Here is a 1,119,204-nt window from a genome sequence, read left to right as displayed (position 1 = left end):
ATATGTTTAGACTCCATGGATCCGTGATGCCTTGAGAACATACCTCCCTTGGTGAAGTATGAAATCATTTTGTAGTCCAGATCACAAGCCTTTACACTATCAAGCCCTTTTGACCTATGTATAGGAATTAGCAGATAAATTGGGTAACTTGGTGATATATATGGTTAAGGTAACAGCTCATTCAGACATAGGGAAGTGAGCAAGAAAAATAAAAGTGGATGAAGCTGCTAAAGAAGCTACTGCTAGGAGGTTCCAGTGTGGGTCCCGCCCCCTATTATCCAATCTTTGCTGTTACCACCCAAGCACAAGCAGTAAATATTGATTTAGTAACATTAGAAGAAGCTGATTCAGAAGTATCAGCTCTTAAATAAAAAGTAATGCTTAGGGAGTTAAACCAGTTAAATGGTAAACAATCCTTTTGTTAGGGATGACTTCTTGTTCAATGACAGGGAAGAATTGCCTTACCTGGTTTGGATTTTTCCACAGCCTTTTAAAAGGGAAATGTTGAGATTATGATGCACCTTCAAGGGCCCACTAAAATACTGATGCCACTCACCAGTGATTGATTAAGGTAGCCTGGTGGCCTGATTGTGAAAAAGATGTAACAATTCATGTTCACAATTGCCTGTTTTGTGCTAAAAAAAGAATTCACATGGGAAAAAAATGTAGATTTATTCAGGCACAACACTTCAGGGGTTCTTGGGAAAGACGGCAAATTGATTATGTAAGGGCGTTATAGCATACAAGGAGAGGCGACCAGTATATACTTGTAATTGTTAATGCCTTTACTAAATGGCTAGAAGCCTTGCCTACTAGAAAAGCCACTGTTCTTGTCACAGCAAAACTATATTAGTGGTTGGGGGCTTTTCTAGGTGGAGAATGCCTCAGACAATAGGCAGTGACCAAGGAACAACCTTCGCAGGGAAAGTGATGAAAGATGCTTATATCAGTCTGAGAATAGAGCAAAAGTTTTGCATACCTTATTACCCACAGGCTTTTGGCTTGGTGGGAAGGACAAACAGAACAATCAAAACAATGTTGAAAAAGGTGTTGTGTGAATCTGACAAAGATTGGGCTGAAAAACTGCCTATGATTTTTATAGCTTTAAGAGGAACCCAAATAAAACCGAGTGCCTACCTTTACTGCCATGACAGATGGAGAAATGAGACTCCCCAAATATTTGTTTGCAGTTCCTATGCCAAACCTAAGGAAGGAAGGGTTGGTCACAGAACAATTGGTAAGACAGCTGGGACAAAATTTACAACATGTATGTGTTTATTGCACAGCAGCAGGGGCAGAATCATGCCAAAATGAGAGCATACTTTAACAGATGAGCCCACAATGTAGATTGGCAAGTGTGGGACAGAGTGCTGGTAAAAATTAACCCTGGAAAAAACACATTCTGGTACCAAGGGGCAGGGCCCCCTATTATATAATACAAAAAGCCAGCCCTGCAGTGTACCTGGTACAAATAGAAGCAGGACATAAAAGCAAGAATTGATGGCTTTATGTTATTTAGTTAAAACTGTTCAGAGGTTCCCAGTAAGGGTGCACCAGAAATTGTTTTGTTTTTCAGACTGTTGGCACTGTACGGAGAGGTGGTGTGATCATGCATGAGAAGTCTACCTCAACTGTGCATGGAGCATACTAGGATGAGATGGTTTCCCTAGGTCTGGCCTATTTGTAAGTATATTGATCACATACTTATGAATACTTTGGTACTGTATTGGGTATAATGACTGCTTATTTTTAGACTGCTAAGCATGTTAAGAGCAATGGGATAAAATACAGTTGGCCTTTGGACTTAATAAAGGAATTTATCATTACATTAGTGTCTGTTGATTTCCCATATTAATATTAATAATTTCAGATATTATTAATTCCAACATCTGCTGATGTGTGGGCAACGTCAGTGGTGTAGAACTGGTAGCCTGAAGAACCAGTACTGAGGCCCTCAACCTTGGGTGTGGCAGCAGGTGAAGACTGGCACTAGTGGAAGACTCATGTCCTACATCATTCTGTAATACAGGCAGCTGCTTTGAAAGATGGGCTGGAAGTTTGAAGAAAAAAACTGTAAGTGAGATAAACTGGGAGAAGGAAATAATAGCGTGGACAGACAGAAACAAGTGGAGAAAATTAGAATTAGTAAGAAACATGGGGAAGCTTTGGAGAGAGAATTAAAATAGAAATAAAGGGGAACCAACAAAGCAAATGTAAAGGTGGGAAAGGGAGGGGGGAGAAAAATAAGAGTGGAAAGGACTGATGGGGAATACTGAGATGGGAGTCCCAGGAGATGGAGGGGGGCATGGAAGAACTACGGTGGAGGGGAAAAAAGATGGGGTGGAGGACCAGTGGTGTAGTGACGTATCCTGGGTCTCCAGAACCCGGGGGCAAAGCCTGCATTGGCACCGACCCCTGCCGGGCAGGAGGGGTCCCCGGCTCCCACCAGAGGGCACCGTCTCCCCAGCTTCCCGAAGTGTGTGTCTGTATTTGTGGGGGGGATGGTGACACGCTGCTTACCTCCATCTGCGCGGGACTTTCTGGCTGCCAAGGGATAAATGGGGTGGGGGGAAGCTCCTCCTGGTCAGCCACAACTCCTGCCCCTGGGGTCCATCCAGCTGCCCCTCAGAGCCTCCTGCACCCCCCATCCCCTGGGAGGGGAGAGAAATGGTTTCCTGGGAGAGTGGTAGCAGTAGAGATGGGAAAGGTCAAGAAAATAAAAAAGGAAGAAAAATAGATAAAGGGAAATTGGATAATGAAAACGAGAGAGGGAAAGAAAGAAAAAGCAAGAAATCACGTACACCTTTTAAATTGTTTTAATTTCATTTCTGACTAATCCCCTTTTCCTTAGGCCTTGTCTACACTAGCACTTAATGTTGGCAAAAACTTTTGTTGCTCAGAGGTGTGGAAAAAAATACCACCCTGAGCGACATACGTTTTGCTGGCATAAGCGCTCATGTGCACAGCACTATGTTGTCCTGCCAGAATAGCTGCCGTTGGCTCATTGAGCTGGTTTTATTATGTCGATGGGAGAGCTCTCTCCTGTCAGCATAACGTGGCTACATGAGCACGTATGCCGGCAAAATTCATGTCACACAGGGGTAAGTTTTTTCACACCCCTGAACAACTAAAGTTTGCCGACATAAGTGCTAGTGTAGAAAAGGCCTTACCCCACTTTGGGTCTTACCATTGCTCTCCTCTCCCCAGTTACCTTATATAGCAGGCCTTTTTAAAAAAAAAAAAACAAAAAAACTACCTCCATTTGGAGAACCAGTTGGGTGAGAAGAAAGTGCAATGTTACCATCAGGGCTTCTCTGGGGAACAGAGAACTGGGGAGGCAACAGGGAAGGGAGGTTATTTGTAAATCAGGTCTTGGTGTACACTGCAGACCTATCTCCGTATAAATTTGTCACTCAGGGATATGAAAAATCCACACTCCTGAGATGTAATACCACCGACATAACCCCCTGCATAGATGGCACTGTCAGTTTATCCCACTGACATAACTACTGCCTCTTGGGGAGGTGGATTAACTAAACTCACAGAAGAGCTCTCTACCCCCCTCTTGGGTTTAAAGCTCCTTCATTAAAGTGCTACAGCAATGCAGCTGACTGATGCAGTGTTTTAAGTGTAGACATGCCCTCAGGTTACCTATGGGAAGAGCAGAACAGCACTTTTATTTGGCAATGGTGTGTGTAAGCCAATGAAGGGCAGCGATATAGCATACAGAGCAGCTTCCCCTTGCAGGGGGCAGTTCCCGGTTATTTGAAATCAGCTTGAGACAGATGGGATGACTTCACCCCACACTTAAAGCTAAGCTAGGAGAGCATTGTGCTTTAGGGGCAATTCCTGTAATGGAAGGAAGGACAGAAAGAAGGAAGGCATGGTGGAGCCCATGACTGCCTAGCTCTGTGGCGGTTGGGAGGCGAGCTGGCCGTTGGAGTGGGGCAGTTGGGAGTGGGGGACAGGACAGGACAGGTTGGGGGAGTGGGCACGAGTCCGGTCACTGCGCTGCTGCGCCCATCAGCGGCTTCGGTGGTCGGTGGCACAGAGCCGGGTCTGTCTCTCCCCGCCCTTCCCTGGGGGAAAAGGGCGTTTGCAGGCGCGCGTGTTAGGGGGCGGCGGGACACTCGAGACTGGCCGGGACGCTGGGCCTGGCGCGGCCGGCCGTTGGAAGGGCTGTCCGGGCGCGGCCGTCGGCCCCAAGCGGTCGGGGAGGAGGGGGACGAGAGGTGCTTAGGCAGAGGGGGGAGCCCCCAGCCCCGCGGAGGGCCGGAGCTGGGTGTGGGTGAGTCGCGGGGTTGGTGGGGGCGGCTGCGGCCGCGAGGAGGACGCTCCTGTCCGCGCGTAGGACAGTTGCCGGAATGCCGGGCGGGCGCGCGCTTCCCTGCCCAATCCCGGCCCGGCCCGGCCCAGCCCAGCGCGCGCACGGGCGGCGCACACCCCCGGGCCCCCGTGCTGCCATTGGCCAGCTAGGGAGCGGTCCGGGGGTGTGTCCCGGGGTGGGGCGGCGCCCGCGTGGGGGGAGGGGGCCGGGACCCGGCTTCTAGCTCCGGCGCTGCCTAGCTAGGGAGGTAGCGGGCGGCGCTACTGGTGCGGCGGGTTAAAGGCGCAGCGCGCGCCCCTGAGTGCAGAGAGTGGCTGAGCGGCTCTGCGGTCCTGCATCATCATGTCTCTGCGCAGCAGCTTCGCCCGGCTCCTGCGGAAGCAGGCGGACTCCGCGCTGCAGCTCCAGAAACCTGCTCACTCCGTGGCGCTGATCGGGGCCCCGTTCTCCCGGGGGCAGGTGAGCATCGCGGGGGGAGCAGGCGCCCGCTGGCACTCCGAGGGAGTGTATCCCCCCATCCCACCCCCGGCAGGAGCTCTGGTGCCCTGCAGAGGGGCTCGGGGAGACTCGCCGCCGCGCATCCCCAAAGGATCGGGGGTCCCCGCCAGCCCCGAGAGACGCTCTGCGGGAGGGGGAGCTTGCCGGCCGGCAGCGATGACGGGTCCACTGGGCAGGGTGGGGGAAATCAATGTGTTCGGCTGGTTGCAGTAGCCGCATTGCCTTTTTGTCCCAGCGGGCTTCTCCAAGGTAACCCCGGCTGCGGGGACGGGGAGACGCCGTGTCCATTATCCCCAAGCTCCTGTGACACGGGAGGGACGCTGCCGCTCCCTCCTGAAGCACCAACAGGGGAGCGCGGACCCAGCAGCATACTGCTGGCCGGCCGGTCGGTCGGGAAGGAAAATAGCCTCGCAAACCCCCAGTCCCTCCCTCTCCCCCATCGCAGCTCCTCGGCATCGCCGCGGCTCAGTCTGTTTCTGTGTGCACCAAGCCCCGCCCCGCAGCGGATCCTCACGGAGCCCCTTTGTCTTACAGAAGAGAAGAGGGGTGGACCACGGTCCCGCTGCCATAAGGAACGCGGGGCTGACGGAAAGGCTCTCTGGCTTGGGTAAGGGCCACGTGCGGTAGCGGCTGGGTTGATGAGGGGCTCCTGCTGACATGACTGGGGGCCCTTAGAAGCTTGAGATTATGGGTACTGCATGCCCCTCCAATCCTCCATCCCCTTCTCTTGTTTTAGCGCCACTCATTTCGCTGAAACATGAGTCAGCCACACGCTCAGACCTCTCCACTAGAAGGGGCGGGACCTTCCTCCCTAGGAAATGTCTCTGCCTTGTCACCATGAAGATGAGTCACAAAACCGAGTATCTCTACTGGGCTAGCAGTATGTAGGATTGAATGGGCCATAGAGACTGAAACTAGCCTATATACTTTATATTAAAATTGTTTCTCTATGGCTAAGAACTAATTTGCACAAGTAAACATTATTTGTATGTATGCACATATTGGGCAGTTAAATGTATGATTAACAAATTTGCATGTGCACAAGGGAGGCTTTGATCTACAGAAATTTAGGTATGCCAGACTGAACATCCAGTTTTTTGCGTGTGTAAATTTGAGAGCACCATTCAGAAATGACTTCTGAGAAACTCAGGCAGAAAGGGCAAATCGCTTAACTCCTTTACTGTACTCCTGTAAGTGATTACTTAGTTCACTCTGTTCCATAATGGAATCCAGAATTCTCTGAAGAAAATGAACATTTGCTTTTGTTTAAGCCAGCCCTACCAATAAACAAGATCGCATTTTTATTCTGTTGAGACAGCAATGTTCCTATGTCCTCTCAATGCAAAACTAGACTTTAGATCTACGACTTGAGACAAAAACCTGAGGATCTTGTGTAGTCTCAATAATTCATGGTCCCTTCCCACCTGCTCCAGAATTAGAGAAAACAAGTACCCCTATTTTTTCCTTCAATGGTTGAATAAGAGGGAGAGGCAATTTGTAAGCCAAATACCAGACATGGATTCTTGCTTGTAGTCTCAATAACTAGGCTTAGCAGAATGTGATTTTTGGTTTTTTTAATAATTTTGATGGAAATCAATATTTATTGAATGATTTAAATTTTTCACATTTGTGGGAAATTATGGGGCGGGTCAGACAATTATTTAATGACTGTAGACACTGAGGTTCAAAAAGCTAAAGCTCTGTAACCATTAAAACAATTTGTCAACACCACATGCCAGAAATTACAGATTACAAAGTAAATATCTTGAAATCAAACTCCAAGTACTTTTCAAGCAGCACTTTCCTTATTTTGCCTATTTGTAAATTTCTATTACGATGGATTGAATTTTTTTTGGCAGTTTGTGTGTGTATGGTGAAATTATGCTATGTTGTAGCTGTGTGATCCCAGTATGTTAGACAAAGTGGGTGAGGTAATATCATTTATTGGATCAACTTCTGTGGGTGAGAGAGATCAGCTTTCAAGCTTACATAGTCCAGATCTAGTAAAGGTATTCATCAGAATGTCACAGCTAAATACAAGGTGGAACAGATTGTTTAGCATAAGTAGTTAACATGTTTCAAGGGACCATTCAAGGTGAAGTGGTCCATTAGCACCCCTCCAGTGGAGTGGGGGAAAGGATGGGGGAGGCAGTTGGGATGGGGAATTGTTGTAATAAACCATAAATCCAGTCTCTCTTCAATCCACAGTTTTTAGTGTCATTAGACACTAGATTGTGGCTCAAAAGATTGTCTCTCTCAGCAACAGAAGTTGCTTCAATAAAAGATAATACCTCACCTACCTTGTCTCTCTAGTATGAAATTGATGTTTTCCAATTAAAAATAATCCTTCTGAGACTGTCTTTAGCTTATAAAGCTGCCTGCTTTGCTTGGGACTTTGTGTGCAGGATGGACTGCAGGGTCAGACCTTAAAGGGTTAATTCATGATGCCTGCATGTAAATCCTATTAAAACTAATTGCATATAAATGCATGCACAAAGGGGAGATTAATTCCTTAATCACCCAGGAAGTTACGTCTTCTACTGCACAAGAGTCCTATTCAGGCACATATTGTTGTTCAGCAGATTTTAGTATACACAGTGTTTAACCTGTCCTACCCAGCAACTTATGATTCAGTAGCTAAAAGCTTCCAGCCTTTTAGTATCTGTAAATAAGTTGTCTGGTACCACCTCACTCCATGCTTCTCTTTTGCATCGTGCAGAGTCTAGATATAGGCCACAACAGCCTTTGGCCATATCAGCATGATAGAAAGATGCTTGATGGTTCTGGCATCTTGAAGTAAAAGTGGGTCTGGAGAGACTGGAGAGCCTTCAATTATCTAAAATCTCTGAAACTCTGACGTTACCAGATGTGAAAGAAGGCTATAATGCTGAAAAGGGATTAGGCAACTGTTTGTAGTTATTATAGATATCTGGCAAGTGACTGATAAAGAGTTTTGCAATCAGTTAGTCTAGAGTTAACTATGGGGTCTCCTTCAAATAGAATAGGTCTAATAATTCAGTTTTGTTGTGATTGTACAAAATCCAACCTGACTAGAAATGTTTCCATGACATTGACAACCAACAACTTCAGTAAAAACTTCTGCTGTGTGCAGGGTGTTGTTTTTTGTTTTGGTGTGTGTGTTGGGTTTTTTATTTAGGGGTTTTTTTTTTATTTAGGTGCCTAATTTTTATTGATTTTAGTAGGAGTTAGAAGCGTAAATAACTTTGGGATTTTGACCTCAGTGTTTACTAACTTAAAATATCAGTAAAGCAGGGAAGGGGTTTAATTTTTTATCTTTGTCCCTTCAAATAGTAAAAAATGTTCAAGATTTTTTCTCCTTTTGTTGCAAAAGTGCACTTTCCGCAGCACTGATATGAGCTGCTGTTTTTTCTATTTATGTCTGTTGTTGTCTTGGTGTTTTATTGCTGCTTAAATTTCTGCAGCCTTGTTGATAAATAGGGTCAGGTGGTGCATAGATTGCTATAGACTCTGCCAGGAGGGGCCCTCACTGACAAGCAATGACAGGCTCAGCTAGCATCCACAGGGGAGTTTTTTTATGTGGCAGGGACATCCCACTGCAGTGCGGAGTAGAAGGTTAGGGAGGAAGTCACTGAACAAGAGAGTACTGTATGTGAGGCTGTTGTCCAATGAGAAATAAGATGGAAATTTAACAAAGGATGTTCTATTTTTCCCCCTTAGCTTGGCAGGAGGGCTTAGCATATATGATATTGCTATAGTTCCCCTCTCTCCCTTCCCCCAGTGCTCTGAAGTGTCCCTGAAAGGAGCTATTTCCTTTGCCTTTTTATTTATTTGCGTCTTTCTAATGTTACATTAGATAATAAAGTGAATTTGCAAAGCTGTTGTGTGCACAACACTTTTGGTTGTGACTCTAATCTAACCTTCTAGACCTAAAATTCCACTAGCAAACTCCTGATTCCTAGCAAAGCGAATGAGAGTGAACAAAGACCCTGAAAACCTTTTCCAAGATCTTAGGACTCTCAAAGGAACTAAGTGATCTTCCTTCCCTACCCCCAGCCCTCAACTGTTTGTCTGTAGGTGGGCAGAGGGCGATAATATTGTGCGACTGAGTAGCTCCTGAAAGAGATGTACATGTCTTAGTTAAATGTTATTACAACATCAGAGAATATCAGCCCCACTTAATGCAGCTTTTGAAGCATTCATTTGCATTGTGTGTCCATAGTACATTCAGCATGACTTTCAAAGGAAGCTTTTATGTGTGGTGTTCATACTCAGAATGGGGCATGTGAATGTGCGCACAAATGCCTGAAGATTACAAGTGTCATGAGCATGACTTGTCCCAGCAGAATAAGGTGCAGTGGATGGTGGATTTCGTGGGTACAAGAGAGCCTAAATGAAAAGGCTTCTGTTTCCTTCTTCCCCTGCAGTAACATAAATTAACAGAGTGCAATGTTAGTTTAAAAACAAGTAGAAGACATTTTTTGGAGAGAGTATGGGGTGCAGAAAGTATGGCTCCTTTTTTCTTACTGGGGGAGAAAAGGAAGTGTGTGTGTTTTAAATCAGTATCTTTAAAGTGATTAGTTTTCCTTGACTTATATATTTTTTTTAAAAAGGGGGGGTCCCCCCACTGCCCTGGAGTGAGGTGGTAAAATGCATGAATTGTACCTCCTGATTCCTAGATCCTGCCTGCAAGCATCTTTATGTTGCTCTGCACCAGTGGTTTTCAATCCACAGGCTGCTTGTGGCCCAATCAGCACACAGCTGCAGCCCATGTGACATCCTTAGGGCTTATACGGGTAGTATATGTATATTGTGTGGATGCAGCCCACATAACACACACAGAGCTGCATATGCGTCCTACAGTGGTAAATAGGTTGAGAACCACTGGCTGCTGAAGGTGTGTCTACACTGCAGATGTGAGCATGCTTCCCAGGCTGGGTAGACAGACACACATTAGCCCCGCTTCAGCTAGCACACTAAAAAATAGGGGTGTGGATGTTGCGGCATGGGCTAGCCACCCAACATTCACACTACTATTTTTAGCTTCCCAGCTTGAGCACAGCTAGCGCATGTCTGCCTATCCGAGCTGGGAGGCATACTTACAGCTGAAATGTAGAGGAGGTGGTGTGTGTGAACTTCACATTGGGTTTTATTCCCCTCCCATCATCTTAGTTTTTCAGATGTGTTTGTGCCTGAATTAGGGCCTGGATTGTTATAAACTGTTTTTACCACAACTACTTGCTTTGGGGTGGTGAAGGGAAAGCCTTTCACTTTGCTGTCGGCATTGCCCCTTTTTCATCTCGCCCGCAGTAACTGATGCTTTTGGGAGGGAATTTGCTATCACTTCCCTTCTGCCCTAACTTCCCCTCCGATACTCTCCCTGAGATCATGAGGCGCACTCGCTCTGGACAGTGTCCTCCCTCTCCCTCCTGCCTAATTTTCTGTGCCTCCTTCCCATGAAGTCCTGACCTGCCCCTTTTTTTCTCTTCACCCTGAGGTCACTACAAGGGTTGCTGTTGTAGCTACTTGGTATTGCTGGCTGGGGTGCACACTGCTTCTCGATTGCTCACTTGTGCTCTTATTGAGACACAGAAGGAGGGATGGAGCCAAGAGGTAGAGAACTCCCCAATCTTATACAGTGTGGCTGAGATGAGTCTGAGCCACTACCTGCCTTTCCCTCTCCCAGCAGCAGCAAAGAATGGCCTCCAGCAAAAACTTAAATAGATTTCTTGGGGTCAGCTCAACAGCTAGAGATGCAGGCATGAGGCCTAATGCACCAGAATCCTGTGTCTCTAGGCAAAAGCCGGAAGTGAGGGGAGTTTAGTCCTTCCCTATGTTACTGTTAGCTACTAGGCTTGGCATAATTTGAAATATTTTTTTTTTATAACTTTGACAGATGTTTATTTTTAAGCATTTATAGAATTATTTATTTAAGTTTTCAGTTGCACAAAATTACGGGTTTTAAGAATTAATTTTATCTTTAAGATTTTCAAGTTGCTGAAAATTATTTAATGACTAGCACTGAGATTCAAAAAGTTAAAGCTTTATACCTGTTAAAACACAAATTGTTGACATCACATGTCCAACTATACAAATAAAGTATCCCTAAATCAACCGGTCCTACCTGTTTTTACTGTTTGTTCACTAGTCCATTTGTAACAAGCCTAATTCAAAAGTCACTGGATTTTGACTCTAATAAGCTCCCAAGCAGCATTTTTCTTACTTTGTCTATCTATAAATTTCACTTATTACTGATGAAAATTTCCATCCATCTGTGTATGTACAGTGAAATTGATCTTTTAATGACACAATTCTAAAAACTAATTGGCCAAGTTTGTGAGGTCTTATACTCAAATTGATGGCATTTCTCTGTATCTCAGCTCTGCTCATCCTCCCACTGGAAATTACAGTGTTTACAGTAGGGATGTAAAATAGAGTCTAAAGTCCATTTAAATGTTCTAAAAATTGAATGTTTAAAGGGTTAAACGCTGGCAGGGGAGCATGTTTGGCAGCTTTCACTCTTGGGGAGTGGAGCTGATTACCATTTAAATGGTTAACCTTTTACATCACTAGTTGAGAGCCTGAATTACTCCTCTTCTAAACAGAAAGAAAAGAAATAAGAATGGTGAAGGGGAGCACACAGGCCTTTCATGGTGGGGGTTGTAGGGCCCTAGCATGGGGGAGAAAGTGGATTGCAGATTCCCTGCAACAGAGTGGGATGAGAGAATGGCTTGTGGGGTGGAGGAGCAGAAGGAGACTCTGATGTGTACAATGAGTTTGGCCCACTGAAGCAGCATGGTATATAACACTCCAATGTAACTTTTACTGGTAATGCTGCCTGTCCAAATGGCAGTATTGGACTGGCCTACAGTGATATTTCTTGAGAGGTCCCAGGTCTTGGAGGCCTTTGACCTCTCCAACCAGTTGCAGATGAAGTACAGACCCTAAGCAAATTTAAATTCACAGATCCCCTTGGCAGTGGCATTTCCAGTCACCTTTCCTAACAGGGAGGACCAGACCTTAGAAGTGGTAGATAACCTCAGCTTGAGCTGCCACAGCCCTGATCACCGTGGTGTGCACCTCTTTTGTCCTTGCCATGAACATGCATAAGAATGGCCATACTGGGTCAGACCAGTGGTCCCTCTAGCCCAGTATCCTGTCTTCCGATAGTGGCCAATGCCAGGTGCTTCAGAGGGAATGAACAGAACAGGTAATCATCAAGTGATCCATCATTTTGCCCATTCCCAGCTTCTGGCAAACAGCAATCCCTGCCCATCTGGCTAATAGCCATTGATGAACCTATCCTCCATGAAGTTATCTAGTTCTTTTTGAACCCTGTTATAGTCTAGGCCTTCACAACATCCTCTGGCAAGGAGTTCCACAGATTGAATGTGTGTTGTGTGAAGAAGTATTACCTTTTTTCATTTTAAACCTGCAGCCCATTCATTTCATGTGGTGACCCCTTGTTCTTGTGTTGGGAGAAGGAGTAAATAATACTTCCTTATTTATTTTCTCCACATCAGTCATGATTTTATAGACCTCTGTTATATATCCCCTTATTAGTCTCTTTTCCAGTCTTATTAATCTCTCATATGGAAGCTTTTCCATACCCCTAATAGTTTTTGTTGCCCTTTTCTGCATCTTTATCCAATTCCAATATATCTTTTTTGTGATGGGGCGACCAGATCTTCATGCAGTATTCAAGATGTGGGCATACCATGGATTTATAAAGAGGCAATATATTTTCTGTTTTAGCTATCCCTTTCCTAATGATTCCCAACATCCCATTAGCTTTTTTGACTGCTGCTGCACGAGTGGATATTTTCAGAGAACTATCCACAATGACCCCAAAATGTCTTTCTTGAGTGGGAACTGATAGTATAGACCCCATCATTTTATATGTATGGTTGGGAACAATGTGCATTATTTTGGATTTATCAACGAATTCCATCAGCCATTTTGTTAGATCACTTTGTAACTCTTCCTAGTCTGCTTTGGACTAACTATCTTGAGTAGTTTTTTATCATCTGCAAAATTTGCCACCACACTGTGTAACTTTTTTTTCTGATCATTTCTGAATATGTTGAACAGCACTGGCCTCAGTACAAACCCCTGGGGGACACCACTACCGTACCAACCTCTCTCCATTCTGAAAACTGACCATTTATTCCTACTCTTTGTTTCCTATCTTTTAACCAGTTACTGAGCCATGAAGGCTCTTGTGTCCCTAATCTGCCACTGCCTAGTTCTTTTGTACTGACTAATACAAAGGTATACTATTTGGATCTCCCACAATCACAGGAGAGGGTTGTGATTTTTTTGTTTTCCTTTGTTTTAAACAACTCTTACTGAAGTTAAAGATGTGCCTGAGCTGCAGAGTCTGGTGGCCAGGTGTGGGTTTTTGGTTTGGATTGCTAGAGAGTAGGATTAGCTGTGGCAGTTGCATCTTGGATCCAAACTGCCAGTTTTGCTGACTGGATAAATAGGGGGATGTAATGACATGAAGGGCTAAAGGACTGGCTTATGGGACTCGAGAAAGACTTGCCAGAGTGGTTGGCTATGATGTTGGGTGCTTTACTCATGTGGGAGCAGAGTTTAATTTTTGTAAGAATTGAGAGCTCTACATGGCAGCTCATAAGCTCTGTAAGAATAGTGCTCTTCTCTGGCTGCACAGGAGCAGCATAGCAGGGAGGAGGCAGCTGCTTTCAGAGCTCCTTAACCTAAAAGAATGAAGCTCTACTCCTTCCTAATTTAGAAGTCTCCATGGCAGCTACCACCCAAAACCACTGCTTCCCCAAAACAGCAATTCAGCCTTTGTGCCCACCCCGCTTTAAGCTCTAAGAGGAAGTCCCTTGAGACAGGATGGTCTCCTCCTTGTTACCATAATGAATCATGGAGCTTCCTCTTGATGTCTGCTGAAGAGGCTGAAAAACTTTTAACTGCAAATGTTGTTACTGTTCATTATGTGCTAAGAGCCAGGCAATCAAATTTTAGAGTTAAGTAAATTGCTATAGGTGTCAGACTCAGAGGAGGTAGGGTTGCAGGGTTGGGCCCACTGTTCTCATCAGCACTCCATGTATTCAAGAGATGATTAGGCTATTGAATAGGTGTCTGGTTCCAAAAAGACTTTCTGGCCTGGAGTCCATTGAAACAGAACCCCACCCATTCCATTTAGACATCACCTGAATTCAGTTTGATCATATGGGATATGCAGATTCAAAATAGAATGTTTATATGTAAATCCATCATTCATCATGTGTCATAAATCTACTTATATCCCATCTCAGCTGTCTCCCCTCAAAGCTCAGCCCATGAAAACTCTTTCACATTTGCAGGGCCACTGGAAAAACCAGGTCCTGCTATTTATAAGGATTTCTTAAAAATCTGAGCTGCTTGTTTCATCTGTATATAATTTCCCCTGCTGTATCTGCACTAGCTTTTGTTTCTCATATTTCCCACCATTACTAATGTGCAGGGACTGATGGAACACTTGTGTAGACAAAATTCTAGGTGGCTGTTAGCATTTTAACCAGCATGTTATCTGTTATGTACTTGGTGGGTCTAGACCAGTGGTCACAAACCTTTGGGATCACAACACCCCCTTACATAGTCTGTGTCCCCCCCCAGGAGCTACAATTGGGAGTCGGGGCCGGGAGTAGGGCCAAAGCCATGGTTGGAAGTTGGGAGGTGGGGCCCAGGCTGGCCAGATGCAAGGCCTGGACATGGGACCACAGCCAGGAGCTGGGGCTGGGGCTGCAGCTGGGGGGCGGGGCAGGAGTGCAGATGAGGACAGAGCAGGGCTGGGTGATGCTTCCTCTCTGCCCCTGTAGGGGCTGGCCCAAGCCAGGCCCCACCATGCCTCCCTGAAGGTTCCTCCGCATCCCCCTAGGGGAGCACGTCCTACAGTTTGGGGACCTCTGGTCTAGACTATAGGGTGACCGATGGCAACCAGTATTTTCATTCTCTTGTGTCCTCACCCATTGCTAGCACTAGGGAAGGTGTGCTCAAATTAGCAATGATGGGAAATGTTTTCAGAAAAACCCATTGTGGACAAAGGGCCCCAGTGTAAGCTGATGCACTGTGATCATTTCACCAGCCCTACAAAGCGAAATAATGTGAGTACTCTTCTCCGCCATGCTGTTTATCTAAGAGCTGTTCACACTAGAGAGCATTGCCATTTAAACTATACCAGCATAATTAAAGTGGGGGGGGAAAAAACCGAGCGTAGGTAGTATTATAAAGGTGCTTATATCAGAATACCTTATTTTGCTCCCCGAACTGGAATAAGCTATACTGGTGTAAACACCTTTCATATCCACACTATAGCTTATATTGGTATAACTGCATCAGTTAAAATAAATAAATCACACCTCAACAGACATGGTTAAACTGGTATTACTTTCAAGCTAGACCAGCCCGAAGTGATATTAACTTCAAAGGCTAGTTACAATCATGCAGATGGCAACAATCAAAGCACAAACACTCAACTGGAGTCTGGGCCCTCATTAAATAAATCAGCTGTCTGCTCCATAGACCCCATTATTACAGGAGAGGTTCTTTACTTGTTCTTTGAAGTGGGGCATTCCTGTCACATGTCCTTTTTTGGGAGACTGAGAATTGTCTCTCTCTGCTTCATGATCCTTTGAATTTTTCCCCTTAGGTTTTGTCTATATTCAAATCTGCAACAATTTAATTTCAGATTGGTTTAAAAATCATTACAGTGCACTCAGATCACAGTGTGGATGCTTTTAATTCAATTTAAACCATTATATCAATTTAAGATAAATTGATGTAAAACAGTGAACTTTATTTCCTAACCCCTCTCCCCCCTCCAAATTCCCCCCTCTCCCTCCCACCTCCTCCTGGGTTTTACTAAGATGGCGTAAGGTCCTGGAGTCAAAGAACAGAGCGCTCTTTGTTTTTGTTGGTGGTATCTTTCATCCCAAATCACTTTACAATTTTTATGTATCTGTTGTTCAGCTTGCCCATCACTAAAATTCAGTGACCTCTGGGATGGAAGGCAAGAGGGAAGAATAGTGTGTCTAATTTGAACCACAGATGGGATTGATGTGGGGGAAGAACTTAGTTATCTGAAATAGTTTTTGGCTTACTCCTTCTTTGTTTGGGTTTGTTTTTAAGTGCCATGGAATCTTTAACAGCTGTTTTGTTGGTTGAGACCTTGGTTTTGCCTCTCATCTGAAAGGCTCAGGCATATGAGGTCTGAAAAAGCTTGAGACTTCCACATTTTTTTCAGGAACCGGTAAAGCATTATTTTTGGGTGGAAGAGGCAGCTTTCAGTGGTGAAACCATCAGGCAAAATGTCAGGAATTTGGCACCCAAATCAGCTATCAAAAAGCTGAATCACACTGTTTTTAATTTTTGTTTTGTTTTATTTAAAAATGTGAAGTGATCTGGTAATGCTGAGTTGTTTCTCTCCCTGTGAGCCTTTTGGAGGTGCTATTAGTATCAGAAGGAACTGGGGAAAACAGTGATTCATTCCTGCTTTGATTTTTTTTTCTTTACCTGCCTGGGATAATCAATATGTTATCTCATGTAATGGTAAAGAATAATGAGCTTGTTGCTGGGGAGAGCTTCATTATAGTGGGACCTGATGAGGCAGTAATATCCCTGATTAGGGTTGCTGTTAGGATCATGTTGCTTTGTGGGCTTCAAGCTTATTGTGGGCTTGATGGAAATGGGAAACAGATGCTAATAGGAGGGAGGATGCTAATGCTGGGGTTTGGACATGTGGAGAAGACCCTAAAGGGTTAAATAACCTGGGAAACTTGGGAAAAGTGGTGTAAATAGATGTCTGAATAGTTGTTATTAACATATACATTCACATTCTTCTGGCTTCTGGTTCCTTTCCAGGAATTCCTGCCCACCATAGCTTGTAGAACTGGCTACCCTATCTGGAGTTGCCAGTTACAGGGCTTATGCATCACAGCCTAGTAATGTTGTCATGTTATGTCACAAGATATTGAGGTTGCAGCAGATTATCCTGTTCTGAAGCAACTCTAGGCTTAGGAAACATTTACATTGTAAAGCTGATTTTTGGGGAGGGGTGTATTAACATCCGATGACCCAGACTGCATAGGACACTGAGTCATATGGAAGAGATGTGGTTGCAGGGGGTGGAGCAGGTTGGGAAATGTGGTGAGCTAGGCAATATCAGAGTTTGTAGACAACCTTGAGAGCACTGAGTTTGAATTGTAGTTGACTGTTTTGGTTGAGTGGGTGGGCAGAAGATGGTAGAGATAGTCTAGTGTTAAAACAGATACTGATTTAAAAAAAAAAAAAAGTTCTCTTGAAACCAGAACTTGTAAAATGTACAAAAATGTAGAGCGAGGGTATCGGGGTGTGAAATATCAAAAATGAGACAGCCATTAAACCATCCAGTGCATCTCCCTGTGTGTGTGTAAATAAAATCTATGGGTGTTTTTTCAGCCTAGTTTTAAGTTTATCAAGCACTGATGCTTCTCCAGTAGGAGACTATTCCACAGCCTAGTAAGTCTTAGAAGCAGCAATTTCTCCTGCTGCCATTTTACCCTCTTGCTTCAGAGCTGATCACACAGTCCTCGGATGTTGTGCACTTGGGTGTCCTAGTTTCACATCTATATGGAAGAGAGCATCTCCTCTTGTCAATAGGGGAGATTTTTCTCTGCTTAGCCTAGTGGTTTAAAACTGCTTCAGAACAGGCTTCTTTATGTACCCATCATAATGATCTCATCTGCTAGCTCTTTAATTATGTCTTCTTGCTGACATTCATACAGAAGCAACTGCAAGGCATAGATGTTCAAGCAGAGGCTAGTACATCCCCTGAGGTCACTACTGTGGCATGCCAGCTACCAAAAAACTACCTGGGTTCATTATTTCTGTAGAGCCCAGCCTCAGTGCTTGATTTGGTTGGGGGGGTGGAGGGATGGTTGTACCTAGTAACCCCTTGCTTTGTACAGAGGAAGGGAAGTATTTTAAGCATTTTTTACAGATCATTCTTTGTTTGTTTGATTCTTTCCCATGAAAGCCTTTCCATTTTGCCTCTTTACTTGGTGACTGATTAGGCAGGTATCACAGCAGTAAACGGAATGGCCATTGTATAAACAGGATTATTTTAGTATGAGCAAACAGTTTATGGCAGGGTGGTGTGGAGAGGCTCCCGCTGCTGCTGCCTGCACTGTACAGGTGTTACATGGAGATCCTCTGTTTCCAGTAATATTGTATCAGCCGCTTTTACCAGAAATAGGATTCCTATAAATCTGTGCAGGGAAATGATTTGTGAGTGATTGTTACTTCTTGTGTAAGTGAAATGCACCTCTTCAAAGAGAAGGCTGGGAGTGAACATCACCATTCACCATCCAATCTGTCAGACAGGACTTTATCTTTCCCAGATATCCAGGGGCTAGAGCATGTGCACTAAAGAGAGCAGATCTCAGTTTGTCTTGTTAAGATGGCTGGATATTCCTTTGGAGTAGCCAGGACATGTTTGCTGGATTGCAATATCTCAAGAAAGCATCTCTTTGGAGTTGAATACTTTTAAAATTGTTTTGAAAATAATCTTAGATATCAGATGGAAAGCCCCATCTAGGCCCCACTTCAGGAGCCTATAATGTGGAGTGCTGATCCTGTGTTCTTATTCTTTGCCCAGTCCAGAATTAAATGTCTTAAGGAATGGTGCGTTCGCCATTTCCCTGAAGATTATTCCACAGCCATAGTCAGGAAAGGTTTCCCTATATTCAATCTAAACTTTTCATTACTCAGTTTTGTTCCATTACTTTTAGTACTCTCCCTCTTGGACTGCTCTAACGCTTTTTTTTTCCTTCTGTTTGGTTACACTCTTCAAATACTTCTAGGAATGTGGACGATGAAGTCTGAGGATCAGTACCTTCAGTGGAATCACTTTGTATTTAAACCAGGTGCTATAGAGAGTTAGTATTCGTAGTAGTAGGGTAGTGCCTAGAAGCCCCAACTAAACCCTGGGAGCCTATATGTTACTCCTGAGGGAATTCTGCATCAAAAAGTTCAAAATTCTGCACACAATATTTTAAAATTCTGCATATTTTATTTGTCAGAATAATACACTATAATCACACCATTTTCAATTATTTGGGTAATTTATTTCAAAATACCTGTCACAAGTATGTCTGTAACAATGCAGACAACAAAAAAGATTCAGGAAAATTTTTTTTTTTTTTTTGACAAATAGATTCTTTACTAGGCATATTAGCACACCTATATGGCTCCACAGAGCAGATGGCAATACTAATATTTCCATGTATTTCGAGCACAGAGGACTTTAAGGGTATGTCTACACAGCAAAGAAAAACCTACAGCTGGCCCATGCCAGCAGACTCTGGCTCACAGGCTGCTGGGCTGTTTCATTGCAGTGCAGACTTCTGGGCTTGGACTAGAGCCAGAGCTCTGAGACCCTCCCATCCTGCAAGGTTCTAGAGCCTGGGCTCCAGCAACAAAACAGAAGACCCCTGGGACCTGCGCCTCTGTGCTGGGGGCACCATGATAGCGAGTGAGACGGACAGTCATGCATGCATGCCCAGCCCTGCCCCCGGATCCAGGTGTGGGGCAAGCAGGCACACCCTGGCAGGATCCAAGTGTGTCAGGGCTTAGTGTGGGGGGATCCAGGTGTGGGCAGCTCTGTGGGGTGACCTAAGTGCATGGGGGAAGGGGGATCTGGATGCACAAGGGCTCATGGGGGGGGGGGGCGTTCTGGATGCAGGAGAATGGGACTCTGGAGGGGATCCAGGTTAAATGGTTGGGACTGAGCATGTGGGGGGACTAGGTGTGGGGGATGGGTCTTGGCGAGGAGTGGGACTTGGAGAGCTGGGGTCCGGGTGCAGCTGGTTGTGATTCAGTGAGATAAAGGTGCGGGGGAGTTGGGCAGGGTGGTCCAGGTGCATGGGGGATGGGGCTTAGGGGGTAGGGGTTTGAGTGCGTGGGAGTTCAGCAGGTGGTGGTCTGCATGCGGGGAGTCTGGATGCAGGGGGGTGGTGCTCAACAAGGGAATCCAGATGTGGGAGGTGGAGTTCAGTGGTGGGGGATGTCTGGGTGTATGTGTAGGGAGTCCGAATGCTCGGGGGTTGGGTAGATGGGAGGCAACAGTGTCCCTTCCCCCCATGGCTGGTGAGCAATGTGCATAGGAGGATGGAACTTTCTGTAGCCAGGGGAGGTTCCTGGGGGTAAGTCTGACCCAGTTCCGACAGCAGCCTGTGCAAGGGAAGAGAAAGTCCTGTCCCCTGCACAGCCTAGCCAGGACTAGTTGCTGGATGGGCTGGGGCATCCCCAGCCCTGCCCCTCCTTGGCTCCAGGCACACTGTGATAGCAAGCAAGAGGGACAGTCTCTCTCGTTTGCTCGCATGCATGTCCGCCCTGCCCCACGGTGATTTACATCTCCACTGGCTGCTCCAGGTGCCCAAACTGAGGTGCCAGCACTGCCCAGGAGAGGCATGTGACCACTCCTGTGGCTTCCTTTTGCTTCCCCATCAGAAGTCATTTTTCTGCAGGGAAGCAAAGAAATCTAAGGGGACATGAATTCTGTGCACATGCAGTGGTGCAGAATTCCCCCAGGAGTAAAAATATGTGCTAGGTGCTATACAATCATGTTAAGAGACAGGGATGGTGGGGAACTGCTTTATCTTGCAATTTGTTAGTTGCTTTTCCTGCTACATCCACTCCCCTATTCTCACCCCTTTGCTATGTAAATTGCACTTGGTTTGCACGCTCACTGAATACCAAATGAAAGCAGGTTATGTTGTTTTCCTGCTTTCTAACCCCTGTACACCACCATTTGTCACTTCTGGACCAAGTTCAGAGACTTCTGTGGAAGTTGCACCTGTTTATACGAGGAATGAACTTGGTCCCATATTTTAAAAAACCCTACAAATCAAGAGTTTGCTTACCTATGATACAGATAGTTTTTACAAATCTAATGTCTATTTGAACGTTTGTCTTTTTATTACTTATGCCAGCATAAATGTGACACTGACACCCCCATCTATCCAAACATCCCTCACCTCCCAAAACCTGTAATAGAAACAACCCCCTCCCACACCCAAAAAGGAAAAAAGCAGAGGTTTTTACCCTGAAACAAGAGCAGAACTAGACACCCTATGACGTCCACCACTAGCATCTTGGCTATTGTGATTAACTGATTTTACATGGAAGGCTGTCAGATACTATGATGATGGGTGGCAACAGAAAATTCTAAAATAGATAGCTAAGGTAGACAATCTGTTTACTTCTGACATTCATCTCTCTTTAACCATGAAAACAGATTAAACAGTTTCTCTTTATGTTTTTAGTTCACTTAAATTTCAGGGTCTTGGGCAGTAACATGCTGCAAAGTCTGGGTTGTAAGTGCAGAAAGGGAATTTTTTTAAAAATACAAACTATATCTATTGGCATAAAATGATCATGGAAAATATTCCCATTTGATCTGAACTTGTTTTTTAAAGCTTGAGAGCCTGATTTGAGTTGACAGTGTCCTTTTTAATTAATCATAAATCAACCACTCCAGCCCTTACTCATTTATTATGCTTCTCTGAGCCCAGAAGAACTCTTCAACCCATTCCTGCCTGGAGTGGGGATTGTACCCCACCGTCCCTAGAAGTCATATTTATTTTACACTGGTCCATAACCTCTCCTAATTTTGAAGCCTTCCAAGGAACACCTTAATTTCAAGAGTGACATCTGCAGGGTTCCCTATGGAGGGAGGAGACTACATGAGGAAAATCGGGGACCTATTAGGGTGCATCTGCACAGTAAGCAGCAGCCTTTGGCAGCTTATCTTTGGGCTCAGGTGAACAGACTCGAGCTTACATTATGGTGCTAAAAACAGCTGTGTAGATGTCTGAGCTCAGACACTGAAGCGTAGGCAGGGGTTTGGGCTTCAGAGTCCGAGCTCCAGCCCAAGCCCAACCATCTACACAGCTATTTTTAACTTTTTAGGATGTCCCCTTTGTGGAAGGGGGGCAGGTAGAGGGGGAACAAGCTGTAGACAAAGTGAGCCATTTTTGAACATTTAATTCTGATCTATAGAACGTCCGCTCCAGAGTCACCACTTAGCCTGAAAAGTGGCTGGTCAGGCAGGCTTGAGTTTCATGCGTCGGTCCAATGTGCAGGATTAATATGTGTCCTGAATGTTTTTCTCTGGTCTTGTAAACACCATGCTATGTTGTGGTGTCATGAGCAAAGGCACAAAATCCTTCTGCATGGACACAAATTAACGTCCTGTAAGAGAGAGCAATAAAGATGGCACCTCTGGGGTTTTTTATTCTTTACCCTGTGCTCATTTTTCAGCAGCCGTCTGCTCTATTGCACTGTATAATAGGTAGGAAACTGCCCTTCTGTATCTGCTCTCCCTGTGCCACTGTAGGTCACTTAAACATGCCCATCTTCAGGCTAGATCCTTGTCTTGATACATTGGGGAAATTCTGACAAATCTGGAGACGTGTTTGTAAAGAACGCCGTGCTTTGAGCAGGTGGTTGGACTAGACCTTCTGAGGTCCCTTCCAACCCTAATCTTCTGTGATTCTGTGATCAAAGTTTTGAGCCTGTGACAGATCAAAGGAACATGGAAAATTTTAATAATTCAGAGGTCATCAGCCTGACACTTGATACTTATTGACGGGCTGTGTTGCCTTAGTATATTTATCTTGTTTTTCACTGGTGTTTTTCCATCCCCTCTCCTCGACTTTCACTGTCCATGTAAATAGACTCTAATGCTGTTAATTGTTAGGGGCTAGGTGCGTGTGCGTCAAGCAAGTCTTTCAGGAAGTCATCTCTAATTTCTTGTTTACTCTGCAACCCTCGCCATCTGCAGAATATATATCTGAGAATCCCATAGCTCTGTTGCTGCGTTCTGTTCTGCTCAGTAGGATGGGAGCCTTGAGGAGATTGTATTGTGTAATATAACTGCAACCAAAGCTGGCTTAAAACGTCAGAGCCCTTTTTCTAATGGCTGAATCAATGCTGTTGATATAGTAAGTGGGGGGGGTCCCCATGGTAAGGCAATATCCTGATAGTCTCTGGTGAACTGTAGGGCATGGGCTGGTGAGTACCTATTTCTTTGGGTATAACCCAGTCATTGTAAGAATGCCTTTTGGGCTACTTGAATCCAAACTTAACCCATCTTTCCTTTTGCTGCTCTGTGTGTCACTAGGTTGCCGAGTGTATGACTTTGGAGATCTGAGTTTCACGCAAGTGCCCAATGATGAGCTGTATAACAACCTGGTCAAATACCCACGCTCTGTGGGATTAGCCAGTCAGGTGCTGGCTGATGCTGTGAGTGGAGCAGTGGCTGCTGGACATAGCTGTGTAACTATGGGAGGTGACCATAGGTGAGTCCAGATGGATGAAAATGGTGGATTGACTATGCTGTGTGAAGTGTTGTCTTTTGTTGGTGTAAATCAAAACAGGTGAAAAGAAGAGGGGCTTTGGACCATTGAAACGGCAAGGCATAGATTGGGACTGTCAAAGTTGCTTGCATGATGATAATGCTGTGAGTGTCTGCTACTCCCAGTTTCTGCAGTGTTGAAGGGCCCATCCTCCTTTCCTGTGGTACCATGTGGAGACACAACTTCTTTTTTTTTTTTTTTTGGTCTTTAATGCTGTGATTCCAAGAACCAGGAGAATGGAAGTGGCAATAAAAAAGTGATCTTAGAAAGTAACAGACAGCAGCGACTTGTTTCCAAATTCTTCTGGAAGCTGCAAATAATAAAAACAAATGAAGCTGTTTTTTTTATTTTTGAGGGAATTCATATGGTCAGTTCCATCCAGGTTGACTTTTGTGGACACATTTTTAGGGAGCGTGCAGGACACTAGCCCTTAGGACAGGTGTGTAAATCTTAGGGGACCAGCTAGTTCCTAAGGGATTTTGGGGAGGGGCTAGCGAACGCTGTGATAAGAGAGTGAATTCTAAGTCTACCTCCACATCCTCTTTTTTCCCCTCCTCCAAATATCCTATCCATTTTCTGTCCCAATCCCCAGACTGGGACCAGCAGGGAGGAGGTGGGGTGCATCGAAATGTGAGGTGGGGGTGAGGTTGAATGACTGTAGCCCAGAATAGAGGGAGGCAGCAGAGATTTGGGCTAGTGACTATGCGAGGTGAGCCTGCTAGTTAGGGGTGAGAGAGTTTCTATTGATGCTCATCTTAACCTAGGACAGGTGAAGGCTAGGGAGGTGGGAGGGCTCTTGGTGAGAGATCCTGAAGGGATGAAAGGAAAGCTCTGCCTCATACCCTAATACCAGTGCACTCCTTCAGAGTTTTATGAAAGGTAGCCCAGTCTCCTGTGGGCTAATGTAGGATCATGTCGTCTAGTGATACACGTCCCACTGATGTTTGTGTGATGATGGCAGATCTCACTGGGACGAGATGCTGTAATGCAAACATTGGACATTTGAAATGTGGCAACTAACTTGCTGCCTTACTTATCATAACCCCTGAAATTGTTCAGCAGGACGTATGTTTTGCAGACCTGAGTGAAGGCTTGCTATGTACTTTTTCAGCTTGGCGGTTGGGTCCATCAGTGGCCATACACGGCAGTGTCCTCATCTCTGTGTGATCTGGGTGGATGCACACGCTGATATCAACACTCCTCTCACAACTCAATCTGGAAACCTCCATGGGCAGCCAGTCTCATTTCTGTTACGTGAGCTCCAGGATAAAGTAAGTGGCTCTAGGTTTTGTGTGTAGAGGCAACTGTACCACAGACTACATTCTGGTGAAAGGTGCTGGCTTATCTGCCCCAGAGCCTGATGCCTTATTTATCCCAGATAAGATAAAGTTACAGGCATCCTATGTCTATAATCTGCTCTCATAGTGCATTTCACCCTGTCTTGAAGGGGCAATGCTAGTGCTGACACAGAAATTCCTTATTCACTTCTTGGCCTCTGTAGCTACTGCCATCTAGGGGGCAATTACTGCCAGGGGTGGTAATGGATTTTGTGATGGTCACATGTGTGCTAGGAACTGGATTGAGAGCATCAAAAGTTGCCTGATCTAGGTTTGAAGCTGGTGGTGAGTGTCATGTCCCATTGCCACTCCCCTGGGGTATCCTGTCTCATGAGCTAAAACAGACCAAATGCAGCAGTAGAGGCTTCTATTCAGCAACTGGACACTCTGTGTGGATCCTGCATGTTGTTATAGTCAATACACAGATACTTTCATAGTGGTAGGCAGCAGTTCTGCCAGGTGAGCCAAAAAGGGAGCCTCCCCCCTGCCTGAGCCTGTAGGAGCTGTGCCAAGCTCATCCCCACATAGCTTACTTGCCTTTCACACTCCCCTTGTACATTTATATTTAGAACTGTTCCATATTTTGACCACCTTGAGGCCTGTCCGGGGCAGATCCTGCATGGGCTGTCCTGATACGCTGCTCTAGCAAGAGACATTCTAGTAAATGATAAAACTCAGGGCTGCTTGTAGCCTGCTGGGCAAAGGGCTCTGGCTGATGATGACCTTTGCCTTTAAAGGGATCAACTATAAGAAAAGAGCTGTTTGCTTTAAAGGCACAAGAAGAGTACGTGGTCAGCTTCTGCAGCAGTCAGGCTATATAACAACCACTCTGCCTCAGCTGCAGCCCAGAACCTCTTGTACAAATTCCTATAGCATCCTGTAGGAGCTGTCATGGTAACCAGTACAATGGCTAACTGGGTGTCTGTGTAGCAAGGACCTAGCTACAAGTTAGCAAGTATGCTTCAGCCTGAGCTCCAAGTTAGGGAATGGAAGCTGGGTCACCACCTGCAGGTTGAGAATGGCAGCTGAAAATGCAGTAAATCTGATTATGCATCCAAACCACCCTGAGCTGAACTCCCATCACATCCTGCAAACTAAACTAGCTCTGCTGGTGCATGGGAAACCTCCAAGGAGCATCTGAGGTGCAGTGTTTATGTAGGAGATGTTGTTCTTCCCGCTGTTGTTACTGAACCAGTAGCCCTATATTGTGTATGGGGGTGCTGTGCTGCTGGAAGTGCTGATCTTTCAAATAAGACTTTAAAATGGAAGTCTTGACCACTTCCTGGTTATTGAAAATGCCAGGCACTTTTCACAAGAGTAGCTTCAATGTCCTGGACAGATTTGATCTTGGGTGATTCGATCCTGTTTCCCCTTGGGATTCATTTGAATAATCTTCTCTCTGTGAACTGTTAAATAGCTGCTGCTTTCTGCACCAGAGATGGCTGTAATAATCCCTGTATGGAGGCAGGGATTATTACATGCTAGAAGGCCTTAGAGCAGTGTTTCTTAACCTGGAGTTTTAGAGGGGTCCAAGTGCAGAGCTGGTAGTTAATGTAGAGCCACAGGGGTATGAAACTTTACATGCCTCAGTGTGGGGGTGGGAATGTACAGTAGCCACTGCCTTGAAATGTAAGACTCTGTAATGTAAACTAAATGATCTGGAAATAACTGCTCAGCATTTACTGTAACTTTACCTCCAGTCACACCCATTAGACAATGGGGAGGAGGTAGAGGAGATGGAAAGCGACCTAACAGCTCTGGGCCATCCTCTCTCTCTCTCTCAAGGAATAAAGAAGCCTGTGAGAGAAAGAGCCCAGCTGGTCAAGAGCCAGTAGTTGCTTCTGGCTGAGGGAGGGGCAAAGCCACTGTGTCTTTCACAACAGGGGAGAAGGGCAGGCTCCAAGATCCTGGGCTCTTCAGATTTGGGAGACTCTGCTTCCTCCTTCTCCCTAGTCCCCTTTGGAAAAATGTATAGACTCCACCGACTCCTATACTTAAAACCAACTGTTGGCTCCTGGTCAACTGGCTCTAGCCCTTAAAGAGGAGAGGGAAAGAGAAGAGCAAGGTTCCTAGAACTGCTGGAGGAGTGCCAGCAGCTGAGTGTTTTCTGAGGCCAAGGCAGTCAGCAGGGCAATGGTGGCAGCAGCAAAGGAGGAGGTAAGACCATCTTAAATTTAGGAGAGGTGACTGCATGAAGTGGGGTGGGAGGGTGTCTGAGCAGGGATCACCCCCAATTTCACACTGAAAGCTCACAGAGGTATCAGAGCCCTCAAGGAAGCCTGCATAGAAACCTCTCCACTTTAGGCCTCCTATCTCCACCTCTAACAGTGCATAACCAGTATATCTGACTGATACTGTAATAGAAGCTCTTCACAGCAGTTTAACTAATCCATTACAGTGTGATGCACAGCAGACCCCAGGCTTCTCACATTTTGATGGCTATCGCATGCTGGCCTGGCTGCTGGGTGGGAGACTTGCTGTTCAGTACAGAGAGCTTTGTTTTAGATCTTCATTCTGGTCCCTAGGACCATATCACCATTTAGGGGGAGAAACCCAACACACTTACTACTAGTGCAAGAAAATAAGCTCTCTGCAAGTTGGATGTAGTTCAACTGTTAATTGGTAGCAGTGAAAGTTCAGTGGTTTGTCTTTACCTGGAGCTGGTTTGGTTGTACAACTGAATTACCAGAGAGAGGATTATGCATGAACAGATCTTTTATTTGTTCTAGTTTAATAGATAAACTGTACTGTTAGCTGGGAGAGGTCTTACCCCTCCTTCCTAACGGAGTCCAACTAGCCACATTTCAAATGTCCAATATTTGCACTAACTAGCTTCCAACCCTGGGCTTAGTGTATTAGGTCACTGCCTCAGTGATGTCAGCTACCATGGCTCAGCATGAGCTGTATGTTTGGCTCCGCAGGGGCAAGCCTCTGTATGGGCACCCTCCCCAGTGACAGGCTGGTGCCTGTACTTAGCTCAGGGTAGAAGCTGCAGTTCACCACCCTCAGACTGGGTCTTCAGGTCACTGCACCCCTGTTTACCAGCAGCTCCAGTGGGGTTTGGTGCCTGCTGTAGACTTCCTTTCAGGAACCTGTGATCAGTTTGAAAAATGCAGCAACCCAAACAGCCTCTTTAAAACAAAGTATGTATCCATAGGAACATGAGGAAAAGGGTTAAAATAGATCTATGGTATATGTATTTTGTCTTGGCTAAACTTGAGCCTTTCCTTTCAAATTCAGGCACCCTGCCACCATTGGGGTTGGGCAAGGTAGGCTGCACCCCCTGCAGCCTCTGAAGCTCAGTTAGTGGCTCACCCTCTGTGTTCACAGGCCATCTTTTTATCTATTTCCAAGTCCCTTTGTCTGTCCTGGGCCTACTGAACCTGATCAGACTGGCTTATGCAGCTGGGAGTGGGGCCTGGGTCCAGAGGTAAACTTTTTAGCAGTGGATTATACATTAAGTATCAGCAATTGAATTAGTCATTGTCTGCTTGCCTGGAACTGTGTAAAACCATTCAGGATTTAGTTAATTCTTTGCCCCTAGAAAGCATGTTAATCACAGACAGAGTTATTTATAAAAAGATACTGCCCACATTCTTCACATCAGCCTTTGCCAGTTTTTTGCAGAGCAAAACTTTGCTGTTGCTACTAGCTCCACTGTCAGTGCGGTCACTTCAGTGCTACCCCTCTTTGGACATGTGAAAGCATTGTCTAGAAACTAGTCCCCTGTATTGAGTCAGAGCTGGGATTCAGTTCCATATCTCATTGCACAGCTGAGACACCTTGTATTAATCACTAAATGTGATGGGGATGGAAAAACCTTCTGGACAGATAATGGTCTGGGAGATCTGAGTTAATTTCCCCGAGTGCTGACATGTCCTTAAGTTACTTTCTCTGTGCCTTTGTTCTCCTCTGTGAAATAGAGCTGATACTTCCCTGCTGCACAGATAGATAAATGCACTGATGGTTGAGGTACTCAGATACTATGATGGGAGCTATAGCAGAACCTAGTTTCCCAATCAGTAAAATAGGGATAATATTGATCCTTCCCCCCTCACCCCACCCCATTGCAATTCACTTAGTACTTAAGGTACTGATGTTGTGTAGTACAAAGGCCTCACCCCCATTGCTCACCCATCTGCTGTTCTCAGTCGAAGGGTTGGACTAGAACTGGATGAGGGTGTAGCACTGTTTACACAATTACTTTGTCACCACAGCTGACCCTCTCACCTCTATTGAGATGTGCTGCCATAGTCTTACTCTCCAGGAGGGCTGCTTTCTAGTTCAACTTCCATTAATGTGAAGTAGCCCCTTTACCAAAGGCATTTCATAAAATGCAGCATCTGATTCCCTCCTCCTCCTCCTCCCTCCCCCCTCCCCCCACCCCCCACACAGTTAAGCTGATTTCACGTTAATGGTACAGTCTTATGTACATAATTGTATGATCTTGCAGTGCCTCTTATGCATAAATCTAAGTGCCTTAAAGATACCTTTGCCAAGTACTTGTACCCATCTGTGAAGTGGATATAACTGGCAGAAAGGGTAAATGACATGCTCAGTTATATAGCAAAATATTGAAAAAGCAGGACTAGAACCAGGCTCCTATTTTACCAGATTATATGCCTTCCCTACCTTGTTAGGCACCAAGCAGCATAAGACAATGCTAGATACTTTATTTTCAAATCACTGCAAAACATGAGTTGAAGACTTGCATCCCTTAAATGCTGGTGTTGGCCTGAGACCAAATAGCATGCAAGTGGCAAGGCTCAGATGGTTAGGAAATCTTGATTTAGCCATCCCCCATCTGTTAGCCCTTGCCTTTCTGTCACCCTGAGGCTGAGAGTCAAAACTTAACAATTCCCTAAAATCACTTCCATCGTGAATAGGAAGCTTGTTAAAAAGATGCCACTGAAGTCATTTTACAGCTATATACCACCCCCCTCTCCTTGCAGATGCCACTACTTCCCGGCTTTTCCTGGCTAAAGCCCTGCCTCTCAACATCTGATATTGTGTACATTGGTCTGAGGGATGTGGATCCTGCTGAACAGTAAGTGCAAGACAGCTGTGGAGGGGGGGCTCTTTCTTGCTGATAAAGAATGAGAGCTGCATATTCACTTTTGATAGTGCTACGTAGCGCTAGTGAGGGTTTTAAGTACTAAAAGGCCACAAGCAAGAAACTTTTTAAAATTGTTTGTTTTAACAGCTATATTTTGAAGAACTATGACATCCAGTATTACTCAATGAGGGATATTGATCGCCTTGGTATCCAGAAAGTTATGGAAAGGACATTTGAACAACTAATGAGCAGGTAACTTGTCACTGAAGATGAACAGAAGCTGCTTGTGTGTCAGACAAAACAAATGTTCATGAATCGTAAGCTGTCAACATATTAAGAATCTCTGCTAAACCCATGCAAATTTGAAGTATTACTTTACCCATTTATTGAGCATCAGCACTCCTCTCTCTGCTTTCTGTAAATTATTTAAAAGGAAGTGAGTGCTAAGTTACTGCAGGTGAAATGTAGCTGAGTGACAGCGCTATCAACAACTTAAGCACAGCACAGGTAGCAGCCTTGCAAACTTCCATTAAGTATGTGTTAAGGGTTGAAGTCAGATCTGTTTTAGTCCTCACATACTTTGCTGACCTTGAAATTAAACTTCTACACGCTGGGTACTGAATAGCCACTTCAGCTGTGTGCTGGACACAGGTGACTACTTCACCCACATCTTACAGAATCCAGTACCTGGCTACTAAAGTTTGAGGAAAAGGTTAAGTCTGCAGCAAGATGCATCTCAGACATATGATAAGCATAGAGCTAGGTAGTTAACACTGGCTGTTGACAAGAATCACTTAAGTTCATAGTGCAGACATACCCTAAGTCGACCTAACTTAGGTCAACATGTAGCCACTGCATTAATTACTGGTGGAACTGAGGTGATGTACTGATGAAGTAACAAGCTTTCTACTTTGTTGGCACATGCTTTTTGGGGGGAGGGAAGAAAGTTCTGCTTTGGGAAGTTTTTAGCCTGATGTGCCTGGCCAGCCCTGTGGCAACCAAAGCACAAGAAGCCCAGCATAATCATCAGCTTTCCCAACTATGAACCATAGTTTGTGGAGGGTTTAAGCAAACGGAAAGATAGTGAAAGTAAGTGTTGCCATAGAACTTGGTTTTACTGTGCTGTGAAGTACATTAGGTCCTGACTACATGTGAGTAGCAACATATCAAGCCACCAATTTTTTTTTTCCCTACAGAAGGCAAAGACCAATTCACCTGAGCTTTGACATTGATGCTTTTGATCCTTCGCTGGCTCCAGCAACAGGGACTCCTGTTTTAGGTGGATTAACTTATCGGGAAGGCATGTACATTACAGAGGAAATACACAATACAGGTAGACATCAACCAGCAGTGTTTGACTAACCCCAGTTATCACACAAGCCACTTGGCCAATAGCTAGTTCTACCTTTACAAGAAATTATCCATAACCTGTTGAGATGTTAACAGTTCATCTTAAACCAGATATGCATTTCAGGTTGCTTCAGTATAACCAGCTTGACTGGTGCTAAGTAGTAAACTGCACAGCACTGATTTTGAAGGGGCATTGTACAGTAGGTCATTGCTATAGGTCCCTACTTTATATAGCAGTGAATACATGGAGCCAGACTTTCAGAACGGTACAGATGCATGAATGACCAGTTTTACATCTAATATCCTTTTTTGCATACGTGTGGTAATTGCATATTCAAAATGGTTAGATGCAGAGAAATTTTGCTTGTACCCAAAAAATCTGGCTCATCTTGCAAACCCAACACTCACGCTTCCACTGAAAAGAAAACTTTGGAAAGAATGGGCCAACTAGCAGGATAGCATTCTTCTTTACCTTAGTATTCAGCCGCTGCCAATCCACTGATCACACTTGCTTTCATGAAAGTGACTGAAATACTTGCTCTACCCCCCAACACAAGTCTTGCTAAAATAAGACTTACAGCTGTCTATAGACACTTATACTACCTTTAAAACTTGTATTCAGCTTTTCAGAATGGGGCTAGGACACCACACTTCAGTCCAGATATTAAATGCACTTGTAGTTAAATGGGTTGTATGCTTCTTAGGACCTTTGCTTGGAAGGGATTGTTACTGTTGTTTGACAAGATGTGCTCAGATATGGAGAGTTGAACCTAGGCCACAGGTAGGGTAGCCAATTCTGCTTTACTAGATCAAGACCTCTGCTGTATAACTGATTCCCATAGTTAAACACCCAAAGCATGGTTTAAATGCCAATAGCCAGTTGCTAGAGGAAGAGAAGCTAAATAGATCTCCTTTCCAACTTCCACCCTTATGGTAGGTAGGATGTTAAAATGTAAACAGAGGCATTGCTTTCTTGAGTATACAGCCAGCCAGGTGCAGTACTCTGTTCTTAGTAATTCATTGACGAGTGGACAGTCTCACGGTTTGTTTCATTGCTGTCTAGTCAATTACTTCACCATGATATTGCTGCTGCTTGGGAAAAGTGGAGAGGTAATAATTACTATTCATAATGTAGAACAGTACTGACTCCAAGAACAGGTGAGAGGCCTTAAGAGCCTCCAAGCTCTGTTCTCCAAACAGGTTGAGGTCTTCACATTTCAGATGTCTACTAGCCAGAGGCCCAAACAAAGGCAGCGTCTAAGCAGGATCTATTGTAGGGATTGCACTATGCTAGGAATTCTAGCACTTGAGGATGGGCTTAACTTTTCCCAGGATGGTGTCACTCTCCTTGCTTTTTACATGAGCCTCAAGCTAGGTGGTGACTAGTAGAATTCAAGCTTTGGCTGTGCCCCAGAAGCTATGTGAAACTACACCCTGACACAGTAACTGGCTCCCCTGGTTCTGGGCTTATCTTGCTGGACTTCTGTTCCTTTTAGTTGATGGGTTGCTACTTTTTTCCTTCTCAGGATTGCTTTCAGCTGTGGACCTGGTAGAAGTAAACCCATTGCTTGGAGCTTCTCAGGAGGAAGTGAATGCTACAGCCAGTCTTGCAGTGGATGTGATAGCAACATGCTTTGGGCAGACAAGAGAAGGAGCCCATGCTGTTTTTGATGAACTTCCAACACCCAGTTCACCAGATGAATCAGACAGTGAAGAGCAAGTGAGGATTTAGGATCCCCAAAATGCTGGAAGACACTTCCCATTGGGCATTCCAGGGCTCTGCTGAGGCACTTGGATGGATGATAGATTGTCAAACACTTGAAGTGTTTTACTTTGTTTTTAAAGAGACTAGTTTTTCCATTTGACCAATAATCTACTGTGTGATGTAATAAGTTTTATTCATGTAGACAATTAGAAGTATGTAAATTTAGACAAGTAATAAAATACTTACTACCTTGTTATTTCTGTCGGTCACCATTACTTCAGTCTTAGTCTCTGCATTTTCCTTTCATCCTGAGTGTCTTCTAGAGTCAGTACAGTAGTTTAGTTGAAAATGCTGTAAGACCCTGACAGCTCAACCACAGACTTTCAACTGGAATAGACATCTCATCCACTTCTTCTGGAGCTACTGCCAACCAGTTTCTCAGCTATGTCCATGCATAATCCTTGAGAGATACATGGGAACACCACTCAGGGCCATGCAAGCTCAGCTCTTGTGGAAGAACTTGTAGTAGACCACACCTCCTAGGATGGCCAGTTCCACGATGATGATGACAGATAGCAGCAACTTGTTGGTCATAACTCTAGAAAGAGAAAAGGGAGTGTAGGAGCAAGATACTTAGGGCTATTGCCATAACAGTCATACCTGAGAAGTTAGATAACACTTATTGGGTCATCACCTAAAGCTCTTTAGAAATGTACTTTATACCCTCCAGTGTGGTTTAAAAACATTCTTTATGTAATCTCTCCACCTTAGATCTTACCAATCAAACTTAAGCAGCCCATCAAGAAACTTTCTTTTGCTCAATTTCAGCCATTCGTTTCTCCTCATTACTAAAAGTTGACTTAGCATTTAAACTTTGTCATTAAGTTTAAGAGTACTTCTGTTGTGTAGAATTATCCACCTAGCTCTTAAAGTAGGAAGAAGGGATGATGAAGTGCTTCCTACACCAAACCCAGCTTTCCAACTGTTCTCTGGGAATTTACATTCTCCACTTCACTCCTTCCAGTGGTGCTGCATTCTCTTCTCCCACCCCCCCTCAGGTAAGTAGATATTTATCCAATTTTATTTTTATTTCCCACTATAAGAGACAGGACTACCCCATGTTCACCCATTAACTGTCTAATATGTCAGAGGTATTTCTTGGGAGCAGAGATCACCTAGTAGGACTTACAGTGCCACATTATTGTACATTTCTTTGAAACTCTACATAAGCCACCGTTACTCAGCATACTAAGCCTTTGAACAGCAACCCATTTTAACAGAAAGTTATTAAAGAATGCTACACTACTCTAAATTCCTTCAATAGCATTAGTCAAAGAAAAGCAGTTTTGGTATTTAAATGGATAAGATTAATAGAATCCAAAGCCAGAAGGGACCACTGATCATGTAATCTGACCTCTAAAACAAAAAAGTCATAAAACTTCCCCGAAATAATTCCTTTTGAACTACAAGCACACTCCCAATGTTTTCCCCAAAATGTTCATTTGTTACTAGGGTCATTCTACAATGTACATAGATGACTGAAGCATGTCATCAAGCGCTTCAACTGCATCAGAAGATAGCCATGTTGCACCACTTAGAAAAGGAACTAGTGGCAAGCTGTCATTCAGTAATAGGTTAGGTGGATATAGGACTTAAAGAGCCAACCTCAGCAAAGAAAAAAAAATCAGACCTCTCCCTCCTAAAGCAAAATCAATAGGTAGTTTGGACTGCCAAAAGCTTAGCGTAAAATAGTCTGAGGGCACTAGCTAAGAAAACAAGTGGTCAATTTTCAAGATGGCAGCACTGGTGTTCATGAGCTAAAACAGAGGGTAAACACCACAGATAGCTCATTTTCACTAAATAAATCAAAAAGATTCAAGAAAAGAGGATTCAACAAACCTAGGTAGTTAGGCATCATGTAAGTGCAAGGTAACCATGAATTATTGATACTCAGGAACTAAGCATCCATTGTTGATAGCTTAAAAAGTTTGTTCAATATGCAGAAGCAGTCAAAAGTAAACAATGGGTGTTAGCCAGGGATAGAACAGTGAATGGTAAAAACCATTCTATAAATGTATGGTACATTCTGCCCATTAATACAGTTGTCAGCTTGTTACACTATCTCATAAGGGTGAGTTCCACCAGAGACTAATGGAAATAGGGCAGGGAAGACCAGATGGAAAAAAGTTTTAGAACAACATAGTTAGAGAGAGGACTGAGACACCTAAAATGAATAGAGTGCTACGCAGGAACTCTCATTTACTCCAAAGGAAATAAGAAAACAGGCAATGTTATTATGGCAGCTTAATTTCCATCTTGCGTTTAGCTGGGACTCAAAGTACCTTTCCCAGACCTGAAAAAGAGCTCTTTGTGGCTCAAAAGCTTCTCTCTCACCAACAGAAGTTGGTCTAATAAGAGAGAATACTTCACCCATCTTGTCTCTCTAATATTCCTCACTGAGCAGATATTGAAAGTTTCCATGGCATTTGGAAAAGAGAGACTGTAGCCCATTTATTTGGGCAAATTGCAGTTACAGTCTGTTTGCCTACAATCACCCTACAATTCCAGCTGTTAGGGTGTTTTTCATTTCCTAGACTAAATTTCTGTGTAGCATTGCTGTGTGTTGTAAAACTGTTCTAGCAGAGGTGGTTGCATTTGGGTTCCAGATGAAGCAATTCCTGCACAGTCTTTTGGATGTATCTTACTTTGAGATTTAGAAGCATAATAACTGTTCAGGATTGAAGTAAATGCCAGACCCCAATAATGACCAAAGTTTTAAAAGGTAAGTAAGTTCATCATTTTACTCACCTTCTTGACATGGAACGCAGGATCTTACGGGTTTTGCTTAAGTTTTCGCTTGTGTTCACTAACTAAGAAGAAAAACATGTTAGTTTCCAGTTCTTCTGAAGGGAAATAAAGCACAGAGCCAAACCATACCAGCAGTTGGTTGAGGGCATGATGAATTAAGCAAACAGAAAATCTGGGTTCAAGAAGGACCTTCCTATAGTCTTAATGCTCAGACACCGCACTGTTGCTCTAAGCACTACCTAGAAGATGGGTCTGAAATCAAGAACAGATGCATTTGACAGGCTGTTGCCTGTCAAAGTTCCCTTGTTTTCAAGGTGTGGGCTGCTTGTGATTACTCAAGCCAGGGATCAAGTGTGGTCAATACCCTCTCCAGTACCAGAGTAAGTGGGGAAAACTATCATATGATTTGTCTAAAATATTGCTTTTTGTAAGTTGTCTGATACTATCCAGTTAGAATTGAGACTAACCACCATGGCAAACTGCTGAGGGACTATTTTTAAAAGCTAGTTTGTGATGAACAGCAATATTGTCAGGTGCTATCTAATAGGGTATGATGGGGAGCTTACTCTCTCTTCCATGTCCTTAAGGATAAACAGCACATTAGTGAAATATGAGGCTACTATATTAGGAAGAATTGGGAATCCCATTGAGGAAGCAAATAAAAGGTTAGAGAAAGATTTAATACATGGGCACAAAAGAAGATGAGTTAATAATCTATTAGTTGAAAGTTAATGCAGCTATGATTTCTAAATCACCTAGTAAGAAACAACCCTAATTTGTTTTGCTTATGTGTATTTTAAAATCTGTCACACTATAAACAACTGAGGTGCAGCCCTCAGACTCATAACCTGGTCATTGCAGCTTTCAGTGTAAAATTTGGTCAGCCCTGCTCCAGAAGTTCAAGGTGCAAAGGTGGGGTGGGGTTTGGGTGAAATCAGAATCATTGTCTTTACTGAGTCAAACTAGGAGCCACTTAGAAGTGCATGTCTTTTGCCATTCATTTACATTCACCAGCACCGTTGGTAATGGATCTGTTTGTTTATGCCCATGCTTTCAAAACCATACTCATTGCACCTGGTGCTTTCATAGAAATCAGGTTGTAACAGACCATAAAGTAAACAAGATAAGCTGGATCTAGCTTGTTGAAGCCAACTCTAGCACCTGTTGTGTTGTCTTTCCATGACTGGATTTCTCTCATTTCACATAAAGCAATGATATGACTCCTATTAGGCCCTATGTAAAAAAGGATTTGTGATGGCAGATCTGTACTATTCTGCCTGCCAAGTCACCACTCATGGCAACTTTTTTAAAGGGTTGCTAATATCCCCTTCTCACAGCTCCAGGAGAGTCCACAAGTCTATTTAAAAACAGTTCTAGACTTCAGCTCTTTGTTAAGGTAGCATATGCAAAAAGAAAGTGAGCTTGTATTTATTACTATTTCAGTAAAGGGAACAGTGTACAAAAAGCACACTTTAAATGCATAACTCCATAAACAAGTTTAATAGGCTGTTATATCCAAAGGGCTGTATTCACTCTTAGCTTCCGAAGAAAGAATCTTTGATAGATGCAATGTTTTGGAAACAAAATATTGAGGTTATTGGATCGCACTTATAAAGCTATATCTTTATGGGCTGGCTAGTGATTGTATTCTTGGATGAATGGATGAACTAAAGGATGGTTCCTGCAGGAACTAAAGTCAGTGGGAGCAATGAATACAAATTTCCAATGCTGAAACAATTCAGGTAACGAGACTTATGAAGTTTTGCCTTCCAGGGAAATAGCATATGCTGGTTTGACCTGATTCAAGAGGCGTGGCAGACAGAACCATAGACAATCCTAATCTGGGAGAAGGAGTAACTCACAAGAAATCCAAGATCCGATATGAAACTTGGGACCACGGGTAATGTACACTTCAAGTTAGAAATGTAACTCTCAGCATCAGGAGACATACTTATGCTATCTTTGATTAAGCCGTCATGCTCAAAATAGAAGTGTAGGTGCTACAATGCTAGATTCTGTTTTCTTGTGCATCAATCTAATGGTTTACCAAGTTTGTTATTTGTGTGCAAATCTATTCAATGCAACAGGATTGCAGAAATGCAGCCAAAGGTTTAGTTTGGTCAGCTAAATCTTCATTTCTGATACTACTCGATAATAACAGAAGCTCAACTGTGCACAGGCTTAGTTTGCAGCGCTAGTAGCAAGAACATATCTATACTTGTTAGGTGAGCAAATTTGAGAGAGACCACCATATGCATTAATCTTTTTAGAGTGGAACTGCATTTTGCCAATGGTTCACTCAAAAAAGAAAGGCTTCAGTGTGTAAAGTCTAACTTTTAGACAAGTTTACAGATCTTAAAACCACTATTAATAGTTTAAATTATTTAGTTGAGCTATTTACTGACTTGGCCCCAGGAAGATGGAAGAGACCTATTGGGTAATCTAGCCCATCCCATCCACATATAAAGTCAGGCTGAAAACTGGTTTAGTCTCTTCCATTTGCTTCGCACTGTCAGGGTGAGAATGACTAATGTTTAAAGATGCAGTCACTAGCATAGGACTCAAACCCAAACTGAAATGAACTTAAGTGCCACTTCACAGTTTGTGACAAAGTGCTCTTTATATTGGAAATGTATAGGCTGCTGGGCTGAACAAAATAGGGCAATTTTTTATTTGTCACCAGTCTACAGTCCTCCACCCCCACCAATTGCTCCTTCTTCCTAGATGTCCATATCACAAGCTTTCATACCCATGAAGTAAACATATGAGGGAAGCAGCCAGGTCTCCACTGTAGTTGATACTATAGTTCCCAGTAGGCTAATGCCAGGCTGTCATGTTATAGTGTAAACAGCTTCTACACTCACTCTGCTTTTGGTGCGTTCCAACTGCTCTCGCTGGTCCCCAAGTTCCTCAATTATATCTGTACCTATCTGATCCGTCTCTGCAGCAATCCGGTGTGAACGATCAATGCTCTGAGTGGCTCGGTTCAGGCTCTCTGTCCCCTGGAGAAGCAACACCCTCTGCGACTGCAAATGAGTCTAAAAAATAGATTTTACTGTTTAACTATTAAATGTGGGAGCAAAAACACATTGGCTTCTGATGCATTCTAGAAGTGAGATGCATGGCTTTGTAGACCATGTACTTATAATGGTCACAAGGCCCTTTTAGGTTAATAGAAGCAGACAAATCAATGTTTGAAAGTGGCTGTTATAGAGTATGTCGGTTCTATATTACATAATATTAATCCTTACTACAGATTAGGGATTTATCTGCAACATTTCTAGAGGAAGCCAGAGTTAAATAGAACAAACCACAGTAAAAGGAGGAGGAAAGAGAACAAACTCTCTCACTACAAAGTTATTGAATAGAGCCAGAGAACATCCATAAAATGCAAATAAGTCACTGCTAGAAGCTAAAATATGGAGCAAGAGATGCTGTTCTATATCTAGGTTCATTTGATTTTCCCATGTTAAACTCAGTTTTGCCCCACACTCCCTCAAAACACATAGCAAAAGGATAGCCTCAAAATAAGAAAAAAAAATAGGACACAGGAAATCTTATCATTTGCATGACTTTAGGGACAAATAAATATCTACTCCAGGAAGCCAAGAAAACACAAGATGTAGTTAAATAGAAAGAGGCCTGGAGTAATTCACACACAAACAAAACTACATTCAAAATATGGTTAAAAGGATCATCTTAAAGTTACCAAGGGCAGGAAATCTGAGTCACAACTCAAGGGTTAATCTTAGAGCTACGGATGCTACATGGGAAAGGTTTTAAAACATTCTGGTTAGAAATGAATCTGTCACATTTTCCTTCCTTTAATTCTCACTTCTCTATGCCACTAGGGGATACTTACTTGAAAATAGGATCTTTATTTTTCAAGCACTATCTGCTCCTTTTATCCCTATCTGAAGTCACTCCTTTATCTGCAGCATTCATAATTGGCTGCTGTGGAGATTTTTATGAGGTCACACAATCAGAGGATTACATGCGAACAAAGCAGCAGCAAATGGAATGCCTAGGCCATAAGATCCTCTTTTCATGCAAATAAGTACCTCAAGTAACCTCAGTCACAGGATGAGATAGGCACACTGATCTTGAAGCAAAACTGGATCTCAGAATAGAATATTTTCCTAAACTTTGAAAAAGGCTTTAATCTACCATCCTATACCAAGGGATTGTGAGGGAAGTAACAAATGCCTCATGTACTGAAATATCCAGACAAATCAAGGGAAGCGCCTCAGTCTTCAAAGTTTCCTGGCTCTTGTAGTTTTAGATCTGGTGAAAGGTATCCTTGAAGACTAAAATAATCCATTCAGAGGATAGGTTCAGGATGGACAGCACCACAAACTTCTCACACCAACCAATGTGCCTCAGTTTTAAGACTGGATTTGATTTCAATCTCTATAGTTCATTCATACTTTGGTTTAACTGTCTACAGCACAAGAAATAAACCTAACAAATCCGGTACTTAAAAGTTTTGAGTGGTTTGATCAATATGCTACTTAAATAGATGGATTCTTACATGTACCTGGATTATTTAACTTTAATTATTTTACAAATGTTCTCTCACACTCACTCACCTTCGACAGTGAAATGAAACTGATCATTTAAATGTTTTCCTGCACTACTACAATTGTGTTTTCTGTGCTGTAAGGAATGTTTAAAGAACATATTTCAGTAGTTTCATGAAAATCTAGTTTAGATTTTTTTTTAAAACTATTGAGCCACATGCTATTTGAGCATCTCTTAAAAAGCAAATTTGCTATTTTGAGTTTATTTATTCTTTCTTCTTACAAAGTTGACACATTTACCTTTTTTTTTTTTTTTTTTTTAAAGGTCTAGGTATAATTTTCCTCTCATCTGAAATATTCCCTATTATCCAGCTCCCATCACATGCAGATCAGGTTTACAACCAAGATATGAGCTCAGAAACTAAGGCCTGGTCTGCACTAGAGAGTTTTGTCAACCAGTCAGCTTTGGTTGACAAAACAGGTGGTATACACACTGCAATCAACCCCCCACCAGCTGATAAAACTGCCTTGTTTTTTTGACAAAATAAAATCACCCCCATGAGAGGTATAGGGCTTTTGTCGGTTCAGTTAGGGCAACACAGTGTCAATGTAGACACTGTGTCCCCTTACGTCAGTGGTGGGGCTGTCATTCTCGTTAATTTCACCGCTGAAAACCCAAGCCCTGGCTTCTGCAAGCCCCGACAGCTGGTCTCCACTCTCCACTGGGACCCAGGCTGAGACGCCTGGGTGCTTATCCACCTGCTACCCTACAGGGCAGCCTTGTCAATTACACAGATGAACTATGAAATTGACATGGCTGCCTGTTCCAATGGAAAGCGGGAACAGAGAACAGTGGGGAGGGAGCCTGTGGGCTCTCTGCTCCCCATACTGCCCCTGAGGTTGATGGAAGTGCTCCTGGTGAGGACACACTCCACCAACCTAAGGAGGGCAGTGTTGACATCAGCCACCATTGTAATTACAGCAGTTGCTGTAAGTCAACCCATGTTAGGTTGGCTTATTAAGTGTAGACAAGGCCTAAGTGGGGGCAAGGTACACACACTAATAGCAGCACAGCTAGCTACAGCTGGAGTCACTTTGTAAACACAATCAAGAGTTTTAAAATGTAGTTAATATCTACTTGACACTCACGCTTTGCTCATTTTCCATGGAATAGATTCCATGTTTTGTGTCCCCCCGACTTCTGGGGCCCAACCCCAAATCTGTGCTTCTCATCTCTCTCTGGAACATGGCAAGGTCTCTCTTGTAGGCCCGGATTCTGTTCATCATTTGGCTGCGGAAGGACACTGGTGCATATTTCAGTTCTTCCTCCATCTCCCGCAACTTTGAAGAGAAAAAGATGTTACAAAAGCATCAAATTCATTCTACTAATATAGAGAGGTATTCAAACAATGCCCAACCCTAGGCTGTACTTGCAGCTTGACAGGAGTCCAAGGGATGCACCTATTTTGTGAAGGAGGACATTGTAGCTGCCCTCATCTAATACAAAGGCACAGCACACAAGTCAACAAGTCCCAGCAGCTGCTTGGCTCATGATGGAGTGCTGCATACCAGGCATGGGGTCTCTACAAGTCACACCTTCACATAAACATGCGGGGCAACCAGATTACATTATTCCACAGGCCTCATTTTGTCCAATCCACAACACAGGATTGTGTTAAACAGTCTTCCCTCAAAAGAGAGTCCAAAAGTTAACAAGATATATCCCAACACTTTTGTAACAGTATCAGAGAGCATTCTCTGAATTAAGATCTCAAGTTTACTGTTTCATTTCTTCCAGTGAAAATATGGAACAAGTCCTACTTGTCAATATCATGTCACCAGTACCTTTCATAATTTGATTCGCATTGTTACTCACCATCCCAATAGAATAATACTTTGAATAAGACACTGGTGTACACATGTATCCTGGTACAAGACAGATTGGATAATGCTTCAACAAAAGAAACTAAAACCAAAATTATAAAGGCTGAATTTTTGTACATTTTGATAGTTGTACTTTGCCTCTTTTCAGATTTTTTGGACAGTTTTAGGTTGCTGTCAACTTTCCCATCATATTTACACACGCAGAGATAATGCCCTCAACCAAACCAACTGATCTGAACTCTGAAGCTCAGGCCCATCTCTAAATAGGACTTGTGACTAGAGCTGAGCAAATAACTTGATTTTTTAGTTGGCTGGCGGTTCCGAAAATAAAAAAAAATGTGGTTCAACCAGAAGTTTTCTGGATTGTTGGGCAAATCAAAAAAACATCAACAATTTCATTTCTGGTCACACAAAATGCTTCATCTAAAAAGTGTTGTCCAGCTCTATTTTGAGCCCTGTGTGGGAGCACATTGTGTATGGATCTCTACACCAATAATTCTTTGATGGATCAGGAAAGAAAGGCAATTACTATAGATTCACACTTTAAGGCCAAAAGGGCTTATTAGATCATCTTGTCTGACATCATGTATATCACATGCCATTTCACCATTACCCCATAGTGAGCACAATAACTTGTGTCTGGCTAAAGCATATCTATCTTCCAGAAAATTCTCCAGTCTTGATTTTGAAAATGTCAAGAGATGGTGAAATCCACTACCTTCTCTAGTAGTTTGATTTTCAAATCTACTGTGTCATGTTTCAGAGATTCAACAAATATAATTCTCAAAAAGCACAAAAACCACATGATAAATCATCAAAAATATATTTGGTCAGAAAGAAAACTTCTGGATTGATCAGCAGGATTTTGTGCTGAAATCTATAATCACACCAATCCAAGAGGTAGATCTTTTCCCTGTTCTGAGACTGCCCTTGGATTTAAAGACAATTTGTTCTGTAGTGACTGATGTGTATCTTTCCTGTTCTGAGCATTCCGTGAATCCAAGTGATGGACAGTTGGTAAACAGATTTTACAAGTTCTGCAGTCCGATTCCTCTTCTCAGGAAAAGAAAAGACCACAGATTATTAGAGTCTCTCCAGATCCACTATACTTCTGACGACGACTCCTACAGGGGCCCCCCACAGACTTTTCTCATCTTTTATTCCTCACCATCCTCCAGGTCCATTGTTGTTTCCTATAAGGTCCATAGTGGATCCAAGGTCTGATCCTCATTTAGAGGGAGAGAGGAGAAGAATTAAGATACCTGATTTGTTCATGCCTGCTCAGCCTAGGTTCCCTCACTCATCTGCTTCTCTTATGTTTTCAGAACCCAGCTATTGGAGGGACTGGTGGTCCTGGGTTCCACAACAAGAATGTTTCAATAATCCTTCTTACGAATGAAAAAGTGATGTCTCATCTGATAAGGATTTGATGTCTGGGCAATCCTTGGATGTGATTCCACTGGATATGTCTGCAGTTCAGGCAGTTGTGCTTGACACACTTTCTGAAGAGGAGGATGCGGAGAGTGTTCTTGTTCAAAAAAAGGAGATAATGGATACTGACTTTGATCCTGATTTTTCACCTGATGAACATGTGGGCTGAGACTCCTGCTTCTTTCCCTTCCAAGGGCACTTTACAGTTCCATGACCTGGTTGATCACATGGCATCCACATTGAATTTACTGCAGTGGCTGTGGAGAAAGCCTTATATTCAGTGTTTGACATTCTTAGGCCTACCTCCAGACACAGGATGTTGTTTCCGGTTCCGGATAGCTTTTTACAACCAACTCTTTGGTCAATTCTTCCAGCCTCTTTCCAAAAAAAGAAGACTAACTGTATCAAATACCCTAAGAGGGGTTCTCTTATTTTCATACACATTCTATGTGTAATTTGCTTCTGGTGGCTGCTGCCAGGAGCAGACTTAAGTCTGGCCAAAATCACTCCACTCCTGGTGACAGAGAGAGGAAGAAAAAAAAATCTTTCTGCATTAGAATGGTTAATCATCAGGTAGTAATGGCACATTATCAGTTCCACTTTTTGAAAAAGATGGCTGTGTTTGTCCATGGATTTGCCAGATTACAAAAGGCGGCTGGCAAATGCCATTTTGACCTAATACAAAATGGGGGAAAGCATACTCTCAGAGCACTGTTTGATGCGTTGGACTCTCCCACCAGAGTACTGGCATCTTGAGGAGTTACCTTGAGGAGACATGCTTGTCTTCATTCCTCTTTCCTAGCTGTGGATACTAGAATTAAAGTGGAGGATCTCCCCTTCAAAGGTGAAGGTCTTTTCATTAATAAGATTGACAAACTGCTGGAAAAACTGAAGGAGACTAGACCCACTGCTCAATCACTGGATCTCTGTCCTTCTGCTAAAGAGGCCTTCTACTCCTTTTTGTTATCTGAGGCAATATCATCCTCAGTCTTCTCTTTATTTTTCAAGTCAGAGACGTCAGCAACAGCATCGGCAAGCTACACTTTCATCCCAGAGTGAACATAAAAACATTTTTTCAGGTCCAGACCTGAGGCAAAACACCCTGCCTCCTCCTCTTCATTGAACACCAGACTTCAAGTTTAATGGAAGGATGAAAAGTCATGAACCAATCAGCAGGGATATGTCCCTTCCATTGTTTGGAGAAAGGCTAGCCCATTTCATCAGCAATTGGAGTTTTATAACACTGGACCAGTGGGTTCTAGCAATCATAGGGAAGGGCTATGCTATACAATTTGAAAAATTCCCCTCTTTCAATTCCCCCCCTACCCTTCCCTTTTCAGGGAAACTTTTCCTCATGAGACTATTCTATGAGAAGTTAAAAAGTTATTCTAGACAGGAGCTATTAAGAAGGTATCCAAACATCTGGGGGGAGTCAGATTTTATTCAAGATTCTTTCTGGTACAGAAATAAAAATGGGGGTGGGAGGGAGTGTTTTCATCCAATTTTATATCTAAGAACACTGAACAAATACATTCAGATGTTCCAGTTCTGTACGTTAACCCCCGCCTCCATAATTCCCTCACTCTCAACTATGGATGGGTTTGCGACTCTTTATTTAAAGGATGCATATTTCTATCTGACACAGTCATTGAAAATACCTTTGTTCTGTGGTGACACAATGGCATTTCCAGTACAGTATAAGGTTCTTCTGTTTGGCCTGTCCACAGCACCAAGAGTCAGTACAAAGTGCCTTTCTGGGATAGCAGCACGTCCCAGAAAGCAGAGAATTTGTTTATCCATATTTAGACTATTGGCTGCTGAAGGCTGCTGTACATAAGGATCTATCATGGCACATCAGTTTTACAACCTGTCTCCTTTCAGATCTCAGTTTACTTCTGAACAAGAAAAAAAAAATGCAAGTATCTGCCCAATCTGGTGAATTCAATTTACAGGCTCTATTTTACACTCAGTAGCAAGAAGAGATTTTCTCCCAGAAAACAAGTTTCTCAAAATAGAGTAATCTGTTCTACAAACTCAAACCTGTCGCATTCAGAAAGTGCTTTTCTTTCTCAGCCTCATGGCGGCTACTGCTTACGTAACTCCATTTGCTCATTTCAGAATAAGGCAATGCAGCACTAGATGTCTCAGGTTTGCAAGCCAAACCTAGACAGTTTTCAAATGTTTGCTACTATACCTCAAGAGGTTCTAAGTTCCTTGATATACTGGTCAGGTCAAACATTCTCAGAGACATCCTGTTCAATCCCTCTTCATCATCAGTGACAATAATCTGATAAATGCACTCACCATCCATTGTTTAATGTGAGTCAGACTATAGTTCAAGGCCACTGGGCTTCTCAGGAAAAGAGTTTGTATGTGCTGGAGTGAAGAGTCATTTGTTTGGCTTCAGATCGTTCCTTCCTCATATGGAAGAAAGGTCCATTGTTATCTGAACAACCAACACAATTGCTATGTATCTCACCAAACAAGTTCGGGTGCTCACTCATCCCAGCAGTTATGTGCCAAAACTGTCAGATTGCGGGACTGGTGCATTCTCCACAATGTCTATCCCGTGGCCCTGTATTTAGCAGCAAAGAACAATGTGCTAGAAGTTCATCTCAGCAGGGACAGTTTTCAGATTCATGAACAGACCCTGAAGGATCAGGTGGGATGGGACATTTTCTCCAGCTAGAGTTCTCCCAATACAAATCTGTTATGGAGGTCCAACAGAAAGCGCTACTCCTTTTGTTCAAGAGTGGGAAAGAACAGTCAATCCATCTCAGATGCTTTTCTTCTGCATTTTGGGAAGAGGTCCTCTGTATGCTTTCCCTCCCTCCTTCACCGCATTCTGAATTAATGGAAGGAGGGGAAGATTCATTCAGGACAGGGCAAGAATGTTACTAACTGCCCAGGCTTGGCCATGACAGCAATGATATACAGACCTGCTCCAGCTGTCAGGCAGATCTTCATGCATCTTCCTCTGTCTCCAGATCTCTTATTGCAACAAGGCAAGAACTTTCATCCAGATCCTCAGTCTCTTCATTTGTTGGGCAACTCTGACTGATCTCGAATAGCCCCGTTCCTCATTGGTGCAGAATGTACTAAATTCTATAAACTGTCTAGGAGAGAGGGCGATTCTTTGAAATGCTCTAGATTTGTTGACTAGATGCAGGAAAGATCTGATTCTCCAGTTACAGTTTACATACCTTGCATTTTATAATATTTAATATATTTAAAGATTGATGTGATTCCTCTTTAAAAAATTATCTGGCTGCTTCCACACCTTACCATGTTTTGGTCAACGGCAGATCAGTGTTTGTGTATGATAGTTAAAAGGTTTATGAAGGGTTTATCTAACCTGTCTCCTCCACTGAGGGATTCAGTCCCTCCTAAGGATCTTATTTTGGTTTTATCTATGCTCATGAAACCACCTTTTGAACCCTTGGCAGAATACCCCATATTTTATCTATTAAATCAGTATTTAGCATTGCTTTAACATCTGCTAAAAGGATGAATGAATTACCTGCTGTGAAGGCTGATCCACCATTTACTGATAGATCTGATCCTAGGTTTTTCTAAAAACAATCTGAATTCAGATCAGACAATATATTTGCTGATATTTTTCCCTAAGCTGCATGCTAATAAATGGAATATGCCTTATGTACTTTACGTGCAAGAAGCCTTCTTGCATATTCCTTAAAACAGAACTAAATTTTTTATGAAATCTGGGTTATTTCTTATGCCAAGAATAACCTGGGTCCATACTGTATCTGTTCAAACAATTTCCAAATGGGTTAAACAGTATATGTTTATCATATGAATATTAGTTGTTAGACATTCCTTTGTCTACTGTTGTATGGCCTCATTCTACTAGAGCTGTGGCAACATATTTTGCTTGTCTTAAACTGGTTCCTATTGGGGAAATTTGTAAGGCTGCTACCTGAAACTTGGTTCACACTTTCACTAAACATTATGCTCTTGATTTAGTTTCAAGAGGATGCCAGATTTGGCAGACCAGTGCTTCAATTCTTATTTAATTAGGATAGTGTTCCCTCCTCCTGAATTTTTCAGCACTGCCACAGTGTGTGTGTGTGTGTGTGTGTGTGTGTGTGTGTGTGTGTGTGTGTGTGTGTGTGTGTGTGTGTGTGTGTGTGTGTGTGTGTGTGTGTGTGTGTGTGTGTGTGTGTGTGTGTGTGTGAGAGAGAGAGAGAGAGATGCAGAGCCACTTCAAGAAGAAATGAAGCTTACTTACTTGTAACTGGAGTCCTTTGAGATGACTCTGCATAGTCACACTTCCCGCCCCTTCTTTTTCAGAGTCCTATTATGGTTTCTCTGGGTTAGTGGTGGAAAGAACTGAGGTGGTAGAGGGCACTGCATTCCTTATGTAGACTAGCCTTCAGAAATGCTGAAGGCAGGAGTAGAAGGGGGCACACACACGTTCTAAAAAGCACTACTTGGAGAGGGTTCTATTGTTGTGTACCACCAGCCAGCACAAAACCTGTGGGTGTGAATATGCAGAGTCATCTTGAGGAACTCTGGTTACAAGTAACCAACCTTTATTTTTACTGCTCTGCCCATTAGTTTCTGACAGAACAGGATTAAAATGCTCAAGATCCATAACATGTTGACAATCACACAAATCCAGGAAGAGGAAGGAATTAGACTGCCACGTTTAAAATGATTCTATGATGCAGGACTACCAGAGAAGAGAGTGTAAAAGCAGGGATTCGCTACTTATCTCTTCAGCTTCCCCCCACCCCGCAAGACCAAGAAATCTAAGGATTCTGATTGCACCTCCAGCAATCTGATTTACTTAATAATTGTGAGGTGGCATTTGAGTTTAGTGCTTGTGAAAAGTGCAGGCTTGACAGTCTTGGAGAATGGAACCATATTTATCTAAACAGGTAGAGGATGTTCTCTCCACACTAACCCCATCAGGGTTGAAGCACATGGACCTGAATGAACTATTTCTAAGGAGATAGGGAAGTGTATGAGCTGACATCCCATTTGGGTTTTAGCAATTGGGTTTTCCCCAATGTCACAATTCCAGCCACATCCTTACCGTTTCATTTGCCTCCTGTTGTTTCTCATCAAATTCTCGGATTAGTTTCTTCTTCTCTTCTGGAAAAGGAAATGGAACCACATTAAATAGGCTATGAGGAAATTAAAACAGAACTCAAGGCAGCATACAATAGGAACATCATACAGAAGACTGAGCTAACAGAAGAGGTTGACTAACAGAACACCAGACCAAAGTTCAGCCTAAAATGGGGACTATCAGAAAAGTCTTATGAAGGGCCAGATAACTTAAAACCAACCACACCGTAACCAAGAAGTGAACACACACATCAACACTCACCACTAGCTTTGGAAGATCAAAAATATTGCTGATTTCTGAGACAACACAAAACTCCATTCCCAGGACTATGCTGATAAAGGTGCTTAACTCAGGAAGGTGATAAAGACTTATGTTGGTATGCCTCTCATAAACAATTGCTTATTTTGGTACTGAAGTTGTACAATTGAATAGATGTTAATCCCAATATCCTGGCCAAATTCCATGTATGTACTTTCATTCTACCTTCTTAAGTTTCCCCTGCAGTTTCTACTGGATACAGCATCCTTCCCTTCTCTTGCTTGGTTGGACAATTGCTGACTTCATCAGTAGGTGAAGAAATTCATGTATCTGTAAGTGATCTAGAATCTTTCCAGATAAGAGGTGCTGGTCAAGAACTCAGATCATAATACTGGAATAATGTCTGAACACACATCTCTCTTGGCTAAGCTGATTATCAGTGTCACCCCAATGAGCTATGTATGTTACAGTTTTAATGTGAACTGCCCATTTGCTACTGGAGTCTGTAATGAGGGTCTGGGCTTTTGAAGGCAATGTGTTGTGTTTTTAAAAAAGAGCCTGAACAGATATATGTAGCATTTGTTAGATGCTTTTACCCGCAGTGCCCATCCCACCCTCATACTGCAAAGATAATTGGGAATGGTATTGTGTTAGCAGAATTTTAAACAAACATCTAATATCTTGATGCTACAAGAATGCAATAGTGTATGTTTTTTTATAAGCTTGCAGAAAGAGCTTGAGAAGGCCATAGAACTGGTTTAGGGCACTGTAAAGGGAGAGGGCAGTCATGTTTGGAAGAGTTCTGATAAAAATTATTGTTCGTCTCTCCTAGAAACTAGTGCAAGTTTGTCCTGATTTCAAATGAAATCAAACCTAAGACTGAAAGAAAACACAGGTCAATATTTTCAAAGGGGTAGCCATGTTAGTCTGTATACAGCAAAAACAACGAGAGTCCTGTAGCACCTTAAAGGCTAACAAATTTCTGTGGGCATAAGCTTTCATGAGCTGCAACCCACTTCGTCAGATGCAGCCCACGAAAGCTTATGCCTGCAGAAATTTGTTAGTCTAAGTGCTACAGGACTCATTTTTACAGGTCAATATTGACATAACTCATCTACTCCAATTGCAGTATTATGAAGACGCTACAGTCTCTCCATTGTTCCAGTAGGAACAGCAGCTCTAAGGTCAATTTTCTGTTATGAAGTCCTGCAACTCTGTTCCGCAAAAGAAGCCAAACTCCACTAACATGATTAAAATTTTAAACTCTCAGTAGGTATAAGTTTGAGAAAACATCCAAGTCTTCAAAATTGCTCCTTTTATTTTTATAACTTGTCTGACTTTTGTTTCCCTTTCAGCCCAAAGGGAAGTTACACCATAATATTTGAGTTGTAAGTAGCTTCTGATGCTGACTCAAGTTGTCAGTTAACAAGGAAAAGTTATAATCTCAAATGATACAAAAAGCCAGTTACTCTAATCACAGTATGGACCATGACACTAGCTGTCAGTGCTAACATCATGGGTCCTTACCTTGTGGTACTATACTAGCTTCCTCAATGCAGTAATAAGTGAATAAGAAGTTGGCTAAAATACATATTTTCTGCAATTGCCTTGAGGTAGAAATTTTTGGACGGTCTCTTTAAATGCATCCCATAGAACCCATTAGGAGAGCAGGAACCAATTCAAAGTGCCTTTCTTCTGTTGAGACAACTTGGATATATGGGTGTATCCTACCTCATACACAGGGCAATTTGGGAATGATCCTACTAGAGTAGTAGATGCCGTCTTAGCTAAGATGTAGGGTAGTATCATCACCCCATGTCACATTCTGGGGTGCAATCCAGACCAGTGAAGAGTTGTGTCACCTCTTACCCTGTAACCCCGTATGTCTTCACAATGCCTTGGCACTGTGGCTCTTTGCCTGGAATGCTCAGAGCCAGCACCAGCATGCATTCTACCTATGTATTGGGCAGCCCTGTTCCAATGCTTTGGATCCTTGAGCCTGCCTGCAATACCACAGATTTCCACTAGTTTCTACCACCCTTGGTTAACAAATGGTATGGTGATGCCATATTCTCCCCAGTCCTGAATTTCCCCAAAAACATGTTCTGAAACATTCAAAACATAGTTTTGAACATGTGCCATCATCATCATACAGGGGAAATTCATAACTTTTATACACATTTCACCATAATATTATTGACCAGCGAGTTCTTAGTTTTCAAATGATACCTCACAAGTCATATTTTATACAAAGATTATTACAATAGCATGTAGGATCTGAATATAGGTGTGCTTTTGGTCACACCCCTGTCAGCTAACTACCAGTGTAGATATAAATATGTTTTAAAAGTATTTCTGGAACAGCACAGATCAGGAAAAAAAATACAACTATGGAATCTTCCATGGCACTGTTGATCTTCCATAGCAATCCAAGAAACTGTCCAAAGTACCACCCAGTTAAATAACCAGATTTCAACATTTTTGGATGATGCATTTTGTAAGAGGTTGAATATTAATGTACCTCATTATACTCACTCCAAAACCCTTTTCAAAACTTTGAGAATCACACACGCACATACACAAACGAAATGCAGTCACGTCATGAGTGGAAGATGGTTACAGTTTAACACTGCACAGTAATACCACAGAGGAGCATAAGATGTAGAGAATACTTAAGCAAATTGAAAGAATTAATAGCTAATCTGAAATACAGAGAGGACGTTGGGGTTAAAATTCCTATTTTTGAAAGAAGTGTCATTAGATTGTTAATGACGATGAGTAGTCAGGACCTGGGTTTCATAATCCTCATAAAAGGTATCTTTAGCATCACAGTGCTTCCTGGTATCATGCTAGAGCATCATGTAAGTACGACTTTCCAGGCAACAGGGTTTTCCCCTGAAAGACTCCTATCCAAGAGACTAACTCTGACAAGATCCCACATCTGCCAAGATCTCACACTGTGGTGGTTTTGCTGTGTGTAAATTAGAACCTTCGTCTTCGTACAGATAGAAGTTACTCTTGTACACAACAACTCACTATTTCCAAATATAGTTACAACTTTGCTTTTAACATTTTACTACTTGCTGCCATCTCCAACAGGCTTTTGGTTATGCAGAATTTGTTTAGTAATTTGTTTCCAAACCATTAACAGCTGCTACTCATTAATGCTGTTTTTTGCCTACTTTTCATGCCTCCAAGTGGAGTAATAGTGTACTGCAGTTGTAAGTTACCAGCCACATAACTGCAAGTGACAAACTAAAAGTAGTGTTGATGTAAAGAAAAGTTTGGTCTAAATAGTAATAAAGGGTAGGTGATGTGGGTAAAAAATATTACAATGAAAAGACTTACAGAAAGTCAGGATAGATTTGACAGTCTCGTTCAGAACACTCAGGATTAAACTGCTACTAGAATACATCAAGACAAGTACTAATACAATAGAAGGAACACAACTTAGGAAGAGCCTATGATGATGTTATCCATGTGATCACAATAAGGCTAAAAAAGTGATTCAATTCCTCCTAAATAGGAATGGATTGTCATTTTACTTATTAGTAAAGGGTAACTGATCAATATTTGTTTAAAAAACCAATATTGCCCTGGTATTTTACACAGGCATAGAAGAGAAAATTCTGCATCTTGGTCAAGGAATTTATCTTATTCATTAAGAGAAACAGCTCTCCAGATTTGTATCCCTCTACAAGAGCTCAAGGACTTAAAATTCTGTCTCAAAAGAGTTTCAGAGGCTGCAAAAATCTCTTTAAAGTAGCATTTTTTATATTATCTCATTCTGAGGAAGGGCTTCAGGAGACTTTTCAGAAGACAAAGATGCACCTGCCCCTAATTGACTAGAAGCAGAAGAAATATCTAGTAAAGAAGTACAATTTCCAAAGTCTCCCAAAACCTCTTGCAAATTTTTCTAAAAGCAGTCTTGGGGATGTTCTTCTACCAGATTTGAGCAATTACAAGATGCTTAAATTCATGAGTTTTAGCATTTGTAAAGGTCTCTGAAATTTAAGGTTATCCTTAATAAGCATTTCAAAAATTGCTTGGCAGTAATTATCCTGTTTAGCCCCATAAGCAGCAATTCATTTCTCAAAACCCTCAGTTTTCTATGAAACTCTAATGATGGTCTATTTTACGGACAAACTTTCACTACTACTGTTCATAAAACCACCTCTTTAAAAAAAAAAAAAATAGAGCTCTACAATTAAGTCAGCTCCCTTCTTACTCTTCTGTTCCACATTTGAATGAGGAATATCTATCTAGGTTCCTACATGGATCCTCTCACTGGGGTATCAAGAGTGCCTCCCAAAATTACAAAGTGAGTAGTCATTTCTCATCCTTCCCTACAGTGAACCAGCAAAGGATGGAGTATGGGGTTTTCGGGAGGGGAGGCTTGGTGGACTTATGGTAGGAAGGCTGGGCTGAAAAGGTAGGTAATTTATTTTGCTCTGAAGGAACTGAATTTTGTAGTCAATTTCAATATCAAGCGAGATCCAGATTTGTGATCCACTCACCAAAAAAAGTCCATTCTTCTGCACACACGCATTTCATACTTGATGTTGATAATATGCTAGTTCCAACAGAATATAGCCATTATGGAAGATCATGAACATCCAGGATGAGGTAATTCTTTTTGGGACAATTTTATGGAGAGATTTGAAGAGGTGGAGACAGACTTTGAATTGACCCAGCATTCAATGGGGAGCCAGTTGAGAGTGGAACACTGGAGTGTAGTGCTCTCAACAGCCTGAGAGACCGAGCAGGTGGACTGCCGTATTCTAAACAACCTGCAGCTTTTTATAAGGTTGGTGGTTACATACTAAGTACAGAGAATTACAATAATTAATTCTGTGGGTCACAGGACTATGAAGTGCCATGGAACAAGGACTATTTTCCTATTCACTTGTCTAGCAGAGAAAATAAGTCAGCTGAGTAGACTTGAGGTAATTATGTGTTAGGCTTCTCAAAAAAGCATGGGAACTTCCTGATTGCAAAGAGATTCACTCATATTGCTAAACATTCTTGTTTTGGGCCTCTTCTCTTTTTCAAATATAGCCAGAATTCACCAGATGAATTAAAGGGCCACCATCCACATTTAGAGAGAAGACTTCCATTAGAAAATGGTTTACCTACTTATTTGTATCTGTATCTGCTATATCTAACATTACTAAAATTGAAAGATTTGAGAAAAAGTTATTTTGCCAGTATTACTTTCTGCATTTTGATAATGTTACATAGGGTGTTTCACTTTAGAAATCTTCTCTAGATTATGGGGATCTCACACAGAAACAGGGAAGAGAAATCATTTAAAAATAGGAAAATATAGCAGTAAAACTACAAAAATTGACAGGTGTACTACTGGAAACTACTTTTAATTATTTATCATTAATTCATATGACTAGATTTCCACCTAACAATCTTTAAGCAAGATTCTAACAACATTTAGGAAGGGAAATGGAGTTCACGCAGTAGACCTAGAGTAACATTAAATGAATACCAGAAAAACTTTCTCTACACAAGAATGTAGCTCTGCTGCCCCATAGAGCAACACTGCCTCTCCTGTTTGTGCTGAGATTGAAGCCAAAGGCCCAGAGTGTACAAAACACTAATCACTGGAATTATTTGCATGTGTGTTTCAATGGGACTACCCCTGGGAGAAAGTCATGTATAAGTGCTTGCTGGCTTAGGACTTTAGTTAACCCAGCAGCAGCCATGCTCAAGGGTGAATCTGGCAGTAACTAAGCAGTAACATATAGCAAAGCCAGAACTACCAAAAGCCTACACCTCAGAGTGTGCCCTGCAAAACAGCAAAGCCAGAACTACCAAAAGCCTACACCTCAGAGTGTGCCCTGCAAAACAGCAAAGCCACCCACAACTGTAGAGGAGACAAGAACAGGAGAATTAGCTCAAAGGCAGCAAATGGTATATCAGACCTCTGCAATCAGTTCAACACACTCCTCTCTACATAACTTCTTCAAATAATCCTGTGAATTTAGTGCTGGTAACTGGTTCTCGCCTGACAATTTCAGAGATTGAAAATCTTTATTTATCCATAGAGTAGGTAAGGCATAGAAAGTCCAAGTTTCCCCTCACTGCCTCATTAGTGTGCCTCATGCATTTAGCCAATCTTAAGAGTCAGATTTCAATCTCCAAGTCCATTCAGTTCTTGGCCTCTTCCAAGGATGCCAATAGTTCTGGCAATAGTTCTGGCTGGTATGATGAAAGACAAGAGTTCAGGCTCTGTATTCCACTATGAATCCCCTGAGCTACCCAGCCTACAGCATTATCCCAGCTGCTTTACAAAGTGAGATGATTTCTGTTCTGGAAGTTGAACAGAGCTTTTCCTTGAACCTACTGGATTTTCAAGCTGATTTGACACTTGTTATTCAGAGAGCAAAAGGGGATATTATCATTTAGATAGAATTTGTGGTGTAACATTATTACCGTCCTCATTTCTCTTTGAAACTTGTAACTCCACATAGTAAACTAACTGGGAACTGTTTGAATAGCTGTTGCTTAATGTATTGTCTGAGACGGGACTGTGAACAAAGATCAAACTGTAGGGACTTGCTTTCCTTCAAAGCCCTTGTGGTGGAATTACCTGTTAGCACCTGACTTGCTTCAGCTACAAGAGAAGCCTCGGGCCTGATTTTTTTATCTCGGATCTGCTTCAATTTTGATAGGGAAAGTCTAAATCACAAAACTGATGTCTCCAGCTTTATTTTGGATTTACCCTGAAATTCTCATGAACAAACTCTACACATGAACTGCCTATCAGATTATTTAAACTGATTCCAGAAAGCAGCCTCACCATCTCTGGGATGAAATTTACCTAAGAACTTTACTCAGAACTATGAGTATTAAAACAATGAGAGTCCTGTAGCACCTTAAAGACTAACAAATGCATTTGGGCATAAGCTTTCATGGGCAGAAACTCACTTCGTATATTGACTTTTCTTTTTATTAATAAATCTTAGATTTAGTTCATAAGGATTGCCATAAGCATGTATTTGGGTGAGATCTGAAATATTCATTGACCTAGTGGGCAATGTGTGTGTTCTTTTGAGATTGATAAAACTAAGTATGATGAATAAGGTTTTCAGCAATCTCTCACTATACTAGAGTAGGCTGTCTAGATGGGAGTCAAAGGCTGGATTGCTTAAAGCAGGGGTGGGGAATTCGGCAGTGGCACGGTTTCACAGCAGCGGCAGGGTTCCGCGGGGGGGCGGGCGGAAACCCTGCCGCCGTTTGCCCCTTTTCGGCGGCGGGGGGGGGAATTCGGCGGCAGGCACTCAGCCGTCTTCCGCGTACCACCATCGGGCCCTTGGCAGAAAAAAGGTTCCCCACCCCTGGCTTAAAGGGAACTATAGGTTCACTTCCTGATAACCAGTGTGGTATTGCAGAAGCTGTTTGATTACTGACTTGAATTTAATAAACCCCCAGTTTTGGGGATTGTCTGCCCTATTCCTTGCAGTTTGCCCTGAGTAAGCATTCTCAGTGTGACCTCTCCAAGAACCATGGTCACAGCAGCAGCAACCAGAAATACAAGGTCTCAAGACGTCTCTGTCAGTTTGGAACTTGCAGAGGAGCAATAGCAAGTGTCGTCAGGGCTCTGCTTGCTCTGGAAAGCCAGCGTGAGAACTGGGAAGCTCTTTCTGAACCAGACAGGAAGGGGTGAGGAGCAGCGGGGATTGTGACGGGCTCTAGCCAAGGAACGTGCCTTCCCCACGCACACGTCAAGCCCCGGGGCGCGGCGGGATGCCAGCCCGTCATGGCACTGCGGCGGCTCGGGCACAATCCAAGCGCCGCGCACCTGCCTGCCGTGCGCGTCTGAATGAAAGCTAAGCCCCCGCCCGCCAGCTCCGGGGCAACAAAGGGGGATCCCCGGCGCCGCGCTGCGGGGAGACGCGCTCCGAGCTACAGACACGGACCCGACAGGAGCGACACGCTTAGTGGGGGAGGGGAGAATTCCTGCTCCCCTCCAGCGTGACAACGGCCCCGCGCTCGCCTCGCCTCACCGGCCGCGCTCCCCCGCAGTCTCTCCGGGACGCCCCGCAGCTCCCCGTGCAGGCCCCGGAAGATCTCGTGCAGCCGCTCTAAGTGCTCGGAGGAGCTGGAGTCCCGACCCGCCATAGCTGCGAGATCCCCTGACGGCGACGCCGGCAGCTACTGGCTGCCAACCCCCGTGGCCGGTTACCAGGCTCCCAGGCGCCTCATCACCCTCGCTCTTCACAGCCACTTCCGGGACGCGGATCGGGGGGCTTCATCATTCCGGACACTCGTCCCGCACGGAAGGGTGCCCAACATAGCGCCAGATGATAAATCACTCGGCACCACGGGCAGCGGCCCTCTGACAGCGGGGTTCACAGCCCAGTTCCCCACCGCCTTGCGAGAGCAGCAGTCGGGGGGTCTGACTTTCCGCTCCCGAATGGGACGAGTACGGTTATATGGAGCAGGCACTATATCAGTCACCTCAAGAAGGAGGCCCCCAAGACGCCGTGCCGCGCACTGCATGTTGGGAAGTGTAGTGCAGCGGTGGGGTGAGTCACGCGGGAGTCATGGGCCTTCCAGGCAGGCCCGGGAAACTAGCTGATGACTGGACCTGGCAGTGCCGTGCGTGATGCCTCCCCTGAGCGTCTCCCCTGGGCGTTTCCGCCGGAGTCCGCCCCCGTCCTTGTCAATCATAGCAGGGAGAGCTGAGCGGAGGAGCTGCTGCTGGTGCCTTGTTGGTCTCTATTCTGGAGCCGTGTGACCCCTCCCATTCCCACGAGGTGCTGGGACAGGAGCCTTGGTTGTGACCCAAATTACCTTTGGGGGCTGAAACGCGCCAGGCTTGGACTCAGTTCAAAAGTGAATGTTGGGAAAACTTGTATTTAAAATACCTTTTGATGGTTTATGAATCCCTTGCCTGGCCCCAGAATAGGGTGACCAGATAGCAAGTGTGAAAAATCCAGACACTTTTTTTTCAGGGGAGATATAGTTGCCTATATAAGACGCAGCCTCTAATATTGGGCTGTCTGGTCACTGGCCCTGGTGAAGTGTTGGGATTATTTAGGTAATGAAACTCCAGAGTTGTGTTTTAAAGCATTATGCTTGCTCTGTGCATGCCTCTGAATAACAATGTGGTGGTGGGGCCTTTATCACAGGTGGGGAAGTTTGGTTCTGAAATAACAAATGTTTGTCTGAAAACTGCTGTAAGTACACACAATCTATACCTGCCTGACCCCATCCTTTTCTGCAGGCAATTGATGGAAAATGTGCAAAAGTCACAAGCACATCCAAGAGCAAGGTGTGAGGGGATTTGATTCCGTGACAAATGTAGTACTGATGTGCATATAGCAGCAATTGTACACCCGAACACAGGAAACTTGCTTGAGACACTTCAATTCATTTAATATAGGCCATCAAATGATTGCCTACTTTTGTCAACCGTGCTGCCACCCTCCCTGTGGAAAAGTTATTTTCAGAAACTTCAAATGTATCATAGGACCCCCCATAGCAGATTTGGAATACAAAATTGGCTCCATTTTTGTCTTGCCAGTAAGCTGTTAAATTACTTGATACAATAAGTAAAGTGTTAGAGTCCTGGCTGAGCTCTTCCTTGTGGAAGGTCACCAGGCTGCTGTGTTGGATCCCAAGTACTTCCAAACCTGCTGGGTCTGAGTAGCATTCTGTCTTTAAGTCTGGCCTTTCAGACACACTCTCAGAGTATAGACTCCAATGCTGGTATCCTCTCTTGGGATATGGAGCCCCGTGACCTATCTGCCCTAGCTCCAAAGATCAGTGTGGACTGCCACAAATTTCCCCAGTAGCTTAAGCACACCTTTCACCAGAGCTCATCTTCTGCATGCACTTTGGGTTACAGTTTAATGCTTTGCGGACCACATGACAATTAAATCAAGGATCACACTGGCTTTGCAAAGGAACTTCATAAACCATACATCTTTTACTCACAGAAGAGCATAATAGCTTTACAGATCTATGAAAAAATAACGAATATCTGAATGCAAACCCCTCCCTACTGTTCTGTCATCACTCCTGGGTTTTGGTCAGTGTTCTTACGGGTCCCAGTGGTCTCCTGCACTGCATTCCTACTCAGTCTTCTCTTCCTTGTGATGGTCTCTCTTGCTAAGGAGTGTGTCTCATTTTAAAAGCAGTGTCTAACACCTTGTCTCTTCTTCTCCTTCCCTTGGGGTTTTTCCATTCTCTATTCCTCTATGGGCCACTGGCCACTGAGGATCATTAACATTTAATGTCTCTGCTGGCAGTCTCTATAGCTCTGTCAGCAGGGTGGATAAAACCTGATGATTTAAAACAAATAATTTAAATTAAATACAGCTATATTTATTTTTTAAATCTATTTACAAATAAATTTGAAATTAACAATCTGGTAATAGATCTTGAACCCTAATCCTGCTGCTACAAAAAATCCACAAGCCTCCATCACTAGAGCTAAAGGGGGACTCTCTCTTAGCTGTGAGCAATATAGAGTCTATGACACATTTATCAATTTTGAGTGCATATACACACTAGCCAGTTAAATCTTTAAATATTGCACTGTGAGCACTTTTGATCCTCAGACAACAGAATACTTTATAAAGGGGTACTGTTAGCCCTGTTTTACAGATGTGGAGCGGAGAGAAAGTGAAATGACTTGCCTGAGGTCACTCAGTAAGATAACAGCAGAATCTGGAATAGAACCCAGGTTCTCTTGACACTTAAAAGCACCTTATCCACCAGACCAGAAGTGCTGTTGTCATTTAGTGAATTATAAAGCAAACCTCAGAAAACTATAGAGTAGAGAACAAATGAACTCAGTGGCTAGGAAGTTACTGATCCTTTAGATCTAAGGAACTGATTTGCTTGCAGTTTTGTTTTATTTTTGGAGCGAAGGTATATCTATTTCCCTGGCTTTCCTCCTGCAGAGAAATCACTGGGTATGCCGCTTTATTTTTTTTCACCAGTACAACCCGTTACTCGCCTGGTTTGTTGGACTACAACTCCCAGCACGTTGTGCCCTGCCGTTCTGCGCACAAAGCTGGTGGATTTGACTACAATTCCCTGCATGCAGTGCTTCCTAGCGGGTGTATTTCAGTTGTCCTCGGTGCTGCTCTGTGCTGTTTTATTTGTTTAGCTGGAACAGAAAGCACACAACGCACAGCAGCCATGCTAAACTGCTTGGGGACCGTGCTGGGAATATTCATCTCTGTTCCTCTTCTCCTGTTCATGGCAGTTCCTTACATCAGGTCTGTATTAGATGATTGATTAACTAGTGTGTAAACCCTTTTAAGAAGTGTGTACCTTTTTACTTCTGCTAAATGGGGATCCAGTAAGTGCATCCTTGGTAGAGAAGGAAGATCAGTTTATCCATTATTGGATTAGAGAAAGATCAGGTAATATGCTAGGTAATAAACGTGAACATCAAATTTCAAAGGAAAAGGTTTCACCATACTGAGAACTTGGTTTAAGTTATTGTGTTATGCAGTGAATCTTAAAACCTCTCTACTCCTTATAAATGAAGCAGAGTTAACAAGCAATTAAAGTAGGGACTGGCAGCCAGGATCTCTGCTGTTGATTTGATTTGCAGTTTTGGGCAAGTCCGCTGTGTGCCTCAGTTTCCCCATCTATAAAATAGAGCTAATAGCTAACTTACCAAGATGGTCTGCACAGCACTTGAAAGGCATAAAAGTGCTACATAAAAGTAGTATGACCATAAATGCTTAGGGTAGAGATATGAGAAGAAAGTTGTTTTATTTTCCAGTAAATTTTAATTGATTGCTTGTTTTTGGATAGGGTGGGGGCAGTGGATTCTTTTTTGACTTCACCAGATTAAAATGTTGGTTAGAGTAACCTTGATCCCTGTATCTAAAAAATAGTAGGGATCAATGTTACACTCATTCATGAGCTTGGTCTGGATTGAGACCTAGTGGGTATTTCTAGCTCTAATTTTGATGATTCTCTGAGCCAATGCTCAGTTAAAATAAGCTCTTGTACTTTTGGCAATAAAATGACCATATTTTGCACTTAACCTGACCCCAAGATAGCTGCTTGAAATGCTTTGTAAACTTCTATAATTGCCTTTTCTTTATTTCTGAGCTCTTTAAAGTCAGTGTAAGGTGACAGCTTACTTTGGGAAATATAAAGTTTCAAAGAATTAAAAGGATAATTGTCAATCCATAAAAAATGTGAGGAAAGAAGGCCGCATTGACTTTGTTGGAGTTACACCATGGACATCTGGCCCAATGTGTTATTAATTAAAACTAACAGTGTCATGGGAGGCTTTTTAGTCATTTCACGCTCTTTTAAATGCCTGTAGTGTAGGTGCATTAGGTAAGTTCAGAAAGTCTAGGTGAGAAAAAAGATCATTGGATGATCTGTGAGAGAACTGATGTTAACCGCCAATAGGGTAACTCTCATCCTACTTGTGTAACAGCTTGACAGTTTGCATATATCAATGAAGAATTTACAATATCCAATGCAGAAATACAGAAAGCTACCTACTGTGTTTGTTGGTGCTTAGTACGATTTCTGGCAGGGAACCGGCCTACTTGTGGGTACCTGGACCATAGGCAGGGGTGGGCTGGGCAAGGAGACCAGTGGGCGGGCTAACACTCAGGCCCAGGCAGCAGCATGCTGGGGCATCTAAGGTAGGATTTGGGAATGAAGGTGCCTGCTGAGCTATTGGGGAATGGGAGAAAGGACTTGCCTGCTGCCTCTGCTTTACTGCTGCCTCTGGACTGGGCTGTGTATAGTGCCTCTCTGCTCTGGACCTGTTATGTGTGCTCATAACAAACCCCCAGCTGCATATATGCTGACATTGTGGTCACCAGGTCTACTGCACACAGCATGGCATGGATAATGTCAGATCTAACCCCCATGGGCAGCACGAGACTCCTGCCTGGAGGAGGCTGGGCGGTGGGGGGGCACCAGTACTCAGACCCTGGCCCCGCCCCTGCTCTGCCTCCTCACCCATGCTTCACTGGACTTCTCCTACAGCAGCATGTGGAGGCTGAGGGCGGCGTGTGTCGTGGCTGCGGCCTGGGGCCTGCACAAGGCAGTGGGGCTTTGGGGGGCATGCAGACTGCTTGCGGGACCCCCCGCCTCCTGCCGCCAGCCTATGAGAACCAAGCCACGCAGTGCACTGCCCCTGGGGAGGTGCCTGGGGGCCCTGCCTGTGCCTCCCAAGGTGTGCATGACACTGCTGGAGCAGGCAGAGCAGTGTCCTCCCAAGTCCTGGTGTCCATGTTGGAGGTAGGGGCTGGGAGCTCCCCGCACCTGTGCTCCCCTCAAGAGGCATAAGCAGTGGGGGAGGGGGCTGAGTGGGAGTAGGGCCTGGGGCACAGCAGAGGTGGAGACTGGGCAGAGTGGGAGTTTCCTGTCGCAGGTGTTTGGGCCAAGCCTATTATCCCCACTGCCTATGCTAACCCCTGAACTAAATAAAGGAAGCTCTCAGCAAGGTGGCAATAGTACCAGGGTTTATGTCCTCTTTGGGTTGCAGCCACTGGAGACCAGGGCTTAAGACCCACTTGCCAGTGCATTACACACCACCATGTTCATAGCAGAGAAGACAGCTCGGAATATTGGCCACTTCAAGGTGCAGAGGTTTGGAAGATGAATAGGAACCTGTATCAGTGGCTGTAATGACCTCTAAGAAGAGTGGGCAGTGGCTGGCAGCATGAGGGAAATATAAGATGACAGGAACCAGGAACTGGCAGTTTATGTGAATGTGGCCATGTCTTTCCAATTGTTCTGAACCCAGTAACTAGGTGGTTGGATCAAAGCCCCAGGACTGAGCCTGATAACCAGAAAACTGTCCTTAAAAATCCCTAATAGGTCCTCTTCTTGTCCTCTCTTCTAGGAAGTATGTTGCAGGAGGGGTGTGTAAGTCGACAGCTAAGCTGAATGGGAAGGTGGTGGTGATCACAGGGGCCAACACAGGCATTGGGAAGGAGACAGCCAGAGATCTCGCACAAAGAGGCAAGTCACCTGTCCCTCCTCCATCTCCAAAAGTCCCTCTGTAATTTACATCTTCACTGGGTGTCTGTTATCTGCTCTGGAGCTGGGAGCTGATTATCTTTACAGCCTCCATCTGTACTGCAACTATAAAGGAGCTGGGAGACCTGGTTACACATGGTTATCCTCCGACCAGTAAAACACAGCTAAAAGTTGTAATGGAGATAGGACCTAACTATGTCCTAGGAACTAGGTTAGAACCCCTCTGGGACAGCCCAGAGCTTTAACATAGAATCATAGGGTTAGAAGGGACTTCCAGGGTCATCTAGTCTAACCCCCTGCCAAGATGCAGGATTTGTTGTGTCTATGACATGGTTATATGTCCTGCCTGCACTTCAACTTTTAACCTGGCTGGAAGCAGATACCCTGACTCAGTAATAGTTTTATTGTAGGTGAGGCTTATAGCTTCAGCACTGCACTTTGGTAGACTCCTGGAAACACTTGCAGAACTTAGAATACAGGAGGGGAGAGTATTTCATAATACACAGGCGCTTATATAAGACAAAGCCCTGAATATTGGGACATCTAGTCACTCTAGTCCTACCCAAAGTCCCCTAGGTCCAGGATTGGCCCATTCAAACCTGGGCCACTGTGGTGAGACTACCAATGTGGGAGTCTGGCAGGATTAAAAGTGGTGCTGGTTTTGTGCAATGGACACCTGGCCCACAAGGAGCTGGACAGAGACACTTCAGACGTATTTCACACAAGCCAAAGAACAGTCTTGAGCAGGCAGTCCCCACTGGTCGCTACCTAGCTGGGCTGGATTTAAGCCAGTAACTCACAGATGAAAGACTGTTTGTCTGACAAGTAATCCCCTGATTTACCCACTTATTGCTCACAGATTTATTTATAAAACTTTGGGTAGCCCACCTGCCTTTCTGTCCTGCCTCCCCAAGCTGCCTCCCATGTTTCTGTCATCCTTTCCCCTTTGCAGGTGCCAGGGTGATCATGGCCTGCAGAGACATGGCGAAGGGGGAAGCAGCAGCCAGCGAGATCCGAGCCGCGACAGGGAACCAAGAAGTAATTGTGAAGAAACTGGATCTGGCTGATACCAAGTCTATCCGAGCATTTGTGGAGAACTTCCTAGCAGGTACAGCCCCTAGATGCTGCCTCACTTACTGTTAGATGAGGGTATATGGTTAACATCAGCTCTGATCAAAGAGGCAGCTCTCCACTCTTTAGTTCTAAAGAGTGAATGTGGTCTAGCAGACAGGACATGAGCCTGGGAGTTGCAACAGTGGGGTTCTATTCCAAGTTCTGTTGACGTGCTGTGTGACTTTGGACAAATCATGGCTTAACCACCTTGGTAAAGCACTTTGAGAGCTGAATAGAAAGGTGCTATATAAGTGCTAGGTATTATTATTAAAGTGATTCTGAAAATGCCTCCTTACTCACTGTATGAGTCCCACTTACTTTAACTGGAGCTGTTCTCTGTGATGGCCTGGGTAAACGCCTCCCTGGAGCAGGGCAGCAAAGTAGTAATAGTCTGTCCTGGAAACATGGGCTGGAGTCAATTCCACCCCACAACACTGCCAGCAATATCAACCCAGGAGGGAGGGCATGCTGGTGCCGATGGACTTAGGCAAACACGCCTCTGCTTGGAAAGATGCTGTTTGGTTCCATGATAAGAAATCACCAGAGGCTAGGTTGGGGAGGTATCTTTTTATATTTTGGAAAGGAGGGACAGCTGCAGCTCAATCTGCCCGAGTTCTCTGGCTGATCTATGCCATGCTGGTGCTGGGCAGTTGTTGAGGGATCCCTGTTTAATTCTTCATCCCAGCCGTTGTTCCTTGCAGAGGAGAAGGAGCTACATATCCTCATTAACAATGCAGGTGTGATGCTGAGCCTTTACTCCAAGACGGCTGATGGCTTTGAGATGCATCTAGGAGTCAATCACCTTGGTAAGGATCTGAGGGTCAGATGTGGCATGCAGAGCTGGCTGTGACTGTTTTATAAATGTTTGTGGCAAAAATCCCAGGCTGAGACTTTGCATCTAGGACACTGCCGCCTCCTCCCCTCTCTCCCCCGCAACTCCTAATAATGTGGGGAAATAATTGAAGATCAGAGTCTTTTAAGCCTCAGTCGAGACCTAGGCTGTTTTGGGTGGGTCCTAAATTTCTTGAGGAGCAGTGCAGACTGTAATCTCCGCTGCTCACTCGAACGAGTGTGAAGTGGCTGGGATGAAAATCAGCACCTCCAAATCGGAGGTCATTGTTCTTTCTCTCCAGATGAAGGGGGAGCAGCTGCCCTCAGTGGAAGAGTTTAAGTATCTAGAGGTCTTGTTCAAGTGATGGTAAGCGGGAGTGTGAGATTGACCAGCGGATGAGTGCGGCAGTGACACTGATGCGGGCACTGTATCGATCCGTGGTGGTGAAGTGGGAGCTAAGTTTTCAGATGAGGCTCTCGGTTTACAGGTCAATCTATGTCCCCAACCTCACCTATGCCAATGAACTTTGGGTGATGACCGAAAGGACAAGATCGCGGGTACAAGCAGCGGAAATGTGGTTTCTCCAAAATAGGGTGAGGGACTCAACTATTCGGGAGAGCCTCGGAGTAGAGCTGCTACTTGTCCAGGTTGAGAGGAGTCAGCTGAGATGGTTTGGGCACCTGATAAGGATGCCCCCTGGCAGGCTTCCTTTGGAACTATGCTAGGTATATCCCACTGGGAGGAGGCCCCGAGGCTGACCCAGGACACACTGGAGGGATTATATCTCCTGACTGGCATGGGAATTCCCCAAGAGGAGCTGGAACCTGTTATGGAGAAAAGGGAGGTCTGGTCCTCCTTAGTCTCCATGCTGCTGCCACGACCCTCTCCAGGAAAAGTGGTATAAAGAAAAAACAGCAGCAGCAGTGCAGGGGAAGCTTGCCCTGTCAGTGCCCAGGGGGTGCCTATTCTGGGGTTACATAACAGACAGATGGGACTGCCCTCTCCTGCACCTTTCACCAGTTCCAGCTGTTTGAGGACCCAAAAGTAGAGGCCACTTTTGGGCCCTGACCTCTTTGTGCCTCACTTCTTCCATCTGTGAAATGGGGATAATAGTGAGCTGCCTCAGTACCTGGTCGGAAGTGCTTTTTAATCCTAGGATGGAAAGCACAACAAAAAGGCAAGGTAAAACAAATCCCGTCTCTCCCTAGGTCACTTCCTCTTGACCTTCCTGCTGCTGGGGTGCCTGAAGCAGTCGGCCCCAGCCCGCATAGTGAATGTGTCCTCGCTGGCTCATTACGGAGGCAGGATCCGCTTCCATGACCTTCAGGGGGAGAAGTGCTACAATTGGGGCTTTGCATATTGTCACAGTAAATTGGCCAATATACTCTTCACTCGGGAGCTGGCTAGACGCCTGCAAGGTGAGTTAGAGAGAAGTGGATTGTATTCTAGCTCTGGCATACTCAGGTCCTCCGGGCTCTGGTGGGTGGGGTTCAAGAAAGTGCTGGAAAGTGGCTGTGCTTAGATCCTGTACAGAAATTAAGACATTCAAAGTGGGGGTAAGGAAGCAGTGTTACTTGGGTCCCTGGCAGGTGCTCAGGGTGGGTGGGAGCAGATTCAGTCAATCCAGATAGGTTAGTCTAAAGCAGTGGCTATACCCCTACCCTCAGGAGTAGGGTGAGGGAGTGAGCCGGCTGTACTCAGAGGAATGCATTTAATTGTTTTCAACGCTTGTCAAAAAGCAAATCTGCAAACCAATGAGCTGCATCTGCACTGACAAAGCAGCAATTGTGCATCATAGACTGCTACTGAAAAGGTTTTGAATGCTGCTGTGCTCCGCCTAGGAATCAAAGTCCACAGTGGAACAGCCGAGGTTTGCTCAGCTCTCTTGAGACTCAGTCTGAAAAACAGAGATAAGGTCTCTTGTCTAGAGTCAGGAGGGGTTTGTGCTTTACAAAGCAGTGTGCAGCAAGCCTCAAATGTTTTTGCCAGGCTGCTTTGTAAAAGACCTAACCAACAAAATGGTGCAGTGTTTGTAATTGGGGTGAGATGTTGTATGGCCTTCCAATAAGCATGTGTAAGTGGTAATATATAGTGTAATATATTTGCCCCAATATATCTGCATCTGGACCTTTGTTTCTTTAACATTGTAGATACTTGGGTAAAACAGGAAGATTGCTAATGCCTTCCTTCTAAGGAGGCTCTAGTGCATGTAGGCAGGGTCTAATTTGATACATGCTCCTTGTCCCTCTTGCTGCAGGCACTGGAGTCACTGCAAACTCACTGCATCCTGGTGCTGTCTATTCTGAATTGGTCCGGCACTCGATTCTAATGACCCTGATGTGGAAGACATTCTCTTTCTTCTTGAAGACTCCCCGAGAAGGAGCTCAGACCACTGTGTACTGTGCAGTGGCTGAGGAGCTGGAGTCTGTGACGGGGCAGTATTTCAGGTGGGTGAAGGTCCTTGATCTGGTGTCGTAGGGCAGAGGGATGCAACCCCGATGTCTCTAGGAGTATGGGGATAAGAGGGGTGAGCAAGGTAAGGCTATAATCTATGGCTGAGAGGGGACTGTACAGAATCTTACACAGATCTGAAGGGAAAAGTGCTAGAAATATGTTTACAGCTTGTGTCAGTTACAAGAATCTGAACACATCAGATTAGAAAGGGGTTGCTCATGGAAAGGGACACCAAGACAAGTCATAGTTTCAAGGAATTCTTTACCTGTATAATGCTTTAGTTTATACCCAGTCCTGTAGTCTTTGAATGGGCTTATGCTTAAAGCACAAGATGGGCTGTCACAGATTCTGGGTTCTATTCCTGCTCTGCCACTGAAGTTGGGGAAGTCACTTAACTTCTCTGGCCCAAATCAGCCCTGCTGTATCTTCACTGAATTTGGTCGAGTCATGCTAGAGATGACTTTGGTCCTCTTTGCAGTTTTCCCCCATCTGTAAAAGGATGATAGAACCTCCATCTCACTGGGGTTGGGACACTTGGTTCGGTGATGTTTGTAAAGTGCTTGGAGGTCCTGAGACTGAAGGCGTGAGAGACATGATTACGTATTAATAAGGCAGTAGCAAATGTAGGTGCTGTGCAAGCGAAGCTCAAGATTTTCAAAACTCTCCCTCAAGTTAGACACCTCCATAAGTGGCCGGATTCTCCAAAACATGGCACATCCAGGAGCTGCACCTATCGCAGGAAGCTTCAGGAAGGGAGATCCCTGCACGTCTGTGCATGCAATGCAGTTTATTCTGCAAAATAGGTTCTGTGGTTCTTCTTTCATTCAGTCCATTTCCATTTCGCTACTGATCTCAGTTGACCTATCTTGTGACCTGCAATAACCCTTTTCTCACCTCTTTCAAAAAACACAGCTCAGGATGGATTAACCAAGTGATGATCACATGTTAATCTTGAATAGCTACATTCAGTGCTGCCTTTCTGCTCCCAACTGGGCCTTGATCACTTCACTGTGACCACCTCACATTTTGGAAATTTGACATGGAAATTGCCCTTTGATTTTAGCATGAATGCAGCTTACATGAGATAAAACTCACTCCTTCATATCAGAGACTAGAAACTCAATCTTCTCTCTTGTGACTGAATCACAGGATTATTCCACGATACGCCTTTATGTCTGATCTTCAAGTACAGAGTTTGTACCATCTTAATCTGACTTGGCTACAGAAATAGGTCCTCTAATCCTCTCTCACGTGCTTGCATGTTCCAGTAGACAAAAACAGCCTTTGTGACTCTCCTCTCTCCCGTGTGCTGGAACATGTGAACTCTTAAGTGGATTTCAGGTTCGTAAAAGAAGCAAGCATGAACTCAATGGAGACATGGTTAGCAAAAGAGGAGCTTGAGTGTGTGTGCCCAGATTTACATTGGCTGTCTCTAGAATAGAACAGTGTCCAAATCCTGTCACTTAATTGAATGTAAATTGTGGTAATCACTAATACTTCTTTAAAATGTCCTTTATATAAATAGGAAGAGATGAAGAAGAAAGCATACGTAGCAGAAGCTGATGTCCTTTAGCGAAACAGACGGAGAAAGAGATACAGCTGGAGACTGCCACAGCTCTTCTTAGGCACGTTTTGTGCATCTCCTGTTTGTTTAAATTAGTGGGTACGTCTCTGTGCCATAAAAGAGCTGTGGAACTCACGTGCTGGTCTGTCTCTGGCTGCAGTTCTGACCTGCCTGCCCTGATCCATAGCCCTAGGCTGCCTTTCCTGTTAGCATTGCTAAAAGGGCAATCTCCAAATAATATACTGCTATCCACTCCTTGTCAGTGGAGAGCTTGAAAAATTTTTTTTAAACACTGCTTTGTAATTGTCTTGTTTTTTAGTCTGATTAAATGAATTTTTGTTTTACAGACACTTAAGGCAGTAGTAAAACTTACTGCATTTTTCCTTTAATCAAGCATATGTAGGCTGGGGCCATGCATGCCTCAGTTCACCCCACCCTGGGCCAATCCAGCTGATTAGCATTTCCTAAATTCCAAAGCACAACTCATCTTGCTCAGTCAGTCATCCTGAGCAGGTTCTAGAATATTTGGAAATCCTGAACAGTTGAATTTTCCTTCCTTTACTACACCTTCAATTTATTACTTTACAGTATCTACAAAATCTGATATCAGTCCTGACTGAAAAAAAGGGAGGTGGGATTGAGGGTGGGTAGATGGGTGGAGCAGGGGGACAGCTTTAAGGTGACTGCAGCTAATCATCAAAGGCATGTGTGTAGCGTGGGAGAGGAGATGATAATTTTTAAAATAAAGGACTGTCTTTGACACTCTCTCTGGGTGTCAGTGGAGAAGCTGGTCTTTGGAAGGATGTTGGCGTGTATAAAATATGGAACTATCTTTTTTTAATGAAATCAGTACCATCTCTTTATAAACATAGAATGATTGTAATAAGTGAACTCCTGCCATTAAGTGGGAACGCAGTTATGGTACAAGTAACCTCCACCGTTAAGTTATGGCCCTCTGACTCAAACTGCCTTCAAGCCACTGGCTCTTCAGCAGAGAAAAATGAGGGGGATTTGATATCAGCCTTTAACTACCTGAAAGGGGGTTCCAGGGAGGATGGAGCTAGACTGTTCTGAATGGCAGTTGATGACAGAACTAGAAGCAATGGTCTCAAAGTGCAGGGGGGGACTAGGTAGGAAAAACTTTTTCACTAGAATGGGTTATTGAGAGAGGTGGAGGAATCTCCATCCTTAAGAGGTTTTTTTTTTTTTTTTTTTAAAGGTGCTGCTTGACAAAGCCCTGCCTGGGAATATTTTGTTGTGGTTGGGCCTGCTTTGAGCAGGGGGTTGGACTAGATGACCTCCTGAGGTCCCTGCCACCCCTAATCTTCTGATTCTATGAACATGCTGAAGACTTTTGTTTAATTTGTTTATTGCAGTTGACAGCTATCAGGGGAGATCTTTTCTCCAAGCTCTGCTATTGCTGCAGCTTATTCCCCATCTGTGTCTCTATCTGGGGGGATGTCATCACTCCCCTTTCTTATGATCACCTGCCTGTGAGGCAGTCACACTGCTGATTTATATGGCCCACCGACGTACGAGATGCTTTACAAACATACAAAATGACAGGTCAGGCTCTCAGCTTTCCTTAGAGCGTGTTATTTTTATAGTCATGTCCCAAAAGGCTTCAGTGAACTACAGCATTTGGGCTATTGCTGTAACCTTTACATAAACTATACACAAGCAGGCACAGCTTGGAACTACAAGGGTTAGGGTTCCCTCCTATACCAGCTCTCCTTTCCACCACCATGCCCCCTACCCTGAAGCCTGCTTCTGGCCCAGCTGCAACAGTATGGTGGCCTGTCTGCCAGCTGCCTCCTCTCCCCTTCCACTCCCCACACTGCACAGTGCTACTAGTTCTCCTCCCACGCTCTTATTTTTAAATCCTGCTTCAAGGAGTTAAGCTGCTGGAAACCAGCAGCAGCTGGCCTGGCCATTTGTTTTTACAGGACCTTTTAGCTGTGCTAATGCAGACCAGGCACCTGATGAAAATCTCTTCTCCTTCTGCAGTGACTGCCAGCCAGCCAGTGTTTCCCCTCAAGGCCGGAATGATGAGCTGGCAAAGAAGCTTTGGAACATCAGTTGTGAGCTGCTGGGCATTCAGTGGGAGTGAACGGTGGAAACCCTTGCGCTATAGCTACATGGGCCTGGATTCGATGTTCCAAATAAGCTCTTCGCTTGAGAAGAGGAACATGCACAAATGTGAATGCAGTCCAGTGCCTGCCACTTGCAACTGCTCCACCAGTTATTTATAGACAACTGCTCTTGAATTTGTGATATTTTACATTTTAAAAGAAAAGTGAGACTAGATTCCCACTCATCCCTTTTGCCTAGCTGGAGGCTCAAGACACAAGGGCAGTGATTTGGGGCTCATCTTTCCCCTCCCACCCTTCCATTAACATTCCAAAGCCACTGTCACCCTACGTTCTGCCCCTGATTCCCCACTAACAGCGGAGGCTTTAGGCTAGGTAGGTTTCTGTTATAAAGCAATTTAGAAATTTTGCATTATGCTTGGGGGAAGGGTCTTTGTGCAGCAGTAACAACCAGACTAGTTGATGAGGGTTTCCTTCAGTGTGTATGGTCCATTGAGTGACTTGGTTCAGCTCTACTGCTTGGGCGCAGATCCTAAAGCTGCAGCAGCCCCCACCTCAAAGCACCAAGTCAGAGCTGATTGAGGCCCCTTTTGTCCCTAGAAATTATTTATTTGTATTTCAGTAGCCCTCCCGGCCCCAACTAGGCTTGAGGGCCTGTTTGGGCAAGGCACTGTGTAAACCGAATAAAAGAGGATACGTGTACTAAGTGAGCCATGCTCTTAAACATAGTCGTTCTTGAGGAGGTGGCAGGGCTACATGCAGTAGCTTCATGTGTACAATGTAGGGGTGAAATTAAATGCAATATAGGCTGAGTAGCAGAAAACACTTCCGCTAGAGAAATTGATTAGGTTGTGGAACAAATCTCCCACCTAGTTTAGATATTTAAAGCTAGTCTCAGTTAAGAAGAGAGTGTACAGAACAATTCTACACTGGTTCCCTGGCTTAGAGCTCCCCTGTTGGGAAACAATTCTACAGTAGCTCCTTCCTAGGTGTTTAGCTGGAACCACAGACTTGTCTCACACACACACACAAAGCTGAAGAGGCCACCCACCACTGCTAGAGATAAAGAACAGAACAATACACAAAAGGAGGACAGGGGCAAGTGACCTTTGCTGATAATACTTTATTCTTCATTGTTCATCGTAAACAGATTCTAATTGTTAACAGACAAATGCCTCTTTCAACTACTCGTGTTCAATCCATTTTTATGTGTAGGATTTTTAAGCCCCTCACTAATTGCAGTACTAGTGACAAGCTTTTTAGGGTCAGGGCCAAAATTCCAGTTTTAGTTCTGCTGGTAAGAAAAAGATCCTTAGAACTCTAAGTTAAAGATTACCAAAATTGCACTAAACACAGTATAAAGTGCATAAAGTACAGTGCAAAGAAGTCAAGCAGAAAGACAGGCACAAAAATGGCTGGGCTCCATTCTTTCCTTCTATGCTATTCAAGTTCCTCTCACAGGTGCATACAGAATGTTAGATACTGCAGCAGTGCACGCAGTACAGACCTCTTCACCCATATTTATTAGTAGATTTGGTATTGATCCAGTCTATAAAAAGTGTCACTCCCAAAAAGATTAGCATAACCCCTAGTGTACACTGGAAGGCTAGTTCTATATGACAGACAATAAGAGCAGCTTATATTAGCCTTACTAATAGATCTGAGGGTGGGAGATTCTGAAAGCTAAGTGTAGTCATCCCTGCTTCTTAGCTCTGAGCTATTTCTAACCCCACATCCCATGAGCTAAGCATCTCCAGCAGGGAAGAGGTATTTTTGCCAGTTGGACAGTGGTCATGAAACATTAAAATGAGATCAACCCAGTCCTTTTCATCTCATTGGAGGTCTGTGCTCTATCACAAAGACTCTGTTTGCTTGCTTAGCTTACCTTACCTTGTACAATGGAAGTATTAAAAAGTTATTACACTTCAGGAAACACTCTCTCTTGATTTCATTTGGCTGCAAATGATCCAGCTGACTGTAATATCCTGGGAGCTGCTGAAAGGCAAATTGAGTTGCCCGCCTCTAAATGTTAGCAGCCAACATCCACCGCCATACAAGCATTTTGTGAGCTGCCAAAGTTAGGGAACTTTTTTTAAGCACCCTTCATGTCTGCTTTTTCCTTTTGCTGCTGCCTGTTTCGTGTTACTTTTTCCTCTTTTCTGCTTAACAGCTGTAAAGAAGCAGTAGCCCAATCCAAATGCCCTGGAACAGAGTCACTTTACACTAGCGGCACCTGCTGTTAAGTGAAGTAGACCAGGAGAATGTGGCTTTTGGTCTGTTTCCAGTCACTACCAGGCACCTAGGAAAGAAATTTTGAGCAGGAGCAACTAATAAAGGACCATTATTGGAGCTAAAGAAGGCCTGCTGCCTGCCTGGCCCCAGTATAATTCAGACAGTCTGAGCCATTTGTTCACCCCAGGAACAGAGGGTGTGTGTGTGGTTTTTGTTTTGTAAAGTATACAAGAATTCAGTCCACAACATTTCACTTTGTCAGAAGGGGAAAGATTGCTTTGGTAAGGATACTCATTGCATGATTCAGCAGTCTATTTCACTACACCAACCCTTTTATAAAAAGAAGGTGCTTTCCCTACAGTGCAAGGGGATGTATAGGTCAGTTGGTTTCTGCTGACTACACTACAGAAAAGACATAAGAATCCTTGTGACTATTCAATGACAGTTATATCACAGCAATTTAATTCATGTAGTCGATTAAACTAGGGAAGAGATAAAACAATTCTCACAAACATGCTCATCCTATTTTAAGGTTTTCCCTTTGTCTCCCCTTTGTAGCACATTCCCTTCCAATTACATCCATCCACCAAGAGCTCCAGCAGCAGACAAACACGTGCCAGTGATCTCAACATAGAGAGACCTGCCCTATACAACTAGCCATTGCCTTTCAAACCAACTAAAGAATTTGTGCACACTGTGCTAGTGTAAAAAGTTAGTAGTATAGATCATTGTTAAAAAGTCACCTCAAAAGTTCAGTCCCAAATCTATGTAAATGGAAACAAAACTCTCTCCAACCTTTGTAATGATGGATTCCCTATAAAATGGCTCTGGCTAATAGAAATCAAAGATTTATGTTTCAAGCTACACTGAGCTGAGCTGGGATGGGATTTGGTCATCAACTATACACAGGTTTACTGGGTTAAAACAAACCAATGGCCAAAAAAAAAAAAAAAAAGTTCAATGCCTCTTTGAAAACAGGAGAAGTACATTTCGCCATAATCCTTGTCCCGCTTGTTCAGGTTTAAAACACACAAAAAACACCCTGAGGTAGAGATTGTTGGTCATCAGAACACAGGATTGGCACTTGAATGAAGTAAATTCCTTCCCGTTAACTACAGGCACTCTTTCAGCTCCTGCTTGCCACTTCACTCTCCCAGAGATTGCTGAGCTGCTCTTTCTGCCATGTGAAGTCTTCCCTTTATGGAGGCTGGTGCCTGGTAGTTATTTCCTAGTGCTCTGCGTGAACCAGCTTTTTTGTTTGGGCTGGTGCACTGAAAGCCACTGGGCACAGATGGCCTGCACAACGTCTTCCCCGCTGTTCTCAGCCAACTGCCGCACATGCTGCACCAGCTGCACAGCTCTGGTATTCTCTTGTCTCACTGAGACCAGGTAGGCAGAACGTAGCTTGTTGCACATCACATAGGCTCGGATCTGAAGCAATAAAGAAAAGCAATTGTTCACTGCAGCCTCCCAGACTGAGTTCTGACACAACACGTTTAGGTGAGGGCCCACTGGGAAGTCTCATAGTATTTAGAGAGGTGTGCTTTGTGATGCAGAGGATATGATGTAGCATAGGCTAGGTCCTGCTGTAAGAAATGCACTACAAAGGGTCAGTGCAGTAGACTTTTTTCAAATGTAAATCTGTCACTGGCTTTTAGAATGTCCCTGGATGCTGACCATCATGGAATCAACATCAGGATTTGCATGGGTGTAGCTCATGCTTGAAAACTTCCACATCCAAAACACCAAAGATTCACAGAGACATTCTGCCTGTGGCCTGGCTTTCAGAGCTCACGTTATGTCACTGTAGCACTGAGCTTATTGCAGTGACAGAAAACAATTCCAATTTCTCAGCCTATGCAGAACAGCATGTCTGGTGGTCAGAACAGGAGAGTGGGAGTAAGGACTCCTAGGTTCAAGACCCAGCTCTGCAACTGGTTTGCACATGATCTTGGGAAGTCACTTGACCTCTGGGCCTCAGTTTCTCCATCTGTTAAAATGGAGATAAAATCTACTTATCTATTTGTGAGTGTAAAATGATTTGAGAGCCTTTTACTGAAGACAGTAGAGAAGTGCAGTGTATATAATTAACATAAGCCATGTATTTCAGTCTTAGCATCATCTGTAAAGAACAGAAATTATTGAATCCGTGAGATAAAGGGTAGTGCGTGCCAGGATGGCAATAATATAACCTGGAATAATGATGAGCTCAGTGCTGGTCTCCACAGAGGCACATAGATCCCCATCAGCTGCCTGCTGCCCCTGGGAAATTAAGTGCACCTATGAGAAAATAGGTAGGAAGAACCAAAGAGAATCAACTGAATCTTTGCACTGCTTTTAAGTCCCACACAATTGCTCTGAGACCTCTGGGTCTCTAACTTTTGGGGACACTCCACTCCCAGCGTGGGGAGGAGAGATGAGATGAGAGAGTTACTCACCTTGTGCAGTAACTGAGGTTCTGCGAGATACTTGTCCTAATGGGTGCTCCATTGTAGGTGCGACACTGCCTTTGCATCTGAAGTCAAAGATCTTCAGTAACATTGCCTGTCGACCCGCCCATGCACACCTACCCTGCCTCGCTCAGGTAGCATATACAGCACTATGCGGTCCGACCGCCCTCAATTCCTTCTCTGTCACAAAGCCCATATGTTATGCACCGAAGCAGAGGGGAGAAGGGTGGAAAGTGGAGCACCCATGGGGACACTCATCTTGAAGAACCTTAGTTACTGCACAAGGTGACTAACCCTCTCTTTTTCTTCAAGTGGTATCCCCATGGGTATGCCATTGTAGGGGACTACAAAGCAGTGCCCCTTGCTTGAAGATTGGGGTTTTGGAGCGGCTTGTATAGCAGAGGATAGGACCGTATGTCCAAGTCTGATGTCTGCAGCGGAATCCTGCATAATGGTGTAGCGTTGGACAAATGTATCTGAGGACGCCCATGTGGCCACCCTGCATACGTAAATAATGGGAATACTGTTAAGAAATGCAATGGAGATTGACCGTGCTCGTGGCAGTATGTTCTTATGGAGGTAAGAGCCTGTTTATTATGGAGTTTATATGGAGAGGCGTATGCATTGTGAAATCCATTTAGAGAGGCGCTGTTTCGATATAGCATCACCCTTGGTCCCCTCGGTGGTGGATCTGAACAGATGTGGTGATTTTCTGAATGGTCTAGTTCTGGTCCAAGTAGAATGATAATGCACACCTTACATCCAGTGTCTGGAGAGCTACGTCCCGTTGGTTGATATGTGGTTTGAGAAAAAAAGCAGGGTGGTGTATTGGTTGGTTCAAATGAAAAGATGTTATGACCTCGGATAGAAATTTGGGGTGTACACAAAGTGTCACTTTGTCCTTATGAAAACACAGCATATGGTGGGTGTGCCACGTGAGTTGAGATTTCTCCCACCCATCAGGCTGTGGTGATGGCATCGAGAAAGGCAGTTTTCATAGCTAGGTGTAAATGCAAGCATGTTGCCATTAGTTCAAACGGGAGTCTCGTCAAAGACCATAAGACTAGGTTTGGATCCCAGGAAGGGGTGGGGCTCATATCTGTGGTTACAGATATTGGATACCCTTTATGAAATGCTTAATGAGGGTGTGTGTGAATACAGAGTATCCTTCAATATGGTGGTGAAAAGTAGTGATAATAGCAAGGTGTACTCTTGTTGGCCAGTCCATCCTGTTTGAGTTGGAGGATATAGCCCAGGATGAGTGGTAACAGAGCGTGAGCTGCTTCATTATGTTTAGAGGCTTACCACTGTTGGAATCTATTCTGCGTGTACGCACGCTCGACTAGTGATGTCATGTTTGCTATGTAATAAGATGTGTTTCACTGGGTCTGGACCCCCTCAACCAAGCAGGAGCCATGATTTCAGATGGAGTGTTTGTGATGTGATGTGTTCAGATAGAGTGTTTGGGGTGACGAACATGTCCAGTGTCCTGTGAAAGGAGCCATGATGGACCAGCATAGAGTCATACAGAGCAGGTACATCACCATACTTGTTGAGGCCATGTTGGGGCTATTAGTATGATTGACTTGTCTTGGCATGGACAACAGCTTCTGCATGCTGTGTTTGTGAGGAAGGCACACAGTACAGAACCAACCTGGGAGACATCGCATATGTAACCTCACATGTCTGATCATGAAAGTGGCTTCTTCCATGTATCCCAGGAGCTGCAGGCATGTGTGTGCTGAAATCTGGGGACAAACTCATGTGTTCGAGATTAGGTCTGTTATGGCTGTGAACCTGTGAGGTGGCAGAAACGCTCTTGCTTGTATGGCGTCGAGTTGAGCGCCAATGAATTTCAATGTTTGCACAGGTCTCAAGGTGGATTTTTCAAGGTTGATAAGGAGACCTAAGCTTTTGAAAATGTTTGTAGTTTTGTGAACTGCTCGAAGTGCTTTAGCCCTGGATGGAGCTTTATGGAGGCAATCGTCCAGTATGGGAAGATTGTGATTCCTCTCTTTGTTAAGTGGATCACAACCACTGCAAGTACTTTGCCAAAAACTCGCTGCACTGTTGATAGACTGAAAAGGCATACTTTGTACTGGAAGTGGTTGCCACCCATTGTGAATCGTAGGAAGCATCTGTGAGTGGGTTGCATGGAGATATGGAAGTACACATCCTGTAGGTTGAGGACTGAGCACCAGTCCCCCTGTTCCAGTGCTGGTATGATGGTGGAGAGGTTGACCATCTTGAATCATTGCTGTTTGACAAACTTGTTTAGGTTGCAAAGGTCCAAAATGGGACACCAACCACTGGATTTCTTTTGAACCAGGAAGTAGTGGCAGTAGAATCCTCATCCTGTGTGTTGTACAGGGACTAGTTCTGTGGCTCCCATTTGCAGAAGATGGTTTACTTCCTCCTTGAGGATGAGCTCCTGAGAGGGGGATCCCTGAAGAGGGATGGGGAGAAGTGGTGGGATGGCATAATTAGGAAGGAGATGGAATATCCTTCCTTGATTATTTTCAGGACCCATTTGTTACAGGTGATAAGTGTCCAAAGATGGTAGAAATGGAGCTAATCAATTGGCAAACTAGTGGTCTGTTTGTGAGGTCAGAGATGGCAGGGACAGATGGAACAGGGGAAGTTCTCAGGCCCTCGACCACACCTACAAAACTGTTTGTTGGAAGGTATATGAGGTGTCCCTTGAGCAGCGGGCTGTCTGCTATTGGGAGAGCATTGACAGCAGCATTGATTGTCGAACTGCCACTGTGGGTAATAAGATTGAGGCCGGGATCTTGGGGGAAGTTGGTATTTCCCTGATCTCCTCTTTGGTTGTGGAGTGTATATACCCAGAGATCTGAGTGTAGCTCAGGAATCCTTTAGCGAGTGTAATGCATTGTTCGTATGCTCAGAGAACAACTTTTGTCCTTCAAAACAGTAGATCTTTAACCATTGTTTGTACCTCCTTGGGGAATCCTGAGAGATATAATCAGAAGGCTTGCTGCATTACTATCACGGTAGCAATGGATCAGGCTGCCGTGTCGGCTGAGGCCAAGGAGGCCTGAAGAGCTGTGCAGGCTGTAAGATGGCCTTCCGCTATCAGGGGCAAGAATTGCTCCTTTTTAGGCTCTGGGAGGTCTTGACATAACTACTTCAGTTTGGAGTAGTTTATATAATTGTATTTTGCCATGAGGGTCTTTTAGTTTGAAATTCTAAACTGAAGCATGGTGAAGGAGTAAGATTTTCTCCCAAATAAATCTAATAATTTCCAATCCCGGTCAGGATGGGTAGATCAGGATTGGTATTGCTGATTCTCCCACATTAACAACAAGGGAGTTCAGAGAAGGGAGTGAAAACAAGAATTCTGCATTCTTTATTGGTATATAGTATTTTCTGTCTGCGCATTTGCATGTAGGTGGGACAGAGGATGGGGTCTGCCATAAATGATTGGCCAGTTTGAGCAAAGCCCTATTGATAGGTACTGCAATTTTTGCTGCTGAGGAAGTATGGAGAATGTCAATTAACTCATGCTGCTTTTCTTTAACCTTCTCCAGTTGGATGTGTACACTGCCTGCCTCTCTGCAGAACAAGTTCTGAAAGTGTCTAAAATTATCAGCCACACCAGGAGGCAGTGGCATGGTAGCCTCATCAGATGAGGATGATAAGTGCAGGGATGATGGTGCCTCTTCCTCTTGATCATTCTCATGTTCCCCTTCATGCTCCTGCAGTGGTTCTTTCTCTTGTGTTTGTGAAAGCTGTACATCTGGAGGTCGTGAGATTGAGGAGGATGGGGCAGACGGAGGATGTTGTATTTGCTGTACTGGTGGGTTACCAAAATGAGCCCTATACATGGCCCAAGGATCCCAGTATGGCCAGTTGGGTGGAAGAGGATTGTGTGGTTGCATCCAGGGAGGACCCTGCCAAATTGGGTACCCTGAGGTGTTGGAGAGTAGGCTTTCAAGAAAGGCTCTATTTATCCCAATGTTGCTAGGGCAATAATGCAGTGTACTCCTCCTCTTCTTCCTCTGTATCACTCAGGAAGGGGGGAGCCGTTCCTGTCGGAGAGAGTGAGGCATAGCTTGACTCAGGTGAATGTGAGACTTGAAGCAAGTCTTGTTTAAGGGACTGGAAACTCCCAAGTATCAGATACTCTTAGGTCTGATATGTATCTGTACTCCTGTGGTGCATATGGCATCGGTTGGTATACATGGTGCCGTGTTGTGTTTTTCAACATGGCCAGCAGATGGCGCCAGAGATTTTTTTCGGAGCCAATAGCATAGCAGAATTTGAGGTCGGTGCCAGTCTTGGTCAGCGGTTGTTTCGGAGCCACAAAGGGTCTTGGAGCCATGGATGAGGTCGTGGGCTTGGTCTAGTCACCACAAAGAGAAGGTGGTGTTGATAGCTGGTGATATGCCCTGGTAAGGTCCTTCAACCTGGTCTTAGAGGCTGAGGAACTCAGTTTCTTTACAGCATCCTGCCCTGTCAGAAGCCGTTGACGCCCCAGATCTAGCTGTGGATGGCATTCATGGGGTTTGTGCCTCAGGGGATGAAGAGGAGGCCATTCTCTTCTTACCCTTGGCTGGGCAGAGGACGTTTTTCTCTTATTCGAGTGAGGGTCAGTAGCCAATCTTGACAACCATGAGGGCCTCTCCAGGGAAGAGTGTGAACCAGGATCAGAAGCTGGGCAAAGGGACTTCTCCATCAGGAGCAATTTAAGTCTGATGTTCCTCTCCTTTCTTGCTCCAGGTTTCAAATCAAGGCAGTGGGAGCATTTCTGAGGAACGTGTTCCTCATCCAAAAAATGAATGCACTCTCTGTGGCCATCTGTTATCGGGGAAGGCGGCTCCACAGGAGATGCACCTCTGAAACCTGGGAGAACTGGGCATAAGGGTGAGGTTACGGCTTCTCGACTGGGAAAATGGAAATATACACTATGCCAAAGACTGTGGGGTCGCAGAAATTAAAATAAAGTAGTAGGAAGAAATAATACTAATGATTTTTTTTTTAAAAGGAAGAAAGAGGAAAAAAGCAAAGAACTATCTATCTAAGGGAGAGTTTACTACATAACTATCTAAAGAAGGTGAAAACAGGCTTTGCTAAGGGTTGCATTCCAGACCATAGGCGGTAGAGAAGGAACTGAGGGTGGTTGGATCACACAGCACTATATATGCTGCCCGCACACTGCACAAGGCAGGGAAGGTGCGCATGTACGATCCGATGGGCACTGCTATTGAAGATCTCCAACCCCAGATGGAAAGGCACTGCTACACCTACAGTGGAGCACCCATGGGGATGTCACTCGAAAAAGAACAGGCACTTACAAGGTATTTAAGCTCAATCTTGAGAAGGTGGTAAGGACACCCCTAACCCATCAGGTGTCTTAGCTGCTCCACTCTGCAGGATCGCATTGTTGGCAAGGTGAAGGGATTCTTGGTAATTTCTACAAATGGGGTCTAACAAGTGGGCCCCTAAAACTTTCTGCTGAGTCAAGGTGGGGAGCAAGTGGCAGAGGAGAGCACAGTATGCAGACAGCCAGAAGAGGGAAGCTGTGGTTGCCAGGCACAGTGTTCCCACGGCAGGCTAAGGGCTTCCTACTGCACTGTACTCACCTTGTTTTCATCACTATCCATATCCTGGATTAGATTGTCCAGATCCTGTGCCCAAAAGGGGAAAAGCAGGTGACAATTAGTGGACTGTAGATTGCAAGCCATTATATCTTTACAGTCAATCAGAGACCAAACCATTGCACAGATGAAATCACAGTAAGGTGTTTAAATCATCTCAGCCAACTCTGGCGCCAGATACCAAGCCCGATTCATCTCTTTTACTGCAGCTTATTTCCTGGCCCCAACACCAATGGGGTATTTTCAGGGAACCCAATGAGGCAACTTCCCCACCCTCTCCCATCAGGACTTCCTGCCCCCCTCTAAGCGGCGGTAACTTCATGAGGAACTGGTTCCCCACCCCCTCCATGCTACCCACACATCACAAAGCCTTTATATTGATGGACATGGCAGTCTTAATAGGTTGCTTCCTACGGTCTACCAGCAAGGGACCTTCATGGAAAGGTGCTCCTCCTCATCTAAAAAACAGCCACATAAGGGACTGGTAGAAGGATCTCTCATGGGTGCCCACTTGTACAGCACCTTGCTGGGAGATTTGAGGGCAAGAACCCTGCAGCTAGACGATCACCTCCCAGAACAGCCATTTCCTTGTGCAGATGCACACTGATTTCTCTTTGAATAGAAAATGCAGAATAAGGGTTCAGAAGAGGTTGACAGCATGTCTCAGTGCAGGGGAGGGATGCTGAGAGGAAAGGTACTGTCCCCCTTTCTAGCCTATCCCACATCAGAAGACAGTGTCATGGGGGCAGCATTACCTCTGAGGGGATATCCTTAAACTCCTCCAGGCAGTTTAGGATGATGTTATCCCCATCATTTTTGGCTGCAACTCCAGACTCACTGACGCATTTGAGGAGCTGCCGTATCTCACTGTAGTTCTGCTGCTTCACCAGCTCCTTGGCCACTTTACTGTACACAGCTGCAGCTTCCAGCTGGAAGTCCTAAGGTGGGAAAATAAAGTGTCAGAGCAGCATGTTCAGTTATGGCAGATTCTGCTCCTCCTCTGGGCAGGCCCAGTACTCTGCTGCTGTGAGAGCAGAGTGTGGCTCAAGTATAGCCCGCATTGCTCTAAAACGCAGCCCATTGCCACCCTCATTTTCCACACAGAAGTACAGCCCTCAGGGCAAGGGGTCCCAGCATGCCATTTTGCTCGAACAGCCAGTCCACTCAGATAATAGTGGGATCCTAGCCACCAGGGGCCACACCTCTGAACCAGAAATGAGGGCAGCTGCAGTCTGCTCCACTCCATGCAAGCCAGGCTCTCCCCTTACACTCCCACCAATCTACTAATGTGGGTCCTTCTCATCTAAACAAAATGAGGGCGCCTGTGCTACTAGTACCATGCCAGCAAGTATCTCCAGCATGTGTGGATGGCGGAGGCTGAGACACACATTTATATGAAGATGGACAGTTTTCAATTAAATACTTTCTGCTCCTGGATCAGCAGGCTGTAGGAATAGCATAGAGCCTGCTCTGGATCTATTCCTCCATATCCTGTGTCGTCACTGACACCTGTGCAAAATGGGTGTCAAATGCTACCAAATCTGAATTCTCCATTCACACCTCACAAAGTGGGGTAGCACTTTGCACAGTGTGAATGACTGAGGAAGATGCAAGACAGTGGAGAATGCTGTTTAGTTACTCTAGGAGAGCAGCAGGTATGAAGGGAATGCTTTGCTAACCCTGTGGATGAGCCAGGAGGGAAGTTAATTGGCTCTGAAGCAAGCAGACCCATCTCTGACGATGACAGGCAGTGCCATAGTTCTCTTCACATGGTGCCTGGAGTCCCCTCCTTCACTTGTTCTCTCCCATCAGGGTGACCCCTCTTTAATCTCCTCTCCTTTGGTAGGATGAGCGGGCACCAACTTATTCAGATGCACAGCGAGACAGCTTTCTGGCTGATCTAGAGATCTCAGAACTGCCAGCATCACATTGAGGGACAGACAAGGGAACCTTGAAAATTAAACACTATCCCCTCACCCCGCTCCCCAAAAAAGACAGGTAGGCTAATTAGATCTGGAAGCTGACGACAGTGACCCTCTAAACTAAAAGCTGGCCAGGCAGTTCATTTCCTTGCTGGCAAGGGGTCCCTGACAACTTATGGAGGTTTAGAACCTGCATAATTGATTTGTCTGTATTTTACACAAACATGGTGACTGATCTGAAACCTGTTTTCCCTACTTGTTGTAAAGGGTCTGGTACTTAACAGTGGTGATTTACAGGAATGGGGTCAATCTTACATGCAGCAACTTAGGTTTTCCGTACCTGGAGAACTCTGAATGCAATTCCAAAACCTTCTTCAATGTTCTTCCCTTCCAGCATCACCTGAGAAGAAATTGCAAACATTAAACATAGGGGAAAGTGAGACAGCTTCATTTGGTTGTGCGCAGAGAACTCACAAGGAAATTAAGTCACTCGCAAAAGTAGCCTAGGTATTTTACGGCCTTTTGTGTGAGTTTAGCATTGCAATAGCTTTTGTCAAAAGGCAATTTACAGCCTTGTTAAGAAGCGTCCCTAACAATGGAAGGCAGCATGATCCAGAGAGGGAGAGGCAAAAAGATATGGGCTCTGTTGCCAGCTGCCCCATGGTGGGCAAGTTGCCTAACTTCTCTCCACCTGTAACAGGAGGAGAAGGATACTTACCCTAGCTTTAAAATGCAATGAGATCTACAGATGAAAAGCACAGTTAGTGTTATTTGGAATTTGCTCACTCTAAAAGCCTGGCTAATGAGCAGAATTTCTCCAAATCTTCTACCTTTAAGCTTTCTTAAATTTTTTTTTTTAAATGAATATTGTGCTAGTGAAAGGGGCCAAATAAGTGCTGCAGGCCCAAAATCATCCTTTAATCCACAGAACAGGTCAAACTAAGACAGCAAGTTCATATTTTGAATGAAACAATGCTAAGTTATAGATGACAGCTAGTACCTTGCAAGCTACATCCATCTTCATGTGATTGTTTCCAAAGAGTGTGGGCAATGTTGAGCCAGTTATCTGAGAGGTCTCTGAGCTTTCACACCGATGCAGGAACTTGGTGACTTCCATTTGTAGCTCAACTGTATTGATGTGCCTAGATCGGGAAAATATTCTCATTTAGCTGTGTACCAAGAAGTATTCACACAACTATTAACGAAGTGCTTCATCCACAAATGATTACATTCTTGAAAGTGTCTCAAAAGGTAGATGTGTTTGTAACTGAGATAAAAAAAAAAAAAAAAGGGGGGGGCTATTTTAGCTGCTGTTTGACTTGAGCATACAATATTAGCATTAGCACCTTTTTGTCTATTCCCAGCTATAGCACTGAAGTGCTCTTCAGAACTGCATGGGAAATATGAATTACAAGGGCTCACCTGAAGTTCAACATTCTGCATGCAGCAAGCACTTCCTTCCAGAAAGTGACTGACCATCTGTGGATCCCTAACAACAACTCCCAGACACACGTGAGACGACTAACCTTTGTTAAACTGCAGTCAAGTGTGAAAAAGTTTTTTTTCCTTCTATTTTAGAAGAAAATAGACCTTAAGAAGACTAGTTATAGACACCCCAAAAGTTAGAAAGAGAGGACTAAACTTATAACACCATCTTAAAATTTGGAAATTCAGTTAGCCATCTAATTCTGGTTTCTAATGTTCACATCTAGCTCTGCTACTATTCAGGCAATAAGTTTAGCAAATAAAATGTAAATTGTATGGGCTATGGCCATATCAGTTTCACCTACATATAGGAGGATGGGTGGTGCATGGACTGACATTCTGCCACTTGAGGCTTGTCTTGACTAGGAAGAGCAATGTTTACCCCACATCTATACAAGGAAAAAGGTTGCGTTTTGGTTGGGCTTAGCTAGCATCTGTTAGCTAAGCCCAGTCTAAACTCAACCAGTTTTCCTAACCAAGACAAGCCTCAAGTGCAACCTCATTCTCAGATCTTGATTTCCTGTTTTGTAGATACCTTGACACATCAGTGGCAGTCATTTTCTTCCGAAAAGTGCAAACAGCTTTTTTCCTTCCTGAACTCCTTGAAACCTCCTGCAGGTAGACTTTGAGGTGGTCCTTGACCTTCAGGAGCCATTTCTGTTTGTCTCCCAGCTCTGTGTAAGACTTTGCCTTGTGAGTGAAGAATCTAATGCAGGTCATGGCAGCACGGACATGATCCTGGAAAAAAACGAACAAGTAATGAACTTTTAAAAGGGGGATCATTTGACAACAACAAAGCTACAGTCTGTGTTGTCAAGAAACACTACCAGAATCTCAGAAGCTGAAAAGACTGAGAACATCCATAGGTAGAACATATTCAGAGCTACTTTGATTGCCTGTACTAAAATGCTCACACAAAGCAAACATTATGGTTCCCTATGAGGACTTACAATTAAAGCAACAGATAAGATGGTGCAACAAGACCAGATTCATGACAATAAGCACAGCAGAAATGAATAGACAGTATTTCAACATCATGCCTGGGATCTTCCTGTCTTTTCTAGGATCAGAAAGTGAAGATAAGCTTATATTCAATAAAAATTAAATAAACAAAAGATATATTGTTGTGCACCAGCAAAGCACAAGGACTTTTCTAAATGTAGCATTGTCTTGTGGCTGGCAAATATGAAACAGGAAACAACTGAAGATGTGGACTCTAGTTACTCTCTCATTTAAGTGGTCTTAAATTTCTATAACAGCTATCAACACATAGGATCCAAAAGTGTGGTACAAATCTATACATACAGGCATCATTTGACGCAACATGGAAACATAGCCACCTCTGGGACAAGATTAAACAGCTGTTTAACATTACACAACAGCTTGGGATGGAGCGTATAGAAGATATAGATGAATACTTGTTCCAACTGAAACCACAGGGAATTCACAGAAGAACATAACATGACCAAGGCACATAGTTTAATAACCCTGAGTAAAATCACTGAATATGGTGATGCTATTCACTATTTCAGCACACTATTCACACACTCCACCCTTACCTTCATAAACTGCTGCAGTTCATACAGAATGTGATAGTAGTTCTTTTTCTGCAAGTGTTTACAGGCTGCAATCAGGTAGATGCCCCAGCTCTCCAGGCCTGGATCAATGGTTTCCAGCAGGTTCTCCAACATATGCAATTTCCCACTTTTATAACTTGGGACAAAGACCCCTTCAATGAACACTTCCTGTGGACTCTCCTACAGTAAGAAAAAGGGAGCTTGAGGTGAATCAGCTGCAGGAACTGGCTTTTCTCATGCCATTGAAGGCAATACCAGTGACAAAAAGATTAACCCTATATTCTGGACACAAGAAGGCACCTGGCACATAGCTCACTGTGAATTATTTTTAAAAGAGTGCGATCACATTGTTTAATCACTGCATTCAGGGTAGTGACTGAGTTTGCTATTTAAAAAAAACACTGCACAGCACAAGTTACAGAACCCAGTATGTACAGAAATGTATTAATAAAAACACATTCAGTGAAAGCAGGTTAACTTTTCAGTGGAAGTCTTTCCCTAGAGTGATGTGAGCCTCAGCACCAAAACAACCTTGCACTGCAGTATGAGAACCGGAAAGTGAGAACCACCATTTTAAGTCTCACTGTCCAAGCTGCAGTAAGAAGTTTTCAACCTAAGCTGTTTTGAATTACCTGAAAAATTTAACTGGTGGAAAACTGCTTGTTTCATCACCGGGCTCTTAAAAGCAAGCAGATATTCTTAAAAAAACTAATTCACTTCTAAGCCAAGAACAAGCAGGGTATGTTCAAAAGGTAATTGAGAATAAGGGCTTAAAATGAACCTTCTCAATTCTAATGATCACACTCACACTGGTGATATAAAGAGAAACCAGAGCTGATAAGGCCACTTAAACAATTACCTATTAATAAACCAGTTAACAGGTTGGGGATAATGGAGCTAGGTATTTCAATCAGTATGTTCTATGTCAAATTCATTTCAATTCTAAAAGGTCAATGAACCAGCTAAAATCCTATATACTAGATGTTTTAAGTATTTTTCAGTAGCTTTCATGCTGGTAAACACTGGTGGATTGATAGTTCTGGAGGAGAACTGAGAGTGGCTCTCTCTTCTCTAGCCTTCACTACTTCAGTAAGGGGATGGGGCAATAATAATTCTAAGATGGAACAGTGCTAGTTAATGTGCTACACGACACTGGAATTGGAATAAATCCAGAGACCTGTCAACGAGATTATAAGTATCACAAACTCAGAGGAAATAGAGCGTGCTGGATTTTGCACTCAGTCATTACTGTACTATCCTGGTTATCATCTTGGATTTGCTTGGAAGGGAGAAGTCCTCTTAATTGCTTTCTAAACCCCAATTTAGATGATTCAAGAACAGATTCTGACAGTGCCAGAATCTCACCTTATTTAACAAATGCAGAAGTGCTTCTCGCATGCAGTCGTGTCTCATGTAGAAGCTAATGATTGCTAGGTTGGTGCCATAAGTGTGTAAATAGAACAAGCACTCTTGATAGTAGCTGTTGTGTTGGATCTTCCCTTCGGACATCATCTCCAGAGACAGGCTTCGTGTCCTCAGGGTTGCTTCCAGATCTCTCAATGTGGCAAAGTAGTCATCGTCCTGCTATTAAGACAGAGAATCAAGGACATGGGACTACCCAAGAACAATTAACAGGAAGACAATACCGCAGTGCCTCTCTGGGGTTAACGAATATCAGCCAGCACCCTCTCTTTTTCTACTGTGGTATACATGGGATGAGACTCCAGTCATATTACTGGATAGGGAAACTGTTCAAATCTTGCTAGCAGCAATGATGCTTAAACATGACTGTAACTAGCATGGTTCTGTTCCCAATATGGATGGGTACTTATAGGAGGTTTGTTTTTTAAAAGATATTTGCTGAAGTATCTATCAGCAATGGAAACATGCATTCAACTTCCAGATTTGCTGTTTTATCAGAAGACCAGAAATTTTAGGAGCACAAATATCATCAAGGTGGGGAAAGACCTCTTGGGATGTCAGTTTATTTAAAAATTCAAAGTATTAATTGGGGCCTTTATTTTTGCTGGTACCTAATTATAGCTTACAATAAACCCAAACTACATAAATTCTAAGGGAACATTTTCAATCTGGAGGTTCAGAAGTCCCAAGTTTCACCAGCAACTATTACATGACTATCAATCAGAAGTTCTGGACTAAAGAGATCTGTATCACACTGTACAGCTGGATTTACAGCTGGACTTAGTTTCCTCATAAAGACACACTGTATGCGCTGTATAACGATATAAAAAAAAAAAGGTGGTTTAATTACTAAAGCAATGCTAATCAAAAAAAGAGAATGAACTTCTGCCTGCAACTGATAACTTTTGATGGGGGGGGGGGGGAGGAGGGAGAAGGGGCCCCGAAAGGGGAGTGTGTCTTCTAGGTCTCATTCAAACCTTGCACCTCTATGGAGGCTAACAAGGGAGGACATTAGTGCCACTTCTGATACATAGTGACATGAACATCAGTGCATTAAGGATTCGACTGAGACCTCTACTCCTTTTCACATTGGTCTACAAAACAGCAGTCAGATGGGCTTCTGCATGACCTTCAAAAGATGAGCTTCTTTCCCACCTACTGGGCACAACACTAAACAAAACAGAATCCTATCATTCTGCTGTCAGCCACTGACTGTGGGGGCAAGCCAGTGGGATTTCTCCACAGGCTTCGGTGTTCGGGCTGCAAATCCTCACACCATCTGCTCCAGGTGCAAATTATGTCAAAAAGACAAAAGCAGCTGCATGATACTGCTCCAGCATTAACCCCTAGAATATGCTATGGATGTATTTCCCCCCCCATTGGTTGAATCATGTTCTCCCTGAAGGACTGTGCCAAAGCTTCAGAACTTCAACAGTTTTGGTACAGTTTCCCAGCACAGATAGAATAGCTTCTTACCACCAAGAGTATGGGTTTCACGGTGGACTCCAGATACTGTATCACGTCTTGGACCAGCCTTGAGCCATGATTCAACTGGTTCAGATCGAAGGGTGGCTTTAAGCATCGGCTGAATTTCTCTCTTGCTGCACTTAAGTTCCCAGCTTTAAGACAAGCCATGCCCCAGGCATGCCATGCTCCACCTGGATCCAGCCCAGTCTTTGTAGAAACCTAAGCCCCAAACCGTGAGTTAACAATACACAATATAGAGACACAGCACAGAAGTCAGGAGAAGCAGATAACACCACTCCTAATCTAAATTTGTGACCTTCCATTGCCGAAACGAAGAAATGTTTTCTTGTACAGTAAGAAATGCCTTCATCAGTTCCACATTAGTGAACTTAAATACCAGCTCTTGAACTACCTAAACTCTGATTATGGAAGCATTTTCCTATTGCAAACATACTGGCAGAGTTTAATCAATCACAGGTCAAGGAAAATTCAGTCCAACAGTTTTTACATTCCTAAAAGTAAAGTCATTTTCTCCTTTGTAGTAGATTTTATAGTTTTGTTACAAGAACAGAATAGCAGGAAACAGGTTTGTGGTTTAGGAAGTGATATGAAGTGTTAGTTGTTTTCTGTTTATAGACTTGTCAATGCCTTGTGGAAACATTTTGGCAATGTTCAGTTTCACACAAAATTCTAATAGGAATAGAAAACATCATCATCCCAGTTTCTTTAGCAGGGATGTTTGCATGTAACTAGGAACCATTTTTGTTTAGCAGTTCATCTGTTCATGATGCTTATTCCTCACTAGAAATCCTAATCCTGTTTGTGTCATCATAATCCTCTGCATAACAACTATGATGCAACAGAGGCTTATGGAAGCAAGGGGGTAGGGAGGCAGAATGGAGAGGATAAGCCATACGACCAACCAGATGAGCTCTCAAGATTTTATCACAGTCTCACAAAGTGAATGTTTTTCAAAGTTGTCCTTGTAGGCCTTAGAGTCCTTAAATACAAATCAAATCACAAAACCCTGAAGTCACAGATAGATCTTTCCTATTAGACTGGATGTCCTAGATCCCCTAACAATGCAGGGTTGTTCCTGACAGTGCATTTGTAGTTTTTTGCCTGACCTAGTTGGAACTGTACCATGTGATCGGGTTTCCATCACTCCCTTTGGCAGACTGTTCCCAATCAGAATAAACCTCACTGTTAGGAAATACTTTCAGATGTTCAGTTTAAGTTTTTTCTTTTTTTAAATCACATCCCATGGTTTATGAACAAAGATCAGTAACTACTTTGTATTTTAATATCACGTATCACATATCACATCAGCTGCAGCGGCACAGGAGCCAGCAAATAGAGCTGAAAACAGTGGAGTTTGAGTGGGTGTTTGGGGAGGGTGTGTGTGGTGTTCTGGTATTGTTGGGGTGTTCGCTGGGGGTTGTTTTGGTGGGGTTTTTTGTTTTTGTGTCTCTCACTGACAGGAAGAAGAGGGAAAGGCTATGATAGATACAGAGGCGGTAATGGTAGTCACTCAAGCAGTAAAAGAGACAATGAAGATGACTGGATGTGGAAGCTGTGGGATGTACATGATCCTAGAGGGAGTACCTCAAAAGAGCTTCGTTTGTATGAAGTGCCGCCACAGAGAGCTGATGGAAGAGAAGATTTGAGGGTTGGAGATGCAGGTGGAAACTCTGGTTGAGTTTAGAAGGGGGTTCGAGCAGATGATAGAGCAAAGAAATGAGGAAAAACCCAAACCTGCAGATGGAAGCAGGACCAACAAACTCTGAGCGGAGAATGCTGGGTGAGGAAAGTGGCCAGTGAAAGCATGTAACTGCGAGAACCCGGCAGAGGAAAAGATGGGCTAGTGAAGGAGAAATAGAGCTCAGAAACAGGTTTGTGGAGTTTGAAAATGAAGACGGGGCACAGCAGGTGGTTACTGAAGGAGGGAGGGCAAGGAAGAAGAGAAGAGCAGCTAGTCCTATACAAGGAGTGGATGGGCCAATGGAGATACCACCAAATAAGAGCCCCAGGAGGATACAGGAACAGTTGCAGAGAATTGCAAAGGGAAATAGTAGACGAGATGACTTGCAGCCAGAAAGAACAGGGGATAGGCCAGAGAATCGCATCCTTACCAGGAAAAGGCAGGTCTATGTGACTGGGGACTCCCTGCTGAGAAGAACAGACAGGCCTGTAACCAGAGCTGATCTGGAGAACAGAAGGGCGTGCTGTCTGCCAGGTGCTAAAATATGGGATGGGGACTTGAGGCTGAAGATGATCAAAGAATCCACTGATTGTCCTTCATGTGGGTACAAATGATATAGCTAGATTCTTGTTGGAACATACCAAACGGAGACTATGCCAGGCTGGGGAAGACTCTTAAAGCAAATCAAGGCTCAGGTGATTTTCATTGGGATTCTGCCTGTCTCTAGAGGAGGACAACAAAGGCCTGACAAGATTCTGATGATCAACAGATGGCTCAGGCAGTGGTGCTATAAGGAGGGCTTTGGGATGTATGATCACTAGGAGGCATTCATGGACAGAGGACTGTTCTCTTGGGATGGACTACACCTGAGTAGGGAGGGAAATGCACTTCTAGGATGGAGGCTGGCACAACTGATTAAGAGAGATTTAAACTAGGGAGCTGGGGGAGATGTCCAGGTAATCTCCACACCTGATTTTAGCATTGAGAGGGAGGAAAATGAAGTAAGAAAGGACCTGGCTAATGGGAATGAGGATATGAAGGTAGAAATTACCACATCCGAGTTTGAAGCCAAACTCGAACATCTTAATGGAACTATATCGGGGCCAGATAATCTCCACCCAAGAGAACATTAAAGGAACTAGCACATGAAATTGCAAGCCCATTAGCAAAGATTTTTAATGAATCTGTAAACTCAGGGACTGTACCGTATGACTAGAGAATTGCTAACAGTTCCTATTTTTAAGAAAGGGAAAAAAGTGATTCTGGTAACTACAGGCCTGTTAGTTTGACCTCAGTAGCATGTAAGGTCTTGGAAAGAATTTTGAAAGAGAAAGTAGTTAAGGACTTCGAGGTTAATGATAATTGGGATAAAATACAACATGGCTTTACAAAAGGTAGATCATGCCAGACCAACCTGATCTCCTTTTTTGAGTAGATAACAGATTTTTTTTAGACAAGGGGAATACAGTGGCTCTAATTTACCTAGATTTCAGTAAGGCATTTGATACGGTTCCACAGGGGGAATTATTAGTTAAATTGGAAAATATGAGGATTAATATGAAAATTGAAAGGTAGATAAGGAACTGGTTAAAGGGGAGATTACAACGGGTCATACTGAAAGGTGAACTGTCAGACTGGAGGGAGGTTACTAGTGGAGTTCCTCAGGGATAGGTCTTGGGACCAATCTTATTTAACCTTTTTATTACTGACCTTGGCACAAAAAGTGGGAATGTGCTAATAAAGTTTGCAGATGACACAAAGTTGGGAGGTATTGCCAATACACAGAAGGGTTAGGATATCATACAGGAAGATCTGGATGACCTTGTAAACTGGAGCAATAGAAATAGGATGAAGTTTAATAGTGGAAAGTGCAAGGTCATGCATTTAAGGACTAATAAGAATTTCTGCTATAAGCTGGGGATGCATCAGTTGGAAGTTACAGTGGAAGAGAAGGACCTGGGTGTATTGGTTGATCACAGGATGATTATGAGCCACCAATGTGATGTGGCCATGAAAAAAGATAATGCAGTTCTAGGATGCATCAGACAAGGTATTTCCAGTAGAGATAGGGAGGTGTTAGTTTTGTTATACAAGGCACTGGTGAGACCTCATCTGGAATACTGTGTGCAGTTCTGGTCCCGCATGTTTAAGAAAGATGAATTCATACTGGAATGGGTGCAGAGAAGGGGTACTAGGATGATCTGCGAAATGGAAACCTGCTTTATGAGAGGAGACTCAAAGAGCTTGGCTTGTTTAGCCTAACCAAAAGAAGGTTGAGGGGAGGTATGATTGCTCTCTATAAATACATCAGAGGGATAAATACCAGGGAGGGAGAGGAATTATTTAAGTTCAGCACCAATGTGGACACAAGAACTAATGGATATAAACTGGCCATTAGGAAGCTTAGACTTGAAATCAGACATAGGTTTCTAACCACGAGAGGATTGAAGTTCTGGAATAGCCTTCCAAGGGGAGCAGTGGGGGCAAAAAACCTAGCTGGCTTCAAAACTGAGCTTGATAAATGTATGGAGGGGATAGTATGATGGAAAAGCCTAGTCTGGCAATTGACTGATCTCTGACTACTGGTGGCAGATATGCCAATGGCCTGTGAAGGGATGTTAGATGGGGTGGGTTCTGAGTTATTACAAAGAATTCTTTCTTGAGTGTCTGGCTGGTGAGTCTGCCCACGTGCTCAGGGTTTAACTGATCGCCATATTGGGGTCAGGAAGGAATTTTCCCCCAGGGCAGACTGGCAAAGGCTCTGCGGGTTTTTCGCCTTCCTCTGTAGCATATGGCACGGCTCACTTGCTGGTAGAGTCTCTGCACCTTGAAATCTTTAAACCATGATTTGAGATCTTTAATAACTCAGTCATAGGTCAGAGGTCTGTTACAGGAGTGGATGGGTGAGGTTCTGTGGCCTGCGTTGTGCAGGAGGTCAGACTAGATGATCATATTGGTCCCTTCTGACCTTAGAGTCTATGAATTAAGTTCAGTAGGGAAAGCAAGACACCTCAGAGGATTTAAAAAAAAAAAGGAATTTAACATCTTCACACGTACACCCACCCCCCGATTCCTGTTACCTCAACAGCTAACTGATAGTATTCAGCTTCCAAAAGCCTATTCCTTAGCCTCGTTACTGCTGCAGGCTGCAGAATCTGATCCAGAGATGGTACGTGGCGATAGGCAGCAGCAACTAAAATATTCAGCACATCCACCTTGCTGATGTAACTGTTCGGAAGGAAGCAGGAATGAAGTGAGTGCGCACATGCACGCATAATATGTCACTGCACTCAAAGAATCATTAACAAGGATCTTCAAGGCCCTTATGCCCGTGGCATGTTTTATATTGGTGGTTCCCAACCACTGTTACCTCCAAATTTATCTCTGGTACTCTAGCTCTACTTCTCTTCTCAGTGCACTGTCAGAACCATTTTGCTGCTCCACTATCTGCTTCTCCTTCAATCAGACTGGCTAATACAGTCTGTGGACACTAACTAGTATTGACAAGTCTGGTTTTGTGTTACGTTCATCTGAACCGTTGGGACCCTATGCATTGCACTTCCCACTCCATTCTCCTTTACACTGATGCCCCAGGAAGGAATAAAATTCCAAATTCCTGACAAGTACCATTATAAAAGCCTACATGAAACAAGTAGTTGAAAACAGGCAAAATGTTGAGCTTTAAAAAACAAAAAATACCCCATAGCAAAAGCTGTAAGTTTAAATCACCCTGACTGCTTATTCCCATCTATTCCAAGAGTCTAGTATTCCCAGTATTGATTTTGTGGATAAATAGATGACTTTGACCTCTATAAATGTTAGTCCAGTACCTTTCAACAATGCTTAAATTCATGAAAAGATGAATAAGAACTCCAGTGAGTCCCAAAGGACAGCTGGCAATTTACCTGTCACACAAAGCTAGATCCTGGCTTCTTCCAGCTTTTACAAACATCATCTTGGCACTGAAAAGCAGCTGTTTCATAATGTCCATGAGAAGTCCAGCATCCACTTCAGGGTTAGTCAGACCTTGGGACAATTTGCAGCAATGCTGTATCAGCTGGTGGCCACATGCTATGCTATCCGAATGCAGACTGAGGATGGCAATACACAGGGAAGAACTAGGGGCCTGTCAATAAAGAGTAAAGAAAGACTCAAGAGCTTGTCAATGGACACTGCACCAGCACTTAATAGAATAAGAAAGGGAACTGGTTATATAGGTCTACTCTCTGTCTCTCAAGCTCTTACCTGTTCATAATAAAATTCATTACACACAATTTCATTTTCATCTTCACTCAGAGAAAGAAGCCACTCAAGTTCAGTTGCCTTGGGTACTCGCATCACGACAGAGTAATCCAAGCCTCCATTACCAGAGGTCTGGGCTGTTGAGAAAGAGGAACCAGTTAATCAGAACCATCCTGGGAGGGGCAGCAAATCTGGCTGAAAGCATGTCAAAGTTATTTAGTATGCTTTACTATCACAGATACTTGTGCTGTTCTCAGTACACACTCCAGCAGTTAGTGGGATAAAACAATCCCACGTATACAACACGCACAGCAGAGAACCACAGAAAGCCGCTATTGCATATGCTCAGTAGCACATTTCCACCCCCAAACATCCATTCCCATACCGTCTCAAAAGAAGTCTTCAATAAACACTCCAATCTCAATGTATTTTTCATGATTAACCCTTTTGGTGCCACTCCATTACAAGATATCCACCTTCTTTTTTGACCTTCTATACGCTAAAATATCTTTGTTTGTTGGCCAGAATAATGGTGGAGATAAGTGCTCCGTGGGTGTGGGAAGGGAAGTCATTGAAGCTGAGAAGGGGAGGGGGGTGGGGGAAGGGAATCCAATAAACTGATTGTAGATGAAGCTCTAAATGACTTATTTATTTTCTTTTTAGGATTTGTGTTGATGGGCTGTGCAGTCTAGCAACCTTAACACAAACCTGAAAAGTATTTTTGTGCGGGTTAACAATATGGCTGGTCAAAAATTTGATGAAAAATTGGGTTTTCAACTAAGCGAAAATTTTTGAGAAAAAAAACCTGCTTTCCATGAAAGTTGTTAATTTTTCAGCCAAAAACTGCAAAGTTGGGGGTGAGGGTATTTAAATAAAAAAAAAAAAAAAAGGTTAGAATTTTTTCACTGAAGGGTTTTTTTTTCCCTCTCTTCAAAAAGTTTTCCATAGGAAAAAACAAACCATTTCCAACCAGATCTCGTTAATTAGGATGTTCAGGACTTTTTTTTCCTTAAAAAAGATCCAGGGTTTACTATCAATAGTTCTGGAGAAATGCCAAAAAAGTACTGCTAATTTTAAGGGACTAGACCAATGAGTCCCTTAAATTTTTAAAGGTCCAGTATCTCAAACTGAGATTGCTAAGAGTATCTGCTCTAATCCATGCATATCAATGGAAAGATGGGGATCTCAAGTTTCAAGTGGTACACAGCATTCATTTCAAGCCCTGGTACTGCAATTCATAAGGTATGGGAGTGTGAAAATCAAGTCATTATGATTATTATCTGGCTTTTATTGTTCCAAATTTAATTCCAAGATGAGAATCTCTCCCATCAAAATTGACATATGCTGTAGTCAGACCAAAACTGCAGGCCACCTTAAATTTGGAATGCATTAACCTTCTGATACAGTGATTTGAGATACTAGCTGCTAAAATTGACAACACTGACACCCCCTTCCATCCAAAAAAGCCAGCTAACACCCTCCACCCAAACTCTACACCAAGCAGAGACTTTCCCTGAAAAAGGGGAATGCCACCGATTCCACAAAGTCCACCAAGGTCTATCTATTGCTATGGACTTTACACAAAACGTACTCAGACTCTACCGTGTATACCGTGCAGTATAAAACCTTAAGATATGTAGAAAATTATGCCCAAATTGAACTGGAAGATAAGAGATTAGATAAGATTAGAACAAGCCCATTTTAAAAGTGTGGGTGATATCTAAATTCTTAAAATCCTTATTCAGCAAAACATCTCCATAGTCCCACCATAAAGTCAGTATCACTTTGCTGTGTTTTTCCCTGCTAAGTCTGAGAAGCTGTGAGTCCCATGCAGCTGTCTTTGTTGCCATGCTCAAGAGGAGCTTTGCAAGTCCAATGAAATTAGGTGCACTAAATACTGGACTCAAATGAACGACTGAACAAAGACAAAGACCTTCCAGGAGCAAGTGACCAGAAGTTCCATTTTCAACAGCTTCAGTCTGTATTTATCTTTGTATTTATTAGAAGTCTGATATTAGCTGCTCTTCAGCTGACCATTGTAGCGCCTCTGCAGCACAGCAACAAGATCTGCTTTTGATAATAAACTGCCTGTCACATTACATGTGGAGAGAAAGCCACACTGTGGGGGAAAATACTAACTCTTATTTATGGTTTGTAGAACTACTGAGAAGCTTTAACTGGTCCTAGACCAGCAGCCAGAGAGAAAAACACTTCAATTTTTATAATGAAGTTCTCTTAGATCTTTTTGACGAAGATGCTTGAGAAGAGCAAAGTGCTTTTATAAATGTGAATGAAGTCTCACAACACTATCTATAGATGGGGAAATTGAGGCACAGAAGGATTAAATGACTTGCCCATAGCTATACAATTAGTCCGTGTCAGAGCTGGAAATGGAAACTAGGAACTCAATCTTCAACTCCATTCATAGTTTCCTGCGTTCCTGAGTTCAGACCAACAATATTTGAAAGCAGCAGAGATTTTGTTAATGGTAGTGCTGTTGGATCTTTTAGCTACAGCACAGCTTCCAGCTGACTATGAATACACAAATGACAATCGTGCACTTTTAAAAGCAGAAACTAAACTACTCTGTTCTCACCTTCCAGGATGTCCTGATCTTCCTCTTTTGTGCTGTAAAACAGAGAGACAGAAGCTTCACACCCATTCCAACACTGAGGAAAGAGTGATTAAAGCCTGGCAGTTTTAAAGAAGGGCTCGTTCAATATTGATAGCATTTTCATAGCATTAGTTATTAAAAAAACCTGACAACCTTCCCTCCCCAAAAAATATACAGATAGAAAATAAGTGGCACTAAGAACATTTTGCCAACATTAAATAATTAATCCTTATGCCTCCAGAAGGGATGGTATTATATCTATTGAACAAAGGGGAGACCGTAAGAAGTAAAGAGACTTGCTTAAGAGCAAAGAGCAAGAGTATGTCAGAATTGAGATTAAAACTCAGGAGTTCCTGGCATCCAGTTCTTTACTCAGTTCCCAGATTATGCTGCCTTACACCCACTCACACCATCAGCCACAGTACAGAAAAAAACAAAAAATTACTCACATCTTTTATTGTCCAACCTACCTATCTCTTTTGGCTGCCTTGCCCCACACCCCTCACCAAATGAACAATAAATAAATAAATAGACAACCCAAAGCACAATTCCCACAGAGAATTAGATTTATTTATTTATTGAGGGGGGGGGGGTGGAGGGAAAGAGGGGAAGGAGGAGACAGAGAGAGAGATGAGATGCTTGAGTTCAGAGCTGGGCAACAGAGCCCTGTCGCTATATTTTGGAAATGCTGCAAGCTCCCTTAAGTCACTGCTCATTCTTCCCTCATGTACACTTTCAAAATTGCACTGTGCTCATCTCTTCCCAGCAGGCCCACTGATAGCTGGGCAGGAGGCACTGAGGTGACTGCTCCCCCACTTTTCTTAACCACACCTTCCACCAGCCCACCTAGTCTGTATGAAATGAATTTCAGTCCAATTCTCAGGGGAAAGCATCTACATCACAAAACCCACCATCATAACTGGCCTCTTTGTTGGCAATCTCAATCTCTAAGGCCTACTTAATCCATAGCCTCACTTCTGAATCCATTGAGGTGGTTCCTCCTGGTCAGATTAAAGCACCTGGGCTGGGTGCTTGCACTGTTGTTACTTATGCTGTCTCACAAACATAATGAGCTGGGGAAGAGGCGTAAATGGAACTATGCATAATTTGCATGCAAGAACTTACATGCTTGTGTTTTGGACTGAGCCAGGTGGACACTGCTTTTTGTAGTAGCTGTAGCACTGGTCACATACACGAGCTGGATTTTCTCTACAAGCTTCCACCACCATTTTCTTGGTAGAGCAAGAACTGCATACCAACCTCCCACAACGTCTGCAGTGATGGCGCCTATTAAACTGAGACACGCGAGAGGTTATGCATAACTGGAAGCATAGCAGATTTAGATTAGCAGCTGACACTTCCCTCCATTAGAGCCACCTCAGCTCATAGGTGAATTTACCCCATTAAAAATCAACAAACAGCAAAGAGCAAATAATTCCTGTTAATCTCAGGCTTCAAGAATCTCTTTAAGATCTGCCCACTGATTGTCCCTCCCGGCTACCATCACCTTTCGGGGGAAAAACAATGTACCCAATTGGAATTAGTTTGCCAAAGCTTTTGGCTTTCCAATTTTTAGATCTCCATTCTCTATCTTGTGAATAAGTTAGATGCAGAAGTTCTGGAGACCGTGTCTGATTGGAAAAGAACAAGATGACATCAAACACAAAGGTGAAAGTTAATATCCCAAGGAACCACTATCGGTATATCTTACGACATGGTAGGACAGAGAGAACAAAACGATTAGTTGACCAATGTTCCAACCTGTACAACAGCTACACAGCTCAGGATTACCATTCTCCTCCCCCAAAAAATTCTTTCGATTGGACAAACCCGCTAAGCATCTCAACACTACACAGGAGAGGAAAACCTAAAGTAACAGATGAAATTTCTAAGGGGCCATCTAGTCTACACTCCATCTTGGCAAGATGCATTTAATTATACCTAAATTGTTTCTAATTACAAAAGGCTTCTAGATCACCCTTGAAGAGCTGTAGTGATAGCTATTCCATAAGATCCCTTGGCAATTTACTTCTCAGAATTCCCCTTTCTAGGCTCTATTGCTATCACTTCACCTGCCCCCAAACAGATCTTTCAGGAGTCATCAGTGTTGCCTGTCACCTCAAAACACATTTAACCCTCAGTCTCCCCCTCAACATCTGTTTGGCTGGCAATTTAGACAATACTAAACATTATAAGGGACAAACTCGTGAGACTGCTAGGATCACTGGGAGCTCCTAGGAAACAGTTATCTGAATTAGCTTTCATGTTAAATCACCGGCAGGAAAAAAACCCAAAACAAATACACGTCCCACCACAGCCTTAGGGGTACCTGTATTTGACCCTCGTTCCTTACCATAGTAAAACATTCAGTTTTGCAGACCATGCATGTACTTTCAGTTGCATCGGGGATCCATTGCTGCTTTGTTGGTGGCACTGCGGGTGGCACAAACTCTTTAGGAAACAGATTTTGAGGTAGGCTTCTCTCTCTTGGACTTGAAGATTGGATGATACCTTGGGGAGCCAAGCCAAATGTGGAATTGGATTTACGCTGCTTAGTGGAATCTCAGACACCAGATCACAAGCTAAAGCACACAGTCAGACCTACCCCCTTGGTTAGCAATGAAAAGATTACTATTACCTTTCAATCCTCTATGCATCATACTGTAAGGCATTCAGATGCTTTAAGTAACAAGATCTTTTTTAAATGCACAAAAGGCTTCTTAGACATTTTGCAACAATATTTGCTGACAGACTGCAAACTCTTCCAGCAATTTCCTTACCTACTCCCAAAGGCAAATCTTGCTTTTGTGTTTGCAGACACATCTCACTAGCCTCACCAGACCCAGAGAAAAGTGACCCTTGGACTTACTTGTGGCTTGTGAGCAACCAGTCTTACATGGAGACTCTATAAGACAGGAATGCAATACCAAATACGCATGCATTCTTACAATTATATTTTGTGCTGCTCAGAAGTGCCAGATTAACATTCGTGGAGACTGACCTTTCTATGCTGGGGTGAAACAACCACAACATGGGCCAGCAGCAGCCTACACTTCCCCACTATGCACTCCTGCTTTACCATCACATCACATCACATCCTTGACCTGGAGGAATCAATTCTGAGTGATAAAAGAATAATTTAGTCTCCATGGCCTTTTAAATCATTGGTCTCACTACTAAGACTGCCAACTTGGCCTCTTATTGGTGCTATTAATAATAGTAGTTTGTGTGAGGTGGGCATTTACACAAATCAAACAGCTGTCAAATATTCACTATTAACCTGGGTTGAAAAAATATTGGTGACCCTTTACTACACCTGTAACCCAATTAAGTCCTCTTACATACTACTTCTAAAAATGAAACAAGTTTAACTCCAACTGAAGTAACATGCTCACACTAAAGAGGAAGTTAATTGATGTTCATCAGGCTGACAAGTACTGGAATGCAGATTAATGCCAGAAGCAATCAGGAAGTCAACAGGTCCACGCAGGCCATGCAAGTGAAACTCAGTATTTCATTTTCATACAATACCTGAACAGTTATAGGAGCTAGAAAGACCAGCACTGTAACATTTGTATCATGAATACAAGGCAGACTGATGCGTCACATCCTCCAGGCTGCTCTTCTGAATCCTTTTTCCCCGATGGTCCCTATCTATTGACCACTTCCCTAGCTCCAGTTCACTGTTTTTGAACACACCACACCTGTCTAACGATGTAACCTTCTGATCATCTGTATTGTCTGATCATAGTGAAGGAGAGTGTAGATAGCTACAGAGGAGGAAGTCAAGTCAGAGAAATATCCACCTTGGAATGCCACTAACCCCCACATGCATAGTGAGGAGGTCCTTTACTTGAGACTGGGTCTGGTCCCAGGGCACAGTTTAGACCTTCCTCAGTTGTAGGAGTGGTAGGAGCAGGGATCACTATGGTTACATCTGCACAGCCTGTGGCAGCAAGCCTCCAACCCAGGTTGACAGACTCGTGCTCACGCTGCCAAGCTAAAAATAACTGTGTAGACAGTGTTTAGAAATTGCAGCTCAAGATAGAGCTCAGGCTCTGACGCTCACCCTCCTCCCTCGGCATCAGAAGCCAAGCCGCAAACATCTACACACTTATTTTTAGCATGGCAGTGTGAGCCTGTCTGTTGATCTAGGCTCAGAGGCTCACTGCTGCGCGCTATACACATGTGCCCTATATGGCTCCAGTTCAGGAGTGGGGATAGGGAGTCATAAGTCATCACACATATGGAGCATCTCCTGTTTGAGGTTATCAACCAATGATTAAGTCTTTCAAATATCCATGAGGTAGGCACATATTAACCCTATTTCACAGATGGGGAACTGAGGTGCTGGGATATTAACAACTTGCCCAAGAGGAGACAGCAAACCAATGTCAGCACAGGGATCAGAACATAGGTCTCCTAAATCTTGGGTGCTCTGCTCCAATTATCAGACCTCAATTTATTTGGTTCACAACTCAAAAAAAAATTAAACACCCAACCACCCTCTTGCCCCCCAAAAAACCTCTTTTTGTCTTCCATCATATCACACTGTCCTTTGTGTCACAGGAAGAAACAGGATGATTTGTGGTGGAGGATGCACCATGAAATTCCATGTAGTGGCTACAGAAACTTTGGGCCAAATGCTGAACTCATTATTAACTGTACATTATTTCTGTTGTTCATTTCTGATTCAGACCTTTTTCTAAGACAATTGGAGCTTGACAAAGCCCTGGCTGGGATGATATAGCTGAGGTTAGTCATGCTTTGAGCAGGGGGTTGGACTAGATGACCTCTGAGGTCCCTTCCAACTCTAATATTCTATGATTCTATGGTGGTTGCTGAGTTTCTCTCCCCCACCTGCAGCGTCCAGGGCAACACTTCTTTGAGAGGACGTGAAGCTGCCCACACAATCTCTTAGGCCTTGTCTAGACTAAGATTTAAAAGTGTGATGTAATACAGGCCAGATAACCTGTATTTAAGAGTCTAGTGGAGACAAGGCACCCTACTTTTAACACACACTGAACTGCTGGAGTTAAAATGTAGGGACTGCAGTCCCCATTTATTGTGTTGGGTGCTATACAAACAGACAAGAGACAATCCCCACCCCAAAAGTATTTCAATCTAAAGATGCAAGTAAATGAAAGGCAGGCAATGGGGACACACATACAAACGAGTATGGTGAAGAACAGGCCCAGCTTTACTGATTTTTTTTTTTAAACTGGGGACAGAGGAAGGGAGTAGTAAAAGGAAAGCAGTGGGAGAGGAATAGCACAGCTCATCACCTGTCTAGCTACAATCACTGATTAATTTAAAATCTCTTTACTACATGAAAGGCTGTCGTAAGCTTATTTAAGAAAAAAAAAAAAAAAAAGCTACCTACCTGTAATTCTGCTTTCAGGAAGTGTTTTGGTATGACAGCCCCACCCTGCTGCACTCACCCTCTCAATGCATGACTGGTGGGAATTCCTCTGAAGTTTTAGAAATCTACAGCCGTTGAACAGCCTCACCAATGGCTGGTGCGTGCTCACCCTACTGAGGAGGTATAAGCCTGCCTGCACCCAGCAGTTCCTTTTTCAGGTAAAAGACAGAAGCATACAGGTTGCAAAAGCACCGCGGGAAAATATGTAAGTCAGCAGGGGATCTATTATAGCATGTTTGCAATTCTTGCTCCTGGAAATAATTTTTCTTCCTGCAAAGGTAAATAGCATTTAGTAGATCCCAAACCTAGAGGTTAAAAAAGCTCCAGGAAGAGTTCTACAAAAAGGATAAATAGCAGCAAAAAGCAAGCTACAACTCTGAACTAGCAAAATAGTGAAGAGTACCAATGTCCTGCAAATCTTCTGGATGTAATTGACCAAAGACTAGCTATAGATGCAGGCCAATCTTGGATTTCATGGATCAGATCTTTTTTGGTCTGCTAAGGAATTACAACACAGAAGGCAATCAGAGAACCATTTACACAAGTGCTGTGGAGATTGCGTAATAATAAATTAAGCTGTCAAATGACAACATGGATACCATGAGGCTTTACTGTGTTCTAAATGGAAGCTAAGGGATTTTTTTAACAGTCATAATCAGCCAAGTCATGGTCCACCCAAAAACTTTTGGAAAGACAGGACTCTTGCATGAAAAAGGAAATCTGGGGCCAAAAGTTTCTCAAGTCAGAGATCCATGTCAACTTGCAAAAGGACACATGAAACTGCAAGTTCGTGCAATTGCACATGCAAGTTAGTTCACATCATGCTCAAAACAACATACTTAGTTAGGCTTCTGTGCTTAGATTAGGCTTAACTAGGCTTCTATGGAGGCAATTTCCTGATCTGCACGTGCAATTCTGGGTGCACTTCTGAGTATGGACTTGGGCCCCTTATATCATCACTTGGGGCTGCTTCTCAAGCCTTCTGAAACAGAACATGACTAGTGTAGGGGACATAACCAAATAGAAACTTAAAACCTAAGATTGTGTGATGTGTGCAAGGTAGGCCGGACTTGAAAACACAAAAAAACCCTCTCTTTTTTGGGTTTTAAATAAAGGAAAAGGAGGCAGTAAGGAAAAGAATCATTCCCAAAGAAAATTATAGAAAAAAGAGTTATCTGGACAGCTGAAGGGAAAGAGCACAAATGCAGCAAAACAGCAGCCATGACGGAGAGCTCCTCTATCAGCTAGAATCATAGAAATGTAGGACTGGAAGGGATCCTGATAGGTCACATAATCCAGTCCCCTACACTGAGGCAGGACTAAGTATTACCTAGACTATCCCTGGCAGTTGTTTGTCTAATCTGTTCTTAAAAACCTCCAATGATTTAAGAGATTCTACAGCCTCCCTAGGTAATTTGTTCCAGTGCTGAACTACCCTGATCATCAGCAAGTTTTTCCTAATGTCTAAGCTAAATCTTCCTTGCTGCAATTTAACCCCTTACTTCTTATCCTGTTCTTAGTGGTTAAGAACAATAATTTATCACTCTCCTTTTTATAACAACCTTTCACGTACTTGAAGATTGTTCTCATGTCTCCCCTCAGTCTTCTCTTCTCCATACTAAACAAGCTCAACTTTTTCAATCTTCCCTCATATGTCATGTTTTCTAGACCTTTAATCATTTTTGTTGCTCTCCTGTGGATTTTCTCCAAAGTGTGGTGCACAGAACTGGACACAATACTCCAGCTCAGGCCTTATCAGCACTGAGTAGAGTGGAAGAATTACTTCTTGTGTCTTGCTTACAAAACTCCTGCAAACATCATTCTGGGACGTATTGGCTATTTTTGCAACAGTATTACATTGTTGACTCATATTTAGTGTGTGATCCACTATAACCCCAGATCCTTTTCTGCAGTACTCATTCCTAGGCAGTCATTTCCCATTTTGTATGTGTGCAATTGATTATTTCTTCCTAAGTGTACTACTTTGCATTTGTCCTTACTGAATTTCATCCTATTTGAGACAATTTCCCCAGTTTGTCAAGATCATTTTGAATTCTAAACTGGTCCTCCTAAGCGCTTGCAAGCCCCCTCCCAGCTTGGTATCGTCTGCAAACTTTGTAAATGTACTCTCTGCCATTATCCAAATCATCTATGAAGATATTGACTAGAACCCAACCCAGGACAGATCCCTGCTGGATACCCCTTGATATGCCCTACCAGCTTGATTGTGAACCACTGATAACTAGCTTCAGTAAGGCATGCCACCCTCTAAGGAGAGTTCAATCAATGCCTTTAGAACTCTAATGCTTGGGGAATTCCTGCCAGTCATGCCTTGGGAGCACAGGTTCATTATCTAATGCAACACTTAACCTTTGAAGATGTGATCACATACTCTCCAATGTCACTTAGGGCTGATGTGATGGTGAACTGAGTACGTTTTATTTTTAGCTACATGCACTCTTCAGGAGGTTTGTTTTGTGTTAAATAATTATTTTACTTTTGCTAACAAGTGCCAGATTATTTGAGTTCTGGACTAGTGGACAGAGCCCTTTAAGACAACTGAAGACTTGCCCCTCAGGAGAGGGCAGGAGCCACTGATCCTCGAAAACAACTAGTTGCAGAGAACAAAAAAATGAAGAAAAAAAAATAGACACAGGGTGAAAGTCACAGAGGCAAAACAAGGGATCCAGAGTGGGACACTGAGCAGAGAATTTCAAACAATGAAGACTGCCAAGGTGACAGTCTTGGAGTTTGAAGTCCTATTTAGTCACAGAACACAGATACTGTAGAAGTGTTGGCAGCATAAGGTTACCTACATCACCATCTGTCCATTTGATTTGGCCCAGGCATGGCGGGAACAACTTCAGGAGCGAAAGGGAAGTTCAGTCTCCATGGCCCATTCAGTCCTTGGCCTCTCAGCCGGGACTGCCTGGAAAGGGGACAGCTAGTGCCCGTTGTGCTGGTGGTTTTTGTGATGTGGACATCTATACATTAAAAACCAAACTGAGACTCTCTCTCTACAAACTCATGTTTTCTAGACCACCAAAGAGTGTCAGATTATTACTGACCTGTACTGAATTTGAACAGAGTGTGTAACTACTGTTAGTTTAAACAGGTGGGGGGGGATGCAGGATTTGGGTAGAGTGGGAGGCTGAGCACAGTAAGAAGAGGACCAGAAAACAGTGTGACCATTAGACCTTTTCCTTACCAGGAAAACTGGCAGAAGATAGTTCTGCTGATCCCGATTTAGATAAGGAGTCAGACTCTGATACCTGATTGAGACTCTCTTGGATGCGAATCACAGAATCTAGGACAAAGGAAACAACAGATACAATATTGGTCACGCATTCATCTGTCAATAGGAAGATTAGAATAATCCACTGGTAGCAGTGTGCAAAAGTGTTAGTCCAAACAGGATTAGCTCATGTGACGCAGATTACTACATCTCTCAAACAGATTAGCCCACAGATTAACTAACTCAACAGCATGCAAACTATACAAACACATTTTACTGCTCAGAGACTTAGAGAGAGACTCCTTATCTAGGAACAGGACTATTATAAAAGACACAGGGATAATGGGACAGGTGCTACGACTCTCTGCTACAATGTCAGTTGTGACAGATGTAACAACACTTAATTTGACTTTGGTTCCCCTCCCCCAGAACAGGGTGGTAAAAGTCTGGAGGAAGCATCTGACACTGGGGCACGGTAAATCACATATTAATATTAGAGTGAAGGACTTGATCTCCTGCAGTCAACTGACTGGAACAAGCAAACCTTCTTTGACTTGCAGCGCCCTCTGCTGCTCCAGTCCCAGACCGCTTGAGGCAGAGACAACCAATCATACAGAACTGCACCCAAATTGAGGGGTTTTGCAGAGATTACAAAACAGGACTTGAAGTCAAACATGTTATGTTGTGTGGGTTTAAAAGGATAAAACTCCCATTTGTTTTGGGGCAAGATGTTACTGAAGCCCCCTATACATATTAGGTCCATCAATGAATTTGCACTGAAAGGGATGAGATTAAATGGTAAAAGGAAGGGGGCTCTGAAAAAAGTAGCAGGTGAACACTAAGACTCTACTTGGGCTATTAATCTTTTGAAAATACCTGCTGTGGTGAAAAGGAGAGAACTTCTCGAAGAATATGCCCTAGGCTAGAATGAGAAGGGGGTATCTATATGTAGAAAGCTCTGCAGTAAAATGGGGCAGGTTGCTCTTAAGGGTAACTCACAACAATGCAGCCTCCACCACTGTCTTCCCTGATAGAAGGGAAAATTCTGAAATACAGTCACCTGATCTCTTCTCTTTTAATGAGTAGGGGAAGTCCAGGGCTTTCTCTGAATACTTGGAGAGTAAAACATCAATGTCTTCCACAGTGAAGCCGATCTCCTGCCCAGCCAAGAGCTGGTGCAGTGTCTGCACAGCCACAGCTGCCCAGTCCACCTTCATGTTCATGAGCAGCTGCTCCAGCATGAGCAGTGGCCTGGAGGACAGGTGGGAGTAGTTAGCACGGTAGGGCTCAGGAAGAGTCAGCAATACCTTGGACACAGGAAGGAGACAAAGGGAGACCATTATCACACAGCCAGAATCCAAGGCTTGTCTACATCCAAAAAGCAACAAACAGAATGGTCTATATGGGGAAGTAAGTGATATCTAGAAATTAAGACATAAACCTGAGGGCCAGGACTCCTGGATCCTATTCCTGGCTCTGCCTCAGACTTGCTGTGTGACCTTAGGCAAATCTCTTGAGAAGAGAGAGTTTTTTTTCCCCATCTGTATAATGAAATATCATAACTTCCCCGTGAAGTAGGTATGTAATTGGCATTTGTAAACTGCTTAACAATTGTCAGGGGAGAGGCGTTATAGAAAGGCAGAATATTATTCTCTCCCAACAACAGAAAGCTGGCAAAAACAACAATTAACCCAATCCTTAACATTTGTTGCTGCTGGATTCCACTGCACTCATCATAGGGTAGAAGAGAAACAGTAGTTAGTACTTTTCCAGAGAACGGCCACTTACTTTAGCCAGGTAAGCTAGGTAATAGAAGCAAGCAGTGGAAGACTGTGTTGCACCATGTATCGGTTATTTTAGGGAGCACTGAAGCAGGTATGACACTGGTAATGTTACAGGAAAGAGAACAAGTTATAGATGTGACTTCAACCCATTCAGTTTCCTTAAATATCCGTTTAAAGTGGGGCACAGTGGCTAAAGCAAGGTATGGCAAAAATCAGGAGACCCAAAGTTCTATTCCCAGCTCTGTCATGGATTTGGTGCGACTTCTATAAAGGCAGTTGCTCTCTGTGACTCAGCTTCTCCCATCCAGATATTGGAATAACATTCCCCATCTCTAGAAAGCATTTGGAGATCGTCAAATGAAATATACTATGTACGTGCTAAGCATTACGTAAGTAGCAATGCCATGTGCATAAATTGCTCAGAGAGCATCAAATAGCTATTGTACTTCCCACTTCTACCCAAGAACAAGCTTGGGATTCTTTCCCTCTCCCAAGGCAAAAAGAGGAAGAAGTAAGAGTCTGCCATGTACATGCCTTTGAGTGGGGTGGGGAGAGAACAAACAACCCAAAACAAGCCCTCACCCCTCTTTTCCCCCACTTCCTTCATTGTGCTGTCTAGTCTCTGCTTTCTGTGGCCCATAGAGTTCTGAGGCTGCTCTGATGATCCTGGGAGCCACAACAGCCACAGAAGTCAGAGAACACAAAGATGGCTTAAAGCCGCTTCCTCCTTCATCTCTCACCTCCATTTCATGCACTGGGTTCAGGTAGGTACTGAGAATTGGTACCCAGGTCTCCCACACAGTACTGCAGAAATCTCCTCTCAGACCTACCACCAGGCACTTGTAGAATTAGCATGTATTACTGTAAATGCAGAAAGCAGGGAAGCAGCTGGGATTCTGTGGCTTTGCTCACCTTTGATCCCATGTAGAGAGCCTGGATTTCATTGTGGCGTGTAGCTGTCAGGTACTTGTAGAAGTGGGTAGTGAGATAATTTGCTAAGAAGTGAGAGGCTGCCAAGCCGGGATGCTTGTCAAGAGACCGTTCGCTTATCACAAGGCGCATATCAGAGTCTTCTATTCTTTGTAAGAGCTACAAGAACCAAGAGAAAAATATGCAGTTGATCTTGATTACATGGCATGAAAAGGCCTCTTAGCTCAGCTAGTCCATTACTTCATGTGGAGCAGGATATTTCCCCCTACACTAGTCCTTCAGGCATTTTATCTAAATGGCAACAACCTCTTAAAAGTACTGGATGATGCTTTAAATCACCTCTATGTGCAGATCACTTCACTGCCTATCTGCCCCAACTTAATGATCGATGATCAAGAACAGGTACATAACAACTGAAAATAACAGATTTATTGCAAGTTAAATTACATGAACAGGAAGTGAGATACAGGAGACCAGGAATAAAGAGTTAAATAAGGGTCATCCTGATGATTCAGTATGTTAACCTGTAGGGATTCTAAAGTTCTCTGTAAGAGGGCACTTAATTTCTCTTTCTGTGTTCCTAAAAACATTCCCATGATTATTCAACCCAAAATAATTTTGCTTTCACACTTCATTAAGTCAAGACAGCAATGAAATCAGATTGGTCAGTTTCTGTTGTGCAGAAGAACCAGAAAGTGAAACTGACTAGCCACACAAGAATATCCATTATGATTTCAAACAAAGTCCAAACCATTAAGTCAAAAAAAGTCATGAAAATATTTATGTTAATATTAGGATTTTCTAAATACCTTTTTTCCATAGAATATATAATCTGGGCTTCACATGATCCTTTCAAAGAAACGTGCTTTATTAACAAACACACATACCCCACAAACCAGAACACTAGCAAAAGGAAGAAAGTTTTGCTAGGACCTAGTGGCTACCAAAAGTGTTCTTTAGAATGAGTTGTCAAAGTGCAGTATATGGGCCAAACGTGTCCCATGTAGATGAGTCTCATGGCATTTAGTGTTTTTCTTAAAGCCCCAGCTTCAGAATCTCAGCTTTCCTTTAGGGAGGAAAAAGTTTGTTGCCCTCATGGTTACAGAGAACAGAAAAAAAGGTGACCGCTAAAGGCTTGAAACCTACCTAGCTAGTTAGCAAATAAGAACCTAAAATGTGTTATTTTTGAAGTGTCATGATTCAGGAGCTTGGCTTAAAAATGTTTGGAGTCTGTCATGTATTTTGAATGCTTAGGGTTGGCAATACTGTAGTTCCACATGTCAAAGCTGTCTAAACCTTAGTGTAGAGGAGGACCCTAAAGGTTTCTGCATAAACGTTCCACTTTGATCTAAGTGTCTTGGCAGTATTGTGTTGAGACTGTAGTCTCTACAGGTTGAATCTTTGTAGAGAAGAGCTCAGCTGCAATCTATACTTATGCAGCCAACGCTCTATGCAGAGAGTTTGGGTACTCTTGTTCTCCATTGACCTACCCTTTAAAAATAGCAAAGCAAAAACAGCCTTCTAGTTACCTGCAAAGCCTTTTCTGTGTCTCCCATTTCCAGCAAGTGCAGGAGGTGCTCTTGGTGAAGGCTGATCAAGTGTTCCCTTGGGACAGGGTATAAGTGACCCCATTCTTCACACAACTCATAATCCTAAAGAAAGGAAAGCAAACAACAACTCCCTTCAGTACGGCTATTCACGTCCATGCGCCAATTAACATTTCAAGGTCAGTTCAGTAGCCTTACGGTACTCTTCACTCCAGCAAGAAATAGTTAACTCCAGAATTGGAGGGGGCAGAGGAGGGTAATGAAAGACACCGTTTTGCCACAATCCCATTCTACACTGAGTTAACTATCATAACCTGCCAGTGAAGAAAGGCATTTTGGACAAATATTTTTGTATGTGTTCTTGGAATATACTGAGAGTTTCCAGGAAGATTGTTAATAGTTTCAGAAGGAGATACTGCATGGGCTCTACATCATTGGTTCTTGTATGATGCCCAAACCTGTATTTCACAACAGCTGTATTTTTCACTTTTAAAATTCTAAGCTGAAATAAATTTAAATTCTCTGTCTGTCTAGAAGTTTCTTTTTTTTAATTCCCAATGTAGCTCTACATGCTGCTTATTCTTCCAAGCATTAAGAAAAACCCTTCTAGCTTTGCTTCTCCCATACATCACCCAAGATGGTCACTCCTTGTCGGATTTCTCAGGTAGAATGGAAGAAATGGATTATGTATGGGAATAAAATGAGGACAAAACTATGGGGTGCTTGGTTTTCATTTAAATCCTGACATTCAACAAAGATTCCAATTAAGTTCTGCAATGCACAGATTTATTAAGAGTTTTTTTCCTTGTCCTGTGAACTCTGTTGAAATAAGCATCTAAAAACACTGCTTTTTACCTAACACAATAGTGCCAACATTATCTAGTTTTTAAAAACACAAAAACTATGCAAGATGCCACACCTTTGCCTCCAGAATAACACTGATGATGGCCTGGGGATCATCAATGCAGGCTTCTTTCAGGTCTTGCCAGTCGTTCCACAAAGGGACATCTTGCAAATTCAAAATCTAATAAAAACAACGTTAGAGATTTTCTATGAATTGTTTTAAACATGTAGTGAGTGTGTTGCGACTAGTTCAGCTGTTAGCCAAAGCCAAAAAACTCATTTATCATACCAGAAAGGGTATGGGAATCCTAGGTGATGCACTTTCCTTTTAATCTAGACCCCTAGAAAGTGTTCTATCACAGAGGCCTGAACCCATGAATACATATCCGTCTGAAGAGAATGCTGGCAGAGTTTTAAGAGACAACGCACCACCAGTTATGCTGTGAATAGGCCAAGCCTACTAGATAAGCAGGCAAGCATCTATTTTCCTCTGAATCTCTTAGGTTTGTAAAACTGTGATGGAAAATTCAGAAAAGAATAAGTTTTCTTGGGAAGTCTCCAGTGATTGCGGCCTCTGTGCAGGCTGGAGGAAAGAGAGACCCTGAAAGAATGGCCTCTCAAGTGTTTTTGATTCCCCCCCTCCCTCCCCCCGCTTTTTCTCCAGTCTGGTCTGGAAACAATTGCACAGAGGCAATTGGAAAGGAAAAATTATGGATGAGGGATGGAGAGAGTTAACCAGACATTTCAGCACTTTCAGAAAGCTGATCAGGTTTGAATTTTGGATAAGAGTTTGGGGAGGATGTTTTATGTGCCAAAGGGAACCATGGGTTCAGAAGTTTTTAGGCCAGTATACTCTATATGTAGTTACTTAACAAAATGGCTTTCATACCTTTTGGTAAATCTGCAGTTCTCCTATTTTGTTCTGCAAATCAGACTTCAGTTCTTCAGTTATGCCTGGGTCACAGATGCAGTAAGCTAGGATTTCCAGACAAGCCTCAAGGGGCCACCTGTCCAGGCAGCGCAGGGCCAATCTACTTCTCAACATCGCATCCTTCACTGGGAACAGATACTGCCAACCGTCCTGATCTGTGAAAAGACAAGCTATCAGCATGAAGCCTAGTTTCTATGCTTTGGGGGTCAGGGGAAGGAGAAAAAAGAATTTCCATTCTTTGGATTTGCCCACAGATCACCAGATCAGTCCCCAATTTCCAATCCCTATTTCAGGCTGTACACTCTATAAAGAAAACTCATTCCCTTTACCGTCAGCAGTCGCACAGCTCAGCACAGCATCCCTCACGCTGGTCAGCTCCTCCATATCCTGACTGTACAGGTCTAAGACTCTCAGGGCTTTGGACCAGTCCTTTGCAGTGAGCGCTTGCTCAAAGACTTCCATTAATACCTCGACAGCCATAGTGGAATGCAAGCCCAAGAAAAGGAGCGAAATGTATGGCTTGCCACAGAGGCCACTAACTGATCCACTGCCCTCCTCCCGGGGGTTCTGAAGTGGCTCAGACATGGTAAGAAGAAAACTCTCCAGGATCGAGAACTCCTTCAGTAATGTCTCGCATTCTTTAGAAATCTGCTCCATGCCCAATGGCACCTCCCTCTTGCCTCGAAATTCCATCCAGGACAGGCTTGGTTTGGGGACCTTCTGTATCTTGGATGCACAGAGACATGCCACCGTGGCCATTAGATTTGACTGAGACTTAAGGAAGGCCAGGGAAGAGGCAGTGAGCGCATGTTGGTTCAAGTCAGCCAGAGAGGAAGAGGGCAGAGTAGAAAACTCCTCAGATTCCATAGCTGGATTGTGGATCGGTATCTCAACATCCGGCAAACAATGGTAGGCATGAAGATGTGCTAGGCTGCTGATGTTAGTCAAAAGGGACCTGGTCTGGCTGCTTTGCCTGACACTGCACAAGGACAATGGTTCACAACAGCAGTTAATGATAACTTGCTGCACATTTAAGTTCAATTCTTCTTTAGCCAACAGTGAAGAGAGCCTGGAGGAGTTAAAACAGAACCAACTTAGCAGGTGTGTGTGCAGAATACTTTGCATTTACACAGAATCTCAAGAAGTATTACAAACTTTATTAGTCCTCAGAGGTATGTACTCTCTCTTTTAACAGGGGAAAAGGAGACACCAAGGTTGTGTGTTGCCTAACATCACATGAGGATTCAAGCAGCAGAGCTATGAAGAGAACTCAGAGTCACAGCTGCCATTTCTCTGCTCTTACTAATAGGCATCCACCTTATAAAAAAGGACACTCCTAGGTCAGGATTATCTTTTTAACTGCTGCGTGTGAGTGAGAATCACGAGGACTACACACCTAATCCTATTTATAAATTTACTACATTATATATTTCACTCCTAATTTCAAGTAAGGAAGAGATGTCCTCCAGTATAGGGCAACAAAGGAGACCTTGAGGTGTTTTCCATCTTTTCTGAGGGCATCAAGCACAGAATATAATTAAGAACCAGGTGGGCCCATACCACCCCATCATCTCCTTCCCACTGTCTGTATTTCTGTGAACTGTAAGTTTCCTGCAGATAAAGTAATTGAAATGCATAGCTTGGCAACCCATCCCACCCTGTAAATAAACCCTGTATTTTTTCCCCTGTTTTTGGAGGGAGATAGAGAAGGAACCTCTGGGATTCTGCTGAAAGACTCATATCAGCTTCTCCCACAGCAAAGTACTGGCCATAGCCTTTCCTGGAGCTAGCAGATTCCATTCCAAGTGTCAGAGAGAAAGGGAGCAATCATTTGAGGACAAAACAAAAAGCATTCCCACCTCTGGCAGCTGCAGCGCTGCCACCCTGATCAGCCTGTAGAGATCAGGACCTGGTTTCAATCTTCTGAGAATAACGTACTGCGATTTCATTAGAGATCAATTAATGGAGTGAGCCACGAAACAAAGGGGATGGAATCTGTAATTTAGCCAGACTACAGAAACTTGCTAAGCACAGAATATCAATCCTCTTTGAGGGAGGCCCAACACTGGGCCTACAACAAGTGGGCTTTTTGCTAATATGATTTACTCCAATGCTAAGTAATCATTACATAGCGTGAAAGCTTACAAGGTACTGCTTGGCAGCAGGGCAGTGTCAAAGCTATAACAGATGCCTGCATTGTTGAGTTATAGAATTTGGAAGTAGCAGCAAAGATAAAAAGGACAAAACAAAATACAACCAAGGAGGAGTGGGCTTTAGAGCTTAAATGCTTCAAGGACCAGCTGAGTATTTAGGATGTTTCTTGGAGGAGACAGTGGGCACTTATGTAAGTGGGGACGTTATCCTGAGCACATGGGCTGGCACAGAGCTTGAAAGTGTAATGACTGTTTACTGTAATCTATTATTGGTGGACTGCTCTGGAATCAGATTGTCTTTTGAAAGAGACTTAGTAAAATCCAGACAAACATACAACTTAGTTCATTACCCTCTGTGAAAATTAACAAATCTCCAAATGGCTAAAATGTAAAATGCCCAGTAAGCACCTGCTGCTCTAGCAGAGAAGAAAACTTCACCCTAAAATTTCATGCAATAGGTTACTTTCCCTTGTTTGATGTACATGGCTAAGAGCAATATCATGCTCCTTCAGTTTGTGTCTCAGTACAGACAGACAGTGAATTACAAAAAAAGACGCTGAACAGCTTATAAAGTATTATCAAATATGGTCTCATTTAACACCTGCTTCAGTTACCCAAGTCAGATTCTTTCAGTACCAGCCCAATATGGAAGTTAGAGATGGAAATGCACATTAGATAATCCAGTCTACTTACCTACCAGCGCAAGATCCATGCCCAGTAGTTCTCAGAAGTGATCATGTGAAACAATTTTATTTTTATTTTCATTTTGTTACATTTATAAGATAAGATGTGTGGCCATTGTGTCCAGAAGTTATGCAGTTACAATTTAAACATGCCCCCCTCTAGCCCCTGGGGGCTCTCAGTCCAATTCCCGATGGCCAGTAGTTGTCTAGGTCACAAAACACATAACCGTAAGTTTTGTTAATTGTGATCCTCTGTGGCCATCTCATTAGAGAAGCCAGGGACTAATGCCCTCCTCAGATCTAGCAGTGGTCTTTGCAGAGCCATTCCAGTCATAGAGGACTTTGAGTCCAGCTCAGTTCACAAGCAGTAAATTAATCAGTTAAGTATTCATGAAAAGCACCTACCTGTCAGGCGGAACTTGTCTCTCAAACAAGAGCAGAGAGAGCAAGTGAGATGGACTCTGCTGTAGCAGTATGAAAGGATTCCCCACCTTCACCTCTGCAGTTTGATCTACAAATGTAAGACAGACATTTAAAAAACAAAAAAAACAAAACAAAAACAAAAAACACACCACAACCCTAAGTTAATTTAATACACCAGACTGAGTCTGTTCAGCTAAACTGTACACTGCCTCTGAAGCCCCTGTGCTCATAATCACTAACACCTCATGGTCACAGTAACGAAGCACATTGGGAATCCAATGACCTCAATTGCTCTGATTCTATTGTGCCCCACAATCTTTTACACCATCTTAGAGTGCTTCAGAGAAGGCATTACAAGAACCAGTGTAGTGTCTGAGGGAGAGTTTCTGACACCTGAGTAAGGCCTCGCTGCAAACAGCTGAGCACATCTGCTTTTGCATAAAAAGCCGTACAGAGAAAAGTTTCAGCAGGAGCTTGTCAGAGTCACAACTCCTGCACTACTATAGTTATCTGGTTTGTTAGAAGTCTCTAGATACAGGTTAACTTTATTTGCTCCATATTTTTTGTTTTGCTTGCCCTGAAGCAAGAATTGCCGGTGCTCTTACAAATGGAGCAAAAGGTTTGACTAATTTCACTGAAATGCAGAGGATAGCTGCATAAAGCTTCTTACTTAGGGTTGGCCCACACTTAAGTTATAGCAGCATAATTACATTGGTCAGGGGTGTGAAAAAAACCCACACCACTGACCAACATAGCTACGCCGACAAAACCCCGAGTGCAGATGCAGCTATATCGATGGAAGAGAGCTTTTGGCAACATGTTGTTCAGGGAGATGGTGTTCCTACACTGACAGAAAAGCTTCTGTTTGTGTAGGCTGAGTCTACACTAGGGGAGTATGCCAATATAACTGACCAGGATAGGCTCAGTAGTGCAGACGTATCCAGAGTCACCCCTTCTTCACTATCCTTCCACCTTCTAAAGCAACAGGACAACATGGAGCACCATGGGACTATCACCTCACATTTCTCCAGTTATTGAAATATGAAGTCGTGACAGGTTGGTGGCACTAGTACCTTCCACACATATAGTGACATGACCTATTAAAGTGAAAGTCTGAAAAAGGTTCTGTCGTTCTCCTTTTTCCTCTACCTCACTGAGGGATGTAAACTTTAGAAGGCAGTTTACTCTGAAGCGACCCTAAAATCAGAGTTGTGGAGTTACACAGTAGTGTGGCCCATTGACTCCAGATTAAACCAGCTTGGTTTACAAGTAAACGGACAGGTTTTTTTCTCCTAACTGCCAGCACAATATACTCAAGCTGGGGTTTCTGGCTCACATGCCGCCGCCACCACCACCAAGTGATTCTATGAGAAAGTAATACCCAGTTACATCTACACAGCCCCATTGTTTTCAGTGCCCTGTCTACCCATCCAAGTAAATGGGAAGACTCCTATGTAGTCCTTTTCCAGAGTGGAATCAAACTATAAAAGTTAGATAATGTCACCTCCTTGTGACAGGCTTCTCAATAGACACGTCACCTAGCTCTGGATTCAGGCTCCGTAGCACAATAGCAGCCAGCGTGTTAATATAATCAAAGAAGCTCTGCACGCAATCCATCCGTACGTTGCTCACGGGCATGGTCTGAATGTGTTGGTCCAGGATTTTCAGCAGGAGTTGGGTTTGATTACGAATTGGATGTGCCTCCAACTCTGGAAGTTTCAGAGATGCCTGTTCTACCAAGTTAGTGATCAGGCTCCCTTTGGAGTCTAGTAAAAAATAAAAATCCAAGATTTGATTAGAACTGCAATGTTTAATAATACAGATGCTGGGACTTTTTCCACCCTAGCAAGCACATCCATCAATTTAGAGATGACTTTCAGTAGACGTTTTCAGGAATTACTGCACTAGAACAGACCAACAGCCCCATCTAGTCTAGCACCCTGACTGAGTAGCAGGGAAAGTGTAAAACCCCCAAGACGCACCTAGTTGTGCAATATTGCATTAGTGGGGGGAAGAGACATAGATTTCTTCCTAAATTTAGCTGGTGGACATCTCTTAGACCCTGGAGTATGAAGTTTAAAGAGCACTTACAGTTCTCTTAGCTTTCTGTGAATCACAGATGCCTAGTCCTTTACTAAAGCTCTTTAGAAGTCTGATGAGTGAAAAAATGTCACTGCTACATATTTAGAAGAAGAACTCGGAACTAGGTAGCAGTTGTTCCAACACTGAACAGTTATTTCTGGGAACAATGATCAGCTGATACATAGTTCGCTCAATCAACCACTGACAACTGCCAGGGCTCTTCGGCTACCAAACTTTTACTGATGGAGACTCATTTGCTCTCACCTTACTGGGCAGCAACAACCAAATGCAAAGGGAAAAAAACAGGAGAAGCAGAACTACCATTTGTTTTAGTATCATTTACACAGAAATGGTATTTTTTCCCCCGATATAAACAGACGTCAGGTTAAAAAAAATTATATCTATTTTAAAAACAAATCTCCCTGTGTTTTACCACCTTTTAAGCTTATTAAAACTGAACATTTAAAAAATGTAATTTACTTATAATTTATGCCATTAACATTTTGCTTTTCTCTCTCTCTGTTTGAATGAATATAGCTTCATTGGTTTAACTTTTGCTATTGATAAGCTTCTGATTTTGGCGCAATAGCCCACTGTTGCAAGGTTTGTATTCCAAATGCTTGAGGGAAATTTAAATCCCAAACAAGTCTCTGCATTTATATTTTTAAAATTCACAACTGCATTGCTAATACTAGATTTTAAAAACTTATATTTATATTGTCTAAATTCAGGAATTAGTCTATGAGGTGGTAGACCTTTTCATCAGTTTTAGACAGTTTTTAAAAAAAAAAATTAAAAGCAAAAAAATGGTTGACAGAGTCTTTAGTGCTAAGAGAACCCATGAAACTCACCTGGAAAATCTTCAACGTGTGTCAGTGTTTGCAGGATTTGATCTAGGTGCTGCGATAAAACAATCTGATTAGCAATACAGTCCTCAGTCAGGGTTGGGTAGCACATCTGGAGAAGGTCCACAATATTGTATCGAAACTGACCATTTATTTTGTCATCAGTGATCTCTGTTGAGAAACAAAGATCAATAATAATGATAGTTAATACTGGACACTAAGTCTTTTGGGCCTAAAAGACCCACAGAAAGAGGAGAAGCTTTACACCTCTAGTTAACCAGTTCAAAACCAGTGCAGTTGGGTAAGCAGTAGAGATGATGTAGCTAGCAGAGCTAAAAACTTTCTAAAGGGAATTAAGAGGCCACAGAAGGCAGTTTAAAAAGCCAAGATAAAAATACCTTTATGGAAAGCTTTGAAATATTCTGTTTAATGAACAACTCCTTAGCTATATTTACTTATCCATCATGCTAGAAGCCAAATCTAATTTACAGATTCTCAGCACACCCAAAAAAGTTGCTGATACATTACACAAATACACTTCCAAAATACAAAGGGAATAGATACAAATTCAGCATGCAACAAAGAAATTTTAGAAGCAACAAAGCCTACACATGTACCCCCTAGCCCTGGAAAACTAGTAGCCGACACACCAGAAACCAAGACCTCAAAGCATACAGAGAGGAAAACACTTACCTGATTTAGATTGCCCTTGTGACATACAAGGATAGTTGAGAATTTTATTTATTTGTTGAAGAACTGCTGGGAAACCCCTTATGCCATCAGCATGCAGTAGAATGAAGTCGAGTCTACGGCCTACAAGCATCATTAGACAAGGGAGGGAAAATAGGAGTTGGGGGTGACATATGACAGAGTTATAAGCTTACATAAATCATGTTCTTTCATTAAAACTCCATAGCTACTATGAACAGTTATTTTAAAACTAGAAAGAGCATACAGGCATTTGTGACAATGCGCCCCATGTACACCCTTATGTTGTGATTGTGTATCATTCATGTTCACCCTGATAGTGTAACTGTGTATTGTTTAATGCAAAGTATGTAATGAAAGGTGTTTCTGGAATGCTCATGACATACTGAACATTATTGTTATGACATTGCAAGAAACATACTACTATCTGTGTGGTTATGAGGCTCTGCTATGTAATATTCCCAAATATTTGTCTCACATGTTTTAAGGCCGATCTAGGCAAACACTAAAAGCAGCAGTGGTTCACACCTCACTAAGGCATACATAAAACAATCCAGCTCTTCCAGGAACAATAGACTAACCTAAGCATCTGATAAGGTTAGGATCGACTCCCTAGAGAAGACCAGGCAAGGAATACTGTTGCTCACCTGACCCTGAAGGGGAGAGCGTGAAGCCCAAGGGGGGACATGGAGACATTTGAAATAGGGGGGACATTTTGCTTCCAGGATCTCTCTCTGGCAATCCATCTACAAGACAACATCCAGACTGTCCACAGAGGGAGAGCCTGGTTGGAGGCCGACCAACCAGCCTGTGGTGAGAACCATCTAAAGACTGTAAGGCTACTGAAATGTTAAATTTAGTTTAGAATGCGATTTGCTTTTATTTCTTCCTGATCAAATCTGACCTATATTCCTCTGTCTTATAAGCACTTAAAATCTTTCTGTACTTAATAAACTTAATTGTTTGTTTTATCTAAAGCAGTGCATGTGGTTTGGATGCATGTAGAGACTTCGTTTAGAGTGACAGAGTTGGCGCATATCAATTTCTTTGATAAATTGATGGACTGCGAGCTTGCAGCACTGAATTCTGTAAGACGGTGGTTTCTAGGGTTGCATTTGGGATTGGGGGTGTTTGCTGGGTCATTCTATTGCATAATCCCATAAGTGGCTGGCCAGAAGCACTCATTCACTAAGTCAGGGGCCTCTTGCTTACAGGAGGCTGTGTGCTGGCTGACCCAGGAGTGGGGGGTTCACACAGCAAGGGCAAGTGCAAGACAGGTCCCAGGGATGAGGGATTGGACTGACACAGCTAGACACCAGTCCAGATTGCAGAGGGGAACATCACAGCCATGCAGCTGAACAAACCTACCCTTTGTCTCAAGGCTATTATGTAATCGTCTCTCTGCTGTTTCCAACAGCTGCTTGCAGGTTTTCCACAGGTGGCACTGCGTACAAGCTAAGTCAAATGCTGCCATTGCTGAAGGGCTGAGGTCTGCCAGTACTTCACTCATAGGATCTGTATGCTCCAGCTGGATGCCTCTAGTCCAAAAGTTTTCTTGGAGAGTAGGGACAAGGCTTCCAGAAGTGGTAAGCAGCTTATCAGTAACATCCGAGATGGAATAAAATACCATACCTAAACAATCAACCAAAACATGCAGTCATTAGTTAAACTGGACAATTATTTTATGTCCCATAATGAATAATTCTTTGGTCCTTTACTAATGCAACTAGCATCTGGTCTGCTTTTTGGACCACTGCTGCACATGGAACAGAGGTTTACACTGAGCTACTCACAAAGATGCCTGGTTTATTTCCCTGGAGTGGTTATAGCAAATTTAGAACCAAGCAATGTCAGTCTGAATAGTTGAAGTTGTTTGACAATGTGCACCACCTTGTACTCATCAACATTGACTACCATCTACTATCACGTTGCCCAGACTTCCATCTTTGTAAGATTATTCTGAAGTTCCTTAATCATCTCCAGTTTTTACCAGCCTAAGCAACTTTATTATCTATAGATGGCCATCTCCTTGTTCCCATTTTCTAGGCTATTAATATAAAAAGGAGGACAGTTTATTCCTCTAAGCAATCATATTTGTAGCACAGTTGTAGCATCTGAGCTCTTATTCTTCCTTATTTGTTTTCTACCTCTTAACGAGATTCCTCATTTCTAGTTTATAGAATTCAATCATCCAGTCTTTACCTGCTGCTGCTGCACTCCCAATAGCCTGAAGCGTTGAGCGGCCACTGCCAGATCTCCTAATGCCTCCAGTACCATCAGCTGACTGATTTGCAATTTTGTGCTCCACTTTTGCCAGCTCCCGCACCACCTCTTGGTAGCGTTCCATGAAAACCAGCTCACCATAGCAAGCCGAAGACTCCAGATTAAACATCAAAGCCACCTGTCACAGGTAATAATGCAGCAGGTTATACTGTACATCATCAAAATACTGTTTGAAAGGCCAAATAACATTTTACTAAAAACTTTTTAAAAAGTGCCTCAACTAAAAACAAACATGGGCAATTTCAGCCCAAGTGGCAATTTTATTCAGAAAGTTCTAGATGCCTGAAAATAGGGACTTATAATGAAGACACTTTTGCAATTATAGCTCTATAGTTCTGCTAGCAGGAGCCATAAAATTGGATTTGGATTCACTCTAACAACTGACTTATAAAGATGTTACAAAGATTCCAATACATTACACATTCAAAGGATTAAGTAGCTAGTCCCACAGTGTGAACTATTTTAAATTAGTCCTTATCAAACAGGGAATACCCTCTAGATTAGACTATTCTAAAATTATGTTAGGCCAACAAGGTTGTGTGGGCTGTTGTTACTCAGCCATCGGGGGGGGGGGGGGGGGGGGGGGGGGGGGGGCGCACCAGTTAAACCCTGTTCCAAGGTTGTGTTACCATCACAGATGTAGAGACACAAAGTAGCAAAGAAAAACAGATCTGTTAGCCCCAGGGGATGAAAATAAAAAACCATGTTTGCTAACTGGAACTGAGTAAGGGACTGACATTCACCTGCTGCTGATGCAAGGATAACTATGCAAAAGCACTTGACAGTGTCCCTCTCAATCATAGCTGGGCCACTGCACTTTCTATAGGATTCAACTGCTGAAACACTTCAGGCCAGTTTTTCAGAAAGGCAGCTTGAAAGCTACATGCAAAAATGCACATGGAATTGTAACCAAGTGTGGCAATATAGATGCACAAGTTTGCTAATTGCACATGTATAGGAGGGGGCTAGGAGTTAGTGGCACACATACCTTGGGCCTCCTGTTCTGACAGCTTGACCACAAAACACTCCTCCTTCACATGCCCATTAAGCAAGTGTGCCATACACACTAGACCAAGCCAACAGCTAGGGAACTACGGCATGTCTTTACATGTTAGAGATGGGCATGAAGGTTGTGGAGAGTCATGGGGTTTTTTTGGTTCAATGACTATAAAAAAAAAAAAATAGCTGAAATGCTGCTTTTCATACAAGAGTGGCATTCCACACACGGGCTCATCACCATCTCTCTCACCCACATGGAACACCAGGTTAGGCCCAGGCCTTGTAAAGCCTTCACGAGCTTTGAAACCCCAGTTTCCTTGGGGGTACTGGCTTGAGCTATTCTTGTTCCCCTCCTGCTGCTGGATCTACTCTGGCCCCTGAATTTGGAAGGCAGTCTCCACCACATATTTTTGTCCTTTAAACACCCAGCTGGCTGGCACAGTAGGAATTCAATACAAATCTCATCAGCCATCACGAGCAGAGGCTTCCATATTGAACCAGCTTCTGAGTTTTGCATAGCAATGAACACACACACTTACCTGATGGGCTTCTATAAAGTTCCCCCTCAGGATACAGGAGACTAGAAGAGACTCTGGTGGGGAGAGCATCATGGGTATGAGGAGGTTCTGCTGCCGAGGCTTCAGTCTACATTCTAGGTCACTCCAGCCAGACACAGTACTGGTACTTCCCTCTACAAGACCAAAGAGGGACACAGCATGCTGGGTTATAATGGAAACAAGCTTTTCATCAGGCACTAATGCTTCAATATGGAGACGGGGAATTTGAAGCGGAGTTTACAATACCAGTTTTAAGGGGTTGTATTGTCTGCTTTAAGTAATTGACATATAGCTAATTATGAATCATGTCTCCCACTGCAAAGAATCCAAAGCACTTTATACATATATCAGTTCACCCACCACCTGCCTCTGCGGAGGAACCTGTTTAATGCCACACCACACAACTATTTAGGTCAGAAAGTAAAGAATATTTTCAGTTAATCCTACTGTTAAAATTTTCATGGAATCTTCAAGGAAAATTACTGATCAGGACTTCAGTTTTACATCTCACCTGAAGAGAAACACCCCTCAGCAGCCTACCCTCCCCAAGTATCAGACGGGGTACTGGCTTGGTTTGTGACAGATGGATGAGTCTCAGGTACTGAAGTGGATGTAGAACTCCAGGTGTCTGTTGGTGGTCTTCTAAGCAAGTGCTGACCTGGTCTATTCTTTTATCTTGTGAGATCAACCAAGATCACAGCCTCATGTGACAGGCAGTCTGTCAAACTAAGAGTAGTAACGGAGCCCGCTGACTGGACAAAGGAGCTTAAAAGGCAACTTCAGGTCCAATAGACTCTATTTTTCCATGCATCATTTGTACAAAGCATTTCAGAACAATTTCCAACATACGAGAGTCAAGCAAAAAAGCCATGGGCTCGAGAGCTGATGAGCCCATGCACCCACCAATAAAGTCAGTATGGCACTTAGATACCACAATGTCAGATGCCTTAGAAAGGTATGTTGGGGTCAGTTCAAGCTCTGGATTAGTGTGACCTTATGACTGACTGACATTTTAAAGGCACAACAGTGAGAGTCACAGTTCTAGCTCCTACCACAACTGTAACTCCGCCCAAGCATATATGTATTCGGTATAAATTTAGCATTAATACCATCTATATTTAAATTGTATTAATAAGAGGGAGAAGACAATTCAGGGTTCTGGTGCCCCAGTGTCTGGGAGAGTACAGTTGGAGTCCTCTAAACCTTTTTATGAATTTAAATATTTTATATTCTAACAAGTCTGTGGCCTCCTAGCACTTCACAATTGTCACTACACTACACACCACAGCCATTTGCAAAATCACAGCAGCAGCAAGAGAATGCTGATCCTCCTGTTCCAAAAAGAAAAGGTCCCTGGCATTCAAACTAGAAAAGAATCTCGGTTAGCAAGGGAAAGTCTGACAAGGTTAAGCAGTTCTGACTCCATACTGCACAGAGCAGTGATGTGCACAAACCGATCAGTTAGTTTCAAACAAAAATCCTTTCAATGAGATTTAGTACCTGAAGTGCTGGTGCTCAATTCACTGCTTGTACTTTCCAGTGATTGACCGAAAGTTCCCTCTTTACAATCTGAAGTGGAAAATAAAAACAGCATGTGAAATATCTCAGACCCAGACAGGACAACTGAAGCTCCTCTTCTGGGCAAGAGAGCTCAGGGGTAATAACGCAGATTATTAAGCAACTGCAAGATACCACTGATGCGGTCCTCAGACATGAGCCATTACTTAATCTATGGAGAGCACAGAAGACACTCACTCTGGAACAAAAGAGTGGGTCATCCAGTCTGGCCTCCTGTCGGATGGTGGAGAATGTCAGATGCTTCAAAGGAAAACTTTACCCTCCCATTACAAGAATGGCCCTAGTTCTACAAAGTTGTAAGACTGAGGCAGGAGAATCAAAGGCCACTGTAATTTTTATCCCAGCTGCTATCACTGCAGATGCTATGCTCATTCATGGTCATAAAGAGATTTGGGTGGGGTTGTTTTGTTTTTTTAAAACACTCAATATCTTGCAACAGCAAGTTACCTAGAATAATCATATGTATAGAAAAAACTGATACATGGAAATAATTCTAAGCATGTTGCCTTTTAATTGTGAGGTGGATTTTGGGATAATGACATCTACCCAACGGGTACTGGACTGGGACCAGCCACTCTTCACAAAGAACACCAAATCATATCTATCTTGGACACTAACTAAAGAGCTTGGGGAGATACGAGGCCTAATACTCCATTTCCAGTCCTGTGAGCCACCCAGTCACCCTTCTCGAGACACCAGCAAATAGTTTCCTTTTCTGGTTAAATGACATGCACTTGCAATGCTGTCTCCACGGCAATTTCTCTACTCACCCATCCTCCACCTCCGAGTTTGACGGCGCTTCCTCAAGCTTGAGCATCTGGTTAAGGAGTAGTGTCTCTTGGAGGCTGCAAGTTGATGTTCTGAAAGAGCAGCAGTCTGAGTAGCTTCTTTAGGGGTCATTATTATACACATACAAATCCACTGCCAGGCAACAGGTCAAGACATTAAAAAAAAAATTACCAGATACATAGCAAGAAACTAGGGGCCTAGTAGAAAAATAAAGATGGACACATGCCTGTATGGTCCAGGGCAATGCCTTGGAGAGAAATCCAGACTCATGTGTCCATGGATATCAAGGAGAGTGCTGAGATTCCTATCAGGAGGCTGCTGCCCCGGGACTCTGCTCAAAATATCAAATATTTAATACACCCTCAGGAGTCAGGTCACAACACTTCAGCTCCATGAACGTTCTGCTAAGTCTGAGCCTACACAGGCTTCAAAAGACATTAGCACTACACCTCAAGACTGACCTGCACTACCTTCTATTCTCCCAACCCTGAACCTCTATAGAGCAGAAGCTGCCAGCCATGCCACATCATGCAGGGCTTTATGAAGCAGACACATGAAGAAATGGGGAAAATAGTCATTTGCAAGCTACACTAAAGACCAGCACACTAGCCCACAAGACTAATGAGCTCTTCTCCCATGTGTGCTGTAGATCTCTCAATTCAAGGATCACCAAGCTGTGGCTACTGAGACCTTACTGGGTCTTACCTGCATTTCTATTACTCATGACTACTTTGTATCTCCACTGAGCTTCAGAGAGGTATTTGGAGAACTGCAGCACTCTGCTCCCGAAGACATCTCTATTCACAGAGAAACTCAAGCACTCCACCAACTCCAACTCATCATGGGGCACATTACTCGAGTCCCATGGGAGGGAACTCTGAATTTCTTCCAAGTGGTTGAGGAGCATCTTGAGGAAGGCATCCATTGCCAGATCATCCACTAAAAATCCAGTGACATCACTGGTAAGGTGTTTCAGATCTAGATGGCTCAGCCTGGAGGATTCACAGGTCTCACTAGTCAACTCTGAGCCAAGCAGAGTTTGAGCACCATGGTAGATTGTCCGGGGAGCCTGAAGATGTTTCTCTACCTTCCTTTCAGGCTCTGCTGGATGCTGTGGACTTTCTGAGGTGGAAGATTCTCGGCTGGCACTGCCATCCAAGTTGCCAGCACCAAAGCTCTTTTTCACAATATCATCCTCTTCTGCATAGTCCTCAGGCTGGGGAGTCTCTGTGTAGAGGTCACTATAGGAGACAAAAAGCAAGGAGAAGATGTTCTCCAGAAGCTCCAGATGCAGAGGAGCAGGGACACTCCGTAAGTACTGTTGGCACTTGGCAAGATACTGAGGAAAAACAGCTGGACAATCTGTAGGTGTAAAACAAAACAAAACACACACTTAAAACATTTGCCAGGAATTGTTTTCTCCTCCCCCTCCTTTCTGATTCCACAAGGGTGAACAAAGTTACAAGAATGGGAAACAAGAGAGCCATTAAAGAACAAGATGGCAATGGACTTTTATAAGAATCTTTGCCACAGGAGTTCAGAGCACTGCTCCATCTAGTTCAATATCCTGCCTTCAGCTGTGACCAGTACTAATGGTTCATAGGTGAACATTTCCCTCCTAATAAAGTATCTAGGGAGTTACTCCTCTCTGACCCAGCAGTGACCATCTTATGCCCAAACTCAGATTTCCTCCATTTTAGCACGTCTATAGCTTGTGGCCACTAAGAGAGACTATGTAAACACGTTTGCTCCAAAAATATCAAGCTCTTTAAAAAAAAAAGAAATTCTAGCTACAATATCCCATTAATACCAGTATTTTCTCCTTATACACTGTATTTTAATCTAAGGATTTTAGAGTGCTTTACAAAGGTGGGTAACTTACATCTAACTGTAATAGATATAGAAAGTAAGACTTATCTACCTCATATAGATGCTGTGAGGCTTATTTGCTTGTAAATGCTTTGAGCAAGGAATTATAGATGTTCAAAGTGTAATATTAAAATAAATTACAATCACAGAATCTAGCAACTAGATATGTACAAGCTACTAAACCTAGGCAAGGAGGCCAATCTCCTGTTGTTTCCTTAAGAGGGGTCGAATCTTCAGGGAGGTCACTGAGAAGGTTGTGCATGCAGTCCTTGCACTTCAAATGTCTATGTGAATTCACACACAGGGCATAGATTGCGTATTTCATGGCACAAAACGCCCAGAAGAGCACCAAGTTGCGTCGCTGACTCAGGAGGCTGGGAACCAACATCACTGTAAAGTGAAACATGGGAGGGTTAGTTCTCACACATTTTGAGGAAGATTGACTAATTTTAGTTTATACCAGGTCTTCAAATTCCCCTCCATCCCTAATTCCTTTTAGAAAAGGAAAGCAGAGATTTTTCTGCCCTCCCTGTATGGCTGTTTATAAAGAGAGCAGGTGTTCAGCAAGAGAGGAACTAACAGATTACTTTTGTAGAGTTGTTTTCACTGTCCTCCCCAGTGTATATAATTTTTTTTAAAGTAATTTCACCTCACATCCCTATTAACTTGTTTTGGGTACAGTCTCCTTACAGGGTACTCAAGACTACAGTAGGGTCAAAATGTTGTGACAGAAGTGAGATTTTCAGACTGTTAAATTGCCTTTTCACTCTTCTTTTCAAGTTATAGACATGCTTCCAGGGAATTAAATACCTCAAATTAGAGTTATTTACTAGACAACTCCATATCAGATTCCACCATAATTCCAGTCACACAGGTTCCCAACCTTGGTGTTATGAGACTCCTCTATCTGCTTTATGCTCGATTCCATCTCGGATATTGCTAAATTCTCTGCATCTCAAATCTGCCTCTTCCTCTCCTACTCTATTTCTCAACCCTTCGGTTTGTTATCTCTTGCTTCAATTACTGCAACCCCTTCCGCTCTGTTTTCTCCAGGTTCCAAATCACAACCCTCAATATCCTTTAACGTGCAGCTATAAAAATAATCTCCCTCGTTTACCATGCTAGCTATGTTGTCTGCTTTCCTTGAAACTGTATTGTCTTCTGCTCAGTACATACTACACAAGTCTTCAAGCCCCTGCACAGCTTGGTTCCCATCTTATCTTCTGCCATTACCTACATTCTGATAATTCAGGTCACCTTGATGTTTTCTTAGTTTCCTTCTCCCACAAGTGGCTCTGCCCTTTTTTCTTGCCATTCCCTATAGCTGAATATCATCCTTGGCGCTGTGCACCCCACAATCACTCTCCTCCAGTCACTTCTTACACAGACCGTCTTGGACAACTGACCTCCACCCAGCCTTCCTCCATGACATTATGATTTAGCAGCGTATGGAACAAAGAACAGAGAACAAGACGCATACAAAAGAATAAGCATCTAATAATCATCCTCAGAGGAGCTGAGCCAGCAATTGCAACAGTGGGAAACTTAAGCAAAACTATCTAAATGTAGACATTGCCTAAAAGTCTGTGTTGCTGGATGTGGTTACAACACAGAAAAGTTAGACACATTCAATATCTGGTTTGGCCTGGTAGTATAGATAGGACCGAGTTATGTTGTTCCATTTACAATGCAAGGTCAAACCTTTTTTTAAAACCAGGTTGAATGTTAGCATGTCATAACATGACCTGCAACACAGTAGGTTTTCCTTGTGCAGAAAGGCCACAATCGTGGCCAAACTAGTTTATAACCTGCTTTAAAGAATTTGTATTAACCTAGCTGTATTATAGTTTGACTCTAACCAAATTGGCTGATCAAACTGTTACAGCCTAGTTTGGGCGCTACCCCATTTGAGCACCACTTAACCATAGCTATTAAACATGATTAAAGGTGACCTGTAAAGGATTTGAAGGAAATAAGGGGATTATACCTTTTTCGCTTCTTTATGATGGTTCAAGCTGCCTTTATCTGTCTCCTCCATGAATTCTTCCCTGCCCCTTCCACCTTGTTTTGGGGGCAGGAAAGGTATCACATGCTAGAAATGTGGTCCCTTATCATATTATTAGACAGCAGAGCTGAGTACAGTGTACAAGTCACCTTTAGCTCACCAAGGGAACACAATGCAAAGGCAGTAGAATATTACACCATTTCTATTCTCAGGATAACTTATACTCTCTATGTAGATAAATATATTGGTCTCTAATAGATATTGCATGGTTGTACAGTAGTGGTCCCCAAACACTACCATTTAAAACAATGTTACCACAGTGTTTGGGACAATAGTGTAGTATTTTTTTTTTATTAGAACAACGGGGCCAGCCCATCTGGTTGCTGGTAGTGCAGCATGGGTATTCATGGACTGTTTAAACAATATACTGGAATCACATAATGCCTATGGTCCTGTCCAAACCCTGGGAGATGAACTGCATTAGCTAGAACAGTGTTTGAACGATGTTAATCAGAGTGCTCAAGCATTTTTCCATGAAAACCATTAGCACAGATTTTTCTGAGACTCATGCTATAAAACTCATGGGTTTTATTAAAAATAAATCTGCCAGAGTAAGCACAGCCCAAGATCCATCACTGCAGCTTCACTGCTGGTAGCAATGGTGGAGGGTGGAGTGTAGACAGTACTCAGATGTTTTTAACTTCCTGTCCTTTAAGGGTATGTCCACATGGCAATTAAACACCCACTGCTGGCCTGTGTCTGCTGACTCAGGCTCATGGGGCTCGGGCTACCGGCCTGTTTAATTGTGGTGTAGAGGTTCGGGTTCTAGGATCCCACAATGGGGGGGAGAGTCCCAAAACCTGGACTCCAGCCTGAGCATCTACACCGCCATCAAACAGCCCCTGTAGACCAAACCCCATGAGCCTGAGTCGTCAGACATGGGCCAGCAGTGGGTGTTTAATTGCCATGTAGACATGCTCTTAATCTACTCAGTACAGTTAGTCACTGAAGTGATAAAAACACCAGTCTCCAGTCTGCGCTGATACATCTTCTCTTGTTAAAACAATGATGGGAGATTTTCAGAAATGACTCAGGGCAGATACAACCACAGAAACTAGAACAGGGTTTGACTGATATGGCTTTCCAGAAAAAGTCTTCATCCAGACTATTCAAACAGTTTTTTAATCTCACTGTGTCTCACCATTATAACCAAAACACTTCATCTGGGCTTTTTCCACATTGGAAGCAGGAGTGCAACAGCTGCTAACAGGGCTATGTTTAGACTAGTCTTTTTTCCTGAAGCTTCCCACCACTGTCATTCTGTAGGTGTTAACAACTGAAGGAGTGATAGTTTAGGAAAGGCAGCTGCTAGTGTTTTAACTAGCTGTCATATAACCTATACACCAGTCTGCACTTGACAGCACTTTGTGTCTGGTCAGTTTCATGGTTTTGTTCATGATCAATTGCACTGTTAGTCTCATGCACTAGAAGAGATACCATTCTGATACACTGATCTGAGGGGGGAAGCTCAGATGCATGCTCTTCTCCAGGTCTTGCAGGAGGGCATTAACCAGTAACAGCAGCGGCAAAAATTAAACTGAGGCAGCAGCAGACAGGTGCGTGCACAGGAAGGAAGCAAGACAGGTGGAAGCCAGTGCCTGATGGGTGCTGCTATTTTTGGCCCCCACCCAAGTTATCCTTATCATCATCATGGGAGTAGAAAACTCAGGTTTTTAGGCTTCCCCTCTCCCCACTCTTTCAATTTCAGGATACACTGTCTTAAGGTTGCTCTGTCAGGAAACTGAATTGTAAAAGAATTCACAGTGACAGCACCTCTTTTAAATGCAATTCTCTTAATTCATCACTGAGGTGGAAGAAAAGGGAAGGCTTAATGAAAATCAAGTAGTTATGTAAATTAAAGTGATCTTAGAGAAGTGAAACTAGGGCTAGAATTTACTTCTGTGCAGCTGCATGACTTGGGCAAATTTAAGTGGGCAGAGTCTTCCTGCCTCAGGAGGTTTCTGAAGGTATTTTATCAGCAGGCATTTAAAGGTGGAGTCCAGTATTATAATAGAGATTCTAACAAACATTTAACTGCAGAGAGGAGAAACGTACTAAATTAATGGAATAGCACACAGCAAAATAAAGAATCTAAATAACAGGCCCGGGGGGGGGGAGGGGGAAGAAGAGGAGAAGGAAATCTTGCAGACTGAACTGAACAAAAAAAAAAAAAAAAAAAAAAAAAAAAAAATTGAGGAAAAAACCCCCAGAAAAATGCCCCAGGTTGGGTTTCATTCCTAGTCCTATCCCAAGACCAGCACAGCCCAACCTTTACCTCTCTCCTCTGTCTCACAAACATTGATTTGTACAAGCACAGGGAGCCAGAAGGCAAGACACAGATAAACCCCTATTCACTAGAGGCACTAACTGATCCCCAACTGCCTGCCAAACACGCGCGCGCGCGCGCACACACACACACAAATTTAGGCATTTAATGTTTTAAGATTAAAAAAAAAAAAATAGGAAGCCACCATCTGGACAATTTGTGAATATGAAGGAGGAGGGAAAGAACTGGGTTCCTTTTAGAAAGCATTAGAAATCAGAAAGATTCAGTGTTATTTCAAGTTCGATCATGGAAAATTGTCAGTTCATTTAAACAACTCAACTTGAAAACACACACACAACCCCTTACTAGAATCTGTAGCTTTCCAGTTCCCAGTATCTTCTGTTGAGTCATCAAGCAGAGCCCCTGCTGGGAAGCAACTACTGACCTAGACACTAGCTCCACTTAATGAAAAGACAACAGGAGCATCTGAAAAAAAACTCTTGAAAATTCCTTTAAATGTACATTGAATAGTAATCTAAAGGCATTTCAAGGACTAGATTTATTTTATTCAAAATAGGTGCTCCATCAGATAGTGGAGGGCCAATTGAGGTACTCAATGCCTTTTTTGCCTCTGTCTTCACAGACAAGATCAGCTCCCAGACTGCTGTACTGGGTGGCACAGAATGGGAAGGAGGCAAACATCCCGCAGTGCTGAAGGAACAGGTTCAAGACTATTTAGAAAGATTGGACATTCACAAGTCCATGGGGCCGGATGCAATGCACCCGAGGGTGCTGAGGGAGTTGGCTGAGGTGATTTCAGAGCCATTGGCTATTATCTTTGAAAGCTCGTGGCAACAGGGGGAGGTCCCTGAGGACTGGAAAAAAGCAAATATAGTGCCCATCTTCAAAAAAGGGAGGAAAGAGGATCCGGGGAACTACAGACCGGTCAGCCTCACCTCAATCCCTGGAAAGATCATGGAGCAGGTCCTTAAGGAATCCATTTTAAGGCACTTGGAAGAGAGGAAGGTGATCAGGAACAGTCAACACGGATTCACCAAGGGAAAGTCATGCCTGACCAACCTGATTGCTTTCTATGATGAGGTGACTGGCTCTGTGGATGTGGGGAAGGCGGTGGATGTGATATACCTTGACTTTAGCAAAGCTTTTGATACGGTTTCTCACAGTATTCTTATCAGCAAGTTAAAGAAGTATGGGTTGGATGAATGGACTATAGAATGGATAGAGAACTGGCTAGAGCATAGGGCTCAACGAGTAGTGATCAATGGCTCCATGTCTAGCTGGCAACCGGTCACAAGCGGAGTTCCCCAGGGGTCGGTCCTGGGGCCGGTTTTGTTCAACATCTTTATTAATGATCTGGAGGATGGGGTAGATTGCACCCTCAGCAAGTTTGCGGACGACACTAAGCTGGGGGGAGTGGTAGATACCCTGCAAGGTAGGGATAGGATACAGAGTGACCTAAACAAACTGGAGGATTGGGCCAAAAGAAATCTAATGAGGTTCAACAAAGAAAAGTGCAGAGTCCTCCACTTAGGAAGAAAGAATCCCATGCACAGCTATAGACTGGGGACCGACGAGCTGGGCAGCAGCTCTGCAGAAAAGGACCTGGGGGTAACGGTGGATAAAAAGCTGGATATGAGTCAGCAGTGTGCCCTGGTTGGCAAGAAGGCCAATGGCATATTGGGCTGCATTAGGAGGGGCATTGCTAGCAGGTCACGGGAAGTGATTATTCCCCTCTATTCGGCATTGGTGAGGCCGCATTTAGAATATTGTGTCCAGTTTTGGGCCCCCCAATACAAAAAGGATGTGGACAAGTTGGAGAGAGTCCAGCGGAGGGCAACAAAAATGATTAGGGGCTGGAGCACAGGACTTATGAGGAGAGGCTGAGGGAACTGGGCTTGTTTAGTCTGCAAAAGAGAAGAGTGAGGGGGATTTGATAGCGGCCTTTAACTACCTGAAAGGGGGTTCTAGGGAGGATGGGGCTAGGCTGTTCTCGGTGGTGGCAGATGACAGAACAAGGAGCAATGGTCTCAAGTTGCAGGGAGGGAGGTCTAGGTTGGACATTAGGAAAAAGTTTTTTACTAGGAGGGTGGTGAAGCACTGGAATGGGTTACCTAGGGAGGTGGTGGAATCTCCATCCTTAGAGGTTTTTAAGCTGCGGCTTGACAAAGCCCTGGTTGGGATGATATAGCAGAGGTTAGTCCTGCTTTGAGCAGGGGGTTGGACTAGATGACCTCCTGAGGTCCCTTCCAACTCTAATATTCTATGATTCTATGATTCTATGTTAAGGTTAAATTGAAGAGGGTTTTGCAAAACCTAATATTAGAAAATGCATCAGTGATTTAAAAAAAAGTGAGTGAAGATTTTTATAAAAACATAATTTAATCTTCCCTTCCAGTTAGAAACTGAAACCCAAGAGCCATGTGCAGGGGCATGAGAGCCACAGAGAAGTTGACCAGTCTACTTTCACTCTCCAAGCTAAGAATACTACAAAATGTAGGGAAAAGGACAGTGAAAAGCAAATGAGATTTTAAAATTAATTCACTTTTAGTAAGTTATACTCAGAAAAAGTCTTTAAAAACATATTTTTAAATACTCTGGTGGAAGGTGCTATCACGTATGTGCAAAGTTAAATTACCCTCTTCAGAGGGTCCCTTGAATTGGGTTTCATAACTTTCTCATAGGACACAGCTCTCCTTTAAAAAGGAAATAGTTGAGAATCACTTGCCTACACCCTATAGAATGGTGTTTATTATTTGCAAAGTGCAAGTTGTATGCACTGATCCTTCCGGACAGGAGTACTATCAGTATTATGAGGATTTTGAAGGTATATGCTGAGTGGACACCTAAAAAGATATCCTTCTGGAAATCACATTTCTACTCATTTACCCTGTGTCTGCTGGTCTCTGGCTGGCATCCTCTGAAGAAGCTCAATGACATCCTCTTCATTCAGGGCCAGAAGGTTGGTGAGGTGATGAAGAGAGTAGAGTTCTGAATGGCAATCCAGACTGTACAAGTGTTGCAAAAGAATCTTCTTTGGGATAGTAATACTGCAAGAAAAAGCAAGACTAATCAAAATGGTGGTGAAAATGGGTCCCCCACCTGAACCTTGTCTACACTAAGGATCTTCCACTTTTAACATTGATTCAACTTGTGAATTAAAAAAACAAACAAACAAACAAAAAAAAACCAAGCACCAAGTTTCTATAGCTTGTGGTCACTAAGGGAGACATGGCATAGATATTTTATACACTGCACTTGTATTAGGGATATAAATATTTGGTTAATGAGCAATCCTTTTAAAAGTTTAAATGCATTGAGCTCTTTCCACTGGGAAGTTCGGGGCGGGGGAAGGGAAGCTAAGCAGAATCATGTGGGGTTGGCTCTTGGAGGAAAGACGAAAAGTCATGCAGGTCAGCCTGTTAAGTGTTTGCTGGTTTACTGCTATGACCTGCTACCTCTGTAAGCTTAAATAATGACACACATTGCATCCCACCTTTATAAGTACTTTTATTGTTTAAAAATGAAAATGGTTAAGAACAGAGGAGTTAAAGTGTTGTTGACTGGTGATTTGTGGTAATGACTGAGTTGCTCAGTTAATGTCTGAGCCCAGCAGCTCCTCCCCACAGCACAGGATCTCAGAGCTGCTGCAGCTGGGCTGCTTGAGCTCTTCCTCTCCCCTCAGGCACTGGCTGAACAGCCCCCCTCCTGGGACGAGCCCCCCCCCCCCCACCCTCTTATTTAAATGTTTGATTAATTTGCTAAACAGCGAGACTCCGTTTAAACATTTATCCTGTTACATCCCTAATTTGTATATTAAACCTCTGCATATGCAATTCTGCCTACCTAGGGTGCCTCTTTCAAAATACATGTTAGTAAAAAGAGTGCTTCTGGCTGTTTTACCTGTTTTGCTGTATGCACCATTCAAGAACCTCCACTTGAGCCCACAGCCCCTCACAGAACTCTTTTAATACCGAGTCATTGCACAGACCCTGTTAGAGACAGAGAGAGAGTGATCAAATTAGCATCAGCTAACACGAAATGAAGCAATCACATTTACAGCAGACTCCTCTACCTTATCAAGAATACCACCAGGACTAGAGTGTGGTTCACATGTGTGATGTTTAATGGCTAAAGGAATCTTTTCATATTTAGATGGGCAGATTTCTGCACTTTTACTTTATTTACGCATTAAAGCAACAGAATGGAGGATAGATAGTTGCATTTTGTTTTGAAGGGGTCCTGTCCGGCTAATCAGTCTAAACTTGACACAGCCGTTTTCCCAGTCTGTAAGCTCATCCCCTGTAGCTTTTACCATTTTATCTGTACAGAGAATTTAGTGCTTCTGAAAGGTACTACAGGACTTACATCTCCAGAGCTGTTACTCTAGATCAGTGGTTCTTAACCTTTCCAAACTACTGTACCCCTGAAGCCTGAGTCCCACCCCCACGGGGCTGAGGCATGTAACTTAGTTTCATGGCGCCCCTGTGGCTCCAGGCAATTACCTTTCTTGCCACCCCCAATACCAGCTCTGCACTTGCAACCCCTCTAAAACTCCAGGTTAAGAAACACTGCTCCAGAACAGGTACTGTGTGGGTTGGAAGTGCAAACTGCCTACAGACCCTCCTCCAATATGTCTATGTTCAGCTATGGATGCCTGTGCACTAAACACTGATCTGATTTTATGCCATCTTTTATAGGTCACTGAACAGGCATCAGACAGTAACTCCCTTAAGACATTACGGACCCGAGCTGGAGTTCAATCAGTGATCTAGAAGTGAAACGCTCCAAGTCCTAATATCAGTTTCCCCAAGGCAACCACTCACCAACACTGACTGGATTGGAACTACAGGCCTGTTTAAAAGCTCTGCATATCCAGAAAAGGAAAAAGATTCCAAAATAAGGTGGACCCTCTAGTCTCAGCTCCTGCCACTTAGGTTAATGTGGATTTTATTTTGGGGATTCAGGACGAAGTGGATAGCTCATCTACTCCGATCAATAGTGCCTAAAAGGTTCAGTGGCACATGTGAAATTGACTAAGTGTCTCAATGCAATTCCTAGGGCATAAGTACCCACACTACAGAGTCAAAACTATTGGCACTACTTGGCTTGGAGTTTCTGAGGTCAAGGAGTGCATGGACCACAGAGAATGGCCCTGGAGTGCCCCATTCAGGTCACAGTTGAGGCACACTAAAGAAGATGCAGTGAAGGCAAACTTACAATATGTAGGCAGTAGCATTGCATTTGTTTTGAGGAAAAGTTAGGATTTTCAGCCTTTTTTACAAAAGGGATTTTAAAAAACCAAACTAGAGAATTCACCCTTACATCTTCTTTTTGGAAAGACATTTAAAGTTCAGAAATTCAGTTGATGAAGTTAGAACAAGTCTCCTTTTAGAGACAGGAGAAAATGTAATTACACACACACACACACACACACACACACACACACACACACTTCAGAGCTGATTACCAATCCAAGCATCTGATTTACAGTGACTGCAATCAAACTGCATGGTCAGTCATAGTATTCTGCCACTCGCTTACTTGCCTGAGTTTTGTGAAGAGCACATAACAAGCTTTTTGCTGATTCTAAGCTGTGACAGTGAGTCCACCCGAGCAATACTAGAAGACGGCTGAGGGGGCTGAATTCTCGACTCAGTAAGCTGCTCAGGCCAGAGAAGTCTTCCCTTTTTAACAGTGTTAATGCAGTCACCTAGAGAACAAAAGGAAGAAGCATCAGTTATTCAAAAAATGCAGAATCCTGCTGGGGTGGTGGTGGGCTATCACAATAGTAGTTTCAGAAAGAGGTTTAACATCCCTAAACCCAGATTTTACAGGCCACTAAACTTTTCTTTATTCAGACTACAAAGAAAAGGAGTCACTTTAAATAACAGCCAGAGAATCAATCCACCCCCTTCCCCTGGCTTCTCTCTAATTCTACATATTTTCCAAACAGGTTTTATGCAGAAACTAAAAGAGAATCTGTTGAGCTATAGAAAGAGGTTTTGATCCAAGATTTATTCTTTTACTGGCTCAGCTGTCTGGATTCTCATGTCCTCGATAGACATGACTGTGTGTGCACACTTCTATCTCCTATAGCACCTTTCACCCACGGTTCTCAAAGCACTTCACAAATATCCATTTAACCCCACAACCCTTTTGTGAAGTATCATTATCCCCATTTTACATATGGGGTACTTGAATCACAGAGAGATTAAGTGGCTGTCCAAGATTACTCAGTGATTCAGTTGGAATCCCTGGAACGGCTGGGAGTAGAATACAGGCGTCCCATTTCCTACATCCTCTGTTCTAGCCATCAGACCACCCTGATTTAAATCTTCCAGACACCTCCATGTGGATATCTTAAAGCATGGAAATGAAACAGTGCAGATGTCAGATGATAAAAACCCACTGCTTGTTAACCCCCTGTATCAAAAGAGTCAGGACTCCTAAAGACCTATAATCAAATATAAAGTGGTCTAATGCTGATATCCTGGTACTAACTTGATCCACCACTGGGTTTTTCCCATCCTTATCTTTATTGCCATACCAGAATCTGCTCCAGGAAGTGTTTGCTGCTGCTCAGGCAGTAGAAATAGACAGTCTTCCAAGAATAAAACTCTTCAGGTTCTGAGAACAAAGCCAGCATCACCCGCTCTGTGTCCAACTGCTCAGATGAACCTGGGACACACACAAATGGGATTACTTTCAAACAGAGAGCTTCCTCTGAAGAAAGCAGGCCCTGGGCAAGGTTTTCAGCAGTAGAACAGTTAGGGACTCACTAAGCAAGAGCCACATTCAGAATCCATAACTATAAAAGACCCCTACATGGACCAACTCCCTCCCCCTTCCTCCCTCCAACCTGCTATTGCCTGCAAAGCCTCAATGGTCCAACTTTTAATGAGAAAACAAAACAAACCTTTTCCTGGCAACTTTGGCCCCAACAATTTCTCTCTTGTCCTCTCTGTGAAGACGCTGCTGTACAGACTGAGAAAGGCATGGCTCTGCTTCCTCAGTATACAGCCCAGTAACCTCTCTTCCTTCAGTGGGCTTCCTTCAGCCCAGCAAGCATCCAGCAATTCCCTGCACAAGTGTCGGAGCTCACCAGTCTTATGCTCCACTTCAAAATCCAACACGCTAAGGGCACTGTAAATTGCATCTACTGTCTCACTCTGATCCAGTTCTGATGAGGATTTGGGATTCCGCTGAAGCTTCTGCAGAGATTTTAAGGATTCGTGGAGAAAGTCAACATAAATGTTTCGCACAGAGCAACTGTGCTGGAGGGCAGAGTTAGGTGTGCCATGTTCTCCCTGCAGAAACTCCAGCAGGGCTTGTGCCCGCCGGGGAGTCCTCAACAAAAGCTTCCGGAGAGCTAAGGTCACTTCCACACTGAATCTGTGAGAGCGGCCATCTCTTCTCTTCCTGTCCGATTCATGCTTACTCTGAACACATTCAAATGCTTTGAACAGCTCCTGGGAGGAAACAGGCAGATACAGTTAGGGGCCTGAATGCCACTTTATTTCTCATATCTGTTTGTACTTATTTTGTGAGTGAAAACCAAGATTCAATAAAAACAACGAGAGTCCTATAGCACCTTAAAGACTAACAAATTTCTGCAGGCATAAGCTTTATGAATTTCCTCAGGCTCTACTAACTTGAACACATTGAACTTATCTAAGTATTCTTTATCCTGATCAATCCCTAATTTCGCTTGCATTCCTTCCTCCTTGTTGTTATTGTGTTGGGTATCTGGTCACCACTAACTTTTTTGTGAAGATGAAGGAAAATAGGCATTAAACACCTTAGCCTTCTTGATGTCATCCATTATTTGCTCTCCTTCCCCAACTTGGCTAGACAGCTGTATCAGCTCTATTGTCTGGCATCAAACCCCAGCCTGAGTTTGAGTTCAAGACTGGAACAAGGAGCAGAATGGTAGAAGATAATCAAAGTTTTAAAAATAAGGGCAGTTCTGGCCTTCAAAAGCCTACCAGCAAGAGGGTTCAGTGATTCATGTGTTAGCACACTAGCCTTTCCTCTACTAAACCAAAATTAATATCCTACGCTAAGTCAAGATGTGATGCTTCCATCCTAATGCCCATTTCTGAGAGTCAGAAAGCTACCATATGAATAGTATTTTCTGTCCAGGGAAGCCCCAAAGCTGATGTAACACAAAGTGATATGAGGACTGAGGTGCACAGACAGTTGTGTATGGATGTACGACTGCAACAGCAGGGGCAGCTGGAGGTTAGGAGTGAGGTTGTTAGCAAAGCTATGTAGAGAAGCTTGCTTGGCACCTGCCTACACTATCCCTTCCCTAGCCCCTTAGGTATGCCAAATTCACTCACTAAGATGAGTAAACTTGAACTACACTCACATTCAACTGTTTTTGTATTGTGCAGAGAAGACAAATAGAAAGTTAATGTCTCAAAACACAAGATCAGTCAAGTGAACTCTTAGGATTAACTTTGATCCCAAAAATGATCAATAAATCAGGAACTCAGCTCACCTTTAGGACTTCATCTGAGACATCCTTTTGCAGTTCTTCTAAGAGGAGTAAGAATTCAGTTTCTCGTTGGAGAACAGCTGGAATTATTTTCTGAAGTTATCAAGAAAAGATAACAAGAATAGGGAAGATGTCAGCCACTATTTTAGGTTTACAAGTTAAAAAAAAGAGTTATTTAAATTGATACTTTAGGGCAGACGGCTTCAGAGAGATTTATTTTATTGGAGATTAAAAGTCCTTTCTCCCATCCTAAGGTATCTAGGGTCTGTTCCTGCACCAACAGATTCCATTCTCTATTTCCAACTACATAGCTAGCAACTGTCACTTACCCATAACCCCACAGAGATAAGGTCACTTTTCCTCAAAGATCATAAATATTCATGAACCTAGGCAATTGGGTTACAGGAATGAAAAAGATGAGGAAAGAGACACAAGACTAATCTTCCCCTTTTTGAAAACCTTGTTTCTTTTCCCGCATGCAGTGTGCTAGCTGTCTACCACTCTCCTCCCCATAGTTCTGTTTATGTAAACTATACTTCCTTGGTTTAGGTCATCTTTTGAGGATGAAAGGGGCCATAGAAATGTAGAGTTATGGACTCATGCTTTCTGTTCATAGGAACATTTCACGCTGAGAATGCGCACTAAAAAGTTAATTCACATGGCTTCCCAAAACACTTTTCATTTCTTGCTAAGTTTAATGAAAACTGTCTAAGTAACAAGTTGTACTTATTAACAGCAGTAAATTTCAAATTTGAATAGGCAGCTAGAAAATTCATTCTTTTTCTGTTTACAAACATAATTTTCCATGTGGAAGTCAACTAAAACACACTTCTTTACCTGATCCCATACCAGCCATTTTTTGAGCACAAGGAGCCAAAACCACGCAAGTCTCTGAGGGCTGTAATTTGGTCCACACCTGCAAAAGATAATAGCATATACTATTAGTTACACAACATACGAACATCTCTACCCACTTCACAGTAGGAAAAGTGGCCCCACAGAGCCCTGTATGCTGTATTGCCACTGCCAAGGATAAAGGAAAAGTATCATCTACTTATATTCCTCATGTCTTATTACCAAAAGACTTTATAAAAAAGACATAAGAAGAGGCATTTGATTCTTTTTTTTGAATTTCAATTTTTTGGAATTTCCCTTGAAGTGTTAGAAACCCAACCATAACAGCCTGATACAATCGCTTGAGAAGTCACAAGCAAAACCAGCAAATGAAACCCAAGGTTGTTTCACTTTCCAAATTGAGAAATGTGAAAAGTAGGCAACCTAAGAGGTAAGAAATTAGATTTTTAAACATTTTTGGTTTTAATAATCTCAGGTATTGTTAGTAATGAGCTAATATTTTAGATAAATAGGTTGATCATCTTCTGAACAAAAAGCACTCGGTGTCAGCAGCATTATAATTCTAAAAGGAGACTTCCTCCTCCTTCAACTCACATTACTGCAGTGAAGTCTTTTAAAATTGATCTTTGCTAGATTTTTGCATGACTTTGAGTTTAACACATCATTTTATCTATTGCATATATGGACAAGGTTGTGATCTGTAATCCCATTCACATGTTAGTGTAGCTCTGAGCAGTTTGGCACTCAAATGTTAACAGTAATAATGGAATGCATGAAGGAAAAAATACTGACAAGGAAACGTGTTCTACTTCAAGGATTCTAAGAGTACATTATAATAAAGAATAAAGCATCAGTCATGGTTTCTCGGAATTGCATCACATACACCCCATTTAACACACTTCTACTTCCACCAGTTAGACAAAAATCCCACACAGCACTTACCTTAACTGAGATGGACAAGCTATTAGAGCCTGCAGGATAGCTGCAACTTTCTCAGAGCCATCCCCCTGCCACTGATGTAACTGAGGAATACAGGCCTGTGCAAGCTCCCAGTCTCCCCGCTGCACACATTCACAAAAAAAACAGAAAAGATGTTCCAGAGAGGCTGCTTCCTCATTACCAAATGGATGCATCATCCCACTGTGACTGGACTCCTGAAGACAGGAACAAACATCCAGAGGTCAGATGCTGCTCTGAAACAGTCAGAGCAATTTCCCCTCCAGTGCATCTCCTAGGAACAGAACGGAGATCCTAGAACATAACAGGTCTAGAATCAGAAACCAAGCTGTAGTTATTTCACTTAGTCAAAGGGTTTTAAAGTTTGGCATGCTTTCCCAGCCAGTGATATGATCAATACTACAACATTTGTTAAAGCTTAAATCATCTGCTTGATCAATGTGAAACATGCACAGATACTTGCTTAAAGAGTCAATGCTCTCAGGAACCATGAGGGATCAATTTGTTTGTTTAAGGGAGCATAATGCTAGCAAAGAGTGTTGGCCTATTTGACCTCTGTAAGGAAGGTAAAAGGCGGTATCTTGACAATTCAGGAGACTGTAGTCAACAAAGCAGCTATAGCATGAGCAGTTCCATCTCAAGCATTTTCTACACTGAGAGCTTTTCATCCCTATGTATCAACTTCCCAAGGTAGATCAGGACTGATCTAATGCCCTTGTCTACACTAGCACTTATGCCAGCAAGACCAACCACACCCTCCCAGCAACATACGTTTTGCCAGCATAAGTGCTTGTGTAGTCACATTATGTCAATGGGAGAGAGCTCTCCTGCTGACATAATAAAACCACCTAAACAAGCAGTGGTAGCTATATCGGTGGAAGAGCATTTCCTTCCAACATAGCGCTGTCCACTCAAGCGCTTATGCAAGAAAAACATGTTGCTCTGAGGTGTGTTTTTTTCACACCCCTGAACAACAACAGTTTTGCCGGCATACGTGCTAGTGTAGACAAGCCCAAAGAGCTCATCTTCAGGGAGAAGTAGCGTGAGAATTGCCATACTAGATCTAATATGGGGTGCATCTAGGTAGAATCCAGACTTAATGACAGCTAGTACCATTTGCTTAGGAAAAGGTGCAAGAAACCCCCCCAACATGGTGCTTTGTATTTGTGGCACACAGATATGCACGAGCATCTGGCCAGAGATTCACCCAACACTTGCACACAGCCCTTGCACAGATACCTTCCCTGCTGCACCCCCCAGCCCGTGTCAGACCACTCATTAGTGGATTCCCCTCCTCACGCCCCACCTTCTGCTGTCCTGTCCCTGAACCAAGGACCTGGAGTATCAGCTCTCCGCCCACATCCATAGATCCCCCCACTAACCCCTCCCCAGCCCGCTTGCCCTGGGTGCCCCCCTCCCTTCACTCTGCCTCCCCGGCCGTTGGCTGGTTCCTCCCGTGCCCCATCCCAGCGCCCGCCTGGCGACCTGCCTGGGATGAGCGGAATCAGGGTCCGTAATACCCAACAGGCGCCAGCGGCCCTCTCCGCTGCGGATGGGCTGAACTGGGTTTCCTGGTGCTAGACAGAGGGACAGACATATACCTCTCAGGCAAGGCCGAGTGGCGGTGGATCGGTCCGGCTCCCCCTGCGCACTCGGGCTTTATGGGACGGGCCGCACTGATTGCATTTCCCAAGCGGGGAAGCCTACTGCCGCGGCCATCTTGAAAGACGAATCAGGTGACTTTTGACTTCCCCGACAGCCGCCGCATACAAAGAACGGCGAGCGCTTATTGGTCAAACAGGATGAATATATAAATAAGGTGCCATCTTTTTGGGGGGACACACTGAAGCCTCAGAGCCGCCATTACTGAAGCGGGCAAGAAACCGCCCGTCAGTGACACAGCCCTAACCGCACCCAGGGGAAGCTCCTCCCCCCACCCCCACCCCCCGAACGTCCCTGAAGCCGCCCCTGCACAGACTGAGCCCCACGCGCCCCGCCCCCCCTCGCTGCGCTGCCTGGCCTGTGGCTGTTTCCCGCCAAGCTGAAGGACAGCGCCAGCGCAGCGCTGCTGGGCTGGCCGGAGAGGGGGGATCGGGGAACCGCGCGTCACGTGCCGGCTGTTCGCTAGGCCGCCGCCGCTCGTGGGCCTGGGGAAACAGGCACAGCAGCCATAAGGCGAATCCGGCCGGGGGCGCTCGCCCCTTCCCTCGGCTGCCCAGTGACTGGTTACCACAGGTCCGCGCGTGGGGAGACCCGCGAAGGCCGCTTGCGGCAGGGCCGCTGTCCGTCGAGTCCTTCCCCTCAGACCTGGCCGTGCCTGGGGGCTCTCGCCCGCCGTCCGCCGCGCGGGTCCCCTGGCTGCACTGTCCAGCGTGGGGCTCTACCCGCAGCTTGCACTTGAGCTGGGCCGCTAGCTGATCCACTCAGCAGCCGCCTCGTGCCAGCTGCAAACGCGCAATAACCGTGGGGCTGGGTTGGCCCCTAGAAGAATCACCAGATTCACTGGCTGAAGTTCAGCGTCCAGGCGCCTTGCAGCAGCTGCTGGGTTTGTGGCATTTAGAAGTCGCGATTTCAAGTGTCCCGCACCCCAAGCCACGCCGGGTGGGGGGCTTCCTTTTTAAGGAATTCAGTTGGCGGTTCTGAATCTGCAACAACGTGGTTCAGGGACTGGGGCTTTAAGAGAAACAGTAATAGTGGGAGATACACTTATGAGAGTTGGCAACACTATTAACCTGTGCGAAGAGAGGACAGACTGGATGAAAAATACATGACTGAAAAATTGACATTTGGTAGCACCCACTTTGCAAGGCTGTAAATTACTATGCCAGATGTGGTGGAGAATCAGCAGGACTCCGCCTCCCTCCTGAACCTGATTTGTCCCTTCCCTGTGGCTTCTGTTTGCACAGCAATCTGCAGCCATTCACCCACTACACAGTTGAGTGCTCCTGCCATCATAACCAAACAAGCTGGGATATTAGAGAGGGCTGGGCTTGCTTATTTGATCATTTATTTTATTAAGGTTGAAGTGGTCTAACTTATAGCTGAACTGCTTGGTAATAGTGACCATAATATAATGGGTGTGGGGGACAAGGAGGGCCACCAAATAAGCCCTCCCCAATAGCATTTAACTTCAGAAAGGGGAACTATGCAAATATAAGGAAGCTAGTTGAATGGAAATTAACAGGTACAGTCACAAAAGTGAAATGGCTGCAAACTGCATGGAAACTTTAAAAAAACACCATAATAGAGGCTCAAATTAAATGTATATCCCAAATTATAAAACATAGTATAAGGACTGAAAAGTACCACGATGGCTAGTTAACAAAATAAAAGAAGTGGTTAGAGGCAAAAAGGCATCCTTTAAAAATTGGAAGTTAAATCCTACTGTGGGAAATAGAAAGGAAAATAAACTCTGGCCGGACAAGTGTAAAAGTATAATTAGGCAGGCCAAAAAGAATTTGAAGAGCAACTAGCCAAAGATTCAAAAACTAATAGCAAAAAAAAAAAAAAAAAAAATTAAGTACATCAGAAGCAGGAACAAACAGAAAGTAAATAATCAGTGGGGCCAGTGGACAATCGAGGTGCTAAAGCAGCATTCAAGGAAGATAAGGCCATTGCAGAGAAGCTAAATTAATATTTTGCATCACTTTTCACTGCAGAGGATATGAAGGAGATTCCCGTATCTGAGCCATTCCTTTAGGTGGTGAATCTGACAAACTGGACGAGACTGAGGTGTCTGGTGGTTTGGAACAAATCGATAAACAGTAATAAGTCACCAGAACCAGTTGATATTCACCTGAGTTCTGAAGGAACTCAAATATGAAATTGCAGAACCACTAACTGTGGTATGTAACCTATCACTTAAATCAGCTTCTGTCCTAGATGACTGGAGGATAGGTAATGTGATGACAATTTTTAAAAAAGACTCCAGAGGTGATCCCGGCATTACAGGCCAGTAAGGCTAACTTCAGTATCAGGGAAATTGGTTGAAACTATAGTAAAGAACAGAATTTTCACACAATTTATTGGAGAAGAGTAAACATGGCTTTTGTAAAGGAAAATCATGCCTCACCAATATATCAGAATTATTTGCGGGGGTCAACAAATGTGGACAAGAGTGATCCGATGGATATAGTGTACTTGTACTTTCAAAAAGCCTTTGACAACATCCCTCTCCAAAGGCTCTTAAACAAAGTAAGAAGTCATGGGATAAGAAGAAAGGTCCTCTCAAGGATCAGTCACTGGTTAAAAGACAGGAAACAAAGGTCAGGTATAAATGGTCAGTTTTCAGAATGTAAACAGGTTGGTAGTGATGTCCCTCAGAGATCTATTCTGGGACCAGTGCTGTTCATCATATTCATGAATGATCTGAAGAAAAGGGTAAGAAGTGAGCTGTTGAAATTTGCAGATGATAAACTATCTTGAGTAATTTTGTAAGTCCAAAGCAGACTCCCAAGAGTTAAAAAGGGATCTCACTAAATTGGGTGATGGCAACAAAATGGTAGATGAAAGTTAATGTTGATAAATGCAAAGTAATGCACATTGGAAAACATAATCCTAACTATAAATACAAAATGATGGGGTCTAAATTAGCTGTTATCACTCAAGAAAGAGATCTTGGAAGTCATTGTGGATAGTTGTCTGAAAACATCTGCTCAGTGTGGAACGGCAGTCAAAAAAGCTCTGAGCCAAAGATGTTAGGAACCATTAGGAAAGGAATAGATAATACAGAAAAGGTCATAATGCTACTATATAAATCCATGGTATGCCCACACTTTGAATACTGTATGCAGTTCTGATCACCCCATCTCAAAAAAAGATATATTAGAATTGAAAAAAGTACAGAGAAGGGCAACAAAAATGATTAAGGGTATGGAACAGCTTCTGAATGACAACAGATTACAAAGACTGGGACTTTTCAGCTTGAAAAAATGACTGAGAAGGGACATGATAAAGGTCTTTAAAATTGTGAATGCTGTCGTGAAAGTGAATAAGGAAGTGTTATTTACTCCATCACATAACACAGGAATAGGGGTCACCCAATGAAATTAATAGGCAGCAGGTTTAAAACCAATACAAGGGAATACTTCACACAATGCACAGTCAATTTGTGGAACTTGTTGCCAGGGAATGTTGCAGGTCAAAATTATAGCAGGTTTCAAAAAAGAATTCGATAAATTCAAGCAGGATAGATCCATCAATGACTATTAGCCAAGATGGAGAGAGATGCAACCTCATGCTCTGGGTGTCCCTAGCCTTAGATTGCCAGAAGAGTAGACAACAGGGAAATAGGTTCACTCTGTGCTTGTCTGTTCTATTCATTCCCTCTGAAGCACCTGGCATTGGCCAATGCTGAAAGACAGGATACTGGGCTAGATGGACCATTGGTCTGACCCAATATGGCTGTTTTAAAAAATATATTAATTCAATGCTTGTCAGAGGCACTATATTGAAAGCCCTGGGTAATTAAATCCTTTGCATATCCACTGAAAATGTACAACATGGGCAGTGCCCCTCAACTTCACTCTTTGGGACCACTTAGCATGCAAGAGTGAGGGGTATAGATCCAGTTTTTCAAAGGTATTTAGGCTCCTAGCCTCCATTGCTTTAGGATCCGTTGGCATCTGGTTCTTGTTTCTTCTACAACAGGGAGTCCAGTTAGTGCCATCTTTGATGGTGTTTTTGTGATATGGACACTTGTCCAAAGAAGAATTGGACTGGGACCACCAATACATTTCCCTTTGGCCACCTGGTAGCCATTAGATAATGATTTTCAGTCATTGCCAGTTTAGGGTTGATCCTGTGCTAGGCTCTGCCTGGGTAGAGTCTTGTGCCTGCATGGAACCACATAGAAGTAAATGGGATCCACACAGGTGTAGGATGATCAGATGTCCCGATATTCAGGGCTTTTTCTTATTTAGGTGCCTATTACCCTTCAGCCCCTGTCCTGATTTTTCACACTTGCTATCTGGTCACCCTACACAGGTGCCAGGGTTCACTTGCATGGAGTTAATTGCACTATCATGGCCTAGGCAAGTACTGGAACCAATTGCTAGTTCCCCGCTGTTTCTATACCTCTGAGCCATCAAGTTCCTCAGTTTTTCCTATCTCCCTTTGCCGCTCTGTGATGGAAGATGAATAGTAGGCTGTTGTGACTCAGCTATATGAGCGGGTGGTGTCTAACCAGTGTTTGACAGAGATAATGCTCCCCCTTATATCCTCCCTTTATTCCGGGACTTTTTGTATATTTTTTCTGCACACACACATACACACGCAAAAAGAAAACGTTGTTCTGAGGCTGCTGCACAGGACACAAGTAAAAGGCAGCGAGATGACAGAAAATGACAAGGGCACAAATGTAAGTGAATAAATCTAATGGTGGGGGGGGTTTTTTAGTAGAAAATATGTTTTTATATACATAAATGCATCAAAAATACACAACTGCTAGAAATGCATGGGACCTCCTGTAATCAAATTAAGACCCTTCAGGATCTCGTCCTGCTACCTCTTGCTGGATCCCTGAGTAGGTTTCAGGCATACCATCTGTTCCATCTCAGGGAATGACTTGTGAATGATCAGACCTCTGGCTGTATTCAGGGTACCACGAAAGAATTTGTAAGTGCTAAAACTGCATGGAAACCAGGGGTTCATTTACATTTATTTTTTATGTGATAACATACATATGAGTGATAATCTTTATGTTTATGGGGCTTTGCAAACATTAAGTAGTTCATCTTCACAGCCCATCTTTCAGGTAGTAAAGTATTATTTCATTTTACGATCTCTCAAGCAAGGAGGGTTGGTGGGGAGGAGGAGATATATTCGCCACTACTTTGTCTAATCTAATTTTATATATCTCACGGGAGTTTGCCACTTCCCTTGGGGTGCTCCTCAGTCTAACACATCTCACCCTTTGGTACTTTTCCTCAGGTGAGTAACCTAGATTTACCTGCCTGGACTTGCTGTTGAGTGCCTCCCAAAAATAATTGTACATTTTCTATACTTGTAGATGTTCTATTAATTTCTCTTTATTTTTTTTAATTGTCTAAAAAAAAAAAAAGCAGGGTTCTATAACTGTGTGGATTAGAAGGTATTTGAGTGTAAACACTAGAGTCGGGGTATATAACTAGGAGTCATACATTGAAATGAAGAAGGAAAATTTTCTAACAACGTCTATTAGTCTCTGGAATAGTCTTTAGAGGGGACTCCATAGGGAGTGGTCCACATGCCATCATTTGGGACTTTTAAACCACAGTAACCTAGAAAAAGCCTTGGAGTCATAATAAACAATTTTTTGGTACTTACATGGTCCCCTCTTTCACCATACTGCCTCACAATCTTTAATGAATTTAGACTCACCACCATCTTGTGAGGTAGGGAAGTACTATTTTCACAGATGGGGAACTGAGGCACAGAAAAACTAAGCAACTTGTCCATGGTCACATAGGAAGCCTGTAGCATAGGAGGGACTGGAATCCAGTTCTTCCACATGCTAGACCAGCACGCTAATTACTAAGCCATGCTTCCCCTCAACAGGCTGCTATTAGCTCCTTAGTAATGTGCTAGAGCAGTGATGCTCAGTCCTCAATAGTTCAGGAGTCAAATAAGCAATCAACATCATCCAAATTTGCGGCCCACAATCCTCAGTCTGGATATCATTATGCTAGAGAAATCTGTTCTGTCTCTAGTAAATCTGTTCTATCTCTAATTTGTGCGCTCATGACAATGAGCAAATATTTGGTGAATTGCAGATTTGCTCTATTTTTCATATTTTTCATATTTCCCAACCAGATGTATAAAAAAAACCCATGTGATATAGCAAATTACATTTGAATGGAAGCTGCTTCATTATGAACAAAAGATCGTGCAAACTGCCACAATGGTCTCTTTTTTAATAGGCTTAGTCCTATGTCAGTAAAGATACCAAGTCTGTTATAACCGGTAGAACTCATTGCCATGGGGTGTTGTGAAGGCCTAAAAAACAAGTGGGTTCAAAAAAGAATTAGATAAATTAATGGAGGATAGGTCCATCAGTGACTACAAGCTCAGATGGCCATGGACAGATGTAATCCCATGCTCTGGGTGTCCCTAAACCTCTGTCTGCCAGAAACTGGGATTGGACAACAGGGGATGACCACTCGTTAATTGTCCTGTTCTGTTCATTCCTCTTAAGCACTGGCACTGACTACTGTCAGAAGACAGGATACTAGACTAGATGGACCATTGGTCTGACCCAGTATGGCCATTGTTATGTTCTCATATTTTATGATCAATTCCCTTAGCTCTTTTCAGCCCCCTCTCCTTGGACTAAAGCCTGCTAAATCCTAAATGCTTATTTGTGCAGAGCTCCTGATGACTTCAATTGGAGTTTTGACTGATAAGGTGGCAAGATTTAGTTTTTTGACTCTGTGATTAGTGTTATCTGTGCACTGAGCTTGGAAATTAAAGCAAATGATGAAAATTGCTAATAACATAACACTAAGCTCTTTTACATTACCTTCTATCTGAGGTTTCTCAAAATCCTTTACACACATCAATGAGTAAAACTACATACGTATTTATGGCACTTTACACTTTCAAAATATTTTATAAACATTAATTCACAAAACATTCTTGTGAGGTAAATAAGTACTATCCCAATTCTAATCGTTTGCATTAACCACTCCTATTAAAGTTGTCACTAACCCCTGAAACAGACCAGGGAGCTGTTTGGAATAAGTAAAGGTAGACTTGAGTTGCAGCTATATAAAGTATATTTGTTTGTAGACATGATAAAGAATAATGTAATCAGGAAGACATTTTCTAGTTATTTTTTAAAAAATGGCAGTGGTTTAAAGGCACTTAGTGGTTTGCATTGTTAGAATAAGTCCCAGGGGAAATTGATTAGTGAACAGAACGCCAGTGAGATGACCCAAAGTGTATACTAAATGCAGTTTATCACATGGCTCTGCAGTTTGTCCTATAGGCTGTAAATCTAGAGATCAATAATAGTTATTTTTCCCACTAGGTGGCGCAATATGTTGGTGAAATTAAAGGAGGACTGAGACCAGCCATGAAAATCACTATTATTGGGGTCATATGTTCCAACCCCAAGAGGTAGGCTGCGGAGCTGTTCAATTGGATCCCGTACAGGAGTAGCTGCCATCTAGGGCTGGCCATAAGCACAAGAGATTCCTTGAGGGCCTGCACACTTTTGAGTTTGGAGGGGAAGCTGTAGAGACTCATAATCATGGCCCACAACTTAATCTCTCTTTTTGTAGTGAGACTGAAGTGGAGACACCTGATAGCCCAGTCTCTGTAAAAATGTGGTAAAGTGATTGGGCAAGCAATACCACTTTCTGCTGCTTGTCTCAGTGATATAAACTACCTGGCATGTATGTTGTGTAGCCTTTCCCTTTGTTGGCCAGTATCAGACCCAATCTGGGATCTGTGTTTATGATGCCCCCTAGTGGTTGGAGGCCAACAAAGACCATCTAATTTTGCTCAAGTGGTAGAATTCAATGGTTTCAAGCATAAAAAGCTCTGGTCTAGCTGTTGCAGTTTAGGTGGCAGCTGTAGTGTTCGTCATTTACAGCTATGGATCCTGACGTATTCACCACTGACCAGTGGAAGAGCCACCTCTTTGAGGCAGAGGTTTCCTCTCCTACCACAGTTTTTCTTAATCCTTGGGGCATGACCTTGAGCAGAGGCAGCAATAGGTGTCTGCTCAGCCACAGCTACCAGCTAAGGGGGAAAATTCAGCAAAATCCTGAGGGCTTCTATGACCCAGCTGAGAACAGGTCAGGTGAAGTATGAAACAACTTGTTTCCTCCCCCTCTTCTAGAGCCACAGCCCTTTTCCACCCCTATTCCTGATTCATAGATTTTTAAGGTGAGACTGGATCACTACAGACATGTAGACCTCCTGTATAGCATAGATCATAGAACTTCCTCTAATGATTCCTGAATTGAGCATTTGGTGGCACTATACACAGGTGTATATGACTACACAAAGTCTAAGGCAGTGGCAAATCTGGCCACATAAAACTCAGAATTTCCACATTGCCTGCACCATTGACGTGAAGGACATACTATAACTCCTTTGTCCCTCCGTCACCCAGCAGTCCATCACAAGTGGTCTAGTGTAAACCCATTCCAGTTTCAGTTCTCATGAATCAAGGGCAGGATCTTTAGATCCCTGAGAAGCTCCAAGAGGAAGCAGGGATGTATCAGTAGTTAAGCAGCTACACAAATGTTGTGACCGATATTGTAATCACATGCAATATTTTTGGGGACCATATTGTATTAAGTTTATGAATGGTATTTATGTATCACTGTGGGCCAGGGATTGTATGCATCTCTGGAGGTGGGAAGTTACCACAGCTCTGCCAGGAACCAAACACAGTGGAGGGTGATTAATGTGACTCACTGAAGTTTTAGACACCTGCAGGTACTACACCCCCACCCCGCCCCGGCTTGTATTTTCTGATTCAAACTGTGTTTTCCAAAGACCAACAAGGAAAGGGCTTTTGATATGAAAAGGCTGGGTTTAAGCTGATTCAGGGGCCAGCAAATGGACAGGCCCTTCTGTTCACGAGGGGCTCCCAACCCTTGTGGAAGAGTTAGAAAGACTTCAACCTACTAAGGCCCCCTTAGACTGATAGGTGAATGTGTGTAGAAACTTTTAGTTATGTTTCTCTGTAATGCTTAAGACAAAATGTGCTTGCTTAGAAGGAGCTGTATGGTAACTTGTAACTGCTGGTAATACAATGTTCAGGCCCTTGGATGAGAAAGCAATGTATTGGCACTGGCTGTTGAGTGGGCTTGCTGGGGATTTCACAGTGTAAGACAGGGAGCTGTGCAGCCTTAAAACCCCAGTCAGGAATGAAAGGGATGAGGGTCTCTGCCCAAGAGAGGTAATAGCTGGAAGCATGAAACCTCAAATCCTCCAGAGAGCACTGAGGGGGAAAATACAGATGCAGTACCCCTGAAATTGTGACAAATTATCTAGTTTAGACTCTCCAGTTATTCCTTTCATTGTTATTTGATTTGCAGTCCATGTAGAGGAAAGGGATCAAGGCACCAATCTGACACAAAAGAGCTCACTCCTTTCTTTCCTTCTCAAATCAAAATAAAACAGAAAAATAATCTCCAGTGATCACACAGTAGAAGTATTTATAGGGTGTCATTACCTTGACATAAACGCAGTATCACAGTCATGTCCTAAGACAAGTCACTAATTAATATCTTAAGACTCAGAGTTAAGGAAAGAACTACAATAAACAGCATTGCTGAATGTGTCCAGCCTGGTTTGAGGTCTCCATAAACCTGGCTAATCACTCCTAAAGTGAAATGCCTGAAAAGGATTCTTTCAGGGAGGGTTTGCCTCAGTTATTCCAAAGAACTGCTGAGGAACATGGGAAAGATCGTTCCAGAATATTACAGCCACCAGACCACTAAAACATGGCCCAATGCTACACTGAGTGGTTTGGGATGGATGCATTATGTGCTTATGTGCATCTGTCACTCCATCCATGTTCTGGTAGTTTGCTGAAAGTCCTGTTCATGATCACTGACTTGGTCCTTACAGCTTTGCAGTGACTCTGCTCTGTGACCCAATCGATGCAAGCAAGGACATTGGGCTGTTACTTGCAGTCAACTTCAGTGAGAAATCCATCACCCGGAATGCACAGATTGCTGGGAAATGGGGAAGAGAGGAGAAGAATATTCCCTACTTCCCATTCACAGCAGGGGACACATTTAAGGTATTCTTGTTAGTTATCATGGGTGTAGAGGGGTAGACACTAGAGAGAGGGACCAGCTGAGTACAACACAGTGAATTTTATACAATTGAAAGATCTCAGATTGGCAACCCTAAGTAAAGTCTTATTTATCCACGAAACTAGTACAGCATGGGAAGCAGCAGTACAAGCTTCACTCAGCACCTCCTGACATGGAGGAACCATCTCTGTGGGCAGGTTTTTCCTCCCATTCACCGAGGAGAATTTGCAGTAAGAGGTCATACAGTAGCTTTTCAGCAGAGAGAAAGTGTTACTTACAGGAGACGTAGAGAAACTAGACAAACTTTACATTCCACTTCGTAGAGCACTTGGGGTTCCAAATTCAAGGCTAGTGAAATAGACAGTCCATGATGCTGGGGTCTAATTCTCCCTTTGCCCGTGCTCCTTTGCAGATGGAGCTTTTGTGTGAGCACCAGCAGATCCGGGTTCTGCTCGATGGACGGCAGCTCTGTTATTTCACTCACCGCATTCAGCCCCTGCACTTGGTAACAGCTTTACAAATCTCGGGGGACATCAAGCTTACCAAGGTGGCTTGAAAAAAAAAGACCCCACATCGCCAGTGAACTAAGGCAACTGTACTTTCCCTATGTACATAGAAGTGTTTTCTCTTTCTCTTCTCGGTGCTTCTTGAGCTTTGAAACATGGATTTTGTTTGGGTTTGTTTGCTGACAAGTTTGAAACTTGCTTTTTCTCACAGATACTGAAGAGCTGCAATGACAGGACTGGTTCAAGCACATGTGAGGCCCCTTGCAAAGCCATTCTCTTGGGCCTCCCAGACTGCAAGGCCTGTGATTCCAGTGTGTAGCCTTCTCTATCCTCATTGGCTCTAAACCATTCTTCCATGCCACCCAGAGGGGCTCAGTCGCCTGAGGATGGGTGGGGGGTTATTAGGTCACATATCTAGAAATAGTGAGCGGGATTTAGCATGTACTGGAAGGTGATCTGTTAAATAGATGAAGAAACCTGCGGTGTGTCCCAGCAAGGTCCATGATATAGGGAGAGACACCTAGCTATCATCCTGGTGCTCAGCAGGCAATTCAAAATAGCTTGTGCCTCACACTGTGGAGCAGTAAATGGCCCACTAGTATTTCCAACTCTCTGTAGTGGGTGGAGCCCTCACGAGCTGGGAGCTCTGTGCAGCTACAGGTTTGGCAGTCTTGTCTTAACTGGCCCTATGCAGCAACATCTGTAGCTAAACCTGCATCATCTGTTCTTATATCCAGCCAAATCTGCCCATTTACTGGCAAACCTCTTAACCTGCTTTATAAAATAAACATTTGAACCATTTTAATGTTGTGCTGATCATTTGCCCTGACAGGTTTTGAAAAGGCCTCCAAATATGTGGTGGTTGTTATTATACATGTATACACTATACTGTGTGCTGGATATTTTGCAAGCAATGAAAAAGATACATTTTTTCCCAATGAGTTTCAATCTACATGTCTTGGGCTTTCCTCCTTTTCCTGTGAAGCTCTCCCTTAGACAATGAGCCAGATTCTGATCTGAATTACCGTGGAATGAATCTGGAGTAACTCTCCTGAAGCTAGTGGCCCAAAGATACAAGTAGCAGGGATATCTCAGCACCTAACTGGGATGGTGATGCTGACACTGCTTCTGTCCTGGACTCTCTTCCTGTTGCTCCTTCCCTGGCTCCTCTTCCTATTCCTTCCACACATCCTGATGCACAATACTAATGCCTCTCTGCAGGCTTGTTGTGTACTGCAGTCCCAAAGTGTGCAGCTATATAAAGTTCATGTTCTCAATGAATGGCTATAATCAGGGCTGGTTCTAGGGGTGGGTGAAGAAGGTGGTTGCCTGTGGCCTCAACTTCCAGCTAGTGCAAACCTGTGCTGTTTGGGTTTTGTTTGTTTCCTTCCCTCTTTCTCTGCTCCTGATTGGCCAGCTTTCTGCATCCGCCCACACACTTAAGCTGTGAGGTGTGGCAGGGGCTCACTAAAACCGTTTTTCACCCAGCAAAATGGCTATGGTCACTAATGGTTGTAATAGAGGAAAAAGGGAAAATCCTCTCTGAAGAGAGGGCATTTTTTCAGTGTATAGCTTCGTGGATCGAAAACTTCAACTCAAGGAGGGATGGGCCTATGGTTAAAGTACTGCAATGAGACTTAAGAGACATAGGCTCTGTTTCTAGCCCTGTCATCAACTTTCTGCGAGAGTTAGGGGAAGGGGTGTACTACAGTATTTTCAAAGGGCTTCTTTTGGACACTGCAGAAAATATGGCTGCCAGTTCTGTGTGTTCAGAAAACAAGGAGAATTTTCTAAAACAATGTGGGCAGTCTGTGTTCTTTGAAAATATGTTTTCAGTATTGAGCATGCACCTAAATCAGGGGTTCTCAACCTCTAGGTTATGGGGTGGTCCCAGTAGGGAAAAGGGGGTGCTGATATGCTCTGTGAGGGAAATGTTCAGAATGCACAAAATGGCTGTTAAGCACTTGAGTTACGTGCCTATTGTCTATTTGTGTCTTGAAAATCTCCATGTAAATCAACAAGTCAGTCTTTTCTACTTTACATGAGTCTTTTCATGTGAAAGGTTCTGTGAATTATGTTTGGGAAATTATTCCATAACAATGCTATTGTGGCACAGTCAGAGATGTTTGGGGTTGTGGGTGAAACCTGAGTAACATTTTTCCTTGTTCCTTGGGTAAAGTACCGTTATTAACCCACCTCCCGGTCTGACCTGTGGGAAGGATCATGTGAAAAGGGCAAAGCTGTTTCAAGCACCCCATTACTAGATTTAATGAGATGAGAGGTCAAGTTTACTAGAAAAATGCAAATTTTAATGGTTTGAAGTGGAAACAACAGTAACTAGGATTAAATTATTAGTTATCAATCCATTGGTGCAACTCATAATTTGATCTCCAGCTAGGTTCAGGGAGAAAAAGCTCCCTCTTATGTACTGTTACACAGCTACCCAGGTGGACTATGGGGTTCTCCTTTTCTTCTGGTATATACAGCATTGGCCACTGTCAAAGATCAGATACTGGAGTAGATGGACCATGGATTTGATCTGATATGGCAAATCCTATGTTCCTACAGCACCATAGGTCTTTTCCAGCTGGAGGCTGGATACTGGAGTAGGTGAATGGACAGACTGCTGTTTTTTTCCAGTGTGGTATTCCCTGAGGCAATCAGAGTGCAATTAAGCAAAAGACTCCATGGTTTTTATATCAAGGGAGGTGGTCCCAAAAACCAGTGCTTGTGCTGGTTCTGGCGCAACCCACAGTCCTTGGTTCAGTCACTGTGACTGTAGTAGGCATGGGTTACTGGAATGTATAAATCTCTTAGCAAAGGGCGACCAATAAAGCTTTTCTGCTTTAGGGTGAAGCATGATATGGATCTGCCAGAGGTAGATTGGATACCTGGATGAAAAGATTTGCTCTTCCATCTCATGTTCAGCCATCCCAAAGTCAATACTCCCAGCAAAGACAGCAGCAAACTTGCTCATGAATGTCAAATTATTCACCCTGATCCCCATCTTGGGTACAGAGTCCATCTTGCTCATGTCAACCTCTTGATGGCCTCAATCCACTGTGATCGCTCTGCCTTGGAGCTGGCCTGGATGTAGTAATGAATGTCATTTTTAGTGATGATTTTGAAGAGGTTGCCCTGCACATTTCCCTTCACCCCTGCAGAGGAAGAGTGCAACAGGTTAGTGGAGCATGTGGATAATTGGTTTGCTGCAGGTGTATGTCTCACTGAGGGTGAGGGTGAGGGTGGAATATGAGTTTAGCATAACTAAAGGGAATAGTAGATCTTGCTGTGTGATTTTGGACAAGTCCTTTAATCTTTCCATGCTTCAGTTTCTCTTGGAAATTATAATGCAAATCTACCTCACAGGATTGTTTTGTGGACTAAGTTGGTAATGTTATGTACTGTGAACCCATAAAGCACTATCTAAATAGTGAATATTAATTATTATTATTGGTGTTAGATAGTATGGTGATGGGCTCCTTAGAAATCACTGCAATACATTAGATTTGATCTCCTGTCTGCTTCTGCCCATCATCAAGCTCCCTTAACATGGAGTTGTATTCCCCATTTCCACCCTCAGGGTTTTCTTCTAAAGGCTCTGTCTCATTGTGTCAATTATAATTCAGGAAGGGGATAGGAGGGAGGGAAGCAACCTCTCAAGTGTTTCTCACCAGGAAGGATGTTCCCCATGTGAGACCCACATTTGCTGTCCCACACTAATCTTGCACTCATTTGCTTTCATACTATAAATTAGTATGGTATGACAGCAGGAACATTGAATCACAAAGCTTGGGTTCCAGATAATGTTGTTGAAGCTAAACAAATTCACCCTTCAATTACAGCTTTTTGCACTGTTATATTTAGTGTCCACTACATTTGGACCTTGGCAGGTACTGAGGAAAAAGATGGAGCCAATAGGGAGCATGGAAAAGACGGGGTGTGGAACAAGGTATGCCTCTGGATAATGAGTTTAACTTTAACCCAGCAAAAAGGAATTGCTCCCTTTACTATTAACTCTCTGGAGTATCAGCCAATGCCCTTTTTCCTTCCCGTGATTCATGTGGAGACTTGACTGACAAGCCCAAGCAAAAAGGGAAAGAGGGAATTCTTGGTGGATCCAAACATAGATCTAAACATTGCCCCTGAATGAGCCCAATGGTATTGGCACAGGTATGTCATCTTTAGTCCCCTACCTTTTTCCCATTTATCACAGGAGGCTCAGGGCTGGTCTACCCACAGACTTGCACCAAAATAACAAAAGGCATAACTTAAACTGATTTAATTATTTCAGTGCAAACTTGGGAGTAGAACAGCCCTCAGTAACCAAAGCAGACAGCCTAGAGGTTCATGCTTACCAGTTGGGACTCCATTATCCTCCAGAGCTGAGACAAGGCTGCCCCGGAGAGCAAACCCACCAACTGGTCTGTTTTCTTCCTGCAGGGAGAAAGGGAAATGGGGTGCAGTCGGAAGAGGTAAGAATTAGAACCATTTCCTGAGGCAGACATGTTGCTGGACAGCAGTGAAGACATGAAACCACACTGAACATTCTAGATCTAAAACAAGTGTGTCCATGTGTCAGGAGAGTGCTTAATCCAGCACATTGAGTCAAGCGCATCACTATGTTGCCTCTCTCAGTCACAGCTATTTTCCCTATTACAATTGTGGGAGATTAATTATTTAAAGGGAGAGAGTTAGAACAACAATCATATTTAACAACTATTTTGTTTTACTAATAACACCTGACACCTTTTTAAAATCCAATCATCTTTTTCCTGTTGATGCTATTTGTTCATTTTATACTCGTCACTCAGCTAAGTCAGTGAGACTTGGTCAGTTTTGCTTCCAGGCTCTCTTGCGTTATCTCAGGGCTGCGCGGTTTGTGTTTATAGCTCATGAGGGGAAGGTTTCAAGCAAATAAAGTTAATTGTATGTTGTCTTTAAATATCGCTAAAACATTTCTAGCCACATGCCATTTTGTATTTACTGGTCTTCACTACTTCGTAACTGTGTACAGGTTGCTGTCAGTGGCAGCATTGTTTATCCACACACATAAGCTCTGCTATTTATACACATTTAGAACCAAGGAGCAGAAATTCCCAATAGCGCTCCACGATCAGGCCCTGTTCAAGGCTACAATAAGGAGGATAAGAGAGTGGAAAAATCACAGAGGTGATCCAGCCTCAGAATGGGAAGGAATTAGCCCAGACAGGACACAGCCACAGGAGCAAGAAGAATCCCAGAAGGGGATAGTCCCAGAGCAGGGCGTGTGAGAGAGAAATCCCAGAGGGGACGTGGTTCTGGTGGCCGACGGAGAAATCCCAAAAGAGCTGAGGCACAATGGGGAACACAGGAGTAAGAAATCACACAAGGTATTTGGTCCCCAGGAAACTCCCAAGAGGTCCCAGGGGGAATGAGTGGAGGAATCCAGAGATAACATGGCCCTGGAGCAGAAGTGGAGAGGGCATTCTTATGTAATTGACTGTATTATGATTACAGCTTTGTAAGTGACATGTACATACATCTGGTGTCTGAGGCCACCAGTTCATTTCTCACTCACCTTTGCCGGGTTGTAGTAGTGCAGGAAAGTAGGGTCAGCCCTCAGAACAAAGCGCCTCACCTTCCAGTTTTTCCTTTGGTGCCCCTGAGAAATAAAGCAGACAAACAGTGCTTAACCCTTATATTGTCGGTGTGGTTGCCCTGTATCTTTGGCACGTCCAGGTCTTTCCTGGAGTCTTGCCCTGTTGCTGAACCACAATATGAACTTCCTTCCCTGGGGCAGTGCAGGCTGCACACATCCACCCTTGTTTAGCAATTTTATACCTATATGGATATGAACAGATTTCTTTCTCTGTCAGAATCTACAGAATCATTTTAAAAGAAAGGTAGGGAAGAACGTAGGTGAATTTATTTGACTCCTGCCCTTTAGCTCAGAGCCCTCAAAATAAATCTATTGACTCAGAGCTCACAGGATTCCAGGCTCTTTTGGATTGCTTCACCCCATCTTTCAGAGTGTCAGTGAAAGCACTTCAACGCTGGAAAGAGGAAGATGCATCTAGAACCCCATCACCCACATTGGCCAATGCTTCAGAAAAATGCATATAACTCCAGAAAAACCCCTAACAGCAATATATGTAGTGGGAGTCTCTTTACCCAACCCAGTGGGTGATCAATTTATGCTATGAAACATGAGGATTAATAGCAAGCTTGTTCCTAGCAAGTGTCATAAATTATGTTTTACAAACTAAGGGCATGAGCCTTGTAGCCAATGATTTTAGTTTATTATTCATTAATTGTGTGATGTTATGATTAATTAACATGTTATGTTATATATAATCATGGTATGTGATCTAAAGTTAAGTTGTAGGACTACAGAAGTATAAGACTGAGCCGTATTTAGAAGGAATAATCATGTATTAGGTATCTAAATAAGGAAGGCTGAAAAGCAAGGCCTATAGCTGAGAGCTGCAAGATTTTAACGTAGCTGACATAAGTAAGTGACTGAAGAATAACCTGATGCCCGAAGATTATGGGAAAAGAGGTACCAAAGGGTAATATTGCAAAAAAATTAGCTGGAAGAGAAATTTTAAACCACAAAAATACTGAAGAAGCACATCTGTCTCTAATATGTGTCTTAACCCTTTTTTTGTTTCTTATTGGTCTGGTGTCACCAAAAACTTGAGTTACCCTGATTCCTATAGATTGTGTAGGTTCTCTTTATTCTCATTAGCATTGACACACAATCTGTATCCTGTGGTTAACACTTTCATGTACATGTACAGAATGTAGATATAGGCAGAATCACATTATAAAAAGGGGGTGCCCAGAGCTTCCTATGGGAAAACTCCAGCAGGAACCATCCCTCTATTGATGATCACTCCTTGAAAGACCTATCAGGTCCTAACACTATCTGGGAGGATGTGAGTGTGACTGGAGCTATAATATTTGCATGGATATATTTAGGATTTGTATATGCTGTGACGTTCATAATTGCACTGGTAACTTTAATAAAATTCGATAAAAGATAGTAGACCTGGTTCTTGTGATTGTTTGTGTTACTTGCCTATGGTTTTGTGTGTTCCTGTGAGCTCTAGATCTAAAACAGGCAGAAATAACTCTGTTGAACTCGAGATGGTAGCCTCCAGAGCCAAACCCATATAATATTACTAAATTTACTTTAAATACAAATAAAAGGCTACAGCCTGCAAACAGTTACTCGTTCACACATAATTACTCACATTTGAAGTCAGTGGAAGCAACTATATGGATATGAATAACTGTTTGCATAAGTAGGCTCTACACATACAGGAGTTACTTCACTCAGCACTGAAATGCAGCCATCTCAGTGAGGGGACACAATAGCTCCCTACCAGCGCCACATGACAGGTTAGGACGGTAACGAGGAGGAATAGTACATTCCCTTGATGGTGAATGTAATTACTCAGGATAGAATTTGGATTTGGGGCAGAACCCTGCTCTTCTGGAAATTATTTCATAATCCTCAGTGACATCACTCAGTAGCCAGTTCCGCAACACACTCACTTATATCAACAAATAGACTTTCTTCTCATTTCTAACCTTGCTCTTTACTCTGCAGTATTACTAACATTAGAGCTAATTTTGCTGGCCATATGACAGGTTAGGACAGGTAATGAGGAAGAATAGTGCCTCCTTGAAAGTGACTGTAATGACCCAGCCTTGTTCTCAGCATTCAGCTTTACCCTCCAGGCAGCCCAGAGAGTAACTAGAGTTGGTTTCTCAATTCTCAGTGAGATGAGATATTCAAATGTCACATTTACCTGTTTTACTAAATATCCTTGTTTTACAATTGTTCCGCTTAATTCAAGGATGTTGAGCTGCAGTTCTTCCTTGGAACTGATTTTCTTCTTAAAGCTTTCAGCCTGCAAATGGGGGGAAAAAAGGTAGTTGGAAAAGTTTCATTAATCTGATGAGCACTAATTAAACAATATACAGAAGAGCTTTGTACTGACCTCATCCTCTTCCACAGACCTGCCATTAACACATTATATTCTCCCAAATAAATACATCTAATTCCATATGCCTATGGCACATCTCATCAATTGTAAGAGTACAACTAACAAATGAATAACCACAAAACAATACCCACACACATCCATACACATAATGGCTTTGATTTGCAGAAGAGCCTCAGCCTGGCCTCCATGAATACAAGCACAGTTAGCTCTAGGATCACAGCTGCACCCAGTTAGATGCCTAACTATCCTAGTTGTAGGTATAGCTAAAATGTAATCATTCATCTCTGAGGGAAGTACAAGCCTTGGAAGTATTAAAAAGCCCAAAGCTTCTCATTTTGAAATTGTCCTTCATATTTGTTTTCACCTTCTATATATTTTGCCATTTGGTATATGCTGTGTGTCCACCTCCATCCACTCTTTCCCACCCACCCCACAACTGCTTAATCACCCAAAAGCAAATAGGAGTCATGGGAGATCCTACTGCTAGAAGCCACATCACTTACGAACGTGTATAGTGCTGTGGAGTCATCTAGAAACTGCTCAGATAGATCACCATTGCGCATGGCTTCGGTGCTCCGGGCTCCAATGGGCTTGGTGAAGTTTTCTTCCACCAGCATGGAAGCCAGTGTGACAGCCTCAAACCGAGAGGCAACAAAATTACTGGAGATCAGCCAGTCCACCAGGGCAGAACCTACAAAGAGAAAGGCAGCTTTCAGACAGAACATGCTTGCTCATCACAGAGACACACAGACAAACTATCCCTGCCAGCTGGCCCCCCCTGGCTTTATCGTAATGGCAAAGACATATCAATGTCAAGCACAGGCAGGATTAACCAAAGGTACAGAGTTCTACATTTGCTTCTATATTTCTAGAAGAGGGGGATAAAGTTGTCATTGAGGCATCTTTTGAGGCAGGGCATAGATGGGCCAGTGCATTCTGTTTGTCATAATCTGTCCTTGTATAAAAACTCCACATTGGCTCCGTTTTCTCTGCAGCACAGTGTCAGGCACTGGGAGGCTGATTGCCCAGGGCTTATGTACCTGTGAAGCTTTCTTTGTATGTGTTGCCTTGTTCCATGTTGGGGATCAGTTTAATTCCACTACTGTTATCATGCATTTTGTCCACTATGTGGCTGTAAAAGAGCAAAAGAGAGCAGTGTTACATGGGTGGATGGACAGACAAGCAGGGACTGTCATATGACCTAAAGCCACAATCGATCAAAGCTGTTTCAAGGATAATTAAATGAGTTCTGCCACAATGCAGGGGAATGGACTACACACCCTACTGAAATTTCCTTCTAAACAGTGTGTAGGGAAAATGGATTAAATGTCTCACCTGAGGTCCCATGATGCAGAGCAATAGACTAGATGTGTCACTGGATACCTTCCATTTCAAAGTACCCTAGGATTGGGTGGGAAATGTTTACACTTACTTGAGGCTGATGTTTGAGGGCAGTTTGAAGGAGTTTTTCATTCTGTGAAGCTGCTGAACCTGCACTGGGTGGCCAGCATGAATGGCTCCAGTAATGTCCAAAGCCCAAGAGTCCCGCTCTTCTCTGGAGCAAGATTCAAGAAAATATTCTGTGTTGGTTTTTGTCTTCAGTTTAATGACTAGCTATGGACAGAAAAGTACAAAAGCAATAAGAGCCTTTATCTAACATGCATGGAATGCTCTCCTGATGCTCTGCCTCATTCAACAGAAGCCCTCTCAGCCACATGAGCTTTGTTGGGCTCTGCAAGGAATCCTGATCAATTCATTGCCAGAAGGACACCGATCACAGCTCAAGTCTGGGTGTCAATTAGTTCCAAGTAATAGCTGTATGCACAGAGCCCAGTGTACTCAAGCAAGCAGATTGGCCAGAGATTATGTGGATAACACAGGGGTCTATGACTGGGAAATGGAGCTTCCCCCTCTATATTAATGGTTTAAATCTGCCCTGCACTAGTAACAGCTGAAAGCCATTGCTATAATCATTCTAACAACAGATTTACTGAAATACGGACTCAGCAATATATAGTCTTTACACTGACTTGTACCGGTCAGAGGATGGTTGCATTGCTGCTGCTCACCTGTGCCTAGACAGAGAGAGGACTTCATGCTTCAGAGCTACCACTCCAGAAACTTTCAACAGCAACAATTTCTTATTAGACAATAAATAAAAGGAAGAGACAGACTGAGCTGGCAGCTAGCCCAAATGCACAGATAAGGCAAGGCAAAGAATACTGCTAAAGCATAGGTGCAACCATTGGGGAAGATGAGGGAAACGTACTCCTCCCTCTTTCTCACGCTCCCCACTTACTAAGCTGTTCATGTCCTTCTCAGTGTAACTGCAGGAGTGATGCATTTTTGTCCATATCCACTTCTCCCCTACACAGACTTTTTAAAATATATGATTGTACCCCTGAGCTGTAATATTCAGAGAAAGACAACCAGAGTGGAACTAACTGGAGACAGGATGCAGAAATCCAATGGTAAAACAACTTGACCAGGCCTACTTTGCTGAAAGGCTGATCAGCATCACCTGCTCCCAGTTTTAGAGAGGCATGCAGGGGCAATAGAGACAAAGAGACTGAGGAAGTCAAGGGAAAGAAGAAAGACCAAGAAGAAACCAGAGAATAAAAGTCATTGCAAAGAAAAGGATGGTGATAATGTTTTCAGACATACCGGTCTGTTCTCATACTCCAGGCATGGGCAAGTGATAGTACAACCATCCAGAATGATCTTGCCCTTTGGAGAAGACTCCTTCCTGCCACCGTCAAATTTATAATACAGCAGCTTGTCTTGCAGCAGAACGAACCATCTTGCTTTCCAGTTATGGACAATATGCCCCTACAGCAAAAGAAATTTCCCTGGTTGTTTTAAAGACGAGCTTAGAAGTGTATTTCTCTTTCCATCTAACTCTCTCTTCCATAGTTATGGTAACACTCTTAGCACCATTATATGCAGACATATTTTTAGTAATCTCATTGTAATGGCTGTTATGTATGTTGGTGTGATAATACAGCCAACACATCTGGAGAGAGACCACAATGGACTTCCTCCATATGGACCATAATCCTGGAATTTTGATAAATCCCTAAATCATTTAACCAATATCATGCTAAGGAGACCTTGATGCACGTTGGGAACTTTGTTTTCTGAACTGACTCTTGCTGATATCTTTTGAGACTATTCAAGGCTGTATTTCTTATGAGCTAGATTGTTTGGATTAAAAGGAGTCTGGAAAGGACTTTTAGGGGCAGCTGGGGTAATTTCCCATGGACTAAGAAAGGATAAAACCCAAAGTGATCTGAAAGGAGGAGGGCTTGTTTTTACGTTATGTCAGATTTGTTGTTTGCCCCATGTTCAGCCCTTTTTCCCACCAAGAGTAAAGAAATGGGAAATTTACCACCACCAGAAACCCACACGTTGAGCTACAAAATGGCAAGTTTCACCTGTCAGAATATCTCCTCTGTCTTTATAAAATCATCGGACAAAGAAGATGCACTGTTTTGCTCTTTCCTAAACATGGGCCTCATCTGTGATTGCAAGACTTTTTCTGGGAAGAGCTTGAATCAGATGAGTGATTCAGAGGAATCATTATTCACAGGTACCCACCAGTCTGCAACATTGGGAACAGGGAGCTGGGTTTGGGGCAGGATTTACTGTAGTGTAACTCTGACTTGAAGTCAGCAGGGATTGAGTGTGCTTAGCACCTCCCAGGATCAAGCCTGCTGGCAGCAGTAGCCTGGCTGCTGTTTGACAAGTATATTTCTGTTTCATTCTCTATCAGTTTGGCACTGTTGGTATGGTCCAAGGTTCCAGGCAGCCTTGAGTACTCAAGTCTGAGCAGCTGGGTTTTCTCTTACATTACCCTCATATTAATACTAATTGGTGCTTGTCATATCCTCTTATCTCCTGTGACTAAACTGCTCATTATGCTGCAGTTTCCTGTCTATTCCTTTCATCCCAACCAAGTGAAGGCTGCTAACCTGCCAGACGCCACTTGGATTATAGTGCTGGGGTAGAAATAAAAACTTCAGTTATCCACTACTGTGAATAATTGGAGCCCTAAGGCTGGTTTTTACCCTGCTAGCTAAAGGAGAGCTTTCCCAAGGGAGTGGCACAGATGTGCCTGGTCCTGTCTTCTGGGATCATTTCCAGCTTTATGGAGTGGTGGAGCTGACTTTACATATTTCACAGGAGATAGAACTTTACAGTCAGTGAGTGAAGCACCAGGGTAGTGAAGGCTTTGCCATCTTAAAAAGGGTGGGTAAAGAGGATACAGGGGAACATGTAAGGTCCAGTTACTGCAGGCATCAAGAGTCATTGATTTGTTAGGAATTGGGGGAAACATTAACAATTTCTATGAAAACTGGTGTAATGTGGTTCTCTTTAACCTGACTAAGGCTGAAGACATCTTCCCTATGCTAAGCAAAAGTTAACTGGCTAGATCAGCCTTTGATTTTGTTCTCTCTTTCTTTCTTTACTTCCCATTGTCTTTTTCTAGTGCCTGGGGATTCCCTCAGCTACTTTTCTTCCAGTTAACATTGTCTGGTTTGGCTGTTTTCTCCTTTCCTCCCTCCCCTGCATCTTTCCCCCTTTAGTAAGTCACTCTCTCTCCTTCACTTATTTTTCCTGATCTCGTACATGGTATTGCCTTATGGTTATTCTTAGTCCTTCATTCATTTTCCTCTCTTCATCTTAATGAGCCTCTATCACTTTTTTCCACTCCATTCCTTTCACCTACTTCTCTTGATTCCTTTTATCCTTCTCCCTCAATCATTTCTATCCCTTCCTACTCCGTATTCTTTCCTCCTTTTCACCCCTTCCCTCCATCTGTTGCCTTTAGATCTTTCTGCCTCCCTCACCTCCAAGACTACAATTGGGCCCAAAGTTCTCCATCCACTCCCTCGCCTGCTAAGGCTAAAATGACTGCTGCACCCACCCACAGCAGCCACAATGCTGCTTTGGTGCATTTATGCCTCGGGGTAGAGCTGAGTGAAAATTGGAATTTCCATCCAATGAGAAATTCCGTTATTTCAACATCTATTTTTCTCCCAAACTGGACAAAAAGGTGAATTATAGGGTTTTTTTTGCAGAATGAAAAGACCCCAAAAATGTTTGTTAGAAAATGACAAAACTTTTAATTTCAGCCTTTTCCATTGAAAAAAACCTTTCAACATTCCAAAAATTAAAGTGTTTAGTTTCAGTTTGTTGAACTGACCAGTTCATCTTTAAACTGTATTTCCCTCCAATGGCACATTGACTCAAGGGAGTTGTAGTTCAGTTCACCTGATACCCCCATTATCCCCAATGGGAAAGGCTCCCCAGCTAGAAAACTTCAGCATACAGCAGCAATCATGTCACTCCCATAAAACACCAGATTGCTCAGAGGGAATATTTCATTGCATGATAGACTATCTAGACTAGACAGGGACCCCAGCTCATAGGTGACAATGGGGGCCTGAACTACAACTCCCATTAAGCAATACACCATAGTCGGGAAATGCATTTTTATATTGAAATGACTCAAAATTAGAATTTCAATTTTTCCGACAGAAAGGGAGGGAGAAAAAAAGCAACAAAAGCTCTACCACTGGGTGGTCTCAGTGAGGAGCAGAGTTGTCATCTTCCCTGACTGAGAGCAGCTGATAGGCAGACAATGGGGAGCTCTTACTACCAAAGCTGCCCTATGCTGCTGTGTGCTGCACAGACACATTTCCCAAGGTGGTTTTAAATCTCACATTGCCCTTTCTGTATTCAAATAAAGCCCATGTTATTAACAATGAAGACAGACGCACAGTATCAAGAAGTTTCTGCTGCTGCTGCACAGAAGTAAGTTCCCCTCTCCACTACTGGTTGGTGATCCAGTCCTGTAGGAGTGTGGGGTGGGGAAGGTCACTGAAGCCTGTAACACCGATCTTTTTCCAGTTGCTTTCTCCATGGTTTTAGCTGAAAGCATCTTACGTGCAGCTGTGAGAGTGTGTCCCATTTCAAAATACGCCTGCATTCATGCTCTGCTCTTCCATAAAGCTGATACTCGGTCTCTCTCTCTGAATTCCCCTCACACACGCTATAGAGCTCAAAATGCCAATCTAGTTAGCCAAGAGAGAAGAGGCTCTAAGCCTCCTCCAGGAGCAGAGATTGAAAGCTTCGCTCCTCACTCAAACCCACACTTCCATCCCATTACTGTCACCCAGCCTTCTGCTAGGTTCCTTGAGCTGCAAATTGCTGAGGTATATTCTGGTGAGTGTATAATGTTAGTTTTTTGATAATCAAATGGCTCTTCCACCCTCTATGAAAACACTGGTGCAGGGAACCAGAACCAGAGAAGTTAACTCCATAAATACATGCACTTTAGCTAGGAGATCTATGGTTGTGCTTAAAATGCATCCACCAGTTTGAAAGATTTTACAGATTTGAGAGAAATTCTCTTTAAAGAATGGGAAACAGCAGTAGAATCCATAACTATTTTCAAACACTTGCACTAGGCCTGGCTCCAGCAGACCCTCATTTCAGAAGCAATAGTCAGTTATAAAAGTTAAGTGAGTCTAAATATGTCAGTTTTAAAAGAACTGTAAATAGGGAAGAAAGCCAATTCCTGTCTTAACAGCGCTCTTACCCTTTTAACGAGGAATCCCTCCTTCAATAGTCCACTCACATCCTGCATCCTGGCCACCAAGTAAGAAGGCTGAGTGTGTGCTGCAAAAAGTTTAAACACTTTCAACCTGTCTCTCTGCCCAGGAGGTTTTTAAAGAGGACTGATTCCTTCCTTCCTCCTCTGTGACGTCCTTTCCCTTCCCTTCTAATCCTGCTTGTGAGACAATAGTTAAACATTGAGCTGGCACAGCACCTGCCCTCCGGATGTGAAAAGCAGTGAAAGTAGAACAGGATTGCAGTACGGCTTCCATAGAACTCAGGATGGTAAAAAAACACCCAGCTGGTGACTCAGGCTTACAAGCAGCCACATAATTATATGAATCAGGAAAGAGACAGGCATTCTGTAGGTGGAGAGTGGGGGAGGGGTGGAGAAGAGGATCTAACCAGTCCATCAAGACTCCAGAGAGTTCAGTAATGTGGTATGAAGTTTCTCCTCAGAAATAGGTATAGAGAAACAAGAGCGACAAGGTGAGTGAGGTACTCTCTTTTACTGTACTGATTTCAATAAAAGATATTACCTCACATACCTTCTCTCTCTTGTTTCTCTACACCTATTTCTGGGACCAACACTGCAAACAATTATAGGGATACCGAACAGCTGGACAACTTAAAGGGCAAGATACTTTGCCAGTGAATTGTAAAGGTCTTGAAATCATTTCCTTTCTGTTGCGCTTTATAAGAGGTGTGTTTTTTAAAAACACAAAACCCATATTTGAGGCTTAGAGTGATCTCTAAAGATGTGGGCTAAGATTAGCAAAAGTGGCTGCCTAAAGTTAGGCTTCTAAAACCAATTTTAGGCAAGTAAATTAATGACCTGACATTTAGAAGTGCTTTGACTCAGATTCTCTCTCCCCTCCCTTTGCACCCAAAAAGCATGACATCTACTGAAGCTTCAAGGTGATCACTTTTGATGTTTAGGTCCTATATTTGGCTGCCTGAATATAGACTTAGACTAACTTTAAGCACTAATTTTTAAAAATCTTGGCCACGATACATCCACTTATTTAGGTTTTGATCAAACAAACCAATACCAGCTAATAGTATTTGAATCAGAGAGGACAGTTTAAGTACTATCCTATCCTGTACTTCAAGACTTGCCTTTTTATATATCACTGAGGAAATTAAAATCAGTCTTTACACCTGGACAATATACAGTACAATAAAGAAGAAACAATGCCTCTGCCTTCCTGCTGCTGTCCTATACAATAGTCCAAAGAGTGACAAGATCAGAAGTCTTACTCATCAACCGCTGCACATTTGTACAGATCAAACTGTGTGACTATCACATGCAGAGGAAAAGGAACAAGTGTTATCTTTATAACACAGTTTCACTGATAATCAGTATATGGTAAGGAGGGCAAAGACACTTCAAAAAGGTATTTGAACTGGACAAAGCACTAGGAAATTTACTCAGGGAACAATCCTACACAGACCACCTGGGGGAGAGTGGATAGGAAGTAATGGATTTTTGTTTTTACCCTGCTTAATGTAATTTTTGTTATTCCAAGTCAGACAAATCAGTTGCTATAAGTACTCAAAACATATAGGCTGTAATTCTGAAAGGAGCCTAAAGGAATCTCATGTGGAAATTCAGTGGAAGTTGGGCACCTAGCTCCCTTGGACTCAGCTGATTGTGAAGTTTGTATTTGGTATCTCTTGGTCAAAAAATCAATCAATATTGGACTGAACATGCACATTTAAAAGTACGGAATGGGGAGAAAACTGATAGCTGCAAATGGAAAATGCCAGAGTAGATAGTGAGGCAAGAGAAGTGTTTTCAGGTTTCTAAACGTCTTACACAATACAGTTGTAATCACGCCTCTAAACATCAAGCTGGCCTACAATTCCTTAAGTTTTAGTGCAGAATTAAAGTTCACAGATAATTTATAAGTCACTCACAAAAGCAGGTTCATAAGGACAATGACACTGAATGAAGAAAAGCAATGGGCATAAGTGCACAGAATGTGTTATCTTATTGTTAGTTAACATGAAGTCCAAACACACACCCTTTTGATAACCAGCACTTGGAATCTATTATTCCACTCTAGGGCTTTAAGACTTGTGGCCTGAATTCCAGCATTGTTCAACTTGTTACTGCATGCAGCTCACAACCTGGTGGGTAACAACTTCATGCTATGGAAAACAGGTAGAAGTCTGCATGGGTGTCTCTTACTCAGTGATCTCAGAATTACTCAAGAACCAGTCATTATTGAATATGTAAACAGAGTGAGCTGGTTCCTTTCTCTTCTGCACACAAACCATCCATGCTTCTATAGGGGGGAAAATAAGCAGACACCTGTGGGCTACATTTTCTGTGAGAAAATACCCACAACACTGAAGAATTTTGTTGTTGACAGCTGCTGGATGGTGAACCAAAAACTTCCCATGGTGGAAAACAGGTGGCTGTCTATAATATTTATCTCAAATATGATTAGCTGATGAAATGGGTTCTAGTTTATAAAATATAATCACCACAGACAGTCTCTCGGGTACACGTACAGTATGTACACAACACACTATACTGAACAGTCAGATACCTTCCCAACGCTACAAGAACTCAGCATGGATGCCTCCTGATGGTCGAAGCCAGACTAGACTTTTACATAGAATGCTCCCGCTGACGTGCACAAGCTGAAATTGTAGACAAGCAGCATCACTTGCCCCATAACCTCAGCTGTGCAGAACTCAATGCCATCCACAGCCTCAAAAACAACTCTGACATTATAATCAAAGAGGCTGACAAGGAGGTGTGACAGTCACCACGAATAGGTCGGATTACGAACAGGAAGTCGCTAGACAACTTTCCAACACCACATTCTACAGACCACTGTCCTCTGATCCCACTCAGGAATACCAAAAGAAACCATACCATCTGCTCATGAAACTTCCTGAAGAAGCACAGGAAAAATCTACACAAATACACCCCTAGAGCCCTGACCAGGGATATTCTATCTGCTACCCAAAATCCACAAATCCGGGAACCAGGACATCCCATCATCTCAGGCATTGGCACTCTTACAGCAGGGTTATCAGGCTATGTGGACACTCTCCTCAGGCCCTACGCTACTAGTACTCCTAGCTATCTTTGGGATACCACCGACTTCCTGAGAAAACTACAATTCATTGGTGATCTTCCAGACAACACCATTGTGGCCACTATGGATGTAGAAGCTCTCTACACCAACATTCCACACAAAGATGGACTACTAGCCATCAGGAACAGTATCCCCGATAATGACACAGCACACCTGATAGCTGAACTTTGTGACTTTGTCCTCACCCACAACCATTTCAGATTTGGAAACGATTTATACCTTCAAGGTCAGCGCTATGACTATGGGTACTCACATGGCTCCACAGTATGCCAACATTTTCATGGCTGATTTAGAACACTTCCTCAACTCTTGTCCCAAAGTGCCCCTCCTCTACCTACGCTACATTGGTGACATTTTCATCATCTGGACGCATGGAAAAGAGTCCCTCAAAGAATTCCACCGAGATTTCAACAGTTTTCACCCCATCACCAACCTTCGCCTGGACCAGTCCACACAAGAAATCCACTTCCTGGACACTACAGTGCAAATAAGTGATGGCCAAAAACACCACCTTATACCGAAACCCCACCAACTGCTATACGTACCTACATGCCTCCAGCTTCCACCCAGGACATACCACACAATCCATTGTCTACAGCCAAGCCCTAAGATACAAACGCATTTGTTCCAATCCCTTAGAGACAAACACTTACAGGATCTCTATCAAGCATTCTTAAAACTATAATACCCACCTAGGGAAGTGAAGAAACAGATTGATAGAGCCAGATGGGTACCCAGAAGTCACCTACTACAGGACAGACCCAACAAGGAAAACAGAAAGCCACTGGCCATCACCTACAGCCCCCAGCTAAAACCTCTCCAACATCATCAAGGATCTACAACCTATGCTGGAAGACAATCCCTCACTCTCACAAACCCTGGGAGACAGGCCAGTCCTCGCTTACAGACAGCCTCCCAACCTGAAGCAAATACTCACTAGCAGCTGCACGCCATACAATAGAAACACTAAACCAGGAACATATCCTTGCAACAAACCCTGTTGCCAACTCTGCCCGCATATCTACTCAAGTGACACCATCACAGGTCCTAACCACATCAGCCACGCCATCAGGAGCTCGTTCACCTGCACATCTACTAATGTGAATTATGCCATCATGTGCCAACAATGCCCCTCTGCCATGTACATTGTCCAAACTGGACTGTCTCTACGCAAAAGAATAAATGGACACAAATCAGACATCAGGAATGGTAACATTCAAGAACCAGTAGGAGAGCACTTCAATTTCCCTAGACACTCAGTAACAGACTTGAAAGTTGCCATACTTCAACAAAAACACACTCCAGCGCAAAACTGCAGAGCTGGAACTCATATGCAAACTTGACACTATCAGACTAGGTTTGAATAGAGACTGGAAGTGGCTAGTCCACTACAAAAAATAATGTTCCCTCTTTTGATATTCACACCTTCTCATCAACTGTTGTAAATGGCCTCATCCACCCTGATTGAATTTACCGCATTAACACTTGCCCTCCTCACTGTGATGTAACTCACCCATCCTTGCATGTGTATATATACCTACCAAACTGAAGTTTCCACTTCATGCATCCAACGAAGTGGGTTTCTGCCCATGAAAGCTTATGCCCAAATAAATTGGTTAGTCTTTTAGGTGCCACAGGACTCTCGCTGTTTTGCTAAAAACAGACTAATACATCTACCCCTCTGGAATACATCAGTATGCAGAGTTTCTCTATTTAGAGAATGATCTGAAATCACTGCACACTTAGATAGCTTTAGCCTGGACTATAAGAGCTGGAAACAAAGCTTACATAATAAACAATTTTACACAACCCTTCAAGGTAATACAGATTGTAGCCCTTTGGCAGACAGAAATAGCTCTTTCTTAAGTCTCTTTTAAGCTAGAATTACTGTAGCCAACTTGCTTGCTTCTGAGTGCCTCACTTTATTATATCAATTTGGTGCACAGATCAGGACAGAAGGGAAAATACTTTGAATTATATGTACAATTCTTTTGTAAGCATATGGATATATTGTGCTCGAGGGCATTCCAAGCCCAGGAAGTCAATTCACTGTTTTTGGGTGTGGTTTTCTTTTAAACCACCCTCTGTGGGGCAGGTTTGGAACAGAGTTTTAATGACCCAAAAAAAAGAGGGAATTTAGATTATCAGAGTGGAACAGCCTGCTACACATAAACAGGACTTCAAGCCTTGATGTGGCTGTCACTAGCTTTCTAGAAGACAATCCAAGTGACTTGAGAAAGGTATCATGAAGAAATTACAACAAAGTGAATTTGCAGGTATGTTTTAATAATGAATGCACCCTTCCAACTTTTTTAAATAAACAATGCCAAACTGCTTGAAGATCACTAGATTTTCCGATATTTTTGGAAAAATGTAAGGGTTATGCATACCAAACTCCACCTTTAGGGTCCAAGTGTGGACTTCAACACACCTGTTTACCATATAAATCCCTTCTGCATTCCTTTCCCCCTCATGTTGCAATGGAACTTATTTGTATTTTGAATGGTCACAAAAAGAGGTGCAAAAATTGTGAGAAGAGCAGCAATAGAAGCGGAAAAATTAGGTCTAAAGATATCACAAGAAAAGTCAAAGACAATGGTGACATTAAGTCTGTTGCAAAGGCAAAGCTATTTCTACCCAAATCTGAGGCGGCATTGGAGTGTGTTGAGCACTTCAAATATCTGGATAGTTTGATAGTTTAGGAATGCTAAACATTATTTAGAGAGAAGACATAGAACTGGACTTGCAATGGCTGCTCTAGCGACACTCACTTCCATTTGGAGAAACAAAGGTATTCATGAAGTTAAAAATGAAACTGCTGCAATCTCTTATCTTCAGCATCTTGCGCTATGCATGCGAGACATTGATGCTAAGGAACCAGGACATTAAGAGGTTTTCTGCCTTCAAACTGAAATACTATAGGCAATTGCTGTACATTAGCTATAGCTCCTACATAACTAATGAGGAGGTAAATCACCAAAATTAAAGCATAACTGGAGTGACACCACACAAAGAAAATTGGACTTTGCAGGACGTGGGCTGGAGAGCAGAGGAAGATTGCCAAAGCATGCTGTGTAGGGATTGATAATAGGTGCAAGGGGATGGAGGGGAAGACGGGGAAGGCCCCTCATAGCAAGTGTGGTTCAATGATATGGCTTTCAGGACAGGATGCGGCACAGCATGCTTCTCAAGACTATGAGAAGACTGTGAAACATGGAGGAAGATCACTGGCCAATGACTCCTGTGTATTGTGTTCTCTGTGATCTATGGTGCTTTGCACTATGAGAGAATGTATGCATGTAGTATTTACAGGGCCCAATCAAGGATCAGTGGCCCCATTGTGCTAAGTGCTATACATGCCACATAATGAGCAAGGACAGTCTTTTTCAAACAGCTTATATTGTAAATATAATATAAGAAATAATAGCTGGATACAAGAGACAAGAGGTGCATAAGATGTAATAGACAGTGGTCACAGCACACCAGACGCCTAAACATTGTCAAGTGTTTTGTAGGCCGAGGTGGTTTCTAAGGAGATATTTAAAAAGATAATGTAGCAGTTTTGCAGATTGCTTGGTGGGGGCACCTTGTTTCTCCATCATCCACCTCCAAGAATCTAGAATGGTCACTTCTAGAATGCACCAGATTTGGGGCTCACATTTCAGTGGTCACAGCAAAGTCATTTCCAGCTCAAGGTTTTTATCTGGCAGTGCCCACTCCAGGACAACCAATCTTAGTTTTAAAGTATGAGCAAAGGAAGATGCTAGCAGCTATGTGTTATATCATTCTAGTATGTGCACCTCTAGGAGTAAAGTGCAACTACGTAGCTTTTCTTCATTAATTATATTTACTGAAATGATAACAAGCAGTGTTGAAAGTTTCCATGCCCTAAAAACAAGCAATATAGATAAAAGCAAAGGAAACATCATCCATTGAGACAAGTCTGCATTTATAAAATAAGAAAAATATTTTGATTGCTTTTAAACCAAGGAGATTATACTTTTATGTACATATATTAACAAACTACTTCCATTCCAAAAGAAAACGGAAGTCTCATTGCTCCCTTCCAATGCCTCATTCATAATACTACAGAACATGTGACAAGAAAAAAGAAGCATGAAGTTAAATATCCCAGAAATTTATTGAATATTTGCTTGTATACATTCTGTGTAGAAGTGTTAGGTTCGCTTGGTTTTGGTGCTCTCAGGACACCTCACTGACAGGTGCACTGAACTGCAAATAGTTGCCAATCTGGAGTTGTTAGATATGAAAAATGTTAAGCAAAGGTCTGTGGCCCTTCCCTGACCCATTGGATTGGAGTCTCCAGTGAAAGTAGGTACCTTCTTTTTGAAGAACTCAATTTGCACAAGCTACTATATAAGAGCAAATGATGTTTAAGAAAGGGATCCACATGTTGGTCTGTTTAAAACATTCAAATACTTGAAGAAAGTATTTGCTTTTGGAGATACTGGAAAAATCAGTCCAGGGTGTCGGTATCTGGGTGTCTAATTTATCATATGTTCTCCGTAACTTATACTCAAAGGAAATTTAGTCTTCGGCTTTGGCTTCCATTTCCTCAGCATCATCATCTCCATCCACTTCCGCATTTTCCCTCTCCAGCCTTTCCAGTTGTCTTGCAAGTTCAGTCTCATCTGTGTCAGTAACCACCTTGGGCTGAAAGGCAGGACAGACACATACTATTAACATTTGATTTTCTTTAACCTCTTTTATACTTAGTGTAAAATATCATAGATAGGAAAGAAAATAAATCAAATTATTCTGCTGATTCTCATCGTAAATGTAGACCAAGAGATCAAATCGATCCAAATTTACACTATGAAAAACAAAATATTACTATATATGATTTTGAGATTTATGGTTTCACTATCCCCTGCAGCATTGGAAACAAACACTAGTGTGTTGGTGCAAAAAAAAAAAAAAAAAAAGTTGGCAGAGAATCTGACTGGAAATACAAAATAATTAAACAACCACCTCTACCCAGAATTTAAATTTTTTTTTTTAAATCTGAGTTTTTATAAACGCAAGGGTTATCAGAAACACAGGAAGTAATTTTGGTTAATAAAGTTTGTTACTGACGGTTATGTTTATGTTTAAGCAGGAACAGCGTTTGTTCAATATAAAGCAGGCACCACTTTTTTTTTTTTTTTTTGTAATGGTACCTTTTCACTGAGATCTCTTTCTCTGTTCTAAAATAGTTAGGAAAAAAGGAACACATTTTAATACAGAAATAGTTCTTACCTCCATCTGTACATTGAAGACTCCTCTCTTCTCCTCAATCTTTTCTTTAATGACAGCCATGGCTTGGTTCAGAACAGAGAGGCCCTCAGTTCTCTCCAGTGTTGTGGTGGTCATGACATAACGGGGAGGAGCTATCAGATTAATCTATAAACATTGAAGAAAAAAGGCAGATTCAATGACAAAGAAAGAGACACAACAAAAACTGATGTGACCAAGATTGCCCTTTTTTTAAAGGATCCGATATATACAGTACCACAGTGCAAAGTACCTGCATCCATTATTTCTCAAGCGGTGTGAACGATTTATGATAAAACAGTTAAGTTTTCTGTTTTGGAAGCATACAGGAGAATGTACAGTCCTGTCTACTTTTCTATATTCTTTATTAGAATAGCAATTCTTATATAGTGCCTTCCATCAGGGAATTTGTCAAAGTGGGTTTTATTCCTATTTTAGAAATGGGCAAATGGAAGAACAAAGGGACAAAGCGGCACATACGGTTTTTCCAAACAACTGATGTTTGAAATGCTGTGACAATGACTGCATACTTTTCCAAGTAGATAGAGTTTATTTGCTCTGTTAAGAGAAATGCTAGCTGCTCCCAGAAAGTAAAAGATGATTCAAGGTCTTTGGAAAATGATTATCCACAAATGCATCCCAGCATGCTAAAATTGTTTGGGCAGAAGACTGGGTGATTAACTGCGTGCAGTGACCCCTTTGAAATTCAACATGAGAACCCAAACCCACTGGAGCTAAAAGTATCCCTTCATTCCCCAAACTGGTCCCTGGAAATAAAGAGCAGTACTGCCTTTCTACTGCAGGAATATATCCAGGAACAACTGGTATTAAGAAACAGGGTTTATCTAGAACAGTGGTTCTCAACCCATGTGCCGTTTGCGGCTCAATCAACACACAGCTGCAGCCCATGTACATCCTCAGGGCCGTACAGGTAGTGTGTGTGTGTATATTTGTGTGGATGTGGCCCACATAACACAGAGAGAGCTGTATATGTGGCCCACAATGGTAAATAGGTTGAGAACTACTGATCTAGAGCATGGCCTGCACCCTCGTTAGCCCTGTCAGCTAATTTAACAGAATGGAGTCTGTGAGGTCACTTCAGAGACTAAGGAATGACTTGTCCACATAGCTGGTAACTGGGTGCATAATGCACATGACAAATAGGAATGCAGGTAAGACATTAAACTACTTCCTGACTCCAGTCCTCTTACATAGGTCAGGGTTACAAATGTCACTTACTTTGATTGGCATGCTCTCTGTGGAACAGTTCAAGCCAGCTCTCAGAGCTTCTTTCACTGCATCAATGCCCTCATAACCGTAACAGGCAACTTCAATGTCTAAGATAAAGACAAACCCAATTAATGCAAAGAACACCACAATATCCAAAAATCCCAAATTACAGAACACTGTAGAATTCTTTCAAAGGGTTTTTTTTTTTTTAATTAATTGCTACAACTCAGCTTCAGAACCCTTTGAGGATCAGATGTCCATGAACATTTTTTACCCCTTGTGTAAAATGGTGAAAATACTTACACACCTCATAAGAGATCTTTGATGATTAATAGTCTAGACAGAGTGCTTTGAAATGGACGATACTGCATAATTAATAAAAGAATCTACCAAATTAAACTCAATAACGTAATTACATTTCATAAGGTGGAAAGAGACCTAGATGCAAGATCAAAATATAAAAATGGTAACAGAAGACTGCAAAATGAAAGCACTGTCAGAAAAGCTCAGACTAAAGGAAAATGTTACCTCAATAAAACCAAGACATTCTGCCAACATTAATGTCTGAGGCCACACCCCAAGGGCACTGAATGTTTTCATACTACCATATTAGTTTGTGGATGAAATGATTACTATGTTTTGGTTTTTTTGTATCGTCTGTTTGATGAGGATTAAGAGTCATGAAGCTTGTATTTGTTAATTATTACCTGATTAGTCACCACAAAGATTTTTTTGTATGTCTATATCCATGTATAATTGCAGCACAAAGCAGTCATTTGTAGATTAGTCTCTCACCCAGGTGATTCACAATACCCCACAATTTTTAGCGGTTGCAATTAAACTTGGATAACAAAGTAAGCATCCGAAATCAGCCTCAGACTGACCCCTAAAAGCCCACAGGAAAATTCCATAGTTTCTTACAAGACAGAAAACACAACAGACTATCGAAACTAAATGAGGGAACATTCACTCTAAGTAATTTTATGAGAATCTAGTCAAAGACCTTGTGTTCCGGTGATTTAATTCAGTATGTAAACAGGATTTGGAAATCAAAATAGATCTATATAAGAAGTCTTAATTTTAATTCAAGTGGTGCAATGAAACAACCACCTTAGGTTGTTTCACTCCTCTGCACTTTGTGCTTTACTTCCCTAAACCAAGATATGGCTCATTCACTCCACCCTCACCAAAACAATAAAAAAACCCAATGCTGATTGCCCTATAATGTTTTATTAGAGGCATTTTCTACTCCTGGGAGTAGCAATGGGAGGAGCTGTCAAGGAAGGCTGTAAAATGATCATCACTAGACAGGTTCAAAGGTGAGATACTAGTCAGTAATAGCTGATGTATATTTTAATAAGGTTTGTGGCAGTGCAAGGGGATGGACTGGATTACCTATCAAGAAGCTCCTTTCAGTTCAGTGGATTCTGTGATTCAAACATCAGAAAGAAGCCTGAGCTAGTAGGTTGTTACAATGTCATGCCTGCCTTAGCCACAGTCTCTCTCCTCCAAAAAATATACAAAAATACCATGGTATATAAAAGTAGGAGGACACAGAGAGTAACCTGAAAGACATTTTATTCAAGGGTAGTCTAATTCTGAACTAGCCATGTCATTGAAATATTGTCACAAGAAGTAGCAATTGTTTTAATTGGGTTTATAATTTTACATTGTGTTTGGTAACTTGATTTCAGTAACTGTGTTTTGTGTATAGGGGCTCTGGTCTTCAATTGAATGCCCATTTAGGACTCACCGGCTCGAATTTTGACTGCCTGTGGTGTCAGACGTCTATTTATGTTGTCAATCAGCACACGTCTCTCATCTTCTGTCAGATCTAGTCCATCCAGAATTGCAGGGTCTCTGAGTCAAACAAAGCAAGGTTAAATATAACCATGTTATTGTGATCTATAAAGTGCGTACAAACAAGGAGACACAAGCAGCAATATTAACAGGCTGTCCTATTTCTATAGTGTTATGTATGACAAAGTGATCTGCTGTGCAAAGAGAAAGGAGAAGCCTTGTTAAGAATCCATTTAAACACTGGAGGGAAATCAAGGCACTCACTTAAAAAATACCATTGCTGTGGACATATTTCTTGATGAAGGAGGAGCAGTTGCATTGGCCTTTCTTTCAAGTTATGTGGAGGAAATAAGACCACACAACAAACTGATTTTAACCTAAAGGAGAAAATAACTTCTGTCCGGCTTCAAATTTACATTATAGTTGGGAGTGAAAAATGCAGCCAGCTCTATGGGGTTCATACTCCATCCCTTATGCAAATGAGGATATGCTATGTGAAAGAGAAACCCTGACAAAGAGATTTAAAATAACATCTTATTCAAAAACATTCATTTTTTGGTTTTAGGGGCAAATACTAGCCTATAAATGTATGAGAAAATAAGATTATGTCACCCACACCCACTCAGTGTGGCGCTTTGACTCCCTCTAGTGGTAGCTGAACCTTGGCTAACAGACACAGGTCCTTTCAGCTCAGGAAGTAGAGGCTGATGTTTAATATCCAGAAGTTCTGGGTACAATCACTGCTGCTGATGACCTAGACCATGGGGAGGGATGGGGGACGACGGATAGGACAGACGACACGGGGGGACACGGATGATGACGTGTAACAAGTGGTAGCATTTCCCTTTAGTGCTGCTTTGATTCCATTCAGCACACTGCTAAAACAAACAGCACAGCCCACTTAGATTGTAAGCTCCTTGGAGCATGAATAGTCTTTTTTTGGTTCTTCGTACAGCACCTAGCACAATGGGGACCTGCTCCGTGACTAGGGTATTAATACAAATAATAAAAATACATACTCATATAACTAATAACTGATAAGCTCCTTGCAGGTCAGTTTTCCACATTAGAACCTCAACTGTTATTTCACTGCTGTATAAGAGCAATCTCTTGAGCAAGTCATCATCTGTTACCCAGGGAGCCAACATCTTAACAGTTCCCTTTGCAAGCCCTGATTAGTCAGACCAAAACCAAATCATGCTTCTCTGAAATGCAATGAGACCCACCTGTAACACCACTAGCTAGCACATATCAATCAGAATACTTTGCACAACAGACTTAATTTTGAACATTATGCTCTGCTATCTTATGATGCAATCTTTATTGCTTTTACATGCAAAATATAGCATAATGGCATACATGATCAAACTGAAACCAAAAGATTTTATGCCATACTGTTTATATCCTGAAAAATATTAATTTATATAGGGGGAATACATTGCCCTTGTTAAGTTTGAATACCTAGTCCACTAATATACAGCCTGATCCTGCACATACTATTATTAAGATTTCCACAAACTTCAAAAGGCTCTTAATGAGCAGACATTGGTAAGAGAGATTTTTATTATGTGAATGGTATATTTCTTTTGAGGGTTAATTTGCCTTTGTACACATCAAGCAGCATATGGTGCCAGAGCCAACATACAAGTCAACAGTGCAAAGGTTACAATTTAAGATTATAGTTGATGAGAATGCTTACTGCACCTAGTGTGCACTGCCATGCCAATAACTGCTGTTCCCTCATTTTCTTTTAACAGATTGTCTGGAATATATATTCAATTATGCGTTATGGCTGCACAGTTAAACTCTCAAAAAGCGTCAAGTTTGCCTGTGGAATCTTAGCTCTAGCCGTTCCATGTACGTATTAAGATAGTATGTAACCACGTAACTTGACTTCTCAGATGTAATTTTGTCCTATAATCTTTTAAAAAGTTGGGGCATGGGCCCACTAATTCTAATTCTGAAAATTAAGATTTTCGTAATGAGTTTTCCATGTTTAATCCTCAAAATAGTCCCTAGTTATATAAGAGCTCCAGGTCAATTTTGCAGTGTTTGTCTCACAGTATATGACAATGGGCTTGGAGTCTCTTTTAGAGCAATGTGTCCAGATGTATCCTTAATCTGTGAGCTTCCCTTCATTAAACTAAAACTTTCTCCATGGGAGATTTATGTTAAATGCCTCCCAAGAACCGTGCTAATCCAATTGACAATACTTAAAAGTTCTCTCAATGCACAATATACAGATACAATTTAAAGTGGATTAAAAACCAGTAATAAAAGCCCTGAATCTCCAGGTGGACATAAGAAAACATGCACAGATTAAAATAGCTAGTCACTGCCACCTGGAGGCAGACTGAAGTTACACTTTTCTAGATTCTCTATTTTAAAATGGGAAGAAAGAAGGAGGGATTTTCTTCTGAGAAATCCATTTCTGGTTTGCCAGTTTAGCCTTTTGTTAAGGCCCTAATAAGAGGAACTGCACGTCTTAACAAATCACTATTTTTAAAGTGGAGTAAACTCTCAACTGCAGTTGAACAGTCTGTAAGTGAATGGTCTTTATCGCAGTACAAACTATTTCAACTGATGCACACCTTCTGCTTCCAATCTCTTAGAGCAGTGTTTCTGAACGACTAGTCCGTGAACTAGCACCAGCCCCTAAGATTTCCCTGATACAGTTTATGAAGGCAGCAAGCCTGTCCCTGGTATCAGAAGTAGAGAAACACTGCCTTAAAGGAATGACAAGCCACTTTCATTGATACATTTGAAAAGCTAATCTAACAAACCTGTAGGATTATAGGTAAACAACATATACTTTAAACAGATCAGTCTCAATACATTTGTTTCTGTATTCTAGGCACATACTTGGGAATACCTAATTGGGAGACAAGTGAAATGAGATCCAGTTGATGCATTAGGGAACAATCTGGCATAAAACGGTTCCTTAAAGTCATTAACAAAAAACATTTGCAATGCACACAGAAGAAAGCAAGATACTAAGGAGCTGGATTTAAGTGAGGTGGATGTTGACAAAGACACAAAGGCTAAAGCCTCTACTTTAAAAAAAAAATACCATAGGGCTCCTTAATTATATCCTGTCTCCTCCAGTCTGGTAGCACTTGTAATCCCATTCTTCTGTGTTCAAACAGCTTGCTCAGAGAGGCCCTCAATAATTCTCCATACCAAACAATTATTACCTTTAAAAAGAGGCCTGTGCAAAGTAAAACACTTAAGGGAGAATACAGCAGGATCCTTGGACTTTAATCTGAAGGTTAGAGAGTTCCGATGAGAGCACCAAGTTGGTGCTGCCCGATACAGATTATCTAAAACAACCATATGGCAGACAAAAATTGGGAATTGAGACTTATTTGACCAATGTGTTACAAATACTGCCAGTTGTCCAATGGGATAAGAAGAACATTTTGATGGCTCTATCCCCAGAAACGCTTATCTGCAGCTACGGTACTAACACAATAAGAGTGAAAAGGTGCACTTACGAGACTGCATGCTTGAATGCATCATAAGCACCATATCCTGGTCTTTTGTACTTGTCATCAAATACCCAGGCAGTTCTCTGGAACAGACTTTCCAGCTGCTCATCCTTGGTGTAGTCCAACACCTCAGCAACATGGCGAAGGATGCTGTAAACCTAAGACAAAACAAACAAACAAAAATAAATAAAAGGGGGGAGGGGAGAAGATGACGGACCTCAGTGAAGAACATCATTTAAATTGTAATCTCTTCAGCACAGGGATTGTCCCCCCTTACTATGCGTTCATACAGTGCACAATGAAGCCTGCTCTTTGTTGGGGCTTCCAGGTGCTACTGTAATACAAATACATAGTAAGAGTAAAGAATGCCAATAAAAGGCAGCAATTCTAAAGGGTTATACATTGAAAGCTTTAGGATGCTGACACCTTATGATTTCCCCTACCTGGCATTGCACAGGGCAATTATATACGAAACCCTATGCAATTATGAAGTAACGTAAAGTGCTTTACAAACATTAACCCTCACTGCACCTGTGTGAGGGTGGTATAGACCCATTTGAGGAAACTGGAGTGTTGTTAGTATAACATGAGTCAGTCAGTGACAGAGATAAAAACAGAACCCAGGAGTCACAGCTCCCACTCTAATGCTCTCCCCAGCCAAATATTTCAAAGTGTGTTAAAGAAACTAGAATGGCATTTCATTTTCACAGCAGTTCAGCTGTGTAGTTTTCTTGGTATGGTACTAGCTGGCAGTATATGTGGTTGGAAGGCAGCAAAGTCACTTAAGCACAACTACTTACAGTTTTTGATTTGGTGAATTTGTCTTCACATTTTATTGCCTCCTCTGGGGAAACTCTTCTTTTTGACAAGTCAATGTAACCTAACAGGAGACAACACATTGTGAAAGATTCAGGTTCAGTGGAAAGTATAAATACTTCACTTATGCTAGTGACAAATGCCAATCCCCATCACCACATCTGAAAGATTTTACTATTTAAAGGAAAAAGCTAGCAATATCTTTTGCTTTTGGATCAAGACTCTCCCTTTGCTTTCTCTCCATGCCCTGCAAATCAGCCACTGAGAATAGTTACAAGCCAAACAGAACTTCCAGAATAATTTCATCAGAGATTAATATCGTCATGAAGACTGAACCTGTTTTAGGATATTAAAATTTGTTCTTTGGATTGTATATCAACTTAAAACAGCTACCCTTCATATCACCAAAATTCTTTAAACACTGCTTCCATTTAAGAACATTTGCCCCAAAATTCAATTCAAGTTTCTCCTAATGCTCTACTTCAGTGATTAAGTAGCCATCACTTCTCCAAAAGCTGTGCACATTCTTAGTGACAATGATGCTGGCACACAGGAAAGTAAATAAAAAAGACAGGTATTTTTGGCAGCACATCACTAGAAATCATACAAAGTTGGCATTCTTAGTAGTTTATTGTGTAAGGCTCTCCAGTATCTTAGCCAAGATCTGGGCTCAATTTCTGTTGCAGTTCCTTGATCACATCTAAGTAAGAAATGAGAGATCAGCGTGCTCAGATACTGCAGGCAGGCATGTCTTCCGTTGCTTAATTCTGTCTGATTAAGGAACAGTATCGATGGGTTCCAAATGGAATCCCAATTAGTCCTCCTCAGGAATTCCTCTCAGAGTTCAATAAGGAACACTAAAGCCCTCAAGAGTGTTTGTTAAAAGGAGGATGAAATCTGTAAAAATATCCTTCAATGCAGCTTCTCTAATCTAGAACAGACTTTCTGCATCTCTCCAACTCATTTCAAATGTCATCTGAAAATGTTTCCTCTCCCTTCTCTAAGCCTCTCAATTTCTCTCCTCAGCTGCTTTCTGTGATTTAATCCTGCAATTGTATTCAATTCTCAGAAGTATTTTAGGAACATTTTGTATCAAAGATTATACAAATTAAACAACTGTATTTTCCAGTTTCTAAAAGAGGATGGATGCTTATGTGTTTCATTAATTACTTAGACAGATCAGAATACAGATGTGGCATTGTCATCTGCAAATACTCAGCACATTGTGTGTAAGCTGAATCCCTACATCAAATGAATTAAAAGAACTTTCAGGTTGTAAAGTCAAGTACTCAAAAGTCACAAAATACCAAAGTTAAGGTTGCCTATTCAACCTTATGTCTACCCCTGTGTGTGTATGCATTATATGATGCAATCTAGTTACATGATCATATATTATTGTGCACACATGGCCCTTGCCTTATTTAGTACACAAGATGGACTGTATGGTGTGAATGAGGGAGTTGCTTATTATTTATCTTGATTCTTACGGCACCAATAATATCGATGGTCACCATTTTCCTCACTCAATATCAACAAGCAGAAGTACTATTGAGCTTTCAAAAGAAAAATGCCATTTCACTATGGTTTGTTGACCAAGCATGGACTTTAGAAGTCTTAAGGCCTGATCCTGCAAATCCTCCTTGATATGACTTCTCCTCACTCCTGTGAGCACTCTGAAGCCAACAGGACTCTATGCCTGAGTAAGGATAACTCACAAGGACAGCAGCTTGCAGGATCAGGCCCTACTTTGTGCCACTGTATATTTAAAAGAGCCAATTACAAACTCAACGAGTAGCTAGGGTCCCAGGTTTAACAGCATTGCTTTTTTACAATTACAATCTTAAGTATTACTCCAACTGCTTTCCCAACATACCTTTCTCTTTGTCGACTCTTATAACCACAACGCACTCATTCCTGCCTATGCGGATGAGCTTGTTTATGGAGCGGATACGTCTCCTGGATAGCTCACTAAGAAGGATCATGCCTTCAATGTTGTTGTATTCCAGTAGGCTGACATAAGCTCCCATTTCAGCAATGGATCGAACATTGACCATCACTACATCTTCCACCTCTGGAAATTTATGCTGGTAGAATCTACAGCTTAGTCCAGGCATACTGTGATTTGAGTAAAAGAAGCAGAAGTTATTATTCATCTCATTGTACTGGCCACCACTAATTCACTATTATGGCAAAAATTGAGATTTCAACTGCAAGTGGAGGATGAAGAGAAATGCTTGTCTGTTCGTCTGCAATTTGAAATAGTGCACCAACTATTTGATGATTTTATAAAGTGTGGTGTGTAGAACATATGGTTAATTAAGTATTAGCACTCATTAAGCCCTAAAAATTAATAACTTTAATATTAAACTGTGTCAGGCCCTTTACCTATCTGGTCATCAATTGCCAGGAAATGCCCAACCAAAGGAGTTTTTGCCTATTCCATTAAAAGTTGTTATCTGTGTTAGGAGAAGAATATCAAAAACAAAGCCATTAAAAACCAGTTAAGGTTGCTCTAGGGCACAATCTGGCTAACCACCCAAAACCTTGAAAGTAAGGAAATACCATGATGAAGGGAGAAGTCTGCCTTGACTTGTCACCCAGGCATCACATTATCTACTATCTATGAGACACCCTATCCCACCACAGACAGGTGACTTCAAAAGGATAGAGATGCACACTACTCTCCCTGCATTCACCTGAATTACAAAGTGACACAAAATCGTAACTCAGACTTCAATAACAGTAGCATATATGCAGGAAAAACATTTGAAGTACAACTCATTGGGCAATACATAAAATTGTGCAGGGAAAGTAGGAGGCTGGAATTAAGGTTTTGCATGACAGGTCAAGGAGCATGATTTTGGATAATGTAATGCACTGGTTCTCAAACTGGGGGTATGGACTCCTTAGTGGGTCATGAGTTGTGAGCCCCGACCCTGGACAGGCACTGGGCTGGGAGCTTCCCTGTTTGCCGGAGGAACATGGGGGAGGTGAGCGATGATACATAGCTACTGCACACCCACTTCATCCCCCAAACGTTCCTCCATGCCCTCCTAAGGGACTGACGTGTGTGTGTGTGTGGAGGGGGAAGCAAGAAGCAATGCCAGGGCTCCCTGTATTCAGGTCACTTTCCCCACCTGGGCAGTGCTGTAAGGTAAGCATCAGGAGCTACTGCTCTCTGCCCTCCCTTTAGGCAGCCTAAGTGGAGAAAGTGACCTGGATGCAGGGAGCCCTGATGTTGCTCCTTGCTCCCCCTCTCAGGGGAGCAGATTTTGAGGTGAGAGCATGCAGCAATACCAGCTGCTCCGTGTGTTTATGCAGGTCTGTTTCCTCAGGTGGGCGCAGAAGGGGGAGTGCAGAGGTTATGGGTGAAGCATGAGTGGGGAGCCCACGTGGGTGAGGGATCACACTCAAAGGCTTGCTATGTGAAAGGGATCATTAATACAAAAGGTTTGAGAGCCACTGATGTAGTGTATCTCTGTATCCCACAGGGGAACATTCCAGGCTCAGTGGAGTGTCCTTGGAAGGACCCTCTAAAAACACCTCAAAATAGGCACTTTCTGGGGGTCAGAGCACAAGGATCTGAAGGAGACGTTAATTGGTCCAGATCTGATGAGGCCCTCAACAAAGAACAGCAGACTCAAATAAAGTCTAAGTAAAGCCAACATGATGCTGGTCAGAGGGGGAAATAGCAAAGAACCAGCTGGGACTCTTTCTGTGCCTACCCTTGAAGGCAATCATGAACATGAAGCAAAGCCCCAAGACCCCATTAGAATCCTCACTAAACCTGGGTGATCAGATGGCATCAGCAGAAAGAAAATGCTTTCCACCACCTCTAGCTTACTAAGAAACTTCACTCCTTCTTCTGGTATGAGGATTCACATGTTTGTCACCTCAAACTAGATTATTGTAACTCACTGTAGGTATGTCTTTATTGACAGTGGCAAATTCACCGCCGTCAGATCGATTTATCTGGATCAACTGAGCGGAAGTGAAGACCTGCTCAATCGATCTGGAAGTTGATTTAGCAAAACCACCTCCACAAAAAGCAAAGTGCTGTGTCAACAGGTACGCATTTCCCATCGGTGCAGCATAGTGGAGATGGCACACAGAACGGACTTTAGGAAATCAACGTTAGTTACACAAGCCTACTCTAGGTGCGTATCTACATAGCTTGTGTAACTCCTGTCCCCTGTCGCCGAATTTGCCAGTAAGTATAGACCAGGTCTGTATCTGGGCCTGAATATCTAATGCAGAGGCTTCAGACCATGTGGAATGCAACAGGCCAAGCCACTTTGAGCACATCATGCCTGCATTAGTATCTCTCTACTAGCTTTCATTCTGTTTCAATTGTCAGTTCAAAGCCTTGGTCCTGATCTTGAAAGCTATCCATGAGTCAGGACCCAGCTATATCTGAGACCACGCTTCCACTCAAAACCTCCCCTGCGGAAAGAGAAAACACAAGTATAACAACAAACCAGCAGAGGGTCAATGCACAGAGCTCCCAAGACTATCCAGAGACAGGAGAAAGGCAAAAGGCCTAAAGCTACTAGATATTTTAATTTGAAAAAGAAAAAATTACTCCAAAAACCTCTGGTAACAGAATAGCTAATCTTGCCAGTCTGTGCAGTGACAACACCAACGCTTCCCCAACAGCAGCTATGCAAAGAAGTCAGCCCTGCGCGCCCAGCTGTACCCTGGGGGCTGGCACGGACCTGCAGAAAGCAGGGGGAGGCGGCCAAGTCTCCCGTACCACTGGGTGCCCCGGACTGGTGCTCCCCGGTGCCCTGCAGAGCCGGGCCGTGACCAGCCGCCAGCTCTCGCACCGGCCTAGCTCGACGCGCAGGGGGCTCCCGGGAGCCGCTTCCCCTGTCACTGCGCCCCGCCCGCCGGCTCTGGCTGGGCCCGGCCCGGCCCGGGCACCGCAGAGTCGCTACCAGCCCCAAGGGCTGGGCCAAGACAGCATCGGGCTACATGGCGGCGGCGGCGGCCCGGGGATAGGCCCCGGCGGCTCCGTGGGGTGGGGTCCATGGAACGGGTCCCGGCTCAGGCTCTGGGCCCCGGCGATGGCGGTACCTGCTCGGTCTCCGGGTCCCGCGCGCTGCTCCGGGGGCTCGGGCTGTCTAGTCCCTCCCTGTCCGACCCAAGTCAGCGGCGTGCGCCTAGCCTCCGCCTCACGAGCCACTACGCAGGCCCGAGAATCCGCCCCGCCCTCATAGCGCGTGCGTGGGGGACGTGCTCGCGCGAGATCTCGCACTACGTCCTCATCATAGAGTCTCTCGTCTCCGCGGCCGCCGGGCGCGATAGACAGACCCTGGAGGACCCATCCCATCATAGAGTGCGAGATCTGCGGGAAGCATTGACCTGCTCAAGAACTTCCGACCTCAGTGGGGAGCAGGGGGTTCTGAAAGGGATGCACTTAAGAACACGCATAAACCATAGAGTCGAGGACCTCCCGGCGGTACAAACCGGCCTAGGAACAAGACATGTATTGTCCTTCCTGTCACGCGGTCGTGCCGTGGCGCCGCGGCCAATGAAGGACATGTGACTATCACGGTCCTCACAGGCGCTCGTTGTTTTGCGCGTATTACGTCAGTCCGCCTTGACGTGCAGGTGGCGGACGGAGGCGGAAACATCCGGGTCTTACTTAGTTCCGCCGTGTTCTTTGCGTTCGGCCTCCCTGCGCTGGGGTGGGGGGTGGAGCCAACTGCGGGGCGCTGGGTTCGGTCGGTTCGAGCGCCCTTGGTTACCGGGCGGGGACGGCGGTGTCACGTCACACGTGACCGAGCCGGGTGGCGGCAGCGAAGCGGCAGCGGGTGGCGCGCGCCTTTCGTCGCGGTCAGGATGTCGGGCAAGGACCGGATCGAGGTCTTCCCCTCGCGGATGTGAGTGACCCGCCGGCATCCCCGGGCCCCTCCCTCCCTTGGCGGAGCCGTCCTCCGCCCTTGCCCCGCGGGCCGGGGGCTCTGGCGCGGGGACCCGGGCAGAGGCGGTTCCGGGGCTGCCGCAGTGACGGGGGAGCGGGCGGGCGGTATCGCGATGGCAGCTACGGGTTAGTCAGGGATCAGGGCCCCTGCTTGGAACCGCGCCGCCGGGTAACGAGGCAGCGGGGCGCCAGCCGGCTTCGCCCAGCGGCCCTGCCCCTCGCTGCTTTGCCGAGGGGATTCCGGAGTGTGGGGGGAAATGTCGGCCCGAGCTTGTCGCTGTCCCCCGACCCCTGCCTCAGCTCCCCATCACGGAACCGCGGGGAACGGCCCAGGCTCTGAAACCACGATTGGGGATGCTGCAATTGTCAGGTTTTGCTGTCTGGGTGCAGGGGCCGCACCGTGCTTCCTGTGGCTCCTCACAGCTCTGTGTCCCTCGCAGATTCCAAGGTCGGATGGGACCTTCTGTATGACCCAGGCCTAGGACTTCCCTTTGTCAGTTCCTGTTTGAACTAGAGCCTGTCTTTTCGAACAAAACATCTAGGCTTGATTACATCTGACTTGGATCCTACAGGGCAGCTGGAAACTGGGGTCCCGGTATTTATTAGGAAAAGGGCACAGTGAGGAAGAGGTTTGCAACAACCAGGGCAGCTTGTAACATTTGACTTGGTGGTTTACTTGAGCCACTTACTCCATATTGACTAAGACCTCAGCTTTGGTGAAGTATGGCTGAACAGCTGTAAGGAATTGTTTTCTTGCAGAAATTGCAACTCACATACCTGTACTAAAGGTTTTGAACTGAGATCCTGCCTACTACTATGGATGTCAAATTCTACTCATTTGTGGCAGAACCTCCAAGCATCTAACAAATTATTGTAGTTCTCAATCCAATACTGAATCCACTCATCCTTAAGTATATCAGATGAAGAACCCTGTAGCATATAATAGCTTGCTCTCCGGTCATCCGTGGTTCTATCAACATAAGTTTCCATTAAATCTGCTTCATCTTTTGTCAGTAGCATTCCCTCCAAGCATCTTTCATTGCATTTGTCATCTTTTTAGTGATTCTATTCAACTGAGTATCATTGAGGAACTTACAAGCAAATGCGACTGTCTTGTATGGGTACATTGGTTTCCTACAAAAGTCCATCAGTAAAGGCCAAATCTATAACTGGGTTAAAAAAAAAATCAGATAAGTTTGTGGAGGATAGGTATATCAATGGCTATGAGCCAAGATGGTCCAGGAGGCAACCCAATGCACTGGTTGTCCCTAAGCCTGGGACTAGATGACTGAATGGATCACTTGATAATTGCACTGTTCTTTTCATTCCCTCTGGCACTGGCCATTGTCAGAAGACAAGATATATGGATCTGATTCGGTATGGCCATTCTTATTTTTTAGAAATTGCCTGTGATGGAGAATCTTTTATGTTCTCTTTATGGAACCTGTTTCAGTAGATGAGGATATGGCTAGCGTGGATGTGGCTGTGGCTGTAGTTCCCCTGCTCTTACAGAGGCAGCCTGCAATGTCATAATTCATTACCTTTCCTCTCTCCTTATAACCAGAGATCCAAGTGGCTTACTTTTTTGTAGTATTTTTATTGAGCGATACAAATTCCAGTGAATGCTACCAACATAAAGAAGGTGGAGTTCCTCATAACCAGCAGTTTTCTGGTTGTAAAAAGTTTGGGCCATATTAAGATATCTTTCATTTTATTCCCTTTTTTTATGGTAACCCTTTTTGAAATATAAAACTGAATGTTTGTTTAAAATTAAATAAAAAAAACCCCCAAAAGTCTATCACATACATGTACTGGGTTGTTCTAGACTTAGTCTCTGCACACATTTTTCTGTAAATACACAACAAAAAATATAGAATTCATATATAGAGAGATCACATTTTAAGCTTCCTGTTCTTGCCCAGCTCTTTAAGTTTTGTGTTTGTTGACTTCGGGGAGAACGAGCATGAAGGCTGAGTTGTGAAACTAGACCAGCTCTTCCTAGAGAAACCATCTCCGGTTTGAGACTAGTAAAGAAAGGCAAACAAGACACTTGAGAAATTCAGTGACCGTACAACTGGAGACTGAGGCCAGATCTATGCTAGGAGTGCTTTGTTGGCATAGGTATGCAAAATTAGCTGTATCGGGCACAAGTGTAGTTTTGCTGGCATAACTGCATCTACACTGAAGATCCTTGCGAGCACAGCTATGTCCATCACAAATCACAGCTCACAGAGATTGTAGTGTAGTGCTGGCTTAAGCTTTTATACATAAAACTGATAAAGAATGGGATAGGGGACAGGAGGAGAATGTGTTGGTTTTGCATTTACTTGAAAGAGAGTAGCTTTATGTAAGTTAGAAAATGAGGTCTGCGTTGGGGGCAAATTCTGTGCTTGGTATGTGAGTCTTATTGGAGTTAAAGAAAGTCATGTATGAAGGCAGAATTTGACATGTACAGTCTTTGATATATAGCTGAGAAGGGGGACATTAACTGAAATGCACTTTTCCTTTAATTTCAGATAGAAATTACTAACTTCACAGATATTGTAACTACTGCAAATGAAATATGTAGGGTTCACAGCTAACTGTTAAAAGAACAAAGGAAGTCCCCTAAATAGAGTATAATCCCTATTCTGTGTAATTTTCCAGGTGCTGACAGCAAATGATTTGTCACAGTCAGATGTCTTTGATAAAGCATGGAACATGGCCATCATTGCAACAGAACACAAGACACTTGAAAGTTTAACTTATGAAACTACTGTCTTGTAATGTTTCTACTCAAAAGCTGATCAGATTTCCAGGGTAGGAGCAACCAAACTTGGCCATGAGCAGGAGAAGCTTGTTCCTAGTCTTGTATAAAATTGTGCTGATGCTGTCAGCTTTAATATGTAGGTGGGTCCCAATGCGCCATACTCCATCTTGATCCAAGTGGTCAGTCTGCAGACTCCGTGAGCCACACCTCTGTTACAGTATACAGCTATCCTCAGGTTTATCTGGTCCCAAAAGGTTCATTGACCATCTGTCTATTTATCTCCACTTTCTATTGCTTGTCACTCCTCAAACACAGATCACTAAACAGTCTGCAAATATGGATGCAGGGACTCTCCAGGTTTAGAATAGGTGCGTATCTCCAACACACTTCCAGAAGAATATGACCAATTCTGTGCTAGGGATATTTTGATTAAATGTTTTTTTTTTTTTCTTTTGAAGTTCCGTTAGGCAAAGTGATACCTGACTAATCCCTAGGGGTCAGAGAGAAGAACACAAGATCTTTGCAGATAATATTCTGGGAATAAATTGCTCTGACAACAAGGGTTAATGCTATGGGAAGGCATTTGGGATTCTGGAGTTCTGTATTCCGTTCTTGACTCTGCTGCTGACTTGCATGAATTTAACTCCTCTGATTCAGTTGACCCTTATCTAAAACATGGATAACATTTACCTTCCTCACAGTAGAATTGTCTTTAAAAAGCACGTCTGAGATGCGTAATCAAATTAGTGTGCAATATTAATATACAAAAACTGAGGCATAACTTAATCTTTTAATTTTGAATAATAGCTGTTGTATTCCAGATTTTCTTAAAGGAGACTTCTCTGCTTAAAATCAAAAATGCATCCTATGTGGAAAGATTATTATACTTACATAGCAGAGCTTGAATAATGAATAATTCATAGAAATGCAAAGATGTGAAGATAACCTAATAGTTTCTCCTGCCTTCTCCGGTTGCTGCTGTTGAATTATCCTCTTCAGTTCATTCACTGGTGCTCTTGTTCAGGTACATTTTAAATGTTCCAAGTGATGGACTTTCCATGACCTCTTTAGGGAGCCTATTTTGTAGGTTAATTTTTTTCACTATTGTGAGCATTTTTTGCAGTCTTCACGGTTGTCTAGAATAATATTTCATCCTGGGAATTATACCTTAATTTGAGAGCTCTCTCTCACTCTCCAGAAGAAATAAGATAGATAGGTGACTTGACTGGGGTCTCAGCAGAGAAGTAAACTCAAAGCAACTTTTATTAATAAATAGAAAAACACTCTGATCTGATTGTCTTGTCCTCAGTTGAACAGAATTTTACATCATCCATTTTTACTCCATCTTGTTATTAGTAAAGTTTTATTGGCATAGATCTTTTCTATATCGGAGATGCTTGGTGAGGTCTTTTGTTCTAGATGTTCTGGCTTTTTCTTGATGGTAAACAGGACTCTGTTTAATGCACACATGGAGTCTGTTAGATCTTGCTTGGACTAGAAAATGAGCCAGCCTTTGATAGTTAGACCTTGGAACAAGCCAGTTGGTGCACAACTGTGAAATCTCTGAGCCTGTGTGAAATTCGAGGCATTCGGTTCTTCTAAAAAGCAGGCTTCATTTTTATTCCCTGAATTTCAATTTACTCTGAACGTATTTCAGTGCGAGTTAGTGAGTATCGCTCTTGAGTTCTTGTCTGTTTAGGAATTTATATGGCCCCTGTCACTGTAGTATGTCAACATCTTACAGACACTAATGAATTTATTCCCCCACCATCCCTGTGAGGCAGGGAAGTGTTATTTCCTACTTTATAGATGTGGAACAGAGGTAAAGGGAGATTGTGTTTTCCCCCCCCCCCCCCCCAAAAAAAAAAAAAAAAATCACACAGCAAGTCTGTGGGCTTGCCTTCACTACAGAGTTAACTCAGGTGTTAACCCTAGCATGTATGTTGCATTCTTTCTCTCTCTAGGCCAGGGGCTGGCAACCTTTGGTAAAGGGTATGCCAAGTCTTTCCCCTGCCTCAGAAGAGGGCCCCCCAGTTCAGTGCCCCCACCATCACTGCAGCAGCTAGTGGGTAAAGGGGCAGAGCAGGAAACGGGCCTGCAGACACCCCCCCCCTCCAGCCCCCGCCGCAATTGCCGATGGGGTGGCACAAATACATATAGTGGCCCCCGGGTGCCTGCACAATTTTTCAGTAATAGTGTGCTGTGACACTTGTGTGTTTTGTGTCTGATTTTTTCTAAGCAAATAGTTTTTAAGTGAAATGAAACTTGGAGTACACAAGACATATAGACTCCTGAAAGAGGTACAATAGTCTGGAAATGTTGAGAGCCACTGGTTCAGAGAATAGTTCTTGCAATTTCAACTGTCTCCACTGGCTTGGAAATATCCCATAGGATTTCTCAGTGTAGGGAATAACCCCATTTTCTAGACAATGCATGCTCTTTTCCAAAGGAAAGTGTGAGTTGCTGGTGAATGTCTGGCTACTGTTTTATCTTGCTTATTACTGTGTTTAAAAAAAATAGTAGTACTTAAGACACTTTAGAAAAGCCTATTCTCATTGGTTTCAGTAGGACAGACTAAAGTCTCATGAAGAATTGGTTGCCTTTTTATGGTGTTTGCTGGCATTTGAAAAGCTTCAGAAACCAAAATATTAGAAAGTAGAACAAATCTCCTCAGGATGACTATTGGCTAGTTTGGTTCCTATTTAATGGCTCTAGGGAAGTTGCATTCGAAAGAATTTTGATTGCTACTGAGTGGTTTCCCATAATGGAATGACTGAGAAATAATTTGAACAACAATGCCCTCATACAGCACCACTATTCAGCTGTTGAGATCTTTATTTTTGCAAACACTAACCCTATTATCCCCACTGGTGAGGCAGGTACGTATAATTCCTATTTTATAAATGGGAAAATGAAGCACACCAAGTGTCTGCTCATGGTCAAGGAGACCAAGAAAACGAACGTGTCTTCAAATATTTCCTAATGTCTGTCCTTTTCCATGTCAGAAATTATTTTATTTTCTCCTGATCCATCTGGGTGACAGAAAAAAAATTCTGTACGTCTTTCCATGTTTAATAGGGCTCAGACCATCATGAAGGCTCGTTTGAAAGGGGCCCAGACTGGACGCAACCTGTTAAAGAAAAAATCTGATGCTCTGACTCTTCGATTCCGACAGATACTAAAGAAAATTATTGAGGTAGGTGAATTCCGTTTCTACGATGTCTGCCTTGTTCTGTCAGGAAATTATCTATGTTCTGTAAACCATGTATTTCGATAATGCTTCCATTGATATCACTTTTACATAGGTTGGACTTTGGTGCAGTTTTGTAGGTATTCTGCTCAACAACACTGAAGTGGTTTTGGTTTTTCTAGCTGGAGAGTCTGTGTAAGGGGCCTAAGATTCTGGTTAGGAGATTAACCCTTTCTTCTTCCCTCTCCAACCAGCCATAGATCCTGCTTCCTTTTGTACCCAGAGCTCCCGACAGGCTTTTCTGAATTTTAGGAAACTGGTCAGTCCTGATGTGTTAAATGTCATGAGACTGGCTTTAACCTGTATCATGCTAATGCTTTCTTCACTCTGTTGGGCTTGGGGAGATGCTATAGAACATCAGTATCAGCTGCATGGCAAAACAAACTACTAAGTAGGGACAGCAAGCTCTGTCCCCCTGGATCTTAATTTTTTTTTTTCTATAAAGGCACAGAGTTGATATGGGTTTATATGCACTCTGCAGCAGTAGGAGCAAACCCAAGATTTAATGATGGTCAGGTGAAATGGTGCTGAATAGGGTTTGTGCTTGACTACTCATAACTGAACTGTGTTCAGCATTGCATTAGCTACAACTGCTGTTGACAAACAAGGTTAGTGATGTTTCCATTTCATGGTATAGATAAGGCCTCGGAAGTGTTGTATCAGGTTTCCTGCAACAGTGCAACATTATACTCAAATGTTTAGTTTCAGTAGTAACTGTACGGGCTAGAAATGTTTGTCTTGTCTGCACTGAGAAGACTTAGAAAAAATTGATTTCCCAGTGGTTCAGCTGAACCACTGTAAGAAGCTGTTGGAGCCCTAATGTAGACAAGGCTCTTGCTCTGTGCCCTTTTTTACTACCATGTTAAATCCTGGCTTCTCAGTTCATGATAATATGGTGGCCTTACAGGGGTGTGCCATAAGCAGTCTTACAATGGGTATCCACCTTATAGATTTAAATGTTTCTTTTTTTTTTTTTTAATTTTAGTTTTTTGTGCTGCCTCCTTGGTGGGTGTGATCCACAGTTTGGGGAAACCTCAGAACACAGGGTTCTTTTCTTCATTTGTCTTTAACTAGCTACAGAAAATAGCTGCCAAAAATTAATGTTCCACCTCAAGGTGATTGCATTTTAGTTATAGGTTGAGTGATATTAAGTTTTTTTTAAATTTGTGTCTGTTTTCTTTACAGACTAAGATGTTAATGGGGGAGGTGATGAGAGAAGCTGCATTCTCACTTGCTGAGGCAAAGTTCACAGCTGGAGATTTCAGGTGAGGACCACTGATTTGTACTGTACTTCTACATGGAGAATCCCGTTCCTCTTTCCCTGGAAAGAGAGGACAATCAGCAGGGTATTGGTTCCTCTGTTGGGAGAAGAGTGGAAGAAAGGAAAGTTCTGTAGTAGATGCTGGGAAAGGGAAAGGCAGCCCCATAATAACTTGGGTATCCTCAAACAAGGGTGGGAGCAGAAGGTGGGTAAAGGAAAGAAACTATTTGTGTTGAGGAAATATACATCACTTTAGAAGTCAAACAAGCACATCAGCTAGTAGAAGCAGCTTTCAGGTAAGTGTAAATGTAAATCCTCAGGTGAACCAATAGTTGCTTCTTCAGCTTGAAACTTAATGTAGGACTAGTTTTCCCTTTTGCTTGTGTTGCTGAGTTGTAGAGGCAAATTCTCCTCTTCCATGGTTTCATCACCTTCTCTCAGTAACTGTCCCAGGAAGATCTACCATGCTGATGACATGAGGTCCTATGCTTATGACCATCTAGGGAAGCTCTTCCCCCTTTTTTATGAGTATAACTCTCCATCGGATTAATGAGGGTGGTATGTATATGTCAAAGGACAATGACCTTATTAGGACAACATAAAGACAAACCGTATTCATCTACAGAGGATCTCGGATGCTTCCTTTTGCATCGCTTTCTTTTATAGTAGTAAATTATAGTCCCAGATTGAAGATATTTCAGATTTTGAGACATCTGTGACTTAGTGTATAAACAGAACAGGGATTTGCTCTGTAATCTCTCATATGAATATGGCAGCCATATCACCTCTGGCTGTGATTGTTTGTTTTTTGGTTCTTTTTTTTTTTTTTTTTTTAAAAGAAAACTTTGCAAAGCCAGGCAGAGCTAGGCATAATCATTGCATGGAAGGAAGGATACCCCACTGTCTGGAAGAAACATAAGGAAGTGCTGTTGATTTAGTAGGTAAACTTCCGCTCTAAATCAATATCAAATGCCCAGGCATGGTAGTAAGGATACTGTGCTCCAGAGGCACAGTTTTTGTTTTGTTGGGGATTTTTTTTGGATGAGGGGTAAAACAAAGGTCCTGATTCCCTTTGGTCCTTTAAAGAGCCTTTGGTACGTCCATGTAGAGATGTTGGTCATAGGCCCTTTAGATTCCAGTGTGGGTAATTATAATCTGTCTCTCTCAAGTCTTTCTGTAGTTTCATTTGGATGCAGTACTCATCAATCCTGTCCTAACCTGTTGTAATGTTGAGCTGTTAGTAGCGGTGATGTTCCCTCACCAGAGGAAACTGCATTTTAATTTTGACATTGATTAAAGTAATTCCTCATATGTAGACTGTAAATCATGGTAGGATACTGTAGGGTGAGGTAGAAACTTATGTTGTTAATATGATAGAATTGGGGAGTGGAATCACTCCTTTCCTTGCAGAATTCACGTGTTTTTCTTTCTCTTGTCCTGTCCCTGCACAATCACACAAAATCCAACTTAATATTGAAACCTTGGTCCAGATTTCAGGTTTGGAATTCCCTTATTTTTTTGGGTTCTCATGTAAATTAGACCCAAGGTTGGAAAGAACCTTCATGGCCCAGGTGTGCAATGTGCATTCTGTATACTCAGCTTCTTTACATTTATGAATAGATGCAGTCTCGGCACTTAGTTTCATAGGTTTTGTGTTAGCTTTTGATTTCTGTGTAAAAGCTTGCTTCATTGAACTGCTAGTGGGTGAGCTAATCTTTAGAAAAATCAGCGCCAGAGCTGTAGACTTGTTCCATGGATCATTGAAGCAGTTTGACAGCTGCTTAACCCTTGCACACAATGATGAATCCATGATTTGATTTTACCCAATTAAGGTGCATTTTCTTCTCTTCAGTACCACTGTGATCCAGAATGTGAACAAAGCTCAAGTCAAGATCAGAGCTAAGAAAGACAATGTAGCAGGTGACTATCTCCCTACCTTAGCCAAGTACAAGTATGTCACAGGTCCATTTACGTTTCCTGGGAAATACATTCTGTTTACAAACAATCCTATGTATGTCTCCTCTTCTGCATTTCTCTCCTTCCCGCCTCCTTTTATTACTAGGGACATTTGCATGTGAAAATAAGATCTTTGTGAACTACAAATTCATCTTGTCTCCATAATTATAACAATTAGAGATTTTACAGTGAGGATATGGGGGGAGGGGTAGGCCTCTGATTAGGTCATTTAGTCCTTTTTGCAGGGGCTAGGTATGGTTTTCGACTACAGCCTACTCTCCTGAACTTCGTCCAGTGCAGTTTTAATGCCCCAAACAATAGGGCTGTATCTTGTACAGCCTGTGTTTCATTTGTACTTATACTGTCAGCTCTTTGGGTCAAAGATCATCTTATATTTGTACAGTGCTTAGCACAGTGGGGCCCCAATCCTTGACTGTGGCCTTGGGGTGCTACTGCAAGACAAAAAACATAAATACTACAACCGTAAATACTTGTCTTTAGAACTACTAGACTGATTTTCTTCAAACTTACCTATATGTTCAGGTTTCAATGAGAACTAAAAATAATGCAAGTTTTGAAGTTCCTATTTTCAGCCGTTTGAGTTATGTTCGCTTGCAATTTCTGACTGGAACGTATGGAAGAAAATCATGGCTTTTTCATATGCAAGTGTCTGAACCAACTTGGCTTACATTTTTTTTTTTTTTTTTTTTAAAGTTAACTTCTAGCTGCGGCAGCATGGAGAGCTTCAGCCCCCAAATAATTTAATGTTCAGAGCAACTGGGGAGAAGGAAGAGGGTAGAACTGAAGTTGAAATAATTTTAGCTATAGTGTGTTCTGTGTTTGTAAATAATACTGTAGTTTGAGTACCAATAAAACATTCGATGATTCTTCCACAAACTCTTGTGTACCTTTAACAGGTGTAACCTTACCAGTGTTTGAGCATTACCAAGAAGGAGGGGACAGTAAGTACAAAATGAGTTGTATGTCTTCAGGTGCTTGTGAAAAATACCTGGGCGTCCTGGAAACTCCTTATCAGTGAAACCCTGACAGCATAGGTACTGATAATGCTAGCATTCTCCATATTGCTCTGCCCATGTTCTTCAGCCCTGATGTGGAGGGGGTTGCCTTCAAGGAGCTAGAGAGGAGTGTAGCTTTAGTCGTCACTACATTTTTGGTCTGTATGCTGAAATTGCTAATTGGAAGTCACTCCTGCTTTGTAGACACCTATCCACAAGTGCCTAGGTGGGACTGGCAGATTTTATAGACCATTGAACAGCCTTCCAGATATAATGACTCTCCGTAACTATTAATGTTTTCTGGATTAGAACTGCTGACTGAGAAGTGAAAGATTCAGTGTCCCATAACCATCCCTGTACTTGTGGTAGTCTGGCATTTTTGCTGAGAGGCTTCATTCTTGCTAATGCCACTTCTGTTGTTTGATGGATAATTTTAGGTTATGAGTTGACTGGCTTAGCTAGAGGTGGGGAACAGCTGGCAAAACTGAAGAGGAACTATGCCAAAGCAGTGGAGCTGCTTGTAGAACTGGCCTCACTCCAGGTAGGTGGGAACAGAGGATTAGCTAAAGTGGTTCCAGTTTCTCACAATTGTTTGATGGGCAATCATGGTGACTTCCAACATAGCTTAAGGCACCTTAACCTCTTGATCTCTGAGCTGTGTGTGTCAAGACCAAAGGTCTGCAGTGTTCCCTATGCTGCAACTTTTTTTTTTTCCAGTCTGTCTTCTCTCATCAGGATCTCCGGCTTCTTTCCTTTTTGTACCTTACTTCCCCCATGCCTGCAGCTGTTGCTGGCAGGGCCAGACACTGAATGCATGTTACCGCTCCTCTGGATCCTCTTGGTCCTCTGCTGCTTCTCCTCCTCTTGAAAATGTGTGAAAATATAGCTCTGCAGCCACCTTTTTGGGGCCAGTTTTCTTCCTGCTATTTTGAACTGTTAAGATGCCTGGCTAATAAAATGTCCCCCTTCGGGTTACAGGCATGTGTAACACTAGATTAGTTACACCAAGTATTTGGTCATCTGTATACAAACCTGATGTCAGTGGGAATGTACCTGTTTGGCATGGCTCCCCGACACCATCTGTGCTTGTTGGATGGTAAAAATACTGACTCATTTGATTTATATTATTTAATCTCACTTTGTCATAGACTTCGTTTGTTACTTTGGATGAAGCCATTAAGATAACGAACAGGCGTGTGAATGCAATCGAACATGGTGAGTGACTTGGAGTCTTTCCCCTTTAAGACACTTAAGTGATTTTGAGCGTCCTTGGGAGATGAAGAGCAGAGTGGAGTCCTGGCAGCTGTCCCTTTTTGTTGGTCTGCTTTGCTGGTAGAGGGATTTCTGCCCTGATCAAGAGTTGCTATAGCAATATAACATATGTGGATAATACACCATGAAATATACTGTCAATAAAAATGCCAGTGTGTGGATTAGACTTGGGCAGCAAGTCTTGCAAAGGACTAGATGAGGGAGCTGTACTGTGGTTCACAGAGTGCTTGCTGCTGCTCCACGGATAGCTGTCTAGTCACAGGATGCTGACTCCCCCCCCTTGTTCCAAGACATTGCATTGAGATGTACAAATACTACTTTTCATTTTTCCATGTAAGTAATTGCTTTTGTCATAGGGATGTTAGATTTTGAATGGAGTGAGAAGGGGAGATGGCCAGTGTGATCCCTTTCCTGGCCATCCAGTAGGATTGCTATGAGCTGAATCCAAGCCTCTGCACTCTGGATCTCCTGGGGTGTGTTAAGCTTCTGGATTCTGAACCGAGTCCATCCACTGCCCCAATCCTAGGGTCCCTAGGCACCCTCTCAGGGTGCATATCTTCTGTTTAGCATCCCCTTTCTGAGTGCTGGAACCTGCTGTCTGACCGCCTTGTCCTGCTGGGCACAGCGCTGACCCTTCAGACGTACACACCCTTCTCCCAGAACTCTACCTAACAGGTGTGAAGCTTCTGGTTTACAGTTTAACTCCCTCTGGGCATGCAGTAGTTATGAAACAGTCAGCTCCCTGTTCAGTCTGTCACCTTTGTCTTTTATATTTAATCATGTAAACTACAGGAGAGTAGAGATCACACAAAATAAAAACATCCTAAACTGTGTCCCTCACTACCTCTCCCTTCCCTTGGGAGATCAGAGGTGTGCCATCTATCAGACAGGCAGGGTCTCTTCCCCCATTGCTCACACTGCCCCTGCAGCTTCTCATGTTACTCTGGTACAAAATGGCTCCCCTCCATTCCCCTTGGTGAGTCCCTTTACAGACTCCTAGTGGGATCACCTGCTTCTTTTGTTCTGCCTCTTGGTAATTTTCTATTCCTGCCAGCTGCTTTTCAAATAAGAGGGCGAAGGGTCTGGTCTTCAGTGTTGAGCTGCCTTGCTCTAATGAAAAATCAGCTGCTTGAGCTGTGCAAAGTTCATTTCTCCCTGTCTCTTTGCTATTCATTTCCCAAAAAGAGACTTTTCTCTCTGCTTTTCCCTTCTACAGTATTTGCCTTCACTGTTGTGGCACGGCAATGCACGCTGTCATATATCCCACATGCATTACCACTATATATGTCAGTCAACATGATTGTCTCAGGAAGCTTTTCCTCCCATTACTAATTACTTTGTTCTGAGAAATGTTGAGAACTCCTTATGTAGGAAAGAGAAGACTCTGGAGTTATGATTGGGCTACAACTATCTCAGTAACTTCAGGGGCATACTGTATCTCAGCTTCCTTCTGCTAAATATCTGATGTACAGGATGAGTGCTAAAAGCCTAAGGTAGATAGGGCTTCTAGGAAAGTCATGTCTTCAAATACACTTTCATATCCTCCCTGCCAGTCCACATCTCCCATCTCTCATTTGCCTTTGGTGTCCTCCCTGTTCCTGATGGTAGCAAATCTGTCTTTTGCCACTGTGCCATGTTGCCCATATACATCCCTCTGCTAACCCATCCCAGACACTCAAGGGCCTACTCAAGACCCAGCTCTCTAGACTTCTTTTGCCGTTTCACATGTACAAAGAAGCATGACCACGAACTCCATCCTCAACTCCTTTGCTGCACTACTTATTTCAGGATTGTATGGATGCAGAAAAAAAGCAAATCATTCAGTCAATATGGTAGGACAAGGACCTGAACCTGTTGAATGAAAAGTTTAAGTAGGACTTATGGAAGAAGGTTGTTTGCAGAAAAATAGACTTACTGATTTCACTATTTAGTTTTCCCATTCAACCTCCATTGGAAGCTGGTGCAGTTGTCTATATTGAATTATTGGTGCCGGTTATAAAATCCTGAGCCTGTTGAAGAAAAACGTTTTATTGGTTACTCGCTGTTAATGAAACACTGCAGTTTTGTCAAAATAAGGAGGCATTTAAATTCCCTCAGACAAGTATATCACTGTGCTGACTTTGAATGTATGTAATCTCTCCTCCCTCTGTTGGCTGTATTTGCATGATTAATATGGGACTGATTATTTGTATGTCTTAGTGATTATTCCCAGGATTGAGCGCACACTGGCCTATATCATCACGGAACTGGATGAGAGAGAGCGAGAGGAGTTCTACAGGTCAGTAATCTGAATGGGGGCTGGAGTGGCTCCCTCCCTTCTTACAAATTTACCCTGTTGAGAAACACTGAAATGGTGATGACTGGGTAGAGATAAGGAGAATTGTGCAGGAGACAGAACTGTTGACATTCTGCTTTTAGAAACTCTCCAGTGCTTATTGCATGTGCAGGTCACCAATACTGTGCAAGCACAGGTTCACAGCCACTTCCACCTAGATGGAAGTAAATCTCAGCCAACATACTGAATGTCCTGCTTTAAGGACCTGTTGTATAGATCTAGTTCCCCTCTCCGATTCCATGTGTGTATGAGTGGGGTGTTGCTCAGGGCCACCTTGCCTAGCTGGCATGGCTGCTCCTCTCTATGATGATTCCAAAGCCTTGACAAGAGAACTGAACCTTAAGCAAAATGAGGCTTTCCTTCCTTCCAGCTGATAGAAACAGAACAGATGCCAGTGTGATTCTTTAAAATGGACAGATTAGTAAAGACTTTAAAAAATACTTCCTAACATTTTTCCTTGAAAGTAATGGCTGTAGTTGCCACAAAGATGTTGTGATCACAAACGGGAGGGGAGGATGGTCTGTGCAATTGTGAATGGCAGTTGATCCACGCTATGCTCTCATGCGATTATGATGTGTCACCACACACAAGCTTGTGAAAACCCTCTTGTTTAAGGGATGAAGGGGCAAACTAGAAAAATACTAGTTTAGGGTGTTTTGGTTGGATGATTCTGCAGACTTTCAAGGGCTGTGGTGAGAGAATCTTGGAAAGGTCAAGGTTAATTTAATAGGATGACTGTGGAGGACATTACTTCCAGCTAAGCATGAACATCTTTCTGCCCTATGTGAAGTTTAGATTGAAGCCGGAGAGAAGCACTTACTTAGGAGGCAGGGAATGGCATTGATTGGCCAGCTCACCATGGTGAACAGTTTATTGCACAGAGGATGTTGAACCCTCATCAGCCACTCAGTACCAACTCTGGGGAACAAGTTCTTGATCTACTAAGCCCCATTACCCTTTTGTGGCAGAGGGATGGAGTACTCTTGGGGGGGGGGGGGAGGGGGTAAATAAGATTCTTAAGCGGGGGGTGTAGTGCTGGGTAGAGGCTCAGATCAAGGGGACAAGCTAAGAATGGAAAAGCTAGGAATAAACTGCATGCAGGTAAAACTAATTCACTCCAGAGTAACATGGCTGTAGAATGTAAAGTGTATATTGGGGAGGTGCCTCTCTGTTGCTGGAGTGGGAATTCAGGAATCCTCAGACGAGCTTTGTAGAGGACTGTGAAAAAGCCAAACTGTTGGTGCCTCTTCCTAACACAATTAAGATGTGCTCTGTCAATGCAGGCATTCTAATCACCCCAACTCTCACTGCAGGTTAAAGAAGATCCAAGAGAAGAAAAAGATATTGAAAGAGAAGAATGAGAAAGAGCGGGAGTTACGGAGAGCTGCTGGGGGGGAACATGAACCTGCCAATCTCTTAGCCGAAGAGAAGGATGAAGACCTCCTCTTTGAGTAGCTCCATACAGGTGTTGAATGGAGAGGCCTAGAGGGCAGTGTATTAACTGATAGAATTCTGGACATGCTTTCTGGATATTTATAATATGGCTCTTCATTGGGTGCATTATCCTGTGAGCTCCATTGATTGATTGTGTATTTTCCCAAGATTAGAACTTGAGGCTTGTTTGGAGGGGCGTGCAGGCAGAGAAAGGAGAATAGCAGGAATCTGCTCTCTTGGGTGTATGGGAGTAGCAAGCAGTTGAAAGTAGGCATTGCTACAATTAACTTGTAAACTGTTAATCCGAACAATCTAAATTTTCTAACCTTGTTGCTGAAATCCAGTCTTGTATGATGAACACCATTGTTACTCCTTGCCTGGGAGAAATTCTGCCAATTCATGTGTATCTGTGCTGTATAATAGTAAAATAATTTGAAATGTTAGTGTCTGGCATCCAATATAAGGTTTTGCTAAGTGACTGGGGTGGAGCAGTGCAAGCTTTGCCCTGGCTTCCTAGCAAATGTATCTTTCTCCTGAACTAGAAGGGACCACTTCTAGTATTGTCTGCATGCCCACTTGAACCTTTGCTTCTATTTTATAAGGTGACCACAAAGGAAGTAAGTGCTATGGACCTCTCTAGTGTAACCTTAACTGAAACTGCAAAGCTAATTTTTCTATAGGTCACTGAGCAGCCTCATATGGAACTCTAATATCCATGTTGCAGTAAGTAGGTAAACAAGGAAGGAGGACTCAATGGGCTATTCCTATTAGAGGGGTGAAACACTGCAGCCTACTATGTACATAGAGGAAACCTTATTTATGGCATTTGAGTGCAAAGTTATGCATTCAAATCTTAATGTAATTTTCAGTATGGAGAAGACAGTATGTTCTTGCTCCTATGTGTGGTACTGTACACCTGCCTGCTGCTTGGCTTCAATTCCTATTTGACTGAGCTCAGCCCTAATTTGCATGCATACCTGAGCTGTGCCAAAGGCAGTTAAGATACTTGTGGTATTTAGTCTGAGTCTAAAAGGCACTTAATGCTTTTTTAAATGGAACGCAAATTGAAATATTTAAGTAACACAACCAAGACAGCCTTTGCTAATTCTCGCAGCAAGTGGAAGACGACTTCAAGAGTAGCTACATCAGATAAAAATTGTACAGTGATTTATTTTGTCTAGAAATATTTTACATTTTTTACATAGTGTGCAGTTCATGAGGTCTCAAAATACAGAGTGCAGATACAGAAGTACAACCTAGGGCTAACCACAGGTCACAGTAAAGTTCCTGTTGTCAACTCATCTTATACAAAGCTACATACAATTACATTCATTATCCTTGTCAATATTTTTGTTCTTTAATTTAGCTTAAAAAACCATTTTTTCAATAAATCTAGATTAACCCTTCCCCTTTCAGGTTGCTATAGCTTGCTGTTAAACAGGTAACACTGCCAGTGTTTTCTTCCAGCAGCCAAATCTGTTTCATCCTTTTACCTGCAGGGGAACTGAGCAAACACGCTTCCTTCATAACAAAATGGTAGAAAATGCTTTCCTACTTACTCCACAGTCAGGAGATTCAAGGTCAGTCTGAAACTGGTGGCATATAGAGCTCAGCTGGATCTATTAGTTCAAGTTAACATGGTCTGTTCCTTAGTGCAGCTCCAGCATACTCACCTAGGTGAATACAAAGCCAGCAGTGGCTTCTATAGGGTTGATCTATCATCATATCACTTCCATAAATGGATCTGTGTGAACTGCCAGAACACACACACATACTTTAAAAACACAGGGTACAGTTAAACATCTCAACCTACTGTGCATCTATTGCATTCCAAAGCCTGTTTAAAGTCTTCAACCATCTCAGGAAATGCAGGGGAAGGGTAAGAGAGAAAACAAAGGGCTTTTTATTTAATAAAAAAGATTTACCAGCATTCATCCACCATTAACAGCTTTATTTAATTACCACAACACTGAATGTAATACTGAATCTGTCTCAGATTGAAATATTGAAATAAATTGTAAGAGTGAGTGAAATTTTGATAATTCAGCTGTGGGACCTTTAAAGATGCCTCAAAAGATTGCACTATTAGATCTTTTCACATTCTCAGCTGACTAAAAATTTGCTAAAGTAAAACTTGAGGGATGTAAACTTCATACCCTGAATTGATGGATAATGGTTTAGGCCCTCTCCAAATCCCAGCCCCTGAATTTTGTAGCTGTTTCACACCAGACTAAACAGTTAAAAGCACCTGCAGTATGAGGGAGGAAGCCCTTGCTTTGAATACTTGACTTTTGGTGCTAAATTAGTAATGTCCTAGGTGTTGACCCAAACATGACATGCAGTTTGTTTCAAGTGTCCTTTAAGGCTTCCATTACATGCCTGGCTGAAGGGATGTAAGTGAGTGGACCTTATGATTCTTCTCTCAGACATAGCACATTCACCAAGAAAATATGTAGCTTGGTTCTAAACAGCATATGACTTTTCTCGTAAGATACACAAACTGTCTGCAGTTAATCTAGAAGAAAGTTGGTTATCTTTCACTCTGCAATACAGGAATGTTAGTTTACTAAAAGTGATTTAAAACCAACTCTTCACATTATACTCATTCTGTGAAGACACAGAAGACAAAAGAGTTTTGCCTGGATTTGTTCTTTTGTGAAGAAAATATATACATAAAACAAGACTGAAAAACGCACAACTTTTAATTCATCACTGTTTTAGCTACACATTGACTTAACTCCAGTGTTTAACTGTGGAAACAAGGAAATGCTGTGGCTAAACAAGAAGAGAATCAACATTCACATTCGAGATTGAATAATGTTGGCTTTAGCTTGTATTTGTTTTGGGGGCAACATGAACATTTAGTTTCAATGCTTGGAATAACCCTGTTGCAGATCTGACAGCTGCAGAACTGTCAGGGAGATACTGATCTTGGATGGCAGAACATGCTAGTATATAGACCTTGCCATACATAAGTTTCTGTTTCTCAAGTTTTCCCTAAGGTTCTGTTTTGTAGGTCAGTTGCCAGTGTTTTACACACAGTTTTACTGCAATATTGAGCAAATGCAGGACAATAACTTGTGGTCAATTCAATACTGGTTTACTTACAGTAGCTACATTCAGCAATTTTAATTCCAGTTAATTACCTGTAGGACCATCAGCTTCAAGACATACTCTGGCCAAATATAAAAATAAAAAGACACTTAACAAAACTGCCAAGTCAGTATCCTTTACATTATAAACACAAGAACTGTTTACATTATCAGAAAGAATTTTTTTAAAAATCAGCATGTTTTATAAGAGTGTCTTTTTTTTAATAAAAATATAACCTCTGCCTTCTAAACATCTCTACAGATCTGTGGGGAACCGTGGCTCCCAAATCAACTGATAAAGAGAAACAAAATTCCATAAAAATATTGCATCTAAAAGATCAGTACATATTCCTCTTTCAAGGGACCTAAGGTTAATAATGTGCATTCAAATGTGATTTACAAAGTTTGACTAAAAAGACACAAAGGGTTGAAATATTTACATTATACACATTTTCCAAATTACAGCGCTATCAGAAAGTGGAATGTAACTTATAATTAAAAAAATAAATTCAAGCCTAACCAGGCAGCTCCAGACCAAAGCGGCACCTTTATTCTGTGTATTTTTAAAAGGGGAGAATTTCTCATAAACCATAGTCTCTCTCATAGATTATTCCTCTGCCCAATGTTTTTGTAAAAAGTATATTCATGAACTACTGTCATGTCCCACAAGGTCATTAAGTTAACAGTGTTAAATAATATTTATAACTATCTGACAACATGAACTATATATACACACATTTAAAATCTTTAATTTTTAAAGAAAGATAATTCTAGATAGAAAAGGTAGATTTATTGTGTAAAGTAGCTGCTAGAAAGGTTATTTAAATTGTTAAAAATTGTACTGGCTTGTTTGGAGCTTCCATTTCTAGTCCAAAGAGAAGAAAACCCAGACAATCTTTGATCAGTATATCATTCTGTTCATGAACTGCCTAATGGGTTTTCTTCACTAATACACCAATGGGTGCAACCTCAGAGGGGTGCAACAATAAGGGGTGGCACATAATACACAAGGGGTACAACCACAGAGGTCTAGAGCTCACACTACCACCTAATGTTTAAATTGTATTTATCCACGTGCAATCTCCCTTTTGACAGACTGCTGGACAGAAGTCCGCTTGTCTCTTAGAATTGTTCTTTTTCACCGTAACCAGGTGGATGGCACCCACTGAGGTTCTGTATCAAGTTTGTTTATTAAACGAAGTAGCTCCTGATATGCCTTATCAAGATCAGAATTCACAATCGCTGTATCAAAGTAGTGGCCATTGTTTTGCTCCATCTCTCTGGTTTTCTCTATGATTTCTCTTAGTTCTTCTGGCTGTAATGAAAACATAGCAGGGATTAATTTATATGATATGTACGTACACTCCATCTGAATGTTCATTGTGGAAAAATGGTACAGAACCACTCATTAGGGGAATGTAAAGTCTTGTACAAAATTTTCATGGCACAGACAAGTTGACTTGGAAACTGCTATAGTGGGCTACAAAAATCTGATTCCACATACAATGGCTGAAGACGTATGAAGCCGTACAGCTACAGTAAATATTTTTATAACAGGTAATGCACAAGACGTTTGTGTGTTTTAACTGTCCAAACTTTGGTACTTTTGTTATACGTGTTCTAAAAGCCTCTAAGGTCTTTAGCAGAAGTTGATCAGGAAATTCCACTGATCATGCCATCTTGTTGCATCACTCAATATTGAGTGAAAAAACTTTTAAAGACACAGAAGGAAAATTATAGAATGATTACTGCAATGAACTGCCCAGCAAATAAATGCCCCTGAAGGAACTGAGTGAGAAAAAAAGTTTCATATAAAATAAGGGAAAAATTTTCAAAAGTGCCAAAGTGATGTAGGACTCAAATTCCCAATATTTTTTTAAAGAAGTACCAGTGATGTGAAAGAGACCTTGCTGAGATACTTTAGATTAAAATCTGGATTATGTTACATAAATAGGAACCATGACTCTGAAGGTGTAACACAGCACACAATTACAAGAATCAAAACACAGTTTAAGACAACATATTTAAAATACGCTCATCTTTAAAAAGAAACAAAAAAATCCTCCAGGAAAAGGGGCCAAGGGACAGAGGCATCATGATAAGAATTGCCAGAAAAAAAACCACCAGGATAATGAGGAAACAGTAAGAGCCACACAATATGAGTTGCTGGAAACAGTTCACCATTCAGTAAATAATGTTGCAATAAAAACAGAAGAGAGGTTTCAGGCGCATTAAAGAGAAAGTGACAGAAAAGGAAAATTGTAGGTGGACTGGAAATCAGAGTCCAGGTAAGAGAGGCAAAGACTGGAAAGGAAGTTAGCAGTGGAATGGGAACATTCTATTTCAGGATTTCTATCACAGTGTGTAAACAGATTTCAGAAGCATGTCAGATTTCTCAAAGCTTCCTGTGCTTAGTCCACTGCAGCATTAACTAAGGCAAAGAATATTGTTTCCTTCGGGTATTGAGATAATAAATAAGGCACGGATTTTTAACTAAAGGATTTTTTTAGGATTAAACCTGATCTTTGTTAGTCTTTAATTTAAAAAACCCAAACAATCAAGTATTTCTTGAGGAAAAGGCTAGAAACAGTTTTGTCATGTAATTCCAGTGTGAATAATCAGAAAGAAAATGGAGATGATTTGCGAGAAGAATTTTTTTATTTTTATTTTTCCTGTCACCAACAGCCAGAGTGGATACAAACTGATGATTTTTTTTGGAAAAAAAATCAGTTTTTAATTTAAATTATAAATTTTTCTTTTTAAAAATAAACCTGTTTAAAATTAAATCTGAATTTAAAACTAAATATTAAGGCCTAAACTTTTTATAATCTCTTAAAACATTTAAATAAAAATAAATATACTGAATCCATGAGCCTCTATAAAGAACAAACCAGGAGAAAAAAATCCAACTTTTGAGGTCCAGCTTTATTAATCTGGCTCAATAGTTCATGTGCTGTATTAAGGGCTTGTTTGTTCAATAAAAATAAATTTTATATGCTGTTGTCTGTGTAATTAAATTGCAGTTACCAACCTAATGCAGTTTGAAATAAATCATAGCAAAAATTCAGTAAATAAGCAATATCATTCATTTTCTAACATACTAAACATGCACAATTAATAAGAATCTAAAAATATACAGCTATATAATTGCTTAAATAAATGTATACAGTTATAGCATATCCTCCATAGTATTAAAAAGATGTACCAAATCTAGTGTAAATGCTATTTAGTTGTAAATCAATGTTTTAATGGTTATATAATCAAATCAGAACGCACCTTTCTTTAGACAATATATGAAGCACACATGGAAAAGCTGATTAAAGTCAATTATTTAAATCAAAGCTTTCCACATGGTGATTTAAATTGCCTTGATTTAAAATCACCCCCCGACACATTACTACAACTACTACCACATTTTACCTCAAATGATCCCACATCTCTCTGACAAACTAAAACATATATACTGAATTATTTCACTGAACATTGAAATGCAGCAATTTGAACAACACAGCACTATGTAGCAGCTCAGGAGTAGACATGATGAATACCACATCCATTTGAAATCGAAATTAGCTATGCTGGCAAATACACAGTTTGCCAGTATAAAGTGCATCCACACAAGGAATGCTTTGTCAATACAACACACTGGTATACCTGTTTTGGCAAAGTGCTCTTAGTGTAGACATGACCTTAGTGGAATAATTCTCAACTGGAACATGAAAGGTAAAGCATCACATTCCATTAGTTTTACAATATGTGCTTAATGTCCCCAGTAGCTACTGAAAACCCATCCTCCTATTGTTCGGGTCCCTGGGTCAGGTCTCAAGGTTTCATTCCATTGCAGATAGCTAACTTCTAGCTTGAGGCAATAACTTGGTATGGACCACTTCAAACAATACAACCATTGGGGAGCCCTGTTGAAACAAAGACTGCCCACACAGGATCAGGTAATTATTTTACCTCATTTTCTTTATTTTAAATATAATTGTGTGTTTTCAATATGTGGAGTAAAAGAAAAAATCCAAACCAACAAACCCCACCTTTGAAAACACATGCAATACTTAAAAGTAACAGGATGTCCTTGCAGGTTCCTGGGGTAGATTTTCAAAATGAGCTTTTTCAATGGCATTTAGGTGCCTCTGAAAATCTACCCTCTTGTTGCCACAATAACTCCAGTGGTGTTTCCACTGTGAAAAAGCCAACTCTACCTTCTTCATACAGTTTTGAAACAGAGTGCCCATTTTCCACATGCAAAAATTCAGGGCTTGCATATGTGAACATATGTTCAGTCAGGTTTGAAGACCTCTGAAAATATGGCTCAACATAAAAGAAAATGCATTACCAATACCTGGGGGATGCTTTGTTGACCTTACAGGAAGGAAGGGATAAGGATGAGGAGATAGGGGGAAATAGATTAGAGTTCTTCGTTGATTTTTAAATTAAACTATATACTTTTCAGTGGTTTATAAAAAATATTTTGATTTCTCTCCAGTTTTTCTTATTTAAAATTTGAATTAAATGTCAGATCAACAATATCTTGCAAGTGTTTCATAAATTTTAAAGCCAAAAGGAAGCATTACGGTCATCTAGTCTGATCTCCTGCATAACACAAGCCATCTCATCCAGTAATTCTTGCATTAAACACAATTTCTGAGTATGCTATAGCATCTCTTTTAGAAAGACATACGATCTTGATTTAAAGACTTCAAGGAATGGAGAATCCAACACAGCCCTAGTAAATTGTTCCAATGTTTAATTATCCTCTCAAACTGTGCCTTCTTTCAGGTCTTAATTTGTCTAACTTCAGCTTCCAATCATTTGATCTCATTATATCTTCTGTTATGTTAATGAGCCATGTACTATCAAAAACCTCTTTCCCACGTAGGTACTTGTAGACCATGATCAAGTCACCTCAACTTTCTCTTGGATAAACTAAATAGATTGAGTTTCTTTAGTTTCTCATTACATAAGACAGGTTTTCCAGACCTCAAATCATTCTTGTAGCTCTTTCTGTATCCTTTCCACTTTAAAATCTTATTTGAAGTGTGGACACCAATACTTGAACATAGAACTCCAATAACTGTCTCACAAATGCTGTATGAAGAGTAATACCATCTCCCTATTCATATCTGATATTCCCCTTACTTATGTATCTCACTGTCATGTTCGCCCACTTAGCTACAATAAAGCCCTTAGAGCTGGTTATCTATCATGACCACCAAGTCCTTTCCAGTATTGCTGCATTCCAGGATACAGTCTCCCACATTGTGTGACCTATGCTCTTTGTTTCTAGATGTGCAATCTTATATTTGGCTCATTAAAATACATGTTGTTCAAATGGGTGCGCCTGTTATCTGAAATCCTGAATCCTGTACTCTGAAAATGTCCAATCAGAGGCCAAGCCATCTTGGATAATTGTTTGAACGAGTCATAGAATTCTTCCCACTCAAATTCAAATATTTAACATACAGATGGTGTGTCTGAAACACTACACAGAGAATACTCTTAATTTATTATTTTTATATTTTGCATAACTGTTATTACTATTAAAATTAAACAAAAACATATTAACATTAATTAGTGGGGCATGGAGCTTTGGGTTCCTCCCATAATCTTAATTTTACCACGCTTCCAAAACAATAAACTGCCTATAAAATACTAAATTTTGGTTTGCGCCCTAATTTTAATTCAGAAATGTCATGCAAGTGGTGTGCCACACACTGATCCCTTTGTTCAGTGGCATATGCTGGATGTTTTCTAGTGCAGCTTGGATTCTGAATTAATACATTAAGACATCTCTTCTATGACTGGTATGCTATAGTAGTAAAATTACTGAAGCAGTCTTTGTTTTAAAGATGCAAAGTATTTGTCTTAACACAAATTACAAATGCTTTCAAAGATATTTGTATTCTATAAAATAGCATCCAGTCTACATATCTAGTCAGAAAACTACTTCTGCAGTTCAGAGATGATTTGGCATTTGAGCTATGTTTGAGTATATGCGGCCATTAAAAAAATCTACTTAGGAAGCTAAGATTAGGTTTGTAATAAAAAAAATTTCAAACTCAAAACATCTTCACAAGTTATGCAAGACCATTGCACTTTAAGACTGGTCAAATTACTTTCTATGTCATTAATCCATCGCTGTAGTGTTCAACCCCATGCCAGCTGCTCTTAGGAAACGTATGGTTCCAGTAGCATTTACCCATGATCTTGGTCTACACTGACTGAAACAGTCTTTAAAACTGTATTAGATAACACAACTGCTCACGGTTGTCTTCTAACACAAGCAAGTTTTCTAGGTAAGTCACAGAGAATAGTGGCAGGAGAAGAGCAAACAGTGGCATGAGAAGACAGGAGTGCCAGAACCTGTGTATAAATGGGGGAGCCACCAGCACCAAAACTGTGGCTTCATCCCGTTCCTCCTCTTCCCCTCAGAGCCCACACAGTGGCTGCATTGTGGTAAGAGCCACTCCGGGAGCCCGGGCTTTCTATGGGGAGCCCTGGACCCTCCACCTGCCCTGGACAGGGCCAGGATGCCTGAGTGCAGCCCCTGGCTTGTGTCCCCAATCCCTGTGGTGCACCACCCTGGGGTCTGGGGCTCCCCACAGCAGCCCAGTTTCTTAGGGCGGCTCTTACCATGGTATGTCTCCAGCTTCTGGCCTCTCCAGGGGTTGGGACCTCAGGGAGAAGAGGAAGATCAGGGTGCGTGACCCCGTGGCAAGAGGGAGCGGGGGGAGGCCGAAGGCCCACCTCAACCCCCCCACCAGGAAGAGGCTGGTGCCACTGGCAGGGGCTGCACTTCATGGCAGGGGAGCTAATCACTGCTGCGAAGAGCAGCCCCTGCTGTGCCTGTCTGAGGCTACTATGCCGCCCATGTTAAAAAGTAGCCATGACCCCTCTGGTACCTTCACCCCTGAGTATAGGTGGTGGTTAGAACTGAAGCACCAATGTACACTTCTCCTGTATTAGTCATTGTCATATTTTAAATCTTTGCTTGTTTTACTTGGCACACTTTGCTAGGGTTTTTTTGGTTTTGTTTAGTTTTAAGCATAAAACCAATCGCTGAAGCCCACTTGCTGGCCCATCAAAGTATTTTTAACTGGTGGATCACTCATATAGCTTTGAAGTTAAGCACCTGAAAGCTTGACCCTTGGCTCTTTGGCTTGCATGGAGTAAAATCACTAAAAGCTGCAACAGAATCCAGGTTAAAAAGCAGATTTTCAAACCCCAAAGGAGGTCACTATCACAGTTGCCCAAAGCCACCAAGTGATGCACGCTGGACAGTATGCAGTAAATGAGACATGCTGTAACAATTAAAAAACCCACTACTCAATTTCTTGTTTTGATTTAGATTTTTGTTTTTGTTTTTAAAGGAAAATGATAGAGAATTATAGAGCTACTTGCTAGACCAGCAGAACTCTCTTTTCCCCCATAATGCACACTCAATGGGGCATGGGCTCCCGGAAAGCGTTGACTCACTGAGTATGACCTGTCCCCTGCAGTTAAATATTTGAATTTAATTCTTTGGCCTAACATTTTTCATATTACGTATTTTAGATTGCATTAATAATGCTCAGTATTTTATAACACATTCTTTGGAGTTGTCTTTATCAATGGAGCTCCAGGCTTGCAAACAAAATCCACTTACTAAGAAATGTAAATTACCTTTGGATTTTTACCCTCTTTGGCCAATAAAGCACGTAACCGCTCTTGCGAAGGTGGTGCAATGAAGATAATATATGGCTTCAAGTCTGAATTGCGAAGGGTCTTCAGTGACTGAAGGAAAAAAATGTTCCATTTATTATTTCAATCTCATTAAAGTTTGTAAAGGAAAAGTGTAGATGTACTGTTCACAAATGCAAATGTAACTCAGTATAAATGTCAAGAGTTTAATTAAATTTGTAACATTCATTAATAGCAGCATGATTGCCTGGCTATGTGGCATTGTTAATCATCACTAACCCTGGTGCCATTTACCATTTCCTATGCAATTGGTACTACAGCCTTTTTTCCTTGCTTATGGAACCTCAATATATTTACTCTTGCTCAAGAGTTCTTCATAGAGAAGTCAGTCAACTCTTCTCCAAATTTGACTTGGCATAAACTAAACATACTAACTCAGACTAATTACATTTCTTTCAGTGTTCAAAAGTACAAATAAACTATAGCTGTAGTTTCTTCATGTACAACTGAGAATTAGTATATAATGTGTTTTGTTACAAACTGTCAAAAATTCAATACACAGCATTAAACTGTGAGGGGAAAACTAGGTTAAGTTTTTGTAATTTTAAGATTATATTACCAAAACACACCAGATGCATTAGTTATGTGCTAAGTACCCATTTTGCATAGTTTTGTGGTAAGATCATAGGACAGGAAGTCAGGAGAACTGGATTTTACTTCTGGCTCTCCAAGAACTTCCTTCTTTGTGACCTTTGACAAGTCACCACCTCTCTGTGACTCAGCTTCTTCATTTGCAAAATGAGATTACTTAGCAGCCTAACAGTGTATTAAGAAATGTAATTAATTAATTTTTGTTATGTGCTTTGAGGTTCTCTCATGGACCATTCTAGAGAAATGTGAAGTATTAACAAAGATTGGAATGCATGGTCAGTGTAAATGTGACTTTTTAAACTTCTGGAGCACGGTTAAAGTTCTCCAAATGTTATATTTAAAAGAGAAAGGAACAATGGAAATCATTTAAGTAATTATTCTGTAGTTACACAAATGTGATTTTCCACTGTTTGTATTTGATTATGTAATTGCTATTATAGACACAAGCTTAACAAATACAGGGCAATTATGTGAGATACTGTAGCTGGCATAACAAGACTATATGAATAAAAAATGCACTGGCAAATCCTTTTGGTTTTACTGCAAGTTAAATACTAATATGCAATTTTACCTGTTATTAAATAAGTACATGTTCTGGCTACAGTACATAAAACATAAAGCTGACTGAAATGTGTGATTTCTGGTTTGTGGGAAGTTTGCGTTTTCATAAATTTGGTTTTGTGCCAAAGTGGAATGAATACAAATTGTTTCAAAGTTTCGGGTGAATTAGAAATCCCCAAAATATTTAATAAATCAGAAAGACCGATCGATACATGTGTTTTCTAAATGAAATCTGCTCCCCAGGATCCTGACAGCTGCTGAGGGAAACCAACAAGAATGTCAATTTCACTTACCAGCTGTTAGGGTACTGGTGTCTGTGCTTTTGGGGCAGCCCTGCCATGTGGACCTTCCCCAGCCAGGGGCAGTCCATGTGATGTGGCAGCTCCAGAGCTGCAGATCCTGGGAGCACATCCCAGGTCTTCCAGGCTCTGCAGCCAGGGGCTTGGAAGCCCTGACAGCCCCAGAGTAAATAGGGGTTTCTCAGGGCTTTCAGGCTCCCCCTGCGGTAGAGCTGGGAGCCAAACCTTGGTTAGAGCTGGAGCGCCAATGGGTTTCAGGCTCCCAGCTTCGTGGAAATGAGCATGGAAGTCCTGGCATGGTTGCCCACCCCAGAGCCATCGAACCTACGAGACCAGGTCCTCAGACTCATGGCAGCCCACAGGGTGGAGCTGCCCCAGAGCCACTGAACCTGTAATACTTTGGGACTCCCTAGCAGAGCAGCGAGCTCGCAGGTTCCCCCTAGTTCTCTCAGAACCCAGCCTTTGATTCGCCAAAACCTGCCAAATCGGAGACACTTTCGCAGAATATTTCAGGGTTGACAAATTGGCATTTCCCAGTGAAACAGTTTCATTGGAAAATTTCCAACCAGATCTAATTTTACACCATCTTAAATATTCCTTGGTAGAGTCTTAAAAACTTAATTTCTTAAAGTAGCTACTTTTCTAACCAAAACTCCTCTACCATTGTAAGAATTTCCCCCTGAACTAAAGCAGCACAAATTATTCAGTCACATTATGGATCAACTATTCTGCTCTATACAGGTTTTTATACTGCATTCATAACCCCAGTATCTGAGCATCTACCCATGTTTGTCTCTCTGAAATAAATCCCACCACCATATGAATTATATGAATTTCACGAGTGAAAAAATTCTGAAGTTCAAAACCACTAGATTTTTGTTTTAAACAGTTTTTCTTTTAAAGTTATTTTCATTTAATTGGAGGAATAAAAACCTCTTTTTTCAACCATCTGATGAAAGTTTCCCCTCTAAACTGTGTATGCTGAGTTTCAACTTGAGCTGAAGTTTGATCATATAGAACAAACTTTTAGAATGAAAAACCCTGATCCTGCAAGTTTCAGAGCGCCCTTCCTTCAACAGCCACTCAAGTCAATGATCTCAACTATACAGGAGATTTATTCCGTATATAATTAAAGCATTAGCACTGGCCCATGTTTAGGTGGTATGTTATTGAGCATTCCTGTTTCACCTGCATTTATCTCCATGTCAACACACAGCAACATACAGTAAAGTGGTGCAAACTCGCTGCCCTCTGTGGAACAGTGGCAGGAGGGCTCATTATAACATGTGGGTTAGTCTGTCAACCCTTTTTTCCCATGCTAGTGCTGTAATTTTACAAGGTAGCACAGGCTAAAAAAAGAGGTCTCATCAGTAACTGGAGTTGTTTAAGACTGTTGCTGTATATTCCACCTGCTACAGCTGTCCCCTTTTGGGTACTGCATGAACCCTCCCTTGCAAATTAGTGTCCTAGGTTGAAAGGAGAGGTACAGTGCCAAACTACTCCAACATCTGCAAAACTTCACCATCCAGAGATTAAGAGAATTCCAAGGGAGAAGGGGAAGGTGGGTATTATTATTATTAACACTTCTAAAAAAAAGAGTTCAAGTACTATGGGCTTCCGTTTCCAGAGCACTATTTATCTAGAGAACAGATCTGGATCAGGCTGTAGATATACAAGCTTCCTGTACCCTGTCCGCCAGTATGCCTAAACAATATATAGAAGGGGCCTCCTTAGGGACTGAAAAGGCTGCATATAGACGGATTAATAGGAAATGGATTGTGACCAGGTGTACATTTCACACAGGCCACCAGTGTGGTAATTACTAATATCAAATGTAGTTCCTTCAGTAACATGTTCAGTTTTCATAACAATTGCTGCAATGAAATGCAATACCTGGGTATGGAGGTTTAAAAGGCATATCTTGCCAGAGTTGATTACTTGCCGCACAGAGTCTATGCTGGTACCATACAGATTCTTCTCAAACTCGCCATGCTCAATAAATTTCCCTGCAGCTATGTCAGTCTCAAATGCCTGCCGTGAGATGAAATGGTAATCTCTGCCAGCTATTTCATTCTCTCGCCTACTCCGAGTGGTATCTGAAATTAACAACGAACAGAAGCTGAGAAAAATGGTGTACTTCTCAAATTCCAAGTGGTTCAGGAGTAAAATATCTTTTCAGGCTGAGCACTAGGCAAAATATCCAATTAGACAAGAGGGCAATTATTCTCTTTTCAAAAATAAATCTCTCTAAACAGATTAGTCTGTGTCAGTATCTGTGTGATACTGATCTTGCATTTTTCACCCAGAATAATCTGGAAACACTTTACTAACTAGAAAAGAAATCCCTTAACTATGCAGCCCCTTTGGATGGAAAGCTCCATCTGTTTAATAATGCAAAGCAAGAATACCATATTCAATGGAAACTTCAGGGGGAATTTAGGAAGGCACAGTATAATCCACCCAAATTTGAATTTAGCCAGGACATCCATCTTAAAATCACTTATTATTGTGAAATGTTCCATGGGATTTTTTGACTACTATAAGTGACCCCCAATTTTATGTCCCATCTGGCAAAAAGAAAAAGAGCACTTCCAGCAGCTGTCTAACACCATGGTGGGGCACAGTTTCCGTGCTGATTTATCAAAGCCACTTTCTGCCACATGAAGATTTTCTTTACTCATCCTCTAACCAAGAACTGATCTTACCCTGCTTAACTTGCAAGATTCAATAAGATGAAAGTGTATGGCGACCTGGCTGCAGATTGTAATTAGGATAGTGGTTATATCCTCTGTGATGGAACACATCCTTCTATTCACACCCCATAGACTATTATAATAATCTTAGTGCAAAGTATGCCTTGTAAGATATCATTTGAAAACTATTTGCTGGTCAGTACTGTCTTGATAAAACGTGTGTGGCAACAGTGTATGTGAAGTTTTAAGACTTCCTTTGATAATGTTATTAACACATGTTCTCAACTCCATAGCCCTGCCCAAACAGAAGTTGGCAAACTGGTCTGTCCTAAATGAAGGAATGTGTGCTTGCCTTAATTTGCATTTAAGCAGTAAAGAGAGTCATCAAGCAGGAGGTAAAACAAAGGAATTTCAAACCAATGGAAAAAACCAGCAGGGTTCCTTCCACATAGACTCTGTCTCCTACTTCTCAGCTGGAAATGTTTTTCAAGAGGGGGACTGGCACTATAAAAAGGAGGGACAACACCCCAAGGGACTCCTCTGTCTCCACACTTGAGAAGACAAAAGGAAACAGCTGTTGGACTGTGGGGAGGGGTCCTGACCTGAAAATATGGTCAGTAATCTGCTGGAGCATGTGGTGAGAAAGTTTGCTTTGCAACAGATAGTTTCTTAAGCAGATGCTAGTAAGTATTTTACCTTTATTTTTCTTGTAACCATTTTGACTTATATGCTTCAATACTTACACTCACTTAAAATCTCTCTTTGTACTTAGTAAACTTGTTTTATCTAATCCAATATGTTTAAATTGAAATGTCTGGGTAACTATTTAAGGTAGTAAAATGGCATATTATTCCCTTAAAGGAATAACGGATTTAATGTATTTGTACTGTCTAAGAGAGGGCTGGAGGAAAATCCATGCCTGGGGGTGTATTGGGTCATCCTGCAATATAACAACTGCTGCTGAGAGCCAGGGTGTAAGTGGCAGGTGGAAGTTACACACATATGCTCATGGTGGGGCTTGCATGCTCGAAGTCTGTTAGTGAGAGGCCGAGATGGGAGCTATTTTAGCAATGCATTAAGGCACCCAAGGGTTGCAGGGCAGGAGTGACAGCCTCCCACTAGTCTGAACTGTATCCCATATGTCACACTCTTCCCCTCAAACTTACGAGGAACTGCAGCTGCAAAGCGATCTGCTTCATTGTTCATTAGTCTCTGACGTATTTCATTCTGGCCACAGTTCTGTGGGCCAATCAGGACAACAGGCCTTTTCCTATTTGCTGGCTGGTGGTACAGTGACATTTCCTCATAGGTCAAAATCTCTTCATTGTCATAGTCTTCAGAGAGAAAAAAAAAACCTTGAAAAACATTCTTCAAAGCAAAGATGACAACCAGACCAAACATGACTGATGTTATTACTATATGAGAAAGACAAGGTGGGTGAGATACTCTCTTTTATTGGACCAACTTTTCACAGAACTCTTTGTCAGGCATAGAAAAGGTAACCAGAGTGTCACAGCTAAATACAAGGTGGACAGATTGTTAAACGTAAGGAGTTAAACATACTTCAGGAAACCACTTAAAATGAAACAAGAAACCCATGGATCATCACACTTACCTCCATGGATCCAATAACCACCCCAGACACACCAAAGAATCTTGTTATCCACAGCCAGGCACTCAAGATACTACATAATATGCTTAAGAGAACCTGCTTCAGTACAGGGGAGAAGGACGGGGGGGATGATCAACCACACACCTCTAGCTGCCACCTACCACTCTATATGGGAACCCATATGGGGTATCATTAAACAATTACAACCCATACTTAATGGGGACCACCTCCTAAAAGAAATCTTTCCTGAACCTCTCCTGGTCTTCAAACAACTCCCCCAACCTTTCCAAAGCTCATCATTAGAAAAAAAAAAGCTTCCCATAGACCAGGATACACCAACTCAAAGCAGTACCAGACCCTGCCAGACCAATAGATGGAAAACCTGCAGACATATTTCTATGGTTATGATGATTAATACCCCCCACAACACACCCTTCAAGATCTTTGGGTTCTACATATGCTGATCACAACATGCTGTGTACCTCATCAGTGCATCAAATGCCCCAGCAACAAATATGTGGGTGAAATCAGAATCCCTATCCTCTCAAACCTCACAAAGAAAAACGATGAAAAGACAAAAATGTCCTATGACCTGTAGGTGAAAACTTTTCTCAAAGCAATTATTCCATATCTAACCTATCAGCCCTCGTCCTCTAAGGAAACCTGCACAATCACTTCAGAAGACGAGCCTGGGAACTTGAATTCACAACTCTGCGAGATATTAAAAATCATGGACTAATATAGAAACTGGTTTTATGGCTCACTGCAACAATTTGTAACCTACTAAGCCTCTTCTGTTCTATGACTGCAGAGGTGTTAATTGCCCACTTCATTTTAAGTGGTCTCTGTAGCATTCCGAAGCTTCTCTTTTCTACCAACACAAGTTGGTCCAAAAAAAGATATTACCTCACCCACCTTCTCTCTCTCATATCCTAGGACCAACACGGATACAACGCTATTACAATATGGCAATATTAACTGCAATGTGAGCCTGCCACATAATGTAAGGAGCTTAGGGAAACCCATATCCCTTCCCTTCACTGCACACCTCTCACGCCGAGACCCTCAGATGGCTATATTAGCTTTTTGACTGAGAACTGGAGAGATCTTATTGCCTCTGTTTATTTCTCCAGGGTTGCTGCTATTCAGCAATGAAATACATTCCTCTTCTTTTTCCTGTCAGAAGAAAGTGCGCTGTCTCCAGAGTGCTGCCAGACCCTACTGGCACGGGATTGGGAAACAAATTTGCTGACATGTTAATAATTAGGTTTCTAGTAAAGCAACATTAATTTAGCAATTATTTCTTGTAATTTATATTTATAACCAAAATTCAAATTGTCAGACTTTGCCCTGCATCTAATTTGCATGTACCATAAATCCCCTTTTGTATATAGAACTCCACTGGAAGGAACTCTCCAGGGACACAATTTCAGTCTCTTATATTGAATAAACGTACAACATTGCCCAAGAAATAGCAGAAACAAGCTTTTCAGAGCGCACAATAATATATCGTCTTTATCATTGTTATAGCAAGGTTAAGAATATTCAGGCCATTTTCACTAGATGATAATTCTAAGGCAGATCACATTTTGAACACAACTGTGCTCATAATGCTACATACTCCTATAATTTTCTGTAGTTGCTTTGCAATGGCACATAGTTCACATCAGGGTTATTACTTACCATCATTTTTATTGGCATTATACAAAATCTTTTTCCGTTTCTTTTTATTCTTCTTTGCACACCAGAGTTTTCCTGGAAGTCAAAATAAAAATCATTAGAAGTGGAAATGCCTGTACATAAAAACAAAGCTTTTTTTCCTGGCTATGTACTTAAAGATGGTAGGATACATTTTGTCTTTCCAAATATTTTACATGCAGTTAAGTAAATTAAGAAATACTGTAAGTTTCTATAGTTTGATATTAGATTCATGTACCTCCTACAACATAAAACATTGGATACTACCAACAGCCTCCTGCATCACTCAGGGTATGTCTACACTGCTGAAGACTCGCTCAGTCGATCCCGGAAGTGCTCTCCGGTTGATGCGATTAATCCACCTCCCCAAAAGGAGTAAGGCTGTGTTGAACGGAGGGCGTTCCCGTTGATACAGCACAGTGAAGATGCTGCGGTATGGCAACGTAAGTAAGTCAACTGAAGATATGCAAGCTACGTACTGTAGCTTGCATATCTTCCGTTGACTGCCGGTGGCTTGTAGACCAGGCTTCAGACTCATAACCTGAGGTCATACAACTCTTCTTGCTCCCTTACCTCATACATCCAATAGAGTTCAAATCCTCCCACTTTTTCCTCCACATTTCCAAGAGCCATCCTTTTGGTTAGGTCCCTACTGCTAAAACTCTTACTTTCTGACTGCCTTGATATCTCTTATCTCCCTGCCCGTTCATACAAGAGAGTTGCTAAGAACCTCCTCTTTGTTGCTTTGACCAGACTTATCCACTCTTCTCTAGTTGAGGTGGTTTCAGATAGAGTATATAGATTTTTACAGGTTTTCTTCTAAACCACCTGTCTTTATTGTAGCAACTGAGGGGTAGTGGATGAAATTCGTCTGAGAGGGAGTGAGAGACTCATTTCCTGCAGCAATCCTGAATTATTGCAATGAGATTTGCATGTGCTACAAGAACACCATCTGAGTATAAACAAGCTCCTACACCAACTTCTTGCCGATACTAAGAATTGCAGAGAATTCTCCCATCTGTGCTATACCAACAGGTGGGAGAATTCCCTAAATTCTGTATGTAGACAAGGCTCCAGAGACACTGCGACAATCAGGAGATTGAGAGAATTTCAAGGAGAGAATGGAAGGTTTAAATCCCAAAAATGAGCAGTTGAACCAACTGACTGCATACTGTATTACTGTACTGTAAAAGCATATTGAGTAAGGATCTGAAAACCTTGCTCATTGACTATCATAAGCAGGAGAAGGAGGATACAGGTGGAGATGACCCAGGGTTGGGACACCAGCCAGACCTCAATTCCCTGCAGGAGGTGGCCACTCAGGCAGAGCTGACCAAATTACAGCTGCACAAAGACTGGGAGGAACATGACCACCAGGTACAGATGGCAGAGCTGAGAAGGCAGCCAATGAGGAGCTAGGGGAGCGAGCCCACCCTCGTCAAACGGAGGTGATGGAAGCAGAGGGGAGAGCACATAAGTGGCAAATGCAGGTACAGGAAATGCTGATCAGGGTACTAGAGCAGCATAAAGGCACTCCTCAGCCTGTGGGTAACACCCCCCCCATCAGTTTGGACAGACTGTATAGAACAGTGTTTCTCAATTGGTGTTCCGTGGAACACTGGGGTTCCACGGGAACACTATTAGGGTTCTGCAAGAAAGTGACATCGCGCCGCCGAGAGCAGCTGTTCTTTGCGCTGTTGAAAAAGGGAAGATGTCCCGGATTTTTCGGCGGAGGGTATCCAGTACGAGTGTAATTTCCCTGCGGAGCCTAAAGGGTTCCGCGGGGAAATTTAATTGAGAAACGCTGATCTAGTTGTTTGTATATAATTTGCTTATTTTTACATTTTTTTTGGCCCCATATGTAAAAATACTGTTAAGAGTTTGGGGGGTTCCGCAATTATTTATCGAGTTCAAAAGGGTTCCGTGGCCAAATTTAATTGAGAAACACTGGTATAGAAGAATATTTTAACAGTTTTTGAAAGAATATACCAAGCCAACGGCATCCCTAATGACAAATAAATGTCTATACCAGTCCTCAAAATGTTGGATAAAGTTTTCCCAAGTCTCTACTGGCATGGACCAGGGGAAGCCATGAACTATGATAAATAAGGAAGCTGTGTTGCTAAAGTTTCACATTACACCAGAATCATACCATTTAAAGTTTAGAAACCTAAAGAAGCATGACAGTACCAGTCATGAGGAATTTATGCATAAAATGTGTGATTATATGAGGAAATGGGTAAAGGGGCAGAAGGGGATTATGGGAAATTGATTTATTTGCTCAAGAATACTTCGTTAAAGCTTGCTCAGATTCAGAGCTGCCATATGAGAGAAGTCTCCTGAAACAGTACACGTGGTTGCTCAAGCTGCTGATTTGCATGTGCATGCCAGAATGGTTATTGAGAGAAAGCCCCAAAGAGAAAGGCAGAGGTCCAGTTCCAGATTTGTTCTCAGGAGGATGGAGGTAAGGCCAAATGTACCCCAAACAGGTACCCTGCAAGTAGCCCCAATTACAAACCCCTGACAGAGGATGAGGGCCCAAGAAAATGTTTTGTGTCTGACTAAGCATATAAAGAGGTACTGCCCAAATTCAAGCCCCATCCTGCCCAAGTTAATACAGAGGTCCCTGACAGAGTATTAGTAAACTCTGTAAGTTAGTAAACTACCCATCCAGGTAGACAAGATGTTCATCAAACATGCCAGATTTTGCTGGCGAAAAGGGAGATGGGTCAAAGAATCTGACATGCTCCCAGGGGAAAATGTAAAACTCTTGATTTCGGGAACTTCTGAAATCAGAGCACCTATAGCCCACATACAGCAGGAGTGGGAGGGGAAGAAATATAATTTAAAAGTGGAAATTTGGGATGGTATTTCAGTGGACATTTTGGTTGGAAGTGATATCATCTGTTTCTAAAAATTTTAATGTGGTAACTAGCAGTGGGAAAGTGTGCACCCCCGAAGCCCCTTTGCCTAACTCAGGTGAGAAACAGAGACAGCGCACAGGGAAGGACATTGTGCCTACTCTACAAGGTGGGATACATTCCAGGGAGTGGATGTCAGCTCCTCTCACTGAAGTAGCCTCCAAATCAGCTAGAGGCAAGTATCCTTTGTTAAAGATCAGGATACAGATCCTTCCCTAAAGAGCATTAGGGAAGTAGTTCATAGCAATGCTTCTATAGAGGATAAAGGGGAGGGTTTTTTTTTTTGTTTTTTTTTAAATAATGAAAAAGGGTAGAATATATAGGAAAGCTACAGTAGGAACAAGAAGGGCCCCAGGAAATCCCACAAACAGCTCCTGGTGCCCAATAAGCACAGGGCAGAATTTCTATGTTTAGCCCATGACTGTCCATTTGCTGGATGTCTAGGAGTAGAGAGGACATTTGAAAGGCTTCAGGAAATTGTTTATTGGCCTGGTATAAACCTAGCAGTAAGGGAATACTATAAGTCCTGTGACTTGCTGAAAAGTGGAAAAAGACTACAGGTCTCTGCAAAGCCACACTGCAACCATTACCTATAAATGGAGAAGCAGTCCATAGGATTGCCATGAACATTATTGGTCCATTCCCTAAGCTGTCCAAAAATGGGAAAAATATATATATTGATGGTAGCTGACTTTGCTACCCCAGATACCTAGTGACAGTGTCCCTACCTAATATAAAAGAAGAAACAGTGGCATCTGTGCTCCTTTTCACAGTTAATAGGGTGGGTTTTCCAAAAGAAATGCTGCCAGATCATGCGTCAAATTTCACGTCCCATATAGTCTCTCAACCATCAAAAGGTGTGGGCTAGAACTATTGAAGTCTACCCCATATCACTCAAACAATTGGGTTAGTTGAAATATTTAATGGGATGCTCAAATTCATGCTAGCAGTGTATGCACCCCAAAAGGCAAGGGGACTGGGACGTGCTACTGCATTACCTATTGTTTGCTTACAGAGAAATACCTCAAGAATCGAAAGGGTTTGCCTCTTCAATCTCCTATACAGAAGGAAGGTCACAGGGCCCAGTAGATCTGATCAGATTTGTGGGAAGGGAACATTGACTGAATTGGTATCTAAGCTCAGGGCAAAGTTAAAATCCATTATGGAAGTGGTACAGCACAATCCTGAAAGAAGCCACACTACAAAAATCATAGTATCACAAAAAAGCATGCATGTAAAAATCATGTGAAACAGCCTTTGATACCAAAACATCACAGACACCACTTGAATTAACATTGGTACAGTAGTTGCAGAATTTTTGCTTAGAGGATATACCCAACCTGACTTCTCTGGCTCCTTGTCTTCTTCTATGGTTTGCTTCATTGCTTCTCTTTGCTGTTGAAAACTCTTTCCTTAATGTACAAAAAAGGTACATAAAAGCAGTTAGTATTGGGAAACAGTTCCTATTTCCTTTTACAAGAGACGCTAGTTTTCTTTAACTACTTTCTCAGAATTACACAAAAACAAAATCATCATCATACCTCTCAATCTGCCAAAGCTCAAGTGGTACACACTGTGTGACAAAGATCAAAAATGAGGATCAATGTGTCATACAGGAAACAAATTTTATGGCAGTGTTTTTCAACCTTTTTTCATTTGCAAATTTCAAATGGAGCTGCAGACCCCTTTGGATAACTAAGACATTATCTGCAGATACCCAGGGGTATGCAGACCACAGGTTGAAAATCACTGTTCTATGGAATTTATTCTTTTAGGATAACAACTTTCTATAATCCCAGTTTCATGACTACTGTTAATGTAAATAATTTTAAACAATGAAAGTAAGGAGACAGTGAATTTGTATTAAACATAGTTTTATGCTCAAATATACCAGTATTGTCACATACCTAGCAACATCAGTAAGTCCACTTGTACATACACAACCACTTTCCCTAAGTATGTAATATAGGGAACAATCCTATATTGTCAAGAAGGGAATGGATGAACCAATAAGACTTTTTGATTTTTAGCTTCTATGATTCTTAGATGGAAGGATTCAGTCTTTGAGAAATATCATGCAAACACTTATAAAAGGAGAAAGTTATTTAGAAATCTGTGTAGTTCACTGTAGTGTCCCAACATACATCTCTCAAGAAAGTGGAGTGTAGCCTTGGTATCACTCTGAACAATTCTGTTTTGAAGAGTGATTATAAAAAAGGGGCATTGTTCCTTAATGATTTCCATATTAAATGAGCTCAGTTTGCAAGTAAAAAATGTGGGTGTTTTGTTTGTTTTTTATCCCCTCCAAATAAATTCCAGTCCTGCAAAATCAGCCTGGATTCAAAGAGTCAAACTGAGTTCCTTTTCGTCTAATGCAAACACCACAAAGTAATGAAGTCACACTTGTGAAACACCCATGTCTTCAAATTATCTCTTGTTCATCTTATTGCTTCCAATGGATTTGCATTGCACGGGTCTAACAGATCTTAACTCTCCACGATGGAAGGTAAGCACTGGTTCCAATTACTGAAAATCCAATTAATTTGAAGCTTCAGCAGTTTGAGAGAATTTCTCTATCTACTGCTCTCTATTTAATGAGCCTAAATTTGCTCTCTCAGTTGGAGTCAGAGTAAACTGGGGTTAAAGTGCACTGTTGCTGCAGCAGACAGCAGAGGAAATTTGAACTCAAAGAAAAATGGAAAAAAGCAAAAGCTGCACTGGTGGAATGATCAGGTCTAATCTGTGATTAGCAGCCATACCAATGGATGCTCATCTATGAGAAAATTAACACATGCTTGCTAAGAAATAGGCAACTATTTTTTAACATAAAAATTAATTTCTATATCACAAAATCACAGTGGTTGTCTATGTTCAAAAGAGGTTCAAGCAACAGATGGAAATTTAACCAGCTGATTTCCAGTATATAAAAGTCTCTTTCAAGACATTCCACTTGATGTAGTGTATTCCAAACAATAGCACCTCAAAACTTCTGTACATCTGTTTTTGGTTATACTGCACTGTACCTGGTATAAGGCCTGCCAAAGGCTGATTGTCTTCATCTCCATCTCGGTAGGCCTGCCACCAGTTTGGATCTTCTTGGCTGATCACGTGGAGTATATCTCCCTTTTGAAAAGAAAGACCTAACTCTCGGCAAGGTACATAAGGATCATCGGAAGGATCATAGTCAAAATGTGCTTTCACGTGTATCTAGGAAACAAGAGATATAAAAATAAAAGGGAAAAAAATAGTTGGTAATTTCAAGGTTTCATGTCCCCTAAAACATTCTCCCTCTTTGATTGCAAGAAAAAAGGAAAAAACCTGTGACAAGGTGCAATTTCAATATTTGAGTCAGTATCTTGCAAGGAAATATGGACGGGAGGACTCACATATGTATAATGGTGGGGAAAATATAGCTGTATCAATTTGGGGAAAGGTTAGAGACTGAAGATGAAAGCATGCAAATCCTTTCATACAAAAGACTATGAACTTGAAACATTGAGGTGAAATAGGTTCAGTCCATTCAATCAAGTGAATGAAAGATCTGGGGGGTTTTGGTGGCACCTTTAAATGCAAATTTCTAGCTTTGCTATTCAATTTTGGCTAAAAGGGAAGACTACTTATCTCTAGTTCTGCTTCCCTGAAGACATCATTACACTAGACTGACTCTTGTGTTAGCACTCCTTATCACAAAGCCTATACAACTCCCTCAGCTCAGATTACTTCCTTTGACCAGACAGTGATTTAATTCTTTGAGATCCCAGAAGGGTGAGGGTCCCCCTGGCTTTTTTGCTCATCAGGAAGTACTTGTATTAAAACCCATTCCCTCTTTCACAAAGTGGCACAAATTGATGACTGTCTTGCCAAATTAATTAGATTTCCTGAAGCATTTTTCCTGATACCAAGAAGACAGAGATCATTCTTGGACAGAGACAATCTGGAAGTATTTCTGAAAGCCTGATTTACTTGCTTCATTGAACTTCGCTTGTACCATGTTTTCGAGGTGACCAGGGATCATTGGGTGTAAATATCTTTTAAGTTTGCTCCTAACAGGGAGATCCTGGCATGATACTGAAAGTAGCACGTAGGATATACATTCTGGAACAGTTCAACAACTCTTCAGCTTTTGCTGCTTTTAGGAACTGGGTTTAGAACCAGTCATCTTCTGGAGCTGATGACATTGACCATCCTGGAGCTGGGATCCTTTAAAATCAGTAGTATATGGCTTATGAAGAGAAACTTTTGCTTTGCATCTTTTTAATGAAGGCCATGAGGGACATGACACAGGCCCAAGACACTATTTTTGCTTTCTGTAGAGTGGCTTGCACCTGCTCCCCAAACATATTCTCTTTGATATATAGCAGGTCCCTGAGTTTCTTGCGGTGGAAGCTAGACATCTGCAGCCAAGCTGAAGGAATCGCTTAAAGCATCAGCCTTGGCAACCATAAAAGGCTGCCCACACCTGATATAAGGCAAAGTCTACAACCTCATGGATAATTTTTCCGAGTTCCTGGTAATTCTCTTTGGAGGAAAATCAACCAGGGCGGAGGCCTTCTACAGCTGCCACAGCCATACAGGTCTGGTCGAGCCAGGTGCATCAGTCACAGAAGGAATATATGATAAGGTGAAGAAGGCTAAAGCATTAGAAGGTAAAAGCTCCAAGGAAAAGGACTAGTAAAACACAGGATACCAAGGGTGACAAAGAACTGAAATTAAGTGTGCCAGAAAGGTGTGCCAAGAATAAATGCACCAAAGCACTAACATTACAGCAACTGAAGATCAAGACCTCCAAAGCAGACAGCCTCAAGTACTGGAAAATGTACTGCAGCACAGAGAGAGGTGTCTTAGAACACAAAACCCAGATGTCAGCCACATTAATAAGGAATTTAGCTAAAAAGTACAAAATATATGCCTGATCTTACAATATCCATGTAAGACTAATCACAGCAGAGAGCTACTTCTCCAGGTGTGGTCAAGAAGGAACTGGCTTAGGCATACGATGTGGTTAGTGCATGATACTGCTGCTCCACTGTAGGACCAAAAATTACTGTGCTAAGGCAATTCTGGCAGCTTTGTGCTAAGGAGCACAGAACTTCGGAGAAGCTCAGATCCTGCCCACTGACAAGACAAAGCTCCCCACCAAAGCACTTGAAGGGAATGGTACAAGAGGCACAAATTTTTGTCTTCTCCACCATGCAGCATTCCATATAGGTAACAAGGGGCTACAATATCTTTGGGAAGGAAGGAATTTATTCCCTTTGCCAAAAAGTGGTAGTTCTGGAGTATAGTTTGAGAATTTGTAGCCAAATTAGTTCTTTGAAGAGGAAAAAAAAGTCTTTAAAAAAAAAATCTCTGAAAACCAGGACTCCTGGAATCCTGCTGTGAAGGCAAAATTAAACTAGAGGGTTCTTCAGAGGAGGGACATAACCTTCCTGCCAGTGACTGATTGGTCTGACAGTGTCTCCAAGCTGCAAACAGTCTGAAAGTTCACTGTGATAGATTATGGACTTTAATATGATGAAAATCATGCCTTTAACCAACTATGGGAGTTTACCAAAGTAATATTAGTTACATTTACATTGGAAAACAAAAATCTCACTTCACTCTGCAGCATCCATCTTCCATTATACAAATGTTTTTCACCATATAAAAATTTAAATGGGAATTATAGTCACAGAATACACTCCGTAGTTCCATACATGCTGAAAAGGTTAATGTGGAGAAATAAGAACACACACACATTTTACAGAATGTGAAAATGCAATTGCCTATTTTTATGAAGGTAAAAAAATCTTTAGAGGCAGAAATTGAATGTGCAGTGGAACCTGCTTATAGTCCAATAATTTTTTTTGTGAAGAGAGAGTTTCATCAGTAGCAGAGCTTTATTACTGTCTGAATTACAGTTTTCAACAGAATGGTGGCTATGTGTGTAAGCCAGGTCTGGGTGTCTCAGTGACACTCTCCCTGCTCAGCAGCTGAAAGGGGGGCACTTTATTTGCATGGGCTTTGTATCTGCATGAGTACAATTAAGTATTTAGCATAACTTACCTAGGTGTTGAGCATAATGGGAAATGGTGAGCAGGGCTGGTTTTGGGCTACAAACCACTTTTGTGTTAACTGCTGGGGTAATGAAATGTGTCCTTCAATTGTATGAACAGATGTCATCAAAACCATGCTTAGTCTGTTATGATAGAATCTGCACCCTAAACTAAACAGAGCTCCACAAGGGTGACAGACAGATGTTTCAGCCTGGAAACGGGGGGAGGGAGGGAGAGGAAGAGGAGAGGTGGAGCAGTCTCCTATTGGGATCACACTGGCCCTGGTAAAGGGCTGCCTCCAGGCATGGAGTGATTCTCTCTCCCCATTGTTAAAAGATAGAATTAATGACTCATCTTGGAGTCTTTTGTTTCTTGAAAGCAGGGACATTTGCCTGTATGTCAGCAGAAGGTTGACCCATGAGCTGCAATCCCTAAGAGCTGAAATCACTAAGAACTGAACCAGTAGAGGATCTGGGAAACCTTGCCTGACAACTAACAGAGCTGAGTGAGCACCAGGCAACTCTGGTGAGAGGCTGGCACAGTCAGTGCCAGGCTGATGCGGTCAGCGGAGAGGCCGGCACAGTCGGTGCCGGTGTGGTCGGTGGAGAGGCTGGCACAGTCGGTGCCAGCCGGGTCAGCGATTGGCAGAGGGGTCGGCACAGTCGGTGCCAGCCCGGTGCAGTCAGTGGGAGCCAGGTGTGGTCGGAGCCAGTGGTCGGTGGGAAACAGGCGTGGTTGCTGCCAGCGGTCGGGGACTCAGCAAGGCCCGAAGGCGGTAGGAGACAGCAGCAGAGGGGGCCTGGTCAAGCCCGTGTCGGACAGGAGCGGCAGAGAGGGCCTGGTCAAGCCCGTGTCGGACAGGAGCGGCAGAGAGGGTGGAGCCACCCCCAAGAGGTGGACATTGCAACCACACCGGTCAGTACAGGGGGAAGAAGGAAGGGAGAGGCGAAGGACACGCCCCGTACTCTGGGAGGGGTTTGGTTCATTGAGTTCATGAACTCTGTTTGCACTGTTCCCCAAACCAGTGCTGTGTTACCTCTCTTTTGCTATTAAAAGGTTTCTTTCTACACTCAGACTCTGTGCTTGCGAGAGGGGAAGTATTGCCTTTTGGGGGCGCCCAGGTAATAGTGTGTAATTTCCCAGGTGACTGGGTGGGGGCTCGAGCCAGTTTGGTGTTGTATCATTGAGAGGGACCCCTAGATATAGAACCCGGCCCTTGCTGCTGCTGACGCGGTCTGGCAGAAGGGTTACATATGTAAGAACAGATTAACAAAATTATAAAGCCAGAAGGGACCACTGCGATCATCTGGTCTCCTGCATACCACAGGCCATAAGACTTCTGTGAATTAATTCCTTTTTGAACTAATGTTTACCTTTTAGAAAAATGTCCAAACTTGATTTAAAAATTGCCAGTGAAGAAGAATCCACCACAACCATTGGTAAATTGCTCCAATGATTGATTACCTTCTGTCGAATTTTTTTACCTCATCTCCAGTCTGAATTTCAACTTTTAGCCATTGGATTTTTCTGTACTTTTTTCTGCTAAACTGAAGAGCCCATCATTATAAAAATTTTGTTCCCCTTGCTGGTACTTATGAACAATGATCAAGTAACCCCTTAACCTTCTCTTTGTAAAGCTAAATAGATTGAGCTCACTGAATCTCTCACTTTACGTTTATACCATGTTTTCCAATCCATTAGTATTCTTGTGGCTCTTCTCTGAATCCTCTCCAGTTTATCAACATCCTCCTTGAATTGTGGACAAGTAGTGGTCACATCAGTGCCAAATTTACAGATTACTAATCATTTATGATTTCACAAGTGCTCTCTGGTTTTTTAAAGAAAAAAACACTTTTTATTTCTGCTTGGCCCCCAGAAAGATGTTTTTTTAATATGTTGGAAATTTAAACTGGATTAAGGAGATAATTATAGGTCTCAGGTTACCTTTACTGACCTTCAATGACAGCTGAAAATCTACAGGCATATAAAGAGCAATGAATGCAACTAACTATATTAATTGGTCGGCATCAGATGACTAAAATTCCTTGTATCTAGATGTATGTTTCATTATAAAGGTAGTACAAATACAAAGGAATGCATTAAAAAGATAACAGAGATTTCATTTTCACTGAATTAGATAAGGTTTCACTGTAAGTGAAACTTGCTTATTCATTCTCCCATCAGATTATTGGAATTTAAAGAATTTCATCATCTTTAAATATTGTTGCACAATGCTTTACATAAATTGCTATAGTCCAAGTTAAAATATAACTCAAGAAAACATTAGCTAAAGACAGACATTTTACAAAGATCTTCAATGTACTGATTTCTTTTCCAGACAAAGTTTACAAGTTCAGGCACAATCTCTGCTTTTTAATTCCACCCGCTGTCTGAAATGGACAAATGGATATTCTCAAAAGAAAAAAGATAAAAGTTCAGAAAATGTCAGTAGCACAAGCAGCTCTAGATTTAGCATTTCTTAATTGCCTATGTTTGGTGACTGATAGTAAGCAATGCTACACAGGGTAAGTCTACACTTACGGCAGCATGTAGAATACAGACACTGCATGCCCAGCTAGCACAGGTATAAACAGCAGTGTAAACAGTGAGGCACTGCTTAGGCAAGTGGAGTACAGACATGCCAGAACTCTAGGGTATATATCCTGCAAAGTTCTCTACATGCCCAAGCAATGCCTCCCATGTCTACCCTATTTATAGCTAAGCAGGGTCCTGCTGCCTCCCTGCTTTCACTGCAGTGTGTAGCTATATGTACTCTACACGTTGCTGCAAGCTTAGACAAGGCCATAAACTGAGCACAAAATGATCACATTTTGGTGGAATTCCTTAGGACTGTCACCTGTAATCATTTTCAGTAGTGTTACTCAAAGCCAATATCAATCTTCAAGGTCTAAATCAATCTTCTTAAGTATCTTCTGTTCTACCCTGTAAAATGACCCATAAAAGACCTCTGTAAGCTTTAGTTAAAAAATGGTTTTAAGATTAAAATTTTTTTTTACTTACAATTGTCTCCTTGGCAGGAGGTGGCTTGCTCTGTTGACTGGGTATCAGCACAAATGTCAGAGTGCCATGCATGTCAGCCTGCAACAAAAAACAGACTCCAGTAATCTACAGCATAAATACCTGACTATTTAAATTAGGAATTACAATAAATAACATGGTTTTCAAGGTGCCATACAAACTCAAAGAAAATTCAGTCCCTAAAATCAAATGCATCATTATATCTTTATATGGGTAAAGATTTATAATAATCCCAATATAGATATATTCCTACAGGAAAGCGACACACTGGGAAAGACTAAAGAGCTTGATGCTGATCTCCAGACGATGGAAGCTACAAAGCTTGGTTGTGCTTTTCTCGATACAAAACGCTAATGAGCAAAGATGGGGAATTAGAGGACTATAAGAATTACAATTCTGCCACTCTGTTCTGAGTTGTTAGTAAGGCAGTCAATGCTGGAAAAGAAATATAAGAGCTAAAATAAAGATGAAAATCTTTATGGTGAACTCAACATTTCTTTTAGTTATAAAACAGTGTTTCTAATTGTAAGTGTTAACAGAATGCCTGCTTACATTGAAATATTACAAAAACATACAAACAAATTTACAGTATTTTCCTCACGTGTCCAGACAAAACCAGCATGCATAGAAATTATATCACTAACAGCTAAAATATTGAATTGTTAAACAGGTTTTGTGCTCAGTCCTATAAAGAAAGTATAGCAAAGTCACTGCCCTAAAGAGCTTACATACTTACACTCTCACTCCTATAAAGACAAAGACACACACACAGACAATATAGTTCCATTGATTTTGACAAGTAACACAGTGCTTAAAATAAAGTATGTGTATAAGTCATTGTACAATTGGTTTCTTAGAACCTGATTTACACTGCATAGCAAGTACTATGTTTGCATGATCTAGCCTTAAGAAAGTAATGCATGGAGTGAGTGTGTGCAGTTCATTTACACAGAAAGAGGTCAGCTGATCTCTCCACGGAACTGAGTCAGGAATTCTATCTTGAATGACACTGATTTGTTGTATGGCTTTTTGTAAAATGAGAACAACAAATTTATCTTCTGTAAGTGTTGCATGGATTAGCTGTTGAATGACTGCAAAGAATTTTAAAGTTGAAAAAACCACCAGAAAATTATTGTACATACAAAAAAACGGTGTTAAAAACACATCAAGGTTGCAAAGACAAGCACTCAAAAGTTAAGAAACGCTAGCATTAATGTTGCCCGTTTAACCCTAACTCCTTGACCTCCTTATGTGTATACATTACGATATAGTCTTTAGTTACACAATACTACATTCAATCTTCCATTATATGATTCTACCTGGTAGGAGCTATGTGAGGATGGAGTAAGTTCTTCACCGAAAATCTTCTGAACACAATGCTGCCAAAGTTTAATAAACCTCTTTTAAGCATGTACAAACTGTGATTTTTCAGAGGCTTATGACTTGGCTGAATTTGGATGGAATTTACGGGGAGAGCAAATAACGTCCCTGATGATAGAGTGCACCCCATCCCCAACAAATTTCAAGTCCTTGCTATGAAAGTATAGAGCTTTGAGAGCTTCTCTCTCAAATTGCTGTAAGACTTTTTTTTTTTTTAAACTTCGACAAAATATACTATTTCCTAACTTCTTTCTCAAATCGCTGTATAGTTTTAGCTGAAACTTTCAAAAAAAGATTCAGGCAGAGGCAAACAAGATTCAGGCTGAAAGTTACAGTATAAACAGTTAAAGTTTGGCAAAGTTATAAGCAACTTATAACAGGGACATACAGTGGAAGCTGTTAGGCAATCAACATGTCTTCCCCAGACCAATATTAATGATGGTGCTTTGAATGGAAAATAGATATGTCAAGGGAGTTTGTTCGCGCGCCCGCACGCGGGGGCGGGGAGGGAGGGGAGAGAGACGAGACGGAGCAGAAAGTTATCAAATACAAAATCAAGTAGCCAGGTGTTTGTAGGGGGATATAAAAACAGTCATACAAAAGTGGGATGGGTGTGAAACATGCAGGAGGAAGAAAGCAGCTGGACCAAGGTCATAGGAGGCAAGATCAGGAAAGAAGTGTCCATATTTCAGGAATCCAAGCCATGTCCTGCAGTAGATGCATTTGATAGTTCTAAATCCTGCTCAAAGGATGCTGAGGAAACGGAGGCAAAGAACTGCATCTAGGATTTTTTATTTTGTGTTACATGCTGCACCTATTCACAGGACCCCTAAAAGAGCTAAACACTAACCTAGAACGCTCAAATCTTTGATGGGATTCTGGGAGAGGGTGTGTTTAAGTTGCAGGAGAACTAGATGTGCCAGTACTGGTTCAGGGAAATAGGCAGCTGGTCAATGGATTCCAGCTGTCAAGAGGGGGTACCAGACAGAGGGCCTGTGCTCCAAAAGTGTGTCTAAGGACTCCAAATACTTGGGCATGGCTGGGCTCCATTCAGGCTGCAGAGGCCTAAACCAGGGCCCATGTGCTTTTGAGTCACTTCACAGCAGTCTAGCGAGTGAGTGAGAGGGGCACAATTGATCAGGCGAGTTCTGTGCCAGTATGCAAATAACTTCTAAGTGCACTTTTAATTTATCCCAAGTTGCTAATGCAATTTTCCTCCAGTTTCAAAAATAATTTCCATTGCCCTACTAAGAAAAGTGATACTGAACATTTTGAACACCTTGAATCAAGTAAGGGGACACTCAGGTTCAAAAATCACACTTCCATCTAACTGATCTATTGAATTCTCACATTGTTACAAGGCACTCCTAAGACTACTGTAACAAAGAAATTAGAAACATCATTGCTGACAAAAATTGGAACAAAATGGTCCTTGAAGATAGACGGACATACAAAAGACTGGCCTTAGATCTGGTGTGGAATGCTATCACACCCCTTCAAATTTACTGTCTGGAGGCAGAACCATTTGAGGATGAGGTGGACAAGGCTGAAGAGAAAGACCACAGACTCCTCTGATGTAGGTAAGACTGGTTAACGGAGTGCTTGGAATTCTGAGAATAGGAGCCCCAAGAAAACAATCACTGAGATGTGAAGAATTTGAAGGACTACTTTCTTCAGACAACTATTTTCGTACCTCTTAAAACTTCTCCAGCTCTAACAATGTTATCTTAAACAAATACATTTCTTAATTAAAGTTAATAACTAATTAAAACTATAAATATGATGTTGGGATCCAACATGCCTTTTTTTTTTTTTTTTTTTTTTGGGGGGAGAAGAGGCAACTTTAGAAGATCAAACAGCAAATATTTCTTGGGGGGGGGGGGGGGGATGACCCACTTACCAGCAAGTCAAAAACTTCATTAACATCTTTTCCACGAATCTCAATGCCATTAATCTCCAGAACTTCATCCCCTTCGTGTAATAACCCACTCTTCTCTGCAGCACCCCCTTTCACTATTCGACTAATGATGACAGAGTCTATTTCATTGCGTACTGTAGCACCCTATATAATTGCAAATAGTTAATCTTAACTTTAAACATATCTGAAATGCATGGATATCTACTACATATATTTCAAGCCAGTAGATAAAAATTCAAATATTACACATGAAAACCAAACTGACGAACACCTCTAAAATTTTGACTTAAAAATAGATTTTCAGTTCTTAAAGCAGAAAGAGGAACTTCTGCTCAGCAGTCAGTTATTAAATTTGAGTTGTATATTTCTGACAAACATGAATTTTTATAACTATTTTTTCCAAAGAACATTTAGGTTTATGTAGATGAAAAACAGAAGACGACAGAGGTAAAAATGCAGAGTGGTTGGCACAGCAAGGATTAAAACTCAGTTTCAGCAAATCTTTAGATACTGCTTTCCTTTAAGAAACCCTCCCTTCGACTTTTTAAACAGATGTACTACAGACTTTACTCTAAAAAGCAGTAACGTAGGTCTCAGTATTAGAATAAATTAACACAACCTCAGTATAAGTAGTTTGTATCAGCCATAAACATTTCAGTTTATGAACCAAAACTACTACTAAACTACTACAAAGTTTAAACAGCTTATCCATGATAAATTTCCAAAATATTAACAGTGACCAGCAAAGAGGAAAAAATGTTGTGTCCCCTATTTCACCTATACATTGAGAAACAACATCTCTCTCTCAATAATTAAAATAAAGGTTTGAACACCACTATTAGGAGACCTTCCCCCACAAGGGAGTCTGGAAGAATAAAAGTAAATTGGATAGTTCTATCCTCATTTTCTTCCAGTGCAAGGGATCTCCTGTCACAGTAACAATACTTACCAATGGAATATCTCGAGCCTTCTCAATGCAAACTATTTTAACTGTCTCTCCTCCATACAGGCCAACATTCTCATAAACCTTTTCATTTGTCACTGGCTCTGGTTGCATTTCTTGCTCTGCAACCTTATCGTGAGCTAATAAAAGTGCCTAGTGTTAAACAAAACAGACAATGCAGTTTAAGGAAATCATGCCTTTCATATCTACATGAAGCACAGCAGAAATTTACTAGTTTGTATTAAATGGGATACTGATTGCAAGTTATTGAATTGTATAAATTATCTAGTAAACAAAAAAGTTTAAGGATGATCTGTCACAATAGCATGATTAAGTTTTAATTATACTAACTCATAGTGAGGGTGAGATATATTCCGCAGCTACAGAATTCACTCCTTGCTGCAAAAGTGTATTTCAGAATCCTAGTTTTTAAAAAGTTAAGTTTCTAGCCCTTGTGATTGCAACAATAACCTTGAAAACATTAAATGAAAAACTAATGAAGCGTTATTCTACTGCATTTGCTGACAGCATGAATCAATGGCTTTGAATACCCCATTTCCACATGTTAACTCTGAAACCTAACTGTCGATCTGCAGCATACTGAACATACACTGATAACAAATTAGATCATTTTTTCATTAGAACAAACATTGGGGCTGCTGTAATGAATATATTATTTTCAGATATAACTAAATATAAAACCTGCAGTTTTAACATTTGAGGCTGCCATTGTATTTTGATTATTTCCACTAAATCACTGCAGAAATTAGGGACTCTGTCCCAAAATTTAAGTGCAACTTGTCAGAGTATACAGGGCCTTGTTCATAAAACACTAGTAAATGGTTTTTTTTTTAATGTAATGAAGTTTTAGTAAAAAGGACCTCACTCTGCTATCAAATCTTTCCCAATAAGTGATAGAAGCCGTTTTACTATAAGTTGCAAGGCATGCACATTAACCTCATTCTTCAGTACCCGACAACTGTAAATTTCACTAGTTGTCACTTCTTGTTTGTACAATAGTGATTTATGCTGAAATTTATACCTTTGGTTTCAGACTCCTCCACACTCCTAGAACACTTTTTGAGGGTGGGGGTGTGTGTTGGGGGGGAAGGAGGGCGGCAGAGGATGGGGAAGGAAAAGGAACAGTTTCCAAATGAGAAAATCCCACTCTAGAGTCTCCAAGCTCCAGCAGAGAGCCCAAAGAAACAGCAGAGATTTCCCTAGCAACAGCCAGAAGCAGCAGGGCAAGATCATGTCCAACCAAGGGCTCCCTATCCAGTCAATATTTCCACAGCATCTGAATGCCACCAATAGCAGCAGACTTCCCCCCCCTTTTTTTTTTTAAATCCATCTGAACTCTGGACATTATTTTGCATTTGATGAATGGCTGTTTGTCCTAAACTTGCCTTAGCTGCTTCCCATCACAGGCTCTCTGTTGCCAGCCTCACTCTCCCTCCCCATATGCCCTTATCTCCCTGATCACGGTTTGTATGCCATACCTTTTTCTCTTTCCTTGGTTTTTTTCTAATTTTAGATTATAAGCTCTATGGGGGCAAAAGTCTGTCTTCCTAGGTGTTTATGCAGTCCCTAGCACTATAGAGCCCTAATCCTGATTGAGCCTTTGGGCAACAATGCAGAAGAAAATAACTACTGTATTATATACCCACACACCCAGTGCCGCTTCATTCTTCTAATGGTTATGTTTAAAGTCAGCTTCTGCCTTGCACATAAACACAAAGGTTGGCTTACTGTGTATGCAACTAAGTACACCTGAAGACTGGTGGGTGGCAATGAACCTCAAGTGTGCATTTCATTTTAGTAGCAAATTTCATTAGTAGCAGGAAGTTATAATTTTGTCTCTTGTGAAACGCATTAAGTTTTCATTTTTCAATCATGGAGATTTTCCATATATACTAGGAACACTCAGAGTTTAGCCTTGAGAAATTAGTTTAAAATCAATGTTTTAAAAGGTGTTTGCAAGAAACAAAACACATAAAAACATTTTAAAAAACTACACGGTGTAGATTACACACTACCAGCTGTGTCTAGTTTTACCTGAATGTGAGGGGCATTCAGTAAAGCACTAAGCTCCTGCCCATCTTTCTGGTGACTGGGTTTCAACACACTCTGCACCTGAAAAAGACCAAACAGTGAAAATCTGCTTTACACAGTGGGCTAATTTATCTCTGACTGAAGATAGCTAATTACAATTAGTTTTCTTTCTTAAAGATATTTTACTGAGAGTAACTTAAAGCAAATCCATGTATGTTACTCTGCCTCAATATATTTATATAAAACTTAAGAAATAAGACACTTATGCAAAGAAAATATATGACATAACTGTGCCTCTCTGTCTAGACTGTTATCCAGTACATCATTCAGAGTGAAATGAGCAGAGACTATTGATGGGCTAGGCTACTACAGAGAGTGAATACAAAATTAAGATCTGCAAAAGGAAGGCAGTCATAAAAAAATGAAAACATGCTCACAGAAGATGGCCTGTTTACCAGATATCAGCATATCACTAATTACCACTACAGACACTTCTCACATGTCCACATGGATGACTCATGAACTACAGAAAATTCCAGATCATTAACGTATTAAACTGCCTAGACTCCTTTTCCCTATGGGTGGAAGATGGCTTGACTTTGTCCAAACTACTGTTTCCATTGGCAGCAGAAAAACAATTTTGATGAAGGGTTTTGACAGACCACAACAAAACCTTCCCTCAGACCCTGAATACAGTCATGGTTTTTGAGACAACAGGGCATCAGAAGTGGAGTGTCCAGTCTTCCTCAGATGGCTCTGGAAAAAACCTCTTTGTCAGGGAAGACTGCTCTTTCCTTCTGCAACTCAGAATGTCAAAAAGCTTATGCCATCCTGACTACCAGGTCCTGACCTGGCATTGCTCAACCTGTGAGTAAATCAAGCTTGCCCACAAAATATTCTTCAACCGTCAAAGGAAGAAAGACAATCCTTGCTGGGGATTCAATATTCAGAAGAACCAAAAGAATATTCTGGGGGGGGGGAAAAAAAAAAAAAGGGTGGACAACAATAGGATGTGCTATCTTCCCAGAGCCAAGACATGAGATGTCACTCTAAGATTAGATAGGCTTCTGAAGTTGATGGGAAAGAATCCATTAGTGATGGTTCATATTGGCACTAATGACAGAGTCACAGACTATCTCACAAATAATAGATTAGTTCAGGCAACTCTGAAATATACTGAAGAATGTCCAAGGGATCTTCTCTGAGATCATTCCTGGAAGACAAGTTTTCTGAATGCGAACCACTGGCTGGGTAAGTGGTGTAGGGAGGAGGGTTTTGGTTTTGTGGAACACTGGTCCACCTTCTTTTGGGGAAGGGGGCTGCATAGTTTAGATGGGCTCCCCTTCAGTAGAAGGGGAACCAACCTCCTCAGGGACAGAGTAGTCAGGATGGCATTAAACAACAAAAGGGAGGGCAAAAGGAGGGAAGATACAGGCACTCATTTAGCACAAAATTGAGATATGTCAAAAAATGGCATTACCTGTTTCCCAGTCACTGATAATTTGGAAGAAAATGATCCTGAATGCTTATGGATCAATGTCTAAACAAATAAAGCACAAGATGGCATATCAGTTGGTGTCTGCTACAGAGCACCAAATCACAGTAGGGAACAGGATGACTGGCTCTCTATCTGTAATGTGTGGGGGAAAAAAGCCCTGCCATCATGGGGGACTTGAATTTCAGTGATGTGCTGGAGGTCTCATGTTGCTAATGCTAAAACATCCTTGGAATTTCTAAACATTACAGAGACCAATTTTCTAACTCCAAAAGTGTTGCAGCCAACATGGGGGAATTCTATATTAGACCTCATCTTAAGGAAAAGAGAAACTGATCACAGAAGTAAAAATTAATGGTAGCTTACATATAAGACCTGATCACATTTATAATGTGAAAACAGAATGAAGTCCAGACCAGTAATGTATATACTTGGTACTTTGAAAGGGATAATTCCACAAAGCTGAAAACAGTTATGAGCCAAATCAGCTGGCAGGAAGAATTTAATCAGAGAAATGTGAATGATAATTGGGACTCATTTAAAACACACTTTACTAGATGTCCAAAAAGTCAGAAGCCTACAAATTGAGGAAGAAGGCCTTCTTGGTTAAAAATTGCCCTTGTTTAGAGGGAAAGTGAAGGCAGCTATAAAGAGCAACAACAATAAAATAGTATATAACAAATGGAAGAAATTGATAGTGGTGAACATAAATCAGAAGCCAGGAACTGTAAAAAAAATTGATAAGGGAAGCAAAGGGACACAAGAAGAACTTTCCAGTCATAACGGTTAAGGACAATAAGGAGGAGTATTTTCAAGACTATTAGGATAAAAAAGAATCCTTAAAATTATATTGGTCCATTACTGCATGGAAATGGTAGAATTATAAATAATAATGCAGAAGAGGCAGAAGTGTTGAACAAATTTCTATTCTGTATTTGAGGGAAAAAATAGATGATGTAGTCATAGCATATAACACTCTTTCCATTCCACCAATATCTCAGAAGAATATTAAACAGCACTGACTAAAGTTAGATATTTTAGAATCAGCAGGTCCAAATAACTTGCATCCAAGTTTTAAAAGAGCTGGCTGAAGAGTTTGCTGGACAGTTAATGTTGATGTTGATTTTCAATGAGTCCTGGAACAATGGAAGTTATTGTTATGTCAATGTTTAAAAAAGGTAAACAGGATGACCCACATAAATACAGGCCTGTCAGTCTTACACTGATCCTGGGAAAGATAATGGAGCCGCTAATATGGGACTCAAATAAAGAATTAAAGGAGGATAATATAATTAATGCCAATCAACATGGGTTTATGGAAAATAGATCCTGTCAAACTAAACTGATATAATTTTTTGATGAAGTTACAAGTTTATTTGATAAAGGCAACAATGTTGATGTAATATACTTAGATTTCTGTAAGATGTTTGACTTGGTAACAAATGCTATTTTGATTAAAAAATTAAAACAATGAAAAATTAACATGGAACACAAATGAATTAAAAAGATGGCTAACTGATTATTTAAAATTATAATGATTATTGAAGAGGTGCGTTTCTAGTGGAGTCCACAGGGATGGGTTCTTTGCCCTATGCTATTTAGTATTTATATTAATGACCTGGACAAAAACAAAATCAACACTGAAAGTTTGCAGAAACAAAATCTGGAGAGTGGTAAATAATGAAGAGGTCAGGTTACTGAGACAAAGCAATCTGGATTCCTTGGTAAACTGTGTGCAAGCAAACAACAATACCTGTTTCAGTATGGTTAAATGTAAATATACACATTTAGGAGCAAAGAATGTAGGCCATACTTTCAGAATGGGGGATACTATATCCTGGGAAGCAGCGACTCTGAAAAAGAGTTGGGGGTCATGGTGGATAATCAGCTAAACATGAACTCCCAGGACAATGCTGTGTCCAAAAGGGCTAATGTGATCCTTGGATGAATAAACAGAGAAATCTCGAGTAAGAGTAGAGAAATTATTTCACCTCTGTATTTGATATTGATAAATTGGAGAGGGTTCAGAGAAGATCCACAAGAATGAATAAAGAATTTGAAAATCTGCCTCAGAGCGAGACTCAAGGAGCTCAATCTATTTAGCTTAATAAAGAGAAAGTTCAGGGGTGAGTTCATCACAGTCTAAGTACTTATATGGGGAACAAACATTTAATAATGGGCTCTTCAATTTAGCAGAGAAAGGTATAACACAATCCAAGGGTTGGAAGATGAAGCTAGACAAACGCAGATTGGAAATAAAGCATACATTTTAAACTGTAAGTGTACCAAAGCAGAAGTCTCTGGACAGAGTTCCCACGGCTCATAGGTGCCAAGGAGACACTGAGCCCAAAAGGAAGTAATCACAACTTGGTGCTGAGAAAACTGGTGAACCCTCAGAGCATCTCTATGGAGGGTGTTTTGAGGAGATCAAGCCAAGTTGATCTAACGAAGATCTCAAAGAGGATTGAAATGACACAGCTCAGAGCTGAATATACATATTTTTCCTTTGCAGAGCACTGAGGATTGAAGGAGGTCAGCTGCACCATGGTCTGGTGACATCCATCAGTTAAGGTTTTATGAGAGGACTGTCCCTGTCAGTATCATGCGATTTCTTGGAGCTGCTAGAAACTGGAAGAACTTTCTCCAGCTTTGTCTGAGGAGTTGCATTCTGAAGTCGGTTTCTTCTTTACAAGTTGTATTCTCCGAAGAACAACCTCTCTTCAGCTGTTTTGACTAAGCAGATTTTTGCACCCAAGCAACTTCATATAACCAGTTGTATGAGGTCTCCCCTTCTTCAAGTATATCTGATTCCTGGGCTGATGAAGATTTTTGCATTAAGAAACTGTAGTCTCATTTGTCAAGCCTTTTGGACCCTTTTGGAGAAGGACCTGCACACAGAGCAATTCTTTGCCAAGCGGCCCTCACTCAGGCAGACGACATTTTGAATGCTTGTCAGAGCCTAGAGATTTGGTGAGGCAAGAGGTGCACCTCTGGAAACCATGTTTCTTTGTCATCAAATCCATCATAAGAATTGGATCTGATATACCCTCCATACCTAGGTATTTTTTTGTTTTATACAAATTCTTAATACAAATAACTACCTAAAACTATATACTACTATTTTTTTTTTCTTAAGCTATTGCATGATGCATAGATGGAATGGACAGGTTTCTATACTGCTGCATCTGGCAGAAATTAGAAATGGGGACTGTTAATTCGGGCAAGCTGTTTATTCTGTTGCCCCATATGAAGACCCACAAACATTACTGCTTCAAAAAAGTTTCATGGCCATGATTCCTACAGAGTGGTTTTCTGGAGGCAACATCAAAAATATTTTTTTTTTTCCCTTTTTCTTTTTGTGAACTATCCATGCCTACTAACCTGGCCCATCCAGACATTTTTTGTGCATTGTGTTTTTGTTCATTCAGTTTGGATTCCTATTTGGAATTGTTTCAGAGTTTTTAAAATGCTTTCATTCTATGTATTCAGGTGAAATACTAAGTTTCTTCTCTCTCTATATTTAGTACCATTATTACAACTTTGGGAAGATTTCATTCTGGTAGCTATAATAGCATGCAATGCATATGTATTACACAGAGTGTCATATTACTATTCTATGCTCTGTAAGAACTTCTACAGATGTGAACATCTGTTTACAAATGGGGAAATTTGTGATTCAGAGTCAGAGCTGACTTGCCAAAAGTGATGGACCAAGTCAAAGGCAGAGCTAGCATTAAAACTCTGGCATTTCCAATCCTGTCCTAAATGCACTAGTCTGTACTACCTCTTATTTTTATTAGTAAAGCCACAGAAGTCTCTAATTTTGAAGTAATCTTTTCTTTGTATATCTTTATTCTATATCTTGTTTAGTGGTCTATTGATGAACACGTGGCAACAGTAACTTTTTACTGGCCTCTTTGGTGCAGTGGCTTACTTTTGTCCCTTTTTTTGTTTTGTAGTTAATAAATCCACACCATCTGTTACATTATTCTCCTACCTCATAAATGCCTCACCAAAAAAAATTGGCCATATTAAAAAAAATTCATTCTGCAAAAAAAGATTTAGTTCTGTTTATAAGCTACTAATTTGAAAATGCCAAACAATACCAAACATCTAATTTGAGCTCAAATAGCTGCAGCAGAGCCATGAATGTGTATGCCAAATTACATACCACCATTTGAGATTCAACATTTTAAACCCTGAAGAAGAGTTTAACAGAATCAGTAGCTCAGTTTTATCTTAACTTCCATATTACTGTAATCTTATTTAATATAGGATCTGTGCATTTTGATGTAATATAAAGAAGATGTAAGATTTTATATAATCCTATCAAAAATGTTGGGCTAATTTAATTGTTTACATATGTTTGGTCTTGCCAAAAAAATAAAAATTTTCAATCTTTGAAGTGTTTAGAATTCATCCCATGTAAATAGGGCCAATTTAAACCAAACTAATCCGGTTTTAAAGACAGTTGTTGCTAATGTGCTCTTCTAGCCAAAAATTATAAGCTATCTTGAATGCTGTATGAAATGCTCAACATTCAGATCTTGTTCCCCTAAATCTGGCCCCTATTTTTGTCAAGTTTAACTGGTTTTAAAATCAATTTAATTACATTTGATGTTTAACACTATTTTTATTCAAGAGGCAGAGTGCACCAAATTATTTTAGGGAGTTAACCTCCACAAATTCCTTAAGACTGCATGCTTTACTCAGCCTTTTAATTAAATTAAACTGTCTACAACAATAGATAAATCATAAGTTTTTGCTACCCGGGTTAGAGTTACATACCTTCTCCCACTAACACTGCAGCTGAACTGCTAAAACTAGTATAGTACAATTATGTAGAAGAAATTCTAACATGTCCTAAAAGATAAAGTCAATAACCCATTATAATTCTTTATGGATTGCAAGCTTACCAAGTGAAGTGCTAATTAAGTTCTTATAGCAATTTTAGTTCACCCCCATTGCCTATACTGTATGTTAAAGTACACATGCAGCTGCTTAAAGAGTAATCTAAAATATGTACAATGTGGCAGATAAAACAGGATTGCCAAAGCAATTTCTTGACTTTTTTCCATTTCAAACTTGTAACTTTAACAATGAATTAAAGTAAGTTTTGGTTTTTACTTGCCTGTGTGTGTTTTCTTTAAATAAAAAAAACGCACATACACACACAACTGCTACAATATACAGTTGTGAAACCAGAAGAGTATAAATTGCAACCTCCTTCTGTTAGATATACAAAAACCTGACCTCCAGAACACTATACTAGCATATTTATGTTCTTCTCCCACTCCAAAAAACTACACCACTCAGTAGCTATGTACAAAGCCTAGAGTAGGTACAGCACTATGGAGCACTGCAATTCTTCAGTACTTCTGGATAATACATCAAGTTAGACATTTTATTGTACATGATGAAAACCAAGTTAATTTTTAATTCCTTATAATGCTATTGTGTTGCTTTAACCTTCCGTGTGGTTTGCATCTTCAGGATCCCTTCAGAAAATGGGAAGGCCAATCTTGCAGATTTTCTGTGCTCACACTTAAGAGAACAAGTGAGAATTCTTTTCTGGTACACCTCCAGGCCCAGGGACAAAAATCTTCAGTGAGTGAAAGACAGCAGGGCATGCACCGTATAATGACTGGATAACCCAACTGGTCAGGTACAGAATAAAGCATAAACTCTCCTTCCTGGGGTCTATTGCTTGTCACTACCATGATCTGCAGAAAAGAACCTGGGGGTTACAGTGGATAAGAAGCTGGATATGAGTCAGCAGTGTGCCCTGATTGCCAAGAAGGCTAACAGCATATTGGGCTGCATTAGTAGGAGCATTGCCATCAGATCGAGGGAAGTGATTATTCCCCTCTATTCGGCATTGGTGAGGCCACATTCGGAGTACTGTGTCCAGTTTTGGGCCCCCCATTACAAAAAGGATGTGGAGAAGTTAGAGTACAGCGGAGGGCAACAAAAATGATTAGGAGGCTGGAGCACAAGACTTATGAGGAGAGGCTGAGGGAACTAGTTTTGTTTAGTCTGCAAAAGAGAAGAATGAGGGGGGATTTGATAGTAGCCTTTAACTTCCTGAAAGGGGGTTTCAGGGAGGATGGAGCTAGGCTGTTCTCAATGGTAGTAGAGGACAGATCAAGGAACAATGGTCTCAAGTTGCAGTGGGGGAGGTCTAGGTTGGATATTAGGAAAAGGTTTTTCACTAGGAGGGTAATGAAGCACTGGAATGGGTTTACCTAGGGAGGTGGTGGAATCTCCATCTTTAGAGGTTTTTAAGCTGTCGCTTGACAAAGCCCTGGCTGGGATGATTTAGCTGAGGTTTAGCTGATGATTTAGTTGCTTTGAGCAGGGGGTTGGACTAGATGACCTCCTGAGGTCCCTTCCAACTCTATGATTCTACCTTTATTGAAAATCCAGCAAACAGAAGCCACCCTGCAAGAGAGAAACTATCTGAAAGAGAAGAAGTCCTGCTGTCAGTTTGAGGATGTTTCAATGAGAGTTGAAATGTTGATAGCTTACAACAGATATCCTTTAAGTCACCTAAGCCAAAAAGTTCCCCTTGTCTATGCCAGATACAGAAACTCCATCTTAAATTTCTGGATGGCTATTTCAGGTCCAGGAATGGGTTCTCTCTCTCACCCTCATCACTCCTTGCTATATTCTGAACCACAATATATCTTAAGTACGCCCACTGTATGCAGCTGGTCCGTGACCAGAAAGTGGTGAAAAAGATACAGAATAGTTTCTCTTTTTGGAGTTCCAAGGGCAGACTAGAAAAATCAAGATGAGGGCCTTGGTATTTTGGAATTCTATGAAGTATGCCTTCTTGGTGATGACTGAACCCAGGAGTCCCAAATGATATTGTACTTTAGAGTTAAAAACATAAGAACAAACATACTGGGTCAGACCAATGGTCCATCTTGTCCAGTATCCTGTTTTCGGACAGTGGACAATGCCAGGTGCTTCAGAGGGAATGAATAAAACAGGTAATCATCAAGTGATCCATCCTGTTGGCCACTCCCAGCCTCTGGTAAACAGCAATCCCTGCCTATCCTGGCTAATAGCCATTGATGGACCTATTCTCCATGAACTTCTTTAGTTCTTTTCTGAACTCTGTTATAGTCTTGGCCTTCACAACATCCTCTGGAAAGGAGTTCCATAGGTTGACTGTGTGTTGTGTGAAGAAATATTTGCTTTTGTTCTTTATAAATCCATGGTACACCCACATCTTGAATACTGCATGCAGATCTGGTCACCCCATCTCAAAAAAGATGTACTGGAATTAGAAAAGGTACAGAAAAGGGCAACAAAAATTATTAGGAGTATGGAAAAGCTTCCGTATGAGGAGAGATTAATAAGATTGGGACTTTTCATCTTGGAAAAAAGATGACTAAGTGAGATATGAGAGAGGTCTATAAAATCATGACTGATGAGGAGAAAGTAAATAAGGAAGTGTTATTTACTCCTTCTCATAATACAAGAATTAGGGGCCACCAAATGAAGTTAATAGCACCGGTTTTAAAAAGGCAATACAATATTTTCTGTCTTATTATCTATCCCTTTCCTAATGATTCCCAACATTCCATTAGTTTTTTTGACTCCTGCTGCACATTGAGCGGATGTTTTCAGAAAACAATTCACAGTGACTCCAAGATCTTTCTTGAGTGGAAACAGCTAATTTAGGATTTCCTCATTTTATATGTATAGTTGGGATTATGTTTTTCAATGTGCATTATTTTGCATTTATCACATGAAATTTCATCTGCCATTTTGTCGCCCAGTCACCCAGTTTTGTGAGATCCCTTTGTAACTCTTTGAAGTCTGCTTTGGACTTAATTGTCTTGAGTAGTTTTGTATCATCTGCAAATTTTGCCACTTCACTGTTTGCCCCTTTTTCCAGATCATTTATGGATATGGTGAACAGCACTGGTCCCAGTACAGACCCCTGGGGGACACCACTATTTACCTCTTTCCATTCTGAAAACTGACCATTTATTGCTACTTTTTGTTTCCTATCTTTTAACCAGTTACTGATCCAGGAGAGGATCTTCCCATGTCCACTTTGCTTAAGAGCCTTTGGTGAGGGACTTTATCAAATGCTTTCTGAAAAATCTAAGTATACTATATCACCTTTGTCCACATAGTTGCTGACCCCCTCAAAGAATTCTAGTAGACTGGTGAGGCATAATTTCCCTTTACAAAACCATGCTGACTCTTCCCCAACAAACAGATGAATATGATGTGTCTGGAAATTCTGCTCTTTACTATAGTTTCAACCAATTTCCCTGGTACTGAAATTAGGCTTACTCGCCTGTAACTGCCAAGATCGCCTCTGGAACCTTTTAAAAAAATTGGCAACACATTAGCTATCCCTCCAGTCATCTCATGCAGAAGCAGATTTAAATGATATGTAACCTATCACAGTTAGTAGTTCTACAATTTCACAATTGAATTCCTTCAGAACTCTTGGGTGAATGAATACCATCTTGTTCTGGTGACTTATTACTGTTTAATTTATTGATTTGTTTGAAAACCTCCTATATATCAACACCTCCCTCTGGGGCAGTTCCTCAGATCTGTCACCTAAAAAGAATGGCTCAAGCTGGGATTCAGACTCATACACTTTAAGGTCAGAAGGGACCATTACGATCATGTAGTCTGAGCTCCTGCATAATGCAGGCCACAGAACTTCACCCACCCACTCCTGTAATAGACCCCTAACCTATGACTGAGTTACTGAAGTCCTCCAATAATGGTTTAAAGACTTCAAGATACAGAATCCACCAGTGAATACACCAGCAAGTGTCCCGTGACCCACACTGCAGAGAAAGGAGAAAAAGCCCCAGGGTCTTTGCCAATATGCCCTGGGGGAAAATTCCTTCCTGACCCCAAATATGGCAATCAGTTAAACCCTGAGCATGTGGGCAAGACTCACCAGCCAGACACCCTGAAAGAATTCTCTGCAGTAACTCAGAACCCACTCCATCTAACATCCTATAACAGTCCATTGGGCAGTTTTACTGCTAGTAGTCAAAGATCAGTTAATTGCCAAATTGGGCTGTCCCATCATACCATCTCCTTCATAAACTTATCAAGCTCAGTCTGTAGTGCAAGGATAGAGGGAAAGAATCAGAACTGGCTCTGCCCAGCTTTTTTTGGTCCTGGAAGGTTTCAAGTTGGACTTAAACAGAGGAGAACGGCATTATGAAGAACACGTCTATACTTAACAGAATTTTTCCTGCATTAAGAGGGCTCTATGACTCCCCCAAATAAGGATGTGGAAGAACATTTTGGCTTGCAGGACAGTAAAACAAGAGCTGGAAAGGAGGTTTTCTTCCCAGAAACTTCATTAAAAGCTGAATAAAAGATGTCCCCAAATAGTCTGGATTCCTTGAAGGAAAGAAACAGGAACCTCAATTCTGATGACGAGTTTCCTGCCTATGGACAAATCCACAGGCCCTTGCATATAATCAGTGAGGTGCCTAAAAGACCGGCTTCTATGTAGATGCTTATTTGGAACTGCAGGTATATTTGTCCTACAATTAATATTTGGAAGAGGTCTCCAAAGTCAGGCACCTTCTTCACTTTCTTCTGAAAAATGGTTCTCAGCTCCTCTGCTAGCACTGTCTCCCACAGTTCATGAGGCTGAGGCCTAGATGGTGGCACTTATGCATAAGGCACTTTTAGCTTTCCTCAACAAGCCAGCCTCTTACACAGAAGAGGGTGGGGGCTGGATGCCAAAGTTGCTAGCACTCCGTTATCAGGCAATGAAGAACCAGACATCAAGTTAGGGAGATCAAACCAGAATCCATGCTGTAAAGTTAAGTCAAAGGGTATGGAGGAGGAAGAAAATTACTAAGCAACTCCTAAAGGTCTAGCCATATCTGAAAGTTTAAAGTTTGCATTCAAATTATTTGTGAACAAAAAATATGAATTTCCTATATTTTTCCTCATACTCTCAAAAAAATGCACGTCATTCACCTGCAGCCAAGACGGAAAGTTGCACAGTTGTAGTTAACTGTATCAGGAGACCAAAAAAAAATTAAAATAATCTAAAACTAGAAAAGGTCTCAAAATATTAAACTAGACTTCTGTTCAAGTGAAGTTTGAGACATTTTAAAAATTCCAAAGAAATATCAGTTTTTCACTTGTTCCTAAATGGTACGACTCAATGAAAACAGTGATCAGGGTACATTGCTCTCTCAAAATTTACTCTTACTGTGATTTGAATTAGAAGTTTGGCGCACTCAATTGCATTTATTGGCTAAATATGCATTTTTCCAGTCTGTTGGTTCTATCTGACCTTTAACAAATCCTGCTAACAAAAATCATTTCTTCTCAGCAAGGAGGCCCCTTAATGACAGCCAAAATTATTTCATTAAGGCAAGGACTTCTAACAAATGAATGCAATAAGTTCTATTCTGTCAAAGCACAATAAATTCAATCTTGCTTATTTTGTATAATATTTCTTTTGTCTACAGATAAATATCCCTTCCCCAGAACAGGAGGTCACAGAAACTGGTAGAGACCCTATCACAGGGAATATTTTGGGACATCTGGCGTGGGAAGGTATGTGACCAGTAAAGTTTTATGTCTTGAGTATTCCCTGGACACTGTAGGATCTGAGGGTGGGGACGGGAACAAGATGCTCTAACCAGCATTGGGGGCTGAAATGGTCCCTGGAGGCCCCAGATCTGAGATTGAAGGGGGAAACAAGCATACATACCACCCCTTTTAAATCCATGTGCTGGTCTTTTAACATAAGGATAATTCAGCTCTCTCCTACATTCTTAAACTAAAATTAGGAGTCTACGCAGCTTTCAGCTGAGTTTTGCAGGAAGCCTCTGTTTCCAACCATGACTTGAAATGAAAGCTATTTAATGACTGAGTCATAGAAACTCTGCAAACCCATTTCTCCTGTGTCACCTAGGATCTATTAGGATAAAATCATCGTTCTGATTTTAAGTGACACTTTTAAAACAGTTGATAAAGTAGGCATAGACAATCTCATCAATCCAGCTGACCGAGCAACACTGAGCTATTGAGTTATACGCAACAGAACCTTTAGTCCCAAAATGGAAAGACCTAAGGATTAGTACACTTGAAGGACTTTAAATCTGGCTATGTTTACTTCCTTCAGGAATTTCATTTTGATTTATTTTCAGGGGGGTTTCTTCAATGGAGGAAGTCCTGTTCAAAACTCAGAAGAATGCCACATCGATTGCAAGTGAAAAATATTCAACTGATACTGGAAATGAAGAGCTATGAAAAAACTTTCCCATTACTGTAACTCCCTTCCTTTCATTGCACTTAAATACTGTACTTTTTTTTGCTGTTAAATTTATTACTATGAAAAATTGAGCTATTATCCCAAAGTTTAAAGTTATTTTTTTCCTGGATGCAATGTTTAATTCTGGAAAAAGTGGATGCAGCAATCAGTGACTATTCATATATTAAGATCCATTTTATTTAACATTTGATTATTAACTCAGACAAGCTTGACATACACAGATAAAACTGAATATATTTCCAATGATATACTAATTACAAGTTACAAAATATATCATGGAGATGCATACTGAACATACCTCTTGTGCTAGCTCTTGTGCATTGGAGATAAGAGGATATGGAGGGCTGGCTTTGTTCATGTGCACTGTGACAGCATTGTGTATCTTGAATGCGTTCTGAAAATCAGTATTTTGGACAAGTTGTAAAAGGAGAGAGATATCCTCTTGGCTCTGGGGATCTACCAAAGTGTGTTGGATATGCTTAAGAGACGCTAACAGTTCTTCCACTTCTGGTAGGGAGGAAAAAAAGATTTGAAAGTTAGGTCAGTATTATTACGTTATGTACATTCTAAACTTCTAAGATATGTACGAAAAACAGCAGTTCAACCTTGACTGAATGAGCAATGATGCATGCAAAATTGTTCATTATCTAGTCCACTAATAATAAACCTTACCAAAAGCTGACCATAACCAGAACAAGGAAAAAAATCAATGTAATTAGGAGCAATAAAAAAAGCTGATTAAAGTCTTTGCAGATAAGTTCCAGATCACAGCAGCAATTCATTCCTCACATTCTTTAGCTTCTCCAAACTAATGGTTTGCTATGAAAGGGTCTGATAATCAAAACACATTAATAGCTGATTGTGAAAGAGGGAATATTTTGCCATATGAAAAAGTTAGCAGCTTTGCTAAACTGATCTTGATGCATTATTGAATATTCATAGAGAACTCTATTTCACATAAAGTCTTCACACAATCACAACATTTGCATTGATAGTTTCATTATTGTATTAACTACTTATGTGCCATCTCTTCTTTACAGAGTTTCTGTTTCTGACACAAGCACTATATCAGATTGCTAAATTAAAAATTATATTGAGTAATTCTGAATGTAAAGGTTTGGGGATGGGGGAAGAAGCAGCAGGAGCACAGAAAAGTCCTCTTACCATATCAAATTCTGTAAGTTTTGAGTCTCAGAGTAGGAAAAAAAAAAAAAAAAAAAAAAAAAAAAGACTACAAATGTCTTTACCTATTAGGTTGTGAATTTTACTTGCAATATACATTTTAATACGGTTTAAAACTTTTAGCATTACATTTATAAATTTGCTTTTGGGGGAGAGTTTAAAAGGTTCCTTTTTAAAAATGTAGTAGAATTTTAGGACTTTTGCAAGTGTGTGGTATTTCAATATACAGTATTTAAAATTAATGTTAATGTTTTCATTCTGAGTGACTATAAAGAGTTAATCTACTGTATTACAAAAGAAAACAATCAAGCAGAGTGACTTTCTCAAGAAGGCAGTTAAGGACTGAAGTTGGAAGGAGGATAAATAAGGAGACAATTCAGTATTCTATATTGAACACAAGGTTAAACTAAGTGTGATCTGATCAGCATTTGAGCCACATGAAGGCAGATTAAGACCATAAAGGTCTCTGTGAGAGAAGACTTCCGAGCTTGAGGATCAAGGAATTTCTTACTATTATCCATTGGTGAACCCTCTGCCTCATGCATTTCCTCATCCTCTCGGGGTGTTCTAACTTCACAACTCTTGATGCTCCTGTTAAGTCTTTGAAGTGTAGATCCCAATCTGGTAAGTAGGGTATTTGGTGTGTGCAAGGATATGTATTTTATTTTGCTCGTAAGACGGTCCTGTTGCTCAGTCACCGCATTCTGGTGATTATTTCTGCTTTCTAAATGCTTTAAAGGCCCTTTTCATCATAAATTCTGATGATGCTTCTGGGTTGGAGTGTGCCCCTCTTGTAGGCAATGGCATTTGGCACTGTGTGCGGCTTAGAGTATTTATCCATCCCAGAACCAGAGTGGACAGAGGGTATATTGGGCTTTATGGTAAAGTTGGGTCTAGAAGCAAGATAATGAGAAGTTTCTGAGCTGGGATGGGTGAGTTATTCTAGCATTACAGGAAGGCATAACAGGGAAATGCCTTGCACAAAGGTTGGAATCAAATTTATGGCTTTTCTAAGCTCCTTTGAAGTCTTGTTGAGCTGGAGTGATTGTCTGTTTTATTTATCCAGACCACTGAGGAAGGAGCTGAGTGACATCAGGTATGGAATGGAGGCAGTAAACCAGGATGAAGATGTACTGGGGGGAGTCTGAAATGTAGGCAACTGTCTCCCTGTGAAACTGAGAAATTCTGTTGGACCTTTGGACCTTGAGAAGCTGTGCCTAGGATCAGGCAAAGGAAGACCTTTGGAGAAAGGGGCACTGTTTTGGAAAGCACAGCTCAAAAGACTCCCTGATTGTAAGGTGGTCACTATTTTATCCCTTTTCCTGATCTTAGTGTCCCCTTTACCAACAGGGAAATGGGGGAAGGAGCATGCTGCAGCAGCTGCACTGCAGTACAGCACCAGCTATCCAGTCTCATCCCCACGAGGGATACCATGGAGCTTATAACCATGAATTTATAATACTGGATATTTCATACGCAAGGCCAATGCATATTGGAATAAGATATACTAAGGTCATCGATGTCTCACAAGAAAGCTATAGCTGCATCTATGTATAAGAAGATGCTCCTAGTCCCCAGTTCCCACAGTGGTACCTGAAGTTTGTTCTTTACTCTTTCATCCAGACCAGTGGGCAGGAGTATTCACCAACAGAGAGAGCACTGTCAAACAGCAAACCCCCTGTAAACTGAGGGATGTAGATGACCAAAATGGCAAAGTGACTGGTTCTGATGAACTAAAGCATTTGGACTCTCACAGAAGAATGAAAAAACTCAGGCACTATAGTATGCAGTTTTTTAGACATACCTGTCCCATTAGCCTTGTTACATGTCTAATTACATTCAGCACATTCTACCAGTGGGACACCAGCCAGACAAATACAATTAATGTAAACTAAACACTGTATATCTTGCTCTTTCAAGTTTACTTTGTTCTATCACTCTCCTTGTCTATTATGTACTTTTCCTCCCACTTCTGTTTATTCTCTCTAAATGTTCCTTTTCTCTTTAAAAATCCAAAAATTCTCCCTCTTCACAGGCCACAGCTGTGCCCACCTCTGTTCACTTCCTACATGCTCTACATCCCCCCTCCCAAAAATATGACTGTTTGCATCTCCCCTTTTTCTTCTTAATCCCCTCCTACAAAGTCTTGCACCCTATGTGTCCGTCACACACTCCTCCTTCTGCAGTTATTTTGCGTTGATCCTGAATGTGTGTGAAAAACCAAAGTTCTATACTGTCTGTGACACACAAAAAAATAACATGGAACAACAAGAAAATGGTGGGTAGAGACTGCATGGGGAAGATAAAGGAGGAATGGGAATGGAATTTGGTATTCCCACAGGACAGGCACTTTTAAAAGATAGATGCCTATACATCTCACACTGCACAATTAATAAGTATTTCAATCATACATAAAAATCCATAATGAGCTTACCGGAAATTTTAATGTTTTCCCAGACTCCCATGGCTGAATCCTAGATTAAGGGTTAAGTCTGTGTACCGTATACCTAATAAACTTCAGCTCATTCCCGCATCTCTCTACAATGAGAGATCAGTCTATTACATCCACTCCCACCTTTGAACATTTTTCAATTAAAAATATTTTCCATAAGACAAAAAAGTTAAGAAATACTACTTAAAAAAAATTAAACCATCTCTACTCACAGAGAAAATGAGGCTTCTTTTGGATACTATAGGTCCATTATGTATCAAAGACTATTTCTCCACTAGAATACTCCTTGTTTTATTCCCTGTTTATGAGAAAGGTTCAGCCTTTTCTGCTGGTTTAAGAAAGGCAGGGAAGATGTCTGAGCACTATGTAATGTGTGTATTAATCAAAAGCCTGGCAGGGGAAAAGAAATACGCAACTGCAGGGGAGGATTCCTGTTGCAGTTTGACACGTTAGCACATTAGAAAAGAAGGAAAAGGAAATAAAAGTTATGTGTTATTTTAAATACAGGTTACATACTGCAGATTTCAGAAGTGCAATGTGGATAGGAGCCACAATATTAACTGAGGTATGTATTGCTAATCTATGCAAACTGTCCATGTCAGTGAATTAATTTATTTTATATTCTTTTGGAACCTCAAGTTCTCACTAATGCTCTGCAATATCTGGACATATGGGTTAAGAAATAGCTATAGCGCTTTCTAACCAGATATTACAATCGAAATATATTCCCTTGCTTAAATCTCTGTATTTCACCTGACACTTAAAAGGGATTAGAGTATAAAACAAATTCTTTTTAAAAATGGAAAATGAGAGTTTATATTAATTGGGCCAACTTTGCTATTTATGCCCAGCACTTGTTTAGTTTCATTAGGTTTTAAAAAAACCCTATAAAATACTGATCCACTGTTCCTGTTAGTTTTTAGTCACTGAGTTAGGACAGTTTAATATTTTCTTGTATATTAACCCTGACTAAAATCAGTCATAATGATGATTTAAGGATTTTGGTAATACATCTTTAAGAATTATGTGACAGAGACCCACTCTTGGACAAGGGTTGAGTCAGGACGGTGCCGAGCAGCATAATGTGGCATTCTTAGCAGATCACCAGACATGAAATAATACTGTAGTGTTCAACATACCCACTTCATTTTTTTTTAAATCCTAGACTATGAACCTCATGGCGATTGAGAAGCTGTTTATTATTAAAATTAACACGATGGCCTCTGAAAGGCAGGCATTCAGTAAGTTTTCAACAAAAGAGCTGAACTGCTCATAATAGTCTCTCATGCTCTCCCCCATCATATTTGATGATTTTTAAAAAATGTATTCTTAAATTAGGCTTTTTTTCACCCACTAAGCTAAACAGGGGTGACAGCTTTCAGAACGAGACACAGTCTTCTTCTGAAGTTTAGCAAAAGTGTCAGTTCTTAGACAGAAGAATCCAGAATGTAGAGATAAAAGGACATGCACACAAGTTAAAACTCTATGAAAGGACACTATTGTTGTAGAGCAGTGTTTCTCAATTGGGGTTCCGCGGGAACAGTTAGGGTTCTCTGCGCCGCCGAGAGCAGATGTTCTCCGCGCCGCCGAAAAAGGGAAGATGTCCTGGATTTTCCAGCGGAGGGTATCCAGTGTAAGTGTAATTTAATTGAGAAATACTGACCTTTGCTTATTTCAACATTTGAAGACTGTTAAGAGTTTTGGGGGTTCCGCAATTATTTATGGAGTTCAAAAGGGTTCCGTGGCCAAATTTAATTGAGACACAGTAGAGCCATTTTGTTATTTTCTTGTCTTTTCCATTATATTACAACTTGGAGATTCTAGCTGTCTTAGTGGTTGAATATGAATCCTCATGGACTATTACAGAATTGAAAGTCACACCATTTCATCTGAAGCAGTTTTCCTTAAATTTGCAGCAGCATCTCAGATTTGACCTCAACACCATCCTAATTTAGGTATTAAACAGATGCAACTACTAACATGATGTGATTCCTTAAAATCAGGCTGAAACAGTTGCCTATGCAACCTTGATTCAGCCCCTTTGATGTGTGCATTATAATAGTCTTTAATTATATGATCACATTTTTTTCCACAGGACCTCTGTCTTTCAGTGCACAGGACTGTGCTCAATTAATGAACAACTAACTAATCAATATTTTGTTTTATCCTGTTCAATGTCTGGTCCTAGGCCTTTATTTACTGAACACTATTCCAACCCTGCTATAAAGACAGAATTATTAATTTCCTAATGAGCTTTTCTAGGGCACTTATCACTATGATATCCTAGTGCTCTAGTGTAGTGTTTCTCAACCTTTTTGATACCAGGGACTGGCTTGCTGCCTTCTCAAACTGTGTCATGGAGATCTCAGGGACCAGCGCCGGTCAAGAGACTGGTTGTTGAGCAACAAGACTTTAGTGGACAAGCGCTAGAGTGGAATGACGCAATACTATACCAGAGGATTTCACAAACATTTACTGACAGCAAAGGAATGGTGAGACTAGAAAGCTTGGGCTCCATTCCAAGCACTGGAATCAAGTGTGCTCTTGTGGGCACAGACTCTTCTGCCTGTTTCCTACAACCCTGACCCCTTCTGCCCCATCTCTTCCAACCGGTCCCAGTCCTGTCTCTTTCCCAACCCAGATCCTTGTTCTAGTCCTACTTTCCTTGCCTACCCAGTCCCAATCTCACCTCCTCCTCAGGTTCCTCATCTTAAACCCAGTCCCCCAGCCCAGCCAGACCTAGTCTACTCCTCCTCCATCCTAGCAGTTCAAGTACAAATTCCCCTTACTCCCAGTCTCTCTCCCTCCACGTACCTAATCCACTCCATCCCACTCCAACTTCTTGTTGCCCATTCTCCTTGCCCCAGATTCCTCCTCCTAGATCCTCATCTGATCTCTCTCCCTCCCTCCTCCTCACTGGGCTCCTCATCCAATCTGAGCATGACCCCTCCCATTTCTCTCACCAGCTCCCAGCCTACCTGCTCAACTTGTCCCCCTATTTCCCCAAGGTCCCAGACCTAGTCTCCTTGTTCTACGAGTTTCAGCCTGCCCTCCACCACCATCCAGCTCTCAGTCTCCTTCCTAGCCAGTCCCAGTCTCCTCCTTCCAACTCAGTCACTGTATCTCTTCTCCACGCACCCTGCATCCAACTCCAGTCCCAGTCTACTCCTTTCCTTCCCCGCTGGTCCTGTTCTTGTCCCCTCTGCATTCTAATCAGATGTCTTCCTCCTCCAAATTTGTGTGCTAGCTCGGGGGAGTGGGGAAGGAAGGGAAGAGGGAGTCATTCAGAGCACATGACAGACAGGCTCTCTGATCTCAGTTCCAGTGCCTAGCTTCACTGAGGCCTGGAGCAGCCATTGCAGGGAAAGTCCTTCTGGGCCTCTACCGCCCTGATCTAGAACATGCTTAGCCACTCTGTAGGGATTGCACATGCAGAGTCTGGTCACACATAAGAGCTGTGACGGAATGGAGCATGTTCAGCGATGATGGAATCAGAGATTTTAGCTGTTAAGCTCTAGCAAGTCTCTGCTAAGCATGTATGAATTGTGCTTTTTCAAAGTCTTATAGCTTGGCCAAATTTGGACAGATTTTCACAGGAACAGCAAAAATAGCCCTGACACAACAGAAACCCCTCCTGCCAAATTTCAAGTCCCTTCTCCAAGGTACAGATATCCTAGAGCATTTCAAAGAAAAGGTTGCCAAACATATTTTCATCATAAGCAAAACCTATTTTTATTCAACTTTGTTCTCAAAAATAGTTGAAATTTAAAAGTCAGCCTGAGGCACACAGTCAACATGAAAAATTTCAGCCCAAATGGCTAAAGTTTGCCAAAGTTAGACAACTGAAAACAGGGTCTTAATACAGAAACTGTCTAGCAACCTTAATAGCCAGTACTACCAGCCCCACCTATAATAATTATTAATGGACTGTCCAAAGATCGTGGAAGTGTGGGATTTACATGGAAAACTCAAGGAACTTCCAAAAAACAAGTTTTTGTAGCTCATCTCTAAACTTTGTTGACTCTCAAAATTCTCAGTGGAATACTGTGTGGGATTGTCACTATTCTAACACCTATAGGTCTTTTCCCATTAAATATGGTTACTGAGTGGCAGATACTCAAATTGCCATTGTATTGCAATCAAGAAAAACTTCCAAATCCTTAGCACATCACATCAGGGATACCTTCCAATGGATGTTCATTTTTGACAAAAACATCCAACAGCTTAAAACTGATCTCTCTTTCTGCAAGCAGAAACTGAAAATTGCTACATCAGACTAAAATCTACCAAGTGAATCACCATTAAATCCTTTCTGCATCTTAACCAGCAATTTTTGCTTGTGATACCCAACTATTTACTATACAGTGTCTCCCTACTCTGTGCTCTGGAAATTCTACTGTCAAAAAGGAGACTCCACTAAGAAACCAGAATGGATTCAAATGACAAGAAGCAAACTTTATAAAGAGAGAAGTTGTAGTAATTTAAAATGTAGTTTGTTTAAAGCTACATAGTCTTATCTCAGTCTTACATTAACTTGAAGATCAAAGAGAGAGAGCCTACAGAGTGAGGTATGAGTGACATCCTTCACCCCAAGTCAGTCTTTTTCCAAATCATGGGGAAAAGCTTATATGTTCATATTTGTGAAGATGAAAGATGGTCAAAAAATCTCAGTTCACCATTTTTTGCCACCTACATCCAAAATTCACAGCAGGGGTGTTGCAAATGGCACAACTAAACAAGCTAAACTTAAATTTGAACCTATAGATAATACCTGAAGTCTTATAAAATCTCAATCTGTTAAACGGACTTTTTATCTTGCTGGAAAGAGAAAACAAAGAAGTTACCAGCAGTAGAGGTGACGCAGAATGAGCAATTGATCTTCTGTGCCATTATACTGCTCAGTAGCAATCTCTGCATCTAATTAAGTACAGAATAAACTTTCTGAAAGGAGTCTCTTGACCAGAAGAATGATGACTGTAATTTGGAGTTTGGAAGACGTGAATGGTTTAGACTGGTATCCTATGGATCCCCCACTATATAGTTCATAAGGCATTATAAAATTGCCAGTGATATCCAGCCAGACTACTTGAGGATCTAGCCAGAGATAGATCCAGGTGACGCTTGATGTACAAGGTGGCAACATCCCTTTGGGCTTTATCATGACGATGAATTGAGAGGGTGGGAAATAGCTCAGTTGTAGCTGCTCTTAGCAGAAATGTTTACCAGGCTTGTGAACACTGAAATAGTGCAAAAGTTTGGCCAGGGGACAATTATTTTCTTTTCTCAGCTCACAAATACGTACAAAGAGGGAAAGGGCAAAACAAAAAATTTAAGAGGACAAGAGGCTGTAATGTTCCTCCCACAAGCATTTTTCTTTAAGCACAAGATTAATCTTTACCAAAACTATACTGCCACAAACTCTGACTCTTTCTGCTGGGAAAAACACACACAACTAATAGAAGTAGAGGACAAACCCTTTAATGCAAACAAAATCTTTCTGCCCAACGGAATGAAGGCAGGAAATATTTACATAAAAGTTTAACAGTTAAGTTCTGAAATGAAGCTTATTTTTAGTTCTCATTGGTTAACATGTATTGTTTAAGATTTGTACAAACATCTAGAGACAAATGAGATGGGCCGTAGTTTAAAAGCTAATAAAATATTTTAGCAATCTAAAACAAGTCAATTTTTTCATCCACTAATTTGAAGACAACTTTCAAGAAGACAAACAATGGGGCATCTACCAAAGGGATAGGCACTGCTGGATGCCCCTGGTTGACTGGAAAAAACCCTGTCTGAGGCACCAGGAAACACATTGGACCCTGAAAACAAAGACACTATTGAGCAACATGATATTTGGTTCCAGACACCTACATGGAAAGTGAGATCTTCCTTAAACACAGTTCGTGTGTGAGAAAGAGGCACACAGAAAGAAAAGGGAAAGATCAAGAACAGCAGGGCATGCTCTTAGTTTTGACTTCTTGGCCTTCAAGGAGAACGTGAGTTGGGTCACTTCTGTTCCTGTAATTTAAGAAGGTTAGCCTAATTTTTCTTGTAATGAAGCATAATAATAGATAAGACGAAATATGCATATAGGCTGTTTGTTGCTTTAAAACCCTTTTTCTTTAATGCTGATCCAACTGCTAAATAAAAATGCCCATTTTAAGAAGGCTGCTGGTCATTATCACTGGTCACAGGTTCCTGAAGGGAAGAAACGCAGGTGCCTAAAACCCATTCAGGCCTGCAGGGTATCAATGGGGTAGTGTACATGGTTCCCAGCAGAAGAGTGGAAGAATCACAAGATTCCACCCTGAGAAAGAAGAGCGGGCCCTGTAACTGGAACACTACCCAGTCTTAGAAAAATTGATAATGAATATATCTTATTAATAGTCATGAATGTATATGCCAGCAATTGTTTACTACAATTCCATTAAAAGCTGTAACTCAAATACACGTCTGAAGGTAATCAGACACAGACAAACCCACCAGAGGGCCTTAAATGATGTAAAAAGAGTAAAATTAAAATGTGTAATTTATATTATTGATCAAATTTCCATCACTAACAGAATTTTGTTGGATCTGTACTATCTTCAACTTTTACCAAAAATTGCATGCTGGAATTCAAGCACTTGTTTCCACATACAATGAAAGCTGTGCCTCAATGCTGCGACTCTCCCATAAGCCTAACCAACTAATGTTTTTTGGTCTAAAACAGTATTTGCATATAAACAAGTATTTTCCCCACTAGTTTGTGCTTTTTACCTACCTAATACTTTCACAACATAATGAGGACTCTCCAGAATGACTCCTTCTTCTGTGTCAAACATTGGGTTGTCTATTCCAGTTTTGGGAGGGATCTGTGCTAGTTTCTTAAGCCTCATTGAAGCAGTAAGGTCCAATTCTTGTTTCTTTCCTTCTTCTTCCCGCCTGCGCCTCATGTCCTCTTGTTGCTGGCGAATCCGCTCAAGCTGAGCACTTCGTCGTACTGGCATCATCCTGGAGCCCAAATCCCCAGGGCAATCAACAGCCATCTCTCTATGCTTCTGTGGTTCCTCAGGAGATGCAAGATCCACATTTTTTGTTTCGGTGTCAGAATCTTCTGTAACATGTCCATTCATATGAGAAGTTGTCATGGTTATTTATAGTAAGCTGTACCACTTCTCACATGCAAATTCTGTTACAAGGCCAGTTTTCTTTATGCTCCCACTTAAAATCCATTATAACGTCAAAGGATATTTCCCTTACATCAAAATACCAGTGCTGAAGAAATATCCAGCAAAGAAATCTAGGGAAAAAAATTGAAAAAATTAATGACTAATTGAGTTACTAAACAAGAAAAACATTTTTCTCTACATTTATGTCACACTTTTCCCCAACTCCCAAATTGTTTACGTAGCACCCACACAATTAACAGGTTAGTAACCCTCACACACTAATGTTTAAAAAAGACTTGTGTTAAAAATTTAAAGTTTATAATATTTGCAGATCAAACAATAGAGATTTTGCACTTAATGTACAAGTTTACAAACTGGCAGTTTTCTGAAAATTCCCATTCACAGTTCTTACATTTTTCCTTTTATTCTGAAGGACTGCAGGACATTTCTCAAACTATGCTGCCAATCCTACAAATACTTATACATGCATGTGATCACAGAGTTTAATGAAACTATGCACACACGTAAAGATATTCACATGTGTAAATGTTCCCAGGACTGAGGCCTTTCCTTACAAGCATTATTCACCTATCACTAAAGGTGAAGTAGAAGACAGCTGCTGTTTAAAAAGGAACAGCATAAACTATGCAACAGTTTTGAACACATAGTAAAGGATACTGTAACCAGCTGAAATGGAACAGGGAATTGAAGTAGACAGAATGAAATTCACTAGGACTGGTGTTTCACCATTACGATAAAAGTGTTTTCATTAAAAGTATCCTGAGAAATGTAACCATCAGTTGTTAGGACCCCATTTCACACTTCATGTACAATTCTATATCTATACTGTACAGGTTCTTATACCATGCTCATCATTGTAATATCTAAATGCCTTCCAATAGTGTATAAAGTGATCCTATTAACTTCTGTCATGTGTGGTTTGTTTTCTCTCCCATCTCCCCACAGGGAGAATTGTCTGTTCAGTGTAGTGTTTTGGTATGACTTTTGTTGTTTCTTATATTTCATTATTTTTCCTTCAGTGTGTCTATTAAGAGAAGGCAGGTTGAAGTGTGCCTAGCAACTGGAACAAAAGTGATTAGAGCTGGATGAATAAATAAATATTTTGGTTCTCTAGCAATTCTGAAAAAAAAATTCATTTTGGGCTGAACCAAAGCCAAACATTTTTGGTGAATCAAAAAAAGTCAGAAAGATTTGGATCAGGATGAAACTTTGATTTTGACCCAACTCAATTTTTCATTTTGGTTGAGGACATTTTAATAAAAGCAAAGAATTCACAAAACACCTGGAAGAGGAGAAGATAGTGGTGATTCCCTCTTTACACTTTTAGCTGGGTGGCTAGGGCACTCAGCTGAGATGTGGAAAACCCAGATTCAATTCCCCCTTCTGACTGATGTGAAAAAGAGATCTGAACTTGGGTCTCTCATTGAAGAAGAGTGCTCTAGCTCCTAAGCTGTGATGGGATATTTTGTTATGGGGCTCTCTCTATTTTGCCTGTTGAAGTCATTCCATTTTGTGTAAATAGTAAATGGTGCAGAGACTTAAATTTGGGTCTCTCATATACTATGTGATTGCCCTAGCCACTAGGCTACGGAGTCATTTTTACTCTTTCCCTGATCCAGTGACAAATAATGAACTCACCAAGGATGCAGCAGACCCAAGATCAAATTCCTACTCCAATGACTATTTAATTATTTATAAAAAGTGGAATGGCTTCACCAGGCAAAACAGAGAAAACTCCATTAAAGAATATCCCATCACAGCCCAGGAGATATGGCACTCTCTTGCAACATGGGAAACTCAAGCTCAAATTTCTTCACATCAGACAAAGGGGAATTGAATCTGGGTCTCCCACATTCCAGGTGACTGCCCTAACCGCTGGTCTAAAAGATAGAAGAAAGGCATCTCCAGCCATTTTGTGAATCATTTTGTCCTCCCCTTTGCCTTCATTAAAATGCCTGAAATATAAACGAAAAATGTTAAGTCGGGTCAAAATGAAATGATGGTTTAGAAGACATTTCCAAAACATTTTGATTTTTTTTTTAATTTGGTTGAAACTATTTGGCAATCTTGATATAAATTTGCAAAAGCTTCAGGTTGACTGAAACTGCACAGTGGACAACAGCCAAACTACTGGGGGAAAAGGGAGGACACTGAATGGAACATGAAGGAAGGGGGAGTGAGATTGGGAATGGCTGGACAAGGAGACAGTTCCAGTCTCACTATCTCCACTGTTTCCTTGCTCAACTAATTCTCAGTGTTTCCCTCCCACTCCCAGCTTCTGCTCCCACTCTTCTTTCCCAGTCTCCCTACTCTAGCCATCTAGAACACAGGGTGAGGCTGGGACAGCCAGCGAGGGTGGAAAGACTGAGAAAGGAGAATGGGAACAGAAAATGGGGATGGGAGGAAACACAGAGTGGCTGCATAAAGAGACTGGAATGAGAAGCCTGAGAAGTGGAGACTGGGTCTGGCTAGGTGAGAATAGGAATGGGATGAGGAAACAGAAGAGGTGAGGAAGAAATAGGACAGTTTGGAGGGCGCAGAGCAGAAGGGAAGGGTCAACATTGGAGAGAATGAGCAGAAGATCCTATGCATGCTAGAGAACACTCCCCTCCAAAGCCTGGAACGGAACTCAAGATTCTATAGTTTCGCCTGTCTTCTGCAGTGAGGAAATGAACATAAAACCCACTCACAAAAGCATAATTCCCTTTCAGTTCTGGTCCACAGAAGATGACAACTTTCTACTGTTATCAGTAACTCCATTAGTTCAAGCAGCAGATACATGCAGTAGGTCTAAAGGTTCAAACCCTGATGACGAGCTATACGGATGTCTCAATATTATGCTACATGGATGGAATTTCTGGTTTTCCAGTTTGCTTTTGTAAAATTGAGAAAATTACACACACAAACCTACATTAAAAGATTAAAGATGCAAAGTCAAGCACCCAAAAGTTAGGCTTTAATTACTTGATCACAAGGCATACACACAAGGTTGCCAAATTAAGACAACCTTAATTCTGGCATTTCTTAACTTTTGAGTGCTTGACTTTGCAACTTCAGTGTTCTTTTAATGTAGTTGTGTGTGTGTGATTGAATTAAATGTCATGTCAACAAGATTTATTTTTCTGAACATTTAGCTAGTTATTTGTAAACTTCTCAATCCAATTTGACAATGGCATCTACTTTTGCTAATGCAATCTGCATGTTAAAATTACTTTTGATAAATAAATTCCTGTTGTCGAAACAATAAAAATACATTATGTTCAACTTTTCATGTCTATGCAGAGTAACGTGCCTTTAAAAAAATAAAAATAAAGAGATGTTTGATAGAACAAAAGGAGTTAATTTATGTAAGGAAGAATGACTGTCTCAAAAAATTCCATATTGCAGACAATGATATCTATTTCTCAAAGCCAATACACCACCATTTATGAAGCACAGCAATTAAATATTTGTATGACAAAGTGGTTGAAAAAAAGAAGGTGCATATAACATGATTTAGCTGAGGTTAGTCCTGCTTTGAGCAGAAGGTTGGATTAGATGACCTCCTGAGGTCCCTTCCAACTCTAATCTTCTATGATTCTAACATGAGCTTACTCTGGGCACACTGCAGGTCTGAGGACACTGTGCCAGCACAATTCCATCATTTGTGGCACTTTGTTGAATCAAGACCACAGCTCTACCTGAGCTTCCTTTCATTGATTTATGGGCATGTGGAAGCCCATGAATTCCACAAAATGTATGAGCAAAGGGTAAGATGGCACACTGAAGAAGTTTCCCTGTGTTTCCATCCACCCTCTCCAGACTGAGGCAGAGCATCTGTGCAGTTAAGGGCAGAGATGGCAATAACTGCAACTCCAGAATGAGCCACGTTGTCAAACAAGGTGACAACCACAACTACAGGGCTGAAACTTGCTTTGTTGGACTGATGAAGCCATGAAGCCACAATTCCGCATCTTAAACATTGATCCCCCATTGAGGGAAGCATTTACAGAAACCCAGAGGGTATAAGTAGAGTTTGCTGGGCCTGTTCCCGCAACATGGTTTTACCAGGATATGAACAATACAACCTCATAGGTATCATTGTACCATTTGAGAAGCCCCTTGCAGATATCCTGGTGAGCTCAACTAGTTGCAATTCTTTAGCAATGCGAAAAGGCAGCCTACCCTATATGTTGCAACTGCCAACAGCTGCTCTTCTGCATTTTGATTAAGTCAGGAAAAGGTTTTTTTTTTTTGTTTTTGTTTTTTTTTAAGTTCTTTTCTTCCTAAAAGGGCAACTTGAAAACAACCACCGCAATGCAGAACCCAAATTTCTCACTCTCTTTTAAGAATGTTTTAGGGAAATTTGAAGCAATTATAGTTTATACAGATAAATGTTATATATATAATTAATTCTGTAATAAAAGTTAAAAACTGTTTTATGAGTAACCGTTTCAGCATCTCCATAACTAAACATTCAATAACTTTTTCCTCATATTTCCCTAGTAGAAGGCCCACCTGATAATGAAAAGTAGGACACTGAAAAGTCAGAATACCTTAAAAAATTGAAAATAAGTTCTATTTGTAGTTAGAATCAATTTTAAGACTATAATGTAAGTCTGAAATTCCTTTATGGCCCATACATTCAAATAGAAGACATTCTCCCACATCAAGACCCATTCTGTATCAGATTGTCCAGGTGTCAGCTTCCTATTTGAATTAACTAATTCAAATTTTGAATTCCTAAAGAATTAACAATGCATCACATTTACGATATTAGTGATTCATTCTTTTCTGTCATTAAATATAGTAATTAAAAAAAACTTTGATATCACACTGCAATTTTCACAGAATCATAGGACTGGAAGAGACCTTGTGAGGTCATTTAATCTAGTCCTCTGCACTTATGGCAGGACCAAGCATTATCTAGACCATCCCTGACAGATGTTATCTGTCTTAAAAATCTCCAATGATGGAGATTATACAACCTCAATTATTCGTGTTTAACTACCTTGACAGTTAGGAAGTTTTTCCTAATATCCATTCTAAACTACCCCACTGCAATTTAAGCCCATTGCTTCTTGTCCTGTCCTGTCCTCACAGGTTAAAGAGAACAATTTTTCTCTCACGGCTTGTAACAGCCTTCTAGGTACTTGAAAACTTATGTCCACCCTCAGTCTTCTCTTCTCTAGACTAAACACCCAATTTTTTCAATCTTCCCTCATACCTCATGTTTTCTAGCCCTTTAACCATTTTTGTTGCTCTTCTCTGGACTTTCTCCAATTTGTCCACATCTCTCCTGAAATGTGGCGCCCAGAACTGGATACAATTCTCCAGTTGAGGCCTAATCAACCTGGAATACAGTGGAAGGATTACTTCTTGTATCTTGCTTGCAACACTCCTGCTAATACATCCCAGAATGATGTTGCTTTTTTTTGCAACACTGTTGAACTGTTGACTCATATTTAGCTTGTGATCACTATGACCCCTAAATCCCTTTCTGCAGTATTCCTTCTTAGGGCGTCATTTCCTATTTTGTATGTATGCAACTGGCTGTTCCTTCCTAAACGGAGTATTTTGTATTTGTCCTTATTGAATTTCATACTATTTACTTCAGACCATTTCTCCAGTTTGTCCACATTATTTTGAATTTTAATCCTATCCTGCAAAATGCTTTCAACCCCACCCAGTTTGGTATCACCCACAAACTTTATAAGTGTACTCTCTATGCCATTATCTAAATCAGTGGTTCTCAACCTTTTTTTCCCCGAGTACCACTCCGGTCAGGTAGAGTCAGCTCAAGTACCGCTTCACCTGACTAAGCGCCTTCAATTAATGCCCTCCGCCGAAACCCTGCAGCCCTTTGCCTGTTTTCGGCGGCGGCAAGGGGGGCGTGATTCGGCGGGGGGGGTGTGTGTGTGTGTGGGGGGGGGTGTGTGTGTGTGTGTGTGTGTGTGTGTGTGAAGCAGCGGCGGCGGCTTTTCTCAGCGGCGGCCGGGAGAGTGGTGGGGGCAGGCTTTCTCTGCGGCACTGAGGGCGGGAAATCAGGGGGGACGCGGCGGAGGCAGCAGGGTTTCCGGGCGGGGAGGGGGGAATCGGCGGCGGCGTTTGTCAGCGGCGGGCAGGGGGGGGAAATCAGCGGCAGCTTTTCTCGGCGGCGGCCGGGGGAGCGGCGGAGGCAGGTTTTCTCTGCGGCACTGAGGGGGGGAAATCAGAGGCGGGGTGGGGGGACGCGGCAGAGGCAGCAGGGTTTCCAGGCAGCGGCGGGGGAATCGGCGGCGGCGGCATTTGTCGCCGGCGGCGGCGGGGGAATCGGCGGCAGCAGGGTTTCTTGGCGGCGGCGGCGAGGTTTGCCTCGCGTACCACCGAGCTGGCTTCCGTGTACCACTGGTGGTACGCGTACCACCGGTTGAGAACCCCTGATCTAAATCATTGATGAAGATATTGAACAGAACCGGATCCAGAACTGATCCGTGGGACCCCATTCGATATGTCTGTCCAAGTTTTCCTTCAACTTCATCTTTAGGCTAATGGGCCAGATACAATATTACTAACACAAATTTGAGGAAGGGGGAAAAAATGTATACACATTACCATGGCCTAAAGTGACCATGGCAATGCCAAATACTCTCCCCCTCCCCCCTTTTTTTCTTTTTTTTTAAGTTTAAATAAAGCTCTGGTTTAAACTGGTCAAATTCCCTTTGTTCTAAAATAGTTAAATATCAGTAATTGAATCAGGTTATTTTTTTAAAAAAAATAAAGTACATGCTCAGACTAAAACCTCAGCTTGTGTTTTGTTTTTAAGGAATGTTATGAGTTTGGAGGAGGCTACTGAAGTTCTAAACAATGCTGAAAAGTAAATGTAAGTGATGCAATAGCAGAGGAGTGGCAGCAATGTCTACACAAGTTTCTGCCAGCTTGCAAAAATTTGAAGCGCTGCACTTCATTTTAATGAAAAGCAACATACATACAAATGCTCCTGGAAAAATTCACCTCATTTAGCTCTCCTGCCTAGCTTCTGTTGTCAGAGTAGTTACAGAAACCATTCAAGTAGTAAACACTTTGGCAGTACTATAGTAATGAAGATCCATTATTTCCCTTAATCCTTGATCATCTTTGGTCAGCCTCAATCAGACTTGTGATCACCCTCCCCCTGTGATTAACGGGAGTGGGGGTGTAGGGCTGACCTAGGAGAGAAGACCTTAAAAGCCAGAGGCTGAGTGACCAGGGGACTGCAAACAGGGGAGTTTGAGAGGGAGTTTGTAGGAGGGAGTCATTAAAATCGCTATGGTCAGAAAGGCCCGCATTGCCAGTGCCAACTCTGTTCCTGTCTCCTCCACCTGTACATATATCCAGACAGAGAACCTAACCATGGATGCCTCTACCCAGATCCTGGCGTGGATTTGCAGAGACTGTGGCCTGTATTTCCCACTTACAGAAAGCCAGGCTGGGGGAACCATCCAATGTGAAAGGTGCCTGCTGGTGGAATCTCTCAGGAAGCAGGTGGGAGAGCTACAGGAGGAGGTGGCAAGACTGAGGAGCATCCAAACCCACGAGGAATTCCTTGAGAGTATTCATATGGAGACATCCAAGTCTGAGGAAGCTAGCCAGCTACAGAGGACTGCTGTTACACCACTTGGGAGGAGGATATGGCTCTGTCACAGGGAGGACACTGGCTGCTGGTTACTTCTGGCAGCAGGCAGTACTCCACCGCTACTACCAACCCACCCACCATGGAGAACTGATGCTGCACTGGCAATGAGCGACAAGGAATCACCCCCAAAGGAGGAGGAGGAGGGAGAAACTATGTACCTCCAAGGCTGGGAGGATTGCAGCCACCACTCCCAGGAGGAAACGTAGGGTAGTGGTGGTTGGTGACTCTCTTCTGAGGGGGACAGAAGTACCCATCTGTCGCCCTGACATGGCATCCCGGGAGGTATGCTGCCTGCCAGGGGCCCATATCAGAGACATTATGGAGGGATTGTTAAGGATCATCCAGCCCTCTGACTACTACACCCCATGATACTCATCCATGTGGGCACAAACAATACTATGAGGTATGACCTTCAGCAGATCAAAAGTGACTATAGGGCTCTGGGAGCGAGGGTGAGGGAGTTGGGAGTGCAGATGGTGTTCTTTTCGATCCTTCCGGTCAAGGGTAGGGGCCCAGCCAGAGACAGATGCATCCTGGAGGTAAATCCCTGAATGCGAGGATGGTGTCGCCTGGAGGGCTTCGGCTTCCTTGACTATAGGATGCTGTTCCAGGAAGAAGGACTGCTAAGCAGAGATGGGGTCCACCTATCAAGGAAGGGGAAGAGCATATTTGGATACAGACTAGCTAACCTAGTAAGGAGGGCTTTAAACTAGGTTAGAACCTTGGAGAAGGGCTGGAATTTGGGGGGAGCACGGGTTGTTATAGCAGGCGTAGGGAAGAGACAGGACAAAACGGGGGCGGGGTGTCAAATCAGCATCTTAGATATTTGTATACGAATGCGAGAAGTATGGGGAATAAGCAGGAAGAACTTGAGATCCTAGTAAATAAACACAACTATGACATAGCTGGTATCACAGAAACTTGGTGGGATAATACGCATAACTAGAATATTGATATAGAAGGGTACAGATTGCTCAGGAAGGACAGGCAGGGAAAAAAGGGAGGGGATGTTGCCTTATATATTAAAAACGTATACACTTGTACTGAGGTTAAGATGGAAATAGGAGACAGACTTGCTGAAAGTCTCTGGGTAAGGATAAAAGGGGTAAAAAATGAGGGTGATGTCATGGTAGGGGGTCTACTACAGACCATCAAACCAGGAAAAAGAGGTGGATGAGGCTTTTTTTTAAAACAACTGTCAAAATCATCCAAAGCACAGGACTGGGTGGTGATGGGGGACTTCAACTACCTAGATATCTGTTGGGAAAATAACACAGCAGGGCACAGACTATCCAACAAGTTCTTGGAATGTATTGGAGACAATGCTTTTATTTCAGAAGGTGGAGAAAGCTATTAGGGGAGAGGCTGTTCTAGATTTGATTTTGACAAACAGGGAGGAACTGGTTGAGAATTTGACAGTGGAAGGCAGCTTGGGCAAAAGCGATCACAAAATGATAGAGTTCATCATTTTAAAGAATGGTAGGAGGGAGAACAGCAAAATAAAGACAATGGATTTCAAGAAGGCAGACTTTAGCAAACTGAGGGAGTTGGTAGGTAAGATCCCATGGGAAGCAAGTCTAAGAGGAAAAATAAATGAAGACAGTTGGAAGTTTTTCAAAGAGACATTATTAAGGGCACAAGGGCACTGCGTAAAAAAGAGAAGAAGTATGGCAAAAAACCACCCTGGCTTAACCAGGAGATCTTAAGTGATCTAAAAGTAAAAAAAAGTCTTGCAAAAAGTGGAAACTAGGTCAAATTACAAAGGATGAATATAAACAAATAACACAAGTAAGTAGGGACAAAATTAAAAAGGCCAAGGCACAAAATGAGATTAAACTAGATGGAGACATAAAGGGTAACAAGAAAACATTCTACAAATACATTAGTAGCAAGAGGAAGACCAAGGACAGGGTAGGCCTGTTACTCAATGAGGGGGAGGGGAGGGGGGAAAACAATAACAGAAAATGCAGAAATGGCAGGAGTGCTAAATGACTTCTTTATTTCAGTTTTCACCAAGAAGGTTGGTGGTAATTGGATGTCTTTAGTAAATGCCAGTGAAAATGAGGCAGGATCAGAAACTAAAATAGGGAAAGAACAAGTTAAAAATTACTTAGACAAGCTAGGTGTCTTCAAGTTACCAGGGCCTGATGAAATGCATCCTAGAATACTCAAGGAGCTGACTGAGGAGATATCTGAGCCATTAGCGATTATCTTTGAGAAGTCTTGGAAGATAGGAGATGTTCCAGAAGACTGGAAAAGGACAAATCTAGTGCCCATCTACAAAAAGGGATGCAAGGACAACCCGGGAATTACAGACCGTCAGCTTAACTTCTGTACCCTGAAAGATAATGGAATAAATAATTAAGCAATCAATTTGCAAACTTCTTGAAGATAATAAGATAATAAGTAACAGTCAGCATAGACTTGTCAAGAACAAATCATGTCAAACCAACCTGATAGCTTTCTTTGACAGGGTAACAAACCTTGTGGATAGAGGGGAGGTGGTAGATGTGGTATATTTTGACTTTAGTAAGGCTTCTGCTACTGTCTAAGCAGGACCTTCTCTTAAATAAAGTAGGAGAATACAACCTAGATGGAGCTACTATAAGGTGGGTGCAAAACTGGTTGGAAAACCATTCCCAGAGAGTAGTTATCAATGGTTCACGGTCATGCTGGAAGGGCATATCGAGTGGGGTTCTGCAGGGATCAGTTCTGTTCAATATTTCACCAATAATTTAGATAATGATATAGAGGGTATACTTATTAAGTTTGTGGAGGATACCAAGGTGGGAGGGGTTGCAAGTGCTTTGGAAGATAGGATTATAATTCAGAATGATCTGGACAAACTGGAGAATTGGTCTGCGGTAAACAGGATGAAATTCATTAAGGACAAATACAAAGTACTCCACTTAGGAAGGAACAATCAGTTGCACACATACAAAATGGGAAATGACTGCCTAGGAAGGAGTACTGTGGAAAGGGATCTGGAGGTCATAGTGGATAACAAGCTAAATATGAGTCAACAGTGTAATGCTGGTGCAAAAAAAAGCTAACATGATTCTGGAATGTATTTGCAAGAGTGTTGTAAGAAAGACATTAGTAGTAATTTTTTCACTCTAGTCCACGCTGATTAGGCCTCAACTGGAGTATTGTGTCCAGTTCTGGATGCCATATTTCAGGAAAGATGTGGACAAATTGGAGAAAGTCCAGAGAAGAGCAACAGAAATGATTAAAGGTCTAGAAAACATGACCTCTAAAGCAAGACTGAAAGAACTAGGTTTGTTTAGCCTGGAGAAGAGAAGACGGAGAGGGGACATAACTTTCAAGTACATAAAAGGTTGTTACAAGGAGGAGGGAGAAAAATTGTTCTTCTTAACCTCTGAGGACAGGACAAGAAGCAATGGGCTTAAACTGCAGCAAGAGAGGTTTATGTTGGACAGTAGGAAAAACTTCCTAAGTGTCAGGGTGGTTAATCACTGGAATAAATTGCCTAAAGAGGTTGTGGAATCTCCATCATTGAAGGTTTTTAAGAGCAGGTTAGACAAACACCTGTCAGGGACGGTCTAGATATTACTTAGTCCTGCCATGAGTGCAGGGGACTGGACTAGATGACCTCTCAAGGTCCCTTCCAGCCCTATGAATCTAACTTTTAAGTAGCTGTCTTTCAATAAGTACTGATTTTAAAATATGAATGGATTTTGATCCCAAGACAGAAATAGTAAGGAAGTGTGTGTGAGCATCCACCACCACCTCCACCATTAACTACCACGGATTTAACTACTGCACTTGGTACTTTCCGTTCAGTGTCTGATTTATCTGGAAGGCTTCAAAGAATAAAAATGATACAAAGAAATCAATGCCTCAGAAAGGAATACTAAAGATAAAGAAGTCGATAAAGGCTCTGAAAAATTAATGGAAGGACAGGTGTGGGAATCCTGCAAGATTTTCAGAGAAGCAGAATTACGAAGTAAATAATTTCTCCTTGTATCATATGCACAAGGATTGCCACTCCAAAAAGAGGAAGTAAAGTAGCACAAGAACTGTTTCAAAGTAGTAAAAACTGCAAAAGGCAGCAAGAACAAAGACAGTGACAAGAATGTGATCAAGAAGGGAAGATTACTTTGAAAAATCTACATTTTTGAAGATATCACACAGGACTTTCAATCTTGATCTCAAACGTCCAGCACAAACTAGCCAGAATTCCCAAGGTAAGTTTCAGAGGGCTACACTTGTCTACTCCCACCTCCCCTATCACTTCCCACAAGTGAAATATTTCAGATCCTACAGTTTGAATGCTCCAATCCCCTGGTGCTCTCAATAGGCATGCAGCAATTCTCCAAAAATGACCATATTTTTGAAGTTTTATGTACCCACACTACACACACACTTAATTTGAAAGCTTATTTTATGTACATTTAGGTGAGGTCTGATATGGAGCTTCTAAGTGGTACTGTAAACTTGTAGATGAGGTGAAACAGAAGCATCTGAAATGAAAAAATGTCCGTTTTTGCACAACTTCCAGAAATACGGCAACATCACTACAGTTTTTACTGTTTAATTTCAACACCTTAATGTGGTATTTATTTGTCAAAGCTATCAAATGACAATGTATTAAAAGACTTATTGGTTTTGCATGGGCAAGTATTTTTTTTTCCAAATGATGAAGCTATTTAGTAGGTGACAAAAGGCAAATACCATTTTGTAATATACTTACATGAAATGTTTTCACATAACATTCTTAATTGTAAATGTATGTCACAAGTGATAATAGTTTTCTATATTTTCAGCTGAAATCTGCTTACCAGGTAAGTCACACGGAAGGTTTTGAACCAATAGCAGTAGACTGCATGCCCACAGTTTTTAATACAGTAAATGAGTAAATATAAATGTACATGAATTCCTAATGTGATGCTTGTCCATTTGTAAGATTTTGTACATACAGGGTAGATCTAGTCTGCCTGGTAGAAGGTTTTAATTTGTAATTGCTTATTTATGCAGTACTAGCCTTTGAAATATTCTAGAAGCTAGCTTTTAAATTCAGTGACACTAATGCGCAGGTCAGTATTAGTGTTAGAGTTGACAATACACTGCTTCTTACTGGGCTTCAATCCAAAGTGCTCATTAAGCAAAAACGGCAATGTTGATACAAATATAAAGATCTAATTTATATCTAATGTGGAAACGGAGAGAAAAACTCTCTAATAGGTTCGGTTTGGGATACGGGGGTTAAGCGAGACAGTGATGATTCTGGGGGTTTGCTTAACCAATAAACCCTTTATTTTATAACAAACAATTCTAGCCTTATAATAAACAGTTCTATTTCTACAATAAACAGTTTCACAGCAAGCAATTGCACAGCAAACAGTTATAGCAAAGGGCAGGAGAACTCCGTGCACGAAAAGACAAAATGTGCCACCCAAGACTTTAGCGTTTTGTGATCTTTCCTGCATCAACGCGTGGCTGCCAGCATGTGACACTAGGGTGCCCAGTTTTGGAGTTCCCCAAAGAAGTTACAAGACAAACACAACAGAAAACAGTTAATCCATACTCACAAACATTATGTACAGGTATACTATGCTGGCCAAATTCAGTTGCCGTTTGCTTAAGATACTGCAGACGGGAGAGAGCCACTGTGAGTGATCAGTTCACAGTGAAGCGGGCTAGTCAAGATGCGTCAGCCCGCCGAGCCGACACGACCAAGAGATACAGGGGTGCCGGATATATTCAATTCCTCTCTGCCTTCTGCCACCTGGGTTTGAACTTTTATAGTTTCTCCTGGTCAGCAGAGGCTAAGCCCCATTGGTTGCTATTTGCTGCATGACCTTCTAAGGTCATGGCTAGGAGTTTAGCCAACCAGGTGCTCCTGATTTCCTGGGCAGGTATGAACCAGCCAACCAGGTGATTACAATTTTCCTGGGCAGTTGCTGACCATGCACCAGCAGGTGGGGTCACTTCATTTCCTTATAAGGAGACAGGTACATGCGGCTCGTGCTGCTGAGTCAACCCTCCCTAGGCTGCCTCTTTATCCACGGGGGAAGGGGGGGCAGTGCATGTGGTGCTGCAGACGCCACTATGCAATTCAGTCCCCACATCTAATTTAGCACAAGTTTATATATTTGCCATCATTTTTCATTTTATACAATGCTAACACCATACTTTGGGATTTTTACTTCAACAGGGAAGTTACAATATATGATGATATGGAGGATACAAGCCCCTTAAAGCTTACATCAAAGAGATACAGACTCTGAGAAGTGTTATTTGTCAGGAAAATCAGAAGAATGCAAAACTGTCAAAAGCCACCAATGCTAGACAGAATTCTGTGATGCTGACAGCAGCAGCCAGGATAAATTAATTTTATTGGAGACTACTGATGAGTTTTCTAGTTTAGAGGATGTCCCACCAATACCCTATCACAGGGACTGCTTTCAGAAATATACAAGCAAATCCAATTTAGCACGCGTCAGAGTTGTATTGAACCCATCAAAGAAAACAGCTTCAAGCTGATCAGACAGCAACATGTTCACTGCTTCTACAGTCACCAAATCAGTCTTCCAGCGATCAGTCCTGTTACACTGTTTGCTTGATACACAAGACAGATAAGAAACTTTCATAAAATAGAAATACTTGAGAGAGCAGCACTTCAAAGAGGAGATAGAGATGACATGCTATGGAGAATATCTTTGGAAGACTTAAACAAGAGTCCTGTAGCACCTTAAAGACTAAAATTTCTGCGGGCATAAGCTTTCATGGGCTGCAACCCAATTCGTCAGAAATTTGTTAATCTTTAAGGTGCTACAGGACTCTTGCTGTTTTTGCTGTATACAGACTAACACAGCTATCCCTCTGAAACTTCGCTGTGGAAGACTTGATTGCTAAGGGCACAGTTCATCGCTCAATGTAGCTTTCTTCCTACTTCAGTAAAATTAATTTTAAAGCAACATCATTTAGTTACACAGCAACAAGAGTCACCTTTGGACATTGCATTTTATCAGTGACTATTGGCCATCTCCTCAATCTTACATACAACAAGTCTCTTCTCTTGTCCAAAGCTGCTACAAAGATATAAAGCCCTACTTCCCTCAGAGGTAGAAACTGAAAGCTATTCCAGCAGCAAATTACAGCCAAGATTAGAACAACACGATGGGTCTCTGCAATTTCATTCCATACACAGCATGGACAAAACAAGCATAGCACTATTCTATACAGTGCAATAACCTTAGCTGACATCCACCAATCTAGAAATCTGAAGTAATGTCAAGCAGGAATGTAAATCATCCAATGCTTTGTGAATGTTCTTCTGGCAAGTGAGCATGACAGGATCTAAAGTTGGATGAAAAAAACAACAGATTGATGGATGGCTTTTGCCTCCATGAAAGAAGTTTCTAAGTGTGGCATCCAACAAGCAGTCGCTTGTAAAAATCCTCTCTGAATATATGGCACAAAATGCACCTGAGAGTGTAGCAGCACACCTAACACAGAAATTCCTTTGTTGCTGGAGGCTTTTCCAGTGAAGTGGTAAATTTAATCAGCTGTAGAGGTGTTGAAAAAGCCCAAGACTTGTACAGTACTCAAGAGGAAGTGGGCACAAAGAGAGGTTATTAACCCTGTGCAGTAACTGTAGCTCTTTGAGATGTGGGTCCCCATGGGTGCTCCATTTCAAGTGTGCATGTGCCTCATACCCCTTTGATTGGAGATTTTAGGGAGTAGTGCTAATTCAGTCCTTGCATGCACTCTACTCTGCCTTGTGCTCTGCAGAGTGGCTATATAGAGCTGCATGGGTGAACTGTCTTCAGTTTAAACAACGAGAGTTCTGTAGCACTTTAAAGACTAACAAATTTAATTTCAGCAGGCATAAGCTTTCGTGGACTTCAGCCCACTTCCTCAGATGTAGTTGGTAGAAATAATACAGCAAATATTGGCAACATATATGGGAGGCAACATATACATATCCAAAGGCATAGACAACAATGGGGTAGGTGGATGAAAGCCGGGTACTTGAGGCCCAATGACAACCATTGAATAGAAGGTGAGAATGGGCAATCAGAGCAAATTACTTCTTGTAATGAGATAAACAGGGATTTGGAATGGCTAAACCCATCTTGAATGTGTCAAGTTTGCAGATAATTTCTAACTCAGCAATTTCTCTTTGAAGTCTGTTTTTGAAGGGTTTTTGTAGAAGTATAGCAACTTTCAGGTCAGAGAGTGTCCTGGGAGATTGAAGTGTTCTCCGACTGGTTTATGGATGTTATTTTTTATGTCTGATTTGTGTCCATTTATCCTTTTGTGAAGTGATAGTCCAGTTTGGCCAATGTACATGGCAGAGGGGCATTGCTGGCACATGATGGCATATTTAACACTAGTGGATGTGCAGGTAAATGAGCCCCTTATGGTGTGACTGATGTGGTTAGGACCAGTGATGCTGTCACTAGAGTCGATGTGTGGGCAGAGCTGGCAACGGGGTTTGTTGCAGGGATAGATTCCTGGATTGGACTTCTTGTAAGGTGTATGGTTGCTGGTGAGTATTTGTTTCAGGTTGGGGGGCTGTCTGTAAGCCAGGATGGGTCTGTCGCCCACCGCCTGAGCGAGAGACGGATCATCTGCTAGGATAGGTTGTAGATCTTTAATGATGTGTTGGAGAGATTTTAACTGGGGACTGTAGGTGATGACCAATTGTGTTCTGCTGTTTTCTTTGTTGGGTCTGTCCTGTAGTAGGTGACTTCTGGGTACTCGTTTGGCTCTGTCAAAACACAGCTACCCCTCTGGATGTCTTCAGTTTCTTATCTATTGCAGTGCTCATAGCAGAGAACAAATCTGCAGTGCTCATAGCAGAGAACAAATCAGAGGGGAAGGAAGGCAGGTAGTAGAGCACCCAAACGGACAAACATATTGAAGAACTACAGTTACTGCACAGGAGCAGTAACTCTCCTTCTTTGAGTAATGTCTTTATGGCTTTGGAGTGGAGTCCAAGATCAAAGATAGCACAACAACACAGCATCAGAAGTTGAGTAATGAATGACTACATAATATTAAAAAAGGTGTGTATGGAGGTCCAAATTGTGGCTCTACACACTTCAGCAATGGGAACATTCTTAAGACATGAAGTAGAAAGTTCTTGCTGAATGGATTAGTATTGTAGAAGGAGGTTGGAGATCATTAGACTGATAACTAGAGGTATACAGCCAGATATACATCTAAAGAGTCTGCTTGGAAATTGGAGATCCCTTAGATCTGTCCACAATAGACACAAACAACCCAAGAGATTTTCCGGAATGGCTTAGTCCTGTCCAAGTTAAAGGCTAATGCCCTCTTGACATCGAGCAAGTGTAATACCGCATTCTCCTTATTGTGGTGTGGCTTAGGAAACACCACCAGAAGATGAATAGACTGGTTAGTGTGGAAGTCAGATAATGCCTTTGGTAAAAATTTGGGACGTGATTGCAATGTGACCCAGTTCTTGAATACTGTGAAGGGGGGATTGCCACGAGAGCCTGTCTTTCCCCAATTTTTTGAGCACAAGTAATGGCTATCAGGAAGGCCATTTTCACAAATAAATCAAGTAGAGAACAGATCACCACTGGCTCAAAGGGAGGCCCCATAAAGGCATCTAAGCACCAACTTGAGGTCCCAAACTGGAGCAGGACGTTTGACTCATGGAAAGATTCCCCAACCTCCTGAGACACCTCACTGTCATCGGATGTACAAACACTGAAAAGCACTCCACAAGGAAATGGAAGGCTGTAAAGGCTGCCAAATGCACCCTAATGGAACTCAAAGACAAACCTGTCTTCTTCAGTTCTAGGATGCAATCCAATATATCTGACAGCCAAAAGGACACAGATGAAAGGTGTTTTAGATCACACCAGTGGCTGAATCTTGTTCATTTCTGTAGGTAAATATTACAGCTAGACTGCTTCCTACTAAGTAACAAAACTCTTCTCACTTCCTCAGAACAGGCTGTCTCTAACCTGGTGAACCATCCATCAGCAATGTTTTGAGGCAGAGAACCCCAAGGCTGGATTGAAGAATTTCATTGGCATCCTGATAGAGAAGATGAGAGATGATCTAGAGAGTAATTGGTTGACAAGCAGCCAACTGAATAAGATAAGGAACCCATGTCTATCTTGGCCACGTCAGAACTACTAGAATAACTCTGGCCTTGTCTTTCCTCCGATAACAGAGAAGTTAAAGGAAACATATACAACAGTTCCGACATCCAGCAAAGGAGAATGGCATCTCCCAAGTGTTGTGATTCCTTCTGAGACCGTTTCCATTCAGCTTATCCAGAACACCTTGTCCAGTGCTGGGAGCACACTTCCTTCAGTTATCTGGGACCCAAAAAAAACCTCAGTTCCACTCCAGATTTTGTCACTCAGATTCATTTATTTGGCAAACACCAAAGCTGTGCTGAGTTGATCAGACTCAAAGAATAGGGCGTACCACACAATCAAAATTACACAGCCAATCTCTTCTTTTATATATATTTACACATTACTTTGCATTTACTATACATTGCACCACACGTTTTGGGATTGGGTTACTTACTTTGCAGGAATCAATCCCTGTGCAGCATGCTCTGTCCATGCTCAACCTACTCTTTACTTCATCTCTACATTCCTAACTTACTGTTGCTGGGGCATGCCAGTTTACTTTTTTTTGCAGGATCCAGCAGAGCCTCATTAATAGGTAGCACAATTTGGACAGATAACACTTTATGCAGAATATCAAAAAGTTTATGTTGTGACTCCTTAACCTTCTCCAGTGGTATCTGTAAGGAGTCTGCTATCCTTTTAACGAGTTCCTGGAACTGTTTGAAGTTGTCAGCGAGGGATGATGGAGGAGGCATGAATTCTTCATCTGGGGATGAAGCAAAGATGTTGGTTAGTGGGATGACCTCTGTCTGCTTGTCTCCTGCTTCTCAAGTCTTTTCTTGTGGTTCAGGCTTCTATAGAGAGGATAGGGTATTATTTAACCCTATTGTGGCAAAGACTGATGCTAGGGATCCTAGAGAATTGTTGGCGGTGTGTCACCCATTGCTCAGATGATATTTGTAGAGGCATCCAAGAACACTCATACTGCTAGGATGGAGCTTGAGGATCTCTCTCTCTAAATCTCCCTAGAAGTCTTTGGAAAAATACTCCTCTGATAGTGAGTAGGGAAGTCTTGAACAAAAATTGGAGAAATCGACGAGAAATCCCCATCATCAGCATCATCTCCTCCTCCTAACATTGTAGAGGTGGAGCAGTGGTAGAAAAAGGTGGTGACTCTTTAGGTATCAGATGAATGTCTGCCTAAAGGTCCTCAGTACTGAGAATGAATCAGTACTGAACAAAGGGGAGTCAGGCATCAGTCAGCATGAGGTCTCGTAAAATCTAAACTCTTGCAACACCGACATGATGGTCAGTACTGAGGCAGCAGTCTGAGCAGGGGTGATTGTGGCAGAGGGAGTGGAGGGCAGTGAAGGCTTTATGTGCTCCGAGGACTGTCTGCTAGATGATAGTCTGGTGGTCTGCTGTACCGAAATGGTAGCTACTGAGAGCCTGGCTGATTTTATCAGTACTGACTTAGAAGGGGCAGTCTTTTCCTTGTTGCCTTGATCCCGATGGTACTGATGATCTTCTAGAGCTGGAGCCCTTAGATTTTTTGGGTGTAGTGGTGCTTGGAGTATCTCAGGAACCTCCAGACTTGTGGGTACTGAGTCGGGAACCAGTGGGTGCTGATGTAGTTGCTTCAATCAGTGATTGGGGTTTCTTTGAATTAGATCCCTCTAGCTGGGAAACTCAAACTCTGTTTTCTGAGTTCTTTGAGAGGATTCTTGAGTTTTCTTCCTAGAAGCTCTAGAGGAGTGTTGTGCTGAAGCAGTTGAGGCACTCAATTTGCTTGGAGACTGGTATACTGGGAGGTTCCCCTGGCCTGGGTCAGAAGCCAGACAGAGAGCGCTCCATCATGTGGAGGTACAATTTCATTTCCCAGTTATTTATGGCTCGTGATTTTAACGCCAGACAAAAATTACATTTTGGGGGGATATATGACTTCCCAAGTCAATAGAAGTACTGGGAGCACCCATCACTCACCAGGTTAGCCTCCCAGCGTGAAAGGCAATAGTGAAAGCCCTGACAGTCAGGCATACTCTCCCAGCAATCTAAAGTTCACCATGGGGAACAAAAGAGAAAGGACAACAGTCCTTACTATTTTTACTCACTACTACCACTACTGTAACTAACTAAACTAAATAAGACTACATTTGTGGGAAGCTCAACTTGGACACTGCTGAGGCGCTGTCTCAGGTCCAGGAAGTTGAGAAGGAACTGAGGGCAGTTTGCGCACACAGCTTTATATGGGACAGAGCACGAGACAGAGTAGAGTGCATGCATAGGACGAATAGGCACTGCTACCTAAAATCTCCAATTGAACGCACATGCACACTTGGAGTGGAGCACCCATAGAAACACTACTCAAACAAGAAGGATGCTTCTGCATGCGCCAATATGGCTTCTGAGTTTCTTGGTGTCAAAGGAACCATAGTAATTGCGCGCGCGCCCGGGGGGGGGAGAGAGAAGGGAATCAATAAATTAAACAGTAATAAGTCATCAAGACCAGATGGTATCCACTCAAGAGTTCTGAAGGAACTCAAATGTGAAATTGCAGAACTCCTAACTGTAGGATGTAACCCATCATTTAAATCAGCTTCTGCACTAAATGACTGGAGGATAGCTAATGTGATGCCAATTTTTTTTTAAAAAGGGTCCAGAGGCAATATTGGCAATTACAGGCCAGTAAGCCTAACTTCAGTACCAGGCAAACTGGTTGAAACTATAGTAAAGAACAGAATTATCAGACACATAAATGAATACAATTTGTTGGAGGAAGAGTCAACACAGATTTTGTAAAGGGAAACCATGCCACACCAATCTACTAGAATTCTTTGAGGGGAGTCAACAAGCATGTGGACAAGGGTGATCCAGTGGATATAGGGTCCTCTAGATTTTAATAAAGCCTTTGACAAGGTCCCTCACCAAAGACTCTTAAGCAAAGTAAGCGATCATGGGATAAGAGGGAAGGTTTGCTTCTGGATCAGTAAATGGTGAAAAGAAAGGGTAGGAATAAATTGTCCGTTTTCAGAATGGAGAGAGGTAAACAGTGGTGTCCCCCAGGGGTCTGTACTGGGACTGTACTGTTCGACATATTCATAAGTGATCTCGAAAAAGGGGTAAACAGTGAGGTAACAAAATTTGCAGGTAATACAAAACTACTCAAAATAGCTAAGTCCAAAGCAGATTGTGAATAGTCACAAAGGAATCATACAAAATGGCAACAAAATGGCAGATGAAATTCAATGTTGATAAATGCAAAGTAATGCACATTTGAAAACATAATCCCAACTACAGAAAAAAAATGAGGGGGTCTAAATCAGCTGTTACCACTCAAGAAAGATCTTTGAGTCATTGTGCATAGTCCTCTGAAAACATCCACTCAATGTGTAGTAGCAGTCAAAAAAGCTAACAGAATGTTGGGAATCATTAGGAAAGGGATAGATAAGACAGAAAATATCATGACTATTTATAAATACATGATATGCCCACATCCTGGATACTGCCTGCAGTTCTGGTCACCCCATCTCACAAAAGATATATTTGAATTGGAAAAGGTACAGAAAAGGGCAACTAAAATGAGTAGGAATATGAAAAAGCTTCCATATGTGGAGAGATTAGTAAGACTGGGATTTTTCAGCCTGGAAAAGAGATGACTAAAGATGGTAAGATAAGCGATCTATAAAATCATGACTGGTGTGGAGAAAGTAAATAAGGAAGTGCTATTTATTCCTTCTCATAATACAAGAAGCAGGGGGTCACCAAATGAAATTAACAGCCAGCAGCTTTAAAACAAACAAAAGAAAGTATTTCTTCACAAAATGCACAAGCAACCTGTGGAACTCCTTGCCAGAGAATGTTGTGAAGGCCAAGGGCAACGATGTTAGGCTCCAGCCATGAGGCATCTGGCTCTGGTCCCAGCTTATCTCCGGGACCCTTCCCCTGGGTGTGGGTCTGGGGCTCTATCTCCCAGCTGCACAGCAACAGGCTCTAGCCCTGGGCTCACCACTCCCCCACAGTCCCCACCACCTCCTCCAGCCCTGGGCTTTGGCCATGCAGTGGCTGGCTCAGGCCCCCGGTTGCAGGGCTCTGGACTCACCACCCCCCCATCACTCCGGTCCCCGCTGCCTTCTCCGGTCCTGGGTTTTGGCCCCGCAATGGGTTCTATCCCCTGGCCATAGGGCTTGGACTCAGGCCCCTGGCCCAGCCCTGCAGCCCCCACTGCCTCCCCACAGCCACCCATCCATTTGCCATGACCCCTGGCCCTCGCTCCCTCCCTACCCACCTCCCCATCCAGGACTTAGTGTCCCTTGGCTTGTCAGGCCTGAGCAAGTCTGATATGAAAAAATGATATTTGTATGTTTTTAATATCATTTTTCACAGCAGCAGACATACTACCTAGCAAGTCTACAAAAAAAAGCAATCAAAAACCAAAAGAAACAAAAAAAAGACAAGAACATACAAAGCACCTTATTTGTGTTTCTATTCTGCATAGGTCCAGTAAATAAGAGAAAACTATACCTTTTTATTATTGAGTCTGCAAAAAAGCTCTACATAAATAAATTAAAATGATTTGGACATGGACATGTGCACATTTATTTGTTTTTCCTAAAGTTAGTTAAGTATTTTAGGAAAAATTGCCAGAGTGTTCATCAGCAAGAGGTGGTGATGAAAAAAATTTGTTGTGAGAATCCCTGGTCTAGGTTTACTAGGTCTGCCACAGCACAGAGGACTGGACTTGATTTCTCAGGGTCCCTTCCAGCCCTACATTTCTATGATTTTATGATTCTACAAGGCTGGGACTTTCAAAGAGTAGTAAGGGAGGTAGGCACCCATCAGCCCCCTGAATTAACAGGATTTAGGCACCTCTGCATTCTTTGAAAAATCCAATCTATTTCAGTAATTACATTGTAAATAAAATTTTACTTAGGCTTACATCAGGTGAAATACCATAAAGGCATCTACCATGAGATAAGAGTAATGCAATCAAATCTATGAATAGATGCACAATGCATTATTTGTAAGTATTGATAAAAACTATTAGGAAAGGAAGATTAGGTCTTGAGTTATTGAAATGATTTAAAATGATTAAAATGATCACCTACAAAATTAACACTGCCTTCCTTTCATTTCTTAATATCTGAATTACTGGAAGAAAGCAGTATAAAAGTGATGTCCCACAAGATGTTTTCAGAAGCCCTGCTGGTATCCCTACTGAAAGAGTTAAGAGTCTAAAAGAAATAAAATAGTTGTAGTAATAGAAAAGGAATTCATGGTTCCAATATTAGGAAATTAGTTTAGGAAAACAATGGGTAAACCCTCTACTAAAGAAAGGGAGTCTGTCTTTCTTTCGCCCTCTGATAAAGAAAGGGAGTTTTTCTCTCACCCTCTGCTGAAGGAAGAAGCACTTATCTAGGCACCAGACAGGGGTAAAAGGGAGGGAAAGTTTTCTTATCTGATAAGTGAAAGAATGTCAGCTTGAAGAAAACCATTAGACAGAGGGCAAGAGGTAAATTTAAAAGGCGCATGTGTAACAAGGTAATAGAATATTAGCACACACCTTGCATAGAAAATTCGCTTATTAGCATGAACATGGATCTATATATGTTGTATGTGGAAGAAAATGTATGTAATAGGCGGTCGCGAAAGTTGTAAACCTTTTATTACCCAGCCAATGGGGAACGAAGGGAGGGATTTTCTCGGCCGGGATAGGGAATATAAACTGTTAAACAAAGAAAGGGGGGGCGCGCTCCTTACAGAATAGATTTTTTTTGTTCTGGAGTTGTGCCCAGCTTTGCAAACCTGTTATAAAAATAAAACGTCGTTTTTTTTGTTACTCTTTACCTGTATCCGATGTTCTTTATTAAACCCTTTTAGTCAAAGTTATTATTTACACTACTGTATATTTCAAGTTTCCAAAGTGCAAAAAAAGTGGCTCAGCATGTCCTGACATTTATTTGTGTGTATTTCTAAACAAGAGATGCTTATATCTTGCCTTCTTGACACCTTTCATGTTTTAATCATCAATCAAGGTACAATATACCAAACAGCAACCCCAAAACCATTAAACATCCAGTCAGCACAAAAAATAAGTGCCCAACTTTCACTACATCACCTCTCAAGCAGTATTTATTTTCTCAACAGCAGATATTAGCCCTCAAGGTAAACAGATTTGGCACCCACAATTATATTAGATAGGACAAAGTGGGAGAGATTCCTCATTCATCAAGGGTATGAAACTAATTAATTCATGAGGCTTAAGAAGAAACTTCTACTATGGCCTTGATATTCCGGAAATATCCAGATGGAGTTTTTTGCACCTTCCTCTGAAGCAACTGGTGCAGACCACTGTCAGAAAAAGGATACTGGAGAAGATGGACCATGGCTCAGATACAATATGGCAGTTTCTATGTCTCTGTTAGAACTTCTAATACAGAAACAATCCTTTCATCCTACCCACTTTACATCCAAGTTGGTAGCTTTTGGTTTGATTTTTTTATATTATCTTTGTATCAGAGATTTGTTCTGAATTCTGTGGGTCCCATAGGACCCACTGCCACAATAGCAGGAGAGGATAAAATGTACTTTGCTGTGGGTGGGATTGAATGGGCAAAAAATCCCGGACCGTGGTAAATTGTGGGAAAACAAAATGTCATATCCTTATGACATACACAACAGCAGTTTGTCATAAACAGAATTTCAGCAACATAGAAAAACTTGCTTTTTCTTTTTTTTTTTAAATAAAGGTTTTAATACTTAAAATCTTTCTACCGCTCGCTTAAATTTATGTATATTGTAACAGGAGTTCAAGTATTTTCACATGGTTTAAACAAGATTTGTTTTATTCTTTTAGTGGTAAAAATTGAGTCTGAATTCCGTACATGTACATACACACACAAAATAACCAACCTTTTTTGTTTTGTTGTATTTTAGTAGTATGGGGGAAAACGTGTCTCTCTTGCAGGTTCTAAGGTTTTTGGGAGTGGGAGCACGATACAAATGCAAGGAACAATGCAGGAGCAGGTATTGCAGGGCGGGACGGGAGAGGGATTAAAAAAAATAGTCCCACACAGGGCTCTAATTTGTTATTTGTAATTAGATGTGGTGAGAATAATTTTTAATATTGCACTGATTTTTTTTCTTGAATACCCGGTTGACTCTTACTTGTAGCTACTAAGTGCCAGTGCTCATTAAAATCCTTTCAGGCATAGTAACTCAGTTTAAATGTGGAAATATCTCATGGAGCTTTCAGACATACCAAAAGGTTTCAACATTCCACAGATCTTGCAAATGTAACTGAAAATGGATCTAAATTAAAACAAAGGGTTAACTTGTAAGGAAATGAAGAAAGGAATTATGAGTGCTGCTGCTTTCTAAGAAGTGTCTGTATAAAGAGAAATCAAAGAATTGTAACTAACAGTGTAGCAAATTTCACTAATCTCCATGCGAACTGGACACATTTCAAATCTTTGCAAAGACTAGAACTAGATTTGATATTAACTATGTGCAAAAACTGATGCCAACTATACAAGATGTATAGCAACATGCACTTCCAGGATCACAGATCAGAATAGAATCCAGATTGCTCTGATATGTAAGAGCTTAGCGGAAATCATTGAACTGTCAGATTTAAGAATCGTAAGCTACTTAATGTAAACAAACCAAACAGAACTCCAAATGCTTATTTGGAGGTTTAGTGACAGTAGCTAAAAAAGCTACAGACAAAATGTAGTCAAGCTTTCACTGGTGACCTGAAAAGACCCAAAGAGCTACAACTTACTCACATAGTGGAAAAAACTGTAACCAAGACATTTAATATGGAAAGGATGACCCCAACAAGACCACAAGTTCTGTCACGCAATGACCAGATCATTAGGACCAATATGAAGCAATTTGTGGTGTCCCTGTCCCTATGGGCTGCACCTCTGTAGCAAAGATGAACAGAAGACACGTTTTAGTTAGGGGCTAAATTTGGCTTGTGTGCAACACTTCATGAATCCGGATCTATTTTATTGCAGAATTGGAAGCATAAGAAATTGCCTTATGAAGCACTTTCATGAAAGGTTAATTTTATTTTGTTCAAGTAATTTTCACTTTAACACCACACTGTGCATCCATTTTGGTAATTAGTGTAACAATCTAAAGTTACTTTTTATGAACTGAGTTTTTTAAATAGAGGGCGTTGTCAAAGGCTGATAAAATGGCATTTTAATTTTTAAATAACTTGAGTTTCCTAATATGACAAAGACAATAAAGTTTGGCTAAGCCATTTTCAGTGCTTTGAAGCTACAGCAGTGATGGAAGATTTCTAATTACTATCAATAACTGTAACACAATAGGATCTCATTTCCAGTTATGTATTTGTCTAGTACCTGAAATTATGACACCAGCACAGATCAGACACAGTCATCTAGAATGCTGGGATATTATTTCCTCTTCTTGTTACTTCTTCTTATGACTGCCTTTGGACAGCAGCTGGAACTCCTCATATCAGATTAGCATTCCATTTGCATTCTCTGGAGGTGAACTATTTGTTTCTATAGCAACAGCTTTGTCAGCTAGCATGAAGTTCATGCAAAGAATTGAGGTAAGAACTTGCATTAAACAACCAAAAATGTCTTTTCTCAGTCAGCTCACTCAGCCCTTTCCTCTGGATTTTAGGCAATAGTGGTTAGTCTCCTAAACCTGTTGTATAGAAAATTAGACCCTTACTCAAATGAAGAGCCATAAAACTCCTTTCTGCTCATCGCATCAAGCTCAGTCAGCAGATGGCTAAAGCCTCCCAGTAAGTAGCAGTAATTATGCCAATAAAACCTCTAAGGAGCAGAGCTTAAACTATCTGCTCTACTTATGTCAATCATTTGAGAGCACTTAAAACCTGAATGACTCAGGTGAGTAAAATCAGATAAAAAGATATGTAGGATACACGAGATTACTTTTAAGAATACACTTCAACTCCATTATATTCAGCTATGAATCTAGTGCTCTTTATTACCATTTTTGAAAACCTGAAGGAATTGGATAGTATAGGGTTCCCCTCATAAAACAGAATAAAATTACAGATCATTCACACAATAAGACCAGACCACCACTAAGCTCTATATCCACTTTATATATAAGCGATCCTTACTGCGATTTCTGTAAAGGATGCAGTAAGCAATGGTCTGCACCACACACAACAATTGTCAGCAATGGGTCCCCTTGAACTGTTGTGAGGTCGGTTTAAATGCTATGCAAGACAAGACAATTGAACACCATTACAGGAAGCATGACTGCATCTTAGCAAGTCTCAATAACTTTCTATTGACATGTTGAATGGTTTTGTTCCAGTTACACTAGCAACTGAATTGTTTTCAAACCTGATTCAGGGGGCATAGCTGCTGATCACGTCAGCAGAGAACAATATCTTAATGCTCCAACTCCCTCTCAAAATATATTTAAAATATATCTTAAAATTCTTAGACAAGGCAAAAAGGAGAGAAAATATACCAAAAACAGAATTTCAGTAGAGCTGCCTACCATTCTAGTATAAAAAGAATACCTTTCAATTGCTCAATAGCTAGAGAGAATATTTTTGAAGTTTAGCTTCTAAAATTCATCACTGAGATTGAAAATCAGGACTTCTGTCCATGTAATCTAGGTAAATTAGGAATTTTACATGCCTTTTGACTTCTGCCTCCAAAGCTCTTCCCTAGCTCAATCCCTTTAGTGAGGCTTCCACACTTTATTACCCATAATGCAGCTAGTACTCATGAGAACTAATCTCTGTATTAAGTGAATAAACAGTACAGCAGAGGGCAGTTTCCACAGTAATTAAAAGAAAGGGACTAAAAAGGACAAGTTAGAAATGGAGATGAACATGAAGGGCAAAGAAATGTCTGCTCAGAGCAAAAGTTTTTACTTTAACTAAAAGAAGCCCATATAAATGAATAATTATACAGCTTATTAAGTGGCAGAAAACCCTCATGTAGTTCATTCATATATACTCATTACCTTGGGATGCTCTGCTAGCTTGCACCATTGTACAGTAACAGCATGAACATGTGTGCACATACAGCTAAATATCTAGCTTTGCCACTGAACTCTGTCATCCCAGACCCTTGCTCTACCACCAATATATTGTAATTGCAGTGGAGAACAAAGACTATTCTAACCGCCCCCTCCCCCAAATAAAAAACACGCTCAATTTAATTTTCCATTTTTGCTTCATTCTTATAGCACATATTCCAAATTGCAAAGCCTCATGGCAAACTGGGAATATATAAATAGTAAAGAAATTCTTAGAATTCCTGCTGGATGTTAACAGATCTTAGAGGAAAACAAGAAGCTTGATAACAATCTAGTTATTTTCTTATCACTTGTACACACACAGTTACGACTTCAAAATTCATTGTTTGAAAAGTAAACATGTCTGTCCCAGTTTCAAATTAGGGTCACATTCTCTCAGAAAACTTAAAATTAAATACTGCTCCTGTTCTAGTTATCTAAAGGCATTTCTCTGCATTCTGCTTGTCGTGTTTTGGACTATTGTGCCAGGGTCTTATTTTTAGTCCCTTGTTTTTAATGTCTGACTCACTTCTGGCCTAGCTAATAACCACACCTATCTCCATAGAACTCAATTTTCCTCAAAAGCCATCAGAAAGGGCTTTAAGTTGACACTGTATTTTGGAACTGAGTAATAAAATTTGAAGATATCTTTCGAAATAGATTCACACTCTTTAAAGCTATAAATAATTTTTAAAATCCAAAATAGAAAACTCAAAATTATATGACTGATATGCTCACATTTTGTGCACTCTTGTCTAAACATGGACTTGCTCACTTTATACAACCCTTTATTCACTTCTGCACCATCTCCATTCTGATCAGATTTTTATTTAAGCTCTTTTGTTTTGATGCCCACAACTATTATTTCCTGTAAAATAGGATCAACAGTTTCAGATTCCAAGCTTCCTGTGTCACAGATACAAGTTTTCCCATCCTACAAAAATCTGATGTACAATGACTGAGGGCTTGTCCACACAGCACTGCAGCAGCACCGGTGCAGCTGTGCCACTGTAGCACTTAGTAAAGATACTACCTATTGCTCAAGGGTGTGGCTATGTAGTTATATGGACATCAGTTGGTAGCGCAGAACAAGTCTGACTTTTGCTCTGGTACAGACCTGTAAGTGGATGCATCAACAAGTAAAAAAAAAAATTCACAAATTAACTTTAAAGCTTTCATTTCATGGGTATAAATAGATTTTGATCCAAGATTACTGCTACCTTTGGCTTGTAAATTGCAGAGTACTTTAAAAATTCTAGAAATGTTTAGTGACAGCACAAATAGCACTAAAATGGCAAATTTTTGGATCTCCCTAGGTTCCATTTGGTGGAACAATCAAGTGCTAGAAGCTTCTTTTAGTCAAAGGGCAAGATTCTGTGCTGCACCTTACATCCAAGAGTTCTGAAGGAATTTAACGAGGTTGCTGAGCAGCAATCACAAATGTGCACTCATGAAAATCCAAGTAGACTGATTTAAATCAAAATTATTTACATTACCAATTTTAAGGATGATTTATATTAGCAAGCAGGAAACCATGATTAAAACCATTAAAATTAACCTTGTTTTGCATTTGTACTTATTTTTCAAAAAGATTTATTCTCATTGATTGGGATAGCCATTAAAACAAGCTGATTTGCAAATAAATGTAGCCTCTACACTAAAACAGTACTTATTCCTAACTATGAGGATAAACTATAGCTGTACATATTCATTTAAGCAATTATATAAAACTTAGCATACATTTATTCAGGTTTTTTTTTACATTTTTATATTAGAAAATGACAGGTTTCTCATTTACTAGGTAACTTTTTACACTAGATTTGTGTCAAACCACCTTTAGATGGAAATTGGTATTCAATTAAAAATGTACAAAAGCTGCATTTTAAAGTCTCTTTTTTTTTTTGTTCGATAAGTAAAAACTACCTTAAATGTGCTAGATACCTAAGAAGAAAAGTAAGTTAATCAAAACAGGTTTTCAATTTAAAACTGATTTATCAAATAAAGGAAGTATATTAACTGTTGCTAGTGAATTGACAATTTTTTTTCTAGTTACCATAGGACAGATTTTCAGAAGTATTTAGGTGTTTAAAGATGTAGACAGGTGACTACAGGGATTTTCAAAAGTGCCAAAGCAAGTTAGGAGACACTTATCCACATCTTTAAGTGTCTAAACACCTTTGAAAATCTGGCACATGTCCTTCAAGTTTTTTCAGTTAGTAGCTCTTCCTCTCTCTTCTATTTTTTATTCATTGATTAAAAAAGGAAAAACAAGGTTTCCTGCTTTTTCAACTACCAATCAGTTTTACAACTTTGAATGAATCAGTTCAAACGAAGAAAATATTTTTTCTGTAACTGCTAGCTACGCAGAAGTAGTAAAAGACAACAGAAATAGAAAGTACTTCCATTTGGACAAATGTAAATATCAGCATTTGCTCCCTTGTAATGATTGAAAACAACAAATACTTAGGTAAGCTTGAGCTGAGTTCTAAAGATAAAGTCTTCCCCGATTCCATACATATAATTTAAAAAGCAGCACATTAACTCATTCAAAATTTGAGTGTTCATTGATGGGGTTTTTTATTTAAATGATTTTCAGAGATCATAGTAAATTTAGCCAACATAATTTGTCATGATTTCAAATTTAATTTAATTTTTTTTTAAATGTAGTCAATTTAAATTAAAAAAAAAACAACTTAAAAATGCATTGATTTGGTTTTTCTTTTAAAAAATCATCAACTTAAATTCATCCTGATTAAAATCAATTAATATACAGGAGGGTAGCAAGTGCTGTACCTATAATTTTGGTAAGGCGCTGGGGCAACCAGAGAATTACAGACTAGTAAACTTTCATTCTGTACCTATTAAATTGGTTGAGATAATAATTAGAATACAGAAGATCCTGATATGACAAGATCTGACCAACACAGCTAATCTCAAGGAAAGTATAAACAAATGAGAATGCCACTAGATAAGCAAGGGGCACAGTTAAAATACCTACAATTAATACTGTGTCTTATAAATAAAGAGTTACAGACTATTATGCAAGCAGTGGTTTACAGCAATAGATAAGGAAAAAGACTAGAAAATTAAATGTTTATTAACTACTCCCCCACATGCTCCTTTAGTGCATCCTCATGCTTTTGTCCAATAGGATTGTGCCAAGAGAAAATATTCTCATAGATAATCACCTGGTTTCTCATTGTTTGGTATAGAGGCAATTTTATAGATTTAGACACTTAAGCTAAACCAGGATTGGCAATATTCCCATTATATTTGTATTTCCAGCTTCATAACTACTCTATATGGTTAAAAAAAGCAAATAGAGACCCAAATTATAATTCTGAACTATGCTCTATACAACCATTAACTGCTTTTGATGTCAAGATAGAAGAATGGTAGGATGCTTGTCTATTCTAGTGTTAGTTCTATGACATGTAACTTAAAAGTAAATATAAAGTATTGTATATAGATATCTTATTTCAGTTAGTTGGATAACTAGAATTGAGCTCAACTGATAGGTGCTGGAGAAACTGTAGGCACGTAGAATCTCTAGAACAGTGGTTCCCAGTCTTTTTGGCTCGAGGGCCACAAATATCATTTTTACAACCCTGAAGGGCCACCAGTCTACCAATTCAAAAAATGTATTGGTGTACATACCATTAAGGACTACAAATCACTACATATTTAAAGGAAACAGTTTGATGATACTGTGCTCATTTTTACATTCACTATTTTACACCTACAAAGTACTCACAGTATGTCACACACTCACAGACAAAGCACTAGTGTAGATCAGTGACTGTCACTATACACTGAAGCACATGGCCTGACAGCTAAATCACTGTGGGTGGCCTGCTAAGTGCAGGCCAAAAACTGTAAGGCATTCATTTTTAGAGTCCTGCCCCTCCTCATGCATGGTAGGTCTTGGCTGCTCCACCAGCAATACCACCCCCAATCCCACTACAGCCAGACAGAAGGAATTCAGTGCAGAGGCTGCCTCCCTGCTGATCTCCTGTCCCCCTGGCTGCAGCAGGGAAACTGCACATCCTGTAGCCCCATGCTCTCCAGCAGGATACCTAGGCAGTGGCTCCCTTCTGCAGCCAGGGGGACATTTTTTGATGTTTTTCTACATTTTCAGTTACAACACAGAACACTGTCCTTTACAATTTTGGTTTATATAGTTCCAAAATTTCTTCAGGTTGCAATACATCTAGAAATGAAACCACATATACTGAGCAGAAGACCTGTGCTAATTCCGCTTGCTAATCAATACACAGTGCAAGAGACATTAAACTTCTAAGGCAATCTCCTCCAAAACAGCAAATGTTATTTCCACTGAAAAGCAGCAGAGGATCTAAATCTAAAACCAAATGAGATCATCCACTTTTATATCACTGCACATCAGGCATAAAAACTTTTACCTCCAGTTCAGTGGAGCATACAACCCTGCTCAAAGCCAAAAAATAGTCAAGATGCTAGACCAGCACCAAAAAGATCAATATAGAAGTGACTGGGAAGAGCAAGTAAAAAACAGCAATAAGCTAGACTGCTGCAGATCCCTGCAGAGAGCTCACTATCTCACTACAATGAGATATTCAGAAACTAGGCATACTCTCACCAAATATAGAATCAGTGAACAGAAACTAGAAGTTGGGAGGCTCAAAGCAGCAGTCTAAACAAAGGTTATGCATATACTTACCCCACAACAGCAGTGCAATGGCAGCCTGATGAGAGAAAAGAGTTGTCAATGCCACCTCTCTGGTGAACTCCCAAGAAAGCACTGGTCACTCTGATGGATTACCTCTTTTTCGCACAAGAAAATGTCCATACTTATCTGGATGAACCTCACTGTTGCTCTTAAAGCTGTTGGCCAAACTCTGTCCCACCTCCTGGAGGCAGCAGAGGTGAACGGAAATGCTCCCAAACAGATCAGATCTTTCTTTCCAGACCAAACCTAAGTGGATTTATTAAAGGTAACTGCAGGTCCGGATTTTTAGTCTCCATTCCTGACTACTGCAATTGCCTATATCTAGGAATGAAACCACATATCCTGAGAAAGCTCCAGTTGCTTCAGAACGTAGCACTCCTGATCAGCAACATAGACAACTCAAATACACCACGCTTTGGCTCACTTCCCAATGAGTGCAGGTCTAGTTTAAGATTGTTGTCCCGATTGTCAAAGCTTGTCATGGAACTGGTCCTAGCCACCAGAAAGTCTCTTCACAACCATACCAGCTACCTATTTTCCACTGCAACGTCAATCAATAATGGGGAGATTTGTGTTTACAAGAGAAAGAATCAGAATTACAGAATTCACTGCCAAGGAAAATAAAAATGACTAACCAACCCTCATCACTTTCTGAAAAAGTGCAAAACTCACTTCTTCAGTCAAGTTCTCCCCTCAAGAGTACCTTTACTCTATCATATCTAATTTAAACAAAAAAACAAAAAAACAAAAAAAAACAATACATCTACTTTTGCCAGAAGGGGAAGGAAGAGAGATTGATAAGAAAGGTATGAGGTTAAGCCAATGCTGCTTCTTTAGAGAAAGTTGGTATCATTGATCAGATTCAATGAAGTTGGAATTGAAAGAATGGGAGGTCACTATAGCTATGTCTACACTACAGTCTATGTCTGCATAACTTATGTCCCTCAGGGGTGTGAATAAACCACCCCATAGCAACATAAGTACACTGAAATAAGTGCTTGCATGCACAGCTTCTGCTGTTCGCAGAGGTGGTTTTATTACACCAGACACGCTGTATCAATACAGCTGCTCTGCTGCAGCGCTGTATGCGTTGACATGCCCAAAGTCACTTAATTATACAATAGAGGCAGAGCTTGCCTCTCAGGAACAGCCTCAAACAGATCTGAATTGCTCTTTTGTATTTTTACATTACATATAAATGAGACAGGAAAACATATCTTGAATTGGTAAATATAGGATAAATTTGCATTTTAATAACTCAATTAAGTAAACAGGATAGATATTTATGCGAAGCAGAGGTGACCATAACAATTCAAAAAAACTGTTTTATTAAGCAACACTTTATACAAGACTCATTCATATAGGTAAACAAACACTTCAAAAGAAATATGTGATTAGGAATAAGTCTGTACAAGTCCCACATGCCAGTAATACTAGATGTAAACATGTTTATTTTCATTAAACAAATGTTTGAATCACCTTGTTTAAAACTTGATAAGTTTCCTTAAACAGAAGAAACAGCTTATTTCTTTATACAACTTTCACCAGTACTTAATACTCAGTCATATATTTCAGAGTTGGGAAGGGAGAATCCCCAAAATAAACCTGTTGACATAAACCTAAAACAATGTGACCATAAGGATACACCCACTTGATGTAGGAGTGCCTTCATTAATCATCTTTTTAGTTTCATTCTGAAAGAATCAACATAATTCTTACTGGAAGAAGTTTAAGCTTCATAAGAACATGATGCCATCCATTTGAAGATGAAACAGCTATTTAATTCAAAAATCTTAGAGCCAGAATTCCTACAATTAAACTAATCTAATAATATAAGCTGGGTATTTGGCAGTTTATGTTTTGTTACTGAGTAATACTTTCAGTAAATAGGACTTTAACAAGTTTTACATTAATCCTTTGAATGAAAAGGGCCAAAGAACCCTGGACATGTGTTTCTTTTAAAAAAGTTAATTTTACTTGTATCTATAGCTCTGAATAGATGTATTTTTATAAACCAAAGCAAAATAAAAAAGGGGGGAGGGTTATTTACTTACTTGGTAATCCTGCTTCTTTGAAGGCATCATTTGACGAGATTCTGCCTTCTTGGATCTCATATCTCTCTCCAGCATTAATCACGTAGACTGGTGTGCTTTGCACTACAACTGAGGCCCAAGAGTGGGAATGTTATGGCTGTTCAATGTTGTCATTTTATATTGGTTGCTCTGTAGTATGTTATGGGTACTAGTAAAATATTCTATTAAACTGTGGCATGCTGTCCCCTGGAAGTCTGATTAGAATATTTACATCTCATGAAGCTACCTCAGTGAGAAAAATTTGTAATGTTAATAAAATATGTTGTGGCTCTAGACCAGTGTTTCTCAACCTGGGGGTTGTGACAGTTTTAGAGGGGTCGCAAGTGCAGAGCTGGTATCGGGGGTGACAAGAAAGGCAATTGCCTGGAGCCACAGGGGCTAAGTTACATGCCTCAGCCCCGTGGGGGTGGGACTCAGGCTTCAGGGGTACAGTAGTTTGTAAAGGTTACGAACCACTGCTCTAGACATTTGTCATCCTGGTAGATATTGCTGGGGACACAGCAAAAAGTCCAAATATTTTCTAATAATTTTAATGAAAAGAAAGCCCCATAAATTCCAGTAGAACATGCAAATTATTGTTGCAATTGTTACCCTTAACAGTTTAACTTGTTGGCTTGATTGTGATTTAAAGAACAGTTTACATCTAAGGTAGTGCTTAACTTTGTAATAAACCCTCTAATTTAAAAAACATTAGGCTTATATAAACAGAATTCTACTCAGGCAGATTAGTCCACGCTGAGTTTTTCCCTGCCCTGGGCATCAATCCAGAGCTAACATTTTTTATACCCTTCCTGAGGAAAGGAAAGGATCCCTCCCCTTCCCTCAGGAAGCAGCCTTAAGGATGCTGAGACAGGACACTTCTATACCTTCTGCTTGAAGGCTGAGTTGGCTGACAAAATGCAAGTCTGAGATGACAAAATAGGTGTAGAGAAAGCACCACATGGCCACCTAGCAGAACACCAATAGTGAGATTTCTGCACACTACCCAGGAGGTTGTCACTGCCCTAGTTGTGTGAGCCTAGAGATTATCAAGTCACGGTCAACCGAGTAGTAGCAATGCTGGATGCCAACTACAATCTATATGGGAAGGACTTATCTAGAAGCCTTTGCCTCTTTGCAAAAGCCCTCAAAGAGGGACCTTAATTTTCCAAAGATAGGTGACAGGGATAAGTGGTTGTTAAATACTCACCAGAGGTCAAAGGAATGTCATCTCATCTCTATTTAGGCTTCAGGATCAGGGCAATAGTGTGGAAAGACAGATTACTTATCTTAGAACCATAGAGTTAGAAGAGACCACAAAGGTCATCTAGTCTAGCCCTCTGCCAAAATGCAGGGTTTGCTGTGTCTAAACCAGCTACCCAGCCTCCTTTTGAAAAGCTCCAGAGAAACTGCTTCCACAACTTCTCTAGGAAGTCTATTCCATTGTCCTCCTCTTCTCACAGTTGGGAAGTTTTTCCTGAGATTCAGTCTAAACCGGCTATGCTGTAGTTTGAACTCACTGCCTCTTGTCCTGCCATCCGTGGCAAGAGAGAACAACTTTCCTCCATCTTTTATTATAACAGCCTTTCAAGACCATTATCATGTCCCACCTAATCTCCTCTTTTCCGAACTAAACATACCCAGTTCCTTCAGCTCTTGTCCATATGGCTTACCTTTTATCCCTTTGATCATCTTTGCCACTCGCCTCTGGACCCTTTCCCTTTTCTCTACGTCCTTTCTATACATTGGTGACCAAATTGGACATAGTAGTCCAGCTGAAGCCTAACAAGTGCTGAGTAGAACAGTACTATCACCTCCCGTGACTTTCACATTATGTCTCTGTTAATAAAACCTAAAATTGCTTTTGCTTTTTTTGCAACAGCATCGCATTGCTGACTCAATATTGAGGCAGTGATCCACCACAACTCCCAAATCCTTGTCAGCAGTGCTGCTGCCAAGCCAGTTATCCCCCATTTGGTATTTGTACCTTTGGTTTTTCTTCCTTAAGTGTAGCACCTTACATTTGTCTTTGTTAAATTTCATTTTGTTGCCTATAGCCCAGTTTTCCAATTTATCCAGATCCCTCTGAATTTTAGCTCTATCCTCCAAAGTGCTGGCAGTGCCCCCTAGCTCTGTGTCATCTGCAAATTTGATCAGTATGCTCTCTATTCCTGCATTCAGGTCATTAATAAAGATTTAACACACCACCAGACCCAGAACAGATCCCTGTGGAACCTTGCTTGAGACCTCTCTCCAATCTAACATCAGTCAAGTTGGCAAGGCATATCAAATGAAGTCCCAGAGGGATCAGTTCTGGGTCTGATTCTGTTTAATATCTTCATCAGTGATTTAGATAATGGCATAGAGCAGCGGTTCTCAACCTTTTTTTCCCCCTGAGTACCACTCCGGTCAGGTACAGTCAGGCCAAGTACCACTTCACCTGACTGTACCTGGCCAGAGTAATACTAGGAAAAAAAAGCGCTGTAGACACTTTGAATCAATGCCCTCCGCCGAAACCCTACAGCCACTTTGCCTGTTTTCGGCAGCAGCAAGGGGGGAGGGAAGAACGGCAGCGGCGGCTTTTCTCAGCAGGGGGGGGAGCAACAGTGGCAGGTTTTCTCGGCGGCGGTGAGAGCGGGGAATCGGCGGCGGGGGGCGAACGGCAGCGGGCGGGTTTCTCGGCCGTGGGGGGGGGGGGATCAGCAGCAGCGTTTGTCGGCGGTGGCGGGGGAGGGAATCAGCGGCAGCTGGGTTTCTCGGCGGCGGGGAGGGGGGATTCGGTGGCGGAATCGGCGGCGCGCTTTGCCCGCGCGTACCACCGAGCCGGCTTCCGCGTACCACTAGTGGTACGCGTACCACCGGTTGAGAACCCCTGGCATAGAGAATACACTTATAAAGTTTGTGGAGGATACCAAACTGGGAGGGGTTGCAAGTGCTTTAGAGGATAGGATTATAATTCAAAACGATACGGACAAACTGGAGAAATGGTCTGATGTAAACGGGATGAAATTCAATAAGGACAAATGCAAAGTACTCCACTTAGGAAGGAACAATCAGTTGCACACATACAAAATGGGAAATGACTCCCTAGTAAAGAGTATTGCAGAAAGGGATCTGGGGGTAACAGTGGATCACAAACTAAATATGAGTCAACTGTATAACACTATTGTAAAAGAAGCAAACATCATTCTGGATGTATTAGGAGGAGTGTTGTAAGCAAGACATGAGAAGTAATTCTTCCACTCTACTCCATGCTGAGTAGGCATGAACTGGAGCATTGTGTCTAGTTTTAGGCAACACATTTCAGGAAAGATGTGGGTGGACAAACAGAAGAAAGTCCAGAGAAGAGCAACAAAAATGATTAAAGTTCTAAAAAACACGAGGTATGAGGGAAGATTGAAAAAAGTGGGTTTGTTTAGTCTGGAGAAGAGAACTCTGGGGGGGGGACACGATAACAGTTTTCAAGTACATAAAAGATACGAGGAGGGAGAAAAATTGTTTTCCTTAACCTCTGAGGACAGGACAAGAAGCAACAGGCTTAAATTGTAGCCAGGGCGGTTCAGGTTGGACATTAGGAAAAATGTCGTAACAAAGCACTGGAATAAATTACCTAGGGAGGTTGTGGAAGCTCCATCATTGGAGATTTTTAAGAGCAGGTTAGACAAACACCCTGCCAAGGACAGTCTATACTTAGTTCTGTCATAATTGCAGGGGACTGGACTAGATGACCTCATGAGTTCTCTTCCAGTCATAGGATTCCATTAATAGTTAGTCTTTGTTTGTGGCTATTTAACCAATTATGTATCTGCTTAATGGTAGTTCTGTCAAGCCCATATTTCTCCAGCTGACTAATCAGAATGTCATGGGGGATTGAATCAAAAACCTTACTGAAGTCCAGGTATATTATGTCCACCGCCTTCCCCTTATCCACCAAACCAATTACCTTGTCAAAGAAGGAAATCAAGCTGGTTTGGCATGATTTGTTCTTGGTAAATCAATGCTGGCTGCTAGTGATTATCCCTTTATTCAATTTGCAAATACCTAGGTGGTGTTTTATACATTGCTTTAGTAGGTTTTCAGGTATTGAAGTTAGGCTGACTGGTCTACAGTTCCCAGGATCCTCCTTTTCTCTCTTTTTAAAGATGAGCACTATGTTAACCCCGAACCATGTTAGTCATCCAGGACCTCTCCTATGAGCCATGCGTTTGCAAATATTACTAGTGACTCAGATTTCTTCAGCTAATTCCTTCAGTACCCTCAGGTGAATAGCATCAGGCCCTGCTGATTTGAATTAATTCAGATTGGTCAAAAATCCCTGATGTGTTCTTTATTTATCCCAATCTGCATCCCTTCTCCTTTATTGTCTATGGTAACTTCCCTAGTCATCTGGTCACTTTATTTTTTGAGTGAAGACTGAAGCAAAGTAGGCACTGAGCAGTTCTGCCTTCCTATCATCTTCCATTACCAGCTCACCTTTTCCACTGAGCAGTGGAACCACACCATCCTTGATCTTCCTTTTTTGTCTGACATATTTGAAGAACCCTTTCTGTCATCTCTAACATTCCTTGCCAACTGAACTCATTCTTTGTCTTGGCTTTCCTGATTTTGTCCCTATAAGCTCGTGTAACTCCCATATATTTCCTTAGTAACATGCCCCTCCTTCCATTTCCTGTATGTATCCCTTTTGATTGTTAGATAACTAAAAAGCTCCTTGTGCAGCCACATTGGCATCCTGTGGCTCTTCTCATCTTTCCTCTGCATCGGAATAGCTTGATGTTGAGCCTCTAGTATTACATCTTTTAGGAACAGCCAGCCCCCCTCAACTCCTTTTCTTCCTAATTGGTCTTTCCCTGGGACCTCATCTATTATTTCTCTGAGTTAGTCGAAATCAGTATTTCTGAAGTCCAGTGTCCTTGTTACAGTGTTCTCATGTCCTCTTTTCCACAGGATCTTGAATTCTATCAGATCATGATCACTTCGTTCCCAACCACTTTACATATTTTATCCCTGTTGGCCAAAACTAGATTCAAAATTGGTGCCTCCTAGTTGTTTCTTCAACTTTTCTGAATCAGAAAGTTGTCCTCTATCACATGCTAAGAAATTGCAGGATATATTAAGTTTTGCTGTAATAGTTTTTGAACAGATATCAGGGAACTTAAAATCCCCGTTTAGTACTAGCTCGTGTGTGTTAGATAATCTTGTTACCTGCTTGCAGAATGACTCATCCACTTCCTCTTCTTGATTTGGTTATGTATAATAGACCTCCACCACAACCAGTTCCCCCCTCCTCCCCCTTTTATCCTTACCCAGAGACTCTCAGTAGGATCTGTCACTCACTTCTTCTTGGACCCCAGAGCAAGTGTATACATTCTTGACATACAGCACAACACTTCCTCCTTTTTCCCACATATACAGTTTTTTGGAACAAGCTATATCCCTCAATGCTGGTACTCCAATCATGGGAATTGTCCCACCAAGTCTCTGTAATGCTCATTAAGTCATAATTTTCTTCATATACTATGACTTCCAATTCATCCTGCTTGTTCCCCATACTTCTTGCATTTGTATACAGGCATTGAAGGTATTTTGCTCTGATGCTTTTCTTCTGGCATTTTTTATACAGGTGTGATTTCTAGTCCCTGCTACAGAAATTAGCCTCTTCCCCTTGTCTTCATTACTTGAGCCTAGATCCACATTGGCTGGATTTTTGTCACCATCCGTCATAGGACCTAGCTTAAAACTTTCCTTATCAGGTTAGCCAGACAATGTTCAAAGATGCTCTTTCTGGTATTTGATAGATTGAGCCCATCCCAGTACAGTAATCCTCTTTCCTGGAACATCAGCTCATTGTCAAAGAAGTCAAAGCCCTCTCACTGACACCAGCTGCTTAGCCATGCATTTACTTCCACGATTAGAAAGTCCCTGTCCATGACTTTTCCTTCAATAGGGAGGATGGACGAAGACACCATCTGTGCCCCAAACTTTATCATCCTTTTTTCCAGAGCCATTTAGTCTGCAGTGATCCGCTCATGGTCAATCAGTCATTACAGTAATTATAGTTCTTTGAAATGTCTGCACATGTGCATCCCACTCAAGAGTGTGTGTAACAGTTCAAAAGTTTTCACTAGAAGTTTCCAGTAGAGGTCACACATACACTCCTCATGTTCTCATTCTCTCCTCCTCCCATCCCAAGGGCATAAAGAGCACAGCAACCCCAACTGTGACTCAGTTCCTTCACTGACCAGAATCCTCATATATAGGACTCCAAGCTGTGAGGAGGAAGGGCTGGTCCTAGGATACACACATCTCCAAGAACTAGTTACTGTAAAAAAAGTAACTGTTCTTCCTCTTCAAGTGCTGCATATGTGGACCCCATTCATTATAATTAGCTATCAGTCATCTTCAGTAGAGGTGGGAACCAGGAGTTATTTGAAAAGAGACTGTAGAAATGATCTCCAAAATGAGTGTCTTAATAGGAAATGGTCACTAGACAATAATGTTTTGTAAACAGGAAGTCCATAAATTGCTACCCTACCCAAACATTCTGTCAATGTCACCAATTATCCAGACAAGAGTAAACATGTAGCACCTGTCTGCACAGGTAAGTCATTACTGCTGACATAAAACACTGTGTAATTCAAGAGTAATGAACTAAATACAAAACCTAGAGCGGGAATAACTGAAGAGTTACCATACACATTTTGGTACATCAAATACATCTGTTTAGATTCTTGAGCTCTAGGATCAGTTACCAATCTCCCTTTTTCTTTACTATAAGAAAGTAAGGGGAATAGAAACTCTTTCCTATAAAATTATTGAGCAATCAGCTTTGTTGCTCCTAGATCAACAAGATCATCTATCTCTTGATATATTACATTCATGAGAGTGGTCCCTGAAAAGAGACTGGGACTGGAAATGGATGAGAAGCAAAGTTTGAAACTGAATGACATAACTGTCCTCAATGACTTGAAGGTTCGACTGATCTGTGGTGACTGCCATCCAACCTTCCTGGACAGCAAGGGTTCCTGACTGCTCCAAAAGTGTCTGACATCTTTTGATCTTTTTTTTATACCTCTTGGGCTCAGAATCACATTGTTATGACTGGAACTCTGGCAGATTGAGCTTGCATTGAAGTAGCTCAGGAGTTCTGCTTTACTTCATGATGTGATGCAGTTCTCATAGATTTCGCCATGAGAAGTAGCTTCAGCCTCGATTGCCTTTCCTTTTGTGTGTGCTTTTTAAAACACATTCAAATCACATACTTAGTCACAATGTGCTCTTCACTCAGGCAATAACATTTTTCATGAGAGTCTGTTAGTGGAATAGCTCCCCTACAAAAGGGGCATAATATAAAGCCTGGAGACTTCAGCTCTGACATAGCATAAAACAAGGCTCTACAACACTAAAAAAAAAAAGAAGACTAAAGACTATGACAGCACTTTAATTTTAGTTTTTAGTTTTTTTAGTTTTAAATTACAATTACTAAAAAACTAAAACACTTTTCCTAGCTACTAAGTAACAAGTAAGGGACACTAATGATGTTCCTACTGTTCCATCAAGAGTGTTCTGAAGGAACAAAGTGACAGTTGGGGTTGTCTCACTCTTTATGCTGTTGGTGAGGAGGAGAGAGGAACATGCATTACACCTACTGGACTCTGCTAGTGAAAACATTCTGAACTGCTGTGTTGAGGCACCCACTCAACATGAGTGGTATCCACATGTGCAGCACTCTAAGAGGATGAATTTCTTAATTAAGGTAGAAAAACTGTTGAAAATGAGGTGGAAAAGGTCACATCATAGCAGCAAGTTCCAACCCTTCAGAATGATAGGATTTGCCATTTTCCCTGTTTACCTGGAAGGCAAAGGAGGAGGTTTAAAAAAAAAAAAAAAAAAAAAAAGTTTTGTAGAGAAAATTTAGGATGAGAGAGAAATAAAGATCTAAAAGTAGGCTGCAGTAAAGAGTCACCATAAGTAACCTAGTCACTTGTGGGGAAAGGGATCCCACCAAGACCCTCCTGACAGCCAAGTTCCAAACTCGAGGAGTGCTAGCTGATATCTAGGAGGCAAAGAACACTCAGACCTAATAGGAAGCTTAAGAAGTTCCCTTCTTTCAAGATAAAAAGGCAGGCATGAAGGGACCAACATTCTTAATGTTGACAAGAGGGTGAATTCATGAGTCATGCTCTGAGACAGAGGGTATTATAGTGGAGAATAAGATTCTGGGACAGGTGGTCCCTTCTTTCCAATACAGGGAGATTCTGTCTCCAGAGGAAAGAAGTCTGCAAATTAAGTTGGAGGAGATCAATAAGGAAGCATCAGCCTCTCTCCACCTTTTCTAGCACTTTCCAGATTAGGGGGAAGGGCTATATAGGCTCCTCCCCCTCCACATACTTCCCACATAGAGGGAGTATCCTGAGCTCAAACCTTGTGAAATCTGATACAGTATCTCGATAATTCGAAGTTGCTGAGGCAAACTGCTTGATTGCCAGCAACCGAGTCCTAGCAATTATCTGCGGGAATACTTTTTTCTACTGGGTCCATTCCCCATTACCAAGGAAGAAGGCAGCTCAGCCCATGTAGCAACTGAGAAGGCCTGGGATGTGAAGGGCTTTGATAGCCTCCAGATTTTTTCCCCATCCACCTGAAGAGGAGGGTGGGATTTCTCACAATACCGGTTTGCTAATACACCCTCCTTGATAGATGATCCACATGGTACATTTTGTATTGTTAAGCCTGATTAGAACACTGTGGAAGAATTAAGACCTTACAAAGTGGAATGAGAGACAATTGCCCTTAGTTCCAAGATGCTGATATGCAGTTTGCATTCACATTGTGATCAGTGCTCCTAATTCCATAGCAGAATGGGGCTCCCTGATGAGCAGGCTGGCATCTGTGGTCACCTGAATCCTAGGACAGTCTTGAAAAAGGAAATTTTAATAGACATTTGGCCTTTTCCAACCATAAATTGCAGTGATTCTTGATGTTTTGGGGAAGCAATCAGCCATTCAGCTCCCTCCATAGAGTGGAGAGAGAGATATTCATGGGTACTATTGAAGGCTCTGGACATGAAACTACACCCACAGGAGAGAGTCCAGCGGAGGGCAACAAAAATGATTAGGGGGCTGGAGCACAGGACTTATGAGGAGAGGCTGAGGGAACTGGGCTTGTTTAGTCTGCAAAAGAGAAGAGTGGGGGGGATTTGAGAGATGACAGAACAAGGAGCAACGGTCTCAAGTTGCAGGGAGGGAGGTCTAGGTTGGACATTAGAAAAAGTTTTTTACTAGGAGGGTGGTGAAGCACTGGAATGGGTTACCTAGGGAGGTGGTGGAATCTCCATCCTTAGAGGTTTTTAAGCTGCGGCTTGACAAAGCCCTGGTTGGGATGATATAGCAGAGGTTAGTCCTGCTTTGAGCAGGGGGTTGGACTAGATGACCTCCTGAGGTCCCTTCCAACTCTAATATTCTATGATTCTATGATTCTATGACCAAGTTCTGGAAGGACATCAAGAGCCCCCAGAAACAGCATGCTATCCATATTGACATAAAACTTGTTGACTTGAAATTGCCCAATCAAGAATTCCAGTTTCAGGATCCTGCTGGGAAAAGGGAAAAATCTTCATTCTGTGATGTTGATAGTTGCATTAAGATGCAACTGGGAGAAAGACAGATTTTCATCCATGTTCACTACAAGGTTCAAGTCCCTGATCAATTACAGAGCTTCCATCAAATACTGTACCATCTGGATGGTGCTGCCCTAGACCAGCCAGTTACAAAGGAACTACAGACACATTCTTTTCTAGAGCGATAATGAGCATATATTGATGAATGTCCAAGGAACCAACACCACACAGGGAACTGAGCTGGAAGGGCCTAAAACCCTCAGGAATCATATGTATGTAGTAAATGTAGTTGTGAAGGTAAATCATTCTTACCATGGCAACTTGCAAAAGGATGTGGCCTCCTTGCAGTTTGAGTGCCACCTGGATCAATCTCTGCCTAGACCTTTAAGGTGGTTTGGCTGAATATGCCAGTGATGGACAGAAACTGAAATCTTATGCCACTGAAGCTTTTGGCACCCATGTGATCATTAGCTGTGTAGTGGCATTTCTTGGTACACACACTTTGGAATTTGTTAGTCTGCCATTCTAATAATGGCCATATCAAGAAAGAGGCTGAAAACAAATTAGTGATGAGGTAGGTGGTTGATGGTATGGCTTCAAAGATCCTGAACACTGCAGGATGCAGACCCCAGTCCAATCAACCATATCCCAGACTTCCTAGAGCCCTCCCAAAATGTGAAGACTCTAGCCTTTTGGGATTGCGTGATGCTTTTGGCAGACTCCCAGAGTACGAGTCCAGTGGGGCTACATCTATACTGAAAAGCAATAAGCTTGATCCCTGGGTTCCAGCCTGACACAGCTTGGACTCTCCATCTCTCCCTTGGGGTCCTGGGGACCATGTCATTTGTGTGTAGACAGAAGGGGAGAGGGGTACACTTGAGCCGGAGTTTGAACCCTGGGCTTACAATGCAGTGTAGACACACCCTTAGACTAAATTTTTGTTAAAAAATAGTGTTTTAAGATATAGAAAATTAAACAAATTCAAAAAAGCTCCAAACCATGTGGTCACATGAGCAAAATATTTTTAAATTTTATTTTCCTTCAGATTGTTAAAACACTTAATTTTCTTAACCCCGAAGTGTTTTCTTCAAGTTTCAATCCAATCGAATTTCCACAGTACATTATAAAACCCTTAATAGTACTTAAGGGAGCAAATGTAATTACAAGTCTACTATGTACTTCACCTGGCTGATATAATGCAACTAATTTATTAATTCTTTCTATGGAATATGTTCATATGGAAATATAATTCCAAATATTTTGGTCATTATTATAGCATTAAATTAATAAAGCTTACGAGGCTACTCTTAAACAGATGAACAAGATGAATACTAATTAAAAATATACTAATTACAAAAATGGTAGCAGAATAGGAATTTACAGGAAAAATGCTAGAAGTTGTATGCTTATAGCATTCCTATTAGCCCTCTCAACCTTTTCCAAATATTGAGTTTATGCACAAATCAAAAAGAGCAAAATCATTGGAGTTACCAAGAGTCGCACTGAAATCCTGCCCATGTCCCACCAGATAGCCAAGTGACTGATACGAATTTTAACCACCATACAAAGCAAGCTCTAATTCATAGTTTAAATATCCAGTAAAGGTTATGATTACCAACACCATTTTAGACAATTCTGAGTAATTTTCTTTTTTACCTGACGAGATAATGAATGTGTAAAGATAAACAATAATGAAAAACTGCTTTGGTGCATACTCATTTCAATCACATTATTGTTTTTGGAACCTTCAGAGAATTTGTAAGTTATGCAGAACACTAAGTTTTAAGAAAAATTTTTACTTTTACAATACTTTGTCAAAAACATTAATTGCACATAGGTCAGTTACTAATCAGGCCTGCAGGTTCCACCCAGAGATCTCCAAGTAAAACAAATCATTAACAGGACTGTAGAGTCTGTTTTAGCATGGAAATGTCAAATAAAAATTTCAGGCACCAACTTCTGAAGCATTTAGTAAGCATCAGTTTTAGTTAGGATAAAAAGCCAAAAGTGATGGAACAATATATCCACAATAAATATCATTAGCTGAAAGGGACTACAACACCAAAGGAAATCAGAGAAAACACCCTTCATATCTGCCAAGTCAAGAGCAATTCTTGTATTCACGAAGTTTGCAAAGATAAATTCTCAATCACTTACAAGCAAAACAAGTTGAGTGTATTGCAACAAATATAGCATAAGCCTAAATGATTAAGAGTATTGAATAGCAGCCATATGATGAAAGATTAAAAAGACTGGGACTTTTCAGCTTGGAAAAGAGATGACTAAGGGGGGGAGAATATGATAAAGGTCTATAAAATCATGAGTGACATGGAGAAAGCGAATAGGGAACTGGTATTTGCCCCTTCACATTACACAAAAACTAGAGGTTACCCAATTAAATTAATAGGCAGCAGGTTTATAGCACAAAAAATTGCAGAACTGTAACTAAAAAATTAAGGTCATGGTCAAGAAAGGTAAAGGTAAAAAAAATTAGTTTCATTTTTCTCTTTTAAAAATGTATTTTACTACCTTAGATATATTAATTTAAAATCTTCGCTATTGATGCTGGAGGCACTGTTAGAAGATAGGAAAATGAAGAAGCAGCTTTTTCAGCTCTTAATTGAGGACCAGAGGATTAAATTTTTAAATATTTGGGACAGAAGGTCTTTATTAATAAAGTATTTGAGTTAGATAGGTGTTAAACACCCTGGATAAGACTACTTACCCTCTCAGGATATGTTTACTGGGAGCATGACTCCCAGTCCAGTTAGAGATTTGTGCTAGCTCTGCTCGAACTACTGCAATAAAAATAGCAGTGTGGACTTTGTGGCATGGGCAGCAACATGCACTGACCACACAAGTACAAGCCCAGCTATGATCCATACTCAGGGTGACTAGCCCATGAGGTGCCACCATCTGTGCTGCAATATCCTCACTGCTATTTTTAATGCGCTTTGATCAAGTTGAGCTAGCACGTTTGTCTACCTGGGCTGGAGGTACACTCCCAGCTGCAGTGTAGACATATCCTTAACCAGTTTTCATTTTTTTCTTGTGATATGTTATTCCTACTAGCTCCCCAGTATCCACAGATCTTCCAGAAAAAAACAAGGTGTACAAGACCTTACATTCTAATGTAAAGAAATTTTTTTTAAATAATCCCTTCAGGCCAATTCTATAAATCATAACCAAAACAAAGGTTTTTTTCCAGGTTGTCTTTATAAGCAGATTAATCTCCCAACAGCCCTTGATCACCATACATTTCAGACTTCCAAGAGAACACACTCATCACAAGCCAGATAAATTGATCAAAGAGATCAAGAATTTGAAGACAACACCCTTTATTAACTGAACTCCCTTAAGATTAAAATTTGAACTGACAACTACCTAGGACCTTGTTAGCAATGAGCTCTAAAAACAGAATTACCACCATTTGAAAAAAGAAAGACTGGAATGGACTTTTATACCTGAAACAAGGACTATGTACAATATTTTACCAGCCATTCAGAATGAGAATTGGTGTAATTTATGATGCAAGCTTCTAAATGTAAATTTGATGGAGAGAAGAAACTAGAAAGCAAGATGTTCATGAACTAGAGTCAAAATAAAAATTAATAGGAAACACCACTGGAAGATAAATTTTCCATGTTATTACTTTAGTGCACAAAGAAAAGTATCTATTATGTGCAATCCTAATGCTTGTAAACACTTTGATATTAAGACTCACTTCTCAAAATGTTACCTGACTCTTCATAAATCAACTTATTAGTAGACAAATGAAGATTCCTTGCTCTACTCTAAATCCTATCTTTTATTAATCTACAAAAATAGGTACTGTATTGTTATGCTGGGGTTGGGTGAAACTTCACTGAAGCTGGTAGGCATAATAGCTGCCCTTCATTCAGGATAAATGCAAGAAGCAGTTAAGCCCCTTTCGGAATAAGCTAGCTAACATAATAGGAGCCACTGTCCAAAATACAGACCATGCACTAAGCCGGCCAGCCCTGAACTATGTGGGCAGAGGTATTGTTTGATAAAGCTGTGTGTGAGAGAAGCAGCCAGAAACATGACAAACAGACAGAAAAGGCAGTTGAAAGCTAAGGCAGCTAAAGAAAAGCACTTATAGCATGACCCTGGGAAAAAGCTAAAGTTTCAAGGTAGACTGCTAGGTGGCTAAAAGAGGTTTAAAATGGGAGCACAAAAACCTGCCTCCTGTTTGGTTTCTACTGTGTTCAAGAAAACTGTAAATTTACAAAGAATGTACATAAACAGGACTGCATCAAGTAAATACGTAACTCCACTGTCAATTTCTCCTAGGGGAAATGGAAACAACCTGCAAGAACCCCAAAAACTGGCAAACCGCTCAAGTAAAAAAGGGTAACAGTATTAAATGTGATTAATTGTATCAGTGATATAATTTATACAGAGACATGTATATATAATTACCAGCTGCATGATAAAGTATAATATAGTTCATTTTTGCAATACAATTCAATAATTAGTACTGACTGTTTTCAACTATTAAAGTTAGCATATCTTAGAATAGAATGACTCTCTCAAATTCTAACACAATCATTGTTATAAAAGCATATTTTTAATATAAATCAGATGACCTTGAGGCAAGCAAACCCACTATTTTTGGAGCTACTTGGAGTAGTAAGCTTATTTGTCCTGACTCCATGAAGATGGGTCAGGGAACAGTCATGTCATCTTGTTAACCAGATAGTCTCTGGATCTTGTTCCAGAACATCTGCTACTCAAAAGACAGGCTGAAGCTTTTCTAGTAAATACTAATTAAGAACAGGAACAATATTTTAGAGGCTATCTTATTTTATATTATATAATAATTGAGAAGTCAATTCTGATCTAATTTCAGAACATTTACTGGTCTCTAAAAAGTTTGATCATACCTTTGTTGGCAGCTTACAAAGCTCACTATTGAAGAAAAGAAGACAGGGCTATCTAAAAAATTAAACTACTGTACTATAAACAGTTAATTTAAAAACAAAAACTACACATGAGCCTAGAAGACAAAGCACCTATTTTCAATAAATATCAGACTCTTGTTGGTTCACCTGAGAATTCAGAGAAGAATAAGGATTCCCAAGATCTTAGTATTTCTAATAGACAAAGTTTTAGTGTCTTCTCAATTAGACTGTGAAAAGGAATTTCAGACTGAATCAGACATTTACCTAATGGACAGTCTCCCCTTCTGGATGTAGACTATTTGGTCCTTTTTTACCATCTCTAGAATCTTGAGGGGTGCAGGAAGTTGGCCAAGGTGGCACAAAATTTAGATGTCGGATAGGCATCTGCCCTTGTGAACCTGATAGCGGTCTGTCATAAGAATGGGTGAAATCAATGGTCCATCTAGCCTAGTGTCCTGTCCTCCAACAGTGGCCAGGGTGAGATACTTCAGAGGGAATGAACAGCACAGGGCAATTATCAAGTGATCCATCCTGTCATTCAATTCCAGCTTTTTGCAGTCAGAGGTTTGGGGACATCCAGAGCATGTGGGTTGCTAACAGCCATTGATGGACCTATCCTCCATAAACCTAATTATTTTTTAATCCATTCACACTTTTGACCTTCACAACATCTCCTGACAACAAGTTCCACAGACTGACTGTGCACTGTGTGAAGAAGTACTTCCTTATGTTTGTTTTAAACATGCTGCCTATTATTTTCATTGGGTGACCCCTGGTTCTTGTGTTATGCTTGGGCCCTACCAAATTCACTATGTCTCATCTATTTCATGGCCATAGGATCTGAAAATTAGTCTATTTCACGCTTTCAGCTGTTTACATCTGAAATTTCAGGGTGTTGTAACCATGGGGGTCCTGACACAAAATGGGATTGTGGGGAACAGGGGGAAGGAGGTCACAAAGCTGTTGTAGGGGGGTTGTAGGAATGCCACCCTCACTTCTGTGAGCCCAGAGCCCAGGAGGTTCTTGCAGCCGCAGGAGGTTGGTACCCAGAGGGGGGTCTGATCTCCTCCCAAGAGCGGCCTTGCTGGGGAAGAGCAAATTCTGTTCCTCCCTAGCCTGACTCGGACTAGCAGCTAGGAGCCCCTGGTTGGGGTGTTCCCAGCACCATGGGGGAGATCAGGCCCCCCGCCAGGTACCATCCCCAGCTGCAGGAAGCTCTCAGGCTGGGCAGCAGACTCGGAGCTTCCTGCAGCCTCAGGGGTTCACAGAGGTGAAGGTAGGTCTGATCTCCCCCCAACAGCGTACAAGTCCTGTCCCTCCCCAGCCTGGCTGGGGCTAGCAGCAAGGAGTCCCTGGCTGGGGTGTTCCCAACAACAGAGGGGAAACTGGACCCATCTCCACCTCTGGAAGCCTCCTCTGGCTGCAAGAAGCACCACAGCAAGAGGAAGTACCCAGAGGGGGTCTGATCTCCCCCCAAGAGCAACTGTGCAGGGGAAGATAAGTCTCATCTCTCCCCAGCCTGGGGACTAGCACCTGGAGCCCAGCGAACAGTAGGAGCTCCCAGCCCTGCCCCTCTCCCGCCCCTCTAATAGCTAGATTTCATGGGGGAGGTCTGATTTCATGGTCTGTGACACTTTTTCACAGCTATGAATTTGGTAGAGCCCTAGTTATGTGAAGGGGTAAACAACACTTACTTACCACTTTCTGCACACCAGTCAAGATTTTATAGATCTTTATCACATCCTCCGTTAGTCATCTCTTTTCTAAGATGAACAGTCCCAGTTTTTAAAATCTCTCCTCACCTCGAAGCTGTTTCGTCCCCTTACTCATTTATGTTACCCTTCCCTGTACTTTTTCCAATTCTAACATATCATTTTTGAAATTGGGTTGCCAGAACTGCATTCAGCATTCAAGGTGTGTCTAGATTCATGAGGTTGAAGAGGCTGAACCCTAAGGAAAGAAAAAAGTCATGTGCATAGGTGTTCAATGCAAGAGCTAGCTGAGAACTAAGTCTGAGTAGGACAGTGGCCCGTACTCCGAGGGATAAATAAACTCAGTCCAAGACCATTCTGGAGGGAGAGTGCATCTGACCCGAGGAGGACAGGTCAGAAAGAAAAAGGAAAGGAAAGAAAGAAATACTGGAACCTGCAAAGACTGAAAAGTGACTTGTTAATTCAATTCCCTGATTTGGCTGCCAGCCCCCACCAGAATCATGGTGGTAACCTGATATTCCAACTTCAACAAAATCTCATCTATAGACATGCCAGGGATGGGAATCTTGGATCCCATTTACAGAAGATGGGGCTTGGGCTCTCTGCCTTGGAGATGAACTGTGAGGTCAACTAGAATATTCTGCCTAACTTTAGGCCAAGAATAAATCACTCGCTACAAATAGGCTAAAATGTAACAATTCACATGTTTTGTTGCCATTTGTTTGGGCATTTTCTTCTTAGTAGTTCCCTTGTTCACTATTTTTTTTTCAAAGCTGCTGGCCACTAGAAGATACACTTCAGTGGATCCTCAGGAGTAATGTTAAGTCTGTACACCTTTTTATACAAAAAAAGGTAATATGACTCAGTACAATTAGGAATTTAGATAGTGAATGGTTGGATCTTTTGTTGTGTAAAAAGTGGGCTCTAAGTCACCCTGTCACAGTTTCAGAGACAGATAAATCTAGGAAGTTTTATAGAAGGTGAGGTTTCAATGCTGACTCTTGTGCAAGCAAATTAAAACTACTACTAAAATATACCATTGTATCTGTCAGTGACATTCTCACATGGAATACAGAATAAAATACTGCTCATCCTGTCTACAGAGAGATCTAGAAGGGGTCCAGAGACTGACAATGAAAATCACTAGATATGGTAAGACTCCCAAGTGAAGAGACGGGAAGTATTGGGACTGTTAATTTAAAAAGAGGAGACAAAGAAAAAGTTATATAAGAAATACATTAAAATAACAAGGGGTATGGAGACATTAAATGAGGCACTCCAAATACAAAAGCAAAGGATATTCAATTAAATTGAAAGGCTACAAAACACTTTGTATTTGTGTTTTACACACATGTATAACTAGCTTACGGAACTCTTTGTTTCAAGGTATTATTGAGGCCAATAGCTCAGGAGGACTTAAAAAAACAAAAACAGATAATGGGTACAATCACATTTAATTTAAAATAGAAAATAAACATAGGGATATAAGCCCTCATGCTTCAAGGGATAAGTTAACCTCTAACTAACAGGGTCAGGAAGAAATAGCCCCTACAAACAGATTATTCCATAATTCTTGCATTTTTCTCTGAAAGGTCTTATATTGGCTAACTTCAACCAGAACACTAGACTAGACTAGACGATCCACTGGTCTGTTCTGGAAAAAACTCCCTGCAATTCTCCTTCAAGATATTTTGCAGGATTAGTACTCCTGAGATCTCATTTGCCCATTGTGATTCATGCAAACATTCACAAAGAGTTGAAAAAAAAAAATTTTTTTTTTTAAACTCTTGGACACACTTGGAGGATGACTTGAGGATTCTGCCTTACTGAGCATGCAAACTTTATTAACTAAGGGCTCTTTCCCCTACCACTTAATTTGTCATCTCCTTTTAAAAGCAGGCAACAACTCCACTAATGCCCAAAAATATAAAAGGAAAAGAATTTATCCCTCTCCATATCACCACTTTTTTAAATACAAAAAGGAGTCATTCCTGAAAAGGAAGACACAGCCTCAGTGAGAACACAGATCACTTCATCATTTAAAGCCCAAAACTCTAAAAGGGAGGTGGGTGAAATGACCAAGGTATCTTCAGAGAGGCAGAAATACAATGCAAGTAATTTTCTCTTTTCTGCCCATACCACCTATACTGGATCCTCACTCCTGAAGAGTAACATATGTCCCAAGGGAAAATACCAGCAACAATTACTGAAAGATGGCATAAAATGAAACCAGCAAAGACACAAGAAGAGTTTCTAGATTTGATCAACTGCAATGAGACATTGTGAACAAAAACACTCCATGAGAGGAAGAGTTTTGGTCCTATGTCTCTGATGCAAACTCTGAGCTACAATAACAAGACTGAAACATAGCCATGAAACTTAATACAAGCAATAGAGCTTAAAAAATATATTGCATATGGTCATTGTGATCCATCCCGTGCCCAGGGTAGCCTCCTGAAAATGCCAAGGTCAGGGCAGGCTGTAAAAAGGGTGCAAATTCTCCCAGCAATGGTGGGTGGCACTGAAGCCAGACTTCCCAACCAGCCACAAACTGCACTTCTGAATCCCCACAGAAGCCAGTGTACAAATATACACAGCCCCTTTTACTGCATTTCAGCTCCTGGCTCCCAAATCAGCACTAGGTCCAGTAAAGAGACCAGTTATTTAAACTCTATGCTCTTTACTAAATAGGTTCCCTCTGACTCCAAGGGGTCAGCCACAGTACCAGTTCAATATAAATTTGGATCTTACCTAAAATACCATGCTGCCAGCCAATCCTTTAATAACTAAAACTAAAGGTTTATTGTAAAAGAAAGAAAAACCATAAGAAGAATGTTAAAGGGTCAAAGCAAATCAAATAGATAGATGATTGTAAGTCCATATACATCAAGTTTCTGGGAGTTGCAAGCTTGTTGCAAGTGGAGTTGCAAGCTTGTACAGTTCCTCTAATATACATCCAGTACCTGGATGGGTCTTAGTCCTTCAGTTCAGTTGCAAGTGAATTGGTCCAGAGGCAGGTATATGTCTGTAGCTGAACAGGAACAAAGACAAAATGGTTTCTGTGGCTTGGCCTTATATACCCTCTGGCCCTGCGGTCTTGTGGAATATTACAAGAACTAAAATGGAGTCCAGAGTCACATAGGCCAATCCTGGTAACTCTTCAGGTATGCCTTTAATTTCTTCCTGGGCCCCTTGCATCCCTGAGTGTCTTAATGGGCCATTAAGCAGGCTATTGTTCTGCCACCAACCTATCTGGGGTGTTGCCCAGGCAGTACAATTTGAAATACAGATATCTTAAATATATCTATAACTTCCATTTCACATATTATACATGAACATAAACATCATCATCTTACTCAGCACATTACATCCTTTCTAACAGTACCTGACACGGCATATCTCACATGAATTATTATGATTTTGACATACTGATGTCAAACAATATAACAAATGCTCTTCCCCACCCCCCCCATCTACCCAGCATGACACCCCCAATGCGAGACTGGTGTAGAAAGGAGTAATCAGAGCTCCTGAATACACCCCAAGTGCGCCCCTCATTCAGACAGCATGACAGTCATCATGTGAGGTCAGTCAGTCAGTCTCTCTATATATATGCATGCATGCGCGCCATCCTTGTGGATCGCATTACTGGCCACCTCTCCTGGCACCAAACAAATTTTGACATGATCCTCTATTTCTAGACTAGCATAGTCAAAATAAAAATAGCAGATATTAGAATTCAACTCCAAAAGTGAAGACATACAATCCAGACGAGATAATTGCCAACCAATGAGCCTTCAAAAAGAAATTTAGTTAGCTTATCTACTCATATACACCTTGCCTATGGAGCTCTACCACATCAAGAATGGATATATCAGGAAAAAAGACCTTGTGTTCTTGATTTAATCTTGAGCAACAATCCAAAGTAAGGTCTCAGCCCAACAAAAAATGCCCTCTTTGGCCATTTTGAGGAGACGAGAACTTTCCTTACAAGCCAGCATGGCCAGATTCATTAGAATAACAGAGTTTTTGTCCAAGTTCTGCCAGAAGCACTTGCTACCAAAAAGGCTGGTAGGCAAGTATACTGGCGTGTCTACCACGGATGAGGAAGGAATGCCTCATTAACCCAAACAAAACACATTACTTTTTAAAATAAGCTTTCAGTCTGTATGCTGCGGAAATATCCGGCAAGGAATTCACAGATTCATAAATTTTAAGGCCAAAAAAGGTTACTATGATTGTCTAGTCTGTTTTCTAATATTTTAATTTTTCTTGTAGCACTTCTTTGAATCATCTCCAATTTATCAACAATACTCCTGAATTGTGGACACCAGTACTGGACACAGTATTCCAGCAGCAGTCACACCAGTGCCAAATACAGAGATAAAATAACCTCTCTATTACTACTTGAGATTTCCTTTTTTATTCATCCAAGGTCACATTAGCTCTTCCAGCCACAGCATCAAACTAGAAGTTCGCATTCAGCTGATTATCCAACATGACCCCCATATCATATTCCTGCTTCCTAGGATACAGTCCACCCAATCCTGCAAGTATGGCCTGTATTCTTTGTTTCTAGAAGTATACATTTATATTTAGCCATATCAAAATGAATATTGTTTGCTTAAGCCAAGCTTACCAAGCAATCCAGATCACTATCTATGACTGCCTTCTTTGTTATTTATTTATTCCTCCAATTTGTGCATGATCTGCAAACTTTATTATGATTTTATGTTTTTTTCCAGATCATTAAAATAAAAATGTTAAATAGCATAAGGCCAAGCACTGATCCTTGCGGAACTCCACTTGAAACACACCCATTCAATGATATTTCCCCTTACAACTACATTTTGAGAGCTATCAGTTAGCCATCTTTTAATCCATGTAATGTATGCATTTTGGTTTTATATCTGTCTATATTTTTTTTAATCAAAATGTCATCTGTAAGGAATTTAATTTGATCCCATAAGTCTACGTACATTACATCAAAACTATTATTTTGTCAACTAAACTTGTAAGCTCATTAAAAAAAGGATACCAAGTTAACTTGACAAGATCTATTTTCCATAAACCTCTGTTGCTTGGCATTAGTTATACTACTCTCCTTTAATTCCGAGTTAACTGAGTCCTGTATCAGCCACTGTATTAACTTGTCTCGGATCTATATCATACTGACAGGCTTGTAATTACAAGTCCTTCTGAAGTTTTCTAGTTTACTGACTTGCAAAGCCCTTGCTCTCAACTTGACAGCATTTCTGTGTTAGTTGGTCTGTATATAAAGTGATAACCTTTGAATGCAATATCTGACCAATTTCAAAATTGCAGGAAATGTTCTAGACTTCAATGGCAAAAACCCTATTGATTCTGTGGAAAATAGAAAAAAAACAAAAGGGAAAAATAGGGGACACATGGAGTCCCTGTCACAGCTAAAACATCTCTGCAATTTTCTATAGATCAAACTGGTTGATGGCACTGATTAATGCCTTCCAGCCTAACAATATCCCTGCTCATCCTCCCAATAAAGTTTAACATGTTGACACCCTGAATGACTTATCTCCCAGACAAATAATGAGAGAAAGGAGAATTGTAGTGCACACAGAGCCTGTGGAGGGGGGGAATGGGTGAGAACAAAGAACCCTGGTGCGGAGAGACAGGGCAAACACAGCCCCTGGCATTTGTAGGAAAAAGGGGAATGGAGGGCATGAGAGTGCACATGAAGCCGCTGGCACAGTGGAGAACAAGATGCACACAGAAATCCTGACAAGAGGAGAATGGGAGAGTTACAGAGAATATCTGAAATAGAGGAAGATGGAGGGTGACACACAGGAAGATTGTGGGGTGGAATGGAGGAATATAGGGAGCCTCTCGTATGTACAAGAAGCTCGGTCTACAGAAGCTAGCAAATGTGAGACCACCTAGCACGCAACATTTATTTTAGGATGTTATAGCCTCAATAATATTTTTCAGGACGCTGTTTCTAAATTTTTATATAGGAGAGTTCTCATTCTAGAAGTGGCCACTGGTGTTGAAAAACTTAAATACAAAACTAATTTCACTTTAAAGACAAAAAGTCAGAAATTTCCAGATTGAAACCAATAGGTCACTTCTAACAAACCTTTTGAGAGAAGGGGATAGTAACAGGAGTTAGGGAGGGAGTGTCAGCACTGGCTTTACATTACCATAAAAATGACAAAACCTGAAAATATTTAAGGTATATTCCCAAAATAGAACTTATTCCATGAGCATACACTAATAGTGTTTCAGCTGTTAAATATGCACTCAATCATGAAAAAGTATATGAATCTCCTAAACAAGAACTGCAACATTGTTCACATGCCCATTAGGCTAAGAAATCAGCTGACAACCCAGGTCACTGAGTTGCATTGCCAAATATCAACCAACTTGGCATATGAGGCATATCAGAGATGCTAAACCTAACTAACAACATTTCTAAAGTTTTTCACCATTTCTTACCATCTATACCTCATCAGGAGGTTGCAACAATTTATTTTGGATGCAGGCCTTCCCACTGTGTATACCACCTGCCTTTGACACTTCCAGACTGAATTACTGTAAATGCATTCAACATGGTTACATCTTAAAACAATCGGGAAACTTAAGATAGAAGCACCACTTAAGGGCTGTTGCATTGTGCACTAAATAGCAGCAAATGACAATCGATGGGCATTCCATTTTCTACCCTGTTTGTTTACTGTTTTCCAGATTGAATTTAGGGTGTTTGTTTTAAGATATCAAGCTCTAAGGGTATGCCTTCACTGCAGAGATAGCCTGGGTGCTGCCTCAAACCCTCTTCTAGCCACACAGAAAAAACTAACTTGCCAGTTTAATAGGGTGCTTTAAAACAGAGCCAACAGACATGGCTGAGGGCGTAGGCTAGAGCTGAGATTTCAATAACAATGAACCCACCTACTCTGCAGTGAGAATGCAGGATAATCAATCCCAGGTGCCCTGCCAGCAGCCCTCCAATCCAATCCCTGACATTTCATCTGGGCTGTATTTTGTCTAACTCCTCTTTTTCAACAATGTGCTTTAACTCTGCATTTGCCAGTTCCATGTCTCTTGCACTTCTACAGCATTCGACAGAGATGCCATCCAAGAAATCCTTCCAAATGCTGCCAGCTGGCCAGTAGCTGACACCAGCCTTATGGTAGAGTAAAGAAGTCAGAAAGACCCATAAGAACACTTCTGCAAAAGAGCCAAAAGGAAGGACAAATAAGTTCTCCCAGAATACACTGACTGACTGAATTCATAGACTGACGTAGTTTAAAGCACCACTAAAAACCATGGATATGCTGCCAGAAATCCATTTCAGCACATGGGCTAGTACAGCACCATTGTGCACACAGCCACATAGATCTGGCAAGGGTAGGGCTCTGCAGTGGGGACACTCCACCCAGGCTAAGCTAACTCATATTAACACTGCAGTGAAGACATACCCTAAAGTTATGCCTACACTGTAGCTGGGAGCATGCTTCCCAGTGCAGGTAGACAGAAACATGCTAGCTCTACTTGAGCTAGTGCATTAAGAACAGCAGAGTGGCCACAGTGGCTGGAGCTAGCCACCTGAGTACAAGCTCACACCTATTACCCTGGGTAAGTACTTGGGTGGCTACCCAGAGCCACTGTCCATGCTGCTGCATCACATTGCTATTTTTAGCATGAGAGGTCAAGCAGAGTGAGCATGTCTCTGTCCTACTTGCACCAGAAATCACATTCCACCCCAAATGCAATGGAGCCACACCTTAAATGGCTAGGGACCTCCCTACTTGAGAAACTGTCTCTCCTTATGCTTAGTGCTTCAGCTTCAGTCAACAGAGCAACCTCAATTTTTAAATTCCCCTGGATTTAAAAGAGACGGGGCTAGTGGCAGAGCACTCTCTGTGATGGACTGTCAAATTCTAGAACAAACACTCTGATTCATAATAGCTCAGGTCTGTCGACCTTCAGAACATCTCTATTTATCTGGGCTATAGTGGAGGGTATTTTTTTCCCCGCATATAGGAAGATAGATGTGTTTTGCTGGCCATTAATTTATTTTTTTAAATTTATGACAGTTGTCTGGAGTATTAGACACCCGTCTTTTTTTACTTGTGCACAAATGTAAAATTAAAAAATTGTGAAAAGACTAAGAAAAATTTGTCCTGGAAGTTTATAAAATTGGTATTCCTTATTAGAATGGAACAGCTCCTTTTGAGTTTTCCCATCTACTACGATAAATGTGTATTTTTTATTGTTTACATGTTTACTTGGGATAACATTTTCAAGTGTGGCAATGGAGTGACTTTGTGCCCAAATTCCATTTGGCTACCAAGTGTCTACATCACTTTTGAAAATGGGTCTTGGAGCGTGACCACATTACTAGGTCACCCTAAGTTTTAGGTATAGCCCCAGCCCGTGGCACTTTCTAAAATTTTATTCTTGGTCCTTTTTTGTTTGAAAATTATGAATTAATAGTTAAGTGCATTTACTAATTTTGAATATTAAAGAATGACAAATGAGGTGTTAAATCATTCTCTCATAATTGCCTTTTCATATAGCCATTCATCTGCAGCCTCCACTTTTTGTCCTTGCTAAATTCTGCAATCTACAAACACCAGAAACTGATTTAAGACTAGATACCAGGATTCTGTTTTTGTTTACAGTTCTGCTTCAGAATTTAGGCCTGGTCTATACACAGAAGCAGTGCCAGCATAGCTACATCACAAAACACAACATAAAATTTATTTTTATTGAAAAAAACCTTAAACGTTTCAAATACATCAAAGATCTCTCTTATCAAGAGATGTTTCACATTTACAACTAACTACATTATTTATTAAACATAGGGATTAACTGTAGTTAATGAACTAAACTGATTATTTCAGGTAAACATGTGAAAATGTTCAAATACGCCTAAGTGAAATTTACTGGAGCTTAAGTTCCTATTCCCTAAGTTTCTTCACAATAAGAGAGTCTCCTAAATTACTTCATATTGTGAAGCTTGACTTCAAAAACTAAAAGAAGAGGAAAAACATCTTTCTTTACACAGAAAAGTCACCTTTTAACTCAAAGTTGCTGATAGAGGCTCATGGATTCAACACATTTATTTTTTATTTAAATGTTTTAAGAGACCTAAAAATTAGACTGACCTGGCTTCACTGGCTCACGGCTGTGAAAAATTTTGAGCCCTGTGCAACTCAATTAGGTAAACCTAATCCCCACTATAGGCACAGCTAGGTCAACAGAAGAATTCTTCCATCAACCTAGCTACAATTAACAGACTATGGTGCAACAGCAGCAGAGCTGCAGCACCATAGCTGTGCCACTGTAGTACAGACATACCCTAAATCATGACCATTAAGAACAGGCAGTTGGAATGCATTCATGAAGATCTTTGACTACCATTCAGACTCATCATTTTAGAAGTGCCTTTACAAGACTCTAAACAAAAGATTGTCTAGGACAAGGTTACATAAGGCAATAAACACGGAAGCACACTTTTATTTCAGAGTTCAAATTAAAATATAAATGCTCTCAAAACATGTAGGTTTTTAATAGCAAGATAATCAAAACCTTGAGGAACTATCTTCAGGGGCATACAAACCGATTTTTACATTTACAATAAAAATATACTACATTTGAAAACTGCATTATTTTATTTCTTTGCATTTACTAAAACTTAATGATTTGCCTATAATCTTTTTTAATTCTAGGTCTCTGAAACATTTTGAAACATGCACAAAACGCTGTCAGTGGGACTGGATTAGCAATTAGAAAATATCATATTTAGAGAGAAGCTGCTCATCAGCTGGACAGTGTTTTAAAACAGATTATAGAAGTCCCTTATTTCAAGGACACCCATTGAATATGAAACCAACATTTGCTTCTAACATAGAATTCAAAACTACTTTAACTGACACTTTGAAACATACATTGTAATGTTCCTTTTTAAAATTAAATTGGATATTACAATTCCTCTCAAGTCCCAGTCAATTTGTTTATAACCAGACGTTCCTATTTTTAAAAATTGTTACTCTTGTTTGAGTAAAAACCTACACAAACAGGAAAACTAACTCACCAAAAAACATAAAATGCCCCAAAGTAAAACCAAATAGTTTCATCCCTGAAGTCTTTCACCTACAGTAGTTTAAATAATTTTGTTTAAAAAAAAAACAACCTGTATAACAAAAACTCACAGTGAAGATACTTTATAAGATATTGGTTTGGGTAGATCTTTTACTTACTGTCAGACGTCTAATAAAGTCAGCATGAAATAGTTTACCACTCTCTATAAAGTAACTCTCTGGAATAGGGACTGTCATCTTTGTTTTGTGTACACTACCCCTGATTCCTCGATTAGAGTTCCTAAACACTACCATAACAATGTCATCAATGTAGTTTATTGAATATTTAATCAACAGTCTGACCAATACCTATTAACTATTGCGGAACACTAAGTGCGTTGGTTTCCAAGCTACGTTAACTTAATCTTGCAAAGCCCCATAAATCACTACAAGACAATCTCTTTACAGCAACAGCATTTCCAAACGTCGGCTTGCCAAGAGATAGGAAGGAAGAGTAGGATTAAGTGCAGCCCATTATTAAAATAAATATAGTGAGACAGTAAAAGACCACACTGGACAGGAGTCATGATCAATACAGCTTTAAGGCCCAAACTTGCACTATTCGCACTGGCGAGCAAGCCTCATGCGGGATCATGGAGAGCTGCAGGAACGGGCCCCTAGTTCGTACATGGAGGGGGGTGGGCGAATACACAACCTGCAAGATTCGGCCCCCCAATCACACAGACACGGGCGGGGGGCGGGTCACACCATGGAGACCCAGCCAGACAAAGTTCACGCGGAAGGGGGGGGGTGGCGAAGCAAAGCCCGCACCGCGCCTGCCTCCCCCAGGAAATCAGAGGCGCAGCAGCGGGTGCTGGCCGGGGCAGAGCGCCCCAAAGCAGTCGCCCCGCCCCGCCCCGCCCCAGCCATGGGGAGTCGAGGACCTGCCGCCGATCACATGGGGGAGGGGGGTGAGACTCACCTTTCGCCACCGCCCCCCCCTCGATACGGACACTCCCAGCAGCGCCTTCGAAGCCCCTCGCGCAAGGCCCGGAGACAGCAGGGACAGCCCCGGCTCGCTCACCGCGCGCAGCTGCGCAGCCGCCACGGCCGCAGACCAGGCGAAGACAAACACCTCACCACCGTCACCCCGCTCTTTGCCCGCTGGCCCCGCTCCCTCCCAGCGGCGGCCCCGCCCCAAACGGCCGCACGCACGCGCCCCACCCGCTTTCTACAGCCGCACAGCCTCATTGGCTGGGAGTGGAGGGGCCGGTAGCTTGGGGTGCGCGCGCCCGGCTGGCTCTCGAGGCGGCTCGCGGGGGTTGGCTGAGGGAGGCGCTCGCTGCGGAGGGGAAGCGGACGGGAGCCTGCGGAAACGCGGGGGATAAGTTGGGGCTGGGGAGCGAGTGAGCCTGAATGACGAGGACGAATGGAGCCGTGGGGACACGAGGAATGAGGGTCTCTCTTGCTGACTCCCGCCCACAGTCATGGCCCCTCTGGCCTATCATGCCTCTCCCCCCCTCATCTTTCATGACCAGCTAAGGCTCCCAGTCACCAAAGCAGCACCTCAGTCGCCCTTGTCTTGGCTAAGCGCTGTTCCCGCCCTGCTCTCGGAGTGTCTGAGCTCCGTCTCTTCAATCACCAGCCCCTTCAGCATTGCCCCCCCCCCTCCCCCGAGATCATCCTCTGCAGTCCCACACTCCTGGTGCATCCACCTCTATGACTCCTCTGCTGCTCGCCTACCTGTATCGTGTTCAGGGGAACTGGAGTCAGAGGGCCAAAGTAACCCCAGCTAGATTTTTTCACAGCTGAGTCTGAGGCTGGTGCACAAGGTTTTCTTCTGGCTCAGAACTCTTGTTAGTATTTTTGATGCACAAGAATACTCTGTCACAGGTGTAAGACAGTCCAGCACAAGCACTGATGAGACAAATGACCAAAGCTTGGATACCAGTGAGGTACTTGATACCTTTGGCAGCCAGAAGGATGGGGCTACTGCCAAGAGGAGATGGCCATCAATCAAAGAAAGCAGCCACTACATGATAGGCCAGCCAAGGACCTACCAGCTTTGCAGATAGGCACTTCTGTGAGGACCAGTTAGTAGAGAGACACCACAAGGAAGAGATAACAGTTGTGAGGGTTGCAGTAGCACCCAGGTCATATAAGGTGACTACATAAGAGGGACAAGTGATTGATAGGAGCAGGAGGCATTTACAAGCCAATAGACACAGCACCCAGATCATCACAGAGCAAAGAGACAGAGAGCCACCCAGAGGCCAACTTCACAGGGAGGAAGAAGACTCCACTGACAGAGAGTTTGCTACAGTTGGAGACAAGTGACAGGGAGACAGATAGGTCACACTTAGTGTGGTCAACTGTTGTGAAGACCAGACTATCTCAAAGACCGTATAACCAGTAAAGATGAGACACAGCTTGGTTATGTGCTAGTAGCCTCTGGCGAAAAGGACATGGGGTGAGTATCTGGTCATCCATTTTTTAAAATGTTTATATTAAAATATTTGCAAAATAGGGAAGATGTATCATGATTAACAGAACTGGAGTTAGACGGCCCATGTTTCCTGGAAGGGCTGTTCTTGGTGGACAGGTTATCAGCTGTTCTTGGTGGACAGGTTATCAGGGATCCAGGTAGCAACTGAACCACACAAACAGAGGAGTCCACGGGGTTAAATTCATGTGTTCAGTTTAACATGGATTCACTCTTTGCTAATGAAACACTCCTCTTTTCTCCTCCACTAACTATTGGACCGCTTCCCTCCTTCACCTTCAGCAAAGGGATGAGTGTCTGAACAAGATTTGGGAATGCAGAGTCACACATTATTTTATAGTCTTCATATTTTGAAGAGCAGGATAGTGGTAAGGTAAGATGTGCTGGAGTAGAGGTTAGCTAAGGACACAATGTCAGCAAGTATTTCTTGGACCACCAAAAAGTCAGCAAATAGCTGCCTCTTTAAATCCTTTTCCCTCTGCTGCAGGTTCACTAAATGTTCCATGTAGTTTGTCATATAGGTGTCCAGCCACTGTTTATTCTCTTGCCTATATGCTTACCCTGTCTTCTCATATTTTCCTTGTATCTCTTTTCTCCCAAACCTATATACTCCAATGCTCATTCAAATTCAAACAGATCCTCTTTGGTTTTTCTTTTCTTTGCATGTAAACTGGCCAACTAATCCTCCATTAATGTGGACTTTGCCCAGCTGCTTGCTTGCCTTCCCACAAAAACATTAAAAAGCTCCAGTTTCTAGCCTTTTTACATTATAGATTTTGTGTGCCTTTTAAGGCTCCCCTCCCTCAATTTGTCCACCATTTTTGTGCACCCATGTATTATAGATGCATGTCAAGCCAAACATTTCATTCTGATCAGTAATGGGTCCATGTATTAAATGAAGAGGAGGAGAAAGACACTTGGGGAATAATGGAATCCAAATTCAGGAAGACTCCAGAACTGTTACGCATTCTGTAGAGGCATAGGGATGGTGACGGTGGTCAGTTAGGGCAGAGTAAGATGAGAGGTGGACACTTCTGCTGGTCTTGTGTGAAGTTAGCACTAATGGCAGTGTTCATAAGAATCCACAAATTATTTCCTCAAATCCGTATGCTTGCATGAAAGTGGCACAATGGCCAACTGGCTACTTTTAGGAATAAAATGCTGCTTACTGGGTGCAGAAATGCCATCCTCCTTTGAGTCATCCTCATCCAGCTTGATCCACCAGCTCTGCATCCAAGATTTACCCAGAGAGATTCTATGAGCCTACAAGCTCTCAGTACAGGCTTCTGTATGTATAGTTCTCCCATTTGGCAGGGACCTTCCTCTCCTTCATGGGGAATCTTGGTGTCTGGGGTTTACATGCTGTCCAACAACAGGTTCAGCTGAGTGGAGGGACACTTCTTCAGCATCTTGTACAACTTTTCATTGAGAAGACAAATGTGCACACCAACCTCCAACTTTGTTTCTGTCTGTTGCATTTTTATAATTTTATTTGAGGGTTTTGATCCTCTGCCACCACGGATAACCAGACAAGGTTAATGCTGAATTACACAAGTCTCCAGTATATCTGGTTGAAGATCTGTTTGTTTCTTTGGTAATCATCCAGCTCCTTTTGGATTTCAGTCTTGCTCCACAATTCTAAGAAAGCATTAATATTGGCCTTTGGCCAGCAAGCAGCACGTTCATAAGAAGCTTGGCTGAGACATACTTATTAGTTAAATTATCCAAAAGATGAAAAAGTTTTGTCAGCAGAAGATGTCCCCTTCGTAAGTGTCTCACAGCAGAGCACAGTGTTAGCAACATTATATGGGCAGCTGGCTTGCAGGCAAGTCAGCCCTAGGTAGTGTTGTGAATAAAGGTGACTAGAGAGGCTACTTCTGCAAGATACATCTACATAGCAGTGAGAAGACTATTTGCACTTATTATATTAGCATGATAGGGAACTTGACCACACTTGCATTAAATACCTGAGGCAGGAATGATTGGGATTCAATCGTGCTTTAGTTCCCGCAAAAATAGTCTGAAATATTATTTAACTCCATTAATAATTGATCAAAATTCTTTTGTGTAAGGATTCAAGGTATATTTCAGCCTATATAGGAAGAAAAACTGTTACTTTATTTATTGTAGACACATCCATAGACATCCAGGAGGCAATGTTGCTACAATATTTGGATCAAGTGCTGTCTGTGGACAAAGGACAGAATTGCACCTGAAACAGGATGGCTTGTGTTGGCACTGCACCACTGGAGTGAGCGCCAATACAATTATACACGTTTAATTAGCATTGGTATAATTCTATTGTGTCAAAAAGGCCCTTGGGATTTGTTGGAAAGGAATGAATGCATAGCATGTCATAGACTGATACTATGATATATACATGATTTAGCATGATCCCATCAACTCCTGCTAGGATATGTAGTCATAGGACATTTCCCTTCTGATCTATAAGATACAAATACAAGGAAGTAAAATCCTTCATTGTCCTACAAACACTACATTGTAGCTATTAATTTAAAAATATCTTCCTATTTGAAATTAGAGAAATTAAAACAAAAAGTATAATTTTTTTCTTCCTGTTACCACAATACGTATTGACTAGTGATTGGAATACATTCTCCAAAATAAATTGTTCAAATTTTCCAGGTTTTTTGTTGTTGTTGTATGCTTCAAACTGGTAAGCATATTAACTGTCCTAGTAGCATTTTTTCCGGGCTCTTATCTTGTTTATTGCAGCTTTTTACTGGCCTTGACCACTGAAACCTTGGATTCTGCAGGTCAATTCAAATTGCTATTGTTACAATAATCTTCCCAGCTGGTGGTTTTGATCAGATTACCCACCTGTTTGAGTCCCTTCATTGGCTCTCCCTTCTCCACGTAAAATACAATCTTCTCATCCTTATGGTTGTGGCCCTGTCTGGTTTGTTATTGTCATTAGTCACCTCCACCACTGCCAGCAATACCAGACTTTACCATCCATTGTCTGCTTCTCCTACAAGCATCTATATGCATCCTTCCATTCTGCCCCTTATATATACAAAATGCCCTCCCTGAAAAAGTCATAAAGTCATTACCTTACCTTTCTACTTCACATCATTTCTTAAAACAGACTTCTACTCTGTTGCCCAGTAAACACTGCCAGCTGCTAATGACTAAGGAGGTGGCAAGCTGAGATTTCTGCTACTGATCTGCTTATTTGTCGCTATTAAAAAATAAAAATATATACCTACAAATTGTGCATACAACTAGCCTATTCAAAAATATATATTCATATTACTGTTACCCCATCCTCATTTTCCATGCCTCTATTTTCTTTGTTTCAGCCACCCATCTGTTAACACCCATTTTAAACTAAGGCAGGAATTCTCAGTTACACTGAGACCCCTTTACACTTTTCTGGCAGTGTAAAGTGGCCTAAAAGTACATATAAATTACACATTGTACATTTACATGTTTTAAGTATTCTTTACACTGTCAGACCAGTGTGAGGGATCCTTAGTAAAACTAAGAATCAGGCTTTCAGATTGTAAAATCATTGGGGCTGGGATTGTCTTTTATTAAATGTCTGCACAGTGTAACACAAGGGGGCCTCAACCAGAATAGGGTCTCTAAGCACTATTATACAAATTGTTATAGTTTGGGGCAACTGTACCTAAATTTCCCCATAGTGGTTCAGCAAGAGCACCCACTCTTGGATTCCAGCTCCCCAACCGTTGTCTTTCTGGGTGGAGATCTCTGTCTTTCTCCCTTCTGATTGGGGTATTCCCAGGCTTCACAGTTCCCTGCCTTCACTGTGTATTTCCCAGCAGACAGGTTGCCCAACGCCATCTGCTTGCTTTCTCTTCAGAGACTAATAACAGAGGGATTGTCAACAGTTATAAGTTACCACACAGCATTTCCTATGCAAGCCTAATTTATTCTTAAAGTGTGGTTTCTAATGGGTCTCCATTGGTTCAGTTGTTTCAATTCTGGATAGAGGTTCCCCACCTTCTTCCCGGAATATTACAAGCAGCAGTTCTTCAGACCAAAGGAAGAAATAGGTCAGGGCTGCTTCCATGGGCAGTGGCTCTCAACCATGCATTGCTTTTAACAGTCTAAGTTGGGACAGGGAGAGTCTTCAAGTCTTCCCTATAGCCAAATTTCTGTCTCTGCCCCACCTCCCCTGAGGTTAGGACCTGGGGACTCTGGTGGCCTCACCTCTGCTTCTTTGGGGATAGGGGGAGGAGTATTTATCCCCCACCCCAGTGGGGTGACCTTTTGTTCCCCACACACTGAGTTAAGGTGAGCAGAATTCCCTTTCCCACCTGGCTCAGGATCTTTTGTCATCTCTCAAGTAGCTGTCTTACCCTCTTCTTGATCATTTCCTCTTTTCTGCCTCAGTTTCCCTTTATGGGTTGGCAGATAGCTTACTTCCGTGATCTGGGCTGTATGACCCAACAACTTCTCCATCAAGTCAGTAGGTCTTGTCCTTTCTTCAGATAAGCAGGTTATCTGACCCCCTTCTTGCCTCGGGTATTTGTCTGCATATACTGGGGATGTAACATGATTCCTCTTGGAGTCTGTCTGGGGAATGTGCCCTCCCCCTTCCACATCAGCTATTCTATTTGCATTTAGATTGACACCATCCCTTGACAGTCTGAAATCACCTGAGAATGGCTGATCCAACCCTTCTACATTCAAAGCCAACATTTTCCATAAGTGAATGGAACTATCTGGCAACATACCTTTAACCGGTGCCTGAACCCTTCCTGGGAATGTATAGAAACCTGTGCTGTAGGTAAATCAAAGGCTTTAACACCTTAACTGACATTTCACACCCTGAAACATTTGACGGGGTTTCATGACATGGAGCTTAACTATGATTATAGCAGTCCCTGTAGCTCTCCATCTAATGAATTTCTCCCAATTAACCATCAATCTGCTGCTCCCACTGGCAATGGGATAGATCTGTACCCAGGAGGGTGCAGCATGACATATACACAATGGTATGGGATGTCAATGGTACAGAATAAACATTATGTACCATTGGCAAACTGACTGTGACTCTCTCCTTCCTGACTGATCAGTCACACAGTTAACTCTATCAGGTTGGAGTGAACTCCCTGAAACCTTCTCCTATATACTTCAGGGATTAGTTTAAATGTTTGCAACAAATGTTGTTTACAACCATCATAATCTTTATAGTCCTCGCGTCCCGTAAGGGTAAAAATGTCCAAGGCCTTTGTCCCAGACAATAGTGGAGCTAGTACCTTACCATGTCCTCTTCTCCTATTTTATTAAAATCACACCCCATTTCAAAAGAACGTAGGAACACCTCCATGTCTATACCACCAACTGAGAGGTAATTGCGGACTAGCTCCATCCATAATCCTGCTGTTGCAGTCTCTCAATCTTGAGTTGATACTGATGCTCCTTGTTCTCTCTCTCTCCCTCCCCACTTGTGCCGCCACTGGTTCTCCTTCTCTTTTCTCTTGTACTGATGCTGCCTTTCCTGAGCTGCTTGCTGTGGATTTCCAGATGCACTCTGTCGCTCTCCAGCTGCAGCTTCTCCTTTGCCAGCTGTTGAACTGTCCACTACTCCTGTTGCAGTAGTGTGCTTGATCTGGACAGAACATAGTTACTGCCCCTATCAGCCTCATCCCTCTAGGGCACTGGCTCTAAGAGGGTTGCTGAATCCTTTGCCAGCAGGCTGGAGGTTCTCTGTGAGCCTGAACCATCATTCCTCTACTGGTCATTAGACTACAGTGAATTTACTAGCTGTGATTTGGTTCTATCCTCTGGACTGATCTGCCTTTCTTTGCATACTTCACCCAGCTGATTTTTCTTCAGCTGTTCATAATTAATTTTCCCTTACTCTTTTTTCACTGTTCCTTTCCCAAAAAAGCTATTGAGACTTTTTTTCTCTGTGCTTTTCCTTCTACAGTACTTGCTTTTACTGCTTTTGGCACTTTAGACGGTTAGACATCCCACCACTACCACTATATATATCACAGTGCAGGGCAACTGCACTTGTATTGCCCCTCAGTGATTCAGCAAGGGCACTCACTCGGTTTCCAGCTCCTCAGCCATTGCCTTTCTTGGTGGAGACCGTGTCTCTCTCTCTTCTGAGCGGGTATTCCCAGGTTGTACAATTCCTTGCTTTCACTCTGTGTTTCCCAGCACAGACAGGTTACCCAAGGACACCTGTTTGCTTTCTCTGCAGAGACTGATAACAGAGTGATTGTCAACAGTTTCAACTTACCACGCTGCACTTCCTATGCAAGACTACTTTATTCTTAAGGTAAAAAGCATTACATGCAATAAGCTTACCAGAGCTAACAGGGATTCTGGCAACCCAGTCCTTCCAACCTGACTCTAAGGATTGGGTCTCTCCATGGACCAGAGGTCCTGTCCATTTGCTTGATCAGGAAGAAAGCCCTGAGTCTGTTTAAAACCAGGCTATTTATCCAAAAACCCCTTTGTTGTCCCTAAGTTCCTGGAGAATCCAGTTTGAACTAGTATACGCAGACTTTTCCAGGGGGGTGGCTTCTCTGGAGATATTACAACCCGTATGAATTTATCTAATCAGGCCTTGCTGTTCTCCTTTATATATTTCCCATGGAAATACATACAATACCACAATAACACATATATACACATTTTTTTAATACAGTGAACTCCAGAGATACTAAGTTAATTCAGTAAGGTTTACCTTAATTCAATAAAGTTCATTTGGGATATTGCAGGACATTGTCAGTATGTCACACAAATAATAATGGCTAAAGATCCCAGGCAACTGTTTATTTTCAAATAACTTTATTACCATTTAAATGAGTTGATCCTAAGAAAATTCCACTAGTGTTCTGGTGAATACAGTTCACTGGTACACTGAAGAACACAGTACTATCAATCAGGTAGATACCAATATTTATCTTTGATAAATACATTTGTATGCAAATTAGTAAGGTATCCTTCGGCTTCTAGCAAGTTGCCCATATAAGCCTTTGATGTCTCTAAATTTGGCTGACCCTAATCTACAGAAGGTCTCTGCAAAATGTATTGTGTGAAAAGTATTTTCTGTGAAACTACTGCCCTCTAGAGAGGGAATGAAAAATTACAGAATGATTAAAGTGAAATGAATTAATATCAGTCATGTATGATACTTTAAAGTGGTTATATCGAGGGTTAATCCCAGGACACAATTTGGTCAGTAGAGTCCCTCATGATGGAAGAGAGACAGGACCCAAGTCTTTTAAACACTGCTATCCTCCTACATCTGCTGAGCGTGTATCTAAACTGGCATTTTCTAGACTTGTGCAATCTGGGAATGGGCTCATGACACATGGCAGAAGTAGTATACTGGGTCACCCAGTGTTACAATGGAGATGCTGGGAATGTCAATATTGTTTGGTGAGGGATTACCTCCCATCTGTCTGCCCTATTAGTCTGTTCACCTTTATCTCTAAACTCTTATTTCTAAACTCATTGAATAATGCAATCTACAACAGATGCACTTTCTCTTCCAACTTCATCTTCAATCCCTTCCAATCTGGCTTCAGCCATCTCATCTGCTGACATTGCTTTCATTAAGGTTTCTAATGACTTCTTTCTTACCATATCTCACGGACTCTATTCTACCTGCCTCCACCTCAGCCTTTGTACTGCTCTGACAATGTCGATCATCTTCATTCTTGATCTCATTCTCACTGGGTTTTTGAGATATTGTTCTCTTCTTGTCTTTCTTTTATCTCTGACCATTCTGTTAGCTTCTTTGTAGGTGGGTCCTTCTCCCACTGTTCTTGGGTCTTCCCTGGAGCTCTGTGCTTGGCCCTTGGATATTGGGCAATCTCATCTAATTGTCATCTTAAATTAAGCATGAACAAAAGTGACCTTCTGATCTTCCATCCAACTTATCTCTACCTCCTCCTTTCTCTGTCACTGGTGACATAGAAAGAATGAGCACTGTGCTGCTGGAGGGGTCCATTAATTACTGCAGCTCTCTGCAATGCTGCTAACAATGAAATATTGGTACCATGAGCATCGGGTGAAGCTTTCCTGGGGGAGGCTAGCTCCCTGTCCTGCATCTTCTGCCCATGGCCCCTCCCACACTCCACTCCTGCTTTGCCCCAGGCCCCGCCCCTGCTCTCCTCCCCCACTACCAGAGGGACACAGCAAGAGGTGGGCAGCGCATCTCGTGGGGTGGGGGGTGAGAAGGGATGTGGCAGGTTGGTGGATCTTACTGGGGTGATGGGGTGAGAAGGGATGTGGCGAGTGGTGGGCAGGGGGGTCTCGCAGGGGAGGGAAGTGGAGTGGAGAGGAGAGGAGGGACACGGCATATAGTCTCACGGGGAGAGGGATGAGGGACACTGTTAGCGGGGAGGGTCTTGGGGGGAAGGGGTTGAGGAGGGATGCGGCGGGCGGGGGCTCACGAGGGAGGGAGATGAGTGACAGCAAGCGATGGGTTGGGGGGGTCTCATGGAGTGGGGGGTGAGGCAGGATGTGACGGGAGGTCTTGCGGGGAAGGAGGGTGGAAGAGAGGAGGGACATGGCTGACGGGGAGGGTCTTGTGAGGAAGAGGGGTGAAGGAGAGGAGGGACACGCTTGGCAGAAACCTCTGGAGAGGGACAGTGGAATGGAGGAGAGGAGCAGCCAGGCATTGGCAGGCAGTGGGGCCTCGAGGAAGGGGCAAAACAGGGACAGGAAGAGGTGGGGCCGCCACAGCCCAGGCGTTGGGTGGTGGGTCGGTGGCAGCTGCACCGGGGGAGGCTTAGCCTCTCCTGGCCTATTGTACCTGCCACCCGTGATTGGTACTGTTATAAGCTGGTTGAAAACTTCTTATAGGTTGGGTTAAAACTCCTGAGGTTGGTAGGTGTGAACTCACCCTTCAAATAACACAGCTGTAAACATAAGCCCTATTTAAGACAAAAAGTGTGTGTGGGAGAGCCTAGCAGCTTTTGGGCTGAATCATGTTTTGGGTAGGGGTGTGTGTGTGTGTGTGTGTGTGAGAGAGAGAGGGAACACACAAACTGAGGACATAGACAAGTACAGAGAGAGAGGCAGAGGAAAAAACCAAGAAAGCCTAGGAGTAGCCACGAAGGACAGTATGATCCTGGAAAAAGCCAGAGAGAGCATTTTGAATCTGTTGTCTAAAGAGTCTTGGGCTGTAATCCAAGAAACTGCTCCTTTTGTTCTTGATGACTTCTGTGTTCAGAGATGCAGGACTTTGTATATTCTTTATAAATACACAAAACTGTATCAAAGAAAATACCAGACTCCATCAATTTCAACTTCCAACTGGAACATCCTCAGTACTCTGAAATTTGACTAAGCAACAGTACATAAAGCAGATGAGTTCTACCTGGACTTGCCTGATATGTTCAGTAGCACAGCAGGCATGTCCTGTGCGAATTCCAATAGGAAAACAATGTTTCTAGTGATGAAAGCAGTTTTCTATATTCTGCCATCATTTGTCTCACTTTAATGCTCTGAAAGTGGCTCTGACAAGAAGCACATCTCATCACATATAAAAATGTGACATATTTTGGCATAAGTATTTAAAATTAAAATGGCCATTTCTGAGTCTCCTGCTGGAGGCTATATTGTCATTTCACTGAAAAATGGTTTCATTTATTTCACTGGGAATGAAGAGACCACTATCAGGGACCAAAACCAGCATCTCTTTAGTTATTACTAGTGGATTAAAAAAACAAGGAGGTACTTCAGTGTTTCAACAACGTTTAATTTCATAATACTAAAAAGTTGGAGACAGTTATGATGTTTCTAGGGTAATTTTTTCTTCTATCTCTTTCCCTCTCCAATTTTATCTCATCTTCAGACTGGTTTACTTTGTTTTCTTTAATTCTTTCTTGTTGATAAACCACTTTGAAATACTACTTGCAACAGATTACTCCAGACTTATTGCCACTCTTTAGATTTCCTGTAAAGAAACAGGATGAGCATGAGGCAAATAAAGCCCAGAAAAACAGGGAATCGAGAGAGAGAGAGGGAGAACACACACATACATACACACTTCAAGGCAATGATTTTTCACTTTTCCTCTCCACCTCTTAAGAGGCCACAGAACTGAGTTTACCAGAATCACTGTGTTCCATAGTAGGGTGTCCCTACAGCAATTACCCCTCACTCGCTCACACAAGCCACTTCTCAGCTATTAACCTCAGACCAGAAGTAAGAGAGGTCCATTCTCTGTTGAACAGCTGAGAGGTGTAAAAAGCCTGTGCATACCTGACACCAGTTGACACGCCCTGCAGGCTTGCCCAGTATCAGGTTGCTGTCACATTTTTCAGCTGTTTGGCAGGGTGTGAAGGTCATTTCTGTTCCTGCTAAAAGCTGATCAGTAGATTGAGGAGCACAGTCTGCAGGCCACAGTTGGCCCAGGATGAGGAGACACTTCCTCTGCCTGAGAGTGGCCTTAGGAAGGGCAGATGGAGGAATCACAGAACAAATGAAATGGGAAAGGAGCAAGAAAGGATGGAAGAAGGGAAAATGGAAGAGGGGGCAATATAGAGGAGGAATAAACATTTGGAGGAGGAAAAATGGAGTGGGATTGAAAGAATATGGAAGGGAAGAGAAAGAATATGAAAGGATAAAAAGATTTAGAGAGGGAAAGGGGGGAAGGAAAAGTTAATTAGAGAGAAAGCTGAAAAACTGTAAATTACTGGGAAAACAGACACAGAAGGAAAAACAATGATGTGAAAGAAGAGAAAGGAAAGAACCGGGGTAGATAAAGTCAGTCATTCGTTATTGTTTATTGAAAGGCTTATGCAAAAAACTATCACAAAATATATATAACAGATTGATTTTGTACATCAGGAAATGGACACATGACTGCTGAGGAGGGATGCTCAGAAATTCTGGTAGTGAAGAGGCAGGATGCCTGGGAACAGTCATTGTAGGAAATAGTGTAGGAACACTGGGAGGTGCGCGGTGGGAAGGGGAATAAATATTAAAACATTTCATTCATACCTGAAGCCTGCAAATTGTTTTCTGTTTTATACTCTGCTACATTTCCCCTGGAAACAGAAAGTCCAGATAAAATCTTGCCCAGTTCTGTCACAAACACTCACAAAATAATTACAAGATACATTCTGTTATTTTAAACTCTTTCTGCCAGCAGTTGTAATATGCCCTGCTAACTCTGCATAACAGTGCTGCCTCTGAAATCCAGATGTGAAATCCACGAAAGCTTATGCCTGCAGAAATTAAAGTGCTTTAAAGTCTTTAAAGTGCTACAGGACTCTCGTTGTTTTTGCTGTATACAGACTAACACGGCTACCCCTCTGGAACCAGATGTGTTAGAATATACAGAAAATTTAGGTGCTATAGACTGCATTTACATTATGTGCATCTGAACTGTTTGAACGGAATTGTTAATGTGTTGTTATGGCCTGAAAAGTGGCTACATAAAAATCTTCTTCTCACTCCATATATAGGACCGATTGTTCTTGGCCCTTGCCTGGGTGTCTAGGTGAATGTCACAGTAAATTTTCACCTCTCTTCCACTTGCCTCCATGAATTCAGAAGTGCAAAGAATCTGCTCCTTTCCTATATCCCCATGGATGCAATAGCCCCAAAGGGAATATGGAGGAGGTGGGGCTCCTACACCAGATCACAGAGCTGGCCAAGCAAAGAGGAAGGAGGTATACCTAGGATGGTACATCTGTATGCTTCTCTTACTTGGAAGGTATAATCCCTCTCAGTTTTGATGCCAGACTGCCCTCAACAGAGGCTTGAGTCTTAAAGTACAGTCTGACCCGTAGCATCTGCTCCCTGTGAACTTTGACTCATATCTGCTAGCTTTACTGACACAAACAAGTGTTCACTTCTGTTAGCCTTCCAGAATGAATTTAACTACAGCAGCATAAACTGGATTCTCTTGTATTTCATAAATTCATAGAATATACATTTAGAAAACACCTATTAGGTCATCCAGTCCATTTCTGTGCCAAATTTTTCTCTTTATTATATTTATTTAGTGTTTTTTTCTGGTATTGTTTTAAAACACCAAATTAATGGAGCATCTGCAACTCCCCTCAGGAGTCTGTTCCACAGCCTAACAGATCTCAGTGAATTTCTCACAGATCTTAAGTATTCCCTTTCTTAATTTCATCATTCTTCATTTCACTCATTTCACTCATTCTTCTATATAGCACCCTAAGTATTTATTCTCAGTTCTTGGGGCTAAGGCCTGGTTTTATTGTCAACATGTAAAACTTAGGTCAACCTACCTACGATGCTCAGGGTTGTGAAAAATTCACACTCCTGTGAAATATAGTTAAGTTGACCTAAGCCCCTGTATAGACACTGCTAGGTGGATGGAAGAATTCTTCTGTCAACCTAGCTACTGCCTCTTGAGGAGGTGGATTTACTACAACAATGAAAAAAAACCCTTCTGTCATTGTAGCAAGTGTCTACACTAGTGGTTCTCAACCTGCAGCCTGCAGGCCAATGAGCACACAGCTGCAGCCCATGTGACATCCTCAGGGCCATACAGGTAGTATATATATTGTGCGGATGCAGCCCACATAACATACAGAAAGCTGCATGCAGCCCACAATGGTAGTGTAGACATAGCCTAAATTTGAAGAGGTTTTCAGCACTTGCAACTCCCATTGAAGAAACGAGAATCTGGTCTTTGGAATTTGTACCTTTCATGTATTTTAGTGCTTCTCAGAACTGAATGCAACATTCCAGGTGCAGTTATACTGGGACTGTATAGAAAGGAATGATTATGATCATGGTCCATGTTGTTGCGTATCATCAACCCAACCATCAGCTCAGTTTTGTTTAAAGCTTTATTATTACTGTTGTTGTTGAAATCAAAATGAGACAGCTAGATTTTAAGATAACAGATGGGGTTTGTGATCCTGTCAGTTAGAAAGATGTCTTTTTACTCATGAACTGAGCATATGTATTATGGAATAATTGAGAGACAAACATGAAACCACCCAATGCCACATTTACAAAGCTATTTTTTTGCTTCTAATCACATGATAAAGAGTAAGGGATGGGCTAAGTCAGATTGGCAGAAATGCCAGTGGGACCCTGCTCCTGCCTTACTAATGAATATGTTATATAAATGTGCTAATGAGCTGCAAACCATTGTATATAAAGTTTAAAACTATCCATTACAATAATATTATTAAACTGTTTATATATGATTATTAAAGTGTGTGTGTGTCTGAATTTAGTGCTGGTGAAAAGTGCCAGACTGACATTCTCAGAAACTGAAATCTTCTGTTCATCTGCAGAACAGATCCAGCATGAACAATGGCAGTGGAATCTTTTCCCTCACTGCCGTGACATTGCACCTTTTCCTGACCTGGAGGGATCATCTCTCGGGTAAGAGGGAAAGTCAGTTTCCCTAACTTTATAAATCCTTGGTCTCTGTACTAAAACTGCGAACTTGGGAGCTAATCGTGGTGGTTGTTTTATGATCTGAACACTTAGCTGCTAGAAATTGGACAAAGATCCAGCTCATATTTCACATAGAGACACAAACTAAATGTGAGGTTTGTGGCACACTCATTTGAACATATACATTCAGATAGAATGATGTGTGCAAAGCCTTCTCCACCCCATCCCAGGTGATGGGATTTCGAATGTTGAAGAGATGGTGCATACTCATGACTTTCCATGTTTAATTAGGTAGGGCTATATTATCCACAAATAGAGTCTGCTACAGCACCCAAACCTCCTCTCTTCTTTATGTGCATTATAGCTATTGGTGGATAATTTTATAGTTAATAATGGGAGGAAATTTCAAGGGAATAAATGTAAAGTCAGTGGGAGCTGGGTGCCTAATTATTATTTGTGTGCCTTTGTAAACCTCTCCCAACACTTGCAACTATGAAAACTAAGGTAAAGATAAAGAATCAAATTTCACACTTCTGGGTGTAAAGCCACCTGTCGGGTGAAGGCTGGGGATCGGAAGAGGATGGAATTTCCCAATGCCTTCTTACAATGTGGCACAATTAAGTGTATTATGGGTGGGTGAAGGTTGTCTTGCTCTGAACCATCTGTCAATGGGCACTGCTAGAGGCAGGATACTAGTTAGACCAGTTGACTGATCCAGCACAGAAGGAGGCAGGATACTGATCTCCAAAAGCCAGAATGTAGTTCAGGACACAAGATACACGACCAACTTGACCTCTGGTTTGATCTAGTATGGTAAGTACTGTGGTCAAAAATTTCAAACATGGGTATCTAAAGTTGGATACCTAAATACATAGTTAGGATCCTAAACTGAAGTGGCTTGATTTTCTGACATGCTGAACGTTTGCAGCTCTTTCTGCAGTCAAGGTAAGCAGTGGATCCTCAACACCTTTGACAATCAGGACACTTTCATTTAGGTCCAAATTATGGACTTAGCGGTGGAATTTCCTAAAGCACCTGTGTAACTGAGGAGCCCATGGTGAGGTGCTTTTGAAAATCCCACTCTTTGTTCCTAAGCAGCTTAACCCGATACAGTATCAGAAATATCACAATAAATAGGAAGTGTTGCTGAAAGAATAACCTCCCTAATGATAGGAATGTGCTACTTTTCATTTTCTAAAGTTCAGCTGTGGAGACCTTCTGCTGCAGCATCAATATATCCCCAACCACACATACCTGGATTTTTTCTTCTCTGTGCTCTTGCTCTTCTTTACCTCCAGGTGATCTTTTCTTTGATGTTTCTCTGACTGCATGCTGGGCTCACTTTTGGTCTCTTTTATGGAGCTGCGTGAGGCAACTGCCAGCCCTCTCTTGCTGCTGCCACATTCTTTGATAGGACCCACTATACCAGAGATGGTGACTCTCTTGGAGGATGCTCGCTTAGCAACTTCCTCCTTCCCTGATTCTGGGATATCGATAAAATTCAGAGTCTCTTGATGGGTGTCTTTCTTTAGGGAATAAGGAAGACACCCAACAAATAAGACAATAGGAATGGACACAAAGTAAAGGCTCAGGGTGGAGCTGATCAGCATAAAGGGGGCTTTGAGGAGAGATCAGAAAATAATAGATTTATCAATTCTTTAATTATATTGAATTTTCTGCTGGTTAGGAGTGTCAGACTGAGTAATGAAGTAATCCACTTACCCATGGGACAGGTATAGCAGGGACCATGGCAGTGCAAACTTCCCCACCTGTCTCTTTGCACTAAGTATTGACCTATAACAGGGGTGTCAAACTCATTTCATATGGTGGCCCTGATCCAATACTCTGCCACTTGGCAGGGTCACACTCTGGAAAAGTTATTAAAATAGAAAAAGATAAATAATGCTGATAATTAATTACCTTCACCTAGAAGTTTCTTTTTCTTTGACTTACCAGGTTGGCATGTCTACTCTCCAGCTGGTGGGTAAGCACTCCTCAGTGCCATTTTCTCTCACCCAGACTACCACCAGGCTTATACTGATCCAGAGCCTCTTAAATGCAACCAAGTGGTTCTACACCTGTGCATGAGGTTTTGCTGGATTGCTGTGCCAGAGTCTGAACTATGGGAGTGTGATTTGTAAAGCACACCATTGGCTCTAACTCCCCTGTGTGAACCCTACTGGTGTGCACTAAATGTTCCTTAGTGCACATTAATGTAGTCCTGTTTGAAAGAGGACTACATTAATGCACACTAACAGGGTCTATGTGGGGGATTAGAGTGCAGCACACTGGGACGCTGTGTAAATCACACCCCCATAGTGTGGACTGATTTTGGGGTCATGCAGACAAGCCTGAAGAATCATGGGAAATCCACAGACCAAATCCAGCCCATGGGCCTTACAAACAGCCCCTGAAATGTCTTATGGGGGTGAGTGAGGAGTTCATTCTCCATGGGATCATGGATATCAGTGCAGGCCAAAATTAACCTTTGAGCGCTGTTTAATGACCTACACTTCAAGTTTTCTTTTCCCTTTCTTCATCTCATCCATATCCAACAGTCCTTACCCTGGGTTTTTCTCTGTCTTTGCTCTGATCTAGGAGCAGAGACAAAGTATCTGTACTGCCTGATGGCTAAGGTTTAGGGATCTGGTTGCTTCTCAGGGAGACAATATAAAAGCCACAACTGCAAACTCCCAGTGCAAAGGAAGCATAGGAAGAATAGTAAGAGGACAATATGGCACTAACAGGAGCTCTTGAATGACCTGAAAATCAAAAAGGAATCCTACAAAAAGTGGGAACATAGAGAAATTGCTAAGGAGTACAAAAGAATAGCACAAGCATGCACAGATAAAATCAAAAAGTGTAAGGCACTGTGATAGGGTGTGTACCCCACATAGGTCCTGAATGGGTTAATATGGGCCTGAGAGGCCAGTTAAGTTATCTGCCTATACTTAGAGGGAGAGCCAACCTCAATGGATCATGAAGCCTAAATGAGCAGGAGGATTTTAGCAGAAGGGGGCTGACTAGAGAAGCACTTATAAAAGTAGGGATGAAACTATTAGATTTAACTTTTTGGGCAAAGGTAAAAGGGAATCATGAAAATGAAAGTACACAACAGATTTATGGGGATTGCTGGGAGCTTAGTAGACAAAATGATGTAAATTGTGACAGACTTCCTCATAGTAGCTGAGTCAAAAATGGGTAAAGGAGATATGTAAAAAAGAAAAATTGAGAGAACAAAAAATTTTTAGTCAGGGGAAATCAAATTACAGCTGAACATTTACTCCTCTATTTGTGGATTTGGAATTGTATGAAAAAAAATGAATGAAGGACAAAAACCACAAATTATGATCAATTACATTTCTGAAATTATTTATGAAAAAATGGGGCCAGCTTTGCTAAGTCTATACAGATGGATCAGGAGATGACAGCACAAGTAGAGTGAGAACATCCTTCTGTGCTCCTAGTCTTAGAATCCAGAAATCTAAAAGGCTCTCGAATTATGTGACCATTCTAATGGCTGAACGAATGGGAATAATGTTGGCACTAACCTGGATAAGAGAAAGTTTCTTTATGAAAAATTGAGTTGGCTTGGAGTCAGATTTTTTCCCTAAAGGGACTAGGGAGAGTTCCAGTGAAATGGAATAGTGCCAAAAAAAAAAAAAAAAAAAAAAAAAGTGCCTTGCTGCATTTCCTTAAAGATATTAGATTGAGTGAAAGGAGAAAACCTGACCTATGAGGAAAAGTTAAACAAACTGGGCATGTTTCGTCTCGAGAAAAGGAGAATGCACGGGGGGCGGGGAACCTGATAACAGCTTCAAATAGGTTAAAGGATATTATAAAGAGGACTTTGATCAATTGTTCTCCATGTCCACTGAAAGTAGAACAAGAAGTAATGGGCTTAATCTTCAGCAAGAGAGATCCAAATTAGATATTAGGAAAACTTTTAAACTATAAATAGAGTTAAGTTTTGACATAGACTTCCAAGAGAGATTGTGGAATCCCAATCATTGGAGGTTTTTAAGAACAGGCTGGACAAACACCAATCAGGGATGGTCTAGATTTACTTGGTTCCATCTCAGTGCAGGAGGCTGGACTTGATGACCTCTGCAGAACCCTTCCAGCTCTACATCTCTGATCTATGAATGCTACCTTGCAAAAAAGCTGCCCAAATTGTTTGCCTTCAAGCTAACTGGTGTAGGGGAAATTCCAGGCCTCCCTTGTACAGAGTTAAAAATACTTATAATAAAACAACTCAATTTAATAGCACATTCAGAGGGAAAGGAAAAGAAAACACACTTATGCTTAATCCCAAACCGGAAATGGTACTGCTTCTATGAAAGGAAGAGAACTTGAACCAGGGGAATCCAAGGACCCACAGGATAGATTATTCTCTTCTACTTCTTTGAAAACATTATGAGAAGACAATGGGCCCGCTGGATCTCCAAATGGATACATGGTGAGAAAAACAAAAAAGGGTAAATATTGGACACAAGGGGGTAGGGAAACAGGTTGTATTTAAAAAAAAAAAAAAGAATTCTGCTTATCCCTAGACATGACTCTGGGAGATGCGGTGGGAAACCATAAGGTGGGAAACCTCAAATAAATTCAGGTGACAGAAAGATAGATTATACCTTCAGATGCATATACTAGGCCTCTCCCTCTATTCCAATTTCTGCTGTAGCATCCACTTGCTTCTCAAGGCAATATTAGCCTGAATCAACAAAATCATGGTATCTACTTATTCAAGACAAAAACTAAAAGCAATGTTGCAGATGATATTTGTGGTACATTTCTGTTGGCTGTCCCTCTTGATTTCTTGGCAACTTGCTGCCTGCTCCATGGCTACTAGAACGGTCTGTAGATGTCATTTCTGACTCAAGTCCTACAGAAATGACTCTCAGGCAAAGCAAGTGATAGCCACTGGCTTCGGGCAGTAGCCAACACAATGCTTTAAGGCATCCAAAGACGGATAAAACTGTGCATAGCAAAAATATATAAAGCTAGGGACATGTATCTTCCACCAAAATCCTTGTGTGTTCTACAGGAGAAATCACAGATTCCATGGCTGCAACATGTTTCTCAATATATCAAAGCATCAGTCAACACCACTTTAGTAACAGGGGCCAATATCCATAAGTGGGCATCCTAAACTGAGCAAAGATCTGCTCTTTATGCTAATAAGAAAGAAAGCAGAAAACCCAGGAACTGGATTGTTATGAATGGATAACTGAAGAAAGAAAACTACCATGTAGTGTCAAGAAATACTTATTTTTTGTTCTTCACTGCATCTTAATAGGAAAGTGGGGTACCCACTTTCTAAACAGGTGTCTGAGAAAACAACTGAGCCAAGAACATCAGGAAGTGAGGCCCTTAGAAGTTTTTCTGATGAAGAAGATGGTGCACAGTCCTACTCATACGTTGGATTGTCTCCTCTTCACTCACCCCTCATCCTAATCATTCATCTTTTTGCTTCAAATTCATTTCCAAGAGTATGGAGAGACTTCTTTCCCTCTACAGAATAATCTTCTTTCAAGTCCCCTCTGGTAGGCTGGGGTTCTATTCCTCCCCATCAGGGTGTGGGGAGAATTATTTCCCCTCTTCTATCCCTGCCCAGGAAGAAGAGGAGTGTCTAGGGTTCAGATGAAAGTGACCCAGGCTTTCAGGCATGCAGCACTCAACACTGACCATGTGTGTATGTGTTTCTCATCTTCTCATGGCCCTCCTTCTGCCAAGCTGAAACAGGGGCTGCCCGAGGGGGTGCAGTGAAGCAAAAAGGAGAGATGTAGAGGTTGAAAGTCTCTGTTGCTTGGATGGAGCTTTGAGTAACAACTTTAAAATGTATGTTCTGCATTGGCAGCTATCTGGTCCCCTTGCTAAGTGTGGACCAAGGGCAGTGTTTCCTCCTATTTTGCTGATGAAAGCCAAGAGCATGAATATATTGTTTTCAGCTCCTCTAACAGGAGCCCTGCCTCCTTCCCCATTCCTGTTCCCTCTCTGTCGCTCTGTTGTAGCAAGTGGGTACCTTCTACCTTTCTAATTCTCCAGTAACACTTCAGCCAAGAGCTGGAACACTCACCTCCTTCCCAATAGGCCAAATGTCTAATGCTCCTCACCCATCAGCCATCAAGCCCTATGAAGAAATCATCGAGGTCATGCCTCTTCTGCTCTGCCCTTTGTCCCAATATCAGAGGGGAAATTCAGAAGGGAAGCGCTACTCAAGGCCACAGCAACCCATTCCCTGAAATATCAGGAAAACAAAATCGAGAACAATGGTTTGAGGTACCCCACTTCTTGACATCCAAATAACCAACCAGGGCTGCATAACTGGCTGCCACCTGGCTCCCACTGCCCTCAGGTTCTGTAGGGAGTTTATGACAGACCAGTTATTTTTATATGACCTCCTTGTAAATAGAATTGCAGTTCCTTTGAATGCTTGTCTATTGCACAAGGTCGGACTTGTGTAATAATAAGGAATGTTGGAACAAGCATGTGAATGCTTTTGACTGTTTAGCTTGCAGAATTTGCTAACACCAATGTTACCAACCAACTGCCAAAGACTCACTTTCTCTGACTGGTTCCTTGTACTTTGTGTTCCCTCAGCTTGCTGCCCATTAAAATTCTCATACACCACATTGACTTGAGTATTGTTGTAGTGGCCTTGGGGAAGTTTCAGAAGAGAGATGAGCCGCAACCATTGACGGAAGAGGAGATGCTGCTTGTCTGATGGGGCACAGAGCTCCAGGTAGAAGGAGCGGCCAGTCGCCAGCTTTAGCTTGAGCCGATGCTTCTCAGCATTGTGAACGGAGATCTCCACAAACTTCAAGGGGAAGAACCTACAAGAAAACTCAAGTGTGAGACCAGTTAGAGTCTCTGAGGAGAGTCTCCCTGCAGCCCATTTCCTGAATCACCCAATGGATTTAGTGCCTCCTGTAAGCAAAGAAGGTATTGTGTCTGTCATCTCTGGGGCCGTGTATCTCAACTGCAGGGGAGGAGTCTGTTGGGTAAAGCATGGTGAGTGTACCTGGAGACTCTCTTTTCAGATACCATTGTGCCTTTTGTGGGAGAGATGCTCTGCAATAACTCACAGCACTTGAGACATTAAAGCCTGATTTTTTGAGTGAGGGCACAGTATATTGACTAGGACACTAGAATTAACTTCTGTTCTTTCTGATAAGTGCTCTTGGGCCTTTAATTTTCAGGTATGGCAATTCCTATGTCCCAATGATCAATAAGTCTTTCTATTCACTATTGTATTCTATCCCATCCGTTACACATACTAACATTTTGTTTGACTTCTTGGTTGCCACTTCACATTGAGCAGAGGGTTTATTGCTCTGTTCACAACGATGTCCAGGGCATTTTTCTAAGTGGTACAATTAATATATAATCTAGAAATTTGTGGGAGTAGTTCAAATTATTCCTTCCAACAATGAATTTAATCTCCCATCAGATTGCCCATTTATCTCCTTTCATTAGGTTCCTCTGGAGTTTCTCACAGTCTTCTCTAATTCTAACTAACCCAGATTATTTTGTGTCATCTGCAAATTTTGTCACTTTTTGTTCACTCCCTTTTACAGATAATTAATAAATACATTAAACTGCATTAGTTCAAGTATGAAAACGTGAAGCACCCCAACGTTAGCCTTTGGCCATGTTGAAAATGGACTAATTTATTTCTACTTAGGTTTTTTGCATTTCAGCCTGTTTCAAAAGCAAGATAATAGTTCACCTTCTGCCCCATAACTATTTAGCTTCTCGTGCCAGACTTTAGTAGAGGCTTTTTGAAGTCCAAATAAATTCTATCAACCAGTTTTCCTTTATCCACTATTTTGCTGACATGCTAAAAAATTTGGACAGTTTAGAGAGGCCCAAAACTGGACACAATATTCCAAATGTGGCCTCACCAATGCCGAATAGAGGGGAATGATCACTTCCCACGATCTGCTGGCAATGCTCCTTCTAATGCAGCCCAATATGCTATTAGCCTTCTTGGCAACCAGGGCACACAGCTGACTCATATCCAGCTTCTTATCCACTGTTACCCCCAGGTCCTTTTCTGCAGAACTGCTGCCTAGCTTGTCAGTCCTCAGTCTGTAGCTGTGCCTGGGATTCTTCCGTCCTAGGTGCAGGACTCTGCACTTGTCCTTGTTGAACCTCATCAGATTTCTTTTAGCCCAATCCTCCAGTTTGTTTAGGTCCTTCTGTATCCTTACCCTACCTTCCAGGGTATCTACCACTCCCCCTAGCTTAGTGTCATCTGCAAACTTGCTGAGGGAGCAATCTACTCCATCCTTCAGATCATTGATGAAGATGTTGAACAAAACTGGCCCCAGGACCGACCCCTGGGGCACTCCGCTTGTGACTGGCTGCCAGCTAGACATGGAGCCATTGATCACTACTCGTTGAGCCCTATACTCTAGCCAGTTCTCTATCCATTTTATAGTCCATTCATCCAACCCATACTTCCTTAACTTGCTGATAAGAATACTGTGAGAGACCGTATCAAAAGCTTTGCTAAAGTCAAGGTATATCATGTCCACCGCTTTCCCCACATCCACAGAGCCAGTCATCTCTTCATAGAAAGAAATCAGGTTGGTCAGGCATGATTTTCTCTTGGTGAATCCGTGTTGACTGTTCCTGATCACCTTCCTCTCTTCCAAGTGCCTTAAAATGGATTCCTTGAGGACCTGCTCCATGATTTTTCCAGGGATTGAGGTGAGGCTGACCGGTCTGTAGTTCCCCAGATCCTCTTTCCTCCCTTTTTTGAAGATGGGCACTATATTTGCTTTTTTCCAGTCATCAGGGACCTCCCCCAATTGCCACGAGCTTTCAAAGATAATAGCCAATGGTTCTGAAATCACATCAGCCAACTCCCTCAGCACCCTCAGGTGCATTGCATCCGGCCCCATGGACTTGTGTATGTCCAATCTTTCTAAATAGTCTTGGACCTGTTCCTTTAGCACTGCGGGATGTTCACCTCCTTCCCATTCTGTGCCGCCCAGTGCAGCAGTCTGGGAGCTGACCTTGTCTGTGAAGACAGAGGCAAAAAGGCATTGAGTACCTCAGCTTTCCCCTCATCCTCTGTCAGTAGGTTGCCTCCCCCATTCTGTAAGGGGCCCACACTTTCCCTAATCTTCCTCTTGTTGGTAACATACCTGTAGGAACCCTTCTTGTTCCCCTTCATGTCCCTTGCTAGCTGAAACTCTAATTGTGCTTTGGCCTTCCTGATTTCATTCCTGCACGTTCGAGCAGTATTTTTATAATCCTCCCTAGCCATCTGACCAAGCTTCCACTTCTTGTAAGCTTCTTTCTTGTGTTTAAGTTCACTAAAGACTTCTTTGTTAAGCCAAGCTGGACGCCTACCATATTTGCTATTCTTTCTGCACATCGGGATGGTTTGTTCCTGTGCCTTTAATAAGGTTTCTTTAAAATGCAGCCAGCTCTCTTAGATTCCTTTCCCCCTCATATTAGCCTCCCAAAGGATCCTGCCCATCAGCTCCCTGAGGGAGTCAAAGTCTGCTTTTTTGAAGTCCAGGGTCCGTATCCTGCTGTTCTCCTTTCTTCCTTTTGTCAGGATCCTGAACTCGACCATCTCATGGTCACTGCTGCCTAGGTTGCCCACTTCTACTTCCCCTACCAAATCTTCCCTGTTTGTGAGCAGCAGGTCAAGAAAAGCAGAGCCCCTAGTTGGCTGCTCCAGCACTTGCACCAGGAAGTTGTCCGCAACACTTTCCAAAAACTTCCTGGATTGTTTGTGCTCTGCTGTATTGCTCTTCCAGCAGATGTCAGGATGATTGAAGTCACCCATGAGAATCAGGTCCTGTGAACTGGAAACTTTCCCTAGTTGACCAAAGAAAGCCTCATCTACCTCATCCTCCTGGTCTGGTGGTGTATAACAGACACCCACCATGACATCACCCTTATTGTTCTTGCTTCTAAGCTTAACCCGGAGACTCTCAACTGACTTATCTCCAGTTTCATACTGGAGCTCAGTGTAATCATAGTGCTCTCTTACATACAGTGCAACTCCTCCACCCTTTCGCCCCTGCCTGTCCTTCCTGAACAGTTTATACCCATACAGTGCTCCAGTCATGTGAGTTACTCCACCAAGTCTCAGTTATTCCAATCATGTCATAGTTTCTTGACTGTGCCAGAACTTCCAATTCCTCCTGCTTGTTTCCCAAGCTTCTTGCATTTGTGTATAGGCACTTGAGATAACTAGCCGATTGCCCTACTTTTTCAGTGCAATTCAGGAGGCCTCCCCTGTTGCACCCTCCTCCTTTTGCTTCCTTGTGGTGTCCCACTTCCCCACTTACCTTCGGGCTTAGGTCTCCATCCCCCATCAAACCTAGTTTAAAGGCCTTCTCACTAGGTTAGCCAGCCTATCTGCGAAGATACTCTTTCCTCTCTTCGTTAGGTGAATCCTGTCTCTTCCTAATAATCCTTCTTCCTGGAACAACATCCCATGATCGAAAAATCCAAAGCCCTCTCTCCGACACCACCTGCGTAACCATGCATTTACTTCTGCAATGCGATGGTCTCTACCTGGGCCTTGTCCTTCAACAGGGAGGATGGATGAGAACACCACTTGCGTTTCAAACTCCTTTATCCTCCTTCCCAGAGCCACATAGTCCGCAGTGATCCGCTCAAGATCATTCTTGGCAGTGTCGTTGGTGCCCATGTTCCCAGCATCCTTTACAATAAAGACTGATGCAAACAAAGTTAGCTTCTCTAATATTTCCCTATTCCCCTTGATTGCTCCCTGGTGACCCAGCAAGTCCACCAATTCCCTTACAGGCTCTCCTTCTTTTAATATTATTAATTATTATTTGTATTCTGGTAGCACCTAGGAGCCTAGACATGGACTAGGAGCCCATTGTGTTAGGTACTGTACAATCATAGAGCAATCTACATATGAGACAAGAGACAACTTCTTTGATATACTTATAGATTTACTAAAATGTTTTTTATGTCTTTGGCTTGCAATGTCCACTGGAGATGGGCCAAAGGGTGCATGCTTTAGCTAATATTTCATCCAAAAGACAGCATTACTAAATGGACACTGGTGGAGAGATACCTGGTTACAAACCTTTGTCCAAGACACGATCAAGCCACACAAAAATCTTTGTGGAAAGCATGCTCTGTGAATTGACCTTCACCCCTTCTCAGTGCTAACTTACCTGCTGAGTACTAGGTGCTCCATGGAGGGTGACTGCTTTGAGGCCTTCCAGGGCTTTGACACAGCTTCCTGGGGAGATGTAGGCACCGTGTGTGCTAGCAGCATCACATTGGGCAGTGATAGGCTGGGGCTGGATGCACAGATGCCTACAGTCACACAGTTGGGGCGGTTATGAACATAAATTGGTTCACCTCTCCTATTAACCTGCATACAAAAACAAAGTAATTGCAGTATATCATGGAGCCATCCCTATGATAATACACTACACAGACCTATTGTGGTACCACTGACCTGTGACTCTCATAAATCAGGTGTTGAGGTCGTGAGAAGATAAAGGAATCGAATGAGAGGAGCATGTGTGTGAAGAAAGGGAGAGGGAGGAGAAGGAAGTGAGTCAGAATGAAAAGGGGTTGGAAAGCTGGTATAATCAGCTTGCTGGAGCTATATCTAGCTATTTAGTTCTTATGTTGTGCCCATCAATGTGGTATCTGAGTGCCTTGTATCCTTGGGTGGCACAGAGCCAGCTCTGCACCACCACCTCTCATGGCCTCTGGAAAAGGGGGCATGGAAGGAGAGCTGCTATGCTCCGGTGATTCATTATTATAATTAATATTATTATTATTATTATTATTTATTAGTTGATTTGTATTACTGTAGAACTTAGGAGCTCCAGTCATGCGTCAGGACCTCAATATGCTATGTGCTGTACAAACAGAACAAAAAGACAGTTCTTGGCCCAAAGAACTTACAATCTAAGCATAAAGACAAGAAAGGGCAAAAAAAGACAGACAAACCGACAGGGCAGTAAAAGGAAAATATGACACGGTATTGGTCAGCATGATAGGCAATGGTCTCAGCATGTCAGTAGCCTGACTGTTGTCAATTTTTTTCAGGCATTAAGGCAAAGGAGAGTTCTAAGGAGAGTTTTGGTGGAGGATAATGAGGTAGCTTTCTCGATATTTATGGGGAGCACCTTACAAAGATAAGTTGGCAGTATGGGAGAAAACACTAAGGTGTTCGTTTGAAAATGTAACAAGAGGGTGATAGAGGCTGGCAACATGGCTGATTGGAAACAAGAGTCAATATCTTGCCAGCAAATAAGAGATGCTAGATAAGGTGGCGATAGATTGTGAAGACAAGCAGCTTATGTTTGATGCGGGAAAGGGAAGGAAATGGAGGTATGCAAAGAGATTGGTGACTTGGTTAAAATGATGGGCTAGGAGAATGGTCTTTGCAACAGCATTCTGAATTAATATGAGCAGAGCAAGATTGTGTTTGCTGAGGCCAAAGAAAAGGTTGTTGCTGTTACTGAGATGCGAGAAAATTAGAGCCTTGATAAGAGTGTTAGCAGTGCTGATGGATAAGGAAGGCTATATCTTAGGGGTGTTATGGAGAAAGAATAGGCAAGATATGGGCAACCTGGATGTGAGGACTTAGAGAAAGAGGGCAAGGTCGAAGATGATGTTCAGGTTATGGGTCTGAGTGACAGGTAGGATGGTGGAGTTGTCCACAGTGATTGAGAAAGGAGGTGGCAGGGAAGGTTTTTGGGGCGGATTAGGAGGCCTGTTTTTGATCTTGAGCTGATGGTCAGATATTTATGAGGAGATGTCAGAGAGACAGGCCACGATTTGCTAGAATGACCATTTAGAGGCTGTTGCAATTAGGTGGAACCTTAAGGCTGCTCTAAGTTGCACAACGGGTTGAATCAGCTTCCAGCTATTCCCAGAATAAAGGTTTGGAAGAGAGAACAGGGCTCACAAAGCCACCTTTGCTCTCCCCCCCGCTCAGATGAGCTGCATGCAGCACTAGTATAGCTGGGTATCTGGACTGTACACGTGAGAGGAGAGTGTATGAGAAGGAGAACATATGTGTGGGTGTGTGTTGGAGTGAGACAGAGAATGAGAATAGTGGAAATGAACGAAGGAGTGGGCAGCAACCATACTGAGGGATAAAAGTGGAAATACTCTACTCAAGGTATGTCAATCCATCAATGCCAAACAATTTCATTTAAACTGTTTACCTGGACAAAGTTACTCTCAAACATGGGAGCAGATGTGAAGGGGGCATATTCTCCTTTGCCAAGAACTCGCTGAAGATCTCCCATAATGGAGATCTGGCTTCTGGAGGCTGCACACGCACCAAAGCTCCTAAAAGAGAAGGAGCTTCTCATGTTACCTACATGCAAAACAGGAAAAAATTAGTAAATCAAGAGGGGCTGTTCCAGAAAAACACAAATAATCAACTGATGGGGAAATAGCAGAGGATAGAAAACCCTGTTTATGTTCCATTTCCTATCACAGGCTGCATTAGTCAAGAGCAAAAAAACCACACCAACATGCAAATGCCTTCAGAAGTGTTAGATTGTAGTTTTGTATGACTTTTTCAGGTTTTCCCTCCATCTCCTACAGTGATTCATAAGTCGCAAACAGAGTTTACTAACTACCAGCTCAGACTGGTCTCTGAGAACCAAGGTTTGAACTTACAAAGGCACTCCAGAAGCTGGACAGAATTTGGCGATGGAGAGGGGATGCTTGGGGAGCTGATCAAACTTAAAGGAGGGCATATAGGTGAGAAAAAGGAACTATCTTTACAAAGGAACATATCTTGCAAAACCCCACCTTCAGTGCCTTTGTTCTTCTGTTTCTCTTACACAACCTACTCTTGGTTTCATTCTTTCCTCCTCTTCATCATGAAACCTCACATAGCATAATTCTAAGAATAAAGATAAATACTTCACATATGAAATTTGCACAAATACAGGTGAAACCCAAACTAGATCACATGTGCTATGCTGTATTTTCAAATTGTTCCTTTGCTCATAGATAAGTGAAGAACCTTAATATAATGGTAGGATTGATCAAAATACTGTTTGCCATTGTTAAGGTGATGAGGATAACAACATTTTACCCTTTCATGTGAGCATACCAATGTGTCTTGCAAATAATGGGTTATATCCTTGGGTCTGTGCTCAGCACAGCTCAGGAGAGAAGGGGGCAAGATGACTTGCAAAATCTTAGTGCCTTCTGTCCATGTGGCCCTCAAGTGCTGGTCTGGTCTTGAGGTGCAACTTAGAGCAGCCTTTGGACTGCTCTAAATTGATTCAGCTATCTAAAACTCAAAAGGGATATTCCAGCAGCCAGGATTCCTTGAGGCAAAGGAACACCCCAGCCATGTCTATTAACCTGTGGACATACCGCCTGTGCCTGTAGTGGGAAGAGGGTGTCTTCTACCAGCTGGCTAAATTAACTTTAAGGCACAAACTGAAGATGGAGCAACACAAAGTGGTCACGCTTCAGGAGAGGATCAGGACTAATAATCAACTAAATTTCATACCCTCCCACCCCCATGGTAGGTAGGTAAACATCATTATTCCCATTTATACTTGTGAATATACAAGTTAAATAATTTTTCCAAGGCCACACAGTAAGTCAGTCGCAGTGCCATGAAGAGAATCAAGGTGTCCCATCTCTCTTTTTTAAAATACTGCATACACTCCCAGAATGGACTCCTACTTCTAGGAATTCATGCCTTGTTTTACTGAAACAGACCCATTTCTTACATGGAGGAGTCTACCTAAGAAAGAACGAGACACAAATGCTCTAGCTTGTTCTGAAGCGCTCTCTAGAAGTCTCCTGCACTAGGAACCTATGACTGGCAAATTCAAGTAGGTTTTTGACTAGCAATTTCCCCTCTTGATTTCCCTTAAACAGTGGTGATATGTCAATGCCTATAGGTGAGGCAGCAAGTCATGTCATAATAGGAAAGCAGAGTCAGGGTGGGGAAACTTAGCTCATTGCTGCTGGCATCATAATCCACTGGCATGGCCTGTTCTCTGAGAGGGATACTGACACCAATTAAATTGCTTGACTAAATCAAGGCAGAGTGTGGGTGATATGAATTCACCTAGTTCCGACATGTTGCATGTATGCATTACGGACTTACCTACATTAGGGATTTTTGCAGCAGTATAACTCCCCTCAGTGCAAACCCATAGTATTGATGAGCTGCACCAATATAAAATAAGATGGGGATTTCACTGGTTAGACTTAATTTGAAACTAAGGTAAGTCACATTGAGTGCAAGCTCCATACTATACTGGTACATTACATTTGCACTGGGGGAATTACATTGATGTAACACACGTGGGTACGAAGCCATTGGTAGAACTGGTTGAAAATTTTTTGACAAAAGTCGTCTGTCAAAAAATGTTGGTTTGTCAAAAGCAAAACCTTTCACTCTCACACAATTAATATTTCATTATTTCTAAAAAGTGGAATAGCTTGAAAGAGACTGACTCTATAGCCCAGTGGTGATGGCACCCAGTTGGGCATGGAAGACCCAGTGAATGTCCTAACCATCAAGTTAATGGCTATTTTGGGGTCTCTCTCTTTCTCTCTAGTTTTTTTCACAAAAATTTTTCAAAGGTCTAATTTTTGTTTAATTGCAGGGGGGAAAAAACAAACCAAACCCCACATTTCAAAACCTCTAAATTTTATGCAAAGCAGAATTGTTGTTTTGCAGCCCATCCTAGTCATCAGCCCTTAGGAAACGCCAACTAGTACTGAATGCAGCAGCGCATTTCCTCAGCAACACCAGCTGCTGGGAGCACATCAAACCTGTCCTCAGCTCTCTACTCTGGCTCCCCATAGAATATTGAGTCAAATCAATTGAACTTGGCCAGTGAGGTGCAACTTCCAAAGGGACCATTATGGAGAACATCCTGCCAGCCTCCTGTCCCCCTTCTCTTATATGAGCTCAGGTGCCACTGTCCAATAAGTAGGTCACAACCAACACCTTAAATTCTACCAGTAGCCAACAGCTAGCCAGTAGAGATCTAAAAGTATTGGTATCATATGCAGACAGGTAGATGGATCCTGTAACATACAAACTGCCAAATTCTGCACCAGCTTCAATTTGCTCTACAATAATTGAGTTCCACTGTGCTAATCCCCTTGGAATGCAGCAATTTTCACCTACCAGATGGGTATTAAATGCTACATTTCCAAGGGGCTCCTACCAGCCCTTACCATGAAATTGCACGAGCCAGGACCTCATCCACATACAGGGAATGTGCAGAAAATGTTAAGCCTGAACTTTTTCTTCCAGGTTTTTCTGTGTGTGCATCTTGCCTAGACTACTACCTTATTGGTCCTGCTGGCAGTTCAGAGTAATGCAACAGCAGCCCATATACTGCGCTGCCAGTGCCAATGGCCAATCCAAATGACTGTAATCCTTCAATAAAATGTTGAAATTAAGATAAAAACTGACACCAATGTAGCACAGTTGGGCCTTTCTGCACAGAGCAGGACAGATCATCAGCTTATGTAAATCAGTGTTATTTCACTGACTTAGTGTAATGCATTTCAGAGTAAGAGAATGTTCCCAAATACTAGGGGTGCTGCCAAACTTTGATAGTCTACCATGATTTCAATCGCCACTTCAGCAGACGACGTTCCTGTGTTCCTTCAAGGTGGTTATAGTCTGGGTCAGCAATAAATAAATAGCTGCCAGTGTGGCAAAGATTTCAACTCCTCTCCAACAATGCCGTCTGAGTGCTGAGGTAATAATACCTTAATAGAATGCTGGAGTTGACAGGGATATGGTTGCTCTAGCCACACAAAGTAGCTCTAAATTCAAGTTAACTGGCAATTAAGATGGTTTATGACTGTTTTGGGTCATCAGAGTAACATGAAGCAGCTAGAGCAGTGATCTTCACTATTTTTCAAGTGGGAGCCACTTTGGCAAGAAACCTTCAATGTGATAGCCACATCAACTACTAAATTAACACATTGCTTGCTACTCCTTAATGATGTAATGTTACAGAGTGACTCGAATGACTAAAACAAAGTCTGCTTGTACAATAAAACGATACCCCTTTTATATCTGCAGTTAACTGTTGTCAGATTTCTTTTCCGATTTCCTTTACCCTTCTCATTATGGTTGTGTCAGACAGTTGCAGCCCTTTTATTTGCTTTAGGATTTCATTTTTGTTATTGAAATCAGCATACAGGATTTCTGCAGAAGCTAGAAAACATTGGTTAATGCTCTTTGTCAGTAAATGCCTTTTTATGTCTTGCTAAAATTGATGCAATTTCGAAAGATGCCTCTGTCAAACTCTCTGCAACGGACTTCGATCTCTGTATTATTTTTTGCTGGCCTTTTAGTGAAGCAGCAAGTTGTTCAATTTTACTTTTTCTTAGATTCCAGGTGGGTAATTTTCACTGAAATGTGCATGTGCTTAAAAGCAGAACACATCTGCTGACAAATTAAACAAACAGGCTTCATAGGCATTTCATTAAGCACAAAGAAAAACTCATCAGTCCACTTTTCTTGAAACGTTCGATTTTCATCTTCCAAAGCATGTACCTTTCTCTTTTTTTTGGCTTGTGGCTCACTTGTGGCCTTATCATGACTGCTACTTTCTCCAACCGCCTCATTTATCTGCTTTTGTTCGTTTAATTTATATACACAACTACATTCTTATCTGTTTTTTCTCCTGTTTCACTTTCTGATTTTCTCTTCAACAGCATTAAGAATCTATTCATTCTTTCCCGTAACTCACTGGGCCAAAAAAATAATATATGACACAAACGGTTGAACACGCCAAGTTCTATGTTGGCTGCTAGGGTAATATTACGGTTATTATACAATGAATATACTTAGACATACTTATTGGTGCACATCATACCATGTGGTCAATGTGATGTGTAAAGAAGGCGGACTTTGATAGGCTCAGTACATATTCTAATGTTTAAAAATAAAATAAATTGGAATATAAACAATGAGTCAGGGAGCCGCACTTAGAGTCGATGAGAGCTGTCATTGGTTCTTGGGCCTTACAATGAAGAACACTGAGCTAGAGCATACCAGTTTGTCTGGCCCTTTAATTCTACACATTAAACAGGTGTCTCCAATGTCTTTTAGAAAAATATTAGACTGAGATTTTCAAAGGAGACTTAGTGTTAGGCTTGTTTAGGCTCTTTAGAAAAATCCTAGCCTTGATTAATATTTTAAATACACAGTAACTCCTTAAGTAAAGGGGAAGTTTTGATTTTAGGGGCAATCAATTGAAGTGGTCATCTGTTTTAAACACTGTATTGTCTAATGCTGTCTAAGGCTACACACATACTACGTAAAACACTGGTAGCTGATGGTACCTCGTCTACACTAGCAGTCTCACTTTTGGTACCACCAATCGAATCAGTAGTAGCAATGATGGGCAATTTTAGTGGAGTAAGTTTAATGTAGACAAGGTCTTAAAAGGGCCTGGATTAGTATAAATGAACCTTAAAGCCTTCAATAGTACTCCATCTAGTCAGAAGAATTAAAAGTCCATTCTGCTTCGTGATAGCTATTTCACCTCCTTGTACATATTAAAATTTATAAAACTGCACTACGCAGTTCACGTCACATCTTTATGAAGAATTACTTCCTCAACTCTGGAGCTAGATCAGATGTTCCAGTTTGGGTGGAGGAGATGGAGGAAGCAGTCCTTCAATCACTCTTTAGGGACAGCTGTTGGTTATTCAGGAACCATCATTGATGAACAATCAACCAATTGTTCCACCCTTGACGATTGTGTGTCAGTGCCTGAGTCTCTGGGAAGTCAATTCCTGTCCACTCTTTTATGTTGTCAGTCCATAACTTCTTCTGCCTGTCTCTTCTTCTCTTCCCCTTTACTGTCCCTTGGAGGATGATCTTGGATAGGCCAGATGTGTTCATTACATGGCTGTACCACTTCAGCTTTTGCTTCGTCACGGTCATCAGGAAATCTTCATATGACCCAGCACATTGGGTGCTGATGTTCTGAACCTCTTCATTAATGACATGGTCAAGGTAAGAGATGCCCAAGATTTTACGGAAGTATCTCATCTCCACTGCCTGTATTTTCCATTCAAGTTCTGCCATAAGAGTCCATGTCTCGCACACATACAGAAAATGGAGCTGACTGGTGTGCGCAGCAGTCCCAGCCTGGACTTCAGGGAGATGTTCTTGCTCCTCTAAACTGGCTTTAACTTTGCCAGTGCTGCTGTTGTTTGTGCAGTTCTTGCCAGAATTTCCGCCTTTGATCACTCGTGGTGATGATTGCCCCAAGATACTTGAACTGTTTCACTGTCTCCAGCTCTTGTCCATTGTCAGTGATAAATAAACTGATGCCATCATGTCTGTTCGTGATCAGCTTGGTTTTTCTCTCCAGAAATACACAGGTGCCACTGAGAACAGAATTGGTCTTTAATAGTCCTTACCCACCCTCTTAGAACTGCAACACCTAGTCAAGTTTCTACTATGGAGAGCTGTGGAGGTGGTATCAGGAAGAAGAAAGGAAGGTTACTTACCAATAATAAAAAAAAAATCTCTGAATATAGTGGCTCCCAGAGCTTCATATATCTTCTTACTGCTCCTCTTCTTTGGAGACTTAATAGCCTTTATGAGGAAAGAGAGAAACTGAGGATAGAGTAGGTGGATGGATTCTTTTATAATTATGGCTGGCATGTGCTAGTTCATGGTGGATGCACATGTGTCAATTCCATCAAAACTTTCAACAAATATCAGGCAGGCCAGTCAGGCAATCCAGCCCCAGCATCAGGTGAGCAATTGGCCACCTCTCTGAAAGGTCAAACAATTTTGACCTTATCAGAATGAAATGTTTTGATAAGGTCAATATTAAATATCAAAATGTCATTCCACAGGAGATTTCAAAATTTCAATGTCTTGTTTTGATTTGGCAAATAAAATCAAAGTTTGGAATTTACTGCAGAATGGAAATTCCTGGTTCTAACCAGCTCTATTTGTAATATTTTCATTGCTGCCAAGGCATGGTATCTGATTTCCACAATGAATGTGCAGAGACAGTGTGGAGAACTCCAATAACTTGTAAGTGACCTTTCTTTCTATAGTGTGTTTCATCCTGTAGGATCCTCAAAGCCCGATACAAATTACATATAGCGGAATAGATATGCAACCATACCTGGGATGGAACATGGCAACAGTTTAACAGTGTATAGCAACGTAACAGTTTGAGACAATACTGGAGGAAAAAATTTGAATGTGATTTAAAAAAGATATATATAATTTATTGTTTGTGTTGATGTAGTGAGTAGTGTCCAACAGACCCAATCAGCATCAGGATCCCATTTTGTGCTAAGAGTTGTACTGGTGTGTAGCCGGGAGGGCTGGTCCCCCTCTGAGGAGGACCCAGAGAGGGACACAGACCCACCCTGGCTGACAGAAGCCTGCCCCAGGGAAACACCTGACCGGAAGCAAGGGGGCGGGTCTAGGCCTTTAAAGGCCCCAGTGGCCCCACCTGACCGGACGCAGGGGGGCGGAGCTAGGCCTTTAAGAGCCCGGCCGGCGAGCTCAGTTGGGAGAAGGCGGCCGAAGGGGAAGGACGCATCTCCTCCGGAGCTCCTAGCCAAGGCCGGGCCGGGGAGCTGGGCTGAGAGGGAGTGGCCGGCCTTAAACCCAGCCTGGGGATCGACTGAGGCCTCTCCCAGCTACCCTACGGCCTGGGAGTTGGAGGGACCGCCAGAGACCCCCTCGGCCTGGGAGCCGGAAGAAGGCCCGTCGGGGCTCCCAGGGGACTATGAGCCGGAGGAGAACCCCTCAGAGACACCCGGGGCTTGGGAGACAGAACCAGACCTGCCAGAGCAGTGCCGAGCCTGGGACCCCGAGGATCTACCGGCTCTGCCCGAGGCCTGGGGGCCACAGGACCTGGAGGAGCTACCCCCCGAAGACGAGCCCATGGAGCTACCCAATCTGCCGCCTGTGGACAATGAGGGCCTAGCCGGTCTACCCTACCTCAGCAACCCAGAGGAGACAGGTACCGGGGGTTTCGGGGAGGAAGAAGCCCAGGGATAGCCGCACGATAGTGGCTGAGTCAGGGGCAACCTGGGCGGTGTGTTGCGGCTGGAGCCCCACCGACCCAGCGGCAAACGCTGTTGCCGCTATCAGGGCCCTGGGCTGGGACGCAGTGGAGACGGGCGGGCCTGCGTCCCCCTCCCCCCTTCCCTACCCTCCGTGAGGAAGACTTCCCTGCCGTGCCGCTCCAGAGAGCGGCTTGCACCAGCCAGCCCTGCCTGAGGGCCTGGCTATAGACCGTTTGCCTCGCCAGCCCTGCCTGAGGGCCTGGCTATAGACCGTTTGCCTCGCCAGCCCTGCCTGAGGGCCTGGCTATAGACCGTTTGCCTCGCCAGCCCTGCCTGAGGGCCTGGCTATAGACCGTTTGCCTCGCCAGCCCTGCCTGAGGGCCTGGCTATAGACCGTTTGCCTCGCCAGCCCTGCCTGAGGGCCTGGCTATAGACCGTTTGCCTCCAGCCCTGCCTGAGGGCCAGCCCTGCCAGCCCTGCCTGAGGGCCTGGCTATAGACCGTTTGCCTTGAGAAAGGCGCAAGACGGCTCCCAGTGGGAGGTAGCCGGGAGGGCTGGTCCCCCTCTGAGGAGGACCCAGAGAGGGAGCCAGACCCGGACGCTGCTCCCCGATTCCAGGGGCACGTCCACATGGTGCAAACACATAGCAAGAGATACTGTCTGCCCCAACTGTTTACAAGCTAAAAAACAGGCAAAGGGATGGGAATATGGGATAAGGCACACAAGCAAAACTGTTAGGGTGATGACAATGGGGCAAAGTTCTTGTCTCTCCTAACTCTCTATCCCTCAAGTCAGGCAACATAGGACAGGTGAGAGTGAAGGACACAGTCAGAATATGTACAAATTTAAAATACAGTATACACTACATGTGCTTTTTTGCAATGTTGCCTACTCTTGGGACTTTATTGTGAGTCTCATGCTATTTGGTGTTCTTAGAGCCCCAGCTCTTGGACTCAAGTGATTATGTGAGAATTGCTGGTTTCACTTTAAAAAAAAAAAAAAAAGTTTTTAGGCCTCGTGGTTACAGAGCAAGCTTGAAAATATGACTCCAGTGAGACCTTAAAAGCTCAAAAAAACCCAGAAGAAAAACAAAAAAAAATTACATTTTAAATTTTATTTTTAAGCCAATCTCATGATTTTGATATCTGACTTGGAACCTCTGTAGTTGACAATCCTGAAAAAGTAACACAAACTATGCTTTCCAGCTTCTCTCCTAGCCGTTATTGGCAAATTCACTGAAGTGCTGCAAATGGGGTACCTGACGTGGTTAATAGATTATTTACACATTACTTTATGCTCCCCCTTGTCAGTGCTAAACTTACCCCCACTCTACACCTTGCAAAAGGGACAGTGTGCTGTAAAAGGGCCATAAAACCTCTGTAACAGACCAGGAGAGGAATGAGCTGTCCAGAGCATAAGTGTGGTGGTAGACAGCAGTAAGATTGCTTCCCAAGGACCTCTTCATGGGCTCTAGTGTAGGGTGCATGCGGGAGGGAGGCAGGACTGGGGCAGGAGGGAGATGGCCAACTATCAGCAACCAAGCTGTGGGCTGAGTTGAATCCAGATGGGGCAGGTCCAAGAGTGAAGCCAAAGATTGTAGCTGGGAGTCAGAGATCCACGTTTTAGCCAGAAGGTTAGTCAATCAGAAGGTGGAACTGATGGTCTGAGTCAGAGATCAGAAAGGAACTGGGGGCTGGAGCAGGACCTAATATAGGTTGGGCTGGAGCAAGAGCAAGGCTATAGACAGTGGAGTCAGTGACAGGACCAACCACAGCTGTAGGCTAGAATGCATTGAGAGCCACTGGACTGCTGCTGCTACTGAGCTTAAGTATCAGCCTGCAGACTCCTGCAGCCAGTCAGGTGGTGTGATCAAACAAACAGCTTCTATCAAGGTCAGCGGCACTCATTGGGTTGCCAGAAGACAGGCCCCTGACAGTGTGCCCCCTTTAAGGATGCTGATAGCAGGCCACAGGACCTAGTTTCAGGAGGTATTTCTGAAGGAACATATGTATGAGTTCTGGAGCATGGACATTTTCTATCCGCTTCCACGATTGTGCTTCTGGTCCATAGCTGACCCAGTCCACCAATTAATAGAGTTTGCCTGGAACTCACTTGGAGTCTAGAATTTCCTGGACCTCATACTGGTCTTGACCCTGGACATCTGCTAGAGGTGGTGGTGGACTGGAGTGAACAGGAAAGGAATTCTCCTTGTAAGGTTCAGAAGGGACACTTGGAAAACCAGGTGGACCTTCTGGCAACTGGAGCCTAAATGCTACAGGGTTAATTGGTTCTGCTATCTTAAATGGGCCTATGTACTGATGGTCTAAATCAGGCTGAGGAACAGATTGATTTTAATATATCTCCTACAGACAGGGTCGGTGTGGCTTGTTATTTTTGGTCAGAATGATATTTAGATGTCTCCTTGGAGACTTCAAGATGTTCAGTAAGCTCTTGGTGGACCTGGTGAAGGTGGGCAACTAGATCTGCTGTAAAGGAGAGTTGGAAGTCTGGAGGTGCAGCCGAATTAAGTTGAGGGTAGAAACTGGAGTTTGCGTAGAAAGGCCTTTGTCAGGTGAATGTATAAGTGGAGCTATTATATGCAAACTCTGCATATGGCAGGAGGATGACCCAGTCACTTTGACAATAACTGAGAAAGCAATGGAGGTGTTGCTCAAAGACCTGGTTCACTTGTTCTACCTGTTGATCTGTGGGTCATAGACTGAGGAGATAAGCAATTTCATTTTTAGAATTTGCAGAGTTTGCGCCCAAAATGGGAAGTGAATTGTGAACCTTGATCTGAGACTACTCTGGTTGGCTGTTCATGGAGCAGAAAAACATGATCGGTTCTTAACCTTTCCAAACTACTGTACCCCTGAAGCCTGAGTCCCACCCCCACGGGGCTGAGGCATGTAACTTAGTTTCATGGCGCCCCTGTGGCTCCAGGCAATTGCCTTTCTTGCCACCCCCAATACCAGCTCTGCACTTGCGACCCCTCTAAAACCCCAGGTTAAGAAACACTGATCTAGACAAAGGGCCATTTTCCTGGGGGGTTGAGAGGGAGTGAATGGAAATAAAGTGAGCCATCTTAGTGGGGGATTGACAGCAACAGGGATGGAAGTACAGCTGTGGGAGCAGGGTACCTTTATGATGAGGTCCAAGGATACCGAGGACCAGGGTCGAGACGGGATAGGCAAAGGCTAAAGAAGGCTGAGTGGTTTGGCATATGGTCATGTGCGCCAACTGCACAGATCACATGAATTAATGTACCTTTTAACATCAGTACTCAACCGTGGCCACCAGAAATTCTGTAACTCTAGGTATTGGCCAAATGGCTGGCAATTGGCATATCATGACACATCTTTAACACCTCGAGTCTGGGCTGGCCTTCTGGGATATAAAGGTACCTTCTGCCATACAGCAGACCATCCTTCAAATGAAAGCTTGAGTTGGACAGAATGTTAGGAGCATCTAGACTCTGACAGATCTTAGTAGCATGGAAGTCTTAGGGAAGCAGGGACTGGATGAGCTATATCAGGTCCCTGGTTGCTGTCCTTTGGATAAAACTTGATGGGTATAAAATGGTACATAAGGGAGCTATGTCTGACTCAGCATATTCATCCTTGCAGGACAGGGCATCTGCCTTGCCATTTTGTGATTCAGGGCAGTCGGTGACAACAAAATTGAATCTTGCAAAGAAAAGCGACCAGCAGCTCTGTCGCTAGTTAAAGTTATGAGCAGTTCAAAGATATTCCAGATTCTTGTTGTCAGTAAGGAACTGGGAACCAAGCTCCTTCTAAAAGGTGTCTCCATTCTTCAAAATTTGCCTTTGTGTCATGTAACTCTTTGTCTTAGAAATCATAACTCTGCAGGAGCTGGAGGCACAGGAATGGAGTTTATGTGAGCCAGGATGTGGAATGGCTCTGATGGCAAAGTTCAAAGGATTTGCTTCAATGGTGAAAGGTTTGGCAGGATCCAGGTGCACAAGAATAGGAGCTGAGGTAAAGAACTTTTTATCTGATCAAATGTGAACTGTGCCTCTGGCAACCAGTTGAAATGAATTCCCTTTTGAAGAAGCACAGTTATTGGGGCAACTAAGTGAGAAAATCCTTTGATAAAACGCCTGTAGAAATTGGCAAACACGAGAAATTGATGAATGCCTCTTACGTTCTTCAGGGCATTCCACCCAGAGATGGCAGATATTTTCCATGGGTCCATTGTTAAACCTTTGGGGAAAATGATATACCCAAAGAATTTGACTGTCTTTGTCAAACTCACATTTCTCCAGTTTGGAATAAAGATGGTTTTGGTGGAGTCTGTTAAGCATGTGGAGCATATGTTGCTCATGCAGTGCCTGGTTTTCAGAAAAAACAAGAATGTCATTCAAATAAATAACCACAAACTGATCCAATATGTCCCAGAAAATATCATCGATAAAATGCTGAAACATTGCCAGTGCCGCACAACCCAAAAGGAATAATTAACTATTCAAAATGTCCATATGGGATGTGGAGAACAGTGTTCTTTCTCTGATTCAGACCAGGTTGTAGGCCGCAGGCAGGTCCGACTTAGTAAAAAATGTTGGCTGAGCCTCTCAAAGAGTTCATTAATAAGTGGCAAGGCGTAGTGGTTTCAGACTGTCACTTTGTTCAGAGTGCGATAGTCAACACAAGGAAGATTGGAGCCTCTATCGTGGATGTGGGGGGGAGCAAATGGTCCTCTTTTCCAGGGTCTCACGGAGGTGCTCCCAGAGCATCTGGAGTTCAGATTCCAAGAGGGTCTCTATGTGGCTGTGATGGGTTCTCACCACTAACCGCTGGACTGATGCCTCCTGCTGGTTGTCTGGGGATTAGTTAGAGCCGACACCCACATTCGCAGTCTGCGCACTGTCACTTTGCCTCCAGTTTGCCTGTGGCCCTTCCCACAGCTGTTACGATGCACAGCGTCTTCTTCATGACTTGGCCTTCCAGCCAAGCCACAATCCGTGTTCTCCTCTTCTGGGGGAGGTTTGGCTCCTTAGGAGCCCAGGCACTTTCCCAGTGACCACTGCCGTTCTCAATCCCACCACTTATTCAGTGGTGCCTGCAGTCACTTATTCCGCCACTTCCCCAGTGGCTAGTGGTGGGGGAGGGACCCAGGCCTGCCCATCACTCTAGGTCCCAGCCCAGGGGTCCTGTGGATCGCAGCCTCCTGCTGTGCCTCAAACTTCCTTCCCTGATGCTATCTCCCTGGGCCACTTTCCCCCAGCCCTAGCACCTTTTCTGCCTGTCCTCAGGGCCTGCTGCCACCCACTCCCAGCAGTAACACCGTTTCAGGTGCTGGAAGCCTCTGAGCCTGCAAGAGACACAGCCTTCCCTCCTTGCACTCCAGGTAGACTTTCCTGCTCTGAATTCTCAGGTAGGTGCCAAAGATTGCAAGTGGCTTCTTGTGTTGGGAGGCAAAATTGATGGTGGATTCTTGATGTGAAGTGTACTGTGCCTGGCCCCCCAGTGGATGCATGGATCATTGGTGACAAGTCAAGTAATGCTAAAGATGATGGACCTCTGGTTTTTTTTTCATCTTCTTCTGCAGCATGGGACACGGATCACATGCAGGTTTCAATTAGTGCAAATGGTGAATTCTCTGTAACTTGAAGTCTTTAAACCATGATTTGAGAGCTTCAGTAACTCAGCCAGAGGTTAGGGGGGTCTATTTCAGGAGTGGGTGAGATTCTGTGGCCTGCAATATGCAGGAGGTCAGACTAGATGATCATGATGGTCCCTTCTGACCTTAAAGTCAATGAGTAAGGTGCCTGGATAAGACTGAACTGTAGACCCTCCAGTGATGCTGGAGCATGGTAACCATCAAGGGTGCTATTTGGTGAGTAACCAGGCTGGAGGAGAGGAGGACTCTGGCAATAGACTCCATCAAATTGGGGATGCTTTTCTGCTGAGTTGTAATGTTGTGAATCTGTGCAAAGTCTAAGTCTATGAAATTGTTGGAAGCCCCTGAGTCTGTAAGCGTCCTCATCTTGAGCTCTGTTATGGTAGACTGTCGTAGCCAAAGGGAGAGTTGGAGGGTGCTGGCATGGCATCCTTCCATAGCCAGGATGCCGGTAGACAAGGAAGAATGCAAGATCCTGGTGCGAGGGAGAGAACACAGGATTAGACCGTACCCACCACTTATCGGTGCTGAGGTTTGGAGTCTTTCTGGTCAAAACACAGCTTGGTCGTTAGAGGGGATTCCAAGGCATAGCATCCAAATTCCCCACAATACAGGCATAGGCTCACAACATGAAGCCAGCCCTTCTCTGCATCAGAGAGGCAAGGCCAAACCTGGCTGATCTGCCTGAGCCCCTGTGATGAGAACAAGGAAGGGGAACAATGCCTCAACTCTCTCTCCAGTCAGTGTTTGGTCAGGTCGTCATCAATGGTGATACACAACTTGACAAAGGCATCCAGGTAAGCTGGCAGCTCCACCTGTGCAAGCTTGTTCTTTATTTCCTTGCTTAGGGCACATTGGATATGGTAGCACTGTGTCATCTCGTTCCATTTAGTGTCTGCTGCCACATGCCAGGACTCTGCAGCAAACTTGGTGACTGACCCGTTTCCCTGATGCAGCTTCTGAAGTGCATCTTGGCAGATTGTGTGTGATGCGGATCATCAAACACAACTGCTATAGTTTGGATGAACTCTTTGAATTGCTTCAGCAGGGGGCTAGAAGTCTCCAGGAGGGGAGTTGCCAGGACCTCCCCAGTTAGTAGGCTAATAATAAGTCCTACTTAAGTCTGGCCAGTAGAAAATGATTGGGGCCAAAGCATGAACAGGAACCAGCAATGGTTCATGAAACCACAGACATTGTGGTCCCCATCAAACTTATCTGGCATTGGACTCTCTGGCTCCCTAGAACCCTAGGCAGCAGCTATGGGCGGGCCAGTTTGAGCATGTAGAGTTGCAGTTTGTACCTGCAAGGCCATAATCTGGGGCTGTAGGGCCTGCACAATTTCCACATTGTCCAGCAGAGGCACAATTGCCTCTGCAGAATTCATCTGAAGGGCAGTCCAGCCACTATCTGCCCTTGTTCAATCCTTTGAGCTGCTCAAACTATCAGTGACTGAGCAGTGGTGGTCTGGCCTAGTGACTGCAGCAAGAGTCTGATCTACCAGATAAAGCTGAATCCAGATGGGACAGGTTCAGGAGTGAAGTCAAGGATCGAAGCCAGGAGTCAAAGATCAAAGCCTAAGATGAAGGGTTAGCTGGAGTCATAGTCAGAAGGTGGAGAAGAGGATCTAAGCCATAAATCAGAAATCAGGAAGGAGCTGGGAGGTTGGAGCACGAGCAGGTAAAGGCAGGTGCTGGGGCTGCAGCAGGAGCAAGGCCACAGCTGCAGGAGAGAAAGTAAGGGGAGGGGGCTTTAGATTTGGGCGGGCTCACACCTGTCCGTGCCCAATGCTTCAATAGGTGCAAGTTAGAATGTGTTGAATGGCCATTGGACTGCTGATGCTACTGATCTTAAGTATCAGTCCACAGATTCCAGTAACCAATCAGGTGGTGAGGTTAATCAGACAGCTTCTATCAGGGTCAGCCATAGGTGTGTGCAGCACATTACATTAGGGTGTGCACCTAGGGAATTTTTGGGCAGCACTGCATTAAAATTCACTTACGCTCGCTGCCTTACTCTCCGCCGAAAACATCTCGATGCGTCACCTGTTTCGGCGGATGTCTTTCCCGCCGCCGAAAAACTACCAGGGGGTCCTTATTTTCGGCGGCGCCTTGTGACGTAGTACCCGCCACCGAATAAAATGCCGGGGTCAGCTCTCTGTGAACTCTAGCCATGAAAGAACTATATCATAGACAGCAGCAGTATAAACTTTGAAAAGTTCAGTCCTCAGTTTGTTTGCTCAACCTGTCAGCAATGCAGTTAATTAGACTGGTGGTTTCTGTGTTGTTGATATCTGTCCTTTGGTAATTGAACTAAGAAAACCCCTCCTCCTATACAATTCACATAGACCACCAAGGAGCCTTCAGATGATAATTTTCAGTCACGGACACTTCAGGCCAGTTTTGAACTAACAAACAGAAAAGGTTAACGATTCTATTTCCATTAACAGTCTGCTGAGTCATCTACTTCCCTAAAGGTAGCTGATCATTTCCATGTAACATGAGGTTTGACACAGTTGAATATCACTTTACAAGACAGGTTGTAATTATTGTATTTAGAGTCTTAGACATTCGTACTGGAAAAGTTCTATTAGGTCAGCTTATCCTTGCACTTATCCAATTTAGTGCAGCAAATTTCTACATGTTATATTACCATATAAAGGTTCTGGTACCAGGAAGCCAGTATGCACACAAATCACTGCAGGATTAGCCCAACTGGATAAACAGGACTTGTAAGGGCTGTTGCATAAGCTTCTGCTGAGCATCCCCTTGTATACACTGCTGAAGAAATCTCCAAGACAAGTGGGAACCATGTCATAAACTAGAAAAACAAAAATGACAAAATACAAGACCTACCTTCTGTCACTTTATATATTTTCTAGTATTACATTGAGTTGTGGTGGCTGTTACCCTGTTGATAGCCCTGGGATTGAAATATTCTGGTCATCCACTGGAGTAATAAAAGTAGTGTAACTACTCCTCAAATTGCATTATCATTGTCTCAATCCTGAGCCTGTATTAACCATATAGTGTGAGAGGATCCAGACCCATCATTCCTTGACTTTTTTTCTGAGGCTGCCAACAAGACTGTAAATTATAATGTGACATCTGTCCACAAGGAACTGCTCTGAGATTATCAATCTATTTTACAAAGGCCAAGAAATATTGTTCAGATGGTAATGATGTTTGGTCACTATCAGTCTAGGCTTGGTAGGAAGTGATTTAAAGCTAAAAGGCTCCACAGCCCATTATCAACCCTTGCATCACTTACCACAACACACCTGTTGCTTTGGTTAGTAATCCACATGTGGAGGGATTCTCAGGAACTGTGGTGCTTACTTCATTGCTTGAGATGTTGATGGACTAGTGAGCAGAGAGCATGGCCAAATATGAATAATGTGCCAAGACAGTTAATGTATCTGCGACATGACTGTTTCCTGGAATTTTTAACCTTTAAATGTTTTAGTTATACAAAATGATGGTTAGCTGGCAAAATGCTGAGATGATTCGGCTTGTTCTATACATAATATTCAACATTGTGTTAGTTAACATTCTTGTTCACTACCATATTCAGATAGATTACATTTTGTAACATAGACCAAGTGTAAGATGGCTACTTGTAAATTTTCTTGAGTCTCACTAGCTTTCTCTATAACAAAACTTTCCAACACTATGAACAACTTCCCATCAGATTGTTCTTAGGAATGTGGTTTATGAATCTTACTTTTGTTTTATATGCTGACTGATATTTGCTGTGTAACAGATATAATAATTCTTTGGCTGCATCATATTTAAGTATCACCTTCCATAGCATTTTGCACAGGTTTGTTACTCTCTCTCTCTCACACACATTAGATACTTCCATTGTCCCCATCACTGCAAAATCAGTATCTGATTATCTCACAAATGTTAATGAATTTATCCTATCACTATCCCTGTGAGGCAGAGAAGTATTATCTCCAATTACAGAGGGGGAACTGTGGCAAAGTGCAATTAAATGGATCCAAAGTGACACAGTGGCAGAGTCTTTGGCAGTCAGGAACTCCTGAGTCCAGTGCCTTAACCACAAAACTACTTACAGACAAAAACTGGTTTGACTTCATGGAGCAGGCATAATAGCATTTAAACAACAGATTCCACAGTGTAGGATCGTTCTAAAGGGATGTAACTTATGAACTCTGCAGCTATGGAATCCCAAAGCAAATAATTTGGGCAAGTAGTGAATAGACAAGATAGTAATCAAAGATTCATGAAGAGGAGAGAAAGGACCTACAGTACTAGGTCATGACACATCTAGTACATCTCAGGGGTTAATGCAGAATTGTCAGACAATTCAACAAAGGCACAGCATATTCTCCAGTGCCTTGTCCAGTCAAGTTTTAAATTATTCAAGCACTGACGCTTTCACTTCTTCAACTGGGAGACTATTCCATAAATCTTACACTAAGAACAGTCTAAATGTCCCTTCTGCTCTTTTTTCAGTTCTCTCATTATATCACCCTAGACAATTCCCTTGATCCCAGACATTTCCTGCCCCCCCCTCCCCCCCCGCAAAAAAAAAAAACCAAAAGAAACATCATTCTCTTTTTTCAAACACCGAGCCATTTTATCCCCCCCTCCCCCCCCCCAAAAAAAAAACAAAAACAAAAAACAAAAACCTCCAAAACCCTGAAAGAAACATTATTCTCTTTTCAAACAACAAGGCTAAAACAGTGAAATTTTAAATAATGATCAAGGAATTTTTTTTATTCATTTAAGTTTCAATATCATTACAGAAAATGTTATGGTACAGAGTTGTTTAACATTAGTTTTATTTCTTTGCTCATTTGATTTCCACACGAATGCTGGTAACATTAATATCTGTACAAGATCAGTCTTTGATTTTTTTTTTAAGTTTTTAGTTCTGTACATTTTTAAATGTATTGGTTAAAAAGGCTGTCAGCACTTAAGGAAGCAATATTTTTTGTTTGTTCAAATAAAAGGTATCCAGTTACTGCCCAAGAGTACTGAGCCGGGTGGCTGCTGGGACAAGAGATATCCCTGAACGCGCAGCGAGTGGGGAAACCTCGGGGCTTGATCGGGTTCCCAGTGCAGCCACTCTGCTTTTGGCACTGTGCACATCAACACGAGATACAAGATAAAGAACAAGCAGAAGCTCTTTGTGAAGCAGTTATGAAGCATACTAATAAGGGAAATCCAAGTGTTGTCTACGCTAGTATAAATAAGCAGACAGCCTTGTTTTAAGAGCATAAGTAGTTGTATTTTAAAGATGAGAAAAAACACAAGTTCTGCAGGCACCTACTGCTGTCTACTAAAAGCTACTGCTATCAGAACTAGCATTGAACACACAAAGCAATTGCAAGAAAGGAAAAAGTTGCTTTGATATAATCAGAATAAATTTCTTTGTTAAGATTTGTTTTTTTAAAGTTTTTTTAAAAGGTATTTATTTAAATTCCATTTGAAATATAGTTCAAGATGTTGACTATACTGATCAACTTTTATCCAAATCAGAAAAACTAGCTGTGCCGTTGCATATTACAGGATACAGTCAATGATATGTGGACATGCATCAAAGCTTCACTCTTGCTGGTGACATCATAGCCTTCCGATGACCATGACGTCCACCACCTCGCCCTTGTGAAGCTCCACATACTGCTCTGTCTTTGGAGGTAGCATCAACAGTCCATTGGCACTACGCATACTCATCAGACGACTGCTCATCTGATTCCCTAGAGGGGAATGAGAGAAAGATTGATGTTGACAGTACTAATACCATAATACATGAAGATGGAAACAAGGGCTATTCTTAGAAAGAGAATCATGGAGCTAATTTATTCATGGAGGGTGGGATCTGGATACTCAATGGACTCCTGGTAAATACCTACAGACAGAATACCCAGGAAAGAGAATTTGTTAGCCTCCTTTTTTTCTGGTTCTCCAAACTTCCATTCACTCACCTGTCCTCCTTCCTATCCAAACTCCCACATTTCTCTCCTCTTACATCCCCACCTTTCCCTCTGTGTTCTCAAATTGTCCCATTTTCAGTTGCCTTCCCACGAGTTTCCACTGACACCATAGTTCTCTTATACTTTGTGTGTCTAATCCATTTAATACAATAACTAAAAACCTAGCACATCTACACAATTCATTAGCACATCTTCTCAAAAGAACTCTGAACTCCCACCCCCATTTGTCACCCTCACATGTCACATGTCTTGAAAGTGAACAATTTCGGCTCTAATGGAACAACAATGAAGCAAAATAGAGAGTCAAATGTCCCCACAGAGAATATTCCGGCCTTGGTTTCCTGGTGTTTAAACCTGGGAACTGACAGTGAGAGTGTTCCAGCTGGTATCAACTGTCTGCCTAGAACATGAGAAAAGAGGTGGTGCATAAAATAAACAGGAGCTAAACCAGGTAGAGCTTGACAGATAAAAATCAACATCTTGAACTGCACCTGGAAAAGTGCCTGTTCAGTCTTTGGAATCAATGGTGTAAAGCTCCATGTGCGAAATCTACTTAAATAAGCAATCGATACTAACAAGTCTTGAAATATCTTCAAGGAAAGCAGCATGTAGGATGCAGTGTGTTAAATCAATCTGGAGGAGCAAAAACATGGGTAACTGCAGCATGGTCTACATCTATGTGAAAGATAGGCAAGATGAACATACTAGCCATATGCAGATAGAAAAACTACTTAAGTGGTGCTTCTACCTAGAAATCTAGGAGCAGCTGAGGATTGAACAGTACCCTCAGCTTGCAAACCTTGTTAAAAAAGTGGCCATATCTTCTTGATTGAGAGAATAGATACCACCCTCAACCATGTCTTCTGGATGTTTCTCCCATTCAGCTAGCAACGTATTTGTTTATCAGAATGAAATTCAATCATCCATCTCTCATCCATGCTCCAATTTGTATTTAGTAAATGCATGAGTGTGGAATTGAGCGCATGAGCAAGTGTGCATGTCTGTGAGTGAGCATAAAAAAGTGTGAGTGAATGTTTATGCAAAAGAACATGTGTACATAAGCAGGCTGTGTATATGCAAATGAATGTGTGTCAGTGAGCATGAAGGGAAGCAATTGTGTGAAAAAAATTGGAATTAGCTAGCAAGTCTATGTTCTACAGCATAAATGAATTTTCGTGTGTGTGTGTGTGTGTGTGTGTGTGTGTGTGTGTGTGTGTGTGTGTGTGTGTGTGTGTGTGTGTGTGTGTGTGTGTGTGTGTGTGTGTGTGTAAATATGCGTTTCTGTTTGATTGTTTGTATGGTGGGTGTCAGGCTTACATAAGTGACTAACCTGTACTTTGTGCCCAAGGCAGTGGTTCTTGGTGATGCCAAGTCAGTATGCACCGATGGTATTCTGGGCGAGGATCCAATTTTACATCACATGATAACTGCAGGAGATGCAAAGAAAGGAAGAAGAGAGAGGCTGTCATTCACAATTCATTAGACAAGATACCCAAACCATCAGCCCATTTTGTTTCTCCCTGTTTCCTTACAACTTGTGTTTGGTGTTGATGCCAGAGGGCAATCTAGGGCAAGATGAAAAGCTCTTAGGTGATGGTGGTGATATTAGGAAAAATTTGTTGCCAATTAGGAATTACAGGGCTTTGATTGTGGCATTGTAACATCAAAGAGTGTTTAAGGGTTTGCTTGTGTAAAGTGGACTTTATTAAAGCTATTTCTGCACTTGGGGGGGTTTCAAAAGAAAAACTCTGAAATCTATTCATGTTTCCCGGCTTATGCTGCATATTGCCAAGACTCTGATGCACATTCAAACTACTTCAACACAATGGAAAGGACACACTGAAGGGTTTGGAGTGAAAGAGGAGACTTAGTGATCAACTCCCATTTGAATTCAAAAAGAGCACCTCTGAAATTCTGGCCACAGTTATTTCAAGTTGGGACCCAAAAAATGAAGCAGCCATAATCAGAGGCCATTTCTGAATATTTTGGCAGTAGGAGAGGGGGAAATTGGGACCACTGAAGGAGTGCAGGGATAGGGACATATTGAGACCATGGTTAGTAAGAGAAGAAGAATGACTGTAAAAGAGAACATGGAAGGATGAAAACCCAGAAAAAGACAAAAAGAGGAGACCGAAAAAAAGAGAAGGAAAATAATGGAGGAAGGGAGGGAGAATATGAAGCTTTAAGGAGAGACAGAGTCATAAACTATGATGGGGAAGGGAGAGAAGGAGCCTCAGTCACTAGCCACCTATCTTGGGCAGCCACTGGCTGCTGGGTGGAAAGGAGGGAGGTGTAGCTGGGAGCTAAACAAAAGTGGCTGAAGGCTGGAGCCTCTGGCTAAAACCCAGGCCAGGTATTAGGCAGATCCTTGAAGCCCCGTGCTCCTTGCACTCAGATTCAGAAGTCCCGTTTTTATGCTCCTGGAGCATAAACTCAGCTCTTGGAGCACCAAGAATAGACTCTTAATTGACTTCTGGGTGTGAGGTGCCAGTGCATAAGTGAGAGTAATGGTGAAACTGTATTTCTTTTGCTGATTTTTTCAAAGCAATAAAAGAAAAGTAACATTGCAATCACAAGCCTTCAATTCTATCCTACAATACATTTACAATATCCACTTGGTTTCTCATCAGATTCTGGAAAGGGTTTCTATAATTCATGGGACTGTAATTGCTTAGCATGGGTGTCTTGTAGGCCACTTGGATAAACCACTTGAGGAATGAAGAGAATTGACCCAATAGTTAATAATTCCCAGCTTCATGGAAATAGACTATAATATCAAGTATCACATCATATTGGTGTGTTTGGTGAGTTCACCATTTTAAACAACTAAGATTTCTAGTTTACATTGCACCAAATGTCAGACATACTATAGTTCCTGTGTAATTATTCATATTCTATTTCATTTTATTACATGATTACTCCAACATGAATCACTCCTCCATTTCAAACACCCAACTGCTTTAATGGGACTTGAGCTCCTGTGTCCAATCAACAGCCTCCATCTGAGCATAGGGTGTCACTACCATTATATAATAATTATGGTAAAAAAATGACTTTGTAGAAATAATGCCTTTTAGCTACCCATCTGTTTCCTGTACATCAGAGAGTCAGATCTGCTGACTGTAATGACACCAACAAGTTATTGCTCCTCTCCATAGCCAATTCAGCTATGGAAGGGTTAGCTGGATTTTATTCTGCCTGAGTCATCAGCAATAGAATTATCGGCTCATCTCTGACTGTAGAATGTTTACTGGTGAAGGCTGGGTAAACTCACATTCACACATCTAGTACATTTCACCCTAAGTATCTAAAAGCCATACACCAATATGCAAATTGAACAGAAGATTCAGGTTCATCCACCTCTGGGGTGGAACACAACAGACTTTTTAACTGAAGAGCAACATTATATAACTGTTTATGAGTAGCAGTGTAGAGTAATTTATGCAATTGAAATTGTAGGGAGAATTAAGATTGGCAGGAAGTAATTATCTCAGCCAGAGTTTGTCTAAAACCCCAGAGCTAATATACTCTACTACTGTACTGTCAAAAATTCGATGGGCAAGTCAAGTGGTCAGGACCTCAGGTTTACATCTCATTTGAAAGATGGTGCTTCAAACAGTGCAGCTTCACCAATGTCACTTTATAGTACTGGTTGGGTATTGATTCTGATGAAAGAGTGGTATCTCTGTAACCATGATCAGCATTTCCTACAGCCCAATCCTTGGAAGTTCTGATAGGATCACTGGACAGAATGGCAAAGCTGATTAAGAGACAGAAAGAATAGAGCTTGCTGCTGAAATTTCAAGTAGTGTTTGCAGCACTGACAGTTTACAAATCCATAGATTTTTCTAAACTGAGCAGATTTGAAACAGACATCAAGAACAGAGAAACATGGACAAAACAGTGATTTTATAGACACTATCTCAAAACCTTCCTATTTTCACTCCACATTCTGATGTGAACTGAGAGAATTCTGATAGGTTAAATAAGTTGGGCTGACCATATGTTTCCTGCATCTCTAGGTAAACTTTCTACACACACTTAACAGCTGAGAAGAGCTTAATAGAAAAACAGGGTTACTTACTAGTAACTGTTGTTCTTCGAGATGTGTTGCTCATATCCATTCCAATATAGGTGAGTGCATGCCACCATGCACGGGTCCCCGGAACTTTTTTTCCCTTAGCAGACCCCATAGGGTCGGCTCCGGTGCTCCATGGAGTACCGCGCGCATGCTGCAGTATATGAGGCACCGCCGACCCTACGGCCCTTCAGTCCCTTCTTTCTGCCAACTCCGACAGCGGCGACGGAGGGTGGGTGTGGACTGGATATGAGCAACACATCTCGAAGAACAACAGTTACTGGTAAGTAACCCTGTTTTCTACTTTGAGTGATTGCTCATATCCATTCCAATATAGGTGATTAAAAAGCAATACCTTGGAGGTGGGTAGGAGTTACTGGTGAGCTGCTCTCAGCACAGCTCTGCCGAATCCCGTGTCCTCTCTCGCCTGCTGCACGATTGCGTAGTGGGACGTGAAGGTGTGCACCAATGACCAGGTGGCAGCTTTGCAGATGTCCTGCAGGGGCACCCTCTCCAGGAAGGCCGCAGACGAGGCCTGAGCTCTGGTTGAGTGCACCGTGATGACCTCTGGAAGTGGCACATTCGCCTGCTCATAGCAGCACTTGATGCAGGAGGTGATCCAAGCGAAGATGTGCTGGGTGGAGACAGGTGATCCTTTCATCCGGTCCGCCAGTGCGATGAAGAGCTGTGTCGACTTCCGGAATGACTTTATCCTGTCTATGTAGTAGGCCAGGGCTCGTCTCACGTCCAGCGAGTGCCATCTCCTCTCCTCCTCCAACCTGTGTGTTTTGGGAAAAAACATGGGGAGGAAGATATCTTGGTTATAATGGGACTGGGAGACCACCTTGGGCAGGAAGGCTGGGTGGGGTCTCAACCGCACCTTATCCTTATAAAACACGGTGTAGGGGGACTCTGAGGTCAAAGCTCTAATCTCGGAAACCCTCCTAGCCGAGGTAATGGCCACCAGGAAGGCTACCTTCCAAGAGAGGACAAGCAGAGGGCATGTAGCCATGGGCTCAAAGGGGGGCCCCGTGAGTCTGGAGAGGACCAGGTTAAGATCCCAGGGAGGCACCGGGTCACGGACCTGCAGGTAAAGCCTCTCCACCCTATTGAGGAACCTGACTGACATGGGGTGGGAGAACAAGGATTTCCCCTCTAGCGGCTGATGGAAAGCCGAGATAGCCGCCAGGTGGACCTTCAGAGAGGCTAGCGAGAAATCCTGTAGTTTCAGCTGGAGCAGGTACTCCAGAATCTCCTGGATGGGTGAGAGGCTTGGCAGGATGCCCCGGGACTCCGCCTAGCAGGTAAACCTCCTCCACTTGGCCCGATACACGACCTGTGTTGAAGGTTTTCTGTTGCCCAGCAGAATTTGTTGGACCTGTGCCGAGCAGGCTCTCTCCCCCTCCTCAGCCACAGAGCCTCCAGGCTGTGAGGTGCAGGGAGTCCAGGTCTGGGTGGAGCAGGCGGTCCTGATCCTGGGAAAGCAGGTCGTGTCACCTCGGGAGCTCCACAGGCGGGGCGATGGACAGGTCCATCAGCAAACTGTACCAGTGCTGTCTTGGCCAGGCTGGGGCCATTAGTATCATGTCTGCCCTGTCCCTCTTGATTTTCAAGAAGACCCTGGGCACGAGCGGAATGGGGAGGAATGCATACATGAGGGTCCCCTTCCACTTGATGAGGAACGTGTTGGATATCAAGCCTGGCTCGCGACCCCAGAGTGAGCAAAACCTCAGGCACTTCTTGTTCCAGGACGACGCGAACAAGTCCAGTTGGGGAACACCCCACTTACGGAAGATGAAAGTCACCACCTCCAGGTGCAACGACCAGTTGTGGTGGGGTAGAAATGACCTGCTGACCAGGAGGTGAGAGGCAGACAAATGAAAGTCGTGTCTCACTGCGAACTCCCACAGTCAAATGGCCTCTTGGCAGAGGGCCGAGGAGCACACCCCTCCTGCCTGTTGATATAGAACATTGCTGCAGTACTGTCCGTCAGCACCTGCACCATTCTGCCCTCCAGGAACCTGAGGAACACCTTGCAGGCCAGTCTGACTGCCCCGAGTTCTTTCACATTGATATGGCGGCGCCTCTCCTCCTCCGACCACAGTCCATGAGTGCCCAGGTTGGCACTGATGTGGGCTCCCCACCCCACATCCGAGGCGTCGGAAATCAGGGTGACTGACGGGGCCAGATCCCTAAAGGGGATGCCTTTCAACGCCGCCCCGAGGGTCCTCCACCAGTTCAGGGAGGCCAGGACCAGCGGGGGAACTGTGACCACCCTGTTCAAGGGGTGTCTGCTCGGCATGTACGCCGAGGCCAACCATGCCTGGAGCGGCCTGAGTTTGAGGCGAGCCAGCCTCACCACGTATGTGCAGGCCGCCATATGGCCTAACAACTGTAGGTAGTGCCTGGCTGTTGTCGTGGGGTGCTGGTGCAGCTGGGCAATAATCACAGCCATAGCCTCAAACCGAGGTTCCTGGAGGACGGCTCTGACCTGGGAAGCGTCCAGAGTGGCCCCAATGAACGCTATGCGCTGCACCGGGATTAGAGTCAATTTTTGCTCGTTTATGAGCAGCCCCAACTTGTTGCATGTGGCACAGGTGAGGGACACACTGTCCTGTACGTGGGACCTGGACCTGCCCCTGATTAACCAGTCGTCCAGGTAAGGGAAAATCTGTACCCCCCCTGCACCTCAGGTGGGCAGCCACCACCGCTATGCACTTGGTGAATACTCTGGGTGCAGATGAGAGGCCAAAGGGTAGGGCCGTAAATTAGTAGTGGGACCCAGCTACCATAAATTGAAGGAAGCGTCTGTGGCTGGGAAGGATAGATACATGGAAGTATGCATCCTTCAGGTCGAGGGCAGCATACCAATCTCCTGGATCCAAAGCAGGGATAATGGAGGCTAGGGAGACCATATGGAATCTGAGTCGCTTGATGAATTTGTTTAGTCGGCGGAGATCTAATATGGGCCTAAGTCCCCCTTTTGCCTTGGGGATGAGGAAGTATCTGGAATAGAATCCTCTCCCTATTTCGTGCTGGGGAACCATTTCCACCACCCTGAGGTCGAGGAGGGTCATTACCTTCTGTAAGTGGAGTTGCTCATGAGAGGGGTCCCTGAAGAGGGATGGGAGGAACGGGGGGGGGTTGTTTGGAGGGTAGGCTGTGAACTGTAGGGCATAACCTCGGAGAACTATTCTGAGGACCCAACGGTCTGATGTGATATTTGCCCATTCTGCATAAAAGGGCTTTAGCCTGTTGAGGAAGGGACGGGACAGATCCAGGAGAAAAGTAGGAGTGCCACTCTCGGGCGCACCATCAAAACTGCCCTTTTTTGTTACCTGAGCCCTTCGAGGGCCCTTGTTGAGAGGCTGGGGATGAGCTAGGCCTATTATGCCATCCAAACCCCCTATTCCTATCTCTGCCCCTACTGGGCTAAAAGGGTCTAGGCGGTGGCCTAGGCTGTTGCTGAGGCTGTGGCCAAGACTGACGCCTCGAGGCCTGGGATGTATAGAAGCCCAAGGAATGCAGCGTGGCTTGCGAATCCTTAAGGGTGTGCAGATTTTCATTGGTCTTGTCTGAAAACAGGCCCAACCCATCAAAGGGGAGGTCCTGTATCGCCTGCTGCACCTCCTGTGAAAGCCCGGACGACTGCAGCCACGAACATTGCCTAACGGTGATTGCAGAGGCCATGGCCCTGCTTGCCGTGTCTGTGGCGTCGCTGGCAGTTTGTAGTGCCGCCCCCACCACCGTGATCCCCTCCTCTAGGACCGTGGTGAAGTCTGCTCCTTGGTCCTGGGGCAACGCCTTGGAAAACCGCCTGAGGGAGTCCCAGACGTTGAAATTATATCGGCCCAATAGGGCCTGGTGGTTAGCAATACGGAATTGTAAGGACCCAGTAGAATAAACTTTTCTCCCAAACAAATCCATTTTTTTGTTCTCCTTGTTCTTGGGAGTGGAGCCTTGGTACCCCTGCCTGTCTCTCTGATTTGCTGCTTCCACTACCAGGGTTCCCGGGGCCGGGTGAGTAAAGAGGAACTCAAACCCTTCCGCTGGGACATAGTATTTCTTTTTGGCTCCCTTGGAAGTAGGGGGAACCAAGGCAGGGGTTTGCCACAGGGCCTTAGCCAGCTTAAGGACTCTGTCATGCACAGGCAGGGCCGCCCTTGATGGTTCCTCTGCCCCCAAAACACCAAAAAGGGGATCCTCCTCCTCTGAGAGTTCCCTGACCTCCAGATGGAGGTTGGAGGCCACTCTTTTCAGGAGCTCTTGGTGCGCCTTGAAAGTCTCTCCGCAGCACCCTGTGGTCCCTAGAAGCCACCTCATCTGGGGAGGAGGAGGAGGATTGTGGGTACTCGCCCCCCTGTTGATGGGGCCCCATGGAGGATTCCTCCCCAGGGTCTGATTCCTCATTCGAGGAATGGTCCTTGCGCTCTTTGTCTGGTGCGGGGGGCACCAACTGTGCTCCCAAGGATGGGACTGACACCGAACCCTGTCCCATATGAGCTGGCATTGGCTCCGGCTGGTGAGGCTCCTGGTGGCGTCAGCTGGACCCTTGAGCATCTGCTTTCTGGGACCCCAAGCCACTGGAGCGGTGCCGTCGAGCCTGTCTCCGGCTCTTGCCGCTCCGCTCGGCCCCTTGATAACTCCAAGGAGGCAGAAGAGCGTTGGTGCCGCTGCGAATGGTGCTGACGGGAAGAGATACGCCCCGAAGAACTTGAGGATGATGTCCGTCGCCTTGGCACCGAGGACTTGCGGTGCCGCTTGCCCTTGGGGGACTGGGAACAGTGCCGTTTGGATCCTTGCGGTGCCAAACCCAACTCCAAAGACTGGGATCTGTGATGCGCTGAGATGGAAGAGTCCTTCGGTGCCGGGCTCTGTGCTGCTAATTGGGTCTGGTGCTGCCTTGACGAACGGCTCGGTGCCAGGGACTGGGAGCGGGAGCTGTCTCCGGGTCGCAAGGCGGTCCTCGAGCGACGCCGCCTTGAATGCATTGCCTCCGGTGCCAGAGACCGTCCTTGGTGCCGGGGGGAGGATCAGCTCCGAGTCTTCCTCGTCGAGCCAGGAAGGGAGCTTCCATGCTCTACCCTCGGTGACTGTCTAGCGGGAGACTTTTCCCCTGCCGGGGGTCTCGACCAGCTACCGGGGGGACCCAACGCGGGTTTGCTTCATGACACCAGCCCTTTCTCCCTCGGCAGAGTTGGGGGGGCGGAGGTGTGGGCAGGGCCATCAAGGCTCGTGCCGCCTGACAAACCTCCGGTGTTGACAGCACTTGCAGGGACACTCCCCCACCCCCAGGAGTAGGGGGAGGCTCCCTGCACAGAGATGCAGGCACTGGAGCATGCTCTACAGGCCCCGGCTGGTGCACCTCCGCACTCGACCCCGCCCATGTAGGCGGTGCAGGGGAGTGTGAGCGCTCCGTGCGCTGATGCCTCTTCTTTTTTGGCACTGGGGATGTTTCCTTGCGTCGGGACAACTCTGGTGCCGGTGGTGCGCTCTGCACCGAGGAGACGCTCAGTGCCGAGGTAGAACGAGGTGACTTGGAGACCGGTCGGAGTGCCGCTTCCATGAGAATAGCTTTCAGCCGAATGTCCCACTCCTTTTGAGTCCGAGTCCTGAAAGCTTTAGAAATTTGGCACTTTTCCCTCCGGTGCTGCTCTCCCAAGCATTTGAGGCAACGATCATGAGGGTCACTGACTGGAAAAGCCTTGCCACAAGCGGTGCAAGGCTTGAAGCCAGGTGACCTGGGCATGGCCCGGCCACCCTAAGCCCCTAAGGGCTCCTAATCTATCCTAAAGTACTCTACTTAACTATTCAATACTTAACACTATTGATAACACTTAACTAACTATGCACAACAAAGCTCTAACAGGGGAAAGTACTTGCAAGAAGCAAGAGACGTTCCAGCAACCGTCATGGGCGGAAAGAAGGAACTGAGGGGCCGTAGCGTCGGCGGTGCCTCATATACCATGACACGTGTGTTGTACTCCAGGGGGCGCTGGAGCTGACCCTACGGGGTCTGCTAAGGGGAAAAAGGTTCCAGGAACCCGTGCACAGTGGGTTCTATATTGGAATGGATATGAGCAATCACTCGAAGTAGAATCCCCTTTGCTTTCTCCCTTTTTCTTTTAATAATTTCAGTCCAAGTGCTTGAAATGATCACATCCTATGCTCTCCCACAGGCAGCCCTTTCTGCAACTGTCTGACCCACTCTTCCAGGCACTACCTTTGTTATGCTATTATACTATGTCTCTGACCTTCCTAGATACGAAATGCACTCAAAATTCTGGCAAAACACAGCCCCCCCTGTAGCTCTGGGCTTCGGGAAGTCAGTTCTTTCAAATGTAATACCAATATGGTTCAGCAGAACATTTCTTGGTATCAGTGACCTTTAAACATTTTAGTACTTATGTCAGATGCAATCTTATAGGTGTAGCCTGGAACACCACCACTTGTTGCTGACCTGCTAGTATTGCTTTTCTTATCTTTCTTGGATTAGATATCAATGCAGTACTTTATACTTGCTTCAGTATTGCTTAGTGAACCATGTACATCTTTAGTCGTGTCCTATGCACAGCTGGTACATCCAGTGAAATGGCAGCACTTCACAGAAACATTGCCATGTTCTACAGTTGCACAGTATCTACAGAAAATTCCAGCCATGTAGAGTTTAGCCCCCTCCAAAATCCAGAAAATGGATGGAGGAATGAGCTAGAGGCAAACCCAGCTGTTTATGAAATGTGCAAGTGTTAAATGGCCTCCATTGCCCAGTGACATACAGCCTGCTTTGGCATGAATGAGATTTATATTACCCATCACTCAAAGTAAAAGGTCTGGGAAACACAGAACAGAGATGCAGCAATGTGTAAGTAAAAACGTTGATCCATTTTGCAGTGATTTCAGGAGCTAAAATGGTCATTAAATGAAGCTAGGAATGACATTAAATGTGCAAATTTGCAAGCATATGGATGGGCTGGTCTGATAGGCTTAATAGGACTCTCTGGACTGCTATGCAGAAATCTGGAGTTTGCTTGATTCCTGGATCCAGTTTCCCTTTCCCTGGACTGACAATAGCTTGGAAAAGGCATGATGGAGACTTTACACTCAGCCTTGGGGTTGGGGAGGAGAGTGAAGAAAGGGCCTCCCATAGCAGCCTATCAGACCACCCTAAACTATTCCTGTCCTTTCTCAGTGTAAATACCCATTACCATCTTTGTAAGCAATTGTCTTATCATCTTTAGTTGTTGTTTACTCAAATTACATGTATATTTAGCTTTTTAAAATGTTTCCTTGCAAATTATTCTTTTCTAGTCATTTGATCTATTCTCTGCTGTGAATTCCCTGCAATTTATCATCATGTCTCTAGTACTGAGATACCCAAAGTTAGATAGACTATCTGGGGGGATCACTGTGGTTGTCAGACAGCAGGATCTCAACATGATACAAGAAGCTATATATTTTAAATATATCCTATATTTGAAAGTCCTTACCCTCGCTTTGATAATGGTGGGCCGAGGATCCAGGATGCCCTGCATTTTTCTCAGTGCTGGGACAACAAAGAGATTGCAGGTGACAACAGCTGACACAGGATTTCCTATAATGCAAAACACAACAGTAATTCACATGTAATTCTGAGTTAAGATGTGAAATGATGAAAATAATCTCACATTTTTATAACAACTTTCATCCTAAAGGATTCCAAAGAGCTTTTCATACTATGTATACAGGAAAAACTTCACCTAAATCTGGAGTAGCATATGGCAGTTATTAAGATGAACACAACTATAATACACAGGAGTTTAGAACAAAAGTGAAGCAGAATACCATATCCAACTGAAATTGGAAGGGAAATTTAGGGATGCAGAATGTAATTTATCAGATTATAATTCAGATTAGGCATTGAGCTAACACCTCTATGCTTGTAAAAAGTGTCATGGGTAAGGTTAAGATTTTGTCATGGTTATTTTTAGTAAAAGTCATGAACAAGTTTGCAGGCAATAAACAAAAATTAACGGAAGCCTGTGACCTGTCTATGACATTTACTAAAAACAATGGGGGGAGAGCTGATGAGGGGACAACTGAAGTCTGAGCGGGAGTGGATGAGAACCTGAGCCCTGCTGTAGAATGGGGAGGGATCCAACACCACCACTGCGATGGCCGACAGTTCTTGGGCCCCTGCCACAGTTTTGGCAGCTCAGAGCTGTGGGTCGCTCTGCCACCTGTGGTGGCTGAAAGTGCAGGGCCTCCTGTGGCATCTGAGAGCTGCAAGGTCTCCCCGCTGTCTGTGGCAACTGAGAGCTGCAGGGTTCTCCCACCGGCTGCGGTGGCTTGGAGCTCTGAGGACAGTGGTTTAGAACTGTGGATTCCCCCCCACCCATGGCGGCTGAGAGCTGCGGGGCTCCCTGCTACCTGCAGTAGCTGAGAGCTCCAGGGCCAGCAGCTCAGAGCTCTGGATCCCCTGCCAGCCATGGTGGCTGAGAGCTCCAGGACCAGTGGCTTGAAGCTCCAGGTCTCCCACTGTCTGTGAAGGCTCAGAGCTTAGGGAGCAACTAAGAGCTGCGGGGCTCCCTGCCCCCCACACCAATTGAGAGCTGTGGGATCCCCCACTGCCCATGGTAGCTTGGAGCAGCAGGGCCCGTACCGACTGACTGCTCTGGTTCTGCCGCCCCAGGATGAAGCAGAAAATGTCATAGAGGTCTCTGAAAGTCACTGAATCCGTGACCTCTGTGACATAATCTTATCCTTAATGGGATCTTTAATGACCACACATGCTCAGATTCTTTGTGTATTCAACAGGAAGCTGGCACTTGGCAGCATAGTGCCCCTAACGTCATGCTTGCAAATTGTTTTAGTACTAATTCAGAGGGAAAGCCAGCTACTGAGGTTTAGTATTGACTCAGAGAGAAGAGTGTCACCTACTTTTTAACAACAAACTTCTAACCAACACCTGGGCTGTCCTTGTTGACAACCCTAACATATGTTATACAATCATGTAAATGCTCTACCCATTTCTCTCCTGAAGACAATCAAAACAGGAAAGAAAGAATTCTTAAGCACATATCTAAAAATAAAAATCTTTATCTCATTGACAAGTGCAGTTCCTCTGTGGCCACAAATGCATACAAGGAAAACAGAGTAAAGCAAATTCCTCCTACCTGCAGAATATGCAGTTTCCTGCCACACTGCTAATGAAACACTTATTCTGTACATATTAGTTTTCAAAGAGATACAGCAAAGCAGGTGAGGCAATGCTGCCCTCTTTTGGTTCACACAGCTTGAGCATGCAGTGTTGTAGCCATGTTGGTCCCAGGATATTAGAGAAACAAGGTAAGTCCAATACAGGACATTACCTCACCCACCTTGTCACAGGTTGAGCATGACAAATAAAACTACAGTTCTGTGACATATTCTGGGACTATCTAGTTTTTGTCTAATTTGGGGGTACTTTAGATTCTGTGATTTAACTAACATAGGTATTCCTGCAGGGAGTATCTAATTGGAGGGTGGGGAAAATAGGAGGAAAAGCCAACTGCACAATGTTCATTACAAAGACAAAGGTCTCTGGATGGAAGATTTGTAGGTCCTGTGCTACATCACATGCTCAGGGCAGAGGTAAGAAAACTCTAGCATGCCCTAAAAACTACCCTTTCCTGAATACAAACTGATGGGAAAATCTCAAGTGTTACTGCTTAGAGGAGCAAGTGCCAGTCTTCTGACCTTCATGAGGCATTCTGGTTTTATTTTATGGATCTTTGTACCTGTAGAGATCAACAATAATCATTACAGAAATATCTTACCTGGGAGTGCAAAGATTATTTTTCGTACACCATCAATATCCAAAGTTGCAAATGTTGTTGGCAGGCTAGAGGAAAAGAAAATTGTTTAATAAATACACTGAACTCGGATATAACTCAGCTGTGCTATTTTAATGTACAAATTACCTTCCATTCCTTTCATAATCTGATATTTTCCTTCTCTCTTTTATCATCACTACCTTTTTAACCCTTAGAGCACTGTGAGCATAGTCATCCTAATTAAATTGTGTTGAAGAACTTAAACTAATTAAATTCATCTCCTTGTCCTCCCTCTCTCTTAACAATCACCTTAAGTTACTCCTCAAATGCTGATCCTTCTCCCCAATAAATAATGGTTACTTACCTCATAACCGTTGTTCTTCTAAATGCATTGCTCATGTGCATTCCCAATTAGGTGTGTATGTGCCACATGCACCGATGCTGGAAATTTTTCCCCTAGTGGTATCCTTAGGGCTGGCTCTAGCATCCTCTGCAGTGGCATGTGTATACACCTGTATATAGGACACTGCTGCTCGACCCCCCAGTTCCTTCTTGCCAGAATTCCAAATGAAGGGAAGAAGAGTGGGTGTGTAATGGACATAAGCAACAAATCTTGAAGAACAACAGTTATGAATTAAGTAATCATTCTTTCTTCTTCGAGTGCTTGCTCATGTCCATTCCCAGTTAGGTGACTTACCAGCAGTATTCCCAGAGGTGGGCAGGAGTTCATGGACATGCCAGTTGTAACACTGCTCTGCCAAAGCCAGTGTCGTCCCAAACCTGCTGCATGATGGCATAGTGGGACATGAAGGTATGTACTGAAGACCAGGTAGTGTACAGCCACTACCTGGTCTTCAGTACATACCTTCATGTCCCACTATGCCATCATGCAGCGTTTGGGATGACGCTGGCTTTGGCAGAGCAGCGTTACAACTATACAGATGTCCTTTATTGGGACGTGCGCAAGGAAGGCCGCAGAGGATGCTTGGGCCCTTGTTGAGTGGGCCATCAGGGATATTGGAGGCGCGACTCCTACCTGTTCATAGCAGGCTCGAATACAGACTGTGATCCATGCTGAGATTCACTGGGATGACATCAGTTCATCCGATTGGCACTTGCAATGAAAAGCTGCGTGGATCGACAAAAGTATTTAGTCCTCTCGATGTAGAGAGCCAGAGATCTCCTGAGGTTGAGCGTGTGTAGACATCTCTTCTCACTGTAATTATGAGGTTTTAGAAAGAAGATCAGTAGAAAAATGTTTTGGTTGACACGGAAGTGGGAAATCACCTTTTGCAGAAATGCTGGCTGTGGATGTAGTTGAACCTTGTCTTTGTAAAAGATTGTGTAGGGGGGCTCTGAGGCCAAAACCTTAATCTCCAAGATCCGCCTTGCTGATGTAATGGCCACCAGGAACACTACCTTCCAGGACAGGTACATAAGGGAACATGAAGCTAAGGGCTCAGATGGTGGCCCAGTGAGCCTGAAAAGGACCAGATTCAGATCCCATTGGGGAGCTGGATCCCGTATTGGTGGGAAGAGCATTTCCAGGTCCTTGAGAAACCTGGCTGTCATCTCGTACGAAAAAAATGTTTTGCCTCATATAGTAGGGTGAAAGGCAGATATGGCTGCTAGGTGCACCTTAATCAATGGGAAGGCCAATCTTTTTGTTTCAAATGGAGCAAGTAGTCTAAGATCATCTGGATCAGTGACTTAGTTGGAGAGATATCGTGATTAGCTGCCCAGCAAGTGAAGCACTTCTACTTGGCCAGGTAGGACATTCTGGTGGAAGGCTTCTGCTCTCCAACAGAATCTGCTGGACCTGAGCCAAGCAGAAATGTTCTTCCCAGCTCAGCCATGGAGCATCCACGCTGGCAGGTGCAGGGGGGCCAAGTTTGGGTGGAGCAGATGACTATGATCCTGGGAGAGGAGGTCCAGCTGCGATGACAGCGTCCACGGGCGGGTACTGATAACTCAAGTAACATCCCGAACCAGTGTTGTCATGGCCACGCTGAGGCCATCGGGATGACCCGTGCCCTCTCTTTTTACTTTTATGAGGACCTTGTGGATTGGTGGTATTGGTGGGAAGGCATACATGAGATCATTCAACCAAGGCAAGTCAGTGAGCTGTCATTGAGCCCCTGCCGGGAACAGAACTACTTGCATTTCCTGTTTACCCTGGTGGCGAAGAGGTCCACTAGGAGAGTGTCCCACCTTTGGAAGATGAGACTGGCAACTTCTGGGTGTAGTGACCCCTCATGGTGAGAGCAGAAGGATCTGCTGAGGCAGTCCACTAATATGTTCCTGACTCCAGGGAGATGCACCACTTCCAGGTGAATGTTGTGACTCACACAGAAGTTCCACAGATGTAAGACCTCCTGACAAAGGCCTGGGGATGAGGCCCTCCCCCTCCCCCCCGTCTGTTGATATAGTACATTGAGGCCGTGTTGTCCATCAGTACTTGAACTACCTTGTTGAAGAGCTGGGGCAGGAACACCACACAGGCCAGATGGAATGCCCTGAGCTCCCTGACATTGATATGTTTCGCTAGTTCTTCTGTGGTCCCAGATGCCCTGGGTTTTGAGAGTGCTGAGGTGAGTTCCCCATCCCAGTTCCAAGGCATCTGAAACCAGCGGTAACATCAGTCACAGGGCTTCAAAAGGCACCACTGTGAGTACATGTTGCAGTTTTGTCCACCATGACAGGGTGGTAAGTATCCGTGGAGGGATCGTGAGGATAATATCCAGGTGATGCCTGGATGGGGAGTACACTGTCACCAGCCACATTTAAAGAGGCCTGAGGTGTAGCCTGGCGTACTGTACTACATCAGTACAGGCTGAACTGTGACCCAGAAGTCACTATCTGAGGCATACCCTCATCGTGGTGAGAGGATGGGCTGATATTCCGGCTATAAGCTCTGACATTGCTAGCAACCCTTCTTCTGGTAGAAGAGCTTCCAGCTTCCAGGACCGTCCCAATAAATTCTATCTCCTGAACTAGAACGAGTGTTGACTTCTGCTGGTTTATTAGCAGGCCCAGTGCCCAACAGGTGGTTCGGACAATCACAATACTGTACTGGACTTGCATCTTCAATCGGCCCCTGCTGAGCCAATCGTTCAGGTAAGGGAAGACCTGCATGCCTCAGTGCCTGAGATGCACCGCAACCACTGCCATGCATTTGGTAAACACGTGGTGCGGTTGAAAGGCGAAAAGGGAGTACCATGAACTGACAGTGGTGCGCCTCCACTATGAATCACAGGAATCTCCTGTGGCCCAGGAAGATGGAGATAAGAAAATAGGCATCTTTTAAGTCAAGGGATGGCATACCAGTCGCCTGGATCCAGCGAAGGAATAATGATGGCTAGGGAGACCATACGAAACTTCAACTTCTTGAGATATCTATTGAGGTCTCTCAAGTCTAGGATAGGTCTCAAGCCTCCTTTTGTCTTCAGAATTAGAAAGTAACAGAGGAATCTCTTCCACTGCGCCCACTTGTAAGAAAGCATGAACCTCCTGGATGAAAAGTTGCTTGTGAGAGGGGTCCCTGAAGAGGGACAGGGAAGGAAGGTAGGAGTGAGGAGAACTGAAGAGTGTATCTGGTGGCTACTGTACTTAGCACCCAGTGGTCCAATGTTATGGTAGCCCAGGCCGGGAGGAAAGGAGTAAGGCAGGAAGAGAATAACAGGGAGGCTGGATCCTGGTTAATGGCTGGTAGGTGGCACTCGGGCGCACCTTCAAAAGGCCTGTTTGCCTCCTTGGTGGTGGTAGCTCGAGCCTGATTGAGGGGCAGCAGACAACGAGTGGCCCTGGTGTCTCTTGTAACCCCTATTCATTCTTTTGTAGGGCTCTCCTCATGGTTGCCCCCCGAAGTTCTGCGGCTGTTGGGGTCTGAAATGCTTCCTGGCAGATGATGGAGTGTACAGATCTAGGGAAAGCAGTTTGGCCCTCGAGTCTTTCATCCCAAGCTGCCTAGAGTCTGTCTGCTCCGCGAACAGGGCTGTACCATCAAGGGGACGTCCTGGATGGATGTTGGACCTTTGGCAAAAGGGCCAGACGACTGAAGCCAAGATGCCCTTCTCATTGATACGGCTGACACCATAGTCCTGGCCACAGAATCTGCTGCATCTGAGTCTGTTTGCAGGGAGGCCTTAGCTACTGCCTTCCCTTCCTCCAAACTCACCTTGAACTCCTATCTGGAGGTCTGCGTCAGGGAGTCTGCAAATTTGTCCAATGACTGACAGATATTGAAGTGGTATCTTCCTAACAGTGATTGTTGGTTAGATATACTTAGCGGTAGGCTTGCGGTGGAATAAACCTTGCACCTGAATAGATCTAATTTCTTGGCCTCCTTATTCTTCGGGGTGGAACTCATATGGCCCTTCATGTCCCTCTTGTGACCACCAACAATCCCATGTAAAGATATTCAAACCATTGAGCTGGCACATAGTATTATCTTTCTGCACACTTGGAAGTAGGGGCAAAGAGGCTGGAGTCTGCCATAGTGCCTTGACCAACTTCACTACCCCCTCATGCATGGGGAGGGCCACCTTGGAAGGAGCTGCATTGCCATGATCCCATACAGCTTATCTGCAGGCTCTTTCAGTTCCTCTATTTTAAGGCCCAGATTGGTCGCTACCCTTTTGAGCAGGTCCTGGTGGGTTCTGAAATCATCCAGTGGGCCCGCAGTGGAGGGCCCCGCTACTGCCTCGTCGGGCGAGGATGAGAAGGAGGCTGATAGATGCAGTGGATTGGGTTCCTCTTCCCTGGCTGGGGTAGCTCCTCCTGGACTTGTAGTGGGTGAGCCCTCTTGGTCAGACTCCACATCTAGGTCCGGTGCCATACTCTGGGGCACCGAGGATCTCAGTACTGAAGTCCCTGCAATCAAGTGAGTCTGTGGGACTGCTTGGGGGAACCCTCATGGGTTCCTGTATTGCCATGATCTGGGCCACTGTCCTTGAGGCTACGCCCCTCTCGGTAGCATCATGGGGAAGCTGGGCACTGGAGTCAAGGACTGTCCCTTTGGTAGGATCACTTCCTCTCCCTCTGAATCTGAGGAGCCACGCTTAGATGACCATGGTGGTGCTGGTGCTGATGCCGATTTCCTCTCAATGGTGTATTGCGCGTGCCAGTGCTTTGGTGCTGAGAGCCCATGCATTGGACATCCCGCAACTGGCTCTTGTCCTTGGTTTTTTCGTAAGTATATGGTGAGTGTGGTCAAGATTCTGGGGATCCGCACTGGGAGTCTGTGGATCAGTGCTGAGAATCTGGGGACCAGCACCGTTGCTCTGCAGACCGGTGCTCCCGTCTCTGGCCATCCAACCTCTCATGGTGTGGCTACGGGGAGCAATGTTTTGAGTCTGGACACCATTTGTGCACTGGTGAACGGTGCCTAGAAGACAGGGATTGCTGTGTAGGTTTCAAAGCAGGTTTTCCCCTTGATGACCTCACAGATGGCGTTGGTGCCAAATCTTGGTGAAGAGGCCTCCTTTTCTAAGGTATTGGCAGTATGGGCATCACCAGGAGGTCTTTCACTGCCTGAAAGACCTCCGGCATAGTGGGGACTGCCAGATGTCAAGGACCCTTGCTGCTCCCAAGAGTTGATGGTGGGCCTGGTACAGAGCTTGAAGCCCAAGAAGGCAAGGATCCCCTTGAGGGCTGCAGGGATTGGCGATCAAATGCGGGTGTCACCTGATCCCCAGCACCCTTCTTCTTCATCAGCGAGTGCCACCACTTGGCATGCATCTTCTTCAGCTTCTTTGGCACCGGAGATGGGTGATTGGTGCCGGGAGGAAGATGGTGCCGGGGGAGTGCTCAGTGCCAAGTCTGATCAACCCAGCTCTCATGCCGGTCTGAGTGCCGACTCCATCAAAATGGCTTTTAGCCTAATGTCCCAGTCTTTCTTCATTCGGGGGCAAAAACGTTTGCAGATTTTGCACCTCTTGCGGATGTGAATTTTCTCCCAAGCACTTCATACAGTTCTGGTGCGGGTCACTCTTCGGCATAGGCTTCCTACACAAAGCACAGAGTTTAAAATCCGGGAACTGGGGCATGCCTTGTTCCTGGGCCACCTTCTAACAAACTATCTCTACAACTAACTCCTAACTAAAAACTAATAAGTAACTATATAGATGTAGATATTAAGAAAATGTCACTCACTAGGTCGAGAGACTTGCAAGAGCAAGAGATATTTCAGCACCGTCACAGGGGGTAAGAAGGAACTGGGGGGGAAGGAGGGAAGGGCGGAAGAGTCCTATATATAGGCGCATATTCGTGCCGCTGCAGAGGGTGCTAGAGCCGGACCTACGGATATCACTAGGGGAAAAATTTCTGGCATGAGTGCATGTGGCGCAAATGCACACACACCTAATTGGGAATGGACATGAGCAAATACTTGAATAAGAACCAAATCTCCTCCCAGCTTCCTGACCTCCTGCTAACACCCCTTTCTCCCCAGTTGCTATAGTATTGTTATTAATACTTATTCAGATTGCAGTAGCCCATGGACATCCCAATAATGGAATGATTACTCTAACCATACAACCCCCATTTCCCTTCCTGGAACTCTATCTTCCTGGTGACTCTTATCTCAATTCTTAGAGCCTCTGGGAAGTCACTCTCAAACGATCCAGCCCCTAGAGTACTAACCCAAACACAGCCTCACTCCCAAACTATTAAAACAGAGTTTCCAAGTGCCATACACCTGGAACCCGTGTAGTGTTCCAAAGGTTAAGGACTTGCCAAATGCCTTCATTCTATTTAGAAACAGTCCTGCTACTACAACAGGCATTTTCTGCTTTTCATATCTGTTCTTTATTATTAAGAACATTTGCAAAAAAACCAGGATCTCTTTGTCTCTTAGCAGTTCATTAATGATGCTGCTTATTCCCACCCGCAGCTAGAATCCCTTGTCTGTGATAACAGAATAATTTTTCAGTGGCACCCATCTATGAAGTCATAGGCAGAGCATTCTGCTTCAGGTAAGGAACCACAGCAAGAGCAGATGACCTTCTAATCAACAAAAATCCAGATCCTGTCTTCATGCAAGTAACCAAGAATGAGAATGGAAGTACAGAAATTGTACAGCATAGAGCCGGAATTGTTTTAAAATATAAGATTTTCCAAAGGTTACTATAATGCATCAGTGGCTGCTTAGATTCCCTTTGCTCCCATGTCTACACTGGTAGTGACTCAGACAGGCAGAGCTTTAATCAGTTGGGATTGAGGTCCATTAAGTAAAAATCACCCCCTCTTTTCCAGAATGTTCCTTCACTACCCAATTATTAGGGATATTACAGTTCTTATACATAATCAGTCCAATGAAGTTATGGGAGATGGCTCAAGCAATCTGACTGGCTAACAAAATGAGCACTGATTCTCTAAGAATGTGCTCTTTGCACCAACTGAAAGAGTATCACCCATTAAAAAAAAAAATCTATTCCATACAATTATGTTTATTGATTTTCATTTTATAAAACATCAATGCAGGGCATTTTTTAAGGAATAATGACTAAGGTCCCTTAGCTGCATTTTAGGCTATCAGCACCCAGCCAGTCATTAATGACCCACACCATGATCATTACTGCTTAATTCATTGTCAGCAAAGACTCATCAATAGATGCATCTCACAAGGGAAGGTTGGTACTTAAAATTTTCCTTGTTTCCTATCTGACTCCATGGGAGCCATGTCTGTCCCAAATTACACATTCTACAGTATCTTGCCTTCCATACACACAGCAATTGTAACAGCTTTAAATGCTAATATATAAATGGTCACCAGAAAGCTTCTAATAGTATGACATGTATTAATCTGTCAATATTATTGTGGCTGAAGCCTTCCAGTATTATTATTCTCATGCTGCTCCTGGATGGCACCCACCCATGTTAGTCCAGCAGCAACAAAGGCCAAATGGGGAATAGTTTACTCCAGGAATTGCACTATATTGTACTGAAACCTCAGAATATAGTGATATAGTGATAACCCAAGGTTTAGTCACTTCTAGCTCTGTTTGTCTAGGTCCAGAGGATTTTGACTGTTTAAAGGTCTCAGGAGGCTGAGAGGCCCACATGCTTTGTTAATGATAGAGAGTCTCTTTCTATGGCCCAAGATGAAAATGGGAGAATTGGCAAAAACAATGGATCTCTTAACACTTTTTTGGGGTAGATTTTAGATGTATATTATATGAGGCTAAAGAAGCTTTATACCAACCAACCAACTCACCCACCCTGCAACAGCTTTCAGATGAGCCACAATCATAATTTAGAATCCTGAACTATCTAGTTTGTAAACAAACTACACTCAGTAGTTATTGAGAAAAGGAGCTGAGAAAAGGCTCCATAGTCTTGGATTTGCAGAAAAGAATTCTCTGCTCCCAGAAGACCCAATTTTTTCATTGTTTCAACAGAGCACAGGTGCCAGCACTACAGGGGGTAGTAGTAGTGGTGAGGCAGAAGCAGTGCATTCTGTGTGTTTATATGTAAAAGAGCACATAAAACATCCCACATCACTTCAGAATTCATATATGCAACATTTAGACAACAAAGAGCATTGCAACCTAGATTCTACTCCATCCTTATTTAGAAGCTCCTTGTACCAATATAGGGCATGTATATTCTAAAGTGAAGTGAAATGCTTAATGAGCATGTCAATAGCCAGAATGTCCTTCCATTTCCCAGCTGCTTCACTGCAAAGCTGGTGTCTGAACTATAGCAACATACTCAGGGCTCTGCACGTTTTTGAATGTGTTGAATGTTTTTCTGTGATTTCCAACACAGAAATATCTGCCATTAATCACCAGTAAGCTTTCAATTCTGGTTAATTTCACTAGCAATGGTAAGGATTTAGTTAGGATTGATGCTACTTCTTTTCCTATATCCAACTATTCTACTGTTTATGCTATATTTAAAAATAGCATCTCTACCAAAACGGGACAAAACCACTTGTAGCATATTTGGCACAAGATGGACTCCATCAGGGCCACAAAAATAAAAATATTTCTTACCCTGGTTTCATAAAAACTCTGCCAAAGTGAATTTGTGCATGAAGGTCAATGTCCAGCACCTGTTTAAGATAGTCCTGTTTAAATTAAAAAAAAGAAAAAAATATTAAAATAACATCAGTTGTTTACAGTGGTTTACAGCATCTAAGATATCGATTAAAGTCAAATGTAGATGGAGGCCCTATTTAAAATGTTATAAACTGGGAATTTCCAGCATTAGAAAGGAGTAACTTGCAGAAAGATGGGGTGAGGAAGAGAGAGAGATACAACTCTTTTAGGTCCTGAACATGCAGTTGACTCAGTGTGGGTATAGGGATCCTTGCAGAGTCAACAGAAGTATTGGCATCTTCAAAGTGTCCAAAGATATCCACTATTGGAAATTTTTAATGCCAGCTTGTGAAATCTGTTGCATAAATTCCAAAGATAAAAAAAAATTCTTTTTAAGTCAGGTCTAAGACTCAAACCCAATAAAGTTACTTTTCTGTGGAGACCGGAAATTAGCCACTGGTGAAATTCAGTGATCAGACAGTATCTTTGAGCGCAAGGACATATTGTAGATGTCAAAGTCTCTCAAAAGTCACTGTAGTTCTTAGCAGTGTTGTTGTAGCCATGTTGGTCCCAGAATATCAGAGAGAAAAGGTGGGTGAGGTAATTCTTTTAGTGGACCAACTTCTGTTGGTGAGAGAGACAAGCTTTCCAGCTTAAAGCTTGTGTCTCTCACCAGCTGAAGTTGGTCCAATAAAATATATTACCTCACCTAACTTGTCACTATAGTTTTTGTTATTTCTAGGGGACACCATCTAATTCACAGCTCTAAGTTATTTAACTAAAGTTTCTCTAGAGGGAAACTAGTGAACCTCCACTTCCTGTGCATTGGTTCTAGTTAAATTATTTTGGATCAACACAATCAATCCATTAGTTCAATAAGTCCAGAATTCCTTATGTTGTCTCTGTTAATAGTAGCTGTGCTCATAGATGTGTAGCATGATACTATCTGGGGGCTTAGTGAGATATCAAATGCTCATCCCAGAAGAATTTACACTGCTATCAGAAAAATCCACATGAGAACACTGAGTATCATAACTGAAAATAAAAAGCCTATATCAGTTTATTTCTACTAGACTCCATGCATCTCAATAGGTTATCATCTGCTAGAACTGTCAGTAAAAAGAGACTTTAGAAGCAATGAACCTGAAGGCCCCATGCAGATTTCTGACTTTTTTAAAAAAAACTATTTTATCCAAAGCTGTGATCCTTTTTCTGCCATGACACAAATTCTTGATTGTTGGCTCCATTAAGTCCGTCTTTATTTGCCATCTAAATTCTCCTTAAGATGACTTCAGATATTTCATTTACATTACCAAAAGTCTAATATGAGAGGATAGGATGCCATCAGGAACTCCTGACCTCATGCCTGATATTCCTACTGCAACATAGCAATCATGCTTCAGCTTACCATACCTTTTCACCCATGGACACGCCTCCTGATGTGATGATAACATCCGCACGGCTGATACCCTCATTCAGTGCATTCAATAAATCATCTGGGCTGCAGGAAAATCAAAGCAAACAGATTAATGGCCAGAGAAATATTTTTAGATACAGCACAAGTTAAACATTAAATAGATCTTTGCACAAAAAATATATGAAGTAATCTTTTCTTTCATAAGATTCCACACGCTTCTTAAGTAGTTAGGCCAGATTTACTCATGAGCTAGTGATCTAATCAAACAAACACCACATAATTTGATACAGTTATGGACAAAGGTCTATGACTGAAACAGCAGTATATGTTTCTGGTCAGGACGGAGGATCATTGGTAGAGGCGTGTGAATGTGCAGGACTAGAGCAGTAAGGGGCACTGTAGGTCAGTACTGAGGTATACTGGCAGAGCAGCATAATGGGATTAGCACTTGAAAAGCAAAAGGAGCTGCAGGTTAATATTTAGGTGCATTAGAACAGCTGTTTGTGGGAAGTTTGCATAGTGCCTGGCTACCCTTTGCCAGACCACTTGTACATGTTGTAGTCCATACTATGAGTCTCCCTCTGTCATGAGCAATACATCCATTCATAAAGATTAAAAAAGGTGAGAGTGATCCCTTTGCTTGGTCCTCAGCACATTGTCTGAAGTCAATCCCAATTTCCCAAGCTTTTTTGCTAGTTGTATTCCACGGTCAACCAAGGAAAAGTAGGGCTGTCACCCGACATAATACACACTAGCATACACACAGATTCAGACACCAAGCCCTTCAAACTGATGAATACTTTGCATCCTATGCTGAAATGGAGATTCAAACTGATACAGAATCAGGAACACACTGTATTTAAGGTGCAAATATTGGAAATGGGGCTGGGTAATGGAAGACATATCTAATCAATTCCTTTTTCTCTATCTTGTTGACATCTTACTTTTTGAAAAATAAACATTTATTGTTAAATATCCAAACTTTCATCTTCAAATCTGAGTGACATGGATTAAAATAACTTTCAAGTTCCAAACCATCTATCCTTTCTACTCTTTATAGAGTTGTACACCAGAGATGCTAGAATGCACCACAAACTGCAGGAGGCCACAGTGACTTACTATCCAACAGTAATCACACAAAAGTAAAGAGTGGATCCTTGCACTGACTAGGTAAGTTCAGAGGCAATATTGTTTGGTGTGCATGGAGGTTGGGTGTGCAGGAAAATGGTTAGGGGCTGATAAATAACAGACACTTGTACTAACGAGTAATACTTTGCCAGTACAGGGGAATGTTAACTGAAACAACCAGCCCTTCCAGTTTATGGCAGGTAACTCATGCTGATTCTGATTATGATCAAATTGGTGTATCATCCACTACATGGTTTTAAGTCAACTGCCCCTTATAGTACATGGTAGATAAAACATGGTGGCACTGAACAAAAAAAAAAGTTAGGAAGTTAATTTTTACATAAAATAAATACTTGAATAATTTTTCTCTAATATATTACATTCAAGCATGTTTCCCTTAAACATTTGTAGACCGATGATCTTACCCACTCCATTTTTCTGGTGTTTTGTTTATGCAGGATTCCCATTCAACACTCTACAACAAACTGTAGTGTTTAGCAATCTTCAGCATCAGCTTTTTCATTCCTTATGGACTGAAAGTGACCAGCCTCATGTTCCAATGTGTAACTTTAGAGCAGTTTCTGCTTGGGACCCCCAAACTGCCCACATTTTCCTCCCATGGCCCTATTTCCCAGAAGAATTAGTTGATGTTATGCAGAAAAGACCAGAAATGCAGTTCTCTTGCTGTTTTTTGTACCCATAATTTCGGCGGCTTTCTCCTTCCAACAAAGGGGAAAGCTCACACTCTTACTCCTCGTAAAGTCTTGAGGGGCTGCTGATATCTTACCGACCCAAATGTCTTTGAGGCTTATGATGGCACTCACAGCAGCCCTTCAGACTTAGACCTCCTTCTTCTCCTTCTCTCTGCAAGCCATTGCCGTAGCAGCTCCCCACTTTTAGGGATGTACGGTGTGGACACTTACTGAGCCTGCTCACTGCATAAACCTTGTAGGTGGACATGGAATATATCTATACTGCAGCTGTGAGTGTGCCTCCCAGCCTAAGCAGGCAGACTCCTGTTATGGGACTCGAGCTAGTACACTAAAAATAGCAGTGTGGACATTGCTGCTCTGGCAGAAACTTGGGCTGTCAGCTTTTGCTGCAACCTGTTTCTGTCTATTCCTGTTCTGCTATTATTATATTGATGAATAAAACAGAATGTGCCCAGTCTGCATTAAGAAAAGCAGTTACCCTGAGACGCTAAGAGAGGGGGACTCCTGTTTGTCTATATATCCACTCCATAGAAAAACAACATGAAGAGAATGTAAATGTAGCACTGCCAAGCTCTCAAACGTTGGGAAATACAAAAATAAGAGTGCATGTGTAACCTTAACTTTGCCCCCTTCTGCATATATATTATAATACAGTATTTAATTATTTGATAATTATATTTATATTGTGGTAGTGTCCAAAATGTGTTTAGTACTATACAAACATATAGGAAGGTGCAATCCCTGCCAAGGTCTGCTGTTTCTAGAGGTATCTGCTGGAATCCCTGGTTCGACTGTGCATCTGGGAGTTTTGGGAGGCTTTCTTAAATAATACAATATAATATCATTAATTTTTTCTACATTAGATGTATGAATGTAACATCATCTACTGTAGTGTACACCAGGCAGAGAGTCCAGAGACATCATTTATATAGCAGATGTATAGAGAGTGAGTGACCTGCTGGCACTTTTCCACAAATCTCCACAACAGGTGTGGCATAGTGCAGGTGTTGTTCAGAGATGTGGTATTTTCTCTTTAGGGAAATGCAGTGAGAGTAGGGCTGGGTGGAAAATTATTTTCCTAACTTGCCAATATTTTCAAGAGTTTGAAATTTTTCTCAAATTGAATTGAGACAAAAAGTCAAAATCTAGAAAATATTCATGAATCAACCCCCCCTCCCCAAAAATCCCCCCAAAACAACCCCCCCCCCCAAAAAAAAACAAAAAACAAAACAAAAACAAAACCCAACAACATTTTTTTCCTTTCGGATCAGTCAAAACATTTTGTTATGATAATTTCAAAATGTTTAATTTTGATTTTGAATGTTTTAAAAATGCTTTTTCAGTCTAATTAGCTTAAGTTTCTAAATGCAAAGTCATTTTGAACCAAAAAAAGATTTTTTTCTGAAAATATCAGTACTAAATGTTTTTCTGTCAAATCTAACCCTGTTTCATTAACAGTTTCTGAATTGTCGAAAAATAAATGACCAGCTCTAAGTGAGAACTTTTGGCCCCTGACTCAATGCACTTCTGCAGACAGATTCACGGAGTGGAACTAAATGATGGGTTGGGGTATAGTTAGCCAGGGGACGAATAGCATGATACATGCTCATTTTCCAACTTGTCAGCTGGAAGGATAAAGGTCTGTAGCAGGGGGAGAGGTATCAGAATAGCAGGTGGCTTGCTCAAGGAAAGAGAAATCAGCTATAAAAAGAAAAGAAAAAAAGACAAAAATCTTACTTTTAGATAAATAGCATCTGTATGATTTAAGAATTGTGAGTGGAGGATTTTGATCTCAGTAGAAACCACTCTTACTACTTCAATTTCATATGATGGTCAAGATTTCAAAAAATTGGAACCTAAAATTAGTCTCCAAAGTCTGTATTTAAGTGCCTAAATAAGAGGCCTGAATTTCAAAAGTGCTGAGCTCCCAACAGCTCTCACTGAAGTTAATGGAAGTTGCTGAGTTGTCAGGACTTTTGAAAATCAGGCCAAAAATTTAAGTACTTTCATATGGATTTAGGAGCCTAACTTTAGGCTCCTATTTCTGAAAATCTTGGTCAGAATGTCTATACTGCTCTCTAGTGGAAGTTGCACTTTGTCTTGATTTATTAATTGAAATATTCATTATGAAATCACACCAATATTATTTAGCCTGAGTTATTTGCAAAACAGCTAATGAAATCAAACTGTCTGTTTATCACAGTTATGAAGCTGCTATCTGTGAAAAATCTAGGCCCTGAATTCAGAATTCCTATTAATATCAATTTTAGGCCATAACTGCTCTTGCCATCCTTCTGAATTAAACGTCTGAATCTTTTTTCCCCTTTCTTTGCCCCCTTGTTCCAATATATTATCACTGTAAGAAGGCTTCTGCAAAAAGGGCATGTTTTTAATCAAGCTTAAACGTGATCAGGCCTGAGCTCATTCTGGTAATGAGTTTCACGTATGAAGATATACTGAAAATTCCCTACCTTCTGCTTCAAAGAGTTTCAGCCTGGACATTGATAAAACTGATAACAGAAAAAGATCTCATCTGCAAATACTCATTTCCAGGACTTTAAGAAGAATAGCTAACCATTATAGTGGAATATAGGAAGTGCCATACTTCATTATACACATGGTCCATCTGATTTAGTATCCTGTCTCTAACAGTGACCACCACCAGAAGCTTCAGACAAAAGTATGAAAATCTCACAGCATGCAGATGTGAGATAATATGCCCCCCACATTGGGTCTCATTCTGATTTCTAATAGTTAGCGATTGTTTTAAACCCAAGAACATGAGGTTTAACATCTCTTCCAAAATATTTACCATCAAATATTGCTTGAGCATGCAGGGGTGAAATCAGTAAGGCCAAAGCACAATTGGAGTTGCAGCTAGCAAGGGACATGAAGAGTAACAAGAAGGGTTTCTACAGGTATGTTAGCAACAAGAAGAAGGTCTGGGAAAGTGTGGGCCCCCTTACTGAATGGAGGAGGCAACCTAATGACAGGTGATGTGGAAAAGGCTGTAGTACTCAATGCTTTTTTTTGCCTCTGTCTTCACAGACAAGGTCAGCTCCCAGACTACTGGACTGGACAGCACAGTATGGGAAGGAGGTGAGCAGCCCTCACTGGTGAAAGAACAGATTCAGGACTATTGAGAAAAGCTGGACATGCCACAAGTCCATGGGGCCGGATGCAATGCATCTGAGGGTGCTGACGAAGTTGGCTGATGTGATTGCAGAGCCATTGGCCATTATCTTTGAAAACTTGTGGCAATTGGGGAGGTCCTGGACAACTGGAAAAAGGCAAACATAGTGCCCATCTTTAAAAAAGGGAAGGAGGAGGATCTGGGGAACTACAGACCAGTCAGGCTTACCTCAGTCCCTAGAAAAATCATGGAGCAGGTCCTCAAGGAATCCATTTTGAAGCACTTGGAGGAGAGGAAGGTGATCAGGAACAGTCAGCATGGATTCACCAAGTCATGCTTGACCAACCTGATTGCCTTCGATGATGAGATGACTGGCTCTGTGGATGTGGGGAAAGCGATGGACAAGATATACCTTGACTTTAGCAAAGCTTTAGATACTGTTTCCCACAGTATTCTTGTCAGCAAGTTATAGACGTATGGGTTGGCTGAATGGACTATAAGATGGATAGAAAGTTGGCTAGATCATCATGGGTAGTTATCAATTGCTCCATGTCTAGTTGGCAGATGGTATCAAGCGGAGTGCCCCAGGGGTCGGTGCTGGGGCCAGCTTTATTCAACATCTTCATTAATGATCTGGAGGATGGGGTGGATTGCACTTCAGCAAGTTCACAGATGACACTAAGCTGGGGGAGTGACAGATACACTGGAGGGTAGGAATAAGCTACAGAGTGACCTAGACAAATTGGGCCAAAAGAAATCTGATGAGGTTCAACAAAGACAAGTGCAGAGTCCTGCACTTAGGACAAAAGAATCCCAGGCACTGCTACAGACTGTGGACTGACTGGCTAAGCAGCAGTTCTGCAGAAAAGGATCTGAGGGTTACAGTGGACAAAAATCTGGATATGAGTCAAGGGTGTGCTCTTGTTGCCAAGAAGGCTAATGGCATACTGGGCTGCAGTAGTAGGAGCATTGCCAGCAGATCGAGGGAAATGAGTATTTCCCTCTATTTGGCACTGGTAAGGCCACATCTGGAGTATTGTGTCCAGTTTTGGGCCCCCCCACTCCACAAAAGATGTGGATAAATTGGAGAAAGTCCAGCAGAGGGCAACAAAAATGATTAGAGGGCTGGAGCACATGACTTATGAGGAGAGGCTGAGGGAACAGGGTTTATTTAATCTGCAGAAGAGAAGGGTGAGGGGGTATTTGATAGCAGCCGTCAACTACCTGAAGAGGGGTTCCAAAAAGGATGGAGCTAGGCTGTTCTCAGTGGTGGCAGGTGACAGAACAAGGAGAAATGGTCTCAAGTTGCAGTGGGGGAGGTCTAAGTTGGATATTAGGAAAAACCTTTTCACTAGGAGGGTGGTGAAGCACTGGAGTGGGTTACTTAGGGAGGTGGTGGAATCTCCATCCTTCGAAATTTTTAATGCTCGGCTTGAGAAAGCCCTGGCTCAGATGAATTAGTGGAGGTTGGTCCTGCTTTGAGCAGGGGGTTGAACTAGATGATCTCCTGAGGTCCCTTCCAATCAACCCTAATCTTCAATGAATGAAAGGTCACTTTCCTTGTATGGTAACTGGAGTTCGTTGACGTGTTTTGTCCTTATGCGTGATCCACTTCAGGATGTACATATACCCATGCACTCTTAATTGGAGATTTTTTCAGCAGTGTCTATGAGTCCATGCCCGAGCCCTACATGTCCTAGTAAGAGCTGCCACTGCAGTTCCTTTGCAGCCTTGAAGTCCAGAGAAAATTACTCCAAATCACAGGGGAAGAAAGGCAGGGAGTGGAGTATCTCTAGGGATAAACATCTCGAAGAATTTCAGTTACTGAACAAGGTAAGTAACCTCTTCTTCTTTCTGAGTTATTGTTCCTATGGGTGTGCCACATCAGGAGAATCCCAAGCATTACCTCAATTACGGAGAAGGATGCTGAAGAGACAGATTCAGTACAGACTGTAAAATAGCTTCACCAAAGACCACATCAGCTCTAGAATCATGCATGATTGCACAGAGCTTGGAAAACACGTGTACCAAGGACTAAGGGGTGGACTTTGCAAATGTTCAAAATGGACGTGTTCTTCAGGAAGGCCAAAGAGGTAGACTGAACTCTGGTGGAATGGGCAATCATCCTAAATGGAGGGTGCAGATCTGAGGCTTTGTGATAGGTCAAGATGCATCCCGAAACCCATTTTCACAGTCTGACGGTGGACCCTGGGTGTCCTTTCACTCTTTCTGTGATGGAAATAAAGAGTTTGGGAAAAGCCCTGAAAGTTTTAGCCCGATCAAGGTGAAAGGTGAGAATTCTTCTTACATCCAATGTGTGGAGACTGGCTTCCTTTCTCACGGAGTAAGGTTTGGGTCAAAACATCAGTAGATTAATGTTCTAATTAACATGAAATTATTATGAAATTTTTGGTAGAAAGCGAGGGTAGGGACGTAATGTCATCTTGTTGCAATAAAACACCCTGTATGGTAGGTCAGCCAGAAGGGCTCCAACCCCACCCTTCTGGGCAAGATGATGGCTATGAGGACTTCAAAGAAAAATGAAGAAGTGAACAACTCTTCATGGGTTCAGAGCCCCCAGGCTTTGAGATCTCATGGTGGAGAAAGTTTTCTGACTGGAGGAAAAGGTTAAATAGACCCTTAATGAATCTCACTGTGGTTGTCTGAGCAAAGACTGAAAACCCCTTGATGAGGGGGAGGGTGAAAGGCTGTAGTAAACCCTGGGTTTTAAATTTAGCAGGAAATCAAGAATGTGTGTGAGGAAAGACTTGAGAGAAGGTATGGATCATGGGGCATACCACACTTGGAAATGCTTCCACTTCTGAAGATAAGTTATCTTTGTGACAGGTTCTCTATTATTCTGCAGAACTATGTGAACCTCTGCAGAGCAATCCTGTTCTATGCCAGAGAGCCAGCAGGGATCCAGGCTTTGAGGTGCAATGATGAGAGGTTGGGGGGCGTCACAGTGCCAAACTCTTGAGTGAGAAGATTCACTGTTAGAGGAAGGCAAACAGGTGGTCTCAGGGATTGATGAAGTAGATCTGAGAACCAGACAAGTCTTGGCCATGATGGTATAAGGATGGACATCAATCTCTCATTTCAGCTTGTTCAGGAACTTGAGGAGCAATGGCGTTGGGGGCAAAGTGTACAACAGGACACATGGCCCCAGGATAAGGAGGGTGTCTTCTAGCAAATTGCAACCATGTCCTCTCCTTGAGCAGAAGTGCCAGCATTTCATATTGAACAGTGTTGTGAAGAGATGCAATGGATGCTCAGGCAGTCCACTATGATGTTCTGTAGCTCTGGTAGATAAACCATGGAGATTTCTATGCAGTAGAATATACATCAATTCCATAATTTTATAGACTCTGCATATAATGAATGGGATCTTGCTCCTCCTTGGTGATTTAAATAATACACATTGCAGCCCCATTGTGTAGCATTACTCTGATTGAGTGGCCCCAGATGTTGGATAGGAAGTGACAGGAAGCATAATGGACTGCTCTGAGTCTGAGAATGCTGATATAGAAAGACATCTTTTAGGGGTTCATTTGCCTTGGGCTGTGAAATCCTGGAAATAAGTGCCTCAACCTAGCAGGGATGATAGTGGTGATGATCTTTGTGGGGAAAGGATGTGCGACTGGAATTCCCACACAGATCTTCAGGGGATCCTTCCACCAGCTGAAGCAATCGAGGACCTTCACAGGTACTGACATCTTCTTGGACAGGTTGTGCTTGTTGTGGGTGTAGGCAGACCTGAGCTAGGCATGGGGACATCAGAAGTGTAGTCTTGCCAGAGGTGATACAAACATACAGGCTGCCATCTGGCCCAGGAGTTGAAGACAAATAAGACAAAAGAGTAACAAGATGGGTCAGCCAGTAGATTGACACTGTGACTCTCCATCTCAAGACATAGGTGATTGAGAAGGAACCCGGGAGTGGCAGCAGGTCTGCCCCTCTCTGTATATCCTTGCATCAGAGTATGAGGGTGTGCTGGGCACAGACATGGATCTATGGACACTGCTGACAAAATCTCAGATCAGGAGTGCACAGGCACTTGCACATCCAGACATGGAGCACCCATAGGGACAATAACTTGAAGAAGAATTATAAGTCTGGACATTCTTGAGATCCATATGAATGTAAATTACATTTGAATCTTGTAAAATTCTTGTGGCGATAAGTTCTATAGTCTAATTACGTGTTATTGAAAAAGTATTTCCTCTGAACAGTTGTGGATTTGACACCTTTTAATTTTACTGAAAGTCCTCTTGCTCTTGTAGTACGAGACGAAACAGAAGTTCCTGATCTACTTTCTCTCTACCATTCCTGATCTACTTTTAGCATGTCCCCCTCTTATTTGTCTCCATGCTGGTGGGAATATTCTTTCTGGGAGTCTGGATGGCTCCCATAGAAAGTTATAGGCTACAATGCCTTTTGTTTCTAGGACACTCGTTTTTATTTGATTTAGGGGCATAATAATCAGAAGTCACTAGTATCTGACAGCTAGTTCAGCCTACAGAAAATAGCTAAATTAGTTCTGTGCCTCATGGATAGATAGCCAGATCACAAAATCCATTACAGTAGGTACTAACTGGCCACCTTGCTGGCAGTCTCAGCAGACAGAGCAAAGAGATCAGATGACAAGCTTCATAATTAGTGATTCACTTACAATGTTTGTGATCTTTAGTATTTTTTAAAAAATGACATTTCTTAAATCTCAGTATTATTTTCCAGAGCCTCACCTTAATAGGTGGGACCTCTGTGGTACACAAAGAAAACCTACCGATTAAAGGATTACATATTGGCATCCTGTTCACCACTAGTTCAATGTATTCAATATGTACAAGAATGGAAACAAAACACTACATAAATAGGCACAGAAAAACCTTTAGCTTTATTTCATCTGAAACTTGCTTCTCATCTCCACTAGAGGACTCTGTGATAAAGCCATTCACATACCTGTATTTTCTATGATGTATACAAACATACATTCTGCTACATTCATTACAAGTATCTCTGTACTTTTCATGGGAAACAGTGGTGGGAAAACATGTTGGTATAAAGACTCTCCATATACAAGGAGTCTGATGTGATGCAACTAAAAAAGACAGTGACTGAAAAATGAAAACAAACTCAATTTCTAATTCTGTCTCTAATACCAACAATCTTTTTTAAAGCACACATTGAAATTTTCATTTTGAAATATTGATCAGCTATCTGAGAATAATGACTAACATTAGTCCTGATGCTACTATGTCACTTCGGAGCATTGGGGGTGGGTGAAGCGTCTTACTAATACAGACTACACAGCAGAGCAGAAGGAACCATACAGAACTTCCAAAACACTGAAGTTAGCTAATTTATAATCAGTTTACATCTACAGCACCCTTAACATAAGCTAGTGCTCCTGCCCCTGACACACATACACCGTAGGGAATAATCCTGAACCAATCACTAATATCTGTAATTGTGTGCTATGTTCCTCTGCCACAATATTTCTTAGTCAATATGGTACTAAACACAAAATAACTGCTAGTGTTTGGATTGATATTGCTTATAAGGAATTTGGAAACATGTCATGGATCAACCACTACCTCCATTCAATATGAGGGATACCTCCCCCCATCTGCATGAGGGGCCTGTTCTGAGAGTCTGCCTTCAGAAACTACTTGAACCTGAATATTTTCCAGAAGGCTCAGAAGAAAAATATTCTGCTCATAGACCATTCTTTATCAATGGTGGTGGAATTTTATAACATGGCATCCTCCACTGTCAATCAGGTGGTCCTCAGTCACCCTCTCCCCTGGCTTTGGCCTTAGCGATCACCTTAGTTTACAGATGGCTGACAACAAAGTGAAGCAGGAGGAAAGATAGTTAGAGTGCCGATGCTGCCACTTAGGCTGTAGTCAGTCAACTATAACAAAGATTTTTTAAGATGGTTGTGTGCGAGGCATGTGCCTCCATGACAGCATTTGCAAAATCTTGATTAGCAGCTTTGTTTTGAGTACTGGGCAGTTTGATTAATTCAAGCTGCCTACACTTGGTGGCTAATTTGAGTTCCACTTGGGAGGAAATTTATTTTTAATTTGCATTTAAAATTGCTCAGATTCAAGCAAAACTGTCTGCCTCTGAATGAAGGTGTGTGTTCCTGAGAAGACAAATGAAAAGGGTTCTCTGATAGAGTTTTGGCCAGGTCACCTCTGGAGTCTAAAGTACTAGGATCACTTTATTCAACAACCTGTGCTTGGGACTCAGGTCTCTCCTGGAGGCCATAGGAGAAGAACTGGGCTCGCTGCTGGTGGAATGTATCAGTGAATCCTTGAGGATGACTGACAGCTTCCCTTGAAAAAGCACATATACAGCTGCTGTTCATAAAACAATTGCTTGATTTTGGTGATCTGGCCAATTATCACTCAATATCTAGTCTCCCGATTTTGGTTAAGATAACTCTCCCAATATCTAGTTGCCCCAGTTCTCCTTGAGCTTTTTCAGGTTGGGTACAGACTGAGATACAGATATAGCATGAAGACTGTGTGGGTTGCATTGTTGGATGAATCTCCTCCTGGCAATGGATGAGTGTCAGGTGTCCATACTGATATTTTTCAATTTAGGAGTTGCCTTCAATACCATTGAGTAAGAGGTGCTGCAGACCTAAGTGGGAATAGGTGGGGCTGTTTTGAGTGGCTCTATTCTTATCTTGCTTAATTTCTGAAAGGCTGGTAGTACACACTCCTGTTTCAGGGTATTCTAATTTGGAGTTCTGCAGAAATTTTTGTCACCTTTTTGTTTAATGTGCCTATGGAGTTGTTGGGAGGGTTAGTTAAAAGGCATTAGTAGGTGGGCCTTCTGTGTGTTGATGATACCCAGTTCTGAAAACCAGTCATCAGACCCAATCAGAGAAGTAAATTGCCTTACCCAATGTCTGGCTGATGAAGGAATGGGTGAGGTCTAGCTGGCTGAAACTATGTCTGGGTAAGACCAGGTTATTGTTGGTTGGCTGGTGGAGGTGACCAGAAGATATGGTAAGTATAGTATCTGCCCTGTAGATTTCGGATTCGTGTCCTGTTTTTATTGTTCATGTCCATGATTTAAGGATTGGGCTAGATTACCAGCTGCTACTAGGTGATCAGGTAACAGTAACAGCAAGGACAGCTTTTTTCATTTATATATGACCAGGATGTTGTGAAGGTTTCTTTTTTATATCCACCTCTCTCCCTGTGCTATACCATTGCAGCTGTGATCAACAGAGACTTGAACTAGAGCCCTCTTTTTATAAAAAAGAGAGAGAGTTACTAGCAGGGCATTCTCATCAGCAGCTCATTAATTTGGAACCTGCCTCCACCCTTAGTCTAAAACAACCCAAATCTAAGGGAATGTTGCAAAGCCCATCCATCCATCTCACTGGCTTTTGGGAAGGGGAAGGAATTGTGTGGATAGCAACTGGATGGCGTTTAATAGTGATTCATTATTTATTGTTGGAGAGAGTTGTAAAAAAATGTGCAAGTAGATGTTTAGTTGTTGTCAAAGTCACTTAGAGCAATGGAAGAGGAACTCTTTTAATTATTTTTATGTATAAAATCAAAATAAATATATACATAAAGTAATTTAATGATAAAGGAAGATGAAAAATAACCCCAATTGAAGGTGCAATTCACCACTGTTACTTCAGTTTTATGATGGCATAATACCATAATTTCCATGGAGTTATACCATCTTAAAACTAGAGTAATTCAGGGATAAATAAAACTTTTCTAAAAATTTGAAAGTTTTTCTGTAACATGAGTCATATAAAAAGTCCTTGATTGTGTGATTGTGGTATAAGGGTTTAATTACAGTTCTTTTGGGATGACCTGTATAACTCATCCTTGGCTTCATCAGTTGAATAATGTAGTGCATCCACAGCTCATATCTTATAAGATCTTTATAACTACACCATTCCACATTACTTTTAGCTATGTTTGCAAAATACTTTACAATCCTGAGGATGAAAAACATTTCATAACTCTATTATTATTGTAATAAACTGAAGGAGTGTACTGGCTGAACTGTCATTATGCAGACAAAGCTTTAACGTTTGAATGGCATTTTAAAAAATATTTAAATCACAGCCAGACAACAGTTGTTAATTTTGTCTCTTGCTTCATCTGCTGTACCAACAATAAACAGCGTCATTCTGGATAGATGAGGAAAGGAAAAGAGTATTTGGAAAATACTTGAATTCTGAAATAAAGGGCAAAATAACATTTGTAATTGGACATGTTAAGAACAGGATCAACATCATTCTTCAGAGCATACTAGAATCAATGAGAAGTGCAGGAAAAAACCCTATTTACACCACTGCTTAATTGTGCAGGTACAGTTTGGACATTTTGGGCTTACTCTGAAAACACCAACTATTGGCCACCGCTAGTGTCAAGATACTGGATTTGATGAACTAATGATCTGATCTGGCATGGCAAATAATTTCATGTGTTTGGCAGAAAATGCCATTCCTGGACATTTCCTTCACTGAGAAATTATGACGGGTACTGAGATATTATGGTGAGGAGTAGCAGATAAATAGCTTATACCTAAAGGAGTTTTCCATGGAAAAGTCTCATCTTCAGGTAACAAAACTACTCACCTTCGGTTGGTGATTTACACACTGAAGGTGATATTCTTGATTACACAAGAGAAAATAATGCAGCTTTTCTGACACTCAAAAGAACAAAACATTGGTAATACCGATTCACAGATCATACTTTTTGTAAGTTACAGCTACTTACAACTTTGTATGTACTGGAGGTAGAGCTGAAAAGAATATGTGCTCTGTCAGGAAAAATATGAAATTTATGAAGCTGAGCATGTAGCTAATTAAGCACAGATCCAAACTTCCCCTGGATAATTAGAAATCCCCACTTTCAGCAGATTGCTTCTGCACCAAGAAGCAGGGATGTGCTTTGTGCACATATTTCTGAGACTGCAGACATTGCGCTTTGCTTAAAGAGTCAGTGTGCTGTTAAGTCTGTCTTAACATTCTCTGCTAACTTTGCCAATTTAACAGGCACAACACCAGTTTTGCTGTCCATTTTATTGCCCCATATCTCTCGCCTCTGTAGAGAAGACTGCGCAGTATATTCTGGTGTGGAGATTTAGGAAGGCTTTGTAAATTGGCAGCAACAGCATGCAATACAAATCTAACAAGCTGATACGTGACACTGCAGTAGAAATGCAATTTGATTTTATCAGATTGGAAAAGGCTCGGAGGAGGATGGCATTTTTCCAGAAGGGGAATCCTTTCCACAATCATGGAAGTCTTCCAGCCCTCCAGGCCAATATGTAGAAAGCATATATCAACAGTGATGACTACTGAGCTGTCTTTAAACTGACCCAGAAAAGTACACAGGAACTCAATAACTTGAACCAGGAGCCTGACTGGAAAGCGATGCAAACATCAGCAAAAGATACACTACACTTGCAAAAGGTTTTATTTATCTGAATGAATAAAACAACTGCACCAAAGAATTCTTCAATAAATTCAGTGTCTAAAAGCACCACTTTAGAGTATCCCCAAATGTACAGTACAGTTTTGTTTGACCTTCAATTAGAGATCAACGTCTGCTAGACAGCTCCTTTTTGCTGATCTTGTTGTTGATCCCTAATGAGAGATTTTACTGTAACTTATTTTTAAAGTAGGCAAACCCCTCTGTGACACAACCCATTATAACAGCACTTTGAAACTCATGCAGTTAGATCATTCAGTTATGCCACTTAATCTGCAAAACAAGTAACAACAAAGACAGCATGCAGCATCACCTACCATTCTGCAACAGGATCAATAGAGTCTGCAAAACTGAACTGGAGCATTTAGCAGAGATTGAATTATCAAGGTGTTGGCATAGTACAACTTCCAGAGCTTGTTACAGATTTTCTGGACCATCTCCACAGAGTTCTCTTTGTGCTAGTCTCATTCACTCAAATGAACATCTCAATATCTATTGGTCATTTCCTATCCTTTTTGTTAACATTTTGGCAGATTACAATGATGTAATTACTGTTGGAATACTAAGGAAACCACTTGTGACTTTCTTACTCCTTTTTGCATCGACCATGGCTTTATAAATCTATATTTCAAACACTGAGGGAACGCTTGAAAAACTGTTCCAGTAAAATTTGTGCATTTACCACTTTGAATTTATTGTGATGGGTGCTTTACAAATTCATGAGAGAGAGAGAAGGAGTTTTGCATGCAAAAATAGGTACCATAGATGCATCCCTGTGTACACGAAGGCAAAATTGGGTCATCTTTCTTGGCCTCCAGCTACCATACTTGAAAACATGATGATTACAGGTTGAAAGAATTAAATGTTTTTTTCACAAGATCATAGAAAGTAGAACTGTAGGGCCTGGTCCAGCCTGGGGACATGGGTGGGGGGCAGGAGGAGAGGGAGCTGGTTGCAGTGATGCTAGAACTGGTTCTATATCAAATTCAGCACAGAGCAGAGTAGCTGGAGAGCTATTCTAAACTTCACCAACTGGTTACAAGCCCCAACGGATCATGTACCATCTGGGGATAGCTAGAGTGTAGTTTACGCCAGCCACACTCCTTTCTCACCCCTTCTCACTTCCTGTACTGGAGATTGCAGGGATTTAGGGAGGTTAAGAATTGGCTATGCCAATCTATACCTCTGGGATCTTCCCCAGGCTAAGGGAATTCCCAGTATGGGAGATAGCCTGTAAAAAGCTATTAAGTCCTGTTAGGAATTCCCCCAGTCACCTTAAGACTTCATTCCCATTGTATAAATCACAGCAAACTCCCAGTTTTGACTGAGAGAAATTAAATAACATCTTCATTCCATAAAGAGGATGGAAGTGCATGCTGGTTGAAAACTTCAGTAAGGGAAAAGTTATTGTTTTCATGTGGCCAGGATCTGAAGAACTTAATTTTTACTCAGCCAAAACTCTCATTGAGATCAATTATATTTTTATCCGAGGAAGGGCTGAATAAGGACTTGGCCCATGCTCATTAACCCTTATTTATCTTTGCATATTCATTCAGTAGAGGTGACAGATTGCAAAATCATGGATGCAACTGCACATAGACAAGATATGCCCCCTTTTACGACTATCCTGTCAAGGGTCAGAAGAATGTTTTGCATATCAAATCTTCCAGATGCAGAATGATGATCAGATTCCATAATCTAGTCAGCCAAAGAAAGAACTTTTCCCCTTGCAGAGTGTTCTTTGGAATGTAAAGGGGTGTGTGTTTCAGCTCATATGTATTCCTCAAACAGAATCATATCCACTCTGATGGTGGATATAGAAGCATATGGAAGCCTTAACAATAATTTCAGCAGATTAACTGAGTTTCAGAATTCTCCAGTGTGCTCCATAATGTTCTGACAGCATTCCATTCCTCTCACCTTCTTTGTTATTTTCTTTTGTCTATGTGTTCAAAATGGTGCTTTTTGTCTTGAGAATATAGGTCATTTTCAGGGGAAGGTTGTAATAATGATACTAACTTCGGCTACTTAGATAAAAATGGGTCTCTGTATAAATTTCATCCTTTGTCAGATAGCAGCTAAAAGGCTCAGCCTTCATTATCTTCTACAATCCTGCTAACTGATGTTAATGCTAATAGGAATATTATTTCCTAGAGGGAAATTTTCCTTCATGTCTCCATCCATGGCATCAACATGTCAGTTAGAGCTCTCAGAATGATATGCATGTTTCTGTGAGATCTTCCTAATTCCTTTAAAACATTTCTCTACATTTGAATAGTAACTTATTTTATTCCAGTGTATTTATGAACTGTTTCAGCAGGCACCCATTAGACTGATACAGAATCACAGAAGGCTAATGAAGGGGATGATAGAGGTGGTGTGATGTTGGAGGAGCAAAAGGTTTCTTTACTGTGTGGCATCAACATTCTAGTCTTCTGCTTGTGTACTTCCATCTGCTGGAGTTTTCCTGTGAACTGTTGTGATCTTCTTGGTGACATGGGAAGCTCAGGGACAAGGCTTTAGTAGTAGTGATTGTCAGGCAGTGGTGCTGTCATACCAACTTGTGAGTCTACTTTGTAGCTGAGTGGCTTGCTTTCCCAGGGTGAGTTGAAAATGTAAAGGGTTCAATAATTATTGAGAGCAAACCAGCTTTGATTTTTCCTGGCAGGATGGAGGGAAGGACCTGATCTTTGCCTGGATGGGGGTGGTGGATAGTAGTCAGAGCAGGGAGATCGGGTGTTTGTGGTGTCCTCAAAGGCCTATTCTAGGCTGCAGATCAGGTCCAGTATGAGAATCCAGATACAGCCTGACAAATCTCAGGGCTTCCATGTGGACCAGGACATTAAGGACTAAGTTTATCCCTGGCCTTTGAACTGAAGCAGAGTTCAGTGAACCTTGGGGATTCCAGCATGATACTTACAAGCAGGTCTCTTAGTTCTTCCAGAAAGTTAGCAGGGTTTTCACCTGTTAGTCTGGAGACCACTAAGACTGTTAAGTTCTTTTTTGTCCATTGGCTCACAGATAGTACGGATGCACTCAAATGTTTTCATTTCTGGGGTAGAACATTTTCAGCTGTGGTTGGAAGGGAATAATATTACTGATGAGATAAAATAAAAAGTAATAATCAATATAAAAAAGGTTGCTGGAGCTAAGAAAGATGATTGTGCACAGATGGATCTAAGACTAGACATGGTGCCAAAGTTGATGTTCTTCCAGAACCCTCATGCAAGATAGGATAGATGCCATACACTGAGGCTTGGCTGCAATTCAAAAATGGGGCTGATAATTTAATCAGTGCCAAGTTCTTCAAAACAGACAATGGCATGGAAGCCTCCTCATAGTCTGATACATGGCGACCTGACATAGTTTCTTATTATTGTTTCTTATTTTATGATCGTTTTTGTAAGGATTCAGATTTGAGTATGAATATAAACACAGAGGGCCAAACTCATCCTTGGTATGAGTGGGTGCAAATGCCATTGAAGTACACAGGAGATGTATCTGGTTATGTCAGCAATTAATTTGGTCCTTAGAGACTGTCAGGTCACAAAAGCTGGAATGATGAATTTGAGTCCATTCACATAGGACCCAAAGTCTTGGTGTTAAAGGTTTCTCCTGTAAGAGAACATCAAAACACTTCTCCTGATTAACTTGAGCTCAAGGTGTTTAAAACAAACAAACAGAAAAAACCCATACACACAAGGCCACACACTTCTTTCCAAGGCAAAACTGATACGAACTGCTTATAAGGGTTCCATGAGCTGGTGGACCTGATCAAACAATCGGCCACACCCAGTTCAGTTTGTAGTTTGTACCTTGGGACTCTGTTTATATTTTAACTCAAAAAAGGGAAAATGGAACAATAACAAAAAGCAACAGTCCTGGCCTCAACTGAGATTTTGAGGTCCTCTGGCCTCCAACAGCTTAATGGGGTGGACCTTCCCCAGGGGTTTGTTTAGGGCTTGCCTGCCTTATTGCAACATTCTGCTGCTTCCACAGGAGAGTGCACCCCCAGCCCTCTCTTGGTTCCAGGCAGCCTCATTGAGCTTTATATCCCCTACATGAGAATCATCAAACTCAATCACTACACGTTGTCCAGCCCCATCAAATGAATCCCAGCAACTGTCCGTTGGGCTCCTCTCCAGAACAGGGTTGGCTAGTCCCTGGGCCTCTTGGCCCTTAAAGAGGCAGACCATGCTGTTACAGTTCTGGGATATGCACAACATAATATGAGATTTCAATAGGGTTGATCTGTTCAGGAAATTTTATGTGGAGAACCTAGAGCTATGATAATCTTGCCTTAGCAAATACAGATACAAGAACAGTGAGTTGCTGAATTCATCCACATCATCTAAGGGCTAAGTCAGTGATGGGTGCATAGATGTGTCTTTTCTGTGAGGTTTCAAGTGTTGTGCAGATACCCTGTAATCAGAAGGAATGGCTATTATCTAATTTAGGGCCCAATCCTGCAGCCTTTACTTATAAAAGTAATCCCCTTAACTTTCATGAAGATACACACAATTAAGGGTTTCAGGCCTGGAGTTTTAGTGTGCTTTTCATGAGTTTTCTAATTATTTCTGGTTTGCTGGCTCTATAAGTATAATTTAAAATTATGATAAAGGTTCTGTTTGTTAACAGATGATATTATTGGTTGCCGTCACCCTCTTTTATCACTGTCTATTGTAAACCCTGTCTATGTCAAGAATATAATCACCATTCACTTACATTATTTCCTAATCCAGACCTCAAATAAGATCCAATATATGACAATATATGTATTTCAGGGCAGAAACCACCCTGGATAGTTCCATGGACTCCATGAGATCTAAAGTTGACCTACTGGAGTAATTATCAGCATGGGCATGAAAATGAGTGGCATGATATGGATGTGATTATGACTAAAGGGTTGTAATAATGACATCAGTGGAGTAGCACCCCTCTGGAATGCCTCCATACATCATGATTTATTCCTAACTTATTATATCTTTAAAAGGCAAACTCCTGAAGGATAAAGTTGTTTCCTGGTATGGCTGAGTAATATCAGCACTCTCAGTACTAGCAGAATGTGAAACACTTGCAGTACCATTAACTATCATAGTTTGGGACACCATATAAGCCAGTGCACTGGTGCATAAACATTAAATTCCGTGCTAGCAGTCCTCAGCACCAGCACAGCAGCAGTATCTATCTTCTGAACTGGCCAGGATAAAATGTTATTTAGTATAACAATAATTGGTATTACCCATGCTCAAAGCTTTGCACAAATAGCTTCTAGTTGACTCTACCTGTGCTGGCATGCATGTGCCTGAACGTTCCAAGTGTTTTTAAAAATGATGCTCACCAATCTGGTAGACCTGTCTCCGCTGTGTTCTGGAAGCTCTGTGTCCCTTCTTCTTTAAAAGCATCTGGCTTCCTGAGGGTAAAGGAAGCAGAAGGGAGTAAAGAGCCTGGGAAGAGGAGAGGCTCTGGGGAGAAAGAAATGGTCTAGACCCAGCCACATTTCCCCAAGTGGCTCAGAATATTCAAAGACTTTATGGGAGATGATCTCTCTCAGTAGGACCAGCAAATAGGAGAAAAAGAATTTGTGAGATAATACATTTTCTGTTCTTTCAGAATATTTTGGGAAGGCTGCTCACATGGATGAAAGTGAAGAAGCCATGGAAGCATCTGAGGACATCGAGCATGCCCATTTGCCAGCAACAGTGCTACTGAGCATAATGAGCATGTTTTATTTTCTTCCAGAATCTAGGAAGAAACTTCTTCACTCTTGACTTCAAGAGAAATCAAAATGAAGGGTGCTAAGCACACTGAGATTTTTGAGAAGGACCTCAGAAAATGGAATAATCTTTGGAGAAGGCCTTCAGTTAAATATCTAACTCTCACATGCCTAGTGGAGGCACACAAAGATAAAATAAGAGGAAGGGGAAAGTAAATTTTGGGTAGACCTAAAGTTTTGTGGTTTGTGCACTGAATTGCCATGCAGGAAACCTAACTTGTTCCTCAGGAAACAGATGTAAAGGCATGTTAAATGTCATGTTCTTGATTGCAAGGAAGAAAGGTGCATCATCCATCCTGCCTTTCTATCTTAGTGCTTGATTACAGCACCACTTCATTCTCACAGGAGTCTGTCTGATACCGTCTACCCATTTATAGGATACAACTGCTGTTATGAGGGAGAAGACTAATAGAGACAAAAGGATTCCAGAATGAAATGTAGCTGGTTTTCGGACCCCACTTTAACCAGTTGATGTCTGTCTTCAAATTACTATTTTATGGAGGTGGTGTTCCTATTAACATGTACTCTGGTCACGTCAATTTGGCTTGGGGAGACCTGTTTTCAGATTCTTGGGGCGCTTTGTGCTACAAATATAAAACAAATCAAAGTCCATTTTTTACTCCGTGGTATGAGATGACAGATGAGTACATTTCATTTCTCTCACAAAGAAAAATACTTTTAATCTCTCTCTCTCCTCCCACTCTTCATTTTAAAGACAGTTGACTTGATATGAAATCTTTAAAATGCATCTTCTGGAATATTAAAATAAGATGCTTAAAACCAAAATGGACAATGCAACTATGAGAAATTGTTTTGCAACTCTTGAACAACAAGAAGTTCCTACTTTTCAGTTGTCCTGATTGATATTAAAATAGCAGAGCCAAGGGATGCTATAGAAGAACATGGCAGATGTAATCCATCTTCACAAAGATTTTATCAGGTATGTTGACTTGATGATATGTAGTTTGTCCTCATTAGCCATTCCAGCAAAGATCTCTGTTATGTATGATCAGATATTTGCTAAACAATGTCAGCATGGATGAAAAAAAATCCTGAAACTAAGCAGTTTTGACAAACTAATAGTCTATATATCTAGATTTCAGTTTCTCTTCGACAGACCTCCTAGGACAGGATTCCTTCAAGGCGGCTTTAGTGCTTTATTTCTTATTCCATTGCTTTTGTCAGAGGGCAACATGTACCTTAATTTCTAGATGTAGGTTCAATGCACGTCAGGAAGTGGGGGAGAAATGCTGTAATAAGCCACCTTCAAAGTTCCCACCTGATCCTGGCCACTTGTCCAGTCTCCAGTGCTAAGGGGAGAAACCTCAAGAAGCAAAATAATTTTTTTCTGTGGTGTTGCTAAATGCTCTATAGCGTATTCTGTTTGCAGTGTTGTTTTAGCTGTGTTGATTCCAGGATATGCTGTTTTAGCTGTGTTGGGCTCAAAGCAACCATTCTATATCTGATCTTTCAATACTTGTCCTTAAGGGAAACCGGTACAACCCCTTCAAAAGGCAAGCCTGGGAACTTAAACTCTTAATTCTGCTACACCCCAAAAATCCACTTAACAGGGCACTGGTTTTATGGCTCATTACAACGATTTGTAACCATGCTGCCTGCTAAACTTAATTGCCACTTCAAACCCTTTCTGCATAACAATCTAACCCCCAATTGCCCACTTCATTTCAAGTGACTGTCTCCAACATGCATTACACCTTCTGCTTAACAATCTGTCCCAACTTGTATTTTGCTCAGACAGCCTGCTTCCTTCCCCAGACCTGAAGAAGAGCTCTCTGTAGCTTGAAAAGTTGTACCTACCACCAACAGAAGTTGGTCCAATAAAAGATATTACCCCACCTACCTTGTCTCTCACAGAATAGTCTGTCACCCAGTATTTTCTCCTACAAGAAGACTGTATAGAACTATGGACATGTCTAAATGATACATCATGAATTAATTGGTTATAAGGGAATCCAAAGCATCTTTTTCATAGGCCAAGAAGTTTTAAATTCATTTGAAACAGAGCATCTTAAAAGAACCAAAGTTTAATTTCCAGTATTCTATCCTTCTAAATCATTGCCATATTATTCATCAAATTGTTAACCCTCTCAGCGCTGGTCTTCTTCTGTAGATGCTGTACTATTACTACCTGTTGTCCATTAACATCTGATTGAAATCAATGGAATGTTAGGACATATAGGTAGTGTATTCCATAACGCAGAAGAAGCATTGTCTGGTAGATATAGAAGCAGTCAAATGGTTAAGGAAGGAAGTTATTTGCTGTTAAAATATCCTAAAGTGATCATTTAAAAAAAATTAAACTTGAACATTGCTTTGAATTTAATTACATTTTTCAACGAGAAGCAATTAAAGGGCTTTGTGTTACTGTCCTCCAAAATAATTTAATACAATGAATGTAATTATGCTACACAATTTAAATAGGTCAAGATTAGAAATGCCTGACAGAGGTGTCTGGAAACTAATACCTACACTCTCAGGAAAAAGAGTGAGAGAGAGAAATAAAGAAAAAAAGAGGAATTTTACTCTGCCTTTAGTGCTATCATCTTTCACTTCATAACCTACAGATGACTGCTTTTTTTAATGCAATAGCTGTCTCTTGCAGAATGAATTTAAAGGGCTGACAGTTAGAAAAACAGCTTTATATTGTAAACAGAACAAATCTGATCTGGAATCATTGAGAGGGAAGAAACACTGACCTTCACCATACCATTTTTACAGTCACTTTTTATTAAAGATCGGGCTGTGGGCAGGTTGGTGAAGAAGTCACTAAGCTTAGTGGTCAGTGCCTGAATCAGGACTTGCCAGGTTACCAAATCCAGGGAATCAGCTAGAGCTGAGAGCCAGGAATCAGGAGCTAAGTGTCAAAGCTGATGTCAGAAGCCAAATACTAAGTCCAGGCAATGAGCCAGAGGCAAGAACCAGGAGCCAAGAGTCAGAGACAGAGTATCAGCCAGAGCAGGGACAGGAGTAGAAACAGGGAGCCAGGGGGAGAAAACCAGGATTGTGAGCAAGGAACAAGGGACAAGAGCATAGACCATGAGAAAAGGACCAGAAACACAGTTGCAGCAATGGAATATTATTGAAACACCCAGAGACCCAGACCTGCTGCAGGATTTAAGAATGTGCCTGCTGGAATCTTCAGTCAATCAGAAGACCAGCTTCATTAACTGAATCAGCTGAGGGCAATGAGTTGGGTCTTGGATTAGCTATGGGTCACTGACACTTTTCATGGCAGAACTGCACTTTAAGTTTTTTGAAGTTGTGAGACAGGATGTTGTGGAAGTGTGGGAGTATAGGAGTGGCAGTCTAGAAGTCTTAAGATCTAATCATGAGACTTTCACTGACTTTGTTGAGTAGACTTTGTTGACTTTATTTATATCTGTAATATAGGGATAATATTTAGCTACCTCACAGATTTTAGTCAATATCAATACAGGGCTTTGAAGATGTATAAGCAATAGATACATTAAATAATTCTTATTTTACAGGGGAATTGTAACCGGTAAAGTAGAGACCTTGGATTTCTCCAGAACTCCCTGAAACATGCATTTTAAGTTACATGGGTATTATTCTCCTTTTATTTAGTAACTGCTGCAGAATCCTTTTTCCCTCCTGCCACTAGGAATTCATCTAATATGATTTTATTAGCTTCGAAGAAAGTAGAGAATGCACGACAGTCGGATAGATCCTTAGATGACTTCTGCCAGAGAGGGAGTGGTTGTTATTTTGTTTTATGTGGCAAAGTCAAAATCTTGGACATTAGAAACACTACACTAAAACTGGTATACCTTCTTATGCTAATTAATTTATTAGTTCAAGTTAAAAGCAAAACAAAACAATCAGTACAAGTTTTTAAGATTTCACTGTACATTAGTAGAGCTTCTGGTAATTTCTCAACAGGCTGCTTTTTCATGTTTTTTCTCTGCTCCTTTTTTCCAGGTTTTTCAAATTAACCTTTTCTTCTTTGCAAGAAGGAAACAATAACTTTAAGTAATCTTTTCTACTTCAGATGGTTTTACACCTTCATTCTTGGGAGAAAACTTTTTAACTGCCCCTTCAAATTCCTACTTAGTTACTTTGTTCCATTTAATGCACACCATGCATAACATTTTCAAAAGTTCCTAAATGATTTAGGAGCTTAAATCTCATTTTCAAAAGTGAAAGTCAATGGAATTTAGGTTCCTAAGTAACTTTCGAAAACGGGACTTAGACTACTAAGTAATTTGGCTGTTTCTGAAAATTCTACCCCATGCCTCAAAAGCAGATTGGTGTTGTGTTTTTTACCCCACCATAGAGGTGTAATTGCTAAACTTGTAATCCTGGTACCATCAAATACAGCAGGAGTGGTACCTCCCTCACTATTTAATTGCTGTTTGATGCCGTGTTCTGCCACTGTGCTGTGCTCTTCAGAAACAGTTTTCCAGAAATGCTAATTCAAGGAGAAATTCAGGCCTGTACTAGGACCATCAATATGAGTTTACACTTGTACTGGTCCTCTTTATAGATGAGAATTTCACAAATCTCAGTTTTAGAAGCTATTGTATTTCTCACCTTTGGTTTGGCTTAGATGGTGCTCTGTGCTTTCAGGTTCAAATACACACATTAAAACAAGATAGGTTGTCACATAAACAGAGGAAGGGATGACAGAGTGACATTTGTGATAACGTTTGGTCTAGTGATCATGAAAAAGTCGTGATGTCTGCTAAACATTTACGCTTGGAAAGGAGAATGTTTCCATTGATAGGAGTTAGTGGAAGAAGGAGCCTCCATGTCTCATAGAATCATAAAAATGTAGAGTTGGAAGGGACCTCAAGAGCTCATCTAGTCTAGCCGCCTGCACTGAGGAAGAATCAAGTATACCTAGCTCATCTTTGACAGATCAAGTATACCTAGCTCATCCTTGACAGGTGTTGCTCTAACCTGTTCTGAAAAACCTTCCATGACAGGGATTTCACAGCCTCCTTTAGAAGCCTGTTCCAGCACTTAATTATTCTTATAGTTTGAAGATTTTCCTAATTCCTAATTTCCTAATTTTCCTAATATCCCTTGATGCAGATTAAACTGATTATTTCTTGTCCTACCTTCAGCAGACATTGAGAACAACTGATCACCGTCCTCTTTGTAACAGCCTTGAACATCCCTCAACTCTTTTCAAATCATTACAGTGATTGAGTTTCCCTGGATGCTTTAAATTACAACTAAAATCTATAAAAACAATGTAGTTTGAGCAGATTTAGAAGTGAAGACCTGTCTGTAGAAATTAACATTTTAGCACTTTAATTCCTACCAAGTCTAATAGAGGATAGTAGTCTTTGTTTAATCATACTCATAAATATCCTATTATTTGGAATGCCTATTTAATTTTGTCTTATGTGGACATCAGACTAACATTTGGTGTGGAGAAGTTCCTAGAGTTCTGCTGCCACATTCTGTATGTATCCTTAGCCCCAGTGTGATATACATACCAAAGTAACAAGTGCCTTAAAATATCACACACATCCCCGAGTGATCTCCATGGTCTGTGAATTAAAAGTTTGGAAACTACATACAGCTGACACAGCTACAAAAGGTTTAGATCCTTCTGGATGGCAAGCATAAAATTCAAGTAGACTAAAACTCTGTTATGAGTCAGGCCTTGGTATCCCTTCTAAATCACAGAAGGTTTTTCAAAGCTTTCATTCTGGGGATATCATAAAGTGATGCTGTCATAATAGCAAGGATGATTTTTAAGACTTACATGTCCCTTGGGAGATTTATGTCAAACAATGTGTCATAACAGAACTATATCATCAGTGTGGAAATAATTAATTCTGACATGAAAAAAAAACTATATGTTGATTCTTCACAAAAGTAAAAGAAAGACAGGCCTGCCTGTGACTTTATGACTGCTCTGTTAAGAAATATGTGCAATATTTTTTAGCAATTCAATAAGGTGCATTTAATGTAAAGTTTGTGAAGTGCCTGATGAAATTCTGTAGCAATTCCCTCTCTCTCCATTATGAACCTACATGGTTGCTGGATAAAATACAGATGAAAGCAATTAAGATTTTACACTGTAGCATCTGTGTAATGATCAGGGGAAACAACAGAGTTAGGGAAAGAACCCATAGAGGGAGCAAATTTACTCATGTAAACAGAAGGTAAACAACAGAAAAGGAAATTGAACTCACCAGGCACAGAGCCATGGACAAGATTCAGAGATCCATCAGTAAACTATTTTAAAGGGCTTCCCTAGAAGAACTCCTAAAAATGGAGTACGATTAAGTTAAAAAACCCTTTGCACCACTGGCCTAATTTATTGCACATTTCCTCAGAGCTAAGCCTTACAACTTTTGCACAAAGTAAATACAAAGGCCATGAATAAAAGTTTTAAAAGCAGCATAAACACACACACAAAAATGCCATGATTAATAATTTAATGGGGATCAGCTATTCAACACAAAGATGTACATATTTTTATTAATAGTTTTCCACAGAATCAGATTACTATTTCATAGATTATGAGCAAGGGAAATGCATTATAAGCCTGTTTTAACCGTGTTTTAACCCTTTACGCAGAAGAAAATAGTCAAAAGTAACACTTGTAGACCACCTTCAGCATTAAGGTCACACATAGACTATATTAGGAAGAAGTGGATCTGGGAAACCAGAGGGCTGCAGATCTGGGAAACCAGGTGAAGAACAAAATTTAAGGAATTCTAGGCTTCTGGGTTTTGTTGCTGTGTGCTGTATGTCTGGGCTTGTCTAGCAGGAACTTCTTTCCATTCTGCCTCTCCTCTCATAATAACTTTTGAAATATCTGCTCCTCAGAAAATATGGTTTCATGTATTGAGAGGGTGGCTTGGCTTTTAGCCAGGCCTAGGTTCAATCACACTGCGTTCTCCAAGTTGGTCCTCCTTCTTCTGTATTCCACACCTCCTGGACTTTCAGTGCAGGTAGGCTTTGTGCATTGCTATTTTGAAATTTTGCATACCAAGTCTCAAATGTAGGCCAGGAGAATGAACTCAAACAATAGAGAGAAGCTCAGAAATTGTTTTAACAATAAAATTGAAATAAACAAATAATGAAATAATGAAAATAAATAAAATATAGGTCTAGATTTAAAGTCAAAAGATAGATTAAGTGGCAAAGTACTCAGTGATGGCTTTACATCCAATTTTGAGTGGACCATTGAAAACTGTACATGTGATAAGAATGATTTTTAAAGTGCACCTAATAGCTCTGCAGTGGCCACCATGATGTTCAAGTGTATCCTGGTCCTTTCAAATATTTGACTGGAATGTGCATATGTGCATCGTACAGTCCTGAGCTATGGAGTGGTTGCCAACAAGAATATCCTTAACCTAGATGAGCTATTTTGTTAAATTAACACCTGTGAATGGTTCATAGAAGTGAGATGAAAGAGAAAAATACTTACCTGTAATTCTGTTTCTCTGCAGATATCATTCCAAAAGTATTCTCACACTTGATTTTTACTCCTTAATACGAGATTGATGGAACTTCTATAGCTCTTTAAGAATTCTGATCTCGGAAAGCACCAATAACAGGTTAAAATAGGATCTGTGCCCCAACTGCATGTTACGTGCCACACCCTGCAGTATATAAATGCTGCCCTCTAAACCTTCCAATCAGTTCTTTCAGTTGCATAGGAAGTGAAGCTCCCATAAGGATAAGGTAATTCAAAAATTATTCAAAATGAAAAAGGATGCCCCCAAAAAGAAAAAATAGTAATTAGGTGTAAGCAGAGAAACACTAAAAGAATATAATTACCAAACTGTGAAGGGACGTATGTGGAAAAATGAAAATTGTGTCACAATAATCCCTTCAAAGAAACAGATTTACAAGTATGGAATTTCCCTTTCTCTAAAGAGATCATCTGCCAGGAACACTAGGTTTTAGTTATAAGGGAACCTAGGCTTTAACTAGAACAACTAAACATGTTAGAGGCATATTTGTCTAGTCTACATTAGACTGTTAACAGGCACATAAAATAGGTTATGCTGTTTTTGTCAAGAAATACAAGGTACTTCTGTTGCTTGGGAGATATCCCTGTGTGCAGATGAGTGTTCACAAGGTCCTAAGTACACTGCTGGTCACACTCCGATAGAAGAGACTTTTTGGCTCCCAAGGTGACCACCATTTCTCTTTGATGCCATAGAGATTCAGTTCCTTGAAATTCAGATTAAGATAAAGCCCCCCAGATTTGACTATAAAGAAGCACCTGGGATAAAACCCCTGATTCCTATCACCTCATGGAGCAAATCAGAAGGCTTTCTCTTCCAAGACAGATTGGATTTCCTGCACCATCCATTCCTCATATAAAGGAGTCTGTGAGCATTTTAAGGTGGGGGTAGTCGTCAGAAAATCTGGAGGATTTTCTGAAAACCTGATCTTGTAATCCCAAAGAACAATGCTCAGGACCCATGTGTCAGAACTGAGTGAGCGATCATGGGTAAAAGGCTCCAGATCTATCTCTGAAAAATAGGTCCTGGCAGACTAATGGTAACTACAGGTTTACTAAATGCTCCAGAATCCTTCAAAACCCTTTGGGTTTTGGTGCTTGCTGAAAGAGGCTGCTGAGGCCAAGAATCCTGTGCAGGGGAAACTGAGCTTTCTTGAAGCCATATGTCAATGTGAAACCTGGGTTTTAAAGTGGAGACTTTGCCTTTCCTTCCTTGAACAAGGTACCCAAAGTGAAAAACACAGGTCCAAGAGAACCCAATATGGCTGTTGTCTCCTTTGTCTTTTGCACTGAGGTTCCATTTGCTCCCAAAAACAAATTCTCTCTAGTGTATGGTAGATCCTTGGGCTCTCTCTCAACCTCTTGATGGAATTCAAAGATCTGCAATTAAGCAAACTTGTGGGCATCCAGTTCTAGGCAGTGGTCTCTGAAACCATATCACTCACATCAAAACCTACCCAAGCTAAGTCTACATCTTTATGGATTAGATGTACAGGAAGAATGAAAAGAACTGACCAAAGTAAACACTTTCTTTGATAGTTTCATCTGACCTTTGGCCATGAAGTTCTGGCAGTACTTAATATGAAGGGTTGTAGCCACAGACTGGTAAACATTTATTTTGAATGAATCCAAAGGCACAGTACTGTCATTCAACTAAAAATCATTCATCTTGGATTTCCCTCAGAAAAACTAGGGAAAGGTAGTATCCGCCATGAAGAGTCACCTTCTTGGTGCTCCTCCATACAGAATATGTATTTGGCATCAGATTAATCCTCCCATGCATCTGAATCCAAATAATTGCACTCATCATTCTGAACCTTAGCCTGCACCCACCCAAACAGCTTGAATTTTATAAGCAATGGAGAGACCTACAGCACGACTGGCACTTCAGCAAGCACTAGCATTGACTTGAGCCAGAATTTGGTGCAACAGGAGCTAGATATGCTAATGTGAAATCCAAAGCTTCCGTGTCAGGAGCACCAATTCTCAGGATGCAAGCTTATGCCTCAGTAAAAAAATGTGGTCCAACTGTGCCAAGGGATCCTACACCTGTAAATACATGGCAAGAGGAAGGCTCAAAGCTGGTACAGAGCACTTCATAGCAGCCTCATAGAAGATTATGACTGATCATGGTGGCTGAGTATATACTAAATCTCTGGAATCATTGGTCCTGTCTCTGGACATGAATATGTCTGTGTGGGGAGATGATGGGGGTGAGAGAGAATCTGGAGACTTCAGTAAAGAGCTGTCTGGAAATGGCATTGGAGTCTCTTTGGGGTTCCTCAAGGTAGATTTAGTGGTACTCCCTACTTTTTTAGTTAATATTTGCATGGCAATCTGAAACTCCTGCATGTCATGGTTGACTCTTAGTCAGAAAATGCAATGAGCATGGACATAGACAAAGTTCTACCAAACTGATATGGACTGAAACTGTGGTCTTTCTTCCTTCTTCAGAAACATACTTGCTGTTAGAAGGGGGTGCCTCAAGAGAAACCCCAGCAAGAACAGAATGAGAAGTGAAGTGCTGGAATAGAGTGCTGAATTGCCAGAGTGGGATCAGCAGAGTGCCAGAACAATGGGGATGAGAGTGCTACAAGAATGTGCTAATGCACTTGGGGCAAAAACCTCTAAGTTTAGACAACCAAACAAGAGCAACTAGTACATAGGGACAAAATGTTAAGGATATACTGAGACTGCATGGAAGAGCTAAAGCAATGCAGAAGTAATAGGGAGAGAGGGAGGTCAGGAAGGAATTGAGTACAGCTTTAAGAGAGTGCAGCATTTATTTGTGGGCAGTGCATAACATCAGGGGACCTGGCTCATGCTCTACCCTGCTGTCGCAATCCTCAGAGATCAAAATCCTTTAAGACTTAACACACAAAAATGAGACATCTGCCAGATGTTATCCAAAGGGAATTCATTTTACTCTGATTTTATTTTTCTAATTTTTCTGTCTTCACTTATAGCCCTTAGATGGAAGTGGGTTCAAAATTCCAGGGCCACAGCTGAACAATCAAGAGACCTACTCCCAGGGTTTAAGTTTATAGTTAGGAATAATTATGAAACTGGCTTCAGTGACCATAAAGTGTGTCTGGACATACTGTGAACTACTAGCTACTTAAATATGTTGGATTGAACTGGTGCAGTCTTTTGAGGTCTGTTGGCCAGTTTGATACACACAATGAGAAATAAGAGGAATCAAGACGAGAAATTACTTCAGAAAAATGTTAATGGTGAGTATCCTTAGCCACTGGAGTTTGAATCAACTATAGACATTGCAAAATCTTGTCAAGGAAGGAACACCAAACACTGCAAACATTTCTGCTAGAGGTTTCAAAAGCAGAAATCAGTTTCACTCCTAGTTAGAACCAAGGAGAAATGATTGTCAGATGAATAAAATGACTTGATCACAGAAGTGTAACCGCAGTCAAAACAGATTGCTCACTGGAGGACAGCACTGAAAAACTTTTTGCCTACTTGGGTGCATTTCTGGAATTCTGTTTTAAAAATACCCCATAGTCAAGAGTTGGGCCTTGCCCAAAAAATAGTGATTAAAGAAATCTGACAAAAAGTTATACTCTAAATCTTAATATGGAGAAATAACTGTGAGACAGACACCTTCTTAAAGATCAGGAACACTGACATTTCTGTAGAACATATTCCCCAAATGCAGGTTCTTGCATATATTAAATACAGTGTGCTTATGTTCATGATGAGGCTGCATGAATAGATACCAAAACACTTCACCATTCAAGTGCTAGTGTTATTATCTTGTCCCTATTTATGCTCAGCCCATACTGCAGGGAGTAGAGGCAATGCTAGAACTGTACAACAGGAGGAAGGTTATACAAGACAAACATCACTCATTAAAAACATCTTTATCAGACTATTCCTCTTACTGCTAGGATTGGGCTTGTTAAACTTTATACTGGGTAGAAAAATAAAAGAGTACTCTTCCTCCAAAATGAGCACCACCACAATGCTGTGACATTTGCACTGAGCTGCACAGCAAACGTTGCTTCTTTCATGTTTTCTTTTCCCACTGGTGCATTAAACTGCATCACATGAACATGAAGTGACAATAGATAGGTAATAGGTAATCTTTATTAACGTGTGGTACTTACTTATCTCCCACAATTCCCAAGTTGATTGTTGGGTAGCCATGTTCTTGAATTGTAGCTAGGAGAGTTGAACGATTACTGTCTCGGATCTTTCCTGGTAAGAGGTCATCCTCAGGATTCAACAGCTATAAAACAGAGACACATGACCAATCAGTCTCCTCAGACTGTTATATGCCTTTGCTCATGGGAAACTTCTTGCTTTTGAAGTTGGATACGATTCCTGCTGACAGACACCAATGACTAGTAAGTCATAGTGTGTCTGTAAATAGGTTCTGTCAGTGCTTAATTTATAATGAAAGAGGTGCCAAGGCTCAAGCAATTAGGTGCTGGGGCTCAAGCAATTTCTTTACTTTCATAACTGATGTGGCAAACCCAGAGGCGCCAGGCCTAGGAACTGCTAAGTCTAAAGGTGCAGGGGCTCAGCCCTGGCACAAATTAAGCACTAGATTCTGGGAATTCAGAGACTATGCAGCAATTTAAGCCAAAAAGACACATGGCTGAGACACTGATAAAGCAAAATAATAAGTTTTTCTAGGATTCCCTCTTAAATTGTTTCAATGCATCCATGTTGGCAAATCCTCTTTTCAGGAGGTATCAGGCTTCCAACCTCATGCAGTATAAATCAAAACACAAACTCTAAATATGTAACTATTTCCAAGTTGATGGATAGATCTGCTTGTTCTGATCTTACTGAAACCTTAAGGATCTAAGTGTGTTGATGCAGCAGCGACCAAGAATAATAAAGTCTAGTGTCTCCTCACTTTGAAAGACACATTTTAAATGTGGAAACCTATAACAGCCTAAGAGATGAAAACTAAAACACAGCTTCAAATGCCTGTAATTCATAAAAGAACATCCATTTTAGATGAAAAACTGTTTTGTTTTTTAACGGGTAGAAAGCTGGCAATGATGACATTGACGATTTTACATTTACATAGCATCTTTCATGTTGAAGGATGCCAAAGTACTTAGCAAACATACATACTCATTTTACACACATTAGGAATCCTTTCATCCATGTCTGAAACACAGCGACCTTTGGGATGGACCAGAGTGCTGATTAACAGCATGCAGCAACACTACACAACTGTTGAGGACAGGTGATGAATTTCAAGTGATATAGCATTCTCTTTCCAGTGAGGAATTTAGGTAGTAAGAATATAATTATTCAGGATGGAACTTGGCTAGGTTGCAACACTATGACTAGCACCCCTATTCTTGTGAAAAGTTCCACAGGAAGTTGAATGAACACAAGTGGGCAGGATCTAGGTTTAAAATGTTATACAAAAGATGCTCACAGGGAAGAGTGCCACTTACCAACTCATCACCACCACTCACTGGGGCATCCTGAGCTTTCTCTGTAGGTATCAACTGCCCAGCTCACTCCTGCCTATTTTAGGAGATCTGTTAAGACTGCAACCAAAGCTGGGTTGGCATTCTGCAGTTGCAGAGTAACTTTAATTGGGGTTGTGTGAGCATTAAGTATTTCAACTGAGTGTGTCAACTAGAAATGATTTGGACAAATGTGAACGGAGCTTTATTTTTATGGTTCTATTTTACATATCAAAGATTTAAAATTTAAACACATCAAAAGCTTTCAATAGGATGAGAATATAGCTAGGGGTTTATGTTAGTGTTTAGACTTCAAAAGGTTTGCCTCAGAAGAGCACAGTCAAGATGTTGGATCAAAATGCGTGTTTGAGGGTACTGGATTTTTAAATACAGCACAGTTATGACAATAATAAAAGTGATTTTCTAGTTGGTGAAGGTGAGGACTTTTAATTCAGTTTAAAGATATAAGTTGTCTTTTATAGAAATTGGTCCAAATGCCTCATCTTCCATATAGTGATACTGCCCACAAATACCTAAACCAGCTGTTTAAAAATTCCCCTGGTTTTAGCATAAATTCTTTGTATGCAATGTTGTGATAGCCATGTTGTCCCAGGATATTAGAGACAGGATTGGTAAGGTAATATTTTTTATTGGACCAACTAAGATATTACCTCACACACCCTGTCTCTCATAAATCTTTTGCCATTCATGTTTCTAATTTTGAAACTCTTGTAAAAAGTATCAGAAATAAGAGAATAAGAGTATTTATAGGCCACTAGGGTGCTCTTTATATGTCTGTGAACATACTAGAACAACATCTACTTTTACTGAGGATTTGGTTTTTATAGTGTATTTGAAGCCTCTGCAAAAAAAACGTGTACAACTACATTTTTGTAGCATATGCTAAAGAAGATATTCTGGCAAAGACCAGTCTCATGCACAACTCCTTTTTACAGTTGATTCTTGCTAAGAGTAGGCATCGTCTCTTCTGGGGTATCTCTTCTGTATAGTTTTTATGCAAAAACATGTGAACTGCTTTCCTGATCCTTAGCTTATGCCCCCTTCTTTTCCACTTATATGGACCTATAACTATAATGAGGTTGAAATCCATGAAGGATTTTATCTTTGTTTCCATTATCCCAAACTTCCTATTGAGGATTTGCATGTCACTCTGTAGGAGGCTTGTCTCTGCAGCCATGTGATCTTGTCAGAACTTCCAAACTAAGCAGTGTTGGACTGGTTTATTAGTTAAATAAAGCCAAGGAAAATTCAGAGTACTACAGCAAATTGTTCAGCAGGTGGTACTTATCAGTGCTCTGAATCAGGTTAACTCAAAGTCTCAGAATGGTTACAGAGGACAGTGGCTCAAAAGAAGTTGCTCTGCCAGCCACGATCAGTAGAGCACGTTATATTCTGATTCCACCTCCACCACATCCCTGGCCCTCCCTAGAATACCCACTGTGTTGATAAGGAACAGTGGCTGGCATAGGATTGGATATGCTAGCCCTATTCCTACTAAGGATTCTTCAACAATATAGGAGTTTTAAGTCACTGTAACTGGGAATTTATGAGGGACCAAGGATCTGGCCCACATTCTTGTGTGGAGGAAAAAACAATAGGTCTGATTTTCAGAAGTGCTGAGTACCTACAGCTAAACTTGACGTCAATGAGAACTGCAGGTGCTCAGCACCACTAAACAAGGCTCAGTTGGAATTAAGATGAGAATTACTATCCAAAATACTACTGTTATGCCTGCAGAAGAAAGTAATTTAAAAAGTCTTGTGTTTAAAGATATTTTTCTTACCTCATTCCCTGTTGACATGACTGCAACCACTGGAAACTTGTTAACTTCTACTTCTGTTACTCCAACAGTTGCTAAGAGACCAATCTCTGATGGACCCATGTGAGTTCCCTTAGCCAGCACACATTCACCTCTTTTAATGTCATGTCCTATAGGTCTGAAAACCATAACACAAAAAAGAAGAAAAAAATAGAATATAATTCAAAATGACTCTCGCTACCTGGTCAAGCTGTAAGTGAAGAATGTACACCTGTGCCCTGGTCATAAATTCAAAATTTCAGTGCTATTTACAGTAAAACAATTACTATAACATGCACTATCCATTAAATTCTTTAAAACAATATTAAACTGTTTAAAAACTAGGTAATTTACAAACCTGATATCTTGGCCTGGTCGAGCCTGCACCAGAATTCGCACCTCTAGCTCTTCAGTGCCCTGTAAAAAAGAGAAGATCACACAATTCCAACTATGTTAACCAAACAAAATTAATCAGCTTTTATTTCTCACCAATCTGCACTGTTTCTTAATGGTTCACAAATGGCCATGTCTCAGTCTGATCTCTTCACAACAATGATTACTCCATCATATTATGGCCCAAGCATCCTCTTGGTTCTCTTGATCATGAGTGCATTACAATGTGTGCTCTAATTTAAAGAGTTTAACATAATTACTTTCCAGCTGGGCTCACTAGGAAAGGACCTGCACTGAATACATAGTTTTGCCTTGCTTTTTTTATGATTGCTATGCTTATGTGTCTTCCCCATATAATATCATTGGGTTGTGTGTTGATCTTGTTTACCACAGGGATTCTTTCCCCTTTTCTCAGCCAACCTGATGTGTTCAAGCAACATTTCAGCAGTAGACTCACCAGAGAGAAAAATCAAGAAGCACTGCGCCAACAGATAAGCAGTAAGAAAAAGCCCATCCTAACAACCATGGGGTTATTTGGAATTTTTGTATTGCAGGAGGACCCACTCTCCTCCTGGGAACTATGTATATATCAGAGAGAGGTTATAATGTCATGTTTATATACTGTGAACAAGACAATGGTAAGAAAGCCTGACCTCTGCTTTCTAATAGAGCTTCTGTGTTCACATATTCAGGATTTCAATGCTCTGGTGCTTTGCTCAATGCCAATAAATCCACTGGGGCAATTTAACTTATAGACAACGTGATATGTATAAACATTCAATTTTATAAGCTCTGCAAGTGGGTAGATGATAAAAATGCTCAGCTGTGAGAAAGTGGTAGGTTGTCAGCAGCATTGTATTTGCACTATGCTGAGAATGGAGAAAAAATATTTTTGCATTAGCACCTTTTGTATTTGAGGCACCCCAATGCCATGAGTTAGACACTTGTTTTACAATGCAGGCAAACGTGGCAAGCCATTATGTGCTCAGAAATAGCTACCTTGCCATATGGAACATTAGAACCTGTTTTGTAAAGTGAGGCAATATTGGACAGGACACTGTGGTTACCCCTTACTTTTGTAAAAAAGTGCTATAGACTCTGGCATTTTAACCAGGACAGACATCACAGAGAAGCAGAAAGGATCTTGGTTTAAATTAAATGCCCAAAAACATTGTTGCAGAGTTAAGACTGTCCTGTGATGCCTTGTACTCTCCCAGAATATGGAGATTGCCTAAATTTAAACCTCTGAAAACCAATAAATTAAGAATTACGAGAATCCAATCTCAATCTTTTGACAGAGAACAATTACTTACTTTATAGTAACTGTGGTTCCTTCAAGATGTGTTGTCCACCTGGATTGCACTTCTGGTGTGCATGTGCCCCATGTTTGTGAAATCGCATACTTTTGTCCAGCAGTGTTCATTGAGGCCATGACTGCACCCTGGATGTCCTCAAGTCACTTCAATCTGAAGGCATGAAGGGTGGAGCAAGCCACACTGCCCCTCCATTCTTTTGACAACATAGAATCCCAGGTGGTATAAGACTCCGTAATAGTGGGAAAAGATGGCAGATCATGGAAATCCATGTGGACAACATATCTTGAAGAATCAATTACTGTAAAATAAGTAGCCGTTCTTTCTTTGAGTGATTGTCCATATATATTGCACTTCAGGTGACTTGCAAACAGTGACCTCATTATTTAAACATTGATTGCAGGATACTTCTGCCAAAGTGGGCATCTGATCATAAGGTCTCAAATAATGAATAATACTAGGTGACAGTGTGGACTGATCCCCATGTTGCTTCCTTACAAATTTATGAAACTGGTATGCTTCTCAGAGGAGCTGTTGTAGCTGCCTAGCCCTGATGGAGTGAGCTCTAATCGGCATGGGTGGATCTAATATAGATAATTTATAATATTATCTAATACAACTAGATAAGACATTTCAGCAGTCACTTTGTCTGTACAGAACACTGTTTAAGGTGAATTAGCTATGAGTGCCTAATTCTCACCTCCCCTTTTAGTAGCTGATAGACACTAAAAAGGCCATTTTCATAGATAGATGGTATAGACGGAACATAAGAACATCAGAATGGTCATAATGGGTTCATCTAGCCCAGTGTCCTGTGTTCCGACAGTGGCAGGTGCCAGATGCTTCAGAGGGTGTGAATAGAACAGGGCAATTATTGAATGATCCATCCCGTCATCCAGTCCCAACTTCAGTCAGAGGTTTAGGGACACAAGGGATTGCATCTGTGACTGTCTTGGCTAATAGCCATTGATGGACTTATCCTCCATGAATTTATCAAATTCTTTTTTGAATCCAGTTAACTTTTGCCCTTCACAACATCTCTTGGCAATGAATTCAACAGACTGACTGTGCGTTCTGGGAAGAAGTACTTCCTTATATTTGTTTTAAACTTGCTGCCTATTAAATTTCATTGGATGACCCCTGGGTCTTGTGTTTTGTGAAGGGGTAAATAACACTACCTTCACACCATTCATGATTTTATAGACTTCTATAATATCCCCCCTTAGTAGTCTCTTTTCCAAGCTGAACAGTCACAGTCTTTTTAATCTTTCCTCATATGAAAGCTGTTTCATACCCGAATCATTTTTGTTGCCCCTCTCTGTACTTTTTCGAATTCTAATATATCTTTTTTGAGATGGAGCAACCAAAACTGCACACAATATCAAGGCATGGATGCACCATGAATTTATATCATATTTACTGTTTTATTATCTATCTCTTTCCTAATGGTTCCTAACATTCTGTTAGCTCTTTTGACTGCTGCTGCCCATTGAGCAGATGTTTTCAGGGAACTATTCACACTAACTCCAAAATCTCTTTCTTGAGTGGTAACAGCTAATTTAGACTCCATCATTTTGTATGTATATCTGGGATTATATTTTCCAATGTACATTACTTTGCACTTACAAACATTGAATTTCATCTGCCATTTTCTTGCCCACTCACCCAGTTTTGTGAGATCCCTTTGATCCTCTTCACAGTCAGCTTTGGACTTAATGATCTTGAGTAATGTATTGTATGCAAACTTTGCCACTTTACTCTAACCCTTTTTGAATCATTTATGAATATGCTGAACAGCACTGGTCCCCGTACAGATTCTTGGGGAACCCCACTATTTACTTCTCTTCACTGTGAAGACTGGTTGTTTATTCCTACCCTTTGTTTCCTATTTTTAATCAGTTACTGATGTATGACAGGACCGTCCCTCTTATTTTATGACTACTTACTTTGCTTAAGAGCCTTTTGTGAGGTATCTTGTCAAAGGTTTTCTGAAAGTCCAAGTACACTATATCCACTGGATCACTCTTGTCCATGTTTGTTGACACCCTCAAAGAATTCTAAACATTCCCTATGGAGCTGATGGCTAAACTGTAATGTTTTGGGGGATGGACAATAATCCAGAGTTGCAGGAATTAGGGTATCTATCTAAGGAAGACAGGTATCATTATGCTGTCGAAATAGAGAACCTCTTCCATTTAGCTGCATAGATCAGTCCAACAGAGCCCTTCCTGCTATGCACAAATATATTCTGGACTTTCACTGAACAGCTTTTTTTGATGCTTGTTCACCAGCCAGCATTGATGCTATCAGATGCAACAGTGCTTGGTGAGATGTAGGATCTGATGAATCACATTGGGTAAGACTGGTAATGTTATTGGAGACTAAGTTGACTAAGTTGGTCATTAGGTCCAAATACAAAAACTGTCTATGCCAAGCTGAGGCTAGCATGATCATTAGTGCTAAATCCTGTCTGAGTTTCCTTAGGACCCTCAGTATTAATGGAATCAGTGGATAGGCATACATTATTTCTGGAGTCCATGAAATGAGGAAAGCATCTGATGGGGAACCTGGATCCTGCCACTGAGCATAATGTGGCATTTCTTGTTCCAATTTGAAGCAAACAGGGCTACTATCAGGTACCTCATCAATGGAAGATGTTCTGCAGAATTGAGTCCTTGACAATCCATCTGCGGTTGTCTGTGAGTTGCCTGCTGAACTGGTCAACCAGGACATTCTGCAAGCCTGGTAGATACAGAGCTACTGGTGTTATTTGGTGCTGAATGCACCAATTCCAGAGAGGAACAACTTCTGGATAAAAGGGGGATGATCATGGTCCTCCCTGTCTGATGACATGAAACACTGCCATTGTATTGTCTGTCATTTCCTGGATTGTCAGTCAGCATAATATGAAAATACTGCACATGCTAAACTAACAGCTCTGAGTTCTAGAACATTCATGTGATGGGGTAGCTCTTTGGGAGTCCAGAGGCCTTGAATCTGTAGGTGGTTTAGGTGAGCTCTCCAACAGAGCGTGAAGGTATCTGTCACCAACATCTTGGGAGGCAGAGGAGGAGAAAACAGCAGCCCTTTGCATACCTGGAGAGGGTCCTTCTACCAGTACAACAATTTGAGGACTTCTTGGGGTGATCTGCATTCTCATGTTCACATGCTGTCTGTGGGATAGATGCATTGATTTCAACCACCCTTGCATGGAGCATAGGTGAAATCTGGCCTGCTATATGACATAAGTACATAAGGTCATATGGCCCAGAAGGAGAGTTTACTCACCCTGTACAATAACTGCAATTCTTTGAGATATTGTCCCCATAGGTGCTCCATTTCAGGTGCCCACACATTCCATGTGCCATCAATAGGAGATTTCAGGTAGCAGAACCCATATGGGCCATGGAAGTGCTCTATTCCACCTCATGTTTTGCACAGTGGCTATGTAAAGCTGCACAGGCAAATTGTCTTCTGTTCCTTCACTACTGCAGTACTCCATACAGAGAACTCCAAAGCAGAGGGGAAGGAGGGCGGAAAGCACCCATGGGGGATGCATCTTGAAGAACTACAATTACTGCACAGGGTCAGTAATCTCTCCTTCTTTGAGTAGTGTCCCTATGGGGACATCAGATGACTACCAAGCAGTACCCTCTAAGTGGGGGGGAGAGGAGTCTTTGGAGTTGAGTCCAAGATCAAAGACAGAATAATAGAGCCAAGCACAGCATCAGAACAGAAGCTGAGTTATGAACTGTATAATATTGAGAAAAGGTGTTTATGGAGGTCCAAGTTGGGGCTCTACACATCTCAGCAATGGGAACATTCAAAAGAAAGGCTACTGAAGTAGAAAGAGCTCGTTGAATGGGTTAGTACTCTAGAAGGAGGTTGGAGATCATTAGGCTGATAACAAAAGGTAATATAGCCAGATATCCATCTAGAGAGTCTTTGCTTGGAAACTGGAGATCCCTTAAATCTGTCCACAATAGACACAAAAAATCTGGGAGATTTTCTAAATGACTTAGTTCTGTACAAATATCTTGATCGCACCTTGGATATTAGAGGAGTTGGAGGAAACACATACGAGAGACTCAATGTCCAATGACAGAGAAAAGCATCTCCCAAGGAGTGGCGGCTCAGTCCCCCTCTTGAGCAGAACTGAAAGCACTTTCTGTTTCTGGTCATGGTGAATAGCTTTATCTGTGGGATGCCCCAAAATTGAAATATATGGTGGGGTACAATGGGATCCATTTTCCATTCGTGATCCTGAGAGAAGTGTCTGTTGAGGGTATCACGGTGATGTTTCGAATCCCAGAAGGTAAGCTGCTGAAATGCTGATGTGATTTCATATGCACCAGTTGCAGAGTCTGACTGCTTTGGTGCAAAGACAGGGTGATCATGCTCCCCCTTAATAACTGGTATAAAACATGCATAACGTGATACCAAAATGGTAGGCACTGAGAGCCTGGCTGATTCTACCAGTGCCAACATAGAAGAAGTAGTCTTCTTTTCCTTGTTGCCTCAATCACCTGATAGTACCGATGATCTTTTTGAACCTGAATATTTAGATTTTTTGGGTTTAATGGTGCTTGCAGTACCTGAGGAACCTGCAGACTTGTTGGTACTGCGTTGGGAACTTGGAGGTACCGAAGTAGTTGTCTCAATCGGGTTTCTTTGAGGTAGATTTCCTACCTGGGGAACCCGAGCTCTATTTCCCAGTGTCTTTTTGAGAGGATTCTTGAGTTTTCCTCTTAGGAGCTCTATGGAGTATTGCACAAAGATTGAGGTGCTCGATGTGCTCAGAGACCAGCATATGGAGGGGCCCCTGGCTGATAGTGGTGGCTCTGGAAGGAGGCCCTGCTGACTCAGACAGGGATGTGAAGAGATTTTTGGTTTATTGTCAGCAGGCCTGATCCTGCATCAGTAGAGTCAATGGAAGTTTTAGCTATGATTTCAGGGAGAACATGATCAAGCCTGGAGAGAGGAGAGGGTGCTGACCAGAAGCCAAGAAAGGGAGTCCCAAAGACATAACAGCCATCTTGTTGTTTTGTTTGGAGTTTACAGACTATTAAGTTGCACGGAGAGAATGTAGCCAGAGACATTGCTGACATGTGTTATTTTGTTTCAGCAAGACTCTTGTAAAGAATCCAAAAGCCCTGAGATAATTCTTTTTCTTTTTTACTTGACCTGAGTGTCCTGTAAACTTTCTCTTCACTCGTTCAGACCTTGGCCCAGACAGAGACATATTTAACATCACTATCTGCTGAATTTCTTCCCTCCCAAGAGAGTACCTTCTTCTGCAGTCATGGTCCATTTTTATTAAACTTATCTTTGCTATTGCAGCTTCCTCTTCCAGATTCTGACTAGCTAAGTTAGGAAGAAATATTGTTTTGTGCAATATACTTTTCTCTGTCTCCCTATTTAGGTAGGGCGGTAAAGAAGCAGGAGCTAGTTTTCCTGAAACACCCACCATTAGAATGATAGATAGGTACAGTCATGTGGTCTAGGATGAACTCCAACAAAATTTAGCCTCTGTTTTATCCCTTCTGATTCTAACTGAGAGATGCTAACGTGAGTTGTCCTTCTGATGCAATTAGGAAATGCTTCCAAGCTGGAAGGAACATGTTACATCTCCTCTGAGGATGTGCTAACAGGAGGGACATTTGGGTCAGCATTATCTTCCTTGCGCTAAGAACGCCAAGGCAGGCCTTCAATGCCAAACCTTTAATTACCAGCAGCAGCTAATAGAAATGTATATCAACGCAATAAGTGATTGAGGCTCCCAGTGGACATACAGCTAATATAGATTCTCAAGTTCTCAGTGCATAAAGAGTTTGCAGCATTTCAAAACCCGATTCAACATACTAAACGAGAATAAGTAAGCCTTCAATAGGCCTGCATGGACTAGGATACTACATGAAGCGGGAATACTGAAAGATTTACGAGATTCTAGGAAGAGGAGTAAGGTATGGAGGTTTTGACTCCTTCTGGAGGTGGTACTCTAGTATTAATAAATAGAACAAAAAGCCTGGAGGCTATGACACAGTGTCTCATGAAGTTACTGGATTGCACAATGAATCTCTGCAATCCTTGGTGCCATGCTACTGCAAGCAGAACTACTAGCACAATGAGTTTTTAGTTATGACTTACATCATCTGATTCCCTGATGAGTTCCGTGTCTTCTACTTGCACCACAGCATCAGCACCACAGGGGATTGGAGCACCTGTTGTAACCCGCATTACCTGACCAGGCATCACAGTCTGAGTTGGCTGAAAAAAAGTAAACAAACAAGCAAATGATGACAATCACTAATTTACTTTTAACAAGGGAAAGGGAAAACCTGAAAACATTTCAACATTGCAGAAATAAATTGAAGTGTAATAAATCCTTTCATAGTGTGGCTTATTTTCTGCTTGATACTCCGTTAGTGGAATTAATATGGTAAATCCCCTATGTAATTAAAGAATAACACAGGTTCAAACCTGACTCAGGTCAGTAAGTGAAAGCCATTATTATGTGATTGGAAGTATGAAATAAGCTGGTGGTTTCAGTCATTTTCCTAGTAGACAGGTGTCTACATCACAAAAACAACTATTACAATAGATAATAAATCGGCACTCTTGCTGGTAAAGAAGCCAAAGAATGATCTGACCAGGAGAATTAGCTCCCCTATCACATGAAGAGGTGCTCACTCTGGATTGGGGCTGAAGCATATAGGCAAGGAGCTACTGTGGTATATGCTCTTTGGATAGAGGACTGCGGTCCTGAGGGATGCAGTCTTTCACTAGCACTAAAATACATTTTCAAAAATAAAAAAAAATAACCAAGCTGGTTAGGAAAAGTTCTTCCTGCAAAAACATGTCCCAGTGCTTTACTTCTAAGCAGATTTTCCCATTACTGTGATGTGGATCAACTCCAAACATTGAGGTTTGGATGGGGCAAATCTTATGCAAATCTATTTGCTGAGTCCTAAAATTTATAATGGAGTTAGAAGTTGCTCTATAATAATCACACAAGATCATGGTACAGCACAAAGTCCTAGCAGAAACAATACAACTCTATAAGAAGCCTGTATTATGCATGACAGAAAAAATAGCCAATAGTAACATGAAAAATAAATGTAATGAAAGTGTGGTTTTTTTAATTTATCACTAAGAAATTTTTTATAATATATATTTCCAAAAACCATAGTAAAATCATTGCTCATAATCATTTGAGGAAAGAATAAAGAAAAACCTCACTAATAAAAATTAACTGGAAGCTAATGGGGAAGGATGTGCAAGTTTCCTGTTTTGTGCAGAGCTCCTCATTTCCTCTATCCATCCTTCAGCTGCAGTCTCATGTGGTGATATTCTCTGAAGTGCCAACATAAAATTGGAATATCAGTACAACAAAAGCTGATGTACCTTGTTCATTGGGGCAGTATTGGGGGAGGAGGTGAATTTGGCCTGATGTATCAAGCAGCATCAAAGTTAACATATCTATCAAGATAAAGTTGAGGCTGCATTTAATTTTGTCTATTCTAAAGACAAAGGAGATCAAATGCCTTTCAACAGGGCATAAATAAAATGGTAATGAGAACTAAAAAGGGCACAATTATGTACCATATCTGGAATTTCACTAACCACAGAATCATAGAAATGCAAGGCTTAAGGGACCTCGAGTGGTCATCTAGTTCAGTGGTTCTCAACCTTTCTTCCCTTGCAGACCCCTACAAATTTTTGAATGGCGGTGAGGATCCTTTTCTAAATCTTAGACATAGTTTGCGGACCCTTGTGGGTCCATGGACCACACGTTGAAAACCACTGTTTTATGGTAACAACAACCTTTTGCAGACCCCTTAGATGTAATTTGCAGACCCCCAAGGGTCTGCGGACCCCAGGTTGAGAACCACTGATCTAGTCCATTCCTCCATACTAAGACAGAATCAAATACACCTAGACCATTCCCTGATAGGTGTTTATCAAATTTGTTGTTAAAAATGTCTAATGATGAGGATTCCACCTCTCTTGGTAATCTATTCCAGTATTTAACAATCCTTTTAGCTGAAGATTCAGCTGCTTATTTCTTGTCCTATCTTCAGCAGACATTGAGAATAATTGATCACAATCCTCTTTATAATAGTCCTTAACATATTTGAAAACTGTTATTCAGTCTCCCTTCAATCATCTAGTCTCAAGACCAAACATGACCATTTTTTTTTTCACCTTTTCTCATAGGTCAGATTTTTAAACCTTTTATCATTTCTCTCCTCTGGACCCTCTTCAATCTGTCCATATCTTTCTTAAAGTATGGCATCCAAAATAGGACACAGTACTCCAGCTGAGACTTCATCAGTGCTGAGTAGAGTAGAACAAGTACCTACTGAGTCTTAGATAAGACACTCCTTTTAATATACTCCAGAATAAATATTTGCATTTTTTGCAACAGCATCACATTTTTAGCTCATATTCCACTATCCACTATAACTCTGAGATCCTTTTCTGCCTAGCCGGTTATTCCCCATTTTGTATTTGTGTATTTGATTTTCCCTTCCTAAGCATAATACTTTGCACTTGTTTTTGTCAGGACCAAGGTATGGTCAGTCTTACCTCATGGTTAGAGCTGGAGCCAGAGGTCAGAGTCAGGAACCAGGAATTAAGCCAAGGATCAGAGCTGGAGTCAGGAGTCAATCACCTGACCCAAGGGGCAAAGCTGGAGTCAGAAGCCAGTAACCGCAGCCAATGGTCAGAGTGGAGCTTAGAAGCTGGGCAAGGGAGCAGGGCTGGGGAAGATTGGAGCAGAACTGAAAGAGGGCAGGAGTGGACTGGAGCAGGACAGGAACGAGGCAGGAGCAAAGCTAGGAACAAGGCAGGCACAGGGGCAATTGTAGCTGCTGGCATCAGCACTGATCAGCTAGTGACCAGCTGCTGAACTTAAATGCAGACCTACTGGCTCCTTTCAGCCACTTGGGTGGGTCAGCCAGTCAGGCGGGTTTGCTACAGCCCAATGGGTTCATTAACTTGCCTAAAAGCTGAACCAGCTAGCTTCAGGCTTAGGTGAGGGAACTCAACCCCATGGTTCCTGACAAATCTGCATTGTATTTCATCTTGCTGGTTTCAGACCAATTCTCCAATTTATAAAGGTCCTTTTGAATTCTAATCCTATTTTCCAAAAGTGCCTGCAGTCCCTCCCAGTTTGGTGTCATCTTTAAATTTTATAAGCATACTCTCCACTCCATTATCCAAAACATTGAGTAATACCAGACTCAGGACAGACCCCTTCAGTATCCCACTAGATACACCCTCCCCCTTTGCCAGCAAACCATTAATAACTACTGTTTGAGTTTGCTTTTTTCAACCAGTTGTGTATCGACTTTATAGTAATTTCATCTAGACCGCATTCCTGTAGTCTCCTTATGAAAATGACACAGCCCCACATGACAAAAGCCTTACTAAAATCAAGATATGAGGTCTGCAGCTTTCCCTTTTCCACTAGGCCAGTAACCATCTGATCCAATCAGTACAGTAATCTTAAAGTCTTCAGTGATTCAAGCTTTGAATCCAGGTCATTACTATGCATTTTACTAATTTAGCAAGTTCCCTGGTGGCTCAGATTAAGACATTTTGTGGGTCCCTTATAGAACTCTTCAGTTTTAAGAGATCTTCAGGGAAATATACTGACCCAGGAACATAGAAATTGTCACATGCTTTATTTGTTGGTAAATTTTATCTGAAAGTCTTTTTAAAAATAGTCTTTAAAAAAGGATTTGCCTTCTCCAAGCAGACAAATGGTCCATCTAATCTAATACCCTATTTCTGGTTTTCAACTAAAACAGATGCTTCAGAAGGCTAAACCATTAGTTTACACCTGGAATCATTAGAGCCCTTATTTTTGTTTTATATTTATATTTTTTATATGTTTTATACTTATATTTGCTATTGTGTAAAAGTACATACTATTTTTGTTCATATAGCTATCCGTCTCCTATAGCAGTGAGTTTCACAGGATAATTGTATATTGCATAAAAAATAATTTAAATTTCCTCCCATTTTAAATGTATTGCCTTTTGGCCTCATAAGGAACATCATACGACTAGGAAAATGTCAGAATTCAATGATTAGGGTCAACTGTTGTAAAATGTGCTGTGTTTTCAGTTTTTTGCCCAATGAATTAGCATAATTATTCATTTCTAATTTATAAATTTCCAATGCTTTTTAGCATCTGAACACACCTGTGAATGTGACTAGGTGTTTTTACAGTGAGCACTGTTGACTGTATATTTATTACCTTCCTTTTTTCCTTTTTAACACTGAACATATTCTATTTGTTTTTATGTATTTGAGAGAGTGGTATTCTATTATGTTTTATTATATTAGTTTGTTTTTATTCTTTTCTACACCACCCCAAGTGCACTGGCACTCTAAAACAGAATGAATAAAGCTATTGGTGCTACACAAAATATTTTATTTATTTACTTAGTTTTTCCCTCAGGTAATAGCCCAGATTTTGCAATCATCAATATGAAATATGCAACTAAGAAAATGGTAATTAAGATGAAAGAAGTTGCTTTGATACAGAGAAGTTGTAAGATACATAGTAATAATAATATTTGCACTTTTATAGTGCCTTTCATTTTAGAACCTCAAAATGGTTTAAAAACATCAAAATGCCATTTTACAGATGTAGAAACTGAGGCACAGAGAGGCTGTCTCTTACATATAGTCACAGAGTGCTTCTGTGGCAGAGATTAAAACAAAACTCCTGAGTCCTGACGAGTTGTTCCCTGCTCTAACCATTAGACAACATAGATTATTAATAATTATTCTGATTAAAATCCTCAGTTGTCTTAGATTATTACTGTAATCAGATCAAGCTGATGTTGATCTTAGTAATGTACCCCACTTTCTTTGGGACCTGGGGGGTTCTCAAAGGCCTTTTAAAAAATGTCATAAGGACCTCACCCTTTACTCAACCTACCAAAGTTCCTATTGTGACAAATGCACTTCCACTCAAAGGGTGATGGATACAAATCCTTTCATAACTTAGTTGCTTTACTCCTGAACCAAAGGGAGTCACCACAGAATGATATGCTGTACTCGTGTTCCTCACTCAGACTAAATACACTGTTTCCTGTGTAGCCCGTTTCTAGGAGCAGGGGATCTATAACTAACTTTTGAAAATAGACACTTATTTCTGCTCTTGCCAGAACACTGGGATAGCTTGCTCCAAATGCTGTCTGTCACAACCTGTCCGAGACTCTCTAGATGGACACTAGCATGTTATAAGTTATGAGCAATAGCTGGATCCCACATGCTCCTAAATCAAGAAGGTCTGGGTAGAGCCGGGTCACTCTCCCTAGCTTTGGGTCTCTAAGGCATAATCCCAGGTGCAGATCCCATATCTGCCACCCTTTCTTGAGACATGAGACTTTGTAGTCTCGCTGCTGTAGACTCCAAAACTGGTGCCTCAGCCCTCCAGAGTCCCCAGTGGCTGATGCACCTTCCCTCAGAGTTCCACTTCACTGTGGGTACTCTGGGCTTCTTGATTAAGCTCTTCAGGAACAACATGGCAGACAAACAAGGAACACAGACTTAATCAAGGAATTTCTTATTGTAAGCTGGCAGATCTGTCCAGTAAGGATGTCGTGGCCCTTCCTCAGGCCCAGGCTCCGAGGAAGGCCACAGTGTCTTACTACAAGGATGCATCTGAGGAAGTGGGTTGCAGCCCATGAAAGCATACACCCACAGAAATTTGTTAGTCTTTAAGGTGCTACAGGATTCCTGTTGTTTTTACTACAAGGGGAAAGTTAGTGGGATCGGTAGCCTTCCCGGCCCTCAGGCGGGGCAGGGGTGGCGAGGAGTCTATATACACCAACACTTGGTATCCTCTGCAGCTGCGGGCCCAGAGGAGACAAGCACTCCCGGGTTGGAGGCCCACCTGACTCCACTGTGTCCCAGTCCAGGTCCCTATCAGTGGCAAGAGGTTCTGCCACTGGGTCAGTAGGGCTCCAGCTGCAACGCACTGATACTGGTGCGAGTGCAAGCTCAGCCAGAGTGTAGTTGGCTCTCTCTGGGCTACTTCCTCCCACCCTGAACCCAGGTACCTGGAGCCAGGGGTCTTCCTTAGATTCTCTGGCTCAGGTGACTAGAGGGAATCCCAACAGTCCCTTGCTATTGGCAGGTCCGGGAACTCCTTAGAGCCATTAGTAAATGACAGCTCCTCCAGGGCTCAGGCAGCTCTGGCGGGTTCCAGGTGATGGGCAGCTCCTCTAGGTCGTGGCTGGCCTTGGGAGGGTCCTTCCCAGTCAGCAGCCTCCGGTAGCCTTCCCAGTTGCTAGGGCCCAGTAGAACTCCCATTGGCATAGGTAGCGTCTTTACTAAGCACTACAGCAGTGCAGCTGCGCCACTCAAGTGCTGTAAATGTAGACAAGCCCTGAGGTCTGGTCAGCATTTTAGGCTAGATGTAGAGTCCTTCCTGCCTTCTTTTTCTCTCCAGCTAGGAGACAGTCCCCATCCTTAAATACCATCTCTGACCCTGTTTTCCAACCCCCAGCCATGTGAGTTCCATATGAAGAAAACCATTGTCTCCTGAGGTGAAGCAGTTGTTGGAGAGATATTCAAAGTTGATGGGTCTCACACTGACAGTCCTTTTTGGAATGAACTACACTCCTCCCAGGCAGGGCAATGTCTGGAATAGATTGACCTTGTCCAGGTCAGGCTGTTTTTTTCAATACAGCACACAAAATGGAAGCCAGAAAACAAAACAGAGTTCACAAATTGGTCTAGGCATATCCTACTCTGTTATTGTCTAGGCTGATTGTGGCTCCCTGCAATTCTCAATTTCATTCTACTTATTCCCTCAGTGGCTCCTTTTCCTTATAGGAAGAGTCAAAACCAAATCCATCCTCAATTCCCTCCTGTTAATTGTTCAGTTAATTGCTCTGTAATGTACAAAGCAGTATTTGTTAACAATGAATGAAAGATTAAATTAAACTGAGATTTCACAGAGTATAAAGTCATTTCTTGTGAAGGAGATGAACATGTAGATTTATTGACCTGAGAGGCAACCCCTGACAAATCATTCAAAAGGTCACCAGCCAAAAGATTTTTTCTGCTCGCCACTAGTACTTGCAGGACTGAGTGGGGAAAAAGTGGAAAGTTAGTTACCGCCTCCACTTTCTGTTCTTTAGGAGAACGCCTTCCACGACTAATCTTCTTCAGAAACCCATGAGCTCTAAAAGATAGAAAGTCCCTGTACATCCATTTTGGAACTCTTGAGCTTCACAGGAGAAAAACTCCATTTCCCCCTTGTTTTCCTAATACAGATCTTCTGAACTCTTCAGGACACAGGACATTCTCCTCCTGTAGAACTCCATCCCCTCCTAAGGCAGAGCTTCTGCAGCACTCCAATGCTTGTAAGCATTACTCTACCACAGCACTAGTGATCTATGATTTTTTAATTGCAAGTAGGCAAGGTATGCAAATATCAAGGTAAATATTGATGGAGGATTTAGTACAGTAGACTGTGTTGCAGAGTATGACAATGTTATAGTGAATCTTGTGATGTTTGGTGCTTTTCTTAAAATAAGCAATTTTCTAATCCTCATCACTGTGGATAAAAGTTTGCAACTATGAATGCTACAAGCTAAAAAACTACAAGGCAGTTAAAAAGTACTGCAAAGTTAATTAGTATTGAAATTCTTAATTTTTAAGAGAAGCTTGTGAATTTTGGGGATCTGACATGATTCTCGGGGTTGGCAAGAATGAACAGGTTGTACATGTCATGGAACAATAGCTGATAGTGATGGACCTGATCTACTTGGAACTCTAACTCAGTGGTTTTCAATGAGCAGTGAGTGTACTAGGAGAAGTACACTTAAAAAAATTATTCCAGTTTCAGAGGCGTTACAGTTTTAGAGTCATTAATGAAATGTTAAGTATAGGAAATAGTGCTGGAATTGACAATACCCCTAAAACAAGAATTAACCTTGAAATGTGCCCACTATACCTGAGGGTTTTGTGACTAGTACTCAATGTAAACGCTCTGTGTATGGAATGATAAGCCTCCGTGCTGCCCACTACTCATTCCTTTTGTGCATGCTCTAATATACAATGGGTTTAGGTAGAAATTACAAAACAGGGATTTGGAGCAGCCTAACGAGCACTGGGGGTTAAAGCATGTACAGCTTAATGGGAGACAGAACATTTACTTGAGCTCTTAGTGTAATAAACTTGTAGAGTAGCTCAAAGTGGCTGGGAACCTGTGTTCTAGTCCATCACTTGGTGCCAGTGCAGGAATTTTATCCCATCTACTCTTGAACAATTCATGTATACTTATATAATAAAGCAGGGCATGAGCAGACACTATTCCTAACTTGCTCTCAAACTCAATTCACACATTTAGTAGAGTACGCATTCACCCCTTTGCTGGAATTTGACTTTATTAACACAATAATTAACAATACGACAACATAAAAGTCATCTCAGACCATCTCCCACAGACTAGGTTGCTTCTAGGGCTCCTCCTTCAGGACAGCTCAGCTCATACCCTAGATCCTCTCTCTGACAAAGCCACTCCTACCTCCCTAATATCTGAGTACAGTAAAGAGTCATCTGCCTGAGGGAGTCAGAAGAAGGGAAAATTACTAATGTAATTCTGCATATTTTAAGACTTCTTAGAGAATTCTCATTTTTGGGTTTGTATGTTAATTGCATCAGTTGCACATAAAAGTAACAGCGTGCAAAAATTTAATATGCAAGTCATCTGCACATGCACAAATAAATTCTGGGTTGAGGCCCCTTTGAAAATTTGTCAATGACAAATGGTCAGGATTTTGGTTTTCTATTTTTTCTGAAAAATTACACTACCAAAAGCACAGCACCCCATAACATCATGCTAAGGCATTGGATAAGTGCTTAAAGCACCATCTACTAAATCACCAACATTACCCCCTAACGTATTCTGGAGTTTCCCCCTGAGTCTCTTATGCAAGTATTGACCTGGTCTTACACTACTTAGCATTTGAGATCATGTCCCCATTTGTATGGCTGCAGGATAGACAGTGCACTCAACTTTGTAATTATTTAGTGTCAACTTCAATAACCAATACAAACTTTGGAGCACTTGTGATGAATCTAGAGCACAAATGCAAGGCATAATTAAAAAAAAAAAAAAAAAAAAAAAAAGCCAGATCTTTAGTCTTACAAGAGAAGAAAAAAAAAACAAAAACAACTTAAAAAAGAGAGAAAAGAAGAAGAGAAAAGAAATTGCACTCACCTGCTCACCAGCTTGGGATTCCCCAATGATGAATCGATCCCCAGGACCATCAGCAGCTGTAGGATAGTACAGAAGAAAGATGATGATAAAAAGATTGAACCAGTGCAAAGGGAAAACTTAGAAATCAACAAGGAGAGAACCTTAGAATAATCTAAGTTTTAGTTCAGAGCTGCTTCTTTAGAACCTGTATCAGAGGATATGAATATTTTGCAAAAACATTTTGAACTTTTAGGTCTATTTTAAGATGTATTTATAATTTTGCTAATCACAGGTTATATAATATTTTCTACTACAAAATTGCTCAGATACACGCATTGTTCCTAACTCTTCCAAGGGTATGCAGAGATCTGGGAGAATGCAAAAGGAGACTAGCAGATATTATCTTAATATCAAAGATTGCCAGTTGTACATAAGATTCTTAGTATAAAAGTCTTTACTTCATGAGGTAAAGGTAACAGCAATAGTTGGTTATCCTCTCTGTGAAACTGCCACTGGGGGTGGGGGAGCATGATATATATTTTGCCAGCATATTACATAACTCTTTGAAAGGCAACAGCAGAATTTTGGATATCAAGATTCCTAGGTTACCTTCGTAGCTCTGGGAGGAGTGTGGTTTATTGGTTACAGACAGTATAGACAAGAATGTACATCTGACACATTCATTCTGGCAGATAGTGTGACTAAGTAGATATGACTCATGGATGCCATGTTAGAGACTTGGGTTCTGTTCCTAGCTGTCAGTGTCAGAGGTGATATTTGAACTCATCATTTCCTCACTCCCTAGTGCACCTTCATTTACAAAAAGGAATTTTAATAGGGGAGAGCAGGTGGACAAGTGTGTCTGCGCACTGCAGTTGGAGCATTCTGAAAACTAAGAGATACATTTTAATGTATATGGAAATGGAATTTTCCCAGGGCTGATCATTTGTTCATATCTGAACAGATTTTCAAAGGGACAGCAAAAATACCTCTGCTGGCAAACTGAGTTTCTGCTTTGGAGGTACTAGAAAGATTCAAAAAAACAATTGAGAAACACTGCCTTATTTTCCCTACTCTTGGTATCAGAAACACTTAAACTGCTTTTGCTGAAACTGAATGAGGCAGAGACCAAACATGGAAATTATCAGTGTGAACAGTTGAAGTTTGAAGCAACTGAAATCATGGGAAGTGTTAAGTGTTAAGAGGTGTTAACTATCAGCATCGCTAGGTGTTCTGCCTTAAGAACTGTATTTATGCTTTTATAATACCTTTCATTTGAGGATCTCTAAGTGCTCTACAAACATTAATTAATTAAACCGCACAGCAACCTTCTGAGGTAGGCGTTATCAGCATTTTACAGAAGAAGAATGTGAGGTATAGACATAGTAAGTGACTTGCTCAGTGTCTCACAGGGAGAGTCAGGAACAGAATCTGGGAGCCCTAGCACTTAGTTAACTGCTCTAACCAACTGACCATGCTACACACAAATGTGATTACTATATATCTAGAGGAGGCAATATAGTCCTAGAGGTAGAGCACAGGACTGGAAGTCAGGAGACTTGGGATCTCTCATCATCCACCCTCAACACTGGCTTCTCACAGAATCAAGTTCAAGGTGTCTTTCTCCTTATCTTCAAGGCACTCAGTGCTCTGGGCCCAACATAGCTAGAAGATTGCCTAAAGCTCTAATATGAAGACCAGGGTCAATAACTCCACTCCTCAGCACAATGAAGCTTTCTACTATAAGGGTAAAGATTCATCTGTGCAGGAGATGGGGGACTGGTCTGAGACTTGTGGAATGAACTCTCATAGGAACTAAGAATCATCACAAAACTTACCACCTTCTGCTCCAAGTGCAAGGAACATTTACGTGACCTCCTGCGATGGGGCAGATAGGCCCCTTCACTGTCAGGGAGGGGGATAATAAGAGCCTGTGGACACAACTGGCCCAGCCCCACTATGCTTGCAGCAGTTCTCTGGAGAGGAGAAGGGTCCTAAAAGGAGCAGACCCAGTTCAGTTAGGGAGCTGACCAGGAAGGAGAACAGAGAGCAGAGATGTGAGTCTTCCTTGATGAAGAAGCCTGGTTCTAGCCAAGATCCTGTTGTAGGCAACCTGGTTACACCTGCCTTCTCTATAGACCAACATATACATTTAAAAAAAAAACCCTAGCCCAAACCAAAAACTTACCAAAACAAAACATTATGCTGGATGCAAAATTCTTCCCATGGGGGAAAAAATGAGAGAGAGAACAAACCATATGTGACAGACGTTAGTCATATCACTCAGTGTACTACTGGAAGATTCTCAGAAATTACAGTGATACAGGCAGTGTAAGAACCTGTATAGACTAGACTAGAAATCCTGCTCCCACTGAAATCAGAATTTTATCACTGATGTTAATGCAAACAAAATTGAGTCCCTGGGGTCTAATTTCAGCTCTGACAATGACAATCTCTCTTACTTTCTGAGACCCCCACCTGGAAAATGAAAGTATTTACCATACCTATGTCCCCAAGGTGTTGTGATGCTTACTCAACTGTGGTCAGAGTCTATCACTGTCACACTGAAAAGTACCTTACTTCACACTGATTTACTAAAATTTCACATGGAGTAAAGTACTACTCATCACAGGTAAGGGTGGCAGAATCAAGTTTTTCACAATGTTACTGACTCACAAGATTTTAACATGTCTCACAATAGTTAGTATTTTTAAAATCCTAGTTATTGGAATCAAGAGATTACATGAAAATCTCAGCTCTCATTAAAAAAAGTAAGCTTTTAGCCCTCTTGATGTAGAGAAAAGCTTGAAAATGTGAAATGAGTGCATCCTAAAGACTCAGAAATCAGGATGCAAATAAAAAGAATATCAGATTTCTTAATTTAAAAAGAAATCTCATGATTTTTTGGGGGCCTGACTCATGATTTTTGAACATTTGAGGCTGGCAATCTTGATGTTTCTGAAAGGTTTTTGAGCTCTTTAGATGGAAAGTACTAAATATTATTATTACTATCACTGTTAAGTGATAGACTGTAGACCCCAAAAAGGAGTGTTGGGAGCACTTTCTGCCAAATCTACATATAGAGTCTGGTGCAGTGGTGAGTTAATTTCACCAGACTCTCTATATCTGCTATTTCAGACAAACCACTTGGGTCTGCAATAGAATGTAACATTGCCCAGTAATCTTCATTCAATTTTAAATGAGTTGTGTTGGCTATTTTCTTAGTCAAATACTCAAAATCATATTAAAAATCATGTAATCTCAAAACCAAACCATGCTTCTCTTTAATTGACTCCTTTCCTTAAAGAGCAGTACTCAGCTGTTAAATAAATAGCTTTGCCTACTTCTCATATCTTCTGTATATCTATCAACTTGTTCTCTAGGAAAACAGGCAGTTTGTTTCACAGGAGTTCATCTGCATCTACTGCTTATTCCCTACCTAATACCACAAATGGTTGCTTTGGGACTGATTATGATGTATCTAATGGAGGGTTATAATATAAGGTGAGGAAAAGATAATAGGAGTGGATGAACTACGAAGAAACAAAAATCTTGTTTTCATACCAATATTGCTAGCAGGGAAACATGAGGGGAAAGAAAGACAGACAATATATAATGTAAGCAGATCTGTTTCTAAATAAAATATGTTTCAGAGTTTTCCATGTGCCACCAGTTGCTTTCAGAAGTCATGTAATGGATGAGCTCAAAAGTGCACCAGAGTTTATTGATGATCCAAGAGCTATGAGATGCATTTCACTACTTCGCTGCCAGTATGCTAGCAAATGATGTTCATGGCAGTTTGAATCAAGATGCACTGCACTTCAAATGCAGATTTATCTTTCATTCACATTGAGTGAGTAGCCCTGGTTAAGGTGAAACACACTATGCTGCTGAAGTGCTTCTGTTCACCATCTCCTCAGCAACACAAGAGTTCACAGGCATCTACAGATTGACACATTGAAACAGACTGTCTATATACAGTAGTCTGGAAATCTAACTTTGACAAGTACTTAATGCTAGATGCTTCAGAAAAGATGCAAAGAAACATCTATTTCTACAATGCTATATACCACAAAAAGAAATTTCTACTTGACCCCAGCAGGTAGTTCATGCGTTAGATAATAAAAAATTATTATATTTGTAACTGTTCATGTTAATTAGTATAATTAGATATGATTTTTATCTGTATAAATATCTAATCCTTATGAAAATCTTTACAAGCTATTTACTTCCAGAGTTTCCTGTGGAAATGAGTTGCATAGTTTACACTGCATTAAAAATATGTCCTTTTATCCATTTTAATTCTGTTGAGTTTCAAAATATTCCCGGTAGTGAAGAACAATCAATGATGACCTTATCCAGTAACCTTTGTTTCATTTCAACACCCCAAACAGTCCTCTGGAGATATCTAGATTCCCTTACCACTCTGAGAAGAATTGCTTTCAGGAAGAATGGCTACTCTGAATAGCATGGTTGGCAATGGTTAATGGTTTATTGAGTTCACATTCTGAAACCAGTCTACAAATTGCAGATGGAAGCCCATTGCATTTACTAATTTTTGAAGGAAAGATTAATTTCACTTTAATAAAAAGTCCAACAAAGTCCCTTAATCCTTGATTCCAAATTCTCAAATAGGAAAGGGTGTAAAGAACTCAGCAAAATTGAGCCAAAACTTTTCCCATCCTTGTGTCTAAGAACAGTCACTGATAGTGAGTGGTCCTGGGGCTAGGCTTTGAATATGTTTTCATGTATAACAGAATATATTATATAACTGTATATATTTCCTTAAACTTTCAATATCAGATTTTATTTTATCTTAGGTTTCATTTTCTGAAATAATTTAAAAAAAATTAAACTACAACACATCAAATGTGACAACCTTGTTGTCTCATACATAAGCCTATTTTTAAATAGTTTTACAATAGTGAGGACACATTAGTGAGGTCCACATGTGCTCATAATTTGGGTTAGATTGGTACTAGTAGCTAGAAGCTACATAGGCAAAGTGAGGGTGTCAGTCTGATGACTGTATACTGCACCTTGAAAGCAGATTTAACTTTGAAGGAGTTTTATCACCCATGTAAATGCTGTCCAGAATTGCAGCCCCCATGTTTTGGGACTGCAAGAGCAGCTATTGAATTGCTCTCCCTCTCTCTGGAAGAAACTTACTGGAAAAAGTCAGAGAGTGTTAGAGATTAGTGACAGCCATGGTTCTGTTAGCTAGCCATCTTTGCAGGAGGGAACAAGTTGCAACATTTAATAGACTAAGCTTTCTGCCCCATGTAACCAAAGAGCTAACCAAGGAAATATAGTGCCTCCCAAAGGCAGAATGCCTACTGATGTCTCTCCATCCCCACCCCACCAGCACAGTGCATTTTATCACCTCTGCAACAATGCCTTTAAATGCCATTGCCTTGAATCGGCCTCTGCTGAAATCCTCATCCATTCCTTCATCTCCTCTTGCCTCCATTACTGCAACTCTCTTCTCCTATAGCCTCCTAAATTGCCCACTCTCCAGACTTCAGAATGTTAATGCGCAGAATGCTATTGCCCACTTTCTTTTACATGGAAAGAAGTGCAACCATATCACTCCCATCCTCAAATATCTCCATCTTTTTCTGAAATGGAATGTGAAAAACATTTTACAAAATATTAATAATACTACTACTATTTGTATTAGTATTATTATTATGCTGTTTGCCAGAGACTGGGAATGGCTGATGAGATGGATCACTTGATGTTTACCTGTTCTGTTTATTCCCTCTGAAGCACTTGGCATTGGCCACTGTCTGAAGACAGGATACTGGGCTAGATGGACCATTGGTCTGACCCACTATGGCCGTTTTTACGTTTATGGCTTTTGACCTGAACAATGAGCCAAAATTCAGGGTCTTGCAGGTTTGTTTCTTTTAGGAGGAAAAATGATGTAAGAGTCAGGTATTATCTTGATGCAGTCCTGTTTATTTACAAATAATGTACACAATAGTACTGTTTTCTTGGACAAAATAGGAATCAAGCAGCAGGAGACAGTTTCTTTGTTCACAAATCCAAGTCTCTTTCCAGCCAGAACTCTATCGAAAAGCTCCCTCTTAATTTTTTTTTCCAGAGTCATACTATAGGTGTTTCTCTGGCTATATCTGGGGCTCTCCTGCTGCCTTCTCTGTGTGATTCTGTCCAGCTGGAGGAACATCCAGTGCAATATATTAACCGCAAACTATTTCCTGGGAATTGGCCTATTCTGTTATTGAAAAAGATGGCTTGACTGTAAAATGGGCAGTGGATGCATTTCATTATTATCTCCTTGGGAACCCATTCATACTGATTATGGATCATGCCCCCTTAAGATGGCTGAATGTAAATAAAGACCCAAAACTCATATTGATGAGGTGGTACCTATCCCTTCAGCCATATACTCTCCAGGTTCAGCAACAAGCAGGGAAGGCACACCTAAATGCCAGCTTCTTCTTCTGGGAAAGGAGGTGCGAGTTGGAATCCACATTCAGGAACTGGCTTGAGGAGGAGGGTGTGTGTCAGAGTATACTAACACCATACTGAGCCAGCAAGGACTAATAAACTGCTCTAAGCCCACTTAACCCCACCCTGCTACACCTGCACTTGCTGTCAGGTAATGAAGGAGAAATTAAAAAGGGAAGAGGACAGCTCAGTGGGTGGCTGACCAGGGAGAACAGACGTCCTATGCATTGCTTCCTGAGGAGTGGACCAGCCCAGAACTTCTGAAGGTACTTCTGACTGCAAGAGCCCTAGGAAGAAGGTAGGTCTGGTGCAGAACTACTGAATTTGTTTTCTCCATGGAATTATTTCTTTGCTTTACTACATAAAAAAATTCCTCTGTAGTTGTTGCAATCATTCTGATCTCCTTTGTCTTTATACATTGTTATCGTGTTGACATCCTTTATGTTTTGTGGTACCCCACCTTTCCAGCGGACAAGCAAGACATTGTGCAGATGTTTAAGCACAAAAGGTCAACTAACCAAGTGCATCTGGGATAACAGAAAACTCACACTGACCACCAAGATAATGGGTTTACCAGATATGCATTATGAGCACACTGCTGTACGGTGGCGAGAGTTGGACCACCTACAGCAAGCATGAGAAAAGACTAAACACCACCCACACCTGCTATCTTCACCGTATTCTAAATATCAAGTGGGAAATCAAACTTCTGACACCAAAGCAATTGAGAAAACATAACTGCCAAGTCTAATCAGTGTTCCAAAACCCCGTGGTCTCCGTTGGCCTGGTCATCTGCACCAGATGGATGATGGATGCATTCCAAAGTATCTCCTGTATGAAGTTGTTGTAGGCCACTAGACCAACTTAGGCTCAGGTTCAAGGATGTTTGCAAGAGAGAACTGAAAACTTTCAACATTGACACAGCGAGCTGGGAAGATGAAGCTAAGAATTGGCTACTCTGGAGGGCTGCAGAGCACCAGAGAGTCAAAGAGGCTGAAGAGATGTGGCTGAGGGAGAGGAAAGTGAAGAGAGCAAAAAGGAAAGGGCAGCTGGCCTCAAGTGCAACTATTACACTGGCCTCATCTTCTTGCTCTGGGCCTTATGCCTGTGCTATTTGTGACCAGGACTGTTGCTTGAGAATTGGACTTTTTAGCCACTCACAATGCTAGAGCATGACACAGTAACTGAACTGCTTTGGCACTTACACCATTGTCTTTTGAGACAGATGAGTGCCATTCAATATATAAAGACTACTGTGCTATCTGGGAAGGGCCTGCGGCACTGCCTAATGAGACTGTTCCATGGAACCCCTGTCCAGAGGACATATGGGGAACTGCTTCAATCAACTCGGTGGGTTTTTGTCCTCTACTCGAGTCTGCTCTGTAGTTTGTCTTGGATCATAAAGAGTGCAGTTGGCAATGTTGGCAGTTAGCCTACCAAGAGGCATCAGCATTATCATGCTTGGGCCCAGGCCTGCGGGCAACTATGAAATCACAGCACTGCAGTTTTTCCAACCACTGGAGAATTGAGCCCACATGATTCCTGAATCTAAAGAACCATTGCAGGGATGCATGGTCTGTCCTCACCACAAACTTCCTTCCATATACATAGCGGTGAAAATGTACTATAGATTTAACCACTGCAAGGAATTCCTTTGGATGCTGCAATACTTTCTTTCAGGGAACTTAGGTATTTGCTGTCACACCCTCTCAAATCTTTTGTGTTCTTGTGTCAATAATGCCCCCACACTGTAAGCAGGTGTGCCCAATATAAAAGGGGTTTTGAAATATAGGTAGGCTAAGACAAAAGCAATCACAAGAGCCTTTGGAACTCCAAAAATGCTACATCGCACTCTGCTAACCTCTGAAATTGTTTCCTTTTCTCACCAAACCTATATAATGGTTTTGCATATTGGCAAACTCACAAGTAAACCTTTTATAATAGAAGCAGAGCCTTACAAAACTCTGCACATTTGTGATAGTTTGGGGAGTTGGCCAGTTCTACACAGCCTCAGTTTTCTTTTTATCAGCGGAAATCCCCCGTGACTGGATGCCCAAGGTAAATTACCTCATTTTGAAACCACTCAAATTTCTTTGGGTTCACTTTCAGATTAGCATACTTAAGTTTATCTCAGACCATTTGTAAATGTATCAGTTTCTGTTCAAAGGTTTTAGCATGCACCAAGATATCAATATCTCCATTTTACAGATGGGAAAATAGAGGTGAAGTGACTTGCCCAAGGTAGGCCAATAGCACAGCCAGGTCTCCTAAGTCCCAGTTCAGTGCTCTGTCCTCTAGGTTATACTGCCTAAGGAATCTTGTGGCTCCTTTAAAGGAAAACTTTCAGTATAACATAAAAAATATTTTAATCACTACATCTAATTACTCAGAAGAGTGCATTCTCATACACAATTCTGAAAGCTATCAATTGTAATAATAAAGAATAATTAATAATTAAACAGTAAGATGGGATTGCAACAATCTGATAAAAATTTGATGCATAGGAAATACTTTTAATAACAAAAATTCTAAAAAAACCAGAAGAACTTACTATTCAAAATCTTTGAAATTCTCATGTCTCTCTCATACAAGAAACTGCATTTTCTGGGTCTCAAACTATATCATCAGGCCAGACTTCCTGCTGGGAAGTGTCAGTAAAATGGCAACTCTCACTGAGAGGCTCACCAGGCCCAAACACAGTTACAGAGAGTAAAACACTGAAAGATTTTACTAAACATGGCTCTTTAAATATGCATTTGCACTCCCCTTTAATCCCCCGATCCTAATTTAAAGAATTAGAACTAATCACTACACTGTTCCTTTAAAGTGGCTGAATTTTACACAGCCATGATTTCAGTAATGATCTAGACATCTACAAATAAAATGAATAACAATCGTTATATCCAAAAAGGAAGTGCTTCTGACTGTGATGGAGCATGCAGGTGTACTAACAATCTGGTGTAATGCTGAGTTTTCAAAAGATGCACTGCATGCCTAGAGTTAAAGCATTTACCTCTGACAGCGTATCCATCTTTTACCGATGCTGGGAATGGGGGTAGGTTGTCTTTTGCATAAACATCTTGAGCAAGGACGCGGCCCATTCCATCTAAAAGGGGAGAAAGAAAAAGAAGAGCATGTTTCATGTCAGTGAACTTACTCAAAGGGAATAGAAGATGACAGCAGTGTGCTCTCATGGATGAAATCCATGTGTATGTGACACATCTCATAAACAGATTTGTCAAGCTTTTGATTTCTCTCAAAACCAATAGGGAAATAAGTGGAGAGAAACGCAGCCTGAAAGTAGAGATGAAAGATATAGTCCAGTCAACCTGCATTTCTGGTTAGGACAAGCTTGCTGGCATTGGATTTGGATGTACAGTATCCAGACCCAGGGCAGTCAGCTTGACATAAACTGCTTTGTGTCGCCCTAGTTGTGCATGTGTCTACACTTAAATTTGTCTCCCACTGATGTAAATGCCCTGTTTCAGCAATGCAGTAACACCACTTCCCCCTAGTGGCATTGAGCCACACTGATGTACTGAGGTTGACGCAGCACGAATGTAAACACTATGTTACTTATGTTGACCACAAGCCCCTGCATGAACAGTGCTGACAAGGAGGTGGTGGAGGAGGAAGATGAGGAAGATGGGGGATGTGCTACCAGGGAGTCCAGCTATGCTGAGAGTCAGGACCTGTTGGAGACTCCATAACAGTCTAGTCAGTCCTAGCAATTGAGCATGGGTGAGCGCAATTCAGGGGAAGGAACCTTTGGTAAATGGGTAAATGTATTTCCATTACCATGATGTACTGATTGCATCCCTGACCTAGTTAGATACAGCCATCAACTTTTCATTAATTTACTCGTTCTAGAAGAGGTAGTGGTACAACAGAGAGAGAGAGAGAGTTTTTATCTGCTTTTCATTCCCTTGTACAGTTAAGAAATGGAGGAGTCATGTGGAGCAGTTTGTTTATGTACACAGGGATGTCCCTTGAATCCTCCTGAGAGATCTTGATGAAATTTTCATGGGGGTACTCTGCAATCCTTTCCCAAAAGTCTCAAGGGGTGGCAGACATTTCTTTCTCTGTGGCAGGGCACTTTTTCATGCCAGTCAGCAATAACTTCAGCAGGCACTATTGCAGTACACAGACTAACAGCATAAGGGCCCAGGCAGCTTTGTGACGCCAGTAGGAGTTGGACTTTCTGTGCATTTGTTACCCTCAGGAGTGAGATATCAGCTAAAATCACCACCACCTCTGGAAAATGGTGCCAATATTCAGTGCCATTGCCCTATACTCATAGTTTCACACAGCTGAGAAATTCCCTTCTCATTTCCCTCACCCCTGCTGGGGGACACGCGCCATGGCTAGTGCTCGGAGTGGTGCTGTGCATAAGCACTCCCGAAACATAAGTGCCAATATGCATATCCTGTTTAAAACTTTAGGGGAGCAATGGAGGGTTCTGAATCTTAACTTTTACTTTCCATGGTGACTATATTGACAATGCTCTGTAAGTTTTATCTGCAGCTGCTACCATTGTGCCCTTGATGGGTTTCCCCTCTACACCAATGGAATGCCTGGAAAAAGAATAGGACTCGGGATGAGGTGTTCAATGAGATCCTGCAAGTCAGTGCTGTATCAAACCATGAGCACAGGGCCTAGAGGGTCAACATTGCAGACATCCTGGAGAAGGAAAGAGTGGACAGGAGAAAGACACAGGAGTCCCATCCAGAAAAGGAGAGGGAGATGCACCAGGACATAATGGGGCTTCTCTGGCAGCAAACACAGATCTGCAGACTCTTGTGGACCTACTACAGGTTCAACAGTCACAGGTCACCTCCCTTTTCAGTCCACAAAAATCTCCATTACAGCATCTCCCTACACCTCCCCTCAACATTCTACGTGGTATCAGGGCTGCAGCCCTACCCCATCACTTCGACCTGGGGGACATTAAGGACAACCACAGCTTAACATATACTGACCTGTGAAAGCCACGGTTGCTGTATATGTAGGTAAAATGGACATGAATGTTCGTTCTCCGTGTTAAGTTCTGTTCCATTAATTTATTAGGTTTTAATGTTTTTGATTCTAAATTGCACAGATTTTCTTTGCACTGGTTTTGTAACTGAATATAATTCTATATTTGGAAAATAATTCATCTTTATTAGTTCACAACATACAGTGCAGAATGCCTAGAAGTTCTGAAAGCACCTACTCACTTGTTACTACACAGTGACACAACTCATAGGATCAGTAACAAACACAGTGTGTAAGGGCCCATGAGTCCAGAACCCACACATGTGGTGCTACCAGGCAGCTGATAGCTCCAAGTTGCCACCCACCCTGCTGCCAGCAGCTGTGACCAACTTGTGCTCCACTGCCCATAGAATCATAGAAGGAAGGAACCATGAGAGGTCTTCTAGTCCAGTCCTCTGCATTTAAGGCAGGACTAAGTATTCTCTGAGCCATCCCAGGCAGGTGTTTGTCTAACCTGCTCTTAAAAATCTCCAATGTTCCACAATTTCCCTAGCAATTTATTCCAGTGCTTAACTACGCTGACAGCTAGGAATTTTTTCGTAATGTCCAATCTAAACTTCCCTTGCTGCAATTTAAGGCCTTTTTGCTTCTTGTCCTTATCCTCAGAGGTTAAAGAGAACATTTTGTCTCCCTCCTCCTTTAACAACCTTTCATGTACTTGAAAACAGTTATCATGTCCCCTCAGTCTTCTCTTCTCCAGACTAAACAAAGTTAATTTTTTCAATCTTCCCTCATAGGTTGTGTTTTCTAGACCTTTAATCTTTTTTGTTGCTCTTCTCTGGACTTTTCTCCAATTTGTCCACATCTTTCCTGAAATGTGGCACCCAGAACTGGATACAATATTCCAGTTGAGGCCTAATCAGTGCAGAGTAGTAGAGTGGAAGAATAGCTTCTTTTGTCTTGCTTACAATGCTCCTGCTAATACATCCTAAAATCATGTTCACTTTTTTTGCAAGAGTGTTACACTGTTGACTCATATTTAGCTTGTGATCCACTATGACCTCCACATCCCTTTCTGCAGTAATCTTTCCTAGGCAGTCATTTCCCATTTTGTATGTGTGCAACTGATTATTCCTTCCTAAGTGAATACTCTGCATTTATCTTTATTGAATTTCATCCTATTTACTTCAGACCCACTGTAGACACAGACCATGAAGAAGTTACACCTCAAGGGCTTGACAGACAGCGGTCCCAGGGCTCTTGATTAGCTTCCTGCTCTATATAACACAAGGGGCATTCTAGAAAGTTTACATGCAACACTGATAATCTGCTGGTTAGGAAAGTCCTTGCCTATAGCTTTCTGAACTGTCCTGTGTTCTTAAAGATGTGAGTGTCATACACCTTCCCTGACTAGTCAACACTGATGTCGGCGAAGCATCGCCGGTGCTCCACTAGCGTTTGCATAATCATAGGAAATTAGTCCTTTCTGTTGATGTACTCTGTGGCCATATGGTCTGGTGCCAATATAGGGAACTGAGTGTCCTGTACCACTCCGCTGCTGTTCGGGAACCCCATTGCTGCAAATCCATCCAGTCCTGCATAGCAGGAGATGATTAATGGCCCTGCACACTTGCAGGTCAATAGCCCCTGCAATGGATTTTCCAACTCCAAAATGATTTCCAACCAACCGGTAGCAATTTGGCATTGCAAGTTTCCACTGTGTGATCGCCACTCGATTCTCCACTGTCAGTGCAGCTCTCATTTTGGTGTTCTTGCACTGGAGGGTTGGAGTAAGCTCAGCTCATAGATCCAGGAATGTGGCTTTGGGCATCAAAGTTCTGCAACCACTGCTCATCATCCCAAGCCTCCATTATGATGCAATCCCACCAGTCAGTAAAGGAAAAACCTTTAAGCTAATTTTTAAAAATAGTGTTTTTAAAGTGAATTCTGCATTAGAGAAAGGTGCTGAATTGAGACTTGAAGACAAACATGAAGCTTCCTGAACATATTTTATGAATTGGTGTAAAAGTCATGCTATAGAGTAGCTTTATCTCCAATAATATTTATCTTATTGGAGGTAGATGGAATTATTTTGCTCAGTAAGAAAATATGGTTGTTTGGATGTCCATAAATTATGGTCATGGGCATTATAAGAAACTATAGCTGGATGGAGGGTCAGATATATTTTTCAGGTAGTCTTGAATTGCTAACTGAATTTTGTTAAAAGGACACAGCTAAAATTGCTAGTCTAGTGTGTGTGTGTGTGAGAGAGAGAGAGAAAGGGTTGGTGTCAGAGTTGTTTATGTAAACTTAGCTTGTGGCCTACATAATTTTAAAAATTTTTAAATAAATGTGTTCAACAGCACATCTTCTCTTCAATTGCACTTAGTAACCATAACTAACCTGTTTTTGTTGTTTTTGAATGTACTAGGTAAAGTTACTGATATGTACCCTCAAACCTGGAAAATATATACAAAGATAAAAATGACATTAAAATAGAATTAAGAGAGCATGCATCCCTAATTTAAGAGTAAAAAAGAATTACAGGAATGTTCTAATTATCCAAAAAAAAAAAACAAGTATTACAAACCAGGAAATTCAGAGTTAGGCTTACACTTAAAAGAAATCCAAACATGTTAAGGTATGGAAATGCATAGTTAAGATACCCAAAACAACCTTAACTCTGGCCTGTAGTGATTCCACAGAATATTCGTACAGTTATGATTAAGACATTTTAGTGTTTGTGGTTCCAACTTAGATTAAACTAATTTTAAAAGATGGATTAGGGTTGTTTTCATATTTTCTCTCTCCATGGTGGTAGTAGAGGTGATAGTATTGTTTCATTCTTTCTTTGTGATCCCCATCTGTTGTATCCATTTGTTGTCTATGGTCTTATATTTAGATTGTAAACTCTTAAGGGCAGAGAATACCTCTGCTCCAGTTAGTCATATAAAGAGGGCAGACCCACCACATCTCTTGAGCAAGGAATCCTGGAGTGGGTGGGGAGATGGCCCAGAGATTGAAGGAGGAAGGAGTGGGGAGGGCCCAAGTGCTCTGCATCTGGTGCCTTGGAAACAAGGATGCGGGGAACAACAGACACTGCCATACTTCTTAGCAGCCAGGTGAACAGAAGGCTCAGCCTCTACCACCTTAAACAGGGAGGGTCCACAGCATGAGGGGGCATTGCCACAATGTAGGGGGATGGGGCCAGAGTACAGGAAATCCGCTCTATGGGATATGATTAAGGCCCTGGATAGCCTTAATTCAGCCTGAAGTGTCCCTTGGCCTGAACTATTTAGCTCCCAACCCTTGCTCATGTTTTTTGTCTGCTTTTGCAAAGGCAGCAGAGGACAAAGAAGGTCTATCATCTGAGGAGCTTATTCTTCCGCCACTGGAGGCAAAGGCAATACTGAACAATTGTGGAGGCTGCTCAGACCTGCTCCATATTGTGGTAACTCTAAGAGTGGGAGAGGAAGGAAGTGAGAGTGGGGGAGAGGTCTGTATCTGGGGTGGGGAGTTACCAAGAGGGTGAGGGTTTGGGTGCCAGCACATCTGAGTCGGGGAGGAGAAGACTCATGTAAGGCTGGAGGCTACCTCTGTGTGTGTGTGTGTATGTGTGTGCACACATGCCTGTGTTAAATTGCAGGGAGAGCTGTCCTTTATGTGAGTGAGGGAACCTTAGCATGCATGTAATTTTGTTAGGAAAACCTTTGTCAATGGGTGGTTGTAGATGTGTGAATTTTGCGGGGGAACCAAGATAGAGATACAGACAAGACTGTGTATATGTATGTATATTTCTTTTTAAGGGAGACAGGAGTATGTGTGTGATTTTGGGTTAGGAGGGTGGAGAGAGAGAAAGAGAGAGAGTGTGTGTGAGATTACATATATAATTCATGTATTTGCTCCCACACTGATACCTAACACATCAATTTGCAGCCTAAAGGGAATATTCATGGTGCATTTTAGAACTTGTGCTTTTATAGTAGGGATTAGCATGTAAATGCTGACATATTCTTCACTATAGCATCTAGAAAGGCAGCTTTGATACCCATTAATACTTTCACCTAAAACAATGTGGAGACTAATTACTTTTTATTCGAAACCTTACCACAAAGCTTGAGTAATTATAGTGAAGGGGAAAATACAACACAGACAACATTTTAATTATAGTAGAGAAATCAGCTTTCAGAGAAATAGTGATTGCCCCCTCTCTTCACACACACACAAATCCAATGCTTCTACTTTTAGCAGGTATGCTAAAATGTGTCTTCATTTTATTTGTCTGCATGCAAAAATCACACTAGTTAGAGAGAGGTGGACAGTATGTTCCTGGAATCCTGCCACATGCTATTTGGAGTGAACAAATGGCCGGCCAGCAGCTAGAAAGCATTTCATTAAGGAAAGAGAAAGAAATAGTCATTGTATGCTAAACCTTTGGCATTTAATTCAGAAAGGAAGTAAGTCAACAATTAGAGGGACACTCTCAAATACATTTTTTACATGATTCTGTTTGCAGTATCATCTTGGAGGTTTAAAATCTTTTTCACCCTATTGTTTATGACTAATTTTGATTTTTAAAAACAAAAGTTCTGAAATGTCTTCTGTGTTTTCTGACTCCCCTTCTTTGTGATAATATGTTTCTGGTATTAATGGAAAAGACCTGTAAATTTTGTTTAATTGAAAATGTCGTTCTAAGAGGAGTCTTAGTTTTGTGTCTTATTTTCCTAGTACCAGTGAAACTTGCACAGCTGTTAAGAATTTTGATGCCTCACAGGAGTGGTAGTGGAATAAAGTTGTGACCCAGGCCCCCTAATGGATGTCATGCGCTACCCCTTCCACATGATAAATGCTGTCCCTCCCAATATTTCAGTGGGTGTATATGCAGTTATGTAGAAGGCAAGCTCCTAAACTAAGCTAATTCAAAGTCATTAAAACATTAGAAAAATATGCCTGAGTAATAAATAAATTAGGTGTAAGCAGAGAAACACTAAAAGTACATAACCCCCAACTGTGAAGGTAGGTAGGTGGGATAGTGAACCTTTTGTATAGCAGTTATCTTCTTCAAAGAAGCAGAATTACAGGTAATTTCTCCATCTCTAAGGAAATTATCTGTCAGGATTCCAGCTCCTGGGCAATAAAAAGTTTGAGGGAAGTCCCAAAAGAAAAAATAGTTTAAGCTGCAATAAGCAGCAACAACAAGTGAGAAGAAAAAAGGTTTTAAACAATACATATAAGGAGAAAATTGGATTAAGATACCTCCCTAAATGTCCAAGCAGATCAAAATGCTCATGTCTGCAAAAGGAAGCAGGGATGTCCCAGGGGGGGAATTTCACGTAAAAACAGGCCAAATTAAAATAAGGGACAATCTGAAATAAGACTTCATTGGGGGCGGGAATGTTTGGCCTCCTTTACCTTGAAAACAACTTTTGGATAAAGGAGAGTCTGAAATGGAATTTCCTGTCTATAATGCTTAGTTTGGAGAGAAGAGGACCAGGTCACCATTTTACAGAAGACTGCAATGGAGACATCTCTGGAATAGGCAGCAGAGATAACTCTCTTACCACTCACTGAGCCTTAATGTGGCCTTCCAGCTTCTGGTCAGCCAGATCATCACAAAATAAATCCACTTGAATATCCATTTAGACATAATCTTCTTGGTAAGAGAGATCTCAGAGATCTAGTGTCAATAGAAACAGAGAGTTGGGTGGATTTTCAAAGAGAACCTCCAAGGACTTTTGCGGAGAAGAGTCAATTGTGTGATGTGGACATGAAATTAAAGTTTGTCTCATTTATATGGAACCACAACATTGTCCTGGAGAGAAAACTTGGGTGAGTCCACAGCACTGCCTTATTCTCTAAAAGCGTAGTATATAGTGGATCATTCACTATGGCCTGAAGCTCTCACATATTAAATTGAAGTCATTGACAAAAGGAAAATAAACTTCCATGTATGAAATTTAAGATCCCAGGAACTAAGTGGTTTAAAATGGGTTTTTTTTTCAGCTGTCAGAATGAAATCTATATCCCACACCACAGGAGGTATTTTAATATTATTGTTTTTTGAAGTCTCTACATGGACCTAACCAACAAGGGACTGTACAGACAGTGATTCATCTTCATTTAGTTTGTGACAAGCTAGAATAACTAACAAATTTAGTCTTTATGTAAATTTAGACAGTTGAAGAAAATAGTCAATCAGTTTTGGAGTGGGTCAAGTGAAGAGATTACCTTGGGTTTGATTGAACTACATTGCAAACCTTTTCTATTTGGCATTTTTAGGTCTATCTGGGATTTCAAGATGAAAGGAGAACACAAGATAACTGCTCAGAGGTGCCTATGCCTCTCTACAGAAATTATAGGATTCCTGAACTGGATGGAGCAAAGGGCCCTTGTTCTGAGGTTGAAGCCATACTCTCAACTTAGGCAGACTGGCTTTGGCCGTCCACTAGAGAGCTGTGAACCAAATTTATCTGGGTCAGTTTGAGGATATTAGGATCATCAAGCCTTCGTCTCTCCTGAGCATTGTCAGGACCTTTGCTATCTGGCTTTCGGAAAACCTGATCTTATGTCCCCATTGAACAATGTTCAGGAACCATGTATCCAAGGTACCAGAGGCCATCAGAGGTAAAAGGTTGCCAATTGGTCTCTGACATATAGAACCATGCAAAATACTGGTAGTGGCAGGCTGACTATATGCTAAGGATCCCTTTGCTTTGTGCTTGCTGAAAGAGGGCTTAGGAGTGGACCATTTGGGTTTTGATGTTGTTGAGGACAAGTGATCTATGCAGGAAGGTACTGGGTAATCTTGAAATCACTTATCAATGTGAAAGCCATCTTTTGAAGTAGAGCTTTACCCTTCCTTCCCTCAAAGGAGAAGCTCATGGCGTGATGTCTGAGATAACATAGCATTTTTCCCTTTCCCTTTTATGTAATGAGGCATTTATCTGCTCCTCAAATAAGCTCTCTCTAGTGTAAAACAGATTCTTGGGCTTGATCTAGACCTCCTTGTTGCATCTGGATGCCAGCAGCCAAACTGATCTGTGGCAATGCAACCCTATAGCAGCAGTCCTTTGTCACTGTATCTGCACATCAAAGAATGTACTTGATGCTGGACTATGTCTGCCCCATTGTGGATTACCTTTCTGAAGCTTCCTGCGTTTCTCTTGGGGAAGAGAATTGATCAGATTGGAGGCTTTCTTCCATTTCTTCCTGACATTTGGTCATGAAGATTCAATAGTCCACAATGCAAAAGGTTGCAGCTATGGACTAGTAAGGCCTTTTCCAGAATTAATCCTAATGCCACAGCTCAGGATTCTATGACATAGTACATGAGTATGGCCTCATATAGGGGAGCCAATATTTTGGTTTCAAACTATCCTCATTCAGCTTTTCAGGTCTTTGCACCACACATGGCTGAATCAGCTCAAGCTGGAACCACTCAGTGATATGTAGCATGAACAGTTTTATTTCAACTTCAGCTCAGACATCATGATATTCCATAAATTCAGTTATAGATGCCCAGCAACTTTCTAGGGCATATTCTTTTTTTTTTGGTCTCTATCTTTGATGAATTCTTCTTAGCTGAAATCTGTGTACCATGAGCATTACTAAGCAAATGGAAACAATTTAGTCAAGAATAAAGTTAGGGTGCAATGCTTGAAAAGAGCAATTGGGAAACATGATGGAGAGATGTGTGGATTTCAATCTGGTCTTCAGAATAAGGGCAAGAGCCCGACTGATGCCAAATGTCCATATGTAGCAACACACTCAGTAGCATTACTGTGTATACTGAGATATATTTAGGAATGCAAATCAATTAGATTTATCTTCTCCATTTTTGCTTTGATGTTTGTATGAATGTATGCATTTTATTTATGAAATCAACTATAGTTCTTGAACTTTCAAAATTCCACTTGTCCTACATGGGATTTCCTGCCTGCAAAGTGAATTCCAAGAGCTCAGTAATATTCAATTTTAAAGAAGACACTCCCTTAAGGTAGTACAGATCAGAATTCAAAGCTCCAGGACTACAGTTGAACTCCCTTCCTTAGAGGCTTCAGGATACATTAGTTAGCTTTAGCTTAAGCTCTATGGCCTTGATATGTCCTGTGTCAAAAGGCTGCTTTTGCATTAGCATGTGAATTTCAGGTATGAAGAACAGTTCTGAGTGGACATCCCAAACCTTAATGTCTTCCTAGGTTGAAGCCTCTCTCTACCAACAAATGAACAGTATGGCCAGCCAGATTGGAGATCTGAATTTCAGATAAAGGCCTGATTGGCAAATGATCTGGAGGCGGAGCGTTCCTAACAACTGGGATCATCAAGAGTTTCAATTAAGTCGGAGTGCAGCAGCAACCAAGATGTGAAGTGAGACAGGAACACTAGTAGGGAGGGATCAAGTGTTAGGGGCAGGGCAGAAACCAGGGTGGGGTTGGATGATTAAGAGAAAAGAGAGTGCTGGAGTAGCCTCTGAGCCAAACGAGAGCAGGAGAGGTAGGCTGAGAGGAGTAGCTGGAGACATGGATGTAGAAAAGACCAGGTCAGAACAAATAATTGCAGTGACTGAACCTCTGCAACCCTTTGACCTTAGATTGGAAAAGGTCTTAAGAATCCCACAAGGTGAGAGCACAGGCCAAAAGGGCTCAACATAGAGAGGGACCAGTTGCCCACTGTTAAATCCACCCCTGCTCCCTTAAGACAACTGGCATTTTTTAATGTTTTTGTTACACATTCCACAGTATACACAAGATTTTTTTTTAAATTATTTTTACTTCACTGCCATTTTTAAGGTAAGACCTAGAAGCTGTAGTCTATTCTCAGCATATTCTTTTACACTGTGTCTAGGCCTATCTAACATTTTTCATGAGTGCTAATTCCATTTTAAGAAAAATTTCTATGAGAAAAAAATAAAGCCTTAAATTCTAGTAGGTAAAATGTGGACACCAGCTCTTATGAAGGAAACAGCATCAATTATGTCGAACACTCTTCAGTAGTTGAACCCATCTCTGTGAATTAAATGTTTGGGTCCTGACATCAATTCTAGTGCACATCTGCAACAGAAATTTTCCTATTATCCTGAAAGAAGTATGATCTTGTTATGACTGGAATCCACTGATTACAAAGAGTGCTAGTTTCAGAACACCTGTTTAAATGATTGAATTTTCTCTCTTGAACAGAAACAGAATTCAATCATTTAAACGGAGGTTCTGAAACTAACACTCTTTGTAATTAATGGATTCCAGTCATAGCAAGATCATAATTCCTTCAGGAAGACTCACGGAGCCTAATGCACACCCTTCTGATTTGGTAAAGGGAGACCTACTCTTCCTGCAGCCACTTTCTAAAACTAACTCCATTGGAAGAGGATACAGAATGCTGTCCCAGTTCCAAGCACCTCCCAACAATTACTAGAAGTTCATCCACTTAAATTGATTATAACAAAGGAAGTAATATTCCCTAGCCCTAATTAAAAAAAACAAAACAGTCCAACTAAATGTAAAGTACCTCGGTAATTGATTATTTCTGTTCCGAGCACTGGGGTCATCTCCAGAACTGTGATGAAGGCTTTGTCCATTGATGTCAGTGGGAATGGAGACATGCGATGTCTTCTTGCCACCTTGGTAATGTCAACGGCACTGTGACCTGCACAGAGGGAGAGCATCCAGTTTAGAAAATATTCCATGGCACTGCCTTGGGGGCCGATAGGATGACTTACATATATTCAGCAACTTTCATTCAGAAGAATCATATAGTGTTTTATAAATAAAATAGAGGAATAGCTTCAAGTTCACAGCATTTATGGTTAAGAAATGAAAGGTATTGTATCCATACAGTCACAGAGTTAAGACCAGAAGGTACAAACAGATCATCTAGTCTGACCTCATATCACAAGCCACCAATACCACCAGCCAGCACTCGCACATTAAACCCAACAACCAAAATTAGACCAAAGTATTATAGCCCACAGGAGACTAGACTATTATGTGCCACAGGCAGAGAATAGGAGGGACCAAAGTGCACCAATGGCATGGGAATGGCATGCAATGCAATTGCAGGGAATTGATTAAGTAAAATACACCCAGATAATTCCAGCAAGTGACACACATTCCATGCTGTAGAGGAAGGCAAAAAAAAAACCGCAAAAAACCCAAAGTCACTGCCAATCTGATGTGGGGGAAAATTCCTTCTTGACCCCACATATGGCGATCAGCTTGGCTCTAAGAATGTGAACAAGAATCAGCCAGCCAAGCACCGGCGAGAGAGAATGCTTGGTGCCACCTCATAGCATTGGCCCATCTCATCCAGTGTCAAATATTCAGCTGTGGCCATCTCTAATGCTTCAGTAAAAGGAGATTAAAAAACCCCAGAATACACTAAAGGAAAAAAAATTCCTTTCTAATCCAGGTAACCAGTGAAAGACTTGAAGCATAAAGTCTGAAATTCAACTAAAATTGCAGCGTAAATTTAGAGAAACAAAATATAATTTACAAAATTAAAAATGTTTACAAGGGTTAAAAATGCTCTGGGAGATTTAATGATGAGAAGAGAATAGTACATCACTGTTACATAACTTTCAAAAGATGGTGCTACATTTGACACCATGGATCATGATGTGAGGCTGATTCAACTACGGGAGCTAGCTAGCGGTAGTTGCAACCCACTGAGATGGTTCTGTTTCTCCTGAACAGACTCCTCCGAGACTGTTGTGATTGGGTAACTGCACTCCAGCAGCCAGGGCCCTCATTTGTGGAGGAGTTCTAAACGTTTCTTTTCTTTCTCCCTCTCTCATTCAACACATATGTTAAAATCCTTGGAGAGATTGTCATATACCATAGCTTTAAATGCCAAGAATATGCAGATCACACTGAAGTACATATCAACTTCATCTTCAATTCAAAACACATCTCTCTCTCAGCTATCCTAATGCTTAAATGAGATCAGAGGTGGAATGAGAACAGCTGGCTAAATTACATCCAGGAGCGACACAGATGATGCTAATGGGTAGAGGGAGATACTCTGAAGCACCAATCAATACTGTTCCCACGCCATCAAAAAAAGGGTGTCTGTCCCACCATCATTAAAATGGTATGTAACCAAGAAGTTCTCCTGGACTCTTTTTAAAACTACACACCAACAACAGCAGCAAAAATGTTTTCTTCCAACTTTGGCTTGCCAGACGATTATTTCTCAATCTGTTAGACACAGACCTGGCCATGGTAATCCATGCATTTGTGACTTCCAGGTTTAATTACTATAATGCAAGGTACTTAGGAATGAATCCATGGCCACTAAAGAGAGAGACTCCTCCTCACAGTAGGAATTAGAGGCACCAATGGCTGCAGCAGTGGGGCAGTGGTGTATGTCCCAGTTAGGGCTCCTCTGTTGCCTTCAGGGTTGGAGCTGAATGTGGAGGAAACAGGGGGCATCTTCTGCTACAAGGGCACCAGACCTCAAGTGCTCCTTCCCTCTTGAGGCAGAAGGAAAAAAAATAGGAGGAAAAAAAAGAAGGCATTCTGAGGTGTGAAGCCAGTCCCTGGGTGCAAAGGACTTACCTGGAAGTTCTGTTGGCAGCAGAGTGGCAAGGGAAGAGGCCCACCTGGGGCTCTCAGGCCCCCCACCATGTCCTCACAAATTCCTACTTGCCAGTGAGGAATGATCTTACTAGACTGTGTTGTTGTTTTTTTCACTTAGAATGGTCTTACTCTTTGCTGATTGGCTGTTTGTTCCATCCTCCTCTTGCCCTTGTCTCTCAGTCCCTCCATTGTCAGCCTCCATCTCCTTGCCCTCTATAATCTTCTCCATCTTTTCCTCCCTCATCTCATTTTCCCTCCTCAATATCTCCCATCCATTCCTTCCTGTTCCCACTCCCTTGTTCCTATTAACTCACTCCCACCTCTTTCCCTTCATTCCACACTCCCAAAAACACATTTTAAAAACAAAAGCTATGGCATAAATGCTGAAAATTAAATTTGATTTTTAAAACCCTTTCACGTGCAATAATGTGTTTTTTAAAATACCTTATTTTATCTCTGGTGTCTCTTTAGTTACCACGCTACCTACTTGTTGTTTTACATACCTTCCGTTCTTTTAAAAAGGTTATTTGAAACAAGAGAGGATATTTCCATTGTGGTCTGCTGTAAAAATACTTTATAAGCACACTGCCAAAATCACAGTTGCTCAAAGGAGGATGACACTGAGTCAGTACAGTAATGACTGTGTGCACAAAGCTTCCTTCAATGTCAACACATCCTCACTCACAGGAGTTATGTAGGACATTATTTATGAACTAATTTCTATGGCTGATGATTAGCTAGAGGTATAGCAGCCTCTCAAAAGATACACAGAAGCAATCAAATCTTATTACAAAACCAAAGTCATTTTTTATACAGACAAAACACTCCCATTTACTTGTGACCCCTCTTGTGCTTGGCTCAGAACAGCATGGGAATTACGTTTCCCCAAGTAATATCTATATTTTCCAATTCACCTTTTGTCCTCTTTTCAAAGGGACATTCATTATTTATCACCACCAAGAAGCTGACTACTCTGAAAGGGAAGCAGTTACAAGAGAGAAAGACTACTTCATATTCTGAAAATCCTTTAGTGTGTAATTGCCATTAAAAGGATGACAGAGTTCCTGCAGTCCTGAGGGATGCCACACTGCACATGCTAACAGGTTTGTGTGGACAGTATAAGATGGTGCACTCTTTTGCAAAGGTAAACTGAGAAATGTGAATAGTACACTACAAAACAATTGTCCTGACAGTGACAGGCAAAGGGAAAGTTATGCAGCAATTTCCATACCATTAGGCTCCTGAAACATCAGCTGCTACTGCATCACTTAATAGAAATCCATAACAATATCATTAAAAGAGCACATCAACTGGTTAGTCAAAAGTTGTTTCAAGACATGTATATAAATCTTTACAAGCACATTGCCTGGAGCTGAGAGCTTCTTAATGAGGCTTTGATTCTCAAGCCCTTTAGCACCCATCAACCCTTAACCAGGGGCAGGGCTACTCAGGGAGAACAGGGGTTTAAAAAGCCCCATTCCTATGTGACCAGAGGAGCAGCAAATGGGAGTTTTGCGAGAGAGCTGAGTGGGAGGGGACGGGGCTAAATACACTTCATTAACATTCTTTAAACTTAAGGGAATAAATACTCCCTGGTAAAAACAAAACAGCAATAAAGGAAAGAATTGCAGGAGTAAGAAGAGAATGCAGGCAGAAATCTAGCAACAGAATGGGGTACTATCCAATTTATTGCACTGAATTCAGCATGTATGATTACCTGCCTTATGGGCGGGTGGGTATGTGTGCATTCAGTGCAAGGCACTCCTAGTCCTCAGAGACTGGATACAGACTTTGGAGACCAGAGTGGTTGAACTGGAGGAGCTAAGGGAGACAGAGAGGTACACAGATGAGACTTTCCAGGACACAGCAGAATGGTCCCACTTCCAGTCTGGCAGCCTCTGTACTGTTGAGGATAAAAGCCTCAGGGAAGGAGCTCAAAATGAAGCAGAGGGAAACGATCCCATAGTTGGGACTCTCCTTCCAGATGATGTCATAGTAACCTCTTGCACTGATGATACCTCTCCACGGGAGGGAACTCCAGTTATTAGGAAGAGACAGTTAATAGCAATGGGGATTTGATCATTAGAAACACAGCTGAGTTTGCGATGAACCACATGGTGGCTTGCTGCCAGGTGCAAAGATTGCAGATCTCCTGAGACATCTAGACAGACTTATGTGTAGTGCTGGGGAGGAGCTGGTGGTCGTGGTACATGTAGGTACTGATGACATAGGGAAGGATAGGAGAGAGGTCCTGGTGGCCAAATTTAGGCTGTTAGGTGAGAAACTGAAGTTCAGGACCCCCATGGTAGCATTCTCTGAAATGCTTCCAGTTCATGCGCAGAGCCAGTGAGACAGGCAGAACTGCAGGATCTCAATGTGTGGATGAGACGACAGTGTAGGAAGGAGGGATTTAGATTTATTAGGAACTGAGGACTCTTTAGTCGTCTCTTTTCCAAGCTGAAAAGTCCCAGTCTTATTTCTCTTTCCTCATATGGAAGCTTTTCAATATCCCTAACCATTTTTGTTGCCCTTCTCTGTACCTTTTCCATTTCAATATATCTTTTTTGAGATGGGGTGACCAGATTTGCATGCAGTATTCAAAATGTGGGCGTACCAGGGATTTATATAGAGGCAATATGATATTTTTGTCTTATTATCTATCCCTTATCCCTATCCCTTATTATCTATCCCTTTCCTAATTATTCACAACACATTGAGAGGATGTTTTCAGAGAACTATCCAAAATGACTTCAAGATCTCTTTCTTGAGTGGTAACAGCTAATTTAGACCCCATCATTTTATATGTATAACTGGGATTATATTTTCCAATGTGCACTACTTTGCATTTATCAACATTGAATTTCATCTACCATTTTGTTGCCCAGTCACCCAGTTTTGTGATTTCCCTTTGTAACTCTTCACAGTCTGCTTTGCATTTAACTATCTTGTGTAGTTGTGTATCATCTGCAAATTTTGCCACCTCCCTGTTTACCCTTTTTCCAGATCATTTATGAATAGGTTGAACAGTACTGGTCCCGATACACACTCTGGGGGACACCACTATTTACTCTCTCCATTGTGAAAACTGACCATTTATTCCTACCCTTTGTTTCCTGTCTTTTAACCAGTTACTGATCCAGGAGAGGATCTTCCCTCTTATCCCATGATGGCTTACTGCTTAAGAGTCTTTGGTGAGGGACCTTTCAAAGGCTTTCTGAAAATCTACGTATACTATATCCACCCTTGTCCACATGCTTCTTGACCCTCTCAAAAATTCTAGTAGATTAGTGAGGCATGATTTCCCTTTACAAAACCCTATTGACTCTTCCCCAACAAATCATGTTCATCTTTGTGTCTGATAATTCTGTTCTTTACTATTGTTTCAGCTAAATTGCCTAGTATTGAAGTTAGGCTTACCGGCCTATAATTGCCGATATCACCTCTGGAGCCTTTTTTAAAAATTGGCATTGCATTAGCTATCTTCCAATCATCTGGTACAGAAGCTGATTTAAATGATAGGTCACATACCACAGTTAGTGGTTCTGCAAGTTAGTAGTTCCTTCAGAACTCTTGGTTGAATACCACCCTGTTCTGGTGACTTCTTATGTTTAATTTATCGATTTGTTTGTAAACCTCCTATATCAACACCTCAATCTGGGACAGTTCCTCAGATTTGTCACCTAAAAAGAATGGTTCCCTCATATCCACAGCCATGAAGACCGATGCAAATAATTCATTTAGTTTCTCCTCAATGGTCTTATTTTCCTTGAGTGCTTCTTTACCACCTCGATCATCCAGTGACCCCACTGATTGTTTGACAGGCTTCCTATTTATGATGTACTTAAAAAAATGTGCTATAAGTTTGTGTGTCTTTTGCTAGTTGCTCTTCAAATTCTTTTTTGGCCTACCTCATTATATTATTACACTTGATTTGCCATAATTCATTTCTATTTTTCTCAATAGGATTTGACTTCAACTTTTTAAAGGATGCCTTTTTGCCTCTAACTGCCTCTTTTACTCTGTTGTTTACCCACCACAGCATTTTTTTGGGTCCTTTTTTAATTTTTTTAAATTTGGGGGAGTGTACATTTAATTTGGTGTTTTTTAAAAGTTTCCATGCAGCTTGCAGGCATTTCACTTCTGTGACTGTTCCTTTTAATTTTCGTTTAACTAGCTTCCTCATTTTTGTGTAGTTCCCCTTTTTGAAGTTAAATGTTACTGTGGTAGTATTCTTTGGTATTTCCCATCCCCCACAAAGATGTTAAGTTTAATTACATTATAGTCACTATTATCAAGTGGGGTTCAGGTATATTCACCTTAAGTTAGGGTTAGGTCTCCTAACTCTCCCCCCACACACACTGTCATTTGTTGATTTTTACAATTAAATGTTAGCTGCAGGCATGTGATCTGTCCATAGAGGGAAAGGTAATGTGTTGTCCACTGATTGAATCTGATTGCTGCATCTGCTGGATTCCAACACACCCACCCCACCAGATATCAGGCAAATCCGGAGAACATGGTTTTAATGCAATGTACAGTATGCCTCACTTTCATATTACATGCTCCACAAAAATAAAATGTATGATTTGTTTAGAGTGTGCTTATACTCTGAAATATGACTGTATATATAGTATAATGGGTTCCTAAATGTATTCTCTCTTACTGATTCTAGATCAAATAGGTTTAATGTACAAGTTGAAAAGATGATTTTTCCAGCTATGAGCACCATAAACTGCTCTTGGGATCTGAGAATCCAGCTGGGCTCTTTCCACCTCCAACACCATCACTGGGAATAAAGATTAGTAATTCTGCAATCTGAATTTAGCTGACAGGTTTTTTTGATAGCATACAAAACAAAATATAATCCTGTTTGCTCTTCCATAATTGTATTAACTCTGCAGGGTTAACAGGTGTAAAACGCTTCTCCTCTTTGTGATGGGACAGATAGGCCCCACACTGGCAATAATGAAAGCCTGTGGATCCAGTTAGCCCCGCCCCCATTGCATCTGCAGCAATGTCAGGCATAAAGAGAGGAAGTTAAAAGGAGGAGATCTAGCCCAGTTCAGTCCTACCCAGGCTCCTGATGTGAGAGAAGCCTGTCTGCAGCTCAGGGACTGTTTGGAGGAGCTCCTGTTAGAAAGGATGAACAGACTCTGTGGGATCAGTGGAATCATGGACTGTTTGAAGGTAAATCCCCCAAAAAAGGCAGGGGGGTCCCACCGAAGCTTTGTTGGATGACTGTGTTTTGAGTTATGGTTTTCTATTCTTTTTTCTTTTAAACCATGAACTGGGGTGAGTCTGACGTGTGCCTCAGATCTCACAAAGACAGCGACCTTCCAAAGTAGATTTGTGGCGGGTGAGTTGTGCCCTGATGAGCCATAAGGGGAAAATAAGTGGCTACGGCTTGAATCCACAGTAGGAGCTGGCATATAATTTTTGGTAAGGTGATGCCATTTGTATAAAGTAAATGTTTATGATCATAATTAGAAGAGTTTTTTAAAGAATGAATTTGGCCTGTAAAGGATAACTACTTAACAGAGAGAGACAATATAAGCACACTATGTATTTGCTAGTCATTCTAGTAAACATGTCTTCAGGGTTTCTGAAGTTTACCTGTTTTATTAAAGTTATTGTTAAATACTTTAGCTGCCACAATTTTACCTCCTTGAACCCCTGCAATGGCAATTTTTTGAGTGACACCCACATAGCTATGTGAGAATTCTATGGAACCTAAGATATACAGAATTCTATGGAATTCAGACCATTGTGTCAAACAGGTGTCCAAAACTATCTGTTAAAAATCTAGTGGGGAAATGTCCTCTACATTCCAAATCTTCTTCTTCTTCTTTTTTTAAGGGGGAGGGAGAAAATACACCCAATCTTACAAATTTTAAAAATCATGGATGAAACAGCAGTCATTACTCTTGCAAGCCCTCCCACCCACCCAAAAAACCAAAACAAAATAAAAAAACCCTCTTCTGGTTCAAGAGTAGCCATTCATAATGCTAAGGCATAAAAGAGGAAAAACATACAGAGCTGTCATTCTTTTTTTTCCTATTCCCTTTTATAAATAAGCACTGATTTTTCTTTCAAATGTGTCAAATATTTAACAGCAGAAATGTTAAGCTCCTATTATATTCATGGACAAGACCAACTTATATAAGTTTTTTTTTTTTATTTCCAGTTCTGGAGTGGTAGATTTCTTCTTCTTCTTCTTTTTTTTTTTTTTTTTTTTTAAACAAAATCTAGATGATATAACACATAAATAAATAATAAGTTTCAGTCCTCACAAACAATCTTCCACATGACTATCTTAAAATGCTTTTAAAGACAACTATTTACAACCCACAACATCGTATGTGATAGTATAATTCTGTACTCATTCCAGAAAGGAATACTTCAAGACAGAGAAGTCAAATGATTTGCCTAAGGCCACTCAGCAAAACAGATGCAGAGCTGGTAACAGAATTCAGAAGACCTGACTACTAGTTTTCTGTTGTGATCATTAAACCAACTTCCTATGCAAATTTTGATAAATTTACGGTATATTGAATTTTGGGGGCACATGAAGAGAGGTCTTTCACCTGGAAGGTTACACACTGTAATAGTAGAGAGTTAATTTGCGTAAATCCTCCTTTTTGAATCTGACACCTAATTTTATTTTTTTCCTCATTTAGCTCAGCCTTTCTTAAAACTCTTCAAGTTCAAAAATGAAAATCCTGGATATTTACCTCCCCACTATCTTTGTGTGTTAATTCTTTTCTCCTGTGAAACTTGTACAGTGCTATTAAATGCAGGTACATTCCCACCATGCTGTGATCAGCAGGTGGGCTGGTGACTCCAAAGAAAGAGGAGAAAAGCCCAGGCAGGAACTGCACTTTGATGCGGTCTCCATCATTTAAAACATGAAAACACTACACATAGCTTAAACTGTAATGTCATTAAGAGAAACATCATAAGGAAAAGAATTAAGAGGAAAATATCTCTAACACAGACACTACCTGCTATTTTAGAAAGGTGAAAGCTGCTGTTTTCACTTTTTTTTTCCTTTTCAGACTGAATTTCATTGTCCTAAATTTTTCTATTCTTGCTGTAAAGTTGTGTGAACCCTCCTTCGTCCTTATCTTCCCACACCACCAACATAGAATTCTAACTTGCTCTCCCCTTTTCTAACTAAAATGGGAGTCATGGTTCAAAGGTACATCAGGGAAGCAGCAATACTTACTGGCTCTGAGGATGTTCTCCTTGCTACTGCACCTGGACTGCACCTGCAGAGAGAGCACAGACTCTATGAGCTACATTAGATAATGGGCACAACAAGATGTGGAGTTTAATGGGCAAGCTCCTGGGATCTAGAGACAGAGGCTCTAAATATTTGACACCATAACAATTTTATATAGTGTATATATAGGATTCATATATTCAAGCAGAAAGTTATTGGTTGACAGTCTGAATCTGATACAAGCAATTAAAAACATAAAGAAGTCATCCTAAAGGACAGATTTTTAGGTTAAGAAATGAATATACAGCTTTCAAAGATACATATTAAACTTCAATTTTACATTAAATTCCAAGTTTATTTGTATATAATTGTGACCCCAGTGATCCTGAACCTAGGTCCTTGTGTTTTATACCCAGACCAGAACAATAACATGACTGCATTAACATAATCTGCTTGAAGACTTGATTATTGCTGCTTTCAGTGGAATTGTTGAGGTTTCTTAGAAAAAAATTCAAAATGCTAACAAGTTAAAATGTGGTGATTCTGAAAACATTTAGAAATTCTGCTTCACAGCTGCACAGACATCTTCTAGCTGGAGACAGATGAATTTGTTTAGCTGTTTAAGTCTAGTTTAGAAAAGTACTATGCTTAATACGCCTTGTATAGTGTAGTTCTACTTTGAAAAGTGAAAACAGCACCTTCTTACTCAACAGATCTACTTCCTGTGGGCCTGATTCCTGCTGTGTTACTCCAGTTTTATCTTGGTGTGACTCCAGTGAAATCAATAGATGCACACTGGGGTAATATTGAAGTAACAGTGGTGAATCATGTCTGAGTATTTAGAGTTACATCTGCTCACTATGGAGACTAACAAAAATTTTTGTTTTCAATTACTGTGAGCCCTGCAGAGTCAAAACTAAGTAGGTTATGTGTTCACTGAAGAGTTAACTTAGGGTGGCCAACTTTCTAATTTGTGAAAACTGGACACTGAGTGCTGGAATCGCCCCCCCACTTCACTTCTTCCCTTGAGGCCCTGCCCCCTGCTCCACCACTCCCCTTGAGGCTCTGCTCCCCACTCGTCTTCCTCCTCCCCCACCCCCCCGTCACTCACTGCTCTCTCCACCTCCCTTTCCGTGCCAGCTAAGAAGGGCTATATGGGTTTGGGGGAAGTGAATAGGGCAGGATGTTCAAGGGAGAGCCACAGTCTGGGGGTGAATAACTGAGGCAAGACATGGGAGGAAGAGTGGTGCTCCGGGCATAGGGGGATGAGAAGGGGGCAGGATGTGGAACTGCCAGTACCTCTCTCCACTGGAGCCATTCCTTACTGCTCCTCCCGGCTCCAGCAGCTGCTGCTGCTCTTCCTGCCCAATGACAGAGGCCAGTTACTGCAGATGACTGGACACTTCCACGTCCCCTTTTCAACGTGACTTTTTGGTCGAAAACCGGACATCTGGGAACCCTAAGTTAACTTGAGCGTAAATAACTCGAGTTAACTTTTCTCAAATTAGTCTTGGCTGAGTCAGAGCAGCCACACTGCGAAATAACACTCGAGCAGCACAAGCCAACCAGCTAGAGTTAAAAACACCATCAAACTTTAGTTCAAAGTTTTTGTGTGTGGATGGGACACAAGTTAGAGGCAACGCTAGATATAACTCATTATAACTCAAGTTAATTTTGCGGGGAAAACAAGCCTTATGAAAGTTTGAACTGGATTATTTTCCTTTATATGCTTCATCAACAGAATTGTTCACTAAGACTTCAACTACAAGGCCAATAAATTACACCCATGCAAACCTATTCACAGCAATGGGGTTGCATAGGTGTCACTGAGGGCATCATTTTTGTGCAAAACCTTTATTAAGTGGTGAAGAAGGAAGTGTAGGAAGGAAAGAGACCAGTTTAACTTTCAGCTGAGTTAGTAGGGTTGGGAGCTAGAAAAATATCTGTCTGCAAACTGAGCACACATGATCTGGAAATTATTGATGAACGATAAATATGGAACCCCAAAGTGCCATTTTTCAGTCACTTTTCAGACTAGAGCCACCTTTTAAGTCTGAAACCGATCCCTCTTTGTTTTCTAACCTCTTTCTTCCATTCCACAGCAGCTTGCCCCAAATGCATATTCACACAATAAGTTGGATTCTACAGCATAACACAGTCTACTCATTGTAATGGAAAAGCTTATGACGGTAATGTTGCAACTTAGAGTGGGTTATGGTTGTCCTTGCCTGAAAAAAATTGTTATGTTTAAAAATTAAAACCACCCTCCTCCCCATAAAAAATACTACACAGGTAAACTCCAAAATGTCAGTGATGCCCTGATTTGGTCCAGAGTTATTTTTCCGTATTTCAGGTACATGATAAAATAAAATCTCATTGGAAGAGGAAAATGTTTCTCTTTGAAGGGCAATTCTGGACCAGAAAGTGAGTTATAATGATATATGAGAGAGAGAGAGAGGGCTGAATGGGTGGGTGGGGCAGGATTGGGGCAAATCCAAAATGTGGTATGCAAAAGGAGAGATGGGGCTATGTTCATAAAATATTGTTTAAAATGGAAGAGGTTCTGCTATTTCTCACTGAAAACCATATGGAAAGAGAGTTCGAGGAATGGGCTTGCTGCAAAATAATCAAGAAATTCAGCGAAATCTGAAATGAAACCTAGTGAAACACAACACATTCCTAAAAAAAACCCAACCGAACAAAAAATCCTACACAAACACTCAGAAACAATCTAATAAAACAAACTAAGTACAAAATAAGATTAAAAGACACAGATAAAAGCTACTAGAGAGAGAGAAAAAATGTTAGTGGACAAAGACAGTGCTAAAGAAGTAAAATGGGAGTCAAGAGAGAGTCTTCAACAAAGTGTGGGAACAGAAGGAGCCTAAACCCATAGCACAAACCAATGTTTGCGAATGGAAAGCAGCTCCTTTGAGCAATAATAGAGTTATAGAGTTGTAGCATCTATTCCTCCTGAGTTCATCTTTAAGCCCTTCCAATCTATAGTGGGACTAGTGTATGGACAAAAACAAGAGATTTATAATGAACAGAGCAGCTGAGACTTGCAGATCGAATATGAAAAAACGTGCTGACAGAATACCACAGCATCTAGATGACAATGGAAACAAAAGACAGCTGGCTTCAAACATAGCCTCTTGGAGATATTTTTGTTTTTTATTCTATGAGCACAGAGGACTTCAAATGACAAAGCTAAATTGTGCGTTGCAGTGTCTTATAGTGACCTAATGTTTACAATTTGTCACTCACCTGATTAGCAACTTTTGCACTGTGGAAAATAATTTGCTTTCCACAAATTTTAAAAGCAGCTGTTGAAGAGGAATCCATGACTGTAAAAAAAAAACCCACACAGCTAGACTTGATCATTTCCCATCCTATGCTCACAGCTGCAGAAAATAAACTGTGTTTCCACACAGCTGAAGGATTAATCAATTAGCGCTGCTCCTACTTACTGTACATTGCACATTCATATCCAGCCTTATTTTTTGAAGATTGTCCCACTAAAAATTATTTTAAATTTCAAAAAACAGTAGTGTTTTCTAACCCAAACATTTAACCTATTGTGGAGCTTTGTGTAAATTGTCTTTTTCATATTTTATCGTTTGTATATGTTTTGTACCTGTGAGATTTTTAAAATCTGTGTGTCACGTACCCCTGAAGTAAGTATTCTGGTTTACCATCATACAGTACATCATGACTTGCTGCGACAGATGGTTTTGGAACAACTGTAATTCTTCCCTCACTCACAGGCTGCGCCAAAGATAGTAACCTGTGCCTGTTTCCCATATCAAAGGAAGTCTTATTGTTTCTTCTGTCTACATTCCCCTAGCTGCCAATATATTTTGGCAGAGGAGCTCTGAATAAATTGGGATCTCATCCAATATCATTCCCCAGGGTGGCTCAGGAAGAAAGTATCAGGAAGCAGAGCATCCACTTTCCACTTTTCTGATCTTTCCGTTCATAGGATTTTATTATATTTTAATTATAATTGTATTGCCTTGTAATGTAGAGTAAGCCTTGTTCCCATGGGCATAAGTACCAAACAGTATGTGAAACAAAGCATTTCAAATTTAAAAAAAAACAGAGGGAATGGTAAAAACAAGAAACTTGCTGACAATCTCTATCTATCTACAGAAAATGACATGAAGGAAAGCTCATGGAACAAGTGAAAAATTAACATGAAAAGTAAAATAAAAGAGGAGAGAGAAGCCTTTAACACATGACCACAATTTTTAGGAATGGTTAGAGAAATTACTTACCTTTTATAGGTCATAACAAGATTTTGCACAGAGTATTAAGTCAGTTCTTCATTATGGGAGGTACAGTTAAAAGCCATAGGTTATAGTAAAATGAATTGCTACACAAACATGAAGAGTTTCCAGCCAAATATGAAAAGCTAACTCTTACGGGAGAACATTTCAACTCAGGTGTAATGCAACATGAAGAACAATTTGTAACAATGACATCAAAACACATGATTTTACCACGAGCAGTAGGAAGAACCCGTTCTCAAGAACACAATGGACCATAGGACGCTAACCCATAATCTAGGTAATTTATGGGAAAGCACATTACTCCACTATTAAGAAGGCATGCAGAATATGGAACCATCAGCAGAAACCCAACATATACACACACACACAGGACTAAGATACAGGGAAGGGAAAGGGTTAGTTAAGCTGCAATGAAGGAAGCAGGACATGCGAAGCACAGCAGCAGTTATGAATTTGAGAACTGTCTTCCTTTAACTGACCCATAAATGTCAGACTCATTTAAGAAATAAGAAAAAGATTCTTTTCAGTGTTCCACCTACTATAAGTCATGGCTAGAGGTTAGTGTGGAACTCTAACCACCTTTCCCTGAGACTTCAGCAGTTGTATAGAAACCAGATATACTCTGTGTGAGATCTGGTGCAGAATACAGTTGCTGCCTTTTCCCATCTGTTTCATAAAAGAGGCAGAGTGGATAAATTGTATATAATCCACCCTTGGAAAACAAACCTCCCAATACATTCAGATCGCTTTTCAGTATAAGACTGTCAGTAGCATATGAGTGGCAAGAAGAACTTTAGAACCACTCAAGCTTTAGTACTACTGCTCTGCTGTTCAAATTCTGCTAACTTTCAGATTTTACTCCTCATACTTACCTGTAATTAATAATGACATGATCTCAGTTCTACACAATTCACTGTGTGTGGATTTTTTGGATGATCCCTCCAAAACTGAAGACTTGTCTACTTTGCATTGGTATTAAAGAACCCATTATCCTATTTTTAGGAGCAGCCTATTTTTCCTCTGGTGTCCCTTTGCAAAACATTTCTCTTGGTCCCACAGTGCAGTGTGTACTCATTTATAATTAAATAACATAAAATCACAACATTTTATAACAATATCCCAGAATTATGTAATAATTTTCAAACCATAATGTTTTTGACCATTATTGTAGGATATTAAGCATAAGGTCACAGAGCATAAAGTTAAATTAAGAAGTATCAGAGCAATCTACTAGGATTTGATGATTTTAGAAAATATTTTGTTTTTAATTTAAATCTATTCAAAAGAACATATAAACAAGAAAACTATAATTGCTTTGGTTCAATTAAAATACAATATAAAATAATTTTGTCTAAATAGGTTAGCCATATACGTAGCAAATTTATATAAAATAGTAAACCTTATTAAACGTTTCTCAGTAAACGTTAAATGACTAAATAATGTGGTTAAGAGATGCAAAGATCCTGAGATTCAGGAAAGCATCCTCTTTCATGACGGCACTTAAGTACTTAAGAATGTTATTAACTTCCTTCCTTAACTGGAGTCAAGGTCAGTACAGAGCTAAAGAAAATCCTTTTAGCTGTATACTGAAAATCCATGTAAAAGAGACAAAGGAAAGTGACCTCGAGGGAATATGGTTGGGGAAGATCTAATATTTTCTAATAAACCTTTAAAAAAGGAATATGCTCTTTTCCAAACACTGTACATTTCTAATAATTGATTAAATTACAGCTATTGATGATAGATTTGTTGTCCTCAATGGAGATTTAGATGACAAAAAAAATTATAAGGTTGGTCTATCCAAAATCTAAAAGATTTTAAAAATAAATTCTTTAGGGTTCTAGACTCCTTCTAAGGAGGAGAAATAATTTTAGGAGATGATTTTAACATTGAAAGCTAGATTGGATAGACCAGACACTAAACAAGAGAGAGATACAAATCTAGAATATCATCTTTATAAACATATAGTGACAGTTTTATCTGTTCTCATTTTATTTTCATCCATGTAAACTTTATATGATGATAGATTTAATTTTTATCACTAACATTGTCTTCCAACAAACTATAAACATAGAATTGCACATTCAGTTTTTTTCCAGAACAGTTTTTTCCAAACTGACATTTAATTTGGGGGGTACAGAGAAAATCATTCTCCAAACAGACTGCAAGACTGCATCAATTTAGGCTACAAGCTAAACATCTTATTAAGTGATAAAACAGAAAGAGCTCTTCAGATATACAAAACAATTATTTAGTGAAAAAGGGGACAAAGGGAATAAAGGGGATAAACTGTTACACAGAAAGCTAAAAGGAAAGCAAACTACCTACATAATGAAGAGAGGCAAAGAAATGGGAGATGTTTTTTCATCTTATAAAAATATTTATAAACTTATTTTAATATTAGAAAAATAAAAAATTATGAACTAGATTGTGCCTTGAAGCAAAGTTCAGAGTATGGGACGGTAAATAGATGTGCTGCCCAGGGCTGGCCCTACACCAAATGGCACCGCAGACAAGGAGCATTTTCGGCTCCCACCCCATTTGTTAAACTTTTGAATGCCTTATTTTTTATTGCATTTGTAGCCCATTTCACATCTTTGATACACTCTTCAAGTCTTAAAACAAAAATACATTTTCACAATTACACAATAAAACAAGGTTCACAATATCGCAGCTGGGCTCTCACTTCACTTTGTTCTTATATCTTATTGATTGACTGGCGATGCCCACCCCTTATATACCTGCAAGGGCCTGGCTGACAATATTCAAGGAGGTTCGAGGAAAATGTGGTTCTCAGAAAGGCTGAAAGGTTCCACGATATTCTGCAAAGGTCCAGAATATTCTAGGAGGTCATTGAAAAATGAATCTACGTATGGAATACCTGAAACATTTTACTTCAAACATTCTATTTTCTTTTTTGTCGCTAAAAAGAAAAACAGCACCCTGAGCCCACCGCCCCCCAAACTTGGCAGATCAGGAGATCGCCTGCCCCTGAATCCGGCCCTGGTGCTGCCCCAAGAGGAGAACTGGGAAAGTATAATTCTCAGATACCTCTTAGGGGTGTGTATGGAAGAACTGGGCAAGCAACCTCTATGCTCCTTCTATACGGTCTGTGCGCTCAGTCACTAACTATGTTAGATCCATATGGTTGCTTGAAGTGATAGGGGAGGGTATTGGACAGCCTTATTACTTCTTGTATCCCCATATAACCATAAAGGATGAGGACACATTTTAGTGCTAAATAACGTGAACCTCCTCATATTTCATTTAGAGATAGTTCTTGAATAATCCATCAGAGAGGAAAAAATTTAATATTTATAAATGGTATGAAAAAGGTAAAGCCTGTATTGAGATGGGTAACCAATGCAAATATTATAAACATTTATAAGGAAACTGATAAGTCCTCTTCCAGAAGTGTTAAATGTAGTGTTGAAAGGGGAAGAAATACTAGACTGTATGTGAGAGGCTGCAACAGCTATTATTCCCAAACCTGGACGCAAGCTTACAGCATGCACATCATATAATCCAATTTCTTTATTAAACTGAGATGTAAGATTCTCATCAACATATTGGTGAATAGACTATCTCACACAGACAGTACTAAGTTAACAGACCAAATAGTCTTTATAAACAATACAGATCATCTTTTATGGTTACTAGAAACATTACTCTCATCAAGATAAAAAAGAAGCCTTTAAACTGCAGAAAAGGCCTTTGATAGAGTTGAATGAAGTTACTTTTATAAAGCACTGAATGCCCTGGGGATAAGTTCCCAGTTTAAGAAATGGATAATATAAATGGAAACGGATATAATACCTTTTTTCTTCCCAAAGAGACACAGGACAAGGATGTACATTGTTATTCACCATTAGCAATGGATCTATTTGCCTAATATATATGCAATAATACAAAGATAAAAGGTGTTGCTGGAGGACAACATAACGTTGCTCTGTATACAGATGTCTTTTTTTTATTTGTTTCCAGCCCCTACCAAAATTACCTAACTTCTGGAAGAAATTAAACATTTTGGAAACTAGAAGCCCCACCCTCTCTCTCCACAGATATAAATGACAATATAACTATGATACACTCCTACTTGCACGCACACGCACACATACATACTTGCTACTAGAAATCACCATGTCTTAAGCCAGTTTTTGTCTACAGGACAGGAATGTCAGGGAAGGAGGAGTTTTCATAACCTACCTAAGCACTAACTTTATATGTTCCAACACCACCTGGTTCTATGTTTAATATAGAATTAACAGTTAGGACAGGGGGTAAACAATACTCTTTTACAGCAATATTTTTCACATGTAATCATATAACTGATTATTATAGTGTATTTGTTGTATGGTGTTCATTAGATAAAGGAAGTCTAATATCCTCCCTTAATTATCTCATACAGAAAGCTTGGGGTGGGGACTGGGGAATTCTGCATCCTATGTAACCAGTATGCTACCACTCAGTCTTACTTTCACACTACCACAGTCACTGGCAAGTTGACTGATGAATCACTTTGTCTAAGGAGTGTGCTGTTAGTTGTCTAAATCCGTTCCTGTCTGACCAGTATTAAGACATTTCCAAACCCTTTGTCTGTTCTAGTTCAATCATCTTTTTAACTTGGTGTTTGTAAGGAAGGCTGAAAAACAAACAGTGATGTAAATACTCTCTTATCTTCTGGCACAGAATGAATTATTCTCTGACCTTAGCACACATTAATAGGATTAACATTGATAATAACTCTCCAGTCCTCTTACTTTCCTATTCCTTTATTTTTAAATGAGACTTGCCACTACTTTCATTGTTCTCTTTCTTGTCCACAGTAACAGCCAAATTAATTGTAATAACACAACATCCTAATTCATACAATATTGTTAGAAATGGAAATTATTTCCTCACCTGTTTTAAAGGGATAATAGTGACGTATAGTGTGTTTTAAAAGGTTTTATCAAATTTAATATAAATATCCTACAAAAATATATAGAAGAAACATTATTAAGGTTGCAAAGTCAAGCACTCAGAAGTTAGGCAATACAAGAATTCAAGTTATCTATGCAACCCTAGTATTTGATCCATAATGTGTGTATAGATTATGATAAATAAATTACATGATAACATAGAATTTTTTCCACAGAAGTCCTACCAGAGATGGATGATGCTAAATGTAAGGCTGGCCAAAAAAAACAAGGATTCTCTTTTGTGAAAAATTCTGAGGTTTCAGACTTTGGTTTCATTTTGAGAAAACTGAGACCTCCTGAATTTTTTTTAAAATGAAAAATGAGAGAGACACACTCCAGAATAGCCAATAGCTCAACAGTTAGCCTACACACTTGAGACGGCAGAGTCTCAGGGTCTGTCTATACTGCCATGGCAGCAGGCATCGATGCAGTAGCATCGATTGAGCACGTCTGTGTAGAACCGCTCAGGCAATCAGATAGCACTCTCTGGTCGACTCAATTAATCCAGCTCCCCGAAAGGAATAAGTCAGCATCAACCAGAGTGCATCTCCCATCAACACAGTGCCCTAAAGATGCTGAGGTACGCATCAACGTAAGCACATCAATGGGAGATATGCAAGCTACATTACATAGCTTGCATATCTCCCATTGATCACCACTGCTAGTGTAGACCTGCCCTCAAGTTCAAATCTCTACTTGGCCCTATTCAAAGCAGGGACTAGAACATGGGTCTTCCTCATCCAACGTATAAACATGGGCAACTGGCTATTCTGGGACAGGCTAGTCTCTGTCTCTTATTTAGAACAGGAATTCCACCCTGGACTTTCCCAAGGAAATTTTCATTGAAACTGATACATTTCTGTGAAAAATGTCAGGTTTGATGGATTGGCATTTTCTGTCAACAAATTCACAACCAACTCTAATTAATTTAATAAGGCAGTTGGTCAATATTTCTTTTTATCGCTACAGTTCAATGAGTGGCCCCATGTTTTGCTTATTGTACAGCATCCAAACCCTGCTCTGAATATGGAATTATTTTATTCCATCATGGGTTTTTCCTTTCATTTAGCATTGTAGTATTGAATACCTTACAAATAGGAAGGCATTCATCTTAACACCACCCCCATGAGATTGGAAAGTATTCTAATTTTACAAAATGGGAAAGTGAGGTGTATTTAAACCAAACTCTTCCAGAGTATCCATTAATTAACTTGAGACACCTGAGGCTGGATTTATTTTAGAGATACTGAGCACCCAAAACTTCCACTGACTTCATCTGTTTTGTGAATGCTCATCACAGGAAAATCAACCCTTGTGTTTCTTAAGGACACCCAAACAATGCTGGTTTAAATGACTTGCCTGGCATCACATAGAAAATTTGTACAATAGTGGAGAAAGGGATAGAACCCAGTATTCCTTAGCACCAATCCAGTGTCACAAACTACAATATCATCTTTTCTCTTGCTGAAGTCCATTATCTCATTTGCACCTTCTAACTTCTGCAATGAAGTCCTCTGACAACAGCATCATTCACCATCCATCTCGTGTGCTAACTGCCAATTTTGCAACATTAATCTAAGATTGTGCCTTATAACAGATGAATAAAAATATAATTGCAGAAAACACTGCTTTTTGTTGAGTTACTTATTTTTTTGTCAATGTCTGAATAAACAGTTGACTGGGAAAGGGAGAGATTTAAAAAAAACATTGTTCCTACCACTTCTATTATGGTCTGATTCAAGGCCTACAGGAGTCCAAAGGAATCTTTCCATTGACTTCAGTGGGTTTGAATCTGACCCTTATGTCTGAGAAAGCTCACAACCTGCATCTTACATCTCCAACTAGTCCTCCAGCAAAGTCAACACAGACTAGATGTGACATTCCTGATACTTTTGAGGTAAGGGGGGGGGGGGGGGGAACCCCTTTAAATTCAAACAACCAATCTTTCAAGCCTTTGTCTTATAAAGAAACAAGAAAAGAGCACAACCCTTCATCCCTTTTATTTTCTTTGCAGGTCACCTTTAAAGGTAAATTCCACCTCCCCTTCTAAGCCTTCTTTTTACAATGTTTTCTCAAACAGTTTTGGGGAGAAATTTTGTATGCTTGGTGACAGTCCAAATGTGATTTGGAGAGCTTGAGGAATACTAGTTGGACCATTTTTGAGTTATTTGAGAATGAAAAAAACATATCTTTCCCCATATATTCCAATCAGAAATTCTGCATTCAGATAACTCAAAAATAGTTGAAACTAAAAGATGTGAACATATCTTATTTTGTACCTTTCCAAGAGACTTAAAAAGCAGCACAAGAACTCATATGCTGTGCAAGGCATGTAGATATTTGAAATCCTTCATTAATACTAGATTTTAGTTTTTAAAATATCTTTGTCACACTTTTATATATATCTATGGCTGTATATAAACATCCATATACAAATGTGCATGCATACAGAGGGAGACAAAATGGACCCTTATGTGGTCTCCAATGGGAAAAGGGTAGCCGGAGCTGGTTAAGAGTAGCTCCTTTGCACCATCCCACTACAACCATGACTTTCTGGCACTTCTGTCCCCTGCTGCACAGCTCAATACAGTGAAGGGGTGCACACTATCTGTACAATCCTCCTCCATCCAGTCTCCCTTATGTAATAGACCAGGACCAATTCTGCTGCCTGAGGGGATGTCCATGAACATGGAAGAGGAGGCTAAAGTTGGCCCTTATGAAGCTTATAAGCTCCCCAAGTGTAGAGTTTGTAATCTGTTACATTTATAAGCACAGAGCTGGTATAATGCATCATTTACAGGCTGCACAAATTAAACAAAGAAATACCTGAACATCTTCCCTCTATTGAAATATTAAATTTTTTTCCCATCTGAATCTTTTTATAGATGTCAGTATCGAAATCTTTGTGTTGAATTTTCTTTGTACTGAATTCTTAATGAATTCTATTATCACTGCATTGCACTTGTCGTGCATATATGCCCTTCACATCTTTTCCCAAGGGAATATTTCTACATGACATTAATTGCAACACAATCTTAGTGATAGGAAATTTCCTACAACTTATGCACAAAACTCAGTTTCCAATCACTTATAACTTCATTTTTTTTAAAGTAGCCTGGAGATCAAGCTTTACTGAGAACAGGACATAAAAAAGTGCAGGTTTAAACATGCACCCATTTTGAGTAATAAGTCATTAAAAAAGACACCAAAAGATATTTGCAATGCAAAACATGTTTTTCACTCTCATATAACTTATTGGATGAATGGATTTTGTTCAGACCTTCTCATTTGGGCTAGGTGGTCTAAGTGTGGAAAGTTTCAAGTTAAAAAGAAAATTTTTTGAGAAAGTTATGAGTGAGTAAAAATAGGATATGAAAATTCCAATTTAATTTTAACTATAGTGGTCTTTACAATGATTGATATATGCAGTTCTTTTAAGAGACAAACACAGTACATGTACACTATTAAATATAAGGATGATTATAACTCCCCTCACAAGGTATAAACAGATTAAATTAAGAGTAAAGTACATGAATCATCAAGAACTGCAGAGAAAGTAAAATTACATTATGTGAATCTCCTTGATTGCTAGTATAAAATGTAGTGAATTTTGCTTTATGAAGAGGCAGGTAATTCATGGAGACTGCAACAATAACCATATTACCTTGGGGTGATGCTTAAAGTGAAATCAGGATCATCATGGCTGAATAACTGGTTTATTTCAGAGAGTTTATAACCAGTACAAGATTAGCAGAGGCTGAAATGGAGCAAATGCTGCCCTGAGAACTATATTGTCAAGTGTAAGTTACAACAGCTTTCTAAAAGTAATCAATAACAACAACTGCAGGTTACAAGATTTGCATTAGAAATCTGCCAAAATGAAAGCCCCAGAGGCGATTTGCCAGGAACTGGACGGCTAAAAGGTTTGCATAACATTGATCAAGTTCCTCCATGACCGTCTTGAAGATGGCAGTGCAGCCTCCAAAAAATCACAAGACCCAGCATAGAATGCTACATTTTGAGCCAACAGGCATTCCAACCTGTAGCTCAAGTTAAAGGTGATGGCAACCATAAGCAGCACTGTAGAAATTGATGGGCTAATTGGTAGACTAAACTGAAAACAGAATATAGGCTTGGCTGCGTTTCACGCAAAATTGAATCCTGGAAATTGATTACAGAAAAAGTGATATGGAAAACAGGAGTTAACATGCTAGGATTAAGCACGTTCCTTTTTTCTTTACATGCAGTTTTCATGAAATCACAGATATACAGTCAGGGAGGCTTGGGGGAAAATCTTTTTTCCACGCTAGAAAAAAGTTCATTTTTTTAAAATGCAAAATAGAAAGTTAGTGTAAATAACCCTGATGAGGACAGACTGACATTTGAACTATAAATTATTGACATGGATAAAGTTGTACAATATTGAAGCTGACAATATGATTTATTAAAATCAGTTTCTATCTGCTACAGACATGAGTAAATTAGGTCACATTTGATGTCATTTTAAATTGGATGATTAAGCCAAGAAATCTTACAGCAATACAGTTAAAATCAATTTTAATTTGATTTATTTGAATTTCAGAGATGGGGCCAACTTCTCAAGGATGCTGCTCTTCAGGCTGACAGGCTTTGCAGTTTAATATACTTTTTTCCTGGATCCATTATGGTTTTTGGTTTCTGGCCCCTCACTTTTCCTCCTCCGTAATCCCAGAACAGGTGTCCAATGTCTGATGAAGACATACAGAGCTATAGGCACAGACATAGGGGCTTAAGAATACTGATCACAGATCCAGCAACATGTGTTTGCGTAAAGTTCCAATGTTGTTATGATTTCCTCCTCCTTTCACTCTCAGGGGGAATCCCTTTGCTTTGCCAGGCTCTGAAAGAGATCTGGAAGCTCATGGCTAATTACTGCAGCTACAAATCTAAATCTAAATAGTTAGATTGCTGCAGGGAGCTGAACCTTCATTACAGCTGCACAAACCATTGTTTCTGAACAACTGTGCAGAAGCTGGTGCCACGCTTTTTAAAGAGAACATATAAGTATAGCAGCCCAAACAAAATCATTGGTAACTGCTGTATGCTAGACATTAGCAAGGTCCTGAAGAAAGAAAAGTTAGTGGCTGGCTAGAATAGAAACCCAGCATATATGCTTGAGCAGGATCATTCTGTCCTACTGCATGGTGCAAGGTAGGGTACAACACAGGGAAAACCTACGAAAATACATCATTTAACTGGATGTAATTATGAGCAAATGGAGAAGCTGAGACTAGGAACTGTGAAACTAAATCACATCTGAATCTAAACCAGTGTTTCTCAACCTTTTAAGTAGCAAGTACCCCCTAACTTCTGAAAATTTTAATAAGTACCCCAACACTCAATTTCCCACAGGATTTTATATTTACAAACTAATGTGAGCCATATGTTGGAAGAAAGGCTGGGTATATAAGGCCGTGATATGTCAGATCTAGTGTGGGGAGGGTTACCACCTTTACACCAGGGGTGCACAACACAAGTATGTACCTGGCTAGAAGTGATGTTGGCCAAAGCTAGGAGGCTTTGAGCAGCATGCCAATGCTGGGGAATATAAAGCACCGCACTAAATTTTTTGCCATAGATTTGAGAGGAGGAAGGGGTGAGAAAGAGAGAAGGAAGGAAGGTGAGAGAGAGAGAGAGACAGGAAAAGAGGGTAACTGGTGAAATCTGGGGCTGTCATAGTTGTCAATTTCACTGCTCAGCTAGAGCAGTGAAACTGACAAGTTTTCTGGGCACTGGGCTTTGAGCCAGGGAGGGGGGCTGCCACCTGGGCAAGTTGCAAGTGGCTGCCACCTGGCTCCCAGCCCAGGAGGTGGGTGACCGCCACCCAATCCAAGCTGGGGCAGAGGAGGCTTCCATGCCAGTTGGGACCCAGGGATGTGGGCAGGTGGCTGCTGCCCATCTTCAAGCTGGGACGCGGGAGGCTGTCCCTTGGCTTGGAGCTGGGGCGCGGGTGGCTGCCACTCAGCTGTTAGCCTCGCTCGTGAGACAGAGGAGGCTGCCACTGGGCTCCCACCTGGGAGCTGGGACCTGGCGGGACACAGGTGGCTGCCACCCACCTCCCCCAGAAGCTAGTGGCTGCCGCCTGCCTCCCAGCTGGGAACTGTGACTGGGCGGGAAGCAGGAGGCTGCCGTCTGCCTTCCCCAAAAGCTGGGGGCTGCCACTCACTTCCCAGCTGGGAGCTGTGACTGGGTGGGAAGTGGGCGGCTGCCGCATGCCTTCCCCAAAAGTCGGTGGCTGCCGCCAGCCTCCCAGATGGGACTGAGAGGGAAGTGGGCGGCTGCCGCCCGGCTTCCCAGAACTGTAGCAGCTGCCGCCCAGCTCCCAGCTGGGAGCTGTGACCGGGCAGGAAGCAGGGGGTGCCGCCCGCCTTCCCCAGAAGCTGGGGGCTGCTGCCCACCTCCGAGCTGGGAGCATGTGGGAAGGAGGCTGCTGCCACTCGGTTTCCCCAGAAGTCGGCAGCTGCTGCCCACCTCCCCTTCACTCTGTTTTTCCCCAGGTACCCCCTCCCTGTATCTTGCATACTCCCAGGGGTACATGTACCACAGGTTGAGAAACTATGATCTAAACCATATCCAGTGAACCAAAAGAAAAGACAAAAAGGTTGTTTTAGATCTTCTAGTCCACCTCTCAGGCAAAGCCAGTTTAGTATTGTTCCCTATGGGATTACTGAGAGACACTAGTCTCAGCCACGGTTAAGGATGAAATGTCTTCCTGCTCCAAGAAAGAAGAAAAGAGGGAGATATGCAAGATGGACAATTTAAAATGCAACTGGACTAATTTTAGTTTAACGATGTGAAAACAGCACATAACTTGAAAGTATCAAGTGTCCATTGAGGAGAGGGGAAAATTCTTCCTCAGTTAAATTATGTTTTGATAATGTGGAATATCAATATTAGGTATTATGGTATGATATGATATATATTTGTTATTGTATCATTTATTTTTAGTATCTGTGCTTTCTTAATGAATATTCTGAGTTTTTATTTCAGCTCTGGGGCATTGTGGCAACAAACAGTAAGTATATTATCACTTTGATTTGTATAAGACGAATACATATGACTTCAACAAAAAGATTATGAGGAGAGACTTCCTTTACAAACCGAGTTTTTACTATCTCTCTAAATCTGAAATTGATCCATCTGAATTATCATAGACATTTTATCCCAGGATAGAATTTATTATTAAAGTCAGAGGCAAAATGAACAAGGCATTTGTAAAATGGGGAACCTTAAAAAAAAAAAAAAAGGGTGTTTTCATTTTTGAGAACTTTCCTAACTTTCTGGAGCATCCACCCAGGAAAATGGTCTAGTCTAGAGAGATTTGTTTTAATTGGTTGCACCTGGCTAGTATTCCTTATACAGAAGTCACAGTAGTTCCCTGAGCAGAGCAGCAGTAGGATTAGGCTCATATTTTCTCTGTCTTAAATGTGAGATGTGCCAATGGGTCAAATTAGGGCTTAGGCAGTGGGCACACTGAAGTACCAAATGGAGCTGAAAATATATACAAGTACAAACATAACTGCAGGTGTTTTTTAAAATGAATTTTATGGTCGATATCAAATAGATTGCACAAAAATCTGTCATATATATCTTGCTTACATGACAGCAATAATGCAATCGCTTTCTCTTTCAATTTAACATAGGAAAATTTAGAGAAATCTCCATGCATGAGATGAAGTCAATGCCCTGTTTTGCACTAGAACTAGTTCTTGTATCAAGAAAGACTCTCTAGTTGGGTATGCTGGATATTGGGTATGCTTCGATATTCCCTGAGACTACTGATCATCAATGAAAGTGAAGGATATAACGTTAAGCTGTTCTAGTCTCTGTTCCAGTCTCTAAATTCACCTGGGCAGGCTGACTGGATCCTAAGTGGGTCATAAACTTTTGCATTTCAGCATGCATTAAGAGAAACACAGACTTCTCTACAGATTACAACTTTGATTTACTTTTTCTCTTAAGCTTCAAAAATAAAACAGTTGATTTCAGCAGCAATATAAAACACGAACCAATCAAACAAACAAAAAGAGAAAAAAATTCAAAGAAAATATAATGGAAAAAATGTAAATCACTGTAAAGGGAAACTGTCAAGTAGTTGATACCCAAACTTGACCTACTGTTTGAAATGGAAAGAGAAATTCCTTTGAATTCTAATATTATTTAAAAACACACCATTCTATCAAAAAGTACTTAAAAACAAACCAATGAAAAAAGAGCAGCTAGCATTCACATAATTTCATGCATAACTATGTTTGGTGCTCCTTTGTGTGCACTCTCCTTTTGAATTCACACCCCTCACTGCTGAGTCACTGTGGCCACAGGTGTGTAAAAACAGGTGTGATTTTTATTTGCCCTTTTACAAATTGAAGATGTTGTCAAAGGACAAAATTAGCATGTAAATTACATTACACTGAGTTCAAAAACAAAGGAAAAAAGAGCATTATTCAGTCAAATGAAAGAAGCACTAACTTGGAGAAAATAAATGTTATTTTCAAGTTTTGCTCAGCTCAGGGAGTACCCAGAAGTGAGGAGCCAGGGAAGTACCCTATCCCTAGGAGGGTCCTGGAGGAAGGTCTGCTGGTTTAGGACTGGCTCTGTCCAGGATGCAGCACTATAAGAGTAGGGCTAACTCCTGGGCAGGGATAGAGTGGCGAGGTGTCCCAAGCTAGGGTCTCTGAGGACTAGAGAATGAGGTAGGAGGCAGTGAAGGGTGGAAATCCAGTTTAAGTGGTACTCAGATTCTCAGCAGGGAAAATCCTGTGGTGTCAATACCCTGACAAGAGGGATATTCTAGAAGTAAGGATGTGCATCTACAATCTAGTCATGTTCATAGAATCATAGGGTTAGGAGGGACCACAAGGATCATCTAGTTTAACCCCCTGTCAAGATGCAGGATGTTAGACATTTAGAATTAGATTCTCCACCCCAACTGCACTAGAGAAGAGGAACTTCAAAGGAGCTAGTGTCTCATTGATCCTGCGCCACCTCAGGCAGATATATGTTGGAGCTGCTGAAGAGCACTGGACTGGAGTATGGTCCCTCAGTGCTCTTATATCAGCAGAAGATCAGGTGCAGCTCTGCTCTGTCATGCCACTGAAACACTCCTTCCCTCCTGCAATGCCTGTGTGGGGGGCAATTGGCAAAGGAGGTGGCTTACCCTACCAGCTTTCTGCCAGAGAAAAGCTCACTTGGGCACAGACAGCACTCTGCTGGCTCTAAACGTTGAAAAGTTAAAATAAGAAAGAAAAAAAGAAAACCCACTAAAACAAATTACTGTCCTTTTAGGTGTGACTAAATTTTTGTTTGCGCTTTCTCTTTCATCACAGTGAAATTGATTTCTGTTTGTTTAATGGTTCATTTTGTGCCAAGCATCATGACAAGTTGGCATGTTACATCTTTTAAAAACAATGCATTAATCAAGAAAGTCTGCAACAGAAATGCAAAAATAGCCAATCTCTGATAAAATCCCACGCAAGATAGAAACATAATTTCCTCATTACACACGAAAGTAAAAGACCATGCACATTTTACATTGGAGATCTAGTGGAATACTGGGAATGAAGTCCTACTTTCTGATTAATTACTTTACTGGTCTTCAAATGAGCACTATAAACATATCCATGGTATCATGCAATTCAAGTTTTAGATTTTATTTTTTTTAATGACTATCAATTTAGTCTTTGCCTTTACATTCAAAATTATTTGCATGATTAAAAAACTAATGATTCCAAAGGTCATTCATTTCCTAACAATTAATAACTGACTGAGGCCTCAATTCCTCCAGTTACCCATTAATTGCCCTCACAATCATCTGTATACATGGCTTCTATTATCTGGCAAATATTCACTGAAAAGTTCTACATGATTATAATATCAAAAGGAACCACCACTAAAACTGGCATTAATTAACCCCCTTGTTGGCAGTCTCCTCAGAGAGGCAAGGACCAAATGAGCCATGCAAGATGAACTCACCCTTACCTAGAAGTTATGGGTTCTTTAGCTCATACCCAAAGCATATTGACATGTAGGGACAAGATGCATGAAGCTTGCAATATGCAGCTCATGCTGTGCCTTATTCTGTTGAGAAACAATGGATATTGATGTTGTGGTGGTATCCAGGTCTGTTAATCTGGCACTTTTCACTGGTGTTAAAAATTCACTTGAAAGTCATTTCCCACAGGAGAAACAGCAAATACCATCAAATATATTGCCCTATGGGAGATATGTAGGGTTAAATTTTCAAAGGGAAGAGGCCCAGCCTCCATGTTTTGAGGGGACCACTGGCCCCTAAAATTAGAGGTTCAATTACAAAGATTTGTGCCCACAATTAAACAGAGGATGAAGAATGTGGGTACAAATTTTGCCACTACAGATTATGCCTGCAAAAACTGAGGCCACCCGTTTGATAATTTGGCCCATAGTTAAATGAGTAGCACCTTATTAGCCTGTCAATCTTTTGTCTTCATGCATTTCTCATTTGGGAAGAGGATGTGCTCACTCCATTCAGAAGCAAATGTGCTAATTGTGTAGTCCATACTGACATGCAGAAACTAAGCACAATCATTTTATTATGACAGAATCAATGCCCCTCTCCCACAATAAAATAAAAACCATTATGACAAAGAGATGGGGGGGGGGTTCAAAGATCAAAAATATATGTCCTGCTCTATAGGTATTTCTTTTGTCCAACCATAGAACAAGATTAGCACAGTCTATTTATCATGTCTGGATACAGCTTCCCAAATTTTCAGTCACAGGAACATGTTACTTTATGACAGCAGAACACTGGTTCATCAATTTCAATATCCTGCTTTAGAAACGGGCCAATATCTGATACTTCAGAGGAAAGGGGAAAAACAGTGTGCCTAGCCACTTGTACAGTGCTACATTTGTGGGAGAAACATTCATTCCTACCCCAATTTAGTTCTAAAGCATGAGACTCAATTAGTCACAATTTGGGACATACAACAATAAATGTAATTAAGGGCTATAACTTTATCCAGCCCTTTAAAAAAGCCCCACACTGTATTTGACTCAATGATCTTCTGAGACAGGAATTCCATAGATTGATTGCATATTGTATGAAATAATTCTTTTTCATTCTTCTAATCTTACTAGCTCTTAATTCTACCAAATAGCTCCTTTGCTCTTGTTTTGTCAGACAAGAATAACCTATAGTATTTTACTATGAAGGGTAAGTAGACAACCAAATCTAATCAATCAGTTCTGCAACCAATAGATATTCTATAACTAGCTTTGTCTGGGGGAGAGGAAGAATTATACATATCCTTACTGCAGACTTCCCATAACACAGATAGTCTTGTCTCTCATCTCTGGGACATACCTAAACAATACAGAGACCCCTGAACACTACAGTGCACACTTGAGTGCCTCCCTCTTTGTAACTAATTTTTCATGCTCCACTCTGTTTTTGGAAAGTAAGGGATGACATTATGATGAATATTTTGTTGCTGATACACTTTCAACAAGCTTATTGAAAGATTTTCTTCATTACTCTTTCAGCACACATAGCACATGCAGAAGCCAGAGCGAGAGCGAGAGCGCAGGAGAGTGATAGTGATAGTAAAATGGCTGAGATACAAAGAAAGATAAAATAACGGGGCCATTGAAAAACTGTCTAAGTGTTTTATAAATTAGCAGGCATAGTTTTATACTTTGGGTACAGTATTTTTAAGGCAAAAACTAAAAGCCAAGTACTTTTATACAAGTAACTGCAGCTAATCTGGTCTAATTCTTGAAGTGAATGATTATTCGTATTTTTAAAAATAAAATGTTGCTTGTTACATTTTGTAATGACTGGCTAATAAGTCAATGACAGGCACAGTTATACTGGATAACTTCTGAGTCAGCACCATTGTTAGCCAATATATTTCCATCTTTCATACATAACCATCAAAAAAAACCAGTTAACATTAATGTGAGTTAAAGGCATGAAGCTTGAGGATTTTCACCAATGGGGAAAAACTTTAACAGCAACAAATAAAACATATATTTACATAGTTTGTCATAATATAGTCTTACAGCATTAAAACTCCACTTCTCCGAAAACAAGGAAATCTCTTTTTAAAAAGAGCTAGAGAACAGAAAAGCCCCACTAGCTAATGTGTATGTGTACCATCGCCCTATAATGCCTAGAGATTAACAGACTATAAAAACCTAGATACGGCTAAGAGTAAATAGAGATTCTCATGAACTGTTCTTTCCATCAGTCCCCAACAGACTGTTAGGTTGGCCATGCCCATAGATACTCATAGATAGTCACTGGTGAACAGTTTTGGCACTGAGGAACTGTGTCATAAGCTCAGTTTTCCACCTGCATTTAGCAGAAGCAGCTTGCTGTATTGTCTTCACTTGGGAAAGGCCACAGACTCTGAGGTTTGCAGGTGGTTTTCCTTACTTTTCTTTCTTTCTCTCTCCCTCCTTCCTCCATACATCAAAGGACAAGCTGGTAGGAATAAGCAAATACAACTAGTCCCCTACATACCAGTGCCTATCTCCTCCAACTGTGAGGGACTGACTTGCCCTGGACTACCAAGAGGGACAGACCTATTCTGGCCCCTCTTAGGAAACAGTGCACTACATTTTAGGAGACAAAGGAACAAACACCTTCAACATGATCTCTGAGGAGACAGGCATTCCAGACAGCTCTTTGTTCCTTCTACTGGGTGGAGAAGCAAAGCCTAACAGTCCCAGTGTCCTGTATATAGGGAAAATTTAACATCAGGTCACGAGGGGTTTTTTTTCCAGCAGAGTGGGAGCAGAACAATACTCTATTTCAGTCAGTCTGCTGGAATAGGGGTTCTGTATATTTGGTTTATTTGTAACAGACAGCAACAAAAATTTGGATTACCTCTGCCTCAGATATCGTGAGGAAAAGCATATGTAGTCAAATTCAGATGATCAAACCTTCAGAGGTTGCCTTTTCCTTTTCCTGTCTTTGCATGGGTGGTCAGCAAAATGAAAATAGACAGGGCATATTCCTAATGGCTTTGTATTGGCCATGCAAATCCTGCTTCTCCATCTGTGGGAAAGTCAGTTATTCCTGCCTCTCAATGATTTCTCATTAAAGATCTTGTGATGTATGTAAGGTTCATTCTGTTGTCAAGACATGGACAATATCAAACTGGTGATCTGTAACTTGAAAGGATGGACAAATGAGATTTGGTAACTCTGATCATTCAGTGAATATCTTGCTTCAGTCCATTAATGATGCTACATCTGTCATACTTTAAAATTATAGTGTCCTTGATCATGATCTCATCTTTAAGTCTACATCAGTATAAACCGATCTTTCTGTTAGATGGATTCAGTAAAGGATCCATGTGGCTAAATCGGCACTCACTGGTATCCTCTGGGAGAGAGAGCCTCATATTGCACCACGATATTTAATGAGGACAATGGCAAATTTTCTTCTAATCAAAAACACCTGTCTCCAGATATAAGCTGAATTTGGTAATAAGACAACTAACAGAACAAACTTTTGAAACTAGGGCTACTACTTCGCACTGAATAGAGAATGACTTTATCTCTGCAAGGACCAGTGAACTGAATGCCTTGGCAATCAAGAAACCATTTGTGCAGTGTTTTCTTTGAATGGACCTACAAACTACATTGTGAGTTTACACTCATATAAGCTTCTTAACATTTAACTCAAATTATTATTCCACTTTATATTGCCTGAGACATGAGAGATGCAGGTTCAGTTCCCTGTTCCACCACACACTTCCTGTGTTATCTTGGGAAAATCACAGTTTCTCTTTGTCTTAGTTTTCCAGGAGTATAATAGTACTTCCTTTCTCCTTCCCCCCAGGTGTTATGAGGATAAGTATATTAAAGGATGTGGGCATGAAGATACTAAAATAGAGAGGCCATAAAATACCTAATAAAGATAGCATGAGCTTGTAAGAACAAAGACTTTACTGTCTTTTAACAATTATCTCCTGGTGGATACAGGCAGCAATTGCTGAATCATATACAATGTTAAATCTTGTCCTTCTGCCTTAAAAGCTTTCTATAAGATCATTTTTCACCTCATGAGCACAAAGAAATAGAGCATTTTTTAAGAAAGTTCAGGTGCCATTTTCCTAAGATGATACTTTTGGGTTTTGCAGTTTTACAACCTCCCTTGATTTCTACGTTCTCTAATTTTTCTTCCCTCTCTCCCTCTTTTCTTTCTCTGCATGTGTGTGTATTTCACAAGACTTTTAAGTATTGGGAGTTGTCTCCTGGTCTTGTTGCTCAATTCCTGGGCATATATGAAGGGAACAGTTAGATGCCAATACTTCAGACCAGTCACCTACCACGGTGAGTGACTATGAACATGGTCAACCCAATAGTCCCTTCTAGATCGACAAATTACTGGTTATGAGAAAACTACACTTTAAGCCGTTTGGGGCAAGAACTGTTGTTTACCACATGCTTGTACAGTGCCTTGAGCTACAGTGTCCCAACCTGGTTGAGACCTCTAGGTGCTAGTGCAATAGAAATATATACAGAAAAATAGTCAAAAGTAACAATTCTCTTTTAGTTCAAATAGTAGAGGGCTTTGTTTTTGGAGCTAAAAGTCTTGCTTTCTATGGCAAATGTCCAAGTATATGAGCTGATAAACATAATGTCAGTACATATTGAACCATGGGATTCATTTATCAGTATATTATAGAGCCTAGTTTAATCCTAGGATGATGTCCCAGTGGAATAAGCTAGTGACTAAGGCTTTCGTACTGTAATTAGCTTTATATGGGCACAAAGATCCACTTGTGGAGCTCACAGAATGATCGGAGCCTGTGCTTCTACTGATTGTGGCTTTACAACATGAGATAGAGCTAATTTTCTTCTTAGGAATTCTTAAAGGCTCTTTGTAAAATATATAATGACAGCTGCTTTGGCTCTAGATTAACTCAATATGGAGTATAAGATCAAGTCCATTTCCCTGGTCTTCATTAACTTTCTTAATTTACTATAAGAATAATTCAGTTTCCCTTGCATGTACCTCCCCCTCTCCCCTTCCCCAAAAAAGTGTGAAGTAAGAAGGGGACAATTTTATATACTTTTCTGAATGTAATTTCAATTTAAGGTATCTTCCTTTTCTGGTTTTATTAAATTGATAGGATCCCTTTAAAATATACAAGCTTTGTTCTGAAGCAGGTGTGAAAAGTAGTGTGTTTTGGGAACAAGATGACCGGGGCCAGTCTTTAGGTAAATAAGCAGGGCTCTTTTTATGTAAAGATAAGCCTAAAAGCTTTTAAAAATGCATTTTACTAGAGAAACCTGATTCATGACTTTGCATTACTTTTCATTTCTTATTAAGGTGAAACTTGTTTAACTAATAGAAAACAGAAGAATTAACCGTATAAGAAGTGAGGAAAGAGATATGTTTAATGAAACAATCGGTGATTCTGACACCTGCTTGAAAATCTTACGAGAAGAAAAAGACTGCAATGAAGTGCAACTGTACATTTTAACCTCCGTTATTAGCAATGAATGTTAGATATCCATAAAATAACCGTATATAAAGAGGCAATTATTAATCAGAGTGCAACAGCCATTTCCGTATAGCCTTTCAATTACTGAAGTTTCAGCTATACTACTGAGCACATGGCAAAATGGTCAGAAGGGTGGACAAAAGTGTCTTGCAGTCTGGGCATCTCTGTGTCCATCATGTAAACAATCTCATTATAAATTAATAGATAATTAAAGAAGTTTTTTTTTAAATATAAGCTATGATCATATTTAAGTAATAGTGGCCTGGTGGGGCTTTACTCCATGGTGGTCCCAGACTGACATGGTGATACTGAAACCATGCCAGACATGGTTGCAGGGTAAGCATGCAGAATCTATCCCCAAAGTGTTTTTTCCTCATTTTTGCACAGTACAAGGCAAAATAATAATAAAAAAAACTCAAACAAGGGTGATGGGTGAGCATATTGACTGTGTGAGAAAACACGTGCAAAGTATACCTCAGAAACACTATAGGTGGATGAGCACGAAGGGAGCCGAGCCTGGTTGTGCAGCGGGGAAAAGAAAACATTGTTAAAAAGGAAACGGTGGCACAATAAGAGTCTCAGAAGGTTTTCTGTACAGGTGGTTCCAGAACTGAGACATTAGCAGGGGGTTCATTTAGTTTCTGAGACCAGATACTTCTGTGTAAGAATATCCCATAATTTAGTCATTTAAGGTGGAAGCTTCTTTTAAAAAATTGTAAAATAATGGTTATAAACTAATTGTGAATTTGAAGGAAGGCTTCAATCTTTCCTCCCACAAAGAGGTGGTTATGTAATAAGAATACTCTGATTAGGATTATACAGTATTCTGGAATGAGGTTTTTCAAAACTCTCACATTTAATCCTATAGGTTTTATTCTAGGTCTGCAAACCTCATAATGTGGAACAGAGAGTCTCTCTTTTACTGTATAGCCTACTGATGTCATCTGGTTAGGTGCACAGTGCCAGCATTTTGATATTCGGGGTCTCTCTCTTCCATCCACTCCTCCAAAGATTGAGAAATCATTAGCATTTGCAAAAGCTGTTAGCAAAAATAAAATATAGAAAGAGTCTCAGTTTATTAATAGGAAACTTGGTTTTCCCAGTAATTTGAATCTCAGACCCCTTACCCAGATGGTAAGTATTTCACTTTTCACATACAGCATAAGAATTCCAAAGCCTACATTCTGTTCTTCCTTACATACCACGTCTTTGGGCATCAGTTAATTTGAATTTCAAGAAGTGTTGCAATGTGGTTTTCCCATCAAGTTATGACAAAGCCTCTGTTTTCCTGCTGAGAACTGAATGTAAAGATCCAAAACAGTCAAATAACTAAGAAAACCAAAGAAAGAAGAGGAAGCGGTTTCTACAAGTGAGTTAAAAATATCCTGTTTTGACTTTTTTGAAAACCTGGTTAAATGAGTTGCCTGATTTTCAGAAAGCAGAGCACCCAAAACTCCAGTTGATTTCAGTAGAATCAATAAGTGTTCAGCACCTCTTAAAAATCAGACCAGATATACTAAAGATGATCCCAAAGACAGCTTTCATGTATATTACGTGTTCCCATGGAACACTTGCTGACTTAGATAGCTTGATAGAATGAACTGAGAATACAACTCCGATGTACCACTCCGACTGGCTTTCTTCAATATCAGGCATGTTGGTCCCATGATTTCATCTAGTTTTCTTCATCAAAATGATAAAATATCCAATTCCAGGAAAATTCCACACTTCATGCTCCATGCTTCATGGCCATATTCTTTTATACCTTGATTACATAATTCTACAGAGCTGCTGATGAGTCACCAGAAATGTTTGAAAAATTCTGTCTGAAAACAATTTTGCTCCTCTCTAACATTCTGCACATCATGTATTTCCCTTGCTCTTTCTATTACTAAGGAAATTAGTAAGAATATAAAATAGTTTACGTGTGCTTGTCCACCTGACACTTATTACCTTCACTTGATGTCATAATTTTTTGTGATAACATGATGCAGTAGGTTGTTTTGGCAAATGATTGTCACAAAAAGAAAATTATGACTTCAGATGAGTACAAATAGCAGAAGATGTACTCTGAAGAAGCAAAATATACTTTTCCTACATCCTCTTTTTGCAAAAGAATTAGTCAAGAAGCAAAGAAAAATAGGATACAAAGCAGGATTCTTTTCTATGAGGATTATTTTTCAATGTTTTCCAAGAGATGTTGGGTGTCTTTTCATTTAATTATACATCTTGGTATTTTGTTATTCAGACAGATCCTTTGGATGAGTCACAATCAAGATTTCAATATATATTTTCCAGTCATAGTTTCCATATTTTGTTTTGGGAGGGTAGGGAGAAAGAAGATCCATTAGTGAAGATCCAGAGAACGCAGTTTTAAAAGGTAACTTCAAAGCAGCATCTTTTTAAGCATCAGAAATGAAATAAACAGGAACAGCAAAATAAGGGGTTTTGGAAGTTTACTTGTCAGGGCTGGAAAAGATCTCCTGGGTCATCCTATCTACTCTATTCCTCACACTACTGCAGGACACTACCATCTGGTGTCATCATAGAGTCCAAGGCCAGACCACTGTGATCATCTAGTCTGATCTCCTGTATAACACAGGCCCTAGAAATTCCCCTCTTATCTCTATACTAAACCAGTTGTGTTTTATTTAGTCTCTTCTTAAACATCTCTTGTGAGGTGGCCTCGTCAAATTATCCTATGGCTTAATTGTCCTCACTCAGATATTTTTTCATCAATATATAACTTAAATTTACACCTTAGCTTCTGACATTTAATCACATTCCTCCTGACATTTAATCACATCAAAGCATTCCTTATTCTTTTTGTGTTATAACCTCTAAAATATTTACAGGCAACCAGTAATATTCTCTGTTCTAAAATGTATATATTAACTTCCCTTAATTTCATTTTATGCCCAATTTTTTTTCAATTTACCATCATCTTACAATGATGAGCTCTAAATTGTACATAGAACTACAAGTGTGGCCTTACCATGGCTTTAAGGAAAGGAACTATTATCTCCCTGCTCTCACATGATCCTCCATATACATAATCCAGTATAACCTGCTTTTTTTGGAACAGGATCACACTGTGCGCACGTTTAATTTGCTGCACACTGATAACACCTGGATCCTTTCTGCATCACTACTGTCTGACTAACTAACTTCCATTTTGATCTTACAACATGTACCAGTATTCCCTAAGAGCATTACTCTGCATTATCTAAATGACATTTCAATCGGTTTAATCATTTTTCTCTAAACTCTCCTGATCATTCAGTAATTTCTCTCTATAATCAATTGTGCTTCTAATCTCCTCCTAATTTGGTGTCATCTGTAAATTTGAATAATGGACCATTATGAGTCTCCTTCCAGTTAAAGGGAGGAACTCTCCTCATTTCACATGACACCAAACAGCCCCTGCACATTACTTGAGGTGAAGCTATCCAAAATGTACCAAGAGTTGAGCTGTTCGTTATATCACAGACACACAAAAAAGGGGCTAAACCTTCAACTGCTGAAAATGGGCACAGTTTCAGACTTTAACTGAGCTGTGCCACTTACAGCAGCTCAGAATTTGGCCCAAAGTCTGCATTAGCAATTTGCCATGAGCCTGAGGCACAATATACATATTGTATCTGCTCTAATCTTTATTAAAGAGACAAGGTCAAAAGGGAATGAAGGTCCCATAAATATAATCCTTCATCATAATCAAAGAAGCAGCTTACTCAGATCAAGATGGAGCACTGCATGTTGGGACCAAAGCTTTCATGAACCACCACTTCATGGTAAAGATTCTGACAGCAGCCCAGGCTTCATTATAGAACATTCATGGGCAATATTTGGCATCCAGGCTCCATTTGAACAACCCCTATCTTGTCCTAAAAAGGGAATCTTTAATATGAAATCTATGTTTGTTTAAACTATACACAGATGGACACTTTGTTTGGGGAAATTGTCTATGCAAATTTCCATGTATTTTCAGATTTACTATCTCTGAATTTAAATGTTCTCGTTATTTTTCTGAGAAATTTAAACAAATTAAAATAAAATTTCTAACCTGTGTTACAAAAAAAACCTAAATACAAATTGATGCTGTGCTGTCTTTCTGAGTCTGTATGAATTGTCTCAGCTGCCTCAAGCTGTCAATTCTGAAGATGAATTATGAGCTTTAAGGTATCACTACTGTTAACTATTTCACTGTTCAACCTTTTCCCAGCCAAATATGCTTTTATCCAGTGTGGTTGAATTCATCTAAAAGGACAAGAATAAGACTGAAAATTTCAAAGTTGGAAATGACTAACTGTTTTGTGAAATATTTAATTTTATTTTGTACTCCTTTTATGGCTTTTGGAAGGGTGGAAGAGAGACAATCTAAGGGCAACTGGAATATCTCCTGGTGAAGGAAAATGGGAAGATATCTGATTGATGATCTCAAGGGGGAAAAGAAAGATCTCAGTTCAGGATGACTTTTTTTTTTTAAAAGAAAAGACATGACTGATAACATGTCATTTTAAAATTAAAACTACCCAATAAAGATACAGATATGTTTAATTTGCTAGTCTTTGCATATATGTTTTGAGTTGATATGCTTTAAAAAATCTGGCAAATTTTCCAGCAATTTCAGCAGAATCTGGGAAAAAAATTCTACAGAATCTGCCAAAGTTTACTACAGATTTCCAGTGGATCTATCAATTAATGTGAAAGACATGTATTTGAAAATCATTATTAATCAAAGGTTCCACCTCAATAGACTACAGAATTGTGCAATAGCATTAATTTCTCACTAAGAGGACTGGCTAACAGCTACTGCCTATTCCCCGTCCCATACTAGTCAATACATTTGCCACATTGTAGTCATGTGAGCAACTTTTATTTAAATCCCTTTCCAAAAACAGTGTGGAAAATATGAAAATTAATTTGAAAATGCACCTGTAAACTATTCCCTCATAATTTTCTTTCCAGATGCACAGCATTTATTAAAGATTGATGCCATTATTTGGTCTATGCACTGATACTGGCCTCTTCTCCTTCAAAAAGTTGCCTCATGGAAAACATCCATTATTATGGCATTCATCAGTATACATAATTAAGTTGGGGAAACTGGCTGCAGATTTTGACTATTTAATATCTTTCTTGCAAAGGGTCTCAGTCATCAGAAGAAATTTAGGGGCATCTGTGGCATTTATAGTACATATCTGGGATCAGATTCTGACTACCTACTTCAAAAGGTACAGGTCATGATATGACAAGTAATATGACATGGAAAAAGAGGGCAACTTTATATTAATCAGTCTCCCAATCTCCAGTTGTCTACTCAATCAATTCTCGAGATATCTAAGGTTACTGCAGTCATATCTTTTCACTTTGCACTTCCCTTGTGTGACATTTTTTGGGAGGATGTGTAGTCAAGTACAACTTTTTGTAGCATTCATTTTCACTATGCAGTTTTTACTAGCTGTATGTTCATCCACTAATACTGTGGACTTGGGGGTGACCCATTCTCTGCCCTTATAAAAGCGAATAAGTTCAACATTTCACCAAATGAAAAAATCATATGTGCACAGTTAGACTGGATGCTTAGAAATGTATGCCAGTGAAATGACATGAGATCCAAAATGCTCATCAAATTGACTTTACAGAAAGCTGCTGCCAACTAGCAGCTCAATGTCCTTGCATTTCACTTCCAAGAGGTTATGAGCTCAGGGACTTGACAATGAGCAGGGATTATCTTTATGTCTGATATTTAGCTGAAAATTGAAATGTACAGATACACCAAAAGCAATAGGTAAAATGATCAGTCTGCAGCTGTCCCTTCTCTTTCATAACATCATATTGGATTTTGCATCAAAATGGTGATAACTATAATGCCAGCTGCCTCAGTGTATGGGAGACACAAATCAGGACAAGGATCCACAGATGATATTTTGCAAATTCTGATTAGCTGAAGACTCATGCAACTGGTGTTTTTGCATAAACAAAGACATAATTTGCTATGTCTATCATGCTCATATTCTTTCCTTATTTTCATATCCTATTGCATGGTGCAATTTCCCCTGCAAATTCTATCATAAAGTCAAGAGACAGGTTTGAAAATGTCAAGACGACTATTCTTTCAGGAATGAGGTACTGTCTGTAATGCTCTACTGAATACTCTATTGTAGATTTCTTTGGCTCTGTGAACACTGAACACTCTTATAGAGGTGTCATGAATTATATGGTGGACACTAATCCTTATTTCACATGATTTTTTGCAATCTGAATGAGGATTTTTTAATTAGAACATGAATACGACCAACATCTAAGAAGGTGCTGAATGTTTTTTTATTAAAAGGATTCTACTAACTCAAAACAAGCAGTGAAATTTGATTAGCTGTGCATTGAACATTAAAATTTCTATTTTTTTCTTTAGATCAAATAAGGGCCCAAAGAATCTCAAAGACAGAACTAGATCTGAGCCAAGGCTGCATCTTGATTATCTTAAACCAGCTCATAGTTTTCAGTTCAACTAAGCTTTTATTAATAGGAAGATTATATGGCTACCCTTTAAACAGGGGATATTTACTGGATTTGTTGTTAACTTTAATGTTCAGGAATGACCTACAAATACAATTTTGATTTTGGAAAGGGAGTTTTTGTTGTTGTTTAATCATTTGCTGCCATTAAAACCCACCAGAGTATGGTCAACATTAATTAAAAAGGCACTAGGGTTTTCTTTTAAATATACCCACTAGGTACATTAGAATTCTCACATACATTACAATGAAACCCCAGCTAGAAAAGAAAGAAACACATAAGGAGAAAGAGAGAGAAAGGAAAAAGATGGGGATGAGAGGACAAAACCAATCAGATTTGGTGTTACCAGCCAGCGGAAGTTTTAAAAAAAATAAATCACCGAGTGAAATCGTACATTTACTCGGAGAGAGCATCCTTTGACATTGCCTTCTAGGTGATCTCTGAGCTCCTCCAGCTTTCGATGGAGCTACATGTAAACATCAGAAAATGAATTGAAAAAGCAACCTGTTCTCTTTTCACTTTTTTCTTTTTTCTTTCTTTCTTTTTATCTTTTTTAAAAAAAATAAGATCATAGCATAACACATTTCTCACTCCTTTGGCAAAACATTTCAAGACGTCAAAGTTATTTGCACAACATAAACATACATGCTCAGTAAACTCTGAAGCTGGAAACCAGCTATTTTTCTTGATTAACAAATGCTCTTTTTCAGTATGGGAAAAAATAAATACAATAATTAAGTAAATGGACAAATCATTCTAAAGATACTTTCTTTAAGCAAGATTGTTTACGTGTTTTATTTTTGGCAAGGTGGTCTGTTGAAAATTGTCTAGTCATATAAAACTTCTTTGAGGTGAATTTTCAAACTTGGGGACCTCTGGTATGGTTTCCAGTTCTATAGTTAGATGTTCACATTAGACTCAGGTGCCTAAATTATCATTTTAGGTAGCTAAGTTCCAATTAGAGAAGTCAGATACAGAACTGGGAACTTTAAATTAAGTGTTCACATTTGAAACCTGGGCCCCATGTGTTTTTTTTTTAAATTGACAGACTATTATATTTAAGCAACACTCATTAAAAATGATTGAGTCCCAACCCTAAAAGGTTTTCTTTTGCTCAAATTATACATATATGTTTCACGTAAGTATATGCATTAAGCACATACAATCATAATTCAGAGTCCCACTTGAAAGCAGAAATCAGAGTTAGTTATATACATATACAATTCCCACAACACAGTAGAAACTGTGCTGGTCTCATTTTTTCCCTTCTGTGAATTCATAGTGTGCTGCATTGTCTACAACAGAAACAACAGTGCATCATTAATGTAGTGTTTCCCTCTTTAGCACTGTAACCGTACCCTTCTAACAAAACTAACGAAAAAATGCTAAAACCTCACAGAGATTGACAATGAGGAATGCTACAGATGCTTCTAGGTATCACTGGCATTAATAAATAGAAACTGGTTTCTTTTTCTACCCTGAAATCAATTTAAATGGTGTCATTACTGGAAATAGGTGCATAATTAAATTTTCCCTTCCCCCTCTTTGTGCTCAGTAAAATAACATTTTCACAAGGAGCAGCTGGATAGCAGTGTTTGAGAACATAGAGGATGGCTTGTCCTGAAACAAAGGTAACATATAGACATATAAAAATAAAATAAAAAGCCAAATCCAAAAAGGCAGGAGAGGCGAGGAGAGTGTGGAAGGAAAAAAAAAAATTAATGCTTTCTAAAGTGCTAAAAGGAAATAAAGTGGAAAACGGTGAAATATTTAAATGATTTAAAAAAAACTATTGTTGGGGCTGAATCTTAACAGGGTATTATTATATGGGAATATAATTATGAGCCTTCAGCATTTTGGTAAATTTGGATTATTTAGATATGTCTTTTAAATACAGTAGTATTAGCAATAATGTATAATCAAAGAAACTTTAATGTGACACATTGTACAAGAGTGGGCACTGATTTAGAAATCTGCCTGTTCAGATAAGTATTATAATATAGTATTATTATATATTTACAAAGAAGGTAGAGAAATGGCCTAATACTATTAGCTAAAGCTCCGTTCATATTAGGCATATATGCATGGATCTCTCTCTCTCTCTCTCTCTTTCACACCTTTCTGATTTTCAAGCACATAAATACTAAATAAATTAATCAATTCTCATAATTATCTTTTCTGGAATTAATTGCAAACAGTGAGAGCACTAAAACAACAATTTAATTACTCTTTAAAGGGGAAACTGTATTCTGAAAATGAGTAAGTCTTTTTTTATACATAATAGGCATTTAACACACCCTGAATGACATCAGTCAGAGAAGTGGTGTAATCAAGACCCCAAATTATAGGCACCTTAAGGAGGCTTTTGCTATCTCCTATTTGGGATGACATTCAAAGCTAACTACTTGGCAGCTTGCCTTCAGCTGGTTCTTCTATGTGTAGCCAAAAACAAACAAAATGTGACCCCACCGTGATAAAAATACTGAAATAAAAGCAATGGGATGCTGAGAAATGGAAAAGCCCCCACCCACCCTCCCTTTCCCCTCCAAAAGGAAAAGTGTAGGCTATAGAAGAAAACTTGCAAAATAAATGTTAGAAACATATTTACTTTGAGGGATCCAACTCTACTAGCAACTCCTTTGCTTTCATCCGGCCGTCTAATTTGCTACAATGGAGGAAGATGGGTAAAAAGACAGAAGAATAAAGAAAAAGTGAACTTAAAAAAATTTCCACACAATCAATTAGCAGTACATGCAAGACATTAATTTGACTCTTGAGACATTTCTAGAGGACAAGGACACAGACTCGTTTCTGGAATAAGTGGTGCTTTATCAAGTCATCTTAAACTTGTTTTTGTTGAGATTTTTTTTCTTTATATTACCAACTTGGCACCAAAACTTTGCATTCTGAATTCAGTATCTTCTTCTTTTTCTTCTTCTTTTTTGAGGATACATATTACTTAGTATTTTGTGATTGTCTGGATTTAGTTCATAGAGAAAGTAAAGTTCTAACACATTGATAGAAAAAAATCCCGTATCTTTCACTCCAGTTAATTTTTAAACTTTGTGGTATAAACTGAAGTTAGAAGGTGTCAACCATATGATTAGAAACATGGATGTGCTGTAAATGGAACTATCAATCCTGATAAGTATCATTGCTGATATCTGACAGAATGAAATATAGCTGCCCATGACTCAGGCCTAGAGGTTTTAGCCACTGCTATTAAGATTCCCAATTAAACAATTGTGCTGCCCAATCAGAAAATTTTAATGCCAGACCAACGTTAGATTTACTGTAAGTACATATCTCTTAACTCCGTTCCCAACACCTCTTCCTGCCTTGTTCTTTTTCCTTAATTACAGCAATCTTTTTTTAGCTTATGTAGAGGATGGAAGAAACAAATGAAGTTGCTTCTCTAACCTTTCACATTGCTATTAACATGTAAACAAAACTTTCAAATGCCAGATGAACTATGTCCTGAAAAAATCCATTTACATTAAAAGTTTCATCCAGAACTGTTGAATCAACTAAAGAACTCTTCCTTTCTGAACTGATATGAAAACTAAGCTAAGTCATTTGAGGAGAGATTAGAGGAGAGGAGGAAGAAGATAGAAAGTTGGATGGCACAGAGGATACAGAGTTTTTCACCTCTATGTGGCTGGTCTGAATCTAGCCTGGCTTAGCAATGACTGGCAGTTGTTACCACTTGATGAGTGTTCCATGTAAAATAAATTGTTGTGTCTCAGTCCAGTTCATTGTGGATACATCACAAATGGCATTAACTGGCATCCCTTTTAGTAATCTCAGAAGAGAAGCCAAAGAATGAATAAACCATGGAAACTCATTTCTCTACTCTGTGTTTGAGTAGATATTTCCAGGTCAGGGCTGAGACACAATAGCAGGAGTGATGATGTGTGAAAATGGGGGCTGGTCTACACTGAAAAGTTACATTGGCATAGCTACATCTCTCAGGGGTGTGAAAAATCCATACCCCTTAGAGACATAGTTAACCTGACCTAACCTCAGGTGTAGACAGCACTAGGATGATGGAAGAATTCTTCCATTGACCTAGCTACTGCCACTCAGGGAGATGGATTACCTACAGCAACAGGAGAACCCTTCCTGTTGCTGTAGTAAGTGTCTACACCAGTGATATTCAATTAGATCTACCCGTGGGCCAGTTTGAGAATTTTAACAAGAGGTGGGCCATTTGTACAGAGGGCTGAAAAAATAAACTTCAGCTGCCAATAAATAAAATAAATAAATAAATAAATAAAGACCTTTATTGCAACATAAGTATTACTGTTTCTATCTTTTAACAAAGTTCATAAATCAAAATTATTACCCATGTTTGTGGCAATCTCTAATGGGAGCGGTGACACTGACAATCTCTGACAAGCTTTGTGAAGAGTGGTATGTAGGAGGTCAGAGCAAGGCACATGCACTGGTGAAGATGCTCATCTGTCAGGTGATTGTGGTGGTGTTTTTTATTATAAAATGTTTTTTATACAAAAATTGTTGGTTTTTTATTATAAAAATTTCATGGCAGAGAACCCAGATTCGCAGAGATATGTTGATCTGAACATTGTTAAAAGATTCCAGCTATTCTGAAATTGGTCAGTATATTGAGTCCAGAAATCACAAAGTCCCACTTCTCTGAATTTTGCCTTCAAGACAGCTGAGCTCTGGAGCCTTACAATTTCTAATTGATAGGCACCTTCATCAATTGAATCAATAATGTTCTTCACTTCAGAAGGGCATGATCCATCAGTAGAGACAGTGAACAGATCATGAATAAAAGCAAATCCTTTGAAATTTTAAAATTCTCCAATCGTATTTTAAAACTTTTGATCAGATTGTTTAGGAATACTGGCATGGTTTTTATCCTTGGAGCTGCAAGTTGAGGGAACTCAAGTGACCAGTAATATTGCACAGAAAAGCTACCTGTGACACAGAGGGGACATAATTCATAAATTCCAAGAACTCACAAGCTTTGTTGGTTTTGTAGTTTGAAATAAATTCTATTATTTCTTTTCAAAGCGCACAAAACCTTGCTAACACATGCCCCCCATTTAACACAATGTTGTTATGCTGCAACAGGTCACTGTATTTGGCTGAAACATCTTGTAAAAGAGCTTTAAAAAGACGATGTTGCAAGCTAGAAATTGAGTGTATGTAGCTCAATAATCTCATCACAATATCCATTCTTTTTTCCAAGTCCCAAGACAATTTACCGCACAGGACAGTCTGGTGAATGATGCAGTGAAGTGTATTCAATGAAAGATATATTCTGACAAACATGAAGCAAAGCCATTCTCTTTCCCTGTCATGGAGGGGCCTCCATCTGTAAGAAGCAAGTTTACTTTCTACAGATCTAAACCATTTTTTCAAAAAAGCCTTTTAGGTTTGCAAAAATGATCACTCCTGTGGTGTAAGTTTCTAGTGGTATTAAGCACAAAAATTCTTCCTTAAAAATTTCACCATTGTAAAATCTAACAGTGATACCTGGGTAGTGTCACTTAAATCTCTTGATCCATCTACTGCAGGTGACATTTGACATTTTTTAAATCAGGAAGTAGTGCTGGCAGACAGTCTTCATAAATTACCTCCAATCTTTGCACTGTCGTGGAATCAGACAGGGGAATTTGCTTCACACGGTTCACAATGGTATCTTTGTTTTTATCTCTGGAAAAATGCTCCTCCAGCTTTTCTAAGGTGCACACTTTCACAAGCTTGGCATCCAGGAAAGGCTTTTTCTTTTTAGGTAGTACCCACATTGTCTAAAGAGAAGCAGCTATTGCTTTTTTCTGTACAGGTGCTGATGTTGTGAGAATAACATTTGAAGCATGATACGAAGACTTCAGATTTTCAGTTTTGTCATGTCTTGTAACACTGCCTGGAGGATAGGCTGTGTTGAAATTAATGTGCTTTGATGCAAAGTGGCACCTCATGTCGACAGCCTTACAGATAGATACAGTGGTTTGGCATATTAAACACAAAGGTTTTGCCTTTAAATGAGGTGGCATAATAAAAAGAAAATCTTCTGTCCAGCTTGGGTTAAAAGCTCGGTCTTTGCTGTCGACTTTGCGACATTTACTCCCACTCACATTCATTTTTTTGCTCCATTTCCATCGCTAATGAAAAAATGGGGGGTGTCCTAGCTCAATTGTAGCAGATGCTATTGTGATAACTTAAGATCCATTAAGTTACTTACTAAGGAAGTCATAGGCAAATTATAGACAGCACATCACTGTTTGTGAATTTAATTATGAACAGTTTTTAAGGAGAGCTGGCAGACCACAGAGGAAGCCTTGGCAGGCAACATTTGGCCCACGGGCCACTGTAGCATTAAGTGTAGATGTAGCCTGGTGCTGTCACTACCTGTGTTGTACCTGACCTGTAGATAGATAAAGAACTCCATGCTCAAAGGCAGTCAATCAGATGCCTTTCATTAGCAACAAATTCCCAAGAAAAAATACAATTAAGCAATATTAAGAATTTAAATAGCTAATTCTAATCAGATGTAAAATAGTCATATCCTTTTGAAGCATTTTTATAGATTATTGCATACTTCTTGGGATCCTATAGTACTACAATAGCATCATCTTGTGAAGTGGTATGACACAGGACTGGCCTATACTTAAAACTTAGATTGACATAGCTACAACACTCAGGGATGTGAAAAATCCACACTCCTGAGCCCCATAGCTATGCCAATATATCCCCAGTGTAGACACAGCTCAGGGAGGCAGTGTTTCTATAGTGATGGAAAAACCCCTTCCAGCACTCTAGGCTGTGTCTACACGACATATGTCGGCATAGCTATAGTGCCATAACTATGCTTCTATAATACCCCTGCTGTGTAGACAGGTCTCTCTTCCTCCTCTTTTACCAGAGGAGGGGATTTTAAATGTCTTAGGCAGCCCTTAATTGGACTTAGGTGTCCCTAGTTGACTGAGGTAACCCCTTTTCAGCTTATAGGGAAAAAGGCCTTTATCATTCTAGGACTAACGTACCTGCCTTTCACCACTTTCTTACACACCTTTGAGGAGCAGTGAGTGCTGTCCGGGGTTCTCTGCTTGGTCCCCTTCAGGTTCCCTACTTTTGACCCTTTGACCCCCACATCTGTTCCTGTTTTTTCATTTGTTGCCCCCCATAAGTCCAGGGCCCAATAGCTCCTCTCCTTAGGCTTGGGGAGGGGCCTTTAGCCTGGAACCCAATAGGACCACTCTCTTATAACTGTCCAGCCTGACTTTGTCACAATATGTATATATAGAAAATTGTAAACAAGGTGATGCAACAGGGTGATAAAGCTATCCGACAGGGAGGGGCTACTTCCCAAGTCAGATGTTTACATGAAAACAGCTTCAAGTACTCATCCATTGTCCATTCCAAAAAAAGATAGTGGTGGACCATTGAAGTTAATGGATAGACATTGAGACAACTGGGACTTTCCCCACTTTGAATATTTATAGTAACTAAAGAAAAAAAAATAGCAAAACCCTTTAAAATGGAATGGGCTTGAAGTGAAATCCATCCAGAAACTGAAGGCCAGCCTCTAGGTGGGAGGCTGTCTGTGAAACGCTGCATTTCCCCTGCAGTTAGGCGATACATTGGGAAACTGTCATAAGGCAATAGGCAACTTATATTAGGCTATGTCTTCACTACCACTTCTGTCGGTATAACTTATGTCACTTAAATGTGAAAAAAACCAACCCCTTAACGACATAAATAACACTGACATAAGCACAGACATAGCTACCGCCACCTGTTGGGGGTGGATTAATTGTGTCAACAGAAGAGCTCTCTTCTGTCGGCATAGAGCAGCTACACTAGAGATATTACAGCAGTGCAGCTACATCGGTACAGCTGCGCTGCTGTAAGCTTGCTAATGTAGACATAGCCTCAGAAAATGGATTTTATCCAATATAGAAGTGTAAAGCCTGAGGTTGCATCTTTGTTTATTTTCTATGTAACTTGTATATATTTGCTCTCCCTTACTATTTAATCTTTTTTTAATCTGTGTTTTTTCTATTAAATAAACCATTTGTTTATTTTTACCCCAAGCAGGTCTCTGTTGTGCAACTGTACGGAATGTGTGTACCAAAGGGAGCTAATAACTGGGGGGGCTGGTTTCACACCTTCAGGGGTGACGAACTAAAAGGGAAAAGTCCCAGTGTCAGGAAGTACAGGTTTGGGGAGACTTGGGACTGGAAGGGCTGTTGGTATCACCCTGTAAGGAGTAAATAGGTTGGTGGAAGCCAGAGTGACACCTTTTGCTTTTGGGCAGGCTACTGATATCAGGGATCTGCATGAAAGATGCACAGTATTAAGTCACCAAAATATTACAGCAGATGGTGACAGAATCTGATGGATAATCTCCAAAATGTCATAATAAATTGATTCAGATTGACTTAACTTTGTAGTGTAGACCAGGCCTGGCTTACTGTATGTCATAAACTTGCTCCTAATCATATGCCTGTGACTAAGCTCTTAGTTTTAAAGGGCCCAAAGCTGTAAAGGTGCACTGGGATATGCACATGCACTGCAAAACCAGTGACCTGATTGCAAGGCCTCTTACAAAATACTGGCTAATTCACAAATAGCTCATACAACCTACTAGATACAGACATTCTGAAACTGAATTTATGAAATTCTACCAAAGAAATCTCTTTCCAATAATGAATGCATAAAGACTTTAGCCATTTTGTATGGCCAGTGCAAGCAGTCTTAGCGAACAGTATGGCAATCAAGAAGTAGGTGTATATTAAACACTAACTGAGCTAAGTTTTTAGGGCACATGAGAGAAAGGTGATACTGTAATACTTGACTTCAATAGACTTTGGATGAGACTCTCAGAAAATATTTGTCAAAGTTCCACAGTATGGAGCAAATTGAAACTGGGCTAAGGACTGAATGAGCACTACTAATTTGCCAGAAACGTGGAATAAACTGTCAGGCTTTTGAAGCTGGAAAGAAATCATTTTAATTAATAATCGCATAATGCCTGTTAATACATTTATCTTCGGGGATTCTGACTGCCAACATCTAGACAATACAAAGAAAATGATTCAAACAAGCTCTCATCTCCCACATCCTTGCTTGACTGAGAAAAAGACAGTTGTACCTTGTAACTTGTAACTGTTGTTCTTTGAGATGTGTTTGTCATGTCCATTCCATTGTAGATGTGTGTGTGCGCCCTTGTGAATGGTTACCAGAACTTTTTTCCCTTTAGCAGTACCCGTACAACTGGCTCCAGCGCCCTCTGGAGCCCTGCGTACATGCCACAGTATATGAAGTGCTGCCGGCCCTATGCCCCGTTCCTTCTTGCCGCAACTCCGGCAGCAGGGACAGTGGGTGGGTCATGTAATGGACATGAGCAACGCATCTCGAAGAACAACAGTTACAAGGTAAGTAACCAGCTTTTCTTCTTTGAGTGCTTGCTCATGTCCATTCCATTGTAGGTGACTCACAAGCAATACCTTGGAGGTGGGCTGGAGTTACGGATGAGCTGCCTGCAGCACTGCTCTGTTGAAGCCCGCGTCATCCAGGGCCTGCTGGACAATGGCGTAGTAGGACGTGAAGGTGTGCACAGATGACCAGGTGGCAGCCCTGCAGATGTCTTGCACAGGCACTCTCGCTAGGAAGGCTGTAGATGAAGCTTGAGCTCTGGCTGAGTGGGCTGTAACCATCCCCGAAAGTGGCACCTTCACTTGCTCATAGCAGAATTTGATGCAGGAAGTTATCCACGATGAGATGCGCTAGGCAGAAATAGGTAAGCCTTTCATCCGATCAGCCACCGTGATGAAGAGTTGTGATCTCCGACTAGTATGTGCCACCTCCTCTCCTCCGAACCTTGTTGTTTGGGAAAAACACGGGGAGAAAAATGTCTTGGTTACAAAGAAATTGGGCAACCACCTTAGGCAGGAAAGCTGGGTGCGGCCTCAACTGAACCTCGTCTTTATAAAACACAGTATAAGGGGGCTCCGAGGTCACCACCCTAATCTCGGAGACCCTCTTTGCCGAGGCAATGGCCACCAGGAAGGCCAACTTCCATGACGACAGCAGTAAAGGGCATGTAGCCATGGTCTGAAAGCGGGGGGCCCATGAGCCGCGAAAGGACCAGGTTGAGATCCCAGGGAGGCACTGGGTCATGGGCCTGTGGATAGAGCTTCTCCACCCCTTTCAGTAACCTAATCATTATGGGGTGGGAGAAAACTTATCTCCCTTCAAAGTCTGGTGAAACGCTGATATAGCTGCTAGGGTAAGGGAGGCTATGGCTAGCCCCTGGAGTTTTAGTTGTAAAAAGTACTCCAGGATTGCCTGTATCGGCAACAACCCTGGCAAGGTCCCCTGGGACTCCGCCCAACAGGTAAATCGCTTCCATTTAGCACGTTATACGACCTGCGTGGAAGGTTTTCTGCTACCCAGCAGAATTTGCTGGACATTAAAGAGGCTGTCAGAAGCCTCCTTCAGCTCCTCCAACTCCAACCCCAAGTTGGAAGCCACCCTTGTGAGGAGTTCCTCGTGCACCCTGGAATCATCCAGGGATGCCAAGTATCCCTGGTTAACTGCCTCATCTGGGGAAGAGAAGGACTGGAGGGGTGCTGGTGGTGGCATCTCTGCCTGCTGATGGGGGGCCCAAACAGAGGTCCCTTCCTGGGTGTCTGACTCATCATCGGAAACTGAACGATGGCCCTTGTCTGCAGTTGGTGGTGAGGACTGTACCCCAGATGACCTAAATGATTGTGGGCCTGGTCTGACTGGATACCCCCAGGGTCCCCAATATGGCCATTAGGGAAGCCACTGCCCCTGAGGCCATACCAGGGCTGCCTGAGCTGAAGGGTGCTCTTGACAGGACCCTGTCTCACTGTCCAGTGATCATGGTGGGGCTGCCTCAGCGGTTCCCACTGCGCGGTGCTGAGCGACGAGGGGAGTGTTGACCTGATCTGTGGATGCTCTGGCACACAGGAGAATGGCCTCTTGGCGTCGTCGATCGCGATGATGATGATACCTGGTGCTGGTGCCACAACTGGTGCCAACATGGGGAATCATGTTCCAATTGCGAGCTGTAATGCCTGGAGCATTGCCTGGGCACTGATGGCTTGCGGTGCCGCTTCCCTCTCGGGACCCAGTCAGCCTCTGATGACTGGGTTTTGCACCGCCTTGGTGCAGGTGAACTTCTCGATGCCAGGGAGCAAGAGCAGTGCTGACTTTCCTCTGGGGAGCGGCCTCCTGCAGGTGACTCCGACAGGCGCTGCCTCCTGGCGCGAACTTCATCCGGTGCTGGGGATCGTGACTGGTGGTGGGAGGGCGATCTTGCTCCTTGCACCGCCGATGCGTGGTGCTCCAGTGACCGAGACCTGGAGTGACTTCTAGGGGAAGAGCGCCGAGATGACCCCTCCACCCAGGGTGACTGGGTTGTCGGAGATCTCATTCCTCACTCCAGGGATCACCTGTTCCAACCAGGAGGTCTCAACGCTGGCTTCCCCTGTGACATCGGCCCCTCCTCTCTTGGCGGAGGCTGGGGTGGGGGCATGGGCAAAGCCAATAGGGTTCCTGCCAACTGAAATGCTTCCCATGTCAACCGTGTTTGCAGATGTCGGAGGTGGCTCTTTAGTTGGAGACATGGGCTCCTGTGGTGACAAGCGAGTCTCCACAGTCTGACTGGGGTGTGGCACTGTGTTTGACCCTGCTCTCTTCAGTGCCAGGGAGCAACCCCGCTTCATATGTTGTTTGCACTTCTTCTTCCTCGACTGAGAGGAAGAAGGCCGGTACTGAGGCGGGGCCAGTGCTGACAGCGCACTCTGTACCGATACCATACTCGGTACCAAAGAAGAGCTGGTTGGCTTGGAGGCCGGTAAGAATGCCTCCTCCATTAGTAAGGCTTTCAAGTGGATCTCTTGGTCCTTTGGAATCCAGGTCCTGAAAGCCTTACAAATCTTATACTTGTCCTTGCAGTGAGCTTCCCCCAGGCACTTTAGGCAACTATCATGGGGTCACTCAACAGAAAGGCCTTCTTGCAGGAGGCACATGGCTTGAAGTCTGGTGACCAGGGCATGCCCCGCTCCCGGCAAAGTCCCAGCTGGAACTATCCTAAGATGACTAACTACACTATTAAGAACACTTAAAGCCTAATCTAACTAACTAAGTTAAACAAACAAACAAAACATTAGAGTCAGAACAAAGGTAATGAGCACTTGCGATTGCAAGCCAAGGCAGTTCCAGCAACCATCACAGGCGGAAAGAAGGAACTGAGAGGGTGTAGGGCTGGCAGCGCTTCATATACTGCGGCATGTGCGCGGGGCTCTAGGGGACGCCAGAGCCAGCCCTATGGGTACTGCTAAAGGGAAAAAAGTTCCGGTAACCGTGCATGAGGGCACGCACACACCTACAATGAAATGGACATGAGCAAGCACTCGAAGAACTGCAGAAAATATTGGTAGAGAAACTCAGATGCACAGATGCTGAGAACAGTTTTTCCTCACAATTCTCTTTCTCTTTGAGAAACAACGCCTCATACCAGTAAGTACTTTTTTAGTATATTAAGTGATTAATATATTATGGCAAATCCATTCCTTTTTAATTAAAAGCTAAAAATATTACATTAATTGTTATAACTTTTCCATTGACCCATAATAAAAACAAATTTATTCCTGAAGAAGCTTCTATTTATACAAGTTATGGACCAGAAGAACACCCATTAGGTGGTGCTTCCTAAATAAATGTTGAGTGTTTTCAAGTAAAGTGGACTGAAAATTCCTATAAGAAACATATACACACATACCCATGATAGTGTGGTATGGCATTAAGGTTTTATTGTCCTAAATTGGGAATTGCTATATTAAAGTGGTCAAGCTACAAGACATTTTGTAAGTTAACCCAGCTAAGTGCCTATAAACCATTCTATCACACCATCACTTATTTTTCTCTTCATGCCATCTAGGACTTTAAAACTGTTTTATTTTAAAAGTTGGTAATATTTTTCTTATCACTCTGCCTGCAGACTCAGGGTTCATTAGTAACATGAGTAAAATATTATATTATCTCTTTATAAATCCATGGTATGCTCACATCTAGAATACTGTGTGGAGATCTGGTCGCCACATCTCAAAAAAGATATATTGGAATTGGAAAAGGTAAAGAAAAGGGCAACTAAAATGATTAGGGGTATGGAAAAACTTACATAAAAGGAGAGATTAATAAGACTGGTACTTTTCAGCTTGGAAAAGATACAGCAAAGGGGGCTATGATAGAGGTCTATAAAATCACGACTGGTGTGGAGAAAGGAAATAAGGAAGTGTTATTTAACTCCTTCTCATAACACAAAAACTAGGGTCACCAAATGAAATTATTAAGCAGCAGGTTTAAAATGAACAAAAGGAAGTACTTCTTCATACAATGCACAGTCAACCTGTGGAACTCCTTTCCGGAGGATGTTGTGAAGGCCAAGGTTTTAACGGGGTTTAAAAAAGAATTAGATATATTTTTTTGAAGATAGGTCCATTAATGGCTATTAGCCAGGATACGCAGGGATTGCTGTTTGCCAGAGACTGGGAATGGCTGATAGAATGGATCACTTGATGATTACCTGTTCTATTCATTCCCTTTGAAGCATCTGGCATTGGCCACTGTCAGAAGACAAGATACTGTACTAGATGGACCATTGGTCTGACCCACTATGGCCGTTCTTATGAATTCAACACTATAGATGATCTAAGGGAGAAAAAGAATAACTAATACATTTTAGCAACTTCTAAAAACTTACCTAAAATAGCCTCTTTAACAATAAATAATCAGTATTGCAATTTTAAGATGCGCTATCTTACAAACTACCAGGGTTAGAAAAAAGTGCTGCATTGGAAAGGGGGAGGAGTGTAACAATAAAAATCAAACATTTCTTGATTTCATGATAATCCATGAAATATGGGGGCCTAAAACTTTTCATTAATTCATATCTGAATATTTTCCATCATATACCTCAAACCACTGTCAATTTTAGGGAAATGGAGTTGGAAAGACAAACATTTTTGTAGCAGATTTTTAATTTTTTAAAAGGGTGTCTATTTGAAGAAATTTGGAAAGATAGGAGTTGTCACTGTGGAGATATATTAGTATGCAGAGTGCAGGTGAGGTACCTAAAGGTAGAAAAGAATGTAATTTATCATACAGCTCTGCAGTTTATCACATAAATGTTACCACCAGATATAATCTCTGTTAACATGTAAAACAGAAAACAGAATATAAATATAGCCATATAAATCAGATTATGTACATGTATTGATATTTACACCTGTTGTGCAGTGAACTGTTTTCTTACATGTTTCCACTGACTTCCCTAGATCAAACAAGCTTAACTATCACAGTGAAGTTCATCCAAGTGCAAACTCTAAATAGTCCAGGGGGCAGTTAATTCACGTGGCTGACAGTTTTCTACACCAAACCACACCTTCATTTACATTTTCAAAGCCTATTCCTCTGCTTCCATTGGTAATATTTAGTTTGTTCATTTTTGAAAAATCTTGTTTCCACCATTTAATAATTTTACAGGTGCTTTCTAGAAGCTTTGTTAATTCAAACATGTTTTCATTTCAAATGTTCAAAATCGGCAGTTACAGCATATATTAAAAAAGGTTAAGAAATAAATGAGTTAAAGAATAAAAAAGCCACAAACACTCACTGTTAGCAATTTAAGTTTATGATTTTTATTTACACTGGGGCTTACGGTAAATGAGAATCAAGCCCTCATTTTGCACAGTGTAATTAATCAGACCTACTTGTTTTATGCAGAAATCTGAAGAAGGTATAAACAACAAATAGCAGAACTAGGTGAGTATTTTTAAAAACATCACATGAGGCCTGATCCAAAGTCTATTGAAATAAAATGAAAGTCCCATTGACTTCAAGGAATATTGGATTTGGCCCAAACTTTACTGTGGAACAGGAAGATACTGTACAATTCAAGCAGTTTTGTGGCATAGTGTTGTCTTGTGGACACTGCATGTATGAAACAGGAAGTGCAGAGGGAGGATACAGTGCAGAGGGATATTAGAGATACATAGACATATACAGATCAAGATTTTCAAATGCACCTAGGGTATTCAGACACCTACTTACCATTATAATTAAAGGGAATTGGGCATTTTACCATTTTATTCCACCTAAATATGTAATTGTGAATGGTGCAAATTCAAATAGAGTATGCAAATGGTTGAAAAGAGCAGTTACAATGATATGATTGTATTAGTTAGCATGGGCAGATCTAGATTTCTTTCCCTTGTGCCTGCAGAAATGAGCAGTTACACAGTTGTCCCATCTTACAGCTAACAGTCATATCAATCAAAAAGATGATGTTTTAACGTAAGAACAAAATAAAAATTCTACCACTGCAAATGACAATAGTACCTTTTATCATTGTAGACTATCTACACAGATACAAGATAAATGTGGGATGAGGAAGGTTAAATATATGTCTTGTAAAAGAGTAGATGCTATGCTACAGTTTGCAGAAGGAAAGCAAATATGAAGAAATTGGACAGAAATTCTAAATGAATGCATCTTCAAGTAGGAAAGGGAGCAGGGGAGATGATAAGGCCGATTCATAGTCAGAGCAGTGTGTTTATTTTGTTAACTTGTTAGTAAGAAAAATTGTGAATGCTAATGGACAAAGGAGGTTGTGGCTCCCTGACATGTGGAGGTCTGACCCCAGTGGTAGTTAGAGTAGCAAGGAATAATTTAATAGGGATAAGATCCATAGGATGAGATGCAGTGGAGTTCCACTCCAACATTCCCCCTCTGGCCCATGCCCTGCCTCTGGAGTTTTCCTGAGACAGAGATGCCACTGCCAGCTTTCTGCTACTGAAGTTTCTCTACACAAATGGAATTCTCTATCAGCCAACTTTGGACTTTTAAATGACATTTTACACAACTCAGTGGACCAGAGAAATTACCCTATAATGTGTAAGGGTAGTCAATAGGCAGATCATGGGCCAAATCTGGACTGCCAGACACTTTTGAATGGACCCCAAAATCTTATTCACTTATTATTATCATTGTTGTTATTTTTTAAATTATTTTCTCTGGAGTATGGACCTTGCTGGACCAAGAAATCTGGACCTTGACAAAAAATAACTGACTATCCCGGTGTAGGCTGACATGTTACTGAAGTAAACTCCTTATTAGATTGGAAAATGAGCTTTAATTCACACATACTCCGGTAGGGACATGTAGTGAATCAAACAGTAAATTCCAGAAACCTATTCAATAGATTTGCCTAGGAATATGATTCTTTATTCAAAGACCTCAGGTAAATTAAAAGATATTGTCATAAGATTACAGTAAGTGACAAATTCACACCAGAACCTCAAAGACTGCAACATGTACCATATGCCTTCATAGAAACTGTAAACCAGGAATTGGATAAAATGCCTGATGACAGAATTATTAGGAAGCACACAAGGGAACAGACTAAGTATCAAATATGTTGATTGTGCCAAACAAAAAAATTGAAGAGATCAGACTTTGTGTAAATCTAAGAGGATTAAATAAAGCCATGGTTAGAAAACATTACCTTATATCTTTAATTTATAATATTTTCCATGCCATGCAAGTCTCAAACATTTTCACTAAACTTGATTCTAGAAAATATTTCTGGCGAGTAGTAGTATCACCAAAATCCAGGAATTTGACAGCCTTTATTACTCCTCATGCTATTAGTCTGTAAAGTTTCTTTTGGACTTTCCAATGTTCCTGAGGCTAATCACCCCCTCCCTACAGTACATTCAATATTCTACTTTATAATTAAACCACTAAATTAATATTTATTTCTGATATTTATTCTACAGTTTCCTATGCTCAGTTCCATCCCACTGTTCTTTGTTATATCTCCTATCACTCTAAACCAGTAGTTCTCAAGCTTTCCAGACTACTGTACCCCTTTCAGGAGTCTGATTTGTCTTGCATACCACAAGTTTCACCTCACTTAAAAACTAGTTGCTTACAGAATCAGACATAAAAATACAAAAGTGACACAGCACACTATTACTGAAAAAGTGCTTACTTTCTCATTTTTACCATCTAATTATAAAATACATCGATTGGAATATAAATATTGTACTTACATTTCAGTGTGATACTTGAGCCTGTTTTTCACTCGTGAGCCTTGTCTGAAGCTGGAGCTCCAGGTGGCAGGGCTGAAGTCCAAGCCCCACTGCCCAGAGCTGAAGCATGTAACTTAGTTTTGCAGGCCCCCTGTGGCATGTTGCCCCAGGCAATTGCCCTGCTTGCCACCCCTAATGCTGGCCCTGCACTTGCGACACCCCAAACCCGGCCTGCGAACCTCTGGAGGTCACAACCCCCAGATTGAGAAACACTGATCTAGATGAGTTGAGTACCCCTTGGATAACCTCTGTATACTTCCAGGGGTATGTGTACCCCTGGCTGAGAACCACTACTGCTCTAAACAATATCTATCTTTCCATTTTGAATCATTGAACTGAGATGACTAAACCATAAATGGGAACAGATAGATATCATAGTTATAAGAATATTTCACAAACAAAACATAGCGAAAAATCTCAGTCATAATTAAGGAAAGTTTTAGTGAGTTAAGTCTAAATGAAAGAGAGGCTATGTAGTGAAAAGGGGGTAAAAAAAACCCAGAAAAAGTATAAGAAAATAATACAGACGGAATATAAATTAAAAAAAAAATCACAATACTGTCATCTTGACAGCCATTAATGATTTGGATAAAAAAAAGGTACTTACACCTTTGATTCTACCCATCCTTAAAGATTTCTGTTTCTTAATGTTTAAAAATCTTGTGAAACGTATTACTATTTATTATATATTATTGCAATAGCACCAAGGAGCATCTATTATGGATCAAAGCCCCATTGTGGCAGGCACTGTACACGTAACAAAAAGACAATCTGTGCACCAAAGCGTTTAAAATCTCTAAAATCTTTTATTCCAGCTGCTGTTCTTAACTTATTTCCCACATGATTTTGTTAAGTAGAAATAAAAGAAGAAAAAAATGACAATTCATTTATCTGTCCTGCAAAGATAATTTTGTACCTACATGAGCTTAATGTAACGCCATTCAAAATCCAGAGTTTTTATGTAGTTACAATGACCTAAATCATCATCATAAAGTCAATCAAATGGACCCATCTGTCAGTTTTTTAAATGTTTTGCCTTTGTAAAATAAAAAAAAAACACAGTAATTTTCTGTTTTTCAAAAACAGAGCTGTTAGTAAATTAAAGATGTTGATAATGGTTTTGATAATATTTCTGATAAAAAATTTTGGCTAAAGATGTCAAAAATTATTTGTGAAAAATAAAAAAGTTGAAAAAAAATCAAGTTTTTATTAAATGTCAATTAATAAAATGTTATTAACCTACAAAAAATGCACGGGGTTTAGATCTCATACCTTCTTTCTGGGAGACCTAGGTGCCCTTTATTAGGAAAGAAAGGGTTCTAAATTTGGATCTCCTAGGTGACACAATTTTTAATAGACTAAGAACAGTTGGTGTCATTATTAGTGCCTGAAATAGAGAAACTCTTGTCAGAGAATATTCTAAAGGGATTAGAAACAGAAAAAAGGTCTTTTTTTTTCTTCCAAATAAACAGATTCATGTACTATTGAAGTGCACCATTGAGTAAATGTGACTTCATCTTATTCAAACCAGATGTTTCAGGAATTACTAGTTTGAGGGGATAATCTTCATTTTTGACATTTAAAAAATAAAGAAAGAAAATATACATTACATACATTTGGTTTAATAACATCTCACCCCCAAAAATCCAGCACTGTAACAAAAATTAATTTCATACAGTTAGGAGCATGTCTTCAGTGTGTGCACAAGATGATTTACCCATCTCCTTTACATTAATATTAATCAGCTAAATACATTATCATGCCCATATTTACCCTGTGGTATCTGTAAATGGGATAATGCTCTCATGTTTGTACATTTCTTGAATTACATCCACATTAATACATGGCTGATATAACAGCATCAATTATGTCATGGTTTGTTTGGTTTTGGTCAAATTTGGAGAAACAAAATGTAGGTGAACTTAAATACTATTTTCTTATAAAATATCTTCTAGAATCAGTCATATAAAACTGGTTAGACAGAGAGGATGTTCAGGACAGGACAATTAAGTGTAGCTCTACAGTTCACTCTCCATTTTTGTGTCACCTGCACACAACTACAGTGGGGACCAAGTATGGGAGCAATATTCTTTTTAACAGAAAGTGGCAACTCAAAATAAGAATGTCTTTAGATGCAGTCAAATCACTTCACACAGATATTGTCAAACACTCACTACTTGCCTGGAATATAAAGAGCTGGATAACTGTTACCCAAGTTATAAGTGAATGAAAAAAGTGGTGTTATTTTGAAAATGAGGTGGGGAACAACCAGAGGGGCACTAGAGGAGCGAGAAAATTTTTATGTAGGAGCTATATTTAATTGAATGGAGAACTTTATTCAGAAATCAAATGGTCATTTCTAAGTAAGGTACACTAGAGAACCTTACTTGGTTTTTATGATTCCAGGCAACTTAGTAGCCCTTTCCTGCACTTTGGTTTTCTGCTTTGCCAGTGAATGAAGGCCAGTGCTTATTGTTAATTATTATTTAATAATACAAGTGAGCTCTGGTATGTCATGGACTACAAGAATGGCTCCCAACCTTCTTGGGTAAATGTACCAGTTAGGTCTTGATCTCTATCAGTGTCCACTGATTCCAAATCACCTAGAGCAACCAAAAGCTCCATGGCAGTTGAGAGTATAGTGCACACAGCTGACAAGCAAAAGAGCAGCAGTGAGGCATTAGGGCTCAGTACTGAAGCTCATTGGTAAGGTAATAAGGGAATTCTAGGTATCAGACATGAAAGCCTAAAGTTCATGTAACTGAAACCACTTCCTAAAACATTTATGCACAGACCCATAAAAATAACAGCATGAAAGATATTATATTACACTTTAGTTTAAATCATCTCTAATGTGGACATTGCTGCTATTTCACAGAACTTTTGTTTTTTCCCATAAAAATCCTCCCTTCCACAGTGATGTCACTTATATTTGGCATAATTGCAAGATACTGTGGAAGGATGAGACTTCAGATGACTAGGATTTCCTGAGGATGTCATAGGCTTCTGGTTAAGCAAACTGCATAAGATAGTATGTAAGGTGAAAGCCAAAAAAGACCCTTTATTGGCTTTGCTTACTAAAATGGAAAATGCACATTTCAGTAAACATTGCACCCAAGACTTAAAAATATAAAGTTTTTACTCCCCCCTCCCCGTTTTGTTTTTTATTAAAAGCTCTGTTACAATTCCAGATAATTATTTTTGGCTCAGCATGTCTTGTCAATAAAGTTGACTTTCCACATATCAAATTCCATTTGTAAAAATGGATTGTAGATTGGCAATTAGGTTTTTCAAAACACAATCTATGCTTTGTCTGTATGATAAGCTTGAAGCTCTGAGTATTCAATGAATTCCCCTAGGAAGCACAGATGCCAGCTTGCAAAGTGCACTGGTGAGGAAGGGGGGGGACAGAGAAAATTGCGTCCTTTTATTGCATCACAGCACACATAGATCACACCACAGGAAAAAACAAACCAGTACAGATATAGCACACACATGCATATAGTAAACCACATAATACAGCAGAATATTTGCTCTCCTCTCTTCTTTCAACTAATAATTAATAGGTAGAAATTTGATAGCAGAATGTAATTTCTCTTATAGAAAAAGAGAAAACATTCAGTGATCTTGTACATCTCTTCTCAAAACCTGTCAGGGAAGAAGCAGAATGGTATCTCTCGAGATAAATCCTGAAAGCACTGGAAACCTCTGAGCGATGCAGTCTTTATTCTTTAGATGGGCAAAAAGATGTTATGGCTATGCTCTGGTTTAAATGAATCAGGGAGTTGACCTTTACCTGAAAAGTATGGGATGATTCTGAGCATTAACTTATTGAAGTGAGAGAGTTCTCAAGCTTGTCTGATTGAGCTATCAGGAACAAAACTTTGATAGAAAGTTGTTACAGTGAAAATCTCCAAATTGATTTGAATGATGGTCTGTGAGAGTATTCAGCCCTAGGCTGAAATCTCCAGGTCTTCCATTTCCCGTTATTAGGTTCTCAGTTGATCAACAGCCATGAAGAAGCTGGAGATGTATAGATGTACATTGAGAGGTAAAGGATCTATATAATCCCTGAATTCTGCAACTTCCACTGTTTAAACCTTCCAACAAATCATTCTAACAAGCTGACATGCATTTCCAGGTTCAGCCTTTCTTTTAATTACTTCAGGATAGCCAATGTGACTATCATGGATTTGGTTGTTTCTGTCGTCACACCAGACCGTGAATGTTTTCTATATTTTCATATACCATATTAAAGTAGACCAATAGTTTGACTACATAAAGGTAGATTTCACCTTGTCCGAAAGGTACTTTTAATAGACCTGCCACAAGTTTGAAGTAAGAAGGATCCTCATTCATGTGTGATTGGCTCTTGTATCATAAACTATCCAGACTGGCATCTGTAGTCAGGTTAATCATTGATGGGGAGAAGAGGCATTCTTTCAACAGATTCTTGTTGCAGCACCATTCTGATCAGGAGCAAGTTGATAGCTGAAACAACTTCTTTTACTCTGTATTGTCAAGTGGAAGTGGACCCAGAAGACTACTGCTATGCTTGACACAGAGCCTAGAATTTGTAGATAATCCTACATCCAGACCAGTGATAAGTGAAGTAGAGCTTGTGTTTGATATTGTTGCTTTTCTCATCAGTCCAGCATTAGACAGATGCTGCCTGCTACTTTATTGAATTGGTCTTCTAGGTAAACAAGCTTCTGCAGTGGAACCAATGAGTTCTTGTCTAGGATGACAAACTAGCCATATATCTCTAGGAACATGTCCACCTGGGAAATGGCTTACTTTATCAGAGTTTCAGTTTTGGTTCTCTCAAACACAAATCTGCTGCTGCTAGGACACCCATCACTTTTGAAAATGTTCTGGGTGCTATATGCACACCAAATGAGATATTGGTAGTATTGTTTCAGTATTGTGAACCAATGGATGTCAGAACTGGGATGTTTAGCCGTCTTAGAGAGACCCAGTGAACACTCTCCCAAGTACACTGCCTGAATAATCAATTTCAATGGCTCCATCCTAAAGGCTGGTCTCTGGAAGAAGGTATTCATCCCTTTCAAGTCCAGGACTGGATACAGAACTCTTATTTTTTGGAAGGCAGTGAAACAGATGGTGTATATTCCCTATCTACAATGATCCTCTGGTAACTGGGATGGTGGGTTATTTATAAGGTGGTTAAGATTGTCCTGAACCCCTTGATGCTTAAAGGGCTGCAGACTGAAGAAAGATTCTGCTGTAGAGCTTGGAAAACAATTCTATCTAGTAGGCATGCTATGTAGTCCAGAACCCAGCAACACAAGGCTGTGTTGGCCTATGCAGTGAAGAAGAAAAGGAGGCACCTTCTCTTTATGTTTGTGATGTGTGCCTACAGGTAGAGTAGGTGGTACTCTGGTCTCTCAGGGCCTTTCTTATCAGATTATAGCCTCCTCCTTGGATGAGACAACCTAGGCTCTCTGAACTGGACTCTAGGTGACTGGAAGGAAGAATGCCTTCTATGTCGTCTGTCCTGCAATAGTCCTGAATTCCATTTGCCTGCAAAGGACTACAGCAATTTCTGAAGTTATTCCTCAAAAAGGAGTAAATCCTTAAAAGTGGGGGTTGTTGTTGAAGGACATTACAATGTTACTTCAGTCAGATATGGTTAATAGGGTGTAACAGGTTCAATCTCGAAGTCTGACATCTCAAGAACATTGGGCCAAATTCATTCTCATTTACATCCCTTAATACCACTCTGGTTGTGTAAATACACCTTAAAATGGAGGCAAACATAATTTACACCTACTTTACAGCTATTTCACACTGCTAGAACAGTGCACATGAGAATCAGATCCGTTGTGTAGAGACTGGAGAAGAAAATAAAGACAACAGTGGCTAAAGCCATACATCTTCCAACAATAGGTGATGTGGAGGAGTCTTGTATCACTGATGAGCCAAAATCACAGCCAAATAAACCACACGGCTGTACTGATGACTAAGATTAGATCAGGGTCAGGGGGGCTGCTGTTACATACCATGATTTATAGCTACTGAGGGCTAAGAACACAAAGCACATCAGGAAGGCCAGGTCTCCCGTAGAGGGCACATGTACCTATTATAATTCAGCAGGCAGAGACAAAATGGTTTTTTTTCTAGAAACCAGCATTCACGAAGAACCAAAAATAATTTAGGAGGCCCAAGGGAATAATTTAATGATGCTCTGAGTTCTCCTTAGGAACCAGATATTTTGAGAGTGCCTGCAAGTTTGCAAATGTCTTAATTTTATCATAGCATGACACTGGGTTTTAAAGCTTTTTCTTTCTTCCTTCTCTTAGCAATATCCAACTTCTCACATTCTTAGAGACATTTTCTGAAAATGTCACCGGCATAAAATAAAATTGCAATGTTGGTACAAACTGGCCAAGATGTTCTAGTTAATTGTGACTATTGCACACAAGGGATCATATTCAAGAAACAAATACATAATTTATCTGTTGTACTTTAGAAATCTCTGCAAGGCTGAGCCTCTTCCAAAGCACTCATCGTTTTCACAAAGAATTCAGTTCATATTTCTTTGTGCTTTTACTTTACTCTGCTCACTTTCTGTAGTCAGAAAACCCTTTGTTTTTTTTTTACATAGCCATCAAAGCTGGCATTGGGAAGGGGGCTTGAGTCTTTATATGGGAAAATTATTCAACAGCAATTCTCTTTGATGCAGGCCTCTTCTCCCACCTACTACAGGTAAAATATGGTGTTAAAGACTTCACCTACTAGGAAGCAAGGTGACAATATATTTGTGAAATGCAATCACTGTATGTAATAACTGACATTAGGGGCCAGATTGTTTCTTTTAAGCCCTATCTCACTTTAGATGGTGTTCAAATGACCATATTGCAGTGAAAGCAACACAGGTGAAAAACCTAAATCAGCAAACTTCTTCCAGAAATAAACCATGCTGATGTTAGGTGTTGGGTTTGTTTGTTTTTTTAAAGGAATGGTGATTAATAGGTTTTTCATTTTTTTTTCTGGGATTTTTCTTTTTCAGAAATTTTTTTGTCATTCTGAAGTATTTAACAAACACACACATATTTAAAAAAATTTTATACTGGAAATATGGTCTCTCTAATCAGACTCTGTGAATATAAACTTTAAATATCCTGAGAAGTGATAGAAAAAAAAAGTGATAAGGACAACAAAATTCTTATTAAGCCTACTAAGAATGAATAAGAAAGTTACAGAACTGCTTAGAAGCCTTGAGGGGAAGGGGAATTGGTAGACAACAGTAATGGGAGAGAAGGATGTAGCTAGTTGGCAGAATCAATTGTCCTTAGATGTTAAAAAGAGGGGAGTAGTGGAGTTGTGAACTGTGTAAAGACTTGATTATCTGGAATCTAAAACCTTCTGGAAGGTAGTTAGGGCATGATAATGGGACTCCACCCAAAGCTGCCTTGCTCATCTTACCTTTCAAAGTGGTGAATTCACTAGATGACTCTTTCTCACTATACCTAGTATAAGTGAAAGATGCTGCTGACTACTACAAACTGGAGTGAACACATTACCTAACATCAGTGTACAAATATATCTGACTCAAGGTCCTAAAGATGAAGGAAAGGGTAAAGCAACAGGAAAAGAAGGGAGTGAAGTAAAGAAAACAAATAATTCTTCTCAAGTAAAAAGTAAAAACTGTCAAGAAGGAAGCACGACAGAAAAAATGTGCTCATCTCAAAAAGGGCAGAAAAACTGGTTTCTCTGGATTCTTGATGATTAAACATGCCACGGAATGAAACTTTGTTTATTGAAGTGGAAGAGCAAAAAACTGATGAATTTGATGATCCTGTAAGTAAGATGTTTTTGATACCATTGTTGTTACTGGAATATATTCATGATGATAATTTATAACCACTGTCTCTGGCCTTCCTGCCGTTCTTCAAAATCCACTTCATGTGTCTCTGACACATAAAAATGAAATATTGATTATGCCATTAGAAAATGTGAAAGGGAAAAATTTGAACTTGAAAAGAAAGTTGCAATTTTCTTTAATGGTAACAAAAAACTCACTGTGGCCCAAAATTAGTAGTTTAAGGAAATGATTTAAGCATTTCCCCTGGATATGCTCTTTGAGATAGATTCTAATTTGCCATCTACTATGAGATTCTGCAAGTGAAGAAAAAAGGGGAGGAGGGGGAAGAAATCAGCATTGACATTTAATTCAAGTTGATTGATCAAACAAATGAAATTACTCAGCAATGGCTACAAGCAGCCTAGTAGGGAAAAATGCATTCCTACCTAATGCTATTACTTCTTTGCATGAAAAGAATATTGCATCTAAGTTGGTCTAAATGACATCCAAGAATAGAGAGGCTACTATGATAAGGAGATCTTGTCATTTGCTCAGCTAGTGAAAATGATATGAAAAACGTGGAAGAACTGCTTAGGTATTATCATTCTAAATTTTTAAGATACGGATATTCAGAACATAATTTAAACCTCATGGAGTAAGAAGTAATACTTAACACAGGCTTAAAGCATAGTGTGAAAAAGTTAAAAAATTCTTCTCCGTCACCATGAGGTTCTTGGTTGGCTGACTGAAAAAAGAGGATTGATACCTGAGTTTGCCATTGTTTTTTTAATGTAATTCTTAGAAATATTGTCTCCACATCTAAAATCAACTACTATAAATATGTTGAAATTTGCACTGAGCCCAAAAAGGGCTTTGTTCAAAACACGGAATGCATTTTACACAAGGGACTCTATATAGATGCACTAAAAATTTATAAGAGCAACTGAAGGAGGTTTTAGGAGGCCTTGACTGATTACAGGCTGATGACACTACTCCACAGTTTCAGTGAAAATCCAGCTTCATTAACAACAAAGAACTAGACTAACACAGGGACAAAACTTAGAGATAATTAAGGGAAGCAATGGAACTTTTGATGACCAATTCTAAATGTGGAGCTCATTAGTCTATAGTTAGTGCTGCGTTAGAGGCAAATTTTCAGAAAATGGGATAAACTGCAAAAACTGAGAAAAAATTTGTAAAAAAATATTTATTTTCATTTTTTAAATGTCTGATCACATACTATACATGAATATACAAAAATATATATACAATTTTACAAAATAAGTTTAAGAGAAGTTATAAACTTTTCCTTACCCAACCAGGGCTATCAACAACTCTACCCCATAATCCTAACATATATTTCATAACCCACTACTTCTGCGTGTGCACATATATTAACCCAGTATAGTTGCTACTGTAATTGTTGAGGCTTGGTTCTTGACTGAAAGCGTCACATGATCTTTTGCTAAAACAGCAGATTCAGCAAAGAGTTATTGAGGCTGTGTGGCACACAGGACAAAAATACAATTTTAATGGGTACAATATGATGAACTGGAGTTTGTAATTCATAAAGAAATCTATTGCTCCTTACCCTTGGGGAAACAGTTTTCTATATTAGATCACAACTCAAGTCAACATGTGATGTGTATAATTAAGTCGATTGTGAGTTGCCTTCTGCTAAGACTTCTCTATTTTACACTACAATCCCTGTATGTGTGTGTTTATGATTCTATGATTTATGATCTAAAGCGAACTTCAAAAACAGGAATATGAAACAATATATATATTAAATACTTGCAGATTAAAATAAACATATTCTAACATATCAACTGCATGCTACAGATTAGAATTTATCTTTAACCCCATTATCTGGATGAGTCAGGAGCTCTCACACCAGTTCCAATGAAATTTGCATGCATGTTGCATGATTAGAAATCCAGGCTCCAAAAGGAAAAAATAATGAAAGTAGTATAGACACCAAGAAACATGCGTATTCCTTGAGGAACAGGTAAGAACCATATAGAACCATATATCCTATTGTATTTGGAAGCCATCCATTTCTTGAGAATTTAGCAGGATTCAAAAGAGGACTGGATATTTATATGGATAAGAAGAATAGCCCACATTTTTACAGTAAGGAATAAAAGAACTCCAAGAGCTCTGTATAGGAAATACAAAATCAAGCATTTAATCCAAGCTCTAAATAATGGGGATTAAGAATAAGTTTCAAACGGTCTATTACTGGGTTTTCTTGAACCTTCCTCTGAAGCAGAGGCATAGCCAGAAGTGATTTTCTGGCAGGGCCTGTGATTGACTCGGGTTGGCCTGGGCCACTTACTGCTTCCAGTCACGTGACTGGAAGCAGTAAATTCAGGACAGACCAGACCAAGAAACTAAGCTGCTGGATGCTTGTTACCTTGGCAACTGGAGCTTCGGGCAGCTTACTGATTCTCTGCCGGTCGCTTCCTTAACTTCCTGCTTCCGGCCACGTGACTGGAAGCAGGAAGTTTCGGGAGTGCCCAGCCGAAAGCTGCCTGATGCTCCAGGGTAGCTAAGCAGAGTGTCGGCAGCAGAAGCAACAGATAGGGTGGGCCTGCTTTCAAAGTGGGTGGGGCTGTAGTCCACCCGTAGCTATGCCCATGCTCTGAAGCAGCTTGTATTGGCCTTTTCTAGAAGCACAATATTGGAATAATTGGACTAATGGTCTCATATGGCACAGTAATTTCTATGTTCTAGAAGGTGCTCAGTGATTTAGCCAGTCTTGAAAATACTATTGAGTTTTGGTAAGAAATGGCAATTAAACATGGGCTAAATTAAGTTTACAAAGTGGTGATCCTTGTTTGGTGGGGATTTATGCCAACCAACTTCATATAGAAAAACCTCAATCTCATCATGTGCTTCGCATTTTCCTCTAGCTTCCTTGTGTAACCCCGTATCTCCTGAAGACTGTCCAATAGTGTGGATTCTATTTCAGATTTGGCATATTGTGCTCCTTTCCTTTGCCATATTTTGATTTAACTACTTAGATTTCATTGGGAGTCTCTCATTAGTATAATGATTCTTGTTTAGGCCTAACATTGGCCTCCTGTGCTTTCTTTTTTGGGACATTCCTTCACAATCTTTTCACAAGGCACAAATGCTGAGAACTGGGCCAACAGTCACCCTCTTCTGTCTTGTGCATTCCTCCTCTGACCTGGGTATTTCCATTTAATACCCTTCCAGGCTTTATTTTATTGAGACCATCTTATAAGTGACAATTTATTTTGGAAAGCAAATGCAAGAAACAAAGTCAAGCAAAACTGAAGGTTTCACTGAACCTCTTTTTAAGAGCAATGAACTGCATAGTGAAGTCCACCACATGCTATCACCAAACTTCTAATATAGTCAAGACATGCAGTTCATAAAACTGTCAAAAATGTTACCCCAAAGACAGCTTTATGGGTGGCTATAGGTTAATCTAATTTGCTGACAGAAAAGAAATGAGATAGCAAGAAAAATGAACTGCCAGACACCTGCAATCATTTTAGCAAGCAGAATAAACTCTAAGAATCATGATTAATTAGATGAGAAGGAACGTTATTGTTTGCCATTTGCTACAAGTCTATTAACATGTTGGTATCAGATACATCAAAAACTCTGTGATATGAACAACACTAGCTGAACGCAAATGGAGAACTCTACAGCAGAAAGCAATCATGATTATTACTGACCTTGCAACTAGTTCATTCCTTAGCTTCCAATGTACTGTATTTGAGGTCTGATAAAAACACATATTAACGGAGTTCACCTGAATAAATTAAATCAGCATGGAATAATCTGCAAGAACTGAATAATAATCCCAAAAGGTTGGCATTAAAACTTTCTAGTCAATTTAGAGTTCTTTTCAAATATCAGGCAGCAAGTATCTAAGTTAAAGCAAAACAAGTTGGCTCAAAAGTGTTTTAAATTCATCAGTATTATATTGGGGCAAAGAGCTGCCCCAGCCCAGGCTAGAAATGTGCACAGATCCTTTTGGTAAAAGTACATTATTAGTTTAATCCTGTTATTGAGTGGCAGGATTATCTGTACTAATTAGGGGGTGAATAGAGAATTTCAAGAGGTTAACATTCTCATACTCATGATCAATACTGCAATAGATAACAGAAGACAAGTGCTTTCATATATATAATATGCTTCACTATTGGCAGATACAGCTGCAGCCATGATTCAATACAGGAGCCGCAAAATTATAAAAGACCTTTCGTAACCTGTTGCTGGCTCCACACTGTAATTTGTGTAACAATGCATGTAGGAACGTACTACACTATCTTTCATTAGTCATTTTCAACAGTGTAATTTTGCATGCGAGCCTACCTTCACCAGCGGAAGGGAAATATCAATCAGATTACACATCTGAACACTGGGAGATGGCAAGGCATTGTACTTACTTTTGGCGTTGGGCAGGATGCAGTGGAGAGGCGAGAGGTGGCTTGGGCACGAGGAGATTCTGAAGGGGTAGTGCTGAGGGAGGCTGTGTCTCGTGGGAGCACCTGAACACCACGAGAAATGATGGAATCTGGAATCTGAACAGGACAAGAAATGCAGTTAACAGTCCAAAAATGACTCAAAATCTTATATCTGAAATTGCTTAAAATACCCCCCCCCCCTCCTCCCAGCCTTCTTCAGATTTCTGTTCTGGAGCAATAGTGCCACCTTTGGTAGTTCCAAATCAATACATCAGCAAATATAAGGTCAGATTCTAAATGCAGATGCACAGAACATACCACAATTTGTCTCGAAAAATCCATGACTGCATTCAGATACACCACAATACAAACAAACAATTCAGCGGGGGATGGGGGTGGACCAAAAGGGCCAGGGGATTGGCAGCAAGACACAACTTTTTGCCTCTAGGTCTAAGGTTCAAATCCAACACAAGCCAATAATGACCAGAAGATTTTACTGCCACATAATGGTTCTTTCATGGCCTGTCTAAAAGGAGTTAGATTCCCAATCCAGTTCTAAGTGGACTGGTGTCCCAATCACAAAACCAATACCACATGCAGCATTAATTGATCCCTCTGTTGAGAATATAAGAACACAGGCCAAGAGCTGAATACATATTCCTTCTTATTCCATGTAGTGAAGTTATTGCTTCTTCTTAAAAAAAAAAAAGTGTGGGGGGAGGAATTTGGTGTCGGTGAAGGATGCTGAGTTTATAGCTCTGGAATCTGAAGTCTTATATTTATCCAGAGAGAAGACAGAGCAACACAACAAACTTTATCTGTACCAACCCTCTGCTTTGGTCTTTTGTTTTCCATATGTCATTTGTTTTCAAATGATCTGGCCTGCCATTTTTGAACTGCAATTTAAAGGCCAGATCGTAAGCTGGTGTAAGTCAGTGTAGCTCCTTTGAAATAAATGGAACTATTCTGATTTATACTGGTTTATGAGCAAGCCCTAACTATTTAGTTACATACATGTGCTGGGTTCTGAAAGTAAATCTAGCCTTTAGTTTTCTCTTTCTAGCTCTTTTGTTCCGTTTTCTCTCCAATCCCCAGGAAAAGAGGTAACAATGGATTTAAGATTTTCTTGCTTCTAAAATATTAAGTTAATATTAATATTAACTTTCTATCATTGTAATATTTAGACCCAACCAACCAGTGATGCAAAATTGCGTATTATAATTGGACTGCCAGTTCAAATTATGCATTCACTTTTTCATGTTTTTATAATCTTGTAAGACATATAAAACATGCCTTTTGAGTTCCAAAAGTGGGAAAAGTGAGTTCTAAGAGCTGTGATGGCAGGTTTCACAATATATTCTGTAATATATATAGTATATTTCCCTATACTCCATAATGTTTTCTATACAGCCGTATTCGAAGTCACACTCCATTATTTTAATCTCCTTTTTCTGAGATAGCTTGGCTATTTGTCTGAATTGCACTTATTTAGTGGTATTTACTTCCCAATCGCAACTGACAGTATAGTGTAGAGTTCATCATGGAACACTAGCTCCAATATATTAGAGCTTTAAAATAATATATTTTTAAATTTCTCTCCTCAATGAGAGTTTCACAGTCTAATGAATCAATACATTATTCTGTTTTCAATTTCCAAAAGAATAATCACCAGTTTCCATTAGCCAGACTACAAGACCTATGAGTAGCCAAAGGCCAAAATGAAAGATGTTTTGGGTGTCAATACGATTGAGAGCAAGAGCAAAACCTTGGTGAGAAGCTAAATCTCTACCTTTAGGTGTTGTGAAAGAGGCAGATACTGGAATGCTTATCAGGGTACTGCAATCTGGATCCTACTCGGGTATCTTTTTAATGAGCTTCTAGCTACTAGGGACTGCAAGGAAGCCAAGTAATACCTCCTTCACAGCAGTTCTTGATATAAAGAATCTCTGAGTTTGGTGGAGGAGTGGAAGCAGAGCAGGGATAGGCCAAAGGAAGAAGCAGGTGGACTGGGGGCAGGAAGGAGCCAGGGCCAGGGTATTCTTACTGTCCTGGTGATTTTGCACCTGAAATGGAATATAGAGGCCACTGAAATGAGGGTGCAATTTGGGTAGCCTTGATGCCTGCCCTAGCCTGAACAACAGACCTGTCTTTTCTGGCACAGTGCCGGACAATAGAGGCATAAGGCTGTAGAGCCAGATACCACATGAGTTGAGCTTTGGTGTTTTTCACGGAGTTCAATCATCTCAGGAGGGCATGGTCAGTCACCAGCACAAAGGGGGACCCAAGAAGTTTGTACCTGAGGGCATTGGTGGTCCATTTAACAGTGAGAGCCTCCTTCTCAATGACCGAGTAATGTCATTCGCATGGGAATAAACTCTGACTGATATAGAGGATGGGGTGGTCTTCCCCATCAACCTCCTGAGAAAGGACAGCCCCAAGCCCTGTCTCTGAGGCATCTATCTACAGGACGAATCTCCACATGAAGTCAGTGCTGTACAGCATGGGTTCCTGGCAGAGATGGGTCTTGAGGGTCCAAAAGGCCTCCATGAACTTGGTTGTCCAGCTGATCCATTGTGGACTGTTTTTAGTTAGAAGGTCGGTCAGAGGGGTCACAATGGCGGCAAACTGGGGGATGAACTGCCGGTAATAGCCAAATAGGCACAGAAACTGACGTACCTGTCCTTTCGTGGTGGGTGATGGGCAGGCTTTGAAGGCCTGGATCGGCTCCCGACCCAATGTGTACCCGAGAGGTTGTCTCTTGCCAACCTATTCAACACTTTTTGGGGCCAGCAAGACTGCCGCCACCCAGTTGAGATGGTCCTTCCATGTCAGCTGTGGATCATTAGGTTGTCAAGGTACGCCACGGCATAGTGACCATGTTTCTGTAGGAGGCAGTCCATCAGCCTTTGGAATGTTGTGGGGGCTGAAGGACATCTGGGTGAACTGATAGAGCCCAGAACAAGTGGCGAACGCCATCTTTTCCTTCGAGCTGGGGTTGAGGGGGATTTGCCAATACGCCTGGTTTAGGTCGAGAGTCATGATAAAGCAGGCTTCCCCAAGCAATAGAGCAGCTCATCTACATGGGGTATGGAGTAGTCATCGAACTTAGAGACTGCATTCACCCATTTGAAGTCGATGCAGAATTGTCACGTCCCAACCAGTTTAAGCACCAACACCATGGGGCTGCACCACTCACTCTGTGAAGGTTCAATGACGCTTAATTCTAGCATGGCCTGCACCTCTTCCTTGATGCCTCCTGCATTTTCCATGGGAGGGGACACGTCATCTCCTGGACCATCACTCCCAGGTTGATCTGGATGGTGGATGGACCAGGGTAGTTTGCCCTGGGTGGGCAGTGAAGGTCTTCGGGAAGGCCTTCAGTAGGCATCACATCTGTTTCAGATGCTCTTCCATCATAGTGTTATCGAGTTGCAGTCCCTCGGGTTCTCCACCTCAAGGACCTGGGGCCCAGCTCAGGTTTGGGGGGGTATGGGATGATCAGTAGTCCCTCTCACTCTCTCCAGAAGGTTGACATGGTATCGTTTTTTCTTCTGCTGGTTGGGCTGGCAAATCTTATACATCACCAAGCCCGCTCTTCGGATGACCTTGTAAGGTCCCTGCCAGCGGGCCAGTAGTTTAGACTCCATCGAGGGCAACAGGAGCCGGACCGGGTCGCCTAGTTTGAAAGGTCAGGACTGGGCTTCCTGGTTATAAAACCACTCTTGAGCCCCCAGGGTGGTCCTCACGTTCTCCCTTGCCAGGGTTCAGGCCTGGGTCAATTGCTTCTGTAACTGGAAGACATACTGTAGGAATCCCTGGGCCAGGGACACTGAGTGCTCCCAGGTTTCCCACATCAGATCCAGTAGGCCTCACGGATGTCCATACAGTAGCTCAAACGGGGAAGACTTCATCAAGGACTGGGGTAGCTCCCTGAACGCCAATAACAGGGGTGGGATGAGCTGATCCCATTGACATAACTCTCCCAGGGGGAACTTGCGCAGCATCCCCTTCAGCATCTCATCAGACCGTTCAAGAGTCTGTCGGTCTGAGGGTGGTAGGCCGACATGCATAGCTGTTTAATCCCCAAGAGTCCACATACCTGCCGGAGCAGCCAGGAGATGAACTGGGTGCCCTGTTCGGTAAGTATCTCTCATGGCAGGCTGACCCTAGCGAAGACCTTCCGTAGCTCCCCAGCAATTGTCTGGGCCATGAAGCTTTGCTGCAGATCTGCTACAGGGAACCTGGTAGCGTAGTCCATGATCATGAGGACATATGGAACCCGGCAGTACTTTTTGGGAGGGGTCCCACAAGGTCCATAGCGACCCACTCGAAGGGGACCTCCTTTACCAGCAAGGGGATTTGTGGGGCCTTGAGTACCTGTTGCAGGGCCACTTACTGACACTCTGGGCAGGAGTTACAGTAGTTCCTGTACTCCTAGTGTATTCCAGGCCAAAAGGACCACATCAGTATTCAGGCTAGAGTTTTCTCAGGTCCTAGGTAGCCCGCTGCAGGTACATCATGGGTGTTTCAACATGGCCCGCTGATGACACCGGGGGAATAGCAACTGGATCCGAAGGTCCTTAGTCCAGGGGTCCAGTCTACCCAATAGAGACAGTCATTGTTTAACTCAAAGTGTGGCCACTGGTTAGCACGCTGGGGGTCTGTTACTTCCCTGTTGACTGCCACCAGCTGCTCAAACGCTCAGCTGAGCATGGGGTCCGCTTTCTGGTCCCGGCTAAAGTCAGCTGTCAAGGCAGAGTCCCCCATTGGCTTCGCCTGGGTATCATCAGCTTCCTCACCGTGGTTGTGGAGTCATCTTCCTTCCTTCGGAGCTATCTGCCTCCAGGGCCATTGGGACCTGGGGGTTCCTCAGCTTCATGGTGTCCAAACCTCTGCAAAGTCCGGCCAGTCTTTTCCCAGAACCACGGGGTAGATGAACTCAGGGGCTAGCCCCACCATCGTCATGTGGGTCACTCCACTCACCATTAGAGGATGCAGGTGACGGGGTAGGACTTCACATTGCTGTGCAAACACTGGAGCCTTATTTATCCGAGCTCCGGCTCGGAGCCTGGGATAAGCCCCTGATGGACAAGGGTCTGCCTTCATCCCGAGTTGATCAGGCCCATGACCTGCACCTACCCCAGGTCCAAGGGGATTGTGAGCTTCTTGGCAGCTGCACAGCAGACCTGGACTCACCTGTGTAGGCCTGGCCGAGGGATTGGGCCCTGGTGTGGGAGTCCTCCAAACAGGGCATCTACAAAATTGGGTCTGGTCTCTGTAGAGTCCCGGGATTTCGGGGAGCTGAGGTGGCTCCAGCGGTTATGATGCCAGGGTTCTCCTTGGCTGGGGGGCTGTCTGGGTTACCACATCTCTGGTGGCACGGGTGGGGTTACAGGGCAACAAGGCAGCACTCTGTTGGATCTGGTGCCTCGGCTGGCTGCACAGCTGTCCCCAGCTCCCGGGCCAGCTGTTGCTGTTGCTTGTGGCTTTGGGCCCCCAACTCCTGGATTAATTGCTGCTGCTGGGTCCCCAGCTGCTACGCCAGTTGTCGGCTTCTGCTACTGGCTCTTGACCAAGAACTTGATCAGTCGGTCCATGTCCATGGTTGCCACCAGGACAGTTGGAGGTGACACATTTAGAACCCTGTCTCCTAGGAGTCAGATTGGGGTGCCAAGTATGCCAAGCTACTATGAGCTAAGTAGCAGTCTATCGCCCCTGGCCCTCAGGCAGGGCGGGGCAGCAGAGCAGTCTATCGCTCCGGTAGGGAATGGAGCACAAGCAGTCTAGGGCTACGGTAAGGAGTGGAGCATCAGCAGTCTAGGGCTCCGGTAAGGAGTGGCTGCCACCCCAGAGGTGGGATGGCAAGGGGGTAGGAGGACGCGGGGCCTCCCAACTCCACTGCTTCCCAGCCCAGGGCCCCAACAGTGGCAGAGCGTTCTGCCACTGGGTCAGTGGGGCTCCAGCTGAAACACACTGACTCCTGCCTCTTGTGGCACTGCAGACCAACTGGAGTCAGTTGCCCCTGGTCCACTTCCTACTCTTCCCTCTTGGGAGTACCTGGCTCCATGGGGCGTCCTGAGTCTCTGCAGGCTATTTGGCTAGCGGCTGTCCCAGTGGCTGTCCCAGCGGTTCTCCAGTAGGCAGAGGTTGCTGGATGGGTAGTGGGCTTCTGGGCTTGGTGGCAGAGGCTACAACTTGGAGCAAGGAGGATGCATCCATCTCTCTCGCTGTCTCGGCCCCAAATGAGCCAGGGGCCCTGCTTTCTATATTTCCTGACCCACGTCCGATAGGAGGGGCGAGGGTATTCAGGCTCTGCCCACCCAAGTAGGGAAGATGACCCTTTCCCCTCTGGCTCAGAGGGAGACCACAATGCCTCACTACCAGCCCCAAAGGTTAGAGATACACCACCTCTCTGATAGTGATACAATCTTGATACACCAAACACATGGGATCAAAGAATAAGCAATAATTTGCTGAGGCAATGTATTAACAACACAGGGAGCAAAACACTACACAATATAATTAAATGGAAAAAAGCTGAAATGCTAAGAAAAACACAGGGTGCTTCAGGGCAATTAAAATAATACCAGTTTAATAAAAATGAACGGAAAACAAAAGAGTATTAAATTGATGATTCAGAATCAAATGAAATATTAACACTCCCCCAACTCCCAAAATCCCACTGTTTCTCAAGTAGCTATTTAAGAATTTGCAGATGGAATCACTGCCAACATGCAAACAATGTTTCCAGAAATTATAGCAGAAGTTATAACAATTCCATAATGAAGGGCTCAATCATGCAAACTTTATTCAAATGAGTAATCCTTACTCACAAGAGTAGTTTACTAAAATCACTCCCCAAAGGGTTTTCAGGGTCAGGCCCCAGAATTGCAACTATCTTTTCTTTATAAACCCTCTATCGCTAATCTTATCAAAACAAAATCTGTTCACCTGAAATTTCTCATGTGTGAACTCTTGCCAAAGGAGAATTTTGGGGAAACTCTGACATTAATTAAACAAGGCATTTGTGAAATATGAGAGCCTGAAAAATAAAGATATTCCAATTTTACATGTGAAATATAATAAGAGGATGTAAAATAGCTACGAAAGCCAAACATTTTTAAAGCCAGGAAGTCTGGATAACTTGCATCCACAAATTTTAAAAGAGTTTAACACTGATTTTCAATAACTCTTGGAACACTGGGGAAGTCCCAGAATACTGGAAGAAAGCTAATGTACCAATATTCAAAAAGGGTAAACGGGATAACCCAGGTAATTATATTCCTATTAGCATGACATTGATCCCAAGCAAGATAATGGAACAACTGATATGGGATTTGATTAATAAAGAATTAAAGGAAGGCAACATAATTAATGTAAATCAACACAAAATAATAGAGCCTGTCAAACTAACGATATCTTGTTTTGCTGTGATTCCAAGATTGGTTGATATAAGGAAAAGTATTGATGTAGTATATTTAGATTTTGTAAGGTATTTGACTTGATACCACATGAAATTTTGATTAAAAAACTAGAAAGACATAAAATTAGCATGGCAAACATTAAAGGGATTAAAACCTGGCTAAAATGTAATTGTAAATGGGGAATCATCGTCAAGTGGGTGTGATTTAAGTGAGGTCCTTCAAGGATTGGTTCTTGGCCCTATGCTATTTAACATTTTTATCCATGACCTGACAGAAAACATAAAATCTTCACTGATAAAGTTTGCAGCTGACACAAAAATTGGGAATGTCATAAACAATGGGGAGAAGTCACTGATTCAGAGAGATCTGGATTACTTGTAAACTGTGTGGATAGGGTGCCTAGTGGATGAGTCAATTCAGTGCATCTTTAGGCAGCTCATACAAACAGAGCTCCAAGTTCAAGGTGCCCTCCACTAGTAGAACCACTAAGGAAAAATGGGAGTCTGAAAACTAGTAGTTTTCCCTAGAGCAGTGGTCTGAAACTATGGGATGGGCCTCCCAAGGGATGCGTGGGAATGTGTCAAGGGAGGCACAAGGTGTATGGCATTTTTTTTTTAAGAGCTCTGGCTGTCAGACCCTGGTGGCTGGGGCTCAGGGTTGTGCTAAGCTGGGAGGTGGGGATAAAGAGGACAGCTGGATCCCTGCCACCCAGACTCAGGCTCTCCTCCCCCATCAATCCCTCACCAGGACGCAACCTGTGCTCAGGCTCTCCTCCCTCCACCACCAATCCCTCACCTGGAAGTGGTGAGTCTCCAGCTGACAGCTCTGAAGTGTCAGCCCCGGCAGCAGCACAGAAGTAAGGGTGGCAATGAAGCATTAAGTCTGCTGTGAAAAGAGATATTGACGAATATCACTTTTCACATTGCCACTCTTACTTCTGTGCTGCTGCTGGTGCGGCACTGCTTTCAGACCTGGGGCCATGGCCAGCAGCCACTGCTCTCTGCTCTGCTTTCAGAGCTGGATAGCAGTATATGTACTTGTGGGGAGGAGGGCGTAAATGATTAGAGACACAAAGAGAGGGGGCCTGATCAAATGAAAACCATTGTCCTAGAGTGAATCCCCCTCCCCCCGCCTTCGGGTTCAGGAATCATATCTTCAGGATATTTTGCAATCATGGTAATTTCTTATGCAGGAAACACAGTGGTTCTTTGTAATGGCTGCGCCAACCCTTCGGAAGATGCTGTGTGCTCCCCTTCCACAGTCAGCCATTCCTCAGGCTAGTGCAGTGTGCTCTGGGGTGAAGGTCTTGGCTCCACCTCCTCCTTGGCCTTCTAAAGAGGTTTCTTCCACAGAAGGCACTAGTGGGTAGCAGTTCACTGTGCTTGGTCCCTAAAAAGGTGGAGGATGCTCAATCTGGCTCAAGATATGTTGGCATATTAGGGACAAATTATGTGCATATGAAAAGCAGCTTTTAAAGCCAGACTTCTTGTTTCCTTCAGCCATAAACCTAAAGTGATAAGAAGGCCTGAGGAAAAAATATTTTTGGGGAACAAAAATACCCTATAAATTAACATTTAGAAAAACAAAAGCCGAGCAAAAGTCTACTGAAAACATAGGAAATATTAAGAAAAACATGAAAACCTTACACCGGATCAGATACAAGAGGTTCCAAACTCTGTCAATAGGCTTAAAAAACAGAAACTCAAGTAAGAGGTCACACACTTCTTCAGAACCTTGTTCCAAGTTGCATATATGATTAAAGCATGTGTGCTACTGATGAGAATAAATGCTTTTAGTTCTGAATTCTATCAGATAAATATAGAATTATTTCACTTTTAATAACCTAGGGGGATGATAAATAAGGACATGTCCTTTTTCAAAATACATTGTTAATTTTTGTCTTGATATTTATCCCTTTAATTTCATAAACTTCTACTTTGGTTTTACACCCAGTCCATCTTAAAAACCAGCAAACTCATTTTGTATTTTTTTAAAAAGAGTTTGATGCTTTATGTAAAGACATGGAAATCAGGAGCTTGAATGAAAGTAAAAAAAGTGTCACCTGAGGTATAAAACTTCAAAGATGCTTCAAAGACTTTCACCCCTTTACAAGAACTGACTCATGCTGCTTTCCAAAACTGATGCCTCCCAGCATTTTTATGTGAGGGTATGAATATGCTACAAGCACTGCAGCATCACAACTGCAGCGCTGCAGGTACATTGCTATAGTGTAGACATTTATTACAGCATTTTTACATATTACAGTTTTTTCTATCATATCACTGTAGTGAATCCACCCCTTTGAGGGGGTGATAGCTAGGTCAACAGAAGAATTCTTCCATCAACCTAGCTGCGTCTCCAGTGGGGGTAGGTTGACATTTTTCACAGACCTGAGTGATGTAGCTCGGTCAACCTAAATTTTAGGCATAGACCAGATCTCAATCACTTTTTGTCAGCATTATAAAAAAATTTCTCTTCAAAGGCTCTTTCAACTCTGAATAACCTGCACTGTAATTTCAACTATATTTTATTAAGCCAATAGAATTTCTGTTCATTAAGGAAAATTACAGTGGAAATATCTTCCTCTCTAAAATGGTGCACAACCCATCTCTCTTCCTTGAGTGTTCTGTTTTCCGTAAGTGGGACCCATGAGAGGCAATACAAATAGAGGTAAATAGGGACAAGGAGATTATAGTCAGGCACTTAGTATAGAGTACGAAGTCAGAAGCTCCTTTTCCCTTCTGCACTAATTCTTTCCTGGGATTGCTTTTCAAATATGCTAAAGTTAAATACATAAAAAGGCTGACATTTATAGGCTTCATTTTGCCACAGCAATGCTAATTCCTATAATTTTTAATGCTCCTTTTTAATATCTGTGATTCAGGAAACAGTGACATGAGATGAATTTCTAATAAAGCTGTAATATATAAAAAGGATATAACAAAAGAGGGAATACTTGTAACTCTCCAAACAGCTATACATATTTTTCTCCTGTGGTAAAAGTGGATGTGTGTTTGTGTGTGCATGTGTAAATTCTTCATTACTCTCTTTACCCTCAAAGGCCCTACAATGCAAAGAACCTCTCTTTAGAAGACAAGAGCTAGGCACTGGCTACTATCCCTTGAATTTTGATCAGAAGGGAGCTCACTCAAGAGCAACTTGAGTTTACCCTTTATCTCATTCGCTAGAGGTGAGTAGCTGCCTTTTTAGCTCTTTCACAGTGTAAAAATCTAAATCTGTCTTTGTGCAATTGTAACATTAAGATGGCTGCAGTATCCACTGAACTGCATGGGAATTAACTGATTTCTGCCTGTGAGAAAATAAAAAAGGCAGATAGGCTTTGAGCCAGGGCAGCAATCAGCTGAGCTGCACAGGTAAACAAGAAAGCTGATTTCAGGTATTATCACAGTGGGAATTATTCCTGTTACCTTTACTCCTGTGAGCATGCAATAAAATGACAGCTGGACTCCTATATATGTAACTTGTATCTTTTTGTTGGATCTTCCATGATTCAGTTAGGTCATGACTATAATATATCAAGCTGAATGCAAGTCATAAAAATGAGAACCATATTGCCCCAACAACATCCAGAGACAGAGGGGAAAAATCCAGTTTTAGAACTTAATAAGGAGACAAGCCCAACATGATAATTCAACTCAATTGCATATCCCTCTTCTAAGCCTCAGCTTTCTAGCACAGTCAGATACTCATTCTCACTGAGAGAAAGAGGTTAGTTTCCAGATATCAATTGTAGTGACAAGGAAGTTATTCTCTGTTGTGTCAGGGGAGTGTGTTGCTTGCCTAAAAAACAAAATTCAGATTCTCTCTAAACAATCATGCACTGCTGACTTAGGAGACAACAACAGAGAAAAGACATTTATATACTTCATATGTGTGTGTGTGTGAGCGAGACTACAAGAGAATGTATGTGTGCGTGAGTCCATGTGAGACAAAGACAACAAATGTATATCTCCAGAAAGTGATGAAAACTCTTTTAAACTAATGTGTCAGGTATAGAAAATCAATATTAATATTCAAGAGACACTATTTTTGCAAGCCCTAGCTGAAGGGTTGATTTTCCCAAGTGGATGTAAGGTTTTTAGTATTCTTGAGTATGGAGTTCTTAAAGAAGGAATGGTAGGAGCTCCATTTTTTAAAATTCTTTTTTCTCTGGTGGCTGGGTATGCACAGGAGCCCTAGTGATTCTATGAGTTGAAACTGAAAATCTTTGAAGGGAGGACAAAGCTATTGGATCAAGGCAGGGTAGCAAGAAAAAGGGTATACATTGTTTGGTATTCATTTAAATATTGATATATATGGTATAAGGGAGCGTTTGTAATGGGTCTATGTTGTAAATTCTACAGAGAGGTGTGCATTGTTATTATTTAATATACTGAATATTGATTAAGTGGAAGAGAAAACTCAAAACTGGATTGTGATAGTCTTATGAACATTCCTCTCTGGTTCAAAGCTCATTCTCAAAGAAAGCTTGAGAGGAAAGGTTAGTCTGGGACTGCCAGAAGGGATGACTCAAGATAGCGACTGAAAGACTGCCCTAAGGACTTTAATATAAGGACATAAGAACTTTCCCTTTCTGCATAAAATCTTGTCAGTTTCTACAAAGAAAAAAAAAGCAGACATGACTCTTCCTCCCACTTTCTCCTTTTTATATCCTTCCCCCATCACTCTCTCCTCCTTTGCCTCAGTCACAGACACTGGGGCTGCTTCCCTAGTTTCCTTCTCTAACCCCTGCACCTGCTTCAGTGATTCCATATCTTCCCATCTCTTGAGTTCCCTCACTCCCATTCTCACTCCTACCTTCACTATTCTCAACTTTTCATTTTCTTCAGGGTTCTCCTCTTTACAACATAAAACATACCTGGTCCCTTCCATCTTAAAAAAGCTTATGTCTCATAAATTATTGTTTCATCCCGTTTCCCCACTTCATCACCAAACTACTACTAAGACAATCCTTGTTGCATGCTTCTCTATTTCAACTGCCTCCACTGGTTTTCCCTTTTCCACTGCATCAAACACAAACTTCTTGTCCTAATTTTCCTAGCCCCTGATAATCTAGTTCTTTCCTACTTATTCAAACTTTTATTTTGTCACAAGGTCAACTCCCACCTTTCCTCTGCCAGTGATGGCTGCCCATTTCTCTGAAAAACCATTTTCATGCTTTCTCCCCTGTTGCCTCTGATAAGTGGGAAAAGCTCCCAGCCAAATACGAAAAACCACCATCTTATCTTCCTTCATTCCCTCCTTAAAAACCACCTGTTCCATGATGCATATAGTAAACTACAATATGAAAATACTTAGAGAGGTTGGCAAGTTGTGATTTTATTAGTTAAGAATTGTGCACAAAGGAGCAGTGGCACAAGAGCCAGCAAACAGAGCTGAAAACAGGAGTTTGATGGGAAGTTTGGGGAATGGGGTGTGCATTGTTCTGCTTTTGGTTTTTGTGTTTGCAGGGTTTTTTTTTTTTTATTTTTGTTTTTTGACAGGAGCTTAGGAGGGAAGGCTATGGCAGAAGCATTAGTGGTAGGGTCCTGAAGAATGGAAGAGACAATGAAGATGAGTGGAAGCTGTGGTATATACATTATTCTGGAGAGACTAACTGAAAGATGCCACATGATAGATCTGATGGAAGAGAAGATTTGAAGTATGGAGATGCAGCTAGAGATTATGATTGCGTTTCGAAGGTAGGAGCAGATGATGGAGGAAAGGAGAGAGGAATCTGGAAGGAAAACTCAAGAATTGCAGATGCAAGCTGGACCAGAGAACTGGGAGAGTAGACTGCTGGATGAGGAAAGCGGCCAGTGTGATTATGAGAAGAAGGCAGAGGAAAAGACCAGCTAGCGAAAAAGAAATAGAGCTGAGGAGCAGGTTTGTTGAGTTGGAAAAGGAAGGGGAGAGGCAAGCAGAACCAGAAGACAGGAGGGCAAAAAAGAGGAGAAGATCAGTTAGTCCTACAAGAAGAGGGGAAGAGCCAATGGAGATCGCCAGAGTTTGGAGCCCCAGGAAGAGAGAGGATGAATTGAAGAAGATTGCAAATTACAACAGAAAAAAAGACTTGCAGCCAGAAAGAACAGAAGGGGGAAGGCTGGAAAATTGCACCAACACCAGGAAGGGGCAGGTTTACATTATTGGAGACTCCCTACTAGGAAGAAGACCGGCCTATCACCAGAGCTGATCTGAAGCACAGATCAGTCACCCTATGTCTATGGGATATAGACCTGAGCCTGAAGAGGACCTAATGGGAGCAGGAAAGAATTCACTGATTGTCATTCACACAGGAACAAATGACACTGCTAGATTCCAACTAGAACACATCACGGAAGTTTACACCAGGATGGGGAAGGCACTTCAAGAAATGGAGGCTCAGGTGATCTTCAGTGGGATTCTACCTGTCCCAAGAGAAGGAGAGTGAATGGGAGATAAGGTTATGATGATCAACAGATAGCTCAGGCAATGGTGTAAGGGAAGGCTTTCAGATGATCGACTGTTGGGAGGCATTCATGGACAGAGGACTGTTCTTCTGGGATGTAGGATGGCACATCTGATTAAAAGAGCTTGAAAACTGGAATTTGGGGGAGATGGTTCGGAAATGCTCATGTAATCTTCCACCTGATTCTAATATTGAGTGGGAAGAAAATCAAGTAGAAGTGGATACTGTAATGGAGAAAGGAACAATAAAAGATAGAAGAATGGACAACATTAGGAAAGAAAGTGCCAATAACATTGACAGTAACTGTCCAGTAGGTGATATTGGCAGTAAAATGTACCTAACTGGGTGAGGAATCTGAGCAAAACCAAGCAGAAACAACTAAGATGTCTGTACACCAATTCAGGGAATCTGAGTACCAAAATGGATGAACTAGAATTGCTGGTGCAGGAAATAAAACCAGATATTATAGGGATAAATAAAACATAATGGAATAGTAATCATGACTGGAAGGCAGGTATTGGAGGGTATGTGTTGTTCAGGAAAGACAGAAATAGGGATACAGGTGGTGGAGTAGAATTGTATATTAATGATGAGGTAGAGCATAAGGAAATTAAAAGCGATAGAATAGATAAAATGGAATCTGGGTCAAAATCTCTTTGGGAAAGAAAGGTAACAGATGCTCCACTGCAATAGTGCTTGGGAATTGCTACAGACTCCCAGGATTCGATTTGGATATGGGATAGAGACGTCTTTATTATTTTTAATGAAATAAATACTACTGGGAATTTTGTGATTATGGGAGACTTTAATATCCCAGATATTGATTGGAGGACAAGTGCTACTAATAGTGGTTGGGCCCAGATATTTCTGGATGTGGTACCTCAGATTTCTTCACCAAATAGTCCCCAAATGAACAAGAGGTGTTGCCATTTTAGACTTAGTTTTGATAAGTAGCGAGGACCTCTTAGAAGAACTGGTTGTAGAGGACAACCTTGATTTGAGTGATCATGAGTTAATTCAGTTTAAACTAAATGGAAGACTAAGCAAAAATAGGTCTGCAACTAGGGCCCTTGACTTCAAATGGGAAAACTTAAAAAAATTAAAGGAATTAGATAGGGAAATGGACTGGACTGAAGAACTCCAGGATCTGAATGTGGAGGAGACTTGGAGTTACTGTAAGTCAAAGTAGCAGATACTATCTGAAACCCGCATCCCAAGCAAGGTGAAAAAATTTGTAGAAAAGTGTTGCAGACCAAATTAGATGAACAAACATCTCAAAGAGGTTATTAAAATAAAGCAGAAAGCCTGCAAGGAATGGAAGAAGGGATGGATAAGCTACCTCTTGGAGGAAAGAAAGTGTAGGAAAAAAGTGAGCACTGCCAAAAGCCAAGCTGAGTTGGACTTTGCAAGGGAAATTAAAACTAACGGTAAAACTTTCTTTAGTCATATAAATAAAAAGAAAACAAGGAAAGAAGAAGGGGGATTGCCAAGCATTGAGGATGGGGTGGAGGTTAAAGATAATTTAGGCATGGCCCAACACCTAAACAAATATTTTGCCTCTCTTTTTCATAAGAGTAATGAGTAGCTTGGGGGCAGTGGCAGGATGGCTAATGGGAATAAGGATATGGAAGTAGAAATTATCGCATCTGAGGTGGAAGTGAAACTCAAAGCTTAATGGGGCCAAATTGGGGACCCCAGATAATGTCCATCCAAGAATATTAAAGGAATTGGCACATGAAAATTGAAGCCAAATAGCAAGGATTTTTAACGAATCCATAAACTCAGGGGTTGTACCTTATGATTGGAAAACTGCAAATATAGTACCTATATTTAAAAAAGGGAAAAAAGGGATACAGGAAACCACAAGCCCGTTAGTTTGACCTCAATAGTATGTAAGGTCTTAGAACAAATTTTGAAAGAGAAAGCCATTAAGGATACAGAGGTAACCAGTAATTGGTATAAAATACAAATGGTTTTACAAAAGTTAAATTGGGCCACGCCAACTTGATCTCTTTCTTTGATAACTGATTCTCTAGACAAAGGAAATGCAGTAGATCTCATCAATGTGGATTTCAGTAAAACATTTGATACAGTTGCACATGGGAAATTATTAGTGAATTTGGAGAAGATGGGGATTAATATGATAGTGGAAAGTGGCTCAAGACCCATTTAAGGTGGAGACCACAACGGATCGTACTGAAAGGTAAACTGTCAGGCTGGAGAAAGGTTATTAGTGGAGTTCCTCAGGGATCAGTCTTGGGACCAATCTTACTGAACATTTTCATTCATGGGAAGTGTGCTAATGAAATTTGCAGATGACACAAAATTGGGAGGTATTGCCAATACAAGAAGATCTGGATGACCTTGAAAACGGGAATAATAAAAATGGAATGCAATTTAATAATGCATGTCAGAGACTAACAACAAGAATTTTTGGTATAAGCTGGAGACACATCATTTGGAAGTGACAGTGGAGGAGAAAGATGTAAATGTATTGGTCAATTACAGGATGACTATGAGCTACTAATGTGATGCAGCTGTAAAAAGTCCTAATGTGATCCTTTGATGCAACAGGTGAGGTATTTCCAGTAGAGATAGGAATTTTTATCACCATTATACAAGGCACTGCAGAGACCTCATCTGGAATACTGTGTGCAATTCTCATCTCTCATGTCTAAGAAATATGAATTCAAACTGGAACAGGTGCAGAAAAGGGTTCCTATGATTGCTCTCTATAAATACACCAGAGGGATAAACACCAGGGAGGGAGAGCAGCTATTTACGTTAAGGGCTAATGTTGGCACAAGAACAAATGGATACAAATTGGTCATCAATAAATTCAGGCTTGAAATTAGATGAAGGTTTCTAACCATCAGAGAATTGAAGTTCTGGAAGTCTTCCAAGGGGAATAGTGTGGGCAAGAAACTAACTTATTTCAGAACTGGGCTTGATACATTTATGGCACGGCTGGTATGATGAGATTGCCTACAATGGCCCCTGGCCCATCTGCAACTGTTGTTGGCAAATATCTCCAATAGCTGTAGATGGGACACTAGATGTATAAACTGCAGATGGCAATTGTCATGAATGTCCAAAAGTTGACAAGAATAAGAAGGCCAGAAGCATCTTGTAGACACAAAAGAAGAAAGCTACAAACGCAAAAAAAATCTTATAAATGAGCAAATTTCTTTCCCGATCCATGAAGATCAATTTGGGGGGAGGGTGGTTGATGACGATGATATCATGAGTGTTTAAGACAAGCTAGCCAAAAATCCTAGAACTAAGTTTACATGACAATTTCTTAGTGTATTTCTTACAGAGGTTGAATTCATTATTTTAATAATAATGAAGTGTGTACACCGGGGATAATAATGCTATAGATGCCTAGTACAGTAGCATCAAGCAGAATGTCCGTACCTGTACAAATTAGTATATTGGATATGGATTCATCACCTGCTGTGTGAACTCCAAAAAACTCCTTTTCCCATTTTGTAAATTATTATTTTTTTTAATATGTCACGTCATGTCTGAAATACAGACACATGACACTGTTTGATCAATGGTTTGGATAACCATTTGTCTTAGGAGACACAAAAAAGATGAAAAAACTAAGCGCAACATTGTGCAGCCTCTGCCAACAACACTAATGATACAATATCCAGAGAATTTTTACCAATAATAAATGAGAAAGCAGCTTGCTATTTGATGAGGTATGAGCAGGTCAGATAGTCCAAGTCCCTCCAAACCAATTGCTTTTCTTCGGTCTCGCTAATCTGAAGCTATGAACATGATAAATTATATTTTTCTGATGTCATTTTAGCTCAATCTTTTTCCTTGAAATCTAGACTGAATTTTTTGGGGTAAGAAAAACAACAAATGATATTGCTAGATTCTTAACTATGGCCCTCCTATCTAAATTGTCAGAGCAGCTGGTTATTTTAAATCTGGACTTGTCATGTCAAGTCCTTCCTCACTTTTATCTGTTGTTCATTGAAATTCAATGATATTTTTAATAAAAGTCCTTTTTATCCTGCATCCTCAATTTTTTCCCCTGGATTGTGGGAAATCCTGACTCTAATCACAAAACATTAGAATTTTGTAAAATCTATATATGATTAAAGCATAAACAAGCAAAATAAAAATGGCTAATACAAATGACACACTAATTTGATACACTCACCAATGAAAAAAGTATTTAAAGAGGCAATGCAACTTGATGGGGAAAAAGCCACCAAGATTCCAAGACTCCAAAGCAATAATTTTAAGGATTATTTTAATTAGGTTGGATAATGTATTAAATATATTAAATGATGAATGATGATGAAAAAGACACAGGTTTCTTAGCAATGAACACCTTGGCAGCCAAATGATGAAACTCACTGACACAACCCACAATATCTTAATCCTCAACCAAATATTTTGAATACTTTGGCTATAGGATAGATCTTATTGAACTCTGTGTCCTTGATAGAATAGACTCAGTGGTTTTTCATATATATATATCTATATATAGATATAGATATATATATATATATATTTTAAAAGCACCACTGTATGTCTGCTAGAATAGAACAAATAACATCTCTTTTCAGGCTAGGAGAGGAGGCAGGCAGTATATTTGCAGATACTGTTAATGCAAAAGCCTCTTGTAGGTGTGTCTTACCGGTTCTCCTGCACTGCCTGCTGCGTGATGGGAATAACAGATGAGACCCGGGATGGGCTGTTCACCTTTTGCCATGATAACAGCAGAACTGGTGTAGGATGGATGCTTCTAATGTACAATACATAACAGCTATGAATACAGTGACAGGAAAACATGAAACTATACAAGCAAAATGACCGAGAAGGAACAAGGGTGAATACAGGTGGGACACTGAAATGCAAAGTGCTTAGAAACTTTTATGAGCACAGTCAGTTTAGATCTCAGGTATTTTCTGCCCTTTAAAAAAATTGCACTAAATACTTAAGCCTTTGGCCATTTCAAAAGAACTAGTGGACCTAATTAGACACTAGATTAAAATTAATATTAACAAAAATTGCAATCTGTAGTTTGTAATTTACATTACTTTTTGCTTTTCTTCCTGCAAACCTATAGGTAATCAGGATTTTTTTCTTCATGAGAAAATGATGTTTTAGGTTGGAGGCATCATGGAAACATTCATCATTCCAGAGCTTCATCTTTTGGGAGCAGGAATGCTGCTATTATGTTTTCAATAAAAAAGTGGTATATTATGCTTTTGATTTACTTAAAATGAATTTGTAATCTAGACACACTGGTCAACAGCAACTGAAAAACAACAGTTTAGCCAGCTGTAGGATGGATGAAATTACATAACCTTTTGCAAGCATCTAGGAATATACAAACCTTAAATACATATAAATTGAAGGCATGAAACAAAGCTAAAAGATACAGTGCTGCAACTAAAACAATACTATTGATTGGGAAAAACAAAATTATAGAGAAAATAGTATTTTAACAGTTTTTGACATATTGAAACCATAAAATGTTCCAAGTACCATTTGAACAATTTATTTCATGTCATTTTTCTTTTATACTCCAAAATTTCTAATTCTAATCTTGGTAACATTTGCCTAATCAAATTGGCTAATCAATGAAGCCTAAATAGTAATGGCCTATTTGTTGTAGCAGAATTCCACATCACTATGCCCTATGCCCCCATAACACAGATGAATATGGGGGAATACCAGTAGCCTGGGTAGGTTATCAGCTATTCTACTACCTACCTGACTATTTTTTCCATCTTTGCTTCTGGAAATCAATATTGTCCTTTTAAACAGGGTGTTGTGATATCAGAAAATGCAGATAATATGATTCTTTGAAGTACCACTTACTGGAGGTAATACAGTCAAACACGGAAGGTGTTTTGAGTAAAAAAATATTCTAGCACTTCAGAAAATGGTAATATAAAGTCCACAAAGGCATTAAGATAATAGCAGGGTATGTGTAGTACCTTATAATGTCTCTGATAACTACCAAAACAGGGCTCACATATTGTTGTGGAGCTGGATGGTACTGATTTCTAAAAATGTATTTAAAATCCATTAGTTTGTAAAAACCAAAAACATTCCTAAAATGCAATTAGGTTTCGGTGGAAAGTACCTGAGATAGAAACCTAAGTGCCCCTTATGCATATGACCTGAACTCACCTTAGCTGCAATGGCTGCAGCAGTTATATGTGAAGAGGAACTGTCCTCTGTTGAGGCAACTCCACTATCCTTCTTCTCTTCCTCCTCTTCCTCACACTGTACACCTTTGTCTTCTGTCTGCTTGTGTGGGCTGGTGGTTGGAGGAGGAGAAAGAGGAGGTGGTGGTGAAGGTAGGTCTTCAAGTTCATCATGCACCTCCTTTACTTTTACAATGGCATCCCGTAAAAGGTCAATGGCATGAGGTAGGGCTGGCAGTATAAACTGAAAACATTCCTATGTACAAAAAGAATATAAATGACAATAAAGAGTTACCTGCAGAGGAAAATAGGGATTTGACTTATCTGTCATTAAGGAGTATTTGGGGTTTAGATCAGATTTTCTATCCAATCAAAAATTATCACCCCCCAAATTGTTCATAGGAGGAGAAACAAGCCAAAATCTAATAGATTAATCCAAAGGTACACTGGGGACTATACAGTATTATTATTCATACACAAGAAGACTATGCTGTGCAACAGTTAAAGCTTCTAAAATTAACTAACCAATATTACAAACATAAAAATCTAGGAAATCAACAGTTAAGACTCATTGTACACACTATCCAGTAACCAATCCACAACAATTTATAGGATGAACATTCATTAGCCAAACCACAGAACACAGATCACAAATATCATGTTTAAACAGACATTCAAAACATAAACAACCTATACTCTAGAGACCCTTGACTCAAATTGTCCCTATTTTGTTCCTTTCATACTTAGAGAAAAATTCTTGAAATCCTTATTCACACCATTAGGGGATTCTATAATCATGCTTTTATAAGGTAAGATGTGTTTACTTTTTATTCTTGGACTTTTCTATGGGCTGGTAGACTATCATTAAGATCATTATAATTTCTTATAACTCAGAATAATTTTACAATGGCCATATAAAATCTATCCTCTAAACCTCCCTTTGTCCTATTTTTTTCTAAAAGACTGTAAGAAGTTTCAATTCTATGGCTGGAGAAATTGAAAAATTGCAGAAACCTTGTAACTGTACTCCTTGTACATATAATACCAGTCATAAGTGTGATGCATTTCCACAACACATGTACAAACTCTACCCATGTATTTAGGAATATTTTAATAAATGAAAACTATCTACTTGTTACAGATCCACAGGATCGGTGCTACTGCCCCAGCTTTGGAGGAACCCTTTCTGCGTTCCAGACACTCACTTGTCCTCCAGGGTGAGCCACATGGCTTCACCACCTCCTTAGATTTGACTTCTTGGCCATCAGCACTCCTGCTTCACACCATAAACTCTGTTCAGGAAGTCCAATTGAGATAGACACCTCGTAAAGGCTTGTACACTCTTCAGGGATTAATACACCTCAGCAAGCATTTGCAAGGACATTCAAATAGCTTTGTCAAAACAGTTCCAGAGAGGTAGCCATGTAAGTCTGTATACAGCAAAAACAACGAGAGTTCTGTGGCACTTTAAAGACTAACAAATTTAATTTTAGCAGGCAAAAGCTTTCGTGAGGCTCAGCTCACTTTGTCAGATGCAGAGGTAGAAATGTGAAACATAGGATCATCATATACGTATACAAGTGCATAGAGAACAATGGGGGAGGTGGATGAAAGCTGGGTACTTGAGAACTTCTCCCACTGACATGGCTACCACTTCTCGCAGAGGTGGAGTTATGAAGCTGATGTGAGAGCTCTCTCCCATCAGCTTAGAGCATCTTCATCAGACACACTATAGCGATGCAGCTGCACTGATGTAAATTTGTAGTATAGACTGCCTTTAGTCTGACCTCTTTGGTCAAACTCCAGGTAAGAGGCCTGACTCTTTCCAGCAGCCAACTCTTACCACCCACCTCACACCTCCCAGCCCTTTGTTCTCAAGCTGGGGAATGTTGCTCACCTTCCCTGCTGAGAAGTGGGGAAATCTATTTTCCTTTGGGACATTACTAGGTGTCAATGTCCTGCTGATTGGATTTGCCATTGTCTTCTCAGATGCTCCATAGATATGGGGACTAAGGGCCAGACAGCTAGGTGACATCCATACCCATGTCTCTTAGGCCTTGTCTACACTACAAAAATTAAGTTGACTTAGGTTACGTTGATGCACAGCCGCTGCAGTAATTAAACTGCTGTTGCATGTCCATGCTATGCTCCCTGTGTTGCCAGTACATGTCCACAGTAGCAGCACATACATTGATGCAGAGAGCAGTGCACCGTGGGTAGCTATCCTCTGTGTATCTTGCCACCAGCTAGCGCCGAGTGTTTTGGGAAGGGTTTGCAATGCCTCATGGGCGGAAACAAGTTGTGCAGGGGTGGTTGGGAACATGGGTTCAGCATCCCATGTTGCCGTTTTCTCCCTCCCATCATTCCATGGGCATCCTATTACATTTCACGCTGCTTTTCAAAAGCCCTGCTAGTCTACACATCCACTATCTCTGTGAGAAATGTGGATGCTGCACTGCTCTTCAGTATTACACTGACTGATCCTGCAGTATTTCATGAGCTGTGAGTCTGATGATGATGCTATGATGGCTGCCTTGCTGTGGGCCATGGAAAGAAACAATTCCAGATTGCTGCTGGCATTCATGAAGCTAAACACGATGGACCATTGGTTCTGGGCCTGAGGAACAAGCACTGATTGGTGGGATCACATTATTATGCAGGTATGGGATAACAAGCAGTGGTTGCAGAACTTTTAGATGCAGAAGGCCACATTCCCGGGACTGTGCGCGGAGCCCCTCTGGCACAGTGACACCAAAATGAGAGCTACATTCATGGTGGAGAAGCAAGTGGTGATTGCTTTGTGAAAGTTGGCAATGCCAGATTGCTACCAATCAGTCAGGAATCAATTTGGAGTTGGTAAATCCACGGTGGAGGTGGCTGTGATGCAAGTGTGCAGGGCCATTAATTGCATCCTGCTATGAAGGACTGTGATTTTGGGCAATGTGCGGCAAATAGTTTATGGTTTTGCAACAATAGGGTTCCTGAATTGTGGTGAGGTGATAGATGGCATGTATATCACTATGTTGGGACCAGACCACTTTGCCTCAGAATACATCAACAGAAAGGGCTACTTTTCTATGGTGTTGCAAGCATTTGTGGATCACTGTGGTCGTTTCACTGACATCAGCATAGGCTGGTCAGGGAAGGTGCATGATGCATGCATCTTTAGGAACACAGGCCTGTATAGAAAGCCGCAAGCGGGACTTTCTTTCCAGACTGGCAGATTATTATTAGGGATATTGAAATGCCAACAGTGATCCTGGGAGACCCTGCCTATAACCCCTTTCTCCCACGCCTCATGAAGCTGTGCAATGACCATCTCGACAGCATCAAGGAGCACTTCAATAACAGGCTCAGCAGGTGCAGAATGACAGTTGAATATGTCTTTGGCCCTTTGAAGGGCCATTGGCACAGTCTACTGATGAGATTAGACCTCAATGAAGAAAATATCCCTATAGTCATGGTTGCCTGCACTGCGCTTCATAATATCTGTGATGCAAAGTGTGGAGTACAGAGGTGGACCACCTGTCTGCTGATTTTGAGCAGCCAGATACCAGGGTTATAAAAAGGGCTCAATGGGGAGGGGCTATTTGGTCAGGGAACTTTGAACTTATTTTAACAATAAGCCATAGTAATGGGTGTTGCTGTAGTGTGCTGTGCCAGGCACTGGTTTTTTGCACCATACTATGAACCTCGTAATAAGTGATGTGTGCATGCTAATATAACAATGCAAATACAATTGTTGCTGTTAGCTCTGAATGTTGGCCACAGCCACTATATGTTGGAGACTAATAAAAATGAATTAAGTTTTCAAAAATAGACTTTTATTCCACACCCATACAAACATACTTATTTAAAGCTGAAATAAACTTCATACATACAGGGAAAAGTATCTTTAAAGGGGAAGGAACAGAGAATTCACAAATACATGAGCCAATATAGTTTCTCAGAGCTGGGTTTATGTGTGGCTGTCATTGTGCGTACTCACTCATGAGGGGGGTGGGGAGAGTAGCTGGAGTACTGCTGTGGCCTTGGAAGATATGTGAAATGTGTGGAAGGAGTGTAGGGAGGTCCTGGAATGCAGTTCTCTATGGGCTGTAGGGGGAGGTGAGCACGAATGTGTTCAACCTGAATTTTAATCAAGGACTGCAGCATGTCTGTTTGCTCTCTAAGCAGCGCTATCATCTCTTGCTGCCCATTTCTCCTGTCCTCAGTATCTCTCTGCATTTTGTCACTGATCGTGACCCTCCAAGCCCTGTGCTCACAATCCAAAGTGCCTGAGGCTTGCAGTACATCCTGGAACATGTCTTCCCTTGTCCTCCTCTTTTTCCTCATCTGGCTGAACCACTCCACTAGTGTGGATGGATAGACCCTCAAGGCCACATTTACAGCTGGTAAAGAAACAATGGGCAGAGGTACTATTGTGAGCACATTCACTCCCCTTGATCCACACAAATTACATGCACAACATTCTCACTTCCCTTTGGGGTTCATAGAGCACAGTGGCAGTCCCAGCCAGGGTGAGTCCAGCCCAGAGGATGGGGGGGTAGGGGGTTACCCAGGACAATAAAGGGGGGATAGCACTCAGGCATCAGTTCAAGCAGATAGGGCAGCTGAAATGAATATTGGTGTCATTCTCCACAGGTCATGGTGATTTTAATCTGATATCTCCCTCATGAGGGTCACTGTAGCAGATTGCCATGGGCCCCCTGCCTCTCTAAGTCCTCTGCATGGTCTCACCCCTCCGCAATAACAGAACTCGCAGGCTTCACCTGGTGCAATCACCCATGCTTGTTTATTTACGGTGTATATGTACAGACTCCACTCTCCAACCAGGCCCCCTCGTCCCCGAGGCTTTGGGCTACTCATCCTCTCTTGGCCAGGAGCCAAACTAAAGTGCAGGGCTTCTACCCTGCTCCCTGGCTGGGTTATATATGCACCCTGCAGCTAAGGGGACAGTTGCTCCCACTTGCCTCATTAGGCACATTCCTGGCTTCTTCTAATCAGCCCCTTCAGCTGTAGGTTCCTTCCATGCCATCCAGGGCTCTGCCGGCCTACTTTACCCCAGCCCTGATAGTTGGGTTGGGGAAGGGGGGTAGAGGCACAGAGGGGACCTAACCTCCTCCACTCTACCACACACTTCCCCCCTTTAATGAACCGCCAGATTCAATCAACCCCTCCCTCTCTTTGGCCTAACATACTGGCCAGCCCAAGGGGATTCCCCTTTTCCTTCCTAGTATTCCACAGGGTCCTCTGTAGGGTTGGATCCTCCTCTAGTGACCCTTCCTCCAGAATAGGTTTCCTCACCACTTCACCAGAATGGGCATGCCTCCCTCAAATGTTCCTTGTCCCTACAGATCCAGCATCCTGCTCCCCCTCTGGGATGCTCCTTTCCCTGCCTCCCCAAATTCCCCTGCTGGGGCTGTGGAGCGACCAGGCACTCTATTGTTTTAGGTACTACAGGGGGCCTCATTAACCCCCGCTCTCTGTGAGCCACCTCTGCGGGACTCGGAATGGCCTGATCCAGGAACTATTTCCACCGGTGCCCCTTTTTCCCCCACAGACCCAGCACTCCCTGACCTCGGTGGATTGCGCAGGGTCTGGGTTACTTATCCTCTCCTCCTGGCCCCTTCCCCTCACCCTCAGGTTCCGCAGGGCATCTTTCCTTTCCCTCTTCTTGCTTGCGTCTAAGGATTTTTTCTTGTTTGGTGGGGTCCTGTGCCTACTTCTCCTCCCGTTTCCTCCCTGTGGGGTCCCCTATCCGCCCTCCAGACCCTCTGGGAGTGGGTTCCCAATCCTTCCCAATCGAGAGTGGGTAGGGCAACTTGGCAACTATCCCCACCCGTTGCCACTTAAACTGCCCTTTGGCTTCCAGGGACACCTGCACCAAATAGATACCTCTTAGTATCCCCATGGACACACCAGAGGTCTACCCTGGCCCCTGGGACCATCTAGCGTCTCTTTACCAGCCCCCTCTGCAACAACATTTGGATGGAGGCAGGGTCCACTAGCCCCTGCTGGGGTCTTTTCCCCATCCAAACTGCTATAGTGGTCAACGGCTGCCCCTTCAGCCCCCCCTGCCCTTCAGTTCATCCACAAAAGTCCACCAGTGTGCATTCCATCTCAGGGCAGTCTTGCTTCTTATGACCAGGGCAGTCACACTGCCAGAAAGTCAACTCCCGGCTTCTGTTGCTCCCCAGTTTGGGCCCCTTCTTGGGTGCAGGTTCTCAGGGCCTCTCCCCTCATCTTGCTCCTTTGGTGGGCTTTCATGCCCTCCTGGGCACCTCAACCTCCACATACTCCTCCAGCAGCCTAGCCGCATCGGCTACTCAGCCTGGCTGATGCCACAGAATCCAGATTCGCATGGTTTCTGGTAAGCTTAGAAGGAACTGTTCCAAAACCACAGCATCCAGCATTTCCTCCATCATCTGGGTGGCTGGCCTCAACCACCGAGTGGGTCCAGTCCATTAACCACTGGGCAAATGTCCAGGGATGCAGGCTTTCAGTCCACTTGACTGCTTGTAACTTCTGGTGGTACTGCTCCACGGAGAGTCCAACCTGAACCAGGATGGCGGCTTTTACTATGTCGTAGGCCCTGGCTTAGGCCTTTCCTAAGGCCATACAGGCGGCTTGGGCCTCGCCTCCCAAATATGGGACAAGGCGCAGGGCCCAGGTTGCCCTCCCCCAGCCAGCCGCCGCTGCCACCCTCTCAGAAGTCCCTAAACTGCATCGGGGTCATCCGTGGGGCCCATTTTGCACAATCCCCAGCTGCCTGCCCTGGCACCATCTCCACTCACAGGACTCAGCACTCGTAGCAATTGCTACTGGATGACTGCATGTTCCTTGAGGAACTCCTGGAGGCTTTGGTGCTGGTCAGCTTGCCAGGTCATTAGAGCCTGTCGTTCCTCGTGTTGGGTCTGCTGCATTTCCTGCATGGTTTTTACCAGCCACTTCAGAGTCTCCTCCATTATAATGGCCACTCTCTGCAATGGCTCCGGCATAAAGTCCTACACAAGCCTCCACTTGTAGTGGATTGCCACAGGACCCCTGCTTCTCCGAGTCCTCTGTGTGGTCTCACCCCTCCACAATGACAGGATTCACAGGCTTCACCCAGTGCAATCACCTGTGCTCGTTTATTTACAGTGTCTAAGTACAGACTCCACACTCAAACCAGGCCCATTTGGCCCCAAGGCTTTGGGCTGCTCACCCTCTCTTAGCCAGGAGGCAAACTTAAGTGCAGGGCTTCTACCCTTCTCCCTGGCCCTGCCTCTCTGGTTTCTCCCTGGCTGGGTTATATGCACTCTGCAGCTAGGGAGACAGTTGTTCCCGCTTGCCTCATTAGGCACGTTTCTGGCTTCTTCTAATCAGCCCCTTCAGCTGTAGGTTCCTTCACTGCTGTCTGGGCTCTGCCGGACCACTTTATTCCAGCCCAGGCAACTACATTGGGGGGCAAAGACATAGACGGAACCTAACCCACTCCACTCTGCCATAGTCGCCAAGGCTGAAAGGGAAAACAGTAACTGTTGTTCTTCGAGATGTGTTGCTCATATCCATTCCAATTTAGATGTGTGCGCGCCCCATGCACAGATTCCCGGAACCTTTTTCCCCAGCAAGCCCCGCAGGGCCAGCTCAGGCACCCCCTGGACTGCTGCGCTCATGTCGCAGTATAAAGGGCGCTGCTGGCCCCGCGGGTCCCCAGTCCCTTCTTTCTGCCAACTCCGACAGCGGGGACGGGGGGTGGTTTTGAAATGGATATGAGCAACACATCTCGAAGAACAACAGTTACTGGTAAGTAACCTTCTCTCTTCGAGTGATTGCTCATATGCATTCCAATTTAGGTGATTGAGTAGCCATACCCTTGGAGGCGGGTAGCAGTCACTGGCGTAGTGGGTCGTGAAAGTGTGAACTGACGACCAGGTGGCTGCCCTGCAGATGTCCTGCAGTGGCACGTTCTCTAGGAAGGCCGCCGCTGAGGCCTAAGCCCTGGTCAAATGTGCCATTACTGTTCCTGGCAGTGGCACTTTCGCTTGCTCGTAACACGCCTTAATACATGACATGATCCAAGAAGAGATTCGCTGGGTGGAGACGGGAGAGCCCTTCATACGGTCTGCCACTGCTACGAACAGCTGAGTCGATTTCTGGAAGTGTCTGGTTCTCTCCACGAAGTGTGCCAGGGCCCGCCTGACAACCAGCGAATGCCATCTTCGTTCCTCATCCGAACCATGTGGTTTTGGGAAAAACACAGGGAGGAAAATATCTTGGTTACAGTGGAATTGGGACACTATCATGGGAAGGAAGGCTGGGTGGGGCCTCATCCTGACCTTATCTTTGTAAAAAACAGTATAGGGGGGTTCCGAAGTTAGCGCTCTTAACTCAGAGACCCTCCTGGCCGAAGTGATGGCCACCAGGAATGCTACCTTCCAAGAGAGAAGGAGCAGGGAGCATGTAGACAGAGGCTCAAATGGGGGTCCTGTCAACATGGTGAGGACCAGGTTTAAATCCCAGAGAGGTACAGGGTCTCGAACCTGTGGGAACACTCTCTCCACCCCTTTCAGGAATCTAATCGACATGGGGTGGGAAAACAACGACCGTCCCTCCATCGGCTGGTGAAAAGCTAAGATAGCTGCCAGGTATATCTTCAAAGAGGCCAAGGCCAGGCCTTGGAGTTTAAGATATCGAAGGTATTCTAGAATCATCTGTATACGGGAGAGCAGGTAGGAGTAATACCCCTAGTCTCCGCCCAACTCGTAAAGCGCCTCCACTTTGCCCGGTATGTAACCTGTGTGGAGGGTTCTCTGCTCCCATGCAGAATCTGTTGGACCTGTAAGGAACAGGCCCTTTCACCCTCCGTCAGCCAGAGAGTCTCCAAGCTGTCAGATGGAGGGAGTCCAGGTCCGGGTGCAGCAGGCGCCCCTGGTCCTGGGAGAGCAAGTCGTACCGGTTGGGAAGTGTGAGCGGTGAAGCAATGGATAGGTCGAGCAGCGTACTGTACCAAAACTGCCTCAGCCACGCTGGTGAGATTAAGATGACATCCGCCTTGTCCCTCTTGATCTTGAGAAGGACGTGGGGGAGGAGAGGGATGGGGGGAAAGGCGTACATCAGGGACCCCAACCATTCCATTAAGAACGCGTTGGACAGGGAGCCCAGCTCGCGACCTCTGAGCGAGCAGTATCTCGGGCACTTCTTGTTGCACACGGATGCAAAGAGGTCTAGAAGGGGAGTGCCCCAAACACGGAAGATTGAAGTCGCTACCTCGTGGTGAAGCGACCACTCGTGTCGGGGAGAGAACGACCTGCTGAGGCGGTCCGCCTCGTCGTTCCTGATCCCCGGGAGGTGAGAGGCAAATAAATGAAAATCGTGCCTCACTGCAAAATCCCACAGACGCGTAGCCTCCTGGCACAGGGCCGAGGAGCACGCTCCCCCCTGCCTGTTCATGTAGAACATGGCTGCTCTTTTGTCCGTAAGGACCCGGACCCCCTTGACCCTCAGGAATCTGAGGAAGGTCTTGCAGGCCAACCGGACCGCTCTGAGCTCTCTAACGTTGACATGTAGAGCTCTCTCCGCCGGTGACCATAACCCTTAGGTGCTCAGGTCTCCGCTGATGTGGGCTCCCCATCCCACATCCGAGGCATCTGTGATAAGGGTCACGGACGGAGTCAGGTCTCTGAACGGAACTTCCTTGAGCACCTCTCTCGGATTCCTCCACCAATTGAGGGAGGACAGCACCTGTGGGGGAACCGTGACCACCTTAGTCAGTGAGTGTCTGGAGGGAGCATAGACTGAAGCTAGCCATGCTTGTAAGGGCCTTAGCTTAAGACAGGGCAGCCTTACTACATATGTGGAGGCTGCCATATGCCCCAACAGCTGCAGACAGCGTCTGGCTGTCGTCATGGGGGACGTCTGTAAGTCTGTGATAAGGGATCCCATTGCCTCAAAACACGGCTGAGGTAGGAAGGCTCTGGCCTGTATTGCATCCAGGGTGGCCCCTATAAAGTCTATGCGCTGCACCGGGGCAAGTGTGGACTTCTGCTCATTAATGAGTAGCCCCAGTCTGATGCATGTGGCGCAAACCAGTTCCAGGCTGTTCTACACATGCTCCCGTGATCTACCTTTGATGAGCCAGTCATCCAAACAGGGAAAGATTTGCACCCCCTTACAGTGCAAGTGGGCCGCCACTACCGCCATACACTTAGTGAAGACTCTCGGGGCTGAGGACAGGCCAAATGGGAGTGCCACAAATTAGTAGTGGCCTCCCTGTATCCTGAACCTCAAGAACCTCCTATGTCTAGGTAAAATGGAGATATGGAAATAGGCATCCTTTAAATTGAGGGCAGCGTACCAGTCCCCTGGGTCTAGGGCAGGAATTATGGAAGCAAGGGAAACCATACGGAACCTAGTATATCTGATATATTTGTTCAGACGACGGAGGTCCAAGATCGGTCTCAGTCTCCCCTTGGCCTTGGGGATCAGGAAGTATCTAGAATAAAACCCTTTTCCTCTTTCCGTCTGCGGAACCTCCTCTACCGCGCCAAGCTCCAGGAGTGAGAGGACCGCATGTAGCAGGAATTGTTCGTGCGCGGGTTCCCCCATATGGGTCGGGGTGGGAGGCACCGCCGGAGGAGAAGTTGTAAACTGTAGGGCATAGCCTCTGAGGACGACTCCCAGGACCCAAAGGTCCATAGTGATTGCTTCCCAAGCATGATAGAATGGCCAAAGCCTATTCGCGAAGGGTTGGTTAGGGCCCAGGGGTAAGGAAAAAGCGCCACGCTCATAATCACTGCCAAAAGCGTTTATTACCATTTGCGCCGCCGGTTTTTCCACCCTGCTGTGCCCTCGCTGAGGAGCCCTGCCCATCCCGGCGGTTAGGCCCTCGAAAGTGGTCCCGCCCCCTCCTCTGCTGAGCAGGTCTTGGGGCTGGTCGGGGTGGGGGGAGGTGGCTGCCGCTGGGGTTGTGGGCGAGACTGGCGTTTTGCTGCCTGAGGGGTATACAGCTTCCGCGGCTACACGTCGAAGACGCCGATCGTGGACGTTGCACTGCTCCCAGCGCAAAGCTCAGTGCCAAAGCTGTCGGGTCAAGCGGTGCGTGCATTGGTGCTGGCAGCCTCGGTGCCGCATACAACGGTGCCGACAAGCTCTGCGTCGGTGCCGTCAGTGCTGGTGCCGTCGGTGCCAGTGCCAATGTCAGTAGGGTCGGTGCCTGAAGCCCTGGAGTTGTCGACATCTGGGTCATCAGTGGTCGGGACACCAGAGGAGCCAGAGGCATGGACGGCGTCGACCACATCAGGAAGCCTGCTGCCCCGTTGGATCTGGCAGCGTTGACAACCCTAGTGCCGGCGCTCCTACGGTAGCCGTAAGGGATGGTGCTGATGTAATCGGTGCCGTCTTAGGGGAGGTCTCCTGAGCACCGCTACGGCGCAACCTTCCGTGCTCCGGAGAGCTCGAGCCTGACCCCGGGGTGCTGAAGCCGGTGCTAACCCCCTTGCGCCGGCTCTTCGGGCCTCTGGATCGCCCCCGCTGCGCCGAGGCGCTCAATGACCTAGAGTCGGAGCTCGGAGGGGATGCGCTCTCCACCCTCCGTGACCGTTTGGGTGAGGGTTGAGAACATTGGTACCTCCACCCACCAGGGCTACCCAGCGCCGAGGGGGGGACGGAGGCGTGGGGAAGGCCACGAGGGCCCTTGCCGCAGCGAATGCCTCCGGCGTCGACGGCCCTTGTGGGGGCGCTCCCCCACCCTTCAGAGTGGGGGAAGGCTCCCTACGAGGAGACACCGGTGCCGGAGGGACCTCCACGGCATGTGGCTGGGGTGTCTCCTGCTCCTCTCCTTGCTTCGATGGTTGGGAGGAGTCTCTGGAGGTGGCGCCGGTCGCTTTGGTTTTCTTCGGCACCAGAGCCGGGGCCAGCGGTGCGCTCTGCACCAAGCGTACACTCGGTGCCGGTGATCGGGACGGTTCGGATGCTGGTCGGAGCGCAGCCTCCATGAGGAGCGCCTTCAGCCTCGCGTCCCGTTCTTTCTGGGTGCGGGGCTTGAAGGACTTGCAGATCCTGCACCTCTCCTTGCGATGCTGCTCTCCGAGGCAACGGAGGCAGCGATCATGGGGGTTGCTGACAGGAAACTGCTTAGTACAGAGGGAACAGCTCTTGAAGTCCGCGGAGCCTGGCATGGCTGCCGTCAAAAGCCCCTGAGGGCCCCTGAACTCAATTCAGTGGCTTCACTAACTGTCCTGTCTTGAATAACAATAGCTCAACTTAACTGATCTCTAATCTGGATAGCTCTAACAGATGAAAAGGCTAGGGACTGCTGCTTGCAACGGCAAGTGGCAGAAGTTCCAGCAACCGTCAGAGGCAGAAAGAAGGAACTGGGGATCCGCGGGGCCAGCAGCGCCCTTTATACTGCGACATGAGCGCGGCAATCCAGGGGGCACCTCAGCTGGCCCTGCGGGGCTTACTGGGGAAAAAGGTTCCGGGAATCTGTGCACGGTGTGCGCACACACCTAAACTGGAATGCATATGAGCAATCACTCGAAGAGAGAACAGCTCCTACACATCTCTGGAGGCAGAGTGGGTGTGTATGCTGCTAGCCTGTGTGCTGCAATGGTGCCTGCTGAAATACTTGCTGACTAGCATGGGAAAGTGCCCTATCACAGGGAAAGAAATAAGGTACCCCTCCCCAGAAACATTCGGCAGAGGATTGCAGACTACCTCTAGGAAAGTTTCTTAAAGATATCTATGGAGGATTCATGGGATATCCCAGTGCACATAAACAAACAGTTCTGCAGGGCCCCTCTGCCTAGCTGAACAGGGGAATGAGAAGCAGATAGCAATTGTGCTTCCATAGGTTATTTCACTACCTCTTCAAGCCTGATTAAAAAAAAGTATATGAAAAGATGTGTCCCTGCTAGATTGAAACAAACTGAGTACTTACCAGAGGTCCCCTCCCCTGCCTTAGGCTTGTCCCTGGTGGACTGCTGGGAGCGACTTGATTGCTCAAGAGTCAAAAATAGGTCTTGGCTCGCCATGCCATGGGATCCCCTGGTCTCCGGTCCCTCCTCCTTTTCTTCCTTGTCCCACACCTCATCCTCAGGATTAACTGCAGTGCCCTGTGACTCCAGCTCCTCCAAAGTATCCACAGGGTGCTTGGCACTAGAAGTGGGATCATCGCCAATAATGGCATGCAGCTCCTTGTAGAAGTGAGTGTTTGCCTCCCTTGCCTTCTGGCATGCCTTCCTTAGCTTCTTGATTTTCATGCGGCACTGCTGTGTGTCCCTGTCATAGCCCTTCTTCACCATGCCCCAAGCGATCTGGCCATGGATGTCAAAGTTCCTACTGTTGGATTGAAGCTATGATTGCACAGCCTCCTCTCTCACAGACCCTCCCCACTCCCAGCAGACCATCCACCGCCTCCGGTGGGCTCCAGGCAGGAGTGCGTTTGCTGCTTAGAGCCGACATGCTCAACTGAGCAGTTGCTGTTAGCTCTCCATGCTGAGCAAACAGGAAATGGAATTTAAAAAATTCCTGGGCCTTTAAAAGGAGAGGGGCATGCACCTGTGTACTTGGCCACTGGAAATTGGAGTTAAAAAAGGTGACCAGAGCAGTCACAGTGGGGCATTGTGGGACACCTCCTGGAAGCCACTAAAGTTGACGTAACCAATGTAGTGTTTACACTGACATCACGTCGCCCTAGGTAAGTCAATCAAAGTGCTATGCCTCTTGCCACAGTGGATTTATTAGGTCGACATAACATGCAAGTTAAAGTGGCGGGAGGAACGTTGTAGTGTAGATGCTTACATAAATAGACTGACCTAGACCATAATTAGATTGACTAGATTGCAGCGTAGACCAGGCCTTAGCCAGCCCTGAAAGCAAAGAGTCCTTTCCCCCACAACACTGGGTAACAACGGTGCATATAGGGGAAACTGAGGCACACATAGGCTTCATAAAAATATTACAGAAAATTCCCAACTTGTCACACTAATACTTGTGTCATTTGAAAAGAATGGGTGGGTGGGTAGGTGTATGTGATTGGTAGTGTGACCAGAGGAGAGCAGCCATGTGGCAGAATGGCCAGAGGAGCAGGTTGGGGAAGGTAGAAGACAACACTGTATTTGTTATATTTGTTTCTGTTTTTTTGTAAACAGAAGTGAATAAATATTTTTAAAATGAAAGCTCCTATTCTGAAGCATCCATTCAACAACAAAGAGTTTCCAATGAACATTGTGTTGTAGATAGAAATGGTTATAACAAATATTTTCGGTAAATAAAATAAATCACATTAACAAAATAAAAAGCAGCCTATCTTTTAGATATTACACTCTACACGTGAATCAATTTACCAGAAAGATTAAAAAAAGAGTCTTACAGGGTTCATTTGAATTACAATTCAAGCTAATTAACAGATTTACTTCTAAATTCTTTGAAAATTAATTCTGTACTCAGTATAAGTGATGTAGGTTAGGTGGGAACACAGATAGACTACATTAAACATATATAATAAAGAGAATCTTTAAGTGCAAAACTCTTGTTACTGTTTTATAAAAATAGTAGTTTTGGAGAAACAGCTTTGGAAATATCAAAGCACACACCTCTATTTAAGTAAACTCTAAATCTCAAAAAGCAAAACAGGAGATAAATGGTGGAAAAGGAAAGCAAGTTGTAAGCTGACCCAAAATGAAAAGCAGTGAATCTTTTGAGGAAGTACACAAAGAATTACTAACACATTAGAAAAGTAAACAGGTTGTTTTTGGGAAAACAAAGCAAGCAAACAATGAAACAAAACCCTGTTTGGTTTGAGTATTGACAAACAGGTTCCAAAAGAGAGTTCTAAATCCCACATTATTTATAGTATTCAATATTTGTACTGACAAACATTAAATCACTGAAGGGCAGAATCTCTTTTAGTGTAAATTGTCATAGGCTCAATGACATCAGTGGGCCTATAACAATTTACACCACGTGAGTGTGTACCCTTAGGGGGTGATGTGCTCTTCTGCAGCCTATACAATGGTTTATGTTAAAAATAAGCCGAAATTAGGTTTTGGGCCTAAATTAGCCTAGATGTAGAGGAGTATAGGAAATTGAAGTTGTTAGTGTGAGAAAGTTAGAAATAAATTGGAGACAGAATGTAATAGGAAAGTAAGAGCTAGCAAAGTCATGACCTCTGGTTATTTTACCATTATGTTTAGGTTATAACTGATTTAAAGCAAGCTTTTTAATGTATGTTTTTGAGAATTGTGAATGTTTTATTAAAATACTAACTATACTGATAGTATGGAAAGAACTTTGGTGCAGATGTTTATTTAAATTATGTCTAATGTAAAGAGCCAATAATAAGGTGGTCAAAATACAATTATGTGGAAGAGCTGTTTAATATCAATATTATAATGTCTTATAAAAGGAATAGTTTTGCTAAATTGCAGGAGAGCTCCAGCTAACATCAAAAGGGCACCATTAGGTTCCAGGATTATAAGACTGTATTTATGGACAGTTAGCAACCCTAGTACAATCTAGAGTTTACCAAGCAAATTGTTCCTCTAAAACATGACTAGAGCCATTTTATTGCACTAATAGTTTAATCTCTCTAACAATTATCTTTTGAAACATCTCATATACCTAATTTTTTTTCATTTAGCTACCAAAAAGTAACAGTCAGTACATTCAGAAAAATTAATGTAAAATGCCATGGGAGGTCTCCTATTTACTTTCTCTTCATGACTTATTTTCCTTCCATGATAAATATGCAGAGTTTACAAGTCAAAAATTGATTTTGTCTAATTGTCAGTGATACAAAACTGAACAACAGAGTCTAAAAATCCAGCTGGGTACTCTTTCTGTCTCATATCATTACCAGTAATAAAGATTCTGCATTTGGAACATAGTTGCTGTTTCTGTTGATAGTGAGACTTAAATTTGCAGCTCTTTATATTGGTATTCTGGTTGGAGCTAAATACACTGTCAGTGCTTAAATAATTTTATTCATTAAACTGCAGGTTAAATTTACTAAAATAGACTCCGGGATCCACTCCTGTAGCTATATTGGTGCTTACAGAGCTAAGAGGAGTAAATGCTCCCTTGTATAAGAAGTTGGCAGCTGTGAATCATAAAATGCAAAGGAAACACAGAGTAAGATGGAATGATGTTTACACACACACTTTTTTGCCCAAGATGGCACTTTACAATTTCCCTAAAAATGGGAAGAGTTAGTCTTGCATTTTGTCCAGCTCTGAACGTTAACAACCACACCTTCTTTCTACCTTCCAGTAATATTTAGTATGGCTATTTTAATGAAATGAAACCATTCATCAGCAAGAGTAAATCCTCATCTGATACCTCTGTAACAAAGTCATCCCATTCAATTCTTAAGGTTCCTGCATCCCAGAAGTGTACCTCTCTATCATGGGACTTAATAACCTTTGCTGACACCTCAGAGCTCTGAGACTTCTGAAACTACACTAATCCAAGGGGGAACATCTTATCTTAATGTCAGATAGACAAAGAAAGCCCATCAGATTAAAAAACACCTCCTTTATGAGATTTCACTACATAGTTTTTTCCTTTAGTTTCCAGTAGTGATCTTGTTCTTTATCACTTGTACATATTTCATATATTTTTCAAATAACTATTTCTCAATATGTTGTATACCTATCTATCACCCTTAGTATATTTATTTGCCTATGTTTACATTGTGAGCTCAGGGCAGAGATCGTGCCTTCTTTTGTTTGGATAGCGCCTAGCATATTGTGGGACTACTGGAAATAATAAATAAAATTGATCAGAAAACAATGCCACTCTATCCCCCTCATAGTTTAACACATGGGACATCAATCTTCAGAAGCTTAAGAGGGGGCAATATAATGTGTTGAAATATCATCTCCTTGGGATTACAACCGATACATTTTCAGAACTTTTCGGTCTTATTCATATTCAATATTTTTCTTTTTGTTTAAAATACCAGTAAATATGGGGTACAATTCTTATTTTGATGTGAATCTGTCCCTGCAATGATGGAAACTCTAAAACGTAACATAATTCGGGTAATGTACAAGAATCAGAAAATGAAAACAACTTAAAATAGAAAACTGACCAGATTACTTTCACTGTCCAAGCTGAGTGAAATGCAAAAAGAAAACACACTACATAAAGGGTGAAAAGTAACTCTGAGTTTTAAAATTCTTTCAGCTGTAATAACTCTGAAATTCAATAATGAAAAGAAGAGATTGTTTGGAATATATTTATCTTCATAATGGTTTAAAAAATTTTGCCCTCCACCCCATTTTTTTTCCTTCCTGACCAAAACTGGTAGTAAGAAAGAAATGAATTCCTCATACACAAGGCTGAGGAAGATCTCCTATTTCTCCCCGAGAATCAGAATGAAGAATCTTGTAGATGTAGACAGCAGTGCGCTTGATCCTGCTTTTGGTATATTGACACACATCTCCATGGATTTCTGTAAAATTGGTTATATAGCTAATTTTCTGCCACGTACAAAAATGTGAAATGCTTCTTATACGACAGCATCAAGCTCTAAAGGTAGACTCAATATGAACATTTCTTACCTGTGACCCTTTTTTGCTGCCTGGCAGGTTAATTATGAGAGTTTTTCCTCTGATTCCACATACAGGTCTGAAAAGTAAGAGAAAGTGGGTGAAATTTATGCAAACACCTTTATTCATGAGACAACACCAGGATGAAAGGGCAATTATAACTAGTCATCATTGTCTGCCAGTTCAGTTTGCACAGTCTCAAAATGCCTAGTGTTCACATTCTGATCAAGGGTTGAATTAGGACGGGTTCACATGTGCTCAGAAGAACCAGAACCAGCCTCAGGTAAGGAACACAATCAGATTTCCCCATTTGATCAACTATAATATAAAGACACTGATTGGTCCAGAACCCCATTTGGCGTAAATCTGTGTAGTGTCATTAACTTCATTGTTTAGTTATATCAAATAAGGATCTGGCCTATTCACTATTTGATCAAATTATTTGGTTTGTGTGCAACCTGAGTAATGGTTCCAGAAAATTATTTTGACCAGTAGCTAAAAACAACAATAGGTTACTCTGAGTTCCATTTGTTCTACTGCATTTTTTTAAAATTACTGCATAAGAAAAGCATAAAAGGAAATAATAATTTTCATATATAAAATTTAATCAGGAAGACTTTTAGAACAGCAACATGAATAGAATGGTATCATATACATTTCAAACCTAAAGGGCAATTTTCAAATCTTATTGTCCCCATGAGTCTACTTTGCACTCCCAAGAGGTACATACAGTAGTGAAATGGCCAAGATGAAGTGATGATTTGCAGCAGAGGATTTTAGATTAGAGCCTCTCTCTAGATAAAAAATTAATACTACTATTGCTAAACAGCTATGTAGGGCTTCATATTTTTAAAGAGTTTCACAACTTTAACCTTTATTTCATGTGGCACACCAAGCTACGCTATATCCCCCTTTTACAGATTTTGGGAGAAGAGTTTTTAAGTGATTTCAAAAACACAAAGCAGAAGTTGGTTTCAGGACCTAGGAATCAGCCTGGATCAGGCTCTGTTCTCAGACAATATTTCTACCATACAATATAAAATATGGTATATATAATAAATATTACTTTTATATTTCAATACCACATTGGGTATGTATAGACTGCATTGTAATGCTGGGTCTGTGGGACTAGCACTGGAGGAATTGGTGTTTCCAAGCCTGTGCTTGAGCACCCACACTAACTACATTGTAAACACACGTTTACAGTTGCTGGACTGGGGTCTCATAACTGTGCTATGCATCCACACTGCGCTATTCAGACCTTCTCACTTGAATCTGCGGCTTGAGCTGTGCCCACACTGCAAAATGACTCGGCTCAGAACTGAGTCTCAGCAGGACTCAGGCTCCAAACACCCTGGATAGGTCCTAGGACCTTGGTCCTGAGTGCTTGCTGATCCAAGTCAGACAGATTTGTGTGTGGATAGTAAGGGGAGTTGGGCTCAAAAATGAATCTAAGCCTGGGTTTACAATGCAGTGGACACATACCTCTAGATGCTCGAAGTCAGGACTGGGGCCCTGTCATGTACCTCTTTGCAGAAAGAGGTAGATAGAATATCTGACCATAAGAAAACAAGTGATATATAAAGGGAAGGACAGAAGAATACATCAAAATATGAGCAGGTTATTATATACAATGCAAATTTCCTTTTAAAAACATGTTCTGCATTCTATTACTAACTGCCTCAAACCCTAACCATCATTTATTGGTGAATATTTGTAGGCATTTATGTCAAAAGAGGGGCCTGAGAAGTATTTGAAGGAAAGAGGGTAGTAGCCTTAAGAATCAGTTCAGAGAGGATGTTCTGTGTCTAAGTGGTGTCATGGAAGAAAGCGAGAAGGTTTTTGGGGTAGTAGTAAATAAGCGTGTGGTTTAATATGACATTTTAGCAGAGCAAGGGACCACTCACATGAGTAAAGTCACACATATTTACAGTATCAGTCCCTAAATTTTACCCACAGATATCTATAAGTGGAAACAATGAACACATCATAGGACAGAGTTTGCCTTGACACAGAGTAAAAAAAAACATCTTGAGCCTTGCTATAAACAAAACCCCAGATATATATTTGTAGCCCAATCTAAAACCCATTAGCATCACCACAGTGTACATCAGCACCATAATGTACCACAACCTATGGGACCATGAAGTGTTATCAGGAGAGTTTTTTTCCTCCAGAATTCAGCTAAAGAACATTTAGTCAAAACAAGAGAAGAGAAAGCAAAGTTGTAAAAACCTAGACAGTACCTGTCCTTCACCAGGCAACTGCAACATATTGCAAATCAGTCTATTAATTCTAGCAATTTAGATGCTGTGATGTTATGTATTTGTTGCACAATTTGTCCTTAGAGTATTTGCGCCTTACGGGAGTCCCATCAGATATGGACAGATGCATATTTTCCTCATAACTTCATTTCAATATAATGAAGTACCATGGGGTGTCCTGAGAGTCCTTTCTAACATCAGTCACTGACCACAGCTGCTCCAGGTCTTCTTAACCACCACTGTGCTTTATTATATATTATATTTACATTCAGTAGTCAACTTCCCCACTAGCTTCTGGGGAAGGGTACAGTAGCAGTAGCCAGTCCTACTTACTTTTGCCTTCCTTCAGGTTCCTTACTCTCATCCCACCACTTCCTTACTGTTTGCTTATATAGCCCTAACTTCTGGATACTTCCACCCAACTAACCTCTCAGCTATATATTCTCTCAGTTTATTGGCCACCTCTGCCAACCACCTGTCTTTCAATCAGTGCTCAACTACTATAAAGTGGTGGGGAGTCGAGTGACAGGATGCTGAGTCAGATCATTCTGTTACTTGAGGACTCCTTGAAAGAGTTACTACAGAATTTTCTTGGAATGTGTAGGTCTTAATGCATTGCAAGCAAATTAATAATTTGCAAAGAATTTATGTCACAAGTTTTGCATTTTTCTGTTTGTTAAATATTTGTGAAGATAATGAAAATGTCTCAATTTTAGATTATATTGTTTACAAATTACATTTGCTTTCTGACTTGATATGCAAAATCTTAAATTTTCAATTATGCAACCGGCTTGTGATTGGCCATATAAGCCACATTGCACTGTTTCTCTTCTCCAACCAAATGACTGAATCTTGGTATAAATGCTTGCAAAAAGGAAATATAAGTGAGTACCAAGGATGTGAACCTAAAATTCACTTCCTACAGACATTCATACTAATAAAACTGCTTTGCAGGGATGTCTGCAGAAAACAAAGTCAAAGGGGCATAAAAATTGCAAAAGCCAACTCACGTAAAAAAGTAGGTGAATTTTATTGACTGATTGATTACACTTACCCAGCTCTGCGCATTCCTCAATAAAAATGTTAGAGATTAGATAAAGAGAGATATGTTTGCTTTTTACAATTTAGTTGTCCAAAAATTACAGTGGTAGCTAAAGGGAAAAAGTGGAGCCACAGTGAAAACTGCACACTGTAAATGCACATCTCCAAAATGGAAGCACACAGTAAACAAAGATGTGAGTAGATGTAATTTTTTCTGTCATTAGATAATCACTAATGCAGGCCCTGAGTCAGGACAGCCCATACACGTTGTTCTGAATAGGGATGCTTTCTTCAATCAGGGCCATAGCGAGGAGTTCGCCTGCTCTTCTTTTTAGTAAAACATTTTTTAAAAGAATACAGTTATTAGATGCTTCTGTGGAAGTCATAGGAGTTCCTCCCAACCTTATACAGAGAACTTGAGTTTTTAGTGAAAATCCTAGGATGTGGTCGGAGGGAGCAAAAACCAAACTCACACACATTGGCTATGTCTACACTACACATTATGTCAGCATAACTTATGTCGCTCAGAGATGTGAATAAACCACCCAAGAGATGTAAATTACACCAACATAAATGCTCATGTGCACAGAGCTATATAAGCGGGAGACATTTTATTATGCCGATGGGAGAGTCCTCTCCAGTCAGAACAGAGCATCTTCACCAGATGCACTGCAGAGGCCCAGCTGCATCAGTACAGCTGTGCCGCTGACATATAGACATGGCCATAGTTGTGGGAGCATCGGTCTGGGACAAAAAAGGTGTCACTTTAGAAAATGAAATGGCAAACCACAGGAAAAGAGGAGGAAGGGAAAAATACTTTTTTGCTGGGATGTTACTGAATGTTCAGAGCCAAGGACCACACCTGGTTTGTGAGGAAGGGTACTTCCCTGGCTTTCTTTCTATACAAATAATTCACTGTCTTAATGCCACTTAGAGGCTGTACTGCATTTTTCTGGCAGGGTTACAAATTTCCTAGTGACAGGCATCAAAATGTTCAGTACTGAAGGGCACAGTAGTTTTTCAGAGCACCAGAATGAGCATTTCATGTCACTGTTAACTTGACCTACAGAGAACACAAGTATTGCCTTCAACTGTGCCGTTCAAATGTATTCTGTCTCAGTTTTTGTCCTACCTCCTGTATTAGCATATTTCAGATGCAATATTGCTCAGTTTAGAAATTTCTTCCAAGGGAACTGAGTAACAGCTTAAGGTTACTAGATATCTTGCAAAGATTCAAGTGGCAATTTGTCCACTTGACAACATGAACTGCGTGTTTATTTTTAACAACCAGAGACCATGATGCTATTTCCTTCCTCCTCCCATTGTGCATGTAAATTACAGTCTTGCTAACTCTCATGATATTTTTTCATGAATGACAGGATTTTGGGTGGGGGTGGAGTCACTCTCATGATGAGTGAGAAAATCCAGCCCTCTAGAGAATACGAGTCCTCTGATTGTTTGTCTGTGCCACTTACTCACTTTTGGGTCAGAACAACCAATCAGAAGAGCTACAGGAAGAGTGTGCTCTCTCTTTTTCCCCAGTCCTCCCTCCTCTCTCTCTGCAGCCCAAAGCCATTTTCACAAGAGGAGAGGAGGGACCTAAAGAGCCCTGCAGCTCAGGTAGGCTCTGCCGCCTCCTCTCCCCACCCCCTCCTACAAGCCATTGGGACAGGACAGTATCCCTGCTCCTCCTCTCTCCTTTTCTGCAGCACCCAGCCTAGGAAGGGGCAGAGAGGGCTGAAGACCCCTTGGAGATATCCATCTTCCCTTTCCAGGCTGGAGGGACATCCTAATGCAGTCCCTCCAAGGTGAAGAGCCCCAGGAGGCGCAAAGGTGAGGCAGAGAGCACGAGAGGCAGAGGGGTTTGAACTGATGCAGGTGAAAAAGCTATGATTTATGCTGCTCTGCAAGGGACCTGCCCTTGCATGTAGTTTGGAAAGTTTGTACATGTGAAATATATGCAAATCGGCTAATTCAGTCATATTACTGCTAGTTTATGCAACTATTTAAATTTCATGCCATGTGTGGAGCCTGAAGTTTTTGTTTCAATATACGCATTGAGTATCTCGAAAGAAAGAAAGCAAGAAAGCAACTCTATGCAGCAGCAACCACTAGATTTTGGTTAAAGCTGGAGCTTTACAACAGAAGTTTCCTCTATTTACCTCCTATACAGTATCTACCCTCACTGTTAGAAAAGAAGATTTCCAGATATCTTAGGAAGGGTCTACAACAATACGGATATGAAGTGCTTGATTTAATAAATACTGTGCCTGGCTTTGCATGCCACAGCAGTAGATTTTAGGGGGCTTCCAAACAGTAAACCATATATCTCAGTCTGCTAAGGTCCACTTGGGATACAATGTATAACAAAACTCCACATCATGCAGGAAATTTAAATTGTTGTGGATTCACACCTTTAATGTAAGTAAATCTTTCTACAACCTGATCTTCATGATTTTTTAATTCTGATCTAAATAATTTCCAGAATAAAAAGTGATATGAGCAATATTGCCAACCTCGCAAGTTCAAAAGCAGAGTAAGGCAACAAGCAGCAAGAACTGCAGTGGCCTTTAATGGTGACAACTGGAATAGCAGCCCAAAGCTTAAAAGTTTAGGCTGCCAAGTGTGGCTTCTAGCGGATGAAGCCAGAACTGGACATCAATTCCAGCTCAGCCTGACGTTTTGAGCTGCCCATAACTTCTAGTGAGATCATGCAAAGCAAATAAAAGTGTTACAAAATTGAAGTATCACAACTACCGTGATAGTTGGCAACTCTTTGTATTACATCAAATTTGTATGGATTCTTGGTAATTTTGGGGATAAATGAGGGATATGCTTCCAAGAAGCACACTTGAAAGGTATGCAGTGGGCTGGGATAGCAAATTGTGACGAAAAAAGGAGATGCCCTGAGGAGGCGATGTCCTGATACTGGGACTAGAATCTAGTGGTGGGAGGTGTGGGGGAAGGAGAGAGGAAAAGAGAAGGTTACTCATCTTGTGCAGTAACTGAGGTTCTTTGAGATGAGTGTCCCTGTGGCTGCCCCACTTTAGGTGTTTGGTGCATCCTCACGTCCTGAATCGGAGATTTCCTTCAGCAGTGTCCATCTGGGTCACGCATGTGCAGCCCCCGTCTTGCGGCACCTTTGGTGCCTCGAGCTGTGTGTATGACCTGACCTCCTCTGTTTCTTCTCTACTGTAGAGTGATATTATTAGACTCCGAAGTAGAGGGGAAGAGGGAGGGTAATGGAGCACCCACAGGTACACACATCTCAAAGAATCTCAGTTACTGAACAAGGTAACCTTCTCTTCTTCTTCTTCAAGTGGTGTTCCTATGGGTGCTCCACTCTAGGTGACCCTGGAGCAGTGCCCCTCACTGGACGGAAGGGACTTTGGAGTTATGATTAACAGATAACAGTACTGTCAGCATCTGATTTGGAAGCCTGGTCAACAACATAATGTTTGGTAAAGGTAAGTGCTAAGGCCCAGGTAGCTGATTTACGTATGTCTGCTGCTATAGGAACGTTACTGAGGAATGCAGCAGATGTGGACATTGTGGAGTGTGCTCTGACCCCTTGAGCAGCTTACATATTTTAAAAATTGTAGCATGAGTGAATGCAACCCGCTATCCACTTAGACAGTCTCTGAGTAGAGATGGCTACCCTTTAGATCGTCCTCCTATGGACACAAAGAGTTTCAAAGTCCTTCTGAAAGGTTTTGTCCTATCTAGGTAAAATGCTATTGTATGTCTGATGTCTAATGTGTGCAACAGTGTTGTTTGTGTATCACTGTGAGGTTTTGGGCAGAACGTGGGTAAGTGGATCAGTCAATTTATGTGAAAAGTCTAATTCATTTTTGGTAGAAATTTTGGATGAGGTCTTAGAGTGACTTTGTCTTTGTGGAAAACTGTGTAGGGTGGATAGGCCATGAGGTCGCCAATCTTCCCCACATGTCAGGCAGATGTAATGGCCACTAAAAATGACACCTTCATGGACATGTATATAAGAAAGCACGCTGCTAGTGGCTCAAATGGAGGCTTGGTAATATTGCAAGACTAGGTTTAGTACCATGGTATCATGGGTGTGCATATGTCCAGATACATGTTTTGGATACCAGTGATGAAACGTTTGACTGTTGGGTGTGCAAACAGTGTCCTGTCCTTGATTTTTTGGTGGAAAACAGTGATGGCTGCCAGCTGGACCTAGAGCGAGCTCAGTGACAGGCCCGACTTTCTGAGTATGAGGATGTATTCCAGGACGGTTTGGATTGGTTCGGATGTGGCAGAGATGTGTTTGTCTTTGCACCATATAGTGAATCAACACCATTTCTGAAGGTAAGTTTTTCAAGTTGTTGGTTTTCTACTATTCAGTAATGTGTGTCCGACATGTTCAGAGTAGTCTGGCTCTTCTTGTTGAAACCATGCAGGAGCCTCGCTGTCAGATGAAGCTCTTCTAGATGTGGGTGCAGAGTCCATGCATTGTCCTAGAATAGGAGATCTTTGCACAATGGGAGAATGATCGGTGTGCATATCAACATCTGGAGCAGGTAAGAGTACCAAACTTATCTTGGCCATGTGGACTCTATCATTATTACTCTTGCCGTGTCCGTACATATCTTGTGGATGACTCAGAGTATCTCTGGTATGGAGGAGAAATGCGTACAGAAGGTCCATGTTCCAGTTGAGAAGGAATGCGTCTCGCATTGATTGGGTCCCTAGACCTGCTCTCGAGCAGAAAAGAAGATTACTCACCTTGTGCAGTAACTGAGGTTCTTTGAGATGGGTGTCCCTGTGGGTGCTCCACTCCAGGTGTCTGGAGCGGCCTCACATCCGAATCGGAGATTTCTGTAAGCAGTGCCCATTCAGGTCATGCATGCACGGCCCAAGCCCCTGTGTCCCTTCTCTACCATAGAGTAATAACAATAGGCTCCAAAGCAGAGGGGTGGGGGGTTATGGAGCACCCACAGGGACTCATCTTGAAGAACCTCAGTTACTGCACAAGATGAGTTACTTTCTCTTCTTCATCGAGTGGTGTCCCTGTGGGTGCTCCACTCCAGGTGACTATTGAGCAGTGCCCCTCAATTGGAAGGGGGGGTACTTCGGAGTCAATATGGTCAATAGACGACAAAACTGTCAGTCCCAAGGCAGCATCAGGTCTAGCGGCTTGGTCGATGGTGTAATGCTTAGTAAAAGTGTGTATCGTGTTTTTGTGTACAGTGTCTGCTGAGAGCATCTGCAGTTGTGTTCTGACATCCCAGTAGGTATGAAGCTGAGATGTTGATTCCATGGTGGATGCACCATTTCCTTAATTTCATCACCTCTCGCACAACGATTGTGATCAGGCTCCTCATCTGTTTATATAGAACATACACGCAATTTTGTCTGTAATGATTTTTATTGTTTTGTTCTTTATAACTGGGAGGAAGTGTAAACATGAGTTGTGTACCACACGGAGCTCTAGCAGATTTATATATAGATGTGCTTCCGATGGTGACCATCTGCCCTGGTGCGATAGATGCGCTCCCCATCCTATTATACATCTATAATGATGTAAGTGGAAGTAGGGTCCTGAGATATTGAGTTCAGGTGGGCGCCTATAAATTCTAGGTGTTGCACTGAAATCAATGTGGATTTTTGATGATTTATCATGAGACCTTGGTCTTGGAATAGTGCTATTGTTTCTTGAGTAGCTTGTAATGCCTGTGCTTGATTGTTTGCTCTTATCAGCCAATCATCCAGGTAGGAGATTATTATTATTCCATGTCTATGGAGGTAAGCAGTTACTATGGCCAACATCTTTGAGAAGACTCTGAGTGCCATGGAGAGACTGAAAGGCAGTACTCTGTATTGATAATGATTTTCTCCCAGAACGAATCTGAGAAACTGTCTGTGCGCTGGATGTATGGTGATGTGGAAACAAGTGACTTGCAGGTCGAGGGCTGAAAACCAATCCCCTTGTTCCAGTGCTGGTATTCTAGTTGATAGTGTGACCATGTTTAATTTTTGTACTCTTACGAATTTGTTTAGTCTTCTGAGATCCAAAATGGGTCTCCATCCTCCGCTTTTCTTCTAGGTTAAAAAGTATTGGGAATAGAAACCCTTCCCTCTGTATTCTTGTGGCACTGGTTCTACTGCACCTAAAAGTACTAGATGACCTACTACTTGTTGCAACAGGTGCTTGAGAGATGGGTCCCTGAAGAGGGACGGGTAAGGGGGTTGGGTAGAAGGGATGGTAACGAAGGGGATGGAGTATCCTATGTGTATGATCTCTGGCACCCATCTTTCTGATGTTATGGACTCCCAGATATTTAGAAAAGGGTGGAGACGAAGGCCAAATTGATTCATGGTTGTTGTTAGCACTTGATGTTGAGGGAGGCTGTTCAGGCCCTTGACCAATTTTTCAAAATTGCTGGTTTGTCGACGACGGCTGCGATGTTGACTGGTTGGAGTGGTTCTGTTGCCTTCTCTGAGGTCTTTGTCTTTCTATTGTGTTGCCTTTGTTGCTGCGGGTATTGGGGATGTCTCAGTTGATACGGTTGGTATCTCTACTGTCTCCTTCTTGTTGTAAGAGTGTATATCCCGAGTGTTTGCAGCATGGCCCATGAGTCCTTCACTCTATGCATGACCTCGTCAGTCTTCTCACCGAACAACTTGGATATGTCGAATGGGAGGTCTTTGATCGTAGACTGGAGGTCCGTGGGTAGAGTAGCGGAATGTAGCCAAGAGGCCCATCGCATCACGATAGCAGTGGCCATGGTCCTGGTGGCTGTATCTGCTGCATCGGGGGCAGTCTACAATGCCGTCCTGAATATGAGCTGTCCTTCACTGACAAGAAATTGGAATTGTTCCCTCCTGTCCTCCTGGATCACTTAAATAAAATCTGTTACTCTAGAATATGTGTTGTAATCATAACTGGAGTGTGGCCAAGGAGTATACCTTGCGGCCAAACAAATCCACCCTTTTCCAATCCTTGTCTTAGGCGTGGATTTGTGGTGAATTTCTTTGCTCCCTTGGTGAGCCGCCTCAACGACGAGAGAGTTTGGAGGTGGATGGGTGAATAAGAATTCCACTTCCTTTGACGGAACATAATATTTTTTGTCGGCTCTTTTGCACGTTGGAGGAATAGTAGCTGGGGTTTGCCAGGGGTTATTGGCAGGCTCCATCAGCGCCTCATCCATTGGTAATGCTATTTTGGATGGGGTTGTCGTGTGCTGAATTTTTAAGAATTTCTGGTGGGCCTACGATACCTCCCTAAGTGGACTCTCCAGGTCTTGGGCCACTCTTTTAAACAAATCCTGGAACTAACTGAAGTCATGTGCGCTCATGGGTGGGGGCGGTATTATGGCCTCATCTGGTGATGAGGAAGAGTTGTGGGGTGTTGGTGACCCTGCCTGTTCTGATACATCTTCCGGCTCTTCAGTGACTTCAGGGGGAGGTTCACAAACCAGTTGGGATGAGCAGGATGGTCGGGCGGTCCTGTCTCTATAAGAGCTGGGTGGTCTGCTGTATGCCTTTGCATATGATGACCACGCATCCCAATTGTGCCATGATATCGGGAATGGTATAGGTGGGCCATGCCATGGGGATGCAGACCCTGGTTTGGCTCGAGTATCTGCTATGCCCCCTATGCTTAGGTGGGGGGGAAATGGGTCTGTGTGGTGATGAGTGCTGCAGTGAGAAAATCCCTTCCTCTTCATCCTTGTCTCCACTGGATGTTGGTAGTGGGGGCATGATGTCGTGTGGAATGTGTCTGTTCTGAATAGAAGTGAAGGGGGGGGGGGGGAGGATGATGTTGGTTCAATATCCTCTGGTTCAAGAAAATGGGTCTTTGTTTTGTGCTCCCCCTCCAGTGTCATGCTCGGTGTCGCGTTGCTATCCAGTACTGTTCGATGAGTCAGTGCCAAGGGTTCACTTGGCTCCATTATGGTTGGTGAGAGTGCATGACTTGGTACTGAGCTCGCTGTCGATGCCATAGTAACGTTCCATGCCATGGTGTGACATGGTGCCGCAACCGCGATTGGTGCCACCTTTAAGCGCAGTGCCGATTTTAACGTCGGTGCCGTAGTTACCAGTGCCAAAACATGTTTCGGCAGCACCAAGCCGGAGGTCATTGTGATTTTAGACCTTGACTCCACACCAGTTTGCTGTTTGCTCTTCAGTGCCATTATAGTTGTGGTACCAGGTGGGTTAGCTGCTACCATTGATTTAGCCGGTGCATTTTTTTCCGGTGGGCTTTTAGATGGGGTTGAAGCCCTTTTTTGGGAATCTCTCCTCCTTGGTAATGGAGAGGATTCATGTCCTAGGTCTGAGGCAGGTCTCAGAGATTTTTCCATGAAGATCATTTTGAGCATGACCTGTTTATCCCTCGTGGCCCCTGACTTTAAATTCTTACAATGGGGACACTTTTGAAAGATCTGGCAATCACCGAGGCATCAAATGCATTGGGAATGCCAATCAGAGACTGGCACAGCATCCCTGTAGGATGAATATCTTTTGAAGCCTAGGGAACCAGGCATGATTGGTTCTAAGTATAACTACTCTAAACTATGGGACTGTAAAAAGAATATTCTTTTTAAGAAAAATTTTAGGGAAGGAATCAAATAAGTAAAAAAATGACTAAACTACTGGAAAACCTATGCTATTCTATCCTATCCTATCTAACTGCTATACAGGTTGTGAGGAGAGCTATTGTGGGTTCCATCTCGGACCGTGGATGGTTGAGAAGGAACTGAGGGGCTTGAATCACATATGTGCGACCTGAACAGGCACTGCTTGCAGAAATCTCTGATCTGGATGCAAGGACATGCCAGACACTTGGAGTGGAGCACCCACAAGGACACCACTCGATGAAGAAGTGGGGACATTCAGAATCGGAGGCGATTCTGTGGTGTTGCAAAAAGATCAATGGTTGGGTGATCCCATTGTCAAAAATCGTTTTGCAGAACCGCATCTTTCAGTTCCCACTTGTACTTTTGTCCGAATTATCTGCAAATGCAGTTGTGTTCTGGCATCCCAGTAAGCATGCAGTTGATACACTGATGTTGTGATGGATGCACCAATTCCAGAGTCTCGGTGTGGGAGTGGGATCAAGCTCCTCCTTGCCGGGTTATGTAGAACATGCATGTGATATTGTCTGTCATGATTTTTATTGTTTTGCTCTTTATGAATGGAAGGAAGTAGGAGCATGTGCTGCGTATCACGCGGAGCTCTAGCAAATATATATGTAGATGTGCTTCGATTGTTGACCGCCTGCCGTGTATCGCATGGTTCATTAGATGTGCTCCCCATCCTAGTAGGGATGCGTCTGTAGTGATCATAAGTGAGGGTGATTCCTGTGAAAACGGGATACCTGTCATCATATTGGTGGTTTGTATCCACCATAGTAGGGAGGTTTTGAATTTTTTGGGCATTGCAAGTATCTTGTGCAGTCTCTGCTTGTGAGATTTGTAGACTATTGTCAGCCATGCCTGTAGACAGCACATGTGTAAGCGTGAATTCTGTACTACGAAAGTGGTGGCTGTCATGTGTCCTAATAGTTGGAGACGTGTGGGGAGCCAAGGTTGGGCTGTTTCTTATTGATTTATTATGGTGAAGAACCTGTTCGCTGGTGGGAATTCTCTGGCTGATAGTAAGTCCAGGTGTGAGCCTATAAATTCCAGTTGTTGTACTGGATTCAAAATGGATTTTTTGTAGTTTGTTATGAGCCCTAATGCCTCAAATAGAGATCTCGTTTGTTGGGTGGCTTGTATGGCTTGTTTTCGGCTGTTTGCTTTTATCAGACAGTCGTTTAAATATGGAATTATTATTATCCCCTGCCTGCATAGTTATGCTGCCACCACAGTGAGTATCTTTGAAAAGACCCTTGGTACAGTAGAAAGGCTAAAGGAAAATACTTTATACTGGTAATAATTGTCTCCCAGCATGAATCTGAGGAACCGTCTGTGTGCTGGGTGTATAGTGACGTGGAAGTAGGCATCTTACAGTCCCTCTGCTCCAATGTTGGTATTATCATGGCTATTGTGACCATCCTGATTCTTTGTACTTTTACAAACTTGTTTAGTCTTCTGAGATCCAAAATGGATCCCCATCCTCCATTTTTCTTTTGGGTTAGAAAGTATTAGGAGTAGAAACCTTTCCTTCTGTATTTTGGTGGCACATGTTCTACAGCACCTAGATGTCATAGATGGTCTGTAATAGATGGTAACAGGTGCTCATGAGATGGGTCCCTGAAACGGGACAGGGAAGGGGTTGGGTAGTAGGGATTGCAGTAAAAGGGATGGAGTATCATGATTATATGATCTCAAGACCTGCTTGTCTGATGTAATAGACACCCAGATGCGGTAGAAAGGGCATAGGTGACCACCAAATTGGATGGTAGACATTGTTAACACTGGCTGATGAGGGACGTCGTTCAGACCCTTGACCAAATTTTCAAAATTGTTGCTTGGAGGACGACGGTTGTGATGTTGACGGTTGTTGTTGGTTTTGTCATCTCCTTTGTTGTCCCTGTTTGTTCTGTTGTAAATCATATAGTCTTTGATAGGAGTGTTCTGTAGGTATCTGCGTTGGTATGGTTGATATTTAAATTGTCTCCATCTTGTTGCATAGGTATATATACCACGTGTTTGTAAAGTGGCCTGTGAATCTTTCATCATGTGGAGAACCTCATTGGTCTTTGCAGCAAACAGCTTGGTCTTATCAAAGGAAAGGTCTCCATTTGTGGACTGCAACTCCCTAAGTAGAGGCCGCTGAGTGAAGCTAAGATGCCCTGTGCATTACATCTGTTGTAGCTGTTGTTCTCGCTGCCGTGTCCGTTATGTCAAGGGAAGCCTGTAAGGCAGTACTTGCAACGAGCTGGCCTTCATTTATGAAGGATCTAAATTGTTCTCGCCTTTCTTCTGTGATTACCTCAATAAAATCCATCAATGTTGTGTAGTTGTTTAATCATAGTTTGATAACAGCACAGCATAATTGGCTATACATAGCTGCAGTGTGGTCAATGAATATGCTTTGCGGGCAAACAAGTCCATTCTTTTCCGGTCTTTATCTTGAGGTGTGGACTTATACTGGGGCTGTTTGCTCCTTTGGTTAGCCACCTCTATAATGAAGGAATTAGGAGGGGGGTAGGTAAAGAGAAATTCCGTTTCTTTGGAGGTGATGTAGTATTTTTTGTCTGCTCTTTTACATGTTGTGGGATTGTGGCCGGGGTTTGCCAGAGGTTATTGGCAGGCTCCATAAGTGCTTCGTCCATTGGTAGTGCTATTTTAGATGAAGCAGGGGTGTGTAAAATACTGAGGAGCTTATGGTGGGTTTCGGAGACCTCCTCGAGTGGTATTTCAAGATCTTGTGCAACTCTCTTGAATAGATCTTGGAATTGTTTGAAGTCATCCACTGTTGTAGGCTGAGGTGGTATTATAGCTTTGTCCGGTGACGAAGAAGAGTTGTGCACTTCAGGTGATGTCTCCTGCTCAGTCGTGTCTTCCATCTCTTCAGTCGTTTCGGGAGGTGGCTCAGGAACCGGTAAGATCGAGCAAGAAGGGGATTTGGTTCTGTCCGTATGAGAGCTTGGGGGTCTGCTATAACCCCTTGTGCAGGCAGACCATGCATCCCAATTGGGCCATTTCATAGGGTGGTCCAAACCATGCTGGTCCATACCACAATTGTCTGTGGTATCTGGTGCTTGCACTATGTTTTGAGGAGAAGGAAGTTGGTCTGCGAGGTGAGGAGTGCTGGCATGAAAAGACTCCTACCTATTCATCATCCTTGTCTCTGCTGGAGAATGGTATTGAAGACAGGGCTTCGTGCAGAGCTGTGTGAGGTGGGGAAGTATCTGTTCTGAACAGTGGTAACAGAGGTGACTGAGGCACCTGTTTATCCCCTGGTGGTAATGATGTGACTTTTCCTTGTGTTTCTGGCTGGCTACTGATGTCAGTACCATGGTTTCACTTGGTGCTGTCAGTGGAGTCAGTGCCGATGTAGTGCTCGGCTCCGATGTTGTCAGTGCTGCGCTTGGAGTTGGCACTGCACTCACAGTTGGTGCCACACTTGTCATCAGTGCCACCTTTGAAGTAGGTGCCGCCTTCGACTTAGATGCCACAGTTGGAATCAGTGCCATAATTGTTGTCAGTGCCAAGGCTTGTCTCATTGGTGCCGTAGTGGAGGAGGTAATTTTTGTGTTGGACCTTGACTCCACAACAGATTGTTGGGTGTTCTTCAGTACTATTGATCTAACAGTACTTGAAGAGCTTGGTGTCTCATAGGTGCTAAGTCTAGCCACCGTTCATCTGGCTGGTGAGCTTCTCTTTTTTTATGGGGTTTGAGGAGAAATCAAAGACCTTTTCCATGACGATTTTTCCACAGGTGAGGATGAAGTTTCACGATCAGGGTCAGAGGTGGTCTCAATGACTTCTCCATTAGGATCAGTTTGAGTCAGAGATCCCTGTCTCTTCTGGCCCTAGCACTTAGATTTTTGCAGTGGGAACATTTTTGAGTAATGTGTCCCTTGCTGAGGCATCAGACACACGGAGAGTGTCCATCTGATGCCAGAATGGCATCCCAACAGAAGGTACATCTCTTGAAACCTGGAGAACCAGGCATAATGGTGAGTCCCCTGAAGGAGAGAATCAATCTACTCTATGAGGGGAAGAAGGGAAAAGAAGAGAAAATTTGGGAATTTTTCTTTAAACTGTGTGATGGGGGAAAAGGATAAGCAACTAACTACTGACTAAAACAAAACACTAAGACGAGCTAACAAGAGAACTGCTGAGAGCTCCATCTCAGACAGCGGATGGTTGAGAAGGAACTGAGGTAGTTGGGTCACGTGCATGGCTCAAGGCACCAACAGCATGGTGAGACAGGCCTGCACATGCATGACCTGGATGGGCACTGCTGAGGGAAATCTCCAATTCAGGACACGAGAATGCGCCAAGCACCTAGAGTGGAGCATCCACAGGGACACCATTTGAAGAAGAAATAGCAATACTGGGGATTGATTGGAAGCTGTGGGGGGAAAAAAAAAAAAGAGAGACAAATCGGATGAGAGTTGTGGAGGTCTGGGACTAGCTGGAGAGTGAGGATGGAACAAAAAATTAGAGTGGGGAGAAGTGTGACTGGTTGGGCAAGGAGACTGGGACTGGAATGAGATGCCTTAGTAGGGGACTGTGTATGTATCTAGCCAATAATGCTTGGTGATAGCTTATACAAAATTGTAAACCAGATGTTGGGTACACTTTTCTTCAACTAACTCAAATTTTTAGTGTCCATATGTTTAATGTTGATTTTATATGTCTCTGGTTCCCCTTTTCATTAGCTGTCATTACTATGAGAGATCCAGGTGTTAGGTGTGTATACAACTGTTCATAACCTTGGACAGGACCTTGTACCGCTGTTCAGTCCTTTTAGCTTTAGGCATTAAAGAGGAAGGGGTCTGCCAGAGCAGCTTTGTGGGCTCTTAAATTGCTTCATTGATTGGTTTCTTCTTGCCCCCAGTAAATTTACTGTCTTCTTCAAGCAAGGAACTAGTTCCTGAATCATCATCCCTGATCTCAGATGACTTCAAGATGGATCAGGAACTCATTAAAAGGGAATGGGAATGGGAATACAAATGGAACTGGTACAAAAAACCCTCAAGTTATTGGGCATCCTCTATAATGCCAATCAATGAATGTTGTTCATGAGATCTTGCATGCAGCCCCACTGCAGACTGCTCCGCTGCGGGTACTGGAGGATGCATATCATCTATTGGATTGGTACTGGATAAATTTGTATCCCTATGAGGTTATCTGGATCTCAGAAGGTTGGGGGAAAATGACAGAGGTAATGGTAATAATATAACATTTTCTTTTAACAAGTAAAACAAGTGCCGTTCCATTTTCAACATCAGAGAAAATAAATTATAGCCTATATATGCATTAGTTTATCAATGCAAATAACTAATTCTGACTATAGTCAAATGACAAACAATAGAAGAAACTCAGAATGTTAAACTGACTATCTAGTGTAGGACTATTTAGCAGATTAACATGTTTGAATTTTTCATGCCAAGTCATATTTAAAAGCTTTACTCTTAAATACCTGAACTAGGGTGACACCTGGGCCTGAGAGTCCCCACACAATTTGTCAAAGTCTGGTTTAGTGGTACAGATTGCACACCGCAGCTCTGAAGTAATGTCCAAAATAGAGCGATAATGCGTTTTGATGGAAACTAGGGCACTGAATCCTGCTTCACATAAGTAAGTTGTGGCAAAGGGCACAAGTATCTTGAGGGCACGAGTCGACAGAGCAGGATAGTCTGTTTTCACACTGAACCAGAAGTCAACTATGGCTATTTGAGAAAATAAAGATTGTAGACTCAATCGCAGGACAGTTCGATGAGCTGTTCAACTTCATTTGATGGCAGATTCATCACATCAGGCTGACACAGAAATGTGCTACGCACCCAGTCCATTACAGATGTGTCTGGGATGTCTGCAAAGAATGTCCCAAACCGCTCCTCAAGTTGTTGAAGAGGGGCAGACATCACCTGTGTAGGAGTCTCAATTCTGTTGTTCTCAGCCAGGAAAGCGGACAGCCGAGGGAATGACTCATCGTTCCTCTTGATGAGGTTTTGTCCCCAGAAAGCAATTTTTTTCATAAATCCGTTGATACACAAGATACATGAGAATGTGTGTGTTTTTGCCCCTGCAGACTGGCATTTAGATTGTTTAGCTTCATAAAGATGTCACTCAGGTATGCCAGCAGACACATCTGGTCGCTATTCAACCATGCACGCACGTATCTCATCTCTGAGTTAAAAAAATCGTTCAAGGACTTTTCCTCATGAGAGCCACTGAACCTCAGTGTGGAACAGCAGAGCATCATGGTGGGACCCCATTTCACCACACAACTGGGCAAAGAGACGGGTTTGTAGTGGTCGAGCCTTAATGAAATTCACAACTGAAGTGACATTTTGTAAAGCATAGCTCAATTCCTTACTCAGTTCCTTTGATGCCAATTGTTCTCTGTGGATGAGGCAGTGTCCCCATACTGCAGCAGGTGCAAAATTCTTTACTATGGCACACAAGTTGGCTTTGCACCCAGCCTAGGTGCTCCATCAGTACAAAATTCCACCAATTTATCCAAAGGGATTTTTTTCTCCTGCATGTAATCCTGGAGCACATCAAACATTTCTTGTGCCGTTTCGTTTTTGAAGAGAAGCTTGCAAGAAAGTATATCCTCAAAAATGTCTCCTTCCCAGGTGTAGTGCACGTAGGCTGCGAAATGTGCATCACGTCTCAGTGCTTATGTCGACCTGAAGAGCAAATACCTCTGTTTTGCTACAGGTGTTTTGTCAGATTTTCTTCTTGATTCACAGCAATTGCTTCTACCCTGCGCTTGACCATATTATTATAGAGTGGTATTGTTTTAAGTTTATTTGCTGCATTTTTGCCAAGCATAATTCTGACCATGTCAATTGCAGCAGACAACACTAACGTTTCTCCAACTGTGTGAGGTTTCTTGCACCGAACAATGCAATAACTCACTTCAAAAAAGGCCCTCTGGGACTGCACCAACACGGACATAGCGGTCTTGAATATTAATTTCTGGGAAGACAATTCCTTTTCATATTGTTCAAAAAATTACCTTGGCTTTCCTTCATGTTCCCCATGATGTGAACTCAGGTGACATTTAAATTTATTTAGTTTCATGCTCTCTGCAGACAAAACTGCCTTGCACAAAACACACTGTGGCCTTTCTTCCCCTTTCACCTCTGTTCTTGTAAATCCAAAATCAATGAAGGATTCGTTAAACTTACACTTCCTTGTCTTGCATTCATTTTGGTTCCCGGTATCATCTTTGTCATTCATTTTACTGCTTGAGCCCAAAGCAGAAACTTTTCAGAAAAAAGCATCCATGTTGAATTTCTCTTAGCCTGTATCAACATTCTAATTTTATGTCAGCTTCCTGTAATGTATATGTCTTGCATTGGAGCTGCAACTGTTATGAGTGAAGAAATAACTGCCATGCGCGAGTTGCATATTTATAAACAGGAAGTATATTCATTAAACAGTGATCAGATTTATAAGTGGTATTGTAAATTTTCTTGAAAACATTTGTTGAATAGACCGTTATACTGATAGTACATCAATTACATGCTAAGTGAAAAAATTAAAACTTGCATGACTGTTGAGCGTCTTTGCAACCCCGTTTTTTATTGCTATGACCCCAAATGGGATCGTGACCCCCAGGTTGGGAACCATTGTTTTATAACCTTGGCTGGGGACGCAAGGAGGGTGAGGGTGCATACACTGTCTCAATGGATACTGGTACGGCTTCAGTGCACAAAGTATGCATGCATTTAATGTGGAGTAGACGCGTAATCACCCAAAGAAGAATGGGCTTTTGGTATAAAGGGGGAGGCTGAACTGATTCAGGGACCTCCATTGATCCACAGATTGACATAAGACTGTTACTAAGAGGGAAAAAAACTCTACTGGAAGAGTTGAAGGACTGGAAACATACCAAGAATGTAGAAGATGGTAATGTACCATGCTTTTGAAAGCTGGCTGGTCACCAGTAAAGACTGTCAGACTCTTAGAGACAGCAGAATGGGAGGTTCTGGACAAAAGCACAATGGGATAAGCAAAATGAATAGCAGAGGACTGCAAGGCTAAATCTTCAACCTGGAGAGCGAGGGATGTGGATTCCGACTAACAGAGAAGTGATGGCTGGAGGCCTGATATCCACAGGGATGCCCTTGAGCAAAGCACAAAGGGGACCTGGGGTGCAGTTAAACCCTGGAATTGTGACACTAGGCATCTCAAATGGGGCACCCAGAATTAGTGTATACCTTTGAAATTCATCTCAATATGCCTCAGTTCCCCATATGAAAAAAAGAGGATAATACCCCTTCATCTCGTAAGTGTTGTGAAAATAAAATTAATTAATATTTGTGAAGAACTCAGATGCAATAGTGATAAGCACTCCAAAAAAGCCCATGAAGAAATTAATAATTCTTATTTGGAGCAGGGTTTGAACAGTGTGCGGTATGGCCTAGCGCCATACACTGAATGAGGAGAAAACAAAAAATTGAATAGCTGTTCATTAGGTGATCATCTTTCATTGGTTGCACTGAAAGAAGCAGAGGTCCTCTGGAAAAAATAGTATGTGATCATGTAATTAATGACTGTATCATAAAACATACACAGTCAAATTAAGATGGTATGCACAACCTTAATTCTGGCATCTCCTAACTTTTGAGTGCTTATTTTGCAACCTTAATGTTCTTTTAACAGTTTTTCTTTTCTGTATAGTAATATTAAAGGAAAACTGCAGATGAGTTTTAGGGGCAAATGGTTTGCAAAATCTAATATGACTTCAAGTAATGTGATCTCAGTGTAAAACATTTTGATGAAAAAACTATTTTTGGATTTCAGCATTCCCTATACAGTGCTGGAGATCCAAACCCAATAATGCTAGTGCATGAGAATCAGAGTGTGAAACTGACTAGACTTAAAGTGAAATTAACCAGTCCAGTTTCACAGTCCAAGCTGAGACAAGAGAGAATACATTACATTGCAAAATGTAACCTTGATTTTTTATATGATCAGTCTTAATAATCCCATGAATCATTAGTAACGCAAGGAAATATTTTTAAACAAAGAGTATAATTCTTATATTGACAGAAGTGCAGGGAAGTGTAAAATTCAGTGCACAATATCAAAGCTTCTCTGTACTAATGTGAACCACGACATGCTTTTTACATTCTGCCTTAGTTTATATCCTTTTCAAAGAGCAAGATACTTTGTACAGAGAAGTTTTATAAATTATTCCTGAAATGTATGCATATTTACAGTTTTGCCAATCCCAATACTTCAAAAATCCTGAGTCAGGCCCCCAAAAATCATAAGATTGACTTAAAAATAATGAAATTTTAAAACTAATAATTGAGGATTCTTTTTATTTGCCTTCTGGTTTTTGAGCCTTTAGAGTACACATTGCCAAGCTTTTCTCAGCAACCAGGAAGGCTAGAAACGTTTTAAAAAAACGAAAGCTCAGATTCTGACAATCATATGATTTCAGGAGGTGGAGCGTTAAGAAAAAACACCAAATGTTGCAAGACTTCCAAAAAAACTGCAAGAACTGGCAATAGTTTATTCAAATAGGTAACTAAACACATTGGGGACAGGCCTGTAAACGGGAAGAGAGAGTGATAGGCTATCACACAGGAGCAGCAAGTTATCCAATGGAGTTCCTGCTTGGCAATCTACTATGTTTTTCATTTATGGATATGGAAGAAAAAATACTTTAACTCTGCTAATCTGCTTTACCATGAGACAACTACAACATAATCATACCTTACATTTATATAGCATTGCAAAGGATCTTAAGTAGGACTCACTTTTTAATCCATTACTTAAACGCATCCAAGTGTAAGGTGGAGTTCAGCAGCCAAGTAATAGCGCATGAAACCACTAAACTACATTTCATAAGAGAACTTGAAGAATACCACCATAGCCGGTTGGAATGAAAAATAATTCCTTCATTTAGAACTGGCCAGAACATGGGGTTTAACATCTGTTGTTATACAAAATAATGTTATACAATTCTTTATTTACAAAAATGATCACCATCTTGACTTCGTCTTGTTCAAAAGATGGCATCTTCAACAACACAGTGCTTCCTAGCATAATGCTGGAGCATTTGTGCAGTACTAACACATAAGAAAATGACCTACTGAGTCACTAATACAATTTTCTGCTGCATCTGAGGTTTTTCTGGAAGTTGATGGTATACATGGCCTGGAGTTTAACTTGTACCTGGGAACTAGAGGGGCTAAGAGAAGCCATTTGCTGCCTCCAAGGCTTGGTGTGTCTTTTGTGCCTGTAACCAGTATCACCAACCAAGCCAAAGGTAAGAGGAAGGGAAAGTAAAGTAGTGTAGCAGCTACATGGACATTCTATTAATATTTTGGAAAAGGTCTAATTTCAAAGGCCTTTATAATAAATCTTTGTTTCTCAAGATTTGAAAGACTTGAAAGATTAATGTCCCAGCCAGTTTCCCTCTCATCTGCTAACCTCTGTATTTAGTGCTAGAATTGAGTGGGGGAAATTGGTAGAAGCAAGGAGAGAATTGGTATTCTCTTTGAAACAATGATGTATAATAATTGCATTTGAGACCACTAGGGATCGGTTAGTATGGACGGGGCATTCCACCCTTCTCCCCCATAACACTTGGGAATGGCTCCTCTTCCACTCCCTGCACACAAGAGAAAGGACAGCAGGATTCATTCTCTCTAACCAACATTTAATATTATATCCCTGGTTTTAGCAGCCTGACTAGCTGTGCTAAGTGAGCCCCACTGTAATCCCTACCTTAGTGGACAGAGCTGACAACAAAGGAACTAAATTATCCCCTTCTTCTGCTGCATTTTCTGTGTATCCAAAACAAGAAAATTCTCTCTCCCCAGATGCTACAAATATATATGACAGTATATAAAAGCACATCAGATATGGAAATGAAAACACTAGGTGCAGTGGACAGAATCTAATGATGCTAACATGGTGTTGCCCTTTCAGATACCCACAATGGGACAAAGGTTTAAATGGAAACTCTCAAATCACTTGGGCCCTCACAATTGCAAGCATCTGAGTAAGAATTATCCTCAGATTTTAAAACCCTTTATTATTATTCATTATTACAATATTTGTTTTTATCAGATTCATCACTGTAATTGAGAATTAAATAAGGTAAAAGTCATAGCAGTCATTGTTTGAATTACTCTGAAATATTTTTGCTTTGCTGTTTAAGAGTCATATAAAACAGCAAACACACATTAACTAACAAAAACTTATTGATTCTACTAAAGCTCTGCCATTATACAAAAAAATTAACCATGATGCTGAGGACCTCAAGAATTTAAATGGGAAAACCCATGTCTGTATGTGTACCTAAAAGAAACATAGGATTGTGGGAGAAGCTGCTGTTTGAAAGAAAACACCAATGGGGGAAAGAAAAAAGTATCAAGCAACAAATAGTAAATTCCAAAATTTAATAGTTAAAGGACTCAAAACTAAGCACTTGTAACAGTGTCACTTTTAGCTTTCCATATTTTCATACAGATGCTCTTTGCTTATGCTAGAACATACTGCATCATCAAAATAATATCCTTACATTTATCGTACAAAAGGAAGTGCGCATTGGCGCTTTACAAGCTACATGTACAGGAATCACTTCACTCACCACTGAAATGCAACTGGTTTGGAATGAAGTAGCTGTTTTACATTACACAGTTTGGGACAAGATGTACAGGAGGATACATTATCCAGTGAAAACTGCAGGGGGAATTTAAGGAGGCAGAATGCAACTACCAGAGTTGGAATTTGGCCACCTACCTGGGACTGAGACCCCCTATTCTTGAGAAATGTGCCAAGCATCAGTTCTTTTCTGTGCAGTCATTCCACCTCCTTGAATGTTTCTAGGGAAATAGTTCACTTTGTATTTTGTTGGTAACGTTCTTACCTAGAGAGCATGCCCAGAGGAGTAACATTAAGTGATCCCATCAGCATTGCCAGGGCCATCCCTGGGGCCTCTCGCTCTATTACTTCTTTAGTGGCCTGTAATCAAAGATTAAACAGCAGACTGAGTCAAAACAACGAAAAGAAATAAGAAAATAAATGTGAAACTAACTAAATTTGTATAAGAACATTCCCTTTTTCTTAAATGTGATCAGCATGGAAGTTTCAGCTATGAGTGTTAAAACTCAGAGCAGAGAGTCAGCTTTCCCAAGCTTTCCTCTCTTGGGATACAGGAGATGCTCATGACAAAGACTGGATTCTGAAATTAATTTCCTAAAGAATATTTTCTTGTCTGTGTAAAGAAAATAAATGTAACAAGGAAAATATAAAATTGTTAGATTTAGTGTAATAAACCATTGAGAGAATACTGAAGGCCTTGTGCTCTGGGACCTTGATGTTTGTAGGGACGATTAAGTGCCACTGCATGAGTAATGACAACTCTCTCTATCAGGAATGAAACCGCATTTGGCAGCTAAGAATTGTAAATGCCCCCTCATTATCATCATGTGAATTTTCCAATTGGCGTTTTTCAGGGTAGGAGGGGAAAATATAAAGCTATCTGAGCAAGAGCAAGGAAAAGAACCTGTTAAGTGAAGCCCATATAGCAGAGAGACAGGAAAAATAGTGAAAATGAAAATGATAATGGCCAGGGAATGGCAGAAAGCTGCAGCCTTCTCTATCAATTACATCAGCAAAGTGGTGGTTCCAAACAAGCCAGTGGCATTTGTTCACAGGTTTCCCAAGGCATCAAGAGGCTGGTGGTACAGTTGCAAAATGTTAACAATTTTTCACATGTAAGGAAATGGGTGAGAAATTATTTTCAAGGGATGTGCATGCACTTCTGCTGCCACTTCATACCACAAGATTTGTCATACATGATTAAATTACTCTCTACCCTCTAGCATTGGTCAATACCTGATACTTCCAAGGAAGGTTAAACTCTCTTCTGTTCTTTACAAGGCAGCTGACCAGTAGTGCAAATGCTGTAAATGGGCGGATAAAAACCTCCAGATCCTTGCAAAGACTAGTTTATGCTCTGAACCATGATACTGGATTACCCTTTTCTTACCATAAATAACTATGAATGTTACCAACTCTCATAAAATGATTAAACCCATTTTTTAAAAATGCAACCAAGCTTCTTTGTGCAGTAGAAGAGATAAAGAAATAAGACACTCCTAGTTTAGGAAGGTCCCTGTCAATAATCTAAATATTCTTTGCATAATACTTCAGTTTGACACACTGAAAAAATAAAAAAATATTTAAAAGGTTGGGTGGAAAAGAAACATTAAAAATCAATTACATTTATCCAGCATGTTTCACTCAGTAGACCCCAAATTGTTTTACAGGCTGTGGGCTCAACTACTGCATTGCAATATGTCCCAAGAAGATACTACGTCTCAGTGTGCCAAGCCTTGTGAGATAATTGTATTTTTCTTGAAGCCCAGCTACTCGAGTCACATGATTACATGAGCATTTCAGTTATTTAAAAGTAACTCTAGTTCTCATGGTTGCACACGAAATCTTGAAAATATGAGCCCTAGAGACTCAAAAACCCCAAACGCAAATAAAACCCTCAAATTTACTGTTTTGAAAATTTCATGATTTTAAACTTCTCATGAGTTTTGAGGGCCTGACTGGAACAGTAGGGTTTGGCACTACTGATGTCTCCACATCTGCAAGTGTGCAGCGACACTACTTTACTCCTGAAGTAGGTGCAACAGGGAAACACAAGGTCTGCTGCATTTTGTCTGACCCTTGAGCTGGTGTGTAAAAGGGGTGTGAAATAAATGCTGCAACTATAATTCCTTCAGAAAATATAAAAGTATAGATTCACATTCTAACAGTTACAGCTACTAGGCTCTATATAGAGTTCACCAGTCCTAAAAAGAAAACAGGAATTGGAAGGAACAATTGAGCAAATTGAATTAAGCAAAACACTTTGTACTTATTTTGCACTTCTCATCAAAGGATCTCAAAGCACTTTGCAAACATTAATTATTTCTCTTATATTATCTGAGAGAGGTATATATTGCCCCCATTTTACATATGGGAAAATTGAAACAGAGAGAGGTTAAGTGACTTGCCTAAGGTCACAAAGTGATCCAGTGGCAGAACCAGAAATAGAATCTCTCTTTAAGTCCACTAACATGTTACAGGACACACCAGTAAAAAAAATGAATACGCATATTGCTTAAGCCTTATAAACAGGCATTATCACTAGCAACATCTTCTAGAGGTAAATATAATTCAATGGACATAAGACATACCTACAAAGAAAAGACTCCAATCTTTCATCAAGATGCAAACTAGTATGTGCACTCAGTTCTGGAAATTAGGAGCTTAGGCCTATGCTAAACCAAAGACTTTGAATGCAGTAATAGAAACTACATTTCCCTTCAGTTCATGCATATATAGTGTGTGTGGTACAATAAACTGCCATCTTCTCTTCAGAAATAGAAAAGGCATAAATATGCAGCTTCGTGTCTTCATTGCTGCAAAAATGAAATGCGAAGACATAAGCTGGAAAAAATAGCTTATGGACAAGCTCAGATCTCTTTGTTGAATAAGGTGTTCTGCAAAAAAAAAAAAAAAAAACCACACACACACACACACACACACACACACACACACACACACACACCCCCCCCCCCCGGTATGATATAAAGTTACCAATCACCAACTGAAAATCCAAAGATTTGACGTATTTTATAGTTTAGAAGAAAAATACTTTACAGTATTGGAACAAGTTACTGAAAGTTCACCTTGCTAAGAATGAAGAAAGTAGGTAGCTTAGTGAATTGTGTATGTGTATGGACAGTATACAAAAATCACATACACCCATATATATTGTATACACATGACTTTTACCTTTAAGCAATAATTTCTAAGCCATTGAAAACTAGTTTTAAACATAATTTATATATTTAAATCCCTTTTCTGTGCCCTTGAGCAGAGTGACACTTTGAAGATGTCATTAATTAATGTTCTAAAGAGACTTCAAAAATAGTGGAGGTCTTTTGCATCTTGTATTAACAATGACCTTGCAGCCAAGGGAGTTCTTCAGTGAAATTCAAGCACATCCTTTAACTTCATATTAAAAATTTTCTTGACAAAAAATCATTGCTAGCAAGCAGTTTGATTATTAAATATGCATCATCTATGCAACAGTGAAATCCGAAAGGGAAACAAGTCCAGATAAGTTGTCTGACCTTTTGTATAAGCCACTATGTATATATATTGCATTCTTAGCATATGTTTTCATCTATTATTACAGTCATACTTCTGCTAACAGGGGATGGATTTAATGCAGGATTGCTAGATGGATTTAATGAAAATGGCTGATGCTAACTAGCATTCCTCGCAGTGCCATCTGTTGTTTAAAATCAGCCACCTGAGACTCCACTCTTGGAATGTCCTTAAATAACACACACATACAGTATGCACAAATCAGTGACCAAGAAGAACTGCACTCTTCCTGAGACTGAGAAGCATGCAAGTTAAATAGTTAGACATATGACTGAAATTAACTGGGCCTGTGATAGTTTGCAGACCTTTTTGTATTCATCTGTAACTCTCTCTCTATTTTGTTATTTTCAAACAGTTATTTTATTACAGAGCTTTTAGCCACCTTTCCTAATACTTCCTCTATGGACTGGGCTAGGAGGAGGAATGTCAATATAACATTTGCAGCTGTGTCCAGCTCAGGAGCTAACAAGCAGGGATATTTACTCTCATGCATACACAGCTGGGGTATGAGTCTTCTGTTTGGGGAAGCTTACACGCGAGTGCTGTAAGCTCCCTAGAAGTTGGGGGGCCATTGGTGCCCAGACTGTGGCCCTATTCCCCAAGACTCCACCTTCACTCCACCTCTTCCCTCCCGAGGCCTCCACCTTCGCTCCTCTGGCAAACACAAAATTTAGTAAATTTGCATAAAATGTTCACACCATAGTACATAAGTCTCCCTAATTTTTTTCCCTAAAAAGGTGTCAATGCTAGGTGCATAGGAGAAATGGAGAGAAGACAGGTGAAAGCAGGATACAGGCGGGAGACAGAAAAGCACAGGAATGGGGGTGTTTGTAGGCTAATGTAAGGTTTATGGGAGAAAATGAGGGGCACAGGAATGTGGTGGCCAGGGAGGGAAGCTTAGAGGTTTCAGGGGAACATAGGCACTGCAGACTAAGAGAGGGCAAAGTAGAAAGCAGGAGGGAGACTGAAGTTGTGCAGGGGAATAAAGAGTGGCAGAGAGGAAACATAAGGACTAAGATACAATAAAGGGAAAAGGATGGAAATGTGAATGAAGGGATTGGGCTGGGAACAGGACACGATGAGGGAGCATGGAGGTGAAATGGAAGTGGGAAGGAGACTGGGTGGAATAGGGAGGGAAATGAAGAAGGGAGAGAGAAAGGATATTGATTGGGGAGGAGGAAATGGACAGGGATAAAATGGTAGCTTCTCCTACCCCAGGGATTAGGAGGGGATAAGTAGAGACCAATAACGTTTATTTATTTCAGAAAATATACAGTTCCCAGTAATGGGCTCCTTAAAAGAGCTGTTTTTTCCTACATTTCATTTTTATAAGTAAAAACTTAATAGTAAAGAATTTTTTCCGTCCAGTTTGAGGTCCCTCTTTGTTTGAAGTGGGTAATATGCTGTCAACCAAGCTGATCTATTTTTAGGCATCTTCGAGTAGCTGTGGTTGTTTAGCAGATGGCTCACTGACAGCTAATTTCACAGAGCTCTCCACTTGCTTCTTTCCTTTCTTTTCCTCTATGTAAATGAGATAGTAAATTCCCTGAGCTGTAGAAGACTTCAGGCCAGCTTCTGTGGCAAGCACTGACTGCAAACTAATTTAATCAAAAGGCGAAAGATTCCTCCTTAGACTTATATATGGTCAGCTCAGCCAGTATCAGAAGCAGGTCTTTGGACTTAGCTGTGCTGTAGATAGGATGATCATAAAGAGACAGTGGGGAAGAAAAAAGTGTTGCCAGGACTTCAAAAGGCTTTTGTAGGGGAGACAGAAGAGAGGCTGCAGCCAGGAGATAGTCATGTACCACACTTTTAAGATCGCTTTAATTTCAGTTTATCCCATTGTGAATTTGCATTATACCATTGTCTTTAATTGAATGATCACATACTAGTTTCTCTCTACATGTGTCATCAGCCGCAGGGTTTGTACCCAGAAGCTTTAAAACAGCACATTCACCTCATTCACTTGAGCAATAGCTGTAACTGGTGGTGGAAATAAGCTGTTAGCCCCCATATGGACTAGCCCATAGTTATAGGCTATAGAGACCTATAACTTACTCATATTCACAGGTCAGCTATTTCAGCTGGCAAAGTCCCTACTGACTGCAAATTAATTGCTATTTCCCTACAACTGGCATTGCAGTGACAAATTAGAGTTGAGTCTAGATTAACTGAAAATGCTGGACTGCAAATCCATTAATCTATTTCTTCTCTTGGCCACCTAGAAATAGGAATGGAAGAAGCAGAAATTGTGTTGTATCACCACAAAGTTTCCATAATTTGTACCATGAATTGTCTCATATCATTTAACTCTGAAGCCTTTTTAGAAACATCTGATCAGGGCCCACTGAGGCGGTTACATGTTGAGACGTTCCATGGGTACTATGGCCATGAGACCCTATACGCTGGCCTTGCTTAATTTTTCTACTAGAATGAGGAGGTCCTGGATCTGTCATGGGGAGGAAGGCTTTGACTTCAGCAGGGTATTGCAGGGTTCCTTTGTACCCCAGTAGTCTGCTGAGACAAGCTGGGTCTTCTGATAGTTTACCATGAACCCTAGTGATACAAATACTCTGATGGCGAAAAGGTGTCATCAAAAGTGGTGTCCTTTATGAACCAATTGTCCAACTGTCAAAACCGGTGCACTCCAAGCCTGCATAGACAGGCCACAAACTACTAGCAGGCATTTCATGAAAACATGGGGCATCATCAACCCAAAAAGCAAAACATGAAATGGACAGTATTGTTCCTGTATAACAGATCTGATATACTCCCCAAACATCAGAAGTATCCCTATGTAAGTCTCCGCATCTTCAAAATCCAGAGAACACAGCTAGTCACTTCCCCTTGAAGAGGCATGATGAGTCCCAAAGAGGTCACCTTGAACTTTTTTTTTTAAAACCAAATATCAGTTCAAGAAGTGCTTGAGATCCCAGATAGGCCAGAGACTGTCGGATTATCTGGAAGTATCTCTGATACTTTTTAAATCTGATGGCACTGAGTGATGACCCTTTTTGCCAGGAGTGTCTTAACTTTCTGCAAGATCTCTGTGATGGGAAAGTGTGTGAAATAATTTTCAAGCCAGGAGTAGAAGAGAAGAGCAATTTGTCCAGAATTCTTTGCTATATACCAGTGTAATATAAACAGTCTTGCATTTTAACATTTTCATCTGTATGAACTACAGTCTATGAAAGTCTTCAGCTGGAAGGTGTGGCTGTATTGTTTTTACTGCTATGGAGAAAATCTTGTTCACTGTTATGTCAAGACCAGAAATAGTTTTCAGTTCCAGTATAGTAAGAAAGAAGTTAATTCAGCAGATTGATCTCAGGGAACTGGGACTTGGAGATCTAAATTTGAGTGATCTAATAATTTTAGTGTTGGACTGACAGTTACCAATTAAAATAGAACTAAGAAAAAGGGGAGGTTGTACAAGGTAATTTGAAGAAGACAGGTATGGTAAAATAATATGACATTTTAAAGAAATTCAGTTATGTTTTAATCCAGTAATTACTCTATCTGATTATTTAAATTTTGTTAAAATCAGTAAAAGGAAAAGCCAAATAAGAATGCTGTTTTTGTAAAATAGCCAAACCAGCCAAGCTAGTTTAAAAAACTCTCATCTCCATCTTAATCAAAATCAAAATCAAAAAGGCTTTCTAACAATGAAAAGACCTTTTCCCCCTTTATGCTGCTCCATGTAGAACACTGTATTGCATCTCTATTATTCTTCCAGTATAGTATACATGGAAAAATAAGTTTGTGTGTCCTACAGAAATAGAGCAATAGCAGTTTGCAGATTATGCTGTCTGATGCCTATAATCATCATCCACCTACAATCAGAACATGAAAGGAATATCTACTCTTTTTTCTTCTTTTCTTTCCCTTTGTCTCTTTTATCTATGTTTGTTTGTCTGTTTTATTGGGAAAACTGACTTCATAGAACTTGCAAGGCTGTAAGTAAGCTGAGAACAATTTGGTTGTAACATTTTAATCATTTAAGAAAAGGATTAAGAAAAAAACCCTGTTTTTTTAACCACTTGATATTCCTGCATACTTAGGGACTAAATTCACTTACGCACACTTTAGGTGCCTAAATACCTTTGAGGATCTGGGGTTAGATCAATAAAATAGAAAGGTGTGAAATCATGTTTGCTTATAGAGAAGTTAAGGCCTAAGACTGTGAAAAAGAACCTTAGTCATAGCACTGGTTGTTAGCTGCAAAATAACATTTAAATAGCCCATATACCAGGATGAGCACCTGGCCACTGGAGTTTTGAGGGAGAAGAAAAACATGTCTGGTCATATTTTATCTCAACTCTTCAAACATGCAGTTGAAGAGGATCACCAAGAGAAGGGTAAGCTGCACACATTCTCCTCTGTGTCTCACCTATCCCTCACTGCTTCCCATCCAATGGGCCACCTGTCAGTCTTTTCCCAGGAAGAGCAACAACTTTTGAGATCTCTCCTTCTCAGGTTCCACAGGACATGTGGAGCAGAAGTGACCTGCCACAAAATGGACGCCTACTCTGCAGTCACTGCAGTAGTCTGTCTTTTCCTTGGGCTGCCATCTTGATGTGGTGGAGAAGCTTGAGTGTACTAAAGACATTAAGAGTGATGGCATCAGGAGTCTTGCACTCCTTGTAGGGTCCCCCCTGGTGGTAAGGTCAAAGGCGAGGTACCAGACAAAGCTGCAGCCCAAGACCTCAATGGCAGAGGAGACGGATGAAGTAGGGCGAAGTTGCACATTCAGAGGAGAATCTACAAACAGTCCTCAGCTGCTTCTCATAAGTTTACAAAAGCTTAGTGCTAACCCTGAACATTGGCAAAACAAAAGTTCTCCATCAGCCTGCTCCTGGTCAATCATCAGACCCAACAAGGAAGATCTACATTCACAGAGAGGAATTGGAAAATGTAGAATATTTTGCCTACCATGGCAGCCATCTTTCACAGAGGGCAAAGATAGACTGAGATTCAGCACAGAATCCGATGTGCCAGGCTTGCCTTCTTTGGCAGACTGTGCTGACAGGTGTTCAAAAACAGTGGTAATCCCAACTCTTCTCTATGGCTAAGAGACTTGGGGGACATACAGAAAAACACCTGAAAAACCTGGAATGCCAACACTAGCACTTTCTCCAGAAGATCCTCAACATAAAGTAGAAGGATCGTTGCACTAATGTCAGTGTCCTCACGGAGGCCAACATCTTCAGGGTTGAGGCCCTGATTATCCAGCACCAGCTGAGGTGGAGTGGGCACTGCATGTGCATGGCTGATGCACGCCTACCCAAACCACTACTGTACACCCAACTCACTAAAGGAGAAAGGAAACGGGGAAGGCAAAAGAAATGCTTCAAAGACATCCTCAATACAAACATCAAGAAATGTGGCATCGAATCACACATGGGGAGACAGTAGCCCAAGATAGTAATTGTGGTCCCACCCTGCCTCTCGACACCACCTGCAATACCTGCCAATGAGTCTGTGGTTCAAGGATCGGACTCCTCAGTCACCAAAGGACCCATATAAAATAAAACCCGTGAAAGAGGTCATCCTCGACTCGAGGGATTGCCAACCATGACAGTGGTCTGTGCATGGTTTGAATGCTGACACTGCTTCCACTGTTGCAGAACTATGCAGCTGGAGTTCTTGTCTCACCATGAGGTAGCAGATAACTAGGGCTGAGCGCGAGTGCAGCTGGTAAAAGGAGTTCTGCTGTTCATCTAAATCCTAGCAACCCATAGATGGCGTAGCTATCTTCAGCAAGAGGATGGCAACAGGGTACAGCTGTACAGATTCCACACTGGGAAGCTCATCACAGAAATAAAGCCTGTGTCCATCTTTCTATCCATATTTGATGGCGTTCTCTAGAAAACATTTCTTGTTTAAACCAAGGTAATTACAGATACAAATCTTACTCTCTAGTCAAATGTTTTTTCCACTTACACTCTTTATTAAGTATATTCTTGCTATTGCCTTTATAACACCTGATCTCCCACCACTCTGTTTCCCTTTTATATTACAAGGCATCTAATATCCTGCTGAATTTACTGACACTAGTCTGTCAAAGTGGCAGGAAAGGTGATGATAAATCTGAGATTACAGCGAAAAAATGTTAGTTTACAAGTCATGGGAAAAAAAATCACATGGATTCTGTAATTTAGAGGGCAAAACAAGCTATTAGAAAGATTCCTCTGTTTGTCCTTATTAATTTTATGTCTTAATATCTGTGTTAGATTTTAGTTTCAGGAACCATTGAGAGATGAAAGCATTATATTTGTGAATAGCGTGACAAGTAGTTTTAAAAAGAAATTGTGTCACTAGGCATGGCTTTATGTTTCTTTAGCCGCACTGGACAGCAAAAAGCTCAGTCTGACATTTGTAATGTGTCATTTTGATCCTTACAGAAATGCCTTCGTTTCTACTGACACTAAATACTGCTATCTGTGCATTCTGCTTAAAGAAACTACTGAGAGCTCTCTCAAATACACACACACACACACACACACACAAAATGAAATTCACAGACAGGTATGTCAGTTCAACACCAACACTGTGTTCCTACTAACACAAATTATGGCACACCTGAATGCAGATGTAAAGTTTCCCATGTCCTTGGCATGTGCATGCTAGACTCCCACTGTTGTAGAGTGGTATTCAGACCACACCAATAGAAGGGCTATTATTGACCTTATCCATGGAGGGAATAAAAGCATCATAGCAGTGACCAGTGTTTGATCAATTGGAAGATGGAGGGGGAAAAAAGTACTAGTATTCTTCTTCCTTCTTTTTCTCCATCCACCAACCCAATCCCGACAAGCACGCTCATAATCCTCCTCACTCTGCCATATCTATTCAGCATCGCATAGGCCCCTCTCTTAAGCCTGGTGCATCAGACCCAGGAGCATGGAGCAAATCCCATGTCCTTCTTGTTTGTGAGCTGCGAACATTTGACATACGAGTACAATTCCCCTCACTTTTTCTACTCATTTCAATCGAATTGCACCATGCAAATTAGCTGGAGAAGAAATGCGATGATTTGTTGAATTACTGCAGGTGTCATAACCACAATACTTGCAAATAACCTGAGTTTGACTATAATCATAACCGACAGAAACAATTAATAACTTTTTTTAATTAACCCTAATTTCTCCAAATGTATCCTACTAATAAGTTTTCAATTAGTATTAATTAAATGGAAAGTGTAAAGAATTAAGGGGGAATTAAGGAGAAGAAATAATACTCAGCAACATTTTAAAAAGAGCCTATCTTCAAAAAAAAAAAAAAAAAAAGAAAAACATTCTTTACTCTCAGATTAAGATCATGCTATAAATTTTAAGTATTCTTTATAGAAAACAAGGATGCTGAATCCTTGTTTTATGTGACAATGTCATACAAGTTTAACTATGGCATTGTGACCAGATTCTCTGATTCTTCTCAATAAGTTTCTGTTTAAATTCTTAGGTAGTCCTGCTTGTGGATTTGATTTGTATGAATTTCAAGGATGGAAGCCCTTGTCTGTTTCCTTTGTGTAATACAAGCAATACTGAAATAATTACAACCAGGTATCACTGTGTAGTGAAGGGGCGTGGCCTCCCTCCGAGACAGACAGGGAGGAAATGCCATTCAACTCCTGGAAGCGGAGCTAGGGAAGCCACCCTCACCATACCGGAAGCAAAGGGGCGGAGCCAAAACAGGAACAGCCTGTGTGCTCAGTCTAGGGGAAGCTGATGGAGGAAGAGAAAGTCTCTTCCCGCGATGCTGGGCCTCGAGCCTGACTCCAGCCCCGCTGAAGAGCCCCCAGAGCTGCTTACTGACTGGACCCTAGAGAGCCTGCTGGAGCTGCCTCCTGCCAATGACCTGGAGGAGTTGCAGGACGCCGGTGACACTGAGGGCCTGCAGGGGCTGCCCCTCATGATTTACCCCAAGGAGGTGGACGATGATTTGGGATACAGGTACATGGGCAGAGGAAGTAGCCCGGGGTAGCCAACCTCAGTCCAACTGTGTTCGAGCCCAAGCACTCATCAACGATTTTTCAGCTGGAGCCCTGCTGATCCAGTGGCGGGATGCCCTGCAACTGTTAGGACCCTGAGCTGCGACGAGTTGGAGTGGGAGGGCCCCATCCGCCTCCCCTCCTGTGCCATGCCAACCCTGGAGTGACCACTCCTTGGCCTGTGAAACCTCACAGGCTACAGACAGCTCGTTTGCCCCACCCTGCCAAAGGACCCAGGGCTACAGATGCTCATTTGCCCTGCCCTGCCCAAGGGCTCAGGGCTATGGACTGCTTGTTTGCCCTACCCCGCCACAGGGCCTGGGGTGACAGACTATAGAGAACTAATTCCCCTGCTTACAGCCCACCAACATAGGTGCAGTTGAGAGGGAGCGTGGTCAAGACTGACAGGGAGGGACAGGCCACCCCTTCTACACAGTGATATGCATGATGTAAACACTACTACTAATAAATATTAAAAATGAATTTTAATATTAGTAACATACCTAAGAACATAAGAACGGCCATACTGGGTCAGACCAATGGTCCCTCTAGCACAGTATCCTATCCTCCGACCGTGGCCAATGCCAGGTGCTTCAGAGGGAATGAATAGAACAGGTAATCATCAAATGATCCATCCCGTTGGCTATTCCCAGCCTCTGACAAACAGAAGTCCCTGCCGATCGTGGCTAATAGCCATTGATGGACTTATCCTCCATGAACTTATCTAATTCTTTTTTGAACCCTGTTATAATCTTGGCCTTCACAACATTCTCTGGCAAGGAATTCGACAGGTTGACCCTGCGTTGTTTGAAGACATACTTCCTTTTGTTCATTTTAAACCTGCTGCCTATTAATTTCATTTGGTGACCCCTAGTTTTTGTATTATGAGAAGGAGTAAATAACACTTCCTTATTCACTTTCTCCACACCAATCATTTTATAGACCTTTATCATATCCCCCTTAGTCATCTCTTTTCCAAGCTGAAAAGTCCATCTTATTACTCTCTCCTCATATGGAAGCTTTTCCATACCCCTAATCATTTTAGTTGCTCTTTTCTATACCTTTTTCAAATTCCAACTTTTTTTTTTTTTTTTTTTTTTGACATTGGGTGACCAGATCTGCATGCAGTATTCAAGATGTGGGCATACCATGGATTTATTAAGAGACAATATGATATTTTCTGTCTTATTATCTATCCCTTTCCCCTAATGATTTCCAACATTGTTAGCTTTTTTGACTGCCGCTGCACATTAAGTGGATTTTTCAGAGAACTATCCATAATGACTCAAAGATCTTTCTTGAGTGGTAACAACTAATTTAGACCCTATCATTTTATATGTATAGTAGGGATGATGATTTCAAATGTGCATTATTTCACATTTATCAACCTTGAATTTCATCTGCCATTTTGTTTCCCAGTCATGCAGTTTTGTGCGATCCCTTTGTAACTCTTCACAATCTGCTTTGGACTTAACTGTCTTGAATAGTTCTGTATTATCTGCAAATTTTGCCACCTCACTGTTTATCCCTTTTTCCAGATCATTTATGAATAGGTTGAACAGTACTGGTCCCAGTACAGACCTCTGGAGACACCAATATTTACCTCTTGCCATTCTGAAAACTGACCATTTATTCCTACCCTTTGTTTCCAGTCTTTTAACCAGTTACTGATCCAGGAGAGGAACTTCCCTCTTATCCCATGAGTGATTACTTTGCTTAAGAGCCTTTGGTGAAGGACCCTGTCAAAGGCTTTCTGAAAATCTAAGTACACCATCCACTTGATCACCCTTGACCACGTGCTTGTTGACCCTCTCAAAGAATTCTAGTAGATTGATGAGGCATGACTTCCCTTTAAAAAAAACCATGTTGACTCTTCCCGAACAAACTGTATTAATCTGTATGTCTGATAATTCTGTTCTTTACTATAGTTTCAACCAATTTGCCTGATTTTGAAGTTAGGGTTACCGGCCTGTAATTTCCAGGATCGCCTCTGGAGCCTTTTTAAAAAATTGGCATCACATTAGCTATCCTTCAGTCATCTGGTGCAGAAGCTGATTTAAATGATAGGTTACATATCACAGTTAGTGCTTGTGAAATTTCACATTGGAGTTCCTTCAGAACTCTTGGATGGATACCATCTGGTCCTGGTGAGTTATTACTGTTTAATTTATCAATTTGTTCTAAAACCTCCTCTAACGATACCTCAGTTCTGGGACAGTTCCTCAGATTTGGTCATCTAAAAAGAATGGCTCAGGTTTGGGAATCTCCCTCACATTTTCAGCTGTGAAGAGTGATGCTGTCCCATTGCTGGCAGTAAATTTGTCAGATTGCATTCCTCACTTCCATCCTTTGTCATATAAATAAAATTAGAATTCTGTTTGTCAAAAAAATCAAGCAAAACACTTAACAGATGCTTTTCTCCACTTGATAGGTTGAATGAAATGCATGCAGGTATTAGGAAGATCTATACAGCTTGCCAGATGCACTACATTACAGCATGTGCGGGAGTGTAATATACAGCTTGATGATGATGTGTGCTAAGCCAGTGTCAAGTGTCTTGGTATTTGCACAGGGTGAGAGCTTAAGAGGATTTGCTTGTTATACATAGTTAAAATAATGGCTGGAATCTAGCTATCACACTTGGCTCAAACAAACAGATCAAACAAATATTATTTCCATAGTCATATTTTCCCACTCACAAATTGCTGTGCTTTCCACCTCAGCCCAATTTTATGGCAGACAATCAACAAGCCACTAATTTCTTTTAAAAATTATTCCACTTGAGAGCATGACAGAGTAAAGGCAGTGGTGCAACCCCAATATCATACAAACTCATCATTAAAATTTTACTTTTCTTCCCCTCTCCATCTTTCCACAACAACTTTATATTGCTCAATATTTTATCTAAAATGTTTATTCAGTTCAACTTTTGAAAGATTCTTTTCAGTCTCTTTTAATGTCTGAATTGTTAAAGTGTGAGTTTAGTTCACTTTAGGGAAACTTCCCTACCAATTTAGTAGAGGAGGGAGAGAAGCTGGTAAAAACCATAGAGGCTCTCTGCTCTCATGCATGTATCCTGCTTTCCCTTTAAACATAGTTAATTGTAATAAATACAGAATGGGGAAGAGAAATAGGACAGTGCAGTTTACAAGGTTAAAAAACAAAGGTTTTTGGTTTTTTACAGAAAGAAGCAGACAAAAAACAACTAGATGGCATCTTAATGAACTGTGTGGAATGAGCATAGGTCAGATTCTTGCAGGAGAGGAAAAGAGGGAGAGAAGAGAATAATTCAGGATTAACAGGTGTTCATTCTTTCATCTGGAGTGAAATCATACTGTGGAAATTCGATATAATATACACCATTTTTAGTAAAGCAGAATGAAAGTCCCAAATTGTTTCACACGTGCAATGTATAAGTTTCCGTTAGGATGAAACTTCACTTACAATGAAGTCATTTTGTGGGGGGTGGGACGTGGCCACTTCACTGTGAGAGTTCTTTTGTTGCAATTATTTCCAAAGGGAAAAAACAAACCAGAAACAATCAACTCCAATAAGAAAAACTAAAACACAATGAATGAAATCCTGGCTCCACTGAAGTCAGTCAGAATATTGCCATGAACTTCAATGGAGCCAGGACTTCACTCAATTTACATAGAGTTACTATCTCTGAAATTCTTGGATAAAAGAATCAACTCTTCACTAGGTGTTAAATTGATGTTTCACAGCATGATCTACACCATATTGACTGACTCTCTTTTGCTGTAGGACTAACAGAGGTGAAACATACAATATACATTCAAGAGGCACAGCCAAAGTTGAGAACAGAATAGTGGAAGTCTGTTTAGTTTTTTTTTTTTAAGCTTCTGTGGTGTTACTATGTCATGGAATCATATGATAAGATTAAAGATGTAGGGATTAAATAAAGACCTTCTGAAATGTCACTCAATTCTACAATGGTTGTGATTGGCTTAATAGTAAATAAAGAGTTGCAGCTCTGAAAAAACAAACACACACCCTAATATGTGGTGTTCCATCTTAAACTGGTGAGTTTATAGTCTTTTCAGACTATATTTGCATATTAGAGATAAATCTGGCTACTTTGCTTCATTTTATACAAAGTAAGTTCCACTCTTGAAAAATTACCAAAAAGGGGCCTCAGGTATGTAAAAGGTGGGGACCCTGAGCCACATACCCCAGCTCCCTTCATAAGAAACACGACTGTCATTTTTGCTCAGTGGTGGCTTTAGTCCTTATGAAAGGAAAGGACCTTGCTGTTTTAGGAGCCTTGCTACTACGCCCACACAAACAACCCACTAGTCAAGAGCTCTGTATCCAAATATCGTTTCACAGTGGATACCAGCTGGACCCAGCAGAAATTAAAAATCTTTACCTGTAATTCTTCCTCTCTGAAGATATCTTGCAGGATTCTTACTCCTGGGCATTAGCTCCTTAGTATGAGACTGATAGAACTCTCTTAGCTCAATGTTTTTCTAACTTTTAAGGGCACCAGTAGCATGGTAGATAGTAAGTTTGGTACCCTACTGCCTGTTTGCTATCCTCTGCCAAGTATAAATGTTGTCTAAGAATGTTCCAGTCACTTCCTTCCATTACAATGTTACAGAAGCTTCTGCAAAGAAAGGGACATTCCAGATTTCAAGATGACCAGCATAAGATGAAAAATATGGCTCAGGCCATGGGAGCTGGGGAGGGTCCTCCAAAAATTAATTTCCAAACTCTGAGGGGATGTGGGCAAGTGAGTGAGAACCCTCCAAGATAATATCTACAGAGAAACAGAATTATATGTAAGTAATTTTCCCTTCTTTAGAGGTTCCATCCATGCAGGAGTCTCATTCCTGGGGCCAAGTAGAATCTAATAAGAATGGCTTTATAGTGGTTTATGAAAACTTTGCCTCTTCCTGCAACCTTGTAGCCTCCACTTCTCAGCCAGATCCAAGGATCTGATCCATTTGCTAAGCGATTAGAAAGCTTGTTTATTCAGGAAACAGTATTTCATGTAATACTAAATTTAACTTCAACATCTAAATAGGTATTGGAAGACACAGTGATCAAGTGCACTTTGTCAAGATGCTAACCATCCAGGATTCCTTCATGCCTGGCAAAAAAACAAAATCGCACTTTTTGCATCAAAGAATCTCACTATATTAACTAGATGAAGGGGTCTGTCAGAGAGAAGAGAGACTTTATCTCTCACACTTCAATCTCCTAGCTTCTAGATTATGGAACTAATTCATTATGCTGTAACTCCACTAGAGTCATTGATAGTCAAAATAGGGATATGTTTGGCCTTTTGGCTATTATTTGACTTTAAAGTGATGAATATTATGGTCTGGTAAGTAACTGAATTCTGCTAGCATGATTCTAATAAATGGACTGTAAATACAAATACATACAACTACTACTAAGGCTGTTTAATACAACTCTGTGCCGAGACTGCTACAGCACACAGGACTGAAATCACATCTATGCAGGTGGAATTCCCATGTTGGTTTGAATAAAGAATACACACAGTATAAAGCACAAACTTACCCTTCTCCCTGGCATTTGTTTTTACTGTTAACTTAAATAACAATACAAGATAAACTTCAGCCTAAACTTTCTTCCCAAGTTTGGCTGTTCCTAGGATCTTTACTGCAGAACATCTGTCCAAAACAACACCCCCCTTTATCTGTACGAGGAGTTACAATGCTTTTTATATCCTGATTGAAACTAATCCAATCCACTTGTTATTGCACTTTTAGGCCAATGCAATTTTGAGCTGCATACACAAGCTTAATTCTGGCATTTTAACTTTTGAGTGCTTGACTTTGCAACCTTAATATTCTTTTAATGTAGGGCTTTTTATGTAATACATATAAATACCATAATTTTCTTTAACCGTTACAATAATGCAGTCTCCAATTGTATAAGTAAGGCCTTGTGTACTGTGAGGCAAGCTGGACCTAATTTCAGTAGCAGGGTTCCTGGATTCGGCAGTGCTCAGGTGCAGCAGACGGCAAACTCTGCGGCAACTGCATTTACATTTAAAAATTCTACCTTTTAAATTGAAAATGTGGGACATTTAATTACTTTTCAGTATGATAATGATTTGTATTCTGATGGAGTGTAACTATATCATTACAGTTGTCGGGGAAAACTGATGCTTCTAACTCCTCAGGAGGAAGTACAGGATTGTGGGATAAACAGAGCAAAGTGTGTATTTAGCTGAGGATTTAGCTGCTCTGAGCAGGGGGTTGGACTAGATGACCTCCTGAGGTCCCTTCCAACTCTATGATTCTATGAAAGTGTTAGTCCTTTCCATATATCTTGGATGTAAACGCTTCTGGAATATTACATTACATCTGTGGATCTCATTAAACAGAAAGATAGTTCTTCTCTGAAAGTCCCTCAGATTGTCACTACAAAGATCAGGGTTCTGGAAGGATTAATTTATGACAAATTAAAAGAGCAAAATATGTATAGTGTGTGTAGAGAACAAAACAGACAGTATTCATACAAAATAATACAGGTATGTACCTCAGTTTAGCAGCCTGATACTATTCTGTCCGAGTACCCAGAATTAAATCAAATGAGGCAGTAAGAGAAAACCAAGTAGTAAACAAAACAACGGAGATATGATATCTCCAGGGAAAATACCATGGCGTCTACAGGAGGCAATGGGGGAACTAATGGAAAACACCCACAAGCCTGCCTCCAGCCAAGCTAACAGGTTTACTTTTCCCAAGCCAGAGCCAAAGATCACAAGAAAACTAAACTGCTAAAAACTCCTGTCTAGAGAGGAATGATGGGGGTGAGGCACTGCAGGAGAGACACTGAAAGAGCAGTAGAGAATGCTGCAGGGCTATCTTTCTCAACCCAGGAGAAAAGGGTATTTGGGCTGAGCGGAACTTACAAAAATTTGCAAAAAAAATATGCAGGTGATGTCAAATGTTTTTTTTAATATCTAATGTACAAGATTCCATTTCAGAAATAAGTGGCAAAGGCAAAGAGTCAAAGAACAGGAAGTAAAATAGGGAGAAAACTTGACTGAGATTAGGAAACAGAGGTGCCACACAAGGAAACTTTATGAGTTGGCAAGAGGGTGAGCTGAGTATTTAAAAAGTTAATTTTAAGACTCTTCTTGTTGCAAAGTTACAGTTGCATTAAAGAAGCTAACAAATAGAGGGATCACTTTATCAGAGGGGCAGAATACCAAAGAACAAAGGTGATGTTAGGGCTTCATAAATAGGATTTCTGCCCTCAGTGGCTTTTGATAATTTTTATTGGTTCTTTAATCAAATTATGACAACTGTAGATGTAAAAATTGCTGGATAAATATTTCTGTCTCTCAAATGAACATAAAATCTTTTAAAATAAATTGGTTACCTGGGGTCCACTATTGCGGATAACCTTTCATTTGAAACAGAACTCAATATCTACTTCGGAAAAGCTTCCACAACATTACCTAGACTGAGCAAGAGCGTATGGCAAAACAATAAACTGACAGAACATACAAAGATCTGTATGTATCATGCATATGTTATCAGTACACTTTTGTACAGGAGCGAGACATGGACCTTATACTCTCACCAGGAAAAAAAGCTCAACAGTTTTCATATACATTGTCTTCATTGAATTTTTGGAATTTCCTGGAGGGACAGAGTCACCAACACGGAGGTGCTCAAGCAGGCCAACATACCCAGCATGTAAAATACTCCTTAAGCAGAGATGCCTCCGCTGGCTTGGGCATGTGTGCCAAATGAATGATAGGTGAATCCCAAAGAACATCCTTTATGGCAAATTGACATGTGGAAAAAGACCTAAAAAAATGCCCAAAATTGCATTTCAAGGTTGTGTGCAAGCAAGACTCAAAGAAATGGACATGCCTATGGATAACTGGGAAGATCACACTCAGGACTGCAGTCTTTGAAAACAAGAGCTCAATAAAGGTCTCCAAAACTACGAGAGGAAGCAGTCCACCTTAGCAGAGGAGAAAAGAACTCACAGAAAGCAGAGCCCAAAGAGTCAAAAAACCACCTTTAAATGTGACAAATGCAGCAGAGATGGTCTTTCTTGAATGGGTCTCTTCAGCCACAGCCGCGGGTGCCATAAAACCAACTGAACAAATTTATTACCTTCCAGGGGCGCATACCCATGGTCTCTTGAGACTGAAGGTTGCTTACTACTACAATGTAGAGCCACTAAGATGCTATGCTAGAAGAAAGCTTTCTGGTTTAGCGAGTAGAGAATGAGTATTAGATGCATCCCACAGTCCCTCTATTTTGTTGGAGAAAACCTACCCTTCACCCTCCTAATGTGATGTGTCCTTTTGATACCAGTTCCCAAACATCAGTGTGAGAACTAGCAAAGGGAGAAATGTCATATTAAGAGCTGAGGCTGGGAGTTGGGGAAAAACTGGAACGAAAGCTGGCATGGAGATGAGACAGCCGTGTTGCTAGGACCAGCAGCAGTGCAAAGTTGCTGAGGAGTGAGATGCCATCAGCCTTGCTACGTTTGAGAGCTTGCAGACTAAGTTTGGATATTTGACAAAAAAAGTGGCAGGACTCTGTGTTTGCTGAAGGGAGAGAATGTGGAAGGACTGAGGGGAAAGGGCAGGCAAGGTTTTGTGTGGGAGTAGTAGTGGAAGTAATAGTAGAAACTTTGTTCAGTTTCTCAGTGCAAACACTAAATACAAGAATTCTCAGTTTTCTAAGGGTGAAAACCAGAAAACTCATAGGGAAAGTCCTAGTTTGATTTTATCTGAAATACTGTTTAGTAAAGTTGGGAACCATTCTACAAAGGGAAAGTGAATGTCTTGGAAAATCTGATACTGTAAAAAGTGTTTGGTAGATCCCATACTGTGCTGGGCTCTATTCCAAAGGAAAGAGATTGTTGCCTTGAGGAGTGTTGTCCTCTAACTTTATAAAGCAATTGCTAGACTTCTTTTAGCATACTTAGGCACCTTTCAAAATAGCATAGGTCAACATGTGACAACAGATCTGAAGAATCTAAGTTATCAGGAAAAGTTAAGAGAGCTGGATTTGTTTTAATTGTAATAAGGGAGACAATTATTTTCTATGAAATTATGACAGAGATGGAAGGAGTCTATAGAGACAGAATGTTCACTCTAGTACTGGGTTCTAAAGCATGATCCGAAAACAAGGAGTAACTGGGAACTCCTGCATGGTTTAAGGAGAGGTGTGGTCTAGTATTTTGAGTCCAGGAGTAGGAAGCAGGAACTCCTTATTTCTAGTCTAGGCTCTGATAATGACTTGTCTCATTAAGCAAATCACATAGGTTCAGATCCTGGCCCCTTCTCCATACAGATAGGCAAAAAAGATAAGGGGGCAACTGAAGATTCTTTCAGCATTGAAGATGTGTTGGGGGCATGCCTGAGTGGGAGAATGTATATCTGGAATATGCGTCTGGAATTTGCTGCACTCTGGCAATCTCCTGCTGCTACAAAGGCCCCTATGGGCCCATTACAACCCAGTGTCGTTTACAGCATCAACCTCAGAATCAGGGAGCTGTAAAAGAGTCTTTTTTTAAGTTTCTTTCCTCCACTGTAAATGGGATATCATCATCAGAGTGGGGGGCTTTCTAGTGAGGTCCCAGAGGGATCAGTTCTTGGTCTCATACTCTAACATTTTTATGAATTGCCTAGACGAAAACAAAATCACAGATAGAATTTGCAGATGACACAAAAATTGGGGGAAATGGTAAATAATTAGGAGTACAGGTCCCTGATACCAGGCGATCTAAATCACTTGGTAAACTGAATACAAGCAAACAATATGGCTTTTAATATGGCTAAATGTAAATGCATACTTCTAGGAACAAAGAACATAGGCCATACTTACAGGATGGGGGCCTCTATCCTGGGAACAATGATTCTGAAAAAAGATTTGGGCGTCCTGGTGCATAATCAGCTGAACATGAGCTCCCAATGCGATGCTGTAGCCAAAAGGGCTAATGCGATTCTTGGACGCAGAAACAGGGGATTTCAAGGAGTAGAGAGGTTTTTTACCTTTGTATTTGGCACTAGTGTCATCGCTACTGGAATACGGTGTCCAGTTCTGGTATCCACCATTCAAGAAGAATTTTCATAAATTGGAGATGGTTTGGAGATGAGCCATGAGAATGATTAAAGGATTAGAAAACATGCCTTATAGTGATGGACTCAAGGATCTCAATCTATTTATTTTAACGAACAGAAGGATTAGGGATGACTTGATTACAGTTTCTAGGTACCTGTGTTGGGGACAAATATTTGATACTGGGCTCTTCAATCTAGGTATGACATGATCCAATGGCTAGAAGTTGAAGCTAGACAAATTCATATTGGAAATAAGGTCTACATTTTTAACAGTGAGGGTAACTAACCATTGGAACAATTTACCAAGGATCTTGGTGGATTCTCCATCACTGGAAATTTTAAAATCAAGATTGAATGTTTTTTCTAAAAGATATGATCTAGGAATTATTGTGGGGAATTTCTATTGCCTGTGTTATGCAGGAAGTCAGACTAGATGATCACAATGGTCCCTTCTTGCCTTGGAATCCATGAATTTACTTAATCCATGTTTACTGGGCATAGCTGAGCATTTATGTTTCTGAGCCTAAGCAATATGTGGCTAATAGTTAATTACCTACCTTAAAGTGGTGCTCCAAGGATTTCTGTAGATAATGTTGGTAAAGTGATTTTAGATTGAATAGCGTTGTATAAATGCTATGTCCTGTAAACTGCAATACACTGCTGGAATAAGTTCCCAGATTAGGTGATTGCAGCAAAGAGTTTAAGTGAGATTACTGCACCTCTCAATCTTTTCTAGGAGGAAAATGGATTGAGTAGTTCTATGAAAAAGCAGGATGGAGATACAGAGATCAGTATTGAAGTGTTGGTATGTTGGGTTGAAGCAGGGCACGTTGGAGCCAGATAATAGCCTTTTCTTGTTCCTCACATTTCTTATTAATTTTTTTTTTCCAAATTGTGCTTATTTGGAAGTGAAATCTAAGCAGGTGGGCAGGACAGCAGCAGAGAAATGTCAGGCAAATAAGCAAGTGGACAAGGCAGCAAAAGGGCAATGCCAGTTTGTAATCAGACTCAAAGGACAGCAAGGATAATGTAAGCTAGAAAGCAGGTGGAAAGGCAGAAGGAAAATGCCAGACACTCAGCAAGTCAATAAAGCAGTATCAAGCAGTCAGCAGGTGCACGAAGCAGCAGGAGAGCAATTCCAGGAAGTCAAGAGATGCACACAGCAGAAGGAGGGCAATACCAGGCACTCAAAAAAGGAGGCTGGGCTGCAGGAAGTCAATGTCCACATGCAATCTGATGCAAAGAGCAATAAAGAGGCAATGCAAGCCATTCAACAGATGGATAGGGCAAAAGGTAGTCAATGTCAGGCAATCAGATGGTCAAAAGGGCAAAGCCACACAATCAAGCAAAGGGCTAGGTCTTCAGGGAGGCAATGCCAAGCTGACAGCCGTAGACAGAGCAGAAAGAGAGCAATGAATGCCAGGCAATCCCTAGATGGAGAGGGAAGCAAGAGGGCAATGCTCATTAAATAACTAAATGCAACTGCCGGCATTTAGAAAACAGAAGCCTGATAACAGGTTGGCAGCAGGATGACAATACTTTTTTGGTACTGGACAATACTGTGAGCAAAACAACCCATAGAATCTGGATGCTCACCCTCTAATAACACCATTAGATTAACATAGTGATCCATGAAAATCCAATGGAGAACAGCACATAAATGGAAACAGCAGATGAATCTAAGCCCTAGTGCCTGGGGAGGCCACGGCCTCTCTAAACAGAATTACGAGAATCCACAAGGAAATCAAACAAATGGGAAAAATGAGTCTGAAAGCTTTTTCTGATGATTAAAAAAAAAAAAAGCACAAAAAAAAGCGCAAAGAATTAGTTTGGAAATGATTGGCTGGAATTGAAGATGTTGCTTACCCCTCTCTGGAGCCCACAAAATGGGAATGTTGGGAATTTCTGCAGCAGAAAAACAGAAGAGAAAAGGGATTTCTGACTCCCAGTTTGAGGAAAAGCAGGTCAATTTACGACTGGGTGAACTGTTTTGGGCAAAGTAAGAACTGGTCTGAATCTCGGCCTCTCTCTGGAATCAAGTCTTTATTGAGGTTTGAGAATGGTTTAAGAAGTCCACACCACTTTCATCGCATGATATCCCAGCTCTGCTTCCAAGAACCACACTTACCTTTAGTGCAGGCTGTGCAAGGTGAGATGGGAGATAATATCATGAGTTCACTCCCATATCTACTGCATGATAGCGTGAGGACAGACAGCAGTGCCCCAAGGTTGATGAAGGTCATTTTATGGGACACATTGAAGAGGTTCATTAACCCCAACTCACCAAAGGCCAGCCTTTGCTAGAGAAGTTTTCCAGGTAATCACCTCCCACTCTAAGGGGCATCAGTCTTTGTGGGGATGGCCCTTTTCTTCTCTAACAGACACTGCTATGTTTGGGGAGATTCAGCAACATCTTCATTGTATCTTGATGCTGCTGTTCTCTTGCAACTCAGGGGCTCTCTGGGGTTTCTCTAATATTTGCATCTCAAAGTGTGATTCAGAAATCTCACCAGCTGTTTGGTTTCAAAAACACTCTTTGAAATCTGAGACCTATGTACTAAGAAGGTCCCAAGAAGCAACCAGACCCAGCGGAAACAAAATTTCATCTTTTCATCTAGTTGCTGTTGCCTCTTGCCAGATTGGAGTGGGGATTTGGCTGAGAATTATGAGGACCTGTTGGGGAGGCATGAAAGGGACCACAGATGTCATCCTGAAGACTTGCATACACTTCAGCAGGACACCCACATCCACCCTCCCCCCAAAATTACATCCCCTTAAGGTAAGAGTGAACAGGCAAGTCAGGGTGAGGGAGAGGCTATACCTGAGGGGATGCAGGAAAGTTCTCACCAGAGGCTTGAAGGGTCAAAGTAGTATCTGAATTTTCATATATTTATTCAAACCACCAAAACTTTTAAAATTCACCCATCACTGGTTCCAGAGTCCCTGCTTGGACAAAAGCTGGGTTTTGCCCCAATTTTCTAGGAATCATGTCAGACGAAATACATTCAAAGGAATGGACAAAAAACCTTTGAAGAAGACCCCAATATATGCCCATCATTGAAATTCCATCCTCCTTCTTGAAGTTGTCTTGTCACTCTACATTATTTCTTATATCTTTCTTCCTGTCAGCCAAATCAGCATAGTCTCCTCAACTCCCAATCTTCATCCCACTATTGGGAACAGAGTTCATTCCTTCAACTTCAATCCAGTTGATAGAATAAGTATTCTCCCTCTTTCTCAATCTCTGTTGGGATCAGGACTCTATTCTCAGCTCCCAAACTCCCACTCACCAATGGTATCAAACATCATCCTTAGAGTTTCCAAATGTCTTCATAATGCTGGGGAGTAAAGCCCTCTCTCTGGTTCCCAGTGTATTTCCTCCAATAGTTCAGCCCCTTCTGCCATCTTCCTAACCTTCATTACTGGACCCTAAACAGATTTGCTGCTTTCTTGAAGGCTTCTAACCTCTGTTCTTGCAATATAATTGTTGCCCTTGCTTGACTTCCATCTTGCATCCCATCCTCACTAACTGAATTCGGGCCCTTTTTCCTGCCTGCCAGCTTTCATCTCCTTTTATTAAATCAGCACTCTCTCCCTAGTGTCATGGCTTCCCTGTCTTTCTACTTTACAATGGTATTTCCTCTGGCCAAGTATTTTATTCATTGTTTTACCTGGTCATTGTAAATCCTATTTGAACTGCTTCTAACACAAAGCACTTGAAGTATTTTTTCACATGTACTCAGTCACCCATGCATCAATTTCACACAGTAAGATTGAAAAGTACCTACATCCCCTCCCCCCAAAATATCAAGCATTGTTACTTAGGTTTGGAAGAGGGTGGAGGAAAATGTAGTCCTAAGAAAGGAACCAAGCGTAACCAATAGTATTATATGATAAGGAAGGGGCACAAACTAGTCAATTATAGTTTGTTGTATGCAATGGAACCAGAGTAGCCATTAATATTTAAGTATCTTATTTACTATATGACTACCTACTGGCAGCTTCAGCAGTTGATGTGAAATCATGAATAGTTGTGGCCAGAGTTAGTTGTGTTGCACCACAAACACAGTGGCTAGCATTTTTTCTTTAAGGGGAAGATTCTACCTAAGACTTCAGTGGGAATGAACTAGAATAAATGACTCTCAGGAAACAATAAATCAACTTGCATATGTGAAGCAAATGAACAGGGTTAAACAATGAAATTTAAGAAATGGAAAGAGTTTTGAAGTGTGTTATAATATAATAATAAAGAGGAGTAATTATAGGATGATGTACCCTATTACTAAATAAATGGGACAGAGTTAGGCTTGATGTAAAAAGCAAACTATCAGCCAGATGACAAGATGACCACAAATGGTCTGACTGAAGGTTTTTAAAAATATGTATTTTCTTGCCCACTATCAACAACAGTTCCACCATTTGAGAGGGAAAGAACAGTCCCTGTGAGCACAACCACAAATATCTAATTAGTAGAAAACATTTGAACACATGAATTTTATAGTATAATGTTTATAGGGATTAAAAAGGCAGGGCAATTAATGACCAACAGCTGAGATGCCAATATTCCCTTGAACACAAATAGAAGCAAACTGCCTTCTGTGCCCTGACTAGCTCCTCTCCTCAATGTGGTGGCAAAATAATTCTAGTGGGACAAAGGGAAGGACTACATGAGAAAACAATTGTCTGATGCTGGGATTTCTCCCCAAGCCCCACAACAACAACAACAAAATGCACAACCAAGGAGATATTTTGTTATCAGATGTTTGATTCAAAAGCAATGTTTCACTTTTGTATTTTGCATACATTTCAAGTCAACTTTTGCCTCCAAGTGCTTACCTTTTAAATCTTCCCTTATATGTAACTATTCCTATGTCTCTGCTCTGTTTTGCTTCCTTTCTCTAGACTTCTTCTATTTCTGTTATATCCTTTTTGAGAATGTGTGACCAGAACTGAACACAATACAAGGATGACATTTAATTACCTAACAGAATTATTATTCTGTTTTTCTTAAAAAATGTAATATCTTGTTCAGTTCTTTGTCCACTGCCGTGCACTGAGCAGACGTTTTGACTGAACTATCCACAATGATGTTTAGAACAAAGATGATCCAAAAGACCTGTTCAAGATGAAAAGTCCAGCAATATGGCATGTCTTTGTGGCAAACACTTTGTTCTTTCCCTCCTCCATGTAACTGTAAGAACCCCATCTAAGAGCTTTTAAACTCAGTACATAGAAAAATAAAACAGATGGATCATTTTGCATGTTTTGTGCTTGGTACTAAAAATAAGAGAATAGTGATCGAGGAGTAAATAGATTGTAGGAAGGAATATATACCTGAATACATAGAGTAACAATTAACATTAACCACAATCATAGAAGCTAGAGAAGGAAAACTCATTTTACATGTCATCTTGTCCATTCCCCTTGCCAGTACAGATTATTCCCTGTAACAATTTTCAATGCTTTCTCTAATCCAGTTGTAAAAGAGCAAAATAAAGAGGTTTCCAACATTTCCCAGGGGAGACTCTTCACAGACTAACAGGAAAGGTTCCTGATACACAGTCTGTATTTTCTTTTGCTTAATTTTATCCATTACTGTTTATTGCTTTCTATGAAGAGGTGACTGGTTCTGTGGATGCGGGGAAAGCGGTGGACGTGACATACCTTGACTTTAGCAAAGCCTTTGATATGGTCTCTCACAGTATTCTTATTAACAAGTTAAGGAAGTATGGGTTAGATAAATGGACTATAAAATGGATAGAGAACTGGCTAGAGCAGCAGTTCTCAACCGGTAATACAGTGGTACTTTGAAGAAGGCTGGGTGGTACGCGGGCCATACCGCGCCACCGAAAGTCGTCGTCGTCCCCCCCCCGCCACCGCGAAACCCCGCCGCCACCGAAAGTCCCACCCACCCCCTCGATACCCTGCCACCGAAAAGGGGCAAACGGCGGCAGGGTTTCGGCAGAGGGCATTGTTCCCCCCATGTAACCCCGCTGCCGCACCCCACCGCCGCCGGTGGTACTTGGGGAAAAAAAGGTTGAGAACCGCTGGGCTAGAGCATAGGGCTCAACAAGTAGTGATCAATGGCTCCATGTCTAGCTGGCAGCCGGTCACAAGCGAGTGCCCCAGGGGTCGGTCCTGGGGCCGGTTTTGTTCAACATCTTCATCAATGATCTAGAGGATAGGGTAGATTGCACATCCTCAGCAAGTCTGCAGATGACACTAAGCTAGGGGGAGTGGTAGATACCATGGAAGGTAGGGATAGGATACAGAAGGACCTAAACAAACTGGAGGATTGGGCCAAAAGAAATCTGATGAGGTTGAACAAGGACAAGTGCAGAGTCCTGCACTTTGGACGGAAGAATCCCATACACAGCTACAGACTGGGGACCGATGAGCTAGGCAACAGTTCTGCAGAAAAGGACCTGGGGGTAACAGTGGATTAGAAGCTGGATATGAGTCAACAGTGTGCCCTGGTTGCCAAGAAGTCTAATAGCATATTGGGCTGCATTAGTAGGAGCATTGCCATCCGATCGCGGGAAATGATTATTCCCCTCTCTTCAGCATTGGTGAGGCCGCATTTAGAGTATTGTGTCCAGTTTTGAGCCCCCCACTACAAAAAGGATGTGGAGAAGTTGGAGAGAGTCCAGCAGAGGGCAACAAAAATGATTAGGGGGCTGGAGCACACAACTATGAGGAGAGGCTGAGGGAACTAGGCTTGTTTAGTCTGCAGAAGAGAAGAATGAGGGGAGATTTGATAGCAGCCTTTAACTACCTAAAGGGGGTTCCAGGGAGGACGGTTCTAGGCTGTTCTCAGTGGTGGCAGATGACAGAACAAGGAGCAACGGTCTCAAATTGCAGTGGGGGAGATCTAGGTTGGACATTAGGAAAAAGTTTTTCACTAGGAGGGTGGTGAAGCACTGGAATGGGTTACCTAGAGAAGTGGTGGAATCTCCATCTTTAGAGGTTTTTAAGCTGCGGCTTGACAAAGCCCTGGCTGGATTATTTAGCTGAGGTTAGTCCTGCTTTGAGCAGGGGGTTGGACTAGATGATCTCCTGAGGTCCCCTCCAACTCTATGATTCTATAATGCCACAGCTAATGACTATATAGTATATATCCTGTCAAGGCTGCATAACACACCGAGTATAGTATATTAGGTAAAACAACTTCCAATGCTGTCCATTGTAGCTAGTATTGCTCTCTGAACCACCAACATTCCAATATGAGGAATCACGAAATTTTGTTATTAAAAATAGCTATTTTGCTTTTGTATTTATTTATTTGTTGAATAGAAATAAGAATAGGGAAAAAGGGTCTCCTGGAGTTCCACCATCTGGAGTAACAGTACCCAAGCCCCTAGTCGATTGTCAACACTTCTACAGCCTAGTCATTCCATTTTTGGTAGTAAGGAGGAAGAAATATCCCCAAAATGCTACATCAGGAGCTCAGTGCAATTGGACAGTGCAGAAGCAGTGGCTGCTGGCAGATGGCTGTGGAAAAAGGTAAGAAGTGCTCAGGAAACTTCATTGTTGGTTAACATGAAAACGCACTACTCAGCTAATGATAGCAGTAGCCACAGCATACAGAGCAATAGGCCTACTCCTTCTGGGCTAGCTAGTAACAACAGAGACAGTATGAAGAGCTGGAATATGAGAGTTTGCATTCTGCTGCCAGTATGTGTCCCCCCCCCCCCCCACTTACTTGATTGTAGGAAAAAGCCCTGGCAGCAAGACCCAGTAGCCCAGCAGTTTGATTCAAACTGTCCTGAACAATAAAACTTCCACTAGTTTTGGTGTTCCAGAAAGCACTGTGCTGGGATTTCAGAAGCACAGTGCACTCTTAGGGCACAAATACGAGGGTAGCCTCAGGTAGCAAATAAGTATCAATAGAGGCAAAGCTTACCCAAAATGACTGTTTCCAGGCAAGAGTGGCCATTTTAGTTATTCTTTTATTCATGTATTTGCTTAACTATAAATTCCTCATAATTTCAGGCTTTCACATAAGAAACAAATACAAGCAGAATGGCCATAATTCTCCATTGCACTCCATCTTATGTAGTCATTTACACGTGCACCATGTGAGAGCAAAGAGGTTGCAGGACACAATCAAATAAAAATAGTAGCATTTTACACCCAAACATGTAAGTAGCTGCATGTGTGTAAGTGGCTCCAAAAGGTGTAAACCATGAAGAATCAAGCCCAATATCTGTAATCCCTAATTCCAAAACAGTGTCACCATTTAAAGAATGTGGGCTGATCACCAGTGATTTGCACTGCAAGGGTTGAAGGTTCAACAAGCACATTAAATCCTGTGCATACCTAGACATTTTATAAGTGAGCACTGCAAGATTCTAACCCTTTTTCTATAATGTGAAAGCTTTTACACAGGGTTTTACTCCTATCTTCCTCCAAACTCAATTATTTACATTCTAATCCCTAAACACTCAGAGTTATGTGGAGGTTTTAACGTGACAATGGACACTGACTTTTGCAGTACACAAAATTTACAGAATACATACTGATTAGACTCCCATCCAGCACTGTTTACCTGCAGACACACATCTTGTTGTGCATTAACAAAGAACTCACCTAGGGTCCCCTTTTTGTCCTTGATATTTCAACAAAGTGCAATCATTAACATATCATTGAACAGCACATTGAACTCAAATTTTATGTTTTCTTTATTCATGTTATAGCTGTGACCGTTTTAACATGAAAGTATCAACATACATCCACACGTACAAGCGTCCTTTTGCATTGTATTGCAAGGTATCATCTCCGTTTTTATGTAATTTGTTTTCTCCTAGTGGGTCTCGCGCTTTTGCCTCTCGTGGTGGGTCAGGGCATCACCAGTTACCCCATCTCCCCAGGGACGGGGGTAGGGACCTGTGCCCGCCTGCTCCTCCAGGTCCCAGTCCAAGGGCCCAAAGAGTAGCAGCTATGTGCTGCTGGCAACTTACTCACAGCTGCAGTCTTTTCCCCTGGGCTAATTTCCCCCCTCTGTCCTTCTGGCTTCTTGAGCCCGATACCTTCCTCAGCACTCCTTTCTGCTCCTCCACACACTCTGCACTTCTCTCTGCTTCTTCACACAACTCCGCACACAGCAAAGCATTCCTACTCCTCCAGCTCATGCTCTGTCTGTCTGGAGCAGAGGGTTTTTATGGAGCACCTGGCTGGGCCTTAATTGGCCTCAGCTGCTCCTAATTGACCCCTCATGACTTCTAACTAGTCTGCAAGGAACAGAGCCCTGAGCATTCTGGGGCTTACATACCTCCCTTTGAGCACTCTCCTACTGCCCTCGCTATATCACACTCCGTATTCCTTGATTTTCTATAGTAGTTATGGTGGTAATCTCTCCATGCCTTCCTTTTTCCTCTGTCTGCAAAAACTATCACTTGAAGATGGGACTGGAGGAGTGATATGACTTTGGAAGCTTGTGTGTATATATCCATTTCTATCAAGTCTCATATGTATTAACTGCTGGCATCTTATTATGCTAACAGTCCCTAATCATCTTCCAGTAAACAGCATGGGTGACTTTTCTAAATACATTATTTTTTGGAAGTTTTAAACCTTTCAAGCCAAAGATGTAGTCAGAAATTCTGGTGATAGGAACTTTAAACACTATTCATGTTATAAAAAGAAAAAATATTCCTCAGGCCAGAACACTGGATGGCTCAAGAGATTGGCAGTGGGCTGTATGGCTTTTCATTGCTAAATTGCTAGTTCAAATCCCATGCAGATCAATAATGATTGAAAAATAGTAGCACTTGTTGGCTGTTTGACGGATTATTAGTAATAAACTAGGGCTTCAGTATATTCAGCATACAGAAAGACTGCAGAATTTTCAGCATTACATTTTTATACTAATGGCGACCACCATATTCTGCAAAGCAGTAGAAGAACAAGAGCTCCAGGGCAGCAGAAAGCAAGCACCTTGGGGAGCATCTCATGGCAGCCAGGCCCCATGAGCAGGGGCTGGCTCCAGGGGGCATTGCCAGATGGCGCTGGGCTCTTTCGGGGGAGAGGTAAGAGCATGTCAGGGTGCAGCTTGGAGCTGTGCCTCCCGCCATGCCTGTGGAGCACCTGGCTGTGCAGAGGCAGCTTGGCTCAGGGAGAAGGGCAGGGAGGGCTGTTGGTCAGTCAGCCAGCGCCCCATCACCCACAGCACAGAGAGCCAGGGGCCTGAGCAGGCCAGGTGGCTCCCACCAGCTTCCAATCCACTGGCTCCTGGCAGAAGGTGACCGTTTTCAATCTATGGAGTGCACTTTCCTACATATCCCACAGTTTGAAAACTTCTGTGCTAAATGGCAGGCAGAAATCTGGTGGGGGTGGCATGTGTCACCTCCAGGGAGCGCAAACATGCTTGCTCACTCAGGACGCTAAAATGCCTTGTTATGGCTCTGCACCACCATATTGTCTCCAAATGAATTTATGATTATTCATGAGCCAATCCAGAATGAGGCTAATAGGGTTAAAATCAAAACAACCATGGCAGCTAAGGTTAGATCATGATCTGTCTTTTGTGCCAGAATTAATATTTTCAACCGTGGAAACTAACATTGAAGCTAACGTTAAAGCTAAATATAAGAACTCTGGACAAAAACATGTTCATTGGAGAAAAGACACACACTAGAGAATATTATTTTGGGATGACAAGCAATTAATAATTCATCGTTTCTTCTCATTCCCAAAATAGTCTTCCCAAATGTGGCCTGGTCTACCCTAGACTGTTTTATCGACAAAAGTTAGCTTTTTTCAGCAAAATAGTGCTGGTGTACACACTGCAATCACACCCCCAATGACAAAACTGCTCTGTTTTTTTGACAAAATAAAACCACCCTGTCGAGAGGCATAGAGTTTTTTTTTGGCAAAGTACAAGCGAAAAAGCATGAGTGTGAACACTGCCCTTTGGTTATATCGCTGTAAATAGCCTCCAAACTATCCCACAATGTCCATCATGAGTGCCGCTCTGTTAAGCAGTTTGAGCTCGGCTGCCCTGCAGCCATCTGCCCCTCCACTTTCAAAGCCCCAGGAAGTTTTCAAGTTAACTCATAGTGGAGAGTTCAAGATATCCACAAGAGATACAAAAATAAATGAGTCAGACACCAACAAATCAGGAGATAACCACATGTTTTGGGGGGCAATTTACAAAGAAAATATTGTTTTTTAAGTCTGTCTTCGATTAGTGAACTGCTCCAGCCCATCGCCAGAGAAAGAGAATGTTAGTACTGCCCATGCTCCAAATGTATTGTGTTCGAGGATTTTGGCCCCTGCTGCAGTTCTCACCCCCACATCTGCCCATCCTCAGCCCAGCAATAAATTCTGCCACTCAACCTACAAATCAATCCTGTAACCTTAGTCTACAAACCAGTTCAGCCCCTCAACCCCCATCAGTTCTGTTCTCATCCTCTACCAGTCCAGCCCCCACCTCACACCAGTTCTGCCCCCTCAGCTCCCGCACCTCACGCCCAACCCCCATCCCCAGTTTACCCCCCAACCTCACCTCTGTTTCTACTGGGGTTCTTCCCCCCTTCCAACCTGGGGGGGCTGAGCTGCAATGGGGTCCCCATCCCCATTCCAGGCTGGGGTGTATGGCAGCTCCCAGGGCTCTTCCCTCTGCCCCCAGCTGGAGGCTGCAGGTGCGCAGGGGAGGGGCAGAGATTCCAATCCACTGCTCACAGGACGGCAGGGGGAAGGGGAGGGAGATTGAGCTCTGATTGGTTTCTGTGCCCCTGAAGGAGGCAAGGCAGTGAGGCAGATGACCAATCAGAAGGTGGCTTTCCCGCCTTCTTTCCACCTCACCTGCCCCCACTCTGCAGGACTCAAATTTGTTATCTTAACCTTGCTTTGGGGAATAGAATGTGATGCATGCATAATATCTGAAAGTGGCCTCATCCCAGTGAGCAAAAGCACAGAATGAGATCCAGCTCTGACACTAATTAAACTACAAGGGAAGGATTTTTTGTTCTCACATGTCGTTTTTCAAAAAATTCTGTGGCACACCTCTTTGGACCTGACAGCGCACCAGTGCCATGGCACACTGGTTGGGAAACACTGGTTTAACACATATTTCAAGGGACCGTTCAAGGTGAAGTGGCCCATTAACACCCCTCCAGTCATAGGAGGAAAGGAGGGCAGGAAGCAGCTGGGAGAGTTTGTTAGTGAGTTACAGGTTTGTTGTTATAGTGGATTATATATTGTAACCCACTAACAACTCTCCCCAGCTCCTTCCCACTGCTTTCTCAGACCTGAAGAAGAGCTCTGTCTATGCTTGAAAGCTTGTCTCTCTCATCAACAGAAGTTGGTCCAATAAAAGATACTATCTCACTCACCTTGTGTGACTGAGTCCCATAGGACCCATGCTCTGGAACCACTCGGGACACAGCCAGTCAGGACTCTAGTGCTTCAGAGTCTGACACCTTGGGTCTCCACACACCAGTGCAGGTGCCTCCTGACTCTAGCCTCAGAGGGTCCAGCGCCCCTGCTCCGCCCAAACTCCCCCTGTGGGAACCCCTGGATGGGAGCCTGGGGAGTTCTTCCTTCTGGCTCTTTCTTCCAGGAAGCCCGTCACTCCCCCAAAGCCATCCCTTGCCCCTCCCCAGTCCTTTGTCTCCTTCCCAGGCAAGGCAGCAACTCCTCTTGGTCTCCACCTGCAACAATCTGTTGCAACTGGCTGGGCCGGGACAAAGGGTCCTGGCTAGGTCTGCGTATGTGTGGTGGGGGAAGGCCCATCTGCCCTCTAATGGTCTCTGCAATGGTCACACACCCGGGTCCCATCACCGAAATACATGAGTAACATATGGGGAAACTGAGGCACACACCCAGCACTCAGAAAAAACCCTAAGAATACTTTCACTTCATCACACTTTGTCTCTCTAATATCCTGGGACTGACATGGCTATACCACCACTGCATATATTACCCCATATTTTTCAATTAAGCCAACTACAGCAAAAACACAGGTAGCAGGAGGACAATTCTTGTTGCTTTTGTGCAGAAATAAGTAAATTATAATCACATTACTCTGTCAGTACTAGTCTGGAAATGACTAATTATCTACTCATGGGATATGCAGAGTCTTCTTCCCACTTCCATTTTCTGGTGTTACCTTGGAATAAAAGTCTTATTTTATAGAAGTCAAATTAAATCTTTTATAGGTTGAAAATAGTTTATCCCATGCTTTTTATCTTTCAGTGTACATGAAACATTCAAATCTTTGTAATTTTTTTCTAATTTCAGCAGAGGGTTGTGAATATCTTAAATACAATGGGAAGACAGAGATTGGAATTATTAGCTTGCTATTTTAATGTACCAGGGGAAGCTGTGGTAAAGCAAACAAAACTATTTACCGAAGGGGCAAAAATAAAATAAGCAACCTCACTGGTTGAGGATGCTAACCTAGGCAAAAAAAAAAAAAATGGTACTACAAGTGTTCAGAATCTGGTATTCTGTATCTTTCAACATCCTCATATTAACAGGTTCACAGAACTAATTAAACATTTGAAATATATTTTCATCATCACATCCTGTGCAGACATTACTAGCTTTCTCACATATCCAAAAAGAAAATTTATGTGACCATATCAACCTCTCATCCACAAACTACTCCATAGGCTATCCAAAATGTTAGGATCCAGTTAAAAATTGTCCCTGCGGATTTGCTCCAACTGATTTCATAGATTTTGATTCATAAGAGTTTAAGGCCAGAAAGGATCTTTGTATCATTTAATCTGACTTGTATAACACAGGCCATTAAATTTCTCCCAGTTACTTCTGTATTGATTCCAATTATTTCTATTTGGTTAGAGCATATCTTCCTGAAAGGCATCCAGTCATGATATGAAGACACCAAGAGATGGAGACTCTACCAGTTCCCTTGGTAGTTTGTTCTGATGATTAATCACCTTCACTGTTAAAAAAGACTGTGCCTAATTTGAATGTCTGGCTTCAGTTTTTAGCTGTTGGTTCTTGTTGTGCGTTTCTCCGCTAGATTAAAGAGCACTTTAGCACTCAGTATTTTCTCTCTATATCCAAGTCGCTTCTCAATCTTCTTTTGGCTAAACTAAATAGATTGAGCTCTTTAAGTCTCTCACTACAAAGTATTTTCTCCAACCTTGGAATCATTTTTGTGGCTCTCTTCTGTACACTCTCCAAATTTTCAACATCCTTTTTAAAACATGGACACCACCAACTGTACATGGTATTCCAGTATCTGTCTCACCAATGCTGTACACAGAGGTAAAATCACCTCCCTACTCCTACTCACTACTCCCATATTTATTTGTCATATTCAGATTTGTCTATGCCTAGAAATCCGTAGAGAAGCAACTTGCAGTCATATGCACACCTTTATATAGCATTACTCTCTCAACCTGGCCTCTCAGTCAGATATTCAGATTGGGAGGGCAGTTTTACAATTGTTATTTAATTGCTAGTTTTCAGCTTGCCTTCCTGGGGGTTGTATTGCTTGCTAAATTCTCAACAGCAAGAATATGTGAGCCCATTTTGAAAAAGAAAGGTTATTTACTAATAACTGGAGTTCTTCAAGAGTGTTGTCTCTGCATATCCATATTATGCTCACACCTTTCCCTCTTCCTCAGAGTTTTGCCAATCTCTAGCCTTTGTTATTTTAGTAAATGGAACTGAGGTGGAATCTCCCTCCCCAACTCCCATAACCTGATACAGCTGCTTTGGAGCTCACAGGTGTTCCCAGTGAAGTGTCTGCTGCTGCTCTGATGGCAGCAGAGCAAGGCTTTTTAGATGTTCAATGCTTCTAGCATGCTGCCAAAATTTTCCTCAGGAATACAAATAAGAAAAGGGATATTGTGATTTTTAAGCTTTACAACTCAGCTAAATCTGACCAGAATTTCACAGAACAAAGAAAAGGCACTTCTACAGCCTGAGAGAATATCTCCTGCTGAACACCAAAGGTTTGCTGCAAACAAGGAAGTATTAATGTTTCTCAAAAAGCGCTAGCAAGAATTCTTTATCCTGAAGAGTTTTAGGTAATCTAAATATAGGGGTCACTATAAATTTCCCATAAAAAATTTTGCCTAACAATTTTTAAAAAGAATCACAAAATTGATGGACTAAGGGAACACAGTATACAGATCATATTTGGATTTTTGTAAAATTTTTGATACAGTATCTCAAACTTCTAATTTAATTTATTAAAAATAACTAAAATTAGTTTGGATACAAACCTATTCATATGGACTGAAAACTGTCTAAAACATGGTCAAACAGGGTACTGATAAATTATAAAATATCAAATTACTGATGGGCTATAACAGGATACTCTAAGGATTAGGATTAGTTTTTATAACAAGATAGTCTGTGATCTTTAAGGGTAATAATCATCTGAGGCCAGGTGACCCTGTTCGCAGGCTTGACCTCTTTAAGGGCAGGCATGATGAGGCATATACTTTGCTGGGGGGGATCTGAGGAACTGTAGCTCCCTGAGGGCCAAGTGACAGTCATGTGACCAGCGATGGTATATAAGGGTAGCTTGTGGATCAATAGAAAGGGACATTCAAAGAGAGTGGAATAGTTAGCTACAGCAAGTGAGAACTTTTGGTGGAGAGGCAGAAGAATTTGTCTCTCTTTTTTTAAGGGATGCAAAAACATATTTTTGCTATTTTAGGGTTATTTTACAAGATGTTGTATGTGATAAAGAATGTGCACAGAGATGGGGGGAGTAGACAGAGGGTATGTTTATACTAGCACTTTTTACCTCAAGTCATTTGATTGCCAAAAGCAAAATATTTTTATATCAGAATGAACCATAATGATTTACAACAAATTATCAATGGTTTAAAATAATTTCTAAAAAGTTTAAGGCAAAATATCATTAACATTATGTTAGGATTCTAACTGGATATCAATTCAATACAAATGTTATCTTGCAGTTCTAGGAAAAAAAGTGTTAGAAGGCTGAAAATGTAAAACTGAAGGTTCCACATATAACCTTCACGCTCAACAATCCCGCTACACCAAGCCACCATACAGCCAAACCACAATTTCACACCACATTTCCAATATACATCTATATCCTAGTATTCCATACCATGAACACAGTAAAAATATCAAGAACCAGAGTTATATGATTGCCTCAGCAATGCAATTCCTGGTTTTTGGCTCCAGTTCATACTGGAAATACCATCAACTACCATACTGTAGATACAGAACTACTACCCTCAACCACCACCATTCAGGATCACCTACAAAGACTCTGCTACAAAATTCAACTACCCAGTGAGAGTCAAACACCTGACCTCTAATTTCTCCTTATACAGTCCATAATTACAGTCACATAGCCACCATTCCTTAGAAGGGAATGAGCACAATCTTCATCCTTCAAAATATATATTGATTGGAGTACCTCACATAATTGTAATGACCTGATATGATTAAGAAACTGCTTCAAAAATGTGGATCATGGGTTGGATACAATGTCAGAGTAAAGGTTGTTTGTGAACCTTAATTATGAATTTTCTAAGTCAGAAACTTTTATTTTAGCAACTCCAATACTCTAGCAAAGTTATTTTAATTTAGTTGATTTTTATTTGCAAAAGTAAATATATCTTAACCACTGGTTTTTCTATTGTGCATTTGCTTTCTAGGTGTTCCCAAAGGAAAAGAATTCATTCTGGGGCTAAAGTACTCTTTTTTTTTTTTTAAACACTCTGATGTCACAAACTCCAGCAGACAGATTTTTTTCATTTGCTCAAAGGAACCCTTACAAATGACAATATTATGCAGGTGATGGCCAAATTTCATAGTTAAGACAGTTTCATTTTGGAATGAAAGCAGGAATTCAGCCTCTTTGTTATATATGAAAAATACAATGTATCCTTTCAAATTTACAAATCTTACTCTGAGTATAGAATATTCTGAGAATTTATAAGTAAATGTTAGTTTGACTTAAAATTAATTAATAACCAGGCCTTTTGAGAAATTTATATCGGTGTTTTCTTTTTCCCAAATGATTTTTAATAACAGAATAATTCAGACACTTCAAACTTTCCATATAATTATAATCAATTGAAATCTTGTGCATAAGTTATGTTAGAAGAAATTAGGTTGCAATTATTTTAAGTTGTTAATGATTTTTGTATCTAGTTGTTATGATTATATAGGGTACAGGGAAAGTCAGTTAAACATTTCAGAAGAAGGACCATTGTGACCTCAGTGATAACTCAATCAATCATCATTGCCATTCTATAACTAATTTGAATGTAATTTTTTTTGTTTTGTTTTAATAATTCTGTGGTATGAGAGAGACTGCATACTTGTGTGAAGAGTTTTCATTGGTAGATTACTTGGCACAACTGCTACTGCTCTTTGAAGTTCCAATGAGGTTCATTTTGGGGGACACTACTTGAAAGGCTCCATGTGGCTCTGCTGCCTCCACTCCACAGTGCACCAAGGCAGTTTTGCCAGGGGAACTAGGTAGGAACAGAGGTTCTGCCCTTAAAGTTTAGCAATATCAGGACTTGGGAACTGGGCTCTAAACTGTCCCTCCTTTCACATAGGGCTGTTATCTGTAATACGGTCCTCTAAACCAGTAAGTCAATTGCAAATTAAGGATCAGATTCACCTGTACATTTTGGCTACTTTGTGGTGCTCTGGCAATGCAAAGCAGGTGTGAATCCAGTTTAACTGGCCAGTACACTCTGGTTGCTTTGCAGTGCTCATGTCCTGTTGAAGTTGCTTTAAAAGTTTTTGTTTTGTTTTGTTTTTTAATTTAAATTGATACTACATATCTTCGAAAAACCAGAAATATCACATAGTAACATTTTCTTTGGGTTTCTTGTTTAGTTTTCATTTATGACATTTTTAATGACCTTTTAAAAAAACCAAGAAAATTTCCAGACAAACAACTACATTAAGATGGAGTTGAGGTTGAGATTCCTTAATAGCTATTTAAGGGTAAAAAGCATTATGGATGTTATAATCAATCCACAATCATGTATTACACACCCAGGAAATTCAGCACTTAAAAGAAATCCAAACATGCTAAATTACAGAAATACATATTTAAGGCACTCAAGCAACCTTAGCTCCGCTCTGTAGTGACACCATGAAAGAGAAAAAGTGCAGCCTCCCCCGCTTCTGATTTAAAATATCAGATCAATTTAATTCAGGCCCACAAAACACTAAAATATCTTAATCATAATCATGCAGTTATTTCATGGTGTCACTAGGGGGCAGAGTTAGTTTTTTGGTTGCCTTTACTGTGAATTTCTTACCTTAATGTATTTGGATTTCTTTTAAATGTAACCTTAACTCTGAATTTCCTGGGTTTGTAATGCTTAGTCTTGAGTTAATTATAACTTCTCTGTAATGTTTTTCCCTTTAAATTACTGAAATATATTCTCAACCCTAATTTTATTTTAATGTCCATTTCTGTCTGGAAATTATACAGCATGGTTGAAAAGATTAGACTGTGGTTTTACCATAAACCACAAGCAAGAGCTAATATGTAGCTGTGCTCTCCTGGGAGTAGAAGAGGAACCACATTGTGATCCATGAACATCACAGTATGGTTTTTGATTACCCACTTGCTCCAGGAGAGCAGGAATCTGTGCCAGCTTTTACCCGGTGCAGATTCCTTCCACCTCAGCGGTGTTGAGAAGACAGTGTCAAAGCTCTGGCAGTAGCAGTCTTGGAGAGGCTTCTCTTCCCTCCACTCCCCACACAGTGTGACCTGTAATGTGTGTACCCAATATCAGAGAATAAAAGGGATGTCTTATATCCTCCCCTTTGCTGGCACATAATGCAGGTCACATTTGTGCCTTCTATTAGCACTAGTGTAACTGTATACTACAGTAATTAACAGTAGTGTTTAGGAACAATACTACAGAAGACTGCAGTATTCTTTATTTTTCTGTATAAGGGATGGAACTATTTTGTACAATGGCAAGTTTTAGTCAAAAAGCCTTTTTTAGGTCCTCTGACGGGTTCACAACATAGGCTCTGAGAGAGATTCATTTATACTTGTTCCTACTGGTGCTACTGCTCATTTCCTGTGTATTACCCAATCTGCCCAGAGAAATTGCAGAATCAGGTCAATGAAGGAAATTTCTAAAAGTCAGGAAGTTTATGTGCCAAAGGACGCTGTTCTGAATCCAGGGTATCTCACCTCTGGAGTGACGTCTCGTGGTGCAAATCCTGTTCCTCCAGTTGTCAAAATCAAGTTAAGTTCCTTTTCATCACACCAGTCTATCAGTGTCTCCTGAAAGAGAAAATCAGGAGTGTCAGATTTGGCATATAATGTTAATACAGCAATCTGAAAAATGCCTGAGGCTTAAAAATCTTTAAGAATCAATAACTAAACTCAGAATCATATAATCAATTAATATAATTTTTAAGACATCGCACATGACAATTTATATGGAGACTTTTTTCTCACTTTTATTTTAGTCTTTATGACCAATTATGACAGAATAATTTGGGTATCAATACCAATGTATTTTGGAAATGAAAATTGATGTTGAATCACAATGAGAATTGAGAATCCGTCTCCCGAGTCCCTAATGAAAAATAAAAATTTGTAATTTTAACACTTTAATAACTTTGTATTATTATACTAAACTAAACAGACACATATTCCAACATAGGTCTGAATATACACATAGGCACCTATCCTCAAAGGTATTTACAGGCTCTTAATTTCCATTGATTTCAATAGAAGTTAGTAGTCTAGATACCTTTGAGCAGAGAGAGAGGTCTTCAAACTGTGGGGCACGCTCCCCTAAGAAGTGTTCAGAGAGGGGTGCAGCTGGGCCTCGGGCCAGCCCCCACAGGGGGTGGGAGGGGAGCAACACCCAGGCCCGCTCTGCCCCGAGCTCTGTTTTGGGCCCAGCCATGGCCCTCTGGCCCCAGCTCGGCTGCAGCCTCAGTGTCCGGCCCCTGGCTAAGCCTCGGTCTCTGGTCACAGTGCGTGGCCTCAGCACCCAGCCTCCGCTTTGGCCCCTGGTCATAGCGCCCAGCTGCAGTCTCAAGACCCAGCTCCTTGGCCCATCGTGGCCCCGCTCCCAGTCCCAGTTGGAGGAGCTGTTTGGGGAGGGGTGTGGACAGGGATAGGGGGGTGTGGGATAAAAAGTTTGGGAACCACTGTCTTTGAGGATCTGGGCCTAAATTACCCAGCATATGTCAATGTACTAGATATATACAATTTTCCCTATGTGAATTTCTTCTAGGCAATTGTGGTTTTTATGCTCTAATTTCCACTGGAATGGCCTGATGATTATGAGAGCAACACTGCTGTAAACTTTTCTGCGGAAAAGGTTCAAGAATACAATTGAGTGAATTCTGAATGTCTAAAACAGCAGCACAAAGGTGGCCACAGTTTATCGCTCACCTCTTCTCTGCTCTCTACTACACATCAGCACCTTCAAGGATCTAGTAGACCATAGTTCCAAGACTGGACTGAGAAAACTCACAGCTCCATGGGGAAAATTCAATATTGACTTTTGGCACTGGGTAAAAATTTCATTCAAATAAAACAGAATTTGTATTTGCTTTCAAAACTCCATTTTAAATCAATACATGGACTGTATCACAAACTGAACACAGGCAGGAAATGCACATCGTTCAGGCATGACCATACTGTATGTCCTTCAAAACCTACAATAGGTAGTAAAATGAAGCCATTAATATGGTGTTTTCTTAGAACTAGGTATTACATGACACGTTTTATGGGGTATTCCCATGTAAACTGGTCTGTCTAGGTTTGTATTGTCTCTTTAATAAAACTTGTTAGTTTTTAAAGGGAATTTTCTAGGCCAGGGGAGGTGGTTTTATTTTGTTAAAAATATTATTTAGGTATTTCTCCTCAAATTAAGTGAGAATGGGAGCCAGTAATTACTAATGAATCCAGGTGCTGCAGCAGCAAGCACATCAGACTCCTATGCAAGAAATGGTAAATATCTTTTCCCCCTTCATACATAACACCATCCATCAATTTCAGCATTTTTAATGTACCCATCATCATATTATCCAGAAACCATTCAAACTAGCATTTAATTTAGTCAGATATCCTTACCCTACCAGTTAAACTTGATTTTTCAGAAAAAGGTGAATGCACTCTCATGTTTCTGTAATGTAATATAGGGGAAGGAAGAACTATTTTTGTGACTGCTGGCAATAGATAATGTGATGACATGAAACATGACATTAAATGTGAATACTGTCCTGAGTTTGAAAAAGGCTAAAATATTTTGATAGTCATGAAACGAACCATGATGTCTTGAAAGAATGCCATCAATTTAGCTTAAGCTCCAGATTTAGGTTTCATATTTTTATGACACTTCTTTTTTCCCCCAATTAAATGAAAACAGTTGTATTAGAACCTTTCCCTATAATACTGGAAACCCACATACAACACTGCTATTAAAGCTGGCTGGAAAAGTTCAGCGAAATATTTTCTCATAGAAATTTGCCTACTTGTCAAAATTGAAACATTTTGCAGAGACGGTTTGATTTCACCAGCGTTCCAGTGGAACGCAGGTAGGGGTCCAATGGAACCCAGCCTGACAAACAGGTTACAAAAGCAACCTGATTTTCTGCCAGATTGCCTGACCAGCTCCTCAGCAGCCTGCCATGTTGACTGACTCAAAGTTGGTGACCCCATGGTTTCCAGGGGCTGAAGTAGCCCTTCCATGTGAACTGCCTTGGGGTCTGTGGCTCCAGTGAGTGTGCCAGCCAGACTGCACCGGAGTCATGGCTCCATTCACTTTGATGGAGAATTTTGGACTTCATTCCAAATTGGAAGGAAACAAAATTACAAAAGAATTAAATCCTCCACAAAATGAAATTACTTTTCTCTGCACAGCTCTAATTGTCATGGATTTGCCAGAAAACCAGAAAGTGCAAGTGAACAATCTAGTTTCAAACCTGTCAAGTGTCATGCCCCTTGTGTGACCCTTGCATTTGGCAAGATCTGTCAAGCCTGTCCACATCTCAGGTAAAATAGAGACAGAGAGCCCCCTCTTTCACAACACCCTTTGTCCTAGAGGAAAGTGGACGAGACTGACAGCCAGGAGACCATGGATTCTGATCTCACCTCTTTGACTAATATTTCTGTGCAGTTCACAACCCTTATTACAGATCAAGGCCATCAGGCAGGCAATTATGATTTCTCCTGTTTTACAAACAAGGTAATTGAGAGGTTGTACAAGGCTACTTCATTCCCATATTGAAAAGATCTTCCATTTTGCAGAATAAATGTCTGTTAGAATCCTTTTTGCTGTGAATCAAGATGTTTTTAACCTCTGAGAGAAACATTCTTTCTGAAGAAATCAGCCAGCTAGCATCCATGCCTTGAGATGAAGAACACATGGATTAGAGTGCCACAATTCTGATGTATCAGGTCTGGTTTTAGAGATAAATGTCTCAGATTAAATGGAGAGACTTCAGAAATACAGGTACCAAAATTGCCTTGGGCAGGCTGGGGCTATCATGATCATTTTGTCAGTTTCCTGCTTGAGTTTTCTGAGACTCCTGGGTATTAATAGAAATGGAGGACATGTAACAGAGGGGCTTAGGAACATGTGATCAGGAATGCATTGAAAACAGATGGCTCTGGACCCTCTCTGAAGCAGAAGTGAAGACACTTCCAGTTCTTTCTGGTGGCAAACAGGTATATGGTAAGGACACTCCACTTGAGGAATATAGTTTACAGAATCACACAAACATTTATGGACCACTTATCATCTACAATTTGCCTGCCAAAGTGATCTACTAGTATGTTCTGTATTCTTGCTGGATGAACTGCCATCAGGATTCAGGCACAGCATCAATGGACACTGGTGACCAAAAGAATCTATGTTGAGTACAATGAGTGCAAGTATATATATATGGATAAATATTTGAAGAACCATCTTAAACTGGCATTTCCTAACTTCTGAGTACTTGTCTTTAGAAGCTTAATATTCATTTAATGTATTTTTGTATGTTATAGTATATTACACACACACACAAATACATATAGACAAAACAGATGACTTGATTGTAGAGAATATTTGCAGGAGACAGGGCAGTGAGTGAGACTTTTTGCCTGCAATTGTGTGGGAGGCTTTGGCCAGGGAGTGGAATACCCTGTCTATTTAAGCTTCAAAATTTGATTTAACAAAGCTATCTTTCATGAAAGAATGAGCCTCATTCTTGACAGTGAAACATTAGCACTTACTGACAATCTGCATTCCTCAGGGCATTGCTAATGAACTAGAGCCTTTCATTAGTAGACCATCAGTGTGAATCCAGCCTAAATAAGAAAGCATTAAAATAGTTCCTATCTAATGGATGTTTGCTGGTCCCTCTGTGAGATAAGTTTGTGATGTTCCACGTCACAAACTCACTGTCATGCTTTCCCTTAATTGGCAGACTCAGCATATATACTTCTTGGCCTCTCTGCTATCTCTAAAGGAAGTCTCCTCCTCCATCCCAATTAGGGTTGAGGCATGGTGGCAGGACTATGTGTGTGAGAAGCTTGTCCTGCTTCTACCCTCAAGTATAAGGATAAACAAAGGACTTCCTTCACTACGGCTGTCAAGTTGATGCCTTTAACCTTAGGGAGGCTCTCTGTGACTTTGTGGCTGTTTTCCTTGACCTTACACATGCAGGCATTTGGACAGAGTTTGACTAGGTAGCATTCACTGGCTCCCTCAACAGCTTTCAGGAGCAGTGGGCATTGCCCATTGTTCTGTGCTTGGTGTCTCCTTCTGGCGCCCTTACTGCAACTTTGACCTTTCTTCCAACCCTGACCCTCTTGAGTTATCCCTTGTAATTAGTTGACACAATTTCTTCTTTTGTCCTCTCTTCTTCTCTGGAAATGGTCATTATCATTTGGCCAAGAAACCTCCTGATCTGCACTGGTGGTTAGATAAGTAACCTTTTTTAAAGCATATTAAATAATACGCATAAAATGTCACACATGAAGCAGCACATAACTTGGCATCTATGAAATTTGATCTTCCAAACTGAGTGAAATATGCCCCCCTCAAGCCCTCCCCCTGCATCAATAGTGAAAAGCAGAATAACCCTTAATATTCCTTCTATTTTATCAATCTAAGGTATTCATCAGCAAAACAAACAGGAACAATTTTTTTTAAATAGGTGACATTTTGTCAGCGCTTCTTTTATCATCGAGCAACAGTATTTGTCTCAATGACTTTCAATAGTAGTAAATCTCATAGGATGACTCAACAAGACTTCATTAGAGTAATGGTATTTGCGAAGTTTTGTACTGCACATTTTAAAAAACAAGTCATTATTAGCAAGCAAAATCTGTCAATATCAAAATAGGAGGAAAGGAGATTTGTATTAGTTTTCTTAACACAGAATCTCCATGTTATATTCTTCTTTAGAAAAACCTGACAACCACAATCAGCTTTACAGAATACATATTTCATGTGCTCCTGTTTTGCCATAGTTCAGTGACATACTGGCTATGTCTATATTTGGAGCTGGGTATGTGATTCTCAGTTTGAGTCAACATATGCTAGCTCAATGAATGCAAGGGTGCTAAAAATAATAGTGTAGCCATGGCAGCATATGCACAGGTAAGCATCAGCACTGGCTAGCTACCCCGAGGATGTACTCAGGATCTAGGCAGGGTTGTAATCAGGGTGAATAGTCCATGCCACCACTTGCCACTGCCCAGGCTACAGTGGTTACATTTCTAGTGTTAGCCTGCTAGCTCAATGAGATCTAGTGCGTGCATGTCTATTCAAGGTGGGAATCACTGGGAAGTCCCAGTTCCAAGAGTAGGCATAACCATAGACTACATTTTAAGGCATGCTAAGGAAAAGAATAAATTTAATGTGACATCATACAATGCAGTCTAAGATAAATATTTTCTTTTATCTTAAAACTGTTCTTTATATTAACTAAACAGTAACTAGATATTATAGCTGTTCCATAAATGTGCTGAAGTATAGTTATAATTCTTACCAACTACTGGCTACATTAAAGAAAAATCAGTTCCCTTACATCAGGAAGTAAACCAGAGTTTCATTCTTCTTTAGAAGCTTAAATTGGACCACATAGACTAGAGCTTTAAACCACAGGTAAATTTATCCTATGTTGACCTTAAATGTATTTATTTTCTCATTTCCAAAATACTGTGAGAAATAATAACAGGTTGTAGTTATATGCACATCCACCTTACAGTAAAACACTCCCTCTTTATACGCTCACAGAATACTAGGGTTTAGCCAGTTAATTATGGAACATTGAGAAAAAGAAATTCTCATCCCTACCTCTCTGTACAAGAAGCATTTTAACCTTTCCTCCCAAACTGTTGATTTTACTGGTACTACTTTTAATATCCCTCTGCCTGTAAACCCAGGCTCCCTTAGTACCAAGAGTCCCACTGTGAGACATTAGAGAGGGAGAAAAATAAAAATACATTTTAGAAATCTTAAAATTATAGTCCCACAAATAATATTTTTTAAAAGTTGTAATCACCTGAAAACAAGGGTCTCAATCTGCAATGCAACTAAGGGCCAGAGGGACAAAGGGGTTTACAGCCACCTTTCTGCCTATCCTGCACAGAATTATTTTTCTGTTTTCAGACTGTGTTTTCAGACTACAGTCCATACAGATCAGGTCATGCTGTGTTTTCAGACTCGTTTATCCAGGTCAGGGACATGATATTTGGCAGCACTGTGCTATAAAAATAATTATATAAATTTCAAACAAACAAGATTATCTGTGGGATAATCTTTGTACGCCTCTCCTTTATGTTGTTTGACTTTGCTTACAATTCAGATGCTCCATACAATCTAAAATTGAGGGATAAATTCACTGATTATGTAAATCCATGTAGTTCCATTGAAGTCAATGGAATTATGTTTTTTCATACCAGTGGAGGATCTGGCTCTGGAAGCATAATTACAAAAATGACTATTACATTCAGAAACTGCAGCACATATAGAAAACTGAATCCAATAAAAATCTTTGTCCTTGTAACAATTATGAATAACATTATTTTTAATACTAACCTTTCCACGACTTCTTTGGCCAAACAGTCAAGCAAAGAGAAATGTGGCTTATACTTGGTTCCTCTAGATTAATTTTCACTCCAGAAAATCCAGTCACAATTGTGCTTCTGACCTGTTTAGTACTTCACTGAAGTGCTTGAATCACGAGTGGTTGCTATCTTTTTGCGCTGCATGGAAATGGAGTGTCTACCTCGTTGTCCTTCTAAAGCTTCGGCTCAGATCTGTTGTACAATTGTATTAGTCCATTTCTTAGGGCTGCCTCCTCCACTTCAGTAGCTACATTGTCTGTGTTAGCTCTAACATTCCATTTTATTTCTATCTAACCTCTTCCTTCTTTTGAACATCCTACATCTAGAGTACAATTATTTTCTCTTTTTTCCATGGCATTTCAAGAATCTCTGTTGATACTTTTCTAAAGCAAAGTATTGACCAATCACATATGGAACTCCTATGAGCATCACTGCTAAATGCATGTCATGTTTTGAGAGGATTCCCGATACCAATAGCTCTTGGTGTATATGCATATCATAGATCACTGTGATACTTAATAGGCAGATGTTCATTAAGCATTGCTTTCTGCTCTTCTACATCATTTTCTCTTCGTGTTTAGCCATCATATAACAATTCACTTTGCTCCTTTCATAACCTGAAATGATTTGCTGGGCTTCCTATCCATTCATTCCCCAGAGCTGATCAGATTTCCATTTTATATTGCTTACTTAGGACTTTACAACTCGTCTGTGGTAGAATTTTCTCCTGATCAAGTTGCTGATTTCACCAATGCAAAGACATTTTAGAATCATAGAAGATTAGGGTTGGAAGGGCCCTCAGAAGGTCATCTAGTCAAACCCCCTGCTCAAAGCTGGGGTTTCTTCCTACATTCTTTGCTCTTCTTCTTCCTGAGTATGAGTCCCCAACCTGCTTTCACACCTATATTTACATTAATAGATTCACAGATTTTAAGGCCAGAAGGGATCATTAGGTCATCTAATCTGACTTCCTGTATAATACAGATTATAGCACTTCACCCAGTTTCCCATGTATTGAGCCCATTAACTTGTGTTTGACTACTAGAGAATTAGGTGATGAGTGTGTATGAAAATATGAAAACCCTTCTTGTGGTAACTGCTACAGTTTGATCACTTTTTTGGACACAGGTTGGACTGAAGAAGGATTTGCCCAGATTGATCTTGCAGGTTGTAGAAGACCCTCTAATGATATTCTACCTGAAAACTGAGTACCGAAGATGTCAAAATTGGGTATGCTGTTTTTTCCACAGTGGAGGTAAGTAGCTTCAAAGTAGCAGCCATTTTCTCCATTAGCTCTTGGAAAGCAACAGTATCCTGCGAAAAGGAAGTGGCTGAAGTAATGCCAACACTCCTGTCTGGTGACATTTCCACATCCATTTCAGGATCTAATTCTGGGACCTACTTAATGACTAATTGCTCTTCATCATCTGAAAGTGATTCTTGCTGAATTGACAGAGACTTTTCGCTTTGTCTGATCAGATCAGTGATCTGCAGATTTGAAGAATCTGGTTCCAATGGTGCTAGATGCTGCATATGCCTAGGGCTTGCTTTTGTTGTGAATCTGTGTAAAGAGCTTGGGTGTGCAAAGAAGGAAGCCTATACCATAGTGGTATTCTCCATTCAGACCAATAGCCCAGATATGGATCTGGTTTGTAATAATTGTAGTAAGGTTTCTTAGGAATTGGCTGAGAGCTCAAAAGGGGGGAAGGTTGAACTGAGATTGTCCTTGATCTGAATCCCCTTCTGATTGCTGTTCCAATCTTGGATCCAAGAAGGAACCAGTGGGAGATATTAATGGTCCTGGAACTATGGAGAAGTATTGCTTCATGTATTCTAAGATCAGAAGGGACCACTGTGATCATCTAGTCTGACATCCTGTATAACACAGATCACAGAAATTGCTCAAAATATTTCCTACAACATATATTTAGAAAAACATTCAATTTAGATTTAAAAGTTGTCAGTGATGGAGAATACACCAAGATACTTGGTAAATTATTCCAATGGTTAATTATTTTCACTATTAAAAATTTACACCTTATTTCTAGTCTGAATTAGTCTAGCTTCAACTTCCAGTCATTGGATCGTGTTATACCTTTGTCTGGTAGATTGATGAACCTATTATTAAATATTTGTTTCTCATGTAGGCACTGATAGATTATAATCAAATCACTCCTTAATCATCTCTTTGTTAAGTTAAATAGATTGTGCTCCTGTAGTTTATCAATATAAAGCAGGTTTTCTAATTCTTTAATCATTCTCCTGGCTCTTCTCTGAATCCTCTCCAATTTATCAACAACTTTCTTGAATTTTCGACACCAGATCTGGACACAGTATCCAGCAGCAGTAACACTAGTGCCAAACACAGAGGTAAAATAACCTCTTTACTGCTACTCGAGATTTCCCTGTTTATGCATCCAAGGATTGCATTAGCTCTTTTGGCCACAGCATCATTCTGGGAGGTCATATTCAGCTGATTATTCACCAGGACCCACAACTCTTGCCAGGATACAATCCCCCATCAGGTAAGTATGGCCTACATTCTTTGTTCCTAGATGTATACATTTACATTTAGCCATATTAAAATGCATGCTGTTTGCTTGTGCTCAACTTACTAAGATCCAGATCACTCTGAATCAGTGACCTGTCCACTTCATTGTTTACCACTCCCCCAATTTTTGAGTCAATTTTTGAGTCATCAATTTTTGAGTTAAACTTTATCACTGATAATTTTATGTCTTCTTCTATGGATAAAAATGTTACATAATGCATGGCCAAGAACCAGTCCCTGCAGGATGCCACTGGAAAAAGATCCACTTGATCTTGATTCCTTGTTTACAGTTACATTTGGAGACCTATCAGTAAGTTTTTAATCCATTTAACGTGTGCCATGTTAATTTTATATTGTTTTAGTTTTTTAAATCAAAATGTCATGTGGTACCAAATCAAACACCTTATAAAAGTTTAAATATATTATATCATCACAACCATTGTCAACCAAACTTGTAATCTCATCAAAAAAAGATATCAAGTTAGTTTTAGAGGCTCTATTTTTCATAAATCCATGTTGATTTGCATTAATTACATTACCTTCCTTTAGTTCTTTATCAATTCAGTCCCATATCAGCTGCTCCATTAGATTGCCTGTGATCAGTGTCAGGCTGACAGGCCTATAATTACCAAGGTCATCCAGTTTACCCTTTTTAAAAACTGGCACATTAGCTTTCTTCCAGTCTTCTGGAACTTACCCATGCTCCAAGACTTACTGACATTTCTAGCTGGGCAACTGGATGGCATCCTTGGTGGAGGTAAAAACTTTGTTTCTCCACATTTCTCCTCTTCTTCATAGACATTTTTCTTTTCCTAGAGTCAATATTTCCTGGATCCAAGCATGGAAGACTCTTCTGTCATCACTGAAGATAAACATAGCTATACTAAGACTAAAATATCAAATATAATTTACAACTATGAAATCTACTTTATCTATAACTATCTAAAACTAACAATAGTAATCATGGATCACTATAGACAGGATCCACTTTCTTTTTGGAGTGGTTGTTGGTTCATCATCGCTGGCTGTTGGAAGGAACCAAGGCAGCTGAAATGCTATCCCCCCTCAATCCTTTCATAGCCATAATGCTAGAATGCTTTAGAATTGTTAGGAGAGGTGCAGAAGTGGCATGTGAGTGCTTTAACAGACACTGCTAACTAAGTTCTACTGTCTGAGCTGCATGTGACTGGTGAATCTGGAAAATGCAAATATGCAGAGGCCACTTGAAGAAGAAATGAAATGTTTCTACAAAACATTTTGATTTCAATGAATTGGCATTTCCCTATGAAAAGTCATTTAGTCAGAAAATTCCCAACCAGCACTATTTAAGACAATGGTGTTGCACAGATATCACTGATGGCATAACTAGGCTTCCAAAATCTTTATTACTGGTGCTGATGCACAAGAAAGAAAGAACCTACTTAACTCTTAGATCGCAGGTTGAATTTGTGTGGCTCAAAATTAGAAAAACAAATCTTTCTTTAATTTATAAATTGAGCCATACATGCTATTTTCAGTTTCTTGTAACTTTCAAAGACTCCACTTTCAGGATGAAATTTTCAGGACCTGGGGTCTTTGCTTTAAGATGAAGATTTACAGAGCAATGAGTCTTTGCCTCATTCCAGTGGCGTACTGAGGCATACAGTGGCGTACAGTGGCGTACTGGTCACTTTTCAGAGTAACATCACACTAACATTAAATTGCAAATGATAAAATTATAAATTTTTCTGCAAAAGTCACTTAAGTCTGTGGAAGGCAAGGGTCTTGTCAAGTCCCATCCATACCATATTTCAGATCCTTATATTATCTTTCTCTTCCCCACGCCCTACCCTAGGGGATGCCAAAGGAAGTTCTTGGAGCAACCAAGCAAAAGAAAAGTCCTCTCCCCTCTTTCTTCCCTTATGAGAGAGGGGAGTCCACTGTTGGCAACCCCTCAATTCAAAGATGATCTCTACCATGGATTTACAGATGAGTCCTGAGTTGACTCAGGAGTCCACTCCTGGAACCACAGATCTGCCCACAACAGGTACAGATATTTCCTAGTGGGTCAGCTGCCTGCTGGTAGAAAGTTCTCTCTTTTTCCTTCCTTTCTTCTCTCTCTCTTCAGCTTGTAGGGCAAGATGCTTCTCCTTGAAGTGGGCCACTGCCTAATGTAGGATATGGCACCATCGAGGTCTGTCAGTGGCTTGCTCCTACAACTTATAATGTCCACATCAGTTTTCTTAAGATATGCTTTCAGTGTATCTTTGTAGAGTTTCCACTCACCACCATAAGATCTGACCATAGATGAGCTGAGAGTAGAGAGCTTGTTTTTGGGAGGTAAAAATCTGGCATCCACACACAGCGTCCAGCCCAGTGTAGCTGGTGCATAAGGATCATTGCTTCAACGCTGGTGACATTAACTTCAGTGAGGATGCTGTTATTAGTGCGATGATCTTCCAACTTGATGTGAAGGATCTTCTGGAGGCATCACCGGTGATACCTCTCCAAACCCTTAAGTTGTTGTCAGTAGGTCACCCAGGTTTTGCATCCATAAAGAAGTGTAGGGACGACAACTGTCTTTTAGACCTGAATCTTGATGTCTTTCTGTAGGTCACGATCTGTGAAATGTGTTGGAGCAATTTCCCAGAGGAAGCACTTGCGTACTGGATCTTGTGCTGAATCTCACTGTCCGTTTTTGTATTTTGAGAGAATTGGCTACCAAGGTGGCAGAAATGCTCGATTGTCTCCAAAGTCTGTCCCTCAACAGTAATTTGTAGTGGATCAAGTGCAAGACCTGAGGCAGGCTGATAGAGCACTTTAGTCTTCTCAATGTTAAGTGAAAGTCCTAGGCTTTGGGAGGCTTGTACAAAAAAAATCAGTGTGGACTGAAGGTCATTCTCAGTATGTGCAATGACAGCACAAACATCAGCACACTGAAGATCAGCAATGGATGCCCTGAGGATTTTAGACTTCTAGTGGAAGCATTGAAATTAAAAAGCAGCCCAACCATTATATACTGAATGTCAACTCCAGTGGGGAGATGGTTTTTAACAAGGACCAGAATGACTGCTAAATAGATGGTGAAAAGGGTTGGGGCAATAACACAACCTGGCTTAACCCAGTTTTGATGACAAAAGGATCTGTCTCCAAGCCCTTACAAAGAATGGTAGCAGTCATCTGATCATGAAGAAGCCTTAGGACCTTAATAAATTTTGGTGGACAACCAAATCTGGACAGCACCTTCCACAGGGCATCACTATTGACTGAGACAAAGGCCTTTGTTAAATCAATGAAGCCCATGTTCAGACCTTGATTTTGCACCTGAGACTTTTCCAGGATTTGGAAGGCAATGAAGATCATGTTGATTGTCCTATGAGATGGTCTGAAACCACACAGAGTCCAGTAATATTTCCTCAGAAAGGGGAAGTAATCAATTTAAATTTTCCCTGTTGTAGCTAGCACGGCAATGCCTCAATAATTTCCACACTCTGACTTGCCTCCTTTCTTAAAAGATTGTAACAATATTGGTATTTCTCAAATCTTCTGGAATCTTCTCATTATACCAGATTTGAAGAAAAAGTTCATGGAGCTTCTTTACCAGCTCTTCACCTCTAAATTTGTAGACTTCAACTGGTATGCCATCTGGTCCTGCTGCCTTGTTGTTCTTAGTTTGCATGATGGTTTGTGTTACTTCTTCGGGGGTGAGGGGATCAGCAAGACTCTTTCATGTTGTTTAGGGATGAATTCAATAGTGGCATCACCAACAGTTGACTCATGGTTCAGGAGTAACTCAAAATACGTCTTCCATCTGCCTTTCATGGATTCACTGCCCTTAATGTACGTCAACTCATCTTGGGCTCCGAGTGGTGTGAGAACATGGGAGTGTGGACCATAAATGGCCCTTGTTGCCTGAAAAAAACTCCTCATGTCATGTTTATCAGCATAGAGCTCGATCTCCTTGGCCTTTTTGCGCCACCACCTATTTTTGATGTCCCGGATTTTTATGGTCTCTCCAACAGTCATCAGTTCCATTCATGGCCCTTGTGATTCTGATATCCTTCCAATCTCGAGCTCTGAATGTTCCAACATTCTTTTCAATGCCTAGAGTGAGCATGTCTCCAGATGGTCTTATATATCTCACTGTCTCTAAAGATGACATTTGTGATAACCAGGCCATGTTCTATGCATTTACTAAGAAGGAGAATGCCACTGGAGTTGGCCTTCCCTACTCCTTCTTTTCCAAAGATCTAATTCACAACTCTTGCATTCAAATTTCCAAGGAGAATAATCCTGTCCTCCTTGGGAATATCAGTCAGGACTCATTCAAGGTCTGAATAGAATTGTTCCTTGGTATTCTCATCAGCATCAAGTGTTGGGACTGGTTGTTCTAAACTTGAAACAAAGAGTCAAAAGGTGTTCATTGATTCCTATAGGTAATTCTTTGAGCTGCCCAACAAACTTCTTCTGAATTGCAAAGCCATCACCATGAATGCACCTGTCTGCTGCAGATTTCCCTTTCCGGAAAAAGATGTAGAGAAGTAACAGTGACCTGGATCTCAGGCAGTCTTCGTGGGTCAGCTCTTTGGGCTTATTCATGCGGGGTCTGCCTCCAGCCCCTTCTCATGGGGCATACAGTGCTCTGAGGGTGGGTCCAGCAGCTTCATGAGTGGTGAGGCTTGCTGCTGTCTCCCTCTCGGCGAGCCTGTCTTGGCTGTCTCTGGAGCAGCCCTCTTTCTGTTCACCAGCCCTTCCTGTGGGAGGTTTTCCCTTTTTTGAGCTCCTCTCCCTTCTGGCAGAATGAGCCTTGCAGGTGCACCTCTTTGGTGCTCAACTAGTTCAGAGGAGCTTGTTAGTCTCCTCTTTGCTGGTGTGAGGGCATGCCCCTCCACAAAGTCAGATAACTTTTTGCCAGCAGGTACTTCTAGTATTTTTACATTCCATGACCAAAATGGATTTTCAAACTGCTCTAGACTATATTCAGGGATCATTTTTTAAAAATCAGTAACAGTGTAGGCGTGTGGTCCAACCCAGCAGGGGGGTTGCAGCTGTTCCTCGGGCCCAGGCTCCAAGGAAGGCCATAGAGCCTTAGTCTACGGCGGGAAAAAGCTAGTGTGTGGTGAGTCTTTAGTCCCCGGCCCCTAAGTGGGGCGGAGCTGACAAGTAGTTTGTAGCTCCCCGGCCCTCAAATGGGCGGGGCAGGCCAAAATAGTCTATGGGCCCTGGCCTTCAGGCAGGCGGGGGTGGCAAGCAGTCTGTTGCCCCCAACCTTCAGACAGATGGGGCAGGCAAAGTATCTATAGCGCCTGGCCTTCAGGCAGGCAGGGCTGGTAAGCTTGGTATCCTCTGGCAGGAGGGTTGAGACGAGCCAAGCACTCCCAGGGTGGTTAGGGAAAGGAGGAGGGGGACGCAGGCCCACCCGACTCCACCGCGTCCCAGCCCAAGGCACTATCAGTGGCAAACCGGTTTGCCACTGAGTCATCGGGGCTCCAGCCGCAACACGCTGACTGGTTCGGCCACAGCCTCAGCCAAACTATGTCTGGCTATCCCTGGGCTACTTCCTCCCACCCTGTACCTAGGTACCTGCAGCCAGGGGTCTTCCTCCAGGTAACTGGGGTAGACAGCGAGTGGGAGCCCCACAAGTCCCTCACTGTAAACGGTGGCAGGTCCGGAAACTCCTTGGGGTCATCAGCAGAGGATAGCTCCTCCAGGTCACAGGGTCCCAGCAGGTTCTCCATATACTGGGCTCAGGTAGCTCCATTGGGTCCCTGGTGTCAGGCAGTTCCTCCAGGGCAAGGCCGGCCTCAGGGGGTTGCTCCCATTCAGTGGTCTCGGGTAGCTCTTCCCAGTCACTCAGGCCCAGAGGCCCTATCCAGTCACTCAGGCCCAGTGGCCCGGGTAGGACTTGGAGGCTCCAGTCGGTGGGGCCGTTGATCTGCACAGCCGCAGGGCTTGGGTCAGGCCCAGACCGCAGCCTCGGGGAAGACACATCTGTCTCCAGCAGCAGCTTCCCCCTCACTGAGCTGCTAGGCAGGCCTTTTATGCTGGCCTTTCCTGTCCTGGCTCCACCCCTTTTCTGCCAGGATATTCGGCCTGCAGGGCCCTGTTCTGCCCAGCAGGAGGGTTTTGCAGGGCCTTGATCTGCCCAGCACAGGGGTTGCAGCTGTTCCTCAGGCCCAGGCTCTGAGGAAGGCCACAGCGCCTTGCTACAAACTGGTTATGTGTTTTGGTTACAACATATGTTAGCTATAAGTCTCAAGTGAGTTCTTTGGATATGTTGCACACACTTACCAAGCCTGCTAATTTTAACAAATATTTTCCAGTACTATCAATACATTTTGCATATGTTCTGTTCTGTGTAGTGTCTCCGGAATCATTTCTTAAATGTTTCTTAAGTCTTTCTTGATTTCTTTCACCTGGGACACGTCTGGAGCCTTTTTATCAATTTGGAAAGTACTTTGCATCCCACAACTAAATTAACATACAGGTATTTCTTTTATTAATCAAAATAGGGACTTTTCGCAAGTGAGAAGTTCATACCTCCTTTTTTTCCATTGAAAGTGAGAATCTATTCCAGGAGTGGCCAAACCGCAGCTCGCGAGTCACGGGCAGCAGTTTTACAGTTAAAGTATGGCTCATGGACACTCCCCTCCACATTCTTCTATGATAGGGTGGTGGGGTTAGGGGCTTCTACCCAGCAGGGAGGAGTGTCTTGGGGCTTCAGCCAGGGGACGGTGCTGGGGTCCCTGCTGGAGTCAGACAGAGGGGAGCACTGATCTTCCATCCCCCGGCTGCAGAAGGGAGCCACTGCCTAGTAATCCAGGTGGAGCGTACAGGACTACAGGATGCGTGCTGTTTCCCAGCTGCAGCCAGGGAGACAGGAGATCAGCGAGGAAGCAGCCTCCTCACTGAACTCCTTCCATCTGGCTTCAATGGTGAAGGGGGCCTACTGGTGGAGAGTGGTGGCCCTTCAGGGTTGTATAAATGATATCTGTGGCCCTCGAGCCAAAAAGGTTGGGAACCACTGCCCTAGCCCCACCATCCTGCCACAAGGCTGAAGCCTTGAGCTCGAACAAGCACACTGTGGCTCTCAAACTTCTGAAGATTGTTGTATGCGACTCAGGGGGCCAGTAAGTCTGGCCACCCCTAGTCTATGCATTAACATCTTACTGCCTTTTGAAGATTTCTGAAGAGAACTAAGCAGGGAGGCTCAGTAGCTTTAGCATTCTTCAGGTAAAAATGAACAGTTAGTTGTTAGTACATAGGTTCCAGCCAAAACAAGCATCTTCCCATTGTTGCTCTGTTTGAATCAGACAGTAAAGTGAAGCTTATGTCTGATGCTTTACAAGAACAGAAAGCTCCCTGCTCAAGCATAAGTCATTTTTAGAGATGTGAAACCATGGAAAACCCTCTGGGGTAGGAAGTGCTCTTTCTTTCTGTCTTTAAGAGAGAAATACACACAGCAACCTTTAAAAGAATCCTAAACTATTTATATACCCTAAAAAACATCAGTTTTAGAAATGGTGAGCCCTTTTCACTGTATGTCATACCATCTCATTTCCTATTATTATCTCTCATTTATGGTCTGTTAGGAGATGTTCTCCTACATAAGTATCTCTAAAACTGGTAGCAAAAACTCCCTCATTAAATATATTACAATCTCATTCTTTATATATACATCTGCAAAATCATGTCTTCATGTGGTTTAGAAGCAATGCACCTTGGTAATAATTACAAATATAATTCTATAAATCATATAATGCCTTTCATCCCAAAGCACTTCACATATTATATAGTGTATATCAAGTATTACTTCACCCAATAGTGAAATGCAGCATTTTGGGTTGGAAGAGATTCTTGTAGTTTTGCTGCCATTGGGAGAAATCACAATGTTCAATAAGCCATAAAAAAGTCTACATTATTCCTGTTGGGAAGGTGGTCTATTGACTGCATCTTAAACTAGTAAAGATATATATAAAACATTATTTAAAGGACCATGCAACAATATGTAGAGAGGAATGAAAAGTGCTAATACACTCACTTATGATAGCAAAGGTACAAGGCTTTGTTTGTTTATCTAAATGCACCCATCCATTTCAATATTTAAAGATATCTTTCAGATAAGATGCAAAATTGAGGTCTTGACCATCTGTTGTGATTAACAATCCCATGTACTTTTTGTAAGACTAAGGTATTAGCTCCAGTATCCTACAAAACTTCCAACTTGTCCTCTTTAAACATTCCCTCTCCCCCATACTGCTTAATCTGGAGTACAACATTCTTAACTTCCTTCCCTAAAATGTAGTGCAGTGTTGCTTTCCTTTTTTCTGAAAGATGGCTAAAATTTTAAAAGCTGGTGGCTTGTGGCCTCTTTTGTGCCCTTTTCAAAAGTGCTGCTTTCATTGACTTCAACTCATATCCTTACTTGTTCAATACATAACCAAGAGACACCCTCATCACCAGAAAGAAACCAGAAGTCTTTTGATGGTGTATTTAACATTACAAATTACTCCGGTGGAATGGTACATAGGAAGTAAGAATAATTGCTTCTGTCACCGTAAAATGTTTGGGGAACACTGTGAAGCTATTACAATATTTGGTAGTCTAAAATTTCAAGGCAACCCAAAGTAGTTATGGACACTGAGGTTAACAACAGTAGTAAAACAGAAAAGACAACAACAAACCTAAAAATATTAGTCTATATGTAAATGATGAAAGCAAATATAGTGTTACGAACAAAGCTGAACAAAACTGAAGACATTTCATCTACCTATGAAGCCAGAGTAGGCATCTGAGTCCGAATGCAAAAGTTTCTGATGGAACAAACCTAAATATCCTTGTATATCCTTTGAGTCAACTATTTAAAAGTAAAACTCGGCCACTACTGCACCTCTGAACTCTGATGACTCACTGGCATTCTCTCCTTCATAGATTTATCCAAGGATGATTAAGTAAAACCATTTCTGAAGTCCTACTGATAATTCAGAGGTACAAATAAAAACAGTGCCACAAGAAATCAAATCAAATATCTAGTTTTTTTACCATTTTACCACTAACATAGTTTGTCACAGTTATAGTAAAAAGTGAAAGCCTGAGACCTGAGGCCTAGTATAATAGGCCAAGTATGAGACCTGAGGCCTGAGATAAAGCAGTAGTCAAGCCCTGCTGTTATAAAGCAAAGTTAGCAAAAGTCATGCAAGTTCACAGAAACCGGCAAGAACAGAGCTGGTGTTGCAAAAACCCACATTCCTAAAGAAGTGCTAAGCACAGAATATTCAGCAAGCACACTCCAAAAAGCTGGTACCTATACCAGAAATAATACAAGCACACTTATCAAAGATAACAAAGACATATTGAGCCCTCTCTAAGGCCAGACTATGATGGATAGAGGTGTCTTGATAATATGATGGATAAAGATGTATTGACCAAACCATCTGGTACAAGGTAAAGGGTAGTATCTCATCATATCAGAGGGTGGTATCTTGACATGTCAGGGGGTGGCAACACACAACTTATTTGTATCAATGTATAAAAGAGGGTCTCAGAGGAAGCATCTTTGTTTGGATGAGCGAGGAACAGAAAGTCTCGCCATTTACGGAGCTGGTCCATTGTCACAGGCATACATGTATTAAATGTACTTGTAGCACATATAGGGCGCTTTTTACTGTGCTCAATTGGCAATAAACCTGGCCTGGTGCCTTTGTTACTGAAATGGATCTCTGATTTTATTGGATAGTCCACTGTGCTCAATTGGCAATAAATCTGGCCTGGTGCCTTTGTTACTGAAATAGATCTCTGATTTTATTGGATAATCCAATCGTGGTTTGGTGTCTCGGTTATCTGCGCAGAGCTGGGACAGCATACATACTGAGAGAACACACATGCAGCCAACAACTGACAACAACAGTATCCAGAAAAAAAATGTATGGAATGCATAGATATGAGAATGCTGAATCCATGTATTCTAATCCAATATTGGTGCTCAATGAGAAAAGAGGCTGTGAAGGGGTATACAAACCTGGAAAGCAGGGGTTAAGGACAGTTTTGTGCCCAGGTAGCTCAACCAACCACACCTGCAAAGACTGCACAAGCTGGAGGCAGGATTTTAAAAAGGAGAGCAAAACAGTTCAGAGGCAAGTGGTGGAAGGGAGCTGATGTCTACTCTCAGGGGAAAGGATTGCTTAGGAGCTCACACCATAGACCTGTGCAAATCCACAAAGGAGAGGCAGGTGACTGAGTGTGCAGGTCAGAGACTTGATTGGAATAATTTATTCTGGGAAGCTAAAAGGAGACTGAGGGAGGAAGTGGTCTGGGGGACAGAGTCTTAGCACCGCAAGGTGTCAAATGTAGCTGCCCACCATTAGGCTCTGGACCATAGCCTGGTGGAGAGGGTGGGCTCAGGCTCTCCTACCAGTTCCAGGAGGATGATACAACTACAAGAGCCTCCACCGAGGGTGAGAGGCTAGCTGGAAAAGATCTTGATTGTTCAAGGGCTCAGTCCCCAAAGATCCCTGTGCTAAAGGGGAGGACTGGAAACTATTAGGGCGGGGGTGCTGAAGGACAGGACTGTCTTTCAACAGGAAGATGACCTGCTCCAACACCTGCCTGACCACTACGTGGCACTGTCAGTGATTGTGCACCTTTTACAAAGGCGTATTGGGAAGAGAAGCTTCCAATGCCTAGATAATGCCATACATACCAGGAATGACTTTTTCTGGCTCAAAGTTATTTCAGAAGAGCAAATATTTTGCCTTTACCTGTACCATATTTCACCAAATGTCATCTACATTCTCCCAAGTGAGAATACCCTGAATACTTGTGGTCTTCATGTTATCTGCAAATTATTCAATCTGATTGAAGTCCAAGAGTGAATTATTCCTTTATTCCAAATAAAGTAGAAAGAACAGTTACTTACCTTACAGTAGCTGTGTGTGGGATTTTTTTTTTAGATATTTTGTCCATGTTGATTGCACTTATAGTACACATGTGCCTCAGAGGCACAAGCTTTGAATCTTTTGAGTAGCAGTGTCTGTTAGAGCAACACCTAAGCCCTGCATGTCCACATGCCCCCACACTCAAGGGAATAAAGGGCAGAGCAGCCCCAAGTACCTCTCAGTTGCCTCACTAATTCACAATCCTAATAAAGATAGACTCTGAGGTATGGACTATGGGTTGTGAGAACCACAGAGACCAAACAATTCAAAGAATCAGAGTTAAGTAATCATTCTTTCTTCTTCCAGTCTTTATCTGTGTAGATCCCAGTTATGGTGACTAGCTAGTAGTTCCCAGATTAATATGTGGAGGGACTGAGGAATCCTCTCTGCAGCTAGCTAGAGAAGATTGCAGAACTGCTCTCCCAAATTTGGCATCTGATGTAGTCACCAAATCCAGGCTGAAATGTTTGGCAAAGGTATGGGCTGAGAGCCAAGTGACTGCCCTGCAGATTTTTGATATAGGCAAATTTCTTAGGCAAGCAGAAGAGTTTTCCTAGGCTCTAGCTGCGTGGGCCCTAATACCTGAGGGAAGGGGATGTTTGTTGGTAACAGATTGTACTGTACTTAATGATCTACATGAATAATCTCTGAGAAGAGATTACCTGACCTTCCACAGTCTTCTGCAATACCACAAATAAACACAGTGATTTTGTCCTGTCTAAATAATAAATAAGAGCTTTGGAAATATCTAATATATGGAACACGGTTTCTTCTGGTTTTGAATATGGTTTGGTGAAGAGAACAGGGAGATTGATGATTTCGTTTAACTGAAAATCAGACACCACTTAAATAAGGAGATTAGAGTGGGGTCTCAACCACACTTTATCCCAATGGAAGAAAGCATAAGGAGGATCTGGAATTAATGTTTGAATCTAGACTATTTTCCTGGTTGGGGTGATAGCTATTAGCAAGGTGAAGAGCACAGTGATCCAGAATGTGGCTGTGATGGGATGACCACCCCACACAAGGCCCAAAGGAGTTAAGGTGGCTAGGTGAGCCAATTAACTGCATAGGCTGAACCTGGAGGAGAAGCCAGGGAACAGTGAGGATTAATTAAAGAGGAAGCTCAGCTGGACAGGAACAGGAGTAGCCTGTATAAAGCCCAGCAGCTGAGAGTAGAAGGGAGGGGAAGACAGAGAGGCTGTGGTCACTCTCTGAGTGAGGGAAGACAAGATAGCAAGTAACCCAGGGACACACCAGTAAGGTTTAGGATCATGTAGACATCGACTGCTTGTTGTAGAGTCCCTGGGCTGGATTCTAGTGTGGGGAGCAAGCCTGGGTTCCACCACCAGCCACTGAGGAAGTGGCACCGTTAAGGGAACGGTGAAAGAAAAGACTGCTTGGGACAGTGGGGTCCTGACAGACTTTGAGACGCAACCCCTGCCCTCCAAAAAGGAAACTACAGTGACCTGGACAGAGGGCCAAGCCACAATATGGAAGAAGTTGAGTCCCAAGAGAGCGAGACACAGAGAGAGTGATAAAGTGCAACCACAGGAAGGGGTGTCAGCCTACCAGAGCTAATCCTCAGATCAGGCCAGAAGGAGGAGCTCCAGCAGTGAGTACAGCATCCCCTGACAGTGGCTCTTGTCCAAAAAGAAAAGATATTGTTGTGTGCATTAGTTAAAGGAATAAGTTTGTCACATGATGGGAAGACCTTGAAACCAGAAGTTTTTGGCCTAGCCATTATGCGGGAAGGCACCTTGGCACTAAATAGTAATGAGAAGAAATTAAAGAGAGATTTTAAATAAAGAAAACAAGGGGCTGCTATCAGGGCACATATTTGTTGCTAAGCTGAACTAACTAATCTAAGATTTACAAACTGATTTGATGAAATGGCATTATGGGGTAACAAGCAGACACTGCAGAGTTCTGTCTCCCAGCCTCTAGTGCCTGGAGGATTAAGGAACGAAGAAGGTTAGGCTGCTTTGCCATATATTCCTTGGGTGGGGGGACATAAGGACATACACTGCTCCAACAGACGTTGCTCGTCAAAAGATTCTGATCTCATGCACATGAGGCGCATGCACATCACAAGTGGGATCCACACAGCCAAAGACTCGGAGAAGAAGTGTGGTTTCTTGACAATCCATAACCAAGATAAAGTAAAGATAAAGAGATAAAGTAAAGTACTGAAAGTTCTTCAGTGTGCCCTGTAGCTGTTCTCTTCTTAATATCTTCCTAGTTGTAGATCTACACTGATTGCCTATTAGTTTCTGAGGGAGTTTAAGATATCGGTATTGACCTGTACAGTCCTAAATGGTTTGAGCACTAGTTTTCTTCCTGAAAGACTGCCTTTTCCCTTGGACTGACACAGTCGTTGTGAATACAGGCACTCTGGCAAAGCCCCCTCCATATGAAAGAAAGGCAACCACTGACATGGTATTCTCTATGGCATGTCCTGGACTTGGTATGTCACTTCCCCCAATGATTTGAGAAAGCCCCTCCTTGTTGAATTTCAGAGCACACTGCAAGGCTGATCTTTTTTGAAGGCTTTTCTGGGCAGGGTAGATTAAATGTTTAGAGGTACAGAGGTCTGATGGTAGCCATCTGTTTATATTTATGCTAATGTACTTATAATTATTAATTTTATTGTATTTAAAAATAGGACATCTGTATGCTTTTAAAAAATTAAACAAATAAATAATATGCCAGTGTGGCCCATATAAATTACAGGTACCAACATGCAACAGACCATTTTAATTAGGACAGCAAGATCTGGGACTACTCAGTTCAAAATGAATCATTGAATGATGGGACCTATAGTCTCTGCAAGCCACATATGTATATGCAAGAGAGTGGGGAATAATATTCAGATATGATGACTCAAAGGGTAGAACCATTAATCTAAAGAGGGAAGAAATGTTTGTCAGGATCTCTGTCTGCAAATCATCCTAATCAGATACCCGAGTTCTAAAAATATTAGCAACTATATACCAATCAACCATTTGCCCCATGAAGCTGACTACCTGAGACAATCTGGTCAATTATCGTTGTAGATAAGACAGCCAAGAATTGATCTGCTGCTGAGGCAAAAATGGCCAATGACACCTTGCAAAAGGGCCATTCCAGTATCTTGTGTGTTGGTTTTTCAATCTGGGTAGCACTTGATCTGCAAGGAGGCTATGTCCTTTTGGGATTTGCCATGATGATGATGGCGTGCATTCAGAATCACCTCTAGACTAAAACCAGATTTTACTCCTGTAGAGCCAATGCAGTGATGGCAGATAAAGCTGTAGTATACTTTGCCTTTCTCATCACAAACAGAAATATCAGCTAAATTCTGACTGTAGAATTATAATTCCAAATGATGATGTGGAAGACAATAAGTATCCACGTGGATTCTTAGGGCTTGTCTACACTTACCTCCGAGATTCGGCAGCAGTCGACCGGAGTTACGCAAGTTACGCAAAAAACTTGTGTAACTCATGTCGACTTCTCTGCTTCTGTTCTGTGTGTCGTCTTCACTGCACTTCGCCGACGGGAACTGCGTTCCTGTCGACACAGTGCTACGCCACTTGAGAAGGTGGTCTTAATACGTCGATTTCTGGATCAACTGAGCGGGTCTTCACTGACTGCTCAGTCAATCCAGAGAAGTCGATCTGACGGCGGTGACTTTGCTGCCGTCAGTGTAGCCATAGCCTTAGTTTCTAGGTGCTGCCTATGAGATCAGAGTTAAATTGAGCACATATAGAAAGAATACATATGGAACTCCCCAATGCCACTCATGCATGCAGACAAATCTTGTTGTAAACTATTATATATCTAATTAACCATTTTCACATACAATTGTATTTACACACATTTAACTTTGAAAGTTAGCCCTCAGAGTTACTTTTCTCGCTTATAGTTTTTTGCGTTAGCTTTAAAGATGATCTTCCCCTTAATATGATTTCATAGTATAGAATAGAAAAGCAGAAATGTATAGAAAGCAGAAATGTGTCAGAAATTCATCTGTTTACAGCAGGCAACAAGTATATAAAAAATAAATAAAAAATGACTTACTTAGAAATACCAACTATTTTTTCTATAAAGTGATTTTAAACTCAATGGATTTTAAATAAAGCAACCAACCTGACAGTGAATACTGATTATTATTTGTAAAACTTCACAGATCAACACTTTCAACTTTCCTACAGCAATCAAATGTAGGAAGTCTGGTCACACGGCTAGAGCAGGTCAGGGTCATTCCCAACTTTGCAGCTGGCTGTGTCAAACCACTTAGCTGTGATTTTAACACAGAGAAACTTAAAGTTAGGCTCCTAACTCCATATACAGGCACCTGCCTTATTTTCAAAAGTGCTAAACCCCCAACAGCTCCCATTAAGGCCAACTGTCAAGGCTCTCCTGACATCAAAGTGCTGAAGTCTAACTTCCTCGACATTATTATATGATACCTAGGGTGGTGAACAAAGCCATAGAGTGAGATAGTTAGGAGATAGATTGATTTAAATGGAAATGTGATAACATCTTGTACCTGAAATAAGGAACTGTTGAAGTACCTATTTGTCTTGGTTTAAAATTATATAAGGTTCAAAACAGAATATAGCATGCACATTCTTCTGATAGAATAGATGCTTGTATTAAAAACAAATCCTTGGAAGATATCCACACTGATACTTTTTTCTAGTAGCTGAAAGGGAAAAAATATAATAGAATCTGGTAACAAATTCAAGTCAAAATGGTACTGTTGGTCAGATTACCAGTTTAATCATTGCCTTCGAGAATCTGGCTGTCAAAATGCCTTCAGACAGGCTGATGGCCAACATTTCCTTTGAAGTTTCTCAAGGCTGTAGAATGTACATGCAATGAGCTGACACTTAGGCCTTTGGCATCTTCTTGCAAGATTTTGTGATTGAAAAACCATACAACAAAATAGATAAGGAGGTGGAAGCTTTCTTACAATAAATAGAAAAATATATATTACCTTACTGAAAATTTCTTCTAGTGTGAAGATCCACAGATTACTTACAGTGTGTCTTCTCCTGTTGCAGCTTGGTGATAGGAAGAATCAGACCTGTTAGTTAGTGCAGGAGGGGAACAGCCTGCCTATTGAAGACCCTGTTAGTTTGAAAGTCTTCCAGAGCTGCTGCTCATACATTAAATTCTCTAAGGATTAACTAACAGGTTATTGAACAGTGAAATTCTGATATGAACATTTCCGACTGCAGAACAACTATTTAATTCCATCTTAGCACTTGATGGCAAAATATAAATTCACATGATGAGAGAATGAACTAATCTTTTGAAAAATTAAGAAAATTGTGTGTGCGTGTGTGTCTGTCCTGGGTGGGGGATCTACAGACCTTTCCCACAAGAAGAAAGGAAATTTTCAGTAAGGGTAGATAAATTTTTTTATTCTTCTGTGCAGGGAAGGTCCACAGATCACTTACAGTGGGATGTCCAATAACTGTGTGTAATCAGGAGGGCATAATATAATAAACTATTGTGACAGGGCCAGACCGCAGGGCTATGAAAGGGTACTGGAAGGCATGTATATTAGCCCCAGGCTCCACAAAGCCCTCTTCCCTGGGTAACCCAGCTGGGGCTAATTGAAGGCAATTGGGCCAATTAGGCCACCTGGAGCCTATCAAAGAAGCTGCCCCAGCAGTTAAAAGCCTCCATTTCAGGCAGGCCAAGAGGGGCTGAAAGGGAGTTAACAGCCAGAGGAGAGGAGGCAGAGCAAAGCGAGCAAGGCAGAGCAAAGAGCAAGGCAGAGCAAAGAGGAGCGAAGTGAAGCAAAGCGGAGCGGAGAGGAGCTGCCCTGCCCTGCTGCCCTGTAGCTGCAGGGCTTGGGACTATCACCCACTGCCGCTACCATACCGAGATAGAGAGGCTCCAGCCGGGGAAGACACCACAAGCCTTCACGCCGGTACGAGGGAGCAGTCTACAGGCCGGGGGGCCACGGACAGGCGACCCAGGGAAGGCAGTAGGTCTCCGGGACTAAGCAGGGTGAGACCACTCCTCACAGGGTCCCTGGGTCGGGGGCCCGGGGCAGAGGGCGGGACCGGGTCCCCCCCTCACTCCCCTCCCCGCCGCACCACTGGCATAGCCGCTGAAGCGCAGGATCCACAGGGCGGGACAGGCGCACCCTGCCACACTATATACAATCAAAGGAACAGACACTTATCTCATCACTATTATACCACAGCATACAGATGCATGCGAGCAAATTCTGCATATGAAGAAGCTTGCACATCCAGCTTGTAAAACTTTCTAAAGGTGTGCACTGAGGAGTAGGTGGCTGCCTTATATATTTCTTCATATCATGTGTATGATCTTTCAGCCTAAGAGGAGTCATTACCCAGAGAGAATGAGCAGAGACATTTGTGGGAGCTGGGAGACTTCCAACCTTGTAAACTTCTGTTATGCAAAATTTTATACACTTGGATATTGATGCCCTTGATGGTTTCTAGCCTTCTGGCAATGGATGATATAAAGCAAAAAGCAATGGAGATTTTCTGAAAGGTTTTGTGCATTTAATGCAGATCTTCAATGCTCTCCTGACATGAAGGGTATGCCAAAGTTTTTTGGTAGGATGCTTTGGATGTGGACAAAAAGACAGAAGGACTATCTCTTGTGCCCCATGGAAATATGGAATTTATCTCGGAAATTTATCTTGGTTCTTAAAACAACTTTGTCTTGGAGGAAGGTGCAGTACTGCAGTTCCACTGAAAACTCTCCTAGTTCTGAAACTCTTCTTGTGGAAGTGATAGCAACCAGGAAAACCACTTTTAAGGAAGGAAAATACAAGGATACTTGTGATGGAGGTTAAAATAGATGTTTAGTAAAGACATTTAAAACTAAATTTAAGGTCCCACTGGGGAATCTTGGTAGGGCTGATGAGAGACTGAGGCTATGGCTACACTGACGGCGGCAGAGTCGCTGCCATCAGATTGACTTCTCTGGATTGACTGAGCCGTCAGTGAAGACCCGCTCAGTTGATCCAGAAATCGACGTATTAAGACCACCTTCTCAAGTGGCGTAGCACTGTGTCGACAGGAACGCAGTTCCCGTCGGTGCAGTGCAGTGAAGATGACACACAGAACAGAAGCAGAGAAGTCGACAGGAGTTACGCAAGTTTTTTGCGTAGCTTGCATAACTCCCGTCGACTGCTGCCGAATCTCGGAGGTAAGTGTAGACAAGCCCTGAGCTAAGAAATCTTCTGATGTCTGGATGGGACATGATCCTGTATTGGGCGTAAGATGCTTGAGATCACAGCCATTTGAAATTTTAAAGTCTGAGGTTTAAGAGATAACAAGAGAATTGCATTACCTATTTCACATGTACCTTGACTGGGTCTAGCTTGAAGTCTTCACACTAGGTTTCCTGGAAGCTAAGAGCAGGCTTACTAGGTCCTCTGAAAATCCTCTTTGGTTTAGCTGGAGCCTCTCAAATACCAAGCAGCTAAACTCAACTTCCCTGATTTGGCATGAAGGATCAGTCCTTGTGACGGAAGGTTCCTGCTATTTGGAAGGAATAATGAAGAGTAGGCTGCATATTGATCAGATCCAAAAAGGAGGGTCTTCTTGTCCAAATCTGTTTTGAACCTGGAAGCAAATAATCTAATGACCTAGGGCTCTGACTACTGAGTCAAAAAACCTTTGGGTGAAAAAATCCACTTTCCTGGATCTACCCAATGTCTGTTCAGCCAATCTACCCGGGTGTTCAACTCCTCTTTCATGTGGAGAGCTCAGAGTGATGGAAGGTTCTTTTCTGCCCATGAACATAAAAGGTTGGATTCTTGTAGCATACTTTGGCTCTGGGGCGTACTCGCTTGCTGACATAAGTTACTGTGGCTGTCTTGCTGGACATCACTGGAACATCTCTGTTGCTCAACTCTGTGCTTCGTGTCATTAAGGCATACTTGACTGCCCTGAGCTTGAGCCAGAGCCAGTTGATGCTGTGTTGAAACTCCTTGACCATCCAGACAGTTGTATGGATTTGTTCCCTGAATGAGCTCCCCATCCTTTGAGACTGGCATTGGTTGTCACTACAATTCTCTCCAGCTCTGAAATCTTGTGGTTCTCTATGTATCAGTTGACTTCCAGCTATCAGGATAGGGATTTCAATACTGCTTTTGGCAACAAGACTAGGGTAGACTGGTCCTATGGATTCACAGAAATCAGAAACTGTAGGGGAGACTGCATGTGAAGACTTGCCCATGGCAGGACATCACTGCAGGATACCATAATACCCAGTAATGACATCAGAGCCTTTACAGATATTTGACTTGGTGAATAGGATCTATCATCCTGCATATCCTTACATAAGAGTGGGTTGACCACAAGTCATGCTACTTAAAAGAAGATTGGGACTTTCCAGAATGGACACCTCTACCCCTTTCGCCGCTGGACCTATTCCATCTGACCCTGGCTGGATGGGTCTCTCTGTTTGGAAATTTAGCCAAGTAGGAGCAAAAGGAATAATGTGATCTGTAACAGACCTGAATTTGCTCTTGAAGCTTTTGGATGTTGGGATGTTCCTCTTTGATAAGAGAATTCTGCCATTGAGTTTGTCAACTGGTTCACTGAAGAGCCTACTTCCTGCATACCTAGCATTTACCAGAATCTGTCTGATATGAGCATCAGCCTTCCATAGTCTTAGCTGTAAATGAAGGCAGGAGCCTAAGGGTAGATCAATACTGTGCAAAACAACAACAAAAAGCATGCAGAAGGTCTCAGAGCCCAGATCAACTGACTCAGGCTTGGATGGTTCATGCTGTGGGGCTAAAAATAGCAAAGTAAACTTTCCCATTCAAGCTGCAGCCTGGGCTCTGAGACCCTCCCCTCTCACCAGGTCTGACTAACAGACTGGGGTGGCAGGAACCTGCTACACAGTTAGCATAAAAAAAATCCCTCTTTTGCCAAGGCAGAGGGATAACAGGGCAACTTACAGCTCTGGATAGCCTGAGAAATCATCAAAATCACCCTGGATTGTGGCCAACATGTCTTACTAGGGATTACAGGACTGCATCCACTTTTGGTAGAGTAATTGGGTTTGCTTTGGATCTATGAACATTATAGATGTTACTCTGAGGCAGACTCTCCAGCCATGTAGATTTTGCTAGGACTTCCCATCCTGCCTTAACAGCATCTTTCAATGTTATATGTAGAGGGACCTGAAGGGAAGTATTTGAGTGGTTTACTTCCTTTCTTGTCTTATTCTTCTGATGCCCCCTTTTTAAGTTCTTTTAGTGGTAGCTCAAGGTCTGACTACTTTTTTAAGGATGGAAACAAAATAGTCCTCTTTAAACTACTTGTTCTGAGATTCCTCCTCTGGGAATTCTGGCTGATTTAGAAAGTTGTCCCTGTTCCCAAAAATGAGACGGTGAAGTGTCTCTTCCTGATCTCTTCTTCCTGCTTCTCTTAAAAACGTTGTCTGGGTTTTCCTCCTCACTCTAGAACTAGAGGAGGATACAGAAGAGGAAGAGGAATCCCTCTGTCTCTTTCTTCTACATTTTCTAGGTACTGAAACCTGAGAAATTGATTCAGAGGAGGAATAGTACCCAACAGTCAGTCTGAAAGGTGGATTGCTCGTACTCACAAACTTGTCTTTCTTCTCTTAGCTGGGGGAGAGAAAGGGCCTGTTGCATCCTTGTGGAGAATGTTTTCATGGCCTTTTTTCTCCCCCCCCCCTTTCTCAGACTCTGAGGTGGAAAGAGTGATGTGATTCTCTGATGAACTCAACAGAGTCCCTCTAAACTTGAAAGGTTTGCCTTTTTCCCTGTGTGCAGGGGTTTGCTTCCTCTTTCTCTTGCTGGTGGGAGCAGGGGCAGGGTTAGCTGGGAAGGGTTGGCCTTGCACCCTTCTGGCCTTGAAAGCAGACCACAGAGCTCTACATGCCTCCAGACAGAAGGCTTATCAGAGAGGCCAAGTTGCTTAGGGTCTGCAGAGGGAATCAGTCTCCAATCTGAGAAGTTTTGGGGGACCTCAGAGGCAGGTACCTGGATGGAAAACCCTGCATAGCAGGAAGCCAAGGAGTAAACACACTGTTCTTGTTCCCTGGCTATGGAAGTCACAAAAGAAAAATAAGTGAGCCTTACTGACTGTTGTCTGAACTATCTTAGCTCTCCTTTGCTTTGGAGTGGTGTTTGGATGAGGGAGGGGAGACTCAAGTTGAAGAGTTTGTAGGGAGATGGCATCCTCCAGCTCTTGCTGGAGCCATTAGCCCAGATGCCTTGGAGCCTTTTTTCTCTGAGTTGGGGGCAGGCTTCTTTTTGGTTTTCTGTTCTTTCCTGCAGCCTGCTGGTGGTGGAGTAGGGAGTAGTGATTGCCTGGCTTGAAACAGCATTATTGACTCTCACCCCTTGCTAAGTCTGATAAGCGGAAGGCTGTTTCCTGCAGAATATACAAAGGTCCCTGTTCAAACACTCCATGAGAAGAGGTGTAACCCTGGCAGAATTTTTGCTTCTATTTCTGCTTCTATGCCATGGAGCAGGGACATGGCCAGGAGGGGAGGTCCTCGATCCTCTGATTAAAAAAGCACCAATGAGGGTAGATAAAATTCTCCTACAGACCTTCCCTGATTAACACCCTGCACATGATCACCCCAAAAGCCACATTTAATGATTTTTTGTTGTTGTTATTGCTCTGAGCGTGAGGTCTGGTAGAGCCTGCCTGCAGCTGCTCAAGACAGTAAAAAATCAACAGGTTCTTCAACTCTTCAATGGGCTGGCCACTCCCCTCCTGCCCTGATTGATAAGTCTGCCTCTCCCTATCTGCAAACTGCAACAGGATAAGACCCACCATAGGGGACTGGTGGACTTTCCTTGAACAGAATGTGGTGTTTGTTCTTTTGTCCAAATATCCTTTCTTCCTTGAGTCTAAACTGCTCAAAATCTAGGAAGTGTGATGGTTTCTCATGTAAAATTATTCCTTGTCTGATGAAGTCTTTTTTTTTCCTTGGGAGAAGGAATAGTGTGCCTATTGCCGTGTTCACCAACTTTGGATACCATGAATGAACTAAACAATTTATGCCTATGCTTACAGAATCCTTTCCGGAGACCTGACAATTTTCTTCGTTGGCCAAAGTAAGGGAACACCTTCTCCAGTCTAAAATCTATTTGTGCAATAAAGCAACTGTCCTTTGGTCCTGCTGAAAGAGACGAAGATTCATCACATCATGAGTATGTCTCATTGAACATCTCTAAATCATCTCTGTCCCATTCCCCAGGTTTCCAAATAAAATTAGCACAGTCTATCTATTGTGTGTTTTTTGCTGCCAGAAATGTATAGGGCCCAAATGATATGACATATCTCTGTTAACATAAATGGCATAGTAGACAGCTGAATAAGATGTATGGCTGAGAGGGCCATTATGTTCATATTTTGTTTATGGTAGAAGTAGACTGGAGTCCTGATATTATCCTGTTGCTGCTGTCTCCATAATGTTATTTGTGGCAACTACCATGTTGCCTACCTGTATCTTGACTGCCTTCCTCTGGAGAATGGCCTGAACATCTAACTAAGCTTACTGCATTTCTTTCTAAGTTGTTGAATGGAATAGGTGACACACCCAAAGATAAAGACATGCATCTGTGGTCATAATTTTTCACTTCAGTGGCACTAGAGGACGAACACTAGGGAAAATCTTCAGGAGGCTAGGTAAGCTGACTTCACTAAGCTGACTGTTACCCGAACAGGGACAAGGATGTTGCCCACATGCTTAATAAAACTTAGAGTTCATTGTCTTCTATTTTATTCTATTTAGTTCTTATACCAAGCTCATCACTGTGATATCTCACCTAGATAGATCTCTATGTCTCTAGCGATCAAGGCACTTGGGCAGCCAGAAGGCCTCCAACCACTTGATTTGACTTATCTGTTTGTATTTTCAGACTCTCCCTTATTCCCTTCCTTTCTCTAGAAAGCTCAAACCAAATAGGGTTTTCTGTTTGCTTTATATTGGAAGTATAGGTATTTCCTACTTTGTTCTGGATAGTAAACTCTTTGGGCCTGATTCTCATTTACCTACCCCTTTCTTGCACTTGGGGCAGGAGGCGTGAGTGAGGGGGAAAGTTGGCTTTAAACCATCTTTACATTCCCTGTATACTGGAGTTTACCTGATCCCTGGTTTACGTTAGAGTAGACTCATGGCTTTATAGGGAATATCTTCCAATGATTCAATTTAGACTGTTAAAAGTGAACAGCACTAGTGCTTAATAGGGAAGGTATCAGCTTACATGGTGTTTAATAGAGACACATTCAGTCCCTGAAATGGGGTCCTCAGGGAGATGTTACATGAGGTGTAAAAATGGGGGTGAAATTCTAAGCACCAGTCTATTACTATGAAGTTGCCCCATAAAGATTAAATGCTTGAATAACATTATATACAGTCATATGTCATTTTAAGACTTTTCCTACTTTTTTCTAAGTGGGATAACAAATGTAAACACACACATATAATGAGAGCAAATCAAGCAAACAGCATTGTATTCTAGGAAATAATCATGTTGGTATGATAAACCATGTCATCTTGCAGGTTACAAACTGTCACAAAACTACAGTTTATTCAAACAGTTTCTGATTAACAGATGACTCTTATAATCAGAGAATATTTCATCTTCTCTTCTTATAGTGAATGTTTTCTGCTCCTAGGTGATTGTGAACTGAATTTTTTTAAATCAGTAGATTAGAAAGCAATTGATGTAAATCCAAAGCCCCAGTGCCTGTTTACAGCCAATCTCCCAATACATTTACATTTACATATAATTTAACCTGTGTATTTAAAACTGGCAGTAAAAAAATATGAAAATCCATTGGTGAAATTTCTCTGTCAAACTTCCAGACTCAAGCTCCACTATTGGCAGAAGCTACACAATAAATAATTTTTTGCATGTAATTTTATTGTTCTAATTTGCCAGTCACAGCTTGTCTAGCTGGCATGGCAAAGCGTTCTTAAGGGGTGTGATTTATAGCATGCTCTAACATACTGCATTCTAAGGGAATGTCTATACAGCAATAAAAGATCCGTGGCACAGCCATGGCTGTTCAGGGTCAGATGACTTGGGCTTGCGGGGCTCAGGCTACAGGGGTAAAAATTGTAGTGTAGATGTTTGGGCTTGGGCTGAAGCCTGGGCTCTGCAACCCTATGACAGGGGTGGGTCTCAAAGCCTCCAGCTTTAGCCTGAACATCTACACTGCAATTTTTAGCCCCACAGCCTGAGCCTCTCGAACCTGAGTCAACTGAGTCAGCCTCTGAGACTCAGTGCCACAGGGTTTTTATTGCAATGTAGACATCCCTAACTGCCTCCATGTAGACCCTGCTGGTGTGAACTAAAAGATATCTAGGTCACTTATGTTAATATGAATTAGGTGCCTTTTCATTCATGCCAGCAGGGTCTACACAGGGTAGTTAGAGCATAGCACGTTAAAGTGTGCCACAATTCACAGCCCTCTAAAGCACTTTGCCACACCATGTAGAAAAGTCCTTAGTGTCTGCTCTGTAAATGCGAAATAAAAATAGAAAGGTAAAACTGGAAATAACCTCTAATCATCATTTTAAATCAGACGCAAGCTTTCTAGGGATAGGACTGCAGCTTACAGTTTAGCAATGCTGTAAGGTGCCAATCACTCTGACCCTGATTCAGCAAAGTGCCTCTGAGTAGTCTTGTTGATGTTAGTAGGAATATTTCCATATTTAGAGTAAGGCAAGTGCTTCAATACTTTGTTGGATCAAGGCCAGAGTAATCAGCACCTTTCAAGACTGAGCTGAGCCCTTAAACTGAATTGGTTGAAGCTGCACAATCCTATTAATCAACTAGGAGTGCATAAAATATTCACACAAGATAGTACACATTGACATGAATTGAGGTTTATAGTGGAAAACCTCTGTTTAAGTGGCTGAACAGTGGGATATCATAAGTGCTCACCAGAGGTCACTTTTTCAACTCAATGAACAATAGATGTATTCTTTTATAGGGAAACTCCAGCCCATGTATGCTTTAGTACTTTTAAATATTTTTTTTTGCCAATGTGGTGTACTTTTAATTATACTCAACTAAGATTTTTATTTTTTAAAACACAGGGTCATGTGAACCTGTTGAATTAGTGCCTAAAACTTTATTAAATATCCCACAACTTCATTAATGCAGAATTAAGGTTGCCCAATGGTGTCTCATGGTTAAAGATGAGATTTTGACATGAGGGTCACAGAAGTCATGGATTCCATGACGCTCAGAGACCTCCGTGACATTCTCTGCCCCAGGGCCAGAGCTGTCAGCCAGTGGGGGCCTCAGAGTTCCAAGCCACCATGCATGACAGGGGCCCCGCAGCTATCAGCAGGCTCCAAGCCTCCAGGCTATGATGGGGGCTGTACCCCCTACCCCTCCTGCAGGGGGGCTAAGGCTCTCATCTCCCCTCCCACAGGGCTCAGGCATCAGCAATCCTCCCTCTCCCCCCCCCAGCCCAAGCCCCTCCCACCATTATTTTTAGTAAAAGTCACAGGTCATGGGCTTCTGTGAATTTTTGTTTACTGCCCGTGACCTGTCTGTGACTTCTACTAAAAATAACCGTGACAAAATCTTAACCTTACTCATGGCATTCCAGAATGTGGAGAGTGTCTATAAACCTCTGAAGACCAGGAAATACAAAGCTAAGGTACATACCAGCCCTGAAACACCACCTTCACTTTGTCCCTGGAGCTGGTAATAGCCCCTGACAGTGGGTCGGGGAGGAGTGCCAGAATAAGGAGACATGAAGAAACCCTAAGAGAATGTGATGTTATTTGTGTTATGTCCCACAGATTTGAATCCAGAATTTATCTGCACGCACGCCAGTTGCTTTCACTGTGTTAGGTATAGCTGTATTGAATAATGGAGGGATTCGTTAAAGCGGTTTGGAGAACTGTGATTGTATATGACAAGAGGTGCATTTGAACTCTGAAGGATAAAGTACGGCTCATTTCAGCACAGAGTTTTGTAGGTTTAATCCACAGAGGTGGAGTAAGGGTGCCGTGGGGCTTGTCAGCAGTCTGGTGGCATATGTGACAGTGATCTCCAGGGCATAGTGAGGGGTAAGTGAAGGCAGTGTTTCAGAAGGAATTCTTTGGCCAAGAGTGAAGGGGAGGTAACATTTAGCAAGTTTGGTGTGGTTTGTGTGGAGGAGATTCAGCTTGAGTAAAGGCAGCTCTTATTTGCTACTTGTGACAGAAATCTGAGTTTCACTGTAGCAAAAAGTGTCCTATAGTGTTCATATGCTCTGTTTCTGAAGTGTTCTATAGCAGGCGTGAGGGTAGTGCGCTAATACTTTTCTTATTGGAATGCTGGGGCATTGTTCAAAGAGGGCAGAATTAAAGTGCCTTGAAGGGGTGACATATACTTTAACATTGTTCTTCTGGTTTTCACAGGTTTAAATTTGTATTACCTGAACTCTTCATTGCCTGATTTTCAGAGGTTTAAGTTTAGCCACTGTCCACATTCTGGAAGGGCACAAGCAACTACTTGGCAACCTTAACACTGTGTTGAAGTTTTTGGGCATTTAATTTCCTTGGTTCAGGACCATCAGTACCCACAGTCCATCCTATCCTATAATGCACTGTTCTAACATCTCCCACATTCCCCCTTTCACTGCTCAAAGGCCACATATTTCCCCATATTCCATTCAACTGCTCAGAGACCTCCAAGATGCCTGGAGTCTGTTTCAGCTCCTCCCTGACATTCCTTCCATCATGTCAATTGCTCTGACCACTCACATATGCCCTGCTTCCTCAAGCCTATTCACGTTCACACCAACTCTACCTTTCTCCATGCCAGTCCATTCCCCTGATAAATTTGGAGGAGCCATGGAGAGATGACAGGTGATGGGGCTGTGAAGAGTGCATATACCAGATTGAAACTGAAAAAGGCAGGAGAGTAGAGATGCAAATATGGGCCTATGTTCTCAGTCAATGGTAATATAGTTTAAAACAACAGCTCTGAGGTGTGTGAACTACTACATTAATCTCAGTGGGTGTTCTCATGCCCTCTCCCTTAGGCATTTAGTACCCTGGTTCACACATGGATGGCAAGGAGAGGGTCTTAGATCCCTCAAGAGAGCCCCCAGATCTGAGTGTACATACACAGGATGACAGAAAGAAAGGCCCAGATTCTGCTCCTCCCCGCTCACAAAAAGAAGATCTCTCACCCCAGATCACAGCTCACACATGGGTGCAGGGAAGGGGGCTCACACCCACCCAAAAGGGGAGGCCTCCCAGATCTCAGCTCAAAAACAGGAAGTCTCCACCCTTCTGGGAGCTAGGTTTCACTGCTCATTTCTCCCTTTGTGTGAGGCGCTTCCCCTCTCTGGCCCCCAGCCATTGCCAAAGTGAGAAAAATCCACACCTCTGAAAGATGTAGTTTAGCTGACCTAACCCCCAGTGTAGACAGTGCTAGGTCAATGAAAGAATTCTTCCACTGACCTAGTTAACACCTCTTGGGGAAGTGAATTAACAATTGTAATGGGAGAACCCCTCCTGACACTGTGGTAAGGGCAAGCTACCAACTTTTGCTGATGCAAGTTACTTCAGCATTAAACCATCGCAGTTCAAATATCGCCCATGCATACTTGGCTCCTTGTATTGGCACTGCGTGTGTTCATCAGGAATGCTTTGGTTGATGCACAGTGTGGTGCAGCATGCGTAAGTATCGCAGTGTGCAACTCAACACCATCCAGCACACTGTCTTTTGGGATGTTTTGGCAAAGCATTCTGGGGCAGAAATGAGTTGCGCGGGATGACTGGAACTGCAGGGTCAAGTTCCCATCATTCTACTTTTTCCAAAGCCCCATAACGCCATCTCTGTCCAATAATTTTTGCACCTCTTTTGAAAATCCCACAAACACACACAGGACTTGTTGCTGTCCACCATCTCTGATAGAAGCATGGAGCCTGCACAGCTCTGCACTATTGTGGTAAACATTTCAAGCACAGGATGCATAATCCTCTAATATTTGCAGAGCGAAAAAAAGAGCTACAGGGAACATGATGGTTTCTTGGAGGACAGAGTACTGTAGGACATAGAGAGAACCAGTTCAAGATTATTGGTTGTGTTCACAGAGCAACTGCAAATGGTGAGATGCCACTTCTGGACCCAAGAAACAACTACGGACTGGTGAGCCTGCATCTTAATGCAGCCTTCGAATAATGAGCAGTGGATGCAGAACTTTCAGATGCACAAGGCCACATTCTTGGATCTTTGAAATTAGCTTGTCCCAGCCCTCCAGCAGAGGGATATCAAAATGAGAGCTGCACTGACAGTGGAGAAGCGAGAGGGGATCACACTGTGGAAACTCGCAAGGCCAGATTGCTACCAGTCAGAGGGATATCATTTTGGAGTTGGAAAAATCCGCTCTGGGAGCCATTGTCGTGCAAGTGTGCAGGGCCATTAATCATCTACTGCTACCCAGAACTGTGAATCTTAGCACTGTGCAGGACATAATAGATAGATATGCAGCAAGGGGGTTCCTGAACTGTAGTGGAGCAGGAGATGGCACACATCCCTATTCTGGTACCAGACTACATGACTACAGAGTCCATCAACAGAAAGCACTATTTTTCTATGGTTATGCAAGTGCTAGTGAATCACTGGAGATACTTCACCAACAACGATGTTAGCTACTCAGAGAAGATGAATGATGCTTGCATCTGTAGGAATCCAGGACTGTTCAGAAAGCTACAGATGGGGTCTTTATTTCCCGACTAGTGGATTACCATTGGCAGTGCTGAAATGTCATTAGTGATCTGGAGGATCCAGCCTATCCCTTACTTCCCTGCTCATGAAGCTGTATATTGACCACCTCCACATCACCAAGAAAAGATTCAGCTACCAGTTCAACAGGTGCAGAATGACAATTGAATGCACTTTTAGTAGCCTGAAGGGGCACTGCATTGTTTACTCGTAAGACTGGATCTCAGTGAGAAAAATACTCCAGTGATTATAGCTCCCTGCTGTGTCCTGCATAATATCTGTGAAGCAGAGAAAAAGTTTCTGCTGGGAGGGCAGAGGTGGAGCCAGCTGTCTGCTGATTTTGAATAGTCAGACCCAAAGGCTATCAGAAGAGCTCAATGCAGAGCTACACGGCTCAGGGAGGCTTTCAAAGAGCACTTTAACAGCAAGTCAGAAGAGACCAGCTGGCGAGCATCTTGGCAAAGGTGGGCTACTGCAGCCTGCTGCACTCACCACTCTCTCAAAGGCATGCCGCTCATCTTTGCCATGCCATGCCTTAGCTTTCCTCTCCAGCAGCAGCCCCATACCCAAGACTCATAGCTCAACTGCTTCTGCAGCCATTCCTGTTGCTGGAAGTGGGCCTCCTGCTATCACAGATGAGTAGTGAACTGTGCCTCATGTTGCTTCTGCAGAATCTCCATCAACTGCAGGAGCACAGCCTGGGTCCTGCTGCCACTGTAACCCATCTATCTGCTGCTGCTATATCATCAAAATTGGGCAGATCACGACCTCCATCTTTCTTAATCACCCAAGCTAGATGGGGTCAGTCAGTGTTTGGGGCTTCAATTTCCCTCTTTTTTTTCCCCTTTAGCACCAACATGCCTCCTTACTTTCTCTTTGTACCAAGGCCTGACTGACGTGCCAGTATTCTCCATCATGTCTCAGAAATCAGGAATTCTCCCTAGCTTGCCAAAGAATAACTGCCATGACCATAATCTCTTATGCAGTATTGTTTCCAAACTTCAACCAACAGTTTCTCAGCTCATCTATTGCATCTCAGGCTTTCATTGCCTCCATTCTCAGGGTCTCTAGCAGTCCTGCGTCCTCCAGCTTCCTGCCTCTCTCTGGTTCACTCTCCCTCAGCCAGTTCCTTCTCACAGACAGTCCTCCCTCCCTCAAAACTTCCTCTAAAGCTTTATAGCCCAAGGTGCAGCCCTGCCCTCTTAACTGACCCAACTGGGACCACAGAGGAGGTGGAGCTACTTCAGTTACAGGAGCCAACCACCATGTGACAGGATTGTAAATATACTTCTTGCTAAAACAGATTCTACAATAGTAATGAAGGAGTTTAATTGAGCTAGATGTATAATCCATCTGATCCTATATAATGTATTGTCCACATTGTGCAGTAAGACACAGTTCCCAGATGTATGTATAGCCTTAATATTTAACAATAAATAATACATAAAAATAAAAATGTTTAAAACAAATTAGTTGAAAATAAATTTCCTTTTCTCTTACCTCACAGGATCTGAGTTCAAGGGACTGTGTTTCCTCTGCTACAGATAATGTTGAATAACAATGCTGCAATGCAACTGTGGTAGGTGAATGGATAGGCTTGATTTCCATGAAATTATTCACAGAGAAAGGTACTATTTAAAGTGATTACTACTGGCAGAATCAAATTTACAATATTCTGTTTTATTTGCTCTGAAACTTGACGAAATGTCCTGGGTCTTTGTATAAAAATCTCACCACATAAGAGACAATCAACCTTGTAGACTTAGGATGTAAATAGTGCACACCACTTAAATCAGTTTTTTCATTTTCAAAATGAAAATACATTTTTGGGTGTGTGTGTGTAGATATTGAAATATATATACATAAGGGAAAATCCAAGACCAGCAAATACTAGCTAATGAAACTAAAGCAATTTGAATGAATTAATCCATCACAAACTTCATTCCAGGAGATGGGAAAATGAAATCTAATATCATCACTGTCTCTTCTTGTGGATCATGATCCAATGAAAATCTGCTAGGACTGGTATTTTTTTATTAATTTTTTTTTATTCTTGAGAAGTCAAAGGCTAATCCTGTTCTGCAGAAGGGGGTACTCATTTTTAAACTAATTGCTGCACAAGCAGGTAACTAATCTTGGCTGGTAGAAAAAATTGGGGTTTGAGAGAAGCTAGCACATTTTAAATAAAATATTATGGGGTTTTTAACCTACCTTAGAGAAAATTGCATAATGCATTTTTTCATACTGCTTCTGGCAAAGTAAAATTAATTGAACTATGTTTACATTTGTCTTGCAGTCGAAATCTGATATCTGACAGTCAACTAAAGTTATAAAGGAGATTCCAAACACAACTATCCAAGCCTATTAAAGCTGATGATTTCAGGGAAGGACTCAGCACATGTTCTCTTCAAGGAATACTACAAGTATCTTCAGAAGGAGCATTCTCATGCTGCCATTACATTGTATACTGCTGGTTATCAATATGCAGTTGCAAAACCCCTGTCAAATAAATATTCCTGTCAAATAAGTCCAGCTTCTTTGTGTCCTTTGATTTCAGGGTGGTAGTCTGGTACCCTTGTAGCTCTCTCATTAGCCACTGTCACAACTAATGAACCCAGAGGTGGGTGAGTATAAAGGTACTGAAAACCTTGGAGGGATACATAGCGTTTTCTTTCTGCTCTTTTTGAGGGGGAAAACAATGAAGAAGGAGTCTGCCACAGAGCCTTTATAGGCTCTAGTACTGCCTTATTAATTGGCAGAGCCACCCTGGAGGAACCCATGGATGAGATGTCAACAAGGCAATGAGAGGACTCACTGACCTCCTCAACCTGTATGTCCACATCTGCAGCCACTCTCTTTAACAAATCCTGATAGACTTTAAAATCATCAGGAGGGGGTGAAGTTGCCTGAGACAAAATAATTTCTTTTGGAGAGACAAAGAGGAAGCTAAGACTGGATCGGGTTGAATCTCTTCTACAGGCTATTCCTCGCTCTGCTTTTAGGACCTCTTCCTGATGCTCTATACTGGGCCCTGGGATCCTGGAGACGGAGCAACGTGGAGCACAGACTCTCCCCTTCTAAACAAAAGCACTGAGTAAGCACAGTGACAAGAAGATCTGGAAGCAAAAGGGCCACTCATATGGAGCCAGGCCGCAGTGACCTGGCCACACTCCCGTGGCCACTCCCATTGTGGGGTTGCATTGATATGCTTGAAGAGAAGATTTGGAAGAGGACTGGCAGGTCCTGCTTTGGGCTGAGAGACTTAAGATCCCACCTCCGAGTCCAATGACAAAGACTCCTCTTCCTCTGACCATGGGGAGTCTAATCCAGTCAATGCTGGGGACTACTGCTGAGAACCTGGTGATGGGCAGAGCCTCACCGTCAGTGAAGGCTTCCTCTTCGAAGGTACCAAAGGGCTGCCTGTCCAGGAAGTAATCAACTGCGGTGCTGCAAGTTGAACTGCTGGTACTGGACGTCGCAATGGTGCTGAGGAATCCAACTCCAGCAGTGATGGAGACACTAGCACCAAGAGGCAGAGCAGACTGCATGCTGCTGCAGACACCTCCAGAATAGTTGCACCGAGATGTTATCTTGTTGCAGTGCCAATGAAGTTGATGGTGCCATTTCTGGCACTGAGATTGAAAGAGAAGGTTACTCACCTTGTGCAGTAACTGAAGTTCTTCGAGATGTGTCCCCCTGTGGGTGCTCCACTCTAGATGTTGGCACGTTCTCTCATCCTTGATCGGAGATTTTTAGAGCAGTGCTCGTCTGGGTTGCGCGTGCGCAACTCCCACCTCATGGCACCGTTGGTGCCTCTGTTGGCACACACACAACCCAACCCCCTCTGTTCCTTCTCTACCGTAAAAGTCCTGTCTTTCAACACTGAAGTAGAGGGGAAGTGGGTGGATAGTGGTGCACCCAGAGGGGGACACAATTCAAAGAACCTCAGTTACTGCATAAGGTGTAACCTTCTCTTCTTCAAGTGGTGTCCCTGTAGGTGCTTCACTCTATAAATGGGAGAAAGTGGTAGCACGCGTTGTGAACTGCACAGAGCTCTGAGAGGTTTATATGTAAATTCATTTTGATATTTGACCACGGGCCCTGGAGCATTGTCCATGCCTATTTTGTGGATGATTCTGAGTATCATTGGAATGGGTAGGAATGCATGAAGGAGGTGTTCGCTCCAATCGCCCATTGATCCCATTTAAACCTGATTTTTTAAATTCTAGGACATAGTCCAGGATGATTGGAATCAATGTAGATGTGGCAACAATGTGTCTGGCTTTGCACCATGAAGTGAATATATGCCATTTTTGAAGGTAAGGTTTCCATGTTGTAGGCTTCCTACTATTTAGTAATATGTGTTTAACATGTCCCAAGCATTCTACTACTTCTTGGTAGAACCAATTAGGAAGCATGCTGTTAGGTGAAGTTTCTGTAGACCTGGATGGAAGATCCAGCTGTTGTCCTGGGTTAGAAGATTGTTGCAAAGTGGGAGAGTGATCAGCGTGTACATAGACATCTGAAGTAGGAGTACCAGATTTGCTGAGCCATGAGGGCACTATCATTAACATCATCGCCCTGCCCATGCCTATTTTGTGGATGACTCTGAGAATCACTGGAATGGATAGGAATGCATGAAGGAGGTGTTCGCTCCAATCGCCCATTGATCCCATTCCCAGTCATGTTATTGAGCAGTATTGGGGCATTTATGATTCTGTGCTGTAGTGAATAGGTCAATGGTTGGGTGACTCGAGTGTTGAAAAATGTTTTTCAGAATTGCGTTCAACTCCCACTCGTGTTTTTGACCAAATTGTCTGCGGGACTGTCTGCAGTGATGTTCTGGCATCCTGGTAAGAACATCATTGATATATTGATGTTGTGCTGGATGCACCAACTCCAGAGTTTTATTGATTCAGTGCATAGGAAGTGGGATCTTGCTCCTCCCTGTCGATTTATATATAACATGCACGCAATGTTGTCTGCCATTATCTTTATCATCTTGATTATCTTGTTTTCTATGAATGGGAGAAAGTGGTAGCATGCGTTGTGAACTGCACAGAGCTCTGAGAGGTTTATATGTAAACTCATTTCGATTTTTGACCACAGGCCCTGGAGCATATGGTTCTGTAGGTGCGCTCCCCACCCTAGCAGGGATGCATCTGTGGTAATCATAACCGAGGGTGGTTCCTGTGAAGACAGGATCCCAATCATCATGTTGATGGGTAGAGTCCACCATAGCAAGGATTTTAATACCTTGTTTGGCATCAATATTTTTTAAACCATGCTTGTGTTGTCTGTAGATGGTGGATAGCCATCCTTGTTGGCAGCGCATGTGTAGACGTGCGTATTGTACCATGAAGGTAGTGGCTGTCATGTGTCCTAGCAGTTGTAAGCATGTGCGTGCACTTAAAGTTGTGCTGTCTCTTATCAATGAAGGTTTATTATGGTACAGAACCTGGTTTCCGGTAATGATGCTCTGGATGTTATTGAATCCAGGTGTGCTCCTATGAATTCCAGTTGTTTTGTTGGGTTCAATGTGGACTTTTTGTTGTTTATCCTGTATGCTAGGTTTTGAAACAGTGCTTTCATTCACTGGGTTGCTTGGATGGCCAATGCTCGACTGCGTGCCTTTATTAGGCAGTCATCTAGGTACAGGAATATTGTGATTCCTTCCCTGTGCAAGTGTGCTGCCACTATGGCAAGCACCTTTGAGAAAACCCTTGGTTCTGTAGAAAGGCCAAAGGATAATATCTTGTATTGATAATGATTGTTTCCTAGAGTAAATCTGAGAAAGCATCTATGTGCTGGATGGATGGTAACATAAAAATAAGCATCTTGGAGGTCGAGGACTGAAAATTAGTCCCCCTGTTCCTGTGCAGGTATTATGGTGCACAACGTGACCATTCTGAATCTTTACAGATTCACAAACTTGTTTAGTCTTCTGAGATCTAGAATGGGTCTCCATCCTCTGTTCTTTTTCTAGGTTAAAAATAGTGAGAGTAGAAACCCTTCCCTCTGTGTTGTTGAGGAACATGTTCTACTGCTCCTATAAGTAGAAGATGCTTCACTTCTTGTTGTAACAAGTGCATGTGAAATGGAACCCTGAAGAGGGATGGAGAAGGGGGAATAGATGTGAAGTGATGGTATATCCCGAATGGACAATCTCTAACCCCTTTTTGTCTGATGTGATATCTGACCACTTGTGATAGAAAGGGTGTAGGCAAAAGTCAAATTGGATGGTCATTGTTTTTGGCACTGGATGGTGAGGGAAGTCATTCAGACCCGCGACCAAGACTTCAAAATTGTTGTTTGATTGAGGAGGGTTGAGATGTCGATGACTGTTGTGAGATTGTCAAAGTCTTTGTGGTCTCTATTTGTTCCGTTGAGGATCGTAGTGTCTCTGGTTTGAGTACTGTTGGTACCTTCATAGATATGGTTGAAACCTCTACTGTTTTCTCCTCACTGTAGGTGTATAAATTCCGAGAGTACGTAAGGTTGCCCATGCATCCTTCGTGGTATGAAGTACCTTGTCGGTTTTCTCCACAGATTTTGACCTTATCAAAGGGGAGATCTTCTATTTTAGTCTGTAACTCTTTGGGAAAATCAGCAAAGTGAAGCCACGATGCCCTCCGCAGGACAACCAATGTAGCTGTTGTCCTGGTGTCTGTATCAGCAACATCAAGAGAAGCCTGCAGAGCCATTCTTGCAATGAGTTGGACTTCGCTTATGAGTGACCCGAATTCTTCTTTTTTGTTATCCAGGATGTCGAATATTTTGGCATAACTGTTGTGATCATAATTTGACATCAAGGCTGCATAGTTGGCTATTCGTAATTGTAATGTTGCAGATGAACACACTTTCCTGCCTAGTAAATCCAGCCTTTTCCAATCTTTATTGTGGAGCATTGACCTATATGTGACTTGTTTGCCCCTCTGGTTTGCAGTATCTATAATGAGAGGGTTAGGGGCAGAGTGTGAATAGAAATTCCATCCCCTTACTAGGGACATAATATTTTTATCTGCCCTCTTGCAAGTTGGTGGGATGGTAGCTGGTGTTTGCCAAATATTGTTGGTTGGTTCCATTAATTCCTTTTTGACTGGTAACACAATCTTTGATGAGGTTGTAGAGCGAAGGATTTGTCATTTCTCCTTAAGTTTTTGAGCTGGTGCTGATATCGGTGCCATAATCGGCTTTGGTGCCGGTGCCATGTCTGTTGTCAGTACCGGTGCAGATGTTGGTGCCACGCTCATCATCAGTGCTGTGGCCACAGTCGGTGCCATAACCACTACTGGTACCGAAGTTGTTGTGTTTGCTGGCGGTTTGGCTTGGGAGGATGGTCTCTGTGCTATTTCTTTTGTTGGTGCCATAGTGGAGGAGGTCGTTTTGTTTTTCTCTCTCAACTCCACACCGGAACATTCTGGTCCTTCGGTGTCATGGCACAAATAGTACCTGAGGAACATGGCATCTCATAGGTACTTATTCTTGGGGTTTTTGTTACTTGGAGGGACGAACTCCTCTTCTTTGGTGGCTCCCTCCTAGATGAGGTTGATGCTGTCTTTTGTGATGGGGTGGCCTTCGTGCTCCCGTGGGCCGAGCGCTTTTTTCACTGTGGTAGGCACAAAATGGCCGCCCGGGACTCCCACCAGTCTCAAGATGGCGGCCATCTCTCTTCGGACCAGTCTTCCCTCAGGCCTTCGCAGGCCGAGTAGTGCCCTTGGGACCTTGGGTTCTAAGTTTTGGGGTAGGGGGTGTCCGAGCCCGCCCTCTCCTTCAGACACCAGCCCAGAGACCCTGGCTGACAGCAGTGGCTGGCTGCTGCTCTAAGGAAATGCGTAAGTCTTTTCTCTGGGCTGCTTCCCTACCCTGGACCCCATCGGGGCTAAGTGGCCACTCCACTGGGGAAGCCCCCCTGCTTTCCTCTGGCTTCTGCCACTCACTGTTCTTCTTCTCCAAAGCTCCTTCTCAACTCCAAGAGCACCCTGCCTGGCTGGCAGGGAGCTCATATCTGCTCCCAGGCAGTGCTTAATGGGTCTCAGCTGGCTCTGGCCTCAGCTGGCTCTGGCCTCAGCTGACCCTGATTAGTCTGGAGGGAGCCTTGGGCAGCTGCTAGGGGAAAAGGGCCTTGATCATTCTTGGGCTAACGTAGCGCCCTTCTACCACCCTCCGGTAGCCCCTGTCACACTTTCTTGAGGATTTCTCTTTTTTTCTGAAGAGGGGTTATCTGGCAATGGGTCAGAGGAGGGTCTCAGCGACTTTTCCATGAGAATATATCTCAGTCAGAGATCCCTCTCTCTTCTGGCTTTGGTTCTTGCATGATACGCATTTTTGAGGTACATGATCCTCATCCAGCCAGTTATCTTAGTATGAAAAAAAGTTTCTGTATGGGTGCTGATGCTAAATAACACAGCCCAATGAAAGCTTAGAATCCAAAACGCCCTAGAGTAGGAATAAAAACATTCCTCATACTCCCCTATTTTTTGTTTGTTTGAGCTATGTAGCACAGAGTCTGGAAAAGCCTGCATATAGCTGAGAACTAAAGTGTACAGGATTTAAGCAGCTGGGGCACTCTCTTCCTACCAATGACTGACAGGCTTAGTTCTGACTCCTCTGCAGCAGATAGGCTCCTGTGCTGTAATAGGCTGCCTGGGCAGCCGTTACAGACTGTGAGCGCTGCCCACACTGCTCGGCTCTGAGTACTGCCCAGCTCCTGCTTCTGACAGGGCCAGGGGAAGGAGTCTCGGAGGAAGTGGAGGAGCAGGGGAAGGGCCTCATGACAAGAGGGGGCTAAGGCCCATCTCAGCCACCCCCTTCCCCCGCCACCAGGAAGAAGCTGGTGCTGCCTCTGGTTTATATGCATGTGTGTGCTTGCTTCTGTGAGTGTGTATGTATGTATGTATTCAGTGCATGTTTATGGCTATAACCATAGCTCCCACTCCGCAGCAAAAATTCTGATGTTATGATTTAGGTGGTCATCACAAATTTGACAGATGTAATCTAAGTTCAGTAATAACCTTTTTAAGTATGCAAAAAAACCAAAACAACTTTTTTAAGTTGCTTGCCATGTGCAAATGAACAAAATTTAACTGTGACTTCGGCTAAATTGTCTATTCTTCTGTGTGGGCTGGCAGAGCCCTCAGGGAGCAACAACTATGGGGGGGCGGGGCCCAGGCTGAAGTAGGTCAGTCTGGCCCTCCGCCTGCGCTGGGCAGTTGCTCTCAGGCACCCCTGCCCCCATCCGGGCATACTTCTCCACTGCTCCTGGATCTGTGCGTCTGGCCAGCAGCTGCCGTTCTCGCTGCTCTGCCTTCAGAACTGGGCAGTTGGAGAGCGGCAGCTACTATGGGATGACTATGGGGGATGGGGGGCTAAAGGCAAAAGTTGGGGTTGCTATAGTCCCCGAAAGTCCTGCCCAGCACCACCCCAATGCAAACATTGCATGCAGACACACATACTACATGGAAACTCACAGTACATAACATATACACTGTACATACACATACAAAGCATACGCACATGCTATATGGCCATCCACATACACCCACACATAAGAGGACATGCAGTATAAATACACTGTAAACACACATTCACTATCCACTCAAGGGCAGGCACATAATATACACAATATAAGCACACATGGGTACATAATATGCACACACTTCATACATACATACTTTATGAATTCTTTTACACTTCTAACAAACATATATTACTACTAATCTCAGAAATGATATTTTTCAACTTTCAGGATTATCAAGGTTTAGATGGATTCTTTTCCTCCATGAAGTCAGATATGTAGTGGGGTCTGTGTCTACTATAGGCCCCTACCTGAGATTCAAGTTACATTAATTCAAAAGTCAATAGCATGGTATTTTCCCCACAAACTACTTTGAGCTGTGTAAGAAGTCAACCTAACACTTATGCTGGAAAACCTGTACATGCTTTCAAGTGTCAGCCACACATTCTTTAAGATTTGTCCCCAATTTTCTTGTTCATTTTTCATAATTAGTATTGTTACTGAAAAAAACACCTTCTTTTGCCGATCCACACATAGATCACTCTATAAGGCTAGTAAAAAGCAATCTGATTATTCTTTACCCTGTGGATTTACTTCAGCAACATATCAAGATATTAAGCCCTTAAAAGTCAGAGCTTTAATTTCACATATAGGCAGGGGAAGAGTGGGTAAGAAGTGTGATTTCTCTTCTGCACTACTGTGCATGAGAGGAGATTCCATTTTTTACCCTTGTGAGTGATACAGAGACCCATGGATGGCAACGAGAAAAAGGTTCACTGTTCTTTGTGAACAATTCTGGTCTCAGATCTGACAAGCTCACTACATGTAGTACACCACTTTCATGGTATTTATTCACAGTGTGTAGCTTGCGAAAGCTTGTCAACATTGTGAGATGTGTGTACAGATAATAGTTAAGGAATAATATATGCAACTATATTAAAAATTATTCTCTTACAGTCTTGAAGTAAAAGTTAGTCACCAGAGAATCATATGTCTTGGTGATGACCCATTCAAGCAGGAGGGAGTTGTCACCCTCCCTGGCTAACCAATTATGTAAAGTATTATTCAACTGTCTATCCTTTCCCAGAACAGTAAGTGGAAAACCACCAAAGATAACTGCGAACAATCAAAACCACCTGGAAGTGAAAAAGGAACATTACAACACTCAGGGGATCACCTTGTCATTGAATAAAGACAAAAGACTGTATCAGCATAGCACAGAGCAGGGAGAAGCACTCTGAATCCATTCACTGATGAGACAGCCTATTGAACAGGGGTGTTTTTTTATGAAAGATTGGATGCTACTGGTTCCTATGTAGACAGATAGCTTTGAAATAGACTGAACTTTGGAGAAAAGCTACTTTATTAGGTAGGAAAGGTAAATATTAATAAGTGTAGGCCCTAGTTCGTATTTTATTATTTTATTTTGCATTGTAAGATGTTACTTACCTTGTGAAGTAACGATGGTTCTTTGATATGTGTACCCCTATGGATGCTCTCCACTGTAGGTGTGTTTGTGTCCCTGCGCTGCTGATTGGAGAACTTCAATGGCAGTGTCTGTTAGGCCCTCACATGCTAAGGCTAGTCAGTACGCATGGCCTAATCCCCCCTCAGTTCCTTCTCTACCACAGTCATTGACAAGAACGCCAAAGTAGAGGGGAGGAGGGCGAGTTGTGGAGCACCCATAGGGGGACACATCTCGAAGAACCATCATTACTGCATAAGGTGAGTAACTTCTTCTTCACGTAGTGTCCCTATGGGTGCTCCACTGTAGGTCACTCCCGAGCAATACCCATTCTGTAGGATTGAGACTTCAGTCAGGTCAGTTACAGGTGACAGCATTGGAGAGCCAAAGATGGCCTCAGAGGTGGAATCCCCAGTGATCACATACTGTTCTGCAAAAGCGTGGCCTGATGCCCATGTTGCCACTCTACAGATCTCTGAGATACAGACATTCTTGAAGAAAGCGACAGATGAGGAGATGGATCTTGTAAAGTGTGTATGAATAGAGTCTGGAGGGGTCATGCTGCCAATTTGGTAACATTGTCTGATGCAGTTCAAGACCCACTTAGAGAGCCTTTGGGCTGATGTTGCTGAGCCCTTGAATTATTCTGCAATGGAGAGGAAAAGCCTAGGGGATTTCCTGAAGATCTTTATCCTGTCAAGGTAGAAGCCCAGGGCTCTTTTGACATCTAGGGTATGTAATTTAGCCTCCCTATTGTCTTGGTGAGGTGTGGGGTAGAAGACTGTAAAGTGAAGCAATTGATTCATGTGGAACAAACATGTTACTTCAGGAATTAATTTTGGATGTGGCCTAAGCATAATCTTGTCTGGAAAAAATACTATGTAGGTGGGATGCACCACGAGAGCTGCTCTCTCTTTTATTCTCCTGGCTGAGGTAATCACTATCAGGAAGGCTGTTTTCGCTGAGGTGACCAATGATTCGAAGGGAGGCCTAGTAAGTCCTTTCCATACCAGGTTTAGATCCCACACTGAAGTAAGGACGTCAAAGTTGAGGGAAGAGGTTTACTATACCCTAGAGGAACCTTTTGTTAGTTGGGTACCAAACTGAGTACCCCTCTACAGGTTGGTGAAAGGCTGTTATAGCTGCTAAATGGACAGTAATACAAGGGCTCTACCATCAATCAAACATTGGCCCCGACCCCTGACCCCTCAGGTTCTGCCCACTGGTTACCTTATGGCCCGCCCCCTGGGGTATTACTTCCTGGTCAAGATGGACACCTGACCAGAAGTGGATCATGTGATTCCTCTGAGAACTCTTCCCACCGCCCTCCACCAATAGGAGCGGGTTTCGCCCACGCAGGACCACCCCCGAGACTGGATTTGACCAAATAGAGCACTGTAGGGCCTTCTTATAGTATTAAACAGTAAATCACCATGTATAACAATCCTTAATGTTACTGTACCCTCTCCTGATTGCAGGACCTTGCAGATATCAATGAATGTTTTAGGGTGGGTTTTTTTTTTTTTTTCATTTTAAACATGTTTCTTTCATGCTTAATGTTTTGAAATAAAATGGATGTGCCACAACCATAGTAAGCATCCTACAAATACCTTTAGCTTTTAAATGTTTGATTGTTCTTACAACAAATCCTTTTTTAAAAAAAAATAAAAGTATGGTGGAGGTTTGTGAACCTTTAAAACATTTGTTTGTTTTGAAATAAAATGGATGTGCCACAACCATAGTAAACACCCTACAAACACCCATAGCTTTTAAATATTTGATTGTTCTTACAACAAATGCTTTTCTTTTTTTTTAAATAAAAGTATGGTGGTGGTTTGTGGACCCTTGCAACATTTCAGGTTTTGGGGCTTTTTTGGGTTAGGCCCTTGTTTATTTTTGTAAATATATTATTTTAAACTTGTCATGATTTTGAATAGCTAGAAAAACTGACCCACAGTGTTCAGCATACTCCTGAGGTTTTAATTTTAAACTGTCTGATTGCCTTCTACAAACTCCCAGGGGTATATTTAAACTGTCCAGTCGCATTCTGCAAACTCCCAGGTTTATATTTAAAACTGTCCAATAGCTTCCAGCAAACTCCTGAGGTTATATTTAAACTGTCCAATTGCCTCTACAAATTCCTGAGGTTTTATTTAATTTTCTATTATTCAGAGCTCAACAACCCCACTCACTCACCTCCCTTACTGTGAGTGAATGCCCATCGAACCTAATTACTTATCATTAACTAATCCTGGTAGAAACTAAGATGCATGATCAATCACATCTAGACCAACAGACTGGTTAAGTCAATAGAGTCAACCTTGTACTTCAGTGGGGTGGGGTGATTAAACCATCAGCTCAACAGGGTGAATCAGCACTATTGTACTCAGACAAATATCACAAACATCCTTGTTTTATACAGTTTTTTTTTGTTTGTTTGTTTTTTTGCTTTATTTTAAAACACTTTTTTTTTGTTTGTTTTTCCCACAGGATTCTACTACACACACTTCAGCTTTTTGCTGTAAATACACAAAGACACAATAGCTGGATTCTCAAAAAAGCATTTTTTATTTAGAAGACATGCAGCCCCCTTGAAAACAAACCAAGATGCTCCATCAAAATATTTATCATATTTAAGGTCCACACAGACCTTGTAACAGAAACACAGGTAGTCACAAGGCCCCTTTTCAATAGATACATTTATTTATAACTAACAAACTTTAGATTGCATGTACGTCCCCTTGCCATTCTCTAACTTAATCCTTTTGGATTTCTTACAAATAGTCTGCTTCCTAAGTAGGGTTCTATAACTTTTTGTGCAGACCAGACAGTCCATATCACTCTCTAAACAGGAGTTTGGTCTTCTGGTTTGGTCATTTTCTTTAAAACACTGCCAGAGTCTTGATCAAACTACACAGCATCTACCAAGGTCATCCCTTGTGCTAAATGTTCTTGAGTTAAGCAGAGACATTGCATAACATAACGTATGGCAATAACAGCATTTAATAAGCTTTCAGTTTTGAAGTTTATATCCTTTGAAGTCCAAGTCACACAGTCATGGTGCCATTGGTTTGGTGCGTCTATGACTTAGCCCTCACAATCTTCAAAAAGCTTTTCCCTAAGGCAGTGATTAAGGACAGCATAAACAGCTACACGTACAATAGACGGCATTACTTTTTTATGCTCACGACGTGGCACTGGCTCAATTAGTTCCATGCCAAGCCTCCTCAAACTCCATATAGGCATCATCCTCGGTATCATCTTCTTCGATTTGTATTGGCGTTGAGCAAAAACAAGATGGGCCTGAGTCATCTACGTTGTCTGATGCAACATTGTTCAGGAAATCGGGGCCCGAAAGGCATTGTTGAGCTGTCAAGAGATTTTCAGAAAAGAAATAGATGTAAGCCCATACTGCTTGGTTTTTTTTAAAAAAAGATTTATTCAACCCCAGTCAGTTCCTAATCCCATCAAGCCCCACATCCTTGAGCATCACTTCTTATCAGTCCTTTACCTGTACAGCGTCTTCTCCATTTGCTTTGTCATTCGGTGCTGGTGAGAGGCCATCAGGCTTGTCTGGCTGCCTCACGATCGATCGATCAGGTTTCGGTGTATCCAACAAAGGCTAGGCCAAAGGGCTCACCTCAGCTGCTTCCTCCTCCTCCTCAGCACTGTCGCTGATTGAGCGCTTTCTACGAAGGGGGGCAAGGGCCTAGGAGCTAAAACAAATTCCGAAGTTCTCATGGGTGTGGTGAAGAAGTCCATGTTTTCCTCTAAGCGCTTCCATGATTTCTGAAACACACATTCTTGAAACGAGACGGGTTCTTCTGCTTAGCCCTTGGCATTCCAAGGGCAGTGCTGCCAACCATCAAGCCCCAGAGATCGGTAGGGGTTCTAGCCTAAACCTCCGCGCTATACCTATTCTGATTGGTACACGTTTCCCCTCTGGGACAGTCTAAGTGAGTGAAACCCACTCTGATTCGTAGAGGGTGGTGGGAGAAGGTCTCAGAGGGGTCACATGATCCTCTTCTGGGGTGGGTCACTCTGCCCCGCCACGTGCCCTTTTTGGTCAAATCCACTCTTGGGGTGGTCCTGCGGGGGTGAAACCCACTCCTATTGATGGAGGCGGTAGGAGGAGTTCTCAGAGGGGTCATATGACCCACTTCCGGTAAGGTGGGTATCTTGACCTGGAAGTCTAACACCCCAGGGGGCAGGCCGTATAGTGACAGGTGGGCGGGGTCTGAGGGGCCAGGGATGGGGCCAATGTTTGATTGATGGTAGGGCCCTTGTACTACTATGGACTCTAAGACAGCTTTGGGATAATTCTGACTTTTTAAGGGTTAGGGCATAGTCTAGGATATGTTGAAGTGCTGCGGATGTTGGGGAGATTTGGCAAGATGTGCACCAAATCTGAAACCTGGACCATTTCTGCAGGTAAGTGCATCATGCTGAGGACTTCCTACTGTGTAACAGAACATCTTGTACCTCTCTTGAACAGGAGTTTTCTAGGTGTTGGAACCAAGCAGAAGCCATGCCCTGAGGTGGAACTTGGGATGTAGGTTCCACCCTTTGTTCTGTGAGAGAAGGTGCAGAGTGTTTGGGAAAGAGATCAGTGGGTATGTTGTGAGCTGTGGTAGATAAGGATACTAGGACTGTCTCAGCCATGTCAGAGCAATCAGGATGACGTGAGCTCCATCTTTTTTTATTTTCAGCAGGACCTTTGACAGAAAGGTAAACAGAGGAAAGATGTAGAGAAGATCCTTGTCTGAGGGGAAGAGGTGAGCATCGCCCAGGGAGTGCTGTCCTATCTCAGCTCTGGAGCAGTAGCATGGATATTTCTTGTTCAGGTGAGTGGTGAACAGGTCTGTGGATGGTGTCCCCCAACGTCTGAATAAGTCTTGAAGCACTGTCAGGTCTCTCTCTCACTAGTGGCCATATGGGAATTTGTGACTAAGACTGTCCACAATCGAGTTTTGTGTGCCCAAAAGGTATGTTGCGGACAGCATAATGTTGTGGGAAATGCACCAATTCCATAACCTCATTGTTTCTGTGCACAGCGAGGACAACTGGCTCCTCCTTGTTGGTTGACGTAGTACATGCAGGCAATAGTATCTGTTAAGATCTCTGTGCGTGATCCTATAATCAGCAGAAGGAAATGGGGAGAGGTATTCCTGATGATTCTTAGCTCGAGGAGATGGATATGGTGGGTATCTCTGAGGGCAAACATTTGCCTTGTGTTGTGAGACCATTTAGATGTGCTCCCCACCCTATGAGTGATGTGTTAGTGGTTACAGCGCAATGATGGTATTGTTTACGAGAAGGGCATCCGTTTGCAAATGTTGGCTGAGTCATTCCACCAGTCTAAGGAGTGTTTGATCCTGGTAAGTAGTGACAGGGGTTTGACCAGACTGTTCTTGTTTGTCTATAATCCGAGTTGAACCACACTGCATATGAAGCCTGGCACTGCATATGAAGCCTGCTGCCATATGCCCCAAGAGCTGGAAGCAGAGCCTGGCTGGTTTTTGTGGACTGCTTTGAGCAATGATTTAAGTGTGACCAAGGACAGGAACCTGTGTTGAGGTAAGAGTGCTTTGGCCTGTAACGAACTGAGGTCAGCCACTACGAATTCCAGGCGTTTCACTGGAGTGAGGGTTGACTTCTGGCTGTTGATCGGTAGACCCAGTCCAGTAAACAAGTATATTGTAGTGTTGGTGACTTGGAGAGCCTCTCAAAGAGATCAGGCTCTGAGGAGACAATCATCCAGGTATGGGTAGATCATTATCCCTTGAGAGTGTAAATGAGCGGCTACCAAGAAGATAACCTTGGAAAATACTCTCGGGGCCGATGGTAGTCCAAAAGGGAGAACTCTGTATTGGTAGTGGTCATGACTCAGAGTGAATCTGAAGAATCTTCTGTGAGCTGGTAGGATCGAGATGTGAAAATATGCATCCTGAAGATCGAGGGCTCAAAACCAGTCTCCCTGTTCCAATGCCAGAATGATCCTTGATAAGATGACCAGATTGAATTTTTGAGGCTTGACAAACTTGTTGAGAGCTCTGAGGTCTAGTACCTCCCTTCCTTTTGGGTATTAGGAAATAATGAGAGTAGAACCCTTTGCCTCATAGATGTTGAGGTACTGGTTCTATGGCTCCTAACTGGAGAAGGTGATCTATTTCTTGTTGTAGTAACCTCTTGTCAGAAGGGTCCCTAAAGAGGGATGAGGAAGGGAACTGTGTAGGGGTTAGGGAGGTAAAATGGATGAAGTACCCTGTTCGAATGATCTCTAGGACACATTGATCCAATGTTATGCATTCCCAGGCACTGCATAACATTGCCAGTAGGTGGCCAAATGCGTGAAAAGTGATGGTTGGCTGTATCAGTTGAGGGGGAGTGGTTTAACAGTGACTCACTGACCCATCAAAACTGTTATTTTGATGTAGAGGGCTGGGATGAAGACTGCGGGCCAGATGGTTTGCATTTAGGGATTTTCCCTTTCTTTCTTTGTGGCTCATAGTGATGCTGAGGTGGGTACTCAGGTGCGTATGGTCTGTGCTGGGATTGGGAATTTAATAGTCTCTTTTTTCCGTGTTTATAGATACCCCGTGACCGGAGGGTAGCCTGTAGTCTTTCAGGGTGTGAAGGGAGGTGTCAGTCTTTTTGGCAAAGAACTTCGTGCCCTTCAAGGGAAGGCCCTCAATCATGGACAGCACCTCCTTTGGAAAGCTCGACAAATGGAGCCATGGTGCTGGTCGCATCATCACAGCTATGGAGCTGAACCTAGACACTGCGTCGGCCGCATTGAGGGCAGACTGCAGGGATGTCTTTGCCACTAATTGGCCCTCTTGGTAACAGCCTTAAATGCGTCATGATGTATCATTTTATCAATAAAGTCATTCAGTTTAGAGTAATTTATGTAATTGTACTTCACCACGAGGCTTGGTAGTTGGTGATACGGAATTGCAGAGTAGCTGAGGAGTTCGCTTTTCTGCTGAAAAGATCAAGGTGCTTCCAATCCCTATCACAGGGAGTAGTCCTTGACTGGTGTTGTCAGCCGCGGGAGTTGATTGTGCCCCCCCACGATGGAGTTGGGTGGCGGGTTGGAAAAACAGAACTTAGATTCCTTGGCAGGGACATAGTAGTTTTTTTCTGCTTGCTTGCAAGTTTGCGCCATTGATGCTGGAGTTTGCCATACAGTATATGCTGGTTCTAAAACGGCCTCATTTATACGGAGGGCGATCTTTGAGGAGGACAAAGAGTGAAGGATGTCAAAAAGCTGATGTCCTTGACTTCCTCCAATGGTGTCTGAAGGATGTCTGGTGCCTCTTCATCAGCTCCTGGAAGAGACAAATGTCATCTGCCAAAGATGGTGGGGGACATGATGGCGTCATCCAGAGAAGAGGAGGATATCGTCCTCAGTGTCACTTCATCATCAGTACCAGCTTCCTATTCCTGTATGACTTGAGGTGGCTCCAAAGGCCTGGATGCTGCAGCGGACGGGGTATGCCTGGAGTGTTCTTGGGCAAGGTTTGAGGCCTGAGAGGCATGCTGTTGGTGCGCTGCCAAAGGGTCCCAATATGGCCATTGGGGTGGTGGTGGCATAGAGCCTGGTGGTGGCACCCATGGGTGGCCATACCAAGATGTGGGGGCATCTGTGGGTATATCTTTGGGCTCTGCTGGTAATGAGAGCTTTACTGTCTGAAATCTCGCTAGAGAGCCGAGGAGCATGCCATGGCTGTAGGGATACTTCCTGTGCTTGGTAGAGGCTCAGTGCAGTGGCCCTGGTACCGAGAGGTGGGCACTCTGGTGCACCTGGCACATAGAGGCCTCTGGAGTGGTGGGATTCCACCAATACCGATCATCCTGGCATCAGTGTCGGTGTCAGGGGGGAGGTGGGAGAAGGTGAGGTGTCAAGGATGGTACTGATGTGGGATCGCATACCAGTTCCTTCTTAGAGGAGTGCTTGCTCCTGTCTTTGTCCCTCGGTGCCACTGACTCAGTGCCCATGCCCATTGGGTCTGTAGGCTTTTCAACAGTACCTGCCACTGAGGATTTCCATGAGTTGTAGGTACCGGACTGAGAAGGTCTTGGTGCTGGCTGTACCAAGCTTGCTGGAGAATGTCTACAGCTATCTTGGGGCTCACTGTGGGGACTTGCCACTCTCTTTTTCGATGAATTGTGAGAGGTGTCAGTGGTTGTTTCTTTAGATGTTGACAGCTGTGGGGAAAACTCACGTCTGCCAGATGATTCATGGTGCAGATCCAGAGAGGGTCAGAGAGAGGCCTCCATGAATCTTCTGCCTGAGCTCTCTATCTTCATGTGACTGGGACCTCAGTTGCTGTCACAGACCACACTTTTGTTGATTGTGGCTTTCCCTGAGACAGCAAATGCACTTGTCTGTGATCGGGATTGCCTTGTTGCAAGAGAGGCACTTCTTGAAGCCAGGAAAGAAACTAAAGATCTTTTAAAAAAAATGTTTTTAATTTTTAAAGATAAAATAAAAGAAGAAAGTATAACTAGACCTATAACTATGAACTAGGAGACTAACTAACTATAGAAATACAGATTAAAATAATGGTCTAATGGGACTGCAAACACCTCTGTCTCTGTCTCGTGGCTGTTGAGAAGGATCTGAGGAGGTTAGCCCACGTGTGCTGATTAGCCTTGTGGCACAGCATGAGGAGAGAAAGCACATGTGCGGGCCTACTGGACACTGCTACCAAACTCTCTGATCAACAGCGCAGGGATGCAAGCAAATCTACAGGGGAGTACCCATAGTATACTACATGAAGAAGAACCACTCGTTTCTATCACACTCTCTTGTTTCTAGTGGAATCTCTACTCTTTCTTAAATAAACTTTCTTTTGTTTTTTTACAATTGATGTGTGCTATACAGGAGCAGTGGTTTAAGGTAAAACTGGAACACTGGGGTTACACTGCTCCTTTGGGAAAAGAGGATTTGGGATTTCTGAGAGTAGCAAGTGTTAGGGGCTGGAAATCATAGGGGAATTCTTCAAGGGGACTCAGGGACTGGGGTGCACCTCTTGTTAACCTGCCAGGCAAAGACAGTGCTGACTAAACCCAGAAGAGAGTGCTTGAGTGGCTGAAAAGCTGGTGGGGTTAGGGAGCTAACATCCAGTTACCACAAGCAAGACTTCCTTACGGTGGATGCAGGAGTAAAAGGGGTGTCACAGACCTGGTGACCCAGAGAATCATCACAACCTAGTTTATATTTAATCTCCTCTGTTCACCTTCTCTTCTTTTCTCCTCCCATCACCGTCTGTTCTCCATCTCCTTTTATAGAAGGAATTTAGACAAAATAAATTCCCTCTCTTTACAAAAAGGACACTCTGTCTTCCTACTTAGCAGCTACTACTCAGAATGGCTTCTTTAAGTGCTGATGCCTGTCTGTTACCATAGAAACAGACCACAAGAATACTGTTTTATATAGAGTCTTATAATGTGCACATCACTGTAGTATCTGAGCACTTTCCAGTATTGTTTTAAGTATTAAGCAACATGACTAACATCTCTCACATGTTTGTTATCTCAACCTCTCCCCGGGGGAATGGAAGGGACAACTCCAAGAAGCAAAAAGCACTGTGTCTTGTAGAGAGATAAGAGAGCTTACTGCTACCCACTGGCTATACTGAACTGAAAGAAGAGGACTTTTAATACTACTCCCTACTTCCCTAGATGTCAAGGTAGTTGAGCAACCAAGGTCTTGTTCTTATCCACCTAAAAGAGGGTGGATCAAAACAATCCTGCTTGGCAGGATTCAGCAGCAAAAAACTGAGCAACTCTTATGCCTCAAAACTGAAAATATGTAAAAATTGATTTACTTTTAATTATTTATGCATTCATATCCCCCCCCCAATTACACTCATTTTCCACAGTGAAACAAGATAGGTCAGTTTTACTTTCTACCTCTCATGCTCTAGCAAAGTGCCACTGGGCCTGGGTTTCCAGAATTGAAGGGGAAGGATTACATTTCTTTAAAAAAAAAATTGGTTGAAATTCTCTGAATGTCAGGAAATAAATTCTAATCAACACTAGGATTTGCAAACCATTTGTCTTTTTATCAAAATTACCAAAACCTAAATTTTTGACCTTACACTAGTCAATCATACTCCTTTAATAGTTTAAGATTTACAAGTTCACAGGTTTCAAAGGAAGGAGAGAAAGTTCAGGCTTTTGCTCATGCCAGGGACAGATTAAGACCTGCTATAAGTAGGTGCATCTTCAATACAGTCTGGATACACAGATGCTGCTAAAACTGTGTGCCAAATTCTCAGTTGTGTAAATCTGCATAGCTCCATTTAATACCAATAAACAATACAAACTGCTAAACTGTTTTCCCTGAGCAGATTTGGTTAGAGTAAATTCAGTTACAAAATATTTTAATTGAAAAACAGAAATCTGCCCCTAGTCTAGTCAACCCCTCAAAATCAAAGAGTTGTTGAGATTTGTGTCTGCGTCCCTGGTTTCCATTCACCCTCCCCATCCCCCCCCCCCCCCCCCCCCCCCCTTTTTTTTTTTTTTTTTAAAGTTAAAAGGACAAATATGCTTAGAGCTGGATATGCTCTTGATCACCAAAGGAAAATGAAAAAGTTTAAATATTTCTAGGCTTGGCAGAATTCAATTTTATTTATTTTTTTAAATTTTGATGGGTAATATCAATGTTTATTTTTAACCATTTTTTCGATTTTTATCAATTTAAATTTTCACAGTTACAGGAAATCATAGGGGATTAGACAATAGGGTGGGGTCAAACAAATATTTTATGACAGTAGATGTTAATCACGAAGTTAAAGCTTTATAACCTTTAAAACACAAATTGTCAACATCACATGTCAAAATATACAAAGTAAATATCCTTAAATCGAACTAGTAAAGTTCTCAAACGGCATTTTTCTCAACATTCCAATCTATAAATATTGATTATCTATGGAAATATTTCTTCTGATTTGTGTGTGTACAGTGAAACCAATGATTACCGACATTTATGGATAAAAATCTAATCCTTCCAAGCCTACATATTTTGAAAAAGTTAAAAAATGTAAGCCAACATTTTCAAAGTCAGATGTCTAAAGTTAGATTCCTGAATCCGTATTTAGGCATGTAAACATAAATGGCCTGAATTATACAGGTGCTGAGCATCAAAACATCCTACTGAAGTCAATGAGAGCTGAAGGTGATCAGCATCTTTCAAAATAGGTCAGTTCTGTTAAGGTGTCTAAGTATGGATTTAGGAACCTAACTTTAGGCACTCATTTTTTAAAATTTTGGCACAAACTATAAAGCCTGATTAAAACTGTTGTACAATAAAATACCCAAAGTTTAAATAAAGGTATCAAGTCAGAAATTAGAGGGGAAAGACTTATTGAGTCTTTTAGATTCTGTCAAGTTGATTAAAACAATGTTTTGGCCCTGTGGAGATACAGCTAAATGAATATAGCAAATATAATCAGTTAGGCTCAGTGAAAAAAAAGGGACTTTAAAATGTATGAAAAGGACAATTTTATTTTCATGCTGTTTTTAATTTTAGAGACTGCTCGAAATGTCAGGTCAGCTATTCAATATCTAAAATAATTTTTGACAGTTTCCAGTATTTATCAGGCGGGGTATTACGCGATGGTCTCTGTGCACAAAAGGAGGCGGAAGGGCTTTTTCATGTAACACCTTAGGAATTCTCCCCAGCAAAACACTTCCAGTGCTGAAAGACAGTAGTAATACTGTACCTTGATTTCTTCAATTTCATCTGGCACTATCTTGTATGCAGATATAGTCCCTCCCAACCTGAAATTGGGAGAAGAAAATATTCTCATAACCAGTATCACAAAGCACAGAATGTTGTTCACATTGTCACTGTTAGTTCTGAGTATATTAGTTCTGAGAATTAGCTTGGCATTTGAGCAATTCAGAAAATGTTTATTTCATTAAACCAATAAAAACCTTTAAATGGTTAAAATGAGCATCAGAGGCAAGGTGTGCTTGGCTAGCCTGAGAGAGAAGATTTAGGTGAACCAAGCAAGAATTACCATCATTAGGGTTTTACTGTTTACTTCAACTGTCATAAATGCTATGATTTTTTTAAATTGTGTGGCGAGTTTAACTGTTTTAATGCTGACTATGCTTCAGCCTCAGTACTTCTCTGGATTGCAGAGTCATTTTAAAATTGTTTTTAGTAAATTTTTTATTTTGAAATGTGTCTGAACATCAGCCCTGCAGGTTGACATCTTCTGTTTATGCATGCAATAGGTACAGCATGAGTAGTGGCAGTGCAAAGCTTCTCTCACTCCACCTTACTAACCTGCCTTAGCTCTGAACTGAACTTCTAAGGTTAGAGGGGTAGTCAGGGTCCATGGGCCATTCAGTCCCAGAGATCTTGTCAGACTGACAGGAAGGTTGCTAATTATTCCCAGTGCAGTTGTGGTTTTGAGATGTTGACTCCTTTTCTCTAGGAATTGCCCTGACACCAATTAACTCTATTAATTATTATTATTTTATTTGACAACACCCAAAATGTGCTAGGTGCATTCCAATTAATATAAAATAATAACACATAATATAATCTGGGGAGTTCGCAAACTAATCTCAAACCAGATCTAAAAACAGGGGTAACAATAGTAGGAAGGGGCTGGGAGGAAGGACTGAGGTGACATCAATAGGAATATGCAGTTATACAGGAAGAGCAGAGATGGAGCAGATTTTTTTTTTGGGGGGGGACGGTAAAAATATCTACATAGAATGGACAAGTAGAAGACTAATTAGTAAGATTCTTATAGGTATTCTGGAAGACATGGGCGTTCAGGAGGAATTTAAGAGCCTGATCCAAAGCCCTTTGAAGTCAATGAAAAGACAACCATTGACTTCAATGGACTTTGGATGGGATCCTACATGAAGACAGAGGGTGGTGGTTTATGGAGAAACTCAGGAAGGATCCATACACAGGAATCAACATGGAAGAAAGTGCAGAGATGGTTGTGGAAGAAACAGAAACAGGGCAACTCATTTCTCATAGACCACCACTATTGGATTGTAACAGCCTTCCATAGGCAAAAATTTCTAACTACTACCACTCTAAGCTAGATTTGAAGTAGCAAACAAACACTGAATGTGCCCCTCAGGCATATGCTGCTAAGTTAGCATTCTTTTGTAATGACATTTCCATGTTGAAGTACATTACCCAATATGTGAGGCAGCAGTGGGGATGCATTTTGCTCCACATACATAGCATATAATTCAGCAATAAAGGAGTTAAAGAAATTCATTTCATTCAAATGCCATGGTCACATAGTTTTCGGGGTGTTTTTTTTTTTTGTTTGTTTTTTTTTTTGTTTTAAATAGTCTACATTTTTTTAAAATCCTCTTAGAAACTCCTCTTAGAAAGTTGAAAGTCAAATTTCATCTCCTTAATGAGTCTGTGATTTCTTTCATAACTACTTATTTAGGAAGTTTTAACAGATTTACAAGTCATTGCCCTGTAAATATTAAAAATAAAAAAAAATATTTACAACACTGAGTTTATCATTTTGTTTAGAGAACCATCATGCAGTAATGTAATCATAACATTTTTCTGTTAGCACGGCCTTACCATATTACAGAGTGAGCCTCTTCACACCAGTTGGGACTTCTTGTTTCCAGATATTTTATTAAACAGAATGAAACTATTGACTCTACTCATATTTATCAAACCAGAGGTGTCAATAAAATGTTAATATTCAAAAAAATTGTGCAGGTGGGTTTTTTTTTTGTTTTTCTGTTTTGTTTTTTTTTCCAGGAGAAGGTACTTTGAATATTGAATAAATGGTAACCAAATACCTGAGTATCTATTTGTCCTTTATTTTGCTGGGTACATAATTGATATGTTAATTTTTTTAACAACATCTCCACCGCATATGCATTAATCTCTTTTTTTTCCACCACAATTTATGCAATATTTATCTTCATTCATTCTCTCTCTATTTTTTAACCAGACTGGTATGAGGTATCATTGAAAAAGTGTCTTCAAGAAATTTTAATTTTATCATACTACAAACCGAGGTTGATGGTCCTTTTTTCCAGATCAAAGCCCATTTCTCTGGGATATGCTTATCCAAATCCTTTCCCACCATATCATGCTTGGACTTTCCTTTTTTTTTTAAAAAGTTGTCTGCAAGGATTGATTTGTTAGTTATAACTTTTGTGTTTCCTACTAGACCAGAAGCTTCTCTTAAAATACCATTCTGTATAAAACAACTTTTCAAAAAAGTTGAGAAACATCATGCCTAAGTAGATGGTACCGGTACAAGGGGAGAGTGGGCCAGTTCTAGTTTTAGTTTCTAAATAAATTAGAAAAGTTTATTTGATAAACAGCTGGCCAACTGGATGTATTCCATGGCTCTTCCTACCCAAAACCCTTCAAGTGGCCTTTGAAAAGGATATATATTTTAAGGCTGTAGGCTGCAAGAATTTACTATCAATTGCTGCTCTTGTAGAAGCAATGGGACTAAAACTCACAGTAATAAGTACAGCAGCTGGTGGCATGTATTTGCAGGATTAAGTCTCTATTTTACAGACACTGATATTCTCCCCCAAGGACATGCTACCATGGTTCTGTTCATATCATGAAGCACCATCACTGAAAATGACAGTAGAGCTCTGGGAATATAATTAATTAATGTTCCCCCTGATGGCTCTGCCACAGAACAGAACTAATTATTTTCTAGGTTCTACAGAAGTGAAACCCATTTAGAAAAAAATGTAATGACACAGCAGTAGAGAATTATCAAATATTTATACAGTTACATTTTCTCTCACTTGGCAGGGATTTTTTCTTTCAGCTAGAAAAATATACATGCAGGTAGAATATAATGAAATACATCTTTAATATATTATACATTTTGCTTTTTTAATAAAAAAAGGAAGAAAATTATAAACCAAACAAGATTTGGCTTCTGTGTTCTGGCTATATATCTCTCTACAAGCATGTCACCTTAAAAATTATTTGCTGCATATGAAGAGAGACTCATTGTGAAAAAGACGTAGATTATGTCTACAGGATGAAAAATTATCCATATAATTCACCACCAGCGCATGTTCACTGGTGGTAGCAACAGTGGATACTGAAGTATAGATACAACACCGGCATTTTTACCATCCTGGTATTTAACTTATGAGCAGTTAGAGGACATAGGGTATGACTACTCTGCCAAAAAAAAAAAAAAAAAAAAAGGCCTGCAGAGCTCGAATGATTAAGGCTAATGGATCTTGCACTGAGAGGCCTGGGCTCTGAAACCCAGTGAGAGGGTAGGGTTCCAGAGCTTGGGCTCCAGCCAAGTGGGAACATCTACACTATTATTTTTAGCCCCATAGTGCAAGCCCAAGTAAGTTGACCCAGGCTCTGAGATTCGCTGCTGCAGGTCTTATTTTGCAGGGTAGACATAAGGACAGTGGTAGAAATGCCTCCTCCCTGCCTACGCTGCAGCTTCTACCATTGCTATCATCAGTAGAGTTTCACCGGTGGTGAGTTGTGCCTGATTTTTGCTGATGACAATACAGTACACTGAGGGCTACCTGAATTTTGCTCAAATGTAGTTAAGGGGGATGGTTGCACGGAGCTGGCTGTATGATTACTAACAACTCTGCCTTGGTAAGTTAGGCACACATGATGCCCTATTTTACTTGGAGTAAAATTCTTGAGGGACTTTAGACCAGGAGAGGTGAGGTATACCAGAGCTCCATTCTGCCATACACCCTCCCTCCATGTCCTAACTATGCTCTATCCTTGGAACATGCCAATACAACCTCTACTTCTCCTTACATTAGTGGTAATGGGGTGATGAGAATAGGAGACAGAGCCTTTACTGCCATATTTATGCCAGTGGAGAATTTCCCTGCACAGAGTGAATTCCCTGCTAGCCACCTCCTGACAGAAAGTGGCCTTAGCAGAGATTCCAGCCCTGAAACTTCCCTTCACCATTCTCCCATATGAAGTCAATGAATAACTCAGAATAATTGAATTAGTAGATTCATGTAGATGAATTAAACTCTACCACTTTCATATTAAGGAATGTAACATGGCTTAAAACTACACATAAATATTTCAATTTGTGTGGTGCAGTTTTGAAACTGAACTGTAAGTGTGTACCTGAACCATAGTGTTTTGGAGTCCTACTGGCAGGGAACAAAGATGAGTAGTTTTGATCGTAGTTCTGATTGATGTATCTGAAGTGATTCTCAGAGAGAAAATGTGGACTTTCTGAACTAGATTTGAGAGTGGTTTCACTGCTAAACTGAGTTAGTTTTCTTCCAGTGCAATGTAAACTTTACAGACCCCTGAGGATTTAATCCATTTTCTAAAGGACTGATCTGTGTTAATCAAAGCTATATGTGCCAAGGACTGATCATTTTATCTTGGACTGTATGTGATAGAGAAATTAAATGTAAGAGACAGACCAAATACAAAGAAAGATGATAGTGATCCAAAGTTAGGATGAAGTAACAGCAATTACTGTCATTTAGTTACCTCAGAAAAAATATTGAATCATGAGACTATTTATGGAAAACATTATTCATATTAAACAAAATGAAGCCACACATGCTTTACTGTGTTCTTCCTTTTAGATGATTGTCATACTTGGATCTTGGCAGATTCAGAGTTCTGGACTGGTTTTATTTTTTTCAGTGACATTATAATGGATGAATTGACTGAGGCACAAACATAGGAGAAGGTTACTCCCTTTGTGCAGTAACTGAGGTTCTTTGAGATGTGTGTCCCTGTGGTGCACCACTTTAGGTGTTCGAGCACCCCTGTGCTCGTAATCAGAGATTTGTAGCAGCAGTGCCCTGGTTGGGTCACACACGCGTAGTCCCCATCTAGTGTCACTTTAGACGGTTATCTGGTGCTATGTAACCAACTCACCCACACCCACTCCCCTTTCCTTCTCCACTGCAGAGCTATTAGTGTGAAAACTCCAAAGTAGAGAGGAAGGTGGTGGTAGTAGAGCACCCACAGAGACACACATCTCAAAGAACCTCAGTTACTGTACAAAGTGAATAACCTTCTCTTTTTCTAGTGATGTCCCTGTGGGTGCTCCACTTTAGGTGACTTCAGAGCAGTGTCCTCCAGTGCACAGAGCAGGCTTTGGAGTTGAAGGTGTGGCAGAAGATAATAAGTAAGTCCGAATAGCACATCAGAACTTGCATATTGTTCTAGTGTATAGGGTTGTGCGACTGTATGGGCTGAGGTTCAAGTTGCAGCTTTACAGATGCCCTCAATGGGGATGTTGTTGAGGAATGCTATTGAGGTTGCTACTGCCCTGGTGGAATGTGTACGGATCCCTTTATGAGGTTGTAGATTGTACTGATGATAGCACAATTTGATAATCAAAAATCCATTTGGAAAACCTCTGCTTAAATATGGCATCTACTTTTGAGTATTTTGGAGATTTGCAGAATGATTTTGTTCTGTCTATATAAAATGCCAGCGCACTGCAGACACCTAAGGCATGAAGTATTGATTCTCGTCTGTTGTCATGGGGTTTCAGGTAGAATGTTGGTAGATGAATGGGTTTGTTGAGGTGAAATGAGGAGGCAATCTTAGGTAAAAATGGGGGATCTGGTTTTAGGGTAACTTTTATCTTTAAAGAAGATTGTGTAAGGTGGATCCACCATGAGGGCTCTGAGTTCTCCAACCCGTCTGGCTGATGTGATTGCAACGAGAAAGGCTACTTTCATTGAAAGATGGGGAAGAGAGCAAGTCGCCAAAGGCTCAATGGGGCTCTGGTGATACCACGAAGAACTAAGATGAGGTCCCAAGATGGGGTGCATGTGGTTACCTCTGGGTAAGTGTTGTTGAGGCCTTTAAGAAACCTTTTGGTGACTGGATGTGCACAAACTGATAGGTCGTCCACATTGTGGTGAAATGCTGTAATAGCTGAAAGATGTATCCTGATTGAGCTCGTGCAGAGGCCTGAATTCTTAAGTTCTAGTAAGTTGTCCAGTATCAGGTATAGGGGAGCAGAAACTGGTGTGTGTGTTTTGGCACCAGTTATCAAATCGTGTCCATTTGTATAGGTGTGTGTGCTGGTTAGTTGCTCTATGACTATTTAATAAGACATTCCGTCTATTCAGGCTATTTCAGGTCCTCATAACTATGGAGCAAACATAGAATCATAGAGTTGGAAGGGACCTCACAGGAGGTCATCTAGTCCAACCCCTTGCTCAGAGCAGGACTAACCTCAGCTAAATAATCCTAGCGAGGGTTTTGTCAAGAGGCAGCTTAAAAACCTCTAAAGATGGATATTCCACCACCTCCCTAGGTAACCCATTCCAGTGCTTCACCACCCCCCTAGCGAAAAACTTTTTCCTAATGTCCAAGCTAGATCTCCCCTACTGCAACTTGAGACCATTGCTCCTTGTTCTGTCATCTGCCACCACTGAGAACAGCCTAGCTCCATCCTCCCTGGAACCCCCTTTCAGGTAGTTAAAGGCTGCTATCAAACCCCCTCATTCTTCTCTTCTGTAGACTGAACAAGCCTAGTTCCTTCAGCCTCTCCTCATAAGTCTTGTGCTCCAGCCCCCTAATCATTTTTGTTGCCCTTCGCTGGACTCTCTCTAACTTCTCCACATCCTTGTTGTAGTGGGGGGCCAAAAACTGGACACAATACTCCAAATGCGGCCTCACCAATGCCGAATAGAGAGGAATAATCACTTCCCTCAATCTACTGGCAATGCTCCTACTAATGCAGGCCAATATGCTATTAGCTTTCTTGGCAACCAGGGCACACTGCTGACTCATATCCAGCTTCTTATCCACTGTTACCCCCAGGTCCTTTTCTGCAGAACTGCTGCCTAGCTTGTCAGTCCCCAGTCTGTAGCTGTGCATGGGATTCTTCTGTCCTAGGTGCAGGACTCTGCACTTGTCCTTGTTCAACCTCATCAGATTTCTTTTGGCCCAATCCTCCAGTTTGTTTAGGTCACTCTGTATCCTATCCCTACCTTCCAGGGTATCTACCACTCCCCCTAGCTTAGTGTCATCTGCAAACTTGCTGAGGGTGCAATCTATCCCATCCTCCAGATCATTGATGAAGATGTTGAACAAAACCGGCCCCAGGACCGACCCCTGGAGCACTCCACTTGTGACCGGCTGCCAGCTAGACATGGAGCTACTGATCACTACTTGTTGAGCCCTATGCTCTAGCCAGTTCTACCTCTTCATAGAAAGCAATCAGGTTGGTCAGTCATGACTTTCCCTTGGTGAATCCGTGTTGACTGTTCCTGCTCACCTTCTTCTCTTCCAAGTGCCTTAAAATGGATTCCTTGAGGACCTGCTCCATGATTTTTCCAGGGATTGAGGTGATGTCTGTAGTTCCTCGGATCCTCTTTCCTCCCTTTCTTGAAGATGGGCACTATATTTGCTTTTTTCCAGTCATCAGGGACCTCCCCCAATTGCCACGAGCTTTCAAAGATAATAGCCAATGGTTCTGAAATCCTCTTGTTGGTAACATACCTGTAGAAACCCTTCTTGTTCCCCTTCACGTCCCTTGCTAGCTGCAACTCTAATTGTGCTTTGGCCTTCCTGATTTCATTCCTGCATGTTCGAGCAGTATTTTTATAATCCTCCCTAGTCATCTGACCAAGCTTCCACTTCTTGTAAGCTTCTTTTTTGTGTTTAAGTTCACCGAAGACTTATTTTTTAAGCCAAGCTGGACGCCTACCATATTTATTATTCATTCTGCACATCGGGATGGTTTGTTCCTGTGCCTTCAATAAGGTTTCTTTAAAATACAGCCAGCTGTCTTGGATTCCTTTCCCCCTCATATTAGCCTCCCAAGGGATCCTGCCCATCAGCTCCCCGAGGGAGTCAAAGTCTGCTTTTTTGAAGTCCAGGATCCGTATCCTGCTGTTCTCCTTTCTTCCTTTTGTCAGGATCCTGAACTCGACCATCTCATGGTCACTGCTGCCTAGTTTACCACCCACTTCTACTTTCCCTACCAAATCTTCCCTGTTTGTGAGCAGCAGGTCAAGAGAAGCACGGTCCCTAGTTGGCTGCTCCTTTAGATGGAGAGTTTCTAGATTTGGGTGAATGATTTGACCTGTGTCCTGGAAAGGAGACAAGGGAGAGGAGGAAGGATACGTGATCGACACACTGACATTTTGAAAAGGTAAGGGATCCACGTTTGTCAAGGTCAGGTGGGAGCAATCAGAATCAATGTGGCCTGTTCTAGTCTGATTTTGTGAAGCACTCACACAAGGAGGGGTATGGGAAGGAAGGCACATAAGAGGGGAGCATTCCATTTGATAACGAAGTCCTCGCCCAGGGAATGACAGCTTAGTCCTGCTCTGGAGCAAAACTGGGGACATTTGGCATTGTGTGCAATTATAAATAAGTCTATGGTTGGGAATCCCCATTGCTTGAATATATTGTGTAGCACTCACGTGTGTAAGTCCCACTCGTGGTCTTAAAAAAAATTCCTGCTTAGTGCATCTGCTGTGATGTTTCGACTATGATGTGGATGTTGTGTGTGATGCACCAGTTCCATAGCCATATGGCTTCTCGGCACAGGGAGTGTGAACATGCAAGTTGAGATAAGAGCAGATGAATTCCAGTTCTTGTACTGGTGTTAGCATAGATTTTTGTGCATTTATTTGAAGTCCTAATTGTGCAAAAAGAGCTACCATTTATTTGGTCATGTTTAATGCTTCCTGTCGAGTTGATGCTTTCAGGAAGCAATCGACCAAGTATGGGAATATCATGATTCTGTTTCTGTGTTCGTGGGCAGTCACTACAGCTTGAACCTTCGAGAGGCAGTGGATAAGCTGAATGATAGGACCTTGTATTGGAAGTGATATGGGCCTAGAGTAAACCGAAGTAACCTGCAATGTAATGGATGAATTGTTATATGAAAGTATGTGTCCTGTAGGACGAGGGCTGAGAACCAGTCCCCTCTTTCTAGAGCTTGAATGATGGTGGCTAGTATGACCATCTTGAAGTGCTGAGTTTTCAAGAACTTGTTGAGTCGTCGTAGATCGATAATGGGTCACTACCCTTCTGGGTTTTTCTTTCTGTGTGAGGAACTAATGTGAATAAAAGCCATTCCCTCTGTAGTTTGTTGGTTCTAGCTTTATTGCTCCCAAATATATGAGGTAGTTTACCTCTTGATGTTCGTAGATGTTCATGAGAGGGGTCTCTGAAGAGGGAGGGGGAAGAAGGGGATGTGGGAGGTGGAAGTAAAAGGGACGGAATATCCATTCTCGACTATCTCTAATATCCATCTGTCTGTCGAGACATTTTGCCATTTTGGGTAAAAGGGAATCAGGCGATCTCCAAATGGTTGGGAGATGGTAGATCAGTGGTTCCCAACCCGTGGCGGCCCACAGGGTCTTCCAAAGTGGCCCACCACTCCCCTCCCGCTGGCTACAGAAGGGAGCCGCTGCCTAAGGACCTAGGCGGGGCTCATTGCTGTGGGGATACAAGACCAGTGCAGGCTTCCTACTGCAACCAAGGGGATGGGAAATCAGCACTCCCCTCACCCTGGCTGTAGCAGGGAGCACAGCAAAGCATTTTGCCTCGGTCCATAGGTGCTTGGGTCCGTGCTGGAGCCAGAGGGAGGGGAGATCAGTGCTCCCGCCCCCAGCTCCAGCAGAGAGCAAAGCGTTCTGCCTGGGTCCAGAGCCGCTGGAGCCAGAGGGAAGGGAGCACTGATCTCCCATCTCCCTGGCTGCAGAAGGAAGCCAGTGCCTAGGGACACAGGTGGAGTGCATGGGGCTACAGGATGCATGGGAGAGGAGACCAGCGAGGAGGCAGCCTCCTTACTGAACTCCTTCCATCTGGCTGCAGTGGGGGGAAGGTTGGCTGCTGGTGGAGCAGCCAGGACCTACCAGGCTTGAGGAGGGGAAGGACTCTAAAAATCAGTGCCTTCCAGTTTGGCATGCACTTAGCAGGCCACCCACAGTGACTTAGCTGCCAGGCCATGTTCTTCAGTGTGTAGTGACAGTCATTCATCTACACTAATGCTCTGTCTGTGAGTGTGTGACATACTGAGTAATTTCCAGGTGTAAAATAGTGAATGTAAAAATGAGCACAGTAGAATCAAAATGTTTACTTTAAAAATGTAGTGATTTGTAGTCCTTAATGGTGTATACATCAATACATTTTTTTATGAGTTGATAGACTGGTGACCCTTTAGGGTTGTAAAAATGATATTTGTGACCCTCGAGCCAAAAATGTTGGGAACCACTATGGCAGGTGGTTCCACCGTTAAAAGATGTGGGGTTCTCGGGCCCTCAACCCATGTTTCAAATTTGCTGTCTGGATGTCGATTGTTGAGACATGGTGGTTTGAGGAAGAGGTTGTCGTCTCCTCGCAGGCCTCTGTTTGCAGCCTTGATGTTTCTATTGTCTATGTTGTGTATAGGAAGTGGTTCAGAATCTTTGTGGTGTGTAATGTCTTCTCTGGGTACTAGGTGTATAGATTCCCAAGGATCCCAACGCTGTCCTAGAGTCCTTCAGTGTGTGAAGGGACTCATCTATTCTGGTGGCAAAGAGCTTTGGACCTTCGAACAGAATGATTTTCCACCATTGATTGGATTTCTTTGCGAAATCCAGAGAAATGGAGCGAGGATGCTCTCCTCATGACTATTGCAGTGGCTATGGATCTTGCAGCCATGTCTGCTGAGTCCACGGTGGCCTGTAATACTGTTCTGAGTTGCCTTTCTGAAATAAAGGACCTAAACTGTTCTTTTATCTCTTCGGGAATAAATCCCATAAACTCAGAGAGTTTGATGTAGTTATTGTGGTCATATTCTGCCAGTAATGCTTTATAGTTGGTGATTCTGAGGTGTAAAGCCACTGAGGAATAGACTTTATGGCCAAAGAGGTTGAGCCTCTTCCAGTCCTTGTCATTCGGTGTATTTTTGGGGTGCTGTTGTCTGCCACATTCATGGACTGCATCCACCACCAGGGAATTTGGTGCAGGATGCAAGAATAGAAATTCTGTTCCCTTCACCAGCACATAGTATTATTTGTCAGTCCTCTTGCAAATTGTTGGAGTCATTGTTGGGGTCTACCAAATTGTTTTGACAGGTTCCATAATGGCACTATTCATAGGCAAGGAAATCTTGGAGGAAGTGGCCATCTGTAAGATGTTCAGTAGTTCCTGTTGTGTTTCCTGGACCTCTTCCAGGGATATATTCAGAGAACTGGCGACTCTCTGATATAAGTCCTGAAATTATTTAAAGTCATCACCTGTATTGGGAGAAAGTGGCATAATGGTGTCATCAGGGGAAGATGAGGAAAAATGCACTGTTTGAGCCATTTCCTGGTCAGAGGTCTGTTCTTCCTCTTAGATTACATCCTCAGTGGGTACCGAATGTGAGGGTACTGTATGTGAGGTCCTCAGTGGTACCTGGTACTGAATGTGAGTTGTGTACTCATCCCAGGTGGGCTGGGGAGTTTGTGGTATTGCGATAGGTATTGTGCCCATGGATTCCAATAAGCTCATTGTGGTGGAAAGGGCATCGGTGGCACCCATGGCTGCCCGTACCTTATGATAAGCCCTGTGTAATGGTGGATCAGGTCTGGTGGGCACATGAATTGGAGAAGACTGGTGAGAGGAATATATTTCCTCTTCAAGTTCATCTTCGTCATCACTCGAAAATGGTGGAGCTGATTGAGGTGGACTGGTGATAGTATTTGGTACCATCTGTACTGGGACAACCTCAGTACAGAGGATGTGAGACTGGGGTGTCAAGGTGACCATTAATGGTGCAGGAATTCCAGAGGCACCACTGAAATTGGTGCTATGGAATGGCTGGAGGTCGATACTGAGGATTGTGCAGTGGTTGTCCAGTGCACACCATGGTAGCAGGTGGCAGCATGGTTTGCGGTGTTGCAGAGCCACTGGATGCCGAGCAGCTGGTCGGCTCCATCAGTACCGATCTTTGGGATTATTGTTTCCCTTTAGTGCTGGTACCAGAGTTAACCCGCTTGGGGTTTCTTGGTCTCATGGCACCCACAGTACCGGAGAATCCCACAACTTTGGCTGTGGAAGGAGGCAGTGCAGTTGGTACTGCCATGGTTTGCTGGTTTGGAGAGCACCATTTTTTTGGAGAGTCCCGTACTGGTGGAACTGTAGCCAGCTTTTTTGAAGCTTTCTTGGCAGGTCGCTCCTTAGCCTGAGCTGTGGAAGAGAGACCTTTGTCAGAATCTATGAATGGACACCCAAGAAGGGTTCTTGTCTCTGGCTGAGATCCCGATCTGAGAGATTGCTCCATAAGGAGGAGTTTAAGTTGCAGGTCTCTTGCTTTTCTAGCCCGTGCTTTTAGACTGTGGCAGTGCAAGCACTTCTGCAGTATGTGTGTCTCACCTAGGTAGACACACTGTAAATGCCCATCTGAGATCAGTATTGAGAATCTGCACGTGAAGCAGTGTTAAAACCCAGGGAACAGCCATGCCACTAAGGTGAGTATTTTTCCTCCCCTTTGAAGGGAACATAAAACTATACTCTAACAGCTCCAACAGAAACCTAAACTTCTATCATTGAGGGAAAAAACAAAGTTTTTTTCCTAACAAAAATGAATGGGGATAAAATGAACTAATTATACCTACTACTAAATCTAACTAATGAAAACTACGCTAATTAGATTGGGCAAAGAGGCACTACTGGAGCTTCAACTCAAGCCAAAGGCAGTAGAGAAAGAACTGATGGGGGGGGGGGGGGGTGGTCGCACAGCGCCAGATAACCACTTAAAATGGCGCGACCCAACCGGGGCACTGCTACTACAAATCTCAAATTATGAGTGCTGGGGCACATGAACATCCACAGGGACATCCCTTGAAGAAAAACAGTCCCTTCACAATTATCATCATAAAGCACTTCCTCTTAGAACCAATCCACAGCTCTGAGTCTGCGGAGACCCAGATACGTCACAATGAATCAAAAGAAGGGCAAAGCTGGAAAGAGTGAAGGGGATCATTTTGCTTAATATACATATATATTAAAAGTGTCCCTGACAACAGAGTATTATAGTGTTGGTGTAAATGTCAAACAAAGGTCATGCTGTTTACATTTATGAAAGAGAACAAGACACCTCTAATTATGCCATTGTTTAAATACAGAAATGGTCTCTCAACCATACCTCTTTTATTTTGTCTCACAGCATACACCATCACAAGCCAACTTATTTCCCAATCCCACAGTGCCATCTTTGCCTTGACCTACCTGACACCACAATTAAACAGTCTTAAATTAAATTGGAACAAGAATCCCAGCATCACAAAAAAGAAAGATACTTGATCCTATAAATGCCTTGCAGCTCAGTCAGAGTCATTCAGTTCAAAATGCTCCACCTCATGCACTGCTCCCCCATTCATCTAGATCAGTGAGGCTTGATAGAAAACAATTATGATTTAGAATTCTATGGGACAAAATATCAGATCCATACAATGGATATGCTTAGACCTACAACCATTATCAAATCAAATCATACAATAAAACACCAATGTCCCACTGAGGCAAATTATGCTTACATAACAGAGTAAATTAACTAAAAAATCTCTCCTCCTCCTGAAAGAATTGGAGGAAAGGAAGAAAAAGCAAAATACAGGGAAAGAAAAGGGTTAGAGAAGGAAAGGGGAGAAACATGAAAAAATTCAGAGTATTATGGAAGAAAAAGATAAAAAGGAGAGGAAGAAAAAGCATTTCTTCATGCATATTTAGCTGCCAGCTCAAGCTAAATTTGGCTAAAACCGAGCTCCTAATCTTCCGTTCTCAACCCTCCCCAGTACCTCCTTTCTTGATCACTGTAGATATTACCACCATCCAGGCCCATAAACTGGGCATCATCTTTGACTCAGACCTCTCTCTCTAGGTCTTCACATTCAGGCTATAGCTAAAAATTATCAATTCTTTTTGCAAAACATCTTTAAGATATATCCTTTCCTATCCATCCACACAGCTAAAACTCTATCACACGACTTGAATACTGCAGCATCCTTCTTTCAGACTGTCCCAGTCAAACTGGCTCTGCTCTTTTCCATTCAGAATGCTGCTGCAAATATCATTTTCTTGGTCCACTGCTTTGACCATGTCACCTGTCTATTTGAATCCCTTCGCTAGGTCCCCTTTCTCTACCGCATCAAACATAATGACTTTCTCCAGGTCATCATTAAGACACATGAGTGGTGGGGAAGAGTGGTGGGATTTATTCTTTTCCTGTAGTGTAATGTACCTGATATACAAATAAAGAAAGGATTTTAATTTCCAGAAATGCATACTTGGCATTTTTCACCAGTGTAAAATTCACATACACACAAAATTGAAACAGTATTGCTAGCTACTAGAGTTCATTTCTTGAGTTCATTTTCACATAGAGCATGATTCATTACAGGTCAAAATGCAGTGCACAATTCTGTGGTCATACTAACTTTGGTAGAAATGGGAAGAACCAAATCACTAAAATCTGTACACTTCACACAACAGTAGTAAAAATCAGTCTATTCTGATCTGATAAGTGCTCTGAATAGGAAGTTAAAGAGGAACTGATATTGTTCACTTTTACTGACATCAATTTAGCTGTTTTATAAACCTCCCCCAAACAGACAGCCCCACAATGTGAGAACGGAGGAGGGGCTACACGTCACATAAATACAGACAAAATATTACTGAGGACAACTAAAATGTCAAGATGAGTGATAAGAAAGCAGCATGTCTGAAGAACATTAAAAGCAAACCAAGACAGCAGGTCAGCCCAAGAATCTGTGCATTTGATCTGAGGAAAATTGAAAGATATAATTTTAAGATTTCTCTGAAGTACCTTCAACTGTCACTGCCAGCACAATCTCTGTCTGGCAGAGTATTTATATCTTTTTAAAACAATAACATTCTGAAAATAAGCCAAAACACGTCAGGATCTCTGTATACATCAAATTATTTTCTCTGTGGTTTGCAAGTTAGAATTGTGATGGATTTGCCCTGTCATTACCATCCTTTTCAAATATCATTTAGAAATACATTTATTCATCTATGAAATACATATACATTTTTAAACTTCTTAGGTGGCCTTGGACTGAGGCAGTGTTATTTTGCTTTCATAATCTTAGCTCTGACCAAATATGCGAATACAACATCTCATTATATACAGTTCTGTTTAGTGATTGTCATGAGAAGCTGAGCTATTGATTCATCTGTTAAACCTTAATAAATGAGTCATGCTGAATGTAGTGTAGTGTTCTAAAAATAACTCTGCACCCAGCTTGGCTGCTGTCATTGGGAGAAGTTCTCAGATGCCACTTTAATTAACATTAATCTTTTCTCAGGCAGATCATGCTGTCTAAATGATGCCAAAGCTTTCACTGCTATCAGAAAGCTACTTGTCATCAATTATCTCAGTGAAATTGTGCTTTCCCCTTCAAAAAACCAAAACAAAAATCACTCCGCTCATGTTTTTCCAGACCTATTTTACAATTATATTTACACTATTGACTAAAAAGGAACTCTCTCCTTTGATGTATTTATAAAACTAAGCAGGTTATTAAAGACCTGGAATGTTATTTGAGAATGACTGTGCGCTTGTAAGCAGATCAGAGGACTGGGAATCAGCATTTTTAGGCTTTAATTCCAACGCTAACACTGACTTGTGTGACTTTAGGCAAACTTCCTTAGACAAATCCTCAAGTCCAGCTGAGCCACATACAGCGCAGGACTGAAGTGGGTTAAACAGCAAAGATACCTATTGAAAGGCAGCTGTGTTCTTCCCCAATCCTGGAGGCATATATTAAAGCAGACTCAGCCTGATCTAATTTATGCAACCTTGTAATGGCCCCCTAGTAGCTGTTAAACCTCACAGGAATTATCAAAGCACATTATTTTGGCTATGCCACCTACATAACTGAATGTTGGAAGGTAGAGCGGTTGGTGTAGAGCTCATATAGATGGCTTTATGCCAAGTGGGAATTTCCCTATGCAAAGGGCCCAGCTGCCCTGGTAAGGCAGCTTTACATCCACTTCGAGTTGCAGGATGTAACAGATGCTGAGAATCTGTCCCTTAGCCTCACTCTAAAATGGCTTTAATAATTAGGGATGTGACTATTTTTTTTCTAATTTTGAGCCCACATGAACATTGGGAGATCTAAAATAGGCCAAAAAAAAAAAAAAAAATTAAATGATTTGAGGTTCATGTTTTATCAGTTCCCATCTGTTGTTGACAATAGCAGGTAGAGTTAGCTAGAAAATATTAATTTTTCCCCTCATAATTCAGAAGTTCTCTGTTGGGAAAAATGGTTTTCCTATGAGAACAACTGAAAATTAAGGAAGTGTGGAAAAAATTATATTTTACTCCCATCTTCTTACTGTTTTCAACTTTTGACAGTTGTAAAACAGGAACAAAGTTTGAAAATGGGCTTTCCCCCACCTTCTGACAGTTTTCCAACTAGAAAAAAATGCCAAAATTACTGTGTGTTACATTATCTCACTTAAAGAGACAATCCGGCATCCAGGATACTGTATAAAGTACTACCACATGAAACAGCATTTGAAAATGTCATTCTAGAATAAGAAAAACATACATAAACTGCTCTTTAAAATATATTTCCTTAGAAGTAAGATCAGTATTTCATGGTTTCTAGTGCCAGGGTTCCAGCAAATTACAAGAAAAGAGGGTGGCAGCACCACATCTGAACTGGGCTGAAAGCTAGCTCTGTGCTCAGAATTTTCAGTTTCTAAACAAAATATCATTTTAACCTGCTTCCAGATGCAGAGAGAATCTTAAAAATGTCCAGCCATATAGAAGAAAAAACAATTTGTGTGTTGGATAACTACATGTTTACAGCACTGAAGAAAGATTTTAGTTTGCTCTGTCTGATTGGTAATTTAACTATGGAAGTCATACAGTAAATCAAACAGACAGAAATGTCAGCTAGGTTTAAGAAAAAATGTGCTCAGTGACTGAAATTTCCCACTGGGGCATCAGATACTTGACCGGCCAGCTCATTAAACAACATGAACAGAACTTGAAGCTTCATGAGAGGAAAAAATATGCAGAATCTGAAAAATCATCCTCATAAAAACAGCCATAAATTCTCAGTTTAGACCAGTGGTCCCCACACTTTTGGGGTCACGCCACGCCCTTACCTGGTCCGCACCTCCACAGGAGCCATAACTGGTAGACAGGTTCAGGAGTAAGACCAAACCCATGGTCAGGGGCTGGGAGCTGGGGCAGTGGTTGGAGTTGCAGCTGCAGAGCCTAGGGCCGGGACCACATGTCCCAGGGCCGGAAATGTGGCCGGGAGCCAGGTCTGGGGCCATGAATGGGGCCTGGGCTGAGGCCACTAGCTGGGGCTGGCCAGAAGCAGGGCGTGGGGTCCAAGGCTGCATCCGGAAGCCGAGGCTGGGGCTGCAGCTGGGGGATGGGGCTAGAGTGGAGGTGGGGGGCAGAGCGGGACTGGGTGGTGCTTCCTCCCCGCTCCTGTGGGGGCTGGCCCAGACCCCGCCACACCTCCCCAAGGTTCCTCTGTGCCCCCGTAGGGGGGCACACCCCACAGTCTGGTTTAGACAAAGAAAGATACTTTCAAAAGCCATTAGAGATTTAGGCTATATCCACACAGGGATAAAAAGCTCAAAGCTGTCCTGGGTCAGCTGACTCAGGCTCACAGGACTTGGGCTCCAGGTCTGAAAAATTACTGTGCAGATGTTCGGGCTCGGACTGGAGCCTGAGGTCTGGGATCTGCATGGGTCTACACAGCAATTTTTTAGCCCAGAAACCTGAATCCTACAAACCCAAGTCAGCTGATCCAGGCCAGCTGCAGCTCTGCCACTGGATTTTTATCCCCATGTAAACATACCGTTAGATTGTAGGCTGAAGACTCCAGAAAGCGCGATAAACTATTATAATGGAGCGAAGGTAATACATTCATATTTCTTAGGGCTAGTCTACACTTATAACTTACAGCAGCACTGCTGCATCAGTACAGCTGTGTCACTGTAAGAGCGCTTGTGTAGCCATGTTATGTTGACAGGAGAGAGCTCTCCCGCCAACATAATAAAACCACCTAAACGAGTGGCGGTAGCTACACTGGCCGAAAAGTGTCTCTCGCTGACATAGCAGTGTTCACACAAGTATGAATTCCAGCACAACTTATGTCGCTCAGAGCTGTATTTTTTCACAAAAGTTTTGCTGGCATAAGTGCTTACTTACATAAGGCCTTACTTTAAAAATACCCATCCTATATGAAAAAGTACCTCCTGTAGGGCAAAGTAAGTACACCTCTGTGAGGGACAGAGAATCTGCAGCAATACAGTCAGCAGTGGATCATGGGGCACTCATACATTTCCCAAGTGAAGGAAATTTGTTCGGTGTATGAGAATAAGGAACAGATATGGAGATACAATCTGCAGACACTGCAGGTTATAGGATCCACATAACAGAGCTGAGCTTTCTAATCCTCTGTATGGGAATGCAGAGCTCTTCTGATGAGTTACTCTGATATCAGGTTTTAGAACCTGTATAGCGATGTAGAGTTATTTTTGCTGACTCACTTTATGGGTATATCTACACTGCAGCTGAGGGCATTCTTCCTGGCTCTGCTAGAAAGACCTGCCCTAGCAACTATTGAGCTAGCATGCTAAAAATAGCAGTGTGGCTGGAGGTAGCATGGGCAGCATCTAGGGCTAGCTGCCTGAGTGCAAACCCACCAGTGCTAGTCCTGGCTAAACTATTGTTTTTAGTATGTTAGCTTGAGGGAGAGGGTAAATGTTGTTCAAAGAAAGCTTAAAAAAAAAAAAAGGGTGGTACACTGGAAGTACAGGCTTCTGAGATAAAGCCACAGGTACTGTTGGTGTTGAAGGACAATTTGGAGTGAATCATAATATTTAGATGGAAAAAATTAATCATGTCATGTAGTCAGTGACTCTCAACCTTTCCCGATTACTGTACCCCTTTCAGGAATCTGATTTGTCTTGCGTAGCCCCAAATTTCATCTCACTTAAAACTACTTGCTTACAAAATCAGACAAAAAATACAAAAAAGTGTCACAATACACTATTACTGAAAAAGTGCTTACTTTCTCATTTTTACCATAATTATAAAATTAGAATCAACTGGAGTATAAATATTGCACTTATATTTCAGTGTATAGTATATAGAGCAGTATAAACAAGTAATTGTTTGTATGAAATTTTAGTTTGTATTGACTTCGCTAGTTTTTTATGTAGCCTGTTGTAGAATTAGGCAAATACTGAGATGAGTTGATATACCCCATGGAAGATCTCTGCATACTCCCGGCCATGCCAGGGAGGTTTGCGCCCAATATATTTACCAATGCAACAAAATGTCAATGATAGCTAAGATGACAGAACAGGATGGCTAATGAGTGTGTATGGAGGGCATATGGAAAGAGTTTGGGATCCAGATTCAAAATGAGATGATCTCGCACAGATTTCTCCTTTACAACTGAGTAAAACACAGGGTTCATAAGGTGCTCTATCAGAAACGGTTTTAGGTAATCCCTCTTTAAAACACTTCTACACATCAGTAATTACAAGAAGAATCTGGGACTCTCTTAAGGAGTGGCAGCATAGCAATGTCTGTCACACCAATTAGAGGAACAATGACATTGTATGAAACTATAGAATGAAGCCAGACTTATTTTTATAAAAATGTATGCACTGCACTTACCCAGAACCTTCTTCCAGAGTTTCTCATTTTTATTCCACTTTGGATTCCAGACAAATATTTAATGTAATTAGGCTTCATGTCCCACTCCCAGAGCATTTGTTTATAACAGATGGGACTAAAATACTGAGAGGTTCTTTGAGTACAGAAAATTGTTCAAGACAAAAAATATTTCTGATAATGGACCATTGCCACAGTGGGAGATAGAAAGTTTAAGCAGCTCTTCATAGATCACTCCAAAGATTTATTTTTATAAAAATCTAAAATTTAACTATAACTACCTTTGAGACTTTAACTATATTAAATTTGCAAAACTATATTTCATCCCTTCATTATTTATTATTATTATTTTTGCAACAGTCTGATTTTTTAAAAACATACTTGTAAAACTTGCTTATGCACTCTAGCAATCAGGTCACTTTTAAGACAGTTGACTCCCTCTCCAATCTTAGAGTCATAGAATAGAATAGAATATTAGAGTTGGAAGGGACCTCAGGAGGTCATCTAGTCCAACCCCCTGCTCAAAGCAGGACTAACTTCAGCTATATCATCCCAGCCAGGGCTTTGTCAAGCCTCAGCTTAAAAACCTCTAAAGATGGAGATTCCACCACCTCTCTAGGTAGCCCATTCCACTGCTTCACCACCCTCCTAGTGAAAAACTTTTTCCTAATGTCCAACCTAGACCTCCCGTCCTGCAACTTGAGACCATTGCTCCTTGTTCTGTCATCTGCCACCACTGAGAACAGCCTAGCTCCATCCTCCCTGGAACCCCCTTTCAGGTAGTTAAAGGCCGCTATCAAATCCCCCCTCATTCTTCTCTTTTGCAGACTAAACAAGCCCAGTTCCCTCAGCCTCTCCTCATAAGTCCTGTGCTCCAGCCCCCTAATCATTTTGGTTGCCCTTCGCTGGACTCTCTCCAACTTGTCCACATCCTTTTTGTAGTGGGGGGCCAAAAACTGGACACAATATTCTAAATGCGGCCTCACCAATGTCGAATAGAGGGGAATAATCACTTCCCGTGACCTGCTGGCAATGCCCCTCCTAATGCAGCCCAATGTGCTATTAGCCTTCTTGACAACCAGGGCACACTGCTGACTCATATCCAGCTTTTTATCCACTGTTACCCCCAGGTCCTTTTCTGCAGAACTGCTGTCTAGCTCGTCGGTCCCCAGTTTATAGCTGTGCATGGGATTCTTCCTTCCTAAGTGGAGGACTCTGCACTTTTCTTTGTTGAACCTCATTAGATTTCTTTTGGCCCAATCCTCCAGTTTGTTTAGGTCACTCTGTATCCTATCCCTACCTCCCAGGGTATCTACCACTCCCCCTAGCTTAGTGTCATCCGCAAACTTGCTGAGGGTGCAATCTACCCCATCGTCCAGATCATTAATAAAGATGTTGAACAAAACCGGCCCCAGGACCGACCCCTGGGGAACTCCGCTTGTGACTGGTTGCCAGCTAGACATGGAGCCATTGATCACTACTCATTGAGCCCTATGCTCTAGCCAGTTCTCTATCCATTTTATAGTCCATTCATCCAACCCATACTTCTTTAACTTGCTGATAAGAATACTGTGAGAGACAGTATCAAAATCATAATGATATGATTAAAATAACTAGTATTGGAAAACAAAATTTAAACTTTTTGAAAAGAAGCCCCTACAGACCAAAAATAATCCTGCTTTATACTGAATATCAACCATTTATGCAAAAATGCGGTTAATAGCTTAGTTCTTTGCTTGGCCCTGTTCCACGCTGGAGGGACAGACTATAGTAGTAGATTACTTTTCCCAGGATAGAGTAAGTGATTGAGGTGTGAAATCCTGGCCCCAGTGAAATCAACAGGAGTTTTGCCATTGGCATCAATGGGACCAGGATTTCACCCCTGGATGCTAGTCCCAACTCTGAGACTGACTTGCTGTGTGCTCTTGAGCAAGTTAACTTCACATTTCGTTGTCCCTTTCCAGACAAAAGCCTATCATCTGGAGTGTTCTCACATACAATCCAAAACTATATGTGGACTTAATATTGTGGCAAAGCTCTTTCTCTGTCCCTGTGGTTCTAGTGCTTCCTTTTAGCAGTAGGTCAGGTAACTGCTCCATTCCTCAGTACTCTCCCTCTCTCTAGTGTTGGGTGAGGGTAATTCAGCCTCTCAAAGATGGCCGCTCTCTGTTGGCTCCCAGTCCTGTCTTTGGTCCTGGTAGAACTTTGCCTCTTTGCTTGGGCTCTCACCTCTCTGGCAAATGGCCGGTGGAGGTGGGGGAGGGCCCAGTCCTACCCTCGACTCCAGGCCTCAACACAGGGACCCTATAAGTAGCAGCTTCATACTGTGGGCTTCAGGAAAACTGTTAGCTTCCCTGGGTTATTTCTCCATGCCCCTTGGCTTAATGTCTGCACCCTGGGGCCCTTCCCGGCCTCCTTGTCTGGGGAGGCTCTTGGCCTCTGACAGCCCCTCTGGGCATGGCAGATGTTGAGCTAACAAACGGACATCCCAAGTGTTAAAGAAAGCTACAGGATACATATACAAGGACTGAAAGGAAACTGGAGACATATTCAGGAGACAATTTAGCTCTCTCTCCAAAGTAAATAGGATGAAATTCAATAAGGACAACTGCAAAGAACTGCACTTAGGAAGGAAGAGTCAGTTGCAAACATACAAAATAGGAAACGGCTGCCTAGGAAGGAGTACTGAGGAAACGGATTTGGGAGTCATAGTGGTTCACAAGCTAAACATGAGGCAACAGTGTAACACTGTTGCAAAAAAAGCAAGCATTCTGGGATGTGTTAGCAGGAGTGTTGTAAGCAAAACATAATAAGTAATTCTTCTGCTCTATTCTGCGCTGATTAGGCCTTAACTGGAGTATTGTGTTCAGTTCTGGGGGCCACATTTCAATAAAAATGTGGACAAATTGGAGAAAGTCCAGAGAAGAGCATTAAAAATGATTAAATGTCAAGAAAACATGACCTCTGAGGGAAGATTGAAAAAATTGGGTTTGTCTAGCCTGGAGAAGAGAAGACACAAGGGAACATGATAACAGTTTTCAAATACATAAAAGGTTGTTACAAGGAGAAGGGAGAAAAATTGTTCTCTTTAACCTCTGAGGATAGGACAAGAAGCAATTAGCTTAAATTACAACAAAGACAGTTTTGGTTGGACATTAGAAAAAACTTCCTGTTGGCGTGGTTGAGCACTGGAATAAATTGTGTAGAGAGGTTGTGGAATCTGTCACTGGAGATTTTTAAGAGCATATTAGACAAACATCTCTGAGTGATCATCTAGATAATACTTAGTTCTGCCTTGAGTGCAGGGGACTGGAATAGAAGACCTCTTGGGGTCCTTTTCAGTCTTACGATTCTATGATATTGATCTAATCAATCAGTTTAAGGGAAAAATCTACTGCCAAAAGCTGGGCAGGAAGGCTAGTGGGTGAAAGAATCTCACAGAAAATAGAGTTGTGCAGAGCAGACTGAGAAGAGACTGGGCAGAATCCTTACTTGAAGCTTCGATGTAGAGGGTAGGAGGGTGGGTTGTGGAATGGACACGTGCAACACATCTTTAAGAGCAACAATTACAAAAGGTTAACCACCATTTTTTCTTCTTTGAATGATTGCACATGTGCATTCCACTCTTGGTGACTCCTAAGCAGTAATATAGGCGGAAGGATCAGAGTTCATGTGCACACAGACTGTAGTATAGCTCGACCAAATTTGGCATCATCTCTAGAATATTGGGTTATGGTGTAATAGGAAGAGAAATTGTGCACCAATGACCAGGTTGCTGCTTTACAATGTCCTGGAGAAGGACCTGTGTTAGGAACACTGTTAGGATCTTGTGGAGTGAGCAGTTAGCATATCTTGTAGTGAAATGTCTGCCTGATCATAACAAATATGGATAGAGGAGGCTATCCAAGATGAAATTTTTTGAAAGGAGATTGGAAGACCTTTCATTCTGTCTGTTTTAGCCATGAACAGATGGGTGGACTGCCGAAATGGTTTGGTCCGGTCTACGTAGAATGCCAGTGCTCGTCTAATGTCCAATGGGTGTAGCTATTGCTCATTCCTATTTGCATGTGTTTTGGGGTAAAAACAGGTAAATAAATTAACTGATATGAAAATTTGAAAGTACTTTAGAGAGAAAACTCAGACAAGGGTGTAAGCGCACCTTATCTTTAAAGAAAACTGCACATGGGATTCGGATGTGAGGGCATGCAGTTCTGAGACTTTTCTGACAGAAGTAATAGCAATTTAGAAAACTACCTTCCACAAAAGGTCTAATAAGAAGCCAATTGCTAAAGGATCAAATGATGGTCCCAGAAGTTTGGACAAGACCAAGTTTAAGTCCCAAAGGGGAAGAGGCTCCCTTAATTGAGGGTACCACCTTTCCAGACCTTTAAAGAATCTGATTGTCATGTCATTAGAAAAAACAGAATCGTTATCCAAGCAAGGGTAGAAAGCTGATATTACTGCCAGATGAACCTCGATGGAGAAATTGCTAAACCTAGATGTTTCAAGTGCAGCAGAAAGTCGAATATATGTTGGATGGATGAATGCATTGGTGAGACTCTGGTTTGACAAGCCCAGACACAGAACCACTTCCATTTTGACAGGTAGGGGGCCCTTTCTGCTACTTAGTAAGACTTGGCAAACTTGCTCCAAGCAATCCTCTTCTCTAGGATTTAGCCATGGAGCTTCCAGGACATAAAATGAAGGGATTGAAGTTTTGGGTGGAGCAGCCAACCATGGTTTTGGGAGATCATATCCAGGTGCAACTGGAGTGAGACTGGAGTTGCTACTGAGAGGTCCAGTAGAGCGGAGAACCAGTATAGGTGAGGTCACATTGGGGCTATCAATATAACTCAGGTGTGATCTTGCTTGATCTTTAGTAGCACCTGTGTAGGAGTGGGATAAGGGGAAAAGTGCAGTAAAATTTTTCTGTTCAGAGAAGCAGGAAGGCATCTGTGATGGAGCCTGGACTGTGGCCTTGCAGGGAGCACAACTGGTGACATTTTCTGTTAGACTTGTTCGCAAATGGGGAGTCCCCCACTGCTGGAAAATGCATTTGGCTATATCCAGGCAAAGCAACCACTTGTGATTTAAAAATGATCTGCTCAGGCAGTCTGCTAGCTCATTCTGCACCCCTGGAAGGTAAGAGACCTCAAAGTTGATTGAATGTGCTATGCAAAATTCCCATAGGTGAATTGCTTCCTGACAAAGGAGGGATGAATGAGCTCCTCTTTGCCTGTTAAGGTAAAACATTGCTGTGTTGTCTGAAAGAACAAATAGGTTTCTTTCCCTGATATGAGGTAGGAAAGCCTGATAGGCAATATGAATTGTCTGGAGCTCCCTGACATTGATATGAAGAGTGAACAAAGACCAAAGACCCTGAGTTCAAAGGGGTTCTAGGTGATCTCCCGACCCTAGAGCTGCCACATCTGAGACTAATATCATTGACAGTTGAGGGCATAAGAAGGGAACATCAGAACAAATGTTGAGATAGTCAGTTAAGAGGATCCAACCATCAATTCAGTGAAATTAGAAACTGCGATGGTACCATGAGCATAGTGTCCAGATGAAGATGGCTTGGCAAGTACACTGTGGCCAGCCACATCTGGAGGAGTCTGAGGTGCAGTCCTGTGTGTTGTACTACATATGCACACAAGCCATGTGTCTTCGGAGCCTCATACAGTTTCAGGCTGTTGTAATTGGATGAATTTTGAGGTCTGACATGAGAGTGCTAACAGATTGGAATCTTGACTCTGGGAGGAACGCCCTGGCCTTGGTAGAGTTCATCACAGCCCCTATAAACTCTGGGAAAATGGAAAAGATGGTTTTCAAAGAAAGGAAAAATGGAGTCTGGCATCCTGGGAAGTGGTTTGGCGTCTTCAAGCATCCCATCAATATATAGGTGGGGCAAACATTGCTGAAGAGGTAAAAGGAGGAAGTGGTCTACATCTATAATCTCTACTCTTCTTTCTCTGCAGGTCCTGTCAGACAGCTGGAGCATAATACTGGAGGGCTTACTGAAACCTGCAGTGCTTTCTGGAAGGGCCTGGGGAGTACAGCCTGAGGGACTTTAGGGTTGCCTTTGAGTCTTTTAACCGTTGGAGCTTAGCATCAGTCTGCTCCGAAAAGAGTGAGGATCCCTCAAAGGGCAGGTCCTGCAAAGTCTATAGGACCTCCGGCAGGAGCCCAGAGGTCTGCATCCAGGAGCTCCGATGCATGGTCACTGCCAAAGTCATGGACTTGGCAGTCAAGTCAGCCACCACCAGAGCAGCTTGCAGTGATGCCCTCACTACTGATTTTCCTTCATTCACTAGTGAGGAGAACTCCTGTCAAGCATCTTCTGGGAGCATCTTCTTTTAATTTTACCATGGAGCCCCATACATGAAAGTCATATCTGCCCAAAAGTGATTGCTGGTTTGCAATCCTGAGTTGCAAACCTCCAATAGAATAAACTTTCCTACTAAACAGGTCTAACTTTTTTGAGTCTTTTGATTTTGATGTTGTGCCCTGATGCCCCTGCCTTTCCTTTCATTGGCAAAAGATATTACCAGGGATCCCAGAGAGAATGGGAGTAAAGGAACCCACAACTTGGGCAGGTATCTAATACCTACACTCAGATCTTTTAGAAGTGGGGGGAAGGGATGCCGAGGTCTGCCACAGCACCTTAACTGGGTCCATAATGGCCTCATTGAGAAGCAGGGCCATTCTGGATGGACCTGCAGGGGCTAAACTATTGATCCGGAGGTGTGAGGATTCTTTTATTTCCTCCAGCTGTATGCCCAGACTTAAGGCAACCCTCTTTAACAATTCTTGGTATGCCTTATAGTCATCTGGGGCGGCAACATGCTCACTCCTGACACTGCCTCATCAGGGAAAAAGGAAGTGGAGGCCAGCACTGGCTGTGAATGCTCTTCCTCCATTTCTTGATCCATGGGGTCCTGTTGAGCTGGCTCTTGCTGTCCAGTGCCAGGCTTGGTACCAGAGTCAGGAATGGGTGCTGCCCGGTGGATCGGTGCTGCACGCCTTTCCAAGGCCACCAAACAGGAGTGATTGGAATACAATCTGGAAACGGGAAGGAAAACCCCACAGATTCCAAAAAGGTCACTATACAGGCATAGACTCCCACTGAGCTCCTGGCCAACCACTCAATGAGATGGCACTCCTGTAACAGAATCCAAGAAACAGTGGAATTGTCTGTAGGATCTTACGTCCAATTGAAAAGAAGAGGATATTCCTTCTGCTGACCATGGAGACACATTTCTAGATGGTTCTGGTGACTGGTGCTGAGATGGAGAGGCCTGCAGAGAGATGAACATCATGGGTTTTCCCCTTGATGGTACTGAACAGTGAGCCAACAGGGGTAAATGAGGCTGGCATGGCACCGAGTGCTGTACGGATCCTGCTGGTTTTGCTGGGTCCACTGGCACCGAGAGCATCACCGACTGTACTGCCAGACACTGGCACTAACAGCGTCAGGAGTCCCTGTCAGCTGCAAAGGCCTCGAGTGTAGTTGATACAGAGATAGTGTTGGCACAGTGCAGTGCCGCAGATGAGGAAAGTGCTCCTTCTGGCTCCGGACTCGAAAGAATTTGCCTAGGCGCCGGAGTCAATGGTGCCCTCTTCTGTGGTACTGAAGCAGAGGAGTGCTCAAACTTAAACCACACACTACTCTTAACCCCATGCTTAGCAGACTTCAGTGAAAGAGATCTTCCCCATTCGGCAGTCTGCTTCTTATGCCTCTTTTCAGCATTGGAGATGGTGAGTGGTATAGGGAAGCGCACTTCTTACCAACACTGAAATCTGACCGACTTGGCTCAGATGAAGGTCTCACGAATTCTACCATGAGTAGAAACGTTAGCTAGCTTCACAATCTTTCTTCATACAAAGCTTAAAGCCCCTGAAAATTTGCAAATTTGCCAACACTCCCCAACATGAGCTTCTCCAAGGCACTCCAAGCAACTTGAGAGTGGGTTACTTATGGGCATAGCCTAATTGCAGGAAACTCAGGGCTTGAACCTTTGTGACTGAGGCATCCCTCAGCACAGAAATCGACCAAAACCCTCATGTTCGGTAAAAAACTAACAAACTATACTAAACACTAATAACCATAACAACATTAAACTATTTACAATACAGTACAAGAGAACACAGTCCACTGAGAATACAAGCAAAAGCAAAAAGAGTAATTCCAGCAACCAGCATGGGCAGTAAGAAGTCAGCTAGGCCATTTATACTGGTGCCAACAGTGTACCGTAGAAGAGGGTTCTCAAGTCACCCCGATGGGCACTACAGAAGGAAAAATTCCCAGCCATTGTGTGCATGGTGTGCGCACACTAACAGTGGAAAGCGTATGTGCAATCACTCGAATAAGAATAATTAAATAGTCATTGGAGCAGGAACTTGAACTTCATCCTCCTACATGCAAGGTAAGAGTCCGAACTGTCAGGCTATAGAGTCATTCTCACACTTTTCCTGGCCCAATGACTGTTCATTGCCATTTATAGTGGCAACACATTCAAATTTCTACCCAGAAAAATCAGTTCTGGGTCAAATGAAACACGTTTTGTTTTTCTGATTTTTTTTCCAGTTTTAGATTTGGTATGACTTTAACCCATTTTTGTACGGATTTTTCAGAACTGCCAACAAACTGAAAAAAACAGTTATTTACCCAGTTCTGCTGTTGAAGTATTTTCCTTGTATTGGTTTCCCCTGGACTGAGCAGCTCTGCTCCTATCTGATCTACTTTTAAAGAAAGAAGAAGAAATATAATGGGATGAAAAATCAACAATTTGCAAGACACTGAAGTCGCTGTCTAATTAAGATAATTTACAGAACTTCATATGCTTCATCATTATAAATGCTACAAGCCTTGATTCATATCCCACATCATCAATTTAAGAAACTTACTTTTAAAATATTCTTATAGCATTCAGATTGAAGTAAGCCCATTATATAATTTTCCTTGTTTTTCATGACCACTTCTGAAATTTGAACAAATCGGTTTTAAGAGAAAGTAAAAAAAAATTAAAGAAGGGGCTTTGTTTACTTTTAAACATCTGCAGATTTTATCCCTCATTCTCATAATTATGAACTTTAAGGTTTTACTATTATTTACTAGATATGAATTTTGCAGCATATAAATTCTGAATGAACATCTGCTATAAGCTGTAAAGAAATTGAGGGTATGAGCCATTTCACATAAAAATGGATGGAACAGCTCCATCTGGCATGTTTTATTAGTAACATTGACACATTTCAAAACCATGTAAAACTTTTCTACTTTATGCATATGTCCCATATGTGCATTGTTTATATATTCTAAACAAACCTCAAACACACCATAATGGTGAGGGATTTGAGGCAGGAATATTACTTCTTGAGACCTTTGCAGAGATTTTTGTTGAAAACATCAAAATGTTCATTCTATTCAGTGACAATTTTAAGGAAGGGTGGATATGCCACGCAGCAAAGAAGTTTACTAGAAACAATGTTTCTTGACTAGATTGTTGGTATAATATCCACACTTGAGTGCGCCTGTATACTTGAAAATCAGAGAAATCTAAAAACCAGTGACCATCAAGACTGTGCACATGCTGCTGCATATATCTAAACATTCAGTGCAAAGTTATCTTAGGACCCATGGCCCCAAGTACCCTTGTCCTTCCACATAACCAGAATCCCTATAAAATACACAGAAGTAGGGACAGAAAATGGGGGAATGTGGATTTATTCAAAGAACCACAGTTATGGATAAGTAAACATTCTTTTTCCTTCAAGTACTGTATTGTCGGTATCCATCTCCAATCTTGGAAGATTAACTAGCTGGAATAAACCTCTGAAAGAGGTCAGTCTAAAGAAATCGTAGATAAAGAAAACAGGACTATCCTGAGTATACATCATACCTAGTTACTAGGTTAAAAGCATAACGGCTATATGTAGGAACTAAGCTACACTGCAGCATTACACAGAAGACACAGTGAAGGCTGCTTTAGAGATGATGAAATGTGTTCTAAGACTTCAGACACTGATTCATCTGCAAGGTCATACTATGTTTGAAATCAGCAATTTGATTGACTTAGCCAATCTATGAGCAGAGATTACATTCCTCCACTCTAAAAGCTGTCTCCACATACCACAAATGAGGTGTATTACAGTAGATCAAAAGGCCCCTAATCAGGATTATATGGCTGTACACATAGGTAGACACAGTCCCTGTCCTGAACTATTTACAATCGAAAGATAAAATGCAACAACGGAGTGTAACAAAGAACAGGAGAGAAGGTGGGGGAGAAATTAAAAGTAATAACCGTGACCATAACTCTATAGCCACAAGCCTACAACGTGAACAACTTGATGGTTCTGAATTATTTAATTTTTTTAAATTATTATTTTTAAAACTTCCAATCAAACAAGAAAGACCTTTCTTTGGCTAAGATTTGATTAACTAAATTGTATGCACTATGTCCAGAAACCAGTTCTATTTGGGATAGAAAATTGATGATAACTTTCACAGGAGGTATCACTTGACTTGGTATACATGTTCAGTTTTTGTTGTTGATCCACTGACCTAACAACTGAAACAGAAACCAGATTCCCCAGAGGCAGAGTGCACTTCTGTAGATAACTATGCCCTTCTCAGACAATCAACCAAACAGGTGTAGACATTCATCCATTGGTGTCTTAGATGAACTGCTACCACAGTCAAGCATTTGATGTACTGGTCTGATGGATACGTCTATGGAAGTACACATTGTTGAGGCTGGGAGCCCCAAACCTTATTCCATAGACTTAAACAGCAATTCTACTCTGAAAAATTTTACCTACTGTCTGAGCAGTTTGAGCTTGAAGTCACTGATAAAGAGATAATAATTAAAGATCTGCAGTATTTTTTGTCTGTTTCTCAATGATTTCAAGATCAAATTTCTCAGACTGTAAGTAATTTTTCCCCCAACTGCCAGCCCTGCAAATTCTCTTTAGGATCTGAAAAGCTGGTTTGTTTGTTTCTCATGCATGATCACCAGCACTAAAGGTTCTGCTGGCCAAATGCCTTCCTCATTTACACTTGTGTATCCTCACTGGATATTTCCAGATTCACATAAAAAGAGTTTTTTAACAATATGTCAGCTGTTATGTTTAATAAGGCAAGCTCTGCTTAAGCACTTACTAGCTGATTGAGTTGAAGTTTATGGTGGGGAGAAAATATTAGTAATAGAAATCCTTTCTCCTATGAAATTTACTGTATTCTCCCAAATTGTCTATCTAGACTTTTTCATGAAATAGTTTTTGGAAAATAGGTAGGGAAAGGTTGATTATACTTTTTAACATTAAAATCACATAGGTAGTCTCTTTTTAGCCTGGCCTGGGGTTTGGGGGCAGTCCTGCATGTCCACAGACCATGAAAACACTGTGCCCCTACACTTTCCAGAATCCTGCATTACTCCCAGAGGTCAGAACCCTGTAAGCCTTGGGATAGCTGCCCTTCAGAGCCCCACATCCCTAAATGCCCCAGCCTGTCAACACTCACCCATGTTCCAATATGTCCGATCCTCCCTGCAATCCTCTACCCTCACCATAACCCAGTGTTAACCCCAATTCATAGTCCTATTGTGAGTTTGACAGTAGATGACCATGGATCATCAGTGACCTCTGCAGATCCATACTTGTTGTACCGCCTCTGCACAGATCTGGCTCTCTCAGTACCTGACTGTAGTGTTCTTCAAGGTAGAGGAGAGTGTAAGAATACCTGAAGAGACAGTTTCTGTGGTATTATTAATCTTTTTTGGGGGTGGGAGCGGGGAGCAGGGGATGTCACAGAGCAGACAAAGAATACTGGATCAAATGGCAAACTTCTGTTGCAGGATTTTGATTATTATGTTTGTCAATGATTTTCAGTGCTGCAGTGTGAGAAACAAAGCAGCACTTAGCCTATTATTTTTCCTCACTGTCAGGAATGGCCAGATATTTGGAGACCAATATAAAACATCAAAGTTACATTTTAAATCCAAATTGGGAAAGTGCAAAGGCTATTCCTGCTCTCTACACTTTCAGGCAGGCTAAGAAGTTTGAAACCTAGGTTTGAGGTTGAACATTTGGTTAGCCTTTGTTGGCTGGGCTTAGACCTTAGCCTCAGTGCAGCAAGTCTAGCTCTGCACCTACGGGAACAGAGTTAGAAAGCCCATTGTAAGGCCTGGCAGAGTGCAGGAGAATGGTAAGTTTGATGCATAACATAGCAAGATAACAGAATAAAGTACTGTAAATCAAGAAAGATTACAGCAGACTATAAGAAGAGTATTATAGCAAAATTATATGTACTGAATTCCTTGGGAATACTATGCATCCAAAAGCTAATTTAAATATAATTAATACATTTCTCCTTAACATACACAGTAACAGACAGTGAGAAGAGGATGCAGTAGAATAAATTGCAGCAAAGAATACAAGATACACTATTTTTCTTAAACAAGAGAAAGAAAAAAAAATCAGAAGTCATGTTCACAAAGATACTACCATATTAGAGGATTCTTTACATTTTCTATATTCTCTGATCAGGATACTGTTTTTTGTTCTCGTAATGTCAAAATACTAAGAGACAAGTGCAGATCTTGAGAAGAATACAGTGTGTGTTAGGGTGACATCATCATTGTAAATTTCAAAGAGATCTTATCTTCAGAGATATTTGGGGAGATAGAAGGACAAGAGAACCATGGGAAAGCAAACAGAATATTTGGAGAGACAAGATTTTGAGGTTGCAGAAATGGACTATTTCCAGGAAATGAAGAAAGAAAGAATAGATTTGAGACAGAAAAAGCCTGGAGTGAAATGGAGAAGAGAATAGGAGTCTGGGAAAAGGAAGGATAGACTCAAGAATTTACAGGGAAGAACCCATGTACGTGTGTAGGGGGACAGTGATTAGGGAGAAGAAAAGAAAGAAAGAATAAAGGTTTTTTTGGATGAAGAGATTCAGAAAACCTCAATCTTCAGGCCACCAAGGCAATCCCAAGAAGCAATTTAGAGAAGCCTTCAAGTATTTTGGCCATGCTCCTTTTCCCCAAGCCATGATTCCTACACTTGAAGGGGGGGCAGGATAGGGTAGCACAAGTTGCCACACTAGTCCTTCACCATTTGGAGATTTCCTCATGCCAGCATGTCCCCAACTGGCTATGTATGCTGGCTTTAAAGCTACTTTATGGTATTAGACCAAAATAAAACACCCTTAATGGAGATGAATATGTGGCCCACTGTCTCCCAATGACTACATATCAAATTAGATCAGCTTACAGTACAATAAAAATAGATTTTTTCAATCGCACAGGCCTGCTAAGGTAGCTTGGATCTCAAAGTCAAGTTGTGTTCTTTTTGGTTTAGTCACCACTTCCAGTAATAAAGATTGTACCCTTAATTACACCTCTGCAACTCTATTTTTTCAAAATATACTCCCAGTTACACCTATATAACTTATTGCCTTCACTGATATTGCACAGCTATAACTGAAGACTTAAATTTTAGACAATGAGGTTTCACACTGGAACTTAGTTAATAAATTCTGTTGATGATGCATGAGCCAGGAAAGAATTCAGCTCACTTACACAGACCTGCATTGGTTTTGCAAGACTAGTCAGAATAAGAGACAATAAAAAAAACTTATTTTTTCCCACAGAAATAATAGGATAAGACTATGAATCATACAGGTAGCAGTTTTGTTTAGTAGGAGGATGCCATCTTTATATAATCACTTTTCTGAGCAGAAACATTTTAAGGTATTTCTCTGCACAACCACTCAAGGCAATCCAAGATGAAGAGTCAACAACTGTAAGCTAATTTATATTACTTAAGGTCTGAATGTTAACAATGAATTTGAAGTTTGGGAATACACAGTGGAACGTCATGTGCCAATGTACTTCCACAGGACAATGTTGTCTCCCACTTGAGCCTACTTGCTTCAATAAATGTTCTGAATGTAAAACAAGGGAGTCCACAGACTGCAAAAGCAACCAAACAAATATGCAGGTCCCATAAATAAGTACCAACCACATTTTATTACTTTTATTTATATTTACATACACTCCAACAAAATAACCACGTAATCCCTTCAGAATTTCCAGGTTTTGTGATGATGTGAGCAGGGTCCAAGCATAATTTTTTCGGGCCCGCTCCCACAATCCCTCATCCCAAACATACTATCTCATGAGGCATGAAAAAAAGTTTGATTTCTGAAATTGCCGTTACATATTCTACATTTCTGAAAAATGCCCCCCACCCTTTGCTATTTTTGTTTAACATAACACCCAGCCTGAGAGTCCTACAAGTTTGCTGACTATTTTGTAACTCTTTGGTCATTATAAAGGTATTATATCCAGTCAATGTCTTGATTTTTTTATTCTAATGGACCAATGTGACTGCAAACATTTTATAATTAGGCCAATTAACTTTAAAGCTTTATTTTTCTGGCCTTTTTCATTGAAAAATCATGAATTAGCCTCCCCCAAAGACAATTTCTCTTGCAAGTTCACATTCAATAGATAAGGTAGCTAGGCGGCTTAACCATTCTTGCCCCATTGTAGAACGCCTGCAGTTTTTGATGAGTGCTAGCTTGCTGAAACTTCTTTCAGCTTCTGCCACAGTCACTGGCAGGGTGCAAAAAATCCGTAGGTCTATGCACACTTTACTGAAAATTGGTTGCAGTTTTTTGTAAATTTCATTTAATAAGATAAGTGGGGATAGTTCATATTCTTTTCCAAAAGCAGACTTGAAGATTTTTTTCAGGTGCAACATTTCACAAGGAAAATTCTCAGAAAGATCTGTAAGATACTTGTGAAGTAGACATAGCTTATTCCAGTTCCCCAGGCTCTAGTGTCACATATTTTACGACTGAATGGCATGTCAAACAAATGTTATTGGTCACTTTGAATCTGTGCTCTAATTCACAGATGACATTGTCCAAAGTTGCATTGAAAACATTCCTTCTGAATAAAGACTCTGGTTCATTTTCAGAGATGGTAGAACATGATTCCTCAGGCTCAGATGTCTCATCATGAAATCTTTTCTGTTTCATTCCTCTCTTCTTTGTCAATTGTGCCAAAATTCCCAAGCCTTCTGCTACAAGATATGCTTCCTGTAGAATTTTGGGCCACTGATCTCTAAGTTGTATTATTTCCTCAATAATATCAGCAATGAGAGCTACCTCTGATTCAAGAGAGATTCCTCTGGCTTGTAAAATCTTGTTTCTGTCCTCAATACTTGAGAGAACTTTGTACCAGAAGCTAACCACCAAAAAGCATAAAATGAGCTGAAGTACCTTTCCAGTGCTTCTACTTGTGATTGAGCTTCCTGTGCTACAGACACAGTCTCTATACTGAAATAATTTTCATCTTGATTTTGTTCACCCGCTTCCCTAGTTAGTATATTGCCTGACTGTAGAAAGGCCTTGTCTGATTTGAAAAACTGGAGGACAGATTGGTGTCCTTTAGCTTCTTTTAATTCCCTTATGTTTCTGACTGCCTGATTTGTACTTCTAGCCACCACCAGACGTTGCAGTATGGGGTGTGTGTGTGACTCTGAGTGAATTAGACACTTACTCTCATATATTTTGGGCCTGCAAATCCTACCAGAAGTAGCAGCAGCACTGCCTCCCACTGTCTCATGGTGCTTTGCTTTGCCCCTCCCACCAGCTGTCCCTCCCTCCTGTCTATGCACAAGAAACTCTGGGATTGATAGTTCTTGATCTTGATATGATAGACCAGTGTTTCTTAACCTGGGGGTTTAGAGGGGTCGCAAGTGCAGAGCTGGTATTGGGGGTGGCAAGAAGGGCAATTGCCTGGAGCCACAGGGGCGCCATGAAACTAAGTTACATGCCTCAGCCCCGTGGGGGTGGGACTCAGGCTTCAGGGGTACAGTAGTTTGGAAAGGTTAAGAACTACTGCGATAGACCATGTCAAAGAGAGGAGCACAAATCTCAGTCTCAAACCACAAGTCCTAGTTTAACTGCACAAGCACACCTTCTCTATTCTAGAGACAGGCCTGGGCTGGGCCAGCAGGCTTAGCAACTCACTGTTCAGAATGTTGCTTGAGACTACTCTAACACTGCTTCTGATTGGCTTCAGCAAATCTCACAAGATCTGGACAATAAATACATAGATACAGTGAAATAAGTTTCTATAAATATAGACTGCATTTGAATCTAGGGTTTATTTGCCTATCCTCATTGTCCTTTTACCTCTGTGTTGGACTGGAATTCCAAGGTGTAGTGGCACAGGGCTCACAACAGAGGGTTGTTAAACCTTGATAGTACTCTGTTCAAACAGGAACACCCTAGACAAAAATATGACTCCTCTCCAGGAGAACTGGTTTATCAGGGTAGAGGTTGCCTGGCAACAATGTGTGTGTGTGTGTGTGGAGGGGTGGTGGTTACCTATTGAGGCTAAGTAAGCGCTCACCTTACAGAGGAAACTGGACATTATAAAAGGGCAGGAGCTGGTCTACTGTGGGTCTTCAACCATTTTCATGAATTGAAGCCAAGGGGTGTGCTGCAGAAGCCTGATGCGTCAGGGGAGGAACTCTCCTTACCTGAACAGAGATGGATTTCCAAGGGAAGAGTGAGCTGGAGTATGGGACATTGTGTTCAGGGTGTATGTTGGTTTCTACTTGATTTGTGCTCTCTTGTGCTTCATCTCTTAAATAAAAAGTAATTGAGTTAAAAACCTTTTGTTTTTAAAAACAAAACTTTAAAAACCTGTGTCTATTTGCTTCCACTATCGTGTGTCCTCGAAGAGGTAAATTGTGAATCAGGAGGCTCACGCCTTCGGTGGGGTTCTTTGGAACATGCAAGAGCTGTTAGAGAAGTTTGAGGAAGTTAGCACTTGTTTCAGAGCCTAGATATTTGGATGGCAGAGCCCTCAACAATAATGGAATGCATGCTTACATACCCAAAGCCAAGAACAGTGCCTAAACTCTACTCAGCCCTAACAAGGTAAGGACATGCGTGAGTCAGCATTTGGATTCACTCACAGCACTCCGGTAAGTGTCCAGCTAGGGAAGCATGAGCAGATCTCTGAGAAGTTCAACATGCCAACAATTATTTTTTAATGTTGGTACTACAGCGGTGCTCACAGGCCACAAAGAGGATTGGCACCCTATTATAGTAGGTTGTGTAAAACATATACAGTTCATGCTTCAAACTGTTTATGAATAGAGCACTAGCATAACTGGCATTACTACAATAAAAGGCCCAAAGTATTACAGAATCTTTTACCCAGGAGCAATAAAGTGTACTAGCAAAATGTTTCTCATTGGGCTGCCCAAAAACATGCAATCCAAGTCAACTGCTCCACATGTATCTATTAATCTTCTCAGTATGGAATTTCCAAAAGTGCTCAGCTCTGGTATAACTCTCCTTCCATTGAAGTTAATGGTAAAACTACCATTGATTTCAGTGGAAGCAGAGTTAAGCCAATGCTAATGACAGCAAAGTGGAGGCTGAGTCAGGTTAATGAAAATCCCATCCTCAGTTTATATATCAGGCCTGTCAAAAATGCTCTATGTATAGTTTATGAAATACATTTGATTAAAATAAATCTAGACTGACACAATGTCAGTTGGGTCTACAAATCTTTCCATTCCATTTCCCCCCATTAAAGGACAGGATAAATAGAAAGGCCTTGCAGTGTGCTTTAAGGTCAGTACATTCAGGTTCTATAAGACTAAGAACTAGAAGTAAATTTCAGAGATGAGGATTCTTCACTCAGAATGCCATGCTTTCAAGCCTTAGACATACTAATCTAGGTATTGTCATGTTCACTACCGAAGTGTAACATGAAGAAAGGAGCAGTCTCTCATATTCACGAGACATATCTCGATGGTACAGTAGATTAAAATCAGCAACTTGAATTGCACACTGGAATGTAAGTTAGCGCAGTTTAAGGAAGCCCAATGTGACTGTCTCCCATAATGAAGCTCAATGAGTAAGGAGGCAATTCCATTCTTCACTGGCTGAAGATTTTGAGTACCTTTCAAGACTAGTTCTAAATAGAGTAGATTTCAATAATCCTGTCAGAAGAGACAAAAACAAGGATGACTATGGTGATACATTAGAAGAACGCTCACAAAACCAACGCAAGGAAAGATTTAAAAAAGCATTCTTGGCCACTGTCACTATGCAGTCAACCAGAAGACCCTAAAATTGTGAAATCTGGTTTCAAAAAAGTTGGCAAATCATACTTCTAGTAGCTATGAAGCTGGCTTTTGACAATTAACACGCTGTACTTCAAAAGTTATATGAAGAATGAAACCAATCCTTAAAAACTACTGGTTCAACACAAGAGAGAACTGGAACAAATTCAGACCCTATCTCAACCTCATTTTTTCCATTTGAAGAGAAAATAAACATGAAAATTATATTTTGTGAATCACTGTACTTTTTGGCTATTATATAAACTTGCAAATTGACATAGTAAATTATACGTACTACTTAAAAAAAACAAAACATTGACCTATACTATAATGAATCCTCCACTGAGGACCTACCTTCATTAGGTATCCCAATATCTTTAGCAACCACCTTAAAGTACCTCCCAGGTTTTCAGTATAATTCTGTTCACCCTTTAAAGACTAACCCTCAACTAGGTTACTGAATTTAGCTGGTCCCTTGGATTATTACAACTGATTTAACTGTATTATAATTTTATTTGTCCAGCCTCTGCACTTCTCAGAGATTAACTAATCTAATTGGTTGCTGCTTCCACTTAAAATCAGTGACATTTGCCATTCATTTCAGTGGGAGCAGAATTGGGACCATAGTCAGCAACACCTGACTGCACAGTGGAAACAGTGTGCTAAGCCATTTAGGGATGAGGAAGAAAATTGTTGTTATTCATCACCCTTGCTGAATAAAGAGAATAATTTATGGACTACAGGTTACTCAAGGGTGTTTACAGGTGCATAAGTGGGGAACCTCAGGACAGGGATGCAGGTGACCCACTACAGGTAGCTGGAGATTCAGTATCATTAACCATGAACCAGACTGCCTCCTCCTGTAGTAAATAGGGTCTAGGGTGGGGAGTCAGAAGAGAACCTTAGAATTTCAAGCAAAAAGTAAATTTCATATTTTCTGTTTTTCATATGAATTATTTTTAGGTACAGTACCTATGACTAGAGATTTTAATACAAATTACATTAATGACAGATTAAAATACAGCTGTCTGTTTTTAAGATATTTTATGCAGGCAATAAACACAAATGCTATCACCTTGCAGTAGCAATCAAAGCCTGAGAGCTGCTGTTTCTCTAAGCCATATCACCCTACCTGAAATGCTCATTGGTGTACAGCATTGTTCTGGATAAATGTCAAGATATTTTTCATAGCTGTAACATTCCTATACCTTAAGCTGCTAAAAGTGCATGCTTCTCCAAAGTCAGTATGGCTTTTCAAAGATGGCAAAAATGTTATCAAGGCAGATTTATTGATCTGTGTAAACCAGAGGATGCAATTATAGCATGTTTAAGCAAAAAAACAAAACAAAAAACAAAAAAACACTCACATATTTGGAGGTTACATTCCAGATGCTCTAGTCTTATGGATAGAATGCTTCCTCCCCCCACTTTGTCTTAATTAACAAAAATTATACAACATTACGCATTCAGTGGAAAAAATACATTCTCACAGTTTCTTTCATCTTTATTGAGCTGTCATTTAGAATTTCTTAAAACAAATTCTAGCCAATTCAGAGCTATTTGTGACAATTGAAAAATTAATGTGAACATCTGTGGCAAAAGCTTATAGTATGTGTAGGGTGCAGTGGTAGTCAGCAAAGTTGACTGTAGCATACCTGACGTATGTCTTCCATGGTTTACTAACTAAACCCAAACACATTTTTATTCCTGTTCACTGTACAAGAGCTAATTCAGCCGTAGGGGGAGTAAAATGAATTCATCCATCAAAAAAACTTGCCAGTTTAATTCTCAATGCAGAATCTATAGTACTGACTATGATGTCAGAAGCTGAACCACAGGTGGATTTTCAAATTTGGTTGAATTTACTGTGGTGGCAGCTAGAGAATTTGTATTCTGATTTGTAAAATGGGCAAAATGACTGTGTATGGGAATATAAGGATTAGGAAATTGAATGAATCAGTCTCTCTTGTTCTCTTGAGTGTACTGTGATATGAAGCTTTTCACCTACAGTCTGCCTGAATTTGTCCGAGGGGTTGGCAGTGATTAAGGGCTTGTCTACACGAATATTTAGTTCATGACAAGTCAGGGTGTGAGTCTACCCTGAACTAGCCCGCCCAGACTAACTGTCCCTATGTACCCTGCTGATGCGCATTAACAGTTTGTTAATGTGTTTTGACCTAGTTCCATTTCTTTTATTACTGGTTTTGGTAAGATTCTCTGAGCTACTGTAAATCACTGAACTATTAAGTGTATTGTTCTATAAGGGATTGAGTGGAAGATATTTCAGTCAGAACAGGATTAGTAATGTATATACTCAACTGATGATTAATGAGTTTTAAATTTCAAAAGTACAAAAAATGCTGCATGTTCCAGCAGTTAACAATTGAGCTATTGGAGATAATGGCTAAATTCTCTTCCGGCATAATTTTCACTGAAGCCAGTGGAGCTTTGGCAGTTTGAGATCTCTTATATAGAAATCATATGGAGTTGGATTATTATTATAAAGCGCTGGTCAGACCTCATCTGATATTGTGTGCAGTTCTGGGCTCCCCATGTTTAAGAAAGATGAATTCAAACTGGAACAGGTGAAGAGAAGGGTTACTAGGATGACCCAAGGAATGGAAAACCTACCTTATGAGAGGAGACTCAAAGAGCTTGGCTTGTTTAGCCTAACCAAGAGATGGTTGAGGGGAGATATGATTGCTCTCTATAAATACATCAAAAGGACAAATCCCAGGGAAGGAGAGGAATTATTTACGTTCAGTGCCAATGTAGGCACAAGAACAAATGGATATAAACTGGCCATCAGGAAGATTAGACTTGAAATTAGACAAAGGTTTCTAACCATCAGAGGAGTGAAGTTCTGGAACAGCCTTCCAAGGGGAGCAGTGGGGGCAAAAAACCTAGCTGGCTTCAAGACTAAGCTTGATAAGTTTATGGAGGGGATGGTATGAAGGGGAGGGGAATTTGGCAATTCGGCAATTAACTGATCTTTGACTACTAGCTGTAAATATGCTCAATGGCTTGTGATGGATTGTTAGATGTGTTGAGTTCTGAGTTACTACAGAGAATTCTTCTTGGGTATCTGGCTGGTAAGTCTTGCCCACATGCTCTGGCTTTAGCTGATTGCTATATTTGGGGTTGGGAAGGAATTTTCCCCCAGGGCAGACTGGCAGAGGCCCTGTGGTTTTTCACCTTCCTCTGTAGCATGGTGCGCAGGTCACTTGCTGGTGGATTCTCTGTACTTTGAAGTCTTTAAATCATGATTTCAGGACTTCAGTAACTCAGTCATAGGTCAGGGGTCTGTTACAGGAGTGGGTGGGTGAGGTTCTGAGGCCTGCGTTGTGCAGGAGGTCAGACTAGATAATCATATTGGTCCCTTCGGACCTTAAAGTCTATGAGTCTATTTTGCTAGATACAAATCTACTACCTTTACCATTTAGCCCCTCTGCATTACTAAAACCTTTTAAGGGGAGTGCCAGACAGTTACTAGTGGGAAAAACCTGAGGGAATTGTACAATGGACAGGACAGAGAACTCATGCTGTATAGTACTGAGCTCTAGAAGATCTCTTGGATCCAAACTCCTTGCCTATTCTGCATGTGGGCAAACCTCACCTACACACAGAATGATCCTCTCATCATAGAGTTTCCCTTCACCTTGACACCTATCCTGTGGGTTTTTACAGAGAAGCCAATTTGATTTTTAGTTAATGATGCTGATCCTTCAGTCACATCACTGGCTGATTATCATCACAATCCTAGAAATCAGAAGTGGAAAAGACCATTTAAATAAAATTTACACCATTGTCCAGGGGCAGTGCAGGTTTATTCCCTACAGAATATTTTCAGGTATTTTATTAAGCCTGAATGTCTGAGTTGTGGAGTTTCTGTCACTAACAATCCCATAAATTTTGATGGAATCTCATTAAGAAGTAGAGAATTGATTTAAATTACACAGATTCTTTGTCCCAAGACAAACACCATACAATCTTCTTTGAAGATTAAAAAAGATGATTAGGTGTTTTGGTATTTCTTCTTTTTCATATACCTCCATAATGTTACTTTGGAATTTCCAATCTGATTAGAAACATTAAGTACCAGAAATATTGCAAGTAAGTTTGTTCTCCTTAGTTTTCCAGCTCAATTAATCTTGGCCCAAAAGGTCTAGAAAATTCTGATACGCACCTTATTTTGAGTGCTTGTTTTAATTAAATCACTGAACATTTTGGCTTTCACCCTCACCATTCCAAAGTACTCAAACCTTGTTCAATATGTCAGGCACCAAACTCCTACAGAATTTTGCTAAAAACTCTAAATTTAAAAGAAAACTCTTCCAATAGGCATATATCATCTTATATTACATATATTGCACCAATTCATGCAGCTTTTAAACTCCCTCTAGCAGATGGTATGTAGAAAAACACCATCCCCAGAAGACCTGAGCACTCTCTTCTTATGTTTCAAGCTATATAATGCAAATTTGGATGGGTAGTCAGAAAAGTTCAGGATTCTCAACATAAATGATTTAAAGTATTATTGGTACTTCCAACTGGAATCTATAACACTCAGAGGTACTCATCTCATCTCAACAGATGGCTTGATTAGCTGAACAATTGTAGCTCTATACTTTAAACAGAATGTCCTATGCGATAGAATGGCTTCTGTGACAACAGAAAAGTCTACTACAGCCATTTTAGTGGGGTAGGAATGATTTGGTGCTTTTTATATGCGAAATTTAAAAAGTTCTGCCACTATTTCCCATAATTCTCCAAACCTTTTCAGGTCCCTGGCCATTATGTCTCCCTCTTCAGCCATTAACCATCCCTCCTTTAGCCTATGTACCCCTCACCTGCTTTGACCGTGTCCCACATCACTCTCCACAGCTGCTGTTACTATTTGTATTACAGTAGTGTCTACAGACCCCATTTGAGTTCAGGACAGTATTGTGCAGAGCACCGTATATAAACATAAGAGACAGTCCCTGTCCTAAAGAGCTTACATTGTAAATACACTAAAGGGCAGGAAGGAAAACAGAGTCACCAAAAGGTGAAGTGTAGTCAAATAGGCTGTCAGCCGTCAGGCCTCGTAGTTAAAACAAAAGTTCAGCCTGAGTCTAGGAACAAGGTAAGGGTCAGGTACCAGAGGGACAGAAACTAAACGCCAGGACCAGAGGGTAAACCAGAGTCATAGGCGAGAGGCGGAGCTGAGGATCTGTACTAGAGAGACAGAAGACAAATGCCAGAGATAGAGGGTCAACTAGAGTCATAAGCCAGAGGTGGAACCAGAGACTGAAGCCAGAAGTCAAGGGGAACAGAAGCTTGAGTAGAGACTGGAAGGAGGCTGGAGCAGGGCTGGAACAGAGCAGGAACCGTGAGAACAGGAGATAAGCAGCTTGGCTGCATGACATCAGTTCACACAGCAGCCCTCGGGGACCAAGAGGAAGAACTGCAGGGTAATCACTGCTGTCGCTCAACAGACCTGCTGGATGTATGAGAATGCAGGAATGCATGACAGAGCTGAAGAACATCCATAATTCTATGTTGGACTGCCCATGCAATAGCACTGAGCTCTGGTCATATAGCAAGACCCAGGAAGCCATTTTCTTAAAAACAATTTAAATACAATTTCAATTTTTGCAATTCCAATATTTGAGCTGCAGGAAGGCAAAAATAATAGGCTAAACTATACAAATGGGGGTGGTGGTTGGGAGGAGTTAGGGAGGGTGGGCAGGAGTTCTGAAGTGCTAAGATTTGTAAACATTTTCATCCGCTGAAACTTTTTTTGTAAACAGAAATTTGTCTACATGGAGTTTGATAGTTTGTAGGAAGATTTCACGGTTATATAATCAGAAGTAACTGAGATCTGAATTTTGGAAAATTAGTTTTCATAATGGAAATACTGGCACAGCCTTAACTCTAGGAACACCTCATTAAATAACTTTTAACTACCAACTCAACAGGGCAGTTGAATGACTGGATGACCATTCACCACATTAAAGATCATCTAATATGATATTGCACACACAGGTAGCATAACTACATTAGGCGGAGAGTTAGCACAGTCTAACTACACTCACTTTGCATTTGTATTGTAACTGTCAAAATTCTTGGAGATTATTATGATTATTAAGGTTAGTGTCAAATGTCCTTATCTTATTTGTTGTGTATTGTAGTTTGTGCTATTTACAAAAGAGGTAAATAAAAGAAATAATCATCGTTTAAAGTCAGTCCCAATCTGTTTTGTAACTGAATCCCCACAAAAGCATGACAATTTTTATTTAGTGTAAGTTAATGGTATTTTTAAACGAGGGGCAGGCGGAAAGCCAAAAGGTGCGGAGGAGCATACAGTTCAGACAGAGACATCTGGTGGGGAGGATTTATTATAGGGGATAGTCTTTATCCTAGTAAAGAGGAGAGGATAGAAGTTGATAAAGTATAGGTAGGAACTGAAGAGAAACAGTCAAATGGAAAAGAGTCCAATTCAATTATATCACATGAAGGCAGTCAACTTAATATTGACAATTTTTATATGTAGTTGTATACAAATGCTATAAGTCTAAATAGTAAGATGGGTGAACTAGAATGCCTGGTATTAAATAGACATCACAGAATCTTGGTAGAATGATGATAATCAATGGGACACTAAGACTAGGGCACAAAATATACAGGAATGACTGAGTAGGTCAGCTGGCCAGGTAGTGGCAACACATGTGAAAGAAAGCATAGCGTCAAACAGGAAAAATCTTAAATAACAGATAGAAATTTCTATAATTTGAATAATAAGAATATAATAATATAATATATATATATATAATATAATAATATAATAATAAGAATATAATAAGAATAATAAGAATATAATAATAAGAATATAGCAGTAGGACTATATGACCAATCACCTGACCAGAATGGTAACAGTGAGAAATACTCAGGAAGATTAGAGAGGCTACAGAAACAGAAAAACGAATTATAACGGGGGAATTCAATTATCCCACATTGACTGGGGTTTATGTCACCTCAGGGCAGGATACAGAGATAAAATTTATAGATACCATAAATTACTGATTCTTGGAGTAGCTAGTCCTGGAACCCTCAAGGGGAGAGGCAATTCTTGATTTAGTTGTAAGTAGAGGACAGGCTCTACTCCAAGAGGTGAATAAAGCTGAACCGCTCGGTAATAGCAACCATAAAGTAATTAAATTTAACATTCTTGTAGGGAGGAAACTACCGGAGAAACCCACCACAGTAGCATTTAATTTAAAAAAGGGAACTATACAAAAATGAGGAAACTAGTTAAATGGAAATTAAAAGGAACAGTCACAAGAGTGAACTGCCTCCAAGCTTCATGGAAACTATTTAACAACACTGTAACAGAGGCTCAAAGTAAATGTGTACCCCAAATTAAAAAATACTACGAGGACAAAAAAATGCCACAATGGCTAAACAGCAGAGTAAAAGAGGCAGTTAGAGGTAAAAAGGCATCCTTTAAAAATTGGAAGTCAAATCCCACTTAGGAAAATAGAAAAGAGCATAAACTCTGGTAAGTCAAATGTACGGCCAGTGAAGGGATATTAGATGGAGAAGGCTCAGAGAGTTCTTTCCCAGGTGTCTGGCTGATGGATCTTGCCCACATGCTCAGGGTCTAGCTGATCACCATATTTGGGGTCAGAAAGGATTTTTCCCCTGAGTCAGATTGGCAAAGACCCTGGGGGTTTTTCACCTTCCTCTGCAGCATGGGGCCCAGGCCACTTGCAGGTTTAAACTAGTGTAAATGGTGGATTCTCTGTAACTTGAAGTCTTTAAACCATGATTTGAGGACTTCAGTAACTCAGCCAGAGGTCAGGGGTCTATTATAGGAGCGAGTGGATGAGGTTCTGTGTCCTGTAATGTGCAGGAGGTCAGACTAGATGATCATTATGGTCCCTTCTGACCTTAAAATCTATGAGTCTCAAAGTATAATTAGGCAAGCCAAAAAAGAATTTGAAGAGCAACTAGCAAAAGACCCAAAAACTAACAGCAATTTTTTAAAGTACATCAGAAGCAGAAAGCCTGCTAATCAATCAATGGGGCCACTGGATGACTGAGTTGCTAAAGGAGCACTCAAGGAAGAAATGTCATTGCAGAAAAGCTAAATGAATTCTTTGTATCAGTCTTCACTGCAGAGGATGTAAGGGAGATTCCCACACCTGAGCCATTCTTTTTAGGTCACAGATCTGAGGAGCTGTCCCAGACTGAGAGGTTAATAGAGGTGGTTTTGGAAAAGCGGATAAATTAAACAATAATAAGTCATCAGGACCAGATGGTCTTTGCCCAAGAGTTATGAAGAAACTCAAATATAAAATTGCAGAACTACTAACTGTGGTATGTAACCTACGGCTTAAATCAGCCTCTGTGCCATATGATTGGAGGGTAGCTAATGTAATTCCTATTTTTAAAAAAGGATCCAGAAGCAATCCTGGCAATTACAAGGCAGTAAGTCTAACTTCAGTACCAGGCAAACTGTTTAACACTATAGTAAAGAACAGAATTATTAGACCAATAGATGAACACAATATTGGGGAAGAGTCATGGCTTTTGTAAAGGGAAATAATGATTCACCAATCTATTAGAATTCTTTGGGGTATTAACAAACATTTGAACAAGGGTGATCCAGTTGATAGAGTATTGGACTTGTTGCAACACAGTACCTGATATGTCCACCTCTCGCCCCCACCTAACCACCTGGTGCATCAGCAAAACCTCGACCTGACCTTATTAGGCCATTTCCTCACCCCTCCTGAAACTGACCAGGTGACTGAGAGCAGCTGTCTACGTGACCTGTAGCACAGCCACCCTAACGGTCGGCTCATCACCAAGCCAAAGGTTTGCCCTGGTTCAAATGTCTCCCCTCCAATCAGGAGTAACCACGGCCACCTGAAGCCATTAGTATAAAGCCGGGGCACGCCCCAGGCTCAGGTAGAGAGAACTCACCGTCTGCCAGACTGATCAGCTGGCCCGTCCCTGTCTCTCCCGCTCTGGACTCCGAGCACGAATGTGTAAGCCTGCTCTGTGTTGCTGCTGTTTATCTTCTGGGTGTCATGTTGCAACTCTTCCTTCTGTGACTGGTAAGATGCTAACCTTCTCTCTCTTTTAGTTTCAGTTTTAAACTTGCTCCGAAAGCAACAGCCCCCCCCACCCAGATGCTAACCCTCTCTTTCTTTTAAGTTTCAGTTTTAAACTTGATCTGAAAGCAACAGCCCCCCCCCCCAGATGTTAACCCTTTCTCTCCTCTCTCTTTGTTTCAGTTTTAAACTTGCTCTGAAAGCAACAGTCCCCCCCCCCCCCCTTTCCTCCAACTGTATAAGTAAAAAGTAATCTAGTTTTTATATTCCTGTTGTTTTAATAAAATCCTTAACTTTTCAATCGATTCATTATTGACTCTGGGGGATCATCATTTACCTGTTGGGACAGGACTTTCAGAAAGTCTTCGAGAAGGTTGCACATCGAAGGGTCTTAAATAAAGCAAGCAGTCATGGGATAAGAAGGAAGGTATTTTCATGGATCAGTAACAAGTTAAAAGATAGAAAACAGAATAACTGGTCAGTTTTCACAATGGAGACAGGTAAATAGTGGGGTCCCCTCAGGCATCTATAATGGGATCTGTGTTGTTCAACACATTCCATAAACTATCTGGAAAAACCTCCAAGGTTACTGGCAATCTGACCTATGATTAAAGTGTTTGAAGATCACTTTAGAATCTCTGGAAGAAGATGGGTTGGGTGTGCTCTTGTTAAGGTCTGAGGAATCTTTTAAACCCTTCTTGAGAGGAGCTCCAAACAGCTTTATCCCACTGAAAGTTGCTTCTAAAAGGGGTGGCAGTGTCCAGGGCCCTACACCACTTATTGCACTTGGCTAAGGTATTGCAGAGAAGGGATGTGGCAGAAAACTATAATGTCAAAAGTGGCATTGTACAAGAAAGCTAAAGCCAATATTTTAGCTTCTTCTTTTTCAAATCTCTGTCCAGAACCCTGAAAAATGTCTTCAGTTTCTAGTGTAACAATAATCAAGTGATAGACAGCAACTCAAGCTGAGACATCAGAAGACATGGTTGCTTGCAAGGTGACAGAGGAAGATTTGAAGCCTCTTTTTAGAGAGCTCTCAAATTTCTGGTCCACAAATATTTTGGGGGCCTGGCCTCAATAACTAAAAAAAATATAGTACTTATAATCAGTTAGGTTCAATTATGCAAAATTAATAAATATAGATAATGCAGAAAAAAACATAGAATCTAGGTAAAGTCACAATTAGGGAAAATATGGTGAAGAGTGGGGGACACAACACATCCTCCACAGTGTGCGTAGGACATAGGAACACTAACAATGTCCAATGTAGTTTAACTACAAATAGTAATATGTGACATGCAGCCTAATTCACAGATGTAAAAACAAGTTATAACAAAAAGATAATTTACAGCTAGAGTGGGGGAAAACATAGCCATTTTTATGTATAGAACTAACAAACACATGCTAAGGGTATAATAAATATACTTTTCATTTAAAAATTGGCTCAATATTAAGATCAAAGCATTCTTATCCAGGACATCATCTAGTGCCTGAAGATAACCAACTTCTCAAAATCAGGTTAAGGATAGAGAACAAAAAGGCATCAACTCCATGAAGAAGGAAGAGCCTAACTGATCATATGGCACAAGTTTCTCTTTTTCAAAGTTTTTAGTTGATGACTCGAGGCGATTCTGTTTTCCAAGGTAATAAATGTATCCTGAGCTAAATGAACTCCAGGGCTGAAAGCTGACGTATTTGTTAGTCTAGTCCATAGTAATTTATAAGTTAAAAGGAAGTATCCTGAAGTCATCATTATACTGAAATGTCTGATTAAATATTTTACACATAATTAACATATAAATTACATATGTAAACATATGAATAGCAAATTATGAGAACAGCAGAATATCAGCTTCCACAGATATTAATTTTGTATAATTACTAAATATTTCTATATACGTGGAAGTATATAACCTAACCATACAACATCCCTATATTGAGACTGGCTCTGACCACACCAAGTAAAGAGCATTAAGGCTAAATTAAACATATTCCAAGGAGAGTTTTAAGTACAAACTTCCAAATTCAGACTAGAAAGGCAAAGAAAAAAAAATTGTACTTAGAACTGATTTTGCATTTACTGATCAAAACAATTTCACATGAGGTCTGCTCATAACTGAAGTTCTCTTTTGTAATTAACCATTGGTACTCACACTTATGCCACTGGCACTGCAAATATTATCTTATTTAAAATTGTGGTGATTTTAATTAAATTCTAGATTTTATTAAATCTTAAGTGCTTGCTTAAAATGACCGTTTGTATTCGTTCTGAGAAAAACTAATATAACTGAGACATGGAAAAGAAAAGAAAAGAAAAGAAAAGAAAAGAAAAGATGTTTAAATGGTACAAAAACATACACATACTGCTGTCAGGTGAATCTGAAGAGTCTCATTCACATTTTTGCCATTCTGGTGATTTGTATTTTAACAAAGTTTTTACTTTTTGATAATACATTCATAATTTTTTTATTTTATAAACTATTAAATGTGGTACATTAGCTATTATCTCAAATATTCTCATTGGATAAACACTATCATTAAATATCCCATCAACAAATTGCCATCACACTTTTACATGATCACACTGCCTCCACTCCCTCCAGTCCCAAATTTTCCCAAAACCATGTGCTCTGCAATGTCCAGCCCTTTCCTGGACCATTCAGAGGGATAATAAAGTTCATTTTCTCCTCTAAAAAGACAAAAATGCACAGCTTATCACTTTAATTGGTGTTAACAATCACTTCATATCAAACAGCATTGGGCTGCTTTAGATTAAAAGTAAAACACGTTTATTAAGAAAAGTAGATGGGATTTTAAGTATACTAAGTGAAGGAATAAAGTTAGTAAGGGTTATGAACAAAAGTAAAAATACACTTTCCAATGTTAAGACTTTAACAAGCAATTTTCTAGATATTGAGTAATATTCTTACCACACACTTCTTCGAGCAAGATGGCTGACCACCACCCTCTAGTTAGGATCTCTCCCCAAAGACAAAGTGCTTTCTTTGTTTTCTTAGATGACAAGATATCTTGTGGTTCTTTGCCCCTCTCTTTTATAGTCCACTGAACCTTTTAAATGGGTTTTTCTGAATGCTATCCCCAAAATAAAGTTCATTCAAGCTGTGAGGGAGCAAACATGACATCTGGTGGTGAAGGAAGTTCCATACTGGTTTCTTCCCCCACCGGTGTTTGCTAAAATGCAAAGTGATCTGTTCCTGCCCTCTCCAATGCAAATAAATAGACCTTTGACATGTAAATACTAATCGATTATGATAACACCTGCCTAGAGGCATTGGCTAGTCCTTTGTCTGGGAGAAATCTGTTTACTCTCTCCCTAGACATGCTGGTAAACCCATTTTAGTTACACATTTCATTCATATTTGTGTGGTCCCTGGGCCATTTGCCATATACACACGACACAAAAATATTAATGATCAATGTGTTGTTAGTTTTCCAATGATACTTTACATGACATTTCAGATACAGTTTAGAACATTAATGAATTGGGGTACACTGAACTGGTCAGGCCAACAGAAACTCACTACCAGACATCAATTAGCCCCTGGCCCTCTTGCACTGGAAAGCTGTTAGGGTCACTAGCCCTACTACAAACTCAGATTAACAGAAACAATCATTCTACTATTATGTCTGCACACATGCAAGTCTAGATTCAATTATTTGCATCTAACAAATGACTTTGCATAGAACAATTTATTTAGAAATTAAGGGCAGACAAATGAAAAATAAGTTTAACTAGGTCTTACAAATCCAGCCTTATAATTCAGGGAGAACAAATATGCAATCCTCATGTGACAAATCACTGAAACAAACTTGTAGCAAAGTCACATGCAAACATACATCCTGGCAAGCCTCAAGGGTTGATGCAGACCTAAAATTAGCCCCCAACAGCGTAAAAAGTTCAGCCAAAAAATTCTAATTTGGTCCTCAAAGGTTATCCCATCTATAACTAAGAAAGACTGTTGCACAGGAAATCATTTTAGAGTTCTCTTTGCACATAAGTTGAAAGGTAGCTTGCTGATGTACAGCCAATAAGGCTGACTGTTTTTTAGACGACTTTATTTCTTCCATCTTACAAAAATGGTAAACTGGATTTGTTTGTCAGAAGCAGTCCAGTCAAGGAATAGAATAGGGCAGAATAGAGAGAGCAAGGATAAGAGTAAATGTTAAGTATTTAAAGATGCATTATCATCCTACATCTAACAATCCTAGATTAGACAGTTCAGAAGGGGCTGGGAAGCTTGGGCCTCACTGGCTGTGTCAATAGGTGCCAAAACACTTAGATTTCTCTTGGCTTGCAAAGATAGTTTGTGGAGCAGAGAGTTGTTTTGTGCCCCTTCGGTGCCAGACAGTAAGCTCAACCCAGACAACAGTCTTCTCAGAAACACAGATCTTTGGCCTGATATTGAGAGCAGCATTGAGGCTCGGTTAAGTGTATCTCAGATCCCTTATTGGAAGACCTCAGCACAGAGAATAGCCTTGTCACTTTTGAAGGGGTACTTGGAGTAGACAGCTGAATGTTTAAAGAAGCCCTGTACTCCTAGAGCATCACCTGTCTCTCCCCCTCCTGGCTTGGGAAGTAAAGAAGTGGCAGAACATATAATGGTAGATGGCATGGAACTCTCCCAGGAACAAGGCATCTAACAGGAGTATCCAACTCCAATCACTGTGGATTGGGAGGTGCATTTTTACAAGTCCTTGAGGGACTCAGGAGCTGACACAGTCTTGGGAGTTGCCTAAACAACTCTACCCTCTACTTCTAATCTAAATAACTACGTACTAGAAAATTGAGAAATTAACTAGAATAAATAGTTGAAGGATATAAGAAGGTAAATACCATTAGATGACTGGCAGCAGCTAAAGAATAGAGGCGATCACAAATATGCGTGCATACTCCCTTCTATAGAATGAGATGATGATATCATCCTTGTGTGAGAACACTTGTGCACCCCATAACGAACACGGCTTTTCAAGACAATTCTGCAGCTCAATGTGAGAGACACTACATCCGTCCGCTTAACATTCCTTCACTGTCTTCTTTGATAGATCCATCTCTTTCCAGCTTCCTTTTTCAGCAGGTATCCCCCGGGCTTTGTCCTTGTTCTACTGCATTTATCTACCTACAGCCTTTCCCTAGATGTTCTTATCCACAAGCATGGCTTCTAATACCATCTTTATGACAACAATTCACAAACCTATCTCTCTACCAAACATCCGTCCACCTCCATTCAATCCCAAATCTCCACTGATCATTTTGACATCTCATTATGAATGATCACCTGGCAATAAGCTCAATGTTGCCAAAACCAAGTTTTTGATTTCCCCCCACAAGCCATGTCCAAGTCTTGCCACTTCCATCTATAAAACATTTCAAAGTTTTGGCCTTTGACAAAGATTTGTTCAGGCCCTCATCAACTCAAACCGCAACTACTATAATCTCCACCTTTTTGATCTCAGTGCCAGTGCCAGTCACGTTGCTCCCTCAGGTTCATTCAACATGCTGCTGCTATGATGATCTTCCTGGCTCATTGTTCCAACCACACTGACACCTGACCCCTCTTTATGTCCCTCTACTGGCTCCCCCCCATCTGCTGCATCAAACACAAGCTCCCTGTGTTTGACTTTAAGGCTCTTCATCATTTAGTTCCTTCTGTCTGTTGGACCTACTAATTTACCAAGACGTTGACCCCACCTTCGCTCTGATTTTGCCAGTAATGGACATTCTTGATCACTCACCTGTTTGTTTCTCCTGCAAGCACCTCTGTGCTTTCTCCCATACTGCTCCCTATGCATGGGGAAAAACACCCTGCCAAAATTTAAAAAACTGCCACCTTATCCTCCATTAAATCCCTCCTTAAAAAACTTATCTCTGTTGTGATCATCATCATCTGATTAAGGAAGTGCTGGCCAAGACTTCCATTTTTCTGCTAAACTCTGTTCATTTTGTTACCTCATCTTTCTACCCCACCCTCACCCTCCACCATCTTGTTTTCTCCACCTGTTGTGTCCTGTCTGACACTTATACAGTAAGCTCTCTGGGGCATGGACTGTCTTATTATGTTTGTACAGCATCTAGTATAATGGAGACCCAATAATTGATAGGATTCATAGGCACTACTGTAATACAAGTAAATAAATAATGCATAGAAGGATCTATTTCAGTTTATAGATGCATCCATATGGCTCACTTTGTAGCACTCAATTCTGGACCAGAAGGCTGAAGGTCTAAATCTTTCATATGGAATAGAACTCATACATAATGCTGATATTGCAGTACTAGAAAGCTGCTGCCTTGTTAGAGGTGACATCCCTCAGAAGACAAATTTAAATTAATCTCCCTCTGCTCAACTATGTTTGGTGTTCCAGTTGAAAGTTAAAAATCTAATAGGAATTTTTTTTTAAAGCTGAGGGGGCTTGCAGGACAGGGGCCCAATGACAAGGTCTGGAGATCCACCTAGTCCCCTCAGTCATAGTCCAGGAGGTCTCCAATTATAGTGGTACCTGCCAGGACCAACTTCTGACACACCAAGGGGGATTATTCCACCTGTACACCAAGCTAGGGGTTGTGTAGCAGGGGCTCCACAAAGATATCTTCACCCTTGTCAGCCATCATGGACTTAATCATCGAGACCATCTTCCAGGTCCGAAAGAGGTCCTGGTAGAAGACCAGCAGCTCATAGAAGTCTTGCGGAAGACCCCTGAGATGGAGATAAAAGAACTGCCAGTCATATCAGAGCCTTTGGAGGCAGCGGAGAAAGATGTGCACCAGCGTGCTCCACACCAGACTATCTACACCATAAAGGAGTCTCTGCAGAGCCTGGAGGCAGAAGATATGGACATTTTTAATACAGTGGACTCCAAAGTCACTTATATTTAATTCAATGAGGCTTGAAAGGATATTGCAAGAAATTGCCATATCTGTCAAAGAACCAATCACTTCTTTTCTTTTCAATTTGATTCCAGAGTATTTAACATATTAACTTTATAAAATGATTAAGATCCCAATTAAGAATTGAGTGTGAAAGCTGCTACTCAAAATTCAATTAGCTAGGCAGAGGATAAGTGGTGATTACTACTTGCCATGGTTACAGGGTAAAAGGCCCCCTTTTAGTCTTCTTTAGGCCTCTTGAGTTCATCACTTTGAGGGTAGGCTTTGCTACCATCATTCCTGGTTCAACCATTCTAGGACTGGATCTTTGGATGGCAGCACCCCTGCTTCCCAACTCTGCTAACATGAAAGGCCCAGTTTGATCTGACACCTATAAGCCCTTTCACGCTATGGACCTGTGACCAGCACCTATAACTAGTTTACACTTAAAGCTTACAGTGGCACAGCTGTATTGGTACAGCTATGCTGCTGTAAGAGCATCTGTGTAGCCACATTATGGTGACATGAGACAGTTCTCCCACTGACATAATAAAAATACCTGAACAAATGGCAGTAGCTATATCGGCGGGAGATAATCTCCTGCTGACATAGCGCTATCCATACAAATGCTTATGCCAGCAAAACTTATGTCGCTTAGGGGTGTGTTTTTTCAAAATTTTATTAAACCTCATCCAACACAAAGTATCTAATACAAGCAAAAGAAACATATTTTTGGATAAAGTTTGAACATCTTAAATCATTACCCCCCCAAATTCAACCAAAACTTGTGAGGGTTCACAAAATGTTGAGAGACAAAGCTTCAAAACAACGAGAGTATTTCAGTAACATTCAGTGTGATTTAGGTAATTTACTTTTAAAAGAGTTTTATTTGCTAAACATTATGGATGCAAATTAGTTTTCTTTGTTTTGTTTTGTTTTTCATTTTCATCTGTCAAAGAGTACTGCAAGGACATTTGTAAATGGATAGACAGTTTTTAAAATCTGTTTTCACTGTAGTAAACTGTGAAAGCCTTTCTATTCTCTGCTGAAATAGTATTTAACTTCTGTGACGTTAGGCTTCAGGGGAGCCATGCTGAGATAGCTTAAACAGGGCAAAGTGCATAGAATGGGGCAGGCAAAGCCCTAAATACTGCTGGTTTTTCTTCCATAAGATATACCAAGCCAGCCACAAACAGGTTCTGATGACCTCACTGGTCATTCAGTAGACACAACACAGTTCCCTTAAAACTATCCAGCCCTTTGATTAGCCCCCAGACAGCCAAGTCAAATATGATGGGGATTACTGAAAATCTTTATCTATCATATGTAAAAAAGTTCTACCAATCCCAAAAGATCAGACACATTACCAAACAGGTCAATGAATAGTTCAGATCTTCCCAAATACATGCTTAGAGCCAATGCTTATTAACTAAACTAACATTTATTTTAAAAAAAGGAAAGAGTAATGGTTAAAAGGTCAGTATACATACACCGATGAAAATAAAGCTCTTAGGTCAGTTTCAAAGTAGAGATGATAACTGAATTGCAAAGTTCTTAAATTGCAAAGTCTCTGAAATTACCCAAACAGCTTGGAGGTCATCAGTCCTTGTTTAGAGCTTCTTTGTTAGAAATCCAGTCCACAGAAATGAAGACTAAATAGTCTGTGTGTGCAAAGTTTGTTTAAATTCTCCCAGGAGAATTAGAAGGGTGATTTCAGGCTGGTCCTGGGATCTCAGTCTTGCCATCCAAACTTTCCCTGACAAGCTTGGACAGATTTGAGACAAAAAGGATCAGTCCACAAGAGTCTTGTATAGATCCATGCAGGCTGACTGATATTTTCTTGACAGCAGGTATCTCCTTGAACAATTAACAGAAGATTACTTGGGACTCTGAAATACCATCACCTATGTCCTGACCACACCCAACTAGTTACATTAGCACAAAGTAATTGGTCATTTACAACCATTTAAAGGTATTTACTACTTAAACTTCAAAGAGAAATACAAACAATAGTATTGTTACATTCAAAGTTATAGCTAAATGTTCATATGTTCCTTTTGAACTCTTAATCAATAGAACAGTGATAGACAGGAAAGCAGTTTATCTACATTGCTAACCACTGACAAGAGATATGTAAATAACATCAAATAACTACCAACAATACATTTGCATATCAAAGCTATAGTCTACTGATAAGGAATGACCCTCACTGCCATTGTATTTTCCTATAATATAACTTGAAAGTTGGGCCATGCAACTTGCAAAGTTGCCTGGCTTTTTCGGGCCTAGCATCACAACTTCCTATAAATGACACTGAGTGAATACCTCTTACAGTAACAAGACTATCACAGGGTGTCTGGCCCTTTAAAGAGAACTGGGCCCAACCCCACCTGTGACACCCTTACCTTGCCTCCCCAGGCAGCAAAAATGAACGAAGTTATATGACAGGTAGGTTATGTGGCTAAAGCAGGCCTTCTGGGGTGAGGATAAGACAGAAGCCTGTGAAAAAACAAAAAAAGGAGACACCAGATAGGAAGCCCTGGGAGTTGGTGCTTCATGGAGACTCAAAGGAATCCAGGAGAGATTGAGAAAAGAAGGACCTTCAGAAAGGAGAGACTGGGCCCAGCTTGACATTAGGGCTGCAGAGGGTTTGAACTCTGAAAAGAAACCAGATCCTCAAGAACTAGGGGCTGAATGCTACCTGAGACGGTGCAAGACTCTTGTTTTTGTTTTGGATTTGGATGCCCTGGAATGCGAGGACTTGTTATTTATCACTCAGACAGCCAAGTCACCGCAAAAGTCCTTGGAGCATGCAAACCAGGCTGGAAGATCAAGAGCTCCAACCTTCGTGAAAACTGAGGCATCAGCTACCCTGAAGACAAATCAGGTAGGCAGTGATGAAAAAAGAGATTAGAGTTCACCATTTTTCCTCTGCCTCCAAAGGTAAAAGAACGGAGTTCCCATAGAACTTGTGCCGAGTTCGGTCACGGTCTTTCTGTAAATAGATACAAAGAGGTCCTGCACTTGAAGATCAGACCAACAAAGACAAACACAATACTTGATGTTTTAGCCTCTCAAAGGTCTATTTTTCTCTTGATAAGGCTACCATTCACTTCTTAGATACTTCATGACAAACTGAACTTTAAGAGAAGATACTCAATGAAAATGATGGGATTCTGAAAAAAAATTGGGAGGTGAAAGGGTTGAAGAAATTTCAATTCATTTGGCACAGCATCAGTGAAAATGAACTTCAAAACAAGCCTCATTTGCACTTTTGGACTATGCTACAACTAAAGGTGATTCAAATTAAAGTCAGACTGATATTGAAACTGAAAACTAGGAAGTGTTGGTGCCAGAGGGGAATATGAATTCTTCAAGAATATTTTACTTGTGGAAATCCCCAAGCCTTATTTCTTGCTTTTCAGTATTATATATAAATATTTCAGTATATATTTTTGTCCATTTTGTCTTTCTAGATTATTTTTAACAGTTTGGTTAGTACAATGCAACGTGTTACATAACACACAAAGGGAGAGAATTCATGACAATTTTTAACGGTTCAAGCTTCAAAATATTTGGAAACTAATCTCTGTTAATGCATGGAAAAAGTCCTCTGGTCCTTACTTCCAAAACTGGAAATCAAGAGCTTGTTTACACCTGGAAGCTTACCAGCAAAACTACAGGAGTATAATTATACCACTATAGCTACAACAGTGTAACTCCCCATCTTGATATTCTATTCTGGAATAAATGTGATTCTATTCCAATATAATTACTCCATTTTAGATATAGGTAGGAAGATCTGAGTACCATTCCTGACACTGCTAGTCTTGCTCTGTGACTTTTGAAAGTCATTTAACACCTCTGTATCTTAGACAATGTCTACAATGAAACTGCTACAGCACCACAGCTGTAGCTATGCTGCTGCAGTGCTTCGGTGTAGAAAACACTTACTACAGCAATGGGAGGGGTTTTCTCATCATTGTAGTTAATCTACCTCCCTGAAAGGCATTAGCCAGGTTGCCAAAGAATTCTTCCATCAACCTAGTGCTGTCTATGACCTTGTCTACACTACAGGTTACTTTGGTATAATTTATGTTGCTCAGTGGTGTGAATAATCCATACCCCTGTATGATGTAAGTTATACTGACCTAAGCGCTGGTGTAGACAGTGCTATGTTGATGGGAGAGCTTCTTCTGCCAACACCGCTATCGCCTTTCTTGGAGGCAGAAGTTATTAAGCCAAAGGGAGAGCTCTTGCTTGGCGCTCCCATTGACTTAGAGCATCTTCACCACAAGTGCTATAGTGGCACAGCTGCATCAGTGCAGCTGTGCCACTGTAAGTGCTGTAGTATAGATGCAGCCTATGTGGGGGTTAGGTCATCTTAACTAAGTCAGTCAGGATGTGGATATGTCACACCTCCTGAGGGACAAAGCTGGATCAATTTAACTTTTTAGTATAGACCCAGCCTTAGTGTCTCAATCTGTAAAATAAGAATCATAATAATGTTATGCTGAAAAAGTGCTAATGACTGTCATCAGGGTGTCTTGGATCCAAAAACAAATAGAGAGCTCATTCAGGCCAATGGGTGTACTAAGAACTCTCTTTCAGGATCAATGGAAAGAGCAATCAAGCCCCTTTATATAGTAAATACAGTTGCATACAAATGGGGGCTACAACACAAGAAACTAGGTTGCATGACAAGGGCAAACACAGAGCTAAACCAGATGGATTAACAGTGGCGTCTCAAGTCGTGAACACAGGGGCTAAAATGTTGGTTGTAGGCTGTATGTGTTGGAAGGACAAGCCAGCAGGGGTTATGAACATGATCCTGAAATGAAGTGAAGACATACAGCTTCTTGGGCACAGAGCTCACTAGTGGGTGCATTTGGGGATCTCTGAGCAAGGAAATTGCTTGCTGTTTGTTTCTACTATTTTCAGGGAAACAGGAATGTGTGTACATTTTTTGTGAATGAAAAGATTACACTAAGACTATCTCTGACTCTTTCCACTGATTTCTTATCTATACAGAAACAACCCTTTAAGACCCTGAATTTTGCCTAGCCACTTTGGCAAAAGGGCAACTATACTTATCTACCTCATATGGGGGTTGTTAGGCTAAATTCTTTTAGGTTTTCCAAAGTACTTTGACACTGCTGAATTGAAAGCTCAGTATAAAGACAAAATATTAGTATTTCACACATGAAGTGATCCACGTTTTCATTAACAGACACCACATACTTCCCGTGGGCACATTTAGAACTCAGGCAAACTCTACAAACTGATCCCTTACAAACCCACCACAGGGACCTTCTACATGCTTCCCAAGATACAAAAACAAGGGAACACAGACAGACCCATCAGATTTGTCCACGGCACTCTTACTGAAAGGGCTCATAGAAACCATTCTCAAACCATTCCCCACACAAAAGGCCAACTGACTTCCTCCACAAACTCGGCAACATTAACAACCTCCCTCAGAACACCATCCTTGCCATCATGGAGATTATTTCCCTATACACCAACATCCCTGACAATGCCAGCATAGCTGCCTGCCTCAAATATTTACAAGATAATGGACAACTCTCAGATCCACCTCAAACACGTCACTTAACTCATCTATTTCATCCTCACCTATAACAATTTTATATTCAACAAACACTTTGTCCAGTCTTAAAGAAGAATTTCTGGACAAATGTACCATGAAACCAGTGATATACCTGAGATACACTGATATTTTCATCCTCTGGTCAGAAGACAAACTCCCTCATAAATTTCCACCCAACTTTAACAACCACCACCAGTAAATATAACGGTCTTTGAGACACTCCCACACTATCATCAACTTCTTAGACACCACGACCAGCTTCAACATTGGAACCCTACAGACAACTATATACAAGAAACTCTTGGACCACCACACTATCTTCGTAGATTGAGTAACTACCCCAAACACATCAAGAAATCTGCTATCTACAACCAGGCACTCAGATATCACAGAATATGCTCCAAGGAAAAAGTCCGGGATATACACCTTAACACTCTCAAAACCGCTTTTACCAAACAAAGACACACTAGAGAAGTAGATCGCATCATGGAATGGGCCACCCGAATACCTTAAGACACCCTGCTTCACTACAGAAATAAAATGTGCTGCAACCCCACAGCCCTAGTTGACACCTACCACCATATCCTGGAACCCATACAGGGTATCATCGAACAACTACAACCACTACTCGAGGGGGAACCCATTTTGAAGAAATCTTTCCTGAACCCTCTCTTCTGGCCTTCAAACTAACCCCCCAATCTCTCCAAGATCATCATTTGAAGCAAGCTCCCCACAGACTAGAACACACCAACTCAAAGTGGCACCAGACCCTGCCAGAACCACAGATGCAAAACCTGCAGATATATCTCCACTGCTACAATGATCAACACTCCCCACAACACACCTTTCAAGATCCATGGTCCTACACATGCCTATCACAGCATGTGATATACCTCATTCAATGCACTAAATGCCCAAAATAACAACTATATGGGTGAAATCAGACAATCACTCTCAAATCAACGCAAGCAGAAAAATGATAAAAGACAAAAACACCATATCATCTGCAGATGAACACTTCACAAAGCAATCACTCTATTTCTGACCTATCAGTCCTCATCTTCAAAAGAAACCTACAGAACACTTTCAAAAGACAAGCATGGAAGCTTAAATTCATAACTTTGCTAGACACTAAAAATCATGGTCTTAATAAAAACATTGGATTTACAGTTGATCACAACAATCTGTAATCCACTAACCCCCCTTGGAGGCCATGTCTACCACAGCTTATGTTGGCATAGCTTATGTTGCTCAAGGGTGTGAATAAACGATCCTCCTGAATGACTTAAGTTATACCGACATAATCGCTAGTGTGGACAGTGCTATGTCGGTGGGAGAGCTTTTCCCAGCAATATAGCTACTGCCAATTGTGGAGGTGGTTTTATTATGTTGATGGGAGAGCTCTCTTCCATTGGCATGCAGCGTCTTCACCAGACCTGCTGCAGCTCTGCTGCTGCAGTGCTGTATGTATAAACAAGCCCTTAGTCCTATAACTACAGGGATGTTAACAGGCCAATTCACCTTGAATGGTCTTTTAAAAAACATGTTAACTACTTATTCCAAACTATCTTTGATCTTGTATTTAGCTGTGACCCTTTAAGTACCTTTCCCAGACCTGAGGAAGTTGGAAAGATTTTCTTTCTCAACAACAGAAGTTGGTCCAATAAAAGATATTATCTCACCCACCTTGTCCCTCTGCTATTCTGGGAATGACATGGCTACAACAACACTGCATATTCAGATGTAGTAACAGTCCTATCAGAAAACTACTAATGTACAACAGCAATTCCCAAACTTCTGTCTGTGGACTGCAGGGCTGTTGACTCTGCCCACTTGATTCAGCTCCAGCCAGGAGCCATGTGGAAGAGAGGAGCTATCATTATTAGAAGTTGCTGTTTGATAAAACATATGACAGTTAGACCAGACGCTGCAGAGCATGGAGCTGGGGACCAGACTGGGAGCCAGAAGTGCTGATCTGGTCCAGGAGGCAACAGTGTAGTCCGTGAGAAATCAAGGAATTAGGGGACAGTCAGAAGGCAGGAGTGAGAAGCCAAGACAGAAAAGAACATGGACTGGGGAGACAGCAAGTGGGAGAAAAGAAGAAACTAATGATAGAAGTGTAGGACTGGAAGGGACCTCACTAGGTCATGCAGTCCAGTACCTGCACTCAAGGCCTGATCCCATTCTAATGCCTTGGAAGAATGGGATCAGGCAGGGGGCAGTCCAGGAAATTTAAAGAGAACAAATTCAGGAAAAGGAATAGTTAGGAGTGTCTGAAATAAAATTGATTGTGTATGTGAATATGGGGTGAAGTGGAAACAGATTTTTTCTTTTTGTGTATGTAGTGGGGGTGGACTGCTAATATGTATGGTAATTTTCCTCCTCAACCCCTTCACCCCATAAGCACAAGCAATTCCCCCCAGTACAGAATTTTGCATGACCACAAATTGTCATGTTTGCATGACCACAAACTGAAGTGTGATTTAGAGTGGCAGTGATTCATGACATTATCTGTCTACTAAAAGGTGGTCCACACTACGAAATCGTTTGGGTATAGCTTCTGCTACACTATCCACGTATGGCATTAGGGAAAAATAAATCTGTTAGATTAAATAAGAATAAACCCATCCCGGTTCACCCCAAATTCAAAATCAACTTTAATCAAAGTTCAAAAAAGTTTTGTTCACATTTTTCAAAAATTTTACTTTCAATTAGTGTTTCCTTGCCCAAACTGGCACTGTAAAAAGATGCAGTGATGATTTAAGACTGTCCACAGGACATCAAATTTTCAAGACCCCTTTCCTGTGGCACTCAGACATGTTTGAGAAAGTTCAGAAGCTCCTAAATGCCACTAGGTCTTCACATTGATTAAACTGATCAGCACTCAGAGCTATATGCCTTTTGTCAGGTGGGAGAAACCCCGTGTCAATCAGTCCACTCATTCTGAGTTAGGCAGATTCTCAAAGTGAGCTGCTCAGTTTATGGAAGATTATCAGAGTTCACTACCTCACAATCCCAAATATGGAGGCCGCTTCCAAATTCTGGAACCCAAACAAAGGTTTCAACGAATCCTGCCATAATGTGTTGCTGAGCAGAGGTGACAAAACATCATATTAACAGATTTTTATAATGACAGTTCCAGACAAATTGGAAGCAGAAAGAACTAGAAATCTAGAAAGGCTGTCCTCATTAGATATGCGTGACATTTTGCAGATTCATGAGATTTGGGCAATACTTGGATAAATACATAAAGGTTACTCACATGTAACCTGAATTCTTCGAGATGACCTCTGCACACTTTCACCCCTCAGAGATGGGATGATGCTGTAGCCTGGACCAGTAGTCAAGAACTAACCAGGCATTCCAGAAGTGTGAATGGGCAGAAACCACTCAAAGAAATGAAGGCTACTCACCTATAACCGGAGCGCCTCAAAATGACCTCTGCATATTCACAAGTCCAAGATGCACCACTGGTGCATCCCCCAAGAGTGAGAATGTGCAGAGGCCACTCAAAGAAAAACAAAAGTTTCAGTGCTTATGGGAACCAAACCTCCAAATCTTTTGTAGTCCGCCTATTACTAATACATGCTTTCTACTTTTATTAATATATAACATTATGCATATTCACATATATCATATGTGGTGGTAATAGCCATGTAAGTAAGCATTAGAACCATGCAGTAAATTACAGAATCATATGATAAAATTATCATGCTCCTTTAACCATCACTCCTGCCCTCTCTCCACTAATCCTTCTCCTGAGGACACATTCTAACATTACAAAACATTGAGCAACTTCATACAGACATCTTTTAAAAAAATTAATCCATCTATCACGACGTTTCCTCTTCCTCTATACACATATAGAACTTCCCCATAAAAATTATACCTTCCTAAGGCTCATGATGGGCAACACTAACTCCTAGAAAGATTAATAAGAGTTTTTCTACATATAAAAATGTCACAACTTTAAAGTCTGCTTTTGTTGCCCTGCAGGGAGATTCTCAGCTTACAAAAGGGAACCAACACTTTTAGCCCTGGAAGGTCCTCAGATAATGTATTTTAAAGTAAATTTTATTTACAGGAAAAGGATTATTTGTACCAATTTTTATGGCTCCTTCAGAGTACTCTACAATTAGGCTTATGGTAACTAAAATACCTAGCTCTACAAGCTGAGGGATGCAAATATAGTCACAATAAAAAAATTTTCAGCTCTCAAACCCCCTTAAACAGTTTGTGGTGATTTTTATTTGTTTGTTTTTGCAATCTGTGACATATATAGAATACTTGATTATGTGGTACCCTATAAAGGTTTTATTGTCTCTTGTTTGGGATGACCTGCATAGCACACTCATAGTTTCACATCTCATGAACAATGTAGCCATCTCATACTCATGTAAATAAAATCTTTACACTTTATATCCCACCCCATCATATATACTCATCTGTGTACTGAGTAATGCAACTGTCAAATCCAAGTTGATAAAACCTTTAATACCATACTATCATGTATACCCTTTACATCTTTATATACATAGAGGAGATATACGTGGGCGCACATACACACACACACACGTAATTATTTGGTTATTAATTATGTGCACTTAATGTGCATCTCCACAGAGTCTGTCATATCTGTTCTTATGTGCCAGTGAAAAAAGAGAAATTTACAGGAATCCTGCCTCCTGAATAATTAACTTTCTATATTTCAGTATACTGCTTACAAGATGGAAATGAGCAGAAATAAAATTATTATTCTGGAGGAAGATTTCCTGTTTTTCACCAAGACAATTTTCTACAGACAATCACTGTCCAAGATGCTTTACCAACCAGCATCCAGCCTGCACATACAAAGACTGCAGATCAGAATTTAGAATCTAGCCTTGCCCTCTGACCAGGGGAGCCAGTCTATCGACTAGAAGGACTTGATTAACTCAAGTCAGGAGTATCAAAATTAACATGCCCAAGTTGGAGCTTGGAGCAAAAACTTGGCCCCGTTCTGTCCACTCCATTGCAAAGCCCTGAGGTGAAGAATCTGAGGGAATGCATACAGGAATGCATCATTTCCAACTCTTGTGAATTAGCTGTGAGTGACAGAATACTGTCCCCTGTTGCAGGAAGTCTTGCAATAGTGTGAAGAACCCTGCTTTCCCATAATTTTGAATCCTGTGCATGTGCTGGCTCAGATTACAAAAACGGCAGGAGTCCGTAAGACAGTGAGGAAGCAGAGATGTCCTTGCCACAGACCTGCCCACTGTTTGAGAATCATAATTCAGAGTGCATTCTGAAGAGTCTTTGGGTAGATGCACTGGGAAGAAAGAAGTGAATTATGCTTGGGTCAGGAAATTGGGCATTAGGGAGCCTGGAAATGATGGATGGTAGGAAGAAGGGAGGGGCTGTTAGGTAACAAGGCTCCAGAACAAGGCTCAGGTTAATGGGAAGAAGGGGAGGAAAGAGGTTAACAGATAAATCAGGGAATAGGGATAAGGATAGTGGGAGAGTGAGAAGGAGGGGTATCAGGAAGCAGGTATCTGAAGGCGCTGGAGCATTGGGAATCAAGCAAGGGATGTCAGGGAGGATTATTTAATGAATTAATTATTGTTTAATGAATTATTTATTTGGATATTTAATTATAAAAATTAAATTTATCTCGATTTCTTTTTTTATATGTATATATATAAATGAATTACATTATATATTGCTTATTATATGATAATTTTATTATCAAGTTGAAAAATTTAATAATTATATTATATTTGAACCTGTAATTATCTCAATTATTCAGGAGAAGGTAGGAAGGAACTAGAAAAAAGCAAGTTAGACTTAATATTTTGTTGTTGTTTCTTGATGAATCTAGAGATCACCTCAGGCTTGTAGCTAGAGAAACAAAAACATAGAGGGTGTGGGATGACACCAAAAATGTAAATGGGGGAGAGAAGGTTGTACTGGCAAATTCTGAAATGATGTGCAATTTACTGCATTTTAGACTCAGATTGTAAGGGAAAGAAAAGACAAAGAAAACAAACTAGGAACCTGCTTGTTATATATTTGGAATTCAGAAATAAATTGTCAGTGGTAAGCTATGTTCTATCAAAAAAAAGTACATCAATTTAAAAAAAAACCCAAAACTTCTGTCTCAATGTTTTAACCTGCCATTATCGCAAGTAACAAGTAACACCCAATATTAATATAAATGGAAGTGATTATAGGAGGAAAAATCTTTTTTTTTTAATTTTTATTTGACAGCACTTTGCATATACTCAGTTTCACTGTTTCTCTGATCTTCCAAATGCTCACACATATGAGTAACTTTACAAATGTTAATAGTCCCTCTGAATTCAAAGGTGGGGGGGGGGAGGAGGAAGATATTCACGTGTGTGTTTGCAGGACTGGAATCTTAGTAAGTCTCTGTTTCCTCTGTTGTCTGTATGTCTTTTACACAGTAAAATGAAAGGGTTTAAAAAATAGGAAAATATAACTGTAAAACCCCACATTGACAAGGACATTAAGAGACAGGTGTAGAACCTGAATCTCCTTTTAACTCATTTTGTGAAAATGACTAGATTTCAAGACCAGTAAACATATGCCAAAAAAACCCTTGTTCTTAAACAGTCAGGTATTTCCCTCATCAGATTTAGAAACAGTTTTAACATGCTAAAGAAAAAGTATCAGCTTTTCCAAAAAGACATTTTCTTTGGGGTTTTTTTGGTTTTTAAATAAGTCCGAATAAGGGGATTAAAAACAGATTCAGAACATTGACTTTAGCCTTGCCTACAGAGAAAGTGTCTCTCCCTAATTACTGGCGATAATCCAAGAGACAAAGAATTCAGAAGGATTTTCAGATTTCAGGTTGAATTTGTGGCACAAACAGTTAAAAATGTCATCTTTAAATTTGAAAACTCAGACAACTGGATTTACAAGTCATAGAAAAAGAATAAATATGGAACCCATCAGAGATTGTACCGAGTTAATTCTAAATAACACATACAAAAATGGGATTCTTTTCTATTATTATATGAACTCTCATGACATACTCCATTCGTGGCTGTATATGTGAAAAAAAAATATAATCCACACTTTCATGTTTTTCTTTATTTGGTGCTGCTTCTTATTACAGTAGGACTATATCTTCCCAACCTGAAATATAAGTTTAAGAGCCTCCAAAGAGAGAATTAGGTACTGGATCATCCACTAATTCTCTGCAATATTGTAATGCACATACACTGCCAGCATTTTTTCTCTTACCATCACAGACTTTTCAGCAGCATTTGGGAGATGAGAAGTTATTGTAGATGTTTATGCACACACTAACCATAAATGTGCAGATTTTTGTGTGTGCCACTCAGCATTTTGTCCATGTCAACAGACATTTTGATCTGGTTTGCCTCTTTTTAGAAATTAAATGATACTTTTAAACTCCTCCTCCTTTCTCTCTCTCCATCTGTTCAGAGGAAATAGAATTAAGGAATGATACAGAAGGTACCACAATGTTCTGTATGTTGTTTTTATGACCTTTCCCACAAATTCCAGATAAATTTCTAACAAAAAAGAATAATCTAAGAAAAAATTCTTAGTTAATGGAGACATAATTAAATGGAGAAATACTGAAAAACAAAATTAGGAAGATAAGGTATTGCAGAGTCTCCTTTTATTTGTTACACAAATTGAAATATGCTGCCAGGTGAGGGATTTGCTTCATGAGTGGAACAGCAGAGATCCGGGTCTTGAACCCTTAATCAAAAGTGGTATGGTACATCCTGGATCCTATGGGAGAGAACCTCAGCACAGATGTTGGTCTTGACACCACCAATGAATCTGTCAAAGTATCAAGCTGTAGGCATTGAGAGGCCAGATGAGCCTGGAGCCTCCAGTGTTTCTCTCCTTGCCTAGGGAGACCACACACTGAGTAACAGAATGGGCCTCTCCCACACAGAGAAGACACCGAATGTGGGCTTCAATCTCTGTTATGATCACCACTCAAGAGATGCACCTCTTGAAGTCCTCATGAGGCTTAGGGCCCGAGATGATCCTGGAAAAGGAATATAGATATCCTGGGGAAAAGGAAAAGCCATTTTACACTAACACTAACTAACCTACACTATATTATGCTATTTACAAATATAGAAGTAAAAGACTAAATTCCGAGGACATGACAGATTGAGTTCTGTTTGCTGTCTGTGGCAGTGTAGAAGAAACAGAGGGCTGGGAAAGGACACTTCCTTATACAGAGTATGGTGATTACATCACCCTCACATGAGAATGCTTGTGCACCTCACAACAGACATGGCTTTCCAAGGCAATTTTGCAACTAAATGCCAGAGACAACAAATCCTAGAAGTGAAAACACGCAGACGCCACGGAAAAGAACAGAGAGCTTCTGGTAACATCACTGCATCTGTATAAAGGGCCTGCTGGCTGCCAAGTACCAGTGGCATAAGCAGTATTAAGAGCTTTAATAGAAACCTCCACAGGAAACCTTGACAACCCAAAGAAGAAGAAGGAGGAGGAATATTTCAAGCAGTTTGACCAAATTTTAGGAAAAAATGTTGTAGCTATCACACAGAAACCCAATTACTAGGTAAGAAATTACTGCCACTTCAGTCTGTGGGACTCCCAACGAAATACTGACACGTTGGGACCACCTAGAGATGAATGTTGCATCACAGAATGCTGCTATGTTCAGTCTATAATGTTTCAAAAAAAGTATCTGGAATGCTACTCAAAAATGCTCAGGAGGAGATGAGTCAGCTCTCTGTACACATGATATCAAAAGTGATCTGGCAGAATGTGCCCTATTCCTAAAAAAAGAGGAGCTTGCCTTTAGCCCATATCCTTCTCTAATTCAGTCTTTGACACAATGGGAAATGTAACTCTTGGATTCAGTTATGTTTGCTTGGAATGCCAAAACAGAATTAATAGATAAATTGATTTTCTAGTGTCTAAGCTGCATTTGTAATCATTTTCCAAAACCCTTCTAATGCTTAGACAATGGAGATTCTTCTCTGTCATTTCTAGGATATGGACAGACAGGAAAACATAGACAGTTGAGACTTTGAGATCACAGTGACAAAAACTGCTCTAAATACCAACTTATCTTGGAGGAACACAAAATAGGGTCCCCTAAAAGATTGGGGACTAGTTCTCCATTGCCTTGCACCTTGTATCGTCATTTAAACTTGTGCAAAGGGATGCCAGATTCCTTCATCCTTCCTTAAAACCCTCCTCTGTCATATTGCTTATAAAAAACTTGACAATAGCTAGGTTGTTTCTGTGCTGTCACCATTGATTATCATGCAGACAATATTCATTCTTTCTTTTTGCTCTATTCACTTGCTATTTGTTCCACCAGTTGTGTCTCACTCATCTTATACTTTGATTCTAAGATATTTGGGGCAGAGACCCTTTCTTTGTTATGTGTTTGTGCAGTACCTAGAACTGTGGTGCTCTGATCTGTGACTGGGGAACACTGGCACTACTATAATACAACTAAATAATAATAATTGTCCTGTGCAGGGAGAATCCCCCAACTGCACAGAGGCACTTTAAGAGCTCTGATATTCCCTCCAGCTCCTGGTGTAGGAGGCATTCCTTCAAGAAAGTGGATACAATTGGGTTCTCTTTCCATTCTAGCAGTTTCTGGCTTGGCTGTGGCAGTTGGCAGCTGAAATTAAAATTAAAGCAGCCTTCAGGAATAGTCTACATCATGCTAGGGACTGGATGGGTTTCCCATAGGATAAGGGAAACATAAAGGTGGTCAAAAGCTACCTTTGCCCCTTTCTCCTGCAAATCCAGCACTAAGAACAACTGGCTAGACCAGAGACTTTGGCCATCTAGTCTTTTTATATATATACTTTTACGTTGACACTGGAATTTAGGGGCACCCAAAATGGCCCTCTCCTTTTTCTTTCTTTTTAGCAAGGAGAATCCCTGAACTCTGCTCAAATGGATTCCTATACCATTAACAAGGGGACAAAAAAACAGGGTTACTTACCAGTAACTGTTGTTCTTTGAGATGTGTTGCTCATATCCATTCCAATACAGGTGTGTGCGCGCCCCGTGCACAGATTCCCAGAATTTTTTTCCCTTAGCTAGCTCCGTAGGATCGGCTCAGGCGCCCCTGGAATACCGTGCTCATGCCGCGGTACATAAGGCGCCGCCGACCCTGCAGCCCCTCAGTCCCTTCTTTCTACTGACTCCAACAGTGGGGACGGAGGGTGGGTGTGGAATGGATATGAGCAACACATCTCGAAGAACAACAGTTACTGGTAAGCAACTCTGCACATTTATGTTACTCTCGACCCTCCTTGACCGTCTGGGAGAGACCTCAACTCCTGTCTCTTCCACCCACGGGCAACCCAACGCGGGTTTACCCCAAGACACCGGTCCTGGAAACCTCAGCCGAGGGGGGGGACAGAGGCATGGGCAGGCCCATGAGGGCGCATGCCGCAGCGAAAGCCTTTGGTGTTGACGGCCCTTGCAGGGGCGCTCCCCCACCCCCAGGAGTCGGGGGAGGCTAGCTGCGAGGAGATGCCGGTGCCCGAGTACTTTCCACGGCACGTGGCTGGGGCATCTCCTGCTGTACCCCCTGCTGTCCCGGGAGCAGGGGGGAGTCCATGTGTGCAGCCTCCAGCCGCTTCTTCTTTCTTGGTGCCGACAACGGTGCCGGTGGAGCGCTCCGCACCGACGAGACGCTCGGTGCCGCTGGAGAACGCAACAGCTCAGAGTCCGGTCGAAGAGCGTACTCCATGAGGATCACCTTCAGCCTTGCGTCCCTCTCCTTCTGGGTCCATGGCTTGAAGGACCTACAGATCCTACATTTCTCCTTTCTATGTTGCTCCCCGAGGCATCGGAGGCAACAGTCGTGAGGGTCACTCACGGGGAAGGATTTTGCACACGTGGTGCAGGCTTTAAAGCCGGTGGAGCCAGGCATGGCTCAGCTCTAGCCCCTAAGGGCACTATCTTATCTTTATAACTTAACTACTGCTAATCACTATGAAACAATGAACAAGAACTTGAATAACAAAGCTATAGCACTAAGGGATGCTACTTGCAGTATGCAAGAGGCAGACATTCCAGCAACCATCACAAGCGGAAAGAAGGAACTGAGAGGCCGCAGGGTCGGCAGCGTCCTATGTACCGCAGCATGAGCGCGGTAGTCTAGGGGCGCCTGAGCCGACCCTACAGAGCTAGCTAAGGGAAAAAAGTTCTGGGAATCTGTGCACGGGGCGCACACACACCTATACTGGAATGGATATGAGCAATCACTCGAAGAGAGAACAACTGTATCAACAGCGTCTGCCTGAAGAAAAATGGATAGGGAAGAATACTCCCATTTCCTCCCCAAAATAAAAAACATGAGAAGAATTTAAAATCATTAATGTGTTTTTGTTTTGTTTTTTAAATAGAATTGTTGTTTTGGCCTGCCCTCTGATTTTGAGCCCCTATCTCACTTTGTGTTTGATCTTTTACAGTTCAAAACTCAGCATACCCCTGCATTCTCCTTCTCTGCCCTCATTTTCCTTCTCTCTCATATAATCCCAAATCCTCAAACCCTCATCCCATATTCTTTTATTTGTTTCCTTTCTTCTGTTACATCACTTACCCCTGTTCCTCCACATCACACCTATATACCCCACCCCATACTGCTATTCCCAGCTTTCCTGCTGTCTTTCGTAGTTTCTTATCCTAGTCTTCCTTTGTATCCCCACATTCAACTGTTCCTTCTCTTCAGTCTTTCTTTGCCCCCACATTATTCTTCTCCCCACCTATTGTTACGTTCCTGCTCTTTCCGTATTCACTTCCCTATCTCATATTCTCTTTTGCCCTCAGTCTTTCTTCTGTCCTATTTTACATTCTTTTGTCCCTTCACCACAATATTCTTCCTTATCCCCTGAATTAACTGCCTGTATGACATACCCCAGAGATTCCATCCTAAAGCTGGAAATGCTAATGAAAGACTGGGCACAGACCAGCTACTTCTCTGGTCACAGTTCTGTAAATCCATTAAAAACCCTGTCCTCCCTAGTTTCTTTCTATAATATGTGGTTAAAAATCTTAATTCTATACCTTCTGGACGGGTTGGAGCAGGACAACTGAATTAAAATGTTGTTGAAGGGCTTCATATTAAAATACCCAGTTGCTTCAGTGTCTATTGATACTTGAGCTCATGCATGGAATACATTTTTAAGCCTTCTACCTATGATGATATTGTGGACATGTGACTCGCACCTTTATGGAAACTGTTTGATGCTTCAGGCAGGGTTGGCTCTCATTCCTAGATCCCTTCCTTTGAAAAAAATAGTAGTTACATTAGAATTTTCCCCCTTCTGTTGAATCTGGATTATAGTCTTTTGCAAAACAATAAATTATGGCATCACTGCATATTACCAAAGCACTAGAAATCATACTATATGAATGATCGGGGTGGGATGTGAGAAGGTACAACCTGAGACAGATTATGATTTGTTTATTATCCATGGCTGCTGAAAATTCTGGAATTCATCTCCACAGACTAATTTTCCTCAGAAGACAAGAACAGCCAATTTGGCTTTGAAGAAGTGGTCTTCTCTGTCAGAAGGCTCTTTTCACTATGCAGCTGTGTAAGCATTTATAGCAGTGGTATCCAAACTGCAGCCCAGTTTCAAGGCCTGTGAATCACAGAAATTAGACGGGAAAGGAGAACATCCAAAACCGCTCTCCTGAGTTTGTGGGTGCAGAATTACACCAACTTTTGAACTGCCCCCCTCTCTTCTAGATTTAACTTCTCCCAAAGGGTTCATTGTCCTCCTCCTACCAAAATCACTCCACATTTGAGTTGTTGTTAGAAGCAGCTTTAGAGCATGAGTACTTTTTGTCTGGAAGGTACTTGAAAGTTAGAAGGAAACCTCGTTCCACGAATAGGGAGAATCCTATTGTCTTCTCCAAAAATATAGCCTCCTGTTTCCCTTTATACTTATGGGTCATGCAGCCTCCTCTAGCTAGCAGAGGGCTTATGCCTCTCCTGATACTGTTGCTGTTTAGCAGTGAGCTAGAAACCACTGCAAGATGTAGGGGAGCTCATGGACTGGAAATTGCAGCTTGAAATGAACAAGCACTCTCATCAGAGAGATGGTCTAGTGCCTGTTATGGGGCTCACTCACCATGTTGGCACCTTCTGCTGGCCATCACAGGAATCAGCTCTGCTACCTGGTGCACCCTCTACTGGTGGTATCCTGCCCATCGTCACCACCTGCAGACCTGTCTCAGTCCAAGAACTGCAGCTTCCTCTCAATGACTCAGCCCTCCCGTCATGTCACAGTCTGTATTTTCCCCCTTCCAGGGCAGAGGGGGGGAAGTATCTCCCAGTTCTATAATTAAGACACTTCCCCAGTGGTGAGTGGGGGGGAGGGGACCCAGACCTGCCCATTACCCCAGGTCCCAACCCAGGAACCCTGTGGATCACATCATCCAACTGCACCTCTTTAACCTCTGTCTCTGCTGCGTTAAGTTCCCTGTGCTACTTCCTGCTGACTCCAGCACTTTCTTCTCAGGGTCTCAAGCCTGCAAATCCCAGCAGCCAGCCAGGAGCTCTCTCTAGCTCTCCTGGTCCCTGCTAGCAGCTGCTCTGTCCAAGGTATTGCCCTCTTGCAGTCTGCTAGGAACCCAGTCCTCTCTCCTTGGGATCCCTGCAGCAACTGATGCTGCTCTACTCTGCAGCTCCTTTTTATGTGAGCCTGCTTGGCCCTGATTGGCTGCTCTGTCCAGCCTTTCTCTAATTGGCTACTTCCTGTACAGCCTCCCTAGGGCCCTATTAACCCCTTCTCTGCCAGTGTGGAGCGGACACCCCATCACCCAGTGCCTATGAAGTTTTTTCTCTTCATAATAAGATTTAACCTGTTAGCACCTTTATGTTACTTTTTCCTTGGTCACAGTGCACCTCGTATGCTCTGCAAGTCCCCATTGTCGGAACTGCATTGAGCTGGCAGCTGCAAGTGCTAGAAACAGAATGGCCTCTGATCAATCCTTTCTGAGAAGAATTGATTGGCCTAGTATGCAGGCATGCTGCTGGTGGAATGATGCTTCAGTTCTTTTGCAGGAATGGTCCTCAGTGGGAGAAACTGGAATGCTTTTGGTTCTTCTTGCCTCTGAAGCAAGCAGAGTTTCACCTGGAGATATGAGGGCAGGCCTGTGTATGTTCCCACATGACATGCTGAGTATGCCATCTCCTCACAGAGCTTCTAGAGCAAGATGGACTTAGGCTGATTTCTTGATGGACCTTGGGGAGCCAAAGGGAGAGCCCAGGGGGAAGAGAGAGAGTTTTAGCTCAGGCCTTGTTTACACACAAAAGTTATCCCACTTTAACTTTACTAATACAGTTAAAGCAGCATTACAGTCCCCATCCCCCCATGCTGCAGGCACAGTTATACTGTTATAAGAGTGCTTACACTAGCACCCCTTATTCCCATACAAGGGAAATAAGCTATATTAGTATAAGCACTTTTTACTGATAGAACTATGCCCAAGCTAGGGTTGTATCAGTATAATTATTTCAGCACAAAATAAATAAATAAATAAATAAAATAACAGTCCTAAGTACAATAGCTATACCAGTATAAAATCTGAGAGTAGACCAGGCCTTAGAATCTATCTCCCTACTGGAGAGTGGGATACCAAGCCTGTGTCTCTTCTTTCTAGTACTAGGCCAGCAGGATGGATCACTTGATGATGACCTGTTCTGTTCACTTCCCCTGAAGCACCTGGCATTGGCCACTGTCGAAAGATAGGATACTGGGCTAGATGGACCATTGGTCTGACACATTATGGCCATTCTTAGGTTCTAGTGGCTTCTCTCAGAGTTCAGCCAGAATTCTGTCTGCAGAAACAGAGAACCTGGCAACTTAGAATCACCTGGTCCTGTAGTTCCTGTAGTAACTAGCCATGTTGTACTTCTGTAAAGACAGGCCTGCAATATGTAGGATAATGGGCTCCCAGATTGTTGGTAGGCCCCAAAAGCAGCTTCACACCAGAGTGTGGGTGGAAAACCTCTCATGCTTCTGAGACCTATTCCATTCTCTATTTAGTCAAGACTATTGGCTGGCAAAAGTCCAATGTCCTTGCAGAAAAGAGAAATTGCTGAGTTCTGATATGAGTCAGGAAGCGCCTAATATGTTGAGAGCTGACAATATCTTGAAAACCAATTATTCTGTATCCATTTGGTGATTGGGAGGTTCTCTACCTAAGCTTCTGGACCGGTAAGATTGAACAGAGGAACTGGATTTTAAAACAATTCAGGTTAGATTTTACACTCATCTGAAAAAGATTCCTTCTTCCTATAGGTGAGTGTATCTTTCAAACCTGCTTCACATACAGGGCCTTTAACAGTTGTATCAGAATATAGTACACTAATTCTGTTTCTACACCAAGAAAGAAAATGTAATGCACATACATAAAAGTCACTAAAATATGCACCAATTTCAAAAATATACGTAAAGGTATTTGTTTGCTCTGAAGTCTGCTATAGAGAGCCTCCCTTTAGTTAAGTCATTCAATATACAAAAGGCAATTATGCTTGTGGTAAATCCCTCTTTCAAAGTTGCTCTGTGAAATAAATGGCTTTTCTGTCAGAGGACCCAAGGGCAATTCTGACAGTTAAAAATGGTTAAATATTGTGCGATAATAACTAAGAGTAAACTGAACAAAAGAGCATGTGACATTATGTGGAGTTATTGTGAGTGTTACACGGTTTTTCCTGCCTGGCATTTTTTAAAAATTCATTTCACCATAAAGGCCTGCCTTAACACCAACAGAAAATGCAGGCTACCTATAATGACTGCTTTCCACATTTCTCCAACCTCTCTTGTACAATGTGTGTGATTCAGGAGACCACAACATTGCTCAAACAAGCAGACTAGCTGGTAAATGCTACTACGATCCATATAGTATTGAAGGATTTCAGCTCTTCCCATAAGGTCAGGTAGTTTCGGACACTATCAGCAAACTGACTTGGAGCAAGGCATGAGGGAAATTAGAATGGAAAAATGCTTGACTCAGATCTATATTTAGATGCAACTGTGTTCTCTTTAATTGTCTTTCATTCCTAAGAGCCTAGTGCCAATAGATCAAAATATATTTCAGTCAATCCCATGTAATCTGCACTAGCAGCAAGTGTATGAATTAAGCAAATTCCTCCCTGCAAGAAACAGTCTTCTCCTCATATGCAAAATTGTATGTCAAAGTTGGTCTCTGCTCAAGTCTTTGAACACCTATAAACCTGAGTGCAAAGCCTATCAGCCTTAGTCCAGTGAAAGAGAAATCTCAAAGATTAATTTAAAGTATGGGCAGTATCTGCATTTATCAAGTATTTTGTTTTAAATTGATATATTCCTAAACTGTAAGACTTTTGGAATAGGGATGTGTCTATACAGTGCATAGTATGAGAGTGTCTCCTGATCCTGATGAGGCCTCCACAACTGGATTAAAACTGGCTGACAGATCTCAAAAAGTAATTGGCAACAGGGAGCCATCATCAACTGAGGGTTTTTCTAATGGGGGTTCTGCAGGTATCGGTACTAGGCCCAATGCTAATCAAAATTTTTATCAGATCTGGAAATAAATATAAAGCCACTGATAATAAAATTTGTGGCTGACACAAAGATTGGGGAAGTGATAAATAGTGATGAAGACAGTGCAATCATATAGAGCGATCTGGATCACACGTAAGCTGGGCCCACTGAAACAAAATGTGTTTTAATACAGCCAAATGCAAGATCATTCAACTAGAAACAAAGAATGTACAGGGACTATGTCCTGGAAAGCAGTGACTGAAAAGGATTTAGGGGTCAGGGTGGACAAGCAACTCAACAAACTCCTAGTGCAATGTTGTGAAGAATAGGGCTATCCCTTGAATGTATAACCTGGGGATTAGTGAAGTGATTTTACCGCTATATATGGCAGTGGGATGCTAGAGTAGTGCGTACTGTTATGATATTTACATTTTCTAAATGATATTGAAAAACGGCTAGATCCTGTAACCAGGCAAATTCAAATGAAAATTAAGGAAGAAATTTTTAACTGTGAGGGTGATCAACCAGTTGAACAATATTACAAAAGAAGTGGTGGATTCTACAATTCTTGATGTCTTCAAATCAAGACTGGATGCCTTTCTGGAAGATATGCTCTAGTTAAACACAAGTTATTGGTCTCAATATGTAAATGGGTGAAATTCTATGGCCTGTTTATACAAGAGGTCAGACTGGTTGATCTAATGGTCCTTTCTAATTTACCACAACAGAAATAATAACAGGCAATTTCTCCTTCCCTGTGAATTTGTTTTCTCATACTCAGTCAATCTTTGATCTCGAATGATCATACCAGGCCATTAGAAATTAATACTCAGTACAAACACCCAAATAGGGAGAAACAAAAAAAAAACCAGGGAAGTATGATAGCTTGCAAATCTGGTGACTACCTACCAGCATTATCACAAGAGTATTTGATATTCACCGTGCAATGCTTAATGAAAGAAAAGCCGGCACAGCACACAGACAGAATACACATGCAGCCAACAACTGACAACACTATTCACTACAACAATTATACAGGATAATTTCAGCCAACTGCTGTTCATAATTTAATTAAACTTTATTGAAATTGTGGGCCCAATCATTGGCCCTGCTTTGGCTCCTTTGCACTGCTCTGGTGGCAGAAGAAGACAAAAAAGCTGGCTTTAACAGATAGGTGGATTTCCTCTTGCAAAGGACTAGACTCAATAATGTGGCATTGTATGTCAAATCACTTCATTCATTTTCCACTGGCCATTCCTGCACATAATTACACATTTTATAAGAAGTGTTCTTAAACAGTTACTCATTATTAAATCCCTCTCTCTTATGAATGTCTATCAGGAAAGTCACAGAAAGAGAGCACAACACATTCACATCTTCAGGAGGGAAGAGATAAATACTATTTCTTTCTTGTATTATAGTTTGTTGTACAATAGACCTATTATGATAATTTTCCTTGAAAACATAATGGATTTTGAGACTGAATAAATGTCTTCAGCTTGCCCCACCTTTTAATCAATCTCATCAGTTACTTATTGTTACTTATGCTACAAATTTAGTCACAATTTATTTTTGATTTTCTTATCAAACTAATTAATGAATTACAATCTTTCTCACACAAGTTATGGGCTGGGGAAAGGAGCTGGAGGATTTCATTACTTTGAGGCAGTGGAAAGAAAAATTAATACTCCACAACAAACACAAAGATTCCCTACAGAGATGGTGAACAGTAATAGGACTACAGCTGTACAGGACTCCTAAATCACTGGTGTACACTTTGTACAGCTCTTGAAATCATATTTGCATCTCCAAAATAAAAAAAAAACAAGGTTAAATTCAGCTGAAAACAAGGTCACTTGAGTTGTCTTAAATTAGACACACAAAACTGAGGCATCTAAAATCTCTAGTCATTTTTGAAAATTTAGCCTCCTGTTTCTAGCCACTCAGTAACTTCTCAGGAAATGAATTTACTTCTCCCCTCTGCTTCTTTATATGTTTCTGTGTATGAATTATCATACACTAAATACGTTATCAGCTAGTTCCCTCAATCTGAAACTTCAGGGCCTCGATGTAGCTTTTCTGCTCTAGCAATGTGACAAATGAATTGGTGTGCTCGTGTCTACCAATAAAATATCAAATAAGGTTTCAAACATGGCCTCTTCTCTGCCACTTCTCAACCTATATTGAAAACTTTTGACCTGCTCATGTTGACAGGGCCAATCATGTTCAACACATATTGTAAGAAGGTACAATCAACCCTGTTAGAAAGAGAGAGGACCACATTTTCTTATAACAGGTGTTACACTTGGATGTCTATCTACAGCAGTGGGAAAAGCATTTTTATTATTACTTCAGGAGGCAACTGCGAAAAGACATGTTTGACACTATGTTAAACATGGGTTCATTTCCTAGTGACAGGACTTGTATGGGGGAGATATGATATATACAACAGACAGAAATGTCCTTTACTGGACTAGCACTGAGAGGAAGGATGTGTGTTTTGGCCTGGCCACTAAACAAGTAAGATTAGAAAGGATGATGGCCACATAGTTTTGGGCTTCTTTGGCCTCTTGCCTTAGACTTCAAGGGTTGTGTCTGTGTTATGAGATGAAGAAGGGACTGGTAACTGATCTGTTCTCCCAGCATGAAGTGAAGTTGCCAAGAATTTGTTTGGCATAAAACTAAAGTACTGAAAGAAACAGGCGTTTAAAAAAAAATCAGCTGGAAGAAAATCAAATCAGATATAAAGAAAATAAAGTCACCCAAGGTAAAGAAAACTCAGAGTAAATTCAAAATCAGGAGATTAAAATCTAGTTATATAATGTATTGTGCCTATAAAAAACAGAGGAAGAGGACATGGGTACAATGTGTCTTCCTTTACAACAACAACACTGCTCAGAATCTTCTCTCACTGTTACGCTGACAAAGTGTTCCGTTTATTATCTGTGCTCCTTGGGAGTTAAATCAATGATGCCATTCCTTTTCCTTGGTCTCCTCAGAGAAAGACACAATGTGGTTCTAATCATGTCCCTGTATTATAGACTCAGCACATGGTACACAGACTGCCACAAAAGCAAAGTGTGCTTCATTGTATCTAAATCTGTCCCTAATTACAATTAGACAATTAGGATATAATAACGTAACTTTTCTATGCTTAGCTCTAACAGCCAGATACTCACAAAGAAGGGTCTTGTACCAGATCTTTAAGGTTTATCCCACTGCGATCTTCAGCAAGGTTCCTGAAGCAACTGTCGCTCACTAAAAAAAAGAAACACAAGAGATGAAAGTTTGAGAACCATTTACAGTTTTTGTCAGCCAATTAATAACATTTGTTTGGTTTGCAGGTAGTGTATATAAAGGAAAGCTCAGAGTTCATCTATTACATTGCTTTTCAATGAAGTTTCACCTAATTTAGATATGTTAACTAAAGCACAAAGAGGCAAAAAAAAAAAAAACTGGTCATGAGGAGGAACATTAAATTCCTCAGCCAGGACCCTCAATACCCTAAATCCTTTGCTCTGACAAGCCACAACCACACAATCTCATCAAATGTTACATTGAAGGTGAAAAGATAAACAAATATTAAAAATTATAGTGTAATTGTGCCAATTGCACACAATTCAATACTCCAAAGTGTTGGAAATATAGAGAATTACTATACGTTAACCTTTCATTTTAAGTTTTTAATAGTTTATAATATAGTATAAACTGTTTACTTGAATCACATAGTAATTTACAAGGTATAATTATTAATACAACTTATAAATGATCTTCAAATTGTGTTTAAAACAGTTCCAGAGAAATAATCCATGTAGGAGATTTACCGTAATAATTCAAGACACAATAAATTACATAGGAGATTAGGTTTAAAAGAATATTATCCATGTATTTTTGTTCTGCTGTCTAAAAACATGCTTGTTGTTTGAACCTGGAGCCCAAAATCTATTTCTTTGCATAACTCCCTCCTCCGCATATACACACCTTCCGTACTTTTTGCATAATTGTTATTGTGCAGTACTTTGCATATGTCCTTACCGAATTTCATCTCATGTATTTCAGACCATTTCTCTAGTTTGCTTATGAGGTCATGTGAGACAGTATCAAAAGCCTTACTAAAGACAAGATATATCACATATACTGCTTTCCCTCATCCACAAGCTTGTTACCCTGTCAAAGAAGGATATTCAATTGGTTTGACATGATTTGTTATTGACAAATCCATGTTAACTCTTACTTATCTTATTATGTTTACAAATCGATTATTTGCTTCATTATCTTTCCAGATACTGAACTTAAACTGACTGGTCTATAATTCCTCGGTTATCAGAGTTGCCAACCATCTGTCAATTTATGGACAGTCAGTAAAAAAATGTACAAATTTAATAGTCAGTAAATCCGTAAATAAATGAAAATCTCCATAAAATTGGGTAGAAATAAAACATATTGTATTCTGACATTGATTGTTGTCATTCAGAATCACTTCTTGTATCATAAAATTACACTCATCATGACTTTATCGATTTCCTGTTTCTATTATTGCACATGCCCAAAGAACCCAATTGATCAATTAACCATAGCTAAAACAATTGCGTAATTCCAAATTCCTGTGTACAGAATATCATGAGCAAGTACACACTTTTGTGACATTATTGTATTGTTTATGGTATTATTAGTGGTGTCAGTAAAAAGTTTACCATGTCAGTAAAAATAAAAAACAACTTCAGATCTTCATGTCAGTAAAAACTAAAATGCAAGGTTGGCAACCCTGGGTTATCCTTATTTCCTTTTAATAGATAGGTAGTATATATTTTACCCTTTTCCAGACCCCTGGAATCTCTCCTGTCCTCCACAAGTTCTCAAAGATAATCACTAATGTTCAGAGATGTTTTCAGCCAGTTTCTTAAGTATTCTAGGATGTATTTTGTCAGGCCCTGCCTACTTGAAGGCATCTAACTTGTCTAAGTAATTCTTAACTTGTTCTTTCCCTACTTTAGCCTGAGATCCTACACCATTAACACTGATATTCACTATGCTAATTGTCCATTCACTGCTAAACTTTTTGGTGAAAACTGAAACAAAAAAGGCATTTAGCACTTAAGCTATTGTTGTATTTCCTATTATTGTCTTTCCTGCTCACTGAGTAATGGGCCAACTCTGTCCTGGGTCTTCCTCTTGCTTCTAATGTATTTGTAAAATCTTTTTATCCCTTTTGTCCCTAGCAAGTGTAATCTCATTTTGTGACTTGGCCCTTCTAATTTTGTCCCGATATGTTTGTTATGTTATGGTTTTTTTCTAATTCAAAACCAGTTTATTATGCTAGAAATTACTAGGTGAAATTATATGGTTTGTGTTATACAGGAGGTTGGACTAGCTGATCATTATGGTCCTTTCTGGCCTGAAAATCTATGATTATCATATTGGTCTCTTTGGGCTATTGGTAGACAATGCAAGTTAGAACAATCCTCAGTGCAGAAAGACAGCCCAAGAGCCTTGTGTCTAGACTCAAGTTCACAGAGACTTTGAACAGGGCATTTATGGGAATGCATTTCCCAGGATTCAAAAGTCTTGATTCAAAAGTAATGTTTTATTGAAAGAGGCTGATTTTTGTTACAAATGCAGGTAGCATTTTAACTCTAAGCTTTCTACAGTGCATGTCTTAAGGAGTATCACAGGTTTAAGCTGCATGTCTCAAATCACAAATACAGTAATTAGCTAGGTTTCTGATCTGAACACAGCATAAAAGAACACTTCCTTGTACCCTTGGAGAAAGCAAAACCAAGATATATAATTAAAATGTACTTGCTCCAATGAATATTGCGCACACATTTACTGACCAAAAGATGCTATGGAATATAAAAACAAAATAAATGCATAAAAATAGATATGCAAAAATGAAACATCTGCATAAATATTGTAGGCATAAATTACACCCATTACTGAGACTTTTACTGTTAATCTTAGCTAGGAAGGGACTAAATAAAAATACCACATTCATATATAGATCATCTGCCAAGAGTCTGTTCTTCATTAAGCAACAAAACTTTAAAATGAGCTACTGGATACATGACTATATGGTACTGGAAGAGTTTCAGCAAATACACTTATCTTGGCACTTTTAGTTTTAAAACCAACTGTCTCAGGTCTGAGAAGTGCATGTTGTTCGTCTTGCCCAAAACATAAAATAAATACCACAACACATAAGGTGCAGAGTACCTTCACCATAAAATGCGCAAGTAGTTGCAATTTGGTGAAGTCAATCATCATAGACCAGCTGATCAGTCTGGCTAGTAAGTCCATTTTCCACACAAAAACCAAACAAGAAGAAATGAAATTAGTATACAACATGAAATAATTTTGCACCGATATTGCACATTGGAACCAACCAGCAGCAGCAGTACATGATGGAAGTTTCTTGCTCTTATTCTGCTGCCCAACAAAACCTAAAATGGGATGATTCCCATTTCTTTTACCTTGTTATTGCCTCTCTCCATCTGCCCATGGATTGAGCCTAGCTCTATTAATAATGACACTAGATGAATAAAAGCTCCAGTTCTCTCGGCATGCACTGTGCCTACAATTCACACACTCTAATGTGGTCAGAAACCAGTTTCCTACCTGATGTGGTGGAGTTTTTATCTATTAACAGCTATATATCTTTACACTCTACACCAACCGGCAGAATGGGACCAGCACATTGCAGGGAGATAAAGCAGATTGTTTCCCACCACCACTATCACTATATGTAAGGAGCAGCAGTACTTCAGTGTTTACTTAAAAATATAAATATGGAAGAATATGACTGAGTTCGGGATCTGTTCTCAACTTTTGCTATGTCATCTTGCTGTTTGAGTGGAAACACAGAACAGGAGCTGTGCGAACTATCTCGTTACCACAAACTGAAAATTAAATTTCAGGAACAGATACCTGGCCAGTTTGGCCAACTGTTCCTGCAAAGTACCCAATTTTAGGTACAGAAGCAATGAAAATGTTGCTACCTTTTCCAACGATATATATGTGAAACCTCATTCTCTGCCATGACAGCTATGAAGATAAAGTTCAGGTCCCGACTGGAAGGGGAGAATAATTTGTGAGTTTGTCAATCATCATGCCAAGCATAGATACACTCTGCAGTAACAGGCAGGCACACCCATCTCACTAATATCTGTAAGTACTCTTATACTTTTTTTTTTTTTAAGCGTTACTAATAGTACATGTTTATATGAAGTACACATATACTTTTGTCAATCAGTTCCTCAGCTGAGGTTCTGTGATTTACATTGCATTTGAAAAAGGTTACATTAACAAAAAAGGTTTGAGAACAGCTGCCTTAATATAAAGATTTTCCTTACTACAAACAGTATTTTATGATGCTTTATATTTTTCTTATAAAAAATCTTTGGTTTTTTTTAAATGTCAAAATACCCTTAAATCCTATTATTTTTAATAAATTCTATCAACAAAATTTCTCAAGCTTTTTTGACCTAGCTGATTCCATAATATTCTTTTGTGGACTTTCCATAGCAAAATTTGATTTCTTTCTCCTTTATATAGAATTTTCCCTTAGAATTATCATTTGTTTTACAGTAGTATCCAGAAGTCCCAATTCAAATTCAGATCCCATTGTTCTGAGCGCTGTACACATTTATAGTGAGACACAGTCCCTGATCCAATATAAAGTCCTGATCCACTAGATGCTTGAGAACATGTACATGAGCAGACTCTCTGACTTCAAGATGCACCCTTTTGTAACAAGTAGTAACAAACTCAGAACTTGGAACTTCAGAATTTAGGCCTGAAACAGAGATATCAGTAGGTTTCTTCTCCAAACTCCAAAATGCCTCTTCAAGAAAGACTACTGTTCGTCAGCAATAGCATTCCTTGTCTTATAGGTTGTCTTTATAAAATTAGCCTGGGATGGAGTAGTATGGGCAGCTGAGGACTCCTTCACCCGCCTTAATGGATCAGTATATCCCTTTAAAACAGCTTTAAGTGAACTTTACTCTGACCTGTTCCTGTGATCAGTGGGTGCCAATCTGGCATCTGAAGGCTACTTCTACATCAGATTGTCTAACTGCCCCACAGACAGTTTTGTCAGCCAGGGTTCATGCCCTGCTTATGTCCTCTTTCCTGTGTCATGTATAGAAGTCATTAACACAAAATTTACCCCACAGAGTATTGTCCCACATCCTTCGCTGAAAAGTCAGCAGAACTTGTTTTGAAAATTGCACTTAACTACCTGTACATGCAATCACAATGCATCTTTTTTATATATTCACTTAGGGTGGGATCCACAAATGGACTTAAGCATTGCAATGCTGGGAATCATGCTACCTAACTTTTAGGTGTCTAGAAAGTCACAGGAACAACAATGCAATCCTCAAAGCCTGAGTTATGCACCTAGGCTCCCTATACTATAAATGGGGAGAGGTAGGCACTTAATAATGCTATCCACAAAGCCAGCCAGCTGGGTGCTGACTAAACTAGCCAATGGAAGACATGAGCAGAGAAGTGTGTGCCAAACCCTCTCTTGGCGATATGTATCTAAGGCCAGGCTTTAGGGGGGCACCTAGCTCCCCCAGTGATCCGTGAACCAGGGAAAGATAGGTGTTCAGCCACCTAAGGTGCATATTGGGCCCAAAAAAAAAAAGAGGGGGTGGGGGAATGGGTGCAGCAAAACAAAACCGGGGAGGGAGTGGGGGAGGAAAAGCAGAAGCTGCCTTATAACTTTTAGCCTAATAGACAGGACACTCACCAATCTTACTTGAATCCCCAATTCAAGTCCCCCCTCCTCCTGAGGGTGAGAAGAGATTTGAATAGGGATCTGCCACCTCTCAGGTGCATGCCCTAGTCATTGGGCTATGGGATATTCTGATATGGGGTTCCCTCAATCTCTCCTATTGAAGTTGTTCCACTTTAAACAATTCAATAATTAAATATTAATTGGGTCAGAAAAAGAGTTAGAATGCCTCTCTAGCCGAATGGAAATGGCACTCAGCTGAAAGATGGCAGATCCCTGGTTAAGATCCTTTCTCCCACTCAGGAGAAGGGATGGCTTGAATCAGGGATCTCCCACATCCTGGCTGAGTACCCTATCCATTAGAGTAAAGATTATAAGAGAGGTCCTCCACCTCCCCACCCAAATCAGGACCCTGCACGTAACTTCAGTAGCTGAATGCCTATCTTTCCCAGTTTGTGAATTGCTCTGGGGCTTAGGTGGGAGACAGATATCTCCAGATGTCTATCATGAGGCAGTAGTACACACGCTCAGGCAGGAGACTTGCATCTGGGGACCTAGAGTGAGGCTGCAGTGCACATGACCGTAGGGGCAAAAAAAAAAACCCAACAAAAACCATAGGCACCAAGTGAGTTTTGGTGCCAACCAAGATAGGCAATAGCTGAGTGGGAATTTAGTAGATCATAGTGGTGCCTAAAAATGGGACGTAGGTGAAGTACTTTTGTGGATTCCACCCTTACAAACTTAATCAGAGAAATGTAGGGCTTGAAGGAATCTTGAGAGGTCAACTAGTTCAGTCCCTTGCATTGAGGCAGGATCAAATATATCTAGACCATCCATAACAGGTATTTGTCCAAACAGTTTCTAAAAACCTGAAAAGAACTAATATGCATGATCAACATGCAATTTGCAAATACTCAGAATGGCTAAAGAAAACCAATTATTTTCAAACAAAATCTCCATTTATTTACTTTTGTTGTAGGTCTGTCTAAAAAAGTTTGGCTCACACTTTTCAAATGGGAAGGAGCTATTTTTTTAATCTCACTTTACTAAAAATGGCTGTGTGAAAACAGGAAATTAAAATGGAAAATTTTGCATCTTTAGAATACCAAACACCTGCTATAACAGAATTAGTCACATCTACTCAAAATATATTAAGTAAATAGGCATTATCTGTAGTATCTGATGGAAAACATTTTATATCATAATGCAGCCAATTCAGAAAAACAGTTTAGTAAGAGAAAGGTGTGATAGCTACCGTAATTAATGAGGCATGGTATAAAAGCTGTTTAGGGGTGTACAAAGTCAGATTATAGGAGATATAGTACTATCTTGTCTTCTTCCAAGGATTTACATATTCTGACATGACAGCTATATGAAACAGGATCAACCAAAATGTGCTTTGCTTAATTGGACCCATTACAAGAATTAACCCTTTGCTGACATGGATATTAGATCACATTTATATGGCCTTATCCCTCTTTTTCCAACTTGGTTTGGGTAAAGATGAAATCTTTGTGATCAGTGAGATTAAAAAAAAAAACATGATTGCTGTGGAGTTCAAACAAACAATGTCTAAGTAACATGCATGTACAGAACTCTTGGTAACAAGACAAAACTAAAAACCTCATTAATGAGATTATATTTTGTTTCTGCAACAAAAAGTTATGTAAATATTTTTGTTAATAGTAGAGTACAGTAAAATTAAAAATTTTCATTCTAGAAATTTTTGCTAAATTTACTTGCACTTTGTATGCACTTTGACAGGGAAAGTTTTTGGCTCATTATACCAAAAACAGGATCAAGCAACAAAAATCAGTGTTCATAAATGTTAATGTCTTTTTTTAACTGAAGGGGGAGGATCTATCAATGGAGATTTTCTATATCCTAGTAAGGAGGAGAGGGTGAAAGATGATAAAATATGGGTAGGATCTGATGAGAAACAGTCAAATGAAAAAAGTCACATTCAATTACACCACATAATGGCAGACAGCTAAAAAGTGACAATTTTTGAAGTGCTTATATACAAATGCTAGAAATCTAAATACTAAGATCCTATAAGATACTATACTTAGTATCCTCTAAGATATTATAATAGGCATCACAGAAACTTATATATGAAACAATAGTAAAGAACAGAATTTTCAGACACAAAGAAAAACATGATTTGTTGGGGGAAGAATCAACATAGTTTTTGTAAAGGGAAATCATGCCTCACCAATCTACTAGAATTCTTGGGGGGGGGGGTAGAAGGGGGAGGTCAACAAGCATGGGGACAAGGGTGATCCAGTAGATACAGTGAAGTTAGATTTTCAGAAAGCCTTTGTCATGGTCCCTCAACAAAGACTCTTAAGTAAGATGTCGTGGGATAAGGAGGAAGGTCCTCTTCTAGATCAGTAATTAGTTCAAAGATAGGAAACAAAGGATAAGACTAAATGGTCAGTTTTCAGAATAGAGAGAGGTAAATAGTGGTGTCCCATAGTGGTCCATATTGGGACCAGAACTGATCAACATATTCATAAATGACCTGGAAAAAGGGGTAAACAGTGAGGTGGCAAAATTTGCAGATGATACAAAACTACTCAAGATAGGTAATTCCAAAGCAGACTTTGAAGAGTTATAAAGGGATCTTACAAAACTGGGTGACGGGGCAACAAAATAGCAGATGAAATTCAATGTTGTTAAATGCAAAGTAATGCACATTGGGAAACATAATCCCAACTATAAATATAAAATGATGGGGTCTAAGTTAACTGTTACCACTCAAAAAAGAGATCTTGGAATCACTGTGGATAGTTCTCTGAAAACATCCACTCAATGTGCAGAAGCAGCCAAGAAAAGCTAACAGAATGTACGGAATCATTAGGAAAGGGATAGATAGGACCAAAAACATTGACTCTTTATAAATCAATGGTATGCCCACATCTTGAATACTGCATGCAAATCTGGTCACTCCATCTCAAGAAAGAGATATTAGAATTGAAAAGGGTACAGAAAAGGGCAATAAAAATGATTATGGGTATAGAAAAGGCTTTCGTATGAGAAGAGATTAATAAGACTGGGACTTTTCAGCTGGGAAAAGAAACAATTAAGGAGCAATACGATAGAAGTCCATAAAATCATGACTGGTGTGAAGAAAGTAAATAAGGAAGTGCTATTTACTCCTTTTCATAACGCAAGAACTAGGGAGTCACCAACTGAAATTAATAGGCAGCAGGTTTAAAACAAACAAAAGGAAGTATTTCTTCACACAATGCACAGTCAACCTGTGGAACTCCTTGCCAGAGAATGTTGTGAAGGCCAAGACTATAATGGAGTTCAAAAAAGAACTAGAGAAGTTCATGGAGGATAGGTCCATCAATGGCTATTAGCCAGATGGGCAGAGATTGCTGTTTGCCAGAAGCTGGGATGGGCAGTGGGATGGATCACTTGATGATTACCTGTTCTGTTCATTCCCTTTGAAGCACCTGGCATTGGCCACTGTCAGAAGAGAGGATACTGGGCTAGATGGACCATTGGTCTGACCCAGTATGGCCTTTCTTATGTTCTTAAAGGAAATAGTGTTTAAAGTTCAAATAATATAATATGGAGCTATTAATAGGACAACAGTGTGCTATTAAGTCAGAATATTATATTGCTTCTGTTCAGATATTCACTTCATTTTGACTGTCAGAGCATGTACAGTGATCAGCAGTAATTCCAGGAAATTGAAAGTCTCTGGGGCAATCTTTTTGGTGAGTTCTCATTTACCCACAGTTGGCAACAAGTCACTGGCATGGCTTTCTTCCAGAATTAGGATTTTCAAGTCCATACTGATCTCAGAAGCACTTCTGCCTTGCCAAATTGAGCAGAGATGTAGTTTGTATACCACTGTGTGTACTCATTTTTCATTTAATCTTTGAAAAGTTTGTCATGTCAGAGCTCTAGACCCCAAAGTCTGTAGAAGAAGGTGGAACAAAGACTAGCTTAATCTCGCATTGCTAGAGTTTTGTGAGCCATAGTGCAGTCTCTAAAGAGATGAAGTATTAGCAATTCCTCCTTTTCCTCAGGAATATATTTCTTCGTATTTATAAAAGAAAAATACTCATTGTACTCCATAGAGCCATAGTTTTCAGGTCAGAAAGGACTGACTTCCTACATAACAAAGGTATATAATTTCATCCAGTAATTTTTGTAATAGAGGGAATTTTTCATCACTACAACATAAGTGAACAATAAATCATAATATCTATTTTACCCAAATGATTTGTGTTATGTGAAAGTCTGATGGACCTACACAAAGTAAGGAAGAGAAATCACTTTTGTTCTGCCTCTGTACATGACCTGAGGACCATTTTAATTCCCAGAAAATGCGCAGGGAAGGATGAGGGGCACTTGTCATTTAACACCAAACCAATGACTTCCATTTTCTTAGTCCTGTTTGTTTTCATTGATCATTCAGAACACATGATACTGACATGATGTTTGTTTTAATTTTTCTTAAATGAGCTCTGAGCTGAAAATAGCACTCATTCAAACATTTCATCCTCAGATCTGGAAATTGTTTTGGTTCCCTTTATTTTAGTTCAGTGCATTTGTCTTAAAAATATCTAAGCTCATTGTCTAGAAAAAATATACTGTACTACCAATAGCTCTATTGACAGTGAGCCTTACTCAAATCAAGAGCCACAACAAGAAGTCAGATCCTAACAATGCTTTAAGAGCACAAATTGCTTATAATTTTCTTCAATTCAAAATCTGCCACCCCCATAAATATTACTGGATATCATCTTTATCGGGAGAGGTGTGGAGTGAGTGGAGCTTTGGGGCTAATTAGTGAGGTTAGGGGTAATCTTGTAGCTTGCTTAGGTGGTCTAGTTTAAATTTAATACCAATATATATATTAATGGTTCATAGCAGAACTTAACCCTGACCAAATCTAATTTCAGCTGAGTATTTATGGCCTGACTTTCAAAGGTCTTGAGTAACCTAATGCCACTGAAGTCACTGAAGGTGTTCAGCATTTTTTAAAAATTAGTTTATTAGCTTTGGTATTTTTTCTTGGTAATGGAGGAGGAGGGAGTAGCAGATTATAGTTTATTTACAGAACACTCACCTATTTAAATGGAAATGCCAGATGTATGAGAAAAATTACTGAGATCCACATCTTCCACAAACAAACTTCCTCATAACTAATTTAAGCTGATGCAGCCATTTCAGAAGAGACATTTCTGAACAGCAGCAATGTGATTACAATTAGCTCAACTCAAACACCAGCCTCTCCTCCTCCTTGTGTTTCTGTGTTGCTACTGCCATGACAATCAAAAGCATCACCATGCATACCTTCCACCAGTTATTTCCAACAGTCAAAGTTGGCCCAGAGAGGAAAAATATTCATAGATTCCATAGATTTAGGTATGTTTGCACTACAAAAAAAAAAAAAAAAAAAAAAAGAGAGAGACCCGTGGCAGCACACTACAAAGCCTAGTTCAACTGACTCAGGCTCACTGGGCTCACGCCCAGCTGGGAAACTCTATACTGCTATAGGCCCACAGTATGAGCTCCATGAGCCTGAGTTAATTGACCTGGGCTTTAAGACACATTGCCATGAGCCTTTTTTGCAGTGTAAACAGAACTTTAAAGACCAGTCAAGAGCATTATGATCATCCAGTCAGACTTCCTGCGTAACACAGGTCATAGCTTATGTTTGAGCTACAGCATATCTTTTAGAATCACATCCAATCCTGATTTAAAGATTTCTCGTTGTAGAGAATCAATGACATTCCTAGGTACATTGTTCCAATGGCTAATTACCCTTACTGTTAAAAACATGCATGCTATTTACAGTTTAAATTTGTACAGCTTAAACATCCAGCCATTCGATCTTGTTATACCTTTGCTAGTTTAAAGAGCCTTTGAGTATCAGATATCTATATAATGTAATGAAATAATTTGTTTAATCTGAACTAAACATCTTTTTTGTGTTATTGGATTATAACATTTTTTGCCATTTTGACTTTTGTCCAGATTTGGACAAAATTATTTGACGTTTCAAAAATATTCCTAGGATGGGAAAACTGTTTCCTAGCACATCTCATTTTCCAACTATATGCAACTTCTTTTAGACTTGACTTGCTTCTATAACATGAAAAGCGAATATCTAGGCAAAAAAACAGCACAGGTTTAGTGGGCCAGCAGCTCAGTGCTTTCCAACAACAATAATATGAAAATAAATAAATAAAAATCATACATTACTGACGTTAAGTTAGCTCCTAATTCAGCTGATCCTATGTATCCTTAACTGAAAGGGTTACAAATCAAATGAGCACAGTGTTGCAACAGGTGACACAGACATAGAAAGTCACAAAAAGGTTAGACTGCAAATCTAAACAACTCTTACTTCACCAGAAAAAAACAAAAATCAGTATTGTAAGTCAATAGAAAAAGAAGCAGAGAAAAGATTAGAAGAGGCGATGGTGAAGGAAAAGCAGGAATGAACAAGAGTTCAGACTTTCAAAGTGACTGAGCACTTAAAGTGGAGACGAGTGGCTGAAGATAGAAGAGCTACCGAATCACCAGTGCTTTGTTTCCTTGCTTTCTAGTAGGGGGAAGCACAATGTCATCTCTCCAGAAAGTCTCTCTGATAGCACTTGAGAAGAAGGACAAATATTAACAAGGTATTAAAAAAAAATTCAAAACCAATGAGATGTGTTCACGGCCAACCAAAAAAATAAGAAAAATAAGAAATAAGAAATCTTGCACCCATTGAAGTCGGTTTCTGTCTGTTGCAACATAGTACCTGATATGTCCACCTCTCGCCCCCACCTAACCACCTGGTGCATCAGCAAAACCTCGACCTGACCTTATTAAGCCATTTCCTCACCCCTCCTGAAACTGACCAGGTGACTGAGAGCAGCTGCCTCATCACCCAGCCAAAGGTTTGTCCTGGTTCAAATATCTCCCCTCCAATCTGGAGCTACCTGAAGCCCCTAGTATAAAACCGGGGCACGCCCCAGGCGCCGATTGAGAGAGCTCACCGTCCGCCAGACTCATCATCTGGCCTGTCCCTATCTCTCCTGCTCCCGACTGACTCCGAGCGCGTATCGAATCGTACAACCCGTCTTTCTGTGTTTCTGCTGTTCAGCAAGCTTCTGAGTGTCATGTTGCAGCTCTTTCTGATGCTGGTAAGACATTAACCCTTTCTCTCCTCTCTCCCTTTTAGCTTTCGTTTAAAACTTGCTCTAAAAGTAATAGCCATACCCCCCCCCCATCTAGTTTTTATATTCCTGTTGTTTTAATAAACCCTTAATTTCCAACCGACTCATTATTGTCTCTCGGGGATCATTAACCTGTCGGGTCACTGTCCACGAAAGCTTATGTCTAAATAAATTTGTTAGTCTTTAAGGTGCCACAGGACTCTCGCTGTTTTGCTAAAAACAGACTAACACAGCTACCCCGCCGGAACTCAAAAAAATAAGAAATCTTATATTGTCACAACCCTCAACCTCTCTTCTCCCTAACCTTGTTTACTACTACTGACAGTGCTATGTCTAGACTTAAACTTTGGGGCAGGAATCACCTCTTTCATATGTCTGTAAAGTACCATGCACTTTTATGACATTGTATAACAAAATATTTATTCTCTTATGGCCTTTTCTGTTTTCATATTAGGATCTCTGAAGAACATGTGAGATATCTGTATTAATTTTATAAGTAACGTGTGTGTGTGCCTTGATTGTTGTGTTGTGTTGCGTTATGGTGGAGACACAGACACAATCTATGCAGGGAAGCAGAATGAAAACCAGTTTCCTGAGGCAGGGATACCTGGAATAAGTTGGGCCTGCCTAAACTTTGAGGGATATACAAAGATTCGGCTAAGATATGTTCTGTCGCATGGGCCTTTTATTGTTTTAACCTTTACTCTCTGAATGCTACATTCCTAGACTTAAATAAATACTTTGTTTTGAAGAGGCTGCTCTGAGTCACTTCATTATCCTATTGGATATAGCTCCCAAAAGGAAGTCTTTTGCAGGTGCCTAACTCAGTTGGACCTGCTGAGGAAACACTATTAGTAAACGGGTGCTGTAGCCCTGGAACCCGGGTCTGTGAGCGGCAGAATCACAGGATTCTACCCTGACAGGAGTTAAGGCAAAGGGCCAGTCACGTCTGGTAAGGGTACATTTGAGAAAGACTGAAGAGGGTACAAAGGTCCAGCTTACCCTGTAACTAAAACAGTCTCATTCATGATTTTGCTTCTAGAGCTATAGGTTAAAGAAATAAATTTGAAGGACTCTTCCTGGTACAAAAATAAGGTTATCTATTATTGCAGGGATGCCCTCAGGTCATCATACAGATTTTTTTTACAAAACACTTAAAATAAGAACAAAAATAATGGATGAAATAACTTTTATATTGTTATTGAAATTTATAAATCTTCTTCCTCAGTGTAACCTGAAAATGGAAAAAATATAGCTGTTATAATGGGACAGATCCAAAACAGTTAGCTGCCCAGTCTGAGACAACTTTCAGATTCAAAAGTCACAAAAAGTTCTTAATGTTCAGACTGTTTTAGTTACTACACAGTGCTCTAATTGCTGTTGAATATATTTAGAAAGAGATGGCCTACAGATTCTGAAACTCTTAAAAAATCCTCCCAGGCTTCTCACATGCTCTAACTTTAATTAAATTAGATATTTATCCTTTGTATTCACTGACCCCATAGATTACAACTGTTTCTAATGATGTATGTCAAATCTTACAAGGTTTATGTGGCCCAGGGCCACCAAATTTACTTGGTGTTTCAAATCTCATACTAATTCATGCATAACTCTAATTTGTTCTTCAGCTCAACTGTACTATCTTCTTGATAGTGGCCAGGCTAGAGTTTGAAAAGATAATTCAAAGCTATGAAGAACATTCAAATCTTAAAGCGATTTAATATTAATGATACTTATAATAGTTTGCATGGCACTCTAAATTCCCAGCACTTTGAAGCTAACAATATTAAATCCTCTAACAGATACATGCTTACTAGACTCTGTCAGTTTTAAAGAAAAATTCATTACTCTTATTTCAATACATATTTCCATTAAAAAGGTCTCCATTGCCACAGATACCTCATTTATAATAAGTAACAAGCTCCAGAGTGGGGAAAAAATGAAAAAAGACAAACCCACTCCTTTCTAAGTAACATCTCCCGTAAGATTATTTTGATATTGTACATATTAGTAACAAAGCGGAATGTTTCTAATTACAGCAGATGACAAACTTGACCAAATGTGATGCAGACACCATTTTAGGGTATATAAATAAGAACTCACAATGTCATTTGTGGAGTCAAGTTTCTGAGTACAATACTTCAAAATTTTCATTATGATGAAGATATAAAAATATTAAAGACTAAAATATGAACAAAACTAAAAATACAAGATAATCTAATTATACCATGAAAAACAAACATATATATATAAAAAATTATTCACATTGCAGTCAAAAACCTAAGTTACAAGAATGTTTAGGTTGCAAAGTAAAGCACTTAGCAGTTAAAAACTGCTTAAAGTAGCCCACCTGTTTATGCATTATGATACAGTTTTTAATTACACAATTATATTTTTTTGCAAAGGACTCCTGCCTCATTCAGTGCTCAAGCTATGAGGCACCTGTTCAAATTTCTTTTTATACTTCTCATTTAATGTGTAGACCGCTCCTTTATTGACTGCACACCATCCAAACCCTGCTCTAAATACAAAATTATTCATTTCCTCATGGTCTCATCTATCACACTAATCACTGTGGTATATGAGCCTAACAAAAAATTAATATTTACCATACCTCTGTGAGGTAGGCTCAATTTTTCACAGATGGAGAACTGAGGCACAAACAGATTAGGCTGAAATTTGCAAAATTCTTAATTTTGGATGCCTCGATGATCAGATGCTCAATTTGAGACACACAGGACCTGCTTTTTCTGAGTATTTAAAGGGGATACATTACCCTGTTACAGAGACTTTTCTCAGTAGTAAGGACTGTGAATTATTAACAGTCAGTCAGCAGAAATAGTGAGTTTTTAATTTATGGTACCCTGGTTCAAAGCAAGAGGTTCCGTATTATCTGTGTACCATTTGGATGTCCTGTGTATGTAGCATACTGAAGTGAGGCAATGTATGCACAGTGCTAACAAACATTCAGAGTTTTTGGAAGCTACTTAGGAACCAATTGTAGTAAGCAAGATACATACAGAAAATTGTCAATATTAACAGCTCATTAACCAGCCAAATCCAAATTAATTTACACAGGGCTAGCAAAAGGCTGCTCACTGATCCCAGGACTATCCCTCTGGAAACTTTAAATTCCATTTGCAAACAATGAGGTGCCAGAGCTGTCAAAAAATGGTGTGAATAATGGTCACAATAAAATGTGCTAGTTAACCTAAATATAGGGGCTGCTGCTGTTGCTTCCTCTATAATTGATAAGCAATATATTGCGATGTGGTGTAGCACAAAGGACATATAGCATGAATTTGGTATGGCCATTTTACTCTAAAGTGGTAAAGCCATGAGTGAATTATACAAGTCATCCCATCCAGTAAAACTTTTATACCACATCATACTATCACAGTTCATGGCTAGCTGTATCTGTGGCCCCTCTCAATGTCTTCTTAACTGCCAGACCCTTAAGTGACAGACCTATTGCCTTCACCTTCATGGGGTGGAATCTTGTGATTCTCCCACCCTCAGAACAGGATACTAGTCTACAGCCTCCTGTGTACAAACCGTGTTTGCTTAGCAGGCTCAACTGGATTCAGTTGCCCTTCAAGACTTCCCTTTGGGAGCTGATATCAGAGTGAACAGAGTGACCCCAAAACAGCATTTTCAAAACACAGTATAATTTAATCTGAGTAGAAAAAAATCAAAACATAACAAGAAAATTTTTTTTAGCACAATTAATACATGCATAACTGTCTTACCTAAAGTTAAGGTACGTTTAACTTATCCCAACACCCCCACACCTAGGTCTGAGAAGACAGTCTGCTCCCATTCAGTCTCTGTGTTTCTCTCCCTTGTCTTCCACGTCAAATCCTTTTATTCCCCTCTAAGTTCCTTTGTCTATCCTGGTCCTCCTGAACCCAGTCAAACCACTTTATGCACCCACCAAGGTGAAATGGGGATAAACTTCACAGTGGTAGTTCTCTAAGTTCTTCTAAGTATTGACAAGAGGGGTAAAGGGGCATAAGGGGTCTGTCTTCCTTCCTGTCTATGTGCTGGTCAGCTCATGGCTGAATTGACCCTTGGTAAACATATAGCAACCAACACAATAATAATCAAATGAACATTAGAACATATAGTATTAATAAAATAATACAGTAATCTCTCACATCCTTCACATATACCATTGTGTATTCTGTATGTGCCATATGTTACAAAGAAACTATTTCAGAAGTGTGAGAGTTTTTAAAACGTTTTTTTTAACTATTTTTCATGTACCATTGCCTGTAAATCAGGAGACTCTTAAGACCAAGAGTGCAAATATCCAGATGGAGAGAAAAATGCATAACTAATTAATGTCAGAAACATACAAATATACCCAAAATAGTTTAGTTTAGGGTCTACCAAAACTAGAAGCAAGTGCTATATCCACCTGAACTTTGTGGAATCTCTGCTACTCAAGTTATAAAGCTTCTTCTAACTCCTGTCACTGAAGTTTTCTGAGACATTAAACCGGTCACTGATCCAGGAGTGAATATTGCTGATCCTAAGCCTTAGGTCGATATAAATTTTGGGCAGGAAAAAAGGAAACATTCCTCTGTCAACTATTTTTTTAAAGAGTGGATGATATAGAAGCTATTTCAGACTTGGAATATTAATAGTTGTCTTTCTGGAAATGAATCTGTTTGCAGAACAAAGAAAAAGTTAGCTGACAGTAAAGCAGAACACAGCTGACTGGCTGACTACGGCTTGGCTGGAGTGATCTTGAGCTACCTTTTTGAGGGTCGGGAAAAGGAAGGGTGGGGAACTCTGGAGTGGTAAAACAACAATACATCAAAAGTACTGGGAGGATGTATCTAGATGATCCTTAAAGTTCTGATATGTCTATATCACATTTAGTTTTAACCCACAACTTCATGAGGTGACCACATTTAAATCTTCAGCAAAGCAACTCCTCTGCAGAGTTTGTAAAATATGTTTGTCCTGAAGGATCTAAACAGAAAATTACATAAGTGACTATTATTATGATTACTACCAAATGATTAAAGTCCATGTTTTACAGCTGCAAACTTTTACATAGTAAAATGATGCAGGCCATCTGAACTGTCCAATGATTTTTGCCAAGAATAAATAGTTCTGAAACAAATAAGTTTTATAAAGTTGAACACTTATGAACAGCAATGAACAAGCTCTCGCTGCATTTCAAGTACAAAATTTCAGTCCTATAAACACACAAAACAATAAGTCAGGAAAAGGTGACTCAGAAATCAAAAAACAAAAGTGGGAATTGGATGCAGGGGTTAGCAAGGGCATGGGACAATGATGTAACTAGAAAATATTTTTCCCTTTATTGGGCAAATCTTTGAACAAGTCCAATTCAATATAGGGAGCAATGCAATATAAGGAATAGGGTACTGGATTGGGAGTCAGGAGAGCGGGATTTTATTTCTAGTTCTGCCACTGACCTGTTGTATAATCTTGGTAAATCACTTTCTCTCTCTATCTTAAGTACTTATATAAAATATCTGAGCACCTCATAATTTGTAATGTATTTTTTAATTCATAACAGCCTTGCGAAATAAGGAAGTGCTACAGTTCTTATTTTACAGATGGAGAACTGATACAGAGAGACTAAGTGACTTGCCCAAGGTCATAAAAGAAAGTCTGTAGTGATGCTGCGAATTGAACCCTGGTCTCCCAAGTCCCTTAACCACTCTCTCTTATTCTTCCTCTCTCCTTTGTACTCTGTGCCTCTGTTTCCCCGCCCACCCTTTACCTGTTTTGTCCACTTGGATTGTAAACACTTTAAACTAGAACTCTCTCTCTCATTATGTGCGCCTAACACAAGGGAACCAAAACTCAGTTGGGGCCCGTAGGTGTTTTGGTAATACTATGACTGCTAATAATAATAAATCTGAAAAGGCATCATTTGAAAGAGCTCTGTCTGGAAGTTAGAGAGCCTTACTCAGAAAATTAAGGCTGCACCAGAAGTTACTGTGAGTGGTCCAGTCTTATTACAAGAAAGTTCTGTTCAGTTTCTCAAGTGAATGTTTCTATGCTGCAGTGCATCTTCACAGTAATACAGTCCACCACAAACACATCAATCCTGCCCTCTGCATTCTATACTGTCTTCCCACAGAATTTTGAATGAATTTTGAATTAAGTTCAAGGTCTTGGTCCTCGTCATCAGAGACTACATATCCTGGGCCCAGGACATCTAAAAGACTGTCTAAGGCCTGGTCTACACTGGCGACGGAGGTTGACGTAACGTCAATTACGTTGATCTCTTAAAGCCTGCGTCTACATTGGCACGGTAGTTCTGTCGACTTAAAGCGCGGCAAAAGTCGACGAAATAAAACCACCTCTACAAGTGGCATAGCGCATAATTCGAATTTCATGGGTCAATTTTGCATCAGTATAGACAGAGCGTAACGTAATTCGACATTAATGGCCTCCAGGAAGTATCCCATAATGCCCCGCTGTGTCCACTCTGGACATTCACGCTCTGCTGTTATGTGGCCACGCAAACCGGAAATGGCCCCTCCCCTCATGCCACGGGAAAATTTTAAATTTAATTTCCTGTGCAGCCAGCGTGGAGAGAGCTTTGTAGCTGAACTCATCATGGCTATTGCAAGGCCCAAACACGCTCCAGCATGAAGTCAACCAGAGGTCTTAGATCTCATCGGTCTGTGGGGCGAGGAGTCCATTATGGCTCAGCTCAGAGCCAGCAAAAGAAATTTGGACATTTATCGGAAGATATCCCAGGGCGTGTTGGAGAAAGGGCACAACAGGGATGCGCACCAGTGCCATGTGAAAATCAGGGAGCTATGGCAGTCATATAAAAAAACTAGGGAAGCTAACAGCTGTTCTGGCTCCTTGCCCACAACATGCCGCTTCTACGAGAAGTTGCATGAAATTCTCGGCGGTGACCCCCACCATGGCGCCGCCACACAGTATCGATGCCTCCGCTGCATCCCAGTCCAGGGAGAATGATGAGGACTCCGTGGACGAGGAGGCGGCGGTGGTGAGCAGGGTGCAGGAGAGCGGGGTGTTCGTTCTCCCAGACAGTCAGGACCTATTCCTGACCCCAGAGCAGTCCAGCAACACACAACACAGCAATAATGATCCCGGGGAAGGCACATCTGGTGAGTTTTTCTTCTTCTTAGCAGTTATGTCCTTTTAAATGGGGGGAAGGGGATTTCAGGGATTTAGTGGACTTTACTGGGTGGTTACTCCTGGAACAGATTATTTATGTACATAGGTATGCTACAAGACTCATTCATTGATATCTCAAGGAAACTTTCATGTAGGTAATCTGTTATCCTTTGCACAAGGTTTTGGGGGAGGGCAGTCTTGTTTCTTCCTCCACAGTATGATACTTTGCCGTGCCACTCTGAAATCAAGTGAGCCGGAATCATTGTGGAACACAGCATAGCAGCATAAGGGCCAAGCCGGTACACCACTGCGTGTAGCAAATCTTCTATTTTCTCATGTGTTACCCTCAAGAGACTGATATCGCTCATGGTCACCTAGGGAAGACGGCGCATGTTTAAAGTACCCGAGCTACACAGCAAATACCCTGTTACCTCTCAAGTCCCCTTTTTATTGGGCTACTTAGTCACTTAAATAATTTTGCCATGGTATCTGACAAGACTATTAACCCACCCTCGCTGTCCTCAGCTACTCTGTGACCACCTCGTCCCAAAACGGTCATCTTAATTAAACCGTGGCGGCTGGTCAGCCCTCTCATGCAGGACATTTGAAATGAGCTTTTTAGTGATAATTATTTCTCTCTATAGCAGAGTAAAGTGCCCCTGGCTTACTATCTCTGTAACGGCACAGCGAGTCAACCCTTCTGAGATGCTTGTAATGGAATGCAGGTCTGGCTTAGCCTTGTGCACACTAAGGGGAGTATTTTATACATTGTTGCATTTGCTTCAGTTTTCTGTGTCTACTAACAATGGCAACGTTGTGCATTGCTTTTCGCTGTGTAGACACCTCGGCCTTGGCAGCCCCCTCTAGAACTGCTGCAGAAAAACTATCATAGATCAGAATGAGGGGGGAAAAAAAATCGAGGACAACATGTTTGGGGAGCTCATGAACGCCTCTGCAGCCACTGAGACAGAGCTCCGAGCATGGCGGCTGACCTTGTCCCAGAACATGGACAGGGAGAAATGTAGACCAATGCAGGAGCTTGAGTGCAGTACCACACAGGAGATGCTGCGAATCATGCGCGATCAGGCAGACATGCTCAGGCGGCTTGTGGAGCTTCAGAAGGAGCGGTGGCTGGACAGAGTCACACTGCAGCCCCTCCAGTATGCTCCTCCACCTATGGCTTAGCTGCCCTCCCTCTCCCCCACTCTCAAGCGGTCTCAGAGGAGAATGGCCAGGCTGCAGTACGTGGTGCACTCCACCCCGGTGGAGGCAAGCAGAAAGCAGTAGCAACCACGCTACTCCTTGAGACTGTGAATGAACACTCGCCACCCGCCCCCACCGACTTGAAATGTTCATAAATAAAAGTTTGCATCATTTCAATATATGTCTCTATTAGTTCATAGCTTGTTTGGGGAGGGCTTTGGAGGGTACTGATATCAATGGTAGGGGGGGATGGTAAACAAAGGCACAAAACATACAGAAACTGAAATCATTACCGCGTCTCATTGCAAAACCTGGTTTTCAATGCTTTCCGAAGCCAAAGTGCACCGCGGTTGGCTCTGAGCATATTGCTGCCATCTGGCTGCTCAAAATTGGTGGTCAGTCTTTCTGCCTCCACAGCCCAACCCTGGGGGAACCTTTCCCCCTTTGCTTCACACACATTACGAAGAACACAGCATGCAGATATCACTGATGGGATGTTCTTTTCACTCATTTCCAGCCTAGTAAGGAGACATCTCCATCTGGCCTTTAAACGCCCAAACGCACATTCTACCACCATTCTGCAAGTGCTTATCCTGTTATTAAAATGCTCCTTGTCACGGTCAAGGTACCCGATATATGGCTTCATTAGCCAAGGGAGCAAGGGATAAACAGGATCCCCCAGGATCACAATTGGCATTTCACACCCCCCGATGTGAATTTTTTGGTCTGGGAAGAAAGTGCCCACCTGCATGTTATAGAACAACCCCGAGTTCCTAAATATGCACACGCCATGCACCTTTCCAGACCACCCCACATAGATGTCGGTGAAACGACCCCTGTGGTCCACAAGGGCCTGCAGCACCATGGAAAAGTACCCTTTGCGATTTATGTACTCTGTTGCTAGGTGTGCAGGCGCTGAAATAGGGATGTGCGTGCCATCAATGGCCCCCACAGAGTTTGGGAACCCCATCGTGGCACACCCATCCATTATGTCCTGCACGTTTCCCAAAGTCACTACCCGTTGTAGCAGAAGTCTATTGATGGCCCTGCACACTTGAATCATGGCAACTCCCACTATAGATTTACCGACTCCAAACTGATTCCCAACCGTGCAGTAACAGTTGGGGGTTGCCAGCTTCCACAGAGCGATGGCCACTCCCTTCTCCATCATCAGAGCTTGTCTCAAGCGAGTATTCATATGCTTCAGGAAGGGGTATAGCGCCGCACAAAGTTCAAGGAAAGTGGCCTTTCACATACATAAGTTCTACAGCCACTGGTCATCATCCCACAGTTGCATAATGATGCAGTCCCACCAGTCTTTGCTTGTTTCGCAGGAGCAGAACCAGTGCTCCATGGACTGCAGATGATGCATTATGGCCTGCAGCAATCGGGAATTGTTCCGCTTGATGTCTTGTAGCACGGCAGCCTCGGTGACATCGCTGTTGTCTGTGCTTTGGGTTCTCGCCCTCCTTTGAAAATACTCAAGAACAAGCTGTGAGGTATTTGTGACGCTCACAATAATAGTGCAGAGTTGAGCTGGCTCTATGTCTCTGCAGCAATGGCGAGCGCGTGGCATAAACGAACGGCGCGAAAACTGTTTTCCTGTTTCTTTGAGGCAAGAAGGGAGTGGGAAGGAGCGTTGCATCACGGGACAATGAAAATCATCCCAACAGCCCCCGCGGCTAGTTGCGCTGTGAGATAGCAACCCACACTGCACTGCTTTGAATGTCAACACAAGTGTGGCGAGTGTGCACACACGAGCCCAGCACAAGGAGCATGGTGTGGACATGCTCTAGTGTCTTCTAAATATTGGCAGGTAAAAGTCCATTTTAAGTTAGTTGACTTCACTCTGCAGTGTAGACATAGCCCAAAGCTCTGGGATGAAGACTGTGGTCAGCAACTTCACTCCTCTGGCACAATGGAACTCTCAACAATAAAATGAAAGCTCATCTCTTCAGAAGACAGGACTTTCTCTAGGGACAGTTTCAAGACTGTGGAATGAACTCCTCAATGAACTAAGGTCTATCACAAACCTCAGCACCTCCTGTTCCAAAGCAAAGTGTTTTTCTTTGACCTGCCCTTTCTAATATAAGCACAAGTCAACAGATATATAAACCCCCCTCCTCAGCCTCATCCCCTCCCACACTAGCAAACCAAGACAGTCCACTGCATACACCTCTCTCTAAGGAGACGATGAGAGAACAAACAACATGTGACAGATGTATAGTTACATTGCTTAACACACTACTGGAAGGCACTCAGATACTACAATAATGAGCACAGTATAAGAATATGCTATAAAAGAATATGCTTGTATATTCTTCCCCACTATTTCTTTTACTCAAGCTGCAACAAATTTGGAAGATTACTCATTTTCTAGGAGATTTGTCAGGCAGCTACTTGGAGAAGTCCAACACAATTAAACAAAAAAATTAACAATCATTGGTGAAAGAACAGATCTTACTGCTAGATATTGAGAATAATAGAAATACTGGGCAGGAAGGAACCTTGAGAGGTCATCTAGTCCATCCCCTTGCACTGAGGCAGGACCAAGTATACCTATAGCATCCCTGACAAGTGTTTGTCTACCCTGTTTTTAAAAACCTCCAATGACAGGGATGTGCCTTTAAGCTTAAGAAAGAAGATTTATATAAATTAGGCAAACATCTAAGACTAGCAGTAGTAGGAAAAGAGTCATTGTGTTACTACAACAGATTAAATCGATCATTCAGAGAGTGAGGGCATCACTGAAGTGAAAGATAGTGAAATGTCCCCTATTCCTAAATAACCAGGTGCAAACCTACATAATGAATCACCAGTCAGAGTTGCTAGAGTGGGTCCCCCTACATCAGAAACAACATAGCCACTCTGCTGGGTTGAGGCAGAATTCAGATGTGCCTTCTTGGAAAAATTAAAACTTGCTGTAGATTAATAAAATAATACAACCACGACCACCCTTACACAAATAAAGCAACTAAGGTACCCAGTTTCTCTTAGGAGATCAAGCCTGGACAAATTAGAGAGCCATGTCAAAGGTTCAGTATCCTGAAGCAACAAACCAAGATTGGGTCCTGACCTTCTGGGAACAGAGGTCTTGACTTGTAGGCAATGTCTAGGAACAGGATTCCTTCTGAGGAATGGACTGAAGAAAGATTAATTCTTCACAGCTGCAGTACATCATTTGAGACCCCAAGTAAATTACAGGTACCATTACTGGGAAGTAATGATCCAATTGAAAGGCCTGTGATTGGTTTACTGTATTAAAACAATTCTTAAAGAATGTGAAAGACAGATTTCCAGTCCATCTTTATATGTACAAAGTGAGGGTGCATCACTCAGTCTCAAAACCAAACAAGCTCAAACTCTGGTTTGTTTAATCTGTAAAACAAGAAGTGCAGTTAGATCTCAGAGCCAGATGAAAGATGAGAAGGATAGTACAATCCCTGTGAACTGCATATCACACAAAAAATATGCAGTAATTGGTGTATTGACAACCTGTAACCAGCACCACATTCCAGAATTCTCCTCCTGGAACTGCTCAGTGCAGAGAAATGCAGTCTGACCATGCCCTCCCAAGGCTTTCTCTGTCTGCCAATGAGAGCAGTACTGGCCAACCGTCACGCTCCAGAGTGATAATCTAAATCATAAAGGTCTCCTGTGAGAGTGCTGGGGGTAGAAGGGAGTCCCTGTGCCATCTCACTTTAATTAATCTACACGCAGGGACAGCTGTAATTTGGCTCTTACCGTTGCATACAACAAACAATGCTTTTGAGTTTGTAGAACTTTTAGATTAATTACCAGTCTCTAGTTACTGTGGTAGACCTGTCCAGCTACTGCAGGCAAAATTAACAAATAAACAAAATCTTACAAAGGAATATATAGAAACATAATTTACTTCAGTTAAAAACAAAACCATTATTTTCCATATTCTACTAGTACAATTCTCTTAAAAGTATGATTATCAAAGAAATGCAGTAGTTACTTTAGTTAAATCTGAGATGAGAGACAGTTAATATTTTATAAACCAATCCAATGTGTACATTGATTATGATGATGTTTAGGGCCTTTTGTATAAAATAATTGCCAATAGCTACTATTCCTACATTAAACAGATATATTTGTATTAAGAGGTATAGGATAACAAATATGCCTGGGATGGTTAATAACTATTAACTCTTCCTGTCCCCCCAAAAGCAGAGAAGTTAACCATCTCTGTTTACCCCCAAAATAAGCTCCAACTAGTACTGAACTCCACCTCTCCACCCAGGAAGTAAAGACAATAGGACAATGACTGAGACACCTTGTCTAAAAAGGTCCACAGCTCAGCTAAGGTTAGATGTTCCACTCAAGAATAGAAACTAAGATGACTTAGTAAGAGTAGTATTTGCCTAGGCAAGAATCTCTCATAATTTATCTTTGGATAATATCTCTCTCCACTTCCCAAAGTGGATAAAGAGACCCGCAAAAGGCTTACAAGCACCCTGCCTTCCTATGCAAAGTAGCCCGTTGCATACTGTGAGTGAATAAAAATCAAGAGGGGGTGGGGGAGCTACAAGTTTAAACCAGTCATAAACAGCTTGCTGAGTTACTGGTGTGACAGATATGGCAATTTCCTTCAATATATCCTTGTAAGACCTTATTATATTAAATTTATGTATTATAAAGGGCCAGAATTGTACATAAACTTGGAGCGGGGAAGAAGTGACATATGTAAAACTTGAGAGTTCAAAAGAATATACTGAATATGTGCCTTCGGGACAATAAGTAAATGAATTTCCCGCGGAATCTTTAGGGAGAGACTAATGAGAATTCCCCAACTCTGGTTATGTAAAACCCCAGCCTTTTGAAGCTGCACCCTAAGGAAAGGGTCATTGTCTGATGATTACCTGTCACAGAAAGCCAAGATCAAAGGCCCAAACTGTATAAAGAAAAGACTGATCTTCCCAGTCTGGATTCTGAATCTAAAATGGATGAACTATGTCCCTAGGTAAAACCCAGCTGTGAATTCTGAAGAACTAAAACCTACCAGAGCCCTAGACTAGAGCTGGGGCTGACCTCTGGTAAGCTTTTTAAGTGTGCATGACAGTTCTCTTATGGTTTTAATGTTTTCTCTGTACTTCTTTTACTTGAAGAATAAATGGGCTTGCTTAGAAGGAGTAGTGTAGTAAGTTGTAACTACTGGCAATAAACTGGTCATAGCCCTGGGAGAGAAAGAAAGACGCAGGCACTGGCTTTTTTTTTTCCAGACTGTCTTGCTGGGGATATGAAAATGTAAGGCAGGAAGCTGTGCATTCTTAAAATCCTGGGTCAGGAGGATGAGAGACATGGATCTCCACCCAAGAGAGGTGATGAGTGGGATCCAGAAACCTTTAAATGGGTGCCCTTGAGGGACCACGGAGGGGGAAATACAAATACAGTTACCCTGAAACTGTGACATTTGGCACCAAGTTTTCTGGTTACCCTAAGAAGTCCAGTTCACATTTTCACTTCAAATTATAAACTGTACATTTGTTTGCCTTACAAATCAATTTCACCACAGATAATCTGTTTTGTTTCTTCAATTCATCTTTCATCCCAAATTAGAAGCTGTATATTTGTCTCTCCTATGAATCAGATAAATCGACTCTCTACATATGGATAATTTTCTTGTTCTATTGTAAGCCCTAAAGGATGTGAAATGCTGATATACAATCAACAATATAAGGACTATATGTGCACTAGATTTAAAGTTGTCAGAGACTAGGATGTAGGCAGCTAGGCCTAGTGACTAGAGCAGTAGCTGGCAGTCCAGAATAAGGGCCATGAATGAGAGCCAGAGGCAGAGGCCAGATGCCAGAGCCAAGATTCAGAGGTCAGGAATCGGAGCTAAGGCTCAGAACCAGGTTACCTGGAGTGAGAAGAGGCTGGAGCAGAGCTGGGAACTAGGCTGGAGCAGGAGCTATCACAACCCATGGGCAAATGTTTTGAACAGCTGCCAAACTGCTGCTACTGCTGGGTTTAAGAGATGATCTGCTGACGCTTCCCACCAATCAGGTGGTGTAGCCTCTACGGCAGCCTACTTCAGGCCAACTGCACTTGTTAGATTGCTCAGAGTTTGCCTTTGTTGCAGGCCCTGATTGCTGACAAAAAGATTCTCAGATATTTTGCTGGTTTTCTTTCTAAATGATTGTTGCACTACAGAAGTGGCATGAGTCATATGACGCAAGGAAAAAGAATATTCAAAGATATAATTACCTAACCAGGGTATAACTTTGAATTATTAAAAGAAATTGCTTAAAAATAGGGGAATTCCAATTAATAGCCTGGCTAATACTGAAATACAGTCCTTGAAATAAATCAAACATAAAAACCCTCCGATAAGAGAAGAGTTAAAGAAATTTGTTATTTACCAACACCATCTACTGGGCAAAGAAACAGAGAGCTGAAATTTGAGCATTCAAGCTGGCCAGTGTTTAATAGAAAAGAAGAGGATTGCCTTCTTCCAATAGCATCTGAAACAGGATATATAAACCTGAGGCCACAATGTGGTACGAAGGAAAGTTGAGTGAATGCACAAATAAAAGCTGCAAAATCCCAAAGTGCTATTAATGCTCATGCTAGTCATGTGAAAAGGACTCTTCCCTATTCCAGAGTTAACAGGCCTGTGAAGAAGGAGTGAAATTTCATTTCAAAGTCTGTATTTCTCCTTCTGTTCGTTCTCTTTTGTATGCCCAAGAAAACTGGTCTAAAGAGAGATTTAAACAATAATACCTATAAGCAGCTGCTTTTGTTACTTTAAACTAGGGATGTAAAAATTGTTCCCGTGAGCCAGAGCTGCCCAGTTGATTTGGTTTGCGGGGAGCTGAGCCCAGCTACTGCTACGCCCCCGCTTGTCACCATGTCCCCCTTCTCCCCACCGCCACTGGGCTCTGCCCCTCCTCTAGCCCCCTCTCCCGGGCTCCACGCCTCCCGCGAGCCAGTGCTGTCCAGTTGCTCTGGTTCGGGGGATCCCAGCAGCTCCCCCCCCCAGTTTAAACGGTAATCAGCTGATTACTATATAAATGGTTAGGCTTTTACATCCCTAATTTAAACCTGTCCCTTTCATGCCACACTATTCAAATACCACATACTTTGGAGTGCCTTTAAGACAAGTACATCTTTACTCCTTGGAGAGGTACTAGAAGTGCAATAAATATATTAAAAGTACTAAAGAATTGATAACTTATTATTATAATTAAATGTAATAATTAAATGTAATTTGTATTGTTATAATGGTATAACTGCTGAGCCTCAGCCCTAGCCTATGACAACTGCTTGCAAGACTGTATTTGCGCGTTCAGTTACATGCCTAAAACTTCTGTTGCGTTTACACTTGATTGATGAACAGTTGATTACATACTTATGGGGTACTAGTCTTGTACCTTAACCACTAAACCACCCTTTCACAGACAATCAGAAAACCAAGAGTTTAATTTGTCTTTTCTTTAATTATTGTATCTAAGAGTTTTGTCCTACAATTTGCAAGAGCAAGCTATGCTTTTTGGATGGTAACTTCCTAGGTTTACAAGACTATCAGAGTGTTTGATACCCGTCTCAGTAACCCTCATGCTGACAAGATATTTATGAATAATTAACAAAACACCACTTTGGTAAAGTAATAATGAGATTTTTTTTTTTTTGTGTAGGGCAAGGCCATTAAGTCACACATTATGTTTAACATACTGTTTCCTTGTTTGGTTGTTGTTTTCTGAATTTTATTTAATTTAAGTTGTGATTTAAGGACAATTATTACATTTTGCAAGTCGAAAATTTAACATATTTACTTTGCAACTCTATATTCTGATCATATCTGTTTTTACAACATTTTAAAGAATTCATTAAAAAAAAGAACATATGGACCAAGATAATACAAAGATGTATTGTGTCATCCCTATAACTACCATTAAGGATCTGGAAAAAGTTCATGAAAGCTAGAAAATTCAAACATGAGCCTGAACCAACACTTATTCTAGATGTTTAGGTACAGGAGGGTCCTCAGTGATATATCAGATATAAATCTTATATGGTACTACCACATTAAAAACAAACAAGCAGTGCAAGTTTATATAAATGTATTATTCATTATTTAGAGAAGACAACTTGGCTCCTATTTCATTTCTTTACTCAGTAATTGAACAGAATTACAAACTACAGGAGAACAGCTGTATTCTCTTAAATAAAATTCATGAAATCCACATTCTCATCACTTTGGCTCTGTTTGATATTCTCTTGGATTATTTGCCATATTGGGATTTCACCCAAAGGGCAAAAGGACCTTCCTGTTTTGTTTTGGTTTTTTTTTTTTTTAAACTTATAAAGGCAAAGCCTCGCTGAAATGTCAAGACCAAAAGCAGTCAAAGTATCATCCAGAGCATTAAGCTTTAAATTTAACCAATTAATTAAACTTGTGAAAGCAATCATGCAATTTCCTAATACAGCTGTTAGAACATACCTTTTCTAAACCTTACAAGATCTGAACAAGGTAAAGCTTGTTAACATTCACAATAATTCACAGCAATGACAATATAAAATAATGAGCATCATTTTGAATTTCTAGAATTTAATTTGAAATCCATCCCAACAAGTTACAAAGACAGACAACTATTCTTAGCACCTGTTCATTGTGGTAGATGAAAGAGCTGCTTGTCAGATCTCTAGAAATCACATTCATTGTCAATTCAGAGGTGCAGAATGAGAAACAGACAAAGTTTGCAAGAAAAAATATATATAAATGCAGTATGTGTATGCAGAAAGAAGGAAGGGTTCTTTTGTAAACCTATTTCCTATTTTCTCCTTTTTACTTACTTCTTCCCTCCTCCAAATGATACTATGCCACAGAAATCTTCCCTTTTCTTTTGGCCTAGGACAAAACAAAAACTTCCTTCAGAGCCAGTCTATGCTCAAAGGGTGGGTCAAAGTGACCTGCAGCACTCCCAGAGACTGAGTGCATTGCCTCATGAATTTCTAAGACAGTAACAAAATTTTTCAGCACAGGCTTTTATGTTTATCAATTTTCCATTTAGAAGTGATTTTATTTTTCATGTAATATAATCCATGATGCAAGCGGCAAAAAATATATATCAGTTTCGCAATATGTCATTGAAGTGACTCCAATAAGAAAATGGCAGTGATTTAGGAAACCTATTCACTGAAAGACTCCAAGAGTGCTCAACATCTCTGAAAATCAAGCCACTAATTTAGGTGGCTAAATATGTCTTTCGGTCCTTAACTTTAGGCACACAGGTTTGAAAATCCTGGCCCTAATGCATTCTGCTCAAGGTCAGTAGCCATACCATTACTCCACAGGTGTGAAAAAGAAGCAAAGTACAAGAGGAATGAATTGCATTTGAGGTATAATGATTAAGAGCCCAGAAGAGAGTTAAAAAATAACAACTGAGTTTAATAAGAATTTAATTGAAATTGTCTGTTAGTTCTTGATTTTCATAGAATTTCATAGAACTTGGCAAGATATTCAGTGATAATAAATGCAATCAGTGAAGCACCAGTTTGAAGCATTACATCAGCAGAAGTGAATTCTCATTATCTGATCATATACTGAGGACAGAATAATCTTTCTGAAAGCTGTCTTTTCCAAATTAACAACAATTTACTGGATGTTAGATAAAATAAAAAGTTTTAATTTCCCCATAATAGCAGTGCTGATGTTTTAGGTAAAAAGGTGGGCATTCACGGATGAATTTAAGAAGCTTAAAGATTGCACCTTAAAATGTACATTGATATGCTCCGCGGTTCTAAAAGTTTTCTGAAAGAATCAAACACATTCCTTTAGTGAAAAAGAAGCAGGGGAGATTTACTTTCACAAACAACAAGACAATTCAAAACAGTTGAATTGATATAGATCTGCCTACCTTTCAGTGCCTTGAATCAAGCGTATTGAGTAGCAGTTTTATAAAACGCGTACACTGCAAGTCTGGTTTTTAGGCTAAGCGGCATGGGAGAAATTAGGGTTATGCAGCAGTGGATCGTTCATGTATTCTTAATTATGTTTACAGAAGTTACATAGGGAATTCATAGGTGGCAAAACTGATGAGAAAAGAAACACTGTAATTGCTTTCAGTTGGGGCACACCAGCACAGGGAATGACTGGTATTTTAGAGCTATTTGAAGAGATTGTCAAATAATATAGTCTCAACATTTATGGTTTTTCTTTTGTTTTAAATGAAGTGTTCTGCTAAATCTACTTTAATATTAATAGAAAGAGATACTTCTTCCCTAATAAGTTTCCTCATCGGGGCAACCATTCCAGCAATGGGTTTCCCTCTGCTTAGTACAAGCAAATACTTTTCTCATCCTAGAGTTAGGCTTTGCTCCCACGTACATCAGTTTGCGGAAGGAGTGAAGAGCTATTTTCTTTGCTTATTATTGACCTATGCACTTCCAGGAAGTTACAGATTTCCTGATTGTCAGCTTAATTGCTCCGGGCTCTAACTAGCCAAGTATAAGAGGACATACGTCCCCTTTTTCCTCAGTGCAGCTACAGGAATCACCATGATCTCATTGGTCCATGGTACTCTCATCAGCCTAAAACTATTTAAAAGAGCCAAAGATTACTATTTTTGTTACTAATCAGTCTGAAGAAGTGGCAGTCCACTTGGCTGAAAACTGATGGAGACTGCCCTCTAAAGACCTAATGCTCCTCAAAGAGATGGAAAGGGGACCCAGATTTTCTTGATAGAAGTCATGATGCAAGATTACCATAAACTGTTTCTGGCTCTTCTTCCCTGGGATCTACTCCCTCAACCTCTTGAGGAGTTTATCTGCAGAAACTGGTATACAAATACCCTTGAAAAGACAGTTGAGATTTTGATGAAGGACTTCAGTCCTTTCCTCTGTTGTATGATGATGGTAGTTTTCTTGGATTTATCCCTTGCCTTAAGTATCTATTTCTTCAGGAGCTCTTCAAACACAATTTGGTACATTACTCTGATCACGTCAATCACCACTGAATCTCTTCACTACTTCCTCCTCCTTCACTGCAGCAAATACAAGGTTACGCTCCTATGCTTCAATACTCATCACAATCTAGCTCCTCACTGCTCAGCTATTCTTGTATCTTATCACATTGTTCCTAGCCTCAGTCACCTGTTTATCCACTTCTCGAACAAGCACCTCTATGATTTCTTCCATGTTGTCCCTTAATAATAGAACTCCTGCCCCAACCAAGTCTGTGGATGGATAGTGGCTTACCTGGATTGGAGGCTGGGCTAGAGCCCAGGAGGCTAAGGGATAATCTTTACTTTCAAAATCCCAGGGTTAGAGATTTGGAAATCTCTTTTAAAAGAGAAGGTGAAGGCAGCAGAAGACCCAAACGGAAAGACTTCTGTAGCAGGGTCTCTATTTGGTTGGTAGAATTTTAAAGGACAAAGAATTTATCCTGGTGGCACCGTGATATACTCTTCAGTCATGGCTGAGGCAGGGTCATGGAGAGACTGACTGCAGCTCACAGTGTTCCATTGTCTCACACTCAGATCTAGACACTGAGAGAATCTGGGGCTGCTGGCCCTGGTGGACTGAGGAGCACAGTTGTTAATCACAGTCTATCTCAGAGCTTCAGGCAATGTTTTAGATATGGTGCATCCAGACCATTGAGAACCCTGGAAATAATGACAGATCTTGAGTTTGAATAGAAATTCCATGAGAACCCACTCTAGAGAGCAGATGAAAGTGCATAAGGTGCTCACAATAGTCTCTGCATCTGAGGAGAAATGCTGAGGCATTCTGTACTACCTGGAGTTTCCTAAGGGGTGATCTCTTCATGCCCAGATATATTGCATTGCTGTACTTTGGCTGGGAGATGATGAAAATATTAGTGAAACCAAGTCATAATTTGCCAGGATGGCACACTGTCTGCTTCACAACTAGCCATGGTAGAAAGCATTAGCAGCAGATACTGCTAAGACACAGTTTATGAATGTTGAGGAATTCAGGAGCACTCCTAAATTGTGGACTGACAACCAATTGGGGATATGTAGCCTCAACTAAAAGTATTAAGAGCTGCCCAGGGCAGGGTGGACAAAAATCAATTTTTTATTTTTATTTTTTTTAATTTAAATTGGGTTTTTTGTTTTTTAAATAAAAAAAATACTAAATTTCTCTCTCGTTTAAAAAATAACAGTTATAATTACATCTCATCGCAAACATGCTAAATCTACACTTACAGTCTCAAAAATGAATTAGTGACTCTAGTCTGTCCAGCCTAACTACCAGTTCTTGCTTCTTGAAAGTTCTGGGCTTTCAGTTGCAGTTTCTGTTTCTCAGTAGACTAAAGTCACAAGTGCAAAGAAAGACTCAGGCTGGAGTGGATTGTTGTTGTTCTGTACTTATGTGGTGGTGGAGCTGGGCCAAGCAAGGCAGAGGAGTTAGTTAAGGCACTGTCTTAAAGACAGAGAGACAAAGGACGGAGGCAGAGTAGAAAGGAACAGTGGAGTGGACTGGAAAGAAAAAGGGAAGACATTATTCAGTCCACACACAGCTTCCTATACTCCCCCACACTTTTGCCACAGAAAAACTGTCCTGGCTCCTGGGCATAGGAGAGACCCTATCTGGGAATATTTTGAAGAAATTCCTTCCTTGGATAAAAAAGGAAAAGGTGTCAAGTGTAAGCAGTGCAAGAAGGAGATGCGGGGCCTAGATGCAAGAATGAAACATCATAATGGAAACTGCTTATTGGGAAAAATGATATGGATGAAGATGTGGATATGTCTGAAGAACAATGTGGATCAACTGGTTAGTAACTTTAATAATTCACTTTGCAATGCATCATTCTTCAAGACTCTTTCTATTCCTTTTAGTATAAGTGTGATTTAACAAGTGAATTCCCAAGTTGTTTGCATTGTTGGATGTTTCTAGGGAAAAAAGTTTAGTTTAGCTAATCCTTATGGCTTGTTTAATTAGTTAACTAGGTTTAGAATCTATCACCAAGTATATGGTACAGAAAGCTGCAGTAAGAGTAATCTATAGTTGCCAGTTGCCACTGGGTGTCATTTTCTTATTTTATATTACATAATACATGCCCCTTATTTTGGAACATCATGGCCACAGACCATAAGGGTGATGCCATAAATCTATTCCCTATTTTACTTCAGCATAACTCAGCTTTCCCAAGGGAACCCCCCATCCTATACTTGTTTTCTCAAAAAAACAGACATGCCAGTGAGTTCTATGGGGCTTACTCCAAAATTAAGTACACTCTAAGTGCAGTCAGTCTTAGCTTTTTTGGTAATTTGGAATCGAATCTGCATCCTTGCTGAAAAAAAATATAAATGATTAACTGAATAATACAGTGAGAAGAACTGAGATGAACGACTATTCAAAATAATTTTTGAATTTTGTTTCAGGATCCCATTTAAGCATAAGTGACTTTGACTGTGACTGTGACTATCTGCAACAACTTCAGAGTCATCCGTTGGTACTTTTAGCAGCACTGCTGCCACTAAATGTATTTCAGACAACAAATTATCAGTAGCAAGCAAAAGATTTCAATCATCCAGTAGAACCATCACAATGGATGGGTTTGCAGTAAGGACCAGCAAATACCAACAAGACACCATAGATTAAAAGATTGCTCAGTTCATTTATGCCACAATTTCTCCTTTTTGCATTGTTAACAATAAACACTTCGTTGACATGGTTGAATCCTTACAACCAGGCTACACTCCACCTGGTAGAGCAGAGATTGGCGGAAGGTTGCTAAATACAGTGTATGAGAAGGAACTTGAACTGCATGCAAGAAATACTGAGAGGAAATTTTCCAGTTTAAGCCTTGATGGGTGGAGCAATGTACATGATGATCCAAAAATATGTGCCTGTGTGACAACAGAAGACGGGGTCGCATATCTTTCAGAAACAACAGATACATTGGGAAATGCACACACAACAGAATATTTAAAAGAAGTGGCAGTGAAAGCTGTAATAAACTGTGAACAAAAATTCAACTGTCACGTGCACAGTTTTGTCACAGACAATGCTGCAAACATGGCAAAGATGAGAAGATACTTAGAAGAAGAAACGGAAGGATGCTCCTTAATAACATATGGCTGCAGTGCCCATTTAATGCATCTTTTAGCCAAAGACTTAAGTACGTCTTCTCCAGGAATAAAAGAAAATGTTGCTGAAGTCACAAAATACATCTGTAACAACCATTTTGCTTCAGCTTCACTGAAGAGAGCAGGAGGATCCAAACTAATTCTCCCTCAAGATGTTTGATGGAATTCTGGGGTTGATTGTTTTGAACAATTTATTTATTAAAAACTGGCCTATTCTCATAAAACTTAATGACAAAAACCGTGATAAAATAGATGGAAGTATCTCATCCAAAGTATCTAACATTGGATTAAAGAGGAATATAAAGGATATGCTCAGTATACTGAAACCTATATATCCATAGCTTTAAAGGAACTTCAGAGAAATTGTTGCTGCATTGCTGATGCTGTTGAAATTTGGAAGGCACTTCAAGAGACATTGAAGAAAGAAATACCTCACTAGAGAGTTAAACTGCAGACAACAAAGAAGCAAATGGATCAAGCACTAACTCCACCTCATTTTCTTGCAAACATTCTTGACCCCAGATATAAGGTAGATGCCTAACTTCTGAAGATGATGATGCTGTCATGGCATTGGCATCTCAAAATCACACCTCAGTTATACCAGTCAGAATAAATTTCAGGGCTGGAACGGAACCATTTAAACAGTACATGTTTACTGATGATGTTTTGAACAAAATCACTCCCCTGAATTGATGGAAATCATTAGCCAGGCACCTTAAAACACAGTTCCTTCAGTTGCTAAGCCAACTTTTCACAGCAGTAGCTTCTTCTGCAGGTACAGAGAGACTATTTTCATCATTTGGTATTATTCACTCAAAGCTAAGAAATCGACTAGGAGTTGAAAGAGCAGGAAAACTCATATTTCTGTTTCAGTCTATGAAAACAATGACAATGGGAGTGGAGAAGATGCGAGCTAGCTGTAGAAGTTTTAAGGACAGCATACATTTAGTGTTGTGATGACTTGTCTGTTAGAAGTCATAAAATTTGAAAATTAAAAAAAAAAAAAGTTTAAGTACAGCTGTCAGCCAGCAACTCAGGAGACTGCTGCAATTGCAAATGTGAAACATTTATGTAATATTAAGATTTAGTTTAATAAAATATAAGTGCTATTGTATTTGTGTGTGTGATTTAGTTCTTACCATTCCTAATGTACTGCTACTGCATCTGCAGCTTGACACAGGTAATGAGTATTATGTTCTATTTTCTAAATTAATAAAAATCAGGTTATCTAAAAAATTACACAAAGTATACCCTCCCAGATGTTGTAAAATGCTGTATTGAGTTGTAAAATAACATGTTTTAGTGATCAGATTTGCACCATTGTTTAAGAAATATGTGAAGAACTATCAGTGGGAAACTTGATTTAAATCAATGATTTAAATTGCCCTGATTTAAATCAATCCATCCTGGCCCAGGGGGCCCAAGAGTAGCCCCTGGCCAGTGTCCCCACTCTCTGGGACGCATCACCCAGGGCAGGTAGAGGGTCCATGGCTCCCCACAACAGCCTGGGCTCCCTGGGGGCTCTTACCACTGTCCGGCTCCTGCTTGGCCAGGGGGTTGGGCCTCAGGAGGAAGAAGAGGAGCAGGGGTAGGGCCACAGAGGGGGCAGTGCCTCATGCCCCTCCCCCCCTCCACACACACACACTCCTCTCTCTCTCCCTCCCTTCCTTCCTTCCTTCCACCAAGGTTCTGGTGCTCCTGACCCTTAGGGTCATGATGAAATCCTTAAAAACATGACCCAAGTGCAAACCAATACAGAGTTGTCTGCCTCAATCTGCAGAAGCTTGAAACAAAAGCTCTGAAAAAGTCTGAGCTGCCCCATTCAGAATACAGCCTGTCCAATGATGTATCTGAACCGCACTGAGTGGAAGCCAATAGAGTTCAAATCATCATATTTTAGACATCTGCACACCCTACTGGTGGTCATGTCTCAGTTTGGCATTTCAAGTGGGTGAAGCTTGGTTTATGGGCTGTGAGGAACTATATCCAAGTTTCTGAATGGTACAGAAAATACTTGAAAAAAAAGGAAATTCATAATTAAGAAAAAATTCTGTGCATATAATTACTGGGATCCTAAAAGTGAAGATGCAACTCTTCAAGTACACAAACATGACATCACATTTTAAAAAATACTGCTGCTACTACTACTATTAATTATTATAATAGCATATAGCTGCCCCATCTAAGATGAAGGCCCTTTTGTGCTAGGTGCACATAGTAAGAATCAATTCTTGCCAAAGAGCTTATAATCTAAATTGATAAAACAGGTGAAGTGTGGGATGGAGATCAGAAGTCACCACAGATAATATATATGAGGTAGTTGGACAAATGCACTACAAATAGATTATTTTGTGAAAACTTTCCCAAGGTATGTAGGTGGTAAACTGAGAAAACATAACTACAAGAGAACTACATCTCAGGCTGTGGAGAAGGAGAAATCAAGTCATCTCTTACCCTTCTCTTCAGTATGTACATAGATAGAGATTCTTTGCTCTCTCATTATAATTTGATGTTGAGATTTTCAAGAACTCAAAGCATTCTTGTCGTTCTTTTCTGAACCCTTTCCAATTTTTGGGCATCCTTTTTGACTTGTTGACACCACATCTAGACACGGTACCCCTGTAATGGTCTCACTAATGCTGTATTCAGAGTTCATACCACTTTTTACTCCTACTTATTTTCTCCTGCTTATTCATCTACAGCTACAGCATCACATGTTCAACTGGTTATCTACCATGACCCCCAAGTCCTTTTCAGTGTTACTACATACCAGGATACAGTCCACCATCTTATAAATGTGACCTACATTCTTCGTTCTTAGATGTCTGACCTTGCATTTGGCTGTGTTAAACACATGTTGTTCAGATGAGCCCATCTTATCAAGTGATCCAGATTTGTCTGTGATCATTATTTAGCACACTGCACCAATTTTTGTGTCATCTATAAACTTTACCAGAAATAATTACTTATTTTCTTCTAGACTATAGCTAATGATATTGAACAGCACTGGGCCAAGAACAGATCCTCATGGGAACCCCCCCCCACTGGATTACTATTACGCATTTACAATTCCTTTTTACGGTCTATCAGTTAACCAGTTTTTAATCCATTTACTAAGAGCTAAAATGGTGTGTGTCTGTGTGTGTTAACTAAGAGTAGTTCTATGTTGCACTCAAAAGTGGGACTACAGCACCGATAGACATACCAGAGTTAGCGTTGATCTAGCTACTTTAAAAAACAAAAGTAGTGAAGCTGCTGTACAACGCTGCCTAGGACCCTTGGGATGTACCAGAGCGGCTAGCCCACACTGCTGTGGTTTCACTACTATTATTATTTGAGCAAACTACATCGAACTAGCTCAGGTATGACTGCATAGACATAGACTGTATATGACTGCATGTAGACATAGAATCATAGACTATTAGAGTTGGAAGGGATCTCAGGAGGTCATCTAGTCCAACCCCCTGCTCAAAGCAGGACTAACCTCAGCTAAATAATCCCAGTCAGGGCTTTGTAAAACAACAGCTTAAAAACCTCTAAAGATGGAGATTCCACCACCTCCCTAGGTAACCCATTCCAGTGCTTCATCATCCTCCTAGTGAAAAACTTTTTCCTAGTATCAAACCTAGACCTCCCCCACTGCAACTTGAGACCATTGCTCCTTGTTCTGTCATCTACTACCATTGAGAACAGCCTAACTTCATCCTCTCTAGAACCCCTTTCAAGTAGTTAAAGACTGCTATCAAATCCCCCCATTCTTCTCTTTTGCAGACTAAACAAGCCTAGTTCCCTCAGTCTCTCCTCATAAATCTTGTGCTCCAGCCCCCTAATCATTTTTGTTGCCCTCCACTTGACACTCTCCAACTTGTCCATATCCTTTTTGTAGTGGGGGGCCCAAAACTGGACACAATACTTCAAATGCAGCCTCACCAATGCTGAATAGAGGGGAATAATCACTTCCCTTGATCGGATGGCAATGCTCCTACTAATGCAGCCCAATATGCTATTAGCCTTCTTGGCAACCAGGGCACACTGCTGACTCACATCCATCTTCTTATCCACTGTAACTCCCAGGTCCTTTTCTGCAGAACTGCTGCCTAGCTTCTCAGTCCCCAGTCTATAGCCGTGCATGGGATTCTTCCGTCCTAAGTGCAGGACTCTGCACTTGTCCTTGTTGAATCTCATCAGATTTCTTTTGGCCCAATCCTCCAATTTGTCTGGGTCACACTGTATTCTATCCCTACCTTCCAGGATATCTACCACTCTCCCTAGCTTAGTGTCATCTGCAAACTTGCTGAGGGTGCAATCTACCCCATCCTCCAGATCATTAATTAAGATGTTGAACAAAACCAGCCTCAGGACTGACCCTGGGACACTCCGCTTATTACCGGCTGCCAGCTAGACATCAAGCCATTGATCACTATCCATTGAGCCCAATGATCTAGCCAGCTCTCTATCCATTTTACAGTCCATTCATTCAACCTATACTTCAACTTGCTGATAAGAATACTGTGGGAGACTGTATCAAAAGCTTTGCTAAAGTCAAGGTATATCACATCCACGGCTTTCCCCACATCCATAGAGCCAGTCACCTCTTCATGGAAGGCAATCAAGTTGGTCAGGCATGACTTGCCCTTGGTGAATCCATGTTGACTGTTCCTGATCACCTTCCTTTCTTCCAAGTGCCATAAAATGAACTCCTTGAGGACCTGCTCCATGATTTTTTCAGGGATTGAGGTGAGGCTGACCAGTCTGTAGTTCCCTGGATCTTCTTTCTTCCCTTTCTTGAAGATGGGCACTATATTTGCCTTTTTCCAATCATCAGGGACCTCCCCCAATTGCCAGGAGCTTTCAAAAGATAATAGCCAATGGCTCTGAAAAAACATCAGCCAACTCCCTCAGCACCCTCGGATGCATTGCCTCTGGCCCCATGGACTTGTGTATGTCCAATCTTTCAAAATAGTCCTGAAGTTGTTCCTTCAGCACTGAGGGAGGTTTACCTCCTCCCCATTCTGTGCCACCCAGTGCAGTAGTCTGGGACCTGACCTTGCCTGTGAAGACAGAGGCAAAAAAAGGCATTGAGCACCTCCAGCTTTCTCCACATCCTCTGTCACTAGGTTGCCTCCCCCATTCTATAAGGGGCCCACGCTTTCCCTAATCTTCCTTTTGTTGGTAACATACCTGTAGAAGCACTTCTTGTTCCCTTTCATGTCCCTTGCTAGATGCAACTCCAATTGCGCTTTGGCTTTCCTGATTTCATTCCTGCATGCTCGAGCAGTATTTTTATAATCCTCCCTAGTCATCTGACCAGGCTTCCACTTCTTGTAAGCTTCTTTTTTGTGTTTCAGCTCACCAAAGACTTCTTTATTAAGCCAAGCTGGGCGCCTACCATATTTGCTATTCTTTCTGCACATCGGGATGGTTTGTTCCTGCACCCTCAATAAGTTTACTTTACAATACAGCCAGCTCTCTTGGATTCCTTTCCCCCTCCTATTAGACTCCTAGGGGATCCTGCCCATCAGCTCCCTGAGGGAGTCAAAGTCTGCTTTTCTGAAGTCCATGGTCTGTATCCTGCTGTTCTCCTTTCTTCCTTTTGTCAGGAACCCTAAGTCATTTGACATAGCCTAAGTCAAATGCCTTATAGAAGCCTGAGTATATTATGTCAACACTTTACCAATCAAACTACTAAACCCACTTATTGTGAAAGCAGGCTTTTGAAGCAGAGACTTTCCTTTCCCTCTGTTGAAAGGATGAAAGATGAAACACAGGACAGCAAAATTAACATGACCTATGTCGTCTTCTCACTTTGTAAAGAGGTCTCTACTTGCTTCCCCAAAAATGTATCTCTGCTGTTAGGCAGCTCCTTGAAATTTCTCTGGCTCTCTTGCTGGAATCTGGATGTCTGAGGCCTAGTAGACCTGTAGGCATCCATCCCTGTCACAGCAGCCCTCACCCCAGTATCAACACACTGAAGACACTTGAACCTGGTACCAGGCCAGGTCAATAACCTTGTAGACTGGCTTCCAAAACTTCATAAACATCTGTTATTTCTCTTGGGGAAGAGGATTGACGAGGTTGTCTCCATCTGACCTTTTGCTTGAAAGCTTGTTTCTCTCACCAACAGAAGTTGGTCCAATAAAAGATATTACCTCACGGACCTTGTGTCTCCTTTTGCTATAAGATCTGGAAATCCAGGATTTAATAGGTTGTGGTCATAAAACAGGTAAACCCTTTTTCCAACAGCCACAGCTCAGGATTCTAGCATACAGTACCGTAGGCATGGCCAATTTTTCCTTTAGCCATTGCTACTTTCACCTTCATGCTGTCTTGATGAGGCGTGATGTGTTAGAGGGAGATCCTATGCTGACCACTGAAGAAGGGACTGCTTGGAAAATTTGGAACACAGCATCCTTGGCAGGAGGTTGCACATGAACATGTCTTGTTCATACTCTACCATACCATGCCACCACTGCCAGGGGTAAAAAAATCTTGAGTGAGAGGCATTCCACCAGTCTGACACTAAAAATCCAAGAACCAGAGGTAAAAAGCTTGCGCAGATGGTATCTTTACAGACCTATTTTTGTTCACCTGTTTGATTTTGAAAATGCATGGTACTTCATCCAGCATTTTTCTCAGACTGCATAAAAGTCCAAGAGTTGTGTTTTAAAATTCAACGATAAACTTAAAACATGGATGGATTTGAAATGAAGGAAGTGATCTACAAGTATCAGATTTTATCCAGGGTCAACTTTTCCTAAGTTAGAATGAGATAATGTTATCCTCATCTATATAGCAATAATGTGAAAAGGACGAACAAGTTATCATTTAATTTGAGACACGTGCCTCAGACATGCTGTAGGATCACAAGTCAAAACAAAGTCTGATTAGAAATAAAAATATTGCTAATATTATGACAAGGTAATGATTGCAGGGATTTTTGTGGCAAGCTGATACTGCATCCATATCTCATTTCTAATAAGTTGTTCCACAACTGCTTGAAAAAATATACTCAAAAGAGTACGTTTCAATGGTTTGCTGTCAAACTGAAGGACTTATCTAGTGAAATCTCACAGGGGTCAGTCCTCGATCCAGTACAATTCAATATTTTCATTAATAACTTGGATAATGGAGAGTATGTTTATAAAATTGCAAATGATACCAAACTGGGTGAGGTTCACTTTGCGGGACAGAATTAGAATTCAAAAGAACCGTAATAAATTACAGAATTGGTCTGAAATCAACGAGATGAAATTCTATAAAAACAAGTACAAAGTACTACAGTTAGGAAAGAAAAAAAATCAATGCACAAATATATAATGGGGAATAATTGGATATGTTGTAGAACTGCAGAAAATCTGTAGATCTGGGGGGGAATACAGTGAATCACAAGCTGAATATGAATCAACAGTGTGATGCAACTGCAAAAAAGGTTGATGTCATTTAGGGGCATATTAACAGGAGTATCATATGTAAGCTCTGGGAGGTAACTGTCCCATTTTACTCAGCGCTGGGCGAGGCCTCAGCTGGAGTATTTTGTCCAGTTTTGGATGCAACGCTTTAAGATAGATGTCCGGAGGAGAGTGACAAAAATGATAAAAGATTTAGACTTGACTTAAGAAGACAGATTTTTTTAAAATTAGACATGTTTAGTCTTGAGAAAAGAAGACTGAGGGGGGACAGTCTTCAAGCATGTTAAAGATCTGTTATAAAGAGGATGGTGCTCAATTGTTCTCCATGTCAACTGATAGGTAGGACAAGAAGTAATCAGCTTAACTTGAAGCAAGGGAGATTTAGTTTAGATACAAGGGAAACCTTTCTAAGTATAACAACAGTTAAGCAATGGAACAGAATAGTTATAAAGGGAGGTTGTGGAATCCCCATTGCTGGAGATTTCAAAGAACAGGTTAGACAAAACCTGTCAGGGATGGTCCTGACTCAGATTTGGACTAGACAACATTTTGAGGGTCCTTCCAGCCCAGCATTTCTATGATTCCATGATGTCCTTTTTCTGAGGTAACCAAAAGAGGGAAGTGGTCTGAGATTAGCAAAAACCACAAAGTCCTGAAAAATCTAGGCACAACTGCACAAGTTAAAGAGAGGCATAGCAAATCAACAACAGAATTTTATTTTAAATGTCTAATACCTGTTCTTTTACTTCTTAATAACCTTAACAACAGAAATTTATTTTAAATTTCTAATTCCTGTCCTCTCACTTCTTAATAACCTTACAGAGGATCCTTTGGTCTTTGGTGGCTCTAGTCATGTATGAATAATGTTATTTAATGTTAATGTTATTTACTTTAATTTGTTTTTATGACAAATTTCCTTTTAAAAAAAATCTAAATGTTTCCACTTTGAGACATTCAGATTATTTATTTTAAAAGACTAACACGTAATGACTGAATTCTGGTGTTTTAAACTTTCTTATTATGATGAATCAGACTGCCGGGTAATTACATTATCAGACATAATGTTCATATTCACATAGTATTCTAGCAAGTTTCTACAAAAGCTGTGCTAGTTTGTTGGCTTTAGAAAAAAACCAAACAAACAAAACCCTTTTTCTCACATCCAGGCCCTGTTTAAACGTTGCTGCTTTTTCCTGCGTAATGGCAAAGGTCTGGCCTTTCCACTCCATCACATAACTCAAACTCATCCAGGTCCTCATCATCTTAATAAACCCCATCTTGCCACACTTACATCTATGCAAGACACTGCTGCAAAGATCACTTTCCTGGCTCCTCTCTCTTTGCTTTCCTCCACTGGCTTTTCCTTTTCCACCACATCAAACTCAAATTACTTTTCTTCATTTTCAGTACCCTTCTCAGACTACTGCACTCTACCTATCATCTTTTACATGATGACTCCCATCTCAGCTCTGCCAACACCACTACCTGTCTTCAACACTCATTTGTTAAATTTTCAAACAAGCACCTTCACTCTTCTTCCCCACGAAGCTCCTCACGAATGGGAAGAGCTTCCAATGAATATCCACAAAACCACCTCACTGTCCTATCTCAAATCCCCCCTTAAAACTGTTCTGTGTAGTAATGCCAACAAATACTCAACAACAGTTAGGCAACTGGTATGCTGTGACCACTGCTTGTACTTTTTCTGTTTCACAGTCCCCCAATGCTTGATAACCTGTGTTATAGCCGCTGTTCTTCCAGATGAAAGGATGGGAACTCTCTTAAAAGCTTAACACTGGTGCTCCTTATATAGGCTACAGGTGTCTTGACAATGTGAGACGTTTTCTCTCTCATTTTTAGAGCTAAGTTATCATCTCTACAGCACTCACCAAAGCTCTAATGATGAAATATTTATCCCGACAGGGAATTGAAGCCATGTTGCTTGTGGTACAACATAATGAATGTCCACACTAAACCTGAGCTAGTGATTATTAGCAGAGAATTAATATTGGCAATAGCAGACAGTAAAATTACTGGAGATTTGGCCTTCAATGGTTAAACATGCACACCACAACTGGTCAGAACAGTGAGTATTACAAGGAAAGAGATTGTTAAAATGCCAGCCAGCATCAAAATTCTTTCATCTGGAAGAGGAAACAAAATGGTGGGTGGCAGGGGGGAGGGGGAGGAAAGAGAGAGAGAAACATGGCTAACTAATAAACCCAACTAAATTCCCACACATGAATAAGATAGAATTACATCCAAATCAATATAAAAAGTGTGCTAGAACACAAAATACTGTTACTGTGTGAAGTGGGGAATGTGTTGGGGGAGCATCACAGAAATGTTCGGGTTGGTCCTGCTATGAGCAGGGAATTGGACTAGATAATCTCCTGAGGTCCCTCCCAATCCTAATATTCTATGAATGTAGAGGAGCATCTCAAGTTCTTTATAACAAAATGTTTAGCCTGAAATCCTTTTTAAGGACAATATACAACAACTAGTAAATGTGTTCTGTACTGTCCATATATTGTTCTCTCTCTGTCTTACACTCTCACACACAATATTTAGAAAGCTTAAAATTGTGTGCATATTATTTACACGTCTCTAAAACTGCCATGCTACCATTTTACATCTTCATCAGATAGCTGAAACAACAACAACTTAGTAACAATGCTCAAAAAGCCCAATAAAAAAACCCAGGTTCAGGAATCTGATTAAAAAGCAGCCATATAAATCAGTAATGGAGACCACAATTCCTGTGCTTCTTCAAAAAAAGAAAAAGCCCATTTTCCTACATCCATCTAGTGCAAAGAACTGTAAACAGAACGGAGCTGCTATTTTGAGCACAAGCAGGAGCCTATGATCTCCTCTACAATAATGCTGCCTGGGTTACCTAAATATAGCAAAAGTGCCATTCATATGAGGAGGACACCATAACTATGTTAATGACCTACTTTTCCATTTTCCCTCATTAATCCAAGAAAGCTGCAGTGCATTAGAGAAAAGAAATAGGATTCCACTGTTTTGTACCAGGTGTCACCAGATCTATTTCCTAAGACTTTTGGGGCAACACAAACAAACTAGAAATTAAACAGAAAATGTCCTGAAGTTTTCTTTTGATTTTAAACACACTCAAAAACAACTCTTACAGCAAAGTTAAGGTTTCAGGTGCATATCAGTGTTCTGAATGTATGTTATCTTTCCAAAATAATTCAGAGTTCAATGTTAAATTTACAAAACCCCCAAGCACTTAAAATTATAGAAATTGCCAGTTATGATGCCCACACTACCTTAACTCTGCTCCTTTGTGACGCCAGCCTCACATTTCCTTAATTTGTCCCTTTTATAGCTACTTTAAGACGTGTTATATTTGGACCAATGACTTTTTTCTAAGTATTTCAAGATGACTTCTGACTTAAATTATGAACAGCTGCACTTGTACAACTTGTAGGTGGAGTATTAAAAAAACTGTTCCACAGAACACAGGTTGGTGACTGGTTTTATGTCTCCATCACTCACACTCACACACTCACACACACACACTTCATGTGACCATCATGGGCAAAGGTGGAAAGTATACATTGGTGTACATTTCTATTCAATTGCAAAAGTATCTGTGCCACTGGAACGTGTATCCCTGGACTTGCTGGAAAACATTATCTACTTTCCTGCTGGGTATCACTTCCATTTTCTGTAATGGTAACAAATTCTCTCAAAGAATTCTATGTTGATTTCCCCTCTTCTAGACATATCTGGGATTTGCTTAGTCATTCCACAATGTTGTGCATTCCAGCTGTGTGAACAGATAAAATGTTTATGTAGGCCTTAGCACTGTGATGTAGGCCTGAAACAGAGCAGGCCTGGACCATGGATACGTATTTGAAGCTTAAGGGTTAATCCTCACACTGAAAAAGAACAAAACTAGGCATTATAGATAGGGATGTTCCGGACACATTGATTGATTGTTCATGCCACCCCAGGCTCCCCTATGATAATTGACTGCTTGAATATATGAGTGGGAACATCCTGCCTAAACATTTTGGAATTTAACATTTATGACACATTGGGGCCTGGCTTGTGAAGATCTATGTATAAATGTTTGGGAACATCCTGAAATCTAATTGTGATAATTTACAAGTGAAGTAAAGTGCCCAATGCGTATCAAGAATGTGGTTGATGTGTAAATCATGGGGCAATGAGAAGGCAAATAAGATTTCTTTTATTTCCTTTTAGTAAAATTGGTATTAATAAAATTGGTGTAGCTATAAGGATTTTATTATGTTAGTAAGTAAGTATAAAATAATGTACCAATGTAATGAAATAAAAATGTAATAATTTTTAGTAAGTATAAATCAGAAGTGAATGTAGCTGAAATGCAGCTGAAATAAGACAGCAAGGAAGTAATTGCTGAGGTAATGGTTCTCAGAAGGGAGAAAAGATGCTTTTGTTTAAAGAACTTTTACAACCCAGATGGCAGAAGATCAAAATAACCCCAAAAAACAGGGGAGTTGACACCCCAGGACAAATTCAAAACAAAATATAAAAGAGGAATAAAAAATAATGGGAAACTGTCACACTTGCAATATCAAACGTCATTGACGATTACATCAAACAAGGACACTATCTGACATAACAAAATCCATAGACCCGAATGGGAACGAATAAGTATTGTGACAGGGCCAGACCTGATGGCTACAGGAGAGTAGTAGAGGGGGTCTATATTAGCCCCAGAATGAATAAATCCCTGTTCCCTGGGTGATCCAGCTGGGGCTACTCCGGGGCAATTAGGCCAGCTGAGGCCAATCAAGGAGCTTGCCCCAGCAGTTAAAAGCCTCCCTGTCAGGCAGACAGGGGCAGCTGGAAGGGAGTTAGGAGAAGGAGCAGAGTGGAGCGGAGCTGCTACAGGACTTGGAGCAACCACTGTCACATATTACAACCCCAAAGGTACCAGAGACAAGAGGGAGAGTACCTGTCTGGCTATGGCCAGGGACCCAAGGCACAGGCCTGAGGGAGAACCCCTCCTCACCCAGTTCCAGGAAGCGGACAGCCAGCAGTGGGGCCAAAGACAGGCGACCCAGGGAAGGGAGTAAGTCACGGACTGGGCGGTTTGAAGACTACTCCACACAGGGTTCCTGGGTCGGGACCGCCCCCCCCCCGCTCCCACCCAGGCACGCCATAGTCGTAGCCGAAGAGGGCACAGTATCCATGAGAGGGCTAAACTAGCCACCCGCGCCACAGTATAAAAATGGGGAAAAGAAACCTGGACTTTGGGCTCGTTCTGTAAACCCCAAGGAGCATCATGTCGTGACCAGCAAACCTGGCTCCATCCTCGTGTCTGAGTCACCTGGCCAGTGATTCAGCTCGAGCAACACAGAGGATAGTAATTATATCCCTCCTGCCGAACTGTGTGTGTGTGTGTGTGTGTGTGTGTGTGTAAGTGTGTTTTAGGCAATTGCTTTTTCAAATATTTTCTGTATTCATAATAAACACAGCATAGTGCCTTGTCCCCTGCTGTTTATTTCATAAGTGTAACATTTATCTGACTCACACCATTCACAGTTCATCTTCCTGGGCCCAGTCTTGCTTCTAAGACAGTTTACATACGTGACAGCGGTTGCACTGTCCAACTGTATCCTCAATGAGGCCTTTTGGACTCTGTGGTGAAAGTGAAGATAAATAAGTATGACTGCTTTCACCAGGAAATTGTTGATCAACCACTTTCTGTCAGTGACTTGATTACTGCCTTGACTGTGCTAGATTTACTTGATTCTTATCCCACTTGAATATGAAGCCATGAAATTGAAGTATCCAACAGGGTCTTGTCCCCAGCTGAAGCCCATATTAGGAGATTATTCCAGGATTGGTGAACTCTATGGTTAACCACAACCAGGAGACATACTGAACAGGACAGTCCCTCTCTGTCTTCATTAGCTGATAGACATAAGTATTAATTCAGGGACAGAGCTAAGGCATTCTGAGATACCTTACTATGACCTTGGGAAGAGTTTTTTAGAGCCTGTTGCAATTTTGACAGAATACCTGTTTTGTGCCCTTTTTATGGATTTTGTTAAAAAGAATAAGCAAGCAAATATAAAACTAAAACATACCACTGAGCTAACTAAAAACAAAGCAATAATAAAATCAAAATCAGAATTACAATGGAATCAATAAATCAGTAAGTTTAAATTATCCAATTAATGATTGTTCAGCAATACAAATTATGAAGTCGATACAATGAATTACTTTTGTAAGTCCTGCAGTGGGAGGATTTAAGGCAGATCCAGTTTTGGAGTGATTGCTCTAGTCTTAAGCCCTTCCCAAGTGAAACAGCTCAAGGCAGGCTATAATCTTCATTCACTTTAAGGAAGTACAATTTGTTGGGGGTGTATATTGGCAATTTCATTTTAATACTTCCTCCTTAAATTCTACTCCTATGATTTCACTAGTTTTTACTTCCCACTTCACACAAAAACACAGAATTCTTTCTACAGACTTCAAGAAGCAATGACTAAATCATGTACAATAACAGCTTTAAAAGATAACTTTTTAACACCTGAGAGGCTACTAACTAATTTGATGACAGCTTGGTTTTACTTTCAGGAAACCATATACACACATATTTGTGCAGTCACACTTTCACACGCTGATGGAGGCATTTCTCCAAAAAAGAAAGAATTCTCACTACTACAACTTGGTTCCCTGGAATTTTTAACTCACAAGGTAGCTTAAAGCATGTGGGAATCTCTCAGCTAGGAGGAGACTGGTCAGTTTGGCATAGATGACGACTCAGGTCTTTCACTACTACTTCTGCTGGATGGCCTGTCCAGGGGCAGGAGAAGCATGCAGCTTCAGATATCATCTGTACTGGTAAGCAAGAGCACACTTCTCTTCCACATATTCTTAATGTTCATAGGGAACATTTCTTGTTTACTCTGTCTCAGGGACTACCTTTGCGTTTTGGGGGCCAATTAGATATATCCAAATTTTATGGACAGAGTCAGTGTGGCCCAATCCTAGTTTCTAGGCCATAGGTCATCTGTGGAAAGTCCCAGAATAAATGTCCATGACTTTGTAATCTAGTAAATTGGCTGCAAACTGATGTTCCAGAGATGTGTGGAATCCATGCAGGAAGAACTAGTTTCAGTCTTCTGCCTTGAGTAACGGGCATGTGGTAAAACATAAACTGTCCCTTTTATTAAAAAAAGAATAGCCTAATCAGCACATACACCATTCGTCTTCTTTCATGACTATTATCTCAGCATTCTTAAAATATTCCAGAATTTTTACTGACCAAGAATTGGGAACTGACACAGATAAGTTCATATCTTGCATAGCAATTACTAAACTAAAAACATAAGCTGCCTTTATACTTTTGCCAAGATTATTTTGTTTATGATCAAACCAGGCGCAACTCAAATAGGACCCGTATATCTCAAAATCAAGTGCTAATAATTGTAAAACATCTTGTTATATAACAAAACTTTTCAAGTCAAGTTCTAATGATGTAATTTTTTAGTGCAGACAAAGCCCAGAGAAGTTGTTTTTCTGAGCTAAAGAAAAAAGGAATCATCTTTCTATTTGACACAACAATGAACTTTAAATTAAAAAAAGGCTAACACTACCCAACCAAGAAGCATATAGTGGATGTAAAATGGACAACTCACTTTCTTATATTATTCCTCTGAGAGCTATGTAGAAAGAACAAAGCAAGATTGAAGGAGTTGTGTTAACAATTGCATAACCATGTTAGAATATTATGTTGGTCTAAATAAGACATCCAAAGAGCTCATGAGGTAAGTGATATGGGTAAATGATTCATTGAAATTACTTATAGCAGGAGTGTTCCTTGTCTTTATAATACCACACATGGGATTAAGGAGATGCAAGGCAGTGAATGGAGGGCGGGAGCAGGAGAGTAGCATTTGTGGGGCTGTTTCTCCTCTTTGCAAATTAGTGGGGAGGGTGCAGGAAGAGGTAGGTAATATATGGAGCTTTGGCCAACCAGCAGACTTTAGACTGGTAAAGACCAATAACAGGTTACTTCCCCACTGGAGCAAGGAGGGGAATGAGGGAGGGAAATGTGACTCAGCACAATTCCCTTCCCTGTGTGAACCTGGAGCAGTGCAGCTACATTCCAGCCTCTCTCACGGCAGATTGTAAAATTACAATCTAGCTCTCAACAAAGATTATTATTTTATATACCAGTATTGTTCTTATATAATGTTGCAAAGTTAAGCACTCAACAATTCAAGAAATTTCAAAATTAAGCATGCATGCATTTTTGTATTAACTGTTGTCAGAAATAGATCAATTTCCCAGCATAGATGGAGCCAGACAGACAGGAAGGCTTCAGAGTGAAAATTCCTTTGAAATTAATGGAGGCAACTCAAACCTTTCTTAGCTGGTATAGTGGCAGCAGAGTAGCTCTCCTGCTCCAAGCCTTGGCTATTTAAGAGAATGATTCCTTCCCCACTTCCAGTCCCCAAAAAACTGCCTGGCACAGAGTTGAAATGCTTTGGCTATGGACTGGGTCCAGAATTTGGGCAGTAAGCAGTCCACATTTCTATTCGTTCAGGCAGATTAAAAAAGATAACAATGGATTAGGTCATATCTGAAAACGTACCTTCAAAAGTGCAAGAGCTATATTTTTTCCTCAAATAAAAGTTTATATTTTGCAGACGCTAATGATGAAGCCACTTACTTGCCTAGAAAAGTTTCAACATGCCATTGTGGAGTAATATTTTTCAAGCTCTAATCTACTGCAAAGCATCTGTATTACTGTCTCTATTTTCACCCCAAATATGCATATTAATAGTCTTCAACTATTAGTATTGATTATATGAATCTTTCTCGTAACACATAGGTACATATTTAGACAATTTGCATTCCACGAAATCATAGGTGTGTGCGCGTATGGGAGAGAACAATATAGCAATATTGCTAAAACTGAAAAAAAAAGTACAGTGGGTTAAAAGCATGTGTGTGTAAAACCAGCACTTTTTTTGCTCAGAAATTCACTGTTCATCAGGAGGGAGAGTTTTCACAGTTAGGTTACTTGCTGCCTTCCCTTCCCCCCCACAAAAGCATAACAGGCTGATATCTACACCAGTGCAGACTTTACAAGGTTTTTACAGTTCATGTGAAAGTAAATTTAATGATTGTAGTATTCAGGAAAAAAAGAAGTGGCAATTTTTGAAGAATATTTTAAAAGTTGAATCACTAAAAGCTGAAGTATAATAGCTGACTAACATACCTCATTAGAAGAATCCTAGGCAAGAAGATGCCACTCAAAGAAGACTATTTCCTTCCCTTTAAAAAAAAAAAAATTATACTAAAAGAGTGCTAATTTTACATGAGTTTCTCCCAGGGCACTGCAGACTCTAAGGACCCTAATTAAGTCTTAATTACATTTTTTAAAATGTACATTAAAATAATTTTATTTAGGTTGCACAGTTAAACACTCAAAAATTAGGAAATACCAAAATTAGGTTGGCTGTGAAATATTAATTCCATATCTTTGTGCATCAGCATTTTGATACAACAGGGCAATTCCTCAATAGTTTCCATAATCCAATTTGTCTCCTTTCTTGAATCACAATCATGGCATCCCTAAAGTCAGGTGGGATTTTGTCTCAAGTCCAAATTTTAAGGATTAAGACGTGAAGCTGGTAACCAGTTTTTTTTTCCCTCCTTTGAAAATTTTGGCAGGGATTCCATCAGGTCCAGATGCCTTATTGTTCTTCATCTGTTTGACAGCTTTCTTTACTTTGCTGAATGTTGGTGAGGTTCTGAGGTGATCCTAGAAGGGATGTTGAGAGATTAAGGTAAAGACACTTTTGTCAATGTTGGAGTCACGATATAGGAAGTCTTCAAAGTCTTCCTTCCATCGTGCATTGATTAATTCATTGTCCCTGAGCAGGTTGGCTCCATCCCTGGATCTAAGGGTGGTTAGCCCTTGGGTTCTGGGTCTGTAGAAGGCTTTGCTGGCATTGTAGAATCTCCATGTAATGGATGTCAGCGAGTTATTGGATCTCCTTTGCTTTGTTCTCTCACCACGTCTTCATTTTGCGGGTTTTACTTTGAATCTCAGCTTTGAACTGATGATGGATGTATTGCTTCTGCTTGGAATTGATGTCATTCTGCCAAGCTCAAAAGGCTTTGTGCATATGGTCGATCAGGTCTTGGACTTTCTGACTGTTCTCATCAAACCAGTCATGGTGCTTCCTGGTAGAGAAGCCCAGTAATTCCCTCACACACAGCATAGATGGCTGATTTGAGTGCTTTCCAGTAATCTTTGGGGCGCTCTATCTACGTTTTGACATTCATCAGTTGCTCAGTAAGGCACTGCCAGAAAATGTCACATTTAGTTGGGTCCTTGAAACTCTCGACATTGATCTTCCATCTGGCTGATTTCTTCCGCATTCACCATTTTGGTGTGAGTTAGATAGACATGGTGGAGCAGATAAGGCCATCCACCAGTTATCAATCATCCCCCACCAGTCATCATTTCAGTGATGTAAACATCTTCACAAGCATGAACAATGACATAGTCAATGGAGATGCCAACGATTAGATCACAGATGTTCCCAAAATGTCTTGTACTTGTTCTTTTGGCAGAATATGATGTTCATGATAATTAGATCATGTTCTGCACAGTTGGTCAGGAGAATAATTCTGTTGGAATTGGTCTTACCTAGTCCCTCCTTTCTGATTGTACCATTCCAAAACTTCGAGTCACATCCAACTCTTGCATTAAAATTGTCAAGGAGCATGAGCTTATCCTCTTTGGGGATGGTGGAGAGAATTTTGTCAAGGTTAGTGTAGAATCCTTTCTTGGTTTCATCATCCACATCAAGTATGCACTGAGGAGTGTTGCATGCTGGTTCTTGGCAAGTTTAAGTGGAGGGTCATGAATCATTCATTGATGCTAACTGGTAGTTCTGAGAGTTGGCTGATGATTTTGTTTTTGATGGCAAAAGCAATGCCATGGATTTGCCATTCATCATCGCCTGCTTCTTTCCAGAAAAAAGTGTAACCACCATCTTGTTCTTTGAGCTGTCCCTCTCCTAAACATCAAGTCTCACTCACGGCAGCAATGTCAATGTCATGTTTCTGGAATGCTCTGGCCATAATTGCTGTTCTTCACTCTGGCAGGTTATTTTTCAGGTTGTCCATCAGGGTTCAAACATTCCAGGTTCCAAATTTCATTGTTCAGTTTCGACTGCAGTAAGGTGATCCTCTGGATGCGGTTATCCAGTCGGGGTAGACTACATTTAGGCCATGTTTTTTAGTCCCCTCTCCATGCAGAGTGAGCAGAGTAGGTTCTAAGAATGACTGCTCAGTCACAGCTGCAGCTGCCAAGTTGCACTCCTGCCTTTGTTCAAATGCAAAAATGACAATCTGGCAGCTGCTGCCTGTGTGCCAGTCTGTTACTAGGGGTTTCCAGTCATCTCTGTTCTGCTCCCATCACCACGTGCTAATAGCCACAAGACTTGGACATGAGTATGGAAGATGCCTGTAGGTGATTTCTTTTCATGTGGAGACACCAATGCACACCAATGTCCACATGGTGCTTGACAGGATAAGGATCATAATACAATGGCAAGGAAACCAAAATGACTGGAGACATTAATCCTGCTATAGCCTTCATCCGCCTTAACAGCCGTTGAAAGAAATTGTCTCTTCGTCCACCTTCTCTGCCGCTGAGGACCTGGGGGGGAGGGGGAAATCAGATTGCTGTTTTTCTGGAACCTCACCCATCTTGGGTGACCCTGCTAGGAGAGCAAGACTCCTGACAGCTTTGCTCCTCCCCAGTCCCAAAACAAGGAACACAGTGGCCAGATGTGAAAAACTTGGTTTAAGTGATTTGTTCAACATCACAAAGAGTCTGTTGCAGAGATAGAATCAAATTCCCTAGGGTTGCTCTCAGCTTTCTTCACTATGAGCGCACCCTTTCTTTTCCTACAGTTATTTGCCTCATCCACTACATACATCATTTGTAACAAAGAATGATGCAGTGGTGTGGTGTAAAAAATAGTATGTTATCATGTAATTAAAGACTGTCATAATGCATAGACACTTGAAAATTGAATTAAGATTGTTTGGTCAACCTTAATTCTGGCATTTCCTAACTTTTGAGTGCTTGATTTTGAATCTCAACTTTTCTTTTAACAAAGTTGGCTTTTTTTTAAACCGAGGAAATTATATACAAAAAGTAACTTAAAAAGTAGAAATTCTATCATGTGGAATCAGACTGACCCTCACATGAGTCATGAGTGCTGGAATCTTTAGATCTACTGCATAGGACTCTATTGCTCAAACTAGCAGAGTAACTAGTAGTAATAATAGTAGTCTTCAGGTTAGACACCAGAGAGGGATGAAACAGAGTAGGTTTGCCAGTGGGATTCACAGGTATTTGCTGACAGCAGAGGAACTTTTGTATCCAGGAATCCTGGATTCTAGTCCAGGTGGTCAAGGAGAATGTTTTCTAGTGGTTCTAGATCTTTCTGTCCCTGATCCTTCTGTTCTTGTCCCAATTGTTTCTATTTCCCCTTTTCTTATCCCTCCTAGTCTGTCCTATTCCCACTCTGTTTCTGATATCCCAACTTCTGAACTGTCCCATCCTCCATCTGCTTCTGTACTTCCTCCCCAGCTTGTCCCATTCTCCATGTGCTTCTAGCCTCCAGTTGGTCCCATTCCCCCTTCTCATATTTTTCCTCATCAGCCTGCTCATGCCCTCTCTCTGGTCCTTGCCCCTATGCATTTTTGTCTGGCTACTTCCTCCTTTTCTTCCAAGCCCCTGAATGCAGCAGTGGGTCCACTAAGAGCACAGAAAAAAAGACTCAATTACAGAGACAAGATGGGTAAGGTCATCTCTTTCACTGGACCAAACTCTGTTCATGAGAGAGAGAAGCTTTTGAGCTTACACCTGAAAGCTTGTCTCTCTCACCAACAGAATTTGGTCCAATAAAAGATATTACTTCACCCACCTTGTCTCTCTAATGTCCTAGGACCAACATGGCTACAACAACACTGCATATAAATGCCAATAGCAGCAACTACAAGAAAAATTCTGTTCAACCCCGCATTATTTCAATGCTTAATGAGCTCTATGGGGGGTAAAGCATGTTCAGTGTGATTAGCGCAGAGCTCTGCTGAGGTGCAGCAAACTCCTAGGAGATGAAGTGTTCCGAGACTTTTTCTAACCGTCTCTAACAGTCCTCTACTGATCATATGTAAATAATGATATTCAGAAGTTTAAAATCTGGCCAAATTTAAGTGAATTTTCTCAAGGATAGCAAAAGGCGGCTCTCTAACCTCATGGTTTTAGCTTCAAGTCCTTGCTTCAAAGCATGAAGACATACTAGAACCTCTCAATGAAAACAGTTGTAAGACATTTTTATCATTGGCAAAATAACATTTTATCCTATCCTCATTCTCAGAAATGGATGAACCATTTTTGCTGAAACTTTCAAAATAAAAATCTAGCCTGAGCAAACACATGCATTAAAAAGTTCAGTCTGGAATGGTTAAAGTTTGTGAAAATTATAGCAACTGAAAACTGGGTTTCATAATGGGGAAAGTGTTAGACAACATTAATCATAGGAGTCTCTACCAGCTCAGCCTATAATGATTGTAATGGAAACAAAATGACCTAGAGAGCAGTAAGGCCTATGGAAGTCCCTGCCTCAAACTAAAAGGGAATTGTTTTCTCTATAACTCACAAATATTGCTGTACAGACATTATCATACTTTTTTAAAGATATATGTTTGTCCTGAATATTACCAGATTTAGTTATCCTGATGAGGTATCTATTTTACCTGACAGTGACTCTCAACCAGTAACAGACTTCCAGCAATAACAACTGCAGCCATTTTGGATAAAAGAGAAAAAATGTAATCTGCTATTAGTATCACTAGCTTCATAGTAACTTGTTTTAATTTACCAAATTGCAGGACTCCTTCAGTGCTCTGTGAATGTTTAACAATAAATATATATTTTCTCATTGTCATGCTTGTTTTTGCTTATTTGTTCCCCAGGATTTATGTTTCCAACAATGTGTCTGAAGCTATGTCTACACCGCCCTGCAGTTCAGACTATGGGGTACGAATAGCAGCGTGCACCAAAGTGCTGCCTGTGTGGATGCTGTGGGCACAAAATAAAGACTGGTTTCCATTAATGGAGTCCTGTTTGAAGAGGGCTGTATTAATGTGAGTTAGGAACCTTTTAGTTCGTACTCACAAGGAGTGTTACAAGACACCACTTCAGTGCACACTGCTATTCACAACACTTTGGTCTGAACTGTGGGGCAGTGTAGAAAAGCACCAAGAAGCTAAAAAATAGGGCATGAGCTTTCAAGTATAGCACTAAACACAGAATTGTCCTGGACTCAGGCTCTTATGATTCACAGGGTCACATGAGTCATCTCAGCAGACGGGCGTTGAGTTGGTCTGAATAATCTAGCAGAGTTAATCATTTTTTCCAAAAACTGGCTATTAGCAACCTTGATCTATTACCTCAATCCAATATATTTATAGCATTTACAGAAAATAAGAATAAGATGTGATGTAGTACTGCACATATATATGGTGCAGTGCAGATATATATTTGGTGCACAGCAAGAAAAGGTATTTGAAGTGCTCAGTAAGATTATGCTAAATAAAGACTTTTCAGGAAGAATTATTTTGATGGTACAACATTTTTCTTTCTTCTCTATGTAACAGTTTAAAGTAAGTTTATTAACAGCTTTACGTGAGATTCCTTTACCTAATAAACTGAGATTCCTCAATATTATTCCTTTAATCCTTCCTCAATAATGTAACATTAAGAGAGAGATGCAAGAGAGCTCATTATATCCAAGTTTTATATCCAAGTTTGCAGGGCCAATTTCAAAGCTCTTCATACCAAAGACAGCATATGGTTTATAAAAAAAAAAAGAATTTGCTGGGCTACAGTAAGTGTTCTCACGCAGTGTAGAATGAATAAAAGCAAATCTCTTTCCTTTCTTAAACTGTTTTCCAGACAAAGAAAACATATATCAATCAAAACATTACTGTTCAACAAAGTATTATTCATAATCTGCAATCTCAGAATTGATACCAATCTAGAGCTGATTCAATGAAAGTTTTAGTGATAACACACCAAACAGAAAAATCCCTTCAAAATTGACAGAAATGCAATCTATATTTACAAGACACAAACTATGAATAACTGGAATTTATACACATTTGTCTTGCAGTATCCTCACTAATCATGAATATTTATACACTTTTTGTGAATATGAGTAAGTCAAATTGGTGGGTACAGAATTAATTTTTTGAGAATTTACAAGTAAATGTGCTAAGTATCTTTAATGAAATTTAACTGAAAAATAGGTGCTTTAAGAAACTTAGTATCTGTGTTGATTTTTTTCTTTTTCCCAATGACCTTAACAACAAAATAGACTCTTCAAACTTTCCATGTAGTTAAACTGAAATCTTGTGCATAGACTATATTTGAAGAAATTAGGTTCTATAAGCTAAATTATATTTAGTTGTCATGATTACATATGCTACAGACAGAAACAGGTTATTCTTTAAGTGGGATCATTATGACGTCAAAGTAATTCAACAAATCCTCGCTTCACAGCTAATTTGCATGCAACAATTCTACTGGTTGCAAAGAGTCTATGGTATAAGGGAAATAGAGCAAGTGTCAAGAGTTCTCAGATAGATTACTTGGCCAAGTCAGTGCCTTTTAGTTTACCATGGAGGCTTTCTATCTTGGACATCAGTGCTTCAAAGGCTCCAAATGACACTACTGCTTTGGTTGCAGTGTGCATCAAGATATTCCAGGAGCATGGGAAGATCTTAAAGCACAGAAATATTGAGATTCAGGGGATTGGGCTCCTCATATTCACTTCACATAGTGTTGGTCTCACTAACACAACCCTCTAAACCAGTAAACCAATGGCATATTAAAGGTCACATTTCCCCATTAAACCTCAGCTGTGTGGCACTGCTCTGGTGATATAAAGCAACTGTAAACCCTGCTTAACTGGCCAGTGCACTTTATGCTGCTCTAGCATGCCAATGAATTTACCCTTAACGTTTAAAATAAATGTTAAAAAAATAAGATTTATACTGCATATCTTCAAATAATTTTGCATATCACATGGTAGCCTTCTATTTAGTTTTCTTATTAAGTGTTAGTATTTACAATTTTTTAAATATTAAAAAAAAAACAACAACAACTCAGCAACTTCCAAGACATAAAACAATCTTAATGGTCTTAAGGGTGAGAGTACATATCAGTCACTTTACAGTTAAGATTACACTTAAAAGAAATCCTAACATATTAAGGTACCAAAACAAACAGTTATAGCATCTAACAACCTTAACTCTGTCCTGCACTGATATCAAGAGGGGAAGAAATAGGAAAAAACCCTGAATGTATCTTTATAAATCAGCTAATTCTAATCTAGAACCACAAACACTAAAATGCTTCAAATGTTCTTATATTACTATTGTAAGGTGTCATTACTGGTCAGAAGCAGGACAGAGATCCACCAAAACTCAATGTGGTGATGCACCAAAGATTTAGATAAAAGTGTGCAATATTTAACTTCTCTTGTTGTCAAGTTAAATTTGGAGAAACCAGTAATTTAAGAAGGCAACCAAAGAAGGAATGAGCAGAAAAGACATGGAAAAATAGAATCATTAGCACATAAAGCATCATGAGCTCTGTAGGCTGAAATATTTCTCTAGAGTTTCAACACAAAGTACAATAACTACAAAACTGACCTTACAATGTTGAGAAACTGTACTGTGTACTTCCTTTAAGCGAGTGCAAGAAGATGCTACAAGTACACAAAGGGTCAAAATTCTTCAGGGCTGGAAGACGACTGTTCTGATAGTATGACTTGTTCCAAAGACAATATGAGCTACTAGTTTAAAAAAAAAAAAAAAAAAAAAAAAAAAAGTGCCTACAAGCAACGTGACTGCCTATATCATTGGCCAAGCCTATGGGAGCAACCAGAGGCTTCCAAGAACCATATTGTTCATTCAAACTACTAATGGCGAATGTAATCTCTTTATCTGTTGACTCACTCAGAATGAAAAATGCAAACATATTCAGCATACAAAACTTTTTTGATTCCCTTAAACAAAATAATATTTAAAAAAAAACTATGATAAAGTATAGTTAATTATTTTTAACCCTTACCACACTTTTACTTTTGGAGGCTTCTGAATAGTAATGACAGACAGAAAAGACTCTTCTCTTTCTCCCTTCTCATCGCCTCAGAAAAACTTCCGCTGCAGCTCCTTGCAGTCCCTTCCAGCCTGTCTCACACTCAGCAGTTGTTCTACCTCTCAGCCCAAGTCCCATCAATGATTTCCCCTCTAGCTCCTCGCCATTAACATTCCAGCTCCTGCAAGTTATCCTTTTTAGTCCATCATATCAGAGGTGCCTAGTAGCCCCACTGGCTGCCTCATTCTGCTCTCCCAATCAAAGCACAACCATCTTTGGGCCTCCTGCCCTCCAAAAGGAGCTCTCCCTCTGATCTGCCAGCAACCTTTTAGTCCTAACCTTTTGTCAGAGACAGCTTAAATGTATGGGGAGCCTTTCCTGCTGAGCTGTCAAGTCCCAATTCCTCCCATGAGGGGAACATGTCCACTTCCTAGATGTAGAGCATCCTCCCCACCCCCTTTGAAATAAGCATAAAATGTGAAAGTAAAGTATTTTAAATATTTGTATTTGTCTTAAAGTCCTAAATTATCCTAGTAGCCAAAAGCTTCCCAAAATTTAAGAGTGTAGATAGGGAAAATAATTACACTTTAAAGAAAAACTTGTTCTTACCTAGTCATTTATTTTCTCTGAACAAGCAGGTCCATTATTCCTAATTTACCCACAGCTCTGCAATTTAGGAAGCAGGACCACACCTGTAAATCACAGGAATAGGACTTAGATCTGCACTCTTTGCAGAATTTGACTGATGAGATCTACTTCCAAGAATCAATATAAGCAGTCCCCAGACTTCCTGCTTTCTACAGAGTATATATAAAGAATTCCTTTTAAATGTATCTTTAATTTTATAAATGTAAGCCTCTTTGTCCTAGGCAAAAAAGCTCTTTGATTTTAAGATCCTGTTCTTCTCACACTGTTCTGCTCAGCATCTGCAGAAAACCCCTCTTTTAGAGTTACAAAATGGCTGCTATTCTTACTCAGTCTCCTACCCACTTCCTTTCTCAACAAGATCCTAGTTCCCCTTTCCACTCCCACTCATGATTTATAATATATATTATAATTTATACCACTACTGAAATATCAAATGCGTGTGTTCTTAAATTCATATTTGTTCCAGTAAAACATTTATACATATCATTATATATGCATAAGTAGGAATGAAATTCACATGATAAATTTAATCACTAATCTCTGACAATTTCATCTGCACCATATTCACTAACCCATATTCCTGAGACCACTTTCAACACTCCAAACTTCTGAGCATCTTTACACATACATCTCCTCCGACTCCAAAAGCCTAGAAAAATAAACGTTGCTTTCTTCCCTCATAACATTTCACTGACCCAAGGTGAAGGAAGATCAATATTCAATCCTGGACCAGTGAAAAGTTTTAATGTATATGACATTTTGCAATCCATTAGACCTAGAAATTAAAAATGTATACTATTGGAAATCAGAGATTCCTAGGTTTCTAAAGAGAAAAGCCTTTTGCAGATCATTCCAAGCAAGTGGCTGAACACTGCACCATCATGGGTTCTGCATATATTTTGGACCCAAACACACACACACATATATCGCTTAAAAGGCCACATGAAAGAGATCAAACTCCAACACAGGGAATCATAAAATCATTGAAATGTAGGCTGGAACGGACCTCAACAGGTCATCTAGTCCAGCCCACAGCCAGCTGAGAGGGAACCAAGTATACCTAGACCAATCCCAACGTGTTTATCTAACCTGTTCTTTAAAATCTCCAACGATGGGGATTCCAAAACTTCCCTTGGCAACTTATTCCAGTAATTAATATCCTTACCATTAGAATGCTCTTCCCAATATCTAACCTAAATCACTCTTATTGCAGGTTAAGCTCAATACTTCTTGCTCTACCGTCAGCTGACACGGAGAACAATTGAACATTGTCCTCTTTACAAGGACCTTTTACATATTTGAAGACTGTTACAGATCCCTACCCCAACAAGTCTTCTTTTCTTAAGACTAAACATAGCCAGTGTTTTTAAACCTTTCTTCATAGCTCAGGTTTTCTAAACCTTTAATCATTTTTGTTGCTCTCCTCTGGACTCTCTCCAATTTTTCCACATCCTTCCTGAAGTATGGTGCCCAAAACTGAACATAATACTCCAGCTGAGACCACACAAGTGCCAAGAAGAGCAGAAAAATAACCTCCCATGTCTTATGACAATTCTGTTAATAAACCCCAGAATGACATCAGTGTCCTCACAACTGCATCACATTGTTGGCTCTTATCTACTATAGCCTCCAGATCCCTCTCTACAATACCAATACATAGCCATTTATTCCCCATTTTGTTTTATGCATTTAATTTTTCCTTCCCAAGTGCAGCACTTTGGATTGGTCTTTATTGAATTTCATTTTGCTGATTTCAGACCAATTCTCCAAACCATCAGGATCACCTCAAACTCTAATCTTGTCCTCCAAAGTGCTCACAACTCCTTCTAGCTTGGTGCCCATCCACAAATTCCTTAAGTATACTCCCCATTCCATCATCCACGTCACCAATGAAAATACCAAATAGCTCCTGATCCAGGACAGACCCTTGTTGGACCCCACAAGACATGTCCTCCCAATTTGACAGAGAACTATCAAACTTTTAGCATGGTCCCTCAACCAGCTGTGCAACCACTCCACAGCAATTTCATCCAGATCTCATATCCCCAGCCCACCCATGAGACTGTCATTTGGGAATGTTCCAAAAGCTCCACAAAAAATCAAGATCAATCACATCCACAGCTTCCTCCCTTGTCCACTAGGCCAGTAATGGAAGTGCAGCAATACCCATTAAATACCTCCAATAACCAGCAAACAAAAAGCTGAAGCCATCTTCCCACTCCAACTATTCACTGTTGTCTCAATTCTCCCATTTTCAAGTCCATGGGAAAAAAATAAACGCTTTATAGCACATCCTAAAGGTCATCAGATCCAGGCTATTTTGGACCGACATAGAAAAGCAAATTTCAAAGCTTCAGGGTTCCTATAGAGAATGATCAGTCAGGAATCCGTTACTTTTTATACAGCAGGGCTTCACAGCTCAGGCACCTCAGATGATGTGCACTGTAGTCGTGTGTCATAGCAAGAGATGTAATCTTTCCTGCAGGCTGGTCCTAGTTCAGTTAGGGCTTTATAGATCAAAACCAGTATCTTAAACTCCACCTGGAAACCCACAGACAACTAGTGCAAATCATGGAGTACTGATTGAATATACTTTGAGTGAGATACTGTATTTAGCAAGCATGCAGTTGCATTCTGCACCAGCTCTAACTTTTAGATGCTTTTAAGGTATAAGGTACAGCATGCTGCAGTAATTTAATCCTGAGGAGACAATGTCATGGATTACTGCTGCAAGGTCTGCGTCTAAGAGTGAGGTTGTAGCCTACAGGCCATATATAAATAATAAATAGTGGTTCTGGTTATTGCTGTTATCTGATCTTCTAGTGGCAACTAAGAATCCAGCAAGATCACTGGACTGAGCTCCAGAACAACAAATGACAGACATACACCCATATTTAACTAAGCAGATATTATACTTGGTATATCTTCCAAAAGCTCCTTTAAATCAACTAACATTACTTTAGTTTTGTATGGATTGAGCACCAGCCCGTTACCTATTATCCATGTCCCAGTCTCATTCAGACACTCATTAAGGTCATTGGCCACGTCAGACAAAATGGAGACACAAAGCTGTGTGTCTTCAGCATACTGCAGACTCTGCAGTCCAGATCTCTTCACAGACCCTTCCAATGGTCCATACAGCCATTGAACAAGAGAGGTGACAAGATGGATCCATGAGGAACCTCACATCAGAGCACGTTCAAGTAGAAGGAGCAGTTTCCTTATTATCAGGAAGGAGAATGTTCGGTAAGAAATGCACTACTCCAAAACAACTCCATCTATTCCAGCTATGGTCTGAAGGCCAGTCAGCACATCTCATGATCAACAGTATCAAAGACAGATGATAGATCTAATAATGTCATCGTGGACACCTCATATGCATACATCGCATGCAGAAGATCATCCTCCAATGCAAATAATACATTCTCTGTTCCATACTTAGGTCAGTCCCCAAATTGACAAGAGTTAAGGGGTTATGAAACAAGTGGATACTATGAGAGTCATCTCACCAACACTTTTTCAATAATCAAAAGCTAAAGACAGGAAAGAGTAATAATTAGCCAGATTGTCACCATTCAAGTAATGAATGAGCAGCACCCATACTTTTGCTTCTTTATGGAAGTCAGCAATTGATCATAAAGAACTGTTTTAAAAATCATTTTAGAGTTTTAAAAAGGAAAAATTAGTTTACTTCCCTCAGATGTTTATTGCTCACAGTGGAGATCATCTATTTGTCTGGACATTATGTATGTAATAGATCTTCTCATTCCAACATAACTGAGGCATCAGACTCATTAACCATCCACTCCAGCAAATAGAAAACATTAATATTTATTGTAGATTATAAAATTATACATAGCATTTACAAGCTTTATTTTATCAAGAGCATATTCATACACAAGAAGAGACTCTGTCCAGACCAGAGAATAGCCTCTCTATTTTGAAAAATACAAAAATTACTACAAGTAGGGAAACTGACTTTATCCTTCTCAGACATGAGCATTCTCTGAGGTCTGGGACAACTCTTGAGAAGTAGCAACAGATAGAACCAAGACCTACTGAAGGGAAATACATCAAATACAGGTCAATATAAATCTATTTAGGAGAAATGAAAAATTTGCTATTTACTTTTTGTAATTTTAATTTTATTTGCTAACTTAGTTTAAATCAAGGACATCCACATGAACAAAAGGCTGCACTAGCCAAAGATGTCACTCTTGCAGTGCTTAGTGAAGGAAATGCGGATCTCCAGTAATCACAAAGCAAAACCTCTGGTAAAAAGCTCGGTCAAAGACTCCGAGAAGCCCCTCATTGATCACATTATCTTGTATCACACTACCAGAGGTTATACACTTACCAAATGACATGAATGTAAATAGACAGTATCCCTTTAATTGCAGATAATGAGAAGAACAGTGACCTCATCTGATGGAAAAGGAAAGACAGGTTTCTTGAAGTTTATGGAACAAAATGTAGAGTGGAAAGCCAATTCTTGAGTCAAGGAATATCTTTTGTTTTGAATCTTGGTTCCAGTACAGATATAATGGCAGCTCATCAGATATGTCTGAGTTAAGGCTGGAACACCTACAGGGCAGAAAGTGAATAGGTGGCTTTCCATCATTCTTCCACTCCCCTGGTCCTGGAAAGGACTGACACAAACTACAGTAGCCTTTAGTCTGTGTTAACTTGCACTGGCTGGAGTGGCAACCATTCCAGGATTATCCCAGCACAATGCACTCCAGCCATGTGCCCTGCCACCCTTGGCATCCTCTGAAGACCTTTCTTCATATCATTGAGAGCTGTGGATGCTCAACACCTCTGGCATTAAGGCAATGTGATCTGGAAAAATAAACACAGGATTGGGGGTTTTAATCTGGTCTCTCCTGCTGATTTATTGTGATGCCTTAGGCAAGTCCTTTTGTCTCTGTTTCCTTATCTATAAAACATGGAGACCACCACTCATTTCACGGAAGAGATGTGGAGATAAATTTGTTAATATTTGTAAGGCGCTCCAGTGCTATAGTCACAAGCATCAAAGGAAACAAAAATAAAAAGGAAATTAATAATTCTGTTTTCTGTGCTGGGTTGGAAAGGTGTGCAATAAAATCAGGGTTCATGCATGGTATGATAAGGATAAGAAATACTGAATGTCTAACACATTCCCTGAACATTGTCCATCCTGTGCACTGAATAAGGCAGGGGTCCTTTGGAAAAAATAGTATATTATTATCCACTAAAGACTGTCTCATAATGTATATACACAAGCAGACAGAATTAAGATTGCACAGAACCTAAATTTTATAATTTCCTAACTTTTGCACGATTTATTTTGCAACCTAAATAACATTCTTTTAACATGGTGTTTTTGCATGTAACTTTCCTATAAATGCCTTCGCTTAACACAGAGCCCATTAGTCTGTAAAAGGACAATTAAAGAACCATGTCCATCAAAACTCATGAAGGCAGCTCAAAATAACTGATGTTATAGCATTTAATATTCCCCTCATACATAGCCAGGAACTATGCCACAAATCCAAAAGATAGCTTCCAATGCTTAAAGGTCTATAATGAGCTAATAAAAATTAATCAAGAGGGACAAATCCATTCTGATGGATTCATTGTTAAAAGACAACAAATGTACAGGAAACTACACTATTGTTTTAGCCTCAAACCTAAGCAATTCATCAGTCTGGAAAGGGCTACTGAGAATTAACTAGTATGTCTGAACCCAAGAAACAGAGGCAGGGAAAGTCAGAAACAGATCAGGGGAAGAAGGCAGACTATAAAATCTAATGAACTAAGGCAGCATCTGAAGAAGATGAGATATCCTCTTAATAAGGTTTTGTAAAGGTGTGGAGAGATGTCCCAGTCACTGCTTTGCAAATTTCCTCTTAAGAATTTCTATTTCTCTCTTCCATGAAGCAAAAGTAGAGCTGGTAGACAGAGCTATTAAGTTAGATGTAGAAGATTTTCCCACTCTCTTACCAAATTCTATTGTTGCTGCTTGGACCAACTGGAAGATGGTGGCTTGCGGCTTGTCTTCACTACAGAAATAACTCAAATTAGAATGCAAGAGTTGTCCCTAACTCAACTGCAGTTCACATACAAACTCCCTTAATTCAAATATTGTGGTTTCTGACTCCCAGTGCAGTGCCCTGTCCACAGTGGCCATGCCATCAATTGTTCCAATCCCAGTTTTTCTGCTGGCTACAGCAGTTTTAAATAAAAGATGCCACTTTGCCACTATGTTAGTGACCCTGGAGATGTGAGGGTGAGAAGCTCTTTTCCCCATAGATAAGAGGAGTCTTCGTGATGCAACTATATGGATCCATAAAGGTACACTAGGAAATTAGGTCAGTATAACTACGTTACTCAGAGGTGTGAAAAATCCACATCCCTGAGTGACACAGTTAAACTGACCTAACCCCAGCATAGACAGCGCTAGATTGACAGGGTAATTTTCCCATTGACCTAGCTACTGTGTCTATGGGAGGTAGCATCTCCAACTGAAGTGCTAAAATGGTGCCACTTCAGTGTTTTAAGTGTAGACAAGCCCTCAACCTTTGTAGATCAATCAGCAAATACAGGTTTTAACTGGCTCTGATTTCAAAATGAGGCCATGTTCAGCATGCCAACTGTTGCAACATACTAGAAGCAGGCTGCCGTGGATACTTTTTTGGACTGTGAGAGTATATCAGTGAGCTGACCCACATATCAGAAGAGTCATCCTCTCAAGACCCAGGCTGTCCGTTTGAACTCACCTGGGTCTTGATGACTGACTCATCCCAGCATTAGCAGATCTCTGGAGCAAGATAAGTCCCAAAGAAGGCAGACTGGCATTTCCAGCTATGAGAAATAGGGCTTGCAGAACCAATTTGGGGGCTATTATGAAGATCGTAGGTCTGTTTTTATTTAATTTACTTTGTTACCCAAGTCAGGAATGGAGAGAGAGGTAAGGCATACATTTAAATGAAAAAGCATCAATCTCCATAACCTTTCTCCCATTACATGAAAAGAGATATATCCAAATTCTTAACATTGTTTAAACCAAATAAGTCCACTTGAAGAGTTCCCCACTGGTGGAAAACTGACTGAAGAACACGGTCACTCAATTTCCAAACTCCTTCCCCTTATACACTTTAAATCAGGAAGGAAAAGGTAGCCATATGGGATACTAATAATCTCATACCTTTGCCAGTTCATCATCATTAATACCAAATGATGTTCCTGATGATGACCACTTTCCTTGACAAGAGTGGGAACCCAGGTGCAATACCCCTATGTCCACCTACAATTGGGTAGGCAGGTATTAGTAATGGTCCTGACTGTCAGAATTTAAGTTGAAGTTATCTCCCTGGACAAGTTCCTGGATTTTCTCCACCAATCCAGCTGCTGAAGGATTGATTCAGATCCAATTATGAAAGGATTCCAGATTGTGATCCCATACTCACAAGACGCACACCTGTAAGGACTTTCCATGAAGGATGGCCCAGCTTACATCAGTTGGTCACATTTGGTTACATATGGCACTTCAGCTAACCCTTTTTGGGCACCTGATAAATGCATGTTGACTTATGTGGTTCAAATAACATCTCCTTCATGGGGTCTAGTCCATTAATAAAAGATGGGAAGACCCATGGAATGGACAGTTACCCAAGAGGTAGGCCACATTGTAAGAATGATGACCCCTGCCCATTATCAACCACAGGTATCTGAAACAGGAGCGCTAAGGACACTCTTCTCTGAGCAGAAACCATCCTAGATTTATTTCCCCAGGTTGAATCTTTTTAGTCACCAGGAACCAAAGTATAAACCTAAGCCCCTTGTCCAAGATGGGTCAACAGAAACTGGTTCCCGAGAGCCCTCTGGTTGGTTGGGTTGCAATGCCTGGTCCACTTAGGATGTTGTTGCTTTTTAAGCTAATTTAACTATTTTCATTAGGAAAGTGTGATTTTCTACTGTAATAATTAAATCAGTTTAGTCCCTAGTGTTTAGTTTAGTCTCTAGACAAACTTATATTGGTATAAAAGTGCCTAATACTAACACCTTTATGCTAGTATAACTGGATCAATACAAAAGGAAGTGTACTACTTTAACTATATCAGTAAGTTAAAGCAGTACAATTTGTGTGTATAGAAAAGCCCTAACTAGTATCCTTTTCCTCTGGAGGCAATAAAGGATTGTTTCCAGTAACAGTACAAAATCCTCAACTTTCTTATCCCTAGTGTAGAAACACTTCTCCTTTTCTTGGGGGTATAGGGATCTTTCCCAGGTTCAAAACTTTGTATCTGAACTTCCATAAATACTTTCTGGCTAATCAAAAGTTGTCTGATGGAGTTTCTCAAGACAATATTCCAGCCTCTTTCTCCCTGGTTCTCCTTGTCCATAAAGGTGTTTTTCCTCATTTGTTTGGTTGTTTTTTTAAGTAAACCATGAATTTTTAGAGTCCACTTTTGAACAGAGCAAAATTTTAACTTCTCTTTAGGGAACTCTGTACAACTCCATTAATAGGAATTGGAAAGAATGGCTTGTATTAAACTTTTTCATTTTCAGGGTGTCTCTTTTGGGAATCTCTGAAAGTTTACAGTTTGCCTACTTAATTTCAAGATTTGTATTTATTTCTGAAATCAGTTTATTGAATTATCTGATTCCGTCATAATCAGAATCATTCACACTGTGGTGATGAGTCTGAAAGGAAGAGACTTCCTCTTCCTCTGAGGATGCTTTTTTGAAGGGTCATCAGCCCTTGGCTTTTGTCTTTTCAACCGGCTTCTTTAATTTGTGTGGAGGAAGGAGAGAGAGACAGGACTCAAAGTTTATAAACAAGCTATCAGAGCTGATGAGGTGGTAGGGCTGGTTGAATCAGATGGAGCCACCTTGACTGGTAAAGAGGGGTTTACCCCAGGAGGCTCACATGTACAGGTTTTCTTTGAGCACACTATGGTCATATGACATGCAAGCCCTACATCTTTCTCCACATCAGTATAGAATCCTCTGATCATTGAAACGCCTTCTACCCAGATGAGTCGGATGTGGGTATTCAAGAGTCTGATTCTCCACGGAACCTGCTGGCCTAGAGCCATATCCAGAGACCAACTAACGATGGTTGCTATTCCCACTATCAGAAAAGCTCCTCCTGCTAAATGACCCATCCCAATAGTGGTCATGATCTGCAACTTGAGAGAGAGAAGTGCTGATCTTGTTATTTATTTATATTAAAATAGAGCTGAAGACCCCCAATTAAGATATGGGTTCTGTTTTGCTAGTCATTGTACAGATACATAGTAAAAAAACAATTCCTGCCCTGAAGAGCTTATAATATAATTGGATTTAATAATCAATATGAGAGAGGCAAAAGGGTAGCAGTGATAAAACTAAATAGTTATAAAGTCTGGGCAGTGCACAACTTGAGTCAGATTAATTTTTTTCCCATGCATTTCCCTATTTCATGTATTATTTATTTTTATCTCTTTTATAAATTCTTCTATTTCCTTTTAACACCCTTTTATTATTAATTAAACCTCTGCTTAATATCCTAGTAAGCAATTTTTTGTTTTTAAATCTCCTTTTTTCTATTTTAGATATTTTAAATTGAAGTGTAAAAACAAATAAACCATAATCTGTTCCCTGGGAGTCAGGTTGCCTGCACTATATGAAAACCCACAAGAACTGATGACATCACTGGGGTACAAAGATTTGGTGGCTGCTGCTGCTTGTAGCTGTTCTGTGCCTCACCGGACAGGCCTAGACCTTGGATGCAGCTCAACCTACCTCATCTCCTCCAAGTTCCCCTCTGACATCATTCATTCTTTGGCTTGCCATGGGAAAGCTGGAGTAGGAAGAGGAGAAGATAAAAGGAGAAGTGGAGAAGAGAGTGTCTATAAGACACATGTCCCAGGATACGTCTTGAGGAGAGCTAAGATGGAATTGAGATAAAGAAGCATGACTGGGACTCAGGAAATCTGGGTTCTGTTCCTGGTACTGCCACGAGTTTCCTAAGTGACTATGGGGAAATGAGTTCATCTTTGGGTGCCTCTATCATCTGTTAAATTGGTTTAACAATTTCTCTACTTCACAGCAGTGCTAAAGAGAATAAATTCATTAACATTTCTAAGGTGATTAGATATTACAGAGAAGGGGGACATATAGATAGCTAGATAGATAGGCCTTCCCCAATGTGTCATAGGCAGACAGGGAACATTTATCAAAACTTCTATCTAGTGAGTTGAATCTCAGTTCCAGAGAGCATGGAAAGTCCATTTCCAGATTGCGTATGAGAAAGTATATTTAAAATATATTCAGAGATATTTTTGAAATATTTTGTCCATCATATTCTTTGTGCATTGGAAAACAACAACCGAAGTATAAATACCATATATGTATCATTACATTAGCATATGTATAAAAAAGCATATCAGGTGGCAATATATGACTATATGAATTTTGAAAAAAAAACTCTTTGGGGCTTAGAAGTCCAGGTTTTAATTTGGTGGGTGTATATGTGTGCTAAATCAATTTAGTGGTATTCAAGGCTCTAAGGTAAGTTACCAAAATGGTAAATCAGGAACAAAAAGAACAGAGCTAAGCCAGTGCTCTGTAAACACAAAAATGCTCAAAGTAATAAAAACAGGCCAACTTCAAGAACAGATGGTACCAGACCACTTACACTACATGAGTGCAATATACTGCAGTTTTAGGGAACCCACTGTTCTTGCATTCCTTTACATTTGGTTTTTCAGATATGAACACAATAAAGGAAAGCTCTCTAGAACCATTATTTTCACAAATTGTAATATTCAATAAAATTCTGTACATTGCTTTGAACCTCAACACATTCATTTTTAATATGGTCTTTCATCTAAGTATTCCAAAGCACTTCATAAACATTTTATATACGTTATTCCGAGATAATTTCCCCCACTGCATAAATGCAGCTACTTCTAGAAGGGACTGTGTCAGCTATTTAATACACAGAAACAGTACACACCAGTTTAGGAAAAGAATCTTCTACTACCCTTGGAATTCCTTTTTTATTTAATGGTCCATTCCTAATACCAAGGGTATAATTTCCCTGGGGTGAAAAATAACAGCAAAAAACACAGGAATATGGAAACCCAAAACAAAGATTTTTTGAAAAAGAAAAAAAAGGAAGGAAAACATACCATTCTATTTTAAAATTGTACTGTATTCCTTTCTCAGCTATAATGTGAATTCAGGGTCCTGGGAGTGCTCAGGGGTTACATTTGACTGTGCAGAAAAGCAATTGCTTCTGACACACACACAAACATCATTTTCATTGGAAGTAGGTTGATAAAAACTGCAGACCATGGCTACAGATTCAACGCAATGCACCGAGCAAACTTGGAATCCAGGATCCTTATGATAATGACAGTAGATTAATCCCTGCTGGTGATACTCAGGTGTTTATGTAGGCACAGTCAAAGTAATAACATCAATGTTTAAAGGGCAATTAAAGATTCTCCCCAAAAAGGTCATCTTAAAACCTCAAAACAAAACTCCACACAGTCATTTTTCTCAGCTTTTTTGTGGAAGAGGTTAACAGACAAACAGATGAGTCTTCCAGTGTGCTCTGAAAATCACCGAACCTAGGTTCTAGACAGAGCAAGAGAAAAAAAGTGAATTACAAAACTGTGGATCTCTCACCAAGAACACAGCTACTAGCTTCCACAAAGTCATCACTGTTAAGAGGCTGCTTAGAGGTGTTCCTGGGCCATGATATATTTTGTGGAAGTGGCTGAATGCTTAAAAGAAGAGTTAGGAATCAATTGATCCCCTAAGCAACTAATTGCTACTGCACAAGCTCTGATTTGAAAATGCCAGTGTCTAAGATAAGCATGCCTGGATTTCCATAGGAGTGGAGAGGTGCCAATGTCCCAGGATATCATTCAGTAGCAAGGCACCCAGGCAAAACAATGAGGAATTTTTTAAATAAAATTTTGGATGGATTACCCTAACATGCTCCCTGATGTTTCCCTATTAAGCCTGAGATAAACCAACAGTCTCTGGGACCCTCTGCATTTAGGGTTAAGTAAAATACAGTGTCTGAGCCGCTCTCTTTAGGATCTAATAAATCCAAACCGACAAACTGTAAATGAAATAAATCAAACTCAGAAAGGACTCAACAATATTTCATATGTAAACAGCTACCTTCTCTCTGCGTGGATGTTCAGCTGTCCAGCCATCCCCTGGTCCTAGCAACTAATTTCCTCCTTCTTTTATCTGCTCAAAACTTGTTTCCTGGAAGGCTGATGGACTCCAATTGTTTTTTGTGCCCTGCTAGTAAACACTTGCCCTACTGCCTACAACCCAGCCCCTGAATCGTGACACCTTCCGATCAAACAATCGTCCTGATCCTCCCAGGGAATAAATAAGTATTTTCATCCTTCACAGCATCCTTTATCCACTACAGAGATGCATCCCAAATTATCCACAAATCCCACTGGTCATGGAGGAGTTTAACTCTGTTAGGCTCCCTGCTACTCCTTTACCTATCAATTGGAGGAAAGATCTGACATCTGCAAACTCAACTTAAGAGGATGCTGCAGACATTCCAAGACTGGGTATACTAGCAATCCTGAGCTCCCACAAATAAAAAGAAGAGTTCTGCCATTTTGGTATCATTCCAGCTATGCTGGGGAATACGCAGACCCACAGTGCAGGGAAGGAGAATTTCTGTCACTAGCAATTGCTGTCTTCTCTCCCCTGAAAGTTACCATGAAAATGTGGAGAGGAGTCTTTAATTTTACAATGCCTCTTTGATCCTACTGCCTTCCCTCTTCAGCTTGACACATTCAATAGTCTTCTCTCTCTTCACCTCTACAGTGTAAAGGAAGAATGCTTGGTCAGCATTGCAGCATCCCCTGTTGCCCTTTCTCCTCTCATCACTACAGTGTGAAGGAGAGTCTCCTTTTGATTCCTCAGCACCTGCTCCCCTCTTCTCACCTCAGTACATCAACACCTGATGTTCTTTTGTAGCCTAGGCACAACAGTCTCTTTCTCTGAAACTACTCTAAAATGGCAAACCTCAAAATAATTATATTCAGTCTAGTGGGCTTCTACAGTGGTGAAAACATCTTACAAGTAACCAATCAGGGTTTTTAAAAATCTCTGCTTTATGCAGCTTGACTTCTAAAATAATCCATGTTGATGTAGAATGTAATCACTATATCACTTTGATTATAGTACAATACCAAGGATGATTGTGACAAGCTGTACCCTACACGACAACCTGTAACTTATGTTCACTGCTTTTATATGGTTGTGATATACTTTGTACAAAGTATGCCCTGTGAGGTATCATTTGAAAAATAATAATCAGCTGATTATTATTATCCTGTTGACATGTGTGTAACAACACCGCATGTAAAATTATGAGATTTTGCTATATGATTTATACTGAAACGTTGTAAGTTCTGGGTAATGTCCACAAACCCATTTCTCAGAGAAAAATACACCTTAGCAAGCCAGCAAAGTGTTAAAGAGCCATTACCTGCTTAATGTACATTCTTCAGTGGGTGGAAAGGGGGGGGGGGGGGGGGGAAGAAGTTTTTAACAAGAAATTTACAATTAATCTGAAGGACAATTTGGAGCTCACATACAGAATGGAACTGACTGGCATGACCCAGCAAGGATTTTTCCAGCACAAAGGTCTGGATTACAAGGAGGAAGGAAATGTTTTTAGCTACCACTCCCCTCCATCTAGCTCTCTGCTCATGACAACAACTCTCAAAGAACTCAACAAAAGTGGGGAGAAGTCCCAGGCTAGAATAAGATGCAGCCTGTGAAATGTATTGCAGCTGTTGGTGAGCAAAAAAAACAGGGTTACTTACCAGTAACTGTTGTTCTTCGAGATGTGTTGCTCATATCCATTCCATGTAGGTGAGTGCGCGCCCCGTGCACGAGCCTGCGGAAACTTTTCTGCCCTAGCAACCCCAGCGGTCGGTTCCGGCGCCCCCTGGAGTGGCGCGCGCATAGCGCGGTATATAGGGCGCCACCGACCGCGCGGGCCCCCAGTTCCTTCTTTCTGCCCGTGACGGTCAGTGGAACGTCTGCCCCTTGCCTCTTCAGCAAGTAGCAACCTCCATTATCGTGTAGATAAGTTCTTTGTTGTTTTTTTATAGTACCCTAGTTATTAGAGTAGAAGTTAAGATAGTGTAAATAGTTAGCCCTTAGGGGCTCCCTTAGGAGCCATGCCGGGCTCCACCGGGTTTAAATCTTGTGCGGCTTGCGGCAAGGTGTTCTCCGTCAGCGACCCCCATGATCGCTGCCTTCGGTGCCTCGGGGAACAACACCGCAAGGACAAGTGCCGCATATGTAAGGCATTCAAACCCCGCACCCCAAAGGATAGAGACGCTCACCTCCGGGCGATCTTGATGGAGACGGCACTTCGTCCCGACTCGGAGCCGTCCAGATCACCTACGGCACCGAGCGTCTCGTCGGTACGCAGCGCACCATCGGCACCGACAGCAACACCATCAGTACCGCCCAAGACAGCACCGAAGAAGAAGAAACGGCCAACGGCCGTATCTATGGACTCCCCCCTGGAACCGGTACAGCAGGGGGTGATACAGGAGATGCCCCAGCCACGTGCCGTTGAAATTGTCCCGGCACCGGCATCTCCTCATAGAGAGCCTCCCCCGACCCCGGGGGGTGGGGGAGCGCCTCTACAAGGGCCGTCGACGCCGGAGGCGTTTACAGCGGCACGAGCCCTCATGGCCTTGCCTACGCCTCCGCCCCCCCTCGGCCGAGGGCCTCGGGGACAGCGTCTCGGGATAAGCCCGCGCTGGGCTACTCCGGTGGGAGGTTGAGACGGGACTCGGTGTCTCCCCCCAGACGGTCGGGGAGAGGGAGAGCAACATCCTCCCCCCCCAGCTCCGACCATGAGTCGTCGAGCTCCTCCAAGGCACGGCACCGTGTGTGCTCTGGAGGTTCCCGGGGGAGCTCCGCATCCAATACAAGAGCTTCAGAGCCCCGGCGCCGCTCAACACAGCGGGGAAAGACCCGGACATCGGAGCCACGGCACCGCTCCCGCTCGTCTTCGGGCTCACGGCACCGCCCTTCACCAGTTTCGGTGCCGAGACAGACTACAGATCGTTCCCGATCATTGGAACGCAGTCCGGTGCGGATCCCGGTGCCCCAGCCCCGGCACCGGTCTCGATCCCCGGCAACACGCGGTGAGAGGCAACGGGACACCCCGACACTCAGGGCCCGATCGCGTTCCCAAACTCCGAGCCCATCCCGTCGTTCGTCACGCGATGCCCCTACTTCGAGCCCGCATCGCCCTCCGGCACCGAGGGTACGAGAGCGGTACCGACACGAATCAACTAGTCCGGTACGCTCGAAGGCATCAGGGCAGACATCGAGACACTACCACCGTTCCCAATCCCCGGTACCGAGAGACACTACATGGTACCGAGATGGATCGAGGTCGCCAACCCACTCTCCGATGCGTCGTGCGGTACCGAGAAAGGACGCGGCGCACCATGGGCGTTCCGAGGCCTCGGTACCGAGGGAAGGCCGTTACCATCAGCGCCCAAGGTCCCTCTCTCGTAGCCCGGTGCACCGCCATCGGCACCGAGACGTCTCCCGGTCACGCTCCCGCAGCCCCAAGCGAGCCCCGGCACTGGGTGCCTCGGCACCGGACATCTCTCCGGTACCGCAGCTTACCACTGAGAGACGCCGCTCCAGAAGTCCCAGGGGCCACGCCAGCAAACGCCGCTATAAAACGCGGAAGTACTCCTCTTCCTCCAGCAACTCTCCATCTCCCCGACACAGCAAGCGCCACCACCGCTCCCCCTCATCGCGCAGCCCGTCTCCATCTAAAGGGCAACGCAAAAGGAGCCGGAGATCTCCAAGCCCGGCTCACCCAGCCATGGCGCCTTACCCGGCACCGGGCCCGGTACCGACATGGGGGCAAGGCCCATGGCAGTGGCCTTGTTGGGGGCCTTGGCCGCCTCAGACAATACAGGGGACAGGGTCACTCCCCTCCTCCTCAAAACCTCAACCTCCTCCCCCACCCCAGGGAGGACCGCAGGAGAAGCGCCTGCAAGGGGAGGACCAGTCGTCGGAGTACGAGTCCGACCCTCTGGAGGGACCCTCCATGGGTCTACTATTGCAGTCCTCCTCCTCTTCCCCCCCGATACAACATCCAGGGACCAGAGGACCCCCCTGCCTGATTTTAAGGCACATCAAGAACTCCTTAAGAGGCTGGCGGAGAACCTTAAAATAGACCTCAAGGAGCTCTCTGAGGAGGAGTACCCCATTTTTGGTATCCCGGCCTCTGTGGGCCCGTCTAGAGTTGCGCTCCCAGTATATGACCGGGTACTGAAACTGGTCAGGCCCATTTGGGAGACTCCTGCCTCGGTGGCTCCAACCTCAAAAACTGCAGAGCGGAAATACTATGTACCGCAGCAGGGGTTCGAGTACCGATACAACCATCCAGCCCCGGGCACTTTAGTTGTAGACGCCGTTAATCAGAGGGAACGGCAGGGTGCCCAGGCTAATACTCCCAAAAATGAGTATAAAAAATTAGACCTTTTTGGGAGGAAGGTGTACTCGACCGCTGCTCTTCAGCTCCGCACAGCGAACCACCAGGCTCTTTTGGGCGCTATAATTTGAACCTTTGGTCTTCACTCCAGCGGCACTTGTCCTTGCGGTGTTGTTCCCCGAGGCACCGAAGGCAGCGATCATGGGGGTCGCTGACGGAGAACACCTTGCCGCAAGCCGCACAAGATTTAAACCCGGTGGAGCCCGGCATGGCTCCTAAGGGAGCCCCTAAGGGCTAACTATTTACACTATCTTAACTTCTACTCTAATAACTAGGGTACTATAAAAAAACAACAAAGAACTTATCTACACGATAATGGAGGTTGCTACTTGCTGAAGAGGCAAGGGGCAGACGTTCCACTGACCGTCACGGGCAGAAAGAAGGAACTGGGGGCCCGCGCGGTCGGTGGCGCCCTATATACCGCGCTATGCGCGCGCCACTCCAGGGGGCGCCGGAACCGACCGCTGGGGTTGCTAGGGCAGAAAAGTTTCCGCAGGCTCGTGCACGGGGCGCGCACTCACCTACATGGAATGCATATGAGCAACTCTCGAAGAGAGAACTTCTTTTTTTGCTTTTAAATCTATTAGCTTTGGTAAAGTTTAGGAAGTAACTTGCATGTTTATCCTTTTTTTCTTCTATAACCAATCCTGACTTATATGTAACTATACTTGTAAAATCTCTCTCTCTCGTTATTAAACTTGTTTTATTGTTTTATCTAAACCATGTGTTTTGGTTGAAGTGCTTGGTAATTTCTACTTAGGTCAGTAAACGTGGTGCATATTCATTACCTATTGTTGGAATGACATATTACTAATGAGTTTATACTGTCCAGGAGGGTCCTGAACAGTATAAAACACACATTTATGTGGTGCAAGGCTGGGAATGATGGATGTTTGGGTATCACCCTGTATTTAATTCATGGATGGCTGGGAACAGCATTCATGTATTCAGCTGGGAGTGACTTTACATACTGGTGGCTGTGAGTGAGCACAGCCTGGAGGAGTTGCTGTTCACCTGCAAAGCACAGTAAAAAGCATCCCAGGCAGGAGAGGTAATGGGACAGAGCAGTCCAGTAGTTCAGATTGCACCCTGGAGAATGTCAAAATGATATTAGATTTTATTTAATCAATAAAATATCTTTAGCCAGAGAGCTGTTGAGAAACCAGTTTGCTTAATGGAAACAAATCATTTTCAAGAACAGTTTTGTAATAGATTTCCAAACCTAAAACAAACAAACAAACAAAAATTCTAGCAGTACCCTTGTTTACTGTGATATTAAAAAATAGTATTTAGAATCAAACTGGGTGGAATTTAAAAAAAACATACCACTTTGGGCTCATCTACACTCCTTTTGCACTGATTTAAACAAAATCACTAGAAAAACCAGTTTTGTAAAATCAGTGTAACTTCTCTAGAATGGATGCAGTTATACCAATAGAAAGGTGCTTATATTAACATAGCTTGTTTCAGGAAATTTACTGAAACAAGCTATGCCAATATAAACACACATTTTTATTGGAAAAACTGCATCCCTACTAGGAGGCACAATATAAATAAATTGGGGCAAATGCTGAGTATAGACAAGTTCTCGGCTATTTTAAATATGTACAGCCAAAGAAAAGTGGTTATTTAAACTAATTATCAAATCACATGACATGTTATGTATCACAATGTCATTCCTTATACTGCCACTGAAATGCAGCTAAGTATCAGTACACTCATATTTTGGTAACACATAGCCCCAACTCTGTTACATGAGTGTGCTGTGCTCTGAACCTTAAAAAGCCCCAAGTTCACATCAGGCCCACTGACAGCAATTCCAGACCCCAGGGCAGAACAGTAAATGGCCCCCCTAGAAAAGGATGGCTGAGGTCCGATTGGGCTTTAGACCGAAATTTTAACTTATTTATTATGTGCCATGCAGGTTCCTGGGCAGCTGAAGGAGGCAGTATCTGCTACTCAGCTTCCAGGGTCTCTTGGACTCCCCAGGGAGATTACTGATGAACCTGGGAAGCAGAGTAGCAGATACCACCACCTCTGCCATGCGGGAACCTGCGGGGTGCATAGTAAATAAGCTCTGCTCAGGAGAGGGGTGGAGAGCGTGAGCGGCGGAGGCCTCAGGGGAAGGAAAAGAATACGTATCTATCCTCCCTTCCACCTGGGCCCTTCTAAATTGCCGGGTCCCTGGGAAATTGTTCCCCTTATCCTCCATCGGTGGGCCTGGTTCACACATAAATTTTATTACTGCACTAATTTTTAACCACAGACCATAAAATCTATTTTTAAAAAGCAAAATAAATGAAGTATAAAAGCAGGCACAAGTAAAACACAATCACAAGTGAAAATCAGACTAAAATAATCTAGACATAACACACAGGAGGAACATCCTAGGAGACAAAAATTAAGAATTCCACAGAATAGTCAATACATAATTTTAGTTCAAATCTGAGTTCTACTCCCAAAGCGCACAATTTAACAGAAACAATGCTAGTTCCTGGGGTTCTTAGTCAACAGTGATGCTGCAAAATGGTAACAAATATAAAATTAGCTTCCTCATAATTTATTTTCCCTTTTCTCTTCCAAAATTAGTAATAGTTGTTTCATCAGATGGAAGTTTCCTGTTTATGCCTACAACACAAAGGCTAATTTTTCTACCTGCTCCTCCTACAGCTTCCCCTGTTGGCATTATGGAACACCGCACTAATGTCCTGAGGGGGAACCAAGTACAGTATACCTAGACACTTGCTGACAAGTGTGTCTAACCTGCTCTTAAAAACCTCCACCGATAGAGATCCTTAACTTTATTTGGCAACCTATTCCAGCAATTAACTATTCTTATTGTTAAAAAGCTTTTCCTAATATCTAACTTAAATCTCCCTTGCAACAGATTACATCATTACTTCTTATCTAACATGGAGAACGATTAATCACCATTCTCTTTTATAACAGCCCTTAACATATTTGAAGACTATTTGCAGTTGTCCCTCTCACCCTAGTCTTTCATTCTCAAGGCTAAACATGCCCATTTTAAAAACTTTCCTCCTAAGTCAGGATTTCTAAACCTTTTATCATTTTTGTGGCTTTCCACTAGATTCCTTACAGTGGTATGGAAAGTGCATACACTGCATATCCCCCTTGCACAGATATAAATAATAGAGTAGATGATGAGGCACTTCTTAGACAAGCAAAGTAAAGACATGACTGAACCCTAACAGCCTATAAGGCTTTCTACATGCCCATGCAGTGCCTGCCCCATCTACACTGCTATTTTTAGTAGTTTAGCGTCCTGCTGCCTCCCTGCCACCAAAGTCTGCAGGGAAGTGGCTCCACATGGGGGAGGCAGTGGGGAAAGGCCTCGGCAACTCCCTGCTTCTGGAGCTTTTCCCCACCACTGACAGCTGCCAGAGCCTTTCCCCGCTGCAGGGAGGAGGCAGGGAGCAAAGGCTACTGCCGCTCCTTGCTACTTTCCCCTGCCAGAGCCTTTCACTGACATGTGTAGCTATAAACCTCATTGTGGACACAGCTTGCATTTCACAGTGGCATGTAGCTACACATACCCTGCACACCTCCGCCAATAGTGTGCAGTGCAGATGTAGCCTTAAAATGTGATGCACAAAACTGGACACAATATTCAAACTGAGGACTCACCATTGCCAAATCTTACATATACCACTCCTGTTAATACATCCCAGAATATTATCCTTTTCCCCAACTGCATCACATTATTAATTCATATTCAATGTGTGACCCACTGTAACTCCCAGATCCATTTCTGCAGTATCAGTTATTCCCAATTTTGTATTTGTAAATTTGATTTTTCCTTCTAAATTAGTACTTTGCTTGTCTTTATAGACTTTAATCTTGTTGATTTAAGACCAATTCTCCAGTTTATCAAGGTCCTCTTGAATTCTAATCTTGTCCTCCAAAAAGCTTGCAATCCCGCTTACCTTGCTATCATCCATAAATTTTAGAAGTGTATTCTATGAGCAGTCATTTAATGAAAAGATTAAATAGCACAGGACCTAGGACAGATCCCTGAAGGACCTCATTAGATACGACCTCTCAGTTTGACAGCGACCCACTGATAACTACTACTTTAGTACAATCTTTCAACCAGTTGTGCACCCACTTTCAGCAAGACCACGTTTCCCTAGTTTGCTTATGAGGAAAAGCCTTACAAAAATCTAACTGTATTGCAGCTTTCACCCATCCAATATCATTTCATTTTCATTTGTTATGATGTGGTCATGAAGGAGAGTTAAGATCCTTTGTGGCTCCTTCACTCCGCGCCCACCCCCCCATGTTTTCTTAAAATTAAACAAACAACAAATACTGATATTTTGTTCCTACTGGAGGGAGGGGAACGGTATGCCATGTTTCGGGTCTCCTACAGACCACCAAATCAGGAGGCGGAGGTGGATGAAGCATTTCTAGAACAAACAACAGAATTATGCAATAACACAAGATCTGGTAGTAATGTGAGACTTTAACTAGTCAGACATCTGTTGCAAAAGTAATGCAGCAAAACACAAAATGTCCAACAAGTTCTTGGCCCGTATTGGGGACAACTTCTTGTTTCAGAAGGCAGAGAAAATAACCATGGAGGGCCAACCATTTTAGATTTGATTCTGATTAACAGGGAGGAAGTGGTTGCAAAACTAAAGATGGAAGGCAACTTGGGTCAAAGTGATCATGAAATGCTCTACTCTGCTCTAGATTTCATGATTCTAAGGAAAGGAAGGAGTGAGAGCAGCAGACAATGGACTTCAAAAGAGCAAAGTTTAACAAACTCAGAGAACAGGTAGGTATGGTCATGTGGGAAAAAAAATTAAAGGAAAAAAGTTCAGGGGAGTTGGCAGTTTCTCAAAGAGTCAACATTAAAGTCTTAACAGCAAATATTGCAACACCAAGGAAACATAGTAAGAGTAATGAGAGGCCAATATGGCATTTTGACTGTCCGTCTACATGTAATGCAGCAATTTTTTAATTAATTCCAAAATTTCAGGGAATGTTGTAGGCATCGGTGGCCAGAATCCTACAGATCGGGGTGGGGGGGGTGTTGATTGAAACATCAAAAGAGGAAAAATGGGGGACACGCTGAGCCACTGTCAACAGTTGATGGCACCCATGAACACTTCAAGCATAACAATACCCCTGCTCATTCTCTCAATAAAATTTAACACATTGACACTCTGATGACAGAAGAGAAATAATTCTTCTCTCTGCTTGCATTCTTATTGATTGATGGTGTCTAACTTGCATAATCACTGTATATTTATTTCTGAATATCCACATATCATGCAAATCCCTGTATTCTACTTGGCTTACAATAGATGTTAGCCAACCGGAATCCAGGTAATTACATAATCATTGCAGCTATTCACAATTGTTAAACTGTGAATATGCAGCTCTCTGTTTAACTACTATAAGCTGGTTACCGTCTCTACTACATTTGGACAGCACATTTAGGTCTGTCAGCCAGAAGCCAATACAGTGTTCTGACTAATAGGAACTGGGTAAATGTTTCGAGCCTTGTTTATAGGCACCTTCCTGTTAACCTGATGATGAAACTATCCTTGGCTAATGGACTTACTAGATCTTAGCTTCAATTTATTCAGCCAAGGACACAACTGTTACCTCAAAAAAGGAAGCAGTCTCAAATTATTATCACAGAACACGATAACTCCACTATTCCAATCCCTTCCCCACACAACTATATAAATAAGAAAGCCAAAAGGACCACTATGATCACCCTCATTTACTGGCCAGCCCTGTGCTCAGGAAAGATAAAGATGGTAAGCCATGGGTATATCAACTGGTATTCAGTAAAAAAAGTTAGATAAGCCATGGGTATATCAATGCATGTGTAATATAGAAACAAAGCTTTCTGGTACAGCAGCTTGCTCAGTAATTAATATTGGCAGCGTTCCTTTACAAGTTAGATTTTTTGCATGTAACCACAATTCTTCTCTCTGTAGGAAAAGGAAAGTAACATTAACAGGAAATGCATGAATTGTGTGCTTCCTGCTGTTCTAAAATGAGGTGGGACCAGGAGTACTGCCTGTACAGCAGCTGGGAGGATAGTTTGTCACTATAATCTGTGTAAATATCATTGGTCATTAAAAGGATATGAGATATTTGCACATATCTGCCGTTGACAATCATCTATAGTGTGGAGCTTCCATCTTGTCAAATTTGCATAGTTCTACATCTCAACAATGTTGGAATTTGTTTGTTTTTTTGCCATCCTCTGAAGCAAGGGTACATGTCAGTTGCCAGAATTATTTAGCTATATCTCAATCATTTCCTTGCCATTGTAGGGCTCGAGCATTGATGTACCTCAATCTCTCCTATTCTTTGCCTATGGCACACAGATTCATAGATTACAAGGCCAGAAGGGACCATTGTGATCATCTAGTACAGTAGTTCTCAAGCACAGGTACGTGTAGCCCTGGGAGTACACAGAGGACTTCCAGGGGGTACATCAATTTTTCGTAATAGTGCATTGTGACACTTCTGTATTTTTATTTCTGATTTTGTAAGCAAGTAGTTTTTAAGTGAGGTGAAACTTGGGGGTACACAAGACAAATCAGACCCCTGAAAGGGGTACAGTAGTCTGGAAAGGTTGAGAGCCACTGATCTAGTCTGACTTCCTGTATAATACAGTTCATAGAACTTCCTCAAAATAATTCCTGCAGCCTGGGAACTCAGTGCCAGCTGTCCACCAATGCCTCCCTGCCTCTCCCCCTCCCCAGGGCTGGGAGCCAGGGTGGGCAGTACCAGGCAGCTATGGCTGCAGAGAGGGACCAATTGGAATGCGGAGCCAGCACTTTCTGAGATGCAACGTTTGCTCTGCAAAAATCCCAGATATTTCCTCTTATTTGAAAAATCTGCCGAGAAAGGATCAAAAAAAGAAAAAAAGAAAAAAAAAGAGGAAATGTCTGGGAAAACCTGGAAATATAGTAACCCTACTTTTGGCCAGAGCAAAACAACTGTCCTTGTCCTTCTGGCTGCAGCTAGGAATTGACCTTCTCAGGCCTTGCAGCTCTTTTTATCTGAGCCTACTGGGCTCTGATTGGCTGCTTCTGTGTAGCCTTTCGAGGCAGGCCTGGAAGACCTATCTTTGCTGCTCCTTTCCTGGGGTGGGGTATAGTAGGACTTTGGGGTCTCCAGCAGCAGTCCGCAAAGGGCCAGGTACACTCCATCACAAAGAGAAATCACCTTAAAGAATCATAAAAGTAAAGCAAACTGTAAAGGAGTCCGTGCTTCCCCCTTGCTGCTCCGGACTCCTCCTCCCACAAACCACACACAGATGCAGCTTTGCGCTCCAACTAGTGCTCTTTATTTACAGGCTTTCTTCCCACCACCATTTACAGATACAGTCTCTGGCCTGGGGCCCTTCTGTCTCAGCCACCAGATCAGATCAGATCAGATCAGAGCAGCTCACCTTCAACTGAGGTTTCTGCCTTTCAGGCTGACCTTTCATCCTTTCTGGTTACTGCTTCTACTACCTCCCTTCAGTGAGCCTCTGGTCCACCCCGAGCTCCTTCCTGTGAGCTTTTATAGGGCCTGTCTAATGAACTTCACAGCTGCTCCTTGTTAGTCCAATCCCTGCAAGCTCACTCAGCTGGTTCCATTCCCCATTTAATTAGGGCTCCAAAGGCAGGGGGCTGTCTTAACGCTCAGTGCTCCGCCAGCACCCCGCCACACAAACTTTTAAAAACATTTTGCTAAACCCCCATTAAATTCATGATCTACGTTTTATTCAGATCACTGCCAATTAACAATATGTGAGAATGAACAAAAATTCTCTCCTTTTAAACTCACCCTGAATCTCATATTTGAGCCACTGAGTGTTGCCACAACTCATCACCATGGAAACTATTGTGATGGTAAAAAACACACTGGAATATGGCATCGCTGATTGAGAGGACTGATTATAAGGAATCCATCTTCCATGTATACCTAATTAACCTGCTAATTAACAGTGTTGGAAAAATGCAGAAAGACGGATTTCTAAAAAATATTTAAACAGAGTTTGGCTGTACTTCTTTTAAGATCAAGAGCTATCTCACAGACAAAATATTTAATAAAGCACTTTTGATACCAAAAACAAGTAAAGCTTTTGAGACCAATGAAAACTTTACCTTGGGACTTCAATTAACATCTTGAAAGTTCCTCCTAAACACTGTTACTATGTTCCATGTGGTAAACTTGAATAAAAGACCAAGAGGCATCCATGGTGACAATGTATTAAAAAATGGCAAAATTGTAAGTAATTTTGAAAAAAACTCTAATAAGCAAGCTATCTTTACAGAATCAGACTCCTATATTTAATTTTTCCATGATTTGAAGACACCTCATGACCACTTATTCTTATTTAACAAATAATTATTTATTTGTATTATGGTAGTACGTAAGGTCCCAAACAGAGATCAGGATCCCACTGTGCTAGCATTTTGCAGACAGAATATAAGGCAGCCCCACCCTGAAGAGCTTACGGTTTAAATAGACAAGACTGCCAAAAGGTTGGGGATGAAAGAGATGCAACATACAAGCAGCGTGAACACTTGAGAAATTACTGTGGTTACTGATTCATTCTCCCTTATATCAGAACCATTTTTCCTCATGTTCCTATAAATTATCCGAAAAGGGGCAAACGGCGGCAGGGTTTTGGCGGAGGGCATTGTTCCCCCCATGTAACCCCACCGCCGCCGAAAGTCTCCCCCGTTGCCGCCGCGAAACCCCACCGCTGCCAAAAGCCCCCCCCCTTTTTTTCCCCAAGTGGTACTCGGGGAAAAAAAGATTGAGAACCGCTGGTCTAGAACATGGAGAGTCAGCCCCACTACAAATCCACTGGTCCAGAAATCCACTGGTCTGATGTAGTGTTTTCTTGCAGTATAGCTTTTGATTCCTTGCTATTTTATAGCCTCCAGAAGAGTCTCTTTGCTGTTCCATTTGAAGTTTTTATAACTGCTCATTTACTCATCCACTTATTCGTATTCTGACTCACGGAATCTGCTCATTCAGTCATATCTATCCATAAAAATTCCAATGTGTCTAAAGGCATGAACTTTAAACAATAATAAAAAACCCTATAGAATTCTCCTATCACAACATCTGATAGTCAATCTAAATAGTCACTGTACAAAATGATGGGCTTTTCTACATATGAAAGTTACTCTGGAATAAGGTAGGGTATGAATTTAAAGCACAACAGCTATTCAAGAGTAACTCCATGTGTAGACAATCTCTAACTTCTTTTTAAAAAATTGAGATTAATAGATTCCAAGGCCAGAAGAGAACCATTGTGACCTTCTAGTTTGACCTCCTATGTAATTTAGGCTATAGAACTTTCCTCAAAATAATTCCTGTTTGAACTAGAGCATAACTTTTAAAAGAATTATCCAATCTTGATTTAAAAATTCCCAGTGATGGAGAATCCATCACAAACCTTGGTAAACTGTTCCAGTGGTTAAATTATCCTCACTGTTAAAAATGTATGCCTTATTTCCAAATTAATTAGAATTTACACAAAATTTCAATAAAGCAAAAACTAAATTTCTAAGTGTACAACTAATTTTAGTCATAAACAGGAAAATAAACCCTTACCTAAACTGTGACTAACAAGAACCACAATGTACTATCTAATGCACATCTTAATTCTATGGAAGTCCAACAACTATTGGAATTTTTATATTTGTACGATAACTGTTAGCCATATAACTAAAAATATTTAGATGCCTATTAATACACTACGGTCAATTTTTTCAAAAATGGGTGCATATAAGTTCAGTACAGAAACTCATAGGGTGAAATCCTGTCTCCCCTGAAATCAAATGGATGAACTAGAGGAAATCTTTTAAAAAGGTATTCAATGTCAATTTAAAAATTCAAAGTGATGATGAATTAACTACCCTTGGTAATGTGTTCCACTGGTTAATTACCATCCCTGATAAATAGTTGCATCTTATTTCTGATTTAATTTTTTCTAAATTCAACCTCCAGCTATTGGATCTTGTCATGCCTTTGTCTCTTAATTTAAAGAATCCCCTAAAATCAAATACCTTCTTCCTGTGTGGGTAATTATAAACAGTAATTACATCATCTCTTAACCTTAAAATCTTTTTAGTTTCTTTTAGCTTTTTATAGACTAGATCAAGTCTCTCATTGTAAGACTTAGTCTCTAATTTTAAGACAAATATTCCAAACCTCAAATAATTTTTGTTGTTTTTCCTCAACCCTTTCCAGTTTTTCAACATCATTTTTAAAATATGAAGCCTAGAACTGACCACAGTATTTCCAGGCGTGGTTTCCAATGCTATACACAGTCAATATCACAGACACACTCCCACTTGATATTCCCGTTTTCATGCTCAGCGATCACGTTAGCCTTTTTTTTTTGCTATAGCATTATATTGCCAGCTCATGCTCATTTAATGACCTATAAATGACCATGGCCCTGTGTATTCTGGAATTGCAGTATTTGTTATAGAATATACCCCTTATTGCAGAATTGTACACCATAATCCCGGTTTGCATTTTGCTTTAAATTAAATTTCTGTTTCTTATGGATGCAGAGAAACTTAAAAATGTGAACCAAATATAAACTAGTATGTTTTTGAACCTTCAGAGTAGCTGAAACAATGACTCAGAGGTGAGAACTGCCCCTCTCAAGTCAAAATTATGAGCAAAGATCTAGATACTCATTGGAAATGCCAACACTCCCTTAGTTTCTGAGATTGGCGGCAGCAGCAGCACTAAAACAACAAATATTGATTTTCTAAATCTTCATAAGAGTTGCAGATTACAGTATAAACTACAGTACATTCATTTCAGATTGCAGTATTAACTACATACAGAAAGACCATGTAATATTACATGCGAGGGTAACTCATGCTAACAAAGTGAATTCAAAATGAAGATCAACATAGTAACAGCTCCATTCTCTCCTCAGTGGGATCCTCCTGAGTAGGAAAGCAGAACATTTAGTTTCAAGTGATAGTTTCCCTGAAATCCTCGGAGTAAGCCTGGTTTGTTCCACACAGAAAAAGCCACAGGTTCCACCCAAAAGCAAGCATATCAGGGGATCTACTGGAAGCAAAGGGTATATCTGTTCCTTCATCCATATTTCTGAAGCATTAGTTGTTTTGACTTTTAACATCATGCTCCTTAAGTGGTTTGATATTTCATGATAGCCTCTGAACATAAACATGGTGTTCTCCTGATTAATATGACTACAACAACCACTGTACTTTTTACAGGGAGAATCAGCCCTCTAAAAGGGACACAAGGTCAAGCTCTGGCCCTGTTTCTGGTTCAGCCCAGGACCAAGGCATTCTAGGACTCTTAAGTCCAAAAGATATTGATGGTAACTGTTGCTAAAAGCAAGGGCTTCTAGAAAGTAAAAGGCTACAACTTATATTCTGCTTTTCCCTGTAAAAAGTGCAATGTCCCAAACCTGACCCTGTTAGTACCTGATATTTTCTTCCTGGGAAGATACTTCCACAATCTAATCAAGCAAGTCTCCTCTCAATCTACTTTTTGATAAATTAAACAGACCGAGTGAGCTCTTTTAGTCTCTCACTGTGAGGCATTTTTCCCAGGACTCAAATAATTTTTGTGGCTCTTTTCTACACCCTCTCCAGTTTTTTAACATCCTATTAAAAATGTGGACAACAAAATTAGATACAGTATTCTAGTATTTGTCTTGCCAATGCCGTACACAGAGATAAAATCACCTCCTTAATCCTAATCACTACATACACCCAAAGATCACATTTGTCCTTTTGCCACAGCAGCACTGGAATCTCAAACTGAGATGCTTGTCCACTAAACACTTTTCAGAGTCACTGCTTTGAGGATACAGTCATCCATTCTGTAAGGAAGGTTTGCATCCCTTGTTTCTAGATGTACAACATTACATTTGTCTGTATTTAAAATAAGATGGATAAAATCAATAATTTAAAAAAGTAGAAAATGGATTTTTAAATGTTAAATGAGATTAATTTAATTTAATTTTAATATAGTTTATATTTTAAATTAAAGCAATTTGATATTATGGTAACCTATATTGAGGCCTAAACTTACTATAATATATTTAAATAATAAATTATATAAAAAATATTAAGCAGCATGTTTGCTGACAAGTTTTAAAGAAATAAAATCACTGAAATGGTGGAAGTCACTTATATTAAGAACCTGGAATCAGGGTTTCACAGCAGTAGCCTCCTCTGCAAGTACAGAAAGACTATTTTCTTTATTTTTATCTATTCAGTTAGTTCAGTTCAATGACTAGTTAATTTAAATACTATACAATTAAATACAATACCAACTGGGAGTTGAAAAAGCAAGAGAGATTGTTTTCCTCTTCCAGTCTATGAATAAAAACTAGATGTGACAGGATGAAGTCTACTAGTTGTCAAATTCTGAAGGATGTGGTGACCAGAAACAATTAGTTCAATTCACTAATCACAGATAATTTCTCCTTAGTTTTAGATTAAAAACATTTTTTTATAAACTTTTATTTATGTAGCCAGCACATTTAGGGCAGTGTAATTTTACTAATAAAAACAATTTTAATATGCTGTTTTTGTGCATTTTTAACTGAATTCCAATTACCATCCAAATAAATTATAAGAAGAAAATTAACTAGTATCTTGTGAGTGACTGGGTATTTAAATCCCTGAAGACAATACATTGATTACATCTGCATTTGGATGTATCATAATATTACATATGGTTACACATCTGTAGCCATAATAATTAGATGCTTCACTGGTTATACTGATAATTATCATTCTTGAGCTGTTCCGTAGTAACTGCACTTAATTTCAACTTTTGGCAAGTAGACTGAAATCAATGAATCAGAATCTAAATGGATTTTCCAAGGGGAAAAAAGTGTTGGATTTTTAACACTAACAACTAAGTTGAATTTTTAAAAAATTAATTGTTGAGCATTCAAAAAAGTATGAGGCTCAGAGTACTATGTAAAGAAACACACACTGTTTGGTCTAGAAACACTGTCAGCAATGATTTCCAAGGCAAAAATAATAATTATTAATCAGAGAAAAAGTGGACACATCTCTGTCCACACTAGATTGTTTGCATCGGTACATCTGTATAAGAAATAGGTCTAACTTATTTACAGATTTAACTCTTAAAATGGGGCATTTTGGGTTGGCTTCTTTACTGGCAGAAAGGCTCTGATCATATCCTTCCAGAATCTGGCTGTTACTGGGTAAGTAAAGATAGAATAACTGTCCGATGGTGGGTGACGTGCTGACTGCCTCTAGGTGAACCCATAGTGAGTTAAGGGAATCTTGAGAGTAAGAAGATAATCTAAAATAACTGAAATATCCACTGTCTCTGCAAATGTATGATTTTTTTTTTTACCCAGATAGAGAAACATTTCCATGTGGTTGGGTCACATTTTCTGGTGGAGTCCTTTCTACTATTATTAAGAATGGTTTGCACAACTTCAGAGCAGGAATGTTCTAGGCTTGATGCCCACCCAAATACCATGCTGTGAGATGAAGCACCTCCTGGTTGGGATGCCCAAGTCTGCCATTCTGCTTGGTCAAGAGATCTGGGAAGAACCAAATGCTGACAGGTGAATGGGATGACATTTCAAGATTCGTGGAAACCAGAACTGCCAAGGTCATTTGGGACAATGAGGATGGCTTGTGCCCCGTCCTGCCAAATTTTCTGTAAAACCCATGGTAGTACTGGGATGAGAGGGAAGACATAGCTGAAGTGATCTGTACAAGGCAGTATGAGAGCATTGCCTCTGGAATGTTTTCCTTGAGCTTCCCTGGAGTAGTATACATAGCATTTCATGTTTGTTTGGGAGATAAAAAAGTCCAACGTGGGAGTTCCCCACATAATGAAAATGCTGTTCATCCCTGAATCACATAACTCCCACTTGTGGAAAGCAAGATGCCTGCTGAGGTTGTCTGCCAATGAATTCTGGATTCCTGGAAAGAACGGCTACTTACCTTCGTAATTGTTGTTCTTCAAGATGTGTTGCTCATGTCCAGTCCCAATTAGGTGTGTGTGTGCCATATGGACCAGTGCCAGAAATTTTTCCTCTAGTGGTATTCACAGGACCGGCTCTAGAGCTCTCTGCAGTAGCATGTGAATGTGTCAGTATATAGGGGACTGCTGGCCCCCCTCCCACTCAGTTCCATCTTGCCAGAACTCCAAGAGGGAAAGGAGGAGGAGTTGTGGAATGGACATGAGCAACACACCCCAAAGAATAACAGTCACGAAAGTAAGTAACCGTTCTTTCTTCTTCAAGTGCTTGCTCATGTCCATTCCCAATTAGGGATTTAGCAGCAGTAACTTTGGAGGTGGGCAGGAGTTTATAAACGTGCTGATTACAACACTGTTCTGCCAAAACCGGCATCATCCCGGGGCCTGCTGGGTAATGGCATAGTGGATTGTGAAAGTATGCACGGAAGACCAGGTCACAGCTCTATAGATGTCCTGGAATGGAACCTGAGCCAAGAAGGCTGCTGATGATGCCTGCGCTCTTGTCGAGTGGGCAGTCAAGGAGCCGTAGATGTGACTCCCGCTTGCTCATAGCATACTCGGATGCAGTCAGTGATCCAGGACAAAATTCTCTGGGATGACACCTACAGCCCTTTCATCCGTTCGACAATTGCAACGAAGAGTTGCGTGGATCTATGGAAATATTTGGTTCTATCGATGTAGAATGCTAGAGTCACCTGAAGTTGAGTCGCCTCTCCTTATTGAAACTGTGGGGTTTCAGCAAGAAGCCAGTAGGAAAATATCCTGATTTACATGGAAATGAGACACTACCTTTAGAGGGAAAGCCATGTGCAGACACAGTTGGACCTTGTCCTTCTAGAAAACTGTGTAAGAGGGTTCAGAGGTCAAAGCCGTGATCTCTAAGATTCGCCTTGTCAATGTGATAGCCACCAAGAAAGCCACTTTCCAGGACGGATGCAGGAGAGAGCAGAAAACCAGAGGCTCAAAGGGCGGGCCCGTGAGCCTGGAGAGAACATGGTTCAGATCCCATTGGAGGATTGGGTCCCACACCAGTGGAAATAGCCTTCCTAGGCCCTTGAGGAATCTGGCAGTCATCTCATGCAATAAGACCATTCTGCCCTGTACAGGGGGATGAAAAGTTCATATGGCTGCTAAGTGTACCTTGACTGATGGCAAGACCAAACCTCGTTTTAGATGGAGCAGGTAATCCAAAGTAGCTTGGATAGATGATTTAGACAGGGAGATGTTGTGAAGAGCTGTACAGCAGGTGAGGTGTTTCCACTTAGCCAGGTATGACACTCTGGTGGAAGGTTCCTGCTTCCCAACAGGATCTGCTGAACTTGAATCGAGCAGGACCACTCTTCCAGGCTCAGTCATGGAGCATCCATGCCATCAGGTGCAGGGAGGTGAGGTTCAGATGAAGCAGCCGGCCATAGTCCTGTGAGAAGAGATCTGGCCGTGATGGAAGTACTCTGTCTCTCTTGATTTTTATGAGAACTTTGTGGACCGGCAGTATTGGCAGGAAGGCTTACATGAGGTCGCCTAACCACGGCAGAAGAAAGGCATCAGACAATGAGCCATCTTAGAGCCACTGCAGGAAACATAACTGATTGCACTTCCTGTTCCACCTGGTTGTGAGTGCCCCACTTCTAGAAGATGAACCTCACTACTTCCAGGTGCAACAACCACTCGTGGTGAGAACAAAAGGATCTGCTGAGGTGATCTAACAATGTGTTCCTGACGCCAGGTAAATTTTGTGACTCACATAGAGCTCCACAGATATAATGCCATTACTAACACTAACACTTAACAACAAACTGAACTATGTACACTAAGAAACAATAAAAACCACTAGTTGGAAGAGCTTGCCATGGCAAGAGAGCATTCCAGAACCGTCACAGGCAGTCAGAAGGAACTGAGGAGGGGGGGCCAGCAGTGCCCTACATACTGACACATTCACGTGCCTGGCCCTACAGATCCCAGTAGGGGGAAGATTTCCAGCACTGGTCCATGTGGCGAACAAACACCTAATTGAGAATGGACATGAGCAAGTACTCAAAGAACATGGTACATTGCTAATAGGTGATGTGGTTCTTGATACGCTAGTTCCACAAGTTGACTACTTTTATAGTCATGGCTATAGATTTCACTTGTTGTATATACCAGTGTTTCTCAAATAGTGTTCTGGGGTTCTGCGGGCTGAGTTGAAGGGTTCCACAAAAAAGTGGAACCGCGCCGCCAAAATCAACACAAATCACGCACTGCCGAACAGCAGATGGCACCGCCGAACTGATGTGAACGCTCCGCCGTACAGCTGATCGCACTGCCGAAACCAGCCTACACCACGCCGCTGAAAAGGGGAAGATTTCCTGGACTTGTCAGCGGAGGGTATCGCATGGCCGCGCAAGGGTGCCGCAGCGAAATATAATTGAGAAACACTGGTATATACCATTTGGAGCCAACTCTGCAGGCAACAAAGGTAGAGTCCGGTGAATGGCATGATGTACGTACAAGATGCTATATGATCTAGGAGAGAAAGGCAAATCCAAACTGATGTTTGAGGGCTGCGCATCATCTGATTGGGTGTCCATGGCATGAAATCAACTCATAGGGAGATAAGCCATTGTTTTGACTGAGTCTAAGGATTCCTCCTATAAATTCTATAGTCTGAGTCAGATTCAGAATAGACTTTTCCATGTTTACACATATTGCAGAGATGCTAAAAGATGAAGCAGGGTTGAGGTTATCATCAGTGGGGTGAATAAAACTCTGCTCCCTTAGCTGGGACAAAGTAAAACTTCTCAGACCTCTTGGGGTGTATGCTATACACTTCTTATTGGTTCCAGTTACTCCTCAGCAGGTCCTGGAGCATGGCCTCCTTATTGGGGGGAATGACAGGTGCTGAATTTAGAGGCAGGTGACCCAGGTGACCACCTGAGGTGCTGTGCTGGGGGGGCGCCAGGCTTGGGGTATTGTTTTTGCTGTTAGGGATGAAAGGAAAAATAGAATGTTTGAAGTAAAATATTTCACGTATTTTTTTTACCGATTCATTTTTCACTAACCTCCTAGGATGTTCTGTACCTTCGTAGAATCTCATGGAACCTTCCAGACTTTCTGAGAACTACACTTTCCTCGAACCTCCTAGAATGTTGTCAGCCATGCCCTCGTAGGCATCTACTTATATTTGGCATGAATAAATACAGATTTACAGATCCCAGTGTGCAAATTTATCATTTTATATGACAGGGATAAATCATGCATGAAGATCATGCATCAAAGTTGTGAAATAGGCTACCGCAATAAAAAAGAAGTCATTCAAAAGTTTAACAGTGGAGGAGGGGCACCGAAGATGCTCCTCACCTGTGGCTCCATTTGGTCTAGGGCCAGACCTGTGTGTGACTCTTGGATGTTTGTGTCTAGATCTTTCTGTGGCAGACTGAACAACTAGGGAGTTCTGTGGAGATAAATAAGGACAAAGGGACACTTCTCAGTTGTCTTGGAATGTATGCCATGTATGTCTCTTGTCGGTTCCAGTATGGCTTCATTCACAAGGAGTGCTATCTGGCTGGATTCTGTGGGTTGCAGAAATACAATTTATGCGGTGCGTGCTGGACCTACAAGATGATTTGGAGTTCTATCACCACCTTTCGTAGCAACTCCTGGACTAGCATATAGACCCGGAGGGAATCACAAAGCGAACATCTCATTAGGAGATGAGGAAGCTATCCCCCAGTGCTGATGGAACTGTCTCGTAATCTTCTTCTATAGGCCCAGGAAAATGTTCTAGTTGTTCTCTTTTAAGGGAGGACTGATATGACTCCCTATTAGATCTTAGAAATCCCACGGGCCCCAATAGGGCCAATAGGAAGAATTGAAGAGAGGATTGTGGAGTTCCCCAAGGCATGGGGTACCACTGGTCTGAAGAGGAGTGTCCCGTTTGAGTAGGGGAGGCTGATTCCATGAAGCTCCTGTCTGGACTGATCTCCCTCAATGAAGGCAACGACAGTTCCTCAGTATGTCTAATTCCCGTGATGACAAGATGATCAGATCCTGCTCAACTGGTGCTGCTGCTGGTTCTGTTGAAGGAAAGATGTGGCTACTAAACATGATGGGGAATAGACTTTTCCCACCACCCATGTCTCCTGGTGGGGTCATAACCTCCCGGGTAAGGATTGGTCCCAACAATAAGGGAGATTGCAGATCTAGGACAACAAAGATTTCTTCCTGAGTGGTGTATCTTTCTGCTCCCCCCAGGGTGCATGGGATTCTGTCAGGCCTTATAGTCTAAGCAAATGTTGGAAATCTCTGAGTTGGCAGACCCATACCGTATTCTGTCAATATCACCTGAGATTCCCAAAGGGTGCTCCTTCATCGGTACTGGGTGGAGTATGCTTCTCTGGTCAGAAAATTCAATATGCTCTTTCTGACCAGAAAAGAAGCAGTTCTCACAATAAATAAGATAAAAAGTGTAGTTTTAAATAAATCTTTAAAATTTTTTTTTTTGTCAGCCACTAAAATACATTTTAAATTAACTTTATTGCAGCTATTTTTACATTTAATTTATGGTGAGAAGTTTCTGTTAGTGTGCTATTTCAGTTGGTTGGGCTGAGCAACAAGAATGCATCCTTCACTTAAAGTTTTGTGGGAATAATTGTTTTAGTACTTGAGAAAATGTAAAGAGGCAGCCTTTTGTGCAGAAATAACACTAAAAATAGAAGTAATGTCATATTTGGGAAAAAGTGAAAGATAAAAATTAAATTTCTGGGTAAAAACAAATTCTTTGGATATACATATTTAAAAAAGGGCGCATTGGTGGGGAGGGGAATTAATGTACTCTACACCTGAAACTGGCCTTAAGATCTTTGGAATTCTATTTGATTATAACTTTTTGATTAATATTACTGGTCTCAAGTAAAAAGTTTATCATTGACTAGAAACTGTCTAAGGGCTTATCTGCATGGAGACTTGGTATGTGTAAAGTCAGAGTGAAAATTTGCAACACACTGCCTTGCTGCACATTCTCTAGTCATGTGGGCCCTGCTGCTGCACAATATTTGTATTGTCCACCTGTTGTGCGGTAGTGGGGTCTGCATGGTTGGTTGCTGCATGGAGAGCTAGTGGCTGCAGATCTGCATCCACGCTGGCCGTGCACAAATTCTACATGTAGACAAGCCCCTAGTTTAATAATGTTGGTTCTCCTCTTGTGAAATGGTGGTAGTATTGCTCTAGTTAATTATTTTGCACAGAAGACAGGAGTTCAAATTTCTTTGTTTTTTATGAACACAGAGAAACTGTATGAAACTGTCAGCACATAATCTGTAAGTAAAGACTGAATTTGCTGAGGATTTTCAAGGAAATTTGTTAATTAGTGCTAATCGATTGAAAATTGTCCATGAAAAAGTTCACATTGTGCAAACAGGAGTTTGTAAGGGAAGTTAGGGGGAAGGTGTCTGTAGTGTTTTTATGGGCAAATATTTGGTTTTTGTTCATTTTTCATTCTCCATAAAAGATTAGGAGAGAAGGGTAAGACAGCTTCAGAGGCAATAGTGATTGTTGTTGTTGTCCTTCATGACCTAAGATGATGCTGATGATAGTTTTATGTCTTTTGAGTATGCCTGTGGCTAAAACGACCAATGTGTGAGTGGCAGTCCTTTCCACATGAGGTGCACAGGTAGCTTGATGCCAAGGAAGAAATTACAATCTGTACCTGCTAAATCTGCTGCTGTTTACGACTTAGCCTCTGTGCATAAACATCCATACAATGGTTAGTCTCCAAATAAGTAAACCCATTGTTGACTACTGCTTATCAGCATGATCCACCTGTTGCTGACAACTGCCAGCTGTCAAAATCAATGATGCACTGTTTCAACTTATGCTTCAGTGTGTCCTTGAAGTATTTCTTCTGACCACCTTGTATACAGCTGCCACTTACAATTCGTGGTAACATCGTTCCATGATATATTACCAAGATAGCAGAAGCCTGAAGCAGCATTCAGCTGTGTGTTGCTGATGGTGACTTTTGGTTTGTGTAGGGTTTCCCTGGAATGGGTTGATATGTGATTTCTGTCTTTTTCAGGTTAATTGTGAACCTGTATCTTCCTGCAAACTCTGCAAATCTGTCCATAAGCAATTGTATATGTTCTAAAGTATGTGCCTCTAGAGCACAGTCATTGGCATGCAGCAGCTCATGAACAATTATCTTGAAGACCCTTGTGGAAGATCGCAGCCTGTTCAGATTAAATAGTTTTCCAGAGGATCAGGAAACATACCCTGATATCAGAATTCAAGTCTCTTGTAGCATCATCAAGCACTGCTACATAGAATAGATTAAACAAGAGTGGACAAATTACGCAGCCCTGTTTAATACCATTAGTAATAGGAAATGGGTCAGGCAGAACACCATCTATGCAGACTCATCCAAGCATTCCATGATAGAAGACCATCGAAATGTTGGTGAATTTTTCTGGACAACCAAACTTACATAGTAATTGCCAAAGCCCAGGTCTACTGACAGTGTCAAATGCTTTAGTCAATAAAGACAGCGTAACAGTTCTGTTGCTGTTCTCTGCGTTTCTCCTGCATCTGACAGGCTACAGATATTTCACCTATTCCTGTACCAGCAGTAGTAGCAACTTGAGGAATGGTAGAGACAATGAAGATGACTTGACAGAGGAGAAGATCTGAGGTTTGGAGATACAGCTAAAAACTATATTTGAGCTTTAAATGGGATTTAAGCAGACAACAGAGGGAAAGGGAGAGAAGGCTGAAGTGAAACCTCATGACTTGAAGATGCATTCTGGACTAGAGAACTATGCAGATAAACTTCTTGATGAAGGAAGTGGCCAGTGGAAGCATGTGATTATAAGAACAAAGGAGAGGAAAAGAGTGCCTAGCAAAGGAGAAATAAAGCAGAGGAACAGGTTCTCTGAGTTAGAAAATGAAGGGAGATGCTGGCAGTAGCAGAAAATGGGACAGCAAAAGAAGAAGAGAAGAATGGCTAGGCCTACAAGAAGAAGGGAAGAGACAATGGAGATAGTAAGAGTTGAGAGCCCCAAGAGGATAGAGGATGACTCTCAGGAGTTTGCAAGCAAGAACAAAAGACAAGAAGACTAGCAGCCAGAAAATACAGAAGGAAGAAGGCTGGAGAATCACACCAATGGCAGAAAGAGGTAATGTACGTGAGGACTCCCCAGCAAGAACAGGCAGGCCTGTCACCAGAGCTGATTCGGAGAATAGAAGGATATATTCTCTGCCAGGATCTAAGAAATAGGATGTGGACCTGAGGCTGAAGAGGATCCTAATGGAAGCAGGAAAGAATCCACTGATTGTCTTTCCCGTGGGAACAAATGATACTGCTAGATACTCACTGGGACGCATCAAAGAAGACTATATCATACTGCAGAAGACATTTAAAGAAATGGCAGTTCACGTGATCTTTATTGGGATTCTACCTATACCTGAAGAAAGACAGCAAAGACAAAACAAGATTATGATGATCAACAGACGGCTCCAGGCAATGGCTCTATAAGTATGGCTTTGGGATGTTCAACCACTGGGGGGCATTCACGGATGGAAGACTGTTCTCATGGGATAGACTCCACCTGAGTAGGGATGGTAATAGACTTCTGGGATGGTGGTTGGCACACCTGATTAAAACAGCTTTAAAGTAGGAATTCAGGGGAGATGCTCAAGCCTGATTCTAATACTGAGCAGGAGGAAAATCAAGTAAGAGAGGCTACAGCAATGGAGAAAGGAACAACAGAAGGTAGGAGAATGGAAAACAGGAGGAAAGATAATGGAAATATCAATGACGGAACGGTTAGGTAGGTGACACTGGCAGTAAAATTACTATACCTAATCAGGCGAGGAACCTGGATGAAGACAAGCAGAAACAACTACGTTGTCTGCACAACAATGCAAGGAGCCTGGTTAACAAAATGGAGGAACAAAAACTCCTGGTGCAGGAACTAAAGCGATTGGTTGATCGATCAATTGATAGATATAGAGATAACACAAGCAAAATGGAATAGTAGTCATGATTGGAACACAGGTATTGAAGGGTTTGTGATGTTCAGGAAAGACACAAATAAAGGTTAAGGTGGTGGAGTATCATTGTATATTAATGACAAGATTGATTAAAGAAATTAGATGTGATGGAAGGGATGAACTGGAATCTGTTTGTGTCAAAATCACTTTGGGGAAGAAAGGTAACAAGCGCCACTGGAACAATGCTTGGCATCTGTTATAGACCGTCAGAATCTGATTTGGATATGGACAGAAGACTCTAATATTTTAATGAAATCAATATTACTAGGATTCTGTTATTATGGGAGACTTTTAATTTCCCAGATATAGAATGGAAGACAAAACATTGCTGGATGTGATAGCCGACAGATTTCTTCACCAACTAATCACCGAACCAACAAGATGTGATGCCACTTTAGACTTAATATTGGTAAGTAGCGAGACCCTCATAGAAGAATAGTTTTAAAGGACCGCCTTGGTTTGAATGATCATGAGTTAATTCAGTTTAAATTAAATGGAAAGATAAACAAAAAAACAACAGACCTGCAACTAGGGTTCTTGATTTGAAAAAGTAAAACTTTAAAAAGTAAGGGAATTAGTTAGGGAAGTGGATTATGAACTCAAGGATCTGAACACGGAGTAGGCTTGGAATTAATTTAAATCAAAGTTGCAGAAATTATCTGAAGCCTGTATTCCAAGCAAGGGGGGAAATGCATAGGAAAGAACTGCAGACTGTACTGGATGAATAAGCATCTCAAAAAAGAGACAGCAGAAAGCCTACAAAGAATGGAAGAAGAAATGGATTAGCAAGGAAAGCTATTTCTTGGAGGTAAGAAAGTGCAGTGAAAAAGTGAGAGCTGCCAAAAACCAAGCAGAGCTGGACCATGAAAAAGAAACTAAAACCAACAGTAAGAGGTTCTTTAGCTACATAAATAAAAAGAACACACGGAAAGAAGAAATGGGACCACTGAGCATGGGGTGCAGATTAAAGATTATCTAGGTATGGCCCAACACCTAAACGAATAATTTGCCTCAATTTTTAATATGGGTAAATAAGGAGCTTTGGGATAGTGGCAGAGTGGCTAGTCGGAATCAGAACATGGAAGTAGAAATAACCACAGTTGAGTTGGAAGACAAACAGTTTTAAGGGACCAAATTGGGAAGGCCAGATAATCTCCATCCGAGAATATTAAAGGACCTGGCATATGAAATTGCAAGCCCGACAGCAAAGATTTGTAATGAATCTATACATTCGGTGGATGTATCCAATGACAGGAGAATTGCAAATATAGTACCTATGTATAAGAAAGAGAAAAAAGTGACCAGGACACTACAGGCCTGTTAGGACCTTACAATTGAGGTCAAACTAAAACAAATTTTGAAAGAGAGAGAACCTAGGAATGTATAGGTATACAGTAATTGTGGATTCTCTGTGTATGTCTCAATTGTGATAAAAAAAGAGTGGCATCAAGTCTGAGAACCCAGCTCAGCTGACTCAGGCTTGCGGGGCTTCAGCTGCAAACTTGAAAATGATTGCATAGACATTTGGGCTCAAGCTGGGGCCTGGGCTCTAAGACCCTCCGACCTCAAGGGTCTCACAGCCTGGGCTTCAGCCTAATCCCAAATGCCAACAGTGCAATTTTATAGATTCGCAGTCCGAGCCCCACAAGCCAGACTCAGCTGATCTGGGCCAACCGTGGCCATGCCACTGTTCCTTTATCACAGTGTAGATGTACCCTCTAATTTGAAGTCATTAAATTAAGATTTGAGGACTACAGTAACTCAGCCAGAGGTTATGGGCCTACCAAAGGAGCTTCTAAGTTTCTAAGATCTGCAACGTGCAGGACGTCAGACTAGACGATCATGATGGTCCCTTCTGGCCTTAAAGTCTATGAGATTACGCCTGAATATGAAGTCTTAAATACTGAAACAAAATGAAAACCAACCAGCTAAATTTTCAGTCTAATATTATCAAAACCTGAAACAGCAAAAGAACCTGATTTTTATTGCAAAATTGTTTTGGTGAGTTTTTTTTAAAAGGCCTTTTCACAACCCCTCCTCAACTCTGCCACCATTTTTCTAATAAAAATTTCAAGCCTCTGTTTATCAGCCAATTCAACAGTGGAGCTTTTGAGCTGCTGAACAGTTTCATGAAGAACACCCTCTTTAAAACAGTAACATTTCTTATTCCTCCTGCACTCACTTTCTTAAACCTTAGCGTGTGCAGTTTCACAGAACTGTGCAAAAGGGATTTGGAGGGGATTGAAAGAAGTCTATTTGTACAGTTGGGGATGGTTACATCTGGGGAAGGAGATTCTGAAATACTGGCATCCCTACATCTATACTGGTGTGTTTTCTGATGTGTATGGTGATTGTGCTGGTGATAAGGGATGTCTCTGAGGTGGAGGAGTAGAGTGTATTTATTACTGGCTTCCTTAAGTTTTCATTTTCTCGCTTTTTGTTTGTTTGTTTATGTGTAAACCATCCTTAACTGAAATACAACACAGTTTTAACACATTATTTATACAGAATTGTCTTAGTACATTTTCTTTCTCTGGAAGCTCATACTATTGGATTATTTACCATTTTTTATTAGTTTTCTCTTTGGTTAATTGCAAGCTAGTTGTAGGTAAAGTTCTACAGTTTGTTTATTTATTGCAGCAGGGTTTATTCATCAGCCTATTCATATTAGTTAATTCAAAGAAGTGTTCCGGTGACAAAAACAGTATTGTCTGTTCCTAATTCTTATATATCATGAATATGTAACATTTTGCTTTTGACTGCTAAAGATAAAACTGTACAGTTGATAAATATATTTTAAAAAGTGTTCTGATGTCAAAAAGCTACTATGAAAATAAGAAATTTCTTATGATCCATGACTCATCTTCCTGAGCAAAGACTATTCTTCCTGGTGTTGATCCACCTATCACATTCACTCAATACAAGCACTTGTAGCAAAAATAGTAGGTTGAAAGAAATGATCCTGAAGCAGATCTTATTTGGTGTGTCTGTTGGGAAGGAAGAAAATCAGGCTTTTCAGTTCTGAAAAAGTGCACTTCTCTGATCCATCTCTGATGTAGGGGAATAAAATAGAAAACCTTAGATTTATCTGTGCTTATTCGTTCTGTGGGTTGAGAACCGTCACAGGCCCATGGAATTAATTGTGCAGTGGGCCAAAAGCTCAGAGATTTGTATATGTATTTGTATATGGTGCTTATGGGCTTTTTTGAGTGGTGGGGGGAGGGGGAGGGGAAGAGGAAGGGCTGATTAATAGATTATATGGTCAATATCAACACATAGTCCATTTGGTCCTGGATCTGAAATACAATATCTTATTAGTTCTGGGAATTTAGGGACAGAAGCAGTCATCTTTAGTCATCTTCAAATCAGTCCTCAGAAGTTGGCCCCTACCCTTTACATAGATTCCTAGGCCAGAAGGGACCACTGTGATCATCTAGTCTATAGCACAGGCTATTGAACTTCCCTAAAATAATTCCTGGAGCATATTTTTTAGAAAAACATCTAATCTTGATTTGAAAATGGCCAGTGATGGAGAATCCACCACAACGGTAGCTAAGTTGTTTCAATGGTTAATTACTCTCTCTCTTAAAAATTTGTGCCTGATTTCCTTGAATGCTCAAGTGGTCCCATCTTTCTTTCTTCTTCCAAGGATTCAATGTCTGCTCAACTATGTATTCCTTGTCATGATGATTCTACGGCCTTCTAAGATTAGGCCCAAACTTCTTGACATATTGGGGTACTTTTTACTCTATAATCAGCTACCAGTATCACTGTGTGATCTAAGGTATTTCCTCCTTCTCTGTTCTTTACCATCAGGGAAGCTAATTATCTAATTTTACTATCTCTACCACACTTCTAGCCTCAGCGACTAAGAGTTTAAGGCTGGAAACTGAACTTTGGTTTTCCTCATTGTAATGCAAGGCACAATTAATGGACCAATAAACAACTTAAAGTAAATTATTCAATAGAGTATGATAAATCATGCTAAACCAACCTAATTTGACAGGGTAACCAGCCTAGTGGGTGGGGGGAAAGAATAGACATGATAAAGCTTGACTTTACTGAGGCTTTAGACACAGTCCCCCATGACATTCTCATAAGCAAACTAGGGAAATGGGGTCCAGATGAAAGTATGATAAAGTTGGTGCATAATTAGTTGAAAGGTTATAGTTAAAGAGGGTTATCAATGGTTCACTGTGAAAGTAGAAGGACATATGCTGTGGTGTCCTGCATGGAGTTTGTCGTGGGTTCAGTACTAGTCAATATTTTCATTAATGATCAGAACAATGGAGTGGAGAGTATGCTTGTAAAATCTGTGAATGACACCATGCTGGGAGAGGTTGCAAGCACTTCAGAGAACAGGATTAGAATTCATAAAGAATTTATAAATTGCAGAATTGCTCCAAAATCTATAAGATGAAATTCAATAAAGACAAATATTACATTTAGGAAAGAAAAATCAAATGCACAACTACAAAATGGAAATAACTGGCTAGGCAGCAGTGCAGAAAAGATCTGGAAGTTACAGGGGATCACATATTGAATATGGATCAAGAGGAGAAGTGTCTTGCCCTCGAAACTGGAGAGAGAGAGATAGAAGGCAAAAGAAAGAATTTTCTTCCAGCAGGCAGCTGAACCACTAGGAAATGCCTGTACCTATAGTGTGCGGATTTGTGGTTCCAGAATTGGACTCCTGAATCATCTCAAGACACATATGTAAATCTATGGTAGCGATCATCCACCAATCGAGGGATTGCCAATGACGATGGATCAAGAGTTAGATGCTGTTGTTTAAAAAAAAACAAAAAAAACAAAAACAAAAAACAAATGTCATTCTGATATGTATTAACAGGAGTGACAGATGTAAGACAAGGAAGATAACTGTTCCACTTGACTTAGCAGTGGTGGGTCCTCAGATGGACTACAATGTCCATTTTTGATGAACAAACTGGAGAGAGTCCAGAGGAAAACAACAAAAATTATAAGAGGTTTAGAAAACATCACTTATGAGAAAAGATTTAAAGCACTGAGCATGTTCAGTCTATAGAAGAGAACACTGAAGGGGAACCTGACAACCGTCTTCAAATATGTTAAGGGTTGTTATAAAGGGGACCATGATCAGTTGTTCTCTATGTCCATCAAGGGTCGGAAAACTAGTAATAGGCTTAGGTTTGCAGCAAGGGAGATTTAAATTAGATATTAGGGAAAACTTTCTAACTATAAGGATAATTAAGCAATGGAATATGTTACCTAGGGAGGCTGTGGAATCCTCATCACTGGATGTTTTTGAGAACAGGTTAGACAAACATCAGGGATGGTCTAGATATTCTTAATCCTGCCTTAGTGTGAGGGGCTGGAATAAAGGACCTTGAGATCCCTTCCAACCCTAGATTTCCATGATTTTTATGGGCTTCAGTCTCTCTGACCTCTTAGGAATGATCACATAGTGTGAGTAGACCTCCCTGAGTTTGTTGTTTAATTGAAGCTGGGGAAATAGTTGCAAGGTTGGAGACTAGTTAGGTTACCCACAAGTTTGGTAAACTAACACCACAAGGGGAGAGTGCGAAATGGGCAAATACAATACAAACACTTAGGCCTATAACTCAAAACTCCCGGCATTGTGAACCTACTGACCCAAGGTGGTTTTTTAACTGTTTATATACCAATGCTAGGAGTATGAGTAATCTGCAAAAGGACTGGAAATTTTTGTTGATTATATGAAATTAGATATAAATGGCATAGCTGAAACCTGGTGGGATGCATCCCATGATTTGAATGTTAAAATAACTGGTTACAACTTTTTAAAGGAGGATAAAGCAGGTAAAAAAGGCACTCTATATTAGAGATGATCAATCAGAGCCACAGGCTTGTGAATGCATATGGATCAACTTATTAACTAACAAAGCCCAGTAGGGGTACTGATGGGGGTCTGTAACAGAGGGGACTTCCATATGGGAGACATACTGGAAGTCACATGCATCCAGCACTGTACAAGCTCGTAACAAGTAAACAGTCCTCGCCCCCAAACAACTTACAGTGATTGCTCTGAATGAAAATGCAGTGGAAGGGCAAAGCTTTCTAGACAGTAAGTTATCACAACTGAATGCAGTTGAAAGCAGAAGCAGGGTAAAATTGGAAGGGAACTTCTTGCCCCTCCTCTCTGACCTCATGTTATTCTCTTCTGGCTTCTTTTGGAAGCACGAGTCCTCTAATATAGCAAAGAACAAAGTGCCAGCTGCTTTTGCTCCTTCTGAGCCAGGGGAAGAATTGGAGAGATGAGAGAGAGTCTGCAGGAGGAAAAGGAACTTGCACCAAAAATGCATCAAACAGTTTTGATGCCACCTGGGGATCCACAGCATACACACTGATGAGCAGTCTTTTTTTTTTTTTTTTTTTTTTTGAGCTTTTCCTCATGAATCAGAGAGACCGTCCTCAATGGTCCCTAAATTCCCTGAATATGTTAGGTGATTAAAAGTATACACAGTATTTCAGTTGTAACCTTAAGGTCTTCTATTAAAATATTATTTCTATTGATCTTAATTTACTTCCTTATTTATACAACCTAGCACACCGTTCGTTCTTTTCAGCAATCATGCATTATAACCCTACATGTTGCTGTGCACGCCACCATTCTGAAATAGGACATGCTTAAACTAGATGAGACTGTTTCCTAATAATTTCTTTTCATACTTTATAGACAAAAACAAGTTTTAATTACCATTATTCATGCAAAACTGACACAGCCACAGAAAATCAAGCAGGATTCTCTTCAGTTTCATGTTCCACCAAAAAATGGCATCTACATTCCAATTCCCAAGTCTTTATTTTTGGTAGTGATATATGAAGCAGAAACAGGTTTATTTTTCAAAACGAGCGCACGCTGCAGTTAGAAATATGTGCTTTTGATATGTAAGCAGAACAAAATGGATGTGGAAGTCACAGAGGAGAAAATCAATATTTAACAGAGATGTTATTTTTACTGAGTCATGATTCTGACAGTTACCACATTTTAATATAGCAAAATACAAGTTCAGCTGTCTATGTTCAATGTAAAATAACCCAAAGTCCATCAGCGCTAGTAACACTCTCTTAGTACACAGGGATCTTATGAAATTGTATGTCACTGTTACTAAAATATCCAAAATGATATGGAACTGGTAATTGATCTCCTACAAAAGCTTGTCACACACAAGTCAGAAAATGAGTGAAAGCAGTTCTTTATGAAGGCTCTTTATCTCACATAAATTTCAACTCTTCTAAGCAAAAATGATTTTACATAAAACATGAATGGAATGGCCTATAAGGGAGTTCAGGTGCAAAGTCGGCAGAAGTTTCTACTTGTATACAGTCTTACATTTTTTTTAATTAACTCACATTCTTCTAGTTATTTTTTTAATAAACTTTTTATTTATTTATTTATTGCTGGAGTTAATGCCATGCAGTCATGTGAATAACATAACGAAAGGAAAGTGATATCAGGGGCCACAGGTTTTTAATGCTGGTTCTCAGGACTCTTAGGAGCCAGTATGTTCTAGCCCACCACCTGTTAAGTTGCCAGAACAAGCAGCTCAACTGTGGCAGAGAACGCCAGTCCTGAGATAAGATTAGCAAAACTCTGTGGGTCCTGATTGGTTCCCTGATTCTATTTAAACTAAGCAGAGGAACAGGAAGTCATCCATGCAACTGGGTTTTTCTCTGCTTAGGGCTGCCTCCCCTGCACCCTGATCCTGACCTCCTGCTATACTGACCCTGACTCCCAGTCTACCCTCTGGCCTGTCTTGGACTGTCTCCAGGTATCCAGACCTGGCCTGCCTCCTAGCTCCCAATTCCCATGCCAACCACTAGGTCAGACTGCTCACATCTGAGTCATGATAGGCACCAATTAAATTAAATTGCAAACAAAAATTACATAAAACAAAGAGCTACCTTACAAACTAATGACTCCTTTCACAATTGTCATAGCATTTATACTATATGTTTTTTGAAATAAAGAAGTAAAGTAATTACTTGTAACTAAGTGGATTCTTGTTATCTTTTGATTGTTAACCATTAAGCTGTTTTATTGGAAAACTTGGAAGGGAAGCTGCTGTTATTCTACGTGAATCCAAATGAGCCTGCAGAGGAACTTAAGGGATCTTTTAAGTATTGGGCAGAGTCAAGTGCAAACTCCTTCACTAGAGTTTTCTGACAGATCATTAAAACTGAGGACGTAAACCTGTCTAATGAAGTCCAAGTTGCAAAGAACTATTCCCCTTTATTCTTTCTTCTAATTTCCATATAGAACAAAAAGTGATTATAGATAAATGACGACTTCAGTGTCCAATTACAGCATTTCATGTCTGATAGAAAGACTGTCAATAATTTTGTTTTAGTTATTTTAAAAACCATGAGAAGTTCAAAACAATGTACATTATACATAAACACATATTATATTGTTATACATGCTGGTGCCCAAATAACTACTTCCCTACCTCCAACCGAGGCATCAGCTGGAGAACTAAGTCCAATTTGGACACTGTGTTTTAGAAATCATGTGGACAAACTGGAGTCAGCCCAGGAAAGCTACAAAAGTGATGAAAGTTCAGAAAAGAGGAGGTCACACCCTGTAGCTGGAGGTTCTTCAAGATGTGTGGTCCATATCTGTATTCCAATAAGGGTTATATGCATGCATCATGCATACAGAGCCAGAGATTCTGAAAGGAGTGTCCGTTAGTCTGCGCATGTGCACGTGCTCTGCCTCATGGTTTCATCTGAGGCGATAAAGGGTGGGGTGGACAGATCATGTCCTCAGTTCCTTGCCACCGCAAACCAAAAATCTGCAGCAGATGGGAAGTGGGGTGGAATTGGAATACAGCTAGGGACCATACATCTCGAAGAACAGGTAAGTAACCCCTCTTCTTTGAGTGATGGCCCTGATTGTATTCCACTGAGGGTGATTAACAACCAGTACCTAGCTAGGAAAGGGTGCGAGGAAGATGATGGAACGGTGGAACAGATCAGCCACGCCAAAAGAGGCATCCCTCATGGACTCTCGCACCAATGAGTAATGGGAAGAGAAGGTACATACTGAACTTTATCCAGCCCTCCTTGCCTAACACATAAATGAAATTCCTGAGCTCATGTTTTCTTATGGCCAGAGTGTGAAGATCAGGAAAAAACAATGTCAAAACAAGAAGAAAGGCAACAATAACTTTTGCCCTTGTTGCACACAAAACATACTGGCTCCAATCCTCAGCTCATTGAGCACTTTGGTGCATTCTGGGACCACCCTGCAGACAGCTTCAACTTGCACTGGCTGCCAAAGGCTTCAAGTGGCCATTATAGAAGTTGGGGCAGAGGGACCCCCAGTCATGCCCCTGACTCTGGATGCAGAGAGAATCATGAACAGCAACCACTGCAGTGATTGTACACCAGAGAAACTTCTTCACAGTGGGGTTATACTCCTGTGACAGACAAACTGGCTTTAGGGAAGCTTTGCAGGGAAGAATCCTATCTATTTAATTTAGCTGTCTGTCGTCAGGGATGGTGAAAGGAATTCTAACCTTATCTGAGTGTAGAAGCTTTCCTCTGTGTAAAAGTTAAAAGCAGCATCAACCAACGGTGCTTACCCCAGGCACTGTGGAGGGCTTAAGACAATTGGTAAAGTCAAGTAAATGGTATAGGAACTTAAATTTTCATATCACATGCAACCCATAAAACTTCTACAATCCTCTTTAATGACAGGTGCACAAGAAAAAGCTTTTTGATATCTTATCTGAGGAAAGCAACTGGAATGGTAGACATGGACAGACAGAAGCAGGGAACACGCCTTTTAAGTAAGTCTTCTTAGGAAAACTTCTAGACTGAGGTGACTTGTCCTATGAAGCGGTGCTGTCAATTCTCTATCAAACTTCATAGTGGGAAACAGTTTGTTCTAAAGAAACTCTACAAGTATTACAAGGGTTTTGCACCGTTACTTCAAGGTCACACTTAGAGGAGAGAATTGGGTTCAGAGGCTCATTTTACATATTTTGGGATACGGCAAATGGGTTAATGTTAAAATATGACTCTCTGACCCAGAAAATGCTTCATATAAAATATAAAACAGCTGCCAGACAGGTTTGGATACTCACAGCAGAGGTAGCAGTCTGCTATACACCAACATCCACTGAACACATTGAACCTCTGCTTTGAATATCCAAGCCTATCTGGCAGCTGTTTTATATTTTATATGAAGCATTTTCTGGGTCAGAGAGTCATATTTTAACATTAACCCATTTGCCGTATCCCAAAATATGTAAAATGAGCCTCTGAATCCAATTCTCTCCTCTTCTAAGTGTGATCTAAATATTCCCAACAGCAGTTCTGATAGCAAAGTAGTCACATGCTTGGTTGTGAAGACTAATTACTAGCTATATTTAAGGTTGTCTCTGTTAGTGAGGCTGCAGTACCAAGCATTAGAGGATGATCCTGAAATAGAAAGCTCCAGTTGTAGCATATATAGGATAAACAAATCCTTTTCTAGTCAGTTTTGAATATTATACTACAATAACCAATGTCTGTAGAAAATGATGGCAAACATTAAAAAAGCTGATCAGAATGAAACATAATAAACTTAGTTGCCACAAATCACAGCATGCCAAGACAGTATTGGATTTTGAACATCTGCCTTAGGATTCTGGCAGCAGGCTGGCTACTCAACCTCTGCCCTCCCATATCAGAGAATATCCTAACCCACCACTTGCAGCTCCAATGGACCTTACATCCCATGTTCATTTCTGTCCTCACTTAGTACATGAATCTTTTAAACATGAGGGAAATGAGCCACAGGAATCAGAGAGGCCCATGAACCACTAACTTTTTTTTAGAAGAGGAAAGAGCAAAACATCTGGAACTGTGACACTTTCTACAGTAGATGTGGGGGAACATGGAGACTTAGAGGGCTCAGCTACAGGAAGAGAAGCTGGGAAGCTGGGGGTCTCCTGTGAATCCTGGAGAGCAGCACAGGTGTCTGCAGCAGAAGCAGAAGGAACCGTACAAAGAAGTAGGGGGTAAAAACAAGTGACAAAATTAATAGATTTGACTGTCTGATTGTGGGAAGGGATAACAGGCAAATGCATCTGTGTTACCTGAAAATGGTCTTTCTTGTAGTATGAAGGCCCATAGATCTTTAATTGTGGGTCTTCAGTCTGTGTCCTGCTGAGGAGGCAGAATCAAATTTGTCAATAGCTCTCAGGAAGGGAGTCACCTGATCTGAAGACTGGCAATTCAAATGACTGCTACCTCTGTCCTCAGGTAACTTGCTGATTTAACAAGTTGTACTTTATAATCAACTGAGTCTTATCAACCTAATTTACTGAATACCATCTATTCCTCTTTGCCAGAAGATCCTGGCTACCAAAAAGAGAAATCTCAAGACTAGTCCAGGGTAGGGCTGGATCTGTGGACTTTTCCACTGGAAAACAGGAAACTTTCAAGTAAGCAAAGATAATTTTCTTTCTCTAGTGCGGGAAAGTACACAGTTTCTTTAACAATGGGATTTAAGCAATACTGTGTAGCAAGGAAAAAAGATTAAACAGATATTACTACATATTCATAAAATAATACCCCTCTAGTTGATCATTAACAAACCACTATGTCTATAATCCTCTGCTGGAGGTGGGATTGCATAATTTGGTGAATGTACTGACAACTGACCACTTTACAAGTTTGTACATTTCTTTATATGAAACATATTAGCTTCTTTTTGCTCATTTTTGTACTTCATGGAAAGAACAAACTACAGTAAGGCATTCGGTAATCACAAGAGTAGCTTCCTTGCATATTTTGTTGTTGCTATTGGGGTTTTTGTTTTTAATTTCACATTAATATTCCCCTCTCAATCTAGAAGAACATTTACATAATAATAATGCTGTGCCCCCAAAGCCATATCTTTAATGAGTAATTTGGTGCTACAGTGATCAACAGGAATTTATTTTTACATTTTTTAAACTACTCTACTGAAATAATGAGCATGTATAAACTACAATCACAACAAAACAGCTCTAAGCTTTTGATACAAGTTTACTTGTTGCTAAACATTAATCAGGTCTGAGGAAAGTATGTTAGCAATTTTGTTAAACCAACAGATGCCTTTGATAGTTTCACTTTATTTTAATTAAATAATTTAAATTATATAACAAAGTACAAAACTAATTCTTGCAGGTGAGCAAGTAACTGCCATGGTAGCTTAAAAAGAAAAGAAATTGATTACAGCAGACTGGTCCATCCTAATTTAAAAATAAAAATATTCTTTTTTTGAAATGTTCAAGTGACTCTCTATTAGGTCTAACTGCTTCTTAGAATTCATACAAAGAGGGGACAAATTTGCTGATCTCCAAGATTTCAGGAAGGCACATAAACCTCTCTCAGCTCAGGGCAAGACCACATCACTAACAATGGGAGTTCTTAGAACTTCACTAGACACTATAAGCCAGCAATTCTCAAAAAAAATTCATATACTATAGAAAAGAGATCCTTCATAGACATCTCCCTTTCAGATTCCACAGCCTCTCTTTACCAGCTAGTGCTTGGTTAGATGAAAAAATAAAATTAGGGCAGCATTAAAGGAAACACAACTCAATTACATTCACTTGAATGAAGTGGTTGCTTGTTTACATCCTCACGTTGTGTGTCTGTACAATTTATCTCCCTGTTCCTGAACGTAGAGCTTTGTATTAGAATCAAATCTTCCCTTGTTGCCTGCAGTCCCCACGACTTTAATCTCTCAACATCGTTTTGCTGTTTGGTACTACTCTCCTCTGTATTTGATACCCTTCCCATTTTTATGCCTCAGATATCCACTAATAAGTGACAATCAAATAACTTACCCACGCTTTTGACTTTTGATTATTACTGAATATGAATGCTTTGAATCACTATTGTAAATAAGCAGTACAGCATGGTACACATATGTGCATTGTATGGTAAGTAACGCAAGTAATAAGAAGTTACAATTTATATTGTATCGGGTAAATAAGTGTCAATAAAGAGAGAGCATGCCAGCTTTGCCTAAAGAAAGGTTACTCACCTTACAGTAACCAGAGTTTTTCAACATACGTGATCCCTATGTTATTCATATGTGATAAAATTATGAGCTTGTGGCCTTTTCAGCTATAAAAAAAAAAAGCTGAAAAAAATTAATTTTTCTCCTTAGAAATTCAGGTTTGGTCTGCTCTCAAAAGACTGATGATTGGACAATGAGTAAGGCCCCGATCCTGCAAACTTTATGCACATGATTAATTTAAAGCATCTGAATAGTTAATTGATTTAGGACTACTCAGATGTTTAAAGTGAAGCATGTGCATGAGCATTTGCAGAATTGGGGCTTCGATTCCAACATCACAAGAGTCGAGCAATTGAGTGTGTAAGGGAATTTTATTCAGAGTGTTTAAAACTTCATTGTTGTTAGACTGCATTTCACATGGTTTAAAACATCCAAGAGGTCTTCCAGCAACCAGGTAAAACATTCTTGATATTTTAAAAAGCAAATATCAGCCACTTTTCACTGTGTGTTGCAAGTCCCTCTCTATACCCAAACCACAGATAATGAATGTCTATTTTACTGTAGTCCCAAACTACAGAAGCCAATGTGAGTAGATCTGGAGGTTTCTGTTCAATCCCCAGTGTCAACCAAGATGGCAAACCTCTCACACAGAGGAAAGCAAATATTACTCTTTCACACATAATATAAGGTTGCATTTTTCCAAGCTGAAACTCATTTTATTATTTCCTACACGAATACCTCTCTATAGCTATGTCTACACATATGGTGGCTTATACAGTTCATACACTGCATGCCCCTCTAATATGGGTAGAAATAACAGTTTAGGCAGTGAGGTCCTGCTTAGGCAAGTAGAGTAAAAACATGCCACCCTTAGGATATATACCCTATACCACTCTCTACATGCCCACATAGTATCTCCCATATCTATACTTATTTTTAGCTGTGTAGGGTTCTTCTGCTGTTGACTCTCCCTGCCACAATGAAAGACTCGAGCAGTGGGGAAAGGCTCTAGCTCTCCAATGCTGAAGCCTTTCTATGCTGCCCTCCCCCCTGCCAAAGCCTTGCACTGCCACATGTGGCTATGCACCACAGGGTGGATGCAGCCCACTTTTCACTACAGCATGCAGCTACATATACTCTACATATGTATGCCTACAGTGTAGACAACGTGTGTATATCGATCATCTTTATATCATTCTTCTGCTCTCCTGGGTATTCAGAACCTCTTAATCTACCACCTCTCTGCAAATTAGTGTGCTATTTACTGCTTACATAGATCACTAATATGGTAAATAAATACACATTTAACTCCAAACCTTGATAAAGGCTCTCTGGTTTAACATATTACCATTTATCATTACCCTCTGCTTGAGTGTCTCAGCCCCACTTTTCAATCCACATGACCGTGTTTATCTTCAAAACTTCTGAACATTTCACCACTGAAACTTCTTAAGGGTGGTCCTTTGCTACGCAAGAGACTTCCAAGCAAGATCAGTTTGTCAGGTGTGTTATGTTACTCTAATTGTACTTCCAAATTGGGATAAAATGGTAAATAATCCAATTTCTCTACAAATATAAAAGGAAAGAATTAACAAATATAATTTCAAGACTTGCACAAGATAATTAGAATTCTCACACGTAAGAGTTGGCAACTAAAAATAATTTTGAGCATGAGATAACCCAATGGATGATGCAGCAGTATAAGATCAGCATTTAACTCCACATCATTTTAAAATAATGTCCCACATCAGAATGCAGCATTGTGAACAAACAGTGAGCGCATTAGAAAGGAGATTACACTTCTAAATCTCACAGCTCACAGTACAAAAAAAATCAAACTATTTTTTTGAGTTTATTTTGGAAGACATTAATAAAACCTATTTTTTCCTAAATCATATATTTTCCTATATTTAATTTCTTCTCTGTGGCCTATTCTTTTCTGGCCACATGTGTAGTGCTGTTATTTGTTAAATTGAAAACTATATATATAAAACCATCCTTCAAAAATAAATTTAACACATTTTTGAAAGAAAAGGTGGCTAACACATGCGGCACAACACTGAGGAAAGCGAACTCGAGACTACAAGTTCAAAATACCCATCCCACTCCAACAAAACCTCCCATTCTCCAAACAGGGAAAAAATTTACATTCATGTAATATTTTCATTTTCACATAGTGGTCTGGACCCTGCCTGCCATAGTGTGACCAGATGTCCCTATTTTATACAGACAGTCCTGATATTTGGGGATTTATCTGCTAAGCGCCTATTATCCCCTGCCCCGTCCCAATTTTTCACACTTGCTACCTGGTCATCCTCACCCGCCACCATATTTAAGTAAAAGCAAAAAAGCTTTCTGATGGCTAATTCGATCACATATTAGAAAATTATTCTTGCTAAGGTGTTCTTTTTTTCCTTGCGCAAATTACATAATATTTGCTCTATACTCAATATGTTTTCTGGCCTGAAAGAACAACCATTCAATGTAGGACACAAACTTGTAAAGGCATCCTTTGAAAGTTGACTTTCTTTTTTTTAAAAACTTTATCCCACGGATTGTGTCCTGGTAACAATCTTTTTACATCCTTTTGAAAGAACATCAAATCTTTGCCAAATGTCTTAACATAGGTAAATATTTGTTACCTCTTCTACCTGCTTCCTCCCCAAAAAAGCAAAGGATACATTTACATTGAAATTCACTTCTATTTTAGTTTGTGATATTAGTTTATTAATTCTGATACATATCCATATTATATTTCTGTATAATGAAAGCACAATATGTTACGAAGCAATTAGGTATTACCAAGAAGGGCTCAGTTGTATAATACGTTGACCCTTTCAAAGTAGTCTTAAATATTCTATATTTATCTGCTGTGCTTCCTTAAGTTGTCATGACTTAGTTGAGCAGTATTAAAAAAGCAAACTAAATTTCAAAATACTTAACGCACATTTCTCCCAAAGCTCCCAAAAAAATTCAGAGCAAGGTAAGAAAATACAACAAAAATATATTATAGCCAAGTATCCTCATACACAAAAGACACCCAAACCATCTTCCCCCAAACTCTTGTTCCAGGGAAAAATATGTGACATATCCACCCTACACACACTCCTCCTAACTACATAATGAGGTGATGATTTTTAATCACATTTTTTAGAAATGACAGATAACTGGATAAAGAATTTACCCTATGAAACCTGAACGAATAAACTGAAATGCATATGTATGTAAAAACTCATCAAGATATTTCAAACAATCAGCTAAAAGTGCAAAAAGTGAGCACTCTCATTAGATTCCCATTCGGAAAATGTCAATTTACAAACAAGGTTGATTTATCATTACACTGTGGGCCATTCTGCATTATAAAAATATTTGATGCAGTAGGATGTGTTTCTACACTCAGGGACTGAAAAGCTCAGTATTTCATAGTAATAAACACCTGACCTTATTAACCTAGATTCAGAAGGCAGTCAAATTACAGAGAAGTGGGTCTTCTCTCCAATTGTGCATACTCATGATTTTTACTAAGCATCCAATATATTAAGGAACATAGAGGTACAATAATATTAAATTTGTAATCAGGAAAGGCCAATCAATCTTCCTTGTATAATGGTATGTTATAATATTAACATTGTTCGACATTTTCAAAAGTTAGAAAATAGTAAGAATGGGATAAAAAGTTGAACCTTCAAGTAAAAAAAACCCGAAAACAAAAAAACAACAAACCCCTCCCATCCTACCCGACACAGCTATTTGGGTTCTTTGATAGGACATTAAGGAACTAAATCAGCCTGAAAAAATAACCCTGATTTATGTTTGAATATTTCCAGTTAGTTTAACCTTATATGCACTACCAAAACCATGAAATTCTCCACTGGCTGCTCAGAAGGGTACTTCTCCCCATGAGCCCTTAGGTAGGAAACAGCCATTCTATCCCGCCCCCTTCCACTAACCTATCAGAATCCTGTTTTCTCCTGATCCCCCAATCCCTTCTTCGCCACCCAACCCAGTGTTCTGCCCCAACCACAGTCTACCTCCATACTCCCCTGTCTTCAGTATTTCACCTCCCTTCCACTCACAGTCTCATATCCCTCACATTTCCTCCTGCCCCTCAGCTTCCTCCTTGCACCCTTCGCCCTCAAGTTCTTAAGGGAACATTCCTTAAGAATCGTTGTGCATTACCACAGAAGGTACCACAGAAGGTTCAGACACAGAATATTACTCTGTTGTTGAGAGTCAAGCTGCATTTAACATGGATATAAATAACACTGAAATTAATTTTTTTAATTTATATTTGATTCCCAATACATAAGCCTGAGATGGAAACATGTCCTTTATCAACATAAGCATTCCTAGTAGTAGTGTACATCTTCAAAAACCCACGCTTCACTGCTATCTCTACTTTTAGGTTTTGCTCCTTATGCCTCTAGATTCAGAAACAATTCAGACACCTGACAGTTAAGAGTAAATTATTACTTATCAAACAGCTTTAAAATTAAGCTTTCCTTCTTCTAAACTGATTACTGTAGTACAAAGAACTTTAAATTTCATTAATTGTACAGTAAAATGGTATACTGTACAACAGATACCAACTACAGTGCAAAAAAATGCTGACGCTATAGAGATTTCATTAACATCACAGGAACCCCAAATCTGAAAAGCTAGAAGTTCAACAAAATACTAGACATGAATTCCTATACCACTAGTTGTCCTCATTGATTTGTTTCATAGAGATTAATAATTAGCATTTTCTCCCTTTCTAAACTTGCTAGAACATTTTAGCACCCAGTCACATACCACAATTCTAGCATACAGGCATTTGATTTAGCACTACACAATTAGAACAGCAGCTTTCAAGAGTATGCTGGAATATTTTTCTTAATACATTGGAAATGCCTTGCATTATAATAAGGAAGAAACTTTATTTTTTCTAATAGAAAAAATCACCAGTAACATACTCTGCTAATTTTCTGCAGGTGAGAAAGTAGAATGCAATAATATAGCTGCCATGGTTAGAACTTCCAAAGCCAAAATTGATATTTGGATAGCTAACTTCTTCTTCCTTTGGAGTGGGTGTCTCTTGGTATCCAAAGTATTTTTAATAGTGTACACCCTCATTATAATTCATTTTTATGAACCTTTGGCTATAACAAACCCGGTCCCTGGATCCCAGCTACATGTACAGTATAGCCTGGAGCCCTACCGTCTTGGGGGCTGACAGACCCCAGGCAGCGGGGCTGGGACTCAGGGTTCAGGAAAAGGAGGGGGACGTGCAGCAGGAGTTGCTTGCACTTCTCAGACAGCACACTGAGATGCTTCGGACTCTCTTCAACAATCCCATCCTCACCTCCCTCTGCAGCCCATAGAGAACTCAGTATCAAGACCTCTCTATACCCCCACTCTCCAACTTCCATGTGACATCAAGGGTCAATGCACTACCTTACCGCTCCCCCACCCAGTGGGACATTAAGGACAATCACAGCTTCATATATACTGTTCTGGGAAAGCCAAGGTTGGTGTACATGTACCTGAAATGGAGAGTTCTTTCCCTTCATAAATTCTGTTCCCTCAATAAATTAAGTTTTAAATGTTTTTTTTTAATTGCCTGGTTCATGTTTCAGAATAAAATTCTATTTTTGGAACAAAATTAATCTTTATTAGTTCACAACATATGCTGTCTGTTGCTGAGCAGATTTGACATTCACCAATTTCCTGTTACTTCACTTTGTTACATGAATGCGTAACATCATTCATAGACAATATTAATAGGTGCACTGACAATGTTATATTCCTACTTACAGAGCAATCACTACAAAATTCATGCCAGACTGCAAAAGAGCAAGGTCTGGTAAAGCACATTACAGCAACATACACTACTCTGGCTCACTATTAAAATGGTCTTTCAAAGCTTCCCTGAGTCTTAGAGCGCCGCATTGAACTTTTCTAATAGCCCTTGTATCTGGCAGTTCAAAATTCAGTAGACAGCCACTCCACCACCCTGGCAGAAACTTTTCCCCCTTTGCTTCACAGATATTATGCAGGACACAGCAGGCAGCTATAACTCTTGGGATATATTTCTCATTGAGATCCAATCTTGTAAGTAAACAATGCCAGTTACCCTTCAAATGAACAAAGGCACATTCAACTGTCATTCTGCAACTACTGAGCCTGTATTTGAAGCGCTCCTTAGTGCTGTCAAGGGGGCCCGTGTACAGCTTCATGAGCGATGGGAGCAAGGGGTAGGCTGAGTCTCCCAGGATCACTATTAGCATTTCAACATCCCTAATGGCAAACCGCCGGTCTGGAAAAAGAGTCCCTGCTTGCAGCTTTCTAAACAGTCTTGTGTTCTTAAAGATGCTCATGTCATGCATCTTCCCTGACCCAGCCAACAGCGGTGTTGGTAAAGCATCTCCAGTGATCCTGCAGTGCTTGCATTACCATCGAAAAAGAGACCTTTCTTTTGAGGTACTCTGTGGCAAGGTGGTCTAATGCAAATTAGGGATATACATGACATCTATCGTCTCACTATAGTTTGGGAAGCCCATTACGCCAAACCATCCACTCTGTCTTACACACTGCCCAGAGTCACAGTCCTGCATAGCAGAAGGTGATTAATGGGAAAATTTTGTAGTGGAGACATGGCCTTTGAGATATAGTGGACAGACACTCTAGGTAAAGAGGTATGACTGATAAGTCACCCAATAACAGCTCCAAGTGCCATGCAGTGATTGTAATCAGTATGAAAGGATTTGTTTGGGCAAGTCACTAGATCAAGCATACTATCTACTACTTTTATGCTTTTTTTTTTTTTTTGGTACCTACATAACTGCCCCTGCTCCCACTCTGAAAAGAGGTTTGGGAAAAGAAAATAGGAAGTCAGTAGGGACCAGTTTATGTAGATAGAATCTTTATTCCCTTGGGTAATTATCTTGTGTCAGTGAACTGCATGAATACATGAATAAGGGCTGGAATGGTAAACATATAACCAAGTAACCCCACTTCCTGTCTTCTGTTCTCCCTATATTTGGTAAACAAATGACTGTCTGAAAAAAGAAAACAACATCCCATCATATCATCAGTTCAAACCCAGAAACACATCCTATGAAACATCAATAATAAAAGAGCAAATACTGAACAGTTTATCAATGATTTTGTAGCTGCTGTCTGCAGTGGTGCATATGTCCACATAATACTGTAAAAGAGCTGTGATTTGTTTATTAGAGACAGGCTGGAGGAAAAGAGGAACCACTTAGAGACCCTAATATGTCCCAATGAATTAGAAAGAGAAAGTTATGTGAATACATTAACACTGAGAAAAGATTTGATCTCTTCTCAGAAACACAAAACTGGAGAAATACATGGGCCCCTTCCTGTCTGAGAGGTGCTATTAACACCAACAGCACTGTGTAAATATTTGCAGTGCTGTTACTAAATAATGGGTAAAGGCCTGTACTGGTAGTGTCGTTCTCTGAAAACAAAGCTTAGAAAGCATCTGTGTGACTGTCAAACAGAATATGCAGATAGGTAACCTTCAAATCTACTGATGCCATGGAGTTTGTTGTGTTGACAGCAACTACTGTAGATTTTAAGATTTCCATCTTTAATTTTGATTTTTTCCATGTAGCTATTAAGGTACTTGAGGCAAAGAACTATTCTGTAGCCTTCTAACTTTTAAAAAACTAGGTATAATATGAAGTAAAGGCCTCATTTGCTCTGTAGACAGGCTTACTGACAGCAATTCTGAGCCCCAGGGCAGAACAGTCCTGTCCCGCCTCTTCTGCCCATGGTCCCACCCACAGTCCACTCCAGGCTCCATCCCTCTCCTCCCCCTCCCGGCTGGGGGGCTGAGCAAGGTGGGGAGGGAGGAAGGATGTGATGAGCAGCGGGGGCGCGATCAGAGGGGGGATGATATGGCGAGCAGAGGCCTGGGGTGGAGCAGAGGTGGCGTATGGACAGCACCACAGAAAGAAGAGTCCTGGGCCCTTTTAAATTGCTGGGCCGCTGGGCGATTGCTCCCCCCCCCATCAGCGGGCCTGTTTGTAGAAGAGGGACAGATTCTATTGCTCCCATTTGCAGATCTAGGTTAGCTGTCTTCATGCCTTGATTCTTCTTCCTCAGGCAGAAGCCCCTTACACTATGTGATTTTTCATTTTTTGGTAGGATGAGGGATCATACTTGCAATACTGTCCACCTATGACAGTACTGCTTATGAAAGCATACAGGGCACTTAGCATGGTAGATGACAGCTCATATTTGTTGGTTTGTTTATTTTTGTTGGCCTAATCCCCCTCAATAGTTTGCATGACCAAAGGAGGGGGCTAAGACAATGTCTGCCTTTGAAGGGCCTGTATAATGAGAAAGCCACTCTTTCTAACTGGGATAGATTTTTACCTGAAACAACTAGTCCTTAACCACCAGGAAAATATGCACATTTATCTTTGGTAATGGTAGAAGGTTAAATTCTGACTGGTGCTAAAGAACCTTTGGCCTTATTCAACAGAGGCATGCTTTTTTTGGGGGGGGGAGGAGGGCGGAGGGGAGGGGGCATAAAAGGATGGGCCAAGAGGCCCATTATTGCCTGCCAATTCTTCCATTTCTGGACCATTGTCCCTCTTATCACTCCATAGCCATCTGTTGGATGCAGGAAATGGTGGTGAGACAAAACCTGCAACAGAGCTGGGAGCAATAATCTGGACATAAGGGCATGGTGACCCACAGTGGCAGCAAGGAACAACAGCCTCATGCTTCCTCAGTCTTTTAGGTGAGGCAGGAAAATCCCTATCCTATTATTACACTCCCAGGGTGCAAGATAAGGAGTAATTAGCTATAGCTGGTCTAGGGAATCTGCAGGCATCATAAGAGGTTACTCACTTTGTGCAGTAACTGAGGTTCTTCAAGATGTGTGTACCTTGGGTGCACCACTGTGGGTGTTTGGCACATGCTTGAGTCCTAGATCAAAGATTTACGTCAACAGTACCCATCTGGGTCATGCATGCATGGCCTGTCTCAGTGCCACAGGTGTTTCGAGCCATGCATGTGTGACTCGACCACCTCCATTCTTTTTCCACCGTAGAGTTCCATATTTAGATATTTAATTCATCTTGAAGAACTTCAGCTACTGCACAAGGTGAGTAACCTTCTCTTCTTCTTCGAGTGGTGTCCCTATGGGTGCTCCACTCTAGGTGACTCTAGCACAGTGAACCTCGCTGGATGGAAGGGACTTCAGAGTTGGTAGACGACAGTACTGTGAAACCTATCGAGGCATCAGATCTGGATGACTGATTAACTGTGTAATGTTTCATGAACGTACATGCCAAGGCCTAAGTAGCTGCTCTACATATATCTAGTATGGGAATGTTACTGAGGAATGCTATAGATGTGGATACTGCTCTGGTAGAATGTGTTTTAATCCCTTGTAGTGCTTGCATTTTCTTTAAATTGTAGCATGAATGGATGCAATCTGATATCCATTTTGACAATCTCTGAGAAGAAATAGCTGCCTCTTAATTGTTCTGTTATGGACCCAGAGTTTTAAGGTCTTTCTGAAAGGTTTTAGTCTGTCTAAATAGAAGGCTATTGCATGTCTGACATCAAATGTGTGCAACACTGCATTTTGTGCACTACTGTGCAGTTTTGGGCCGAATGTGAGTAAGTGAATTGGTTGATCTATGTGAAAAGCCGAATTAATTTTTGGTAGAAATTTTGGGTAGGGTCCGAGATTGTCCTTGTGAAAAACTGTGTATAGTGGATGAGCCATAAGTGCCCCAATTTCATCCTCATGTTGGGCCGATGTAATGGCCACTAAAAATGAAACCTTCATGGACATGTGCATAAGACAGCATGTTGCTAAGGGTTCGAATGGAGGCTAGGTGATAATGTATAGGACTAGATTTAAATCTCATGGTGTCGTGGAGAACATATGTCCAGATATACATTTTGGACACCAATGATAAAGCGTTTGACTGTTGAGTGTGCAAACAGTGTCGTTTTGTTGATTTTTTGGTGGAAAGTGGTAATGGCCGCCAGGTGGACTTTGACAGAGCTCAGTGACAGACCCGACTTTTTTAATTCTAGGATGTAGTCCAGGACGATAGGAACTGGTGCAGATGTGGCAGGGATGTGTCTTCTTTTGCACCATACCATGAATCTATGCCATTTCTGAAAGTAAGTCTTTCAAGTTTTTGGTTTTATCCTGTTCAGTAGTATGTGTCTGACTTGTTCAGAGCAGTCTAGTTCTTGTTGAAACCATGTAGGAGCCATGCTGTCTGGTGACACTTTTGTAGGTGTGGATGGACAGTCTGCCCATTGTCCTGGTATAGCACATCCTTGCACAGCAGAAGGATGATTGGTGCACATACTGACATCTGAAACAAGTAAGAGTACTAGACTTGTCTTAACCATGTGGGTGCTATCATTATTACCCTTGCCTTGTCGGTTCGTATCTTGTGGATGACTCTGGGTATTATTGGAATGGGAGGGAATGCATAAAGGAGGCCTACATTCCAGTTGAGTAGGAATGTGTCCCCCATCAACTGGGTCCCTTGACCTGCTCTTGAGCAGAAATGGGGACATTTGTGATTCTGTAGTGTCGCAAAGAGGTTGATGGTTTGGTGACCCTATCGTCGAAAAATATTTTGCAGAATCGTGTCGTTCAATTCCCACTCATGCTTTTGTCCAAACTGTCTGTTGAGAGTATCTGAAGTTGTATTCTGACATCCCGGTAAGTATGCAGCTGATATGTTGATATTGTAATGGATGCACCAGTTCCATAATTTTGTCACCACAGCACACAGGCAGTGTGCTCCTCCCTGTTGGTTTATATAGAACATACATACAACGTTGTCTGTCAGGATCTATATCATTTTGCTCTTTATAAACGGAAGGAAGTGGGAGCACGTGTTGCACACCACTCGATGCGCTAGCAAGTTTATGTGTAGGCATGTTTCGGTTGTTGACCATTTGCCCTGTATGGTATGGTTTAGTAGATGTGCTCCCCATCCTATTAGGAACGTGTCTGTAGAGATGATAAGTGAGTGTGGTTCCTGTGAAAACAGAATCCCTGTCGTCATGTTGGTGGGATGTGTCCATCATAGTATGGAGGTTTTGACTTTGCTGGGCATCACAAGTATCTTGTTTAGTCTGTGCTTGTGTGGCTTGTAGACAGTTGTCAGCCACCCCTGCAGGAAGTGCATGTGTAAGTGCGCATGTTGCACAACGAATGTAGAGGCCGCCATGTGTCCTAATAGCTGGAGACATATGCAGGCACTTAAGGTCGGGCAGTTTCTTATTAGTGCTATTAGGTTTGTTATGGCTAGGAACCTGTTTTTTTGGGGTAGCAATGCCCTGGCTGATAGTGAATCCAGGTGTGCCCCTATGAATTCCAGTTGCTGTACTGGATTCAAAGTGGACTTTTGGTTGTTTATCATGAGTCCTAATTCCTGGAACAGTGATCTTATTTGTTGGGTGGCTTGTATAGCTTGTATTTGACAGTGTGCTTTTATCAAGCAGTCATCTAAGTATGGAAATATTGATATCCTGACTGTGTAGGTGTGCTGCCGCTACAGCAAGTAATTTTGAAAAGATCCTTGGTGCAGTAGAAAGGCCAAAGGGAAGTATCTTGTACTGGTAGTGATTATTTCCCAGTATGAATCTGAGAAACCATCTGTGTGCTGTGTGTGTAGTGTCAAGAAAACAGGCATCATGCAGGTCAAGAGCTGAAAACCAGTCCCTCTGTTCCAGGGCTGGTATTATGGTGAATAATATGACAAGCCTGAATCTTTGTACTTGTACAAGTTTGTTCAGTTTTGTGAAGTCCAAAATGGGTATCCAACTTCCGTTTTTCATTTGGGTCAGAAAGTATCAGAAGTAGAAACACTTCCCTCTGTGTTGTTGTGGCACATGTTCTATGGCACCTGGAAGTAGGACATGGTCTACTTCCTTTTGTAACAGGTACTCGTGAGATGGGTCCCTGAAGAGGGATAGGGAAGGGAGTTGGGTGATGGGGATGGAACTGAAGGGTATGGAGTATCCTGATTGTATGATCTCCAAGACACATTTGCCCAATATAATGGATGCCCAACTGTGTTGGAAAAAGGGCATAGACAATGACCGAACTGGATGGTAGATGTTGTTAGCACTGGATGGTGAGAAGGTCATTCGGACCCTCAACCAAGTTTTCAAAATTGTTGTTTGGAAGACAACAGTTGTGATGTTGATGGTGGTTGTTGCTGATTTTGTGGCCTCTGTCTGTTCCGTAGTGTGTCATATTGTCTTTGATGGTGAGTGTATTGAGGCTATCTTCACTGGTATGGCTGATACCTAAATTGTCTTCTCTTTGTTGCAGAAGTGTAGATGCCAGGTGTATGCAATGTGGCCCTTGAGTCCTTCATGATGTGTAGAATCTCACTGGTCTTTGCAGCAAACAACTTGGTCTTATCAAAGGGAAGGTCTTCTATCATGGACTGCAAATCCTTCGGTTAGGCTGCTGAGTGGAGCCACGAAACTCTGCACATTACAACTGTCATGGCCATCGTTCTCGCTGCTGTGTCAGTGACATCGAGGGAAGCCTGTAAGGCAATCCTAGCAATGAGCTGGCCTTTATTAACGAGCAACCTGAAATGCTCTTTCCTTTCTTCGGGGATTACATCAATAAAGTCCAATATCCTGGTGTAGTTATTATGGTCGTAATTTGATACTAGAGCGGTTTAATTGGCTACACATAGCTGTAGCATGGCTGATGAATATGCTTTGCAACTAAATAAGTACATTCTTTTGCATTCCTTATCCTGGGGTGTGGACTTATGTTGGGGGTGTTCACCCCGTTGGTTACCCGCCTCTATAACTAGAAAGCTAGGAGGGAGGTGGGTGAAAAAAAAAAATCCAGACCCTTGGAGGGGACATAGTATTTTTTGTCCATCTTCTTACATGTTTGTGGGATCGTGGCTGGAGTTTGCCAGATGTTATTGGCAGGCTTCACTAGTGCTTTGTCCATTGGTAGTGCAATTTTTGATGAAGCAGTAGTGTGCAGGATTCTTAGGAGCTTGTGATGTGTTTCTGAGACCTCCTTGAGTGGTATTTTGAGGTCTTGTGCCACTCTCTTGAAAAGTCCTGAAACTGTTTGAAGTCATCCGCTGACATAGGCGGAGGTGGTATTATTGCTTCGTTCTATGATGACGAAGTGTTATGAATTCCTTGTGATGTCTCATGCTCTGTTCTGTCCTCCATCTCCTCTGGGGTTCAGGAGGTGGCTCCAATATAGGTGGAGCAGAGCAAGATGGTGATCTGATTCTGTTTCTATAAGAGCAGTGGGGTCTGCTGTAACCCCTTGTGTAAGCAGGCCACGTGTCCCAATTGGGCCATTACATAGGGTATGACATGGGTGGTTCAAACCATGGTGGCCCATACCACATTTGTCTGTGGTACCTGGCGCATGCCCTATCTACTGGAGAGATGGGAGTTGGTCTGTGAGGTGAGGAGTGTTGGGATGAAAAGACTTCTTCCTCATCATCATCCTCTCTGCTGGAGAATGGAATTGGAGAAAGGGCTTTTATCCGTAGCTACATGGGGCAGTGAGGTGTCTGCCAAGAAGTGGTGAGTGAGGTGTAGAAGTCATTCATATATCTCTCTGGTGGCAATAATGTTGCTTAGTCTTGTGTTTTTTGCCAGTTACCTATGTTGGTACAGTGGTTTTGCTCGGTACTGCGTGTATGGTCAGTACCATCAATGGAAACAGTGCCGATGTAGTGGCTGGTTCCATTACTGTTGGTGCTGTGCTAGGCATTGGGGCCATGCATGACGTTTGTGCCACTCTTGGAGCCGGTGCCATTGCCGGGGTTGGTAGCTTATCCAGGGTTGTTGTTTCAAATGCCAGTCATTTCACTAGTGCTGTAATGGAGGGGGCTGTTTTAGTCTTGACATTTGACTCTGCACTGGAGCGTTGGGCATCCTTCAGTGCCATTGATCGGACGGTATCGGAGGAACCTGGCGCCTTGTAGGTGCTTAGTTTAGGCACCACTGAACTCGCTGTTGAACTCCTCTTTTTTGGCTGGCTCTGAGGAGAAGCTGTAGCTCTTTTCCGTGACAATTTTTCAGCGGATTGAGGTGAAGTTACATGGCCAAAATCAGAGGTAGGTCTCCAGGACTTTTCCATTAGGATCAATTTAAGTCGGAAATCCCTGTTTCTTCTGGCTCTAGCCTTCAGATTTTTATGAGTGCATTTTTGTGTTGTGTGTCCCTCCCCGAGGCATCGAACACCCTGAGTGTGCATCCAACGCTGGGATGGCGTCCCTACAAGGACGTACATCTCTTGAAGCCCAGTGAGCCAGGCTTAATGGGCAGTTCCCTGAGGGAAAAACTATTTTATTCTATGAGGGAAAGGGAAAGGGAGAAGGAGAAGAAAAAAAAAAATTTTTTTTTAATCCAAACTGGACAGGGTTAGGAAAATAACTACTGACTAAAACTAATGGTATAAACATACTAACTAACTATTTAAGACTAGCTAAAGGTGCAACTGCTGCAGGCTCAGTTTTGGATTGAAGACAGCTGAGAAGGAACTGAGGTAGTTGGGTCATGGGAGACAGGCCATGCATGCATGATCCAGATGGGCGCTGCTAACGGAAATCTCTGATCCAGGACGCGAGGATGTATCAAACACCTATAGTAGAGCACCAACAGGGACACCACTTGAAGAAGAAGAATAGTTTCAATATTCAATACACTCTCCATCCCCTGTATCAAGTTTGGGTTTTTTGTTTAATATATTTTACTGTTTGACTCTCTAACTCTGATTTGGAGTGCTGGCCTTACTCTTCTAACGAGGCAGAATTTACTGGGAGGAGGGGGAAGCAGAGGAAGGAAAATATGTGCACCCATAAGAATTAGCATATGGCTGTGGCCTGGGGTTGTTTTTTGGGTTTTTCTGCACTGATTTTCCATGCAGAGTTCCAGAAAGATGAACCAGCAAACCAAGCACTGGAAGTTATCTGCCCTGCTGCACTCTGCAGATTCATGCAGCTTCAGAAAAATCAGATTTCACTTTGTGTTTCTTTAGAGAGACTTCTAGAGGAATTCCCTAAACCAGAGTCTTCTGAAAACGAAAGGGATCGGGGGCTCTTTCTTTCCACAGTGGTTTTTGTCCAGGCAACTAGACAGGGTTGAACATCTGTGGGACCTCTTCCTATGCCTCCCTTGATCTGCCTCCTCTTCAGAAAGGAAGACAGAAATTTTAGACTAAGTTCTCTTGGGAGGAGGGAATCTTCTAATTACTCTTTTGAGCAGTTTTCTTGCCCTAAAGAGTGGGTTCAGGCTGAAGCATTGTGCTGGACTGCATTCAAAAGGAGATTTCACAGTGTCCCACTCTTAATTTAAGGGCAATTCATGGACGAGGCCTGGAAATAGGTTGGCCCAACCCTTAAGACACCATTCTCCAAACCTGGAAGTTCAAAGGGGTTTCTTAGCACATGTACTGTGCTGGAAGACAGAAAGCGACAGGCTGACATTGGTACCATAGAGTAACCCTGAGCCACTGAAAAGCTGAGAGCGGGGGAGGCATGTTAAGGAATGAAGGGAAGGTTTGAGCCTAAGGGCCTCTTACTTGGTTCTCCATGCTCTGTCTTCTCTGGATCCCTGTCAGTACTGCCCTGACACCACAGCAGCTGTGGGGGAGGAGCTGGGCAGGTGCTCTGGTCAACAGTTGGGGCTGTGATATTGTGCTTCAATCTACCCTCCCCCTACGTGGAGGGAAGGAAGGAGCTGCTGCACCCGAGTTTGCTGCCTTGCCAGGCATGGGGGATTTTGCTGCTGCTATTTCCTGGGAGTTTTCAGGCTCAGGTAGGGAGGCTACAGCAAACCTTATCCGGTCCTGGGCATTTAAGAGGGGCTTGTGTCTTCAAAGAACAGGCAGAGATCTCCAGCAAGGCACTCAATCAGCAGGGAGGTGCAGGAGACACAGTGCTGTCCCTCTCTTCTTATCTATGGAGTGTACAGCGTGGCAGAAAGGCTAGTGGAGAACAGAGAGATTCCCAGTGATTATGAGGAGAAAAGAAATCCCCTTCCATTGATAATAGCAGACCCGGAAAGCCTGGAGATTAAGTGTTTCTTTCTGCTCTCCTGTAGAGAGCAACTGTTCTTCCTGCCTGAAGCTGAGGAGGCAGACAAAAAACTAGGGGATCCAGAAGTCGAGTCACACCACCCCACCACTGACTGACTGCTTTGGCTTGCCTCCAGGGCTGCATAGAGCAGAGAGACCCAATCTCATAGATCTGTGCACCTCTGAATTAAAACTGGTGTACTTCTAGTGAGGTTCTGCAGGTATCAGTATTAGGCCTGATGCTATTCAACATTTTCATCAATAATCTGGAAGTAAATATAAATTCACTTCTAATAAAATTTTGTGGCTGACACAAAGATTGATGGAGTAGGGCCTAATGATAAGGAGAGGGCAGTTAGGCAGAACAAACTGGTTTGCTTGGTAAGCTGGGCACATTCAAACCAAATGTGTTCTTAATACAGCTAAATGCAAGACCATTCATCTAGGAACAAGAAATCCTGACCTTATTTAAGGAATGGGGTCTGTATCCTGGAAAGCAGTGATTCTGAAAAGGATTTAGGGGTCCCAGTGGATAAGCAACTCAACCCAGTGGATAAGCCCCCAGAGAGGTGATATTGCAAGAAGAGCTAACATGATTCTTCAATGTATAAACAAAGCAGTAATGAGAAGAATTAGGGAGATGATTTTATTTCTGTACATGGCACTGGTGACACAGATACTGGAATACTATATACAGTACTGCTGTCTACATTTTTAAAAGAATGTTAAAAATTAGAGAGGGTGCAGAGAAAAGCTCCACAAAAATAATTTGAGGGCTGGAGAAAATACCTTACAGTGAGAGACTTGGAGAGAGCTCAATCTGTTTATCTGAGATGTGACCTGATCAGAATATATAGGTACTTTCCTGGAGAGAAGAGACCAGGTACTAAAGAATTCTTTAATCTAAAGAAAGATATAACAAGAACCAATGACTAGAATCTGAAGCCAGACAAATTCAAATTGGAAATAAGACACATTTAACAGTGACAGCGATTAACTATTTGAACAAATTACCATGGGAAGTGATGGATTCTCCATACCTTGACTGTCTTCAAATCAAGACTGGATGACTTTCTGGAGTCATGCTTTAGTCAAACGTAGATACTGGACGCAATAAAGAATAACGGGGTAAAATGTAATGGTCTGTGATGAACAGAAGGCCAGACTAGATAATCTAATGGTCCCTTCTGGGAATTAATTAAACTCGGTATATGGACACTGCTTTTCAAGGTATTTCTGCAGCTCAACATCAGGGGCACCATATCCCCCAAAAAAGGGAATGAACAGAATATATTCTTACAATATAAAAAATAAATCCTAGTAGAAATAAAGATAATAGAAAAACAGATAAAAGGTTACAAACATCTTTTCTCCACTGTTTTTACTAAATTCTCCTAATTCCCTTCTACCAAACATAATAGGTTTACAGTTTATACTGTTAAAATATTACAGGCTTTTGCTGCAGATGTTACCAAGTTTGTAGGGTCCCGCCACTATCATATCTGCCTTCTCTGCTAGCTCCTCTATTTTTCCCCACTTCCTCCTCTTACCCAATTCTTAATAAATTGGATGAAGGAGCCTTAAACCATTTCCCACTCAACTTCATAGACTAATCTTCATCATAAGTATATTCTGGTGCTTCTAGAGCATGGTGGCTGGGATGGGAGAGGAGAAGAAATGGCATCTCAACGATGTGAACTTGTTTAACTATAGGATTGAGGACAATCGGTGGAGAAAATTATGAAAAAAATAGGTGATATCACTGCTGAAGTAGTAAAGGTAGGAGTAAAGAGAAAATACTGAAGCCTATTTCCATTGCCTAAGTTAAACAACAAATGGATACCTCTGATACTGTTTAAATTTTGAAGGAATTTCATGAAACACTGCAGAAGGAGTTTATGTAAGGACAAAGTTAAATTGCAGGCAGTGAAGAAACAGATGAAACAAGCACTTACACTTAAGAAAGTGAGCAAGAAAATGAAGTGGAGTAAGTACCACAGTAAACTTAAATACAAATTAGATGGAACTTATGTTCTTGATTTTTACAGATATCACCTTAGCTTTTTTATTTTCCAAGAGTGCGAAATGCAAATGGCATCTTTAAATTACCTGTCATTTTTCTTTGAAAATATCTCAAAGGACATTTACACTCAAGTCTCCCTTCCAGTGCATGACCGGTGAGAAATCCTCTAGCACTTTAGAAGATTTCTTTCTTTCTTTAATGATACCATCTCCATAACATTCCCATCTGTACAGTATTCTCACTCATAGAAACAAAAAAGCATAGTAGATGCCATTAAAAAAAAAAAAAAAGGCAAAAAAAATCGCATTGTAATTTAGCTGTACAACGAGAGACACCAAATACTAACAAATATGGAGAAACACACACAAACTCACAAAACATGGTGACGTGTGTGTCTTTTTGGAGCACCTCTGACTTCCTCCTATGCTTTGCCCAATAATCTGTTTCCTCCCAGATTATTTCTAACACTGCAAACCTCTAAGAAATTTCAAACAGCTTTTTTTTTAAAAAATAAACCAACACCTTAACCTGCCAAAGAAATATTTCTTCCTTCACCATAAATTGTGAAATTTCCTTCCCTCCCAGGATGGCTAAAAATTTTCTATTTTTTAATTTAAATTAAATATATTTTCCTTTTTAAAAGAAACACATTTAAAATTATAACAACCTATGTTAAGGCCTAAACTTACTATGATCCATTAAAAGAACTAGTCATTGAACTGAACTAGTTGAATAAACTGAAATGAATAATTATTGTCTCTATATCTGCAGAAGAGGCTACTGCTACCAAAAGTTTCTTTAACACTTCAATAAACTCTAATTCCAGATGCTTAGCCAGTGATGTTCACCAGTTCTGTAGATTCACATACTTTAAAACTTTGACCACAAACATGTACTGCTTCAATGTTATTTTTATTGCATCTAAATTATTTGAAGTTGAGGTGTGACAGGGTAACATTTACTAGTTCTAAAATCTTGAAGGACATGGTGACCAGAAACAAACAGTTCAAAATACTTTTTGTTTAATAAATTTTTTAAAATACATAAATATTTTGTATAAATAATAATTAATAACAATAAATATATATATATATATATATATATATATATATATATATATATATATATATATATGTATTTATTATTTAAAAAGTAAATAAATAACTTTAAAATTATATATGATAGTAATAAATTTTTCAAATAAACAAACTTTTTGTATAAATAAACGTTTAAAATAAAAATATTTTGATATGAAAAAAAACCAAGATTACTTACCAGTAACTCATGTTCTTCGAGATGTGTTGCTCATGTCCATTCCACTACAGGTCTGTGCACACCTCCGTGAACAGTTACCCAGAACCTTTTTCCCTGTAGCAGATCCCGTAGGGCCAGTTCTGGCGCCCCCTGGAGGCCCGTGCACATGCCATGGTATATGAGGCGCTGCCGGCCCTACAACCCCTCAGTCCCTTCTTTCTGACAACTCTAGCAGCAGAGACGGGGGGTGGGTTGTGGAATGGACATGAGCAACACATCTCGCAGAACAGCAATTACTGGTAAGTAACCTTGTTTTCTTCTTCCAGTGCTTGCTCATGTCCATTCCACTACAGGTGACTAACAGGCAATACCTTTGGAGGTGGGTCAGAGTTACCCGTGAGCTGCCCTCAGCACCGCTCTGCAAAATCCTGCATCCTCTCTCGCCGGCTGGACAATGGCGTAGTGGGATGTGAAGGTATGCACTGACTACCAGGTGGTGGCTTTGCAGATGTCCTACAGGGGCACTCTCTCCAGGAAGGTTGCAGAAGAGGCTTGAGCTCAGGTTGAGTGCGCTGTGATGGTTCCCGGGAGCGGCACCCTCGCCTGCTCGTAGCGGAACTAGATGCAAGATGTAATCCACGAGGAGATGTGCTGGGAGGGAGATGGGTGAGCCTTTCATCTGGTCAGCCACTGCGACAAAGAGCTGCGTTGATTTCCGGAACAGCTTTGTACGCTCGATGTAGAAGGCCAGGGCTCATCTCACATCCAGCGAGTGCCATCTCCTCTCCAGCTCCGAACAGTGAGGCTTGGGAAAAAACATGGGGAGAAAATTATCTTGATTTACAATAAAATTGGGAAACCACATTGGGCAGGAAGGCTGGATGCCGCCTCAACTAAATCTTGTCCTTATAAAACATTGTATAAGGGGCTCCGAGGTCAGGGCCCTAATCTCGGAGACCCTCCTAACTGAGGTAATGGCCACCAGGAAGGCTACTTTCCATGAAAGGAGAAGCAGAGGGCATGAAGCCATGGGTTGAAAGGGGACCCCGTGAGTCTCGAGCGGACCAGGTTGAGATCCCAGGGACGCACTGGGTCACGGACCTGAGGATAAAACCCCTCCACGCCCTTGAGGAACCTGACCAACATGTGATGGGAGAACAGCGATCTCCACTCTAGCGGCTGATGGAAGGCCAAAATGGCCCCCAGGTGAACCTTCAACAAGGCCAGCGCCAGACCCTGGAGCTTTAACTGGAGAGGTAAACTGGGATCGCCTGTATAGGCAAGAGGCTGGGCGGGATACCACAGGACCCCACCCAACAGGTAAACCACCTCCACTTAGCCCGATACACGACCTGTGTAGAGGGCTTCCTGATGACAAGCAGGACTTGCTGGACCTGCACTGAGCAGGCTCTATCCCCCTCCATCAGCCACAAAGCTTCCAGGCCGTGAGCTGCAGGTAGTCCAGGTCCAGGAGCAACAGGCGACCATGGTCCTGGGATAGAAGGTCATGCCGCCTTGGGAGCCACAGGGTGGGGCGATCGAAAGGTCCAGCAGCATGCTGAACCACTGCTGCCTCAGTCAGGCTGGAGCTATCAGAATGACGTCTGCTCTGCCCCTCTTTCTTTTCAGCAGGACCCTGACCAAGAACGGGATGGGCGGGAATGCATACACGAGGTTCCCCGTCCAGTACATGAGGACCCGGGGGAGAGCAGAACCTTGGACACTTCTTGTTCCAGGACGACACGAATAGGTCCACTTGGGGAACATCCCACTTCCGGAAGATCACAAATGTCACATCTGGGTGGAGCGACGAGTCGTGGTGGGGTAGAAACAACCTGCTGAGGTGATCTGCCTCGTCGTTCCTCACTCCCGGAAGATGAGAGGCTGTCAAGTGGAAATCATGCCTCATGGCAAAGTCCCACAGATAGATAGGCTGAGGAGCACGCTCCCCCCTGCCTGTTTATCTAAAACATGGCTGCGGTGTTGTCCGTAAACACTTCCTCCGATTCCTGAAAGGCAGGGCAGTGCAATACCTTGCACACTAAGCGAATGGCCCTCAGCTCATTCACATTGATGTGCAGGTGCTTCTCCTCCCTCGACCAGAGCCCCTGAGTGCCTAAGTTGGCGTTGATGTGGGCTCCTCAACCTATGTCTGAAATGTCGGAAATTAGGGTGACCAACGGGACCGGTTCCTCAAATGGAAAGCCCTTAAGTACTACCCGGGGAGTCCGCCACCAGTCAACGGAGGCTAGAACGGTCAGGGGAAACTGTGACCATCTGGTCCAGTGGGTGTCTGCTCAGAACATAAACCAAGGCTAACCATGCCTGAAGAGGTCTGAGCCTCAGGCGAACGAGTCTCACTACATACATGGAGGCCGCCATGTAGCCTAACAGCTGTAAGCAGTGCCTGGCTGTTGTTCAGGGGCATCGGTGCAGCTAGGAGATGATAGAGACCATCACCTCGAAACGTGGCCGAGGCAGGAAGGCTCTGGCCTGGGATGCGTCCAGGGTAGCCCCAATGAACTCCATTCGTTGCACTGGGGTTAATGTGGACTTCTGTTCATTTATGAGTAGTCCCAGCCTGCGGCACATGGAGCAAGTGAGGGTCTCGCTGTCCTGCACTTGGGACCTGGACGTGCCCCTGATCAGCCAATCGTCCAGGTAAGGAACAATCTGCACACTCTTTTGTCTCAGGTGGGCAGCCACTACCGCCACGCACTTGGTGAATAACCTCGGAGCCGAAGATAGGCCAAAGGGCAGGGCTATAAACTGGTAGTGGGAGCCAGCCACCATGAAGTGGAGAAAACGCTTGTGTCTGGGGAGGATAGCTATATGAAAGTATGCATCCTTGAGATCGAGGACAGCACACCAGTCTCCTGGATCCAGGGAAGAGATTATGGAAGCTAGGGAGACCATTCAAAATTTGAGTCTTTTGACATATTTTGTTTAGACGACACAGGTCTAATATAGGTCTCAGACCCCCCCTTTGCCTTGGGGATGAGGAAGTACCTCGAATAGAACCCTTTCCCCCTTCTGCCTTGAGGGACTGTTTCCACCACTCCCAGGTTGAGGAGGCTGTCCACTTCCTGTAAGAGGAGCTGCTCGTGATAGGGGTCCCTGAAGAGAGATGGTGGAGGAGGGTTATTGCGGGGGGCAGATGTAAACGGCAGGGCATAGCCCCCCAAAACCATCCCAAAGACTCAATGGTCTGAAGTGTGTCTTAGGGGCGGGACGGATCCAGGAGAGCAGTCGGGGCACCACACTCGGGTGCACCGTCAACACTGCCTCCTCTGGCTGCCCCAAGGGGCCCTTGCTGGGGAGCTGAGGAAGATCTAGGGAGCTGATTCCTTCTTCTAAACCCACTATTTCTATCTCATTGTCTATAATGTTGGAATGGTCTGGGCTGAGACCTTGGCTGCTGCTGCACTTGGGGGCGTGACTGACGCCTAGAATACTGGGGTGTGTAAAGGCCCAGGGAGCGAAGCTTGGCCCTGGAGTCCTTCACACCGTGCAACTGCACATCAGTCCTGTCTGAAAATAAGGCTGACCCATCAAAGGGGAGGTCCTGGATGCACTGCTGCACCTCCTGGGGCAGGCCTGAGGACTGCAGCCACGAGCACCTTCGCATATAAATGGCGGAGGTTACAGCCCTGCTCGCTGTGTCAGCAGTGTCCCACGACGTCTGCCCAACATTGCTGAAGCCACAGTAGGTGCTCAAAAGTGAGTTCTCCCTCCAAGTGAATAATTCCAGTGCCTGCTTCTTCTGTCACTCGTTTCTATTCCAAGAAAAAAACAGATCTTCCCTTGCTTGGTGTACATGGAGGTATGCTGGTTTTGGGAGGCAAGAGAAATCCCCCCTGGGTGTTAGCAGAGCAAAATGGGTAGGCGTACATGGAGGGAGGACTCAGTCATAAGCTTGGGAAGCACTACCCATTCTAACAGAAAATCACGAGTTTTATGACACTTACTGTTTTTCCTTAAGGAGTCATTTGTTTACATGAGGATCTCAGCTCACATTTAAAAAGTTTCTAGACCTTGTGGTTGTGGAGAGTAGCTAGAAAACGCGACTCCTGTGGTCATGAATATCCATATAGGACTGGTAAAACTGTGAAGCTGGAGTAATTTCACAGCACATCCATATACCTCAAAGCACATTTTGAGTACTATATAAACAACAGAAAAAAGTATGGGAAGGTGATCACATTTCAAAGGGATTTTTTCTGAACTGATCATTTTATCTTCTTTGTGATCTTCTATGCCTGTCAGACATCTGGGACCTCCCAAAGCAATACAGTGCAATATGAATATCTACCCCTCCTCTTCCTACAGCATCCTTTTACCAATACCTAAACATTAAACTGTTGTGCTTTAAAATTAAAACAGTAGAGAATAAGTAAACCAAAGTGGCTGCCTTACATATCTCCAGCAGCAATTCAGAAACCCTCTCAAGCCCATGTAACAGTTAGCATTTCAGCATAGTGGTGTTTGGAAGTATCTTAAAAAACTTCTTTGCTATAGTAAAGCAAACTTTCCTAACTAGCTGAGTTGGCTGATTTAACTAGAAGCAATTTAAATCACCCATTTTAATCATGATGTAAATCTGCGTGCAGGAAACCTTGATTTAAATCACTGATTCTAGTCTTGTTTTGCATTAGTACTTTTTAGTTATTTTCCTAAAGAAAGGTTGATTCTCAATGGTTGGTAGCCATTGAAACATGTTGATTTGCAACTATATATAGGCTTTACACTAACTTGGTGCTTCTTTTTGCTAACCAGAAGGATACACTATATCTATACACATATATTTATACAATATATAGCTTAACTTATATTTATCCAGATTCTTAATTTTATTTTTTATTACGTTTGAATGATGCATTTCTTATTTAATAGATGCTGAATTATTTTTTAAAACTTGTGATTTGTGTCCAGCTCCACTTGGATGAAAATTAAAATTCAATTAAAAATTCAAAAAAAAAAAAAAAACAACACATTTTAATTTTATTAGTGAACTAATATTACTTAAAATATGCTGGCTACACAAAAAAAGTTTATCAAAACAAATTATGTATTTAAAACGAATTGATTTATTAAACAAAGGAAGTATCTGTAGTTAGTGAACTGAACTGACTGTTTCTGGTTACCATGTTCTTCAAGGTTTTAGAACTAGTAGATTTCATTCTGCCAAACCTAAACTTTCATTCACAGATCAGAAGAGGAAAACAAGCTTTCCTGCTTTTTAAACTCACAATTAGTTTCTTAACTTTGAATGAACTAATCACTGAACTAAATTAAAATGAAGAAAATGTTCTCTCTGAACCTGCAAAAGAAGCCTTTACTTTCATTCAAAATCTGGTGTAGCACTCCAACAAACTCTAGTTTCAGGTGCTTAGTCAGTGACTTCCACCAATTCAGTAGATTGACTTTCTTTAAAACTTGGCAACAAACATGTACTCCTTAATATTATTTTTTAAATTAAATGAGTTTGTGACAAGATATACCTGCCTCGCACTGAACAAAAAAGGATTAACCTCATACTGTGGGCTGAGGAAGACACACCCTGCACCCCTGGTGGATATGCTTCAACTGGAACCACAGTATAAAAGGGAGCAGCCCAGCGCAGTCTGGGCCGACCACTAAGGAGAGAAGATACATGTTGCAGGCTCCCTTCGGGGGGCTGCCATAGCCCCAGACCACAGAGGCTGTGCACACCAAGACCTAGGCAAATACCCAGCTGCCTGCAGAAGCCCACAAGGGGAAGGAGACGTTAGGAGGAGCTTCGCCAGCTAATTACCCCAGAGATCCAGACAGCCTGTGGACTACAGCCCAGGAAGATGGTAGGAAATAGCTCACAGGAACTAGACCTGGATCTGGTTGTGAAACCAGGAACAGGGTCAGCCTCTTTCGGACAGATCCCTGCCTATCCAATGGCAGATACACTTGCTGCAGATAGGGCCCTGAGCTGAGACGCAGTGGTGTAGGGAGGGCCTGGATCCCCCTACCCTGGCTGCCAACCCACCACTGGGTGGCAACCCACCCCTGCCTGGCCACTAGGCCACACTGCTCCACTCAAAAGGGCAGTCCTATTGACTTTGGCCTCTAGTGTCACACTGCTCTGCCCCAAAGGGCAGTCCTGTTAACGCTGGCCACCTGGCCACACTGCATGGTGCAGAGGACCACTCCTATTGACCCTGGGCACTATGCGATAGTGGCCTGCATAGGAGTGCAGCCCTACTGACTATGGCCATTGGGCCATTCTGCCCTGCTTAGAAGGGTAGCCCTATTGACTCTGGCCATTAGGTCACACTGTTCTGCATGGAAAGGCAGCCCCACTGACTCTGTGCTGAAGGGTGGTCCTATTGACTTTGGCCATTAAGTTATATTGCCCTGAATCCAAAATGGAGTCCCCTAGATGGAGTATACCTGCCCCACGACAGAGTTTAATGGATTAAAGAAAGATTTATTAGCAAATTTACCTCCAAGTACTAATAGCGATTCCCATGTTCATGTAATTTTGAAAGTATTCTAGTTATGATAGAAAAAATTTGCAACACCAGGTAGAAAATGCTGTCCTGATCCTTGCATCTGAGATGGATATGGACTACTTGCAGGAGTACATCATAGAATCGTAGGACTAGAAGGGACCTTGAGAGGTCATCTAGTCCAGTCCCCTGCACTTATGGCAGGACTAAGTATTATCTAGATCATGTAATGATCTTTCCCAGAGACCTTTTTTTTAGTGACTGTTCTTTTTCAATTATTATGCCATCCTCCAGAAGTAAATCAGATCTTCACAACAAGCTGGGCCCTGTGTCAGTTGATCACATGTTAGTGGATGAACTGGATGTTCTGCTATTCAAAAGGACTGCATTATAAAGGCCTGCTCTACATGCTGCAATTTCTAACAAACAAGTGTACACTTAGTGGCACATGTCATTTAAAAGAATAAACCTATAAAAAGCTTTTATTTAACAAAAGGATCATGTTTCCTGGCAGAGAAAACATTAAAGACTTCTTGAAGGAAACAAGACTTACATGGAATACAACTAAATATAGGTATGACAAGAATCATGGTCTGAAAGAGAGACGGTGAAATGGTATTGTTTTCCTTCTCTCTCTTACACCTTGTCTTTCAATATACAGATTAGAGAACTTCACAGAAAAATTAATTCTGTTTTTGAATCCAGACACTCTTGGTTTCTTTGTATATTTTCCTCACTACATTCCAGTACTTTTTGTGCAAAAGATTAATTATAACAAGGTGTTTCTGTCATTTCTGAAAATAAATTCCAAGTGGGAGTACATGCCATCATGATGTTGTAATTCACCAGGAAGGTGTGAAATAGCACTGTCTTATTCTAATGGCACCTACTAGCCTAGATACTGTCAAAGATATATCAGCATCTCTATGGAATACCCTATGTAATTTCAGGGCAATTTACTCTTAGCTACAAAATTTCACGCAGAGCTCTGATTTAGTATGTAAGGTCTCAGTTTGGAAATAAATTTTCTTAAATAGCATTAGGTTTTGGGTTTTTTTTATAAAAGGATCAAAATACTTATCACCTATATAGCACCTTTCAATTTTAAATCGTGTATAGAAGTCTGACTGCCAAGATTAATATACAAATTAAATTCCATGCAAAAGTTCAGATGGAACTACTTATAAAGATACAAAGAACTATTCACAATATAAATGTGAGGGTGAACTTCAATAGGGAAGTAAAAGTGGCTTTTTACCCATTTTTGCTCGTTTGTATCATTAGAAGGCGGCTTTAAAGATTGTTGTGTTTTTGTTTGTTTAGTTGGGAGGGAAAGGATAGCAGGACTTTTTCCCATATTAAAAATTCAGGTACTACCTACCCTGTTTTTCCTACAGACAACTGGAGAGCAAAATTTCTGATATCTGAGAAACCATGCCAGTGAAACCTGATTAAAAGAAATGGAGATTTTTTTTTCAAACTTTCAAACTGCTGTTTGTTTGAATAAGTGTTAAAAATTGAAAGAAAAGCTTTGTTAAATTTTCATCAACTCCACCCTTTCAAGTATGCACATAAATACAGTCATCCAAATATTTCTAAAAAGTTAAAAATTTCAATATTTTAATTAAAACCCACAAAATTCCACCATTAGGCTTTTCAAATACATCATAAAGTAGTACAAAAGTCTACATTCTTTGGCGCAGGAACTATCTTTTTGCTTTGTTTGTTCAGAACCTAGCACAATGGAGTTCTGGTCCATGACTGGGGATCTCTAAGTGCTATGGTAATACAAATAATAAATAAAGACACAGATCTACTTCTTCTCTTTTAATAGGAATAGAAGTTACACTCTATAGTTCGGGAACAGCGATTTAGAGGGCTCACACAATTTCTTTCTCAGACTCAGTCTTCTGGCCCCATGAAGAAGTATCTCAGCTTTCATTTAAAAAAAACAAAAACAGTTTCAAGATCTTCTTTCTGAAGATATCTTAGAACTGTAAACCAGTGTAAACTGATTACTTAGGATTAAAATTTAAAAAAAAAAAGTTGTGCTCCACTTCTGCAAAAAGAGGCTGGACAGATCTAAAGATCCCTTGCCTCTCCTATATGGGTTCTAGAGGTGGAGACGAACAGAGACACAGATGGGGTGGGCTATTTATACCATTGTTTCAGGAGCAGAAGATTTCAAGGGACTTTGTGCCCTCCCACAATCACTCACCAATATTTTTAAATAGTTCCAGAATTGTGTAGCTAGACACACAACTCTTGAAGCAGGGTTCTATGGAACCAATGTCAGGACAGAGAATAATAGAAACAAGGTTTGCCCTTAACATGTTTAGTTAAAAAAAATACATTCTAAAACAAATACTTCCAAAACTGATTAAACAGAATATTTTACTTACTATAGATTTCTCTTTTCATAACAAAGTCCACTAGTCTGGAATGCTCTGATGAGGCACACAGAGGCAACTCATAGTGAAGAGTTTTGGTGCCATCCAACTCTTTGGAAAGGATCCAACAGGAAAGCCAAAACAAACACACACAACAATATGTTCCCTTTAAAAAGGTCTCAGAGACAGAGCAGTCTTAACTAAATTCCTAAGGGCCTCAGGACTCTGGTTCAGAGCTCCCCAACTTAGTCAGCAAACAAAGTCGCTGGGCCTCACTAGGCTAGCCCCTAGAATCTGAGAAAGACAGGCTGCAGCCTGTATGGCTTCTAGTCCCCTCTCTCTTTCTCAGCTTCCTATTTCTGTTTAAATAACCTGTCCCCAGGGCAAGACAAGGGGATCACTGACTGTGCCTAGAGTTGCTTCGACTGTATGCTACAGATGATTCCTTAAAGGAGTAGTACACCCCACCATATTCTTCCTAAGTAAACCTGGTAACTCTGTCACAAGCTTCAGTAAATAAACATTCAATCTAATATATTGTGGTTGACAGTTTTGCTCTTCTAGCACCCTGGAACTCTCTACCATAAAAGTAAAGCTGGCCTATGTGGGAAGCATTCAGGAGATGAGTGTCCCCCTCACTCGTGTATATTAAAAACAAAACAAAAACTAGCAAGACACTCCACTGCACACTTCTCCCCCTGGGAAGAGGATGAGAGTACAAACTACATGTGACAGTTGTCAGTCACAAATGCTTAATACACTCCTGGAAGCAACTCAGATATTAATGTGGTGAGTGCGCTGCAAAAACCTATATAGAACAGAAATCAATGCTTACATCCTAAGTAGCCATAAACATATGTATAAAGGTGCAGAAAAAACCTGCATTATTAGATTTTCTTGTATGAGATTTAGAATAAGAATTTAGAATAAGAAAATAAAATTTAGAAGAAGAAAAAGTTGTCTACTCTTGTATAAAGCAAATCCACTAATCAAGAATAGACTACTGGGAATTAGCAGGCACCACTATCCGAAAAGAAGGGAAGGAGAGCAGAATGAAAGAGGAGAAAGTTCAAGAGAGAACTGCAAAGTCCCAGAAGCCAAATGCATCTTTGAAAGACAATGTCTCATCCACTTTGTAGCATGTTATGAAAACAGAGACTTTGCCAGGTGGCTACTCTCCAAGTCTTCTCCTAAAACACTCTATTTCTTTCTACTAAAGAAGAAATGGGTATCTTGTGAATGTGCAGTGAGGCCTAAGGAGCTGTTTTACTAGCATTCAAGAATGTTTCTGGAATACCTGCCTAGACCTACCAGGGACAGTTGTCTTAGGTTTGAAAACATTCTTCTTCTTGCCAGAATAAGTAGAGTGATGTTTTAGTTAAAGTGATGAGGCAAAAGTAAGGGCAGGAAACTCTAGAATAGTTTGAAGTACCACTTTTACTGAGAGAACACGAAAGAAAAAGGTTTTGGGTGGAATTCTCCCTCGTGCTATAGCCACTGCAGCACACAAACCCTGGTATAGAAAGCATGCAAGCAGTGACAGAGAGCAGGCTATTGTACATGCTGGTTCAGCAATTGTGGCTAGAACCACCACCTGCAGACAGTCCCACAACTCACTTTAGTTAGCAAATCCAATTGCTGCCTCAATCCTACCCATTTTAAGTTTTAGTAAAAATTATGTTAAATGGATACCCATACTCCCCAAGTGCATTCAGCGTTATGCCTCAACAAAACCAAAGGCATGGAAAGGAGATAACTGCTTCCTGATATGCAGCTGTTAAAAAGGCATACTTTCAATTTTTTGTTTTTAAATATCAAGTTGTATATTGTAAAATGACAGAAAATTAAACTTTAAATTTGACAATTTAAGGGTTTTACTGTAAAATTAATAAAATTTCTGTTGTATGAGCTCATTGAATTGTAAATTTAAAATTTTTTAAAAAAGGAAAACTTCGTTTTCTTACCCTATTTTTTACTAGCGTATGCTTGCTGCTCCATAACATTCCCACACACAGAGATAGTCAGCCCTACACACACACACACACACACACACACACACACACACACACACACACACACACACACACACACACAGTGTAGTGGGTTCCTCATCCCCGTTTCCTCAACTGGCGTTCTGCAGTGGCACACCCTGCAAACTCCAGCCATACTGCTTAACAGATTTATTGTGGAAACAAACTGGAAAAGGATCCTGAAAATATTTCAGTAAAAGGAAGGACAGCTTTTAGCCTAATGGAAATTCATTATACCTAAACAAGATTTGCTGTTTTGATCCCATCAAATGCATCCCTTTTAAAAAAAAAAAAAAAAAAGGAAACTCCTGTCACAGAGAAAACTAGAAGCATCCAGCTAAGCACAGGGTGGGAGCTTATAGTACATATATGCTAGAAGAAGAAAAATTATCCTGAAGCTCATTTTCCTTTCCCTGGGTTGCCTGCTTGCTGCTTTCAAACCTTTCACAGAATGGGAAGTAGCAAACAATAATGCATCCCCTAATATAGGTGAGGAAAATATAAAAAGGCATAATTAATGTGAGGTTTAAAGGCCAAAAAGAATATTAAAAAAGCCACAGAACCTGAGAATCATTACAATTTTCTTTTAAGGTCCAAACAGACCAAACTTCTTCCAATATATACATAAGTAGAAAAATATGGAAAACCATATATATTCATCTTTTATAAAAAAATGTAAAATATTGACATTAGTATTAGAAAAAATTATTTCACTTGCCAAAGAAAAAAATGTACTGAAAACTAAGTATCAAGGCCCTTCCTACCTCATCATAAGATGCCCTTTGCACCTCTGCCCAAGATGAAGCCATGCATCTAGTAGGGAGGATCACAACTCTCTACCAGAAGAATTTCTTGGTCCTCTAGAAAACCTGAAATATAGTCTGCTTAATCCATTTTGGAAATAGTTACACAAATTTCTAAACTATTCTGTGTCTCCCATATAACATCAATAAGTTTGCAGTTTTTCTCCTTCTACTAGCTTTCTGTAAATAAAAAATTAGAGGCTCATACCACATTGAACATATCTCTCTGGCAATAATGAGATTGTTCCCAAGAAAAATACATCATCTCATCAGAAACAAAGACCAGAAGTGGCCTCAAGACTACTTTATCAGGGAAAAAATCCTGCATAGTAGGAAGTCTCCACATCACAGATCTACCTTTATTGGCAAGTAATATAGAGAAGAGTATGTTAAGGGTTTGAAAAGAAGATTTTATAAAACCTTAAAGAATCAGGTTAACACACTCATAGTTCCACTGGATTTCACTGAATATCTTAAATGTCAAATGTCTTTTAGAAAGAGAGAAATATAGCTTGAAGGAACTGGTTCCACTGTTGCTGGAACTGAGAATTTTACTTTGAGAAGCTAAGGTCTGTATCGAAAACACTGTTTCCATTCCAAGAAACCCGTGGTGAACAAGTACATGAGGAGTTATCTATTCCCTGCTCATCACGTTGAGAAAGTTCTCCAAATCCTTTTACATGCAGTATCTAGGAACAGCTTCCTGAATTTTAAGAGAAAGCCCATGAGCGCTCAGGACCATCCATATTCCAAGATAGAAGTGGCTTTATTTTCCAACTCCTGCGTGTCTGAACAATTATCATGATTTTTTAAATCTCTTATTATGTGCACTACATTTTAAGGTAAATTCTTGTTACGTTTACTTAAGAATTTTTTTCATTCCTTTCTAATCTTGTTTTCTATTTTGGAAACTTGCTGCTCTTGGATCAAGTAATATTTATTTCCTCATTCAAGAGCTATATAAAACACTCATCCTCCTCTGTCCCCTCCTCTGCCCCATAAAATGCCCCCCATTTTTAGTGTCCTGATTACAGAGGATAACCAATATGAAGAATTAGATGGAAAGTATCTGCCCATCCCACAATTTCTATTTCAACATTTAAAACTGAATTATATGGTCAAAGAATCATGGAAATGTAGGGCTGGAAGGGTCCTCAAGCTGTCATGTAGTCCAGTCCCCTGCACTGAGACAGAACCAAGTATGGAGGACGAGGAGGACAGATACTGGCACTGTGTTAGCCCTCACCACTTTCAGAGGGAATGCATGAAAAGGAAGGCGTGTTTAGGCACTGAAACTGAAGAGACAGTGGATAAGGGCCTATTCACTGCCACAGAATGCTGGGGCTCAAAGAAGGAGGTGATGATTGCTGGTGCAGTAGGGCTTTGGATATTACCTGGAAGGGGAGATTGGAGAAGTCCGGTGCTGGTTTCTCCTATACTCCGGTGACCAATTATCTATCGCACATAGCTAATTTATAGGGTTGAGGATTTCTCTCAGTCTCAGTTCTAGCTTGCTTGCACAATTGGCTGTCAGGGTACCTATTGGAGTAATACTTCAAATTCTGGGAATGTGGCACACATTCATCAACCTCCAGTATTTACAACTGACCTCTGAATCCTTCATGGCAAAAGATGCCATTCAAGATGCCCTGACTGGGACCATCTTAATGAAGAAATACCAAGCCACTGTGTTTCACTGACTATTTATATTGTTGTCTGTGAAGGCATTTCCCCTGACTGCTAGAGATGTCCATACAGAAGTGCATGAAGTCATGGAGAGGAAAAAATTGGGTTGTGCTCCCCTAGAGATAATCCTAGGCCAATTGAAGGGCTGGTGTGAGGAAAATGAGGAGGGCCTATATGAGCCCAATCTTTCAAGTAGGCTAGAGCTTCTGGTGGGACACTCAATTGGTAAGAGAAACAGAGAACCCAGCTGATGGAAGGAAGTTGAGACCAGACCAGGGTCAAGACAGCAAAGGGACAGAAAGAAAGGCCCAATAAAATACAGAGAAGCACCATATACAAATCTCTGATTACTGCACAATTAACTCCACGTGCCTGTGAAGATTCTCAACACAGAGCCAATAGGCACAAAGCTAAGATTTTCTACTTTATTCCCCTACATTAGGATCTGAGAAGTGTACTTTTATTAGACCTCAACAGCCCAATTTCCTTCAGTGCCAATGAGCACACCAAATAATGTCTGCTTTACGATGATTACTGTCAGACTACTATTTTTACTAGAAGCAAGTGCTTGGGTTGAGTGAATGTGATAGATGAATCAATGCCAGGGAGAATAGCCTCTGCCCAGGAAACCGAGACATGGATGCATTGATTACAAATGATACATCTTTTATTATTATAATAGCTTTTTGATACCAAAGCACTTTTTAAAAAAAAATGTATATATTAACTCTGTTAAAGATAAAACTGTAGAATCCAAAGCAAAATGTTACATATTTGTGATACATGGAACTAAGTGCAGAGAACACTGTTTTTGTCACCAGAGAATTTCTTTGAATTAGCTCACTTGAATAGGCAGATGAATGGGCATAAACTCTGCTGCAGTAAATAAATTATAAAACTTTACCTACAACTAACATGCAATCAGCAATAGAGAAAACTAATAAAAAATGCTAAACAATCCAGTAGCATGAGAATGCTGTGACCAAACTATATAAAAATACATAAAAACACAGATATAACTCAGTTAAGGACGGATAACAACACAAAAAAAGAAATCAAGAAAATGGAAATTTAAGACAACCAACAATAGATACCCACTACTCTTCTCCCCTCCTATGATATCCATTATTAGCACAACAATCACACACACCAGAAAACACATCAGAACCGTAACTCTTTACCAGTACGCATGTCAGGATTCCAATCTCTCTTTCCCTACATTCAACCATCCCCATCACTAGAGACAGACTTCTTCCCATCGTCTCCAAATCGCTTCTGCACTGTTCTGTGAAACTGCACGCAGTATGGCCTAAGAAGGTGCAAAAGGAACAGGAAAAGTTACTGTGTTAAATAAGCTGTTCTTCATTAAACTAATCAGCAGCTCAAGAGCTCCACTCCTGAATTAGCTGAACAGCAAATTCTTAAATTTTGTAAGAAAAACCAGTGGGTTGTGATTTTAAAAATGCTTTAAAAACCAAATCATTTTACAGCAACAATTAGATTCTTTTGCAGTTTTCTGGTTTTGATAATATTAGACTGAGAAGTTAGCTCTGTTTTCATTTTTGTTAGTGTTTAGGTCTTTAGTCAGACATTGTCTTTGTATTTGGCTGTCATCTGTTAGAGAGCATCACAGGAACTGGTTAGCCTGTGTGCCCATGTTCATTCTTTGACCATGTCCCTGGAGCAGCAAAACCCGTTTTCCATATATTGTGTTAGCTCTCAGTTTCCAACACAGGAAACATTACTGGGGACATACAAAAGACAATGTTCTTATGCCTCTTCTAAACTATTGAGAAAGATTTCCGTACATACTACAAAACATAAATAGCTTATCTAAACATTGGAGAACATGTTTGTAACGCGCGTAAGGATTAGTTATGGGGACTAATAGTAATAAACAAAAAAAATTACATAATCCCACACTGATCAACAAACTCCCACTATGTAGAAAGTTTTACAGTTTGTAAGTTTTTAAGATACTGGAACCTCCAAATAATCATGAGACTCACAAGTCGAACTTTTTTTAAGAACAGTTTTTCACTGATTAGCACTAATTAACAAAATTCCTTGAAAATCCTCAGATAATTCAACCTTTACTTAGCGATTATGTTTGGAAAATTTCAGACAGTTTTACTATGCTGTTTATACAAAACAAAGTAACTGAACTCTTGTCTTAAATGCAAAATAGTTAACTATTTTGAAACAGCCATCCTTTCATAACAGGGGAGCCAGCATCTTCTTAATTTAGCGGCTTGTCTATACACAAACTTTGGGCACGGCAAACCGGGGTGCAAATCTGCAGCCAACAGCTCCCTGTGCACCTACTGACCATCTAGATCCCATCACGGCACACCAAGTGCACAATACAGAACTTTTATTGCATAGCAGCATGGTCCACACAAGCAAATTCACATCCTGACTTGCCACATATCAAGTCTCCATGCAGACAAGCCCTTAAACAATTTCTAGTGAAAGATAAAACTTTTTACTTGAGACTACTAATATTCATCAAAAAGCTACAATCAAGTAAAATTCCAAAGGACTTAAGGCCACTTTCAGATGTACAGTACATTACTTTCCCTTCCCACCAGTGCTTCTTATTTGAAATGTGTATGTCCAAAGGATTTCTTTTTACTCTTTCCCTCTTTTTCCAAATAAGACATTTCTTTTATTTTTAGTGTTATTTCTGAACAAAAGGCTGCCTCTTCACATCTCATCTCAAGCACCACAACAGCTATTCCAACAAAACTAAGTGAAGGATGCATTCGTGTTGTTCACCCCAACTAACTCAAATATCACATTAAGAGAACCTTCTTACCATGAACCAACTGTAAAAATAGCTGCAAATAAAGCTAATTAAAATTGCATTTTAGAAGCTGGCTAAAAAAAATTACAAATTTTAAAAATCTGTTTACCACTACACTTCTCATTTATTTATTGTGGGAACTGCTTTCTAATTATTAACCTTCCATAGTTCCAGAAGCAGCATATTGAATTTTTTGACCAGAGGGGATACTCCACCCCACTGCCTTCTCTCAACCAAAATACAGTGTCTAATATGTATTAACAGTAATGACAAATAGAGGGTGTTCACCCATCTCTGAATACAAAACCCAACCAAAACTCCAACTGACTTCAAAGTGAGTTGTAAAATGTTTTGGATTAAAGTTAGCATTTCTTAGTATGGCAAGTCTTCCATTTATAACTTATCCCAATTTCTATATCTGTGATTGAGGCATATGCGTATATTTCTGTCTTTATGAGTTCAATGTGGAGTTGGTATGTTTTTCCTCTCCCTCTTAACTCCCTTGCCTTTTTTTTTTTTTAAACAAGTGATTCATAGTGATTTACAGCTCAATCTTCGTTTATCTTTTAATATCTTTTCAAATTTTATCTCAATTTGCAATATCCCCACTTTCATTTTCTTCCTTGATCTAGGAAGCTGTCATACCACCATCAATTAAAATTCTTCTAATAGGGCCAATCCTGTAATGTGCCGAGTACCTGCACCTTACCGGACATCAATTCCTCTCCTGTATAGTTTGGAATGCTCTCACTTAGTAGTGTCTGGAGCAGTATCAAAAGCAGGGGAAGGCAGAACTTTCTGTTGCTTCTGCTGCTGCAAGAAGAAAGGTGGTCACCTCAAAAAGCACAGCTAGGCCAAGGGCACAGTGACAATTCCAAGGTTCAATAACTCACAAACCACAAGGGCTAAAAATGTAATTTGTCATTCAAAGGCCAGGATTCCCAAATTTCCATTAGTGTTAAGCATATTTTCTAATTCCAGTGTAATATTTGCTATTCAGACCAAAGTTATTTCATGCTGATTATTTTACTTTCCCTTCCACTCAGTTCTACCCAGTTCTAACTTCTCTTTCTGGTCGATTTTGAGTTTAGATGTTTTATGCTGGCTGGGCATGAATGACAGACAGATATGTTTAGTGCTGTTGGTTTGCAAAAGACTGGATTTTATCATTATCACTTGTCCCTCAGATTATCCACACTTTCTAAAGCAGCAGCCTGTCTTCTTTCAAACTGCACTGCCTTCCCCTGATGATGGCATCAGAGACCTCAGCAGGAAATGATAGTGATTAGAGAAAAAGAAAAAGGAGAAGGATTAGGCCAGGAGGGATGGGGTGCAAAATGAGCTAAAATTCAAAAGTGGGCGGTGGGATAGGAGGGAGAAAAGAGGGAGAAATAACACCTTTTCATCAATAACACCTTTTATTTCAGTTCACAGCTTTATCCATTTTCACAGAAGCTGCCTAAGGTAATGAGGTCAGTGACTCTTCAATCCTTTGTAAAACATTAATTTCACATATATATATATGTGCAACCTGAATGTAATGACTGAGTAACTGGGATCTAAGTAACTATGCATGATGACCACTTCTTTCTTAGATCATTTGCAGTTATTAGTTTTGCTGGTGCTCCTAGGTTTTATTGCTTGGCTGCAGAGCAAATACATACTGTTCTTGTCCTATGAACCATCTCACTTTAAGGAAAAAAACCAGCAGCTTTTTATATGAAAGGCTGAGGACAGGATAATTATGTTATTTCAATGGCTGCAAGTCAAAAATACACTGTCAGATTTAATCTTTCAAGTTTTTTTTTTTTAAATGGCTGACTGATTCTGTGAAAAACTCTTAATTTGTCCTACATTTTTTGATGTTCAGGTAAGAACTGCTTTAGGCACACTGGATTCCATGGATATATATTTAGGTCTTCGCCTGATATCTGTATACGTTGCTCTGTTATATTTTTTACTAAAAAGATATCCAAGATGGGAATTTAATATTTAAAGAAACTGGAAAGAAAGTAATCTTCCAGAACTACTGGTCCAATTGCAACTGATTTTCTGCTCCCTTTTTAAAAGCTCCCTACTGTAACCCTACCAACTTTTGCACCACCCCACTTTACGCCTTCTGCCCCACTTTTAATCCCAAATAGCTAAAAAAAAAACCTCTCCCTATCCCACGCACAAATATATTATTTGTGTTAAAACTCCAGGGTAGTTGGGTTAGAGTGAACTTGCCTTATACAAAAATTGACCAATGATGTATAAACATAGAATAATAGAATATTAGAGTTGGAAGGGACCTCAGGAGGTCATCTAGTCCAACCCCCTGCTCAAAGCAGCACTAACCTCAGTTAAATCATCCCAGCCAGGGATCTGTCAAGCCGCACCTTAAAAACCTCTAAAGATGGAGATTTCACCACCTCCCTACGTAACCCATTCCAGTGCTTCACCACCCTCCTAGTGAAAAACTTTTTCCTAATGTCCAACCTAGACCTCCCCCCTTGCAACTTGAGACCGTTGCTCCTTGTTCTGTCATCTACTGCCATTGAGAACACCCTAGCTCCATCCTCCCTGGAACCCCCTTTCAAGTAGTTAAAGGCTGCTATCAAATCCCCCCTCATTCTTCTCTTCTGAAGACTAAACAAGCCTAGTTTCCTCAGCCTCTCCTCATAAATCTTGTGCTCCAGCCCCCTAATCATTTTTGTTGCCCTCCGCTGTACTCTTTCCAACTTGTCCACATCCTTTTTATAATGGGGGACCCAAAACTGGACACAATACTCCAAATGTGGCCTCACCAATGCCGAATAAAGGAGAATAATCACTTCCCTCGACCGGATGGCAATACTCCTACTAAGGCAGCCCAATATGCTATTAGCCTTCTTGGCAACCAGGGCACACTGCTGACTCACATCCATCTTCTTATCCACTGTAACCCCCAGGTCCTTTTCTGCAGAACTGCTGCCTAGCCCATCGGTCCCCAGTCTGTAGCCGTGCATGGGATTCTTCCGTCCTAAGTGAAGGACTCTGCACTTGTCCTTGTTGAATCTCAGATTTCTTTTAGCCCAATCCTCCAATTTGTCTAGGTCACTCTGTATCCTAGACCTACCTTTCACGGTATCTACCACTCCCCCTAGCTTAGTGTCATTTGCAAACTTGCTGAGGGTGTGCAATCTACCCCATCCTCCAGATCATTAAAGAGATGTTGAACAAAACCGGCCCCAGGACCGACCCCTGGGGCACTCCGCTTGTGACAGGCTGCCAGCTAGACATCGAGCCATTGATCACTACCCATTGTGACCAATGATCTAGCCAGCTCTCTCTGCAATTTATAGACCATTCATCCAACCCATACTTCAACTTGCTGATAAGAACACTGTGGGAGACGGTATCAAAAGCTTAGCTAAAGTCAAGGTATATCACATCCACCGCTTTCCCCACATCCACAGAACCAGTCACCTCTTCATAGAAGGCAATCAAGGTTGGTCAGGCATGACTTGCCCTTGGTGAATCCATGTTGACTGTTCCTGATCACCTTCCTCTCTTCCAAGTGCCGTAAAATGGATTCCTTGAGGACCTGCTCCGTGATTTTTCCAGGGATTGAGGTGAGGCTGACTGATCTGTAGTTCCCTGGATTCTCTTTCTTCCCTTTCCTGAAGATGGGCACTATATTTGCCTTTTTCCAATCATCGGGGACCTCCTCCAGTTGCCCCGAGCTTTCAAAGATAATAGCCAATGGCTCTGAAAAAACATCAGCCAACTTCCTCAGAACCCTCGGATGCATTGCCTCTGGCCCCATGAACTTGTGTATGTCCAATCTTTCTAAATAGTCCTGAACCTGTTCCTTCAGCACTGAGGGATGTTCACCTCCTCCCCATTCTGTGCTGCCCAGTGCAGTAATCTGGGAGCTGACCTTGTCTGTGAAGACAGGCAAAAAAGGCAATGAGTACCTCAGCTTTCTCCATATCCTCTGTCACTAGGTTGCTTTCCTCATTCTATAAGGGGCCCACACTTTCCCTAATCTTCCTCTTGTTGGTAACAAACAACCCTTTGGTTTGGTAACAAACAACAGACAGATCAGCCAAACTAAGAGGCAGTGTGATGTTTGGATGCTTGTGTAGTGGCTATACTGTAACAGAGAAGGGATAGCCCTTTTTTTATACCATTTTAGTGAGGCCATTCCTGGAATGCTATGTACACTTCTGGGCACCTCAATTACAGCACTGGGTGAACGAATTAGATGGAGATCAGAAAACATAGGTAAAATTTACCTTTTTGAAGTGGGTAAGTGGTGCTCTTTGATCCATTATCACTGGGCAGTTCCCACAGGTCTTCAATATCATGTCAGCAAGGGGAACTGTTGATAATTGTAGCAAGATTAGAATTGCCCAAACAGCAACCTGCAGGCCAAATTCAGCCCATGGATTTTGAAAATGTGACCTACAGTTATCCTTGTATTTTTTGTTTTTAATATGGAGATGTGGCCCACAGAAAACAACACTGTTCTACCTTGATCTAAGCTGCCCACCAGACAGAATAGCGTATGCTGTAGCCCTGTTGTCTCCATAGGCCATACTACTGTATTAAACGGAAGTGGCTGCAAACGGATTAACTTTATGAAAATTAGGTGGTTCCTGGGTATAGATATCAGTTACTCAAAGTCTGGATATCCCTGTATTTGCGCAAAACAAGTAAGCTTCCACTTTGACTATTACAGCATAAGTTTCAGAAACCTTTATGTGACATACCAGGATACAATACAGAATAATAAGTAGCTATGTCACCCCTTGCCCTGTAACCTGGGGTGTGCCCTTTATAATGCCTTGTTTCTGTGTTCTCCAACGGGATTGCTCACAAACAGCCTACAGCATGTAAATTACTACCAGCTATGTCAGTGTGCTGCAGCCAGCCAGCCACACCTTGACTCTTACAAGCCTTAAAAATTACCCCAGAGTAACCACAACATACTCCAAGTCCCAAATTTCCCCCCAGAAACATATGTCCTATACTGCCCAGCTCTCTCCTGGACAGTACAAATATATTGAGTCTGTTATTCCTTTAAAAGGAATAATACGCATACAGCTTGTTACCCCAAATGGAGTTACCCAGACACTTCAATTTGAACACACTAGATTAGATAAAACAATAAAGTTTATAAACTACAAAGAGATTTTAGGTGAGTACAAGCAATGAGACATAAAAATCAGAAATGGTTACAGGAAAAATAAATATAAAATGTTTATTAATGCCTAACGAACTATAGCAGATTCAAGCAAAGTTTCTCACCACATGCTTTCAGCATTCTTACTGACCAAACTTTTTAGATCAGGACGCCTCCCCCAGAGTCCAACAGTGGCAGTGAATGCAATGCAGGGGGGGGAAAGGGGAGGGTGTCTTTGGGGTGTTTGTCCCACCTTTTTATAGTTTCAGTCACTCTTGAAAAATAGTTCCAGCTGAGATCCAGGACACAAAATGTACATGTGGAAGGATATTCCTTGTTGGTTTTTTATTCACCTGTTTGAACTTCTATTTTCCCTTCCTGCTTACTGACTCTGTTTACTGCTTAAATGCAAATTAAGGTAACCATACATTCCTTCCCTGTTTAGGACAAACATGACCTCTGTCTGAGCAGGGCTGCAGGGTATGGAACATGTTTTAATAACATCATACAGGAAAATCTTATAACTTCACATAATCTTGTTGACAGCAATTGTAGTAAAAGTAGCATACGTGCCAGATGGAGAATATAAGGAGTTACCTTAACAAAACAGCTCTATTAATATTTAGTTTAAAGCAGTGCAAATTAAAGACAACTGTTGATTCTCACTTTTTATGCTATGTTTCTAAATCTTTGTATAGCTTGCTTATCAAGAACTGGCTTACTACAAGACATATTTATAAATTTTGATTTCTAGGAAGTGATACAATTTCATACTGCAGTAATCCTGAAGTAATTCTCCCCTTTTATTCAAATTCCCCCATCATTTCATTTTTGTCCTGGAAAGTTGGAGAGTTCATCTTACATTTATTGAATGTATTATCAAAACCCTATATTTGTATTTAACCTGATACTAAGAAAAGAGTTACACACAACTCCTCTGCAGCACAGGGAGAAAAGACTCCAACTGTGTATTTCTATCTAGTTTATCATAAAATTGTAAAATGCTACACTATATCATTAGAATGGTGATATATAACCTAAAATCAGTACAATACTCTTTATTCAGATTAGTTCACTCCAAATAGACCCTTAAAATTTAGATGTTTTGATGTTAGCATCTCAGAGTTCCTTTCACAGTCCTAAGGAGATTGTCACAATTTTTCCTGCTTTGTACAGACAATTCTGAACATCCTGCTACACAATTCACAAACTTCTGGTCAAGGACTCCTGCTGTTCCTCTAGTGTAATACAATAATTAATTTAACTTTTTTTGGCTTATATACCTGAATACTTTTAGGAGCATTAAAATATATATAAATAAAATTTAGCTTGAGGAATCTGTATAGAATATGGAGAAATTCCCAAGTCCTTAGGGACTGAGCAGACTCTACAGAATTCAGTCCAACTCTTCAGTATAACAACCCCCTGGCAAACATCTCACTTTCACAGACAGATCAAAGAGAAATACACCATACATTTAAGTTCGGGACTGATTCTGCTTCCGGTGGAGTCAACAAGTAAAGTTCAATTATTTCAACAGAAGCAAGAGCAAGCCCTGAATTAAAGAGGAAGTATTTATTTCAAAAATAAAATAATTGTGAAGTTATGTTAAGAATGCTCCAAAAATCAAGGCAAAGAAGAGGACTGGTGGAGAACTGATTTGAAAGGACGGCTGCCCAGATCTTTTCTCCTGATTCTTATTTTGAAAAATACTTTAAAAAAATTGTTTCAATAAAAGGTGCAGGTGCTCAGCTTCTCTGAATATCAAGCCACTTATATGTCAGAATGTACAAAGGTACAAAACCCAAGTAATTGGGCTTTATGTTAGTAACTTGTGCAGGGGATAAGAGAAAAGAAATCCACCTCCAACCTTAAGTAGACCATGGAGCTATGACAGTTACTCACACTTTTGCTACTCCAAGCCCACAGTCCCTCTACTCCTCCTATATGGGAATTCCCACCCACTGGTTCCACATAAGCAAAGATCCATTAGCCCCTTCTCACTACAAGAGCTTGTCTACACTTGAAAATTGTTTTGGGTTAACTTGAAGTTTTTTGGGATCAACTGCATTAGTATTGTAACAGGGCCAGACCGCATGGCTATGAAAGAGTGCTGGAAGGCATGTATATTAGCCCCAGGCTCCATAAAGCCCTCTTCCCTGGGTAACCCAGCTGGGGCTAATTCAAGACAATTGGGCCAATTAGGCCACCTGGAGCCTATCAAAGAAGCTGCCCCAGCAGTTAAAAGCCTCCACTTCAGGCAGGCCAGGGGGGCTGAAAGGAAGTTAACAGCCAGAGGAGAGGAGGCAGAGCAAAATGAAGCAACACAGAGCGAAGAGAAGCGAAGCGGAGCGGAGAGGAGCTTCCCTGCCCTGCCCTGCCCTGCTGCAGCGATAGCCGCAGGGCTTGGGACTATCATCCACTGCTGCTACCACACCAAGACGGAGAGGCTCCAGTCGGGGAAGGCTGAACTACCCTTCACGCCGGTACCAGGGAGCAGGCTACGGGCCGGGGGGCCACAGACAGGCGACCCAGGGAAGGTAGTCGGTCTCAGGGACTAAGCAGGGTGAGACCACTCCTCACAGGGTCCCTGGGTCGAGGGCCAGGGCAGAGGGTGGGACCGGGTCCCAGTCCCCCCCCCTTCACTCCCCTCCCAGCCGCACCACTGGCGTAGCCTCGTCTGAATTCAGCAAGCTCTGCAACCTTGATAGATAAGTTGTAGTTAGCTGCAAAACATCTGTAAAAGTATCTTATGAATAATAATATAGACCAATAGTTATAGAGAAAATAGGTTTGTGCCCTTGTAAGGGGGATATGTATGGTCTTGTCATGAATGTTTAAGTAGCAATAAGGTATAAAACTGTCTGTAATCCTTTGTTCGGGGTCTTTTTCCACTGTCCACTTGTGGGCTTGGGAATTGACCTTCTGCAGAATTAAACTCTTTTGGAGACTGTCCAGCCTGAAATCCTGTGTGGGTCTCTTATCGGTGCAAGGTAACGAACCACACTTGGAATCTTTTTCCAACAATTCCCACTCCACCTCTACTGTTCTGTCTTTGGCACTCCTACCACTGCTATCCCACACTGCTTTGCTGCCCACCGAGTCAGTTTTGTCTGTTTACTTGTGTACCCACTACTTCTTCGATGTCATCTTGACCAGATGTTACCTCCCTGTTTAAATGCTGGCACACAGCCAGGTGAGACCCTTTCTGAAAGAGAGGACAGGAACTGTCAAGGTACATGCAGGCATAACTGCTGGGGATGGTGGAGAAGCATACAGCCCTGCTGGAAAACACAGTGGCACTGTTTACAGACACCCAACCTAGACATATCTTGTGTAGCAATCTGAGAATACTGCATAGTGGGAGATAACCTTCAGTTCACTTTCCCAACCCCAAAGAAGAGGCCCTTTCCTCACCAGTCCACAATATAGAAGAACAATGGGAGAACCCCTTGAGAGGAAGGATGATTAGGACATTAACCTAAGACTTGGGAAACAAGGATTCAATTCCCTGCTCTGCCACAAGCTTCCTGTGTTCCCCATTTCACAGATGGTAATAATACTTTCCTACTTCATGTGGGTGTTGTGAGGATAAATACCTTAAAGTCAGTGAAGTGCTTTGACATCTACTTTCGAAAAAACAAGGTTACTTACCAGGAACTGCTGTTTTCGAGATGTGTTGCTCATGTCCATTCCACTATACTGTGCACGCTTCTGTGCAAGGTTCCCGGAACTTTTTTCCCCCCTTAGCTGATCCTGTAGGGCTGGCTCCGGCACCCCCTGGAGCCCTGTGCACATGCCGCGGTATATGAGGCGCTGCCGGACCTACATCCCCTCAGTCCCTTCTTTCTGCCAACTCTGGCAGCGGGGACGGGGGGTGGGTTGTGGAATGGACATGAGCAACACATCTCAAAGAACAGCAGTTATTGGTAAATAACCTTGTTTCCTTCTTCGAGTGCTTGCTCATGTCCATTCCACTATAGGTGACTAACAAGCAATACCTTTGGAGGTGGGTAGGAGTTACTGGTGAGCTGCCTTACGCACCGCTCTGCCAAATCCCACATCCTTTCTCTCCTGCTAGATGATGGCGTAGTGGGATGTGAAGGTATGCACTGACGACCAGGTGGCGGCTTTACAGATGTCCTGCAGGGGAACTCTCTCCAGGAAGGCTGTAGACAAGGCTTGAGTGCTGGTTGAGTGCGCTGTGATGGTTCCCGGGAGCGGCACCCTCGCCTGCTCGTAGCAGAACTTGAAGAATGATGTAATCCATGAGGAGATGCGCTGGGTGGAGATGGGTGAGCCTTTTATCCGGTCAGCCACTGCAACAAAGAGCTGCGTCGATTTCCGGAACGGCTTTGTATGCTCGATGTAGAAGGCCAGGGCTCATCTCACATCCAGCGAGTGCCATCTCCTCTCGTCCTCCGAACAGTGAGGTTTGGGGAAAAAACACAAATAAAAATATCCTGATTACAATGAAATTGGGAAACCACCTTGGGCAGGAAGGCTGGATGCGGCCTCAACTGAACCTTGTCCTTATAAAACATCATATAAGAGCACTCCAAGGTCAGGGCCCTAATCTCGGAGACCCTCCTAACTGAGGTAATGGCCACCAGGAAGGCTACTTTCCATGAAAGGAGAAACAGAGAGCATGAAGCCATGGGTTGAAAGGGGGACCCCGTGAGTCTCGAGAGGACCAAGTTGAGATCCCAGGAAGGCACTGGGTCACGGACCTCCAGATAAAGCCTCTCCACTCCCTTGAGGAACCTGACCGACATGGGATGGGAGAACAGCGATCTCCCCTCTAGCAGATGATAGAAGGCCAAAATGGCCCCAGGTGAACCTTCAACAAGGCCAGCGCCAGACCCTGGAGCTTTAGTTGGAGCAGGTACTCCAGGATTGCCTGTATAGGTGAGAGGCTGGGCGGGATGCCCCGGGACTCCGCCCAACAGGTAAACCGTCTCCACTTAGCCAGATATACAACCTGTGTAGAGGGCTTCCTGATGACAAGCAGGACTTGCTGGACCTGCACCAAGCAGGCATTCTCTCCCTTCATCAGCCACAGAGCTTCCAGGCCATGAGGTGCAGGGAGTCCAGGTCTAAGTGCAACAGGAGACCATGGTCCTGGGATAGAAGGTCATGTCGTCTCAGGAGCTACAGGTGTGGGGCAATTGAAAGGTCTAGCAGCATGCTGAACAAGTGCTGCCTCAGCCAGGCTGAAGCAATCAGTATAACATCTGCTCTGTCCCTCTTATTTTCAGGAGGACCTTGAGCAGGAGTGGAATGTGCGGGAACACATACATGAGGGTCCCCGTCCAGTCCATGAGGAATCTGTCGGAAATCGAACCGGTCTCTCTACCACAGAGAGAGCAGAACCTCGGACACTTCTTGTTCCAGGACAACACGAACAGGTCCACTTGGGGAATGCCACACCTCAGGAAGATCATAGCCGCCACCTCTGGGTGTGGTGACCAGTCATGATGGGGTAGAAACGACCTGCTGAGGCGATCTGCCTCATCATTCCTCACTACCGGAAGATGAGAAGCTGTCAAGTGGAAATCGTGCCTCACAGCAAAGTCACACAGACAGATAGCTTCCTCGCAGATGGCAAAGAAGCGCTCTCTCCACTGCCTGTTTACCTAAAACATGGCTGCAGTGTTGTCTGTCAGCACTTGCACCGCCCTGCCTGTCAGGAATCTGAAGAACATCTTGCACGCTAAGCGAATGGCCCTCAGCTCATTCACATTGATGTGCAGGTGCTTCTCCTCCCTCGACCAGAGTCCCTGAGTATCTAAGTTGGCGCTGATGTGGGCCCCCCAACCTACATCTGAAGCGTCGGAAATTAGGGTGACCGATGGCACCGGTTCCTCAAATAAAACACCCTTCAGTACTGCCTGGGGAGTCCGCCACCAGTCTAGGGAGACTAGGATGGCCGGTGAAACTATGACCACCCGGTCCAGTGGGTTACTGCTCAGAACATAAACCAAGGCTAACCATGCCTGAAGAGGTCTGAGCCTCAGGCGAATGAGTCTCACTACATACATGGAGGCCGCCACGTGGCCTAACAGCTGTAAGCAGTGCCTGGCTGTTGTTCAGGGGCATCGGTGCAGCTAGGAGATGATAGAGACCATCAACTCGAAACGTGGCCGAGGCAGGAAGGCTCTGGCCTGGGATGCGTCCAGGGTAGCCCCAATGAACTCCATTCGTTGCACTGGGGTTAATGTGGACTTCTGTTCATTTATGAGTAGTCCCAGCCTGCGGCACATGGAGCAAGTGAGGGTCTCGCTGTCCTGCACTTGGGACCTGGACGTGCCCCTGATCAGCCAATCGTCCAGGTAAGGAACAATCTGCACACTCTTTTGTCTCAGGTGGGCAGCCACTACCGCCACGCACTTGGTGAATAACCTCGGAGCCGAAGATAGGCCAAAGGACAGGGCTATAAACTGGTAGTGGGAGCCAGCCACCATGAAGTGGAGAAAGCGCTTGTGTCTGGGGAGGATAGCTATATGAAAGTATGCATCCTTGAGATCGAGGGCAGCACACCAGTCTCCTGGATCCAGGGAAGAGATTATGGAAGCTAGGGAGACCATTCAAAATTTGAGTCTTTTGACATATTTTGTTTAGACGACACAGGTCTAATATAGGTCTCAGATCCCCCTTTGCCTTGGGGATGAGGAAGTACCTCGAATAGAACCCTTTCCCCCTTCTGCCTTGAGGGACTGTTTCCACCACTCCCAGGTTGAGGAGGCTGTCCACTTCCTGTAAGAGGAGCTGCTCGTGATAGGGGTCCCTGAAGAGAGATGGAGGAGGAGGGTTATTGCGGGGGGGCAGACGTAAACGGCAGGGCATAGCCCCCCAAAACCATCCCAAAGACTCAATGGTCTGAAGTGGGTCTTAGGGGCGGGACGGATCCAGGAGAGCAGTCGGGGCACCACACTCGGGTGCACCGTCAACACTGCCTCCTCTGGCTGCCCCAAGGGGCCCTTGCTGGGGAGCTGAGGAAGATCTAGGGAGCTGATTCCTTCTTCTAAACCCACTATTTCTATCTCATTGTCTATAATGTTGGAATGGTCTGGGCTGAGACCTTGGCTGCTGCTGCACTTGGGGGCGTGACTGACGCCTAGAATACTGGGGTGTGTAAAGGCCCAGGGAGCGAAGCTTGGCTCTGGAGTCCTTCACACCGTGCAACTGCACATCAGTCCTGTCTGAAAATAAGGCTGACCCATCAAAGGGGAGGTCCTGGATGCACTGCTGCACCTCCTGGGGCAGGCCTGAGGACTGCAGCCACGAGCACCTTCGCATATAAATGGCGGAGGCTACAGCCCTGCTCGCTGAGTCAGCAGTGTCCCATGACGTCTGGAGCACTGCTCTAGCTACCGTGGTCCCCTCCTCCACAATAGTGTTAAAGTCTGCAGCCTGGTCCTGGGGCAGGGCCTCAGCAAACCGTCTGAGGGAGTGCCACAGGTTCAAATTATACCTGCACAGGAAAGCCTGCTGGTTGGCAATCCTAAACTGAAGGCTTGCCATTGAATAAACCTATGTCCCAAACAAGTCCAGCTTCTTATTGTCCTTGTTCTTGGGAGTTGACCCCGGCTGACTTTGCCTATCCCGCTGGTTCACAGCGTCTACTACCAGGGTTCCTGGGGTGGGGTGTGTGAACAAATACTCAAACCCCTTGGCCAGGATGTAATATTTCTTCTTGGCTGCCTTTGATATCGGGGTGGCTGAGGAAGGAGTTTGCCACAGGGCCTTCACAATTTTAAGGACCCCTTTGTGGACTGGGAGGGCCTCTTGAGCTGGGGCAGCCACTGCCAGCACATTAAAGAGGTTATCTGTAGCCTCCTTTAGCTTCTCTACCTCCAGCACCAAGTTGGAGGCAACCCTCTTGAGCAGCTCCTGTTGCGCCCTGAAATCATCCAATAGCGCGGAGTGGTCCTGGGAGACTGCCTCATCAGGAGAGGAGGAGAAGAATTGAAGTGGTGCAACCTGCAGGTGTGCCCCCTCCTTGCAAAGGATTGTACCCTCTGAGGTTCCCTCCTTGGGATCCAACTCCTTGTCCAAGAAGTGATGCCGATGGGCCTTCTCCTGTACAGGAGGCATGGACTGCACCCCTGACGATTTAATGGATTGGGGCCCAGGTCCCACCTGGAGACCCCATAGGGCCCAATAAGGCCATTGGTGCGGCCATTATCCTTGGGGCCAGCCTGGGGCTAACTGCGCCACGGCCTCTGTCAATTTATGGGGGCATCAACTGGCCCAAAAACTGTCCCCCCGGGAGACCCTGAGGCATCATTGGAGTCAGAGGTCCTGGATCTGCGGTACTGTGTCCGTCCCCGGTCACGGACACCCTTCTATGCCTGGGACCGCATCCTCAACTCCTCCGACCTGGAGGACGATGAGGACTGCCTCTGTTGCCGCGAGCGGTGCAGACGAGCAGGGTCGCACTCCGAAAAGCTAGAGGTACTTAAGTGTCGTCTCGGTACTGACGATTTCCGATGCCGCTTGTCTTGCAGCTCTGTGGAAGCCTTTGGTGACTGAGGTCGGTGCCGTCCCCAATTCCTCAGTACCAAGCCAGACTCCAGCGACCGAGTTCTGCACCATCTCGATGCGGGCAAACTCATCGGTGCTAGGGAGCAAGAAAGGGAGCTGTCCGAGCACCACCTGGCAGACCTCAACCAGTGCTGCCTCTGGTGACGGGGATCAATGTTGGAGCCAAGAGGGAGACTCCACGTCCCGTGTCGGTGCAGGTCGGCTCGACGACACCGACCTGGAGCGACTACTAGGGGAGCAGCTCTGCTCTACCCTAGGTGACTGTCTGTCGGGAGATCTTCCTCCCTGTACCGAGGATTTCCTCCTCCATTCAGCGGGACCCAACGCAGGTTTCCCCTGTGGCACCGGCCCTTCTCCCTCGGTGGGGGTGGGGCAGAGGTGGTGTAGGCAAAGCCCACGAGGCTCTTGCTGCCTGAAAAGCCTCCGGTGTCGACGGCGTCAGCAGGGGCACTCTCCCACTCCCAGGAATCAGGGGAAGCTCCCTGACTGGAGATGCAAGCACCGGAGAAAGGATCTTGACGGGCTGAGTTCGTTGCATCTCCGCACTCGACCTCGCCCGTACCGATGGCGCAGGGGAGTGTACGCGCTCCATGCGCTGCTTCCTCTTCTTTTTCGGTACCAGCAAAGTTGTATGGTGCCAAGTCGTTGACGGCGCATTCTGTACCGATGCCACACTCGGTACCAAGGTGCAGCGGTTGGCTTGGACACCAGGTGGAGTGCTATCTCCATCAGCAGGGCTTTCAACTGGATTTCTCATCCTTTTGAATCTTCAGTTTGAAAGCCTTACAGATTTTGCACTTGTCCTTTCTTTGGGCTTCCCCCAGGCACTTAAGGCTGCTGTCATGGGGGTCGCTGAGCGGGAAGGCCTTCCTGCAGGAGGCACACAGCTTGAAGCCCGGAGACCGGGGCATGGCCCGGCCACGCAAAGTCCTAGCAGGGACTGCCTTATCTTTAAATACACTTAACAACTGCTTAACTAACTAAAACTAAACTCAGAATACAAAACAAGTCCAAACAAGGGGAGTACTACTTGCTGTGAGCAAAGCTAGTTCCAGCAACTGTCACAGATGGAAAGAAAGAAGTGAGGGGGCGTAGGGCCGGCAGCGCCTCATATATCACGGCATTTGCGCAGAGCTCCAGGGGGCGCCGGAGCTGGCCCTACAGGATCAGCTAAGGGGAAAAAAGTTCTGGGAACCATGCACAGAGGCGTGCACACCTATAGTGGAATGGACTTGAGCAAGCACTCGAAGAAGAAGCATGATTATAAGACTAAGTATTACTATTTATCATTAATTCCCACAAGGGACAGGCCACTCTAGTGCCATCACATCCCCCGACCCAGAGAATATTTTTGACTCTCTCCACCTACACAAGTGTGAGACTTCATTAGCATAAATATGTATTCACTTAGCATTTTGATTTTAATTTTGCACTGTTTAACTTTGCACTGTATTATGCTCAATAAATGTTTTTCTTATTTACAATTTGATTTATTAAAAATGTCGCAAACGTTTGAAAAAATATTGCACAAAGCATGATAAAATAGTTGCATAAAACATCAAGGTCTATAACGTATTTTACAACAAATGCCCTAACCTCAAAGTAGGAGCACATCCTCTCCCCACATCCCTGACCAGTTGCAGCTGTTCATAATGTTCAGTAAGTCTGTCCACCGCCTGCACTCACCTGTCAGTGAGGCTCTCTCCTTTGCTCTCACAGAGGTTGTGAAAAACGCAGCAAGCAGGTATCACACAAGGCAGATATTGCTCTGCAACTTCTAGCCTTGTCATGAGATACGTCCACTTTCAGCCTTCCAAATCTACATTGTACTGTCATCCTGCAGATGCTTAGGGGTACAGTTAAATGGTTCCTTTCTCCTATCCAGGAATTCATAAACCAGGTAAGCAGAGGGTAAACCGAGTCTCCCAAAATGATAGGGGGAATCATAACACCATTAATGTCCACAGTAGCTCAGGGAGCAAAAGTTCCATTTCTCACAGTAGAAAACAGACCAGAGTTTGTAAACATTCTAGCATAATGGACCTTTCCAGAACACCCCACATAAATACTCATGAATCTGCTAGTGATCTGCTAGCCTTGGCAGCACCATGGAGAAATACCCCTTTCTACTGATGAACTCTGAAGCCTGGTGTGGGTGGAAAAGAATAGGCACATGGGTCCCATTAATGGCCCTGATACATTTTGGGAACCCCAATAGTACACATCAACCATCTGTGCATTGCCAATCTTTATGGCCCAGGGAGCAGATGGTGCCTTCTTGATAGCAGCACACAGCTCCATGACAACAGTCCTGACATTTCATCTATCAACATGAAACTAGTTAGTCACTGATCGGTAGCAATCAGGGGTGGCAAGTTTCCAAACAGCAATGGCCACATGTTTCTCCATGCTGAGGAAAGACCTCATGTCGGTGTTCCAGCATGACAGCTTTGGAAAGCTGACATCCTCAAGTTCTGCTACCACTGCTGGTCACCCCCAGTCTGTAACACTATCCTGCCCCATCAGTGAGTGCTAGTTGGCAGAATACAGAACAGCAGCTTACTGACTGATGCCTCTCCAAGAAAAGTTCATGCAGAAATGACAACTCAATTTCAGATGCCTGTAATGTCCTGCCTCTCAAGTCACTGCACAATCATCAAAACATGTGCATCAGCTTTCTCATACTAATGAACGTCAGGATCATAGCAATCACCAGTGTTTCCTTCAGCCAACCTGAAGGAGATTTGGAAATGGTGCTGGCTTGCAAAAGCAAGAACAGGATGAAAGGAAAGGAGTCATGGGAATATTTTAGTTTGACCCCAATCCCAAAACTCAAGAAGCTTCTGGTAAGGTATTCCACAATGCATAGTTCAAAAAATTCCAGAATGCATAGAGCCTAGCTGTGCAACAATGCACCATGTGGAGTCTGCCTAGAATGCTATGTGCTGATTTGGAAACAGACCAGCAATCAAAAAAACATAAGAATTGCCACAGTGGGTTAGACCAATGCTCCATCTAACAGTGGTCAGTACCAGAGCTTCAGGGGTAGTTACAGAACAGGGTAATTTTGGAGAGATCCATTTGTGCGTTCCCCTCCTAGCTTCTGGCAGAGGTTTAGGTTCACCTCGAGCATAGAATTACATCCCTGACCATTTGGCTAACAGTCACTGATGGACCTATCCTCCATGAATTTATCTAGTTCTTTTTTGAACCCAGTTATACTTTTGGCCATCACAACATCACATGGTAATGAATTCCACAGGATAACTGTATGTTGTGTGGAAAAGTATTTCCTCTTGTTTGTATTATATCTGCTGCCTATTAATTTCCTTAGATGACCCGTTTTTTGTATTATGGCAAAGGGTAAATAACACTTCTCTATTCACTTTCATCCACACCATTCATGATTTTATAGACCTCTATCATATCCTCTCTTAATCATATCTTTTCTAAACTGAACAGCCTTCATGCTTTTAGTCTCTCCTCATATGGAAGCCATTCATATCCTTGATCATCTTGTTGCCCTTCTCTGTACCTTTTTCAGTTACACTATATTACTGAGATTGGGTGACCAGAACTGGACACATTATTCAAGATGTGGGAACACTATAGTTTTATACTGCGACATTATATTTTCAGTCTTATTTTCTACCCCTTTCCAAATAGTTCCTAACATTTTGTCAGCCTTTTTGACTGTTGCTGTGCATTGAGCTGAAGTTTTCAGAGAACTATCCTCAACAACGCCAAGATCTCTTTCTTGAGTGGTAACAGCTCGTCAAAGGCTTTCTGAAAATCCACGCACACTATATTACAGCTCTGTGCGGGACTGCGGTCCCGCAGGACCAGCTACCATAACAGTGAGAATGGGATTAAAAATAGTCATGCACTAGGCTCTACTCTATATTAATTGGATTACTCTTATCCATATGCTTGCTAACACCCCCAAAGAAATCCAATACATTGATGAGGCATAACTGCCCTTTACAAAAGTCGTGCTGACTCTTCCCCAAAAGCTGTGCTCATTTATGTGTCTGATTAGTGAAGACCAGAATTTTGTTTCTACCAGTTTTCTTGGTACTGAAGTTTGGCTCACCGGCCTATTGCTAACGGGAAATAATTTAACCTTTCAGAACAGCTATTCCTAATTATTTAATGTGGAAAAACGTAATCTAAAACAACTTTTAAAAGTAAACAAGATCTAAGATAAACATACCATCTCTTCTATATAGTATTTTGATTTCCTCAGATTAAAGGCAGCAAGTATTTGTCTTGTAGTAGTGTGTCTCACCACCTGTTATATCTAGTCTTTTAGATTTTACAATTTTAGGGGCAGGAAATGTCATTGATTGTATGTTTGTATAGTGCCTAACACAATGCAGCCCAAACTGGTTGTAGCCGCTAAAGATCTACAATGTAAACATTAAATAATGCATTTTTAAATGATTCTCATATATCTAGCAACTGTGTATAGTATTATTTGTACTATTAAGCATAATACCATATGTTTTAAAATCATATTGGAGTAGTAAAGGTTAGTTATCATAAACTCAGACTAACTATGAGGATTCAAGGGCCAGATGTTATCTTGATAGTCTAGTCCTAATGTACCTCTCCATTGAAGATCTAAGGCAGATAAGTGCAATGAGAACAACATGGCTGACCAGACCAAAGGTAAAATTCATGGAGAGCACAGGGAACACTATTCTCAGCAGAAAGCCCTTAATTGTGGAACATCATGGAACATCTAACCAAAAAGAATCAGTATGAGCTAAATCGAGACATATAATCTAGTGTCAGAAAGTGCATACAATATACAACAATCTACTCTTCAGTGCTTATAAATCATTTTTGGTTCTCTCTCTATAATTTCCTTCTCTTTTATAAAATATAGTGCTCTGTGAAATGTGCCAGGTGAATAGAATGGAAACTCAGCCAATAAGTTTTAACTATCCTGGGGAGGGACCATAGTTAAAGGACATCAGTCTCCATAAGCTATTAAATCTCTTCTGAGACAACAAACAATAGCTACAATTGTAAGGCTGTGTCAAAGCAAAATAAATTTAACTTGAAATATGTATAAAATGTTATTCATTGATGCTAGGAAAATATTTAATTGGTACAGTAAAAAGCCAATTAGACTCTATTTTTTTTTGACTTTTTTAAATTGTCATTTGTAATGTTTGTTAGCATCCTGAAAATTATTTCTTCCCCTTACCATTTTGTTATTTTCCATTTGGCAACATTACTTTCTTCCCTGTGCTCTGAAGAAAATTAAAATTTGTTAAAATGAAAAATTTTACATTAGCGTAAGCATTAGTAAACAGCACATTAACCAAAGCCAGATTGCCGTTTAACCAAATCACTGAAACTTCTGCAGGACATTGAAAATAGTTAACTGTCATTGCTGAAGTAACATAAAAACTAGTATACTTCGGTTAATCGTTACATAAAACTAGTAGTTATTTTATAACCTGGTCAATAATCTATATAAAGAATTTTTATTGTGTCCTATACATTGAGTACCAAAAAATCTCTGCTGCTGTTTAAGAAAGGAGAAGGATAAAATAATGGAAAGAGGAAAATTTAAAATTAATTTACCTCCTCATAATTTTACCTTCTCTAAATGGAGACCTGCAGCTCCATCATTCTAGATATGGTGGAATTTTCTTTATTCCCATGCACTTTTTTACCCCCTTGGTTGCCAAACAGTTCCCCCTGCTGACAACAGAAATACTACACATTCAGCTTGGAAATCCCTCCTCACCCAGATATACTGCCACAGCTGCACAGATACCATGCTCAGGTTGGAGGTGGGGTTTAAAAGGCAGCCAGACAGCTCAGTTGGGGCTGGCAGGGCAGGGAGAAGGACATGGTCTGGGATCTCCAAGGAAGACCTGATCCCACACCAAGCCAAGGAATAGGGGAGCCATAGCACACAGAGACTGGGATTAAGGCAGAAAGCCTGGAAGGCAGCACTCCCCAAGGATGGGTAGCAGTCGGCAGGGATGCAGAGGGGGTAGGAAGTGACCCAGGGAAGCTGACTTGAGGCTGATGCAAGGCACGACCAGGTGAGTGATGCCAAACCAGTCTTCCAGGGGCCTAGGTCAGAACCAGGTGGAATTAGAGGGCCCAGGTCCTCCTACCCCACTTCCTGTGAAGGGAACCCACTAGGCAGGGTTGCCACCAAGAACTGTGCCCATTAGGCAGAGCTACCACTTGTGAACTGAACCCACTAGGCAGTGTTGTTGCTGAGAACCGTGCCCATTAGGTTGAGCTGACTCAACTAATTAGATCCCTCTCTCTCTTCAATAACATGACAGTATACTAGGAATAAAAGTACGGGTGAAGTATTTTTAAACAGAGGAAGTTACTTAGCTTAGAAAAAATATTCTGAAGAGGAATCTTTGATTTACTTCCATGAATGGGACTAATGTGTATAAAACTATTAAATTTAGAATAACTGAGCAGCAGGAAAAAAAGGACTGAAAAAAGGCAATTAACGAATGGAGCCACAGCTAGTTTGTATTTTCTTGATAATGAAAAGTTAAAAAAGTCTAATTTTGTATAAATCCTATTGTGGTATGTATAGGTGCCAAATATACCTTAAATGAAGTAGTACTTCATAGCTACTATTAATAAAGTGGAGGTCACAGGTCTCCCAGAACAAACACCTATAAACCTTTTCAACTATTCCCGTCACACTGACACCACAAAACATGTAGCTATCCAATTCTGGATATCCCCAAACAAGTGCCCATTCAAGTTTCATCGAAAACCTAGGACAATGGAAGACAGTGCTCCAGCTCCAAACTACAAGGTATCTTGACATCCAGAAACGAAGATATCTTAAAGAGATATGATTCTGGCAGTTAGGTTGAGTCAAAACATATTTCTCCAAGACATGGACAATACGGAATCTCTCATATGTAACCAAACTTCCTCAATATATTGATATTTTTAAAGCTTTCTTACATTGTTGGTCATATCAAGATTGAAGAAACCACATTAAGCTCTGTCTACACACAGACTTGCACTGGTTTTGTTAAACCAGAGCAAATCCCCATGTGGATAATCTTATTTTGGTTTGAGAGTGGCTTATTTGGTCTATTTTAAACCTGTTCCTAATTGACTTAAGCTAAACCAAAATACAGGCACACTCAAACTGAAATAATTGTCCACAGCTGGGTTTGCACTAGTTTAACTTCACATCTTAAGTTGAACAAACGCAACTCTCTATGTAGTTTTATGAATCAATTTACCTTTTCTTACCCTGTTTTAAGACTCTACAAGTCCCTCTTACTGACAGTTATTCAATATTAAGTTTCCATGTATACCATGCCACTGTTAATTAAATTAGAATGAAACTTGATTACAAGTATGCGTATATTTATTTCGGTGGTATAATTATGTCTTAATTGCTTCACTAAAGAAAGAGGGAGTTTTTCCCCTCACTGTCTATGTGGGCTTCCCTACATGGAAAGTTTAGTCCACACTAACTTGAGTTTGTCTGATCTGAAAATGCATGTGTACACATAACATTACTCACCAGAGTGCACTAACTCTGCACTTATGCACTCGAGTCATCTTTCAAGGTGTACTAACTTTTATATGGCTTGAGTTAGTGCAGTCTATTGTTCATTCGCATGCAATGCTGTCGTGCACTACTCTGGGCTGGATCTCCAACTGCTATCCCACACTACTTTGTAGGTATCCATGACCAACCTATCTACCTGTATGCCCTCCACTGCTCTGGGATCAAGCTGATTCCTCCACTGTTTAAAAGCTAGTGCAATACCAGAATCAAGTCATTTGCTCCTGGATTCCAACATATCAACATTACAGCAATATTATTCTAGCAGTCTTTACTACATGTCTTATGCAGCCACTTGGAGCCTAGATTTCATTGCCATTTGGGGAGAAATGGCAGTGCAGCAAGCTCTTGGGACCAGCCAACGCAATAAAGCCGTGTTTGTGGACATTGTTGATCAGATGTTTGAGAGGGGTCAAAACCAGGACACCTTCCAATGCTGGATAAAGAGCAAACAGCTCAGAATAATTTACATTAAAATCAGGGATGGATGGAAATAGGCTTTGGACATATAAGAGGTCCATTTGTTGAGGAGCAGAATAGGATTTTATGCAAGTACACCACTACTGAGCCCAAGGAGGTTGTGGACCCTGCAGGCTCTCCCCCAAGGACAAGCAGCAAGAGTCATCAGAAGAGGAACACTGAGGAAGGTAGTGAAGAGATCTCAGAAAGTCAGGAACATTTTGGAACTCAGGATCCTGAGAGTGGCCGTGTAGAAATCCAACCCAGGATTCAGATCCTATCAAGGGAACCCCGGCATGTAAATATTTATCTTTAAAATTTATTATTACCATACAGCAGTGTTTAACTTCTCCAGCCACAGCCATTTTTGACATATGTGAGTTAGGAGCCTTTCCAAGACTCCAGCCCCCACCTTCTCCCTTGCCCTATGCTTTCCCTCTCGGTTTGTTCGCCCCCTCCCACCCCACATTTTTGGACTGGACAGGCAATCAGCTTTTGCCTCAAGCTAAAGCCACAATGACCACAGACTGTTATAATCCCATTACAAAGAGGGCAATACACATCCACCTATTTTCATTTTCTTTCCCCAAATCTGTCCTGCCCGGTGAACACCCCTCTCCCACTCAAAATCCCATTTGCCTACTCAAAATGGTGACCAACAGCATGGTGCAGCCCCAACCTCTACCCCACTCAAATAATGAAAACATTCAGTTGTGCAAAATTTATTGGGACAGTGGTTACAAGGAGAGAAAAAAAAGCTTTGGTTGGTATTCTCAGTTTAGGTGAGGTGGACATGGGCATTGTATGCCCGCAAAGGTAATAAGACTACAGCTATTAAAAAAATCCACCTGTTTGAAACCTTAACTGCTCCTGATCAGTGCAAAATCCAATCTTTTTTTCCGCTACACTTTCAGAATGTTAGTGGCTGAGCAGCTGGCTAACCTGAGTGGGGGGATGACAGAGAAATCAGAATAAGATGTTTGAAGACCACACTGAAGATTCAAAAAACCCCACCAAAATCAGACAGCTAGAGGTTGTTTTTGAAGTGAGAGCCACAATGGAATGCGCTTAGTGCGAAACAAGCACCTGCCATCTGTGCACAATGAAGAGAACTGAAAGACAGCAGTCTTATGTACAACTTGCATATTGTGCTCCAACTAGTACATGTCAACTCAGCAGGGCCCCCACATGGGAGAGAAAAAGGGTACACTTTACCGGGGCTTGGACAGGCTGCAACCCCCATTACCCTGAAGAAAAAAAAATTTCATGGCTCATGAGATTGTATGTATGGGATGAGGGATTGTGGTAGGTGTGTGGGAGGGGGGGTCTATGTTACAAGTTTGTACTGGGCCTGAAAAAATTATGCTTGGGCCCTGCAACTCAGTGCAAACTAAACCCTTTGTATAGACAAGGCCTACATCTAGCAAACTCACTATTATCACCTCAAAAATCAAAACCAACAGGTTTTCATTCCAAGCTAGAAAGTAGTTTTGTCTGTCCTTATAAATCAGATAGCTGGTCTTCCTGTACCAGTACACATTATTTTGTTTGGGTAAGTCAATGTATTTTATTCTAATGTAAACTCCAAATGTTATTAATTAAATATGTTAGACGTAATTTAATTCAGAGAATGTATGGAACACTGCCACCAAACATGAGAACTAAAAGATTTTGAAAAGTTGCTGCATTTTGGAACTTGTAATCTTCTAATAATTTGAACTACATTATACAGAGAAATAAAGAAGTACTATAAGATATAAACACCTTACCTGCATGCAGTTTTAGAACATTAAAAGGAATTGAGTATACTAGGGAATCCTTTATTAATAATATGAGCTAACAAAGAAAACAGTCTTGAAATGGATAAAACCTAAAGTCGTCTGGAAAAAGAATAATCAATGATGATTTTAGATATACTGACACTGTCTAATGGACATCAACAGAAAGCAGCACAAAAGCCAAGGATCAGAAATCTGAGAGCCATATCTAACAGAAACAGGGAACCCCTGCCCCCCATCCCTACCAAAAAAGGGTATGAAAGCTATGGAGTCAAGAAAGAGCCTCCAGCGATCTTGAATCCATCAAAAGCAACCAAATTAATGCAAAACTTCAGACCACACTGAGCAGCCTCATCCCTGGATTACCAGGAACCAGAAAAAGTTGTGAGATTTAATTGAAAAGATTGTCTTGCCTTTCATTTTATGAATTATTTCAAAGGCTATGACTACACTAGAGAGCTTACAGTGGCACAGCTATCAATGCAACTGTGCCCCTGTAAGATATCTTGTGTAGTCGCTCTAAGCCAATAGAAGAGAGCTCTTCCATCAACTTAAAAAATTCATCCCCAACCAGCAGTGCCAGCTATGTCAGCAGGAGAAGGTCTCCCACTGACATACCGTTGTCCACATTGGCACTTCGGTCACTGTAACATATCATTCAGAGGGGTGGCTTATTCACTTATGAGTGACATAAGTTATACCAACATAAGTGGTAGTGTAGATATAGCCGAAGTTACCTTGCTGGATCTTCACTCCGTTCAGCAAGACCATAAGGAACTGAATTTTGGGTTTTACTAAGTAATTTAATGTACAAGTTTCTTCTTTGTAAATCCAAGTAGGGTGGTTTAAGAAAAAACAGAAATAGATTGGAAGAGGGCAGCTTGCCCTCTAAAGGGGTGAGGGGTTCAGCCTACCTCTGACAGGCTCCACAAAAGGGGGAATGAGGCAACTCAGGTTCACCTGGGACTAATTAACTCATGATTAAAGGAGGTTACTTCCTGGGGTGGGTGTGTGTGTGTGTGTGTTGGCTAGAGAACAGAGGCTCCTGAGGAGAGGAACAGTTCCCAGAACAAAGAAAGAGAAAGCTTCGAAGGGGAGGTCTTCTCAGGGGGAACCTGGTGAGGGGGCTCACCAAGAAAGGAAACCAAGGAAAATGCTCCAAGGTGGGAGAGGCACCAAAAGAGAAGAGATATAAATGTCAAGCCTCAATGGAACCTGGCCCCCACATGGAAGGGCTTCACCTGGTAGCAGCAGAAGCCCCAGATCAGAGGAATTATATACTGTTCCAAGGAAGATACGTCATATTTTGACTTCTGTGGGTATCTTGACACAGGAGGAGAGACCCTTCCTCATCTGATGACAAGAGGCCCTGGCTCCAGAAGAGGGTTCCGGGTCAAGACGGCCTTGCTGGTAAGGGGCCTAGGCATAAGTGGAGTTGATGAACTAAAGTTAACTCAGCCTCCTCCCACTCCAGCTTGAGATGGTGGGGTGTAGGCCTATTTGTATAAGGTTCCATATAAGAACATACTGGGTCAGACCAATGGTCCATCTAGCCTAGTATCCTGTCTTCCAACAGTGGCCAATGCCAGGTACTTCAGAGGGAATGAAAAGAACAGGCAACCATCAAGTGATCCATCCCCTATCGTCCAATCCCAGCTTCTGGTAATAAGAGGCTAGGGACATCTAGAGCACGGGCTTTCATTCCTGACCAACTTGGTTAATAGCCACTGATGCACCTATCCTCCATGAACTTATCTAATTCTTTGTTGAACCCCATTATAGTTTTGGTCTTCACAACATCCTCCAGCAACAAGTTCTACATATTGACCGTGCATTGTGTGAAGAAGTACTTCCTTTTGTTTCTGTTAAACCTGCAGCCTATTAATTTTATTGGGTTTAACCTCTGGGTTAAATAAAGCAGACTTCTGAAGGGTTACCATTCAATATAGATAAGCCTCACCCCGTGCATACTGAAAGCCCAGCAAGAGAAATTGAGGCAAAGACATAACTGTGATGCTGCACCAGGCCTCCGGAGGACACTCCTTACAGAAAGTTCTTTTACTATTATAAACCTGGTGTCATCAATACAAAGTCATAGAAAATATCCAAGAATGACAATTATATAATACTTTCAGTCAAAATGTAACCTTTTCTCTATTGAGAGTTATTTTGGTGCACGTTTAGAGTATTAAAAGTACTATAAAAATCTGGTAACTGATTTTATAAATTTTGTAAGAAATTAGTAGTGATTAATTTTCTTGTGTAAGTGGTTAGCTTCAACACCAGTCTACGTAGATCACCTGAAGGACTGTATGTTGTGAACTTGTATGCCTAGAATATCTTGTGCTTCCAAATTTGATTTATAGATTTTTTTTCCAACTGTTGAATACATATAAAATTGTCTGTGGTGAATGCATAAAAACAGTAATTAAGAGTAATTAAGTGTCCTGGTTCATGAGTGCAGGCCAAAGAAAAAAGAACTCAGTGTAAAGAACACAGCATTAAAGTTAGTAAGCTAATACTCCACAGACTCAAATCAAAACAGGGTTATTAATACTTCCAAAGAATATCAGTATTCATCAAAACTTATTAAATCTAGTTTGTGAAATATGATCAAGTCTAACAGGCACCCTGGCAAATAAATAAATTTGACTGTCATTCATGCTTACACTAGAGAAGAATAGTAAAATGTCCTATTTTCTGAAATTTTCTACTATTTCAGTAAAATAAGGCACACTGGTATTGGTATACAGTACCTGTTACAAAGAGAGGAGACTATCTCCATCATAAATCTTCAGAAATGTTAAGCATTATCGAAAGAATACACCAAATTTTTTCCAGTTTATATAATAAAATCTATATCACTTCATGCCCTTTCTAAATTTAATTTAGAATTGGCAGCATGATTTAGTTATATAGTTTTAATCATAATCAAACTGCTTATTATAGGTTTGGATATTTCTACAGAATTATCAATTAGCATTACAGTAAAATCCCTGGCTAAAGTCTGGTTCTGGTTTGCCAAGCAATCTACCATTCACAAAGTAATGTTACTGAAAAGATAGAAGACTGAGCTCCCTACACACCACTTGTTTCAGATAAATTTTAGAAATGTTCTGTGATACATTAGCAACTCAAAAAAATGGTGTTTTGACATTTTAAATGATTGTTTACTTTTATTAATGGCTAGCAGAGGCTACTCTCCTAATGTTTCTTAATACTGTTTCATTCTAAGTGAACGTTTACAAAGTGGAATTAGTATTGAAATAAGACACCAAGAAAGCATTTGAACAGCCAAATCAAGTTTTAGTTATAAATATTCTATATCTATGCACTCTCAAGTAGAGACAGAGTTCAAAATGTTTCTTTCAGTTACCTGAATTTATAATAAAAAAATAAAAATTGTCACTTTAAATTTGCTTTAGTGACCCCCCACTATATCCTCCATCTCACATCATGTTTTATCTGATCCACTGTTTGCCTTATCTACATATATTTTGCGCATTTTCTTTGCTGTTCCATGATCCTACCTGACCTCTCCCCACCCATAGTCACTAGAATGAGTTTTCTGACAATGAAAGGAAGGATGCTGATTTCAGGCACTCAAGTAGCACTCCATAAATCTGATTGCTGTTCCCAGCTCTGCCACATACTTCTTGTATTGACTAAGGGGAAGAAAAAAATCACTTGACACTTCTGTTCTTCAGTTCCCTGTCTGTAAGCAATGAATCTCCTTACTTACAGGGGTGTCCTGACATGCCTTAAAGGTGGGGACAAACAGCTTGAATTTGATACAGTGGAAAACAAGGAGACAACAAATGCAGAGCTATGTAAAATTATCTTCACCCAGCTCCTCTACCTAAAATAACGCCATATAACCTCTTGCACACAATTTTGAACTCACTCTATCTCAAGTATTCTGTATTCTTTGCACTCTGAAGTATTTTGCATATTTTTGCATAGCATATTGGAAAAGTTTAAAAAAATCTAGCAGAAACATGAGGCTTAGAACTCAAAATGAAAACATTTTGAAATTTTTTTATGAAAATTTTCACAGAAAATATTCCCATTTTTGGACCATCACTTCTTAGGTTGCACTTTAACTTACCTAAAAAGTTTAAAAGAATGCAATAAGAACATCAGGTTAATTCTACTACAGAACAAGAAGAAAAGTACATAGGCCTAAGTGTTCAGAAGTGACCAATGGTTCAATTTCTGGTTAACCAACTTGAAATACCTCAAAAGGTGCTAATTTTTTTTTAGAGTGGGTACACTTTCTGAACATTTGGCCCTTTTTAAAGTTATCTCACAATGGGCACCAAAAAAGGGGAGCCACCCAAAATCTCTAGTCACTATTAAAAACCTAGGGTATGTCTTCATGGACAGCAGCAAATTCACCGCCGTCAGATCGATCTATCTGGATCGACTGAGCAGCAGGAAAGACCTGCTCAATCAATCCTGAAGTCGATTCAATTAAACCACCTCCTCAAAAGGCGTAGCGCTGCGTCGATAAGTACACAATTCCTGTCGGCACAGCGTACTGGAGGCAGCGTGCAGAAGAGGATTTAGGAAGTCGATGTAAGTTACACAAGCTACTCTGCGTAGTTTGCGTAACTCCCATCAACTACCACCGAATTTCCCCGTAAGTACAGACCAGGCCCTAGTTAATAAAACTGTCTATACACCTAGATCAGTGGTTTCCAAACTGTGTGGTGGACCCCGTAGAGGGGCACGGAGGAACATTCGGGGCCCTGGCCAGCCCCCACTAGGGGCAGAGAGGGAGTGCCCAGTCTCGCTCTGCCCAGCTCCCGGCCCCAGCCCCACTCCGACTCCCAGCTCAGCTCCTGGTCCTTGCTGCGCACCCAGCTCCACCATCAGCCCACGCTCCTCTGCTGGGCCAACTGGCCAGTAATGGAGAGGGGCATGGATAGATTCCAATACTGGTGGGGTGGGGTGCAACAGGAAAAGTTTGGGCAGCAGTGTCCTAGAGGTGGAGTTACTGCTGACTGGGGAGAGAGCTGTAATCAACTGTCATTGGATGATTAAAAAAAGGAAGTGGATGGAACTGTAAACACTCAGTGAGCTTGGTTTGCTCGAATCTAGCAGCTTCTGGAAGGTGGCATTCCTATGTGATCAGATGCTCTAGCTAAAGGAAGCTACTTCATCTCATCCTTGTCTTCATAACGTTAAATTCCTTTAGTTAGTAAATGTAAGAGCCAATAATATTACAAACAAACAATTGATGTTTGAGTATTAAACATCAGTATTAATTTATCTGACTCATTATGACTAAAGCTGAAGGAAGTGGTAAGGAGCAAGCGATTAAAATAATAAAAATGGATGAATCTTCTAAAATAAGAAGTAAACAGCAAGAAAAATTAGGTAGCAAGACTGAATAGGTTACTGTTCATCTCCAAAAATGCAGGAAGTCAGTTTCTTCAGTCTTTAAAAACAAATATGCCATTAAATGAAATTTTATGTACTGAAGTAGAAAAAGAAAACATTGATGAGTTTGATAATTCCACTGAGCCTTCAAGAGGCCTTTTTGATACCATGAGGATTATTTAAGTCGCTGTTCCAAGTTTTCCAACAGCTCCTTCACCATCAGATTCATTAAGGAATATTCTCTATCTTTGACTCCCAAAAAAATGGAAGAGATCAATTGGTGATTATACCATAAAAAAACCAAAACAAAACAAAAAGTGAAAGACAAAGACTTGAACTTGATAAGACAGTTGTAGCCTTCTTTTACGCCAATATCTCCTTCAAACATTTCTTTCAATTTCTCGTTTTGTACTACATTAAAGCACTTCTCTCTGGATATACTCCTCCAGACAGTAAACAACTTGTAGATCCACTAGCAGATGCTGCAAAATGAAGAAACAAAAGGACAAATTGAAGAAATATTTAGAAGGATCAACACTGATAACATGGTCAAACATGATAATGCTTAAAAGCAGCCATACAAGGAAAAATATATTCCTTCTTAATGCTATTGAGTCTATGCCTGAAAAGGAAAATAGCCACAGAATACACTAGCCAAGTTGCTGATGATGCCATTCAAGAATATAGAGAAAAATATGACAAGGAGGTCTTGTCATCTGCTTAGACAAGAAAAATAAACTGAAATAACACTTTTAAGGTGCAAACTTCTCAATCTTCGGACATATGGGTGTTCAGCACTTATTCAAACCTCATTCAGTAAAAGCCAACACTAAAAAAGTCCTAAAGCAACCATGGAAGTTTAAAAATTCCATAACCACCATCAGCCTCAAAGTTTGTTGACTGAAAAAAAGGACTGATGCCCTAATTTCTCAATGATATTCAGTAGGAACTCTGAAAGAAAATTTTGTGCTTATTTGCATCTATTATGTTGTAATTTGCACTGAGCACAATGACAACTCAACAGCACGCATTTCACACAACAAGGGACTCTACAGAAAGGCACAAAAAACAGAAAAGCAAACAAAGATTTGTAGGTCTTGTCAGATTTTACAGGATCATGACACTCATGTCACTTTCAATAGATGTTTGGCTTGATCTATTAACAAAGAACTGGAATTGCACATGGAAAAGAAATTGAGAAGGTATGGGACCTTTCCAGTAGTTAGCCAACATGGGTGAGCCTGAATGCGAAGATGTTAAATTGAGCCTAAAACAGGAAAGAGAGACTCAAGTGGGGCTAATGGAACATAATTCCAAAGTTCATTTATTCTTTTCTATCCCCATATTTACAAATGCAAAAGAGATTTTCCAACAGTTCTTTGTGGAAAATTGTACAAGTAAAATGTATGGAAGAGAAAATAACTTAATTCAGAATTTTGCCAGTCTTTATGATGCCCATAATACTCTCCCTGCCAATTCTACATCTGTCAAGCATTTGTTTTTAGTGCATTCATATTAGTTTGCTCAAAAGGCAAGATATTGGGGAAAAAATAAGTTGGTAAAAGTGTATCAGAATCTAAAGCTAGATAAGAGAGTGGTAGATCTAACTAATTAGTGGATTGAGGCACTCGGTTATGGTTTTGTGATTTACTTAAGAATTGAAAGCTTTTCATTTTTGACAACATCTCTGCCTTTTTATGTTTCAGGAATAAATATACTTACAAAGCAAAGTATGCAGTATAAATTTTATGGTTCACTTTGTAAAACTTTTGAGTATTTTCCAGTTTGTTTCCCCCTGGAGGTGGTGTTTTCAAGTGTGGAGAAAAGAATCCTAGCCATACTGAACAATGTGATCCAAAGCAACAAAATATGTAGCTATTCTGCTTCCTTAAAGAGAGACTGTCAGAAGGTCCATTTAGTGGGACTCCAGCCACACAATCTACCTATGTAGATTTGGGAGAGTTAAAAACAAGAGCCAAACATGCTTGATACCAATGCTTCTCTTTTAAATCTGATGTGCAGAATTCAATGTAGTACTCCTTTTGAGGTCTAATTAATCTGAAGCAAGATCAGCTAGTTAGCTTAATTTTACTAGGAATTCTTCTGTTAATACAGCTCAACATAGCATTTGACTATTTGAAATACTGTTGCATTAGTGATTCACTCAACTTAGTGTCCTTTTTGTACTTGTAACAAACATTCCTATCTAACCCACTGGTGCTTCAATTTTCACATTCTGCAGACCACTTTTCAAGAAATCCTCTGAATTCTCCTCCCAACACATGCTTGGTTTTCAAAAAAATTAATTTTGTAGACCACCAGTGGACACAGATCAGTTTGAGATATACCGAAGCTAGCCACTATTCCTCTCGTCTATATTTGTACTTTTCATTATTCCTTCTCTAGATGAATTATTTACTTATTGAAATTTTAGTAAATTATTTTGATTTCAACCCAGTATTCTCAGTTTATCAATGCTGATCTGAATTTTAAATAAAATCTTTTAAGAATGTGATTTCTCCCAGGTTTATATCATACTGAAATTTTATTTGCAATTTTACATAATCTCCCCTACTCCATCCTGCAAATCATTCACTAATACTGAAACTCATCAATAATCTTTAAGCAGTGTTGGACCCAGAATAGACCCTACAGAACTCCACTCAACATAAAACTTTTATTATTCACTCTGTGTCAGACTTTTGTAGCCAACTGTATAAAGTTTTAACTAATCCCCATTATTTGTTTCTCCTATGAAAGAGTTGTGTAGAATCATATCAGTGACCTTACTAATGTCAAGATATACCAAGGCCACTGCATTTCCTTTATCAACCACGCTTGTTAGCCTAACCAAAGAAAAATATTAAGTTTGGCATGAGGAACTCAAAAATGTCAATTTGACATTCTTTGTTTTTGACAAATCCATGTTGCCTATTACTTGGCACTTTTTTTTCTTTAGGTGCTTACAGTTACTGAAAAAATCAGCAGTCAGTTTATTCCAGCAATTTACTACCCACTGAAGATAAAAAAAAATATGGGCCCTTAGAGAGTCCTTTTTAACTCTCCACTTAAGTATCAAATGGGATGTGTATTCTTTACCAGTATTCTGGAATCTCACTTGTCTTCCAACAGTTATCAAAAATAAATAGTTAATGGTTCTGATCAGGCAACCTGGTGAAGTGGACTGAGTAGAAATGGAATTGTGGCACTGCTACACTGTCTTAGGCAAGTGATAATTTTTCCATGCTTTAGGGTATGTCGACACTTCAAGTTCAGAGGGTGATTCCCAGGTTCAGGAGATATACCTGCATTAGCACTTACAGAGCTAGTGAGCTATAAGTAGAACATAGCTGCAACCTGTCTGAGACACAAGGTGTGTGTACTCAGGGTGGCTAGCTCCTCCCATTGCTCACACTACCCATGGTTGCAGTTTATTTTTAGTGTCCCAGTTCAAATAGCTAGCACCAGTTTGTCTCCTGGACCTGAGATACACACACCAAGTTTGAAGTGTAGACATAGCCTTAATTTCACCATCTGCAAAATATTTACCACAGAGTTGTAAGGTTCAGTATTTGTAAAGCATTTGGAAGATGAAAAGATCAGTAAGTGTTAAATATTAAGGAGAGTTGACTAGCACCAGTTGCTTTTACCATGTTCAGTTTATTTCAACTTTTCTTTAACCTGTTCCTTCCTTATTTTGTCCTTTTTGTTACCTGGTGCAGCACATTAACTATCCTACTACTAGACTTTCTAGTGAAGATTGTGTAAATACTAAGCATACCAATCTCCTTTTCATTTTCAGCAAATCTGTATTTTCCAATGTCATTCTCTTTCTTCCTTTTTATAATTTGTGTCTCTTTATCCTTTGCTAAAACTGTATTTTATGCTACATCTTTGCGCCTACATACCATTACTATAACCCTAGACTTTCCTGTAATTTCTCCATTTTATTTTCTGTATGATTCCCTTTTTATTTATCTTAAAAAGTCCCTGTGCAATCACACTGGCCTTTTACATTTCCTATTTTTCTTTTGCATTACGATTGCTTTATTCTGTGACTTATGTGCATCAAAATTCCCAAATATCCTGAACAGCATTTTCTCTTTATTTTTGCTATATGCTAGGCCTTCATAACTAAGATTCTACCTTCACTACACCTTTTAACATTCATTTTAAACCATGTCATGAGCTGGTTACCTCTGTACACCGTGTCCACACACACAAGATGGTTAATATATGATTAGTAACCATGGAGGCTAACTGTGTACCACACTTATCACTAGCCTATGATGGCACAGTTATGTTCTGGTAAATGCATCTAACTTATTTTAGTTGGAAGACAGGACCCTCTAACTGTGCCAATATAACCAAGCTGCCAGTGTTCCTTACTCTCTCCCCACCCCCACCCCTTTTTTTTTTTTTTTTGCAGGCGACCTCTAACATACCAATGTTCAGGTTACCTGATTAGCTGAAGCCTCTGGCTGATTGTGCCATCTACCATCTACATATCTTAAGTGGATAACCCTAGAATGTATCCTGAGGGGGATCAGGAAAGTGCTTACTATCAACAAACAGTGAGGAAAGTATTCAGGCCAAAAGGAATTTCATAAAAAGAAAAATTGAAAATTAAAATGAAAAAAACCAAACAAAAAAAAAAAAACACCCCCAAACAATTTGCTAACATGATGCTAACTATGACTTTCTGATCAGTGTATACAAGGACAAATCAAGTTAGATAACATTTCAGCTAGCATTTACTAGGAGACAACTGTATAACAGACTAGCTTCCAAGAGGTTACTCATTTTCTTCTACAGAGACCAAAATGCTCAGTCGACATCATGCTACCTAATTTGATTGATAAACATTGTGTTGAAACACAATTAACAATTCCTAATGTAAACAAGGCCACAGAGTGTGATTGACATATGATGCGTGGAAAGAGTGAAAACAACAGAGACCAGAACTGATAGTGGTAAGTAACAAAAGAGGAATGAGCATTTCTTCCCCAGTGTCCTTAAAAAAAAAAAAAAAAAAATCACAAGAGCAGAAGCAGTTTTTTGGGATAGCATGTTTCCTGACATCACTTTCAGTCCATCCCACTACCTGCTGTTAGTCCCATTTGCAGAGACACATTCCCAAATGTGGTGAAATAGGTTTCCTTGACCTTGATGTTCAAAGTATAGTTCCTAGGCCAAATTTCCCAATCCTAATAGATGGGCATTTTGGTTTGTACCATAAACCTTTAAGGCAGAAGCAATTACCATTTTGAGCACACTGACAATATACCCTGAAGAAAATCTACTTAGGCCTTGTCTACATTCACACTTATGTCGGCAAAACTTTTGTCACTCAGGGGTGTGAAAAAAACCACACCCCTGAGAGAGAGAGAGATATCTTGCCAGCATAAGTGCTTGTGCGGACAGTGCTATGTCAGTGGAAGAGTTCTCTTGTTGGTTGATTATCCTTCCTGTATTGCTTTGCTGAATTGGAGCAAAACAAGTGCCAGGGGCTAAAGAATAACATGGAATCCCTTCTGGAGGTCTTTGTGGCTAACAAACTCTTTTTTTGCTTCAGATCAAGCAGCAACTGAGTACTCTGATATAGCAGTGGCTCCCAACCTGTGATCCTCGGGCCACTTGCAGCCCAATCAGCACATAGCTGCAGCCCATGTGACATCCTCAGGGTCATACAGGTAGTATTGGATGTGGCCCACATAACACACTATGAGCCACATATGCGGCCCATAATGATAAATAGTTTGAGAACCACTGATCTATAGAATCACCAAAGAGCCTAACTTCCATTTTATTCCACTGACTCACCTATTTTTCTTGGAGGTTTGCTTTCTATAGCCTTAGTCGAAGTTAGTGACATGGTGCTGAGTTACACCAACTGCCTAGCAAGTGGACAAATATCATGAAGGCCAGTGCTGAGTAAATCTCTCAATATGGCTCTCAGATCAAAAGATTTTGTAATCTTGAAAGTGACAGTATCAGAGAGAGAATCCATCCAGGCCATGATGGCCCTAGTAAAATAAATGGAAGTAACAGATGTAGGACAGCTGAGGTGTCCTCAAAATTCCTCCTCCCATATGTTCCTGACTACCAAGTTCCAAGGGAGAAATTCACCTTCTACTGGCATTGCCATGACTGTAATCAGAGAAGAGAGGGCTGCATCCATTTTAGGGATTGTAACCAGTCAGACTTAGCTTTGTGTACATTATAGTGTTTCTTAGTTATATTTTCTAGGTGCTTTGCTTCTTCAAGATTTTACCACATTGCTCAAATGTGTGTTCTCTGAAAGAGGATGTAGACAGATATATGGATGTGATTTTGACCCTGAGCAGAAATACATACTTGCCCATGGCCCTGCTGCACACCTTCTCCAACCTCCTCCAATGTTTCCTTCTTTAGGGGAAATGATCCAGCAGGATACATAGTTCCATGACTATATTTTTTAAGAATAGTTTCAAAAAACATTCCTCCTCAAGACACTTATTTCTAGGGCTCATCTTCCTATGAAGCAGATTTTGAAAAACCTTAATACTGTTTCCTAGACTTTTGTCCCTTTTTGGGATTGTTATGCTTATGTGACTTGCAAACAAGGGAATCAGAGGCAGAGGAAAGAATGGAAAATGAGAAGTGTCTACACTTCTTGCTCCTGGCTTTTCTGGAGACTAGTTTTAGGAACACTTTTTGTGGAAGAAAGACTCACACAAAACAGAGTCAGACCCCAAAGCAATGGCATCATAATTTCCTCTTCTTATTAGATATTGATATTATGTTTCCTGGAGTCTTTTTGCTTTTATCTTCTGATTTGTCGAATTGTGTGAGTGTGTGAGTGAGAGAGAGAGAGAGAGAGAGAGAGAGAGAGGTCCCTCTGAAGACTCTGATGGATAGCACACAGTGACCCTAGAGTTTTTTCATCCTTTATACTATGTCCAAGATCCCTGAATCATCATGCGTGCCCATGATGGATTAGGCAGGGGAACGTCTCAGCTGGAGCTCAGTTTATCTAACCCATGTTGTAAACACCTTGTACTTGCCTTTTTTCATCCTAGCTGATTCTCTAAATGGAAGGAGGGAAATAGTTCATTAGAAAGCCAAAAGCAATCATCCTGATAAGTCCTCACTTACATGCAACTAAATGGCTCAGAGCACTGAGGAGACAGGGTACATACCAGATGGCCTATTCCTCTGGTGCGGGAGAGGAGGAGGAATGGGAAGAAGGAAGGAATGGACAATATGAGCCTTTTGGTCCATTCGCAGCTGGCTGGCTTTTGGGGTCTGGCCTGCCTTGGCTCTCTGTTCTCCCAGTAGAATTTCTGTAACAGGAGGAAAGGAGTCATGGGAACACTGAGCAGCAGAGATAGAAAGGGACTTGTTTTCAACAGCCTCAGCTACATCCATTTACCCAGGTGATGATGCCTTTTCAAGAAGCTTCTTACCCTTATGGGACTCATCCTTGCGCATTGCCTCAATCCACTCCTGTGCAGCCTAGCTGAGAAGGAAAAAGGATCCACCTGTTCCACCTGGCCTCTGCCCACTCCCCAACTGGTTCTTGTGTCATTCTAGGGACCCTCCTGGCAGATCTGCAGTAGGAGACACAAGGGGGAATGTGATCCGCACCAAAGGTGCATAGTTCTCCATCCATACAGATCCCTAAAGGTGAGCAGAACTGCAGGGACAGCCTTTCTCCAGTCTCCAAAAGTACCAGAATTAAGATGATCCAGTCCTAATTGGACACACTGCTCCTATTAAGCCATAGAAATAGCACTGTGAAAAAACAGCAGTCACATAGCTGTGATCCTCTGCTGCCACATTAGCAGAAGATGGGAAGAAGGCAGAGAGGGACAATGAAGATCACTCTCCCATCCTAATATCAACAAAGTATCATGCCGGTGATACACTAACCCATAAGACTTCTGGGCACAGTCAAATTAACCAGAATGACTTTACAGCTATAGGTGAGAAGTGGGAAAGCCCTATAATGACAAGGAAGTAGTAATACTGTAATTCTACTGCAATATTTTTTTAAGACAGAGGGAATGGCTAAGAAATGGGGCAAGTTATAGGAGTCTCAGCCTGCATTTAAAAAAAACCTCAAATTCTCATTTATTTAAAAGGAACCCAAATTGGGCCCTCAACATGTCAGATTCCCCATTTTCATCAAATATTTATATTACTGTAACACTGAGACCTCAACCAGGATGCATTAGAAGTTGTACAAACGTAAAAAGTCACATAGTCATTGTCTATAAGACAACAAATAAAATAAGCTTGCTTATATACCCTAGTTGTCTTGTCTATTATTAAATAAAATAGCCCTAAAGTTACCATTTTGGAGATAACTTTAAATGTTTCTAATTTAAATTAGTACGTTTGCTTGACATGAACCTGCTACTGGCAAATTACTTAGTGGTACAAGCAGGTTAGTCATGCAGGTGTTTTTCCACCCATCCCATTTAATAAATTTCCTATTTAAAACTTATCAATTTAAGATGCTGCTTAATATTCATGCATCCTTTTCCCTCAATCAATACAAGCAAAGAAAATACATTATATTGTCTGTACTGCATAGTGTACATTGAAACAGTAATCTTTAATCAATGGACCAACAGTTCCAACTATATTAATGTACATATCCCTCAACTGAGTCACCCTAAAATAGTACATTATGGTTCTACTTCCCTTGCCTTGTCATCAGCTACATTTGTTCATCTGTTTAATTTATTCACAGTCTAGTCTCATCAAAATAAGACCACAGTAAAATTTTAAAAATCCATGTTTCCAATGAATGTATAGTTTCTCAAAATTTTAAAAAATACAGCTATTCATTTAAAAAAAGAATGTTAAGATCATGCTGTTAAGTACTTAAAAGTCAAGGAAATGCCAAAGTTAAGGTTTCATGTGCCTCCTTGCCACTGTCCTTTTCTGCATAATCATAATACACTTTAAACAATGACATCCTATTTCTCAAATATATAATTTTTCTTCAATCTAAAAAACATATACAGCATGCTGTAGTCGTGCACTACATGTCTGCCAAACAGTTCAATGTCATTTGTATGAGAAGTACACACTAAAATATATTTCCACAGAGGCAACATTTCAGATTGTGTGTGTGTGTGTGTGTGTGTGTGTGTTTTTAACCATGATTCCAGGGGCCATTTAGGCACCTGAACATTCTAGGTTTTTTGCAGGTAATAACTTAGAAATTAGCTGACAGGTTAGTCATACAGGTGTTTTTCCACCCTCCCATTTCATACATTTCCACTGTACCTAATTCTTATATAAAAAAACCAAACACCAATTAAAGCCATATTTTAAGTTTATTTGAATTTGTAAATAAATTTGTAAATTTAGAACAATCAGGAGAGAATACAGCAAAATATTCCCAATCTGAAATTTGGCTAGGTGGACAATAATGACAACACCAATTTAGGCCACTACAAATGAAATTTTAAAATTTAATGTATTTGGTAAACACTTATGTGCTTTACGTTCTGCATTTCTCTAAGTGTAGACAATGAAAAAAATCAGTTCTACTGCTTTTAATTAATTTTACTTCCAGTGTCCTAGTGAATGCGCCAATGTTTGGGTTTTAAACACTGCATAGGAGTCTTGGTGTAAGAACTATTTTCAGTCAGATTCACAGCCTTTTAAAAAAGGTTTTGTAATCTTTTTTGTGATCTATGGTTTTATAACTTTGGGTTTTTTTTTAATTAAGTCATAGTGCTGGAACTAAGGCTGCTAGGAGTGCAACGTCCCCTGGCTTGAAGTGGTTTCCATCATACACAGGGCCAGCACAGTGGCTTCATGATATCTAAATTATTCTTGGGCATGGTATTTTTGGAAATTTTTCTAATCCATCATGAAAAAAATTTTCAGATTGTGTGTTGTAACTTGATCTTTCACCACTAACATAAATGAGCCGATGCTAAACTACAGGGGTTAAGATGAACATTTAAAAGTTTGTCAAAGGGGAAAGTAGTATTAGAGAGAAAGCATGTGCATTAATTAACAAATGAAGGCGGGGATGAAATTAACAATAGCTCAAAAGTAGCTAAGATAAACTTGGGAAAAAAAACCTCTTAAGATAATCACTATCCAGAGGGTAATTAAATGATGGATGTTAGCAGTATGGATCTATAATGAACAAATCTTGGCAGCCAAATCTTACAGATTGTTCAGATTGGCTTAAGTTTATGTGCACCTTGGGTTTAAGGTTTTTTACAAATAGTTATGATAAATAGAAAGGATTAAGTTTGAAGGTGGTTTCTAGTGTGTCGCTTTAAGAAATTTAGAGAGTAAACATCACTTCAATGAAATTCACTGAGGAACTCAAGTTTGTGGGCCTATCCCCCTCAAAAATATTAAAGAGTAAGTACAAGAGGAACTAAGATTACTTACCAATTGGAAGAGAAGGACATACAGCACAGCAGACATAGCTACAAAATGGCTTTGTGAGGGCAGCGGTTGCTTTTATCTGCATATATAAAGGACCAGCAGCTCCTTAAAAGGTATTCTGGGAAAAAGGTCCTAGAAAAGTGCAACCCTAGGGAGATTTGGTAAGATCAAGGCATTCGCAGGATTTGTGTGTAACAGACTATATGGACCTTCCTGACCCAAAGTCCACTGTAGGCAAAGGAAATATTCTCACAGACCAGTGGGATTAAATGGCAGAATAAATGGCCACACTGGGGTACTACCATTCACTAAAAAATTAGAGAGCTGGAAAAAAAATGGGAACATGTTAAGTGTAATTTAAACAATATTTGTGGTGTGACAGCACATGCTTATTTCATCACAGCAGGGAAAGAGTACATGTGGTCATTCTTCAGTGCTGCTCTTATAGCCTGAAACTTCCAAAGCTGGGCTGTCTGTGAGGATAATTATCCCCTGAATGTGACGGAGGCAGCAGCCTCCTGCCTCGCCTAAGCAGCCCAGTGTCTACTGGTGTCACAAAGAGCTTGCTCTTGCATTTTTAACATGTCGACATGTGAAGGTGAGGGACAGATCATGATGACATCTGCAGCAAACATCTTCAGACCTAAGCACAGAGCTTGAGACTTTCCTTCCTCCCATCAGCTGAACATGTTTGTTTCAGGAATGGAAAAGTGCTGCAGAGCTCTCAGTCTGCTACTGGCTCTGCTAGATACACCTCTGCATTCTTATTTGCTGAGTAAAGAATAGGCCAGTGAGGGAAGGAGGGAGAGGAGCAAGCAACATCTCTCCAGGCCGGTGAGGGGAGAAGGGAGAGGAGCAAGTAGTGTCACTCCCAAAAATGGTTACAAAAGTTGGGGGGCTTTGGCCCCCCCACCTTCCCTAAATGGCATCCCTGTTTACACATTAAGTAGAACACCACAGAGCAACACTGAAGTTTGTTGGCATATATACACCACTTACATCGGCAGTTAAATTAGGTTTGTAGTTAGACACTCCAACCCCTGGACTACAACTAAAGAGTCTTGCCGCTGCTGTCTGAAAATAAATTTTATAGTATGAAGCTTCTGACTAAGCTTATGTCTACACTATGTTACAGTGCAGATTATGAATATGTGAACTGCAGAGCACACCAAAGTGTTGCACTCTAGCTGCCCTGTGTGGATACCGCTGGCATGAACTAAAAGGTATCTAGTTCATGTTAATGTAGTCCTCTCTTAAACAGGACTACATTACCGAGAACTGGGTATCTATTAGTTTGCACCAGTGGCATCCACATGGGGCAGCTAGAGCACAATACTTTGGTGTGCTCTGCAATTAACATCAATGTAACCTGCACTATAGCGCAGTGCAGACAAGCCCTGAGAGTTATCAATGAAGTCCATGGAAGTTTTCCCGTTTACCCCAATAGCAGCAGGAACAGGCCCTAAAATACATACGGTTGAGAGAAAAGAATTTTAATCTAAGTCAATAATATTAAACCATTATGAGAATAAAATTAAATATTTTTTCACTCTTGCATTACTTGGACTTTTTAGTGATTAATCATGGAACATAAGATCTCGGGGGGAGGGGGAGGAGTGAGAGAAGGAGTTATGTGAAAGTATTTGACTAGACACCATGGCATCACCCCAATTCACACTCTTCACAAGTTCCACAGGAGGGAGCCCTTTTTGTGCAAACCTTTGATGATGTGCAGTTTTTATCTTGCACAATGCACAGTGAAGAAGGCCAGGCCTAAGGGCTTTTGCTAATTTTCTCTCTTTACAACTACACTTGGGGTACATTCCATGAATTTAGCAAGACCCTCCATAAAAATGAGGAAGGGCCTAAAACACCTTACTCTTTTAGCTGAAAAGATGGTTACAAGGAGCATTCTTTTAAAGATCAGTAAGTCTATGGGAATCTAGGCCATTAGTTTGGGAGAGAACAAAGAGCTTTCAAGACTAAGTTGAGGCTCCTGAGAGGAGCTACTGACTTGAAGCTAGGTTTTAGATAAGTGGCTGCTCAAATGCATCTTTCTGATAAGAAGAGGGACCATAGTGAGAAGCCACGAATTTTACCTTTGACAGCACCTCAGATTGCATCTTGACACAAAACAGCAGACTGGGGAGGCAGCCCAGAGTACAGGACTGCTCTTTTGTCACAAGTATTTCTAAGAGAAAAAAATCAATGTGAAAGTTTATCATACCCTGTAGTAAACTGCTGAAATGAAGGTGAACCTATCTTTAAGAGAAGAAGGGCATAATAAAGGAGTCAATGAGTTAGACAGAGCAACAGCAGCTTTTCAGTCTTCAGATTTCTAGAGTAGTCATGGCATTTGGCCATTATGGTAAAAGAGATGGGGACAGAGGCAGCTGAATCTTTAGCTCCAAAACTAGTAACATGAGACCTATGTCTGAAACAGTTGCAAAATTTGGAGATGTTGTGGTTGGCACAAGTATTGAACAAATCCAGTATCTGTGCTCCCCATTTGCTGCAGAGGTTGAAATACAGCACAATTCAAATAGCACTTAGCACTTACTTCAGTGAAGCTGACTCTTGCTCAGGTAGTCTGCTTGAAGGTTGAGGGCTCCAAGTGAAGAGATAGGAATCCTTAGCAGATGAGCAGAATCCCACTTCAAAATAATAGCCCCCAACATGGTACCTTATTTGTTAGTACACAGGATATGACTGCCATTGTCAAAATCAATATAGGATGGGCTATTACTGATTAGAGACTTCAGGACATGATCAACACACTCTTCTCTAGGCATTGTGTGTGTTATTTTCTTTCCTTTTTCAATCAAGATCCTTGCACTCAAAAATTTTCCTAGGGTTGATGTCCAGCATGATATACTGGCATCAGTGGTAACTGATCTATTAGAATCTCACCAGAAAGAGGTTTTTAAAAATTATATCAGGCATGTAGATCAGGAAGGTTAAGGCAAAACCTTTGGTCTATGCTGATTTTTGAGGGAAGACAAGGGGAAAGGGATACAGAGTTTCAGATAAAATGTTAAATTAAAAAATACATAAATGCAATCTTTGCCCTAAAATTGAGCAATTTCACCCCATCGCTCCTACATATTATTTTTCCAAGGGAAGCCACCTGGCACGCTAAATATTAGCCAAAGCTCATACTCAACAGAACTACACTAACCCATTCTCCCTGAAAGGGATTATCCAACTTAGACAAAGTCAGAATCATGAGGACCTTTAAACTGCTGTATTATCCCCATGAGAACGTAGAAAATATAAAGACTTATTGTTCAATGTGTACCATAAATACATAGGTCAAGTAGAAAACTGAAATTCATCTGTATGATCCATTTCTTTAACCTCAACACTGCATTAACAGTTCACTGCATTTGATATTGTCAAGGTTGCATACTTTTAATACGCTTAGGAATGTCTTGGAATTCACACTATACAAAAACTAGAAAGCAATTATCTATCCATTAACTAATAAGGTTTCCTATCCATATAGGAAATAACACCCTAGTTTCTTAGTTCTGTATTTTATCAATGGTGTTCAGACCTGGCCATATTTCTGTGAGTAGGGTGCAGCTTTCTGAATAAAGGCAAAGCAATAAATGTGAATAAAAACGTGCAAGTTAGCTTTCAAATGTTGTACTAAGCACAATATATTTCTAAATTTCAAAGAGACTCTTCCTGGATTTTGAGACAGTGGACTCTGTATACATGCCAATTCTTATTGACCCCTAACAAAAAGTTTGACAACCCTGGTATATGCTACATTAATTGCAATAAATAAAACTAAGATTTCAAGACAGTTTCTGTATATTTTAAATGTCAATATGAAATATGCTTTCAAATATACAGAAGGCAGAATCTTTTTACATTCTAAATTTCAACTGTAATAAAACATTGCAATTGTCAAACAAAGAACAGACAGATGAGCGGTAACATTTATTTTTAAATAGCAAACTGTTAAAGGTAGCATACACACTCTTGAAGATATACAAACTATGATCACTTTCAGAGGTTACTTTAAAAGCCTATTTGAACATAACTAATTCAAGTTACAAGGCAGAAAATATTCCCTTGACATTAATAATTTATTATTGAATTACCTTCAATATCTACAATAAGCAAAGCAAGTAGAGCACATGTAAAATAAATATATATTAGTAACTACTACATAAAAATCAAGAACTGAAATAGATGTAACCTTTTTCCTGACAAATCAGTATATACCAGTTAAAATACTTTTTATAGTACATTTAAATTCTAATACTATTTTAAAGGAGCAATAATGATGTATTCTATATTCAATATAGCATTTCTGAATATACAGTTTAAAGTTTGACAGGAATATAAGTCTATATGCCTGTACTGATAAACATACACATATGTACTTTTACTATTTCACTGATAATGAAACAAATATATAGATATAATCTTAATTAGAAAGCTAAAGACCATGCTAAGTTAATTATCTGATTTCTAATTCCTGAATGAATCTGAAAGACTAAGCCAGAAAAATAGTGCTTATGTTTAACGTTTCTCTGCCTACTCTCATTCTTTCAGAAATTAGCCAACATACAATTATTAGTTCATTTTCATAAGAAATTTCAATAGACTGCATACTATATTTGCTTAATTCACAGCTGGAAAGAAGATAACAAAAACATCCAGAGGACAAAAACCCTCAAAGTGCAAATATTAGTTTTCAAAGGATAAACAGAAACACCACAGAGAAGAGAATGAAGCTCAGCCAATGATATTATTTTCAAATGATATATTTATAAAAATTTTGACTGGAAGTCTATAAAAGTCCACTGGCTAAACTACAAAGGGCTATCAAAAGTTATTATGTACATAAACCATATTTTATCACTAGAAAGAAAACTTCAGTGCAACTTTGAATACTTTAATTCAAAATAATGGATTTAAGGAACAAGGACAGGGGCTACAATTTATGGTTACAAGTACAAGAATTCAATAATCAGACAGGAATTATAATCACAGATATGTAACAGAGAACAGATTTTAGCGATACTGGATGATTATTTCAAGCCACTGAAACAATTGTTGGGCTTAAGCATTGTTTAAGAAACTGCTGCATCACTTATGGCTTATATTGCATTTCTTTAAAATGTACAAGAACTAAAAGCTTTTAGACTTTTAGTTTCCAAAAGAAATATGCAAGCTACCAGAAATCAACATGGGGAAAAAATCCAAGCTATTTATCATGAAAATGTACAAACAGGCAATTAACATTCCATAATTGCCATACCACCCATACTTTAACTTTTATAATATCAAATTATGTTTGTGCCCTAAGGTACAGAAACAGAAAGGTATAAACACATGTAATTTGACTTTCACCCTTTGTCAAACCACTTCTGTCATTATGAATGATCTGATTGTTTAAAATGTGAAACCAGCACTACAGATTTACTTTTATATTATAGTGGCATTTTCTAGAGGTTTATATCCTGTCTCAATCTTGCAACAAGGCTTGAAATTCCTGTCCCTGTTCTAACCCTTTCATTCTTTTGGTGGTTACTGCTGCTGAAAGTCAGTGGGTTGGTAATTTCAGTGCGCTGTTCTTTCCTAGTGCTATCAGACTCTGGGGTTTCCCCTCTACATTTCACATTCAGCCTCGCTTCCCTACCCAGGGAGCTTCCAATAGGACATTCATAAGCAGCACATACGCTCATCCAATATCTTGGACCCACAAGAACGCAGACACGTACAGTCCATTCTTTAAAAAGGGAAGATGTAGGGCTGTTCTTATTTAATATCACCAAGCTCAATAAACAACTTTCTGATTAGCTCTTCACTCTCCCTTCCGCTAATTTATCTCTTTCTAACCTGAACACTTATAGACTCCAGTGTGCTCATAAAACAGCTTTTCATTAATAATTAGCCCTTCTTGAACTCCTACTAAGAGCTATCTGAACTGGAAGTGAAATAAATGTCTCTAGGATCTTTGCCCCCGCAAATCCAGATTTGTTTTCCGTAAAGAGGCATACCCGTGGGCTTTATTTCTGGGTGTGTGGCTCTCATTCAGGAGTCTGAATCTCCACGACACTACAGCAGAACAACCATACAACCCCAAAAGCCGAATAAAACCCCTTAGGTGCAACACAGGCTATGGATCTAGAAGTCTTTCTTTGCAGCAATAGCATGTCATGTGCCATGAGTTTAATAAAGGCTCATCCGTGCGCTATGAGCAGCAACATCACACATGCCCACACACGCACGCGCTCCCCCTTCCTGGAATTAAAGGACAGAGGGGGGAGGGGAGGGAGTCACTGCAAAGGTGCCTCCTGCGCCGTGCGTGCCACGCTCAAAGGCATTCCCCCGGGGACGTAAGATCATCGGAGCTCGCCTCCCGCCGCGGTGCGAATTGCAGGCCCGCCGACCCCGAACTCAGCTTGGCCGGAGGGACACTTCTCCCAGGCACCTCTGCACCTGCAGCAATCACCGGGCCCGGCCGTCTCCGACTCTTCCCCCCGCCCCCACGCCACGGCTCGGGTTATTTACGGACCAGTCCCCAGTACAGAGCGGAGCAGCCCGTCCGCATGCGGCAGCGGTGCTCAAACCGTTCCCTCAGCCTCGCGCGCCCAGCCGCGGGAGCCGGGGCCGCCTCTCTGCCCGGAGCCCCCGGGCCCGGGCCCCGAAACACGGGCGAGCGGTTGTGGCGCCCCGCGCGGCGGCGCCGTCACGGGAGGTGGCAGCCCATGGGACGCCCCGCGGGACGGCCTGATAGCGAGCACCGACCCGCGGCCGCCTCACGCCGCCCTCCCCGCCAGTGTCCGGCCACGGTCCGTTACCTGTGAGGACCCCGACACGGATTTGGTGGTCGTGGTTGGTCAAAATCATCCCCTCCGACGCCATGTTTCCCAGCGCAGCCACCGCACTGACAGCTAAGCGAGAGGGAGGGGGTGGGGGGAAGGGAGCGCGAGAGCGGCGCGAGCGCAACGGGGAGGTAGGGGAGGGAAGGAGGGAGGCGGAGCCCACGTGGGGGAGGGACGGAGCTCGCCTCAGAGGGGGGGAGCCAGTGTGAGGCGGAGCCAACGTAAAGCGTGAGCGTGAAAGGGCGGGGTAAAGGGAGTGAGTCGGCGCGAGAGGCGGGGCAGAGGTTGATTGAAACGCGGGCGAGTGAGCGCGAGACCATCAACCCGCGGTGCCGGGCTCAGGCAATATCAATCTAGTGTCGAGGCATAGATTTGCAGCGAAGTGTTCTGAGCTGGGCCGGTGCTACGCTACGCTGCCTATCAAAGAGGCAGACACACTGCATGTCGAGTCACGCAGAGCAGAACGGGAATGCACCGTTATTTACATGGTTGCAGATTAGCACTGTATATTGGCTGACCTGGGCACAGATAATATACTAACAGCACTCGCTTACATTGCACTCACTGGCACTCCACTGCAGCTGCACGTGCCATGCTAACGATAATGCACCTATTTACATTGAACTGCACCTACCACGCTCACCAACATTGCATTGCTCTACACAGTGCACCGATCTGCACTGCATGCACCTGCATTGCACCCCTACAAATTTAGTTCAGGTTAATTCACTGAGATTTTATTTGCATGCCAAGTTATATTGGTATTTCCAAACGGTAAGAAAGACTCCCCCATCTGTATGTTTCCTTTGACCTAGCTGCATCTACACCCCAGGCTAGATCAAACTAACCACAGCACTTGGCATTACATTTTTTACACCCTGGGTTGATTTAATTTTTAAATATAGATAAGGCTTCAAAAGCAATACCTCACTGATCCATAGCTAAAATTGCCTCCCCATCTTCCTTGGCATACATGCCAAACAGTACAAAATTAACTTTATAAATAAAACTAAACTTTGATTGTTTTTTTAATAAAAATTCAATCTGATTACATAGGGAAAGACACTAACATCCATAGGCAACTGAAATGTGGCACACCATCCACTTCAACTAGTGACTTGACTAGTCCTCCAGAAAGCCAAATCCTCTAGATCTTGTACAAAACTCTAATTTAATCTAAATCTCAATCCTGAGATCACCAGTTTCAATTCCATGGCCTGAAGAAGGTCAAGATACAATTATGAGACTTAATAATGATGCAACATTAACATGGTCATAACTATCCTTTTGTCTGTATTAAAACTCTGAATCTATATAGAGCAGACTGAGCTGAGTACTTGTGCAGTTAATAAAATGTGTTTTACCTCCCTTTCCTGACAAACCTGAATCCAGAGTCTACGTTAAGCCTTTCTGTTTTGTTACCTCCAATTCTTTTTCTGTGTGTAAGCCAGTTTCATGTGAACATTTCCCAGAACGTCAGGCTGCCATCTTCTCATGCTGCCTCCACTTCTTCTGCTTCTGTTCCCACTCCAGAAGGAGAGATGGTGGCTCAGTGAGGACATGTGGGAGGGAAAGGGAAACCCCATACATATGCAGGCCTCTTGGCCACCAACTTCTGCTACCTGGCAGGTAACCTGGGCTCCCTCCTTAGGAAAATTCTCTTTGCCCCTCTGGGTACGAATATTCTATCCATTAATAATTGAAACACTTTAGCTGCTCTACATAAGCTGAAGGGCATTGTCTTGAAATGGAAGAACCCAAAGGGTGTCAAGAAGGCTGATTTTTCTTGTGTCACAGGCAACAAGGGGACCTGCCAATACCCTTTTGTAAGATCTAAAGTACTGATATACCTGAAAGACCCTAAGTGTTCCAATAGATAGTCTACTTATGGAACTGAGTACATGTCAAACTGCATAGACTTCTGAAAAGTTAATGCAATCTCATGGAAGCGCATTGAACTATTGGGTTTTTGGACAAAAATGAGGGGATTTCAGCAGTCTCTTTGGACATCTCGACTATCCATAGATCCAGCATAACCTGCAACTCCTCCCAGACTGTCTCCCACATCTTCTGAGCTAAGAGCTGAGGATTCTCTCTGAGCCTGTGTCCCAGGGTTGTCTTGATGTGTTTGTTGGTGTATCAGTTGAGTTCCATCAGGTGCAAAGGAGAATACATGAGCGAAGGCCTTGACAAGATTTCAAACTTGAACTCTTTGGTTAGGTAGGAATTCAGCACCCACCTGCACTTGTACTGGCTCTTGTTGAAGGGTATTTGAGGCCCCAGTTCTGGGTCTGAAGGGTAAGGAGTTATTAACATCCCTTCTCTAGTTTTCCAAAACTTCAGCAGGTTCATATGGTACATCCTAGTTTCTTTCTGCCTCCCAAGCAGGTGGACCTTGCAGTCTACTGGGCCAATCTGGAAAACCACTTAAAAAAATCCTTGTCCCCTAGCTAGCAATTTGGATTCCATCCTGGAGATGAGTAACAGTACTTGGTCACTAGGTTGGAAGGTCGGTAGGTGTCCACCTTGGTTGCATGTTTGTTCTTGTGCCTGCTGGGCCCTAAACCAGTTTTCCTGAGCAAAATACCCTGCTTTTTCAAGTGCTCCCTTAGTTGGATAACATATTGCGCTGTGTTGGTTGGCTTCGGGTCTTGCCCTTCCCAGCCCTCACACAGGAGAACTATTATTCCTTGGAATTGGTGTCATGTAACAGTTGGAAGGGAGAGAACCTGGTGGAGGCTTATTGTACCTCCCTTATGGCGAACAAAAGGGGAGGAAGTGGCTAGTACCAGAGACCATACATCTTTTTAGTATCACCTTCAACATTTTGTTCACTCTCCCAACTAAGCCATCACTTGTGGATGACAGACGGAGATCCTCAGTGATTTGATCTTCAATAGAGAGCATAGCTCCTGCATTACCTGGGATGTAAAGTTAGTCCCCAATCCATCAATATATCTCCAAAGTCAGGAGAATCCCTGTGTGCGGCACCACTGCAATCCATAAAATTCCACTGTAAAAGTTCCCTAGGTGCCTAAGTTAGATGCAGGGAGCATGCACACTGCTGATTCCTTCTATGCATCTGGATGCCTATCTACCATTTAAGCCCCAGAGTGATTCACAAACTGGAGGAAGATAGATGTTTGGATTCCTAAATCAATCCAGTAGGTACCTTCTAACTGCGCCTACAAGATTGGGCCCCATTTTGGCCAGAGAAGTGGTGGTGCCCACTTTATAACTTTTAGCCAAGTGGTTAGAGCATTCACCTGGAATGTGGGAGACCCAGGTGTAATTCCCCACTCTCTGCCAGAGGGGGAGAAAAGGTTTTAACAGCAGTCTCCCACTTCTTAGGAGTATGCGCTAATAATTGAACTATGGGATATTCTGATGTGGCGCTCTGTCAACTTCTCTTGTTGAAGCTTCTCCAATCACAGGGAATCTGGACCTGGAGTCTCCCATTTCCCTTCTGGGTGTTCTAGCCATTGGTCTGCAGAATTGTTCTCTCTCTCACCCAAGTGGAACAGTCATTGGGCCAGAGACAGAGAGTGAGCATACCATTTCATGGTAAGGTGTGTGTAGGAAGCAGTCCTTCTTTGACTGAGCTCAGGGGCCAGGCTTTTATACTTCCCCTTCCTGTTGGGGCTCCGCCCCGCTGCTGCCGATTGGGCTGGCGGGGTGGTCCTATCATGGCCCGGGTCCCTTGTTGCCGGGCAGACTCGGTGGCAGGGCCTGGGGTTGTTCAATCAGGGTGCTCACGCCCTCCCTTGGGCTCTGTCTCCGGGAGAGGCCACAGCAGCTTCCTACAGTGTGGCAATGGGCACCCTGTCTCTTTCCCTCTTGGTTTTTCCAGTAACTCATTTGCAGGCATATTTAACAGTCCCCATTCTTTTGGTCTTTCTTTTTTACTGCCTAATAGAGGGGCTTGCTGCATGTTGTAGAATCTGGAACTTTTGTGGTCTTCACTTTCATGCCTAGTTCGAATGTGTTACATAAAGCATCCTGGAGGAGAAACTGTATAGATCAATTTGTCTAGGTGCTCCTTTGAGAAGAATGGGTTTAGTCCTCTGGACATATGCATTTCTCATCTCCTCAGCAATTTGAAGGTGAACTCCTGGCTCCACTGAAATCAACAGCAAAATTCCCATTGACTTCAATGGAGTAGAATTTAACCCTGAGTGTCTAAAGAGTAGTCATGAATCCAAAACTATGCACTACCTTAATGACAGTAGGTAGTTGGCTGCAGCAGAGTGAGGGTCAGTAATTTGGCATTTCCATTAGTGTTTTCCCCTTCCTCCCAAAATAACTTCAGTTTTGCCTGGATTCAGTTTGAGGCAATTGTTCTTCATTCTTACACTGATGTCATGCAGGACCTGTGACATCTGAGTGATATAGCATGGGTTGCACTTCTGAGAACGAAATTAAAAATGTGTTTGTAAGCATATAGGTGATACAGAAACCCATTGGATCTCATGAACTTTGTAGTTGTCTCATCTATATTTTTGAGGAGATGGATCAGGATGGATTTTTGAAGGATTTCCTATGGGAAAATTTTCAAGGAAGGAGAACGCTTGTCCATCATGATTTTCAAGGATCTGCCCAAGAAGACAGAGCAAAGCAAGCCTAGTGCTATACTACCTCCTCCTGCTAGATCTTATATGCATGATCTTCCTATCACTACATTAGAGATTCAGTATTCTAGGCAAAGATAGGCATGCACTGCTTTCCTCCTTCCTGTCAAATACTTAATTACTAAGGGAAACTCACAAGTCATGCTAATGAAACAGAGACCCAAGAGTGCCAGTGTGTCATAACTGCACATCTTCTGAGAACAAGAATGATAGGAAAATAATTTTCTTCAGGAAGTGAATTTTTATTCTTATTACTCTTTTTTTATCTAAGCCAGTATATGTAATGGTGCTCCTTTTTATTTGATGCCAGTTTCATTACTACACCAATGTTCTACCATGTCATCATGTATATAGGTCAGTGAAGAAATATAAGGTATACTTCTGAGTTTTTGCCTGTAATTTAAGAAGAAAAAGGACATTTTAAAGACAATTGAAAGCAAAATGAAGTCTGTATTCTTAACATGATTATAATCACATTTAGCAATTCCTCAAGTACTTTTTAGTCAATAAGGATGGCACTTTTTTTCTTGAGCTGCATAACATGTCAGCTTATAATAGCGCATGATCTGGCTGATGGAGTCATAAAGCTCACGAGTCACAGTTCAGACAGAACTGGAACAAAGAAGACAGTGTGCTCCACTCGAGAAACTACAACCATCTGATTTCTATGGGTATGTATACACTGTTTGAAGCAGTAGAATGCAGTGGCCTGCATTGATGGAGCATCCTCTTTGGTCCTATCAAGAATGCAAGGCATGGTGTCTGTATTTCCATGCAGCTTTCCTGGATGATGGATAGTTTGGTAATCAAACTGCTGTATGTGCATCAACTTTAATAAGCAGTGGTCTGTCCATAGCATAAATCTCAAAAATAAATAGTGCCTAAAATGATTAATACAGACATGTTGTGGAATATTCATGCCCATGCTAAGAAAGTGCTCTATTAATGTATGCTATGACCTGCTCACCCACTGAGTATTCCTGCATAACCATGGCCCAACTTCTGTCTCACTGGCATTAGTACTGTATCTAAAATGAAGACATTCTGTGGGTCAAGGAAGACTCTCACTGGGCAGCTGTCATCTGTGATTGGAATTCCTGGAAAGTCTTCTGACAGTCCTTAGTCTGTGTTCCTGCTTAACAGGTTAGTGAAGAAAATCCAGCTGTCTCAAATAAATTGAGGTCATTCACTGTAACTTGAGGTGTGGTCCCTATTTGTATTCCCAACATGGGGACACAGGCACTCCATGTGCCCGAGTCCAGAACTTCTTCGAAGCAGTGTCCACTGACCTGCACATATGCAATAGCTCATCTTGTGCTCCTGAATGAGGGTAAAAGAGGTAGCGTGGGTTGGCACCTGTCCAGTTTTTCTTCTTACTGCAATCCAACCGGATCCAAAGCAGAGAGGACAGAGGGCAGGTAATGGAATACAGATAGGAACCACAAATCTCAAAGAAACTCCAGTTACAGTAAATAACCTCTATTTTTAATTCAAGTGATGGTCTCTATGTGTATTCCACACGTAGAGGACTACAAAGCAGTAGTCAGACTGCAGGAGGGTGCAAGGAAACTAGCAACAGAGACTGTACTACTGCCATTCCTATGGCTGCATCTGCCGTTGCTGCTTGAGTTAGTGTATTGTGACATGAAAGTATGGACGAAACTCCAAGTCGCCGCTCTTTAGATGTCTTGTAGTGGAAGGTCTGATCAGATGCTGTGGAGGTAGCTTATGCCTGCATAGAGTGAGCTGTGATAGACCCAGGAGGGGGAAGCTTTGGTATCTTACAGAATTCTAAGATGCATCCCAAAACTCATTTGGAAATCCTGTGTGAGAATATGGCTTTTCCCCATGCCCTTTCTGCCAGGGCAACAAAGTGTCTTGAGGATTTTCTAATGGGTATGGTTCTCTAAAGGTAGAATGCCAGGGTGTACCTTATATCAAGGGAATGAAGTCTCTTCTCTGCAGAAGAAACATGGGATTTTGGGAAGAACACAGGTAAGTATTAATTGATTGATGTGGAACTCAGACACAATCTTGGGGAGGAATTTGGGGTGTTACCTAAGGGAAACCTTCTCCCTGTGAAATACTGTATAAAGAGGGTCTGCCATCATGGCTCCCAGTGTTGGCTAGGGTGTATGTGTGTTTACGTCCCCTATTTATTGTTAATGTAAATTCCCATTTACCGGTTATTGTGTATAGTTTAGTGATTTGTAAAAGAGCAATCGCTATTTTGGAAAGGGAAAGGACAACTCAGACTCCATATTGGATGCCTTCTTCCTGAGCCGTTCCCACTCTTTTGAGGGAGGAAAAATAAGGCGGGAAGAAGCTGGAGTCTGTCCAGCAACAGGATTGTATAAATAGCAGTGAGCCAGTTAGCTCAGGACTATAAAGTTGTGACAAGGAGCCTCTGTAAAAGATTGTGGACAGCCCCCACACTATCATTCAGCTTACTTACCTGCGTCGGTTCCTGATTCCACCGATGGGACTTCGGATTCCAGTCTTCTCTCCCTTGAGGATCGTGACCAACATCCTGGGAAAGGGAGAAGAAAAACATTATGTACATTGACTTTGGGGTTGGGTTAATTGGTTTGTTTTGGAATAGGACCTGGAGTTCAACTCCCATAGTTAATCCCCAAGTGCTCCTGTTTGTTCTTTATCCCTTCAAAAAATTATCATCCTTGTTCATTATTTTGCTTCCCTGACTTTTCTTATTCATAGACTACCCTACAACTTGATGCCTGATGGTCGATTATAGAGAGTTAAACAAGGTGACGCCCAGATTAGCACCGGTGGTCATGAAATATCAGGACATGATGTCTACCATTTTGGCAGGAGTCAAATGGTTCACTGTACTTGACCTGGCGAATGCGTTCTTCAGTATTCTAGTTGATGAGAGAGATTGTCATAAGCTTGCGTTCACCTTCGCAGACCAGTAGGTAACATTCACCCAATTGCCACAAGGGCTCCACAATGCTCCCTCCTTATGCCACCAGGAGATGATGAAAATGTGGAAAAATATTAGGAGCAAATCGCATATAGTCTCCTACATTGATATTTTAATTTCAACCCTAACCAGAGGGAAAGAATCTGGAGGTCTTTCAAGAACTATTGGAATTCATACAAAATGCTGGATTTTTAGTAAATCCTCTAAAGGCTCAAATAGCAAAGCAAACCATAACTTATCTGGGAATGTGTCTTGGGACAGAGGGCAGATGCCCTGATCAGCAATGAGTTGAACTGACTGGCAAGTTGTTGGCACCCCAGGACATTAGTGCCCTGCATTCATTTTTAGGGTTAACAGGGTTCTCACAGGATTTTGTTGAGAACTATGCAATGTTTGCAAAACCCCTCTACCAGCTATTAAAAAAGGAGGTGCCATGGAGTTGGGGTCAGGCCCAACAAGAAGCATTTGTGAAACTGAAGACTGCCCTTGCCTCAGCACCTGCCTTGGCATACCCAAAGGAAGGGGTATTCTTCACATTACAATTAGCTGCCACTCCAAGTGGAATACGTGCCATCCTCAGCCAAGATACAGGAACAGGTTTAAAGCCAATAGCTTATGACTCTAGAAACTTATCAGAGGTAGGGAAGCAGTTTACGGCATGTGAAAGAAGTATTGGCTCTTACCTGGTCATTACAGCACTGGGAGTATATAATTGGGTTATCATCAGTGATATTGCACAGCTCCCACACGCTAATAAAATATGTGTTGTCGGGAAAAGCCAACCAGGGAAGAGTCTCGAACCCCCAATTAGCTCGCTGGACTCTCACATTGATTAACAGAGAGATCATTGTGGACAAAGTTAAACAAGAGACACTGGCACCATATGCCTTACTGGCCCACACAATTGAACGAGTGCCCTTTGCTAGCCAAAGGGTACAAGAATTTAGAATTCCCATTTAAAATTGAAGGATCAATGGAAGATGTGGAAACCAGCAATTTGGAAATCTGGGCTACAGACGGTAGCTGTGTGTACGTGGATGGGAAGCCACAAACCAGATACGCAGCAATTCGTCGGAAAGACGAAAAGTCCCTACAAGGGAGAGTAAGCCTTCCTTTGGCCCAGGCAGTGGAGACTGTGGCCATTTTAGCACTGCTAGTAGAATCAGATCCCCCAACAAGACCTCTGGACAGTGTCCAATTCAGACTGGGTGGTTAGAGCCCTAATAGACTGGCTAACAGTCTGGATGGAGTGAAAAACGAAGACAGCCAATGGGAAAGCTGTTACGCATGTCTAGTTCTTGCTCCATGGCTGGGAGTTAGCAAAAGGGAGGACTGGAAGTGTGCAGTTGCACAACGTAAAAGCACACCAGAAAAAGAATTCTGCTGAAGCAATATTACATAGTGAAGTGGACTGTCTAGCAAAAGAAGCCACTAAGATGGGATCTGAAACTATGTGGACCAAGTCTTCTGAAAAGACAATTCCAGTGTATGCAAGTAAAATGAGAAATCAGGATATGCCAGATAGTATATTAGAAATGCAGAATAAGGATCCTGAAGTGCAAGCCCTTTGGCAAAAAGGAGAAATTAAGCGCAGAAAGATCTATAAGGATTGAAATAACATCATTTTTGTGGTTAGTGATAACATTCAGAACAACACTCCACTACTCTTGGCCCTGACTGTTTTAAGGAAGGAACTGGTGCAGTTAGCACATGGACAACGGTATTTTGCCAAAGATAAAACTTTAGAAAGTTAAAGAACGTGGCTTGGTGACCAGATGTTGTAGACCGAGTGGAAGCACATATTAATCAGTGCCTGAACTGTGCATATAATAATGCAGACTCTAGGCTAAACAAAAGTCATTTAAAGCATCAGTGGTAGGTCTGTGGAAGTGGATACAAATAGATTACATCGGTCCTTTACCACCGACGGGGAGGAATAAGCGGTATGTCCTCATGGAGATTGATCACTTCAGTAAGTGGATTGAAACCTACCCCACTGCCAATAACACTGCAACCACAACTGCAAAGGTTCTCTTAAATGAAGTCTTTTCAAGATTTGGATTGCCAGAGATGATGGACTCAGACCAAGGTCCACATTTTACAGCTGAAATCACCAAATGTATGTGCCAGCCTTGGGAATAAAACAATTCCACATCGCTGGTCATCTCCAGTCATCTGGCCTCATGGAGAAGTCAAACTGAACTCTTAAAACCCGTCTCTGCAAATTGGTGTGTGGGTCTGGAAAAGCTGGTGGCTAGGTTGTTACCGGGCTGCCACTCCTTTGTAATGTGGTTGAACATTTGGAAGATTTGTCACTGGGGGACTGGTGCTTTTTCTTTCCTTCTAAGATGATATGGGATGGTTCTCAGGGCTATCCTCCATCCATTGAGCTCAGTCTTTGGCATCAAGTTTGATGCTGCTGCAATCAACACTGAGGCTACAAGTATCAAAACTGCTGATGCCACAGCTGCTGGTGCCAAGGAAGTTGCCAGTGTTGGGCTGTTAGGGCTGAGGCACTTGCCAGTGTTAAGGCTTCTGTTGCTGGTGTCTTTGGCACCTTTTTCAGCGCTACCTCTTTGTTGGATCCTGGCATTGCAGGTTGTTAGAGGGGGGACTAGCTGAAGACAATTTCTTCAGCTCTGATTTGGGTGTTGACTTTTCCTCTGGTTTAGAAGATAATTCCTCTAATAGATTTCTGATACACATGCAGTTTGAGATGAATGTGTATGGACTTATGGAAAAGTGGCAAACTGAGCATCTGTTTGGAATGTGACTCCCCCAGGCAGAAGAGGCAGCAGCTGTGGTCTTCTGTGAGTAGGATGAGTCCATCACAAGATGGGCAGAGTTAAAATCCATATGTCTTGGAGTCTGCCATTAGGCACAGCAATCAGGGTGAAGCATCAGACTCTGCTGTGCAGTGGGGTATTGTCCTTTCACTCTCTTTTTTTAAAATTAGTTTTATAGTCCAATTAGATTGAATTTGATGAGAAATTAATTCTTCTAGAAGATTTTGTTTATAAGTAAAGTTGAGCTAGCACTACAGAGAATAGTGATTTGGACAGCCTGAGGTTCCATCTTGCCGCCATGGGCATTAAGAGGAAACTGAGTGAGGGTCACAGCTGCTTCACCCTTTATCCCCTCACACAAGAGCATAAGGAGGCACAGGGTGCATATGCAGTCCTGACAGACACTGCTAGTCAAAAGACTCTGATTTCACATGCATGCGCACCTACAGGGGGATCCACATTAACACATACTGAAAGACTAATCTACTGCTGCCTACCTGGCCTGTGTGTGTAACTGGAAGCAGAGACTTTTATAAGGCTCCCCTTTTGGGTATCTTGAATGGAAGTTTCTAATGCTTGTTCTCATTCTTTAAGTGATTTGTGATGTGTTTGTTTTGGTTTTAGATTTGTGTTGTGGAAAATTTGAAAAATAAACCCACTCCTGTCTTTGAACTTTTAACTGAACATAACCCCCTTTCACTCTCGCAAACCATGTGATCTGTCTTCAGACTTACTTGAGCAGAAGGGAGAAAAAGCTGAAGGGGTGCATGGGAAAAGAGGAGCAATGCTTTCATTCTCACTCCCCGTAGCTCTGTTGGATTAGATGGGACATGCCATGGCAGAATGGGATGCTCTGATATGTTCCTGTCAATGGGCTGGCTGCCTCCTAAGCACCCCCTCCTGGTCTGAGGTGACTCTGCAGGCATCCTGCCTTAGTTTCTCTTTTTTTCAAGCTATCAAAACAACTCTTCTTTGGTTCAGCCACACCCCTCCTTGGGGCTGGATTTATTAAAATAACAAAATGAATCTCAAAACAAAGTTCCCAAATCTTCAGAAAGTCCACATTCCCAGTCTTTCTCACTGGGATCTCCCATGCCTTCCCTGCCTGGAGTCATTTCCCTGAAGACTCAGGGTCCTCTGTTGGAGTCTGCTCACCCACAGCAGTCTCTGCAGTCTTTCCTAATTCTCTCTGTAGTTTCTCAATTCCCACCTAATATCTTAGGGCTCCCCACTGGCACCTACTCACTCCTAGCAGCCATTCCTTGCATTGGTAGGCTTTTGCTGAAGTCTCACACTCCACATCACTCATGTTGTTTCTCTTTCTGAGCAGCCCCCCTTTCTCAGCAGCTGCCTGTTGCTTTTTATAAGAGAATCCCCTTACCCAGCTGGTTCTAATTAAACATGACACCCCATCTCAAGTGTGACAAGAAGGGCTAATTGTATGGGGTTGGCCAGTTCCAGGCCTCTAGCACTTAAAAGGAGCAGGCCAACCCATTACAGTTCCCCATTCATAAATCTATAAGTTGCGTCTTTTAACTCCCCTCTATATCTTCTAACTTCTTAGGCTATGTCTACACTAGAGACTTTACAGTGGCACAGCTGTACCACTGCTGCTCTATGCCGACGGAAGAGAGCTCTCCTGCCAGCATAATTAAACCACTCCCAGCTAGCAGCAGTAGCTATGTTTGTGGGAGAGCTCCTGCTGACATACAGCTGGCCATACCAGTGCTTCTGTCAGCAAAACTTATGTCAATCAAGGGTGTGCTTTTTCACACCCCTAACCAACAAAAGTTTTATCGACAAAAATACTAGAGTAGACATAGCCTTAGAAGAGAGAGTTAATGCACCATGCAGAAACTAGCCAACAACAGCAAGATTTTAAATGAATGTAGCCCAGTGGGTTTCTGCTTTCCACTATTTTCAGCAATAATGCAAGGAACCTACAGGCCTGCCTCCAGTAAGACATTGGCTTCAGCAATTAGTAAGAGGCTTGAAGCCTATGAACTTTGTCATAGATAAACCTAGATAACCCCTAAGTTTTGGGGAACTGAAAGTAGAGTGTCAGGGCGAATTTTGGCCATAATGACATCAGCCAACCACATGAGCTAACACTGACTTTTGGAAAGTTCTAAAAATAACATCCAACCAGAAGAGTGCCATGGCAATGAATTGACGTATAAGATAATGAGCTGAAATCGTTAATATCCTAACCTGTAGAAGAAGGTCACCGTAACATTAATAAGGGGAGGAAATACAAATAAGGAAGAGGGGAGAAACCCCTACTGAATATGCATTTGACAAGGTAGTGTCAACTTAACATATTATAAAAGTGGCATCCCAGTCTGTGGGCAGTTGGAGGGAGAGAGATGTAGCCTTTGGAAGAGGCCAGAATGATGGCCACCAGTGATGAGGAAGAGCTTTAAAACTCAGGCTTCTTTCCAAAGTTACACCCAAATACTTTGAATAGGGCTCATTTCAGACATGTTGACTACAAAAGGTGACATTAAATGGTTCCTTGGCAACTTTGTTTAGGTGAAAGGGTGTTACTAAGGTTTTGAAGGCATTGGGGCAGAGCTTCCAATATTGAAAGAATTCCATCGTCTTGAGTTTGGGGGAGAGGATGACACCAATGGTGGTGAAGTCTTTGTCTTGGACTACAAGAGCAATGTTATCAGCATAAATTAATTTACTCAGAATTGTCTGGTAAGGCATTAATACAGATGTTAAGGCTCCATGCTGGCTTCTTCATTATTTAAGATAAACAATCACACAGGGTATGTACTTTGCCGATTTGCCCATTCGAAAGGTTGTAGTATCTATGATTGCTCAGCATTGCGGCCAGGAGTTGCATAGTACTGTTGACACTTAAGATAGACCAAAAAAGATTCATAATGCTTTTGCAGTTAAGATAAAGATGGTTTAAAGAGTGGAATTTTCCCAAGCAATAACCTTTAGCGTGTTCTTAAGAAATGCTATTATAAAGATTTTTGGTAATCACAAAATAGAAAACTGCTATTATAGATGTTTCAGCAATATTAACCGCAAAATATGTCAGGAAGTAACCTAAGATTAAAGAAATGTACAAAAATGGAGAAAACAGATTAAGGATGGAAGGATAAACAAAGAAGAACAAAAGGTATAACTACTATTAAAGATTTTGAGGAAGTAAGATCATCTGTAGGATGGACACAAACTGTCAGAGAACTACAGGATAGATTTTCTACTACGGCTGATAATTATATTCCTCTCTCTGTATGCGGTAGGCAGGTGGCCTCTCTGAGCCCCCATCAGACCCCAATTTGGGCTGCTTACAGAATCCATCCCCTGTTTGTAGCACACAAGGCATTTTCTAAACAAAAGATTATTTTCCCTCTCTTGAGAGAGAATCAAAGTAAAATAAAAGAACAAAGGTGGTTAGTCTCTTAAGCCAAACCCAAAGAGTTAGTTTATCTGCAAATTCTACTGTACTTTATCAGGGTTTGGGTTTGCTTCCAGCCCCTCCTTTTGGTATCCCCACTTTATACCTGGTCCACACAGTTTCAGGGGCAGCAAGGGTCAGTGACCACGACCTTCTTTGTTGATCTGTCCCCACAGCCAGCAGTCTCTGCGGTATAGCAGTCTTTCTCCTAGTTACCTCCCTGTCCTGTGGCAGGCTTTCCCTTTTTAAGCTTTCTCCCTCAAGGCAAAGCAAGCCTTATAGGTGTGTCTGGTTAGTGCTTGCTGAGCCCAGAACAGCTTGTTAGCCTCCTCCATGGGAGCCGGGTGGGGGCTGGGGTGCAGGTGGCCGCCCAACCAGAGGGGGCATTGCAGTGCTGGGGCGGGCCAGCCCAGTCTGACTCTCCAGGGCTGGGACCACCTGGCTTGCCCGGTGCTCGGGCCCTCTGGTGCTGGGGCAGGCCGGCTGGCCGGCCGGCCCGGGGCCAGGGCAGGTTGGTGCTGAGGCAGGCTGGGCCAACACTCTGGTGGTGGGGTGCTAGGGAAGGGTGTGGGCCGGGGGCGCTCCAGGGGCCGGGGGCGCTCCAGGGGTTGGGGGTGCTCAGGCCAGCCTGGGGCTGGGGTGGGTCAGCGCTGAGGCAGGCTGGGCCGACACTCCAGCAGTGGGAGTGGAGCAGGGCAGGCCGGCACTGGGGCGGGTGGCACTTCGGTAGCTGGGGTGGCTCAGGCTGGCAGCTCTCCAGAGGCTGGGGTGGACCAGCCATCCTGGGGCTGGGTTGGGCTGGGCCCTGGTGCTGGGGCAGGCTGGGCCAACAATGGGGGTGGGGAAGTGCTGGGGTGCAGGCTGGCCAGCCTGGGGCCAGGGTGGGTTGGGGCAGGGCTGGGGCATGGGCTCTCGGGGCACTCAGCTGGTACTCAGACTGCCTGGGGTGGGGCTCTGACGGGAGAGGGTGTGGAATGGGCACGGCTGGGGTAGCCTTCCCAAACCGGCGGTTCATGAACTGCCCGTGGTTCAAGTGAGAGTGCACCCCTTTACAGTCTATGTGCAGGCTTTACTAACTGTTTATGAATAAATCTGGGCAAGTTGACTTATCCAAGATTTGTTGTTAAAGTAATCCAGACTCAAGAGAACCTCTCCCACTAAACATATAATCACAATTCAAATTATTATCTATTAAATGATTATCAATTAAGTAATTTGTCAATCAATAACTATCAATGATTAATTATCAACAATGCTATGACAGTTGATAACCCATACATCCAAACTGTGTCATAGGTGACAGATAAATCTAACACTGCTGTTCTGGCTTTTTTTTGGTTTTGCTGGAGGTCAGCCTTGGCGTAACTGGTAGTTTCAAGAACCTGGCCACAGCAACTTTGTCTTGGTCTGTTCGTTTACCAGGATGGCTTCAAAGATAGTGATGAGATGGGTCAGCAATGCCCTTTCCATAAATGTATGAGTTATAGGGAGGAGTAATTTTGACTGATAGCTGGCAGCATCATTTGGTGATTTCCCATATTTAGGGAAAGCAATAACTAATTATTTCATACCAGCTTTTTGGGGATCTTTCCCATCAAACATACAGCAGTGGATAGGTCTGCCAACCACATTCATCACTTTGGCCCCAAATTCTTAAGGAATTCAGGGTAAATGCCATCCTTTTCCATTTTAGTGGCCACAAGGCCCTTGTTTATTTCTTCTGTAGTATATGGAGATGATAGAGGTGAAGTGTCAGGGCTTTCTCAGATGTTTAAAACAAGAGCTATTTCTGAACCTTCTGTTTAATCATCAGCTTGTTAGTTTTGGTCTTTGAATTACACAGAAGATTTGAGGTGATAGCATTGGCCGTCACTTTCGGTTGACTGTGTTTTATCAAGTCAGTGGCTTCACGCTTACAGAGGAGTGCCCTGCTTTGCAACTGGAATGAGTGAAGTCACTTCCACTCTCTCATTCTATCACTTCAGGTGGGCATAGTTCAGTGACCATTAGTGCTTTTGCTGTGTTTGAATTACCTCTCTTCTCATATTTTTTGAAGAGTGCTTCTATTTCTGGCTGCCAGCAAGTAGTATAGATCTTGTGATAGTCATGAGGAATGTATTTCATAGCAGCTTTAATAAGAAAGTGAATAAAGTGGTCATAGTTTTTCTGTACAGATTTTAGTGCAGTGTGTGTGGATATCCAGATTTATGCACGTTGGCAGAACTGTGCAGCAATCAAGGGGATGTGCAAGGACTCATTTTTTTCAGTGAGGATCCTGTGAAAACATGCAAAGGCATAATTTAACCCTATGCCATCACTAAAGGTTCAAGTAGATGGAGAAATTAGGCACTTAGGAAGTGAGCCTGCTTTCAACTAACGTTTTGCAAAATGTTCATGACAAAATATGTGAAACACTGCTGTATTTGAATTTTGTTTCAAATCCAAAACTCAGCCTTAGTTCATCACTGAGGTTTGTGGATCTGGGGCAGATTTATAATGTATTTTCATATTGAAACTAGATGGAACTCAGTGGTTTCAGCTAGATATAATTTCCAGTTTTGGGGTTCTGTGGTAGGATGTACATATCCCACACTGGAAAGGAAGGAGTTTAAGAGCTGCTCTGGACGCAGGCAGGCCTGCCCCACCGTACATATGAAACCAGCACAAGCTAGAGGAGAAGCTTAGAGGGAAAGAGAGAAGCCCAATGTCAGGCAGATGGTGGAAGTGAACTAACCTACACTCTGAGCTCCTGGGAAGCATCACAGGAGCTCTTGCTGCCTGACGTCTGGCAAACCTACACTGAAGGGACATGTGACTTCTGAAAGTTAGAGACTTTGTCCTTGCAGTTTAGTTCTTTACTTTATACTGTGGTAACAGAGGGGGCAAGTAGGAAGTGATCCAGGGAGGTAGCCACATAGCATTGCAGGGTATAGGACTTAGCTGCCTACCACTGGGCCCTGGCTTGGAGCTTGGTGGAGAGGGTAGGCCTGGGCTCCACTATCAACCCCTACAGAAGGATAATGATGGAGGCCTATCCCTGACTCAGGAACCTACTTAGGGGGAGAGGACCCTGAAGACAAAAAGATCTGAGATGCAAGATCTCAAGCAAAGGAGGGACACACTGGAGCTTCCTGCTTAATCCTGAAGGCTACCCCATGGTCAGACTCTATATATATACCCTGAAAGGGACAGACTTCAATACCTGACCTGGCCAGAAGGCAGAGTCACTGGAAAGACAGACCACCACAGGGTGGAGTAGAAATAAGAAAGAGGTCACCTAGAAGAAAGACAAATTGCCATGCCCCCACCAGAACAGGGGGAAGTACCAGCAGTGAACATCCCCTTCATGGGTTCATTCAAATCTGTATCTCTAAATGAAACTTTGTTTGCATGCATGCGCATGCAATCCCCTGGAGAGAAAAATCTTATTCAGACTTGGTGACCCAAGGCTCTCATGTTCAACCATGAGCACTGAGCTCAGCACACTTTGCAGGAGTGGTAAGGTAGGAAGCAGAGGTGGCACTCAAACATCTTTAGAACCTACCCCAATCCTCAACTTAAAGATTGTTTTAAGGCTATGTATACACTTGCGTGCATATCCAATATTCCCACATGCTTCACATACCCATGTCCAAGAGTCCACATATACTGTGCTGGACACGGGGCTATAATGCTGTGTACATGCATATACCCACATCCACCCTGCTGCTGTAGGTATACAATGTTCATGCTACCATTTCAGGACTGGTATCCCAGGATTCTGTGCCTCACAGGGAGATACTCTAGGAATGGCTTTGTTTTGTCTTGTTGGTACTGTCCCGTCTTCACACATTTGCTGATGGTAGTGCCTGATCACATTGCCCCTCACTGTTCATCCCTGAAAAACTGGGTGGAAGACCTGGAGCAATGGGATGATGATCTGGTTCTGCTCCCGTGCCCTAATGTTTATACTGTCTCAATGGGAGTGAGGGGAGGTGGAGTAATTTCTTTCAGGGGGCTATCCTACCAATTTACAATTTCTTCCTTTAAGGCTGGCCAACATTTGGAGAACATAGCGGTTTTCAAAATACCAGAATGGAAAAGAGAAGTGGCTTTCCAGGCCTGCAGAGGGGATTTGGCAATCTAGGTTAGAGATGGTTTTGCTAATGGTAACCTCTCTACATATTGCTGAAAGGAAGGGTTGTGTCTGCTGGTGAACCTGAAGAACCAGCTGGAGTTCATGCTGCAACAGAAATTTGCTGAAATATGTTTACAGGATTGGGAGACAATTTGAATGGAAACTGAACACATTCTCAGGGAGCATACAGAGATTTCATGCAAAAGAAAATCTGAACCATGAATCAATCGCCCCACCCCCCATCTTTACTAGAAAATCCTGCCCCTGTGCCTGCCTAATAGTGAAATGGACAGGTAAAGAAAGATACAAACTGCAATTTCATTAGGTTTCCTGAGAATTCAGCTCAGCATCACAACCCCTTGCTTCAACTGGAAAGGGACACTGCATTGTTTTTATCTGACCACGGGATTGGATCCTTCTATGACTCCCCACCCCTCTCACCTTGTGTAGCATGCTCCTGTGCAGGGAGAGGGCAGACACCAGCGACAGAGATCGTAATCTTTGTAATCTTCCAAGGGAGACAATACTGCTGTAACTAACTTTTCCTTAGACAACCAACTAAGTTTTCTACAAGTGCGTCCCCTCCCCTTGGCCACGGGAACATCGCTGCCTGATTAGCAGCTAAGAAATGCACAGACACAGGGGCACACTGATTTTTCCTTCATAAAGTGTTTGAAAAAATAACTGTAGAAGCCAAGTGCATAACTGTAGTTCATCAGAAGTCAATAAAATCATTGATTTGTAACTGTCTCACCTGAGGACCATTTCAGGGTGGAGAAGAACAGGGGCTGGATGGAAGAGGAAAAGTTGGAGGAGTTTGGTAAAAGGATGGGGGCATGACATAGAGCAATGCATAGCATATTATCCAGGGCAGAAAAGTAAGTGCACTTTAAGATCAAATGCCCTTGACCTTAAAATCAGGAAATTAGTACCACAGGAAGACGGGATATGGGTGAGGGGCCATTGTAACATACCAGCCTGGGATTCTGGTTCCTGCCATAGCTTAGAGACCTCCTCAGGTATGTTGCCGGGGCTTCTTCAACCTGCTCCTCTGTGTAATGGTGCAGAATCACATGCTCCTTCTCCTCCGGTTCTTCTGTGGCATCCTCTACCATCCCTGCTATCTCCTCGCCCTGACCCTCATCAATGTCCTGTCAGACAATGAGGGTACCAGGGTTGAGGAGGGGCTCATGAACCATCAAGCCTCTTCGTAGAGGGAGCACGTATAATGAAACCTTCCAGGATGCCTGTTGGCATCTCTGGTCCAGCATAGGAGCCTCAACTGCTTCATGCATTCCAAGCACTGGTACAGAGTCTGCTGAAAGCCCACTTGCTCCAGCCTCTGTGAAATTTCCCAGCATAGATGAATGATCCTGCTGCTCCAGCTAAAATCTTGGAGGATGGTGTACTTTATGCATACATTGATCTGTACCCGGCTACACTCGGTGAGCCAAGCAGCTACTGTTGGAGCTGGATTCATTTTCACCTGTAAGGAGTGCAGCAGAAAGCTGTTCTCCTGTGATCACAGTCATTGCAGTATGGTACTATTTAATACACAGGAGGAGAAGGACCTAGAACATGTTCTATCATGGATTTCTTATGGGTTGTTTCAAACCCTTATTCTAAAATAAGTCATTTCAGATGAAAGATAAGTGGTCCCTATCTATTCCATGACTCATGCGCCATATGCCTGGAGCCAGAGATGTTGAAAGTAATAGTGGTTTAGTCCGCACCCTCAGTTCTTTCTCCAACGCAAATCAAAGATCTGCAGCAAAGAGGTAGGAGGGTGGGATTGGAATACAGATAGGGACCACACCTCTCAAAGAACCTCCAGTTACATCTTCTTCTTCGAGTGATGATCCGTGTTGTATTCCACTGAGGGTGATTAACAAGCAGTACCTAGATAGGAAGAGAGTGTGAGGTGATGGAACCATGGAATGGAGAACAGCTGTGATGAATGAGGCACCTGTTGAAGAGTCTCGCATCAAGGCATACTGAGAAGACAAGGTATGTATTGAACTCCACGTGGCTACACCTTACGTATGTCCATAAGCAGCACATCATGGAGCATAGCTGTAGTCAATGCTTTCACTCTTGTGGAGTGGGCTTGTACCCCAAGAAGTGGAGACAGTCCTGATAACTGATAGAGCGTAATGCACTCCAAAACCCACTTAGAAATCCTCTGAGTGGAGATTTCTTGCCCCTTAAACCTATGGCAATAAACAGTATAGGGGACTTCCTGAATGATCTCATTCTATGCAGGTAGAACGCCAGGATCCTGTGGACATTGAGGCAGTGGAGGTGCCGTCCCTCTGGAGGCTTCATAAAGAAAACAGGTAAACACGTGGGTTGGTTGAGATGAAAACATGAAACTACCTTTGTCAGAAATTTGGGATGCAAATGCAGGGAAATGCATGTCCTTATGGAACGTGGCGAAGTCCACCATGATGGTCCCAAGTTGGAGAGGACAGACAGGGAACATGAGGCCAAAGGTTCAAGGGGTGACTTTGTCAATGCCGTGAGGTTGAAATCCCATTGGGGAGTGAAGGGTTGGACACGGGAATTGGTTTGTACGAGGCCCTTCCAAAACCTGGTAGTCAAGGGGTGAGTAAAGACAGAGTACCCATCCACAGGGCGCTGAAAGGCACTGATAGCAGCTACATGCACCTTGATGGAGGTGAGAGTGAGGTCTGATGTCTTCAGTAAGAGGAGATAATCCAAAAGAAGAATGTCCACATCCTCAGGAGAAAGACCCCTCTGTTGCACCCATGAGGTGAAACACTTCCACTTGGCCCTATAGGAGCACCTTGTCGATTCTTTTTGGCCACTCAAAAGGATGTCTTGAACGGCTGACGAACAGTCTCACTCTAGCAAAGATACTGATCCAAAAACCAAACTCTGAGGTGAATGTCCTGTAGATTGGGATGTTGGATCCAGCCGCCTTGTTGTGTGAGGAATTCGGGAGAAGTGAAAGCAGAAGTGGGGAGTGAGCTTACATGTGGAGAAGGGGAAACCAGAACTGGTGAGGCCAAAATGGGGCGATCAGAATGACCATCACTCTCTCCTGTCTGATCTTGTGCAAAACATGTGGCAGGAGTGGTAGAGGAGAAAAGGCATAATTGACCTGGTCCAACCAGCAGATGACCAGGGCTTTGCCCTGAGAAAGGACGCTGAGCACCCCCTAGAGGAGCAGTATTGGGTGCATTTGCTGGTGGCATGGGAAGTGAAAAGGTCTCTGGTCAGAATCCCCCAGTAGTCGATGCTGGTGACCACAGCGTTGTGGAGCTCCCACTCGTGGTCTGTAATGAATTTTCTACTGAGAATTTGCAAGTATGTTCTGAGTCCGGGGAAGATATACTGCTGACAGTAAGGTCTTGTGGACAATGCACCAAGTCCCAAAGGCGAATCACCTCCACATAAAGTGCAGTTGACCACATACCCCCTTGCTTGTTGTAGTAAACTGCAGTGATGGTGTCTGACATGACAAGAACGTGACTGTAATGGATGGATGAGAGGAACGCACAATATGCTTTTCACACTGCCCAAAGTTCCAGGATGTTGATGGACTGCTCGGGAATCCCAGATGCACAAGTCCCCTGAGTCCCATATAGGTACCCATCCAATGAGCGATGTGTCTGTGATGATCGTCATGCATGGGGAAGATGGAAAGAATGGCATTCTGGTGCAGACCTGACTTGGGTCTGTCCATCACTGGACGGACGAGATACAGTCATGGGGAACCATTAGCAGAAATGGTGTGGTGTATGGTGGAAATAAATCCTCTGAAGCCACAGTTATAGGCAGCAAAAGCAGAGACGAATGAAGGCAATCATGTATGTGCAAACCACTATGTGGCCAAGAAGAGAAAGGCATGTCCTGGCCGGAACAGAAGGACTGGAGATCACTTTGGAAATCAGCTTTTATAGGGCCTGGAACCTGTCCTCTGGTAGATAGGCACGTGCTGAGATCCCGTCAATGCAGGCCCCAATGAATTCTAGGGAGTGTGGAATCCAAAGTCAATTTTTTTCAACATTTATGCTTGCCCCTTGGGAAGAGAGCAGTGTGAGCAGCACCGAGGTTAAGGCTTGAGCTTCTCTTTTTGTTCTTGCTGCTAGCATTCAATAATTGAGATAAGGGAATATAAGGACCCCTTGGTACCAGCTGTGGGCCGCCACTACTGAGAAAACCTAGGTGAAGACCTGTGGAGCAGTGGTGAATTTGAATGATAAAACCCTGTATTGAAAGTGGCAAAGGCCAGCCTTGAATCTTGGGAAAAGTCTGTGGGTAGGATGGAGATCCATGTGAAAGTAGGCATCTTGCATATTGAGAGCCATAAACCACACACCTCTTTCTAGGGTGACCATATGAAACTTTGGCTTGCATATGAAGCGGTTGAGATGGTGGAGGTACAATATCAGTCTCCACTCACACTTCTTCTTGGGGACCAGGAAATAGGTGAAATAGAACCCTGCGCACTGATATGTCATAAGAACAGGTTCTATTACTCCCCTTTGCCATAAGGAGTCCACTTCCTGAGCCAGGATACTGTCCTGAGCGTGGCCCATGAGGCAGGGCCAGGGCCACGGGTGAGGTAGCATTGTGAACGTGATCGTATAGCCATGTTGAATGACATCCAAGACCCATTGTTATCAATGATTGGTAAAAAGAGTGTTAGATGCCCTGCTAAGGGGGTGGGTTGGGTGCACAGTGTGAGGCAGGGTGGTTGGCAGCTCTTTGGTTGCACTCAGAAATAACAATTCTGTGAAGACTGAGTATGAGACACTGAAGGTTGTGATAATGAACCTGTAGGATGGGACCTTTGGGTCATCTGGCACTTGTGAGGAGCCTCATAAGACTGTTGGTCGAAGAACTGGGGAGCTCTAAATTGCTGCGTTGCAGACAGGTGGTAGAATTTGCATTTGGGTGCTGGTGTGAAGATACTAGGGATGTAAAAATTAGTTTAATTTAAAATCCCTTTAAATGTTCTAAAAATAGAATGTTTAAATGGTTAAATGCTGGGGGGAGGGGGGAGGGAGTGCGCTGGGCAGCTCTCACGCCCCGGAAGCTGAGCCAAGCCAAGCCCAGCTACGGCTCACCTTCCCCCCGCTGGGCTCCACGCTGCTCGCCAAGCCCAGCTGTGGCTCACCCCCGCCCTGTGCTGGGCTCCATGCCACTCCTGGGGATCCAAGCCCAGCTGCGATTCACCTCTCTCCCCCCTGCATTGGGCTCCCTGCTGCTCGCTGAGCCCAGCTGCAGCTCGCCTCCCTCCCCCCGCCACTGGGTTCCCCCGCTCACTGGGAGCCGAGCCCAGCTGCAGCTAGCCCCGTGCTGAGCTCTGCGCTTCCCCACCAGCAGGAGCTGCCCAGCTGCCGCTCCCCTCTGCCCCCAGTTTAAACAGTAATCACCTGTTTAAAATATTTAAGCAGCTGATTACTGTTTAAATGTTTAAATGGTTAACCTTCTACATCCGTAGTAGATACTCAGCAATTGCAGAGTGGTCCTAGAGTCTTTGAGGGAGTGAAGGGGGGAGTCAGTCTTTTGATTGAAGAGATGAAACTCAACAGAAGGTACTCTTTGTGTTCTAGACTTCCCTTGGAAAACCTGATGAATGTAGCCACAACTCCCTATGCATGATGATCCCCGTAGTCATCGTGCATGAAGAAATATCTGTTGTGTCAACCATGACCTGGAGTATTGTCCTTGCAACCAATTTCCCCTCTTCTAGGATAGCCTGGGGCAGTTTGTCTGTGAACACTGCCAACTTGCTGTAGGTAAGGAAGTTATACTTAGCAAATAGAGTCAAGTAATTGGAAATGCAAAATTGGAGGCTGGCAGAGGAGAAGATCTTGAGATCCAGAAGACCCAATGTCTTGTCCTCTTTATCAGCTGGGATGGAGCACAGGTGTTGCTGTTGGGCCTAATTCTGTTGCTGCCTGAATGATGAGGGAATTAGATGGGGAGTGAGAGAAGAGAAACAGATCCCTTCAGAGGCACAAAACACCTCTTCTCTGTCCCCTTGGGCACCTTTGGGGGTGGGTGTGCAGATAGCTGAAGTGTGCCATACAGTCCTGGTTGAAGAATGGCATTGTTGATTAGTAGAACCACTCTGGCCATTAACGAGGTGTGTAAGATGTCAAGCAGCTGGTGCTGCTTGTCTTTTACTTCCTCCAGTGGAATGTGCCACCCTATGTAGCAGTTCTTGAATTTGGCAGTAGTCATCCTGGGGCGAAGAGGGAGTTGAAAACACTGCAGCATCAGGGTATGACAAGGAGAATTGCTCTGGTTCTAGCGGTATCATCCGAGTCTGACAGTCGTGCATCCTCCAACAGCACTTCTGAATGCCTACTTGATGACGGTCAAAGGGGCAAGATTGGAGACTGCTCACAAGCAAAGCAGGAAGTTTCTGATGGCGGATACTGTGGCCATGACCCCCAGTATGGCCAACCAGACAGATCCAGTGGTTGCTGTGGAGGGCCCCAAGGAGCATGGTACCAAGGATCTCAGGGCTGGGCAAAGGGAGGGTATTGCTATTGAGTCAGCAGGATCTTAGGGTAGTTATATCAATGGTATAGGAGGGGCGGACCCTGCATTCTGTCCAATTCCTCCGATGCTGAGAAGTCAGAGCCCAGTTTGAATGGTGGTGCTGTTGGGACTGGTGGAATCATGGGAGCCATTGGGGAACAGGCAGGAACATGGTCTGAAGGAGGCAAGTCTAATGAAGAGGAGCGATGGCACTTGAAGGTGTGTAGATCTCACCTCTGCCAAAGTTTCATGAGGCTCGGAGACTGACAAGACTCCCCGGTGTTAGCAGTATACGCTTTGCACTGAGAACAAGAGCTGGAACAATACTGCATCAGAACCGAAGGTGCCGACCTGGAAAGAGTTTGCAGTTTGGTGGATGGAACTGATGGATCTGCCGGTCTGTGCAACTTATTATCATGCTTGTGAGGTTGGAATGTGCTGCTTTTCTGTGGCCGGAACTGGTGGATGGTATACTTCTTGGGTCTGGAGGAAGACTTACTGCCATGTTTATAAACATGCTTCTTTGCCTCATGGCTAAGCTCCAGCACAGGGTCCATAGCACTGGTACCAGTGGAACTGGACTGGTGGTCTGCGATAGGAGACGCACTCCTCAATTATTATGGACGATGTAGAGGGGAGGTTCCTTGGTTTGGATCCAAGTGCAACCTCATGGCGACCTCCCTGAAGCGCTTCTTGAGGAGGAAAACCCGGCCTTCCTTGGTACAGCTTGGGAAAGAGAAGCAGATACCTCACTTTGATGCAACATGAGCTTCCCTCAAGCAGTGAAGGCAACGCTGGTGCTAGTCGCTGACTGAGAATGAGCAAGGACAGGAGGCACAGATCGTGAACCATGTCATCTTTGGCATAATCCAGTACCCAGGCGTGGGTGCTGGGGGAGGGCGACTGGTAAAATGGCGTCCCAAAGTCCTTAAAATCCTAAAAACTACTAACACTAAAATTATTACAAAAATTTAAAAATACTAACTATATACTGGAATAAAAGTTTTTTTTTTCCTGTGTTTGTAGGAAAATGCATCACAAAAGATGAGAGAATGGAAAAGGCTCCAACTCGGACTATGTGGCGGTGAGAAGGAACTGAGGGCATGGTTGGTCTGTCCCGCCTTTTATCACCTTAGAAGAAACCATGAAGCAAAGTAAGGGCACACGTGTGGACCAATGGATACTGCTGCTTTCAAAATCTCCAGCTCCGGACACAAGTTACATGCATATAACCCTCAGTGGAATACAATAGGGACCATCACTCCAAGAAGAACTTTATGGTTATATTTTGTATATGGGAAACTATAACAATTTTCAGCTAAGGAAGACCTCCTTTAGCTGGTGTGGTACAGGCCCGTGATTTTGGAGTGGAAAGTAAGGTTCTAGCCGAAAGTAAGGTCCTCTCCAGGTTTACAGATAGAACAAGCCCCACGTCCTTTCACTCTAGTAGTTCTGTATCATCTGTAATATAGGAACTTGTTACAAGTGGCTGGGGTGGGGGGTTGACTGCTGTAAGTAGTAGTAAAGTCAGAGAGTGCCTGAGATGGGAATAATTTCCCTCAGCTGAAGTAAATCAAGAATGTAATAAAATAGGGGAGTCCCTTCCACAGGAAAGAATAAATACAGACAGCACCTGGGGTAAGAGATTCTCAGACTCCGGATGGAGCCATTCCAGAAAGTGCCTGGGTGGAGGATTCCTTACCAAAGGAACTATTTTGACATGGATATCCAGCTGTTTGAAGCTGAAAAAGGTTTAGAAAATAATCTCTAGAAGAGTCTTGTTCTCTCATTGAGCTCCAGAATTGTTCTGTATTCAATATTCTATATTTAGTAACCAGAGGACTTGCTCAATCTGATGGCCTCAACACAGCATGCATACTATACAAGCCTAAGTGAGGCAAAGCTGTCCATGGCAGAGATGAGGTTCCTACTCCCTCTAGTGCAGCAACTGTGCATGCAGGCACTTCATCTGACACACAGTTTAAACAAGAACTCAGTGGTCACTCACTTGCTCAATAAAATGTATTAGAGAATAACACTGTTTATAAATAGATATCAGAGTGCATCTGTGCCTTATGTTAGCAACTGTGTTCAAACAGGAACTGAAAGAACCGGACTTTTGAATGAACTGTAAAAGAAAAATATTAAGCACATGTGGTCATTAAAGATACCATGACACTTATCTAAAGAATGTATTAACCTTATTATCTTAACTAAATTACTATTTATTACATTCTCCTTTGCTGTGGTAGGGCAAATGAGTCATTCCCCCCACCCCCTGCAAGGCAAGGATCACGGAACTCCTGTGGTAGCAATCAGCTGTAAACCACCACATCCATGGGGCTTGTCAGGCCTGGAGTTGGGCAGAAGAACTCAATGCAGTAGAGGTGACACTCAAAATCAAGCAGAGCCAGGGCTCCCAGACTGGGGGTCTTGTGGCACTAACTGATTTATGGTTTGCCCGAGCCCTGTGAGGAAGATGATGGGCTGGGCTGGTTTTCTTTGTTGAAATTCTCCCTGGATTAAGCTTGACGTTTACTCACATTAAGAAGTGGGAACAGAAACTGTCTATTGAACCTCAGAGATTGCTTCCTTCTCCCTTGCACAAGAAAGGGGGTCAGGGAAGGATTTTCCAGTCCAAAAGGGGGTGGACTCCCTAAAAGGTGTAACTGGATGGCTTTACACCATGCCTCAGAACTAGACAACAGGGTTGTGGCTTCCTGGAGACCGACATAAGAGGTAAATGAGGGGCCTGCTCTCACCTCAAAGGAGTGACCTAGAAATGCTAACCTTCAACATACCCTAAAAATTCACCATTTAATTTCAAGTGAATACTGCTTCCTTCTTCATTTCTGAAGAACACTCTTTCTGAGCAACTGTCCCATTCCATTCCAGAGATGGCTGCAGTACTTCAGTGTAGGATGAAGTGATTTCTGATTCTGCAACCCCTACCCATATTGAGTAGTATTTATTCATGCAAGTAGTCCACAGAACTGGGCCCAAAGTTTATATATCACTTTCAAGTTTTGAATATTTTGGAATAACTGGAAGAAAAGTGCTATATAAACACCAATTATTATTATTATTATTATTAACTTTAAGTTTCATATGAAGTTGTGTGTTCCTGGCTGTAGTTATGTTGAAATTGCAAACTCAACTTTGCTTGCAATATCAGAGCAAGTTTTTATGGAATGATTAGGTTATTTTTCCACTGATGCATGAGCAACATGCAGTGCATGGGTGCAGCTATGTACCCACTATCTACCCATGCAGGATTGAGGCCTTTCATGTATAAGTATCATTCAGCAATGAAGGTGAGTGGGAGGAAGTGGCTGAAATCTCAGATCAATCACCCCCCACATGAAATGCCAGAATTACTGAGTGCTGCCAGAATTTTCAAAAGTTTGTATGTTACAGTTTGGGATGTTAAAACATTTTCTAAAAGAGGGTGTTAGTGTCCACCAATAGACCTGAGCACCCATTTCCCCCACTTTGAAAATTGTGGCCTCTACCTGTAATTGTTTATGAACAGCAATACCTTCAGTTTTTATAGTGTCCATCATTCTGAAAGAAGGAAAGTGTTTTCTGGAAAGGACTTCCAATCTTCATTTTCATAGTATGGATCATATCTTAGTGGAGAGATCATTTTGTGGATCAGCTCCCTTCCCAACATTGCAGGCATACAACACATTTGGGACAACTACAAGAATTATTTATATGAAAAAGTAATATTAGAAACTATTAACATATTAACTTTCAGAGTGAAAAACATTTTGCCTTTTAGCTAAAAATAAGTAATCTCATCTTGCTCCTTATTTTATTTCCTCCTACCATCTCCTCTCTTCCTCTCCCTCACTCCAACCAGGTCACTCTTTTTCCTTCTCCCCTTCACATTCCTCTCCCATTTGAATTTCTTCATAGTAACTGGCAGTTGCAGTCATGCTGGTGTTTGGTAGCACTGGTTTGGCTCTGTCTCTGAGTTGGCAAGTAAATTCTTTATCTCCTGATTCACCTGTAAATTGCACATTTTCATATCTGATGATTGCCATGATTTCTTTTAATCACTTGAACAGCCATTAGAAAAAAATGATTAGCCCTTTGCATAATTAACTGAGAACATTAATACCATCCCTGATTAGTTTAAAAATCCTTCTGATTAACAGCAGATTCCACAGCACAGAACTGGACCATTAATAGCTTGCACTTTGAGAGCATTATATTCAGTTTGGATGTTAATCTGTTTATGGCATTTTATGTCAAAACAGGAAAGGACAGTATTGTTTTTAATTAAAACAGCTGAAACCAAATTGTGACCTGGCCAGCACAGGCTGGAAAGCCAAAATGTTGCCCACCATTTCCTCTGCTAATGGACCTCTGGCTGACTAGAGCAGGATTCCACAGAGACAGCTGGGAAGATGTCCAGCTCTTTTTTAATAGTAGCAGAGTGCCACTAGCTAGCTCTCACTAACTACAATACACCTATAGGGGGGCGAGAGACGTTCTTCCAATCTACAGACTATGATATACAATACAGCTTAGATTTGTAGTGCGTGACTTGCTGTGTCCTATATGAATCTCAACCTCCCCATACAAATGATTATTTCCACATGCTCAGAGCTTAAGCAACTGTCTAACTGCCCATCTGGAATCACCTTTTTCACCTTGTATGCTCTAACCTAGCAGTGGGGCTGCTGCTTCTTTACTGTAGCTAATAGGTCAGAAGTAACCATGGAAATATCGCTCCATGAACTAAGTAACAGTTGATATCCTGAGAAGGGCATAGTTGAATGAGTTTTCTCCTCTCATATAAAAACAGTAACCCATTCACCCCATCACAACATTCTATCTATAATTGTATATTACAGGAATCACCACAGAATGCATGCTTTACAGAGTAGAAAAATAAGACTGGATGACATACTCTTGATATGGGACCTTGGCAGCCTGAATAGTCAGGTGAGCTTATCTTCTGAGAGATGTGAACATAAAAATGCACCTTATGAAACTAAAGACGACCTGTGGCATTGGGTCTGACACACTTTTAAGTGAACATATCAATAGTCACTTTAAAAGACAAACTTTATGAAGCCACAGTAATATTGTCAGAGGGCAAAGCGGTGTTTAATATGGGAGCGTTCACTAGGAGTGCATTATCTGGTTCATCCAATGACTTGGCAGCAGGTGAGTGAGTTAATTTGCACCCGTTGAGTTAGTCATCTCCCTGACACAATCAGAGCAGTCATACTGTGTGGGGATGTGGTCAGATTTTTCACCCTTCTGAGAAATCAGTTTGAGCACTCTGCCTCCACTACCTATCCAACCCACTCATTACCCAGCATGTTTAGGGGCCCTTCCTGATCATCCCTTTCTGGAATGCCATTTGTTCCTTCTCTGTCCTTTTTTAAATTTTGGCCATAGAGCATAAAAGGGACAAGAAAATACTAGGTATCCTCAATCTCCAGATGTCAACAGGAAATGTAAGTAGTCACTACCTTTTACTATTTGGCCCATAGTTTATGCATTTGTAAAGTTTCACAGACCTTTAGTTTCCAACAAAGTTTTGACAAAAATCAAACCTGTGTTTGCCGTCATCAGAATCCACTGAGATAAAGACATATGATAAAGCATTTCTTTGTGTATAAATATTGTTTGTAACCAAGTATGCAGTTAATTATAATCGACAGGAGGAGACTGTCACAAATTTAGATTCTCTGTCCCCATGGAAAGAGAAATTCTTATTCTCACAAGCAAGTTGTAAGGACAGAAGGGACCACCAGATCACCTAATCTGACTTCTTGTATATCACTGGCCTCCAAAAGCACCCAGAATCTGGACACTAAACCCAACAACCAAATTCACACCCAAATACTACAGCCCATGAGACTAAATTATTATGTTCCTCACCGAGAGAATAGGAGGGACCGAGGGGCATGCATGCCTGAGGCTCCTGCAATGGCAGGGAAATGATTAAATGAGATATACCCAGATAATCCTGGCAATTGACCTGCACTTAGATGCTGCAGAGGAATGCAAAATCCGTGCCAAGGTCTATACACTCCATTTTTAGATGCTCCATTTCTAACTACCATCCTGCCTTCATGTCTCTGTTCCATATCATCATCCTTATTGAATACAGAGGCAAGATATTCGTTTAGTTTTTAGGCCATACCTATATGGTCTTTAATCTCCTTCCCATTCACACTTCATAGTGGCACAAGCTCATCCTTCCTTATTCTCATTTTATTTATATAACTAAAAAACCTCTTATTTATTTTAATTTCCTTGACAAGAGCTAATTCAGCTTGACTTTTAACAATTCACACTTTATTACTACATTTTCTAACCTCCAAATGTTGTTCTTTTTTCTGATCAGTCCCTTTTCCCATTCCCTATAGGCTCTCTGTTTACTCCTAATAACCTTTTTTGACATAGTTATTCATCCAGCCAGTCTGGACACTTTCCCTTTCCTTTACTTGGGATACAAATTGCAGATAGTTTTTCAATAGTTTATTTAAAGAAATTCCAAGCCACCAACACATTTAGGCTCTTCCGTTCCATTGACCTCTTTAACTAATTCTCTTAATTTACCAAAGCCTTCTGAAATAAAAGAAACAGAACTGATAACCTAATTTTGATTATCCTTCCATTTAGTTTAAACTGACTCAATGTGTGATCATTCAATCTAAGGTTATTTCCTATGACCATGTCTTCTATGATGTCCTCACTACTTACCAAAACTAAGCCTAAAATTGCATCACCTCTTGTTGATTCAGTGATGATTTGATGAAGAATACTGTCATCTATCATATCCAGGAATAAGTAGGATTTACCGGTATTAGCAGCACTTATTCCCCAATCTACCTCTGTGAAATTAAAGTCTCCCAATATGACAATTCCCAGTAGTACTTCACTGTCTAATAAAATTAAAGAGACCCCCTAACCATATCAAAGTCTGACCCTGGGGGGTCTATAACAAATCTCTAACACTATCCCAATAGAACCTCTTTTACAACCCTTCCCCAAAATGATTTAGACCCAAACAGATTCTGTTTTGTCCACAGTATCACTTATTATTTCTTTAGTTTCCCACAACATTTATATACAAGGCAAGCCCATCACCTTACTTCTATCTCTCTTAAACAGCAAATACCCTTCAACACCTGTATTCAAGCCATCAGCCTATGATATCCAGTTTGACCTTCTGCACTAGTAGTTCCATTTCCACCATATGCCCAGACTGCTTGCATTTGTGTACAAGCATTTCAGTTGTTTCTCTCAGACCTCACCCAGTTTTCTAGCCAGACTGGGAATAGTCCTTTCACTAACTGTAACATCTACCTGAGTACTACTCCAGTCAATATTTGTACTTGCTTTCTCCTTGCTGTCCATACGCTCACATTCTGGTGTTCCCTTATCCCTTACTATATCTTCATTTAGCTGATTTTCCTCCTCCTGTGTATTGAGATTTCATGAATCTCTCCCAACCTTCTCCCCTCATTTCCTAGTTTACAGCCCGTCTCATCAATCATCCCAGAAGATTAATACCCCAAGTACTCATATGGAGTCCACCAGCTGAGAGAAGTCTTTCTGTGAATGCCTCCCAATGGTCAACCATCCTAAAACCTTCCTCATAGCTGTTGAAGTATAATGACACATCTCATGGGCTGTAGACTAAATAAAAAATGCTGCAGCATCTGGATAGCTAGAATAGCAGTGACTATTGCAGGAGGAAAGAGATTTATGGTGAATACTAAACATCAACAAGAAACAGTCTGGTTCATTTTCTTGTGATTTTAAACAGGAGTCTGAACTGGTTTACTGTGTTTGAAATCTAGGCTTGGTTGCTGACTGTCTGGGCTAGGATGCCCTATAGCTAGGTCAGTTAGGGCCAGATTTTCTAGCAGGGCTGTTTGGCGTGAGAGCAGTGTAGTTTTTCAGAATAGCCCAGTGACTAGAGATGGCTGAGCAAGAAGAGGGGGTGAGTCAACCCATTCCAGCAGTGTGTGTGGGGTGGGGGGAGTGGCAGGCTTTAAAAAGTACACAGGCTCCCAGTGGCTGGTAAGACAAAGGGAGTTAGCCAGCTGAGTTCACCAGCAAAGGAAGGCAGGAAGGTAGGTTTTTGTTGTCCCCATTCCTTAACTTACAGGTACTCTACAAGGAAGAACTCACAACGGGAGGAAAACGGCATGCTGCCCACACCAGTGCTAACTCATCCTCTGTCTGCACCTGTGCAGGCCACTGGGCAGGCATCCTGATCCTGGAGGGTTTCACCCAGTTCCTGGTCTTGACTTGTTGGAAATATGGCATGCATTTCCCTGGCAATGAAAGCCAGACATGGGGAACTACCCAGTGTGAGAGGTGTCTGTGGTGGAGTCCCTCAAGAAGCAGGTAAAAGAGCAACAAAAGGAGGTGGCTTGTCTGCATAGCATTCAGAGTCATGAGGACTTAATCAACAGAATGCACCTGGAGATGCTAGCTGCCACAGATGAGTACAGCAGCACCAGAGGAGGAAGGAGAACTGGCTCTTCTGTGGGGAGACGACTGGTTGCTGGCCACCTCCGGCAGTAGACAGTGCTCCACCCACACTCAGGTCCCCCATTCGTCATAGTCAAGAACTGGTATGCTGTACTGGCAACAGGTGAGGCACAGACTCCAATGGATGAAGAGGAGGACCCACCTGCCCCTAAGGCTGGGAGACTCATGGCCACCCAAGAAAAGAAGATGACCTGATATGATGTCCTGAGAGGTGTGCTCTCTGCCTGGTGCCTGCATCCAAGATGTTACTAAAAGGTTGCTGAGGCTCATCCATCCCTCTGACCACTAGCACATGCTGCTCATCCACATGATGATATTGCCAGGTATTACCCTAACCAGATCAGCAGTGACTATAAGGCTTTGGGAGAAAGGATGAACAATTTGGGGGTGCAGGTTTTGTTCTTGTCCATCTTCCTGGGTGAAGGAAAGAGACCAGCCAGGGACACATGCAGTCTGCAGATGAATACATGGCTGCACAGATGGTATTGACGGGAGGGCTTTGATTTCCTCAACCAGGGGATGCTGTTCCAGGAAGAAGGACTGTTGAGAAGAGATGAGGTCCATCTGACCAAGAAGGGGGAAAACGATTTTCACGCATCAATCTAGTGAGGAGGGTTTTAAACTAGGTTCTAAGGAGGCAGGTGGCAAAAGCCCACAGGTAGGTATAAAAAAAGGTAACTTTAACAGAGGGCTAGATATTGGCAGGGGAGGTAATGGAAAATTACAATAGGAGCAACAAGGGGGATAACAGTAGGGAAATCTGCTCAACATCTTAGATGTCTATACATAAATACAAGGAGCATGAGGAAATAAACAGGGAAAGCTACAATTATTATTTCTAAGCTAAATTATGACTTAATTGGCATCTCTCTCGTGACTGGAATATTGGCATAGAGTTGTATAGCTTATTTAGGAAGGACAGACAGGGAAAAAAGGGAGAAGACATTGAATTATACATCAAAAATGTATACACTTGTTCTGAGATCCAGAAGAAAGTGAGAAGCAAACTAACAAAGTTTCTGGGTGAGAATAAATGGAGGGAAAAAACAAGGGAAATGTCATGGTATGAGTCTACTACAGACTATCAAATTAAAAGGAGAAGGCGTCTCTCAGCAGGTGATGCTGTCTGTGGGGAGCAAAGGGGGGGGGGGAGAATTTGCTGCAGGAGACTTGCTGATGATGGTGTTTGACAGTGTCAGTTCTGAATCTCTCCCCCTCTCATCTTCCAGCTCAGAAGCAGGAGGCTGTCCCCCTCACCTCCACAAAGATGAATCCTTTGACCTGCATTGCAGGCCTCTGGTGTGTGTCTCAGGCTGACATGTCCCTGTCTCATGTTGGGTTACACTAGTGGATGCTCCCAAGTCCCCACCCTGATTCTGTGCTTCCCCAGAAACCAAACATTATTGTCATCTCAGAGACACAGCTGACAACAGAAGCAATGGGAATGTCTGGAGAGCTCTGTGCCCGATGATGGCACATGGCACCACCCTGTCTGGGATCCAGGCCCAACCCTGAACCACAGGTCCTGCAAGCACTGCACAGCTATGGGGTGAGGTAGCTGATTAAGCTGAGAGCTGCAATGACAGTGCTACCATTTGAAGAGGTTTCTAAAAGGAGGGAGTACAGATATTATGGAGATATATGCTGAATGATTTCCCCCCCCCTAGGGAAATGGCAGTAACATTTACTTCTCTCTGGCTACAGTGGAAAGGACTATCTGGAGGCAGATGGCATGGAGAAGTCCTAGACATCTGCTCCCCTCGCTGGGACAGCTGACTAGTCAGCAGATGTATTGTTGGACAAGAACATAAGAAGTAGATTCAGAAGGTACAATCATCCACTTTACAAAGGCTGTGGGGATGCAAACAGCTGCATGGACCTAGGGGAAACTCTTGAGTTTGGGTTGCCTGAAGCCCTTGCATGTGACTGTGGACAGGTGAAGGAGGGAAGGGGAATGGTGGAGACTCCCAGTTAGAAACAATTTACATCTTATACATCACATGTACATCAGTGCCTCTTCTTTGCGCTTCCTGGCTATATGCCTCCTGCTAGCTCTGCAGTAATCTAGAGGAAACAATTAATTTCTTGGATTGCAGACCATGGCTAGAGTATCCAGGCTTTCAACTTCCATCATTGTCCCCTATGAAATGCCCCACTGTACCAATGGTGCCAACATTTGCCTTTCTTCACATCCAGCAGAGTATGTATTATTTCCCTAACAGCTTCATATACCATATTTCATAATACAACATGAATGCTGTGTCCAGTAGCAGCCCTTGTGCACATCCCTTGCTCTTTCTGAACATCCTGAGGCATATATGCTCCTCAGGAGAGGTGGACAATGATCACATAGTGTAGGCAATGCTAAGAGTGAACTCTCTAATTCCCCTTCCATAGCCTAGAAGCCCTTTGAAAAACCATACATATTCACTGCAACCAAAATCAAGCACTCTTTTCTCCCACAAAACATCTGTCTGCCCCCTTAAAAATTCTCCTGACTGACTTGCCCAATGTCTTACCCAAGATTACAAAGTGTGTCAGTGGCACAGCCAGGAAAAGAAGCCAGACATCTTTATCCCCAATCCTTCACACTAAATAAATACCCTCCATCATCTGTTTAAAGCAAATTCTGATATATTTACTAGCACTGTAGTGTCTGAGAGGCTGTTGGTGGTTTCAGAGTTTCCTAAAGGCTCTCTTTTGCTCCAATGATTTTTATTATTAAATATTATTCATGTAACACCTAAGACCCTAGACCACTAATTGATGGCCCATGAGCAGATCCCTGTGACTGCAGTGCCATATTCAAGTCAATAAGGATCCAACCAGGCACAGGGGTCCACTCACATAGAGTCAGTAATTTGCAGGATAATGGCATGAGTGCGCTAGTATAACAGATTGGGGGGTGCTTAGGTAATATTATAAATAACTCTTAAATGCTCACCATTTCCTGCACCTCAACCTACTTCTCTGCTGAAGCACAGGCTAGAGCTCAGTCTTACTCAGGACTTCTCTTTTTTCGAGTATCACACAGTGTTAACACTCCAACACAGAAAGAATGCTATACAATTTCTTAAGGAATAACATTTTATATATATCTGTAACTAGCATTTACTTACTAGGAATATTTGTGAATAAAATGAATTAAAACTATTATGTGGTAACTCTTTATGTTTTCCCACACAGACTTCCCTATTTTGTTGCTATTACATAAATTTCAGAGCGAGGTGTACCTTGGTACACACACATACCCTCTGATCTTCTCAGTCTCTGCTGTGACTTACTCCTGGGGGAATTCTGTAACAAAAATTAAAAATTCTGCACACTATTTTAAAATTCTGCATATTTTACTTGTCAAAATAACATAATATAATCACACCAGTTTCAATTTTTTTGGTAATTTATTTCAAAATACCTGTCAGCAAGTATGTCTGTAATAGTACAGACAACAAAAAAAATTCAAGAAATGTTTTTTCACAGCTAGATTCCTTACTAGGCATATTAATACAGAACTTTGAGTAATAATGAATTTAAATTGCAATACAGAAATGTGTTTCACACACCTCTCAGAAGTAGTGCAAGGGCTTGAGGGAGTCAGGGGTAATGGAGGAGCTGCAGGATAGAAAAGTAATTGTTGGTAAGGAGCCTGGGAGTGAACCTGGAGGGTTGTTGTGTGTGGATGGGAGAAGTATGGAACAGGTTTTTTTTTTTTGAGGGGAGGGATTGTTAGGGAGTTGGGGAGCCTCCCCATGCGGACCCTGGCTGACCCTTAGCCTCTCCCATTCAGTCAGGCACATCTGCTCCAGTCCCTGTGTGTCCCTGGACCCCATCTCCCCGTCTCCTTGTGTCCCTGCATCCCCACTCAGCCACCCTGCACATCCTGTCCCCATGTGGCTCAGCACCTAGCTCAAGCTATCACCCCACTAGCTCCTGTGCCTTCTCCCTAGTCTGTCCCCCCATCCCACTAATCCTTCTGAACTCCAATCTACGTGACCCCCGGTAGCCCCGTGTGCCCCACTCTGTCTGTCCTCCCCATATCCTGTGCTTCCTTGCCTGCCTCCCTGAGCAAGCGGCTGTGAGGAAGGCAGCCACTGTCCCCTCCCTCTCCATGGCTGGCTGCTCCAGCCCTGAGCTGTCTGTCCGCTCCTTTGGTGCCACAGCAGCCCCTGGTGGGCGAAAGATGTAATTGCAGAGGCCTGCCAGCAGAATCTATTTTCTGTGGGGAAAAGAAAATCTGCAGGGGACATGAATTCTGTGCCTGCACAGTGCTGAAGAAATCCCCCAAGAATACCAGTGTGGCATCCAACGTGTAAGTTTGTCACTGAACTTGTCAGAGCCAGGGGAGAATGGCAGTCCCACAGTTCCCCTACAAACGCCTCATAACTTCCTAATTAAAAATCTCCTCATAATCTCCTAATCAAAGATTCTCACAGCTATCAGCAATTTCCAGTCAATAGTTGGCCATCTATTTAGTGTCCAGCAAGATGAGTGGTCTCTAGCCTGGATCAGGATCCAAGGTGGCACAGGCTTTGGGACACAGATCTCACAGCAAACAAATCTTAGACCTGCATTGTTCACCTGCTGAGTCAACAAGGTGGTCTCCAACATCTTATTTATAAACTTTTCCCCACTGAGCTCTGATTGATTCAGCTCTCAGATGATAAATGTGCGGAACCCGCTAAACTGCTTTGCCCTTAATGGCAACCCTGTAGCTTCAAAGAGAGCTATTTGGTATGCCCCCCGCAGCCCTTCTTTTGATATCTTTAGAGTGTTTCTAACTAGTTGCCCTCTGCACATGTGATGAGACACACAGGATTCAAGAAAGAAATCCATGTCTCTTCCCCACTGCTGTCCTCCCACAGAATTAACAGAAGATACAGTCCTTGCCCTGAGGAAACTACTATCCAAGCACTGAAAAAACCTAACAAACAATGACAGACATTAGAAGGGTAAGACAATGGAAATGATAATCCGATGCTGTGGTTAATTATGCATGTTTCATGGTTGCTTTCCCACCTTCTTGTCCATACTTTGAATCCTCTTTTCCTTCTTCAGCATTGTATTCATTAATCAAAAAGTGCCTTTTGCGAAATCTCAGATTTTCCCCAACTCTTTCTTTGCTTCTTTTCTTTAGTTTCCTTGCTATCCATTTGCAGGTTACCTTCCAAAGGTTGCTCTACATTTCTTAATTGTGGATGCACTATAAATAGTTCCTTCTTATTCAGTACAAGTTCTCTGTAGGTCAGGTTACAACTTCCAACTTTGCTGATGCAAATACTTTTTACTCATTGCCTTATGCCATTATTTTGTGTAGCAATTTGAGAGTTGGACCCAGACCTGGTCACCCATGAGCTTTAGAGCCTTGGCTCCATTGTTGTAGTGGGTTGCCTAGCTTGCTGTTCTCTTAATAGCTTCAGTATCCAGTCCCATTGTTCCTCTGCTGGACTGCAGCAGACTACCCATCATGGGAAGCAGTCTTAATTCTCTGGCCCATCAGACTCTGTGCCACGTTTCTATCTAGTCCCTATGAGGGCATATTATGATGGTCCAACATTGCCAGTAGAGATCCCTTCCTGTCTGTTCTGTTGTTGTCATTCGTCTCTTGGCAGTCAACTGCCAACTCTGCCTTCCCATTGCTTTGTAGGTACCCAGGGGAAGATGTCTTGTGCTCAGATTCCCATTTGGCACTTAATAATTTGAATTGTGCTGCATTTTTCTGTGGTCCATTCTCTGAGCACAGCATGTCAGGTATACCATACCTTGCAAAATGCACCTTCAATTTCCTGAACATAGAAGTTGCCTGAGTGTCCACCTCCCAGAAAACTGGAGCAGCAATCTATTGTGACCCTGTACTTCCTATCATTAAAAGTGAACAGGTCTGTTCCAACTTTTTCCTAAGGCTAGGCTGGGATTTCACGAAGCCCTAGATTGTCAATCACTATATTCTTTCCTCACCTCATACTGTTCCACGTATCTGCTCACAACTGAGCATTCCTGTTTGGCTGTTTCTTGATTTCACCTCTCAAATCTACTGGAATTATTGCTTGGTCTCCTTTAAACAAAATCCCATCTTGCACATACAGCTTATCCCTCACCTGGTACTAGGGGATAACCTCAAGTGGCACTTGCTCCTGACAGTTTGGCCGGCCCTGGAGTATTAATCATTTTGCTGCCAGTAATATTCCAGCCTGTTCGGTACTTTGTTGGATTGCCTGTAGCCTCCTATCAGTGATACAAAGGCATTGTAGCATGTTGATAGTCTATCTCCTGTTCCTCAAATCTGTGTTGTACTCTGGAAGGTATGGCCTGTCCAGTGTATGCCACCAGGAGTGACTTTTTTGGGCAGTATTTTATCCTCGTATCGTTGTACTGGAGTCTCAGTAACATGTCGTAGTCACGTGTGCATTCAGCAGTGGCTTCTTCATGCTGCTTCCTAATAGTTTGTGATCAGATGATCAGTTCTAATAGCTGCATGTCCACCTTGTGGTCAATGGTTAACAGATGGAATCGTTCATTCTAAAGAGCACAGCCAGTAGCTCTTTTTCTACCTGAGCATATCCCCCCACTCCATCAGGGCTCTACTAGCAAGTACTATGGACTGCTGGCTTTGCATCTGTGCTGGTCGTAGGCTTCCTTCTGAAACATCATATGTAGCGCTAGTTGCTCCACAGTGTTGTAATGCTTTAGGACTGGTGCCATCCCTGCCTCTGCAAGATTTTTCAACTACCTGTTCTTGGGTCTCTGACCACTTCCATGCAGCATCATTATGAGTTAACGCTCTCAAGGGTTCAGAGACTTCTGACAGGTGTGCATAAAATCTGGAAAGATAGTTGGCCATCTCTGTAAATCTCTGGATTCCCTTCACATCCTTTGGTCTGGATATTTCCTTAATAGGAATCCATGATTCTCAGGATCTGGCTGGAGTGCTTTAGAAGTCAACAAATGTCCAGCGTAGGGGACCACAGTTCTCAGTTTCACTTCATTTGTATTCAGCCTAATATTCCATCCCTGCACCTGTTTAGGAGTTGTTGCTGCTTGATATCATGGTTTTGGATCGCCTCTTCCTTGACTCTCTCCCTACAATAAAAATGTCATCAGCTACAATCTTGATGTCTAGGAGCCCCTCTAGTGCCTGGTTCAGTTTATACTGCCACACCTCTGGGGTCTGGCTGATGCATTTTCGTAGTCTAATGTGCCGCACATGGGAGTCTATTTCTAATTTATCTTTCCTTCTAGATATCCATCTCTTTGAAATATATCCTTACATTGTTAGATTGCTGGACAGAGCCCATGCTGATTATTCACCCTTCTTTTTCATGCTGAAGATATTCTGGTCTTGTATGGCAACCAAATCCACAGCTTGCACTGCCCTCTTGACCAGTTGTGGGTGGTACTCCAGTGTGTAACTACTGTGAACTCCAAGAGACAACATCTAATTTCACAGATTTCTTATTGACAGCCTGCATTTGCCCACTGACTTCAGAATGGATTTATTGTATATCACCAGGATTTGGTCACATTTTTCTAGTCCAATATTGCTGTTTATCAGTATTTCTGGGATTTTCTGGCTCCACAATCCATTTGGAATAGAACTGGTCATTGAAGTGATAATATAGTTGCAAATTTGGCAGTGGAAAGACTGGCAGTCTTAGTCTGCAGTGTATGTACATTGAGGGTGTTTGAGTCTACTATCACATTGCAGATAAGCTCCTCTTCATTAAAAGTCTCCATGTCCTCCAAACTGTACATGCACTGCTGCTTTTTAGTTCCCAGAGTAGTTGCAGGATTGGGACATGAAGTGGTTCTATTTCCGTATACACCACTGCTTATAGGCTGGACATTTTTCTTTCTGCCTTTCATGTTGCTTTCCACAGTACATACACTGGATAATGATGTCTGCATTCTTAGTTCATCTGTTTCCATCCTGCTTCCTGGATTCCTTTCGCTTGAATCTGTAACTAATATTGATTTGATCCTTTCCCTGGACAGTTCAGCTATCCTTGCTATTTGGAGGCATTTCTCTGGGGTTAGATCTGTTTCCTTCAACAGTCTCTCCCATAAACTGGAATCATGAGTCCCATCAACAATCCTGTCTTTAATTAGGGGATTTTTAATCTCTCCAAAATTAGTTGTGGATGCCAGAGTTCTCAGTTCTGTAGTGTCTCTATTCCCTTTTCTACTTCTTGGTTTCAGGTAAACAGTCTATCACTACAGTCTCATTCTGTCTAGAAGTCACAATACTCATCAAACAAACACTTATCAGCTGTTCCAGTGTTTCAGGCATTATTCTGGGCAACAGTGCTTCACTCACTTCTCATCCTTTCCCCTCAGTCAGATAGCAAAAAAGCTTTACCTTCATTTTCTCATCTTTATCCCACATGGTCAGCTCTGTATACAGACTCAGTTCTTTCTTCCATGCTTTTACAAGGCTTTTTGTCTGGAAATCCAGAATTCCTGGTCACCTCAATCTTTCCATGCTACCTGCTTTGCTCTGTTTCTAGGTGCTGCTTTTTTGCCTGCTAATCACACCTTCACTAGGTCTCACTAGGCTGTTGTCTGCCACCATATTTCATATGCTGCATGCTGGATAATACTATGAGAAGACTCCATGCCTGTAAAATTAGACATGCTTTTTATTAAGAGAACTATTTACATAGATACTGCCCCTGAAGCTCACACTGAAGCCATATACACACTGATTGACTTCTGGGTGCTTCTCAAACACTTCCCCCTCCTATAGCCTGTGCTCTCCCTCCAAGTTCCATGCAGGTTGCTCCATATAAAAAGAGTGAGTAGGGCTCTTCAGCTTTGAGTGCAATTAATTAATTAGTGCAGCTAATTTAACCCTTCATCTAAATTCTGAATACAGACTATTTGGGATTGATCACCCATGTTACACTGACAAACCATAAAGAATCCTATTGCCATAAATTGGACTAGTTAGGTGAGTAAGGGCTGCAGGATCAGGCCCTTTATTCTTTACTGCTGGTGATATAAAAGGCAGAAAGGACACAGCTGGATTCTCCAATGCCAGATAGAATTTGTGCAGTGGGCAGTTAGAAAAATCTTTTGACAGGTCCACTGTCAGTTTGAACTGGAATCCGTGAGAGAATAAAAATGGGTACCCACAATGACATTTTTACACAAAGTTATTTTTCTGATTTCTGCATTTTAAGTTTGTATTTCCATTCTACATAAAACGGTCCTACTCTGGATTTCCTAATTCCTCAGAATCCTGAGCAACAGCCCATGAAAACATGACATGCTGGATACTCAGAAAGTTAGCTGGTATCTTTAAAGAATAGTCTGAAACCCATTTCTATCAGACACCTGCGCTTCTAAATCTCACAGAAATATATTCTCCATGGCCTTGCACCTTGTATAGTCATTTACACCTGTGCAATGTGCGTGGGAATGCTGCTATTCAGATTTGCTAGCATTTTACACACACACACACACACACACACACAGGCAAAGCAGTGGAGAATCAGGCCTACAGAATTGTAAGTTTATGATTAGGAGGTCAGATAGTTGGTGGACTTTTACCTTTAGAAATAGGATTTCAAAACCTAAAGTTTTATTACAAAGTCAGGATCGTGGTGCAGGACTGTAATAAAAGGAGGTGCTGCAAAACAAAGGAGATTTAGGTGCAGAGGCATAGCTCTGTGGGAGTCCAGAACTTGAACAACAGGGGTACTTGCAAGTCAGAGTTGAGATACATTGGCAAGACTGAGTGAGAGCCCAGGACTGTAATGAGTAGGAGGTACCACAGATAAAGATAAAAGAGCCCTGGCACTGAGGTATGGAAAGATGAAAACTATAATAGCAAGGGGGGCTGAGTACTGAAGTGCTTTGGCAAAGCTGTACAAGAAATAGTACTGGAATAGCAGCATTGCTAATATTGGTACAACAGGACTGACGTGCTTTGAAAGCCTAGGATTGGCATATCAGGGGTTGCTGCAAATTCTGAGTGAGACACCTTGGTAAAGCCACGTAGAAAGCCCAAAAGTGAAAAAGCATGGATGTGGCTGGCTAGACCAAGACTTTCAAACTTAGGCTTTCAAAACCATATGTAGACACCTACTAAGAGGTGGCCTGATTTTCATAATTGCTAAACAGTTGCAGCTCCCATTGAGTTTAAAAGGAACTGGAGTTGCTCAGAACCTTTGAAAATCAGTCCTTTTTCATTTAGTTGCCAAAAATGGATTTAGAAAATCTAACTTTAGGTACCTAGATCTGAAGATTTTGGCTGAAGGCCCTAAACAGAACTTCATGAGGAGCTCCAAATTAGAACAGCTATAGGTCAGAACGTAGTTATATTGATAAAGCTTACACAGTTCCTTTCTGTACTATACCTGGCTTACAACAGCGTTGACTTTCATTAACAGTAAAACCAGACATAACATTTTATTTTTAAAACAAAATAAGCCGCTTGTTAAATTAAATCTATATGAAAATTCTCCCCACTCCCCTTTAAAAAAAAACAATAACAATTGGCAAGATATTTTGGCAGATTTTTTACACTAACTACATTTAATTTGATAAGATGCAGGGCTCCTCTTTGACTTGCTTCCAAAAAAAGGACATATGGAAGGGATATTTTTTTTGGTGGTATTTTTTGTTTTTTAGCAAAAAAATTCACAATTATCATGAACCTGGAATACTTTAAAAAAAAAATTAAAAAAAGCAATAAATAGACCTCAACAGATGGGCAGGCACTCTAGTCAAAATCATTCTTAAGGCTGTTACTGCTTGTAAAGTTTCTTATAGATATACATGGGAAGTCGAATACTTAAAAATAAGACGTACCTCACATAACCACAGAAATTCATGTATAACACTTAACTTGTATTGTATTAATTGGATTTATTTGTAATATATCATCTCAATCAAACAGCAATATTGAAAAGATTTTTAATTAAAGTGAAATAAAGCAACCTACCAACACTGGTCGTCAGTTGTGGCGTGCGTGCATCATCTCTGTGCACTGTTCCAGCTCTGGTAGTTCGTTCAGCAGACCTTGATAAAATTGTTTCAGCACCACTGGTTCTTATGGGGGGGGGGGGGGTGTTCAGAGCCACTGAACCATACTGTAAACCCTGTATATAATGGAAACCACTTTAAGACAGGGGGTGCAGCAGCACCCCCAGCACCTATGTATAGAACTGCCCAGAAAGACCACAGACTCGGATCAGTGGTGAAGGCACTCATTCAGGTATCATAGAATCATAGAAGATTAGGGTTGGCAGGGACCTTAAAAACCTTTAAGGATGGAGATTCCACCACCTCCCAAGGTAACCCATTCCAGTGCTTCACCACCCTTCTAGTGAAAAAGTTTTTCCTAATATCCAACCTAGACCTCCCCCACTGCAACTTGAAACCATTGCTCCTAGTTCTGTCATCTACTACCACTGAGAACAACCTAGCTCCATCCTCCCTGGAACCCCCTTTCAGGTAGTTAAAGGCTGCTATCAAATCCCCCCTCATTCTTCTCTTCTGCAGGTTTATTGCTGACAAAGCATGATGCTGGCACCCCATAGATTCTACAGGGATACTGATACATGTATGCCTATGACAATGGATTAGCTCAGTCAGTGTCAGGACTTTCCACTGCCCCTTAGGCCAAGGATTAAGGCGAGATATCCCAACATTTATAGACTGAGACAAACAAACAACTTATTTATCACCTTTCATGACATGTTTGTTACCTCCCCTTTTAGCTTTCTCCTGATGTTTCAGACAAAACATCCCTATTAATCACTTCTGTCAAACCATCTTATCTTGTGCTAGGTTGGGGGGTACTTATGCTAGTCTGCTGCAATGTGTTTACATATTCAATGTATTTCAGTAATGCTAGCTGTATCTGTGCCAAGTTCATGTACCAGACATTAGTGTTTATATTTATTATAGGCATTTGCTTTAATACATGGCTGCCTTTGGTTCACAGCCTCTGGTTCAGGCCTCAGGTCTTGCACCAGGCCTAATGCTCTAGACTCTCTCTCCAACAGCTTGATACACTATTTTATTTTGCACTCTAAATATTACATATTATTCCAAAAGCAGTAGCTTTATGCAACCAAATATTATTAAATAAAAATGTTTTGTAGTTTGATTAGTTATAAAGTTTGAAACTGGTTTCCATTTCCGTCAGTCTATTTTAGCTTGACCTCATACATTAAAGGAAGGTGGGGAGTGATCAATATTTCGATTATAGCAAGAATGTGCAATCACACAAAATATGCTAGGAACTGTCCAAACAAAGCAGAAGACATCCCCTGCCCTGAAGAAATTACAATCTAAGGAGGTCAAAAATTTTAGATCAGTACTGTCCCAGTATGAAGGGTAACATTTTTTAGGTCAGTACTGTCCCAGGGCTGTGGTAGAGGTGCTTTTCAATTGGATGAAATGAGGTTGGGTTGCTGTGTTGTGCTGACTTTTTGCTCAACTGATAATTCAAAACAATTGCAGAAGTGAGATGTTAATACTTGTGGTTAAAGATCCTAGACGTTTTCTACGAGGATAAGGTTGTTATCCCTTCCTTGTATTCTAGTCAGTTTCAAGGTTGTATAATCAGAAGATAAAAATGAACGAACTATTCCTAATATGTAATTTATTCAATACATTCCTTCCCTTTTTCTGTTCACAAAATGTCCAGAAAAATTCTCATTTTTATATGAAATTTGTGAATTTCTTTGGAAAATGTTTTCACTATATGTAGCTCATTAAGAGTTTGTTGTGAATATTCATTATTCATATTTTTAAATTCATTTTGAGTTGGTTAATTACATAAGTGATAAAGTTCTGTAGCCTGACTAGGTGACTTATGCAACTAACAAACACATTGCAACATTCAAATATTACACGTGAATATACAATTTCAAATATATTTGGTGGCCATTTAAGCTTTCAAGTTTAAATTCACTTTTTGCAAATACTAGTAAAGCTTGATTGTTTTTTAATTTGAATTAATATTAGTGGACAATTTTTCCACTGTTCACTCAGCTCTAGTGTTTACATTCTGCTGACCTAGATTCTCCCTGTAGTTTCAGTTGAATACAAGATTCTTCACTTCATTTTATAAACTATTTTGTAGTGTTGTTGTGTTATGTGAAACAGCTGCCACAATCCATCCCAGAGATGGCTACATTTCAGTGATGGTGAAGTGATTGTACAGTTTATAAAGCACTTTGGGATCCTTTGATGAAAGGTGCTACTGAAATTTAAGATTTTCATATTTCTTCTAATGCTAATAAAAAATCAGCTACAGTTAAGCCAAAACCGTCAACATTCAGGGTTTAAAGTTAGGCATCTATGTGACCATATCATGTACAAAAACTAAGTGGTTTGATTCCTCAAAAGTACAGAGAATCTGCTGACTCCCATTGAAGTTAGTGAAATCTCAGAACATTTTAAAATCAGGCCAATTGTTTAGGAGCTTAAATATGTATTCAGCTTCCCAACTTTAGGCACAGGTTTGACAGTTTTGACCCTAGCTTCTCTGTGCCCAAGGTTTTGTTTTTAAATCTGTAAAATCGGCATCATCTTCCTTCCTTATGGAATTTTGAGAGTTTTAATCGTTGTTTATAAGGTGCTCTGAGATACTCAGAAGAAAGACATTTACAAAGGCAATGTAGTTTAGTATGATTTCTGTAAACACTGACATGTATGACCATAAGCAGAATTGTATTGGTTCAGAATTACTTTGAAATAATAATTTTCCATAATGAGTTGTTTTAGAAAGTGTTAGTGACCTAGCTAGATTTCTACATAGATAGATAGCACCTGGTAACAGGGTATTCCTATGGGTATAGATGGGAAAGGTAGGATGAGTGGTAGCAAGAGGTCAGGGACGGTCTCCATCACAGTGTGGTGGGACAAGGTAGGACTCTAGTGATGAACCAACCTATCTCCTAACTACCTGAAACCTTCATTGATCTTTGATTTAACCTGTTTTCCTGCAATTAGGAAACCCAAGCTTTGGGGCAAAGTGTGCTTGGAGCATGTCTGCTGCAAGTGGAGAGGGACCAATATGAAGCCAAAGTAGGCAGTACAAGACAAGTGGGCAGCAAAGAGGGGGCAGAGAAAGGAAGAAACTCATGGGGAAAAAGGATCTGGTTGTCCTGTTTTAAAGGGAGGGATGCTGTGAAAGTACTAAGGATTCAAAAGGAGGTCTGAAGTATTATTATGAGAGAAGGAGAGTTTGGGAGTTAAAGTAAGTTCTAAAATACCTTAGGGGGAGAGAGAGGGTTAAGGAACTGAATATGAATTTTCACTCTGTATAATATAATATGGATTTATTGAAATTTTGTCAGTAAAAACAGTGTGTATATTGTCAGAACCACTTTTGGGGATAGGGAGTCAATGTTTTGCATCCCTGATCAAGTTCTCTTCTTCCTCTGCCATTTCTATCATATGTATTCACTGCCTCTTCTTGTTTTGGAGGATTATATAATTTTGATGAAATATCCCTTTATGAATCAATTTGCATCTCACACATCTACTGGAGACCAAGGTATCTCACCAAGCTTTTTTTCTACATAAATGTGTGATTTCACTCCATTGGGTTGGTTTATTATTTATTTTTCAACTTCAGCAGTGATTGGTATCTGTAATTCATTCTTCCTACACAGTAGGTGTATATTATCCTCTTGTACAGGTAGTCATATACCTCCATTGCCAGCAATTTGCTTGACACCTAGCTATATACTTCTTTTTCCAGAGACATAACCGACATCACCACCAGGATGCCACTGCCTACAGGAAGTCAACACCAGGATGAAGACTGGCTGGCTCAAACATAACTTGCACAAGACAAAAGAGATGTTAACCATTAATCTCACCTCCTCCCATCACGGGCCCTTGTCCCCCATTTATCAAAGTGATGCAAAGGTGTAGAGGGATCCTGTTCAACTTGAACCTTTGTAATTATCCTGTGAGACTGAGTAGAATCAGTTTATGAAACACGTCTTCTTTCCCCTTTAAGTTGCTCCAGAAAACTTATTTCTTCCCTTCCAGACAAAAATCTGGCTATGGTGATCCAGAGTCTGATTACCTTCAGGCCATACTACATAACCTTTCTTTTTGACAACTTTTTCCCAACACAGGCATATTGAATGGGCAAAGGAGTAAATAAACAAACAACTCCCTTGTTTGTTCATACATGCATATCTTAAGCACCAGCTGTTCTGCCAGGGCAGAGGGTATAGCAGAAAACTCACAAAATCCACCACAGACCTTATCAAGCAGAGTAGCCTTATCTGGTAAATGCTTATATACTATAGTGGCGGAAGCTACAGAAGCCCATAAGATAGGTCCCCTACCTATGTAACTCTCAGTTACGTTAGTACCAAAATAACTCTTCTACCATCTTATTGGAAGGGCATCCATAATCCTTTAAGAGAAGCTACTTGAGGGGCTAGTTTTTACTTAGTAGCATATGTAAAATACTTTGGCAGAGCTCCTTACAGGCAATGTTTTTGAGCATTCTCAACCTATGTCCTTTTATGACTCCAGTCTTCCATTCAAAACTCTTCCTCAGATGTTGTCCAGAATCCGCTGGATTAGGTCTCATTGCTCTTTGTAAGAGCCACAAGAAAATTGGTGTATAGGTTTGAGGAACATCTGGCACCTAAGAGACTAATAAATCTGCGGATATCACCTTAGTTGCTAGTGTGCAGTGCATCTATGTCTCAGATAGACACCTACATTATATGAATCAATTTCCACGGTTGGAATGCCTGAGATTTACTGGGTATGGAGATTAGGTCAATTCTGAGTCCTGAAGATAGTGTCCTAACATGACCAAGAAGACATAGATTGCACTGTGGGCATTGGAACCATATTTGACTCAGGGGTTAATATCTGAAGGGAGCTTTATCTTAGTTTTTCACTAGACCTTTCCCCAGAGATTTCAGTCTACATGCATAACCTGGGTGTCATGCATGGGTTAATGTTGGGACTGTAATGATTTTTCTTTCTTACCCTCTAGCTTCAATACATATTCTTCAAAATACTGGTCACTGCTTTGTTGATAGAGATTGATTCAAATGGAGATTCTGTTTCTCATCTGACTGAATTGGTTTCCTGTTATGTACCAACTGGAAACTCTTCTTAGATCACAATACCTTGTAGGCCAAGGTGAATGGATAAAAAGTCTAATAACAGAGGGTTGGATCTACAAAACATTTCCACTATCCAAATAGGATTTGTACTGTGTCTAACATTTGGGAATGTGTCTGAGCCAGACCTCAAACAACAAATCACACATGCTCACCCACGATTTGATCTTTGGAAAAAGTTTTATAATATCAAGCATGAAAGCCAGAATATCATTCTACTAAGTATATAGAATGATATAAATTAGCAATGGTAAAGTCTTAGTTGGTCATTAGAGAAAGGCCAGGTCTTGTATTCTATACACAGTACTTTCTTGGCTCTGATATTAACTTCCTCTGTTAACTTCCCTAACTCCATTTCCTTATCTGCAAAATGGGAATAAAAAACAATTCCCTATCTCACAGCTGTTGTTAGCCTTAGGGCTTGTCTAAAGTTAAAACACTGCATTGGTGCTTCAGTGTAGACACTACCAATGCTGACGGGAGGGATTCTCCTGTCAGCGTAGGTAATCCACTTCCCTAAAAGGTGGTGGCTAGGTCAATGGAAAAATTTTTCCATTGCTTTAGCGCTGTTTACACAGGGACTTTGGTTAGCTTAACTACTCCGCTCAGAGGGTTTGGATTTTTCACATCCCTGACAGACACAGCTAAACCAACCTAACTTTCTAGTGTAGCCCAGGCCTAAGTGTTGGTAGAACACCTTGAAAATGAGAAGTATTATGATATAGTTCACCCCTTTAAAGTGGCAGATATAGGATTGTTCACTACAGCATATTCTCCAGTGCTTTCTGAAGTTGAGTTTTGAATGTCTTTGTTATGGAGCGCCTTCATCCTTTCCTTTGAAAAACCATTGCAAACCTAGTTCTCACCATTTGGAAGGTTTTTCTGATGCTCAAACTACATTTTCCTTTTCTTAGTTTCATTTCATTGTTCCTGTACATATCTGCCTCCCCCCGCCCTTTGCTTTCTCAAATAAAGAAAACTGAAAGCCCAGAATGAGGGCTCAAGGAGTTTCCTGCTTCTTTTTGTCTGGAGTCAATCCCATCCTGATGCCTGACTTCACTGTGGAACTTGGTTCTGTGGAGCTGGGCAAACAATTGATTTTTCAGATTGCTGGCCAAACCGAAAACCACAAAATATTTGGTTTGGTTCCAGAATTCTTTGGGTTTTATCAGCAAATTGGGAAAGTTCAGGAGCAATGGTAAGCGGGGTCTTGTTCACCAGTTATGGTAAGCGTGAGAATAATCAGTGGATGAGTGCAGCAGCAGCAGTGGTGCGGGTGCTGTACCGATTCGTGGTAGTGTAATGGGAGCTAAGTTTTCAGACAAAGCTCTCAGTTTACAGGTCAGCCTACGTCTCCATCCTCACCTATGGTCATGAACTTTGGGTAATGACTGAAAGGAGGAGATTGCAGGTAGAAGCAGTGGAAATGAGGTTTCTCCACAGGATGGCTGGGCTGACTCTACGAGATAGGAGAGTGGCTCAGCTATTTGGGAGAGCCTCGGGGCAGAGCTGCTACTCCTCCAGATCGAGAGGAGTCAGCTGAGGTGATTTGGGCACTTGATAAGGATGCCCCCTGGCAGGCTTCCTTTGGAATTATGCTGGGCACATCCCACTGGGAGGAGGCCCCGAGGCTGATCCAGGACACACTGGAGGGATTATATCTTCTGGCTGGCCTGGGAATCCTCCAGGAAGAGCTAGAACCTGTTGCAGAAGAAAGGGAGGTCTGATCCTCCCTATTCTCCATGCTGCCGCCGCAATCCTCACCAAGAAAAGTGGCATAAAGGAAAAGAAGAAGAGGGAGGGAAAATTCATTTTGCACCAGTGTGAGTTTTGTCTTTATCTGTCCCATTTAGAGCCTTTAATCAAAGAGTTAGGACACTTGCCTGAGATGTGGGAGACCCAGATTTGAATTCCCACTCTGGAACAGGGATTCAAACCCAGGTATCCCAAATCCCTGGACTGATGGCCACACACAGTTTTCTGACATGAAACTATTGGGTCAGCTGAAACTTCATTTTTTGGTGAATAAACTATTCATCTGAAAATTTCACCCAGCTTTAGCAGTTCCCACTGTGGGAAATAATAGATGACACATGGTGCATGGGGACATAAGCTGCTCAACAATTAAATGTACAAAAAACCCACTTTAAATGTAAGATGACATTTCCTTATTTATGTTTAATCTCTTGTCCCATTTGTTCATTTTTCTCAATCCAGTCCCTGGCAGGGCAGATTTAGCATATTTTGAAATATTTAATCTTACAAATATTCAATCAATAAAAAACAAAATCAGGAAAAGTCAGTGGGGCAAGGATTAAAAGGCAAGAAATAACAATTGTGGCAGTTAACAAAACCGAAAAAAAAGGAAGTGACAATGGAGATAATATGGTGTGGGTCACTCACCTCTATTTTGTACATTGTATCTTTTTCCTTCCCCTCTCCTTTCCTCTGTCTTTGTCTTTAGAGGGTGTCAGTTTATAAGGGCAGGCACTGTGATCTCCTTTGTCTTTGGAAACTACTGGAATAAAAACACCACCACCACACAAAGTGTAAAATCAAGACCATTCTTGCCCCAAATGTATTACAGCTTAAATTCCTGCCATTTTTCTGAGGTATAGGTACATTGTTTCACAGAATTTTAATGATTATTTTTTAAAAAGTGACTGTCTGTATAGTTATTGATGTTTGGCATCATCTATACAGTTCCCATTGATGTTAATGGGAATTGCACATATTCATCGAGAGGGAGAACAGACCTCAAGCTACTGGCAATGAAACAAAAACAAAGAGTTCCTTTGAGGTTGTTAACTTTACAGATTGCATCCATTCATTCGTTACATCTTAATTATTGCCCTGGGCCCATAGCAGCACATGTCCAGCAAAGGGCAAAGAGCCCCTCGTTTCACCCTACGGAAGCTCTGCACGTTATACAGCTCAATGCTCAATGGAAGGGAAAGCAAAGGCTATTTATAGGTGTGGCTTACGGCACACACAGAAGCTGCACGCAAGCACAGTGATGCTAATCAGAAGCCAAATAAAGCTGATGTCTGAGTGAATCAGTTGGTGAGTCAGCAAAGCATCTGCCGAAGACGCAGCAGACACAGCTGTTGCTAGGATACAATGGAGAAAAGTAGCACAATTTGGTTTCTCCTAATTGATAAATTTTTGTTGCATTTTTCTCAGGTCTAAAAAAAGTGATGAAATTATAAAGTGAAGGAATTTAAATTGCCCTATAAAGTGAATTTATATTCTATAAAGAAGGAAACTTTTAAGAATTAAAAAAAAAATCCTCATTAAAAATATTATAGCACAACTAACGCATGAGCTATTACTGTGATTTTTTTTTTAAATAAAGGAAGAAGATGAGAGTGTGACCCAGCTGTGCCTAGGGTAGACCACCTGAAAATGCCAAAGTCAGGGCAGGCTGAAAAAGAAGAGCAGATTCTCCCAGCTCTGGTGGGTAACACTGAAATTAGATTCCCCAACCAGCCACAAACCATGCTGCTGATTCTCTACACTGGCTGTCAAGAAGCTAAAACAAAATATACAAAGCCCCCTTTACTGCATTTCAGTCTCTGGTTCCCAATCAGCCACCAGGTCCAGTAAAGAGTTAAGTTATTACAACTCTATGCTCTTTACCAAAAAGTTCTCCTGACCCCAAAGGGTCAGCCACATTACCAGATCAATGAAAGTTTGGATCTTAACCAAAATACCACACCGCCAACCAATCCTTTAGTAACTTAAACTAAAGGTTTATTATAAAAGGAAAGAAACAAACAAGATGAAAGGTGTTATATGATTAAAGCAATCAGATACATACAAATGATTTGAAAGTCCATATCTATCAAGTTTTCAGTAGAATTGTGGAGTTTGTATAGTCCCTCTGGTGTACATCCAGTACCTGGATGGGTCTCAGTCCTTTGTGGACAGCTTCAGATGCAGATGAGGTAGGAGGCAGGACTGAAGACAATATGGATGTGATGAAGCTGCCTTTTATAGTTTCTGCTATGTGACTGGTCCCCAACACAATCCTTCAGCAGTCAGCATATGGCTTATGTCTTCTAATTATCAACACTGCTTTGATACTTTCTATAAGGAAGAAAAAAGAATGCATGCATGAAAAGTTTGCTGGTATGACAAATATTTATAATCATGAATTTAAGGGACCTTAGAACACCAAAGCCACATATTGTTATACACAGGTCAGATGCAGTGCTGGCAACTGTTTTGCCACATAAATGGCCTTAGACTTGGTCTACACTAGGAACATATGTCAGTTTAACTACATCACTCAGGGATTCCACACCCCTAAACAATGTAGTTATACCAACCCAACCCCCAGTGCAGAGAGTGCTATGTCAACAGGAGGGCTTATCCCATTTATGTGGCTACTAACTCTCAGGGAGATGAAGTACCTATGCCGATGGGAGAGTTTCACAGGTAGCTTCTTCACTAAGATTTACAGCGGCATGGCTGCACCTGTGCTGCTGCAGGACTATAAGTGCGGACAAGCCCTTAGATATGGAGGAGAGAGAGAACAATATTCAAGTGGCGTGTGATGGGGTATGTATGTCTCCTTCCTGGATGAACCAGGAAGGAGTTAGGCACCTTCACAGGGCTAAGAAGAAAAGCCTAGCCCTTAGGGACTGCTGGAGTTGCCAGGCCTGAAGACAGAGGCTGATAGCTGTGTCCTATTAGGCTGTCACACTACAACTATAGTAAAAGAAGTGTGAGTCAGATTTATAAATACAGTGAAGAAAGGCAGGACAGAAAGTAGTCAGGCGTCCCTTATAAATATATTTTAAAAAAGGAATGTTAAGAACCCATTAAAACATATATTTTAAGGTAGAGTTCCAATAACAGCAGCCAAATGAAAATCACCAAAATCTATCGTTAAGAGCAAGAAGACATCTAGCTGAAACACTTGAGCTGGCATCTAAGCAGCACTATATTCTAATCTGAGTTGAGTTCCTAAACTAAACTGTACTTCTGACCTGAGCCTAATTTCTACACTGGAAATGGGAAGCAGATTCTCCAACTGGTGTAAACTGTCATAGCACTACTGACGTTAAAGAATCTACAACAGTTTACCCCAGCTGAGGATCTGTCCAGGACTTTATAGTCTTTTGGTTCCAACTCTTACTGTTCTAAACCAATCAGCCCCATACTCTCAAAGCAATTAATACTCATCAGTTTCCTACTTTTCAAAGAGTAATTGTTTTGCTACCTTCTTTGCAAATACTGCATTCCTAACACCACATCATGCTGTAAAAATATACAAATAGCAGAATTTATAAATCCCACTTCCCCCCATGACCCAAAATGAAGTCAAGTACTCAGTATCAAACCCTGTGGTTTCCCTAGTTCTAGAGAAAGCTTCACCAAAATATTGCTTCAAGGTAAGAATGCCTAGGTCTCTATGCGCTAAAATTAAGTTATAAGTATTTATAATTAATTTAGGGTAATTAGAAGAATGAAAGTAGAGGGCAAATCTGCAGTGTGTACTCTGCAGCTGCATTCTCCTTCCCTCTCTCTCCCTTATAACTTTACATATAACTCAGCAGGAGGTTTGATTGTAAGTAATATACACTGTTGAATGAACCCTCTGACAGATACTTTTTGGGTTTTCACTCTGTGGAACTTTGTGCTATCACAGCTGCTGAGAGAAAGAACTGATAAGTACGTCTCCAAAGCAGGGAAACTGTAAAAGGAAATGGAGCCCTCCCTTGTACATACATATGTGTAGCCTCTCCCCGAGGTGTGGCTTAAGCCTCCTCCCTTTTCTTTCCTTGGTGCTTGCTATCCCCAATATCTGGAGTGGCTTTTCCTTTCTCCTTATATGGGTCAGGTGTTGGAGGAGAGGATGTTGGCACCTTGTGCCTCTACTCAAAGTGACTCCCCACTATCCCAGATACATAGGGGTGCTATCCCTTGAGAAAAATCAAAATAATACTTCTATCTGGCAAGGAGTATAATGCCCAATACACAGGGGACAATGAAGTAAATAAAATAAAGCTCAGCAAAGGAATGGGACACCAAAAATAACAGCATAACAAAGTGGGTGACTTTATTGGGAACAGCAAAAACAGCATCTGAGTATGGAAAGGGTTATAGTTAACTAATTAGTAATAAACATTAATAAATAAGCTAAACCCCAACCTCCTAACACTCACAAAGTCCTACTCCCTCCATTGCACCTTCCTAAAGCAGATATCTTAGAGAAGGTGGCATGTCTCAAGATGGAGCATTGCAATGTTGTAGCATTAACTAGCTTAAACAAAAGAATCAGCTTACTTCCTCTTCACTTTTGGGTGAGACAGGGTCCTCTTCTGGCTGCAACCAGATTAGTTGATTGTGCTAGTCTAGAATCCTCATGGGTTCTTGGCTGGCTCTCAGTAGTTTGTGTTGAGTTGAATCTCTCTCTCTCTCTCTCTCTCTCTCTGGATGCTGGTCACTGCAATACCAGAGTGCTTTGATCCATGCAGCTAGAATCTCAGAGCAGTGCAAAAACTCCCTTAGAGGGGAGTAGGAATTTATCAAAGACTCCCTGAGCTGTACTCTCTCACACCTGGCTTCAGAACCCAAAGTGAAACTATACTGAATTATCTGGGTCTGAATCAGACTATGTCCTGTCTGGGGATTGTGGAGCCCTGGCTTTCCATGTTCCAGTTGACTGCTCATCCAGATCACCCAATTGACCTCAGCAGGGGGTTCCTTTTGTCTCCACCCCTGACTCCAAGAAGGCTGTAAAATGGGGTTAGAGAGCTTTGGCAGCCATCTTCACTGTAGTTCTTGTGATACAGCCTCCTAGTGCCTCAGACTGGAGCTGGAGCCTGGCAAACTACAAATGGGGTTACATATGTAATCCTGGGCCCCTGAAAAATCAAGAAATGTTCTTTGTCTCATCCTGGAAGCTCTTGAAACAGGAAATAAGAAAAAAATTGGAAAATTAACTTCCTTGCTTATAGAGAGATTAAAAGCATGGTAAGAATTGTCTGCTTTTGTTTGAGCTTTTGCCTGCAAGAAGTTGACCTTTATGTGTCTGTTTTCACTTTGTCTAGGTTGACAAAAGCCACTGGTTTTTGTTCTGGTTTTCCTTTGGATGTGGCTGTAGGAAGCTGCTATTGAGGTTTGCTGAAAAAATTGTTTTGTATTATGTTGAGCTATTTGAATGTTGATGTCTGTGCATTGGGAAACACCTAAACCCATCAATCTACACCTGGGCCTAGAGTAAACAAATGCATTTACAGAAAACTTCAGCTATTTTGGTTAAGTAAAGAAGTACTGAATGGTCACAAGGCTGGAAACACTTCTTAGCCTGTAGAAATTGTGAACTGTATTTGAAAATAGTATTTTAAAGTAAAATGGTTCTTTCTGAGACTGTCTCATGGTGGGTTTTGTTGCACTTGTAGAAAAGATTGACTTGGAGCCAGGAAACCTGCCTGGGAAGAAAAAGGAAGCTATTCCTGCTTGAAATAGGCTTGCTTTCTCAGTACTAAACCCACAACATGGAAAGAAACCTTCTTTCTCTTGAGAAGCTAGTATTAACCCCCAGGCATTGGGAGGAAATGTGTGATTTACATCACCAACAGAAACTGTTGTTGAGTAATCTGGGGGTTGATAGACAAGAGACACACAGCTAAAATATTTGAACACCCTACTCAGGTAGCATTATGTTCCTGTCAATTCTGCTACATAGCTTTAATGTCAGGGCCAGAACAATGGTTACTATTTAAACAAAATGCATAATGTTGTGAAGTTCTCCTGACCGTTGAACCTGTAAAATGGATAATCTCTTAATTTGGAGTTAGAGCACAATGACAGTTTTAGACAAATTTTGTGGAGAGCAAGAGAACTTAAAAAAATGTTAATTTAGTTCAACAGAATGTGTACACGTTGGATGTAAGTTGAATAAAGAGGTCTTAATTGCCGCTTTATATAAAATTACATACACAAAAACTGTATTAAAAGAATATGCTTGCAAATTTGAGGACTTAAAAATTAGGAGATGCCAGAAATAAGATTGCCCATGGAATTTTAATTTGGCTCTTTTGTGCATATGCATTTTTCCCTGAGGCCCACCTGAGAAGTAGGCAATAGGCACTGCAGCCCACTGTTAACACTTCTTGAGGAAAAGTAATAATTTTAATTATTACATACATATAAACAGTAACACTGTAAATAAACAATGTATGTTTCCTTTTTTTCTTTTTTTTTTTTTTTAGTGCAGGCAGACCACTTAGGACTATGTTGCAGCCCACCTTTAGGAACCCCTGCATTAAGATACAGTCTTAATTATATGATCACACATTATTGATCTCCATAGGATCCTAAGCATCTATAAACTGAGCAGTTCTTTAATGGTTTAAGGTAAAAATTAGGCAGCAATCTGCAAATAAGTTCAACGGTTTTGCACTGCAAGAACAACATGGACAACTATGTACGGTTAGTGGACATTATGCTGCTGCTTACATTACTGCTCAGATAAAGAAGAATGGTTTCAAAAAAAGAACTATTTTGAAGCGTAATACTCAAGAGTTCACAAAAGCATTTTTACACATTTATTGAAGGAAAAGAAACCCGTTACCAACAAAAATCCCTCAATTTTTCCATACGCTCTCCTGGAATTTCTGCTTGGTTCTACTTTGTGGGTATTCTGCTACTTGTAAGGTATGTGTCAGAGCTGAATTTGTGTTATATTAGGTCCTTTGGCTTCTAGAAAATGGTGTTTTCCAGTGGTCTGACCACAGGTCTGGAATCATGAACTCTTGTGTTCTAATTATTTTACTGACTCATCTTGTGATCTCAGGTTGGGAGGATGAATTAACATTTTTTAAAAAGCTTTGAGAATCTTGAAAGAAGGGAAGACTCTAGAGAAGGGCATAAACCTATCATCATAAATGAATATCTCATTTATTCACCTCTCTACTAGACATTCTCCCCCACTGGGCAGTAACCCTAACTGGCCACCTTCCTTTTGGCACCAATGTTAGGTTTTTTTTACAATTTGCCAGACTCCAACCTGCTGGAGTGTGGGGATCCAGTGCTGAGTCACCTTTCCTCCAATCCTGTTGTTAGAGGGAAGAATGGCAAAGACATCTCATTCTTTCATCCCATTGTTATGGAGGAGATATGAATTTTAAGTCTAAATGGAGAACTGCATTTTCAATGCTTGTGCTTTAAGGTCAACCTTACAAATATCTGGGAACCTGTGTGCATTCTATACATTGGTGAATGCGTGAGAAAATTCCTCTGCCATAACAACAACTGATGCAATGACAGTTTCAGCTTCTTACAACTCTATGCAACTGAATGCTTAGGAGTGACACATTAAACAGCAAGCAGCCATGCAGGTTTATGTCAAGGATTAAAGGAGACTTGAGTTGAGACATTGGGACTTTGCCTGCTGTCTTCTGATTGACAGATCTCTCCAAGCTTGGTAGGAAGGCAGTGGTAGGAGGCAGTAGCCACAGCAATTTAAACAGGAGACTGTCAGAATCAAGGCCTGATTTGAATACAAGACTCTGCTCTAGTAGTGAGTGTAATCTGTGAACCCTTTCAACACAATGCAGAATTTTATCCAGATTAATATTATATATAATTGGGACAAAATTAAGATAGTTCTAACTGTACATCTATGGTTTTATATAGGGCCCATCATAGTATCTGATATAGATACAAATGACAAGTAGAGAGGTTGCTGATGTTGGCTGCCATAGAGCTCAACGCAGGCAATTGGACTCCCAATTTCCCCTGATCCCAGTAATTGCTTTAGTCCCATGAAGTTCCTAAGCTCCACAGAACTTCCCCTCTACCTCAAGCTTAGCGTGCCTTCAGAGCATCTAACATGAGCAGATCCTGCAGCAATCCTGAACCCCTAGCTCCCAGCTGGTTTCCCCAAAACATATATGACCCACTGTATCCCAAGCTTTGGTGTCTTTCCAGATTACATATTATGATGCTGGAGGGTGTTGGTGCCTGCCAGCAAGTATGTCTTGGATTTATGGGCAATCACAGATCTTGCTGAAGTTGGTGGGTGGACTAGCCACCTTTCATCCAGGCTAAATGATGGATCAATTTAATTCCCCTTTGTTTAGTGATTGTTTAGCTGAAACAATACAAGACCTGAGTAGAAACCAAGGAGTTTCCCTGGAGACTGATAGCAAACACGGGGGCTGAGGCATTGATTGGTGGAGCTTTGTGTGAGTGGCAGAAGCAGACAAAGCCAGGAGGAAGCAACACAAGCTAGTAGGGTGGCCGTGGGAGACAGCCAAGAGAGCGAGCTTCTTTAGGGCATAGTACTGGCTGGAAAGACAGCTTGGATTTCTAAACAGAGGGACTACCTCCTATTGTTTGTTCCTACTGTGTTCATCAAAACAGAACTGTGTGTACATTCTTTGTAAATAAAGAAGACTACGTCCAATAAATACCTGACTATCATACATTTCTCCTCCTAATGGAAACAACCTAAGAAGGCCTCAAATATTGGCTAACTGCTAAAGCCAAAGGGCAACAATACTTTGATTTGTATTCTCAGTTCAGGTAGACATACTTGCATGTTGTTTAAAGTCCATACGAGCTGCTGTGGAACCCATGCTCCAGACCTAAACAAGAAAAAGTGCTGGAATGCAATTTCAGGACTTGAGGTGATAAACTACAGTGTTCCGGAGCATTCTGGCACAACTTGACACCTATGTGGAACTTAATATGAGTCCACATTAAGCTTACTAGTACTGGTGAATTGCTAAATCCACAGCAGGTTATGTGAACTGTAGGTCAATAGGTAGGCACAGGTGGGAGGAGAAGCAGAAATCAAGGTATGGAACCTGACACAGCAGAGAAAGCTGGGGCATACTGGGGATCTGAGGTGCTAGGAACCATGCAGAGCTCCTAAGCACCCAGGTGTTTCCTGTTTCTTCACACCTCATGCCCTGGCTCACCTGACCCTAGTGCCTTGGGGAGTTTAAGAGCCGCACAGGATATCCTGCTTCCTGGCTCCAAATTAATTTAATAATTTAAATTGAACAGACAAAAGTATTGCTAATCTGGAGTTCAGACTGAAAGTGTGTGTCAATTCCTTTAGGGGTAAAAAGCCTTGCCAGGCTGTTATAGTTTAATAAATGGAACAAAACCCAAGCACTAGAAATCCAGGAAATTTGAGTTAAGATTGAATTTAAACTAACCCTAAATCTTTGGTAGTTCTGGAAATGCGCAGTTAAGGCAGGCAAGCAACCTTAACTCTGCCTTTATAGTGTCAATCTGAAAGGAATCAAAAAGAGAACTTTATCAGTCTGACTGGTTGTGGCTAGTGCTCAAAACATGGTTAATAGTAGGACTACAGGTACTAGAGCCACCCCACATCCCTTTCCCTGTTTCCCATTTCATTTCCTATAAACTCCCCATTCAGTTTACCAGATTTTCAAAGCAAAAGCTTGGGCACACTGTAGCAGGTGCTACTGGGGTGGGGGCTTAGGGGAACAAGTATCCCCAGTCCCAGACTCCTGCAACACTCAATCTTCCTCTTTCAGTCACTTCCAGAGACCTCCAAGTTATAGTTTCCACACAAAGTAAAACACGTGCTTAGAGCCTTAAATTGCTTCTATTCTTTAAACTAAAATAAAAGTAAAGAACAAATGTCTCCCGCAAGAGAGAATTTTCTCAGTGGGAACATTAGGGTAAACAAGTATTTAGGTGGAAAGCTTCCAAGGAAACCCAATGGTCCCACTGGAAATCCTTTAAGTCATTCAATGGAACTCATTCATCCCTTTGATTCAGGACAGAGCCAATATCCCACCTGGGTCTACAGAGCACTTTACAGCTCAAGGTGAGAGAGTGTGCATGAGATGAGATGTAAAACTGTGATCCTGTTTCCTGACTGCATGTGATCATTAAAGATTCTCACTTTTTTTTGTAATAGAGTATTAGCCCTGACATCCTTGCCAAACTCTGATGTGGATAATTAATTTTTTTCTATCTAAATTCCCCAGTATTGTTCACCATTTGTCCTAAACTATTATGCAGTGTTGCTCAACACAGTTACACCACTACTACCATCCATCTGAGAGCTGGTTGCACTTCAGTAGTGGTCATCATTTCTATTTGGGCACTAACCTTGAGTTGTCTGCGTGCAGCACTTCCAGTGGGAGTTGAGCACACAAAATGACTGCAAGATCAAGATATATATACTGTACAGACCTAATTCTTCAGAAACATCCTCCACTATTCTGACTGGAATCACAAACTACCTGTCTGCACATGGAAATCAGGTAGACAAGCATCTAAATGGGTGCAGTGGCAAGCACAAATAATTGTACCTTCAGGTTTGCGCCCACATTTCATTGTTGGAGCAAAATTGGGTCTGCAATATTTGAAGCCCAACTAAACGATAGAACCACTGTTTGTAAAGCACTTGCCCATCAGTTGGGATGAAGGCACAAAAACTCTGTTTTGCTTATTTCACATCACTTAAGAGCTTTACTGGCCTCATTCCCATTAAGTTGGGAGAACAAGTCTGAGGAAGGATTCTGAGATTTGCTTTAACTCTAGTATTACTAAGAGAATTGAAGGCTACAGTGGCTAATGACTGTATCTCAAAAATATACAGCTGGAAATTGTATTTTAACACCAATTTCTTATCCTGTTTGTCTGCAAATACTACCCACCAACAAAGTCTGTCAGTCACAAATTCCTGTTACTTATAAAATTAGGCCACTTTAAAATAAGAGGCAAAAAACAGTTATGGAATAACACAAATTTGGTGGTGATAATTGCTTTGTAGTCTTGGCTTCAGTTCATTTAAAGGAAAATCTTTTCCCATCCATCTTAAATATTTAATTTCCTCAGATGTGAAATGCTTTTGCACTGTGTGTACAATGGAGAGAGAAACCTGCCAAAAACCTCACAAAAGGAGACAAAATCACAAGTAACTGAACCCTCTAAGTGAGACATAAAAAATCTGTTAAAGATATACAAAGATAAGTCAGCATGTAGGGCGAGTCACCAGTTAATCTATCTGGATTCCTTTTATTGCTCAGAACAGGAAAGATGGATACGACTGAAGAATGTAGCTAGAATTCTTTTAATCCAGTCTCTACAAAGGCAATATGAATGTGTTATCTCCATGCCTTTTTCCCCACTCCCAAAATACATATATAGTGGGGTCTTGCCAGAAATTCACACACCCTGAGTTTGCCTTCATTATTTTTAATTTATAGACTCACAGACTTTAAGGTCAGAAGAGACGAATATGATCATCTAGTCTGACCTCCTGTACAACACAGGCCACAGAATCTCACCCATCCAATCCTGTAATAGACCCCGACCTATAACTGTGTTATTAAAGTCCTCAAATCATGGTTTAAAGACTTTAAGGTACAGAGAATTTCAGTAACAAAACCCTAAAATAGCTCTGATAAACAAATCTCCCGGAGTTGGGTAGTCCCATGGCTTCTCCCTGCAGGACTTATTTTTCTTCCTCTAGTTATCTTGTCTCAGAAATGCTTTGAGACTTTTATATTCCTGAGTTGTAGCTAATGAGATCCACCTGGTCTGGCGTATAAATCTATTCTACTGATACATTGGCCCTTACCCTACAGTATTGAATCCTGACATCTTGTTACCGGGCTCCATTTATGCATAAAGAATACTGTCGACCCTTAAGTGTCCATCACCCTCTTTCCCATCTGTTTTTACCACCTTTCCCGCTCTGTCCCATGTGTCCTACATACCCATTTAGCCCCATACCTCTCCTTCAGTCTTCACAAGATCACAACTCCCTGTGGCTCCAGTCTTGGGCCAACATGATCCACCTAGTTGTACAATAATCAATGGTGGTGAGATCTGGTTCCATGCATCCTTAATCTGTATCCTCATACCCAGAGGGTGGATCCTATACACTCTTATATCTGGCCTACATGCCCCCTCATCAAACACCATCCTGTATGCCCCATCCAACTCTTCTCCCTCCCTCATTCTGGATTAATTCCTACCTTATTCATTATTATCTGATACATTCTTTCTAAAATATAAGTTTGGTGTATAAGCACCTGAGCATTTATAAGGTCAGTACTGAGCTGGAGTTCAAGATGTTCCCATAGTGTGAGGCAATCACAGCTTCCACTGTAAAGTAGAAGTTCAAACAAATACATTTCTGGATCAGATTTACAAAACATATACTTTGGGCTAATTTAATCTTGTTTTGTAACCCTAGAATTATGCTAGTAGGAAGTGCATAAACTACCAAGAAACAATCGTTAGCCAGGGTGAATAACAGTACTGATCGCACTGAGTACCACACTAAGAAAGATGTGGACAAACAGGGGGCAGTCCACAGTAGAGCAACAAAAATGATAAATTTAGAAAACCTGATCCATGAAGAAATGTTAAAAAAAAGCAGGCATGGTTAGTCTTGAGAAAAGAAGGGTAACAATCTTCAAATATGTTAAGGATTGTTATATAGAGAACTGTGATCAATTATTCTTCATATCCATTTAAAGTAGGATAAGAAATAATCAGGGAAATTTACGTTAGATATTAGGAAAAATGTTTAACTATAAGAGTTGTTAAGTTACGGAATAGGCTTCCAAGGGAAGTTGTGGAATTCCCATCCTGGAGATTTTTAAGAACAGTTTGGACAAACACCTGTCAGGGACAGTCTAAATTTACTTGGTCCTGTCTCATTGTAGGAGGCTAGACTAGATGATCTCTCAAGGTCCCTTCCAGCCTTACATTTCTATTCTTCTAGTGAAATTGCCATATATTATGCTAAATTCATCCCTGATGGTATTCCACTGATTTCAGTGGAATTACAACCCTGGACAAATTTGTCCTATTGGGCCCATTTGTGGATGGTGCATTTGAAAATGCCATCACTGCAGACACTGACACGTTGTGATTTCTTATGGATAAGTTACAGAAGTGTATCCTGCTCTCTACGAGCTCACCAATAAAGCATGAAAATGACATCAAGATGAGCCCCTGCAGATGGCAGTAGTACTTTAAATTTCATCAGTGCAGCACAGGACTTTGTGTTAACTGAGCCTGAATCCCACAGTAAAGATACTACTGATTGCCAAAGACTTTTAATTTAAAGTGGCATGTTTAGCTAATAGTCAGCAGAGAACCATTCAGACTCACATTTTGTTACTGAGCCTTCTCCAATTTAAATTAAAGAGAAAAGTTTCAGTACTTTATTTAAGCCTGAATGCTTCTTAAGCATATTGTGATGTTGCAGGACAATAGTTTTGAACCTTGTGGAATCTCAACCAGTTCTTTTTGTATCCCACTGCCTCCTGCTCGGTTTCTAATACCACAGGGGCTATTTTTCAAAATGGTGCTCATTCTCCATGTCCAAAGAGGGATTGGTTTGTAGCAGTATGCTACAGCAGCACTTTGACAGAAGCCAAGTCAGTTGCTGCAAAATTTAAGTGATATTTCAAAAAAGTGTCTAGTCCTTTTTGGTTGCCTAGATCTCATTCTGAATATGGCTAAGTGTAGAGCTGACTCTGTAGATGGACAAAGTGACACAATAGTACTAAGAACGAAATGCCTCCTCTGCCTCAATGGACAAGAAAAGGCTTTAAATTGCATAACCACTATAGTTGAGCTGCTTGTATGGGCAAGGTGACCAATCGCACTGGGGAGTCAGCAAAGCAGAAGGGGTCTGTGGCAGAGTGAGGGCAGTGAAAGGAAGTACCCAGTGAATCTGTCCACTATATGGGGTTTTACTGTCCTGTGGGCCTTACAACGACCATCACCCATGCACAACAGAGCAGCAAAAAATCTACATAGTACTACAACCCAACCCATCTCGGAACTTCTGAGCTCAGCCCATTTACTCTGGCTTTGTGTAAGAGGGAGAAGGTGATAGAGTAATTTTTGGTCAAGAGAGATTTGAATGTAAGCCAAATAATGACAATGTTAATATAGACGATTTCAGCAGAAACATCCAACTACTGTGGGCTGGTGGCCAGGTCTATGGATTATTGAAGGAGCTTAAGTAGAGCACCATCACCTTCTTTCGCTCCTATCTACTGCAGCAAAATAACCAATGGAATTTTTTGGAATACTTGTTGGCTTTGTACTAGCAGTGTGTGACCACCTCTAGTTTGCCGAGAGCTGCTTGGACAGGCAGGAGCAGAAGCAGGAGCCAAGGGGGAAAGAATTGAGCCTTCAGTCCTCTCTGTATGCTCCCCACAAAACCATCCAGCAGTTGCATGGAGGCACTGAGTCCCAACAGTTTCTACATACACCTCACTCCACAGGGTTACTGTATTTCAGGTTCCCAAAAAGAGGAGGCTGCTGGAGGGTGAGAGCTGGAGGGGGTGCAGTTGGGGGTGTTAGAGGGGGTACCTTTGGCAGGAGTACTCACTAGAGGTGGGGGCCAGTGTTGCTCCCTGTCATGGTGGCAGGTGCAAGCCCAGGACACAGCAACAGCAGTCAGTCAGCTCATCCCTGTGGGACCTGTCTCCAGGGCTGGGAACCAGGGCCTGGATGGGTGAGACCAATCAGCTGTGGCTGCAGGAGAATGGACCAATCAGCTGTAGATGCAGGGGAAGGACCAATCAGGAAGTGGACCAATCAGGGCTCTTTCTGAGCTGCAATGTCTGCTCTGCAAAAATTCCAGCCATTTCAAAAATCTGCCCGGACAGAAGACGGAGACTAAAAAAAGAGGCAATGTCCGGGAAAACCCTGTAATGTGTGGCAACCCTCAGTCAGCACAGTAACCTCCAAGGGTGGTCTGTAAAGGCACCTACTGCTATTATTATCCTGTCTGCAGCAGGCAGAGGCAGGCAGGGGAGAGGGCCTTCACAGCAGCAGACTTCTGAAGGAATTGGTTCCCAACTCTACACACCTTAGATTTTGCTAAACTTACTATTTATCTTGTTGGATGTGGAATATAGTTTACCACAACCTGCTGTCAACTCTGGTGCTCTTCTGTGGTCTGTCCTGTCCAATGTGACTCACAACCTCCTGCTTGGCCTCAGGACTTTCCCTGATTTCCTCTCTTAAGCTCCTAGGAACCCTACTTCTTCCTTTTATCCAATATATTACCTTTATATTACTTTCTTTAACACCCCTACCTCATTCAGCCCCTAAGAAATACATAACCCACAATGTCAATGTGTAGGTGCAAGTGAACCAAAACAATAGTTATTAATAAGAACGATTGTGACTTAAGAAAACCTAACCAATACAGCCTCAATTTCTACTGTGGTAGCTCCAATGGACTTAGGGTGACCAAATAGCAAGTTTGAAAAATCAGGATAGGACAGTTATATGCACCTATATTAGACAAAGACCCGAATATAGGGACTGTCCCTATAAAATCGGGACATCTGGTCACCCTAAATGGACTTCAAACAGGGATTAGGACCCTATATGCCAGAAACTGAATCTCATGATCTTTGGCTGTAACTCTTGTTCTACCTTCCTCTCCCCACTTAAAGAGTTGCTGTCTTCACAAGTACTATGTATATGAATATATTATAGTGGCGTGGGAGTCCTTAACTGTAGTTAAGGGTGCATCATGCCTTCTGTTTAAAGGTCAGCCTCACAGGAATGTGCATCTTATATTTGGGGAATCTGGTTTCACCCTGAGGCCCTGCCTCTGCTTGGCCTCCTCCCCACAAGACCCCGCTCACACTCCACCCCAGGCCCCGCTCCTGTTTGGCCCTCTCTCCCAAGGCCCCTGCTGCCCACCGCTCACGCTGGTCTGCCTCCTACCTCAAGGTCCCACCGCTCACACTGGTCTGCTCCCTCCCCCCTGCTCACTGCTCACTTTTAAAAGTGGTTCTAAACTTCTCTCTTTCACTGGCTAGCCCAGCTGTGGGCCTCCTCCTGCTGCTGTGTGTGCTGCTGATATTGGAGCCACTCAGCTAGGACCAATAACGGAGGGGGGAGGGGGCAGAGAGGTGCAAGCATTGGGCAGGAGAGCCTTAGGAGAAAAGGCAGAACGGGGCGTGGTCATGGAGGCAGAGGTCAAGTGGGAGCTGCCTCTTGTAGCCACCACACACCGTCAACCTTTCTTAAAAAAAAAAACAACGTATGTAGTCAGAGTCCTTTGAAATTTGGTGTGCCTCAGGAGGATGCAGTATACAGTTAATGATCCAAATGGGGAGTAATTCTGAACTAGAGGTTGAGGAAATATAAGCCCTGGAAAAAATAGCCAATTTTTCAAAAAGTTTCTAGGTTGTTTTTACAATGAGAGTTCTGTAGCACTTTAAAGACTAACAAATTTAATTTCAGGAGGCATAAGCTTTCGTGGGCTTCAGCCCAATTCCTCAGATGCAGTTGGTAGAAATAATACAGCAAATATTGGCAACATATATAGGAGGCAACGTATACATATTGGATGCTGAAGCCCACGAAGGCTTATGCCTGCTGAAATTAAATTTGTTAGTCTTTAAAGTGCTACAGAACTCTTGTCATTTTTGCTGTATACAGACTAACACGGCTACCCCTCTGGAACATTTCTAGGTTGTTTTTGTTTTTTTGCACAGAGTTAGAGATCAAATTATTGATACGGTGCATGTAAAAATGGTCTCAATCTGTTGAGTTTTACCCAAGGTAGTTCATGACACCTACTAATCTTTGTGGGACCCAAAATGCAAAAACAAGTTTACTTATCTCGAACATCAGTTACTGGTGTGTTGCTCATGTCCATTCCACTATAGGCGTGGGCACGCCACCGCGAACAGTTACCTGGAACTTTTTTCCCCTTAGCAGACTCAGTAGAGCCAGCTCAAGTGCCCCCTGGAGCCCTGCGCACATGCCGTGGAATATGAGGCACTGCCGGCCCTATGCCCCCTCAGTCCATTCTTTCTGCCAACTCCGGCAGCGGGGATGGAGGGGTGGGTTGTGGAATGGATATGAGCAACACATCTTGAAGAACAGCAGTTACTGGTAAGTAACCTTGTTTTCTTCTTCGAGTGTTTGCTCATGTCCATTCCACTGTAGGTGACTAACAAGCAATACCTTTGGAGGTGGGTTGGAGTTACCAGTGAGATGCCCTCAGCACTGCTCTGCCAAATCCTGTCTCCTCTCTCGCTTGCTGGACGATGGCGTAGTGCAGGGGTGGCCAACCCGCAGCTCACGAGCCACATGCAGCTCTTTGCTCAGACAAATGCAGTGCTTGGGAGAAAAGGAGGAGTGAAATTGATGAGCTGCCACCAAAATTGACAGATCAGTGCAAACTGTCAGTGGCGGGTAAAAAGAGGAGGGGGAGTGAAATTGACATGCTGCCTGAGGGCAAGGTAACTGCGGCTCTTTGTCACTTACTGGTTGGCCACCCCTGGTGTAGTGGGACATGAAGGTATGCACCGACGATCAAGTGGCGGCTTTGCAGATGTCCTGCAGGGGCATTCTCTCCAGGAAGCCTGTAGATGAGGCTTGAGCTCTGGTTGAGTGCACTGTGATGGTTCCTAGGAGCAGCACCCTCGCCTGCTCGTAGCAGAACTTGATACATGATGTAATCCATGAGAAGATGCGCTGGGTGGAGACAGATGAGCCTTTCATCCGGTCAGCCACTGCGACAAAGAGCTGCATTGATTTCCAGGACGGCTTTATATGCTCGATGTAGAAGGCCAGGGCTCATCTCACGTCCAGCGAGTGCCATCTCCTCCTCTGAACCGTGAGGTTTGGGGAAAAAACTCAGGGAGAAAAGTATCTTGGTTACAATGAAATTGGGAAATCACCTTGGGTAGGAAGATTGGATGTGGCCTCAACTGAACCTTGTCCTTATAGAATACTGTATAAAGGGGCTCTGAGGTCAAGGTCCTAATCTCAGAGACCCTCCTGGCTGAGGTAATGGTCACCAGGAAGGCTACCTTCCATTAGAGCATTAGCAGAGGGCATGAAGCCATGAGTTCAAAGGGGGGTCCGGTGAGTCTCAAGAGGACCAGGTTGAGATCTCAGGGAGGCACCAGGTCATAGATGTGTGGAAAAACCCTCTCCACCCCCTTGAGAAACCTGACTGACATGGGATGGGAGAACAGCGATCTCCCCTCTAGCGGCTAATGGAAAGCCGAAATGGCCACCAGGTGAATCTTCAACGAGGCCAGTGCCAGACCCTGGAGCTTTAGCTGGAGCAGGGACTCCAGGATCGCCTGTATAGGTGAGAGGCTGGGCGGAATAACTTGGGACTCCACCCAACTGGTGAACCGCCTCCACTTAGCCTGATACAGGACCTGTGTAGAAGGCTTCCTACTGCCAAGCAGGACTTTCTGGACTCGCACCGAGCAGGCTCTCTCTCTCCCTCCATCAGCCACAGAGCCTCCAGGCCATGAGGTGCAGGGAGTCCAGGTCCGGGTGCAACAGGCAACCATGGATCTGGGATAGAAGGTCATGCCGTCTCGGGAGCTCCAGGGGTGGGGTGATCGAAAGGTCCAGCAGCATGCTGAAACACTGCTGTGTCAGCCAGGCAGGAGCGATGAGCATAACGTCGGTTCTGTCCCTCTTTATTTTCAGAAGGACCTTCAGCAGGAGCGGAATGGGCGGGAACATGAGGGTCCTTGTCCAGTCAATGAGGAACGCGTTGGAAATTGACCCGGTCTCGCGACCATGGAGCAAGCAGAATCTCGGACACTTCGTGTCATGGGCAGACGCGAACAGGTCCAGTTGGGTAACTCCCTACTTTTGGAAGACCATGGCCGCCACCTCTGCGTGTAGTGACTAGTCATGGCGGGGTAGAAACGACCTGCTTAGGCAATCTGCCTGGTCGTTCCTCACTCCCAGGAGGTCAGAGGCCATCAGGTAGAAATCGTGCCTCATGTCAAAGTCCCACAGATGGATAGCTTCCTTGCAGAGGGCTGAGGAGGGCGCTTCCCCCTGCCTGTTTATGTAAAACATGGCTGCAGTGTTGTCCATCAGCCCCTGTACCACTCGCCTGTCAGGAATTGGAGGAACACCTTGCACGCTAGGCGAATGGCCCTCAGCTCCTTCATGTTGATGTGCAGGCGCCTCTCCTCCCCCGACCAGAGCCCCTGAGTGCCTAGGTTGGTGCTGATGTGGGCTCCCCATCCTATGTCCAAAGTATTGGAAATTAGGGTGACCGACAGGACCAGCTCCCTGAATGCAACGACCTTCATCACTGCCCTGTGAGTCTGCCACCAATTTAGGGAGGCTAAGATGGGGGGGGGGAAACTGTGACCACCTGGTCCAATGGATGTCTGCTTGAAACATATACTGAGGCCAACCATGCCTGAAGCGGTCTGAGCCTCAGGTGAGCTAGTCTCACTACGTAGGTGCAGGCTGCCATGTGGCCTAACAGCTGTAGGCAGTGCCTGGCTGTTGTCGTGGGGCATTGGTGCAGCTGGGAGATGATAGAGACCATCACCTCGAAATGTGGCTGAGGCAGGAAGGCTCTGGCCTGGGAAGTGTCCAATGAACTCTATTCGTTGCACTGGGGTTAGTGTGGACTTCTGTTTGTGTATGAGTAGTCTCAGCTTGCTGCACATGGAGCAAGTGAGGGTCATGCTTTCCTGCACTTGGGACCTGGATCTGCTCCTGATCAAACAATCGTCTAGGTGGGCAGCCACTACCGCCATGCACTTGGTAAACACCCTTGGAGCCGAAGATAGGCCAAAGAGCAGGGCTGTAAACTGGTAGTGGGAGCCAGCCACCGTGAAATGGAGAAAATGCCTGCAGCTGGAAAGGATAGACACATGAAAGTATGCGTCCTTGAGATTGAGGGCGGCATACCAGTCTCCTGGATCCAGGGAAGGGATTATGGAGGCTAGAGAGACCATGTGAAATCTGAGTTGTTTGACATATTTGTTTAGATGACGCAGGTCTAATATGAGTCTTAGACCCCCCCTTCGCCTTGGGGATGAGGAAGTACCTCAAATAGAACCCCTGCCCCCTTCTGCCTTGAGGGACCATTTCCACCGCTCCTATGTTGAGGAGGGAGTCCACCTCCTGTAAGAGGAGTTGCTCATGAGAGGGGTCCCTGAAGAGGGAAGTAGGTAGAGGGTTGTTGGGAGAGGTAGATGTAAACTGTAGGGCATAGCCCCCCGAGACTATCCCAAGGACCCAACGGTTTGAAGTGATTTTTGCCCATTAGGTATAGAAGGGCCTTAGCCTGTTTAGGAAGGGGTGGGGCGGATCCAGGAGAGCAGTCGGGGTGGCACCTTCAGGAACACCATCAAAATTGTCTCCTTTGGTTTCCCGACCACTTGGGGGGCCCCTGCTGGGGATCGGAGGATGAGCTAGGGGGCTGATTTCTTCTTCTAAACCCCCTATTTCTATCCCTATTCCTATAGGGTTGGAAAGGCCTGGGCAGAGGCCTTGGCTGCTACTGCGCCTGGGGCCGTGACTGACGCCTGGAAAACTGGGGCATGTAAAGGCCCAGGGAGTGAAGTGTGGCCCTGGAGTCCTTCAGTGCAGCTTCGCATCAGTCTGGTGTGAGAACAGGACCTACACATCAAAGGGGAGATCCTGAATAGCCTGCTGCATCTCCTGGGACAGGCCCGAGGATTGCAGCCATGAGCACCTTTTCATACAGATGGCAGAGGCTATGGCTGTGCCCGCCGAGTCAGCAGCGTCACTGGAGCGAACCGCGGTAGCTAGGGCACCCTTCCTCCATGATAGCGCTGAAGTCTGAAGCCTGATCCTGGGTCAGGGTCTCAGCGAACTGCCTGAGGGAGTCCCACAGGTTGAAATTATATCTGCCCAGGAGGACCTGATGGTTGACAATCCTGAACTGCAGGCTTGCCATGGAATAAACCTTTCTCCCACACAAGTCCAGCTTCTTATTGTCCCTGTTCTTGGGATTTGACCCTGGCTGACCTTTCCCTGTCTCACTGGTTAGCCACATCTACTACCAGGGTTCCCGGGTCAGGGTGTGTGAACAAATACTCAAATCCCTCGTCCAGGACATAATATTTCTTCTTGAGCACCTTTGACGTAGGGGCGACCGAGGAGGGGGTTTGCCACGGGGCCTTTACAATCTTAAGGACCCTTTCGTGGACTGGGAGGGCCACTCTCGCTGGGGCAGCCACCGCCAGCACATTAAAGAGGGTATCTTTGGTCTCTTATAACTCCTTCACCTCCAACCCCAAATTGGAGGCCACCCTCTTGAGCAGCTCCTGGTGCACCCTGAAATCTCCAGTGGTGCTGACTGGTCCCAGGAGACTGCCTTGTCAGGTGAGGAGGAAGAGGACTGCAGAGGTGCAGCCCGTGGGTGTGCCCCCACCTGGCAAAGGGTTGTACCCGCTGAGGTTCCCTCCTGGGGATCCAACTCCTTGTCCAAGGAGTGATGCCGATGGGCCTTCTCCTGTACAGGAGGCATGGACTGCATCCCTGATGATTTAATGGATTGGGGCCCCAGCCCCACCTGGATACCCGATGGGGCCCAATAAGGCCATTGTTGCAGCCATTGTCCCTGGGGCCAACCCGGGGCTGACTGCACCACAGGCTGTAATGCTTTGTGGGGGCATTGGCTCGCCCAACAACTGTCGCCCCGGAACACCCCGAGCCGTCATCATAGTCTGAGACCCTGGACCGGTGGTGTTGTGTTAGTCCTTGGTCCTGGGTGCCCTTTGGTGCCAGGGACTGCCCTCTTGATGACTCCGAACTGGAGTGAGTGGTGCCGACAAGCGGGAGTGCGCTCTGAAGAGCTAGAGGTTCCAGAGCGTCATCTCTGTACCAATGATTTCCACTGCCGCTTGCCTTGCAGTCCTGCAGATATCTTCGGTGACTGAGGTTGGTGCCGCCCCGAACCCCTTGGTGCCAAGCCGGACTCTGGCGACTGGGTTCCACACCGCAAACTCTGCGGTGCTGGGTCTTCCTCCGGTGACCAGGTTCCGTGCTGCCTCAGTGCGGGTGAACTCATCAGTGCCAGGTCCTCCGATGGCGATCAGGTTCCGTGGCGTCTAGGTACAGGTGAACTCCTCGGTGCCAAGGATCTGGAACGGGAGCTGTCTGAGTGCTGCCTGGCAGACCTCGACCTGTGTCGCCTCCTGGCGTGCGCTGCCTCTGGAGCTGGGGAGTGACACTGGTGCTGAGAAAGAGACTCCACGTCCCGTGCTGGGGCAGGTCGGCTCGACGACGCTGACCTGGAGTGACTACTAGGTGAGCGGCTCTGTTTTATCCTTGGAGACCGTCCGGCGGGAGATCTTCCTCCCTGTACTGGGGATCTCCACTGCCATTCAGGGGGACCCAACGCGGATTTCCCCCGTGACACCAGCTCCTTCTCCCTTGGCCGGGGGGGGGAGAGGGGGGGGCGGCGGCAGAGGTAGCGTAGGCAAGGCCAACAAGGCTCTTGCAGCCTGAAAAGCCTTCGGTGTCGACGGCATCGGCAGGGCACTCTCCCACTCCCAGGAGTCGGGGGAGGCTCCCTGACTGGAGATGCAGGCACCAGAGAAAGAGTCTCAATGGGCCGGATCCAGTGCATCTCTGTACTCGACCGTGCCCGTACCGTCGACGCAGGGGAATGTCCACACTCTGCACACTGCTTCTTCCTCTTCAGTGCCGGTGATGTTGCGTGGTGCCAAGTCAAGGGTGGTGCCGACCGTGTGCTCTGTACTGAGGTCACGCTTGGTACCGAGGCAGAGTGGGTCGGGTCGGATGCCAGGCGGAATGCTGTCTCCATCAACAGGGCTTTCTACCGCATTTCTCGGTCCTTTTGAGTCCTCTGTTTGAAAGCCCTGCAGATGTTGCACTTCTCTTTTCTGTGGGCTTCCCCCAAGCACTTAAGGCAGAAGTCATGGGGGTCGCTGAGCGGGAAGGCGTTCCTGCAGGAGGCACACGGCTTGAAGCCCAGCGACTGGTCCGGCCGCTCAAAGTCCCCACAGGGACTTGCCTTATCTCTAACTACTCTTAACCAAACTTAACAACTACTTAACTAAATAAAGCTAACTTAGAATATCAAACAAGTCCAAACAAGGGGAATAGCACTTGCTGAGAGCAAGGCTAGTTCCAGCAACTGTCACGGGCGGAAAGAAGGAACTGAGGGGACGTAGGGCTCGCAGCGCCTCATATACCATGGCATGTGCGCGGGGCTCCAGAGGGCGCTGGAGCCGGCTCTACGGGATCTGCTAAGGGGAAAAAAGTTCTAGATAACTGTGCACAGAGGCATGCACACACCTATAGTGGAATGGACATGAGCAACACTTGAAGAAGAGTAAATATCTCATGATTTTAAATTGTTTTTTAAAGTTCTAAAATATTTCTTTTATATAATTTAAAAGGAAATCCACAATTTTCCTGGGTTCACCCACTGTCCCCTTTGAAGCTATGCACAAGCATAGCCTTTTGTTACTGTTCTCCACTACAAATTAAGTACTGTGGCATTTGAGGGATCCCCCACGGAATGGTAAATTACAGATAAAAGGTGCTACAATAGGTCACATGTAGTCCATTCTCAACCCCACTGAAGATAGTGAAAGATTGTTCCCTCCAGTGATTTCCCCCCCCTGTGCTTTGTCTAGGCCAATTTTTAAGTGTTGCAAGTGATGGGGCCTCAATTGCTTTCTTCATAAGAAATTGGAGATGTCTGGATGTGTAATTGATATGCTTGGAAGGGAAGGAACTGTTTTATATCAGGTACATTTGGTCAGCGTTTCATGCTGATTAGGAACCAGGGGGTCTTGACTGGCTAAAAGAAAAAGCCACCCCAACAGACCCAGCCTCAGTTGCTTGTAAAATCTGAAAAGGACAACTACTAGCTAAGACTAGAGCACAGCTCCTACCAGCTCATCCAGACAAGGGACCCTTTTGGATTTTCTAGGGGAACTGCTGCTTAAGGAACCGATCAGGACCTGGGTTTGATTCTTGGCTCAAGTAACATGCAGGATACACAGTGAGTGAGTGAGTCAAGGCACTGGATGAGGGCTTTAGTAATGAGAATGTTACAAGATGTGCATTATCACCCAGTGCGTGGAGTCATCGGTGGGCACCACAGATTACACACTCTTTATTTCAGTTCCATATTCAAAGTTGTTTGAAAAGGTTCTGCTGAAATATGTTGCCAGAAGTATTGTATGAACTTTTGTGTATTTAAACCAGAGAATCACACTCCTACCCAGTAAAAACTGATCAGTTTTTGGGCCCAAAGATTCAGTGAAGGCAGAGAGATTGAACTTGCTGCATAAAAGCTTGAATGAAAATTGAGACAGTGATGGTGGGAAATGGGAAAATGGCTGCTAACAACTTTCCAAACTCATCCCCCCTGCCTCCTCACTCAATACCTGGAATACAAGGGAGATCTGACTGCTAACGGGACTTTTTTTTTCTCCAAAAAGGGCAGACTACAAAGCTGCAACTGAGCTGAAATAGAAATATCCTAAAGTATGGATCGCTTCCTTACATTCAGTAGTGGAAACAGACGGTTTCATATTTGCCAGTATCTCATTATCTGAGGCAGAAAAACCAGGATGTTACAAAGACCCATGAAGAACTGGAGAAACTTCAGTCATCCACACTTCACTAGCACTAAGTTTTTAGAGTCTGGTAACAAATGGGAGTTTGAGTACATACCCTCATCCCTATATCACAGTCAATCTGACAAGTACTGAACCAGCAGTCAAAACAGAAAAAAAAAATTAAAGGTAAGAACAATAAAGATCTCTAGAAAGAAATAGCAGACTGGCAGAATAGCCCACCACAAGGCATCATCAGCAGCTCTGTACAGGAAAACCTGAACATTGCTCCTAACAGCCAGTAAACGATATCTGAAGTAATAAATCACAATTCAATAGCATTACAAAACAGACATATTGTGATCAAGGAAGTGAAAAACTGCCAGCAGAAGGGTAAAGGCATTTTCAACAGAGAGATGGAAAGCAGAAAAACACAACCTGCTTGGATCAGGTAGTTCCATATTCATTCATGCATGGTGGAGGTGGATATATAAAGGTTCCAAAAGTAACAGACAATTCCCACCCTCCATTTTGAGAACCTCTGCTCTACATCAGCAGTTTGCAACGTTTTGAACTGAGCCCCCACTTTTGAGTTACAATTTTTGGTTGCATCCCCCTAATCCAGACAAAAATAGACACATGCAAAAGTATGCTCGATAGCCTACTCAAAATCTAACAGAGAACTTAACACAACTTTAATTAAATTATCTACACTTAAGTTTCAAACACACAGATACTTTCCAATGATACAGCCAAGGCTTCTTCAGCAGCAGGCTGCTTCTACCTTGCAGCCAGGCTGCACCAATACTTGTCCCTATGCCCCTTCCACCTCGGGTTTTCAGGGTGGGGGAGGCACATGCCACAGTCTCTGGAGGCAGAGGCAGCACTGAACACAGAGGCTGCTGGGAGCGGAAATCGGTGTCGCTTTGGTGTATGTTGACACTGGCCCACTGAGGTGAGTCACAGGGTGAAGGTGGCACTCCCTCTCTGACCCCTCTAGGGGCTGACCTGGGCCCCGTGTGGCTGGTACAAGCTACTTGACATCACCACTCACCCCCTCCATGCGTTTCCTGGGGGAGGGGGGGGTGCCCCACAGTTTAAAAACCTCAGCTCTATATATTCCTGGACCTTGCTCCCACAGGGTCCCCCCCAGGGCATTCACAGGATATATTAAATATCGACTAGAAAAAGCAATAAAGCACACATTATGCCATCCTCTCTGGAGAAAAATATGGGAAGGACAGGTAGAATAAGATGAACAGGTTGTGAAATAATTTCTGCTCAGTCATTCATTTTATTTAAATTAACTCAAAGAAAAAACATTCATGATATCAAAATGACAGCTAATACCAAATTAGCCTGAAAATTATTTAGGAGAAATCTGGTGGGAGGGGAAAGGCTGCAATATCTGGAAAGCCAAGCCTGTCAAAGAAATATTGTCTTTTTGAGAATTCTTGAAGATGAAGGAACTGCAGAACCTAGGGCTGATTCTCCACTGTCACTGCCTTGCACCTTGCGTAGTCATTTATGCTAGCGCAATGAGGGCATAAAATGTTACCAAATCAGAATAGTTATGTTTTACATCAACTTCACACTCACTTTGTACAGGTTTAAGTGACTACAAAGTGCAAGGCAGTGAAGAATCTTTTTATGCAAAATTGTACAACAGCTATTCTAATAATTACAGAAGTCACTATGTATAGGGCCAGAGTGTGGCTGACCCCTGCATGTGTGCACAGGAGGGGATTCAAGTGGGAGAGCAACCGGGAACAAGGAGACATGATCTTGTGCACCTTCACAGCCATCAGCCAAAATACCAGTCCTCTGACTCCCAAAGTACAACCACCAGAGAAGTTTAGTGCCTCTAGATACGTTAGAGACTTCACACACAGAAAGCACAGGCTGTCCTGCAGCTGCCTCTTTTCCCCACCAGTCAGCCAAAAAAAAAAAAAAAACCAGTGCAGTGGGAAGCAGGTAAGCTGTAACTTGCAGAATTTGACAACTTCATTTTGCAACCTTAATGTTCTTTTAATGTTGCTTTTTATATGGAATTTTTATAGATCTTCCCTCACATCTTAGTTTCAGCTGCGACACAATCTCAGAGCTCTATATAAAGTTCTTTTTGCACAGAACAAACTGGGGAATGTGTCTCTGCCAGCTTTGTGAAAGCATTGACACTCTGACTTTATGCCAGGAAATGCTGGCATTTAGTCACCTCTATGAAATGAGTTAGTCCCCCTCATGGCTGATAGCCATTCAGTTAATTAAAATGTTATGTTGCATAATAATAGACATTATGGTGAATCCTTGGACAAAGATGCATGCTTTCTCTGATGACATATTTTATTCTCACTGACATGTTCACAGAAAAATTCAGAGAACAGCTAATTACATGTCTCAGCGCTTTCTCATGCTCTCTCTCATTTTCAGGGACATAGCCACCAGAGGAACTTGTACAGTATCTTTTTTCTCCTTAGTTGAACAGGACTTTGAAACAATCATGAGAGACAGCCCCATGAAGAATTAATTTCAGGTTTTACAATAGATGTAGTGCAGGCCTAGACAAGACACCAAGTTATCATCAGTTCATGGAAACCTCCAATAAAGCTGCATTTGTAAAGAACTAGCAGTTTCATCTTACAGTTGAGTCTTAGTATTTTATATAAGCAGAGGGTACGATATGGCCTCAAATCCTTATTCATACACAAACAGGGAGCACCGGGTTGCTTCATGTAACAGGGCTAGAATTTTTTTTGGACCTGCCAGGTTTGCTTTTGCTTGTTTATGTCCCATTAGAAACCATTTAGCTGCAAAGTCTTCTCTCCATTTCTATTACCTCTGGCTCAATTACACTCAGTGAAACAGAAATTGTGCCAAACTAAAATACAAAAAGTCACCTCAGGCACAATGCAAATTTTGGCTCAATGAATTCATTGTGTAAGAAACTGATTAACCTAAAAAAGGTGGTTAATCAAATGTTCTTTCATGCAAAATGCCAAGTGAGATAGACGAATCAAACAAAAGCTCCAACCTCTCCCTCCAGGTTTGAAAGCAGAATCTAGAGGCTTATCTACACTTACAGCATTGCAGCAGTGCTACTGTACCACTTAGTAAAGATGCTGCCTACCCTGATGAGAAAGCTTCTCCCATTGGTGTAGGTACTCCACCTCCCTGAGACACGGTAGCTTTGTAAAGGAGAGAAGCCCTCCCATCAACATAGTGCTGTCTATATAGTATAAGTTATACCAATCTAAAAAAATCCACACATCTGAGCGATGTAGTTATACCAACATAAATTAGTAGCACAGATCAGGCCTAGCTCTAAGGCAAATTACTGCCTCCTATATGCAACATTTATTTCACAGGACAATTACAGAATACACTTTGGTGGCATTAAAGAGCCCTAACGCTGTATCCCTCCATAAGATCTAAGCAGTGAGTTAATGACCTGCTTGCTACAAACTAGGGAGGCCTCTGTACCCAGTCTCAGTTCTGTATAATGCTAAACATACTGTTAGTGCTCCAGAAAAAAAGAACCCGAACATATATAATAGTTTGTGGTGATGTTAGCTACTCTGTTCCACTCAGAGATAGGGTGGCAGTGTTCATCCTTGTTTCACATCATCTTCAACAGTAAAAACACTTCAAAAATGACATGTTAATGGTGCAGAGGCCTTGTCTACACTAGGAAATGTTTGCTACAATTTCCCACTACCGCTCTGGGCTTGTATATGCTTGGAAATCTTTCAAAATAATTATTCTAGATTTCAGAATAAGAGTTTTCCCAGGGAGAGTTATATTGAATTAATTATTCTAGAATAGCTATTTTGGTAAATTTCCAAGGATAGACAAGCTCTAACATTAGTTCAGCTCAGACAGTGGTAGCAACAGTATGTGGAGGATTCCTGGGATTTCAACTCAGGGCTGGAAAGCGCCAGTCCGATGGTACTTCCATGATGCCACCAGGCAGCGGTGGTAGAATGATCAACTCACCATACATTCTAGGAGACCAGTCACTGCAGGAAGTGTCACCCGCAGTAGAGATTACTGCCAGCTCTTCCTGTAATCTCCGACTGGCCTAGACCTACTATGTAAGCCTGGAGAGAGTACCAAATAGTTGTCTGGGCAATGAGGCAGATCACTAACCTGCTGCTGGAACTGACCCTGCCTTGTTCCTGTTCGCTTGCCTCACTCCTGCTATTCCTTGGCCTGTCCCCAGTTCCTGGTTATTGACTCCATCTTGAGCCTTGGCTCTGGTTTCTGGCTATTGACTCTGGCTTGACTCTTGGCTCTGGAAGCTGATTCTCTCTGGCTCGATCCCCTCCACCCTAACAGCCTACACATTGCTCTAAACACTGGACCTGACTTCCCACGCCCCAGTCCCTGACACAGTGGGTCTGCTAGCATAAACAAGGTGCTAGCAGCCACTGGCATTTTAAAGATGAGGTTATGTAGACCTACTGTGAACAGAGTTAGATGATGTGCTTAAAATGCTGGCTGCTGCCTGGAGCACTGTTTACTGTAGCACTTACACCACAAGAGGTGAAACACAGGTAGTAACCATGGAAATTTTTAGCAAAAAATAATCATTGGACACACCCAAAGAAAAGCAGAAGTCTAAATTATGGCAACACTTTCCATGTCTATAGTAACTTCATCACTTAGCAGTACATGCATCTGTAGGTTTACAGGTATTTGAATTCATCAGGTGCAAAACAATTCCTATGTAACCTGCTCTAGGATTTAGAAGACAGCAGTATAATCTTCCAAGTACTTTGCGACTAGATGATACTTTCCATTTAAATAGTTGGTATGAGAGATGCCATTTTAATCGTGACATCCATCACTAATGTGAACAGTGAGACCTAAGGGCCAGGATCAAATTGAGTATTCTTCCAAGTCCATTTGAAACCAAACTCCACGCACTTGCAATGCCAAAACAAGATGCCACTCTCAGCAGATTGTGCAGATTTCCAAATTATGATCATATGTGCTCTGGCTTGGACTTGGCCCTTGCTCAGGGGGGTTCGCTGGACTGTTTTGGCTTGGCTTCCCCTCAATGGGGCCCCAATGCTTGCGTGGTTTCATTAGAACTGGCTCCATCTTGGTGATTCTGATGCCATGCTAGGTTCCTTGGATTTTACTTTTTAAAAATTGGGAAAATAAATAAGTGATGGTACGCTCTTAAGCACTACCTGCTCGTGGGACCTGTGATGGTTTGGGGGACTTGTATGTGCAATTTCTGAATTAGGTTTAATATAATGAACTTTGTGTACACATCTATTATATGACCTACAACCTCCACTTTGTTTTCCGAGCACCAGTTTGATGATGACTGTTCTTTGCTTTCATCTCTGCTCTGTTGTCTCTATATTGAGCTAAAACCCACAGGAAGTGTTAGGAGAAATTCTTGCACTTGGTAGAGCGTGAACACTGGAGGGTCACTGGACTCTGACCAAATCTCAAAGAACACTCAAGAGTGGTGATGAAGCTGAGGAAGGGAACGGTGTATCGGTGTTTCTTTGTATAGAAGTATCTTCATAAAGCCCTGCTCACTAGATGTTAATTATCCTGTAAATCTCTAGCCAGTAGGAGACAAATAGGTATTAACCCCCACCTAGGTAATTGCTCTGTAATTAAACTGTTATTGGTTAAAATGGATTTAATCATGAAGATTTTACTCAAGCAAAAGTTTCTCTGGGTTTCATGTCAATAAGGGTTTTACAGACTTTTCTTCACCTGAATGTCAGCTTTTTCAGGACCTGGGAATTTTTCTGAGAGGAAGTGGTTGTGGCCATGCTGAAGGCCTGGAGTTGGGAAGAAAGTGGAAGGCTTCAACACACAAGTACTGATCCCTGCCAGAAATAGCCCTTTCCTGGCCCTGGTCCTTCAATGGGGCCCTGTCTGCTTCCCAGGGCCATGTTGAAGTGCCAGGGTCAGGAAGCGGAAGTAGATGGGGCTCTGTACAGATGGCCTTGCCTGCCAGGACCAGGCTCCTTAGCAGTCTCGCTCCTCCACTGTGCAGCTGCAGCTGCCACCAACTAGCAGTTACTCTCCCTGCACAAGCGCACTGAGGAGGCTGGCAGGGACTCTGTGGGAGAGGAGCCAACGGTTCCACACCAGGAGTACTAGATCCCCCTACCAGACAGAGCCTTTTCCTGACCCCAGTGCTTCAGTGTAGCCCCATCCACTTCCCACAGTGGATGGGGCTCTATGCCCTAGGGAGTGAGATGGACAGAGAGCCTGGTCCCAGCCACTGATATCACCTACGCAAAGCCCCATTCACTTTCTCCGTCAGACAGAGCACCCTCCTGACCCAAGCCTTCAGCGTGGCCCTGTTGTTTCCTCTGAGCAGTGGGGAGTAAAAGGAGCAAGGAGCCAGGTCCTGAAAGCCAATACTACTCCACCGTTACATCGTAACTACCACTCTCAACTCCCATGAATACTAAGCACCCCTCCTCTGCCCACTACCCTTCATTTTTGTATAACAGATTTTCACCTCTTAAAATTTTAGAATAAATACTGATAAATTCCCAGAAAAAAATTTTAAAATACAAACTGAAAGTGAAGGGCCTTAAGTATATGACACTTGTGCCTTGTCACTTAACATGTTAGACAAAGTAGCTTGATTTCCTATAATTTTAAGTTGTCTAGAAGTTGTAATGCCATTATCATTATTTAACAATCTCTGCAGATGCTTTGAGAAGAGAGTGGAAAACTCTATGGCTACCCCAAACATTAATCAGTACAAACCAGTTCCTTTACAAAGAAAACCTAGTTAGCCACACATCCACCCAAATCAAATACTTTCTTTGCCTACTAACTGACACTAAGGATTTTAACCTCCATTAAAGAAAAAAATACATGACTAACTGCTGTCTCTCACACATCCCACATTTCTTCACTGCAGGCTCTTGAAAGTGGAATCTGCTCGAAGAAGAATGGCTCCTATTGGGCTCAAGCATCCCTTCCCCCACTTGATCCTAGGCACTTAAGCTCCACTGAAGCTTCCTCTGGCCATTTTAGTACTTGAATCCCTCCTACGACTCCTCTCAAGGGAATGAATGGACTCAGGATGCATTACCTTTCGGCTGGATTACCTGCAGAACACAAGGAGTATGATGCCCAGCTCTGGTAACAGTACTTGGGGAAGCAGTGAAAGAGTTCCTGCACATAGCCTTTCTCTGCTCAACAACTGGTCATGAGTGTATTGTAGAATCATATGGCCCTGTAATTTCCGAATACGGACTGTGCAGCTGAGACCTTGTGTGTGGATCTCACCCATTCTTCACTGGGAGATGGTGATCACTGACTCCCCTGTACCACTGCTCCTTGCCTGGGCCGCTCCAGAGCCCTCTATGTGGCTGGGAAGAGTATGGGCCAGAAGCAAAGCAGGGCATTTGGGGGAGGAGGGAAGAAAAGATGATACCCAACCCTGCTCCCAAACTCCTGCAGGGAATTCAGCAAAAACATAAAAGGACTCTCCAGCCATTCCATACTGGAAAAAACTTCCTTGAAAGGAGTCATCCCTGGTACTGGTATGGCCAGGGGAGAGGAGGCTGGGTCCCCACAGCAAGTGCAAATGGAACTGATCTGCTGCAGAACCTAGGGGATTCAGAGATGGGACATCTGTCCATTCCATAGATGGGAAATTTGTGGAGTTCTCCCCCACCCAGGGGCCCTGTCTCAGGAAAGGGGGGGTGGTCTTTATCTAGAAATCAGAGAGGGAGAACTATTTGATCAACCGGTTCTCTTCCTCCCCACCCCCCAGGATAGAGTAGAATTATTCCACACCACAAATTGTGCAGTTCTTTGTCTAGCTTTATATTTTAAGTAACTCCTACAATGGAGCTTTCACCATTTCCCTAAGGAAATATTCCAGTTTAAGTGATTAAACTATTAAGACATTTCCCCAGATAGCTTAAGCTTTCTTGTTTTTACTTTCATCTCAATACCTCTGAGTACTCAGCAACATGCTGTACATAAGTTCCATGGTTTAAGGCCTTCAGATTCCTGTGGAATTCAGTGGTGAATTCTACAGTCACATCAACATTTCTGTAGAAGATTCAAATACATTCAAAAATAGAAGTTTATAATTAAATATGAAAATGAACAATCCAATGTAATATATCTTGTCATTTATTTTGATTTTAGATACAATACAAATCTTAACTGAATGTTTCTTATTTTTGCTTTACCCCCAATGTGCTGTAAAATTTTGTATCAGCAACACAAAGCTGCATTGTAGAAGTTGTCTGGGAAAATCTGAAGTTCTGGCAGTTGAGCAGGGGGAATTTGGGGCTTTGGCACCCAGGAACAGGTGAAAGATTGTTTGGGATAGAGACAGCCAGGAAACCGTTCAGGTTTTTGACACTGGGGAGAAATCAGAAAATTTCAGCCTCACCCTCCATGGTCTCCAAAATACCACCTGTACTATGGTGGGGTTGAATGTTTCATGGCAGAAGACCAAGGTCCATAACCTGAGAGCTGTGCCACCTGAACCCCTGGTACAGGTGTGGTCAAGTACCATGGAGAACGCTGACAAGTTCATCTACCTAGTTTGCAAGCAGAGTTCAAATAGTCCTAGAAAACTGGACATTCTTCGACAAATAAGTCTCACTACCTCCTGCATGAAGTCCATATCTCACTTATGGATGCAAAAATGTCTTTGCACTGAGACAAAGTTTAGGATCTCTCAAACCTATGTACTATCTTAGTGCTATAAGGGTCAGAAATCTGGCCCCTTTTATATGCAGACTTGGAGCAACTAGAGGCATTCCATGTGTGCTATCGGTGCCAAATGCTGAGCATAAAGTGGTTTGATTTTGAGTGAAATGTCACAATCGCACAAAAATCTGGTCTTCTTTCAGTCGCTCATTATATCCGAATGTGGTGTTGTATGCTCTTTGGCCATATCGCCAGGATGGACAAAAACATCCCAACACTCTGTTGTTTGCAACTCTCCAAAGATGGAGAGAGGGGTGCATATCCTGACCCCACCTGGCACTGCCCATGGGGCTGACCCAGAGATTTGTGGATTTACAGGATTGAGCCAGACCTGTGAACTTCATTAAAAAATGCCTGATGCCTCTTTCTTACCTCGCAATTGGGAAGGAGTGAAGTGTCTCCACATTTTTATGAGGGCTTGAGTTCTTAATTCCCTCTCCAGCAATTATTGACAACATTCACCTACTCCCTCCTACCTCCCAATAGCTGTCACTGCACCCAACAGCAACGGATAATAAACAAATGAGCAGCATGATTTTGCTTTGATTATCATCAATGAAATGGGTAACAACAAAATTGTGAGCATGAGAAGAGCTCTGTGTAATCTCGAAAGCTAGTCTCTCTCACCAACAGAAGTTGGTCCAATAGAATCATAGAGTTGGAAGGGACCTCAGGAGGTCATCTAGTCCAACCCCCTGCTCAAAGCAGGACTAATCTCAGCTAAATAATCCCAGTGAGGGTTTTCTCAAGCCGCAGCTTAAAAACCTCTAAAGATGGAGATTCCACCACCACTCTTGGTAACCCATTCCAGTGCTTCACCACCCTTCTAGTGAAAAACTTTTTCCTAATGTCCAACCTAGACCTTCCCCACTGCAACTTGAGACCGTTGCTCCTTGTTCTATCATCTACTACAATTGAGAAAAGCCTAGCTCCATCCTCCCTGGATCTCCTTTCAGGTAGTTAAAAACTGCTATCAAATCTCCCCTCATTCTTCTTTTCTGCAGACTAAACAAGCCTAGTTCCCTCAGCCTCTCCTCATAAGTCTTGTGCTCCAGCCCCCTAATCATTTTTGTTGCTCTCCGCTGGACTCTCTCCAACTTGTCCACATCCTTTTTGTAGTGGGGGTCCCAAAACTGGACACAATACTCCAAATGCGGCCTCACCAATGCCAAATAGAGGGGAATAATCACTTCACGCGATCTGCTGGCAATGCTCCTACTAATGCAGCCCAATAAAGATATTACCTCACCCACCTTGTCTCTCTAATATTTGGGACTCTGGCTACAACTCCACTGCATACAGCATTAGGTTTGACAGTTAATCCTCCCATTGAGATTGATTGGAAACAGTTCATGCCTCTCTTTCAGCTATTGTTTCAGACTGCCTAAATAGTGGAAAAAACAGTAATGTATTGGTTTACTTTCAGCACACATTAGAAAGCAAACTGATTTAAACTAAATCAATACTAGCCGCTTTAAACCAATTTAAGAGAGCTTTCACAAGAGGGGCAAGGGTTGTACCAAACCAACTAAATCAATTCAGAAAATAATGTACTTATTCACAGAAATTACCCTGGATTTACAAGGGGCCTAATTAGATGTGAGACAAAAAACAGGGAGAGGGTAACAGAAGAAAAAAAGAATGAGGAAACATCTATGTGTTTCTGCAGTCATTCAGTAAGTGCTGGCACAGAGTAAGAGGTGACATGATCATGGTCTATAAGCACCTCATGGGGAGAAGATTTCTGATAATAGAGTGGCTCCTCACCCTAGCAGACAAAGGTCCAATGGCTGGAAGCTAAAGCTAGACATATTCAGACTGGAATTAATGCTTTAGCAGTGAAGGTAAAAAAATATTAGGACAATTTACCTAAGCATGTGATGGATTCTCTATTGCTTGAAATCTTTAAATCAAGACTGGATGTCTTTCTAAAAGATGTTCTAGCTCACCCAGAATTTACGGTTTCATGCAAGAATCACTTGGTGAAATTCTATGGCCTGTGTTATCCAGGAAGTCTGACTACATTAAAAACAGACAAAATTAGCTGTATATTTGTAAGGTGGTATGATCTCCGAACACGTATTTAAATTCATTTTGCTTAAAAACAATCATAGTGGGTCAGAACAATGATCCATCTATCCCAATATCCAGTCTTTTGACACTGGCCCATGACAGATGTTTCAGAGGGATGAACAGAACAGGGTATTTTGAGTGATCCGTCCCCTGTTGTCCAGTCCCAGGCTCTGGCAACTGAAGACTGAGGGATACCCAGCGCATGGGGTTGCATCCCTTACCATCTTGGCTAATAGACATTGATGGACCTATTCTCCATGAATGTATTTCATTCTTTTTGAACCCAGTTATACTTTTAGCCTTCACAATATCCCCTGGGAATGAGTTCCATAGGTTGAGTATGTGTTATGTGAAGTAGCACTTCATTTTGCATTTTGCTACTTATTAATTTCATTGGGTGACCCTTAGTCCTGTATTATACAAAGGTGTTAATAACACTTCCCATTTCTTTCTCCATGGCATTCATTATTTTATAGACCTTTATCATAACTCCACTTTGCTGTCTCTTTTCTAAAATGACCAGTCCTAGTCTTTTTAATCTCCCCTCACATGAAAGCAGGTCCATATCACCCCCTAATCACTTTTGTTGCCCTTCTCACTACCTTTTCCAATTCTAATACATTTTTTTTTTGAGATGGGGTGACCAGAACTGCACGCAGTATTCAAAGTGTTGGCATACCATAGATTTATATGGTGGCATTATCGTATTTTCTATTTTATTATCTATCCCTTTCCTAATGATTCTGAACATTGTTAGCTTTTTTGACTGCTGCTGCACATTAAGCAGATGTTTTCAGAGAACTATCCATGATGGCGCCAAGATATCTTTCTTGAGTGGTAACTGCTAATTTAGACCCCATCATTTTCTATGTGCATTACTTTGCATTTATCAGCATTGAATTTCATCTGGTATTTTGTTACCCAGTCATCTATTTTAGGGAGATCCTTTTGTAACTTTTCACATTCATCTTAGGACTTAAATATCTTGAGTAACTTTATATAGTCTTCACATTTTGTCTCCTCGCTATTCACCCCCTTTTCCAGATCATGTACTAACATGTTGAACACCACAAATCCCAGTACAGATCCTTAGTAGACCCTGCTATTTACCCCTCTCCATTGTGAAAATGGACCATTTATTCCTACCCTTTAATTCCTGCCTTTTAAACAGTTACTGATCCATGAGAGGAGCTTCCTACTTATCCCATGAGTGCTTACTTTGCTTAAGAGCCTTTGGTGAGGGTCCTTATGAAAGGTTTTCTGAAAGTCCAAGTACACTACATTCACTGGATCACCCTGTGATCAATGTGTGATCAACATGCTGTTTGACGCCCTCAAAGAATTGTAACAGATTGGTGAGGCATGACTTCCCTTTACACAAGTTTTGTTGACTCTTCCCCCAACATATTGTGTTCCTCTAGGTGTCTGATAATACTGATATTTACTGCAGTTTCAACCAAATTGTCTGGTACTGAAGTTAGACTTACTGGCCTGTAATTGCCAGGATTGCCTATGGTGCCTTTAGCCCATTAACTACCCTCTAGTCATCTAGTACAGAAGTTGATTTAAGTAATAGGTTACACATGACAGTTAGTAGTTCTGCAGTTTCATATCTGAGTTCCTTCAGAACTCTTGGGTGAATACCATCTGGTCCTGGTGACTTATTACTGTTTAATTTATCAATTTTTTACAAAACTCCTCTACGGACACTTCAGTCTGGGACAGTTCCTCAGTTTTGTTACCTAAAAAGAATGGTTTGGGTGTAAGGCATCTCCCCCATATCCTCTGTAGTGAAGAGTGATGCAAAGAATTAATTTAGCTTTTCTGCAATGGCCTTATCTTTCTTGAGTGCTCCTTTGGCCCCACTGACTGTTTGGCAGGCTTTGTTCAGCGGCCCAAAGGACTATTTTGCAGGGTTCCTGCATCTGACATGCTTAAATTTTTGCTTTTAGAATTTGAAATGCAACTAGCTAAAGACACAAACTTTCTTGGCCTGCCTTATTATACTTTTACATTTGACTTACTAGAGTTTATGCTTCTTTCCATATTCCTCACTAGGATTTGACATCCAATTTTTAAAGGATGCCTTTTTGCCTCTCTGTCTCTTTTACGCTGCTGTTTAGCCATGGTGGCACAGCTGTCAGGCAGCTGCTTATTTCAGTTACATTTTATATTCACTACGTGCTCAAGTCAAAACTACAAATCAAGTTTTCACTCTGAAATTATTTGTTCTGAGTAAAATGTAGCCTCGTTCTTTCAGTTTTGCGTAGGCGGTTCATGCCTTTGGTTCTATAATGAGCTCTGTGTTTTATTACAGCAGAGTGAGAGACTCCTAGAAAGCAACTTGTGTAGATCTCAAAATGAAATACTGAAATTAAATTTTGATGAGGTAACAGGGAAACAAATAGGATCCTCATACTTCGTTATGATTTAACTACAAGATAATGAGAAACTACAGTAACACAAAGTACTGGGACCTGTTTAACCTAGAAACAGAACAAAGATGTTGAAATGAAGTGCGTTAGTATGTTGCATAAACCTCTGAGTTATATATTATACTGTATCCAGTGCTCCAAAATGAATGCAGTTTGAAGCAACAGTACTAATTTTTATGACTATGTTTCACCAGAAAAGACCCTGAAATTTAGATTTGTGTGTTCCATTTAACAGAAACCTTGGTGTGTTAGAAAAACATAAAATATCTGCCACATCACTGAAGGAACAGTGAATAGAATATAATAAACCTTAGGAAAGATCAAAAGGATAAATTGTAATGAATGGACTTGAGAGAAAGAAGTTGTCCCATCTGATAAGTCATATAAACAGACACTGTGGCATTCAGCTAGCTGTGTACAGTATCTGAAGAGGACTAAGTGGCACAAGAGATCAGTAATAGAATACTGGAAGCTTTTATCTCTAGGGTATTGATTTTAACCATGTCAGCTCTGTAGTGTTAAGTATAAATAAAAGTTGTTAAATTCTATGTAGTGGGCTTTGGGTGTCCTATGACACATACATTTGATGGTGACAGTTTAGTTCTTCCCAGACAGATGACCATGTTTTGACATATGTAGTTGAATGAGATGATGTAATTCTGTTTTCTGTGTACCACCTTTAAATATTGCTATTTTTGCATTCTATAGGCACAGGTTGAGGCAGTTGCTATTTTGTGTTCATTTCAGATGCAAAATGGTACAGAGAAAGAGTGTGTCTATACTATGAAGAATATATGGTCATTGTTATCTAAGCATAATCTATTACTGTAGATGCAGCCTACATCAACAGAAAGGTTTTTTCTTCTGGTGTAGGAACACCATCTCTCTGAACAATGTTAGCTATGTCAACAAAGCCCTTTTCCATTGACATAGGTGCATCTATACTGGGAGTTTTGTGGACATAACTGTGTTGGTCAGCCGTGTGGTTTTTTCCATACCCCTGCCTATCTTAACAATGCCGATGTAACTTTTCAGTGGAGACCAAGCCACAGTCACTGTGTTCTGTCTCATGGAGCAAGTGAGCGAGCCTGCCTGCCTTTCTTTCTAAAAGTCAACTAGTCTCAAAATATATATTTTTACTCTTTGTGTATGAGCACATATTACAGTGTGCAATCAGCACCGAAGCTGGCATGAAATGGGCTTCTCTTCAGCAAAGATAGCAAGCTTTGAGAGTCCATGCAGGCTAAATTCCCTTTTGCCCTTAAAAGGCAGTTACAGCATGTTAGGACTGAGGCACATTGGTAAGGTATAGTGGGGAAGCTTGCACAGATGCTGACCATAGTGTAGCCGTTCTGTGGACACGCAGGACTTCAATCTTTAGGGCTATTAATCTTTCAACAATATTAAATTCATAATTAAAACAAACGCAGAATTTGTGATCTTCAAATCTAAATCATACTAGTCTGCTAAGGGCTTGATCTAAAGTCCCTGGGAGACTTTCCATTGATTCCTGTAGACTGGATTGGTCCTAAATGAGTTACTTCAATTAAAGAGATAAAGGAATACACAAGCATATCTGATGTTCCATCCAGTAGAGGTAGCGGTCGATGCACGCACACACCTGTGCTTCAGGTTGGCCAGCCAAAGTGCAGTCTTTTTATAAGCTATCACCTGCATTGAGCTAATGAACTCAAGCATGTGAATCTGGTTATGGGAGGTCTACAATCCGCACCAGTAGGACTTTGCACAAATTTTGCAGTCCTATACCAGCACTCTTCAGATGACAGTATTGGTGCTTTCCCCCTTAATTCCAAGCTCCATAGTTATCAAAATACAATCTATACGATGTCTCTAAATGCAAAAGTCATGGGTTCAGCTACAGACTGTACTGTCCTGCTGTTTTGATTCAGCCTCTCAAAATGGTGACCTTCAGCTAAGACAAATTTAATGTGGATCTTACTAGCTCTGCTAACTATTACAGGAAATTGAGGAATGTGTCAGAATAGTTCCTTAGCAAACCTGATATTGCTACTGACTATAGACCCTGATGTTCCTACTGTGTCTTAGCTGAGGTGATGTGCAGGATACATATTAGGTATGGGTGATCTGGTTCAGAAAATGAAAATATAAAGCATTAAAAATCCTTAATGTTCTTCAGAAATATTAACTAACTAGAATGCTGAATCAAATTGCAGTAGCTCATATATTGTTGTTTGCAGTGCTGTTGACATGTTGGTCCCAGGATATTAGAAAGACGAAGTGGTAGAGATAATATCTTTTATTGGACCAAGATATTACCTCACCTACCTCGTGTCTCTAATAATGTGGGACCAAAACAGTTACAACACTGCAAACAATAGTGGAAGATATTGAACTTTGCCATCTGAAATGAAAACTCCACAACATAAAGAAAAAGGAAGTAAAACTAAAAAGCAATATCTATTGCCTGAGCAAATGCAAGAAACAAAACATCATCCCCAGAGGTCTCACCATCTATAATCCTCTGACCACTACATACAAATCCAAATATGCTGAACAGCTTTACAAAAGGACTTCCGAAGAACTGAGGCACCATCTCCTGCACCTCACATACTCCAGAAAGGACCACCTCAAATCATCATAATGTATACTCCCACACACTGGAAAAAGAAATATCAGAACACCTACCTGGAGATCATGAAAGAAACAACTATAAAAAAGAAAAATACGACAGTCATCCAATACAAAACCAAAAAGTGGGACCCCCTACAACACCTTCACAAACCATAGAACTTCACCTCTGGGATAAACTATAGCACCAGGCCCCACTACATGACACCCCACATCAATTTATCAAGAGTGCCCTTATTGGAGCTAAATTATCTGTATTCTCCAAGGGACTGAATTCCTGCCCCACCGCAGTACCTGATTGTAACATTCCCCTCTGTAATCTGGATTGGTGTATTGCTGTATCACCCCAATTCCTCATTCTTAGAGCCTGTCTTGCTCTGCTCTGCTGTGTGAACCCCCACTCCTGGATCAGCCCAGGCACAGCCTACAGCAAGCAAGGTGCTCCCAACTAAGTGAGTGAGTGCATCTGGCCGGCCACTCTTGGGATTATGCACTGGTATGACCCCAATCAACAACCCCAGTCCCAGATGCAACCCTTGTTACACATTGCAAGCTCATATGTTTGTTACTTTATCAAAGAAATTGATATGCACCTACCTTGTCATTTCAAATGGAGTATTAAGATACCTTAAACCATATGCACTGTTTTATAGAAAACAAACATTTATTAAGGACAGAAATATTTTAAGTGATTATAAATCAGAGGAAAATAAATCAGATTTGATCAAGATGAAACAAAAGCTAAACTAAACTTAACACTTTCAGCAACCTTAGTCTTAGACAATTCACACCACAGTCTGGCTGGATTTTTTCCCAGCCAGGCTCTCCCCAGGTCAGCATTTCAGTTGCTTGGTGCTGTTTGTAGGAGGTGAAAGAGAGAGATTGCAAAATGTCTCACCTTTTTAACGTGTTCTTTCGCCCCCCACTAGGGCCTCACCCCCCCTTTCAGGGTCAGGTGATAAATAATGTCCTTGTACAGCTTCCTCCATACTTGAGTCAGTGAGTATCCCCTTATTGAAACTTAGCCTAGTCCACTGTTCCCAGAAGAGCTCGTTTGTTTATGTATGCCTTTGTAAGGCGTGAACTGCTCCTCAGCTCTGTATCTGCTTCAAGCTATGAAACACACCTTTGGGAACATTACATAGCAAAGTCTCTTAATCATACATATGACTTTGCAATAAACATACTACTATAACAATAAGGTTCAGTATGTCTTGGGCATTCCAAAAACATCTTACATGCCATACTTTGCATTAAACAATACACAATTACACTAGAAGGGTGAACAAGAATGATACACAATCACACCATAAGGTTATACATGGGGGTGCAGTGTGTCACACAGGTACCATACTAACATGTAGAGAACTAGAAGAATTCTTTCACTAACTTTGCCTCAAGGTATTCTTTCACACAATGACAACACCACGCTCAGCTACCACGTCCCCAGAGAGAGCCATAAGAAAAAAGAATCATTTGATTGAACATCCAACAGTAGACAAAACCACACAATTGATCATTACACTGATTGGTTCAGGAAAAAAATTGACTGCAATCCTTTAACATTACATCCACCATAATCTCTCCAGCATCAAGAGGACTGCTATACAGTTCCTGAAATCCAAATGCCAGGTAGTGGTCAAACAAGCAGACAAAAGGGGGTGCCACTGTAGTTCTCAACTGTGATGATTACGTCAGTGAAGCAACCAACAATTCTCCAATCCCACCTACTATAAAGAACTCTAAGACCCCACACCACAATTCACCCAGGAATTTAAGGATATCATCAAATCCTTCCCCAAACAACTCCAAGAGAAATTCTACAACTTCATCTCTGCTCAAACTCACCTCAGGGATCTACTACATGCTTTCCAAGATACACAACAAGGGAATCCAGGCATACCTACCATATCTGGTTATGGCACTCCTACTGAAGGAATATCAGGACTCAGGAACAATCCACAAACCACTCATCACACAAAGGGCTAGTTTCCTTCAGGACACAACAGACTTCCTTCAGAAACTCTACAACATTAACAACCTCCCTCAGAACACCATCCTTCTCACCATGGAAGTAATCTCCTTCTACACCAACATCCCTTACAATGATTGAATCGCAGCCTGCCTCAGGTATCTACAATGGACACCACTCAGATATCCACCCCTAACACATGGCTAAACTCATCAATTTCATCTTCATCCATAACAATTCTACATTCAACAATTATTGCTTTGTTCAAAACATGGAAACAGCCTTGGGTACTAGGATGGCCCCCCAACATGCCAACCTCTTCACAGGCCACCTTGAGGAGAATTTCTAGACAAATGTACCCACAAACCTAGGATGTACCTGAGATACATTGATATTTTCACCCTCTGGTCAGATGACCTAAATTCCCACATAGATTTCCTCCGCAACTTCAACCACTCCTCCCCATCCAGCCAATTCTCTAGAACACTCCTCCACTAGCATCTGCTTCCTGGACACCACAAATTCCACAATATGCTTCAACAATGGAAACCTACAGACAACTATATACAAGAAACCCACGGATCACCACACCTACCTCCACAGATCCAGTAACCATCTCAAAGAAACCAAGAAATCTATTATCTACAGCCTGACCTTTAGATACTACAGAATATGCTCCAACAAGAAAGCCCAGGATACATATCTTAACATAGTCAAAATCACCTTTGCCAGTGAAGTTGATTGCATCATGGAACAGGCCACCCAAATCCCCCGAGAGAATCTGTTTCAATCCGGGGGGGGGGGGGGACGACGACGGACGACACACACCCACTCTCACTACATACATTTAGTTGTCACCTACTGTCCCCCACTGGAACCCATAGGGGGTATCATTAAACAGTTACAACCCATAATCAATAGTGACCGCATCATGAAAAATCTTTCCTGAGCCCCCTCTCCTGGTCTTCTACCATAATACTTTGCATCCCATTGTATAGAGGGTTCATGGAGGTGTGACTGGGAATGAAACTGGAGCACTGCTGTGTTCTGATTATTCTCTTCTCCTTGGGGCCATAGGTAGGTGAGTATAAGTTACATGTAAGGATACTCTGATTTATATAGGGCTGGACCAAGAATATCAGATGCTGAAAGGCGACTTTAAGCCACCGTTGCTCCTACCCTTCTGTTTCTGCTTCTGTAATGGGATCTTTGTGTAAATGAAAATCAGGCCCTTAGAGTTCTGTGAGGCTTTAGAATTAGTAACCTCTGATATTGGGATTAAAAAATTAGCAGTATAATAAAAAGCCAATACAGTACATATTAAACATAAGAAAAACTGGCTAACTTTTAGATCTTAGAAGGTAATTATTCCTGGGGAAGCATCAGCTAGTGGGGTCCCACTACTCAGTATTTTTAGCAATGATCTGGAATAAAATATAAAATCATTGCTGATAAGTTTGCAAATACACATGTGGGTTGGTAAATATTGACAAGAACAGGATACTGAGAGAAAATTATCTGGATCACTTGGTAAGCTGGATGTAAATGCAAGATCTGACATCTAGAAACAAAGACTATAGCCCATATTTATGGGATGCTATTAGCTGATCACAAGGCTATTGGCTATTCTAGGATGGATGTTTCTCAATTTCTCCTGTTGAAGCTGTTCCACTTTGAATAAGTAATTAAAATATTCAGTGGAGTAGGGACTAGAACTCCAGTCTCCCAGCAGATTGTGCTAATCAACAGGCTACAGAGTCATTTTCCTTCCCTCGCTGGTCCACTGACTAGCTCATTTATACACAGTAGAACTGCTTCAGCAGGAGAGACAGAGGTGGACCAACCCCAGAATACCCAATAGCCCGTTGGTTATGATACTTACCTGAGAATGGGACACCTGGGTTCCAGGCCCTGCTCTAATGACTATTTAATTATTTATACAAAGTGTAACAGGAAAGAGACCTAGCTCAGAATATCCTGTAGCCTTGTGGTCAGAGCATATAGGTTCAAGTCCCTTCTCCTGAGCAGGGATTCAAACAAGGGTCTCCCACTTCCCTGGTGAGTGTCTAGCCACTGGATTATAAGGGGGGCTCCTTTTCCATTTTTGTGAATCTAGCCCTTCGTTTATTTTGCTTTTATTAAGAATACACTCAACACATTTACTTTTACCTGCACTGCTTGTTTTGTAGTTTTATTATTATTATTGGAACTGCCAGTGAACTGAAAAATCAGTTATTTGCACAGCTCTACTCATGGGTCATAGAATCATAGAAGATTACGGTTGCAAGGGACCTCAGGAGGTCTTCTAATCCAACCCCCTGCTCAAAGCAGGACCATCCCCAACTAAATCATCCCAGCCAGGGCTTTGTCAAGCTGGGCGTTAAAAACCTCTAAAGATGGAGATCCCACCACCTCCCTAGGTGGAATCTCCCTAGCTAATCCATTCCAGTGCTTCACCACCTTCCTAGTGCCACTCAGGTGGCCTTAGTGTCATGGTAGATAACAAGTGCAATGCTGTGGCTAAAAGGCTTGACATGGCCTTTGCACATATAAACAAGGGAATATCAAACAGGAAAGTCATTTTTTTTTACCTCTGTATATGGCATTTGGTGAGTTCTCTTCTGGAATACTGTGTCCAGTTTTGGTGTTAACAATTTAAAAAGAATGTTTGAAAAAAAATGGTGGGAATTCAGAAAAAAGCAATAAGTATGATTTAAAGCCTGGAAAATACACCTGTGAGTGAGTGAGTGAGAGAGATTGAGAGAGAGACTTAAAGGAGATCAGTTTGTTAGTTTGTCGAAGAAAGACTAAGAGACAACTTAATGTCTAAGTATCTACATAGGAAGAATATATCCGACACACAGGGGCTATATAATCCAACAAGCAAAGGCATAATAAGATCCAATGTGGGAAGTTGAAACTAGAAAAATTCAAACTGGGAACAAGGTGTACATTTTTAACTGAGTGTGTGTAACCACTAGAATAACTTACTAAGGATTCTCTGTCACTTGGCAGTCTTTAATCTTTTAGAAAGACATTCAGTCTTGATTTAGTCTATAGTTCATTGTTTTAAAATGTATGTTTTTATAAATTGTACCAATATAACCATCTTCTGAATAAACCATATGTGCAGAATAACTAATCCACTCTATGAAACTGTCTCCTCTAGAATTTTTCTTGTAAAAAGAGGTGACAAAATTGCAAGAAACTCCACAACAAAGCCCATTGAACTAAATATTATTGAAACTGTCAAGAGAGAGTGACAAGTCTGACAAACTGCAGTGTCGTGGAAGTAGCAAGAAATGCCTTATGCTGTTGAGTCATTTACCCTATTTCAGGTATTGACTGCCAGAAAGTGGATTGGCTTTTGACAGTTTCCCTTCATCTGAACATATGATGGCCTGGATTGCACAGAAGCACAGATTGCTTTCTAATTGACCATTCAGAATGCTGGCCAAATCTGAAATGCTTCTCTGTATCAGCAATGAAAGAATTATCCAGAAGTGTAGTTTCTTGGTTGTGTCTTTCAAGTGAATTATGTATAGATGACAGAACCTTGAAATAGCAGTTTCTCAGATTTAGAAGCCAAGAGACCACTGGTGGCAAAATTTGTTCCTAATAAACCACCCACATTATAAGGACAGGGTTGCACAAATAATGAGTAAAATGAGTAGTAGATATTAAATGTTTATATTACAGTAGCACAAAGAAGCCCCAGTTAAGATCAGGACCACATTCCATTAGGTTCTATGCAAAAACATATTAAATCCTTGTCCAGAAGAGTTTATCATCTAAGACAAGCTAAATTTCTAAATCATCTAAATCATCTAAGACAAGCTAAATTTCTAGTCCTCATAATTGAAATTATAACCTTTAAAATGTTAATTAAGAGTAAATTGATATGGTGTTATCTTCCTGAGTCTCCCTGAAACTATGACTGAAAGCTGTGAATCCCCCCACCCTTACTTATATAATTAGAATGTTAATGCTAAAGCCTAGTGATAACACATTAACGTTACATAAAAACAAACAAGACCCTACTTACATTAAAAGATCATTACAGTTACAAAGTCAAGTACTCAAAAGTTAGGAAATCCAGAATTAAGGTTGCCCATGCAACCTTCATATGCATTTCCACATTTTTTTCCCCCACAGAACTGCTGCCTCATTCAGGGCCCAGGATAGATGGGAAGAAAATGTGGAAAAAAGGGAGAAGAGAGAGAGACAGAGAGATGGGGATAAGGTGGGACAACAGGGAGAGAAAGAGAAATATTGTTGGTCCTAAAGAGAAGCTCGTTTTCCCATTGAATGATGCCTAGTGTGACAATAAGGCACTGATTAAATAAGTATCTAAAAGTTTAATTTCTATGTGAAGAACCATATTCACTCTTGAATTCTGTATAGCTCTTCCACTGACATCAGTGGATATGCTGTGAATTCGGAGCCTTAAATTTATACTGCATCCAACAAACCATAATTAAAAGTGGAATTTGACACACCTGGTCTAAGGATTAGATTGTGCTTTAAGGCACTGCCCTGAGCAAAGGGCATTGCATAATTCCCAACGGGAGTGGGAAGCACAATTTACTACTTGCTTCCCCCTTGTTCTGGGATCATTGGGGGAGAGTTTAGTGATTTGCTACAGCAAAATCATAGAAGCATAGAAGATTAGGGTTGGCAGGGACCTCAGGAGGTCATATAGTCCAACCCCCTGCTCAAGGCAGGACTAACCCCAACTAAATCATCCCAGACGGAGCTTTATCAAGCGGGGCCTTAAAGACCTCTAAGGATGGAGATTCCATCACCTCCCTAGGTAACCCATTCCAGTGCTTCACCACCCTCCTAATGAAAAAGCTTTTCCTAATATCCAACCTAAACCTTCCTCACTGCAACTTGAAACCATTGCTCCTTGTTCTGTCATCTGTCACCACTGAGAACAGCCTAGCTTCATCCTCCATGGACCCTCCTTCAGGTAGTTGATGACCGCAATCAAATTCCCCCTCATTCTTCTCTTTTACAGATTAAACAAGCCTAGTTCCCTCAGCCTCTCCTCATAAGTCATGTGCTCTAGGCCCCTAAGAATGCAACGTCCCAGCCAAGATCACACAAAACAAACATTGCCCACTGGATCAAATCCCTTCTTAGAGAAATTCAAAGGACAGCTTTACCAAGGACTAACAAATGAAGTGCCTCTGATCAGCTTCAGCAACCAAATCTTAGAACTATTAAGGTCCATTCCCATCTATTAAGGAGACAGAGGAGAATCCCTAGCCCAGCATAATTTACACGCCAAAGTGAGATTACAGACATGCTGACTGGCTGCCCTGATTTTACTTTTTCACATAGGCCCATACACTGCCCTTAATTTGAATTCATGGCTCCTACTGATGTCAGCAACAGCAATGATAATTTTATTTATAAAACTAAAATCCCTCCTCTTCACCACTCTTCTGGGACACTGTAACACAACTAAAATAATAATAATTAATACCTACCTGCTCTTATATAATGCTTTCTATCCACATATCTCAAAACACTTTAAAGAAAAGGAGGTCAGTATCATTCAAATGAAACCAAATAAAGTACAAAATAATGGGGAAAACGGAATAAATAGGGGGTAAGAAAGGCTAAAATAAAGACTTATAGAAAAAGAAATCCTAAAAAGTTTTATTAGTGGAGAGAGGTAGACATAGATGGATGTCAGCAAGCGGTGAGTCATAGCTGGGGCCACCACAGGAGATGCTCCATCACCTGCAATTTGATCAGCTGTTTCAGCACCTTCATGAAAAATACCCCTCTGCTCCCCTCCCCCTAAAACACTGTGGGTGTGAGGGATGTTTTACATTAACCAAGTGGATTTGAGACCTCAACATGTCTACTCAACTCCATCTTTATGGCCTCTGGCAATCTAAAAATGTATACAATAGCTTAGCAAAAAAAAAAAAGTGTATTGAGTCCATGCTAAGACTGCCCTAATGTCCTTCATTCTATAATTCATCCACAAGCTTTTCTGATTCTGGTGAAATGAAAGGGCTTTGAAATTTTCCCTTTATGATATCATAATTAAATACTAATTTTTAATATTAGAATTTAAGCTCAAAATACATTACCTTTTTCTTGCTTTTCCATATTTGTTTTACACTTTGAACACACTGCTCCATTTTTCATTTTATTTATTCCACTGATAATTCTCTCCCTCACAATCCCCTCTTACTCGGTTTCCACAATCTCACCGAAGTGGAATGCAAAGTCAATAATATCCAGCCTGATGTTCATTCTTAATTTACACCCTTTGTTTATTTTAGGCAGGATATTAGATAATTCAGTCACTGCCCATAGAAAGATGCCATTTAATTAACAAGGATGGGGATAAAATTCCAGCTGTGACACAAGGCAAGGAAAGAAGATCCATGATGGTAAAAAGACTACCATAGAGCTGAGTAGCATTGGTCAGACATTACCACCACTACTAACTGGTCTACAAATGGTGAAATGCCCATAGTGGTCATATCAATAACAATATAGATAACTTACTTCAGTCAAGAAGGTGACATTATAAAATTAAAAATTTAAATATTTTGTTTTGTAAACAGGTTTAAGATTGGTCTTTATCTGAATCTGACTCTCAGATTTTTTAAAAAGTGAGCTCCCTGAGTACAAACATTTTCCACTCACTTCAAGCAGAAAAAACATTCTTTTTAACAAATTCTAATTTGGTATTTATCAAAACCAATAACTAATACACAAGTATATAATTTATAAACTAAAAAAATTTGATGATAGTGTAGGAGCATAACATAGGTATACTACATAAGCGATATCATCCCTTATGACTAGTAATAAAGATGCAGTTACCAGGTAACTCTCTTTTCTCCTATGCATAATTAAGTGTGCCTCATATTGACACTGATCTAATGTAAAGGCTAACACTTTTTTCTAAATGAACAAAATTGTCTGGATTCCAATGGTGAGTAGAATATATATTAATTCCTTGCAAATGAACTCTTGGACATTTTCAGCATCAGAAAACATTTCCTAAGGGTGAGAATTGTTGAATGTTACTTATGGAAACTGTAGGAGCCCAACTGCTTGAATTGTTTAAAACTGGATCAGACAAGACACTAAACTATATGTCTTAGGGAACAACTCTGAGTTGGTTGGGTGGAAGGATTAACTTTTACCAAAATATCTTTGCCATCACTAAACTTCTGTGAGCCATAATTCGGATAGTCTGAAATGCCTGAATGCTGGGCAGCAAGAAAAGGGGAACACTTTACTTCAAAATTGTTTTAAAGACCAAATAATTGAATGCCCCCTGACCAGCAGATTATGTCTGTCAGTAATACAGAAAGTCCTTTAATTCCACACATACAGTGTTCTAAGATCTTACTGCTCTGTTTACCCTTGTGTCCTTCGTTATGTCTTATAATGCAGTGATCTAGTGCCACAGGCCCTGTTTACACTGCTCAAGGGATTCCCTGTTCTATAGAAATACATGCACTGACTGGATCATGCAGGCTAATGTCAGGCAAATGATTTATTAGCAAAGGCAGGAGTTTAAATTATAAAACAACCAAACATGACAAGCTATTAGGAAATTATTCTTCCCAGACTGAACACATGACAAACAAAATCAGCCTTGTGTGTGCTTTTGTCTGTTCTCTTTATTATATCCCATGCTGAATATTATTAAACTGGGCAGATATCCTCAGAAAGCCCACTTATCATTTAAGCAAACACTGGCATTGCCAGCAAATCTCCTAGAGTGAAGCTTGATGCCTTTTCAGGAGGTTAAAGTCTGCCATCTAGTGACCATCATCTGCATCTTAATTATACAGAAGCAGAGACAGTTTGCAAAATTATCATGCAAGGATTTGGCACAGATTCTTCATAAGGAAAGGGTTATATATTGGTATGTGATGGTTCTGCTTCATAACCCTACATGCATAAGTGATCTATTGTTTCAGATTAGTTTCAAGTTTGAAAAATCTAGGGGAAAAGACATATACAACTACAAAAACCCAACTGTTTCACCTGGGGCTAATCATAGATCATAATCTGTGCTTTGAAAGAAAACCTCTGGAAGCTGACGTTTGCTAGTACATTTGAGAATATATTATTGTAATGCTGCTATGCTCAAAGCTTTGTCAGTATTTCCCATTGTGGTGTGGCATCTCAGGGTGCAGACTGGCCAGTGGGCAGACTAGTGTGGCCATAGGTTCAGCCCACCTTAAACAGCTGCAAACATGGTGGCTCAGAGCACAAGAATTGGATTTAACAGAATATGCAGAGCATTACCACTGGGAGAATCCTGTGTTTGGCAGACACTCCAGATCAATGGTAGAAAACAATTCTGTAGCTACTCAGATTGTAACGTGTGTAATTTTGTCTGAGAACGTTAGAAAATTTGCAGCAACTGCAGTAGGTGGTGGTTTTCTTCTGCTTCAAGTTACTAGTCAGAATGGGTATATACAAGTGATAAAAAAGGTTGAAAAAGATGTAAACAAAGCAAAAAGATGATAACAAAGCAAGCAAATAAGGTATAATAAATCAATGCCATCATTGCAGAGTCAACAGAATTTATCAAACAGAACATAATGGTATCCAGTGATTTTGTTGGAGGCTTTTTGTTAGGCCTTGCATTTTAAGGACCTGAATTTTGTCTTCCTGACATCATCAACCACAGAAGTAGTGATGCCCTGTCTTAAAGCTAAACAGCATGGGTCAAAAATCAGTCCAGAGCAAGAAGAATGGACCAGCCTGACACATTTTGCACTTTTGCCTCCTGAAGCTTAATTAAACTAAGATTTGCCAAATAACTGTGCAGTGTACTTATTTATAGCATTTCTAGTTAATTCTCATTCTGACTTTTAACAAGTTAGCATTTTTAAAATGTAATTCTTAAGATATGAATTTTGGTTAACTTTTTCTCCCCATTATCATCTTCATTTTATTTTGACAGTTGCTTCTGCACTTCTTGTGTTTGGGAGGGCTGAAAATGCCAAAATACCAGCAAGGTGGGGGAAGCTGCTCTGATGGTGTTTCTACTTAGTCTGGAAGCAGAAAATACCATAGATCTCATTCGTTTGGCCAGTGCAACAGTGTTCATTCTACCGAACGTTTTCCAGTAGCTGTGTCTAATTCACTTTTCAATGTCCTGTACAAGGAGGTTTCCAACACTTCCCTTGACAGTCTAATAATTTCACTGTCAGTAATTTTTTCCTGACATATAACTGAAATTCTCTTTTAATACCATACCATCCCCTTAAAAAACCCCGTTTCCTCATTCTTGTTTACACTAATCAAGTACCTATCGAAGGAGAGGAGGCAGAAAAGGTGTGGAGATGGAGAAAAAGAAAAAAGGGAGGAAATTATTAAAAGAGAAATAGTTAATATATCCATTTGGGCTAGTTTAGGTGGAAATAATGGGAAGATGGAAAGGTAGGAAAACTTAAAAAAATAAACTTGGAAGAAAGTACAAAAGGAACAGAAGGGGAGAAAGAGGAGCAATCTTTGGGTTAATTTTAAACTAGCTTCAGATTAAATCTCACAGTATTCATTTTTTAAACTGTATGAAAAGCAGAACATGATGCAGGAGGTGGGGGAGATGGCAGCTTCATGTTAAGCAGCGTTGTTCTTGCTCCCAGTGAGCATTTTACCTGATAAAAATTGGCCCAATTTTCTTCGTAAGCAACAAGATTTTCACTTGAACCTCTTTCTCCCCCTCTTGTGTTTTAACTGTGATTGTTTATCTGTCTGTTGTACCAGGCCACTCCACATAAGGGCAGGAAATAAAAAAAAGAAAAGAAAAAAGTTAATTCCCCCGTCCCCTGGAAGCTGCCTAGGGATTTAGGGGATGAATATGGGAAACGGACAGAACTTGAAACCCCTGTATGGGTGTCATCTAGTCCTTAGCTAACAGTCACAGTGTCCACATACTCACACAGCCATCCATCCTAAACAAAACACATGCCTGAGTTAAATGAAAAAAGTGTATGGAAAATAATCTGGCTACTTTCTTTCCATCTCACTCTTTTTTCCTTTGGATGTTGACTGAGGCCTTGGCTCCTCTTGTTGCGAGGTAAAAACATCAGTGAGGCTAATGGCATCAAATAGTCTGTATAGGGCCAGATTTAGGGGCAGGTGACGGGCCCTAGGGTGCCAGGCTTGGGGTGCTGTTTTTGTTGTTAGCAACAAAAGGGAAAATAGAATGTTTGAAGTAAAATGTTTCATGTACTCTGTATGTGGATTCATTTTTCACTAACCTCCCAGAATGTTCTGGACCTTTGTAGAATCTCATGGAACTTTCTAGGCTTTCTGAGAACTGCATTTTTCTCGAACCTCCTAGAATGTTATCAGCCATGCCCGCATCGGTATATAAGGGGTGGGGCATTGCCAGTCAGTCAGTGAGCTATAAGAACAAAGTGAAGTAAAGTAAAAGCCCAGCAACGATGTTGTGAACCTTGTTTTATTGTGTAATTGTGAAAGTGTACTTGTGTTTTTAAGACTTAAAACAGTATAAGTAGCGAATAATACAGGATGCCAGAGATATCTATCAAAATGCCATTGGCCAGTCTTTGGATCTCTCTGCTGCTGTGCTTCAGTTTGTGAAGGCAAAGGTGAAAAAAGCAACCTTCCGAACTAAAGGACTAGGGTATACACGTTCTAAGGCTGTCACATACTGTTACACTATTTAATACTGTTCCACCCTATGTTGGTGCACAGTTCAATTTATTGGTGTTAGTACATTTCAGTTATTCTTCAAATTAAAAAGTTTCTATAAGCTTAGAGGAAGTGATTTTTTTATTTGCTTATAGATAGCATGAATAAAAACAGATTTACCAAACCTAGTGTACAAATCTATAGTCTTTTATGACAGGGATAAATCATGCATGCAAATGGTGCATCAGTGTTGTGAAATGGCCTATAAATGCAATGATAATAAGGTATTTAAAAGTTTAACAAATGGGGAGAGAGGGGAGAGCACTAAAGATGCTCCTCACCTGGGGCGCCATTTGGTCTAGGGCCGGCCCTGAGTCAGTCCTGTCTTTTACACCTCTCACAATAAGCATATGAAGGAACCACTCTGGCACAGCTGGATCCCAAATAACTGTATTTACTAAATACACCCACATGTAGGGCCGGCCTGTATACGTATTCTTGCTGTAACTGGTTTCTGGTAGTTTCTAAAGCATAAAACAGTGAGCTTGCACAGGCATCTCTGAAATTATTTAAAGAGAATACTACTTTATTTTTATATACTACAGAGACACTAAAAGAAAAACATGATATGCTGCTTTGGAGAGATTTCTCTGCTCAGTGTCTAACATGACAAAAAAAGTTGGGGGAATTCAGAGGAGAGCTTGTCCTGCTTTGAGCAGGGGATTGGACTAGATGACCTCCCGAGGTCCCTTTCAACCTTAATATTCTAGGATTCTATGAGAGATTCTGCTTCTATTATATACTGGAGGGTAAAACTGGTGGAACAGTGAGTGATTCAACACCTTTGGAAGAGACTACTGATAATTCTAAGAATGGAAGGAAAGTAAGTCATTAATAAACTTAGTTCTGACATCCAGCATTTCATTCATTGATCCCAAAGTGCTTTACAAAGAAGGGATCATCTGCATTTTACAGATTGGGGAAATTGAGGCATAAAAGGGTGATACCCCATGTTTACATAATAGGTCTTTCTATCTAGATTTTACATCTGGGAGGGCTTCAAATACCATGCTGATGGGAGCCAAACAATAGTAGTGGGATTTCTTCCTTCCTTGCCAGCATGTCTGTTGCCCCCCCACCTTTTAAAATTCTTTATTTTGCACTTTGGAGGGCACCTACCATTAAGTCTAGATATTGTAAAAGTGTGGGTTAGGGCAGGACTTCAGATTCCTAGGTCAGTGCCTTTTGACTACTGAATTGCTTTCAGTAGAGCCCTTAAGCAAAAATTTGCAGCAAAAATAGATGTCTATGGACCTCCTGTTGCAAATTTAGAATAAGAAATGGAAACTGTTGAGACTATTTAGCTTTCAGGCCAAACATATGGATGTGGGTGGCCTCAAGGGTTTATCTCTTGTGTTTATGATGTACTAATGCCATTCTGCAGGGCAAAACAGGATGTCTTTGTTTATAGGGCACTGTAAATGTACATAGCACAGTACAGTAGATAAATGGTGTCATGCTGTCTGGATAAGGGGGGCCCCTGAGGTGTATTCAGGAACTCCGATTACTCCTTTCTACACCAATCTTGCGTTGGGGGTGTCATGTGGGCTGGCTTGAGTGGGGGGGCATTTAGTATATTGGGTGACATCAGTATGGCAGAATCATAATAATCCATGTGGGATATGCCATGTCAGGTACTGTTAGGAAGGTTATAATGTGCTAAGTAAGATAATAATACTTATGTTCATGTGTAATATTTGAAATGGAAGTTATAGATGTATTTGAGATATCTGTGTTTCAAATTGTGCTGCCTGGGCAACACCCCAGATAGAATGGCCGCAGAACAATGGCCTGCATAATGGCCCATTAAGGCATTCCTAGGTGCAAGGGGCCCAGAGGGAGAAGCCAGTATCACCAGTGAGTCACCAGAACCTGCTTACGTGACTCTGGAGTCCATTGCAGGCAACCTGCCTGATGAAGCATCAGGACTGTCCCATGTGACTATAGACCCCAGGCACACCGGAGGAGTCACCAGGATTGGCCCATGTGACTATGGACTCCATTTTGGGTCTTGTGACCGCCCACAGGCCGCATGGCCGGAGGAGGGGATTTATAAGATCAAGCCAGAGAAACCATTTTCTCTTTGTTCCTGTCCAGTCTGCAGACATACACCTATCTCTGGACCAATTCATCTTGCAACTGAACCGAAGGACTCAGACCCATCCAGATATTGGATGTGAACCAGAGAGAACTACACAAGCCTGCAAATCCACATTTCTTCCAGAAACCTCAAGTATATGGACTTTTAATCATTTGTATATCTGTGATTTACTTTAAACTTTTAACATTTCTCTCATCGTTTATTTCTTCCTTTGTACAATGAACCTTTAGTTTAAGATACTAAAGGATTGGCTGGCAGCGTGATATTTTAGGTAAGGTCCAAACTTATATTGGTCTGGTGCTGTGGCTGGCCCTTTGGGGTCAGAGGGAACCTTTTTAGTAAAGAGCACCGAATTCTAATAACTAGTCTCTTTGCTGGACCTAGTGCCGATTTGGGAGCCTGGAGCTGAAATGCAGTAAAGGGGGCTGTGGGCATTTGTGGACTGGCTTCTTGATATCCAGTGTGGGATAATCAGAAGCAGTTTGTGGCTGGTTGGGAAGCCGGCTTCAGTGTCACCCACCAGCGTGGAGAGAATCTGCTCTCCTTTTGCAACCTGCCCTGACCTTGGCATTATCAAGTTGGCAACCCTGGGCATGGGTCGTATCACAAATGGTACAAAATAAGTTCTTCTGAAAACATCTTACAGTCCAATATATCTAGCTTGAAACTCCAGCTATTCCAAATTCAGCAGAGCACATCCTTCATATAGCATATCGCAGGATTAACTAATTTGCCACAACTTGCCCAACCCTAACAATATGATAATCCCTGCATTATGCAACAGAGGTCTTTCGTGTATTTAGAGAGGACTGGTGAGGGGAAGAAAACTTTTTTTTCCTTCCAGTCTCTGGATGAGAGGTCTGTAAAGTATGCGTTGTTGTAAGACCATTAGAGAGAGGCCTGGGTAATGAAATCCCCTTTGTGGAGTGAGGATAAGAGGGTGCTACATTTCAGTTTAAAACCATCTCAATTTAAAAAGGTGTCAATACACCAGACGGCATCAATTATAATGAAATAGGTCAAATTTCTTGTGGGAGCTTGGGTGCAGGGGCTTTGTCATGCTGTTCATTTAATTAAATATTTCCATTCCCCATTTCGTTAGCTACATGTATTTTGGCAAATGAAGCAAATCTCAGGGTTGAGGAGGCCCCCCAGTGAGAAAAACAGCCTGGGTCCAGGCCCCCCACTGTTCAAATATGGGGACTTAACAAGAAGGACATTAAGATTGTCTTAACTGTGGTGACACAAAGACAGAGGGAATGGGGGGAGGGGGTACAGTTTCACCTCAGTTGAAGTTAGAATAGCTCCATTAACTTTATATCAGTGGAGAATCTGGCCTGCAGTCTCTAGGACCACCAGGACCCAAACCATAATACTCTATATAAGGAAAAACAAGAAGCCGCCATACCTGGGGATTTGTGGGGTCAAAATAGGAGATCTTTTTCTTCTGGACTTCTCAGTTCCTGGATGGTGGAAATACTAGCAGAAGGGAAGCTCCTATTACTTTAGCCCCACAAATGGCTCCCTGGAGACATAATACAAATCCATAAATGTAAATACAAATGCCAAGATATTTGGAGTTTAGTTAATTTACCCAGATGCTGGAAATTAAGAATTTATTCAGGTTCCTCTGGATCTTATGTGTGTTGTGTTACTGCAGGACATGCTTAGTGTGATTGGGGCCTAAGGTAAGAACTGTATGTCCTCATAAATCTTTTCTATCCTCTTTAATCTCTGTGAATTCAACCAGGTGCCACGGGATGGTGGAGCACTGCCCTTGTTCTACCAAAAAGAGTGGCCAGATTTGCATGAGTTTCCTGGGCTTTACTGCCACCAACCCATTTCAGAAGAATTTAATTCTGTACTTTTTACCCAAGAAAGTATTGGTCTCTAAACCACCACATGGGAGCCTCCCGCTGACAACCAGTAGAAAACTTATTTTTTTAAACAGACAGGGAGTTATCTTCATCCTCACCTCCCCCATGCAGAGAGGGGTAAGGCAAAAGAACTGAATTGCTCTTTAATATACTCTCTGTAGCTCCAGTGTCACTTCAGATCTCTTTTCATTGAACATCCCTAAGAAGTTTTAGATTAAAGTGTTCCAAGTAAGTATTTTATTTCACTATAACGAGGTAGTTAATGTATATTAATTTGCCATCCACTGGACTCTTCAAAGAGCTCAGCATGGCTGTTAAGTACAGAAGGCATACCTCAAGCTGCTGTATAATTAACTCAGAAATTATAAAGGCAAATGCATGATTGCTCTTTTTATTAACACATTAAAAAGGAGATGTGTAATTGGCATTTTAACAAGTTGGCAGGAGCAAATTAGATATGAACATGATTATGAAATGACAATTATTGTTGGCAATTAATTGGCATCACCTTTCCGAAGGCCCATTCACTGGACTTTGAGAGTCTTATAGGATTCAATTGAAATGTAATTAATTAGTTTTTAAAATTTTGGAAATGTAAATTAGTCACAAAATATTTTATAGTTGCTCTTTATCTTCTGAACAATGCATTTGGGTGTTTTTATTAAGTAACAATTAATATCCTACATTGCTATAGCACCTTTCATTCTAAAAGATCCCAAAGAATTCCCTTCATAAACACTTGAATATTCAGCTGTTGCTGCACCGCCCATTGAAATGCAACCACATCTACGATAAAATAGGAAATCTGTTTAGGAGTGTACCACCACCCAGCAGTTTAGGGCAGGAACTGAAGGACAATTTAAACAACTGAAATGGCGGGGGGAGAAGAGAAAGATCTTTAGGTTAGCTGAAGCCAGTTATTACAATAGGAATTTTGGCCAAGAGGACACTGAAGGTAACATGCCTACTTTTGTCATTTTTAATTACCAGACAAAACCAGAGCTCAGTTTGATATGCAATTTCACACACTTCCGGAAGCTAGTGCATCCTAATACTACACTGGGGCATTAGTTCAGTGATAAAAATACCACTTCTTGAAGCACTCTTGCTCTTGTGGCTCCAAGTACTGACCAGTCTAGACCCCCGTGTCCAAAACTTTTTATCAAGACAATCCACCAACTGCAGTCATTTTTTTTGGCATCTTGCCATTAGGTATGTGCACTCTTCACCCCAGCACCACAACCCTACTCCTGGCCCAGTGCAGAGTAGAGGTTCCAGGGGTGGAGGGAGAGACTGCTCCACATTCACCTCACAGCGGTGACTCCTGTCCTGTAAGGCTAGGCCCAGCTCCATGTTATGGCAGTTGCAACCAGGATCACAGCACCACTCAGGTTGGCTCAACCACCCATCTGCCGTGACAGAGGGTGGCTGGGCCCAACCTGAGTGGTGCTGTAATCCAGTGCTCCACATTGCACTGCCTGGACTGGGGAGCTGGGCCCAGCTCAGCAGGACAGAAACTGCTGCTGTGGGGTGAGTTAGGGATGGGCTTGCTCGCCAACTCATCCCCCAGGGCCTCTTTCCCCCAACAGGCCAGGATAAATGTATGTTTGCTTAGGACACCATGGCCCATCAAGAGCCTTCCTGCAGTCTACTGGTGGTTCAGGACCCACCACTTGATAAACACTGGTCTAGACCATGGTTATGTGGTCAGCGTAGCAACCTGCATGGATCTGGGGTCCTCATGTTGTTCCCCAGCATGTGGTACATGAAAAGGTGAGATCTGATATAATCACAGCCCAAGCTGGTAGTCAGATTGTGGTGCTGGGCAGCAGGGCATTTATGTGATGGGCTGATCCCTAAAATGGCCTGAGAATTTCATGTAATCACTGATTCCAGTAATATAGCTCATGATAAAATCGTGAGAGCTGGTAATACTGAAGGGACAAGTGTACATGAAGGGGCAGGTGCATGTAGATATGTACAGTGAGTGGAGACTGCAGATGATTAGACAAAAAGGTAGAAACTAAAAATGTACATTGGAACAAAAGAAATAGTTGGGAAATCAATGGGAGTCAGGTGCCCAAGTACCTCTGAGGATCTGGGCCACACATTTTAAGTTAATCTACCAGTAGATGCTCCATAAACCAGTATTTATATTTTCATTAAATGTTTAATTTGGTGTGAATCTTATGACTCTAAATAGGACAATCTGATATTGCCAGGGCTGGCTGTGCACATCAGTTCAGCCCTGCAAGGCGGCATGGCTGCAAAAAGTTTGTTAGCATAGACCCTAGTAACGTAAGTCTTTCACGAAGCCTAACTGTAAACTTCTCTCTTCTGTGCTGCAGAAGTATTTCTTTGGGATTTCACTTTTCCTGTTTCCTCCCATAGAACTAGAAAGACCCTCACCCAATAGCGTTAGCCTTGGAGGGATAACTTGGCACACTCCAAGGGGCTCACTTATATTCTCACTGGCAAGAAAAAGATATCCAATTGACAGTGGCTTTTCAGGGGGTAAATGAAAAATCATCCCTTTTCCAAAGAAGGACAATAGAGGCCGTTGGGGGAAAAGGGAATAAGAGTAAGATGAGGCTGCCTCAGGAATTGGATGGAAGGGAACAGAGATTAATGGCCCCAAGCAGTGAACGGATGCCTTTTTTGATCAAAAGTCCTTAATCCCTGACTGCCATTGAAAGCCATACAGTATCAGGATGTCCCAGATGCACCTCCTGCCTCACAGAATGTATGTTCAATAGATAACGGTCTGACACACCTGCTGGGCTAACTAGTTAATCGTCAACTCCTTTATAACATGCAATTAACCCCATGTTCATCAATCTGAAATGAGTGAATTCAGGAAAAGTCTCTAGAAATGCCTGTTGGATTTGGACAGCACAGCAAATCCTACTTCCTTCCGCTTCTCAGTTTAATCACTTAAATTTGTCAATCTTCCTTATGTTACATAAAAGAGGATGCTGCTGCCCATCTGATCTGCTGTTTGATTGCTTCAGTTTGCCACCCTTTTTCTAATATTTTCCACCTCACCACAGGCAGAATACCATGAAAACCCTTCATAACAGTTTATCCTTCAGCTGTTTAATTTTTCCCCAGCCAGTTTCTTGCTCCTGTCTTATTAGTTTTTTATTTTTTGTTCTGAAGGACAAAAGGTCAGGTCCCTGTTTTTTATTTCTAACACTAGTTAATGGTCTGGTGGACAAGGATAGAATAGTAACATTAATTTCTTTAAGCACACTAATATTCCTGCATGTAAACCTTTTAAAGATAGATGTAATATTGTAAATACAAATCCATTACAAAAGGGGGGAAAGTATTTAAAAATGAAAAAAAATAAATCAGGAGTTTCATAGTTAGGATTCCACAAACAGCTTTAACTCTAACATGTGCCTATCCACAAACCATCCCTTTACTCCTAACAGAACTGGTTGAAACATTTAAAAATTTGAAATTTCAGTGAGAATCTTTCAATCAGCTCTACCTAACAACTCTACTGCAATATTATGTCTGCATTTACCAGAGGGACCACAAACCCTCTTCATACGTACTTTAATTACATATCTACAAACTATATTCCACTCATCTCATATGGGTCAATAATCCAAACACACACTCCTCTAATTTTCCTGGCCATAGATTGAGATTATCTCCCTTCTACTCCATAAATATCCCAAAAAAACATGTCTAGATATTCCCTTCCACTTTCAGTTGGACAGTCCAATTGCTCATTCACTCTCCAAAGTATGTTGTAACCCTGATCCCCCAAAATATCTCTGAAACAAACAGGATAGATATACAGACTAACACAGCTACCCCTCTGGAACTTTTCAAACAGGATCCTGACTCCTTGTGATGCCTTCCCTTGATAATATCACAGGCCCCAGCAGGATTCTGATTTCCCATTTCACATGCTCTGTGGGCTCTTTTGTCAGGAAAGCCTCACTGTGCATTGTAACATATTAACCTGCTGCATAACCAAGGCTGGGCAGAAGGACTGTTGATGACTGCTGGACACCCACAACTTTTTCAAAACAGGCAAGTATTAAGGTTCAACTTCTCATCCTGCCACTAAGCATAAGGAACGTCTCCTGTTGGAACCCATCTAAACTTTAAGCTTTACATTTAGTTGGATCAAGAATTGGACTGCTGAATGGGCCAGTTTTGATTCAGACTGGTTAAATCCATTGCCAAATATGGCTGCACAAATTTTCCCATCAGCCCTGGGAGTTTTTCCATAGAGAAATGCCAACCAACCAATCCCAGTAAAACACCATTTGTCATTAAGATGTGCTCTACAGGTCCAAGATATTCTAAAGGTGATGGGCAGAGGTTGTTGTTACAAGTCTCCAGAATACACTGCTGAAATCTTTTGGGCTGAGTTTTTGACAGACAGCTGGAATTGACAGACAGCTGGAACAGATTGCTTGGGAAAGCAGTTGGGGGTAAAGACAGCTAGCATACTGGAGGCTGGATTTGGGCTTTTAGTTCAGAAGGCAAGCTCTTGGCAAGGAGGAGTGGAGGACTTTGGGAGTACATAAATTCTGCAAGGTGATTTTCACCTCAGAAAATAATTGAGAGGAAAGTCTGTAAATTAGGTACAATTATTTTGAGTGGCCCAAACCATCTCAGGCACTTCACAAAACAAATGAAGATATGATCCTCCTGTAAGAAGGAGCAGGTTGCACACCTTTGTAAATATAGAAGTCCTGTGGGAGGGTTTATTCATAACAACTTGGTATTTGGTAACTTTAGCCTATGTCAGATTAATCATAGATAGTATTTGTTTCCTGGACATATTACTTCAATTCTTTTGAAATGTTTATTAGTATACGTAAATAAATTAATTAATCTTTTGCTTTGAAACCCAGTTAGAATGTTACATATTGTTAAAGGATATCAAAGAGGATAAATAATGTAGCATGTTTAGAGAGCAGACTCTTTTACACTAAAACGTAAGAGGAATCTATGAGTTCCACTGTTCTAAAAAGCCACAAACACATTGTATAGGGGCAGTGGTAATACAAGAATCTGAAAAAGAAATCTTCCTTATTATGAAAGGATTCAGCAGTGGTAGAGACATCTGTGTTAACTAAAGACAGGCATTTCATTCCCTCAGTATGCCACCATCTCTTAGAGCTGTACAGACAAGCTGATGCACACCATGGCAAACTGAAATGCAAGTACCATGGGAGAATGTATTCATCTATAATGATACTTACTGATCTTCTTCTGGCAATAGACAAAAATCAAGTGTTCATGTTGATTTTTTTGTTCTTTCAGCAACCTTTGATACCATTGTCCACAAAGTGCTGATTGTTTATCACTCCCAGCATCCACATCTGATCAATTATGATTAACTGGCTCCCATCTCTTTCCTCTAAGAGTGCCCAGCAAATTATACAGGGCAATTGTTCATCTACTCTGAGCTCTTACATGTGGGGTTACCAGAAGGGGTAATTCTGTTAACCAAAACATAGAATGGGGAAAGTGGGGGTGACTGTTAGAGGACACAGTTTGAGATTGTTTGAGCTATGGTATCAGCAGTAGAACTGGCCATAGGATCATATTTAGGGGCAGGTGATCTAGGCGACTGCCTGAGATTCCGGACTTGGGGGATGCCGGGCTCAGGGGGCTGTTTTTGTTGTTGGCAACAAAATGGAAAATAGAATGTTTGAAGTAAAGTGTTTCAGTTATTCCATATGAGGATTCATTTTTCTACTAACCTCCTGGATCCTAGTGTGCAAATTTATCACCTTATATGACAAGGATAAACTATGCATGTAAATTGCACATAAAAGTCATTACATTGGCTACAAATGAAATAAAAAATAAGGTATTCAAAAGTTTAGCAAAAGGAGGGAGGGGGTACTTAAGACTCTCCTCATCTGGGACATCATTTGGTCTATGTCTGGCCTCAGAAATTAAAAAAGTTAGGTAACACTGATATGGTGTTTCTGAAATGAATGTGTTTCACCACTGCTATTCAGTGCTGGGCTGTGACATGAACAAAAATTATGTAAATATCAGTTAGCTACCAAGGCTTCCCTCTGCAGCTTCTACTTACCATGTGGACTACGCCCAAGGCTGTTGACCTAGGGCTTCCAGACTCCTAGACCAGCTGACTCTCTGGGCAGCTGGCACCTAGGCTTCTGGTGCTGAGGCTGAAACCTGAAAGCCCTACAGGTCCCTGGACTTGGAGAATTCTATGGTGCAGACTGCCCCAAGTCACTGACCCTGGAAGCCCAGAGTCCCCAGCTTCAGGGCAGCCACATGGTGCGGTTCTCCCAGAGTTGCAGACCCTGGAAGCCCTATGGGTCCCTAGGTCAATTCACATGGCAAGGCTGTTCTGGAATTACACACTCTGGAAGCTTAGGCTCCCCAGCAGCTTGCCAAGCCAGATGGCAGGAATTCATCAGAACCCTGCCTGTGGTTCCCTGGAAGCTACTTGAACCTGACACTTTTCTACAAAATGTTGGGTCTCACGAATCTATATTGTTTGACAAAATAGGGTTGCATGTCACTATATCACTGGACTCATATGATTTAATAATTTGGCTCTGATTGCCTATCAGAGATTTGGGACTGGGTGAGAGCTAGTTGACAATCTTGATCCAGATTAGTTGCAAGTGAGGCTAGTAGGTTGGAGAAGAAAACAAGCAGAGGAAATGATGGAATTAGTTTTATCCCCTGCTACTAGTTTTGTCCTCTTTTTGCTATCAAGTTTCATAATCTAGGGATTATTGGATCATTATGAGAACGGCACTAAAAAGCATGTTTCTTTTCATGTGCACTTGGGTAGAAGTTCTTACTATTTGTAGCAAGACCCATAGCTTTTATCACTTCCAGATTGGATTGCTGGAATGATCTCTACATGCTCCTTCTGCGCAGCTTACTGTTTTTCTGCTTACTCAGAAAAAACTTCCCAAAGGAAGCATATTTCAGCTGTTTTCCAGGATTTGCACTGGCTTCCTCCTATCACTTGATAAGTGACTCACCTTTTTTCTTACCTGTTTAAATACTTGTGAACCTCTTGCCTAGTGTGCCCTAACCTAAATCCATTCCTGCTCCCTCTCCTAATAGTTACCTCTACAAGCACCACGGATCCTTGCAGTTATCTAGTGCTTTCTGTAACAAATCCTCTGATCCTCCATCCCTCACCCTCCCACCTCTAGTTTCCCCCTGCTGCCATTACAAATGCCCAGTCTACAATTACCGAATACTTGGTAAAACCTTGTCAAACCAGTTCCACCTCAGCAGCTGTTAAAGCCACCTCCTACCTTTGATCTCTCCCCCAGCTGCTAAACTTTGGTACCCACCCTTGACAAAACACTCTTGCTCAGTGGTTCCTAAACTTTATTAATTCATGTACTACTTCTTTTTAAACTCCCCCCGGCCCACCGACATTTGAAGTACCACATGTAAACGTCTTATTTTTATGCACATTTTAGGCCTTAGGTTTAACTTTAGTATTTCTGTACTCTTACACATTTATTTTACTATGGAATCCTAAAATGTTTGATTCTAATACCATTTGTAAATATCTCAGGTTTTTAAATTGTGTTTTTTGATTCACTGTAAAATAGCCATTATTAGTAGTCTTTTGTATTACTCAAATCACAAGAGAAATAGTTATAAATGAGGTCTTGATATATTTTGGTATGCCACCGAACTGTATCAATGGCTTGACTTGTTAATTTGTCAAATTTAAATTAAAAATTCTTATCCAGTTTATTACTGAAAATGAACCAAGTTCACAACTTACCTTTTTATCAAAAAAAAAAAAAAAACACACCCAAAAAACACCCAAAAAACCAAAACAAAACAACAACAAAACCCAAAAAACAACCAACCCACACATTTTGACTAGCTCTTGGAGAAAAACTAAAAGTGTGACATTAGTGAGAAGGATATGCTTGCTTCAGAGAACATAGTTGCTTTATGACAGGTGAGATATTGGTGAGCTTCAGCCAAATGTCCGGTTCAACACTGAGGTTCATGCTATGCTTGTTTTTAATGCTGATGAGAGCAAAAGCAAAAAAAAACCCCTCCAAATAACGAACTAAATAAAACCAAAAAAAACCCACCCTAGTCTTGCAGAGATACGTAGTATTTAAGGACATAAAAAATGTCAAAGCTCTGTCCGATATCAGGCTAAGCTTTTCTCTCCTTCTCAACCAAAAATTGCTGAGCTGCATTTTGTTGAATTTGAGCTCAAGTCCACCATCCCATAATAGGCCAATCAGCTTTTCTTTTCACTTTACAGAGAAGCTATCTTCTATTGAAAATGGGTTCCTGATCCAACTAGTTTAACATTGTCGGGAAAATATTTTTTAAGCTTGGTGACCAAATTTAGGCAGTGTTCTTTTATGTCAACAATGAGGTCAGGATGAATTTTCAATGGAGAATTTTTCCAAAGTTGGGAGTGATTAGCAATTTCCCTTCTCTCTTCTTTGTGCTATACACTGCAATTTGTTTATCATTTCCCTTGTTTTGTCATGAACGTTAAGGAGGACATAGTTTTTAGTCCCTTTAAACTGCATTCAGTTCCTTGAGATGCAAAAAAACAAAGTCAGCTAAATAGGCTTTTCTTGACAGCCATAACTCATCCACAAAATCAATCATTACACACATTCAAAGCTAATACAAACACCTTCGCATGCAAATGGCAGAGGCTATAGCCCTGCCCGCTGAGTCAGCCACATCCGAGGATGCCTGGAGCGCTGCTCTAGCTACTGTGGTACCCTTCTCCATGATAGTGTTAAAGTCTGCAGCCCAGTCCTGGGGTAGGGCCTTAGCGAACCATCTGAGGGAGTCCCAGAGGTTGAAATTATACCTGCCAAGGAGAGCCTGCTGGTTGGCAATCCTAAATTGCAGGTTGTCATTCAATAAATTTTTCTCCCAAACAAGTCCAGCTTATCATCTTTGTTCTTGGGAGCTGACCCTGGCTGACCCTGCCTATCCCACTGGTTTGCAGCATCAACCCCCAGGGTCCCAAGGGTGGGATGAGTAAACAAATACTCAAATCCCTTGGCCAGGACGTAACACTTCTTCTCAGCCATCTTTGATATCGGGGTGACTGAGGAAGGGGTTTGCCACAGGGCCATCACAATTTTAAGGACTCCTTTGTGGACTGGGAGGACCACTTGAGCTGGGGCAGCCGCTGCTAGCACACTAAAGAGGCTATCTGCGGCCTCTTTTAGTTCCTCCACCTCCAGCCCCAAGTTAGAGGCAACCCTCTTGAGCAGCTCCTGGTGCGCCCTGAAGTCATCCAGGGGCACAGAATGGTTCTGGGAGACTGCCTTGTCAGATGAGGAGAATTGCAGGGGTGCAGCCTGCGGGTGTGCCCCCTCCTGGCGAAATGTGGTACACGCTGACATTCCTTCATGCAGGTCTGACTCCTCAACCAAGGAGTGATGCCGATGGGCCTTCTCTGGTTCCGGAGGCACAGACTGCATCCCCGAAGATTTGATTGATTGGGGCCCCGGTCCCACCTGGAGACCCCATGGGACCCAATAAGGCCATTGAGGTGGCCACTGTCCTTGGGGCCAGCCGGGGGTTAACTATGCCGGGGGCTCTAGCACCTTATGGGAACGTTGGCTCACCCAATGGACTACCCTTCCAGACGACCCTGAAGCAGCATCGGATTCCGAGGCCCTGGTCCTGTAGTACTGTGTCTGGGCAGGGGAGCAGTGTTCCGGGTCACGGGCTCTCCACCTTACCGGAGAATGCCCCCTCAATGCCTCCAACCTGGAGGACGACAAGGAATGCCTGCATCACTGCATATGGTACCGACAAGCAGGGTTGTGCTCCAAGGAGCTAGAAGTTCCGGTGCATCGCCTCGGCACCGACAATTTCCAGAGCTGCTTGTCTTGCAGCTCTGTAGTGGCCTTCAGTGACCGAGTTCAGCGCCATCTCAAACTCCTCGGTACTGAGCCAGACTCCGACGACCAGGTTCTGCACTGCCTCGGTGCAGGCAAACTCAGTGGTGCTGGGACCTCCTCTAATGACCGGGTTCTACGCCGCTTCAGTGCTGGGGAGTGGGAACGGGAGCTGTCTGAGCGTTGCTGGGTGGACCTCAACCTCCTAGATTGAGCTGTCTCTGGTGCTGGGGATCGACATTGGCATTAGGAGAGAGACTCCACATTCCATGTCGGAGCAAGCTGGCTCGACGCTGCTGACCAGAAGCGACTGCTAGAGGAGTGGCTATGCTACACCCTAGGTGACAGTCTTGTGGGAGATCCCCCCCTTCCCATACTGGGGATCTCCTCCACCATTCAGGGGGACCCAATGCAGGTTTCCCCTGTGGCACCAGCCCCTTCTCCCTCAGCAGAGGATGGAGGCAGTGGAGGCAAGGCCAATAAGGCTCTTACTGCCTGAAAAGCCTCTGGCATTGATGGCGTTAGCAGAGATAGAGGTGCTTTCCCACGCCCAGGAGTCAGGGGAGGTTTCCTAACCAGAGATGTAGGCACCAGAGAAAGGGTCTCTACAGGCCGAGCTCGGTGCATCTCGGTACTTGACTCCACCCATACCGCTGACATGGGGAAGTGTCCGTGTTCCGCACACTGCTGCTTCTTCTTTGCCGGGGAAGCAGCGTGGTGCTGAGTCATAGACTGTGCCGACGGCACTGATGATGTGCTCTGTACCGATGCCACACTCAGTACTAAGACGGAGCGGGTCGGCTCAGAGGCCAGGCAGAGCGCTGCCTCCATCAGCAGGGCTTTCAACCAGATTTCTCTGTCTTTTTGAGTCCTCGATTTGAAAGCCTTGCAGATTTTACATTTATCCTTTCGGTGGGCTTCCCCCAAGCACTTAAGGCAGCTGTTGTGGGAGGGGGTGGAGGGGATGTCGCTGAGCGGGAAGGCTTTCCTGTAGGAGGTACACAGCTTGAAGCCCGGTGACCGGGGCATCTCCCAGCCACACAAAGTCCCAGCCGGGACTACCTTATCTCTAACTACACTATTAAACAACCACTTAATTACCTATAAAACTAAAAACAGAACAACATGTCCAAACAAGGGGAATAGTACTTGCAATTGCAAACACGGCTAGTTCCAGCAACCATCACGGGTGAAAAGAAGGAACTGAGGGGGCGTAGAGCCGGCAGCGCCTCATATACCGCAGTATGTGCGTGGGGCTCCAGGGGGTGCCGGAGCCGGCCCTATGGGGCCTGCTAAGGGGAAAAAAGTTACAGGTAACCGTGCACACACTTATAGTGGAATGGACATGAGCAAGCACTCGAAGAAGAACTGTTCAATTCTCATTTCTGATTCAGATCTTATATGCAAAAAGAAACTGGAAAAAAACTGTAATGTCAGTATTTTAGTCTATGCATTGAACTTCATTTTACACATTTTATGAGCTTTTTCTTTACTTGTGACACCATGTCTTGAATTCTTCTTGACACACTTAACTAAAGAAACATCAAGTTGTTCTGAAGCTTTATCCTTAAGAATCTATGACAGAATCTCTTGCCACAGATAACACAGAAGTCTCAGTAACTGTATGAGAGGTTTTCCAGTTTGAGCAATCCTCAAGCTTACATGATATGATGCTTCTAGGGCCTTCACATAAATGCCAGTGAGATATGTTGTTTTTTGGATGTCTTACCGTTCACTTATCTTCCTCCTTTAAAAAAAAGGAGGTCTATTTAAAAGGCTGTGCTTTGTATTAAGGTGATATTGGAGTAGGAAAGGCTTCACTGAATGACTGGATAATGGTCCATAGAAAACAGAGCACTGAGGTACTGGTCATGGTTTTCATCCTTCAAAGTAAATCCAACTGATAAGTAGCTGGGGTCATATCATCGAACAAGCTTGCACTTATTACTTGTAGCAGGAAGCCACCCAGCAATGCCTAAAATCTCTTTGTTTTTTCACTAGGTCTTGATTTATACTCCTGCCTATTTTCCTCAAGAGGCCTTGGTTGAGTTTGTTTTTCTTTTGAAGCTACTGCTAGTTAGCCACTTATCTGTAGGTGAATATCACAATTATGTTCACAAATACCAAAACAACTTCCAAAAGTGTGTGCAAACTGAAACAAGTAATACCAAACCATTCAGATGAGTGGATTGAAGGGGGATGATTTCTGAATACACACAAATTCCTTTGGTTGAGCCAAGGAACATGCATGCCTGGCTAAAGGTGGCCTGACTGATGGAGATCTGTATGGAGGAAGTTAGAAGAGAAGGAATGTTGACTGGGGAAGCATGGGTGGCAGAGTGAAATGTCATGGGGCAAGAGGCTCTGGCTAGAATGCTGGTATGCTCTGTAGCATGTATACTGACTGGTGGCTACCTGGGGATCAGGCAGCTTCAGGAGGCCTCTTGCTCCTCACCAGCTTCAGCCCTCTCCCAACCAGGGTCTCTGGATACTTATAAATGTTAGGCAAACTGGACAGGGGATCTTTCCTCACTTCTAGGAAGAGATTCTGATTGCAGCTAGATATTGTTCTGCTGCCAAAGGACCAGCCAATTCTAGTTAGTCCTGCAGCCAGGCTTTTATCCACCAGATCCAACTGACCATCTCGCCCACCAACTTCCCTCCTTTCTCTGCAGGGAATTCCCCGTGTGACCCCCGCCTCCCAGCACTGCAGGAGCCAGGGTGTAGCTTCTGTGGGGTAGGGAGAGTAGGAGGTGCTTCTGCTCTGCAGCAACTTCCTTGGTTTGGTGGGGGAGGGACTTGGATCTTGGGGTTCCCTGAGGCTGCAGATTTTTCAGCCACTCTGATCCAGTCCTGTATGCATGGATCTTTTTGGAATGAGAAGCAGCTCTGGTTGAGTGATATGGAACTTTGTGATTCCTTCAGTGTTCAAGCTTTGCAGCCTGGCCCAGGCTGAAGGCTAGGCCTAGCAGAGAGCCAACCAGCTGTGCACCAGATGAGAGTACAGTGTCCATATACATAGCCACAGTGCTCAACACACCACTACTACATAAAACTACTGCCACCATGACTGATGAGTATTATTCATCATTATAGCTGACAGTCACCAGAAAAGTGCATCTAGCTTCTTAGACATTTTCTGGTGCACTGCAGTGCACGTGAAAGCAATACAGCAGTGCAAAAACAATCCAGGAAGTTTTTGGAAAGTGTTAGGGGATAACTTCCTGGTGCAAGTGCTCGAGGAACTGACTGGGGCTGTGCTCTTCTTGACTTGCTTCTCGAAAAACAGGGAAAAACTGGTAGTGGAAGAAGAATTGTGTGGCAACCTGGGCAGCAGTGACCATGAGATGGTCAAGTTCAGGATCCTAACAAAAAAGAAACGAGATCAGTAGAATATGGACTCTGGACTTCAGAAAAGCAGACTTTAATTCCCTCAGTGAACTGATGGGCAGGATCCCCTGGGAGGCTAATATGAGGGGGATAAGGAATCCAAGAAAGCTGGCTGTATTTTAAAGACACCTTATTGAGGGTACAGGAACAAACCACCTCCATGTGCAGAAAGAATAGTAAATAAGGCCAGTGACCAGCTTGGCTTAACAGAGAAATCTTCATTGAGCTTAAACACTAAAAGGAAGCTTACAAGAAGTGGAAGCTTGGGCAGATCACCAGGGAAGAGTATAAAAATATTGCTTGATCATGCAAGGGTGAAATCAGGGAGGCCAAAGCACAACTGGAGTTGCAGGTAGCAAGAGATGTGAAGGATAACAACAAGGGTTTCTAGAAGATATGGTAGATTCAAGATGGTATGATAGCAACAAGAAGGTAGTCAGGGAAAGTTTGGGTCCCTTACTGAATTATGGGAGGCAACCTAGTGACAGATGATATGGAAAAGGCTGAAATACTCAATGCTTTTTTTGCCTCGACCTTCACAGACAAGATCAGCTCCCAGACTACTGCACTGGATAGCACAGCATGGGGTGCAGGTGCACAGCACTCAGTTGGGAAAGAACAGCTTAAGGACAATTTAGAAAAGCTGGACATGCACAAGTCCATGGGGCTATATGCAATGAATCAGAGTGCTGAGGGAGTTGGCTGATGTGATTGCAGAGCCATTGGCCATTATCTTTCAAAACTCCTGGCAAGCGGGGAGGCCCTGGACAATTGGAAAAAGGCAAATATAATACCCATCTTTAAATAAGGGAAGGAGGAGGATCTGGGAACTACAGAGCAGTCAGCCTCACTTCAGTTCCTGGAAAAATCATGGAGTAGGTCCTCAAGAAATTCATTTTGAGGCACTTGGAAGAGAGGAAGGCAATCAGGAATAGTCAGCATGGATTCATCAAGGGCAAGTCATGCTTGACCAACCTGATTGCCTTCAATGATGAGATGACTGGCTCTGTGGATGTAGGGAAAGCAGTGGATATGATATACCTTGACTTTAGCAAAGCTAAGATATGGTCTTCCACAGTATTTGTGCCAGCAAGTTAAAATAGCATGGGTTGGAAAAATGGACTATAAAATAGATAGAAAGCTGGCTAGATTGTAATGACCAATGGTTCGGAGTCTAGCTGGCAGCCAGAATCAAGCGGAGTGCCCGGAGGTTGGGCCCAGGGCCAGTTATGTTCAACATCTTCACTAATGATCTTAATGATGGGATGGACTGAACCTTCAGCAAGTTTGCAGATGATATTAAGCTGGAGGGAAAGGTAGATACGCTGGAGGGTAGGGATAGGATTCAGAGTGACCTAGGCAAATTGGAGGATTGGTCCATAAGAAATCTGATGAGGTTCAACAAGGACAAATGCAGAGTCCTGCACTTAGGATGGAAGAATCCCAGGCACTACTACAGGCTGGGGACCGACTGGCTAAGCAATAGTTCTGCAGAAAAGGACCTCAGTGTTACAGTGGACAAGAAACGGGATATGAGTCAACAGTGTGCCCTTACTGGCAAGAAGGCTCATGGCATATTGGACTGCATTAGTAGGAACACTGCTCGCAGATTGAGTTAGGTGTTTATTCCCCTCTATTAGGCACTGGTGAGGCCACATCTGGAGTACTGTCTCCAGTTATGGGCCACACACTACAGAAAGGATGTGGACAAATTGGAGAGAGTCCAGCAGAGGGCAAACATGATTAGGAGGCTGGGGCACATGACTTATGAGGGGAGGCTGAGGGAACTGGGTTTATTTAGTCTGCAGAAGAGAATAATGAGGGGGATTTGATAGCAAGTTGCAATGGGAGAAGTCTAGGTTGGATAACAGGAAAAAAACTTTTTCACTAGGAGGGTGGTGAAGCACTGGAATGGGTTACCTAGGGAGGTGGTGGAATCTCCATCCCTAGAGGATTTTAAGGTGCAGCTTGACAAAGCCCTGGCTGGGATGATTTAGTTGGAGGTTGGTCCTGCTATGAGCAGGGGGTTGGACTAGATGACCTCCTGAGGTCCCTTCCAATCCTAATCTTCTATGATTCTATAACTGTTCATTTGAAACTGAATTTTTTTTGGCATACCACTTCCAACAAGCTCACATACCACCAGTGGCATATGTACCACAATTTGGGAACACTTGCTCTAGCTATGAAAGTCACCTACAACCATCCTGATCAAGAATCTGCTACCCCCATGACCTAACACTTCTATGTAGCGCTGACTAAAGCTGGGCTAAAAACCTTGAAGAAATGGTCTCTTCTCATTTCTAGTATGTCCTACTTCTGATTTTTTTTCTCCTACTGAAGCCCAGACAAAAATAGTGTTCAACAAAAGTGGAGATGAAAAGCTTCTGTGTTGCGTAGAACAATTGATGACAGCCAGGATGTAACATGCTCTCAACGTTTAAAGTATTTGCACTACAGTTAATTACTTACTGTGCTATTCACTTCGCATGAAACTCTTGTCTCAGTAATTGGACACATCACTGGGTGAGTTGAAGTTGTAATTTCCTGCTGCTGTTCACTATATTTGCTATTTGTAGTCTGTTAAGATCAGTCTATGACTCATTTGGATCCAGATTGTTTTCTTCTATTCAGAGAATTTCCTCCATTCAGAGAATTTCCTCCTTTTGTCCCTTCTCAGCATGGATGTCTGATTTTTCAACCTGTATTTTTATTTTGAACACTTTACTCTCAGGCTGCAGCTTCATTACCTTTCAAAATGACTATGAGCTGGGTTCAGAGAGATTTTGATGGTTTAACAATTCTGGGTACTAGCCTGCTGTTGATGTGTTTGTAACTCACAATACTGTTAATAATGAAAGTGAGTTCACATTTCTAGACCACCTTTCATCTTCAAGAATTCAGAGCACCAAAGAAATTTTGGACCAGATCTGCTGGGCAGATCAGCATAGATCTGTTGAATTCAATGGAGCCACACCAATTTACATCAGAAGAGGACCTAGTTCTATATGCTGTAGACAGGAATAATTTCACCTACCATAATAATGCAACCACCCCGGAGCAAAATGCAGAATCTGTTTAACAACATTACGGAACAAGTTAGGACACAAAGTGAAGAGGAAGCACATATGTAATTAAGGAGAAATATAGAGAAGCATGACGACTGTCTGGCGCATATGAAATGAAGTGATAGTCTCAGAGGAATTTTGGGAGAAGGCACCGTAGGGGAAAGATGCTTAGCTGCTGCCTGCGCTTGACCTTCTCTATGGTTAGAGGACTTCATTCTTCAAGGTTGACAAGCTAAGCAATAAAGTTTCTTCAGAAATAAAAAAGCTGTCTAGTTCAGTTTTATTCTTCCTGGATTAAATCAGGTAGTGCCATATTTTATGCAGGATTTAATCCCAAACTTCTTATTCTTTAAGTCGTCCTTCTTGGATGGCAGGCTAGTACCGCAAGTTTTCTTCTGGGCCAAAAAAATTGTTAAGCTATTCAAGAGATAAAGTGTACTGCAGCAGAAATATAATCAGGCTTCCAGCCAAATGGATTAGTAGACTTGAAATGCTTATGCCACATATGCATAATTATTCCTCAGTTCCTGTTAGCAGTAAATGGAATGGTTGTTACGGAGTTTTTTTTGTTTGGAAGAGATTAGCAGTGAATATTTGTATTCTAGAAAAAGCAAAACAGTGAAAGGGCTTTGCGGTTTCAGGATCCTTTTATCTGTCTACAGCTAGAACGGCATCTGTACCCCCTTCAAGAGGGCTGTCTTCTGGCCCCTTGTTCCATGATTTTGCAAAATCAGCCTAATTTTGGGTTAAGTGAGGCTTCCACTTGGTGCGTAATTCCTTACCTAGACACTTGTTAAGCAGGGACAGCCCACTGTGTCAGATTAGAAACAGAAAACATCTAAATATTAAGGCCTACCAATGCCCCTTTCCCCTAGAAACTTAGCATGTGTGATAAACCCATATGATCCTAACAGATGATCTCTGGTCAAAGCTCCAGAGGAAGAAGAAAACAATCAGTTCCCTGGCAGTATAACCTGAAAGCCGAATTGCTTTTTGCATCCATATGTGCTAAACAACTTAGCTTTGCACCAAATCCTATTTATGCCATAGATACACATACTGGTTTTATTATAGAAGCCAAATTCTTTTCACCTATATTTTTTTTGGTTAAAATTAAACTAGTGTCCTACGATGAAAGTGATTAAGGAACACAATTTGTGGTCAGCCTTGCATGGGTGAACAAGAGAGACCATAAGGAACCTTCCCCACAAGCCCGGACTCAGCTTATGCACTTGCAGTCCTTATACTCTGAGTGCTAGGACTGCTGAAAACGTATTTTCCATGTCCCTCTTCCCCCAGCCAATACTATCCACTTTGGAGGACTTTACTGGCAGATGAAAGGCCCTTTTTCCCTCCCCACCCCCACACAACTGAGGGTTTCTGAGTGTCTGGTGTTACCGCAGTGCCCCACAAGCGGGCTTCCTGCCACCACAGGCCATGTGCTGATTTATTGACATAATCAAAAGTCTAGATAAAAGAATTTTTTCCATGTCATTCTCCCATTAATCTTCACTTGTCCCAGGTACCTCAAGTATGGTTTATTATTTAGAGAGCATACAGTGAAGGATAATTTTAATTCGTTCTGAGTCTGTGATTCTGAGCACTGTTGTAAGCTACTGTTGATATAAACATCTAATGCTTCTTCCTTAAAGAAAATGGTCTTCAAGTTTGTGTAGGGTATAAACCCCCAGAGACGGGAATTGCTGAGGTTGTCCCAAAGAAGAACAGTAAGGAGCAGTGAGATGAAAGTGATCAAATGAAAATTTAGGAATTTTCTAACTAGTAGGTCTGCTACCCTATGGAATAATCTTTGAAAGAGGAATTGTGGAAGCCCCTTCACTTGCGTCATTGGACTGCATAAAATAAATGCAGCACACAGGCCTTCATTAGGCTTCAGTGCAGTGACATGACTGATTCCATCGATATTTTCCATCATTAACATCTACAGACAAGGTTTGGAAAGAGCCAGTATACACATGTATGTCATGCTGGCACATCTCTAAACCACTGGTGTTTTGCACCACCCCTTTTCTGCTTCTTTTCACACCACTGGCCAATCAGCCACTGGTGTATTCAGAAGTGCAGTTTCCTGAGACTGGCATAAGAGCCCAAGCTCAGGCAACTACTTCCCTACCAACTGGCAACAGAGGGAGCACATCCAGAGATGGAGCTGTAACCACAGAAGAGTCCTCCTGGGTGCCACATTCCTTTCCACCAGTTGGAGGAGCAGGTTGCTCCTGTGAGTAGCAGCAGCGGACCATAAAGGGTAGTCCACCCTTGTGCATGACTCCAGCAAGGGATGCTAGCACACCTCAGTGACAGTCTAGGAAGAGACTCCAAGAGCACACTACAAGACCCCTGACCTCAGTGCACACCACTGCATGGAATCTCAGGGATGGATATGAATCCCCAGTGAGTGATCCCAACACACTATCATTGGTACCTATGAGTTTTGATGTTCCTTTTCTATTTTGTCTAGATGTTTAGGCTGTGCCCATGCTGGTATCTGCTCACTGCTATAGTATCTTGAGCATGCTAGCATTGAGCGGGCAGAGCACCATCACCTGTTTTTCCCCCTAATTTGACTTCTTTTGACAAGGTGACTATCCCAATGTAGTTAGCCACACTGAAAGCACTCCAGCAAAGGAGGATGAAGAATAGCTATGCCAAAGGCATTGGTAATTAGTTTCCTACAATAAAGAAAACAGAAAACAAAATGTTTTGGGTAGATGAGAGAGAAAGCATACATCCTTACAAGCTTTAACTTTAGGGTCACACACTTAGTTGCTTCCATAAGAGGAGCATATTGCACATAACAGGAGCTCCCTGTCTCCCTCTCACAAGCTCCCTATGTGCCTAGGAGAAGTCATTCAGAATATCAACATTTTAAACGGAGATGGGGATGCTGTACTGGAAGGTGTTAATGAGTGCCATCAATGGGTTTTTTTGATTTAAGGACCATTACAAATGTGGTTTAAACTGTTGGCTCTGATAATTGGATGCTAGGGATTGCATGTGTTCTTCCCCCATTTCCCCTTTCCAGTTTTCACCAAAATCAATATGATTCTGCCCATTGACAGCTGGAACTTACCCTGAAATTTTGGAATTGATTAAATGAAGCGTACAAAAGTTAGCGTTTCAGGCAGGAAGATAAATACCATGTAATTGACCTGAAGAGCAGTAGCTCTGTGTAAGCTCAAAAGCTGGTCTCTCTCACCAACAGAAATAGATCAAATAAAAGATATTATCTCACCCACCTTGTTTAATGGAATTGAGTGTAAGACTTCATTTGGCCTAACTATGCAGTGCTTTAGTAATGGTTGGGAATTGGGGGAGAAGAGGGAAAGACTGCAAGACCCATGTTTTGTCCTGAATTTTAAAGTAGCAGGTTGATTTGTGAGATTGGGTAGTTGTGGCAGAGAGGGCTCTGTTGGGTGGATTAGGGGCTTAAGGCATGCTGCTTTCAGCATATTGTGTTCTGGGATAAATAAAGGAGTCTGCTTATTTAAGTACATATTTTAAGAGTTTATCAAAGAAGCCCACAGGTGGCAGAAGAACACATTTTAGGTATAAATCTAAGTATGTATAAGGTTGAAGGCAATGAACAATTCTACATCATCAGCTGCTCTTGTCACTTGGCAAGTCTAAAGCAGTGGTGTTAAATGCCTGCCTGGTGAGTTAGATCCAGCATGCCTGAGCAAGACTTTCTTTTAGTAGGATTTTAGCCTACATAGTTGTAAAGAAGACCTTCCCAACATGAATGGAGTGTGGATTAATGGTATGGTGGCACCTGCTACAAGTAGGCAGCCTGAAACAGCAGCTCAGGACTGCTAACTTCCCTTCCCCCACTCCCCGGCATTTATTTCTTTGGGTTATCATCACTAATTGTGACATTTTACATTTAAACATTAACAATTTAGTTGCTGAACACTTTAGGAAATGAAAGAGGAAACTGGAAGTTGCTCCAAGGAGGGAAATTCAGAGGGAATAGGAGGAGAGATACAGAGACAGGGAGAGGAAAAACAAAGGAAGGAGAATGGGGAAAGAGATTAAAAAAACAAAGGGCAGAAGCAGAGAGTGGTCAAAGGTGAGAACATTTTCTGTCAGAGTAATGCTGAGTGCAGTAACAGGGCACTTAAAACAAATAATGAAACTACAAATTTAGTTGCTACATAAAAGGCATATTCTTCCTTAGAATTTTATTTAAACTTCCCATTAATCGCATTAGGAGATCTGCTGTGGACTCAAGGTAGTCTGTAATCTTAAATTTATGCCAGAGCCTTCTTCACTGAATGAGTGACATCCCTGGATTTGAATACAGGCATCCTTTGTTTTGGCTGAAGATTGGAAAGCAACAGGAGACACAATCAGCTTCCACTGATGGCAAATACTAAAGGACTTTGGTATTTCACTTGGACTGGGAGTCTTTACTTATAATCAGGCATGAGGCTACAATGTGGCTGACTACAAGGTCATGAAACGCCCAGTGGAAACATGACCTACGTGACTGTTATACTCCGAGTTAAACACCATGGATGCCAGAACAGATATCATTTGTCAGTATCCACAGTCAGCAATTAAATATTGTTTTCCTAATATAATCCAGGCCAAAGAGCCTTTCTACATTGCAGCAGCTTAGTGTGAGGCTGTACATTTAAGACAGAAGAGGGAATGGGAGAATTTGACAGAGTTCAAATCTGCTGTAAACAAGAGACATGGTGAGCTCATTTTGACATTCAAAGGATTAACATTTTCATTTTTTTGTGAAGTGATGTGTCACAATGGTACCATGCAAGTATCCTATCATATCTAGCAGAGACTCAGGCTCTTCTCTGAGTACTATTCAGGAACCTTGTCTCCAGAGACTAGATAGGAGATGAAAGCCAGTTCCTGGTATATTTATGGTCAATAACACAAGCCTAGCTTCTCCAAACTAATGCATCCCTTCTTCAGAATGAGAGAAGAGCCAGCTAAATCCTTTGCATGACTGAGGATTACTGAAAACTGGCTCCATCGATGTGTACTAAAGGCAAAAGCTGCAATGCCCAACTGCTTGAAAGTAATTACTTGGATATTTTTAGAAATGTTTGATCATTTCCCTCAAGGTGATCACCATAGCTGTATCAGAAGTGAAGAAATACATGAAGGAACATGAGAATGGTGCTTATGGGACTTCTATAGATACTGCCTTTTATTTCTCCCTCAAAAAGCTTGTCTCATTTATACAGCTTCTCTGACAGACTTGTTGGATCCTACATACACACCCTGCAGCTGGGTAGGGCCTGGTCAGTGCTTAGCTGGGAATCTCCAAGGAAATCCAATTCTGCAGAAAGAGCTGGAGAGTGAGTAGAGGGACTCCTTTACTAGGGCTGCAGCCAGAATTTACAAGACCTGGATAATAAGTAGAAGGGCCCCTGTGACTTCAAATTTGCATGTGCCATTTTGCACGTGTAATCAATTGTGAGCTAAACTAACACAGGTAGTTTGGTGTCTAATGCTGTAAGTCATTGTGGGTGAAAAATTGGAGGTCTTGTTAAGATTCCAGACCTATGCATCCAGCCTTCCTTAGTCTGAGGTTGAATCACTAAAGGACATTTAGAGTGAATGGTAAGAAAATTAAAACAGGGAATCCAGTAACACTTCTCTCCCTCTACAATTCCACCCCAAATTCCTATCCAGAGCAGGAGAGTAAAAGGAAAGTTTGCCAACCAAATATTTCCAGGAGTGGAGTAAACAGAACAAAATGCTAACCGCCCTTGACATTGGTCTCAGGCCTTGCAGACTACAGGCCACAGAAGGATGGACAGACGGAATGACTCTTATTCTGAATGCTTTATTGGCCTGGCACCTTCAGCTAACCTCCCAGGGGAGTCAGAAACCCAATCTGCCTTCAGACAGTGCCATAATAATTCAATTTAAGTTTACTTATCACCTAAAAAGGGAACTGCAGAACACAGGAGCTTTGGAAAACACACTTCCCTCTTACGGTTTGACTTTGTTCTGTTAACAGCAATGAAGTGCACAAGAGCAGGCTTAATCTGTAACCGGGGGTCAGACTGAAGCATACCATACTAGTACAGGGATAGGAAAGCCAGATGGTAAAAACAGAATGACTTATTTTACTCAATGTAGTACTAGTAGTCTGAAAAATCAATATAAATTAGTTTTCTTAAGGAAGCCTAGTCATTTGGGGTCATCTTGATAGTTTGTGTAGTGAGTTTTTTCTTATTCTTCTTGATAGGAGTTTAGGGACAGCTAGAAACCTGAAGAATGGAAGAGACAAAGATGATTAGATGTGGAAGCTGCAGGATGTACATCATTTTGGAGAGGGTACCTGAAAGGTGCTTTGTTTGTATAAAGCGTCATCTGATAGATCTCTTCCACCAGGAGACTGCAGGTTTGGAGATGCAGCTAGATGTGGTTGGATTTAGAAGAAGGGGATTTGAGCGGATGATGGAGAGAGGAGGCTGAAGAGAAATCTCAGGACATGAAGAGGCATGCTGTACAATACTCCTGTGAGGGTAGACTTCTGGATGAAGAAAGTGTCCTGTAGAAGCATGTGACTACAAGAACAAGGCACAGGAAAAAGCTTGCTAGCAAAGGAGAAATAGAGCAGAGGAACAGGTTCACTGAGGTGGAAAATGAAGGTGAGAGGCAGGTAGTAAGAAAAAGAGAAAAGGGGATGAGACAATAGAGTTAGCCAGAGTTCATAGTCCTAGGAGACTAGAGGATGACTCACAAGAGATTGCAGTGTCAACAGAAGACAAGATGATTTGCAGCCAGAAAATACAGAAGGGGGAAGGCTGGAGAATCGCATTAACACCAGGAAAAGGTAATCTATGTGATTGGGGATTTTCTATTAAGAAGAGCGCACAAACCTGTCACCAGAGCTGATCTGGAAAACAGAAGTATATTTTGTCTGCTAGGATTTAAGATACAGAATGTGGACCTGAGGCTGAAGGGGATCCTAATGGGAGCAGGAAAGAATCTGTTGATTGTCCTTCCTGTAGGAACAAAATGATACTGCTAGATTTTCACTGAGACACACCAGGGAAGAAATTTAAAGAAATGGAAGCGGAGATGATTTTCAGTGGGATTCCACTTATTCCTAGAAAAGGAGAGCAAAAGGCAAAACAAAATTAGGCTGATCAATAGATATCCCAGGCAATGAGTTTAAAGGAGCGCTTGGGGGTGTTTGACCATAGGAGTGTCATTCACATCTGTCATTCACAGATGGAGGAATGTTCTCATAGGATGGACTCCACCTGAGTAGGGAGGGAGGCTGGCACAACTGACTAAAAAAACTTTAAACTAGGAATTCAGAGGAGAGAGTTTGGAGATGCTCACGTAGTTTCTATGCCTGATTCTAATATTGAGCAGGAGGAAAAAATATCAAGAGGGAAAAAAAAAGGATACAGCACTATAGGCCTATTAGTTTGACCTCAATTGTATACAAGGTCTCAGAACAAATTTTGAAAAGAGTAATTAAAGTTAGATGTAAAAAGTAATCAGGATAAAATACAACATGTTTTAACTAACGATAGACAATAGAAGCTTAAACTGATTTTCTAGACAAGGGAAACGCAGTAGATCTAATCTACCTGAATTTCAATAAAACATTTGATACAGTTCCCCCAACATGATCCGTAGGTCAGTAAGCATTGGATTAGTAATGAGGTGCCATTTAGAACAGCCTCTGTGCACTGAAGCATACAATGGACTCCCGGAAACAAGCCTTTTCTTCATAGGAGATCAGTGTAATCCCTTTTATAAATGCTAATTGTGCAAAATAGTTTCCAACAAAGAACAGCCATTAGCCAGTCACTCGTTCTGTGATTGAGCGACCTGCCTACTTCATGCACCCTCTGATGGCAACTAGGTATCAATGGTCTGTCAGGCCAGAATAAAGAGATTGGAAAATGAGAACTCTAAGCCTTGTGCACAGACACAGGCTACTTTGCAGATTACATGGGGAGCAATTCTTCCTCCTAAAGTCAATTAGAGGAATGCTACTTGTATCACTATGAAGCTGTGCTGGCATAATGACAACTGCCTCCTGGCATTCCTCACTTCCAGGAGAAATGGTCAATTTCTTCTGATTTGAATGTTCTTAAAGAGAAGTTCAGGCAAACATGAGATCACAGCGGAGCTACTGATGAAAAGCTGAAGAACATGGCCCTACTGGGTCCATAGTCTGTGCTCCTCAATTCAGTTTTCCTTATCTCTCCTTAGGCGCGCTCTCACGCTCTCTGTGCCCCCACATCTTCTCTACCATCACTTTGTGATTCCTGCCTCCTGTGTATCATGTATCCTGCCCTTTATTCCTTGTTTCCACCCACCCAGCCAAATGCCCTCCATGAATCTCCAGGGTTCAGTCTGCCTGGAGCCTGCTGTACCCCCAACCCCCAATGCACTTGCCATGCCCTCTGCATTTCTGGCATCCACTGCATAGTCATACTTATATTTTCAACTTCATGATTCAGATTGTACTTGTGAACTCAGTAAAAAGTACAATCAGTGATAGGTAAAATCCCTGAAAAGGTCAGGGTGGGATTAATAAAGAGCTGTTGCTAGAATTCTTGGCAACCCTCAGTCTGTCTAAACACCAGCATGAGTACCTCTGAAGTCATGTTCATTTTACCAGAATCACACAACTCAGGGTCTCATGATAAGAAACAAGTAGTACAGGCTCTTAGTTCCATTTCTCCTGGCATTCAAATCACCTTTCTGCTGCTCCTGAAGTCAGTGAGTAGCAACCTCTTCCTGTCTTTGTTCCCATCTACATAGCAGAAGAACTGCTAGTTTGATTACTGCTTGAGGGTTTTACTGTTGGCCTTTCCCAAGGAGAATTTCAAGCAGTGTACAAAGGTGCAGCTAGCAACTGTACCAAACCATCTATGTGGACACACACCAGGCCAGGAGCCTACCACTGTGTAACCTGATTACAAATTCTCTGAAGTTCCGTAGTACAGATGCCCTATTTCTTTTTATATGCTCATTTGTCTCTCCCCACATCTCCTGCCCCATCTTATCATATCTTTCCTTCCATGTGTCAGTTTGTATCTTTTTTTTTTTGTTTGCTTCATTCTGTTTCTATCTCTGTCTCTTAGGTCTTGTCTACACATGGAGTTATTCTGCATCAGGTATTGTGCTTTCAAATTCACATGTTATCTTAATCCGAACTAACTATAACTATAAAGTACAGACTAAGAGCATTACAGAGAACAGTGACTTACTAGCATGACTTGAAACACCTTGATACAAGTATTTTCTGTATCTCTGATCTGTGCTGTGAAAGGCAATGCCATGGACTGGTTTTCACTGAAGCATTTCCCCTACCCTCTTCTTGCTTCTTCATTGAAAGCAGGACATAACCCACAACACAACTCTCAAAGCATAAGTAGACAGTTTCATCTGTGCACTAGTAGTTCTGTTTTCTTTTGTTCATTATCAAAGCAAAGCCAGGGAAAATGCAGGGTGCTGCAGGGAGTGGTGTGATGCAACAGAGCACTCTTCTCAGGACTTGCCTACACAGGGAAGTTAGCGCTCAGCAAGTTACAGTGGGAGTTTACAGTGTGCTAGCTATTTTGCACTGATACTGTACACTGTTCAACTAAAGTGCACAAAAGTACTCATAGTGCACAATAAGTGTCCCCACAGGAGAGTCGGTGCATAGTAGCTAGCACACTGTAAAGACACATTGTAGCTTGCTGAACTCTAACTTCCTGCGTAGACAAGCCTGGCCACTCCTTGCCATTAGTGATCCTATAGGCATTTCTGCAAGATGGAGTGTGGTCCTGGAGGAGCACTCCACCTCTAAAGGGAGGGAGGTACACAGCCAGTTCACCCAGGTGTGCAGTGCACATGCTGCTGATAGGATGACCACCTATCCCAAATTGGGCAGGAGAGTCCCAAAATGCAGAGTTCGAGTCCTGATCCCGGGCTGAACGATCCTGGGACAGCATTTGTCCTGGATTCCCCGAGGTGCTGCTCTGCACCTGCCCAAGGCTCAGGGGTTGCACCAGCCTCTGGCTGGTGGGGGGTGGCACTGAGGTGAGCCTTAGTCCCCCCCCCCCAACCACAAGGCCCCATCCCTTGCTGCTGCTCCTCCTCTTCCCCCTGAGGCCCTGCCCTGGCCAAACCAGAAGCCAAAGCTGGGCAGTAGCAAGAGCCACCCAGGGAGCCTGGACCCGCCACCTGCCCTGGGTGGTGCACTCCAGGAGGTGCGGACAAGGGCTGGGGTCTGGTCTCAGGGCCCCCCCCCCAGCCCCTCAACCAGGACAGGTGGAGGGTCTGGGGTTCTGGCTTCTGGCCTGGCCGGGGCAGGGCCTGTTGTAGGGGAGGGTGAGGGGAAGTAGCAGCAAGGGGCTGGGCCTCAGGGGGATGGGACTCCTGCATGTGTCCTGCTTTTGTCATTTGGAAAAATGGTCACCCTAGCTGCTGAGTTCACTCTTCAGATACTAGTCTGAAAAGGACTTTGCGTTGAGTTCAGTCCCCTGCTATTGTTGACAACCCTATCGTGCAATCCTGTTAATAAATGTATCAAGCTCCATCTTACCATTACATATGTCCTGTTGTACACTAATGTGAACAGAAACATTTGATCCCCAATGCAAACAGAGGGTGGAAGTTAATGGGGAGCCATTTCAGGGATGGAGGGACATAGGCATGGCCTGCACTCTAATCGAACCCCATTTGGTGATACCACATCAGAAGCTGGCAGATGAGTAAAAGCCCCCAGTAAAACACAAAAAAGGTATGGGGATGCTGTTGGAAGTGTTGAGGATATTCCTTCTGATATTTTCTTGGGGAGTGATGTTATGAGTTTGAGCCAGAACATTGTTCTGCCACCTAAGCAAGCTAAGGGGAGGACAGAAATAAAAGGCTCTAGTCACTCACAACAGCTGCAAGTTGTCTGTGGCAATAACAATAAAGTAGCTGGGAGAAGGGAGGGAGCTCTTCCCACTCCTGACCATGACAAGGAAAATCATGGGACACCTTTCCAGGTGTGAGGGAGAATGTAACTGGATCTGACTTAGGAGCAGGAGGAACTCTGCCTCAGGTTGTTTGAATCAATTTGACACAGAGGCCAGATTTAGTAAAGACAGACAAGTCCCCAGCTTGTCCTTGCCATTGAAGCTGGAATGGACCACTGCAGTGGACTCTGATTCCCAACCCATCAGATAGTGGGGCAGAGAGAGGAAACAGTCCTGGAGGGAAAGAACAAAGGATTGTCCCTGAAAAAGGAAATGGTTTCCTCCTTTTCCCCTAGCCCAGGGGTGGGGACAGACATACTGAGACGGCATACCAGAGGTGGGGTGGGGTGCTTGAATCCCTTCCCCACCTAATAATGGGTAACTGGAGCCCAAGAGTTATTGCTTGGGTTAGTCCAGCTTTTGTAAGGGACAAAAGCTGTACTGATGACACAAACTATTCAAGAGGATGCTGCCCACCCCACCGGGAGGGAAATGCTAGCTTACAGCCAGGGTGGCTGGCACATTAAGAAATGAGGGATCACCACCCTTCTCACTCCCTAGCAGACAAATGGGAAAAGGTGGTAAGTTCAGCTGACAGCAGTTCTGAGTTTGAGGCACCCAAAAGCTTCCCACATATGACTGCAAGCGTTTGATCTAAAGAGGGGAGATGACAGATTTGGAGCTGCCCAGTGATAATTTATGAATGCTATACATTGACCTGGGTATTTATGTTTTCTGTACAACTGTTATAAGTTTAACGCAGCTGAAGTCTGTCTGGAAAAAAAAAAAAAAAAAAAAAAAAAAAAAAAAACCAGGCTGGAAGAAAAGGAATGGTTCAAGATAGCCACATCTTGGCAAACACTTAAGAGTTTTTAAGAGGACAATGCCAGAACACTTAGTTTGGATGATTTCAACTGTGTCTTGACCCAACCTGCAAAGTGGGTTGGACCAGGAAGGGTCAAAACTGAGGAACTAGAGCTGGGTTTAAAGAAGGATACGCTCTCAAGGCAGTAGTTGTTCGGGGAAACCAGACAAACACATATACAGGTTTCTGGAGAAGGTAGGCCTGCCTAGGTCACCAAAGGATGTAGGGCTTTAGGTAATATACATGAAGTTTTTGGGTGTTTTTTTTTTTTTTTTTTAAGCATAGGACCAAGTCAACCTTTAGAGGAAAAGGATTTTAAAAGAAACAAGAAGGTGGCTGCTCTGGTCACTATGTATCTCTGATCATAAACTTTCAAAGGGAAGAACAGCAGGTATCCAAACTCAGTTGGACCTGTGGGTAAAAGTGATTGATACTCAGGGTGCTCTAGCCCAGGTCCTGCTCTAGAAGTGAGGGAATTGCAGAATTCCACTCCAGGCTAGTTAAAGGCATGACACCTGACGGGGTTGCATTTAGAGCAACCAGAAAGGAGGTAGAGGTGCATGTAGCACTGTAACTGTGACACTTCCTCTTGTCAAGGTGCTTTCTGATTCAGAGATACATATATTGTTGAAGCTAATTAGCGATTTCAGAGATGACTTCGGGCAGACGAGACTACTGTCTTTGCTAATGGCAGTGTATTTCTGGACCATAGGCCTAATTTTCTGTTGTCTTGCACCTTCTGTCATCATTTACACCAAAGTGGGTGTAGAGCTACAAAATCAGAATGGTAAATCTGACTTTTCATCTTCAACCCACACAGTGAGTTTTATTGTTTTAATAGGGATGAGAACCCCGACTCCCCCACCCTTCCAGACAATGACTTTCATGTGTTTGTGAGAGAAGGTCAGTGCAGATGGATCTTGGCATTCTATCAATTTTAATTCTGCATGATCTTCCTGTAACTTTTTGATACTGCCAGCTGTAGGGTTTTTCTGCTGCAATGCTTGAAGCACGTCATAGCCTTTCAGACATTGCTCTCTGCCACATTTTCACTCCTAGCTGTCTCAACAATGTCAGGTTGTCACCATGAATAAGGGCTTTTGTAACACCTCACTGAGGAAGTGGCTTCTGCCTTTTATTTTCAGTTTTTAAAAGTTTGCAGGAGGTTAAATCGGGTAACAACTTCAATAGGAGAACAATTTAACAAATGGTTACACAACTGTTTTTCCAGCATGCTTGCAAGATGTCAACTGGCTCCACACTGGTCTTTTAATTGATCTCACTACACATAGCCACCCCCAGAGCAGTTGGAAAAGCTACTACACTTTGCATATGATTTGGTTCTATGATTCTTTGCTTTCATATAAAGCCATTAGACTACAAAGGCACCCGATTTTCTTTCTGTGCACTAAACTAAAGCATTTGTACCATTCCTTTTTCCTTGTAAAGACTATTTTGATAATACTGAAAGTGAGGGTCTCATTAAATTACACCCTAGCTCGTCTAATCTTCCTTTACCAGAGAAATGACATTACCATTACCTCCTCCCAGGTTTAGGCCAGCTATACACTGGCTCTCCACTTAGAGACACTTCTGAAAGTCTGCCTTTTAGTCTCACCTCAGTTTATAATAACGTGGGCCCACATCTAATTCATGGCTCTTCTGATCATCAATTCTCTTGCCAAACTGGGTATACAACAGATCCTAATCCAGCATAGGCACAGAGAAGAGGTGGCTTGTGCCTTTTCTATTCAGGGGCTGCCAGAAGCCAACATCACAGCCGTCTAGGCTGTCCTAACTTGCATTTTTATTGCAATGACTTCCATGGTGGGTCATTGCAGCATCACAGAGATTAGGGCACAGTCCCCTAATCACCCCAATACCTCAGCTATCCCAAATTGCTCCCTGTACCAGGGCCTCCAGCAGAGGCAGGGGACATAAAGCCATTCCTGGCATCCCTAGAACAAGAAGCCTGCTGCAGGGTAATTTATGAGAAGTACCTTGCAGCCTCTTTGCAATGGCTTAGCATTTGACTCCTTTGCAACTGTGGTATAGCCAAATTACTTTTGGAACACATCTTAAAAGAAACCCCCTTATGAGCATGCTAGAAGCTGGCCTGAGGCACAGGTCAGAGTGCTTGTGACCTTCTGGAGTGACAAAGCAATACAGCCATAGCTGAACTCCAGTTTGGATACCCTGGCTTATGGCCAACATTTAAATGTCTTGCCTACCAGGCAATCACTTGCTCCAAGAAACAATAGTAGGAAAAAAGAAAAGGCTCTGAAGGTCTGTAGTAGGATCAGCCACTTACCAAGCCGCTCCTCTGCCTTGTAGGCAAGGGTGATTCTTCAGAGCCTCTTAATAAGAGTTTTACTTAGGGCTAACCCCACCCTTACCTGAGGCTGTTTAATAACAGACACAATCCAAAAAACATTCCTCAAGAACCCAAAATAAAGTCCATGACCACAACACAAAAGTTTATACTTAGCATCTTCTGTCACACCTGGAGAGCTTCTTCTATCCCACTCTGTTCATCTAAAGCCACAACTCCTAGGCATTCCAAGCTACAGCTTAGCCTTCTTGCTCTAGTTTCCAGGCCCCCAACCTTCTCCCACTCAGAATCTTCTGTAGGACCCTACAGCTCATTACAATTCCCTTATACTACAGCTTGCTCTTTCCTGTTCCATTCTAGCTCTTCATAGGAAACACCTATCCTCTGTGGAGCCCCATCAAGGCTGTTAATGAGGCACAAGTGGGTTGGAGCAGTTCCCTCTTAAAAGGCCCAGTACCCTTTGTGAAAAGGTCCCATACCACAAAACCTAGAATCCAAACAGCTATTCCAGTCCAGAAAGAAAAACCTGCCCTTTTATGATGAACTTCACTGCATTTGACAGAGCTAGAATTCATTTTAGATAGTAATGTTGCACCCAGCAATGTAGAAAGATAAAAAAATAAAAAAAGGAGAGAAAACTACTATCACATTCCAGGCCAGAATCAGGATGAGAACCAGGTTATAACTACATCTATGCTAGAATTCCAAGGACACATTATACAGGTAGAAAGTCTAGAGACAGTAATAGAAACAGCCCCTAATTCTACTCCCACACCTGGATTTTGGATAAATCAGACTCAGGAAATGTGGGGTTCATAAGAATATGATGTTTTTTGTGAACTAGCTAGCTGTAGCCTTTCAGGAGGGCAAAAGACCCCTCCTCCCAGTTACATTTTTTTTTAGACAATAGCAGTTCCCAACTTCATATGGCATATACCTAAATGGACCATGGTTTCAAGAAAAGGTGAAGTACCTATTGAGCACATTCCATGTGACCAGATTCAAAATAGCAGCCACACCCAGAGAAGCAAAAACATTTATTTTAAAAATTACAAAACAAAGAGATATTGAAAATGGTAAAGAAGGATGCATGTGTTGCAGTAAGCTGAATAGTCATCAGTATCATCCCAGTATATACATCAGATAATAGGTACATCTTCATCAGCTGATTACACTGATTGGGGAAACTCCAACAGAAACTCTACACCTGAACTTCTGCAAGCAAATCCATGTGCACAGGAATTCGAGTCACAAGAACTGCAGAGCACAAGTGGGCTGATTCCCTGTGCTAATCAACATACAGAAAAATATATTCTACTTCTGGAGCTGTCTCACCTTCCAGAATGAGCCCCTATATGTGAAAGCTTTTGAGAATTTAGTTTGCAATGCAAACTTAACTGCTAATGCATGAATGCACACTCCATTGATCCTTAGGCATGCACTTAACCTTAGCAAAAATCTCTATTGTATGTGCTCAGTGGGCAATTTTCAAAATGCTCATGACTTAGTCAAATCAAAACCAATTTGAGCCCATTCCATACCTCACTGGGGACTATTTCGATGCCATATTGCAGCTTTGAACTACAGCTATTTTGGCAGTAGCCTCCTTTTTTTTTTAAAGTCACAGGAACATTGATGTTACCAGCATCTGAAAACAGGGGTTATAACAAACTGTTTTGCAGCCTTTAAAGAAATACTGTCCAATTTATTTTTGGCCTGAAATTTAAATTTTGAGAAATAAGTTTATTTCTCAATAGAAACCTTTGGACAAATTTAAAATAAATATCCAATGAAAACAGGTGTTTGTAAACAAATAAGCACTCTGCTACAGCTCTCTTAAATCCAAACATAGCAGGGGGAAGAATCTTAAAGTGAAAATGACTTTTGACAGAAATGAACTGAGTGATTTGATTTTCATTGTCCATGCTGAAAGAAATGCAAAATGTAAACAAACGCATAAATATTGATGTTATATTGGATTTTTAAAATCTAGTCACTTTAATAATCCCAGGTGTTGTTAGTAACAGATAAAGGCAATTTGTTTTTACAATATCATTTTCAAATTGACAATATCACTCTAAATATAGCAGTTACAGCAAGGCACCAACTGTAGTACACAGATGGCTTAGTTCTCCACTCATTTGCACTGACGTAAATCTGAAGTAACACCAGTGAAGAGACAGGGATCACACTGGTGTATACTGAATGGAGAATCATGATAAGTCTGTCTCCAAAGCATTGGTGTAGATTGGGTTTTCCTGTACACCATGTGATTTAAGATTGTACTATCTTGTCTCTTTCCTGTACTTAGAGAGAAACTTCCTTTCCAAAGAGTATACAGAGCATTTTATTTTAACATACAAGAAAAAACCTTTCTGAGAAGCATCATTGGG

At 41.8% G+C, this 1,119,204-nt stretch overlaps 10 protein-coding genes and 2 long non-coding RNA genes across 44 annotated transcripts; 5 read left to right on the top strand and 7 right to left on the bottom strand.

The window, feature by feature from the left end:
* Positions 1 to 3,618: 3,618 nt before the first annotated feature.
* ARG2 (arginase 2) lies at positions 3,619 to 32,913 on the top strand. Of its 2 annotated transcripts, XM_067557767.1 has the most exons (9): positions 3,619 to 3,689; positions 4,684 to 4,786; positions 5,360 to 5,432; positions 22,977 to 23,154; positions 24,323 to 24,482; positions 29,501 to 29,595; positions 29,752 to 29,856; positions 30,801 to 30,937; positions 32,481 to 32,913. In XM_067557767.1, exons 1-9 carry the CDS (start codon positions 3,637 to 3,639, stop codon positions 32,684 to 32,686), a joined length of 1,110 nt encoding a protein of 369 aa, XP_067413868.1. In that variant the 5' UTR covers positions 3,619 to 3,636; the 3' UTR covers positions 32,687 to 32,913. The 2 variants fall into 2 exon arrangements, with proteins under 2 accessions (XP_067413868.1, XP_067413869.1); XM_067557768.1 differs by lacking the exon at positions 3,619 to 3,689 and having other exon boundaries at positions 4,533 to 4,786.
* VTI1B (vesicle transport through interaction with t-SNAREs 1B) lies at positions 32,829 to 56,923 on the bottom strand. 2 transcript variants are annotated; one of them, XM_067557774.1, is made up of 6 exons: positions 56,677 to 56,923; positions 48,362 to 48,420; positions 41,137 to 41,328; positions 38,394 to 38,505; positions 35,468 to 35,525; positions 32,829 to 33,257 (listed from the first exon to the last, which is right to left on the bottom strand). In XM_067557774.1, the coding sequence occupies exons 1-6, from the start codon at positions 56,789 to 56,791 to the stop codon at positions 33,161 to 33,163; spliced, it is 633 nt and encodes a 210-aa protein (XP_067413875.1). In that variant the 5' UTR covers positions 56,792 to 56,923; the 3' UTR covers positions 32,829 to 33,160. The 2 variants fall into 2 exon arrangements, with proteins under 2 accessions (XP_067413875.1, XP_067413874.1); XM_067557773.1 differs by having other exon boundaries at positions 35,468 to 35,529; positions 38,332 to 38,505; positions 56,677 to 56,921.
* A 2,861-nt stretch (positions 56,924 to 59,784) lies between these two features.
* Positions 59,785 to 71,983, top strand: LOC137159447 (retinol dehydrogenase 12-like). 3 transcript variants are annotated; one of them, XM_067557770.1, is made up of 7 exons: positions 59,785 to 59,904; positions 62,517 to 62,635; positions 63,606 to 63,761; positions 64,468 to 64,572; positions 65,807 to 66,016; positions 66,856 to 67,045; positions 70,624 to 71,983. In XM_067557770.1, exons 1-7 carry the CDS (start codon positions 59,825 to 59,827, stop codon positions 70,724 to 70,726), a joined length of 963 nt encoding a protein of 320 aa, XP_067413871.1. In that variant the 5' UTR covers positions 59,785 to 59,824; the 3' UTR covers positions 70,727 to 71,983. The 3 variants fall into 3 exon arrangements, with proteins under 3 accessions (XP_067413871.1, XP_067413873.1, XP_067413872.1); XM_067557772.1 differs by having other exon boundaries at positions 70,563 to 70,654; XM_067557771.1 differs by lacking the exon at positions 70,624 to 71,983 and adding an exon at positions 68,578 to 68,751.
* A 697-nt stretch (positions 71,984 to 72,680) lies between these two features.
* On the bottom strand, positions 72,681 to 142,019 carry ZFYVE26 (zinc finger FYVE-type containing 26). Of its 3 annotated transcripts, XM_067557766.1 has the most exons (42): positions 141,751 to 142,019; positions 140,791 to 140,869; positions 139,957 to 140,046; positions 138,370 to 138,922; positions 138,001 to 138,131; positions 136,999 to 137,163; positions 135,354 to 135,442; positions 134,340 to 134,500; positions 127,285 to 127,491; positions 125,938 to 126,594; positions 125,214 to 125,303; positions 124,366 to 124,434; positions 122,848 to 122,999; positions 121,229 to 121,427; positions 120,395 to 120,658; positions 119,012 to 119,131; positions 118,325 to 118,489; positions 116,930 to 117,157; positions 115,374 to 115,479; positions 112,462 to 113,201; positions 112,091 to 112,287; positions 111,278 to 111,382; positions 110,341 to 110,463; positions 108,794 to 108,970; positions 107,158 to 107,404; positions 106,071 to 106,169; positions 99,794 to 99,951; positions 98,566 to 98,735; positions 97,423 to 97,454; positions 94,830 to 94,963; positions 94,490 to 94,710; positions 93,665 to 93,812; positions 88,892 to 89,101; positions 87,359 to 87,577; positions 85,976 to 86,173; positions 84,952 to 85,154; positions 83,932 to 84,073; positions 83,272 to 83,331; positions 81,765 to 81,947; positions 80,995 to 81,039; positions 75,131 to 75,200; positions 72,681 to 74,369 (listed from the first exon to the last, which is right to left on the bottom strand). In XM_067557766.1, the coding sequence occupies exons 1-42, from the start codon at positions 141,942 to 141,944 to the stop codon at positions 74,260 to 74,262; spliced, it is 7,710 nt and encodes a 2,569-aa protein (XP_067413867.1). In that variant the 5' UTR covers positions 141,945 to 142,019; the 3' UTR covers positions 72,681 to 74,259. The 3 variants fall into 3 exon arrangements, with proteins under 3 accessions (XP_067413867.1, XP_067413865.1, XP_067413866.1); XM_067557764.1 differs by lacking the exon at positions 75,131 to 75,200; XM_067557765.1 differs by lacking the exon at positions 75,131 to 75,200 and having other exon boundaries at positions 87,359 to 87,574.
* Positions 142,020 to 147,967: 5,948 nt separating this feature from the next.
* On the top strand, positions 147,968 to 154,080 carry LOC137159661 (galectin-related protein A-like). Its single transcript, XM_067558131.1, has 4 exons — positions 147,968 to 148,123; positions 150,773 to 150,861; positions 153,334 to 153,508; positions 153,937 to 154,080. Exons 1-4 carry the CDS (start codon positions 147,968 to 147,970, stop codon positions 154,078 to 154,080), a joined length of 564 nt encoding a protein of 187 aa, XP_067414232.1.
* Positions 154,081 to 155,836: 1,756 nt separating this feature from the next.
* Positions 155,837 to 168,679, bottom strand: PLEK2 (pleckstrin 2). Of its 2 annotated transcripts, XM_067558129.1 has the most exons (9): positions 168,632 to 168,679; positions 164,692 to 164,856; positions 163,460 to 163,641; positions 163,068 to 163,159; positions 162,531 to 162,718; positions 161,830 to 161,931; positions 159,591 to 159,674; positions 158,389 to 158,467; positions 155,837 to 157,188 (listed from the first exon to the last, which is right to left on the bottom strand). In XM_067558129.1, the coding sequence occupies exons 1-9, from the start codon at positions 168,677 to 168,679 to the stop codon at positions 157,061 to 157,063; spliced, it is 1,068 nt and encodes a 355-aa protein (XP_067414230.1). In that variant the 3' UTR covers positions 155,837 to 157,060. The 2 variants fall into 2 exon arrangements, with proteins under 2 accessions (XP_067414230.1, XP_067414231.1); XM_067558130.1 differs by lacking the exons at positions 164,692 to 164,856; positions 168,632 to 168,679 and adding an exon at positions 164,327 to 164,381.
* Positions 168,680 to 175,692: 7,013 nt separating this feature from the next.
* On the bottom strand, positions 175,693 to 189,589 carry EIF2S1 (eukaryotic translation initiation factor 2 subunit alpha). Its single transcript, XM_067557762.1, has 8 exons — positions 189,449 to 189,589; positions 186,246 to 186,487; positions 184,357 to 184,436; positions 183,563 to 183,714; positions 180,022 to 180,128; positions 178,278 to 178,375; positions 177,024 to 177,167; positions 175,693 to 176,438 (listed from the first exon to the last, which is right to left on the bottom strand). Exons 2-8 carry the CDS (start codon positions 186,484 to 186,486, stop codon positions 176,313 to 176,315), a joined length of 948 nt encoding a protein of 315 aa, XP_067413863.1. The 5' UTR covers position 186,487; positions 189,449 to 189,589; the 3' UTR covers positions 175,693 to 176,312.
* Positions 189,590 to 190,001: 412 nt separating this feature from the next.
* On the top strand, positions 190,002 to 206,014 carry ATP6V1D (ATPase H+ transporting V1 subunit D). Its single transcript, XM_067557763.1, has 9 exons — positions 190,002 to 190,257; positions 196,126 to 196,243; positions 197,483 to 197,562; positions 199,411 to 199,478; positions 200,432 to 200,476; positions 200,968 to 201,071; positions 201,679 to 201,745; positions 204,002 to 204,080; positions 205,451 to 206,014. The coding sequence occupies exons 1-9, from the start codon at positions 190,217 to 190,219 to the stop codon at positions 205,590 to 205,592; spliced, it is 744 nt and encodes a 247-aa protein (XP_067413864.1). The 5' UTR covers positions 190,002 to 190,216; the 3' UTR covers positions 205,593 to 206,014.
* Positions 206,015 to 206,723: 709 nt separating this feature from the next.
* PALS1 (protein associated with LIN7 1, MAGUK p55 family member) lies at positions 206,724 to 328,322 on the bottom strand. Of its 2 annotated transcripts, XM_067557760.1 has the most exons (14): positions 327,608 to 328,322; positions 265,346 to 265,864; positions 255,244 to 255,452; positions 242,155 to 242,232; positions 240,106 to 240,252; positions 239,139 to 239,300; positions 235,841 to 235,918; positions 229,808 to 229,991; positions 228,125 to 228,196; positions 223,849 to 223,920; positions 221,720 to 221,887; positions 219,754 to 219,956; positions 216,332 to 216,442; positions 206,724 to 209,978 (listed from the first exon to the last, which is right to left on the bottom strand). In XM_067557760.1, exons 2-14 carry the CDS (start codon positions 265,710 to 265,712, stop codon positions 209,802 to 209,804), a joined length of 2,028 nt encoding a protein of 675 aa, XP_067413861.1. In that variant the 5' UTR covers positions 265,713 to 265,864; positions 327,608 to 328,322; the 3' UTR covers positions 206,724 to 209,801. The 2 variants fall into 2 exon arrangements, with proteins under 2 accessions (XP_067413861.1, XP_067413862.1); XM_067557761.1 differs by lacking the exons at positions 265,346 to 265,864; positions 327,608 to 328,322 and adding an exon at positions 258,562 to 258,599.
* Positions 328,323 to 373,884: 45,562 nt separating this feature from the next.
* On the bottom strand, positions 373,885 to 978,470 carry GPHN (gephyrin). Of its 22 annotated transcripts, XM_067557739.1 has the most exons (28): positions 978,322 to 978,388; positions 968,536 to 968,679; positions 968,269 to 968,412; positions 784,497 to 784,575; positions 705,103 to 705,160; positions 644,306 to 644,398; positions 627,025 to 627,063; positions 603,774 to 603,868; positions 579,988 to 580,054; positions 562,422 to 562,694; positions 560,917 to 561,024; positions 542,364 to 542,498; positions 515,558 to 515,614; positions 481,639 to 481,681; positions 472,345 to 472,482; positions 460,880 to 460,972; positions 451,414 to 451,469; positions 442,305 to 442,424; positions 434,810 to 434,868; positions 434,437 to 434,590; positions 431,304 to 431,425; positions 419,262 to 419,333; positions 399,458 to 399,545; positions 398,000 to 398,073; positions 389,007 to 389,071; positions 386,700 to 386,803; positions 376,465 to 376,561; positions 373,885 to 374,897 (listed from the first exon to the last, which is right to left on the bottom strand). In XM_067557739.1, exons 2-28 carry the CDS (start codon positions 968,558 to 968,560, stop codon positions 374,764 to 374,766), a joined length of 2,592 nt encoding a protein of 863 aa, XP_067413840.1. In that variant the 5' UTR covers positions 968,561 to 968,679; positions 978,322 to 978,388; the 3' UTR covers positions 373,885 to 374,763. The 22 variants fall into 22 exon arrangements, with proteins under 22 accessions (XP_067413840.1, XP_067413837.1, XP_067413846.1 ...); XM_067557736.1 differs by having other exon boundaries at positions 968,269 to 968,679; XM_067557745.1 differs by lacking the exons at positions 968,269 to 968,412; positions 968,536 to 968,679 and having other exon boundaries at positions 978,322 to 978,470.
* Positions 978,471 to 983,199: 4,729 nt separating this feature from the next.
* Positions 983,200 to 1,117,091, bottom strand: LOC137159656 (uncharacterized). 3 transcript variants are annotated; one of them, XR_010921688.1, is made up of 5 exons: positions 1,116,983 to 1,117,091; positions 1,085,819 to 1,085,935; positions 1,029,817 to 1,029,931; positions 985,429 to 985,503; positions 983,200 to 983,366 (listed from the first exon to the last, which is right to left on the bottom strand). It is a non-coding gene; the product is annotated as an uncharacterized lncRNA (long non-coding RNA). The 3 variants fall into 3 exon arrangements; XR_010921686.1 differs by lacking the exons at positions 1,085,819 to 1,085,935; positions 1,116,983 to 1,117,091 and adding exons at positions 1,031,234 to 1,031,502; positions 1,081,247 to 1,081,326; XR_010921687.1 differs by lacking the exons at positions 1,085,819 to 1,085,935; positions 1,116,983 to 1,117,091 and adding exons at positions 1,031,315 to 1,031,502; positions 1,081,247 to 1,081,326.
* On the top strand, positions 998,112 to 1,004,928 carry LOC137159658 (uncharacterized). 2 transcript variants are annotated; one of them, XR_010921689.1, is made up of 4 exons: positions 998,112 to 998,245; positions 998,501 to 998,574; positions 1,001,824 to 1,002,009; positions 1,003,787 to 1,004,928. It is a non-coding gene; the product is annotated as an uncharacterized lncRNA (long non-coding RNA). The 2 variants fall into 2 exon arrangements; XR_010921690.1 differs by lacking the exon at positions 1,001,824 to 1,002,009.
* Positions 1,117,092 to 1,119,204: the final 2,113 nt, after the last annotated feature.

This window comes from Emydura macquarii, unplaced genomic scaffold, assembly GCF_026122565.2.
Source record: "Emydura macquarii macquarii isolate MOO-44397 ecotype Brisbane River unplaced genomic scaffold, CSIRO-AGI_Emac_v2 contig_1876, whole genome shotgun sequence".
NCBI classification, from domain to species: domain Eukaryota; kingdom Metazoa; phylum Chordata; order Testudines; family Chelidae; genus Emydura; species Emydura macquarii.
This window is presented reverse-complemented; position numbering and strand designations above follow the sequence as displayed.

Excerpts from the sequence above, each read along its gene's own strand:
- GPHN (XM_067557736.1), bottom strand. The coding sequence starts at position 968,497 with ATGGATGTAGCTGAGGCTGTTGAAAACAAGTCCCTTTCTATCTCTGCT. Across the intron at positions 644,399-705,102 it reads ATGAAATTGAAGAAATCAAG|GAGACACTGATAGACTGGTG; the intron begins GTACAGTATTAC and ends TTTCTCTTTCAG. Across the intron at positions 398,074-399,457 it reads GCGTGTCCATGGGTGAAAAG|GACTATCTTAAACAGGTGCT; the intron begins GTATGGTAAGCT and ends TAATTTAAACAG.
- VTI1B (XM_067557773.1), bottom strand. The coding sequence starts at position 56,791 with ATGGCGGGTCGGGACTCCAGCTCCTCCGAGCACTTAGAGCGGCTGCAC. Across the intron at positions 48,421-56,676 it reads ACTGCGGGGGAGCGCGGCCG|AAGAGAAGAAGAAACTAATC; the intron begins GTGAGGCGAGGC and ends TTCCTTTTCCAG. Across the intron at positions 41,329-48,361 it reads AACAGGAGGCAAATGAAACG|TTGCGGGAGATGGAGGAAGA; the intron begins GTAAGGATGTGG and ends TTCTCTTCAAAG.
- ZFYVE26 (XM_067557764.1), bottom strand. The coding sequence starts at position 141,944 with ATGATGCATCCATTTGGTAATGAGGAAGCAGCCTCTCTGGAACATCTT. Across the intron at positions 125,304-125,937 it reads CATGAGTAATAGAAATGCAG|AACATCAACTTGCAGCCTCC; the intron begins GTAAGACCCAGT and ends CTGCTCTTTCAG. Across the intron at positions 85,155-85,975 it reads AACTGCAGCAGTTTATGAAG|GATCATGTCCGTGCTGCCAT; the intron begins GTAAGGGTGGAG and ends GTTTTTTTCCAG.
- ARG2 (XM_067557767.1), top strand. The coding sequence starts at position 3,637 with ATGCCCTCAGGTTACCTATGGGAAGAGCAGAACAGCACTTTTATTTGG. Across the intron at positions 3,690-4,683 it reads AGCACTTTTATTTGGCAATG|CAGCTTCGCCCGGCTCCTGC; the intron begins GTGTGTGTAAGC and ends GTCTCTGCGCAG. Across the intron at positions 24,483-29,500 it reads TACGTGAGCTCCAGGATAAA|ATGCCACTACTTCCCGGCTT; the intron begins GTAAGTGGCTCT and ends CTCTCCTTGCAG.
- ATP6V1D (XM_067557763.1), top strand. The coding sequence starts at position 190,217 with ATGTCGGGCAAGGACCGGATCGAGGTCTTCCCCTCGCGGAT. Across the intron at positions 199,479-200,431 it reads TAAGAAAGACAATGTAGCAG|GTGTAACCTTACCAGTGTTT; the intron begins GTGACTATCTCC and ends TACCTTTAACAG. Across the intron at positions 201,746-204,001 it reads TGTGAATGCAATCGAACATG|TGATTATTCCCAGGATTGAG; the intron begins GTGAGTGACTTG and ends TGTATGTCTTAG.
- LOC137159661 (XM_067558131.1), top strand. The coding sequence starts at position 147,968 with ATGCTCCCCCTTATATCCTCCCTTTATTCCGGGACTTTTTGTATATTT. Across the intron at positions 148,124-150,772 it reads AAAATGACAAGGGCACAAAT|GTGGCGCAATATGTTGGTGA; the intron begins GTAAGTGAATAA and ends TTTTCCCACTAG. Across the intron at positions 150,862-153,333 it reads ATATGTTCCAACCCCAAGAG|CTTTGCAGTGACTCTGCTCT; the intron begins GTAGGCTGCGGA and ends TGGTCCTTACAG.
- LOC137159447 (XM_067557770.1), top strand. The coding sequence starts at position 59,825 with ATGCTAAACTGCTTGGGGACCGTGCTGGGAATATTCATCTCTGTTCCT. Across the intron at positions 59,905-62,516 it reads ATGGCAGTTCCTTACATCAG|GAAGTATGTTGCAGGAGGGG; the intron begins GTCTGTATTAGA and ends CCTCTCTTCTAG. Across the intron at positions 67,046-70,623 it reads GTGACGGGGCAGTATTTCAG|TGACTGCCAGCCAGCCAGTG; the intron begins GTGGGTGAAGGT and ends CTCCTTCTGCAG.
- PLEK2 (XM_067558129.1), bottom strand. The coding sequence starts at position 168,679 with ATGCAGGATGTGAGTGGACTATTGAAGGAGGGATTCCTCGTTAAAAGG. Across the intron at positions 162,719-163,067 it reads ATACAAAGAAAGCTTCACAG|GTTCTGCCCTGGTGGACTGG; the intron begins GTACATAAGCCC and ends TTCTCTTTGTAG. Across the intron at positions 161,932-162,530 it reads CCACAGCACTATACACGTTC|GCTGAAAGCTTTAAGAAGAA; the intron begins GTAAGTGATGTG and ends CCCCATTTGCAG.
- EIF2S1 (XM_067557762.1), bottom strand. The coding sequence starts at position 186,486 with ATGCCTGGACTAAGCTGTAGATTCTACCAGCATAAATTTCCAGAGGTG. Across the intron at positions 180,129-183,562 it reads GCATTCAAGCATGCAGTCTC|AGACCCTGCAATTCTGGATG; the intron begins GTAAGTGCACCT and ends TGTTTGACTCAG. Across the intron at positions 178,376-180,021 it reads GGCAGTCAAAATTCGAGCCG|ACATTGAAGTTGCCTGTTAC; the intron begins GTGAGTCCTAAA and ends TCTTTATCTTAG.
- PALS1 (XM_067557760.1), bottom strand. The coding sequence starts at position 265,712 with ATGACAACTTCTCATATGAATGGACATGTTACAGAAGATTCTGACACC. Across the intron at positions 242,233-255,243 it reads CACAAGAGCTAGCACAAGAG|GTGCAGAGTGTGTTGAAACC; the intron begins GTATGTTCAGTA and ends GGTCTTTTTCAG. Across the intron at positions 229,992-235,840 it reads CTCCTGCCAAGGAGACAATT|ATACACGTGAAAGCACATTT; the intron begins GTAAGTAAAAAA and ends CTTGTTTCCTAG.